This window comes from Zootoca vivipara, chromosome 1 (assembly GCF_965207765.1).
Source record: "Zootoca vivipara chromosome 1, rZooViv2.hap1.1, whole genome shotgun sequence".
Lineage (NCBI taxonomy): Eukaryota > Metazoa > Chordata > Lepidosauria > Squamata > Lacertidae > Zootoca > Zootoca vivipara.
The window spans coordinates 107242417-108395849 of NC_142582.1; the positions used below are offsets into that span (position 1 = coordinate 107242417).

General features: G+C 43.1%; 2 protein-coding genes and 2 non-coding genes across 8 annotated transcripts; 2 read left to right on the forward strand and 2 right to left on the reverse strand.

Annotated features, from left to right (window-relative positions):
• The first annotated feature begins 5683 nt into the window (after nt 1-5683).
• TRNAA-UGC (transfer RNA alanine (anticodon UGC)) lies at nt 5684-5754 on the forward strand. Its single transcript has one exon. It is a non-coding gene; the product is annotated as a tRNA-Ala (tRNA).
• A 20577-nt stretch (nt 5755-26331) lies between these two features.
• Nucleotides 26332-888461, forward strand: NRXN3 (neurexin 3). Of its 5 annotated transcripts, XM_088672565.1 has the most exons (18): nt 26332-26652; nt 35752-35913; nt 64972-65410; nt 67942-68325; nt 94806-95009; nt 101180-101206; nt 216805-216924; nt 221960-222341; nt 222653-222843; nt 225421-225594; nt 243636-243755; nt 584128-584309; nt 722536-722707; nt 745205-745291; nt 752689-752745; nt 754525-754832; nt 844249-844342; nt 887393-888461. In XM_088672565.1, exons 2-18 carry the CDS (start codon nt 35812-35814, stop codon nt 888319-888321), a joined length of 3972 nt encoding a protein of 1323 aa, XP_088528691.1. In that variant the 5' UTR covers nt 26332-26652; nt 35752-35811; the 3' UTR covers nt 888322-888461. The 5 variants fall into 5 exon arrangements, with proteins under 5 accessions (XP_088528691.1, XP_088528694.1, XP_088528698.1 ...); XM_088672568.1 differs by lacking the exon at nt 752689-752745; XM_088672558.1 differs by lacking the exon at nt 752689-752745 and having other exon boundaries at nt 26357-26652; nt 844249-844333.
• On the reverse strand, nt 332455-332527 carry TRNAA-UGC (transfer RNA alanine (anticodon UGC)). The gene has a single exon. It is a non-coding gene; the product is annotated as a tRNA-Ala (tRNA).
• Nucleotides 888462-1004711: 116250 nt separating the features above from the next.
• DIO2 (iodothyronine deiodinase 2) lies at nt 1004712-1027690 on the reverse strand. The gene is made up of 2 exons (XM_035107884.3): nt 1026749-1027690; nt 1004712-1011538 (listed from the first exon to the last, which is right to left on the reverse strand). Exons 1-2 carry the CDS (start codon nt 1026968-1026970, stop codon nt 1010945-1010947), a joined length of 816 nt encoding a protein of 271 aa, XP_034963775.2. The 5' UTR covers nt 1026971-1027690; the 3' UTR covers nt 1004712-1010944.
• Between the last annotated feature and the right edge of the window lie 125743 nt (nt 1027691-1153433).

Here is a 1153433-nt window from a genome sequence, read left to right on the forward strand (position 1 = left end):
CCCCCCCCAAAATGATCCAGTTTGGATGTTATTTACACTGATGAATACATTTGAATGAAATGTTCCCCTGATATAAGAATTTCTGTGCACACTGATTGGATAACTGCATCACGAAATTTGGAGAAGTGTGAAGTTTGAATGATAGTTGTGTTTCAGTTTGCATATTGGTTCAAGAAGTTCAAATTAAAATGCAAGCAAAATTAAACTTCACCCTTATACATTGTTGGGTGTCACTCAAATACATGAGGACTGCTTGGAATTTTAATATTCTGATATTTCTTTCCTCCAGAATCAAAAGGGCCAATTCAGATATAAATAAGACATTTGGGGTTTCCCCTCATAAGGGGAAGACTGAGTGATAATGTTATTTTCTGCCATACCTTATTGTCCAGAGAGAAAACTACCTTTAAATCTCATCTAGGGAACTAGTACTGTATTTGAAATCATGTTGTGGATGGGAGTTCTGAATGGTATCCCTTTCTATTTCTGTGGGTTACACACTTGAACGCAAGTGGCAGGCAGCTTTGTGAGCGCTCATTACCATAATTCCTAATTATGGCTGTCTAGGAGCCCAGCAAGAGGAAGAATAATTATGTTTAACAGGCAGAGTGATAAAGAGAAAAGATTAATAAAATCCCCCACCTTCCCTTTCAGATCACAGCAAGATCTTCCACGTTTCTTCTGCTACTCACAAGCCTGTGGCTGTTGGAGAAAATTTATACCCCAAAGGAGAGGGCTTGGTTCCAACAGGAACCCCCGCAGCTGTGCTAGGCAGGTTTCCCAAACTCTTCTTGAAAGGACTCTTGAATGCAAACTTCACGGCAGAGGATAAAATGATGCAAGGGAGGGGATCACTTTCTCTTCTGCCATGAAATTTGCATCTCTCTCTCTCTCTCTCTCTCTCTCTCTCTCTCTGAAACGAACCATTTGGTCTCTTTAATCTGAGGAAGAAAAAGGGCTGAGGCAGCAAGTGCCAAGGGACAAGGGAAACCTCAGCAGCATCTGGATACTTTCCAGTCCTTTAAAGTGTGCAGGGGAAATGGGATTTTACTCAAAGCTTTGATCAACAATATTGATAAAATGGGGAAAGTGAAGCATGCAGGCTGCTGGCTACTGAAGTCGGCAACCAGCAATATGGCTCACAAGCTTAGGTAATCAACGTTGGCAATGGCATCTGATCTTCACTGGGCACAACCTCCCTTTGTTCTTCGGATTCTTGAGCTAGGCCAGCTGAGCACTTTGAGGGCATCCAAAGTGCTGAAGCATACTTGCACAAAGCATTCTTTTTCAAGGGTTGGATAGCTGGCCCCTGCAAGCTACACAGGGCTCTGTTGCTTTCAGAAAGCTATTTTCTTAACACTAAGGGCCAACTTACATGTTGCTGCAGTGACCATGACTATTTCATAGAAAGATGGGATTTGGTTTCCAGAAACAAGCAAGCAAGCAAGCAAGCAAACAAACAAACACAAACCAAGTGGGAACTGCTTCTTTGTTGTCTAGTTCACACCACTCTTGAAAGATTAAAAAAATGTGCAGGTGTGGCAAATGAGGTAGCAGCATCCCTTTCTAGGTTTGCCCATCTCTGGGGGCCAGATGGCATCCACATTGGAGCCACATTGTACACCTGATTGATATGCTCCCCTTGCATTTAGGGATAGGTCTGAGAATTTTGATTTTACTCTGTTTCTCATTTTTCCAATCTTAAATCCAGTTCTCCACATTTCCTTGTGAGTTTGTGATTATTATTTCCCTGTGAGTTTGTGATTATTATTTTTTTAAAGTGCATATAAAAGCTTGATGGCCCATTAGTTGCTTATGGAGCATCTGTGGCACCACATACAATTCCATTACCCCATCACAAACAGATTTAAAAATGTCCTCAAAATAAAGCATGCCCAACTCCATGTTGCAAAAAAAAAAAAAGCAGCTCAGTGGCCTATCAGAGCTCCTGTTGCTGAAAAAGTAGCAAGGCCACTGACATTTTAAGAGGATTCAAGGTGGTGGAGTGATGGCAGCATTGGCAAACTGGGGAAGTGACATCTCTGCTGATGAGCTTGGGAAAGATACATCTTCCTTCCCTTCCCTTCTATGTCCCTTCTTATTCTGGAAAGTTTGTTGTGGGGAGGGGGAAGGTCAAACCCATTAATCTATTTTCTCTAAGAGCATCCATATTCTAGATAGGTTTTTGCACGGATACAGGAAGTTATGACAGGAATTGATAGCTATTTTGTTTCCAAGAAAAGACTGCATAGAGCATGGAAGGAGAGGGGAGAAGACAAAAGGTGGATCGTTTGTTTCCTTTCCACACAAAAAAGTCAAAGTAAATAGTTTTATCTGCTGGAGTGCTCACCTCACCTGGAGCGTTACAAATTAACACTTTGTTTATAAACTGTTTCAGAATAAATGCCAGCTGATGATGCCATCCATCTATTAGATTTCACTTTGCAGGTTGGCGGCCTTGTTTCGTTTCTCCCTCAGTAGAGATTTTGGGTTTCCTGCTAAGAACGTTTTGGGGGACAGCTCATCAGGTCCAAGGACAGCCATATCATTCTAGCACATGTCAACCCAGATCTGCCCACAGAACTCCCTGGAGTGTCTGCTGCGCTAATTGCTTTGTGACAAATGTGTCCTTTCCTTCCCTGGTCTTAACTACTCCCTCCCCTACCATCACCACCCCCCCAAAAAAACCCTGTCCCTGTTCTTTCCGGCTTTTGTGAAATTCTCTTTAGTGCTGTTTTGCTCAGCTATCTGCAGGTTTTAAAAATTACTTTCCAATTTCTCTGCTTCAGTTGGCTTTCTGGACAAAGGCATTGCAATGTACATGGATCTGCCATCGGGCAACAAAACGATTTGGAGATTTTAAGATGCCTGAGGTAGCAAACCTCTGTACCCATGTTGTGGATATTACAGGAAAATAGATTGATATTATGATCCCATAAGCCTCTGCTCTAGCACTTAATGCATCAGTTAATTAAGTTTAAAATGAGCTTTGTTGCCGAAATATCTTGCTTTTCAATCTTTGCTTTGTCATTTATGATCTCATGGAAATATTGAAAAAGAGTGGAAATATGAGTTACATTCTCTATTGCTGACTTATATTTGATATAGTGGGATATAGGCTGAACCATTGTTACTCAGTCCTATTCAGCTACCTGCTTCCTATTGCTGCAATGTAATCCAATCAGTACTGGTCAACATGGTAAGATATTTGTTCACCTGCAGTTCATCTGTTTTATTGCTGTTTCTAAAAGAGTAAAGAAGGGGCTTAACAGGAAGGAATCTTGGTTAAGCCAGTATGGCTAATATTGCCTGTTGACAAGATGAACATGCAATGGAAATATGTTTGAAGCTGCAGAGCAGTGTATATTGAGGGTTCACAGCTAGGGAGCACTCTCATGTAGATGACACACACAGGACTTCCATTACTCAAGAGTAATGAGTTGAGACATTTCTTAAATGAGAGATTGTTGCTGATTTATATGAATTTGAGGCCATAAATATTAGACAGTAATTGTACAGAGTTAAGTTCCTTCCTGGCTTCTTTCTCCATTGGGACATAAATATTTGCGGGGGTGGGGGTGGGGGTGGGGAGGCATAGCTGCCAAGTTTTCCCTTTTCCCGCGAGGAAGCCTATTCAGCATAAAGGAATTTCCCTTTAAAAAAGGGAGAACTTGGCAGCTATGGGGGGAGGCTCTTCAATGAAAGCTTAGCTCCATTTCCTTAGAATTCTCAGGAAACTCTGGAAATATGTTTGGGCTCATTACAATTACCACTATTGTGTTTTGTGTATGTTTGATGAGATCACACAAGATCTCATTATTCTGGATATATTGTTAGATCTTTAAAAGTCATGTGTTTGTTTTTTAAAAATAATGCTCTTTTAAGTAACATGATTCCTATGTGCATACAATACCTGTCAGGACACACAGGAAATACAGGTGTACGTTTTGAATGGTTACTCGTTCTTACATTCTTTTTAACAGAAGCAGTCCTGTGTTTGTTTAGTTACTGGGGTGTGAGAACTTATCTGCAAGAAGCATACCATGACATTATTCCATAGAAGAAATCCCAAGGAGACTTGCCTGCATGTAAATAGATAGGATTTGCTTCCACATATATATCAGATTGAGCTATCAGTCTGTCATTCTCCTTTATTTCTTCTGTCATTTCTGAAATCCTATTGTGACTGGATATGCTGACTTTAGAAGCTGCCTGAGAAAAGCAAAAGGCAGCGGTTTGGTGCCGATATTCAATTTGAGGTGGTTATTTGAATGCAAGAGGTTGCAATTATTGATAGGAAGTTGTTTCTGTAAATTATATTATCTGAATAAATAAATCATAGGGTGTTTTTTTTAAAAGGATGAGCATTTAAGTAGTTTCAGAAGAATTAGTTTGGCAAGGAGTAGTTAAAAATCCTGGTGAAATCTAAATGTCCCAGAGGAAGGGGAAAGAGTTAAATTGGCTGCGGAGGGTGGGGGGGGGCAAGGACATCTGGATACTTTGCAAAAATAATGCTCCAAGTTATACTGGCTATCACAGAACTGATTCCTGGTCTCATGGACTTCTGTCTCTGCCCCCAGACTCAGACACTGGTAATTTACAAAAGACAGAAATATGTTATGCAGTCTAACTACCATCTTCCTAACCACCGACCATGCTGACAGGGGCTGATGGGAGTTGTAGTCAAAAACATCTGTAGTATAGTAGGCTGGGGAAGCCTAGTGTAGAGAGTAGACTTGATCTGTGTCCCACAGTTCTTACTTACATCTTGCTGACAGCAGTCGCCCTGCAACAGCAAATACCACCATCCTTTATTTGATTAACTGGTTTGTTGAAGCCCTTTAAAGATTCCTCTGGCCAAGCATGAGCAGATCCCACACAGCTGGGGGTTGTGCATAAATGAGTTAGCCATTTCTAATCAAATGGTCCAACCAAGGGGGGGGGGGGCTGGAGGGGATGACATGAGTCTTTCCTACAGAACTGGCCACCCTCTGGGAAAGGGGGTCTTGCAGATAACATGGGAAAGACCCTCTGAGTGGTCCCACCTATGCAGCTGGATAACATAGGTGATCTCCAAGCCACATGGCATCCATTTCTGGATAAATGGCTCTCAGGCTGCTGGGAGGGTGTTTAAAGGGCACCTGGGTCTCCATGGCAACAGGGAGATGGCTGAAGAATGGCAGCTACGGTAAATGCAGCTGCCCCCATTTAATATCGACTTCAGCACTGACAGAACAGATAATGGGCAATAACACACCATTATGCTGCAGGGAAATGAAATGCTTCAGCAGACGCCTGTCATGCTGTGAGAATTTGTTACTGTTGCACCATCACAGAGTTCTGTCTCTCTCAAGAGCACACCCCTTTTTGTTTACTGTACTCCATCTTTTCTCCATTTTCTATGCATCTCTGTTTTTCGACCTGAGAGTTGCCAGGTTCCCCCCCCCTTCAAATATGCTATACCTTTCTGTCTGGCCTTGCAGGTCCCTTGCCTGAAGTAGCATTTGGGAAAGTAGTCAAAACTTGCCCTTTCCTCTGATGCTCAACAACTTACCTCTGTTTCATCCTGACCATCCCTTAGGATGTCTACCATTGTTTGCTCTGAACAAGTCACTCTGGCAGGTGCCTTTCAGGTTTTGAGCTGCAAGATTCAGCATGGGACTCGGTTTCCCTTGCATGGGAAGGGATGTAGCTCAGTGGTAGGGCATCTGCTTTGCATGCAGAAGGTCCCAGGTTCAATCCCTGGCATCTGCAGGTGAAGCTGGGAGAGACTCCTGTCTGAAACCCTGGAGAGCTGCTGCCAGTCCTGAGCTAGATGGACTACATAGTCTTACTCAGTATACAACTACTTCCTGGGTGCATATCGGTACCCCAAGATGGTAGTTCTTTTGAGCAGCTTGGCTTTCCATCCAAGGAAGAAGGATGCATGGCATGTACAAGGCAACTCCTCCCCAAGTCTAGAATCCCATCTGAAGGGTTTGGGTGTGTGCACGTTGGCTAGAAATACAAAAACGGCAATGTTTACTATGTTTGTGCATGTTTTGTTTACAATAGTCTTTATTATCCTGCTCTTCAGAGTGGTTTATACTGAAAATCAGGTGCATTTTAAAAGGTCTCTAGGTGAACAAGAGGGTTTTCACCTGGCTTCGTGAGCAGAGCAAACCAGGCAAGGAAGATAGAATCATAGAATCATAGAGTTGGAAGAGACCACAAGGGCCATCCAGTTCAACCCCCTGCCAAGCAGGAATAAGGTGGATCACTCACTACTAGCCATGAATGGCTGTGCTATGCTATGCTGGTATTCTTCTGACTAACCATTTGCTGGAAACTGCAGGAGGGGAGAGTGCTCTTGTGCTTAGGACCTACTCTCGGGTTTCCTTCAGGCACCTTATTGGCCGCTGTGAGTGTAGGATGCTAGGCTAACTGGGCCGTTGGCTTATGTTCTTGGTCACAGCACCTGGCCTTGCCATGGATATGTGAATTTCCCCACTGAGAATGGCTTTGGGGAGTGCAGGCTTAGAGGTTAATCCAACCTCCTGGCCAGCAGCGATGAGGATTGATAGAGCACTGTAACCACCATCACTTTCACAGCCTTGCTGCTTGCACTAGACAAGGCAGAAGAGCAGACAGAGAATTATATCTGTTTTCTGAGTTCCCAGGCTGGCAAAGAGGCCCAAATCAGTCCTATGACTGTCATATGCTGGTAGCAGGGTTGGTGTTGGATTCTGTGCTGCTTCCGGCCCAAAACACCATATTTGGGGCAGGGTTGGATTTCCACTGGCTACCATTGGCTGTGCCACTGGTGGTAGGATCTGTTGCCTGCTGTTTGAGCAGACACTTTGGGGTGGTCCTTGCAGTTGTGGCTTCCTCAATGACACCTGCACTCCCCCAATGACAGAGGCTGGCAGAGCCAGGCAGCACTCATCCAAACGCCCTCTGATCAAGCAGATTGAGGGGTGGGATTGAAATGAATAAATCCCACAGTCTTGCTCAGTTTCTTGCAAGCAGTTTGATCCCAGGAGCTGTTGCAACATCCCACTTCCATTGCCCTGAAACTTGCAGCAGGGAATGGTGTTGTGGGCTCCCATCTCTGTGAGAGAGGAAAGAGGCTTATTCCATAGCTGCCAAGTTTTCCCTTTTCTCGCGAGGAAGCCTATTCAGCATAAGGGAATTTCCCTTAAAAAAAGGGAGAGCTTGGCAGCTATGTTATTCATTAAAACAGGGGATAAAAGAAAGAAAAAATTCTCTCTCTCTCTCTCTCTCTCTCTCTCTCTCTCTCTCTCTCTCTCTGTGTGTGTGTGTGTGTGTGTGTGTGTGTGTGTGTGTGTGTTTTAAGAATACCATCAGGAGCAGGCTATGATTAATACACATAATTGAAGCAAATTGCAGCTAACTGCAAAAAAAAAACCCCATCTCCCAGCTGTTGACAGAAGGAAATTGCTGACAGCCTTTTCCCATGGAGTGAAAACTGGGAATGGAAAGAAAGGAGCTTCCGCCCCAAACACAAACATACACGACTGCTGTGTACACACACACATTGGGAAAATGACACCATAATGGCTGCGAAAAGAGCCACACAGCATAGACACACATGCTGCTTGGCTGGTGCTATTGCGATTTCATATTTATTTAGAAGTTGGCACTACATGGAATGTGATTTGCAGTAGTGACAGTGAAGCCCCACCCATTTCTGGTGGCAATGGCACCAAAGCGTTCCTGCCTCCCCCTGTCCCTCTGGCAATGGTGGCTTCACTCTGCCTCCCTTACCTTGAGACATCTGAATACAGCAGTGGCAAAGAAGCTGGTCTAGTAAACAAGTACTACTGCTGGTGGCTGCTATTTTAATTAGAGTGCAGGGACATCTAATAAAACTGAACATTGGAAGAGTCAGGACAGGCAAAAGAAGGTATTTCTTCACAGAGTGCATAGCTAAATTGTGGAATTTGCTCGCACAATAGGCTTTCAAAAGAGGACTAGACTAGACAAATTCAGACAGCTACTAGCCACAATAGCTATGTTATCCTTCCTCGAAAGCTTTTAAGCAGAGGTTGGATGGCCATCTGTCATGGATGCTTTAGTTGAGATTCCTGCATTGCAGGGGGTTGGACTCAATGGCCCTTGGAGGTCCCTTCCAACTCTACAGTTCTGTGATTCTATGATCCTGTCGCTGTTGGGGGCAGTGTACTTCTAAATAAATACGAGTTGCTGGGGATTATAGAACTCAGGTTCTTCCTAGGAAAATAGTTTGTCTGTGATGGAGAAATGTGGAAGGAGAGATAGTTGGGCAGTTAGTTTCAGATGTTGGTGTTGTATTGGACATCCAGTCCCATAGATTTTTGGATAGCTTTTTCTGAAGCCACTGTAACCAGGTTTTTACCTAACGGTAAGGAAAGCTGATTCTGGAAAACAGCAGCTACCAGTTTCAGGAAATGCAGAATATGTCTGTCTGAAGATTTAATTGCCAATGTCAAAAGCATATTTATAGCCAAGAGAGATAATAAGGAAGGAGCAATAATTAAAGGGCAATTCCTCCCTTTGAAGTTGTTTTTGGGTGATTTGAAACTGCTTATATATAGTGTACGTGTTGTGGGGGGGGGGTAGCTGTTTTTTGCTGGCCCTCATTTCCTATTCCCCCTCCATCCATGCTTGTGTTTCATTGTAAACACATCAATATGGAGCAGTCAGCAAACAAACACTCCTTTATCAGAGATATGTGTGGATCACAGTGGATGCTAAACAGCTCGAGAAAACAGAACTGACAGCAAAGAAAATAACTGCTAAAACCCACACGTTTAGTTTGAGGATTAATTTTGTAGCGACAGTAACTCACCGTTAAGAAAGATGCAGCACAGGGAATGGAAGGGAACTGTGGCTACTGATATCTGCAGAGAAAAAAGGGTACAGGAAATAATAAACAACCCGGAAGCTGTACGCCGGCTCCCTCCGACAGTAAAGCGAGATGAGCGCCACAACCCCAGAGTCGTCCGCGAATGGACTTAACAGTCAGGGGTCCTTTTACCTTTACCTAGCTTATAGGAAGAGTGTATAGCTTTAGTTCTTGTGGAAACTTGAAGGTTTGCAAGACCCTGGCTAAAGGGGGGGAAATGTGTGTGATGGGGTTGGGGTTGGGCAAGAGGACAAAACAAAAGGGGAGATTATAGAGTCACTGTGGGGGGAGTTTTGTCTTGCATATCTGAATCTTCCCAAAGAGAAACAAGTCTATATTTCCCATTCGGATTTGTTTTAAAATTCAGACTTGGTAGGCAGATGGATGGACTTTAGGCTGGATCTTTAGAATGGGTATTTGCCTCCATCTGTGCTGGCCATGGTTGTGGGACTAACCTGAAATATGAACTGGAGTGTGTAGTGAGGAAGTTGGTTTTTTTAAATAACACATACACAGGTCTTTTGTTGTTCTTCTCAGGCATTTTATTCCAGACTCTGTCCACATGCAAGCCATCTTCAGGTGTTATAGTCATGAAGGGGGACATGAGTAGAAAAGATCTGCAGGGCTGCTGTGGGTTTTAGCCATGCTCCATTGCCTTACATTTCATCCTGGCTTCCCTTCTGCAGCAGGGAACCTTTTCCGCTCAAGAACTCAGATCCTTCCAGAGATCTTCAATATGTCTCTCTGGGTTTTATGAATTGACTGGATTTCAGCCACTGCGTCAACAAAATATCTAGGAGGAAAATGCTATGGGGTTTATCCTTTATAAATACTTTAATGTGTTATGTAGGAAAATGTCATTTAACTGGACATCTCTGGGGCACATTTGTTGTTTGGGATAAATGTTGTGCAGATTTTGGAGAATGCTGTTACGATGTGTGTACACTGTGCAAGCAAATCTTTGAGGAATTTAAATGTTCCCAGAACAATGATTGGCCTTTATGAAATAAAGATAAGGCAAATTATATTGGCAGTTTAATGGAATGCAGCCTTTTAAAAATAGAATGCCCCTTTTTATTCTCTCTCTCTCTTTTCATTTTCACATGGTCGGTATGAGTGGCATTCTCAGTTTCTATTATAACCATGAGGTCTAGAAGCTTCTTTTTAAAGCTGTAATACTCAGAATCCCAATAAATGCCCAAACGTATAGCCCAGAAGTGGAGTTGTGGTGTGCTATGTGTACTTTTAGCGGGACCATATTCTGCCTTCACTCTGGTAAATTATTTTGACATACATGGAATAGCTCCTAAGTTCCGCCTTGAGAACAGAATAATCTCTGCCAGTCCAAAGAAAGCTGGTGACTCTATTTGTTTTTCCTCTTTGACATCTAGCAGTATCAACTGGGCAGAGTTTTAATGATGTTCTCTCCATCCTACAAAGTGTCTATTGAATCAATAGAGATAGTAGGCTTATAGTGATAAATCATATCAAGATATGAAAATAATTTTATTCGTGTTATGGATTGCCTCTCTTTGGTTGAGCCAGCAGGATTCCTGTGATCTATCACCTCAAATCATCCATGGCATATTATGGCTGTGACAAAGGAGACAAGCTCAGGAATATCCCTTTCGCAAAGCCTGCGGGATAAAATAAATAATGTCATTATGCTATATATGCAAACAGAATATTCGGACTTCGTAGCCACAAATAAGAATGTAGTCATTTTGTCATTTTGCCATGTTGACAGATGGGTAAAATGACAATGCAAGTGTGATAAAATCACTCACATGAATTGGGCTGTTGAGAATATAAGAGCATAGATCAACTACACCAACCATATTATTATAGATTCAGGACTTGATCCAGTGAGGGATTTGGTTCCACACTGATAGAAAGGCAGGATGTGCGAGAAAGATAAATTAATGAATGAATGAATGGTTTGCATATGGAAACACATAAAGAAATATGTGGGGACCACTGTAGCACATTGCAAGAGACTGTTGCAAGGATGAAAACCAAGCGAAGTACAAACTGCTAAGGTACAGGTTCTTATTCTGGCACATTTATTTCTTGCTTGTAAATAATAATGGTTGCCCTATTGCATGCCCAGGCAGAGACCCCCCAACCCAAGAGCCACCCGGAAGAAATGAATGACTCATGACAATGTGTTATGGGATTAAATTGGCCACTACTTTATTTAAACTTTCAGATGTAAAGAAGACCTTGGCATTGGGCGTGTATCTCTCCCAGTCTCCAGCCGGGGATCTGAGGCACATGAGGGTAATCAGGGCTGTCTAGGGCAGGGGTAGGCAACCTAATGTCTGAGAGCCGGATGCAGCCCAATCACCTTCTAAATCTGGCCCGCGGACAGTCCGGGAATCAGCATGTTTTTACATGAGTAGAATGTGTCCTTTTATTTAAAATGCATCTCTGGGTTATTTGTGGGGCATAGGAATTCATCCCCCCCCCAAAAAAAAATAGTCCAGACCACCACATGGTCTGGGGAGCGGTGGACCAGCCCAAGGCTAAAAAAAGTTTGCTGACCCCTGGTCTAGGGAGTGGGCTGGCTCTGGAAGATGTTTGTTTACACAGAGTGCCCGCCCCCATTCTACCGCAACACTGGGGAGTGCACTGACCTTTCAGCGTATGGCCAGTGCCTCCCCTCCAACTCAGCTCCTTTAACGGGGAACCCTGGGATCGCCGCCACGGGGAGGGGGCACCACCGCTTCACACACACCCCCATTTAGGGGAAGAGATAGGCTAAAGGATTCCACCCAAGGCCTAAAACCGCCAAAGTTGTGACATCTGCTACAGGGAAGGCGAAACCTGCCAATGCAGGGGAATTTCTTCCCGGTCCTTTAACAGCAACCATCGTAAGACCGTAGCAGTGCCTGCATACCTGTAAAAGAAGTTAACCTGTAATAAAAGAGCATTAAACAAAGGGAGGACAGGGAGGGTGAACTCTGTGCGCTCTCAGATAGGCTCCGCCCCTGTAACTACACGAAGAGCGGACCGGAGTGAAGACTGCTCACCCATGGTCCGCTCTGCTGGATCCACCTTCTCCCTGGGATGTAGATGTTTTACAATATTTGTGGAAATGCTTGTTGTTTTAGCTGGCTCCATTGGGATCGATTTCCACGGCTAGAGGCCAGCTACAGTCTATATTGCCACTAGTTGAAGAGCACATGCAAGGCTTAACAACTGCTGTAGTTACGGTAATAACAGCATACTGTTTTTCAAAAGTTGTTAAAACACACACACAGAGAGAGAGTGGGGGGGGGGGAATTGCCCCTTCCCTAGTGGAATATATTACTCCTGCATAGAGACTGCAGTCGGTGTCACCCAATATTCCTGAGATCATCCACTATTCTCTTCCTGGCCACTGAAATCCATGATGCCCCAGAGGAAGTGGGAAACTATCTATGATCTCAGGGGTGGGGGTAGGCAATTCATTTCTTACTCTGCTGGCCACTTCTTCCTGCCACAGAAATTAATTTCCTCTCTCTCTCTCACATACACACACACACACTTAAAGCCAGCTTTTCTGTGGTTTGGGATTTCTTTTCCATTCCCTCCACCCCTTTCAAGGGGTCATTTGATTTGATCCTATTACGCTGGAGGCATCTGATCAAGAGGAATAGTCTAGGCAGTGCCGCAGGAAGCTGATTTCACAGCAGCGGTGAAGACGTTGGAAATTGGATCTGATGGTATCTCGGGCTGCATCCACAGTGCTCTTTCCCCTGTCTTTGAACTGAAAGCTTGCTTGTGCTACAAAGAACAACCTCCAAGGAGGGACTGCAGGAGTTCTTGTGTATATTTGGGACTGTGCATGGAACGGATGCCATTTTCAAGCATTACAAGGCTTTGTTATGTCTCTGCGCTAATCCACACTGTGAGATTTCTTCCGTTTGGGGTGTGACTTCTTGACATGGGTCCGAGAGGTTAATCTTTTGTCCCACAACTTTCCCCGGGAAAATCCGTGGTTTACTGCTGAATCCGTGGGGGGGGGGCAATTTGCATAAAACCTGATTGACGTTTGTTCTGATTCAGTGGTAAACATTGAATTTTCCTGGGGAAAGTGGCAGTTCAAAAGATAAACCTCTTGGACCCATGCCAGAGCACAAACAAGAAATATTGGACCAAACAGAAGTGTGAATGAGCTCTTAAATCTCTGTCTCCTTTAACCTGCTCCTGTCTTAGCCCAATGTCACTTTAGCTGAAATCCAAAGCTATTGATTCAATTAGAGTATTGCCCTTAACTTCAACGAGATGTGGATTGTAGCCACATATGCATCTTCCTTCCGTATTGTGGTCTGGCAGAGGATGGAGGTGAAATGAATGCCAGCTGGCTGTCCCATATATCTGTATATTAGATCTCTTCTCTTGATCCTATCCTCTATTTGATAGCAGTCTCTAGACAGACTTAAAGTCCTCCTTTCTTGCCTTGGCTTTATTTTGCCGAACACTGTGTTAATTGTTTTTGTTGTCTGAGTCGTTCCCCTCCCCCCCACCCAACGCCATGCAGTGGTAAAGGTCAGCTCTCAGAAACAGGCCTGTCCATGGCTGATAAGGTGTTCGGGAGATTGGATTTGAGTCATTAAGCTCTCTCTCCCTGTAGACATGGATTCTGCTCTGTTGCAGAGGAAAGACACAGACAAGCAGAAGAAGTGATGACTTATCATATGAAGGGAGGGCACGCAAGAACGTACAGGCAGGCTTCATGCACCACGTGCTGCACACACAGCCCCATACATGCTTCTATATTTGAGCATAGCGGGGAAACCTGTATATTGGCATATGAGAAAAGGAAGACCCTCCACCAACTCATAGAATTATAGTGAGTTAAGCTGCAACCGTCCCCTGCAAATGTCAGGGAAATTCCTTCATAAAGGAGCAGAAAATCCACTCCCAATATTGGGGGTGGGGGGAGCGGATCTTTTGAAGGGTGTGGATTTCAGCACAGGCTCAATAAATACACTAATTCAGGAAGCAAAGCCTAAGCCAGGCATCCCCAAACTGCGGCCCTCCAGATGTTTTGGCCTACAACTCCCATGATCCCTAGCTAACAGGACCAGTGGTTGGGGAATATGGGAATTGTAGCCCAAAACATCTGGAGGGCCGGATTTTGGGGATGCCTGGCCTAAGCACTTCAGGCAGGGAAGGCCCTCCTGTACAAAAAGCCTAAGGGCCACAATCAGCGAAGTCTCCCCATGTGTTTCATAGGGAAGGGTATGGCCACAACTGTATAGAACACCATGCCCCGTGCTGTTGTAGAACAAACGTACGTCACTTTCAGAACATTGAATAAGATCTCTCCTTCAGGTCAAAGCAAACCTGCTGTTCCTTCTGATTCACTGGACTATTGAGACTTTGAAGAGGCAGCAGATAGACAGCATTGTGCCCTCCTATGGACTCCAAGCCACCACCATCCCTGACTATTGGCTAAGCTAGCTGGAGCTGGTGGGAGTTGGAGTCAAGCAACATTTGGAGGCACCATGCTGGCTACCTCTGCTTCAAATGCAAGTACCAGCACTTGGAAACATAAAAGCAGCTAGTGCAGCCAATATTAAACATTACCTATCAAAATTGGACAAGCAGGCACATTGGCACCTCTGCCTATTGATTTGCCCAAATAGCCACACCCAATTCATCCTGAACATGACTGATTTTACCTGGAAAATTATTTACATGGTCCCCACAGCAGGCCTCTGGCAGTTCTTCACAGGTCAGCAGTGAAGTCTGTAATAATTTCTTTGCCACTCACAAAAGCTCTGTTGCATGAATATTCGGTAGACATGATGGAGGCAGAGAAGAAAGACCTCTCTGCTGACCTCCCTGTCATATCATGGGCTCTATAATGGCTCTAAGCTATGTTCAGGCAGTTTCAAAGTGCATTATCTTTCTTGTATTCTAATCAGTTTCCCAGGAACTTCATTGCCCTTGACTCATTGCTCTACCAAGGTGCACTGCAGCTCTGCCATCTGTAGAGAGGACACCTAGGACCAATTGTGTCAAGGACTGATATAAATGATTGTTACAGTAATAAACTAAGCTGGTGATAGAAATGCATGAACAGACTTACTGGCTTCCCAGGAGCATTAGGAAAAACAAACAGCAATAGGATCTATCCCTGTCTGGGGTGGAGTATTTTAATCAGTCCTATGACCTGTGCTGTTTCAGGTAACAATCTGAGTAACAATCTGAGCATGGCAAAATAATCATCAAGGTAACCTACTTGCCAGCCCACTAAATAAATATATACCTGTGTGCATTATTCATATACCCATTTTGCATATAAAAGCTCTCCATGGCCTACACACTGAAGCTGGATCACAACTTAAGCAAAGATGCCCTATAAACCCAGAAGCACCTGCTCACCTGCTCCCTATACAAGTGGAGACATATGGCTCATTAAGACATAGGCACATGAAGCCCAGAGATGCAACATACTCCATGCAAAAACAGTGTCTACACCATGTAATAATGAACACTTACAAGGAGACTAGCATATTTAATGCCCCCATCAGCAAATGCATATGCATATGCACGAGCGCACATTATGTAACATATAGAGGCCACTTGCTTATTTATAGTACAGACACTCAAGTGGGCCCTTTAAAAAATACTGGAGTGTAGAATGCCCCCATTCAAGAGGGCAGCCCTTTTATTCTTAGTGAAACATGGTCATTCATGATCATAACAACAACAGCAACAGCAGCAACAACAAGATGGGTGGGGTACAAATAATAAATTATCATCATCATCTATATTACAGTATATTTCCTAAGTAATCCGGTTAGAATCCAGATACAGATGTGCCATAGCCAGCCATTTAAAAACAATGTTTTACATTTATAAAAACCAAATGATGATTTACGATGTTAGTTTTGCCATTATTCTTTCCTCTTCCCCTTTTGGGATACTGTCATGGAGGTAAAAGGTTTGGAGGGGAATGTGTTTTTTAAAGACACAGAAGAATACAGGGAATTGTTGCCTCGTAGCTATATTTCCTTGCAGAAGAGGATTGCATCAGCTTGTCTCAAGATGCTCTCAGATGCTCTTTATCCAACACCAGCAAAAGTAATCAACTGTATAACCTGCTTAGCACACAAGAGTCATGAGAACCATGACCACTCCTCCCTTCTCAACTCTACTGCCCTAGCCATATGTTATCTGCACATTCACCCAAAGCAGCCTGCTGTCAGAGAACAACATCAGGGAAGCAGGATCTGAATGTCTAGAAAGGCTGTGAAACTGTAATATTGTATGGGTGATTTTAACTCCTCTTGTAAAAGGGATGGCTCAAAAGCACTTTATGCTATGTATTTACTGCTTCACCAAGCTTGCTGTCTTGAGCAAGGACAGACAGAGGGTTCTTGCCACAACCAGTTTTCTTTATAAGAGGACTCATAACAATCTTTTACCAACCAGTCCTCCCCCCATTATAGTCATATTACCTGTGTAAGAAGTTGGACAGAAGAAAAGAAAAAAACACATACAAGCTACTTATATCACCATGGACTAGCATCATCTACACAGAGTGTTGACCTCATAAATGCTATGGGGGCTTTAGTTTATAAATTGTGCCTTTCTTATAACTAAGTACAGACATTTTTCACCACTTGAAACCCCCCCCCCATATTTGTTTCCCCATTGGGTGCTTAAATGTGGGCACATCTCACGTCACAAAGCCGTAAACAAAAGGTTTCCAAAATCCTTACAACTGGCTTAGTTTCGATGAGGGAATTTATTATTCAAAAAAAGAAAAGACAAAAAAGGGGCTGTATTTAGAAATAGGAGCACTGACTCCATTGTAAAGCTCACAAAGCAGTGTTTAATTTTAATCACACAGTTAGTTGTGTGTTACATTTTCTACCTGTGATGTCACAATAAACTCAGTGCATATGGGTTGCATTGGTTCACAAGAAGGAGGAAAAGACCAAAGGGACAGATCCTGTTTATTCTGTTGGAGAAGAAAGAGGAAGATCAAAGCAAATAAAATCAGCCAGTATGTTCAGGAGAATACAGTCTAGCTGTGGTGGTATTTACCACCTGCTCTTAAAGGTAAGGGTGTAATCCTGCCTTCCCTAACGTTGTGGCCTTCAGATGTTTTGGACTACAACTTCCATCATCCCAACTACTGGTCATGATTGGGGCTCATGGGAATTGGAGTCTGACAGCATTACCAAAGCTGATTAGTACTATGCCACAACACTCTTTTCTGAGAGAGAGAGAAATAGAATGAAAAATACTGACAGAAGGGGGATAAAAAGGGGGGCACCTTGTTAGCATCCATCCATCTTGGGAGACAATGAAAGTGTGTGCCTTCAAGGGGGGTGAAGTCAAACCATTTGAGAGTCACAGTGACCAATATGGGAGAGACATGTTTTATTGCCGGGGGGGGGGGGCAGATGAAGGCATCCAGTTGTGCTGCTATAGGTGCACCATGACATTTATTCCCTCTGTGCTCCTCCCAGCTGTCATTCATCCTCTGGTCGCTGTTGTGGATACACAGCCTGTCTCCAGGTACTGTGGTTATGTGCAAGGGATTCTCACACAGCGGGGTTAATGTTGTCAGCCTCCACATCCCATTTGCAGACACAGAGTTGGTCTGCCAATGGGCCTTGTGCCTAAAGCCAGCTCCCCAAAGAACAGATCTTTGAGGATCCTGCCATCTTTCATTCTGTGGACATGTCCAATCCAGCATAGACGTCACTGAGACAGTAGTGTGAGCCTGATGAGAATGTGGGTGTTATGTACTGAGCTGAATCCTAGAACAATAGGATTCAGAATCAGCAGTCTGATTGGTCCGCAGGAGCTACCCAATCCAACTCCAGGTGGAAGTGAATCCGCAACCTGATTGGCCCACAGTTGTAGCCCTGAAGTAGCCAATCACGCAAGGCCCATTGTGTAAATAATGTATATAAGCAGATGGTTTTGGGAAAAGAGCCATTCTTCTCTTCTTCTCCTTGATGACTATGAGCTGAATAAAGAGCATGAAATTCACTCTCGACTCCAAGTATATTTCAAGGGGCTTGGGAAAGCACGTGATCTTTGTTTGAGACTCTGTCCTGCCATGTGATGCCCAAAATCTTTGTGATGCAGTGAGTGTAAGTTCCCCATGTTTCTCTGTCATAAAGCAGCATGATCAACGTGCAAGCCTAGTAGACCTTCATCTTGGTCATTCTCCCATATCCTTTTGGAGAGGCATTGCCATAGCTGCCTTGCCAATATGCTTGTCTGGTAGTTGTTTTTCTCTCTGACATTTGATGGGAAGGCGGGCACCACTACCGAGAAGGCCCTCTGCCTAGTTCCCTGCAACTTGGCTTCTCACAACGAGGGAACCACCAGAAGGCCCTCGGTGCTGGACCTCAGTGTCCGGGCAAAATGATGGGGGTGGAGACGCTTCTTCAGGTAGGAGCCCAGGTAGAAAAAAATTGTCTACCACCTGAAGCATGTGGTCACCAACGCTGATGTGTGGACTGCTATGGGAGGAGGTAAAATAATTTATAAAGTATGGAATTAAAGGAGGGTTTACTTTTGCAGTTTGGGAGTTGAAGGTGAGTCTGGAAAGATTGAAGGCACTGCTCTAGCCAAGGCAGAAGATGGAAGTAACACTCTTCGGGCTTTAACCTTGCCATCAGAAGCTAGTACAAATAATCAAGTCTGAGCTATACTTCCCCAAAGATGCTCAAGCGTAGTATTTGAAGAATCAGCTGAGAAGTTTCCCCTGGCTGCGTAACAGTTTTGTGGTCTGGATTTGATGCACAGACAGGGATGGAATAGATCCCTAAGTCTTATTCAAGATCAATGCAATGGAAGAGTTTAGACAGGTACAATTTGCTTTTGTCACAGTGTGAGACCAGCTGAATGCCTCAGTCTGCCAAGCAACTTTTTCATGCACAGGATCCTCCATCTAGGGCAGGGATTTGTAGAAAGTGAAACACAGCCAATTCCTCTTTAGAAAAGCTTACCTTATGTTAAGCCTATTGCAGCATTAGTTCAGTTGGTTCAGATCTGCTCTGTGCATCTAAAAAACATAAATTCAATCTCCTTGTACTTCTAGTATTAATGTATTTATGTAAACACATGTTTCTTCCAGGGAGCCATGCGATTGCAGGTCTTTTCTCTCTCCTGATTAAGGATTTGGATTTAAATTACTGTAATATTAACATATATGGTGAAATAGTTAACTGTTTCTCATGTGCTAAACAGCCTGCTTTCAGGGATTTGTTTATGCACGTCTGCCTGGTGTCAACTGAATAATAAATGATCACTTGCAAATTATGAGCAAATCACCAGATTGTGTACACACCACATTCAATGTAAGTTCGGTAAACTTCATTTCACCTTCAACGGCAACAATTTTTATACTCCTATGGCTACAGGCAATCGTATCAGCTTAGGTCGCATTAAAATGAATGGGAGTTTCATAGGTCTTGATGGCTTGTGACAATTGTCTAGATCAAATTTCAGCATGTAGTGATGGCACCACATAATACTGGTCTTGAAGAATCTACACTGCTGGCCTATATGTTTCTGAACCCAATTCAAGGTGTTAACACTGGCATTTGTTGTTGTTGTTGTTGTTGTTTAGTCGTTTAGTCGTGTCCAATGACATATAAAGCCCTAACAAAACATGTTCTCCAGCCACCAACCTGTTCATGTATTAAGATCAACTGGAAACCCCTTCTTGTGGTCCCACCAAGCGGAAAAATGCATGGTTTGATCATAGCTGTCAAGTTCTCCCTTTTTTAAAGGGAAATTCCCTTATGCTGAATAGGCTTCCTCACAGGAAAACTTGACAGCTATGGGTTTGGCATGAGAAGTGATCTTCATTGGTGGCACTCCATCTCTGGAATGCCTTCCCCATTCATCAATCACCTGGCACCAATTGAGTCATTAGGTTTTTGTGCTGCTTAAAGACACATCTTTTTTTTCCTGTTCCGGCTTTTGGAAGAAGGCAATATATGGCTGGTAGCTGTTTGTGAGTTTCCCTGCTAGATTGTTATAGATTATGCTATGAATTGTTTTTAAATGGTTGTTTTGTGTTTAGAACTGTAATCAGTATGATGAAGGGCAGGTTCATAGGTTGAATATTCCCTTTGTCTTTATGATGTGGAAGAATCGGTCCTCTGTGTCTGTGTTGCCAAGAAGCAGTCAGATCTGGTGCTAGATCATCAGACACCCTCTTTATTAAACTGAAAACAAGGATTGTGATAAAAGTCATGCTGTGTGATTTATTATTATTAGTTCTAATTCATCACACTCATGCGTAAATGAACGTGCAGGCTAATTCCAAGCAATGTTTTCTTGTGAGTTAGAATTTAAAAAAGGGGTGTGTTTGTGTGGCACCACCACTTTCAGAATTCCTAAATCTCATGGTATACATGCATTCATTTGAAATCCTTCTGCCTTCCCTTCTGATATAGTAAATGATGCATAGCTCATTAGTTAATTGTGCTTGCATTCAGCAAGCATTGAGGAGATTTCTGGCTGCTACTTGAAACTCCTGCAATACTGATTCAGATGCGTGGAGAGTGGAACTCTCACATCCCAACCATAGCTGCCAAGTTTTCCCTTTTCTCGTGAGGAAGCCTATTCAGCATAAGGGAAAATCCCTTTTAAAAAGGGATAACTTGGCAGCTATGATCCCAACATCCCATCCCATACGCGAGTGACTTGTCATGTTCTGCTCTGGAGTGCAAACTTTGTTACAATACAGTTACCTGCATCTTGCCCCTTGAGCTCAAAGGTGCTTCTACAATAATTAAAGTTGCAGGGATCTTTGAAGAAAGCTTTTAATCCACGACCAGAAGTGGGATGAGGATTGAGGGCTTTTTCCCTTTTAAAAAAGCAAGGAAGTGATATATCCCTGGGGTGTGTGTCTCACAGTTATCTCTTCACTCCTCCTTTATTTGGGGGCACACTGTAGTTTGTGTTTTACTGATTCACCTGTTGGGTGTGGGGTACTGTGTAGAGTATCCTGCCTTTGATTAAATGGTCTATTCCATTCCAGTCCTGTGAACATATAAAGAAGGTGTGTGCTTTGTAGGATAAGTACCCAACATGTAGAAATCGAAACTACAATTTCTGCATCGTCTCTTGGTGCCTTTTTATTTCCGATCTTGTCTGGAAGATCTATGGATTGTGTCTTCCTTTATGTTAGGCGATAAAGAGAACAGTGCTTACAAATAAATCACTGGTGATTCAGAGCTCTGGCTCCTGTGATGCGTACTTTATACCTTGTTGGATTTGAAATTAGCTAGCTATTACTGCTCAGGTACAATATTCACAAGCCATTGTTGATAGGTCTCTGAAATAATCAACTCTGTGTTTCCGAAGGCAGGACTGAGCGTTAAAAGACAGAATGAAGTGGAAAATGGCAGTCCTCGTCAACGATGTCAGAATGCCTTTATAACAGGGGTAGGCAACCCATGGGCCGCATGCGGCCCAATCACCTTCTCAATCCGGCCCGCATACAGTCCAGGAATTAGCGTGTTTTTACATGACTAGAATGTGTCCTTTTACTGTATTTAAAATGCATCTCTGGGTTATTTGTGGGGCATAGGAATTCGTTCATCCCCCCCCCAAAAAAATAGTCTGGCCCACCACGTGGTCTGAGAAAGGTTGCTGACCCCTGCTTTATAAAAAAAACCAGTTGTTTTATCATATCTCAAGTTTATTGTTATTGTTATTTATTTTTGTAATGAAAATAAAGCATCTTTAATTATATTTTGAAATTGGGCTCAAGTCCCTGATCCCCCTAGGTTCGTGCATGACTTTAAACAGTCATGGCTTCCCCCAAAGTATCCTGGGAGCTGTAGTTTGTTAAGGGTGCAGAGAGTTGTTAGGAGACCCCTTTTCCCCTCAAAAAGCTACAATTTTCAGAGTGGTTTAACAGTCATTCCTTCTTTACAGGGAACTATGGGAATTGTAGTTTTGTGAGTAGAATAGGGGCTTCCTAACAACTCTCAGAACAAACTTGGTTTACATGTAATTATGTTTGGTTTCAATAATAATAATAATAATAATAATAATAAATTATTTATACCCCACCCATATGGCTGGGTTTCCCCAGCCACATAAAATTTGGTTTACGTTAAAATTATTAATAAAATTGTAGCTAACCTATTTCTTTTTCAACATGTAAATAAAACCAGCAGTTTTTAAGTAATTTCATATTTAAAAATATCTCACATTTACATCACCTGGGTGGGCTTGCTTAAACAAAAGTGGGCTTTAGCAGGCATCGAAAACACTACAGTAATTACACCTGCCTAACATCACCGGGCAGTGAGTCCAAAATGTTGGTGCTGTTACCTGAAGGGCGGATTCCTTGCAGGTGTGGAATGAACATTATGTGGTGCTCATAGTTGTGTACTGTATATGTAATATCTTCTATATTGTATGTGTAATATTTCATGACTCTATGGTGAGATGGCTTCCCTGGGTTAATATTGGGATTCAAGGCTTAGCTTTCATTTCGGCACTTGCGTTGAATAACTCACTTAAATTCCATATAAATGGTTGAAGCTGTGAGTCCTATTCATATAACGTACATTGAGCTCATATTCGCCTTGCCCTCATCACAGCCCTTTCAATGTATATTCAACGCTTCACAAATCTTTGGTTGTTGGGGAACGGCTTAGTCATAATGACTCTATTTGACACCTGACCTCAGGCTTTAGCTATTTGATCAGAAGTACCTGCAGGTATATAGAGTGTGTGTCTGAGTTGATTGTAACACATTTCCTTCCTTTGGATCAGAAGTGACTAGGCCAGGAAATTGCTGTAGCAGAAAGGAGGCGAGGAGAATGTTGTTAAGCTCTTGACTCTGGCTGCCTCGGAAATGTAATTGTTGTTGTTGGTTCTTCTGGGCTAGATAGCTTCATGCTAATACAGGCCTCAGTTTCCCCCTTGTTGGATGTGCTGAATTGTACACAGTATATGCATGTACAGAACACAAACTTTTCCAAGAAAAATCAGTATAGGTGAATTGGTCGTAAGAATGATTGCACCATTGGCATTCAGAGGACATTGTGTCCAGTCCCGTTATCGCGAATCACTGATTCATGAGAATGATGTGAACCATAATAATTAAATGAGAGAAAAAGAAACATAAATTGTTATTAGTCGTTCAGTAAATTTCATGTGCCCTAGTTTGGCTGCTCCTCACCACCAGCTAATTGACATGCAGATGTATGTATAGTGAGATGTACAAGGGTTTATGAGGTTAGATCCAGACTAAGTTATTTGCACTCGGCTCCTGTAGTGATAGGGACCCAGGTGGCGCTGTGGTTAAACCACTGAGCCTAGGGCTTGCTGATCAGAAGGTCAGCGGTTCGAATCCCTGTGACGGGGTGAGCTCCTGTTGCTTGGTCCCAGCTCCTGCCAACCTAGCAGTTCGAAAGCACGTCAAAATGCAAGTAGATAAATAGGAACCGCTACAGCGGGAAGGTAAACGGCGTTTCCATGTGCTGCTCTGGTTTGCCAGAAGCGGCTTTGTCATGCTGGCCACATGACCTGGAAGCTATACGCCGGCCAATAATGCTAGATGAGCGCGCAACCCCAGAGTCGGTCACGACTGGACCTAATGGTCAGGAGTCCCTTTACCTGTAGTGATAGAGTTTTTAATGTAGAGATTAGTATTAAGAGGTTGGCGATTTAGGGGCATGTGCTAAGGCAGGCATCCCCAAACTGCGGCCCTCCAGATGTTTTGGCCTACAACTCCCATGATCCCTAGCCAACATGGGAATTGTAGTCCAAAACAGCTGGAGGGCCAAAGTTTGGGGATGCCTGTGCTAAGGTAACATGACCCAGGCAGTTCCAAAGGCCTAGAAGTTGCTGTATAATTTTGTATTAGAGACTCTGAAAAATGCAGTTGTTTCAAGCCATTCCACATTCCTCTCGTTTATTTGTGGATCCAGAATCAGTGCAGTTACCATTGAAACCAATGGGACAAATATGACTCCTAGATTTCAGTGTGACCTAAGTGAAACTAACTTAGTTCAGGTCCAACCTACAGTGTTGATAGCATTGCTTAGTAGAGTGGACAGCATGCTGGGGCTGTTCTGCTCACCTGACTTCCATTGAGAGGGGAGGGGTGTAGTGCTGGAAAGGTCAGTGTGGTACAGATGTGTTGGTGAGGGAAATCTGGTGCTTCTACTGGCATGTTAGCACGCCTCACTGCCACACCTCCCCCCCCCTCCATCCCAGTATGCTGCGTGACTCAGGCGCTGCTACGCCAAGGTTTCTGTTGAATGGCCGGAAAGGAATTTTCCTGCATTGGCAGGTTTTGCGTTTCCCATAGCAAAACGTCACGACTTTGGTGGTTTCAGGCCTTGGGGCGAAACTTTTAGTTTATCTTCCTAAAGGGGGGACGTGAAGCAGTGACCCACGTCCCCTTTGTGGCGGTGATCCCAGGGTTCCCCGTTAAAAGGGTATTGAGGGGAGGCATTGGCCATACCCCGAGAGGTTGTCATTGCTCTCCCCTCTGACGGCAGTGAAACAGGGGGCGGGCTCTCTGCTTGAACATATGTTCTCCAGAGCCAGCCCAATCCACACACATTCTGGATAACCCTGATATCTCCCAGATCCCCGGCTGGGGACTGGGAAGGATAAATGCCCAGTACCTGAGCCAAGGTCTCCCTACATCTGAAACTTAATAAAGTTGTGGCCAATTTGAATCCCATAGCACGTTGTCTTGAGTCATTATTCTGCTCGGGGGTTGCCTGGGTTGGAGGGACTCTGCCTGTCCATGGAAAGTCCTTTCTCTGCCCCATTTCGCATATCTTGAATTGCCTGCCCATGCTTTCAGTCTTATTCGATAACGTAGCTGAGGCTTCTTTCCTTTATGCTGCTTTACTAATGAATGAAAACCAGGGAGAAATCCGACAAGATAATTGATTTTTAGTTATTAGTCAATTTAGGGGAAAACCCCTAGTGGCTAAAGAGCAATTTTATCAAAAGCAGTTAATTAGTTTCTGCTAGACGATTCCATAGACAATGCCGACTTCACAATAAAACTAACCTCTGATAAATCTTCCTCGTTTTCACGCTCCATTAAATGGTTAAGAGAAGAACTGGTGGTCTTGAAAGAGATGGAATTAGAAGGTTCTGCACTGGAAAATTGCTAAGACACAGCCTAGTTCCATAGGTTGACTTCTTGAGATCTGGCTTCATTGAATATGAATTCTGACAGGTTTGCTTGAGTAGGTTCCGGTGGTCATTCCTTGCTTTCCCATTTATTCTCTTGTATATATTTATTGATCCCCTGAAATATATAGCAAACATTGTAAAAAGGATTGTGCAAAGTAAAGGTAAAGGGATCCCTGACCATTAGGTCCAGTCACGGACGACTCTGGGGTTGCAGCGCTCATCTCGCTTTATTGGCTGTGGGAGCCGGTGTACAGCTTCCAGGTCATGTGGCCAGCATGACTAAGCCGCTTCTGGCGAACCAGAGCAGCGCATGGAAACACCCTATACCTTCCCGCCAGAGCGGTACCTATTTATCTACTTGCACTTTGATGCCCTTTTGAACTGCTAGGTTGGCAGGAGATGGGACTGAGCAACGGGGGCTCACCCCGTCACAGGGATTCGAACCGCCGACCTTCTGATTAGCAAGCCCTAGGCTCTGTGGTTTAACCCATAGCGCCACCCACGTCCAGAGTACATAATAACAATTGTGATTAGTATCTGGATGGGGTAGTGTGGTGAATCTACATGTTTCATTGTGAAACAGGAAAAGTAGAAATCACAAACTCTGCAATGGATAAAAAAGGGGCCACACTTGTTGATCTAGAACAGTCATTATCAACCTTGGGTTCCCAAATGTTCTTGAACTACAGCTCCCATCACCCCCGACCATTGGCTATGCTGGCTAGGAATGATGGGAATTGTAGTCCAGCAACATCTAGGGACACAAGGTTGAGAGACTGATCTAGAGGCATGACTCTCACTTTGAGTGCAAAGGCCCTTGATTCCATTCCCAGGCAAAGCCTTGTCTGAAGGAAAAATGGGCCATATCTTTGCAAAAGGCTGTGGCAGTGGTAGAGCATAGTATTTTCATACAAATGGTTCAGTCATTGGTGTCTGTAGATAGGACTGGACCTTTCTCTTCTGCAACCCCAGAAACTCATCTCCAGTTAGTGTAGAGCAGTCTTCCCAACCTGATGCATTTCAGGAGTTTTGGGCTCCTATAATCCATGATCTTTGGCCTTGTTGGTTGGGACTGATGAGAGTTCAAGGCCAATGATAACTGTCAGTGTTTCACTTGGAATAAGGCAACTTCCTATGTACCAGAGGCAACCAGTTCAGGTATTCCTTTTTATGTGCAGTGCTAGGCAGGGAGCAAACCTGCTACAATGGAACAAGAGCAATGTCACAATAATTCTGAAAAACTTTATTATCGCATGAAACAAGACTGACCAAATGCCTGCATATTTTTGTCTTCTTCTGCAGCAAGGGACGAGAATGTAGCCACCTTCCGTGGTTCCGAATACCTGTGCTATGACCTCTCTCAGAACCCCATTCAGAGCAGCAGCGATGAGATCACACTCTCCTTCAAGACGTGGCAGCGCAATGGGCTTATCCTACACACGGGCAAGTCGGCTGATTACGTCAACTTGGCTCTGAAAGACGGCGCGGTCTCATTGATCATTAACCTGGGGTCCGGAGCCTTTGAGGCCATTGTGGAGCCAGTCAGTGGCAAATTTAATGACAACCATTGGCACGACGTTAAAGTGACACGCAACCTGCGGCAGGTAATGGGGAAGGAGAGAGAATGCTGGGGAGGCTCCTCTCTGTTGAATCAAAGGTTGGGGTAGATCAGTGGTTACAGGGCAACTGTTAGATAAACAGGGGCTCAGGGTGGGAACAGCTGAGCATTTGCATCCTAGCAAGGAAAACAAGTGTTCATTAATTTACTGCAACTTAGCCTCATTGCAATATCTTCATTTCCACTTAATAATTTTCTGTCTCCCCCCCCCTCCCTTGATTTGATTTAACAATACGATTTTGTGACTTAACTTTACTTTCATCTCCCTTTTCCTTTGCTCTTTCCCCCTCCTTTTCTTTCTTTTTTATTATTTCCTTAATTACATTTCAATCTTATCAGTAATATTCTTGTTGCATTTAATTACAGTAGGAATGGAGACTGTTTTCTGCAGCTGCTTTATCCGCTCCCTTTTTTCTTCTTTTATGTCCTGTTAATTGATTTAACCATTTCCATAATGCCATTACTCGAATGCTGTAAGGACCCAGTGCACTTGGACGTTCTCTTGTGCAAAACCTATTGCAACCAATGCAGTGATATTTCAAGAGGGCTTGTGCAGGAGACCCTCCCAGTGACCTGGGTCCATAAAAGCCTTTGTTTCTGCCTCTACACCCTCTTTTTTTAGTTTATTTTTTTGTGTGTGCGAGTTACTTATTTTAACCTTACGCTCCTGACACTTAACAGGCCGTACTTCTTCCAGATCTCCCTATTTTCTTTGTTTTGGTTTTCGTTATGAATCTACACTGTTGCTTCTTTTCTCTCTGTCCACTTTTCCCCCGTGAGGACTTCAAAAGACCTACTAATCAAAGCTACCATGGAAGAGGCTCTACAATGGTTGATGTTGCCCTTTTGCAACTTCACCTGTTGCTCTTCTAAGCAGACAGATCAGGTGGTGTGCTCACTTAGACAGCTCTTTAATATCACAACTTTCTCATAAATTATAAATAAGAACTTTTAATAGGTAGGATTCATTTAAATAATCTTGCTTCTGAAAGCTGGTGAAATGTATCAGGTCACGGGGTCATCTACATCATGACAAATGGAACCTTATGTTGTATAAGTATATGTAAATCATATTGATTAGGTAAATGCTGTGTAAAATAGTTTGTAAGCTATTATTTCTTTCAAATTAATTATTTAAAGTGCTGGTGGTTTTTTTTTAATGCAAACATTCAGACTGACACTTGTTGATGCAAGCAAAACATAACCTATTTATTTTGCTTGCTCATATGAATGTTAACACCAATCATTTTATACAACTTTATGGACTGAAAAAGCTGCCTTCAGGGAACATTTATACTAATAGAAAGTAATAATCCTCATGCCTAAGGACATTAACTAATCACAGTCAGGGGCCAAGAAAATCTTTTTTCCCCCTGGGCATTGCCTTGCATAATTAGGTTCAATTTCCAGAGCCTTCCAGTATCAGCAGCCCTTAAGCAAAATCAGCAATTGCCTTCTCATTTCCCCCCCAGAAACGTTAGATCTGTAGGTCTTAGGATGCCTCCCCCCCCCCGTACATTGCTTTTTTGTGTGTGCCACTTGAGATATACCTGAACGATTCAATGCTCCAAATGTAATAAATATAATTATCTTACCTGCAGCAACATTTAATGTGGAATATACTTACAGAAGAACAATCTGTAAAGCTGATTCACTTTTCATATTGCAATTCATAATGAGCAGCAGCCCTGTTTTTAAAGAGAAAAAAAATCGTAATTTCCAATGAAAGCCTTTTCCTTTTAATGTTTTCCTCCTTGAATAAAAGTAATTGAAAGCCATACCAGATGCAAGGAGTGGTTCAGCATCTATCAGCTAGCTCAGATCCACTACAAAACTTCAGTTACAGAACAAGAACAGTTTCTGCATAGGGAACAAAATGCATAGTCCCTCTCATCCACTCCCTTATTACCAGTGATTTGAGATATGCTAAGATTTAGAATGTATGCCTTTTAGCAGTTTAAGTATCACTAGCTTCTGTAAAGATTTTACTCTCATTGTTCACTGCCAAGTGTTACACTTAATGGCAGGGAGTTCTACAAACAGTGTGTGTGTGTGTGTGTGTGTGTGTGTGTGTGTGTGTGTGTGTGTGTATGTATGTAATGTTGCTCTTTATTTACAGAAGAGCTGCAAATTAATTTTACTTCTCACCTTGCAGCATAATATAAAAGGATAAGCATTTTCCCCTGGCCGCCCAAGATCTTTTATAGTTCAGCCATATCTTCCCATCTCTCTCTCTTTTTCTCCCCTAAGTGTAGCAGCAAATGGGGCAAAGTTGCTTACCTGCCTGCTCAATACCGAGTGTCACTGCCAGTTACCTAGAGGGAGAGGGGGAGTGGCAGTGAGGCGCTTGGCACAGGTATTCTTGGGATACCAAGCTGACTGCTACTGATTCCAAATCCACGCTAGCAAAATGCCCATTTTCTGGATGGACAATGGAAGGTATGTGCACCTGGGAAGTGTCCCTTCCCTCTTCATTCCAGGGAGAGCCCTTCCACCCATTGTCAAGGATAAAGGCATGCTTGAGGGCTCCCATGTTTCCCCTGCTCCTGCCAGGGTCTCCCAGCTGGGTTTGGGAAGCTGTGCACCATTAAAAATGTCTGGGGCAGTTGAGCCAAGACGGGCACCAGGAACAGCGAGCCCTGGCAGCTGTCCAATGGTTGTGGAATAGTGATGCCAGCCCTGGATCAAAGACAGATTTTGCACCCTTTGCAATTGTCATTCCCTGGTGGCAGCACTTTTGTTACTTCCATATATGTTGATAGCTGACATTAGTTTCTATGGAGGAAACTCGGGAGTTGTACTGAGGGACACTATCTGGGTGACAACTAGCCCTGCACTCTGTTGTGGTGACCCAACTTCAGTCTAACTCCAGTTATTGAGAACCAAGGCCACTTATTTCTATCTGCATAGTTGCATCCTGAGTTCTATTTATTGGTTTTCACTTGAGTGTAGGAAACCAGCTAATAAATCCAGATAAAGGCGCTGTTCAAAAGCACACCAGTGCAAGTAGATAAATAGGTACCACTGTGTTCCAGTGTGCTCTGGCTTCCGTCACGGTCCTCTGTGCGCCCGTAGCAGTTTAGTCATGCTGGTCACATGACCCAGAAAGCTGTCTGTCAACAATTGCCAGCTCCCTTGACCTGAAAAGCGAGATGGGTGCCACACCCCATAGTCACCTTTGACTGGACTTAACTGTCCAGGGGTCCTTTACCTTTTCACCTTTCACACTAGTATATGGGGGTTTGGTGGTGATCAAAATGCCCTTAGGATGATGCACAAATGTGTCATCTCCACCCCCAGTTTTGGCCCTATCCAATCCAGTTCTATGTCATCAAGTAGCAATGTGCAACTGTACCTCATCTCTTATTGTCTCTAGCATGGCAGCACATACCTATTCTGCTGCAACAGTGTGGCAATTCACATTCATAACACTAGCAGAATGTCACTATATACTTTTAATCTCTTATTGACCATCAAACATTATGTTAGATTTGAGGCATGGCTTCCCTTTGTGACATTCATGTTTGCTTCCTCCTTAATATGTAGTGTTTGCCTGCACATTTAGCCCCCCCCCCTCTCATGTATCCTCTGCCAATTTCCTCTGACCCAAAATTAGACACATTAGTGTGTAGATTCCTGATTACCTTTGCAACCTTTTAATTAGATTTGCTTATATTAGCTTCCTTCCAATCCTCTGATATCAAGAATGATAGGAGAGATGAAGTACATACCAGAGCAAGTGATTCAGTCATTTCATATTTGAGCTCTAATAATGCTGCTGCTCTAGTGACCAATTACTTTTTACTGTGGACATTTGTCCTCAAACTACTTCCATGCAATTTTCAGGGTGTAATGATTCCTTAGATTTGTTGCCTAAAGATAACACTTCAGGTATCCCTCAGATATATACAGTATATATATGTGTGTGTGTGTGTGTGTGTATGTACACACACACACACACGCACACACACACACACACACACACACACATTTGGAAGGCAGATACGGAGAGCACTCTGGGATCTTTTTCAATCTACAGAGACTGCAAAAGAGAGTATGGTGGACAAATGAGTATGCTGCTCCTCTGTAGGCCTGTTGCTAATCCATTATTTTTTAGATAAACCCTTCTTGGTTTTGCTTAGCACAGGCTTACATTTAACTTCCTACAATGTAGTTATTCTCTGGTTTTCCAAATCTGGATCACATTTCCACTTTTTCAAGAATGCCACACTTGAAAGACTACATTTTCTATTCCAGCACTGCAAATCTTTTACTTCCACAGATCTGATGTATGTATGTATGTATGCCAAAATGTATGTGTAAGCAGAAATATAGCACGGTGTCAGGCTAAATTCTGCTCAAAGTGACACCGGGCTGCTGGGTTGCAATTGAAAGCAATGTTTTGTTTGTTTCCACTGGATCACATGCATATGTAAATTTCATTCCTCATGCAGTGGATGGGCCTAATGATCCCATTTCATTCAGACATTCTCATCAGTCCAGTAAAGGACTGTCACCTCAAAATGCAATTTTAAAATGTAACTTTATTTATCAATTTTTATCCATGTTGTTTGTTATTATTATTATTTTTGACATTTTCAGAATGGCTGCTCTCTGAAATTCTCTTGCCGCTTCATTGACCGTTTTGGTTAATGGTGTATATTATTTTTTCTGAGGCTGGGTGAGAATTGGTCTTCAATGACAGGCAATGGCCAAGGGAAAATTAATCTTCCAGGCATGCCAGAGCTTCCTATTCAAAATGCTGGGTTCAAGGAGGATGACAATTAGGATTAGAAGTGGAGATCAGTTGTAAAAAATAAATAAAGATCTCCCCTTCAACTTGTCAGACAGAGGCAATATAGGCAATGCACAGCAGAAGGGCACGGCACAACTCTTTTTGGACTGTACCACTCCAAACATCTTTTGAGAGATCAGTGTTTCACCATAAATAATAAACACTCTCTGCATTGCAAATTGGCACATCAAGGACATTGCTAGTCCAGAGCCTTTCTTCTTGATGTACTAGTTTTCAGTGTGCAGGGAGATTTCTATGTTGAACATTCAAACATGGTATCCCTGCTTCTGCAGTCTGAAATGGTCTCCACAACAAGAGTTCACATCACGTGATTCTGCTGCATGTGTAAATTGGTTTGTAGTTAACACCAAAGCACCACCCTTTACGGCTGAGCTTTTCTTGCGTAGTCATTGCAGTTTCCACGGTTAATTTACCTTGTTAAAAGCTTACTATTTTAAAATAGTAATACTCTTTGCTAAAATATTAGCAAATGGGATACATTTTTTGTGGTAGGAATGGGATTTTTGATATTTTTCACCAGCACTTTCAGAAGAAGGTTAGTAATAGGGGTTGCTGTGTCTACCCTATTTAAACATTTAAAACAGGCAGAGCAGGGCAGCACAAAAACTGGAATCTGTTCTTGTCTTGCTTCTAACATTTCATAATCTTTGGTGACCCCTTTGCCCTGCTGCAATATTGGATGGTGTGGCGAGGCAGTGGCACTCATCTGACCTCTAATTGTTTATGTCACTGCTGCTTTTCAAAAGGTGGAGGAAGGGAGCAAGATGGGTATGGTGGAAAGGCCCTGGCAGTGCCCCTGTCTGGCATTCCCACCAGTACACCTGCACTGTGCCAACTTCACAGCTGCCTCTCGCTCTACCTCCTGGTAAGCAATAGCAGTGTGCGACCAGCCAGAGGTGAGCTGAGCATCACAGCCCTACTGCACCATCTGCAACTGCCCTGCTATACCCCTTTTCTTCATTTATGGAGTGGAGGACAAGGCTAATTGTGACACACCCTGCAGTACATGTTGAAAGGCTTCCCTGAGTATTAATGACCATCATCCAAAGGGAAAGGGCACGGTGGCATTGCAATTGCAGTTGTGCCGTCTCATGTCCCAAACAGATATTGACTGAAAATATATAGACGCAACATACTAGGGCTGCTGTCTACTAAACTGATATGCAGTCATTTATTTTAAAAGCACGTGGGAGTCCACTTTGTAACTGGTGGACTTATTCCGGCATTTTCAGTGTGTTTCAGTTTCAGAATGGGAACAGAGGGCAGCTTTTCTCCTCGCCTCCTGTTGTCTCCGGCTGAAGGAGTTTGGCAGGTTTATGAAACACTGCAAAACCCTGTTAAGCAGCCTTGCACTTAGCAACTTACCTGGCAAACATAGGTGACCAGGAATTCCATGCAGGAGAGTCAACAGGCTAGCAGAGGAGATAAGGGACTCTCCATCTTTGCTCCTCTGCACCTTTTATTATTCTGCATCTCTCCATAAGCCTAGCAGTGAGCAATAGACATACTACTCCCCGCCTTCTCTCATAAAAGGACATGTTAAATTCTACCCATCTTTCCCCCTTCTTCCCAAAATATTTGATGCAAGCAGTCACCATGCCTTCCACAATTAGGCAAGCTTCTCCCCACCCTCCTGAGTACCGCAGGTGAGCTACACATCGTTTCTGTTAGTCCAACCTCTCATGTTCTGTATGTCTTTCCTGAGAGTCACCAGTTCAGCCGCTTTAAAGAAATCTGGAAATTGGGGGAACGGGAAGGACAACCCCCAGGGAATCGTCAAGCAACAGCCTGCACCTGAGAGATATATTCGGTTGGTTAGAATAACTGAGCAGCGCTGAAGGGTAGCAGTGGCTGGAATAACTAGGAGAGAGAAATGGGCTTGGGCGGTGGGAGGAGGCAAGATTGGAATCGCTCATGCTGGTATATATTTATGCGGGGTTGAGAGATATGGATGGGGAATACATTTTTGAAGGGCTTTTGGAAAGTAAGTATTGTTTATATTTTATAATTTTGATCCAGTTTGGGATTGAGTGGGGGGGGGGAGGGATGGAGTTGGAACGTTGATAAACTTTCTCGGGGTGGGATGGGCAGGAAGCAGCAAAAGGAGAATGGGAAGGGTAGGCAGCTCCCTTCCTCCTAACAATCTATATGGCATGGTTCCCCCCCCAGACTAGTCCTGCTCATATTGTCCTCTTCTCACTCTGTGTGTGTCGGGCGCCCCAAGCCTTTTTTTGAAAGACTAACACTAGACCATTCATGCAATGTGTCATTTTTACTAACCGACTAATGTACTAACACCCTAACGACTCATCTTTGCTTTTAGTTATTTTAATTAACAATCGTTCTGTTCACAATTTTTTAATTTCCTTTCTTCCCCCCTTTTCCGCAAAGCACTCAGGCATTGGACACGCTATGGTAAACAAACTACATTGTCTGGTAGATATCATTCTTATTGTCTCTTTTTTTGGGTTTGCCGTGTGTTACCTCCCTCTACCTCTCCATCCCCCACCACCCTGTTTTCCTCCCGACCCTTTATACTGACCGTCCCCCTTTTATTTTCTTTTTTCTTTGATTTTGCTGTAAATACCCTTTCTTCCTCTTTTTTTTCTTTTTTCTTTAAAAACAACAACATTTTCTTTAAGAAAAAATAACACCAAGAAGCAAACAAACAAATACAACAGTTCTGGAAATGGGGTTTGGTCATCTTTCTTCATTGGCTTCTTCACGTCATTCATTCCCACCCCCCAAAAAATATATTTTAAACTCTGTTTCCCACCCCTCAATATTTTTGCAAACTCCTCTTCTACCTATCTTTTCTCTCTTTCCTCCTGGTTTTCTTTCTTTTGCGCTCTCTCATTCTGCCTCTGCATTTCTTTTGGATTCTCTGAAGGTTTTTAGCTCAACAACCATGTCAGGGCCTATAGTTTGTTGTGGTGAGGCTGGTCTTTCCCCCCCTCATCCTTTTGTTGTGGTGACAGCTGTTGTAGGCAAAACTGGCCGGAGCATTTCCTGTTCTTTCCGCTTCTAACCCTCTTCTTCCTGCCAGCTCCTCTCCATATATTTTCTCTCTTTCTCTCCCTTCAACCTTCCACTCGCCATGGCCAAAAGGAGCTCAGCCAGTTGTTTGTTTCAGCACATTTTCCGCATGGCATGCCCACCTCCTCAGTCCCCACTCGCCATACTGGAAGCCTCAATCTCTTTCCCACCATCTCTTTTCCAAGCCACAAATAACCTATTAAAACAAAACACACCTCATTTTCGCTCCCTTCCTCCCCACCCTGCTCCCTTTCCGTCTCCCTTCACCTACCATGTGTTATGGGACTTGGGATATTTTAGACTACTTCTTCTTTCTTTTTGCCCTATACCCCATTTTCTGGAAAGGTCTGGATAGTTTAGTTTAGCGCTTTTCTTTTTCTTAACTGCATGCAAGTGTGAAAAAGCCCCCTCTTTCTCTTTCAGAATCTCTCTCTCTTCTTCTGAGCTTTGAATATCACTCGCATGGGTGTGTCAAAGTTTGGTGTGTGCGACTGTGTGTGGTGTGTGCATGTTGCCATTTTTTTTTGTTCTCTCTCCTGTTTCTCTAATTTGCTGGGGTGTGGTTGACTTTTTTTCTTTTTTATTATCACTATCTTTCTGTTAAATCATATTCTCTCTCTCTCTCTCTCCCTCGCAGTTGCGGTCCTGGGTGGTGGGTGGTTGTCTCTGTAGGTCCATAGCATGCTCCTCCATAACGTATTGAAAGTGAGACCCCTCCCTTCCCCTCCCCTCCCTTCCTGGATGCATGACTATCACCATACCGTGTGAGCAAAAAAAAGAAAGAAAGAAGCAAAATCAAATATATCAACTTCGTCTTCATTAGTGTCTTTACTAACAACCGTAACTAACAATAATCACTACAAATAACAGCTAATTAATCATTTTTTTAATTTTAAAAAATAAGCTCTCAGAAGCTCTCAGAGGAACAGTTCAATTTTCTGGCCTGGTTAAACAACGGGAGCCATTGCGGCAGATTAGAATAGCTCTTCTTAGCTTTAGCACTGTTGAACTAACAGCACAGGTGACTGAGGAACTGAAGGGACAGGGGCAAAACAGCAGACCAGAAAATGGAACTGAGCTGCACCGAGTAAACAAACCTCAGCGAAACATGTGTGAAAAGTTGCACAAGAGGTAGGGGAGATGACTTGCTCTTTCTAAGAACCGTAAGGTCATTGCTGGGAATTTTGTTTTTTTTTCCTTTCCTTTTTTTTGTCCATTGTGTCCTTCAAACAGGTGACAATCTCTGTGGATGGAATCCTCACCACCACGGGCTACACACAAGAGGACTATACCATGCTAGGCTCAGACGACTTCTTCTACGTAGGTGGGAGCCCCAGTACAGCTGATTTGCCTGGTTCGCCTATCAGCAATAACTTCATGGGCTGCCTCAAAGAGGTAAATGTTTCAAACTGTGGGCATTCTGTTGTTTGACAATTATGTTCCCCACCCAAGTTTTCTGCAATTCCTTTACTGGATATTATATGTACTAATAGAGAACTACTGTAATCCCCCAGGGGTTTCCCCTCATGTCACCAAAGCACTACCCTTTGCACAATAACAGGGGACATATATGCAGGTTTGGGGGAACCGCACATGAAACTGTTGGGGAAGAAGAACCTTATGGGGAGAACTCCAAAAGTCATTTTCTCAGTGCGTACAGAATGTTGGGGGAGGGAGGGCTGGGGATAAGGAATGGAGTATTCTTGAAAATGGTGTTGACTAATTAGCTGCAAAATGTGGGCTCCATACTGCAACTCTTAATTGCAATCTCTCATACAGTTGAACCTCTAGGCGGCAGTGACAGTGACATCTGGGCAGCAGTAGTGACAGTAATAAAACAAGCCACTGTTACCATGTATTCCACAGCCAGGCCTCTGTCACTTGAGCTAATTGCAGATTCAGCAGCTAACATTCAAATACATCAGGTGAAGGCAAAGAGGGCCTAAATCCACATACACATTTTGAGCTCAGGCTAGGGGGTGGCAAAGAGCACATCTGAATGGAATGAAAGCAAAGGACAAACTGAGACACTTGAAACAGGCTGTTGGAGTTGTTTTTAAGGTCATCCCAGTTTTTTTTAGCAACTATTGTAGACTTTATGAGAGAAAGAAGGGTTGCGGACTGAACCACAGACACATATCATGGACCAACGGGAAAATATTGCACAAGTGTGGGAAACTTCTGGACCTCCAGCTGCTGTTGGACTACAACTCCCATCAGCCCCAGTAAGCATGATGAATGGCCAGAGATGATAGAAACTGTAGTTCAAAACTTCCTGACACCTCAAATAGTAGAATGTCATAGCAGAGAGTGAAGAAGAAGAAGAAGAAGAAGAAGAAGGAAGAAGAAGAAGAAGAAGAAGAAGAAGAAGAAGAAGAAGAAGAAGAAGAAGAAGAAGAAGAAGAAGAAGAAGAAGAAGAAGAAGAAGGCGCTTGCTTAATATCAATAGGCAGGGAGTTTCAAGTGTAAGTGCGCTACACTAAAAGATTGAGTGCTTACAAATGCAGAACGGGTATTATGTGGCACAGGTAACAGTGCCCGTTCCACTGACTGAAGCAGACTAGTGGGTGTATATGGGGTAAGGCAATGTCTTAGGTATACTGGTCTCAATGGCTTTTATATACTAATAGCAACACCTAGTACGTGGCCTGGTAGCAAATTGGCAACCAGTCACACACACACATGGTATTAATCCTTATTGTTGGGGCAGTGTCCTAGTTGGACCAGCCTCTACTGCCTTTATGTGTTATTTGTAAAACAAACAAACAAACAAACAAACAAACAACCCAACCCAGACCCTAAGGTAAGGTCAAGTCGCTCAGTACTCCATTAGCCCAGTGCTGGAAAGAGAGGTGCTAGATAAGACAGTTGCAACTGCCCCATCTCCATAATGTTCAATGTTTCTAGCCCCCTCCTCAGTCTTAAGCCCAGAGGCACTGGGGGTTATGAAGATAGGAACAGCTGTGGCCCTCTGGCCTGTTATGCATGCATGCATGCATGTATGTATGTATTTAGGGATGCAAGCATCAGACTCTGGCATTTGCCCTGCTACGCTGGGTGCTAACACCAGGCATGAGCCACAATAACCCCTCCCTCGTCCCCACCCTAACTGGAGTAAAACTAGCAAGGAGTAGAGTGGTTGAGATGGTAACTGGAGAACACAGTACAAAAAGAGAATTGGGATGGCGTAATTGCACCCATTAAATCCATGCCTCCTTTTCTGATTATTAGCCATTTCAGACAGAATGGTTTTTGCATCCACTCTCTGAACAGATGATTAACGGTTTAATCTCTAATAACTTTACGTTTTATGGAACCCTGCTAGGATTCTGCATCTGGTGAGCCAAGCTATTTAAAGCTGTGTTAATTCTGTTAATTGCTCTACGTTTATTTGGATTGCTGGCACCTGCGGGCTTTGGGATAATGTTTGGGGTTTATAGTCTCCCTGCTCCTTGCTGAGGAAAATGGAGAAGGACATTTTCCTTCAACTAGAACCAATAACCTTGGCAGAAGGTCCTTACTAAAAAATGTTTGTCCTCAAGACTCCCTCTCCTACCACAGCTGAAAGCAATGATTTGTCACTCAGAGCACCGGATGTTGGCTTGGTTGGGGAGGCAGCCATCCTGTTTTGCATCCAATTGCTATTATAAAAAGGTGGTGGCCAGAGCATCAAGGAATGGTGCCAGAGCATTTGAAAGGCCGGTCAGTTTTCTCTTTGCATATCAGACTCCCAAGCCAGCTGCCAGCACTCCATTTTCCCTATGCAAAGGGCCTAGGCACTTTGAAGACACAGATGTGTTGCGGGGAAGCTTTTGGGTAATTTTTGAACCCAAACTGGGAAGAAGCAAAAGCATTAATTGCAAAGCAAATTAAGTCCATTAGATGTGCCAGTTGCCTGAAATTGGGGGCAAGGGGACTCTATAAACTAGCGAAGCTGTGCTAAAACCACTGCTGAGTACAATATCTTAAAGGGGCTGAAATGGTCCATTGAGTGTGTGTCCCTCCTTTTTTCCTGATGAGACTCAAGGCATCTCACAAATAAAAATAAGAATTGCTAAAAACAATAATTAAAAAACAATTAAACATTAATAGAATTAAAACTACATGGATATATAAGATCTGTTTAAGACAAAACAACACAACACTAGTGCTTTCATTAAAAGCAGTCAGTTTCCAAGCACTGGAACAAGAAGGTCTTTGTCTGTTGGCAGGAGGACAACAGGAGAAAGCCAATCTAGTTTCTTCAGGGAGGGAGTTCTATAGTCTGGGGGCAGCCACCAAGAAGACCCTCATTTTAAAATGGTGGTATGAACAGGAATTATTGTTGTAATAATAATAATAATAATAATAATAATAATAATAATAATAATAATAATTTATTTATACCCCGCCCATCTGGCTGGGTTTCCCCAGCCACTCTGGGCGGCTCCCAACAGAAAAATAAAACACAGTGATCTATTAAACATTAAAAACCTCCCTAAAGAGGGCTGCCTTCAGATGTCTTCTAAAAGTCTGGTAGTTGTTTTTCTCTTTGACATCTAATGGGAGGGCATTCCACAGGGTGGGCGCCACTACCGAGAAGGCCCTCTGTCTAGTTCCCTGCAACTTGGCTTCTCGCAATGAGGGAACCGCCAGAAGGCCCTCTGTGCTGGACCTCAGTGTCTGGGCAGAACGATGGAGGTGGAGACGCTCCTTCAGGTATACTGGACCGAGGCCATTTAGGGCATTATTATTATTATTATTATTATTATTATTATTATTATTATTATTTATTATCTTATGGAAACTTTTTCTTCTGAGATAATCATAGAAGCCAACTCCTAGGGGCCAAGGGGTTTTCACCCCACCCAATAAAATATTTGAACACCTCCAAAAAAAGTTGACGAGCATTGCCATTCAATCGTGTGCATGCACTGCATCATGTGATTGATTATGTGGAGTGGGGTTTATCTGTCCCCCCCAATATTTCATTCAAGTTGGCACCCATGAAGATGATCCATTAGTAATGGGCTTCCACCACTTGCTCCCATCTGTAAGATGTCAAGGATCATACAGATAGTTGGTGTATCTTTGTGAAAGACTTCATACAGTTATGGCAAATAGAGAGGTGTACTAGCTCCATCTACAGAAGGTAGATGCTTCTGGATCATGAATAAAGAACTGAGATGAAGGGAAGTTTGTAATTATACAAAGACATCAAGAAGACTGCAAGAACATTAACTTGTGATAAGGTCTGGTTCATATTGTGGGAACGATTATATAATTTAGCAGAGTTTAAACGATCCCCTGTTTGAGTTTATGCAGCGACAAGCGGGTTGCTAACTCATTTGAGTCCTATCAATAATTATACCTTCATGGTTGATAATCCCTTTCTGTCCCTCTTAAAGAAAACACACATGAATCTGAATCATATTAACATAAACGGCGCTGTGGGTTAAACCACAGAGCCTAGGGCTTGCCGATCAGAAGGTTGGTGGTTCGAATCTCCGCAACGGGGTGAGCTCCTGTTGCTCAGTCCCTGCTCCTGCCAACCTAGCAGTTTCGAAAGCACGTCAAAGTGCAAGTAGATAAATAGGTACCGCTCTGGCGGGAAGGTAAATGGCATTTCTGTGCGCTGCTCTGGTTCGCCAGAGGTGGCTTAGTCATGCTGACCACATGACCTGGAAGCTGTATGCCGGCTCCCTCAGCCAGTAAAGCGAGATGAGCACCGCAACCCCCGAGTCATCCGCAACTGGACCTAATGGTCAGATTCATTCAAGTTTACAGAGTTGTTTCTGAAGGCAGGCAGGCTTAGGTTACATAACAGATAAACTATATACTAGATAGTAGTGAGTCATGAGAAGACTGCATCTGAGCAGTTACCAGTTAACACTCCTTGCAGCAACTGACCAACCAACCAACTGACAAAACTGCCTGCCACATAGAAGCAGTTAGACCTCTCTCAGAATGTTGGACTTGACTGACAGCTTTATATCCCACACATATGACATGCTAAGGCAAACTGTGGCTTAGTGAGATCAAGTGGAAAGGACCATGCATTTGACTCCCAGCCCTTCTTGCTCCTGAAACCTTGACTGTGCTGAGCTAAGCTCAGAGACTATATACCTCTAACACAGTTGCTGGGAATCACAAGTGGAAAGAGTGCTGTTGTACAAATGTCCATCTTGCTGGCTTCCCAGAAGTATTTGGTGAGCTGGTATTAGAACAGGATGCTGGACTAGGTAGGCCATTGGCCGGGTCCACCTGGGCTTCTCTTATTGTGTTAAAAGCTCAGATTTGGCTTAGCGCATGGGTAGGCAAATAAAGGCCTGGGGGCCAGATCTGGCCCAATCGCCTTCTCAATCTGGCCCGCGGGTGGTCCAGGAATCAGCGTGTTTTTACATGAGTAGAATGTGTGCTTTTATTTAAAATGCATCTCTGGGTTATTTGTGGGACATAGGAATTTGTTCATTTCTACCCCACCCCCCAAATATAGTCCGGCCCCCCCACAAGGTCTGAGGGACAGTGGACCAGCCCCCTGCTGAAAAAGGTTGCTGACCCCTGGCTTAGTGTGTTGTCCAAACTGGGATTTGTGGCTAAGCTTTCTCCACGAAAAACCGAAGCTGTAGCCAAGAACAAACCTTGGTTTGACTTAGGGCTCCTATACACATCACTTCCTAAAGCCCCATCTTCCCACGTCTATTTTATGTGTTATTATCAGTGGAACCATGCCACAGCAAGTTGGCAACTGATCTCATGTTCCATTATAACAGGACCACCCGGCTTGCTAATTTGTTTATTGGATCTAGTGTCCTGTTGCTCATATTGAAAATTGGCAGAATTAAGGAAAGCACGTGCACTCTGCTTGCTACTGCTGGGACGAGTAGTTGTTCACATTCGACTGAACAAAAATATCAAAACAAACACTATCGTTTCCCAAGTTTTCTGAGGTCTTTAGGTGAGACCCTGGCTAGGCCCACATCCTTCTGATCAGTGTCACCACTGCCCCCTCTGCTTCTCACCTTCCTCTGTAGTCAATTCACTCATCTGCCTAGAGAGTGGCAGTGAGCAGTGGCACCCGGAGCAGCAAACATGACACGCACCTGGGGGGTGGGGCGCCGCTACGTAGTGTGCATATGCAGCATCGCTACTTACGATGTATGCATTGCTACGTACGACGTATGTGGCGCTACATAGCGATGCTGTGCATGCGCGCTACATAGCAGGGTGCCGCTGGCGGCACTCGCGCTGCCCCCAAAAGACGGAGCTAGGAGCAGGCCGCCCCCTCCGCTCCCCCCTTGCTACGCCCCTGGCAGTGAATCAAGCTTTTACTTCCCCTCCTTCTTAGCACTGCTATGCCATGCCATGTGGACAGGTGACCAGGGAGGAGTGCCAAGGAGTAAGGCAGGCCAAGGGACTCCCAGGGTCTGGCACTGGCCTCTCCTGTGCACTGGAAAAGAGAAGCAACCCTAAACTCTTTTGGATTACTTCAGATCATTTCAACACTCTTGACAAAAGTGAGAATGTGTTGACATACCTTCATCCAGCTGTACGCCGGCTCCCTCGGCCAGTAAAGTGAGATGAGCGCCGCAACCCCAGAGTCGTCCATGACTGGACCTAACGCTCAAGGGTCCCTTTACCTTTTATTCCTCTTTATTCCCTTTTAATTATTCTTCTATATATTATGCTAGAAGTGGCAGCATTCTGAAACAAGATGTCTCTTTCAATAAACACACCCTTCAACCTGTCTAGGCCTAGCCTGAGACAAGCAGACAGCATTCAACCTGAACATTTCCTCTCAGGAATCTCTAAGCAACAGGATAAATCCAACAGTGAGATTCTAGCGTTTATTTCCCTGCAGCTTTTCAGCCTCAGAAGTAACTGTGAAAGCTGATCATTACTGTCCGAAAGCACTCCCTGCTCAGCGCTCTCAGCCTGTGTGGGGTCGTCCCTTCCTGGAAATTTTCAAAAGCAGGGAGTAGTTTTTACCAACCTCAAATCAGTGGACTGGTGCTGAGTAAAAAAGAGGGCTGATTAGGGACTGGCCCACTGAGACACACTTCAGAGAATCATAGACATTAAAGGCAGCAGCACCTGCTAGGCCCCTTGTCCATCTCCTCTTGCCATGCACTTCATTGTTCCGTTCACTGTATTAACATGAAACGTTGCTGCAAAGAGCTATTTAAACCCTGCCTTTTACTTGCCAGGTTTTCTATTCCCTCAGTTATTACAACAGATTTCTAAGGACAAATAAGAGGTCTTCATCACTCCCCACCCCGCCCCACTTTTTATCTAGGCTTCCCTTTGTGTGTTGTTGCCGAAAAGTAGCACTATGAATACTGCACTTAAATGATTGTTATTGTATTTGAAGTTTTCTTAGGTTTAAAGGAGGTTTATGATGAACACTAAGAAAATTTCTGTTATGTTTGGAATGTTAAAAGTGTAGGGAATAGGTTATAGTACTGTATATTACAGACCTTCAGAAACCATCCATCAGAAGTGTATGGTGATCCACCGGGGTCCCAGTAAACATCCTGTTTTCCTTGTCTGCCTCGGACTGTAGAGACATGGGCTACAAGTCCAGAGTTCCCTAGGGAGAGGGCTGACAGTTAAACCCACTCTGAGAATTGTAGCTCTGTGAGAGGAAAAGGGGTCTCCTTGCAATTCACAGCAACCTTAACAAACTACACTTCCCAGCAGGGGAGCCAACTTGAATAAAATTTTGCCGGACAGCTCTTACCATCTGTTGCCCCATTTGAAAGAAGGACTTCCTCTTGTTTGCCTTGAATCTCCTATCCTTCAGCTTCCTTGGGTGACCTCCTATGTCACAGTCTCCTGACAGAAACAGAAGGGGAGAGTGGAGGCTATGGTTATAGCTGCTCTCTTACGTCTCCTCTCATTCCCCTCCATCACATGGCTGCTGACCATCAGCAAAACAACAGAAAAATAAAATCAGATAATTTGGTGGCTCTTCTTTGACAATTCCCAAAAGATAACCTGGAAACACTGACCTAGAGTTTATGTTGGGTAATTCTCCACAAGGAGAAGGGGACGACAGAGGACGAGATGGTTGGATAGTGTTCTCGAAGCCACCAACATGAGTCTGACCAAACTGCGGGAGGCAGTGGAAGATAGGAGTGCTCTGGTCCATGGAGTCACGAAGAGTCGGACACGACTGAACAACAACAATTCTACTGATGCCACTTCCAGAGATGTTAATGGAGAAGAAGCTGGGACCGCCAGAAGAAGCTGAAGAAACCTGCTTCTGTGCCTCCTTTTTAAGGAAACAATTAAGGTGAAAACTGGAGAAATGACTAAGATGCACAGGAGGAAGGCACAAGGCACTTTAGAAACCAGGGCTGGACATTATGGCACCTGATGTGACACACAAAATGGCACCTCCCCACCCTCCAGGGAAGAGGGGGTGAATGAAGCCCTACATCAGGAACAAGAGTGTGTGGGGGAATTAAGATATACATCGGGGACTGCATGGAAAGTGGAGGTCTGCTTTGGGAACAAGGGGGTAGTGTAGGTAGCAACAGCCGGCAGTGCATTCATTGGAGGCCAGATCTTCTGCCCTGTGGATCCTGCTGCCTGAGGCAGTCACCTCACCTTGCCTCATGGGTGGGATGGCCCTGTCACAAACACATTAAGTAGAAAACACTGCTCTTACTAAACAGGAACAAGGACCCACCATGTACACATGTGGATATTAAGGGACTTTGAAAGCTTTTGAGTTGTCTGTAGGTTATTTTAGGTGATATTCAACGCTTTCTCTGTTTTGTTTTGAACTATTGATAGCTGCCCTGAATCTTCAAGATGAGGTGGGTTAAAATTTCCACACGAATGCATTTCAAAAAGGGAATGGCACTAATCTCACCCACTCTGGGCACAAATCAACTAGTTCACAATTCCATGGAGTAGGCAGGCATGTGCCAAATGGAAAATATATATGAAAAGTTGGGATAGATAAATGCACCCATAGGCTTGTGTCAGCATGCATGCAAGCACAACCACATTCATGTGAAGAGCACTTGTATAATTTTCTATGAGTATCAGCATGCATAGTGTGCCTATTCTGCATTGCAAAGTTGTAGAATTCACAACCACAAGTGTCATTAAATAATCTGCGCCAATGTGTCACCACTGAAAGCATGTCTGTGTGCACAAATATATGTACTGGGAAATGAGGGGACATATACAAATATATGAGGCTGCCTTATACCAAGTCAGGCATAGGCCCCTTTATTTTCTGATCAGCAATCTGGCTGTCTCAGGCAGGGATCTTTCTGAGCTCAACTACATGGAATGTTTTTCGGATTGAGCTGGTGGTTGCAAATGGAACTTTTTGAGCCCATTTGCAGGGTGATAGGGAAGGAATGATGGAAAGGGGAGACATAGACACCCCCTCAATCTTTGATGGACTAAATTATTCTTTTAAACCTTCATGGGATTCTACATTGTAATGTAGCATCTTTCCACAGAATAGTGTGGGGTAATATGTTCCCAAAGAGAAAAAAAGAAGAGAAGCAGGTGAAGAGAGAAGCCTCTGCTGTTGGTCATTGTAAACATAGGGTGGTATTCAATTAAGAATAGACTCATTGAAGTCAATGGACCTAACTTGCTCGTGCTTGTTAATTTCAGTGGGTCTGCTCTGATTAAAAGCTAGTTGCATTCCAGCCCATAAGTTTAAAGAATATGCAAGCCCACCCCTGAAAATGGTTTAAAGTGACACCCAGATTTTTCAGCCTGAGAATGGAGCTGCAAGGATCTGCAAGACACTTTTGGCACAGATTTTTTTAGGCAGGGATCCTAGGATTTGGACCTGGACCCTTTTGTATGAGCATATTGTACTTTCTCACTGAGCCATGCTCCACATTGTTAAACACAAGCACAATTGCTAAACCGCACAGTCTCCTCGAGCTCATATGCTTCAACAATTGTTCATACTTCTTTTGAGCTGGTGGAATTCTTTATTAAGCCAGAGTGATTTCAGTGGTGGTTTAGATGGAATATAGCTGAGAAGCATAGGAACTGCTTTGCATATTCATTTGACCCATCAGAGTGTGCTCAAGTTGTTCCTCCTGCTGCTGAAAATCACTGAATCTCTATGCAGATACAGAGCACTCTGCTCACTGAAAACTGTGGACACTTCTCTGTTAAATGCAACTGCAAAGCACCCAGAAGCCTCCTGCCTGATGCAAAGTTCTTTTACTACTTGCCCGAGACAAAAGAGCTGCTACTTAGGCACTAAAAGGCAACAGAAAGCCAATGCTAATTCAAGCAGAAATGCTAGTTAAATTTTATTTGTGACAAATACCTACTGCTTGGTCGAGTTTTGCATCACCTTCTGAAGCAAGCTCTGTGAAACACGAGTCCCTATGCAAAGGAAATCAATGTGCAATGGTCCCAGTCTTGCAGGTGCTGGCATGAGTATTCTAGAAATCTAGGCCAGTGGGGCTTTTTTGAAGGGTCAGGTTGCCAGAGCTACTTCTGTAGAATCAGCTAATCAGCTGCCTTCTTATGTCAGTGTTAGCCGACTGGCAGAGAACACTACCAGGGAGCTGTGCCAGTTTCAAATTGTAGCTTCCTCTTCCCTTATAAGAGGGGAGCAGATGCCAATGCCAGTAAGCAGGTGCTCTTGGCCCTTAAAAAACAAAGCTATTGTATCCCACCCTATCTTAAAAGGCTATGGAATGTGCCCAGAACAAAACAGATAATTTTTTTTTTTGCCCTTGGCTGTGCAAACAATATACATTTAAAGCACCTCCCGCAAGAATCCTTGGAACTGTGAGTTACACCTCACAGTGCTACAATTACCAGCCCCTTTAACAAACTACAATTCCCAGGATTGTTATGTGTGTTGTTTATATTTGGCCTTTTTAGTGCCTGGCTCAAGCTTCCCAAGAAGTAACACATGGAAGCCTTGTCACAATCTGGATGCTCGAATTATGCTTATTTCCCTTTAACTATTCTCTTAGCCAGATAGCAGCATCTTGGGCAGCTTGCCTTCTCCCTACACTCCAAAAGGCAGCCGCAATATTCTCCATAAGGAATCTGAGCTCATGCTCTGTGCACACAGATTCCATAGCAGACCGAATGATTAATGGGATGTGTCACTTGCAGCCTAGACGTGCTCTGGCGCGGCCATTGGACTCTTCACTCGTGCTGATTAGGTATTATGCACTAAGAGGCCTGGAAAACCAAGCTGGGGAAAGCCTTGCTGTTGCTGCTGCTGCTGCTGCTACAAGCAACCTGAGGCTTCTTTATAAAATAAATAAATGAAAAAAAGTGGAAACTGATTGGCCCTGGGATCAGCTGGATCCTGAGCCAGCACCACTGCCAGCACTTGGTGGCACTGGGACCAATTGTTACCCTAGCTCCAGGCAGCAATTTGCCCACTCTGCACCTTCCCCTCTAACCAGCATGAGACACTGGGTTGTGGATGCAGTGGTGACTCCATCATTGTGCCACACTTCACCACTGCCCAGCCAGGGTTTCAACTGGCATATTAATCTTCACCAATAGGGAGGAACTGATTGATGAAGTGGAAGTGCTCAGAAACTTGGGAGGAAGTGATCATGTTCTCCTCAGTTTCAGGATACAGAGGCAAGGGAAAACTGAGTGTAGTCAGACACATGCTCTGGACTTTAAGAAGGCCATTTTGAAAAGCTGAAGGAGCTACTGGGTGTGATCCTGTGGTCAGAATTACTCAGTGAGAAGGGAGTCCAAGAAGGATGGGAGTTTCTAAAAGAAGAAACATTGAAGGCCCAAATTAAGGCAATTCCCACAAGAAAGAAAAATGGGAGGCATCTAAGGAAACTGGTGTGGCTGCATAAGGTGACAGAGAAGAGACAGAACTACTCAACACTTACTTTGCCTCTGTCTTACCCCAAAGGGAAAGCAATGCCCAACCTGGTGATAACAGAATAAATGTAAGGAGGGGGCTGTAGCCCAAGATAGGAAAAGAGGTAGTAAGGTAACACCTAGCTACTTTAAATGAATTCAGATCTCCAGGGCCTGATGAGGTGCATCCAAGGGTACTAAAAGAGCTTGTGGATATAATTTCAGAGCCTTTGTCTATTATCTCTGAGAATTCTTGGAGAACAGGTGAGGTCCCTACAGGTGAGGCTGGAGGCAGGCAAATGTTGTCTCCATCTTCAAAAAGCGGGAAAAGGAAGACCCGGGTAAATACTGATTGGTGAGCTTGACATCGATACCAGGGAAGGTCCTAGAACAGATAATTCAACAGTTGGTCTGTGAGCATTCAGAGAAGGATGCTGTGATTACTAAGACCCAGCATGAGATTCTCAAAAATACGTCATGCCAGACCATACCTGCCAAGTCCCGGACTGCAGAACCCGGGACTGGCAGCCGCGTGATGCCCATCTATGGACATCAAAAATGGCCGCCACAGACACTGGAAGTCGCATCTACGCACTTCTGGACATGCGTAGACGCAACTTTCGACACCGGCACTGGCCATCTTCAGTGCCCATAGATGGGCAAAGCAGAAGAAAAAAAATGGCCGCCGGCAGGAGACTATAAGGGAGAAAAATGGGAGATGAAGACATACGGGCGACCGCCGGGAAATGGTATAAAAACACGGGGTTTCCCGGGGAAAACGGGGTACTTGGCAGCTATGTGCCAGACCAATCTGATTTTTTAAAAAATGGAATTACAAACTTGGTGGATATGGGAAATGCTTTGGACATAGTGTGTCTTGATTTCAGTAGGGCTTTTGACAAAGTCCCCCATGATATTCTCACAAGGAAGCTGGTAAAATGTGGGTTGAGCGAGGTAACTGTTAGGTGGATTTGTAGCTCCTTGACTGACCAAACCCAGAGAGTACTCATTAATGGTTCCTCATCGTCCTAGAATAAAGTAACAAGTGGCGTGCTGCAAGGTTCTGTCCTGGGCCCATTGTTGTTTAATGTCTTTATAAATGACTTGGATGAAGGAATTTGCAGATACAGTGGTGCCTCGACTTGCGAATTTAATCCGTTCCGAAGGCGCCTTTGTAGGTCGAAAAATTTGTAAGTCAAAAAGTGCCATTGGAAACACAATTTCCCATAGGAATGCATTGGAAATGGAAAAATTCATAAGTCAAAGCAATCCCATCTAAAAATTCGTAAGTCGGAAAAACCCTATCTAAAACCGCCGTGGTTTCTGTTCGGATGTCGAGAAATTAGTAAGCGTGTGGCCATTTGCCCTACTCGTAAGTCAAAAAATTCGGTTGTCGAGTCGTTCGTAAGTCAAGGTACCACTGTAATAAATCAAATTTGCAGATAACAACAAACTGGGAGGGGTAGCTAATGCAGCAGAAGACAAAATCAGAATTCAAAATGACCTTAACAGATTGGAGTACTGGGCAAAAATCAACATTTCAATAGGGACAAATGTAAGGTTCTGCACTTAGGCAGGAAGAACCAGATGCACAAATATAGGATGGGGGACACCTGGCATACTAGCAGTACATGTGTAAAGGATCTAGGAGTCTTGGTGGACCACAAGCTTAACATAAGTCAACAGTGTGATGCAGCAGCAAAAAAGCTAATGCTATTCTAGGCTGCATCAACAGAAGTATAGTGTCCAGATCAAGGGATGTAATAGTACCACTCTGTTCTGCCTTAGGCAGACCACACTTGGAATACTGTGTCCAATTCTGGGCACCACAATTTAAGAAGGATGCTGACAAGCTGGAATGTGTGCAGAGGAAGGCAACCAAGATGATCAAGGGTCTGGAAACTAAGCCTTATGAGGAGTGCTTGAAGGCGTTGGGTATGTTTAGCCTGGAAAAGAGGAGACTGGGAGAAGATATGATAAAGGTAAAGGTAAAGGGGCCCCTGACCATCAGGTCCAGTCGTGTCCGACTCTGGGGTTGCGGCGCTCATCTCGCTCTATAGGCCGAGGGAGCCGGCGTTTGTCCGCAGACAGCTTCCAGGTCATGTGGCCAGCATGACAAAGCTGCTTCTGGTGAACCAGAGCAGCGCACGGAAACGCCATTTACCTTCCCGCCGGAGCGGTCCCTATTTATCTACTTGCACTTTGACATGCTTTCGAACTGCTAGGTGGGCAGGAGCTGGGACCAAGCAACGGGAGCTCACCCCGTTGCAGGGATTCGAACCGCCGACCTTCTGATCAGCAAGCCCTAGACTCTGTGGTTTAACCCACAGCACCACCTGGGTCCCCATCTTCATATACCTTAAGGCTGTCACATGGAGGAGGTTACAGGTAGGTAGCCGTGTTGGTCTGGATCGAAGTAAAATAAAAAAAAATAAAAAAATAAAAACATAAAAACATAAAATTCTCTACATAAGTGCCTGGAAACTTCCATTTCACTGTATCTGAAGAAGTGTGCATGCACACGAAAGCTCATACCAAAATAAAAACTTAGTTGGTCTTTAAGGTGCTACTGAAGGAATTTTTTTATTTTACTTCGATCCAGACCAACACGGCTACCTACCTGTAACCAGAACTATGGAAGGCACCACATTGAGCCGCATGAAATGGAAGTCCATCAACCTCACCAAGAAACTTGCCCAGGTACAAACTGATATCCTCTTTCTATCTAAATGCAAAAACCTGGACATTGTACCTAAGGGTCTTAGAATTAAGAACCCTCTTCAATCAACTTATCCCACAGAATATGCCAGAAAACTATGCCACACTTTATCTAAGAAACTGCTGAAACATCTTATCGGCGTTCTGTATTCCAAACAGAAGTTAATAAAGGAGGAACTCTCTGCACTGGAGAACTCCATCAGGAATCACCCGGCCTGGCAGAAGTTCCACAAGGAAAAACAAACCATTTACCACTCTCAACTGGAGTTACTGAAGAACCAGAAAAATAAAAAACTCTGCAACCTTTCCAACCTACAGGCCACCAATCAAAACAAGATCAACAACATTGTCAATCTTTCACAGCAAACACTCAGCCCAGCTGAGGAATCCGTCCTTTCACGGGGACTATCATTCTGCCCTGCCAAATCCCAACACATGATTCAGTTCTGTGGGGACCTGGAAGCATTTTTCCGCCGTTTACGCCTGAAGGAGTATTTTCATCACACACAAGAACAAGACAAAGTAGAACAAACTACATCCCCACAACACAACACCTCTCAACTTACTGGGGAACAACCATCACCCTCCAAACGCATCAATGAACAGAACATTGACCACCAACTACCACCGAAAAGAAGTTACACAAAAAGGGACTCCACATGGACCCCTCCTGATGGACGCAATACCACACTAGATCTGTACATCGAATGCTTCCGCCACAGAATCCAAACGGATGTGACCAGAAAACACCATCGCTTACAACAAAATCTAAACCATGCTGAAAGGAGAGCCATAGAAAATCTCAGGAACAACCCAGACATTATAATTAAAGAGGCAGACAAGGGTGGAGCTGTCGTCATCATGAACAAAACTGATTACATCCAAGAGGCCCACAGACAACTTTCCAATAATGCCTTTTACATGAAATTGGACTCAGACCCCACACAAGCATACAAAAAAGAACTGAACAAGATTATTAAGGAGCTACCCCTACACATCCAAGAACAGATCCTCACAAACACACCAGCGGAACCTCGGCCAGGAACTTTCTATCTTCTACCCAAAATACACAAACCAGGAAACCCAGGACGCCCCATCATCTCAGGTATTGGCACCATTACAGTGGGTGTTTCCGGCTATATGGACTCTGTTCTGAAACCATATGCTATCAGTGCTCCCAGCTACGTATGTGACACCACAGATTTTCTGAGGAAAATACAATATTTGAACAATCTTCCTAACAATACTATACTAGCCACTATGGATGTGGAATCTCTATATACCAACATCCCACACAATGATGGTTTACAAGCCATAAGGAACACCATTTCAGATAAAACCACAGCGGACTTTGCTACCAAACTCTGCCACTTTGTCCTTACCCACAACCACTTCAAATTTGGTGATGACCTGTTCCTCCAGATCAGCGGCACAGCCATGGGCACCCGCATGGCCCCACAGTATGCCAACATCTTCATGGCAGATTTAGAACAACGTTTCCTTAACTCCTACCCACTCAAACCTCTCCTGTACCTGCGATACATTGACGATATTTTTATTATCTGGACACATGGACAACAGACCCTGGAAACCTTCCACCAGACATTCAATGACTTTCACCCCACCATCAACCTAACAATGAACCAATCTATGCAAGAAATACATTTTTTGGACACTACTATAAAAATACAGGATGGACGTATAGACACCACCTTATACAGAACACCAACTGACCGACAAACATATCTACATGCTTCTAGCTACCATCCCAAACATACCAAACAATCCATCGTATACAGCCAGGCCTTACGTTACAACCGCATCTGTTCCAACTCTACAGACAGAGAATCTCACCTAAGAGATCTACAGCAAACCTTTTTAGAACTAAAATATCCACCTGATGAAGTTAAACAACAGATCAACAGAGCCAGACAGATACCTAGAGAGAACCTGCTGCAAGACAGACCCAAAAAAGAAAATAACAGAACACCACTAGTCATCACATACAGCTCCCAAGCTAAAACAGTACAACGCATCATCAGAGATCTACAGCCTCTCCTGGACAATGACCGCTCCCTTTCTCAAGCTCTGGGAGGAAGACCTTTCATTGCCTACAGACAGCCACCCAATCTTAAACAACTCCTCACCCACAATAATACAACCACCAGACTTAACATGGACACTGGTACCAGAGCCTGCAATAAACCCAGATGCCAACTTTGCTGCCACATACACCCAGACAACACCATTACTGGCCCCAACAACATCCAACATACCATCTCAGGACTATTTAATTGCTCATCCTCTAACATTGTGTATGCCATCAAATGCCAACAGTGCCCTTCAGCTCTCTATATTGGACAAACAGGCCAAACCCTACGCCAAAGGATAAATGGACATAAATCTGACATCAGGAACCAGAAGACAGAAAAACCAGTAGGAGAACACTTCAATCTCCCAGGACATTCTATACAAGATCTCAAAGTAGCTGTCTTACTACAAAAGAATTTCAGAAATAGACTGGAAAGAGAAGTTGCTGAATTGCAACTTATCACCAAGCTCAAAACCATGGAGGGACCTGGTTTGAACAGAGATATCGGGTTCTTATCTCATTATACATGATAAGCGATCTTCAGCCATCTCAACCCTTGCTTTTTCATGCAAAACCATTTGCAGTCGTTTGCGGTCATCAACAGCTATCAGTCAGTCAATCACCCATTTCCACCACCCTTCTGAGTGATCCCCCCTCCCCATCCCCACCCCTCCCCACCCCTTCTCTACATAAGTGCCTGGAAACTTCCATTTCACTGTATCTGAAGAAGTGTGCATGCACACGAAAGCTCATACCAAAATAAAAACTTAGTTGGTCTTTAAGGTGCTACTGAAGGAATTTTTTTATTTTACATGGAGGAGGGAGCATGATTGTTTTCTCCTGCTCTGGAGGGTAGGATTCAAACCAATGGCTTCAAGTTGCAAGAAAGGAGATTCTGACTGAACATTCGGAAAAACCTTCTGACAGTAAGAGCTGTTCAACAGTGGAACAGACTCCCACAAGAAGTGGTGGACTCTCCTTCCTTGGAAGTTTTTAAACAGAGGTTGGTTGGCCATCTGTCATGGATGCTTTAGCTGAGATTCCTGCATTGCAGGGGGTTGGACTAGATGACCCTTGGGGACCCATCCAACTCTAAGATTCTATGGTTACAGGGCAATCTGTTCAAAATCAAGGCATTCTCTTCTCATCTCACTTTCACATGGCTCTTCTGTTGTTCTCCTTCAGAAGAAACAAAATGGCTCGGCAGTTGTTATTCGCCAACATTTTGGCACTTTGAACACAGATGCAAAAGAAAAAGAAAAAGGATTCATTCAGTTCTCTGCAGTTAGCTGTGAATCTTGGTTAAGAACTGTCTGGGTTTAAATAAAACATCTTCTCTGGGATTAGCTTGCCCCCTCATCGCTTGCTTTAGTTAAGTGAAATCCAATGAAAGAGGAACCCAACTGAGAGTTCATTGCCCAGCACCAGGTATACTCAATACAGCTACTTCTTCACCATCAGTGTAAAACCTGGTACTAATGATCCGGGGAGGCTTTAGTTGCAAGGTGAAAGCACTCTGTTTACCTCTATCTTGGTACCTCTGTCTAACCTTTGTTTAATTTTCTATCCTATGAAGGTGAAGGAATGAGTTACAAAAAAAAAAAGTTCACTTACACACAAGGAGGAGAAATTTTCTTTTTTGCCTCTCCTCTCTGCAATCAGCAGCAAAAAAACAAAAGCCCCAGAAACTGTTGAGATAACCAACAAGGAATTAAGAAGGATTTCCTTTAGTTCAGGGTTTCCCAAACTTGGGTCTCCAGCTGTTGTTGTAATACAACTCCCATCACCCCTAGTTAGAAGGGCCAGTGGTCAGGCATGATGAGAATTGTAGTTCAAAAACAGCTGGATATCCAAGTTTGGGAAATATTGTCCTAGTCTAAGAGGCAGCAAAATCGATCTCCCTTCAGGTATGTATCCCCTGAATCTTCATTTAGTGGGAGTTCCTTGGGGCTGATGGGAGTTGTAGTACAGCTGGTTTCCCACACCAGCCCTAAGACTTTTGATTCATTTTGGGAATGAACAATGAAGTGGTCACCCATCTCTAGAAGAGACCACAGAAATGCACTGATTAATTTATTTGGCAGTTCATCTTCAGGAGCAATTGGTTCCGTCCATTCAAGGAGAATTAACACAGATCTGTACCTAAACTCAAATGCATACATACTCCCGAGTAAGCAATATTGAATGCAGTGGAACTTACATATGAGTAAACTAGAGAGAGGGTTATGCTAGGGTTTCCCAAACCTGGGTCTCTAGCTGTTTTTGGATTACAATTTCCATCATCCTTGATCATGGGTCCTGCTAGCTAGGGATGATGGCAGTTGTAGTCAAAAAACATTGGAAGACCCAAGTTTGGGAAACCCTGGATTATGCAGTTAGTTGAGCAGACCTAACCAGTTGTCCCAGAAAAACCAGTTGCCCCAGAAATGTGTCTGACCAAAGAAAATGGTGCACCTTTAAGGTCTCCTCTCTCTTTTTCTTTGGAAATGTCTTGCTACAAGATTTATGGAACCCAAGCAATATAGTAGTGTCTTACAGTACAATTCTTCCATTTATTTTCTCTGAAGAAGTAAGACTCACTATGTTCATTGGTGCTTATTCCTGGGTAATTGTGCATAGAATTGTAGCATTAGTATTATTTAATGGTTAACTTGATTGGGTTACTGCAGCTCTGATCATCCACCTAAAACAGATGGATGATACCTTGCAGCTCAGCTCTAGATGTTGCTGGACAAAACAATTTAGTTATATGTTCCAGACCATTACTGTATACAGGCATACAATTTAAAATGAGAATGCTCGGCCCTTCTTATATTATCCAAAGGGGCAAGACAAAATATTGGTAGGCCTTTATTACATATGTTCTGATACTATAACATACCAAGGGGTGTGTGCGTGCAAAAGATACACAAGGTATCTTTTGTCAAGCACAAGTTCAAAATGAATAGCAGTGTTACAGTAACTTGCAGCTGAATCAAAAAGAAAATTGCCCCACCAGTGAAGCTACTGAAACAAAAACAGCACCCATCACCATTAAAAGAATAGCATCTGAATCTTAGATGGTGATGATTTTGTCACATTTTTGTACTCAGAGCAGCAGCAGGAGGAAGAATGGATGCAGGGTGAAGAAAGAGCTGTGAGTGACGAGGGGGTCCTTTCCTTTGGACCCCCTGGGAAACTCTACAAACCTATTTAAACTGGGTGTGAAAGGGAATTGGTTTCGCTTTGGTCAGAAGAATATGAAATTCTGTTTATCAGGCTTCATGGTTAAAGGCAAGAGATTTGCTGCAAATAAATACAATAAATAACATGCACTCACCTTGCTATGCAACTGTTACCTGAAAGGCTCCTGCAATACTCAAATGCCAGAATATGAATCAAAAGAAGGAATGCAATAAAAGACCCAATTAACAGTGAAGTGTGAGCAATGCCTGTAATTTCATGGTTCAGAATGTGAATCTCAGCAACTTGCAATGCTCACCTCCATTCTGAGGTGAGCATTATGACCTCATAGTTCCTTTCTGGCTCGGGTTGTTACCTGAGCCAGAGAAGAACTCTGGGCTCCCTGGCTGCAATGGCAGAGACTGAAGGGCTTTCTTTCCCAGGTACCTGAAATGCTGAAACAAGCAAATTCCACATACCAAGGAGTTTGAGTCATGCTTTGGCAACAGAGGCCATACCTTGCTGCAGGTGGGGGAGGCAGTGAGAGAGTCTCTCCTTCCCTTCTGTTTATATGCTGGTGCCAGCGAGGAAGGGATATGCCCCTCTCTCCAGCTCTGCTGCCACAGCACTCACAGAAAGTTAGGATGGGGAGGAGCCAAGAGAGACATGGAGCTGAGATGAACGTATTGCCCAAAATGTTATTCTTGTTTCAAACAATACCAATTATAAAGGGGACAAGACAATTCAAGGAATGGCAAAAAGATTTACAAAGATTTGTCTGGCAGGGGAAGAAACCAAGAATAAAATATAAAATATTGGTAGACAAGACCGAAAGAGGCGGATTCTCCATGCCAGACTTGAAATTATACTTTGAAGCGTCATGTCTCTGTTGGATAAAAGAATGGATAACATTGGAAAATACGGACTTGTTGGACTTGGAGGGATTTGACAACAGAGCAGGTTGGCATTCATATCTATGGTATGATAAGAAAAAAACCCATAAAGGATTTACGAACCATGTTATAAGAAGATCGTTATTTGAAGTATGGGAAAGAAATAAAGCCTTGTTAGAGACCAAGACGCCATGGTGGATCTCACCAATGGAAGTGATCATAGTGAAAAAAGTGAATATGGAAGGTGAGAGACCAACATATGAAAACTTTCTAAGACAATCGGAACAAGGTTGGAAACTGAAACCGTATGAAGAGGTGAAAGTATACTTGTCGAGTTGGTTGCAATATCATCAAATTAATGATGTATTTGTGCAAGATAAAAAAATTGGTTTTGAGGAGAGAAGGTCCAAATTTCAAATAGAGTTGCTAGGGGGCAGAGTAAAATTGTTGTCCAAAATGTATAACTTGCTGGTAGAGTGGTATACTAAAGATGAGTTGACGAAAGAGGTAATGATAAAATGGGCTAAGGATTTTGGGCATAATATTGAATATGATGCGTGGGTGAAATTATGGAACCAAACAATAAAATTTACAGCATGTACTGCTTTGAAAGAGAATGTTTGGAAGATGATGTATAGATGGCACTTAACTCCAGTGAAATTAGCGAAAATGTATAGAATGAGTAACAGAATGTGCTGGAAATGTAATGAAAAAGAAGGGGACTTTTATCATATGTGGTGGAAATGTGAAAAGGTTAAAGGATATTGGGAAATGATATATAACGAACTGAAAAAGATATTTAAATATACTTTTCCCAAAAGACCAGAGGCCTTTCTGTTAGGACTGATAGGCCAAGAGATAACTAGGGAGGATAGTACCCTTTTCTTATATGCGACAACCGCGGCGAGGACATTATTAGCCCCAAAATGGAAAACCCAGGACTTACCGACAATTGGAGACTGGCAGACAAAGATGATTGAATATGCAGAATTAGCGAGACTGACTAGCAGGATTCGAAACCAGAGGGAGACAAGGTTTCTAAGGGATTGGAGTAAATTTGTGGATTATATGGAAATGAACTGTAAAGGTTTAAAGACACTTGCAGGCGTGAAATAAATCCTACGAATTGACCCTAAAGATTAGATACAAAGGAACTGCGAGATAAGAACTGATTAGAAAACCTTTTGAGGGGAGGGAGGGAAGTCAAGCTCGGCGGAGCATGTTTTTTTGGGATGTTTGTATTTTTGAATGTTTGTTTATGTGTTTGTTTGTCTTGTATAATGTTTTAAATGTGTTTATTTTGGAAAATTTAATAAATAATTATTGAAGAAAAAAAAAAGAGAGACATGGAGCTGTTGCCACCAAATCAACAGTCTAGTAATGAAGCTTAATTGTTATTTTCTGTTTCAAGAGTTGTATTACCTGGCCCTTCCTTCCAAAGGGAGCCAAGGGCAGCTATCAGAGATATAATTATAACAATACCAAATACAGCAATGACATAACAAACCATAATAAAACAGCAGCAAGGTTGATGGGATGGGGATTACATTCTCAAAGGCCTATAAGAATAAAAAAATTTCAACAGTGCAAGTGGTCCACAACTAAACAGAAATTGGGAAGCATCCCATAATCTAAAGAATGCCCTGTCTCATGTCACTATCTGACAAGCAAAAGCTACCAGCAGGACAGCAAGTAAGACAACCCCAGCTCTTCTTTAAAAAGAACACCAAAAAATTGCCTTATAGCAACTCAGTTCGCTGGTCATCTAGCTCAGTATTGTCTACACTGACTGGTAGCAGCTGTTCAGGGTTTCAGACAAGGACCATTCCCAGTTCTACTTGGAGATTCTGGGAATTGAACCTACATCCCTCCTGCATTCAAAGAAGATGCTTAGCCTTTAGTGATTGGGTGGGGCAGTCCAGGAAATATGCTCTTTCAGATTCTTAAGTAATTTAGAGAGACAGCCACCAATGAGCATCTGGAGAAAGGCATTTGGACCTGGGCGTGCTTCAGAAGATGTTATCAGGAGCATGACAGGACCTGATATGGACTAGTAAACATCCAATTATATTATATTCCATCATTTTAGGAAAATAGTTTAACTATGATTGCTTATGAGGGACCCAAGTGGCGCTGTGGTTAAACCACTGAGCCTAGGGCTTGCTGATCAGAAGGTCGGCGGTTCGAATCCCTGTGACTGGGTGAGCTCCTGTTGCTTGGTCCCAGCTCCTGCCAACCTAGCAGTTCGAAAGCACGTCAAAATGCAAGTAGATAAATAGGAACCCCTACAGCGGGAAGGTAAACGGCGTTTCCATGTGCTGCTCTGGTTTGCCAGAAGCGGCTTTGTCATGCTGGCCACATGACCTGGAAGCTATACACCGGCTCCCTCGGCCAATAATGCGAGATGAGCGCCGCAACCCCAGAATCGGTCACGACTGGTCCTAATGGTCAGGGGTCCCTTTACCGTTACCTTTATGATTGCTTATGAATCGGTCCCAAAGGGGTCACTCTCAATAATCCTCATTAAGCGTGTTTACATAATGCTTTTGGAAGGTTGAATGTGGGAAATCAAGATCCTGTTTTTGAATAGCCAAGCTAAACTTCTTGTTTCCAAAACTGGTGGTGAATTGGCAATCACATTTAGGTAACTGTCAGCATTCTCCTGTGCAGTGCTGAGCCAAATGGGATTTCAGAAAAGGAACTGAAGTAGTTATCAAGGGAACAATCAGAACTTTGTTAGACTTTCTTTTCTTATACTTCACTACACACTAACTTACATTACACACCCTTCCTAAATTTTTCTATTCTCTTTTTATTACTGGGGCAATCCAGCCACATGGGAGTATAAATATTATTATTATTAATTATTATTATTATTATTATTATTATTATTATTATTATTATTATTATTCCCTACTTAAAATGGAATATTCTACTAACACAGGTAAAATAAAATAAAAGAAAGGAAATCAGATCCTACTATATGTTGCAATAAATCTATATTTTCTCGTTTTTTAAAATGCATTTTACAGTTTAGTTTTTTATTATTCTTTTCAATTACACATGAGCGAGGGCATCATGATTTTTTCAGGGCTTTTAAAGGTCTTCTCTGGCCCTGTGCCTGAGGACAATCAGATCCCTGACACCTGTTGGAACTTTTTGTCTTTGGTTTTATGGTAGAAGTCCAATACCGCACATGGGCCATTACATTATATTTATTATTCACTTGCGGCATGGACCTTCCCTTCACTGTGCTCTGAAGATTCATATATTTTGCGCTTAAAATCCGGAAACAATCATGTGTGATGCATTATGGATTTCCCCATTAAAAGAGGTCTAGTTTTTAGATGCTTGCCTGTGTCTTGCCTGGGACAAATTTATGGGGGACTCCCAACCATATGTTGAAGTGTATTCCTCAATTACAGGAGCACCTCTTTTCTGGACGCTAAGCAGCCTTGAACAGTAGTTTTGCTTTACTTGTGGAGGGGGCAAACATACCTTTTGACTTTCCAGTCCAACTAAAGACTTCTCCCACTGCAAAATATGGCACTAACAGGCTCTGTTGGGGGGGGGGTGCTGGCTACCAGCCCTGAACCTCAAACGTTGATTGCTGTATAGTGGATTGGGGAAAGTTTTTAGTGAGTGGATCAATGCTTGAATAACTCAGAGAAGCTATGAGCTATGCCATGCAGGGCCACCCAAGATGGACAGGTCATAGTGGAGAGTTTTGACTAAACATGATCCACCTGGAGAAGGAACTGGCAAGCCATTCCAGTATCCCTGCCAAGAAAACTCCATGGACAAAGACAACAGGCATATAAAAGTTATGACGCTGGAAGATGAGCCCCTCAGGTCGGAAGGCGTCCAACATGCTACTGAGGAAGAGCGGAGGACAAGTACAAGTAGATTCAGAGCTGATGAAGCGGCTGGGCCAAAGCCGAAAGGTCGCTCAGTTGCGGATATGCCTGGAAGCGAAAGGAAAGTCCGATGCTGTAAAGAAAAATATTGCATAGGAACATGGAATGTAAGAACCATGGATAAACAGAATTTCATATTCTTCTGACCAAAGCGAAACCAATTCCCACCAGAAAGTTATCTGTAGACAGTGAAGCGTATTTCCCTTCTATTCAAGCATTACAATAGGGAGATTCTCCTCCACCCTACGCACACTCTCTCTGCACAATTGGATCATGGAAACCGATCTCCCAAACATCACTAAAAACTAATTTGTTTGAATAGGAGCATCAGGGGAGCCTTTTTATTATCAAAAAGCATTTGCTCATTCAGACATTTGGGTAAATAGGAGTGATATTTGCACAGGATTATGCCAACTTGCGCATATATATACTTTGTGTATATTGTGAATCTGGATAACTAGGACATTTAGATAAGAGAGGTATGGATAATTGATCTTCTGCTCTAATTGCCCATCAGTTTAGCTTAGCATCAGGGCACGATGCAGTGCACAAGCTGCCGTGGGCATTATCGTGGAGACAGGCACCACAGACAATGGATGGCCAGCCATTATAAAAATTGTGTCTTCAAACAGGCCAATATCAGAATAGTAAAATCCAGGTTTAGAAAGCTTGTTTTTAAATGGACATGAAACTCAAGGGATTTGCTCAGGAAAACTTGGGTGTCTTTAAAAGAGGATGGAGACCGAGGCTTTGTTGTTTAAAGCCATAGGCTACCACAATGTAGATACAACACACAAACAACACATGAAAATCCTTCCCCTGACACACACAATGTAAATCACACATTGCTCCTCCACAATAAGTTAAAAAGGCATTAAAACAAAACAGAAGTGTATCCCACACACTCGGGTTTTTTTGGAACCTAGTTCTTATTTTCATAGCTCCCAAAGCAAATAATAATAATAATAATAATAATAATAATAATAATAATAATAATTCTACCCTGCCCATCTGGCTGGGTTTCCCTAGCCACTCTGGGCAGCTTCCAACAGAAGGTTAAAAATACATTAAAACATCACTTTATTTAGGCTACTTTGATGACAATGTTCCAGGGTGAATCTGTTTGACAGGCACTGGAGGACTCATGTAAGAAACTTGTGCCTAGGGTGCACATATAAGGGGCAACTTAACAGGTTCCTCAACTTTTCCTGACTCACAGAGGATTCGATAAATTCATGGAGGATCAAACTGTTAGTGGCTACTAGCCATGATGAGTATGTTCTACCTCCACTGTCTCTAAATGTCAGTTGTTGGAAACTACATTGGGGTGGTGGTGGCTGTTGTGTCCAGAACCTGCTTTTGGGCTTCCTGGAAGCATCTAATTGGCCACTGTGAGAATAGGATGCTGGACTAGATGGGTGATTGGTGTGATGCAGCAGAGCTCTGTGTATGTTCCAACATAAACAGGCTCCCCATGCAGACTGGGGCAGTGGTGCGATTGTAGCCAATGGAAGACCGCAAATGAATGAGTAGCAGAGACAGTGGCAAAGAGATGGGCCCATTTTGGGTGGGGGGAACCACACTGAAGGGGTTGAAAGCTTCCTGCCCCTGGAATGAGAGCAGCAAGTGGAAAATAGCTACATTTTTAAAAACCTCCTTTCGACTCATTCCATCTGAGAAGACATTTCTACAATTGGCAGGGGACGTGGCTGTGCAGTGCAAGGCAATGGGGACATCTAGTGGCCAACTACATATGGGCGTTGCCCAAGGGAGCGTGTCAACCAGTATGCCCAAGGCAATATTTCCTTCTTAATTCTACCAGACTTGAAATAAAATGCACATTGGCTTCCTGCCAAGAGTGGCACACACTCACTTTCTCCCTCTCTGGATCTTTAGTTGATTGCAGAGAGGCTCTTTTGATGGATGGAGAAAAGCCATCTGATTAGAAAGGATTTTTTTTTTATTGAGTCAAGATCAAAAACTGTATAACACAGATGAGATTCTTTATGTGCTGCAGACTAGCAAAGCCTTTGTAAGGGTGCTTGATAATATATTGTCCTCTTGTCAGTATTGCTTAGCAGATGCCAGTACCCTTGACGTAAGAAGTGGAGGAAAACATTGTGGTGCTGCTTTGGGACTTGAGGGCACAGGGGTGGGTTGGTGTTTTTTTTTTTTTTTTGAGGGGGTGGACTTTTTGTTCATCAGTTTCTATTTGGTCTTTAGTGTACAAAGATGGCACAATCTAGTGCCCACCTCCTATCAGCTGGTCCTATCCATCCTTGCTTGCAAGTAATTGCATGATTTACACCCAAGTAAATGTTCATAGAGTTATAGCCCTGTTGCAAGAGGCTAATAGCCCAGATCTCATTAGTGAGTCCCCCTGTGTTCAAGAGGGTTTATTCCTATGTGCACAGGATTGCAGTGATAACCGGCAAATCAATGAAGTTGCAATCCTATCCACTCATACTAAGGAGTCACTCCTATTGAACTAAGTAGGACAAAGCACACATTGGAACAGGCCGTCATCCTGTCCAGTCTTACTTGAAAGTCAGTCTCACCGAGACTCGTTTCCATGTAAAGATGAGCTGCACAGCTGCTGTGCTCTGTATAAGTCTCTGGGAGCCCCATTAAATTCAGTGGGATTTCCTGCGCCTTACACAGATGTTTCTATCTTATTCAGAAGAATTGGGTTTCTCAAGCTTGCCTACAAATGAGCAACAATGTGCTGCATGGTGGAGTGCTCCTGTTCTAGCCTGCCAGCCCTGTCCTTTTCTAGGAAGGGATGCTGCAGAATTCTGATGGAATTGAGAGCAGAGATCGCCACAATTTGCTATCATTGGCCATCTTAGCCTGCAAAATTGCATAATTACACTATTTTCTCACTTTCTTGCGTAGGGGCGGGGAAAATGTTTACCTTCCATTAAAATGCACGGAATTTAATTACATAATCAATTACATAATTAATTGTGTTCATTTCAGCCATAGCAGATAACGAGATGAGTACTGTAGAAGGCAAAATGTAGCAGAACAGAAACAGCACCAGTTGTGGTGGAAACAGGAAATTGCTGCCTCCTTACATCCTTGCTTCTAGGACATTCAATTTCATCCCCCTGCCACCCCAATTTTTCTGCTTTCCCCCACCACAGACATGCAACATGGCCACTGAACATTCTCTGTCTTCATTCAGGGCCTGCCCATGAGGCAAGGTGAGGCAACCGCCTCAGGTGACAGAATCCACAGGGGCAGCAGATCCTGCTCTCAGTCTTTTTTTCTGATGTAGCTCTTTCCTCACCCTTTCTTCCCTGGTGGGAAAGGAGGTGCTATTTTGGGGTCTGTCTCAGGTGCCAAAATGTCTTGGACTGGCCCTGTCCTCACTGGCCTGTTTTTTAAGTGTGTTCCCCCCCGGGGGGCATTTTTGCCCTGAAATACTCCTTGTACCTCTGCAAACCTTGGGGTTTCCCTGAGCCTGCTGATATTTATTGATTACTTAATCATATTCACAAGCCCACCCTTCACTGTATTGATCCCAGAGTGGATTACAACACACTGGACCAGAAGCAAGCAGGTCAAGACCACATTGAAAAGCACTTCAAAACATAGATGGCAATTCTAAAAGTGTAGGCAGTGTGCTGGCAGTAACTGGGGGACCAAACCAGTGGTGTATTCAGAATACCCTGTTAAAGGGGTCTGGGTGGAAGACTCTGTCCAGAAGCTGAGTATGGGGCAGGTCAGCCACAGAGCTTCCGGGGGCGGCCTTAGGCTGGCCACCTCAGTAGATCGGCATCTTAGGTAAAGGTAAAGGGACCCCTGACCATTAGGTCCAGTCGTGACTGACTTTGGGGTTGCGCACTCATCTCACATTATTGGCCGAGGGAGCCAGCGTATAGCTTCCAGGTCGTGTGGCCAGCATGACAAAGCCGCTTCTGGCAAACCAGAGCAGCACATGGAAATGCCTTTTACCTTCCCGCTGTAGCAGTTCCTATTTATCTACTTGCATTTTGATATGCTTTCAAACTGCTAGGTTGGCAGGAGCTGGGACCAAGCAACGGGAGCTCACCCCATCACAGGGATTCGAACCGCCGACCTTCTGATCAGCAAGCCCTAGGCTCAGTGGTTTAACCCACAGCGCCACCTTGGGGATGCCTTAATCCTTGGTACAACACTGAAAACATTTCAACCCTCTGCCAGGGGCTGAAGTTGTATATATACCCAGTGCAAAATCCACCTACATCTGGAATCAATAAAGTTGTGGCCATTTTTGACCCAAATTGTTGTCTACTGGAGTTTATTCATTGCACATTAGCTGGAGACACTGCACGGGTGTGGGGGTGCTGTGACTGGGACTGCCATAACTACCATTTCTTTCTGACATATTGTTTCTCAGTGAGCCTGCTCTGGCTAGCATCCCATCAGCACTCACCAAATGAGTTTGCTATTAGAGAGAGTGATTGAACTGAGACCGCCAGTACAGATGAAAGGGTCAGTTTGCACATAGGGTTAAAGCTTCAATAATCATTTTTAAAAGGGATGTAAAGCTCATTGTTATGTTTGGAAGGCAGGGTGAATGGGGAGCAGGAAGGAAGAGGTACCGTAGGTCCAGCTCTGAGACTGGACAACCAAGAAGCTGGAGCACCAATGAGCGCTTGAACTTCTCTGAATTTTGCCTCTTGTTCTTGCGTGATCTCTGGATGCTACACAATGCCAATGAGTGTTATTCTTAAACATAGTCCTAACGTAGAATCCCATGCAGGCTCACCTCAATCCTGGGAGCTTCTTTGGGTGTGTATTTCCAAAGTGTAGGTTATCTCCTGGGTTGATGTATGGTGTTTTCCCTTGTCCCTGACAGGTTGTTTACAAGAATAATGACATCCGTCTGGAGCTGTCTCGCTTGGCGAGGATTGGTGACACAAAAATGAAAATCTATGGGGAGGTGAAGTTCACGTGTGAGAACGTGGCCACACTGGACCCCATCAATTTTGAGACACCTGAGGCCTACATTAGCCTGCCTAAGTGGAACACCAAGCGCATGGGCTCCATCTCCTTTGACTTCCGCACCACGGAGCCAAATGGTCTTATACTCTTCACCCATGGCAAGCCTCAGGAGAGGAAGGATTCCAGGAGCCAGAAGAACACCAAAGTGGACTTCTTTGCAGTGGAACTTTTGGATGGGAACCTCTACTTACTTCTCGACATGGGCTCTGGAACAGTCAAAGTGAAGGCCACTCAAAGGAAAGCTAATGATGGAGAATGGTATCACGTTGATATTCAGAGAGATGGCAGATCAGGTATGTAGAAAAAAATTCCCGGGAATAGTCCACCCCCAACTATAAAAAAACAGAGACTCTTTACAATGATTGAAGAACAGGATCAAAGACCACTGGTCTTTGAACTCTGAGAATTCTTGGAGACCAGAGACTGAAAAATGTTTTCTCTGTCTTCAGGAAAGGATGAAAGGCAAATCTGGGGAACTGCCGGCTGGTCAGCCTGATAACAATACATAGCAATTCCTCTTCTAGGGCAGGAACCCTGGTCATGACAATTCCTTTGATTCCTGGCACCTGGGATGCTGCTATGACCCCATCACTAGAGCCTCTTCCCATTGCCATTGCTGTTGTCCTGTGAATTTGTGTGCAAAGGCGAAGGATATGTGGCAGGGAGACCAGAGATGGTCAAACCTGATTGCTAATTGTGCTGACCTTTAGAGGAGTTTGAGTCCAATTTGGAAGGGGCACCAGGATATTCAGCATTGAAGGGGGTGCTAATTTCTGAACCATGCAATTTTGAACCTAGCCACCAAAGTTCCTCCTGATGTGAAATTCAAAGCAAACACATGTTTTCCCTAGCATGGAGCATCTGGGGAATCTCAAGGGAAGCAGGAATAAATAAAGAGAGTTTTGGAAATAAGATAAGATAATCTTTATTGTTATCAGATTTACTTATACTGCCATCAGATTTAATCTGCAACAAAATCCAGGTAGAATGTCAAGGTTCCTTCTAAGATGAAACACCCCTGGGATTTTGAGAAACACAATAACAAAGGTTATTGTTGAAAAGCTGGGGGTGGGAGGGATATAACAAATTCCTAGGGCAGGCATTCAAATCCTTTGGTACTTTGAGACATTTCAATATTTGCTGTTATATTCATTGTAGAGATTCTATCTTTTGTACTCCCTTATGTCATTCCAGCTTCCAAGTTTTTGTTTTTCAAATCCACACTGCAGTTTGGAATCATATATAGAGGCAGACTGGATGTGGGGTGAATGGTGCTGGAATTTGATGTTTCTGCTTTTTCAAAACAACATACCTTCAGTAGATAGTACAGAATTCTCTAATTTTCTTAGATATAATTTTTTTTTTTAGCCAGAAAAATATTCTCAGGGGTCTAGGAGTAATTTGTATTTTTCTTCTTCAACCCTACTATAGTTTAATGTTAGTAGGTTTGCAACAGCTGTGCTTGTTGTTGATAAATTCCAGCATTTTATGGGGATGTAAATAAGTAATCAAATAATTGATTTTTTTTGTGGGCCAGGTTGGTTTGCATTTAATTAACTTGCAAGGATAAATTCAATCAGCAGCATTCATTGCTTCTTAGTCTTGCTTACATATATGGCAGATATCTGGCCTCTGGGTAGCAACATTTAGCTTAAGAAATATAAAAGGAACAAGGCAGAATCCAACCCAAGCTGAAATTTTGTAGTGCAATTCTATACATGTCTACTCAGATGTAAGCCACATGGGGTTCAGTTAGTGATTATATGATTGTATTCATTAAGCCCCATTTATGTGAAGTATGTGTGCTCACAAGCTTTGCTATTTTCTATGGAAATCAATGGAACAATAATGCTGTATTGTGGGTGGATTAGAAACTGCAGAATCCAACCATAGTTCAGCACTTCAAAGTACAGGTGATTTTAGTGGGTCAGAGCTACTTTTGTGCTTTTGTGCTGAATTTTCCTGCTCCAAGTAGATGGGATTTTAAACAATATTACTCTGATTTTAATAGAAGAAGATCCTGTAGCTTTATGGTCTCTTTAGAGGAAGAAGCTTGTCCCATCTATGTCAATGGGGAAATCTCCAAATGGTAATGCCCATGAAAAAAGGTCAGCAGGTGGGTGGCAGCTAAGGTGGGAAGACCCCAATCCACTGCTGCTCCTGGTCGGTAGACCAGGAATTCAGTTCTCCTATCCCTAGAGTTTCCAGAAACTGAAATCTGGACCTTCAGCATGCAGATCAATATGGTCTCTAACCAAGCTGTGGATCCCTCTTTCTGCCCTCATTGTAATTTGAAAAACTACAGGATGCATTATTTTCATATACATTAAATTTGTGGGCCAGGTGTGCACCAGTGCTCTGTGATGCAGTTATTTCACATTAATCTTTGAGATCCGCACTGTGCACTGTATTGAGGTGTGTACTGTCTTGAGTTCCAGCATGAGCCTAAGAGAGAACACTTGCTCTTCCTCCCAAATCTTCCTGCACCAGACTGCCAGATTTTTGATGGAGGACTTCCAAGGCTATGTGCAAAAAAATAGCCGTTTGAGGTTCCTGCATCATTGCAGAGGATTGGGTTGGATGTCCTTCGTTTGCCTTCCAACATATAAGTTTTATTATTCTGTGCCTCTGCTGTCTGACAGGCTTAGCAGAGGGCAGCAAAGCATTTCAGGACAAGTTTCCTGTGTCAGCTGTGTTTTGTCTCAGCTGACATCTTCACTCTCCTGTGCCCAAACCCCATCCTTTCACCAGGATTCAAACTGCCACAGGAACTTGACTTGTGCCACAACTGTGACTGCTGGCTGACGTGATCTCTTTCTTTCAGGCACCATATCGGTGAACAGCAGACGGACACCCTTCACTGCTAGTGGGGAGAGTGAGATCTTGGATCTGGAAGGAGACATGTATCTGGGCGGACTGCCTGAAAACCGGGCAGGCCTCGTCCTCCCTACTGAGCTCTGGACAGCCATGTTGAACTATGGCTACGTGGGCTGCATCCGAGATCTCTTCATCGATGGGCGGAGCAAGAACATCCGTCAGCTGGCGGAACAGCAGAATGCTGCTGGGGTCAAATCATCCTGCAGTCGGCACAACACCAAGCAGTGTGACAGCTATCCCTGTAAGAACAATGCTGTTTGCAAAGATGGCTGGAACCGCTTCATCTGTGACTGCACTGGCACTGGCTATTGGGGGAGAACATGTGAGCGGGGTAAGTCCAGCAGCCAGAGAGGGGAACTTCTGTCCTGAGCTATACTGGGCCACGCTATGTGGCACACTAACTTAGCCCAAATGCACTTTCCCCTACAGTCCTTCCACATATGAAAACAGTGGTTCCGACTAACCCTTATAGCCTCCAATGCGTAGCCATTCGTTTAAAGATCCTTTCCAGTGGTATGCCCTGCACATGTAGTGGGACATTCAGGGTGTGCATGAAGTCCACCAGCTATTGCATGTATGACCTCTGGTTCTCATGATCCTTCTGATACCTTCTGAAAGAAAAGGATTGTGGGAAATTCACATTCTGCTGTAAGCCCCGAGGTACATCTAAGAGTAGCCATTGAGGTGCTTTAAGTTGTTGCAGTTCAACTCCCCTCCATCCCAGCCAACACAGGAAATGGTCTGGGATGATGGGAATTGGGGTTCTGCAATATATGGAGGGCACCATGCTATTGACAATGATAAACAGTTCCATGATGGTGTTTGCAGGATCATGCTAAACTTGGTTTGCTATGTGCACATGAAAGAAAAAGAGAGAGTGAGCATATTTTGTCCCTTTCTGTGTATTGTTCCGGTGCAAACATTTGACTGTCAGATCCAAATAATAATCAATGAGGACTGACGTTCACCTTTACCACAGGGGAATCAGTTAAGAGATAAGCAGAGTCTTCCTGGGTACAGCAAGTGTCACAGGGCCATTTCCCCATGGTCTTGTCTCACTGGTCACTTAAAGGCGTCTGACTGGGAATAGATGAGGCACAATTATTTCTGGTGCAGACAATCAAGAGACACATCCATTCTTGGCTAAATGAGAAGGAGCTGAGCAAATGTAAGGCATTTGATCTATACACTGTTCAAATTCCAGACGGTCCCATTTATCCCTATCCTTGTATTGTGCCTGATGCCGTGCACAGAATGAATTGAGTGATAAGGTGTTATTTTTTTGAGGTTTTTAAAAAACCAAACCAAAGTAGTAGCACGAATTCTCCCATTTCCTTTTGTCTAATGATTTTTTTTTGCAATATTATAGTAGAGATAAAGTGGAATCTTATCTAAAATGCTCTCACAAGGCAGGATCTCCTAGGTCTGTCTTTTGTTTCTCTCTCTTGTATAGACTGATAGCCGGGGGTGGGAATGGGGTGGGGTGGACAAACAAGGAATAGGAACACTTGAGTTACTTTTGTCTTTAGCTCAGGAGGCTGTTGTGTGATTCTGGGAGCCAAGGAATTTCCCAGTCCTTCTGATCCAAGTTATTGCAAGGATGCTTCTGAAGCCACGGGAAAGAAAGGAGAAGGAACAGTTTTGACAAGTGGTGGATTGCTTCAGTGCACCTTTTGATAGGTTACTGCCACAGCTGTTTATTTATTTAAAAAAAAGATTTGCAGATGTATGCAGAAACTAGATGGAACATATTTATGAGTTGACACATGTGAAAGCACCACTGGCTGGACATATAGATGGATTCACCCGTCTCTACTTGACGTCCTGCTATGCCTCATTTGTACATCACAGTAAACCAAACTATGGCTTGCCAGAACTGTGTGGACATGCAGGCTCCTGTAGAGATACATGTTAAAGTACATTTACATACCTACAGGTTAGGCCTGCCAAAACAAAAAAGGGTTTTAAGCAGCATCTGAGAACAGTACACTGAAGTTGCCTTCCTAATATGAGCAGGGTGTTCAGTGCTGCCACACAGGAGGACTGATTAACATTAGGCAGAACTAACGTTAAGTTATTTCCAGGAACCTATCAGCCTCCCTCACTTTCCAAGGATGGGCCAGCTGAACAGGCCCACCACTCTTGCAGGAGGGAATTGGCACCACCAGTCCAAACTTCACCAAAATAATGGTTCCAACCATGACAAGGGAGTGCTTTGAAGGCAGGCCAAAATGCTTATGCTGATAGACCATTTGTAACAGTGTGACTGTTATGTACTGAGCTGAATCATAGAACAATAGGATCCAGAATCAGCAGTCTGATTGGTCCGCAGGAGCCACCCAATCCAACTCCAGGTGGAAGTGAATCTGCAACCTGATTGGCCTGCAGGAGCAGCCAATCAGGCGGCTGGCAGAAGTGAATCTGCAACCTGATTGGCCTGCAGGAGCAGCCAATCAGGCGGCTGGCAGAAGTCAATCCACAAACTGATTGGCCCACATTAAATTGCTCCCTATGCACCCAGCATGTACTCTCTCTGTGCGTGAGATTCTATTTTGCAAATGTGATATGAATCAACCTGGACGCTGTGTCACCATCCGAGACCCTTCTTCGTGTGCAGCCTCCATGAGACGTCTGGAGGGTGGCAACATGAGAACAGGCCTTTTCTGTGATGGGTCCCCATTTGTGGAATGCTTTCCCCAGGGAGGTTCGCCTGGCACCACCATATATAAACTTTCGTCTATAAGCAGGCCTTTGGCCTTTATCTGTGGCCTTTTAGAAGAGGATGAGATGTTTTTAATGTGTTTCTTTTTCTCTCTCTCTTGGTTTTAATGTATCTTTGTGGGAGTTTTGTGCCTGTTTGGTTGCAAGTTGCTTTGGGTTGCCCTGGGCAAGAGAAAGCGACTAACAAATTCAATAAGTAATAATAATAAAATGAGTAATGGGCAGCAAGATGTTGCAGGGTATCCTCCTCACTTCATAGCACAAGTGCTTCTGTTCAGGGTTCAAGTTAAACAGCATCCATGACCTTCATTAGGATATTATAAGCTGGAAGGAGCTCCCCTCCCTGGTTTTCTGTTTTTTGTTTCCAACTGAGCATGTTCAAACCCTTTCGGGCTGTTTTGGAGGACTTTTTGGCTCCCTTACATTTTAGAGATGTTTGTTTGGTACTGCTGCAAATTTCAGTGCCCTCCCCCCCACAGAAACCCCCAAAACACATGCCATTGCCTCCTCCTTATTTAACAGCAGCCCTGTTTGGGCTCCATTTCTGTTGGTGCTCCCCACTGCCCAAGTTTGCTATTAGAGACAGTGGTGTTAGGCATGAACCTGCCCCTAAAAAGAATTTGCCTAATTGTCCATGAGAACTAGACCTAAATTGAGTAATTAGTAAAAGAAACCCTGCCTTGTGAAACATCTGTCTTGCTTGATACACATATACCCCAAGGCCCCAGTGTGTCCCTAGCTTGGAACATGGCTCATTATTTCCCCAAAAAAGACAAATGTACCATCAAAGACTGTTGGAGAATTCATGTTTTTGTACTGACGGGGCTGGATGTTTGGAATTATGTGTCAGAGAATGGATGCCTGTTTTGTCAACAGTTACGCCACTGTCTCCTCCTGCTGCCCCAAGTGCTGGTTATGACATATAAAGCTCTTTATGGCTTAGGTCCAAGCTATTTGAAAGACATTATGATTATGATTATTAGTTGTTGTAGTAGTACTAATATCTCAAAGTGGTTTCCAGCCTACGTTAAAGCATCAAATAAAACAATCCAGAATAAAATATGAAGTGTACGTTCAAAACAACATAATTAACAGGAAACAAAAATAGTATTTTAAAGATTGAAAAATAAAGCATTCCAGAGGAGGTCAGCTACAGAATGCACATTTAACACAGCAAAGGTAACCCCCCCAAAATCCTCTCATACGAACCTGCCTGGGTTTTGTCATCTTCAGAAGGGGTCCTTCTCTCTATCCCACCAACCTCACATGTATGCTTGGTGAGGATGCAGGAAAGGGTCTTCTTGATAGCTGCTCCCAGACTCTAAAACTCCCTCTCTAGAGAAGCAAGACTAGCTCTCTCCTTGTTGTCCTGCTGGCAAACAAGCTTTCGGGAGCTTACTGCTTATAATGAAAGGGCTGGTGCTGTGTTGCTTTCATTGCAGTTATTGATATGGTTCTCTCTCTCTCTCTCTCTCTCTCTCTCTCTCTCTCTCTCTCTCTCTCTCTCTCTCACACACACACACACACACACACACACACAGAGAGAGAGAGAGAGAGAGAGAGAGAGAGAGATTTAATCCTATCAATGTTTAATTTTTTTCATGCCCCCTCCCCGTTATTTTTAGTTGTTCTTACCTTGAGTCTCTGTCAGGGGAACATGTGGGGTATAAATAAATACAATTACTACTAATAAAAAATGATAATAATAGGTCCTAATGCAGAAGCAATATGGCTTTATTGGCATACAGTGTTGCGTCAGTTTCATTAAGGCAAACAAGGTTGAGTGAGATGCTCTACAGATGACAGGGAGTGCAAAGAGAGGGCTGGTAGTGGAATAAGGACAGATGGAGTCACAGTGGCATTAAAAGTTCTGCTTAGTTTTAGGGAGCAATTAGCATTGTCTTTGTCTATCGGCTTCTCATTTGCTTGAGAGCCTGACAGCAGCTGCAGCTGCAGTGATAGGTGAATGCAATAGCTGTGGCGGCTGAACTAATGAAGGTGCTGTGCAGACAGAAAGAGCTGGATTATGGAGATGCTGTGTGTTTCTGCACGGGTGTGAAGCCACCTTCTCACAGTCTGCAGGCTTTTCCGGAAACAAGACCCAAGCATAGCATAGCACCATATTCAAATCAATTTCATTATATTGGTGATGGATTTGTTGATGCCGGAAATGCCAATTTCTGAAGGAAATGCAACTTATTGTTACACGCCACCCCAATCTCCATGAGTGGTGTGAGATTCCAGGGGTTGCAGGCTCTGTGTTTCCTCTTGGGAATGAGGTACAGAGGAGACTGTGGTGTCTTCATGATAGAAGGTTTATTTACTCATATATGCAACCTGATTCTAGTTGGAAGGGAATCCCAGCATTACACCGCAAGAGTGTAATCTCCCATAGGTGCGACCTTGCAAAATAGATGTCTTTCACTGTCTCAATGTACCATTGGTTGAACAAAGCAAATTGCACTCTGTACATCCCAACCACAGCTCCCCTTTGTGAAGATATATTGATATATTGATTCTCAAATAAGCAAGGTGCAGGGATTAACTGGAGGCAGGGCGCTGTGCCACAACCTGCTTTCAGTATAGGGATATAGTTGTGGCACACAAGATATGGTAGTAAATATGAAAATGCCCCCAAGACCTGGTCTACCCATGCAGCAGAATTGAGAGGAGGCAAATACATTGCAGGCAGAAGCAGCTGTGTTCCTTTGAAGAAAAGCAACAAAAAATTGCAAGTATTTCAAGGAGAAATGTCATAGCTTAGCTCACGCCTTGATTCACTATTTTTCTACTCACAGGGAGTTGCTTTTCTAATTTAGCAGTGTTAAAAAGTCATGGACTTGCATGAACCAGCATTGCATTGACAGTAAATTCTACCACTTCATTCAGACCCAACCACAGTATGTGCAGAGCTTCATTGCCACCTCATTGTGTTGCCACAACCCTGCTTCCACACTTCTGAGATCAAAGGGCAGGTTTCCAGGTCAAATTATTTGGGTCCCAGTCACTTGATCCCAGCTTTTCCCTCTTTGGAAACTAATCACCGACAAGTTGGGATTATTAAAACAATATCAGCAGAACCCTGGCAAATTGGGAGCACAGAGCCATCACTCTGTCAGTTCCAGTTGCCTCAGAACTTATTTGTAGCACCATCTCTCTCTTTTTAGTCATTAAAATGTCATGGTTCTCTGGATGGAACATACAAGCCAGACCATTAACACTTTCATGGTTCTTCAACTTGCATTAACTTTGTTCTTGTCTCCTTTGGATTATGGCTTTTTCGCGGTTTTTCTCTACCCTCAGAACCCTTTCTCTACCCTCAGAACTGAGTAACTTATTTGCAAAGGGCACAGCTGCTGGATAATGCCTATGAGAAGAACAAAAAGCTGAAACATACTCCTGTATGCTTCTCAGTCCAGGACACCCCTGGCCTTTCCCATACAAGTGGTAGCTAAGGGTGGACCTGTGTTGTGTTGCGTTGCATTCAGGCACAGAGAGTTATTGTCACACTGTCCTGGTAAGCACTGCCCAGCTTCCAGACCTTCCCTCCACTTCCTTTAGAACAGGACAGATGGAAACCCTGCTGCAAGCCTGTGTTAAGAACTGACCCTGGGAGCTGTATGTAATTCTCTGTAATCATATCATTAAATTATCAATAATGCCTTGCTTGCAATGCTTGCAATGCTAAACCCTTTCCTAGGTGGCTGTGTGTAGTTGACTTGCAAAGCCTACTCAGTGTGCCAGCTTTAGAAAAGTATGGATGGCCATGTGAGGGCAGTTCCAGGTTTGTTCTAACTATACAGGATTTTGGCTTTACGCACAATCCCCAGAATGTAATTCCCATGCAAGTTGCAAGTTGACTGTAGTAAAGTGTCTTAAATGGGCCCCCCCCCCAGTTGCACTGATGACTTTCTCTTAGCCAGATTGGATGCATAGACCAGCAGCTGGCATAGGAACTTTTCCATGGCCTAAAACACCTTTTGAGCAGTAATCTTTCCTGTTTATGTCTTTGCCCAGTCCCGGCCCTGAGTCCATCCTCAAAGCTTGCCTACTTGACTCTTTTTTAGGCCACCTAACTAGACCATGTAATGCTCTTGCAGGCTGCCTGATAACTCATTGCATATTATTCTTGTTCAAGTACACATGACCATGTGGCAATAAATAGCAGATTATTTGATATCCAGTTAGAAGTGAGTCAGTTAACCAGGCAAGTCTTCAATTTGTTGATAAGAAAGTCTGCAAATGATTCTAGATTACTAGCATTTGAATCCTTGGAATGAGTAAATTATGAAGCCTGTATAGTTTGCCAAATTTACACGGGGTCTATCTTTGCTTGAATCTCCCTGCTTAACCTTGGCACCAACTGTTCTTCATTATCTACTTTGCTGGGTGCTGCTTACGAAGGGCAATGCATCTGCTGTTGGTTATGTGGTGGTAAACAGAGGGCTTCAGCTTCCATTTTATTATCTGCTGAGTACCTTTATTGCAGCATTTCCTAAAAGCTCTTTAATGACAGCACACATCTGCCCATTATGTATCCAATAAACTTAGGAGCTATAAAATTACAGGGTAATAAGAAGTGCTACAAAATTATTTACTATGTGAAGTGAGTTGCACAGCTCTTGTTTTGTCTCTCTTCTATGACTAAAAGGAAGGGCTGTTTTCAAGACTGTCTGCACTATCTACAAATTCAGGACTTGGTTGAGATGGTTCCCAATATGGTGCCCTTTTAGTCTCTCTCCTATGACTAAAAGGAAGGGCTGTTTTCAAGTCTGCCTGCGCTATCTACAAATTAAGGACTTTATTGAGATGGTGCCCAATATGTTTTGGACATTTCTTCAAGGTGTTCAAGTCAAGGATACTGACCATGTGGGTTAAGTCCATTCTCCCTTGGGCAGGTGGTTTTGCGGGCGGTCTCCGGTCTCCACTGTGAACTGGCCTATTGCAGGCCAGATTGTCCTCCTGCTGCCAAATTGGCCAATGGTGGCAGAAATTTTGTGGGTGTTCCCCTGGGCACGGTGCCAACTGACCAGCAGATGTGCTTGGCACCGCACTCAGGGCATGGATAAATGCCTGGTCTGAAGGGCCTTTCGGCTTCTCTCTCACAGTGCCAGTTCTCCAACCTACCCTCCCTCAGATTAGGGTCTTTTTTGTTTTTTTGCAGATGTTATGATTTAGGGGCCAGGCAGGGATACCATCTGGCAAATTGGCTCCACCATTGGGGTTCTTGCTGACCTCATAGCAATCGCCACAACTTTGTAAGGTGGATAGGCATTAGGTAAGCCTAGTCTTGGTTGGAGAGGAGGTTGTAGCCTCTGCCTGCCTCCCCCCCCCCAAGGGTAAGAGTATCCTGTTAAAAGGATCCAGGGGCAGTGGCTTCTGTCCAATGCCCAGATGGGGGCTAGGGCCATACCACTCCTCCATCAGGGACCGCTTGGGGGACACCCCGATTTGACACTGGCTTCACCCTTAGAAACACTCCCAGGAGACCGGTGGGAGTGACATGCGCTGTTGCCTCAGTGCCTATGGCCAAACCTTCACATCTGTAGCCAATAAAATTGTAGCCTTATTTGATCCCCAAACCAATATGCTGTGTGTTGTCTAGTTATTTACACCTTTGGGAATGGGGTAGTCACGGGGCCTCACAACGCAAGGCTAGATATCACTTGGAAATACAATTGCTCAAAAGATTCTTAAACTCTAAAAAGGGCAAGATATAGCAGGAGACGGAGCTCTCTTGAATGTTTTGGTGGGCACTATCTAGTAAATTGAAACCACAGAGAAAATGTATTATCAGCTAAAGTAGGATTGAATGAGATGTGGAACTGAGTAATCAGAGCCATTCAATTCAAGGTGCTCACATTAGAATGACTCAGGCCCCAATACCTGAAAGGCCACCTCCTTTCCTACAGACCCAATCCGATGTTAAGATTAGCAGAGGGGCCCCCTCTTGGTTGCTTAACTGCCCTCATAAACTCAGGCTGGAGGTAGGCTGAGATATATATATATCTGTGTCAGCCCTAAATTGTGGAGCCCCCCACAGAGGTGTACCTGGGTCCTTCATCATACACCTTACAGCAAATGCTGAAGACACACCGCTTTACCCTGACCTTTGACACCTGAGAGGTATATTTTTGGGATCCCAGCTGCTTTTACGGTACAATGTAACCCTGTACACATCTTCATAGAAGTAACTCTCTTTGACTTAAATGTGGCTAACTCTCAGATGAATGGATGACAACCTATGTCTGTAATCCTAATGTTACCCATTCCTGCTGTGGCAGAGTGTGTTTTCACCTAATTGCATAGGAGAGTTGATTACAGCATTTGGGGAAGATAATTTCATGGTATTTAGGTGAGTGGACCTTCTGACAAGGCAGTTCATTGATCCGACAATTCTCAACTGTGTTTTCTCCCTTGATAGCTAGAAAATCTTGAGAGCATTTGAAATGAAATTTGCAAGCATCTTTTCCCAATTCTTTTCTGCGGAATGGGAGTCTGAGATGGGACTACAAATTTTATTCAGTGTTTCTTATTTCTTAAGACAACTTTTCACTTTTCTTTGCTATTTAGTAGTTCACCTATATGCAATCAATCTCTTTACTTGGGCAGATGATGTAGTTTGGTGGATATATCAGGACAAATTTGTTCACAGATACATGTAGTAATCTTCCCTGTGCGAAAGAAAGCAATACCGTCCATGTATCCTTGCACTATTATTCCAGCATAATATCTGTTTCTGGATTTAGAATCATAGAACTGTAAAGTTAGAAGGAACCCCAAGGGTCATCTAATCTACGGTAACTTCATAGTGCTCATCTGATAATGTTCAGTCATAGCAAAAATGCTCCCTACCTATATATGTGTTCAGAGATGTTTCTCTGTATGGACATTGCTGCCACTAAGGTTTGCATCCCAGGGTGGAACAAGATCATTCCAAACAATATCAGGACATGAGTAGGAGGGAGTTATTGCTTGTGGGCTTCACAGAGGTCACTTCTAATTTTCTTATGATCCCAGCCCTGTGATCCCCCCTCCCCCAGTAAGGGATGCAAGTGTGAAGGCAAGTGGCCTTGGATATAAATAGCAGGACTCCCACATGAAATAGCCCCCCCCCCCGCCAAAAAAAGGTGTCTAAGCTGCCATCCTGTGTACAAGTAACTGAACATAAGCACTGCTCTATTTGGGGATATTATACTCATTGCTCACCATTGCAATTGAAGAAATATGATGCAAGATTGAAGAATTTATGAGAGATCTATAAAGATGGCTAATGATCTGCTAATCCTATCTGTGACCTGGGGTTTTCACTCTGGGGAAAAGATATGATGTGTTGAAATTCTTCAGATATGTATAAGGACCTCATGTCAAAGATGGCAAACTGTTAGCTATTTCCACCATGAATAGAACAAGAAGCAATTATTGTACATATCATGAAAGCTACATTTCAGTTCAGTGTTAAGAACATCCAGGCTATTCAGTAAGAGAACAAGCTAGAGCAGGCACCCCCAAACTGCGACCCTCCAGATGTTTTGGCCTACAACTCCCATGATCCCTAGCTAACAGGACCAGTGGTCAGGGAAGATGGGAATTGTAGTCCAAAACATCTAGAGGGCTGAAGTTTGGGGATGCCTGAGCTAGAGAGTCTGTGGAATGATCCCTGGAGGATTCCACACCAAAGCTTAACAGGCAGGTGGCAGGGATAATGTAGATGTGCATGCCCTGCTTTGGGACATAGGATTAGTGAGGTTATCCTTATGAGAGAGAAAATAGAACAGAATGAATTAAAATGTTGGGAAGAGTTAAATTCCTCGATCAGATGCCAAAGTGGCATAAAGAAAGGCACCAGATGAACTTTTCTGGCAAGACCAGCTCTCCAAAATGAGGGCACCAGGACCAAAAGTATCCCTCTATCAGTTGTATTTGTTTATTACTTATAGTTTTCCATATGTGTATTAAGGTGATATGCAAAATACAATCAAAACAGCCAAAGTCAACACAGGAAACAGCAGCAAATGCATTTTAAAACAATTCAAAGAAGAAACCCAGGGCAGAGACCAGTTCATCTAGCTGGGGCGTGGGGGGGGGGGAATGCCATCTGTTGTTTCTGGAAAGTGCGGCTAGTGGGCACCTCCCATATCTTGGCAGTAGTCACCAGGTGCACCTTGGATGACAGGGGAACTTGTAGATGGGCAGATCCTCGCTGGTATCCTAAGTAACACAAGTGCTTCTGTAGGCACCATTGCTTTCTAAAGATGTAGTGTGGAAACAATTTATACCAAAATAAGACAACTTGAGACTGAAAAGAAATATGATAGTCATCTTCAAATATCTCAAGTGCTGTCACATGGAGGAGAGAGCATGCAGAGGGCCTTCTCGGTGGTGGCACCCGCCCTGTGAAATGCCCTTCCATCAGATGTCAAGGAAATAAACAACTATCTGACTTTTAGAAGACATCTGAAAGCAGCCCTGTTTAGGGAAGTTTTTAATGTCTAATGTTATCTTTATTAATATCTGTTGGCTGGGGAAACTCAGCCAGATGGGCGGGGTATAAATAATAAATTATTTTTATTTTCCTGCTCTGGAAGGTAGGACTCAAACCCAATGGCTTCATAAATAAAAAAAAAATAAAAAAAAATGTCTAGTAGCACCTTAGAGACCAACTAAGTTTCTTCTGGGTATAAGCTTTCATGTTTCATGCACACTTATTCAGGTGAAGAAGTGTGCATGCACACGAAAGCTTTTATGTACCCAGAACAAACTTAGTTGGTCTCTAAGGTGCTACTAGACAATTTTTATTTATTTGTTTTGACTGCGTCAGACCAACATGGCTACCTACCTGGATCTAGAACCAAAGGCTTCAATTTGCAAGAAGGGAGATTCTGACTAAACATTCAGAATTTTTTTGACAGTAACAGCTGTTCAGCAGTGGAACAGACTCCCACGAGAGGTGGTGGACTTTCCTGGTGGCAGTGGCACCAAAGCGTTCCTGCCTCCCCCCGTTCCTCTGGCAATGGTGGCTTCACTCTGCCTCCCTTACCTTGAGACGTCTGAGTACAGCAGCGACAAAGAATCCCGTCTAGTAAACACGTGCTAGTGCTGGTGGCTGCTATTTTAATTAGAATTCAGGGACATACAACAAAATTGAACATTGGAAGATTCAGGGCAGGCAAAATATGGTACTTCTTCACAGAGTGCATAGATAAATAGTGGAGTTTCTCATGCATCTGTCATGGATGTTTTAGCTGAGATTCCTGCATTGCAGGGGGTTGGACTCAATGACCCTTGAGTCCCTTCCAACTCTCCAATTCTATGATTCTGTGAAGACATTGAGTTGGAACTTTGCAGTTCCTTTGTCTTTCTTGCAAGTGACATCTGTATAAGACTTATGTAAATATTTTTTAAGAAGCAGGAGTGACCTCCAGCTTTGGAGGAGGAAAAAGCATATCCTGGCAAATGACCCTGGGCACTTGACGGTTCCTTCGAATTCCCTAATGTACTGTAAATAAAGCAAGTAATTAATCCACATTTAGGGAGGATGAATGAACAATAAAAATTCATTAAAAAGCCCAACCATCCATCTTTATTATTTTAGTGATGCAACAATGGAAAAATGATCTGTGGTTCTATATCCTTGATTTCATATAGCACAAGTATGTGCGGGGGCAGGGAGGGAACTTTTATGCTGGGTGTATAATGTGATCATCAGAGCCTTTAATAGATTGTCATGCATTGTTGCACCAAAAGTAAACTTCATTGTGGGCCAGCACAGGAAGCTTTCGCCTTGCCAGAAAATCCATGGCTGTACTCAGTCGATATCTGTGCTCTTCTTAATAAGAAAGGTGGCTTGATGATGATCGGGGTAACTTTGAACATTTTGAACATATTGCTAGCAAACATTGCAATTTACCATACCCCCCATACTCTCTCTCTCTCTCTCTCTCTCTCTCTCTCTCTCTCTCTCTATATATATATATATATATAGAGAGAGAGAGAGAGAGAGAGAGAGAGAGAGAGAGAGAGAGACATAGTAGGAAGATTGTTACCCATAGACTTGTGTGTTGGCTCAGTCTCCTGTCCAGGGCTATTAGAATCACATAATCATAGATATGCAGAGTTGGAAGGAACCACGAGGGTCATCTATGCAATTTAGGAATCTTTTGGCCAACGTGGTACTCAAACCCATAACCCTGAGATTAAGAGTCTCATGCTCTACCGACTGAGCTATGTGTTTGAGCAGTTTCAAAACAACTACTCTTCCTTCTTATTTATCTTTGAAATGGTCTTGGACTGGGCAACCCTTTAAATAGAGGACACCTCTGGTTAAAGTAAAGTAGGGCACAAACACACCCTGCTTGCTTACTGGAGTGGAGTAATTTCTCAAGGAAATTAAAATGTGCACCTACATTTCTCTGACAGCACTGAAACGTATCCTTGTTTCCTTTTCTATGTGGGAGTTCTCAGGTCTGTCCATGTGAATTAAGAGAGGGGGGAGAAATGAATTCCTTCATCCACGCATGATTCCCCTTCCCCTTTGCTGTGTGCTCCCAGCTCTGCTTAGTCCTGATACAGGCAATGGTGTCTGAAGCATGCTTTGGTGCGGAAATATCACCATCATTAATCTAATTTCAGAGGGAAAGGGATAAGTATAATTATGTTTGTTCTAATTATTACTGCACTAATCCCTGCTCCAAATTAATATACAGTATAGGAAATATTTCTATCGGTAGCTTTTTATATAAGAAGAGTTGTATAGGAAAACTCTGAAAAGCACCCTCCCTTTTTTGCTGAAAAAAATGGGACTATGATCCCATATGTGCTTGCATGTATGGGAGGGAAGATTTAAACTTTCAGGCTCAAATGTTTTGTGAAAATACTTGCATAATAAATAGTCCATGCAGTTTAGCCAAGCCAGCCTTGCATAGGTTTGGGCTGTTGTTGTTGTTTAGTCATGTCCGACTCTTAGTGGCCCCATGGACCAGAGCACGCCAGGCACTCCTGTCTTCCACTGTCTCCCGCCGTTTGGTCAGATTCATGTTGGTAGCTTCGAGAACACTGTCCAACCATCTCATCGTCCCCTTCTCCTTGTGCCCTCAATCTTTCCCAACATCAGGGTCTTTTCCAGGGAGTCTTCTCTTCTCATGAGGTGGCCAAAATATTGGGGCCTCAGCTTCAGGATCTGTCCTTCCAGTGAGCACCCAGGGCTAATTTCCTTACGAATGGATAGGTTTGATCTTCTTACAGTCCATGGGACTCTCAAGAGGGATTGGGATGTAGACTGATGAGTTTTCCAAACTTGCTGGCATATTGAGTGTAGCACCTTAACAGCATTATCTTTTAAATTTTTTAATAGTTCAGCTGGAATATCATCACTTCTACTGGCCTTGTTATTAGCAGTGCTTTCTAAGGCCCATTTGACTTCACTCTCCAGGATGTCTGGCGCAAGGTCAGCAACCACACTACCTGGGGTGTACGAGACCTCCATATCTTTCTGGTATAATTCCTCTGTGTATTCTTGCCACCTCTTCTTGATGTCTTCTGCTTCTGTTAGGTCCTTTCCACTTTTGTCCTTTATTATGGTAATCTTTGTACGAAATGTTCCTTTCATATCTCCAATTTTCTTGAACAGATCTCTGGTTTTTCCCATTCTGTTTTTTTCCTCTATTTCTTTGCATTGCTCATTTAAGAAGGCCCTCTTGTCTAGGTTTGGGCTATATGGACATAAATCAATGAGCCACTTCACACATTACAATGCATTGTATGTATTATTATTATTTTTACATACTTACTGTATTTATATGCCACCCAATAGCAAAAGGTTTTCTGAGTGATTTATACATATATAAAATATATAAAATATAATAAAAATAAGAATGAAATCTAAAACAGAATAAAACCATCAGCAGAATAAATTCAGATTTCAACCTAAAATAATGGGTGTGGGGAAGGAACAGTACCAAAGATCTTAAAAGCACTAAAAAAAGAAAAGAAAAGAAAAGTTGCAAATTGACTATTGAAAAGCCCTGAGGTCGTCATCTGGTGCTGAAAATGCTGCAGTGCAGATGCTAGATTTCTGGGGAGCACCTTCCACAACTGAGGTGCACTTACAGTAAGATGTGTCAAGTATACATTTAATTTTGTAAAGACAAAATGTGATGAAAGCGCATCTAAAAATATGCACATCATACAGGTCTACTCATCGGAGTGTATACGTGGAAGTAAACCTAGCTGTGCCTCTGTGTAAATGTGTGAACTAGCCTTGAACCTCATACCTCTCTCCTCTCCTATTGAATTCCCTGAGCTCATTTGCTGGAGCCAAGCTCCATTGCCTCTCTAGGTCACAAAGTGCCAGGGGTCCAATTTCAGAGTTGGCATTGCCCCATCTTGGTTCTTGATTCTTCTCTCTCTCTTCTTCTTCTGTTGCCTTCAGGTTTCGGGGTGGGTTTTTTTTTTTTTTTTTTGCCAAGGCAAGCAGTTACTGTTGGCACTGATGAAGTGAAATGCCTTGATGAGAAAATGGCTGGGAATAAATGGATTCATTTGTCATAAGAAATTATTTCCAAAATTTGAAATTACCATATTGGGCTTGGAGATGTTATCTATGAAATGAGTTCACTCTGTCTCTGTGCTTCCACTCTGATCCACTCCTGTCCAACTGAGAAGTGGGCACTGGCCCAACATTGTGCCAATTCACTTCTTTTCATTTTGGGAGAAGTGGAATGATTTCGCATTAATGACTCACCCTTAATTGACTCCCTCTCCATATGAAGATATGCAATCACCACTTGGACATTTTGATGGATGGGCTGGAGATGTTGTCCGATATGGAACGTGGATGCAAAAGCACAGCCGCCGCCACAGTTTGGAAAGGTCACACCTGGTAGAATGCACTGAATTCTGAGAGAGAGAGAGAGAGAGAGAGAGAGAGAGAGAGAGAGAGAGAGAGAGAGAGAAAGAGGGAGGGAGGGGGAGGGAGAGGGAGAGAGAGAGTGTGTCAAGCTTGAATGCAGACAGGGAAGCCCCTTGTTTGAGGAACGATAGAGGACCACTGATCCAGTATCTTTAAGATCTGTGATTCATGAACTGATTCTTCCAAAGGGGGCACAAGCAGTTACGAGGAGGGGCTTGAACTCCTCCTGGACACCTTCCTGTGTTGTGTTTTCACTCAGGTTGTGAAAATTACTAGAAACTAGACCTTAGCATAGCGTGGAACTGCAGTGTTTGTTGTGTTGTTTTGAAGCTTGTGCATAAAGAGTGCTCTAGAGATGCAGGTTTCCCATGAACAAGCATTCTCTCCACCTCCCTTCCAGCCCCCGCCTCCCACTTTGCCTTGGGAATCCAAGTAGCATAATTCAGTAAGAAATCAGCTTCAGTTTCCTCTGTGGTTTAAACCAGCGTTTTGCAAACTGGAATCAAGGGTTGCCTTTGTTGGGGTGTGTGTGGCGGCACTGCAGTGCCTACCCATCGGGCCTGCTGCTTCTTTGACTGCACTTTCTGGGTGAGGAAGCAGGGAGAAGCACAAGGAGAAGGACCAACAGCCAACACTTGCCTTTCCCTTATACTCTTGGCAGCCATGAAGATTGGGCCTAGAGTAAGGGCACAAGCACATGAGCAGCGCCAACAAGGGAAGAGGGCAAGCTTGGGCAGCTTGCCCAGGGCCCCCCAAACACAGTGCTGGCACTAATATGATAACAAAGTGCTGTCCTCCCCCTGCTGATTTCATGCCCCATGAAAATAATTGTTCTCTATGTTGCCTTTTTCTTTTAAGTAAGGCAAGATATATTCTTGATCATCATAATCATTAATAAATTGATATATGTGTATTATATTAATGTACCAAATGTAATCATCATCATCATCGGCTATCTGTGGCTGCTAACGCTGATAGCTATTTTCAGCCACCATTGTTGGAGGCATTGTGCTTCTGAATTCAAGTTGTTAGGAATCAGAGGTGGGCTGAATTGAGCTCAGATCCTTCTTGCAGGCTTTCTGTGGACATCTGGTTGGCCGCTGTGAGAACAGGATGCTGAACTAGATGCACCACTGGCCTGATCCAGCAGGCAATAATCTTGATAGTCATAACAATTGTTTTATTAAATCTGCCAAATGCAGCGCCTGTTGTAGAGGAGTGAATGATTTCAGGCTCCATGTAATTTTGTTTGCTGGTTTCCAAGAAGGGGTGGTGGGTGGCTTTTAATGTAACCATTTTTGAAAACACCCCATGAGTGGCCCTTAAGAGCACTGCAACATCCTTTTGTTTACCATGTCTTGTAATCAATGTTCCTAATGCTGTGCTTTCAATGGAGTCCTGCCACTTTGGGGCTATAGAGACAGATCTGGTAAAATGAATGCTCTTGAGGTTAAGGCACTCAAGGGTAAAATCCTTGCTAATGCTTTTGCATTAGAGAGATAAAATCATTGATTGCCCTTATGAAACAGACCTCTCCTTTCTTTGTCTGTCAGAGCTTCTTTTGTGCAGAAACTTGATTGAATTTATTTATCAGCTCGGCGACAATGCTGGAATTGCACAACACTAAAGGGGAACAGAGCCCTAACAGTTTTACCAGCTGACCTTTGTCAAGATAATAAGCCCAAATGCTGTCTCCTGTCTGTTTAAAATATGCAATGTCAAAGTGGCATCTGGGACTTTCAGCGAAACTATGGTGAGAAGCCATCAGAATCATTCTAGCAAAATGTACACTATCAAAAAAAGGCAAGATAATATATAGTGTGCTTGATGTAATGAGCTCCCTGGGCTACTTTTACAAAAGCACCAAGGAGCTGGTGTGAAATAGTTTAGGTCTATGATTGATGAACAAGACTCTGGGTAGGTGGAAGAAAAGTTACCAGAATTTTAACTACTGATTTCTGAAACAGAATCAAATATACATAGCATTATACCGTACGTTTGAGGAGAGGGAAACCCCTCTAAACCCAATAAATTAATGGATGTCAGAATCTAGCTAATATTTATTTGCATCTATACCCCTCTGTCACAGTGGCGCTGGTGGCTACTCTAGAGTAACGACTCCTCACAGCTCTGCATGTTATCCTTTTATTTAGTGCAGTCTATTTACAGTGCTGAAACAGTGCTATGTACATGTTGTCAGTCGGGTGCAGAACCTCCGAATGGAGATTCCCGCGTTTTCCTCCAGCAAAGTAGCCTGGGGATACTGAATCTCCGCCCACGACGTTTCCTGCGCAATTCCGGGGTCGCTGGGATCGGTCTTCTTCCCGCGGCTTCCCTGCTTCCCCCTTCCGTTCCCAAGCGGAGCCTTGGCTCAGCTACCTTGCCCGAGCCCTGGCTCCTACTTCCTGATTCCTCACTAGAGACATCCCCCTCCCCGCTCCCACTTGTGCTTGGGGAAGAGCTTGTGGATAAGATGGGAGGCGGCTGTCTATAACTTCTGTCCCTCACACCCTCCTTTCTTCCAGCATTGTAGGTTTCTCATGTGGTCTGCCATCCAAGTACTGGCTGGACCCAGATGTGTTTTAGCATCCACAGAGTTACTGTGTTATATTTCCTCAGTTATATGGGCACTTGGTTTCATTGTAGGAGCCAGATAATTACGGGGGGAAAGTTATGTGAGCCAGAAGGCATGTTATATTTGTTTTCCCTCCCTCTCACCCCCAGCACATGGTGAATTACTTTTGATAATTGAGGGACTCTTGAAAGATGTTTGCAAGATGGTACAAGGGTCAGATAGCTAAGGGAAGAAGGACAAATTTTCCAACATGTGCGCACAAACCTCTTGTACAAGGGTGAATGGCAGTTAGGGGGATTCCAGTCCACACCTGAAAGCTTAGAAGAAAAGCTGCACCCCAGCATGCATTACGCACATTAGAGAATCTCCAATTCTCTTGGGTGCCCAATGTGGATTGTGATGCTCATCTGGTCCATATTGAACTTCTGATATAGATGTGCACCCCCACCCAAGGCCACAAGTTCATTACGTAAGTGACTAGACATGGATTTGATGGTGAATGCTTTGATGGTGTTTCCTGCTTGGCAGGGGGTTCGACTGGATGGCCCTTGTGGTCTCTTCCAACTCTATGATTCTATGATTCTATGGATTGGGGCCTTAGTCCGCAACATAACTGGCTAGGAGGGCTGGAGTAATTATGCCAAGTTTCTCACTTGAATGTGTGGTTGGACAGTTATACTGTTGTTCCCCTTCTTTTGAAGTGGGTATTTGGTTTTTTTGGCATGCATTCTTCAGACAGGAAAGATTTTATCCTGGTGTTGCTGCCTGGATTCCACAAGCCACTCACTGTTAGTATGAAATTAATCAGCCAATGCATCTGAGTTATTCCTGCGGTTAAGTTCTAAATGTATGGGTGGGTCATGATTTATCTTTTTTTAAAAAAAAATTCAGCTTCCTGGTGAAATAAATGAACCAGAGTTGCTTGCTAAATAAATAATGTAGCCCTACCAATTAAGAAAATGAAAGTGATAAAAGAGAAAAAGAAATTTAGAACAATGTAATGTTAATCATGCTTAGTCAGCCAATGGAAGTGCTGTAGTAACACTATGTTGTATGCAGTCAGTCCCAACTTAGGGGTGTTAGAAGGCACTGTGCCCCCTTCTGCTCTGTATACATCACATGCAGCACTGCTTCCGTTCTACTGCAGTTTGTCTTCTGCCAAAAATGATATCATTTGTCTGTCAGTCCTCTGTGGTAAACATTACACAATATATGCAACTTACATAGTCATTATGTTATTCCACTTCACTCATTTCATTCCCAAGGAAACTCTTTGTAGATGTGGGGGTGCTCTGTATAGATCACATGCAGCACTGAGGAGGGGAGCCAATAATTGTATTACAAAATTCAGAGAAATGTGAAAACTGAGGGATAACTATGTTCTGATCCATTTCTTCACCACATCAAGATTGCAATAGAAAAGGAATTCCCTCCCATCTTAACCCCTTCAGCGATGATCTATAAGTATGTGTTTGACATAGGGCTAAACCAAATGTTATTATAATACTGTAGTGATTAGCAACCAAATCTGGATATTAAAATAAATAAGTAGGTAAGAGTATGTGTGTATTATTTTCTTAAGGGCCAGGTGCTGAGTTGTTGCCAACCCTTGTACTACATATTGCTTCCAATGCGAATCTGGTGGCTCTAATCTGTTTAGCAAATGCTGTAGTTAGTGCTTACTTTCTATAAAGCTTGGAAAGGAGGCTGAAACACACTTTGGAGTTGAACATTCTTCCCTAAATACTCTTCCCCCAAATCCTTGACTTATCTAGGTTTTCTGTAGCCACATAATATTGGTAGAAATACTCTCTGCACATGCTCAGAGGCAATCTAAGATCCAGCATCTGCAAAGCGTTAGGAAGTGATGAACATGTCTCTTCATCAGTGGACTGACACCTGCAGTGGGAGACTTTCCCCGGTGGGAGGCTCTGGCTGTGGCACACCAAGAGGAAAGGATTGCTTGATTCAAAAACCAAAGTCTTTGCACTAGGGCGATCATTCAGTCAGGGCAAGCATTTCAGCTGGCCAGATGGAATAATTTCCCCTCTCCTCCCTCCCCCCATGTGCTGTTGCATAGGTTCTTCAGACCCCCCCTCCCTAAGTAAATAGGAGGTGAGAGGGGACAGTGGGGTAAGCCCATTGCACAAGCAGAAGTCTTTGCACAGGGCTTCTGATGACAGGACTCATTATATTCTGCCCCAAAGCTTCATTTTGGGGAAAGTTTCCCATATTATACATGAAAGCCATATATGTTGTTGTCGTTTAGTCGTGTCCAACTCTTCATGACCCCATGGACCAGAGCACGCCAGGCACTCCTGTCTTCCACTGCCTCCCGCAGTTTGGTCAGACTCATGTTCATAGCTTCGAGAACACTGTCCAACCATCTCGTCCTCTGCCGTCCCCTTCTCCTAGTGCCCTCAATCTTTCCCCACATCAGGGTCTTTTCCAAGGATTCTTCTCTTCTCATGAGGTGGCCAAAGTATTGGAGCCTCAGCTTCACGATCTGTCCTTCCAGTGAGCACTCATGGCTGATTTCCCATATATATGTGCTGCTGATCATCTATTACCACTGCCTGCATTGCACTGTTAGCCTCTGGCAGGGCTGGCCCTACCATAAGGCAGAGTGAGGTGCCTGATTCAGGTGGCAGAAACTGTTGCAGGGGCGAGGGTAGGGAGAGTGGTGCTCAGGTGTTGCAGGAGAAAGCATTGTGGGTGGCTTGCCCCATGGTCCCTCAGCTGACCTGCTGCCCTCATCTGCAGTGGAGGCTGCTGCTCTCCTGCCAGTGTTGAAGTAATATTCAAGGGCCAGTTGTGGGAGGGGATGCATCTTGTCCTTTGCGTTTCTGCCAGGTCTGGCCTGCAGAAAATAGACATCTCTTCCTCTCTTTCAATTCTCCTCACAGTAATGCTGTGAAACAAATTGGCCTTGTACTTAAGGAGAAAAAGAGTCATCACATCACTATTGATGAGCTGATTAGAAGCTGCAGTGGGCCCAACTTACTATCCTATTGATGACACCCTTCTGTAGAGTAATATTGCCATTTGTCTGAAGTGCTTTCAGACAGTCGCCACCCGGCAATTTTACAGCTTTACAAAAGTTATGCAAGAGAAAAGTGGCAGTACTTTGATGGGGTAAGAAAGGGATGTGCAGAACCGTCCTCCCACCTCCTGGTGTTATAAACACCATATAGTTGAACTTGTATTTTTAAGTTTGGAAGGTGCAGCTTGGAACCCCAAATTAAATGGTATACTGTACTTCCCCCCCAAGCTAGCAATGCTGTCATTATCTGCCTAATTGCTGCCTGCTCTGCTCCATAACACTTCCCAAAAGCTGATTTATTTGTCAGACTTAAAAAATAAATAAATCACTAGTTTACAAGCAGGGCTGTTTCATTTAAGGAAAATTTAATCATCTCTGTCTTTCTCATGCTTCTGAATTTCTTCTGGCAAATACAAATGTAGCATTTCACTCGTGGGTCACACGGTTTGTTGTGCTTCATTACTTTATTTGTTCAATCATGCAAAGCCACAAATAGCTCTTTATTGGTAGCTTGAGCTGTCCTAAGGCTATTAAATTCATAAGATTTTGTAGGGAACAATCCAAAGCCAAGATTGCCCAGGATAAGTGGGAAAGTTTGTGTTTGGAATAGGTAGATCTATGTCTGAGTCAGGTGAGTTTCCCATTCTGGTTCAGCTGGAGGTGCACAGGTGTAAGTGCCCTATCCTGGCTCAACTGGGGCTCAGCCAGCTCAGCAGAAGCCAGCTCAGCCAAGGCTGGAGTAGGTCCCCCAAAGGTCTTTGGCGTGTGGTGGTGGGTGTGGCATGGTAGGCCAAGCAGTAGAGAGTTACCCCTCTTCTAAACACCTTTCCACTTTGTCATAGTGGCCAACCAGATGCCCCTGGGAAGCATGCAAGCAGAACATGAGTCCAATAGCACCCTGCCCACCTGAGATTCGCAGCAACTGGTATTCAGAAGCATGCTGTCTCAGAATCGACCTGATGAGAAAGCCCTTTCTCTGCATCTTAAATGTGGCTTTATACCTTTGCCCCACAGTTATGGAAGAAGGAATGGATTCTTAAAGCACAGTTTCAGCTTATGGTGTTCTTCTCATTTGGCTTGCTGACTTTGAACAACTTTTCCAGCCTTGACCTTCTCGTCCAATATTTCTTCTCAAAACAGTTTCGCGCACTTCTGCAAATGTTAGATTGACATTTGGAGCCCGCTTCAGGAGGAGCTCTAATGCTCCCTTTTGGCTCCCTCATGTGCCTGCCAAGATTCAGCAAGGCTACAGCCTCCCGCTCCCCACGTCTCTGGGCTAGTAATAACATTTACCAGCAACCGTTTCCTCCATCTGCAATGTTTCCACGGCCTTTCCTAATGTTCTTGAACCTTCCTTTCTGGTCTGCTTCTCTTCTTCCCCCCACCTGCCCCCATGAGCAAAGCCCTGAAAGGAATAATGCCAAGTTCTAACAATTTAATAACATTCCCCTTTTGCTGTAGATATAGGGATTTTATAAAAATAGATAGTTTAATATCTAAAAGAGGAACACCATATTTTGTCCCAAGGCAGGCTTACAAGTGCTAATGCTCTTCTTAATAATTATAGCTACTGAATCTTACAGGGTTTTGACTTTAAGGTCAAGCCAATGAGGATAATGGTAGACTTGCAAAAATTCAGGGAATGCATTTGATACCTTGTTTATATACATTCTTCCTTCCCTTTGTCTTCTTTTCTGTGCTCTTTTTATGAAAACAGACAGCCACCAGACATAACTGTTGAACAGTAGCACATGAAAAGACTCAATTTATCTTTTTACTCAAAGTTCCATGAGACTCAGCCCAAAACCACTGATTTCTACAGATGAGGGAAATGCTACAGATGCTCCTTCTGCCATTCAGCCAATTCAGCTTTAGTCAGCCCTACAGATGTTGGACTACAACATGCACGCCACGTTGGTTCTATTTATCCACATTGTTTGGCTATCTCCGCTCCTCACCCTGTTTTCTTCTTTTGTGGAATGATGGGTTGAGAGCCGCTCATTAATGCCGGTAGGGACTTCTGACAGGAGCTTCACAAGGTCATTTTTGATAGTGAAGCCTACCCCATGTATTCGATGTTCATGTTCAGATAGACCTTTCCAGAAGAATGTGTAGCCTCTTGTTTCTTCTTTCAGTTGTCCCTCACCTGCTCTTTGAGTCTCTTGAAGCGCTGCAATAACGATGTTAGAACGCCACAGCTCTCTTGCAATGATGGCAGTTCTGTGTTCAGGACGCTCGCTGTTTGTGTTATCTGACAAAGTCCATATATTTCATGTTCCAAAGTTCAATTGTCTTTTACGACCGCTAGGTGGTGACCCCACTGGGCGCGGTAATCCAGTCAGGGGGAAAGGGAGGCAGACTATGTTTAGGGCACCTTTTCTAGCCCCTCCCCCTTTTCAGGGTGTGCAGAGTGGATCCTACAAAGGGTTGCTCAGTCATGGATATAGCTGCCGAGCTGCTCAACTGCCTCATTCCTTGAGTCAGAACGACTGAATCTGTATCCACCGCCCATGTGCCTGTTCATGACTAGGGGCTTCCAGATTTCATGATCCTGCCCCCGTTACCATTTGCCGATCACCATGGGACTTTTGGGGTTGGGGTTGAGTTTTTGGAAGACACCTGTGCATGAATTTGTTTTATGTGTGTAGATCAGTGCATGCTAACCAATGCACAGTCTTCACAGTAGGGCTCTGTTCCGATGGCATGAGTAGTCACAACAAACCGGTAGATCCTATCTGCTGCAGCCTTCATCCGCCTTCACAGCCGTTGTAACATACCGCTTGTTATCACCCACCTGTTCTGCCATTGAGGACTTCTTTGGATCATTCTTTGTCTAGCTCCTTCCCTTTGACCTTACCACCTTGGGTGACCCTGCTGGGAGCACGAGATTCCTGAAGGCTTCACTCTCAAGGGTCATAGGAATGGGCAAGCCCACTCACCATGACAAGGTGATGATCCAGCACATGAGATCTGCACTATACATTATAATCACTCATATCATTATCATGAATCCTCCCTCCCCGCCAAAAAAATTCTAGGAACTGCCGTTTGTTAAGAGTGCTGAAAGTTGTTAGAAAACTCTTAATTTCCCTCACAGAGCTACAATTCCCTGGGAGAGAGGGACTGGTTGTTAAATCACTCTGAGAAATGCAGCTCTGAGAGGGGAACAGGATCTCCTAACAACTCTGTGGATGCAGCCTCAATCATACATTATGAAAGCAATTCTTTTCTTGCTTTGCAAGTATATACTTGGCACTTTAATAAGGATAGTAATGATAGTTGTTGCAGACTGTGTGAAATGTTTATGAACAATATTCCCTTCCCTCCTACTTAGCTACATAAGAGTAGCCAGGTCCTGGGGGCACTCAGATGAAAAATAACTCCCATAGAAAATCTGCTTTGTTGCAGAATGTGCTTTTCCTCATTATTATTTGGGAGAAGCCATGACTATGTTTAAACTGTAAATCAAAGTGTAATGCAGCCTAAGGAGTTTAACTGTTAGCACAACCCAGGAACCGTGTGAGGTAGGTCAGCCAGTGAGCTTCATGGCTGAGAGGGGATTTGAACCCTGGTCTCCCAGGTCCTAGTCTAACACTCTACCATTACCCCACCCTACATCTAGCAACACCATCTGCACACATCTCTGAATCATGTGCACCCTCTGTATATAACCATAACCCATTCAGACTATCCCTCCTGAACCAATCAATATACATCTTAAGCAAAGAGTGGGGCCATATCTCCCCTCTCAATACCATTCACTGGTTTCAAAGGGCTGCCTAATGTTTTCAGATCTCTGAAGCAGCAAAATGGCTTTCACCGTGCCATCTATCTATCTGTAAATAGGAAAGAAAGAAAGGATTTGAGTACTCTTATTGCCGATTAATCCCCATGCTCACTGGCACCACATGCACTGATACTTGCCAGCTCTACACACATGCCCAGACAGTGGCACAGACAGTTTCCGGCAGGGCACATTCGAGCTGAAAGTGTCAAAAAGAGCCATTTCATACTTGACTTCACTTCCTAATACAATCCACAGCAAGAGCAGGGAGGTGTGTGCGACTGTCTTTCTTTACATGCAGCCAGTAAGTGTGTGTATAATATAGAGTACATTTTGTTCTACTAGCAGCTGGAAGCGGCAGTATTGGGAGTGCAGAAGTGAAAGCGATTGGAATTGCATTTAGCATGCTGCGCTTTGCTTCTCTGCAGCAGCACCTTGTGAAAAGGGAGCACGGCTTTTCTTCTGTGACCCACAGCTGGATTGAACTCCTGGCAAATGGTGTGTAGGTGAAGAGAGGCAACAGTTTGTGTGCATCTGAGGAGACTGCTGCGTCTGCAGCCTTACTTTGCACATCAGTTCAATTGGCTGCAATTCAGTTCAGTTCACATTTTAAAACAAAGCTACCTAACACACATGTTCCCATACAATACATGAATCAACACACAGCCATCCTTCCAAATTTTCACTTCTCTGAATTTTGCAATGCAGTTCTCCAACCAGGTAAAAACATGTGTATATTTTGATAAAGTGTTCATAAAAATGCATATATAAGTAAAAATAACATGTCAACATGTTCATTTCTTTAGGGAACACTGCTTTGCACAGATGTGTATGTTTGGCAAAACTGCATACAGAATTGTGTAAATTAGGAGAAATTAACATTGAAATGCTGGTGAATTTTCACGAGGATTTCTTTTTTTAAGCAAATTGCAAACGGATGTGGAAATATAGAGAATTGCACTTTAGTTTTGAATAATGAGAAACTGAGAGAAACTAAAAGTGATAGGCAATATGTTTGGCGACTAGAATTTTGATGACTGTGTGTGTCAGCAAAACACTATAGTGCTGATATACATACTTACAATTGCAGGCATGCCTCAGCCAGTACCCACACAGCTGTTTGTTTATGTTGTTTGTGTTAATGCTAAGAAAGATGGGGACAGAGCTTATTCAATATGTATGCATCATCTCAGTATTTGGGGTGATCTAGCTTCCCTGTTGTTTTCAGCGTGCAACACAATAAACTCAACACAACAATAAAAGGTAAAGGGACCCCTGACCATTAGGTCCAGTCGTGACCGACTCTGGGGTTGTGGTGCTCATCTCGTGTTATTGGCCGAGGGAGCCGGCGTACAGCTTCCAGGTCATGTGGCCAGCATGACAAAGCCGCTTCTGGTGAACTAGAGCAGCACATGGAAACGCCGTTTACCTTCCCGCTGTAGCGGTACCTATTTACCTACTTGCACTTTGACGTGCTTTCGAACTGCTAGGTTGGCAGGAGCAGGGACCGAGCAACGGGAGCTCACCCCGTCGCAGGGATTCGAACTGCTGACCTTCTGATCGGCAAGCCCTAGGCTCTGTGGTTTAACCCACAGTGCCACCTGCGTCCCTTCACAACGCAACAATACTTCCCATTAAAGATCTCACGGCCAATTACATATAGTAATGCATAGTGAAGCAATGTATCTGTGGTGTGTTCTAAGAACTGAGGGATTCTTCAAGATCTGGGGGGCACAGAGCTGATAGCAATTAATTTTTATTTTCCTTTGTTTTTTCAGAGGCATCGATTCTGAGTTATGATGGCAGCATGTACATGAAGATCATTATGCCGATGGTCATGCACACAGAGGCAGAGGATGTGTCCTTCCGCTTCATGTCTCAGCGGGCTTACGGGCTCCTGATGGCCACCACATCCCGTGATTCAGCCGATACCCTGAGGCTAGAGCTGGATGGAGGCCGTGTCAAACTCATGGTCAATCTAGGTATTGTACAGAGATTGCCCCCCTCCACCTCCAGCTTTCAGTTTTGAACTTGTTTTGTTTTCTTGTCCGTCTCCCCCTTCCCTGCTCCCCCAGCCCCCAGTTTGGTTTAATTGAATTATAAATAGTCGCTGATGTATTCTGTAACCGTATTAATGATGGAGAAATAATTTCTCCAGTGACCATTGCATGGTGTTTTTATGTTAATTCCTGGTTATGGGTAATGTGATTTTTAAGTCTGGTTTTTGTTTTTGTTTAAGTTTCCTTTCTTGTTCCTGAACTGGTTAGCTTTATGTAAGACATGCTATTCAGTCCATCTTTTGATCAATCACATCCTCATTTGATCCAGCCTCTCTATTACTATTCAAAACAGTCAAAAGTGTTTGACAAAAAATGACAAAACCATAGAGGGAAGGGTCTATATAGCTACAGTGTTTTTAAGAGGCCAGTGTTTTATATTTCAAGCATTCCTTTTATCGCCCAATGAGTTTTAGGTTCATATAGGAAGTGTGGTTGTTAATTTTCAGGACTTATGCTATCAAATATTGTACAACATTTTTTTTTTAAATAAGCTGACAACTAGGGAATGAATTTCAGATATAAATGAATATGTGCTAATTAAATGGAGAAATATATTCAGAGAGATTGCCTGCCACCCACCTACCCAAAGCAAGTTATGCATGTAAACAATTTTAGATACAGAAACTTATTTGGATTGCAGAACAGGGGGTGTTAATCCTTTCCCCTAATATTTGCATGCTTGTATTAAATTGCATTAGAATGATGTGTAGCACCTTTTTACATCCAGCCCCAATAACAATGAACAATATACTGCATTTGCTCATAAAGAAAACACCCCCAGTCCCCAAACAATACAAAGAGCACAGGAGATTCCACCTCTGTTCACTCCTCTAGGCTCAAAGGCCCCCTGTTCCTTCAGTATCATCCACTCTAAAGTACTGAAAGGAAAATTTCAGTATGTTGCTGCTTTCTTCTCTGACACTGCTGTAACCAGGCAACTTCTGTGCCCCTTTCTCAGTCCATTCGCTGATATTTCATATTCATATAAAGTGTTTTCTATAAATCAAAAAGCTTCATTTTTTGTTTCCTAGAAAACAAATGCCTTCATTTTCTGCCATTGGCAGAAGGTAGCAATTATTAAGAGATGGAGGGCCTGGCATAGGCAATATTCTTTCCTCTGTCCCTAATGGAAAGTGAAAATACTTACATCTGGTTGATTATATTTGCCTGCCTCAAAGAGAAGCCATGAGTCATAGCTGTGGACGTTGCTGTTGCATGTTCTGAGGGCCTCACTTGAGAGGCTGTGTTAAAACTCCAGATGTTACTATGTTCATAACCACTATAAGCTTTTCTGTTGATCAGGTCATAGCTTGGCAAATGTGATATTGCATGAGGTCACCATTGCTCATAATAGGAAACCCAGCCTCACAATGCAGCTGACGGAGATACCAGTGCTTAACCTTCAGTCCTCCTCAGGAGTTCCCTAACAATTTCACAAGATCATGAATGTATGTCAGTTGTTTGGGAGTAGCTTTACATGATCTTATTCATCTAAAAAATCTTCAGACATAATGGAAATTTGCAGGGGGAAGGGTTAGGAACAGGAGTTGGTAGCGGATGCACACATATTTATCTCAGCACTTCTTATTCAACATGGTTGGAGATGGTCTCAGTGTAGGAATGTATTGTGCAGACTTTTACTTAAGATTTCATGTTAAAATGCACTGCATGAAAAATCCTAAGGGAGACCCCTGTCTGAAGTTTAAGTGGACAAAGAAACTCAAATAAGCCAAAACTTCAGGTCTCTTTTCTTACCTGCTATAAATGCAGCATCACTCTAGCTTTGCTGCAGAAAAGGAGCTTCAGTCTTGCAGGGCTCTGAAGGTGACTTCCAGAGCAGTAGCTCAATTATGCAGTAGTGAAGATCTGCAAAGGTTTCAGATATCACTTGGGTTCTGAAACAAATACTCCCCCATAATAAATAGCCCAAAATACAATAGATTTGAAGACACAAGTAAAATATGAGACATTCTTTTTAAAAAAGCAGCGTTTACTATCTCAGATAGTTCAAACACCAGTACCTAGGAGGATAGTTCTTTGGGCCATTATGATGTAATTATGATGTAGAGAGTTCTAAGAAGTTTTTGAGTCAGGATGCCATTGAACTATAGTTTCTATCATCCCAGACCATTGGCCATACTGGCTGGGATGGATGGGAGTTAGAAGTCCAGCGAAATCTGAAGAGCCTCAACAGGTTCTACATCATAAATGTAGCCTTGCTCATAATTAACAGATGGTCAAAAACTACAAGTAAGTAAAAAAACCAATCTGGAAATCACATAGCTGGAATATGAATAATCTGGTGTGCCATAAGTACATATTGGCAAAGACTGTTTTGAATGGTATAAAATGTTCTTGTGCTTGCCCCCCATCCCCCTCACATTTTAATTCCATTTGGGTTCTCTTCAAAGGTTGTCCGTTTATTAAGGTCTTTTCTGTGATCTCTTTATGCTGTGTATCCAAGTCGTAAAAGCTTCTTTACACCCCATCCGTCATGGTATATCAAAAGATGGTATTCAACCCTTCAAAGGCCTGAAGCCTGCGGCCCGCACAGCAAACAGCCCTTCGAACAGAGTGTACAGAGCAGCCTTCAGGGGCTGGCATATCCTTCTCACCTGCACCACACCTTTGAGCAAAAACAAAAACAGAGAGGAAGGTTAGGTTGATTTGGAGGAGAGGAGGGAAGAGAGTCTCTTGTATCTATATGCTGCTTAACTGAGGAGTAGTTAAGACTTTCCCAAAATGGGAGCTTTGGGCAGCATTCTTTCTGACTTAACAACACACCTCACAACATATTGGACCCTGACTTTGTAAAGAGTAGATAACCAAATATGAGAGGTCTCACCTCTGTTGAGAAAGAAGAAGAGGAGGAGGGAGGGAGGAGGTGAAGAAGGGGGGGAGGGGAGAGAGAGAGAAAGAGAGAGATTTCAGCAAGCCACATGCCCCACAATATGCCCTGCAGGTTAAAGCATGTGCTGCGAGAATGAGGAATGGCTGCTTGTGAAGAAACAGCCAACTTCATATTCAGCATTCTGGTTTGGTTGACTGGCACTGCAGTACCAGTACCATGTTTTAACTTCTTCATCCCTCCTCCCACACTTTCCCTCCTGCTGGACTGCGGTCAAGCTCCTGCCATGGGGCAGGACCTATGGCCAGCTTGTCTTGACTAAGACTCCTTCAGGGAAATGTGGTCAGATATCTCCACTTCCCAATCTCACAGTGCGCTAAGCATCATCCTTTTGAGCAATACTAGTGACACCTTGGATTTGTCAGCCATTCATTTATGCTTCTTTCATGGGCCAGCTATCTTCTCTGCTGAAGCCCTGTGGTGTATGTTCCTGCATTTCCCTGAAGGAAGTCTTATGTAGCTACTTATTATAAAAATTATAATAGAATTGATAACATTTGTAATATAATTTTTTTTGCTGACATCCACCTCCAGTTCTCTTAATTTTTCTATGCCAATGATGATGCCACTGCCTCCTTCTGCACTGTCACTTTTGCTAATAGCACACCTTGATAGGTATCATCTCAGTTGTATAAACCTAACAGAGATGTTTTATAAGTCAGAGCAAACAATGGAAATTGCAATGAGGAGTGACCAGAGAATCCCAAAGAGTGGAAGGGAAAGTATCATGAGTGTCTGCTCCATTTTGCAGACAATCAGGAATGACAGCTAGGGACAGAATGTCAAACTTAAACAAAGTAAATCTGTTCATAATACCCAAAAGAGGTAGGAAAAGGCTGATCATAACTGAACAGTTGGTGAGGGAATCCTAAGCAGTTTCTGCAACTTCAGACAAGTTCCTTAAATGGAATTAATGTGTTATCAGCCTATTCTTTTTACTCCAGTTTTAAACCCATTTTTAATAACCGTAACATTGGCTTAGTTCAGACATCATGTTAAACCATAGTTTAGCGTGATGAAAACAAAGGTGGCCTCAGGGTGTTGTATCCCCCCTGCCCCCCCTTCCTGTACAGGCATGAAGAAGAGTTTGGAAGCTTCCGCTTCAATTTTAGATCAACCCTAGCTTCTCATGTTGCCCAAACCTAGCAAAATGTGGTTAATTATAGTTTATTTGAAAGAGGTCAGTCTCAAACGATGGTTTCTGAACCTGAATTGCTTAAAAAAACCATAGTTATTTAACAACGGTTAGGATTCAGGTGTTGAACTTCTAAACTGTGTGTACAAGCCTAAGTCTTTCCCAAATTCATTCTTACCGCACTAAAGTTTTATTTAGCGGGATGTCCAAACACAGCCATTTGCGCTCAGAGATTATATATATATTCTCCTTCCCATCCTCCTCCTCTCCCCCAACTCTTTGGGATATCTTCTCACGCCACCAGCACACATCTGCAAAAGGGATATAGCCACCTCTGTGTAGTGATCGTACCAAATGCTCAAGGACTGTTTGCTCCCACTTTTCTGTTGCGGTTGACGACACATGACAAACCTAATCGCACGAAACCAAACCCATATTTTCTTACGAGAAGATCTGCTGGGAAACAGACTCTCTACAGCTTCACTGCTCCTGATTGGTTTATTCCTGATCACTCAGATTCCTTGTCATCTTTTTCTCCCACCCTTTTCCAAAATAAAAAAATTAAAAAATGCATTTTATCTGATTAATATGAAGGACTGTCCTTTTCATTGGGTATTAAGTTGTTCCCCTAAGCACAGAGTAGGTAGCACTATCCATTATATTTCATGAGTTCTTGAAACATACAACATCCTCCACTGTCCAAGTTTCTGGCTATCCAACATTATATATACATACCACACATAACATGATATAGTCTGGATTGCTGGGACTGTGAAACAGTGGCTCGGGACCTTAAGAATCAAGAGCCCTCCAGTCAAATTCACTATCTGTCCTGTATCCTGTTTTTTTAAAATTATTATAGGCTACATTTTAAGGCATTTCCCGCCAAACCAGCTTCTAATTGAATTCAGAAAAAGAGTGACCTAGCTGCAGTTTAAGCTACTAATGTGTACACAGCCTTTGGGATACTGTACCAAAAGCAAAACATGTTTTCAGGATTACCTTCTTTCTTTTTATCCATTTGTACTATCTGAAACATCTGAGTGAAGCATATAGAGTTGGCAAAGATGACCAGACCTGCCTCTGCACTGCCTATTTCACCTTCTTCCTGAATGCTGTAGGTGCATCATTCAGTACTAGCATTCAGACAGAAAGGTGAGACGGGGCTGTGAAGAACTGGCTGTCTGTTTGTCTGTCTTTGTAGCAACTGCCCCCCCCCAAAAAAAATTGTAAAAAATACTCCAAACTGAACTGAAATCTGGGCTGGGCGTTCGTGCGGTTAGCTGTTTGCAAGTGGCCATTTTATGATAGGGAACAAGGAGCAGTATGTTAACCCTTTCCTCATCTTGGATAACAGTGATGACACACATTTTTTTCCTCCCAAATTATTTTGGGTTATTGCAAAGGGAACAGACCTTTCCTTAGCAGTGATGGAAAGGGTTAAGTATTGCACCAGCAGATTTTTTCCAAGCCAGTATTCTAGGTATACTGTCGGGTAGGTGTTGTATTTATGCAGTGACACATGGGTAATTAAAAAAAAAGCAGTGTAAAGATTGCCCTTCTTAAAAGAATCCTAGAAGGAGATATATATATATATAATGGAGGACAGACTGGCATTTTGAAGGAGACTATATGTTCCTAAGTGACATATCAGCTCTTTTTAATTAGCAGTCATTGATTAGAATCACTAGATAATATTCAATGCACTCTTTTCCCGACTTGCCACATAGTGGTATATAGTATATATTTTTATTTCTCTCTCTCTCTCTCTTTGTTCTGTTCTTTTTTTCTTTCCTTTTGCACATACATACACTCATATGCACAGAGGCATACACACAGTTCTGGGTTAGATACAGTACATGGTTTCTGAAGAATATACTGTAGCTATGCAGCCATTCCTGAGTTTGTACAGAATGTATATAAATATAAAATGGCCACATATCTTTGCGTGTGTCTGTCCCCGGAAGGGTGGACTGATTGTTTTTGGATGTCTGCAGCTGTTACCTTGAAGGATGCAATTTCATCTTTCATTTATTTTTCCCCATCTAGACTGTATCAGGATAAACTGTAACGCCAGTAAGTTTCCCCTCAAGTTTCATTTTTGTTCTCTCTCTCGCTATAAATATATATTTAAAAGAAATTAACATTCTTTCTATTGCTATTTTAGAAACTGTTTCTTCTTTTCAGTTCGCTTTAAGAAAATGTTTTGGGATTTTGTAGATTTTTAAGCTTGGGGAGGATTTGAGATGGCTCTATATATGAATGTAATGTGTGTGAAAGATTTCTCCAGGGGCAAATGAAATGTTATATTTCCCAGCTTCACAGACGAGCATCCAGGGAATGGGAAGAACTCAAAATGTATTTCAGTAGCTTTCCGCTTTCATGGGAAAATATCCTTAGAGGCAGTTTTAATAACAGGTACTGTATGCACTTCTCCACTACAGCAAATTTGTTTTATTGTGACAATAAATAAAGAAAGAGTTTGGGCCACAACTATGACTGCATTGTCTGATATTTCATTGGTATCCATTATACATTAATCAAACATTGTCTGATATTTCATTGGTATCCATTATGCATTAGATTAAAGAACAAATTATGTTCTTGAATGGGGAGGAGTTTATAAATACTCAAATTGATCATCCTATACCATCTTGCTTTTCATGTCAACGCTGATGCATAGAGCAACCCTCAGTTCCCCAAAGCAATAGCCCCAAACCTAGTACTTTCTCTAGATAAATTAAAACTGAAAAAACACAAAGTTTCCCAGACCTGCTATTTTGTTATGACAGATGCTTGATTTTTTTTGTTTGCAACAGAAACATGAATACTACTTAGCTATGATGCATTGAACAATGCTTCCTTCTTTCCCTTCACACAGCTTATTGATAGTGGATATGGGGATTCCTCCTATTCCTGTGCCTCTTATGTACTGTAAGGGCAGAATAAGAGTAAGAAAGATATGCAGTGATAGCACCTTCGTATCTCTTGGTATACCTAGTAGCTTCACCTTGAACCTTGACTTTTCCCCCCCAAGGAGAATGCTCGGTTGGTTGAAGTTGGCATTAAATGGTTTGCAGCCTATGATTCTAAGAAGGTCCATGTCATCTCCATTACTCCTTACATTGTGCTTGAAAGCATGTCATGTGAGGAACTGTACTATGGCTGTCATCCCATCCTATTTTACCATTCACAGAAAATGTTTCAGTTAGATCCCCAGCTGCCAGGATTCTGTTAGTGTGTAACAAGGACTGCTAAAAGTAGGAAACGAAGCTTTCTTCCCTCCCAAAGAAACCCCCACATCTCTGTCACTTAATAGGAAAAGGTCAGGGAATCTGTGGAGAGACTATCAGAATTTTTCTCCAACTGCAAAAATATTCATTGTTACCATTTTTATTTTTATTTTGTAAAAGTTTCCTCCTGAGCACCAGCATTCGATTAAATAATTTTGCTTTCATGAATGCTTAATTACATGGGCTTTAACATATTTATTATTTTAATACATTTCTCCTTCAAATATTCTTACACACACACACACACACACACACAGTTTTTAAACAAGTTTGGACTGGGATTTTATGAATAATAATAATTTTACTATCCACTCATATACTTTTTAACAACAACAACAACAACAACAACAACAACAACAATGCTACAACTCATAGGATCTTGCTATTCAGAACCCTAAACATACTTGTTCCCAACTGGGATAGCCTAGTCCAACTGCTTCTTTCCATTATTCAACAGAAGCATACCGTAATTAAATGAAGGGCGACAACGGCGTGGAAAGTACGGATAGTTTGAGAATTCTAGGCTAGCTACAGAACTCCAGGGATTATCCTTGTGCATATATTCATTTTCTTTCTTTTCCTCTACCTCTAAAATAAAAATATAGAAACGTGAATCAGAGAATCAGAGAATTGTAGAGTTGGAAGAGACCACAAGGGCCATCCAGTCCAACACCCTGCCGAGCAGGAAAGAGAAAATAGCCAAAGGTGCAGGTTTTTTAAAATTTTTCCCCTGCACTGAAGTGCACGTTTTGGAGTAGTCTTGGAGAGAATTGTTGGTTACACGTAGCTGGGAACACAGATCATTATGATTTTGATCGGGGGGGGGGGATAATATGTCTATTTCAGTTCTCACAGTTTCTCATTTTCCCAATACTCATGAAAATTCATCAGCATTTTAGTGTGATTTTTTCCTAATAAACACAGTTCATATGCAATTGTGACAAATGTACTCATTTTTGCAAGCATTTGCCCACTGATTTAATTTCACCAATATGTTAGTTTTTTTATGCACATCTTTCCCCAGCAGATGCATTTTTGTACCATAGCAAAATACAAATAAGTGTGAATTTCAAAGGATATCTGTATTTTGGTTTGCAATCCCCCCCTCCACAAGAAACGGCAGATTTGATAGATTGGGCTTCAGATAAAACCTGAATCAAATTATATCTTTGACAATTTTCTCTCTACTTTTCTACATGGTGGGGGGGGGAGGAGCGAAGTTAGGATTAGACTGTCACTAATTGGTTTCTACTGAAGGACGTTATGGGACTTTCTGGCAAAGAACTTTGGGGAAATGGCTACTTAAAATATCAAACCATGCAGTCACTTCTATTATCTAAACAAGGAGCACCTGGTCTGTGTTATTAAGAGCAAACAGAGTCATACTCAAAGGATAGCACTCATAAGGAAGTTGAATATTCTCCCACTGTGTCTGCCAAGTGTACTGGCTGTGAGAGCTCCATTGTATCTCCAAAAGGTAAGGCTATAGCTACCATTTTTCTTATTCTGTTAATGTGTTGAAGGAATGCAGAGAACACACGCACAGTGTTTCATCTTGTTGATTGGTGGTTCGTGTTCCCTGAAATTGCCATCCTCACTTTCTCCTCCACCATACGTTTCACATTCCTTCACCCTCCTCCCCTTTCACTGTGAAGTAGTAAGCATGAACTAGAAGTGGGCAGTTTTATACTGAGGAGGGGAGGAAATCTAATTTTAAATTTTTAAGACAATCAAAGAGAGTGTCAAAACATGAAAAAAAACCACACACCCAGAGTTGTAGAAAATTGGTAACAAAACACGTACTTGAATACTGTCACAGTATGAAACCTCAGGTTGTTTCTGTAATATGAGAATTTTAAAGGAATAAAGCAAACATTATTAGCTATATTTGTTGCAGGGCAATGGTTAGCAAAAGGAGACTAATGGTGCAATCCTGTGCTTGGCTAATCACTCAGCTCAGTAATAGCTGTTTGAGTTCACTGGGACTTACTCCCAAGGTAAGTGTGTATTGGGTTGCAATATATGATTGCAATCCTATACAGTGGCCGTTGCCAGCTGGGTTCTCTCCAGATTTTTTGGAATACAGCTCCAGCCCACGCTGGTGGAAGTTGTGGTCCAAAACATCGGAAGTGCACTTGGTTTGCAAAGGCAGCTGTACCCCCTTACCTGGAAGGAAGTTTAATTAAACTCAATAATATTTGCTTCAGAGTAGACATGCATTGGATTGCACTGTAAACTTCTCCAAAAGCTTTTCTATTTATTATGCTATGTTTCATAGCTGCCAAGTTTTTCCTTTTCTCGCGAGGAAGCCTATTCAGCATAAGGGAATTTCCTTTTAAAAAAGGGAGAACTTGGCAGCTATGTATGTTTGGATGTGTGTATTGATAATGATCTACAAATGGGTTTTTTGATAAAAAGGAAATGACTTATTTATATACAGTATTAAGTTTATTTAAGTACGCCGTGGGTGGTAGTTTGATTTTTACCCCTTTTCATACACTGTGGATTCAGTAAATATGTGCCTTCATGTAAGAGTGTGTAGTAAGAAGAAGGAAGGGGAATGGCAACCCAGGGCCAACTTGGCATTGTGAAATGGTTAAGGGTGTGTGCACATGCGCATTTAGTGCTCCGTTTTTGCACATCCTCACCAGTTTTTCCATGGGGAAAATAAACAAGAAGAAAGCCCATCGGGATTTGCTTACAGATAATTGCGTATAATTAGATGAGGACCTCAATATCACATTTTCAATAAAAGTATATTTAAGATCAATTGTGAGAGAATGTAGTTTCAACATTCAATGAAATGCCCCCTGTCGTGTTCATATTATGGAAGGTCAGAAAAGGCCTAATAAAAACTGTTAAGTTGTTCTTCCTGCCCCAGCCATGAGTACTTCGCTGTTGTTGGCAGTGATGTTAAACTGTCTGTAGTTCATTAAGGTGCAGTAGCTCTTCTTCTTCTTATGGGGTTTTGTTGCACCTGAGCCTTATTGTGGATAAGGGTCAAATCACTTTCTGCATTTTTAATTATTGCTAGCATTCACAGGGGTAAATTACCATGCCTTTTCTCTCATGAATACAAACGAAAGAACCATCAGGAAGCATGTAACAAAATGAGGATTTTATCATGCTAATTAACTGGTATCACAAGAGGCACTTACTATAAGCATAGGCCTCCCTTTAATTGCCTATTAAGAACCTGTTAGCATGCTGGCATCTTTCTGTATTAGCAGAGCCTCCCTCTATGAGAGGAAGTACTTTCTAAATTATTTATCATGTGAAGTAGACATGGAACACAAATCGCCAGTGGCCTTTCCGATTGGTTCATGCCAATGCATTTATGACAGATAGTGTGGCATTTTCTCTCTCCAGCCCAGAAATACGATTGATCAATCAGTTTAAAGAAATCGATATCAATATCGATATTCCTATTACAAAATGATAACCTTCTTTTTCATGTCAAAGGCTCACTTCTGAGTAGCATACAATTTATGACATTGTTGATGCTTGAGTTCGATTTTGACAGCCCTCTGGGCATCATCCCCAGACACAAAACAAGAGGGGTAGACCACAAACCCTATTCTCTGTAAACTATACAGTAAATTGCACTAAGCTCTCTTTAGAAGCCTATTTGATATATGTAAATATAGAGGATCTTGACTGCCAACATAATGCAATTAACTCTGGGATAGCCAAGGTTTGTTTAATAAAGGACCATGTCTTTGGCTGATTCTTGAAAAGCAAAACTTGAATATATAACAAACTCAGATGCACTATTATTCTATCTAAGGTAAAGGTCCAGTCATGTCCGACTCTGGGGTTGTGGCGCTCATCTCGCTTTATAGGCCGAGGGAGCCGACATTTGTCCACAGACAGCTTCCTGGTCATGTGACCAGTATGACAAAGCCACTTCTGGCGAACCAGAACAGTGCACGGAAATGCTGTTTACCTTCCCGCCGGAGCGGTCCCTATTTATCTACTTGCACTTTGATGTGCTTTCGAACTTCACCCCGAGCTCACCCCGTTGCAGGGATTTGAACCGCCGACCTTCTGATCAGCAAGCCCTAGACTGTGGTTTAACCCACAGCGCCACCTGGGTCCCCTTATTCTATTTATCACCCATTATTATTCTCACCTGAATTAATTCTATTTATCACCCCTTATTATTTATCACACCTGAATTACCTACAAGTAAGTTGTTAGTGATAGGCAAAACCCCAGTGACATCATGAAGAATTTGGCTTTGCAAACTGAGCCACCCCAAATCAAAATAGTGGGGGCAGGGGAAGTTTTATGGGAGGCATTTCAGGCTCCAGGGGGGGTTGGTAGAGAGGGCTTTCTGAAGGTGAGAGATGCTTAAATTTAGTTACAGGTAGGTAGCCGTGTTGGTCTGCCATAGTTGAAGCAAAATAAAAAAATTCCTTCCAGTAGCACCTTAGAGACCAACTAAGTTTGTCATTGGTTTGAGCTTTCGTGTGCATGCACACTTCTTCAGATACACTGAAACAGAAGTCACCAGACCCTTACATATAATGAGAGGGTGGGGAGGGGTATTATCCAGAAGGGTGGTGGGGATGGGTGATTGACTGATAGGTGTGGTAAATCTGTGGACGACGGTTAACGACTGAAATGGCTAAAAATAGCTTTATCATGTACTAGCTGTTCCCGGCCACGGGTTGCTGTGGCAATCATTCCCCCCCCCCCCCAAAAAAACACGAGTGTTCTGTTAAATCCCTCCCACCCTGCCCCGACCCATTCGTCCTCCCCAAAGGCATGGCCCTCCTTCACTCAGCGCCCCCGTTCCTCTCCCCAGCCCTGTTCCTCACCCCAGACGTCACAACCCCTCTCTTTCTGGTCCCCCTGCTGCGTGACATCATCTTCCTCCCATGTGATGGCACCCGTCACCCCAACCCCCCTCTCTCTTCCATCAGCACACCCCATGTGCATCTTGGGAAGGGCCTGGTCCGTTCCCCTGGCTGGGCAATGCTGGGCAATGCCATGTTATTGTGATGTCACAGGTACTCTGTAGCCAATGGCAGCAGCTGAGACATCCTCAGCTGTGCTGCTTTGACATCCAGCAGATGGTAATACAACTAACTTTGGAAGAAGGTTTTTCTAAAAAAAAAAAGGTCACAGGTGAGACATCTGTATAATCTAGGTATATAAAAACACTCGTTTACGGTGTGGCAATGTTGTGTCAAATTTTCAAAGCAATTGGTCAAGCACTTTTGGAGAGCATAGATTAGTCACAAGGTCATCTTTACATTTTTATTTATATAGATAATGAGATAAGAATCCAATGTCTCTATTCAGACCATGTCTCTCCATGGTTTTAAGTTTGGTAATAAGTTGCAATTCAGCAACTTCTCTTTCCAGTCTATTTCTGAAATTCTTTTGTAATAAGACAGCTACTTTGAAGAGGGTGAAAGGTTGTTTTTAAGCTGCTCCAGAGAAGTGGACACAGAGCAATGGATTCAAGCTACAAGAAAGAAGATTCCACCTAAACATTAGGAAGAACTTCCTGACAGTAAGAGCTCTTCAACAGTGGAACTTGCTGCCAAGGAGTGTGGTGGAGTCTCCTTCTTTGGAGGTCCTTAAGGGGAGGCTTGACAGCCATCGGTCAGGAATGCTTTGATGGTTTCCTGCTTGGCAGGGGGTTGGACTGGATGGCCCTTGTGGTCGCTTCCAACTCCATGATTCTATGAAGTGTTCTCCTTCTGGTTTGTCTGCCTTGTGATTCCTGATGTCAGATTTATGTCCATTTATCCTTTGGTGTAGGGTTTGGCCTGTTGTCCAATATAGAGAGCTGAAGGGCACTGTTGGCATTTGATGGCATACACCAGGCATCCCCAAACTTTGGCCCTCCAGATGTTTTGGACTACAATTCCCATCTTCCCCGACCACTGGTCCTGTTAGCTAGGGATCATGGGAGTTGTAGGCCAAAACATCTGGAGGGCTGTAGTTTGGGGATGCCTGGCATATACAATGTTAGAAGATGAAAAATAGTCCTGAGGCGGTATGTTTGATGTTGTTGGGGCCAGTAATGGTGTTGTCTGGGTGTATGTGGCAGCAAAGTTGGCATCTGGGTTTATTGCAGGTTCTGGTACCGGTGTCCATGTTAAGTCTGGTGGTTGTATTATTGTGGGTGAGGAGTTGTTTAAAATTGGGTTGCTGTCTGTAAGCAATGAACGGTCTTCCTCCCTGAGCTTGAGAAAGAGAACTGTCATTGTCTGGGAGAGGTTGTAGATCTCTGATGATGCGTTGAGCTGTTTTAACTTGAGAGCTTTATGTGATTACTAGTGGTGTTCTGTTATTTTCTTTTTTGGGTCTGTCTTGCAGCAAGTTCTCTCTGGGTATCAGTGTGGCTCTGTTGAAATTTTAATTAATTTTAATTTTAATTCTAATTGGGCTTGACATGCTTAAGAGCATTATTTCCTGGCAAATATTCATGAATGCCCATGTTTCAAGTAAATGGGGTAGGAATATTAGGTAAGAAGCACTGTGAGCAGCTATTAATTCCTCATGCCCGTTGCTTCTCCGGGTAGCTGCTGTTGCTTAGGCGACATTTTCCCATTGGTTCCGATTGACCTGTTTTAGGAATCAGAGAGGCCTGGGGCCTGGAAGTTTGTTTTTTCACCCCTCCTTCCTTCGCACCACACCATGTGTAATTGCCATTACTTCCCTCAGTAATTTCTGAAGGCCTTTTAGCAGGACTCACCAGGAAGGGTGGTGGGGATTAGATGGTTCTGCTGGCATACTTGACTCATGGAGAGGTTTTGGAATAAGCTTGCAATCCTAACTTCACTGACCTGGGAGTTGGCCCCATTGAATTCAGCATGACTTAGAGTAGGCATGCTTAGGATTGTAGGCTAAGCAGCTACTAATTCCAGGCCACCAGCACATACCTTCTTTGGAAAGAAGATACAGAATTGGTAGCTTTACTCTCAGAGTGTTTTAAGACAAGGTGGGTATGCTTTGCTACCTGCCAGTGACAGCATGGGAAATAGAATGTCTACAGAACAAGGCCGGAGCAGTGCAAAGCTTCCTCTGGTATGCTATCAGGCCCATTTGGGAAGACCAAACTGCCACCTTTCTACTGTATTCCAGGCTGCATGCAGTCTAGATCCCCTTAGCAACTTTTCAGAGTGAGCCTCTTGAGTTGTTTGTCTTCAACCACTCTAAATATAGACGCAGAGGCAGAACCAGTTGCTGATGACCAAAAAATGTCAATCAGAAGCAACTGATGTCAGTATTTATTGGAAATGGCCATCCAGTTCCTTCATTTTCCCCAGGAAAGCTTGAGAGGAGTTGGTGGGATGAGAGGATAAATTGCTGTTTCTGCGAGAGTAGTTGATTCCACTCTTAAATGTTTTCCACTGCTAATTAGTGATTCACTGGCCATCAGCTACTGTTTGCATTTCTAAGTTGTGTATAATTTAGTTAAATAATGGCAAATGGACATTTTTGGATGTTTTTCTACATTGTTGTTGTTTAGTTGTTTAGTCGTGTCCGACTCTTCGTGACCCCATGGACCAGAGCACGCCAGGCACTCCTGTCTTCCACTGCCTCCTGCAGCTTGGTCAAACTCATGTTCGTAGCTTCGAGAACACTGTCCAACCATCTCGTCCTCTGCCGTCCCCTTCTCCTAGTGCCCTCAATCTTTCCCAACATCAGGGTCTTTTCCAGGGAGTCTTCTCTTCTCATGAGGTGGCCAAAGTATTGGAGCCTCAGCTTCACGATCTGTCCTTCCAGTGAGCACTCAGGGCTGATTTCCTTCAGAAATGGATAGGTTTGATCTTCCTGCAGTCCATGGGACTCTCAAGAGTCTTCTCCAGCACCATAATTCAAAAGCATCAATTCTTCGGCGATCAGCCTTCTTTATGGTCCAGCTCTCACTTCCATACATCACTTCCATACATCACTACTGGGAAAACCATAGATTTAACTATATGGACCTTTGTTGGCAAGTGATGTCTCTGCTTTTTAAGAAGCTACATAGCAACCTTAAAAATTCACACCCATAACCAATATTTATTTCAGATAAGCTACCTGGGGGAATTTCTTCAAACCTATCTCTCTTATGTTAGACTGAGGTTAACTTTAGTTGATGCAGTCTCTGTGAGGGACAGCTAGTATATTGCAAAATGATCTTGCATCATAAAAAAAAACCTGATGCAATTCAGAACTAACAATAGGAGCAGTACAAAAATTATTTTTTTTGGAAAATATATAGGCCAGTTCAAATAAACAAACAGCAATAGCAATTTCAGCACAGTACAAAAACAATTAATTCTAAAACAGCTCTCTAAAATAATATATTCCAATTAGGAAAAGTTGGCCGCAGCATTGAAGCCACCCATACCTCTGTGCAGAGAGAAGTTCCATAAACTGCAGAGCAACAAGAGCTGCAGTAGTAGTTTGAACACTAACTAGAGTGCTTTTGTCAGCACAGTGGCATACCCTTCTAATTTGAGACTAATTGCCCCAGTGGGAATATCACTTAGTTTCCAGACATATATATGTAGCACCTTAGAGACCAACTAAGTTTTAGTTTCCAGAGTCATTCTTGGAGTATAGAGATGCCTTCGTTGAGGTAGCAGCGAGACTTCAACTTCTTCTGTTCCTAATAAAACTAGAGTCAGCAGCTTTGGGTACAAATCAGAATCCCAATTCAGAAAAACAGAAATGTTGGATTGACTTCCCATTGACTACCATGAGGAAATAAGCCTATAGAGAAAGGAGAAAGCCTATGGAGAAAGGTTTGGGCATTTTGACTCTGCTAGCCTGCCTATTGTGCTCTGTCAATTTAGCCATCATAGTTAATTCTCAGATAGTGCTGAGCACTAAGAAAATGAGTAGGTATTTCTAGAAAGTGTTTTTCATTGTGTCAGGAAATATTGACAATAAAGCTAGTACAGGAGGGTAGAGAAGCTGTGCTGTTGTCACTGCTACTGGTGAGCCCCAAGCTTGAAAAACTGCTGGAGAATTTCTCCTCCTCAATAAATTTGGTGAAATGCCCTCACCCCACTTTCTCTGGTCACTAGTAGGGTAGAAAATTTGCACCCAGCTCTAGCATAAATGCATACACTTATTAAACTCCAAAAATCCCACTCCCCATTCTGTTCCTTGGTTGGAAAATGTATATGCCAATTACAGAGACCGTCTGCATAATATGTTGGCAGAGTCTCGTTAGGTTGCTGAACTCTTTGAGTGACATTTCTTATTTCCTGCAATTCACTTATCATTTCACCAACGCCTTTCCAAGCAGCTCTTTTAATCCAATCACTAAAAACTTGATTTCAAAGGTGACTCTTGCTCATAGTTGCAAGTTATACTTTCTAACAGGGCAGGAAGTTGACAAAATGTTTGTACAGTGTTCAGAAACTCCCCAACTTCCTTAGGTGTCCGGACTTCACCAGTATTTGTTAATGCATTTTAAAATGCTTCAGACATGCTTTGACATGTGTTGAAATATTTGAGCATTCCCCAACCCCTTATTTTTGAATTGGACCTCTGCATCACAGGTGGGGAAATATTTTCCAGTCCAAGGACCACATTTCTTTCTGGACAACCACCCAGTGGTTCCATGTCAGTGGCAGATCTACACCATATAAGAAAGGGCTTGTGAATCTCTCCTTGGTTTCAAAAGAATATTAGGATTTTGACAAGATAGGAACATTCACAGTATTTTATCACATCTTCTATCTTCAAAGAGTTTATTTGTTGAAAATATCTTTCATCTTAAATTCAGAGGTGCTGAAATTCATTTCATTTTTTAACTATATATTCTTTTCATTTTTTGAAAAAAATTTCCTTTTAAAAATACAAATATACAATCAAACAGTTTGTGTAATTTTGTGATATTCGCTGAATCTCATGACTCCCCCCCCCATCCCTACATGCGTCCTTATTACAATACAGTAATTAAAACTACATATCAGTACTTTCTCCACCATTTTCATTTTTCCAGATTATCCATAATCTTTGTTACTTTACAAGTGATTCTTATAGTCCAGCTAAAGGTTTAATTTTCTTACAACTGTCTCCTATGTAAATTATAAATTTCCCCCGCTCCTTTTTAAAGTCCTTGTCTTCTTGGTTCCTGAGTCTCCCAGTTTGCCATTTTGGCATAGTCCAGCAATTTGGTTTTCCAGGATTATTGCTTCTTTCCATTTTTGGAATCAGAAATTCATAATTCATGACCTTCACCTTTCTAAAAAAAAATTGAAGCAGACAAAAGACTGCTTTATGAACAGAATGAACAGATATATGTGTAATAATAGCCTCTTTTGTAGAGGACACAATTGCTATAGATCTCAAGGAACTGATCAGACCACTACTGAAAAAGCACTTGTTCGATTCCCCTCCTTGCCCCAAACCCATTCCTCCCTGCCTTGCCCCATTATGCCCCCATTCTGTCCTCTTCTGGGTCCGAAAAGACCTGCACATCAGCGACCATGTGTCAATTGGACATGCCTAAAGTGGTTGCCTCCTGGACATTTATTATTTAGAGCATCTTGTACCCCACTCTTCAGTCACAGGCTTATAATCCGGGGGGGAGGGGGGATGATGCACAAGAGAAAAGAAACAGGGAGGGAAGGACCAGCTGAAATGAGTCCTGCTTCCTGTCTCCCCATCGAGGCAGTCTGCTGGAGTGACTGCCCCCAGGTGACAGTGGAGGGAGAGGGGACCTGGTGGGGCTGACCTGTCACAGCAGATCTGGTGGACTCTGTTTCCCAGCTCTCCTGTGGCTGGAATGGCTGACCCTAGATGACAATGGCATACTTTAAGCAGAGCTGCCTTTTAAGAGTTTTCGAAAGCTGCTGCTGCATCTAGCATTATGAGCAGGGGCCAGTTGTTCAGATCATGCAGCTTCTTGAGCCCCGTTCAAGCACCTTACTCACAAATTCACCCAGTGCATGAGCAAGGCCACGCTGCACCAAGAAGCTATTTTCTGGGGCTACTCGTGCTAATTCCCCAACATTTGCACGTGCAGCATGGATATTTGCATAGAGGCAGCCTCTGTGGGTCCAGCAGTAGATGCAAAGGAGCCTCAACTGTGCAATGTTTGAAAGGTATGTGGAATGTGGAAAATGCTGGTTCCCTGAAGCCCCCCCCCCTGCAAACATTAGCACAGCACAGCTGCCTGCTCACTCACTGCTTGAACTCTCTTGTAATATGCCTGAATAAGGTTACTGTTCTCTTGATCTGTTTAAAAGCCTGATTCAGAATGCTGGTCAGTTACTTGTAAAGCCCTAAAGAGAATGGATGCATAAACCATTTCTCAGTTTCATCCAATCTGGGAACATGGAAACTACATTGATGCATCTCTGATGCATATCGTAGCTGAGATATCTCTGCAGCTTGCCCAGTCGTATGCATTTCATTCCATTTTACTGATTAATTCATAGGCGGGGGGGGGGAGTGGAAGGGGGAAGAGTTTTAATCTGCAATGAATGTTTTACTGAACTATAGTAATTATATTAATCACACTACCTGCATCATGCTTCTGTGACTTCTATTGACCCACACAGCCTACAGACTTTTAAAAAATTCTGTACACAGCTTTTCTTGCTGATATAGATGTAGTTTTCACATTGCATTTGCATTCAAGGGGGAGCTTGGAAGGCTTTGCTACTGCCTTTGAATGTATTTTGAGAAACAGCCTTGTACTGAATGAAAGAGCTCTTTGAATCCTTATTTAAAGAGACAGGTGTTCTTGAAATTTCAGCAAAAGGAATTGCTTGCTTCCTGTTGTCTCTTTTTGTAAACATCTATTTTATACAGTACAATTTGCCCAAGATGTATATCAATACAGTATCTGATACGGTTCATTGTCAATCACATCTGTCTAAGTGTTTTACCATAAAAGCTAAATATTAGTTTGTACAGCACTATGTAGTTTTCAAAATAACAAATAAATAAATACTGTAGTCTGTTCAGTCATAAATCCAGCAGTAAAACAAAACAAATGCAAGGAATGTTCTCTTTATGAAGCATTTATTTATTTAAATGTGGGACCCAGGTGGCGCTGTGGGTTAAACCACTGAGCCTAGGGCTTGCTGATCAGAAGGTCGGCGGTTCGAATCCCTGTGACGGGGTGAGGTCCCGTTGCTCGATCCCAGCTCCTGCCAACCTAGCAGTTCGAAAGCACGTCAAAATGCAAGTAGATAAATAGGAACCGCTACAGCGGGAAGGTAAACGGCGTTTCCGTGTGCTGCTCTGGTTCGCCAGAAGCGGCTTTGTCATGCTGGCCACATGACCTGGAAGCTATACGCCGGCTCCCTCGGCCAAAAATGCGAGATGAGCGCGCAACCCCAGAGTCGGTCACGACTGGACCTAATGGTCAGGGGTCCCTTTACCTTTATTTATTTAAATAAATGAATAATTATTCGAGATGTGGGGGAACAAAGAAAGATTTTGCAGTCATCAAGCAGAGCACAGTCCTGACTCCAGGTATGCAGGAGTAAGCTCTATAGAATTCAATAGGGGCTTACTCCCAGGTAAATGGGGTTAGGGTCACAGCCTAAATTGTGCTTTGCCATACAACAATGCGGTCAGAGGGCTGTTATTTGAGGAGCAGAGATCCAAAGCTAGTTATGTGGTTCTCTGCTGTTTGCTTCATGCTTGTAGGGCAGCAATCCTAAGCACAATTACTACAGAGTAAGCCCCAAGAAGTGCAGTTGGATTTTCGCTGAAGCATTGTTAGCATTGCACTGTTAAAAGGTAACTGTGTTCCTACCGGCTACACCAGCGCTATACCAACATTCCTCGCTGTAGTACTCTGAGCTGCGGAAGCCACACACAGTCCAATTGAGAGATGGCAAATCTGTCACTTTATGCTTCTTTCAATTTCTTGTGTTTCTAGCCATAAGTTCAATTCTTCACCTTTCCACATAAATTCGGGATTTCTTTTAAATAAAAAAAAGGAAATTTCATCAGCATTCCAATGTGGGTTTTGTAATTTTACTTAATATACAAGTTTTGCAAAGCAATTTCCTGTAAAATAATGTATTTTTTGTATGTTATTTTAACTAATTTGTGCATTTCTGTGGACACTTTATGCTAGTATATGCATTTCTCTGTACACTACCTGGCTGTAGAATTGCATTGCAAAACTGAGAAAAGTAAACATTTCAAAGAATGGCCATGCTTGGTGTATTGGTTAGTTTGGTTTGCCTTTAAATGCTTTCTCCCCCATCCCTAGACCAATCCAACGTGAGAATTAAAATGCAAGTGGAGCATTTATTTCCTTTTCTCAACTCCACAGTGTGGAGCATGCTGCATCATTGCACATTCTCAAGGCCCCGGAGGTTCAGCTGTCCTGCACAGTGGAGGGTTTTTTTCTTTCTTTCTAGGTGGGTTGGGAGAGTTGAAGAAAGGTATGGAAGCTCTTGATGCCCTGAGAGCAAACTTAATTTACTAGCAATGATGCAAGTCTGCATTGGCAAATCATTACTAAGATGCAATTGGACAGTTGGCACAAATGGTTAGTAGAATAGTATAGCTCTATCTAATATACCTGACGCAGGATGTTTGTGGAGCAATGCTACAAGACTCTGCTGATGTTACCTTGATTCCTTTGTATAGTAATAGTTGGTCTGGAGCCTTCTCTCTGTTAAGCAACTGGTTAGCTGTTAGAATTAGTCATTATATATACAGTGTGTGTATATATATATATATATATATATATATATATATATATATATATATATATATATTGCTCTAGTACATTCATCTATTGTGCCCTGTTGTAAAGTCTGAGGGTCCCTCGCTGGTTTAAAGTTTAAAAAATTGTCCAGTAGCACCTTAGAGACCAACTAAATTTGTTCTGGCTATAAGCTTTTGTGTGCATTCACGCTTCTTCAGATACCCAGAACACACTTAGTTGGTCTCTAAGGTGCTACTGGACAATTTTTATTATTTTTTATTAATTTATTTGAACTGCATTAGACCAACACGGCTACCTACCTGAATCTGGATTAAAGCAGTAACAGTTCCTGTTTTGATTATTTCATTGCAACAAGCACAGATTTACACACCACATGGATTCTTTTTAGTCTTAAGTAGTAGATTCAAGTTGATAACCATTAGTCTGGGACACACCACAATGGTGCTAGGCTTGCACAGTGCCTGCCCCACTAAGTGGAATAAATCATTTCAGCCATGTATTGTGCCCTGTTTTGCTTTTTTCTTCTGGTTTTGGTTTTTTTTTAATGGGTGATGGTGGAAACCAGCTGTTCCCAATATGAAAATTCTGAGCCCACTCTGAGTGGCATCCAAATACCCTCCAAAGTTCTGGGCTTGATCCAGCGTCAGCCCTCCCTGATGCAGCTACCCTTTCCTGGAAGGAAGATGTGTCTCTGCAGGACTTCATTAGGCCTTTGACAGAGCTGTGTGGTAGCATCTCAGGCGCAAGGATCTTTAGGAAATGGTGAGCCTGGATACTCAGTTGGTTAGAGCCTGGTGTTATGTACTGAGCTGAATCCTAGAACAATAGGATTCAGAATCAGCAGTCTGATTGGTCCGCGGGAGCTACCCAAACCAACTCCAGGTGGAAGTGAATCCGCAACCAGATTGGCCTGCAGGAGCAGCCAATCAGGCGGCTGGCAGAAGTAAATCTACAACCTGATTGGCCTGTAGGAGCAGCCAATCAGGATGCAGGCAGAAGTCAATCCACAACCTGATTGGCCCACAGGTGTAGCCCTGAAGTAGCCAATCACGCAAGGCCCATTGTGTAAATAATATATATAAGCAGATGGTTTTGGGAAAAGAGCCATTCTTCTCTTCTTCTCCTTGATGACTATGAGCTGAATAAAGAGCATGAAATTCACTCTCGACTCCGAGTATATTTCACCGGTGCTGATAACGCCAAGGTTGCATTGTCCCCATATGAGACGGCTGCATAATCCTGCATTGTAGGGAGTTGGACAAGTGATCCTCAGGCTCTCTTCCAACGCTTGCAGTCTATGGTTCTATGATGTTTCCATGGTTGCTGGAATTCTAAACGGTCACCAGGACCTATGGGAATTAGATTCCCTATGGATCCTTGTACCTGGGGAGGAATTGTGCATGGTCATTGTCGTATACCATGTATCATTAGATCAGGCATAGGGAAACTCGACCCTCCAGATGTTTTGGGACTACAACTCCTATCATCCCTGACCACTGGTCCTGTTAGCTGGGGGTGATGGGAGTTGTAGTCCCAAAACATCTGGAGGCCGAGTTTGCCTATGCCTGCATTAGATAAATGGTGTCTAACTGACTTGAAGACATGCTTAAAACATCCATTACTTTACAGAAGTGTGAATACCTCTTGGCACAGTTTTGCTGGATCATTGTGTATCTGACACTGAGACTTTAAGCCAGAGGTTTGAAGCGGCAGGACTGGAGCTGTGGTTTGATTTAGTCAGTTTCTTATACACTATATATATATATGGAGAAGATGTGATGTCAGATAACTTTTTATTGCTATTCTGACAAAGTCATTACTTACAAATGAATAATAACTGATTTTTTATGGCACATTTCATATTATTTTGCTATTTGCTGCTTGTGAGAATGAGATAGTGAGATAGTTTTTCATGGTTGTGGCAGAGGTGCAATCATTCTGACAGACCCTTTCAATAGAATGTTTTGGAATGAAAATTAGATATTTGCCACCATGAAAATGATCTTTCTTATTGCATTTCCCCACCTTCCATTTAGAAGGCGTTGGTCTTTTGTTGTTTAGCTGTTTTCCTCTGCAATGCTTTGCTTTGGTTTATGAGCAAACACTATATTCCCCCCCCCGTTTTTTTTTATGAAGCAGGCTGTTCAGTTAAAGGAAGATTAATTTAAAGAGATGTATTTATTTGCCAAGTATGAACATGTGTGAGGATGGTAAAGGGAAATTGCCAGAGTATCAGTAACATTGGGTGAAATTCAGTGTTGTACTATTACAGTACAAACATTTCATCTGCTCAAGCCTGACCACTTGCCTGATGGAATGATCCCCACCTCCTGCGTGCTATTCTGGTGGTTTCCCTGATCCCCAAAATAATTTGGGGGGGTCATGGATGGGGTGCACAGATAGAAGAGAGGGGAGGAAGCCCTGTTGCACAAGAGGAAGCCCAATAGCTGCTTGTTTCAACGGTGTTTGTAAGCACCCACAGAATGGCATACATACATACATACATACATACATACATATGTATATACATAATTTTATTTGCATGCCAGCTTTCCACAGTTGAAACCATGCTCAAGGCGGCTTACAGCATGAAAAAAAATACATAACTACAACATAAGAAAAGTGATCATAAGGAATAAATACAACATTAAAAAAGCTGAACCATTTCCACATAAATCACAACAAGATCTAAAATATACAAAAACAACGGCAACAACCCCCCAACAAAATCCTTCCAACATGCCCCACCCACCCAAGAGTCTTATCAATAAATGCTTATCAGTATTTATCTGTACTTATAAATATTAACTGTTACCACTGGTACTTTTGTGTATGTTTTCAAGCAGCTAGAAAAACATTTTTCAATGATTTCACTCACCACAAGAGTTAAAATAGCAGCACAGCCAATAATAATATTAATAGGATTCTATATACAGTTGTTAGGATATAGTTTTCTTCATAAGAATAACTAAAAGAGATTGCACCTTATAGTGGAAGGGTATCCTTGCAAACTGAAAGCTTAGTTAAAAATTCTTTTAGGGGAATAGCATACATGACACACATATGATTACATATCAAAGTGTCAAATTTCCTGTAAACCTACTATAAATAATTAAGTTTGTGTTATTCCATACATTGGAATTCTAAGGATCTCTGAAGAGGGGGTTTTTTTAGACAGTTTATTTTTATGACCCATTCTTTTTTTGTCAGTTTAAGTTGCTTTAAACTGTTTTTAACATTGTGATTCAATTGCTGTAACTTGCCCTGGGACCTTAGGGTGAAGGGAGGAATAATAATAATAATAATAATAATAATAATAATAATAATAATAATATCTTTAGGGAACATAATTGAACTATAAGTAAGGATGCTAAACATCATTAAGCAGTGGAATCTTACAGGTTTTTGTTGTTCTTTAGCAAGCAATATTCATTATATCCCTTTAGGCTGAAATGTTCAAGACACACATCCTGCCAGGTTTCCTAGTGACCTCTGTGAGTTCAGCAAGACACCTGTTTTAAAAATCTTATAGCAAGTACCACATTTAGGGTTTCCTTTGATGATAAAAGCACACAATCTGCTTCATAGTTTTGAAATAGGCTCTGTGGTTCAGTGGTAATAATTGCACAGAGTTCCTTGCATTTTAAACTTTCCAGTGTCTTTTTCATTCATGTAGATGATTGCCGGTTTGCAATCTTTGGGGGGTGAAAGTCAGGGCTGTTGAGTGTGTCCACCAGATTATTTAGATAGAAATTAAATAATAAGGGGGCCAAAAGGCACCCCTGCCTGACACCCCTGAAGGTTCTGATGGAATCTGTTAGATGTCCTAGATGACTGCATCTGACTCTTAGGGCCGTATTTGAGTGTGTTGCCATTATTAGGAATAGAAGGCTTCTGTCGATAGTAGTGGCACGAAGTCTGTCCCATAGTCTTGTTCTAGGGACAGTATCGAAGGCTGCTTTGAAATCCACAAAGGCGGCATAGAGTGAGGCCTGCCCCCCGAGTTGTACTTTTCTATTAGGTGTTGTAATGTTAGGCAGTGATCAGTTGAGCATCTGCCGGATCTGAAGCCTGCCTGTTCTATAGCTAAGATGTTTTCATTTTCTATCCACTCTTGGAATTTTAGGAGTAAATGCTTCGCATACAGCTTGCTGACCACGCTAAGTAGGCTGATCGGCCTATAGTTTGATGGATCATCTCTATTACCCCTCTTGAAAAATGGCACCACTGTGGCTGTGCCCCAGTCCCTTGGGATACGGCCAATGTTGTCTATATGTATGAAAAGGGTGGCAAGGAAAGGAGCCCACCAGTCCACCTGGGATTTTAACATTTCAGGGAGGATGCCGTCGGGGCCTGGTGCTTTGGTCATTTTCAATTGATTTATATATGTTTTCACTTCAGTTTCGGTAACTTCAGGCCATTTGTCCAGCTCTTCCAATTTAAGGTCCACAGTGGGAGATTCGACGTCCTCATACATGGATTGGAAATGGGTGACCCAACGATCAGGTGGAATGAAAGGGGACAGGAGGGATGTGCCACTATGCGAGCCGGGAGAGACCAGTCTCCAAAATAAGGACTGGTTTTTTGATTTTGCTGCAGTAATTAGTTCTATCCAGCATTTCTTGCTATAGTTGGTCTTTTGATGGAATATCCAAGCTTTATATTCTTTTTTTAGGGCACAGATGGAGGAGTAGGCTTGCTGCCTGGTAGAATTGTCGGATGTTAAGGCAGCTTTATAGGCGCTTTGCAATGCTTTCTTGGCCTGCAGACAGGTATGATCGAACCTAGGTTTGTTTGCTATTCTCGGTTTAATTTGTTTCTTCTCTATGATGGTGAAGAGGTGAGGTTTTAGGCGAAGGAGTAGCTGTTCAGCTACTGGGTCCTCTGGGTTGGCCTTGCTCCTGGTGTCATCTGGAAATATGTAGGTTTTTTAGCAGCTAAAATCTCCTTCAATTTGGTGTCCAGTGCTGAGGTCCCTTTAACCCGGCACCCAGGACGCTCTAAAGCAGTGATCTCTGCAGGGTATACAGTTTAGAGAGAAATTGTTTTGTTTTTGAAGGACAGCTGCAGATGAAGAGGGGAGTGATCTCCTTCCACGTAGGGGAGCACTGTTAGTGGCTCTACTGCCTCTAGCAGTTCGCCACACACCAGTGCATAGTCAATTGTGCTGATCTTTGACCCTGACATGTATGTAAATTCTCCTGGGTTATCGCCGCTAGTACAACCGTTTAGGATGTTTAAACTTAACTGCCATGAGAATTTGTAAAAACAGGCCCCGGCGTAGTTTGAGAGTTGGTCCTTAGACCACCTTGGTTGCTGTTGGGCATCTTGTATCAATTCCTCTGTGAACCCGATTTTATACCTGTATTTTATTACTAAACTGGAGTCGTCTGGCCCCAGTCTTGCATTTAGGTCTCCTATAAGTAGGACCTTTGCCTCCGGGTGGTCTGAGAGCTGTGACCTGATGTAGGTTTCCACGCTTAGCCACTTATTTTCTGTGTCAGAATTTTTGCTGGATGGAGCGATGTAGGCATTTATAATTAGTAATTTACTTCCTCCCCATGATAGAAGTACAGCCATGGCTAAGTGCTCAAGGGGAGGAAGCTCCTTACATGTAGCCTTAAGGCATAGCGAGATCAGGATGCAAAACCCTCCTTTCATTCTTCCTGATCCTCTGCCTGGGGCTGCATTTAGTACATGTGAGTAAAAGCCCTCCAGCTCTATGTTTTCTGTTGTCCATGTCTCTTGGAGGGCAATAATATTGAAATTTTGTCGATAAAAAGGGATGTCTGTAGAATGGGAAAGACATCTAGCCCATCCGGCCACATTCCAAGAGAGTATATTTAGAGTATTGGTTGAGTCTCGAGATTTTTGGGGGGGGGGGTGGTCTCTGAGAGGATCCACCGATGGTTCTTCAGGGTAGGGGGTTCCGCTAGGCTTCGGGGAGGCTGTGTCGGGTCGGGAGTTTCACCGGCCTTGGGTGCCTTGGGCAACTGGGCGGAGTCATCTGTTTTTGATGTCTTACTGCTGTCAGCAGTAGATGGTCCTTTAATCGTTCGATTAAGGGAAGGTTTAACAGAGGAAGCCCTCCCTGATAGGGGGCTAAGATTGGCTTTAGCGTTGTTGGGGACTGATCTCTGTCAGTTTTCTTTCCACAGGCTTTTAAAGGTTGCCGTGCTTTGTGTCAGCTGGCTGCCCTTTATTTTGGTGGTATGCTTGTGTGGGGAGCTGCCCGGGAGTTCAGAGATTTCAGATGGCAAAAATAAGGTACTCACGTTGGAGATCATGGGAGCCTTGTTTTTCGGTGCCTCCTCCTGAGGATGTACTATCTGACTGGAACCTAATTCCTCCTCATCGAGATATCTCATTTTATCCCAGAAGTCTAGTGAGGTCTCCATGGGGGTGGTTTTCCTTTCAGGGGGCTTTATGCTTCTCTCCCTTATTTGTTGTGCTTTCGTCATTGAGGGCAGGTTTATCTCGGCCTTTATTTGGCGATTTTGTGGGCGACTGTCTGCTATGTTAAGCTCCAGAGTAGATGTCATTTTAGAAGTGATCTCGCTACATTTTTGATCGTCCTGCCTGGTGTCTTTATGCAGGTCTTCCCCCGCCAGTCTGGATCTTAAAGTTTCTAGTCTTTCTATTATTTCTGCTTGAATTGGGGGCAGGAATAACCAGAATTTGCTTATTAGGATGTTTTCTTCTGCAGAGAAATTGGCCCGTCCCTCGCTCTCATTGCAGATCGGTTGGAGGTATGCCTTTCCCCTTTAGATTTGGAGTCTCATGTTTACGATGCTCATGCCAGCCCTTTGGGGGTCGATTCTCCATTCTGGGCTTTTCCTGGCCCTCCTCTACCAACGGCTTGGCACGCTTGGCATCTGAAAGGAGGGTCAAAGGTATCCTATTTTCAAAGAATCTTAGAATTGCTATCCCTTTCTTTAGGGACAGGTGCTTTGATCTATAAACTAGTTTGGCCAACTCTTGATCCCGAAAGGTGATCATTGCCCTTATCACGTAACCGTCGTGGTGCAGGTACTCAACAGAGACTATATCAGATGGCTTCACTACTCCTGGCAGCACCTCATTCAAGATGTTCAGGAAGTGCATTATGCGTTCAATCTGTGAATGGAAACCCCTTGGCTTTGGGTAATTGACAAAAACAAGTTTTTGTGGGATTAGTGTCAGGTTCCAGTCTTTTTTCTGGGATGAGGTCTGCCCTTCCTGTGGTGTTTCGTCCTCAACGTTATGGGCCACGACCTCTTTAGAACCCATGGTTTGGATGGAGTTCTTTCCAGGGCTCTGGGTTGTTACTTCTGTCGCTATATTAAGTTCAGCGCTTTGCGGCGGGGGTTCCTTCTCCGACTGGGTGGTTACCATAATAGGTCCCTGTTTTATCTTTACCCTTTCCTTTGGCATGTGAGATGTGTGTTTTCAGGTTCCACCCTATTATTGTGAATGTAGTATGTTTTAACTGCTTCAAACTCTGAATTTTAAATGGCCATAACCCACTTTGGCACCTGCTGGTGAAAGATGGGCAGCTGCTCTCCAGAGTTTCAGAAAGGGAATTTATATCCTTCTTGATTGTGAAGCGAAGCGAAGCAAAGCAAAGCCACCCTCGGAGTGGTTTACAAAAGAGTAAAATAAAAAAGATAAAACAGCAAAATCAAGAAGATTTTACAACCCTACTTCAAAACATACAAAAGTTAAAATACTAAAACAGATTTAAAATTACCTCAACTTCCTAAGCATCTAGGTAGCCTTTTCTAAACAGGATTTTTTATTTTTAGCAGTGAAGGCAGGGATCTCCAAAGTGCTGCCACACTAAACAACCAACTTCTTACAAATGCAGAATGGGTCTTGTGCTGCACCTGTAGTAGTGCCAATTTCATTGCTTGAAGCAATCAAGTGGGCACATGGGGCAAGGCGATCTCATAGGTACACTGGCATTCCATAAAGTTGGTGCCACTACCCAAAAGGTGTTGTTCTGTTGTAGAGAAGGAGCCTGATCCTAGATCTTAAATTCGAAACAAGAAGTTGGAGGAGGAAAAGCAACACAATTTACAGATTGTGACATGAGTCAACCGCCAATGATGTTTACATAGATGGATGCTAAAATTAAGGGGAAGGCAATCAACTGAGTATTATGTTTTGGAGCAGGGATAGTAGGAAGGATATATGTCATAATGTAGATCAGGCATCCCCAAACTGCGGCCCTCCAGATGTTTGGGCCTACAACTCCCATGATCCCTAGCTAAGAGGACCAGTGGTCAGGGATGATGGGAATTGTAGTCCAAAACACCTGGAGGGCTGAAGTTTGGGGGTGCCTGATGTAGATCTTTTAAGTTGTTTTTTTTGTAATGATCTCTCCAGACAAGGAGAAATGGACTGGATAGTTCTGATTTGTCCCTTGAGAAGAGGAAGGCTGGATTAGCAAATTGCTTGGGTGCCTGCTGATCCCTTTTGCCTTGGAGACTGCAAGGAACTCAAGAACAATTGTTATCTGCTCTTCTGCAAATAATGCCAAACAATGGTGAAGCTGTGACAGCTACTGTGCTGACCTTAGCATGCCAAGCACTAAGGAGGGATGGCAGCTTTGGAATATAAAAGAACAAATTATATGTGGCAATTGCAGTGGGATCCTGCTTTTAGGGGGCAAGAATGGGGCTGCTTTTTAATCACATGACTCCTTCGAAGTTTTGCTCTTTAGTATTCTCCCATTGTAGCTTCACAGGACGCAGACTCTTATGTTCGTATTCCCAATATGTACTGTAGGTATGTAGGAACTGAGCACATCTATCAATAGGTTTATCAGCTGTAATGGCATTAGATGGTTGTGTATCTTTTCCGAATCTATCCATCCATCAAGTGTGTCACTCACTCACTCGGTCTCCTCAGCTGTCTAATCTTTTTTATCTTTTTATTGATCTGCATGCCCTGCAGACAGAGGAGAGCTGGGCAGCTGAAATTGCTCTATAAATAGTTGGGTAAGCTGGTTGCTATTACCTTGTGTTGCTTTCTCCAAGCAAACCTTTGTTGTTAGTTTCAGGCACAGCATTTGATGATTTCAGCAGCTAGTGCACACTTATTTCAGGCTATTTGCATCTGAGCTTGTAAAAGTGAGGAAGTGTCCCTGGATTAGTTATGCATTCTATATATTTGTATTTTCTGGGTGAAATAGAGGCTTTTATACACTTAAAAATAAAATAAAAATTCCGCTGGTAGGCCAGGTGTTCGAGAAAAGCTTGTATATGAGGGTGGTAGTCCTTAGAAATACTGTGCAAATATTAGGACTCTCAGCAGTAGTACGGACTACAAAACAGGTCATCTCATCTATTATAGGAATTTAGTAATACCCCCCAAGCAAAGAAGCAAGAGGCTCATTTGTACTGAGATGGCATATACCTGGGAATGGCCTTGTTTCCACATCATGGTAAGCCCAAACCATTGGCTTAGTGTGAATGCTAAGGAAATCACAGTCACTTTGTTCCTCCCTGGTTCTTCTTCTTCTGCACTCTGCTGAACTAAGCTTGGCTTGGTTTACGGCATCATCCCAATCCAAATTTGTGCTTTAGTTCTTTTCAGACAGACCATGAGATATGGCTTATGCTTCATGGTTTGTCCAGGAGAGCTAAACCATGAGCCTGGGATCTGACAGCATATTATACCAAACTACAGCTTAGCTTCATGCAACATAGCAGCAGAAAGACTGGGAAGGATGAAAGCAGCCACAATCTCTTCTCCAAATCCAAATCCAAACTCTTCTTCCAAGAGCCTCTGTGCTTGCATGCTTGTGCTAAGGCATGGTTTAGCTTAGCATGATTTGTGAACCAGACCAAACTCCCCCCCCCCAAAGCCTCTGGCAAATATGCTGTGCAGTCAGTGGTTAGTCTTGCTAAGTATCTGAAACCAAGGGCCAGATGACATGATGGCGGGGGATCTGGGTTTCACTTGGCTGCTTTTTCAGTGAAACAGGTTATTGCAACCACATGGACAGAGATTTGGTTCAAGGCTGTGGCACCAGAGGAATAAGGTTTTAACCCTTCCCCCCCTGCCAGTTTCACAATCTACAGCTGCTATTTCCTCCATGGGGTAAAACATAGAGGTGTGAATTAGCCATCTGTTTGTTTTCACCTGTGGGACAAATGACAGCTGTGTGTGCGTAATTTGGATCCAGAAAGCAGGGGGGAAGAAGTGTTAACCTCCTTTCCCGCACAACAGCCCAATAAAAACTGCCACCCTCCAGTTGCATTTATCCTTGCAGGGGAAGGGAGAAAGGAAGGTCATATGATCATGGGTTCCTACTGTGATCCCAAGATCTGCATTTGGGGTGTGTGTTTATTTTATCAGGGGATGTAGCAAATGCTTTAACTTAACTTGGGAGGGCAAAGGTAAGGAAGGAAAATGAAAGATATGTGTAAAATTATGCACGGTGTGCAAATAGAGAAAGATGTGTTGACTGTATGAATATTGCTGGGTACTTTGAAAGCAGAAGCATTCCTGTGTTCACCCCAAAAGGGGGCTGAGCCAATGGGAGCATTCCAAGCCAATAGTCACAGAGTATTCATCATCTCCTGTCCCTTTCCCTGCCCAAATGATGTACAAAATGTTAAAATTATATTAATTGAAATTTCAGGAAGGGATTCAAGATTATGAGGGTTTTAAAAGCTTACAGTGGGACAGGTGGAAGGCAAAGGCAAAAGCTGCTCTCTTCATCCCTAGTGGAAGATGGCGCCAGTTCAGAAGATGGCCAACAGGTGCCACTGCTTTGGTCCTTTTCATGCCCTTGAGAAAGTTTTTCTTTGTAGGGGAGCCTTGCATAAGGGGGTGCTGGTAGAGTTGGCTTGTAGGTTTGGGGTAAGTGCAACCCGGGGAAGAGGGCTGTGTTAGCCCCCATTCTGACAAAATGCTTGCAACATGCCTATTAGATATGAGACTGAAATTTCACAATGTTCAGTGATGTAGCCATGCGGTAGATAACTAGGGATAGGTGGATCTGTCAACTTCAGTTTCTCTCAGTTTCTGACTTCTACAATCCTAAATTCAGTTCTCCACATTTCCAAATCAGTTTGTGATTATTATTATTTTTAAAATCCTTATGAAAATCCCTACGTATGTCAGTGCGAATTTCTCCTAATACAGACACATTTTTATGCATTTTTAAAACCAAGCCTAATGAATATTTCCTAATACAATGCATTTTTGTATGCTATTTTTACTAATATATACATTTATATGCACACTTTACCTTAGTACCTTTACCTTTTTTTTGCTCACCTTACTTGACTGGAGAGCTGCATTGCAAAAGTCAGAAAACTGCAAATCTGTATTGAAAGGTGTTTCTTGGCTGGGGTTTTCCATTTTCAGAAAATTAGTATTAGTGTTGTACAGCTACCTGCTCTGCTCCTGCACTTTGAAAAACCAAGCTTGCTGTATTCAAAGTGCGAATTATTTTTCGGCTGTAAAAATGAACAGCTTGGCCCTATATTTTTAAATTATGCATCAGTTGCTTGGTGCTGCAAATGAAAGACTGGAAGGTTATAATTTAAATATTGCCTGTCACAGAAGAAGTGGACAGATTCTTGCTAAAAATAGTTGTTTTCTCGGGTTGTTCTTTAAAAGTTGAAAATCAGAAGTATATTCCACCATGTGCGCTGCATCTCAGCACTCATGGGAACTGAAGGAGCCTGGAAGGTTCCTCATGATCTTGGATTTTTTTATCCAATACCAAATGCCCTAGCCTTAAATCTTATCTGAGATAGGAAGTTGCCTTGGTAATTGGTCCCATGCAGTTCAGTATTGCCTACACCAGGCATGTCCAACAGGTAGATCGTGATCTACCAGTACATCATGGGACATCTGCGGTAGATCACTGGTAGATCATTGGCTCCCCCCAAAGAAGTTGAACAACTCTGGCTCCCCTAAAAAAAGCTCAACATTTTACCTCCTCCCTGAAAAAACTCAACAACAACCTGAACCCCCCAAAAGGGGGTAGATCACTGCCAATTTGTAACTCTGTGAGTAGATCGCAGTCTCTTGGGAGTTGGCCACCCCTGGCATACAGTATCAGTGACCTTCGAGGGATTTAGATTTGAGTATTTGCCAGTCCTATCTGCAAGAACCATTGCTGATGCATGGCTTGAGTCGCCTTCATATTTCCCTGACCCAGCACTCTGAAAAGCACTAGGTGACTGGATTGTAATTTACTGCAATGCTGCTGACATTGCATCATACCATGGGCATTATGGGAAATATGTCTAGGATGTGTCTAGGTAGACCCATCTAGTGCTGCTATCACAGCTAGACAAGCTGATTCTCTCCTGATAACTTTATTTTATCTGGGTCTAGGGTTTGTTTGTTGGTTTTTTTGTTTGTTTGTTGCACTCTTTTTCCCTGATGGTTGTATTTTACATTATGGATTTGATGGTGTTTTTCAAGATTTTAAACTACCGGAGGCCCATCTGGGCCAAATCGTGGGGCATAGTCAGCATTAAACTCAATGGGACTTACAAAAGTGTGACTACACATAGAATTACCCTATAAATCACTAAACAAATAAATAAAATGAAACTTTCTACGTGTGCATCTTTAAAAAGTTCAACCAGTTCAGCCTGTTGGAAAACAGCTTAGGCATTCAGGATCTCACAGGCTAGGGTTGTCCAACACACCATGGGTTCCCTTCTCTCTGAAAAAGCACTTACACAAACAGGCATACAGACAGAAGGTTCCCCCAGACTTGGGTGCCTGGGGGTGTATTCTGCATCATGTCATTGACTCAATAATACAGCACTTCAATAGCAATTAACTTATACTGGATCGTCCACACGTAATTCCACTTTCTTTGTTGTTTTGCCATGCTTCCCAGTGTTACCACATTATTGCCATCCATAGTAGGACTCTTGCAGTTTATCACAACAAAAGTGGGATAAACAACAACCACTGGGATAAACAACAACAACCCTGGAGCGTTTCTGGTATGAAAAGTGACAGAATTTCAGCAGGAGATTACAGGACATGCACTTTTTGAAAACAAAACAGTATGTCCACCCAAAAACAACTGCAGACACAAACAGTATTGAAAGCGGGATCATGTGTAACTGCTCCGATACCATCATGAGTGAAAATAATCATGAATGCACAATGCGAAGGACATATGGAGGGGCCCAGAGTGTTTAGATGCAATAAATAGAATGTGCTCTGCTCTATTAAGAGGACATCAGATAATAGAAAAGAAGGGCTTTATTACCCTATGCCTCAACTCTTATCTTTCATTTAAAATAATGCAATAATTAAAGTAATTGAAACACTGCTAATTAGATAGCATGATTAACCTAAGGCCCTTTGTTCATATCCCACAGACATACTCTGATAGCTGTCAGATGGCAACCATAAAGAAAAGATACTTGAGGAATGGTCTTCCCCATTTGCTTTTCTACTGGCCTGTTCCACTAATAAATTCATCAACCAGACCTTAGTTCTGGCTTCAATAATGATATCCACTTAATATGCCTTAAAAAACTGCCCAGGCGCTCTGTTTTCCTTCCTTCTTCCCTTGCCCTGACATGTTGGTCAGGGGACATTTTCTTATGAGGGAGCTACACACTGAAAGAGGCACTAATTGCATTCTCTCCTGCTTGCTGTGCTGCTCTCTCCAAAGAGTACTTTGGTAATTGCTCACCCACTCATTGCTTTTTTTAAGCTATGAGCTGCGTCCTTTAAGCGGCACGCTTTCTTTTATGTGCGGAATAATTAGTAACTTTGAAGGCATATCCTCTTTCCTCTCTGCAAGTTCCTTAGAGCCTGCTCCTGTACATGCATACTCAAATGTAGGTCCTACTGAGAGCTGTGGGCCTCCTTTCTATGTATGTTTCCATAGGATTTCAGCCTCAGGCTGCATTCAGAACATGCTCTTATTTCAGGTGTAACTGTGGATTTGTTGCCCCCCCCATACTTCTGATGTAGAGCAACTGCATTATCAGCCACTATTATGATTATGATTATTTTATTTATACCCTTCCCATCTGGCTGGGTTTCCCCAGTCACTTTGGGCGGCTTCTAGCTCACATATAAAAACATAATAAAACATCAGACATTAAAAACTTCCTGATACAGGTCTGCCTTCAGATGTTGTGTAGTTCTTATTTCCTTGACATCTATTGGGAGGGTGTTCCCCAGAGAGAGCGCCACTACCAAGAAGGCCCACTACCTTGTTCCCTGTAAATTCATTTCTTTGCCAAAAGACCCTCAGAGGTGGACTTCAGTGTCCGGGCTGAACAATTGGGGTGGAGATGCTAATAGAATCATAGAATTGTAGAATTTGAATGGACCCCAAGGGCCATCCAGTCCACCCCCCTGCAATGCTTCTTCAGGTATACTGGGCTGAGGCTGTTTTGGGCTTTAAAGGTCAGCACGGACACTTTGAATTGTGCTCAGAAATGCACTGGGAGCCAGTGAAGATCCTTTAGGACCAGTGTTATAATTCCTAGTGATAACAACACAAAGGAAGGATTTTAGAGGAAGGGCCATAGCTCAGTGGTAGAGCATATACAGAAAGTCCCACATGCAATCCTTGGCATTTTTGGTGGGGCTGGGAGAGAATTCTGTCTGAAGTTCTGCAGGGCTCTTGGCCTTTCAGCATTTAGGCGATATGGAGCTAGACGGAACAATGGCTTGGCTCATTATAGGACAGCTTACGATGCCCTATGATTATCTGGACAGGGATGAACTGGGATTCTTTGGGCTGCCTGAGCAAGCAAATGGGAGCATAGTTGTTCGTTAAGCACTTGGTTGCTCTCAAAGACATCCATTACAGACCACCCCATCCCTTTCTACCACCACCCCACCCCAGTGAATCTAACTAACTGAACGCCACTTGAATTTTATCTCCTTGCACTCAAAAATGGGTGAATGAATCTCAAGATTGGTGCATCATACTATACAAAAATCAGGATCTCTGTGTGTGAAGGATCTCTGCACAGGCACAGCTTCCTTCGTATGGGGCAGGACCCTGGACTAATCAGTCCCCTTTCCCCAACATGCTCTACATAAGTATACCAGCTTGCATGTAGAGCCCTTTTCATATGCCTGCAAGGGGCATGGGGCTACCTCACAAAATGCCAAACCATAAAAAAGTCACCCAGAATCTCAAAGCTGCATACTCTTTCCTGTCCCCCATACATTTTATACTTCTGTTTGAACTCAGAGAAGCTCTGCAAGCATTTCTGTTTATAAGGTATCTGTAGCAATCGGCCAATCCTAATCCAGAAGTATAGTTCTGAGCATGTTCAGTCTGCCCTTCAAGGCAGTGCTACACTGAGGCCTCACAACTGGGCTGGAAAACTCGAAGCCCTACTATCACTACTAGGGTGAAGCCCTTCACCCACAGAACTAGATGACCCTTGGGGCCCCTTCCAATTCTACAGTTCTATGATTCTAAGGTGGAATCTAGACACATATATTAAAAAAAAAACCACTGTGAAAATGTTTTTTGTTTTTTGTTAATAAAAAAAGCATTTTGAAAAATAGATTTGCCATAAGCTCACCATCGCCAGCTAGTGTCATGTTGTATTTGCAGCTGTATAGCTGAGTCCTATAAGTGTCCGCAGTAGCTTTGGAAGGGAGAGAACATCATAGCCGCACTCCTGTGACCTCCTAGCAGCTCCACAAGGTCTAGCAGGCACCAGGCTCCACTGCCTGTCCTATATTCTTTCAACACATGGAATAGCCATTTGAAACCCCCTTTTATTCCACCAAATCAAAGTGATGGAATAGTGCCAGTTCGTGGGCTAGTGTGAGCATTTTCTTTCCATTGCAATAACGTATTATTTAAGAGATGGAAGGACCTGCTTTTGTATTTTGCATGAGTGCAGGCAGAGAGGCTTTGAATTAGTGAGATACAGATTTAAAAAGGGTTCATTATGGGGTTGGTTAATCCAGCACTGAGCAGCAGAATGTATATAAGACATGCATAGGAGTAAACATACTCTCCCCCCCCCCTTGGCACTGATTAAGTCTCAGCTGGTAGCATGGGACCAGTGTAGGTTTCCATGTTTTAAGGAAGATTAAGGCAACTTGGAGTATATTCAAAAAAGAACAAGAAAAGATGTTAAATTATTTAGAAGCAACATAGGAAAATGGGACTAGATAACGTATTTTAATACCAGATGCCCCAAAGGATGAGCGACTACTAAACCTTGTTTACACCAATTTATTGAGCAAGTGGTGCTTTAAAAAAAAAAAGGTTTTGTCCGGGGATTTTTTTCTTTGGGTGGGGGTTGTTGTATGTCACCTTGAATATTTGTTTTAGAAGGATAGCTCATAAACCCGCAATTCAATAAAATGAATGGCTTAATGGTTTTGAAAGGTAGAAAGATGTTTACATAAAACAGAATGGAAAACCCTCTAATCTCTGGAGAGAAAAAGCTCTGTTTCAGTAGTCAATGAAACAAGGTGTAAGGGAATTGTGATGTTTCCTCCTTTGGAAGTTAAGAGACAACTAGGGAATGCGTCAAGAGTCCCAAAATGATATCTTACTTCTACTATCAAGGTTCTCATGGGACCAAGCTAGACATGATGTTAAATGTGTCTGCACTTAAGTGTGTGTCTTTAAAAATACAAATAGTGGCCTCTGGGAGTGGGGGACAGAGAATTATCAATCACAGGAGACTTTGTAGATGTTAGTAGAGTTTCAAAGATGTTTTACTTAACTGGATCTTTATATGGATACATTGTAATATGTGCCCACTTTCCATCCTTCAACTACAGTGGTACCTCTAGTTACAAACTTAATTCGTTCCGGAGGTCTGTTCGTAACCCCAAACTGTTCTTATTGGTAACTAGAGGCGTGCTTTTGCTAATGGGGCCTCTTGCTGCCACTGCGCCGCCCGCACACGATTTCTGTTCTCATCCTGGGGCAAAGTTCTCAACTTGAGGTAACTCTTCCAGGTTAGCAGAGTTTATAACCTGAAGCGTTTGTAACCTGAAGCGTTTGTAATTTGAGGTACCACTGTATAGGAATGAGACAAGCTAGCAGACTACTGTATGCAGGTGGCGTTGTTGTTAAAAATTATCATTCCCAGGGACTTTGCATAGAAGTTAAAAATGGTGGGTTTTTTTGTTTTTTGTCCAGAGTGCTAAATTGTGGTTTACCTTAACTACGTTTCATTTAAAACAGGAAAACTTCAAAACATAATTTCTGAAGCTAGCTTGTGTAAAGAAACAATAGTTAAGGTTAACCACAGAATATTAACCGATGTTAAAATTTGCCAGTCTGGCAATAACAAAAAGCATGGTTAACTTAAAGTGGAAATGAAAGCTTCTAAACTCCTCTTTATGGCAATGTGGGAGAAAGCACGTGGATCCAAGAATCACTGCAGCATGTTTATATTACACTAAACCAGGCATCCCCAAACTGCGGCCCTCCAGATGTTTTGGCCTACAACTCCCAGGATCCCTAGCTAACAGGACCAGTGATCAGGGAAGATGGGAATTGTAGTCCAAAACATCTGGAGGGCCGAAGTTTGGGGATGCCTGCACTAAACCATGGTTAAGCATGGCATTCGAACACAGCTGGTAGATATTAGCCGTGATAGCTAAACCCAGCATACCTTTAATTACCAAATATTGATTGCATGTGATTATCACAGGGGCTTATAATTCTTTGATTCTGTTGGATTCAGGGTGCTAGACCAGTTAAACCTTGATACAACCCAGTAAGGCAGTTTTTCCTGCTCTTACAGTAAGGCAGTTTTCCCTGCATACAGAAATTACAGCCATGGCTTTCTCTTTTGACCTACAGACCCTCCATCTAGTTTACCTGCAAAGGGACTGTCAGCAGCCACTGATACAAACCAGGTGCTGCTTTACCACTGGCCTATGCATCCAGGAGTTACTGGGCTGAATCTATAAAATTTGTCTTTCTTGTTCCTTGTACCTTTTCACTTAACAGGCAGGTTATGTTACCAAGATGTTTTATAGACATTGTTTAAAACGAAGCCTTTCCGTTAACCCATACTGCCATCTACTGCTTAGTTTTTATAATTCAAACATTAATCGAAGACGCTGGAGTGATCTATTGAGTTCTTGTCATGTATAATTCCTATAGCCAGTATAAATTCTAGATGAGAGTTGATAAGCTTTACGCTCCCACAGTCATCCCTATAGTAGCTGCCATTCCTATTTTTTTAAAAAAGAAAATAGTATGGGTTTTCCTTTCTTTTAGGACACAGGTATATGACAAAAAAAACAACATTAGAAAACATGTAAAAAGCTATTCAAGAAAAAATGCACAGAAGCCATTTTCTAGAAAATTTCTGCTGTTGCACACTTTGCACAATAAAGCTATGCAAAGTTGAGACTTGTTGCCAAGAGACTTACTGCTGTGTTCTTAAAGTCGCATGAGAAGTAGCCTACAAAGAATGAGTGATTTGCCTAGTTCTGCTCTCTGGGACTCCATAAACAGCAAGGCATACAACCGGGATATCTCAGATCCATTTAAAAAAAAAATCTTAAGGGGAGAGAGGCAGTACCACCATCTCCTCTTTGGGAACCTGCACACTTGTGCCTTTCTACTTAGGTATGGCTGTGTCAACCAGATCACAGAGTATTATGGGAGCTGCGGTTCTTATAGGGGCTTTTACTATGCCCATAGTATTTATATTTCTATAGGATGGCGGGAAAGACCAGAACATACTTCTTCTAATGCAACAGAACCTTCATTTCCTCCCCCCCTTACAGCTCCCCCATGTGCCCCAAATATGACCCAGAGGGTTGGGGGACATTTGGGAAGGCACAGAGGGCTGCAGAGGGGAGGAAAGGAGAAGCCCCCTTGTATGAGTGGAAGTCTGCCTGTACAGTGTTAGCTTTCACTCACACATATTTTTTTAAGCAGTTTACAGATTTGTTTGTTTTTTGTTTTTTTTAAAAAATCATATAAAATTCAGTAATTGAAGCACCAGTGGTAAAAAGAAGGTCAAAAGCAGAAGAGCAGACTAATAAAAGCAGGCATCTTTTAAAAGTACTGAGACAGAAGGACCCTGCAGCTTCACACTATAACAAGTGCTCTCCTTCCTATACCCCTTTATTGGTAGGAAGGAAAAGTATGTACTGGGGGCCAGCAGAGACAGCTGTGGGTGAAAGATAGTAATTTTTCTACTGCTTGGATAAAGCCTAATAAGTAGGATGATGTTGGAGCATGTAGTAGCTCACCTTGGTTTTGTGGTTGGCTTTGACAGACTCCAGGAGCTCCTTCGCAAGCCTGGCATGCGATGGAGAAGAGCGAGCATCTCCACTCTGCTGATGGTAAGCAGGAGAAGGAGCAGCATTCTCAAGAGAAAGGGCTGTTGGCTCAGGGGGTAGAAGGTACCAGGTCTAGCACCCTGAATCCAACAGAATCAAAGAATTATCAGCCCCTGGGATAATCACATGCAATCAATATTTGGTAATTAAAGGTATGCTGGGTTTAGATACCATGGCTAATATCTACCAGCTGTGTTCAAATGCCATGCTTAACCATGGTTTAGTGTGATATAAACATGCTGCAGTGATTCTTGGATCCACGTGCTTTCTCCACATTGCCATAAAGAGGAGTTTAGAAGCTTGCATTTCCACTTTAAGTTAACCATGCCTTTTGTATTGCCAGACTGGCAAATTGTTAACATCGGTTAATATTCTGTGGTTAACCTTAACTATGGTTTCTTTACATAAGCCAGCTTCAGAAATTATGTTTTGAAGTTATCTTGTTTTAAATTAAACATAGTTAAGGTAAACCACAATTTAGCAGTCAGGACAAAAAACAAACACCCCCCCCATTTTTAACTTCTATGCAAAGTCCCTGGGAATGATAATTTTTAACAACAACACCATCTGCATACAGTAGTCTGCTAGCTTGTCTCATTCCTTTGTTTAATTTCCAAGCAAAGGGTCTGCTGGTTTCTCTTTAAGGTTTCCAGACTCAAAAGAGAGGAGGGCAACCCCACATCTAGGTTGCACTCCCAGGGATGTCAATGCCAAAAGGTACACCTCCCTGTCCAACAAATGGTTCACTTTTAACCTTTTGGTAAATGGTATATGTGCTTACTTTGGCCACCTCATGAGAAGAGAAGACTCCCTGGAAAAGACCCTGATGTTGGGAAAGATGGAGGGCACAAGGAGAAGGGGACGACAGAGGACGAGATGGTTGGACAGTGTTCTCGAAGCTACGAACATGAGTTTGACCAAACTGCGGGAGGCAGTGCAAGACAGGAGTGCCTGGCGTGCTCTGGTCCATGGGGTCACGAAGAGTCGGACACGACTAAAAGACTAAACAACAACATATGTGCTTTTAAATTTCTAGTGCTCTTCAGGCTGAGCAGTTATTTACTCTAGTGCATAAATGCTTAATCTGCCCTTTAACAAGATTTTTTATTTTTTTAGAACTCAAACAAGGCTACTCCTCTCCGGCACCAATGCCTTACCATTTCAGAACATATTCTTTTAAAATTCTTTGTTAGTAAGGGCTGTATCCAATGTAGTGGTAACTTAAAGTGACTTAGTGGTATACTTTGCTCTGCAAGGAAAAACACAAGTACATTATCAAAGGTTGTTGTGCAACAGTTTACACAAGAACAATCAGCTGAGCCAGAAGGATCAGCTGTTATGCAACAGGTTTCCCTAGCAGAGCTGTTGTGCTGTATTTCTTTGTTGCACAACCTTTATACTCTGCCAGACACAGGGCATTGGATAATCTCTCTCTGTTCCTCTTTGTATTGTATGTCTACTCCCACCCCCAGCTCCAAGCACCGAAATGCATATCTCATGCTTGTTTAGGAAGGCCTTAGGTCTCTGTGTTGAATGGTTTATGGGGAAGCATCTTTTAATGTTAAAATGTATTAATTCACTTCAAAATGCAGTAACCCAGCACTGCTGAAGTTTCGGGCCCTCTTGCTCATTCTGCTGAGTGAGACCCTGAATTTAGGGATTTTGGAACATAGGGACATGCATCAAGTCAGACCACTGGCCTATCTTGCTTAGTATTGTTCGCTGTGATTGGCAGCTGCTCCCAAGGATTTCAGACATATTTCCAGCCCTACCTAGAGATGCCTGGGATTGAACCTGGAATCTCCTACACACACCCCACAGATGCTCTGCCACAGAGCTACGGCACATTCCCAAAGTCCTGTCCCAAGTCCACCCCCAAGTCCACCACTGCCACTGTTGCAGTATCATTGAAGAACTGGGGCTAGTGTGTTTCCATCTCTTAAAAGTGAACTTGCAGGGAATGTCTAAAACTGACTGCCAAGCAGGGAGAAAATAATGAAAGCAAACTGATGTAATTTAATTTGTACACCAGAAGATGTAGCATTAAAAAACAACAACAACTCATTATGCAATAGGCATTTCCCAAAACAGAGACTGCAGTAGAGAACATTGTTAGGTTTGCAACTGAAAAGGAGTATTGCCTATTGGGTTCAAGAAAAATAATCTGCTCTCACTACAGTAGAAAGATGTACATATGATGGGTTCTCCTTAGCAATGTCAGTGAAGTTTTCTGGCCATGGGTTTGGTTACAAGCTTCAGGAGCTCATAGTGTCCACCTCCATGTTGAGCCTCCAAATTCTTTCCCATCTTGCTTTAAAATTGGACCCAGAGACAACTCCAGACTGACTGCCACCACCCACCAAATGCCAACTCCCTCAAGCCCAGCTTGAGACATCCCTAGCTGTGCAATGCTGCCCAAAGTGGCACATTTCTATTGATGCTCACATTTATAGTTTTAACTGATGTCTATTGGTTGTGTTTTATCTTTGTAAACCGCTTAGAGACTATGGCCGTTAAGCGGCATATAAATTATTTAAATAAGTAAGCACCGCAAGGCAGAGCTACCTACTTGGTATCTTCACCGCTGCTGCTTACTTGGATGGAGCTTGGGCAGGGCAGGTGGGAGTCCCACAGGTGCAGCAGTGGGAGTACCTGATGGCTCCTACCTGTGCAACTGCTGAGGTATGCAGTGGTGGTGTTGGGGGTTAGGGGATTTTCCCTCAGCTCCAATTTTATTACCTGTGCTGCTGCTAAGCAGTTTGGTGTGGCAGGTTGGGATCATCCATCTCCATTGGGCCCAGACATTTTTGTAAAGAGCTTGCACATGGAGACCTCTGTGTGGAGCCCTTCTCTCACCTCTCCTCCTACCCCACATGTGCTAAATGTGCTAAATGCTCACTAATGGAGCTTAGAAATTAAATCTCCCTTTTTTAAAAGGGCGTATTTATATCTCACTTAGATATTCTGCCAAACATTTATATTGAAGTGCTATATTAAATGATGAGAGAGAAATGGTGTGCCACATCTGGTTGGGCCAAGGGCCAAGGGAGAAGCACCAGCCAAAAAAAGGAAAAAGATGGTGCCTAGCTGCTGCCAAAGCTTAGATTCCTCCTCAGAGCCATTAGAGGTGGGTATCTTGTCAATCTTAAAGGAGGACTAGTCATGGCAGTCAGTGTTGCTGCGGTCTGGAATAGCCCCCAAACCGTGACAAATCCGTGACCAGGTTGTTCTTCAGCTGTGTGCGAAAAAGCCCTGGCAGCCCCTTCTCCCTTACGGAGGACCCTTGGAAGGGGGTAATTTGCACTGGGGAAATGAATAATTAATTCTTCCCCACTGGCCTCTTTTCTCAAAGAACTTCCTTCCCTATCCCTGAGGGATTCTAGCCAGATATTTGTGCAGTAAACACGGATTTAGGAAATTGATGTGGGTGAAAGCAGCTGAAGAGGGGAAGTGCTGGGGGTAAAGCTGTTGCGGAGGGGAAGGGTTAAGTACTTCTGTCCCTACCTCCCTTTCTGTTATGGTGATTGCCTCCTCCAGAAGGCACTTTGCAAGCTAAAGGGGCCAATGTAATTTCATTACAGGCACCTGTTGTGTTGCCGCCCCTCCTAAAGGATCAAAATGCCTGATTAGATGATCCACAGCTATAATTAAATTTCATAAAACCGCTAATACTCCTTCCCTCCCATGGATGCCTTGCTACATCTCTAATGACACATCTTTACTGATACTGTTGGAGAGGAGAGGAGCTTCTAAAAACAACAATCCCACTTTCAAGAAAATGGAAAAACACGTGGGTATTGCGAGAAGGGAAATGTTGTTCATGAACCGCTCCCAAGTTTTCAGAGCGGAAAGCCCACCTTCTTTAAAATTCCGTAAATGTCAGGGCAATGTAGGAGGGTGGTAGGGTAAAATAGCCTTTCTGCTATTTTAATCTCTGAGTGCTCAAGCACTGTGGGGGCACAGTGGGAGACTGCACACCTGCAGAGCATGTTAAAAATAAGATAATTTAGAAAAATAAAAGCTCACAAAATAGCACAGCAGTGGGGAGCTGTTTGTCTCTTGTGGTATCATTGGCAATTATACATGAAATGCCCTTGACACTTGTACAGCCACGTTCAGCATGGCGCTTATGGGCCCAGTAGCTTGTGGAGAAATCTATTTTTTCCCCTTTCCCAAAAATATTGCCATTTGAGTCCTTGGAAAAGGCACATGCCCCCAACAGAAATACTTCCTTGACTGGAGAATCTGGATATGTTTCAATGAACTAGTAGCAACCCTGCATTTATTGCTCCATAAACTGATTGTCTGGAAGGAGCCCATTGTTTCTCAGTATTTCATGGCAGTGCAAATAACAGTGCTTGATTTCTAAATGGTTCATTTTATGTCCCCTGGAATTGCAGTAAATAATGCAGAAAGAAGAGGAGAGAGGAAGGGGGGGGCACTGAGCGGCTTGGTATCAAAGGTTTATAATATCGGCAATTATTCTGCATCTGTGTATGTTACCCATAGCACAAACCAGCCTTTCATCCAGCTGAGAAACAGTTGCATTTACATACACAAATTAAATGGAAGCCCCTCCTGTGCCAGAAATGGGATTTGAAACCTTGGAAATTGGATTTCTTATATGCTGGATAGACAGCCGATTTCAGTGGCATAACTTGGTAGGGATGAATTCTGGCCCTGCTCCAGAAATTCTCATGCATAGATGGAGGCAAAATGCATGTCCTGGTACAGAAAGTCTCCATGCCAAGCAGAAGGTTGGCGCTCTCAGTTTTGGCGGTGTTCGTCAATCACTGGGGAATGTGTGGGGAGAATAACTTGAATCAACACCCCATTTCCATAACAGGTGATCTGTTGTGCCAGAGCTCAATGTACCAACCATCCATTTAGCTGGGTATTCACAATCTTGATTCAGCCAAATCCCAGCCCACATCTTGCGCAAGCCTTGATCCAAAAGAGGACACACAAGGCACCGTAGAGCCCATAACTAATTAAAGTACCAATTATGCTTTTAAAAGCATACCTCCACTTTTCTTCATGAAATAAATTCAAAGCTGCCCAAGGACAATGTCTAAAACCAAAATAAATCCTTTAAAAATAAATTAAAAATGTAGTACATAAGAATACATCTAGTGTGTGTCTGTGTGTAGAGGAACCCGGGAATTTTTTTAAAAGTCTGAGTAAATAGCAATGGTCTTTTCTGGCTTAATAATAATAATAATAATAATAATAATAATAATAATAATGGAATTGGTGCTGGACAAATCTTCTTGAGGAGGTTGTTCCATAGCCAGACCTCCACTGCCTTCTTCACTTTTGACAAAGAGGGTGGGAACGGTAGATAATTTTCTTTTCCACCCATGGAGATTGGGTTCCACCACTGAAATCAGCTAAGCAATCCTATGTTGCATGTACAGATTTCTGCATCATGCTAGCCAGTGCCCAGTGCACGCTTGAGTGTGCTGAGTGCTGAGCTATCTGAATCACTTGTTGCTTTGAGAGTTTCCCTTTCTTTCTGATACACTTTGTGTTTTGTAGGTGTAAGAATTCTGTAGAACCCGTACAAGTCATTTATTCTTCAGTCTATCTCTGCCCTGCTCCATCCCTTTTAGGCTACCATGAAGCTGCTTTAAACAGTGGCTTTATGTCGGTGACAGCATGTCCACTGCTGAAATGAGCAAAAATAAAAGTGTACTGTAAAATGCATTACGCAAAGAGAAGCTGACAGGAGATCACTCTTTTTAATTATTAGAACACTTTTGTATTGAATACAAAGGTCAAAATAATGTATGTTTTGACACCTGTCCCCTTCACTTGTTTTGGCCTTTGGGTCTAACTTATTCCCCTCACTGTAAGGACTGTCAGTTTTTAAATGCCACCTTGCTTCTTTTCCACACACTTGTAATTTCCCATCTGTGAGCATTTGGAGTGGGTTTCTGGTTTGCTGCGTGTCCCCTTTCAAAGTTCCCAAGTTAAAATTAACAGAACCTTTATTGTTGCTGTTTATTTATTTATTTATAGTTTTAAAGTTTTTTATCTTTTCTGTTTTATTTTCTTAAGCTCTAAATTATTTGGCCTTGGTTTACAGGGGCAGGGGAAAGTGCATATATTTTGAAAGTGCAGCTGACCACCTGGCTGAAAAGGCAAGCTAGTTTTAGATGCCTCTTCAGGCACCTCCAGCTGACAGGTTTGGTGAAAACTTCTAAAATGCCTCCAGAGGAGTGCATGTTGGGATCCACAGAATGCTGTGTGAAATAGTAAGTCTGCAGGCCTGAGTGTACTAGTAAAGTGAAACTGGCTGATGCAATACTTTCTGTAGAAGTGCTGGGTCAGAATGACTCAGCAGTAATGTTCTGTCAGTTGATTGGCTGTCAGTGGTTTAAAAGGAAAACCTTTCCTGCAATAGTGGTGGTGTTGTAGAAGGGTGTGGTCAGTGAGAGGTTTAGAGAGCGTATGAACTGCTTGTGTATGAACTGCCTGTAGATATTTGTATATAGCTCACAATAAATATACTGCACTAAAGAAACTGGAACTCTTAACATCTCTGCTCAAGCGCCGTGAAGGAATTCACGACAGTGCACAATTCTTCCATGCTTTGTCTGCTTTAGGGCTCTCAACAAGACACATTTGTTTGTTTGTCTAGGGATATTCTGATAATGGCCATTGTTATAGGGACAGGTGAAACTTGTAGCCAACTCTTCTTGCATTTGGCTATGCTTATCAGTCCTGCTCAGATAATTAGTATCTTTTGAAACAACTATAATATACATATTGAATAATAATGCCCTTATTTTGTCTGTTCCTAGCAGTATCTACTGGGAACCAAGTTTTGCCATTCAGTATATTATGATATTTGTCTACCAATGAAGGGATACAAAATATAGAATCCAGTTGTTGCTAACTCCCACCACCCTCTAACCATTGGCCATGATGGTTGGGGCTGATAGGATTTTGAGTCTAACCATAGCTGGAGGGCTGCAGATTCTGCATTCTAGCTGTCACCAATATCTGACTCCATGATCATGTCCTACAGTATATGCTGGTACCCATTTTTTTCTGTTCAAATAGAACTGGGCGTAGAGACCAGACAAGTTGGTGGTCTGTATCTCTCTTCTTCTGAAAGAATTGACTGCTCTCACGGAAGAAAGTTGAGGTTTTATCTACTGCTCCAGAACACATATGACATATTCAGTGAATATAATCTGCTGTTGTTGTGGCATTAAAAAACATGCAAGGCTTTAGGAGGCTGAAACATACTTACTTGGTAGGAAATCCCATTGGAGATACTGACTACTGAGGAAGGAAGGAAGGAAGGAAGGAAGGAAGGAAACATTTGTGGTGTTTCGATCCAACCATTTCACACGAAGAGTTTAGTGTCCACTCTCTGCATGAATCTAGATTCAGGTACTGCATATCTGGAGGTATTCTTCAGGTATCTGAAGAAGTGTGCATGTACACAAAAGCTTATACCCAGAACAAACTTATTGGTCTCTGCATGAAGATAGCTACAATGTGGGGTAACTTAAACTTGCTTCCATGTGGCAGATGTGCTATAGTGAGCCATGGACCTAAACTATTCCATAAAGTGACTTTTTGTCTTGGTTTTTCTCTCCTCCGATACTTGCAACATGATCTCTGACTCTGCTGGAAATCTCAATTGCAAAGCTCATTTACCTTTTGCTTGACTGTGTCTGTAAAGCCCAAGGGAGTGTATTAGATAGTGGTCTGGAGTTTCCCAGGTTTCTCCGTGCTTGTTTTCTCTTTATGCATTGCCTCCCTGAAGTGCTTTGGATAATAATAATGCATCATTCATGTGTGGCATGATAAATGCTGCTGCACATTTGCATGGATTGATGGCTTGTCATATTATGTAACTTGCTAGTTTGAAGGCACATCGGGTCAGGGAGCGTCCAATCTCTTCTGGGAAAGCGGCTCTCTGGGGTGTCAGCTTTTGTTTTGTTTATTAAATGTCCAGCATGTAAAACTGAGTTTTCCATGGTATGCTAGTACTACTGAATCTCTTTGTAAGCAGCTTTTGATATTTCTAGAGAAAGGGAAGTGTGGCTGATTGTCTAAACTGTATTTGCTGACTGTCTTTAAAGGTGTTGACTTATCCAGTTAAGCTGTCCCGTTAGGGCAAGGACTTTCACCTACACAATGACAATTTCTCTCCCTGCATGCTTTCATATCCCCCATTCTGTTCTGGGATTTCCCCCTCTACCCATCAGAACAGATTTTTTTTCCTCGGGAGGGGGTGCACAGAGGTACGTGGGTAGTACTTGTGCAATAGTACTTGTGCACAATAGGACAACTCCATTGGATACAACCATTTATTTTTAAAGGTGGCAGGAGTAGATTTTTTCTGAGAAAGGAGTCTAGAATAGTATTGTTTATTGTGTAGGCTATGGGCCTCATACTGAATACATCTTATCTAGAACTATGGATGAACAAGTCTGTTTATTTTGGTTTCTGTCTGTTTGTCATTTTTTTCAATCTTAAATTCAGTTTAGCACATTCCTGCATTGGTTTGTGGATTTTTAAAAATCCTTGTGAAAAATCATTAACATTTTGAGGTGCATTTCTCTTAAAATATGCATTTTTGTATGCAGTTTTGCCTGATCTATACGTTTCTGTAAGCCCTTTGAATATAATGTACTTCCATGTGTTAATTTCCATTAATATATGCATTTATGTACACTTCCCCCTTATGTATACTATCCCTTTTTGCCAACATTTTTCGTGAGATAATTGTAGCACAAAATTCAGATTAGTACACATTTTGAAAAACAGCTGTGTTTTGTTTTACATATTGTTTGAGGAAGTGCAAATTAGATAGGTTTGCATTAAAATTCAAATGGAATCGAATTATCCCCTGCTCCAATCTAGAACATAGGGCAACACACAGCTTGGAAAGGTTGTGAGCTATGCTTTGTTGCCTTAACAATTGTCACTTTGTTTGGCTGATGTTCCAGATTCCCAAGAAAGATGTGAACATTGCACATTGTGTCTACATAGAGTATTAATCAGCACTATTTTTGGTTCATAGTATCCACTGGTACCTCTGCTGATAAAATTAATTGTCCCTGTGAAGTTCCATACAAGGTTTTGGAATCGAAATGACAAGATGAAGATTATGATGGTCATATTGATGGTCTCTTTGAGATCTGCTAACACAGCCGGACTCTTTTAAACCAGGGCTCATCAATGTGGTGCCCTCCACAGGTTGCTGTGGAGCTGGTGGAAATTCTAGTCCAACCACATCTGAAGGTTCCCACATTGGCTACCCTTGCTTCAAACCAGGTTTGGATGCAACAGATACCCAGCTTCCCACATTTTTATAGGTTGCCATGTGTCCTTTTTTTCCAGGACACACCCTCTTTTCAAGGGGTAAAATTTCTGTCCAGGTGACTTTTCAAATTTGCCAAAATGTCTCAGGCTATACTTTCTGGATGAGTCATAGACATAACTGGTGGCTGAGTATTTAAAATGAGTCATCATATCATCCTGTTTTTTGTTCTTCAAAATATGGCAACCATAGTTGGGAGAAACTGAGCTTGCCCCCCCCCAATATAGTAAATACCTTGGCTTACCTCCATGCTACCCCTTAAAATCCCGCCTTCCCATTCACCAGTGCACTATGACTAAACATGGCTGTTGAGTAATTGTAAATTTGGCAGAAGAACTATTTAAGCTCCCCACCTTCTTTCTATGTACCGTAGCTGCAGGATATGTGCTATAGATGTTTAATGCTGAATGTCCAAATATGGCTTATACAAGGCCTATAACTATTAGGGGTTTCAGTACATGTTTCATGTTTTGCCCTAACACTTAAAATGCTTCTCTTTTTTAAAGCTATACTTCCATTTCAATTTTCTCTCACATTCGTCTTCACATTGTGCTTTCACTGGGTGGTACAATTCAAGCTATCATGGGAACAATAGAAACTGCCTTATACTGAGTCAAACCATTGATCTGTCTTGTTCAGTATTGTCAACACTGACTGGCAGCAGCTAACTGGGGTTTCAGGCAGTAAGTCTCTTTCAGACCCATCAAGAGATACCGAAAATTAGACTAGGGTCCTTTTGCATGCAGAACATGTGCTTCACCACCAAAGCATGTCCTTCCCTTTCCCATGTGAAACCCACTGCCTTCTCCTTAATATGGGTCTTCAAGATGTGCAGGTAAGTCGGTTTCTTTCCGGGTAGGTTGCTGACAGTATACGCCTTGGATGGTTTCACTGCCTTCACCTCTAAGCACCTAAACACATTTTCCTTGTTCATCTGTACTTTGCTCCACCTTCCTTCCAGTCTGAACCCCATCTTCCAATATGAATGTGAAATGTTTTGACAGTGTTATTTCAGTCTATGGCAGTGGATACTGCTTGTCTGAGGTTATAAATCCTACCTTGCATTCTTCGGAGAGGCAATCTAGGCGCCGGAAGGGTAAGAAATCTATCCGTGGTCGTCTCCACTCTCACCTTGGGATTTAAAAGCTCTGTTTCTCTTAAACACAACCAGTTTTATAGCTCAACAACACACCACGTAGTGGAGAAGGGCATATGGGTAGCTATGTCAATTACAATCGTCTCATCCTTGCAGAGTACTCCTGTGATGCTGTGTGATTTAGATGCCATTATGCATTTCAAAAGGAGTGAGAAATTGTTGTTTGTCATTGCTGTTTGTTGCTCACAGCTGGTTTTATGACTGAGTTTTGCTCATAAACAGGTGGTTAGAACATTCCTTCAGCTATGCAAGGCAGTCTGTGCGGCTCTGAATTAATTTCGCTCTTGCGTTGCATAGCACCAGTGTTTTCATTTTAAAATTGAAAGCAGCAATGTTTCTGGCAGTGCCAAAGCTGCTGGTGTGAATTCAAATGTTTGGGGGGGGGGAGAGAGAAACATATCACTCAGCTAAAACACATCCACCCTGGTTAACAAAAAGAGAAAGAAAAGCATAGTCACTCTTGGATATATGTTGGGTATCCTTCTGCCAATGGTTTTTGTCAAAAACAGGTTTCCTACTAATAGGTTGAAAGGTAAGTTATTTATCTGCTGCTTTTGGATCTCTAATTCCAAAGCTGTCTCTTGCTTTTGGACCCTGCAGCAGGCAAGCAATGCAGTAGGATTCTAATCTGTTCCACCGATGCTCATTTTATATCAGGAACCTAAGCAGCATGAAATGCAGCCATCATTTTGCAGTGGAAAGATGCTCCTGAATCAGGTAAGATGGCTCTCCCACACAGGGTGGTTAGTCAGCCTGCCTGGTGCACTGGAAAGAACAGGTAATGCTGCTCTTGTGATTAATATGTGTTGGAAGCAGTTGAATGTGGCCTGTAGGTGCTTCTGAACTCTTTGGTGCATATTCTGGATATATTTTGTACAAGTTAAAGTGAGTTCCATGCTGAATGTTTTCTTTTTGGGATGGTGATCATAATTGATGATGATCATAATAGTTGTTTGCTGACTGATTTCCTTTGTGATGCCAGTTTTTCACTAAAACAACAAAAGGGTTTGGATTATTATTATTATTTTTCTACACCTGGAAGACACAAAGCACATGAAAGCTAATGTCATCATAAATTTGCTAGCCTTTAAGATGCCACAGCACTCTTTGCTGGTTATTCAGCAACAGACTAACATGGCTGCCTCACTGGGCATTTATTGTGAAAGTTCTGGATTGTTTTAAAGGGAAGTCAATAACATAAAGCAACTACAATAATGATGCAAGGATCTGCACTTGTATATATGTTAACTTGGCACTGTAAGCAGAATATTCTCTTTCTGGGATGTCTGCACATGTAAGCAGTGTAGAATTCATTTCAGGTTTTCTAAGAGAAGTTGGTTCTGTAAAAAAAGGGGGGGAGCATAATCAAGGGAGGAAAAGATTGCTACTTCCAGATCAACAGGGAAGCAAAGTAGCTACTTAAATTGAAGCTCTTCTACAGTAAAGGAGATGTTTTCACACCAGTAGGGCATCTAAAATGGACTTCTAGTGTCCTTTTATACAAAGGGTCCACTTTCACAAATGGGCACAACAGTTTTAAGTTGATGTTTCTCCTTTCTTTAAATATAGCTCATAGAAAGCACAAAGTACTGGGTAGAGGGTAAGTTTGACTTTTCCAACTTGATCAAGGGATACCAGCATGTTTTGAAAGTAGCAAATATACCATCTTTACATTGCTGATAATACTCATAAGCAAAAGGTTTACAGACATTAAAGTTAGTGTAATAAATATTACCACATAGCATCCTCAGGAAGTTACCAGCAATTCTGTTGAAGCTTTCTGCAGACAGGAGATTCCCATAGGCCCTTTGCTCCAGGAAGCACTTATATAAAAGAGCTGGTCTCTTAGTCATGGCTTGTATACTGTCAGTTTGACATAAAGCACCTCCATTGTATCCCCTGACACTGCAATTAAATTAAGTATGTTTTCCCCAAATAAGTTTTCATCGCACACTGTATACTGCAATCCTCAGATCACCTACTCTGGAGCAGAAAGAAAAGCAAGCCAATTAGAGTCAAGTTACCAATAGTTCTGAGGACTGTATTATTAATTGAAGCAAATGTTATGTAGTTCTTAGTTTACCATGTTCAGCACCATGAAATATGCCATGGAGCCCTAAATGAGAGTCACTTTAGGTTTAAAAGGGAGACTGACACAAGATGAAACAAGCAGGACACAATCACTTCTACTCACATACTTGTTGTCCATTGTGCACTTTTCTTCCACCCTCATTTAAGCACGTGACTTTCCAATTTCAGCATCCTCAAGGGAGCTTACTACAGTAACATCCACACTGACCAGGCTTGCACAACCTGTGGCCTGCTGAGCCAAACATGGCCTACCAAGGGCCACCAGCCTCCCTTTCTACTTCTTGATTAGGGCTGTAAAAACTAAGACATGATTGCTGTGCCTTACCGGTAGTAACATTGTTGACTTGGGAGATTGCATGCTTTCCAAGCCTGCCCAAGTGCAAAAGTGAGCTGTTCAAAAGCTTGTGCACCTGCTCAGTGAATGTAAACACGTTCCTCAAGAGTAACTGCTACTATGTCTAAGCAAAGATTTTCAGAGTGGCATCAGCAGCTTCCCTTCCTCTGTCATTTGCTCCCTTCGTTTATTCACCTCATTGGCTCCTACTGTGATTAACACACACACACAAAAACATGAATAGTTGTCTAACCCTGAGAACAGCATTAAGCCTGGAGTTATACACTGAACAATATCTGCTGTTGCATTTCCAACATAGGTATGGTTGCTGTTGTAGCCCAACAACATCTGGAGGGGCTACCTCTGCTTTAATGGATGTTTTGTGGTTACTAGCAAATCTTATGTTGTTAAGCAGAATGCAAACAATGGGAGTTTGTTGCCCCTTTAGCAGCATCCTAGACATCAAAGGGAAGTGGCAGACTATTTTAGCTTTCTTCCAGTTATTGTCCCTTCTAATTAATGGCCAAAAGCAACCATGAGATCTTACTGAGCTGTCTTCCTTTTTCCATTACTTGCTCCAAGTGAGCCAACATTTGCACTTGCAAAGTAGATATAAAGGTTAGCATGCTGTATTGTACACTAAGTGGCAAAGCGGGACACCCCCTTGAAAGATGTAGGGTAGGGTATATTGAAAGATGCCTTGTTTCCCCATCACCAATATTAGATAAACATTGATTTGGTTGAGACAAAATTACTTTTGCATGTGTTCATATTCATGGATTCAGAAAGCACCCCCTCCTTTTAATCATGCCTGGTTTTCAGTGCAAATGTATTGTCTCTGCACCTTGCTTGCCCCTACACCCATTGGTCCTATTTGCCAAGACAGTAGATTCATCTGGCTTGAATGTGGCTGCCTGTATGGTTTTCTCAATGACATCACAGTGCCACATCTGACACAACGATGTCACAGAAATATATAAACAAAATCACAATGGTCACTTAACCAGTTGGTTGAATGGCAGCTTGGGAAATTGAGACCATGGATGGTGTGGAGAAGAAGTAGCTGCCAGGTGGACAAAAGGTGTTTGAAACAATGGAAGTACTTGTTGACTAACTAGTGCTAGTGAAGAAAAATGGAAACTTATACATTGCATAAAGGGTTATTAACCGTGTACTTCTAGATTGGATCATGACCTCTAGGAGGAAACATTCAGGTGTGGCGAACTTCTGTGCCCGGTATAACTGAGCTTTCCATATAGACTCAGAATACATTTCCTGGCACACTTTATTATTTATAGGGAATTCCTGGCACTGAGGAGGACCTAGTCAAGCGGGGCCAATCTCATCATCTTGATTTTTGATTTTTTTTGTGCCCAGTGGCTAGCTCTGATCGAAATGCTTGCAATGCCTTGAAGGGACAAGTAGAGTGAGTAGTTTTTCCAGAAGATTTATTCAAGTTTGATTCTTGCTATCTCTCACAGAGTGCAGCGCTCTTCCTGCCCTCACAATATATTGGATTTTGGTGAGAGATACACACTCTCTGTATAAAGAAAACGTAAATCAGTGTCCATTTGCTGTATTCCCTTCCTTAGAACTTAAATCCAGTTGGAGTTGTTGATAAAAATCTTAAAATAAATGCTTTGTTTTCTGCCCCTTATGATAGCTGGAACTCGTGTTTGATTTTTACAATGGTAGTTCTCTTTAAAACCTGTGGGAAATAGATACATCCTTAGTACCGAGTAGTTAGATCCCATAATTTTCTCTGTCTCCTACCATTTTGACACAGTTTGCTGGGAAACTGATGGAGGCCAAAGAAAGTTAAAACATATGCAGTGAAAGCAAATGTCAGTTGAATTACATTGAGAATTTAGTAAGCTGCCTTATGCCGATTCAGACCACTAGTCCTTATAGCTCAGTGTTTTCTACCCTGATTGACTGGTGGCAGCTCCCCAGGATTTCAGGCAGAGATCTCTCCCCAGTCCTGCCTGGAGATAGAACTTGAGACTTTCTCTATCTCCCATTGAGCTACAGCCCTTTCTGGGGATCAGCTCTGCTTGGAAATGGTGTCTTCTGTCCTGGAATACCTAATAGTCACCTAATACAAAATGCATAGGAGCTGGGTGTGAAAATGGTTGCACTGGGGTGGGTGAAGGACTGTGGCTCATTTGCAGAGCATGTGTGATGCCAGCCAAAGCCCCAGATCGAATCCTTTGCATCTCTAGTTAAAAGGAATGCAGTTAATCCTTCACAATGCACACGTCTCTTAACTTTGCAGTGCAGTTCTCATCTCATAAATGTGTACAAAAATGCACATCTTAGGGAAAACACATAAAGATATCTTATTTAAGAGGAAATTAATAGGAAAATCTGTACTTTAAGGAAAATGTGTCCCAAAGTATATGCTTTAGGAAAAGGGGATGTATTCAAAAATGTACATTTTAGAGAAAATGTAAATAATGTAAATGTTTGTGTTTCTGCAAAAAAAATTTTTATAAAAAAGGAGACAGAATGGACTTCTGATTAAATGCATGTAAAACTGAGACAGACTGAAAACAGAGTGATGCCTTCCTTCCTTCCTTCCTTCCTAGTAGATACCGGTATGTACACTCTGTGCCTGTTCAAAGGCATTATTTTTTCCATTGCTACTTTTCACATTCCTGGGCTGAGTGCTGGTGTGGAAACAGGTTCTGCAGCTAAGGCCCAGTGAGCTCCGGCTCAGATTTAAACTCCATTGTATATTGTCTAAAATAGGAACAAACGTATTGTCTGAATGCTAATGCGTGCAATTAGCATGGAGAGAAAAGGACTTTGTGAGATATGGGTCTTTTCATGGAGCACATACTGCCATTCAAATAATGATTTTGTAGCATCTAATTTTTATGCACTGGAGAGACGTAAGAGAGAGAGAGAAGAAGATGCAACATGTAAGTCAGATCTTATGGTATCCAGTTAGGAATTTCCTCTTCCTGGAAAGTGTTAAACTTGGCAGTTATATTACCCTCAGCAAGACTGTGTGTGTGTTTCATTACAACTCTTTTCATTTTCATTTTGCAGCACTCCTGGGCCTTTTTATTAAATTTATTTTTTTTAAAAAAAGTTAAAACATAAAGGACTCGAAAGGCCACTTTTCTTCTGTGCCCTTTCCCCCCCTCGAGGATAAGGGAATAGAGGGAGAGAAATCCTTCAGAGGCTACAGCAATCAAAATTGCTCTTTGGGAAAGCTTTACAGGTTGAGTTTAAACAAGAGAGGAGGAGGAGGAGGCGGTGGGGGGAGTGGGGTGGCTGCTGGGGACACAAAACCCATTTCAAGTCTCCAGCCAGTTAAGGTATAAATATGTACATTCATCATGCCAGCTTTGATGTTGAGACAGGCAGTGGATGGGAGATGGAAGTTATTTAATAGAATAATATTCTGCCTATTATCACAGATAACACACAAACAGCCAATTTTGTTGCTCTCTCAGTAGCAGTCTACCAAAGAACTAATTCACAATCTATAATCTCTTCATATTTTCCATGGTAGGAGGGAGTAGTGTGGGGTGGTGGGGAGCAAGAAATCTTTCCTTTTGGAGACTCTTAAGAGCTCCTCAACTACAGTTACCTGTAGTTGTCATATCTAGGGTCTATGCATGCGGGTTAGAGAAACAGCCCCTGGTTGTGAATTGTGGTGCACAACATTATCTCAGTTTTCTAGTGAGCGCTACATTTTCCTACCTAGGGTGAGAGGCTTCGTTAACTTCCTCTCATCCGTCTCCCTGCCTCCAGTTTAAATTATTGATCCTTTGATCATTTAGGAGGCAGCTTAGTGAACCTCAACTGGCTTTTTGACCCGTTTGCTGTAGACAAAGATGGCCTGGGTTCTGGATCTTTCTCCTTCTCCCTTTTGAGACCTAGAGCCCTTCTGGCTCATAAGAACTCCCGTTGCTTGGTCCCAGCTCCTGCCAACCTAGCAGTTCGAAAGCATGTCAAAATGCAAGTAGATAAATAGGAACCGCTACAGTGGGAAGGTAAACGGCGTTTCCATGTGCAGCTCTGGTTTGCCAGAAGCGGCTTTGTCATGCTGGCCACATGACCTGGAAGCTATACGGCGGCTCCCTCGGCCAATAATGCGAGATGAGCGTGCAACCCCAGAGTCGGTCACGACTGGACCTAATGGTCAGGGGTCCCTTTACTTAACTATTGTAGACAGGATCACACACACCTCAAGGGGTGGGGTCTTGTTCCTGACCTCATGTGATGCTCAGAGGCAGCTGTATATACCCACTGCAGTATTTATGAGCAGATAACCACATGGTTCAATGACAATGAAAGTTTCCACACCAGCAACCACCACTGGCAGTTCAGTGTTCTTCAGGAAAGGGCCATAAATGACTGAGTAGGCCCACTCTCAGTTCTTTGGCCTGATGAGCAATAAGCCAAGAAACCAAACAATTCCAACAATTTCAACTTTACCTCAGGAGATAGGGTATCCTACACCCAGTTGCCCTTTCTCAAGTCAAGGATTTGTGGACTTCACCTGGGGAAGGAGTATCAAAAAGGACCTCCCTGGCAGACCTTAAAATCCAGGCAAAAGCAGTACAGGGAGAGGAATTCCTTCAAAAGCCTGGCCCTAAGTTACTGACAGCTTTGTACATAGGCACTCAGATCTCTAGCAGTTGGGCAGCCAATGCAAGCTCTTCAAAACTGGTATTACATGGTGGGGTAACCTATTTTTATACTGTAAATAAGCATATTAGGTTTTCTTAAAGGTTTTCATGCTGTTTAGCGTTTAATTGACTACTTTTATTGTGCAACCCACCCTGATATTGCCTGGTGATGAAGGACAGGAAGGAAATTGTTTAAAGAAATATGAAAAACAAATATTCCAACAAAATGCCATGTAAAACTGATGTGGAAAAAACACATCAGCATGAGTACAACTCACGACAGAACATAACTGGGAGTGTGGCAGTGTACACAGTCCACCTACATCCCCAACACACACACACACACACACACACACACACACACACACACACACACACACACTGTACCCATGAGCCTCTGAGCTCTCCCTGCCCTCTTGATTCCATCCAAAACTTACTTGGTGGCATCTGAAATGGCAGCATCCCTGAGACTCTTAGGGGCCCTGGACAAATATGTGCCTAATAACTTAGTAGGGATGCCAGACACCCTGGAAACTGATCCCACATGAGCATGCCCAACAGTGTTCCCATAAAAGCAGCATAGAAGCAAGGAGTTCTGGGCCATATACTTTCCAGGGCACCTGATGACAACTGTAATGAATACTCAGACACCCTTCACAAATCCACATCTTTGGGTACCCTGCCTGGGTTTGTTGTTGTTTAGTCGTTTAGTCGTGCCCGACTCTTTGTGACCCCATGGACCAGAGCACTGCAGGCACTCCTGTCTTCCACTGCCTCCCGCAGCTTGGTCAAACTCATGTTCATAGCTTCAAGAACACTATCCAACCATCTCGTCCTCTGTCATCCCCTTCTCCTAGTGCCCTCAATCATTCCCAACATCAGGGTCTTTTCCAAGGAGTCTTCCCTTCTCATGAGTTAGCCAAAGTATTGGAGCCTCAGCTTCAGGATCTGTCCTTCCAGTGAGCACTCACTTCCAGTAAGCACTGCCTGGGTTACCTGAGCATATGTATATAGAAGATTGGTTTGCATTCCGAGCATTTGTGGGAGTTGGGAGATGACACCTTATTTGTAATGTATGAAAGCACTGTGAGCCGGAGAGATTATCATTATGAGCCAGGTAAATACATTAGAAACATCACTAGAATCTGGCCCTCAGAGCTGCAAAGCACTGTTCTCTTCCACCCAGTATTGGAATCTTTACTTATCACAATCACTGAGGGACCTGCAAAATGAAATGCCAAAGTAGAACTTTTTCATTCTCTGCTGTGATGGCAACTGCAGTGGAGTTTCATGCTCTGGTGAGCTGTTTCTGCTACTCCCCAATATTGCTACATCTTAGTAGTCTTTCCACTGAATGCTCATCCCTTTGTCTTACCCCTATTCTAACCCCCCCCCCCGCTGCTGCTGCTTCTTCTTTGGCGATCACTCGTAGCCGAGTAAGATTTTATTCCATAAACACCATTTTAACAATGGGTCCGTAAGTGACTGTGGAGGCGAATTCTGGATCCACACGTCCTTCCACAGTGGGGATATTGGTTTCCAGGCGGGAGTTGATCATGGTGTGGATTTGCCAAACGTGCCTTCCTCTTAGCACATTTCTCCCTTGCGTCCTGAGATCGAGTTTCTTCAAAGCCCATGACACCTTTGGTAAAGGCTGTTCTCCAACTGGAGCGCTTGCAGGCCAGGGTTTCCCAGTTGTCGGTGTATACTACATTTTTTTTAGATTTGCCTTGAGACAGTATTTAAACCTCTTTTGTTGACCACCAGCATTACGCTTTCCATTTTTAAGTTTGGAATAGAGTAGTTGCTTTGGAAGACGATCATCAGGCATCCGCACAACATGACCAGTCCAAGGAAGTTGATGTTGAAGAATCATTGCTTCAACACTGGTGATCTTTGCTTCTTCCAGTACACTGATATTAGTTCGCCTGTCTTCCCAAGTGATGTGCAAAATTTTTTCGTAACATAGAATTTGACTGTGTGATCTGGGAGCTAAAAGTGTTTCTCCACTTCAAGTGAGAAGCACTTATGCAGCTACTGCATGGTTATCAGCCATTGGGATGCACCTAAGATCACACTTAAGGTTCATTATACGGGAGTGGAAAAAAGCACAACTTGTTAACCTTAGGAGGTCCAGCAACTTGGGCTATACTGCCATTTTTTGATCCAACATGTCAGCTTCTCTCCATACTTTTTTTGGGGGGGATCATATATATATATATATATATATATTGAATGACCCATTTTGTAAGTATTCAGCATGATCTTTAATGCTTTACACAGTGAAAGAGATTGATACCTTTGAGTTCCTTACTGTCATCCTTTGAAAGCCATGAGAGAGCATTATAGAGAACACCAGCTTCTCCTTCCAGCAGGGGTTCTTGTTATTCCTTTGTATGTGTATGTTTTTTGTGCATTCAAGCTGAAAGTCAGAGATGTGAACTTTTGAAAAGTTGTTTCATAATAACAAAAGCCCCCATCCCTACTGAGTGACTCAGTGATATTCACCTGCTGTGAATATATGTCTTTTGATTTGCTGCTTCACTCAGCAGTTGTGCTTCTTTCTTTGCAGCTCAGATTTATGTCCTAGAATGCACTCTAGTCTTTCAAGATTCCACATGTTTCTTTACCCCTTACCCTTAAGGGAAGCTCTAGTGGGCTCACTTTTTTATTTTATTTCTCGTGGTCTCTTCTTCTGTACTCTTGCTACTTTGAAGGAAGTAAGAGATGGTGAACAAATTCAGTATCTGTCTTTCTAACACTATGGAGTGGCATGGGGGTAATGTTGAAGGCAGGAGCAAATCATGAGATCCCTTCATAGTCCTAAATCCACTGCCATATCCTGCAAGAAGAATGCCCTCAAAGATGACACAGAAAGTTCAGTTGGTCCTGGCTGAAGTTCCATTAAGATATAACCCCTGTTTTAAAACAGCTCCACTGTGGATAATAGTTTCATAGATGCACAGGAAATTGAGGTGGTACTATAGAAACCTGATAAAGGGCAGGAAACTCCAAGAAGGAAGTAACTAGAGGGAAAGACTCGTGGTTTCAGTTGTCTCTAGACTAATGCACAGAGAATGGGAAACAAGCAAGACAAATTTGAGCTCTTAATACGGAATGGCAAATATGACCTAATAGGCATTACTGTAATTGGATGGGGTGAGACTCATGACTGGAATGTAGAAATTGAGGGGGTATAACCTGTTCAAAAGGAATAGACCGAACAGGAAGGGGGGAGGATTAGCATTATATGTAAAGGATGTGTACACTTACAACCTGGAGCATGGAAGGCAGATTAAGAGTATATGAGTAAAAATTGTAGGAGAGGAAAACAACAGTGACCTTAATGTAGGTGTCTGCTGTAGACCTTCAAGCCAGACTGAAGACTTGGATAATATCTTCCTAGAGCAGATTACTAAACATTCAAAAAGGGTTATGCTTAAAAATCTACAAGGCAGGCTTAGGCAGTATGTGGACCGAGAACTCCCAGAAGTGCAAGCTGGATTTCGAAGGGGCAGAGGAACCAGAGACCAAATAGAAAACATGCGCTGGATTATGGAGAAAGCTAGAGAGTTCGAGAAAAAACATCTACTTCTGCTTCATTGACTATGCAAAAGCCTTTGACTGTGTCGACCACAACAAAGTATGGCAAGTTCTTAAAGAAATGGGAGTGCCTGATCACATCATCTGTCTCCTGAGAAATCTCTATGTGGGACAAGAAGCTACAGTTAGAACTATATATGAAACAACTGATTGGTTCAAAATTGGGAAAGGAGTATGACAAGGTTGTATAATGTCTCCCTGCTTATTTAACTTTTATAACTTATATGCAGAATTCATCATGTGAAAGGCTAGACTAGATGAATCCCAAGCCGGAATTAAGGTTGCCGAAGAAATATCAACAACCTCAGATATGCAGATGACACAACCTTGATGGCAGAAAGTGAGGAGGAATTAAAGAACCTTTTTAATGAGGGTGAAAGAGGAGAGCACAAAATATGGTCTGAAGCTCAACATAAAAAAACACCAAGATCATCGCCACTGGTCCCATCACCTCCTGGCAAATAGAAGGGGAAGAAATGGAGGCAGTGAGTGATTTTACTTTCTTGGGCTCCTTGATCACTGCAGATGGTGAAAACAGTCACGAAATTAAAAAACGCCTGCTTCTTGGGAGAAAAACAATGACAAACCTAGACAGCATCTTAAAAAGCAGAGACATCAACTTGCAGAGAAAGGTTCATATAGTTAAAACAGACCTAAAGTGATGTATGGAAGTGAGAGCTGGACCATAAAGAAGGCTGATTGCCGAAGAATTGATGCTTTTGAATTATGGTGCTGGAGGAGACTCTTGAGAGTCCCATGGACTGCAAGAAGATCAAACCTATCAGTTCTTAAGGAAATCAGCCCTGAGTGCTCACTGGAAGGACAGATCCTGAAGCTGAGGCTCCAATACTTTGGCCACCTCATGAGAAGAGAAGACTCCCTGGAAAAGACCCTGATGTTGGGAAAGATTGAGGGCACTAGGAGAAGGGTACGACAGAGGATGAAATGGTTGGACAGTGTTCTCGAAGCTATGAACATGAGTTTGACCAAGCTGCGGGAGGGAGTGGAAGACAGGAGTGCCTGGCGTGCCCTGGTCCATGGGGTCACGAAGAGTCGGATACAACTAAACGTCTAAACAACAATAGTAGTCATGGAAGACTTCAACTATCCCAACATCCATTGGACCTCAAACTCTGCCAAGATTGTAAGGTCCAACAAATTCCTCAATTGCCTCGCTGACAATTTCATTTCCCAAAAGGTAGAGGAAGCAACAAGGAGATCTATCTTGGACCTGGTCCTCACCAATAGGAATTGATGAAGTGGAAGTACTGGGAACCTTAGGATGAAGCGTTCATGTCCTCTTGGGTTTCATGATACAGATGCAAGGGAAAGCGAAGTGTCATCAGATTTGCACTTGGGATTTTAAGAAGGATGATTTCAAAAAGTTTAAGGAACTACTGTACTGGGTTGAGATCCCGTAGTCAGAAATACTCAAAGAGAAGGGAGTCCAGGAGGAATGGGAGTTTCTTAAAGGTGAAATATTGAGGACACAAATTCAGACAATTCCCACAAGAAAGAAAATTGGGAGGCATCTAAAGAAACTAGTGTGGATGCGAAAGGATCTTAAAGATGATCTGAAAGTTAAGAAAGGCATGTATAAGAAATGGAAGAAAGGGGAAATCACAAAGGAAGAATCTACATGAGTAACCAACAGTTGCATGGAGAAGGTCAGGCAGGCCTAAGGTCAGAAAGAGCTCAGACTTGTGAGAGAGGTTAATTAATAATAATAATAATAATAATAATAATAATAATAATAATGGAACACCTAGCTACTTTAAATGAATTCAGATTTCCACGGCCTGATGAATTGCATACAAGGGTACTAAAGGGGCTTGTGGATGTAATCTCACAGCCTCTGTCCATAATTTTTGACAACTGTTGGAGAACAGGTGAGGTCCCTGCAGACTGGAGGCAAGCAAATGTTGTCCCCATCTTCAAAAGCGGAAAAAAGAAGACCCAGGTAACTACCAGCCGGTGAGATTGACGTTGATACCAGGAAAGGTCCTAGAACAGATAATTAGACAGTGAGCACTTAGAAAAGGATGCTACGATTACTAAGACCCATCATGGGTTTCTCAATAACAGCTCATGCCAGGTGAATCTCATTTCTTTTTTTAACAGAGTTGCAGGCTTGGGGGATCAGTGGGGAGCTGTGAATGTAAGATTGTAAGGATCAAAGAATTGTAGAGTTGAAAGGGACCACAAGTGCCTAGTCCAACCCCCTGCAATGCAGTGATATTTTGCCAAAGGTGGGGCTTGAACCACCGACCCTTAAACTAAGAGTCTTATGCTATACTGACTGAGCTTTCCTGGACACCCACATAGTCTATATTTCAGTAAAGCTTTTGACATAGTCTCCCATGGTATTCTTGTGAAGAAACTGGTAAAGTGTGGGCTGAATGAGGTACCTGTTAATTGGATTTGTAGCTGATTGACTGACAAAACCCAAAAAGTACTCACTAATGGTTCCTCGTCATCTTGTGGAAAAAGTGGCAAGTGGGGTGCTGAAGCATTCTGTCTTGAGCCCGCTGTTGTTCAACATCATTATAAATGACTTGGATGAAGGATTTGAGGGGATGCTTATCAAATTTGCAGATGGCACCAAACTGGGAGGGGTAACTAATGCCACAGAAGACAGAACTGGGATTCAAGATGCCTTTAACAGATTAGAGAACTGGGCCCAAAATGCATTTCAGTAGGTTCTGCATTTGGTCAAGAAGAACTGGCTGCACAAACATAAAATAGGACACCTGGCTTACTAGTAGGGTCTAGGGCTCTTGGTGGACCAGAAGCTTAATATGAGTCAACAGTGTGAGGCAGAAGCAAAGAAGAAGAAGAAGAAGAAGAAGAAGAAGAAGAAGAAGAAGAAGAAGAAGAAGAAGAAGAAGAAGAAGAAGAAGAAGAAGAAGAAGAAGAAGAAGAAGCTAATCTAGGCTGCATCAACAGAAGTATAGTGTCTAGATCAAGGAAAATAATAGTACCACACTATTCTGCCAAAGTCAGGCCGCACCTGGAATACTGTGTCCAGATCTGGACATCACAGTTTAAGAAGGATGCTGACAAGCTGGAATGTGTGCAGAGGAAGGCATGGTTCTGGAAACCAAGCCTTATGTGTAATGGTCGAAGGAGCTGGGTGTGTTTAGCCTGGAAAAGAAGAGACAGAGAGGAAATGTGATAGCTATCTTCAACTATCTGAAGGGCTGGTTACAGGTAGGTAGCCGTGTTGGTCTGGATCGAAGTAAAATAAAAAAATTTCCTTCAGTAGCACCTTAAAGACCAACAGTGCCCTTCAGCTCTCTATATTGGACAAACAGGCCAAACCCTACGCCAAAGGATAAATGGACATAAATCTGACATCAGGAACCAGAAGACAGAAAAACCAGTAGGAGAACACTTCAATCTCCCAGGACACTCTATACAAGATCTCAAAGTAGCTGTCTTACTACAAAAGAATTTCAGAAATAGACTGGAAAGAGAAGTTGCTGAATTGCAACTTATCACCAAGCTCAAAACCATGGAGGGACCTGGTTTGAACAGAGATATCGGGTTCTTATCTCATTATACATGATAAGCGATCTTCAGCCATCTCAACCCTTGCTTTTTCATGCAAAACCATTTGCAGTCGTTTGCGGTCATCAACAGCTATCAGTCAGTCAATCACCCATTTCCACCACCCTTCTGAGTGATCCCCCCTCCCCATCCCCACCCATCCCCACCCCTTCTCTACATAAGTGCCTGGAAACTTCCATTTCATTGTATCTGAAGAAGTGTGCATGCACACGAAAGCTCATACCAAAATAAAAACTTAGTTGGTCTTTAAGGTGCTACTGAAGGAAAAATTTTTTTTATCTGAAGGGCTGTCACATGGAAGATGGAACAAGCTTGTTTTCTGATGCTCTGGAGGGTAGGATTCGAACCACTGCCTTCAAGTTACAAGAAAGGAGATTCCACCAGGAAGACCTTTCTGATGGAAAGAACTGTTTGACAGTGGAATCGTCTTCCTTGGGAGGTTGTGGACTCTCCTTCCTTGAAAGGTTTTAAGCAGAGGTTGAATGGCATTCTGTCATGGATGCTTTAGTTGCATTGCAGGGGGTTGGAATGGATCACCCTCAGGTCCCCTACTATCTTTACACGGTGATTCTATGGTTGCCTGTTTGTTTCCAAGGCAAATTTAAGGTGTTCACATTAGTGTTTAAAGGTCTAAATGACTCAGGCCCCAAATGGTAGTTCCTCCACCTTCAGATGTTGGTGGTGGCCCAGTAGAGGGCTTTATCTTTGGTGAGCTCTAAGCTGTGGAACTCTGCTCAGAGGTGTATCTGCCAACTTCATTATACAACTTCTGGAAAATGCACCTCTGCACACTGGCTTTTGACATTGGCTTTTTGATATTTTGAGGACCCACCTTGTTTTTGCGATTTTAACTTCTTTTAAAGTGTTTTTAATATAGTGTTTTAATGTTGTGACCCCCCCCCCTGAGGACCTTAGGGTGATGGGTAGGTAATCAGTAAAGAATCCAAACGTGCAGACAGCTGACTAAATACATTTTAATACAACAGTGAGTGAAGAATAATAGTATTTCAAGAAGGAGTACTAAGCTTTTTTTGTAGTGTAACTGCAATCCTCTGCGTAATGTCCTGGATCTAAGTAGCACTGAACTCAGCCATGCTTGCTTCTGTGGGATAAACCTGCAGAACATGTTGAGCTTTAACAAAAGCTCTTTACTATTGTGAAATGTAGCCTTAAGCTTTTAATTAGCGATGCAAAGAATCCTGCAAACAAGTGCTGCCATTTATCTTGCTAGTTTGAAGTAAAGGACCTGAATGCCTCCTTTTCACTTCATTCACTTGCCAGTGGAAAAAATGGTATGTCGGTTGTTCCTAGCAATACTGCTGATGGTGTCATCAGTCTTGCTCTGGAGAAAGTCCTGGGGCCACACACCCCCCTCTCCCCCCAACTAGAGCACTAGTTGTATTATACAATACTTACTGATAGGAGCAGAAGATTCTAGATTCTATACTTCTTACAAGGTTCAACACAATCATGTTTCCACATGAATTTATATGTTCCCACAGCATATAAATTCACTGGCAGAAATTATGCTATTAAAATGCCCACTTCTTAAGACGCCGTCTCCTTCCCCCTTTTCATGCTAAGTTTGGACATGCTGATTTTCATCCCTACAAAGTCTTGAAGAAATAGAGGTCCAAGCAAGGAAATTGTGGTTTCAGAAAACCAGGTCAGTGGATGAGATTTTCAATGTCATGGGGAACATATTTAAGGTTGAATCACTCAAAAAGTTAGAAAGCAAATGTTATCAGGTGCTACCCTTCTGTATATTGTGAGAAAGGGTGCTATTTATTGACACTAGTTTCTTCAAACATGTGTCTACCTCTCTGGAACTCTCTCTCTCTCTCAAAATGCCATTCTAAATTTATGTTTTAAGAACATATGGTGGAACTTAATAAAACTGGAGAAGAACAAAGCAACTTAAATAGCTGTGTCTATAAATCTAGCTGAGTTGTGTTGCTTCTGCAAAGCATGTTTTTAATAACCTTCTGATGTTTAGTGAATCAAATCTGGCAGATAATGAGCACCATCTAGTAATGCAGTACCTTGCCTGATCTGTGCAGAATGACAGGCTGATCTACATGCGGCAAATGTGGCTGGCTGCTGTTCAGCTGCTTATTTCAAAATACATCTCTAAGTAGGCATCAAGGTGACATTTCACAGGAGGAAAATGTCGGCGCTAATTAATTGTTGATGTGAAGTTATTAGTCACTCTAGTGCAGTTGCTCTCCTTACAGATTATTTTGTTTTCTATATTTAATACGACACTTTTAAAAGGCACAATGTTCTGAAGAACTTGGCATTCCAAATATATTAACTCTGTATGTAATAACAGTGTTTGTGGCCCACTTCTAACACATATGATTGAAGTAGTCATGCATTGCTATTGTGATGGAAATGCACAAAATTGATATGGAGCAAACGAATAGAAATTTATGGGTGACATTAGAGCTAGTGAGAAGTAATGATACAATCCTAAAAAAAACACAAACCCATGACATTGACTTAGTATTAAAAAAAGAAATGGTTTTTCTAAAATAGCTCTTTCCCCCTTCCACCTGAAAATTTGTTTCACTGGTTCTTTAGAACATTCACTTGGGTTCAGTGGGATTTATGTTCAGTCCCCAATTAAAATAATCAAAATGTAGCAGAACTGGAATGATATCTGCTTGCTTTGTACTGAGTGTATTATTGGCCAACTATTATCTACTGCAGTCTTCCCCAATCTGGTGTCCTCCAGATGTTGTAGAACTGCATCTCCTCTCATCCCTGCTCATTGACCATGGTTGTGGTCAATGTTGTGATCAGAACATTGTGGTCAAAACATATCAGAGGACTAGGCTGGCAGGCGAAGGCTGCTGTACTGTGAGTCTAGCACTCTATGTTAATGGCTGTGTACTCTGAATGTCATAATTTTATCTGTACCCAAAGTAATTCCTTATCTTCTGATGGATCCCTTGCCATCCAAGTAGGATAGAAGTACTGCATTATCAATCAATTCGATCTCAAAGAAGAGTTCAATAAACAGTGTGTACTTTAAAGTCCATGGAGCTGGTCTTGGGTTTATGTTTTCTAATATGGTTGTTAGCTTTCAGCTAACCTTTCAACCAGTGGGTTTGTCTACCTGTCATTATTGCATCATTGATGTCATTATTGCATCGCTGGTTGTCTTAGAAACTTAGAGACAAGTTAGCAGGTATTGTTAATCAATGTAGCAGCAGTTTGCCCTCAGCTCCCCTTCCCTCCTGCCTTTTATCTGCTGAGCACAATTGTGCTCAAGCGTTGGAAATAGTCATCTTACTGTTTCAGCCGTTCTAAGAATAAGCAGGAGGAACCATGTTAATCTGTAGCTGCCCACATGATGATCAGCATTCATTTCCCAGCATGTAGGTAGGTGATTAATATTAATCTGTCTAGTCAAAGATTGTAGACAGCTTGGGAAGGATCCTCTTTCCATAAGTATAATACATTCTTTGTGCATTGTATCAATGACTTTGTCCTTTTTTAAGGAACGTGGGGCAGGTGTGTAGGACATACCACAGGGGCCCAACTACATTATATGCAGGAAATCTGTGATTAATCTCCTGAGCATAACAACAACAGCAGCACCAGCAGCACCAGCAACAACAACTCCCTCCCCATACAGCTATGAGGGGCAGCTGCCAGTTTGTAGAAGAGGGTGTTCAACCATTTTCTGTGTATTGATTACAGATCAGAATCACACTCCCAAAGCTGTTTAACTACCTACCCTGCCCATTGTGGGCAGAGAAATGGATCGGGAAAACAGTATGGGAGGGAAAGATTAAACACCCCATGACTACCATAACTCTGGACAAGTCTCCAGTGTCCATATTTAAGAAAAAAATATTCATGGACCTTCTTCATAATGTGATGATTGGCCTATGACCTAGCATATTTTCTGCTTTTTTTTTTTGAAGAAAGGCCTTTACATTTTCATCACCCTCTCTAGCATTCTCTTTAGTACCTAGCACTCTGATTTTGTTTGCCATCATATCCGTGGTATCACTAGGAATATTATGGCAAAAAACATTTCTTCCTTAAACTACTGATTGTTCTGGTGTGGAACCCAGCCAGGACCCTGTTTTCCAATTCTAATATTTGTGGTTTCACTCAACTGGGTTGTTGTTGTTGTTTTGCACATTAACCCACCCCCAATTGCACTCTGTTTTGTTTTGTTTACAGTTCTTCATAGGGGAATTGCTCCACTCTCTTGATCATTTTCATTTCACTTTTCTGATTTTTTTTTTTGAAATCTACATTCTTTTTGATAAGAGTATTCCAAATGAAGTTGCATGATACATTTGTATAACAGCATTATCATACTAGCAGTTTTATTTTTAATTCCTATCCTAATGATCTGTAGCATGGAAGTCACCTTTTTCTTCATCAAGCTATCCAGTGCAACTGCAAGGTCTTGTACCTGGTCAATCACTTCCATTTCAGACCCCATGAGCACATATGGGAAAGCAAGATAGTTTTGCACCAACATACTTCACTCTACACTTGTTTCCACTGAATTTTGTTCGCCATTTTGCCACCCATTCTCTCAGTTTTGAGAAGTCCCACTAAGTTCAGGTGAACATACATTTAGATAAGTGGGTGTTGGATTGCAGCCCCTGCAGTAGTAGCAATGCTCCTACAATAATCTGGGGAAGACTTGCCTGGTTGCCCTAGCTCCCCCGCTCTGAGGTATTGTGGAGCAAGAATGTTGCACCACCAGGGCTGAGTGGGGAGGAACAGTTTGTGCCATCGGGGTGGGGGGTGGGGTGGACAAATATGTGGAGAAGGAGGAGAAGGTCACAGAGGCAAAATGACTTTTGGTTGCCTGGATGGAAGATAGAGAATGGTGTGTGAATGTGTATGCAGGTAAAATCTATGTCCAAGCCTCCATCCACTTTGCCTCTGGCCCCACAAACCTCTGGCATGTGACCCGTGGAAAGTTGAGCATCAGGGAATGCAGCCATTTGGCTGGGAAAAGCTTCCCACTCCTGCTATACAATGTCATTCAGGTATGAATTTAAATAACTATCTGATCGACTAAGTTTCTTTCACAGGGTGAGAGGGCAGTCCTGTTTTTACAGAGTGTTATATTTTAGTTGTCAGAATGAGCTGACCCTCAAGTTTCTGTATTATTTATAAAATAAGAAATCCACCATAAACCTGGAAACACAAAGGGATGTGTTGCCATGGATCTGTTGCTGATGCATGATTTTTTAAATAATAATAATAATAATAATAATAATAATAATAATAATAATAATAATAACTGCTTCAAATGTTTATGCAGGCAGGTGCCGTGTAGGTGTTACCTGTAGGAGGCTGGAGTAGAATGCCCCCCTCAAACAGCATCTACTCTTCCTTCTTCTTCTTCCCCAACTGCAATATGATACTAGTTTTAGCCTTTTTTTCCCGTTGTGTAGACAGCAACACAGATGGGCTATAGCATCTTAAAACTTCCACATAGAGAACCAGCTGCACCAAACACTTCCAGACAAGCATCACAGTTGGATATCAAAAGTTCCAGAGAAATAACTTAACAGCCTGTGAGATAATAACAATCAAATAGGCTAGGCCATGAAGGGTAGATGGCAGAAAATTGAAAGCAGAACAAGGAATAACCATAGGTGCTGTAATACAAGACAAGAGAATAAATGTGTAGGAGACAAATGGACCACACTTTGTTTGAAAGTGGAAGGACTGGGAGCCTAAGATTCAGTAATGTATTCTGTGCTTTATATGGGTCACGTTTGTAAAATGCCCGGGTAACAGTTTTACAGCAGAAATCTTGACCTGCTAGATTATAGATGCTGGGGTGAGTATCAGTACTTGCTTGCTTTGTGTTCTTATCTATGTAAGAAACATACATACATTACTTTCTTAATCTCCACAACCAAGAACATTCATGTGCCAGAATCACAAAATCAATATAGTGGGACATAGCTTTTAACAGTAAAAATGGCAAAGTTCAAATGCCCCAATTATAATTATCTTCTTCAGGTAATTCAGCAATAAGACTTTCTTATTCACAATCCCAGGTATAAATAGAGTCTTGTTCAAGGATTGGGGAATGCCATATACAGTGGTACCTCAGTTTAAAAACAGTCCGGTTTAAGAAAGATTTGTTTTACAAACTCTGCAAAACCTGAAATAGTGTCCTGGTTTGAGAACTTTATCTCGGTCTAAGAATGGAATCTGAATGGTGGAAGGGCACTGGTGGCGGGAGGCCTCATTAGGGAAAGCGTGCCTCGGTTTAATAACAGTTTCGGTTTAAGAACAGACTTCCGGAACAGATGAAGTTCGTAAACCAAGGTACCACTTAATGTAATACTTTACTTAAGAGAGAAGATTCAATCCTACCAGTATCATGATTATAAAGAGGAATTCAAACATTTTCATTCATGGGGTGATGGCTGATTCAGTGGGGTCATCCACAGGACTAATCTAAGAAGGAAGAGAATCATTAACGAAGTGGAGAGGGAATGGCTTTGTTGCAGCAACAGCAGCCAAGAGAAATAGTGGCACTGAACCTCTGTTTAAAAAATGATACCTATTTGCACAACCTAAGTGTTTCTCCAGGAAAAAAAAGGCAACCCAATAGAAAGTTTTACCTGAGAATTGAATATGGGCATATTCAGTGCTGCTCTGTTTGCAGCTGAATCCTTTGACCCAGTGTGATCAATGAGTCAGCAGTTGGTTGCTGCTCCCCAGTGACTCTACCACAGCCCAGGTTGGATGGGATGCTTCAGGGACCTAATATAGTACTGGTACAGTTGGGGTGTGGGTGTGGAATGCCACTTCACCACATCAGATAGCTTCACTGGTCAACACTGACTGGCAGTGGCTCTCCAGGACCTATGGCTTGTGAGTAGCCTAGAAGAATTGGCTGCTTGCAGGGTGGTTGGTAAGCCTCAGTCCCAGCATGTCTTCAGATTGCCTTGCTTCTCTGTGCACACCCCCCCCCCAGCAAACACACACACATGCAATTCCCAACCTGTGTGGCCCATTAGCCTGTGCAGACTTTCAGGCATTGAGGGGCAGCTGCAGTGCAAGAACAAGGAGTGTCGGTTGCAATCCTTAAAATGTGCAGCTCAAGGCTGTGCATTGCCAAGTGCTTTGGGGAGATTCGAATGGGCTTAGATTTGATTGGGTGTATCCTGTGATTTTGGACTACTTATGTGGAAAGATAAGCATGTTTGAGGGACAGGAGAGTTGGACAAGCATCTGTTGTGCCTTGGGCTTTCACCACACACAATAACACGAATTAGGTTTCTTTGTCTGCATACTTTTCAGATAGTGGTAAAGTGGGTAAGAACTGGAGAATGGATGTAATATGCAATTTGAAATATATAATTTTGTTGTATGAACCAGCTGGGTTTGCTTAAAGTACTAAAACATTTTTATTGCTAACCATTTGTGTGTATGTGTGTGCTGGTGCATGTGTAATGAGAATGTTTAAGGAAAGAAATCATGGTGGAATGTTCCTTTTCAGGTGATAGAATTATACTCTACAAGTTTACAGGACAGATTTGTGTTCTACCAGTTGAGGGAGATTATAGGGCAGTGAAGTGATGTGGTATTCATAGGATGATGCCATTGATGTTCAAAGTACACAAGCCCTTTGTTTTCATGAATAAACTTTATTTCAGGCAAGCAGCTTTCCATGCCAGCTGCAATATTTAATAATGTCTCTTCTCTTCTCTCTCTCTCTCTCTCTGAGTGTGTGTGTGTGAGAGAGAGAGGGAGAGAGAGAGAGATGCAGAAGTAGAACAATATAGGTATACTCTCATGTAGATGGCTAATTTGAATATGCATGTTTCTTTCATTATTCTTGCAGAGGGTTGATGATATGGAAGAAAGACTTGATATGTGATTCCTGCTGCAATTCCCACATTGCAGGGGGGTGGACTAGATGACCCTTGGGGACACTTCTGGCCGTACTGTTCTATGATTCTAAGAAACAAAATGGCAGGATGCTGCCTTATAACTAGGGATGAGGAAAAAATTCAATTCAGATTACATTTAAAACTAAACCTACCAAATTCACACTTTTTGAAACAATATGCAATCCAAAACATAGTCATTCTTTGAAATTTGCACTCCTCTGAATTTTGCAATGGTGTTCCTCAGCCAATAAATGTGTGCAAAAATATGCTTACTAGTGTGAAGTGTGCAAAAAATGCATGTTAATGAAAATAGCATACAAAAAAATTGTATTTGGAAAAACATTATAGCCCAGGCACCACACCCTCCTGAAATATGATTTGTCAATGTGATCCCCTCCAGCTGTTGTTAAAATCCAGCTAGCATTACCACTAATCAGGGCTGATGGGAATTGTAGTCCAACAACATCTGGAAGCTACCTATTGGCTACCTTTGCTCTGGATGAAATGTCAAATCCTTCCAGTTCCCTGCTAAATCCTGTTCTGTGCTTAATTATTGTGCTTAATCTTTGCCAGCTCAGCCAGAAATCTCACTTCACAGTTGCTGCCCTCCCCATCCCTTGACCTTCATGGCCTGGCCCCAAACCATCACATCTTAATTTTTCATTGTGCTTCTTTTCTGCTTTCACTTCATGTCAACATCCAGGACGTTTTCTAGTTCACCAAGCACAGAAGCATGACAGGTATCATTTCACTCTTCCTGCCTCTAGAGGCGGATTTAGGGGAGCACGACTGGTTCAGTTGGACTGGGTGCAGACGCTCGGGGGCGTGTAGTGTAATGGTTAAAGTGTAGGTCCAGGGAGACCTGGGTTCTCAAATCCTCACTCAGTTGCAAGCTTCACTTGGTGTCCTTGGGCCAGCTGCCATCTTTCAGCAAAGCATGTTGTTGTAGAAAGGAGCAAGAACCCAGGAGAACATGCTGCCCGCCAGCTGTGGGCTGTTTTGCAGCCCACAATCAGAGAAGAAAGGAAGCATCAACTGCTAGAGTTCCTTCAGGTGAGTCAGATATCTGCAAGATCTATGCGGTAAGCCGCCCAGAGTGGCTGGGGAAATCCAGGCAAACTAACAGTGGGGCATAACTCACATTACAGTACTTCTTATGATTCTGTTAGGACATGAGGCACAGCCACAAGTCTTAAAATCTATAATTCTTGCACTGGGTGCAGACCCTCGGGGGCACCACAGCTATGAGATAGAATGGAAGGCAAGAGGCAGAGGGGTCCCAAATTTTGGCCTCACCCAGGGCACTGCTGAAATTTGAGGCCCTGAGGTCCACCACAGCTCCCTCTCTAATGAAGTTACAGACTTCGCAATCCTGAAAAGGGGGGGGGACTGAAGGGCAAACACAGGAAACAGCCACCCTAAGTTGCAAGGCAGGGACGGGCGCAGCCAGAGTAGCAGCAGGTGCTGCATCGGATCCGCCATTCCCTTTTTTTGTTGGGGGGGGCGCCTGAGAGATCCCTGCACCAGGGCGCCCAATGAGCTTAAGACGACCCTGTTGGTAGCCTTAGTGTAGACAATATTGACCTATGTGGACCAATGGACTGAAAGCAACTGCCTGCTTTCCAAACACTGATAGTGCTCTCAACCTCTTCACTGAATGAGATTTAGAACCTTCCACAGTCCTTCCCATATCTAAATGGAATCTTGATGCCTTAAGAAGCATGTTTTTGAAAAGAAAAGGGGAGTATATGCTTCAAGATTGTTTTCATTGTGAAAAATAAACAGTTTCTGCTTAGATCTGGCACTGTGATTTCCAAGGAAGTCAGGGCTCTGAAGGTAAATGTAATAATAGGATTATTGTTGACTTTCAATTCAGCTGTACTGGTAAATTAATCAACTTACTCATATTGTGTTATTATAGGATTCATTTTTTTAAAAAAAAATAGTAAGGGATAAGCCCTCATAATTGAAGCAAAGAACAGGAATATCTGCAGAATATCTAGTGCACTCTCTGCAAGCAAAATAATAATAACTAGCAGAAATTGTCCAGTGAATTCTAAGAGGCCTTATAAAGTTTTGGAATCAGTGATTAAAATCAGTTTTGAAAGGGCCAGACTGGCATCTTCATCCAATATGGGTTCCAGTTGTATCCAAATGTAGGCAGAGGCTTCCTCCTTGAGCTCAGGAACCATCATGCAAAATTTTGTTAAATGGTATCCACATGCCTAGAGAAAAAATAAAGTAAATAAGGATGATGATAAATTGCTTGGCACTGTTATAATAAAATTACATGGTGAACAGATGATACATGTTTTGATATGCTGATGATGTTCCCTGGCCTCATACCCAGAAGAAAACTTTAGGGGAGCGGTATGGTTTGCCTCAAAAGAGAATAGAGCATAAGAAGCCCAGAATTCGGAAAGCTGTCTCCGTGCAAACAGACAGGGATAATTTCCATTGGTGTCCACAGGATGTTTTCCACGGTGGTACCAAACAAACCAACTTTAAGGCTAAATAAAAAATAAAAATTCCTCGGGGCATCCTCATGGTGTTGGGACTGCCCTCCAATATTACTATTTTTGGGTGCAGCCTTAGAAAACATATCGTGCAAATAGTTCAAGAAGGATACTGACAAACTGGAACGTGTCCAGAAGAGGGCAACCAAAACGGTCAAAGGCCTGGAAACGATGCCTTATGAGGAACGGCTTAGGGAGCTGGGTATGTTTAGCCTGGAGAAGAGAAGGTTAAGGGGTGATATGATAGCCATGTTCAAATATATGAAAGGATGACATATGGAGGAGGGAGAAAGATTGTTTTCTGCTGCTCCAGAGAAGCGGACACGGAGCAATGGATTCAAACTACAAGAAAGAAGATTCCACCTAAACACTAGGAAGAACTTCCTGACAGTAAGAGCTGTTCAGCAGTGGAATTTGCTACCAAGGAGTGTGGTGGAGTCTCTTTCTTTGGAAGTCTAAGCAGAGGCTTGACAGCCATCGGTCAGGAATGCTTTGATGGTGTTTCCTGCTTGGCAGGGGGTTGGACTGGATGGCCCTTGTGGTCTCTTCCAACTCTATGATTCTATGATTCTGTGGAGGGATAGTATCCATCCATTTGCACAGGGGCTACTTTTTAAGGATGCCCTCCCCACCAACAAAACTCTGGGGGACAAAAACCAGTCACCAGTGGGAGACATTCTTGCCTCAAAGGTCTGTTGCAGGGGTGAGGAAGTATTTTCTTCCTATTTATATGGAGATCAGTCTTGGAAAGAGGGATTGCACAAATATATTGAGCTAACCCACGCCATTTGTTTGCCCAGGACTCCAGTTCTCAGCAGCCCCAAATGTTAGCTGCCCCCATAGAAGCCAACTGCTAGGGGCCAAGGTCCTTTCACTCCCCAATGAAATATTTGAAGGGGCTGTCCCCCTAAAGTTGATGGGCATTTCCATTCAAATGGTGTGTGTGTGTGTGTGTGTGTGTGTGTGTGTGTGCGCGCGCCATGTCATATGTTTGATTATGTGGGGCGGAGCTTACCTGCCCCCCCCCCAATATTTTATTCAATTTGGCACCCCTGGCTGCCCCTGTTTTGAGACATTCAGGTCCACTCTTTCCTCTTAGAGCAGGTATTAATTGTTACTTCTTTCTCTGTCTGGTTCTTATTAGCTAGGATCAAAGATGCATATGATTATTGGGATTTCTTCAAGTATGCTGTCAACATTCTTGAGCTGTAAGAACAGACAGTATTTCCATTCCTCACTAGATCACCTTTGCCACTGAAATATAGCCAGCAATCCAGTTGTTACATTGTTCTGTTTACAGTAGCACCTCGTTTTTCTAACATAATCTGTTCTGGAAGACCATTCGAGTTCTGAAATGTTCAAAAACCGAGGCACGGTTTAGGACTCAACAGCCAACAGGATATTGCACTCAGTGGAAGCTGCCTCGGAAGTTCGACTTCCAAGGCATGTTCGAAAACTGAAATGTTCGTCAACGGAGACGTTTGAAAACCAAGGTGCCACTGTTCTTAGAAATCTAATTTATACACCGAAGATGGCATATCCAAATCATAAAGTTGCTGTTCAACATAAAACAAACAAGACGTGGCAATTGTGTGCATGCTCAATTTGCAAAATAATTGTTAGCATAATATTTGCCTCCCTTCCCCAACTTCCTGCCTTGGTGGTGATCTCTGATTGTCACTCAAGGCTTACTCTTGTTCTCATGCAAGCTTGTCTGTATGCTGCAACTAGTAAATAGCAGATACTAAGAAATTGTTTGCATTAGGAGTCCCTTCGCACAGATGTTCCGCTGATTCTGCTTTCCCCCATCCTATCTTTTTGATCTCTTGCCATGTCCCTGTAACATATTAGCCACCAGCTTGTGATCACATTTATTATTTCTTAGGTTTCAAGTTACCTTTTGTAGTCCTAGAATAATAGAGTTTTAGTATTGGGAAAGTAATCTTGCTCATTCCTTTGTGCAGCACCAGGCTTAACATGAACGATTCCTAAGAAGTGTTTCATTTTCTTGTATAAGCAGTCAAGGACACAGGCTGCAATCCAGTGCATGCTATACACATTTAAGCCTCACTGTTTTGTCCGTTGGATTGTGGTTTGAGCTCCCCCCCCCCATTTTCAAAATTAACAAAGGCTTAAAAAGGGAGGGGGTATGCTTAATAAGCATTGTGTAGGGCTTTGTTGCTTCAATATGAACAACCTTGCCAATGTCTTTGGGTTGGAGTGGCAGATATTTCTCCCATGAGCCATATATTGCCTTACTGCCTATTCCCAGCTGGGCTGAATTTCTGAATTCATTCAATTCACAAAGGTGACTTCCTGACTTGATTACAACTATTGTGCATTTTCTCTTGACAAATGCTAAAATCTATGTGCGTAGGTAGCATTTGGACATTCCTGTCCCCACAAGGATGGCTTATCAGGTGGATGAGGAGGAGCAGTGTGCACTCAATTCCCTCCTAAAATGACCTGGGTTGAGAGTGAAGTAATGTGGAATCTGGCTCTTTCTTATATCCCAAACTAGACTTCTTACACTCAATAGAAACTGGCCAATGAAAAGTAGGGATCACTATCTGGTTCTTGTTTGATGTGCTTAAATTCTTCATCCAATCCTTCTTGAAATTCCTGTTTTCATGTGGATGTTCTGTCTTTAGGCCACCCATAAGGATGAGCTAGAATGTAGAGGTGAAGAAAGCAAAAGTAAATGTCACTAGAAGCAAGTAGGACATCTACCAGAAGACAGCTGACCAAAATATTATTAAATATCAGTGATCATAATTAACTTACAGGTAGGTAGCCCTGTTGGTCTGAGTCGAAGCAAAATAAAAAATTCCTTCAGTAGCACCTTAAAGACCAACTAAGTTTATATTTTGGTATGAGCTTTCGTGTGCATGCACACTTCTTCAGATACGTCATCTTGTTCTGTTACTACATTGGCACATCTTCACCTAATTAATGAGCTCATCCAAGAGGATTTTAACCCATAGTGATGGCATTTAGTATGTGATGTGCACATTTCTTGTATCTGAGAAAAGTGTGGATTACACTTTTCCACAGCAATTTTATTTTAAGTGTATTGGACACAAATTATGGAACTGGGAAAATGTTCTGCATTTGGAAAGCTGATGATGTTCAGTTTGAAAATGGGAAGGGGATTAAACACATTAGGCATATTTGTTGATTTAGCATTTAAATGACAGGCAATGTCTGGGACAGCATGTGCACAAATTATATAAGGGCAGAATGTATTCAGTTTCAATACTTAGAGCACACTTCCCAAACCATATTAATATACATTTCCCTCTTTAATTGGATCATCAGCCTTCACCTCTTCATCGCATCCTTGTAAATACCCTTAAAGTACTCTCCCTTTGTTATTGCTGTTAGTTACTGTACTACTAAGGCAGATTCATAAGTGAATTGTCCCTGTGTGGTAGATAATAACTACAGACATCTATGGCTAAACCACCATGGTTGCAGGATGTAAACAAACTTTTTAAAAATGTGGGGTGTCTGAAGGAGATTTTGTGCAGTTGGAAAAACTGCTTTAAAAACCCCTTTGCATCAACATCTAATGGCTTTATTAATCTTATCCAGATCATGTGCTGTGACTGAGTTCAATCGTAATGGGTTTAGATTCTAACAGGTATTATTCTGTCACACAAGTAGGGTGGAAATAATAAGCAGAAAGTTAAAATCAGAGGTGTCTCAGTTATTGGACACATAAGCAACTTAAACAGATTTGATAGCCCAATTCTATATTAGAATCATAGAATCGTAGAGTTGGAAGAGACCACGAGGGCCATCCAGTCCAACCCCCTGCTGAGCAGGAAACACCATCAAAGCATTCTTGACATATGCCTGTCAAGCCTCTGCTTAAAGACCTCCAAAGAAGGAGACTCCACCACACTTCTTGGCAGCAAATTCCACTATTCCATATTATTGTCATATTATTCCACTAAAATTCCATATTACCGTCTTGCTTATTACTAAAACTTTCCATATTCATTGATAACCTTCAGAGAAGCTACTAACAGTTCATGTAGTTAGGTGGAAATGTTTAAATCAGTCCTGTCTTCTGATTTATCATTCAGCTAGATTCTCATGCAACCAGAATACAATGAATAATTATTCTCCCTCTCTTTTGCTAGTTATATATATATATATATATATATATATATATATATATATATATATATATATATATATGTGTGTGTGTGTGTGTGTGTGTGTGTGTGTGTGTGTGTGTGTATATATATATATATATATATATATATATATATATATATATATATATATATAATGGAAATGTCCCTTCCTTTTCTAATTATGCTGTGCTCCCTCAGTCATTCGTTGTGATAGTCCTTTTAGAATGTTCTATTGTTGCAGCACCTCTCTTAACTCTCTCTAGTTGATTATTTTTCTTTGGACTCTCCGTTCAATTAGCAAGTAGTCATGGTACTGAATGTTCAGGCTCTGCTGACAGTTCTTTGAAAGGGTGGGACTGCTGTAGTTGTGCATGTTTGTTGCCTTTCTTCCTTGACAATTACAGCCTTTAAAACCAAACACAGCTGTGTTGATTTTGCAAATTCAAGTTCTGGGTTTGTGGTTGTTCTTGCAAACCTAATTTAACTCACCAGCCAGTCATAGGCATTAAGTGATGGTCATTAGTCACATGACAGCATGCTGTTTGGGCCACAGTATCCATATTGTAACACACAATGGTCTGATCTTACGAGATTCCATGGAATGTTCACAGGTATTCTAATGTTGTAATAATGGAAACAGCAACATGGAATGTTCATACACAGTCTGTGACATTGAATATATTGAGAGGTCAGTTTCTCTAGGGATGACAACTTCACAATGACTCTGCGAAGGGTGATACTTGGTGGGCATAGTAGGCAGGCCAGGTTAGATGAGATTCTAGAAGGTAAGGTAGTTAAGCAACAGAGAACCCAGAATCAGTTCAACCAAATCAATGGAACAGATTCAGCAGCAGACTGAGACAAAGCAATGTTTTGGGAAGAGCAGGTGGAGAACAACCTCAGTAACACTAGACAAATTCATGAAAGATCAATGGCTTTTAAGGAATTTTGCCATATTTTTGTCTGAATATTCTGTGTCTGGCATAAAATGATGTCTGGTATTTAGTCTCAGCATGTGATATTTGCCTTCACTATTGGATATTTGGTTTTATTTGAAGGAGGGGCTGGTAGCTCAGTGGTAAAGTAGATGCTCTAGAACAGCCTTATCACAGTTTGGTGGCCTCCCAATGAACTATGACTCCCATCCAACTTTAACACTTGTCATGCTGGCTGAGGCTGATAGGAGCAAAGTCTAGAACATCTTGAGGGTACCATGCTGGAGAAGGCTGCTTTAAAAGGTATCCAGTTAAATCCCAGGTAGGCTGGGAAAGACTGCTACCTGAAAACTCAGGAGAGCCACTGTCAGTCTGTGTAGAGAATTCTGTTCTAGGTGGGTCAATAGTCTGACTAGGTACAAGGAAGCTTTTCATGTTTTTGATCTTGGTAGTGTGCCCCTATCTGGTCAGAGTCAGCCTACCTTTTGTCATTTATGCTCTAGTGACATCTAGGTTAGATTACTGCAACCTGTTATACATGGGGCTGCCTCCGAGTACAGTTCAGAAACTTCAGCTCGTGCAGAATTCAGTGGCCAGGTTGCTCACCAGGAAAGACTTGAGCGCATAATGCCAATCCTGGCCCAATTGCACTGACTGCCAGTTTCTGGGGCCAATTCAATGTGCTGGTTTTGACCTCTCAATCCTTAAATGGCTCAGGACCACAATACTGTACCTCAAGGACTGCCTTCCCCCATTAGAACCAACCACTTTGTGGTCATTATCTGATGCCCTTCTTCATGTGCCTCCTCTACAAGAGGTTCAGAGGGCAGCAACACAAGAACTGGCCTTATCTGAAGTTTCCCCATTTGTGGAATGCTCTCCTCACCTGTTACATTTGTTACATACTTTTAGGCACCAGGCAAAAACATTAATCTTCTCCCAGACATTTGGCCAATTGAACAATGTATGGAGTTTTAAACTGGGGGAGTTATGGTTTTGTTTTTTACTATGTTATACATTTTTGTGTTTTTATATTGTAAACCACCCTGTGATCCTTGAATGGGTGGTGGTAGAGAAATCATCATCATCACTCAACAGCACTGAATGATATTCTTCATTTAAATTAATAATAATAATAATAATAATAATAATAATAATAATAATAATATACTTATACCCCGGGCATCTGGCTGGACCTACCCAGCCACTCTGGGCGGCTCCCAACAGAATATTAAAAAACACAATAAAACATCAACCATTATACAGTGGTACTTCTGGTCACAAATGCTTCTGGTTACAAACGCTTCGGGTTACGAACTCCGCTAACCCAGAAGTAGCTGCTCCTAGTTGCAAACTTTGTCCCAGGATGCGAACGGAAAGCGTGTGCACAGTGGGAGGCTCCATCAGCGAAAGCGCGCCTCAGGATAAGAATGGTTTCAGCTCAAGAATGGACCTCCGGAATGAATTAAGTTCATAACCAGACGTACCACTGCATCTGACAAAGAAACATGTTTTGTATGTTTGGCAGCTAATATGCAATGGTGGTCAGTGTTAGTACTTGAGAGTTAATCAGCAATTATCAGTGGTGGTTTTTTGTACTGCTTTATTCATTACTTTGCCTCTTTGGGTAACATCAAGAGGTGACACAAAACAATCAAATGCCAAGATCAAATCTGAAACGTCTACAAGTTTTGATTTTTCAAAAATCAAAATTGTTTCAGCTGACTGTATTGGTGCCCTCTTTCACATTTGGCCTTTGAGAGTGATTGACACACTCAGACACCCATATACAGTATTCATTCTTCAGCAAAATGCAGTTGGATGATGTGGAGATCAAATAACTGCTACTGAAACAACTTTCTAAAATGAACTATATTCTGTTACCATTCTTTGATGAGAGTGGCATGGAAATCCACACCTGCTATAGAAGGTCGTGTTCAGGATATCCAAAATTGCACCTCTCAACAGAATTTCAGCAGGTCCTATTGGATTTTAATGGTGCTATGCTGTGCATGAAATTTTTAAAATGTAGTTCAAAGTACTTCCCAGTTTGTGTTTGTGTTTTGCCCATAGAAATATGTGAGCAAAGGATTGGGGGTGGGGTGGGGAGAGTAATCTGCAGCTTTCATTCACTTTGGTCTTATGAGGGTGTTCTTAATCTATATGTATGTGTCCCTGCAGGAGGCCCTAACTCAGCAATGTTCCAAGTTAATAGACTGTCACAGCAGTAAATCAGTCTCTAGGTGGGTTTAAGAAGGCTCAAAGTTTTGAGGGCAGCAATAGAGCCATGTTAAATCCTTGGCTGTTCCTTGGTTGCTGCTGCTGCTGCTGCCTTGCTTGTGACTTGATTTTAATACTTTGGACGATGTTTAGCATCTCCCTCTATACTTATGCGCTTGGCACTTTTGTTGAGGTGAGAGAAAAATGTGTCTGAGAGCAGCTATGAAATTCAGCAGTTGTTTTGTTCGAAGGCCATTGACAGGCGCCTGGAATAGTGCTCACAATTGCCTTCTTTGTTGCTTGATGCTCTGAAGGATTATTCTGTTCTAAAGAGAAGCAAGAGGTCGCTCTCAAATACCAATTTTGACACAAAGACCAGCCGTTTGCTGTTCTTTCTCAGCTTTGTGCTGGGGAAAAACACTCCACACACAATTCCTTTCCCCCGCTTTACTTTCTCAGTTTAACTGTCAGATTGTAATTACTTGGACATCCAACTATTTTTTGGGTAGCAGTCCACCTGCCTCTCCTCTCTTCATGGAGCTCCCATGGAATATGTCCTTTCTCTATTTATTTATTTTGTCAAGCAACACACTGCCATTTCTTCATCTCTTTCTCTTACAGTGACTTTGTGCTCTCTCTCTCTTACCCACACACATACACACACAAATTCATGGCATAATTTGGTCAAGAGTACATACCTATAACTGTATTGCAAAGCTGAGCCTGAGACCCAACCCTGAGAAATGTTTTTAAAAACAGAAAGCAACGGGACTTTCAAACATGTCCACAATATCTTTCTTTCATTACCAGGCATCCACCATTTACTCTTCAGACACATGAGATCTTTCAGAACATTACCTTCCAAGCCCATTTGAACACTTCTGCCTTTGGAAACTAAGCACTGACAGCGGCTGTAGAGCAAAGCTGATATCTTAATAATGTCTGTTTCAGTCCTGCCCATCAGTTGTTTACCAGTGTCCCTCTGACAATGAACATATGAAGCTGCCCTTGATGGAGTCAGCCCAGTAGTCCCTCCAGCAGTTTTGACCACTCTGAATGGCAGCAACGCCCTCTGCCAGGGGTCCCTATACCACCAGAGGATATATCTGGGCCCAGATACATGCAAAACATGCACTCTACCATTGATCTATGATCCCTCCAATATATCAGGCTATTTTTCCTCACTAGGCAATGGCTTGGCTAATGTATGAGAGAATGAAAAAATAATGGGGAAATGCCCAGTGGCTCTCAAAATGCTAGAAATAAAGGCAAGATGGGAAACATATAGAATGCAGGAATGCATAAAGGCGAAACTAATGTTTCGGGGTTGGCGCCTAGAGCCAAAATTGCGTATAGTCAAAACACACTGGGTTCAGTGGTGAGTGGGATTGTCAAAGTCCTTTTTCCCAGACCCCCACTCCCCCCCTTTTTTGCCAAGGATGCAAAGCATAATGCACACAAGTTAACTGCACATAAGTCGTGGGTTGCTTTTAAAAACAAAACAAAAAACAAAAAAACCCCAACTCTTATATATAGCCTTCTCATATACCGTAAATGTTCAACGTGTTTTTGACAACTGAAGCAGTGATCCATGCCAGGAATCAATATAACCTGTTTCTTCTTTTAGCTAAAATAAGGTTTCCATAGTGAGCAAAACAAGGTGTTCAAGCCTTTCTGTGCGGAGTTGGGACCAAAGGAAAATAGCAACTCATCTGCTGTCAGCCATTCTTATCTTAGCCCAGAGGTTAGGCAATTCTAAGGAAAAGGAAAGAAGAGAACTACAGTAATTTATATAGCTCCTGAATGACAGGCAAACGGAAAGCCCAACCCCCAGGATAGTCGAGTTATTATTTGACTCCCTCCGCCCCCATCCCTAGCAGCAGGCTCAATTTTTTTTAGTGGTAACTGATGAATCTGTCTACTTATGGCCCATGTTAGTTTTTGTATGTGTCCTTTCTCTTTGGTTTCTGCACCCATCTGCAATTACTACCTTTAAAAACCCACAGGTATTTGCATTATTTTTATACATACTGTTTCATATAGAATGCTCTTTCCTATGTATCTCACTCTAAAAGGCATACTTAAATATACATAGCAAGACTTCTTTTGGGACAAGAACTCAAATGCAAAATTTGAAGAAATGTGAAAATTTAAGGATAACCCATGTTTTGATCTGCATATATCTCCAGAAAGTGCAAATTGGGTCAGTTCTTTTTAAAATGCAGACTGAACTGAATGCTTGAGCACTCCTAATTAGCTAGGCCTCATAAGGGCTATTCATACAAGGGCGCTATTTCAGGTGGCCTATTGACTTTCACCCCCTTTCCATGTCCTTCTCTATTGCAATTTGAAATAACACTTGTGGTCTGCTGTGTACAGTGAGAGGGAATGCAGTATTTTTCCACTTTGGTTCCTGAGCCACTTAAAGCACACATGAAACGGGGGGGGGGGAACCAGGGACGAATGACCACCCCCTTTGTGGCTGCTTCTGAAGGCCCCTTTTACCTTTGAGAGCTATGAGTCTCAAAAGTATTGACAATTCCCTTTAGACAGTCCCAGTTGAGTACACTTCAAAGAAAGGTGGTCTCCAATAAGGAGCTGATCTTCTGTAAACCATTTCCCATTGCAAGGACTTGAATTGACTTGCCCATTATCACAGTGAAGCGCAGTGATATAGTTGAAGACATCTTTTGCAATACTCTAGGCAATATTTCACTCTACCGTGTTTCTCATATTATAAGACATGTCTTATATTTATTTTTTCCTCAAAAAAACACACTATGGCTTATTTTCAAGGGATGTCTTATTTTTTTCCTCCTCCTCCTGCCACGGCCGGCATTGCTGCTGCGCCTATCACTATGTCTTATTTTCGGGGTATGGCTTATATTCCTTGAATGCTTAAAAATCCTGCTATGGCTTATTTTATGGGTATGTCTTAAAATATGAGAAACAGGGTATGTATTTTGTGTGTGTGTGTGTGTGTGTGTGTGTGTGTGTGTGTGTGTGTGTGTGTGTCAAACTGGAGATCTATCTCTAGTCTAATGTCTCTGATCATCTGAATATATATCCTTCAAAAATCATGTCAGTAGGGAAGATCCATGAAAATGCTATTATGACAGTTCAGGGCTGATGTGCATCCCTTGAGGGAAAAGGTAATATTTATTAACTTGCCTGAACAGAAGAAGAAACATGCTTTTTTTGTGGGAGGAGGCTCCGAAATGAATCAGGCACTGAAGTACCAGCCTTTTGTTGCATTTGCAGGATTCTCTCCCCACCCCCTTTACTGAGCTTTCCATGACTGATAATAAATGTAGCTTTTCTGCACTATAAAATGGGGATAATAGTTCGGAGAGGTTGTACAATTAAAACCAATGGGTTCTTAATACAGAAAACCTCCTTTAGCTCAAGACGAGTGTTCCCCAGTCCCCTGAAACTAGAGAGGTGGACAACATGGGAGGAGATCCCTCCCCCTTCCATTTCCTATAAACATTAAGCCTGAAATTATGGGTTCCAGCCACACTGGAATGGCTTAGTGCTGTGATGTGGAGGAACAGGGGACATGAGTAACTTACATCAGTGCAGCATCCAATTATCCTTCTATTGCAGGTGGTGATTATGACACTGATATGAATGAGCAGACCCTGCACTGAAAGTTTGCATATTCAGCACAGGCCATGTTGTTGGTTTCCCATAGGCATCTGGTTGGCCATTCTGTGAATAGGATAGATCTTAGGCTTCATCCAGCAGGGATCTTGTTATGTTATTGTGCACACATTGTACTCTGTACTCTAAACCACTGAGCTTCTTAGGTCCCTACGATGGGGTGAGCTCCTGTTGCTCTGTCCCAACTCCTGCAAACCTAGCAGTTCAAAAGCGTGCCAGTGCAAGTAGATAAATCGGTACTGTTGCAGTGGGAAGGTAAATGGTGTTTCCATGCACTCTGGTTTCCGTCACGGTGTTCTGTTGCACCAGAAGCGGTTTAGTCATGCTGGCCACATGACCCGGAAAGCTGTCTGTGGACAAACGCTGGCTCCCTCAGCCTTTGACTGGACTTAACCATCCAGGGGTCCTTTACCTTTACCTTTTACTTTTACGTATCTGAAGAAGTGTGCATGCACACGAAAGCTCATACCTATGACAAACTTAGTTGGTCTCTAAGGTGCTACTGGAAGTATTTTTTAAATTTTGTTTTGACTATGTCAGACCAACACGGCTACCTACCTGTAACGTTTACTTTTAGTAATTGTATGTATACATTGATAGGATAGTGTAGATTCAGAAAACTCATGGTTCTTCATTGGGTGCTATTGGGAAGGAGAGATATGTAGAAGATGAGGAGAAAAAACATCATCATGGAATTGTAAAGTGGCATCTAGTGTCATAAATGTGAGCCAAGTGTGCCAATTCAGGAGGGGAAGGTGTAAAAGCTGGGCAGGCATACCCAGTGATGTTTCAAGCTCACTTATGTGAAAATTCACATATGCTTGCACACTTAAGAGAGCACAAATTATTAAATTTTGAGAAACAGTGGCAGATGATGACCTGCATCAGAAGTGGTTAACCAGTTCCAGTTGAAGAACAGTCAAAATAGAGAGGTACTATTGTAATAACCTGCAGTTTTATAAGAGTATATATTTAAAGTAAATTAATAAATGAGCAAATTAAGCTAATTTGGATATGCAGAAAATATTAAAAATAAGTTTAAGGAACCACAAAAAGATGAGGAAGCAAGTCAAGTTTTGAAATGTTAAAATGATTATAAAATTATTGAAATATATGAAATAAAAAATCATAAATAAAATATTTTTAAAAGATGGGGGGGGGGTCACAGTTCGGCTAGTGAAGAGCTAATCAAGGGGAGATGTGATAGCAGTGTGCAAGTATCTGAAAGGCTGTCATGCAGAAACTGGAACAGACTTTTCTTGGTTGCTCCAGAATTCAGAAGTAATAGGTATGAATTGGAAGGAAGAAGATTTTAGCTAAACATTAGGAGGAACATCTTAATGATAAAAGCAATTTGACGGTGTAAGTGGTAGAGCAGAAGCTAGTCAGCCATCTGTCACGAATGCTGTAGATGCATCCTGATTGAGCAGGACAGATTAAATGACCTCCTAAATGTCTCCCATGTTTGTAGTCCAACCATAGGATACATTTCTATTTGGAGAGTGTGGCCATGTTATATAAGAGAGACCATGTGGTGTAATGGAGTGCTGGACCAAGAACCTGGGAAGACCGGGGTTCAAATCCCCACTCAGCCATGAAGCTCACTGGAAGACCTTGGGCCTGTCTCTCACTCTCAGCCTAAGCTAGCTCACAGGGTTGTTGTGAGAATCAAATGGGGAGTAAGAGGGACTATGTACGCCTCATTGAGCTCCTTGGAAGAAAGGGGGGGTATAAATGTCATAAATAAGTGTGAAGAGCATCTTTGCTGGTTCAAGCTGAAGATCTATCTAGCCCAGTGCTCTAACTGTGGTCAGTAAGATGTCTCTGAGCACTTAAAAGGAGAGCATGTTTGTGACAACAACTCCCTGTGTTATTACTTCCAGTGTCTGGTATTTAGTAGTATAATAACTCTGTACATGGGGCTTACTTTTGGGTAAGGGGTGGAGAACCTGTGGCACTCCAGGTATGGTTGGAGTCCCACCAGCCCCAGCCCACAGGGTAAATGGTCAGGTATGCTGGGAACTGTAGTCCAGCAGCATCTAGAGCAGGCATCCCCAGACTTCGGCCATCCAGATGTTTTGGACTACAATTCCCATCATCCCTGACCACTGGTCCTCTTAGCTAGGGATCATGGGAGTTGTAGGCCAAAACATCTGGAGGGCCGCAGTTTGGGGATGCCTGATCTAGAGGGCTGCCAGTTCCCCATCCCCAGTTTAGCTATTCTGGCCAATAGCCATCGAGATATATCCTCCCTGCATTGTCTAATCCTTTGTGGGATTGGGGCAAACCAGATTTAATCTAATGGCCATGGAAATCATGGAGGTGAATTCTGTAAGTTAGCTGTGAATTTTGTGAATAAAATTTTATTTATTTATTTATTTATTTATTTATTTGATTTATGTCCCACCTTTCCTCCCTAAGGAGGGCAGGTCAGCAAACGCTTCAGAGGATGCATGAGAGCCAATGCTTTTTCTAGGCAGAGAACTATGATACAGGCACTGCCTTTTCCCCTTGCCAGCAGAATAGAAGTGATACAATATCAGCAGTGGAAGTAGGATGTCACACTGCACTTTCTTTTTCCAAATAGGACCATGGGAAAAGGGGCACTGACTGGGGAAATAATGCTTTATAGAGGGAGAAGTATGTCAGAGGGCCCAGCATTTCTTCCTGTTACATCTTAGTGACGCTACCTATTTGCAACTCTCTTCTCAACAAAATGGCAATCCCTTTGGTTGGTCCCCATCCAAATGAAGGTCACTCAAAGAGCAAGCCAGTATTAGATGTTGCCTTCATTTAAACGAGAGCAGCTATTGAATTTGACAAGTTGAATTTGACAGACAGTAAAATATAGGCACTGTAAAAGACATTAACATGCTGCCTGACAGGCTGACAATCTAATGAGTTGTTTATTGTGTCCCTGGAGCAATTAAAGGAATAGTAAATGAGGCTGTTTCTCCAAGCAACTGGGAAATCTGCAGATAGGAAAAAACCACACACCATCTTATGGAAAACACATACACATCAGATAATTACCCATTTTTTAAAAAAGCACACAGGAAAGCATAAAGTTTGAAGCACACATTTGTAGCATAAACACCACTCTTTGTTAGGGCCATAGTTAATTGCTCCCAATATTTATTTATTCAAAATAAATAAATCAGCGATGCACACAACAAAATTCATTCCATACCTTTTGCAGTTTTAAAGACTGCTTCCTTAAAGGTTCCGTAACTTTTTTTTTTAAAGGAACAGCTTTATATTCCTGCCACCTGAGATTCAACAGCAGAGACAGCAACACAGCCCTGTTCTTGGCTAGCTAACCACCATTCCCTCGACCCCCAAATGATGCCGATTCTGTCTTTTTCCAGGGCATTTTCTTTTGTGTGAAGAGAACATAGCTGCCACCATATCTCTGTGGTGGGTGCCATATTTCTACCCCCAAATATACCCTAGAATGACCCTGCATTCAAGTCATTTGTGTGTCTGTTTTGCTTAGAGCAGACCTGTATTGTGACTTGTATGCCATGCCATGTGGCAACAATATCATTTTAAAAAGTAAATAAATAAATATGTTTGAAGAAACTACCACAGCCATTAGGGCTGGCCCATCCATGAGGCAAGGGTGAGGCGACCGCCTCAGGTAGCAGGATCCACAGGGACTGCATATCCCAGTGTCCATCTTTCTCCGCCGCTTCCCTCACTCCCTTCTTCCCTGATGTGGAGGGAGGTGTCATTTGGAATCTGCCTCAAGTGCCAAATTGTTTTGGGCCAGCAATGGTGGCAAACGTCCTACTGCATTAGGATGCTGCAACTAAGCATGTTTGCACGGATATGTTTTCCCTTGAAATCCACCAGCCCATCTACATGGATTTAGGTTTCAAATACCTGTGTGTGTGTGTGTGTGTGTGTGTGTGTGTGTGTGCATATGTGTGTCTTTTACCATGTTAAAGTCTACAGAGCTGGCATTTTATCTTATCTTTATGACAGCAAGCATTGTCGTAATGCTTGTCACAGAGTCTCTGAATGACATTTCTGTATTCACTTTAAGCAAGAGGGTATGCTTGAGGATATGTATTAATGAAACAGAATTATGCTCAATAAGGTGAAGCAGCTATTGATGAGACATATTTGTAAACTGTGGCCCCGGTTCAAAAATGTCCTTGAACAGCAGTGGGCTACATCCCTACAGAAGTGTTTTAAGGCCAGGGGGGAGATGGGAAGAGAGTGTTATCATCAAGCAGTGCTTCTGGGTAAAAAACAACAACTCCCAGTGACAATTGACCTGTATTATTCTTCAGTTAGAATCATAGCTGTACTGCAGAGGTAGAAGCCTGTTTCAGATTGAGGGTTAGATTCCCATCTGGGGCAACCTTCTGGTGATCAGTGGCGAGTGTGTCTCCAGTGTTGACGCAATGATTCTTCAAGATCAACTTTGTTGGACTGGTCATGTTGTGCGGATGCCTGATGATCGTCTTCCAAAGCAACTACTCTATTCCGAACTAAAAATGGAAAGCATAATGCTGGTGGTCAACAAAAGAGGTTTAAAGACTGTCTCAAGGCAAATCTAAAAAAAAAAAATGTAGTATAAACACTGACAACTGGGAAACCCTGGCCTGCGAGCGCTCCAGTTGGAGAACAGCCTTTATCAAAGGTGTCATGGGCTTTGAAGACACTCGATCTCAGGACGCAAGGGAGAAACATGCCAAGAGGAAGGCACGATTGGCAAATCCACACCGTGATCAACTCCCGCCTGGAAACCAATGTCCCCACTGTGGAAGGATGTGTGGATCCAGAATTGGCCTCCACAGTCACTTACGGACCCATTGTTAAAACCGTGTTTGTGGAAGACAATCTTACTCAGATATGAGTGATTGCCAAAGAAGAAGAAGATACTGCCTGGGGTGGGCATCTTTGTGTGCACTCCCACATGTGCCAGGGATGGGGTAAGGCAAGATGAGGGACTGAGGACAAACAGAGCTCACTGCGCCCATCCAGCCTCTGCTACCACTGGAGCAACACCAGCCTCAAGCGTCATGACTGTTGTGCCCTCCTCATGCTGCCCTTCCTGGATCCAAGTCCTTGCAAGGCTCACAGGAGGCTGGGATTGAAGGGAGCATGGTTACCACACCCCAACACCTCCCTCCCCAAGCGACCTTGCAAGGCTTGGATCTGGAGAAGGTGGCACAAGAAGGGTGCAACAACCACACACCCCTCACCAGGAAAGGCAAGGCTGGTATTGAAGGGTGCATGGCTGCCGGGTCCCCATGCCACCACCACTCCCAGCAGCCTTGCAATCTGGGGAGGGTGGTGCCACCTGCCTGTGCAGGGGGAGCCCAGCCAGCTGACAGCACTGAGGAGGTACAAAGCAGGTGCCCCCATGCTGGCACCCCCAGCGTGGCCCAGCCTGGTGCTCCTCTCTGTGAGCATTGGTTCCTCTGACACCGGGAGAGCAGTGCTGGTCCGTGCCACACTGTGGGGGGCTGTGGGGGGGGCTGCTTCATGCCCCCTCAAAAATCTGCTTCCAGGGCCTTGGCACCTCCCATACTAGGCCACTGCTGGTGGTTACATGTAGGGATGGATTAATCTGTCAATTTCCTTTCTCAGAGTTTCTCATTTTTGCAATCTTAAATTTAGTTCTTCAGATTCCAGCAGAGATTTTGCAAAACGTTTAAAATTCTTGTGAAAATTTGTCAGCGTGTGAAATTTCTCCTAAAAAGAACAACCCTTAAAAATAATACCTTTTTTGTATACTGTAATGTTCAAACCTTTGGGAGAAAACTTCTCTAATATAATGCGTTCTTGTTTTCAGTAAAATGTGCACATTTCACCCCAATAGATGCATTTTTTTGTACATATTGTTTGGTTGCTTTGCAAAATTTGGAGAAGTGTGAGTTTCAAAGGATTGTTGTGTTTCAGTTCATGCATTGGTTTAAGAAGTGCAAATTAGGCAATTTTTCATTAACTTGCAAACAAAATTGTATTTCTCCTTGGTCGCTAGCCACATGCATGGTGTGGGTGGAGCTGGAGGCAAAAGCAGGCAAAGCAACATGTTATACACACAGCTACGTGCCTCTTTATCCAGGTAACCAAGAGGCATTCTCAAAGACACACCCCAGCCAGGCAGAAACTCAGTGAGGGTGTACACACAGACACTGTAATGCAATAGCAGTATCTAACAGCTGCAAACTATCCTCAGCTGAGACTGACTTAGATTTCCTTTACCTACATGCCATAATGCAGCCTTCACCAAGCTGGTGTCTCCCAGATGTTTTGGACTACAGTAGCCATCAGTTGTGGTATCTGGAGCTGATGAGAGTTGTTGTCCAAAGCAACACTTGGAGGGCACTAGGTGGGCAAATGGCATCCTCATGGGAAAATACTTGCCATACGTTGCTATATTATGGAAGACTCTGGGAGGATCATTGTAGCAGTGGGAACATTTATAGTGATATGGATCGGGTGTATAAACTGCTGTGGTGCTTCACTTTCATTAAAGCTCATGAATAAGATATTCTGAACGAGGCTATGGGACCAGTTACACGTTGAGTTTTTCTGTGTTCCCGAAAAAATCACAGCCCTGCAATTCACAAACCAGAACTTTAGTGCTTCTGAGCTGTATCATAGATTTGCTATTCAGGGCTATTCAGAGTTCCTGAGTGACATCACAGTTAGGCTATTAGGCAATTTCAGCTATTCAATATTCTTGAACTACATTCGTGGAATTCAACTATTATGAGTCATTTCTTTGTGTGCATGAGAACATCCTGCACTGCCTTGGGAACCCTTATATAGAGACATGGATTATTATCTAGTTGGATTTAAAGTCTTCTTCTTCACTTTTCTTTTTGTGAGACTTTTGCTGCAGGACTCACTGTTTGATTATTGGACCAAAAATACCGATGGTGAGGTGCTGGAGATGTTTGGAGGTATTCGGTATTTGTGAATTCAGATACAAACTTACCTGATACAAACACCCAGCAGATGAATGTGTAGATTAGAACACAGCTGCCTTTTGGATTTGCACTTCTCTTAATTTTGCAATTCTCGGCTTAAAAAACAACAACAACCCTATCCCCAGATGCATTTCGAAAATGCATATATTGAGATAAGATTTGTCTAGAAATGGATGTGTGTTTTGAGATAAAATCCATTTAGCAATGTGCATTTTGTGAGAAAATTCATTCAAAAAGTTGCATGTAAATGGGGGTTTTGATATACATTTGAGGGCAGTTTTTTTAAAACAGATTAATGCAGAAGTATGTCAAAAACTGGACTTACGATTGCAAAAGTGGCATGGACTGGAAATATTCAGCCCTAGAGGGCACTCAAAATATTTCTAGAAAAATAATTCATGAAAATCTTTACTTTTTGGAAACATGTTTACTACTGTTTCCCCTATTTGCTGTTGCTTTGCTGCCTATTTGATCATTGGGTTATATAACTACATTATGTAACGACATGGATTTGGCTACATTATAGCATCAGTGAGTGCAAGTCAATGGTTCCACTTCAGAAAGGAAGATAGAAAGTAAATGAACAAGTGGTCAATTTTGGATGATTCATTCAGAATGATTTTATTTCTTTAAGTGTTCATAGTGGGTGAATATTTTTATATATGTTTCTCCTCATTTCACACATAACTGTGTGACTAAAACCCACCTACTGAGAGAGGTGGATGTGCGTGTGTGTGTGTGTGCGCGCGCGCGCGCCTGCCATATTTGAAGCAAGCAACTTGCCATAGGTTGTAAGTGTTGAATGTGATAAGCAATAACTGTATCCTGGTCTTAGGTCAAGTGACTCAAAGAGATCAGGGAAATCCCAAATGAGAAATAGTTGGTTTTTTTGTTAATCCCAAGTACCCCAAAGTCTTCAACTGTATTACAATTAGCTCCTTGGGATTGATAGGAATCCCACATTTTGTCTAGAATCAGAACACCCTGATTTTTAATTTTGTTTATAATTTATCTTGAGATTGACATTCATGTTGCATGCTCTGTGCTCCAAACTGATATCAAAAGCAATATTAACTGAGTAGTTGTTTACAAGGGGCAGTTGCCTTGAAACTGTGTGCGCACAAGTGTCTGTGTGTCTGTGTGTGTATGAGAGAGATTTGGATACAATGCTAAACTCTGGTTTCATGGTAACTGAAGGAGTCTGCATGAATCTTGTGCTCCCAAGCTCCTCTCTTGAGATTCTTCCTCTAGTGTAGCCATGAGGCAGATTTCAGAAGCATTTGCTCCCACATTTGAATTAACCAGAGTTCCCCATTACTGTACATTAAAAATGTAGGGACACGGGTGGCGCTGTGGGTTAAACCACAGAGCCTAGGGCTTGCCGATCAGAAGGTCAGCGGTTCGAATCCCCGCAACGGGGTGAGCTCCCATTTTTCAGTCCCAGCTCCTGCCAACCTAGCAGTTCGAAAGCACGTCAAAGTGCAAGTAGATAAATAGGTACCGCTATAGTGGGAAGGTAAACAGCATTTCCGTGTGCTGCTCTGGTTCGCCAGAAGCGGCTTTGTCACGTGAGCCACATGACCTGGAAGCTGTATGTCGGCTCCCTCGGCCAATAACGCGAGATGAGCGCCGCAACCCCAGAGTCGGTCACGACTGGACCTAATGGTCAGGGGTCCCTTGACCCTTTAAGGACATGAGAAGAGCCTTGCTGGATCACCCCAACACCTATCTAGTCCAACATACAGTGGCCAAGCAGTTACCTATCAGAAACCTTCAAGACGGAACTGAGCACTACAGTACTCTTCCCACTTATGTATTCCAGCAGCTGGTGTTCAGAGATATACTGCACTCACTAGGAGACATTGATAGCATTATTCCCAAAGCAGCCAAGCCATGGCCCATCAACAGAGCAAGCTGAGGAGACGCATAGAATCGCTGCCTTGCTTCTCTTTAATCCTTCCCACTCTTGATTGCTGCACCTGAAGTTTGCTCCCGTTGAGCAGCTGTGCCTCTCAACTAGATGAAGCAAGTGATCCCTGAGCCTAATCTAGCTGCATGACCATAGCTTCCTCACAGACCTAAGGAGCCCCACGATCTCCACCTGGTCTACTAGTAAGCTGGGCTGTGCTCCCTTGCCTGCCTCAGTCTTCTGGAGCGCACTTTCTGCTGTGTCTGGTTCTGATGTTGTGTCCACCTCCCCTGGCTTCTCTGAACTGCCAGCTGCCTCACAACATCCTCTAGTGTCCCGTGAGTATCTCTCAAGTTCCCAACCTCCCCTTCCTCATCTTCAGCTTGTGCCAGTGTGTACTAATTGTGACTACCTCCGTCGCCACGATCCCCTTCCCCTTCCCCTTCCTTGGTGACACTTAAGTCCAGCAACATCTAGAGGCCAGAGGTTTACCACTCTTGGTGTAAACTGAACATGGTTCCCCCAAGTTAAGACATAACAGCTAGCTATTTTTAATTTGAAACTAGAAGCCAATGTTTCTAGTCTCCGCCTCACAGCTGCACTAGTCCTACACCCAAGCCAGCCCAGAGAGTGAGTGAGTGAGGCATTAGCAACTTTCAAGTGTTTTTACAGATTGTCTTAAAATATAAGATTATTGCTGAGAAATCAGAAGATTTCTTAAAGTAGTTCTATGATAATTTTGGGGTGGGGGTGCCTTTATGCCATCAGCTTCTATCAAATAGTAATTGTAACTGTGATGATATGATTCAGTTGTGTGAAATGTCTACCCTGGATCAGCCATCATGGTGGTAGTAGTAGTAGTAATAATAATAATAATAATAAATAATTAATAATAAACAGTTATACCATGCCCATCTGGCTGGGTTTCCCCAGCCACTCTCGGCAGCTCCCAACAGAATATTAAAAACACAATAAAACATCAAACATTAAAAACTTCCCTAAAAAGGGCTGCCTTCAGATGTCTTCTAAAAGTCAGATAGTTTTTTTATATCTGGTGGGAGAGCGTTCCACAGGGTGGGTGCCACTACCGAGAAGGCCCTCTGCCTGGTTCCCTGTAACCTCACTTCTTGCACCCATCAACGTAGGAAAGTTTCTCAGGATTGTGTGAAGTACCACTGAGAAAACAAGAGTGCAATTTTACACATGCCCGCTTCGAAGTATGTTCCATTGAATTCAATGACATACTCTCAGGTAGGATTGGAGCTTATAGCATTTTAAATATGAGTTGTTGTTGTTGTTTAAATACATGTCTAGATTCTATGGCTCTGCACATAAAACAGAAAGCAAAGCAGCAATATGGCTTCTACAATCCTGGTTATGAAATAAATAGGGAAAATGAGTGCTGTTGTAAACAAGTATAGCTTGTGTGCTTCCCAGAGGTATCTGGTTGGCTGCAGTGGGAATAGGATGCTGGACCAGATGGGTCAATGGCCTGGTCTAACAGGCTCTTCTTAGGCTCTGATTTTTCAAATAGGCAGTGTGCATTAAGTAGATACACAGGGAGGCCATTTTAAACTGGAAACATAGGAAGTCACCTTGTCAGGCTACTTGTACATCTGCCCAAGTTATGCCTAATCCGGTCGTGGCTCTCAAAAGTCACAGGCGAAGGTCTTTCACGTCAAATGAGCCTCTTTCGGTGGAGGTGCCCAGGACTGTATCTGGGATCTTCTTCACTCAAAGCATTACCACTCACCACCCCACACTAAGTGGAGCAACTCCCCTCCCTCCCCCAAAAAAGCAGACCCCACCACTCCAAAGAAAAGAATAAAGAATATCAACAAGTTTATAACCTTGCAACTTGGAGGTGGGAATTCCGCCCCCCAATAGAAGAGAAAACGAAAGAGAGGTGCTTTGCATACATCCTTCTTTCTTAGTGGTGCAGCAATAAAACTGCTAGGACATTTGCAAAGCTAAGCAGGGTCTGGAATGGTTTTGTATTGCATGGGGAACCACATTCCTGCATTGCACAGGGTTGGACTAGATGACCCCCGGGGTCCCTTCACAATAACTTTTTAGAGTAGGGTGCTTTTATTCCTAGTTTACAGTGTCTGTGTATCAGATTTTGTGATAGTTTTTTTTAAAAAACAACAACAACAACAATGAACTGTTATTCTTAGCTGCCATTGCCATTGGAATAGATTTGCACAACAGTTTGCTTTGCTATCCATTAAAAAACGGGATGCATCCCTTGGAAAACTAGGTTATTTTTTTGGTCCACAGCAGAATCTGCTGTCCCATGTTGAATTAAGCCACAGATCCAATGAGCATGGGGGCTGCAGAGATGGGGCACACAGCCACTGTTTAAATGTCTCCTTACTGCCAAAACATAAATGTCTGATTCACTATGTAGAAAATGCATGCTATCACAAGTCTTTGTAGCGTACACATTAAAAAAAGAAAGCAGCATTTGAAGTGGCTTGGCTGTTTTTTGTTCCAAGTGTGTGAAGTAGGAATTGAGATGGTTAAGGGCAGGGTTCTTGATGTCAACATTTTGTTGATGCTTTAAATGCTATGTAGGTGCACAGTACAGGTCTGAAACACGGGCTGACCAAAACATGTATTAAAACGAATAAGATATGAGTTTTGTTGAGCTCTCCCGAATCATCATTGCATTGTATGCTGCTAGCCGGCAGAGGGCACCAGAGTATCAGTAGTACAGTATTTCACTGAAGTCCTATTTCCTGCTGAGAGTAAGTCAAGAGGGGATTTAATTCACTGAAATATACATTCTGTTTTATAACATTGCTTCGGTTATTCCACTGCAGGAGAGTTATCACCACAGTGGTGCACCGGAGGATATTTCTCTCACTTACTGTCTGCCGCTCCTATGAGCTCAGTGGCAAGGACATATTTCTGCTAAACCCTGTAAGGCCATAAGGGCTGGAACATAGTGATTCTAGAGCTGTGGTGAGATTGTGACAGACAAGTTAATTTGTTTTGAAAAGGCTAAAGAGAACTTTTTGAGTTTTTCAGTCTAAAGCTGCACCAATACTTTTGGGTAACTGCCAGCAGTCCAGTGACCTGGCAAGGTTCACCTGCATGGAAACTGGCCTTGGTCCCCTCATATTGAGCAAGTGGGATTAGGAGCTGCTATTTTCTTTTGTCACTAGGCTCTGGGAAATTTAGATGGTGGCTCCCATCTGGCACTTGCTTAGAGAGTGCTCTCCCAGCTGCCCCTGGGCAAATGTTATAAACAGCTTAGCTAAAAGCAGTGTGTGGTTAGGTAAAGGGGCCCCTGACCATCAGGTCGTCGTGTCCGACTCTGGGGTTGCGGCGCTCATCTCGCTCTATAGGCCGAGGGAGCCAGCGTTTGTCCGCAGGCAGCTTCCAGGTCATGTGGCCAGCATGACAAAGCTGCTTCTGGCAAACCAGAGCAGTGCACAGAAACGCCGTTTACCTTCCCGCCAGAGCGGTCCCTATTTATCTACTTCCACTTTTGATGTGCTTTCGAACTGCTAGGTGGGCAGGAGCTGGGACCGAGCAATGGGAGCTCACCCCGTCGCAAGGATTTGAACCACCAACCTTCTGATAAGCAAGCCCTAGACTCTGTGGTTTAACCCACAACGCCACCTGGGTCCCAGTGTGTGGTTAGGGACACCCAATTTCCATTGACCTTGGTGCAGTTTATTGTTTGCATTTTATTAAACGTTTCAGCTCATTCAGGGTTCCTTAGCCCTCCTTTCAAAAGCACTACAAGCATGTCTCAGAGGTTAATGACAGGAAATTATTCTCATTACATTGGCCCTTCAGAGACACCACTGCATAATGTTCAGCTTATGAAAAAATGTGCTAAGGTGATTACAGAAAGATGGATATCTTATATATATGTTGTAGAGTTGGTCAGGGAGGAGGAATTGCCAGTCTATAGAGACATCATCTCTCTCTCTCTCTTCAGGCTCTCTATCTAGATGTGTCAGAGTCCAGAGTGTCCATTCCTTGTTGTTGTTGTTTAGTCGTTTAGTCGTGTCCGACTCTTCGTGACCCCATGGACCATAGCACGCCAGGCACTCCTGTCCTGTCTGTCCATTCCTGGCATTGGGTAATTGGTACATATTGGGGATTCTGCTAGTTTACCGCCTGCCTTGCTGCCCAGCGGTCTCCCTGCTTGAGCTGACAGAGCTGTTCTCGGAGGTGGTGTTGAGGACTCCCAGACTGCTGGTGTTGGCGGACTTCAACATTCCTGTTGAAGTGGTTAGCTCTGAGGTGGCTCTGGACTTCATGAGGACCCAATTTACGTGGCAGGTCACACCTTGTTTTCTCAGCTGGGCAGAAGAAGGTGATCTGAAAGTGGGGGGTACTGACAAGTCTTTTGTAATGGTCAAATCACTTCCTGCTGAAATTTAAGATTTCAGCACCTTTCTCCCTCTGCAGAAGCAGGGGACCTATGAGGATGACTCCGCCCTTAGAGGCTGATGGATCTAATTGTTTTGCAAATAGCCCTTGGGGATTTCCCAACTGATATGACATGCTCTGGTAACCTCTAGGTTAGATTACTGCAATGGAGCTGCCCTTGAAGATGGTTTGGAAACGTTAGCCGATGCAGAATTCAGCAGCAAGGTTGTCCGCTAGAGCAGGATGGTTTGAGCCTATTGCACCAAATTTTTTGCCTGACTGTACTGACTGCCACTTGGTTTCCAGGCCCAATTCAACGGGCTGGTTTTGACCATTTCTCCCCATATGAACTGATCTGAACCCTGCAATCATCATCTACGTGCCCCCTCCATGAGAAGTCCAAACGGTGGCAACATGAAAACAGGGTTTTTCTGCCACCCAAAATTTGAGCACTCTCCCCAGGGAGGCTTGCCTGGTGCCTTCATTACATATTTTTAGATGCCAGACAAAAACATTTCTCTGTAACCAGGCCTTTGGCTGATTAAACACTATGGCTTTTTACATGTTTTGTTTTGTTTTGAGTAGGGAGGTTATTGAGGTGTGTGTGTGTGTGTTTAGTATTTCGTATTCTAATTTTGTATTTTGATGTCGTGTACCACGATGTGATCTTCAGATGAAGGGGAGTATACTACTACTACTACTACTGCTAATAATAATAATAATAATAATAATAATAATAATAATAATAATAATGGATGAAAGAAGCAACATGCAAAGAGAATATTAGGGAGTAGACACCAGGCCCACTGCTTCCTTCAACAACAATAATAAAATATTCAAGCAGGAACCATACACCCCAAAAGGCACAGACAGAGGCCACTTGGCTGAATTTTCTCAAGGTGAGGATTGAAATTCTGTGATAATTTATTATCCAGTCAATAAAGTCTGTTTCCAAAAAATTGGGCAGGACAATTATTTTTTTAAGAGGTTTGGTTATAATAAATCTAATAACCACTGTCTTAGGAAATCATACAAATTCACAGCTCAACTTACAAATCGATGCAGTGCAGCAGGAGTTGCTAATATGCTACCCTGGTTGCTATTGGACTCCAGGCTGCAGCCAGAAAGGCCAGTGGCCAGGCAGTTTTAGTTGAACAACTGGAGGGAACTGCATTGGCCACTCCTGCAGTACTAGATTGGAGTCATCTCCTGTGATTGTCTAGGTCCCAATCTCTCCCAAATGTTACCAGGACTGCTCTTGAAAGGGCTATGGAAAACTGTACATCGAAGCAAAGGTAGTTCTTAGCCAAAAAGCAATTTTACAACTTGATTCTGTGGACCACAACAGTCAATGGGTGGTATTGAACTAAGTTTTATTCAGAATAGACCCACTGAAATTTTCTGGCCTAACTTAGTCATGTTCATTAATTTCTCCTCTCAGTAGTGGTTAGTTGAATGACACCCCATGAATTTAGCATGCTATTATTTGCCCCTTTCCCCCCTCCCCCACCACTTGGGATTTTCTATTGACAAAGGCCATAAATGTTGCCTTTAGCACCTTCAGGCATTCAGAGAAGGCTTTTTACGTGCACGTTTTCCAAAATAAATGTTGATCTAAATATAATAGCACATTGGGGAGCGTTCATTACCACAGCTGGCTTGTCAGCAGATTCTGAGACCCCACGAAGGATGTATAAACACTAATATTTATATGCTCTTTATTGCTTTAAGTGCTGAGTGAATTAATTCTCACTGTGCTCCTGTGAGCAGTAGAAAGGAAAGGCACCACCTCATTTGTGGCCAAAGGTGCAGCAGCTGTTCAATTGTGCATGGCGGCAATATGTGATGGGGCATAGGAGATTTAGTTGCATAGTTTCCATTGAAGAAGGTTTAGGGAAGGAGAGTGCAATAAACTAAGCTGAAATGTATCCTGGAGAGGAGCCACTATTCAGTGGTAGAGTACCAGCTTTGCATGCAGAGAATCCAAAGTTCACTTTGCCATCTCCAGTTGAAAGATCTCAAGTAAAAGATCTCTGCCTGAATGTCTGGAGAGCCATTTTTTATTAGGCAGTACTGGCTTGATGGGCCAATGGACTGGTTATAAGGCCATGTCAAGGGTTTCCATCCCTTGATTGCAGCCATCTGTAGGAGTATGGATAGATGTTTTATACCAGGGCCAGACTATCCGTTTAGCTTTCTGTTAGCTATGCTAGCAGCAGCTCTTCAGAGTCTTTTGCATGACCTGTTTCCTGAGCTTTTATTTGGTTTCCTCTTCTTTTTCCCATTATGGAACTCAAGGTGGTGCACATATGGGGTGGGATTCTCTTGATGAGTCCCATCAGCACATGTCCTGCATGAAGGCACCTGCTTGCACAATGGGCTTTCCCTCTTCTCCTCCCCTGCCCCCCTTCCAGGAGAACCCCCAGAACAGCTCATAGTGGGAGGAGAGGGGGGATTGTTCCACCTGGCAATCTGCAATGTTTGTGTTGCTGGGACGTTCGCCATAGCACAGCATTGCATTCCACCCATGGTCTCCCATCCGGACATTGACTATACCTAGTATTGCTTGGCTTCAGCAAGTTCCTGGCCTCATATGCATTCAGCAACTAACATACAAAGCCATAGGACCCACTTAGTGAATATATTATGTGGTCAAGTCACTCTATGGTAGCAAGCAAGTTTCACAGTATACAAATCACCAAAATTATCCAGACAATACAAGTAGACAACAAAACCGTTCTCCAGTCAATATACCTGTAGGAAGGTATCTCCAGGATTAAAACTTGTTTCATGCTTTTTCAACAAATGGAGAATAGGTATGAATGGCAGCTAAAGGCCCCTTATTTCATCAATCTTCTTCTTGTTGTTTCTTCATTTCAGAGGAGTATTGTTACAATGAACCCTGAAAATGTAATAAAACGATATGATATGAAATGATTAATATTGGACCCCCTACACAATATAGTTGAAATACCTGTTGAATTCCATTGGGTGCTCTCATACACCTGACCGCAAATGTGGGATTTTCCAATGGAACTCAACAGTGTCACGCAGGTGCACTTCCACTCATATGATGAGATTTCCCCTTCCTCTTCACCCCACTGCAGCCCTCCTCCCATGCACACTTTGTGTACCATTAGGAGCATAGGAAGCAGCCTTACACAGAGTCAGACCATTGGTCCATCAAGCTCAATATTATCTACACTGACTTTCAAAGGCTTGCTAGGATTTCAGATGGGATTCTCTCCTAGCCCTACCTGGAGATGCCAGGGATGGCCCCAAAGAACTTCTGTGTGCAAGGCTGGTGCTTTACAACTGAACTGCAGCCCTTCCTTGAGCTAAAGCCAATCACCGGTGGTTGCTAGCTATTCTCTTGGGTGCAGTGGTGGCACTTTTCCCAATGGTCATAGCCTCAAAAATGACTGCTCTCTATATTCTCTGTATTGGAAATGTTTTGTTTTTATTGCTTTATCACTTGTTGTTTGGCATCCTTGGCTCTTTGGGGAGGATGGGCAGGATATAAATTTAAATAAACAAATGTTGCCCTTATCCAATTACAAGTAAACAGTTACCTTTTAGAAGAGAACATCTTACTAAAAGCTGTTCCTGTTGGTTTTTCTCTTCCAAGATTTTTCTTTCGTGAAGAGTATAATTTTACAATGCTTTATATTTAGGGTGTGTGGAAGCCTGAGAATCCAGTTCCTCTCCCAGAAGTGTGAGTGTAAAGAGCTGCTTTCTTTGGTGGCATTCACCAAACTGTTCAGTTCCAATACAAGCCCTTGAGAACCTGATCTTGATAGACTTTGAGGTGTGAAAGCAATGGTTTGATCTTAACTGTAGAAAGGATGGGGGCAGACAGCAGCTCTAAATGCTTAACCTACACCAAACCTGCTGACTCATCCACAGAAGCACATGCACAATGAGCTTTCAAACTATTGAGGCATTAAAAGTGGTCTTTATCAACTGGTGCCTAATTAAGTTTGAATGTCTTTCCTAGTTGTTTCCTACTTCATTTCTGCTTGGGTTAGGATGGGAGAGATGTTAGGCGTGATACACTTGATACAAATTGGTTCAAGCCACCACAGGTTTAGATAGGAAATGAACATCCAGATCATTTGCCATTCCACTCTCACTGCTCACATTTGCTTTGGCAGAAGAATCTGTCGATTCTGCTTATTCTAGCTGATGAGAAGGAAAATGAATTTGGTTTTCCCGGAGAAATCTACACTTTGTTTCATAGGAAGAATGGAATTGGCATCCAGTGAATGGGGCTTCTAAGCTGACGGGAGGTTTGATGAGGATTACTGCAGCCTTGTGTAGGATTGAAGCTAGCATCCTAAATGTTGATTTTCTAAAATTGTGATTTGAATGGTGCTTCCATCCCTCTTAAAGGGGCCAAAAAAGGTAAAGGTAAAGCTACCCCTGACCATTAGGTCCAGTTGCAGACGACTCTTGGGTTGCGGTGCTCAGCTTGCTTTACTGGCCGAGGGAGCCGGTATACAGCTTCCAGGTCATGTGGCCAGCATGACTAAGTTGCTTCTGGCGAACCAGAGCAGCACACGGAAACACCTTTTACCTATTTATCTACTTGCACTTTGACATACTTTCAAACTGCTAGGTGGGCAGGAGCTGGGATTGAACAACGGGAGCTCACCCCCTCGCGGGGATTCGGACTGCCGACCTTCTGATTGGCAAGCCCTAGGTTCTGTGGTTTAGACCACAGCGCCACCCGTGTCCCCTAAAGGGGCCATAGACCCCACATAAAAAGTGCAGATCCCAGCATGGACAGACATTACCCATCCAAATTCTGTACTCGTGTTCCGTAGTTCTGATTGCTTTTCCTGGTCCTCTGGATTCCCTCTCTCTAGTCCAGGCATAGGCAAACTCGGCCCTCCAGATGTTTTTGAGACTACAATTCCTATCATCCCTGACCACTGGTCCTGTTAGCTAGGGGTGATGGGAGTTGTAGTCCCAAAACATCTGGAGGGCTGAGTTTGCCTATGCCTGCTATAGTCCTGAGGATACAGTTGCTATTCCGTCATGATTCTACTTCTTCTTCACCCAGGGCATGGAATTGACTCTGGAATCCTATAGAACAGTGTAACTCAGATGTATTTGAAAGGAGTTTAGACAAGTTAATGGGGGTTATAAGGCAATCAGTGAAGAGTAACCATGATGGCTGTGGTGTACATCCAGCACTGAGAATCACAAGTGGGGAGAGTCCTGTTGTACTCGGGTCCTGCTTCTGAGGCTTTTGCAAACTAGAAGCAGCTCTTCAGAAGCCCCCCCCCCTTTGGTGGGCAGAACAACCAATGTGATTCTTGCCTTTGTACAGTAGTCTGTATCCCATCAAAGCAAAACTCAGGGGTTTACACGTACACACATCCCTCCATCTTCCATCCATGTAAGGAAGAGGCATTATTGCATGTATGGACACGTTCCAGCCAGGCAGAAGTATTGAATGAGAACATAGAGTGTGTCTTGGATGTGAACAGTAGAATAAATTGCTTCATATGTTCACTTTTTCATAGATTTTTAGAGAGACTGGACAGGTATCTGTCAAGCAACCTTTTAGAGGGTGTCCTTTTTTATGGGAAGCATTTGGATGACTCAGGAAAAAGTCAGGCTGGTCTATGGGCTGTTCACATAACCATTGAGCCCTTGCCAGGAGTGGGCGGGGGGGGGGGAGGCCCTTGGGAAATCTATGCTCTCTCTAGCCTGCTGGTCAACATGCTTCTGCTGTTTGACTTTAAGGGAATTCTCAAACAGATGAATATGGGATGTGGCAATTGTATGGCTGTTGCCAGCTGACCATAGGCCATGAGCCATTGTGCAGGGAATTTCCACTGTGGCTACCACATGCCCAGTAATTGGCTGAAGAGTGGCAGAGAAGTAAAACCCAACTCAGGAGCTCCGAGTTCCTTATTCTGGGACAGCAATTCCTTATGTCAGCCTAATTTTGTTGTTCGGCACAGGAAAATAATGAAGTTAAAGTTAGTTAAAAGTGAAGGATTTTAGCATTTCCTGTGTGCACTTTCTTATACTTTATGATGGAGCAGTTGCTTCCTGTTTGCATGAACACACTCTCTTGATGCCAGCTTCTCCTGCCACCCTGCCAACACATTTGTAATAAAATAAAATAAAAAAATCCAGGTCATTATAGCCTAAAACCACTTCTTCACTGAAATGAATCTTGCAGCGCAATGTATAAATTTGAATTTCAAATGAGTCCACAGAAGTTGCCTTGGGTTACTTTTTTTTTCTTGGCTGTCTCTAAACCTACATCGGTTTCTCGGAATGTCACTGCAGACTCCACAGATTTGTCAGCACCCTCTGCTACCCCAGGGCTGACTAATGAGGCCAGGGAATCTGCTCTAAGGGCTCTTGACAGTTAATACAAAAGCCCCATGGCAGGGCTTTCAGAGATGGAAGAGTTAAGGACAGAGGCTGATCAGGGAGGAGGGAGGCAAGCCTGGGAATGTTAGTCAGGAATGCAGTGCCAAGACATTTGGGGGTAATGGTGGTAGTATTAAGTGGGTGGCTGAGCAGCTGTCATTTCACACCATGCTCAGGTGTTTCTGTGACTCAAGTATGCTTGAATTGCAGGTACTTTGAATGGCACATCTCAGTGACTAAGAGTGCTTTCTGGCAGCAAGTAGTCAAGAGGGCCAAGGATTTATATGAAACTGTTGGGAGAGGTTGTCTGGAGCTTTGGGATTTGGTGCCGCCACTATGTGGATGACACCAAACTCTGTTTTTTCCCCTTTCCATCCAAATCTGAAGGAACTGTTTTGGTGCTAAACCAGAGGCTGGTGTCAGTAATGGACTGGATGAAAGTGAACAAATTGAAGCGTAAACCAGACAAGACAGAGGAGGTCTCCTGGTCAGTAAAAAGGTCAACCAGGGGATAGGGATTCAACATGTGCTGGATGGAGTTACACTCTCCTTGAAGATTCAGGTTCACAGTATGGGTGTGGATTCATCCCTGAGCCTAAATGCCCAGGTTTCAGCTTTGGCCAGGAATGTGTTTTCACAATGAAAACTGGTGTGCCAGCTGAGCCTATTCCTGGGAAGTCCAATCTGGACACGGTGAAACATGACTTAGCTACATCATATTTGGATTACTGCCAAACACTCTGTGTTGGGCCGCCTTTGGAAAGTTCAGAAACTTAAATGAGTCCAAGATGTTGCAGCCAGATTGCTAACTGGAGCAGGTTACAGGGAGAACAGAAACTCCCTGCTACAACAGCTTCATTGGCTACTGGTCCATTTCAAAGGCTAGTTATGACCTTCAAAACCCAATACGGCTTGGGTCCAGGCTATCTGAAAGGCTGTATATTCCTATATAAGCCTGCCTGGGCCGTGAGGTGCCTTGGCTCTTGTACCGGGAGAAACCTGGAGTATAAATAAATAACATACAGTACATACATACATACATACATACATACATACATACATACATACATACATACATAATATCCTCCTTTCTGCCTCCATTAATCAGGTACATTTAAAGTCAAATGAATGCAGTCTTAAGCTTCTTGTAGAGCAACAAGATAATGGGTTTTGAAAATGTTCTTTTTAAAAAGATTTATTTTAAAAACAGTTTGAAGAGCTAATAAAAATAACAAGAGGGTAAACATCCAGATAAGCCTAGATTGCTTCCCTAACCATGCCAATTACTTACCAATTTTCATTTCTCCGTTTAACTTTCAGGTCTATTTGCATCTTTCTCCTGGCCTTTTTCTTCTGTGGTGTGCCGTCTGTGCTCCCAAATACTACCACTTATGATGTCTTCAACTACTCTTTCTCTAACCACAAGCTTTACCCATATACATTTTTGCTTCCAGTTTTTCCCCAGTCCAAAGGCTAGTACAGTGTCCTGTTGCATTTTCCTCCATCACCCCAACTTCTTAAACTTTTCTTTTTCTCCCTTAAGACCCTTGGTTTCATTTTCCTTTAGCAACCAGATCCCTGGGCTCAACCTTGTGGTGAGAACAATCACTATAACCAAAACCAACCATTTTATCAACAAAGCAGAACACAAAATGGACAAACAGTTGCAACTTTAAATGAATCCATCCTTCCTACAACCTGGAAGGCTACAACCTGAATGAATGAATTTATTATTTTGGTCACAGACCGGTTCCAGCTCACGTATAATATCAAGGAAGTCATAAAACACGATAGGGATACATTTGAATTTGCAATTGGGCATACCAGGGACAATACAGATTTAAAAATATATAAATTAAAACTTAGGGCTACAACCTGCTAGGATTTCTGTGAAATGGTTACTTCCTGATGAAAAGCTTCAGGGATGGTGAGTAGACTGCAGCTGCCCAGCCCTGATGCAATAAGTCACTTTATGACTTCATAAAGGGCTGCCAGTTCTGTTGTAAGAACTTTCATCATGTTCATTTCACAACATTCCTGAAGCTTCAGTTTGGCTTGGTCCTTACCTTTTAAGGCCATGCAAAGGGAAAATTCACTCACTCACTCATTAATTTGTTGCTTGTTACCCAACATTCAGCAAAAAACAATACAATACATAATAGCATTGCGGGAAATAATATAATCATAGAATTGTAGAGTTGGAAGGGAGTTGGAAGATTGTCTAGTCCAGGCATCCCCAAACTTCGGCCCTCCAGATGTTTTGGACTACAATTCCCATTGTCCCCAACCATTGGTCCTGTTAGCTAGGGATTAGCTTCCCTCAACCTCCTTCTGATCCAAAAATTGCTCTAAGAAGTGGCACCAAGCAGGCAACTTAGCCATCCTGAATAAAGGACTCCCTGCAATGAGTGAGTGAGTGAGTGAGTGAGTGAGTGAATTTGCATTTGTCCCCTTTGCATGGCCTTAATGAGTAAGAACCGAGCCACACTGAAGCTTTAGGAATGTTGTGAAATGAACATGACGAACGTTCTTACAACAGAACTGGCAGCCTGTTTTTCACTTGAACACTTCTGTGCTGTTGCCTGAGAACTGCAGCGCCTAACTCAGAATGTGGGAAGCTAATGTCTTGAAGAGCTCACAGCAGAGCTAAAGTTATTAAAAAGCTGAAAGCGCCCTCCTCCTGGAAATACATTTCTAATTTCTCAGAACTCCATGCTCAGCCTGCTTCCAGTCAATATGTTCTCTTTAGAGACAACAAGGCAGTATTTTCAGAGCCACGAATCAAAAGGCCAGAGTTCTCCTCCTCAAAGAGAGGGGTAGGACCTTTCATGCTCAGTGCCCTTAGCAGATTTTCTATTATTCTATGCTGCTTTTTTCCTTCAACTATATTATTATAGGTGTGTGACTGGTTGCTATTAAAACAAAAGTTTAGGTTGTGCACATACCTAGGAGTAAGCCCTATTGGACTTGGTGCAGCTTATTTCTGAGTCAACATGAATAGAATCGCACCGTTAACATACTAAATACTTGCAGAAAACAAACTACAAACTCATAATCCCACCCTTACCTAACATTCCACACACTCAACCTTCTCTTCTGCCTTCTGGACAGGGAAGAGCCCCGTTCCATGTAGCAGAGAATGAGATCAGAGAAAGTGGGCTTTGCCAGAACTGTCCCTTACTCAAAACATTTAGCAGAATGTGTGAAGAACCACACACATAACATCTACAGGGGACTAGTTAATTCATTATACCATGATGTGCTCACATCGGAGCTGCACTTGCTCTGCTCCACACAGGGGAAGTTTGTGATGGCATGGAGACCCACAAGACCCCGCCCCCCCCCCACTCATCTACTCCACTAAGGGCCCATCCACCCTTCTGTTTGTTCCATGATTCCTAGTCAGGAGTCTGAAAGGATTTTATTTTATTTTATTTTTTGCCTTTTGTCCCACAACTTTCTCCAGGAAACCTGTGGCTGACTGCTGATTTGGAACACGTCAGCCAGGTTTTCTGCAGATTGATGTTTCTTCTGATTCAACAATAAACTCTGGGTTTTCCAAGGGAAAGCAGTGGGACAAAACAACCACCACCACCTCTCAGAGCCCTGACGATCAATCATGGGACAAATAGAATTTTGGATGGGCCGTAAATTGCATTCAGCAGATATGGTTCAGGCAATGGGGTAAAGGTAAAGTTAAAGGGACCCCTGACCATTAGGTCCAGTCATGACCGACTCTGGGGTTGCGGCACTCATCTCGCATTATTGGCTGAGGGAGCCGGCGTACAGCTTCCAGGTCATGTGGCCAGCATGACAAAGCCGCTTCTGGTGAACCAGAGCAGCACACGGAAACGCCGTTTACCTTCCCACTGTAGCGGTTCCTATTTATCTGCTTGCAGTTTGACGTGCTTTCAAACTGCTAGGTTGGCGGGAGCTGGGACCGAGCAATGGGAGCTCACCCCGTTGCAGGGATTCGAACCGTCGACCTTCAGGCCATGGGATAGAAGTGTGCTATTCTTTCTTGCCAAGTGACTTCAATAATTTAAATTTTCTTCCCAAATCACTTGATAGTGAAAGGCAGGTCCTTGGAGTCCATCAATCCATCTCTCCCACCTCTACTGCTTTTCAGATCTGGGAAATGGTGTGAAGTTTCCTGATGTAGCACCATTTCTGAAGTCCACCAGTCAGTAACCTGACAGCATAATGGCCTGATGTCACAATCGGCTGTTGGGGCTTGCAGAATTTTGTACACAGAGCTAAGCAAGCCTCCCTAAATTATCTAGTTCTTTACTTGCCCCAAGGGATGTGGGTGGTGCTGTGGTCTAAACCACTGAGCCTAGGGCTTGCTGATCTAAAGGTTGGCAGTTCGAATCCCCGCGATGGGGTGAGCTCCCGTTGCTCGGTCCCTGCTCCTGCCAACCTAGCAGTTCAAAAGCATGTCAGAGTGCAAGTAGATAAATAGGTACCACTCTGGCAGGAAGGTAAAAGGCATTTCAGTGCGCTGCTCTGGTTTCACCAGAAGCAGCTTAGTCATGCTGGCCACATGACCCAGAAAAACTGCAGACAAACGTCGGCTCCCTCGGCCAGTAAAGCGAGATGAGTGCCGCAACCCCAGAGTCAATTCGCGACTGGACTTAATTGTCAGGGGTCCTTTACCTGCCCCACATCTGACAACAGGTGGGTTTGGTTTGGCCAAGACGGCTTGGCAGACCAAATGAGAAGGCTCGCCACATCTTACAGCACCAAAGGGAAAATGCTACACACCCAAATCTATGTGATGGTTATAGGGATTGTCCTGTGAACCCTCTGATTTGCAACATGGGAAATATTTCTAAGATCCTTGAATATACACAGCTGGAGCCCCTGACTTCTATACCATATGCGATGTCTCCTTGTGTTACTATCACAAGGGTATTTGATCTCCGTGCTTAGGTAACATCTTGGCAGAAGCTATGCTCTTATTATTGGCAGCACATGGCTTTTATTTGTAAAATATTAATCAAATATATAGGAAGCTCCTCCTTGGCATAGCAGTCAGGCACCAGGATGCAGTAAAGAGAATTTTTATTTTTTAACTCCCTCTTAACCAGTGTTTTTCAACCTTTTTTGGGCAAAGGCACACTTGTTCCATGAAAAAAATCAGGAGGCACACCACCATTAGAAAATGTTAAAAAATTTAACTCTGTGCCTATATTGACTATATATAAAGTAATTCTCCCACGGCACACCAGGCAACATGAAAAACACTGCTCTTAACACATTAATAGGGAAAGCTTAATAAAGAAGGGATAGGAAGGGGAATTAACAAAGCAGTAGCCAGGAGGAGGAGGAGATGGGATAATAAATTACAGCACAATTAATGTTCCTGGAACTTTATAGCTCTCCTAAAAACATGCTCAATGACTTAGGGATGTGTGTAGTGTATAATTTTATGGGTCTATGGCTAAAGTACAATAACAGCAGATGTAAAGCTATTCCAAAGAATGTGAATGGACTGAGATTCATCTAGGCAACACTCTGATCCTTAAAACATGCGCACATGCACACACACGCGTGCACACACACACACAAAACAAACAAAGACAATGGATATATTTTCAGATGTGCCAAACGCTCATTCTAAATCTATACTGTTTTAACTTTTGGCATTTCTCCCCACTTCTTCCATGATCCGGGGCTTGTAATAATTCCACCTGCTCTTGTCAAGTTCTGTGAAGAATCTTACTTGAATGATGTTACATAAACACCATGGTGTGTGTGCTTTCTTGCGGCTTGAGCTAGGCCTTTGCTCCCATATTACATTATAGGATCCAGAGCCCGCAATAGACAGTGTCAACTGATATGTAATAAGATAGAACAGACCAAGTCCCCCCCCCCTCCACGCTTGACTCCCTAGGGAAATCACTTTTGTAAACACATCCACTAAGGCAATAGTGGCAGCCACTGCATATTATCCACTATGCAAGGCTGTAGCTGGCAGTGTAAAATATGTCATGATGTATCACTGTTTAAGAGAGATTGAGCCCTTGGGGATATTTCCTAAGATTAAAGACAGGAAATGGTGAATGAATTGTATTGTTTTCCTCCACCACCCTTGCCATTCTGTTTACCAAAGAACTGCGTTCTGGCACAATATGCTGCCAGTGCCTTTATTTGCCATTTTGTTAGGAGGGTTGTGGTCCTCTACCAAGTTTAGGAAGCATCTTAAGTTTCCCCAGTTTAGCGACATGGACTTGGATCAGGAGTCATCTGCAACCACACAATAGTTAATGCATAATGTTGCAAAGCACATGGTGTATTAAGAACAAAACTGAGTTTCAGACATCGAGGCACAAACAGGCCATAGGGCAGTAACAAGGAACAGGGTATCAACTTGTTGGAAGCAGCACAACTTCAGCAGCCACTCTGTGCAGACAGCTCGAAAATGTGAGTAGGATGCCCCATGCCAACATTCCCATATTGAGAGGGAAGGTGTAAAGCTTAGAAGCTTTTGTGTGATCAAAAAAGCTTTGTTGTTAGGATTCCTGATTGTGAATAAGCTTCTAAGCACATTCGCCAAGTTACATGCAGACGCTCCCTTAAGACCTTCCCACTTAATTAGAGAACTGGTTGGGAGTAGAGGGTGCCATAATTTGTATGCATGGGGATATTGGGGTGGGGCCAGTGTGTATTGATGTCAGGTGTAAGGTAGGTGTGTAGGTAGGTGTGTGTGTGTGTGTGTGTGTGTGTGTGTGAGAGAGAGAGAGAGAGAGAGAGAGAGAGAGAGAGAGAGAGAGAGAGAGAGAGAGCGCAGCATAAAAGTCAGCAGCAAGGTTTGAAACAATAATATAGTAGCAAAAGAGCGGTAGCAATAAATAATAACATGTCATGAGTGGCTGGTGGTTCTAGCTGTCAGGGCTAATTGATGGTCTAGGCCAGGGGTCAGCAAACTTTGTCAGCAGGGGGCCGGTCCATACCTACCAAGTCTGCTACTGAAAAATGTGGAATCAGCAGCGGCGCGGCACCAGAAGTTGTGTAGAAGCAACTTCAGGGGCCGCTCTGACCATGTGTGGGCACCGGAAATAGGGCAGAGTGGCACTGGAAGTCACTTCCATGCATGCCCAGCGGCCATCTTGGTGGTGGCTGCATGTCGGTGGCCATCTTGGTGACGGCCGCCGCCATGCGGCGGCCACCAAGATGGCCGCCAGGAATGTGTAGAAGTGGTTTCCGGTGCCACTCTGCCCTATTTCCGGTGCCCACACATGGTCAGAGCAGCACCCAAAATGGAGGCTCCCTAGCAAGTAGGAAATCCGGGGGATTTCTGGGATTTTTCTCCATTCAGGAGAACAGTGGGAAACGGATTAAAATCCGGGGGTTTCCCGCGAAAAACGGGATACTTGGCAGCTAAGCCACTGTCCCTCAGACCTTGTAGGGGGCGGGACTATATTTTTGGGGGGAAATGAACTAATTCCTATGCCCCACAAATAACCCAGAGATGCATTTTAAATAAAAAGAGACATTCAACTAATGTAAAAACACCCTGAATCCAGGACCGTCCACGGGCCGGATTGAGAAGGCGATTGGGCCGGATCCGACCCCCGGGCCTTAGTTTGCCTACCCATGGCCTAGGTGATGAAGCAGCAGTTCTGCTTGGCAGTCATCTTTTGTTGTGCTTCCTTATGCTACTCTTCTATGTTTTGCTTAGAGCTGTCCAGAAATCTATCCTTGAATTTCTCAAAAGTTTTCGTACCCTGCAAAACAGACTTCCATTTTTTCCCAGCATCAATCTTAGCGCACTCGAGAATTTCTTTAGAGATTTGTTGAGTGTGAGGTTTTGAGCTTACTTTATCATTGCGTGGCACCCATGGGTGGTATATGTGTGTTTTTCTTCCCACTAAAAAATTCTCCAGCAGATTAGTGCCTCCCTAGCTGCCTGTGCTTCTGGATATGAAAAAAGCCTCCTGGAAAGAGTTACCTTGTGATGCCTTCCCCTGGGCTTTGACTGAAGCATGGCACCTGGGAAGGCTGCAGTGTACAAACCAAGAGAGAGATGATTTGTAGAATTTAAGAAGGAACATTCACAAACATCCCTGAATTACTTCTAAAGTAAGGTAGGCATCACATACTCCATGCTGCACTCAGGATTATTTCACCAAAATGTTTTTTCCCTTTTGATGATTTCCAAAAGCAACTTCTTCTTCTTTTGTTAATTGATGGTAAAAAAAATATATTGCAGGAGATTTTATTATTATTTTTGCATAGCACTAGTTTCCTTAGCCTTTTGGCCAATCTCAGAGGCCACCCACTATAAATGCACTTGCATATGGTACTTTCATTTCTTCTGGGTACTTCAGGCATTTTTTCTTTCTCTATTGGTTACAGGTGCCCTTTCTATAAAACAAAGCCATCTGCTTTGTGTCACCTACAGTGTGCAATGGTGTGATATCCTCTGAATTGCTAATGTCCACCTGGGTTATGTCATGTCATTTGTCATGTGCCAGAAAGAGTTATTGACAGTGGCTTAAGATGGCGGGAAGGGACAGGTAGAATTCAGATCCAATGTATGCTGTGATCTTGGCAGTAATTGTCTCTACAGAAGACTGGGAGTTGCTACAAGACTCTGAAATTACATCCACCTGTCCGCAAACCTCTTGGCCTCCATTTGAGCTGTTATCAGAGCGTGACATTCCCCCCACCCCCCATCAAGCCTGATTTGATGGTTCTTAATACTTGATGATTTGTACAAGAATACACTTAGGGGGCTGCTTCTCTGGAGTGAACATCTGGGCAATCTTTAAAATAAATTTTACAAACTTGGAACATTTAATACCATAACAAGTATTATGGTGTGGACGTGACACTGTTAAAAGTCATATGCTTATAAAACGTACAATTAAATAGGCTCTTTACTGTTCACAGATGTAATTTAGGAAATCGTTTCCATTCCATTTTTCATCATTAAATCTCTAAGGGAGCTTTCACTTGAATTTCTAGAAACAAAACATATTCTGTACCCTAAGGACTGGCAGCTTAAAATGTTTGATGTGCCTTCCCTTCACTATTGAAAGAGACTATTAAATAAGTTGCAACAGTGGAAGCAGTACCTATGGGAAAAATAAGGGTAGATTCATACAACTGTTCTACCCACAATCCGGTGGGTTTTTATTTATTTTTACCTTATAGCCAGCGCTTTTTTCAGGGGAAACTCACAGGAACTCCGGCACCTCTCAGGTGGGCACCATTGATATTCTGAGAGAACGAGGGAGGTGTTCATGGTGAGTTCCAGCATCTCTTTTTCTAGAAAAATAGCATTGCTTATAGTAGACTGCTTTCCGCATCACATTAAGCCAAACTATGGCTTAGCATGGACACATGAGCATGCAGGGGGTTGCAGCTGCTTCACTCCTCCATTGTCATTTTGCTGCTGCAATATAGTATGTCATTCAAACCTAGGCCCATGGATTATCCCTCTCCAAACTAACTACAAGCCATACACCAAGAACATATCTTGATTATAAGAGCAAAGCAGCCACAATCTCCTCTCTGGGAACCTGTAAACTCATGTGTTCATGCTAAACTATTGTTTGGCTTAGTGTGATGTGCAAACCAGGCCACAGTCAGGTTTTGTGGGTGGCAATACAGATTTGGGTCCTGACCATTCAGGGCCTGAATGAGGGAATGAATGATTGATGTTGAAAAGCTGCAACCTGAATGCATTCTGAAGATTAGGGAGTCGGTGGAGCATGAGACTCTTACTGTATTCTTAGGGCCTGGGGTTAAGGGGCAAAAAGTTGGACTAGAGGACCCCTGTGGTCCTTTCCAACTCTGTACTGTAGTACCTCTACTTACGAATAACTCTACTTATGAATGTTTCTACTTACAAACGGAGCTCCGTCCGCCATCTTGGATGCAGTTTAGATAGGATTTTTTCTACTTACGAATTTTTAGATAGGGTTGCTTCGACTTGCAATTTTTTTCTCCCAATGCATTCCTATGGGATTCGACTTACAATTTTTTTCTGACTTACGAATGTGCGTTCGGAACGCATTAAATTTGTAAGTAGATGTACCACTGTAGTTCTGTGATTCTGTATCTACCACCACAACAGAAAGTGAAATCTTGGCCACTTAGGCTGTGGGAATCCACTGTCAACTCAGCTTCTGTTGCTTACCAACAGTGTCTTAGAGATATGGTATTTGTCACAGTCCAATGTTCCCTCCTTACAACCGATTCCATATTTTCTATATGTCTGTAAATACCACTGTCATCCATGGAACATAGTTATGTTCATAGGAACAAATGAAGATGTTTTATACAGAGTCAGGCCATGGGTCCATCTGGCTCAGTATTGACTACACCAGGCATCCCCAAACTTCGGCCCTCCAGATGTTTTGGACTACAATTCCCATCTTCCCCGACCACTGGTCTTGTTAGCTAGGGATCATGGGTAGGCCAAAACATCTGGAGGGCCGCACTTTGGGGATGCCTGGACTACACTGACTGACAGCTCCTCTCCAGGATTTCAGGCAGGGTTCTCTCCCAGCCGTACCTGGAAATGCTGGGGATTAAACTTGGGGCCTTCTGCATGCAACCAGAAGTTTCTGGAGTACAGCTCCCATCACCCCAGACCACTGATGATGCTTGTTGGGTCTGATGGGAGTCCAGCAACACTTCTGGGGTATATAGTATTTCAGTCTCGCTGTAATGGGATAGCATGGTAAGTACCAGCAGTTATATTAAATGGGAATGACTCCTCCAAGGAAGGACTGCAAGACAGCACACAGGTAAGGAAAATAAGAGCAAGGCTAAAGAAAGCCATTTGAGGCACCCTCTGTGCTCTTCCTTTAGCTGCAACAACTCTGGTGGTAAGGAATCTCTAGGACCTGCATATGAGCAAAACCCTGTATGTGTGTGCATGTGTATGCATTTATGTTAGTTTAGCTGGTGACAACATATTGCGAGTTATTTGTTTCTTCTTTGCATTTCAATGCTCCTCGAGGAACTGCCTTTTCAATGTTTATATTCAGTCCCATAGACTACTTCATTAACATTTATGTAGAGTAGGCAGGCAAAATAGGCAGTGATATTTGCACATGAATACATGCGTGTGCATGCGGACACTCGTGCACAGAGTTAGGAGACCCACATCAGGATGCTTTCTTTGTCCCTAAACATTTAAACCAACGAGGCCAATGAATTTTAAAACTTGTCAGTAAGATGACTGATTTAAACCTTGCCATTTTTTAAAGCACATTTCAATTGCTTGGCACACAAATTGATAGAATGGCACATCCAAATGTGTGACTGGGAGTTTTCTGTCTGGCACACAAACATGTCCCCCTAAGATCATTCCACAATACAATAAAAAATCCTACAACTATCATTATCTTTGGGGGTAATTTATACTTCCTTTGGTCTTATTTTCTTTTTCACCTGTCCCTTGGAACACTGCTCTTCTTCTTCTTGCTTCCAGGGTAGCTCTTTTTTAACCAAACCCACACACCAAGTTTTTGGATGTGCAACAAAGCCCACTTTCCCAAGAGTGGACTTTTTTGAGATAAGAAAAGTGGCAGGAAGATGCACTGGAAAGTGTAGGATAACACGTACTTTAATGCAATGTCATTGACAATCGCTGCAAACAAATCAGACCAAATACTCATTAAAATGCCAACCTTCTCTAACCTCCCTGCAAAATAAATCCGGATGAATACACAGGCCATGTGGAAGCATCCGGAGACATGCTTCGGTGGGATTTCATTCAATAGTTACCTTTGCTAGGAACAACCAACAGGTCTGCTGTCTTCCCCTCATCTGGCTGGACAGATTCCAGGACGGGAATCTTGGAGGCCACCCCAAAGGACATATAATGTTCCCAAAGATGAAAGCTCCTCTGACAACAGTAGCAGTTCCAACCTTCATTCCAGCATTTTAGTAGTTAATCTATGGCTAAAGCACAATTCTCGTTATTCTGCTTTCTGCTATATGCTAATCTTCCTGCCTCTTATTTGTACTCACCCATAAAAATTAAGTAATGAGCAACCAAAAAAAGGGGGGGGGAGGGGGAGCCTAACGACCAGCTGCCATCTCATCAAAAACATTTAAAAATAGACAGTGTCTCCAGGAGTTCAGCTTCCTTCTAGGGCAACACACACCATTTCCCACCCCCCACTTATTATTTAATGCCAACTATCTATGAGTGTGGGAAAGGCTGCAAGGTGTTTCTTACTTTTATTTCATTTTGTCAGTCCACCTGGGCTGTCTACTCCAGCCTCTTCTTCTGCTTCTTCTATTAGACTTTGTTTCCGTGGAAACAGTTGTGATGTAATGCTGAGAAAGGTGATGTTGAGCAGGAACTTACAGCAGGTGATCACAGATGAAAAACAGCTCCCCCCCCCACCCACTGCAGATGTCTTCCAGAGAGCAAAAACAACAGCCACTAAAACAAAAAAGAACAACAAAGCCTGGTGATAAAGAAGAAAGAAGTGACAGATAAATCTAAAATGATTTAAAATCAGCTCTTTGCAAATAATATTCTACAAATAGCCAGAAAGCCTTTGAAGGCAGAATAATCCCTTCTCTCTTCTCCCTCACCCCAGGGCTATTAGTTTTGAATCTCTGCTGTTGTTTTTGAATGCATTTATGCTCTAGAAAGCAATGGTAGCTGGCATATTTATTTATTTCCCCCAGTATCTTTTGAGAGCAAACCCCCTGATTCTAAAGCATGGGATTGCTGCCACGCTGAGAGAAAGAACCCGGGGCCATGTGGACATGTGCAAAGGTGCAACTAGGTGCCAATGTGCTATTTATTCATTAATCTGCTGAATGTCAGTCAGCTGTTGCTTATCAATGTTAAAGAAGTCACACAGTTTTGTTTCTGATCAGAAAAGCAGAGCTGGCTGAACACAGAAGAATGGTAGTAAAATCTCCATATCATTTCCTTTTTTGCTAGCTGCCACCAATGTAAAAATTTGGCCCCAGCTGCATTACGAATGTATTTTATATGGAATACCGAGAAGGAGCATGGCCTCCAAAGTATCACATCTATAACAGTGGCCCGGCAAAGGATGAAAGTGGGAGCCAGATTGTAGGGTGGCATGGATGCTGCCATGACTGGGGAAGCAGTAGTTGATTCCCCTTTCTGGGATCTTAGTGGGCTTCCTCCTCTCATGGGGCCCTGCAGGATCTTTAAAAGGGCCATTCAGATCCACCATCACTAGTTCTCACCAGCTTGAAAGTGATGTTTCCAACATAACCCTATGGTGGTTAGTATGGCTGCAGAGACCCCAAGAGTGGAGACCACATATAGGCACCTGGGCAGCAAATTAATGGGCTTTTGGCAACTTAGGGTGGTCTCAGGATTAGCCACCCATCAATAATGGCAAAACCCTTTGAACGTCTGCTTTGAGGGGGTTCAACTCTCAGAGGCACGCAATGGCATGTGGCTAGAAGATCTGTGCTCCAGAGTGCTAGACTGGTTGCAGTGATAGGAGCGGCCAGTAGCGAGCTTTTGACAGCTCACCCACTCTTGTGGCAGAAATGCCATTGGGTAGGCTCTAAACATAAGGGGGACCCTCAAGTAAACCACTTTTCAGCCCAAGCTGAGGTGGGCCAGGCCTGATGTTACTCATGTCAGGTTATCAACAGGATTCCAGAAGCATAATATAGACCAGGGGTCAGCAACCGTCTTCAGCCATGGGCCAGTCCACAGTCCCTCAGACCATGTTGTGGGCTGGACTATATTTTTTGGTGGGAAATGAACAAATTCCTATGCCCCACAAAGAACCCAGAGATGCATTTTAAATAAAAGGACACGTTCTACTCATGTAAAAACACACTGATTCCCAGGCAGTCCGCGGGCCGGATTGAGAAGGCGATTGGGCCGCATCCGGCCCATGGGCCTTAGGTTGCCTACCCCTGATATAGACCATGGTCCTTATATGCTGGTCAGCTCCCATGGGATTCTCCAGCAGGAGTGCTGGGATGATGTAATGGACTTCAGATTGAATATTGTAGGGGACTAGTGGATCCTGACCCAATGCCATGCCAACCCTGCTTTCCACACTATAGTCAATAAAAGGTTTGGCCTGTTTTTCACCCACAGCTGTGCACTGAGTGTTATTTATCCCCTACATGGCATGTACGGAAGCATCCCGAATGCACTTGCCAGGTTGTTGCAATTATGTAAGGAGTCTTTTATGTTGAAACTAATTACAAAATCTTGTATGTCCTTTCAGAATAGAGACAACTAAACTCTGCTTCCATTCATCCCAATTGATTCCACCGACTTCCAATATTTTGCTTTGTTTCTTTTCTTGCTTGTGTGGCTTGAATTCCCACACCTTTAGACCTGAGGGGCCTTCTTACAAAACACATTTGCTAAATACCTACTTTTTCAAATGAAAAATGAAGGAGAAAATTTGAATTTATTTGCCCTTAAAACACCCAAGCCAGATCTGCTGCCTTTTTCATTGATGGCAGGATGGATTTTCATTCATGGCAGGATACTGCTTACCCTCATCCTAACTTGCCCAATTAACCACTGAAGTAGATCCAGGACTAATGCATTTACTACATGAATGACACAATTAATTCCAAATATATTTCTATAAATGGGAGTCTTCCACTTTGAGCATTCTAATCTAGGCACCGTGCCAGGAAACCATCTATCTAGAGTGTTTGTTTGCCACTAAAGCTATGCTCAGTCTGCTATCCTTGATCACTTCTTGGACAGAGATGGCAGCTCACTCGAAGCCACCTTTAAAACACAATTTACTGCAAAGTCCTGATTCAGCTTTCCATTAGAACCAGCGCCTTCTGCTAGCTTACTTGTAGCTTAGGCTTTTTAACTTCTATTGATGCTGCTTGAGCATTATGTGCCTCATTTATATCTGTGGTCTGGGGTGTTTTATGCACCCCTTGAACCACAAGTGATTCCCTGATCTCCATTCTACAAGGACTTCCATTTGCAAGCAATAAGCATTTATTGAGAATGGAGAGCCAGGAAGAATTGCAAGCCTGGCTTTCCTTCAGGAGCATTGTCTACCCGAGGATCTATGCTTGGTATTTTACTACACAGAAAGGAAAGCACCTAAAAAGTCCCAATTAAAAAAGGAAAGGGTGGAGTTTGGACTGATTATTATGGAGATGTTAATATCTGTAGCCAGGCTGTTCAGTATAAGGGTATTGTTGAGATTGCTGGGGGCTCATTTATGCTTGACCTCGTCTGGAGATGTGTTCGCAGAACTCAACCTGGTGTGTATGATCACTGGGAAAAATAGAAGAGTTGTTTACTTTCCATGGGGAATAGGTTCCTTCTCCCCTCCCCTCAAGCAGAAACATTGTCATTTCAGTTTCCTACTGACCTATCCACTGGTTTTATGATCCTTTAGCACTGCAGTGAAGTAAAGTAAGAGGGAACACTTAGTCTTCCTCTGAAACTATGTGGGGCTGAGATGGGTAAGGAATATCTTAGAGAGAATGGAATAACAATCCCCATTCAGCTTTAAGTGGGCAAGGCATGCAAATGTAATTTGTACCACCTTTTAACAAATTAGCTTTTGCACCATCATCACACCAAGATGATTTCAGTGACTTTTCCAACCAGGCAGGCTTTTACTGTGCAACAGATGTGGCCTTAACATTTGCTTCTACTTGCCACTGTCCCCAGGTAAAGGACCTGAGACCCTTTATGCTGGGCAGAAACTCAATGACAATGAATGGCACACAGTCCGTGTGGTACGTCGGGGAAAGAGTCTCAAGCTGACAGTGGATGATGATGTTGCCGAAGGTGAGTTGGTGATTCATGGGTTTCTTGTTTTGATTCAGAAGACCTAAGTTACATAACAGTTCTGTCACTTCTCACCTTTAGCCAAGCTTTATCTTTAATACTACCCGTTTCCCCAACAATTAGGACAAAGCTTGGACCTAACACTATGCTCACAGTGTAATGTAAAGCAAAGAAACCCCAAATTATACAAGTAGCTTCCATGAAAAGAGGCGCATGGACAGGGCCATCTTAAGCATGCCCGGCGCCCTGGTGCCGTGGTGCGACGGATCCCTCAGGCGCCCCGCCCTGTTTCCCAGCGCGGTGGGCGGGCGCAGCTGCAGTGCGCCACCCAGCCTGTTGTAGGGCCAGCCCTAGGCCCGCGCGCCTCCAGAGAGCGGCCTGAAGCCGCTGAACAGCGGAGGCACGCCTAGGGCAGCCTCAGCCGTGCCTCTCAGCGGACGCCGTGGCGCCCCTGGTGGCCTGGTGCCCCGCGCCACCAGGGGCGGGCCTAGAGCCGGCCCTGCACATGGCACATCTGAATCACATACACTTTATTAGCTTGGTGACAGAGATGCTCACTTCTCCACCATGGTGAACAAGGTAATCAGCCTCGGTAAACATCTGAACCATGGGCAAAGACTCAGACTAATCCCATTTAACAACAGTGGTGGGAACAGGGGAAAACAGGAGAGGGTACCATGCTTCTGTGCTTATGTTTGCAATACTTCCTTGATAGGGATGTCAGAGGGGTTACAATGCAGCCAGTGGTGGTTGCCTATTATGGCACCTCTTAATTAATTTGCAATTCTGACATTCCAGACATGCCCTGTTATCTTTTGTATCTGTTCTCAAGTCAGGGAGGAGGCTCAGAATTCTGTAACTATTGGATTGTGCCCCATAGGATGTTTTCCTGTCATCTAGAAAAGATTTGAAACATAAAGCGGCATAAATCCAAGTTTGTAAGTGTGCATTTTATTAGCCTAGTGGCAGGCTTACAATTTGTGAAGAAGAGAGTTTAAATAGAGTGAAATGGAGCAGGAGAGAGAAATATGGAATGTAAATAGCCATTCTGTTATTACAAAGTATTGAATTTTTGCGGGAATATCTAGTAGAAACATAAATTACTGGCTTTACATAAGACGATCCTGTGCACATGTTTAGGACTGCAGTCTTCTACCTCTATATTGGAAAGTATCAGTGCTAAGTAGGGTGCAGTTCTGAGGCACAGCCGCTTGATGGCACACACTGCCTTGCACAGCCATGCTTGCTGGGGGGGGGGGCAATGTGTGCATGGAATTTAGAGTCCATAATTGTTAGCTTCACGAAGGCAAATGTGAAATCCTAAACCACTTTAAATTAATCTTACATATTGAAATATATAATTTATTATTCATGCATGTGAGGATATAAATAAACATCTACATGACATAGCCATGGAGGGCATCTGCATATTGATAAATAAACAGATATGCATGTGTAATAAAGCAGTGTCAGAATGGTTTCCTAAAATTTGTTGTGACCTGCTCTGGGTGAATGGTAAGTAAGAAATCCAAAGAAAGAAAGAAAGAAAGAAAGAAAGAAAGAAAGTTTCCCTTTGCAGAACAGTGTGGAGAATATTTTGCTAGGGGAGTGGGGAAAAAATATATATTATCAGGGTGGGGTGGGATTATCCTGTGAAATTTTGGCTCTGCTCTAGCATCTAACAATGAAAGCGTATAGTTGTGTGAGTGTGTTTGTGTGAATACTGTTGAAATAATTTAATTAGAGCTTTTGTAGAAGCAAATAATTAAAGACCAGCATAGAGACATGCTATGGCCAAACTGAGAGGAAATTTGCCATCTGAAGTTAATGAGGCTGCTTTATCCATTTGCTTTCTTCTGCCTTACCCCCTGCCACATCACTGAGCAGGACCAAATGATAACCAAAATAACATCAGACAGTAGGGTGAAGCTATTTCTGCTTGCGAAAAGCAGCAGGATGACTCTTGAGCACATTATCATTCTTATGACTTTGTCATCACATTTCTTCCGCCCCTTCCTCTCTTCATCCCCTTGCCCTTGATAATTTAATTGACAATCCTCAGACTGGGAAGCAGGGCAATTTATTTAAGTGTTTTTTGAATTGTTTGCATCTGTAAGATCTGGTTCTATACAGCAGGCATGCCCAACTTTCAAGACAATGCAATCTACTCAGACTATAATAAAATTGGCAGTGATCTACCCATGAGATTGACCAAAGTTGTTGAGCTTTTTTTGGGGGGGTCAGGGTCCCCCTATCAACTGTGATCTACCACAGGACCCCCCCCCCACCCATGATCAACCAGTAGATCACGATCAACCTGCTGGACATCCCTGCTATACAGCAATAAGTTACTTTAAGTTTGGCTGAGTTTTGTAGGGAGTAGGCAGTCCCAAGGAACTCTTGATCCCTGTCCTTCACTCCAGCGTGAAGCATGGCACACTCCAAAATGTTAGACGGGTCTATGAAGAAGTCTGTAACATGGAAGACCATTCATTCATATTCCACCCTTCCAGGGGCTGCACATCCTATTTTGCCTCCTGAGACAAAAACAGGCTGTGCCACCCTGCTGCCTCTGCCTCCCAATTCCAAGTGAGATCACACTGAAATTGTGCAAGATTTCACACGACTTTGGGCAGTGGTGGAGGTGGCAGGGCAGGCAGCCTTAGGGCTTCTGCTACCTGAGGCAATTCACCCCACCTAATTAATGGCTGTGCTGGCCCTGCACCCTTCCTCCAAGGAGAAAAATGGACTAAATTTTATACTCTCAACAAACCTGTAAGGTAGGCTGGGAAGTAAGCTCTTTTCAGGCATCCAGGTTGGACACATGAAGGGGCCAGCAGGAATGTCCTGCTCCCTTTATGATGATGCACTCCCTGGTTCAAGATGTGATTGGCCTGTGCTTGAAGGGGGCTGCCTCAATTGCACATAACATCATTCTTGGTTCCTGTCCCTGCAAAAAGCAATTCCCTCAGATTAATGCCAGTCATGCCAGACATCAGTGGGGATGAGACTTGCTTCACGCTGTCCTGCTTGCCCTGTCATTCATTCAGACTAAACACCTGAACAGCACTGTAGTGGCTGGCCCAAATTCTTCTAATGAGCTGTGTGGAGATATGATCCTGGCCCTACTTTCCCAAAATCCACCAACCACCTGCTAATCCAGGCCTTATCTTCCCTTTGCTTGCTGACTCCCCAAAGTCTTTCATTCCATATCTCTTAGTAGCTCAGTGTTTGCCCAGCAAGCAACAGTTTGGCAGCTGAAAAATGTCCTTTACAGTCCCGAGTTCAGTCTCTCAGTTGTAGTTGGGAGACATGCCTTAAAGAGAAAGAAACACCCAACCATCCATTCAAGTTCTACACTGATCAAGCTAACTCAACCAGACCATTATGAGGCCAATCTGTAAAGCAGGTACACGTAGCAGAGCAAAAACTTTCAGCCTTCAGTCCTTGATCAGATGGCACACTAAGCCAAACCTTGGTTCAACAATAATAAGAACCAGGAAGGAACTAAGTGATGCTAGACTTTCCTGTGGAACACAGGTATTAGCCTTCCCATGCAATGTCATGGGCTTATATTATTACTATATATTATTGGGAGTTAAGGTATGCTATTTTAAAAAGCATGATAACACCCCACAGCATACAGTGTAGCGCTTCAGCTCGTAATAAATAGTGGATTGTGATGGCAAAACATGTCAGCATGCAGAGGGTCGAAAGGCCAGCTGGCTAGCCCCCAGCTGGGTCGTCTCCTTCCAGCCATCCCACTGCAAAGACCCATCGGCCTCTGCTCCAACGTAAATCAGTGACCCAGGCTTCAAAGCCAGGGCACACTATATCAGCAGAGCAAACTGCGCAAACAGAATAAGCGTGAGGCTTGCGGAAGCATACTAACACTGCAGATTTATTAAGCATAAATCAGAACAAAAGAAACATGTCGTCTCTCTCTCTTTGTCTTCTTGGCGAGAGAGTCCCAAAAGCAAAAGCAATAACAACACAACAGAAGTTCCGCTTGTTCCAGCAAACAGTGCTGGAATGTAAACAGACATGTGACACACAAGAACCCCATGCCTGCAACTAAAGGTGGAATGGAATTTTCCAACAAAACATACACAGATTTCTCTGATGCAAATTTCAAGAATTGTCTGAGCTGTCATTAAGAACATGTCCTTTCTAAAGGATTAAAGAAGGAGTATTCTTGTCTATTTGTGGAGGTTACTGTAAATGCAGGAGCACATTATAGATTGGGGCATTCACCACATGACACTTTTTAATTTGTAACCTTGATATTTTTTTAATGCTTATTAAAAATAGTGGCTTTCTGGTTCTGGTAGTTACAGCAGGTGATAGAAATATGGAGTGCTGATGAGATTCCATTGCACTTTTAAGCTTGTCCAGGCTTTCATTGAGGTTATCTCTATAACAAGCCCTGGGAGACTTATTTCACACCCAGTTTGGTCTATGTGGAAAAGGCAACCCAGTACTCAGGTCTTTCATCCAAAGTTGCAAAACTTTCCCCCCACCAAGAACAAAGGGAAAGAAGATCATTGGCAGCAGTAACATGCACACTACATTATAACTTATATCATCCCCATTAAAAGTATTTATAAAGCATCTAATAGTTTCTTTAAAATTTCTTAAGTGGTGTACAGTACAAAACAAATAATATCATTAAAGCAAAAATACATCATAAAACTAAGGAAGCATTAATATAAGAGCACATGGAAGCATTAAAACCCCATTAAACATGAATTCAGGGGGTTGAAACACATAAAGCCAGGTCTGATCTTATGTGTTAGGGAAAGCCCTGGAGAAAATATATATCTCTTTACAAGATGCCTGAAGCAACTGATGGTGGCTGCTTCATGTATGGAAAAGGGGAGGACATTCCATAGTACAGAGGCAAGAGCAGAAAATAGTCATTAGTACTGGAAACCTTAACTCAGAGTAATACCTTGGAGGCAGGCCTTATGTTACCAGTCCTATTAGCCACAGAACATTTTTTTTTCAGCTTTATTTACTGTTTTCTGATCCTCAGGTACCATGGTTGGTGACCACACCCGCTTGGAATTCCACAATATTGAGACTGGGATAATGACAGAGAAGCGTTATATCTCTGTCATTCCCTCCAGCTTCATTGGCCACCTCCAGAGCCTCATGTTCAATGGCCTTCTCTACATTGACTTGTGCAAGAATGGTGACATTGATTACTGTGAATTGAAAGCCCGCTTTGGGCTGCGCAACATCATTGCGGACCCTGTCACCTTCAAGACCAAGAGCAGCTACTTGAGCTTGGCAACTTTGCAGGCCTACACCTCCATGCACCTCTTCTTCCAGTTCAAGACAACCTCTGCTGATGGCTTCATCCTTTTCAACAGTGGTGATGGAAATGATTTCATTGCAGTTGAGCTGGTCAAGGGGTAAGTAAGATATTACGTTGTCTCTGGGAGTAGGTTGGTCAATCCATGTAGGCAATTGTGCCATCACTAGTCTGACTATAAATTCATATTCTTCTTTCTCCTGGGAAGGTAAGTTGGATAAAATATGACCTGTCCTGACCAAGCTTCTTATTCTGCTCTTTGACCATGGACAACTCATTAAGACCATCTGGAATTTTGGTTAGAAAATTAGAGCAGACTGTTGCAGATGTTTTGAATCTTTTTTGTGTCTTAGCCATTAATTCATTTTCATTCTGGGCTTTCTTCTGAGCAGGCACTTGTGTCATTTGCAGGTATATACACTACGTGTTTGACCTTGGGAATGGACCTAATGTCATCAAAGGCAATAGTGACCGGCCTTTGAATGACAACCAGTGGCACAATGTAGTCATCTCCCGAGACAACAGCAACACCCACAGCCTAAAAGTGGACACCAGGGTTGTTACTCAGGTTATCAATGGTGCCAAAAACCTTGACCTTAAGGGTAAGTAACTGGATCTTACCAGATCAGGTAGAATATATTCTTTGTATTCATGATGCACCACTTGCACCAGGTTTAATCCTTGGTAATTCCAGTAAAAAATTAGGTGGTAGGTCCTGAGAGACCTCACACATTAAAAAGCCAGGTGCTATTTGGAATGGACAGTACTTTGCATATGCATTTCTTATCAATGTATTTTGATAAGGTGTTTTTTTTTGAGATGAAAACTGCATCTGAACCTTGCGCACTGCGAAACTTGGAGGGCAGCTAAATCCTTATCTGCATATTGGTCCAAGAGGTGCAGATCAGGTCAGTTTCTACTGGAATTCCCAAAGAAGAAATTCCTCAAGAAGACACACACACACACACACACACACACACACACAATTTCATACCACACAGGGCTCTACACATACAGTACTAGTAGGGATGCAATTTTCTGAAAAGAATCATTTTTTTAGTTTATCCACATGGATTTCTTCTTCTAATTTTCATCTCATTTCTTTATCTAAATGAGAAGCAATGTTTTTCATGTTCCGCTAAAGATACAAACAGGGACGCGGGTGGCGCTGTGGGTTAAACCACAGAGCCTAGGGCTTGCCGATCAGAAGGGTCGGCGGGTTCGAATCCCCACGATGGGGGTGAGCTCCCATTGCTTGGTCCCAGCTCCTGCCAACCTAGCAGTTCAAAAGCACGTCAAAATGCAAGTAGATAAATAGGTACCACTACAGCGGGAAGGTAAACGACATTTCCGTGCGCTGCTCTGGTTCGCCAGAAGCGGCTTTGTCATGCTGGCCACATGACCTGGAAGCTGTACGCCTGCTCCCTCAGCCAATAACGCGAGATGAGCGCCGCAACCCCAGAGTCGGTCACGACTGGACCTAATGGTCAGGAGTCCCTTTACCTTTACCTAAAGATACAGTTACCATATATCGTACACATTATTATACGTATAATACTACATGTGCATTATACACATATACACTCCAGGTTACCTAAAGTAACCAGCACATAAATTTCCTTTATTGTAACTTGAATTCATTGATACAAGAGGCAGTTCAGTATGGACAAAACACAAACAGGTTGGAACTACCATATTCTGTGTATAAATCCATTTAAAATGGATTCTTCCATTCCTAAATGCTAACGGGTGAAATAGAATGGTGGGCAAACCCCCTTTACTCTGGAATCTAGTTGTAAGGCAGATTTTATATGGGAGAGCAGTAGATTGTGTGATCTCCCATCTGCAGTCTGGAATGCTCTAATTCAAGAACAGTTTTTACATGTGGTGAGTTGTTTTCACAATCCAATCCTCAGTCTTTTAAAATGAATGAATATAAGAACCTTAGAACTTTTCCACTGGACTAGATTTTCATGAGTCTGTCTGTCATGAGTTTTTTTCCCTTCACCAATGTGTGTCCTGTCCTCCAGTGGGTCATTCAAACCATATAGATATGGCTAAAACTGTTACAGTTGTATTTAGTGTATATAAATTTGTGTATAAGTTGAAAGCTGTATTGATTCATATTTTGCATTTTCCTTCCTAGGCTTATACATTGAGTAAAATAGCTCCCTATTTCTATAACAGACAGTCATTTGTACTACTACTACTACTACTACTACTACTAATTGTATTGTTTACATACTACCCATCTGGCTGGGTTGCCCCAGGCCCTCTGTGTGGCTTCCAACACATATAAAACCACCACCACCAACAACAACAACAACTTATTTATACCCTGCCCATCTGGCTGGGTTTCCCCAGCCACTCTGGACGGCTCCTAACTGAATATTAAAACACAATACAGCATTAAACAGTAAAAACTTCCCTAAAAGGGCTGCCTTCAGATGTCTTTTAAAAGTAAGATAGTTGCTTATTGCCTTGACGTCTGATGGAAGGGCGTTCCACAGGGCAGGCGCCACTACCGAGAAGAAAATCAAATCAGCAGGCTGTTCTTCTGTGGGCAGCTAATCCCTCAATCTTTTCGCTCTTCGTTTAGGGAATTTAGGAAGAAACACTTTCCAGGGCCAAAGGTGCTGAAGTTGACATGCCCAGAGTGCTCATTTCAAAGTCATGAAAGGTGCTTGGGGAGCCTGCACAAGGCTGCCTCTCATGGCCTCACACACAAAGCTGTTTTGGCAGGGAAACCACAAATCTCAACAAGTGGATCCAAGAGGGCTTGTTAATGGAAGAGCTGATACATCCTTGGGAGCAATTTGGTGCAACACGGTGGTGTATTGGTCAGAAAGTCACTGTTCCACAAAGCAACAGGCACTGCCGTGTGAAAAAAACATTCAATAATGAGACATTGTTATAGCATTATAATCAGGAAAACAAACACAATATTCCCCACGTCTGAATGCATCCTAAGTGCTGGGCACACTGTGGGTTATATCCTGTGCTGCTGTTCCACTCGCAAAACAGGCTTCCCTTTCCTCTCCCCCACAGCCACCTGTTCATGTGGGGAGAGGAGTGTGAGAGGAAGTCCCCTTGAGTGAGCAGAACACATTGGATGCAACCCCATAACTCCACTGTTTGCGTTAACCTTTTCCTTTGCCCTGTTGCTTGGTTCCCTCCAGGTGATCTTTACATTGCTGGCCTGGTTCAAGGAATGTACACCAACCTCCCCAAGTTGGTAGCATCTCGCGATGGGTTTCAAGGCTGCCTGGCATCGGTGGACTTGAACGGGCGCCTGCCAGATCTTATTAATGATGCTCTTCACCGCAGCGGGCAGATTGAACGTGGATGTGAAGGTACAGCCTACCTAAAATGCCATTCCTTCTCACACAGCCCTCCCTACCTCCATGCTGCTCTTTTCATCGCCACCACATATTTCCTCCATAGATGCTTGTTGTGACATTCCTCCTCCATCGCCATCCGCATTCAGCTTCCACGATTGTAACCAGCTTGGGTGTGCAAAAGAAATGAGAGGTGACTGTCGAGCACTCCATGTTGTGATGTAGCTTTCCTCTCTTTTTTTTCGTACGCTGTGTCTCCCTCCAGAATGGAAGACGCATAAACATTTAGGAGGTGCCCAACACAAAAGCAATCCACATAGAAATTGAGATCACACAACACACATCAACATAAACTGGTGTGTTTTATTTCCCATCATGAAGTAGCAGCCGGTGGAGCTGTCCTCCTGACACGGCATTGCTGCAGCTCACCTGGGTGGTACTGTCTCAAGGCAGTGCTATATTGTGGCTCACAGTCAGTACTGTGGAGGCACACCAGCAGAACCAAACCAAATCCATGTTCCCACCAGTGTGTCTGCAGAACCCCAACCTTCCTGCTGTCCTACTCCCCTGTTGCATAGGTAAGCTGCTAGGGTATAGTCATATGCCACAGTCCAGATCTGCACCTGAACATCAAGCTTTTGATAACCTCCTTAGCAAAGACATCGTCACTCTTTGAGACCAAGTTCTCTTTTACATCACATCCCTGGGACCAATTCAAACATTGTGTCTATTACAGGGAGACACCTGGAAATGCTTCTGCACTGTGAGTTGGTCAAAGAGAGCGATGACAGGCAGTACAAGAAAAGAGGTCTTGAACATTACTTCCCTGATTATTCAGTTTTTCCTACCCATTTAAAGCTCTCTGCATGCCAGGATTTTATAATCTGGTGTAATCAAAAGTTCTTGAACCCTGCATTGGACTCCACACAGTTGCCTTTCATATTCTATACAGTGCCAAATTATACTTTTTCTATGTCTCACCATTATTTTACTGGTCTGTTCCTGTATGTTTTGGGTAATCTCCCACTGGCCTTTCTGAGAGTATGTGGATCCCATGGCCGGTTGACTGTGTTCCCCAACAGCAGCCTAAAATTTTATATGATTTTGGAATAAATGACATACTGCTTTGAGGCAGTGTCTTTTTGTGCAGTGTTTTTATATAGAATGGTATAGAAAGAGAAATCTGGGTGATAAGGTTTTTGTGAAAACACTTGTCCTTGAACAGACAAAGGCTTGTGAAGAAGGCAAGTAGGAGATAATCTTTCAGTATCAAACAAAAGAAACAGAACATTGCTGCTATTGCTGAGTCCTCAGAAAAAAGAAAATACTCTTTGGGTGACATCCGGTGGTGTCAGTCCACTTACACAATGGACTTCTGCTTGCATAGCTCTCTTCTCTCCCCGCCCCCTCACAGTCTCTAGAGTATTGGGAGACCCCTAAGGGTACATGGAGACTGCTGGTGGGAGGAGAAAGAGATGGAAATATCATCATGGCCATTTATATGATGCTGGACATTGCTTCTATGTTTAGAAGAGGCCCCCTTTTGCACTTAGGTTTTTTAAACAATCCTTTTAGTGGCTCACAACATTTCCTTTTGAGAGATGTGTCCCTGTAAGAGTCTTAGAATGATTTCTGGCTGCTCACAATGAGCTTTTAATATTCTTAAATATATATAATTTTATGGAAGACTGATTACTTAACTTTCTGGCACCGGGAGGTTTTCAGATATTCTCCTGGTTGCCCAATTTTCTTTTTAATTGATGTTAACCATATTTAAAAAGACAAGCACAACTCAAAGCATCAGAGTTCATAGGTCAGAGGTGGAATTCTTGTTTTTACATATATGAAGTCTCAGGTTCAATCCGTGACAAGTTCAATTCAAAAGTTTCAAGCAGCAACTTTGGGAAAAAGACCTTGGCCTTGGACCCGCACGGATCAGCCTACCCCAATCTGATGTTTTGGACTACATCTTCCATCAGTCTCAGCCAGCATGGCCAATGATCAGGGCCAGTGGGACGTACAGCCCAATATACCTGGAGTGCACCAGGTTGGGGAAGACCGATGTGAATATAGTGTAGTAGATGGACCATTGATCTGGCCCCCTATAAGATTGCTCTCTGTGTCTTTTAAGCTGTGCTCAGTAATATTACACCGAATCTTAAAGAATAAAGAGAACAGCTAGTGAAGGTGACAACATAGATGAGGAAAATACACCACCTAATGAATAAATTGTCAGATCCAGTACTATGGGGAAAAGGACATTTTAGAGGAATGTTGTGCATAGCCCTGCCTGTGTTTAAATCTTTAGCTAAAATTTTGAGGTATGAATTAAGGATGAACTGAATTTGTGGATGGTCCTTTGGATTTGAATTCATTGTACAATGCCTTTTTTCAGCAGTTGACACAGAAGCTTTTGGCAGCTACTTCCTTATCCCGTTAAATGTTTGATCAGTGCTTTGCAGGCAGCTCAGATGCTCCTGTTAAGGTATTTTAGCAAAGCCAAGGGCTTTGTTGCATCCAGCTGTGAGGAATCCAAGCCTTAGCTGGTGGTTATCACACAGCCCTTAGGTATTCAGCTGTGGGATGACATAATCATCACGAGTGGCATTTGAGGCAGAAAGGCTGTATCAAATCATAACATTCTTGGCATTAGCTATATAAAAACCTGAGCACTCTCAGCCGCATAAGAAAATGACTTGGTCACAACAGGCACACCATATTAGCAGAAGTGGTTATAGCAAAGAAGATTGCTTGACCAGCAGTTTATTGTAGGAACATAGGAACCTTCCTTATGCAGAATTGATCCAGCCCCATAGTGTCCAAGCCAAGTGGTATGAGATTCCAGGGATTCCAAACGCACTCACCCAAGGTCCATGTTTCCTTTTTTGAATGATGCACAGCAGAGACTGTGGTGTCTTTATGATATATGGTTTATTTACACATATATACAACCTGAACCTACAAGGGAGGGGATCAAATTATCACACTCCAGGAGGGTCCAACACCCCCTCCCCAGCTTGCTGCATTTAGCAGGTGGACACTTACCCATACCCTCAAAACCCAAAACCCTCTACTCTCCTTTTGTGTCTACTATTTCAGAGCTCAGGAAGAAGATTCTCCCACTCCCTGGCTGACTCAGAGTCTTTGCTTTGTTGATAGCCCATCTCCCTGTCCTTGTTCCCTGCTAATGGCCTACCTTCTTCCCAGGCAGCTTCCTGCCACACGGGAAAAACTGGTTGGGCCTATACTTTTACACTGCTAAATTCAGCGCTTGGCAGTCCATCGTAATACGCCAAGCATTGATTAAACTCCAACACCTGTTAGACTCAGCATCCATTTGACCCATAGATTTAGTGGAGTCAACACACCCATAAAAGCAGCATCTACACTGACTAACAATCATTTTGCAAGATTTCAGAATGAGGTCTGTTTCCCAGGTCTACCTGCAAATTTTGGAGATTGAACCTGGGACCAGGCGATGTGGATGCTTTGCCATTGAGTTGCAGCCCTTCATTTGAGGCCATAGAGGCTGCTGGAATCACTATTTTATCTGGAAACAAGAGGGGGAAAGCTGGACCTGATTTTCTTCATTGAGATGGACTCCAAACATCTCACATAAGTAAAACCAGATAAAAACATCAACTCCTAAAATAAAATACTACAGGTGAAATGGGGAAGGAAAAAAACAACAACATGGAAAACCAGCAGGAAATGACAGCAACGATATCTGTTGCTAACAGGAAAGTCTGAAGTAGCCGGATAAGAACAATAAATAATGCACAAAATAGCAACATAATTGGAAGCCACAAGTCAGATATTGCTACTTAAAAACAAACAAAAACATCTAAATGTCTGCTGGGAAAACCAGATTTTCCTGTCAATGCAAAACATACACTGTGAAGAGGCCACAGTGTATGTATCTGGGGAAGGCATGAAACAAATTTGGTGCTAACAAATTTGGCTTGTTCAAGTTAACTATTTCAGAGTTAAGATGCTCGATAAACTTCTTCTTTTTTTTTTGCCCAGCTAAAAATTCACAAAATGTGCAACATGCACAATTGTCCCCATACTGACAAATAGCAGAGAAATTAGAAATCAAATTACAGTGGAACATACTTCCTTATACCAAGTCAGACCACTGGTTCACCTGGCTCAGTTTTGCCTGCCCTGGCTGGCAGTGGCTCTCAAGGGGACATTTCCAGCCCTACCTGGAGATGGTGTGGGTTGAACATGGACCCATCTGCCTACAAAGAAGGCACTGAGCTACCAGTTTTCCACCATCCTTGAAATACTTCAGCTACACAAGAGAAAGCAAGATCTTAAAATTCAAGAAAGAACCAGCCACCCAGTTACTGCCTGGATCTTTTGAGTTCAGGACTTTGTGGCTTTTGAAAACAGCTCTATAGAGAAATGAGCACCTTGCATGGATTGTGCTGACATTTGTAGTTGGGGCCCTCGGAAGGAATGGAATCAGTCTTCTCACTGGCAAGAATAATATTATCTTTAAATGGAAGAAGAAAAGCTTAGAAGACAAGGCCTTTCTTCTCTTCAAAATAAACAAGAAAGCACCCATCCAGCCCTCTTCTGTTGATCTGACAGGTCAAGTACAATTTACTGAGTCCATGGACATTGGTTTTAACAGCTGATAATCCCCTAGCAAATGTAGCATTGAATGAAGCCACTTTTAGATGATATCCTGAACAAAAAGTGCAATGAACTAAGACTTTCTGTAATGAGTAACTCGTGTGTGTGTGTGTGTGTGTGTGTCCATGTCTACTGCTTGTTTATGACTTCATTCTTATGTCATCCATCATTTGTTGGCATTCCACCTTCACTACCATCTCCATTGTGACCACCCTCCAGTCTTTAACGCACAAACTGTACTTCGGCAAATACAGCCTGCCCAGAGATATGATTTCTTCTCAGAGCAACAAAGTCATGAGTCACAAAGGGTAGCTATGAGAAACCAAACCCCCATTTTTGTACTCAATCATCAGAACCCAACAAAGAACATTGACTTTCTCCAGAACACCACCATTATTGTGCCCAATACTAAAGTGTGGATGCTGATATTGATAACCCTGCATTGTCTAAGATATACAGTATGTCATGGTGGTGTTGCAGTATGCTCTCATCCTACCCACTCATGCAAGGTGACTTTCTGAAGCAGGAGCTTTCCATATCCATGGAAGCTCCCTACATATGTTAGATCCATGATTTTCCAGGGGTTTTAAAACACACAAAGTCTCTGTGTATACAAAAAGTCCCCCCTTCAGATAATTCTCTTTCACAGGTTGGAAGGTGACTGAAATGGCAATTGCTGGGGAGAGGGGAGAGGCAAAGCTAGTCCACATATCTCTGTTGTCTCTCCTCACATATTTACATTGCCCTAATTGTAATGCCTGTACAAGGCTATGGTATTTTAGTAGATTGGGGCAGCCAGCTTAGTGCCTTGCAGATGTGGTTGGGCTCCACCTCCTTCATCCCTGGCAATTGGCCATGTTGGCTGGGGCTGTTGGGAGTTGGAGTCCAGCAACCTTTAGAGGGAACCATGTTGACTAGATTTTGTGAAAATGCACAGAAGCCTTTTTGAGGATGGAGACACACCCACCCACTCCAGTTTTGCAATTTAGATTTAAGAGACCTCAATCTGTTCAGCAGTTGGTCTAGGGTTTGGCTCGTGAGAGAATGTATTTTTGACTCTATAGCACTGATTTGATCATTGGGCTTAATGGAAAAAGAAGAAGTTATGGAGTTGGGGGAATGCTATATTTCTCTTTCATTTTCAAAAGTCCCTTTAAAATATTCATCAATATACTTAATTGTGTTGGTCAAGAGATGGAGAGAGAGTAGTTTCAAAGGAGAAGTAATTGCCATTTCAAGGTTTTCCTATATTGTCAAAGCAACAAGTTTTTAAGCATTATGAAGATTGCTCTCTATTGGCTGTTAAAGTGTTAAATGTTACAGTGGTAGAAGGCATGGGGGAAATATTCCTTTGTAGTTACAGTACAAGCAAGGTCTTCTCAGCAGATCCCAATGAGAAGAAGGATCATATTGGAAGAGGTGGTCCTATTAGTTTCCTGGGCCCAAACTATTTAGGGATCTTAAGGTATTACCGGCATTTTGAATTGTGTCTGGTTTCAGTTAGGCTCAATTGCCGAAGGGGGGCGGCAGCAGGAATGGAGTCATGTGGTGTCAATAATGGGCAGGTGCATTAGCAGCCTTGAAACTCCTTAATTCTTAATACTTAATGCTGCCACTTTACCATCCAGAAACAGAGTAGGATTCAGAACATATGAAAGTGGACAGGGCAATGTCTACCTGCATATTCAGTGAATGCCATCATGTTCACTTCCTCCAGAACACAGTGGATTCCATAAGCAGAAGCCCATAGATGGAGTCATCTTCCACAATTGGTGATTGTGCTATTTTACAAGGGAGAAAACATTGCCATTTACATGGGACTGTCTATCTTGCTTTTAAAATACAACGGAATGAAAACCCATAATGATAAAAACCCCGTGAGGAGAGGTGATCTGAGGAAGGAGTTTTTTGTTGTTCCATTCTGGGTGTGCATATCACAGAGGGAAATACCCAGATTGGTTCACTGGCAGCCATGTTGACTTAATTTGATTCCGATTGACTCTAGGCTTTTCTTGGGGAATAGGGAGGCTCCTCGCAGGAAATGAAACACTTGTTTGCTGCTTCATTTATGAATATTGGTGAATCATGTGCCGTTAATGTTCCATCTGATGTTCCGTGCTTCAGAAATGTGTCTACTCTCCCCCCTCCCTAGTCTGTGCTATGTTGTCTGCTGTTTTGGATTGATGTTGTTCCGGTAGTGATGGACTGAGGCCTTTATGGCTGCCTCTCTCCTGATGTGTCTCTGTGTTGTCTTTGGTGGCGTCACCCCTCCCAAATCTCTTAAGTGTGCATAAGGGCTGTGCTGGTTATTCCAGTTGTTTTTTTGTTTGTTTCGTTTTAGTGATGTTACCCCGGTTTTATCTGCCATTTTACTAACCTCTGGTTTATTGTTTTCGCTTTTTTCCATTCTTTTGCTAACAAAGTTGAGTTGACCAAAGCTGACCTGCAAGGTAGAGAAGGTTTTTGTTTCCATTGCCAGTTTGGACTGAAAGATGCCTTTTAATGTAACCTTTTAGAGCCTTTTAATTATTATTATTATTATTATTATTATTATTATTATTATTATCATTATCATTTGATGCAGTCACATCTCTAAGCCAAATGGGTACAGCAAGCATTCCACAACCTGCTAGGTTGGAGAATGGGGTGGGAAGGATTTGGGGGAGAAATGTCTAGGTATGGTTTGGGGTAGCTTAAGAGGTTTGACTGTATCTCATTCTAAGAGTATCCATAACTGCATAGCTTGATTTCCTGAAATAAGGGGTTAACATAACAAAAAATGGCACTGGATGTCTGGTTACTGGGGAAAAAAAGTGAATCGGTCCTTTGGAGGACTGAGAAGTTTATAATCCAATTTATTATGACTTAGACATATACCCTATGATTTCTATGGTACCTTCTTCCAAGCGAATATGTGCATGGTTTCATTCTTACTATGTTTATTAAGCAGCCCAATTCCAGAGATGAGAGGGAATGTGCAGGTTCTATCAGTGGTTCTGCAGACTTTGGAAAGCCAAGAGAAAGGAAGGTAAACTGATGCATAACTGACTTACTCTGAGCTCCAGTGTAATTATACAGATATAAACCCTATTGCACATAAATGCAAGCGCACAGTACTTCACTTTCCAAATCCAGTTCCATTTCTTTCCCAGCATTTGGTATCTGTGGTTTTGCTTTTGCATACTAAACTTGAAGTGTGAACTGGTAATACCGTAGAGAAGTGGGTGAAATGTGACCTCTTTGTGCTGTTCCATGCATTAGATCAGCTTTCAACACTCTGGTGCCCTCCAGACATTTTGAACTACACCTCCCAGACAGACTGGAGCTGATGGGAGGTGTAGTACAAAATATTTATAGGGCAGCAGGGTGGCAAAGTCTGCATTGGATGAACTAGCCATTGGCAGGCACTGTTAAAAGTTTGTGCCCAGCTTCTTAAAGAAGAATCTAGTGATGTCAAACAGACCAGTTCCCAATGCATGTTGGATAACAAAGACACTGAAGGATGTGGATGGGGGAAAGTCCAAAGTTGAAGAGTAGAATGGACAGCAGGAGACTGGAGCTGGATTTCATTACCTAAAATCAGAGGAAAAGCAAAGTAAAGAAGGTAATTTAATGTTGGTGGCTAATGAATGAAGCCAAACGTTGTTCCTAAGATGTTTAAACACCAACACCAGAAACCTTCTGTAATTGCTGTCCTGAGATGGTAAGCACAATCAAAAACTGGGTTTCTTCTGTTAGAATGGGTTTTGGAAAAACTTAAGGATAAGGGTGGGAAGGACAAGTTTTTCATGTTCACCTAAGATTTTCATTAAGGCTCTCCTGGGGTGCATCAAACATATTTTCTCTAGATAAAGTTACTGGTAGGTAACCGTGTTGGTCTGAGTCGAAGCAAAATAAAAAAATTCCTTCAGTAGCACCTTAAAGACCAACTAAGTTTATATTTTGGTATGAGCTTTCGTGTGCATGCACACTTCTTCAGATACACTAGAAACAGAAGTGTCAGACCCTATATATATATACAGAGGGTGGTGGGGGTGGGTGGGAATGGGTGATGGGCTGATGGGAGTGGTAAACCTGTATATGACTGCTAATGGCTGCTGATGGCTGCAATTAGTCCTGGGGTGGGAAAGCAAGGGCTGAGGTGCTAAAGAAAGCTTGATCATGCATAATGAGATAAGAATCCGATGTCTCTATTTATCCCAGGTGCTCCCATGGTTTTAAGCTTGGTAATGATTTCCAATTCAGCAACTTCTCTTTCCAGTCTGTTCCTGAAATTTCTCTGTAATAAAACAGCTGCTTTGAGATCTTGTATAGAATGTCCTGGGAGATTGAAGTGTTCTCCTACTGGTTTTTCAGTCTTATGGTTCCTGATGTCAGATTTATGTCCATTTATCCTACACTTCTGTTTCTAGTGTATCTGAAGAAGTGTGCATGCACACGAAAGCTCATACCAAAATATAAACTTAGTTGGTCTTTAAGGTGCTACTGAAGGAATTTTTCTCTAGATAAAGGTATTCTGGATTGTGGAGAACAAAACACACATGAAGACTGGCAAGTGTGAAGATCCTTGTGTATGTACTGAAACCAAAAGGCAAAATTTAGATTATACTTGACCTTACCCAGTTACCATTTTATTATCCAGTTATTATCCTTATCCAATTAACCATTTTGATTAATATTAATATTATAAGACTTGATAGAGATGACACAAAAGTCTAGAGAACTAACAATTTTCCAGGAAGATTTTTTTTTTGGGGGGGGGGGTTGTACAGCAGCAACAAACAAAAAAATAGCAATATAAGGAAACCCAAGAGGAGCAAAGATGGAAGTGATTAAATCTAATATGCTAAAATAATTTTTAAACCGAAGATGAAGCAGGATAATATAAAATGCAACAAAATTATTACTATTACTAATAATTATACACTGCTTTGTTGAAGCAGTTGACAAGGAGTTAAGACAATAAAATAAAAAAATACAATCCTACTAAATGATGGAGAAAAAGAGAGAGATATTGGGATGCCAATAAAGCCCCCATGATTTTGAAAAGGACTGTCGAAGAAAAGAATCTCTTTCATTTCCCTGGTTCCGACATGATGAGTGATGCTGCTAACATGAAAGTAACAGATTCCAAGAAATACATATTTGGTTTTGGGACATGCGCCAAGAAGCCACGTTTGGCCAGATTCCCAGATTTTCCCATCTTGTGTCTGTGCAATGATTTATCTGTTTGTGATGGACATAGATAATGATCTACACACAGGCTCTATGCTATTTCCGATGTGTAAGTATGTTCTGTGTCTGAAATGGGTATTGCATGAGGTAGTTCTAAGAGTTGCAACTTGACCTAATTAGCCAGTTATGGCTGAGCTGTTATATAGGCTTCACATTCAAAAACCCTACACAATACCTGCTGTCAAGACCACTGTCCTTCAGGGCATTTACAAATTTCCATTAGGTTGTTTTAGAACCCTCACCTCTTTCCTATAAAATAAAGGAAATGTTTTTCTTCTTCTTCTGAGTCATTCTGAGTGCCAGACAGTGTCATGCAGAGGTACCTTAATTTCAGGAAACCAATCTTTGCTGTATAGGTTTGGATATCTGAGTCCACGTGGAAACTCGAAACTCCCTTGAGATCTGAGGGGCTGTTTTCTGTGCTGCTGTGACCTGGACGATGGGGAGGTCTGGTGGAAAAAGACTTGCCCACTATACCTTTCTAACACTCCTCATTTTAATCGCCTTCCTTCCTTCCTTCCTTCCTTCCTTCCTTCCTTCCTTCCTTCCTTCCTTCCTTCCTTCCTTCCTTCCTTCCTTCCGTTTCCACTTCTGATGAGTGTTGTACACATCTCCTTTTTCTCACACACTTAACTCCCCTCTTTGCTTTCCTTGCAATTATAAGATCCAGACATATTCCCTTTTATGCGGTTCACTTTGCCATGGGAGGGGCATCCCAGCTTACTCATCCTTTTACAGGCATGGTCTATGCAAAACTGTTATAGTGTGTTGTGAGGGGAAAGGGAGAAGAAAAAGGCAGGTATGTATCATTTTGTTTAATAGAGGGAGAAATCTGCAGTTGTATCTGGGGGAGTCATAACTAGATATTTTGAACCCCTTTAGTCTCATCTACCCACCTGAGGACAGCCTGATTTTGATATATGCTCATAAGCTTGAATAATGACCTGCCTCATTCTATTCTTGCTCATTTGGAAGTCAAACTCGCTGGTTTCATTGGGATTTAACTTCCAAATAAATATTTGTAGGGTTGCATTTGTGTGACCTACCCCAATTGATTTCAGGGTGTGTCAGTATGCTGAATTCTGCCTAGGACTGACTTGTTGGTTGTGTAAATTATTTGGTTATTTTGCCCTTAGTTCAGAAATTCCAAGGTCAAGCACACCACCAAGTTTGAATGTTGAAAAATACAACTGGGATCTGGAGTTATCCTTCCTTACAGGGGTGTTCCTTTTAGGTCTTCTTTCTCCTTCTTGAGTCCAACCAGCCAGGAGTCACATTTTGGCTGACAACACAGTTCTGTGTGCTGCCCAGATCTGAGTATGTTATGATGTCATTGAGGGCAAAAAACACTGATTTTGAATTATGGCACTTCTTTTGGGGGGGCCAGTCACATTTATTTACCGGTATTTCTTTACTTAACAGAATGTATATATCACTTGATTGTAATAAAATCTCTTAAGCGGTTTACAAAAAACGATAAAATTCTCAATAAAAACTATTAAAACATTTAAATATAATTATAAATTTATGTGCCATTTGGGTGTGCCAATTTTTGACTTTGCACAGGCCACCATATTACGAAAGATTACCAAAATCCACCCCTGATCACAGCATTATGTAGCAAATAAGTTCTGGGTATCTGCTAATTTTACTCAAGGCAAACAAAGCCAGTTAAGAGCAAGTGCAGTGTTTCCTGAACAGATAAATATTTCCATCCCATTTTATAGAAATGTCCCCTTCCAACAAAAAAGGGGGCTTTAAGTTATATAGTAAGTGTTGGTTAAAATCCCAAAACTTTTAGTTTGCCTTGGCCCTGTCCATCAATGTTTGCATCTTTGGGCAACGAAAGGCACGAACTTAACTATCCTTATTTGTTGGAAGACACTTGTGCTTCCTTCCTCCTTATCACCACATTGCATAACAATCAAATCCACTCATGGAAGGCTGAGTCATGCTCCCAGGGGTGGAGGAAGGGGGTGTGGTTGGTGTGGACTGCCCCGGGTGTCACCACTGAGGGGGGTGACAAAATTCCGGGCGGCACTCACCGCTGGGCTTGCAGCGTGCCTGAGCCACATGTCTCCCCTGGGTGAGATGTGGTTCCTTGGGCATGTGCAAGCTCTGCACTGCCCAAGCGGTCCGCCTGCTGCCTCCCCACCAGCTGTAGGGTGGCTGAGTGGGAGGAGGCAGGCAGACTCCAGAGGCCCTGCGCAGTGCACTCCCTCCCTTATGGGCGGCTTGCCCCCCTCACCCCACCCCTATGGGCAGCTTGCGCTGTCTGTGGGCGCACCGCCCCAGGCACCCAAGCAGCTTCCTCCACCGCTGCATGCTCCATCCCCATTATTTACATTTTCCCAATCTTTAGAAAGTGCAGGGGCACCACATTTATATAGGGTTGCATCCCTTGTTATGAGAGTGGAAAGTGAGTTTGTGCAATGGGTCTTTCCCTTACCCTTCTCTTCTCCTTTCAACACACACTACCTCCCCAAAAGCTTCTCCCTTCAGAGATCAAGGTGGGTACTGACCAAATATTTGCACTGTGTCATCCGTGCCTGCTATGGGGCAGAGGGGAAAGGCTGAAATCAGGTGGATGAACTCCACCCAGTTTTAGTCAATTTCCCCTAAGCACACATTGGAGACCTAGAAGACACAGCTCACTATGCTGGTCTGCTTCACCCTTTGGATAGGCTTTTTTTTTGGGGGGGGTGTTGCTGCTGAGGGAGAAGGTGAAGACAGCAATCCACTGAACGAGCTACCTTCCTCTTGCACAATTTTGAAAACAACCTATACCTGTATAAGAGGTAACAATGAATAGGCAAGGCTTTTCTGGGCCAGGAGAGGGAGTAATAGAAGAAATTTCATTTGCTGATTTGTGTTGATAACATACCAATTAATGCACAGAGTCACTTCCCCTATCAAACGTACATATTTCTGTAGGGATAATCGGTATAGACCAACAACTGTGCAGTAAATGCCAGTTATTCTAGGCTGACGATCTTCCATTGGTTATTATTTTCTACTTCGTTTGTGTTGGGGGGGGGACCTTTTAGAGAGCCAGTTCATTTTTCCTAAAATGTGAAAGAAAATCCCCTTAAACAGAAAGAAAGAGATTTGAAGGCAGGGGTGGGGGAGAGAGATTGGTTGGATGGATTTAAATGATAACAACCAAACACTCTTTTCATAAATCAACACCTATAAACAGACTCATCTGAAATCTATACCGGTGATTGCACAATTAAGCGTTAAGATTTTAAAGCTTTATTAAGTGGGCAGGATCTTGTTAAATGGCACCAGAAATGCCATGAATAAAAATGAAGCTTATGACACCTTGTGGAGAGCTTGAGAAAGATGTTACTCAGTGCCAATTCTCATTCCCTGTGCACATAAATTATGTATCCTATCTCCATTGCTTCTGCCCTCAGCTATTACCTGAAGGGTCATGTGCATGAAAACAGACTTCTTTGGCATCTAAAGCCCTGGTGGGCTCCTCTTGCTTTCTCTTCCATAATCCTCATTCCCTGTGACATCCCCCTTCCCATGGCCAAGATTCTAGAGTCACAGGCAGGGGAATTATGACATCAGCGAGGAACAGAAATAGAAGAAGAAGAATTCTCCACAAGACCAGTCTCTAGTCCTCATGTGAACCTTCCTTGGGGAATGCCAAAGAGGTGAAGTGAGCACAATGATCCAGAAACTCAACTTCTGTCCATCAAACAGGCTGTAACTAAATAAAGCTGAGCCAGTTTGTATTTCCTGTTGGAAGTTAAAAGGCTCCAGCATTAGAAAGGTAGCTCTTATAGCCCCTGGGATGGGGAAGGTTTTTTTTTAAACCCACTGTTTATTTCCCACTATTTAATGCTGAACCAGAGCAAACAACAATTGAGTTTTATGTGGATTGGCATTTGTTCCAATGCAGTGATAAACAGTGGGTTTTCCTGGGGAAAGCTGCAGGACCCGTGCCCAGAAGTCACAGAAGAAATCACAGGACAAAGGGAGGTGTGGATGAGCCCTCATTTAGGGTCACTTATCTCAATGGGTTTTCTCTGAGAAGAATTTATTTGAAGTGAACCAGCTGGCAATATTACTTAATTAAATTATGCATCCAGTTCCTCAAATAAAATAAAGGCCATGTGGATTTAATTTTAAGTTTGCAGAGTTGGTGTATTAAAATACTATGTTTCCCTAGCATAACAGATACACTTAAACACAGAACCTTTTTGTGGTTAAGAAAGTGATGGAGGGAATGCACTGATGGAGAGCGAACAAATGATAACCAGGAAAGTTTATAGACACCACAAAAGCAAATCAGAAGGAATACTCATTGTTCTACAACTCCCTGCTAACATAGCTGCCAAGTTTTCCCTTTTCTCACGAGGAAGCCTATTCAGCATAAGGGAATTTCCCTTAAAAAAGGGATAACTTGGCAGCTATGCCTGCTAAGGAATCAGAACAAAAGCTCAATAGAGACCTAACATAGTTTAGGTCTGCATAAGCTTTGCACAAGCAAATTAGGATGAATGATCCATAAACAGGTTGCTTGGTGAAGCCCATAGTTCATATGAGCTTATGCCATCCTTACCCCCCACCCCACCCCACCCCACATAACCCTCCCTTAAATCCCATTGAGTTGTGAATTATAACTTGCAGGGTACTAGAAGGGAAGCTGATCTAGTAGGGTGAATCTGAGGTGGAGTCTCATTTAGATTATCTTTGGACATTGGTGTGAGTGTCTGTGAATGTGGCAGTTCACTCCCTAGTAGAGGAGCTATGGAGAAAATGTTCACGTCAATAGAGTCCAGCCAGAGAATACATGCTTTGAGTACAATCAAACAAAGTATGCCCCCATAAAAGGGAAACAGGTGTGTTGTTTGTGAAAAGCAGCAAGAGGGTGAAATCCAAAAGCTGCTTCTCCTGTAAGCCTGGAGCCTCCTTTTTTGCTTCTGTCGTAGCCCATCTCCTTAGACGAAATGGTAGCACTGCCATTGGGCAGATGGTAGCACTGCCGTTGCCTGCAGGTGTTCCTGAGGCTTGTTACACAGCAGCTCGAATCCTGACAGAAGCTCTGGGTTTGTATCTCCCCCTGCCCCTGGTGTGTTAATATCCTGAACTACTCCCATCCTGCTGATGCCACTCAGGCCAGCCTGCTGCCTGTCTGAACAGAAGGATGCAAGCTAGATAGCCATACACAGAGAGGCTTAAAGTGAAACCAGTTGTGTTTCCCAGGCACTTACATGCAAAGGGCTGATGTTTTCAAGCACAGCAGGACAACATGTTCCCCATTTTTGTTGCTTTGCTATGAGGTTGCTTTGAAGTGATGCCCTCAAGGAACACTGGAACATAGGGAGCTGCCTTATATTGTGTCAGAGCCTTCACCCATCCAGTCTAGTATCCACTACCTTGACTAGCAGCTTCAGGAAGGAAATTGTTTACAGCCATACCTGGGGTTTGAACCTGGAGCCTGGCAGATGTTCTATCATCGAGCTATGGCCTTTCCTGGGCTGGGGGACAAAAGGCATCCCCTTGTGAAGCAGACTTTAGCTAAGAGGGTCCCTTGTGGGATGGGCTTTTTCATGTGGGGCACCTCTTCAAAGGAGGGGTAAACTCTGAAGTATCCCCCAGCTTGGATTTTAATACAATTTTAATCAGGTTCGCCTCTTTTTTGAGGGGAGCACCCCCAAAAACTTGTTCTTGGGCCTTAGCCCATTGATCTTCACCCCAGCACTGTTGCTGTTCGGTGGAGTCAGTTTACCCAATGAGCTGCCAGGTTTCAAATGAAAAATAGTCAAGTGGTTTTACTTGCATGTGTGAACCAGGTGAGGGGTTAGGCCTGGGAAGTCAGGCTTAGTTTTCCTCACCACTGTCAGAACTCCTGCTTCTTCGCAGCCTTGTAAGAAGCAGAATGTCAACAAGTAAAGTCCATCTCATTGCCCCGTCAGAACTAATCACTTGGTGAATGTTCTTTCCCCTTGGCTGAAGAATAGTTTGCAGGGGGGGAAAGGATGGATCAAATGCCAGGGACTGAGATCCAGTAAAGGAGGCAAGTCCATGCTTCCCACTGCAGCCCCTTGCTTATTACAGTATGTTCCAGAGGGTACCTCAACTCCACAGAGCAGATTCTCATGAGGTATGGGGGGGAGGAGGAGTTGACTAAAGCTGCCTCCTCAGAACTGGTGAAAGTTTCCTCCGCCATTCCTCCAGTGAGGAGTGTCCCCCAAGCAGAGTTCCACTCACTAGAACTCTGGATCCAGCCCATTAAACCTCTGCTTTTGTTTCAGCATTTTCTTGGTCAGTAGTATACCAGATGAATCCCTCTACTGTTCCTTTAATGGATATGAGAAGTGTAAATACAGAAGTGTAAACTGCTGGGTGTTTTTCTTCTTCTTCATTAGTTGATCCAAAATGCAGCTCTCTGTTGATGGTGGTAAGGGAGGGTTCATTTTCTCTAGTCTTCCAGATCTTCTGAGTTTGGTAAAACAGCAAAACAAACTGTGTTGTGCATGGCAGATCTCACCTCCTTCCACAACAGGGAAGGAGGGGGAAAATCCGTTTGATTGATGAATCTCAGAGGATGCTGTTCATTCATTACACCCAGATGGCTCAGTGGCTTGGACCAAGTCAAAATGTGTGTTCCTCATCCTGAAATCACAAGTTTTTGCTGTTGTATTTAAGGGAGAGGAACTGATGCACAGTATATATATATATATATATATATATATATATATATATATATATATATGAAGGTAAAAATCGTGAAAGTGTGTGTTCCACTTTTCTCCGTAACCGCTTGACCGATCGTCCTGAAATTTTGACACAACGATCCAGGCCACTCCCCGAGCGTTGTTAGAAAAAAAATCCCTCAAATTTCACACCTGGGCAGGTAGAAACCTGCTTTTCCATAAAGTAAAACAGCGCCCTCAAGTGGAATTCCTCCCACAGTACACCCCCCTTCCTGTGAAATCTACACCACACCCACAAACCAAATGATGACATAATCAACCAAGCAACTGAAACCACCAAGGTGGCCCTAGGCCCCTGCCAGGCCCCCAGGCCCCCACTAGTCCCGGGGGAGGAGAGGGGGAGTGCCCGGGTCGCAGGCCGCAGCACGGCCTTTGTTTTATGTAGGCCCCTGTCAGGCCACTAGGCCTGGGGGGGGGGGAGAGAACAAGTGCATGGATCGCAGGCCGCAGCACAGCCTTTGTTTTATGTAGGCCCCTGCCAGGCCCCCACTAGGCCTGGGGGGGATAACCCACAACAACGGACTTGGGGGCACGGCAAGGGGTTTTTACTTTAAAATTTAGCACCACTACTGCCCCCAAATCCCCCACCAAATAACCACAAGACAAGAACAAATACCATCCTTCAAAACGTCATGAGATACGCCGGTCACGGAGGGGGGGGGGAGACAAACAGAATAGATCATGGATCGGGACACGTGGGGGCAGTCACAGGGATTGCCACAACAATGTGCCACACCCACAAACCCTGCCTCCACCACGAGATCCTATAAAACAATTTTTGTCTCTCATATTTGTGGTGCTGAAAATAAATGACATTGATACAAAGGGTCAAGAGGCAGGGTCAAAGGCACCAACAAAGAGCAGGAGTTGACATTGTACCAGATCCTACCAACCATTTTCCTTTCAAAGACCAGCTGATAGGTCTTTGGATAAAGTGGACAGTTACTAGAGAAATGAGCTGTCAGTTCCCTTCTCCCATTCCAACCTGCATTGAAGAAATGATTGGAAGTCCCAAACAACATCCTATCCCATCCTTGATGAAAATCAATCATGAGGAGGCAAGTAACAGACAGCTTGGAGAATCAGGCTGCATTGTTGAAAGAACTAGGATGATTATGGTGAATCTTGGGATGGGCGGGGGGGGGGGGAGGCAAACATCAGTTATTATAAGGATTTCTTCTGAGCCTGCCTAAGAGGGAATATGCTACCTTCCACACCTTCTTTCTGCTGTGTGTCACAGTTTTCTGTTTGTTGCTGAGTGTGCAATTCCCCATGTCTTCTGTGTGTCCTGGATTTCTGTTGCATGTCCATGAAATAAGAAAAAAAAGTGTTTGGTTTCCTTTTCTTCTTTGGTGCATGATGACGATACATAATGGCCTCATATTATGACTCTTTTCCAATCGCTGCTCTTTCTTTCTTGCTTTCCTCACTATCCCATCTCAGGACCAAGCACCACTTGCCAAGAAGACTCCTGTGCCAACCAAGGCATCTGCATCCAGCAATGGGAAGGCTTCATTTGTGACTGTTCCATGACTTCCTACTCTGGGAACCAATGCAATGATCGTGAGTACCAGCTTTTTATATGGGATTTTGCAAGGACCTAGAAGGCATTTGATGTCTGGTTTGGTAGCTTATCACTGGGTGTGAATCCTAATGTCAGAGCTGCCTCATCATCTTGCTAGGCAACTAGCTTTAAAAGCTAGATTACTTGAAGAAAGAGTAGGATAATTATTTTCCCTTTGATCTGATATGAAAGTGCTTGAGTGCATTCTGTTTTCATATTTAAAGACAAATGAAATGAAAGGGGGCTATTGATGTTCTTTTTATAGCATCCAGATGGAACTGTGTGTGTTAGACAGTAATCAGAGTTTTACTAAATGAAGTACATTAACTTCTTAAAAGTTTTCCAGCCACAGTGTCCGGTACTTAGTCTTGTCTTAAGTGGCTGCAAAAGCTGAAAAAGGTATCATATTGAATTCTTGGAGGCTTTTTGGTTCTGTAAATGATGCCCACAATTTCCTGTTGGTGATTGTGTGCTAAGGTGTCACTTGTTGGTAGACTTTGGCAGGAGTAGCCAATGTGGTCGATACGCACTGTGGAACTGCTCTCCTGACACCAGCATCAGTGAAACTGTCGTAGACAGTGTTGGGGTGATGGGCAGTTTGGATGCTCTGGTGGGAGTGCCTGTTTAGCTTCACCAGTGCATCTCTGCAGCCACAACCTGGTCCCTTCCCTTCCTTGCTCTAATACCATCCAGGCAAGCTGCAGTGATGCTGGTGTTGGGAGGGTGGCTCCATGGTGCTCCTGCTACTGGACTTTGGTCCTGTTTTCATGTTCATCTCTGACATGGTAAAATCACTGTGCAATGGATCTTCTGACTGCCCTTCTGTATAATGAGAATGAGTTTAGCATGTCCTGGAGATCCACTGAAAGCTAAACTCTCCCTACAGAACTCATAATGGCATTTAGAAGATGTATTCTGCAAGCAAAAATGACACATTGAAATTACCTTGTGGTGACTTTACCACATTCATGTTTAAGATGGGAACTGGGTGTTTCATGAGCCTACGAGGGTATATTCATCCTTAAGTCATTCAAATCTTGCTTTCAATTTGTTCACTCCAACTATCATGATATGGAGCACTAATATATACATTTATCTAGTGTTCATGTGGGGAAACCCAAGGTGTGTGTGGGGAAATCATTGGGAAAGCAGGAATTTGATGCTGATCCATACATGCAGCAGACATGTGTGACACCATTTGGACTGCACATGAGAGATCATTTGTTTGAATGCATCTCTTCTGTACCCTATCAAAAGAAACAAAACAAATTGCTTCACACGTGTCAAAAATTGGCACATCAGAGAGAAAATTGGCCTAGACTTCTTTTTCCTCATAAGCTAGTTTTCTATGCACACACATGTGTTCCCTGCATCAGGGAAGGTTAAAACTTGCAATCTTCCAGCTGCTCTGTGGCATGTGAATTGATGCATGTATAGGTGGCTAGTTCTAAAATCCCAATCAAATGCAGTTCAGCCAGATGTATATCAATAGGCACAGAATTATCCCCACCTTTGTCTTTTTTTGCTGAGATTCACAGCTCAATCATAAATATGTCCTAAGCTCTGTCTGGAAACAGATGCCTTTTCTGTCTGTCCTCTTCCTTTCCCTTCCCCTTAGGGTTTTTTTTTAAAAAACCATGGCACTTATCTGCCCCACAGTGCCCTGTGAGACACACTTCTTTGTCAATTATAGGCATGCTTCTTAGGAAACCACTTTACACAGAAAATGCAACCCTAGGACCTATGAAGCTGCATTTAAATAAGTGTTGTGGAGTGATCTAAAGGGGTTAGTGACACCATGCCCTTTCTGGCTTCTAATGAATTGAGCCACATGATTCCAAAGCACTACAGAACCCATTGGCACTAATGAATTCAGACAGACTTCCAAGTGTCATTAAGTTCATTTTTGAGTCTGTAATTAAAACTTCCTTAATGTTCAGGAATCAACAGATAGGATGTCATATAGGGCAATTGGAGGGCAAATGGATGTGAGTGAAAGTGACTTGTGGGGCTTCTTCTGGTGCTTAAAATGTGCATCATAAGACACATGTTATGTATGCAGGCATCATGTAGGGAGGGCTGTAAGCATGCCTGTTTTCTAGAGAAGGCATTAAAAAACTATAAAGAAAATGTCACAGAAAAATGCTGGAAGGCACTGAAGTCCTTTATATTGGCCCTCCTGGCTTTGCTGAGGTTATCAAAGGCCTGGTCCTTAAAAAAAAGGCTCCTGTCTTTAAAGAGCAATGTGTCAAAAGTGGCCCCACTCATACAAGAAAAAGCATATTTGAATTGCCAACAGCCAGGTGTCTCTTGCATTCTTGTGCTGGTATTTTAGAAGTGGTTGTGGTAGGAAGCTGTCTCCAAAAAGGAGCGAGAAAGGTAAGTTCACAATGATCGCTCTAAACCTGCCGTGCTGAGATCTGCAAAAGGTATGTCCTCGGTTGTGTTATGCTTGCAAATGATTGTTTGGGACTAGACTTTTTGCAATGGCGGATTTTGTTCTTGCAGTTCTGCAACACACTCTGGGGTGGATAGCATCTTTCCAATAATGTTGCAACAAGTTCCTTGCTGTCCTGAGTGCTAGTGTGATCCAGATGCTAACAGAGATGTATGTATTGTTAATTCGGCCCAGAGTGGAAATGCTGTGCAAACACAGCTGGCAAGTAATGTATTGTCAGGTAACTTGGGTCACAAAGGTTCTCATGTGTCCACAATGGGCCATAAGATGGTATAATATTGTGAGAAACTTCATAATGCAGAAATGGATCCTTGTAAACTAGACAGCCAAACGTCATGAAGCTGTCCAGCATAGTTGGTGATAATTTGTTCCACTAGCTTAGACTTATTTAAACTGGATCTTGATGAGTTACACTGAAAATTTTAGGGGCTTAGTATAATACATCTTCCTTCTTCTTCTCCCCTCACTCACATGTCTGAACTGCTGCCGTGGAACAATTGCACTGGCCTCTATGGTCAGAGATGCTTTGGTTTACTGTTGCAGTTTTCCTGACCTTGGAAGTTTCTGCCAGTGTCACCAGCACCCTTTTAATTCTTCTTCCATGTGTGAGTCCAGAAGGAGAAAGACAGAAAAAATGAAGTAGCAACAGGCAGCATGTGGATTAGCCCTGGGGCATTAGCCAAAGTATCGTCTATCTGGGTAGCCTTGGCACAATTAGCTGCAACTTCCCCAACATCCCGTTTAGTTCAAAGACCAATGAAGTACTGATTTGTGGCTTTATTGATGTGACATGAGATGTGTTTTGGCTCTAGGAAAGCTTTTGTCTAATTTCACTGTTGATCCAGTATGTGTTCTACATTACTTACTGATGCAAGTTATGAATATTTAAATAAAACTACTTAGAAATGGCAGTTAGATCACAGATGGGTGTGCCGTTTTTCCTCCTGCTGGCTATGACCATGTGGAGGCCTTTTAAAAACTACTCTTGCACCAATGACCAGGAGTTCCTGGCTTGCAGCATATCAGTCACCTGCAGGGGGCTCATGTGTAAACAATAAAACACCAAACAGATGTCTGTTGCTACATCTGTCAGGTGCTCATTGATTAGTTTTCCTTCGTTTTTGTTGTCTCTGTGTATGTTCAAATTATAGGTTGCAATACATTATTGATTGGTATTGTTAAAACAGGTTTTTCGTTCAGCCAACAGGAAAAACAAATTGCACCTCTCTCTTGAATGTGTGTCCACATACGCTTCTAGGCTAGATTCCTTAATGTTAACTTTGTGGTGGGATTGCGATGCCTGCATTTTCAGTTCCCATGTTGCATTGGTAATGTTCTGCATCCCAAGGGTTATCGAAATTGGTCAGCTTTGCCTCATTTTCAAACTGAGAAAGTGAATGTTCACAATTGTACCTGTTGCTCTCTCTCTCTCTCTCTCTCTCTCTCTCTCTCTCTCTCTCTCTCTCTCTCTCTCTCTGTTATTAAGTTTTTGCAAAAAAAAAATTCCACACATCCTTTAACATTCATTCATATCTTATACAATATTTTTTTGGACTTCCATCAACCACGTCTAAAGATTTCCAATCTTCCTAACTTATTCTTGCATTCCCTAATTCACTATTACTTTTAATAAACAATAACCAATTTTTATATTCCTAACTAGCGTAATTTGTTGTTTACAATTGTTTTTCAAATAATTCTCAAATTTTTTAGTCCAGTCCTTCAAGAACCTCTGGTCCTGCCAGTTTCAAATTCTCCCTGTCATATTGTCCAATTCTGCGTAGTCCATTAACTTCGTCTGCCATTCTTCTATCGTCGATAATTCTTCGTTTTCATTTCTGTGCCAATAGTACTCTTGCTGCCACCATTGCATACAAAAACAGTTTTTTACCATTGTACCTGTTGCTGTTGGGGCCAATTCCATTGTGTCTGGGTGGGGTGGCCTCTGCAATTTCATTGCCAGTGCACTTAAGCTTGATTTGCTTTAGAAGAAGCCTCTTTTTGCCACTATTTAATTACCATCCATTTATTTCTAATGTGCTCAATTTGTTAGCTTACAGATCAAAACAATATGCATAAAAGGGTTATGGGGTGCAGGAAATTAATCCACAAGTATCATTAGCTGTTGATGAATAAACTTGTAAGCTGCTGATTTTTACCTGGTAGTAGTCTTCAGTGCTGTTTGCAAACTCACTGGAAAGACTTGGTATGTATACAGTATTTGAAAGAGATATAATTCAAATTGCGCAAATTGTAGCTCAGGAGACCAGGACACACCCTATCCTACCCTCTTCAGTCTTGCTTGCTTCACACTCTCTGTCTGTACCTCTGTTTTCACCAATCTGTGCCAATCCTGCAATTCTTGAAAAAACATTCTATCCTCACCCCTCTACTACTACTACTCTGTATTCTACCTAGGTAAAAAGCAAAAGTTAAAATGTGGTGTGGCTTTTATAGATCCCAGGAGCAATATTGGAAGTGGCCTTTTGCTTCATATTTCCACTGGCTTTCACTCCCTTTCTCACATCCCAAGTCTTCGCATCAGCCTTCATACAGAAGTGCGCTTTTTTTTTGTAGCATCGCATGCCAAACAAGAGCAATGTCTTCCATTGTGGAAACTGTCCAAGGAGCTTTTAGGTTCCTCTCTGCAAGCACCGAAACACCTCTCGGCAACTGCAAAGCATCAGGCTGGGATGCAGACCAAGAGCTTGTATGGAAGCATGTCCGCCTGACATATTGTTTTGTGTAATCCTCGGGGATCATGAATTAGCCCTGAAAATAATGAGAATCAACGTCAGAAGAGTTGGTTTTCAAATGTTTTGTGTCAGATGTCCACAGAGAGAACCTGAGGGAAGCTCTCTAGAGCAGAGACGAGGGACCATTTTCAGCCCAAGGGACACATTTCTTCATGGGCAATTTTCTGGGCGCTGCATGCCATGGAGTAGCCAGAGGCAGAGCTATGCAAAAGTCAGAGGTTTTGACATATACCCCACACTTCAGTGTAAGTGAGAGACATTATCACAGCTGAATGACAGGTTCCAGACAGGCAAAGGTGCTTGAAAAAGCATGAAAAGGGGCTTTTCAAGGACCTGGCCTTAAGGGCAAGGGGTGTTTCCTGGAAGAGCCTTGAGAGCCAAATAGAGGTCTCATTTGTCCCCCCAGACCTGAGGTTCCCTATCAGTGTTCTAAAGGATATCCTCCTCCTCCCTCTCACCTGTTCTCGTCATGGTACTAAGGCCCCATCTATGTTTCAAATGTATATTGATTGTATATTTGCCTGACTTGAAGAACTCTGGATTTGTTTGGTACCAAGAATTCTTTGTTACAGACTCTTTGCCCCTTTTGCAGAACTACAGTTTCTCAGGTTCCCCGGAGAAGAGAATGAGTTTGAAATCAGTTTAAGTCTGTGGCATGAATATCCCCCGAGAGTCAGACTAAAGAGAGATACTTCCAAAGAAACAGGAGGAATTGACTAATTTCAGGCTTTTCTTGTCTGCACTGAATCTACACTCTTCATAGCCCATGTGTAGAAAGGAAGTTCCATTGAAATTATGACGACTTGAAGGGGGATATTTGTACTTTAGAATGAATGAGGAGCATTCTGTGAACCCATCTGCCCAACACAGCTAAGCTGGAGCTGGGGGTGTGGGGGACACATTTTACAAAACGTACCCTCCTCCTTTCCAGGAATTTTTCAGCAAGGCTTGTGAAATCAAACAAAATAGTTCCCCTCACTGTGATCATGGTGCCATTATGGCATTCTTGCTGCCCTCACTCTGATATGGCTTTGTGTGATTGTCACATAGCCAGATCTGATCAGCTCTGTGTCTTGCTTCCTGCATCTCCCATAATTATTTGGGATTAACTCATAAATACCATATTTTTAAAAAATGGCTTAGAAATGGCAAGGGGGTGGCTGATGAATCAGACAGCTGATGGAGTGCTAACCACACTCCTGTGGTACAGAATGACTGTTTTGCATTTAATATTTGATGTGTTGGAATTCTAATAAATATTGTTTTGGGTTTTTTTTTTTTTAAATGACAAGTCAGGGAAAGAAGCAGCTGCAAACAGGTGGTGTTTTCGTTCTACTTCACTTTTATCTCCCAAATGTTGGTGGGTGAAAAAATTGTTGCTGCTCCACTTGGGATGGATAAGTGAAATAAAATGCCAAAGACCTCTGTCCCTTCGAAGTAGCAAATTCTTCATCATCTAGGGCAATGGAGGGAGACCTGTGGTGCTACCCATGTTTCTTAACCACACTTTCCATTTTCCCTAACCATTGCTCCTGCTGGAACAGATGGGATATGAAATGCAACATCTATTGGGTGGTAAGTTCCGCAGTCCTGCATCAATCAGTCAATCAATCAATCAATCAATCAATCAATTAATATCCCACCCCCCCCTGCTCCCAAAGGAGCCTAAAACCAAGAAGGAATGGTCCCTAGATCCACATGAGAGTATACCAGTAGTCATGAAGCTGAAATGTAAGTTAATTTCCAAACATTGTCACTGTTAGCAACTTGTGGCTGTGTGAAGTTTTAACAACAGCTCCCCACTCTATGATAGACTTTTGCTATGCATCAGTGTTTGAGTATGTGCAAATCTGATCCTTGTGCCAGAATTGTAGGGAAGAAATCTTCCCTAGTCGAATCAACTGATTTCTCTCCTGCCACTCCTGTCTGTCACCTTGGCCAACATGGAAATGGCTAAGCTGATTGGAGTCTTTTTAGCAGCTTGTTGTGTGCAACATTTTGAGCAAGAACTGCAGTCACCCCCTAGTGGTATTGGTGCCCATGTGAATCTGCAAACGCGTGGGTGATGTGTCTGCTTGTACAATGGTCTCATGCATCCACTGACATCAGTAGGATGGAAGCAAGTTCAGCAGTCATCTCTGAAGATCCCTTAGAAGCCTTATTTGATGGAGACAGTGTGGTGAGCTGAATAAATCCATACTGCAAATAGAATGTGTGTGTGTGTGTGTGTGTGTGTGTGTGTGTGTGTGTGTGTGTGAATGTTTCTTTAAAAAATGACAGAGGAAAGAAAATCATAAGAAGGTTAAAAGGATAAGCCCAGGATCATATTCTTGATTGTTATCCAACCTTCCTAATATGCTCATTATTGCCTCTCATTGGAAGATGACTGACTGCCTACTGATCTCCAGTGGAGTTTAGCTGTGCATGGAGACATATCTCAGCAATGTTACTAGCTTGTTATCCAGGAGCTGTTACAATAGGCTGAGCCTGTGGAGCATTGTGGAAAAACATGAAAATTTAAAACTCAGTTGTCTCAATAACGATTCCCGAGAGGAAGATTTAGGTGGGTTATTTAGACACTTCTGAAATAGATTTTATATCTCTGAGTGTGTTAAAGGAGCTGGAGGGATGTCTGTGATTATTCTATGTGGAGTTGCTTCAGATTACCCTCAAAAGAGCATTCTCCATCTGGAGAATCCAGCTTCCAGGGCTGAATTGCCTTTCGAGCAGGGTTAGAAAAAGGGTCCACACCCCTACTTCATAAGGATCTGAGAATGTAACCTGACTGATGATGCATGGAGACCTTTGCAGTGCACTCCTTTGTCCTGAGCTGGGTGTTGACACACCCTTGTTACATCCTCCGGTTCACAATCTGGCACAAACTCCACTGCTGACACTGGTTCAACAATTAAACTGCAATTGGGTAGTGGGGTGTGAATCCCCAGCCGAAGCCAGCCACCCATATTCCAGGCTATATTCTCCTCTTCTGCAGTTTCCCCCTACCAGCTATAGAACAACACTCACCGGATTGCCTAATATTTCACTTAGTGCAGCAAGCAAGTCTGTCACATGTCATTCTCTCTAGCCTGAGGCAGAGACCTGTATTGATTAGAAGTGGCAGGTTTCCTTTATAACTCAGTTTTGATTTTCAGAAGTACTCTGTTCCTGGCATTAAAAATTGCGACACTCCGCCCTCTCAGCTTAAGCAATATAACCATCATTAGTTGTGCTCTTGACGTGGCTTTGATTAGATGGAGCTGGTGTGATTTGTGTAAATGCCAGTGTTTCATAGACAGTAACGTTAAATAACTGCATAAGCAAGAGCAGGATTTTTCAAAGCTTACCCTAGTAGCTCTTTCTTAAAATATACTGAAGGAAGCTCAACTGCTTTAATCATTATTCTTTTTCTTCCCAGTTGCCACCAGATGGCCCAGGAATTGAGTGATAGGGAGTTTAAACCAAACAGTTCCAAAACCTTTCACTCCTGCTGGGATTTCTCTTGTGACACTTTAAAGTCGGACCAGCAATCTTTTTGACTCATGGAGACATATAGTTTTGGTAATTGCTATTCTTTGGTACTGGAGAAGGTCAGGATGGTGGATCAATTTTGATTTCTCTGCTTTTCAGTTGCCCAGTCTTAAATTCAGTTAGCCACAATTCTGCATGCGTTTGCAATTTTTTTAAAAAAAAAATAAAGAATTGCTCATGAAAAATAAAGCATTTTAAAGTATGTTTCTCCTAATAAACACATTTTTTTGCAAATAATTTCCTCTTAATATAATGCATTTTTGTATATTAGTTTTCACTACTGTATGCATTCTGATGCACACTTCTAAGGTGTACAACTTTTTTCGGACTGAAAACTGCACCACAATATTCAGAAATAAGAGTTTATTTCAAAAGATAGCTGTGTTTCCATTCACATATTGTTTCAGGAAGTATAAATAAGATAGGCTGACATTAAAATTTATGTCATAAGAACCTAATAAGAGCTTGCTGATCAAGTCAATGGCCCATCTAGTCCAGCATCCTGTTCTCCTGTTGTCATCCTGTTCAGGGCCGTCTTAAGCGCCCCTGGCGCCGTGGTGCGACAGATCCCTCCGGCGCCCCCCGCCCTGTTTCCCAGCGCGGTGAACGGGCAGGCACAGCGCAGTTGCCGTGGGCTCAGCTGCGTGGCGGGCCGGCCGGCCAGCGGGCGCAGCTCACGGCGCCCCCCTGGCGGGCCGGCACCGTGGTACCCTGCGCCACCCAGCCTGCACGTAGGGGCGGCCCTGATCCTGTTGTCCAACATGATACCTGTGGGAAACCAGCAAACATGACCTCAGCACAAGAGCATGCTCCCCTCCTGCATCTCCCAGCAACAGGTATTTAGAAGTATTGCTGCCTCTGATTATGAAGGCAGAGTATTACCATAATGGCAATGTCCCCACCCAAGTCTTCATGTAGGGATGCTAAACTGGAGGGCGCTTGTTTCTGCAAGGCTCCACATTAAGCTAAGCCAGTCAAGCATGGGGATGCTTGAATAATTTGATCCCTGTGGATCCCCTGTATGAAATATCCTGATCTGCATCTCTTTTAGTAGGACAGAGATCAAAACTATCCACTGGATTCTGCACTTCTCTTGATGCTGTGGCACACTTCTTGGCAGTTTGAACTGCTCAAAATAGATATCTAAATGTGTATTCCAATACTTATTTGTAGAGGATTAAAAGGTTCACAGATTAATGTGGAATGGAATTACAGGTAAGAAAAATGCAAAAGTGATATGAACTAGAAATAGACAGGTTCACTCATTCCTAATTGAGAGGCGTCTGATAATAATCATGTCTTTGGTGCATGTCAGCACTGAGAGTTCTTTATACAGACTTCAGACATCATTATAGCATCAATGCATCAATAAAGAACCATCCAGGAGGTAGGGAGGAGGAATAATATTTCATGCAGGCTGCAGAAAGTATTTAGGCTTCTGGTGGTGTATGCTTGCTTTTAGAATCCAGCGCCAACGGATATTTTCACAGATCTAGCAAGGCCTGCAGATGTCAGGAAATCTGATAGAAGGATGTAGATATTCCCTAGATATTCCAGCAAAGCCCTATTTTGTCCGAGCTGGAGCTACGGTAGGAACCAGGGCTGAATTTGGTGGCCACCCTGTTGTTCATCACGGGCTCAAAGAAGGGGATAATACAGAGTTGATTTTGAGTTGGGTTTTGGTTTTGAATACCTCCATAGTCACACTCCCCCTCCCAGACCGCCTTCTGGCATTATGAACTCTCCAAGGTGCTGAAGCCAGCTCCACATCTAAAATAACTTGCTTGACTCTGGTATCAATAATGCACCTGCCAAGCATAAATTGTTCTTTTCAAATGGACATGGGCCGTCATCTCAACAGAAACATGGTCAGGGGTCCAATTCATCTTCCCTTTGCTTGTGCCTCTAACTTAATTGCCTCGCTTGGCCCAATAAAAGCCTCTGTCAGCTTTGCTGATGTCTCATAACTATCTGTCATAGCGGCTACTTTTTGCCTCCAAATTGCACTAAATGACCTTCCAACTGCTACATCTCTGCCCTGCTGATCTCAGGTGAATGATGAAGATGGATGACAGGCATCACAGGCCATAAGTCATGTGATTGGTAGGGGCCTAGGAAACATCTGTGGCTTTTATAGTTCATCTGCAACAGATCTTTCTTCGAGTGAACAGAAGAATGCAAAATACTGAAGAGGGCCTAGCTCTAACACACAGACACACACACACACACACACACACACACAGAGAGAGAGAGAGAGAGAGAGAGAGAGAGAGAGAGAGAGAGAGAGAGAGAGAGAGAACATACCTAACTAATGTCTCTGGAGAATGTCCTGCCAACTAGGACCATAGTTATTGCTCAGAGATTAGTCATTGTCTGATACATCTTGAGGTCACCAAGATAATATTTAAATACTTTTAAATGCATTTCCCCTAAAATATTCCCCCCACCTCTCTCTCTCTCTCTCTGTGTGTGTGTGTGTTCAATACATGTATGTTAAATCTATTTTGACATGTGCCTTTGAGCCTGAAATTGCATCAGGAAATTTGGGAAGTGCAAAACCTGTTGGATAACAAAAATTCTGATCTGCACATAAATCTGGCAAATGGCAATCAGGTCAGTTTGTATCAGAATTCATAAAGACTGAGCCCCTCAAGTAGCCCTAAATTTATGCTCTGTGTGGTGTAGGAATGCTAATAATAATAATAATAATAATAATAATAATAATAATCCCCTGTGTGAACTGTGAGGGGTTGTGAGAACTGAGCCGCTTATCTTTTCTAATTATTAAAACAGTTTTGTTATTTGGCGACATAACAGTTTCCATCAGTCTCTCCTCATTCTGTTATTAGTGGGAAATACTAAAACCTTCCAGGTATTTACTCAATTATGGGATACTGAGTATTTTTGACAAGGAAAAATGTAATGAACTTCTTTAAGACCGGCTTGGATTGTAATGGTGCCTATTTTTTCTCTACCCCCTTAAAACCATTGGGTTTGGGGTGTGATTGCATAGCCCATTTTAAGCACACAAGACCTCCAAATGCATGCTACCATAGGCAGAATAGAGTTTCTGGCAGGCAGCATATTCAGCAGATGGTTCTCTGCCCACACATCTCTATTTTTGCATAGGCCCCCAATGTTTATATTAGCAGTAATGAGCTTGAGCAATTATAAATAGAAAGTTGTTTATTGTTTCTTCTATAAAAGAGCAAAAAATGAATAATTTCTTTTTTAAAAAACCCAAAAGGTTAAAAATTGAACTGATGTAATGGAGATATTTCTCAGCCCAATGGAAAATCTGAGCAGTCAGAAAGCTCGCACCTCACTCATTTGGCAGAATAAAGAATGCTCTTGTTTTCCTTTTTTTTTCCCTACCCCGCTAGATGGCGATGTGGCTCTGTAAGTCAACCAGATGCACGCAGACACCACACAAACAAACACACCCGTGGATTGCAAAGAGCAAACCACAAATGAAGTTAGAAGAATCCATTTCACTCTTGCTGCCTTCTCCCCTCCCCTCCTTTCCAAATTAATCTCACAAAGAGGTTTTCCAAGATCACAAGCTCTATTTGGCTCTGGGCAGTTTTCATTTCCCCTCCTTGCTTACAAAACCATGCGGTTCTGCCATCATTTAGGACAGTTTAGGAAGCTGCTATAGGCTGCATGAGAAACTGCATTTGGGGAAAACAGTGTTATTAAATAGCATCACAACTCCTCGGGAGCATTAAGAACAGATATCCTGTCTTGACATGTCCACTGAGTGTAGCTTAAATATGTGTCACCCTGAGTGCAAGAGAGAGAGAGCAGAGAAAGGGATGGTGTTTATCTTACAGTGAACTGCTTTTGCTCTGCTACAATGAGTATTGCTTTAGGTCCAGCCATGGGGATTCAAAGCTGTCCATTCATGGATGACAGAACACACAGCGAGCAGCAGTTGAAGTTTAGCTTATCAGTTTCTCACTTCCCATCTCTCTGATCCTTGGGTTATCCTTCCCAGGTACAATGGTGAATGTTGAAACCTCAAAAGGCAAGGAAGGACAAGGAATGATGGACTTTCCTGAGCGTTCTAGAATGGAACCTTGACATCCTGGGAAGCATCTACAATGCCCAATCAGTGAGCTGGTCATCCCCACCTTTATAGGACCTTTCTTCTAAATCAGGGGTGAGGAGCCTATAGCCCTACAGAAGTTGTTGGACTCCAACACTCATCAGCCAGCATGGCCAATGATCAGGAATGATGGGATTTGCAGTCCAGCAATATCTGGAGGGGTCACGGTTTCCCCAGTCATGTTCTAAATGAAGCAAGGAGGGAGAACGAGAAATTTGTAGACATTTGTAGACATTTTTTTGTTTGTGTGTGTGATTAAAATTGCAAGGTTCTCAGGTGGAAGTAGTACATCTTACAAATCTATAAGTGGTGTAAGGGATGGTTTTTGGTTATTATAAAAGTAAAACCACAGTTCAGTTGTGTACCCACTGGCAATGCAGATGCCTTATACCTTGTGTGCTTTGAAAAAATACCGGCGTTACCACCCTGACACCCAGGAAATATACTAGATGATTATATAGCATCACTGCCAGGGGCAAAATAGGGTGAATTGCTGCCCCCATGGGCAACTCATGGGGGTGGCCATCTTCCCCTCACTCCATGAAATGCCTAAATAACAATGCCTACTGCATCACATAGCTTCTTCCCAAAGACATTTGTGGGCTCCATTTTTCAAAGGAAACAGGAGTTGTGTTGCTGGCCAGATCTCACCTGAGCTTTGTCTTTGCTTTTAAAGTGACTAAAAAGGGGAATGGGGAAAGAAACCCTCAGACCACATGGCAGTATATTCTGCAAATGTTACTATCCCCACCTGAATATCCTTCCACCTGAATGTATAGTGCTTCTAATGTTCAAATGGGTGCCCCCACTCCCCAAAAAAGAGAATAGTGAAAAAATTGGGAGGTTGAGCATTCAGTTCAGCACTCAACTTGTGCCACTTAAAGGTTTGTGGATTTATTCCATTAATGGCTTCCTTCCCTATACTTTCTAGTGGCTAGCTTCACCTTCTGTTGATGGCCGGGGCTTCCCATTTTCATTTGGAGGCCGAAAACATTGTCCATAGTCAAGGAAAAGATGCCTCAAGTTTGTTTAAGAAGCAGCTTCTTTCTTTAATCCTCCTGAAATTTCACAGCCTAAGCTAAATTGACAGCATTGCTTTAAATAATGACTCTCTTTCTATAGTTGTTGCAAAGGTTACACACTTGCTTCAGGACTCATTTGGACCTGAAGTCCTGAATCTGCAGTTTTCCAGTGGGCAACCATTAATCTGAATAGGCTCTGCTGTAAATAATCACAGTAAATGTCATGTAATGTATCTTCACTGGGGCAGGAGGGGAGCTTTCCATCATGGAGTCACCATTAGCAAGTTGTTTGAAGTCTCCACTAATTGTCTGAAAAGGGAACACAAAAGTAAACTTTCCCCCCTCTTAGCTTCATATTGGCCACACTTGGACATCACAATCAGCCAGGATTCTGGGCTTATCTTCGCTCTCTTTGAAAGAGCATTACATTCAGTCATTTTGCTCCTCCTTTTGCATGAGCGGGTAAAACTAACTAGGAAGGACTAGCTCATTGTGGCTGGTAAGCCCGGTATCCTGAAATAGGCTAGAATGGTTAACTGGAGTCTTTAAACTAGGATTTGTAGTTGGGAGCCAAAACCAGGATCCCAGGTTCACTCACCATGATAGGATGCCCCTTCCTGGTTAGTTTTACCTGCTTGAGCAATCAGGAGTGAATGGGTCACATGCAGATGCAAAGTAGGCTAGGAATCCCGGCTTACTGTCATGAAGTGCAAATGTGACCATTCTTTTCTCAGCAAAGATCAAAAACACATGGGGAGGGTGGGGAAAAGGCAGGATATAAATATAATAATAGAAATAATCATCATCACGTTGGCTGCAAAGCAAAGCTTCCCTGGTCAGATTAAGCTGGTGATTTTCCATGTGTCTAAGAGCCATTTCCGTATCACGAAACATCTACCAGGATCATAAATGAGGAGAATTGCATTGGGATAGGCAGCCCTTTCCATTGGTGTTTTATTCTCCACGATGGTCATGGGCAGAGCAATCCAAACCCCTTTTGCCAGATTGGATTGGAGGAGGGTTGAATTAAGTGGAGATATCCCTAAACCCAACCCTCCTGAGTGAGCCAGACTCCTGTCAGTGCTGGCCTCCCCCTTCTGCCACTGCACATGCAGGGAGACAGAGGCCCACTGGCTAGGCCCAATAGGGTCTAGCAGAAAGCCCCAGAAAGGGTTCTGAGGAGGATGAGGGCTGAGCTGAGATGGATAGACCGTCTGAACCTTGAGCTGGTCCACAGCTGTTTCACAATGACATTAGGCCAGTGGTGGGAAACCTATGACACGCGTGTCAGACATGGCACGTGTGCCATCGGCCCATTCATGTTGTTGTTGTTGTTGTTGTTGTTTTCGTTTTTGTTTTCCATCCATTTGTTCTCCCGCTCCCCCGCACGCTCGCTACAGCTTGTCTCCGCTGTTGAAACCCGGATCCTTTTTTGTTGTTGTTGCCGGTAGCCAGAGATTGTGTTCGGCAATTGGTCTGTTTTTCAATTTGCTGCGTCAGTGGCTGTTTCTGATTGGGTGTAACAGCATTCATTTTTAACCCTTTCTGTGCTGTTTTTTGGCACTTTGGCAGAAGATGATGTCAGTGCTGCATGTTAGTTCCAGCGAAGGTATTATTCGTCATTTATTTCTGTTCTCTTCCCCCCAAAAATTTCAGCAGCTTTGGGGCACCCCCCCAAAAAAAAGCAAAGCAACTTTTGTACCCCCCCCAAAATAAACTCCAAAACTTTGGTCAGCAGCTCCCCCCAAAAAAGCTCAACAACTTGGGCTTGAAGTTAACAAAATACCAACCTTAAATTGAAGGTTTAGCCAATGAAATTCAGCAACAAAAAAGTCACTAATAGGCAGGTTAGTTAAAGAATTCTCCCTCCCCCTCACTTATCTTAGTTAACAGCACCCCCCACAAGTTAAATAATATCAAGACCAACAAAAGAAAACAACTGACAGATGAACAAATAAGTCACTAAGCAGGTAAGCTAAATAATTAGTTTTTGGTTTATTAAATACAGTTATATATTACAATTATACATTTTTGTTATTTAAACTGTAAATATCGTGAAATTACTATTTTTTTCCCTCTTGAAGTGACACACCACCCGAGTTATGCGCGGTTTTTTGGCAAATTTTGACACACCAAGCTCAAAAGGTTCCCCATCACTGCATTAGGCCCAATACAAGCCTGCTCACCCTGCTCCCCCCCCCACCTCCACCTACCTCCATGTCTGCTATAAGTAGCAATGCTGTGGATTCAGCGATGGCTCCACTACTTTGCAGGCTCCTGCTGGCAGCGTGTTTGGGTGTTAGAATGGCACCCTATGAAGAGTTACCTATAAAGTATTCTGATGTGTTGTTCAATCAGGGTCTTTTGGTTATTCCTTTGCATATAAGAGTCAGTGATTGCCTAGCATTTGAGTGGCTGTTTTAAGGAGATCTTCATACTTTTACACACTTTAAACTTCCCTGAGTGGTGAGAAGTTCCAGGAGCTATGCATACTTGTTTGGCTTCCTTTGGAAGGGGAGATAATTGGAGACTTGTGGTATTCTGCTGTATTGTGGCTCTATTCCATCCATCTTTACACTTTTGTGGAAATTTCTTCAACCGGAACTGGGCTGCAAAATTCAGAGAAGTGTGTAATCCAATGGATAGCTATGTTCCAATCTGCATTTAAGTATGAGGCTGGCTAATTAGGTCTGTTTGCTTTGAAATGTGAACACATTCATCCTCCATACCTAAGCATTTATGCAACCAACAAATCCACTACCCTATATCAGGTCCCGAGAGAGAGAGAGAGAGAGAGAGAGAGAGAGAGAGAGAGAGAGAGAGAGAGAGAGAGAGAAACCGAAACCTCTGCATACCCCGAAATACATTACTCTGAGAAGAGTAGATAAAATAAACAGAGAAGACCTTTAATGAGAGATGCAGACCTGGGGGAAAATGTGGGAGGGAGCTCAAGCTTTCAGGATGCTAAACTACTACCAGGCTGACTCAGGCTAGCTCTGGATATTGACAACACGTTGGCCAGAAAAAAACTTGGCCACAGTCCATACCCCACTAACACCAAAGGCTAGTATCTAAGATGATATTTTTTGCTAAGGATATTCACTTTCGGTTCAGAGATTCAGGGCTGTTTGTGAGCATATTTTTCATTCTCTTTGCAAAAAGAATTAGAAGAAATCTGCTGCATCATACTAGAGATCTATCTCATCCAGCCCCCTGTTTTACACATTGGTCAACCAGAAGCCCACAAGCAAGACATGAAGGAGGTAGTCCTCCCATGCTGTGGCTCATCAGCAACTGGTTTTCCAGTAAATGCTGCCTCTGAAGCTGGAGGTTCAATATAGTTATTCTGGCCAATAGCTACCAGTGGTGAGTTTTACACACCCACTAAACTATGATTTAGGGTCTCAAGAAACCCATAAATTTCAAGTGTACAAAATTTTATATTAGCTAGATTGTTAGGTTGCAATTTGTTGGATTGCAGATGTAAACATTCAATATTTCTTCTTCCATTAACCTTTCTGTTAGAATAACATGCATTTTTTTGGGGGGGGGGAATGCTATGTAGCCTCTTAAATTTGGCACAGAACTCTGGCAGAGCCTCTGACCATCAGTGTGGAAAATACTAAGCTAAAGACTAATGGCCTGATTTGGTATAAGACAACTTCCTAAAATTGTATGTAACCTGGTTCTGATAGCTACCAGGAGACGTAGCCTCCATTTGCCTTTTCTTACCCTTTTACAACTCACTGAGGAACCACTTGCAAATGTTTATTAAATTATATATATTTTTAATTGTTATATAAATGTGTGTGTGTGTGTGTTATACTTTTTATTTTTACAGAATTTGTTAATAAGAATATTTAAGAATGAAAGAAAATACTCTGCAGTGACCTAGAAAATAAATTGCCCTCCTCCCACCCCATTGTAATTTGTTGTCCAAGAAGTGGCGCTACAGGGAATGGTTAAATAATTAGATCACAATGGATCTCACTCGCCTGAGATGAGAAGGGATTTTTGTTTTGTTTTTTTTAAAACTGTAGTGGGCTGCTTCCCCTTGTGATGAAAGCACCATAAGAGGCATGGAATTGTGCTATGTTTCACAGTGTCAGCTTGAAGCAATTATTGGGCATTAGCCTACAGTCAGTCAGAGCCAGGACTGTCAGTCTCTTTCTCACTCTCTTGTCATGCAGTATAAATAAAGAAATAAATAAAAGCATTCATCTCCCCTTGGGAAATGAATAAGGGAATATTAGAAGACTGGCTATTATGGAGGTGAGCTGCTGAGAAAGTGCAGGGGGGGCAAGTCTAGTAGAATTGATGTCAGGATTTGCCAACAGAACATTTGCCTTTCCTTTGCTGGGTGATTGAGAGTGGTATCTGTATCGTATTTCCAGACCCTGCAGGGCTGAAGGCCTGTAGGATTTCCAGTGAGTAGTGCAAGACAAGATAGGATTATTTACACAGCTGTGCATATAAATTAGCATATGTAGCTTTTATGAAAATCTGTGTCTTTTTAATCCTTATATTTGGGGGTGATGCTCCCCTTTTGATGTGATTTACAAGCTGGCCATCCTAAAAGAGCAACTGTGCATCCCTATGCCCTTCACAAAAACAATAATGGTTAGGGCTGCCATACGCCTGGATTTCCCCAGACATTTCCCGGATTTCAAAGGCGGAATTGATGTCTCGGGGGAAATTCCAAAAGGTGGTGCTTTCTGGGTGTCCTGGTTTTTGCTTTCTGAAATATGGCAACCCTAGTAATCAGGGCCGGCGCGTCCATTTAGGCAAACTAGGCCGCTGCCTAGGGCGCCAAAATGGAGGGGGCGCTGCGCTGGCCAGCCTGCCCGGCGCCCGCCACCCCCCGGTGCCACTTGCCTCCGGCGTGCGCTTGCATCCGGAGAGCAGCCTGAAGCCGCTCAACAGGCACAGCTGACAGGCGCAGTGGAGGCGGTGCCAGCCTCGCGCTCCCTGCGCGAAGCTCCGGAGGCACGTGGGGGAGTGCGAGCCTGGGGCCACCTTGCCGTGCCTCTCAGCTGTTTTTTATTTTAATTTTAATTTTTTCTATTTTTAATTTTTTCTATTTTATTTATTTACTTATTTACTTATTTATTATTAATTGGGGGTGGGTGCCAGAAGGTGATCTCGCCTAGGGCGCAAAAAACCCTGCTAGTATTGGTGGCGTGTGGAAGACAGACAGCTCTGAGACCTCAAAACTGTAAAGGACAGGGCTACATGATCAAAGGGGTGTCAGTCAGGTGACCTCCTGCAGGAATCTGGGCTGGTTAAGGAGGGAGCTAGTAAGGACTATGGTTCTACCTGGGCTTCCTGAGGCAGTACAATCAATTGGGGGAGATGCTGCAATGGTTGTTCTTTGATCATCAGAAGGAGAGCAGAATCTGGGGAAGGTGTGGGGCACAGGGATAGTCCACAGTTTCAGGCTTCACCATGCCTGTCTGTTTCAAAACTGATGGAAACCCACCTAACAATGGATAGCAGTAGGTAGGGGAGTGGCAAAGCAGAAGTTGAGGTCTTGGAGAAATTATAGCTATATGGTTTGAAATGCTAAAAGTAGATTATAAAAATAATCCCCAGCCAGTAGTGAGATGAATATGGTGGAATGCCTTCCACCTCATTAACACCAAACTGCTAACCTTCCTCACTACTTCACCAGAAGTTCAACAATAGAGCATAGACTATGCATGCAAAAGTCTCCAGGTTCATCTCCAGGTTCATCTCCACTTGAGATTCAGACAAGTGTGATACACCAAAAACTGCTTATTTTATTACTACTGGACAACTGTTGGCATTTGTCCTATTTCTTCACATGCCTCAAGCTCATCTTCATTGATGACATTGCTGAAGATGCTTGGAAGGTGGCTGCCAAATGACAATCCTGTATTTTCCAAAAGCACCAATGTGACCTCCTCAAGGCTCATTGCACTCCAGCACTACTTAGTGTTCATATATGCATAATCTAGCCACAATGGGCTCCGTTGTCACCTGGAGCTTTTGCCTTACCATACTTCCTTTTGGGAAGAGGATAACCTTCCAACTGAGTGTATTTCCCCCACCCCAAAAACAAAGTCCTTTATTCTGACCAACCTGGTTGCTGCTTCAGTGCCCTGTATTTTATCAGCTGCAAACTGTTTCTTACGTTGTTTGGTTAATGTGATGGATGCTTCTCTCCCTGCCTTCTTGGTGTTTAAGCCAAGATGCAGAATTGCAAGTTAAATGGTGATTAATCTTCCCTAATGGGATTGCATACTACAAACAGGATCTCACCCTCCATGTCTTTGTTAGCCCTGACCGGAGCTTGCATTACCTCAGACTCAGTAATAGGTCATTTATAATGAACAACAGAAGATGTGGGGAGTAGAGGAGGGTTGTTTGGTCAAGTGTCAGCTGCCCCCAGCTCATTGAAACTTAATCCCATTGTCCAAGTGATCCTGAGCTCTGGGTGGTGTGTAATTGGGTGTACAGTAAGATGACAACATCCAGCCTGCTGCAGTGTTTCATCCTCTTATCCCATTAACACTCGCTTCTTACAGTCGAATAACTTAGCTCTAGGTTAGGCAGTATAATCTGGGGAAGACAAGAGTGCATACCCACTCCAGATTCAGAGCTGACAACTGCTGTAAAAAACAGAGCTGGGGCCATGAGTTCTTTATTGAGGCAGCTCATATGCAACTCAGCTGAATCCGGGCTCATGCCTTTGAAATGTCTTCTAGCAAATGTTGTACTTAGAGTAAAGATGGAGCAGCAGTTTAGCAGGCAAATGCATTGTGCCTGGTCATCTTCATCAGACCAACTCAGCCCTGAGAGATGAGCCATTTGACATAGGTCTGGATACGGCACACCTACAGTGTTCGGAAGTCCTGCCAGTTGGGGATAGAACAGAATTATGTTCAGTCCACATTTTAAAGCCAACTGACTTAATTCTCACCTCCTGAATCAGAACGTACATGGATGCACAGACTGGGGCATCATCATCTTTTAAATTGTTGCACACATCTCTAAATTCTTTTGAGCAGTTCTTGGTTCAGACAACATACCACTTTGCATTAAAAAATGTGTACGTATTTTAGGATATTCTCAAATATGTACATATCATTAGATACCCAACTGGCACTAATCCTGATGCTTGTGGGTTGAGCATGAACATTTATGAAGGGCAGCCTCTGGGTGTACTGCTGTAAATGCATAGGCTTCTGCAGGACCTTGCATGAATGCTCAGCTATCAGGGGAGGGGAGAGCAGGGTGTGTGGTGTTGTGGATGGGCCAATAATCCTATTCTGCAACTGCCTCCCGATGTCTAGCCTCCATGTAGAGGATAATTTGAGACAAGCATTATTGAGAGAAATCAATGTCATCAAATAATTTGGAAAACAACAACAACACAGAATGGGGTAGCACAGAGGAGAGGATTTGTCACTGGCTCCTAGTGATATCATGGGCTCTCTCCAGTGGAGCCAGGACCATTATGCTCACTTCATCCTATATACTCTCACAATAGTCTCAGTAGCACTGAACACAATTGTCTTGGTAGTGGCATGGTGAGTGGACAGGAAAATACCATTGCCCCAGTGATGAAATATTTGAGTACTGGGAAAGTGTGATTCTTTCCCTTTCTCCATTACCGTGAGACATGAGATCTGGCTTCCGTGCAACAAATGCATGTTTTCATGCAACAGCTAGAAATTCAATGTGCATGTGCACACACACACACAAAAGAACAACCAATAGTGTGGAACGACACACCAGTGAGAAAAAAGTAATGAAAATTATATTTTTATCCTCTTTGTGGAAAATTATTTATTATTATTATTATTGTTATTATTACACCCCACTCATCAGGCTGAGTTTCCCCAGCCACTCTGGGTGGCTCCCATCAGAATATTAAAAATAATAGGGTGAAGGAGGGCAAGAGTCATTAAGGAGTTTGTTCTCAGGAACAATTAGGTGCAGAGAGGTTGGGAAAGTGACTAAGATGTGCGAATTAACAGCCAAGGTTAGTTTGATTAGCAACAGAGAGGTGTTCTAGAAGAAGTTAATCCCAAGATCTCACAGCGCCTCATTGAATGCATAATGTAAGAGGCTAAAAATAAAAGGAAGGATCGTCAAGTGCAACTGTGTGCTTAAGAGTGGAGAACTGTGGATATTAGGATAAGTTGCTTTTGTTATACTGTTGGCTCTCTTGTCAGCTTGTTTGTTACACATCGTGATTCCCTTTGGCTTCCATTCTGAATGTATACTATGATCCCCATTCAGAAACAGCAACAGAAGTCTTCTGAATCACCATCTTTAGCTAGATGCAAATCATGAGCATCTTTGAGGAATGTCTGAAGGGGTTGGACATATTTATGCTTACGTAGAAAGTAGAGACAAGGAATTGTGAACGGAGGGGAGATAAAAATGGTAGTGTTTAACCTTTCTATATGACCACATCCCATCAGCCAGGGGTAGACAAAGTGGTGGCCTTCAGGTGGGACTGTAATTCCCATCAGCCCCTTACAGCATGGCCACTGGTCAGTGGTGATAAGTGCTGCGGTTCCACAACATATAGAGGGCACCTCGTAGAAACCAGTTGCTTCCTCTGGCCATACAGGTCAAGAAGCCGTGGGTTTCAGTTGCACAAAAGAAGCTACCTGTGAAATATTAGGGGAAACATTAAGTTTCTAGTAGTGTTTTCCCTGAGAAACATGAACGGTGTTATTCAGAGTGCCAGCTTTATGATACTAGAGAATGAGGGGTGCTGCTTCTGCCAGCTCCGTGGGCATAAGCAACTTATTTGCAGTTCATAGAAATCACTCTGCATTTCTCAGGGGGTAATTGTCTCCTGTGCAGCCCAAGCACCTCTCCAGTATCAGGCAGGCTCGGTGTCGGCAGAGGTCAAGGATGGAACAGCTCTGAGAAACTAAACCCCAGGAACTAGCAGTTCAGTGCAGAGCAGATGGTGGGATAATGTTGGTGGAGGATGTCGCCCTCCAGGAATGTCAGGGTCAAACATCTCACCAGCATAGGGCGTTAAGTGTAATGGGAAGGGGAGGGCTGGAGAGAAAGAGAGGGAGATCAAGAAAACAGGAGGTTAAATGAGGCGATGCTTGTGCAGTGGTACTGCGCCACTCCAGAGCTCTGCCAAAGAGAAAGGTTACTTGCCTGCCACTTCATTAGGAGAAAGGGAGGCACTTCAAGGAGCCTCATCTGTTGAGTAGACAGAGTGGATCCTAACGAAAGGAATGACGGATTAAGAACTGTCTGGGAGCTAATGTACTGTTTACTGCAGTATAAATGGCTGGTGTTTGGGGAATGACAGCTGAGAGGAAGCGACAAGCGGGTGGTAGCGGAGGGGAGGGGGAGCTTTCTTGATTTCCGAAGCTCCTGCTCTGAAGCAAAACTGCAGTTTGGAAGGAGAGAGACATGGTCTCCTTTGGATTCCCTTTCACCTTCTCTTCTGTTCTGCCTAAACAAACAGGCCAATTTTTTTAAAAAAATGGCAGCTTGGTCATACTGTGCAAATGGTATTGAATTGGATGCTTGCTTTTCTTTAATTACTAGTGAAAATGATCACTAGCCTTAAGCACAGATTGGATTGGGGACCGAGAGCTGTGGCTCCATCCTTTCTTGCCTTCTTGCATCCTTGCTCCAAAAAGAGGGACAGCCCTGTTTAAATTATGATCTTTATTTATTAAACTATATTCTGCTTTTCACCTCACCTGGACCACAAACCAGCTTACAAAGGACAAAAAATGCACAAAATACAGAATGTAAAGCATGAATTAAATCACTGGAGAATAAAACATCAGAACAACATTCATGGTGCAAAGGTCTCCTGAAATATAAAACCATTTTAACTAGGCATCTCGAACTTGGCAGGGACAGTGCCTACCTGATTTCTTATTAGCAGAGTAAAAAAGCTCTATTACCAGAAACGGGGAGAATCCTTCTTCATCATTAAGTACATTTGTGGAGAAAGAGAATGGTAATTTATGATGAGCAGCCATCTCAACAAATTCACCTGAAAGAAAAACTAAGTAATGGAAACACATACACACAGAATCAGGAGGGAAAGGTCAATTTCTTTTTCTTTAGGTTCTCAGATTATTTTTCACTGCCATTATAACCAGGACATTTTTTCAGCTCTAGCACCTCTCAGGTGGGCACCATTGCCATCCTAAGAGAATGAGAGAAGCGTTTGTGGTGAGTTCTGGCACCTCATTTTCTAGAAAAATAGCACTGATTATACCTATGATCGTCATTAAGGCAACAGCCTATCCAAAATATAATTTTAAATGCTGGCTGCAACTCTTAATAATTTTATTTTCCTCCTTTCCAGACGGCATTCAATATGTATATTTCCTTAGCCTAAAGCCATGTGACATGTAAGGGTTTTTCAAGCTGAAGGGAGCTGCTATTCAGCAGCAGCAGCTTCTACCTTGACAGATGTTAACATGAGAGAGACAGTCTCCTGCCCAGCATGTTGTCTGCTTCTCGTATTCCTCTGGCTGCCTTTAAATTATGAGATTTCTCTGTCTCTTTGCTAAGCCCAGGTGTGGAGTGATCTGCTAAATGCCAGACTCTTCTTCTTCTTCCCAGGTCTCCACTTTGTGCAATAATGCATTGTTAGGAAAAATGGGCACCCGCACTCCAAAAACAAAACAGGTGCTTTCTGCACTTGTGTTAACACTATTCTGTATGAAGAGGAAGGCTCTTCAAGATGCAAACAGCAGATTCTCCAGAGCCCAGTTGCCTTCCGGGAACGTGTGATCACACTTTGATAATGATCACATACATCTGTGCCACCTTTTCATCGAAAAAGACTCTGCAGACTTTACACAATAGAGGGACAACTTTATTTCTGCCTCAAGGTTAGAAAGAAGCAGCTGTTTCCCAGTCTGCAGCAAGCATGGTTCCCTATTGCTCCAGTGGAAGGAAAGTATTTGCCCACTGTGTGATGCAAGCGTGCATATATTATGGATTTAGAATGATAATGTCTTTGCTAAAGCTTTTCTTTCAGATCTTTATTATTATTTATACCCTGCCCAGCCACTCTGGGCGGCCTCCAGCGAAATATTAAAATACAATACACATTACCTTATCTCCCTAGGAAGATGGGGTTGTGGGGTGCATTACTTTCCATGTGAGATTATTTCTCTTACTAGCCTCAAGTTCACTGATTGTATGAACCAAGTAACTATTATTATAAGCAATTAAATGGTCCTGTGCATTGGGTAATGCATAGCAAAGACACAAATCCTCTTCACAGAATTGACTGTTGATTGTTTGACATGTGCTGGCAACATTGTTATATAAAATGACCACAACGAAGAGATCTGAAATTGTACATTATATTGTAATTTAATATTGAATGGATTCAAGAGTGGGTCATTAAACTTTGTTGAGAATCTTCCCTCTGGTGGCTATCTGAAATGGAGCAGTTTGGTCAATTCTTTGTGATGTGTTTCCATACATCATGACATCTTATAGGCCATAGGAAGGAAGATGGAGCTAGATGTCAGTCACATAATGGGAGTAAACAAGGAAGCAGCCATATTATTCAGGGGTGGAAAATCTGTTGTTCTCCAAATATTATTGGACTATAGTTCCCACCATCCCCAACTACTGGCCATGCTGGCTGGAACTGATGGGAGTTGGAGATATGCAAACGGGAACCTTACATGTAATTAGCTGATCACACGTAGATGTCCTTTGAAGATATTTATGTGCAACATGTAGATGCTAAGGTGAGGCTGGCAGAGTTCACCAAATTGTTGGTAGGACCAGCAGGCACGGTCTTGCTGTGCCTCCATACATTTACATTACATGTGGAGTATAATTTCGAAATATCAATTCTCCCCTTTAAAATGGTATGTGTGATGAGTGGTTTGGTACATGCCTGTTTTGTGGCATTCAGAAAATACTAAGAAGTGGGACTCCACAAGTGTGTGCCTTTGTAGTGGAACAGGCACATATGCTAATGTGACCACATAACATGCATCATATAGGCATACAATGACATCATAATCAGCCCTCAAATCCATGCCAAAGATCTAGAACTTGACTAGGAAGCCACTGTGTTAGTATCAGGAAGCAAGATAGAAAAAGGCCATATCACCAAAGGTGATGAAGAGAGTCTTGCTCCAAAAGAAAAAGAGATGGAGGTAACTTAAGGAATAGGGCCTTTTCAGTGCTGGCACTAGTGTTGTGGAATTCCCTCCCCAATGAAGTTTGGTGAATTTGCAGTGCAATACAGATGTAAGTCCAATTGAGTTTAGTGGGTCTCACTCCTTAGATAAGTGGGTATAAAATTACAGCTTTAGAAGGCTGGCAAATACCTTCCGAAAAAAATTTGAGGAATGATTCTGGCTTTCTGTATGTTGATTGTATATACTATATTGTATTGCTGTAGTGTATATTGAATTTAGCTACTAACATGTGTTTGACCAAACTGCGGGAAGCAGTGGAAGACAGGAATGCCTGGCGTCCTTTAGTCCATGGGGGCATGAAGAGTCAGACACAACTAAATGACTAAACAACAACAACAACAACAACAACAACAACAACAACAACAACAACAACATGTTATGTTTAAGGGCCAATACATATTGGGTAAGGCTCCCCCCCCCCCATTATGATGTTTTATCATTGTGAACTCACAACAATAAAAAATAAAACAATACAATGTCAAAGGCAGGGGGGGCTCATCTGGACATAGAATAGGATAACAATTTAATAAATGAAAAATTAATGATCCTGAAATCTCCAAGGAGAGAGGCAGTGCACAGTATTGATCCACCAAGACTTTTGTTCCTTGGGGTTTCATCTATAGAATTGCAGGCTGGAAATATTCTTGGTTAAGCATTTAAGCATAATAGTTCTCATGTGGGAAAGGTAGACATGAAAGCAGTAGGTAGGAAAAGGCCTTTCTCCACTCCTGGAGTCTGCAGCCTGCAGCTTGTGAGATCTCAGCCTGAAAGAGACCATTGGGTGAATGATGCTGGTCCTGGTCTAAAGTCATCTTCCATTCACTTCTTTAGTAATGTTTGGGACAAAATATGCTATGAGTTTTCTGGAATCTCACTGTAGGGGAAAGGCTACTCAACTAAAACAAGCTAAGGAAACTGTTATGTACTGAGCTGAATCCTAGAACAATAGGATTCAGAATCAGCGGGAGCTACCCAATCCAACTCCAGGTGGAAGTGAATCCGCAACCTGATTGGCCTGCTGGAGCAGCCAATCAGGCGGCTGGCAGAAGTGAATCTGCTACCTGATTGGCCTGTAGGAGCAGCCAATCAGGCTGCAGGCAGAAGTCAATCCACAATATAATTGGCCCACAGGTGTAGCCCTGAAGTAGCCAATCACGCAAGGCCCATTGTGTAAATAATGTATATAAGCAGATGGTTTTGGGAAAAGAGCCATTCGTCTTCTCTTCTTCTCCTTGATGAATATGAGCTGAATAAAGAGCATGAAATTCACTCTCGACTCCGAGTATATTTCACTGGCGACGAAGGTGGGATCCTGCTGAGCTGACCGCCACCACGCACTGCACCGCAGCACCGCCACCTGCTGCACTGCTGCATCGCACCGTGCATCCAGGCTTCAGCTCCAGGACCCAAGGAACCCAGAATGGCAACCGACAGCAGCTTCTTGCCATTCAAACCAGCATCAGGAGACTGGGAAGGGTACGCCGCTCGTTTCAACTTCCTCCTGCAAGCGAAAGAAGTCACCAACGATGCCATGAAGAGGGCGACATTCTTCAGCGTCTGTGGAGAGGAGACGTTTGAAATCGCCCGGGCTCTCCTTGCACCTAGAGATGTCGCTACCGTCTCTTACAAAACAATAATGGAACGGCTGAAGGAGCACTTTTCACCACAGCCCTCGGTGGTAGCTTGTCGAAATGCCTTCGACGCAAAGCGGCAAGCCCCAGGGGAAACCATAACTGGGTTTGTGACCTCCCTCCGCCAAGCCGCCCGGTTATGCAACTTCTCAGAGTTGGAGAACATGCTTCGTGACCGCCTCGTCGGTGGCCTGAGGGACGAGATGTTGCAACGACGCCTCTACGCCAAAAAAGACCTCACGTTCCAGATTGCTCTGGAGGAAGCCCTGGCAACCGAAGCCGCCGAGAGGTCAACGCAAGAGGCACGACCGGCCCCACCATCCCAACCGAGGGTCTACCACGAAGACCTCACCGACGAATCCGAATCTGACAGGGAGGAAGTACACCGAGTACAGCGGCGCACTCAAGCAGCACACACACCACAGCAGCCTCGACGAGAAGGAGGGAACTGTGCAAGCTGCGGGGAGAACCACGAGAGGAGGACCTGTCGTTTCCTCAACGCAGAGTGCAGGCAGTGCAGAAAATTGGGACACATCGCCCGGGTGTGTCGGGCTCGATTCACCCGTCGACAAGCATCAGATGACCGACCCAGGAGCCCCAGGTCACACGGCACCATGCACCAAGGCAACTCGACGGAGATCACGGACTACCAGGTATTCCAGTTGCCCCATCCCAGCACAGAGAAAATTTATATAGAGGTACAGATAGAGGGAGCCCCATGCCGCATGGAGCTGGACACGGGTTCAACTCTATCCATAATCTCGGCCCGAACATTAAGGGAACTGTGCCCTAATGGGGGTCCCAAACTAAGGCCGGCCCCATTCACCCTCCGGGACTTCCAGAAACGTAAGGTCCCTACAATGGGGGTGGGGACCTTCAGGGTGCAATATCGAGGGCGAAAGCAACAATTGGACTTGCTGGTAGTTAAGGGCCCCTACGTTAGCTTACTGGGACTGGCATGGTTTGGACCTCTGGGGCTAGCCGTTACCGGGGTGAACCGCACTAGCTTACAAGTGGACGTGGACGCCATATGCAAAGAGTTTCCAGGGGTTTTCGATGGGGCATTGGGACGATATACAGGACCCCCCATTGCCCTACAGCTAGACCCCGCTGTACGACCCATCAGGCACAAGGCCCGCCGGGTCCCGTTTGCCCTGAAACCCCGCATAGACGAGGAATTGGACCGGCTCGTGGAGCAAGGAGTGCTGGAGCCGGTGCCCAACGCCCCCTGGGAAACTCCAATTGTCACACCCGTCAAGCCTAACGGTTCGGTCCGCATCTGTGCAGACTACAAATGCACCATAAACAAGGCTCTCACGGCCCATGCATACCCAGTGCCAGTGGTCAGCCATGTCCTCGCCACCCTGGCTGGGTCAAAAATCTTTGGCAAACTGGACTTGGCCCAAGCGTATCAACAGTTGCCTGTGGACGAAGCCACAGCAGAGGCTCAGACGATTGTGACGCACAGAGGGGCATTCAGAGTAAAGCGGCTGCAATTTGGCGTTAGCGTGGCACCAGGCATATTCCAGAATCTAATGGACTCTCTCCTTAAAGGGATTCCTGGCGTCACCCCCTTCTTCGATGATGTACTGATCGCCGGGCCCACACCAGAGGAATTTGAGGACCGCCTCCGCTCCGTCCTGCACCGTTTCCAGACGGCGGGCCTCAAGGTGAAGCGGGAAAAGTGTTTACTGGGAGTGCCGCAGGTGGACTTTCTGGGATTTAAGGTGGACGCAGAAGGGGTCCATCCAACCGGTGACAAGGTACGGGCCATTTGTGAGGCCCCAGCGCCCAAGAGCAAGCCCGAACTTCAGTCATTCTTGGGACTATTGAACTTTTACCATGCCTTCCTTCCCCATAAGGCAGCGGTAGCGGAGCCCCTACACAGACTCCTAGATAAAAGGGCCCCTTGGGTGTGGGGCCAGCGACAAAGGGCCGCATTCCAGGCAGTCAAGGACTTGCTCGTCTCGAACTCGGTCTTGGCACACTTCGACGAGAGGCTGCCAGTGGTGCTGGCATGCGACGCCTCTCCCTATGGCATCGGCGCTGTCCTGGGACACCAACTCCCGGATGGAAGAGAGGTGCCGGTGGCATACTTCTCCCAGACGCTTGCTGCAGCCGAACGAAACTACTCACAGATTGACAAGGAGGGTCTGGCAATCGTGAAGGGCGTAAAAAAATTCCATGATTTCTTGTACGGGCGGCCCTTTACCATAGTGACTGACCACAAGCCGTTGCTTGGCCTGTTTGCCCCCGAGAAGCAGACCCCCCAAGTGTTGTCTCCACGTGTCCTCAGGTGGTCAATTTTCCTTGCCGGCTACCAGTATGCACTAATCCACCGCCCTGGGAAGGCGATGGGCCACGCAGACGCACTCAGCAGGCTACCACTACCAGAAACAGGCCCCGACCCAGCGCCTGCGCAAGAGGTTATGACCCTGGAGCTGCTTCCCGACCGACCCATTCAGGCACAAGAAGTTGCGCACCATTCCACAAAAGATAGGGTCATCTCCCGGGTCCTGGACTGGGTGTGGCGAGGATGGCCCAGCAGCAGCCCCGGGCCAGAATTCGCTGGCTACACAAACCGCAAACATGAACTGTCGGCCCACAAGGGGTGCCTGTTATGGGGAAGCAGGGTTGTTGTTCCCCAGCCCCTCCGCAAAAGGGTCCTCACAGCCCTACACGAGACACACCCAGGGGTAGTGAGGATGAAGGCCCTCGCCAGGAGTTATGTGTGGTGGCCGGGGAGTGACAGAGAGATAGAGGCCTGGGTCCAACACTGCCAGACCTGCCAAGAATCCCGCCCGGATCCCCCAAGGGCCCCAGTCCAGCCCTGGGAGTCCGCCCGACATCCATGGTCACGCTTGCACGTGGACTTCGCTGGCCCCTTCCAGGGAAAAACATTCTTCATAGTGGTGGATTCCTACACCAAATGGCTGGAGGTCGCACTGGTACCGTCCACTTCTACGGCGGCAGCCATCCGGGTACTACGTAAGCTGTTTGCAACCCACGGGCTCCCTGACACCCTCGTCTCGGACAATGGAACTGCATTCACGTCAGAGGAGTTCCAGACCTTCACAGCGCAGAACGCCATCCGCCACATCCGCTCAGCACCATTCCACCCTGCCACCAATGGCCAAGCGGAGCGCATGGTGCGGACCACCAAGGACAGCCTCCGCCGCATAACACAAGGGGACTGGGAATACCGCCTTGCCGCATTTCTTCTAGCACAGCACAGCACCCCAAGCACAACGACGGGCCGGAGCCCAGCTGAACTACTCATGGGCCGGCGCCTTGCAACTAGACTGGACCGACTTCACCCCGACAGAGCTCAGGATGAGGTAGTGGTGGGGAAAGGCAGGAACCCCCGGACATTTGTGGCCCAGGACCCAGTGTATGCAAAGAATTTTGGGGCAGGCCCAGCATGGGTACCCGCCACAGTCACCAAGGTGACCGGTCCCGTGTCGTACGAGGTACTAACGGAAGGGGGGCAATGTTGGCGCCGCCACTGCGACCAGCTACAGCGACGATTCCCAGGAGGAACCCGGGAGGAGAGCGGGACAGAGGGGTCCCAAGGGGACAGCAGGGCAGTGAGGCCTGTAGAGCGAGAAGGGTGGGCAGGGGAAGCAGAAGCAGTAGGCACAGAGGGGCGCCCTGAGGCTGGAAGGACACCGGAACCAGAGTCACAACCTAGTGGTTCAGTGGCGCCAGACCAGACAGCCCCGGCACAGCCAGCAGCCTCGGAACACGAGCCAGAACCAGAACCCCTGACCAAGGAACACCCCAGGCCACAACGCACACGGAGGCGGCCAGCAGATCTTGGGGACTACGAATGCAACTTCCCGGGCAGGACTGGAACTTAGAGGGGAGGGGTGTTATGTACTGAGCTGAATCCTAGAACAATAGGATTCAGAATCAGCGGGAGCTACCCAATCCAACTCCAGGTGGAAGTGAATCCGCAACCTGATTGGCCTGCTGGAGCAGCCAATCAGGCGGCTGGCAGAAGTGAATCTGCTACCTGATTGGCCTGTAGGAGCAGCCAATCAGGCTGCAGGCAGAAGTCAATCCACAATATAATTGGCCCACAGGTGTAGCCCTGAAGTAGCCAATCACGCAAGGCCCATTGTGTAAATAATGTATATAAGCAGATGGTTTGGGGAAAAGAGCCATTCGTCTTCTCTTCTTCTCCTTGATGAATATGAGCTGAATAAAGAGCATGAAATTCACTCTCGACTCCGAGTATATTTCAGAAACAGGCTTCTTTTGCCCTGTGTAAGCAATGAAAGGGCAGAGGCAACAGTATCTTCAGCAGCTAAAGAAGAAAGGAGCTGAAAGACCCCAAATCTGGAGTGAGGCCAAATGCAGAGTGAGTTGTTTTGGGATGAAGAGGCAGCTCATGGAAGAGGGGAACTGGGCACTTGGGAGAGCTGCTAAAGCAACATTTGAGATGGGGGACCACAAAGCGCTTTGTCATCATTTAGAGAGAAGTTAAAATACGGGGCGGATAAGGACGTATAAATTGGCAGCAGATTGTGGTTTATGGTAATGACAGTCCCAGAGGAGCATCTCTCTCTTGGTGACATTGAAGTAAATTGCATTGCTCAAGATGTATACTAAGGATGGATAATGAGATGTGTGCACAGGGTAGAAAAGATTGTGGGTTTTATGATGCTATTGAACTCCCGGAGATGAGTGTGTGTGTGTCTTTGAAAAAGCCAAGTTGCGGGGGGGGGGAGGGGAGGGAGGAGGGTGCCAATGGTAACACAAAGCTCAAAAAATGCTTTGCCTTGCTACAGCCCAAATATTTGTACTTAATACACTCCCTAATCAACGCTTTTTAAGTATGCACGCAGGCTTTCACGTGTACACCAAGGATCCCCCCAATTATCCCTCTCTGCTGCATCAGAGACTAACTCTGAAGCTGCCCTGAATTTAGATTCAGCTTATCCAACAGCACAACCCGTTGTTTTCAGTAACATGAGGAAACATTGGCAGCAGAAGGGATTTCTTAAGAGAATTAGACAAATTCATGGAAGATGAGGCTGTCAGTTGTTACTAGCGAAGGTGCCTATGTTCTGCCTCCCCTCTTGGAGGCATACTGCCTCTGAACACTAGTTGTGGGGGACCGTAAGTGAGGGGAGGGTAACTGTGCTCATGTCCTGCTTGTGAGCTTCCTATAAGCATCTGGATGGTCACTGTGGGAGTAGGATGCTGAGCTAGAAGGGCCTTTGGTCAGCTCTTCCTAAGTGAAGAAGATCATCAGGTACGTAATAAGAAAACCCAGCTCACAACCTGGCTGGCCATGTCTCCCACCTTACAAACGACAGTTCTTGTCTTCAAAGAGTTCTCTGTCTGAAGGGCTATTCATTCCAAGTACACAGTTAAAGTAAGAGCCCTGAGAAGGGAGAATGGGGGGCCTTGGAGATGTCTGTCAAGAGCATCTCCAGAGCAGGCTGAGCAAGCTCACAGATCACCAGGACACTGTCTTCCCCACAAAGGTGAGGTGCATTGTATTTCTGTTTAAACTACATAAACATTTTATAAATTTGCACCTGCACCTATGAATTAACATATGCATATTTTAAAATGACTTAACTTGTTCAGCACATTTATCTGCTCAGAATATGATTTTCTGCATTTTGAATTTGCATCCTAGTTCACATATGTGGAAGACACATAGCTTTTTGGTAGAGCATCTGTTTGCATGCAGAAGGTGCCAGGTGCAGTTCCTAGCATCTTCACCTGGGAAAGACGCCTGTCTGAAAGCCTAGGGAGCTGGTCTTGGTCAGTGCAGAGGGAGCAAAGGTCTTATGAGATATAAGGCAGCTTCCTGTGTTATCACATCCTAGCATACCATGAGTATTCTTCCCCAGTTTGCATTCAAAGCCTTGTATTTCTTAGCACTCTTTTCAAAGTGTTGACCAGCTTGCTATTTAAGGAGACTCCCAATGTTCCCTTCATCTGAATTTCAGTCCCACATTCTGGGATTCAAAATTACTTGGTCTTTTGGAAGTTTATGAGGTGGAGCAAATGCACAGAATAATAGGAAGTATGGCAGAAACCACATGCTCATCCTTTCTTATCCCTTATTGCCGTTCCCCTTTGAAATGCTCAGTGGCTTGCTCTTGCATGTGACGTTGAGCTGCTGCTCAACATGCTCGGCAGTGCTCATGACATGTTCTTTGTCATGCTGGCAGTACACTCTCTGTCCTCACTGCTTTCATCTCTATCCATCATGTATGCACAAGCATGGCATGTCTCCGGTTCTGCATCCTGTGAAGCTCAGGGGCATTGCATTTAAAAATGCATAGACCAGTGACAAATACAGGCACAAATACAGGATTGGTGACACCTGGCTTGAGAGCAGTACATGTGAAAAGGATCTAGGAGTCTTGGTAGACCACAAACTTGACATGAGTCAACAGTGTGATGCAGCAGCTAAAAAGCCAATGCAATTCTGGTCTGCATCAATAGGAGTATAGCATCTAGATCAAGGGAAGTAATAGTACCACTGTATTCTGCTCTGGTCAGACCTCATCTGGAGTACTGTGGCCAGTTCTGGGCACCACAGTTCAAGAAGGATACTGACAAGCTGGAACGTGTCCAGAGGAGGGCAACCAAAATGGTCAAAGGCCTGGAAACGATGCCTTATGAGGAACGGCTTAGGGAGTTGGGTATGTTTAGCCTGGAGAAGAGAAGGTTAAGGGGTGATATGATAGCCATGTTTAAATATATAAAAGGATGTCATATAGAGGAGGGAGAAAGGTTGTTTTCTGCTGCTCCAGAGAAGTGGACACGGAACAATGGATTCAAACTACAAGAAAGAAGATTCCACCTAAACATTAGGAAGAACTTCCTGACAGTAAGAGCTGTTCGGCAGTGGAATTTGCTGCCAAGGAGTGTGGTGGAGTCGCCTTCTTTGGAGGTCTTTAAGCGGAGGCTTGCCAGCCATATGTCAGGGATGCTTTGATGGTGTTTCCTGCTTGACAGGGGGTTGGACTGGATGGCCCTTGTGGTCTCTTCCAACTCTATGATTCTATGATCTTCCCACAATGCCTTAAGGCTAGTGTTCTCTTCCCCCAGTGACAAAATGTTTGTGCCTGGAAATCACAAAAGAGAATACGCTAGGGATTGGGGAGATTTGATTCAGTCCACATTTGAAGGTGAACCCACCTAATTTGCACTTTTTGAAACAATGTGTCAACCAGAACATAGCCATACCTCTGGAATTCACACTTCTCCCAATTTTGCAATGCAGTTCTCTAGCCAAGCAATGTGTACACTAGGGTAAAGTGTGCATAAAAATGCATAGACCAGTGATAATGATGTGCAAAAATGCCTTACATTTGGGGAAAATTGCTTTGCAAAAATGTATTTATTAAGCTTGCTTATAAAAATGTGTGTATTAGGAGGAACACAGATGTGTTTTCATAAAGACTTTAAAAGAAAAAAAGCAATCAGACGCCATAGTATGGAGAAGTGAACTTAAGAGTGGAAAAATGAGAAACTGCAAGAAACCAAAACTGATAGATTTCCCCATCACTGGAAGAAGCTTGATGTTGTTTTTATATGCCATTCCTAACAGATATGAGGTGCTGGTGTCAAACCAAAAGGCTCTGAACTCTCCTTCTTCTGTGCAAAGTGTGCAAATTGTTGTGACCTTTATATGTACTTGTGGCGGGGCTGCTTGTTGTGGCTTGTGCCGTCATGTTCATATTGCAAGACCACCCAGGGGGAATAGTGTGTGTGTGTCTGTCTGTCTGTGTCTGCCTGTCTGCCTGTCTGTCTGTCTGTCACTTCCTTTTTTTCTATCCAACCTCCTGCACCCAGATTCTGAATGTGGAGAAATTCTTCACCTCCAAGTGTGTCTCATCTTAAAGCTGACTTTCTCTAAGCATAGCCAGGCAGCCGTTGCCAAGGCCGGCTGGCGTAAATTCTCTCCGTTTGACAGCTGATGAAGGGATGGAGGATTTATAACTTATTTGAGTTCCCATACATCACCCTTTGTGTCGCTTGCTTATGATGGCCTTGCCAAAAGATAAAGAAGTGCAGGACTCTCAGTATGGGCCGTGGTGACAGGCCAGGGACAAATGTCTCTGTTGGGTAAATTGATTTGAATAGCTCTAGTGAAATATCAGGCGAGGCTGAAAATATGATTGGGTTTAATGATCCTGCTTGCATTGTATCCCACTAGAATTCCAAATGGCAGACAAGTTAATTAAAGTCACGTATAGCATTGGGAATGGAAGAAGGACATAATAGGTAGATATAGATATGTAGCCTATTGCCGGAGCATCTATCTATTAACTGTATCTGTCTGTCTATCTAAAAGTTATTCCCCCCCCCCGCTATTTCCAATATTGTGACTTTCCTAGGAGGCCAATAAATATCATCTGTAATTTATAGGGTGTTTATCCAGGTAAAACTGTTCAGAATATTTTTCCCCAACCCCTAGGGTCTAACAAGCAAAAACCTCGAGGCATAAAAATGCAGAATGAAAAGATGGAGAGCAGACAAACTGTTTATTCTCCTCTGGTGAAATTTAGTGCACATAAAACTTAATATGGTGTTAAGAATTGAACATTCATTTTCTGTGAGCAAAGGAGGTTTGCGGCCGTATAAGTTGGGAATCGGAAAGGGAAGTTAAAGTTGTTGTTGTTGTTGTTGGGGTGTGTGTGTGTTTGTGTGTGTGTGTGTGTTTATCTATCTATATATTGCATACATGAATGAAAATATGTAAATAATAAAGCAGGTATATCTTCACGTATGCCCTTTGCACCTCTCTTTGGACATGACCTCAATGCTGCACTTGTGTGCAAAGTAGTTTTTGTTCCTCATGTTTAAAAGAATTATGAAAAAAAGTGTGTTTGAGTTTATCTCATGTTGTGCATCTCTGCAGCATCTGTTGAATGTTATGAACCCAAACCTTCCTCATTCAGCAAAGTATCACTAGAGAATCAAGGGATCTTGTAGGGTGGAAGAATAAAGTGGGTCAAGAGAAGCAATGATTTCTCAGTGCTACAATGCCCCACGAGTGTCAAATGAACATCCAAAAACACTTTGGTCAACAGATGGGGCTCTGCTGTGTGCCAGAATTATCCAAAGTTAAATTGAGTGGCAGAAGGCACACAACGTTCTTGGTGGCGATGACCTCCTTGTGGAATGCTCAACCATCAGAACTATGATAGACATGTTCAGTGCTAGCATTAAAGAGGTCATTGAAGACCTTATTATTCATGTAGGCATTTGCGGAGATGTGAAAGGAAAATCACCCTATTCCTAATGTTTTAGTAGCATCTGTGTGGTGGTATTTACACTGCTTATTTTTTCATTGATGTTGTATTGATGAGATTATATTGTTTATTGTTGTAAACTATCAGAGACACATGGTGAAAACAGAAATTTAGATTTAGGAAAACATAGATGAATGGGACAGAATTGTTAAAGATATGAAAGGAAGTCAGAAGATAAATTTATATGGCAACACATGCTAGTTGTGAGTAAGGTCAAAAGGAAATTGTATGGGGGCTACAATCCTATTATTTTTTATATTTTTCTGAAAGCTGCCCACAGTGGCTGGGGAAACCCAGCCAGATGGATGGGGTATTATTATTATTATTATTATTATTATTATTATTATTATTATTATTATTCCTATTTAACTTGGAATAATCCACATTGAATCAAATGGGACTTACCTGGGTCACTTAAATAGTAAGATAATGTGTTCAAAAAAAGAAAAGAAAAAAAGACCTACACCATTCATGTTGTTGGTGACACAAAGATCAAATCAAATGATTTGTTAACACCTAGTAGTCATGCAAATATATACCGGTCTTGAAAGCCCTACAGTACGTTTCCGAGCACAATTCAAAGTGTTGGTGCTGACCTTTAAACCCCTAAACATCCTCAGTCCAGTACAGTCATACCTCGGGTTGCATCCGCAGCGGGTTGTGTCTTTTCAGGATGTGAAAGCACCGAACCTGGAATTGTTTACTTCTGGGTTCCACCACGCTTTGCACATGCGCAGAAGCGCGCTTTCGCTCGTGTGCAAAAGCGCCGCTCGGGTTGCGGACTTTTTGGGGTGCGAATGGCACCCCCAAACGGATTGGGTCCGCATCCCGAGGTAACATTGTATACCTGAAGGAGCGTCTCCACCCCCCATAGTTCTGCCCAGACACTGAGGTCCAGCGCCGAGGGCCTTCTGGTGGTTCCCTCACTGCGAGAAGCAAAGCTACAGGGAATCAGGCAGAGGGCCTTCTCGGTAGTGGCACCCGCCCTGTGGAACGCCCTCCCTTCAGATGCCAAAGAGAAAAACAACTACCAGACTTTTAGGAGACATCTGAAGGCAGCCCTGTTTAGGGAAGCTTTTAATGCTTAATAAAAATATTGCATTTTAATGTTCTGTTGGAAGCCGCCCAGAGTAGCTGGGGAAATCCAGCCAGATGGGCGGGGTATAAATAATAAAATTATTATTATTATTATTATTATTATTATTATTATTATTATTTATTAGTATTAGTATTATTATTATTAGCGATATCTTTCACCTTCCTCCTCTCCAACCTCCAGCACCATCCCACCCTCAGATTTGTTTTGGAGGGCCCCCTCTGGAACAGATTGGAGGTGGACCCAGGCTGCAGGGGAAGCAGACAAAGGAGAAGCCGTGTTGCGCAAGCGGACACCCTATTGAACCTCACCCAAGAACTTTCTGGAAATGTACTGATAGAATTATCAAAGAGAAAACAGGAGAAATTGTACTCTTAAAACCAGTGTTTTTGTTGTTCGGACTGTTTGAGCCATGAACCTGCTTATCAATGCTCAGAGATATTGATTGTAAAATATGGGAAGAATCCAAGCTTGCCAGCAATGGATAAATGGCTTCAAAGTACCTGGGGGGGCGGGAATTGCCCACTCTAAAGTGTGGGACAACAAGCAATTCACAATTGTGTCTATTTAGGACAACAGGGGGCCTTTTGTGTTATACTGCAACAGAATTAAACATACAAAGGAGAGTAGGTCAGAAAACATTTAATATATTGTACTGTATATTAATTGTTTCTGATGTGCTCTCTCCCCACACCTGCACAGATTAATTCTATGGTTCCTCACAACTTTTAAAAAGCCTCTTACATAATGACTTGAATATAGGAATTTCACATGCAAGAAGGTTTTGCCAAATGCTTATCTATTCTTCATGAATTCCCAAGGAAAATGTTTACATATGGCTGAGGGTGGGCATTTAAATTACTGATTTTTTTTTTAATAGTTCTGGTTAAGCAGCTCACTACACACTTCCTCCAGCTAGGTGCAAAGTAATGAAATAGACGGCAGCACAACAACTGTTTTGTAGCCTCACATCCTTTCCCACATTATGATTGTATTTTATTAGAAGGAGCCTATAAAGATGATTTCAGAGCCCAAGCCAGTAGCCAGTTGAAACTGTGTATGTTGGGGGAGTATCAGGGGAGACAATATACCACCTTCAAAATATTGCAGGCTACAACTGTCATCCCTCTTTATTGGACATGCATGCTGGGGCAGGTGGGAGTGTAGTCAACATCACCTGGAAGGTAACACAATGGTTATATGTGATTTACACACATAAGCACATGCTGGGCATCAGTGGAAGGGAGGCTGGAATAAATGTCAGTGATCTCTTTGTGAGGCTGTGGAATACCCCCAAATGGGAAGTCAGACAATGGCAACATTCATTGTTTGAGCTCAGTTGCTTATAAACAAATGCCCCCAATTAAGTGTGAAATGGAGACACTGGCTTTTTGAATAATTAAGACCTAGAAATAGACTTGTAGGGCTGAGATCACAGTCATGATTCCAGATAAGAGATCAAGCCATGCAGAGTGCGGGGAGGGAGGAGATAAGCATGATGAAGCCGTAGACATAAACTCAGGAAATATAATTTTTAAAGAAATTACCAGTGGGTTGACTAATAAAAGGAGAAGGGGAAAGGTTGCTGGAGAGAACAAGAGGCAAGGTGAGAATCAGTGCGGGAATGAATGTTTACAGTGCTGGGAGGACTCTAGTAAAAGGGAAGCCGGAGCAGGGCTTGAAAGGTTAATGCAAGCACTCCGGCCCTAAGCTGTAAAACCATCTGCTGGTTTATAGAGCAAAGGCAACCTGGAAACAAATAGCTTGGCCTGCCAAGCCTTAGGTGATAATCATTTGTGCAATGAAGAAGTGCTGAATGTTAAAAAGAACTTGGAAGCTGCCCCCAAACACAGCCAGAGATGGGGCTGGCATCAACCTGCAGCATGTAGGAAGCAGAATGCCTCCCAGGAAGCTGAGGTTACAGCAGTGCACCATTTTAATATATATATCTTTTCCCCAATGCAAGAGTGGCAGCGAGTTTAGTCAACGGAAGGCCACCTTTGAAGCTGCAAAGCCAACTGGACTTCTGGAGCAGCCATAGATGGAAGAATAACAGCATTGAGTGGTGAGGAGTGAGAACAGTGGTCCCCTCACCAAGCAAAGGTTTTAAAAGGACAGTAGGACCTCCGGCCCAGTGAGAGCTGGACCATAAAGAAGGCTGATCGCCGAAGAATTGATGCTTTTGAATTATGGTGCTGGAGGAGACTCTTGAGAGTCCCATGGACTGCAAGAAGATCAAACCTATCCATTCTGAAGGAAATCAGCCCTGAGTGCTCCCTGGAAGGACAGATCGTGAAGCTCATGCTCCAATACTTTGGCCACCTCATGAGAAGAGAAGAATCCTTGGAAAAGACCTTGATGTTGGGAAAGATGGAGGGCACTAGGAGAAGGGGACGACAGAGGACGAGATGGTTGGACAGTGTTCTCGAAGCTACGAACATGAGTCTGATCAAACTGCGGGAGGCAGTGCAAGACAGGAGTGCCTGGCGTGCTATGGTCCATGGGGTCACGAAGAGTCGGACACGACTAAACGACTAAACAAGGACCTCCGGCAGGGTAGGATGAGGGGGGAGAGGCAGTGAAGGTAGCATGGGGCACCCAGGACACCACCTTTCCCTGGGCCCCTTCAAACATGGCAACATAGTTGCTTCTGTGAAGCTCAAGGAGATGGCATCATCTCTGGTTCCTCCCATTTATTGCACAAACTATTCTGTGTAATGAATTTCTAAAGTTTGTTTGCAGCTTGTGCAAAGACAGATGTAAGGAGCACAGCAAAATAAATTTCTCTCGACTTGCAGCACTAATAGGTAACATGACACTTTGGTGCAATGTCACGCTTTGAGACACATTGTCAATCAATCATGCTTTATTGCTCCAACTTTCCTTAATGCGGGCCCATAAAATCAAAATCAAAACACAGCCACAGCTACACATACACAATAAAACTACAATACAGGAAACACAGCAGAAAGCCAAACTTGCTGGCATAGCAAATGTTATGTTAATGTACCACGGCCAATTATACGTGTTTAAAGGCACTGCTTGCAACAGTGTTTATTTTCTTAAGAAATTTGGGGGACACTCCATTGAGACGTTCTCTGATAGAAGGCCCATGGGAATTGATGGAGGCTACAGAAATCAAGCTAGTAGGTAACTTGTAAATAGATGTACGGCACAATTGGTTTGGGTGATATGCTTTTATAAGGAAAGATTTTGGTTGAATCCTAATTCTCTGACTCACTAACCCCAGTCTTGGGAATAAAGGAGATAAAAGTTGTGAAAACTCATGTATCATCATCTTGCAAATGTTCATCATTTGTTAAATTCTTCATTTTTCTTTTCAAATTGGCCTTCAGTAGAACACTTTTGTGATTCATTTTACAATTAGCAGTCTACATTTTTGGGCTTACTCACAATCAATTAGTTGCTGACATTTGTCTGTCTGTGTGATGAAAGTGAGCCTTGACTACAGCAAGACGCAACACTGCCCGTCTGAATTTCACTGACAGTAATGGAAACTTTGTGGCCAAGTTAGATTCAGTTGCTGCTAACTTTTTTCCCCCAACCCATGAGCTATCCCGCCCCCTCCCCCACCCAGGCGAGTCCCCACCTCCATTCAGCCCAGTCTGCAAAGCCGAGCCAAGATGCTGTGGAGAGAAAAGCTTTCCTAGGTGCAGTACCAGTGTAGCCGTCACTAGAGGGTGCTGTTTCGCAACCTCTCCTGTGCTCCCAGCATGCACTTTCGTCTGATTTGTGAGTTCTGGAACACATGGTTTTTGGGGTTTTATGTTGCACAGGTGTGATATCTGTCTTTGAGAACAGTATGGGCTTGCTCTCGTAGTCACATTTGACTTTGTGTCAGAATTAGAACGCTATCGGTCAAGCGGTTTTATTGAACATTGGAGACGAACACACATACCCATTCTACATTTATATACATATACATATACATATAAATATACATACACATACACCCACACCCACCCACACCCACCCACACCCACACCCACACACACCCACACCCACACACACACACACACACAAACATATATATATATATATATATATATATATATATATATATATATATGTTGTTGTTTAGTCGTTTAGTCGTGTCCGACTCTTCGTGACCCCATGGACCATAGCACACCAGGCACTCCTGCCTTCCACTGCCTCCTGCAGTTTGGTCAAACTCATGTTCGTAGCTTCAAGAACACTGTCCAACCATATATATATATATATATATATATATATATATATATATATATATATATATATCCATCCCCCTTCTTTTTGCATAGGTTTTTTTAAAAAATAGTAAAATCCATTCTGGGCTACATTTTATGTAACTTTCTGCTCTGCTAAACAACTACAAGAGCAGCACATTCATATATTTTCTTTGTTTGGAGTGTGACACTGAAAACTTGTTACATTTGGTAGCGTGAAACAACTTTTCTGACACTGTTAAATAATCATATTTATGGTGCTGGTATGTCAGGAGTAAATCCCACTGAGTTCAGTGGGGCTTATTTCTAGTTAAATGGTTATAGGATTGCAGTCTTTATGCACCAGATAAAGTTATAGTGCTGCTGTAAGGAGGGAAAAAGACAAGCCGGGGAACTTGCAATAAATCTTTTAAAACTGGGGGGGGGGGTCCAGGGGGCTGGGTGACATCCTGCTCATGAAGCACTGTCTCCCCTTCATCTTCTCTCCCTGAGCATCTCCAAAATCTACCACAGTAGGTCCCCCAACCTACTTAATTATCCACTCTTTCTCTTTGGGAGAAACCATTTACGTAAAAGGTTTTCACTAGCAAGGTTTGCATCCCTAAATTACAATCCTATACACACTGGTAACAAATGTTTAAATCTTACTTAAGTCTCTGGGGCTGATGCATACACACTTGCAACTTAATAGGATTTTTACATTGCTATGCATAACGATGGCGCTCTCTATGAGCTCAGTGGTAGGGCGTCTGCTTTGCATGCAGCAAGTCTCAGTCCCAGGAATCTCCAGACTCCTGCCTGAAACCCTGGGAAGCCATTATAATACTGTGATGGACCAGTTGTCTGGCTTGATATGAGCAGTTTCATGTGACCCTATATAAATCAATGTGTACATTTGGTTCATTGTGTATGGAATCAATGGTACCCAAGTGCTTTTTTTCCCTTTTCAAAGTCTTGTAGACCAAAATGTAGACAAATATATTCAGTCAATTTGGCCATTAGAGCTAAGCTCCTGCAAGGTCCGTCTTTTAATTGAAACTAATAAAAAAGAAGAAATGGTTTCTGAGTTCAGAATGGACTAAGCAGCTATTTGGAATGATTTGGAATGAGCTATGGCGTGTATTAGTAGGCCTTTGTAATAAAGCTGAATTGTAGACTGATAAGTGGATCTTGCTTCCCAGCACATTGCAGCTACTTTTATGGTACTGTCAATGTGCATTTCAGAATGTTCAAGTAATAGGTGGGTTTCTGCTTATTTGTTTTATTAAATTGTGACTCTCGTATGCCCTCCTGCCCCAAAGAGGTCTCCAGGACAGCTTACTGCCAGGTATCATCAAACAATGTGAAACAATAATCAAAGAACAAAATGCACAGCAGTGACACAAAGGACTAAAATTGCAGCAGGGAAAATTATGGCACACACACCACAAGCAGCAAGCGATGCCATAAAACCTGCATTCAAATGATATACCCCAAGAGGTGGGTGGCTAGATCAGGTGGAGTAGCGAGAGCCGCAATTTGGGTGCTGCTATTAATAAGAAGGCTTGACTCTCTATGCCTCTCTCTCCAAACCTCACAGGGTAGAGGACATGTAACAGGCCTGTTCTTGATTAGTTCCCAAGGGCCTGTTCACAGGGGAGGAGACTGTTCTTGAGATACCCATTCCATTCTCTGCTCAGAGAAACTAAGCTTACTTCCAGATGACCAGCTTATAGAGCTTTCGTCCTGAATAATGTTTGCAGGGAGGTTGTATGGCATCTATTAATTGGAAATGGGTTCTTATTTGTTTGTGAGGAGGTGAGATGGTGCTGCATCAAGCGGTACTGGACTGCTGCCTGAAAATACAGAGGCAGAGCCCCTGCTAGCTTGAAGTCAGAGATACTAAAATAGATGGCCAATGGTCAGACTCAGTAGCTCCATGTGGACATTTGATCTTATGTGCAATGTATGAAAGGGGTGGTGTGGTTAGAATCGTGCAGGAGACATGCCATTTTGCTGCCTGAGGTGAAAGACAAAATGGTTCCGTCTCTATTCCATATACAGATGTGGACTGGACTGACAACTTAATATCCCTTCGACATTGGCAGGCTAGTATAGGAAGTGAATGACAGGTTGTGTGGCATGCATAGCTGTGTCTTCCAGGAGGTTCAGGAAGAACAGGCAGGGTCTGCTGCCAGTGCCCCCTTCTGCTTCTCCCCCTGAGGTGCTTGCCTCCTTCTGTCTAATGATAGAACTGTCCCTGGTGATGGGGGGGGGGAGGGAGCAGCTAGAACCTTATTGGCACAAAGGTGGAGAACAAATGTAGTCCCCACTAAGGAAGAATGGCAAGGTAAAATGTTCGAATATGCCGAACTGGCTGGTCTGACAAACAGGATAAGAGAAAATGAAGATAAGGAATATGAGGAGGAATGGACAAGGTTTATTGAATATTTTAAGAACCGGTATAAACAAATACATAGCTTAGCAGGTCTTCAGTAGATGCAACAGAGTTGAAATAGATAGAGTATTTAATAGATAACAAATTGGATGATTAAGAACATTACGTAGAGTAGTAGAAAAGCAAAGGAACCAGGAAAAGTGTAGAAGGGAAGTCATATGGTATATGCATTCATGCTGTATTTGGTACAAATCTGTAAGTGGGGGAGGGGAAGGGGGATTAAATATGATCTCTGTTCCTGTTTTTGAAAATGCAAGTAATTTTCTTTAAAAAGAAGAACTGTCCCTGGTGACGTGGGTAAGGAAAGTGAACACCTATGCCTTCCTCACATCTTATCCTTGGTTGACAGTCTGCACAGAGCTTGTATAAGCCTCAAATACTTATGACCTTACCATCTAAAGTGAAATGTCTGCATTTATGTGGTGAGTAAATAAATGGACAGCCATTAAATACTTGTTGCATTTCCCACTGTAGCTCAGCAGGTAATAAACAGTTCCCATTACACTTTCAGATGCTTTAATGGAAACTCTTTGAAAAAAGTACTATTATGTAATATTATGAACTTATTATCTTACTACTGCAAATCTTCTTGGTTAAGTGGAAGCATTTCCAAGTCACTTGGACACACAGAAGTACCAATGCTGAGCTAGGAATAAATGATGCAGCAATGTATTTTTTGTTAACTCCTGGTTAATTACTGCAGCAAAATAACCTGTCAGGTCAAAACTCCTGCATCTCTCTCTCTCTTCCTCTCTCTTTTGGTTTGTTTTTGGCTGTTGCACAAGCCTCCATTAGGCTGCTGAAATAGTAACTGGAAATAAATATACCATTTATCATAAAAGCTAATTAGGGATTCGTTTAAGAATGGGGCTCTGCTAAATCAAGAGACCAGCAGAAAATGAAATGGGAGTTAACAAATATTGTTTAATGCATATACTATAGTTATAATCACGTTTGTCTTGCTTAGACTACATTCTTACATGAGATGAAGTCTCACTCAATGGAACCTACTTTTGAGTAGACATGTCTAGGGTTGAACAGTTCGTTTCCTTCCAGGAGACCTGACGTCTATTGCAGCTTTGCCTTCCACCTCTCCTTGTTGCAACTTTTGAAGGACTGTCTTGCTACCGTTAGCCACATCATTTCAGCAACTGCCGCACCTGGCATGTATTGCAGAGATCCATCCTTCCTTGGCAATTGACATTTTCTGCACAGGACCTGATGAGATGTCCTTCCCAATGTCCGCAATCCCGAATTAGTCATACAATACAGAAGTTGGCAAGGCAATAGATAGTCCAGTAGGTGTTTGCCAACAAACCTGTGGTTTTCCTGACTGAGATACTTCATTAGCACCTGGAGGTTTTATCTGCCTTTACATTATTTCATAAGGAAATATGGATCAGCCTTTCCTTCTTATTAATAGGAGTGCCTTCACACAGACACACCCTATTTAAGCTAACTAGGAAATCATGTAACATTTTATTTTCAGGCACAGATACCGGAGATATGCACAGTCTGCCTCAGTTTTGAATGGCACCACACATTTGAATGGCTTATTCATTTATCACATTTATATCCCAGCCAGGATCTCCAGGCAGGATACATGACTCTCACAGCAATCCCATGAGGTTGTTAGCCTAAGAGGCAGTGTCTTGGGAAGAGCTGCAGAGCACATGCTTTGCACCCAAAAGCTCCAAGGTTCAGTCCCTAACATTATTATTAGCTCGGGCTGGGGAAGGCCCTTTATGCAAAATACTGAAGAGTCACTGCCAGTTGGTGTAGACAATACTAAGCTAGGTGGAAGAATATCTAACTCTGATAAGGATGGGGGGAGAAATTAAGTATTTTGTGATTTCTGGGGTGCAGTACTCCAGTTTTAAAAATGTGTGCATTAGGGGAAAGTGGGCAAAGAAATGCAAATATTACTACGAATAATATTCTGTTGCCTACAAAAATGTGTCCATCAGGCAAAGTTGCACTAAATGTACATATTAAGAGAAATGTGCACTGAAATGCTGACACATTTTGGGGAGGACATTCCTTTGGAGAGGAAGAGGGGAGAGAGAGAGAGATGAATAGAACTAACAGCTTTTCTTTTTCATGATAGCCTCTTGTAACTTTAACAACTATCTGATAAGCAGAAACTTGGCGAATCAAGCTTTTTCTGGCATGGAGATGAGTCATTGGGAAAGTGTCTCCCACTTTATTTATGTGTACTGGGCAACTGTTCTAGGCAATGGAAACCTACCAAAAGGAAATCTGGAAATCCTTGCTGGTAGTGTTCAGCATGCCAGTCTAAATATCATACCCATTTTTAGGAAAAAATAAATATAAGACATGTCTTATAATATGAGAAACACGGTAACTTTTTATGCTGTGAACCACCCAGAGATCTACAGGTGAAGGCCAATATACTGCTGCTGCTGCTGCTGCTGCTACTTCTACTACTTCTACTAATAATAATAAATGTCCCCCTTGCCTTCCTAGATCCCAAATAATGAATCATTGGAGGCTGTTACTCAAATGGCATTCTGTACCTGCTCAAAAGCATTCCAGTCTTTTGAACTGTGGCAGTGGGAAAACATTCTAGGGCTAAGCCCTGGGACCAAATAAACTCCACCAGCAACCCCGAAATAGCCATTTAACAGGATATTGAATGGCAATGTGCCTTATTTTAGGCAAAGAGAATTGCAGCCATTCAATGTGACAGAAGAATGAGCATCCATATTTAGGCTCAGATAGCTGATATTCGCTTGACAAGCAGACCTTATTGACTCCATATGGGAGCAGTCTGCTTTCTATCAAGACATATTAGCAATATCAAGATCACGCATGTGGCATTTATGTGTACATGCTCTGTCCTATGTCTGATCGCTACTTCTGCTTTCTTGTCTCTAGGCACTGTATGATGGTAATCTGTCTAGATTTGAATCAGGAGACACTGATGAGATGGGCAGAGAAGCTGAAATTCTACTGCTAGTTTTGTTTTGCTTTTGAATTACTCTCCAGTCTACTAACCTCTCTGAAAATGCTCCACGATCTGTGGCTTCAGTATAGAAAAGTCATTAGTATAACCACAGCCCTGGGCCATTAGGTCATGTAAAAGCAGTGAAGGTGAGACAAAAAAAATAAAAATACTAAGGATGTTCAGTAAGAAATATATCCTTTTGGTCTGTGCTGCAGAGTCTCAAGTGACTCCACCACACTGGACATTCTGACGACCCTCAGGAGTATGTAACATGACCCAATGCCTCGGACAGGCAAAGCTGCAGCTTCTCAGCAGCTATTACCAGAAGCAGGTAGGGATGGAGCCGGAAAAGTGCCTCTACAGTTATTGGAAAACTATGGTTGTAACAAGTGATGATATGGCATGCTCTGTGTGACCCCTGGCAAACATCCTTCAGGGAATGGCCTGAGTTACATTGTATGGAGGCACTTTGGAATAAGGGAAGGGGCCCTAATAAAGCAAAGTGGAAGAGAAGCATGGAAAGATGCATGGAAAGACAAGTAAGTCCATGAGGGATAGTTCAGTCGGTAGAGAATGAGACTGTTAATCTCAGGGTTGTGGGTTAGAGCCACACTTGAGCGAAAGATCCTTGCCTGGCTGGGGGGGTTGGATTAGATCAGGCATCCCCAAACTTCGGCCCTCCAGATGTTTTGGACTACAATTCCCATCATCCCTGACCACTGGTCCGGTTAGCTAGGGATCATGGGAGTTGTAGGCCAAAACATCTGGAGGGCCGCAGTTTGGGGATGCCTGGATTAGATGATCCTCCTGGTTCCTTCCAACTCTGCAATTCTACGATTCTATGAACTGAAGTACCGTACCAAGAAGGTGGTAACTATGGGATTGTAGCTATAAAAATGGGCTATAGCTAAATGGGTAGCCAAGTGCCACTGCCAGTTTCTCTTTCCAGCTACTTTGGCCTCATGTTTCTTTTTCCATCACTAAAAAAAGTCACTGATCATTGCAGAAATGTGGCAGAGCAGGTTTATGAATGAACACATGTACATAGGCAGGAACTAGACTGACCCAACTATCCCTATTCCAACCTCACAACCAACCAGGCAGGGCATCGTTTTGGAGATAGATTGTTGCTAATTCTACATTATGTTATTAAGAGTGAAGTCGTGACCACCAGAGAAGCTTGGGTGCAGAGAAAATGTTATGGTATATATTTTCCTAATGTCTGATTCCAACAGCAGTTTACCTATGATTCTTCTTCAGAAAATGGATGTCAGGATTAAAAACCAAAGTCCGCTCAGAAGCAAGAAAACTAAAATGAATCTTTCCCATTCTTACTTTCAACCAGGAATTCTATGTCTGGAATTACCCATCGCTCATGCAATTCAGTTAATATCAGTAATGCTTCAGCAATCAAAGCAGAACCCTTGGTTTTTAAGTGTAAAGCATCTTCTGCAACCTGGTGCTCTCCATATGTTTTTGACCACAACTGCCATTAGTCATGCTGATTGGGGCTGATGGGAGTTGAGTCCAACAACATCTAGCAGCCCAATGAGGGAAACTGGTGCAGAGTTTTCTTTTTCTCAGTATTTGTGTATCAGACCACTTCTTCCAGCAAAGCCTTTTAGATTTCAGACCTTGGAAAAAGAAAGATTTCTCTTTCTCTTGAACCCCCAACCCACCCCCAACTACAGTGTTCCACAGCTTGTGGGATATGCTCCTTGGATAATGTGTCAGCTTCATCCTAGGGAGAGACTGATGACATGCCTATATCTTAAGTAGCATTCTTGACATGTGCTTTGCTACTTCGAGGTGATTGAAGAAATGCAGTGCTGGGCTAGAGTGATCTCCTGGTGAGCAAGGGATTTTAGAGTCAAAGATAACCTGTAAAGAAGCAATAGAATATGACAGAACATCTTGTTTGCTTTCTCTCCCTCTGTGCTACAAGGAATCTCTGGGTTATATCCACTGTATCCAATTTAAAGTCATTTAGCAGCATGCTTGTTCAACTGGTGAAATATTTTGCACCAGGAGTACATTGTTGCATGAGACAGTACCTAAGCAGGGTGCTGGTGAAACAATAGATTGCACATTGTGTTGTGCAACAAGTTTCTGCTAGCACAACCATTGTGTTAGATTCTTCTGTTGCACAATGTTCACCCATCCGCTGCTTGCATTATTATTACTATTAATTTTACTACAGTATATTATTGCCTAATAGAAACACAGTCTCTAGCTGACTAATGTACAGAATCAAAATAGAAAATTAAAAGCTTCATTATCACCAATAAATTAAAAGAAAAGCAACATCACAAATCACATCAACAACAGCAATAGCACATCAGCTGTATATGGGCCATGATGACACAGCAGAACCTTTCAAACACCTAGGAAAAGAAGAAGGTCTTGGTTCTGCAAGGTTGTTACAGTTCATGGAAGGTAGGCCTCACTGGGGATATGGTTCTACCTTCCAGACTTCTTTAGGGACATTTGGAAAACGGAGCCATATAGGGCTTTGTAGGGCTTTGTAGGTTAAAACCAACACTTTGAATTGTATGAGAGGAGGAGAATGTGTGAAATGCTTTCTGCTATACATACTCTTAAGAAATACCTGCTCATTTTTCATGACCCTTTGAAAACATTTGGTTTCTGGCGATATTCCCAAAGTAGTAAGAATCTATGAAACATCTTTTTACATGGGATTGGGAGAGAAAAGCATAGTGGCAGGGAGCAGTCTGCTTTTCCAAGCCATCATTTGGTTTCATTTGGACCGCAGGTCATTTTGCAAGGGCTCAGCAACTGTAGCCCCAGATTCTGAATTGTGAGGGTGGGGCTTTGTGTGTGTTTTGTCTCCATGCACTGTGCAGTAAGCTCGCACCAACATGGGCAAGAAGACAGATGGCTGTTTATTTCAGCTTACCAGAGCTAATCCATCACGGCACATGTAGCAATTGTAGCTTTGAACTCTACAAAGCTTTTATTTCCAGAGGTGAAATAAATAAATAACTAGGCACATGAATTCTCTCCCTCTCTCTTGTCAGCCTCACTTCTTATTGAGCATGTTCATTTATTTTGCTAAACATCCATAATTTGGAAATTGCTTTATTTAGCCGCTGGTTATTTAATGTCATGCCAGTGTTAGCTGAACTCGTGGGTAAGGGGGAAAATGAGGCTTCTGATTAATTACTAGGAAGGGTTTTTACTGCTTTGCAACAAGGAGCACCCCTCCCCTTCAACCCCACATTCAGGATAGATCCATCTCCTGTTTCCATTTGCACATCTGCATCAGGTTGTATTTTCTGCCCCAGTCACCCTACAATGGTTCAATAAAATTGGGTGGAATTATAATTAAAACTTCTCACAAGGAGAAATCCTTGGAATTGTTTTTAACTTTACACTCATTTATTTTTCACTCCATTACTCCAAAAGGTAGCCATTGTATTTCCAGGAATTTCATTATTGATATTATACTGATAAGTTGCTGCTCCTGACAAGATCAGATTATTGGCTCAACAAGTTTAAGAACCTACTTTCTAAAAGATGGGAACCAGGACAATGGCTCTGCAGGAATGACATGTTGGGTTCAATTCCTCAGGGATTTATCATGTACAAGCCTGTTGGTGATGCGTGGAAATTGTTATTGTTCCTCCTCCTCCTCATCATCATCATGTTAGTTGTGTGTTTACACAAAAGAGGTATCTAAGCCCACATACAACTTTTTTTAAGAGCATAAAGATAGGTTGTTTTAAAAAAATGAATAAAAAGCACATGCAGTTCATTGAAATCCAGCAAACAACCCCCAATAACAGTAGAAAAATGTTTGCGCAGCAGCTCTAACTGAAAGATGGCTTCCGGTGTTGGCTGAGCATAGTAAGTGTGCATTACTGGTAGGCAGAGTTCAAGGAAGGGAGTAATGAGAAAGCAAGAACATTTGCAAGATAATTTTCATGTTGTTTTTCATTTTGTTGCTTGTTGGTTTGCATACTATGTTGCTTTCCAATGGTGAAAGTGGCATAAGGAAAGTTACAGAATAACTAGAGGCAAAAACCCCTTTCAGATGGGTGGGCACTCCAAATGTTTGCAGGAGAGCAACATTCTGCCACATGCATGCAATGTCCCTACACATATAGGAACGTTCCATGTATGTGTCAGAATGTGTGCAGGGGGAGCGGAGTCTGCTGTTGTGATACTGGTGTCCTGTTCTGAAAAAAGCAAATGCCATGGGCAAGTCAGGAGGATGCAAATATGGCAGTGCAAAGACCAGAGCAGGAAAGAGACAGACAGGGTCCAAGCCATATTAGAATTCCTGGAAAGATGGGTGGTAGGCCTTTCAGGACCATGGACAGAGCCCAGGAGGTGGATGGTGTGTTAGAAACAGCTCAGTCTCTCAATTGAACCCTTTAATGCTCTCCAAATCTGACTGCGGTATATGTCTTTGACTGTGCACTGCTTACTGAGGAGAGCAGAGCATTAAACTCCACCTGGCCTGGAGCCCAGCACTCCCATCTTCTCTCCGTGTGCTTATTACTGATTCATTTATTAAATTTACACCCCAAATTTCCTCCCGAAGGAGTCCATGCCAGGCTCACTGGCTACACAACAACTCAGTAGAGGGTGTGACTTCTGGAGATGAATATGCCAGGCCCCCCCTTGGGGCAGATGGGCTTAAGGGCTGTCTGTCCCAACACCTTCCTCCCTTTGCCTTTTATGAGGAAGCCCATATTTCAGATGTGCCACACATCCATTTTCTTCTTTGCTCAGTCATAGCCTGAGATGAGAGAGCCATGGACCAGGCTTTGTGGACTGGGAGGTGAAGACAAAACCTTCAGTATTACCTTCACACAACTGTATTGAAATGCAAGCAGAGGATGATGACAGGTCTCCGTTCCTGGAGGATTTGCCTGCAGTTTAACATTGTTAGGCTGTTGTAGCTTTCCTGTCTTTCGTTCTTTCCTTCCTCAACAGTTAATTATTCATGCACTTGCAACCAGGAAAACAGTTTTGTTTTCATTTAGGTGCAATTAGAGCAATCAAAGCGTTTGTAATACTGTAATACAAATGCGCTCCTATTCTTTCTTCCTTTGTCTCTGTTGTATGTCTCTACCTTGGTCCTGTCTGCTTCTCTGTCTTTCTCATACACTGTGTGTGTGTGTGTGTGTGTGTGTGTGTGTGTGTGTGTGTGTGTTCAATGCAGAGCAGAAAAATGAAGACCTATAAACCCAAACAAGTTTCTGGGGTACAGATGACTTGGCAATCCATACAGGGGAATTTGGTGTTGCCGTAATTGCTATAGATGGCAATGATTATTTGCCAGACAAGCTAGTAATTTGAAGATTGCTTCTCTGAAAGGAAGGGAGAAGCAAGGGCAAAGGGGGACTGTGTGGATGAATCTTTAATGTGCTGCATCCATATTTTGTGAACAAATGGGAAGAGCAATCTTGGATGTAATCGTGAAGCCATGGAATCTGCAGCTGAGTTGAATTTTGTTCTTTTGAGTCTGGAGCAAGGGAGAATTTAGTTTCCCAGTAGTGGTAGTCACTTCAGTACTTCCCAAAGTACCAGTTCATAACCGCCACCTCTGTGGCCTCTGGCTTTTCAATTAGTTGAACTTTACCACATCTCTCTCACCTATGCTTTCCTGGATCTCCACACCATCTGATAAGTTTTAGCTATCTTCCATGTTGCTAGTCGTCATGCAGCACCAACATTAAGAGTTCCATCTGAATAGGTGCATGCAAAATTGTGTACACCAGTGGTAGATTTTGGCCTAAATGGGGTTTGGAGATATGTCATGGATGGGGAAACATACATCTGCCACTGTTAGTTCTGGCTGCCTTCTATTTGATGGAACTGCATCCCAGAAGTGATAGGGTGGTCTCCTGCATTGTGGATGAGGAAAGGAGTGAGGAAGGACAGTCTTCTCATTTCTGTTATTGCAGAGGATCCTTGCTGTGTCTGCTGAAGGTGCTGGCTGGTGAGAAGATACTGGTGGAGGTGATATCACCAGCAGTAGCCCAAAGAAAGTCCTGAAAATGCGGTAGTGGACATAGCTAGAGCAGCCATAGATCTATTGGCTCCTAGGATAGACCATTTCCTGGAAAGAAATTTGATCCATACAACTCTTTTGCAGAAGCTTAAAGCTGGCATAGTAAAAAAAGGGGTGTGAATGCAATGAAGGACCTGCTGCTCTATGCTTCTAGCCCATCTTCGGATCACTCTGATCATCTCCCAAAGTGGGTTGCTTCAAAGAAAACCATGAGACATAACCCAAATACAAGAAGAAACAGGGGCTGGAGGAAAAACTAGAAGAAACTTGATAATGCCAGAATGGTGAATTGCAACATCTTTAATACTATCTTAATTAATCATTGCACATTCATTGGAAAGTCCAGCAATACAGCTTCCCCCTGCAAAAAAATTCATAAATGAGCAGAGGATGTATGGCATCTCTTAATTAATCGCCCAAGAGTTGTAATTTAAGGTATTATTGGGAAATCTCAATAAAAAAATCTTAAAATGTGAAAAAAAATGCTCCAGAGAACTAGGGTGGGAGGGGGGGGGTTACAACTTTTGAACAAATTCACCTTGGGTATGTTATAATTCTCATAAGCAAGAATATCATAAGTAAATTTTGACATTTATCCCATATCCTTAAAAAAGGGAAAAGTTCAAAAGAGGAGGAGCGCTAAGCTTTTCCCAGTTGAATGCTCTTGGGAGTTGTGCTTCTGTTAAATATCTTTTTGTTCACACATCCCACTAAAATATAAAATATAATAGAACTCTCAAGGGTGCCTTCAGGATTCTATGGCGTTTACTCCAGATCTACGGTATATCTATACACCCAATTGCTGTTGGCCAATAGAAGATTACCTTTAATAGCAGATTAAAAATGGAACTTTTTATATGCAAAGGATGTACTCAACCACTGGACCTCAGCCCTTCCTTCCCTACAGCTGCTCCTTCTGTGGTCAGTGGCTGAGGTCAGGCAGATCTTTCTACGCTCCTTGAATTATATGCCTTTTGAAACATTGCCAGAGGCTTTACATGGAAAACAATTATGCAGGTAGCCTTCAATTCACAGTGAGGCAGTTGCAGTAAATGCTTAAATGAGGAAAGTATGTGGTGGTCTATTGCTTCTCAGAGCAGGCCACTCTGACACAGTCATGTGCTCATAGAAGTGAATAAACGGAAGATTTCATCCCTACACAATGGGACCCTTGCTGCTATTAGCCACTTAGTGACTTAATCAAGTCAGATTGCAGCTTCCTAATAGCTTGCTGTAATATGCCACATGTTGGCAAATGAATTATCTAGCCATCAGCAGACTTTGGAAGGCTGTAAAGAGAAGGATGTGTGCAATACATATTGGTAAGAGAAAAAAAATACTAATAAGAGATGAGTAGGAGAGGCTTTTTCGGTTGATATCATGGGTAGAAATTGTATCACAGCAGCATCCCAATGTGCATGTGCCTTTAGACATTGACAAAAGAGGGAACCCGGTTGTCAAGAGTTTGGAGAGGAGCTTAATCATGGCAGCTGATAATGATCAAGAGATGACAGGATCCTGGTCATTTTGTTCTCTTTGTTAAATGGCCTTAGAGTGAACTGACTCATTTCTTTAAGATGGTATTGGGGGGGGGGAGTAGATCATATTATAGCTTTTAGGAGAGCGACTGCGATTTGATTTTTTCTTCTTCAGTAATATAATATGTGAAATGACAGGCTCTGTCAAATCCATACAGTGGGAAGAACTGATAGTCTGCAACAGGATGGCAAAGTTTGGGATTATTTTTTAAAATAGTACATGAATGGTTCAGGAGAGATAGATGGCAGAGATTTTGCTGCCTTGATTTGCCAGAGCCTGAGGCAGGGCATGGAGGGTGAATGGGACCCGCCAGCCCAGCCCAGCCCAGCCCTCACCACAAATGCCACTGAAGTGACCCCCCACTAGAGCCAAGTGGGGCTGTGCTGCACCCCCTTCTCCTCCTGTGCAGGGGGGAGCCTGGCTGGCCGATGCAGCTCTTGGATCATCCCAGCCTTGCAAAGTGGCTCAGGGCTGGGAGGGCAGTGTGAGGAGGACACAACAGCCATGCGACTCTCAATCCCAGCCTTACAAAGTTATGCAGGGCTGACAGGGCAGCATGAGGAGCCAAATGTGCCCACCAGAAAAATGTGCCCGGGGCCATTGCCCTGGCAGTCCCACCCCCACACGACACCCCTGGTGGTAACCCAACCTCCTCCAGCTCCATGCTGCCTCATCTTCCCTCAGCTGCTTGAGGTGGTTGCCTCATTCTGCATAATGGCAGGTTCAGCCCTGAGTGGAAGCTGCAGCCATGTTTTTAATGCAGGCAACCAAATTAATGTGGGAAAGATTTACTACTTGATAAGACCACCAACCTGTGGCACACATTAGAATTCATGGCTGGGGGGGGGGATATCATAGCAACACAGGAAGCTGCCCTATATCAAATTAGACCATTGCTTACTCTAGATCTATTCTGTCTCCTCCAATTGGCAGTGGCTGTCCAGGACATTAGGCAGGAGTCTTTCCCAGCCCTTCTGCATGCAAATTATGTGCTCCTCCACTAAGTAATGGCCCTTCTTACCATGCCTTTGCATATTGACAACTGACCAAATCCGTGAAGGAAAACCTTACTATATGGTGAGTTGGTCACCTGTACAGAGCCATCATTCTCTAACAAATACAATATGGAACTTGTCTGGCGGTATAGCTTTGGCTGATATGCACGCAAAATTGGCCGTATATGATTGCCAGGAGTCATTTTTTGGATGGGAGACGGTTGTGAAATGTCAATATAGGTTGGTGAAAACAAGGTTCCCCTTGTTTAATTGCATCTCAGAAAGATAATTGAAGCTTCAGAAAATTATTTCAGTTGCCGCCAGATTAACAGTACCATCGAAATATACAAAATTGCTCTTAAGTGCCATGCCATTTCACTCCTTATGAAGTCCATTTGTTTGTGGTACTTTTAAAATGTGGCCGTTGTGGTTTACAAATCAGGGTCTTGGAGTTCTGCAGCTTCCTTTTCTTCCAGTTTTACTCAGGAACTGCCATGCTATCCAGGGACACCCTCTGGAGAGATGAGCTTTGTTATTACTAAGCTAATTGCCAAAAAAGCACTTAACAACTGAGCCAGTGTGTCTCCTTTATTTATAATACATTTGGGCGGGGGGGGGGAGGAGTATCCCATGAAACCTCCTTTATAGACCATTGCTGAACATAAGAAATCGAAGCCAACTGCAGCACTGATTTCTGCATTTATGGAAAGCCCAGAATAAGAGGAATAGCGTGTGCTAATTGTTACTGTCATCATGCTCTCCTTAAATGTTATTGCTGTGGAACAGTCTTCTCCATCCTGGTGGTGCCCATCCAGTTCTGTGGGTGCTTGAGGCTCTCGGGAGAAGCAGGGAGTGTTGAGGTCAAACTGAAAGCATACAGGACCTTGAGCAGCTGCAACTGGCCCTGCTAAGGGAGCTACCAAAGGTGTTTGTGCAGGGCAGTGGTTCTCAAAGGTTGCAGTGCACCACACAGGTGTGGCAGGAGAGGGTGGCAAGTGTGGTGGTAAGATTCAAGGACAATCAAATAAACATTTAAACATTTCAGTGAAGTATAGTATCAAAATAATTCTAGGTCAGCCATAAATCTCACTGGGTGGCCTTGGACCAATCACTTCCTCTCAGCCGAAAGGGACAAGTGTATGAACCACTTTGGAGCTCCTTTGAGAAAAGGTGGGATACATAAATATAGTAAAGAATTAATTTACTAGCTAAAATACATGGGAATACATTATGGGGTATGACTCCTCCCCTAGAGCTTTTTCAGATCAAGGGAGAGCAGCCAGTCAGGAAGGCTACCCGATGCTGGGGAAACGTTTAACAGAAGCGGGGGACTGTTCACTGCACTCAACCACCTTGCCACCACAATTTCAGTGAAATACTAAAGTGCCCCGCAAACGAGGCAGAAAAACAGAAGCCTCTTTTGTGGAGGAATAATACTATTTTAGACTGGGGGGGGGGGACGGACAGATTTCAGCACAGCACTATTCCCAGCTGAATTATCACTACACAGAAGGAATTGCTGCTTTTCAACACTCTACAAAGCCCTGTAGGTGCTTTTGTTTGTGTGTGTGTGTGTGTGGTGGTTGTGCTCATTTTGCCTGGCCAGTCCTCTGCATACAACTTTGTGATAGCCTCTGCAGAAAGCAGAAGCAGAAGAAGCAGAAGAGGTTGGGGCACATGGGCAGAGCAGAAGATGATGTCCATGCATACCCTGTCTCCCCTGTTCTCCTTTTCTTTTTCGGAGCAGCAGAAGCAGGGACAGCTGCTGTCTGTCCTCCTTCTCCACATCCCTCTTTGAAGCTCTGTATTATTTTGCTTCTGATTCTCACTCCCCCCCCCCCAATTCAGTAAACCCCTGTCGCACCAAATTATGGCCCAAGTGACAAACCTTTAATTAGTTATAGTATTGTATGAAAAATGATACAGTTAGTTGGGATACTGCTGGGCAGCCCATAAATTGCTAATACACCCGTCAGCTTCCATAATGCCCTTGACAGTAACAAAAACAAGAATTTACACAAGCCTCTGGATTCCTGTAAGAGAAGTTAATCTGAGAGTTGTATTATAACTGGGAGGGAGATGTTCCCTCCCTCCCTTTCCTTCTTCCTCCCTAATAAAAGACAGGTTGAAATAAATTTTTAAAAAGTTACTAGTATTTCCAATACTGTATATCAGCAGCAACTAGCTCTCGTGTTCAGCCACCTAAGTCCACACTGATGGCATGTTTAGGTTTTCTTCGGAGATACTTTTTCTTCCCAGCAGTTAAAGAAACTCGGACCCCTCCTGGGAAACTTTGGGAAACTTTCCTGCTTAGGAAAAACACCTGCTGGAAATGTTGTCAACATCATCACTTTCCTTTGAAATGTTGGGTTTTCAAAAAAACTTTTTTTTTAATATAGTCAATTTATATATAGTAGGATCTCTAAGTGGTTCACATATAATATGCTAAGTACAAGTCATGAGAAACCAGTGCAATCGTAACACAATATTATTCAATAAAGCTCACTAGCACTGAATGCTATTCAATATTTTCTGTATTTTCAAAACAAGATTTATATATCACTTGATTGTAAAAACAACAACACTCTCCTCTGATTACAGGTAGGTAGCCGTGTTGGTCTGAGTCGAAGCAAAATAAAAAAAATTCCTTCAGTAGCACCTTAAAGACCAACTAAGTTTATATTTTGGTATGAGCTTTCGTGTGCATGCACACTTCTTCAGATACACTAGAAACAGAAGTGTCAGACCCTATATATATACAGAGGGTGGTGGGGGTGGGTCTTTAAGGTGCTACTGAAGGAATTTTTTTATTTTACTCTCCTCTGAGTGGGTTATAAATGCACTTGACTAAATAGGACTGTATAACAGTAAATAAAACTGAGCTGTGTAAGCAAAAGTAATTAATAAATAAAATAATTAAGAGCACGTGTAAACATCTACTTTTGGAGGCATTTAAAGCTCATTCTTGTCTCCACCTCTTGACCTAGTCAGGGAAATGCATTCCAAAGGCTGGGTGCTCCCACCAAAAAGCTCTACTTCCATGCTGTTACCAAGTAACCATCCATTGGTCATGGAACAATTAGCTGAGCCTCCCAGGAAGATCAGATCAGCTAGTTTCTAATAATATTCACATGCATCTTTAGAAGTGGTCCTGTGGACTCTCCTTCCCAAGTGTGTAGTATGGGCATGTACTTATTTCCTTGAAACCTCTGGACTGTTTCTCTGCACAGCTTCCCAACAGGCTCCTCTACCTGCATTATTGGAATCAGGAATCTTGTTTATTCATGCCCTGTGCTTATGACATACTATAGTCTGGAAGATGCACCTTGCAGAGAGAGGTGTGGCATGTGTAAATTTACAAAGGATTCTCTCTCTAAGGTTAAAGACATCCTTCATGTGTGAACTGGATGGACCAATGTTCTGACTCAGTATAAGGCAGCTGTGTGTCTGTGTCCATGTGTGCATGCCCCTGTGTGCATTTTAGAGTGGACAAGTGCCCTTGAATCCTACAGGTATTTGTACATCATTGAGCAGCCTTACTTTACAGCACAGCCTATAATAGGGATCCGACACCCAGTCTCAGGATCCCATTTGGACGCAACTCAGGGCTTTCAGCAGTTACCAGACTGACTGCCAGGGTGTCATTAAACCTTTCAGTTCTGGAGCAAAGCCAGCAAGGAGTGTGTCATCTCAGAGTGTGGACACAGCATAACGTCTTCATGGAATATTCCTGCTCCCTCTTTTTTAATATTAATTTTGGGCAAGTACTCATTATTGAATCTGCTCCTATTTAATGAGTTTTCTCGACAGGGATTTAAAAATCTGTTTCCTCTTCTTGTCACTGCTTGTCGCAATGGCATAGGCATAGCATTCTTTCCTTATCTTTTTGAGCATTACCAGGTTGATATGTGTTCTCTTGTTCTCCAATATGCCAGATGTGGAAGTGCTTGGTTGGGAGTTTGCCAAGGTATCCTTCACAGCAGCAAAATAAGGTGTTGGTGGCTTGGCAGGTATTATTCCTCCCTCTGAGCTGGCACCAGCCCACAGGTGCCAATATTCCAACAGAGGCTGGGGTCTTAATATGCTCACTAAATTCCACAGCGAGTTTTACAAGGCTTGGTGCTAATCCTACAACTTTGCTTCTTTCCTGTTGGGTAATCTGACTTGCATTCCTAAATTTCCCACTGCATGTTTGATTGTTTTGGAGATCATTTTTCTGCAAGAAATCCCATACCATATGTATTTCTGTTATGCCATTTGGAATCAATAGGATATGTTTTAAGAGATCACTGCATTCTGATGCTGGGTGCAACTGCAACTTTTGTAACTGAGGTTTTTTTGGTGGGGGGGGGAGCTCTGTGTGTGTGTGTGTGTGTGTGTGTGTGGTGGGTCAGAGGGAAGATGCACCATAAGGTTTTGAACCTGTAATTTGGGCCTTCCATTTGGACATGAGTTGGCAGGGAAGCCAACAGATTTTTTGTGCCCAGAGCACTAAATCACACATGCAGCAGAGAAGACCAAAAAAAGTCTTTAAAATGGACCAGGAAGGAAGGAAGGGAGAGGAATTCCATTGAGTTCACATTTAAGCTATAAAGAGGTGTTTCAATATCATTGCTATCCCTGTCTCACATATCTCAGGAGAGGAGAGTGATCTTGGGTTCAGATCCTGATTGTGGGTTTCCCATAGACATCCAGTTGGCCACTGTGAAAACAGGATGCTAGACAAGATGAACTATTGGGTCTTAGCCTACCACACTCTAGGTCTAGTAAACCTTCATGTGTTGCCTTTAAATGTGAACTCAATTGAATTTCTGTACTTTCACTTCTGATTTCTTAATTATCTGCTTTGTACATTGCTCTGATTTATCTGTGATACATATTGTTTTCTTCTGTTTTTACCCAGATTTTATGAACATTTGTTGAATATAGCTGCAATGTTATTGTATTTATGTAAAAATTTAGATATTTTTATTATTTCCCTGCATTGGAAATTCCCTGCATTGGGGGTTGGACTAAATGATCGTTGAGGTTCCTTCCAGCTCTACAATTATTCACAGTGGATTTTTTTTGTTTGAATAAATAAATAAACAATAGTTTTGGACTTGGTGAAATATTATTTTGAATTTTGCTTTCTGTTGATTTTATTCATTGACCATAATTCTTTGGGGATTGTTTCTTAGTGCAATGTTCCTTGATCTCACTAGAGGGGAGCATGCTTTTTTGGGTAGAGAAATCCTCTGCATCAAAATTAATGCTGCTGGATAGAAGGCACTTCCTCTGGCAGTGCATTGGAACTGGAAGAATCTGTATGGATGTCACTCAGGCCAGCCTTGGCAACAGTCACAGCCCACAATGCCCGCTGCTATGTAGGGCTGCAGTTGGGCTTGTTTGGACTGATGGATGTTGTGTGCTGCAATCTGTGAACCATGTGAACGCCCCCCCCTCCCTTCCACTTTGCATCGCTGCTGGCGTAGCTTGTTCTGTTTATGAATCTGACAGACAAACACATCACAGGCGCAACGTATCTACTGATCTGTGTGGGAGATAAGACCCCTCAGCTTTGCTTCACTGCAAACCCAGCAGACAGCAACAAGGAAAAGCATTGATTTCCACCAGGTCCTTTGCTGACAGATTAGGGGTAGAAGTTCACTGGGGCGCTGCACATGGCAGAACTTGGGCTGTGTGTGCATTTCAAGTTTATAGGGAAGTTTTTAACGTCTGGTGTTTTATTATGTTTTTATATTTGTCCAAGCCACCCTTAGTGGCTGGGGCAAACCGAGTCAGATGGGCAGAGTACAAAGTTGGTGCAAAGTTTGCTCCTGATGTAAAACCATTTGGAGTGCCATGAGGTGCATGGTTCTCAGGTGCAGTTCTGAGAGGCAAAAATGGCTGGAGCATTGAATGTGGTATATTCTTTACTGAAAAATAAAAAAGTACAAAATTACAAGTTCACAGAATAAGATAAGACACAAAAAAGAAGAAACGAGAAATTGCTCCCATGTACTACATGGGTATGACTCATGACTTTTTAAAATATGCTACCTTTCAGCCCTGCATAAGTCAGAGGGTTCTGTCAGCCTCCACACATAATAATAATAATAATAATAATAATAATAATAATAATAATAATAATAATTTATTATTTATACCCCGCCCACCTGGATGGGTTTCCCCAGCCACTCTGGGCGGCTTCCAACAGAAGTGTTAAAATACAATAATTTATTAAACATTAAAAGCTTCCCTTCATAACATAAGTGCACCCAACCAGCCATAATGAAATGCGATTTGCCCAGTTGGGGATTAATGAAATGCAGTTTGCCCACCCCACCCCCCAAAATCCCAGCCGATGATAATTACATTAAGGGTAAAATGTATGCAAAATGATTACAGTGACCATTCACAAAGCATTGTCTATGATGATGCAAACATCCTAGCATTGGTAAGCTAATTGAAATGTAAGTAAAGGGACCCCTGACCATTAGGTCCAGTCGTCCCTTTACTCATCTCGCGTTATTGGCCGAGGGAGCCGGCGTAGCAGCTTCCGGGTCATGTGGCCAGCATGCCAAAGCCGCTTCTGGCAAACCAGAGCAGCACACAGAAACGCCGTTTACCCTCCCGCCTGGAGCGGTACCTATTTATCTACTTGCACATTGATGTGCTTTCGAACTGCTAGGTTGGCAGGAGCTAGGACCGAGCAATGGTAGCTCACCCCATCACGGGGATTCGAACCACTAACCTTCTGATCAGCAAGCCCTAGGCTCTGTGGTTTACCCCACAGCGCCACCCGCTAAATGTCTTGCACTCGATAATGAATGCTGCTCTGAGGTCAGATTGCTGTCCATTTATTCTTTTTGGCTAGAGAGGTTTACTGGCAACCGTGAAAAGCAGACCCTTTTTTACAGCATCACCTCCCTGTCTCAGGTAGGCTCCCTTACTTACTTTCGTATTGAAGATTTATGCCAATAGCTGCACTCCCAGATTGCATCTAAGAGAACCTCTAAGGAGAAGAAAGTTTGCTTTCACCATGCTTATCCCCTGTAGTTTAGTGAATCAGGAGTTGGCCCCTGCTGCCATCTCTACTTTAGTGCTTGTATGGAGACTTTAATCGGACCATCTGTCTGTTGGTGAAAATATTATTCCTTAACTGGGATAATAGATCAGTCTTATCTGCCTTATGTTCATCTGTTTTTTCAGGAATAATTCTTTGGTTATGATGACCATATCTATTCCCCTGCTCCTCTTTTTTATAACGGATCATTAAGGAGTCATATCAGCAGTAGGTTCTAAATTGAATAAGTAGTGGGAGCTCAGATAAGGACTTTTGCTAGTGCAATAGGGCTTCCCTCCTCCATCCCCTGGCTGCCCCACCCCCAAAATTGGCTCTGGGGTAGTCGAGAGAACCCCTAGAACATTATGGGGGGAGATAATTCCACCAGGCAAGCAGAAATGCTTTCAGCAGCAAAACATTTGAAAAAGTGCAACAGTGTATCCCCTCCCCCAAGTCCCCAACAATTGCACCCTTTCCCCTTCCCCATTTCTTCCATTTTCCTCTGTTACTGGACCATAGATCTGGGTGCTTACCACAGTTGGTTCTGTTGACATTCAATGGTTTGTTTCATTTTCTAAAAAATGTCTCTAATTATTAAGTGCTGAATCGATTAACAATTTACAGGATATGGCTAGAGCCATAATTGCAGCCTCTCCTTTGCAGACCTATCCAGCTCTCATCTCAATCAATTGCAGTTTTTACAACAATTTCAGCAACAGTCAGGATGACTCTTCCATTTTCTTTCTCTTCTCTCCCAACCCTGCCATTACCAGGAGTTGAGATTTTCATGTTGATCCGGTGGCACAGTTAGAAATGAGTTGTTTGGAGAACACACATGGAAAACCCCTCCAGAAAGCTGAGTTTTTCCTGTGGATCCTGCTTCTCCCAGTCCCAAATCTCTCTTCATTGGACCCAGCAGCGTATCTTTCAGGCCTTTAATTAAGACCCTCCTTTGACTCGCTATCAGCTGGAGCACACGTTCCCATTTTTCTTACTGCAGCACTTAAGCATAATTTGGTGTCAAACACATGCTCCCTGATTGAGGTCCAACTAGATTTACTTGCAAATGTGTCTGGGTCAATAGCATTTGTTTCAATTAGGTTTACAAAGAACCATTATGGTGCTTTGGCACGTTAGTCGAAAGGGAGATGGTGGGAGGGGAAAAGAGATGAAGACCTGCCAGGCACTTAACTAATTTATGATTAAAGAGAGAGCGAGGAAGGAATGGGTGGGTGAGAGGGGCTTACCATATCTGATATCATTGGCTTTCTGCCAAATAGGACTGGAGCTATGCGCTGCTCAGGAGTAATCGATAGCCAGGAGCAAGCCTGCAGCATGCACCGAGTGTTGCAGCTTAGATGTGTGCATGGAAGGCCAGCCACTGTCCGATCGTGGCCACATTTGTGTAGCCAGTGAGAACTGATTGAGCCAAAGAACAGCGAGAGGAGCAGCTAATAAAATCTTTAGCAGCGGTGTGAAATTCACATTAGCTTTTCTGCATTATTATTACTGCAATTATTATTATTATTATTAAAAACAAACTTGATATTTTGATGGGTTGGGTGTGTGTGGATATATATACCGGTAATGCAAAAAACACCCCCGAACCCTGGTTTAGAAGGAAAATGCAGTCATGCAGTCTGCTGTGGGACCCCTATGTGTGATAGCAGAGGTGCTTACTGCCAAGCAGTGAGGGCAGATTTGGGGTTTGCTTCCATAAGGGAGGGTCTTTTAACTTATCTCCTATTACAAGTGTTGATGCAGTGCTGTCCCATTACCAGTGCTGAAGCAAGATTCAACCACCAGTCCAGTCTGTACATGACAGAGGTGGCATCTTGTCCTTCGTTCCCAGAAGCTAAATGTCTTGCACTCGACTTGATGTTTCCCCCTATCCTTGTGGTGGAGTGTACCATATAAAGCAGGAGGAAAAGCCCAAGATCACACATGCAAGCCAAGTTATGCCTGCAATCCTAACCCGAGTTCCAATTAATTCAAAAGGACTTACTTCTGAGGAGACATGGTTAGGACTGTCCTGTTTGTCTCTTTGCCTTCTGTTGTATCTCTGAAGAGCTCCTTTAGGGGGGGTTATGTGACAAGATGCAAGGGCAGCATGTTCTCTTTCACATTCCTTCAGTCCTTGGTTTTAGTATCCCCTGTTTTTTCCCCTCTCCCCACTAGAACACAGCTGTATCTCTGTGCACAATTTCTGAGATGGATTTTCCTGACATCTGTGTTGCTAGCTCCCCTGGGTCCTATCACTTGCAGTCATTGCTCGCTCTGCTCTCACTCTTTCTTTTGCTTTGTGTCTCTGTCTTTCGGCTGAATTAGTATCCTAAATGATACTCATTCAAATTAATATTCTTGGGAAGGGAAAAGAGGGTGGGGGAGAAAACCACAAACTTAGCTTTCACTTGCGTAAGTACCTGTAACTCAGCCTGCATTTTCACACTGTGTTCACTGGGTGAGCTAAAATGGGATGCATTTCCTGAAAAATTCACCACCAGCAGCACCCCATAATCCTCAGTTTGGTGGATTGTTTTGGGTGTGTGTGTGCAAAATGAACAGTAATGGCACCCATTCAAAGCAAGGGCAGAAAGCATTGCCCTTCCCCTGCTTTATTTTCATGACACATTATATAGTAAAATCCGATTGGCTATGTGACATTGTCAGAAAGCCTATTCAGAATGAGGGCAATATTTCCTGCCCTCACTGTGAACTGATCTTGTGAAATTGTCACACAGGAAAATCTTAGCTCTAAGATAAAATGTTGTTGTTGTTGTTGTTGTTGTTGTTGTTGTTGTTGTTTAGTCGTTTAGTCATGTCCGACTCTTCATACCCCCATGGAAACTATTTCTACATGATTGGCAACCCTGCTCTGCCCTCTTCATGTGTGAAACTGAACTGCTACCAGTTTTGTCCTGTGGCACAATGCGTACAGCTGACCAACTCAGCTGTGAGGCAAATGCTTTATTTTCATGACACATTACATAGTAAAATCCGATTGGCTATGTGACATTGTCAGAATTAGTCGTTTAGTCATTTCCGACTCTTCATACCCCCATGGACCAGAACACGCCAGGCACTCCGGTCTTCCACTGCCTCCCGCAGTTTGGTCAGACTCATGTTGGTAGCTTCGAGAACACTGTCCAACCATCTCGTCCTCTGTCGTCCCCTTCTCCTTGTGCCCTCAATCTTTCCCAACATTAGGGTCTTTTCCAGGGAGTCTTCTCTTCTCATGAGGTGGCCAAAGTATTTGAGCCTCAGCTTCAGGATCTGTCCTTCCAGTGAGCACTCAGGGATGATTTCCTTCAACGTTCTTGCCTTGAGACATATGATGTTCTAGATTTGTTGAGGAGAAAAGAGCAGATCCTTCTGTTATACCTCAAGAGTTTGTACTGATGGCTCTTTGGTCCTTGCCCTGAATTAAAACAGTGTGTCAATTTCCAGATCCGATGTAGATGTCAGGCTTCAGGGAATCTGATCCTTCCCATGGTGGGCAGCAAAAAATTTGATAAACAAGAAGAGTTCTTATCAAGTCCTTTATTCAAAGTGAAAAGTGCATTCCTTGCAGTAATGGTGTTGCTCCAAGTAAAGCCCCACCCCCTCCGTCTCTCCTATTATATGTCATCCTTATGTTGGCTGATCTGTGCTTTCTGCCTCCGAGCTTTCTGTTCTCCTACTTTCCATGTCTGCCGGGTTCTGAGAGAAGAGGGGTCTGAAATGCTTTCTAAAGACACTGAGTCTGCCAGCTGTCTCTCCCCTGGTGCTTCTTCTCCTTCCTGCTCCTCTCCCAATATTTCACAGCTTCTCCCCTCTGCAGCCTCTGTAGTGCAGCAGCAGGAGGAGGGTGTTCTCCACCATTCCTCCTCAGACCAGCCCCTGACAGTAGAGGACATAACAAATATCCACAGTACAGTGGTACCTCGGGTTAAGAACTTAATTCGTTCTGGAGGTCTGTTCTTAACCTGAAACTGTTCTTAACCTGAAGCACCACTTTAGCTAATGGGGCCTCCCGCTGCCGTTGCGCTGCCGCCGCCCGATTTCTGTTCTCATCCTGAAGCAAAGTTCTTAACCCAAGGTACTATTTCTGGGTTAGCGGAGTCTGTAACCTGAAGCGTTTGTAACCTGAAGAGTCTGTAACCCAAGGTACCACTGTATGTGCTAGATTATCCAACTGCTTGAGGCATTGTAGGAACACTTTATAAATATATTGCTTTTTGAACAAGTGATGGAGTCACTTTTTCTTTTTTTCCTTTCTTTTTCTTTTCTTTTTTTTAAAAAAAAAACATTTTAAAGCTTCCAGCTGAGTGCGAGAATGGAATTGCTTGTGCATTTCCCCCCCTGGGTGCCATCCAGATGGAGAAGGTTTGTAGTAATTATGCCTTTTTAGTTAAACCCTGCTGTCAGACACCAGTGATATTTTTTTTATATACAATAACTTGAATGGAATCAAGATGTGGGGCAGTATGCTGCTTTCCCCTCTAACTAAATTATGTTACTTGATACCATTCCTATCAATGAATCCATGAAGCCTCTGAGAGTATCATTTTGGTAGTCATCTTGAGTCAAGCTTAGGACTATCCTGACTTGCCACTACTCCTGGAAGTTGCACAAAGGAAATGCAGAATTGTGGTATAAATTCCATATATGCAACCTATTTGGTTAATTTAATCTTGCTGTTATTATTTGTTGCACTTCCATACATTAGCAGAGGGACAAGCAATGGAGAAGGTGGAGCAGATATAGTATAGGAATGTGACAGGAAAGCAGCAGAAATGAGGAGTTCCTGCACCCAGGAGGCCTTCTCATTTTGTCCTAGAACACTGATGGTTTGGATAAGTGGATTTTGATTTGTCATTTAATGCGGTCATTAGAGCGCTATTGTCTGTTCTAGTAAATTGAATTGTTAGGCATTGAGAATTACATTGTATGGATGGTTGAAATACAAGTTGTTTGATAGTTTTAATTGATTATTTGTTTTTGTAAAGAACCTGGCTGGTATTGAAGATTTTTACGAATGATATTGGATGGAATTCAACATTGCACTATAACAAGTGTTCTGCCTGGGCAAGCATTTCCAAATGGAATTATTCCCACTCTCCCCCACATGCACACTGTTATGGGGGTTCTACTGATACTCTTAGAACCATTTTTGGGGTACGCAGTGTTATTTTTCTAGAAAAAGAGGTGCCAGAACTCACCATGAACACCTCCTTGTTCTCTTATAATGGCAATGGTGCCCACCTGAGAGGTGCCAGAACTGAATTCTGGTGAAATCCACCTGCAAAGAAACCCTGAGGTACATATGGGGTGCATGGAGAGAAAGTCCAGTTGCACAGGTAGAAATGCTTCCACAGGGCTTTCACTGAAGGTGATCATTAAGTGAATCCCACCTGCTGTTTTTAATGTTTCCCGAGTAGTGATCCACTTTGAGTGCAGCATAAGAAGCGAACGTCAGTTGAGTTGAGTTGACAATGACTTTCAGGCATTTGGCATGAGTCACTTCATAAAGTTATCATAGCACAAAGGTGGGGAACATCAAGCCTGGTGGCCAAAGGACTCTACTTCCTCCCCAGACCACACCCTTCACTGGCCCTGGTTCATACCCCAAATGTTTTTGCCAGGCTGGAATGTTTCCTTGAACTCTGATAAAGCTCGTCTGGATGAAGAATTGAGAGGGTTTGTGTCAAAACTTGTTTACCGTAGAAAAGTAAAATTTGCATTTGGTAGTCCACCCACTTTTGTCTCTTTCCCCTCCCACCACTGACGTGATCTATGGAAGGTTGTTCAGAAGGGCACTGGCCCCTGGGTTGATAAAGTTCCCCCACCTATGCCATAACATGTGACCTCCACATATCTAAGCAACTGGGAGGCTAAACTGCTCAGCAAGAAAAACGCCCTGGTCAGTTTTAGTCAGCCCTTTTCCCCTCCTTCTTTCCCTGCCTTCATCTTTTTTTTTTATGAACTGCGTACACACACACACACACACACACACACACACACACACACACACGTCAAATGGATCTTTACAGGCTGCACCGATGTTCCCCACTTGCATCCCTTTGTTTGTTCCACTTTAACCCCCATATGACATTCCCTGCTACCCTCAGAATGATGAACAGGGCCAAGAGTGACAGAGAAATGAACTCAGAAGCAGGTTTATGGGACTGTAGGGGACCATCTGTTAATGTAAATGTTTAAGACGAAATACATTAAGTCCTGAGAGCTGACGAGACATTTCATTTGCATCCTGCCCTTGGGATTATCCCTGGCTTTTGCCTAAGGGCACCTGAGTGTCAGTCGTGACATGGCTGCAGTTTTACCCTATTTAGTTTGCTGTTAGTGCAGCCTGCACATTGGGGGCTGGGAGATGCCAGTGAGGAGGGGAAGGGGTGGCCTGGAGTCTAAAAAGCATCCTCTAAGTTGGCCTCTAAATGTGCATTTTGATTTCAAGAGGGAAAGGAGGGGGGAGCAAATAGCATATGAATAATATGCTCACAAGGATTCTTTTTTCCTTTTCTTTTTTAATAGCATAATTCAAATTCATTTATTTTTGGCGTTGATTTCAACCTTCCTCCTGGCTTATCCTCGCTATCAGCACTTGAAACTGAAAACACAACAGCTTTAGGCTAGAGGATAAAAGAGTGCAATTAGGAAGGAGAAAGTCAAGGCAACTGATCTTGTTTCCTCTGTTCAAGATGTTGGATAGGACACACACTAATCCTACAGCAGGCGCAGAGAGAGGGAAATAAAGTTTTAAGAATACATCCAGGCACTTGATTGTCTGTTCAGCAAATCCCAGTAGGCCTGGGGATGGTTGTTTAAAAATATGCATGGAAGATCTTTCTTGTATTTATTTATATTTCTGCTTGAGACTGAAAGTTTAAAACAAAGGTGTATAAATTTATCAGCATTTAATGCAAGGACGCCGAAATCCTTGGCCTCATTTGGATTACTCCTGGCAAGTAAAAGGTAGTTCAGATAAAATATGTTGCAATGCTTCCAGAAGATGCTTAGGCTTTGACAATTCACCGTCCTCTGTTCAAGTTTCTGCATTGTGTGCAAAGTCACCCAAAAAAAGTCACATATGTATCCTTGCCACCTGAACTTTACTTTGATACAGCCAAAGAAGAGCTTGGTTGACCTTCAACAACTTCTTATTGCTATTCGGCCATAACCAGTGGTCTTTTATGGTTGTTACAAGGATTAATATCCCTGTGGAAAGTTTCCCGTGTATTCTAGGCACTTTGCTTAGATCAAATCTCAGGACAGGGTTTCATTCTGTTCAGCTACCGCATGGCAGGGCAGACTTCCTGTCTTTTAGTTACAGGTAGGTAGCCATGTTGGACTGCCATAGTCTAAATAAATAAATAAATAACATTATTATTATTATTATTATTATTATTATTATTATTATTATTATTATTATAGTATCTGAAGAAGTGTGCATGCACATGAAAGCTCATACCAATGACAAACTTAGTTGGTCACTAAGTTGCTACTGGAAGGATTTTGTTGTTGTTGTTGTTCCTGTCTTTTAGTTCCTGTCTTTTCCTCTGAATTGTGCATCTTGCTGCCTTCGAAAGAACATAAGCAGCACTAGTATTAATTCTAAATACTTGTCAGCAAGTTTTACCTGAGTAGAATTCAGGGGTTACAGCCGTGTGGGTATCGGTGTTGGTGTAGATCACTGGGCTGAGGGCGCGTCCTTCTCTTCTCCTTTTCTCCTTGTCACTAGTTTGTCCTTTCTACTGAGCCCAAGTGCCCCATTTTCCCTGCTCTTCCTCCAGCTGGGGAAGATTGATGCATAATTAAGATCACATAGAAGATGTATTAAGACTGCAAATAGTTCAGTTCCTGCTATAAATCTCTGCTATCTATAGGAGTCATAGCAACCCTGTCAGGTGCTGGAGTGGGGAAGGTGCTAAGAATGCAATGAAGTGCCACCTCTCCCTCTGTTTTTGCCTACTTTCCTCCCCATATCACGGTCTCATCGCCCCATTACTGGATCTATATTTACTATAGGGAATGTGTTGATTAGGGTGGCTGATCTATGGCCCTCCAGATGTTGTTAGACTACAAGCGTCATCAGCCTGAGACAGGATATGCTGCTGTGTTTAAACTTAAATATCAAAATTCTCAACCTTGAGCAGTCTTTGCTCAGGCTTTCTCCCTTGATGGCTGATAGTATTTGAAGTCCTCAGCACATATGATGGAACTCCAAGGAGGATCACAGGCTTCTCTACCCTTGGCAGTTCTAGCCGAGTGCAGTGTTGGCCCCTTTGTATTTCAAGTAGTCGTGAAGGCTTTAAAGTGTTTTGTCCCCTGTCTGGAGGTAGCTGCTTTTGAGCAACTAGCGACACGGTTTCTAATGTTCACACTCCGATCCTTTGGGAGTTCTTCACAGTGGACAGTGCCGCAATTACTTAGTGCCCCAACCCGAGACTGGTGCTTTGTCTCTGACCGTTTCCTTAACAGGGAGCAAGGAGAAGAGCATGCAAACAAGCATGAGCGGGAAGCCTATGCAAGGCGATATTTGAAGAGCAAGGAAAGCAAGATAAGCACCTTGTGCATCTCCGCCTCTCCAGTCTAAAAGCAGCCGCTATGATTAATTTAGCAGCCTCCACTCCTTGGAGAGGGTGTTACTCATGGAAGACTGACTGGGGGGGGGGGAGTGTGATTGGCTGGTCCCTGCTGTTGATAACACAAGGTTATGGAGGTGCTAAAATCCAAACAAGGATGTATTTCCCAGGGTGTTGTTGCTGCTCCAGTGAAGGAGCAGCATGTGCTAGACAAAGACAAAGCTTCATATAGAAGTTGTCCTTACTAATCCCCAAAGGAATTTGCTGGCAGATTTTGGTTGTGGAAGGAGAAACAAAATAAAAAGTAGGGGAGGAGAAAATGCTGCCAGTCATGGTCACTGTTGTGTGAGGAATCTGTAAGGCTCTGTGTTTTGCAAAGACCTTATCCTGATGCTCTTTAATGCACAGTGTGAGTTCATAGGCTCAACAAGTTTCTGAACACCACACATGGCCTGCCCTGTTCATGCACAGCACCTTTGGATGACTGGAACGTATTGGATTCCAGCTCCTTTTTCAGTAATTTTTCACACAGCACATAGTTGAACTGTGGAACTCACTCCCATAGGGGGCATTGATGGCCACCCACTTGGATGGCTTTAACAGAGCATTGGACAAATTTAGGGGGGGGGGGGATAAAGCTATAAGTGGCTACAACCATGGTGGCTGCAGTCTATCTCTATGATTGGAGAGAGTAATGCTTCTGAATACCAGTTGCTATGAAAATATAGGCACACTAGAAGAGAAATTAGCTCCTCAAAGAGGCAGAAAGTTAACAACAGTATGGTTCTCATGATCCACTTGGATGTGCATCACCCGGGTGGCCCAAGCAAGGGGGAGGTCCATGGGCGTACCCAGGATCAAAACTAGGGGGGGGGCAAGGGGAGGGGCCAAGGCACGGAAGGGGAGGGGCCACAAAGTGGGCGGGAACAGCGAACTCGCGCTCCGCCGGGCTGTGCCCCTCCCTAGCAGCAGGGCTGGTGGGCGGAGGCGGAGCCCAGCCCAGCGGAGCGCGAGTTCGGCGTTCCCGCCCACCGCGCCGCACTCCCTGGTTCCCCGCCGCGCTTGGCCTTGCCTGAGGGCGCGCCGGGGAGCTGGAGGGAGGGTGCGGCGCGGTGCGGCGGGAATGGCGAACTCGCGCTCCGCCGGGCTGTGCTCCGCCTCTGCCCACCAGCCCTGCTTCTAGAGTAGGGCAGCTGCCCTAACTTGCCGTATGGTGGGTACGCCCTTGGGGAGGTCAGTAATCCCAGAATTCCAGGCAAGGTGGGATGAGGCAAGGAAGAATTGGCACCTTGGAGAGGGATTAAGGAATGGGTTTCATAATCATTGCTAGTGAACCTGCAGCTGAGACAGAACATACAAGTTGAATCAGCAGTTACCTGGGGGGGGGGGAACTGGCAGAAATTTATAACCTGGGCTAGGTATTCATTGACTACCCTGTTTCTCATATTTTAAGACATACCCATAAAATAAGCCATAGCAGGATTTTTAAGCATTCAAGGAATATAAGCCATACCCCGAAAATAAGACATAGTGATAGGCGCAGCAGCAATGCTGGCCGCGGCAGGAGAAGGAGGAAAAAAATAAGACATCCCTTGAAAATAAGCCATAGTGTGTTTTTTTGAGGAAAAAATAAATATAAGACATGTCTTATAATATGAGAAACACGGTAGAAGCCACCCTACTCCCTTGCATACTGTATCTAGCCAGCCAAAGGGTCAGTGCCTTATTTTGAAACTGTCGGCTTTTTCTAGACCCTGGGGTACAAGCTGTGAGAATATCTCCTCAAGGCTCTCCTGATCCTTTGAGGACTCTCTGGTGGCAGAGGTGTCTGCTTTGAGCACAGAGAAATGTGGATTCAGGTATCCTTGGCTCCACATGGGATGGATCAAGGAGTGGGTTCATCTTCTACCCCAGGCTGATGACAAAGATTTCTGGTCTGGTGCCATGCCCGTGACCAACCCACTTTCTTGCCATTAATTTGTATATCTTTGATTCTATCTGCCTAATACTATACTTTTCAGAATAAAATAGCTCAATGCAAACTACCCAAAATTGCTGTGTTCAGTACAAAGAGCAGTATTCTACCAGCCCTAAATGGGCATTCAGAGGAAATGCTCTAGTGTTAAGTAAACATCAGATGTACACCAGGAACTGGAATACATAGTGAGAAAATAAGTACAATTGAATACTATTAATATAGTTGTTTTCTTGATCATCACAATTCTGTATTGCTGGGGCACTTTGCTTTTTCTGTGCCTTAGGTTAATCTGATACCATTTTCTTTTACATGAGAAAGCATTATGAATAACTCAGACTGTAAAAAATGGCACATAAATTCTCTATTAGTTTTGTGCCATATGATGTGTTATTTTAAATAAATTAACCCAGAGTGAAGGTGTGTTTGAATTCATTCCTTTTCCACTAAACTGGAAACACTTGCTCCAGCTTGGTTAAACAGTCTCTCTCCTTGGCCATCGTGGGAATTTCTTAGTGCTAACATTAGCCACAGGAGGGCTCCATTATTGTTCCCTCCAAGGTAAAGAAAACACAGTGAGAGCTACAAGGAGAAACTTTAGTTTAAAAATGCAAATCTCAGAAAGGGAAAGGGAGAGTGAGTTCAAAACAAAGTCTGTTTCATGCTTTGCATGTACCAAGATACAGCGGCAGGTGGAATTTCATGCAAAGCAGAATGTATTTACTGTTCGTCCCTTTTGCATCTGAAATAATGAAGCAAGACTTGAGCAGAATGTTTCTGTCATTTAATCCTGCTTGTCTGCCCAATGTATTTAGGACACCTTCCACCAGGAATTTCTCTTCTGCAAGCCCCGCTGGAACAAATGGGATCTACAGAATGTATTCCCCATCCAAGGGGAGAAAGTCGGGACATGCTTGTTGGGGCTGACCTTCTGAAGCAGGGAAACCTGCTCTGCTTATTTATTTATATTTATTCATAAAATGAATTATATACTCTCTTGCAAAACATCAGGGTGGTGTACAGCAACATGGGGGAAGGGGTGCATTTAAAAGCAATACAGAACATTTGTTGCAATGAATGGCTGCTCAAGAAAGTTTTTAACTACTACATAGGCGTCAGCATAAAAACGCCTTCAAGAGATGCCTGAAAGTCAAAAGCAAGGATGTCTGCCAAATCTCTGCTGGAAGAGTGTTCCACAGCATGGGGCCAGCAATTCTGAATTCCCAACTTCTGGTTGAGGCCAGTCAGACCTCTGTAACATGTAAAAAAACACTATGAGAAAATCTCAGTGATTGATCTGGGAAATAGGGGGTTGTGGTGGTCCTTAAAGTATCCTGGACCCAATGTATTCAGGGCTTTGTATATGAGCCCGGTAGGATATGAGCAGCCAGTGAGGCTGTTTTAGAAGAGGGGTCATGCTGTCAGCCCTCTGCTCTCATAAGCAGTCTAGGTGTTGCATTCTGCCCCAGCTGGAGCTTCCAGACCAGGCTGAGAGGAAGCCTGGAGAGAAGACTTCAGAGTCGCCCCGTGTGATTTGGAACCCTGATCACACAGGTGTCTAAAACATGTACAATAGCCTTGTCACTGCAGAAGTTCAGTGACAAAGAATGCAGGGTGTTGTGGCCCCAGACCAAGAATCCTTGGAGGCAGAGCCCCCTGGCAGCTGCAGGTTTGAGGAGGATGTGGAGCCACTCCTTGGTCTAACCCATGTTTGCCTGCCTCCTCTCCCTTGAGCTCTAAGGAGACTCACCACAGAGACAATAATCAGAGATAAAAATGCAGTGGCAGTGGTACAGGGATATAGGGAGGAGATGACTGCTCTCTCTGTCTTCCTTGGATGATAGAATAATGGTGAGTTACATTACAGATGGATTGTGAGAAAAAGAATTTCATTTATTCTCTCTCTCTCTCTTTTAAAGAGTTTAGTAAATGTGTATCCTCTCCTTCCTCCCAAAGGAGCCCAGGGCAGCACATTAAAACCATTTAAAACTATTTCAGTTAAACATTCTAAACCAGTCAAATATATTCCATCATCTGGTGATCTTGGGAAGTGCCAGGAATAGTGTCCTTCAGCCATCAGATGCCAGGGTAAACAGGAATGTTTTCCGTTTCCTCCTGAAAGTCAGTTATGACAGGCAGACAAACCTCACCAGGGAGGGCATTGCACAAATGGGAACCACCACTGAAAAGTCCCTGTCATGGGTCTACACCTGCAACCCAGTCACAAGTGGCAGCACCTCCAACAAGGCATTTTCAGACATCCCTGTCAGTTTCAGTTGAATCCTCTCATTCCAGTATTAGGTGAAATAGGAAACATCTATTGTTCTGCTTTTCTGCAAATCAAACCCCCTGCCCTCCTCTCCATAATTCTCATTTGCAGTTTGGAGAACAAACACATCAGTTGCTCTTTCCAATGGCTGAGCTACCTGGTGGCTTTCCTGTTAAGAGATACCTTCTGGGAGATAATGTGAGTGAAAAAGAGCCACATGGAACCCATTTTTGTAAATGGATTTTTAAACATATCTCAGGCTGAGTGCTGGTTGAATCCATTTGTGATGGATTTTTAAAGGACAGAGAGGTCATTTTGTGAGACAGATAGCAAACTGTGTGGCCAGGTTGGCTGCTGAGACTACTCTGCACACACTGTGGAGTCAGTGAATGGGGCAAAAACTTGTGGTGATTTGCAGGATACAGTTATTGTCTCCCTACTTTGTTTACGGGCTTTCTAGTGGCAACTGACTAACTACTGTTGAAAACAGAATAGTGGACCAGAATCATAGTCCTACTCAAGGTAAACCCATTGAAATTAATGGGCATGACTTTAATAATAATAATAATAATAATAATAATAATAAACTTTTATTTATATCCCGTCCTCCCCAGCCGAAGTCAGGCTTAGGGCGGCTAACATCAGATATATACCATTAGTATAAAATCAAACAATAATTAAACTACCTCATAAAAACAGGTCAAAATCAAATTAAAGTCTAATTAGATGGCTTTCCACAGGGTTAGGGTTGGGAACAGTAAGTGCTCATTGGCCCAACTGTTTACGCTGATCTTATATGGGCCTGTGAGAATGCTGGGAGGCCTCTTTCATATTAGTTCTTATACAAAAAGAAAAGGGGAGTCAGGCTGAGCCCTGACCAAAGGCCTGGTAGAACAACTCCGTCTTGCAGGCCCTGTGGAAAGATGTCAAATTCTGTAGGGCCCTGATCTCTTGTGACAGAGTGTCCACCAGGCCAGCCTAATCTCTCTGAGGCCCGGGATCTCCAAGGTGTTATTATTTGCAGACCGCAAGGTCCTTCGTGGGGTGGAGGCCATATAGGGCTTTAAAGGTTAAAACCAGCACCTTAAACCTGATCCTGTATTCCACCGGGAGCCAGTACAGCTGGTATAGCACTGGATGAATGTGATCCCACAGCGAACACCCCATAAGGAGTCTTGCCGCGGCATTCTGCACCCGCTGGAGTTTCTGGGTCAGTTTCAAGGGCAGTCGCACGTAGTTACTGGAGGTGACCATCACATGGATCACCATGGCAAGATCAGGGTGAGAGAGGTAAGGGACCAACTGCTTAGCACTTAGGAACCTTACTTAGGTTCATTAATTTAAATGGATCTATTCTGAGTAGGACTTAGTTGAATGCAACCCATAGAATAGCAGGGAGGAATTCAACATAGTGCTGTGACAATGATTCAACCACAGTGCAAGCTTTTCAGCTTGCTGGATAAAACAACCCCCTCTACTGCCCCTGAACACAGCTCTGAGGTTTCTCCTGCCTCTCTCAGCCAACTTTGGAGGGTACAGGGGGAGGAGAGGGGGAAAGCTCCTGATAGCAGGACACATTAATTGAATCTACCCCACAGGTTCAGAAGAGACTTCAAAGTTCATCTAGTGCAACCCTTTTCTATAATAATAATGATGATGATGATAATAATAATAATAATAATAATAATAATAATAATTTTTATTATTTATATCCCACCCATCTGGCTGGGTTCCCCCAGCCACTCTGGGCAGCTTCCAAGCATCTCTGATAGAGAGCCATACAGCCTCTGCTTCATCACATCCAACAAAAGAGAGCCCATCACCTTCTGAGGCAAATAACAGGTACCTTCAAGAAGGTCTACCTAACACCATTTCCTTGTAATTTGAACCTTTGGTAGAACAGAAAACAAATTTGTTCCGTCACCTACAGTATGTGACAGCCCTGCAAATATTGATATATACATAGCATATTGCTTCTTAATTGTATCTTTTCTAGGCTAAATTTATCCAACTCATAAAATCACAGAGTGGGAAAGTATCCCAGTGGTCATCTGTTCCAACCCAAACTCCTTCAACCTTTCCTCAGAGGACTCATTCTCCAGTTCCGTCAACTAGCTGGATCCTTGAGCTTCTCCAGAAAAACTTAAGTTCTTACATTTATTCACAAGAATGCTGATCTCCATCCTGAAGTGTTTGCAAGAATCTCTTTGTGCTCAGAGACCAGCAGAACTACCAGTCCCAGAAAGAAAACACCACAACCACCGCCCCAAGTGGGGAGATTGCCCTGTTGCGCTTGACATTTGCAGATGTTTTTATTTATTTTGCACAGTGTGCTATAGTTTGCAAAACCGGCAGGAAGAGAATGGTATAAGGAAAATGTCACACTACAAATCCTGGTGGCCTCTGAGTTTACCTGCCTCCCCTTTTAATGTTTTGGTTGGGCAAGAAAGTCTCAGGAGATGGCTCTCTTGAGAGAGGATTCATGCACACTCAGATAGGAGTGCAGGATTAGACTGCAGCTGTGTGCGAGAGAAAGAACTACCCATTATCTGATAACATTAAATGACACAGGGAGAGAGATGCTGAAGCTGCCTGGGAATAATTGGAAAATGCCAGTGGCTATATCTCCAGTTGAGATGGTTGTTTTTGTGATGTTTCCCTGAGCATTACATTAACTTCTCCTGTGCTTCGCCTAATGGTGAGAGTTGGGAGCCTAGGGTGGAAAGTTTAGGAATTAGATGAGAGAGCTTGCAGGGCTAGGATTCCTGAGCACAGCTGTTTTTGGAATGGAGTGTGTAATGCCGAGGGAAGATACTGGATATGTTAGAATGCCCCCTGGAACACAAAATACCACTGACAAAGGTTCTATTCTGCATGGATGATCAGTATTCTGTAAGAACAGAACTATTCAGAGTCAAGCAGTTCCCACCCCACATCCCATGCTTGCCACATAATGCTAGTGTGTGAGTGCGTGTGTGGTGTTTGCCAAGATGAATCAGCAGTGGGAAGGTTTCGCTGTTCCCTGTTCACCGATTCTCCCTTGTAACCCTTCCTCCAAGCTGTATTTTCCCCATCCCTCTATCAGATGTCTCAAAGATCAGAAATAAGCCTGAGTCAGAGGGGGCATCTCCAAGGTAGAATCAGTGAGCCGAGGGAGGGCTAAGCATCTTAGCCATAGCTGCCAAGTTTTCCCCTTTCTCACGAGGAAGCCTATTCAGCATAAGGGAAAATCCCTTAAAATAAGGGATAACTTGGCAGCTATGATCCTAGCACCCCATCAATTATTCCCTGCCAAATGCTTTTCCTACCTCCACTTTATCATTAACCAACAAACTTACATTTGATGAAGGTGAGGTCCAATTCTCCCCTAAATTTCCCCTGAAAGGTCAGGATCCTGATATTTGAAGCTTCCTGAGAAAAAGCCTAACCAAGTCTCTACCACTTATGGTTTCAGGCAATTAGTAAGAAAGAAGTGATTCATGGGAGCATAATTACTGGTTCCTTCAAATGAGTGTAATCTTCCAATTCATTTCTTTAAAAGCGTAAAGAGGTTTGTAGTCATGATGATTATAAAAGGGTTGTGACCTGGATAAAACTTCCAGCAAGTTATGGCTGCAAACTCTTGTGCCCCAGAATCTAAAATGCACCTTTCTGCCACTGCCCGGATGGGGAAGCTAATGTGATCAGTGAAGTTTATTAAGGGATAACTAATCTGCATTAATGAGTTTTGAGTATTTATCCTCAAAAATAGAATCTGTATGTTATGCAAAATAGAATAGATAAAAATGTGCAAATAGATTTCATTTGTATGGATTTATAGATTTAATTTTAATTTTGGTGCAAAGTGTAGCATGCACTGGTATAGAATTTCTGCTTATTTCTTTATCATTTTCTTGTGGCACACAGTATATGCAGTTCTTGTTATAACTGAAATTGGTAGCTGAAATTGTTTGAACTGTTGTGTCTTCCCAACCCCACGTTGCTAAAATGTGCAAGGAATCCAGTGTGGATTTCAATTTTGGCATTCGCCCTGAATAAAACCAGTGGGTCCTTCCATGGAGAGGGCTAAAAACACACATACAGTACAGGAATCTGGTGTGTACATTTGAATTGGGACGATGTGATAAAATAGGCTAATTAACTACAAAATGTTGGCATGTAATCATTACTAAAGGTGCTGTGGCAGGCAAGCACACTTTTAAGTTGCTATGCTGCTGCTGCTGCTGCTGTTGTTGTTGTTGTTGTGTTGTTTTTCTTACCTGCCCTTCACCAGAAGGTTTTCAGGTTGGTTATAGCATTTAAAAACGCAATAAAAACAGTGAGAAGCAGCCCCATTCATAAACCCCAATTCAATAATCTATATAACACATTACAGGAAGGATGCCACAATCAATATTTTGGTTTTCAAGCACCATGGTAAATAGATGTATCTTCATCAACCAGGAGAAGCTGTGTTGAGGTCTTGCCACATGCATTTCCGTGAAGAGGGATTTCCCCGTTCATTGGCCTGTCACAGAGAAGACCCTCTCACAAGCCACCCCCCCCTACCCTAAACCTCTGAGATTGGTGGAACCATCAGGTGGGTGTCCTCCACTAACATAATCCCTAGGCTGGTCCACAGGGAAGGGGGCCCTCTTTTCAGAGATTTGAGATCCAGGTCAATTAGGGCTTTAAACATTACTGTCAGCTCCTTAAATCGGAAACCAGTGCAGCTGCTTCACAGCAGGTATTATATGTGTTCCTGCAGCCATTGCCAACAACAGCCGAGCTGCTGGATTCTGCACCGGTTGAAGCTTCTGAACCATTTTTAAAGGTAGCCCCCTGTAGAACACATTGCAGCAAACATTTTTCGAGGAAGCATGGGACTTTATCTCCTTGCCAATGCCTTTCTGCCGTCAAGTACTTATAGAATTGTAGAACTGTGGAGTTGAAAGAGACTTCAAGGGTCATCTAGATCAACCCCCTGCAATGCAGGCACCACTACTAAAGAATCCCTGACAGATGACCACAGTACCTGCATTTAAAAACCTCCAATGAAGGAGAGCCCACCACCTCCCAAGGGAGTCTGCTCCGTTCTCAAACAGCTGTTACTGTCAGAACGTTCTTCCTCATGTTTAGTCAGAGTCTTCTTTCTTCCCTCTTTTCCCTTTCTCCTCTTCCTGGAGTTTGGTTTCTTCATTTAAAGGCACATGAGGGTCTCTGCCCCACAATAACAGAAAGGCTTGCTCTGCTAAGCTGCTGAGAACACAGTGGCTTATCAATGATGTTGGCAGGGACTCAGACACTGTCATGTGATTACAGGGTCCTTCCTATGCAGGACTGTCTGGGGTAGTCCCAAGTTTTGGGGAGGGTCTCAGTTCCGAGACCTCCTGGAGAGGCTGTCAGTTTCTGGCAGAGTTTCTCAGCTGGAGATGCAAGAAATGTCTATCAAACAGGCAGCCTGGGAGATCCTTCAGCTGCTTGTCTGCAGCTGCTAATCCAAACCCCAAACAGCCTAGGTGTTAGGGTTGGTCTTGGTGAAATATCTTTAAGAGCTGCCTTAAATGGCAGCTCCCCACTGCTAATGCATGGCATTTAGCATGAATTATTTTATTTATTTATTTATTAGCAAAAAGAACCTATCATCATCTGTCATGTCACTATGTCCCGAGAGGACAGGCTGAGCGCAACGCTGCTGTCACTGATTTGTGCTTGGTGACGGCTGGTGATGTTCAGATGCACCTCAGTCGCTTCAGATTTGCCACATCCCCTTCTCTCTCTCTCTCTCTCTCTCTCTCCTCCCCAATCAGCCTCGTAGGAGCCTCTCCATCTTCCCGGTTACACTCAAACATGTGCCTTTTCTTTCCTTTTGGCATCCCTCTACCTGTTGTGCTGGAAAGCCATGTCCTGCTGATCTGCAGCTAACCGGGATGGGGGTGACGGTTTGCATCACTTGAAGTGCACTGGAGTGTGAAAGAGCAAGGCCACAGGAGGGCAATTCTGGAACCCTGCAGGCCACACACAGACACTGACTGTCAGCACTTCCCAGTTAGTGCCACTTCTTGAGCAGCAGTTTCCACTGAGCTATCTATATCCCGGACTCTTCTTCAAGAGCCCGCACAGGGGAAAGCCACAATGGCAGAGACAAGTTCATCTGCCTTGTTCTTCTCCGGCTGTCACCCGGCTTACTGCTTTCCCCTGTCTCCATTTCTCCTGTGTTGCAATTGTCTTAATTTAGCCTGGGCAATTTGCAGACCCTTTAAATCTGCCAGTGCGAGAGCTACACTCTCCGTTTTAAAGCTAATCTCTGCCCTTTTCCTCTAGGTTTGCTGTGTTCCATTTTTATCTAAGATTGAGTTCCAATACAATTTCTCCCCCCCCCTCCAAAAAAACCCCTATGCCTTTAAGCTCCTTTTAAAGATGTACAAATGAAAACGAAGAGAAAATGGCTGCAAAATCTAAGATTTTAAAAACTGGAATGAACAGAGGTGGTGAATTAGTCTCATCACTCAAAACCAATATTTATTTATTTATTTATTTATTATTGCATTTTTATACCACATTTTCCTACAAGGAGCTCAAGGTGCCTTACGGTGTTCTTCCCCACCTCAATTAATCTCCACAACAACCCAAATGATATGTTAACTGCAGTGATGCATTTACCGGTAGCATCACATGTCCTTTTGGCCAAGCAATTATGTGTGTGCAGCTGCAATCATTGCATGCTCTTTCCCCATTTGCCCAGCCTCCATTTCTCTCTGCTTCTTCTATTGTCTCCTATGACATTTTCTAGGTTGAAAACCCCTTGGGGCAAAGACCTGCTGCACTCGTAGAAGCTCCTGTGCATTTTGGACTTCTGTGAGATCAGGAGGCTCCCTGCCACCAGGCAAGCATATCTGTGCATGCTCTCCCTTCTCCATATGCTTATTTAAGCCCTAGTATGAATGGCTGAGCGGGGCTAAAGTATGGTTCCAAACTTTTCAGGCATTAGCTTGGCGGGTGTCTGCTGCAGAGCAAGAGAGCAGGTCCAGAACACAAAGTAGGACTGAATCGGTTTGTATAGTTTGCATAGTAATGAGCTTATCAACAAATAGTATTTTAAAAAACCACACACAAAACGGGGCAACAATATTGCAAATAAATCCACATCAACAACTGTATATATAATAATGCCATAAACTAATGCAAAAGGCTAATGATGCATACAGTTACAGATCTATAAGAGTTTTCTAGGAGACAACAATATATTTAAGGGGGGGAAATGAAATAGCTTCCAACTATATGTCAATATAATAATGATAGTGGCCTGCATTTGTATAAGGGCTACCTCCTAGAACCTTTACATTTGTGGCTTTATGGATCATTAGCCTTTCGTATTGCTTTGTTGTTATTAAAGATACAATTGTTATAAACAGCTGATATGAAATCACTTCCAATATTAGTTGATTTTTCGTGTGTATTTTGGTAAGAACATAAGATGATTCTGCTAGGGCCCCTCTAGTCCATCATCCTGTTCTCACAGTGACCCAAAAGATGCCCAGGGGAAGCCTGAAAGTAGGACCTAAGCACAACAGCACACTTCCCACAGCAGAGATGGACTTTGGTATTTCAACTTTCATCAGCACCCTGTGCAAGGCCAAAATTCAACCCCCATCCCTACCTCTCACCTTCTGTTCTGCTCAATTCACTGTGTCATTCTTGCGATGTCCTGCGACGCCCCCTCGGCTCAGCATCCAGTGTGGTAGAGCCACTCATGCTGCCCTAAATCTGCCTCTTTTGACAGGCATACTGCCTCCAACAGTGAAGGCAGAGCATAGCCATTGTGCCTAACCTTCCAATATTTGATTTCATTGGATTTGCCCAACTTCCAGTGTGATGGGAGAAGGAGAAAAACTTTTCTCTGTCCATTTTTTCCAGGCTGTGCATGATTTGAGGCACTTCTACCACGTATCCTCTCACCTTTCCTCTAAAGCAGAAAACCCCAAATGTTTTAACTTTTTCCTTCTGCTTATGCTACTGCTGGAGACAACATCACCATCAGGGCAGGTATTCACAAAACTGTGTTTCTTGTCTGCATACATAACATGTTTATGTCTGCACATATCAGGGCTGTGATCTCTCATGTGCTGAGTTCAAAAGTCCTTGGGCTTTTCACCTGGGCACTGTGAATGATCTAAGATTGTCAGTGTGGGTGCTTAGATGAGAACAACCAATGATTTCTCTTTAAAAACTGAGGCAGAAATTGCTCTTTCTCAATCACAGCTCCCCAGCAAACTCTGGCTCTTGATTGTGTGAACAAGCCTTTTCCTATTTGGGAGTTAGCTATCTGAGCCACTCGAAAATGGCTTTAGGAGGTCAGCTGCATTGGGTCAATGGGTTAATCTCCCATGCTTGGTTTCGTTTTCCTCCTGTGCATTATTTACCCCTTCCTGGGGAAGCTGCAGGAAATTTAATGCAGAGAGAGAGAGAGAGAGAGAGAGAGAGAGAGAGAGAGAGAGAGAGAGATTAGCAGTCTTGTCATGAAGGCAGCAGATGGCCCAGGGCTGCAGCCCAGTCTGTGGAGAGAAGCTCCCTGGGATTCCAGTGCTGATTTTTTTTTTTTGTTGTTGCTGCTGTTGTTATATATATGTATGTTTGCAGAGAGATAATTGCACCCAATGATGGAGTTTGCTCGCCCCATCTTTTCAATCCTGTAGTGTGAGTGCTGCTCTATTTTCTACTTGGCTGGGCTTTACTGCAGACCTGTCGAGCCATAGCTCACTCTGATTGATTTTTTCCCCTTTTCTTCTTTAAGAAAAGAGATTGCCAAAAGCTGGCGTTATGGCAATGCAGCCAAAATGCATAATTAGAAGAACTCAATGGGAAAGGGGGGGAGAGGGAACACCCCCTGGGCAGACCAAGCTGTGCCCGCCCTACCCAAGCCACTGCTTTCTTTGCCTCTTGCGAGCCAAGAGTTCTCCCAAATGGTGGCTTCACATTCTCTTGGTTTGGCACTGCAGGCAGGTCCCTTGCTCTGGAATATCTCCAAACCGATTGCGGGAAAGGTAGCCATGCATCAAAAGGTGTGCATCCTTTGAGAGGCAGCCACCCTCTGCTTGGAGTCAGACCACACCCAGCAGGAATAGACAAGGAATTATTGAATATCTTGATTCTAGTTACAGTCAGCAAAGAACCACACACTGATTTCGGCTCAGTGTCATTTCATTATCTGCTGCACGCTGAACAAGATAGGGCATCCTGGCTGGCGATGCTGGCAGAGTCCACAAATTGCAGGCTCATCACATAACTCTTCACTGCTTGTCATACTCATTATTGTTACAAGTTGGGCACCCTTACTTAAAATTCTTACACTCTTTGTAATTAATAATATGATGTATTTTGAACAGATCTCCTGCTTATGCACCTGCTTGGTTTGCATTCATCCAATGAGGCTGGCACATGCTCAGAATTCAATGGCTCTAACCCCTTAGTCAATCTGGATTTGAGAAACTGTCCTTCCTCCCTTTCTATTAGTTGCATTTTAGTCTAGTCTTAGTATTTTCGTGGATTGGTGTCTGGTGGTTTCCTGATTCCAATCAAAATTCCACCCATTCCCACAATTCCCACTTCTACCAAGAGCCCATGATGTCACTGGCATTAGTCTTCACTTGCACATGGAGACAATGAGTGAGTGGGATAAGAAATATAAGAGCCCTTGTGGATTAGACCAAAGGTTCATCTAGTGGCCAACCAAATGCCCATAGGAAGCCCTAAAGCAGGACCTATCATAATTGCACTAGTGACTCCAATCAGCTGACATTCAGAGGCATGCAAGCAGCCAGATATCCTCCGTGAATTTGTCTAACCCCCTTTTAAAGCCAGCCAAATTCACTTCTTGTGGGAACAAATTCCAAAGGTTAGCTATACACTGTGTGAAAAGGACTTTATTTTCTCTGTCCTGAATCTTCCAACATTCAGCCTCATTGGACAACCCAAATTCTGGTATTATGAAAGAGGGAGGAAAAAGATTTCCTGTCCAGTTACTTCACACCTTATATACCAGTAATCTTATATACCTCAACCATGTCCTCCCTGATTCACCTTTTGCCTAAATTTTACAATCCCAAATGTGGCAACCTTTCTTCATAGGAATGTTGCTCCAGCTTTTGTTTCATTTTGATGGCTGTTTTCTGAACCTCTTCCAGCTCCACAATATCTTTTTTATGGTGTGCTGGTCAGAACGATACAGTTTCCGAGTGTGATTGCGCTGTTCTGTTGGCAGAACAGAGGATGTGCAGCACTGAAGCAAGTGACTGCTGTTCAGTGGTAGCTGCTCACAGCCTGACAGGGGGGACAGACACTGCGACTGCCAATGCCACTTGAGCTGCTGACACCTCCTGATTCTCCAGTTCCCAGCATCCAGTCATGGGCTCTGCATTCCAGGATTTGTGAGGCACAGTGAATTTCTGCTGCTCCCAAGTGGCGTTGAGAGAATATACGTGCACCAAAACATTAAGAGCAAATTAAGACTCTAAAAATTAGGTCTCTGTAGTAAAATGGAATTGGTAATCCAAATTGCATTTGAGCTGAAAGGAAGGTGTTGCACATCATTAGTATTGATCATTAAGTTCAGCTTCTATGGGTCAGAAAGGAGCTCCAATTCCCCAGTGATAACAACCACTCAGATATGCAATTTGCACAATGGGGCCTTCTTGATATGGTTACTTACAATAGTATACACAGAAGATGCCCTTGTTTTCTGGGTCATCATTATCAAGGAATCGTGGTTATTGTGTGTTAATTGATTTATAAGCTAGCCAAGGCTCTTTGCTGGGATTGATTCCGGTGATTACCAATCCTACAGGGCAGCTTTTGAAGACAATTGATCTTAAAGAGATAGATAAGCATGCTAAGAAAGGTGCCCAGGTTGACTCTGTGTATGGAGAGATAGTTTCCTCCTAGGCAGACTTTCCTGTGACTTGAAACAATTTGTGGCAGGCAACGCACAAACAGGATTCAACTGAAAAACTTTCCAGAAAGTCTGACATCCATAAAGGATGCCACATGCCCTGAGGAACATTGGATTTCCCAAGCTCCCTGGTGCCTCCAGCCGCTAATGCTGTCATGCACAGATAGTATTCAACTGAAAATCATTTCCAGACATTCATAGAGGGTGCCAGGTGTCTTGGGGAACATTAGATTCCCCAGCCTCCCCGGCACCAGTTATACTGCTGTGCTAGCATTCCAGTAGGTTTCTCCTGCCCTTGCTGCTGTTACTGTACTCAATCACACGTGCTAGAACAATTTCTGTTTACAAAATATTTAATATCTCCAGAGTTCCCTTGCATACAGGAAACTGACTTTCTAAAAGGCTGCCCAGAACTTTTACTGCCCGGGGCAGCGAAAGAAAGAAGCAGTTTTGCTGGAAGTTAGTAATAGCATTTTGCTATTATATGAAGTACCTTAAAGACTTAAGTTGATTTAGATCTTGTTGATCTAGTTAATGCTGACAAGTTGACTTTGCACTGGTTCCTTTTAACTGGATTGGATCAGGGATTAGGATAAACCATCTGCAAGCATTCTCAGTTGGCTGAGCAATTATCGCTTCAGCCAGACTGGGCAATAGATTTGAGGCAGCAATGAGGAGATTGGGGGGGGGGGATGCAGACACATACACTCTAAGGAAGAAAGATACTTGCATTCCTGTGTGACTCTTTGGTTGGGATAAGTACATCTGGCAGAGAAAGTGCATTGACACAAAAGGGGGTTGGCCCTTCTGTACCAACTTTATTAGGAAAAGAAAGAGGAGACAGAAAATTGGGGTGGGAAGAGAAAAGGGGCAGCTAAAATATTGCATCTTTCTATTTCAGGCGGCATAAATCTCTCAGCTCAGAAAGGGATGTTGTGTGCGCATGAGGGAAGGAGGGAGAGCATTAACGCTAATGCATCACAGTGGACAGGTCATTCCGCTGAACGCAGCTCAGCTCCTGAGCGTTTGGAGATTAGAAGCAGCAATAATTTCTGGCTGCCCTGCTTTATGTTAATGTGGCAGCTTGCGGTTGTATATTTCTGCTGAGAGGGCCACTTCTGCCAGGTTTAATTCTAACTGCAGCGGCAGCATCGAGGGCCCCTTGCATTGAGAGCACCCTATCGCTGGTTTAGATGGCCATCTAAATGAAGTACAGCTTGACTGCTGCCCTGGGCAGGGAAACTCCATTTGCTCTTAATGTGTGGGGTTTGAAGCAAGTTGCAGATGTGGAGTGCAAATTAGAGGGGAAGTTTACAGGAATCCTCAGATTCTGTTGATATACGCATCCTAGTGTACTGAGCTGCAAGGAGTTCCTGCTTGCTCAGGTATGGCCCCATTTGGAAGAAGGTCACTGTAGATGCTTTGTAATATTACAGGTGTTTGTGTGTATATACATAGATGGAGGCACAGCATAAAGACACCAGCAGATAGCCGAAGTCCACTGGGAAAGAAGACCCTTGGCTCCTCTAGCTCCTCTACACACTAACTGGCATTGGCTCTGCAAAATTTCAGGCAAGGAGCATCTCCCCAACCTGCCTGGAGATGCCAGGAATTGAACCTGGGACCTTCTTGCATGCAAAGCAGATGCCCTACCACTGAGCTACAACCCCTCCCCACTGCTCCCACGTCAGATTCCCAGGGAGACAGGCTGCACCTTAAGATGTGTACAAGGCCCAAACTCAACTCTCTGTCTCTTTCCCTGTCTCAATCAAATGGCAGCCTGTTGCCCCCTCCCTCTGACTAGATGCTACACACCGAATCAAAGGCAGAATGCCTCCCAGTATCAGCTTCTGAGGAACAGCAGCAGGAGCATAACTTAGCAGTTCGAAAGCACGTCAAAGTGCAAGTAGATAAATAGGTACTGCTCCGGCGGGAAGGTAAATGGTGTTTCCGTGCGCTGCTCTGGCTTCACCAGAAGTGGCTTAGTTACGCTGGCCACATGACCCAGAAGCTGTCTGCAGACAAACACTGGCTCCCTTGGCCTATAGAGCGAGATGAATGCGCAACCCCAGAGTCATCCGTGATTGGATCTAACGGTCAGGGGTACCTTTAGCTTTACCTTTAAGAGCTCATTTGCATTCGCAGAAAAATAATGTGCAAAATCACACTACAGAGGTGTAGTTTCTTTCTCTCTCTCTCTGACTCAGATTTGAAATAAACATACTTAATGGGAACTGTGGCTTGTCAATCTGGAAACTGTCCTACTCACTCGCCGAGACTCCATGCTTCCAAACATGTAAGGAGAGAAGAGAATTCATGGTGCTCCCACAATTATCCAGTGCCTCAAGCCTCTCCTTCAGGGTTCCTGAGAGTTATAAACTTCCCCAGGAAAGAATCTGTGTAGCCCTGGATAGAAATGGCTTGCCAAGTAGGCTTCATACAAATGCTAAACAGCATTGATGATTACAACAAGTCTTGTATAACCCTGTATTAGGCCCGTGGCAATGGGACGGAGAGATGTAGGTGCTTGCCGTTAAATTTTACTTGTTGCATACTCCAGTTTGTCTGAATTCTGAAAGATTTTGAAAATATCGCCTTTGACCATTTTTAACCCCATACTTCAATAAAATGATTTAAATCTCCAAATGCTCCCCCCCCACTGGTATTGGTGCAGGAGAAGGAAGCTACATGGTGGGCTTCTGGCATTACCTTTACAAGGTGAGGAGGAGCTGTGTTGCAATGGCTGTGCTGCAAAGGCAACTATGAGACGGGACCTGCAGGCAGAGTTGACACAGGAATCCCCGTCAATGCCTGAGCAAGAATCCCAGCACCCAAAGCTTTGTTTGCTGAGAGAAACATCTCAAAGACTTGGAGCATCTGAAGCAAGACACATGGGGCTTGATGGGTGTTCCTTTGCATTGTCAAACTGCATGACTTGCCACTGAGTCTTCATCCTCCCGCTTCACCTTCTCTGATCTCATCCCCCCAGTAGAAAGTGGGGGAGAAGGAAGCAGCAATGAGGCAGGACTCATCCCTTCGGCACCCGCTACAACCCTGCTCTTTCTTTCTGCTTCACGACTCTGCAAACACCGCAATAAGCAACAAGTTGAGACATGAAGGGACTGGTCTAAAGGTGCTATATCTGTGCCAGAAATAAGTGCACACTTTGCCTATCTCCTAACAAGAGGCAATTGAAAGTGATATGAATCCTGGGGCTACAAGGCTGCCTTGGGCAAAGTTTGCTGTTTGTTACTAGGTCATGCAGCTGCAGGATGAGAATGAAGAACAGAGGAATTGCCTTGCTAGGTCAAACCAGAGGCCTGTCTAGTCCCAAACTCCATATCTAGCAGTGGCCTACAATACCATTTGGGGCAAACACTGAATTATGTTGTCTTCTGATGCAGGCAGAACCTACCATTTTCTATAGTAAAAGTATACCAAATGTGTGTTAAACGCAATAAAACCTAAGCTGCCCAACCTTGCTGCTTCCTTCTTCCGTCCCCTCTAGATTTCTTCTTCCCCCACCTCACCCCCCAAATGAGGAACAGTAAAAGAGAATCTTTTGCAGTGCTTGTTTGGGTTAGAATAAGCACAGTAGTCCTGCACTGTGCAAGCATTTGATACAAAATTAATCCTTTTCTTGCTAAATTTATAATTTATAAAGAGTTTCTGAAGTGCTAAAATTGCTTAAAGGGCTTTTTCAGGGGTGGAGGAAACTTGTCAGGCAGATTTATGTCACACAGGCCATTTCAATGAACAAATCTTCCAACCATAACCTAAGGTGGATTGTGAAGGTAGTAGACGTATTGGGGGTCTACTGGGAGTGGCTTTGGCAGACTGAAAGTTGCATCGCACAGGAGGAATTTGAGCATGAAGTAGTGGATTCTCTCACATCCCACTGCTGTAGTCACTTTGTGTTCTCTTTAAGTGTGAAAACTGAGAAAAACATGGCATAAGTGATGCTGCCTCATAGTGAGTCAGACCATTGGCTCATCTAGCCCAGTTTCATTTACTGGAAGTTTCTCTCATAGCTCAGTGGTAAAACAAGTGCTTTGTGTGGAAAAGGTTCCAGTTGCAACCCTTGGCATCTCCAAGGAGGGTTGGGGGAAACTCCTGCCTGAAAGACTGGTGAGTTGATACCAAACAGTGAACTCCAGGAGAAACCTCTGGCTCTCCATATGCTGTCAGACTCCAGCTTTGATCAAAAGCAGTCAGCGATGGGCAAACCTATCAAATTTAATTTTGCTCAGTTGCTCTTTATTCCCATCATAAGTTCAGTTCTCCATATTCTAGTTGGAATTTTCTTTTTAAAAATAAGTCCTTATGAAACTGGGGGGGGGGGGGAAGCTCATCAACAATTTAGTGTGAATTTCATCTAATATGTGCATTTTGGCAAAGCAATTTGCCTAATACAATATATTTTGTAGGTTATTTTTCACTAATGGATGCATTTTTATGCACACTCTACTTGAGTATATGAATTTTTGTACATGACACTAGACCAAAAAGCTGTTTTGCAAAATTTGCATAGAATCACAGTATAGAATCATAGAATTGTAGAGTTGGAAGAGACCTTGAGGGTCATCGAGTTCAATCCCCTGCAATCCAAGAATCATGAGCACGTAGTCCCTCATCCAATTTGAAACCATATCAGAACCTGCTTATCTTTGCAAATGTGCTATAAGTTTTATTGCTGCACCAGTAGTTCATCCTTCCATTCATGTATTGTTTCAGAAAGTGTGAATTAGGCAAGTTCATCTGTAAATGGAAAGTGAAATGAATTTCTGCCCCACCCCTAGTCAGGGCTCATGGGAGTTGTAGTCCATCAGCTGGAGAGCCACAGGTTGCCCATCCTTGCTGGAGACTATGCTGAGCCACATGGACCAATGTCCTTCTGAGTGCTTAATCTATGATAGCTTCCTTTGTTCACCTCCAGTTTGTCAGGGAGAAGCCTTTTCAGTCCCAATATTCCAAGATCCTTTTAAACTAGTGATGCCATGTACTGAACCTGGACCCTTCTGCATGTAAAACATGTTCAACCACTTAGCTACTGAACCTTACATCCCATGAGGGTGAGGAGCAATGGAAGCAAGGTGTTAATGAGAAATTTGATCAAACTGCATTTACGACTGTACAGTTGTTGTTGTTGTTGCTGCTACTGCTGCTGCTATATGTCTCCATCAATGTACATGTCTCTGTACACAATTCAGATAAGAAGTTCTACCCCAAAGGCTGTGCCAATCTAAAAGTTAGCATTTCTTTGTTTTTCCAGAATTTGTGTTACAACCACTCACATTTTGCTCAGTTTACTGGGGAACCGGGTTCGTGTCTCTGCTCCTCCACATGCAGCTGCTGGGTGACCTTGGGCTAGTCACACTTCTCTGAAGTCTCTCAGCCCCACTCACCTCACAGAGTGTTTGTTGTGGGGGAGGAAGGGAAAGGAGAATGTTAGTCGCTTTGAGACTCCTTAGGGTAGTGATAAAGTGGGATATCAAATCCAAACTACTCTTCTTCTTCTTCTTCTTCTTCTTCTTCTTCTTCTTCTTCTTCTTCTTCTTCTTCTTCTTCTTCTTTTCCACAAAAATGACCACAACTGCAGCAGTGTTACCTGGCTGCTTGAGTTAAATGTTTATGCACTTTACTTTCCCCATGAAAATGTAATGTCAGTGATCAATTACATTGTAAATGCCCCAGTAATCAGAGTAATAAAGGGCATTTATGAAGATCTAACCTGAGTAATGGGGAAATTAATCAGCTTTAAAAATCTGTATTGACTGAGGAGCCACTTCGCTTCCTCTAGAAAAGGAAAGGAAGACCTATGCGTTGGAAATTATAAATACACTCATCAATTTTTTTACAAAATGACATTGCTAGGACTCTGCTTTGTGAGAAGCAAAAACTATGGGTTTGAAGAGCTGTCAGTTCAAGGCCCTTTGCAAGCATCAAGCTCATTGGACAAAAGGACAATTTTATGTGCCCCCCCCCAAAAAAAGATGTGGCAAGATATGTCTGGCTACTTGTCTTCTGCACCCTGAATAAATATTCCTCAACAGATGACACTGCCTTTTCCCCTTTATATATATATAAAAAACCCACATTTGCACAGCTGGAGGTTCTACATGTCTGAATGGGAGAGTCTCTGTGTGAAACGCTGTGGAAAGCTTCAGACATAAAATACAGGTTTGGCCTAAGTCATTATACTGCTTGAGGCAGGGCAGCAAGTGAGACACACACCCAAGTCAGTGTACATAGTACCCAAGGCTGTCAAGTCACTTTGGCACTTGGGACAGAAGGTCTCATGAGTGGCTCTCCCCCATCCAGGCAGTTAATTAAAACCCATTTGTTGTCCTTTCATGACAGCAAATATCAGATGCCTGAGGTGGTAACTTCGCTCCATCTAATGGTAGAGCTAGCCCTGATAAAACAGCAGCTGTTCTTCAGGTCAAAATGGAGATGAACTGATGCAGGTGGATGTAGAGCTCTTATATTCTGGGACAGCCTGATCTGCTGTGGGTTGAAAGTGGCAGTGCTGTTGAGGAGGGATTTGCACAGGACATGTCTAAGCAGGTCCTCATGAACATGAGCATGAATGAGGGAAGAGCCATGTATTCTGGACTTTGCCTCTCAATCTCCCATGAGACCATGGAAAAAGTCATTCACTCTTCTGTGCCACAGACTCCTCCACTTGGAGACAGGGGTTAACAGCTGGGGCATCTCCATTGAGAGTTGAGCTTAAACTTTGGTTGAGGAGCTGAACTACTGCCCTTTCTCCAGTGGCCTCTGCAGCAATTTGAAATGAGTTCTGATAAGTGAAGGCAAAATGAAAGTGGCTTTGCAAGTTTTGCAATGTATCCCTAAAACTGCTACAGAAATAAAAGAAAGGAGCGCCTTGCCTACTGGCACTGTTGTTCATCTGAAATCCACCCACATGCCAGGAGGCATCAAAATGGATTATGTGCTAAATGAGGATTGTTTATATTGATGAAGATATTCCATTTTTGAATTACCCATTAAGCTGGTTGATTTTGTTAATTATAAAAGGGCATACAATATATTAAGATGACTAAAATATCAACACTTCCAGCCTTCCTACTCAGAGCAAGCTATTCCCAGGGGAAAATAGTACAGACAGAGGGATTTAACCCCCTGCTTTTTGTTTTGCTGAAATTCTTTAATTAGTCATTTCTTGTTTGTAATAGCAAGTAGAAAAATCAAGATTGTACATAACTCCTACATCGTTGAGATTATAAGAAAGTTAGACAATACAGGAGAGGATTGAAATAGTTTACCATTTGGTGGGAGGAGGGAAGTCGCAAAGTATTGAATGTATATTGTACAGATGTATTATTGTGTTTGTGTTCAATTGAAATGAATAAAAATTTATTGGTCAAAAAAAATCAAGATTGTTGGCTGATACAATAGAATCACGATAGGTATCATATATTTTAAACATGCATTTACTGATGGTGATCCTGCATATATTTTTCATTGGCCAGGTGTCTAAATGAATCAAGGGTTCCTGGTATGGTTTCTGCCACTGCACCCACCTGTTCATTTGGACTAGAGATGGGGAACCTGTGGCACTCCAGAGGTTATTGTACTCCAACTCCCATTGGCCCACATAGCCAATATTCAGGAATGGTAGGAGGTGTAGAATCTCCTCCCCCCACATAAAAATATATATATATTGAGGGCCACAAGTTCCCCAAATGTGATTTGGCTAAATGAGGCAGTGCTGGAAAGTCGCTTTCCCTTTGGGAAGTTAAGGATTAGAATGAGCTTAAATTTGTGGTTACAGGTAGGTAGCCGTGTTGGTCTGGATCGAAGTAAAATAAAAAAATTCCTTCAGTAGCACCTTAAAGACCAACTAAGTTTTTATTTTGGTATGAGCTTTCGTGTGCATGCACACTTCTTCAGATACAGTGAAATGGAAGTTTCCAGGCACTTATGTAGAGAAGGGGTGGGGAGGGGTGGGGAGGGGAGGGGTGGGGATGGGGAGGGGGGATAGCAACAACGTGCTCATTTTTAGTAATTTCACTTTAAAGCATTACAGTGCTGATCCAAAATTACATTTGAAACCAAACTGCTGAAAAGAAGAGCATATTTACACGTTTTTCTCATTGACATTTTTTTGGAATTCTAGCAGCTGCCCACCTTTGCTGTACTCTTAGCATTGGCTGGGTTCTGTGCTGTGTGACGGTTCCAAGCTGGTACTTGTTTGAGGAATAAAACAGGCTTGGCACTAGAAGGCTTGGCACAGAACACATGGCTCAGGCTGATAGATAACACTTTTGTTAATAGTTTGTGCAGCAGTGACACTTCCTAAACCAAGGAGCCAGTGTGGTGAAGTGGTTTAGTGCCGGACCAGGGTTCAAATCCCTACTCAGCCAAGGAGCTCCTATTAGGCCTGTCACTCACTGAAATGTTATGCAAAATAAAAATAAAAAAATTCCTTCAGTAGCACCTTAAAGACCAACTAAGTTTATATTTTCGTATGAGCTTTCGTGTGCATGCACACTTCTTCAGATACACCTGTGCATGCACACGAAAGCTCATACCAAAATATAAACTTAGTTGGTCTTTAAGGTGCTACTGAAGGAATTTTTTTATTTTTATTTTGCTTCGACTCAGACCAACACGGCTACCTACCTGTAACTGAAATGTTATGGTCACCTGTAGCTGAAATGTGAAACTTGATGCAATATGCAGGGCCCCCCCCCACCATAAAAGGATTATCGAGAATGAATTGCTATGGCAATATCCATGGCCAAAATATATAACTACAGTAAATAGGAAAACTATTTTCTGTAGTGAGAAAACTGCATGACATTCTTAGACCCCAAGAAGCTGTCGTATTTGAAAATGAATTCTAATTTCTCATCCTAGATGATTTTCCTTCTCACAAAGTATTATGACCCTTTGGTGTGAATTTCTTAATGAACCAGAGAAGCCTGAGAATGGCTGTGGCTGCTTGTGTTGAGTCGATACCTTCCCCTGCCATCTGTCCTGTTGTGACTTGGAGGTTGCAAAGTACTTTTCATACATAGAATGTGGAGCATTCTAGTACAGACACTGTACTTGGAGTCCTACAGCCAATAGGAAAGCAATTGGGCTGAAGGGGAGTTTCACTGTTTTAGCTATGTGCCTTGGCATATAGGTGACGTGGTGCAAGTTGCACATTGAGATACAGCTCATTTCATCCAAGATGTTGAGGCAAGAAACCAGGATGCATGTCTTCTGGGGCCATGCCCCCACGTAGATCACATGATGTGCACGAGATCATGACCCAGAAAGACACTTTACTTCAGGGCTGTGCTCTCATGGATTGGAATGCATGGAATGCATGTTTTGGGGCGCTGTGTGAGATCACAGACCTGAAAATGTGTGTTTTACGGGATGAGAGTGTGGTGACCAAAACCATATATTTCTGGGTAACATGCTCTTGTGTGGAAAAATGGGGTGTCCTGGCCAGGACAGTTGAGGGGTATGTTGTATAGCAACCTGTGCTTTTGCACTTTTGCAAGCATTGCCTAAAAATGGCAGATAAATATGTAATTGCAAATATGCATTTCTTTTCTTTTTTTGTTGCTATCAGTCATAGGTAGGCAATGCTGACCAGACAGATAATGGGATATCATTATAACAACTGCTAAGCAGATAGAAATATGAGTAAGGAAGGCTTACCGATTGATGGCAGCTCCTAGGACCTTCCTAACACTCTGCTGTTGCCACTTTCCCCTATTGCAATGGAAACAAAATAAGAGTAAGGATATTTATCTTTTGTTATATCAAACATTTACACTTATAAAAACAGCAACTTGGGTTATGTGTGTATTCCATAATCTAACACAAGTCAAGGGGATGATTTCTACTTGACTCCGATTAAAATGTAAAGATAAAAAACTGTCAGGTTTTTTTAATTAGCACATTAAAAACAAAGAAGAACAAATCTCTGTGTCTGTGTATGTGCTTGCCTTCTGACACCCCCTCAAAGAGAGGATTGTCTTCTGGAAAGTAGGAAATACATAACCAGTTCTATTTTTCTAGAAAAAGAGATGTCAGGGTTCACCATGAACTTCTTCTCCCATTTCTTAGAATGGCGCTGGTGCCCACCTGAGAGGTGCCAGAACTAGGCTTCTGTGAGCTCCAGCTGGGGGGGGGGGACAACCCTGCACAAACACACTCCAGTTTGGCCAAGGCAAGCAGAGATCTGAGGATATCTGTTTGTTCAGGAGATAGAGGAGCAAGACAAAGTAAGGGGTGGTCAGTTCCCTAAAGCAGGCTTACTCAACCTCGACCCTCCAGATGTTTTGAGACTACAGTTCTCATCATAGCTGCCAAGTTTTCCCTTTTCTCACGAGGAAGCCTATTCAGCATAAGGGAATTTCCCTTAAAAAAAGGAAGAACTTGGCAGCTATGGTTCTCATCATCCCTGACCTAGCTAGCTAGGGATCATGGGAGTTGTAGGCCAAAAACATCTGGAGGGCCAAGGTTGAGGAAGCCTGCCCTAAAGCATAAACAATCGACATAGTGGTTTCTTTAAAGCATTGGAGGTTTTCCCTGTCTCTCTGAGATACTATTGTGTGTGTTTGGAAGGCTGTTGAATCCTCTCTTGGGTATAGAATTCTAGCAACAAGATATCACATTACACTGCAATTAGAGCTGAAAGAATTAATCAATTAATCTGTGTGATTAATATATTAAGTCATAAACTGCACATTGAGCATGTAGATTTTTAATTGGACCTGTTGTCAGCATTATTCTAAACAGTTTAAATGCCACCCCTGATTCACACAATGTGTTTAAGATTATTTAACCAACAATTAAGTATTTGTCAGTTGTTTGGGTCCTCTCTGAAATAATCAGTGTGCTGAACATTAAAATTGAATTAGTTTCCTGTTGTTGTTTTTTAGCACTTATCCTGCATGTCTTTCTTCCAGTATTGAAAGGATGTTAGCATATGACACCCTTTCTCAAGCTGGTGCATATTTTGAAGAAAAAGTGCATCATCCCTGGCCATTAATTATGCTGTCCAACTAAGTGGATGGAGAAAAGGGTTTCTCCCTCACTCATAATAATAGAACCATGGGCATCCAATAAAGCTGAATATTGGAAGATTCAGGACAGATAAAAGAAAGTATGTCTGCGAAACTTGCACTAGCAGGAGGCAGTGATGGCCATCAACTTAAATGGCTTTAAAAGAGGATTAGGAAAATTAATGGTGGACAAGGCTCTCAATGTCTACTACTTCTTATGTTCAGAAGAGCGTTCCGGATCAGGCCAATGTCTCAGTATCCTGTTCTCACAGTGGCCAATCACATGCCTATGGGAAGTCCTCAAGCATTATCTGAGCTCAACAGCACTCTAACCACTTGCAATTCCCAGAAACAGGGTATACTGCCTCTGACAGTGGAACATACCCACCATGACTAGTAACCATTGAGAGCCTTGTACTCCACTATGCAGATGGAAGTAGGAGTGGCCACCATGCAACTAAATTTTCCCAAGGTCACCAGTGGAATTTGAACCTGGAATTTACACTCTAATCAGGTGAAATGCAGAGATTCGTGTTGGCTGGATCACACAGTGTTATCACCATCCCGAGTGTAGATCCTTATGTAACCTCTATTCTCTTTCTTCTTCTTCTCTTTGGTGATCACTTGTAGCCAAGTAAGATTGTCTTCCATAAACATGGTTTTAACAATGGGTCCGTAAGTGACTGTGGAGGCCAATTCTGGATCCACACGTCCTTCCACAGTGATGACATTGGTTTCCGGGTGGGAGTTGATCACGGTGTGGATTTGCCACGCGTGCCTTCCTCTTAGCACGTTTCTCCCTTGCGTCCTGAGTTCGAGTGTCTTCAAAGCCCATGACACCTTTGGTTAAAAACAGTGCCAGCTACACACAAGAGGGAAAGTTGGGCATACCCCCAAGGTTGAAAGGAGCACCAAAAAATCACTATGGTTAAAAAAAAAATCCCCCAAACATATCAGTGAGCCACTGACCATGAAACATTGACTTACTATTGAGGGATAAAAATGGGAAAGTGTTGGTGTATGGAATGGAGTGTCCTGGAGAGGGGCATAGCTGGCAGGCTGGAACTGTGAACAAGGGTACTCCAACATTTGTGGGCTGTTCATTTTAACCTAAAAGCATTCAGGGGGAGAGCAGGGGCAGGGGAGACTTCAAATTTGATTAGAGCAATATCACTGGAGGAGGAAGAGGGTCTCCAATCCAATCCAACCCTCCCTCACAAAGCTTCTGTTATGGTGGAAAACCTACAGGTACCAAGGAAATTTAGAGCTCCCTGTGACTGCATGTAGGTAACAAAACCATTGGGCGTACCCATTCTTTGCCCTTAACTTCTGCATTATACTGTCTGCGCCAAAAGTATATTGGAGGAGAAACTTATCAAGATCACAGGTTCAGCATTCCAGACATCAGACGGAGAAGTGAAGAGGTTTTTTTAGGTAGGCAGTAGTTCTTGAATTATTTATTTCTTTAACTTGCAAGAGTTTGCTTTGGTTTGCTTGTGTTAAAGGTTTGGTGCTTTCTTCCCTTGCTCATGATCACGGCTGGTGTTATACCTTCATGAGCATGTGATTTTTTCCACAATAAAAAATAATAAGCTTTATTAAGCAGCTGCTCAGTACTGCACATATGTACACTTTCCGTGTAGATAATATACAGGTGTAGAGAGAGGGTTAAATACAATGAGCAAGTGCTCCAAGACAGTTTCCTAGTAGTGTGGCTTAGGGGAATTGTTGTGTTGGAAAACCAGGGTTTCTCATCAAGTTCTCTCCTTAATACTTCTATTCCATTTCGCCTGTAAAAAAACTGCTTCAAAACTTCACTGAAGAGCACAAAAAAACAACATTTCTGATGTATTTCCCAGTCCTCTGATATTAGGTATGGTTTCTCCCCCTCCCTCTTATCACATGGAAAGCTATACAGCATCACTGAGAAACAAAGGGGAGGGGGAGCTTCATTTTTGACTCCCCGACCAAATGTTGAAACGCCTGATTTTTGATGTAATTGAAAACTGAGTGACACAACCTTTTCATATTCAGCAGCTCCTCTTGGCTAATTCCCATGATTTGTCATTTTGGACATGAATTTCTTGCTCAGATGGGTTTAGATTTAAATAACATTGGCTGCTATATCTTTCCTGTTGCTTCAGTGTTATTTTTGCCGTGATGGAGCTAAACCAGGTTGTCCCTAAATCTCCACAAAGGCTTCCTTCCTTCCTTTTCATTTATATTGGGCAGTATTCAATGCTAGTCTTACTCAGAGCAGACCTGTTGAAATGAATAGATCCTTTGATTTCAGTTGGGCTACTCTAGGTAGAGCTTAGTTGAAAGTAACACATTATCAACCAATTATCTATTTCAAGAATATGTTCCCATGTTTATTTTCTAGTTCATCAAGATTTTATATTTTACTAGTTTTCTATTACGTTGTATTTTCCTTCTCATTGAATAAGAAGAAAATAAAGGGAGGGGGAATCACTTCTATGGAGCTGAGTACTTAACTGGTCCAGAGAGAAAAGGTAAAGGTTCTGTGACTCATGGGCCTTCACCCCTGCCAGCATATTGGAATGAAACATTACTTCTCTTTAGCAATCAAAGACATATTCATTCTGAACCCAGTTTGAACTAATGAACACTTTTAGCAACCATAATAACATACAGAAGACAGAACAGTTCAGTGCCACACCAAACTCTTATGTTGGAAGAGTGGGTTTCAAAGGAAGTGATAAATGTTTGTCAAAACATGAACTTCTAGTCCTTGTGATTACAAGAGAAATGCATGGCATGTGCTCCCGTAGTGCTGTACAACTTTTTGACACGTGCTGTACAACTTTTTGTTGCTGCATATAACCAGGTCCACTGTGACGCACATGAAAAGAAGCCTGAAGTTCAGGAAAGAGGATCTAGTCTGTTCCAGGCTAGCAAGTGGCTGGTTGCAAGGAGAGGAGAAGCTAACAATATAGAGGCACAATTTTCATAATGCTACACAAAAGGTAGAGGAGCTAGAAGAAGAGTCTAGAAATAAACATACCTTCCAGTAACCCTGCTAATTCAGCATTCATCTTAATTTGAATTCACAAACCTTATATGGTGTTTAGACTATGGCTGGTCATCACTGAGCATCCATTATGTTTGCAGGGAGGTTATACAACAATGAGCATTCATCCTGATTTGCTTACCTTTATATGTTTTCCTGTTTTTCATTCATTCATCCCACACTTTTCCCAACTGCAGAAAAAGCACTTTAATCAGAACAATTTAATTCACTTCAGTTGTGCATACCTATATTTCCCAGTACAGGTGCTTGTATCACTCCTGCACTGTAGTGACAGGCCAGAGGCACCCAAAGAGAGTAAGACTGTGGACAAAGAAATAATGGTGGAGATTTAGGTGTAAGGAACTGATGGCATAAGAGACATATGTATCAATGAGAAGTTGTTTTCAAAACTGAAAAGTAGCTGGAAGCCAGGGGTTTGGGCCAGTAGCAAGGAGCACATGAAAAGCAACAGAATTACACTTAATTTGTTTTGTCATTTTTTCAAAGCAGTCTAAAAATGTGTTAGCTGCTTGGAATCTGCTGGCAATAGCAAGGCATTGTGCTGCTAAGTCCAAGGGATTCTCTGCTGCAGGCATTTGATCAATTCTGCGTAATGGGAAACTGACACCCACTGCTTTCATAGCACACAGAGCCCGGCAGGACAAAGAGGTCAGGGCAGAGAGTTCCCCGAATGAGCCCTTTCAGGTAGGCAGAAGATGGCACAGCGGCCTGTTGACTTTGTTTGTTTCCTGCTTCAAGGCTGTTTGTGGAGACAGATGGGTTTCTATCTGATAACAGATCAACATGCTGAAACGAGAATAGGCTCTGCATGTGGGGCTATGGCTCTGTATCTAAACGCATGTGAACAGATGAACCTATTCATCCTTTTTGGTTTATCTTGAAAAAGAGATCATTTTCTTTGGAATGAGATACAAAATTGCCCTCTTTTCCTCCCTGATGAAATGCAAGCTTTTGTGTTTGCCTGCTGCACATAAAAAACGCTTTCCCCCATCTACCTCAGCTACTAGTGTATGTACCTCACAAGTACATCTTTGTGAACCATGTGATAAGATGTGTTTATGAGGCATCATTCTTTTTATTTTGCACACCTGATGTACACCTGTACATTTTAATTTCCAAAACTCAAGAAAACCACACAGATACCTTTGCAGTGATACAATCTTTGTGTGATGGGTTTATTACACTCCAGAGCTTCGAGGGGTTAAGGTCATCCCCCTTCCTTCATTTTGTCAGGCCCAGCATCAGAAGGCAGCGTCACTGAGCAGCTGCCAGGGCGCAGGGATGAGTCTCTTAACTACTTCAAATGAAAATCACAATGGGTGAAGTGAAGTGTTTAATTTGCAGGAAGAAGGGGTTGGCCCCTAAAAAGGAAGTACTGGGGCCAAATAATGAAAGGGTGTAGTTGAAGAAGGAATGAGTAAGAAAAGGCCCACTGATAAATATTTTCCCAGTGGGCCAGAAAAACAGGAGCTGGCCCTGTTTTCCTTTCCCTATATCCACCACTAAAGTACAGTTCAGATGCTCAAGGAAGGGGGCAGAGGGAACAGAGAAGTCACCCCCCCAAGCTCCACATACAGACTGACTCCATTGAGAAACTGAATGCACAATGCTGGTATGTGTGGGGGCATTGTGGTGAGCCTTGCTTATACAACACCATCCATTGCTCACCTTTAATCCCACACACATTCACTTGAACACCTGGGTTGTGCTCCTGTTAGGCCGTGAAATACATGCTGAGGGGTGTTGGCATGGTCTCGCCACAACACTGAGTTTCCCATAGGCATTTGGCCAGTGTCTTTGGCCTGATCCGAGAGGCCTCTTCATATACTATTATGCTCTCAGCTGTGAAACCCCATTCACTTGAATGTTGGAGTAACAGGACATGAGAAAGGGTTAATTTACTCCAGGACCATAAATCCACCCCGTGGATGAGCTAGTTGCAGGTGCAAGGTCAGCCAAGCCAGTTGCTATGGTAACAGCCCAGTGCCCTGACCATATCTGTGATTAATGCATGCCAGCTCAGTAGTCATTCAGCTGGTTAGTCAGTCAGTGTTACTTGTCCAGTGTTATGTGTTGAATTGCTGAACTTACTTAGAGCAACAGAGGTACTTTATAATTGAATGTATCTGTATATATCTGTATCTGCAAAAGCCTACAAGCTGTATATATCTACATCCAGAACTGTTTTACTTCGCTTTCGTGTGGTGGGTGGTACTGGGAGCAACTTCCACTGTGTGGGTATCTCTTCTGAGATTCCCAACAGAGACTACCAAATACGATCCTGAGTAATATTCATATTTGTTCAGAATAATTTGAGGGGGTTAGTTGCCCAGAAAAGGCTGAAATATACAAATTTATACATTGTATTGTTTACAAAATGTGCTTATTATGTATTGTTACCCATGTAGGGCTAAAGATCTAAACACCTCCTACGTGTTGAAATTTGTTCCTGAAAAGTAGTGCTGGCCAGAGAATTAGGACAGTTGCACACAGTTCTTATGAATGGATGTTCTCTGTAAAATTAAATGGAGCCTCTGATTGGGGCTGAGGGTTTTAAAGATTTCAATACAGAATTTGCTTCCAGACCTGGAGAGTTCCTTAAATTTATTTTATATGTAGAAATTTTCTATAGATGAAAACAGCAAAAAATAGCCTTATTTTTGTGGTTTTCAAAAAAGAAGAAATGTATCTTATTTTCTTTTTGTCAACTCCCCCTTCCTTTCCCACCACCTCTCCTGCTGAGAACTCTTCCTTAGCTGAGTTTCCAGTGACTCAGGGAATGTGGATTTCCAGCAGAAAGAATACAGAAATAGTTCAAACTAAAAGCTAATGAGGAAAATATGCCAAAGTATCTCAAGTATTTTATGGGGTTTTTGCCTTTAAGATATGCAAGTACAAAATTGTTGAATGGAACCTAGTGGGATAAATATTTCCCTTGCCCTCTCTTAAAACAGTTGCACACTTATGCATGCTATGTCTGCATTAGTGCTGTGCTGAAACATGTCCTCCAATTTCTCAAAGTTTTTTTTTTCCATCAGCAAAATAGACTTCTCTTGTCTCTTTCACAGGATGCTTCAGAATGTTTTCTATACTTTCACTGAGTGCAGGGAAAAGTTTACCTTATTGTTTGAGTGCTTTTCGGTGGGAGAGATGCTGGAGGAATCTGTTGCAAATGGACTGTCATGGCATGGACTCTTGCTATGAATGATTTGCCTTCATTTCCTAAAACAAAAGGCTTTGTAAAAAGCATTAGGAAATTATACATACAGTGGTGCCTTGCAAGACGAAAGTAATTTGTTCTGCGAGTCGCTTCGTCTAGCGATAATTTCGTCTTGCAAAGTGCGGTTTGCCACAGCAAAAACAAAACAAAAAACAAAAACCGCCAGAAAACTTCGTGTTGCGAAGCGCAGGCATAGAAAACTTCGTCTTCTGAGTCACCAAAAACATCACAAAACGCTTTCGTCTTGCGAGTTTTTCGTTGCACGAGGCATTCGTCTTGCGAGGTACTGCTGTAAATGGATATATAAATTGCTTTGCAATGCATGTTATTTATGTATCATTGAGGATACCTCCACTGCCTTGCGGGGTATCTTTGGGAGAAGAAAAGGCTAAGGAGTAAACCCTACACAAATGGGGAGTGGAGTTCCTAAGATAGTTGGGTGGCACTTTGTGTGCCACCTCCTGGCAACTCCTGCAGCCAAGGTCCAGAGGAGGGTCTTGTTGTCTGGGCAACCTAGGACCTCCATACACACTGCCCAGGCTTGCAACCCAGAAAGGTTGCTTCAGTGCTGCTAACACAGTGGTTTGACTTCACCCCCAGAGGTTTACTTCATTGTCTCTTAAGACAGACAGATGCCAACAAGGACCTTGTTGCTTCTTCTTTTTTTTGAAGTGTTGCCTCTAGCAAGTTAATCATTGCAGGGGCAGCCCATATGTCTTCTCTTTGGCGATCACTCGTAGCCGCGTAAGATTGTCTTCCATAAACACGGTTTCAACAATGGGTCCATAAGTGACTGTGGAGGCCAATTCTGGATCCACACGTCCTTCCACAGTGGGGACATTGGTTTCCAGGCAGGAGTTGATCACGGTGTGGATTTGCCAAGCGCGCCTTCCTCTTTTCTCCCTTGCGTCCTGAGATCGAGTTTCTTCAAAGCCCATGACACCTTTGGTTAAAGGCTGTTCTCCAATTGGAGCGCTCGCAGGCCAGTGTTTCCCAGTTGTCAGTGTTTATACTACACTTTTAAAGATTTGCCTTGAGACAGTCTTTAAACCTCTTTTGTTGACCACCAGCATTGCGCTTTCCATTTTTAAGTTCAGAATAGAGTAGTTGCTTTGGAAGACATCCACACAACATGACCGGTCCAACGAAGTTGATGTTGAAGAATCATTGCTTCTCTTTGACAAAGACTCTTTGACAAAGTAGGAGAACCATCTGCATTTGACTGTTCATTTGTGAGTAGTCAGCCATCCCTTAAATGTTCATTTAAAATTCCAGTTTTAAAAGTGTCTTTGGCCACTCACACTCAAATCACAATTGGATTTAAACCAGTGAAACACACCTTTCATTTTTAATGGTTTAAAGCTATCAAACACAAACCCATGTGTATGACAAACAACTGAAACATAAATTAGCTTGAGCATTAAATTTAAGCAGACCCGCAATAATGAAAAATTTCTGTATAAAATATGTATTTATGAAATAGGATTTTGCAGTAATAAAGGTTAAGTGAGTGGGATAGGCTGCAATCCTGCCTGCATAAAATTGGTGAGACAGGCCACAATCCTAACCCCAGTCACCTGGAGGAAGCCCCATTGAATTCCGTGGGACTTACTTCTGAGTAGACATGGTTAGAAGTGGAGCCATAGATGGCTTTGTGATGGGTCATTAGCCACTTCATTTTTTTTAAATAAATTTTTATTGATTTTACATAATAAAGAGGAAAAAACATACACATATACAACATATTATCCATATTCTACCCCCCTCCACGAGCCCCCTCCTGCCACGAGAGAGTCCCATGAAAAGTAGCCAGTCGAAGGTTTGTTCCCACCCCACTCTCCCTCCCCTTCATTGACTTTGTATTTAAGGTGCCACAAAACACTGTGTTGTTTTCGCTACAAAAGACTAACAGGCTCTCCCATTAACTGTGAAAGGAAATATACAGAGAAGGTAATGATTTGTAAATATCTGTTGATAGTGAGATATGTGCATCTATTGTGCACTATTGCGTTTAAAGAATCGTATATTTCTGCATCAGTGGACAACAAAATGGAAGGAAGTCTTGTGCAAAATAAATTAACTCCAGTTGAATGGAAAGTACCAGATTTATGTGTGACTGAATGTTGAAATAGATTGAGGCATATTCAGACATCCCTAGTCAGTAATATGTGTGATTTTCTTCCCATTAAACATTTCTCCAGCAATATGCAGCCTCTCTACTACCTGTTCTTCCTGAACTCAAAAGGCCCCATGCCTCATGACATTTTCCCCTGGGTTTTATTTGCTTTGGAGAAGCAAAGGCACCCACGAAGGCTGCAGAGTGCAGATTCCTAGAGAAATGATTTGTAGAATGAAAGAACAGACACCCACAAACATCCCTTGGTCACTTTAAAAGTGAGCTAAGTGCAACAAAAACCTTGTTTCTTGCCCATGAGAACTTCACATACTTTTTCTCCCCCTTTGATAAAATTTAAATGCAATTTATTTTCTCATTAATTGATAGATTTTGATAAAATAAAAAAATGCAGGAGAAATGTTTGGTACCGCACTAATTTGAGTACCTCAGCCTCACTAGAATAATAGTTGTTTATCCCATGCCAAAGCCAACCTGTGTTCCATCTAATCATACCGAGCTACAAAAAAAACTTTTAATACCCCCTGAAGGTACTTCAGATTTGAGAGAGGCTGTAGCTCAGTCGTAGAGCACATGCTTTGTATGAAAAGGGTCAATGGCATCTCCAGTTTAAAAAGGACCAAGTAGCAGGCAATAGCAAAGCCAGCACATGGCTTGGAGCACAAATAGTCTGACTTGGTTTAAGACAGCTTTGTATGTTCACTATGGCAAGTGATTAGGGATATGGTGGCATAGATAAAACTGCCTATTGTTTGTGCCACATTTTTTTCATGTCCAATTTCATGAACAAAAATATTCAGGCCCATACTGAAAGACCAACAACAGTAGAGGGGGCTTTACTGAGTTGAAGGCTACAAACTGGGTTTGGTCATAATGTCTATACTTCCACCTGCATAGGAAGTATTCCTTTCTGAAGGAACTCTTGCATGGTTTACACCAGTGCTCCCCAACCTTTTTATCGCCGTGGACCAGTCAACGTTTGGTAATTTTACTGCGGCCCGCTGAGGGGGGGGGGAACGTTGATTGTTTATATTTTATTTAGATTGTTTTGATTTAATAATTTTAATTTAATTGTATTTAATGTTCCTTGGGCAGCCCGGTACCAATTGATCCACGGACCGGTACCGGTCCATGGCCCGGGGGTTGATGACCACTGGTTTACACTACAGGCTTGGCCATACTTAGTGTGAATAGTAAACATTGTGCCACCAGATGGCGACGTGGAGTCCCGTTTTTCTCTACCTGTTTCCCCCTTTTAAATTTACAATGCTTTAAACTGAAACGCTTCTTTGATGTGTCCAGATCCAGCCTAGGTGTCAGTTTTGAAGAGATTTGTGTGCTGTGTGCCTAGGCCACTGTTGCCACACCTAGTTAAGGTTCCAGAGTTTTCTCAGTCAGTCATTTTTTTTTAGGTCTAGAGAAGGTAGAGGCTAAGCTGTGATTGCTAAGCAAAAGCATTCTGTGACACTTTCTAGGTGGAACGCCATAATTTAAGAATGGAAACCCTCATTGGAAAAGGTGTTTCTTTCCTGAAAATGCACAACTAACTGAAACAGTTCAGAACTTTGAAAATTTATTTAAGAGACGGTAGTTTCTCATCCTCTTAGAACAACCCATGCAGGAATGAAGTGGCTCTCTCACAGTGGCTGAGGTGAACTTTCAGAGGTCTGGTTTAAGCACATTCCCACAGTAAGCCATGCTATCTTTGACTAGAAAAGGTCGGCTGTGTTTTTCCGTCAGGGAGATAAATTTGTAGTAAAGGTCAGAACGATTAAGACATTTTCAATCTGCCTTAGTCTGTCACATATTCTTAGTCTTTATTACGCTAAATATTTTATGAAATGCAATACATTTAGACAACTAAAAAGAAGAAGTCAACAACAGCCAAGAAAGCAACCATTTTGTTTTGGTGTTTTAAAAAGAAGTCTCTGTAGAACATATAGTTCTGCTATTATTGGTGTCAACCAATGTTAAGAGTCTACAACAGGCATCCCCAAACTTCGGCCCTCCAGATGTTTTGGACTACAATTCCCACTGGTCCTCTTAGCTAGGGATCATGGGAGTTGTAGGCCAAAACATGGAGGGCCGCAGTTTGGGGATGCCTGGTCTACAACATAACCCTTCATATAATAATTAAACAAACAATTTGCAGTGCGTACATTCTTCAGGTTGTGCCCATTATTCAATTCTCCATAGGGCACCATGGGTGTTTCCTATTTCAGAACCTCACAACATCATAGTGTTCCTATGGTGTAGTGGTTAAGAGCGGTGGACTCGTAATCTGGTGAACCGGGTTCGCTTCCCCACTTCTCCACATGCAGTTGCTGGGTGACCTTGGGCTAGTCACACTTCTCTGAAGTCTCTCAGCCCCACTCGCCTTACAGAGTGTTTGTTGTGGGGAAGAAGGGAAAGGAGATTGTTAGCTGCTTTGAAACTCCTTAAGGGGAGTGAAAGATGGGATATCAAATCCAAACTACAGTTATACCTCGGGTTACGAACATGATCCGTTCCGGATCGCAGTTCGTAACCCGAACGCGATGGGCGCCGCCATTTTGCGCATGCGCAGATCGCGCGATCGCGCGCACGCCGCTTCTGCGCATGCGTGCGGGGCGAAAACACTTCCGGGTTTGCGCAGTTCGTAACCCGAACTGTTCGCAAACCGAGGTGGTCGTAACCCGAGGTATGACTGTACTATTCTTCTTCTTCTTCTTCTTCTTCTTCTTCTTCTTCTTCTTCTTCTTCTTCTTCTTCTTCTTCTTCTTCTTCTTCTTCTTCTTCTTCTTTGCACTGCAGCAGAATTTGCAGCAGAACTATATTTTGAACGTTTCCATGCCTTGGTTTCTCTTGTGCCACTTTCTCTAAACTCTTGCTTGGGATTCCGTTTCTTTGTTTCGGCAACAAATTCTGTAATGTTTGGAGAGCTGTGAATGTTACAGAATGAGTCATGGCCTCAAATTACCAATTTCTAAGAACGGGCTGATTTGTGTCCAAAACAAAGGCATGCCTCCCAACTCTAAATGATGGCTACAGAGTCGGAATGATATGGGTAGTAATTTAAGGAGTTTACAAATTAAAATATGTGTTGGTTGAAAATATGAGTTTAAGAAAATCCATGTGTCACAAGAAAGCCAGAGAGGCCTACTAGCAAGAAATAAATCTGACGTTTGTCGATTTGACCAGCACCTAGAGTTTTAAAAAAGTTGTTTCTGTATCATAAACTCATTTGCCTCTAATCTCCTCTGTAAGCATTGACTTCATCTTTTTTTTTTTTTTACATCTTGAGTTCCTTGGATTGTTTGATGTTCTGGTAATTACTAATCTTCATGATAGCTAAGGATCATGTTCTCTCTTGTCTTGGCAACAAATATATTACAGAAAAGCACAAGAGCCCTGCCTTTCTAGTACAGCTTTCAGTTCTCACATAGGTCAACCAGATGTGTATGGAAAGCCTGCAAGCAGGACATGAGCATAGCAAATGATACTCATAAGTATACTGCCTCTCATGTTGGAGGTAATAGTCACTGATAACTTTATCCTCCATGAATGCCCAATTGAAAGCCATCCAAGTTGACAGCTATCACTCCATATTGTGGCAGCTTGTTCCTTATTAACTAAACACTGTGTGAAGTAGAATCATAGACTCATAGAGTTGGAAGAGACCACAAGGGCCATCCAGTCGGACCCCCTGTCAAGCAGGAAACACCATCAAAGCATTCTTGACATATGGCTGTCAAGCCTCTGCTTAAAGACCTCCAAAGAAGGAGACTCCACTACACTCCTTGGTAGCAAATTCCACTGCCGAACAGCTCTTACTGTCAGGAAGTTCTTCCTAATGTTTAGGTGGAATCTTCTTTCTTGTAGTTTGAATCCATTGCTCCGTGTCCGCTTCTCTGGAGGAGCAGAAAACAACCTTTCTCCCTCCTCTATATGACATCCTTTTATATATTTGAACATGGCTATCATATCACCCCTTAACCTTCTCTTCTCCAGGCTAAACATAAGCAGCTCCCTAAGCCGTTCCTCATAAGGCATCGTTTCCTTAAGTACTTTCTCTTGTCTGCCCTGAATCTTCTAAAGTTCACGTTCCTTTCTCCACACCCTGCATAATTCTAAGCAACTTGATCACATCCCTCCTTACCTTCCTTCTAATTTAAAAAGTCCCCAAATTGGAACCTTTACTTATGGTGGAGTTGCTGTGTCCTCCTGATCATCTTGGTTCTCAATTTCTGCTGCTTTTACAGCTCTGTAATAAACTTTTTAGATGCAGAAATTAGAACTCTACATGGTATTCCAAGTGGGTTCAAACCATAGATTCATTTAAAGGCATTACAATTCTTAATGGTGATTGTGAAGAATCAAAGAGGGAGGCAGTGTAGGGATGGACTGATCAGCTTAATGGTATCTCATTGTAGTTTCCATGGCATTCAGTCACAGGTTGTTTCCATCCTGTTTTGTGCAACTTTTATGAAAGAACGCAAGACATCTACATTTGAATAGTATGCATTTTTTAAATATAAAAGATGCATTTTTATTTATTTATTTATTTTGGGGATGCTGTTTGCATAACGGAACCACATTGCAAAATCCAGATTGTGTTAGTCCACTGTGGATTCTTTCCCCACCCCTAATGCACTGAAGGGTATTTTCAGTCTAGGAAGCAGGGTGAGTTCAGGCACCAGCAGGTAGTTAAATGGGCTGAGAAAACATTCCCTGAGTCAAGAATCCAGAAACAAGAGTGCAGTCGGGAGGAGGGGGCTGGAAAGCTCCATTGCACAGCCTGACTTCCACTTTGGATGCTACCCAATACCTGCGAATGTGAGAAATACACAGTGTTTGAATATTGTTTTGAGTATGACATTTTAACACACCGATCCAAATTTGGATCATTTTACATTTCTTGCCATCACTTGGTTGTTTTGATTTTGCTAGGCTATAATATGAAATTTCATAAGGTGTTAGGTTTCAAAGACTGTCAGCTCACTACTGCATGTTATCTATCAAATGCTGCCAGATGAACTACACCATTACATACAAACCATCAAATATTGCTTGAACATGAATAAGGATCTGTGGTATTCCTGGCTTTCAGTTAGTAAAACCAATGGCAATAATATGATGCCATTGCTACTTCCCCATAGCTTTGCTGCAGCCTCTCTTTTTCTATTCTGTTCTTTGGTTTTCACATTGAGATATATTCCTTTAATAGGAAAGCTCTTGGCTGAAAATAACAGAATAATAGATCTTGTTTTATGTATATACGGTAATATATTTTCACCCAAGCAGCAGTTTGCGGTAGCGTGCAAGGTGCAGGCCTTTTAGAATAGCAGAGAAAACAATAGGATGGAGAATAAGGATACCCATAAATTCATTACAATCAAGACCCACAACAGCCACTATCTACTGCATGGCTCCCATAACAATGGAGAAAGAGATACTTGCTGCAACACAGAGAGAGTGATAAGAGCTAATGAAAAGAGAAAATGAGCTTCATAAATATGGAGCTCTAGAGTTGATTGGAGAAAGCCTCTGGGTACAATCGGCCCCTTCACTCTCTAAAAGCAAAGGCTTTAAAAGATGTGGAGGTGTCTGACTTATTAGAGCATCCCCCTTCCCGCATCTTCTTATGAACCTCGGAGATCACACATCCTGAAAACAGGCATTCATGCAGATAGTCTCAGCACATCTGTGTGGGCACATGCATGCACCTAGATTTATGGGATTGAGGTATTAATCTCAAGCATAAGTAGCACTGCACAAATCCTGAAGTAGTTTTGCTATGCAAATGAATGCTCCAGGGGAACTCATAGACTGCAGTGCTGCCAAGTTTCATGGATGGATTTTTCTCTCTAGACTGACAGCTGTGGAAACAGACAAACTCTGTTTATCCACTCCAGAGGCATGAATCAGAACAGTTTGTGGCAGCATAAACTACTTACACACCCTACCTAGGCTTAGCATCTCTCCCTACTTATTTTTGAAAAGCATGCCAATCGAATAAATTGCTCCTCTGTTGCTTGTCATTGTGGGTGAGCTGAGGGATGGGAAGGCAGACACCACCGGGAGGCAAAAATCCAGTCCTACTATTAGGCAAAGTAAAGCAACTGCTTCAGATAGCTGGCTTATGGTGCTATGAAGGGCAGGACATGCTTAGTTATATAAAGGTTATTGATTCTATTTGTATTCAGTTTTTACTACCTGGGAAGGAGAGAAAGGCTTGTGGGAGTTTCTGCCTCAAAATAACTTGACCAGCCTTGGGTACACTCTGTGTCATGACCTCGAGGGGGGGGGGGAGTACTATTTACTGCTCAGCTTCAGGCAGCAAAAATGTCTTGGGCCTTCCCAGGTTGTGGCAATATATTTGGTGTCTACATATAATGTATCTAAGCACTGCCAAAGCTGGTTGCCATTAGTAGAGAAGATATGCTGTGAAATAATTATGAAAAGGTACTGCCGAAAACAGTAGGGATGGTGGCCCGAGGGGACTCTTGTGGTCTGCTCTACCAAAGCTTGCTGGTGGTTAGAACAAAATGAATAACGGATTGAGTAATTGAGAAAGGATACCTCAGAATATAAAATGGGTAAGTCAATCAGCACAATGAGGAATTGACCACTCTGTCAGCAAAGGATTTTGGTGTGGCGGGTCCTACAGCAGCCTGTTGATTTTTCATTTTCAAACAAATCACTTAAAATTGATTTTATGTATGTATAGCTGGGGGGGGGGGGAGAGAACATGGAAATGTGTGCAGGGCTCATTTTAAAAACAGAAAGTGGAAAAAGCCCAGCCTCTTTGCTTTATTATTTTTCTGTTATAGATTATTCTGTTTCTTTCTTTCTTCTTCTTCTTCTTCTTCTTCTTCTTCTTCTTCTTCTTCTTCTTCTTCTTTCTTCTTTCTTCTTTCTTCTTCTTCTTTTTTTTAACATTAACCACCTTTATTGAGATTTTCAAAATTACTTCGCATTGTGATGCAGGAAAAACAAAGGACACAGCCTTCCATATCAAAAAAGCAGAGTAGAAAAACACATAATATAACATGCCATTTCTGAGGGCTATTAAAGGTAGAAATAAGTGGAACTGTGGTTTCGATGGAGACTGAAATGAATTCATTCTGTTTCTTCAAAACTGGAGTTGAATGTGACAGTCTAATGGATTCTGCAGTCTGCTCTTGTGCACGCTCAGAGAGCACTACCCACATCAGCAAGCCTCCCACATGTGCTGTTAAGGCAGGGGTTGGAAACCTGTGGCCCTCCAGATGTTCTTGGACTCTGGCTCCCATCAACCCAAACAGCATAGCCAATGGGCAGGAATGATGGAAGTCACAGTCCACCACCATCTGGAGGGATACAGGTTAGGGATCCCTGCTCCAGAAGTTGTTCTCCAGGTGCAGTGCAGCTACTGCGCTAGCTTCCTGGCCGGTGGGTCACTGTTGCTCACTAGGAGGAAGGCAGGGAGGAAAGATGCAGCAGGGAGGTTGGCACAGTGTGAGTTGTCCTCTGTAAAGTGGGACACATGGACTTCTGAAGTAGAATATTCTTATCCTCACTACATAAGGGAAAGGGAAAGGGACCCCTGACCATTAGGTCTAGTAGTGACCGACTCTGGGTTGCGATGCTCATCTTGCATTATTGGCCGAGGGAGCTGGCCTTTCTTCAATGGCACAGATATGGCATCCTTTCTGAGTTTGGATTTGAACCCAGAATTGCTGCATAAGGCAATTTTTTTTAAAAAAATGTAGTATAAACACCAGCAACTGGGAAACACTGGCCTGCAAGCACTCCAATTGGAGAACAGCCTTTACCAAAGATGTTGTGGGCTTTGAAGATGCTCAGACTCAAGACAAAGGGGAGAAACGTGCTAAGAGGAAGGCATACTTGGCAAACCCTCCCCTTGATCAACTCCCACCCTGAAACCTATGTCCCTACTGTGGAAGGACGTGTGGATCCAGAATTGGCCTCCACAGCCATTTACGGACTCACTGTTAAGACCATGTTCGCGGAAGACAATTTTATTCAGCTATAAGTGATTGCCAAAGAAGAAGACTAGCTTCTGGATCACTGAGCCATGCAGAATGAGTGTTGCAAGGGCCATCCGAAAGCTATTCTTTGATGTGCTGTCCTTTGAAAGGATGTGGTGCAATGGCCATCCTAAACAGGTTCTTTAAATCAGCATGGGGTGCAAAGTAATTGTAGAATCGCATACCACAAGTAGGCTAATATCGCTTGTGATTAGGTCTGATGTATTCACTTAGAGCCAGTTCACACATGTGAGCTGTCCATTATTTTCTTCACTGATCCCCACCACATTCAGAACCCCATTGAGAAATCTGAACCAGGTAGCACAGCTCATGGAAGCCATTTTTGCTGTTGGAGGCTAGATCAAATGTGGGTATTTTGTCTTGCATGCGTAACTGGCCCTTTCTTTTCATGCAATATCAAAGGTTTCCATCCTGGTACTATACAAGCAAGCAGGCCATGCTTAGTATAAGGATCCTGCTTATAAATATTTTGTCAAGAGTTAATGAATGATTTCATAGCTATTATAAGCATGTTGCAGAGCAGCATGCGTTACAGATGGCTGTAAGATACATCTGGAGAAGGTGTTAGATATTATTATAAACCATAGCTTGAAGCCGCCTCTTGGATTCTATAAACAGTTGATTAACTATTTTTTTTAAAAAAAAATCAGTTAATCATGTACTGTTTCTTTACCAGCTATTTTTAAATGAACCTTTTACCTAATGTGAGTCTATCAAGCTAATCATGCTTTTCCTGTAACATTATCAGATGCTGATTGTTTAATGAGACTAGGTTTTTGAGAGTGTGTTTGCTGATTTTGAGTGGCATTCAACTAAATAATTGCACTTGTGCGTGGATTACCCCTAGTGCAACGGGACTTTTGCCCGTTTTCCCTCTCCCTCTGCACACCTTGCTCCATCCCCAAATCTGCTGTGAAAAGTTTTTTGGGGGGACCAGAACAGATTGGGATGGTGCCGGGGGGGGGGGAGACACTGCACTGTGGAAACAGAATTCCTTGCACTGATGAAACTTTTGGCTTAACACCTTATTGAATACAAGCCATTATCTTGTATACTTTTCCAAATAATTGCCCCAATGTACTGAGCAATTGTACAATGCCAGATCTTAACTAGACTAGAACTGGTTAGCGTATAGTGAAAGTATGTCTGTGATTTCCTACCACCATCTGATCACCAACTGCCCAATTATCCACTGGGTGCGCACGCACTAATGCATTTATAATGGCATAAGCTTTCGTGGATTAGATTCCTATTCACCAGGTGCATGACATAACACATGGATGCAGGGAGGATTGTAAACAGTGAGGTCATGAAATGCAAAAAGTACAGAGAGTGGCGGCAACATTGTTGGGGGGAGCTGCTGTCAGTGTAGATCCCTGCTCTAACTTCCAAAATAGGGCTGTCCCAAGTTGAAGGGTGCATTTTCAGTCCCCCTTTTCCTTAGCTAAACAGTGCAGTTATCCATAGCACTTGAGGTCTTTGTCCTATTTTAGTAAAATGCTGCTCCTGGAATGTCACATACTTATGATGGATTGTAGCAAGCCTTTCTTTGTTTGGAGAGAGCTTAGCTAGTAATAATATCAGCCAGGATTGTCAAAAATAGGTACCCAGTGTTAGCCTCCTGAATCTATATTAAGGCATCTAAATAAGCAGCCTGAATTTCAAAAGCAATGAGCCTCCAGCCACTCTGTGCAACTGCTAACAACTTTGGAAAAAATCAGGCCATTTATTTATGTCCCTAAATATTGATTTGGGAGAATAACTTTGGAAACTATATTTGGAAATCATGGCCTACATATTTTTTTATCAGATCCTTCCTACTGAGAAGCTTCCATGAAACCTCAAAATATAATAAAAAGAGACCACTTCTGACATGCAGCAACTGCTGGGTTAGTATATGTTAACAGGTCAATCACACAACAGGAATGTAAACCAGGCAATGAAAAGATACTGCTTTGTTTTAATCTAGAACTTTGATCTTCAAGGCTTCTAGATTGTGCAAACAGGTCACATCCACACCTGCTTTGTTCCCAGGATTGGGGAAGTTGTGTGCTTTAAATGCAGTGCTTTTTTCTCTGGGGCTACACAGGGCTACACATACCCTTAAACATTTTGTGAATCTAAGTTTGGCCTCATTGGGGGACAATATTTCAATATGAGAAGGAAAATTAGAGTACCCCTAAACATTTTTTTATTTTTTTAAGGAAAAAAGCACTATTTAAATGTTTGGTGTGGCTGTGAAAGGAGTGCAGGCGGCTTCCTGCTACAGAAGTTCCCTTCCTTGCACATGGAAGGTGATGCAGCCAGTAACAGGAACATGACAGACTGGGAGTGGTGGTCTCATCTCTGTTCTTCCCCTCTCACCATGTGATGCTTGAATGCCAGAAGGTGGCTTTGCTGACACTGAGCTGGGGAAAACAATATTACTACCCTTAAGCTGTCATCTTAAGTACATGTTAAGAGTGGGCTACATATAAATGTTATATCTTTATAACATATATATCTGTCACATAAATAACATAGATGGAATTTAGAGAGAAAAGTCCTTTACTGAGGAAACTGAGCAAAACATAATGCATCATTTGAGAAGAACTAAGCAAATACCAGTAGGTTTTGTCTTTCATAGTTCAAGCCTTGTAAATGGCTGAGAGACATGCAACCAAACATACAGGGATATATATATATATATATATATATATATATATATATATATATATCCTGTTTCTCATATTTTAAGACATACCCATAAAATAAGCCATAGCAGGATTTTTAAGCATTCAATGAATATAAGCCATACCCCGAAAATAAGACATAGTGATAGGCGCAGCAGCAATGCCGGCCGCGGCAGGAGGAGGAGGAAAAAAATAAGACATCCCTTGAAAATAAGCCACAGTGTGTGTGTTTTTGAGGAAAAAATAAATATAAGACGTGTCTTATAATATGAGAAACATGGTATATATATTACTTGGAACTACACAGACTACACAGCCAATCAGAGCATGTCCTACTTCAGCAAACATCATGCCACTCTGCCTGGTTGCTAAGCAACACCTTACCCACTTCTGTTCTTGACTAGTTGTCTTTAACACTAGGAGAATTAACCCTTAAGTTGCACACAAGATGTTGCACTTCCAACAATATGCATATAGGGTGTGCTTAGTCCTTTTCGGAGGTCTCCTTATGAAGACCCACATGGGACCAATCAAGCTCAACACTGCCACAAGGTCCTCAGACTGCAAATAGGGAGAGCATAGCAGAACCTCAGGGCATAGTGACAGCATTTAGATTGAACCCCACAGGTTTGCCTACTCATAATTTTCATGTTGGTTTGTCTGGGGGGAGGGTTGTCCCAGATCCCCTACCATCAGCAGCCTGAGGCTCTGATGGGGCACCCTCTTAAATCAAGCTTGAAAGGAAACTGATTGAAAAGAAAATGCCATTAAGGGGAAAGAATTTATTCCCTTCTCTTTGACAGAAGGCAGAGTTTTGTCTATATTATGAAATAAATATTAGCCGGCTTGGTTGGTTTAAGAACTGGAAGCCAGCCTTTCTCCTATGAAGGCTTTTGATCATTTTTTGAAATAAGTTTTTTCCCTACCTGTTTCAGATATTTGCTGTTTGCAAAGATTGGGTGCAGAGGTCTCTCATGCTCCTACATGCATGGATGCACCTGCAAAGATTCGTGCAACCTTTACAGACCAGCAAATTGGACCTCCATAGCTCCTCAAGGGGCCTTCAGGGTTTTCCATCCACATACTGTACTTGAATTGCAATTCTCCTGAAGCCCGCAAATCAAGGGAGGTTGTGGGATCAAACTGTAAGCTGCCCAATTCAATTAGCAAATATTTCTGGCACCTTGAGCTGAAAATAGACTCTGGCTTGTTTCTTAGGATAATGGAAAATCATGGGTAACCTACAGAGTGGTCACAATTACTTGTGCAGGAATTTAGAGTTGCTGTGCAATTTACTGCACTGGAACTGTGTGCAGAAATGCTCAGCATGTATATTATTCAAATAGTGTATAATTATTATTTAGTTTAATTTTAAGATGAGAGTCGCCAGGAAATGATTGCTTGGTCAAGGCCACCCAATATGTACATGGCTGAGCAGGTGTTTCTACCCATGTCTCTCAGGTTATAATCCAAAGCTCCTATTTGCCCACATCAGCCTACATGTTTTACAATCAGATGAAGTTATAAAGTGATATCAGGAAGAATCAGAAGGTGAAAAGGCTTGAGCAAGCAGAGCATCAGAGGTTGGGAGAGAATAGGACATTAGTGTGACCCATGGATTTGTTCATGCAAGCATCTAAACGTTTATTATTATTATCATCGTCATCATCATCATCTTTGGAATATAAATCCATTCCAAATACTCATGTTCCCTGTGTGATTCGTAGAAGGAATTTCACTTTAACTGGGAAGCCATAATGAAAACATGAAGGCTTGCAAAGAGCCAAACAAACCAGAACAGAGATCCACAAAAAAATAAAAATACAGTTTAGGAACTACTAGCACGAAACAGTAGCAAACAGTTACAGCCATCTATATGGGAAAATTTTGGGTTTAAATCTGAAACTGAAGTCATCGTGGATTATTGGGGAGGTGTTTGATTTAATATGGGATTCAATATAATGATTGAGCAGCAATAATAGGAGCTGTGTGTGTCAGTATACAGGAAACCTTTATGCCAAGCTGATTGGACAGTAGCTTTAGCTCCTGTGACATATTGAAAGTATGTGAGCAGCTGTTGGAGGAACAAGAGTCAAGTAATTTGTAATAGCACTTAGAAAAAATGTTGTCTCATGCCATGAGTTTGACTGGCAACTCACCTGCTGACATTGGCACTGAAGTCTTCTGCCAACAGGTCCTTGGCTACATTGTCCATATATGGCTAATTCCAGAATCATGATGACCCACTGAGAATTACCAAACCTAAAGAATTACAGAAGAGAATATATAGCTGAATGTATCAATCTATTTCTGTCCCAAGTCAGTTTTGCATGTGCCCATTCCATCCTGTTTCTTGTAGATTTTTCTTTTTTCTGCACCAAAAAATAACAGAAACAGAAGCAAAGATTGCTTCCAAGGTTGGCCTGCTGGCCGTCTTTCTTTCCCCATCCCACCTCTTTACATTTCCGGCCTCTCACTTTTCTTCCTAAATGCTGGTGGATTCGGGACACATAAAATAAAGTACTTATTCATACAGCACATGTCTAACTATGGAACTCACTCTTGAAGGGTTAGACAAATTCAAGGGGGAGAGGTCTATAAATGGCTACTAGTCATAGAATCATAGTGTTGGAAGGGAGCCTGAGGTTCATCTAGTCCAATCCTCTGCAAAGCATTTAGATACTTGAAGATGGCTAACAAATCCCTTCTCACTCTTCTCTTATTCAGGTTAAACCTGCTCATCTTCCTCAATGATGTCTTGATGTCTGTGTTCTACCATAATAATAATAATAATAATAATAATAATAATAATAATAATAATAATAATAATATATGTAAACCCCCCCCAGCCAATCTGGGCAGCTCCCAGCATCTATACCAGGCACCCCCAAACTTCGGCCCTCCAGATGTTTTGGACTGCAATTCCCATGATCCCTGACTACTGGTCCTGTTAGCTAGGTATCATGGGAGTTGTAGGCCCCACAGTATGCCAACATCTTCATGGCAGATTTAGAACAACGTTTCCTTAACTCCTACCCACTCAAACCTCTCCTGTACCTGCGATACATTGACGATATTTTTATTATCTGGACACATGGACAACAGACCCTGGAAACCTTCCACCAGACATTCAATGACTTTCACCCCACCATCAACCTAACAATGAACCAATCTATGCAAGAAATACATTTTTTGGACACTACTATAAAAATACAGGATGGACATATAGACACCACCTTATACAGAAAACCAACTGACCGACAAACATATCTACATGCTTCTAGCTACCATCCCAAACATACCAAACAATCCATCGTATACAGCCAGGCCTTACGTTACAACCGCATCTGTTCCAACTCTACAGACAGAGAATCTCACCTAAGAGATCTACAGCAAACCTTTTTAGAAATAAAATATCCACCTGATGAAGTTAAACAACAGATCAACAAAGCCAGACAGATACCTAGAGAGAACCTGCTGCAAGACAGACCCAAAAAAGAAAATAACAGAACACCACTAGTCATCACATACAGCTCCCAAGTTAAAACAGTACAACGCATCATCAGAGATCTACAGCCTCTCCTGGACAATGACAGCTCCCTTTCTCAAGCTCTGGGAGGAAGACCTTTCATTGCCTACAGACAGCCACCCAATCTTAAACAACTCCTCACCCACAATAATACAACCACCAGACTTAACATGGACACTGGTACCAGAGCCTGCAATAAACCCAGATGCCAACTTTGCTGCCACATACACCCAGACAATACCATTACTGGCCCCAACAACATCCAACATACCATCTCAGGACTATTTAATTGCTCATCCTCTAACATTGTGTATGCCATCAAATGCCAACAGTGCCCTTCAGCTCTCTATATTGGACAAACAGGCCAAACCCTACGCCAAAGGATAAATGGACATAAATCTGACATCAGGAACCAGAAGACAGAAAAACCAGTAGGAGAACACTTCAATCTCCCAGGACATTCTATACAAGATCTCAAAGTAGCTGTCTTACTACAAAAGAATTTCAGAAATAGACTGGAAAGAGAAGTTGCTGAATTGCAACTTATCACCAAGCTCAAAACCATGGAGGGACCTGGTTTGAACAGAGATATCGGGTTCTTATCTCATTATACATGATAAGCGATCTTCAGCCATCTCCACCCTTGCTTTTTCATGCAAAACCATTTGCAGTCGTTTCCGGTCATCAACAGCTATCAGTCAGTCAATCACCCATTTCCACCACCCTTCTGAGTGATCCCCCCTCCCCATCCCCACCCCTCCCCACCCCTTCTCTACATAAGTGCCTGGAAACTTCCATTTCACTGTATCTGAAGAAGTGTGCATGCACACGAAAGCTCATACCAAAATAAAAACTTAGTTGGTCTTTAAGGTGCTACTGAAGGAATTTTTTTATTTTACTTCGATCCAGACCAACACGGCTACCTACCTGTAACCTGATCTATACACAGTAAAACATCAAACCTTAAAAGCTTCCCCATTGCTGGAAACTGCAGGAGGGGAGAGTGTTGATGTGCTCCAGTCCTGCTTCATGGTTTCTCACCGACATCCTTCTGGTAGGCTGTTGTGAGAACAGGATGCCGGACTAGGTGGGCCCCTGGCTTGATCCAGCAGGCTCTGCTTACAGTATATTCTTCTCTGTCTCCCTGTTTGGGAGGAATATTTGCTTTCAAGAAGCAGCATAAAACACATACACACTCACCCTTCTGAGTGCCGCTACAGGGCAGCTCTGCTATAATTCTCCTTGCCGTTTGCACAGTATCGTTGGTAATTTCTATGCAAATTTGCTCAAGGTAGCAATTTAGCAGCTTTTCTGTTGACAAATGAAGGAACATCTTAATAGCTGTGAGCTGCTTGAGGCTCTTTGGCGGGAGCTGAAGTGGCGTGCTAAAGGTCCTGTAGAAGTACCATTCTCAAAAACTGTGACTAGGGAGAGCCATAGCTGCCAAGTTTTCCCTTTTCTCGCGAGGAAGCCTATTCAGCATAAGGGAAAATCCCTTAAAAAAAGGGATAACTTGGCAGCTATGGGGAGAGCCCTCTGTGTGGCAAAGCTCATCTAACCAGTGCAATGTCTCTGGGCGGTTTATCACCTGCCTGCTTTGATTTTCAGTTGAATGCAGTTTGGGGAAGGTGACAGCTTGGGGAAACCTGGTGTGGAGCCTGCTATGCCTGTGTGGAATTGTGATGAGTCCCAACCTCTGGGGAAACGGGTCCTGAGATTTTGCTTTTGCTTTTTGTAATTAATCAAAAAGGTGATGGGGCAGAACCCCTTTCAGAGATAGGGAAAAAAGAGAAGGCAGGTGCCATGACCCGTAACTCCTATTTCAGTATTTCTCATCCTTGACTAAGTGGAAATTATTACTTGGGGTTTGCTCCTCTAAGGTCTCTGATTCACATCTCTCTATGTCAATTGGGTCTGAACGGGCGGAGAACCAGATTGGTTTTCAATTCATAGAGGGTTTTTTTTAAATCTTCCCCCAAAATTTATCCATTAATTAAATGCTTTTCTAGGCTGCCTTTTAGTCAGACTAGTCCTCAAGGTGCTCTGCTTGACTCTGGCTCTCTGAAGTCAGCTCATGCCCCAGGGCCTCGTGCACCTGTCTCCTGGGGAACTGTGAAAAGAAAGCCACAAGCTCAATTTTTCACTCAGATGGATGCTATTATCGCTTTGTGTTTCTGGGACACCATTAATTCAGGTTTCCCACCCACAAAATTATAAATTAAGTAGGTACAATTTAGCTGAACATAAAGCGCATAAACTCAAACAGGCAACATAACTGATTAAGTCATATAATTCACTCAAAGAGAAAGATATTGTTTTAAAAAATAGCACAACACTAACATTTTAAAGCAAAAGAAAAAGTTATAAAATGAATGTAATGCTACCAATTATGACAATTCAACTCTTGAATTTAAATCCATGGACATAAATGTCAAAGTTTATACATGTGTAGAAAAAGAGCTAAGCAGAGCAAATATTCCCTAAAAATAGTCAGGCTGTTTGTAGAGCAATATGAAGTGAATTATAGTCAGGGACTAAAAGGGAATAATCGCAGCTCAAAGACCAAATAATAGGCATGCATTATGCATAGGTGTGCATCATTTTCCAATTTTGCTACTGCATTTATAACTTGCTCTGGAGAACTCAACTGCCAATTCAGATGTAAGAGTCCCAGTTTAATCAACCCTTGTTGGTGAAGCTGGGAGCAAGCACTGGCTGCACACATTCCTCCCTTGCACTTTGATGCTGGTTTGAAGAAACCCTTGTTTCCCCTTACATCCAAATGGGAAACTGTGGGTTAATGCTAATTTACTGAGCAAGGCCAAGAGGGAGAACTTTTCATCTGGGCAGCCCAGGACCTCCGTACACAATGTCCAGGCTTGTGCCCCAAAGAAGTCACTTAGGTGCTGCTAACACAGCAAAAACAATGTGGAGGCAGAAGTTAAGAATTACCTGTCTCTGCAGCCACAGCAGGCACTGTGATTCTCCAGTGGCTTGACTTCACCCCCAGGGGCACACTTCATTGTCTCTCGAGTACAGATGGATGCCAACAACTAAGCAGAATATGAAGCCTCAGCCAAAGTATGGCTTCAGATCCTGGTTAGTAAACCAGCATTAAGTCAAAGTCTCAGCCTCAGCTTCAAGCAAACAATGTAGCTGCAAGCACAAATCTCCATACAGTCTCCTGTTCCTCCAAGGCGTTGTCCCAGAGTTCTGATGGAGATCCACTCACACAAAAGGGATGTGCTGTGTGGCACTCTGCCCATGTTGTTGCATTACATGCATCTATCCACCTACATGGGTCACTTATTGCATGAATCACATTTTATACTGGGTTGTTATTAAGCACTTCAAGTAATCATCAGACCCTGCAATATGGGTGTCTGTTGTGCTGGAAGCCTCAGCAATGCCTGTCATAACAGAGGGGTGGAAGGATCAAAAATTAAACACTAGAAGATTTGGGTGAAGCTTGTAAAGAGCTTTAACAGCACATCTGAAGCTTAAATCCACAGCCATCTGCAAAGCAGATTCATTGAAAGTGAACATCCCATGATATGGAAAAGAAGGGCCCCAAGGGCAGGTTTTTGAAACAGGGCACACAGTCCATTCAAAGGAAAATATGACTAAGGGGAGACAGAAATGTGGAACCAGAATTGCTTTTGCAGCCCGTCTTATCCGTAATTATTTCTGCCATAATGACTGGTGTGAACTTGATGCTAATGAAAAAAACCTCCAGCTCTCTGTTACCTGTAAGCATGCTCCACTGTGTAATGTGTTGAACTTCCTAATTAGTGTGAATGGAGGGAATATCACTTTCTGTACTCTGCTACTAAATTGGTGACTGGAGGCTAGAACAGGCAAATAACAGGTCAGTTTCAAACCTGCCATTTTTACATGGCATAGAATGATATTCTCTCAACCTAGCAAAATGGCAAACTGGAACCCAAAATGATATTTTCCCGAAGCAAATGGTATTTCTCTGCGACCATCCCCTTTGGAGTCAGTGTTACTCGCCTGGAGGAGTTGGGTGATGGGCTATATAACCTAACCTAAGTTGCACTGAGTTAAATGTGGCTTAGTGCCTCCAGGTAAGTATGCATAGGATTGCAGACTCAGAGTCAAAAGAAACCTCAAGAACAATCTAATCTTACAAGAGCCTCCATCCAAATATTTTTGCTACACTATTTCAGACAAAAATCCATACACACAATGTGATATTTGGAAATATTGCTGATTGTCAAAGCACTTGGCCAATGGAAATAGCTAGAACCATGGGATTGTAGAGTTGGAGGTGGCCCGAGGGTCATCTAGATCAACCCCTGCAATACAGGAATCTCAACATGCAGCCCGCCATCCAATCTGAAACCATACTGGACCCTACTTAGATTTGCAAATATGTTAGCCGCTTTCAAAGAACTGCTTTGTAAATGTGCTAGCTATTTTAGTATAACCATTTTAGACTCCCCCCCCCTCGTTCAAATGGATACTGCATAACTTTCCCACAGACCTATGGCACATTTAAGTAATGTATGAAGCAATGCATGACTAAGTTCAAATATAATCCACACTTTAAGTCTGTAATCAAAAGAAATAACTTTCTATGCATATGTGTTCTGCATGGTACATCTTCAGTTTCTAACATAGCGTGATCTGAACTATGTATATTGATTTTTGAAGAGAGGGTGCTACTTCACCATGCAGACTTAGCAATCATTATGGAATATATCTCTTGCCTTCATAAATTATTAAAACTGTACAGTATTTTTGACTAAAGCTTCTACCAGACTCCCTCTATATCTTTTTGGAATCACCACTCTGTTGCGGCTTTTTCAAAAGGGTGCTAAGTGTTCCAAGGAAGTTGAAATGGAAATGTATTCTTCTAGGGTACAGACAGGGTACAGACATTCCCTTCACCTTGATTCTGACATTCATTTTCTGGCCGTTTTGTTTTTCTGAAACTTTCTCCTTTTTGACAGAGATCATAAAATACTTTTGAGTTCCTAATCGGTTTTGTTTCTTTAGCTGCCTTGTATTTTGTGAGTTACGCACAGGAAATCTGAAGGTATTCTGAAAAATAAAGTTTAGGGTCTTCTAGAATTTATTGCTGAATTTTGAACCATCAACATATTCATCTATTCTTTTAATTTAGAAATTGGCCAGGGACCAAAATGCAATTACATCCTGGTTCAACACCAAAGAACTTCATATAGTAGCTGCCGGGTTTCCAAACCACCTCTGATGTTGCCCTCCAAAGACCTTCACATATACGCCTTTGCTCTGAGCTCTGTCAAAGACAGCACACAAACCTCCATTTTAGACCTCCATATACTTCCTCACATGCACCTGTCGTGGCAGTGAAGCACAAATTCAGCAGACAGAGAGAGGTGATAGCTGGCATTACAGTGTCCAAGCTTTTTGCAAAAGCCAATTACACTTAAATTACAGAAGAGCTGAGAAGGTGCCCCCTTGTTGATTATCCACTCAGAATGTGAACCCAACATGCTCACCTGCAGTCTTAAAGCCAGTAAGTTCAATTCCTGCTGAGCCAGTGAGTTTTAAATCAAGAAATTGTCTTTGTCTTTAAATGTAGCAACAGTGTGTCGCAGAGGACACATTTACTGGTTGGAAAAGGATGTCCTTGGTGCCATTTTTTTTTAAAGAAAATTCTTCTCTATTTTTTTAAAGAACATTTTGATATGGAAACATTTTCACCTAATGATGTCTCAGACTTTGTTCTTTCTAGGCTCTGCCATGCTTCCTATCAGCCTGGGTGCAGTCAGAAAAAAAGTAAAGTAATATAAGTAAACTTGGGATACTGGCTTCCAGAGGTCTAACTTGGCTATGGTAATTTGACCATTTCTCCTTCCTTATCCACTTTCTGTGTCATGTTTTGCTCTGCCTGCCACTGTTTGCTTGCCCTGCTGGGCTTCCCAGGGGAATGTGAGCTGTATTTGGTGGGGAGGAAAGAATTTATTTGCGACTACCAAAGTAATCTCTCAAACTTCCCTGCAACCTCTAAGAAATCCTGTAATTGTTCCTGATGGAGACTCTGGCCTCGTATTATATATCATATGCAAAGTAAGTGTCACTGAATATCTGATCTTCATGAATTAAGATTGGGAATTTGTTAAACTGACCATTCGTACAGTGTACTGCCCAACAATGCACTTGGCACCTAAAAAAAGAGAGGAAGTTCAGCCTTTCTAAAAATAAATCTCCCCTTCTTGCTCTTTTTTTTAAAAAAAAAGAGTTTTCCTAAAGTTATCAAAAGACAGGAGAATATAGATTTGCATTGTTTGACTTGTTCCAGGGAAACAGATGTCAAGGTTGCATAATCCTTTAAAGCTTCTTGGAGCAACTGGAGCTGATCTTTCTCAGCAAAAGCTTACAAGAAAACAATGCCTCTTTCTCACAGTTGCTTTAACCGAAAGTGACGACAAAGAATCCACTTCCTAGAGGCCTGTGCTATGGGGTGTTAACGTTGTGCTTGATGCTAGCATACCAATTGATAACCCACTTTTAATAGAATATTATAAGAATCTTTTTGGTGCCACCCATCAGGCAAGTGTTTGAGGAGAACTGGATTATGCTCACAAGCTGGAAAAATGGTTAGGCATGCCCAAACCACTTTTGAAATAGGATTCCGATTGCCAGTTTGCCCCCCCTCTCCCACAGAAACAGTAGTAGTCACTTGCAAGTGCTAATTCAAGTACATATGTGACTATTTTAAATTACTCATTGCCAGCAAATGCACTAAAAAAGAGAGTCTGGGGTATGTGGGGGGGGGTGGGTTGCTCACCAAATTTGCTCAGGCCTATTTCAAATTCACCATCTGGCAGTTCTACATGAGGTTGGGACAAAGCAAAGTGGAAGAGAACATCCCAAGTATTCCAAGGACTATGTGCAATTCCTGCCTGAGCCCCTGGAGGATCCCTGCCATTTAGAGTAGGAAACACTGGGCTAGAAGAAGTTGATGATTTCCCCCCACCGTGAATTGATTCCCATGAGGTATTATGAAGTGACTGGAACATATATAGAATATTTGCATAATACAGTGGTGCCTCGCTAGACGAATTTAATTTGTTCCATGAGTCTTTTCTCATAACGAAAAATTCGTCTAACGAATCCCATAGGAATGCATTTAATTTTTATTTATTTATTTATTTGCCCAAAGGAACGCATTAATTGAATTTCAATGCATTCCTATGGGAAACCGCAATTCGCTAGACGAATTTTCCATAAAATGAATTCGTCTAGCGAGGCAACCTCCGCTCGAAAAATCCTTTCGTTAAGCGGAAATTTCGTTAAGCGGGGCATTCGTTAAGCGAGGCACCACTGTATGTAAAAACTATTACAGTGTTATATGTGTTTTGTGGAGCAGGCTGCATGCTTTGGATCCAGCATTGATTCAATTGCTGGAATAGCTAGGCCAATTGGGTAAAGACCCACTAAGTTTGAGTCATTTAAGTAACAAAGGGAGTGGCTCTGTGCCAGAAAACAAATGGGTAGGCCTCCCTCCCTCAACTGTCTGTTAGTTAGAAAGAGAGTTGTGTTGTGTGAGCTAGAGTCTGGATGAAAAATGGGGTGATATCAGGGTTCCACAAAGCCAGTCAAGTGTGGCTATGCAATGATCTCAACAAAGGCCTCCCATCACCCTCAATCTGAATGGGGAGAGGAAAATAGGGATGCATCCACATTGCTGAGACAGCTGACCAACACATCCTGTCTTGCTGCGCCGTGGTGCCAGTTTCTTCGCTAGAATCAGTTCTCTAGCTCATGACTAACTGGGCGCAGATTGTGGGTGGAGATGTTCATTCAGAGGAGCATCTGAGTATACTGACCATCGAGAGTAATGTGGTGTGAGGGGATATTTGACCTTGTGTGTGTCTATACATTTGAAAGTGTATGCGCATCTGAGTGCACACCCCACAGAAGGTAAGGCAATACAGATTGGCAGCATCTGCATTCATGGCGCAACCATCTGGAAATTGTTTGAGTTGAATGTGCCTCCCAATGCTATCTTCCTGCTGCCCCAATTCATTCATAAAATAATAGAATTGTAGAGTTGGAAGGGATCTCAAGAGTCATCTGGCCCAACCCCCTGCATTGCATGATTTCACGTGACAGCCCTTGAGATACTTGAAATGGCTATCATATCTCCTCTCAGTCAACATGCTGGTGGTTGGGGTGAGGGCTTTTGTAATGGGAATAGGATACTGGATACCTATCCCCTTGCAAACCTTTTTACACCCTTTTGCAAAAGGTGATGTGCTTCTTGAGGACTGTGTGTGTGAAAAAGTATACAACCAGTGGTTTTCTTCTAGAAAAATAGGTGCTGGTACTTGCCATGAAGTTGTTACAGTAAGCACCACATTTTTAACGACAAAACAAGAGATGCCAGTACTGTGTACCCTTGAGTGCCCCCTGGAAAAACAAAGAGACTGCTGTCAACGGCAGAGGAACCACTCGGGCACCCAGGGGCGAGGCGAGCCGTCCATAGGGATGGGGTGCACTGCGGGCTGCACGCCCCACATTGAATGCCTCGCAGCATTTTGTCAACCCCCCCCCCCAGTGGTGACACCCAGGGTGGCCTGCACCCACCGCACCCACCTTCCTCCGCCCCTGACCACTGTATGTGAAAAACTTCCCCTCTCACCTCTGCAGTATTCCCAAGTGCTTGGGGAAGTGTTTGGATGGCCTTGCATGAAGCCCAAGTAAAGATGAGAGGATATTTGCTCATTGCATGTATTCATGATAAGTGGGAGCGATAACTTCATTTGTTCTATTTTATAATGTGACTCACGACAAAATTACCCCAGCTCTTAGGTACCTGGAGCAGAATTGGAATCATACCCACGTGGTTCCTGCAATTTAGTGCTTTTAACTTAAGAAAAATAAGAGCTCAAATTGATATTCAGATCATCCCCATGTTGCAGGCAGGAGCTGATGCATCCTGCCGGATGGTAAACACTTTTTAGAAAAATGCCATGGCTGCGCTGCTCCTATCCCATCTCCGTTTGCCTCAACACACCCTTCACCCACGCTGTTAAAAAGGGATTTGTCAGTGGCGGAGAGATATACACAGTCTCTTTGATGCCCGACATTCTTCTGCTCCCCTCCTATTCATGAAGCTTATTTTCTTCCTCTAATGTTAATGTCACTACTTCCTCACAGAATGAAGGACCAGCTTTTTGCTAATGTAAGTTGCATAACACACAACTAAAGAGTTTTTTGTCATCCAGAAGAAAGCATTCCATTTAAAAAAATTAGGGCTGGGCTGAAACTTGCTCTCAGAGTTTTCTGATACAATTCTCCACTATTATTATATATTATTTATTGAATTATATACCGCCGTATACCTGTGGATCTTAGGGCAGTTTACTAGAAAAACATACAAGTTTTTTTTAAAAAAATAAAAATAAAATAAAACGTGCATTTTTCACTGAATACAAGTGCATTTTAGGATAAAAAGCATACAAAACAACATATTTTGTGGAGGGAATTATGTTGACAAAGAATACATTTTTAATGTGCACAAAAATGCGTATTTTACAAGGGGAAATGTGCACAAAATACATATTTTGAGGGACATACACATTAAAGCATACAAAAATGCATACTTTTGGAGATAAGCTTGTACAAAATGTGTACAATTGTAATATAAGTTTCAGGGAAGCTAATGGGATAGGTGGACATGTGACTGAGTGCATGCAAAACTACAATGGAACAGAAACATGCCGTTTTGTCCATTGCTATGCTCTTCTCTTGCTAGTGTTGCTCTAGATCACGTGACCCGGAGCTTCTAATCTTATTAGAACCTTGTGGGAAGAACAAATAGCTACATCAGTTCCCACCCTGTCAAAGTATGTCAGAAGGGACCTTGTGTCCCTTTGGGAACTCCTTGTCTCGCTACCATATACTTTCTCTTATTTTCCATCGGGAAACAGTTATATTTCCAAGTATTCTTTCTGCGCCTCTCAAGTGGCTAAAAATCTGTCAGTCTTTTAGGTTTTATATATAAAATATATAATCCTATTGTGCAGCCAGCTTCAGAAGGCAGAATGGCACTGTCATTCTTCCTACTGTTTCCCCTTTGGCTGAGGTGATGTTACTGTATTTGCTTCTTCCTAAATAAGAGAAATGAAATAATTAAGGATGATACCTTAGTGGCAATGGAAAGATCCATGAACCAATAGGATCCCCATGCCCGTTCTTGTTCTCCACTCCTTTTTGTTGTGTTGCTCTGTGATGCTCTTTCGGAAAAAATATGGCAATGTGATCCTGTGTGTGTGTGTGTGTAAAAAAGAAGGGGAGAGTTTGAGATTGGTGCAGTACATTCTCAAAGCGGCCTACAATATCAATAACTTATTTTATCTCACTCTTTAGACAGCAGTCTCTTCACTACCACACTTGCCCAAATTAACTTCTTTAGGAGATGCCAATTTAAGGATGCTCAAAAAAACAAGCACCCCTGTTCAATGCAGATTTGGTATAAGCAGGGGGCTGCTCACCTCAAAGATGTAGGTGTCAGCCACTGCTGTCTCCCTTTTCCTGGAGGATCCAGTTACTTTGCCTGGGGAGAGGGAGGAAGCCAGCAGTGGTCACCACCACTTCTCCAGAGGCCACTGCAGAGTATGGGCCAGGGATGGGGTTGAGACTTGCATCATTTTTGCTAGGGAGAAGGTCCTTGGCATGTCCATCAGAGCCTCAAACTTTTCTATACCCCCTAAGATAAGTTGGTTGAGTTGGAGCAGAGCAGGACAAGGCAGTGGGCATGCCTAGAAGCCGTTGGCAAATGCCTCAACCTGGTGCTCGCATAAAGACTTGCAGTGTTATGAGTGGACTCATAAAAGTGTGCGACCCTTTTTCAAGTTGAACTCCCCTGACTTCCTTGCAAATATTTCACAGAAGCACGGGGCAAAGTTTTGCTTCTTTGCCATCTGTGGCATGGGATGAGTAAGGTCTGCTCAACCGAAGAACTTCTGTCTGAGGAGGGAGAGGCTTCTTCTTCCCTCTCCATCCCTATCTTTCTTCCCTAACCCCCTTTCTCGCCTATTATTTAATCTTCTAAACAAACATCCCCTGATGTGTGGTGTGTAAATATTGTCACTGAATTACTGCCTGTTTGTTTAGCTCATTACAGAAAGCCATGATAAGCTTTTTAATTACAAAATTAGCTTCACCAAATCAATTTCTTTCATTTAATGAACTGAGGGAAACTGCAAAAGGAAGAAGTACAGTTTCCCAGGCCCCCCCACCCCTCTGTAGCATAAATCCCAAACCACCCCCACCCCCCCTGCTGAAATATCGGGCCAATGCAGCCCAGAAATATATGTTAACATGAACAAATGGGCTTCTCTTATTCTTGCTGGATAGTTGTTGTTTTTTTGGTAGGTTTTAATCAACCCCATTATGTGTTTTAATAATAATGTGTGCTTGTGTATGCATTAATGTACACACTTGTATATTTTTTAGTTAGGACCATTGGATACAGCACCTGCTTACAGCTGTTTCTGTCAGCCTTGAGGAATGCGTAGGTGCAGCTTTCCTGTGGAATTCGTGTATTTTTGTTTGCGTATTGACATCACAGAAGATGGATGTGGTCTGCTAGTGGTCTTTCCTGAAAGGATAACAGGTGCTATGTGCAAAGCAAATGGCCAGGGTATGGTAAGGCCACAAGTACTCAAACATAGAGACATCTAGCCTCTTTTTTATGATTTTGGGGTCAGACAGATGGGAGGAGGAAGGTGACCAGTGCCAAGCAGGGATACTAAATTGAGTTAAAAGCTTCTCCACGTACCCTACATTTGAAGTGTTATGGGAAGACAGTCCACTGTGTGAAGGCATCCTCTACTCGAAGGGCTGTCCGTCCCAAATCCAATTCTAAGATCAAGAGGCATAAGAAGGCAGAACAGAGGCCTTGAAGTTTTTCACCCAACAATTAGCACCTGCATAGCAGTCTGAAGAGGAACAAGGATGGTCACAGACATCCCCACTATGGTGACATATATTAGGCGGAAACCAACTAACTCATTCAGTCACTGCCAAGGATTTGGGCTTGTGCAGTGGAACTTCCTCCTCTCTCCCTTGCCACAGGCACTCCACACACCCCAAAATCTGCTCCTGAGGATTGGGGGTGGGGAACAGAATAGGTTTAGGGGGAGTGTGGTGGGACAAGAGGAGAGTTCCATTGTGCAAATCTTTGCACTGACAGAACATATTAGTCAGATAAGGCCTGATGTATTTATATTTAAACTAACATCTTTATGTCTATAATTGCATCTAGACATATACAGTAAATTAGCACACAGAGGTCATATGCAACACAGAGGCCCTGTTTTGTCCCTTCCTTCCATGGGCATAGCCAGGATTTATGTTGGAGGAGGTAGGACTTTTGTTAGTGGGGGCATAACCGACATGATCGGTCAGTTAGTTAAGTATTTCTATTGTTTTACTTGATTGGGGGAGGGGCAGTTGTCCCACCCCCTTGACTATGCTCTTCCTTCCTTCCTTCCTTCCTTCCTTCCTTCCTTCCTTCCTTCCTTCCTTCCTTCCTTCCTTCCTTCATTTTGGCAATGCACTATAGAGTTTACCCTGCCAAATAAGCAAACTGCTGGAGAAACTCTGCCCCGGCCCTTATTCCATCTAGTGTGGATGGATCCATGCCTTTTGTAATAAGGTCTCAGTGGTGATAGTGGATACAATACAATAGAAGTGAGATGCATTAAACTTTATACTTGTAGGTGCTGAGCTTTCTTCCCCTCTCACAGCGGCATACCTAGTGGTTGGCAAAACCAGACCCCACTGGGGGCTCAGGCCTGGGGGGGGGGGGAACCTGGAAAAATCACCTGTCCGACAATGGAATGTGTGCCATATTTGTATGTGGTGATGCTAATACAGCCCCTTGCCAAGGATGCAAGGAACCCTAGGTATTTCTCTGCCCTCTCATCAAACTGAGAGCCATTAGAAATAAACAGCAACAGAAGATACACAAGGCACTCACACATCCTCTTCCTGTATGTGTGAAGGAGTAACTTCCACATCTCCCCCCCTCCCCCTCCCCCCCCCTCTCTCTCTCTCTCACACACACACACACACACACAACCTGGAGGGAAATTCACATACTCCTGATTCACAAAGAGGTGCCTCTTCTGTCAAATGACAATACCTCCTATAGCTCCAAAGCTAATAGCCTGCAGGGAGAGAAGCACTGACTGGGAAAAACAACATATTTTAAGCTCTGGGAAGGTTCCTCACTGAAGCAGAGCACTTCCCCTTTTTGCTTTTTTTTTCTACTTTCGCATCACATTCTCACCTGCTGCAATGCTGCATCCCAAAGGCCCCCTTTCCCAAACTCTAATCAGAAGCTTCTTGGGTGCTGTTGTTGGTGCACTGCTGTCATTGGGCTGTTGACAGACATCTTCTTCTGCAACCCAGCGTCCTTCTCTATGTATGGAATTAGCCAAAGGATTCTCTGACACTCAGCCTAGTGTGGCCTCTTCTTTCTCTTGCTTCTTTGTTCGTTACATTTTTTCCTCTGGGATTTGCACTGGAGTAACACAGCTCAGGCCCTGCGGTCAAATGGCGTCCTCCAGGCCTCTCTTTCTGGCCTTGGGGGCTCTCCTCGAGCCATACCCATCAGGGCGAACTTTGGTAGTATAGCGCCCTGAGCTTGGATAATATTTGGCACACACACCCTAGCCCTCATGCTGTGCCGGGCTTTGGGAGGGAGGTGTGAGGGCTCCAGCAGGGTCTAGAGCCCTCCAACCCTCTTCCCAAAGCTGGGCAAGCATTAACTAGGATTTGGAAAGGAGGAGGGAGAACTCTAAAACCCTGTCAGAGCCCTCATGCCTCCTTCCTGTAGCAGGGCAAGTGCTTAACAGATGCCCTCTCCACTCAGCGCCTTGTGCAGGCAAACTGGTTGCACTGCCCAAAAGCCACCTCTGCGCTGATCAAAGACCCTGCTCCACATTCCTCTTGTACTTTTGTGTGGCTGGAAAGTATCTTTGAACTTGGATAATGCCTCCCTCCTCCCAGGATGGAAATATGTGGTTGTCTATGTATAGAAACCTCTGAATTTGTGTGGCTGGAAGGGGTATAGTCTACTGAACAAATGGATCCACCCTTTTGCTGCCCCTGGCTACATCCACCTCTAACATGTGGCCCTCAGAAGCTTGGCCACAAGGGGATGTGGCCCCCGAAGTAAAAAAGGGTTCCACATCTCTGCCTTACAACAAGGCTACGCGTAACTTTAATCCCTTCTGCATGCTCTGATCAGAGAATTTCCTGCTTCCTAGAAGGAAAGGGCCATTTTTGCTCCTGCCACCTTTCCTCTCTCCACACTCATCTGCCTGTGCTTGCTTTTGTAACCCTGCATCATCTTTTCCTCCTATTATCCTGACTGCTGATCCATGCCTGATGGCTGTGTCAGCCCTCCGTTGCCACGAGCACTTTGATTGCTGCACTCTGCACTCTTTAACATGACAATTAAAAATGATTTACAAATGGACGTTTCAGTTCCAAATGGAGAACTAGAGAGGGAGTGTGCATTACATTTGTAGCATCAGAGATGCTAGGCTTCTGCAGCAGCTGCTGCATTGGCCATGTCCTTCCCAAATTCAGTTTGCACCTTTCTTCCGCCCCACCCCACCCCCCATTTTTTAAATATAAGATCAATCCGGTTCCAAAAAAGGCTGTTCGGTAAATTTACCTCAGTGGGTTCAGAGGTGGTTTAAGATTGTAATGGGAAGCAGGCCGAACAATTGCAGTCACAGTTAGGGGTGGGGGAGAGATTTGATTCAGTTCACATTTGCAGGTGATCCTACCTAATTTGGACTTTCTGAAGCAATATGTGATACACAGCCATCCTTTGAAAGTTGCAATGCAGTTCTCCAGTGTACAGTATAGGCTATGGATAAAACATACATTAATGAAAATCACACAAAAAGTGCATTATATTAGGGAGAAATGCTTTGCGAAAATTGGTTTATCGCACAGTAGAGATCCTCAAACTCTTTTTGCTGATGTTCCATTTCAAATAAATTAGTTATATTGAATCCCCAGGTAAATTACGTATTTGAGACTTCCCATATCAGTGGGAAATTGATCAAGTATTGTTTTCTGTGTAAACTGACATTCTCCTTCAACTTGGGCTCTGTGCTGCAATATAAACCCTGCTGGTTGCCAGTATGAGACGAACGGAGTTGGTGATTCACATTGAACTTCCAGTCTTTCCAATACAATATTCATTTACTTGCCTACTGTAAAAACACGCACAAAAACTTTATGCCAAGAAGCAGATGTGTGCAGAGCACCAGAGCATGTCTACCCAGCAGCTTCCCAAGCTCTTGGTTCAACGCTTTAACCCACAATAAGGAGAGCATAAAGTGTTCATGGAGCAGGAACGTATCCTGGGCACATGCCTTTGCTGATAAACAAAGCCAGCCATGCAGGTTGCCTGTGTGCAATGGTTCTACAGTGGCCATATGTTAGCCATATGGCAGAATGTGGGTCTGCATGGGCTCACAGTCTGAGTACATATAGATGGTGAAGATCAGATGGATTGCATGAGTGCATCCTATCCCCTAAATAGTAAACACTGTGCGGATATAGGCTTCCAGGTTGTAAACTTGGGCAGGGGGCACAGCACCATAGCTTCATGCCAAAAAGCAAGGCTGTTGCCTACTTAACAGTGTGTGTGCAAACACACAGCACCATCCACGTATTTCTGGCTGAATCTTGTGCTTTTAAGAACTGGTACGAGTCGCCTATAAATACAATAGGACATTAGAGGAGGGCTCTCATGCAATACCACAGTTCAGGTGGATTTCTCTGGTCATGGAAGCTGAATGACAAAGGAGTTCCCTTCCCTAAACTCTTAGCGTTTCAGCAAATACATCATTCATGGGAGCTCTTTAATTGAATATAATGGGAGGGGGGAATAAGATTTGTGTTGTTGTTTTTTTAAAAAAAGTTTTGCTGTTCCATTACCCGTGAGTACCAGGTCAAAGGTGGGATGCTTAGTGCCACATTTATACAGTGCCGTTTGAGATCCAACCCAGGTTGTCATAATCTGATGTGCTTCATCCCCTGCTGTGACTGAGAATGACTCCTTTAGGTCAAGGAGTGCAACTTAATTGCTAGGGTTGTCAAGGAAAGAGCAGAGCACATCCTTTAAGGGTTTACACCAGGTTGTTGGTTTCTGGCAATTAATTGCTCTGATCAGAGTTCATGTGATTATTGCCCATAGTTGTCAGGACATGTGCTTAAAGATTGCACTGATAGTTTCTCTAATATGGTGGTTGGTTCAGGGAGGCCTTACACAAATGTGAACACATGTCTGACTGTGTGTGTGTCTGTGTCTGTGTCTGTGTGTGTGTGTGTGTGTGTGTGTGTGTGTACACACACTATATACAGCTTTATAAGGAAGTATTATAATTCCCCATAGCCTAAAATCCAACAAGTCCTAAGGCTCAGTGTGTTTTAAGACCTGAATCTATGCAGTTAGAAAGAAGTACTGAAGGGGAAGACATCTCCATGATAATTTAATTCTACCTACTTCACTTCCTGAAATAATAAGGGAACCTGAACATATATGTCCTTAAATATATTGCACTTTTCTAGATTTTGTGATGCAGATCTCTGGACAAGTAATGTGTACAAAAATTGTGCACAAACCTGCTCCTTAGTGCTCAATCAGAGCAAATGTCAATTCAGGATTTTCGCGGATTTCTGTTTGTTCCAGTTCAGCTTTATAGAGCAGGTTTTCATGGTGAAAGCTCCAGAGGAGGGGAGGGGGGCAGCTGCTTGGTCACAGAGCTTTAAAGTGTGGATCATGCCTGGAAAGAGCAAGGGAAAGGTGTGGATAAGCCCTCAAACTCATGAGGAGAACTGAACAAGACTGGAAAAATGAGAAACTGAGTGATGAACGGATTTGTCCATCCCTAATCAGAAGTAAGCACCACTGAGTTCAGGGGAGCTTACTCTATGCATAGGCTTGCAGTCATATAATCCTAGTCAACTATACATAGGAACCCCTTATGAGGAGTGCATTATACTTTGGTATTTGTGGAGTATGTACATGCGTTTCAACAATGCTGTCTTCCATTTCAATTCTTCCTTGGGGTGTGTGCCTATGAGTCTGTCAAGCATCAGCTCCTGCACTTAACAGTTTACCACTAAGCCATTGTTTTGGACCCCATCTGTACAATAAGGGTGTCTCTTACCTGCTAGAGTAACCTAAGACATGGTGGCACCTGAGGTGAAACGTCCCGCTGCCGCTCCCACATTAGGGGTGTAAATTCTGTAAGAAGTCTTCAATGCTGGACAGGGTGTGTGAGAGATCCTTCCTGGTTTCCCCTCCCACCTGGCAGCAGGGATTTGCATTGGCTCCTCCCTTCAGGGGAAGCTGGTGCAAAGCTGTGCCCCTGGTGGCAAAGCTGGGTAGCAGAACATCTCCCCTCTCACCAGCTCTGCAGGAGGAGAGATGTTCTGTAGAGCTTTGCTACCAGTCCCTTCCTGCCCCTGGAGGCCAGGGAGACTAGTGGCAGAACTGGGTGGCGGAAAGAGGGATTCTGCCTGAGGAAGCCGCCTCACCCAGCTTCATGGTTGGGCCTGCTCTGCCATCCTGCCTCAGGATCAGGCCAACCTTAGGTTCCCTGTCTTTACATCTTTCAGTATTTTGTTGATGCTTTATAACTGTTCCCCATTTCCTCCCCAAATATTACTACTACCCATCATTTAAGCTTTATATCTGAAACACTCTTTGCTTCCCTTTTCAAAACCAAAAAGTATATCTGGTTCTGCCATGGCTTTATTACATTTCACAGCACTTTGCATTGTGCAGAGGAAAACAGACCGTGACAAATACAATATAGAGAGGTATGGGAGGGTTTTCTGCACAGTTTGGGGGTTGGCTTTGGATGGCTGGTTATTCTATTCAGGGCCTATTACCACACTGATGCAGTTGAAATAGAAAAAACAATGAACCCAAATGCCCAAGAGATTTTCCTTCCATGTTTGTTGATATGTCTTACAATCTTCCGGACAAGTGTTAAGTTGCCTAGATCTCACCACAAGATTCTCTGATCAGAGCAATTAAGTCAATGAATGTCTCTTTTCTTGCTTTTCCCTGCTTAGCAACACACACAAACATCTCCCAAGAACAGGCTGTTATGCTGGAGCTTTTGCAGGAGTTGCAAATAAAAACTTGTCAGACATTGAAATGCAGGTAAATGCTTCTGAAATTACATTTAATTACAGTGGTGCGCATGTGTATGTGTGTCTACATTGTACACCAGTCCCTTTCTGCCTCCCGCCTCTCCTTCCTCAGCTATGCTTGAAAACTTCAGAAGGCAAAATTACAATGTTCTACAAAGATTCAGACAGAATCTTTTTCCTATTTCTTAACCTAAGGCGGGTTTGGAGGAGAGCTGAGTTAGATGACTCTCTTGGTCGTGGGCTGCTTGAGTAATTTCAGAGCAAGGACAGAGTCATGCTAGGTGGCAAAAAAAAGGGGGTACCTATGAAGAGCCATATTCTTGCTTCCAAAAACTCTTTCTTATATATTGCAATGTCTAACTGTTCCTGAACTCCCACAAGCAGTCAGAGGAGAAACCAGGCAGTTTTGCTTTTCCCAAGGTCCTACACAGGCACCCTTAGGGCCAAATTGGTAATCTCATGAAACATAAAGATCAAAGTGTTCATTGCACATCTTGAGAATCCTGGACACCTGGTGAAAAAAAATGGGATAGGTGCTAACCAAAGAGGAAGTCATTTCGATGGATATGCCTGTGGCTGCTAAGGACTGACCATGTCCTAAAATGATCAGAAGGTCAGCGGTTCGTATCCCTGTGACGGGGTGAGCTCCTGTTGCTCGGTCCCAGCTCCTGCCAACCTGGCAGTTCGAAAGCACGTCAAAGTGCAAGTAGATAAATAGGTAGTGCTACAGCGGGAAGGTAAACGGCGTTTCCATGTGCTGCTCTGGTTCGCCAGAAGCAGCTTTGTCATGCTGGCCACATGACCTGGAAGCTCCCTCAGCCAATAACGTGAGATGAGCGCCGCAACCCCAGAGTCGGTCACAACTGGACCTAATGGTCAGGGGTCCCTTTACCCTTTACCTTTAAAAACTTGCAGTGGAGGAGTTTTCACATTCCTTTTAAACAATTTCAGACATCTTATTCCATTCTATCCCAGGGGCTTTGTTAGGGAGGAGCCCAAGCGGATTGAGCCCCAAGTCTTTTGCAACTGGGTCCTATATCCTTTGCCCCTTCTCTCTCTCCCTTTTTTCTTTGCTTACAGGGCTGCCTAGCATGACATGGAAAGCAGAGTGCTGCTGAGGTCTCAGCCACACATCACTTTGTGCCTATAATTTTTGTGTGCTTCATCACAAAGCAGATAGTTTAATGTTGCATATGCTAATTTATACATAGATAGCAGATAGCAATTTGCTCCCACAAAAGGCAGTGATGGTCACCAACTTAGATGGGTTTACAAGAGGATTAGACAAATTCATTGAGGTGCTTGTCAGTGGCTACTAACACTGGTGGCTATGTTCTAGTCAGTTGGAGTAAGCTTCTGGGTACCAGTTTCTGGAAACTGGAGGATGCTGTTGCTTACAGACTTCCCACAGGTTGGCCAGTGTGAGAAGAGGATGCTGGGCTAGATGGACCACTGGTTTGATCCAACAGGCTCTTCTTATTTCTTATAAATTAGCACATGCAACATTTATCCAAATATGTGCCAGGAGCCTGTGCCCTGGGTCTTTTCAATACTGAGGAAGGTCCACTGATCTTTCTGTGCTGTGGCTGTGGGCCAGGTCATACATTATGGACTTCAATGGAGGACATTCCCCAAACCATATCTGTATGGTAGTGTTCCATGCAGGGGGATGTACTGCTTCTTTTTACACACACTCTCAAACACAAACACCACTGAGCTAAGTGAGAGGGCACTGGGAAAGATGGTTCTCTTACCCAGAGCACATTGTGTGGGAAAGCACCACAGTTCCCAAGAGGCTTAGTGTTGTGAAAGAAGGGGAGGGACAGGTCTTCTGTTGGACTTACCACATGAAAATGTCCAATCGGGTTGAATGTACTCAAGCCAATTGCCAGCTGGAATGTAAATATAGGTAATACAACTGGGTGAGAGGCTCACAGTGACTGGAAATGTTGTCTCCTAGAGTGGAGTGAGCAGCCCCGCAGAAGCATTTTCATGCCACATTGACCTCTTTATGCGGGACACAACTGGTCCTCCAGCCAAGCGCCTCTGCAGTGCAGTCGAGATAGCCAACACTTGAGCAGGGCATCCAGCCAGTCCAGAAAAGGCAATCGGCAGTTCTGTTCTTTAATTAGTTTGTCCCACATAACCCTTCTTCTGTCACACTACCCCAGAGCCTGCACTTAAGTCTTCCTGAATATGCATGAGCCTTTAAAAGAATCCAAGGTGTGAATCACACTTAAGCAGCCCCTACCCACTCACTCCCCAACACCAGGTTTCTCGTAAGTGTGAAGTGAGAGCGTTTCTTTAAAATTAGAAAGCATGTCACTGGGAACGTTTACCAGCCCTCGGAGGAAATAAATAAGCTCTCAAGATGTGGGGATCTGCTTAGCTAATGCTGTTATTTATTTATTTCCTCTTGTTGCTTAAAGGCACTGCAGTATTCATTCCACCGATGAGCCAGAAGAGATAGCTTCTACCATCTCTCTACCCCTTCGTTCCCCAATGATCACCATTATCAGCATCAGAATAACCTAACAGGTCCTTCCTAATCTCTTCAGCCTCCTCCTCTCTCCACACCCTAATCTACAGGCTTCCCATGGGAGGGTTATTTTTGCATTTCACACACATACAAATATGTCGAATGGTGGGAATTCCCCCCTCACACACACATACTTCCTGTCCAGGAGAAAAGAAGGTTTTGGGAGATTTAACTCCCCCTTTATTTATTTTTTGCTAGTGTGCATCTGGTTTGCTAATATTCACACTGAAAAGTTGAATGTTAAACACTAAAGAGGGGCAACAAAAATATAATTAAGCTGTCCTTAATGTACAGGCCAAATTTCACAGGAAAAAATTATGCTTGCTGTTTGTGAGCTTTTGTAGCTTTGTGCCCTGTGGGATTATGGCTTTGGATGATTTCCAGGACACAGCAGTGTCACAGGAGAAATGTCAGTTAGAGCAGCCTTTGCCAACTCGATGCCCTCCAGAGGCTTCTTTGCCAGGTTAGCAAAGGCTGCATTAGAGCATCTTTCAAAGAAACAAAAGAGGCCAGCAAGCTGCCTGCACTGATATCCCTGCACTGTGCTCTCAACAGAACTTGGACATAAGTTCTTGTCAGTGCCCATATGGGCATCATCCAAGAAAATGCCAGGAAAGTGATCAAAATGATTGAACAGATGCTCCTTTCCTTAACAGCTGGTATTGACCCTTTGCCCTATTGTGGGTAGGGAACTGTTGACTCTATGGATGAATCCAGTGGCAGAGTGGTAAATTTCAAAGTGCAGGAGCTCCTCATGGTAACCCCTTTAGCCATGCCCTCAAAGGGAATCCAAAAATGCAGACACATGTATAGCAGCAGCAGCAGCAGCAGTCAATAGCATAATATCAGGTGTATTAGAAATAGCATGACTGCAGTTCTGTATATTTTGCTGGGAGTAAGCTCCAGTGGGCTCAGGGGTGCTTATTTGTGCCTGCAAACATTCAGCATGTAAAACACACTGAGCTTTAACAAAAGATGTTCAGCCTGCTGAAATGCAGCATTTCGCTTTTCAATTAGAAATGCAATCAATCTTGCGAATAATCGTTGCCATGTATACTGCTAATGTAAACTAGGAATGGAAGGGAAAAAGTATCCAGCCTCGACTTGGCTATTACCCTCAATTCACTTGCTTCCTCTATCCTAATCTGTCACAAACAAACTTGAGAGGCTCATTATCACTCAGACCTTCCAAGTGTCCCTCTTTTCCAGGGACCTCTCTGATTTAGAGAAGCTGCCCTGGTTTCTGATTTGATCCCAGAATGTCCCACTTTTCCTTAGGATGTCCCTATTTTCATTGAAGAATTTTTGGAGGGTACAGAGTTATCCAACCCCAGAGCCATCTGAAGGCAATCCTGTATAGGGAAGTTTAAAAGAAAAAAAAAGTTTAATGTTTTATTTTGTTTGGAAGCTACCCAGAGTGGCTGGGGCAACCCATTAAGATGTGTGGGGTATAAATAGTAAAATTATCATTATGGAATTTCCTATTTTAATTGGAGTAATGTTGAAGGGTGTGTATCACTTGCCAGAACAAGGAAGGTCTGACAGCTACCCTGGAACTTTGGCAGATGACATCTTCCCTCCTGCTCTGAAATAAAAGTCTACCTGTACTACACCACTGGATCAAGCACAAACCTCACTGCTTGTGCATTGAAAAAGATATTGGGCCACTTTCTGCAACAGCCAAAATAGTAAAGCAACCTAAATTTTGGGCTGATTTCAGTTTGAACACTTCTGTCCTGCTGACTTGAAACATCTTCCCTCCCACAGATTCCCATATGTTCTAAAGAAACTTGTATAGGTGGTGGGGGAATCAGCTGAGCTGTTTTTGAACAACAAAAGACACATCATGTTCTTTCTGTTCAGTAGAGCTGACACCTCTGGCGTGAAAGATGGAATGACAATGCTTCTCTTGCTTATGGGAGAATGCAGTATCAAATTGAAACAGCAAGGAGGGATTCAGGTAAATAGGAAGCAAATTATCAAATTGTAAGTTTGCCAAGACACCGGAGTTACCAAACAGAGAGATGAAAACATAAATCAATATACTTATTTATGTTATATCCCACCTAATATAATAGAATTATAGAGCTGGAAGGGATCTCGAGGGACATCAGGTTGAACCCCCTGCAATTCAGGAATCTCACCTAGAGCATATATGACAAATGACCATACAACCTCTGCTACAAAACCTCCAAGGAAGGCAAGTCCACCACCTCTTGTTTGAGTGTGTTCCACTATCAAACAGCTGTTACTGTAAGAAATGTCTTCCTGATATTTAGTCTGAATCTCCTTTCTTGTAGCTTGAATCTATTGCTTTGGGTCCTAACCCTCAGAGCAGGGGAAACAAGTTCCCCATTCCAATTTTATCCCCACAACAACCCTGCGAGGTGGGTTAAGCTAAAAATAATAATGACTACACCATGATCAAGAGATGAGCATCATGCCCAAGTAGGGATTTGAACCTGGTCCTCCCTGGCCTCAATCCAATTCTCTAACCAATACAAAGTGGGCTGTTGCCAAAAATATAAAGTATGGTTTACCATAGAAATGGGGCTGAAAGACGCAGTCTGTGCTTCAGTTCATATTTATTTAATGGTTCTAGGTCCACCAAACTTTTACCTATTCAGACTTTGCATATCTGACCTCTTGTCATACATATGTTGCACCATCATCAGTTAGATGCCACATCGTCTCAGTGGTTCCCTATAGCTGCCCTCATTTGTCCTTTATTCATTAGTATTTGACCCCCAGACCCTGGAAAGGACCTCTTCCACCATGATAATCCAGAACAGTTCTACCACTTCTCCATTCTGACACTAATAGACGGTGACAAGAACAGAGTGGCAATTTGCAAGCTGCTCTTTAAGCCATTATGCAAGGTTCATCAAACAGCTCCTTTGTAATGGCTCACTTGGAGTCCTGTTTCCAAACAGCTTGAGCTGTAACTTTGACTTAAAATCACTTTCCCCTCCATTGTGAAAGAGTTGCCAAATTAATGATAAGCTGGTTGGGTGGTCATTGAGAAGGGTATGTGGACCTCATGCAAGGGTAACTTGAGGGCATGTATCTATCTTTCGTAGGCTCCCCATTCCAACACAGTTCCGCTAATCACAGATCATTTTAAGAAAGCAGACTGTTACCAGAAAACCAGAATCTTAGTTTGTACTCTGCTACAAATAACTGAATAAAGCAAGAAGAACCAGCCCATTCTGGGGGTTTATGGTAGATCCTGGTTGGAGAAGGTGTCACTGTTCAGATGATGTTGGACTCCCGTTATCCCTGAGGTTGTGCTGGCTAGGACAGAGGGAGTTTGAGTCCATCAACATCTGGAGAGCCACAGCTTCCCCATGCCTACTCTACCGCCTTTGAACAGGTTCGGTGAGTTTCCACCTTGTCATGGAATTAAGCAACTACAACAGGAAATGTCTATCCAAACTAAGCACTAACCAAGTATGTTTGACACAATGAGATTTGTGCCCATCAGCATAGCAGTAAATGAACATCTGCACTAATTCCTGTATTCTTTCCATCAGAAAGTTGTTCAGGGAGCCTAAGTGTCAGCTCAAGAAATTCCACTTTCTTTAGCAACATTTTTATTTAGGGTTGTAAAATTCCCCAAAGGCAAAATGGCAGGATGCTTCCCCTCCTCCCCCCTTGTTGGAAGTTCCCTGCTGACTTGAAGTAGACCAGTCCTGCAATGATCTCCCTGCTGAGAAGCCTATCAGAAACCCATTGATTTCAGCAGTGTATCACACAGAGCTCATTACAGGCGAGGGTCTCTGGATTTTGGAATGCATATATCATAAAATGCCACACAAACAGGGTTGTTTTACTGCTCGATTGTGCAAAAAGAGCAAAAATGAGAGTGGTTGCATTTACTCAGCCTACTTCTTCACTCGGTGTACTTTAGATTTTCCGTGTTGTTCCTGGAACATAAAGCTCCAAAGCATATTCCTTGCCACATTGTGGATTAAAAACACACCACGAAGGAGAAAGAAATGCTTGCTTACACACACTACCAAACTGGTGTGGAACTGGGTGTCAAAACCAGTCTTTTCACTAAAGTCTTTGGTGCAACTCCCAAGTCCCAATACTCCGTAGCAACTAAATCTATGTGCATGTCACTGAAAACAATGGCATATGCTCCTTGTCTACCTCAACCTCCATCCATTTCCATCCTCTCTCTCTGTTGCAGGAGTGGGTAATATGTAGCCTTCCAGATGTTGCTGGACTCCATCCCTGTCCATTGGCCCTGCTTACTGGGTGTGATGGGAGATGGAGTTCAGCCCCAGGTTCTCCACTTCGGCTCGATTGTCTCCATTGTGTCTATTTCTAGACTATCAACTTTTCTATTCCAAACAACATTCAACATTTTATGGCTCCTAGAAAGAACTGAGGATGTATAGTCCTCTGGAGCTGGGCCACTCCCCACTTTTCCTTTTAATTTACAAAGTTACATATTTTTTGCATATCTAGTGAGTCCACTGAGTATGTAGAAATGTTTGTAGGTTTTGCTTCCAAACTGGTTTTGGAAACGATGGTGCTTAAGGCCCTCAGAATTCAGTACCAGATTCAGTGCCAAGTAAATAATAATAATAAATTTGTATGAACTTCAGTGTGCAGTTTATAAGGGGGGGGGGTTAAAGTAAAGAGAACTGTGCTTTTTGTGCTGGCTTCCAGTGTGTTAGCCCCCACCCACCAACAAAATATGAAATACTTCGGAGTCTGAAGCTTACACTGATTCTGCTTTGAGGTCAGCACTGTTTCAGTAACTCAACCTTAACAACCCAGCTCATCCCATATATGTGCAAATAAGCAATTTTTCCTCAAAGGGAAAAACAAATATTTTCAAACCTGACTTCAACTTTTCACCATTCAGGGGGGGGGGAGAGATGGGGGAAGGAGGTAGGGAGAAGAGAAGAAAAGAAAAAAGTTGTATATTTTTCAAGATATCATTCCTTAATTACAAAGTAGCAACTTTGCTAAATGGTTTAGCATATTTGGCATAATGGATATCCAATTCTGATGTACAGCCTGAAATTGGTTAAACTCTAATGGAAGTGTGTGTGTGTGTGTGTGTGTGTGTGTGTGTGTGTGTGTGTGTGTGATTTTCTCCCTTTCCCCTACTAATGGTAGTATGTGTTAGAATGTTTTTATCCAAAAATACTTCTTGTTTATATCTAGCACCTGTTGTTGTCAATCATTCTGTTGTCACCAGAACCTTGTAATATAAAATCCAGAGTACGGGAGCTCGGTTATCCCTATTCACTACGCAGAACTATTTGACAAGAAAGGGGTGGATCTATCCAATCTTTAGCAAAAGGGAATCTGTTACAACAGGGTAACGTTTTATGAGTCTAGTGGAGAAGAGGAGCATAACAGGATGTAGGAGAGCAGCTTATCCGTATGTTTAAGAAGCACCATTCCTCCCCACTGCAACTTTGGAGAAAAACAGTCTCCAACCACTTTCACCACCACACCAAACGCCTGAGGGTAGCAGAACTACCAAGACAGCCCCCTCTGCTGACCTTAATCCCAGATATTCACAACCTAAGTTGTTTCGGGCTGCAAACACTAGCAGGAACACCTTGAACTGGGCCTGGAAATGAACTGGCAACCAATGAAGCTGTTTTAGAACAAGGGTTGCATGAGTTCTAAAGGCAACCCCAGGCAGTAATCTGGCTGCTACATTTTGAACCATCTGAGTTTTCCGAGTAGTTTCCAAGGACTGCATTGTAATAATCTGACCTAAAAGTTATTAGAGCAGTGGAGTACAGTGGCCAAGTCATCACAGCCCAAAATGGGCTCTAGCTGATGAACCAACCAGAACTGACAATAGGCATTCCTAGTCAATGAGACTCAGTTGGCAATGTTGGAATCGCACTCCTTTCAGGGGAGTACAACCCCATCCAGAACTGTCTTCCCACATTCTGGGATCCAGTATAGATGCACAAGCAGATCTGCAGCAGCTAAATACAAGTGTTTTATCACATGTCTGAACCTGATGCATAGTGAAATTCTCTGCTTAATTTGGCAGGAGATGATGAGCTTTCTCAAAAGTTCTGCCATCTAGCATATGCTACGCCAGATAGGACTTGTTCCTTTTCTTGTGGCTGGGAAAGGTGTATATGAACAGCACAATATATGTGAGTATTTGTCAGGTGACTGCTTGTATTCCCCTCCTGCCCATCATTCTCTCACATTTCCTTTAACTGAGTATGAGATAACTCCACTGCAATGGAGGATGGGCACTCATGTATTGGATTTTACGAAAACCAGTTGCTTGGGTTTCCCTGATTACAAGTACTGATCCTGCCTTGGAAAAAATGTGGGTCCTTTTCAGTGTCCTCCAGAACCCTTCTGTTCCATACAGTCTCACGAGGCACTGTATCAACAGATATATAGTGTCCAGATCAAGGAAAGTAATAGTACCACTCTTTTCTGCCTGGGTCTGACTACACCTGGAATACTGTGTCCAGCTCTGGGCAGCACAATTTGAAAAGGATGTTGACAAGCTGGAACGTGTGCAGAGGAGGGCTACTAGGATGATCTAGGGTTTAGAAGCCAAGCCTTATGAGGAACGGTTGAAGCCGCTGGGTATGTTTAGCCTGGAAAAGACTGAGAGGAGATATGATATCTAAAGGATTGTCACATGGAAGATGGAGCAAGTTTGTTTTCTCCTGCTCTGGAATGTAGGACTCAAACCAATGGTTTCGAGTTACAATAAAAAGGAGATTCCGACTAAACATACAGGAAAACTTTCTGACAGTAAGAGCTGTTTGACAGTGGAACAGTCTTCCTCGGGAGGTTGTGGACTCTTCTTCCTTGGAGGTTTTTAAGCAGAGGTTGGATGCCCATCTGTCACAGATGATTTAGCTGAGATTCCTGCATTGCAGGGGGTTGGACTAGATGATCCTTGGGTCCCTTGCAGCTCTAAGATTCTATGATTCATCGAACAACCATAGCAAGATGCTATGCAAAATCCTGGTTTGGCTACAATAATGAAATCCATTACACAAGAGTAAACATTTTCATGACTGCAGACAGTGTCTTGGTCATACCCACACCCTTGTGACAATGATACTAAAATGGTGAAAGATTGACAGAGGGATAAATTTCAGTGCATTCTGAGGTCAGTGCATGGAGGCATAATGGATTCTTGACTACCCTCAGTCAAGGATGTCCTGGTATTTTGATGTATGTTAAGCAGTTATAAATACACTTTTTAATTAAAGTCATTTATGACTCATCTGTTCTTTAAAAGTAATTACAACAATACAGATACCTAACAAGTCTCCAGTGTGAGGTAGTTGTGGTGCTGTAATGTTAAGGACCAAACTGTGATGTGCAGTTACATGTATATTTGTCCCAGTATTTTTTAAAAAATAAAAAGCAGCTGCCAGAGGCTACATTTTTAGTGAAAGATTGGTGGGTAGAGAAGAGGTGTTTAACTCTATGCCCTATGGCTTATTTCATATTGTAAGGGGGGGGAGAGAGACAGGGGAATTAAAAAAAAATCTCCTCTTGGGAAGAAAAGGAGCCTGGGAGTGGGATGTGATTTTGAGCAGAAAAAAAGCTCAGGTGTAATTAAGCGAAACCTCCTCCCCAGTTGTTGGTGTTCCACTGAAGACTGAAGTTATCTCCTGACTATGTTTCATTACAAAGAACGGCATGCAACTGAGTATCACATGTCATTTGGCATTGAAATTGCTCTCTTAGGCAAGATGGCAGGTTCTCAAATCTGTTTCTGTTTCTCCCCTTCTAAGTTTATATTCAGTGAGAGCATGATGACATGAGGGGATTAGAAAGAAGGCAAAGACACACGGTTTTCCCTTTAAAAAAGGAGAAGTTGGCTACCCTTTGACTAGAGTTTGTGGGGATGATTAGGGAGGCAGGAGAGGATATATTATTTAATGATATCCTTCCTAACTTGCACTAGCAAGTTCCATATCCTAGCAGAGTTCCAAACATCCCCCTTTTTAAATTACGCAGCGATTGGCTTGTTGCTGACTCATCTGAGTCTCACTATTAAAGATTCCTTCCTGGTAAAATCCCTTCTAATCCCTCTTAAAAAGAATAAACACAAGAATCTGATTAACATTAATATAAAAGTAGTTTACTCACAGATTCATTCAGGTTCACAGACATATCCCTGAAGGCAGGCTTAGGTTACATAACAACTAGAACTATTCCATAAAGAAGTTAGTCCCAAGTGACTGCGACTAAGCAGTCACTTCTCCAAACACACAGCAACATACAAAATGGAGAACACACATTGATCAGAACATGGAGACCATGTGCTCCTCCATGCTAGTACAGAAAGTCTTTTCCTGAGTGGTACAAAACATCCCCTAACATGTCCACTGTAGGAATGTTGTACTTGACTGCAGTTTTACATCCCACAAGTTTGACAGTGTCACATTAGCTGATTTCCCCCCCCCCCTGACATCTTCTGCTGCAGACTTGGGAGCTGACACCCCTCTAGATTTGACTTGGATAGCTTAGTGTACTCTTCTTGCCCAGCCTGGCACCGTCCAGCTAGGGTTGCCAGACTCAATAGAGGACAGGACTTCTGTGCCTTTAATTGCCCTGCTCTTTTTTGAGTCTGGAAACCTTAAAGAGAAACCAGCAGACCCTTTGCTTGGAAATTAAACAAAGGGTCTGCTGGTTTCTCTTTAAGGTTTCCAGACTCAAAAGAAAGCAGGGCAATTAAAGGCACAGAAGTCCTGTCCTCTATTGAGTCTGGCAACCCTACGTCCAATTGTTTTGAGCTTTAATTCCTATCATCCCTGACCTGTCATGCTTGTTGGGACTGATGGGAGTTGGAGTCAAACATCTGGAAGGCACCAGGTTTTGGGAAGCTGCCTTGGTCAACACTAAATGACAATTGCAGGCATTGTTGGTGAAAATACTTTCTTTGGACTTTCTTTTCTTTGTCCGTTAATGGTTTGTTTTTTGTTTTCCCCATTTCATTGAATTGTTGTGGGAGGCCTATCAAATGACCCCACAGCACTGCTTTTTAGACAAAGGCATTCCAAAGTTTAGTCTCCTGTTACCTTTGTCTTCCTCCTGCCCCATTTCCCTCTGTCTCTTCCCTTTACCCCATTCTCTCTTTCTTAGGTTTCCCCAGATTGAAAATGATGTTTGCTCCTTATGGGGTATTGATTGTGCATTATCAGTTGAGCTCACACACCGACAATTACATGTAGTGCCAAGGTAGCTGTGACAATGAAGGCCGGTTACCATGGCAGTGAAAGGGGCCTTTGCCGCCACTAGTTGCCTGCTCTATAGCGATAATCGGGCTGCTCATTTCATTTTAATTGAAATTTGAAATCATATTCTCTAGGATGAAGCAAATGGACTTTTTCTCTCCCTATTTTTTATTTTATGCCCCCCTCGCCCCAAAGAGAGAGAGAGAGTATGGTACAATAAGGAGAGATTTGCAGAAAAATATTAACTTGCTGATGGACCCTTTTCAAGCTGTCGCTCAGTCAACACTGAAGAACCAGGGCTGATTCAAAGACATCTGTGGAAGTTTCCCCCCACCTCCAATATTTTTCTCATTATAGTCCTAATTGATTCCTAAAGAGATTTAATTTGCTCCACCTTGCTCAGCCCTGGATGTCAGCTGATTCAGCATGTTAGGTGTTTTTGCCTGCAGCTAAGTGGAAAGCAAGGGGCACATTCCTACTCGAAGAGCTCTGTAAACACAATCAGGTTTATTTGAATGGGCTGAATCCTGGAGAAGAAGCAGCGGTACATAGTCCAATGAGTCTCAACAGAGTTCTACTTATTTAAAACCCAGATTAATTTAACTCCTGGGACAGACACATTTGTCAAATCTGTTCTCTCAAAGTTTCTCATTCCTCCCCCCCCCAAGCTTTGGGGCATTTGTCCACATTTCTACATCAGTTTGAAAGTCGTCACAAGCTTTGCCATCACCACAGTGCCCATTTCCCGCAATATACCCTTTTCGTGTGACAGAAATATTTGCGCAAGCAACTTCCCCAAATATATTGCACACTTTATTAGGCTAGTTGGAGTAGCACAACGCAAAATTCAAAGAAATGTGAATTTCAAAGGAGAGCTACATTTCTGTCTATGTGTTGTTTTGGGAAGCATGAATTGGGTAGATTTGTGTAAAACCTTCATTTTCAGAGGCAGTATACAAGGATACAAGTTGCTAGAAATTGCAGGCAGACAGATTATTGATCCACACATGCATAGGAGCCAACTCCTAGAGGCCGAAGGGTCTTCACCCCCTAATAAAATATTTGAAGGGGCTGCGGGGCCCAAAGTTGAAGGGCATTGCTATTCAAATGGTGTGTGCACGCACTTGGTCATGTGATCAATTATGTGGAGCAGGGCTTACCTGCCCGCCCCCATATTTTATTCAAGTTGGCAGCCCTGCACATGTGTCTTGCCAACCGGCCTCCCACAGGCATCTGGTTAGCCACTCTGAGAACAGCATACTAGACTAGGTGAACCACTGGCCTGATCCAGCAGGCCATTATTATTAAAATCAACAAATAAATAATAAAATAAACCAAAACATTATTAAATTGGTATACCGCCCTACACCTGTAGATCTCAGGAAGCTATTTATGTTTTAATGTGACCCTAACCAAGTTCCTTCTCCATCCCTAAGCCATTTAAAAACTTCTCTAGCTTCTCTCAAAATTCCTCTGAAGCTTTGGTTGTGAAGAAACGTCTAACCTCACCTAAAATGTCCCTTTGGTCAATCCGTACAGCAGTCTATGAGCACCAGCAGTGTGAGAGGAGTAAACACATATGCCATAGACAAATATGAGATGTAAAACTATTGGGACAAGCAAAACGAATAGGAAGCCACAATGGTCAGAGAAGACAGGTTTGTTTATCAATGCAGAAAGGGAGGTAGAAATAAAATGGATGTGGTGGGTATTTTGCAATGAGAAAAGCTGGCTGCTGCACTTATTCTAGGAGTGATAGCCTATAACTGAAGGTTGTAGATGGTTAGGATTTGATTCATTTCATCAAGGGAGTCAGTTTCAACAATCAAGAGCAATTCCATGCTTTGATGGGAAATTGTTTCATGTCTCGCTATTGCCATCGGTAAGCTAAAGTTTAAAATTCTTAAAATTCAGCTCCAGAAAGTATCTGCAACCTCTGGAATTTCTGTTATTCCACACAAGTTATCATTACAGCAATCTGCAGGTGTGTTGTTTTTCTTTTTTTTGCTGGCCAAGGTAACGAAAAAGCTGGATGCTGCAAAACCTTGGCTCTTGTCTGTATATTGGGAGAGGACTCTGCAGTTTAGTGTTAGAGAACATGCTTTGAAAGCAGAGAATCCCAGGATTCAATCTCTAGGGAGGACTGGAAAAGAAACCTGTTTGAAGCCCTGCAGAGCTCCTTCCAGTCATGGTCAACAGCACTTAGCTACGTAGACCAATGGCCTAAGTATAAAGCAGTGTGCCCTATGTTCTTTATTTCAAACCACTTCCAGGGTGAACTCTAAGTCAGTGATAGAGCATGTACCTTAGCATGCAGAAAGTTCCAGGATCAATTCCAGTTAAACTAATTTAGTTAGCAAAGTTGGAAAAGACCTGTTGGAACAGGCAGTACTGGGCTGGAAAAGCCTATAGTTTGCCCATCAGTATAGGGAAAAGTCATTCATCTGTGTAAGACAGCTTTCTAGGCTTTTGTAACTCTGCTCCAATGGGTGTAAGGCAGGTTCATATGTTCAGAAACTTCAGAAGCATTAGGGATGGGCTTCAAACAAGGTGATATAAACTTAAGAGATTTTAACAGATTCCCCCTCTTCTCAGGGAAACCTGGGAAGTGTAGTTTTTAGTAGGATTGGGAGTGCTCAACAATATCAACAAACTACAGTTTATTGGTGTTTGCTGGGGGAGCCGATGACAGTTAAACAGGTGTTAAACAAAACAAAAGCTTTCAATGTAAGATATGCCCAATAGCAGGTTAAACATGGTTGTGCGGGTGGGGGTGGGGGGAGCCCAAGTCTGGATGATCATTCCATAACTCTAATCAGCTCCTTTGCTCTCTGCTGTCATCAAAGGCTCTTCCCCATCCTGCATTAGTTGTGTAAGGATGAGCAATAAAAAAGAGTGAAGGAAGTCCCACTGTATATTTGCCTCTTGGCTTTGCAAGGGTAGAACAAGGAACATCACACAATCAGTGTGGGAAGACACATCTTACCAGCAATTTAGAGCCTTGAAAACCCATCAGGACTGTAGTGTCATTTTGTGATCTTTAGTATTTTATCCTTCCTGCTTCATCTGGTATCATTTTATCGTACACCATACCATTCGACTACTAAAGTACATCAGTAGATCAGCTGAATCGCTGCAGGGAAAGAGAAACTCTATTTCTTTAGACACCAAAAATCAGAAAGTTCACTCCTTCCGTGATATGCCCATGACACTCCACCTAGCCTGATCCCAGAATAGATCTCAGCCAATGGCTTCATAGGTAAGGCTTTTTATGAATTCTGGTTATAATGCTGGTGATAGGCCACTGATTTCAGGAGTATCTGTGAGATCAAACACTACAGTGCTGATTACTCTCTGCATTATTTCCCAAATACTGTGCCCCCAAAGCTTTGTGTGTGTGTGTGTGTGTGCTTGTCTGCTGGCAGCCATAGGCTCAGTATACAGTACTACTACTTTAGCAACAGAACACCAACTGAAAACAAAGAAATATTGCTACTTCAGCACCATTTCTTTGTTTTTGAGTGGGTATTCTTCTTCCCACTACCAGTAACAGTGGCCTTGCTACAGATTACATGACAGCATCGCTGAGGGCAAGCAAAGCTAATTCAGAATAAGGCAATGCCTATTCAGGAAGCATCAACCAATTAACTTGGTTGACTCTCGGCAACATTATTGTATAGCCAAATCAGATTGACTGCAGGACAGCAGCATTGTGATAGGACAAACCCCCAGATGTTGGAGTGTATGGTATTCAGACAGGTCTTTTGAATGGTAAAATCTCTGTTTTACAGCCTAAGTATCACATTGGTTTATTAGGTTCAGAGAAGGATAAATAGCCTCTACACTACAGAGTTACTCTTCCAGATTCCTTACTTCCAATCCTCTGTAGACTGTCTATAGTGACACAGTGCTATAGTAGGGAGTTTCCACTAAGTCATTCCCACAATTCCCCACAGCATGAAATGTTTTATAACTGGGATCATTACGAGCTTACAGCACTCGTTCCCGTCCTGCGGAGTCCCATTAGCTTCTCTCATGTCGGCCTGAATTTTCCACTGGGTCTCCCATCCCGAGACTGGCCAGGCATTACCTTGCTTACCTGATCGAATCTGATACATTCACAGCTTGATGTGTTATGGCTGCAGGCCTATCTGTTGTGGCTTGCATTGGAAACAGCTGCTTGAGATGAGATCTAAGGCCCTAGAGGGTTTTTGAAGCCATTACCAACAGACGGACTGAGATTAAAGAAACTAATAAGGAAAGGAAGGGGGGTGAGAATAAAACATGGCGTGTTCAAGGTGCGTGTGCTGCATGATCGCAAATAAAGGATATACAAAATGTGAGGTTAATTTCGAAGCTATCCGTTGAATGGCAAATAGTTAAAGGATATAGTTTCCTCTTGCCAAAAGATTTAACAGCCTGGACTCTGTATCCGGACATGTTACGGTTCCCCTTTGGGTGGCTCCTCGAAGACCAGCAGAGTTCTTAATTAAGTGTCAAAGAATTGATTAGCCGGTGCTCTTGCAGTTCAATCCCATTGATGAAACCATTTTTGTCAGGTCTGCTGATATAATTAGACCAAACAAGATGTGAAATCTTCAGTGTTTTGAACTGGAGTAATTATATAATTTATAATAAAGAAAAAAGAGGGGAGAGTTGGGGAGGGGTGGGGGAAGATGCAGAGGCAATAAAGAACCAGGGGAGTTCAAGGGGGTGGAACCAACTGAGAATAGGTGGTGGTGGTGTGGAGTCCGTAAATAATTGTTCTTTTCCACCTTCCCACCCTGTAGGGACTTGGGTTATCTGTGGGAAGCCTCCGTGCAGGTTTCATTGACTTGCTAATGGCTCAATTATTCTGAGATGAAATCTCGTTGCCTTCACAAGGCATCCGACAAACCTGTCAGATTATTCTGAACAGAAACAGGGAGCACTTTTGACAATTGTCTCCTCGCCCTACAAAAAGCACCCCTCTTGCTGTCTTTTGAGATTCATTGAGAGCAGGACATTGTCAGTTATTTGCTTTTTGAGGGGCAGCACTGCAGAAAGTGTCATTTTTATTTGGTTCATTTAACAAAAATTATATACCACTTCATTTTAAGGAAACTTCTGATTGGCTTACAAAAATACAAAATAAAGCATTAAAATTATGTGTATATGTGTATGTGTATGTATATACGTATACGTATATTCAACTGTCCTTGACACACATTCAGACTGTTACATCTCCAGACTTGGGATCTGCAGTAAATCTCTTTGCAGCTTCTATAGTTGCAGATTGGGTGCCATTTTTTCCTTCAGCTCAATCTTCGATGACATAGGCCACATTCGCACCATGCATTTAAAGCACGATGATGCCCCTGTAAACAGACATGGCTGCCCCCAAAGAATTATGGGGGCTGTAGTTTGTTCAGGGTGCTTAGAGTTGGTTGGAGACCCCAATTCCCCGCATAGAGTTACAATTCTCAGTGTTTTAACAGTCAATCTCTTTTCACGAGAAAATCTGGCAATTGTAGCTCTGTGAAAGATAAGTCTTGTAACAACTCTTAGCACCTTTAATAAACTAAAGCTCCCAGAATTCTTTGGAGAAGCAATGAGTTTTTAAAGTGATATCATAGTGCTTTAAATGTATAGTGTGTATGTGGCCATAGTCTCACACGACCAGTCAGCTTTGACCACATCACAATAATACTGATGGCAAGCAAAGCCAATTCAGAGGTCATCTCCCATCACTGTTACAAGTACCAAAGCATCAACTGATCAGGGCTGCTAACACAAAATCCATGCACATCTTGTGTGTATCTCTACTTGTGTTTTTGGGCACAACATTAAGTAATAAAGGGATTTCCCCTCAACAATCTGCCCAAATCCAGTGCATTAATATGCACATTTTTGTCCCTTTCCCCACGTATACACATTTATGTATATTCGTTTGTTTGGAGAAATGCATCATAATTTTAGGAGGTTTGAATTGCAAAGGCTAGCTGCCTTTTGGTTTGCAGATTGCACATTGGTTCAGAAAGAGCAGAGGTATGCATTGAAATGTGAACTGAACAAATTTCTCTCCCACCCATATGTGAGAGACAACAGAGAATGAATGGTAGAGGGAGGAGGAAAAAGAGGGATCATTTCAGGTTGCCCCAAAGCCCTTTTTCTATAGTGATGACGTTCACTGGTGAAGGTTATGTTCAGCCTTCCCAGATGGATGCGGAGCAAAGCAGTCCCTTTTCAAGGCTAGGCTGCCAGGTTTTGAGAGAGAGTCACCTGTGTTAAGGAGGGGGTGAATATGTCGAAGTTTTGTCAAAGTGCTGGCGAACATTAACATTCATCTAAGACTTTTCAGTAGGAGGGCTCATCACAAAGTGCTGTATAATGAGGAACCAATCACTCCCCGTTGTAAAGATAGCTGGAGTAAAGCCTCCTTTGTTTCTGGCCTAACCATTTGCGTGTTGAGGTCATCATCAGTGATAAGTGTTGTGCTGCAGAGAAGATGTAAAGCACAGATCCGAAAACACCCCCCACCCTCATCAAATTTTAAAACTGACCAGTGTTGTTTTTTCTCTGTTTTTTTCTCTGGGCTTGCTGCCCAGGTTTTATCCATTTTTCATTGCTCTTAGTATTATTTATTATTTGTGTTGCTCTCCACCAATGGACATGGCTTGACTGAGAAAGGGGAAAGGCAGACAGACATTCTGCATAAGTGATTTCAAGACACATTCTCCAAGCTGAAAACAAATGACTTGAACTGCAGTGAAAATGTTTTGAAAGCGAAACCACTTTCACCACAGTTCAGAACATTGTCTTGTCTTCACCCTAACATGAACACACACAAATACACGAAGGAGAAGCCCTGCAACTCAAGGAACTTCACAATCTACTTTTTTTTTGGGGGGGGGGGATAGGAGATGGATGAGTATATCAGTGTTGGTTTCTCTCATTTTCTCTTTTTTCCAGTCGTAAGTTCAGCTTGCCCCACTTTCGCATCAGCTTGTGATCTTTTTATTTATTTTAAAGGCCTGGAACAGCAACAACAAGAAGAAAAAAGTTTATGGGTTTTGCGTCCATTTCTCCTAATGCATACATTCTTATATACAACATTGACCGATACCAACTTTTTGGCCAGCAATTTCCCCTTTTGCGTGCTGTTTTCACTAGTATACGCAATTTTGTGTACAGCCCCCCCCCCCCATATACACGTTTATTTATTTGTTTCGGATTAGATTTTCAGAGTACTGCAATTTTGTAGGCATTCTTTAAAGAGCAAACTCAACAAGTTTCTCCCCCATTTCCACATGGGGGACAACAGTGGGAGAAGTGGAGATGGGAACAGAATGAGTGTCCAAGGAGTAATAGTGAATCAATGTCAATCAATCTAGTTTTTCCCTCGGCTCTTTTTGCTGGTCCATGTAGGACCAGCATGGATAGTTGGCCCCGGTGAATATTTGACATTTTCTCCCCTTATGGCTTTGATTTATAGGCTAGCACTAAAATGAGGCTGCATTTTAAGCTGCACTTTAAACTGTATTCTAATTTATATTTTAATCAACTTTTTGTTTTGTTTTGTTTTGTTTTTAATGTTTTTACTGTGTTTATATTCGGTGTTAGCCACCCTGAGCCCAGTCTTGGCCGGGGAGGGTGGGGTATAAATTTATTTGTTTGTTTGTTTGTTTATTTCTTTTATTTAGTTTACATGCTTAGGCTTGGGGCATGTTACAGTCCTCAGAATGCCATAAAGTTGCATGTGTTTTCGGTGTATTTCACAGTTCTCCCCCCTCCAATTATTCACATCAGTGTGACTTCATTCGTGTCAGATTCATTTCCATTTGTGTACACACCAGGAAGCATTTACAAGGCTGGGATGCAGCAGAAGTGAGAGTTCATGGAAGAGTATCAGGTTTTTGTCTGGAAATTAAATCCCATTTTCCCAACAATGCTGGGATCCACGCTGTGCAAGCTCATTTTGGTAGGCTGTGATTGTTAGATGTTAGCTGCACCCTTGTCAGTGCTGTTATGGAAATACCTTCATTAGTAGGAAACTTTGTTAGGCTCCTTCCTCCCCGCCTCACATTATAGTTTTCTTTGGTGAATGCTAGAAGAAGATAAAACCAACCGTGTTGGAGACTGAACACAAGTTTCAGGAAAGTTACAGATGGCAGCAAGTTAGAACGACTTCCCTCATGCTGTTCTGACAGCAACACACTAGATTAGACAGATATCAGGAGCTGCCAAACACTTTCCAATCCCCACTGGTTCCCATGCTACCTGCAGTCTGAGAGATGTGACTAGCATGAGGAAGGAAGGTATGGAAGGGAACCACAAGAAGTCACATCAAGAGAGGACGCCAAGACAACTAAGGCAGAAGATGCTGAACAACAGCCACAAAGTTCACTATGCAGCTAACAGAAAACAGTCATTTCTAGAGTTGGAAGAGAAATTCATTCGGCCTGCATTTTGAAGCAAACCAACTCAATTCACTAGTTCTGCCCTTACATGTGGGTCAGAATGCAGCTGCCTGAATTTTCAGTGCATTTCTTTTAAAGCGCACAAGTGTGTTTCAAGGAAAATATGAGTACAAAAAATACGTAGTTTAAGGGGAAATGAGATGGAAAGCATACATTGTACACAGACCATGTATAAAATTTGTGTTGTAGTGAAAACTGTGTACAGTATTGAATGTGCATTTTTCAGCCTGGAAGGGGGACAGACTGATGATTGAGTGAATGCAAAACTGATTAGGGAAGAGAAACAAGCAGATCCACACATCCTCCCCACTTTATATCTTCAGCATCAGAAGTAAACACACATACTACTAAATTGGTTTAGTTTTGGATAGTGGGAGGAGCTGAAGCTCACATAACTAACCTCTTAAAGTGGCAAGAGCCCTATATTGTGATGTGCAATGGAAATCATGCAAGCATATACAAATGATATCTACAATTATTGTTACATTAAATAATTCTGTTATTTTCTACATTGTTTTTGCTGTTTCCCTTCCACTGCAATGCATTGAAATTGATTACTTAATTAATTACATTTGTTTTGGCCAAATGCATTGCAGTGGAAGGGAAACAGCATTCAATGTAACAATAATTGCAGATATCATTTATATATGCTTGCATGATTTCCATTCTTCAGTCATACATGGAAATTATGGCAATGTCTACTCCCATTTCTGTTTCTGGCAGAATTCCCTAACATTGCTGTTTATAGCTTGAAAAGGTGTGTGAGGTACTATGGCCATCATAGCTGCCAAGTTATCCCTTTTTTTAAGGGATTTTCCCTTATGCTGAATAGGCTTCCTCGCGAGAAAAGGGAAAACTTGGCAGCTATGATGGCCATACTGCGCTGAACACTCCCGATCTCGTCTGATCTCGGAATCTAAGCAGGGTCAGGCCTGGTTAGTACGGTACTTGGATGGGAAGGGATGCTTTTCATTAGGACCATTGCATCTATGGAAAAGGTTACATCTTTCCCTCCCCATGCAGTCCTGATGAGAACCAGAGCTTCCCCAGAGCAACTGTTAAGACTAAAAGAAAACAAGGATGTTTCATCACATCTACCGTACTTTAACCCAAAATCTCCCACTCTGAGATTGGGTCTAGATAAAATATGGATCTAGATAAAATGGCAATACTACTTGGATAGGTGTGCAGCTAGTTTTTCAATCAATCCAAGGTGAGTTAACTAGACCCACACCGTAGCTGCTCTGCATTATAAAATGGGCCAGTGGCTTTCTTATATTTGCAAGCCTGCTGTGTCCAGACCAGGTCAGTTTACTTATCTCTTTAGGTTGCTGCTGGAGAACACATGTAATTTTTATAGACAGTTTTATTGTGGGGTGGCTAAATCATTGTACCCATGCATAAACTCCACCACCAAGCAGTTTTCATTTCCTTCATTGTGTCATGTTTGTTGGCACCTTTATGTCATGAAAGACAATGGAGTGCACCTCCGGGGCAAAATCAAACTACGTACATGTGTCATGTACATAGAAGCTAATAAAGTACTTGTTAGCAAACCTGCACATTTTAGTTTTATAACCAAGTATAGAACCCCTGTTCTTAATCTAAACTAAAGGCACATCACATCAGTGCTTATCCTAAATTAGAAGCAGAGAGATGTTTCGCATGGATTTTTTTTAAAATTGGGGATTTTCTTGTTACTTTTTTGGTACTTTAAACTATAGTTCTATAATGCTGTATGGATGGATATTAATATAGATTGATATTAATAAAATTATGATAAAAGTAATATGAGGGACATCAGTGATACAAGAGTTTTAACAAGGCCAGCACAGAGTGCTTGGAAGTATTGATTCTCGCATGAGACATCTGTTAATAGCTTTAAGCACTTGATCTATACTTTTTACTAGTGTGAGCTGAGTGAAATTAACATCCAACACGTACTGCACAAAAGAGAGGCTTGGGATTGGCTTTGCAATGAAGCTGAAGCTGGGAAGTTCATAGCACCATTCAGCACTGGCAGGATTTTTAGGACCTATAGCCATGAGACCAAATGAGGAGCCTATGCCCACCATTTTGCATTGCATAGGTGATGACGTCCTGCTAGGTCTGTAGCTTCCATGTGAAAGCTGCTGACATGATGTAAATTGTAAAGCATCTATTCCCTTTCCAGCTTTACTGGTGTTAATGCATAATTATAAGGCATGCTCAAGCACACCACTTCTCCCTTCTCCCTCTCTTCTTTTATTGTTTTCTTTCTAGAAGCTGAGTCTATTAGGCCTACATTTCCTCCACCTTTAATAGGCATGCAGAAGAGGGAATATCAGCAGATGTGGCTTTCATGGCACAGATACAGGAGTCTAGTTCTGTTTTGTATCTGGCCAGCTTAGGGCTTTGTAAGAGTCTGTGGACAGTGCATGCTCAAGACTCAGATGCAGAGTCCTTTTCATGTCAGAAGGGAACAGGCAACTTCATCACCTCTGTAACTGATAGTGAAGACACAGTCTTTGACTTGATCGACCCTGGTATATATTCTAGAGCAGGCATCCCCAAACTTCGGCCCTCCAGATGTTTTGGACTACAATTCCCATCTTCCACAACCACTGGTCCTGTTAGCTAGGGATCATGGGAGTTGTAGGCCAAAACATCTGGAGGGCCGCAGTTTGGGGATGCCTGTTCTAGAGCCTGGTTGTTGTTATGCCTTTGCCTAAGCAAGAGAGCTTGCTGCACTTGTTCCAGTTTCCAGCTCAGGCTACGATTTTTGGGAACCCAGAGCTGTAGGATCTAGATTTGGACACAGCTGCCCATGGCTGCAGTCAGTGCCAGATTTGTTGTTGTTGTTGTTTAGTCATTTAGTCGTGTCCGACTCTTCGTGACCCCATGGACAATAGCACGCCAGGCACTCCTGTCTTCCACTGCCTCCCACAGTTTGGTCAAACTCATGTTCGTAGCTTTGAGAACACTGTCCAACTATCCCGTCCTCTGTCGTCCCCTTCTCCTAGTGCCCTCAATCTTTCCCAACATCAGGGTCTTTTCCAGGGAGTCTTCTCTTCTCATGAGGTGGCCAAAGTATTGGAGCCTCAGCTTCAGGATCTGTCCTTCCAGTGAGCACTCGAGGCTGATTTCCTTCAGAATGGATAGGTTTGATCTTATTGCAGTCCATGGGACTATTGGGACTCTTGAGTCTCCTCCAGCACCATAATTCAAAAGCATCAATCCTTTGGCGATCAGCCTAGATACTTCTTCTTAATTATATTTCAGTTCAACAATTACTTTGATAAAATACATATTTTGTTATGTGCAAATGGCTTTAGATACCTATTAGGTCCATAAATTACCATATAGCATATATTCAACACAAAAAACAGCGACACTTTGTTGTTGACAAAGGAAAGCTGGACATATAAAGGGCCCCATCACCTTCAATAGCTTAGGGCCTCATTAAACTTAAATCCAGCCCTGGCTGCTGTCCATCCTGAGGGGGGGGGGGAATTGGTCAATCCCCTTGCCCCAGGTTCCAAATGCAGCCCAGCTTCCTTACAAAAAAAACCCTCTAGTTTTATCCCCTCTCCTTAGACCACTCAGAGCTACTACCCTGAAATAACTCCTTGTGCTGGATGGAATTTGGATTTGGTCCAGTTAGAGAGACCTTGACAATGTCACTAACAACCCCTGTGCCATTTGCAGGTGCTTGCCCTGACCGCTGTAATTAATGAAGAGGAGTTGTTGACAGGCTTCATTAATAGTACATAAAGATGATCGAGGTATTCTGAGATCTGTGGGGGTGAAGGAGAAAGCATGTACCAAAGCAGAGACAGCCAGGTCAATTTCATGTGTTTGGCTTCTGGTTGACTTGGGAATAGTTCATAGAATACTGATCTGGATGGATAAATATTCTAGAGCCAAACAGGCTGTTCGCTAGAATTCCTACGCTGCAAAGCAGAAACATAAAAAGGGGAAAGCCAATCTCTTAAATGCTTTTGTTAATTAGAGCCCATTCACCAGTTTTGTTTGAGCAGCAGAGTGACACCCAGTGGCTGCAGTTAATGCCTACACATTTGAGGATCCAGTGGCAAATTAGGCAAAATTTAAGAAAAATTGTTTGCTTCTCAGGCGGCAGTGGTAGAATCATTTTCAGCAGATAAGATGACAGAGCTGGATACCGTCTGACACCCATCTACTGTGATCATGTTAATGCAAACAATGTAACCTGTAGCCTCTAATATTTTGAGTTGTAATAATTGCTCTGAACAGTGACCATACCGCAGAGACCACAAGTTGACATTGCTTCTCAACATACAAGCTGCATTGGCTAATTTTAGAACTGTGTGTGAGTGATGGTGATGGCTACCTTCCATCACAGAGTGCATTCCATCACACAGTTAGAAGAGTAATATTAGCCTTAAATTAAGAGTCTGTTTACTGGGAACAATTGTTGTCCTTTTAACCATGAAGTCTTTATTCTCCAACCATATTTCTGTAGTCTTAAAAGCTCAATGATTCTCAGAACTTCGGCCATTTCTATTATCACTCTTGCTGTTACATGATAAAAGGCCTACTGTTGGTTTGGCTGAACAATTCTTGACATCATTAAAACCTGGGGACACTGAAGCACTAGGGAGGAAATGAGCATATGCTTCTAAATTTTGTAGATTTTGGACCCACCAATGCATATGTCCGTATGTGACACAGGTTGTCCTCTGAAAGTTGGATTGCATCATCCCAACAGATACAACAACCACCAGAAAATTCTCCATAGGTACATGCTTACTTTTACCTCCAATGATACAACACTGTGGCATTATGAGTCTGCCATCAGATGGGCTCTGCTTGGATCAGGTGTCAGAAAACCACTCCAATGGCCTTGTGATACCTGGTTGTGGTGTCACACTGAAAGCCCATCTACAGAACTCAACATGCGCTGGTGACAGTCCCACAAAGCCTCAGTGTATGTTGATGGGTCAGGAACACCAGACAGAGTGTTTTCTAGCAGTAGCCTACCATGTGTTCATATGGCTGAGCCCTTGGGTTTCCCTCCTTCTGGGTACTGCACTATCCAATATCTGGATACTCATATGTAGGGTTGCAATCTCCTTTGAGAGCCACTCTCTCAGTACATCTGATGGTGCTTTACGCTGAGAGTAAACATGCATGCCAATGTAACTTTTGACCTAACCCTGAAGTGAGAATGGTTTGAGACTTTGGGTGTGATAGCACCCTGAGACTGCACAATATCAGCTTTCCCAAACCTATGTAATGCCCTCCAGATGTTCCCAGACTACAACTACCACCATCCCTGACAATTGGCCATGCTGGCTGGCACTGATGGAAGCTGGAGTCCAGCAATATCTAGAGGGCAATGTGTGAGCTTCAAGCATTTTCCACCCAGCCCAGCTCCAATACCAGACAGAGAGAATTCTTGAAAGGAGCAGAGTGAAGCAAGACAGATGAGATTTGTTCTCCACCTTCATGTGCTCCTTCTTTTGTGTAAAGAGTAGATCCCCACTCCTGCTCTATATATGTGTGAACACAGCAGATACACACATAAAATGTCCTATAAGTTCTATTTTGGCTCAAATTCCCATCCAGCACCAGATCAGTGTTGTCATGCAAAGGTATTCAAGTTTGGGGTGTTTTTCTTTTATGTTAGTCCATCTCCTAGCTTTTGGTAAGGGTGCCGTTTTGATTAATCGTATATTATCCCTGAATGATTTACAACAACCCTCCCACTATGACCCTCCACAATGGGTGGTCCTCCCAGTTTCCAAAGGCAGAAGACTTTCCTGTTCAGCTCATGATGTTGTATAAATATTTTCTAACATGGCCTTTATTCACCATGCTGGGAAAAGTAGTGTCGGAAATTGCATAAGAGCAGAAATTGCTTAGAAATAGTTCTAGCAAGGAAGGAGGAAAGAAAAACACTTTTGGAATACTTTGCTTGTAGCTTCCAAACCTTTGGGAGATCTAAGCATAAAGCATCTGCCTCTTTTTTGTTGATGGCTCTCATTTAAAGCATGTTGGCTATGTGTGTCGGTAGCTATGAAATTGAGTCTCTTCTTTTTTGCATTTACTGTCATTGCCAAGACTGGTAATTAATCACGACTGCACAGTGGCTAGCTCTCTTATTTCCCCTTCCCCTTTTTCAGAGTGAGTAATGAAGAATGATGTCTTCACTTTTTCACCTCCACATCTCCTGGGCACCGAGCACTCAAGCTGGTTCCTTTAACAAGGAACCTGCACTGGGGAGAATGCTCTGCAGATGACAAATGTGGCCTTGGAGTTTGCCAAGTGTGAGGTTGGCTTTGTGACACTTCTCTATTTGTCGCCATCAATCTTCCTCTGTCAGGCGGGCCTTTTTTTTTTGTCCCGTTGTTGTTCCTGCTGGTTTTTCCTTCTTCTTCCCCTTTTCATTATGTTCTACCTATACACGGACTGTTTAGAGGCTGTTTTGGTAGAGGGCATTAGGAAAGAGACGTCCATAGCAATGGTGAATGGGGACGGTATTGTATAGGTTTATAATGATGAAAATAGCAGGAGAAGTGGGTGTGAATTTGCATGTTTGCTGTTTCCTGTTCGCCCCTCTGTACAAATTGGAAGGAGACAATGGTATTTCACCTCTGATCATAACTAGTTTTAATTTTGCTAGGGTTAGAGGACTGGGCTGATATCAGCTGTGATACAATCTTACTAAAATGCAGAAATTGTTGCTCTCACACTGGATTCCAGCATCCCTCGTGAAGCTTGCACATCTGCCAAATAACATCTGTTAGATCAGCTTCAGGGCTTCTGAGGGCAAAGGTGCAGCACAGGCAGGTATCCTAATTGCTCGGTGTTGTGAGTAGACCTGACCTGACCTGGAAGCTTCCATAGAGGTAATAGCAGGGTAGGAAAACCTTTTACAACCTGGTGGCCACATTTTTCTGGATAATCTTCTGAGGGCCACATGCCAGTGCTGGGCACAGCCAAAGGATAAAGGCAGCAAAGCAGCAAATTATAATTTGGTTTGTACTTTAGGCTAGTTTCCATGCACACTTTCTTACACACCTGTGTTTCCTCCAACCAGCCAGGTAAAAACACTTGAGGTGCAAAGCATGCCTATTGTGCAGTGTGGCTTGGGGACAGTTCCTAGAGTCAGAGAGGCCCAGAGAGGCATTCAACCCCCATGTTTGAGATTCCCAACCACTGGGTTAAGAAGCATCGCCTGGCGCATTATGGCCAATTGGTGCAAGAAAACTTCATCGGTGTGGCTGGTCTTCCAGGAGTCCTCTCCTTTGGCTGGAGTGGAATGGTGGTTTTGGTGGTAATATATTGTCCTAATACCCCATTGGTCTCCATCATGTCAAAGCCTATCTGCCTGTTTGAATCCTGAGAGACAGTCATGGCTCCATCAGTTTCTTCTATGCATATATTTAGCATCTGTTTGACAATATGTAAAATAATCAAGCATCCAAAAGCAGGAATTTCTCTTCTTATCTACCCCCCCCCCCTCCAAGTCACAAAAAAGCATATGGCACAATACAGTAAGACTGAAGTAGGTGCCAGAACATGGAGGCTAGGTACATCTCAGGACAATCTGTTACTTTTCTGTGTGCATTGAAGGCATCCTTTGTTTTCCCACTCTCCTTGGGGATTTAGGCAATGGGGTGCAGCTCTGCAAGAACAAATTAAGCATGTACTTAAGTAGGGAGGGGGCTGAGTTAGCTGTGTAAAACTGAGCCAAGAGAGGGGTTGTTTGGACCGAGCCATATATTCAAAGGGTGGCATAAGAAGGAAGTATCAGAAACTTACAGCATAGAAACGTTAGCCAGACTGTGAAAAGGAGATCTAAAGCAAACTATGCAATCTCCTTAGGGGAGTGATAGAATTCCTGGAGATTGTAAGCTTTTGCAACTGAACTTGCTGTAACCTTCCAACAGTTTGAGTTCACCCCCAAAGGCACACTCCTCCATTGTCTCCCGAGACAGACGGATGCCAACCAACCAGTTCCATAAGTCCAGTGCTTTTTTTTCTGGGGGTACTCAAGGGCACACAGTACCAGCACCGTGTTTTTCTAGAAGAAAAGCCCTGCATAAGTACATTGCAGAGAAACAGCCAAGCATCATATGGCAAAGACTAGCAATTTTATCATAGCTTAAGCTTTACTTTTCAATTAAGCCTAAGCAGTTAATTGCTTTCAGGCAACACACAAGTCCTCTTCTCATATACAGAGACAAAGAGAGTTGAAAGGGGCTTGTGGCCATGTGTCCTTGAAGTTGCACTCCTCCTCCTGCCCCCATCATTGTCATCGTCATGTTCAGTAGTCTGCAGCAGGAAGGCTTCGCTATGCAGAGAGGCTCCCTGCGGGAATTAGAACCTATCTACTTACGTATGTGAAAGGCAGTATGTAAGTTTTCCAATTCATAATTAAATATAGCACAGGAATTACAAAACAGCTGGAACTTTGTGCCACGATAGTACTTGGGACAGTACTTGTGCCACGATAGTACTTGGCACACAGGCATAGGCAAACTCTGGCCCTCCAGATGTTTGGGACTACAATTCCCATCATTCCTGGCTAACAGGACCAGTGGTCAGGGATGATGGGAACGGTAGTCCCAAACATCTGGAGAGCCGGAGTTTGCCTATGCCTGTGTTAACAGCTGCCCAGTGGATCCGAGAACAGAATGTTAGCTGGGTTTCAGATGATATCAGAAGTAAGAAAGGATAAAATGGGTAGTACTAGTTAGCACATTTACTGTGTATGTGTGTGCATTTCTGTGCAAATCGGGGGGGGCTAGCCTATGGTCAGAGATGATGGGAGCTGTACTTAACAACATAGAGAGGGCACCACGTTGGTTGCCCCTGTTCTAACTATTCATATTAGTAGCACTGAAGTGCAGCATAGAGCACGCCACCTGGCAAGTTGTCACAGTGGCATACAGAGTAAGCTGCCTAGATTTCGCTCCCAGAGTCCCTGGTTTGAGATCTCTGCTATCTGAGCAACCACTTAGTAAGTGTGGCATTGAGGAGGCCTGGATTTAAGTTCCAAGTTGCAGACTGACTGGGTGACCTTCAGTTTCTCCCATTCTCAGTTCCTGAAAAGAACATTGTTGTGTGTATGAATGCGATAAGGATTGTGCAGTTGTTTACATGCTATCAGTGCAGTATAAGTGATAGATGTGGTCTAAGCTAACAAACAACCCTTATCATGATCACTCCTGCAATGTCATTTGGATTGTCTAAGTTGTCACTTGTAGGGGCCTCGTTTCTGCCTCTCTTTCAGCTGTAGAACAGCAGCACCACTCCCAGAGATGATTTACTCATCTGGCTTGAAATCTGCTTGCTTACAACCTTTTTTCCCCTTTCTGGCGATTTCTGCCAGATCATTATTTGCTCATTTAACTTATGCAAATCTTTGCCGTCAAATGATTATGTAGTTGTGGTACAATGCAATTTATTTGCCTTGTGTCCTTAATACATCAGATTACAAAACCCTCATCTAGTTCTTGAGAAAATAAAAGCCGAAAGTAGCAGGAAAAATAAAATAAAAAACACAAGTTGACAGATGTGATACTGGAGGGTAGTGTATCCCCTCCTCAAAATTATTATTTCCCAGATCCACCCAATGTAGCTTTCCCTTCAAAAAGAAACTAATCTCCCAATCCATTTTTCATCAGATTCCCCCTTCTAGAAATGCATTTGCCCAATTAATTTATAGCTATGCCTGCATAGCTTGTGTGTTACCTGTGGAGGGGGGGGAGGGAAGGAGAGCAGTGATTAACCCATCTGAGCAAAGGTTGTACAGCTAGACAAATTGAGCTAATTTACCAAAGCAATTTGCAAATATTCCATATTCAATATATCCGCTAAATCATCTAGAAGTCTACCTTGCCTGCCAGGAACACTCGGAGGGTATTCGTTGACCCTCATGGTGTCTTCAAAAGAGCAAAGTGAATACAGCTCCCTAATAATGTGGGTTATATTTACATTGAAGGTAATGATTACATCATTACATAATAATTACTGACCTGACTATATCCAGTCAGAAAATAAAGGCAGGGCACTTTGCTGGTTTTATTTATTATTTTGAGTACTATCAGATTTTAAAGTGTCCACATGGTGCTCTCTCAGCAACTGTCAGGATGCTGTCAGCCGCACCTGGTTGGTTGCCCAGGAAAGTATAAAGACAAGGGAAAGTTTCTTATTGTCCTTTTTTATTTCAATATTACGGAGAGAGGCTATAGAACTTAGCCTCTTGGATAATAGCATTGTCCTGTGTGAATCTCCACCCCCGTCTCTCCCACTTCCTCATTTGTCACTTCTATGAGTGCTGCTACGTGCCCTCTGTCTTTTAACTGCTTGCTCTCCTACTTTTAAGGCTCGCTGGGTTCTGGGAGAGGGGGGTCTGAAATGCTTTCTAGTGACAACGTGTCAGCCAGCTGCCGTTCCAGTCCTGCCTCCTCCATTATTTCCCAACTTTTCCCTTCATCTGCCTCTGAGCTGTGACCTCCCTCAAACCACTGTCCTTCTCTTCCTCCTCCCTGGAGGGGTCAGGAAGGTCTCCAACATTCCGCCTCTGCTCAGTCCCTGACAGCAACCAGGTAGATGTAATGGCAGATATTCTTGTGGGCCAGCTGTGATTCCAACTTTGTCAGTGAGAAAGTTTTATGATTTCTTAGCACTTTTCAGGGTACAGGTCACAATGCTACAGTGACTGATGACTCATTAAAAGAACAGTGTATCTATTGTATACTATTCCTGTTAGTTCAGCTTGAAGAAATAGCATGTCTATGGGACCCTTTAGAGGTCCAGCTACCCTTTGTGGAATTCTACCTGGCCTCAGACCATGAAGACTCCAGAGACAGAGAACAACGAAAGGTGAAAGATATCTGGAAAATACATTTTGGACTACAACTCCCACCATCCCTGACTACCTGGTAGCTAAGAATAGTATGAGTTATAGTACAATAACAACTGAAGAGTCAAGTTTGGGAAACCCTGATCTACACAATTTTTGAGCAGAGACATTGGAGGAACCATGTCACCAAATTTCTCCTGGGGTGGGTGTAGAAATTCTCCAGCAGTTTCTTGAGATAGGGCTCACCATTACCCCGGGACAGTAGCACACCTTTCCACCAATGTTCCACCAAATGGTGTTCGTTTGCTTGCTTCCTGCAAGTGGCAGAACAGCAGATGCATGTTAGCAGACTAGCCACCCTTTTGCATCCTCCATGTAATCCTCAGAATTCATTTCATTCCAGGGCACTGGGAGGGAGGAGAGGCAAGCAGAATATATGCCACCACACAAAGAAGTTGGATAACATTTGGAGAAAATTCTGCACACTGACCTTCTTTTTCTAGTGGTGAGCGTAAAGAAAACAAAAACCACAGAAAGCTTCTCAGAAAAATACATTCAGGGAAATTTGGGCTCTGTTCTATATGCTGCCAAATATGTCCCAGAATCTGCACTACATAGGCACTCTTGGAGGAGCTTCTCGTCAAGGTAGAAATGGTTTCTTCCAGAAATGAAAACTTGGAGGAGGAAGCCTCTGCCCTTAATCAGTTCAAAAGTTAGTGGGACTTTGTAATGCCGATTGTGAGGTGTGGTGTTCTGTAATCACACAGCAATCACAGGGGGTGAAATGGTGATTGGATGTAGGATGAGTGTAGCTGATAACATTCTTAGTCTCACATTTCACACTCAAATATAGATTATGGTGACTCAGTTAGCTGACACTTTTTTCTGTTTGCAAATTGTCAGCAAGCAAAATCACTTATCTTTTCAGAGGCAGAAATCATTTGCAATTGTTTGCTAAGTGACTTTTCCCCAAATAATTACTAATCTGTGAGAAGCGCTTCTCCTTTCTGGAAGTGAAACTTAGGAGTCGTGGTTTCGTAAATGGTACAGTGTGAATCACATTTCATGGGGTGCAAATAAGTTTCCTTTCTGTGAATGTTCTCTAGTTTGTGTCTAAAATTTCCTCTTCTTTGAATTTTCACCTATTCTATCATAGCAGGGGAGGCCAGATGCAAAAGAGAATAAGGTTCCTGCAGCTTTAATAGTTGTGTAGCTTGTCATGAAAGGTACCCCTGCAAAAATTACCTCTTCTTCTTACTGAAGATTCAGAAGCCCCATCCTCTTGCATCTAGCCCCTCTAGCTGGAACTGTTTTGACTGATCAAGTGCCATACAGTTTGTTGTTGTTGTTTAGTTGTTTAGTCGTGTCTGACTCTTCGTGACCCCATGGACCATAGCACGCCAGGCACTCCTGTCTTCCACTGCCTCCCACAGTTTGGTCAAACTCATGTTCGTAGCTTCGAGAACACTGTCCAACCATCTCATCCTCTGTCGTCCCCTTCTCCTAGTGCCCTCCATCTTTCCCAGCATCAGGGTCTTTTCCAGGGAGTCTTCTCTTCTCATGAGGTGGCCAAAGTATTGGAGCCTCAGCTTCACAATCTGTCCTTCCAGGGAGCACTCAGGGCTGATTTCCTTCAGAATGGAGCCATACAGTTTAGGAGGCACCAAAAACAGGTGCTTGTGTTGGTATTGGTATTGGTGGTCCTTCCTATTTAAAAACCCGATTTACCAAAACAAAACTGTAGGAACTACTCAAAGAACAAATAGCAACAGGCCAAGGCTAGAAAAAGAAAAGTTGGTAGGTAACTCAACCTGTTGCATGAATGGCCCCATCGTGTTTCCACTTGTGTGAGTGCAGATAAATGCACAGCAGTCATAAAGAATGTGGTGTGGAACTGGAGAAACTCATTATGTGAAGCTGACAAATCGCTTTGTGAATACTTTCAAATGTTACTGGCCAGACAGGCATTCATATGGTCACCAACATGTCACTTCTGGCCCTCCATTTGCTGGAGTTCATATAGCAATAATTCTCTGCTGCAGGCTGAATGATTGTGTATGGACAGCCTGCCACCAAACTGCCAGCCTTTCTAAGGGGTACATCGAAGTGGCCGGTGCTATGTGATAAGCTTGTGAGCCAGTGTGTGTGTTTATTGCTGTGGATGCAAATGCAGCACAATGAAGCCAACAGCCAAACAAAGCTAGAAGCTGAACCATAAGTGTTTTGTTAAAAAGTCCCTTCTGGCCATTCATGCCTAAGAAGGCTTGACTCCATCTGTCTACCCAGGCTGCACCCCTAACCCCATTAAGGTAGCATAACTTTTAAGGGCAGAATTTTCATCATTTTATAATCTTGGCAGACATAAATTTACTTGCAAAGGGCTGGTTCATACCATTAACATGATCTGCCTCCACATGGTTCTGTCTCACACTGTTCTTTTCATGTTTGTAAACAGGAACCCCATGAGGCAGAAGAATGATGGGAATTCTTCCTGTGCTTGCACAGTTGCCATAAGCTCTGATACAAATAGGCTTAGGATGAACATGGTTTGAAACTAGGAATGTTCCACCATGTGATCCTAGAGATGCCTAGAGATGGCTTTAAAAACTCAGGCAAATTCATGGAGGACAAGGTTACCAGTGGCTGCTGGTTCCAAGGGCTAAGTTCTACCTTCAATGACAGTATACCTCTCAATACTAGTTGTTGGAAATCACAAGTGGGAAGAGCACCGTTATACAAGCCTGGCTTGTAGACTTCCCATAGGCAACTGGTTGGCCTTCACCAATCTGTCCGTATGTTTTGGACTTCCAGTTCCTATCAGTTTCAGTCAGGGTAGTCATCTTGGATGTCCCCAGGTTGGTGTAGACTACACTAAAGGGACAGAGTGATTTCTTCACAATGGATCCTCACCTAATTAGAGCTTTCAGAGTGTTGGCATATATGAGCTTAATTATACCCACATTAAAGATAAGATAAAGGTAGTTCCATGGTAACTGCTGTGTTATATTTGGGAAGTGCAACATTTTATATTCTAAATTCACACTCTGTTGTTTTTTTTCAGTCAGATGCAGTAAATGAGTCTCTCTAAAAGGATCTTGAAAGATCCAAATAAATATTTAAAATCAATTGAATGTACTTGACGTAACCCAACTAAATCAATTTATGGACATTTTCTAGGATTATGCTAGGCTATATCCGACCAATGCTTCCACACAATGGACTTACAAATGTTTTAACAATTATTCTCTCCTCATGGAGATCTGTTGTAGTTCTGTGAGTAAGAGGAGATGATCCGCATGACCCCAAACTTCAATTTACAAGTCTATTTGAGACAAATTCTGAAAATGTATAAAATATGTAAGTTTATAGTGAAGTAAGTGGGGGTCTTGGGACAATGGGCCTAATTAGATTACAGTGGTACCTCGGTTTAAGTACCTAGTTGGTTCCGGGGAGCCATTTGCGCCCTGAAAACTACTTAAACTGAGCGCTGAGAGCGCATATGCACGAAGCGCTGATAGAGTGCTTCTGCGCATGCACGCACCGCGCAGATCACTTCTGCGCATATGCACACCGCAGAACCTGGAAGTAAACACTTCCAGGTCCGCAGAGTACTCAAACTGAGAGTACTCAAACCACAGCGGACGTAAACCGAGGTATGACTGTATTCACTTTTCTTTCAAATAAACCCCTATGACAAGAAAGGCTACCAGTTTAAACATTATATACAAAACAAGTCCTCTGCTTTATAGGTACTATTCATTTTTTGTTCTGTCATGAAGGAATCAACCAACAATACAGCAGTATCAGATGCTGAATCAAAATTCTTACATGTAGGATAAAAGCAAAGTAACTTAGAGGTCCATGTTTTTAAAATGGCTGCCATTTTACATCTGCTGACCGGATTCATTCAGGCATTGTTGCTTAAACAACAATGAAGCTCCTGCCTTGAGGTAAAAAAGAGGAAAATGTAGAAACGCTTTTTACATTTCCCCAGTTCATGTCCATATACAGTATAAATGTGCAGGATATGTGTAGCAATTGCCAGAAAAGGTGTTTCAGTTGGAAATTTTGAATTTTGTTTCTTTTCTCCCAAATATTTCATTCAAGCCACTAAACAAACTCTGTGATCTTTGCTACCATTCACATTACTTCTTATCCTTCTCCCCGCCCCCATTCCCACCCCCTGCTGTGTCAAGGTCAAGAAACAAAGAGAGTAAATCTTCAATAATGGACATTTCCCTCTGTGAGGCCCCCTAAGGTAAAGCCTTGTTCTGCAATTAGTGTCGCTTCAGCGAGCGAGCACAGAAAGTGAAGCAAAGAGAAGCCCTTCCAAATTACAGTCATTTTCTCTGCAGATTTCTTTTCCTATCCCCAGGAGCACCAGGAAGCTACTGGCTATGGCAGCATGAGAGAGAGAGAGAGAGAGAGAGAGAGAGAGAGAGAGAGAGAGAGAGAGAGAGAGAGAGAGAGAGAGAGCGCTGCAGAAAGAAGCAAATTCCATCTGTGTCTGGGTAGGTCATGTCAGGTTGCCAGTGCTAAACATCTGGACCGCCATGGAAGCTTGTTGCAGCCGTACATGATATCCCTACATTGATGAATGGGGAACACATCTGTTTTCAAGGCAAAAGGGGTCTGCGTCCCTAAACAGGTCTCAGAGCAAGAAGTCAGGGTTGTCATGAGAACCTCTCTAGTGTACCACACCCCTATGAAAAGGAAAGACAGGGGCCCTCTGCTGGATCTCTCTGGGCTCATTCTTTACTCCAAGGGTGGCACTCCAAATGTTGTTGGGCTATATCATCCTTGACCATGCTGGCTGAGGTTGATCAGAGTTGAGGGGCCAAAATATATGGAGAACCAAAAATTCCCCACTCCTGCCCTGCTCCCCTAGTAGTTCAATATGGTAGCCCTGACAAGCACTCACCCCCCAAAAAACTTTAAAGCCCCAAACATTGTAACCATTGTGTATGGGAGAGCTGTTCCAACCCCTTGATCATTTTCGTGGCTCTTTTCTGGCTCTTCCATATTCTTTTTGAGGTGCAGAAACCAGAACTGGGCATAGTATTCCAAGGGCAGTAGTGGAAGACAGCTCTCTCCCATTTTTGGCAGCGGTATCGTGTTTCTTATAACAGGTTAGTCTGCATGGAAAGTGAAAGTGAAAGCAGAACATGGTTCTACTTCTGGTTATCCACAAATGAGTCTTACAAAATACAACATTGATACACCCATCTTGCTTTTCAGGCAGGGTTTTGCTAGGGGTGCTGAGGTGAACTCTAGTGAAAGCAGAGAGTGTCTGAGGACATGGTTGATTATGATGTCAGGCACATAGCAAGGGAGGGGTGAAGGGGGCAGGCTGCCCCTAGATCCACTCTGTCCTGCCACTCACCTCCTCCACTCGAGCAGGAAGAAGCAGAGTGCGCTACAGAGTGGGTTGCTGGGTGGCAACCCAGAGCGGCAGCACCAACCCGGACGGACTGTGCATGTGCGGACATGTGCAGTCTGTCCTGGCTCACGCATTGTGACGTCACGATGCATGCGTCAGGACACATGCACGCTGCGGAGCGACACCCCGCCCCCAGGGGGTGCCGCCTCGGGCAGCCAAGTGGCACCGTTCACCACTGTATGATGTCATAAAGAACATGTTGTGTCTAATCCATTACGAAGAAGGGCTGTGGCTCAGCGGTGGAGCTCCTTTCCTCCTTCCCTTTCTCGCCTGCTTTCGTGGCTCTCCTTCTCTCTCTCTCCTGTCCCAACGAATGTTAGGAAAAGAAAAGGCTGCCAGGTCATTTGGAGAGAAACTTTAAGGTCCTTCCTATTGGCTTAGATCCCTTGGGTGGGGACGAATCTCCCTGCTTTATTAGACTCTCATTTGCTTTCCCCCTCTCCTTCTCTTATTTCACTAATTTTCTCTCTCTTCTTCCCACCCCAAGTGAAAGTATCTGTCAATGTCTGGTTGTTGTCCCCCTTTCTTTTACCATTTATTTTTGGATACAGGAAGACTTTTGGAAGGACCTAAATTCCCCTCCTTTTCTACATATATATATATTTTAAAAAATAGTTTCTCTGGTCCTTAATAATCAGTTCATTCCCTTTTTTCTTTTTTTTCTTTTTTGGCAGAACCACAAATTTTGGTCTGAGGATTTGTGTTTTCCCCTCTGGGTTTCCTTTTTTTAAAAAAAAAAAATTAAAGGCCACCTTTTGGAATAAGTCTTCTCTGTCCTGTCCATTTACTGTATTTATTTTTCCTGATTTGAACTATAAAATGGTGGTTTTCTTGAGTTAAAATGAGAGTACGCCTAAAAAAAATTTTAGGGGAAAAAAACACTGATTACGGCCATGCCCCACTTTCGTCATTGGAGATTGTATGCCTCTAAATACTAGATGCTGGGGAATATAAGTAGGGAGAGTGCTATTGCACACATGTTCTGTTTGTGGACTTCCCACAGGGATCTGGCAGGCCACTATGAGAACAGGATGCTGGACTAGGGAGGCCTTTGGCCTGATCCACCAAACTCCTCTTTTAAGTTTACCATCCGCCTCTCATGTGAGAGTCAATTGTATTCAATTCAGCTGAATCAATTCCTGTGTGAGTGCAACATACCTTCCAAGTCCTGCAGAAAAAAATGGGCTATTTCAGATACTGAAGAAGTGTGCATGCACACGAAAGCTCATACCAAAATAAAAACTTAGTTGGTCTTTAAGGTGCTACTGAAGGAATTTTTTTTATTTTACTTCGATCCAGACCAACACGGCTACCTACCTGTAACCATTTTTTCTTGCGAGATCTCAATGACCATTTGGGGTGCTGTAATGTCACACGGCACTCTCCCCCCCCAAAAAAAAAAGTGCTTCTTGAGTGTCGTGCAAGATCTTGCCACCCAAGAAACACTTTTTAAGGACCAAGAGTGAGGCATGCTTCACATGAATTGCCCAGGAGTGCATCCCGGAAGATGTGCATCCCAGTTTTGCATTGGGAAAAGTTGGGAGGCATGATGTAACTGCAATTGAATGGCATGGCCGTTACAGTGCTTATGCCAACTTCAGTCGGCAAAACAATGACCAAATCACAGGCCCACTGAAGCCCACTGGAATATTTACCGCAGAAAAGAAAACTTGAATGGTCTCTTAACTGCTTTTGCCAAGAACTCCCTGCTAGGTACAGAGGAGAGAAATGAGCAGGATATTCCTTGATTTGTTGGTCTTCCTGCTTCATATAGAAATGGGTTTCATACTTATTCTTACAAAAGCCGCAGGCAGGATACTGTACTTAAGGAGGGAATGTTACACTGTGATTAGACTTTGTCTGAAGATCTGCACAATAGATATATCATTTAGGGGAAGCATTGTTTTGCTGGATGTCACAAAGCCCTGCCCATTTCAGGATCATAGTTTCTATAGCAACTAACACAGCTGAAAGAGAGGTTGGGGGGGGGAGAGGGAGGGAGGGAGGGAGGTAAGGAAGGAAGGCGGAATCGGAGCTTGTGACTAATGTGGTCACCCGAAATGCGTGACAGTATTATCGCACCCACATAGTCACGTCTCTTCCCTGTGTGGGGTGTGCTTAGGAAAGTTACTGTGGATCACACAAAGGTACAGTTTGCTAAGCGACTGTACAGATTAGGGATTGCTAAAATCTTCTTTCTTGTTTAATTCAGGAGGGTCCCCTGCAGCCCAGAAGAATATGTTGGCTTTGCACATTAATGGAATCATTCCAGCCGCAGTAGTTTAAATGCAAGGCATGGGGTTTCCCCCCAGTTCCTGCAAGTGCAGGATTATTCCCCACAGAGCAGTCACAATAGCTTTAAATTTCAAATTTAAAGGAGGGGAGAAAGTATAGCAGCACTTTATCTGGGTAGTCCCTCTCCCCCTTATTAATAAGCCTTTTTTGATAAATATGTTATTGCTATGTTAACATCATCATTGTTAGTGTGTGGGAGGGGGGAGCTAGGAAGCTGCCCAGAGTGGCTGGGGCAACCCAGTCAGGTGGGTGGGGTACATATTATTATTATTATTATTATTATTATTATTATTATTATTAGCAGAAAGGTTTGCATTTTATTCCAGCCCTATCAATTTCTTCGTGTGTGACTGAGCCAAGAGTATACATAATGTGTCCATTTTGTAATATGGTATCCATGAGAAGTGGTGTGTTTGTGCTGGTGCATTGATTCCATGTACCCCATCCCTACAAGCCAGAAGGCTCCCATGTCAAAGCTGAACTGATTTCCCAGTAGTATAGCCCAGCAGGGGATTCAGACTGTACAGAGCCTGGCTACACTAGACCTGACCTGCAGTTTCTCAGAGGACATAGAGAAAATATCTGAGGGGTTTTTTTCCTTCCCCCCCCCCACCCAGCCAACAAAAGAGAAGGCCACTTTTCAGGATTTTTTCTAAAATTTCATCAGCATCTCTTTTTTTGTGGCAGCCACTATCTCTTCCCCCTGCCCCATAAAACGACCTGGAATGATGTTAGATCTAAAGCAGAGCAGTAGGAAAACTTTGGTCCTCCAGATGTTGACAGACTACAACTCTGACCACTGGCCCTGTTGGCTGGGACTGTTTGGAGCTGTCATTCAACAGTGTCTGGTAGGCCACACAATGAAAGCAGCCATTTTTCTGTCAACAGATGAGTTAGGATTTCCATTTTATTTTTATGCAATCCGTCTGTCCACCAGCCACATCATCAAATGCATTTTGTAGGAATTTTACTGTTTGCATCTCAATACTTTTTGTGTTTTTATTTTCTCATCTTTCAAACGCCAGTGAGTTTTTGATTCCCTACTTTTTAAACTCTGTATTCCAAACTTCATGCCATAATATAATTGGTTCAGTCTTTAAAGTACAGTACCACAAGACTTTTCATTTTGCTTTGCTACAGCGATCAACACGACTACCTTTTTCGAAACCTATCAATATATGGTGTTTGTAATAAGTCTGATAGCTACCTCTGATGATAACTGATCCAAGAAACTGTTGCCTAGAATTGTCCTTTCCCCCATGAGCACCTTAAGATGAAAGTTTTGAGGATGTTTCAAGAGGATGCACAATATTATCCTCTTCCTATTCTCAAAGCCTTTTCCTTTCAGCAGTTCTTCTGAGACAGTTCCCACCTGCATCTCATTATCTATCAAGTTGTTTGGAAGCCTTGTTGAGCTGAGTATGCCCAGCAGAAACATAAGAAATCAACAACATTTTCTTTCTTCAAAATACTGATTATGCTAATAATCTCTGTTGATATCGAAAGAATATCCTACGAGATGCTAGAATGACCATTTTTCACCAGTGGTGTAAGGAAACCCAAGAGGGACAAAAACTGAAATGAAAAACATCTCTCAGATTTATGGTCCAAGTGATCCAGTCTTCTGGAACAGTATTCCCAGCACCTGAATACTATTACTATACTTTACCATCTAAGGTTACTACTCAGCCCCGTAGTACCAACCAGGATATTGTTGTTTGGTCCGATCTGTAAGAGAGATTCAGTATACTAACTGGACTGGTTTGGGGGGGGGGTCATTTTCAGTATTTGAGGCCTGTGGATATGAACAAAATACTTGTAGCTGTTCACCCAACCACTGAACAGCTTATATTGTTTCAGCAGCTGCATTTTGTTCTGTATATGGTGCTTTCAATATTTAATCATTTTGTTTTGTATATTACCATGTCTTTTAATATGTATGGTACACTGCTTTGAGATTTGGTAAAATGGTGGCACAAAAATGCTTTAAATAAGTTTTTTTTTAAAAAACCACTTCTCTTGCAAAATGATCGAGAACTATACCATATTTTCCCATGTATAACACGCCTCCGGGTATAAGGCTACCCCTATTTTTGGGGACTCCAATTGACGAAAGTGGGGGGGAGATGGCCCAGAGTTGTTGAGCTTTTGGGGGGGAGGATTACCCAGAAATGTTGAGCTTTTGGGGTGGAGGATTGCCCAGAGTTCTTGAGCTTTTTTGGGGGGGATGCCAAAAACCACTCACACAACTAACATACGCTGACAATCGCATGCGTCGCAGATGCCACCAACTGTCTGCCTGCTTGCTGCCAGCAGACGGCAAACACACACACACACACACCGATTTTTTTCATTATTTCCAAGTAAAAAAAACCTTGTCTTATACACAGAAAAATATGGTAATTTACTCTAAGGTACTGCCCAGTTAAAAGGTCTGGTTATGGTAGGAGATCATTACCCCACTGAACTGCAGCACCAGAGCTACTTCTGTGTCCCCAGAGAGCATTGGCATCTACACCTGAAGCATCTCTTTCCTTTAATGATATTGACACATGGTGGCGTAGGCTAGAAAACTTGTGAGATTGGTGGTGTAGGGCAGGAAGGGAAGGGGAAGAGGTTGGTTGGGTCTCCTGTAAGAAGAGTTTGGATTTGATATCCTGCTTTATCTCTACCCAAAGGAATCTTAAAGCGGCTAGCATTCTCCTTTCCCTTCCTCCCCCACAACAAACACTCTGTGAGGTGAGTGGGGCTGAGAGACTTCAGAGAAGTGTGACTAGCCCAAGGTCACCCAGCAGCTGCATGTGGAGGAGCGGAGACGCGAAACCCGTTCCCCAGATTACGAGTCTACCGCTCTTAACCACGACACCACACTGACACACTGACCACACAGTTGACCTCTTGGGGATCAGTTCAAGTTTTGTGCTTTTCTTAGCCACGGATGGATATGCACAGCTTTGAGGTGAACGCTCTAAGAGGCTGAGTCATCACTGAGGTAAATGCTCTAAAGGGTTGAGTCATCAATCCCACTGAGAAAAGAAAACATCTGTCTTGAGAGTGGGATATTTGTTCTGGAACTTCTTAAAAGGAGATTTAATGGTGAGCAGAAGCTGGGTTGTGGAGTTTCCTTTGTGTCTACATGTACGACTAGAGGCTGTATCACTCCTTTTGTTACAGTGACATTTCATGGGAAGGACTGACATGTTGTTGAAATTCTACATTAATTTGAATTTAGGGCTCTCCCCCCCTCCAGCAATATTTACTCCCAGTGCAAATGCTTTAAGGCCAGTTAATTTACACCTGGGAGGATAGTAACTCACTGTGACTGAGCTTTCAGTTCACTGAATAATGTGATTCATTATTTATGTGGCATATTAGAAATAGATCATTGACTAGCATCTGTGGTTAAGCCCCAGCATAGGGGAGATTAACATGTTTTGCATCTTGGAATAATCTTCCCTCACCTCCAGACCATGCAAACTCTTTTACCTACAAAGCGATGAAGTGATTGCTTTGAAAGTTGACAATTTATACTAAGTATTATAATATAGCAGTATATAATTTACTGTTGTGCTACATATTTCAACTTCCAGAACTTTAAGGCAGTAAGAGATGGAGGCAGAAATTCAGTCCTACCGTTCCAAAGCACTCATAGCTAGAAAAAATCTTTCTCCCCTACACCTCACAGTGATTTTATTCAGATTGGTCATCCATATTGGCAGTTTGAGGTGTGTAGCAATGCGGGACAATGATGAAACTAATTGAATAACCATTAAATGCAAACCATACTTGTGGCTTCCCTGTCAGTATGATAATCTTTGATGTACCATGGGGTCCTTAAAAAGGTCCTTCTCCCTCTTGAAACCTAGCACCCCTTGGCAGTCGCAAGAAAGACCAGCATAGCTGGGCATCTTCACAGCTAGCTCACCTTTGTCACCATAATTAAATCAAAAATAAAATAGCCCAATGGATGGTTAAATGACTCCACCGATTGAACACAGAATAGTAAGACTCTCCAGTAGATTGGCTAAAAGTTCCAATTTATTTATTTATTATTTCATAGAATTTATACACCACTCGACTGTAAAGAAGCTCATTGTAAAGAATGGACAATGTTTATTGAATATTTTAAGAACCAGCATAAACAAATACATAGCTTAGCAGGTCTCGAGTAAATCCAGCAGAGTTCAAATAGAGTATTTAATAGATAACAAATTGGATGATTAAAAAGATGTGGATAACGCAGAATAGTAGAAAAGCAAAGAAACCAGGAAAAGGGTGGAAGGGAAGTCGTATGGTATATGTATACGTGCTGTATTTGGTACGAAGTTATAAGTGGGACAGAAGGAGGGGAGGGAGGGGAGGAAGGGTTAAATATGCTCTCTGTTCCTGTTTTTGAAAATGCAAATAAAATAAAATAAAATAATAAAAAATAATCTCATAGCAATATACAGAAAAGATGAGGTTATCAATAAAAACAATTAACAACAATAAGTAAATTATTCAGAAAATTAATAATCAACAATAAACTGAAATGTGCATGTGGCCCTTGGAAGGTTCCATGTGGCCCTTAGGCTAAACAGGGCTACCAATCCATGTTGTAGATGTTAGGGAAGCCAATAGGCTACTTCTTTAAAGGAGGAGATCCCATCCAGTTCTCGTGGGGTGGAGTACAATGCATATTCAGGCTACTAATCCTGTTTAGCAACTACCTGCACAGTATCGCAAAAACACCTGGGCTCCCTTGTTGATGTGGTGGGTTACAAGTTGTGCTGGGGAAAGGAAAAGGAAGCTAAGCTAAATGAACTGAGCTCATGAGCATATGCCTGTGGACTCCTTTGGGAAACCACAGTCCTTAACTCTGTGAACATTGTCCACATCTCTGTCTTCAGGGCCTGTCATTTTTCTTCCCAACACCTGCTTCTTCCACCACTTTTCAGGATGTTTTTCTGGAGCTTCAATATGTGTGAGGAGCTGCTGGCACCAGACTCACTGAGATTTTTCTTTTTTTAAAAAAAGGAAATATACTGCGCCAAAATAATGAAGTCTACCTACATTGCACACAAAGAGAAGCTGTGCGGTGGGAATCCTGCCGTGAAACCACTTCAGATGAATAGCTTGTTAAGGAATGAAGCAGTTAGCTGAATAAAAGTCTGATTATGTACCAAGAGGTAATAAGAACCATAGTAGCTAAATGAGTAATTTCTAGAGCTGAGCTGAATGTTCTTCAGGATTACTTTTTGCCTCAAAAGTACTGATTTCAGGAGGACTGAACATCCCTCTCCCCACCACCACAAAAAACAAAAGCAAAACAAAAGCCATTTAATCCTATTTTTCTGCCTATTTTGAACTAAACACATCCACAATTTTCTTTTCTTTCTTTCTTTCTTTGCTGCTACTTCTCTGTTTGTTTTCGTTCCCCTTGAGTAATGTAGTCAGTCAGGGATCATGTACCAGATGTAATGGTGTCACAAAAAGCTAATTGTAACTTTGGCTTTATGTGAGCTGTTCGTTCTGCTACTAGAGGTGAGGAGAGGTGCCCAATGTTTGGGGGGGGGCGTCTCACATGTATGACTTCATGTGTGATGCACAACACGCGTCAGGAGGATGCCAATAGCAGGAGGAGGCTACCACCGTGAGGCCTACCTCTTCCCGCTATTGGCCCACTGAGGCTTGCTGCCACTGCTGTGAGGCCTGTTGAGATGCACCAATGCTGTGAGGACTGGCACCTCAAGATTGGGTGGCTCAGCCCTGTCCCAACAGACTTTGGTGGAGCTGAAGACACCTCAGCCCGAAATAGCTGCTGTCTATGTCTACTACTGTACTAACCACTGGAAAGAAAACCTGGGGGAGGGGCTACTTCTGAAAGATGCTGTCTGCCAAAAAAACAACAACCACCCAAACCAAAACTGTTTCATTGGGTGTTGCTTTATTGGAGAGGCACACCCAAACCTGAATTTAGAAGCTTCAGAAACTTGGGTATGCAGAATAGTCAGTCTGGAAATGATGTTGAGTCTTGGTGAAGTGAGCAGCATGGCACAATTCGGAGTCCAATGTGGTCTGATTTAAAATAATAATAATCCTCGGGGACAGTTCAAAGACTTGGGATCCCTTTTCTCTTGAGGTTCACTTTGTTTTTCTAATTGTAAGCTACATTTTAGAAGAATATAAGAACAGAAGAAGAGCCTGCTGAATCATGCCAATGGCCAATCTAGTCCAGCATCCTATTTTCGCAGTGGCCAACCAAATGCCTGCGGGAAACCAGAAAGCAGGATTTGAGCACAAGAGCCCTCTCCCTTCCAGTGATTTCCAGCAACTGGTATTCAGCAGCATTACTGCCTCCAACTGTGGAGGCAGAACATAGCCATCATGGCTAGTAGCCTTCAATATCCCACTCCTCCAGAAATTTGTCCAGTCCTATTTTAAGGCCTTCTAAATTGGTGGTCAGCACTGCCTCCCATGGGATCAAGTTCACCAGGAGTTTGTTGTTAATAACCATGAATGGTCATCTCTGGTAAAATGTAATAAGAAATGAATGGTCATCTCTGGGAAAATTCCAATTTAAAAGTGGCAAGCTTCTTTCAGCCACTAATTTCTGGGTACCAGTTTCTGGGTACCAGTTTGTTTGAAATGTCAAATACCTCCATTTCTTCTTTCTTTTCTATGCTTCTTCATAGCCATGACAATTAACCATTATCAGGCTGGTTCTCAAAAGTTGATATAGATTGGTCTGTTTGGTGAAAGGCAACTCTTGTGCTTGGATCTGCATTATTGTTAGCTTCCTCTTAGGGACTGAATCAGAACAATTGATTTATTATTATTATTATTATTACACTAAATGTTTTATCTACCTTACCAATGCAAAGATGTCTGTGTTGTCAACAACTTTATTTTGAATGGCCACTAGTAATAACATTTTAATAATAACATATGTAATAACAATGATCACTGTCTGTACTTTTCTGCATTTCCTTTCCCTCCAACCTCATTGTTTATAGCAGGCATCCCCAAACTGCGGCCCTCCAGATGTTTTGGCCTACAACTCCCATGTTCCCTAGCTAACAGGACCAGTGGTTGGGGAAGATGGGAATTGTAGTCCAAAACATCTGGAGGGGTGAAGTTTGGGGATGCCTGGTTTATAGCTTCTCTCCACTGTTTACAATTCTTTAAGATGCAACAAGGCTATTTACTGCTTTTTTCTGTGAAGATTACAGCCATCCCCATGGAAAGTGAGTTTATATTTCACTCTTAGACTACATACACACCATATATTTAAAGCTCATATCCCTCCAAAAAGAATCCTAGGAACTGTTTGTCAAGGGTGTTTGTCAAGGGTGCTGGGAATTGTAGCTTTGTGAGAGGTAAACCATAGCTCCCATAATTCTTTTTTTTTTTGGGGGGGTGCTTTAAATGCACAGTGTGTCTGGAGCCTTTGCACCCCTGGTATGTTGTGTCATTTACCCTCATAGCTTTTGAATTTTTTAAAAAAAAACCCATCCAAATAAAATAGTTTCAGAAATAGATTGATTTCCCCCCCTTCCAAAAATAAAAATAAAAATGAAGGAAGGCAAGCTTATTTGAATTTTGGTTGCATTGCACGGATTTAAAAGATTTGTGTGTGCTTGGTGGGTTGCTTGTATTTATAATTGCAGTGGCAAGGGTATCTGCAGGGACTCTTGTGAAGACTTAGGACAGTTTTACTTGCACACTGAGCTCCTGTAAGCTCTGTTTCTTCTGGATGTTCTGCTTTCCTCTTCGAATGCAGCGGGGCTTCGCTCCGTTCCTTTTCAGTTGCGGAGAGAATCCCATCTTGGTGCCAAAAGTGAGGTAGCAATTTCTCCCACTGCTCAGTACACACAGCAGTCCTCTTTTGTGTCTCACCCCAATGGTAATTGCTACCCTTCTCTCTCGCTGTTTTGGTTTTCAAACACACAGGGCTTAGAAGGAGGATCAGTGGATGAAAGTCGTCCATTATTTTCACCTTGAGCCCTCCAGCAAATGCCTCCAAGATTCTGGCACCCATGATTTATCCATTTATTCTCTCACCTATTGGGGTACTTTTGGTCCACTGGTAATGACTGCAGTTTCAATTAAAGACTTTAGAAGATTCTGCTTTGGCTAGGGAGAGGCTGCCCTGTTTCTCCCTTTCTTTTACTTGTTTTTGCAATAAACATACCATAACTATCCATTCTCCTATATGGGGGTGCAATGAAATCCCAATGTTCAGGATGCTCTTCATTCTGTTTGGTATTATTTGCCCTTTGGCAGGACCAGTGCCTCATGTTGCCAGCCTTAGGGGAGTAAAGATCGAGCCAAAGGGCAGCCTGCAGATGTCCCCAACGAGTCAATGAAGAAGCAATGTTAAGGTGTTGCTTGCCTCAAACGGAGGAGTCTGCCAGCCAGACTTTGAAAGCAGCCGCTAATCAGTATGTAGACAATACTGAGCTAAATGGACCAACAGTCTGTTCACATAAGGCAGCTGCTTAAGCTCCTCTGTCACCAGGCAGTTTGACAGAACATGTGGACCCATTATCTACTGTCTACTGCACCTGACTGCCACCTGTGCAGGTTAGAAAAGTACTGCAGCTTCCTAACCTGGTGGTTGTTAAGTGGTGCAGAATGTGGGAATGGAGGAAGGTTGCTTGTTCCTATCATTCACATCTGAGCAACTTGTCTCAACAGAAAGTACAAAGCTTCTGCCAAACTTAAACGACTGGTCTTGCTTCAATTCCATCAAGCTACCTCCTTGATTTCCTGTAGTCTTTTGTTTGCCTACCTCTGCCTTTACTGTATATCTATCTAGAGTTTCTAGATCAACAACCCTGACAGGGATGGGTTTTTTTGGGGGGGGGAGGTACCTTTATCAGAAGGCAATATTTCTTTTCCTGCTTGTATCTGTTCCAGCAGTCAGGCTAAAAATTCATGTGGTGTAAAAAAACACACATCATGGTCAGTTGAATTGACCTGAACTTCTAATCACCCAATGCATTTAGAGTTCAAGTATATGCACATGGTAACTCCTCAGCAGGTCCCCTTAAGATAAAGCACCTCATAAATAACTGGGTTTAGGATTGATACATTAAAATCCCAAAGTTTAACCCTTAACTGTTGGGCTTCTTAGCTCTGCTGTTTCTGCTGTTTCATTTGTGGTGTGTGTGTGTGGTGTGTGTGTGAGAGAGAGAGGGGGGGGTGTCACAAGACTGGCCATCCATTTTATTTTTCCTGTTTATTGTCTGGAAGGAGGAAGAAGGTCAATTTCTTATCACTGCAGAGATAAACAGGTGTGCATATCTTTTTTACCTAAGAGTAGTGATGTTTTTCTTTTCTGAAACTACACTACTGATGTCAAACAATGTCTTCTTTACACAGGGCTTATGTCTGTGTTAGGAAGCTTTCATCTGTGTAGTAATCTAGTTTCTCTACAGTACTTCTCATCTCACCCCAACGCTGAGACAGATTTTTGTTATCAGTTACAAAGCCGAGATTGATACCTTTCAGTCACAAATTGCCCCCACTGTTGCAGAATCCTTGCTACTGTAAGAGGCTGTCGTTTGGTTCTCGCTACTTCCTTCATGGTAGCCTCAAGACTGGACCCTCAGCAACACACTCATGTATCTACCTTTGTAGCAATTGTCCCCATTTATTCTTGCATAATTTAGATCAGCTCAGGCCTTCCTATATCTGAGTCTTGCATTTCTTTAAAATGCTGCATCGCAGCTGGGGAAAATGTGGTCCATTCAGGTGTTGCTGGAATACAACTCCCATCACACACGGTTGGTATGGTCAACAGAATAAGAACGATGGAGACTGCAGTCGAGCAATATGTTGAAGGCCACCGATTTGCTACCACTGCACTATAGCATGGTGGTATTGAGACAGTCTGCAGAACAAATGATCTTCCTTAGATTTCAAAGCAGGGTGCTGCTGACTGAAGCATCCGTTTTGTTAAATGCATGTGTGACCTCAGCTTCATCCTGTCTTTGGCATGCACAGAAAATAGCAAGCACAGAGACATGCCCCGCAAGCAATTCATGAAACTGAATGCCTGAAAAACCTGGTTGGGGACCGATGTACAAATCTAGGATGAAACCAAATCAGCCTGCATTAAGTTCTGTGCAAAATGACTGGAGTCAGACAAACAGTTACATAACTGCCGTCTCGCAGATGCTAGCAGGAGTCATGCTAGAGATATGGAGCAATGGCAATAATTTTCCCTACAGGCACATGCGGGACTTGAATTTCTCTCTGCAATGTATAATAAGCAGTTCAGAGCCACAATGGACCCTTCCCCAGTATACACCAGCAGATGCTGTTCCTGGTAGGTGGGTTGCAGATCAGCAGCCAGGTGCCATGCATGTTTGTAGAGTAGAGGTTTTCAACCTTTTTAAGTCCACAGCTCCCTTGACCAACTCCATTCTTCCTGTGGCACCCCTGTGAGGCTCAGGAGCCCAGTTATGTCACCCCTTATCTGCAGAGCTGGCAGCCTCTCACACTTTTTCAAACATCTTCCCTTGTGGAATGTTCCCTCAAGCTCCTCTTCTCTCCCCTCTCCTTGGGAGTCCTCTGGGCAGTCGCAGCTGCCACCCCTTGTCTCTGAGCTGCCCCCCATCCCAAAGAGAGGTGCCTCCTCACACTGCCCCACGGGGCCTGGGAAGCACCCCGTGGCCAGCCCCAGAGACACCATTTACCTGGGGAGCTTGTAGCCAAGGCTGCTGCAACAAACAGCCACACAAGCAAAGACGCAAGAGGGCATCAGTGGAGGGAGGGAAGGAAAGAGGGACAGAGGCCAGTGTTGCCTGTGGCACCCCTGACCACCATTCAAGGTACCCCAGGGTGCCATGACACACAGGTTGAAAACCACCACTGTAGGGGAAGCTCTCCACAAGGCCAGATCTCTTTCATTGGTGGCTGAGTAAGTTATGCAAGATGAATAAGGGTTTCCCATACTGCCTGGCTTTCTGGGGGGGTTTGACATCTCTATTATATTGTTAACATTGAGTATATGGAAAGGATATCAGAGGAAAGGAAGAGGAAAGGCAGGTGGTGAAGTCTAAGGGAGGCCCATTTGGTGGAACAATAGCAATGACTTTCCATCCAGAACAGGTTGAATTCCCTCTCTTTTGACACCAGAGCCATATACCCACTACACCTCTGTCCTGTCATTATACATTTCAGTTTATTTACCCTCATCCCATCTACTTCTGAGTCCAGGCTCCAGTTCAGCACCTTCTCAGTCTTACTTGAATTGGATGACAAGGAGAGACAGACCTGATGATCATCAGTGTGCTGATGACATCTCACTCTCAATCCCTGGGTGACAGCCACCAACTGTATCATATAGATGTTAAAGAGCATAGGAGATAAGTTGCTTACTCAGAAGTAAGTTTTCCTCAGATGTACTCCCTAGTAAGTGTGTGTAGGATTGCAGTTCTAGTCATGAATAATTTCCATCCAAGTCAAGAAGCTCCTGGAGAACAGATTGCAGGCTCCTGGCCAGATCATCAATGCCTGGTTTGCTTCTCCTCCGATCCGACTGCTGCTGTGCTGCTATGAGCTCAGCTGTGGGTCGGCTTAGTGTGTCATTTGAACCCTGGCTCGTGGTTTGTCTCCTCCAGGTAAGACACTAAGTCAAACTGTGGCTTAGCTCACAGCAGTGTGGCAGCTGCAGGACTGGAGGAGTGAAGCAGCCACAATTTCATCTCTGGGAGCACACATGTATTGTTCTAAGCCATGGTTTGGCTTAGTGTTAGGAAGCAGATTCTGTTGGAGATTCATTCCCCGTGTCAGCAGTCATGGGATTGTTGTCTATCACATGATGGTGTATGTTTTCATTCCACAGAGTGGGAAGTGATGGAGACAGGATGTTTGTCTTACTGTGTTCCTGAAGTGGGACTATTGTCCTTAGTTCTTTCTCTTTGCTGTCTGACGCTAGAGAGACAGGGGGAGCCATGTTGCAGTGCTCCGCGTATGTATATATATAAATAAAGTAGATTAGCCAAATGCTGAGTTGCTGAGGTCTGTTACGCAAACTGCGAACACTCTGCGAATCCCTGAGTGTGCTGATGTCTGTTGGCATCAGTCGCTGTGATGTTTGGGCAGAAGAAAGCTTTTGAATGTCCCGAACGATCAACCAGGAGGGAGAGAACATGCCAGTCGGGCATGTGTCTCTGCCAGGGTCCTACACGAGTGTAGGACAGCTCCTAACAGATTCAACCCAGTTGTTGCCCTAGAAGAAGTCAGTAGAACAAGTCCCACTAGTGCAATGAGACTTTCTCCCCTGTCCTCCCTCATGCACCCCACATACCCCAAATCTGCTTGGGCGGGGTTGGGAGAACCCCCAGAACAGCATGGAGCCAGAGGAGAGGGAATATTGTCCCATTTATCAGTCATAAATATTTGCACTGATGGAACAATCACCTTAGCAGTCTATTGAATCCCACCCCAAGTCAATAAGTTATATCCACCTGTGCACCTTTCCTTCCCGGTCTACAAAAGTCGACAAGTGAGGAAGCAGAAGGTTGGGAATCACAATCCTGATGTGAAAAACAATTCCTTCATAGGCCCACAGGGCATGAATGCTGGAAAAGGCTAAATAATGCTGATAAGAACAACTAGTCACCCTGTTGACTCATTTATGATCTTATTTCCACCCACATCCTTGTTTCTTCCTGTTTCCTATGCTTTCAACTAAGCGCCTTCTGTAATCCTAATAAATTCACAGCAGTTACACACAATTTCACATCTAAAGATTGCTAAGTACTTTAAAGATTTCATCCTGGAAAATAGGGAATGGAGTTTATTTTTTTAAAAAAAAAACAACAACACACAAACTAACCCTTTTGTGCCTGCTGAGGAAATACATGGTGGTTTTTTTTTTGTTTTTTGTTTTGCATATAGTCAGATTTATTTTTAGGTGTGGGTTGAGCAGAACCTTATCAGCATTGTCATGTGATTGGATGTCCTGAAGTCTGATTCCTATAAAGCTGCAAGTTTCTGGACGTCAGTTTGCAAATTGGGAAGTCATATGGCTGAATTAAGAAAAACAGCTAAGGAAGATGTAATGGCCCAAAGGCTCACATATAACCAAGAAGTCCAGACAAACTAAGAGTGCCACACTCCTGTCTATTTCTAGATGCAGATCATCCACTAGGCTCACCAAAGCAGTTTCTGTCTAGAACCCAGTTTGATAGCAGGTCTAGGAAACTGGTTTATTCCAGAACTGCATCAAAATACTTTGTAGAGATTACTTTTTACATAGATGCAGTAGGAGGTGTATAGAGAGGTGTACTTCATAATGAAATCTACATCATGACGTGGACGTGTGTGGCATAGTGAAACTGCTTAGAAGTTGGAATGTAAACATTCAGAAAGGTAGGGTTGCCCTATCTTGAAGAGGACATCCCGAGCCACTGCCAGCCTGAGCCAGGGAAAGAGATGTGTTGGCACGGGGGCCACCGCCACCGTGCCACACACCTCTTTTCCCCGGCTCAGGCTGGCAGCAGCCATGGCATACAGAGCAGCCCAAGCCTCCTGAGCCCAAGCCTGAGCCCAAGCCCCCCAAAACCTGGACATTCCCTTTAAAATGTAAAAAATCTGCCCAGATGGGCATGTTCCCCCCCCCAAAGAGGACATGTCCAGGTTTTCCCAGATGTATGGCAACCCTAAGAAAGGAGAATGTTCTTCACTTCAATGAAAATAATAATCAGCCTTTTTGCCTGGATATATCAGAAAAAGTAGTGAGTGCTAGTAGCAGATATAGATATGGAGAAATTAGATTCAGTTCATACAGGGAGACCCAAAAGTAAGTATACTGCTTTAGAATCCACTTTCTTTGTTCTTGACTCAAGTTCGCTGTCATCATTCACAATATCAGTAAAGAAAAATAATCCTTCTATCTGACTCCACTATTCTTTCCAACTGCCAGCCTGAAATTTAACTGCCACTTTGTTGTGCGTCAGTTATGTGTACCCATATAATCACTTGTGATGAATTTCATTGATTCAACTGCATACCTACTTTTGGGCCACCTGAAGTTAACCTACCTAATTTCCACATTCTGAAACAAACCAAAACATCCTTCAACTCTATGATTCTACAGCAAGCCTTCAAAATTTGCACTTCTCCAAATTTTGCAGTGCAGTTCTCCAGGCAGGTAGTGTGCAGAAACGACGGTAAAGTGTGCGAGATAATGTGTATATTGGTGGAAATTATACAAAACTGCATTATGTTAGGGGAAATTGATTTGCAAAATGTGTGTTAGGCAAAAATGTGTATATTAGGAGGCATTTGCAGTAAACTGATGCATTTCCATGCAGACCTTTCAGTGGTGGTGGTGGACATGCAACCTGGTATGGATTGTGGAAAACTGGGAAAATCAAGAAACTGAGTGAAAGTGAAATTGACAAATTCACCCACCCCTAGTAACAGTGTGCTTTGATCTGCCTGTGCTCCTTCCCTATTTCACATACAGAAGTGGTTTGGACTGTCATGAATATAGTATTCAGCAGCACACCTGAGGCTGCAGATCAGATTAGGTAGGCCAGGACAGCCTGTATAGAGGAGCGTGGCTGGGGAAGGGAGCTCAGTAGGAACAGCTGGGTGTGTCTGTGACAGCTTCTCCCCACCATCTGCCACCTGAAACATTTGCCTCACTCTACCCAACAGTAGGACCTGTTTATAAACACACCAGGAAAAGCAACAAGGAAGCCACAGGTGCAACAGTTAAAAAATCAGTGGTGACTCTCACAAAGCAACATTTCACAGGTGGGGAGGGGTTTGCTACTTCTTTCTGCAATCAAAGAGAATCCCAAAGTGCAATATTTAATTATATATAGGTTTTCTAAAATGAAAACCCACCAGCAAGTTCACTGGCTCTCTCTCTCTCTCTCTCTCTCTCTCTCTCTCTCTCTCTCTCTCTCTCTCTCTCTCTCTCTCTCTCTCTCTCTCTTCAGCACTTATAAAGTTTGGATTATCTTGACCAGCATGATACACTTTTGGCTAGGTGATGGAATAATTGCACTTTATTGATCCCCCCCCCACTATGCTATAAGGAAGTTGTGTAGACAATACATCTTGAGCTGTGCAAAATATGATATTTGTATAGCTACAAGAATCTCTAAAAGGTAAAGGTAAAGGGGCCGCTGACCATCAGGTCCAGTCGTGTCCGTCTCTGGGGTTGCGGCGTTCATCTCGCTTATAGGCTGAGGGAGCCAGCGTTTGTCTGCAGACAGCATGGCCAGCATGACAAAGCTGTTTCTGGCGAACCAGAGCAGCGCACGGAAACGCCATTTACCTTCCCGCTGGAGCGGTACCTATTTATCTACTTGCACTTTGATGTGCTTTCGAACTGCTAGGTGGGCAGGAGCTGGGACTAAGCAACGGGAGCTCACCCCATTGCAGGGATTCGAACCACCGACCTTCTGATCAGCAAGCCCTAGACTCTGTGGTTTAACCCACAGCGCCACCTGGGTCCCTATACAAGAATCTCTACTTCTTGTAAACCAAGAGAGTATTAGCACACACGCACACACACTTAAAAAAAGGAAAATCAATGGTTCATCTAGGCTAGTGCCAAATCCTGTCAGTCTGAAATTTTAAAAGTGGAAGCATTTCTGAGAAAGGGCACAGGGAGGAATGGCAGCAAGATTAGAGGAGTAGCAGTTGTCACCAAGAAAGTAGATTTGAGATAAGTTGATATGTAGAAGAATTGCACCCATGTTCTAAACAGTGATTGTATGCAAATGCATGGGCCAGATAGAATTTTTTCATAAGATTAAGACCAAGTGGAGAGAGAGAGAGAGAGAGAGAGAGAGAGAGAGAGAGAGAGAGAGAGAGAGAGAGAGAGAGGAACAATGGGAAGGGGAGAAATTCAATTCAGTTCATAATTAAAGGTGCAACAAAATAAGCTGCTCTTTCTGAAATAACAAGCAAACTAAAATACAGCCATCCTAAATCCACGCTTCTTTGAATTTTGCAATGCAGTTCTCCAGCCAAGTGATATACAAAGAAAATGTGCATACTGGGATCAAGTGTGCGTAACCATAATATATTACTGAAAATAACATGGAAAAATGCATCGTATTAGAGGAAATCACTTTGCCAAAAAACTGTATATTGGGCAAAATAGCATACAAAATGTACTTGTTAGGAGAAATTTGCACTAAAATATTGGTGGATTTTCATGAGGAGTTGTTTTCTTTTAATGCAAACTGATGTGGAGAAGTGGCTTTAAGACTGGGAAAATGAGAAACTGAAAGATTCATCCGTTCCTCCACCATCACACCTCCTGTTTTCTGCTCTTCCATTCTGTCCATGGGACTTGTCTATAGAGAGGGAGACTGCTGCAGGTGATTAGGAACTCTGACCCTCAGCAGATGGAGAAGAGCAGCTACACAAGCTTTCTGGCAGGTGGGTTGCCATTGTTGCTTACTTGGAAGGAAGTGGGGATATTGACACAGCAAAACACACTGGCAGGAGCACTGGATTGGTTCTGCTGGTGTGGTTTCACCTTGCTGAGCTCCCCACCATTTCATCCCTCCCAGTTCCGGTAAGAGGCTGTGACCCACTTGGCAGAAAGCTACTGTAGTGGCCCTTCTCCCCATCTGCCAAGCCACTTCTAACCTGACTGCAAGTTCTCCTGCAACAAGGGGGTAATGATAACTTTGGAGAAGTGGCAACAACAATCATTGGCAACGGCTACAACATGATTTGCATGCTCAGGTTTCTAAGAATGACACCCAAAGTCCTGAGCTGTACAAGAGTAACTTCCACTGACATCTTCTGGGACAACCCCAGCCCCCCAACCCCCCTTTTCCTTTCTAGAAAGTTATGGCTCCCCACCCTGGTTGCCTGATATACAGAGGGTGTTCTTCATTCCTGTCCCACCCACCCCTCTCCATCCAAAGAGTATTAATACCCAGGGTAGAGATTATGCTTCCAACATCCTGGGGATTTGCAGTAAGTAGTATGTTAAAATATTCTCCTGTATTGCAATCCTACACCCACTTACCTGAGATTAAGCCCCATGGGAATTACTTCTGAATAGAGGTGTGCAGGATTGCATTTTTCTTGTCTCATCTCAAAGGAACACTTTTCATTAAAATATGCCTGATTCTCACAGAAAGTATGTACTTCATGTTTTTCATTTTTTGATTGATTTTTAAAATATATATCTATATATCCCTAGCTTACTGCCATTGAATATACATGAACAAAACAGAGGGAGGCCAGATGCAGAAGGGCTCCTGCACATTGAATAGTGTGTTTAATAGGCAAAATTTCAGTCTATATAGTCTATCATGACCTAAAGCACTATCTGCTATGCAACTGTTCAAGGTGCAGGACCCAATTCTGCGCTGGCTCCGTCAAGGGAATCTACATGAAGCAGTGAAGAAGAGAGAGGAAGAGGGAGAGATCCAACTAAGTCATACTCAAAGTGGACCCACATTGATTTTAGGGAATCTATTCTGAATTTGACTTACAGTGGATATTACCCATAATAAAATGAGTTTAAAGTCATCCAAGGTCAAACATTTTGTGTATCGATTAAATTTATCAGCCTCTTTAATATTATAAAATCTCCAAGTGCTGTATAAAAGCAGTGATAAATAATGAAATCAATGAAGGTTTCAGTCTGACATAATTGGTTTTAATTTAAACTTGCATGATGAAGTACTTCCACTGATGAAGAGCCAATAGGCTCAAATTGCATTGAGGTTTGTTTGTTTTTAATATGTGGGCTAAACCACTGAGCCTAGGGCTTGCTGATCAGAAGGTCAGCGGTTCGAATCCCTGTGATGGGGTGAGCTCCCGTTGCTTAGTCACAGCTCCTGCCAACCTAGCAGTTCGAAAGCACATCAAAATGCAAGTAGATAAATAGGTCTACAGGTCTACAGTGGGGAGGTAAAGGGCATTTCCGTGTGCTGCTCTGGTTCTCCAGAAGCGACTTTGTCATGCTGGCCACATGACCTGGAAGTTATACGCCGGCTCCCTCGGCCAATAATGCGAGATGAGCGCGCAACCCCAGAGTCGGTCACGACTGGACCTAATGGTCAGGGGTCCCTTTACCTTTACCTATTTGAATCATATTACTAGTTGTTCTGTGAAACACACTGATTTTAGAAGCTTCCTTCACACTTTAGCCTGTTGTCTGAGAGCTCAGCAGTGTATCACATAGAAGCCACAGGTGCAATAATACTGAATGGTCAGAGTAATTTTTCATCCGATTACTGTGAGGATCTTGTTGGGAATCAAGAGTTCCAAGAATCATCAAGTGCTTTGAGTTTGTTCCAAGTTGGGCACCTGGATTTTTAAAATCATTTTTGAAAGTTTTAGCATCAGTCAGCTGCCTTGAGAATGGACAATTAGATAAAAAGTGGCCGCAAACCTGCATGCAAGTCCTTTGAACGCACTGAGTGCTTCGTTCTGTATGAAACTGAATAAAGATAGTAACAGTAAACAACAACAACAAAGTTCCTGTGTGTTCACTCAAAACTGTTGTGTTGTTCATTTTGGGAGTGGGAAGTGGGAGCTTACAAAAGTAAGGCAGAAAAATATACAAGGCCATTACCAATAAATCAATATACATTATGACTAAGCACAATAATAGTCATGTTTCTTAGACCCCAAGGATAATTTGCTGTTGATTTGCACTTCTGTGGTCTTATTTTGCTCTGGCACAGGATAATAATAATCATAATCACAATTTTTTATTTATACCCCACCCATCTGGCTGGGTTTCCCCAGCCACTTTGGGCAGCTCCCAACAGAATATTAAAAACACAATAAAAGATCAAACATTAAAAACTTCCCTAAACAGTGCTGCTTTCAGATGTCTTCTAAAAGTCAGATAACGTAGTTGTTTATTTCCTTACCATCTGATTGGAGAGTGTTCCATTTAAAACACACACACACACACACACACACACACACACACACACACACACACACACACCCACACACAAGTCTCATTTGGTAGAGCATGAGACTCTTAATCTCAAGGATGTGAGTTCGAGCCCCACATTGGGCAAAGGATTCCTGCATTAGAGGGGGTTGGTTATCATTGAGGTCCCTTCCAACTCTACAATTCTTATGATTCTATTATTCTAAGGCAAAAACAACAACTAACCCAACTTTCGCTTTGTGACACAATTTATCCACTTGCACTGCTGTTGTTGCTTTTCTGTTGTTGCTGTTTTTTGTTTTGTTTTTTTACATTCAAACAAGATGTGAAATACTGCAGTCTAGAATTCTGCAACTTCATTCACTCTTTCTGCTACATGCCTCGAACCAGGTTTAATTTAAGCAAAGGCATTAAAGAAGAAGAGGCAGTGCTCTAATTTTAGGGGCAACGTTTGATGCAAGGATATAAAATAGATTGTATGTTTAGAATCTGGGACTGGGCACCAAAAAGAAGGGGGGGAAGCCCCAAGGGTCACATTCCCTTGTAAGCAACCGTTTGGGGGCCGCATGCCAGTCATGGATGGGGCCAGAGGCAGACAGTGACTCTTGTCTTTGTACAGTAGGCTCCATTTGAGACATGCAGAAGTCAATAGTTTCATGCAAACACATACAGTTTCATCCAGGAAAACAAGAGGCATTCTCACTGTCCATGGACACATTTTCTGCTAGCTGGAAGCACTCAAGGAGACTGCTGAGCAGGACCAATGATGGGTTTGGCTTGGGGTGAGTCCAAAGGGAGAGGCAGATAAGCCGGGGGGGGCAGATTCACACACCCCAGGCCTGTGGTTCCCCACCCCTGTATTAGAAGATGCCACTTTAAAAAAAGATAATATTGACTTTCCTTTTGATTAAATACAGAGATTTACCAAGGAGACTGCAACGGGTCTCTGATAAGGGAAGGATAAGCTCAGTGAGTCCCCATGGAAGCCGAAAAGCATTTTTATGACTATCCTGCATTTCCCTCTGCCCTTTTTTATGTATTTGTCACACTTCTTTCCCACATCAATCTCATAAAACATTCCTTGTCTCACATTTTGAAATATTGATATTATCCTACGGCAAAGATAAAAACACAGCTGAGCAATATAGGTTGGTGATAGAATTATTTGCAATACACAGAAATCTCTGCTGATGTTTAGGGTTGGCACGGTATTAAACACATTACTTTTGCTGACAGGCGTTTTCATTTCCCCTTGCTTCACAAGTGGAGGGGAATTGGAAGGAAATCTAGTTTTCAATTCAGGGCCCATTCAATAAAAAATGTAAAACCCAAAATACTGGCAGAATTGGCAGCACCTCGTTAAATCAAAAGGGACCTCGCTGGAAATTTATTTTCAAAAGTCATATAAATAAAGAGGAGAAGAAGGGAAATGATCAGCTCTTCGGATTTATGCATCTTTCAAATAAGCCCCTCAGAAAAAGAACAATGTAGGAGACATGCAAAATATCTGATCTTGACCTGTGGAAAAAGAGAGGAGATCAAGTGGCCTGACTAGTTCATATTCTCTCTGGCCAAATGGCTCATATTTCAAGGAGATTTCTCATTCTAGACCTCCACAGCTGCACAGAACATCACAGACATTGCTCATTTTGCAGCTCTGCTGCTCCATGAATTAGAAGGCATAACTGTCCTTGTGCTCTGAAATATGAACCTGGAAGTACCTTTCCTCCCACCAGTTGTGGATATTCTATCATTGCGCCCTTAAAGGAAGCTATAGTTTCCATTCCTATCCGAATGAACTTCCATGGAGCATACTTGCTTGCGACTGACCTGCCATTGTATGTGCTAGCATAGTATCAGAGCCAGGGTGCTGTAGTAGTTCCAAGTGTCAGATTAGGACCTGGGAGACCTGGGTTCAAATCCCTTGTTGCTGCTGCTGCTGCTGCTGCTGCTGTTAAACTGCCTTTCACCATAAGGTCCCAGAGTGGGTTACAGCATTAAAAACAACCTACAACCGTAAAAACAAGGTTGGTCCCAAAAACGTACACCTCAGGTGTGAAAAGCCTTCAAGCCATGTTCTGCCATGAAGCTCACTGGGTGATCTTGGGCCAGTTGCAGTCTTGCAGCTTAATCTCCCTCACATGGATAAGGATAAAATGGAGGTGGGGAGCCATGAATGCCACCTCGAGCTCCTTAGAGGAAAGGTAGGATATAAATGAAATGAATAAATGCATTTTTTAGCTACAGAAATTCAAACTTTGTTGACAGGTTGTTCTCTCAAGTGCTCAGCAATCTCGATACACATCTGAAGTCCTTCTGAATTTTGGACATGCCTTTGAAAAAGAGAGAGGAAGAGCAAGAGATCTAGCTAAATCATAGAGTTGACCCACATTGATTGTAGGGGATCTATTCTGAGTATGACTTACAGTGGATATTACCCATAATAAAATGAGTTGAAAGTCATCCAAGGTCAAACATTTTGTGTATCGATTAAATTTATCAACCTCTTTAATATTAAAAAATCTCCAAGTGTTGTATAAAAGAATAAAAAGCAACTATTTTGCACATGGGGGGGTCCCAAGTTCATTCCTGGCATCTCCAGTTAAGGCTGGACCCTTGTCTGAAACCCTTGGAAAGCCACTACTGGTACTGAGCTAAATGGAGCAATGATCTGACTTAGTATAAGGAAAAGGTAAAGGTAAAGGGACCCCTGACCATTAGGTCCAGTCGTGACCGACTCTGGGGTTGCGCGCTCATCTCGCATTATTGGCCAAGTATAAGGAAGGCATCCCCAAACTGTGGCCCTCCAGATGTTTTGGCTTACAACTCCCATGATCCCTAGCTAACAGGACCAGTGGTCAGGGATGATGGGAATTGTAGTCCAAAACATCTGGAGGGCTGAAGTCTGGGGATGCCTGGTATAAGGCAGCTTCCTATGTTTCTATGTTCCCCAACCTGGTTCCCTCCAGATGCTGTTAGATACAGATCACATCAGCCCTGGCAGTTGGTTGGTCAGGCAGGTTGGGGATTATGGGAGCTGGAGACCATCAACCTATGGAGGACACCAGGTTATGGAAGACTGTTGTAGGATCAGGCACAACCACAAATACTGAAGTGGGAGCTGTTGATATTTCTACCAACAGCATCTCCTCTTTGTTTTTATTGAAGGGGCTGCTAGAGTCAAGGAAAGCAGGGAAGCGAACCTCAAGGGGCCTCCAGGAGAATTGGGTCTGAGGAACTGCTCCTGAAAATTGGTGGCGACCATTGTCAATAACATGGGGGGAGGGGAGTTGTATTAATCTGTAGCAGACACTTACCGCTTCCCTTCACACCTTCCTCAGCAGGCTAGAAAATGTACTTAGCACACAGCTTAATGTGGAGACACGCTCCTTGTGCTAATGCTCTTCACAATTATTTCAGCTACTTTGAGACATGAGTGAATCGACACATCTGGTACATTGTGGGATATTTGGCATTAAATCATCAACATCAACCCGCCTTCTCTAAAACGATATGCATGGTCTAAATACACAAGTTGTCATAGGTATCTGCCATATAGTTATGCCTTCCAAACTTTTTGCTCCACTCTGAATTAAGATGGAGCGGAACTGAAGTAATCGGAATTACAAGTGGCCTATTTGTAGTGTCATGGGAGAACTATACCATCCCCCCGAATCTAACTGCAATTGCCCATTAAAAACACATGCACACCCAATGAACATCACAGGCCAGCCGTAGGCATATTTACTCAGAACAAAATAAAAAAACTGAAGGAATTTTTTTATTTTGCTTCGACTCAGACCAACACGGCTACCTACCTGTTACTCAGAACAGTAAGTCCCGCTGGGTAGAATGGGGCTTATTCTGAAGTAAGTATGGATAGCATTGAGAACGCAAGCTTTGACTAGGTTAGACTTTCTTTACTCAAGTATCATTTACCTATTATGACAGTTGCATTATTTGTAATGGGTGCCAATCACAATTAATTGGATGAACATCGGTCACATCCACACTATACATTTAAAGCACTGTGATACCACTTTAAACAGCCATTATGGTTTTCCCCAAAGAATTCTGGGCACTGTAGTTTGTGAAGGCTGATGAAAGTTGTAGTTTAACAATCAACTCCTCTGCCTATGGAACTCTGGGGATTTTAGCTCTGGGAGGGGAATAGAGGCCACTTAACAAGTCTCAGCACCATTAACAATCTACAGCTCTCTACCTTCCACCTCAGCTTTATTTATTTAAGATATTTCTAAACAGGGCTTCAGATACAGTGATGGGCCCTCTGTTTCTTTCTTCTCTGCTGCTCCAGACGGGGCTGTCAATTTCTCTGTCCACCCATTGAGCTCTTGATTACAGGAGTCATGTAGTGTGTAGGACCTGTCAGTTGGTGAGATATACATCACAAGAGATCTGAAACATGGGGTGGAGTGTGTGGTGGGGGGACTGCTCCTGTTTGCCCATTCATAAATAGTTCCCCTTCTGGAATTCCTCATTCACATTGAGCTGGTGAGAGTTGAAGCCTTACTGGCAGACCCATCCTCTGCCCCAAGGAGCCACTTTTTGCTAATCCCATATATCTGCATATGGCCAGAGCCCTGTGCTTTATTATTACTTCAAAGGCTGAGCCTAGGCATAGAGAGCAAGTGATATGGCTTAGCTCTGTCGCTTCTTCTGTAATCACTGTCATGTACTATCCTGAGGCTTTAAACGCCATTCAGCTCTTCAAAAAGTGTATCGCTGGATGTTGAGGGGTTCCCAAACTGTGGTCTACAGACCCCTCCAGTAGTATGCAAGCTTCATTCAGGTGGACCATGGTATGTGCGTACAACTACAATTAATAACAATACATCATTTAACACTGCACAGATTATAATTGCTACAACAGGCAGGAAAACCGTTAAGTGGCCTGCCAGGGCTTGTAGCGACTTTCAAGTGGTCCATGAGTGGGAGAAGCTTGGGGACTATTGTTGATCAGTAGCTCAGTTGGTTAGAGTGTGGTGCTGAGAATGCCAAGGTTGCAGGTTCGATCCCCATATGGGACAGCTGCATATTCCTGCATTGCAGTTGGGTTGGACTAAATAGATGATCCTCAGGGTGCCTTCTAAATCTATGAGCCTATGAAACTTCTAGGTTCCATTCTCACTGCTGTTTCATTTGAAACAATTGTTTCAATTCTTCTTATGTAAATTGCTTTGTGAAGGTTAAACATGCAATATGCTTTATAAATACAGTACCTTAAATAAACAAATCACACATGTTATCTTAAATTCCTGCCAAATAATCATTGAGTCTGAAATTAATTCTTATACGCTTTTAATAAACTCACATTGCATTGTGCTGCTAGTAACGTTTGAAATCAGCTCTAAGGGTATGGCAGCTTGATTGTGTTTATTGTATGTTTATTGTGTTGATTGTATGTTTAAGAACCCCTGTTTGTATTAGCAGATAACACTGTATAATGTAATGTAAATTTAAGTACAGTACATGCATTTAAGACGCCTTGAGTCTTAAATCCCCTGGGAAAAGGCGGGGTAGAAATACATATAGAACTAAGTAAATATATTTTTAAAAATACCAATTAATGGAGAAATGAGATACCAGGCAACAGTAGTCCATTAATAGTAAGCAAGGAATACAGTGCTGCTTAAAAAGTAATGTGCTGCTGTTCCTGTTCAGTCGGTAGAGCATGAGACTCTTAATCTCAGGGTTGTGGGTTTGAGCCCCACGTTGGGCAAAAGATCCTTGCATTGCAGGGGGTTGGGCTGGATGACTCTCGTCATCCCTTCCAACTCTACATCTCTATGATTCTATGAGCAGTGTCCACATAGCTAAAAACCAAACAACAAGGGCCACTTCCTGGCCCATATCTTAGAAGTTTTTTGTCTTGATTAGCAGCCTGGGATATAATGTCAACTTGTCACAGAGGCTGACAACCTAGAAGCGATTTAGAGGAGAACTATGAAGATGTTAAAGGGTTTACGTATGGAAAGGAAACGGATGTGTTTAGCCTAGAGAAAATATTACTAACAGGATTGGATTGGATCTTCAAGTATTTTAAAAGAATATTGGAAAGAAGAGGCACAGCGATCGTTCACATTATCTGCTGAGGAAGATAGGGTAAGAAGCTCATGTTTTAAACTACAAAGAGGGTGGTGGTTTCCCAAGAGCACCCAAGCAATAGAAGAAGCTGCCTAAGATGTAGTGATCGCCACTAGATTTGATGGCTCTTAAAGGCATTAGGCAACTTCATGGAGGATTAGTCTATCAGCTGCTATCAAATCAGAGTTTTGTGGGGCTTTCGTGTACAGAGGTTGTGCACCTGATGCTGGGGACAAACAACAGAGAAGGTCATTTTCCATATGTCCTCTTTATGGCTGCCTAGAGGCACCTGATGTTAGAAACAGAGTGATGGATCTTTGGCAGGACAGGCACCTGTCAGAGATGTTTTAGGGTGGACCAATGGTACCAAATAGTATGGGAAACAGCCCTACTAGAAAAATTAACCAATCAGCTGAAACTGACATGGGGACAAATAGAAGAAGACGACTTCACCCCGGTTTGGCCCCTTTATCACATACACAGCCCAACAAGACAATGACAAAAATCCACCAACAGCCATAGCTGCCAAGTCTCCCGTTTCCCCCGGGAAAACCCCTTTTTTCTTACCTTTTCCCGGTGGTCCCCCGTATCACTTCGTCTCCCGTTTTTCTCCATTATTTTCTCCTGCCGGCGGCCATTTTTTTTCTTTCCGATTTGCCCTTCTATGGGCACCAAAAATGGCCGCCGCCAGCTTCAAAAGTCACACCTACGCATGTCCTGAAGTGCATAGACGTGACTTCCGGTGTTGGCGGCGGCCATCTTGGTGCCCATAGATGGGCAAAGCGACACCGGAAGTTGCATCGGCACACTTCCTGACATGCGTACAAGCGACTTTTGAAGCCGGCGGTGGCCATTTTGGGTGCCCATAGAAGGGCAAAGCAACACCAGAAGTTACATCGACGCAACTTCCGGTGTAAAATGGCTGCCGGTCCCGGATTCTGCAGTCTGGAACTTGGAAGGTAAGCCAACAGCATACAAATCAATATGGCTAACCTGATCCAAAACACCCACCCACCCCACTCACAAACAAAACAAAGACCACCACAGCCAACCACAAATGAACAACCATACCCTAGGCCAACCCCAACCTCTCTCACCACCAAAGGAACACAAGGGAACAACAGAGAACCTGCACAAGCGACGCTGACAACTCCCCCCCACACACATATATTAAGTAAAATAGAAACATTGTCACCTGACCCCACCCATCTACTTCTATCCCCCTCTTTCTTCCCAATGTCTCAACAAATGAAACCGATTTGTAAAAATGTTATGAGAGACATTGCATATATTTCTGTAAATCAATAAAATCTTGAATAAAAAGAGAGAGAGATGTTTTAGGGGTAGGATAATCCTGTTTTGAGGCAGACAGCTTGGCCTAAGTCCTCCTAATGAGCGTGTGTGCTTGCCAATGAGCTGTGGAGGCTACTCCATTAGGGTGAATGGGGCACAGCCTCAGCAACTTCAGTCTGCACTCAGCCAGACCCTATTTGCCCTTGTTACTTACAACCAGACCAGGGTTGTAGTATTGCCTCCCGTCTTCTTCCTCCTCCTCCTTAGTCTCAGTGTTGCACTTGCAGGGAGGAGGATGGGAACAAAGCTACAATTACGTGGGCTCTGGGTCTTCTTGCCTTCTGTCCTTTGAGGCCCATTGAGTACCAACTACCACTTCTGTCCCATCACCACCAGTGTTTCCCTTGCAGAAGTGAGCAGAGAGGAGGAAGGGGGGGAATTAGAATTAGTTGGCTCTGACTGTCATTGGTCTGGTGCCACCTGCTGTTTGGGCTCCCTGTATTCCACCCTACACCAGTCTCGGTGGACAGCATCCACCAGATGTACTGTTAGCTCACCAATGCCCAGTAAAATGTGGCCCCTGAGTGTCCTCCCACTGCTGTATGTGGCCCTTGGGAACATAAAGGTTGCCCACTCCTGGGTTTTCTGATCTTGTATGAATAGCATCACGTGGGTACTGGTTTGATTTTATTAAGGTTGGGAGACTAAACATTTTGTGTGGACACATATATGCTTCAAACAGTTCCTGGGTGTACAGTTGTGAACAAACTGCCGTGGAGGCCTAGTAAGGATAGAAGAGTGCCACATGTTTGTAACTGCTCTTCTTCTGTTTGCAGTCTAAAAGCAGAAGCTGCCATAGCAGCAGATCTTTAAATCAGCTCCTTAGGATCTGCACAGATAGGTGGGGAGAGGGTAGGCAATAGTAGGAGAAAGCAACTTTAAGAAAAGGAGGGGAAAGCAATCATTTTTTAGAAATAGGAACATTTGGGGAAAGGATAGCAGTTAACAAGGCTCTTTGTTGACATTTAGATGCTCTTACAGAAGCTAAAACGGGATTTGGCACCTTCCCACTCTACTCTACAGGCTCTGAAGAGTGAAATAAAATAAAATGTGAGGCTTGTTTGATGTCTTTGCCATGAGTGCCCACACAGCCTCCCATTTACATGCACACGCCAAATACTTTGGCCCATTGATATTAGCTGAGTGGTCTAGCAACCTGAAAGGGGCCTTGGAAGAAGATGAAGAATCATGTTAATAGAGTCCAAGGCTCCCCCCCCCCCCACTAATGAGGACAGAGAATGATCTTGCCATCCCCTGATCACTCTTAATGGGACACATTAATCGGTGGGAAAATAGATGCATAATAGATGCAAATATGGGCCTGTAATCGAGGCCAGGCGATCTTACAGTCACTGTAAAGCTTAGCTTGTTATTTACAAATACTGGTGGCAGACAATCGGTAATTAGTTTCCCAATGAGCTGTACTTCTTCCCTTGTATCATCATATCCACCGCACTCACCAAGGCAGCATCTCACAAACGGTGTGCTGAAGGGGCACACTGGTATGAATGTAGAAAAATGTCTTGTAGTCCCACTATTCATCTGTCTGGCCCAATAATATCTACTCTGACTTCTGGCAGTTCTCTGGTATCTCAGGTAGAGGCAGTGCTGCTTCCCCCCCCCCCCTAGAAAAATACAGTAGGTGCCAGTACTCCCCATGAAGTTGTTGCAGTAAGTGCCTCACTTTTTAACAACAAAAAGAGGTGCTGGTACTGCATACCCTTGAGCACTCACAGAAAGAAAGCCTTGGGTAGAGGTCACCCCTGTCACCTGCTGCCTGATTCTCTTACCTGGAGAGACCAAGAATGGAAACCAAAGCCGCCTACATACAAAGTATGGGTTCTAACAGTGAGCTATGGTTCCTCCTGAGCACATTCACACACCCCTTTGCATTAACGCCATACGTTCAAGCTAAGTGATACCACTTTGAACAGGCACGGCTTTCCCCAAAGAATTCTAGCTGTAGTTAGCAGTGCCGAGAGTTGTTAAGAGACCCCCATTTCCCTCAGAGTGGTATAAGAATCTGTCCCTCTTCATAGGGAACTCTCAGAACTGCACCCCTGGGAAGGGAATAGGGGGTCTCCTAACAGCTCTCAGCCCCCTAAACAAACTGTGGTTCCCAGAATTCTTTGGGGAAAGGCATGGCTGTTCCAAGTGGTACCACAGTCCTTTGTGCAAGACTTTGTGCAAATGTGGTCACACAGTCCAATGGGTTTCTGAGCAAACCAGGGCCTAGATCATGCTCATTAAATGATTTTTTTGCAAGCTGTGCCCTCTGAGCCTTAACCACCCCCACCCCCAGCACTGCCCTCCTACCATACAGAGCTGCTGACAGACTCAGAACTACTAAGACAATGTATGTGAAGCACTCTGTAACATTTTAAAGTGCTATATAAATGCTAATTATTACAGTCCATTCTAGCTTTGGTGACAGATGCACAACGAACTCCTGGTGTTTCTGGAGAAGCAGCCAGCTTTGTCTGAACATGTCTCAATTAAATTAGAGAGTCCCACTAATTTTACTGAGTCAATATAACTAAATTTGCACACCCTGCTAACTAGAGCCCTTTGGGAGGGACAGATCTTCATTTCCTTGGAAGGAAAGAAGCAGACTACATCTCTGAGCAGCCATTTAAAAAGTGATGACTATGTATTTTCTTGTTTTTGTCTATAATAATCTATATGCAGCCGAGGCCCTCATTTGATGTCCACTCCTGTTTGTGTTTCTTTGCAACTGGCCATATTATAGTTTCATACACTATTAATGTATGAATTCTGCATCTAAAGAAAATATTCACAATACCTCTTCAGCGTAGGCAAGAAAAGTTGGAATGTTACACCCCAAATACCCAAATTGTGTTTTTCTAAGGCTAGCATGCCTAATTAGATCACTGCATAATACAGTTTCTATAATTTCTTTGGTTGCATTATTTAGGGAGTAAGAATTTGGAAATCATGAGCTGGATAAAAAAAACTGACCCAGAGATGAAGATGTGGAGCTAATAAATATTATTACCAATGAACTAAGGGCTATATAAAGAGAAATGCTGAGGGTGGTAGTGTTGGTGGTACTGAGGCCCATTATAAATGTAGATATTTAACCCCCTGACATCTGAAAAGCCCCTGAAAGATACTGTATTTCAGAATCTATCCAAATGTCATCAGCTTTTGTCCAGTAACCATGAGGACTAGAAGTTTGCAAAAATAAAATTCTGACTCTGTTAAGACAACCATACTGATGTGATCTTATTTGATATCGATCAACTGGTATATCATGGGCATTGAATTGGTTCACGCTTACTTACACTCATAATCAAGTTGTGATGAGATTATGTCAGTATGGGTAACTTGGGAACATATCACAGCAATTGGAAAACATGTTGGGCATGTAAATGACCCTGGCTGGGTCCCATCTTTGGCATCTCTTGCTGAAGGATATTGAGCAGCAAAACTGGGAAAGTGAAGGCCTAGATGGGTGAGGAAGAGGAGAGTGGCATCTGGATGGATGGCGGCTAACAGATTGAGATTGAATCCTGACAAGACAGAAGTACTGTTTGTGGGGGACAGGAGGCGGGCAGGTGTGGAGGACTCCCTGGTCCTGAATGGGGTAACTGTACCCCTGAAGGACCAGGTGCACAGCCTGTGAGTCATTTTGGACTCACAGCTGCCCATGGAGGCGCAGGTCAATTCTGTGTCCAGGGAAGCTGTCTATCAGCTCCATCTGGTACACAGGCTGAAACCCTACCTGCCTGCAGACTGTCTTGCCAGAGTGGTGCATGCTCTAGTAGTTATCTCTTGTTTGGACTACTGCAATGTGGGGCTACCTTTGAAGGTGACCCGGAAACTACAACTAACGGCAGCTAGACTGGTGACTGGGAGCGGCCGCCGAGACCACATAACAACGGTCCTGAAAGACCTACATTGGCTCCCAGTACGTTTCCGAGCACAATTCAAAGTGTTGGTGCTGACCTTTAAAGCCCTAAACGGCCTCGGTCCAGTATCCCTGAAGGAGCGTCTCCACCCCCATCGTTCTGCCCGGACACTGAGATCCAGTGCCGAGGGCCTTCTGGCGGTTCCCTCGCTACGAGAAGCCAAGTTATAGGGAACCAGGCAGAGGGCCTTCTCAGTAGTGGCACCCACCCTGTGGAATGCCCTCCCACCAGAGGTCAAAGAGAACAACAATTACCAGACCTTTAGAAGGCATCTCAAGGCAGCCCTGTTTAGGGAAGCTTTTAATGTTTGATGGATTTCTGTATTTTAATATTTTGTTGGAAGCCGCCCATAGTAGCTGGGGGAACCCGGCCAGATGGGTGGGGTATAAATAATAATTTATTATTATTATTATTATTATTATTATTATTATTATTATTATTATTATCTGAATAAATATATATTCAGTATTCATTAGAATCATAGAGTTGGAAGAGACCACAAGGGCCATCCAGTCCAACCCCCTGCAAAGCAGGAAACACCATCAAAGCATTCTTGACATATGGCTGTCAAGCCTCTGCTTAAAGACCTCCAAAGAAGGAGACTCCACCACACTCCTTGGTAGCAAATTCCACTGCCGAACAGCTCTTACTGTCAGGAAGTTCTTCCTAATGTTAGGTGGAATCTTCTTTCTTGTAGTTTGAATCCATTGCTCCGTGTCCACTTCTCTGGAGCAGCAGAAAACAACCTTTCTCCCTCCTCTATATGACATCCTTTTATATATTTGAACATGGCTATCATATCACCCCTTAACCTTCTCTTCTCCAGGCTAAACATACCCAGCTCCCTAAGCCGTTCCTCATAAGGCATCGTTTCCAGGCCTTTGACCATTTTGATTGCCCTCTTCTGGACACGTTCCAGCTTGTCAGTATCCTCCTTGAACTGTGGTGCCCAGAACTGGACACAGTACTCCAGGTGAGGTCTGACCAGAGCAGAATACAGTGGTACTATTACGTCCCTTGATCTAGACGCTATACTCCTATTGATGCAGCCCAGAATTGCATTGGCTTTTTTAGCTGCTGCATGACACAAAGATGGAAACCAAGGGAGTTCCGCGGGTGCAAAGGCCTTTACAGTATTTTTCCCCCAACAGAACACAAGTTAAAAGGGAATGGCATCAAATTAGATACTTTCCAAGCCAGCTGCCTCTGAGCTTGCTTTCTTCTTGCCTTTTCTTGTTTGCTTTTGTCAACGTCTCCAGTTGACAGTGGCGGAGATAAGCACCTAGAGGAGCTTTTGTGCCTGAAAGGATGTATAAGCAAAGGAGTGTGACTGTGAGCATATGTAGACCTACTTTAAACCTCATGCACTACATAACTTTCCTCGGAGCTATGAACAGTCACCGGAGCATTTGTCCACACCATTTAATATACCGCACCTGCATTAGGAACAGTGCAGTCTTGCCTGTTGTTTTACAGATTTTCAGAGGACTTGTTATTCCTACCCATCCCCTGTTTCTGCTTACCAATTTTCTCAGCTGCCGAGCATTTACTAAAAGACTTGTTCCCTGGCCTGAGGTTTAGGTGTCTGTCTGTTTTCTTGTTGATACAGCTGGTTTTCTCAATGTGTGAGATGTTCCCAGTGGAGATCCTGTCAGTCTGAGACAGATTTGTCAGAAGAGAGAAGCATTTGCTTTTTTGGGGGGGGGGGACCTTATATCCACATCATCACCATCAACCTCACCACTACCACCATCATAAATGACAACAAGCACACATGCACCTGCTTTAAACTTCGTGAATCTGGAAAAATGGATGGGCAGAAAAAGGTCTAGGCTTTGGTTATTCAGGTTTTCAAGAAGGATAATCTGCATTGGGATATTCTACTTTAGATTGCTTTAAAGGGGGATTGGATAAAGCATGGTGCATAAAATAATAATAATAATAATAATAATAATAATAATAATAATAATAATAGGTAATTTATATCCCACCCATTTGGCTGAGTTTTCCCAGCTACTATGGGTGGCTCCCAATAGACTAAGTATTAAAAACAAGATAATTCATCAAACATTAAAAACTTCCCTAAACAGGGCTGCCTTCAGATGTCTTCTAAAAGTCAGAGAGTTGTTTATTTCCTTGACATCTGATGGGAGGGCATTCCACAGGGCGGGCGCCACTACCGAGAAGGCCCTCTGCCTGGTTCCTTGTAACCTAGGCATAGGCAAACTCCGGCCCTCCAGATGTTTTGGGACTACAATTCCCATCATTCCTAGCTAACAGGACCAGTGGTCAGGGATGATGGGAACTGTAGTCCCAAACATCTGGAGGGCCGGAGTTTGCTTATGCTTGCTGTAACCTCACTTCTCGCAATGAGGGAACCGCCAGAATGAATGCCTGCTAGTTGAGGTGGCATTATCCTACATCCAGGATCAGAGGCTGAATGCCATTTGTTTTGGGCCAAGTGGGAGAGTGCTAGGGCCCTGCTCTTCTGCTAGTGAGCTTCCCAAAGGGCAGGCGGCTGAACATTGAGCAAACAGGATGCTGGACTGGAATTTGGTCTGATACAGCAGGACTCTTCTTATGATTTTCCTTGAAGGAATGCTTATTCCAAGCAGTGGAGTCCCTAAGGTAGTTTGATGGCACTTGTGTACCTCCTTCTGGCAGCTCCTGAGCCAAGCTGGTGCCAAATGTATTGCTCTGCTTTCTTTTGGACCACATCAGCAAGACCAAGGGAGGTCTTGTCGTCTGGGCAGCCTAGGACCTCCATACACATTGCCCAGTCTTGTGCCCTGGGGGGTATAAACGGCATTGACTTTCAATGAAAATGAGCTTAATTTGTCATTAATGAAATCAACAATAGGCACATCTGAATACTTAATTTACAGATCCAGTATTGATTTGTGATTGCCTGAAATTGCTGATTGGCTAGAATCCTTCAAGGAAGAAAGAGATTGAGAACGAAAATAGCACCGCACAGTTTCAAAAGGTCAGGGGAAATTTGACTTCGAACAATCATAATAAAATTTGGATTTACTGTAGGTGTTGGGAAACCTCTCCAGAATTGTTTGTGGGTTTTTTTTTTTTTTAGGCAAAAAGCAAACCTGGGAAAGATTTGGCTCAGCCCTAACTTAAACGACCAGTTTCCCCCTATTTTATTTTGCGCCATCAGATCAGATTTTTATGACCTTATATGAGAAACATTTTTAAAAGTTTTCTCCCCATTACAAATTAAAACGAAGTTCTGTTAATTGCTATATCTGAACGAGTGACCCCTTTTCTCTAATTCTGGTTTCCAGCATGCAAGAAACCATGACATAAATGTTAATTCTGTACAATGAATGGTCCGCACTGTCATGGAAGGTGCCAGGTTGACAAGCCCCAAGGGACTGAAGCTGCCAGCAATTCCTCCTTCTCTTCCTTCAAGACAAAAGCAGTTGTCATGAGTGTGAGGGCAAAATTGTACAAATGTGCAGAGCGAGGCACAGACAGAGACGATGTGTTCTATGAGACTGAGTCAACATAGTCAAGGGATGATGGGACCTTTAGTCCGAAATGTCTGGAGAAAAGCAGGCTGGAGAAGTCTGCTCTAAACCCTTTCAACTATGAGGACAACCCCCTCCCCCAACATTGTCTTGAGCCTCAAGGAACAGCTGTAAATATTATTATTCTCAAGGCAGAATTAAGGACCATTGTGATAGCAGCAGCCAACAGACCAATGGTTTTCTTTGCCCATCTCCTCTCTGTTGGAATGTTGGGACCACTGTGACACCAGCAGCCAATAAACCAATCAGGACACGGCCTTCCCCCAGTCTTATCATGACAGCTGTCTCTCCACAGTACAATTGCAGAGGCAAGAAAAGCAGCTGCGGTTGGATTTTTGCCTGACCTGCAGGCAGACAAGGCACAGGAGCCCTGCCAAGGGGGTAAGGTAAGGGCTCTAGAGAAAGCAGGTGCCAACAGCAAGAAAGGTAGGACAAAGCTAGCCAATAAAAATAAATAGAAAGTTGAAACGAGTTTGCGCGCACACACCCTCAGTTCAACACATTTTTATGGTCACCTTTCACACACACACTTCCACCGTTTGCAGGACATCTTTGTCATTATGAAATAGTGCAAGAGAGAAGCATGAAAGGAAATCCTCAGTAGAATGGACTCATTTTACAGAGTGATTCCCCCCCCTTAATATGGCAGACCTGTACACACTCTCGCTCTCCTTTACACACACACACACACACACACACACACACACACACACACACACACACCTTTGAACAGCACTGCATAAACACTGTCTGCTGGTGTACCCAAGAGGGGGAAAACACACTTGAAATCATGCCTTTTCTTGACGTGATGGTGCTGCTAAATATATGATTCGCCTATGAATTACAGAGCAGTAAATAAAGCCACTGACATCCAATAAACAAAGGCAGAGTGAAGTCCCAGTGCTTTATGGTGTCACCAGAAATGCCTTGATGTATTTATAGCCTGCCTCACACTTTTGGTTCTAATTTATTTTTTATAAACATTTTTATTTGTACATAGTCATCATCAAAATCAGAGCCCCTTTTCCTATTTTCGCTCATACACCGTTTCGTGGCCAACCAGGCCAGGCACTCTTAAGGAAAGCCAAAGCATTAAGGCCACATGAGCTTCGCCAGTACACTACAGAACTATTTAGTATAATTGCAACTAATAGTATAAGGTTAATCACAGCATGCTTTTTCTGAGTTTTTTTATTTTTTATTTCCACAAAAGGTTACCCTTCATGGCTTTTGAAAGCTCAGACCAACAAATTACTATCTATCTAAGTAACTAACTAATTTTCATGCTTGATGTGGCCTACTAGTACCAGTAGCAGAATCTCCCACCCTTTGATAATGGAAATGGGCATATGGCCTTGTGGTCGGGGAAACAAACTTTGTGATGGAACACAAGCTCATTGCATGCAGAGTACTGAATGCCCTGGTGCTGGAGAGGAAGCATGCACAGCCCTTGAAGAAATGAAAAGGTTAAAAAAGAAGTTCTGAAATGTTGGGACATTTGAAGAATGGTCGAGTTTTAAGGAGTGGATGGGTGTTATGCACTTGAGTGGTGAAAGCCAGGAACACGCATCCTCTGAAGACCTTATTTTTGAAAAGAAATACACTTTTAAAATAATTATGGATCCAGACTATGGTTGAACTAGTGAAGTATAAGTACCAGGTAGGGGCTCCTGATCCAGATCAGATTGCTTGTGGAGAGCTTTAACCTTCTTTGTCTTCCTGCAGTCCGAATCCAGTTTGAAGGGACCACACCTGAAGTTTGCACTTAAAGGAAAGCTCCCACTCATATCAGTAGAAGCATCCTTTCAGGTGTACATAGCAGACATGAGTGCCCAAATCAGGATTCTCTCTCTCTCTCTCTCTCTCCCTCTCCCCTACCATTTTGTCACTCTCTCTCACACACAAACACATAGGAATAGGAATAGGACAATGGCAGGCAGGTGAGAATTCTACCACTGAACCACCAATGCACTTGTAACAACATGATCACTTGTAATAACATGATTAAGGTTTTAAAATTTGGACTGTTAAGATATAAGGTTCTATGGACATGTATGAATAAGGGTAAAATAATGGAACCCGGGATGAGGAGTGGAGGGAAGTCAATTAAGATGTATGAGTTGAAATTTTGGTTATGATGTTTGTTTGTTTTTTGTTATTATAAAATTAATAAATTGTATCTTTAAAAAAGGGAATAGGACAATGGACTTCATCACAGCCCATAGCGATGCTACATGTACAAACCTTTTATAGCTAGGGGAAGAGCCGTAGCTTAATTGTAGAGTACATGTCTTATCTGCAAAAGTTCCAGTTTCAACCCACAACATCTAGGTAGGGCTGGAACATATTCCTATCTGACACCCAGGAGAACTGCTTCAAGTCATGCTAAACAATGCAGAGCCCCATGAACCAATAAACTGAAATGGTCTAAGTAAGGCAGCTTCCTCTGTTCCATCTAAATAGCACTCACATAATGGCGCTTATAGTGAGTTGTTGTTGTTTAGTCGTTTAGTCGTGTCCGACTCTTCGTGACCCCATGGACCATAGCACGCCAGGCACTCCTGTCTTGCACTGCCTCCCGCTGTTTGTTCAAACTCATGTTCGTAGCTTTGAGAACACTGTCCAACCATCTTGTCCTCGTATCGTCACCTTCTCCTAGTGCCCTCAATCTTTCCCAACATCAGGGTCTTTTCCAAGGATTCTTCTCTTCTCATGAGGTGGCCAAAGTAGTGAGAGGAGGTAGCAATTCCCCAGCAATTCACAACTGCAGTTTGAAAGCTTGTGGTGGGAGAGATGGAAATTGATGTTGTGAGACAGGTTTGGGGGCTTCCATAAAAAAAGTATGCACTAAGTGAGATGCTACGGTTTCTGTGACACAAGTCTCTTGAGCTTCTCTTGAGCATCCCATAGAAAGATTGTCTCTCACCGGGAGCCTACTTTTGAAATGCAAACTTATAAATGTATGTGTTAAATTGTACTTTAATTTAATTTTGAAGAGGTTTAGGGTGGAAAAGAGGAAATGACAAAAGTCTGCCTAAGGCAGGGTTACAATGCACACTTCCAAATTCACTGTAGAGTAGTCTAAATCTCTGAAATGCAAAGGAGCTTCCTTTTCATTATCTCTTGGAGGAAGGACAGTCTTACAATGATCAGAATGGAGTCAGCTGCAACTTCTTTAATCACAAATGCTCATTATCTTGCAGGATATAGCCCCACTCCTTGTCCTCCACCACCACCACCAACTTCCAGATTTACCAAATGAGTGGTGCAGGAATGATTAATTCTTTCCAGATACTCTATGGATACTAACTTTCCATCCTATACTTGTATCACACAAACACACACACACACACACAGAGAGAGAGAGAGCAAGAGCGAGAGAGAGAGCGCAAAGCAGACCAGATTTCAATTTACAAGCGGAATAGACTGGAGTCTATTGTTCAGTCTCATAGTATGTCAGTATGATACATCTTAATGTGTTTGCTTCTAGCACACATTTGGGAGTATGATCTGGATGAATGCAAATGTTACAATATATTTCACTGTGGGCAGCACAGCTGGAATGCAGGCGGGGAATTCAAAGTCAAGGGGGGAAGCCATAAGCTACAGACACATGCCCACTTATTTGGAAGCATGGCCACTGAAATAAGTGGCGATTTTCAGAGGGGTAACCATGCTTGTCTGTTGCAGCAAAAGCAACAGAGTCTTGTGACACCTTGCATATTAACAAATATATTATGGCATATATATTATGGACAGTGTTCTCGAAGCTACGAACATGAGTTTGACCAAACTGCAGGAGGCAGTGGAAGACAGGAGTGCCTGGCCTGCTCTGGTCCATGGGGTCACGAAGAGTCGGACACGACTAAATGACTAAACAACAACAACAACATTATGGCATAGAGTTCTGTGAACTACAGTCCACTTCATCAGGTGAATTTAAGGAAGATCACCTGCAAATGGGCATACCTCTGAGTAAACATGGGCAGGATTAGGCTGCTTTCAAGTTTTACAGGCTCTAATGATCCCATCAGCTAGATTTCTTTGTTATTCAAAGAATCAATTGGGCACATTGTAATGCAGTATGTTTTATTACCTCCTTTTATTTCTTACTGCAGTACTCAGTTAAGGGAGTAAAGTCACTCATGAAAAGGTGGACCCCCCATTTTATTTTTTTAAAGGAATATCATTGGTGCAGGTCTTCTTTTTTGTTTTTTAAAGCTTTGTATAAGAAATAGGGCTTCTTTTGACAATGGGACAAGAATACCTTCTGCATTATATACTGCCACTTGTCACAACAGAGCCAGCATCTGATGTTCATGAACCTGATTGGACCATTGCATGGATGAGGAAGGGTTTGCAAGAGATAGTTGTGGGTGCTAGCTTTGGGGGTATGTGACCAAAGAGATAGGTGCCTTGCGCTTTCCCCCCCTTTAGCATTAGCAGGTGAAGTTGGAAGAAAGCAACTGAGTTCAGATTCTATGATTCTGGTTTTGCTTCCCCAACAGTTCCAAGCTTTCTTTGTTCCTCAGTTTCTCCAGTCTCCTAATTAAAGTAGATACAAGATACCAGATAGCCTCTTCCTTTTCTTCATTATCTTAACAAAAAATAAAAATAAAAATCATTTCAGTAGCACCTTAGAGACCAACTGTTTGTCATAGGTATAAGCTTTCGGGTGCATGTACACTTCTTCAGAGACACTGAAACAGAAGTCACCAGACCCTTATATATAGTCAGAAGGTGGGAATGGATATTACTCAGAAGGGTGGTGGGAATGGGTGATTGGCTGATAGGAGTGGTAAACCTGTTGACGACTGTTAACGACTGCAATTGGTCTTGCAGGAAAAAGCAAGGGGTGAGATGGCATAAGAAAGCTTTATCACAGGCATCCCCAGACTTCGGCCCTCCAGATGTTTTGGACTACAATTCCCATCTTCCCCGACCACTGGTCCTGTTAGCTAGGGATCATGGGAGTTGTAGGCCAAAACATCTGGAGGGCCGCAGTTTGGGGATGCCTGCTTTATCATGTATAATGAGATAAGAATCCAATGTCATTATTCAGACCAGGTCTCTCCATGATTTTAAGCTTGGTAATGAGTTGCAATTCAGCAACTTCTCTTTCCAGTCTGTTTCTGAATTTTTTCTGTAATAAGACAGCTACTTTGAGATCTTGTATAGAATGTCCTGGGAGATTGAAGTGTTCTCCTACTGGTTTCTCTGTCTTGTGATTCCTGATGTCAGATTTATGTCCATTTATCCTTTGGCGTAGGGTTTGGCCTGTCTGTCCAATATAGAGAGCTGAAGGGCACTGTTGGCATTTGATGGCATACATAATGTTAGAAGATGAGCAATTAAATAGTCCTGAGATGGTATGTTGGATGTTGTTGGGGCCAGTAATGGTGTTGTCCGGGTGTATGTGGCAGCAAAGTTGGCATCTGGGTTTATTGCAGGCTCTGGTACCAGTGTCCATGTTAAGTCTGGTGGTGGTATTATTGTGGGTGAGGAGTTGTTTAAGATTGAGTGGCTGTCTGTAGGCAATGAAAGGTCTTCTTCCCAGAGCTTGATAAAGAGAACTGTCATTGTCTAGGAGAGGTTGTAGATCTCTGATGATGCGCTGTATTGTTTTAACTTGGGAGCTGTATGTGATTACTACGTAGTGGTGTTCTGTTATTTTCTTTTTTGGGTCTGTCTTGCAGCAAGTTCTCTCTGGGTATCAGTCTGGCTCTGTTGATCTGTTGTTTAACTTCATTGGGTGGATATCTGTAACTTCATTATCTTATACAGTCATACCTCGGTTTGCGACCGCAATCCATTCCGCGGAGCCGGTCGCTCCCCGATGTACGCGCGTACGCAAAGCGTCGATAGAGCGCTTCTGCGCACACACATGCTGAGCAGATCGCTTCTGTGCATCCGAGCGCCGCGGAACCCGGCTGTAAATACTTCCGGGTCTGTGGTGGTCGGGTCGGAAACCGAAGCGGTTGCAAACAGAGGCGGTCGCAAACCAAGGTTTGACTGTATATCTTAGATTGGAAGCTTGCAGACACAGTTTATGTGCTTTTTAATGCAATTACAGTGTGGCACATAGCTGTTAAGGTGCATTACATTACATTACATTATATATTATTATTATATTATGTATTATTTAGCATCTGTTCTCACCTATTAGCTCAGTCACATCACTGAATCATTTCTCAAACTTAAATTATTTATTCCTGTGTTATGTAGTGGTTGCAGGAGTAGCCAGCATGGTGTTTTTGGACTACAATTCCCAGCAGCCTCAGCCAGCATATCCAATGGTCAGGGATGATGGGAGTTGTAGTCCTACACAAAGAAAACCCAGGCTTAAATCACCACTTGGGCTGCAAATAGATGGTATGATGTGAGATCCATGACTGAATGTCTTGCTGGTTTGTTCGTTTTAAGGGCAAATAGGATACAACCCCTCAGAGACATATTTTGTATCAGGGCCAAGAAGCTGGATAAGGAACCATTTCCCTCCTGCTAATTTTTGTCCACCCTCCCATTGGCCACTTTGACAGGTGGGCAGACCCACCTGTCACCATGATGTCATAGGGACCATTTCCCCTTTGCAGAACAGCTATAACTTGTAGTAGAGTCTACCTTGACTGAAAGAGGGCAACATAAATGGTGAGGGATATTACAAAATGACCCCTCAGAGGGAGCTGGTATTGCCTCTGGTATTGGGGGCACCTTTGCAACCTATATGATTGGTCTGCCACATGGAGCAACTGACAACTCTGAGAAAATAGTGCAAGGGAGAGAACGAAACAAACACATTCTCTGAACACTGCAGCTCTGGTCTAAATTAAGCCATTGTCCTATAGAAAATATACAAAAGAAGTGATGTCCTGTCATCACATTTTGTTTAGTCCTCAGCCACCAAGTTCATTGTATGACCTTCTGCAAGTCGCTCTGTCTTAGCCTAACCTTAGCCTTACAGGGTTGCTGTAAGGATAAAAGTGGAAGGTTCTAGGCATGTTACTCTCAGTTTCTTTGGTCAGCAATGGGTCACCTGTGACACTCCAGATATGGGACTGCAGCTCCCATCCACCCCCAACCCAGCATGCTGAGAAGCCGGGGATTATGGGAGTTGTAATGCAACAATATCTGAAGGGCCACAGGTTTGCCATCCCTGCCTAAGAGGAAGGGTGGCATATGAACTTTTTTAAAAAAAAATCCTTTAAATATATTTATAGAAAAATCAAACTTCCCTAAAAGGTTCATTCAAGTCACTGAGGCCACAGACCAGCTAAGTAGAATTGCCATATTTTTTTCTCACAGAGTTTCTGTGCCATTATATAATTTTACATGTTAAGCGATTTATTAGCCAGTCTTTAGCCAAGGATCTCAGAGTGGCTTACAAAATAATACAATAAAACAAATAAAGCCACACACCATAAAATCAAATTGCAGCAGAGCAGAATAAAATGGCAACATTAAAAATGACACATTAACAGCTAGGGTGAAAAGCAGAAATTTGACAACTGGTGCTTTTTCCATCTCTCACACAAGGGAAACCTTCATCTGGTGGATTTCTCATTGTGACATGGATGTTAAAAGGCAAGGAAGCAGTGCCACAAACAAACAAACACAAAGTTTGCCTCTCCTAAATGGTGCAACTAAGTGTTTTTATTTGACTCTGCTAACAGAGCCACAAGAGCCCATTCCCCCAATTTACTTCCCATAACTACTGGTGCCTGGTTATTGTTTTTTTGCTCCCTTGCCCACTTGCAATACCAAGTTGCATTATGACAAGCTTTATTGAACTCCTAGTACATTCTGGTACAGGGATCATTCATTTATTTCCCTTTTTGGTCCGGCATCTTTTGCAAGAGCTTAGATTGCCTTGCCCACATTCCCAAGGTTCTCTTTGCTGTGATGTTCAGCACATCCTCTGTTGAGATCCAGTTCAAAAGCCCCACCTTAAAAAAAAAAAGTCTGTATCACAGACAGCCACACTTCTTGGCAGTGAGCCACTCCTCCTGTTGCCCATAACCTCACAGCTGGCACTAAGCAAACCAAGGAGGCCCAGGTACAAAAACTCCACTTCTTTAGTCATAAATTTGTGTCTTAAGAGCAGATGGATGCTTCTTCTTGCTATTGGATAGTTTAATATTGCTTTATTTGATACACGTTTATTTTAAAGTTATTGTGACTTTTTATATTGAATCAGATTATTATTCTTATATGTGTTGGAAGCTGCCCAGAGTGGCTGGGGCAACCTAGCCATATGGACAGGGTATAAATAAAAACTTATTATTATTGCTGGCATGGTAATCTTGAAATAAGCAGCATCCTCTACCTCCCCACCCCACCAAATTTCTGCCAGTATTTAGCCTCCCCTCCTGTCTTCCTGCTTTTAACTCTGTCTCCCTGTCTAAATAAAGATGCATCTTTTGTTTCCTCTTCTCCTTTGGGGCTAGCAACAATAAAACTGTAATTACATTTCAGAAAGCCATTTGAAAAAGGGTTTGGGATGGAACTGGAATGGAGCCAATATGTCCTTTGGGGTTCTGAGATAGTAGATCAGCTTGTTGTCCTGTGCATGCATTTTGAAGAAGGGGTTTCTCTGCCTGCAGAGGCTAGTTTTCCCACCCTAAAGTCAGAAGCTCAGTTATTAGAATACATTATTTTGGTACAGAGGGGGATTCCTACAAGGTAATGCAGTGTGTGTGTGTGTGTGTGTGTGTGTGAGAGAGAGAGAGAGAGAGAGAGAGAGAGAGAGAGAGAGAGAGATTGACTCAATACCTCTAAAACTCACTACATCCTGTCCTCTTTTAGGCTTTTATTTAGTAAAGTTTACTATATACACACAGATTTCTCTCCCTCCGCCAACCTCAAGGCATAGGTGTCAGATGCACTGGAAATTAGACAGAGGCAGGTTGTATCAGATGCTCTCTTTTATTGCATTTCAGGTATGAAAGGGGTGGGGAATCATGTGTAGCACCTAGCTCAGGAGGGGAATCTTCCAGGCACAGTTAATTTTTTATGTGTATTGATTACTGTTGATGATAATTTATTATTACAATAACCTTTCTGAAGCTGGGTGTGACTAATGGGTTTGATTACCTTCCTTGCTACTTTCCCTCTCATTTAAGCTCTACGATTCAAAGTAAGACTATAGGGAAAGGGAGATCATCTCCCCCCCCCCTCTGTGCGTGTTGGTTTATGAGTATACACAGTATAATATGAATGGAGGAGGTGGGACTGCAGGTTCCTACTTCAGCCCCTCCTTTCCCGGGAACCAGCCAGTCCCTCTGCAGGGTGTTTGGGCTGCACTGATTCGCTCTCTGGAGTGATCCAATTTGCATGCGGCTCGCTCATTTGTGAATTTGGCTCCCCAAGTCTTTGCTTCACTTCACCTGAGCTTCCTAGTTGCCTTCACTTTAAGTGAGCTCGCCCTGAGCATCCTGTTCCATCTTTTTTTAAAAAAAGAAAGAAAAGAAATTAAGGAGGGGAGCTCAGTTTCTGTCTCTCTTGTGGATTCTAGACTTTCCTTCCTCGCTCTCCCTTTTTTTTTTTACCTTTGCTTCTTCAGTTTTTTCTCCACTCCTCTTCTGTTAACACGGGAAGATCTGGCAAGCTTTTCTCTTCCAGAACACGCGGTGTTGTCAACCAGCTCTCAGCTCCCAAGCTGTCTGGATTCGAGGAGAACGCGGATCCAGTTTTCCCTCCTTCTCCTCCTCTTCCTTCTTCTTCTTTTGGAGGGGTGCATGTGTGTGCTCGTGTACCCGGGCGCGTATGCATGTGTGAAGGAGAGAAGCCCGAGCCATTCTGCAGTGCAACATTTGCCAGTGGAGAAGCAGCCAGATCAAACAAAGCCAAGAACTTGGAATTGGGATAAACAAGCAAACAACAACAACATACTTAATAACCTTTCTGGGGTCTCTGGCTATTTGCCCCCCGCTTCTGAATCCTCCTCTCTCCAGCTAAAAGTGAGAGAAAGGGGGATATGGGCAGGGGAAAATCCTTGAGGATCCTGTGAGCTTGGAGGAGGAACCTGACAGGTGAAAGAACGGGGGGGGGGCGGGGAAGATCCTTCTCTCCCTGCTATGCGTGGCTCCACGGATCTCCTCTGGAAGCTTGGTACGTCTAAGGGGAACCTGGCAGAATAAAGTGAGAGAAAGAGGGAGAACCGGCTCCGGGGAGGATCCAGCTTGAATTGCTCGCTCTTGCGTTGGTTGGCTGATTAACCCTTTCCGCACCCCCGCACCCCCAATAGCATACACACTCCCACTTCGGAAGCGACTCCCCCCCCCCCTCGCTCTCCTCCGCAGCTGGGTAGGATGGGGCCCTTGGCATCATGAACCATACTCTCTTTTCCCGGCTGGAATTCGAACTGCTTGGTCCCTCGTAGGCTTATCTATAATAGATATTTTCCCCCACCCTCTTTCGCCTTGCGCCTCGAACATGCGGTGCGTTGATCTGAGAACAGCACCGGGAGGCTGTCCCGCCTGGACCCTGTGGATGTGCTCCCTCTTTTGGGGATGGATCCTCAGCTCGGTGTGGAGTTCCTCCAGCGTGGATTTGCCTGCGTCCTCTTCCTCGTCGTCCGCCTCGCAGGCTCAGCAAGAGCACCATTTCCATGGCGGCAGCAAGCACCACTCCGTGCCTATCTCTATCTACCGCTCCCCTGTCTCCCTGCGAGGAGGACACGGTGGGTTCTGCTTCACTTTCCTTTCCCTTTCGGAGTAGCCTAAGGAGGACGGCGGCGGGCGAGGCGAAGCGGGAAGTCCATGGCTCCGACCGAGAAGCTCCGTGGCTCTCCCTTCCTTCCTTCCTTCCGTCCGTCCCCCACCCCTCCCTTTCCCATAGAACAATTCTCTTCTCAGGAAGGGGAAAAAGAAAAAAAAAGGCGAGAAGTTTCCCCGCGGAAAAAAAGCTCCTTCGAGCGAAACGCCTCAGTCCGTCTCCCTCCTTCTCTGGCCGCGCGTGACTGTGCTTAACCCCTTTGCCTCTCCCAGAAGGGACTTTCCCGCCTCTGGGCTTTTGTTGTGTTCTTGTGGTGGTTTGTTGTTGTTTCCGCCGCCGTTGGAAAGGCGCCAGGATAGAAGCAGCGGCTCTTCTGAGGGCTTGACGACCGGGAGCCGGCCTGGGCGGGAACGAGGGGGTTGAAAAGCAAAGAGGAGCTTCTCTTTTCTCCCCGGCGCTCCGCGTGTGCGCGCGGCGCAGGGAAGGGCAGGGATGTCGGGAACGGGAGGCGGGAGCAGGGGGCGGCGAGGGGGATCCTTCCGAGAGAGGCTGCCTCCTGTGCGCGCTTCGTCTGACCCTGGCGGCAGACTTCGGAGCCGGTGAAACCTGAGAGGTTCCCCCCACCCCTCGCCCATTTACTAGAAGCCTCTTCTGCTATGGCCGGAGGAGCGGCGAAGAACCTGGTAGTCACCGGCTCACTCTGGGGCGCTGCGTTTCGTTCGGGTCCCTCGTCAGCCTGGCTAGAGGTGGGAGGGTGTGTGTGAATACTTGGAGATGATGAGAGGGACAGAAGCGTATCCACACGTTCGTTTTCTAACATGAAATGTAATTCGGGGAAGGCTGCGCCCCCCCCCAAATGTTTATCTCGTTTTCCTAACTGCGAGACTCTGGCCCTACACGGAAGATTCTCCGCTCTTCTCCCATCCCACCAAAGGGGCGGGGAACACCCAGGGAGGGACTGTGCCGCGCGCACCTTTTCTAGGCAGTACGGATCTGGGAAACAGGGTTCGAGGAAGCATTATTAAACCAAGAGCGGGTGGGACAACCTCTCGGCAGATACACTTCCTTTAGCGCCAGCGCCTATACAGTTGCTGGGAATCACGAGGGGGAGAATGCCGTTCTTTCCAAAGGGTCCTGCTTTGCAGGCAGCTTCCCTTCGAAGCATCTGGCTGGACACTCCGAGAACAGGATGCTGGACTAGGTGGGCCAGTGGCTTGATCGAAGGCGTGGAAGCGCAATCCTTCGTTTCCTCTGGGCTCCCCTCGCAGTCGCCAGCAGAGTTTCAGTCTTTTCAGGAGTGGCGGCGCGGGGGGCAATTTGATTTTGATTGCTCTTCCCCTCCCCCCCCGCAAAATTTCTGTTCTGAGAATAAGAGGTGTTTAAGGCCTATTGTAGAGAAGCGCCCCCCCCCCGCGCCCCGCAATGTATAGGAGGATGGGGTTGCGTCAGTGTTAACCAAGAGCTGTGTGGGCAGTTGGTCTTTGCGCAAAGGCGCTCCTCTTCCTTATAACCGAGCCCTGCTGTACAGGACCGAACCTTGTTGCGTCCTGACCCGCACTAGCTATGGGGAGGCGCACCATACACAAACAATCCCGCTGCTCCTTTGCCAGCGGGAGACACGCAGCAGGATTGCATGCACGTGCACCGTTTCTACTCAGAAGTTAGTTCCGTTGTAGTTTGGGGAGGGGGGCTTGCTGCTAAACAAACGTGCATAAGATTGCAGAGAGAGCCCCTTAGCAAACATCTCCGATCCGAGCCTATAGTCTTATTTAGGATTTTCCTAAGCAACCCCCGCCACCCGGTCTCTGGCGTGCGGCTAAATCCAAGTTGGAAATTGCCAGCAGCGGAATGGCCCCGCCTCTCTCAATTTTATTTGATGAAGTTGTCAGGCAGCTCGCCGGGGCTTCCAAATGGAAGCACTCTGTCGCGGTGCCTGGTTTGTCTTGCTGTGTCTCGGGTACTGATTCCTTGAGAGGGAGGCGGGGAAGCGCAGAGAAAATAATAGGAACTAGATTGGTGGGGGAGTGTTGCGTATAGTGCCAGAGAGAACAAATAAAAGGGGTTCCTGAAGACAGCATCAGATAAGAAGGCAGAGAGGGGCGCGCGGGGAGTGGGGGAACCAAGAAGCAAATTGGGCTGCTGCAGTATCGAGCACTGCCAGCCTCCCCCTTGAATATAGATATTTTTGAATAAATACTGGCTGCCGATGAAAATTCCTGCATGCGTTTCTTAGTTCTGTTGCCATCTTTCGGGCAGCGAAGTGTTAACCCAGGTGGCTGCTGAAGTTCTAAAAATGCGAGCCTTCCCTTGGGCAAGAAAAGGACTTTCAGCCGAGGGAGTGTTAAATCTGGTTTATTCCCGTAATTTCCCCTCCTCTGGCTGCTGCTAGCGTTTAGCGCCCCCTACAGATGTCCGCGCCCCCTTCCTGCAATCCAACAGGGAGGTACACAAGAAAGTGGCAGGCTGGCAGCAATGGGAGGGAGCACAGAACGGGTTAAGAAGTGCCTTTGGGGGCGGGGGGGGGGGATGAGTGAGCTTTGCTCCACATATTTCTGAAAGAGGAACAATGGGTGTATTTCAGATAAGGATAGAAACCTCTCCTCCAAAGTAAGTCTGTAACTAAAAGTAAGCCGTGTTATTTCATTTGATGGGTTTAACTTTCAAATAAGTGTGATTTAGGACTGCTCCCTTATTTAAATTTCAAGTTCATTCTCTAGCAATCCTTTGTATGTGAAAAGTGCCTTTCCGTCAGCAGGGGTCCAGCAATGGGGGGAAGAGGAGGGGAGAGATACTTTTCTGCCGCTGCCTATGACTAAAAGCCAAGGAGGCACGGGGAACCTTGAGACACTTGATTCTCTACCTTGGGGTGCCCATTGTGGCATAGCATGTGGTAGCAAGTTCCTCACCATCCTGCATACATGGTGGCTTTGACATTTTAGAGCAAGGAGAGGACTTTTCCTTTGAAGGTTCCATTCCCCAGGAAGCAAATCCTTGGAGGTCACATTCTAGTGTTGAGAGATCAGGGCCAGAGCCACTTACCGGTACTCTCATCTTGATCACTGCTCCTCTCTGTTTCTCTCATTTCCTTCATGAGACAGAGAACAGAGTGGGGTGATGATAATCAAGAGTATGTGTGTGTGATTATGACAATCTTACTTCCACCTCCACCTCACTCATTGCCATCTGCATGAAATTAGCCTGGTAGCCTTGAGAGGCCCAGCTGTCCTCTAAAGGAATCACATTCATAGGATCTTTTGTCAATGAAAGGTGGGGGTGATATGGAGCCGTGTTCGGTATTCTCTGAAAGTAAAATTATGTGCTGTATAGTTGGGGTGTGGCCCTCCACCCATTGTTGGGTTGCAGCTCCCATTAGCCATAGGTCAAGGATCATGGAAGTTGTAGTCCAGAAACATCTGGAGGGCCACAGGTTCCTCATCCCTGCTCTATAGGATGCTGTGGAGTAATGAAGGGCATTTCCTTAAAAATGAGGAACGCTTTGATGGCAGGATGGTACCCAAACTTTCTAATGTGCTGTTGAATGTTTGCGCCAGGCCTCAGCTCCAGAACATGTCTTTGTGGACCAGTGCTGGGTGCTGAAATATATGAGAAGTTAGAACAAAGTGGTTAGCACCTTTCCCTTGCCACCAAGTAAGCACTGCTTAGCCCTACATACATGGGGTTAAGGGGCAGAACTTCCAGATCAGATCGTGTTCTAGGCAGGTGTCAAACCTAGCCACCTCTTCTTAGAAATTAAGCACTGCTTTAAAGTAAGTGAAATGAGACCCTATGTGTAGTAAGTGACTTCCAGCGCATCACGCTCTTTTCATTTTTCTGCAAGGGTTGGAGAGCTTGGCCATGACCCAAGCGCTCCTGTTGATCTTGAACTCTTCCTTGTAGTCCATTCTGTGTTTCTTCAGACATTAGCTGACAGCTCAGGCCTGGGAAGCTTTGTCCTCATTATGAGCATTGCTTTTTTGCCCTGAGCGTACACCCTTGCTCAGATGGCAGCAAATGAACATCATTAAGAATGCTTCAGCCTTGACCTGCCATTCTGTTCTCCCTCCCATCCAAGGCAGACTTGCTGACTTTCACTGAAAATGAGTGTGAGCCAGTGTGGGTACAAATCCCAACTCTTCCATGATGTAAAGTGGGTCAGGGTGAAGATGAATGAGAGAGGATAATGGGGGGCGGGCAGCAGGGCGAAGCAGCACATTTAAGTACTGTAGTGCAGAACTGTTTAAGAATAAACATTTCTGGCATGCTGCTCCCCTATTCAGTGCCAGTATTCAGGTTTTACTTTTCTTTTCACTGGGGGCCAGTCAGCCTTTGCATTTCTGATCTACAGCTCACCTTGTTCTATAGTCCCTAATCATTTCCTTAATTATGCACTTCACCATGCAATGCTATAGATGCCTACTCAGAATAAAATCCCAGTGGGTTCAATGGGGCATACCCTCAGGTAACTGGGTATGCAATTACAACCATGGTCTTGTTTTGCAATTTGAACTATAGTCCCTAGCCCAAGAAATTTTGACACCTGAGGTAGACCCAAAAATGGCACACACACCCCTCTGCCAGGGAAAAATGGTTGACAAAAGATCTACATCAGGAACAAGTGGGGAGGGGAAGATTGGCATTAGGATCTGCTGCCCCTGTGAATCCTTCTGCCTGAGGCTATTGCCTTACCTTGCCTCATGGGTGGGCTGGCTCTGATACTCCCATGTCTGACTTCTGTTCTACACCTCTGGTAAGCCTTAACTTTGAGTGTTGGCTACCTGTTACTTTCTCCTAGCAATGTTCTGCTTCCCCCACCCCTGGTCTTACCCGTGAAGAATCCTTCCATTGTGATCTTAATTGCATAAGTTAGCTGAAACTGTCACACTGAAAGCAGCTATCCCATTTATTTCAGTGGAAGCTCTTCATAATAACTTTTGCTGCTTTGGTTTCCTTAGTTGGCACAATGCCCAAATGATTCAGTTGAATATTACATTCTTCATCTAATAGGTCTTTGGACAGATAGATTTTCATGCATTTTCTTACATTGGTCATACTTTTAAAGAATAAATTATTTTATATTTCCAGTTGACTACATTTATCCTTATAATAGGCTACGTAATATTACAGGCAATTATAAATACCCCTTGAGAAAGCTTTGTTCCGTGGGCCTCAAGAATGTCAAATCTTTTAGCCACAGATAATATGGTGTGTGTGTTTTTAAAAAAAATGTCTGTTTATTGCAGGCATAGGCAACCTTCGGCCCTCCAGATGTTTTGGCCTACAATTCACATGATCCTTAGCTAACAGAACCAGTGGTCAGGGAAGATGGGAATTGTAGTCCAAAACATCTGGAAGGTTAAAGGTTGCCTATGCCTGGTTTATTGCCTTTATATGCCTTCTTTATTCCAAAGAAATCAAGGTGATTGATATTTCTAAATCATGGCTTGCAATATAAGAGAAGTGATAGAAAAAGGGGGAAAGACATGGGAAGGGAAAAGGAAGAATAAACACCCACTATGTTAATTTAACTACTTTATTCCTCTCACTCCTATATTGCACTGTGGGCATTCCTGTCTTCATTCTGTTCCCATTCCTGTACATCTAGACCAAAAAGAAAATTAATCATGTCTAGAATCTATAATTTTGAAAATAGTTTGATTTCCTTTTTGAATTTTTTAAAAGTCTTATTGATGAATTTCAAAGCAATAATAAATATCAACTTTTTAAAAACAATACTTTAAAACTTAACAAAAGCTAAAGCCAACAGCATCTATAATTTGGAATATTGGGGATTGGTAGGGTGAAATATACTTTTGAATTAGAAGAATGGTCTTGACCCCCCCCCTTCCATGTTCATTTCCCCTCAACTCTGTTGAAAGGTCATCAATAGAAGACAAAAGCAGAATCCAGCACCACTAAGGAACTTGGTGCATTTTCACTGCACCTTTATTGCAGTAAGGGAAGCAAGTGGTTCTATCAGTGTGCATCAGCCCCTGGACCAGCCTGAGATTGTACTTGTTTGCAATCTCAACATAGAGCTAGGCTGGCAGTCTACTGTCTTTGGGAGTGAACAAGCGAGACAGAGAGAAACATAGGGACCACAAAGACAGCTGGTGTCTTATCAAAACACATGCTTGGTTTATATCAGTGTTTCCTCCCTTGTTGTACGATAAAAGCATGCTCAAAAGTTGGACCTGTGACAGCATCGCCGAGTCACATCTCAAGAAAGTAGAAGAGCAGGTTGTCTGTGTTTACACAGGGCTTAATTTCTTCTTTGCAGAAGGAAACAAACAGTCTAATTCTGCTGCCCTTACATTTGATAGCAGCAAAACTATCAAATCAGAACAGAGTTATTAAGAGTGGATAAAGTTAATTCAAATGGACTTCCGTGGTCTTAAGAGCACCTACCTCTATACTGTCTTTAGCGGCTGAAACATCCTCAGATCTCTGCTTATACATTTGCTGTTTCTTTTACATTTCTATCCTATCCTGGAGGCTTGCTTGAGGAAATGAAAAACTTTAAAATAGTCAATAAATCATCTCAAAACAGGTAACACAGGAAACATTACCGTTTCTCCACTGGTTCTGCCATCAACATATAGGACAAATTTAAAGGTTAGCAACACTCCTTAGACTTAATATTTAGTTGTGCTACGTTTTAATTCCACTTTGTGAATGGTACTCTTGTGTGGACTTTCAACTCTTTTTTGGAAGCAAATCCCAACACCAGGATAGGTGGTGAACAGTGGTGAAGTTGGTGATGGGAGCTTCTGTTTGCAGTGGCACCTGGGGCAGGCTGTACTTTCATCCTCCTAGCTACATACTTTAATACAAATAGTATGGGATGCAGAGTGCAGGCCCAACTGTCTTTATGAGCTCCCTGTGGTATCATAACAAGTACCAGCGTGTGATATTTGGGCTTGCTGCTGGACGGCTACAAACAGATTTTCTCAGAAAATTTGATTTGCTAGATACAGATTCATTGTGTGCAGCAAATATTAATGAATTGACCTGAGAATGGGCCTTTCGGTGGGCCTTTTGTAGAATTGTCTCCCCAGGGAAGTATGCTTGGCACCATCACTGTCTTGTTTTTAGGTGTCAGACAAAAACTTTTGCATATGCCCAGTCTTTAATCAGATGGGTAGTTAGATATGTCATTTGTGAACCCATGTTAGACCTTTTCAGTTGCGGCACCCCAAGACTGGAATGTTCCTCCAAAGGAGTCTAACCTGGTGCTGAGACTGATTCTTTTTTTGTCACCACATGATACCTTTATATTTCCCCAGGCTCCTTAGTCCCCCCCCCCCACATATTGTTTTAATACATTTGTTATGTGCTCTGCCACTCTGGTTTTATTTTTATGTGACTGATTACTGGTTTGTACTTATTTTATTATTTTAAGTTTATGTTAGCTGCTCTATTGTCTGAAGAGCAGTATATAGAATTGCTACATAAATAAGCAGGTTGTGATGTGTGCTCCTTGTGTGCAAGTAAGGGATCTTGATCCATCCTTTCAAGCTTCTGAGTGTCTTCTCCTCAGGGTGCTGTCCTTCCTGCAGAAACTGGATGTTTATTTGCCGGAGAGACCAGGGACATTTCACAGAAGGATCAGATGCTACCGCTGTTTCCACTTTGGGGGTAATATGCAAAGGAAGGACCTGGGCATATCTTCCACAAAGAGCTTCATCATGCCAAGTGAGGGAAGGGAAGACAAGAGTTCCCTATTGCAACTTCAACCTGAATTTACAAAAATAGAGAGCATGACTCATTCACCTTTTCCCTTTTTTGTTCTTCTGCAAAAATACATCATTTCAGGTTTAGGGGTGGTAGGCTGGGGAGCAAGATTCACAGGAAAGTCAGAAGAATACTTGGATATGTTCAGGATAAAATTGCCCCACTCTCAATACTTTACCTTAAGAATATTCATTAAGGTTCCTTTTAAAAGTCAAAAACAGAGGTTCATCTAAGGCAGCCTTTCCAAGCCTGGTGTCCTTAAAATGTTGTTGCACTCAACTTCGGTCAGCCCCAGCCAGCATGGCTACGAGCCAAGGATGGTGGGAGTTGGAGTCCTATGACATCTGGATGTTACCAGGTTGTTGTTCATTAGATTTTCAACCCACCCTTCAGCATAAGGTCCTAGAGCAGGCTATAACAATGTAAAAATCCAGTATTAAAATAAACTTAAATAATGTATAACCCAAATAACAGGGAAAAGTTGTAAGAAATGATCACATCTTTCCTGAAACCCAATGGCCCAGATCCAACATAATGCCAGGGCTTAGTGTAAACAAGCAAACATGCAGGTTCCTGCTGCTACTGTGCTGTCCAGGGCTAAACCATGGTTTGTCTTAGCATTATATCCAAACCCAAGCTCATGGTTTATCTCACTCCTGGTTTGTCTGGCAGAGACAAACTATGAGCCTGGGTTCAGACATAAAGCTAAGCCTAACTGTGGCTTAGCTTCAAGTAGCACAACAGCCTAACTGTGGCTTAGCTTCAAGTAGCACAATAGCATCAGGACCAGGGAGAGCGAATGATTTTTGATGTAAGCATCTACATGCATACACATACACGCTTAGTGATGGTTTAGCTTAGAGTTATGCGTAAACTGGGTTAATGTGTGTGTGTGTGTGTGTGTGTGTGTCTACATTGTGCCCCCACTGTTAACGTCAACCTCTCCCACCACTTTCTTCGAAGCTCAAAATCTTGCACGCTCTCTTCTCAACAGAAACTAGCCAAAAAAGAAGTTTCTTTTGTATGTGTTTCCTTGTGTTTGGTCAAAATAGCTTTCCCATTGTACACACAGATAATCTCTCTCTCTCTCTCTCTCTCTCTCTCTCTCTCTCTCTCTCTCTCTCTCTGTGTGTGTGTGTGTGTTTTGTATGCCATGTTTGAAAATGCCTATGCAAAAACCAAAATGTGTTTGTGGTGCAGGAATCAGCATTGTGTTGGCATTGCTAGAAGTGTCAGAGTTAATCCTGAAATCACCTTGCTGGTGCTTTCCTGCAGCTTAAGCAGCAACCTATACATGTTGAAACAAGGCCAGTGAATTATACAGAGCAGCAGGTCCTGTGTAGAATGATTTCCTGAGCTGTGTTTACACTCCTGCAAGCAGGCAGGCCAACCTGGGCTGAAACAGAAGGATGACAATGCAAAAGCTGCAGCGACAATTATGTCTTGCATGAAGCAAAACAAGGCTTCTCTCACCTTCTGACAAGCAGAGGGAGGAAAGTTTTAATTCTGTTTGACCCAGAATATACAGTAAGCATTAGCTTCTGTCAGCAGTGGAGAATTCCATCCTGCACTTTATTTAGCATGAGTGTGCTGGACCCATTAGGTGTCCAGATACAGTGAGGATTTCTTGCCTCTGGAACAGTTACCAGGACTGCTTAGCTCCCTGCTGGGTCATCTGCTTACTCAAAGGCAGCCCCAACGGCTAGCCAGCCCTTCTCTGCATGTCTTCGTTGCCAGCGCTAGGCTGTTGAATAATGCATGCCTTTGGTTGGCAGATAAAATGAGATTTGCATTTGCTTTATGATGAATTAATTAATTTGGTTTCTTTGCTCCCTCACTCTTGTTGCCATTTTCAGGGAGCAAGGGGCCTGCAGAACATTTGTATGACACTACATGTGGTTAATCCCAGCCCGTAGCAACTGTTTGACGTCTTTGCAGTGTGTGTGTGTGTGTGTGTGTGTGTGTGTGATGACAGAGAAGGAAGGCAAAAGCTTTTAAAATTGTTTAGGCTCCATCAGACTGTTGAATAAACAGGTCAGGGTGAAAAGCAGCCTGTTTGTGAGTGGGCACCTCAGTGTATAGTTGCAGAATATGAAAGCCTTAAAGTGGCAGCTTATTAACATGCGCAAATCATCACTTGATGTTGCCATTCTCAAAGAATGAACATTCATGTGCAAAGAGACCCTAACAGGTGCTACACCTGTTGCTTTTCTGTTGGTGAGTGAAAGCTAGCACTTAAGAAAACGATGGACAAATGGACAATGGTTGACTGACACATCACAAGCATGTGCTCTGCAGGTTTTGTATGGGGCCAGCCCACTCAGTACTGACCTGATGTTACTCTAGAATTACTCTTGGATGCATTTTACAGCTGTGACAAACTCTTAGATTATGCATTTGTAGCAAAGCACCCACAAAGTTTTGTCATTGATTCCGTATCTGTAGCATTTTCTGTTCCTCCATTCTTGTATGAATCTCAAGCTGAAAGAAGGCCAACTAGTAATATAATTCAGAAATGGAGGCTTTCTTTGTGGAGATTGTCAGTCAGTCTGGTGTGACTACAAAAAGAGGGGGGAAAGCACCCGGTCTGACTTACTACCAGGCTGGCCTCTTTAGGTTGTGCAGATACATTTCTCAGAGACATTTTAATGACTTTGATCAGACCATAGTAATGCATTGGACTATTATACCTGAAATGGCTTCACAATTGCTTGATTTTCATGGTTCCAGTGCTACCTTAATGTGGAACGTAAATGCTTATGTACATCACTCATGTCTTTGATTCTATGATTCTGTGTTGAAAATGTGACATGTCTGCTGCTGAGAAAGACGTGGACCTGCGTTAATGATTATACAAAAGTTCTACAGGTGGCTCAGGAATATCTCCATGGCAAGTAAACTCCCCAAGTTTTAAAGATGATCCTAGACGGTGGAATGCCATATGGGAACACTGCTGCTGCCTATAAATGTAATGTAGAGAGCAGCCATGAGATATTGGGCTCTGTCATCTTCAGAGCCAAAGTCACTAAACTGATATGAAAGTCTTTGCTGAAAGGACTGTTTATCAAGGGATAAGACTCTTATTTTCCAGTCACATGTCATAGTGAGTCAGAAATCCATGGTCATGGTAAGGACATTTCTCCAGAGAATTATGTTGTTCACCATTTGCCTACTTAGTGCAATAGACTCTTTCCCCTTTACATTATATTCTCCATCAAAACGGTAGAGCTAGACTGCGATTCCATAAGCCTCAAGGAGTGGAGTAACTTTGTTGTAAAGTTTCCATCCAGAATTGAACTTCATCAGAAACAGGACGGTGGGCTAATAATTCATTTAGTCTGGCTTATTGAGCCAGTTCTTCTAATATTTTAAGAGGGGGGAAGGGAAGTTTTTCTCCCATTTTCTTCATTGGCAGGGAGCTGGGTAAAAATATTCAAATGGCTTCTTATATCACTCAGTTTGAAGATTTCTGTGTTTATATATATTTTATATTCTCAGCAGGTAATATCAGTAAGTCTATAAGATCACATTCCTGGCTTGTCTTAATTAGTCCTGAAGAACTTTTCAGTCCCTGATTCCAGTTAGATTTCACAATTCAGCCCCCATAAGGCTACACTGAAGCCTAGTGATACTGCACCCCTTCGTTACCCTGATATTGAATGTCAATTTGGTTAGTCAGTAAGAAAATAGGGTATGTTTGTTGCTGAGTATGTACCCTCAGAGGAATTGGACAAATCAAACTTGACTCCACGAGCCTCGGTTTTCTAATTGGTGAAAGAGATGTAGATGTAATTGGCCTGCCTCTGACCCGACCACTGAGTTTTTCAATGTGCTTGTCTAATTTGAGATCCTTGACAGGATGGCACATATAAGTGTGTCGCATTGCACTTGTGCAATGGTGTGTATGTGTTTAAAGCCCGCCAAGCAGGAGCCGCAGTTGAGCTGCGTTTAAGAAGTTGCTGAGACACTTTTGAACTCTGAACACAAAGCCCAGCAGTATTTTCCATCATGATTCTGAAGTCTGAATGGGGGTGTAGCAACAATTGCCACCTTTGTTGTTCTCAAAGGAGTGGAGAGAGTGTTTTCAGAGGGAGCACGAACTGCTTAGAATTCCAAACAGTTGCCAGGAGTGTTTGTGACTGTAATTCACTGCAGGCCTCTCACCCTTCAGCTCATTCGAACAATTGGTTCCTCGTGTGTGTGTGTGTGTGTGTGAGAGAGAGAGAGAGAGAGAGAGAGAGAGAGTGAGAGTATACATGCACGCGTGCACACACTAAGTTGTTTTTGTTATGTGAAAACATAGCAGTGTATACCCCTGAGTGACTTTCCCCCAAACTATGAATTTCAAGTACTTCTGACTGTCTTTTAGAATTTGAATATAATGATATCCTTTGGGTGTAAATGGTGGTTTTTACTACATAAGAAACTAATGGAAATGATCTGCTTGTTCCTACCGTTTGCAGATTATATGCTTTGGATTTTTTTGGGGGGGGGAGAGGAATATATGTTTAGGCTGCTTTCTTGTGTGCTACATTTAAATTAAAATGGTGTGAGCTGTGGCTGCAAAAGCTGCTATGCATGAGTAACAGGGCTGATCAAGGACAATGATGAGGCAAGTCAGTTTTAAGGGTTATGTCTTAACATCTGTTTTCTCTACTTCACATTACTTTGACTCTTGACTTGCCTACTGATGTGGCTGCCAAGCTCCCTGTTGATCTGCTGATACTTAGTGGGATGGGGATAGGCTGAGTGCACCAGAACATAATAATAATAATAATAATAATAATAATAATAATAATAATAATAATAATAATTTATTATTTATACCCCGCCCATCTGGCTGAGTCTCCCACCACTCTGGGCGGCTCCCAACTGAATATTAAAACAATACAGCATTAAATATTAAAAGCTTCCCTAAACAGGGCTGCCTTCAGATGTCTTTTAAAATTAGGATAGCTGCTTATTTCCTTGACATCTGATGGAAGGGCATTCCACAGGGTGGGTGCTGCTACCGAGAAGGCCCTCTGTCTGGTTCCCTGTAACCTCACTTCTCGCAATGAGGGAACCGCCAGAAGGATCTCAGTGTCCGGGCTGAACGGTGGAGGTGGAGACGCTCCTTCAGGTATACAGGACCAAGGCCGTTTAGGGCTTTAAAGGTCAACACCAACACTTTGAATTGTGCTCGGAAACGTACTGGGAGCCAGTGTGCATTGTGAAAGTATGGAGCAGGGGGATGATCCACTTGCCTGTTTCTTTCCTGAAGACTGCAAAGTAAAGAGCCAAGACAGATCTGTATTTTCCTTTTAGATCATTCAGCAGTAGTTTTTGGCTTGTCTCACAGGGCAGGCAGAGCCTGAGCAGTGTGTGGCTGAGTGGTCAGGTAGCTATCAAGGCATCATTAATATGCTGATTATACCTTTGCTCTGCTCTTCTGCCAAAGAGCTCATTGGTTCTGACAGCCCCTCATCCAGGCTGCTCATGGGGCCAGACCTGCTTAGTTCAAGCACAAAAGGAATCGCATCCTGTGCCTTCAGACCATCAGCAGGGTTCTGCTGTCAGCGTTAGGGTGGCCCTCTGAGGTATTCTGCTCTCCCTTCCTGTGAGCATAGCTTGATGCATTTTCACCCGGATGGTTTTGTAGAGGCACTGATGGCTTTGAATGCCTTTTCACTTTTCATTAGCTCGCCACTAAGTCTGATTTCTTTCCTTCCTTTCATCCTTCTGCAGCAGTTCGTTAGAGGCCAAGAAAAACCAAAGGAATTAATTTTATTTTGCATGGAGCATTTGCCCTTTCCAGGGAAGGGTGGGGGAGGGAAGCAAGGGAGAGCGTTATTAAATTTATTTATTAAATGCATGCCCTGCTCTTCCTCCCAACAGAGTCAAATTGATAAAGCAATAAAAGTGTGTTAACAACTTTTCAAGTTCCAGTACAGGTACAGACTGGGAATGATCTCTACTTAAAAGGCTTGTTGAATGATGAAGGTCCTCAGCAGGCACTGAAAAGCTCAGAGGCCACGTCATTAAAAGCTCATATCCTACATTGTGTGGAACAGACCTTCTGATAAGATTGTGTCTGCAGGAAACCCTCACCTGCAGAGTGTAGTGACATAAGGGGTTAGGTGATTTTTCAGACATCGTGGTCTCAATTTATACACTAAAAGAAGCACCTTGAACTTAACCCAGTAGCTAACTGGCAAGCAGTGCAATTCTTCCAACAGCAGAATGTGTTGTTGATATCCTGCCTCAGTGAGCAGTTGAGCAGTCACATTTTGCACCAAAGATGGATCCAGGAGCTATTTTCCAGAAACAACCCTAGAGATAGGATTGGAACCACTGTAAAACAGTGCCTCCAGTATCCATTCCATTAAATTGGCTCAGAAGGATACCATGATTATCTGGCCATGCTAACCATCTCATGGTCCACTCACTACAGGTTTGCAGGTTCTTATTGGGTGAGGCTTCGTAGACTGCGCCCAGTGCATTTGATGCCCGTTAATCACAGATCTATTCATAATGACATTTCCACATACACAAATAATCACTTGGATTTGCATTTATCCTTTGATTAACATGCATGTGTGAACTAAGTCTTCTATTCTGACCAGAGAACTACAAAAATACACAGTATTCTGGGTAAACGGCATTTTCAGATTCATGAGCACAGACATGAAAATTCACATCATTTTCCAGTGACAGAATAGGAGGGAAGGAAGCAAACTTAAGCATTATTTGTATTCATTTCAAACCATCTCAAGATGAAAAGTGGAAAATTCTTACCAGAAAAATGTGAGGCAGTTGAGGCCCTTGTGAATTTAAGAGGGTGTTTGCCTCACCCTAAGACTATACACATGCTGCCCCCCCTTTCTGCCACCATTTTATTTCCGGGCCCCCAAAGTAAGTCCCTCCCTGCTTTATCAGTCAATTTGCTGAGGGCTTTCTGTGTTAAAATGCAGAGGTGAGATGGAGAAGTGGAAGGGAGGCAAGGGCAAGAGAGAGATTATGTTGAAGTGTGGATTTATCAAGGGTACAGTTCCCATTCTTCCATTCTTTTTAATCAGTAGTAAAAGGAGAGAAGGATCATCAGAAGACCCATTAAGCATGCAAAGAGCTCTCAGCTACAGACACTGGCAATTTTCTGCTAGAGGAAAAATGTGCCATCTATCTAGAGAAACAAGGCGTGAAGATGTAGACAGCCAAGGAACTCACCAATGACAGGCATGGTGGGCTCAACGGTGTCTTTTTATTAATTATTATCATGATTATGTCATTATTATCTTAAGGCTCAGTTTGCAACCTCTTGTCGATTCCAAAATCACTCCATTATTGCCGGTCTACTACAAACCTTAATCTCTTTGCTATGAAACGTATTTATGTTGACCCAGCTCAGGTTCAGTTGTAGTTACATTAGTATTACTCTGCGTTCTTCTGCATTTGCAGTATTTATAGACTGCCTTCCCATAAGGTAGAGATGGCTTACAGAAGATAAAGAAAGTAAGAATAAACTATACTGAAGAAAAAGGATCATGACCACCAGAGAACTCTAGTTCAGGCACCCCTAAACTCGGCCCTCCAGCTGTTTTGAGACTACAGCTCCCATCATCCCTAGCTAACAGGACCAGTGGTCAGAGATGATGGGAATTGTAGTCCCAAAACAGCTGGAGGGCCGAGTTTGGGGGTGGGTGCCTGCTCTAGTTTGTCACTTGTGCATTTGCTGTACACTGCTTAGAGATTTTTGAAATATTAAGTGGTATATAAATGCTTATAAAAATAAATTAAATAAACATAGTCATTATTAACCAGAAAAGCCCAAAGCCCGGTGACATAAATAAGTCTTACAGCATTTCCTCAAAGTAGACAAGGATGCACATAGCCTGCCAGCTTGGGTTGAGGGTGGGTAGAGATGATTCTACAGCCTCAGGTCATTATTTTAAGAGCTCTGCTCCTAGCTATGAAAGACCTGCCGAGGTAAGGTCTTCCTTAGATAGAAGCACAGCTCTCATATAGTGGAGGGCTTATGAAGCAGGCTTTGGTTTTCAGAGTGCAGATGACAAGGGAATCAATGCAAGGAAGTATAATGGGCCCCAGACTCTCCCCATTTGCTGCATCCTTGGAGCTTTTTAAAATCTCAATGTCCGTGGTGGAATTTTGTTTGTTTGTGAGTTTAATAATCTGCCTGCATACCTTGTTGAATTTGTGATCTTGAACTCCTACCCATATTGATTATATGGATTAAATGTATTTCTTATGAGATTTCTAGCTATTGCAGTTTATGCCTTCTTTGCCATGCACAGCAACCTCACTTTGAGTAAGACCTGCTCTGCCTTTTCTATAGATTTTGTTCCCAATCCTGGGATAAACAATATCCCATGGATTCCAATTCTTTCACTAGGTTTTTGATAGACCCACTATAATCTGTATTCTCATTTAGTACAAGGAACTCTAATTTACCCATCTTGGCTCTGAGGTCTCTAGTAGATGCTTATAAATAAATTACCACTTTCACCTCTCTATAAAGATAGTTTTTAGTATGTGTGTCTGCTGTAGCTGCTGTGGCTGACGTCTATTAATTTTTCTTTCTGTGTGCTTCCATACTTTGAAGACAGAATATGTTCCCTAAGCTAGGTCCCCTTCAACATTTTTCAGAGCAAAGACCCACTTTTAACCCAAATATGCATTTGGGGGCCCAATTTATCAATCTTTTGCCATATGTTTGATTTTGTTGTAACCCACCTTAGATCAGCCTAAGACACACCAGATGAAGACCAGTACAGTAAAAGCAATTACTCCTCCCGAATTGAGTGTTTCTCAGCATTGGTCAGGGTCCCTCCATTGTCAATTTAAAAACGGCAATCAATATTTTTTTTAAAAAAATTACTTACATGTATATGTGTAATGTGAAAATGAAGCAATAATGGGTACTGGTCAACAGTGATTTTCAGAGTGCTGGGGCACTTTTTTGACTTCTACCGTCACAGATGTTGCTGCTGGCTGCTAACTGTGACTGCTCAGCTGAGACATTCTGTTTGACCATATGAGTTCAGATTCAGGGACGCATGGGGCAGCTGGCATGAGCAAAAAATGTCATGTCTGTACAAGGGGTGTGTGTGTGTGTGTGTGTGTGTGTGTGTGTGTGTGTGTAAAGAAATAACAGGGAAGGGGATTAGAAGAAAATAATTCATCAGAAAGAGAAGGAAGAAGTCAGAAAGGAGGAGACCCATCTTAATTTGAACTCCTCTCATCTGCTCTACAAGTCTTTCTCTCTCTGTCTCTCTGTCTCTCTGTCTCTCTGTCTGTCTCTCTCTCTGTCTCTGTCTCTGTCTCTGTCTCTGTCTCTGTCTCTCTCTCTCTGTGTGTGTGTGTGTAAACATATTATGCCTAGGTGCATGCACTATTTCCCCAATATGTATTCCTGTAGTTCAAAAGCAGTGGTGTTTGGTTCCCACAGGTCTGTTGGGAGTTAGGAGAAAGAGCAATGCAGCTAGAGGGAGTGTGAGGCCTGCAAGCATAATTGCACAGTGTATCCCACAGAGGATTGCAAGCTCAGATGAAGCAGCCAGCTAAATTTGTTAGTGAGTTCTTTATCTCCTCCTTTATCCCACTGCTAGATGAGCCATATTATTATAGTGAGAGTTGCTGAATAGTTGGCTGATACAGTAGGCTTGCAGCTAGGCTACCCTTCTCAGTTGCGTTTCTAGATCTTTTTCTAGCAACCCATTTTGCACTAAAAGGGACCACTGGAAGTTATGGGAGTTATGTGAAGACTTATGAAGCTTGTTGTGTTTAGTATTACACAGGAATAAACTGAGCATTTTTAAAAACAAACCAACCAACCAACCAGCAAGATATGTGTGGAAAAGTGGTGCTTCTGAGTTGATTTGAAAAGTCAGCTTTATTTGGAGATCCAGCATGGTAATCTTGTGTGCTGATGGGAAAGTAGAGCTGGAAAATATTCCCACCTTATACCCTGGAGAACCACTGCCAGTCAGAGGATTCCAGCTTTCTAGACTGGTGTAGGCAATACTGAGCTGAATTGGCTAATGCAGCGATGGGGAACCTTTAGCCCTCCAGATGTTTGTTGGAGTATAATTCCCATAAACCCTGACCATTTGCCATCCTGGCTGAGGCTGATGAGAGTTGGTGTCCAGCAACACCTGCGAGGCCACAGGTTCACCATCTCTGGTCTAATAGAAGGCAGCTTCCTCTGTTTCCAACCTATCACATTACACTCCTTGTTATTGGGATTTTGTACACATACTTAAATGCACTTCATGCTGAAATGAGTCCTTGAGCTTATTTGTTCTGAATCTACTGTCCTTAAATTGTCTTGGCTATTGCAACAGAAGGCTGATTGTTGCCGCATGTTTAAAGTTGATATCCATTAATACCATGATCTTATCCAGCAGTTTCATTTAATCTGTGTTGGAATTGTTACACACTGTTCACATTTCCCTACTGCCTGCATGCCAATACCTTGAGGGAAACAAGATAGATGTATTTTGATCATCCCCTGATAGTTTAACTTCTAAAATAAGCATGAGTTGTCTGTAATCTGCAGACTCATCAGACTGGCTTAGATAGGGTCTTGCTATGCTGTCTCCTCAACCCACACAATTCCATTAAAGCGTCTGTGCTGGGCATCTGGGATACTTTACTTTATTCAATTGGCAAGAGTGGCTGATCCACAGAGACTCCAGTTTTTACCTGCCATTGGCTCTATTAATCATGACACCCCTCTCCGTGATTACACTGAGTCTAAATTGAGGATCCCAAAGGACATGTCTCCTAAATGAGTAGGGGTGATTTGGCTTGTTCTCATGCATTCATGTAAATCCCTTTAAGTGATCATATTTGATTCATGCCAGATTGTAGTGGATTTTAATTCAAGCTATGAAAAGGGTATTCTGTCCTTTTCTCCTTTTTTCAATGTATTCCTTCCTAGAATCATAGAATCATAGAGTTGGAAGAGACCACAAGGGGCATCCAGTCCAACCCCCTGCCAAGCAGGAAACACCATCAAAGCATTCTTGACATATTCCTGTCAAGCCTCTGCTTAAAGACCTCCAAAGAAGGAGACTCCACCACACTCCTTGGTAGCAAATTCCACTGCCAAACAGCTCTTACTGTCAGGAAGTTCTTCCTAATGTTTAGGTGGCATCTTCTTTCTTGTAGTTTGAATCCATTGCTCCGTGTCCGCTTCTCTGGAGCAGCAGAAAACAATCTTTCTCCCTCCTCCATATGACATCCTTTCATATATTTGAACATGGCTATCATATCACCCCTTAACCTTCTCTTCTCCAGGCTAAACATACCCAGCTCCCTAAGCCGTACCCAGCTCCCTAAACATACCCAGCTCCTAGTCAGTAACAAAAGTAGATCACATGCTGATTTGGAATTTCCAAAGTATTTCACTGATACACTAAACTCCATGATAACATGAATGAAACCTCTCTCTGTGTGTGTGTTTTCTCAACCTCCATTACATTTTCCTGAAACTCTTACTTAACTACCTGTTCTTGCCCGTATCCACGGTTGGAAGCAGTTTTATGTTCTGTGGTTCCCTTTGGAATTCTGTGTTTGGAATCGAGCAGAGAACATCTTTGTGAAAGTGTTTATATTTTAAATACTTAATTTGTTTAAAATATTTTAAATACTGAATTTGCAAACTAAAGTCATGTCTTTCCTTTAAAACTAATCCTGTACCAAAAGCATCCCTAAAATAAAACAGCTACCCAGCTTTTTGCTGTCGTTGTTGCAAACCTTCTGAAAGAAGATATTCCTCTGCCTCTTTATGCAACTTGTTCCATTACTGAACTGCTTTTGAAGTAGTAGTTGTTTCTTTCCCCCCAGATTTACTTTAAATCTCCTTTTTGGTAATTAAAGTGTGCAGTTTCTCTTCCTCGGTAGCTATGGAGAACAGTTGTCTTCTCACTTGTTTTTGTCATTCTTTAAAATACTTTTTAAAAGGATAAAATTGGTGTAACAATGTAACACTGTGAAAGCAGTTGCTCTTTTGGGAAGCATTTGCATCTCATACATGATTCCAGGGGGACCAAGGAACAAGCAACACACAGAATTTGGATATGCCAGATTAAATTGGAAAATCAGTGTTGAGTTCAACACAGGTTTTACATACACAGTACAAGAGAAGAATGCAACACAGAGACTAATCCACACAATCAGTCTTGCTTGACAGTGATGCACAAACATCCCTTGCAAATACAGTGGTACCTCGGGTTACAGAATAGTACCTCGAGTTAGGAACTTTGCTTCAGAATGAGAACAGAAATCGTGCTCCGGTGGCGCGGTGGCAGCAGAAGGCCCCATTAGCTAAAGTGGTGCTTCAGGTTAAAAACAGTTTCAGGTTAAGAACGGACCTCTGGAACAAATTAAGTTCTTAACCAGAGTTACCACTGTAGGCCCAAAGTTTCTTCCAGTACCAAGGCATTATGCTGTAGTTGTGGAGCTGGGTTAGAAATGTGCAGGGGCTATTTGCATTTCTTCCAAAAGTTGGAAGAGAGTTGGAGAGAGTTCAGAAGTTAAGAACGTTTCACATATTACATAAGAGGGACATTTTGGTTTGTGGTGATGTGTATGATCAAGGAACTGCTAGCCCATCACAGCTTCCTGATGAATGCTTCTCTGTACAATTCCCTCCCCCCATGCACATTTAAGGCAGGCATTTAACATTTTCTAGGTGTACGCTTATGGACACAGGTGGCGCTGTGGGTTAAACCACAGAGCCTAGGGCTTGCCGATCAGAAGGTCGGCAGTTCGAGTCCCTGCAACGGGTTGAGCTCCTGTCCTAGCTCCTGCCAACCTAGCAGTTCGAAAGCATGTCAAAGTGCAAGTAGATAAATAGGTACCGCTACAGCGGGAAGGGAAACAGCATTTCCGTGTGCTGCTCTGGTTCGCCAGAAGCGGCTTTCTCATGCTGGCCACATGACCCGGAAGCTGTACGCCGGCTCCCTCGGCCAATAACGCGAGATGAGCACCGCAACCCCAGAGTCGGTCACGACTGGATCTAATGTTCAAGGGTCCCTTTACCTTTACATTTAGGTGTACGCTTAAAAATGCAATGTGTGAAGTGGCATTTACAGTAGGGCTAATACAGTATACCAGCCTCTGAATAAATTCTGTGCTGTCTGTTTCTGCAATAGCACTTTTACAGGGATGAATGCATCCTCTTTTATTTTTATGAACTTGGTCAGAATTTCAGCAGGTGTCAAACAGATTAAGCCATATATTCACAGTGGGTGTAAATCATCTTATTCTAAATTTCTGCTTGGTTTGAAATTAGAGTGAGGATCTGTCCCCCATCATCTTGCTTTCATTTTCTTGGCTGTGTTTGTGCCTGTAACGGCAATTAAAAAAACAAAAACAGCAAACAGAGACACTAAAATGGGTAACAGATTGTGTATGATATCATTTCTTTTCTTGGTTCATCCGTTATCTCAGCCTGCCCAGGACAGGATGCAGAAGAAGCTGTGACTTGGAAAAGAATTTATTTGGTCAATTTTAATGCTCTGCAAACTTCCAAAGAAATCCTTCATATGCAAAACAATGTTCTAGCCATACCATGTAAAAGAAAGGGGAGTGGGGAGGGACACTGCCACTCAGAGAGCTGAGCTAGCGCTACGTTTCTGGATGAGGCTACAAACAAATGGGGAATCTTTGATCATCAAACATCCATACTAATTTTGTTGACTCAAGTCATTTTGCTGGCAACTAAACTGTAACTAAATTTCACATAGCTTGGTTTTGTCTGTCTTTTCTGAACCAAGGAGACAGCACAGTGCTAGGAAGCCACTTCTGCCCACAATACGATCAAGTGGAGCTACTAAAAGATTCCCCATGACTGAGTTGTCAAGTGGCAGGAGGCATATTGCCACTAGACTCATAGAGTGGTATTACTCTGAGTAAACCCATAGAAATGCATGCCCTTAACTTGGCCGTGTTCATTAATTACAGTGGGCTTGTTCAGAGTCAAACTTAGTTGAATACCACCCATTTTATTTCAGATTCCACTTTCTGCCTTGGTTTCTGAAGAAGTGATTGTGAGTCGAGGCCCTGCTCCCTGCTTTGTGATGAAATAAGACACATGAACACAAGCATTTTAGGTTAATGGGCTAAAAAAGGCCACAACTTTATTGGTTACTGAATGGGAGTGGTATTGGCTTAGGCATTGGATCCAAACAGACAATACTTGACTCCTGCCCGCTCTGCAGGGAGTCACACAAGGGTTAACAACCTGCAGGGGGAGCTTGTTGATGCAAATCAACTGGAAGCATTCCCCTAGAGTCACCAGAGGGTCATGCCATGGCCCTAGCCACCACCTGGGCATCAGATAGGAACCATGACTGCCGTATTCCTTTAACAGAATACCCTTCAAGGGGAGGGGTAGGTGATGGCCACAACCTGCCCCCCAACACACAATGCATTTTCCAATGCCTATCCGCCAAACCTTACAAAGTTGTGATGATTTGATATGAGGTAGGTGAAAAACCAAGTGGGTAGTGCCAATCTGCCAAGTAGAAAAAAATACTACCAGGCCCCTTGGACAACCAAGGCGACCAACCAAGGTCCATAGCAAGGTGAGGTGTAGAAGCAAAACCGAGAGGGAGGGCAGGTGATCCAAGGAAGCCGGAACAACAAGGCAGCGCTCGTGTGCCCACGGCCTTTCTTTAATAGCTAAACCACCTCCCCCAGCCAGCCAGATTGGCTGGCTAGGGTGCGTCACATGGGTACAGGACTCCAGTGACACAGGGGGCCTGGCCATGCCCCTCCTGCGAGCACGGGAAGCGATTCCTGCTCACAACCCCTCCTCATTGGGAAGAGGAGAGGCTCTACCACCGCTCGAAGCTATTTATAGACATAATGCTTTCCCTACACAGGTGTACATGGATATGGGGAGTAGTGTACATAGCACACAACCACACAGGAAGATGGCATTTTTATTTGGTGTGTGTAGACACATTGGGAGCAGTGGTCAATACTCTGCACCTTAAGGCAGGCATGGCATAATGGTCCCCACACATGATGATTTGCAAGGTTTTGATCCTCTGCCTTGTAGGAAAAAGACTGTTTCCTAAGCACAGTTCTGTGAAGCTTGTACACATGGAAGCAAACTAATTTGAGTCCCCATACATACCTCTTCCTGTGCATGACAGAATCCTAAAGAATTTGTGGTCTGCATACAGAGTTAAATGGAATCAGTCCAAATACGCCATCTTTACTGGGTTATTGTTCATAGACAATCTAAGCCTGCATTAGCATGCCTTCGGAGGCTTTGGCTTCTGATTCCATGGAGGTTTTTGGATTAAATAGCACCACTGCCAACCTTTTAGCTTAATCCTTTGCTGTACAAACTTTTTTCACATTTTGAATTTAAAGAGCGAGTAGCTTTTGGCCTCATGAACTGCACCCAAGGGTACTAAAGAAGCTTGCAGATGTCTATAATCTATTAGAATTTTTGGAGAATGGGTGATGTCCCTGTGGACTGGAGGCAGGCAAATGTTGTCCACATCTTCAGAAAGGGGGAACTACCAACTTGTCAACCTGATGTTGATACCACGAAAGGTCCTATAACAGATAATTAGACTGTGAGCACTTAGAAAAGGAAGGTGGTGGACTCTCCTTCCTTGGAGGTTTTTAAACAGAGGTTCGATAGCCATCTGTCATGGATGCTTTAGTTGAGATTCCTGCATTACAGGAGGTTGGACTAGATGACCCTCATTGTCCCTTCCAACTCTACAATTCTATGGTTCTTTTGCTCTTTTCGTGTCCCACAAAGCAAAGCTCATTCTGTAGAGCAGGAGTAGCCAACTCGGTGCCCACCAGACATCGTGGGACTATAGCTCCCACCATCCCTGACCATTGGCCATGCTCACAGGGTCTGATGGGGGCTGGAGTCCAACACAATCTGGCAGCTACCACATGGGTTACCCCTGCACTAGAGTGTAGACCTGAAAGCTTCTGAAACTGCTTTTCTTCAGTATGTGTTAGGTAGTGCCTAAACCTAAGTCTAGCACTGAGCACCTGTATAGAGAGTTTGGTGTGGCCCTTTAGGACTGCAGCACACAAAACAGAATGAACCTGCCTGGATCTTCAAATAAGTCTCTGCAGCCCTGTTTGTGAGCAATCAGGTTGGGGGGCTCTAGAGACAGTACCTTGAATGGCTAATGGCTTTTACGTTGCTGCTTTTAAATTGTTGTTTTCAGCTGTTTAAATATTTTATATAATTCTGGCACCGGCTTTTGAATTGTTTAAACTGCTATTTTAATATGATGGCATTTTATTCGACTTATGTTCAGGTCCCCCCCCCCCCCGCATGTAAGCTCTCCTTGAGAGACCTTTGTCCTAAAAGGTAGGTGATAAGGATTCCTGTGTTGCTCCCAGATAAAATCCAGTAGGATCCAAAATGGTTCAGAGACTGCCCTAGATTGGACTGACTGGACTGAATGTTAAACATTTGAATTCTGTGGACATTCCTCACACACAGCATGCAGTGACAGCGGAAGAATTCAGTGCAACTGTGATTTGCTGCTAGAGCAGATGATCTGATTCAAGGCTTTGTTTGAACCATGAACCATTTGGAATTCTAAACTGAAATGTTCCTGAATTGCAACAGCTTTGTCTGTGCTGGGGAACAAAGCAGAGGGGAGACGGGAATAAAAAAATAAGCCTTCCTCGCAAGGAGTACCAAAGCCACAAACCTCTTTAGAAATCAAGCTAAATCCTGAAATTGTACCCGCACAGGAACTCAACGGACTATAAAATACAAGAACTGTACATTTGTGTATTTTAAAATGTGATAAAAGGTGGATATTTTATTGCACTTAAGGACTATTTAAGGGCTGAAGAGATATTTACATGCAATTCCAAACCAGATGTTGAATAATTCAGGGAGATTTTAGTTTAGTTTATTGTGCCTGCATTTTCTAATCCTTATTATTACTGCTCCTTTTTGCGCAACACAAGCATTTCAGTTACAGTCAGTTTCATCCAAGGGGAGGGGGAAATGTTTGCCATAACTTTACCCATGCAGCAAATTGAAGAGTGACATTTTCCATCCACAGTCATAAGATTGGTAGTGGAAGTAACCAATGACTGTCCCTCAAGTTTATATGCCTGGCTCAGTTCCTAGTTAACTTTGGACAGGTGAGTTGTGGCAAAATAACCTATGGCATCAGAGCTTTTATTGCCCTTTTTCATATCACCCCAATTGTTGTCCTAGATCAAGGTTTGCCAAACTTGGGTCTCCAGCTATTTTTGGATTACAACTCCCATCATCCTTAGCTAGCAGGACCAGTGGTCAGGGCTGATGGGAATTGCTGTGCAGTGGCTGAAGTATAATTTCTACAGCCACTTAAAAAGAAAAGTGATGTGAAAATGTGGAGAACTAACCTTAAGCTTGGAGAAAACGAGGAACTGAGAGTAACCGGAATTGACAAATTAGGCCATCCCTTGTTGCACTGTATGCAAACAGATTGTCTCCTAAGAGCATCTTATTATTTAGTCCAAGGTATTATTTATTTACTTACTTACAAACATTTCTGAACTGCTTAATATATTTTTTAATCCCTATGTTTCTGTACACCACGTACAGTATATATATAATTCCCATTGAAACAAAAACACAGCCTAAAATCAATAAAGCATTATAAAAGCATATAAAAAGCAAATAAAACAGTTTCAAGGCATCCATACAGATATCAAAGCATCAGATTCAGAGGGTTCACATCCCTGTAGGTTTCCAGCAGTAGAGGTTCAAAATCCTCTTGCTCATCACTGGCTGTGCCTGGATCCTGAGTCATGCCTCTCTGTGGTATAACAATTCCTGTGCGCATGATCCCCAGTACATGTATGCACACCCTTAACTCCCATCAGACAGCCAGAGTAACATGCAGAAGTTGGGGTGATGGGAGTAGAGACGAGCGTGTGCATCTGTGCCTGAAAGTCCCGTTGGAGCTGCAATTCCTCCTCCTTTCCTGACTTTCTAATTGCTTCCACACAGAAACTAAACTGTAGCCCCCTGAGTACCTTGAAGGATTAAATGCTGATCAAAGGCAGGTTTAGCTGTATCCCCAGGACAAGCTGCTTACATACCAGGAAGCGCAAGCTGTGGGTTAACGCAGCCATTGGAAAAGCAGAATAAATTAACAATTAGCATTTAGACAGAAACAAGAAAGGCATATTAAGAAGGGACAGGACTCCGAGTCCCCTTTTCTCTTTATCTACGCAAGAAGATGCTTATGGGGTATGAATTTAGCCGAACATCTTGATGGTTACAGCTGTGAGAACACTCTGCTCTGGAACTATCCTTGCTGATCACTCTAGTAAATACATATCTCTCTGCTGATCACCAGCATCTGCTGCCAAAATTTCCCTCACCAGATTTAGGCTTTCCAGAATTAATAGCATTAGCCGGATTAGGGGGGAGTTTATGTTGGTGGTTACAAGGGGTGAGGGAGATAAGCTTTAAGCCCTTCCACCCTCCCCTCTGTCGTTTGGCCTCTTCTGGAACTTTGCTGTACATTGCAGATGACTTGGTAAAACAGTTTCTGGCACACGGAGAAGAGGATGGTGCACGCTGATGGTGCTATATTGTTGATAGCAATGCTGAATTCTCCCCCAAATTTCTGCTTTTTGGTTGGAGATGGAGGGTGTATGGTGGTGGTTGTGCCCGCCTTCTTGGGTTGAGATTGCTCAAGGAGTCAACTATAGGTTGCTCACTGAAAGTTGTTTTAACAAGCTCCTAGCTTACAGCATACGTCTCCTGGTTCACCTAGACACTTATAGCAGTCCGTCAGGAGGCAGAGTAGGGAAGTGTGACCAGTCATAAAAAATATAGGAACGTAGGAAGAGGTAAATTTTGTTGGTGTTGGAGTTTTTTGATAGAAGCAATAGGTATAAAAGAAGAATTCCTGGATGCCTAGATAAAGGTTTGGGGCAAGTATTCTTTGGTGAGAGAAGCTCTGCTGAGATTTAAAATCATAGAATTTTAAGTGTGGAAATATAGGCTGTTAGACCTTTAAAATATCCCCTTCTAAGATATTTCCAAATTTCACCTCTTCCTTGGCATTGAAATAGACCACACATTTGTAAGTTAAAACTGATTTACTTACAAACTCTTCAAAGGTCAGATTCATGTGTTTTTTCCACACACCAGTCAGAAAACACAGAAGTAAAACTTAGGTTCCAAAGTGGTCAAAGTTTCTGAATTATTTGTATAGAAACACAGAGATGGCTTGCTTAAGCCACACAACAACCAGCTGAGACCTCTTCACAGGATTTCACATGTTAGAATGGGAAAACAAAGAGCTTGATAACATTTCCTCCCAAGGTGAGGGGCAGTGACCTAGCTAGGCCTGGCAGGACAGCTTACTCTATGGTCTTAACCTATTCATACATTAATTAGACTTACGGTAAGCATGTTATTTATATGAGGCTGGTTATCCCATAAATTTAAGCTGTGGTAACCCAGATGCTGGAATATGTGCACAATGTGTGAGGAACCTTTGGCCCTCCAGATGCTGCCAAACTACAACTCCCATCTTCCCAGACAATTGGCCTGGTGGGAGTTGTAGTTGAGCAACATCGTGGGGGCACCTGGTATACAGACATAATGTTTGGAACCAATGCAGAGACTCAGACATATAAAGAACCAGAAATCTCATGGGAGATTCTCTCCAGTGTTGATTGGAAGAAGCCAAGGGCCTTTCCTCACTCTAGCCATCAAATATGAATGTGAGCAGCCTGAGAAGGAGAAACCTTTATGCAAGGTATATCTTTATTCGTAGTAAATAATGAAAAGAATTCCTTATGCGTGAATAAAGCTGCCAGATGGATTCAGCTTGCTCACCAAGGCTTCTTAAATTCCTTTATGGCTGTAGTGATGAATAGATTAAAAGCCATTTATCTTCCTGCCACAACCTAGGAAATCTTTTCGATTGGAGGTGGGAGGGAGAGACAAACCTAACAAAAACCATGGCGTGATTTTTGCCTGTCACAATGTAAAGAACAAACACTTTGTCATCTCTGACCTGATGCTTGCTTCTGTTTGAGAGGTGAATTCAGTACAGAAATCTACAAGACTCCATTCAATCAGTAGCAAGAATGGTTTTCTGGGACACGAAGGGCTTGAAGAACAAGCAGGTCAGGAAGTGAGCCTTTTCTAATATATCTGTCTATCTGTTGCTGATGCTACATGTTTTACTGGAGACCAGCAGATTCATCTCTGCTGGTTAAAAGTTGGGACAAAGAGATGCAGCTGAATGCTCAGCGGTTTGAACAACACAATTCATGTCTTCCCAAAAGTAGGATATTATTTAGGATGAAAGCCTGGTGGGGTGACCAACACTGAATAAAAATCAGAGCATATCTGATGGAGTTGGTGTGCACTCTGCCTGAAGTAGCATCGATGCTTGCTTGTCTTGCAGTACACTGTTGGTGGTCTGTACCCTGAACCTCCTTGCTTCATTGGAAGGTAAAAGTATAGCATGGCCTTAAGAGTAGCAAAATACATAGAGTACTTGTGCTGTTTTTGGGACGTGGGTGGTGCTGTGGGTTAAACCACAGAGCCTAGGGCTTGCCGATCAGAAGGTCAGCGGTTTGAATCCCCACGACAGGGTGAGCTCCCATTGTTTGGTTCCAGCTCCTGCCAACCTAGCAGTTTGAAAGCACGTCAAAGTGCAAGTAGATAAATAGGTACCGCTACAGCGGGGAGGTAAACGGCATTTCTGTGTGTTGCTCTGGTTCTCCAGAAGCGGCTTCGTCATGCTGGCCACATGACCTGGAAGCTGTACACCAGCTTCCTCGGCCAATAACGTGAGATGAGCGCTGCAACCCCAGAGTCGGTCACGACTGGATCTAATGGTCCCTTTACCTGTGCTGTTTAGTGGGATCAAATTCACATTTATTTATATGCTTTGAATGAAGAAGTAGAGATACCACTGAGTGATGTGCTACTGATCTGGTATAGCTCTCCCCAAATCCTGATTTACTTTAAAAACAGTAGCCTGATTCTGAAGAAGAGATTTCGTTCCATTGTTGGGGAAGACGAACAAACAGCCTCTGCCATTATGAAAATCAGGCTGGGCTTGTTCAAAAACAACTAATGAGTGCATGATTCCTCTCCTTCCTTGTAGGTTTTATAGTAGAAGTTGGATGGCCATCTGTCATGGATGCTTTAGTTGAGATTCCCACATTGCGGTGGGTTGGACTACATCCCTTCCCACTCTATGATTCTATGGGTGCAGCAACATCTGGAGCTTACTTTCTTCACACTTAATCACTGACCTTAGGGGAAGTGGAAAAAAAGAATCCTCACGCCTGTTTTGCAAACAGATCTCAGTGAATGCAGATGACAAGGGTGGGAGGGACCCCCACAACCTCCTTAGCCTTACTATTGCTGCACAACAATCTGCACAACACTGCAAACATTTCCTAGGAGCCTAGGGAGCAACACCAGTGCAGTAGTGCTAAGTTGTGGCTCCAGCAATGGTACAACAGATGTTTGGAGCCTCCAGTCTCTGGATCTTGTGTGTTACAATGGCAAATCAGTGATCCGTTGTTTCTGACCTTTAGAGATTAGTTTCTATCAGCGGTGGCTCTTGAGCTATGTTAAAAGTCTCTCCAGCCTGGAGGACTCAGACAATCTGTGCTTCCATGGAATCAAAATTCTGACAGTATCATAAAAGGTGTTTTGTCCACTAAATGTCATTGTCCTGGTTGCTAAGGTCATTTACAGGGACTTATTCATGGTGGACAACCCGAGTCATGCTTCCTGCAATAGGTGTCTCTCTTCTTTTTGAAACATACAAATACTGTAAAAAGAAAATTCCTTCAGTAGCACTTTAAAGACCAACTAAGTTTTTATTTTGGTATGAACTTTCGTGTGCATGAGTATGCATGCACACGGAAGCTCATACCAAAATAAAAACTTAGTTGGTCTTTAAGGTGCTACTGAAGGATTTTTATTTTTTACTTCGACCCAGACCAACACGGCTACCTACCTGTAATACAAATACTGGAGTAAGTAGTGGTGTTTTTTTTTTTTTGTGTGTGTGTGTGTAGCATTTCTTAACCACTTTGGGAGCCAGGAATTTCCAAAATATTTGAGGATGCTGGGCTGTGTCAGGCCAGGCCAGAGCACCTTCAGGAAGGGGATTAAGATGGAACATAGTGCCTTGGCACTGAATAATAATAATAATAATAATAATAATAATAATAATAATAATAATTTGTACTCCTAGCATCTGACTGGATTGCCCCAGCCAGTCATTTGGCAGCTTCAAGTAGAGCCTTATTCAAGCTTATTCCCATTTTACATTTCTTTGTCACTGATACTGACATATCATATTTATAAATGCACATGCATATGAATCAGAGACCCCAGGCCCAAACCAGTGCATATACTGGACAAAAGTTTTTAAAAGCAAAGGTATGTTGTCCACACTTAATATATTTGGAATTGGAAATGCCAGCTTATTTGCAGAAAACGTGCCTTCTGAGAAAATGGCAGCACTTCCCTTGGTCTCCTGTGGATTTTACAAATCATCTGTAAAATGGGAAGTGTCATTAATATGATGGTAATGGAGGCTCATAAAAATATCGAGGACAAGTAGCTAAGGAAAAGTGCATTGTTCTTTTGGTATTGTGCCATCCTGATGCAGCTGGTGGTGGGACTGCGAGTTTTTCAGTATGTAGAGCATTTTTGGCATAGGAATGTGTCTATGTTCACTTCTCAGTCTGTTCACTACCCACTCAGAATGTTTGTTACTAAAGATGACAAGCAACGAAGCTGACTAATGTATATCCAGAAAATAGCTTTACAAAGTTTAGGTCCTTCTTCAAGGTATGTTACTAACATGTTGAATTGCATCCCAGGACTCAGGGTGCTTCCAGACTGTTGCTATTTTTGCACAGGATTCAATCACATACTGGCAGATTCAGGCTGTGGCACTGAAATTGATTTGGCACTCTTGGGCAACAAAACCAGTCCCCAACAACAACAACCAACTTTTATGCAATAAGGAAATTGATTGGGGAATGCATTGGCATGTGTAGGATAACAGTGCCTTGACATAACATTGTACAACTTCCACACGTCTGAATTAATGCTGAGTAAATAGCAAACGTTGTAAAACTTCCCTGCAAAACTATGCAAACAGATCAGAATGGATGCTCCTTAAAGAGGTTGTTTGGAAACAGTGGCATACTGAGGGACTGAACCCATTAGTAAGCTGAAGTGAGATCGTTTGAGGAACCCATGTTCAAGGGACAAGGTCTGCACTTAAAACATGCTGGATCTCAGCAAAGTGCCACGTACACACCACAGTATCAACATGATCATGAAAATACACTGCCCACCTGTTTCTGCACAGGATGTGTGCACAAGTAGAGAAGCAAAGTGAGGTCTCGTGCAGCGTCTGACCCCTTTCAATTTCTGTGAGCTTGGATTTGCCCCATGTCCCCTGCTACAAGAGGAGACTTGCTGTTTTGCAGCACCTCTGAAAAGCTGCGTGGGAGAGTGGCTTTCCTGCTGCCGAGGTAAGACAGCACTGGCTGTCTTGGGAGGGAAATCTGCCCTCTGGCCTCACGACAGTGCCAAAGCTTTTAACAGCTAAAGCCCCCCTGCCAGCAACAGAGCTGCACTGTGGAGATAAAAGAGCCCTCTCTCATCTTTCTCATCATCTCTGAAAAAAAGGAGCGATAACCCAGCATCCATCTCCATTGATATTTACACACTTTGCCAAAATGACAACATCATTATCGCTTGCTCAATATTTGAGCTGCCGAAATATTTTCTGCATAATTTAACACTCAATCAGGATAATATATTTCGGGTGGGCAGAAAAACATTCCAGACATACCAGTTCCCTGTTTGCAGCCCAAGCCTTGGTTTTGCAACCCTGCAAGGGTCTGGAATACCCAAATAAGGCACACCAGCTTTCCTTACAGTTATGGGACCTATTCCTTGCAGCCTCAGGCAGCAGCAAAATCTTGAGGAGCTCTGCCAATTATAATGCAATAACAATAATAAAAGAGCTGTGCTAAACCCCTGAGACTTGGAAGTAACTAGAGCAGCACATCAAAACTGGAAGGGAAATGTTAAAAATTTTCCCTGGGAGGAAGCTGGACTGCGGCATTTCTGAGGCCAAGACAGCACTAGAAAGCTGAGATTACCCTCACACAGTTTAATCTTCTTAGGCTTTGTTCAGAGGCATCACTGGACTGCTTAAGATGAGCAAAAGAGAAGGGAACAAAATTCCAATCTCTCTTATTTAAATGCAACAAATTATGTAGCCTCTTTATTGTTTATTATTATTATTATTATTATTATTATTATTATTATTATTATTATTCCCTGCTGATTGGTTGCAAATGAAAGAAGTTGAGCCCCCCTCCCCACATATGTTTAGCAGCATAGAAGATACAGTACTTACCGATAATGCAATGCTGATATGGCTGTGATGTCATAGGTGAGGGCCAATCATGTAAGGAAGATACCAATAAGGGGAGAATAACCATTAAAAGTGGCTCCACCTCTATAGCTGCTTTAGTCACAGGCCTTGTCTATGTCAATGATAGAGGAGATGGTGTCTGGATTTGGGATGAGCAAATCTATCAGTTTTAATTCTCCATTTCTCGTTTTTCTACTTTTAAGGTTTGTTCTCTATATTTTCACATTAATTAATTTTGTGACTTCTTCTTCTTCTTCTTCTTCTTCTTCTTCTTCTTCTTCTTCTTCTTCTTCTTCTTCTTCTTCTTCTTCTTCTTCTTCTTACTTCTTCTTCTTGTTAAAGTCCTCATGAAGATTGATAAGCATCCGAAACAGATGTCTGTATGCAATTTTGCCCGATACAGACATTTTGGCAAAGCACTTTGCCCCAGTATATGCATCTTTGTACACATCACTTGGATGGAGAAATATGAAGAAACATGAAGAAGTGAGAATTTCAAAGGGTGGTTGTGTTTCAGTTTGCATATTGTTTTGAAATGTACAAATTAGTTTGGTTCGCCTTTCAGTTACTTTGCACAATGGGCCGGCAACTAAACTAACCCATTTGCTACTGACCTGATCAGAAAGCTAATTTAAAAATTGGGAGCTTTCAGAAGAGAGTATACTTTGGAATTGAGAAGCGAGATAGCCTAAGGTGAAGCTGTTTTGCCTGGCCTTGGTATGGGGGTATCATTTTTCCTCTCCGTTACAGGGTTTCCGTTGACGTGGGGGTTCCAGTACATGGAGTAACAGGCTTCTTTGAAGCTGTCGTTTGAAGTGGCATCTTTGATTTGCCAAGCCCTTAGTCTTGCTTATAAATGCCATGCATGTCGTTCATAAAGTAATGCCCTAATTACACAGAACATGGCACTTAATGGTTAGTTTGCAGCATGACTGGAATTATGGCAATTTTTCAGGTCTGATGGTGTTTTATGTTTCATTGCATTTATAAGCTGATGTTTAAGATGATGGATTAGAGATGGAGCAGCACCCGCTGCTCTCTTCCTCTGTGAAAGGAGCTGCCTTATAGTAAGCCAACCTAGCTTCTTGTTTAGCAGAAGTAGCATTGATGCAAAATTCCACATACTTCAGGTTCCCCAAAGAATCCAGCAGGTCACTGATTTCATATTTAGTATGCAAATCCAGAGTTAGATGTGGAACCATAGCTTGGTGGTATCAGTTTTAAATGCTTTGTACACAGAATTTGATAGTTCCAACATTAGAGAGGCTGTAAATTGATTGATTGATTGACTGATTGTAGTCCCATCAATGTTGAGTCATGACACATCAGATCACCCCTTGCACTGAGCACCCACATTTTCCCAAGTCACTTGTATTTTGTTCAAGTTTTTCTATAATCCTAACAAATATGCAAAATTATATACAAAAATACATATATTATTCATATAATTTAAAAGAGTCAAGCCTCATGTGGTATTTTATTTCTGCAGTATATTTTTAAAAGTATTACTGCATAAGTATTTTTATACAGCTATATGCCCTTTTGTTTTATCTGTTTATTTTCTGATTACTTTATGAAACTTAGAGTGTATATGTGTTTAATATTGTATAATAATGCACATGCGAAAATTGTTTGCATTTTTAGTAGAATCAGTAAACAAAAAATAAATAAAACACCCTTGCTTCTCATTGAGATCAAGGAGTTACATGGAAATTTGATAAAAATCAGTGTGGAAAAGCTAGACACTGAGATTTTCAGAAAATTCTACATCTTTATCTGACAATAACTCCAACAGGTTCCAAACCCAGTCTTCTAATACCTGCAGCCAAGGTTTTCCCCAACCTTATTTTAATCGGGTTGCCATTGATTCAAAGTGTACAATCTGCCACAGACAGTGATCATAATGGTGCCCATTAAGATTCCACCTAATCGTAGCAAGTAATTGCAAGGATGGCAAATGTACCCTGATATCTTTCCTGAAGGCATCTCATATGATATATGGAAACAGCAAGCTCACTCTTTCTGAGTATTCATCTCCTGCATTCCTCTCCCCTTTCATGTTGATTTGGACAATATATCAATAGTCAGCACTATGGCACATAGCTAGTTTTAGCTCTTTCGAATGGAATTAGTCACCCTGATGGTGGCACAGTTAGAAATTCAGTGAAGACCTTGGGAGGGGAAGAGTGTTAAACTGCACACAATTTTCCTCTCTCTTAGCATTAGCTTCTTTAAATAACACGAGAAAGCCAAGCAAGAAGCTGCAGCTTTGAACTTCTAATGCTATCGCTGAATCTTTGAAGTAATTGGTGCATGAAATGTTCTTAAAATGCTTTTAAAAATATGATACAGAATTGCAGTGTAGAGTTGTAGAGTTCCCTCCCCCTTTTTAAAAGAGACATATGATATGCCGTTTCTGAAAGCATGTATTGTTACATGCCACCCAAACCTCTACCAAACGAGAGGCTGCACAAGATTCCTGGGGTTCCAGGACTTACCCAGGGTTGTGTTTCCACTGGGAAGATCAAGGCACAGCAGGGGTTAGTGTCTTTAAGAAGTATGGTTTATTAACACATATTTATACCTGGGCGTTTACAGTGGAGGGGTGCAGAATGTTATACGCCAAGAGTGTCTCTCTTTGCTTTTCTCATAGCTTCAGCAAAGCTGGGTCCAAAACAGCAGTCAGTCTTGGCTCCCAGTCTCCAGGTTGATGCCTCTCTAGCCAGCAGCCAAGATGGTTTTGATCATCAGCCCTCACATGAAGTTCTGGCATGCCCAGCAGTTCATTGGGGGACTGGCCTTTGTTCTCCTTCTTCTCTCCCCCCCCCCCCCGCACACCTCTTACCAAAAACAAAAAGCCTCCTGTAGAAGCCAGACTCTTCCTGCCATCTCCCACCCATCCACATCACTTTGGCAACCCGTTTTGAAAAGACCTGAGAACTTTCTTCGATGTGTAGATGCCTGGCCATTGTTTCATAATGGCTTGTATTCAGCCAGCCTGGCCAGGCTGGTTTGCATAAGCCTGCCCCAGTATTTCTTCTCTGGCACAGTTCTGTAGCATGCATTTTGCTTTCGTATCCTAAATATTAGCTAGATTCTGGCATTCATTGATTTATTGGGTTTAGTGGGGGGCATCTGTATATGGCTATAGAATGCTGAATGGTTGGTTTTTTCATTATCTCATCCTTTGGGCTGAAGGCTAGAGTCCATATGAAGTGGTATTTAAAGTGTTGGCTTGTATGCAGGATAGCTAGGATATTTCAGCACAGCTATGATGCCTTGTTGTTGGGTAGCCCTGAGCAAGTCAAGTTTGTGCCTCAAGTTGTGGTGACATGTATTTTTTTTTAGAATACAGTGGTACCTCTACTTACAAATAACTCTACTTACGAACGGAACTCCATCCGCCATCTTGGATGCGGTTTAGATAGGATTTTTTCTACTTACGAATTTTTAGATACCGGTAGGGTTGCTTCGACTTACGAATTTTTTCTCCCAATGCATTCCTATGGGATTCGACTTACAATTTTTTTTTACTTACGAATGTGCGTTCGAAACACATTAAATTCGTAAGTAGAGGTACCACTGTACAGTGTTGAGAAGTCTTGACCCCAAGCCATTGAAGGTATCTGGAATTCTACCCTTAAAATTCCAAAATATTCTATAATTGGAATAAGTTGCATCCGCATGTCAGACTGACACCAGTGCACTTGCTCTTAATATTTTACCAAAGTTTCTGTGTTTGGGGGTGCAGGATTATGGCTTTGGAGATAAGAATTAGGCTACTACAGTCATTCATTCATTCATTCATTCATTCATTCATTCATTCATTGGCCAATGAGAGGGATAATGGTGAAAAATGACTAAATCATGCAAAAAGGCAAAGGGAAAGGAAATCACCTATGAAATAACACAGAGGGGATGTTTTGTATGGGCATGGGAAGGGACTGTTGGATATGTGGAAATATGTCTCTTCCTTAACCATAAGAACCCCCCCCCCCATCCAGACCAGCAGGGCTTATTCCATCATAACTAAGCAATGCATTAAAACATTATCGGGAATGTTTCCTGTTAGGCTGCCCTCTTTGCTTTGCTTCCTTGCATACAGAAGGCCAAACACCACTGTTCCTAACATTTTCCTAAAATAGCTTGCACAAGGCAGCAAAACTAAACATTTATCGCATCCTCAGCAAATAAGCTGCATCCCACTCCTCCTCTATTAGATCCAAAGATGTGTGTTCTGACTTGATGTTAGTTTAACTATTGCGTAAGACCAGCCTTGTGGGTTTTTTTGTGCTGACTGGTTTATTTTTGACTCCCAAGCACATGACTCTTTCAGACAACCTATAAAGCTCATGGTTTCAAATTTTCTGACGGCCTTCCCTGTACACCCCACTTCAAGCTCTTCATGGATGCAGCCACTTTTGTGCTTCCTTAAAAAACCCCAAAAACCCTCCGGAAGATGCTGCCATTGTGAATGTATCTTGGATTCCCCCCCCCCTTTAGATGTGCTCAGAGTGATCTTTCTCTTCTCTCCCCCTCCCCCTGATATTTCTGTGACTTAGGTTATGCCTCCCCCTATATCTTTGTTTGATTTAAGCTGAGTTGACTTAAGTTTCTTTCTTTTAAGTTTATATCATCTTGTTCTTTTTGAAGTGTGCTGTGTACCTTACTTGAACTTGGTCAGTAGTGTCCAATTTGGGGCTGTCATGTTCAGAAAAGGAAGCAGTCAGCTTTTCTCCCAGCTGAGACTCGAGACCAAAAATTAGCTCAGCTTTGGAGCAGCCGGCAGGGAGGGACAGGCAACATTGGGTGGGGGTGGGGTTCTGCACCTCTTTCACCTGCTACTTCTCCCTTTCAGATTACCACCAAACTGCCAATGCACTGCTACTTGGCAATGACCCAAGCCAGTTGCCATTGCAGGTAGTTCCACCATGATATTTGCATGAGATACTTTGTGTGTTGTTGGTTGCAATGCTTATAAAACTGTAACAGGCTGCACACCCTTCCTGATACACCACTACATTTAGCCACAGTTCAGTAGTCAACAGTCCTTTGCTTCTATATTGGGGATGCAGTGGTTGCTACCAGTGCTCCCCCCCACAAGAGGTACTCAATGGTACACAGTACTGGCACTTTTTTTCTTGAACAGCAACAATAGCCCAACCATCCTTGACACCCTCACCACATGCTGTCTTTGAAAATGCAGTGGAACCTTGGTTTATGAACACCTCGGTTTACGAATTTTTGGTTTATGAATGCCGCGGACCCATCTGGAATGGATTAATTCACTTTCCATTACTTTCAATGGGAAAGTTCACTTCAGTTTATGAACGCTTCAGTTTATGAACAGACTTCTGGAACCAATTACACCCATGCTTCGGGTTAAGTACGCTTCAGGTTGAGTACTCCGCGGACCGTCTGGAACAGATTAAGCCACTTTCCATTACTTTCAATGGGAAAGTTCGCTTCAGTATATGAACGCTTCAGTTTATGAACAGACCAATTGTGTTCATAAACCGAGGTACCACTGTACTTTAGGAACATAGGAAGTTGGCTTATGCTGAGTCTGGCCATTGCCCCTTTAGTTCAGTATTGCCAATTCCCTGATGGACAGCATCAGTTTCAGGAGGTGCCAAGGATTGAGCCTAACCGGGAACAAGGATAAAACGTGAGAGTTTCCACATGCAAAGCAGATGCTCTACCATGGAGCTGCTACTCACTGGTAGAGAGAACTTTTTATTGGTTGGGAGGGTTGCATATCAGCTTATAGTACAGAGGAGAAAATATGATGCTAGAAAATAAAACATTCACAGAAGATGTGTGTCTTTTCCTGTCCACTTGTCTGTATAAGAACCATTCTGAGAACATTATAATCTGATTGTGGGGGTGGAGGGAGAGGACAAGGTTGCTTGCCAGCTCAGTCCCATCATAGAAGATGCCATCCGCAAATGCGGTTTCCCTGTTTTGATTTCCAGGAATGCAGTCTCCATGGTTTGCTTGCACCTGTTATGCAGCTCATTGTATCAAAATTTATACATCCCTTGTGGAAACAGAATGTGTGCATGCAGTATCTGTATAGCCTGATGCTGATGGTAAAAATATCCCTGGGATCTCACAGAGCAATAACATTTCCAGGATTTTGCCATGTGTCTATTGGCAGACACGTGCCTGAACCTCTCGAAAGTCTCTCTGCTGTGCTTCCTTTGTACACGGTGTATCGTAATCGTCCTAGCCATTTTGGGTAATGGGATCATGGGGGTTTGCTACAAGGAAGGACACCTTGGGCTGATTTGTTTCCAAAACTGTCAAGTTCAGGACCGCAGTTTCTGCACTGGGTGTATGGATGCAGGGGTGGAATAAAGGGAGAGGAGAGCTTTAGGACTGATGTAAATCCCTGTTATTGCCCAAGGACCAAGAATGAAGAGACAAAACTCAATATATTGAATAAGAAGATGCGGACTAAGAAGCAGTGGGAGAAACACTATTCTCATCTTGCCCGTACTGGGCAGCATCCACCTGGCTCAGAGCCATGGAGCAGCTGCCAATTCTAACTCTGGCTCCTCACTGGCGTCTTGACTGAGCCATCATCTGCCTGGGCAGGAGACATTTAAGTGCACAAGGCAGGGAGTGAGGGCAATTGGGTTCCTATCCTATCCCGCAAGGACCAATCTGTGCTATGCATACAGTCCTTCAACTGACACCTCAGGGAGATCACCAGTGCACATATCTGATATGGAAATGGGGTGGTGGGGAGTTGGATGAGATTGGGAGAAGGGGAGTAAGGAACAAGGGACCAGCAGGGCAAAAGGACTGACCAAACCCCTGCTGTTGTCAAAGTCAGGCACTGTGAATGTGCTGAATTCTGGGTCCTGCTTGCACAGAGAAATCTGTGCTGGCAATAATTTGCACTTCTATAGCACCCTTCTCTGAGAAATTCAAAGTAATAATTAAGGCTTGTGAGTCAAAACCCTTGGGAAGGGAGGTATGTGTTGATATCTACATGTTACAGGCCGTGTGAGTAGGTTGTGCAAAATTGAGATATTAGTTCAGTTGCAAAAGGAGGAGGGGCAGTGTATATTGGTGGGGGTTGTCTCCCAAGCCCTTCTGCATTATGGCTAAATGCATTAAGGATAAATCTACAGCTCAAGGAAGATCCAAGAATTTTTGTCTCAGTCAAAATTCAGCATTTGCTAACTTTACATAATAGAGATTCTAAGGTGTTTCACACGCACCCACCCTTGCTGACCATTTTAAGGTCATTGGCAAGTCACCGTGTTCCTTCAAAGGACTTGAACTTCACACACTAGAGAAAGCAGTCTGTTAATTCTTACTTGTTTGCTTATTCTGTGCTGAGAGGCAGGTAAGCTGAAAGCCCCGGCATTTCCTTGTATCTCACTTCAATCTCCAGTTCAGCCTTTTGAATGTGCAAATAAGAGATTCAATTCATTCTAGGAACTTCTTATCATAGGTAAAACTGATCATGAGGCCAGGCATCTAAAGATTTATTCCCTGTGGCTAGAGGAAATATATATAGTGGATTCTAATTTGTCTTCTAAAGAGGTGGGATGCTAATGGTATATCCCAATGGTTTTTTTAAAGAGATGCATTTGTGCAAAACATAAGTGACAGGAGGAAACACTATACATTTAAAGTACATGGCCTCCCCCAAAGAATCATGGGAGTTGTAGTCTGTTAAGCATGATGGGAATTACAGCTCTGTGAGGAGTAAACTACAGTTCCCAGGAGTATTTGGGGGAAGTCACATGTCTAAAATGTATAGTGCGTAGCCCAAGTCTCTTCCCTTTGTCCCAAAGAAGGTCACATATCATAGCTGCCAAGTTATCCCTTTTTTAAAGGGATTTTCCCTTATGCTGAATAGGCTTCCTCGCGAGAAAAGGGAAAACTTGGCAGCTATGTCACATATTAACCAGAAACACGTAGTGGTTGTATCTTTCTGCTACCTCAGGGGAATATTCCTCAGCTGAGAGCCAAGCTGAGAGAAAATGTATTTAGCTGTTGCTTAAACTGAAGGTGTGAAGTCATCATTAGAATGTCAAAAACTGCCAGAAGCTCCAAGCAAACAACAAAAAATGGCATTTCCATTAATCACCATGTGCTGTTGTACATCACTGTTGCAGCTTCTGTTATTGGCCACAGTCAGGCAGAACACTAGGGGCTTGACTGAGGAAAGATTTTGTCATGTCAATAATGTGTCATAATGTGAATGTCAATTATGTGTGAAAAGAGTTTGGCATTTTTGCTTCTCTCCAGCTTTTAGAGACAGCCAATTTGGAAAGAGATCATAATTAATGGAGTAAATGCCTGGAATGCTAATCTCTAGCTTCCTCAACCATGTGGGTGGCTCTGAGAACAGAGCAGAGTTTCTGAGAGTCACTTACCTCTACCTACCTGCCTGCAACTCACCTGCCTTACCTACCATGCAAATGGCTTCTGTAACTCAAGAAGAACTCTGGGTGCCTCTGGGCTGTCACTGTTTTGCAAGAGGGATTAAAGCGCACTTCAGAAATCTAGGTTCATGCAATTAAAGTAGATTAAAGCACTCTTGTCACCCTAGCACAACAAATATTTAAAAAGGAAGAATTTTTGCAGTTAGGAAAGTGACAGAGAAATGCACTGTGAAGTGCGTGATGAATTAAGGATCAATGGAAAGATGTATAATCATTGCACAAGCAAATCAGGATGAATGTCTGTTGTCATATACCACACAGCAAACCACAAGGTCAGAAAATATACTCAGTAAGGACTGGGTGTAGTCTAATCTGTGTGTATGCTTTGTGAAGCAAATCGGGTTGAATGCTCAGTAAACAGGTTGTCTGGAGTAGCTCCTTGTGAATCAGCTTGTGATGATGTAGCATAAGGCCATCTGACTGGGAAATCAAGCCAGAGAAAATCTGTAACATGTGGGGAAGAATTTTCATGCAGTTGTCTACCTTTCTTAACCTGGGACCAATTTTTAAGCATGCATTTAGGGGCGCATTTCTTTACCATATCTAAAAGAAATACCCTATATCTGGAGGGTGGTAGCGCTGCTGTTGTGGCCCACCATAGGTTAGACTTTCATCCACCAGCTGAAGGCCAGTGATATTCCAAGAGACACGTTGAGGCCTGGCCATAATTCTGATTTTCTTTATTTAACACACTATAGATTTGCAAATGATGATGGTGATGGACTATGGATTCAGAAGTTCAGGAAATTCAAAGAAGTAAAGAGTCCATTTGTACTCTTTGCAAGTGTTAGGGACCTTGGCAGAGGTGAGCATGAGTGATTCAATGAGAAATACATGTTGCAGCTGTTTGTGAAGGGCTCTCATAGTCTTTTGGGTGACAGGTTGCATTGTAACTTAGTTTGACCAATGGTTGGCCTATGAAGTGTGAAATCACAGCATAGGCTCTTGTTGCTATTCAGGAGCTGTTCTGTGCGAAAAAAAAAAAACTCTTCATGTGCAAAAAGTGGATGTTGCTGTTGCTGGTAAATGTTTTATATTTGCAGCAGTTATGCAGTGATTGGATGTTAGATGCAATCTGGAACAAATTTAAAACATTTAAGACAATCTAGTTGACTTTCTAGATTAAATGTGCACACTGGATGCTGTAAAGCCAGCAACAGAAGCAGGGATAACAAGTAAATTGAATTAGTGCTGCAGAAATTACAGAGGATTGTTTCAGTAGTCGTTTGTTAATGTACAGAACATCTGTAAAATCTCTCGTTTAGAAAACTGCTATCCCCCTAACCAAAAGCAGATCAACATTGGAGCTAACTTTTGGAAAGAATGTTGAAGAGGGAGAAGATATGGGTAAAATGTTGTAATGTCTTGGAAGGGACATCATTAAATAAACTAGCCTCCATGTTTTAAGGGGCCAAATGAGGCATGGTGTTAATTGTGTGAATGCAACATGCACATTTTTGTTATATAAATTGCAGTTATGGGGGAGCCTGAGTAGTATTGAGACTGAAGGGGTGTGGAGAGTGAGTTTAACCCTTCCCACTCTGCCACAGTCCTCACAAAAATCACTCTTCACCTTCTATTTGCATCAGGAGGGAAACTTTCATTGGTGCCAGTGCAGGCTTCTGTAAACATCTTACACAGTCTAAGACATAATATGTAAAAAAATTAAATAAATTAGGAATGCTTAAAAGTAACCATGTATGGATTTATTCATAGATTTCTTTTCATTCAGATACTAAGTTTAAAGAACCAAGAAAAGCAAATCATTATTATTTATCAATAGAACGTTATACCAGTATATATTTTTTTACTAACTGATTTTGTGAATGCAAGATGCTCTTCAACCTGTTTTCTGTTGTGTTTTCAAATCCAGTAGTATTAGGACTTGGGTTTGTTATTTTAATTGTAGAATTTGTCTTTTAAAATAGTTTCCCCTATTACTAAATTTGGGTAGCCAAGTAACAAGTACCAATAACCTCCACAAGAGCTTTTATGGTTTCTTAAAATAAAAATAAAGACGAGCCGTGCTATATTTTGGACCATACTGTGGGTGAAATAACAGTTTGCCATGTAGGAAAGAGACTCTGGCCAAGATCTTTGACTTGATGTGCAATGGAGTTGTGCCAAGTTGTGTAAACAGATCTATGAAAAGGAAATATCAGCATATTTCTGAGGGAATGGGAAATGGAAAATGTTATAGTGCTCAGGAGTCACTATTTAATACTGAAGCAACTTGATCACATTTCAGAGATGAGTTTGTTCAACCCTGTAAGGAAGTGATTATTCAGTGTGATTCGCCCTGGGTTAATTCAGCAATGATCTGGAGCAGTTTTTAGATGTCACACTCTCCCACTTTCCAATAGCACTTGAACCATCTTCTTGTTGAATCTGAAGAGCCACTAGAGAAAGTTGGAGAGGGGGGCTATCATGATCATGCCGGATGCTGGTTCATGAAATAGCAGAAGCCAGTGTCTTACTAATTACAGCAAGTATGGAAGAGAATGTCAAGAAAGACGGTTACAATTTCAGAGAACAAAGCACTTCGTTGTTTGAGAAGCAGTCCAGAAAGAAAAGCAACAACGAAGGCAGACTGAGCTCAACCTTTCATCCAAGAGGAGAGCTAATGCAGGGAATTAATAGAAGAGTGGCATTAGACCAGGAAGACAGGTTCAGATATGCTCTTGGACAGAAAGCTTCTTGTGGTAACATTGAGCCAATCACTATGAGGGAGGCAAAGTGAAGAACAACATATGCACCAGGGGTAGGGAATTCTCAGCCCACGAGGCAGGTGTGGCCCACAGCCAATTTCAACAGATCCTCTGGGACCTTACCTGAGCACCAGATGTTCCGTTGGCAGGGGGGAAAGCCTTTGGTGTTGTACAAAATGGGCAACTGCAGCTCCTTCCACTGCAAGAAGTGTGAGTGGTTGCATATGAGTCCGGCCTCACCCACTTTGGTGCCTGATCCTCTCCACCACAGGAATACAGACCCCACCAGCTTTTTCCTGGGGAAATGTGACCCTCAGCCCAACAATGTTCCCCACCCTTGATAGACACTATCTTCCCGTGCACATTGGAGAGAGGACAGGGTTCGGTCATTTAAGGTGGTAGTGTGTGTTCTTCATTTGGGAAGGGCGGGGTATAAATAAAATAATAATAATAATATTATTATTATTATTATTATTATTATTATTATTATTATTATTATTTGCTGTGTGGAATTAAGGCCAGGCATTTCATAGTGTTGACTCCCTTAGGATGAAACAATTTTCTGTTACCAGCCCACCTGGAACCTGGCACCCCACGTTGCCAACGCTTCAGGTGAACTCCAAATTATTATTCTCTTGACTCCCTTATCAGCTGGTATTTAGATGGAAAAGCTATCCAACTCAATGTGATTAATGCTGGTTTTACCTTAGATGTGGAGAGCTAATCAATTATCTCGATACGTATGGATTTATTTCAATAATTCAGTGCAGCAAATCATCAGTGAACATTATCTGAATTAGCATGGATTGGCACAAAGGAGAGAGAAATAAATTGCTTTATGGATCACCTCTGCTATGTCATGCAAGCAATTTGACTTAAAAGAATAGGGTTTTAGGACTATATGTACATACAGCATACATCACCAGGTTTTCTCATTAAGATAATTATTTGGACACATTCTTATGTGTGCAGAGGATTTTGGTGATGCTAACAACATAGAAAAACAGTCCAGAGGAAGGCTGTTGATTGTGACAGGTAGCTATTATCAGGTACAGAACTAGGTGAGCCTCTCAAGAGAGAGTATTCCACACACTGGATGCCAGTCCCCAGTCTCTGCCCACCTACCACCAGGGAGATCATGAGGAGGGAATCAGGTGATGACTGTAAAGTTCAGGCTGGCTGAAATGAGACAGGACAGCCCTTAAGATACCTGACACCGTAGGTAAAAATATGCATCCACACTTGAATTGTGACTGGCTTTAAGCGGGTGTGAGACAGGGGCAGGGAGACTCAGGTACAAGGGCCAAATTCAGCCCTCCAGGCCTCTCTCTCTAGCTATCAGGATTGTCCCCAGGCTGGAACCTTTCACTGCCCCTGCTTCACACCCTGTTTGTCTTGGAATCATCATAGAATTGTAGAGTTGAAAGGGACCATGAGTGCCATGTGTCCTTGAACTCTGGTAGTGCCATTTGCTTTCCTTAATGGTACATAGGTACATAGAGGTGTGTGTGTGTGTAGAAATCAGGCAAATGTACACTATGGCCTCTGGCCTCGACCACTTCTGGCATGTGATCAGGTTGCCATCCCTGCTGTAAGATACACCCTATCATCTAATAACATACCCTCTTACGTTTCCATACAGCTTCATCCCAGTAGCAAGCAACTCATGGTCCTTGCCAGATTTTTATGAATTAGTGAAAGTAAGGGTTCCCCTCTATCCAGGGGCAATTCTTTAAAAAAAAAATTGATCCAATTCCAAATGTTAAGTACTTTTGAATGCCATTGGGTCCAGAGGGTGAGTTAAGTATCCGCTTCAATCTCTCCCACTGATATCAAGAGCTTAAATTAGAATGGAGTGAAATGCTTCAATTTGACTGGCCAAAATTACTTCCTGCTAAATCTTGGATGAGGAACCTCTTGGCCTCTAGATGGTGTTGGACTCCACCAGTCTCAGCCAGTTTGGCCAATGGTCATGGATAATGGGATTGGAATCCAAAAATATCTGGAGAGACAGAAGTTTCCCATCCCTGTTCTAAATGTGGTAGCTTGCTCTGATCAGTCAGTTAACATCCAAATAATCAAACATTAAATGCACAGTTCTTAATTATTTCTTCCTCTAAGTTTCTCCTGAACTCACATCCCCTGTGTGCTTAATAGTGATATTTGAAATACTAATGTACTCAGCACAGCTCATCACCCTCCTCATAACCTTAAAGAAGGGTTATGCATATCTGAAAGCTTGCTTGCATTTTTAATAATTCCATCAAGCTGCTCCGATAAAAGACAATCATCTCAATTTACTTCCAATTTCCTGGGACTGCAATTGTCAGAGAGTACATATAATCTCGGCTGAAAATGCAGCACAAAGACTAGTGTTGTTTCACATCCAACTCTAAATGTTTTGGAAATCATTAAAAAATATCCCCAGTGATTTTAATTATGTATTTATCCTATTTGGTGCCATTAAATCAGGGGAGGGGGACCTTTTTCCAGACCAAGGACTGCATTCCCATCTGGGCAGGCTTCCTAGGGACACTTGGACAGGGCCAGAGGCAACAGTGAGCAAAACAATGCATGTAGTTGAATTTCACCTTTGTTTAGTAGGTTAGTTTTGACATACATCCACACATCCTCCAGACAGACAGATAAGAGGCATTATCATAATTCAAAGAAACATTCCAGCCAGGCAAATACACTAAAGGAGGGCATGGGGAAAGGGGTGTTGCCTGGGAAAAAAGGATGTGGCCCTAGGAGATTCCCAAGGGCCAGATAGAGATGCCCCGAGGGATGTATTTGGCCCCCAAGCCTGAGCGTCCCCACCCCTGTATTAAATCATGAAAACTTAGACGGATGACCAGTGTACATCAACCATTTCCTTGATATTGCTATTCTCAGCATAGAGGGCCATATACAGAAAGGGTCACTTCTGGAGAGAAGGGAAGTGTGATTGAGTCACACTTCCTATTTTCATGTTTCCAACATGACAGCACTCAAAGTGATGACCTATGAATCTCCCCCACAGTGACATGCATGTACTGCACACCAAACTGACTGTCCCATCCATCTGAAAATAAGTTTGCTTATGGGTGTTCTCCACAAGTTCAGGGCTGAGGCATAGTTTCAGAGGGGAAATGTAGGAACAGTGTTTGCAATGTATGTTTTATGGGACTGTACTCCCAGCAGGTTTTACCAGCATTGAACTCGAGTGGTGCTGTTTAAATTGATTTTTAAACTGGCCATCACTTGTTTCACCAAAAAGTTCTGATTGCAGGAGTGAATGGAGCACAGTATATTTGGAAGGGGGGAAATGTGCTTGTTTTGTATGGTGTGCTTTCGAGAACAAAGATAATGCCTAGCAAACCCACAAAACATCTGTAGAGACATTGGAGCATAATATCATTGACTTCCAGTGTTTATGTACTACTTCACTGAGTATGTGAAATAAAGAAAATGAGTTTGAAACTCTAGTCCAGGAAGGTAAATATGTCTCAGTAGGTATGAAACATGGTGGAATGACTGCCCTGATTGTAATGTAGCAACTGAATAATTTAACTTTTTAAAGCAGCCTTATATGCCAAAAATGTGGACACTGCACATAAATTCAAGATAGTGAACACCATAGCCCCATGGGTAAGAAGAGTATGTGGACTATGCTTTTCTGAAAGAAATTATGTATGTCTCAAGGAAGGGGAAAATGTAGCAATGGGGGACTTCAACTATTCTGACATCTTGTGGGAGACTAACTCTGCCAAAAATGGGATCTCTAACCAATTCCTGACATGCCTTCATGTTCAAGGTGCATGAAAGAATGACTGTGGGGAGAAGGTAGCCAACCCTTCAGAAGAGGAAAATTCAGAAGGATCTTGATACAGTTGAAAATTGGTCTGAAACTAACAAAATGTAGTTCAACTGAGACAAATGCAAACTTAGGTTTTTTTTTAAAAAAAATCAAATGCACAGCTGTATGCTTAGTGCAGTATATATAAAAATGGATTTTGAAATTGTAGTCCGTCACAAACTGAACATGAGTCAGCAGTGTAATGAATCTGCAAGAAAAGGTTAATATGATTTTATGCTGCATTAATAGAGGCATAGTTTCTAAGTCATGAGAAGTATCAGTTCGACTCTACACTACACTAGTAACACCTCATCTAGAGTACAGAGCTGCATTCTGGGCACCACGCTTTAAAACGGACACAGATAAATTGGAACTGGTTTAGAAGGTGGGAACAAATATGGTGCATGGTATGAAAAAATAATGAAAGAACAGGACTTGTATAGCATGGCACACACGTGAAATTAAATAGGAGGAATGCTACATGGTATAATATTTCAAACAGAAGCACAGGGAACATTTAGAGCAGGAATTAGGAACATGCGTCTGCAGATGTTGTTGGACTATGACTCCCATTCACTCCAGCAGCAACCATGGTTCCCCATCTCTCAGCAAGAGCCATGTAAAAATATTTGCATTCATCATTACAGTTGTTTAAATTACATATTTGTATAATAAGTGACTTTCTGCCAAGGAGGCACTGAAGGTAGTATACAGTCAATTGGGAAGTTTTTCATGTTTGGCATTTTACTAAGTTTTTATATGTACTGTAAGCCACCCAGAGTGGCTGAGGAAACCCAGCCAGATGGGTGTGGTATAAATATTACTAATCAGTTAATATTTTTTAACAATTCTAACACTAATATAAACCAATTAAAAAGTCCAGCTAATTTAAGTAGGCAAGATGTATTACAAGTATTGGTAAATGTGCTTTTGAGAGCAGTAGAGAGGTTCAGTGCTAGAAATGTCTTCAGATAAAGGGGGCTATATTTTAGAATCTTAATGAAACATGTAGATACTAAAATTCTCCCTTTGAAAGACTATTTAAGACCACCTAACATTTACATCAATTAATATTTAGCTTTGGTAAATATTGTGGGACCAGGATTGCAGCTCAGAGTTATTTTGTTCTGTGCCATAGTCCTCTTTGTCTAGGTAACTCTCCATGGTGCTGATCTCATTTTCAAGTCAGCTTCAAAAAGTTTTTAGAGGTTGCTGTTTCTTTTTAAATCAACTTACTTCAAACATTGCAATAAGACAGGGATGAAACTTGGAATCTTTGGCTCTTTGCAATAGCCATTATTTACTATTACTTCTTCAAAGAACTGGTGGATTCATAATGCATTTGGCAGCTTTAAATATTCTCTCTGATGACCAGGTACATAACTGATGGCATAGTCAGGAGCAAAGCATATGGAATCTCTGGTTCGATGCACACAATAGATTTTTATAAGTATGTTATGAATATCCATGAATTTCATTCCAAGAATTAAAACTGCATATTTGAAGTCGCAGATGGGAATCCCAAATAGAGCAGCAAGCTTCTGAACAATTATTGTCATTCTTGGGAGGTGTGGAGAGGCAATAGAGAATAGATGTAGTTAAGCTGTTTCACAGACTGGAAAGATCTCTCCCCCCCCCTCTCTCTCTCTCTCCTAAGATTGGACAATGGTTTTGCTCTGGATTCTAAATAGGGCATGGTAACAAGTTCTGTTCTTCTCCATATCCCCAAACTCCTGTAACAGTTGTTAAAATGTGTTTAAATAAGATGAAGGATATGTTCCTCCATGATAATAAAAATATTACAAAGCTACTTGCTTGGTTCCAAATTAGGAGTGAGGCAGAATTAAGCCTGTTCTTGTTTTGAATAGGCATTTGTGGGAGAATCTGAAATACCATATGGAATAACAATTTTTGGACTTCAATAAGGCAGACAAGTGCATGGAAATAATTGGAAGGTTTAGTGCATAGCTAATATTTCAGAGAGCGGAAGGTGGCATAAAAGAACCACAATGATGCCATTCACTGCCATTGTTGTGATTTGATCTATCCTTGTATCTAAAAGAGAAAGGGCATGAACTAAAAAACAGTGGTGCTCCAATACAAAAATCAATTTTAGAAACTCTCAAAGTTAAACCTGAAGATAGATGAAGAAGAATGGAGGATAGAGTGAACTCCCATAACTATACTAAAATAGAATGAGGGAGACTAGATGATCCCTAGGCCAAACGGTTTTTACAGGTATTGCAGTGCTTCAGAAACCTGCAAACCTGTTTGACCTGAGACCATAATGGTACAAAAGAAATGTGTGTACACTCTAGACAACATTGGTTATTTCCTGTCACTTTCAGCTCTCCTTATAAACTACTATCCTCAGTCTCAGACTTTGGCAGCAGCAGCAAAAGAAAATGCACTGTGAATGTTGATAATATCTTTAATTGTGACCCTTAGTTCTAACACATTTTAATGTACATAAAAAAACCTAGATTAAACATGAGGAGGTCCTTTATTCTGTGCATGGCAATAGAACTGTACATAAAATTTTACTTGCTCACTAATTAGAGATTAACTGAAAATAAATGAACTGCACCCCCTAATATCATTACAGCCTATTAATTCATTCTTAATAACTGGGCTCACCTAACTATGGGTTCAGTGTGCACGGTCTTGTTCCCCTCCCCCTCTTGGCTAACCACCTGGAATGCAATGGAAGTTATCTCAGTATATATTAAGTATTGAGCATAAGGTGTCAAAATGAAGAGCGAGTGAAACACAGTAATGTTCCCCAGTAGGGCTGTAGAGGGTGCTTTGGAACAAACCGCCAATGAGAACGGTGTTCACGAAAATCTTTTTTATTTACTAACAATGCACCACTGTTGTCAGCAGTGTTCTCTCTCTCTCTCTCTCTCTCTCTCTCTCTCTCTCTCTCTCTCTCTCTCTCTCTCTCTGTAGTGTTTTCTGCTCTGTTGCATTGACAGAGCCCTGGCCTCAGCTGCTGGAGTCAGCTTTCATTTACTATGGGCTGAGATGAGCTGTGCCCATCACAACAGCAAAAAGAGATATTCCAAAGTCTTCAGAAAAGGCTGCAGAGCTTTACACATTTTAAAGTTGTGTATTTTTCTCCTCACAGTTCAATGAACCATCCGTTGTTCATCTGTGGGGGGAGTAGTTGCTTGTGCATTGTCAAGAAAGAGGACAGAAGAGGACACAGATTTGCATTGGGGGAAAAATACATATGCTGATTTTCATGTGTAGATACACATTTGGAAATAATTGCTGGAATTTCAATACAGATAGCACCATGAGGAAGACTGTGACTAGGCTGGTGAGATTCAAAAAATTGTGCACCTGTCAGGGGAAGGCCTAGGCAAGGAGTTCCACTTGTGCAACAGGGCTATCCCCCCTCTCCTTCCACTGTGCACCCCCTGTAATTTAATTGGGGGGTCCAGAGAACCCCCAGAACAATGTGCAGGGTAGAGGATAGATGTAGGCAAGCTGTAACAGTGGGAAGTTCAGACCTTTTTTGATGTTTCCTTCTTATAAAATATTTCTAGGTACAGTCGTACCTTGTTTTGTGACCGGGATCTGTTCTGGAGCCCTGGATGCAAGACGAAAAGGATGCACGACAAAGTGCCGCTCTGCGCACGGGCGCGGAATGGTTTGCACTTCTGCGCATGCGCGAAGCGCGAGCGGCAAACCCAGAAGTATCACGGAATGTCTAAATAATTCTGCCTCTGTGAGTTGAGTTGATCTGATGGTATAGTTAGCAGCCACGCAAGCAAGAGCCCACTGGGAGGTGTCGACTGCATGGTTGTTGGCCACATCGTCACAGCAACTCAGAGGTATAAAAGCGTATAGAAATTCTCTGATTGTCTCTGGAGCAACCACAGGATAGTCAGCAACAGCACTAGTAAGAGAACATTTAAAAGGGGGCTTAGAATAGGCCAGGGGTCAGCAAACTTTTTCAGCAGGGGGCCGGTCCACTATCCCTCAGACCTTGTGGGGGGGGGGGGGCGGACTATATTTTGGAGAAAAAAATTGAACAAATTCATATGCCCCACAAATAACCCAAAGATGCATTTTAAATAAAAGGACACATTCTACTCATGTAAAAACACGCTGATTCCTGGACCATCTGCAGGCCGGATTTAGAAGGCAATTGGGCTGGATCCGGCCCCCAGGCCTTAGTCTGCCTACCCATGGAATAGGCCTTACCAGGATCTGTGCCAGCAGTGTGGAACCTCAGCCCCAGGGGAAATGTCACCCTCCTAGACACTATCCGGTCCTGAGGACTCTCCCAGGGCTACACAGCCTGCTCAGCCACACATACTTCCCACAGGCCACACTCCTCACTGCTCTTCCTTCACACAACCCTTGAGTGTCTTTGCCTGGCTGGAGTGTGTCCTTGACCTATGGTACTGTATCTTGCTTGCCTGGATGGAGCCTAGTGAGGGTTGCATGAGTGTGTGCAAAATTAGGCTACTATATTAGGTAAATGCTATATTCATTGCTCCACCTGCTTTTGCCTCTGACTCCCAGAAAGTTGCCGAAAAGGGAATGTGGCTCCTCCTCAGTCTGAAAAAGATTTTACACCCCTTCTGTACACAACGAATGTGAATTAGTGCAGATGTGACAAAGAACATGACAAATGATACAATCCTCATAGGTTTTGATGCAAGCAACCAGGGCCGTCTTAATCATATCGGGCGCCCGGGCAGCGTGTGCGGTGATCGCTCCGGCGCCCGCCCCCCCACCCCATTTCTCACCACGACGGGTGGGTGCAGCACGCAGCACCCCCCTGGCGTTCCAGCGCCCTGGCACCCTGCGCCACCCAGGCTTGCCTTAGAGCCGGCCCTGCAACCAACTATTCCAGATGTTGTTGATTTCCCCTATTGATTCCACCTCACCACCACTTTGTGTTTAGCAGATGAGTTAAGAATGGAAAGCAGAGAAAGCCATTAGATGAGCAAAGCAGTGAGTGCTACTGAGATAACTTCAACCCTGAACCAAAAAATGTGCTCAAAGAAATGCAAAGATTCTTCTGCCCAGTATTATGAAAGATACATTCCAGTCATATAACTTGGATGTGTGCCTAAATTAAAGTTCGCAAGAAAAGGGTATAATTATAAGGTCGTGTGGTTTAAAGGAGTTTAAAGAAGTGTCCTGCATGACACACTAACCGAACCTGTGGCTTACTGAGACTGCATGAATGTGTAGGTTCCCAGAGAGGAACTTGCAGCATCTTTGATTCTTCCCAGTCCTTTTTGCTGCAGTACTACGTATACTAAATAAGCCCAAGTTTGGCTTAGTGTGTCAACTGTTACTCACGGTTGAGCTCTCGCCACACTAACCACAAGCTGTAGCCAGGGGTCCCAGTTGGCATGTTAAAGCAAATCCAAATTGCAGTTGTTCATATTCCATATTTGTTGCTACTTAGTCCTGATTAATCTGGAAATTATGCCTGAGTTGTAACTGAGCAGAGTTTAAAATGGTTGTTTCATTACGGCGGTAGATGTTTTATCAGATTTTATAATTTTCGTGCTGCTGTAAGTTGCCCTGATCACTGTAATGTCCTTATATTTTCATAACTATAATAAAAAAAATTCCCTGGTACTGTTACCTGAAAGCATTTTTGTGTTTCGTACACTCCATGTTAAATTTTCAGGTGGTTAAGAAAAACATACAACAAGGAAGTGCTAGTCATGGAAAATGAAAGAAGTGGCTTTACTGCGCGGCTGTTTCCTTGCCTAAGGTGCTCTGGCCTCCTCTTTCAGTAATATGGAAAATAGCTTTGGAGTGTGATGTTTGGAGAGTTTCAATGGTTTATTTTTAGCCCCATCTTTCCATTTCTCTCTTGCAACTCAAGTGTGTTGCACAGAAGCACCAGATTGCCTGTCTGACTGGAGAGATTACTGTATTCACCCCACCCCACCCTGCTGCCAAGTAAGACTGAAAGGTTTCTCATTCCATTGGGACCTTTGTGGAAACCAGACTTTGCCTCTCAGGGAGGATTTTGCAGAGAGGGAAAATTAAATCTTAATGAGGCACACATAAATAACATAACATGCTGCTTTGTGAGTGGGGCTATCTTGGACCGGTGCATTGTGAATAGTCAACTTTCAGAAATGAAAATGAGGCAAGGCCTACTCTGGGGTGTCCCAAAAGGATCCCCAGAGCTTTGAGTGGATGGGGTGTGTGTAAAGAACTGCTAGAGGTACATCTCAGTGAAATCTGTTTGACAAAGAAGTGATTCTCTTTCCAGCTGGGATAACAGTTTTTTCCTGGTGATGGAACAGTGTCTCTGCTACCTCTTTGTGCAGAACTCTCTGCAATGGAATAGCAGATTAAGCTAGCCACAGGTGGGTATTGCACAGGCATTTCAAAGGTGCTTTGATATTTGCTATCCATTTCTGGAGGCAATGAATCCCCACTGGGTAGCGAGAGGATTTTGAAGCAGTCTGTGAAGCCAATTCTATAGTGAGATTCTCCCCAGTATTTCCCCCCCTCTGAGAACATGATCCAAGTAGCATGCAGGAAGGCTCTACTATATACCGTGTTTCCCCTTTTTTAAGACACCGTCTTATAACTTTTTTCCCTCAAAAAAACACACAGTGGCTTATTTTCAGGGGGTGTCTTTTTTTTTTTAAAAAAGTGCTGGTACAACTGGGACCCACTGGCTCAGGATGCTCGGTGCTCTCTTCTGCACATTGCTGGGCGCGTTGTTGGCGCTGCCAGTTCCGAGCGCCTGCAGGGTGGGGTGGGGGTGGCAGTGCTTTAAACCCCCAACCCTGTAGAAAGCAATGGAAGTTATGGACCGTAACAATCCTTAAGAGGCGCAGGTCTTAAAAAACCCCTGGTATCACCCTTGAAGCACAGCCTTCCAAAGTCAGGGGGGAAGAGGTCTGTTTAGACAAAGGAAAGGATCGGGGTGATTCTGTGCCCTGGGACCCACAGAACTACTTTAAAAATCCCAACCTGGGGTGGGGGGTCAAATAGTGAAGCCCCATAGCCCTGTAGCAACAGAAGGCACATTCTGAAGCACCCGAGCTGTTCGGTTCCATAAAAAATCCAGGAATTGTAAAATTAACAACAATAATGGGGGGGGGGCACTCTATCCAAAGAGTTAAGAAGGAATGGGAAAGTGTTGAGTTATATATGGAAAAATATGGAAAGGAAAGTTAGTTAAAGATAAAAAATAAATAATTATCGCAAGGGGAAAAATAACATCATAAAGGGTAATAATATTAAATATAAAATAGACAACACAACAGAAAAAGCAAGTATATGACTAAATGAGATCGCACAGGAGTGAGGGAAGTGGGGAGAGAGGGAGGGGGGTAAGGAATGGAAGGAGACAATGGTTGGAGGAGGGTATAGGGGGATGAATTAAAGGAAAATTAAGACTGAGAAGCGCATGGTTTTTGTTTTTTAAAGATGCAAAGGCTTGCAATCAGCCAAAGTATAGAGCCCAACTTCCAAGAGACTGCGATCTACTTGCGGATTTATAAACTGGAGGTGATCTACCCCCGTTTTATTGGTGTTCAGGTCAGAGTTGTTTTTAGAGAGAGGAAATATCCCATTTTTGAGGTTAAAGTAAAAGTTCCTGACCTTTTTTTTATAATGAGGAAATGCTGCTAAAACTCTGTTCTTCATTCCACGAAGGGGAGAGGGGGCGGGGCCGGGTGCTCAAAGACAAAAGAAATGGAAAAGGAGATAGCGATCAACTCCAGCCTCGCATTCATGCAGCCGTCGGGAGAGGCAGGGGCTGCAGCCGAGTGCTGCTTCACAAACAAACGGGGGAAAGTGCTTAGAACCCAGAGAATCCAGCTGAAAAACACGAAGCAGCAACAGCAATTGCACACACACCATCCCAAGCCAGCACAGTAACCAAGTCCCAAAAGCAAGAAAGGACTCAGCAAACACTGCTGCGGCCGGCGTTGCTGCTGCTGACTCGGGGAGCTCAGTGATCTCTTCCGCACAGCGCCTATCACTATGGCTTATTTTCGGGGTACGGTTTATATTTCTCAAATGCTTAGAAATGCTGCTATGGCTTATTTTATGACTACGCCTTAAAAAGGGGGAAACACGGTATGTTGCTACTTCAGCTACCAAGTAGTCCATAACAGTGCCGTGCGATGACATTTTTTCGTAGGAGAGCAGTTAGGGCCAGAGGTGCCAGCTGGCGATGGTGATGGCAGGGGGTGATGCCATGTAGGTGAGCATCACACCTCCCTCCCTAAGCTGGGCAGAAGCTTCCTGGACTTTGGGAAAGAGGCAGCAGGCTTTAATATTTGTATTTTCTCTAGCTCTGATATTGCCTCTCTGTTGCGACTTTTCCAGTGTTATTATTCCAAACCTGGGCCTTTGAAAATAGAAAATAAAGTGAGACTAATGGTGTCTGCTTTTTGCAGTCTTCTCCCACACCATGCCACTGCTCAGCCGAGCATGCTTGTAGGGACATTTCACTGAGCGACTCATCAGTGACCATAATGCACAGGAAGGTGCCCACTATTGCCCTGTGGCACTTCTAAAACAATTTTCTAAAGATCATTTAGTGTGTAAAAGCTATTTTCAATTTCAGTTCAGCAAGGAACAATTGCAAGAGGCAAAAAAAAAAATGCATTCATGGGGAAAAGAAATCCATTATTTTATTGTGTGTTGGTTATTATTTATCTGCTTATGCACAGAGCATCACTCCTGCTGGGCTGTAATCTTAGACTATTGTGGCTTCTTTCTTCCTCTTGCATTTGACAAAAGACCTTTGCAGTTGCTGCAGTTTCGGCAATTGAATGTTTTGAAGGGCATCATAAACACAGCTAATCCCCTGCCGAGAAAAGCAGCTGGCCATCCCTGTAAACAGCTTTTGTTGGACCCAAGACTCAGGCATCTGTGCAAAACAGAGGGTGCAGAGAAAGAATATTAACATGTATGAGTTGTTTGTTAGGTCATTGGACTGAAATGCTAAATACTGCAATTAAGTAATATTAAGTACTTATAACTCCAGCCCTAGTCAGCCACCACTCAATAAATGCACCACTTGTCTTTCATGTCAAGCATGACAAAACGAAAGCATTTGGGGATTATGTTAATTATAAAGGGGCTGCCATGCCCCTTTCTGCAGTCTACCCATCAGTTTGGTGGCCTTAGGAACCAACTGGCAACAAAACATACAAACAAGCAAACCTGGTGGGAAGTGAGCTTTAGGCCACACTCTTGAAGTCACTATGCAGAGTAAAACTGCTCAACAGAGCTAGAACTTGGCAGAGGAGTGAGGCATAGCAGCAGAGGTTGCACAAGTTCTCACCCAAGTCTCTCTGTTTTGGGGAAATGGCTACAACTTGCATGTCCTTAAGAATGAAAGGCCAAATGAAGAAATGATAAGGGTACCCTAGTGAGAATTTTTGTCAATATAGGTAGGACCAGTGGAAGCTGGTGACCATGGGGGCTGGTAGAGCAGAAGCTAGGGAGGCCAACAGTAGATGAAGCCAGAGTCAATGATAGGAAGAGCGAACTAGCTCTAGCCCCTCTATCTTTGTTGAGTTGTAGAAGCATCCCCACACTCTACATTCTACTCATGGTGCTGGGGAATATATAAATAGAATCATACCAGGAAATGGCAGGAGAGAGATGAAGAGTCCTCATGGCTTGTGAGGAGACCCTCACTGGAGCCTGAAGAGGATGTCAGTGAGGGCAATGGAAGCCCCAAACACACCAGAGGCATAGTGGGGCTTTGCTTAGGCTGCTTGGCCTCCCTGCCTAACAGCTGACTCATGGGGTAGTGCAGCAGCAGCAGCCACCACCACCGCTTTCCCGCACACCCTGCAGCCTCCACCTGGCCCCAGAGCTTCAATTCTAGTTGAAGAGAGAGTTGTGTGGGAGGAGAGCAGGAGGAAAGAGGCATTTAGAGGCTTCTTAGATGGTGATCCCCCATTTTGCATTATTTCACTTATGCACACAGGGGCCCGGCACCTAAACCTTGTGTAAGTGGGGGTGCCTGTACAAGGGCAATGTTGAAACCAAGTTGGGGGGGGGAGCTAACAGCCAGTGCCACACTGGTTTTAAGTAAGAAGGCTGGCAGGTGTGAACTTGCTGAAGGATGACTGAGGTTGGTTTGGCACTGCCCCATTCCCCTTAATGGATCAGCCTCCACTGAGCAGAACCCTGTCCTAAAGCCAACAAGGGAGGGAACTTAACTCAAAAGTGGAGTGAGTGTGTCTCTGAAATTTGGGGACGCCCTCATAAGAACACATGGTTGTCTTTCACTAACATGCTTGAGTTTATTGTCATCACACAAGTAGAATGTGAATTGTTGAGTTTCTTTTCTGAGTTCATACTGTCAGTTTGATTTATAATCTCATTTACTTACATATGGAATTTAAAGTTCATGTATTGCATGGTCATGCAAAGGATCATTAGTTTTGCATCTAAACCCAAGTAAATACATCTGAAGCAACTACATAGTGCTTGTCCTTTTTTTTAACCCTGCCTCTGGTTCACTCTCCTTCCTCTGTTGTTTCCATTGTTTGCATTTAGATAGTAAGCTCCTTGGATTGTGGACCTGCCCTTTTGTACTACACAGAGCATGAACAATTGGTTGTCTTTTATAGCAATATCATGTCCTTCCAATCCCCTCTTTGGAGTGGTCTCCAGTTAAACAATAATGGCCAAAGTCTGGAGGGGGGGGGGAGTTAAGTGGCTGGCTTTGAACAGAGCAGATGCAAAATGTCTTAAATACCAAACACGAAACTTCACCTGAGCTTTGAAGTCCAAGTTATCCAAGTTTCCAACCACCAGAACACTGAAAATATTGCAGCTTTTGGAATGCAACCTTAAAATAAACAAGCACATCAATTAATTGAGGTAATAGCCTGCTGATCATGCCACAGAAGACAAGGGGAAGTACTGGGCTGCTATAACCACCATTTGCCAATATCCAGCTAAGAAGACTGGTGTGCACAAAACCTTCCATGCCCCTTTCTTGTTAAACTCCTAATATCTGCCGGTAGGTCTGGAAACAGAAGTTGTTCACTGGGTGGGTAGAGCCTTCTAAGGGTAGTCAATGTGATGCCATCCAGATGTTTGTTCCCATTATCCTTTCTATTGGTCATGCTGATTGGGGCTGGTGGCATCAGTTGTCCACAACAACTGGAGGGCACCATGTTGACTACCTTTTGTGCAGACAAAACAAGTTACTATGGATGGATGGGAAGAGAATTTTCCTATCTTTGGAAAAAAAAAATAAGTACATTGAAAATGACTTCTCCCCCCAGCTTTTCTAGAATATGAGCAGCTAATGATGGATGCAAGGACTGAGAGAACCAACCAGGTTAAGCAAAGTTTCCCAGCCTTTTGGGGCATTTCAGACTTTAATCTGTAATATTTGTAGCCTGGCAGAAGCTATATTTATTAGAGAACTGGAATAAGCTTAAATATTTGAATTTGTTCCCCTTTCCTTGCTGCATACTCAGCCCTTCTTCTTAGCTGCTTGGCCACTTTTCCCTTATCAGGGGATTGTAGTAGGTTTATTATTTAGATTCCCATGCCTTCTTTTCTGCCTTAAGTCACCCAATGAAGTGCATGCATAAAACAAACAAAGGAGAATGTATTTCTCTGAGTCCCTGAAGGGAATGAACAAAATCAGCATTTAAATGGGAGATATTTAGAGGGCTTTAAAATAAAAGGGAAAGCCTTGGTTCCATAAAATGGTAATGTGCACCTAAAATAACATATTTACACATATTTAAATATCCACCTGTATTTAAGGAATAACTCTCTTCTAATAGCATTAGCCTCAATGGGAGAGGCAGGTGCAGCAAATTGTATAACATTTGTATTAGTTCCTGTAACTGAAAAAGCCAAGTGCCTGCATTCATTTACAGAATCCTTTGGCCTTATGCAGTGCTAGAGTGAGCAGCAAATCCAGGCATCCCCAAACTTCGGCCCTCCAGATGTTTTGGACTACAATTCCCATCATCCCTGACCACTGGTTTTCTTAGCTAGGGATCATGGGAGTTGTAGGCCAAAGCATCTGGAGGGCCGCAGTTTGGGGATGCCTGAGCTATTCTAAGGCATGCCATTCCTTCCCCCTTATGTTTATTTTAATGTCCTTGCTAAGATAGAGTTATGTAGGAATTAAATGTCATTTGATTCCCGCCCCACACCTGCCTTTTGGTGGAAACCACTTTTAGGAAAACAGGATAAGTTGTCGAACTTTCCATTATAAACGGGACTGACTTGTGTCACAGAAAAGTTTGTTTTTGCTGGGCAGGTTGGGTCAACAAGTGCTTTCTTTTTCTTTTTCCCTGCCAGCAAATGGTTAACAAATGGCAGCTTATGATTGGCCGGGGTTCCAGGAGAGGAAGTTGAAAAGGAGAGGATTTTGAGAGACAGTTTGTATGTTGGATTGGGAGAATAGGTTGGGATATAGGGAGAGAGAGTAGGTTCTTACGCAGGGGTTACATTCTGGCCTCTAAGTGCATAGCTGAAAATGCATAAAGTGGGGAGCACCCTCTAAAAAGCCTCCAAATGTCCTTTCCCCCCTGCTCTCCAGTTTTCTCTCCCACTGTCTCCCCAATCCAGACCAAAATATTTGGAGTTGAAGCTCTGGGGCCAGCTGGAGGATGCATGGAAAAGCAGCAGCAGCAGCTGCGCTACCATGTGCATCAGCTGTTAGGCAGGGAGGCTGAGCAGCCTAAACAAAGCCCCTCTGTGCCTCAGTTCTCTTTGGGGCTTCCTTTGCCCTCTCTGATGTCCTCTTTGGGCTCTCCTGCTCTCTCCCGCCATTTCCGGATTTGAATCCAATTATTTATTTCTTGGCGCTGCACGTATATGTGGTTGTGTGTGAGTTGATAGCGCATAAGGGCGGGGATGCTTGTACTATGGAAAACTGATGTTTCCAAGCTAAATAGCTGTCAGGGTTTTGTCTTTGTGGTGTTACAATTTTAATATCAATGGGAAAATTGATGTTTTTGTATTATTAATCTATTCTGCATATGACAGTTTTAGTCAAAATGGACCAGAGTTTAGAATTGGCTTTGGCCTACTATTTAAAATGATCGAAACATTGCAAATTACCAAGTCCCCCCTCCCCTCTGTCTCTCTCTCTCTGTTGAAGTAATGGAGCTGCCTGGTAGAACCTACTATCAGAAAACCTCTCCCACTAATCAATCCTTGTTTCCCTCTTGGTAACTCCTGAGAGACCTCCAAGTAAATAAAGCTCTTTAATTAGTGATGTCCTCTTCACTGCAGTATGGGAATCAATGGCCCCAGCTCAGTCATTGTCAACAGTTTCTTCAATGACTGTACCTTAAGGGCAAAGAGGAGGCACTCAGCAGCAGCAGCTGTTTACAGGCCACAAAGGGGCTGATTTGAAAGAATGTGCACTGCCTTCATTTCTTGCCTCATCTTGAGGACAGGGTGACATGTGTGTGAATGCATACGTGTTTTTATACTTTCAGTGGAGGTGAAAGAAGTAAACCCTGTAAAAGAGATTGCTCAAAACGGCTTCTGTAAAGCGCTAGGAGGACACCTTTCATGAGAGCTGAAAGAGCTTTAAAAAAAATTCTTTCTTTGATTGCTTTGGGGGAATTGGCACCAATTTAAATCGGGTAAATCTTTCACCATTTGAAACCACTCTTATGGCCCTTATTCTGATAAGAAATTTATCCTGGCAGAGGTTTATCAGTGTTGATAACGGTTTCTGGGGCTACAGGGAAATGTTGATACAGTACGAGCATCTCTCATCTCGACATTTACTCTCTTTTTTTAACCAAATAGAAGGGAATATTGCGTGTTGGACGTGTTTTACTGTAGCAGATCGTCTGCAAATACTATATGCCACAGTTTGAAAGCATGACTTTGATGGTGTGTCTGCACACTTTTCATTATTCATTGTATTTTGGTGCACCGAGAAGCCAAACTTCCTCCCTTCAACCTCCCTGAAATCCTGGGAACCCACTGCCAGCCAGTGTTGACAGCATTGCTTCCTCTGATTGTTTAGCAAGAACGATTGAGTGGCTAAGCATCCTTACCAACTTTGCTGCCTTATTTTGATGGCACTGTTATCTGTATGCAGCATATTCCATATTGGAAAATGCTACAGTGCCAAGCTAACAAGTAGATTTCCTATGCTTCAAAATCAACTGTGTTGTGTGTACAACTTTAATTATATGTTTTATTTGTACAGATGGGAATAGAGCCAAAGCAAGGGTTTTTATTTGTTCAGTTATTTATTGGCTGATTAAAATTACCAAGGTTGTAATTTATATGCCTTATTAAAGCTCATATTTGGGCATGTTAGAGAAAAACAAATACTCCCCTATTCTTTCCCTGTTTTCATTTCCTGCTTAATGGCTTTGCACCTGGCTTATTTTTAATTTCCTTTTACATTAGGAGTGTTGGTCTCTCTCCCCTTCACATTAATCAGTGGCTGGAAAGAAGTGTGAAATTCCTGTGCAAAAGTGCCTTAATGCAACTATTCCTGCCAGTCCTTTAAAAATGGCTAAGCTCTCTGTGGTTTGGCATGAATCTATCTTAAAAAACAACACTAAGAAGGCAAGCATACCAAACCAATGTGCTCTTAATTGGAATTTGTGAAAAAGGAGACAGACTAGAGCAGGCACCCCCAAACTCAGCCCTCCAGTTGTTTTGGAACTACAATTCCCATCATCCCTGACCACTGGGCCTGTTAGCTAGGGATGATGGGAGTTGTAGTCCCAAAACATCTGGAGGGCCGAGTTTGGGGATGCCTGGACTAAAGCCTTGGACCCAGGATGATCTGATAGGTAGAGGGTTACTCTCCCACAATGACTTGGATCTAGTTCTCTAAAGTAGCATGGAAATAAAACACAAATAATTTTTATTTAAATTGTATACTGTGTATTTCCTCCTACATAGCCCCCCCCCCCGAACCGTAACCTCTAGGTGTGAATTTGTGTTTCTATTTGTTTTCTCTTTTTTATATAGCCTTAATTTGTTGGGTGTTACATATGTAAATATAAACATTATATATGAATGAGAGAGAGACTGAGATCAGGAGTTAATGTTCAGATTGGGTTTCAGAAGGCATTTGGCCTGAGAAATTATAAAATATAATTGGTGCCAAACACCCCTAACCGTTAGGTTCAGTCGCAGACAACTCTGGGGTTGCGGAGCTCATCTTGCATTATTGGCCGAGGGAGCCGGCATACAGCTTCCGGGTCATGTGGCCAGCATGACAAAGCCGCTTCTGGCGAACCAGAGCAGCACACGGAAACGGCGTTTACCTTCCCACCGGGACGGTACCTATTTATCTACAGTGGTGCCTCGCAAGACGAAGTTAATTTGTTCTGCGAGTCAATTCATTTTGCGAAAAATTCGTCTTGTGAATTCTGGTTTCCCATAGGAATGCACTGAAATTTCTTTTTTTGCCCATATGCACACATTAATTAAATTTCAATGCATTCCTATGGGAAACAGCGATTCGCAAGACGCATTTTTCGCAAAACGAATTCGTCTTGCGAGTCACCATCAGATCGCAAGACGCATTCATCTTGCGAAAAATTCATCTTGCAGGGCATTCATCTTGTGAGGTATCACTGTACTTGCATTTGATGTGCTTTCAAACTGCTAGGTGTGCAGGAGCTGGCGAACAATGAGAGCTCACCCCGTCGCAGGGATTCGAACTGCAGACCTTCCGATCGGCAAGCCCTAGGCTTTGTGGTATAGTGCACAGTGTTTATTTAGAATGGGATTCTTAAGAGTTCCTAAGCAGTCAGGTAGTTTTGTCAGCATCACTAGGAGAAAAGTCTTGCGTTAAGCAAAGGTTTGCACCCCCCTCCCCAAAAATGAACACAACCCTTCATGGAATAACAGTTTTCATTCCTGTGCTGAGGCTCATGTAGAACACAGTTTTCATAATATTCTGGGCTCCCTGGATAGGCCTCAGAAACTGAGTGTGGTATTTGCATGGTCGTAATGGAAGTGGCCACCATTCCTTGGAGAAGGAACTGGCAACCCACTCCAGTATTTTGCCATGAAAACTCCATGGACATAAAAAAGGAGAAGCTTTGAGAAGGAAGTGAGAGTTTCCAAGGCATGCTCTGGTTCATGGGGTCACGGAGAGTCAAACACGACTAAGACAACTAAACAACAACAATGGAGGTGAACATGAATATGTTGTGATGGAGAGGAAGACCTTAAGCTTGGAGTTACTTAGCTGCCAGAAGGAATCAAGAGCCAAATAATCAGGGGCATTCCATCAGATTCAGCCACCTAAGGTGAAACAGGCCAGGGATTACCGCCTCCTGCCACCATGCTGCTTGGCCTCACCCCCCATGCTGCCGCCAACTCCCACCATCACTACTTCCGCCACCAGAATGCCCTGGCTCTCACTGAATTCGGCAAGAGCCAGGACATTCCACAAAGCATTGCTGCTTGGCTTCTCCACTCAATGGCGTCAAAGACAAGTGGCAACACAGCATGCCAGAATGCCTCCCTATCGGCAGTGAGGGTGTGTCTGTGTGTTCTGACAGCAGTAGATGGCTCTACAAATAATAGCACCAGACCTTCCATGGAGGCAATGTGGGCAGTGAGGGCAGTGAGTGGAGACAAGTGAGGACAATTTTTCCCTAAGCCCCGCTGCATACATTGCTAGGTACAAAGCTGCAGGTGCCACAAATGTATTGTGGTCTTACCTGCAGCCACCATGCATGTCATCTGGTTTGCACCTGCCGCCGCAGCTAAGTAGGAACTGTAAAGAAAGGCACTGGTGTACCAGGCAAAATTTCTGTGATAAGATCAAAGGATTGCAAATGAAATATGAGGGAAAGGAAAGCCCAGAGGTGTGAGATTTGGGCAGCTGTGTGTGAAAATGTGTAGGAAATTGATCCTTAGCAAACAGATAGGTACCGGTATTACTGGGCTAGGCCTGACTGTCTTTCCTATTGTTCTGTAAACACACTGCTCTGGAATCAGGCAGGTAGCACTTTTACGTCTTATATTTGTAGGGAATATACAAAACAGGAAGATCATGGGTCAAATCACTAACTACTTACATCTACGTAAATACCACACACTTTTATGACATCCCGACAATTTATACCAATTTTCTCCCTCTCTAAAATATAGGGTTCTGTTATGTTATTATAGAAAATAAAGCTTGAATCTTGGTCATTATGAAAGGCTGGACTCCTTGAGCTTTTTTCTCCCTCGGGACCTTGATCTTACAGGTCTTGATTTGGGGGAAAGTGAGAGAATTGAGAAAGGAAAATAGTTAGATTTAGGCAAGAGTCTTTCTTTTTGTGTTTGTGTTCTTATGCAGAAAATTGCACAACAATAGTGCTGGATGTAATTGCAGAAGAGCGTTTTGCAACTGTACAGATCAGGTTGATTTCGGTGTGCTGTTATGCGTGCCTTCAGTTCTGTCACTGACACCCCTGCAAGGAAAGTCAGGGAAGCAAATATAAGAGAGTGCTAGGAGCAATCCAGCTAATGGGAAATGCACTGAGTAAAATGTTCTTTTTTTGAAGTATGCTGACATCTCAGATTCTCTCTCCCTCCCTCTCCTCTCTCTCTTAATCCAAATTTGTTTATCCACCAACATAAACAGGTGCTTGGGGAAAGGTTTTGCCATTTGCTTAACCTCCTCCCACCAAAGCTGTGATTTCAGCACAGATTTGCAAAGTGCCTGCTGAGCTGCCTTTGTTTGTGTTATCTGTTCCTTTGCACACACCCCTTTCATTGCATTGCATTGCCCAGCCCTCCCTCTCTTTCTTTCTTTCCGCTTAATTTCTGCTTAGATATGTAGTGTGCTTCTCAGCTTCTTAGTCCTCAATTCCAACTGAAAAGAATTCTAAGTCTGTGTAGCTGCATTTACTCATCCCTTCCCAGTATTCATTTCCTCTTCCTCTTTTCCCCTACCCTGCTCACCTCACACAATCAAAATATAGATTGTAAGCTCCTTGAGGTTGGACCCTGTTATCTGCTTAGGTTATGTACTCTGTTCCCTGACAGTCCTCTGAAAATAGGGATAATGCACCATCATTTATCACATAATAGTCCAATGATGCAATTTTTTAAAACTAACTTTGTTCTGCAGTCATTTTTTTTTTACTCCAAATTGGAGAGTGTTCTGGCCGTTGATGCCTTTTGGGTGTAAATTTGCACTTTTTTACTAATCCCACTGTCCAGTTGACTTCAGTAGGGCTTAGGATAATTAATGACAATCCCCAGAACCGGGGATCCCCTCCAAACCTGTGCCAAAGGAACAGCTAATGGCACAACTAGACCCTTAAGGAAAGTAATTGGGAAGAGAAAGATTGGGAAGGAGTAAACGGCCCTTAAATTGGACTTTCTGGACTGAGAACTCACATCTAGGGCCAATTTGCCAGGGCATGCCAAAAGGAGATTTCAGCACAGGGCAGTGTCAGTGGACAAATAGCTCAGTACAGGCTTGAATAGCATCCCTGCTTTACTAACTGTCTCTGGTTTGGCTGGTCTCCTGGAGAGTGCTGAATGGTCATGGATAAGGCTTAAATCTCCTTAGCTTTATCAATGCAACATCATACTGTGCCTTAGGATTATTCTCTTGGCATGCATGCTTTGTTTCCCCTTGTAAAAATCATCCTTCACATGAAAACATTATTACGGAGGATGAGAAGGCCATTAATACTGATTAGAAGAAGCAATGGCATTTCCTTCAACATAATTAAAGTTGCAGGCTGAGCTCTACCATGTCAAAGAATGTAGAACACTTTACTAGGATTTGCCATTGGTATAGATTAGAATATGTTGAGGGAGAGCAACAGAGGAGGAGCTGGTGAAAGTTTGTGGGGTGATATCCTGGCTAACACGGACGGCTGTATCTCAGCCTTCACCAAGGCTGCTGTCTTTTGGTTGACAGCAGTATTCCAAGAAAGTTGCAGAGTCTACCGAAGAGATTGCATTGTCCTGGTATAGATGAGGACCATGGGGATAGAAGCCTTTTGTAAATGGTTGTCCCTTGTCCCTGATGCGGATGGTGGGTCAAGTCAGCTCCGTGATATGCTTGGGTCAATTCCTTCATGGGATCACCCTCCACATTTACCCAAGGAGACAGGCCTGAGTATGAAAGCTCACTCTTGGCAATTCTCCATATAAACCTGCCTGAAACTACTCCCAGTCTCCTCCCTCTGCTACAATTCATTTCCTAGAGTGGCAGCAGAGCCAATGGATAGAGTGAACATGTTGCTCCTGGAAGCTCACCCTGTGCCCTTTTAAAAACTGAAAATGAATGTTTAAAGCCCCTTTCCATGTGGTTTTATTATTATTTTTTAGGATACACTGTTGGCTGGACGTACGGAGTATTAGCTCTTGCTCTATTTCACATCTCTTAAAGTGTGCTAGCATCTTGTGCTTAAAAGTAACAGAGCCTTAACTTTATAGGCATGTAATTGATGGTGATAGCAAACAAATAAAAAAGCTATTCTGGGTTTATTTGGTGCAGTCCTTCAAGGGGCTGAATCTTCCAAGTGTTGCAGGCTACAACCCTAAACTTGCTTGCTAGGGAGGGAGTAAGTGCCAGCAGGACTTAGTTCTGAATAAACACGCATTGGATTCTGCTGCTAGTATATTTGAATAGATTTTGTGTGCATTGCATGAATGTAAACTAGGCAACCTCAGTTGTGAGAAAGAGTCAAATAGAAAATTCTGAATAGTACCCAGCAGCCACCAAGAGATTTTTCATAGGGCTGCTTACAACCCCTCAGAGCAAAACACATCATTGTGGGACGTGCGGCAAAAAAATGATAAAAATAAATGGAGTATTTGTTTAGAAAATGAAAACACAGCAGTAAAAGATGCTGAGAAGCTATTTAGTGCCGCACATTACTTCTTCATCACTTGATTATTTTAGTTTCATTTCTATTTACATACCCAGTTGATTCTTTTGCATCTGGATTGTGCACAATTCTTTCAATAATGTGCGGTTCAGTGGCTATAATTACAGGATTGTTAAAGTTCACATTTTACTATTCATCTTGTTATCTCCAGTAATGGAAGGTTAGAATAAATGCACATAATTACACGGTTGGTCCTAAATTATTTTTTATATTGCTCTCACCGGGACACACTTGAAAATCAAAATTTATTCTCAGTGATTCCCCCCCCCCCTTTCACAGTGGTAATATACTTGCAGTGAAAAAAAAATCAGCCTCCCTTTTCTGCTTCCCAGAGTTCAGGTAAATAAAGCATCTGCAGTATATGCGGCACATCTACTTTAGAAAAAACACACGCATCTGCCCAAGTTCTTTGATAAGAACACACTGCTGGCACATTCTCTGGTCGATGCTGCATTGAAAAACGTGTGGAGTGAGGGGTACATGCTGTCTCCTCTCAACTATGCCCAAGGATGTAGCCTGCATACTTTGCCTAATGGGTCTTAGCAGGACTCACTGAAAATCTGCCCTCTCTGTGTAGCTCCTGTTCATCTGCATAGCCCTGCCCTGAGTTGTGTTTTGAGGTCATACTAGAATCAGGATAGCCAATGGGATGCCCTCCAGATGGGATGCCATCTCCCATCGGCCCCAACAAGTATGACTAATTGTCAGGGATTGGTCAGGGTGGCTACTTCTGTACCAGAATGTGATGGATCTTGTGGAACTGTCCTTTATAGAATGTTTTTGGGGTTTTTTGCTTTTAAAGCTAGCTTGTTGATTCATCATGTCCAGAACTGCTTCTGTGCTGAAAGCATTGAACACAGTGGGCAGGGGGAAGGTAACCAAGATAGCTATGACCCAGTTTTGTTCCCTCTGAACATTTACTAAATGTTTGCAGATGGCTATTGCTTGCTTTGGTTGGGTGCAGTTTTCAAGGCTTTGGACAGAAGACCATTTAATGTCCCCTTGCTGGAGACATTTTTAACAAAAGAGAGGTGGGGATCTCTGAGCCTATTGATAAATAAATAAATAAATAAATGAGGTAAATTGGGAGTTTTTTTTATGGGTCCGTTGCTTGCCATGTCAAAGTGTCCTCTTCACAGTGTCTATAAAAAAGTATCCATAGTCTTTGAGTTCTCTGCCATTTGTGTGTTGTATTAGAACACTCATAAAGGACTTTCAACACAATGAAAACATAACACAATGCAGTGGAAGCATTAATTATACTTAAAGTTAAAGCAGTCACAAAATCTACAGATCAGATTTTGGAAAGTTGGGAGAATTGCCCCTATGACCCAGAATTGAGGCCGTCCAGAGTCTACACTTTAGGATCAACTGCTCCCAGAAAAAATACACTTTGCTTTGACCCAAGAATAAGTGAAATTTGGTGAAATGCATGATGCCACTTGGCCAAATAGCACAACCAGTAGTGTTGTTATTTCCTCCTTTTGTTGGAAGATTCAAGACAGAAAAAAAGAAATAACTTCTTCACACAGTGCATTAGTTAAACGATGACATTTACTCGCATAAGAAGTAGGGATGGCCACCAACTTGAATGGTTTTAAAAGAGGACTAGACAAATTCATGGAGGAGAAGGTCATCAATGGCTACTACTGGTAGTTACAGTGGCTATGTTCTACCTCCACTGTGAAAGACAATATGCCTCTGCATACCAGTTGCTGGGAATCAAGTAGTGGGCAGAGAGCTGATGCACTCATTGCCCTGTTTTGAGGCTTCTGGTTGGCTACTGTGAGAACAGGCTACTGGAATAGATGGGCCATTGGCCTGATCCAGCAGGCTCTTCTTATGTTCTTAAAAAGAAATGAACATATGATAAATAAGATAGAAGAGATAAGCGCATAATTTTCATCTGCCTCAGTGATGAAAATTGCTTCTGTGAGGCCACAGCTGTCTCGGTAGAGGGACAGGTCACACATGTTCTCCATGTAAATACTTTCCTAGAACAGATTGCATAGAAAACAGTCTAAATGTCTGAAACAGATTTTTTTTGTGGAAATTTGAACACTCCATCTGTTGCTCCATTCTGGTCTCCCTGTTTTCATTGGCTAAATCTGCAGTGAGACTAGTTGATCAATGCAGCAAGATTATTCAGGCAATGGTGGTTGCTCAAGAGGTAAACTGGTTTCAACATAATGGCGTTTTATGGGTGTAAGGCATATGGGTCATCCACACTCCCTGAAGGAAAAGCTTATTACTTATCATTAGAGGGGAGAGAGAGAGAGAGAGAGAGAGAGAGAGAGAGATACTGAATAATAGAGAGCTCATGCTGGACTACATACAGAAGGAGGAAATGAATGCACAAGAGCAGGAAAAATAAGCAACACAAACTCTCTCTGTGGGGGGAGGGGTTTATTGTATAACCACAGAGCTTGCAAGCATAATGACTAGGATGCTACTTGGGGGTGCTTGTGTGCTACACAGTAGCTACAATGGAATGATAGGGCTGTTACACACCGTTGAAGATGTAATTAGCACAACTCGACTCTTCCTGCTTTTCAGAACCGTTGGGATGTATGTTGAATGAATGGCTGCCCAGGAGAGATGAATGGTTTATAATAATTAGGAATAACCTGACCCAGAGGATGATCTTGTTTGACAGAGAAAGAAAATCCTTACAAGAAGCTGTGGCTCCCACCCATACTTCTGCAACACACTGCATCTGGCTTTGCTGTTTTCACTAGTTTCAATGAATCTGGCATCACACAAGTGGATATATTATACCCTCAGCCCAGTAAGGACAAGTTGAGTATATGAAGCTGCCTTATTCCAAGTCAAACCATTGGTCCACCCAGTCCACCATTGCCTATTCTCAGTAATATCAGTTATCCAGGGTGAGATCCTTTTAATTAGATATAAGAAGGATGGGACCTGGGGCTATCTCATACAAGAATGTAAGAACCTGCTGGAGCAGGCAAATGATCCATCTAGTCCAGCATCCTGTTCTTGCAGTGGCCAATCAGATGCCCCAAAGGGAAACCAGCACACCGGATTTCGAGCACAAGTGCATTCACTTCCCTCCTCTGGTTTCCAGCAATTGGTATTCAGAAGCATTGCTGCTTCCACCTGAGGGGGTAGAGAACAGATGCCATGTCTAGTAGCCTTTAATAGTTCTCTCTTCCATGAGAGAGAGAAATGCCATATGAAATGCCATATGAAACTGTTGTCTACCAAACCAGACCATTAGTCCACTGCAAGTTTTTGGGCAGAGAAGGCTGTATTCCCGCTTTCCTACTTTGTTATGTAGGGAATTGAAACTGGGGTGTTCTGTGTACAAGGCATGTGCTCTACATCTGGTTCAGCCGAAATTGCAGCTCCTGCTCGTTCTGGCACAGAAGTTAGCTATGCTCTTCCCTTTCAAATCAGACATATTGTTTCAGCTCCAAAGTCTCAGATGAAACAGTGCATTGAAAATGCAGCAACAAACACTCTTGTTTGTTGTACCTTGTGCTTACATTTTTTGTCTCTTCCTGACCTCTGTTTATCTTATCTGTCTAATTGCCATTCTACATAGGATGTCACTCCTGTTGTACCCATGGCTTGCACAGTGCTTTTGCTCAATCTAGTTCTCTAAGCCCTTCACTTGACCCCTCCTTTCACAAGTGCCTTGCTTTCTGATTAATGAGGCCTGGGTGGTTATGGTCTTGCAGTGCTTGAGTGGCAGAGTACAGGAGGGAAGAAAAGAAGTAAAAGAAAACTAGCAGAAAGTGTGCTCTGACTTCAAGCCTCAGTCTATCTGCCAGAAGTCAAGTCGCTGCTAAAGAGTCTTGCTACACAGCTGCCGCATGCAATGTACTTTCTGTTCCATGTTAAAAGGACACATGGACTTGAGCTTCTCTAGCAGCATACAGACCATATCAGACACATACTACCTTGTAAGATTACTCAGAGAACCTGGCAAAGGAAAATGAAAGCTTCAGAGCTGTCCAAAGGTAGAAGTGTCTGCTTTTACACTTGGTTGGATATTACGGGTGGATTCTGGATTATTTGTTGGTTCTGCTGATACTGCCCAGCTTGGTTTTGTACAGCGGTGAACCTAGCTCTTATGATATGTTAGCATCTTTGATTTTTGTTGAAGATAGAAGAGCTTATGTCATTATGAAGAGTGCCAACTTGGGCTTCCAAAAAACAATGAGCTGTTGGACACAGCCAAGAAACTGTAATTATGAAATGTGATTGCACCTATTATAGGCAAATTCTTTGTTGGCTTTCAGTTCAGGGTGCCATTTAGCCACCACCAATTATATCAGAGAGACACAAATGGCTTGATTTTGTTGGACAAGAAGGCAGAGTGTGTTGTTTATGTTAAATGTAAATAGCATATTCTGTGTTTCCAGACAGAGAATGATACAGATAACTGTAGTTTTTCTGTTACTAATACTACAACAGATCAGGGTACCAAATAGCTGTATCAGGTGTTCCAAAAAATGTAATGGCAGAAGTCCTATTTTCTAACAAGGTTTCTTCCTTTATTAAGGTGGTGGCATTGTGCTATCAGCTGCCTTGTATTCTTTCCTGCTTTTGACAGCACTGGTTTTTAGTGAATGCACACATTGGAACCATTCAGACATTAGCTGGACTTTGCCCTGATGCTAACTTGAGATATCAATAGGGTTACACTTGGCTTAATTTGATTTATGTAAATTTGCTGCTATTCTTTTTTGCTGGTCAAAGTGAACTAAATGAATCAAGCACATTATGGAACAAGAGGTTGTGATCCAAAGCAAACTACTTGTTCTACTGGCAGTTTCCCTAATCTAGACTAAGTGGTTTGAGAACTGTAGATTTAATGAATGGCTTGAAGATGACTCAACATACTTTTAGCTTCCTCTTTTATTCTTGACAAAATAGGTCCAGCACTTCATAAGTGAAGCATATATATATATATATATATATATATATATATATATCACAACATGGTATAATTTTGATTTAACTAACTTTAATTAACTGAATAATAATTGTGGTACTGTAAACATTAGGAGTAGTGAATATCTACAAGAGAACCACTCATGATCCTAATTGTTTATTTTGTGATAACAACACACAGGCCCTTCAATTTGACCCTTTGGTTAGTGGAGAAGAAAAGAAAAACTAAAAGACAGAGGTTTGGGTGTGAGCTTATTTGTGGTCCTGCCTGAAAAAATCTAAATTGCACTCTTCCCTACTCACCAAAACTCCTCCTTTCCTGTGCACTTCAACTCATGTGGTTGACCTCTTCCTTTAAAGCTCTTTCAGTATGACACCAGGTATGAACTTTCTGTGTAGGCTTATCAGAGCTGCATTCTGCTATCCTTTACGACATTGAAGATCTATTTCCTGAGGTTATCAATACCTCATCTTCCTCATATTAAGTATAACTCTGCAGACACAGTAGTCGCAGAATTACATTTCATTTCTGATACAGGCAAGTCAAGCTTTATTTCCCCCTCCCTTCCCAATGAGCAGGCCTTGTATTGTCTCATCAGACAGCATAATTACAGTATATTAACTTAATGCTGAACAAAACCTTCATATACACTTCCGATTGACTTTCCTCCTCGCAACAGAAGAAAATGAGTTTTGCAGACTGGGCGGGTGGGGTGCGGGCGGGGATGTTGGTGTTCATAAAATATGAAACTGAAGCTCTGACAGTGTTGGGTTTCCTGCTGGAACTCAAAATTTAATCATCTGCAATCTTTTAGAGGTGGCAGAGAAGTGGCAACTTCCACAATTTAAGGAGCTAACATAGGCCGAGGAGGAGCCCCAGCCCCCAGAGTTACAGTGGAAAAATAATTAACTGTTGTTCTCATTTGCATTCGGATGGTGCATTCCCATTATTGCAAGCAGTGAGTGAATCACTCCTTACAAGCCCATTTTTACAGCATGTTTCTACCTGGGAGGTCATGATTCTAATGTATTTGCCTGCATTAGCGTGACAGTTACTTCCATGGTAATAGCCCAGGTGCACATCACTGTGCCAGCCTGTGCACTGGATGTCTTTTGCTGAAATAAAAAAAGGCTACCCTCTCTTGCAGCATCTGAATGAACCTGACAACATCTGTGGGAACCAGCTATAGGATTATAACTTAATAGTTCAGTGATGTCATTTTACAAAAATGTCACAGGTGTCAGTTCTGGCACTAACCATTTTCTCTTCTTTAAACTGAGTAAATTTAGTGCTCCCGAAAGTGAAAAGCTGATGACACCGATTAGAGAAAAGTGCTGTGGGGGAAGTTGGTGCACAGATCTCCCACGCATGCTGCTCTTCCGACATCTTATTCTTGATCCTATGGCAGCAGCCCTTTCTCTCATTTACAACAGCTGTGCAAGGTGGGTCAAGCTGAAAGGCAATGGCCCTGATCTAGCTACTCTTACTAATTTCAGTTGTAAACAAGGGAAAGGATGTTAATTATAACTCACTTACTCCTCTAGTTTCATTGGGTCTTAGGCTGCAGTCCTAAACACACCAAGGAGCAAGCCCCACAGGACGCAGCAAGACTTATGGCTGAGTAAATATGAATAGAACTGGAAGTTAGAACTGGATATGGAACAACTGAGTGGTTCAAAATTGGGAAAGGAGTACGACAAGGTTGTATATTGTCTCCCTGCTTATTTAACTTATATGCAGAATTCATCATGCGAAAGGCTGGACTAGATGAATCCCAAGCCGGAATTAAGATTGCTGGAAGAAATATCAACAACCTCAGATATGCAGATGACACAACCTTGATGGCAGAAAGCGAGGAGGAATTAAAGAACCTTTTAATGAGGGTGAAAGAGGAGAGCGCAAAATATGGTCTGAAGCTCAACATCAAAAAAACCAAGATCATGGCCACTGGTCCCATCACCTCCTGGCAAATAGAAGGGGAAGAAATGGAGGCAGTGAGAGATTTTACTTTCTTGGGCTCCTTGATCACTGCAGATGGTGACAGCAGTCACGAAATTAAAAGACGCCTGCTTCTTGGGAGAAAAGCAATGACAAACCTAGACAGCATCTTAAAAAGCAGAGACATCACCTTGCTGACAAAGGTCCGTATAGTTAAAGCTATGGTTTTCCCAGTAGTGATGTATGGAAGTGAGAGCTGGACCATAAAGAAGGCTGATCGCCGAAGAATTGATGCTTTTGAATTATGGTGCTGGAGGAGACTCTTGAGAGTCCCATGGACTGCAAGAAGATCAAACCTATCCATTCTTAAGGAAATCAGCCCTGAGTGCTCCCTGGAAGGACAGATCGTGAAGCTGAGGCTCCAATACTTTGGCCACCTCATGAGAAGAGAAGACTCCCTGGAAAAGACCCTGATGTTGGGAAAGATTGAGGGCACTAGGAGAAGGGGACGACAGAGGACAAGATGGTTGGACAGTGTTCTCGAAGCTACGAACATGAGTCTGACCAAACTGCGGGAGGCAGTGCAAAACAGGAGGGCCTGGCGTGCTCTGGTCCATGGGGTCACGAAGAGTCAGGCACGACTAAACGACTAAACAACAACAAATATGAATAGAATCGTACTATTAGTCATGACTCATCTTAGCAGGATCAGGGCCATTGCCTTCCCCTAGACTACTCAGTGAACTGAACAGTGTTTCAGACTTGGGCTTCCACTGGCCAAACATCAACTTTTCTGCCTACTGCACCCAGAGGAGAGAAGCTGTGTGTCTGATTGTGAAAATAGAAGCTTGCATCACTTGTCCCATGTAAGGAAATGCTCATGCAGCTGAATAATAATATATAATAATTTATTATTTACATTCCGCCCATCTGGCTGGGTTTCCCCTGCCACTCTGAAGGCCAAATCTGTGTGTTCCCATGCATTCCAAGAGTGAATGGGAAATTGCCGGAGATCCTGCCCTCTAGTGCTGGTTTATTCATGCCAATGTATAGTTGTCATGGTTTTTGTGCTGGTAACAACAATGGCACTCTCCTTTCCACAATATGGCTTGCAGCTCCATTATTCCCACAGCCTTGCATGGCAAATAAGCAGGTCTGGAGGTACTATAGTGAAACCCATCACTAACTGAATCCCAAGCCTCAAGATGGAAAATATATATGAAAAAAATGAAGAAGTAGTATGAAAAAAATGAAGAAATATATATGAAAAAAATGAAGAACAGACCCACGCTGAGCTCAGAGGTTCTGTTGTTAAGTTATAAAGCACAGGCTTTTTGGAGATCATCACTTGGTTGGAAAGGAAAGCTTCTAGTGCCACCACAGCTCACTGGATTGCATAGTTTTGGCAGGTTTCTGGTGATAAATCTATTTTTCTCTTTGTTTTCAGAGCAAAACCAAGTGCTCACATTTCCCCACACCGATACATTTGTGCTTAAAGTGGCTCATAGTAAACAAGCAGTCTACAAGAACAGTAAAAAATCATAACACATAACAGAAACTGTAATATTACAGCAACATAACAATGTCAGTTCCACACAAGTAACAACTCCTTTTTAAAGAACCATCATCTTAAATATCCTTCGTGTCCTCTCTCATCTGCATTGTAATTTTGTGTACGTGAATTCCCCTTTCTATACCTAGATTTTCTTGAAGGGTGAAGGTGATGCTGTCCCCCCCCCCATTTTTTAAGCACCTTTGAGATCTATATGGAAATGCATAGCTGCAAGTTGGAAAAGCCACTATCCTAGACAAGACTGTAGAAGTTCACATTTTCTTTTCTATAGAGAAAAACAGCAGAATTAATTTTCTTATCTCTCTGAGCGATCAGTGAGGCTGGGGGTGGGGTGGGGGTGGATAATGCCTATACTGCCCAACACTTGTCCTTATACACTAATGAAGCCTTGCTGTTCATCAGCTGATAAGACTGGATTGTCACCCAGTGATAATCCATCTCTAGATAAATGTAATATGTTATGGATTTGTTCCTTGCTTAACACTCATTTCCATACTGGGATTTTCATTTAGTCTCTCCCTCGCTCACTTTTTCAGGTTAAGATTGCAAAAATTATACTGGAACTTCATCATGATAATCTAAAATATCTCCCACCTTCAAACTCTGAAAAGTATTGGTAACAGGGATTTGTTTTAGAAATATTGACTTTCCACCGGTGGGGATCGGGTATATAGTCAAATATATCTCCTAAGTTTGTGTGCTGTGAGCATCCTTCTGTAGTCTTGTCCAGAGAGCAAGCTGCTGAAAAAGCAGAATGAGAAGGATGTAAATTTCCTATGTTACTGCCTCAGTTATTTGGATTTTCTGGTTTCAGTGTGGCCATAGAGATGACCAAACCAGCATGGTGTGCATGCACTCTGTCTATTTCTCTCTCTCTCCCTCCCCCCCCACCTTTCTCTTCATTTTACCCTCACAACAAGCCTGTGATATAGTTTAGGCTGAGGAGTTGTGACAGGCCCAAGGTCACCCAGTGAACTTCATGGCTAAGCAAGGTTTTAAATGCTGGTCTTCAAGGTCCTATACCACACAGGCTCTCACATTGGTTTAAATTACGGTATGTTCACTGAGTCACCTTGGCCACCCACTATTTCTCTGCCTGACTTACCTCACAAGCTAGTTGTGAGAATACAGTAGAACAGGGTGCAGAGCCACATTCGCCACCTTGAACTCATTTAAGCTGCAATTTAATAAGTGCAACTTAGTAAATAAACCTGTATCCACACCTTTTGCAAGAAGGACAAATGAACTACTAAGTGCCATAATATTTTGGTTTTCCAACAAGTCTTCCAGTATGGTTGACATTGATCCTACTGCCACCTGCAGATGAAAGCAACATTTAATGGATGAATGGACCAGATACCTGAACTGAACCTGAGTTTAACCAAGTTCATATGAAAAAGCTCCCAGGAGCTATTGAAGAGAGGCTAACATGAATGTTTTAACCACTGAGCTTTGGCCGATTGCTCAATGCATGCTCCTGACAGGGAAGTGGCCATTAAGTCTTCAGCGGCAGCAGCTGCCTTGCAACATGGTAATGTTCTAACCAATCCCAGTCTCATCTCTTGAGGGCAGTCAATTAATCCTCTACACAGGTGGGCCTCTCACTCACCCTAACAACATTATCATCACACGATGAAGTCATTGTCACCAAGTTCAAAGCACGAACACACATAAATCAATCACTGGTGGAAACTCACTGTCCATCCTGGAGCTGACACGGAAAGGCCGACAGTTCAGCAGAAAGAGAGTGAAAGAAAGAGTTTGGGTGTGTTGAAGATGAGGATTTCAAATGACTGGAGCCTATTTATGGTGAGTGCTGCTGAACCACAAAATGAAACTATGCCAATCAGCACTTTTGCATTCCCGAAGGGCCAAGAAGTGGAAGTAGAGAAGGCAAATAGCACTTGTGTGGGGACATGTGGTAAATGATTGTAAAATGATCATCTGTAATCCGCCATATTCAGGAAGAGAATTATGTTTTAATAGCAAAGAAGAGGGATACATGACCAACATCTGACTACATCACTATATTTTATTCAAGTGCTGCTTTATATTTCACTGTAACCTCTTCATTTCCTGAAAGCTTTCTAATTCCTGGCTTCTGTGGGTGGTGGTAGACAGTGGTAGTTTTACTCCATATCCATCTATCCTAGGTAGCCAAGCTATAGATTCCACTGGAGCTGAATTTTGCTCCACCTGCAAAAATAGTTTGCTTAAGCTCAGCTCAGCTCTAGATCCCTCAAAGCAAATCAATGCATCTCCTCAACTGAACTTGTGGTTCTGGCAGAGCCGACTATGCCATTAGGCAAACCGAGGCAGCTGCCTTGCAGGCTTCCTACCTGCCCTGCTGCCAGTATTGGCTGAAATCGCATGAGATCTCACGAGCATGCAAGATCTTACCCCAATTGGGTGAGATCTCGCCTGAAATTGTGGCAGGGCAAGAGGAGAAATGGAACTGGTGGCAAGAGGTGTGGCGGTGGCAGGGCAGGGCAAATCAGCATTGCCCATTTCACCTCAAGTGATGAAACAGGAAGCACTGCCCCTGGATTGTTGTCTCAATCCTATCTTAGATGGAATCCCAGACCCTCTCTGTTTGAAGCGTGAGAAGAATGCTTTTATTTCAACCTATGTGTTGCACACTTCACAGAATGTGATGGTGAAGGCACTGGACTTATGTGCTTGCTTGGCATTGCTCAAGACAATTGTAGCTATCACTCCTTTTTATTTCTTAATTGGTTAATGTGTGTGAACATAAAGTGCCCCATAAGTACTAAGTATTATCACCGGCACTAAAACTCACTATAAAATTTAAAAGCAGGGAAAAGTCAAACATGTGCATTAAATAGCAGCAGCAAAGCAATCGCTAACGCATCATTGATTTATTTCAATGCGTATGGAAGCCTATAGCACAGGGGTGGCCACCTCCCAAGAGACTCTGATCTACTCTCAGAGTTAAAAACTGGGAGTGATCTACCCCCTTTTGGGGGGTTCAGGTCAAAGCTGTTGAGTTTTTTTTAAGGAAGAGAAGCCCTGTTTTGGGGGGTTTAGGTCAAACTTGTTGAGCTTCTTTTAGGAGGGGGGGAGGCCCATTTTTGTTTAGGGCTTCAGGTCATAGTTCAGCTTTTTTTAGGGAGGAGGAAAATTTTGGGTGAGCTTTTTTTAGGGGTGCCAGTGATCTAGCAGTGATCTACCACAGACATCCAGTGATCTACTGGTAGATCACAATCTACCTGTTGGACGTGCCTGCTATAGCATATGCATTGAACTAGTCATGATTGGTTGAGCTGGGCAACAATGTGGTATTTTATCTTTGAGGCAGCAGTAACCAAAATAGAGGTGGCTTATTGAATCTTCTTGTACATTGAGAAGCACAGTACCAGTTACCTGATAGTGTCTAGATGGGATGATCCAACATCAGTTATTACAGAACCTTTAAGATCATTTAACATAGAGGAGACAAAGGTTGTGTCCTAATGCTCCGATTCCTACCCACAATCTGGTGCTAGGGTTGGCACTTTGATGTGTATCAGTTCTCTTTTTGACATTCAATCTTGAATTTGGCAGAGCGGGATTTAGAAATGAAATAAAAAAATTCCTTCAGTAGCACCTTAAAGACCAACTAAGTTTTTATTTTGGTATGAGCTTTCGTGTGCATGCACACTTCTTCAGATACACTAGAAACAGAAGTGTCAGGCCCTTATATTTATATACAGAGGGTGGTGGGATGGGTGGGTGGGGATGGGTGATGGGCTGATGGGAGTGGTAAACCTGTGGATGGCTGTTAACGGCTGCTAATGGCTGCAATTAGTCCTGGGGGAAAAAAACAAGGGCCGAGGTGCTAAAGAAAGCTTGATCATGCATAATGAGATAAGAATCCGATATCTCTATTCATCCCAGGTGCTTCCATGGTTTTAAGCTTGGTAATGATTTCCAATTCAGCAACTTCCCTTTCCAGTCTGTTCCTGAAATTTCTCTGTAATAAAACAGCTGCTTTGAGATCTTGTATAGAATGTCCTGGGAGATTGAAGTGTTCTCCTACTGGTTTCTCTGTCTTGTGATTCCTGATGTCAGATTTATGTCCATTTATCCTTTGGAGTAGGGTTTGGCCTGTTTGTCCAATATAGAGAGCTGAAGGGCACTGTTGGCATTTGATGGCATACACAATGTTAGAAGATGAGCAATTAAATAGTCCTGAGATGGTATGTTGGATGTTGTTGGGGCCAGTAATGATGTTGTCCGGGTGTATGTGGCAGCAAAGTTGGCATCTGGGTTTATTGCAGGCTCTGGTACCAGTGTCCATGTTAAGTCTGGTGGTTGTATTATTGTGGGTGAGGAGTTGTTTAAGATTGGGTGGCTGTATTTAGAAATGATTTATTTTTGCATACAGTTTTCAAACCATACAATGCGTACAAAAATGCATCTACTAGATAGTGCCCCAAAATGCACATATTGGTGAAACTAACATGCAAATATACAGTATGGTGCTTGGGGGGGGAGGGAGTGTATGCTTGTTGATTTGTAGAAGTCAATTATTTGCGTATTGGTCTTTACTTTCACTTTTACACAGGTTTTACTTTTGTTGAATGTAACATGTGAATGCCCCAGTCTGTGTAAGATGTGGCATGTAGCTGGAAGAAGCAGAAGGAGCTGATATATGACCCTTTGTCTTGTGTGATAGATTCTCCCCCCCCCCCAGTCTTCACCTAAATGATTTGCGGTGGGGAGGAAACGGGTTGGAGAAACAATGACACATGCAGAAAGAAGCAGAAAAACAAATAAATGATGGAGGGTAAAAGATAAGGCAGAAAACAGTGTGAATAAAGTCTGAGAGAAAGGAGGCCGGTAGGCTGAGAGGATTAAGAATGAGGACATGTATTCATAAACTGGAATTGTGAAATGAACATTCTGAGACCGTGAACATATGAGAAGACAAGATTAGGAAGAGAAAGAAAGAAAATGGAAACAAAGGAGAGAGGGTGGGAGGAGAAGCTGCTCCAATTGTGCCTGGTTTGTTTAGGCATTAAAACCAGCTAAGTCTACATTATTTTTTAGGCTTTTTCTTTCGAGAAGGCTGAAAAGGAGAATGATCTTCCAGTTGACTTTATTTTCCTTCACACACAAACACACAGAGACAGACAGCAGAAAAGAGCTCAGGGTGGGTGGGGAGTTAAGCCAGTGGATACTACTACTACTACTACTACTACTACTACTACTAAAAGGAGACAGGACCAGATTCAAGCATCAGGGGCTGAAATCTATGTGATCCTCAAGTTCATAGCAATTTCCCCAGGAGTCTGTATCATATTCCAGCAAGCTGGAGGATGGCTGGAGGTTGCTATAGCAACAGAAGGCCTGAAAGATTGACTCAGAGTAGCAACAGGCCAGTGAAGCAGCCTAAGTAGGATTTATAGCACATTATAGTGTGAAAAGCAGGAGAAAATTACTGTAAAGGCAGGAATTATAGCACAACAGAACATATCACCTCTGAAATCCATCTTGTTAATTAAAACAGAAACTCTGTGGTGGAGTGCACAATCACTGTAAATTTTAATGGTAGATGTTATCGATACTTTCTGATGAAGGGATGAGTTTCATAGGCTATGGCATCTCTGTCTAGTTCCATAGCAAGTGCCCATCCGATACTTTCGGAAATTTCTTGCATTTCAACTGCCATTCAAAGGTCATTTTGACCATTGCTGCTGACCTAGACTTCACTATGGTTTGCCATGAAGGGAATAAGCAAAAGTGAACCATGTGGTTACCTGCTCCTCCATTTTCTGGTATGACTTTCTGGTGGAGCCAAGCAGATCTGGGCAGAGGAAGACCTGCTACATCCAAACCTCCTCTAGCACAGCAGATCATGCTCTGTTAGGCATGATGAAGACATAGCAAATTTAAACAATAATGTTTTTTTGGATAAATGAAGATTTGAATCAAGTGTTTAGCATCCAAAGTGACGTCACTAAAGTTACTTCCATTCCCATTTCACAGTCAAGATCAACTTTGTTACAAGAGACATAGTATGGTTTGGCTCCAGTTCATGTACTCTACAAATCCTATGCACACTTTTCTAGGATTAAATCCCTTGGACACAATGAAGCTTTGAAGCAAATGTGCATAGGATTATTCACACTTCTGTACACCACCCTGAAATATTTTTTGACAAAGAAATATTTTAAAGAAATAAACGTTCCAGGGTATCTGGATTTTGCTGATGGCCTAACTCTTCAAATTGACAAGCTAAATCAGTATGCAAGCAAATACTAAGGTCCTGTCATGAATTAATAAGGCAGAGCATATGAAGAATGAACAAATTGGAAGACTGTCTGGTACTATATAAATGATGGGGTTAACAATAAAATATGAAATGGCAAGTTTAACGAGAATCTAGTCATTCCCCTGTGTAAGATGCAAAATATCAGCACACTGTTTCTATCAAGCCACCAGCAAAAAAAACCACAGAGGATATCTGTACAATCTTGTACTGGTAAGAAATTGAAAACAATTACCGGTATCTAAAAGAAAATTAACACTTCCCATAAGGATGTGATGGCTGTAGAGAATGTCCAGAGCTATAGGTGCCCCTGAGGAGTAACTGTAATTTAATGAAGTAACTCTCAGAATAAGCAGTGACCCCTTGTTTAAGAGCTAGCATTCCTGTTGGATTCCCGAAAAACTGTGAACTTCTGTGGTGAATATGGATTTGTTTGAGCTGGTTTTGCCAAGGAATACAGGAGGAATCACTGAATTGTGCAGCAGATTCTTAATCCATTTCAGATCCTATATTGTACTAGGCCACCCACACAATGGCCTCAAGGCCTTGTGAATGTTTCATTTATGTCCCATGAAACCAAGTGACCCTGACTGGTATATTTGGCTTCTCCTAGAGTCCAGTCAACAGATCTCTGGATAAGTCTACGGAGTCCTAGTGTGATTCAGTGGATTCTCAAAATAATAATAATAATAATAATAATAATAATAATAATAATAATAAATACCCAGTTTGCACTGGAATTAGGTGAAAATGCAGTTTGGGACTAGATTGTTCTTGTTTTCAAAATAGTCTAAGCATCTCAGAAATTTACTGAGTATGAAGTAAATGTTGTTCCAAGGCTCAGAAAAGATGAAATAGCTGGTGTAGTGGAACCAGAATAACAGCTCAATAACAGTAGGACAATCTGCATACCTCAGACTACTTCAGACTATCTATCAATCCTGTTGTTTGTGCAATTGGCAGGCAAAGAGTGGACTTTTTATGCTTGCTAGGAGTGGCTTCTGCTTCACCTTCCCCCTTGTCAGCACAAGCTGCCATACAAGGGTATACATCCTGTCTCACCAAAATATCAGAGGAATGAAATGCATATATACTGCACTTTATAATTATAGGATTTTTTTGTTTTGTTTTAAAGTAAGTCGTATTCATAGCTGCCAAGTTATCCCCCTTTTTAAGGGATTTTCCCTTATGCTGAATAGGCTTCCTCGCGAGAAAAGGGAAAACTTGGCAGCTATGGACGTATTAGAGATACCAAAATATTCATCCTATTTTTATTTTACAATAAACAAGGAAAATACGTGAAGGAAGGAAGGAAGGAAGGAAGGAAGGAAGGAAGGAAGGAAGGAAGGAAGGAGCCACCTCTGTAACTGCAGTTTAACTTGCATTTTTGGTTCGATGCATATCATGTTTAAGTCTACCCTGATCTCTCATTACATAAGAATGCCAAAGAAGCTGGCTTTGGACATTCCATTGAGAGTAACGCGCCTGCACTCCTTTTGCTATTGATTTGAGGACTCATTTCAGTACTGTTTAGACTCCCCATTCCATTGTTATGTGGTTTCTCTTGCTAGCCACATGAGTACAAAAGCATTTCCTAGAGGTCTTTGAACTGCAGATACTCATTGTTTGCTGAAATAGCTCTGGAGGGTGGCCAGTAAAGAAGGCGCTGTGCAAACCCTGGTAATCACACTTATTTAATTGGTTGCATTTTACGCTAGGATCTGCAGTCAACTCCCTGCTTTGGTCTGATTTCCTTAACAGTATGTTTTCTGTTTTCCCCAAAAGATGTAAGAAGCCTGACCTCTCATTAACCTCAGGCTTCGGCCATGGAATAAATACTATCAGGATTTACTTCTTCATAAACCACATTGGAATGGTTTTTCCACTACAGGTACCCTCATTCACAAAAACTGAACTTTCACATGGGGAAATTCCCTCTATAATCTATATGGGATTTTACTGTCTTCCTAACATATTATAGATTGTACCTCAAAACTATGGTTCCATTGTACATACCACTCAGTTTTCTGCTAGGAAAATGTAAACCTGTTTTCTGTTGAAAGGCAATCTCTGATCAGCTTGCAAATGTTTATTTTGACATTTAGATAAACAATTTTAAAATGAAAACTGTCCGGATTAGACTTCTTCACTTTCAGGTCAGTTATTTTTTAACATCATCAACCTTATACCATACCTTATGTACCTTATACAAACACACACCCAGCCTTTGTAAATGCACACATCCACATCGCATTATATCATTTTCCTGATTTCCTGAGTATACCATGTGCAAATGTGCTCACTGGCACACACATATATAAATGACCTTCTGGATGGCTATAGACTATAATATTTTATTTTATGCCATAAAATATAAATACTACTTGATTGTAAGAAAAAAGCTAAAAGCAGCTGATTAGCTGCCAATGCAAAACTGACTCATCCGGCACCACTCTAATGATTACCGGTAGCTGTATATTCAGCATGTGTTAATGCAGCCCTTAAGGAATAGTTCACTTGTCAGTTCAAAGGCTATGCATGCATTGGAATGAACTTTATCCAAACATGGAGTTTTGCTGATTTGTTTTGCATTCCCACTGTTGAAGGACTGCCTTATTTGTCAGTGGAAAATGTGGCACAAAAACCAAGTAACCCAATTCTCAACATGCATACAATTTTCCTTTGCATTAACCACATGTTCCAAACACCTGGATTTGGGCCAGTACTTTTTCCATGAGAGCAGTGCAGAATTTTCAGAATATTGTGTGTGTTGGTTGGTTCTTTTCTTCCACTGTTGGTTCCATGGCAGTAAAAGGTGCAGGTGGCAGAAATCCTAGGTGAGGAAGGAGGCATGAGCAGAGAAAATGAAAATCAGCACCCCTCTCCTTATTAATGAATTGCAACCCTAAACGGTAACTATTTATAAATGTCAATCCCAGCACAGTCTCTGGCTTGTTGCATGGACAGAGGCAATTCACTTAACCTTTCTGAGTAGGCATAATGACATGGCTTTCTCACAGGGGTATTGTGAAGATTAGTTAATTAATGTTTGTACCAAGTGCTAAATGTGAATTTAATTTGTACCGGTACCTATTAAAGTTCCCATTGGTACTGGTCACAGGAGCAAGGTATACAATCCCCAGCACTGTAAATTTCACCTTTTATATACTATATACTGTTTTCCAAAACCTTAGAGTGTCCTTGTGTGTAGGAATAGTGGTCTGGGATAATAAAGCTTCCTAGACTTCCATGGGATCTTCACATGAAGGGCACTATACACATAGCTGCCAAGTTTTCCCTTTTCTCGCGAGGAAGCCTATTCAGCATAAGGGGAAATCCCTTAAAAAAAGGGATAACTTGGCAGCTATGACTATACAAATTTAATTAATTCAATCATAATAATGACATTGTAGTTGATGATGTTGATAAAACAATGGAAATCAAGGGGAATGGTCAGATCAACTCATCCAAATGCACACCACTCAGAGTTTATAAATATGTACACGGTTAAGTCAAACCAGGAGCTCTCACACTCCCTAAGTCACAAAAAGCAACCCAAAGTCTTCACAGATAATAACGACAAACTTAAAACTCAGTGTTCCTCTAAGCAAGCATCAATTGTCCTAGATGTGGGAACAGGCAAACCCAAAGGGACCTATCGCAGCTACAGCAGCACTACGTGAGCTGCCTTTCTGTGGGCATGTTTCATGGTGGTAACATTTAAAAGACTAGAAGCACGTGAGTGAGGCCAGTCACATGGCTTTTTAGCATGGGATTCTCGTGCCCCACGCGCACAATTCAGGGGGGGCCGCGAAGCAGGCAGCCTCACAGAGATCCCCCTCTACGGTGGGGGCTGGCAGCCCCACAGAGATCCCCCTCTACGGTGGGGGCTGGAGAGCACGGAGGGTGAAGAGCACCCTCTGTGTGTCCTGCCCCCGCCTGCATGCCAGAGTTCATCTGTTGATGGCGGGGACTGGGGAGCGCAGAGAGTGAGGAGCACCTTCCGTGTCCCGCCCCTGCCTGGCACACAAGTGCCTACCTGGCGGCACACACTGGCCCCAGGCGCTGGCAAATAGCATTCTGCCTCTGGCTCTCTCGATAGCATCTATTTTCTGCTTCGGGATCTGCACAACCGACTTCACCTCTTTGGTTACAGGCCTATAAATGCTCCATCATTCGGGGCTTGGGTTCCATCTCTCTTTTTCAGGAGACCTTTTGCAACTGTGTCTATTTCCAGAGGGTCTGTCATTCATTCATTTATTCATGGATTTATTAAAATTTTCTAATAAAATCCAGAAGATTTGGGCATGGCCTTTTCTCGGAAGGGTAGGTGGTAGAATAGCTTTCTGACCTTTATTATAATGAAAGCATAATAAGAATCAAAGCATGTTTATGGAGCTGGTAACAATATAATATTCCCATCTCTTCTCCCCTTATATCCCTTAATTACATTTTTTGCCCATTTTAAACAGTTCTCCATTCTACTCTCCCTTTCTGTTTTTCCAAATTGTTCTTCCTCCTGTATTAAAAAGAAAGGCTGTTCCTTCCAAAGCAGCGATCCAGTTCTTCCTAGCAGGTTCCCGCAGCAGCTGATGCTCAGTGGTAGCAGCAATGCTTGGAGGGGCATCACTTGGATAGGTTCGTTTGTTTCCCATTGAGGTCAGTCTGGTGAAGAAATGCCTAATTGCAACATCCTAGGGCTCTGCATTAGCTACAACTAGCAGAAGAGGAAGAATGCTTTCATTTAGCTACCCTTTGTACTCTTAATTTCCGTTAATAGAGCCTGTAATGGAGTGACTGGGAGTCACAGAGGAAGTACAAAGCACAGTATTTTATTTTGCTACCAGCTATCTTGCATTTATGAATTTGGAGGGCAAGTATTTTGCAAGAGGGGAGAGGAAGGTATTGAATACCTAAACCCGAGGACTTGCACTTCAAGAGTGCCAGGCAAATTAGAATCTTCAATATCTGAGGCTGTTCTCTGAAGAAAGACTTCATTAACTGAAATGGATCTGAAGCATCCGTTCAAAGACTGTGAGCTGAATACCAAAGAGCGCAAAAGCGAAATAATGTCTTGATGAGTGCAAGGCAATGAGTGTTTTCTTCTGAGACAATGCCCAGAGCCTCATCCAGACTATTGTACTTACTCCTCACCCTCTGCATTAGCACTGAGGTTGGGATGACTCTTCTCCAGCAAAAAAATAAAATAAAAAAAATCCTTCCAGTAGCACCTTAGAGACCAACTAAGTTTGTCATAGGTATGAGCTTTCATGTCCATGCACACTTCTTCAGATACACACTGTGTATCTGAAGAAGTGTAAGAAGTGTGCATGCACACGAAAGCTCATACCTATGACAAACTTAGTTGGTCTCTAAGGTGCTACTGGAAGGATTTATTATTATTATTATTTTACTACGTCAGACCAACACAGCTACTCTTCTCCAGCAGAAATAGTCCCTAGTACAGAAGAAATACTAGGAGAAACTGCAAGGGTTTCCTATCAGAGGCAATCAGGAAAGCAGAAAAAAAAGCTTATATTCCAGTTATTTTACCCTATCCTGACCCTCATGACATTTTTTGCACAGGTAATAACTTGGATATAGTATGGAGAGTTTCTGTTCACTTAAAAGCTGGCAAAAAGTCGCTGGCTTTTTCTCTCCCCCTTCATAATGCAGGAGTCATCAGCATAGTACAGTTGTCCCTGTGAACTCTTCCCCTGCTGCTCACAAAGCTTCTGCCCCCCAAAATGAGGTTTTTTCTTCCCTGAAAAGTCCATAGAGTTGAAAGAGGAGGTAGGAAGGAGCACCACTCCTCCAACTTCCTACTTTTCAGCTCTGTACATCTTAAAGGCTCACATATTAATTCTGTTGGCTTACATTCAGATCCCTTGGACAAGTGAAGTGTATGTCTGTACACTTTCACGCTTTCTGTCTCATAGGGAGGGGCTGGTCCAGGAGAGGGGAGAGAGAGGGGATTAGAGGGGGTGGCACCCATGATCCTCATTCAAAAATCCAAATGTGCCCACAGACTTAAAACAGTTAGCAACCTCTGCACTAATGTCACTGGAGAGAGAACCACATGGAAATAGTGAATGAATTGAATTGGCAGGAGGAACAATAATAATGAATAACATTAGCATTCTATACAGTGCTTCAGAAAGAGTTCAAAGCATTTCACATGCATGACCTCAGTAATCCATAGAACATCTTCATAAGGAGGCTAGCATAGTTATCTCCTGATGCAGATTGCAGGGGGTCGGGATAGCTCAGCAAAGGCTGAGATAGTAGCTTGCCTAAGGGCAGCTAGTGAATTCTTGGCAGAGGCGAATTGTGAACCCCAGATGTCCTGGCTCATCTCATTCACCAGTGCAGAAATCATGGGAAGAAAAGGCAGGAGGTGTGTGTGCTAATCACATTCACAAGCTCAACTCGATGATCCTATAAGCCCATCATGACCCCCACAGGCTTCTCTCCTTTCAGCGCTAGGGAAATGCCTCCCCCCCCACCCCCGTGCATTTTTGCAGTGCTGGTGATAAAATATGACATGGCATTGTTAATCTGTTTTTCATACGTGTACATGATTTTATTACCTTTTTTCCTATTTCGGTTTCAAATGTTATGCAAGGTTACTGTTTATGTATATACCACCTTCTGGCTAAAAAAGCCCCCCGTGACCGCTCACAAAAATAAGACACAAATTCGAATACAGAACGTGCATACAGGGGAATCCTCACTCAGCGGCATAGAAACTGCTCCAGCACCCGGAACAGCAACCTGCGATGTCGCGCGCATGTGTGGTGTCGCACGTAGCGTGCATGTGCAGTGCCGCTACATACGACACATGCGTCGCTACATAGCGACGCTGCGCAGCATGCTATGTAGTGACGCTGCACATGCACGCTGCATATAGGCTGCCATGCACCAGTGTGAGCAGCCCGTACAGACTGTGCACACGGCGGCCTTACGGGCTGCTTCTCGTGCACGGTGGCCGTATAGGGTGCCGCGCGAGCGACACCCCAAGTGTCACCCCCCTCCAGGGTGGCACCTGGGATGGCCCGTCCCCATCACCCCTCCTTGCTACGCCCCTGTCTTCACTTACAGGGGGCTTCCATTCCCAGCTTCTGCTGTCCCACCTCATTCCACCCCGTTCTGCCCCTGCCCCTACTCCTTCTGGTGCCAAAATAGCACGCATGTCAGCGAGAGCATGCAGGCTGCTCGCGTGCAATTGGGGAGGTGCCTGTATTATAAAAACTAAATATGAAAAAAAAAACTTAACATTTAAAATCTATATTTGAAATGAAGTACATTCAGTGCTTTTTTCTGGGGGGATGCAGGGGTACGCATACCCCTAAACATTTTGTGAATCTAAGTTTGGCCTCATTGAGGGGCAGTATTTCAATATGAGTGGGAAAATGAGAGTACCCCTAAACAATTTTTTTAAAGAAAAAAAAGCACTGAGTACATTCATATTCTTGTTCAAAAGGCAAGGGGGCCATTAGAGAGAGCCAGAGTAAATACTTAGATAGCGGGTCCTCTTTATAAGGGTCTCAAGCAGGGGGCAAGGCAGTGGAAAAGTTTGCCTTGATGGTTCCAGCAGTCTCTCTTCTGTAGCAAATCATTTTGGGACTTCTTTTTATTTTTATTTTAGTTGGAAGTAATGTGTGCATTTAATAAACCTATACCCAAATACAGGAGCTAATGAGACATGACAAAACTCCCCTGCAATGCCCATGACCATAGTGACAATTTTTGGAGCTCCTACAGTTGTGGATATTTCAGCAGAGTTTTGAAAAAAAAATCACTAATAAGTTAGTTGAGGTGTGAAGAGGAGAAGAGTGGTGTGGCATCATCTGTTCTTCATTGCTTTAGAAAGTGGCACGTTTTGTGGAAGAATTAGGATGCTCCATCCATCCAATACAATGGCATCTTTGGGGACACGCTTTGAGTCTCAGACCTGCTCTAGACGATTTTTGCTGTCTTGTTTATAGGAAGGGGAACCCCTGCCGCTTTCAAAAAAGAACAACAGCTTGCTGCATTTTAGGCCATTGGGAAGCCTCTTACTAATCCCACTACAGGACTGCTAGCCTAAGAAAGGAATGTTGAAAGGGAAAATTGATAATGGCATATCTGAACTCGGCTGCACAGAATCAAGGGGCTAGCAGGGAATGGGACTGGAAGGTTATCTAGCCCAACTCCTTGTACCGAGGCAATCCTCTCCATGTGCAGACACTCTTAATGGATTGGAACCTGTTATCCAGTGCTGCATGCAAGGGGCAGAAGACGGACCAGGAGACACAATACCAGAGTTACCCAGGGATAAGGCTTAAATGAAGTTAAATACAGCCAGATGCCACAAATATGTAGCAGCCGTGGAGGAAACACAAATGCTGATTGTGATGCAATTTAAATAGTTTTAAATTGCAAGAAGAAAAAATAGCAGAATGCAATTCAGCTGTCAGAGGCAAAAATCACAAGGATTTTAACGGTGCTAGATTGCATCTTTAGATTCAATAATAGGGGCACTTTTTAACCTTTCAACACAATGGGGGGTGGAATTCCAAGGAAGGATGTGGAAAGCCTGTCTCAGGATCTTTTTTATAGAATTAAAATTTGGACAAACATACATCAAGTTTTTCCCCCCAGTATGTAATTGGATTTCTTTGGGGAAAGGATAAAGCACATGCACAGAATGAGTTGTAGAGATGGGTAAAGGGCCAGAGCTCAGCAGCAAGGTACATGTTTTGCACGAGGAAGACCTCTGGTTCAATCCCTAACACCTTGAGTGAAAATATTACAAGCAGCAGGTGCTGGGAAATATAGCTATACCTGAGGACTTTGAAAGCACTGCCGGCCAGCAAGATGGTGACTAGCAGTGCTTTCTACGGCCTGGTATAAGGCATGAGGTGGCAAACCTGGTGGCTCCACCATATGGTTATCTCCCTGCAGGTAGAAAACAAACTAGCGCAAGTATTGGACAATAGTCTTTCCCCCCAGTGTGCTCATTATTTTTCTTGTTTGTTGGTTTGTTTTTATTTAACAGGTTACCACTCCCCCAGACCCACAGCCTAGAGTGATTCTACCAACTGATTTTTCTGTGTATACACATAAGATCAGGCCAGATGATGATGATGATGATGATGATGATGATGATAATAAGTTTTTATTATTTATACCCTGTCCATCTGGCTGCCCCCCCCCGCCACTCTGGGCAGCTTCCAACACACATTAAAATACATTAAAATATCATAGATTAAAAACTTCCCTAAACAGGGCTGCCTTTAGGTATTTTCTAAATGTCAGGTAGTTGTTTATCTCTCTGACCTCTGATGGGAGGGTGATCCACAGGACGGGTGCCACTACCAAGAAGGCCCTCTGCCTGGTTCCCTGTAGCTTTGCTTCTTGCAGTGAGAGAACCGCCAGAAGGCCCTCGGCGCTGGATCTCAGTGTTCGGGCAGAACGATGGGGGTGGAGATGCTCCTTCAGGTATACAGGACCGAGATGCATATCTGGATCAGGCCAGATGCATATCTACTCCAGGATCCTGCACTCACAGTGGCCATCCTGATGCCTAGGGAATCCCACAAGCAAGACCTGAGTGCAACAGCACCCTGTCCAATTGCAATTCCCATCAACTGATTTTCAGGGGCACACACAAAGGGTAGCCATTGATAGCCCTATTCTCTGTGATTGTGTCTTATCCCCCTCTAAAGCCATTCAAGTGGGTGCCCAGTACTACATCTTCTGATGGTGAATTCAGATGTTTTTTTCTGTGTGTTTTTATGGAGAAATGCCTACTTTTGCCGGTCCTGAATATTCCAAAATTCATGTTTGGCATGGATGTAATGCTAAGCCAAACCATGGCATAGCTCTTGGTAGGGTGGCAATAGCAGGACCAGAGGAGGCGCAAAATGGCCACGATTTCCCCCTGAGAATACCTACCCACATGCTTGTGTGTTTGGCTTGCTGTTAACATGCAAAACAGATCCATGAATTGGTTCATTTAGCCGGGTGGTCTCTACTCTGGTTGACAGCAGTAGCTTCAACTTCTCTGTTTAACCAGAAATGTCAGGGTTTCATCCTGAGACCTTCTGTATGCAAAACGTGTGTGCTGCCACTAAGCACGTATGACCCTCCCAATTTGATGAAGGTGCTAATCATCATCATCATCATTGGGATGACACAATTGGCCATGACAATTGGCAATGCCTTCTTTTCAACCCAAATTTAAAGTGGACTGGCTGCCAAGTAAACAGCCCTGAAGTGACAAATTGGAAGACTAGCAGTGCCTAATGAAACTGAGGGGCAGTGAAGAGGCAGATGCAATAGATAGTGCACTTGTGTCTAGGAGACACAAATTAATTCCTTTACTGCTGCCCACGAAACGTTCTCTTTCAACATCCATCAAGGCAATTTAGGAATGAGCTTTCATGAAAATATCTACCCCCACCAGGATTCTGATTGTGAGATTGTGGGTAGCAATTTGTTTTAATGATTGATTTTGCTAATGCTGAGTTGCCTCCTGGAAACCTAGATGGTATCGTTATGCATGGAAAGTAAATTCGTTAGGATTAGTGCAAAGATAAGAATCAGTGTTGGGGGGAAAAAGAGGTGTTCAGCAAGTTCCCAAACCGCTTCCCTGACATGCTGCAGGTACTAAATAAAAAAAAGCAGCCTGCATTCCAAGTTGACTTCATTTCTTCATTATCTGCCATATGGTGTGTTTCGATTAGGTCATTGCTTACCTCCAGCTATGATGGCAGGTGCTTCTTCTGCAAGGGGCTTCAAAAGGACTCCAACTGTAAATCAGCTTCTAAATAAGATGTGACGTACTGTGCAGAAGAATCCATAATTGTGTTGGACGGTCATATTATTAATATTAATATTATCTTCACTGCACATTTCTATAAGGGAAACACACACACATGCAGCTAACAAGAATAACAGAGCTCTACAATAGCACAGAATAGCACAAAAGCAAGCAAAATATCACAAAAATGCAAAACAACAAGAACCAAACAGTTAACTCTCCCCTACCATACACACTTTGAAAGCACTTTGAAATAACTTAAGTTGTAATGGCTAAGCTGTGGCTCCTCCTGCTTTTCATCATCATGATCCACAATCATCTTCCCAGTTGTGTAGCACAGACAAAGTACATGGAGCTCTACAGAGTCAACAGGAGCCTGCCCCAAGGCACTTACAATCTACTTGTATGACAGAGTGTGGCTTAGTTGTTATTACCTCCTGCAGTTCAAGTGGGAGTATGTCTAAGTAACAATGTTGAGCATTGAGATGTTAGTAAGCAAACATTTGCATATATGCATATGTATTTTGTTTTGTTTTTTGCTCAGTGATTTGTTTTTTTATTAAGCAGTCTTTAAATTTAGTTGATGAGCCAAGCTGAAAAGGTCTGCAGTATACAGTTGTACTCAACATGATCGTTAGATATGATAGAGTTATGCATATTAATTCAGAGCAGTAAGTCCCATGCTATTCATGGTAAGTGTGCACAGGATTGCATGCATTGTTGAAAGCCTGTTGATGCCAGATTTGGTCAAAATACAGTCTTTAAATTTAAATAATAGAATATAAATTATGCTGGTATTAAACAACAGCTTGCATTGATGTAGTACATTCAAAATACTAAAATCTCTTTACATTATCTCAGTCCTTGAACAGTCTTGTAAGGGAGGCCAATATTATTATATTGATAATGGAGACTGCAGCAGTGCTGAGCCCGAGAAAGGGGACCAGCTTGCCGAATGTGTGTTTTTGCATTTGGTACAATACAAAGCACCACAGCTTCAAGCAACAAAAAGCAAGCTGTTGGATTTCTTAAAAACGGAATTCCCATGCTTCTGTGGGAATTTATAGGCTTTTACAGATAACCCCAGGCTGCAATTCTTGCAGAAGTGGCTACTGGCACATTCTCATGCACATCAGTTTGTCCTACATTTATCTCCAGCTTGAAAGTGGGGGGAAATGGTGTGCGTGTGTTTCCATACAATACCATATGGCTAGGAAGTGCAGAGGTGAGAAAACCTGACATTTACATAATTTTACATCTATGTCTATAGATCTCTACTTTTGCTACTGTTCCTACCCCCAATACTAATTTGTACAAACACTTAGTGCAGGAGCCCAGTGGCCAATTGTATCCCCTCAACTTCTCTGTTTGGCCTTTGGGACTGTTCCTAGACCCTCCCTGTCCTGCAGGCCACTCCCTCCTTGAGTGCTCCTCCTGCGTGGCTGGAATAGGTCCTTGAATCATTTGACTTGCGTACGTGCCTGGATAGTAGGGTGAGCGCAGAAGCCTCTGATTTCTTTGTGACCGGAACATAACACACTACGTACACAAACAGAAGGGAGGAATTCAATGTCATGCTAAGAAGGTGATCATTCCGTCAGAGCAAACGTTTCGGTTTGCCAGACAGAACGATCTCCTCTGCAGAAGCGGAAGTCCTTCCACAGGGCTTCTGCTGATGGGAGTCATTAATAATATCCCACCCAAAGAGTCGCATGCATTGTTCCATCCACATTTCCATCTGGTCCTCTCCATCAATGGTGCATGGCCTCTGGAAGGTACAATGTGGCCCTCAAGTTGAAAATATTCCCTCCCCCGGCCCCACCCCTGCCTTAGTGCAAGGTTTGAACTGATCTCTTGCTCATTTGTTCATGAACCAAAAGTGACTCAGCAGAGTAGATCCCAACCATCCTGTTTCTTTTCCTTTGAGGAAAGTGCTTTGGAAAGTGTTGCTCTGGCTTCCATTTGGTGCTTTGACATTAAAGAGCAAGAGGGAAAGACCAGGAAAGCACCCAATCATCAGGACAGTTAGACTCAAGCGATATTTTCTAGGCAGCTGTCGATAGTGTGTGCATGAGATTATTATTGTTTGCAGAGGCTTTATTGATTTTGGCTTTGTTCGAGCCCAGAAATCTGTTTACAGCAGCCTATAAAAAGAGTGGATACTTCTTTTACTGAAGGTTAACATGCTGTGTTTATTTAATTGAATGGAAATGGCTTTTATGTTGTTTAAATGTCATTGTTAATAAATTTTCAAGAGACCCTCGATTCTGCTAGCTGGAGAGAAGTGGGGAGGAGGGGAGTCAGAAAACTGTAGCAAAATGCAGTAGCCTGATCTCCTTTTTCCCCATTCAGAAATGTAAAAAGAATTAAAGAGAGACCTGGTGAGAAGGTTGGTTTTTGGAACAGCAGGCTTTATATGAATTAACATCTCTCTTGGATACATATTTTTCCACTTCCTATCCTTTTTCTCACATTATATTCTAGGAAGCTCCCTTAAAGGTTTTTTTTTTTTAAGGTGGAGGGGAAATGAGCTTGTATTTCAGACAGGAATATTATGACTCCTATGGTCTTGAGGCACATGAGACAGCTTCCTTGCTGAAGCTAAGCTCCGGTGGGCCACATTTGCACCATACATTTAAAGCAGTATCATAGCATCTGAAGCAGACAAGCTTTCTCCCAAAGAATTCCAGGAGCTGTAGTTTCTTAAGGGCACTGAGAATTGCTAAGAGATTCCTGTTCTTCTCCCAGAGCTACAGTTCCCAAAGTGTTCTATCAATCAATCCCTTTTCACAGGGAGCTCCCGGAACTGTGGTTCTGTAAGGGGAGAAAGTCTCTTCTAGCAAATCCCAGCACCCTTAACAAACTTACAGCTCCCAGAATTATTTGAGGGCAGCATTGACTGTTACAAGTGATAAGTGTAAATGTGGCCATAGTCAGTCTCATTACTGGCAGCCAAAAGATGGGCTCCATTATGTTAGTGATGGGGAACAAATATAGTTCAAATTTTAATGCAAAATTACTCAGTTTACACTTCCCCCCAAAAATATTCTGTATGCAGAGGAGCATTTATGTACCTCTCCCTGAATCAAGTACAGCTGTGACTCAGATACAAGGTGCTTATTTATTTATTTACCTAGACACTGGCAAATTCTTAGTTATCTAATTAAGGGAATTATGCACTACTAGGGAGATGCAGTTAATGACATCCATGCCACTTTTAGTGTGATATAACAGGGACAAATGAGATGAGTATTCAGGATGACAGTTACAGGTTTTGCGATGTAATGTACACAACCTGTGAAGAAAGGCTCAGGGAAAAAAGGTAGCAATCAGAGCAGCTTATTACATACATTCCAAATGCCCTGAAAAAATTGGGCAGCCTGTTTCTTTGTGCTGTGGTCATTTGCACTCTTGCACTGCGCTCTCACCCAAAGAAGTACTTCTCCGGGGCTGCAATCTCGTGCAGTGCCCAAAATCATAGCTGGTCCCGGTTAGAAAAATACGGGATCAGCAGTGCCGGCACCGGAAGTCGCTTCTACGCATGTATGTGTAGAAGCGACTTCCGGTGCCGGCGCTGCCCGATTTCCAGTGCCCAGACATGGGCAGAGCGGCACCGGAAGAAATCCAGGGGAATTACAGGATATTTCGCCATTCGGGATGACAGCGGGAAACGGCTTTAAAAATGGGGGTTTCCCAGGGAAAACGGGATACTTGGCAGCTATGCCCAAAATGTACATTTTGAGGCACCCTGCAAGATCTTGACCCGCGCATAAGTATTTTTTGGGGGGTGAGAGCAAGGTGCTGGTCACGTGACTTGCCTGGGAGCACGTCCCAGAAGATGCGCATCCCAGTTTTGGGTCTGAAAAAGTCGGATGGTATGTTGCTAGGCAGGTGAAACACCTGGTAATTCCTTGAACAAGACTTAGGGCTGATTCATGCTTAAGCTTGTCCTGTGCCCAGAAAGCATGAGTCCAAGTGGTATTCCAGTTGCTTTCTCTGCACGGGTCTGAACACTTTGCTCTTTGACACACTACTTTCCTTGGGGAAACCCACTCTTTAGTCCTGAATCAAACATCAATCTGAATCAAACATCGTGGAAAACCATTGATGAGCAGTCTTTGGGTTCTGTCAGTCAACCAGCCACAAACCCACATTATATAGCACACTATGATAGCTTTCTTCAAAATTTTGCCGAAGTCTCCATTTTATTTATTTATTCATTCATTCATAGCATTTTATCTCGCTTTCAGAGGAAAAAAAGGCTCCCAGATATTCAATAAGAACAAATATTAACGATAAGCTAATGTGATGTTAGATAATTTTATGGCAGGGGAGACTGTAAGAACCCACATGCAGTATGGGAACTTAGTAAGAACAAAGGAAGAGCCCTGCTGGACCCAGACCAAAGGCCTATCTAGTTGAGTATTGTGCTCTTGCAGTGGCCGGCCAGATGCCTATAGGGAGCACATAATAAGCAGTGTGGGAAAGGATCACAGAAGCCTATGAATTTGTGGGCTGATTGCCAGTTTCCCCTTCTAATACCAGCCCCCTACATCTCATGGCATGGCAACCTCTGTAGCCCCCTTCCAAATTCCGTATGCCTATCAGTGCAAATGGAGAGTGGGAAAAGCCCCATGTGTGCTATTATCAGCCTACCAGTTTGCCCAGTGTAAGGATCAAAATGACCATGCAACTGATTGATGTGTTATAGGGTTGAATTATGGTGTATGATTCTGGAATACATCAGCTGAGCACAAGAATATACTACTGTGCTTTTGTACACCTATGAATCATTCGGCTGTGAATTGTTCAGGGGAACTGTCCAATATATTGGGTCCATGAAATTCTGGAAGAATGATGACATTTATTTATTTTTTTCAATCTAAACTTCCAGTTACTGGATAGAGTCAACTTTCTCTCCACCACACCCCAGTTCTTATCCTATCAATCCAAGGAAATATGATGACTGTTAAAAACACATTGGGATTGCACTGGAGGTCTGGTGCAAACATTCACATAAACGCAAGCTCCCTGTTCAATTTCATATGCAGAATAAACCCATTAGATTTCTTTTACCGCAAATGTCTGGATCGAAAAGTGCAACTTTTGAGTGACCCCCTCCCCAATTCAGTACCAGCTAATTAAATATTCCAGGTCATTTTGCTGCAGAGCCTTTTGTTGTGTTCCCACACATATGTTTTTCTTCATGCACCCTTTCATTTCCCAAGCCTAGTATTTCAGCTCTGATGTTGTGACAATCGTGCCATTTGCAGCAACTAATTTTTATGCACAGAATACATTTAAACCAGGGGAACTTGACACTGTGCTATCTCATGTGCCACAGTGGAGCACAACTTCAGATTTCCAATTTGAGCAGCAAAAACAATGACCTCATTATTGCAAGGCACAGAACTAAGAGGTCAAGCACCTTACTTATTTTATCATTCCCCTATTTTATTTAGTTAGATTTTTTTGTTTTTGTTTTTTGTGGGAGGAGGAAATCAGCAAGCTTTGCCTTCCCATGGAATCTGGGCAAGAAAGGAAGTAAAAATCCTGAAGAGCAATCATTCAGCAGACCATTGCGGGTCTAGGTGCATGTAAAGGACTTATTAATATTCCCTTCTGACTTCTCACAGTTTGTGTATGGGGGTCCAACTATGAATGATTAGAGATGATTAATTCTTGCCCAGTCATGATCCCGTACGTCACATGCCATTCAATGTTCCATTCTACACACATCATATAATGCACAGTATCATTGCTAGGCGTAGGTTGCAGTAGAAGTGTGCAGACAGCCTGCAACACCTTTCCCAACAGAAGTCTAGGGGTGGTCAGTGCCATTCCCCAGATGTTGTTAGACTCCAACTCCCATTAGCCTCAGCCGGCATGATCAATAGGCAGGAATGATGGGAACGGTAGCTTGTAAAGTTTAGAGGGCATCATGTTGGCTTCCCCTGGAATGGTGTGTTGGTGCTGTCTACTCTTTGGTTTCACAGATGGTAACGGGATATTTAATTACCTGAGAGGAGAATCATTCTGTGCTCAGACCCTGACAGGACAGGGGATGACAAGTCTTACCTGTGCAACCTGTTCTATGGACTAGAATGTAAATCTGCACAATGCAGGCACCGTATTCATTGCACATGTTTCATTCAATGAGCGTTGCCAAACCATGATATTTTATTTGCGCTGAATGTGCCAGAGGTGGAAGAAAGTACGGGGGAAGGTTGTAAAAACACACCCATCCCTCTGCTATGTTGCATCTAGCTGCAGTAGGTCAGTCAATGTCTCTTGGCATCCTGACAAACCATTTCCAAATACCTTTTCCCTCCCTCAACTAATTATAACTACTTCCTGGCAGTATCTAGAGGCAACCAGTACAAATACTTCAAAAATAAACACCCTGAGCATATTTCTGATGAAGGGGGGGGATAATACAGGGCTGTACAATGGCCACAACACTGAGTACAGTAAGCACTAAAATATCAAACTAAAGTAGCAGGTCCACCTACGAGGAAATGCAGGCATGCTATAGTGTTACCAAAGGCTTCCTTTTCATCTGAACTCCATAAAACAGCTGTGACTATATTTGACCCAATGTGCCAAAGGGGTTGCTTTTAAGACAACCCCCATATCAATTCTTTTCCTGAGTCCTTGATGCTTTAGCAGAGGGAAGAGGAACCTGTGGTTTGTAGTCCATCTGGATTGTAGTCCAGACATCTGGATTGTAGTCCAGATGTTTCTGGACTACAATCCCAACATCCAGGGCGAAGGATCATGATGGGTTGAGATGATGGGATTTGGATCCAAACAATATTTAGATGGCCACAGGTTCCCCACTGTGACATTAGCACAAGGCAAGCATTGTGTGCTTACAATGCCAGCTACAGATGTGAGAGAGTGCCATTCTGATCCCACCTTAGTTAAGGGCTGTCTCTCTGTGATTCTGAAGAATTCACAGATTCAGACTTCTGAAGGCAGCCCTGTTTAGGGAAGTTTTTAATGTTTGATGTTTTATTGTGTTTTTAATATTCTGTTGGGAGCCGCTCAGAGTGGCTGGGGAAACCCAGCCAGATGGGCGCAGTATAAATAATAATATGTTATTGTTGTTGTTTTTGTCGTTGTTATCATCATCATTATTATTATTGAACCACAGAAGAAGTTTCAAGTTTCATATTTCTGTAATGCCACTTTGCACTAAAGGCACTGAAGAAGTACCATGATAGAAAAGCGAACTTTGATGCTATGAGCATGTAGGAAATAAATATATACCATAGAAAGCAAACATCATTATAGAGTTTTTTAAAAAGGCCTGGAAACTTATATGCAATTCATTTTGAGGAGATGAACCAGCATATTCCATCAAGGAGACGTACCATCATATTATCCACACATTATCATTGTAGGACACTGAAATGCAGAAAGAACAGCCTCAGCTTATAATATATAGTCAGTTAATGGTGGAGAATTGAGGATGAGAATACGCAACTGCAGGTCCTTGCTCTATTCACACTTTAGCGTCTGGAAGCAGCCCAACCTGCTGAGTATATGTCTGCACACTGAAGGACTGTGGAGATAATGTTAGGGAAGGAAATGATTAGAAGCAATTTGTTAGCGGAGCACAGTTGCTTTGCAAGTTGTCAACAAGTAATGAAGCAAGGATGCCAATCGACAGGTGGACGTATCTATTCAGTAGGAAGCAGGAGGAAATCAGTTCCAAGTGCAATCGCTCTAATTGAGACTGTGAGGAGATAAATGGGGGAAGTTTGCAACAGCTGGAGTTCACTCTGAAGGGAAACTTTGACCATTCGTTATCATCTCAGGCGGTCTTTTAGTCGTCATGGCGATGCCTCGAAGACATTGGGGGGGGGGAGCCACAACCAAATTCAGCAGAAAAAAACTCCCAAGCAATAGGACTGCAGACATACAGAAAAATAAAATTAGAGTGATCCTGATGTGTGTGTGTTTTTAAAGCATTTTAAGGACCCTGTGTCACAGCTAGATGGTCACTGCATCAAAACAAGAAAGTCTGGGCCTGTATTTTTAAGCTACCAAAAAATGTCTGCACCCATCCCTTTCGTGCAGAAAGCCTCTTAAGGATCACACAGTTGTTTGTCCGGTCCTCATGATGTACATGTGTATACTTTGCCACATATATCCACACAGAGATTAAGAAGGCATTCCTGGAGACACTTTAATATATATGTCCACAAATGCATGGCAAAGTCTTGATGGTAACCCTCAAAAGTAGGCCATGGTAACAGTGCTCACAGAAGATACTACGGAACAGAATTCCCCCCCCCCCCTGTAAAAATATAATAGTAGACAACCAATAAGCTGACATATTTTAATGGAGCTCCAAGGCTCATATATGTAATATATATACAAGCTGCACAATTTGCTTTATCCTGGTGCACTTTTTTTTTATAAAAAAGCCTTCTATACAAGCCACTTTGCCCACATGGGAAGAATGCTACATTATGGGAACTGCAGTGCATTTTAAAAAGAGTACAAAGGCATCTCTTGAAAGATGTCTGTGCAGTGAGCAGCTTTATAGCTCAAACATCCCTTTAACTACTGCTGGGACATCAGTTAAGTAGAGATACAGGTATGCAGAGGAGAGAACTTTTATTATCTTGGGAAGCTCTGCTGGATGGCTTTGCTTCTTTCTTACATTTTAGCTGTGATCAGTATATCTTTGGTCAAGAAGGATTATCACAATGACTATCAAACTGGGGGCTAACTTCTACACTTGGCAGAATCAAATAGTAAAACTTTACCTGGGCTGAATCACTTAAAGGCTGCAGGTGGTGATGGTGATGGTGTGGGGTTTGTGTGTTTGAATGTTTCCTCATAAGAATGAAAACTCTACTCATTCAGAAATAGAACAGCAGGGAGGAGGCCTGGCTGACATTCTAGCCTTCTTACTTTCAAGAATATATTTAGACCTTTTTCTATCTAATTCTGTAGTAGAGACAGAGGGTGCATTTTCCAAAATCTTGTACTGACCCAAACTTGTATTCTGGTAGCAATAGAGTTATTCCAGATTTGCCCCTGGGTAAGAGAGGTCAGCTCTTGGCCTTTGAATGGGCGGCATCATGATCTACTGGCATATTATTTTCTGCATGTATACAAATTTGGCACCATCATTTCACTGCCATATCAAAAGAAAGAGGCAAATAGAATAGGAAGTGGGAAGTCTTTGTCTCCGCACAAAGTCAAATACTGCAAACGATCAGCAAAAGAGTCCAAAGAAATGATTGCACCTGAAGAGTTGATTTGGTTCTTTTTAATTGTGTATTATGTATTTCAAAGTTTTCCCCATAGAAAAGTCATTTTTTAGAAAGCAAACAAACTTTTGGACCTCTGACAAAAAGTAGTGAATCATAATACCTGCATTTAGGACAGCACTGAAAGAGAAATGTTTTCTCGGAACATATGCTTGACACTGAACATCCCTTTCAATAGTTAACAGTTTAAAAAGGGAAGGAGCATCTGTCAGAATGAGATTTGAAAGGATCTCATTCTCTGTGTGGAAGCAGGAAGGGCTCCCATAGGATCTGTAAACATATTGTATTTGTAATCGCCTTCTACTGTGAAAATCACCTATAGATTGGGAGTGACATGAGACAAAAACCGAGCAAAGCATTGCTTCCTACAGTCTAAAAGCTTGGTGTTTTGTTCGCGTTGATTGAATTGCAAATCTTTAATGATGAGCTGATGCATGCAGTTTCATTGACACCCCTAAAATTCCTGCTGCCCCAAGTGACCTCTTGAATTGCTTGTGCAATACAGCTAGGCCCATGCATGGATCCATTTCATCAACTTCTTCCTGCAGACTGACACCTGTTCCGATAAAACTGTAGCAGAGAGAGAAGACAGGATGGGACTCTTTTCTTCCTCTTCTCTCCCAAAGGGGCTATAGCTTAGTACACACATGCAGATGCTTAGCATGCAGAAGGGTTTGTGTCTGGCACCTCCATTTTAAAGGATTTCAGGTAGCATGATTGGGAAAGACCTTTCCCTTAAAGGCTCTTCCACAAAAAAGCCTTCTGCTGATTTCTTTTCCTCCATGTTCCTCTTTTATCAGAATGCAGAATAGAATGGAACTGTCCATACATTTCTGATTTCTGTTTTACATCTGTGGTGTGCTGTCTACAGCAGTTGTGTTTACTTGCCGTTAATAATAGCTGAGCAGGATTTGCGTGCCATCTTCAACCACCTCAGCCCGGGGTGTTTCTTGCAGCACTCTTCTTTCCCCAGTTGTGTGTCAAAGGATGAAGAGTTGGCTTGAGCAATGGCATCACAAGACCTTGAGCAACGTGAGCTGGTAAAGGAGGGGAACTAATTCTTCTGGGTAACAGCAACCCCGGAAGCTGGGAAGTTCACACACTTCCTCACTCTTTCCCACAGTCTTCTTGCTTTTACAAGTTTAACACACTTAACACAACCCTGTGGGTGGCAATACATGCTTTCCCACCCAACTGCACAAGAGAAGCACAACAAGGATCTATCCGAGCCTCCCTTGAGATGCCAGTGATTGAACTTGGCACCTGCTGCATGGACACCTTGTGCTCTGCCATTGAGCGACCATCATAGCAGAGCTTGGATAATCAGGCCCCAAGCACAATTTGGTTTCTGGCATATGCAGCTGAAGATGCAGCTGCCTTGTCTTAGTAGCGAAAGCTAAGATCAAAATCAATGGGGAGTAGGAAAAGGGGGTTGTTAATCAAGCTACAGGGATCCATACTGGAGAGGGAAGAAAGCATGTTGGCTACCCCTTATCCAGGGGTTAAGGGGTTCTTCAATGCAAGAGATGAAGGATGGAGAAATATATATACTTTCGTGTTGCTGAAGCATGTGAGTGGCCTGCGAGAGCAAGAGGTGAATCAATATATTGCATTTGCAGCACACCGAGAGAGAGAAACAGCATGAAAAGGCATCTGAGGGTTTAGTTTTTCCATCTTATTTGAAATTTGTTTTGGCTCTCTGTGTGGGAGCTTGCTCCCCTTGGCACCCAGCAGATCTGCATCACTTCTGCTGTGACTTTATCTTGGGTAAACGAATAGGCAGGAATGTTCCGTCTGGAGATGTCATTGAATTAGGGAGGCCTACCTTTGGGGGCCACAACTGGAAGTAGTGACCTATGTCCAAACCCATTGTCTCTGTAGGGTCCTCTGTAGGATCCTGCTACCAATTTGTTTTTAAAAGGGTAGGTTCTTTGTTGCCTCCTTGCCCCTTTGTTGCTTGTTCATGGCTTGATGTCAGTTGTAAAGATATTAGAAAATAATGCACCAACTTGCCATTGCCTTTCCCATTTATTTTTCATTATTTACACATTTTGTTATTGATATAATGGATGAAGAGTCAAGCGTGTCTTCTTTCCAGTGACAAATAGCACAGGACTCAGAAGGATTCAGTCTTCTGGAACTTGTTTGTTCTTCATAAGTACATGCATTAATTCATCTGCCTAACTGCATTTATAGGCCACATTTTGGCCAAGCTGGTCTACAAGAAACAAAATAACGATGATACGAAAGGCAAAACAATAGAAGATGAGAATTGGGCACAATGATAAACAAGTTTCCACTTCTGTGTTACTCTCACATATTTTAACTCATAATTCTTTTCCATTTCTGCATTACTCATTAGAAGACCCCTGCTGGATCATGGCAAAGGCCCATGTAGCCCAGCATCCTGTTTTGACAATGGCCAAACAGGTACCAGTGAGAAGCCCAAAAGCAGCACCTGAATGTAACAGCACTTTCTCCAGTCTTTGAATCTTAAAAACCCTCTCAAAATATGTTTTGAAATTTATGGGTTTTTTGTTTCGTTTGAGAATATGTATTTAAATGTATTTCTCTGGAAATGCTCATTTAAATTTGCATTGTGATATATTTAAACTACTCTGAGAACTGTGTTGTTATATACAGAGAAGTGCAGAATTCGGTAGATTTCAAAGTTCCAAACTGTACATTAGTCAGAGAGGTGTGGATTGGGTTATTTCATACAATAAATTCACTATGATTGAATTCCACGAGCATCCTCAATTGTTCATCACTTCAGTTGATGGTATGAACTCTCTGACCTGAACTTCTCCTCATAAATGCTATGGCTTTACCCCTACATGTAAGAAATGACTGACACAAGCTTATTTTTTTGAAGCTGAATGAATGGTGAATGGATGATAAACATATAAACTGTCATTTATGTTAGCTATGGTTTGTTTACACAAGTCAGCTTCATAACCCATAAACCATAGTTAAATATTAAGCACAGTTAGTTTGGCTTGGACAATACAGCCATGGTTAATCTAAAATGAAAGCAAAGGCTTCTGAATTATTTGTGACTATAGAGAAACAGGATAGGCGTGTGAATCTTAGGCTCAATCTGGCTGGTTCTAGTCATGCTAAAGGTTTGGCACGACATTCAAACTGGGGGAAACAGCCCAAGGAAAGAAAGTAATTATTCATTATCTACTTTACCAACTGGCTTCTGTTTATTTCATCTCACCTTAAGGAACTTGATTGGACTTATTGTACCAGAGAGTAGTCCATTGTTTCTGCACACTGTTAAAATGCAGTTATATTTTAACTCAGTGGTGGACTCATTTAAGAAGCTCTTAATAAGACTATAGTCATGTCAGAGAATAAAACGACAAGCTTAATTTTAGTGGCAGTAAAGCACCTATCATATTTTTATGTTACCCTGTCACTAGGTTGAAGTATCTTGTGATTTATTGCATAATATTGAACACATGCTACAGGCTAAAAAGGATGGATAATGGGTAGGTAGAGTGAATGGGTGGAATTAGGGATTTTTCAGCACCTCTTATGTGGGCGCCATTACCATTATAAGAGAACAAGGGAGGTGTTCATGGTGAGTTCTGGCACCTCTTTATCTAGAAAAATACACTGGGTGGAACCAACTTCAGAATAGCAATATTATTGATGTGTGGGAGCAGGTGCACAACAAACAATAATTTCAATGCATTAGTTTAGTGGCATGTACTATCTTATTTCTATTAATTATCAAGGTGTGACATTATTATCTAGATTATTTATATTTTGATCACTTATTAAGTTTTTTTTAAAATTAACAGTTTATTTATTTTTATTTAAAAAATCCACAACAATTTCTTTTATTACATGCTTCATTTCCTCCCTCATCCCTTACTACATGGACTGAGACAGGAGGGTGGAAGAGGGATTCAAAGCACATTCAGGTGAATGCACTGAGAATCCTCAGTGTAATTGGGAACCCAGATAATGCACGATTCCAGATCATGGGCTGTGCAGGAATGATGGGAGCAAGGCTCATGTGTGTTCCCCTGCCCTAATTTTAGCCCACATGCATGCAGGTGAATGCCTGAATAGAGCTAGGATTCTTGCCAAGTTTAAATGTGGGTTTCAAAGAAAGGGTTTTCAGAACCAGCAAGCTAGGGCTTTTTTTTTTTACCATTTGCAAGAGCAGGGGAGGAGATTCAAACAGGCACATAATAAGTTGCCTTATATTGAGTCAAATAATATGTCGTTCTAAATCAGCATTGCCTACAATGACTGGAAGTGGCGCTCCAGGGTTTCAAGCCAGACCCTTTCTCAGTCCTATCTACAGATGCTGAGGATTGAACCTGGGACCTTTTGCAAACAAAGTATATTTTACGCTAGTGCATAGAAGAAACTGACTGAAGTGAATAAAGTCTTTAGGCTGTGTAGTCAAACTTAAGTGCTCGGCACTTTCTTTCGGTTGCTGACTTTCCTGGGACATGGTTGTTCTCGAGCAACCACAGTCAGTATATCAAAATAAGCGCTTTATTGAGTAGGGTAAAAGGAGTAGCTGGCAAGACTGTAAATTCTTCTGTGGAACGAATGATAATTCAGCTCAGGAGCCCTTTTGTCCTGCGGGGAGGGGGATATAAATTTTCCGAAAGTATCTGCCGCTTGGAATTGCTTTGCATTCATCATGCCAGCCTTCTGCATCATTCATGAATGTCATAAGAGACTAAAGAATTGGCACTTCATAGTGAGGATGATTAAACAGCCATTACACTTGTCTCTTCCTTCAGCCTTTGAGCAAATTGCACGTAAGCCACTCCCTCAGAGCTGCCTCTTGTGGATGAGTTGCCCCTCCCTCCGTCACGAATGAAAGAAGGTTGTTAAGATTATAATATCATGGAAAATATCGAGAGATCACTTTTCATCTGCTGACTGGGCCAAAGAATTCCTCACAATAATTTTTCCTACATGTCACCATTCCACGTCTACAAAGGAAAGCACCAACTAGAATTAGTTGTCTCTGCCTCTCATTGGCTCAGACCTGCCAATGGGTGGCCCTCCTGCCTTTCGCCCTGTTAGTCCCAACCAACCACCACTGATTCTACACACCCATAGCATCAACCTATATGGATACTAAAATAATATTTTTTTTAGTGATTTTTGCATATCAGATAAAGTAAATTCTATGATATGCTAGAGGCACAGATTCAGACACTCCTCTTCAGTCCTTGTTACTTTTGAAATCTGTAGAATTCTGGCCTGGCAGATTAAGATGCGACAAAAACAGAACACAATTAATAAATTAAAAGAAGCAGGAAAAGAAATTGAGGACCCCAAAGAAATAAGAAAAGCATTTTATAAAGATCTGTATAGAAAGGGAAAGGAAGATTTAAATAAAATTGAAGGGTATATCCAAAAATACAAATTACAGAAGATATCAAAAGATATCAAAAGTGGTCGGGGAAGATGAGAATTGTAGTCCAAAACATCTGGAGGGCTGAAGTTTGGGGATGCCTGCTTAACACATTCACTGGTCCCTGTGCAGATTGGTGAGTTGACAAAAGGTGGCTCTCGGAAGATGTTTAAGGTGGCTATCCCCTCTTTATTTCACCTTGTGGAAGAGGTCACATTGAAGCTGACTTAAGTCCTCTTTTTGTTGGCATTTGTCTGTCACTTCCGTTCAATTTGTTACTTCCCGTGACTCTTCCTGATTGTTAGGTATCAAGCTTCGGTCTCTTAAGTGCAGGTTTCTGATTGAAACGCTTGCCTTGGCACTTCCATTTGGTGAGTCAGGATCCTGTTTTCAGCATGCCCTTAGAAAGTGTGTGTGTGTTCGTTTGTGTGTGGAGAGAGATGGGGAGAGTTCGAGAAAGGAGAGAACAAAGCTCCATTCTTGCATTCTCTATCTGTTCAATGCCACACAAAGTCACAGCATCCTGGAACGACAGAAACATGGGAGAAGAGAATCCTAATAAATTACGGGCTTCTGACCCCACAGCTATAGCTCCAAACACTCCTGCCAGGCCTTCGCATAACAGGTCAGTGCTGCTGAGGATCTCAACAGCTGTCAATATAGTCTGCTAGCTATGTGACACATTATGAGAGGACAGCTGAGGCACAGAGATAAGGAAAGATGGACTAAATGGCTGGATAAAGCTGAGTACTTTTTGGTTTCTTTTCTTAGCAGATTGACAAGTATCACATCATTAAACAAGCAGAAACAATGGCATTGTCTGTAGTCTGTTCCAATGTTTGAGTGCATTCAGTAGTTATTTCAGGGGGCAGGGTTAATTCAACAACCTGCTGTTTTGAGTTTATTGAGAGAGCTTAAAACCAAGGACCAAGGTTAACATTGTTTGGATTAAATTGCATGTGTCCAAAAAGTGTTTCAAAATAGAAGTGAAACTAGTAAGGTTGAACCAGGAAGCTTTAACCCAAGAAACCAGGATTCAGGAAGCCAAAGCACAGCTAGGTGGGTAGCGTGTTGCTGTGGCAAAGAGCCAGAGGGGAGATGCTGGTCTTATATACACCTCCCATCCCTTGCCACCAGGTGCTCCGAGTCTTCTGTCAAGTCTCATCTGTGCGGCCGCGCCTTGCCCTTCCAGGCCAAACTCAGGAAGGCCCCAGTCCTGCTAGGCCCTACCAGTCACAGGACCTGGCTCCTGCATGCACTCCTGACAAAAAGATTCCATATTCCATCAGGTGCAATGAACTGGAGAGCCACAAAGGGATACCCTAATTCAGGAAATATAGTATGGAGCTGGCCAGGGGGCTACATTTCAACACAGAGTTGTTCATGAAGGGACCAGGGTCAAGGAGCTTAAGATTCTTCATAATGAATATGATGGTGGTGCACAGCAGGAACATCTGTGTTAAGTGAGCGGAATGAAGACATGATAATTTAGGACAATCCTGAAAAGAGCCTATACAAAGGGAAGTTCTTGATTGCCAGGTTTTATTTTAGATACCTAAAATGGACTTGGCTCACTGGTTAGCCAGTTCACTAGGTACCTCCTAATCATCCCCACCCCAGAGGACTGAGAATGCAATTATGCTACTGATAGGTAATGCCAGTTTTGCTCCTTTGGCATTCTGCCACCTGGTCTTCTCCAAGGACATTCTCTCCATGGGCCTCCTTATCAAGCCATTGCCAAGAAAAATGAAATCATGTTTGCAGTTGGCAGCAGGACACACTTTTTAGCAGTGTTTTCACTTGCATCAGATACAGATCAGATTTGTGTGGATAATTTTCACCCATCTGGCTTTTCCTTTGGGGATTCAGTTGGTTTAACCCCAGCAACACTTCCCCGTGTTAATTGTAAAAAGGGTATTTAATGTTAGTTGCACGTAAGGAATGAAGTGTATGGATATGCATCTCATTCACATAAAATGTATGCTTTTTGCTTCATTTACCCTTCTTTTTAATCTGCAGATGGGATCTCTAGGGAATATAAAATATGTGCTCTTTTATCTTCAGTTGTAATGTGAACTTTGCATACAGTGGTACCTCGGGTTAAGAACTTAACTTATTCTGGAGGTCTGTTCTTAACCTGAAACTGTTCTTAACCTTAGCTAATGGGGCTTCCCGCTGCTGCCATGCCACTGCCACATGATTTCTGTTCTCATCCTGAAGCAAAGTTCTTAACTTGAGGTACTATTTATGGGTTACCAGAGTCTGTAACCTGAAGCGTCTGTAACCCGAGGTATCACTGTAAATGTGAAGCTCAGTGAAAAGTACACCTCCATATTTCAATTCAGAGTAGTTCAATAATTTATTAATCATGAATGACACTTTTCTCCCCTCCCCCATTGCCCAGACTGCCCTATCCAGGTGGGAAATCAAGTCAATTTGTTACAGTAGTTTTTTTCTATCTCCTTTCCTGGATGCAAAGTGAATGCAAAAATCAACTCCCCTTTAAGTTAAAGAATAAGTTTTATCATGGAAAACAAAGTCATAAGTCAGGCGAAGTCCCTTCACACCAATATTCCTTCCGTGAACTTGCAGAATGGCAGAGGCAGGAGGGGATTTGAGGATCAACTCTTCTAGCATGGACAAAGAGGCAACAGAGGCAACTTTTTGCACATTTTCACTCATTTGTGTATAATATAACTGAAACCGCTATATTATTTAACCTGGAATAATTAAAGCTCTCTCATCCTGCCACATTGATTAGTGGGAGAAGCAGATGGGGAAGAAGGCACGAAGTCACACCAAGAAGCAAGATTAATGAAACACAAGCCAGTGTTATTTGTATAAACTATAGTTAGTAATGCAGGGTGTCAGATTTTCAGAATACACAAAATGTTCCTCCGGCCAAACAGATAAGAGTGTATTGAGCATCCAGATTGAGTTCAGTTTAACACAAAAGCTCACCACCTATACTTTGTATTACCTCAATTTTCTCTGTGTGTCTTGTACTATGGGACCAATGTGCCTACCAAACATGTTGCTATACAATTATTCCTATTATCCCCAGCCAGCATGGCTAAAGGTCAGCGATGGTGGGGGCTGTCATCATAGAATCATAGAGTTGGAAGGGACCCCGAGGGCCATCCAACCCCATTGCAACACAGAAATCCAACAATCCTGGGAGATCAGCAAGTGTGGTCATCTTTGCTTAAGGTCTGGAATAGCTGTTGATTATTGCTATGCTTTTATGTGTCTTTGGGTTGGCAGTGGGGCCAGGATGCAGGCTTCTCATTAGGAAAGGTGAGAGCCTACGTCCTGGGAGGAAAGTGACTTGTATTAATTTGCGGTCATTTTTTTTTTAAGACAAACAAAGCAAGCAGCCATGCTCCAGGTTGCTGCTTCTGTTTTGCGTTTCGTCTGTCTCTTTTTCTCCTTCCTCTTCATTCTTTTAGCGAAGAGGAAGCCCAAGCTCCTGTGAATGTCGAAAAGAAATCTGTTTAATTAATGTCAAACAATGCCTGTCTTTTAAGGAAGAGATGATGAGATTGCTGTGCTCATATTGAGTCTCTGAGGGTTTGTCCATCCAAGAGCAGAATCTCGACGAGAAAAGCAGCTGGTTCATGAGAACTCTTTTAAGTGGGGAAGCACTGCTTTCCAAGGATTATACTTTTGCCCTGGAAGCTTTGCATTTTCACAGGGCTCTCCATTCCGTTTTGATTTGTTCTGAGGCAAGGTAAAGCTCCTTCTAAGAAAAAAGAATGATATAAAGAGACTATTGCTTTATGATGGATGGAACAAGACACTTCCGTGTTTCCTCCTTGAAAAGGTCCCCCATTAGAATAGAGATCAAATGAACCAGCACATTTGATGGCAATACCACATACTCCTTCAGCCCTTTTGATGTCTCTCCCCAGCTCCTACAAGTATCTCTTGCCCAATATATTATGCACATATAAGAAGAGTAAATGAGAGAAAAACTAAAGGGCTTGCCCTGGGAAGCCCAGGCACAGTTGTGCTCGCTGCCAAGTGGCTCCTGATTGGTTGGGATCATGCTGTGTAGGAGAATTTATTTATTTATTTATTTATTTATAATTCTCACACATTCAAAAACAAACATTTCAACATACACACAAAATACATACTCTCAATCCAAAATATCTCCAATACATTGCTATTACAACGACTTACAAATCAATAAATAAACTATTACCCCTCCCCCTCCTTTCATTCCCCCCCCTCCCCACCCGTCCACATTCCCCTCCCACTCCCATCTCACTGTGTAGGAGAATTAAATGGCACTAGAGAAGTGGGAGGGAGAAGGAACGCAGTGGCTTCGTTTGCACATAATGTTGGGCCGAACTATGGCTGGTCATGAATGAGTAAGGGGGCTAGTGTCTGCAGAGAAAATGGCAACTTCTTCAGTCCTCTCCCAGCCCTACCTGGACCCAGACCATGGTTTGACTTAGCATTACTTGTGAACCTGAGCTCATGGTTTTTCCACCCTAAACAAACCACAAGCAGTCCACCAAGAACAAACCTTGTTCCAGGGAAAGGGGAATCTACACATTGGGTTTCCACCATAGAGAAGCCTATGCCACCACCCAACAGGCCGATTTGAGTGGCGAGCAAGAAGAGCACCCTTTGCCTCGTTTTGCTAGCTACAAGATTCATGACAGCTAATATGGGACACAGTCTCTAGATGGCTTTGATTCAGAGCTGAGCTTCTGCATCACTAAGTGGACACATGAGAGCTTCAGAGATATACCAGTGCAAGCATACCTATATATTCTGCAGATTCACACATCTGGACCCATATCCTTTTCAACCCAATGATATGATATAGCATTATTTGTATGCTGCACATTTTCTATTCGGCCCTGCCCCCAAGTAATTCATTATATACAACACAGATAAGTGTCAAGATACTTGCACCTCTCTCCACTACCTAGGAGAGCTTGTCCTTGGGTACTTATCTTTCCTGATATTCAGGTTATACTTTCTCAGTTTTCCCTTGTTAACACCTTCCTACTGATACAAGATTGCATGAACCAGAGAGCCTGGGTATAGTGAGATAAGTGTCTGGCTTTTATTTTGCATTTCCTCGCCTTTGTGCGTCTGTCAGACCTTTCGTCTTATTTCAATGCAATTTTGCAAAAGCATTAAACACCCAGGTGAAAGTGCTCATGTCTCCCTTGTTATTGGCACTTCAGTGCAGTTCTTGCAAAGGTCTTCTTTGCGTGTTGAATTGGGTCCCGCTGTAGCAAGCTAAATGCACTTTAATTGTTTGTGATGTATTACGGATTCCAACCTGACTGCCATGCTGGTTACTAAGAATATGCTAGACAATTTCAGCAGCTTGGTAACTTGCGAATCCTGCTGAGTAAGAAGACCCAAATATGCCCTGCTAGCAAATTTGCCTTCAGTTGAACTGATAGGTTCCTGCTAGCATGGGGAAAAATTTACATGGTTACGATGATTAATAAACATAATAGGATCTGAGCAGTAGAATTCTGAGCATCCCGAAAAGCACCCCGTCAGAACTACTGTACTCAGCAGAAGGCCTGCAATGGAACGGTGGGTATCCATGAAATAGGAAAATTAAAATTATGGGGAAGAATAGGCTAGCAGATAGTAATGCTGCTTGGGCATTTCTGGGTCTCTTTACTTTCCAAAAGAACAGGCTTTTGTGGAGGTCAATTTCTCCCTTTATTAAGCAATTGCTTAATAAGTTCCCAGTCTTTGTACAGAACAGGGCTAAAAATAAATAAAAGGCTATCATCTATATTTACTAGAGATTACATGCAAGAGAACAAAGGGATGGTGATGAATGGGGAGAAGGTAGCAAACTGTGTGTGTCCTGCGTGTTATTTCAGGTGGAAATTGTTTTATCATTTGATTCATATTCTCAGGCTCTGCTGGATTAACAGAACGAATAGGAGGTTTGCTTGTCACAAAGGAGTTCATGACCGCACTCAGAGATTCATTGGTGTTAATTTAAATGGCAGAACTATTAGATGTTTTCATTGTCAGAGTTTATGGACTGCGTTCCTTATATATTTTGTCTCCGAATATATTTAATTGGAGTCTCTTAGAAGTTGGTGGTTTGTGCTTGCTTCTGCCATTACAGTCTGCTCCTCATACACCAGACACTCAAATGCAAACTCACTTTGTCCATTATGACACATGACTGGGTACAAGCAATTGTTCTGGTGCTAGCAAAAATGACTAGTGGCAGTTTCTTGCAACTCACTCTGGATTAACTGAATTCTAAAGATGCAATCATATGCATGCTTATTTAAAAAGAAATCCCACCATTTTCAATGGTAACCACCATAGGTGCCAACTCCCTGGGCCGAGCACCCACAAATTTCGGCACCAGGACCATGCATGCTGCATTGCACCCACGGCTCCAGGCACCCATGGTCACAGGGTCAAGGGCACTCCTGGTAACTACCCCCATGCAACGGAGGACCAGGTTGAAGACTAAGGGTACAGTTCTGAATGCATTTACTAGGGATTAAACCAGGCATCCCCAAACTTCGGCCCTCCAGATGTTTTGGCCTACAACTCCCATGATCCCTAGCTAACAGGACCAGTGGTCGGGGAAGATGGGAATTGTAGTCCAAAACATCTGGAGGGCCGAAGTTTGGGGATGCCTGGTCAAGATGATAACATCTTGCATTTGTGTAGCACAGACAAAGTACATGGAGCTCTACAGAGTCAACAGGAGCCTGTCCCAAGGCACTTACAATCTACTTGTATGACAGAGTGTGGCTTAGTCATCATTACCTCCTGCAATTCAAGTTAAACCAAGTTAAACACAGCGATACTTACATCCAAGCAAACATGCATGAACTGCACTGTGAATAAGCTATAGAATAGGCCACAAATTGAAAACAGGTGAAATGAGGGTTTTTTTGCATCTTATTCTCTGCACATAAGAATCACATTGTGATAACCTTTCCGATACGTTCTAATGTAGGTCTGTCCTAAAGTATTTGTACTATACAGCACATGCTTATAGCATCAGTCTGGCCTGCTATGAAAACCTTTAGGAGCTGAGCACCCTTTAAAGTCTTGAGACGTACAGCTTTATAGCACCATTGAGTCTAAGCCTGTTTATGTTTTGAGGGAAAAGGTGGCTCGGTGGCTCTGCTGCCGATAACTGGACTTGGACCTTGTTCCACATCAGGATCAAAAATCTGATCTTCCCCATCATGAACAAGCAACTGGCCTGTGCCTATAATTCACTCTTAATTTCACATATATAAAAGGAGGAGAAGCTTATTAAATGCAGGGATTAAAGTAAGCAATATTGTTCCAAGGTATTCTAGGGATAAACTCTATGTGCATTGTGGAGCAGCTAATAACTTTATTCTTTCCTCAACTCATAATTCAAAAAGTTTCCTGTACTTTGTCAAGGTGTAGTCAAATATATAGGGCTTATGAGTTACAATGTAGTGTGGATATATATTGTTTACAAGGATTCTGATTTGTGAAATGTCCCTACAGGGAAAGTCCATTAGATGCCCCACCCTACAATATCCTTTCACAGATATACAAAATAGTGCATGTCTTTGTGTCAAATTCCATCTTGCTGGGCACTTAAGTGCCGTGACAGACCAATCATTATAATCAGGTGTAATTAGCACTCATGGGGACTCTGATATGCACTGTTTGCAGCCATGTCTTGGGAAGATGTGTGAGTATTTTCCATAGTTTGTCTTTTCAGAACCTGCAGTGAGTAGAAGGACTGCAATGTTAAAAAACGATGCTTAAATTCTTCCATTTGTGAATTAAACAAAAGCCTTTGTTGACTAGATTCTATTTTTCATTTTAAAGTGGCTTTCTTCCAGTTTGCATATAGCATTAACCACATTCCTAAGTGACTCAGTCCAACTAACAAGCACACTTAGGGAAGAGCTAGACATGCTGCTTAGGACTCACAGGGCTGAAAATGGCAGCCTCATGTCTCCCTCTCCTTACAATGCTTAGACAGACATAATTTCATTTCTCTGCCCTGCCAGTGATGTGCACATAGGGAAATGCATGATGTGACAATGCCATGCCATGAGCAATTTGCCTAAATGCTCAGGGAAGAGTTGGAAGAACTTGGCACGGTCTACCGTTTTAGGCAGCTGTTGCAGGTCAAGCATCAAGCATCACAGTCTACATATATATATATATATATATATATATATATATATATATATATATTATTGGGTTTTGCACATATTTTCCAAACCTAACATCCCATCTTATACAATATAACAAACCTTTGGTTATCACAGCCTAGGACTTCTGTCAACCTTGACTTATGGTTTTCTAACTTTCTTTCTGATTTTGCATTTTATTTTAATAGTTATTGCTATAAAATCCAAATCCTAAATAAACTCCTTCTTAGTCTTTTTTTTGCAATAATTCATATAGTTCTCCTTAGAAAACTTCTTGCAACCCTACAAGTGATGTCACTTGATTACAATTGTCTTCCAAATATATCATAAATTTATTCCAATCTTTCAAGAAAGTCTGGTCTTGCTGGTTCCAAATTTTCCCAGTTAGTTTCGCCAACTTGGCATAGTCCATCAGTTTCATCTGCCACCACAGTCTACTTCTACCACAAATGTTACTAGTGATAAATGTCCTGGGGCAAAGAGTACATGCAAGGTATTGCACAAGTGGGAACAGCTCATCCGATGCTTTAGAGTCATACTGCCATCCATCTGTTTCATGCACTGATTTGCACTGTGTAATGTTGTGAGCTGGAATAATGCAAAATGTAATAATAATAATTATTACATTTCCTAATAATTGAGGACGGAAGATTGTTGAGTGCTGCTCCATTCAAGGAGGGCTGTTTGAATTACCTGCACATTGAGAAGAAGCCCTGTTAATTCATCATTAGAGACAGCACTAATTAATACAAAGAGATGGTTTGTGTTATTGTAGCGAGCAGACACGGTGTAAACATTCCAGAAGTCTTACGCCCACCGCAGTAGAATCTAGGAACAATCTTGAGACTAGGCAGAGGAAGACATTGCAACATGATGAAGCCTGTATAGCAACAGTTACGAAGAGTAATGGGAACTGTTTAACAAAGCATAAAGGTGCTAATCATAGGGAATAGATTAGGGACACAAAAAAAGGCAAAGCAGCTGAAGGAAATTGGAGTACAAAATGGCAACTGATAATTATGAAAACAAGTTATGCTGTTTGGAGAGGGTGAGGGGAGGCTAGGTAAGAATGTGAGAAGAACTACCGTTTGCTGGATCAGACCAAAAGTTGACCTAGTTCAGCATGTGATTTCCTCCTCTGGGATGCCCCAAAGCAGGTCATAAAGGGAACAAATCCTGCTGTGTTGTTGTTACTCTCCTCCTCAGCAATTGGTATTCAGTGACACAGGCTGCATTCAAATGGCAGTTTGTTCCATTTTCATGATATTTCTCTAGCAGTTAAGTTCTGAATTATATTTGAGCTTTCACACAGCATAAAAGCTACTTCTCATGTCTGTGTTATTTGATTCCAGAAAAAAACAAAGAATATGGAAACAAGCGCCAAACACGCACTATACAGTATTCCGCAATACTTCCGGAAGTGGCTTTTACATCATGTGAAAACTCAAATATACTGTGGAAATTAACAGTTTGGGAAATGCCCTGAAATGAATTGGGACTTAATTATGCTTAAACATTCAAAATATTGAGCTGTTCAAAGCTTTGAGAAAAGGAAGTCGTCCCCCACCTTTCTAAATCAGTCATTGGAAGGCAAATTATTTCTCCAGTTCATGCACTGAACAACCACACCTTATCTCCATGGGCAGCTAGCTGGTTGATTGGTTGATTCCCATGGATGTTTTGTCAACTGAAATGGTTTTTTTTTGTCTTTCTTTAGAAGCAACACAGCTTCTGATATTGCTCTGACTTGTGTTAGTGATAATGGAATCATGGGTGCATGATAAAACCTACTAGCTGTCTTTATTGCAAATGCTTCTTGTCTTTAGTTGGAGATGGGCACCTGAAGCACAGCTTAACTAAATGGGTACAGCAAAGCCTATCACCTGTGATTTATCTTTCCCTAAAAGGAAGTACCACTTATCTATTTGTGGTTCCCTTGTTAATCCCATGTACGTTCACTTAGGATAACCAGAAATAGCATGAATATTCATTTCAACAGTGCTTGGAAGGCATTTATTCTATTCTAAAAGGCCATAATAATCTGCACAGCAAATGCTCTTTAAGGCAAAGGCAGAAAAGTCTACATTCAGTGATGGGATTGGCTGCTGGTCAGGGATTTGATGGACTTGGCAAATGTATATCCTCCTCTCCAATTAAAGCCTTTCTGGTCTTCCTTCCCTCCAGGTAAAGGAAGTTATATGGCAGATTCACCAGTCAGGAGCTGCAAACCATAATATGCCAGGCTCTGTGGGAAGATTTTAATGCACATTTTAGAGATGTGAAATGAATTTCAATGCAAAAGAAGCCTAACTGGGTTGTTCATCACAATATATAAAAGGCTTTTAGAGACGATGCATTATCTGCCTTGTGCTATTATGCAGTAGAGTCTGGAAATGTTCATGCATATCTCTTTAGTGTCTGCTTTGTTATTAATTCATTTTGTTCACAACTTTAATTCAGGGTGACATAGCCCCCACCCCACCCCCTAGGCCTTGGACTTCATCACTCTCACAAATGGAATATCGTAGTTAGACACAGTGTTATCAGCTGCAATTGCAATGCTACTGCAACTGGGTAAGCTAACTCGTAGATTTCTCTTGTTCTGTTTTGAAGCTGGTGCCACATATATCTTTGGGAAAAGTGGAGGCCTCATCCTTTACACCTGGCCAGCAAATGACAGGCCCAGCACGAGGACGGACCGCCTTGCTGTCGGGTTCAGCACAACAGTGAAAGATGGCATCTTGGTTCGGATCGACAGTGCGCCTGGCCTTACTGACTTCCTGCAGCTTCACATAGTGAGTACAAGACTCTTATCCCTCCTGTACTCCTCACTTCCTCTGCTGGCTTTGCTCCTTTGTCTACAAACCAGGAAAAGACAAAAACAACCTCTAGATATGTACATGCTTTAATCTAATTGGCCCGAAGTACAGCACATAGGACTAAATACACAATATCCGAGCCATGCAGAGAATTTGTGATTGGATTGGATTGGATTGAATACTGCCATTTCCCACAGTTATCGTAATTCTTTATAAAGTGTTATAACTGTGTGCATCAGCCTAAAGTTGCTGTACTAGTTGGGCGTTTGATTTGGTTTACTTGTTTTTGGTTATTCTTTTTTAAAAAGGTATACACCACCTTTCCACAGTTCGGTGCTCACTCCATGGAAATGCTCTGCATTTTAGAGCCTTGGCAGCTGGTGCCTATAGAGTTGGTGGCTGTGTTTGCAATGGCTGATGTCCATATATCGAGTTGGAATGACAAGATTTGCAAAAACAACCTACATGGTCTGTTAGTTAGATTAAGACTTCAGTGATATTTCTTTGAAATCAGCAAGTGGCCTAAAATGGTACTGTACTGATAAAAAAATCCTGATTTGGTAACGTGTGTACAGTGTGTTGGACCTAGCGGCACAGAGACAATATATACTGTTTATTGTTTATCCAATGAGATCGATTTCTTCTTTGTCCTAATCTATCAGATGAGAGCAGTTGCAACAAATCTGGTTTTATGTGCAATTGAATCCTATAGGGTCAGCTTGGTTGGGTGATAAATCATGGCCAGGGAGCTGCATATCTGAGCAGTGAGGGTTCAGTATGCCATCTTAGTTGAAAATTTAAGGTTGATTTGTTAGCAGTACTATACATGTCTTAACTCATAAGTAAAATGCACTCAATCAATTGGCCCTTACTCCCAGATAAGTGTCACAGGATTGCAACCCTAATTCATGTAACCTCATGTAGATAAGCATGTTATCAGTGTATCCCTTTATCATGATTTTGTGCTACTATTCATGCATAATGCACCTATTACGCATATAGAATCATAGAACTATACAGTTGGAAGGGCATGGTTTATTTTGAGGCAGAAGGCAATCAAATAACCTAAGCCCCTTAATTTCAGTGGGTTTATTCTGAGGATCCCACCAGTGAGGTTTTGCAGAGCCTAGTTGCTCACAGCAGCTGCAGCAGAAAGTGGGAGCCCAAATCAGGCCCAGCAGATCCTGGACTGGCTCAGCCCTCCCTCTTCCCCACATGTGTCCTGCCTGCATGTTTGGTGGGTAGTGACAGGCTGACTCAGCCAGCAGAACTGAGCAGAGGGATACCTCCGATCAAACACCCTCCCCAGCCCGGCATAACAAGTTCATCCCACATCTCTGCCAGTTAGGTATCATCCCATATGTTTCATGTTAGTATACCAATAGTGCTTATTAATTTATTCTAGGTGTATACTCTGCTTTTCAAGGTGAAAGGACTTCAGCTTACAATATAGCTAAGCTTGTACGAGCACAATTTAAAGACAATAAAAAATCAATTAAGAAACAGTTCTCTAGCTGCCTCTCTTCCAGTTCTTTGCCTAAAAATAGATTTTCCCCAGGCTTAGATTACTGTGCTGAAGAAAGAATTTAGAGAACGTGGATGGAACACAAGAAATATCAAAGAGGCCAAAAAAGGAGGGCAGGGCCTGCCAGGCGAATCACAACAATGAAGTATAGGTTTCTGCTGTAAAAATAATAAACCTGAAAACGGGTCGGCGCATTCAGCAGGGTTGAGTAGGGCATTGTCTTAGAATTGTTGTGGCCCCTCCTCGGGAGCACCTCTGTCTCTGCCTAACCAATGGGACCAGTTTGGGTCAGGTCTGGCAGAGCCACATCATCCAATCTGCAAAGTGGGGAGCAAGTGTACAGAAATATTCTCTTGCCCACCTAACATGCCATCGCTGCATGTGGCAGCCACCATGTTCCCATCGTCCACAGGTATAAAGTGATGAGATCCAGATAGATATCAACTAAATATGATGCTGGCTTTCCAACTCACGTTGGGCATCCCTCCTTGATAACCTCCCTCTTAACATCTTGCAGACAGCTCCGGGGAATCGCCGGACATTTATTACCACATAATTTCCTTATTTGCATACTGGTTGAGGGGAATACAAAAAGGTATCTTATTAATTTCTTTTGTGGATGTAATTTATGGAAAATCCATTTGGACTCATTTTTTAATTATGAGCCCTTTAGACACTCTGGAGATTTATGTGCTCAGGCATCTGTTTTGTATGACAAGAATCTATAACCTCTGAAACCTTTTCCCTGCTGATTTACAGTGCAGATGTGAGTGAGCTGGCAGCCCAGGGAAAATGAATGGTGCGCCCTCCAGAACCACGCGGCTCATGAATTTCTAGGCATTTATGTTGTGCAGGGCTGAATCTAGAAGAGAGAGAAAGGAGAGAAGAAGAGATGGGGGCGGGGAGAGAGTCAACTGCTTGGTGCCACAGAGAAGGCTTATGGGGCATTTGGGTGGCACAGCCTTTGGGGATAGTAAGGAATAGGGGCAATACCCGCAACATGGGTAGGTAGACTGCACTTACCTCACCATAGCTGCCACCTTGTGATTTACAGCATGTAAAAATGCTCATCGAGAGTAAACAGATAGTGAGCGGGGCAGCTGTGGCTTATGATGGATATTGTGCTGCTGATGTCTACAGGGAGAGATAAATCACCTGCCTGTGCAGTGAAGCTTTATTTTGCTGTCTTTCATTTGGGTATTTATTGCAAACTATCAGTGCAGCCCTATCTTATCCCCAGTAGAGTTATAAAAGAAGTCGATTGGCTCCAATTCTACAGATGGCTTGGGAGGGCAGGTGAAGCTTGAGGGTGGGAGTAGCCACTTTTTGCTCCTGTAATGCAGCCGACGTCTTCTATGTGACTAGATGGAAAGGGGAACTGGAATCCTAGGTGGCAAAGAGATGCCTACCGTGTTTCTCCAAAAATAAGACAACGTCTTATATTTATTTTTCCTCAAAAAACCACACGGTGGCTTATTTTCAGGGGATGTCTTTTTTATATTAAGTATGGTACAGTTTAACCTTGTAGGTTAAAGCCTATCACTATGGCTTATTTTCGAGTATGGCTTATTTTCGGGGTATGGCTTATTTCAGGAGAAAAACAGTATAAGACAGAATTTCAGCAGGGGAAGTGTGTCATCATACATTTAAAGCACACAGCTTCCCCCTAAAGAATGGGAAATGTAGTTTACCTCAGGGGACGCGGGTGGCGCTGTGGTCTAAACTGCTGAGCCTAGGGCTTGCCGATCGGAAGGTCGGCAGTTCAAATCCCGGTGACGAGGTGGGCTCTTGTTGCTCGGTCCCTGCTCCTGCCAACCTAGCAGTTCGAAAGCACGTCAAAGTGCAAGTAGATAAATAGGTACCACTCCGGCGAGGAGGAAAACGGCATTTCCATGCGCTGCTCTGGTTTTGCCAGAAGTGGGTTAGTCATGCTGGCCACATGGCCCAGAAAAACTGTCTGTGGACAAACGTCGGCTCCTTTGGCTAGTAAAGCGAGATGAGCGCCGCAACCCCAGAGTCGTTTGTGACTGGACTTAATTGTCAGGGGTCCTTTACCTTTACCATTTTTTGTTTACCCCTCACAGAGCTACCATTCCAATTATCCTTAACAAACTATAGTTCCCAGGATTCTTTGGGGGGGAAGTATGTGGTTTAAATGTATGGTGCAAGAGACAGAGAGAGCAGGGAATTAGATGAAGGCAGGAAGTGGAGTTTCTGGGGTTCAGACATGGGTTACAGAGTTTGCTGCGTGGTAAGAGCACTTGCCCCCTGTTGTAAATAAAGCAATTACCAAAATGACACAAGCCTCTAATAGTCTCTCTTCCAATTTAAACCAAACTTGGTTCATGTCGCCTCTGGAATCTCCTATATTTGAGGAAGTGAGGAGAGAGCAACAGCATTAAGCTTCAAGGATTTGACCAGTAGCAAACCTTGGGCTTTAAAATTTCAGTGGCGCCCCGTGCAAGGCCAAAATTTGGCACCCCCTGCCACCTCTAACCTTCCATTCTGCTCAATTCACTCCGTTAAAGTTGCGAAAACCTGCAGGGCCCTCTAGTGTCGGCGCCCAGTGCAGCGGAACCGGTTGCACTGTCCCCAAACTGCCTCTGGTTTGACCTAGAACAGTTTACATGTCTGAAACTAACCCAAACTCTGACTGAGTGATGAGACACAGTGAAAGTTTTTAGAGTCAGCCAGTGGAATAATAATAATAAAAAAACATTCAAGAGAAATTATCAATATATTCTGCTTGAGTGGTAATGGGCTATATAAGAACAGCATGGAAGTGCCCATGTTAATATTCTATTTTTAATAATGTGACATTCAGGAAAATAGTATGTTGATGTTTATGGTTGTTTGCCTCCATGAGTTTAAGAGCTTTTTGATTTTGTGAGTCAGCTGTGTGAATAGAGTTGGCCTACTGAGGATACTTCAGCCTACATTAGGGTTGCTACCTATTTTTTCTGACCCTACTCATTCAACCTAAGGAGCAACTGGACAACCCAGAGATTTGGCAGGTTATATCTCTCCTGGCATGGAGATCAGGCTGGGAGTTGGGTGCACAAAGCCCCCAATGTTATTCTTTGTAGCTAAGGCTGTTTGCCATTATGCCACTTCAAATTGTCTTGCTTGACCCTCAAAAAAAGCCCGAATCCCATCTTTGTTGCTACTAGTACACCAGGTGTACAGCTCAGTGCAGCAGTGCAAGAAATAACTCTGTGACGCCCTGTAGCTAAAGATGATGGATTTCTGATCCCCAGCTGCATTCAACCAGCATGGAGGCTCTGTGCACTGATATGGGGATTCATTAACCACCCACTCAACAGACATCATATGCTTAAATCCTTGTGCTTCCAACTGCTGAATGCTGAAAACTTCTTAATGCTACTTTGATGGATATATAGCAAAAGAAACTCTAAGGCTGAATTGCCACCAAGGGGAAAAACTGGTGTGTTGGGCTAGTAGCTTGTGAGGCAGAGGGTTCAGGTCTGGGAGCAATGCTGGAATTTCTTCTCCCTTGGGTAAATGCGAGCAGTTATTAATGGGGCAGGGAGGAATGGGTTGCTTAATAATGCTACGTAATTCCGTGTAATTCTGTGAAATGGTATTGAATAGCACTGGCAATTCAACAAGGATCTTTTACTGGCCTGCTGGTTAGCTGCATTTATGCCCCTGGGAAACTCGTGTGTGTGTGTGTGTGTGTGTGTGTGTGTGTGTGTGTGTGTGTGAGAGAGAGAGAGAGAGAGAGAGAGAGAGAGAGAGAGAGAGATACATCTCTGTGCTTGGACAAACCATACTTGTTGATTTCTGTCTGGTGCTAGAGTTTCCACATAGCAGCTCTTTTAGGAAAGTACCAGATTGTTTAGGAGTATAATGTCAAGGATTATATTGCCTAGGAATCCTTTCTAATCCTTTCAGAAATTGGGGGGAGGGAGTTGGGGGAAATGGTGGAAAATGACAAATTCTTACTAGCAACCCAGAAGTTACAAGATCATAAAGGAGAGTGAGAGCACATTTTCTCACTGCTAAAAATAGGAGTGGGGTGGGGGTGGGGGTGGAGAGATGAGGCAACATATGATTAATTCTATCCCATGTGGTAACCACAGATATTTGTTGAATATACTAAACTGATACCATGCAGAAGCTATTGGGACCATTCTCTCTTATCACATTAGCCAGTTCTCTTACAGTACAAGGCAAGCTGTGGAGGTGTTAAGCTTACACCTTTGCTGTAAAGTAATTGTATGTAAACTGCATGCTAAAATACAGTTCTGAAAGCACTGCTGAACAATTGCATTGACTTTGTTTGGGCTGTATGAGTGTATCTGGATTGCGGCCACAAATATTCAGGATAAGTGTATGTTTTCCCCTGGCTTCCTCTCTTGCACTTGCACAAATAATTGCCCACAAAGAGAAACAGAATTAAATTTGAGTATAATCAAAGCTTCTAGCTTCTTAGGTTTTAGTCACCCACCTGCATTGCAGCACCCCCAAAAATCAAAACCCCAGCCTCATTGCTAGTGGATGGCAGCAGGGTGCAGCAATAATGCAGTGACCACTTAAACACCGAAAGCTGCCTTTTGGAGGAAATTAAATAGGGCAATTATTAGTTTAATTTACCCCTGGCTTGATGTCTGATGTGCCCACTGCACCAAAGGTTAACCACTGCTTGATGCAATGTCAGACTGCATTGAAATTGTTCCAGGCCCTGATTAACTATTAAATGTGTTTTTTAAAGGCAGACGAATAGCATCAATTACTAAAGGGAGGTAAATGAAGTTCAGTCACATTAAAATCATAATATATTTACACAATGTCTTTCTTCCCATAGGGTCCTTAAAGTGCTTTGCAAAGGACAAGTTCAAGGGATCCCTCTTCACTAAGATGCCATCACATTTGCAGCTCTTTAATAACATGCAAAGAATGACATTCTAAAATATTATCTAATTAATCCCCACAACGTCTCTACCAGAGAGATAAATATGAGTATTGTGTCTTGTCAGACAAACAGAGAAAAGTGTGGTTTATGCGCACACAGAGAGCAGTGCATTAGATAGTTGAAGGTGCGCATGTAAATGGATTTACACTGCCGTGATTTTTGATGTGCACATCACATGGATGTTTGTTTGCACTGATCTGGTTAAATCATGGCACAATGAGGGGATTACATTACTGATAACACATGGAGTGCCAGCATCTTACCCTAACCAGTGTGGTGTAGTGGTTAAGAGCGGTAGACTTGTAATCTGGGGAACCGGGTTTGCGTCTCCGCTCCTCCACACACAGCTGCTGGGTGACCTTGGGCTAGTCACACTTCTCTGAAGTCTCTCAGCCCCACTCACCTCACAGAGTGTTTGTTGTGGTGGAGGAAGGGAAAGGAGATTGTTAGCTGCTTTGAGATTCCTTACGGTAGTGATAAAGCGGGATATCAAATCCAAACTCTAACCATTTGAGTGTGTGCATACACATGATCATACCATTTCTGCTATTTTGAGCACCCCCAGCTAACATCATCACCCACTGCCTGGTCCTTGTATTGCAGGGAGGGGCCTCAAAGCCACACACACACACCAGATTTCACACACTAAACAATTGCAGAGAATGGAATTGTTTGTTCACTGGAATAGAGATTATGCAATTGAAGCTATCATATAACTCAAGCTGCCATTCCATGTTACAAGTACCCACTATGTGCCACATTCATCTCATTGGATACAATCCTTAGTTTATTTCACAGTGCAGTCTACAGCCCATGCTATCACACCTGTTTTTGCACAGGTAACCTGATCTGCAACTTCCAGTGCATATTCCCCCCCCCCCAAAGGTTTGTTTCCCACTGTCTCCTGAGTTTTAGACCACTGCAAATTTGTACTTTATTACTATCCTGCTATAGTCCTACCTAGCCTATGATTCCAAGGGTCCACAATTAGGGGGGAAATGAGACTAGACATTGTTGCAAAACTCCCTACAGAAGCGATCGGGGCATCCTGCCAGAGGAATCCTTTGAGGATAAGCAAAGCCTTTTGCCCACCATAGAGGGAGATTAGCTCAGCAGCGATTTGAGCCTTGTTTGCTTTCATACATAGCCAACAGCTTAATTAAACCTACCTATTTAAAGTGGTGAAAACCTTCTCATAAAACCCTCTTATTTAGTTGAAGTCTGACATTTTTGTGAAGCTGAAATCTTTTCTTAATTGACACAAGGTAAATGGAAATAATCCTTTCTTAATCCGAGAGGAGGTTGCTCTGCAAAGGTTTGGGCTGCTTTAATAAAATTGATTTACAATTCACATTCTCAGCTGATTAGGTGCAACTGTTTTTGTTGGAGTGTGTGTGTAGACAAATAACACAGAGAGGAACAAGACCTAACCACAACACTGCCTGGCTTCACATCAGCTCCTTTAGGATGACATTGCTGTCCTTGGAGATCTTTCAGACATATAGGGACAAAAGCAGGATTTGCTTAGCGAGGGAGAAGGAGATATTTTGGGATCACAGCCTGGGGTGGTATAATTTGCACTAAGAGGCACCTCCCCCCTTTAGTCAACATCACGATAGATAAAACATAATTGGAAAGCTTCTTGTTAATATGAAGAGCTTGTGTTAAAACAGGCTGATTTTCTGACCTCTCTGTTTAAAAGTTGAGATGGGTAAAAGAAAAACAATTCCATTCTGTGCCATTGTTTAGTGGGTGAAATTGTGTGTGTGTGGCTTTGAAGTCCCTCCCTGCAATACAAGGACCAGGCAGCTCTCCTCCTTTCTTTCCCAGTTTCATATACCTGGTGCTTATTATTTGAGTGAGTTGTGGCTTCCCATGAGGTAGTTCATAATCTAGGGTAGGATATAACAGCAGCAGATATTTCTCATCTGAAGCAGATGATAACACAAGTTGCTCACTTTAAGCCCAAATTTACCTCTGCTCCTCACAAGCCTGATAATAGCTTTTTTTTTATTGCTGTCAATTACTGAACCCAGAAAAGCAGCCTCTTGAACATAAACCTGCAGAGATAGAGGCAGCCTGGCAAAGAAATGAATCTCACATGCTTCCACCTTTCCCTCAGCCATATGATGATGGATGAGATGCTCTGTTGACATGCGCTCACCACACGTTAGGGGTGCCAGTTTCTTTTCCATGCGGGTCTTGACTAGTCTTGTGAAACTTAAGGAAGGAGCATAAATGAAGGTACGGTGATACCTCGCTAGACGAACACCTCACACAAAGAAAAACTCGCAAGACAAAAGCGTTTTGCGATTTTTTTTGAGACTCGTAAGATGAAGCTTCCTATGGCCGTGCTTCGCAAGACGAAGCAGGGCACGCGCGTGAACGGGAGAGCGTCCGTCTAGTTGGGAGTGCGAACGGTGAACGGAGTGTGAACGGCTGCTGGGGAAGGAGGGAGGGAGTGGGCAGAAGTTTCCATTGCCGTCCTGCCCGTGCCCCTCCCTTACTCACTTACTCGTCAGTGCCCGCGAACCACTGGCTGCCTGTCACTGAGTAGGATGGCATGGCTGCGCAGAGGTGTGCGAACAGGAAAGCGGCTGTCATTGAGCAGAGCGTGGGCTGCCGAAGCGCTCCATCCACCCCCGTCCCGCCCAGTCCCACTGGCTGCCTGGTTGGGCGTGAACCGCTGGGCGTGAGCGGCTGTCTGGTTGGGCGTGAACAGCTGCTGGGGAAGGAGGGAGGGAGCCTCTCCCTGGCCCTTCCCCTACTTCCCCCTCCCCAGAGCCTTAAAAACCTCCGGAGGGGCCGTGGCGGGTGAGTTGGCGCCTTTTTCTGTGCTTTTTTTTGCCCATAGGAACACATTAATTAAATTTCAATGCATTCCCATAGGAAACCACGCTTCGCAAGACGAAATTATCGCAACACGAAACAACTCGTGGAACGAATTAATTTCGTCTTGCGAGGTACCACTGTAAGTAAGAGCTGTCTGAATGTGGAACAGACTGCAATGGAACATGGTGGACTCTCCTTTATTGGAGGCTTTTAAAAAGTGGTTGGATGGCCATTAGTCAGGAATTCTTTAGTTGTTATCCCTGCAATGAATTGCAAGGTCCCTTGGGGTCCCTTCCAACTCTGCAATTCTCTGATTCTGAGCTTCTATCTGGAGGGTGCCTTTGACAAACCAGGGTTCTGGCATAGCCAACCTGCCCACTATGATTGCATCCTAGCTGCAGTAGACCCACAGCTTACATGGGGACAGCACATAAAGCCAACATCATATATAGTTGAAACACATTGGGTACAATGGCAGCTGAGATTGCCAAAGTTTCCCCCCTAGATGTCTGCCCCTTTTTATTTATCTTTTGAAAAATAATTGACCTAGCACATAAAGCTGAATTCACACAAGTTAAATGCCCGTAACTTGCACGTAATGCATGTAAGTTGTGGGTCTACTGTATTTTAAAATCAGACTGAACTCACACGGTAGGTGTACGATGGAGTACGAAGGGGAGATCGCTTCCTGGCAAATTTTGTTTATTATTTATAGTTTTAATTAATATATTTGTATGATGCTGAATGCCAAAATAGATGCCAAAGTTTGAAATAGTCTTCTAAGTGGTTTACAAAGTGTATGTCCTGGCATAAATTTGAAGGAGCTTGAGTTGAATGTGGGTGTTGCATTGCTTTCTAGTTTGCAAAGGTCATGGAACTGAATGGGTTCACCCACTGATTAAGTTGACACTGTCATAAGTTGTAGGAGAGACATAATTCAGTCCATGGTATTTACACTTGGCAGGACTGAGACAGATCTTTGCTTAAGACTATGGAGAATAGCTGCTGGACCAGAGTGTAGACCAGAGATGGGGAACATATGGCCCTCCATATGCTGCTGAACTACAATTCCCATCATTCTTTACCATTAGCCATGCGGGCTGGGGATCTGGTATGTGGGATACCTTTAAAAGCATGGAAATGACATTTGAACATACATAATGCTGATCAGTGTGGTGCTGCTGAGTAGACATGGGAAATAAAAACAATGGTTTTAATTATTATTTTTAAAAGCAGAATTATTTATTACTTTGAGTAACCTAGTCTTTTTGCCCTGGCTGATCAAAACATTCCACTCCGCCCTAGCCCAAACTTTTTTGTTCTTAGATACATCCAATTCTGATGCATCCCACCACCTTCAGAGACTATGAATAATTCGCCTCCTACATTTATATTGTTACCTTGAAGGTATTTATAGTGTGTGATCATATCACCTTTGAGCATTCTCCTCTTTCCTGTACTGTATAAATTTAGTTTTTTTCAGACTTGTTTTCTAAGTTTTATTCTGTAGCTACTGCACTCAATCATTTTTATCTGCTATTATTTCTCCCTAGTCCCTCATATAGTTTTCACTCTATAGAAATCTGAATTAAAGATAGAAACCTGATCTGGCAAGCTACAGGCACAGTTGGCTTCCATGATCAGCTGTGGAAGGCCACACATACACAATTACATGTTGTTCCCTAACCACTTTTAGGGAAGCCTCAGCAGCATATTCTGTGGAAAATCAATGGTGCAACTAGGTCATTTTAGATGCTGAACTTAATGGTCTTTCAAGGGACCCCTTTAAACAATAGTATTCAATTGCAAAACATACAATGAACACCCCCCATACACTCACACATTCCATGCCTTAGACTTCTACCTTCCAGATATTACTGTAAAACAAAAAGTAGTAAAGGGAATTTGGTATTCTCGGGCCGTCTTGGCATTGGCACCCTCCCTATGGAACAGCCTCCCATCAGATGTCAAGGAAATAAAGAACTACACAGCTTTTGGAAGACATCTGAAGGCAGCCCTGTATCAGGAAGTTTTTAATGTTTGATGTTTTAGTATGTTCTCAGATATGCTGTGAGCTGCCCAGAGTAGCTGGGGAAACCCAGCCAGGTGGGCGGGTTAGAAATAATAAAATTATTATTAATATTATTATCAGCAACCCTGATGATATATTTTAAAAAATACAAATGCCATTTAAATACCATATCCTTTTTTCTTCTTCTGTTCGTTCCCTTGCTTTATCTTCTTTCTTCTCTACCCATAACCTTGATGTCCTCTGCTCTGGGCCATTATTGGGGTCCAGGGATCACACACAAGTTGGTACAGTAGATGGTTGGTGGAAGGACCCTGAGTGAGAGGCAAGGAAGGGAAGACCTCCCAGGATAGGAGACTGGGAGACAAAAGGAAAGTTTGGTGAATGCTGGGAGGGTCTACCGCTTTTTGTGTGAGATAAAGTTTAAGAGCTGCCTTTGCGAAAACACTTAAGTCCCCCCCCCTCTGTTTTTGTTTTTATTTAGTTTAGTTGCTTTTATCTTACTGTATTGTGAAAAAGATTTAATAAAATCTTACGAAAAAATAAAAATGAAATGTGCACCTGTAACCTATACAGTGGTACCTCTACTTACGAATAACTCTACTTACGAATGTTTCTACTTACGAATGGAGCTCCGTCCGCCATCTTGGATGCAGTTTAGATAGGATTTTTTCTACTTACGAATATTTAGATAGGGTTGCTTCGACTCATGAATTTTTTCTCCCAATGCATTCCTATGGGATTTGACGCATTAAATTCGTAAGTAGAGGTACCACTGTACCAAGATTTCCTCATGGAAATCTTTGTCTGGCTGTGATAAGGCTTCCAGTGGCTACTAGTAATGATGGCTTTGCTCTGCCACCATAGTTGGAGGGAGTAAGCTTCTGAATATCAGTTGCTGGAAGCTGAAGGTAGTGAGATTGCTACCATATTACTCTCAAATTCTGGTTCCAGGCTTCCCATAAGCACCCGGTTGGCCACTGTGAGCACAGAATGCTCGACAAAATGGGTCATTGGCCAGCTACAGCTGTTTTTTTATGTGTTCATGAGTGGGGGCTGTGAGGGCATTGAATCATGGGAAATATTTGCCTGCAATCTTACCTGAGAGGAATGCAATGCAATCCTAAAACATAATAAAGCAACCCAGAAGCATAGCTGTCGAGTTCTCCCTTTTTTGAAGGGAAATTCCCTTATGCTGAATAGGCTTCCTCGTGAGAAAAGGGAAAACTTGACAGCTATGCCCAGAATCATGCTACCCTACTTCCACAATGCCTTCATCTATCCCTCTCCTTCCTTCCATTCTGTCCTCTCTGCTTTCCTGAAGTTGCACCCTTTATCTGGAAGTAAGTGCCACTGATCTCAGCAGGGTTTACTTCTGAGTAGACACCCAAAGTACCATGCAAAACATCTCTTTCATTACGAGTACCGGTAGTACTTCAGGAGGTATTTGATCGCATGGAGGTTCCAGTCACAGAGCAAGACTCTTAGGGTACTTCCTTTTATGGGTGGGATTCAGTCACCTACTGGCAAATGGAAGTTGCAGCATTGGCAAATGTAGGACAACACTTGCTTAATGCAGTGTTTCCCAACCAGTGTGCCTCCAGATGTTTTGGGACTACAACTCCCATCATCCCTAGCTAGCAAGACTAGTGGTCAGGAATGATGGGAGTTGTAGTCCCAAAACATCTGGAGGCACACTGGTTGGGAAACACTGGCTTAATGCAACATTGCATAACTCCACTCAATAGCCAACATTAGCAAACCTGCCTAGAAACTTCATACAGACAAATCAAGAGGAATGCTCAATAAACAGGAAATCTGGAAGTAGGAGTGGGGGAGCAATTTGATTTAGTCCACATTTAAAGGTGAACCTACCAAATTTTCATTTTCCAAAACAATATGTCCAACGAAACTCAGTCACCCCTTGAAATTATCACTTCTCTGAATTTTGCAATGCATTTCTCCAATGTCTGGAGGGGAAAGTATGGGTTATCTATGCTTTAACATATGCTGTGGTAAACTGTGTAGATTTGGAGGGGGGAACATCTGGCCCAAGGGCCTCCAGGTCTTAGAGGTTAGCCAACCTGCCTGTCGAAATTCCCCATACGGTAGGTGTGAGTGGGGAGAGATCTTAGAATTTGGAATCGTGGGTCTTCCAAATGTTGCTACTTTAGCCACATCCAGGAATGTGCAACCCACCTCTGAGAAATTTCTCTTGTTTTAGCAATTTTATGTAATGCATTTTTGCATGTTATTTTCACCAGTATACCTTTTTGTGCACATTTTACCATGGTATACACATTTGTACACATTGTAGAACTGCAACTCCAGCAATCCTTGATGGTGGGTCATGCTAGTTAGGGCTGCTGGAAACTGGAATCCAGCAACATTTGGAGGGCACCATGTTGGTCATTCCTGCTTTAAAGTATGCATCTTGCACTTGAATTCTGTTGACACTCCTTCTGTCATGCTTGCCTGCAGTCCCAGTCTCGGCACTGTGAGTTGTTTTAAATGCCATTCCTTTTGTTTGAGTTGAGTTCATATTTCTTCAGCCTTCCGTGAGTGTTATTAAATGATAAGGTTGGGTTGGAGGGAGGCTGCTCTGTGGCGCGTTGTTATCAGGAGCTAGGAAACAATCAGCTTTTTGACATGTAAGATTGGTAGGTTGGCTCCTATTAGGGTAACTTTGTATCTGAGAGAGAATCCTAGCACATGATTCTATCTGGGAATGTCACAGTATTCCACAGGATGGGTGACAAATGACCTCTTTCTCCCCACGTCCATCCCCCAACCCATACACTCTTTTTCTGGAGATGTCAGCCTGCCATGTCTGGGCTGGGAGATAACTGAAGATTTGTCTCTCCTAATGACAGCATTCATACAAAGCAACTCTTCTTTATGTAGGATCTGTGTGCAGTTTCTGTTTTGTTGGGCAGCAAGGGTTGCTCCTGCCAACAGTCCTCAAGTGGGTCAGTTCACACTCTTATCTGGACTGACCTGAGCTGTCAGCCTGCTTTCCCATTCTCTATGTTCCTGTTTCTTCATCAAATACACTTTTGGCAAGTTTTGCTTAACAGTATTTCATTTTAACCACTTTAATGGAAATACAGGCAACCCAGCAAAATTCAACATATTTTGATAGAGCAGTGGCAGCTCTATAGAAGAATCAAAGGATAGCTTTGAAGCATACTTATTTCTAGAATAATGTAAAATATATTTGAAGAACAATAGAATCATAGAATTGTAGATTCTGAGGGTCATCTAGTCCAGCCACCCGCAATGCAGGAATCTCAGCTAAGGCATCCAGTAAAGATCACCATCCAACCTTTGCTCAAAAACCTGCAGGAAAGGAGAGTCCACCACCTTGCATTCCACTGTCAAGCAGCTCTTACCATCATAAAGTTCTCCTTGGTGTTTAGTTGGAATCTCTTTTCTTGAAATTTGAATCCATTGGTTCAGGTCTTACCCTTGACAGGAGAAAAGAAGCTTGTTCCATCTTTCATGTTACAGCCCTTTAGATATTTAAAGATGGCTATCATATCTCCCCTCAGACTCCTCTTTTCCAGGCAAAGGCTTGGTTTCCAGACCCTTGGATCATCTTGGTTGCTCTCCTTTGCACATGTTCCAGCTTGTTTAGATCTTTCTTAAACTGTGGTACCCAGAACTGGACACATTACTCCAGGTATGGTCTGACCAAGACAGAATAGAGTGGTACAATTACCCCCTTGATCCGGACACTATACTTCTGTTGAAGTATTGGTACCACTTATTTTCCTATCTTGGGCTGCAGCTCCCTTGTAGATGTTGAGCAAGTGGAAATAATGTGTGTTGTTGATTTAGAAGAACATGGAAAAGGGGAAGAGAACCTGTAGTTGCATCTTTATCTTCTTGTCCGATATATGGATTTGTTCTGTTCTACTTCTTTTATATATTGCTTTTAAGCCTAAGGCTTAAAAACTACCACCAAAGCAGAGAACAAATTAATAAAAAGAAAGATACCGTAAGTACTTTCAAGCTAAAATTAGCTCAAGTTCATGCAGCTGTTAAGTAGTGGTTTCTTGTTTGTGTTGGTTATATTATTGCTATTTTTAGGATTTTTATAGTTCAGTTTATTGATTTTTATTATATGGTTTTATAATTAAGCTTTACTGTGGTCAGGATATTTTTAGTAAGAGAGCAGCCTATAAATAATTATTCCTCTCTCTGCTCCATTCCTCTTCACTCTGCAAAGTGTTGGGTTCTTCAAATGAATCTTTAATTTTACTGCTTTTATTATCAATGCTGCTCTGATAAGGTGACTCCTACCCTCAGGCTCACAAAATAAAAGGTATGACACAAAAGGAAACCAGATTGGAAGGGAGAAGGGAAAATGTAGATTCAGACACTAGTTCTTAGTGGCAGAGTTTTTGTAGTCACCCACTGCAAGGAAAAGGTTTGCAAAGGAAGAAGCAAAAGTTGTTGGTCCTCCAGCAGAGGCAATAGGGACGCCCTGCTGTTCCATCTCTCTGTCTCTTATGACCTGAAGGGATTGCACTGACAGAAAGTGATGGTTTGTGCCCATTGGGACCAGTATGGCAGAAAGCAGAGAGACCAAACTTTGGTGGAGCCAGAGCCAATCAGAGGCAGTGCCAAGTAATTCTAGTTTTGTCCCCATCCTCCCCCCTGCTGAGTGCTAAAAGGGCAACATTGAGACTCAGGGAACGGATGGGGAATGCTGCCCCCTGGACTGATTGTAACGGAGAACACCAACTGGTGGAGGTTGGCTGAAGGTGGACTGTGGTTGGTGAGGCTGTTCACCCTAACTGAGTGGTCTCCACTGCTGATGCATAATACCGAGGTTAAATTCTTGGGTTTTTTTTGTGACTTTGCACTTCAGCTGTAGTAATGCATGATCAAGTAAAGTTTCACTGTTAAAAGTAATGTCCCCCTGCCCTCTCATTGTTGAGGATGTACATGCCACTTGGCATAAAGGCTGTGTTGACCCCTGCAAAAGTGTGCCACACAAAGTCCTTTTTCATTTCATCACTTGCCAGCCTCGAAACTTAACATGTAAAAAGCTCCTTTAATACCTTTTGAACAGGGCTTTGAACTTTTTTTGTGTGCTGAAATAACTGATCTCCTTCAGTAAATATAGGCTTTCACTTCATCTTTTCAGAGAGCTAATGACAACAAAAGAATCTGGCAGGCAGGTTCTGAGGTCATTTGTGTCCCCTTCTCCCCTCCCTGCTGCTCTAGGTCAGAAGAAAACATTTGAACAAGTCAATACATCCAGTGTCTTAGCAGAAAAGCACCATACAGTACCTTTTAACAAATCATTCATTTTTAATGCTAATGTCTCTCTTTTTAAAAAAGGAAAAAAAGTGTAGTATAGTTAGATTAAATTTTTACACAATGCTTCATGACTACAGTAATGGATTTTAGTTTCTCTTGGTCATTTGTGGTTACTGTCAGGGTAGTGAGGATGCTTCAGTATACCTGAAGGAGCATCTCCACCCCCATTGTTCAGCCCAGACACTGGGGTCCAGCTCCAAGGGCCTTCTGGCAGTTCCCTCTCTGCGAGAAGTGAAGCTACAGGGAACCAGGCAGAGGGCCTTCTTGGTAGTGGCACCCACCCTGTGGAACTCCCTCCCATCAGAGGTCAAGGAAATAAACAACCTTTAGAAGACATCTGAAGGCAGCCCTGTTTAGGGAAGCTTTTAATATTTTATCATGTTTTTAATATTCTGTTGGGAGCCGCCCAGAATGTCTGGGGAAACCCAGCCAGATGGGCGGGGTATAAATAATAAATTATTATTATATTATTATTACTTCATCTGACTCGTGTTTTCTGTTGAAAATATATTTGGAATAGGGGTGTTCATTCTGAACATTTCCCCCCTCCCAAAGTAAATGCATATCTATGTCCTTTTGCTCCCAAGGAAATATAGCATATTTTCTGCCAGATGTAGAAGTCCTAAACAAGCAACAGGTTTGCAAACAACGTAGGTAAAGGGACCCACTGACCATTAGGTCCAGTCATGACCGACTCTGGGGTTGTGGCGCTCATCTCGCTTTACTGACCAAGGGAGCCGGCATACAGCTTCCAGGTCATGTGGCCAGCATGACAAAGCCGCTTCTGGCGAACCAGAGCAGCACACGGAAACGCCGTTTACCTTCCCGCTGGAGCGGTACCTATTTATCTACTTGCATTTGAGGTGCTTTCGAACTGCTAGGTTGGCAGGAGCTGGGACCGAGCAACGGGAGCTCACCCCGTCGCGGGGATTCGAACCACTGACCTTCTGATTGGCAAGCCCTAGGCTCTGTGGTTTAACCCACAGCACCACCCGCGTCCCTGAAAACAACATAGGTGCCTGCTACCGTGTTTCCCCTATTTTTAGACGTAGTCATAATATAAGCCATAGCAGGATTTTAAGCGTTTAGGAAATATAAGCCATACCCCGAAAATAAGCCATACTCCGCGGAGCGAGACCGCTGAGTGCCCCAGCCAGCCAGTGGGACCCAGCACGATGGCAAGAGGAGGAGAAGCAGAGAAAGAAGTCACAGCGAAGAGGGATGTCTGGCAAGCGGCGTGGGGTGCCGCCGAACAGGGCCACCGAGGGGGAGGCAAGGGTGTGCGCGGATCCTCCGGGGCCCCCGCAGGCAGAGCTCAGTGCTGGACCTAGCGCTGGACTCCTGAGGGGGGGAAGGAGAGGGGGCGCGAGAGTCACACTGCTTTTCGGCGGATGCCGCTGCGCGAAGCAGCTTTCCGCGTCTCGGGAGGCAGTTGCGGGCGAAGAGGCGAACAATGTGAGGCTCGAGGTAGGCAAGGCGGAGGGGTTAGGAGAACAAAAAGGCTGGGCAGCAGGCGGCTGCATGCACCGTGGCCTCGAGCGCAGGCTGGGGAAGAGGAGGCGAAGGAGGCGCGCTCAGTGGGGGTTGAGGCATGGTGGAGTGCCCCGAGCCTCTGGGAGCCGGCAGGAGGAGGAGGAGGCTTGCCGGGTCGTCACCCAGCAGCGTGCGTGGAGCGCCCCGAGCCTCTGGGATTGTTGTTGTTACTGCTGGCTGCCGGAGGCTCAGGGTGCTCTGCGCGCGCTGCTGGGTGACGACCCGGCAAGCCTCCTCCTCCTCCTGCCGGCTCCCAGAGGCTCGGGGCACTCCACCATGCCTCAACCCCCACTGAGCGCGCCTCCTTCGCCTCCTCTTCCCCAGCCTGCGCTTGAGGCTGTGACACCAGGGACAAGCGTGCACTCCTCTCGCTGCTGCTGCTGTCCGGGAGAGTGACGAAGCTGAGCGAGATTCCCCCCCCAGTCCCGTTCCCGTTCCCGGTCCCATGGGGAGGCCTGACATCACCGGGGCCGGAATATGCCCCCCGCTGCCTCTGGCTTCAGCCCCTGCACGCCTTCTCCCGGGGAGCCTCGGCGTGGCGCTTTGCAGGCGGCCCCGGCGGGAAGCCTGCAGCTACGGCGGCGAAGGCGCCTTGTGTGGAGACCCGACCTACCGGGCCATTTGAACGCGCCGCAGACGGGAGCGCATCAATTCCCGCAGGTTGAGCGTGCTCGCCCTGCCTGCTCTCTCCGCAGCCCAGAACCGGCTGCTGCTGCAGTGCAGAACGCTTGGAGAGCCCAGCAGCGCCGCGGAGCAGAGAGCCTGCGAGGAGGGAGAAGGAGCAGTAAGAGAAGGAGGAGGAGGACTCCTCTGTGCTGCTTGGTGGTGGCACATTAGCAGCACGGTCATGGACACCCCGGGATAGGGGCCCTTCCTGACAGGGTGGCTGCGGCCCCTCAGCGCAAGCTGAGACCCAGTGTCGACGGGGTGCCCCCTCTCCAGCCCAGCCTGCTCCATCTGAACGCGGGGAGGGAGGGAAGGCATGGGCGTATGTGTATGTGTGTGTGTGTGCGCGCACACACACACGGTTCAGCCCGCCACAAGTTGTAATACTGTATTATACAAGTACTGTAATAAAAACAGTAATAATTTTTTTTTTAAAAAAAGACATCCCCTGAAAATAAGACACTGTGTGTTTTTTTGAGGAAAAAAAGTTATAAGACGGTGTCTTAAAAAGGGGGAAACACGGTAATCACATTCAGCAAAAACTTTCCAATCCCTACATTCAGAAACAAAGGTCGTTTGTAAATTTGCAGTTAGAATACCAGTGAGATTTCCCCAAGCAGTGGCAAGATGGCAAAAATCAGCCCACTATGACTGGAGGTGCACTTGGAGTCTATAGCAATTCTTCAGGAGCAGAGAAGTATGTACAGCAAAGATACTCAGATCCTTGGTGATTTGGAGAGGAAACTGATATGCTGGGAGGCAATGACCACACAGATCTATGCTTTACGGAACAATTCACCAGGAAAATAGAAGTAATTAATTTTAAAAGCCCACAGAGATCAAAATGGTTTATTTTATATTATTTTATATTATATTAATGCTCAGGACAAATAAGTTAAGATGGGAGGATTAAACTAAACTTGGAGCATTACAAGCTGGATGAGGGAACCACTAGGAAGAGAGCTGAAAATAAAATTTCAAATATATAATGCTATTTTTGAAAGCTTTGATATTGCTACATTTACCATACAATCTAAAGTAACATTTGGAATACATTTCAATTCAGAACTCAAAATGTTATTGTAAAGGGCAACACAGATGATTAAAGAGCTGGAGTAGCTTCCTGATAAGGGAAATCTGACACTTAGTTTATAGAAAATATGACTAAAGGGGAAACAAAAAAAGGTTCTACAAAATTATAACTGGAAACAAAAAAAGGGAACTCTCTAATGATACTGGAACTTTTCATTTGCGGTATCAATAGAACAAAGTGAATCTTCATTCCCCCCCCCCTCTTTTATCTCAGCTTTTAATTTAATCATCTACTTCCATTTCTTTGAGTGGGTTGGTGGTGCATAAATTGCACTGAATTGTGAGAAAAAAAAGTTCCAATATTCTTGTACTGCATTTGATTAATTTCAAAGGCAATGGACATTCTGATGCCCCCATTGATTCACCGGTCCTTTTGAATATAAATTGTTCGAATAGATAATACTTCCTGCATGTAGTAAATTACCGGTAGTAGGAAACTTAATTCAAGTCTCCTACCTGATGTGCTAGTTCACTACATGCAGGGATCTTTTCATGGGAGTCTTGGGAGAACACTGAGAAGTAAGACTCCCCAGTCTGTACTCTGAAGTGGTACAGTTCAGAATTCTGCTGCCTGAATCTGTCACTTCATTCTGTGGCATTGGTTTTGTTTCCATTCAAAAACTCTGTGGGATCTTCGATTCAGAGTTACAACACCTTTAACAAATTACAGCTCCCCTAATTCTTTGCGGGATGACCATTTACAGTGTTACCACAGTTCTTTAACATATGGTGTGAATGTGACCCATCTGAACTATCAGGTTTAACCTTCCTGTTTTCCCTAATAAATTTGCCAGCTTGAGGTGGGGGAGCCTGGAATATTGTGTAAAGAAAATCTGAAGTGATGTCCTTGCTGGAAGGTTCACAACAGGTTAGATTTGTGAGGTATGAGACACAATCCCATTTAGGGTTCCTTAGATATGTTTGGCTTTCTGGATCAGTCTGCCTCTTAATGCACAGGTGAGATTTAAGGGGTGTGCAGAGCAGGAAAGAAGATGTGTTAATAAGAAGACATTAAGAAAAATGTTTCTTAAGAAAAATGTTGATGAATGGTGTAGGAAAGAGGGAACAATTTTATTACACTTAAAAACCTTTTAATTAAGATCTCTTGTCAAGCCTCAGGCACTGGAAGAATCACATAGTTTAGTTCATTGTTTCTTGGGAACTGTTCACTTCTTCCCTTATGTCTTAAAGGATTGGAAGTGTGTGGGGGGGGGGGGAGGAGAGAGATTACGATTTATCAAAGTTTTAAGGGGACTCAGTCATTCTGTTTTTGAAGATCAACCTTACTCTTTGATGGAAGCAAGCACAGCCTTTGAAAATATGTGTGAATTGTTCTGCCTAACAGGAGAAAGGAATGTCCTTCATGCTGGGTATTTAGTAAGCAAGACATGAAGGCTAAGTACCTGGTATTCCAAAGTACCTGGTATTCAAATAGCCATCCCTGATCCAGGGCAGTTAAGCATGCATATCCGGCACTGTGGTGCAAAGATCCCTCCGCCCCCCCCCCTGTTTCCCAGACCTTTTTTAAGGGGGGGGAACCCCAAAGTTGTTGACCTTATTTAGGAAAGGTTCCCCAGAGTTGTTGACCTTTTTTTTAAGGGAGCTGACACCATGCCTACACATTATCTCTGCTTGGGAAAAGAAAACAGGAAACATAAACTTTTTTTAGTTGCTTTACAATGGGATGTTATGCATATGATCTTGCTGCAAACGTGCCATACAACTTGCAAATACCAGTAAACCTAGCTTTGCCACTCAGCCCAAAAGCTGCTCATGTCTGATCTCTCTCTCTCTCTCCCCCCTCTCTCTCTCACACACACACACATACAAACTTTTAATATCTATCCATATAGCTGATCCATTTTATCTTAGGTAGGATTTAAAGATTAATAAACTGCCAGTGATCAAAACAAATCCAGCTCCTTCTCATTTTAACCCCTCATCCCTCCTGGGAAGAAGAAAAAGAAGAAAGGGGGGGGGCAGGTGGAGAAGGTTATATTTATGCAGATCTTCAGAAACATTTTCTCTCCAGCAAAGCCTTTATAGGTGGGGTGCCTTCTGTTACCTGTCCTTACAGAACTCGATTCCCGCCCCCCCACCAACGAAGTGTGTTCCCAATACTGTAACAAAGAATATTAATTAAGACAAATACATATCCTGGGTTTGCATCAAGAGGCACATGCCAAAGCCCTCAACCCCAGCCGGGGGTCCCTGCTGAGCCCCAGAACCCACTCGATTACTCTTGTGTGTTTGCCTGACTTCTCAAAGTAAGAGCAAGGGAAAGCAGCTGGTTGCACTTACTGCTTCAAGGCAGTGGTTCATATTGCAGCTGCTGCTCCTGCTTCACCTGCGCCGCTGAAAACCGTCAGCCAGCGCTAGGAGGCAGAGTTGGGGCTGTGTGCGCAGCACTCTCCTCTCTTGCCTGTGGCGGCGCTGGCAACAGCGGCGGCTGCGGGAGCGCCTGCTTCTCCACCTCCTCTTGCTGCTGCTTCTGTAACTGAGTCTCGGAATCCGTGTCATCGGTGCTTGGAAACTTGGGGTCAGAGAGCCCGCATGGCACAGCCAAAGGAGATGGGGAGTGGAGTGGAGGGGCGGCACGCGAGCCAGCCAGCCAGCCAAGCACCCGCCCCCCCAAACGAGCCAACTGGGGACACGCACCTGGCTTGGCCCAGAAGACCACCTCTCCTTCCCTCCACGCTCCAACTTTACACCCACCCTTCACTGCAGATGGCAGAGAGGAGGTGAATGGTCTGCACAGCCCACCTGCTGCCGTTTAATCACAGCAAACCATGCCCCCTGTCTGCCGGATTGGCTGGCGGGGAGGCATGATGCGCCGGCCGCCTGGAGCTGGCTGCCTCAGCGGCAGCGCCTCACTGGCCACCCCAACATGAACACGAGCAGCATGTGGCGCAGGCACAGCTGTTCCTGGACACTGCTGCTGGGCGCCCCTGCTGGGTGTGCGCCATGGCGCAGGGCGCCACTAAACCAAAGGGAAAAGACACCTCTGCCCTGATCATGATGTCTCCTTTTAGTTATCATGGCCCTTGATAGACCTATCCACCATTAATTTGTCCAGTCCCTTTTCAAAGCCATCTACACTGGGAGCCATCTCCACATCTAGTGGCAGTGAATTTAATAAACAAATTGTTTATTGTGTAAGGAAGCTCTTTATTTTGTGAGAAACCCACTGCCAATAACCTATGCCAATCTAATATTATGAAAAAGTGGGTTTGGGTGCTCATGATTATCAATATTTTCTGTGCTGACATGTTCTCCTTTTAATCCCCACTAGGAATTGATGGTTTCCGCTTCCTGCCCACATTTGTACTTACTCTTCACTTTTCATGTACCAAGAACTGACACATTTATGCTAATGTCAATAAAATCGATAGGATGCAAAAATGGCCCATGGTTACCAGCAGAACACAGCGATCTGTACAGAATCGTACATGCTTCAGTGCTATTCATTTCAGTGGGACCTAGGCAAAGAATTTGGTGGAGGTTTGCAGTCCAAAGTTAATAAATCAGATGTGAGAAAAACCACTCCATCAGAGTGATCTGAACACACAATTAGCAAAGCTGGTTTCCATCTAGATTTGAGTAGAACAAGAGCACATTGACCCAAATATTGTTTAATGGGAAATAATCAATACTTCACTAACACGGAGGATGAAAAGCTAATTTGGGTTCCATTCGGGAAATAAAGGCCAGGTGAAATTATTGACTCTTTGGCATCACTCTGCAATTATGGCAAACATCATTGCCATTTGCCATCCCTCAGAAGGCAATTAAAATAATTGCCATCTCTTCAGTCTCCTTCTCCGACAGCCCTTTCAAGGCTCCTGCTTCTTTTTGTGTGCTGAACAGTTGAACTGGATCTGTTTTGCTGGGAGAAAAAGCAAGGCTCAGCATAATTGGGCCATTTCCCTGTCATACTGCTTTGCTTCTGAATCTCATTACTCTCCGTGGGTTGCAGTGAGTTCAATCATATGCAGTCAAGTGGCTGAGCAGATAAAACAAAGAGTGTACCAGAGTTACGTACCTGATGTCTGTGCAGCTGGGACTAGGGAAAGGAGGGAAATGGAAGGGCAGCTTTAGGCAAAGCTCTCCAGAGTACATCTTCTGTGTTCAGGAAGCTTTTGTCAACATGGGTTAAGATTGGCGCCTCTGTGGATTTGCTTGTGCTGAAGAGACACCCACTCTGAGAATTCCATGTGGCCATACCCATTATTTCTCCAGCCTTTTATATAAAACCAAGCATGGTCTGGGGTTCTTGCTTTTTGTACTGGTGTACTGATCCCCCCCCCCTTACAGCAAGGGTATTGCTGGACCAGCATCCCTTCTGCTGTACCCTGTGACATTTTTTCCCCTCAGTTGCTGACAGCACACAGCCCTTCTTGCATTTCAAGTACATATGCGCTTTCTCCTTCTTGGGATTGTGTGGTTTTTGTTTCCCTGCACCTTCTTTTAACGGAGCACAAAGCATTCTGTATGTGCTAGTAACCTTGCTGGCATGTATGAAAATGGACATGGGGCCATAAAGAGCATGGATTAAAAATAGTGAGCACACCAATACTGACATGCCAACCATACCTACAAAAGAAAGCAACAAAGATATCCACTGCATATCTCCTACACATGGGTGTAATTTATAGGTGTTACACCAAGTTATACATTTTTAAAAATTAATATTTGATTCCATGTACGACTCTTTAGAACTATCTGATGAGGAAAGTTACATGTGCCCAAATTTAGTATTTCCGTGCAATTATTAAAGGCCCAAGGTTCTCGCCCCATCTCGCCTCAGGTTGCTCTAGCACATGTGTGGAGAACCTTTTGACCCTTCCCAGGTTGGTGGACTAAAACTCCCATCGTCCCTGGCCATGCTTGCTGGAGCTGATGGGAGTTGTAGTTCAGTAACATCTGGAAGGCCAAAGGTCAAGATCAGGCATCCCCAAACTGTGGCCCTCCAGATGTTTTGGCCTACAACTCCCATGATCCCTAGCTAACAGGACCAGTGGTCGGGGAAGATGGGAATTGTAGTCCAAAACATCTGGAGGGCCGAAGTTTGGGGATGCCTGGTCAAGATGATAACATCTTGCATAAAACATAATTGTTGGATTTGATGAACAGCAGCAGTGCAAATGAAGCATAAGCTTTTTGTCAGGTTTATCATTTTAACCATAAGGATTAGCTACTTTAATATATGGTAGTGCTATCTTTCCACAATTCTCCCTCTTTAAAGTGTATCTATAATGAGACTGTTTCCCCTGAAAAGCGCTGGTGAGACAAGCTATCCCACATTTCAGGTCCTCAGTTCTTTTTCATACTTAACTCATTTCCAGCATATTTGCCACATTCTTGTTACATGAACAGTGACATCAGAAATATTTGCCCTGATTTGACTAGATTAAAACAAGGCAGTACAAACTGGATATGGAAAGAGCTCTTATGACTGGGGACCGGGTTAAGGGAGCAGCAAAAGAAATCTAGAAAAAAGGACAAAGCAGACAAAAGTGATTTACAGAGGTCATAATGATATTTAGAAATAGCAATTGTTTTCCCTCCAGTTTTTTTTGTCTCTCTCCCCCCACCCCCATTAGTTTTCTTAGATTTTTCAATAAAAGAAATCCCAATGGCTTTTATTTCATAGCAATTGCTGCCTCTCCCTCTCCTGGGAGCTGTGTGTGTGTGTGTCTCTCTGTGTGTGTGCATGCAGGAGGAGGAGGCTAGTCTCATAGGACGTTTTACCCCCTGTTCAGTTTGTTAAATAAATGGATAATGCTGTTTAGAAACAGTCTGAAATCCCTGTTTGCAGTATACAAATCGGATTAGAAAGGGGGCTGCAGAGTCTTTCTGTTTTTCTAGCTCCTGGCATGTCCCTTGGCCAATGGTCAGTGGCTAGTTTGGGCTGCTTGTTTGCTGTTGTTGTTTGCTGTCTATTTAATTTTCATATGGCTGTATTGCCAAGCTGATTTAAAACAAAAAACAAAAAATGAAATAAGTACCTTAGTGTTCGGAACACTGTGGAAAAGAGAAGCACTATAGAAGATAGATTTATAAGCCTAATCTTCAAACAATATGTATAAACCACTCGCTTTTTACAGTTAATTTAACTTTTTTTCTCCACATTATAGTGAAGGCTCAAGGCCTCTTGTAAGAAAATCTTATATTCTTTTCATTTTCACAGTACACCTGTGGGGCAGGCAGTGTGAGGTAGGTTGATGGTAACTTCCCTGAGGCTGCCCTATGAGCTTGGTAGTTGAGTTGTCCCATGTCCCAACTCAACATTGTATTTACTACACCAGACACGTCCAACAGGTAGATTGTGATCTACCGGTAGATCACTGGACATCTGTGGTAGATCCCTGGCTCCCCCCAAAGAAGCTCAACATGTTTGACTCCCCTAAAAGAAGCTCAACACTTTTGCCCTGCACCCCTCAAAAATGGGCGTTCTTCCTTCCTAAAAAAAGCTCAACAATTTTGACCTGAACCCCCCAAAAGAGGGTAGATCACTGCCAGTCTTTAACTCTGTGAGTAGATAGCAGTTTCTTGGGAGTTGTCCACCCCTGTACTACACCATACTGGTGCCAAATGTCCAATCCATGTTGTGAAGTACTTGCAGGGGGTGGAGATTTTCTGCACATACTTTTTCACCCATTACTTTATATATTTTCCTTTATTCAAGGGTTGATCACTCAACAGGGTGTTTAGAGTTATCCCGTCATTAAACTATTCATGTATAAGCAACCATTTGCCTTAATTAATTGATCCTTACTTGCTATTTTAACAGTGTTTGTTGGTGTGAGTGCAGTCACTCCCCTCGCCCCTATACTGTCAGTCAGTAAAAAGGAAACAATATTGTTGAACGCAGGACATCCTTATTAAGAAAGGAATATGGGTGTTGCACATCCATCTTATTAAGTGGCAGGTGGCACAGGACATCTTCTGGTGCTGGTTTTGTAGCTTTGCTGGCACTGCATGTTACCATGCTACTCTGGTAACATCAGAATACCTGAACCAGCCTTGGCCAACTTGGTGCCCTCCAGATCCAGCCAGTTCAACTCAAACTATGGGAGCAAAGAGTAGAGGACCTTTAATGAAATCCAAGCCTAGTTCCTATCATTGTTAGCCAGATCATGCCCCCTAGTTGCCTTCTGAAAACAGATGCTATCCAGGTCTTTGCAAAAGATAAAGTGGGCCAGGCCCTCTCTGCCCCCCATAATTACAACACTGAGGTGTTGTTTTCAATGGCGGCAGCAACAGCTCATTAGTATGCAAGCAGCTACAACTAACTGTAGTCAGTGGCTTTGAAATCCAACCTCTGGTTTGTATGTGTGTTGAATGCTTTGAGGGAGCCTGTGTGATGCCAGACTTCAGACAGCAGACACAAGGCAGGACTGGAGTGATGCCGGGACTGGCACTTGCCCATCAAACCCAAGTCGCAAAAACAAATGCAGAAAATTCAGACACATTTTCACCAAAGAGTGCGGGGAAAATAAAAGGATCCATCATATAATTATCCAGCTCTGAGCGGAGATGAAAAGAAGAAAGGTTTAATAATTAGCGTAGCTCCCAGCCTACACTACCAGGACCTAAATGTGTTGAAAATTGCTTCTGAAAGAGGAACACAAGCAGAACAGCCGCAGAGAAAGCTTTTAAATGATGGAAGATTTATTTTCTTAATGTTTCCAATGCTTCCTACCACCTCCATCTCCTGAGTCAGCAGTTCTCTTTGTAAACAGCTGCCAGTAGTAGTAGTGAAAATGATTTTTTAAAGCGGGAAAGGTAATGCACATATTGGGTCTTTAGATGGCTGAGAAAAGAAAGAGAAAATTGAGTCCTGCTGTCATTTGACTCGGGGACCATCAAAGGGTGGTATGGGAGAAAATAGACAAGTTGTCTTTAAAAATGCTCCCTGCCCCAAGCATTGCATGCAACTCCCCGTGGTGAATATTTTTCAGAGACGTTACTAATGTGGGACACCATTGTAATGGCATCTCTGAGCAGTAGTTAACCACCCTTCACCCAAAGGTCCTAGGGGAGGTAACAAAATTAAATCACAATATTAAAAACATTGCTGTGGGGCATGAAGAATTTATATTTACAGGAGCTGGGGAGGGGGAGAGAAGAACCCTTTTACTGATTTCTTTGCCTCCCATTTTCCCACACAGCTGGAATCCCTTTAAATCCCATTGACCTCCCTGGAATTGATGTTGACCAACTTTGTGCAGAATCAAGCAGACTCATGTCTGAAGGTGGGGTTGGTACAGGGCACTTCCCTCCCCTCCGTCATTAGTCATGATAGAACTATGCTATGGAATACTGTTTTAGCGGCTCAAGCTGAAACCGACAAAAAGCAAGCAGTGCTGGAAATTCACAAGCACCATTCTCATCGCAATGCCTGTAACTGCATATTGGCTGTCACCTTTCAATTATCTCTGCTGACCCCACCTGGGTGGCAGGATAAACTATATCCCAATTGCTCTTCCTACGTGGGCTTGGAGATGAGGTCTCGGCACCTGCGAGTTCATTTTCATCCTGCAACCATTGCCTTCTGTCATCTGATGGGTTTTCTTTCTTTTTCCTTTTTTTCAGTTCTATTTCTGACTGCTTGTGGGTGAGTGAAAGCACACAAACACAACGCCCCCATTTTTATCTCCCTTAGCTGGCAATGGATTTCCCACACCAGCGTTATTGCTGTAGGCGAATCATACTTTTACTTAATAAATGGAGCTAGCTTGCCTTTACCATGCGTGTGTGACAGTCTGCATTCAAAGGTGACACTTTAGTCACAAGCTGAAGCTGCCTCTATTCCATGTAGAATTTTCCTGAGTACCTGGAATAAAGTCCTTGTATGACAGAAATGGGTGTTTCTGGAAGATTGGTACCTCTCACTCATGTGAGTTTTCCGCAGCATCTGCACAGCATAATTGACTTCAAAATGATAGCTTTTATTCCTCCCCCAGGTTTAATCCAGATTTTCTCTTTCCAGGAAAAATCTGATAAATCCATTGTTGTAAACATGGACAAAACTGAGCTTGGGGAATTGTGGAGACTGGCCTAAGGCTACTTTAGAATGGTGTTCAGCAAAGGCGCTGTTACAGCAAGTCACATATTCTTCTGGTGACTTGCCTTCACAAGTAATAAGCCACAGTATCTGGTACATTGTACTGTAGCATGACGCAGCCATGCAGTGATGCATGCTACTTGATCACTCCCACTTCACTCCTTCCCCAGCACATGTGGGATATGAAAAAAGAAAAGAAAAAGAAAAAGAAAAAAAGGAAGTTTTGGCTTCCTATTACAACCGAACTAGGGATCATTACTTAATGTTGCATAAGAAGCCATGATCTGTATGCCCGTAAAAACCATAGCTTCAGTTTGGCTAGTTATCATGACTTGTTAGGAAACACAAACTACAACCCCTGGTTTGGACATGTTGTTGTTGTTTAGTCGTTTAGTCGTGTCCGACTCTTCGTGACCCCATGGACCAGAGCACGCCAGGCACTCCTGTCTTCCACTGCCTCCCGTAGTTTGGTCAAACTCATGTTCGTAGCTTCGAGAACACTGTCCAACCATCTTGTCCTCTGTCGTCCCCTTCTCCTAGTGCCCTCAATCTTTCCCAACATCAGGGTCTTTTCCAAGGATTCTTCTCTTCTCATGAGGTGGCCAAAGTATTGGAGCCTCAGCTTCACGATCTGTCCTTCCAGGGAGCACTCAGGGCTGATTTCCTTAAGAATGGATAGGTTTGATCTTCTTGCAGTCCATGGGACTCTCAAGAGTCTCCTCCAGCACCATAATTCAAAAGCATCAATTCTTCGGCGATCAGCCTTCTTTATGGTCCAGCTCTCACTTCCATACATCACTACTGGGAAAACCATAGCTTTAACTATACGGACCTTTGTCGGCAAGGTGATGTCTCTGCTTTTTAAGATGCTGTCTAGGTTTGTCATTGCTTTTCTCCCAAGAAGCAGGCGTCTTTTAATTTCGTGACTGCTGTCACCATCTGCAGTGATCAAGGAGCCCAAGAAAGTAAAATCTCTCACTGCCTCCATTTCTTCCCCTTCTATTTGCCAGGAGGTGATGGGACCAGTGGCCATGATCTTGGTTTTTTGATGTTGAGCTTCAGACCATATTTTGCGCTCTCCTCTTTCACCCTCATTAAAAGGTTCTTTAATTCCTCCTCACTTTCTGCCATCAAGGTTGTGTCATCTGGTTTGGACATAATGGGAAGCTAAGTCTTCCTGCTTTGCTTGTCGCAGTGGAGCAACCATAGACCCCCCTCCCTGTGTACCCCAAAGCTGCTCTGGAAGGTTGGAGGAAGCCCCTGAATGAATTTGAAGGGTGCATGGGAGGAGGAGATGGATGGGAAGTTCCATTGCGGAAGTCCTTGTGGAAAGGGGGAGCATTCATTGGATGCACCCCAGTGTTATTTGTTGTTGTTGTTGTTCTTTTTGGCTTTTATATCTCTGTTTATCATGTTGTTACTTACTCCAAGCATCAGTGACCTATACTGCTTCTTCTGTGCATTTATTGCATAGGGCACCCAAGAGCAAATAAAAAGATGAGAGAAAGCCCACATGTAAACGGGGATTTGGGATCTGGACATTGAGAAAATATATCTGCAGCATTTCCTCTCTCTGTCTTTCTGGTTTACAAGCATCCAGGGGAGGGAATTGGCGAGAGCAGGTGGTGTAGAAGTTACAGTAAAGCATTAGCATTTCACTGTTTCTCCATGAGAGGTATTATGCTAACAGATGCAAGAAAGAACATTCTCTTGCTCACAGGTGATAGGATATTATCCCTTATCTTTCATAAGTCAGTGGACAACATACAACACCTGCCCCCCCCCTCAGAAATGGGAAGAAGAAGCATCCCAGCCAACAGGGCAGTAAGAAAGCAGAACCAAAGCATGGAAAACAGAAATAGGCAAACTATCCCCAACCCCAACCCAATAATCCCCTTGGTGTACCACCCATTATTCCACCATGCAGCACAAACCCTCCAGATAAAAACCTGGCAAACCAAAGGCTTATATCGCCTAATAGACTTTTATAAAAATAACAAACCATTGTCAACACAAGAAATACAGGATAAACTGGAAGACACCCAAATATCCTGGTTTGCACAACACCAATTACATGCCCTCCTGAACAAACCGCAAATAAAATCAGCAGCAACCAGGCCCCTGACAACCTTTGAAAACCTCCTCCTAACGACAAAAGGACACAGCAAAGGGATGGTATCCACAATATACAAAATACTACTCCAAAATCCCACAAATCTCCTAGACACAATAAAAAGACAATGGGAAGATGACATAGGCTACGAGATCAATCCACTCAATGGACCACAGTGTGGTCCAACCCCCCCTTTAAATCCACAACAAAAAGGAAAGAACTCACCCTGAAACTCACCTACAGGTGGTACTTAACACCATGGAAACTAGCGCTAATACGCCCAGGAACCTCGTCAAAATGCTAGAGAGGGTGCACCTCAACAGGCGCTTATTTCCACATGTGGTGGGAATGCCCCAAAATCCAATTACTCTGGACAACAACCATACATGAAATATGTAAAATAACCAAACAAACAATAGAAATAAACCCAGAATTGGCCTTACTAAACATCTTCCAAGACAACAATGCCCATTTACACTACAAAGAACTCATAACCTACTTACTCTCAGCAGCCAGAAACACCATAACCAGACACTGGAAAGATATGTCAGGAGTAAGCATGGACTAATGGTACCAAATAGTATGGGAAACAGCCTTACTAGAAAAATTAATCAACTGAAACTGACACGGGGACAAATAGAAGAAGACGACTTCACCTCGGTATGGCTCCCTTTCACCACATACACAGCCCAACAAGACAATGACAAAAATCCACCAACAGCGTACAAATCAATATGGCTAACTTGATTCAAAACACCCACGCACCCCACTCACACATGAAACAAAAACCACCACAGCCAACCACAAATGAACAATCATACCCTAGGCCAACCCCATCTCTCACCACCAAAGGAACACAAGCGAACAGCAGAGAACCTACACAAGCGACGCTGACAAAACCCCCACATGTTAAAAAAATAGAAACATCATCACCCAAAACCACCCCCATCCACCTTTCCCCCATCTACCTCTTTTCCCCCTTTCCCTCCCAATGTCTCAATAAATGAAACTGATCTGTAAAAATGTTCCGAGAGACATTGCACATATTTCTGTAAACCAAGAAAATCCTTAATAAAATAAAAAATAAAAAAGAAAGAAAGCAGAACCAAAGGAGGCAAGAATGGAAGGGCCAGAACAGGGAAATGGCAAGGTTCCAAGAGAGCAAAAAGTGGAAATCAGGAAGGTTAGAGTGGGCAGGCTGCATATTAAGAGTTTTAAGAGTTGGCAGCAGAATCTCGAGTTTCACTACAGAGATGCACAGCAATTTTGCAAATGACCCTTTTCCTGACATTGAGACATAGATGGGCAAATCTGTCTGTTTCACTTTCTTTGCTTCTCATTTTCTCAATCTTAAATTCAGTTCTCCACATTTCACCATCCCTTTGCAGTTGTTTATTTTAAAAGGTGTCATGAAAATTCACCAGCGAATTACTCTTGTTGTATTCATGTTTGTGTGCACCTTTGCCTAGTATACACATTTTTTCCTAATATAATGCATTTTAAATGTTATTTTCATTAATATATGCATTTTAATGTACGTTTTGTGGCAGAATATACATTTTTGTACACATTGCAAAATTCAAAGAAGTGTGAAATTTGCAGGTTCACTTTGGTCCAGTTCACACATTCTTTTGAAAACTGCAAATTTGGTAGGGTCACCTTTAAAAGTGTACAGAATAAAATTTATTCCCCATCCCTACATGGGCATGAGTAGCAAAAAAAAAATAAAAAATCTGTGAAGTTCACCTACTCCTACAAAGTTGCTTTCCCCTCCCACCCCCAGTGTGGGTTGTTATATACTCAGGAGCTCAGATAGGGTTTTTTTTTAAAAAAAAGTGTGAAAAGTAGTTGGCACTTGTCCCAACCTTGAGAGGGAGTTGCATTATAATCTCATGATCTTTTCCACACACACACACACATTCTAGATTTGATAGAGACACTGTGGATTTTCATTTCCAAGCCTAGATTTCAGCTTTTGTCTGGCATATGTGTGATAGAGTTCAGATTTTATTGACAAGATCTCAGATGCACCCAGTGCTTCTCTTTTAAAACACTAAATAGCTCCATGTATTTAGTAAGTATATGTCTGAAACATGCTGGCTTCCTCTTCCTGACAAGGGAGGGAGGGAGTTGTCAGTAGCAGAATTTCATTGGCACTCAAATTAATGCCAACCTGAAATTGAGGGTGGGAGCATTGAATTACCAAACTCCCAAATTTTGACAGATTCCCCATGTGAATTTCCACATCAGCTCTAACTTGCATGAAGGCACTAGGTAGAAACCAGTGAGTGCCGCCTCTTCAGCTTAAATACGCTTTGCTACCTAACCCAAGGCAGGGTGCAAGCTGTTCCCGAGGCCGGCGCGGCTGCTGTTGGTTGCCTTGTGCAGCTGCTACCCTGCCAGCCACTAATTAACTGCTTTGTTAAAGCACTTGCAGTTACCTGGAGGATGAAAGAAACAATACAAAACCCAATTCTTCTGCTGCTTGCCTCACCCTGCGCAGGACTATTTTACAAAGTGTAAAGAGGTAATTGTGCGTTATTTAGCTGCTTGGCAGTTTCAGCAAAATTAACAGCAGGCAACATGCGGTGGCTTTTCAGGCATCTGCTAGGGTGTGTGTGTGCGTGCGCTCACTGCACAGGCTTGATTAAAGGTAGATAAATGGATCGATTCTCCCACCCTCCTTTATTTTGTACAGTGAGGGGAGAAATTTCTCATAAGTGCTGGTTGCAGATAAGTGTTACAGAGAGGAGAGGAAGACAAGCCACTGCTGTTTGCGCTTAGCCTTATAGCCTAAACGTTCATATGAAGGAATGGAGACACTGATAACATTGATGTCTCAGCCAGCCAAAGCCCAACACTCCAGCTCTTTTTGGCAACCGATTCTTTTGTTCCAGGCTGCATGAAGCTTCTGCAGAGCAATTAAGTCATTAAGAGCAGCTCAGAAGTGAGGTTTATGCCTCATTTCCATCCCAGCCATACAAAGAGCCTGCCAATAAATGAGTACTCCAATAACGGGGGTTTTTTAAGAGATGTGTCAGGTAGCTGGGCGGGGCATGGATTGGGGGCTGTTGGGTGGGTTCTTTTTAAAAGACCTCCCCAAGTAAGATAAGGCAATGTGGTCATTTGGATTGTGAGGGATTGTCAGTATTCCTGTGCCTGACACCAAAAAGACACCATTGATTTAAAGGTCTAATTTGCCTAATTTGCAGTTCCCCAAACAAAACACAAACAGAAACACAGCTATTATTTAAAATGTGCAATTCTGTAACTTTTGCAATGCAGCTTTCCAGCCAAGTAATGTGTTAAAAAAAATGCACATTCTTTTGTCACATATGCATTAAAATGCATACTTTTAATTAGCGAAAATAGTGTATTATATTAGGGGGAAATGATTTGCAAAGATGTGTATATTAGACAAAATTGCGTACAAATATGTGCACATTAGGATAAATTCACTGATGAATTTTCATATGGACTTTTTTTTAAATTGCAAACTGATGTTGAACTATGTAGAGCTGACTAGGAACATAAGAAACTGAAATGGCCAGATTTATCTATCTCGAGGTATGAGGTTGAAAATTTAAATAGAAGAAAAGGCTGCTTCTGTCTGGGCCAGCTGCAGAAATGAAACTAAAACAAAACTGAAACACATGCACACATATCTAATTAAAAATGGAGATTGATATGAACGGCAAGAAATGTCACCCCTTCTAGAATCTGCTGCTAGATAAGCCTGGCCCTTGATTCTTTAAATTCCCAAAAAAGCTTGTTTTCTTTTTATAAGTTGCAAAGTGAATGAAGCAAAGCAGAGGCGGATTTATAGGAGTGTGGTAGGTTTGCTCACACTGGGTGTGGAGCCTCAGGGGTGCTGCTGGGGCGCCACAACCATTATTTAGAATGGAGTGCAAAAGGCAAGGAGTACACCAAATTTTGGCATGCTGGAATGTGAGATCCCAAGGTCTGCCACTGAGCAAAGCAAATGCAGAGCAAATGTCTCAGCCCAGTTCCTTTTGTGTACTGTTGTAGCCTGGTACTAGGACTTTTTGGCTTCCAAACGCCGCAGACCTGGAAATGACTGTTCCGGTTTGCAAATGTTCTTTGGAACCCAAACGTCCGATGGGGCTTCTGCAGCTTCCAATTGGCTGCAGGAGCTTCTTGCAGTCCATCAGAAGCTGCACTTTGGTTTCCAAACATTTTGGAAGTCGAACGGACTTCCGGAACGGATTCTGTTTGATTTCCAAGGTACGACTGTATTTGGTGTCAGAAGCCTGCAGGGAAATTAACTAAGCATGACTTTACGTTGTAGCAGATTGCACCTTAGATATAAACAGTAGCAATAATTCATTGTTGTTATATTCTGCCCTTCCTCATACAAACCCAGATTAAAACCATAATCTAAAATACGTTAAGCATAAAACAACCAAGCAATACAGTTATATTATTGGCGTCTCTCTTACTGTGCCCCCAAGGGCCTTCCCAGACTTTTCCCAGACAGGCATGCGATTTACACCAATCTCATCTGCAGCATCAGAGGTGTGAAATACTAACAGGAGTGAGGCTTTGAGGTGAGGAAAATAGTGTGAAGAACAGTTTGATCACTATACATAAGGGGCTTTGTCTCTTGCTCATGTTTTGTTGATCAAAATACTGCCATGGTCCCTGATAATCTGCCAGACACCTAGATTAATGGTTATAGGTACCAGCATTAGCCAATGAGGTGGTGTGGTAGGTTATATATGGCTGTCACTGTTACACAGCAACTGAGTGGGAAGGCGTTTCCCCAGTTTTTATTGGCTGGAGTCACAAAGCAAGGTTCGCAGTGTCGGGCAACTGCATTACACTGTGCTGGTGCATGGCTCCTGGTTGTCTAGCAGGGTATGTTTCAGGGGTTCTTGCGACTACTCTAGAGTAACGACGCTCCGCATGCTAGTCTTTAAACAGTTTTTATTAGTGCAGTCTATTTAAAGTGAGACAGGTGTGTAAAAACATGTCTGCTCAATCCGATGCAGAATCCGGCACTGCCCCCCCCCCCACGTGATCTTCTCCAACATAGGAGTCTCGGGACAGTGAATCTCCTCCCTTTCTTTCTCCTGTGTAATTCCGGAACCTGAGGAAAGGGTCTACGCTCCATGCTTTGCTTTCCCCCCTTTTTCCCCTCTCTTTCCTCCCTCCTGTGTAGCCGGGGCTCTCCCATGTTGCTGGAGCCCTGGCCCTCTCTCTCCACTTCCTGACTGGCCTCCTCAGAGCCCTCGCTTACATCACTGCTTGGGGAGGAGCTACTTGGGGAGGAGCTACTTCTGATGCAAGGGGGAGGTTCTCTGTACTTTCTTCCCCTTACAGTATGGGCCAATGATGTTTGTGGGCCACACAGAGTGTGGTTGACTAGTCACCAGCTTCAGCTCCTCCACAGTGCTGACCTAACCACTCTGTGCTTTGAGGCGTGTTGCATAACTCTACTGGTAAGAGAATGGAGACTGTCCACTCCTGGTCATCACTGCTCAGTGGAAGCTAAGAGAAAGCCTTTCCAGTTCCTTTAATTAGAATAAAGTTACGTAAAGAACTTTCCTATTCCATTACCAGCAGCCATCTTGTAGTATTTTGCAACAGCAAGAACAAAATGTATGTTTATTTTTAGAATCAGTGGAAGTAGATTTTCCCCATACTTTACCCTGAAGGTAAGAGGTTTTTGAGGCTTTTCAAAAAAAAGCTCTTTTACAAGGCTGCCTTTGGCAGAAAGCTGTAAAATTCTAGCTCCTATTCACTCACATTCAATTGTGAGCTCCCTTTAGAATTAGGCAGAAGTGTATCTATTGTCAAACACAAACTTTCAAAGAATGATTATAGGCCTATATTGGGAGTAATTCCGCCACAGCCATGGATCCTAGCTCAGATTTACACCATTGCAAGCTAAACAGGATCGCCCCTATCTTATCACTGCCTGCAGCATGAAGTGAGATTTTGATGAGTGCTGTTGGTTCCTGGTAGTTGTACCCCCAATGGCTTTAATTAGCTGAGCCCAACACCGACCCAAGGAATTATCCTACTTGAAATAAGACCAAAGAAAACAATCAATAAGAGTGTTCCGGGGAAGGGAAAGTATCTTTATAGATCTTTTTGTCCTTTTAAGTTATTTTCTATAATACTTTAAGAGCGTTATGTTGCTGTTGTAAAGAGCATAGCGTTGTGACTTTACTGTGTTAGCTCAAAGCCCTTTCCCTTACATTTATTTAGTTAGGCTATGTAGTGTGCACCTAAAGTACAGTCATACATCAGGTTACAGATGCTTCAGGTTGTGTTTTTTGGGGTTGCGCACTGCGCAAACCTGACATCGTGATGTCATCAGGTGATTGACAGGTGGGCAGTTTTACTCATCTGTCAAACTTGTCCTGCAGATGTGTATGTGCGCAAACAGAAACATCTGTCCTGGTGGCTAAATCCACTTCCCCACCTGTGGCCTGAGCAAACAAAAATGTTTTCACCTGGTGCTGAAATCACAACAAAGCCAGTAGTAGGCACCACCACAGAGAAATCTCTCCCTCTGGTCACCACCTGCCTCATATAATGTATTTATGTATAACAATGTCTTCTAAATATATACCTATGTGTGCAGATCATAGTATCAGAATGCATCAGGGGAGTGGGAGCTTATTTCCTCTAATTATCACATTCAGATATCTAGGTTACCACTTGAACTTGATTGTGTATGGAATAATGAGCACGAATTTCCCCAAATGCAATCATAGCTGCCAAGTTTTCCCTTTTCTCGCGAGGAAGCCTATTCAGCATAAGGGAAAATCCCTTTAAAAAATGGATAACTTGGCAGCTATGAATGCAATCCTCACAATCATTGTGGAAGTTTCTTTTCGGGACGTGAATACCCATATATGCTTTCCATCAAGGCAGAGAGAAGAGGTGCATTTGGTCGAAGTGAATGCAAGTACATGCTTAGAATAGCAAAAGCTCTTGAAGATTCAGGCAGTGAGATGTGTTGGCTGCAAGTAGGTCTGACTCAAGAATGGGGACTGGGATAGTGGCTGCTGCAGCCATAGGCACTGATACCTGCCTAAAGTAGTAGGAAGAAATGATATTTCTTTAGTGCCATTGCTAGGGGTAAAGAGGCATTTGGGGACACTCTCCCAGCTGAAAGGCTGACAAATACTATGTATTGACTTCCCTCCCATACCTGCTGGCAAGTTTGGTTTGGGATGAGAAGGCAGACAATAATAATGTGGGACATTATTATGTAATAGCGGTTGTTAATGTCTTTGCTGTGAATATCCATTGTAGACCTAGTAGAGATGTTGGATGCATTGGGCTGGATTGAAATAACCTGGTAAAGAAGCTGGTAAAATGCGGGCTAGACAATGCTACCATTCAGTGGATTTGTAACTGGCTGACTGACCGAACCCAAAGGGTGCTCATCAATGGCTCCTCCTCATCATGGAGAGTAGTGACTAGTGGGGTGCCACAGGGTTCTGTCTTGGGCCCAGTCTTACTCAACATCTTTATCAATGACTTGGATGATGGGCTTGAAGGCATCCTGAGCAAGTTTGCAGATGACACCAAATTAGGAGGGGTGGCTAATATGCCAGAGGACAGGATCACACTTCAAAATGACCTTAATAGATTAGACAACTGGGCTAAAGCAAACAAGATGAATTTTAACAAGGAGAAATGTAAAGTACTACACTTGGGCAAAAAAAAATGAAAGGCACAAATACAGGATGGGAGACACCTGGCTTGAGAGCAGTACATGTGAAAAGGATCTAGGAGTCCTGGTAGACCACAAACTTGACATGAGTCAACAGTGTGATGCAGCAGCTAAAAAAGCCAATGCAATTCTGGGCTGCATCAATAGGAGTATAGCATCTAGATCTAGGGAAGTAATAGTACCACTGTATTCTGCTCTGGTCAGACCTCACCTGGAGTACTGAGTCCAGTTCTGGGCACCACAGTTCAAGAAGGATACTGACAAACTGGAACATGTCCAGAGGAGGGCAACCAAAATGGTCAAAGGCCTGGAAACGATGCCTTATGAGGAATGGCTTAAGGAGCTGGGTATGTTTAGTCTGGAGAAGAGAAGGTTAAGGGGTGATATGATAGCCATGTTCAAATATATAAAAGGATGTCATATAGAGGAGGGAGAAAGGTTGTTTTCTGCTGCTCCAGAGAAGCGGACACGGAGCAATGGATTCAAACTACAAGAAAGAAGATTCCACCTAAACATTAGGAAGAACTTCCTGACAGTAAGAGCTGTTCGGCAGTGGAATTTGCTGCCAAGGAGTGTGGTGGAGTCTCCTTCTTTGGAGGTCTTTAAGCAGAGGCTTGACGGGCATATGTCAAGAATGCTTTGATGGTGTTTCCTGCTTGGCAGGGGGTTGGACTGGATGGCTCTTGTGGTCAACTCTATGATTCTATGGTGCGCTAGTGGAAGCTAGAGCATGGGCTCCTGCAAGCGCAATGGTGCTCTTCCTGCACCTGCTGCTGCACCCTCCTACACCTCTCCGATATCTGCTCTGGAGAGTAGAGCAAACCCCCAGAACTGTGAGCAGGGAAGGAGAATGAAGATTGTTCCATCGAGTCAAGAACATTTTAAAGAGGCAGCTGATCTTAGGGCTGTGAATGTCAGAAACTGGGGATTTTTTACATTCACCAATGAAAGTTCTTTACCCATGAGTTAGTGGCTGCCAACTTCCATGAGCAAATAAGGAAACAAGATCAGGCCACACTTGTTGTCAACCTACATTGGTTATCAATTAATGTTGACAATCAAAACAAGGCTGATAATTGGCAGTTTTAGATTGCCACAGGCTGCAATCCTAAACACTTTTAAAAATGAATTTAGCAACAGTGAACATAGTGGACCTTATTTTGAATAAACATGCAAGTATTGTGTTGACAGCTATTGATAATTTATTTATTCTGTATGAAAAGTGATTTGAAATAAAAAAAAATAAAATGTGATAGGTAGTTTTTATTTTTTTCATAGAAAGGGGCTTTGTACAAGGATAGCATGCAATAAATTAGATATTGCTAAGCCGCTTATTATATTCTTCTGAGAGCCATTGCTTCCTCCTTTCCTCAATTCACTTTGTACTAGAGGGTTTCCTGCATAGGCAAGGGGCATGAGCTACATGACCTTTGAGATCCCTTCCCTCTATGATTCCCTCTTTGTAAGTGTACTTGAGAAGCACACATTGTGTGGTAGCTGTAGTCACACACACACACACACACACACACACACACACACACACCCCCCACACACCCCACACACATACACAAACACACCTCTTCCTTGTTTCTGATTCCTACACTGCCTGACATAGAAAGCAGGTGATAGAATTTTACTTCTCCATTCTGCCACAATTTAATTTTAGCAAGAAAACGGAGAAGGGAAATGAGAGAGCAAAAATTGCTTGTGAAACAGGGGAGGGGTGGGCTACTGTTTCTCCTTGCTGTACAAGGTCAGCATTTTTCAAGCTGCTGAGCAAAGTAATTAATCCTTTGTTATGGTTTCCTTTTCCAGTGGGGTGGGCGTTTGCTGAGAATCGAGGTGTTACAGGAACCAGGAAACAGTTCTGTGGGTCTCCAGACAGTGTGTTCTATTTTTATTAAAGTAGACTGAGTGGTCCAATAATGTGTCAGCTCAGCCAACCATATGGCAAGGAAGCAGACATATTATTATATTGGTTGTGAGCAGCTAGATTTGCCTTAGAGTTCCCCATACCTGCCTTAGAGGATCTCTGCCAGTAAGAGCAGACAGTACTGGGTGAGACTGATTGATCAACAGTTTTACTTATCATGAGATCTCTCTTTACATTGCCATGTGATGTAAACAGGGCATGCTGACCCTTATGAGCCTTATTTTCATACTGAAGCATGACAACACCTGTTTACAGTGCAGAGGTTTGGCTACTGGACGCAAAGTGAAATGTAATACATTGAGGCTTGTGGTTTCCTTGGGGAAGGCCCAATTGGAAACATTGCATCACTCATTGAGTCATATTACCTGCTCTTTGACCACTGTTGGTTTGTTGGGGGAATGGAGTGATGGTTTTTGAACTAAAACTCACCATGTCCCTCACCCAAGGCCAATGGGAAAAAAAGAAAAAAAAGTGTATAAGCCGTTGATCAGAAATAGGATATTTATTTCTAGAGTAAATGCACAAATGCTACTCATATTGATGGGTAAATTGAGGTGATTGGGAGGCACATCGCCATCCATTTAAAATTCATCCAATACGGGGAGGCAGATATCTGTCGCTTCTGATCATGCAGGTAAGCCCTAGTGCTCTGCAGTGACTCAGAAATCCAGAGACGTGGAAGTTTGGCAAAACTGAATATGGTTGTGTAACATGATGCTTCAGACAACCGCCTACTCAGTCTGTTTAAAAGCCAGGCTTTATCCTGGCTGTTGCTCAACCTCTGGTCATTCATACCTGTCCATGCAACTGTTAAAAACAAAAGAGGAGCCTGTCGGATTAGGCCAATGGCACATCTGGTCTGGTCTTCTCACAGTGGCCAACCAGATGCTGATGGGAATCCCATAAGCAGGACCTGAGTGCAACAGCAATCTTCGCTCCTGTAGTTTCCAGCAACTGGTTTTCAGAAGCATAGTGTCTCTAAAAGTGGAGGTGGAACCTAGCCATCAGGGTTCATAGTCACTGGTAGACTTATCCCCTATTAACTGGTCTAATCTTCTTTTAAAGCCATCCAGGTTGGTGGCCTCATTGCCTCTTGTGAGAGTGAAATACATAGTTAGACACTTTGTGAAGAAGTACTTCACTGTGTGACGGAAAGGGCCCCTCAGAAGGTGGTGGACTCTCCTTCCTTGAAGATTTTTAAGCGGAGATTGGATGTCCACCTGTCATGGCTGCATTAGTTCAGATTCCTGCATTTCAGGGGTCCCTTTCAACTACAGTTCTATTATTCTCTGAGTCTTTCATCTATCCTGCATCTTACATTCATCATCATTGGATGTCCACACGTTTTAGTGTTATGAGAGATGGGGGGAAACTTTACTCACTTTTTCTACACCATGCACAATTGTATGTATACACCTCTGTCATGCTTCCTGTTACTCACCTTCCCTCTAAACTAAAGAGCCTTCAATGTTGTATTCTTTCCTAAGTTGTTCCAGCCCCTTCATAATTTTGGTTGCCCTTTTCTGAACCCTTTTCCAACTTTGCAATGTTCTTTTTGAAGTGTGGTGACAAAAACTGTTCAACGTGCTGTGCACTATATTGTTATTTCCCAGTTAATGTGGTTAGTGTGATGTTTTTGAGTCAACAATGCAGTGACATCATAGTAGTGATCCAATTGGGTTGTAGGAATGTTGTGCCCATGATGTCAGCAGATCAGAATGGGGTCTTGCTTAGGAATCATGGTTTCTTTTAAAAGAAATGTGATTTCTTTTAATCACGGTTACAGGTAGGTAGCCGTGTTGGTCTGGGTCGAAGTAAAATAAAAAAAATTCCTTCAGTAGCACCTTAAAGACCAACTAAGTTTTTATTTTGGTATGAGCTTTCGTGTGCATGCACACTTCTTCAGATATCTTCTTCAGTATCTGAAGAAGTGTGCATGCACACGAAAGTTCATACCAAAATAAAAACTTAGTTGGTCTTTAAGGTGCTACTGAAGGAATTTTTTTATTCTTTTAATCACTTAGCCATGTAGACCCTCCTTCTATAATGCCTGTTTCTGGTGTCACATACACAACCATCAACTTCACTTCCCTCAGCCCCTGAAAAAAACAAATCAAAGAATCATAGAAGGAATTAAGAAAATAAATGGCTGACCATTTTTAAGAGGTTTTTTTTTGAAAAATAAAAGATGTTCAGTCTCTCAGGCTTATTCTTCATTCTATCCACTATTTCCCTTCTTTACAATATATGAACAAAAACATGCCTCCCTCCTCATGATGGTTAGCATTCATCTCCACAAAAGCCTTCAAAAGGCCAAATGCATTCTAAAATCTCCCACTGTGTGTGCATTGGGCCAGCTGGCTTGAAACATTTTAAGTGCAGATGGACTCTGTCCATACATCATTTAATAAGAGGTGAGCGACAGCAGTATCTTTTTGTGTGTGTCTGCATACTCAAATGAATGTAGCAGGCCATATTGTCACTTGTTTCTGAGGGACTCATTACAGTCTGGTATCCTTGGCATCCCTAGATGAAGAACAGGTAGAAGCTAAAAAAGGATTCTGATTGCTGCCTGCTTTTACATAGACCTGTGGTAGCATGTTTGCTCCAATGCCAGCCTGGGTATGTGTATGTAAAGCCTTTTGCCATGGTTTAGTGATTAGTTGCTGACAGCTCCCCACCCCTTTCATCTGTCATGGCTGCAAGGAATTTGGAAGCTTTCAATTACATCTTGGTTGCCCTCCTCTGCACGCGTTCCAGCTTGTCAATATCCTTTTAAAATTGTGGTGCCCAGAACTAAATATAGTACTCCAGATGTAGCCTGACGAAGGCAGAATAGAGCAGTACTAGTACTTCCCTTGATCAGGACACCAGACCTCTGTTGTTGCAGCCTGGAATAGTGCTGGCTTTTTTTCTTTTGGCTTTTGTACCACACTGTTGACTCATGTTAAGCTTGTGGTCTACTAAGACCCCATGTCCTTTTCACATATACTACTTGCAATCCAGGTGTTCCTCATCTTACTGTATATTTGTGCATCTGGATCTTCCTGCCTAAGTGCAGAACTTTATATTTCCCCTATTAGGTTGGGCCCAGTTTTCCAGTTCTGTTAAGGTCATCTTGAATCTTGATTCTGTCTTCTGCGGCATTGACTATCCCTCCCAGTTTGGTGTCATCTGCAAATCTGATTAGCATCCCCTCAATTCCTTCATCCAAGTCATTTATAATGGCCTTGAACAACAACAGGCCCAGGACATCAAATGCCAACAGTGCCATCAAATGCCAACAGTGCCCTTCATCTCTCTATATTGGACAAACAGGCCAAACCCTACGCCAAAGGATAAATGGACATAAATCTGACATCAGGAGCCACAAGACAAAAAAACCAGTAGGAGAACACTTCAATCTCCCAGGACATTCTATACAAGATCTCAAAGCAGCTGTTTTATTACAGAAAAATTTCAGAAACAGACTGGAAAGAGAAAATGCTGAATTGGAAATCATTACCAAGCTTAAAACCACGGAGCCACCTGGGAAGAATAAAGACATAGGATTCTTATCTCATTATGCATGATCAAGCTTTCTTTAGCCTCAGCCCTTGTCCCCCCCCCCCCCCGCAGGACCTATTGCAGTAATCAGCAGTCGTTAACAGCCATCAACAGGTTTACCACTCTTACAGCCCATCACCCATTCCCATCACCCCCACCCCACCCTCTGAATATATATAAGGGTCTGGTTGCTTCTGTTTCAAGTGTATCTGACGAAGTGTGCATGCACACGAAAGCTCATACCAAAATAAAAACTTAGTTGGTCTTTAAGGTGCTACTGAAGGAATTTTTTTATTTTGCTTCGACTCAGACCAACACAGCTACCTACCTGTAACTAGGCCCAGGACAGAACACTGTGGCACCCCACTTGTCACTTTTTTCCAGGATGATGGGTTCAATCAGTAAACCAGCTACTAATCCACCTATCAGTTACCTCATCCAGCCCACATTTTATCAACTTCTCCATAAGAATATTACGAAGGACTTTTTCAAAAGCCTTACAGAAATCAAGATACACTGCATCCATAGCATTCCCCTGATCCACCATGCTTGTCTTTCAAAAATAGAGATGAGATACTTGGAATGCATATGAAAATTACTTCATGGAATTAGACACTGACATGAATAACCACTAAGTGGGAGGGGAAATGTAATGTTGCATCTGGGAATAATTTATTTAAATCCTAAATGAGTACTGTGTCTCATCTTTGGCTTCCATTGAAATGTCAAGCGCTACAGACATTTTGGCTCCATTCATGAACATTGCCCACATTCAGAGCTGGCGATGTTCAAGGTGCCACATAATACTCATTCCACAGATGTAAGAAACTGATCTTTAATGTGGCAGCACTTACACTTTGGAACTCCCTGTACATTGACATCAGGCATGCACCTCCAGTGTACTCTTTTTGACGCCTTCCAAAGCCATCCAACTCTGGGCAGAAATGAGAGATTTCCTCTTTTTCCAACCCACTTTCCCACCATTCAGCTCCATCCATCAACTTACTTCTCCTGTTGCTCCTCCTCCTGCTACATCAGAGCCTGCCAACTCAAGCCCTATCCTGACAACACTGAGGCCTCTCTCCTTGGTAGGGCTTGGCTCCATTCTGCACCTTAAAAAATGAGTGTCAGCGCCTCAGAGAAAGAGGAAACACTGAAAGTTGATCCTACTCCTTAGAGATTTAGGAAGCCTGGAGGAACAGAGAAGCAGGGGTGGGTGGGGGGAGCCCGATGAAAGTAAAACAAAGCAAAGAAGTCGTGTAAACAAATTAATTAATTGTCTGGAAGTGAAGTGCACGTTTGTAATTTTGCCCTTGTTGAAGGGAAATTGAAGTTCATTATGCTCACTGACTGATTTAAAAGCTTTCCTCCACAGCTTCACCTAGAGAGGGAGGGAGGGAGGGAGAGGCAAGCCCATTTGGAAAGTACACATTGGCAGCGGCAGCAGCTTCAATTAAAACAGGAATTCATTACTTGAATCCTCTAGGGAGAAAGTTGTTACTTGACTGCTCATTGGGGGGGGGGGCTGTGTTACAGTCATTCGCTTCTTCCTTTCTTCACTGTGTTTCAGAAGTGGTAAATAGCTGGTTTCTTGGGAAGAAAAGCTGGGCACACACCCCAGCTCAGCCCACCCCACCCCACCCCTTCCCCTCCTTGTTTGTTGTTTTCCCCACACTTGTGAAAACTAGATTGTAAGCTACTTAGAGCAGAGTTCTGCTATGTATTTAAAAAGCAAGCAAGCAACAACAATAAAGGGCCACACACCATGATGATGCTACATGAATAATTTTTAAAAGCCTAAAGATGACCTGGGAAATCCCAGCTTCTTGAGGAAACCAGGGTATGCATGGGGCAGTCTGTCAGTTTAAATTGATGGGAAATGCATATTGGTTACATGATAGTAATTAAAGTAGAACTAGTTAGCGAGAGTGGTCAAAGTATGCTGATGAGTTCAGATTTTATTGCTGTTGGACTTTGTTGAGATATGAACTTCTATCCTCAGAGCCACTGCAACTGATGGACTGATGGAACCATCTGCCCAGCATTTCCAGCCTCCATGAGGGTGACCAAACTCATAAACAATCTCTGTCAGGGCTAGGTCCACTGGCGATGCAGGACCCGGGGATCAGAGCCTGTGGGACCAATCAGAAGAAGCAAGTAAGGATGTAAAGACAGGCCAGCAGACAGAACCAAGGGGCAAACCAAGAGCAAAGAGCAAAACTAAAAGCACAAGATAGTCCACAGCTAAAACAAGTCTTAGGTGGGGAAAATACCCCTTCCTGCCTAGAAGGATCCAGTGGTCAGCCTAGGTTGGCAGAGTGAGTCCAGAAAGTTCTTTACGAGGGTGGCCAAGTGGAAAAGAGGATGGGGCTCCTGCCCCTTTTTAATAGTCGTCCTATACAACTATTAAAGATGCAGTAGTCCCATCATCTTTTTTTTCCATCTGGGCACTTGATTCTTCACTGTAAAGGCTGCTAGCTGCAGTTTGGTGATTCACACACCTATTCCACTCCAGCTGTTTTTGGACTACAACTCCCACCATCCCTAGCTAGCAGGATGGCGGTCAGGGATGATGGGAATTGTAGTCCAAAACCAGCTGGAGACCCAAGTTTGAGAAACACTGGGTTAGAGTCAGACTTTAGGACTAGCAGATGGAAGACCGGGGTTTAATTCCCCAGGCAAGTCAAGAAGCTCATTGGGTGATTTTGGACCATTCAGCATCTCTTAGCCGAACAGGATTGTTGTGAGGGAAAACCATGTACACTGCACCAGACCCCTATGCCCCTCCTTTTACTCCCATTTGTGTTTTGAAAGCATCACTTTACAGTGGCCATGAAATTACTAGCCACATTTCCCCAACTACTTCTGGATCACAAACCCACAGAGTGATTTGAGACCATATCCCCATCAGTGCGAGTTAGCCACAAAGCGCTATTTCCCCCCAACACTGCTAAACCAGTAATATGCCTGGCTTGCCAAATGTTGAAGCAGGAAGGATTCTGCAAGGTTAAAAAAAATGCAGTGTCCAAATGTGGGTACCTGATCACTGTCACAAGTACATACTGGCAGTACTTATTCCCCCTGCTCTTCTCTTACCCAGAGCAACAGAAGCAGAAAGCTCAGACACAGGTGTTGCAGAAGTGGTATATTATGCTATTTGAGTATCTGTTAATTGTTATCAGATGCTAAGCCCTGTCTCCAGGAGCAGTGGGGGAGGTGGTACACTGAGGATGCATAAAATGAAGCTAGTATTAAAATTGGGTATGCATTCATTATTCTTAATTGGCCTTGCTCCTAATATATGTTGTTTGGGATCAGCTAAAGCACAGAGGTTTCTGTTTTTAACCACTAACATCATGTCCCTGGGGCACCATCTACTCAAGTTCCCAAACCACATCAGGTTTCATTCCTCCTCCTGTTTATGCTCATTCCAATATAGGGAGAAAACAGAAAATTCCCCTCTCCTATTACACATACACACACAAACAACCGTCAGCCCTATTTGCCTTATTTTTTGGGGGGAAGCAGAGAGGGTACAACCAAGCGTGAAGAGCAAAGCCCCTGCCTGGAATCTGCAGATAGGAAAACAGTTGCCTGGTCCAGGAGGAGGAGAGTTGGCAGCTCTCCAGACCTTTCAGCAGGTGCTACATCATTGAAGCTGTGCCATGGAAACTTCGCTGAAACAGGTGTAGCCTATGCTTTCCAGACATCAAAGAACTGCAGGGCGAGAAGCTATTGGAGAGAGAGAGAGAGAGAGAAGAAAAGAAAGAAAGAAAGAATGAAAGAAAGAAAGAAAGAAAGAAAGAAAGAAAGAAAGAGTCATTATGATCATTCGTACATAAAGATATTTGAGAGCCAACGAGGTTTGTTCTGATGCAAAGAGTGTTACATAAAGACTTAAGTTTTGTATGATTCCTGAGTAGGGATACTTGTTGAATTTATCCTTCATGAAATTTGCTATTAACTGACCTCATCAGCACCTCCTTGGACTAATATATCAACCACAGTGTAGTCAACCTTCATATTTTGCACTTCTCAAAATCTTGTGAGATAGTCCTCATGTACATGTGTGCATGTATCCTATATAATAATATGCAAGTGTCTCTGCATCCAGATTCCCTGTGTCCCTTTTCCGCACTACTGAGCATGTGCCCCAGGGACACAGGGATTGGACGCAGAGACTGCACGCACACACACACACACACACACACTCTCTCCCCACCCCACCCCCCACCCCTCTGCCCTGCACTGGTTCAATAAGCAGTTGAAACAGAGGCCACCAGGTGGAAGGCAGGAGCAGGCAGCAAGGCTCCTAAGCAGGGCAGGCCCTCTCTCAACGTGCCCAAGGGCCTGAGGAGGAAGCCGGGACGACCAAAAAATCGAGGCCCCGGCTTCTCCTCACTAACAGGTCCGAAATTGAGGCCCAAACAGCATAAGCAACCGGTAGACCCCCGCTGGGCCGGAACGGCCAGTAAAGGCGCGGGGAGGCCACCGAATGCTCAGCGCCAACCGTGGGACCCTCAGAAAGCGCCGGGGTGGGCGCAAGCCCCCCCCCCCGGACGGCAAAGCTCCCTCCCGGACGCAGCAGGTGACTGAAAAACAGCCGCGGAGGCCAACAAAAGTAGCGGGAGCCACCCCCACCCCCCCAAAAAACTGGGCGTACACCCCGGAGCAGCCGCCTGGGCCGTCCAGGAGCCAGAATTCGGCCACTGGGCCCTGGCAGCAGCAGCGCTATTGACGGAAAATTAGGAACCAAACGGCAGGCGCAAAAAGTGCGCGAAAACAGGGTGGGGAGAGATCTGCACTCCAAACACAAGTTTCGGAGGGGGTAAAGGAAGAAATACCCCCTGCACCCCCAGCCGAGCCCGGGCTGTAAAGGTAAAAGGGGGGGGACTTTGGCTTGGGGTTTGGGAACGGGGGGGGGGGGGAAATTAGGGATAAATTAAGGATCAAAGTGAGGGGGGAAGGAACAATCAATTAGACAAGGAATAAAAGCCCCCCACACGCCGCTGCCACCGAAAAAGGCTGAATGTTCTAGCGCCCGTTTATTAAACGGGCTGAATGGCACTAGTTTTTATATAAAATACATTTAGCACAATGAGTAACTTGGAAGAAAATAAATTCAAAAGCATATACTTAAGTATTACTTAATTGTGGTTATTCAATGCAGATTTTAATAATAATAATAATAATAATAATAATAATAGCAGATTAATGCTGACCCATCATGGAATGGAGTTATGAACACATGCAAACATGTTGCAAACAGGAAACAGAATGATCTTTCTCTATTCTAAGAGGGTGAATGGGATAGGTGTAGGTTTTTAAACATAAAGAATGAGTACTACAAAATTGTGGGATGCAGGTGGCGCTGTGGGTTAAACCACAGAGCCTAGGGCTTGCTGATCAGAAGGTCGGCGGATCGAATCCCTGCGACGGGGTGAGCTCCCGTTGCTCGGTCCCAGCTCCTGCCAACCTAGCAGTTCAAAAGCATGTCAAAGTGCAAGTAGATAAATAGGTACCGCTACAGCGGGAAGGTAAACGGCGTTTCCGTGTGCTGCTCTGGTTCGCCAGAAGTGTCTTTGTTATGCTGGCCACATGACCTGGAAGCTGTATGCCGGCTCCCTTGGCCAATAACACGAGATGAGCGCAGCAAACCCAGAGTCGGTCACGACTAGACTTAATGGTCAAGGGTCCCTTTACCTTACTACAAAATTGTAGTAGCATTGTTAGAGGACTATGACTCAGCCTACTCATCTTTATGTCCCACTGGTAATGCGAATGTAAGGTAAGGTAAATGTGAATAGGCATTTAGGTTAAGGATATTAAAAACAAAATGAACCTGCTGGTGACAACTGCACAACCACATTCACAGGCAGAAGCATAACCATACCCAGGAACAACAGCAGTGAGAGTACTAGCTGCGAAAATAGTAAAATTCCTCAGTGATAGAATATTGCTGTTTTGAACACCTGGGTGGGGGTAGTGATATCCTTGAAACAAAAAGGTTCTTAATTGAGGGAAGATGTGTGTATGCTACATCTCGAATGAGTAACAACTGTACATTTATTGTGCCATAAACTGTTCACTGGGAAATGCCTTAAATTTTTGAGACAGCCAGCGACAAAAAAGGAGATGGAAAATGCATAAAGGACCTAGTGAGGAGCAAACAATGAAATGAAGCCATACTTTATGGACAGCTGTGCATCTTGGTGTTGGCTGGAGGCTTTGGGGGGGGGAACCATAGGAGATAGTATATGTGTTTTGTGGGACATGAGTTTTGTTGCTCAGTAATTTTGCCGAAATAGGTGTGTTTCCTGTACACACTCTAGATGCCAGGTGCAGAGTTATGGAGCTCCAGTGGCACAGTGACAGCTTCTATCTAGGCCATCAGCTTTTGCATTGTGCATACTAGGAAAGATGTAGAGCCTTATACACGCTTTCCCCAAAATGCGTGCTAATAAATACTCATGTATGGGAAAAAAGTTACATACGAAATGGCCCTCCTAATAGGAGTGGTTCACTATATTATCAAAGGACTGATATTTTGCCTGCTCCTTGTGTAGCTGAATTAACAGCATCTCTACATGGGAACCTAAAGGACACCAAGTCATGTAAATGCTGCAGACTCCTAATGATATATCACCATCTCTCTGCCCAACCTCTATATTGCAAGTGAGCCTTTTTAGACAGAAGAGTTTCTTTATAAGCTCGTACTAATATTTCAGTGAGATTTTTTGCTCATTAGCATTTTTCCATTTAAGTCATGTCATGTGGTTTGACCCATCAGATCTATTGAAGTTCTCAGTATAAACAGTTAAAGACAGCTAAGTGCAAATGATCTCCGAATGAATTTCAGTTCTGTTACTTAACTGTCTGCAGTGATAAAGCAAGGCACCAGTGTGAGCCAGTGTGGTGTAGTGGTTAGACTCGTAATCTGGTGAACTGGGTTTGATTCCCTGCTCCTCCACACGCAGCTGCTGAGTGACCTTGGGCTACTCACACTTCTTTTAAGTCTCTCAGCCTCACTCACCTCACAGAGTGTTTGTTGTGGGGGTGGAAGGGAAAGGAGATTGTTAGCTGCTTTGAGATTCCTTAGGGTAGTGATAAAGCGGGATATCAAATCCAAACTCCTCCTCCTCCTCCTCCTCCTCCTCCTCTTCTTCTTCTTCTTCTTCTTCTTCTTCTTCTTCTTCTTCTTCTTCTTCTTCTTCTTCTTCTTCTTCTTCTTCTTCTTCTTCTTCTCCACCACTTTCTCCGATTAAAAACACCCCGTTAGCCTTTTCCTCTTACATAGGCTCTACCCCTATCTTTAGTCCTCAGTTTGCAAGCTTACATAGAATGAACTTCTACAAATATAGCAGTGGGATTCTTTCCTTAGTATGCAAATGCAATAATGGTAATAACTATGGGGGCAGAGAGGTGAAGTTGGCTGAGGCTGTTCTGTTGAATCAGCTGGAGCTCAACACCAAAAGATCTGCCAGTGTTAGCCCTGGCATCTTTAATCAAAAGGATAAGGTAGCAGGAAATGGGAAAGCCACCTGCTTGAGACCCTGGTGAGCGGCTGCAAATCAGTGTAGACAGTACTGGACTAGATGAACGAACCGCCTGACTCTGCATAAGGCAGCTTCCTGTGTTCATTGTATCCAAGCATGGAACCTGAAATCTTAGATGTCCAGCAGCAGCTGCCCTCCACAGGTCCAAGCATCTGTGAAGGCCAGGAAGACTTGACACACCCTGCTGGGGCTCTGGGATGTCGCTCTTTGATGTCACATCTGGAAATCTGCAGATATGGAGAATTTGATACATTGCACCAACTAGCTCTAGGCACCCACATTTCCTTCCAGGACCTCAGGCACAGAGACAGCAGTGAGTCCAAGCTTCAACCCAGACCAGAAGGCCAGCATACAACATGTCAACATTGGGCTTCCCACTGTTGCTCCAAGGAGTGGGAAAGCAGCTACATCTACTAAACCTTCCACGTACAGCCTTGTACTGGTATAGCATCTTCTCTGATTAGCTAATTGTTGACACTGCCCTTTCACTTGGGTTTTCTTCTTCTTCCAACCAATCAAGGATCACACGGTGACCATGTTGAAGTCGCTAAGGAAAAATGAAGCTCATTTTAAAGTGAAAACAGTGCTTCATTGAGTATACAAAGCATTTCTTCTCCTCAAACAAAATCGCTGAAAAGAAAGGGGAATCAGCCTTTAGTGCTGACAAAGGCATCCAAAAAATCAGTAAGCATAGCCTTTCAGATCAGCCCCACTACTCTCACAGAATCATAGAGTTGGAAGGGAACTTGAAGGTCCTTGTTCCCAAGTGGATTAGTACATTTTTGTCAGTTAGCAAATGTTGTATACTTGTTTTTGAGACTGCAACGATTTGCTTTAAAACTTCCATCTCCATTTGGCAGAGGTTGTGGGATGCAATAAAGCACCTATATCTCCTTTTCTGTATCAGCAACTTTCAAGTGGAAGAGACTAGATATAATTTGCTACAGTTCAGTGAAACTAGCCAAGTTTCATCTATTAATCTGAAATGTATATAAAATTGCATTTGGGGTTGTTAATAATACAAGCAGAAGGTGGCTTATTCCAGTTGGGAATGGTTCCTGGATTTGAACAGGTACCTCCCAAGCAGGAAATGATTGTTTGGCACATTTCCAATTCACTTTTCTCTTCTTGCCAGCATATGAGGTTTCCCAAGACACTTCGGTTCATAGAATAAAAAAGGGACACTGTTGGAACTTGGCCACCTTTTCTATGAAACTGGGGCATGATGCTTTTGAAAGGATGCCAGCAAAATGCCCAAAAGGGGAGGAAAATGGCAGAAGCACCATCTAGTGATAAAGCCTGCCGAAAGAACTATGAAGGTGCCATTAATGTTTCCAAGGCACGCTGATATTGCTTGACGGTCTGCTGCTGAATTATCTCCAATGTTACTGCCTTCCATTTGTGTGACTGTGCAGAAATTCAAGCTATATGCTTTTAAAGCATGATGGGAGAGCAGAGTATAGCAGGGATAGGGGAGAAATTATACCCATTTTGCTTTTAAGGGTGAACATACCTGATTCACAATAATACATGAACAAAAACACAGCACTTATCTAATAGTTTAGAACCCCCCCCCCAATGTCACAGAGAACATTCAAAGCTAGCTCTCTCTCTCTCTCTCTCTCTCTCTCTCTCTCTCTCTCTCTCTCTCTGTGTGTGTGTGTGTGTGTGTGTGTGTGTGTGTAGCCTATGCATCACACTCTGAGAATTGTGGCCTTAGGTTGGAATTCTATGACCATTTAATAAATGATGCCATCTTAGAAAATTCAGATGTAGTGTAGAACTGGCCACCTGTAGACTCCAACTTCATGATGAGCTGGGGGGCTACAGACACTCCTGCAATGCCTTGAACAATCAATATGATGGGGGCTGTGTGGTAACTCGGGGTTAAATGTGTAGCAAAAAAAGATTTCAAGTGAATGGGCTCTCTATGCACAGAGCAACTATTGCACGATCAAAAGTGATGTAATTCCACCCACTCTATAATCAGTTAATGCATATGAGTCAAATTAAAGTGGTCCAGGTGGCCAAATCCCCTACCTAGTACGTATTCAAGGGCTAAAACCATCATTTTTATTTTTTAAAATGTGAATTTTTTCTGAATCAATTTCTTTATCATGTGGACATTTGAATGGGTGCTAGCTCCAGTGGCATGGAACAGAATCCTTGGCCCTGCATAGGGGGTTAATAATAATAATAATAATAATAATAATAATAATAATTTATTTGTACCCCACCCATCTGGCTGGGTTTCCCCATCCACTCTGGGCAGCTTCCAACAAAGATTAAAAATACATTAAAACACCAGTCATTAAAAAGTTCCCTCTTTGACATCTGATGGGAAGTTGCTTCTCGCAGTGAGGGAACCGCCAGAAGGCCCTCAGCACTGGACCTCAGTGTCTGCGCAGAATGATGGGGTTGGAGACGCTCCTCCAGGTATACTGGGCCAAGGCCGTTTAGGGCTTTAAAGGTCAACACCAACACTTTAAATTGTGCCCGGAAATGTACTGGGAGCCAATGTAGGTCTTTCAGGACCGGTGTCATATGGTCTCGGTGGCTGCCCCCAATCACCAGTCTAGCTGCCACATTCTGGATTAATTGTAGTTTTTGGGTCACCTTCAAAGGTAACCCCACGTAGAGCGCATTGCAGTAGTCCAAGCAGGAGATAACTAAAGCATGCACCACCCTGGCGAGACAGTCCACAGGCAGGTAGGGTCTCAGCCTGTGTACCAAATGGAGCTGGTAAACAGCTGCCCTGGATACAGAACTGGCCTGCGCCTCCATGGACAGCTGCGAGTCCAAAATGACTCCCAGGCTGCACACCTTGTCCATCAGAGGCACAATTACCCCATTCAGGACCAGGGAGTCCTCCACACCAGCCTGTCCCCTGTCCCCCAAGAACAGTACTTCTGTCTTGTCAGGATTCAACCTCAATCCACTAGCCACCATCCATCCTCCAACTGCTCCAGGCACTCACACAGGACCTTCAATGCCTTCACTGGTTCCGATTTAAAAGAGAGGTAGAGCTGGGTACCATCTGCATATTGATGGACACCCAGGTTTGCTTCCCTAGCCCTAAAGAAAGCCCACTACTTTGTCTGAAGTGAGATGGGATGGTGCAGGTCACACCAAAGGGCCCCTAGACCTAATGTTTGCTCACGTATGCAATGTTTGCATAAGATTCTGTTCTTGAAGGGTCGTGAGATGGAACTAACCTTAGAAACTGGTCTGAGGAGATTTCTCTCATTCTGTTCCATGACTATACTCTGCTAAGTATCCTGAATTCTTTTTCAGCTAGGAGAATTTCTAAAAGTAATCCCAGAATTGGAATATGCACAGTATTGCTTTGTTCAGTTCCTTCAGTTATTTTCCACCCCCACCCCCCGCTTTCTGCTTTACTGATGCACCCAGGCAGATCAATGTAATTGTATGTATGAATGTATCAGGATTTGTTCAGTGTGTGGTTTTCTGTTTGTTCATTTACTCCTGTCTATTGGTAGAACACCAGGCAAAAAGAACATTGATGTAACTGACTGTACAGTCTCATCAAAATGTCTTTTTCTTTCTTTCATTCTCTTCCTTCCTTTGAAGCATTTTTCTAATGCTTATGTGTTAATGCTTATTGTTCAAGTAGAGTGTAGAAAATGGCACAAAGGCACTGAAAAGCTGCTACATTCTATCCAAATTTGGAAATTTAAAAATTGCAGGAACTGAGAATTGCTAGTGCACCAGTTCCTATTCAGAAACAAGAGCAGGTAATCCAAAATCTAACAAGTTTGGGAGCATCCATAGGCACTGTCTTCACTGGGCTGGAACGGTTCTGCTTCTCAATGCATACCAAACCCATGTGGTTTTAAGACATAGTCTCCTTATGAAGTCCAGATTCAGGCATACTTCTGGTTGACTTTGGTCAAAGGCTGTGTGTACTGCTTTGCATTTTACAGGTAGGGAAAAGGACAAACCTAGGTTGGGAAGTGGAGCCATTGGACAATGTTTACTTTGGAATTAAAGGTCATTAAAGTTTGTGTGCAGGTGAGTAGGCAGGCAGGTAGGTAATGGAGGGAAGCACAGGGAGTTGTAAATGCTCAGAATTAAGAAAATAAATCCTAGCTGCCAATATGGCCTTTGCAGCGGCGAGTGAGAATGATAGGTAGATTTTCTTTTCCACTAGATTTACTTTCTGATATTGGAGTTTATCACTCGAGTCAGGACTATTCATCAAGCCTTTTCCATCAGTAATCCAAGGCTCAACTTTTATGATTCACTATTTTAAAACAGAAAATACCTCCAAGGCTCCTACTTCCTTGTCCATAGCTGGAGAAGGAATTGTGAAGGAAGGAGGAAGTCTTTCAACGGCTATTTCCAAACACTGGGCTTGATTCATATTTGAACTGGTAATCTTTAATACTGGGAATTGCTGGTCATGTGGGAGAGTAATTTGAACTACTGTAATTAGCAGAAGCTTGACAATATCCAAAAAAACAGTGGGGCAGACATTTCAGCCTCCCAGGACTATCTTTACTGACCTTTAAGGTGTCCACACTGAAACAAAGGAACTTTCAAAGGGAGACTGGAATTTGAAACCTCTGGATTTCAATGCCTCAAGATGCCAGTGCTATCACATATGAATTGAATCAAGACAAAGGCTTTTTAATCACGTTATATGGGTTAATTGGCTTACTGATGCCAGGCTGCCTGTGTTATCAACAACACATTAATGGTCACTGTTAAATGCCCTGTTCAATGGAACAACTCACATAGATGGTTGTTGTTGTTGTTGTTGTTGTTGTTGTTGTTTTAAGACTAGCTCAGTCCCTTCCCAACGCTCTGGCACTTTTGCTCACCCACATGTTTGTCAAATGTAACAGAGATCTTCACACTGGTGGCATCACTCCCTGGGCAGAGGCTGGCAGGATTGGGTGCAGGGACGGTTCTGCCCAGCACAAAAGGGCTTCCTATTGCAGCCTTATTCAGTTGCAAAGCTCATTGAGTGACATAGACCCAGCTGCCATCGCTCTAACCTATAAAGTGCTGCAGCAAACATAAATGGATAGGGGCAGACTTAGGCACACTACACATAGCTTCTTGCAGGAGTGGTGGTGTAACGTTGAAATAAATAATAATAGCCCAGTAGCAGTAATACAGGGACCCAGGTGGCACTGTGGGTTAAACCACAGAGTCTAGGGCTCGCTGATGAAAAGGTCGGCGGTTTGAATCCCTGCAATGGGGTGAGCTCCTGTTGCTCGGTCCCAGCTCCTGCCAACCTAGCAGTTCGAAAGCACATCAAAGTGCAAGTAGATAAATAGGGACCGCTCTGGCGGGAAGGTAAACGACGTTTCCGTGTGCTGCTCTGGTTTGCCAGAAGCAGCTTTGTCATGCTGGCCACATGACCTGGAAGCTGTCTGCGGACAAACGCCGGCTCCCTCGGCCTATATGAGTGCCGCAACCCTAGAGTCGGACACGCTGGACCTGATGGTCAGGGGCCCCTTTACCTTTACCTAGCAGTAATACAACCATGTTCTTTTTTATTTTTACTATTCTCATCAGTACCTGTCACTGTTTACCCGTATCTCCTGAGTAGTTTTTCTTTTAATTATCTGCTTTTCACTTAAACCTCCTCCCAAAACTCCCCTGGTGCTAGGGGAAAGAATGCATATAAAGAGGTATTTGATGCAGAGCACCCTGTACCAAGGCAGCATTGCATAGTTGAGAGATGGGTCTGCGGCGAAAATCTGCAATCTTGGAACATCTTGCTTGCTGCCAGTGGGCTGGCTTCAATAGGAGCAGGAGTGATTTTTGGCTCCCAGACTTCCGTATTACGAGAACCTGGGGGATGGTTGTGAAAGCAAGATGGATGATAGAAGGTGGCAAGGGAAAGTAAGATAGAGAGAGGTTATAAAGCCAAGGTAAATAACACAAACTCCTTTAGTTGCAAGGATGCCTCCGCCCCACCTTTCCAACCAAAGCAGGGCCATTAAAAATCACTTCCAATGAGCAATATTTTACGTTAATGGGACTAGTGGAAATGCAGCGTTAAGTGAGACGGTGGTGAAGATGGCTTTATGGGCCCATCTCTCCCGTTGCTGCCTCCCTTTTATTTTTGTATCGGTGTTTTTATATCCCAGCACTCCAGGATCTTATTACCATCTCGAAGAGTGATAGGAAAGCCCAGGGTGCTGCCGCTCACTGCCATTGCTGTGATGCCCTCCCTCTCGGCTTTGACTTGAATAAATGGAAGCATTTAGCCCAGGCCCTAGAGGGGGAAAGTTTGGAGTGAGAGTTGGTTGCTGCGAAGGCTGAAGGCTTTGGGATAGGTTGTGTGTGTGAGAGAGAAACAGAGATTTGGGGGGAGGGGGGAAGCAAGCTGCTGTGCTAATACATCCCTAGGGAAGCTTCCAGTGTTTCTTGATACAACTGAGTGCATCGCTCATAAAAAATGCACCAGGGCACTGATGGCATTTGATTCCAACAGCAGCAGGGGAGGAGGAGAGGCAATTGGCTGGGCCTTTTGATATCCAGTCCTTGGAAACCCAAGTTTTGGCTAATCAAAATGCCATTTCTCAGACTACCTGTGCTTGGCACGAGAACTCGCCTGAGAGCTCCGAGTGTTGACGTGTGGCAAGCGTGAGAAATGATATTCTTTCCTAGCCCTTCTGTTCTATTTATGCTACATGAGGTGCAGTTTTCATTCTCTTTCTTGGTGGAAAGTGGAGGGGTATGGAAGGGCAGAGGTGCAGCCTCAGGGCTCAGCCTTATTGTACTAAAATAAAAAAAATAAAAAAGTTTTTTCTTCAAGCCAGTGATGGCTACACTCCTCTTTGCTTCTCGACACCATTGTTCCTTCAAGAGGATGCCACTTAGCCAAGGAGATTTTGCTATGTGAGATGTCACAGGGCAAATAAGAGTGAGGGTGGTGCTTCTTTCCCTTGCACTGCTGTTGGTGAGGAGGCAGGAATGATACCAAGCAGCAGTGAGGAACATTTCCGCTGTTGGTAGGGCTCCGAGATGGTGGTAAGTGTGATCCAGGAAGGAGCTTCTAGTTTTTCCCCAAGTTTCCTTTCTGAGCCAAAACAAATTAAAAGGAAAACTTTGGGCTCAGCTTTGCTCCTGTGTGCCTTTGCTCCTGTGTCCCCTTTTGGCTACTCCATCCTCTTTTGTTTGACTGCCTTGTTCCTGAACTGGGGCTGCAAATCCCTTATGTCTCCCCACCACCACCACCAAACAAAAAACGCTTTGTGCAGAAGAGAGGACAGTCTAACTTCAAGAACCGTTACCTTTGGTTCATCCGTCTGTTCTTCTTGTTTTGTTTTCTACTGGAAGTACTCTGAGGCACCCGGACTGGTAATTGTCCCGCACTATCTCTGAATCGATTGCTTTTAGAACTGTTGAGCTCTTGTTACTGCAGTTGGCTGGGGAGAGGGAGAGGGAGAGAAAATGAAAGATGCAGGTCAGCATGGCCCGAGCCATAATATGAGCCTCATCAAATCACCTTTCTTCTGGCTGCTGAATAAAACCAACAAAGCTGTTAAATAAAGCAAGGCAAGGGAGATGATAGCATCTGGGGTGGGAGAGAATAACACCCAGTCCTTTGCAAGGAAGGAGATAGATGAAATGCATCTTTCTGTCTACTGTATCTATCATCTAGCTTTGAAAGTGACTTGGGACTAAACATGGCAAAAATTCATCTGAAAGCAGGATAAAGCTAATCCATGGCAGTGTGTCTTCAGCAGGTGGGATCATCTTAATGGATGGTCCTGGTTGTGGGCAGGCCACTGTGTGGGGATGCAAGGAAAGAGGCTGGTGATGACAACCTGGGGAGTTGCTGTATACCAAGTCAAACCATTGATCCATCTAGCTCAATATTGCCCACACTGACTGGCAGGAGTTCTACAGGGGTGTTTCTTGGCTCTGCTTGGTGACATCGAGGATCTGAACTTGGTACCTTATTAAGGCTTACAAAGCAAGTGTTCTCCACTGAGTGATGTCTCTTTCCTGGTAAAATCTACTTAGTGGTTATAACATGATGACTTGTCATGATTATCAAAAGCCTTGTTCATGGGCCTGTTTCAATCCAGGTGTCCAGTTATGTGTGCAGTGAGGAGGGGTCCGAGAGTCAGTATAGTATTTGTAGGGGCTATCTGGGTGTGCACATACAGTCAAGGAGTTTGGCTGACTTCTGTACAGTGTTGCTTTTAGAGTGAAATGGGTCAAAGCATTATTTCATCATTTTAACTTTACTGAAGCTGGACAGAATCAATGAAGCTGCAGTCTGTCTCCTGGTCAACCCCCCCCCCCCCCGCCCCATGTCTGCACTTAGTTCCAAATCTAAAATAAGCTGGATTTCATGGAAGCAATGTCAGAGAGGAAAATACACAAGCAAGCATTTTTTTAAAAAAGAAAACATTTGAAGAAATATAGAAGATTATTTTTGGAAGGGCAGGATAAAGTATAAGAACTAAGTAAATACATTTATGTAGTGCTTTTGATGTGCAAAGTGCCCTCTCGATATGAATGTCGCTCCTCACCCCATCCCTTGGGTTAGGTTTCCATTGTTCCTGCTGGGACTGGGAGTGTGGCATTTCTCAGAGCTGCGACTGACCGGGCCTCAGTTGTGTGCTATTTCAGTGATCTGCTTAAATTAAAGAGCACAAATTACACTGGTGAACTCATATAAAGCCAAGTCAAAGCCTTTCCACCCAATTGGTTTCCACATCTTAGGAACGTAGGAGACGGCTTTTATATTGTGTCAGAAGGTAAATGTGGCACTGTGGTCTAAACCACTGAGCCGCTTGGGCTTGCTGATCGGAAAGGTTGGCGGCTCGAATCCCCGCAATGGAGTGAACTCCCATTGCTCTGTCCCAGCTCCTGCCAACTTAGCAGTTTGAAAGCATGCCAGTGCAAATAGATAAATAGATGCTCCTGTGGCAGGAAGGTAAACAGTGTTTCTGTCACGGTGCTCCGTTGAGCCAGAAGTGGTTTAGTCATGCTGCCACATGACCCAGAAAACTGTCTATGGACAAACACTGGCTCCCTTGGCCTGAAAGCAAGTTGAGCACCACAATCCCATAGTCACCTTTGACTGGACTTAACCATCCAGTGGTCCTTTATCCTTTTACCTTTATTGTGTCAGACCTTTGACCCACTTAGTTCAGTATTGTCTGCGCTGACTGGCAGCTGCTTCCCAGGGTTTCAAATGGGGGGACGTTCCCAGCTCTGCCACTGAGCATTGTCCATTCAGATTCTTATGGTGGGATTTAGCAACAGCACTTTCTGATCATTCCCAATTAGGAATGAGCCCCACAATCAATGGCCACCCACTCTTCACTTTTTCAACTCAACATATCTCATGAACATATTCAGACTAGAGGAGGGGATATATATCAGCAATACGCCCTGGGTGCCCACCTCCCTGAGTGAGCTCACCTCATTGTTGCTGTCGTCACCGCCACTATTCATTCACTTGTTTCTGCCACTGGGCTTAACCCCCCAGAACCCTAGAACAACCAGAAAGAGAGTGCAAGGCAAATGAAGGTTGCTGCTCTGCCTCCATATTTTTAGGATAGAGCTAGTGGACAGCAAGGAAGAGGAACAGCAGGACCAGGAGGCTCCAAGGGTCAGATGTGGGAATTCAGCAAAGGTGAACTCGTTGGCAAGACGCCACACTGACACCAGCCCTGGATTGTGTGTGCTCACAGTCTCTAAAAATATATTTGTTCTGTAGCTGAGTAGACACCGTATCTCAGACTAGGATTTGCTGGATGAATATTTCATCAGTGTTTGGGTGTATACGATCATAGAGGACCGAGTATGATTTTCCAGAGAAAACGATTTAGCCTGCAATTCTAACTGCATACAGTTAGGATTGCATTGCTAGTCTGTTTCTACTGTTCTGCTACAGCAAAGGCAGGGAACCTGTTGCCCTCCAGATGTTGGACTCCAAGGTTCATCAGCCCCAACCAGCATTGCCAATAGTCAGGAAAGGTGGGAGTTGGAGTCCAGCAACATATGGAGAGCCACATATCCACCTCCCCTCCATGCTACAGCATCTAACAATAATAGCTCTCCCTGTGTCCAAGTCCAGAGATCTGCCTGACCCATTTAGCAAGAAGCAAACCATTCACATCAATATTATCTTGCTTAGTATCAATAGGCTTTTTCTTCCTTTGTAAGAGCAGCTCTGTGTCCACAATTGGCCTCATTAGAGAAGATCCTAGGCCATCAAGCAGGAGTTGTTCTTACTAGTCATGTAATAAGCTCATTTAATTCTTCTTCTTCTTTTGAGTGGTAGGGGGAGTTGTTGATGCATAGATCACTGTCATTTCTATTTCTCTCTTTCTGGCCAGAGGGCAAACTATGACCAGTCACAGGGTTTAGGTAATTGAATTTCATTCTGCTAGCATACTCTGTTCCCTTCCCATAAGTAGAACTTTCTTGATAGGTGGGAGAAAATGGCCTCAAATTGTGAGTGGTGTGAGGTAGCCCTCCTGCAAATAGCTCTGTGCCATATTGACTTCTCAGCATGAGGAGAGAAAATTGCAGCTCAAATGGCTTCATGTAGCAGACAGACACGGGCCTGCTGTTCAAGCACTAGGTCTTTTTCTACTTGGATTGTGCTGCTGGGGGAAGGAGCATCAGAAATGCCATGATGTTCAAAAAGCAGAGGGGGGGAGATGTGGGAACTGCTATGGAGTAATCTGCAGAGTTTGCTTTGTCTGTGAATTCCTTTAATTCAGGTGATAGCAGTTGGGCAGCGAAGTTTGCCTTTTGCAGAAACACCTACTAGCCTCAGGACCTTTTATTTATTTTTATTTTATTTTGCTTTATCCTGATATGATATGATTTGATGTGAGCTTTTCTTGGATTAGAAGGTGGGGATGAGAGGGTTTCCTCTTTTTTAATAGAAATAATAATGATAAAGTTGCCTGCCCCCCCCCCAACCAAATGGCATCCCAGTCAGAGGCACCAAGTTGCTCCCAAGATTGAGGGGGGCTGGCGCACACCAAACACATGTGACGTCGCATTGTCTAGAGGAGGCCGAGCGCTCTGGAGGAGCCAGCCACTGAAGCTGCGCTGCACATACCGTAGCTCCGCGCTCGGCCTCCCCTGCCCCCTCAACATTGAGGGGGCCTGGTCCAATTCCAACAAATATTGAGGTACCTTTGACCCCTAGAGTTGATTCCTACCTGATTCCAGATATTCTTTGGCATGCACACCTCGTTTAGTTCAACATTGGAAAACACAGTTATATTGAATTTATAGCCCATTTCACAACTTTGCCAAATGACATGCATGCATTAATTACCTTCGTCATATAGGACAAAAGCTTTGCCGTTAGGATCCATAACTGCATTCAATTGTGTTATATGAAATGGGTTCAGTTGTTGATTTGATAGCTGAATAGATGCTCCAGCCTTCCCTGACCTCATATTCTCCAGATGTTGTTGAACTACAACTGCCATCATTTCTGACCTTTGGCCATACTGGCTGGATTGATGGGGGTTGGAGTCCAACAACTTACAGAGGACAACAGATCGGGGAATGCTGAAATAGCCCATAACATGCACTCTCTGAGCCCAATGTCCCCCAGAACCCAAAACACCTGGCAGACACCTGGCAGGTCATCTGCCTATAAATCAGGCTTGAGTTGTATTTTTACAAATACACTATAACTTCCATCTGATGAGGTGGATTTGAGTCCAGAAAAGCTTAATACATATGTTTAGTCCTTTGGGTTAAACAAGACTCTTTGTTACTTTCCCCACAATTTAGACATTCAAAATTGGATTTGTCACACAAGAAAGGATGTTTAGAACAGAGGGAGATATGGAGCACCTGGCAATACAAGATTGGAGTGGGGGAGTATATTCAGTATAAATGAACATGTAATTGAAATAGAGTTAGTCTGGGACTTAGCCAATGAGTTACTGTCAAGTCTCAGAGGACTCTTCGTGTACAGAAAGCAAGAGGGGTGTCCCAGGGTATGGTCTGAAGGGAAAAGATGCAGCAAACTTGCTGGAGACAATCAGATTTGGATTTGGTCAGTGCTGAATGGGAAAGCACCTGAGAACCCTGCATATGCCACCTTGAGTTCCAATACATATCAGCCCCTGTGAATGGCAGGCAGTATAAGTCTGCTGGATTGGCCATACTTAATTTAAATATAGCGAGTCCAGCCTACTATCCCTCCTTGGTCAGCAGAACTTCATGTCAGGCTCCATCTGCTACAGAAGACTTGGATCCAGATCCAACATACCTCAGGGATACAGTGGCAGAACAAATTATTTGGTCACACTGTTGATTTTAACTAAAATACATTGTGTGGTCTCAGGAAAGGATGGGGAACCTTTGGCCCTCCAGATGTTGTTGCTTTCTAACTCATTATTCCTGACCATTGGCCATGGTGCCTGGGGCTGATGGGAGTTGAATTCCAGCAGCATCTGAAGAGTCACAGCATCTCCAGTCCCAGTCTAAAGAATTCATAGAAAGGAGTGAATAGTTTGTATATGGGAAGGACTTCTTGGTGCCTGTTCTTCTGCTCAACATCAGAGTAAGCAATCTTCTGAATTATTTCAGGGTGGCTTATAGAGAAATCTGAAAATTCCACTAGGTTCTTCACTAAAATTTGGAGCAAGAGTGATCTAGAGCTGAATTTGTATGCTGTGATAGTCATGTATAGTGGTGAAGGGAATTCAGCTGACTCATCCAGGGCTGACTTGTCTTTGTAACACAGTCAAACAAAGTATAGATGAGGTCAGGCAGATCAGCAGGTCTGTCTTAAAGATGACATGCAAAGAAAGAAGTGCTGAATAAAGAGATGATACTCTTCATGTCATTTTGTAAGGCGGCTGCGTTTTCTTTGGAAGATTTTGAGAACTAGAGATAACTCAAAAGATCCATAGTCTGTGTATACCAAGGACAGGGGGCAGGCATTATCCTTTACACTTGTTTAGCCAATAAACACTTTCCATATTATTATTTTCAAATGAGTCCTTTATCTTTTGTCCCTCAGTTCTAATTTCTATAAAAGAACACAATGCCAAACCTTTTAGTACCACCAGCCGGTATTTCCATTCTGCAATGCCTTTCAGTTCTGAGCTACCACTGCTCATGCAGCTGAGAATAAATGACACAACAGCTCCTTTATGATTAGGATCTGAATTTCCATCTAAGAACATATTTAGCAGAACCAGCCGGAGATGGATGTACCCATTGGCTATAATGTACTGTATTGTCATCTTCCAGTACTGCAGAGAATCACTGTACATCCAAGTTGATGGTTTTCACTACTTCGTGTTAGAACAAATCCCATAGTTTAACTATGCACTATGTGGGGGGGGGGGGGACGACGACGATGACGACGACATTTTTGTCTGTCCTGAATCTTCCATCTAGCCCCTTCATCTTCTTGCCAACCATAGAGATGAAAGAACTATATGGATAAGCAGCACCTATGGCAACTAGGTGACTAGTTCATCTCTGCCTGGCCCACCTCCACCCCCATTTCCTTGTTAAAATGGTCCCCCAGCAAAACTGCTTGCTAACCAGAATCTTAAAATGTGTGTGTGTGTGTCCAGTAAAGTAAGCACTCAGTCTGGTAAGCATCCAGTGACAGAAATATTATGTTCTAAGCCCAGCTGCACTCATGTTTTTTGGTGTGTGTGTGTGTGTGTGTGTACACATACAAACACCTGTCCCTCCTGCAGCAACCCTAGAGACCTTTCATTTAAGGAGCGCTACTTGCAGATGATGTGTCTTCCACCTGTATCTGTCTTTCAGTCTCATTTTCTCTCTCTTCTTAACACTGCACGCCAGTGGGATTCAGTAGTATTCCTCCCAGAGGGCAGGAACTTTTATGCAAGGCATGTAAGATGTTAAAATTCAGGAAGAATTTCTGAACTTCGATGCTTATCTCACTGAACCCCTGGAATCCATCACCCATTCCCAGTGCGTGTAGCAAAAAGTCTGGGTGAAATAAATCATTTGTATAGAAGATGTGCAATCTCCCACAGCTGGTTTTCATATTTCAATCTCATCAGAAAACTCAAAATTGCTCCCATTGTATCCAAGGGTGTCATTTAAACACGAGCACCATTTGGATTGTACGAGTGAAGTGATGTTAACAGAAGAACATTGGCTTATAATTGTGACTAGCATGACTATTTGCCTGGGTGAGATAATGGCTTTCTTGCAGAAGGCGAGCTGCTGCAGACACCAAGATTGGCACATTCATCGGGTCTGTTACATAAAGGTGTGATGGTAATTATTGTGATGATAGAAGATCTATATTTTGCAAAATGCATGGACATTGGGTTGACTAGTGAGATTATAATGTGTCAAGCCAACTGAGGGGTTTTCATACAAGCTGGGTGCCAGAGTGCAGGAAATCTTAATGACCATCAGAGATGTCTTGTTATGGATAGAAGGCAAGATGTGTAAAACTTTAGGACTGCAGTTTTAGCCTCTCCATTGTACCCAGAAGTGATCTTGCCATTCTGGCAATGCACTTACTTTAGTGGGGGAGAACTTGTCAAGAACTGAGAAAAGCTAAAGGAATTATTCAAGAGTTGGAAAATGAGCCTCAGAGCTAAGGACTGAAAGCACACTGCATTCTTTATTTTTATTTTATTCAACATTAGGCTCTTTCAGTGTGTAAACACTTTCTAGGGAGCAGGTATCGGGTGCCAAAATCTCAGTGCTTGTCTCATCTCCCGTGATTGAACAAAAATATATAATAAAACCCAAGGACTTGAAGCTGAAGCAATTCAACTTTGAAAGAAGCACTCTCTTTTTCAGCAGTAAGAATAGTTAATCATTGCAATTGAACACCAATGGTGTTCTACCCAGCTTGAAATTTCTTTGCATATTTTATATCACAGATCTAATATGTAAATAAAAGAACAGGAAAAAAGATAAATCACACCAACAAATTCTGCAAGAACCTCTAGTTTAACCACATCACACATCCAGGGTGTGCAAACCCACGCTGCAAAAAAAAAAAAATGAATTCTCCTATAACATAATGAAGGGAAAATAGGAAAAAATATTGTGCTAATTGATGTAAAGAAAGGGTGACTGGGGAGAATTAGAAAATTTTCTATGTTGCCATATTTGGGTGCTGCAATCTAATATACTCACATGTGTCTTTTCAACATCAGTGTTGGGTTGGTGTTGTTTTGTACTTAATTGTGCCATTCTCTTTTAAACATAATCGTTGGCTGGAATTGCTTGTGAATCTTTAAACAATCCATCACTGAGATTAATCGTTTGGGAAATCATTACCAAGTCCAGACACTGAACTGCAGAGGTCTTCAAACTTTCTTCCAACAGGGGACATCTTCTGCGTTGATTGGTCCACTGTTGCCCAACATCAACTGTTGACACTTCCTCAAATATGGCCAAAGCATTTGGAAACAATTAAGCTTTCTAGTGTACATGCATTGTGGGGAGGGGAGCTGAATGATCAGAGTAGTATCACCAAATGTAGTTTGATTTCGATGGTGTAATTCTTTTGAGACTATAGCAGCAGTAAGTTTATTTGCCTGTGGTGAAAGTGGAAAGATGTATGGTGATATTCAGAATGCAGAGAAAGAGTATCCAGGAGTCCTTCCAACTCCATAATCCCTGGTATTTTTTCAAGTCAATGGCCTTCTCTTCCGTGGCCTTGAAGCATTAGGCATTCTTCTTCGGAGGTTTTGCTGCATGCGTTTTAATAAGACACTTACAAATTTCTTCATGCAAATTGTTCCAGCCGCAGCAGCAGCAGCTACTGTATCTGCTAACTTTTGTCAGGATAAAGGGAAGGAGTGCATGCTGCGATATCACAAACTCACCAGGGTTGCATTAATCTCTGATAAAACCTTAGCAGAAGGATGAAAAGTGGTTTTCAATAACATAGCCATTTCACCTTAAATATTCACAAGTGTGCATTCCTAACCATGGAAAGACATTCAAATTCCAGATATCTCCGATGCCTTTCTGTATTGTTTGGCCTTATGCCTCAAGTATCCCACCCTATTTCAGAGACTCAGCAAAAAGATAGCAAAATATTGATTATCTTAAAGTAAGAAGAATAAAACACCAAACAGTTAAAACAACCCATGCAATTAACACTCTGTCCACCAATTGCTTGTTGCAGACCTAGGCACAGAGAAACCATGGGATGGGTGCAAGAAGTGCATTAAAGACCAAATGGAAGGTATTAGATTGAATTTAGGGCACAACTTCATTGATTATCAATGAATAGGTTTGAATAGGCCACTGATAGAATGTTGCCCATAGGAAAGCCAATGATCAATGCCATGCTGCTTAGAGAAAGCAGACCAAAAACCAATTACAAGGTGGAAAAGTTGGCTGAGGATTGTGGTGCAGAGTTTGCTTTGAGTCCCCTCTTTAGGTCCCCAGAGTGGACCTGGATGGATGAAGGATAGATCAGTCCTTGCCAACCTGCTGTCCTTCATATGTTTTTGAATGCAGCTACTATCAGCCTGGGACGCGGGTGGTGCTGTGGGTTAAACCACAGAGCCTAGGGCTTGCCGATCAGAAGTTGGCGGTTCGATTCCCCGCGACTGGGTGAGCTCCTGTTGCTTGGTCCCAGCTCCTGCCAACCTAGCAGTTCGAAAGCATGTCAAAGTGCAAATAGATAAATAGGTACTGCTCCGGCGGGCAGGTAAACGGCGTTTCCGTGTGCTGTTCTGGTTTGCCAGAAGCGGCTTTGTCATGCTGGCCACATGACCTGGAAGCTGTACGCTGACTCCCTCGGCCAGTAAAGCGAGATAAGCGCCGCAACCCCAGAGTCAGTCACGACTGGACCTAATGGTCAGGAGTCCCTTTGCCTTTTTACTATCAGTCCAGCCAGCAGCAAGGCACCTGAGGTGAACTACAAAATAGCACACATACCCTGCCAGTTGTGATGGGGAGGTGTAGATCAACCTCAGAATGAAAGGGGAGAGGGAGGAGGCAGCGGTAGTGGGTGGATCTGCCACATCTCCCAGGGAGGTCCAGATCCAGTGCCCAAAGCAGTTGCCTCACCCTGCTGCATGGACAAGCCATGAAGCACAGTCCTGCTGGCTGAGGATGATGGACGTTTTGGTCCCATGCACCTGGAGGGCACCAGGTTGGTGAAGACTGGGCTGGGTGAACAAATAACTTGACCTGCTATAAGGTAGCTTCTTACATTGCTAAATGCTCAGGAGCTGCTGAAAGTGCTTTTCCTAATGGTCTTATGTTAGGAACAGCCATTATTAACAACATAGTTGTGGCCTTCAGTGGGTCAAGGCATGAGAATAATCAGAGAGAAACATAGGAAGGAAGCTCCTCTGCAGGGGCATAGCAATGGGGTCGTTGGGGGCAGTCCGCCCCAGGTGCCACCCTGGGGTGTGTGTGACACTCGGTGTGCCTTTCCCTGGCCCACCCCTAGCCTCTTACCACAAATGCGCAGTCCGTACGGGCTGCTGCTGGCACACGGCACCCCGCAATGGGCCGCCGTGCGCAAGCAGCGCCCCTTGGAGCCACCACACGCCAGCAGCATCCTGTGCTGACTGCGCACGTGCCAGATCCTGTGCGTGCACAGTCAGCACGGGGTCAGGGTGACATCACTATGACCCCCATGCTGACTGCACACGCGCTGGATCTGGCGCATGTGCAGTCTGTTTGGGGTGCTGCACAGGCGCTGCCCCCAGTACCAACTGGGCTAGGAATGCCACTGCTCCTCTGGGTAAAACAATTGGTCCATCTATCTCAGTGTTATTCTACATTCACTGACAGTACCTTTCCAAGGTTTCAGACAAAGGTCCTTCCCAGCATTACCGGGAGATGCCAGGGATTGAAACTGGGACCTTCTGCAGAGAAAGCATGTGTTTGACCCTTTGAGCTATGCAGTGTGCCAGTCCTTCATCTCTTGCCCACTGAATGAGGCTCCCAGCCCTTGTGTACTTTTGACCCTTCTTCAAACGCTCACCTCTGTTCCCTTTCAATGAAGCCTGAAAGCCAGTCAATACAAGATTGCACACCTGTGCAGAATACAGACAGCCCTGGCAGATGTCAGCAGTGCTTATTCAACATTTTCTTTTTTGCAGGCTGAAGCCTGAACAACTGCAACAGGTAAATGGAGAAAAAAGTAACTATACTGTATATAGCATACGCACACACACAGAGTGGAGTTGTGAGTATTACCCTGGGGCGTGTTGATTCCAGCCAGCTTACAATATCCAGGCAACATTAGAAATGAATGGGCTTTATTCTCTAGTGCTTTCAGCTCCTCATCAATTATATTTTCAATCAGTTATCTTTGATTTAATTTTTGCTTTCATCAAGGCTTGCTCCCAAGGCAGCTGTGCTGTGGCCGTGGGAGCATTTACAGCCGCTCCCATTCCAGAGCTAACACTCAGCACAAGGACCTTTTTAAAGCTGCAAGCCCACAGTTTTACACATTGAATATCAAATGCAAGTATAGGCAACCCAGTAAGGATGAGTCTCTGCACACAATAATGTGCGTGCATTGGCTGCTATAGCCACCCAGAGTGGCTGGATACAGAGCTGATGATGATGAATGGTGATGAGAGGTGATGTAGTACAGTGGCTAGGGCTGCAATCCAGTGCATATGTATCTGGAAGTGAGCCCACTGCAGGAAGGGGGGCTTGTTTCTGAGTAAGTATGCATGGGATTATACTGCATGGATGTGAGCTACAGAATGCATGGTTCAAGTCTCCCTCATTCCTGCCAGGCACCCACTCTAGGTGAAAGCAACAATTTTCATAGCTTGTCCTGCTAAATCTGCAATATGGGGATGACAAGATACTGGCTTTGTTGTAAAGATTGTTGAGGCAATGTAAGTGAGGTGATCTGGACACTCTCAAGTATAGTGCACAGTAGATCGGAGTTAAAAATTGTTAAAAAAAACAAAGCCAAGAAAACCAAATATGGGCTTTTCAGAAGAAAGGCAAATGTTCTGTCAAGGCTATATTGCAAGCTTTGGAAAATAGAACCATAGTCAATTCTGGATTCTCCATCATTCTTGAATTTCCATTCCCTGGCAATTTGTCTAAGCCTCCGGTAAAGGTTGACTTTTACTGGCTGAATTCTTCTGGGCATTGAGTGGTTTTACTCTGGCACGTTAGCAGTCATTTAGGATAATTTTTGTGGGTTTTAAAATATTGTCTAACTCAGTCAACTGGACCAACTGGATATTAATCTCAAAGTACTACATCTCATTCTTTATTATGATGTAATCAGAGGCATCCTGTTACATTTTTTTCTGCCTGAGGCACATCAGCAAATGCAACCACCCCTCTAGGCAAGGTGCAAGGCCATTGAAATTGCATTGGTATCTGGTTCTGTACACACACACACACACACACACACACACACACATACACACACACACACACACACACACACATTTCCTGGCCTTTCATGACATCACAAATCAGCTGCTTGAGGTAGCCGCTTCACTTTGCATAATGCAAAGGCTGAACCCTTTGGCTTTTAAGTAGGCAGCAATAAGCCTACTCATTACTTAAGCAAAAGTGGAATACTGATTTGAGTCTATCTTGAGGAATTTGTCATTCTTGTGCCCATCTTCCTACTTGGGAGAGATCTTTTTGGAGCTTTTTGCTATTCCTTTGAACCACCATCAATAATTTGGTATCATCAGCAAATTTGCTCACTCTTTGCACTGCTGACTCCTGATCATTTATGAAGAAGTTGAAAAGCACTGACTCCAATGCCAATGCAGGTCCTTTACTAGGCTTGCCATATTTCAAAAAGTGAAAACCCGAATAGAAAAGTTGTTGAGCTCTTCTTTGGCAAAGCTGTTTTTCTGGGGGCCAAAGTTGTTGAGGGTTTATTTATTTATTTTTAAGTTTTAGGGCTATATTTAAACGAAATCGTCAAAAATGACATTTCTATGTGGACACTGCTTCTGACTGAAGTATTTCAGGTATGTCCAGGAAATTCCAGACGTATGGCAACCCTACCTTTACTACATCCCTCTGTTGTGACAACCATCCATCTATTCCTACTTTCTGCTTCCTCTTCTTTAACCAGTCACCAACCCATAAGAGGACCTCTCCTCCTATACCATGACTGCTGTTTACTGAGGTGTAAACTCACAGCTTGTACCCTATTAAAAAATCCCCAGCCTACATTTTTATAGTGTTTCTGTCAAATTATGGCACCTCTCTGTCCTATAACCTGAAGGACCACTCCATGTAATTGTGTTTGTTCCCTGTACCAGAATTGCCTATTCAGTTGCCATCTGCACTTAGTGTCCTCTGGCCTGTGGAATGAGAAGAGGAAGGAACTTTGTACGGATGAGCCTCTGAAACTGCCACCCCCAGTATTATGTCCTGCCTAGTGGCTTTTGCTAATGACTTTTAGAAATGGGTCGTAAAAAAAGCTTCAGTATCCTCATCTGCTGCTGTGGCCATCAGGCTATGTATATGGGTTTCTGCCAGACTAATCAAGTTGGCTTGGAGGTTTGCCACATGCATGATGTAACCATATTCTGATTTGTAACCCTTTGCTCTGCTTGTGCTGCATCATGGATGGCAGATTAGGTTTTCAATGGGTTGCAAAGTTTCTTGCAGGAGAGTGATGTGGGGCCATTGGCAGCCTGTCGTCGACGAAGGGATGCACAGAGACCTGAAGTTCAGGTTTCCAGGTGGTTCTTTATTCAAAATTAGAAAAAAATGTCTACAAGGCTGATGAAAAAATAAATCAAGGGAGGCAAGGAGGATGGAAGAGGGGTGGAGGAGGGGGAAGAGAAGGATGGTGCCAGTGCTACCACCTGCCACTGGAACAGCTGCAAAGAGGAGGAGGGTGGCAAAGTGGTGGCACAATCCCTTGTGCTTGCCCGGCATGTAATGAACCAAATCCTTCTCTGTGGGGTAGTTTCAGAGTTATTTTAGTTGTGTTTTCTTTAAAAAGCAAAACAACAACAACCAGGTATTCAAGACTGCTTACACACATCATTAAGACAACAGCCATAAAAAACATATACTGTAATAAAAAGCAGATACAAGGAGATTAAAATCAATACTAAAACCAAGAGAAATTAAAAATCTCAAGTAGCTAACAAACACAGCATATAATAATAATAATAATAATAATAATAATAATAATAATATCACCACCATGAAAACAGATTTGACCACCATCAGAAGGACAGATAAACAGGAGAGGTTATACCTAAATGATACGACAAGTGGGATCAGAAGATGATCCCTTGGGAGGGAATACTGTGTTCTTATCTAGATATAACCTGTCCAGGTACTTTACCGGTATCTACCCACCCTTCACTGTTAATCACATCAACTTCACCACAGGGAAGGCCTTTGTTCCTGTAACTTCCCACCTAATCTCAGGAGGCAAGGCCCCGGAGATGGGTTTGGCCCCTGGAGATGGGTTTGATGTCAGCCATCAGGAGCATTCAGACAGGTGCAGGCACTCCTTAAAGTGTCCTTTCCCAGATATATTTGCACCATTTGTGGAACTGCGAAGGAGGGAGTGATTTCCTCAAGGTGACACACTGTAGAACTGGGATTTGAACCAAAGTCTCCCATGTTGAAGTCCAGAACTCTATCCAGGTAACTGCACTGAATCTCAACCACCTCACATTTCCTTGCTACTCATCGCCTGAACTCCTCTGTAGATATAAATTACAAAAGTTAGCATAATCACCGGGTGATTTTCTTTTCCAGTTAAAGATACAAACCTGCTGTGCATAGACTTTCAAGAGGAAATTATGTTTGTATCTCTAAAATTGCTCAGTATGATCGTTCTCACCTCTTTCAGCCTGGCGGCTTCTTGTGAGAATGTTGGAAGGGGTAACATTACACTAGGAGGGCCATTAGACAGAAAATACTCTTGACCTTTGACACTTCATTGAACCCAGCATGAGACAACTGGGCCAGCATCTGTCATGACATGGCCCAGCCTTCATTTATCACCACAACCTGTGAAATCTTGTATCCCTTCCTCACTGTGAAAGAGCTATTGGCTGTTGCTCCTAAGATATGTCAAAATAGTATTTATTGCATTTATACCCCATCCTTACTACAAGCAGTTGAATATGGTATGCATGACTGTGACTCCCCATTTTTAGCATCATAGTAACAATGTGAGGAAGGGTGCCTTAAGACGTAGTTACTGATCCAAGGTTACCCAGTGAGCTTCATGGCTGGGTGAAGATTTGAACCTGAGTCTTCTCAATCATATTTTAAACCAGCTGTGGGTATCTTTGGCCCACCAGATGTTGCTGAACCACAACCCCCATCCTCCCTGACCATTGGCCATGTTTGCTGGGGCTGGTGGGAGTTGTGGCAACAACAAGTGGAGGGCCAAAGGTTCCCCACACCTGCTCTCAATTGTTTGCAAACTGCACACTTTGCACCTAAGTGCCCTGTTAATGGGCAGAAGTTATTACTCTTAATTTTCATTTTTTCCCCAGTAATAGATTTGGTATACCTCCTTTTCCCAGCTGTGCCTCTTCTCTCAAATTTCACAGAAAAAGTAGATCCAAGAGTATCTGTCTCTGTAATTAACACTCCAATCCCAATGGCAAAAAACCCCGCTCTTTCAACATGAGAGATCAGGTGGCCATTTGTTTCGATTGTCCCCAATTCCCCAGAGGTTCCTGGAGGGCAGTCTCTAATCTGGGATAGCTCCTCGCACTGGTTGGACAATCAGGGTCCACTTTTGATGATCCTACCTAGGGGAAGGAGCCATTCCACTCACCAGACTAGCCCTGCCTTATGAACTGGACAGTTAGGTTCCAAATGAGCTCCCCAAGAGCTCAGTTGATTCTTTCCCTTCCCCTTCTCCTCTATTTCTTTGCCTTTAACAGTAAGCAACTCAATCTTGAGACATGAATGGGGCTATTAACACTTACTCACCATTTAGTGAAAAACCAATCAAGTCCCTCTAAGGAGCACAGCAGCAAGCTATGCCATTTGTTTCCTGGACAGTTCAAATCCTAATGAAAGAATCTGCAGACTTATTGTAGACTCAGGGCAAACTATCCCATTGAATTTTAAAAGGGGGAGGGGAATCTCTGCAGACAGGTGAGGGACCAACATTGCTGTTGCTGGACTTCTGAAAATACATGCTTTCAGACACACACCATTCAGTGTCTGTTCTTCACCAGCCGGAAATTTGGATGGGCATCTTACCATTCACAATTTCCTAAGTGTTTTCAGTCAATCATACACTTGCCATTGTGAGTGGGAAGATGCAGTTCAGACAGACACAATAGCCAGTCTAAAATTGATCAGCCAACCAAGGAGTGCTGTGTGTGTGAGAGAGTGTATGTTAGACGATGGGGCAGATATTATTTCTTCCCAGCAATAAAGAGAAAGCAGAGGAAGCAAAGAAAATACCAGAAGAAGCAAGAGCTGGCTCTGCCAAAATATTGCTCACCTCATCTGTGCTGGTTTCAAGGGGAAAGTGCAAAAAGGAAAGTGTAATTGCCTCACTTTGGGACTGCTGGGAAAGCATTTCTCTTACTCCAGCATTATCTGCAAATTTGATCTGAGCGGGAGAAAATTAATTAAAATTTCAATTTCCTGAAGGCTCTCATAAAGTGGTTCAAACAAGCAAGTATATAAGCAGGGCGTCTGTGTCTCTGTTTCTTTTATCAGCTGGTGGTTGTTTGCCTCCTCCGATAGGCTATACAGACCTCCAGGTAGGAGTTTACAGTTCTCCTACAGGTCAGAATCAGGATGGGTGAGCCTGCCAGTTTTGGTTTCTCTCAGTTCTTACTACTCTAACCCCACATCCTGGTCCTTAATTGTCTCCACATTTACTCATAACTTTGCTCCCCCCCTTATGAAAATTCACCAGCATTTCAGCACAACTTTATCCTAGCACACACATATTTAGAAGCACTTTCCCCTGATATGTTATGTATGTTATTTTCACTAATAGATAATAACATATTTTTTATTCACATTTACCCCAGCATATGCCATTTTGTACACATTACATAGCTGGAGGACTGCACTGCAAGAAGTGTGGGTTTTGAAGGATGTAGTGTGTCCGCATATCATTTGGGAAAGTGTGAATTAGGAAACCGAATCAAATTTCTCATTGCTTCCCTAGTCTAGAATCCTGCCTGCGGAGTTCTGGAGAGCTCTTGGGGTTTGCAGTTTGTTTCTTAAAGCAGAGCAAATGAAGCTTTTAACTTAAAAAAATAATAATCCTCCACTGCTGTGCTTTAACAAAAACAATTCAGAGCTCTTCATTGCTCTGTAGGCAACATTTGGAACATCCTCACTTATTTAAAAGAGTGCCTAGAGAAATAGAAATACTATATCAGAAAACATTCCATAGTGGCGCACAAGCAAAACGACAGGATGTTTTGTGTGGGGACCAATCTGACTCAGGGCTGGGGTTATTGACACGTAAACTTGGGGGAGGGGAGGAAAGATCCTCTAATCACCCCCAACTTCTCTTGTTGTTTAGTCCCCATGCAGACATGATGCACACCCCTAAAATAGATGTCTCCAATCTCCATCCTGCTCCATCCGTAATTCTCTGAGCAGCTTATGCAATTATTTAAAACTTGGCATTCAAAAAGGAACAACCACAAAGGCAAGCTACCCTCATTGAAACTCCCACCCACCCCTCCAAAAATCCTTTAGTTTTGCTTAGGCAGAAACTTCCAAATTTGCCTTGAAATTTTGCTTTAGGTGAAATCCGGTACCAACTCCACTCCTGGCTTACCAGACTGCCTTTTGGTGCTTTCTGTGCAGGAGTGTCATAAGTACCCTTAAAAGCATTGCGGAAGAGCCTGGGCTTGAGACCAATAGTCCCTCTGGCTCTGACACTGGGATCCTTCGGTGTCTCTTTACAGGCTGTGGGGTAAGTTGCAGCTGCCTAGTTGTAGATAAACCTTAATTACTTCACCATTTCTCTAGCCTTATTTGGAAAAGAGGCATTAAGAATGGAAGGAATTATGTAAATAAGCACCCCCTTTGTCTCCCGATTTATTGGATGGGATCATCTCTGCGGTTATTTCTTATATAGGAATTTATTGAGAAGATAGCTTAGTTCCGGAATCTGGCTCATTGTTTTGCTCCTTCTTTCTTTTCGGCTTTAAGGAAGAGGATGTTCTCTGGGTTATTAGAGGTGGTTGTTGAGTGTCGGCAGGGAGGAAGAGGGATGGAAGTTGTATTTTTTTTTCTAATCCTCCTCGACAGCTACCCTCCCCTCCCCTCTTATAAAATGCCTGCACAGGTCTGGGAGAAACAGGCACATCTGTGAATCCCCAGTGACACCCAACAGCTGCATCAGCATGACCTGCTTGAGATGTGGGATGCCTTGCAGTCCCTGGGCTGTGCAGCTGTAGGGGATGGAATGGGATCAGGGGAGTGTGAAAGACCCAATTTTCTGCTTTCCTAACATGACATCTTTTATTCAGGGCTTGAATTATAGGAGGAGGTAAGCCAGGGCCACTGTTGATGTTAGAGGCATTTTTGTGCTTTGCGTCTAGGGAAGCAGCCGCCGGGGGGGGGGGGGGAGACCCTGGTGAAGCCAAGCATGTGTGTGCTGTCTGAATTGTTAGATGGCATGAACTGAGGAGAAGGTCTAGGGATGTTTTGCCTCTGTTCACCAACTAAATGAAGCCACCGCAGTATGTTGAAGGGCTGGATTTCAGAGTACTCAGCACAGCTAAGAAAAGCCCCACCACCAGCACTAGTCTCAAACAGATCAGCAGTATTCAAGATGGGTACTGTGCAGTAAGCTGGAATGACCTGGGGAGCCTGTCTCTTGGGAATCTCCAAATCACAGTGCCTACCATCTCCTGTTGGTGGAAGGCACTAGGACTTCAGACTGACTGTGCACTGCAGTTGAATGGAGACATTGTCCTAGAGGCAACTTGCAGAGGGATGTGCAACCAGGCTTAGCCCTGGAGAGAGGTGGTGCAGCAGCAGCAGCTACTGGGTCCATGTCATGCTGACAGAGGGATGGCTTGCAGAGGGATCTGCTGGTGGATGCATGTGAGGATGAAGGAAAGGGGGAAAGAGAACATCTCTTTTATCCCTCTGCCCTGCTCTCACCTGCTACTGTGGATTATCACAAGCACTCACTTGAACTTCAGTATTATGGAAGCAGATGATATCATTGCTGCAGCATGAGATGTATCTGTAGTCTTGAACTGAATGGGATTTTTAATATCAAATATCTAACAAAATCTATCTTGAATTACTATGGTGTTTTTGGGGGGTGGGGTGGGGAGCATTGAATCTATTTAGTCCAACAGAGTTTCACAAACCTGCGATTATCCTTTACTCTAGATCAGGCATCCCCAAACTCCGGCCCTCCAGATGTTTTGGCCTACAACTCCCATGATCCCTAGCTAACAGGACCAGTGGTCGGGGAAGATGGGAATTGTAGTCCAAAACATCTGGAGGGCCGGAGTTTGGGGATGCCTACTCCAGATAAACATTACAGACTATTGTGCCTCTAACACCTGACTGGGTTGCTTCACTTCAAGCCATGTGTCTGATGAAATTTCATATATATACATATAGGATTAATCCCAGGCTGAACATGATATGGAAGGTTCAGAGCATCGACACTGCAACCAGTCCTGTTCCCATTCATTTCAAATTACTGGCTTAATCTTGGCTACAGGTAACCAGTTCTTCAGTCCACAATAATGAGGATTTTCCATTCTTTAGTAGCTTGGTAGATCCTGCTTGGCTACATTGCAAAGCTCTCAAAACTGTTGAACCTGACCAACCTTTACAATGTGAATTCCCCCCACCTTAAAAACAGTATTTTAAAGCAAATCATTTCATAAGAATAGCCTGGTAGATCAGGCCAAAGACCCATCTGAATACCCAGCTTCCAGCAACTGGTATTTAAAAGCATTAGTCCCTCCAGCTGTGGAGGTAGAGCATTGCCATCATGGCTAGTAGCCATCAGTAGCCCTCTCCTCCATGAATTCATCTGCTCTTTTAAAATAAAAGTGTGTATGCTTAAAAGTACATTTTTATCATACTGATTTATTGATTTATTTTACAGCATGGAAATTGTGCAGGGGTGGGGAACCTGTGGCCCTACAGATGCTGCTGGGCTTTTGCTCCCACCATCCCTTACCATTCACCATGTTGGCTCAGGCTGATGGGAACTCCCCATCCTAATAATGTGTCTCCCCCTCCCCCCCATAAAACACACCATTGAATATATCTTACCTTCTTGTGTTCAGGCTATAGCAGTATTTGTACATACTGGGGAGTAAGTCTCATTGAATTCACCAGTAGACATATATAGGATTGCACTGTAAATTTCTAATATATGTGAGTTTATTCATTAACATAATACACCAGATTTTCCTAATCCAATCCTCTCTTGATCCTCTCTCTTTACTTTACTTGTCCGGTTTTGGGCCAATGTAATTCTAGCAGTAATTAATAAATTTCCCCTCTAATCCCTTTTCTGTAATTCCCTGTCTTTATAATTATAACTCTCTCTCAGATAATAACCCAATAAAATTACTGGTGGGGCTATTTGGATTGCATATCCAGTTTTCTCTTATATTTTTAACAATGATGTGCTGACAACTTTACTGTTTCACCAGATACATATAGCATAATATCTGTATCTTCCACCCGCTGTCCCCAATGTTGGTTTGTAATCTTGATCTGCTCATTTCCGAACCGATAAAGCAAGTCAGGTTGCTCTGTTGTTGCTAGTCGCTGGTGGGGGGATGGTTCAAATGCCTGAAATCAAACACCTCTCCCACCTTTGTGCTATTTTTGCATGCCATGAAGGTGAGTAGCATTATGGCAATTGCCTGGGGGTGTGGATATGAATGTGGGTGGAGCATGTGGTGAAGTTGCCACACCAGCAATTATGATGTTCCTTGAAGTCCCAGCAGCTGGAAGTTACCATTTCCCTCTCAGCAGGCACCAGTTTGCTGACGGCTTCTTGCTGATTGGCTTCATGATGGTGCCATGATGCAACATTATGGCATCATTCCCAAAGGGCATCCAGTTCTAAAGGGAATGCATCTGAGGTGATGAAAGCAGTAAATGCCTTCATTGTGACAGCAAAGCTCCCCCCTCCCCGTTTAAAAAGGAGGGAATTCAACCACCTCATCTTTAAGAGGTAAGGCCACCCAAATGTGTGGGTTTTTTTTTAAAAAAAAATCTTCCTGACCTTCGCAGGGGGAAATTGTACACACTGCTTGAGACAAAGCTATTAATTTTGTGTTTATTTCTCACCCACCTCTTGATTCTGATTGAGAAAGAGCATCCATAGATATAGATAGGAAGCCTTTGGAATGCGTTTGTCTCTTGCTCATGCACTCTGTTTCAGATACACACATTGATTCAGTATTTGTGCCGGAGTAAGATCCTGCACTGGACTGCAATCCTTTGACACAACCAACACATTGTGTTGCTGGTATGTGGCTGCAGCACGTGTCGTGGTGTGGAACCACCACACCAACCCTGCTAACACTGCTTGCTGCTTCTTCTCTGTTTGGAGATGAGGTGGGGAGCTGGCAAAGTTGGGGGCATTTGGTTGCATGGATGGGAACGTTGTATTAGCAGTGGCACTTCTGCTGGTGCAACCACAGGGCCCACATGTTGCTGCTGCCCCAACCTGTCCAGGTAAGCAGCAGAGATGCTGGGGTCAGAGGGGCAGTTCAGTGATGTGATTCTGCCCCACCACCCATGTTGAGAATTGGCCTCCACAGTCACTTATGGACCCACTGTTAAAACCGTGTTTATGGAAGACAATCTTACTCGGCTACGAGTGATCACCAGAGAAGAAGAAGTTGTACAACTGCAGCATGGGTTTATATGTTTAAACTGCAAAATTAGCCCATGGTTTTATTTTATTTTTAACCACAAGGCCTCCATATGTAAGTGGCTGTGATTTCACAGAAGTGTATTCAATTGCATCTGCAAGGTCTTGGCCTCCAGGAATAAGTTCAATGACTGGAAGGCAAATAATCTGAATGTAGCTGTGAGGCATCTATATCTTCAGGCAATCTTTACACTTGCGTTTCCAAACTATCCACATGATTTGAAGATGAAAAGGTAAAAAGCTAAGTAGCCCTTTGCTCTAACTTTAGCTCCATATATGTTCACAAAATGCTGTTTGATTAATGTGAGGAGATGCAGCCCTTTAAACAAATGTGTCTCTCCTCCTGGATCTTTTGCCTACAGCCTTCCGCCTAAGCAAGATCTTTTTGTCTTCTTCACATCCAGCATCTGTCAAATAAACTGTTGGACAAAAGCCACTGCAAGTCTTGCGCCAAAGACCTCCACGGTGGGTTGCCAGCATCTGTGTGGCTTCTGCTTCTTTCACTCCTTTAAGATTAGGGTGTATAAACCTGATAAATGTTCATGCCAAGGCTTTTAAATAAAGAGACACATAAATTTCAAAGCCTGACAAATAAATACATCTAGGAAGCGGAACAGCTGAAATGCAGTTACTCCTCCGCTTACCTTCCAAGATTCAGTTTCAAAACAAGTAAATCCTAAGGTACTTAGCTTTCCACATGATGCTCATCCATAGAGGTGTAGCACTAACTTCAGTTTGCAAAAATTCCCAAAACTTGCACAGGCAAAATGCCTGCTAGCTCGGGGAAAGATCAAAGTGGGAGCATTCTGCAGTGCAATACAACACACACTGCTCTTCTGGCAGCAGGCAGATTGGTGCAAATCACTTTTCTCATATAGAAGCTGTGGATGGTGTCACACAACAGGGCCGATCATTGATGTTGTGTTATATTGGGCTGCATAGCAAAGGTGTGTCCCATGGAGAGCTGCTGGCACCACCCTGGCTGGGTGCAGACTGATGGCATCATCAGCCTGTGATACCTGCTGGTAGCCACTCTCCAGGCACAGGGCCTATAGAGCACAGTTCAAGTGGAGCCCCAACCTGCACCTGCTTATTTCACTGCCAGTCTTACCCTCTGTGGGAACAGCAGGGCACCTCTGCCTCAATCACCATGGAGGAGCTCCAGCAGCGCTGTGTTTATGCCACCTTGAATGTTTTGCCACTGACCTGCCAGCTAGGCTAAGCTTTTATTATTGGGACATAAGACCTCTGGGAGGCTTATCACCTCATAGCACTTATCTGATTTCGTCATGTGAATTGTACTTTGTGGTGAAGGTTGCCACTAGTAATTGCCTACAATAATCATATCTCTCTAGACTATATGTGCACTGGATTATCGTCATGCTGTGACAACCCCTATGGAGGGATACCTCTTTTTAGCCAAGGAATGTCTGAGACGAGTGGAGGGGGATGGGAAGGATAGAACTGCCAAAGGAAGGCGCTACTTTATAGAACATGACAGGGAAGGTTTGTAGTGAGGCAGTTCCAGATTGTGAGGGGAGAGAAGAAAAGAAAGCAGGGAGGTTGGTGTGTGGTAGGTATGTGGTGGCTGTGCTCGTGGTTGGTTGGTGAGTAGAGTGAGCTGGAGGCCAGAGACCATGCAAAATACAATAACATGTGGACTGTATTTCCAAGTCTCAATTCTGAGATGGCCCAGAAAAGAGAATTCCTGGTGTTTCTCTATCAGAGTGTAGCAGTATTGAGAGGAGCCAGTACTGTAAGCATTTTTTTCTTGCATGCAACTTTTAAAGGTACAGGAGGCCTCTCTGCATATTGATCTGGAATCCTAGGAAATATCCTGTCATCCCTTTTTGATCTGCGATTAGCTGGGATTGCTCAGTTGGTAGAGCATGAGACTCTTAATTTCAAGGTTGTGGTTTTGAGCCCCATATCGGGCATTGCACAGGGTTGGACTAGATCACTCTTCTGGTCCTTTATAATGCTACAATTCTGTTATTCTAAATTGGTCCTGAATATTGCAAAAATGGAGTATAATGGCTCTTCTAGGTTTGAAATGTTGGACAAGTATATTAGGTGGGTCAAAAGAACCACCTACAGAAGAAAATAAACAGAAGAGGAGATTCCTATTCTTTTCCTACCCCTATACCATAGAACACCCAATTCAGAACACAATTTGCAACCTTCAATATATTTTCCCAGGGGTTCTAGTTACAGGTAGCTAGGCGTGTTGGCCTGCCATAGTCGAAACAAAATAAATAAAAAAATTCTTCCTTAGAGCAGCACCTTAGAGACAACTAAGTTTGTCATTGGTATACACTGAAGTGTATCTGAAGAAGTGTGCATGTACACGAAAGCTCATACCAATGACAAACTTAGTTGGTCTCTAAGGTGGTGCTCTAAGGAAGAAAAAATTTTTTTATTTCTTTTCAAGGGGGTTACAGGACAAAGAGGGGGGGGGGAGAAAATCTACTTCCAACTTCCTTCTGGGAATGGCTCTTGGAATCTAACCCATACTTCCTTCCAGATCAGCACAGATCCAAGTTAGTCTTTCAAGTACAGCTTAAGCCATCACAAAGCCAACCAAAATACAGCATGTAAACACACCTGAACAGTTCTCAACATCACAAAATGCACAATGTAAAAAGCTGTAAAAGCTCCACAGGAAGTAATTTAAATCACACTAAAATGCAATTCTTAAAATGACTAATGATAAGAATTTGTGCATGAAACAGATGGATGATTCCTTCAGTGGGGGAAGTGGGAAGACACCCAATTTTCCTAGTCCCAAAAGGCCCTTGATTGTTTACCAATAGAGCCACATCAAGTGCTACCTGTGTGTAGGGCCTGGACATGTTGATGAGGATTGGGACCACACATTTAGCCCACCTCCAATGTCACTTCTTCTTACTGCAGAAACCATGTGACATGCACTATTATTAGAATCATAGAGTTGAAAGGGACCCTGATGGTCATCTCTCTAGTCCAACCCCCTGCCATACAGGAAAACATCTGTGACAGATGGCCATCCAACCTCTGCTTTAAAATCTGCAAGGAAGGAGGGTCCACCACCTAATGAGGGAGTCCGTTCCACTGTTGAACACCAAAAAGTTTCTTCCTGATGCTCAGGCTGGAATGGAGAGGGTTATACAAAACAGCAGGTATCCCCAAACTTGGTCTTCCAGATGTTTTGGGAATACAACTCCCATCATCCCTAGCTAACAGGACCAGTGGTCAGGGATTATGGGAGTTGTAGTCCCAAAACATCTGGAGGGCCGAGTTTGGGGGTGCCTGCAATACAGCCTCAGCTGAAAGCACATACAGACTGTGATTGTTCTGCCTTGTGTGGGGAGGTCCAGTCAGGCTTAAAAGGCAGACTCACAGGTGGTCTTAGATACTTATTTGCTCAGAGGTGTGTGTTTGTGTGTGTATTTGTGACATGTTTTTTTATTCATTATCATCTTTAAACTGTTTAGCATGGTTGCATTGCTTACATCAGAGCATATGATAAGCAACAATTACATGAAAATAAAACAATAGTAAACACTCAGATAAATGTTTCTGAATATATTAACAAAGTTATGTCAAAGTGAATATCCAAAAATTACTAGCAAGATTACTACCAACATTGTTGCAGAAAGTGTGAATTAGGTAAGATCACCTATAAGGGTGAACTAAATCAGATTTTTTTCCCCCATCCCTAAAGCACTGAATAATTGTAATGCAGCTAATGAGATTCAGTTATGGCTTTAAAGTGCTTCTTTAAGAAGGAGGAAAATGATTAATGTGGTAAACAGCAAAGAGCACCCCTTCATCAAATATATTCTGCAACTGCACTTAGGACAATGCTTTTGGAGTCCGGGGTAGTGTTTCTTTAGAAGGCAATATCGTTTGTGCTTTGTGTATCTTGTTCAGGAAAAAAACAACATTATGATGTCTAGACTTCTGCACAATGAGCTGCAGGCAGACAAATGTTAAAGAGGTAATTTTGTAGAACATGATGTTTCAGCAAAATCAACCATTGACCTTAGAAGCAAACAGGCATAACTACGGGCTACCTATTTCATTGGACAGTGGATGGTTGGACAGTGTTCTCGAAGCTACGAACATGAGTTTGACCAAACTGCGGGAGGCAGTGCAAGACAGGAGTGCCTGGCGTGCTATGGTCCATGGGGTCACGAAGAGTCGGACACGACTAAACGACTAAACAACAACAACAACCTATTTCATTGTCTCAAGCCAGAGCAAACATTTAGCTTTCCATTGTTAAGTATTTATAGCACAATACTATGCATGCTTACTCAGAAGTAAGGGCTTACTCCAAGGTAGTTGTGTATAGGACTGGGGTCTTAGGTTTATACACTCTTATTTCGGAGTAAGCAAATTCAATAGGACTTTCTCCTGAGTAGACTCAGAAATGGGCCATATTTTGGGGTGACCAGTTCTCAGGAGAGCAACAACGCCGTAAAATGGCAGCATAAGAAAAAACAGAATAAAAAAGCTAATAAGGAAATAATGGTCACAATGAATTCTGTGTGTCAAAAGTACAGAAACTCTACTCAAATTTATATGAATATGACGATTGAAACACGGTGTGTTTCACTCTCTCCCCCTACCCCACTCATTCATGTCTGTGAACATGTTTTTGGGTACAGCCTAGAAGACATTATCCACATCTGCATAACTAATCGGCTATGGTCTGTAATGGTTCATTATGGGTTACCTTTTTGACTATGGATACGCTGGAACATTACAGCTTATTGAACAATACTTTTATGCTGATAGTGAGAATGAATACAAAAAAATAGGATCTTGGTGTCCGGGCTGGCCTTAGTCTTTCAGCTATTTATACCCAGTATGAAGATGGGACCCTTTCTCATGTCCAGTCTCCAAGCTGGATTCTAGAGTTCCTGGTCTAATGGCTACAGCATAGGCTTCCTCAGGTTGTTTTTTGTTAATAATCTCCAGGTTGTTCCTCTGAAGTTAAGGTTTTGTTCAAAATGTGTCATATATAAATTTATCCTCATAAATGCTGACTGTTCACATCTCCTTTCTATTTTTTTTTTGTACTCTGTGATCTGTCTACTTCAGAGGTAGCCAGTGTGGGGCCCTTCAAATTTGGGGACTACAACTCATATCATACATGACCATTGGCCAAGCCGGCAAAGGCTGATAGGAGTTGTAGTCCCAACTATCTGGAGGGCACCCTGTTGACTACCCCTGCTCTCTTTCCAACATAATCTTCTTCACAAAATCCTGTAGTCAACCTGTTTCTCCTACTACAATTTGTGGCCCACTCTTGCTTTCCCCTTTCTCCGTAAACTCTGAGTTATGGGTCTCTGTGGGCTATTACTGAGATGCTGTGGTGTCACATTCCTCTTTTTTTAATTCTCAGCTGAGGTTAGGTACCACATATTATCATCTTAGACCATGCACTTTCTCTCATAAATCAATCCTTCACAGAAAGAATGGGGGAAAGCAAGCACAAGTCAAATACTAAGGATCAGATAGGGTGAAATGAATGGGACATTAAAACTTAAAGTGTGAGTAATCTGGGATGTATTTGATCAAAAACTGCTTTTTAAGTAGCCTTTTCTCTTGCTACAGAGGACATTATTGAACAAAGAACAAGCCTGGTGCAATTGAATTTGAATTTATTACTCTATTATTTTAATATATTTACTTGGGGTTAACAACTCATTGAGCACCAAATTGCTCACTCTTAATGAGTCCCTGATGGAAGGAATGAGCTGCTTAGAACTGTACGGTAAAATAACAACAGTGGCATGGCAGAAGGCAGCAATAAAAATTAAGTGAGTAGTATTGAACTCTTGAAGAATGGGAAAGCAGTCCTGTGTCATGGAATAAGAGGCAGTGTGGCAGACTGGCTACAGCTGTACTTCTGATACAAGACTGGTTTGTTCCAAAAGGAAAGCGCAGTGGTGTAGTTTTCTGACTCAGAGACAGGTACAAGTGTCGAGTGTGTGTGTTTTCTGAGATTGCTTTCCTGGTTATAATTGAATATCAGGAACAACGAAGTAAATGGCAAGGGCCATGTTCCAAGAAATTCCTACTCTCCCATAAATCCTTTGTGCCCTCTGCAGATGAAATGTGAATGCAACATTTGGGGTGGGCTGGGGAAGCCTTACACACTGCTCTTTATAAAAATCATTTTATTGTTCTTGTTGCTTTCATTGCACCAATACGCCAAGGCCTTGTCAACACCTGGTCTGATTTTTGCAGGGCATGTGCAATAACAACACATAAGTAAGGGCAAGACTCAGACAATTTTAAATTACAGGTAAGAAGCAGAAGGGAGTAAAGAGAGGGAAGAGTTATAATGCATGTGATCATGTAGATCCACACTCTGCTGCATACTGAGTGTTAAATTGAAAGGGAAAAGGCTACTCATGTTGTGATTAACCTCAGAACTGCAGGGAGCCATATGCAATCCTTAAATATTACCAACTTTATGAACTCCAGGACCTCAGAGTTCTATATTCACATTATTCTACATCTAATTGACCCAGCAGAATGTCTCTTCAGCTGCTCGACTGGAACCAACCCTATTTAGAAGACTGGAGGGCATATGTTTCCTGTTATTATTTTGCAGCCCTTCACCTCACTGAAATATCATTGTTAATATTTGGCCTTGCATAACACAAACCCTTATTTTTGCCCATATAGCCGGATAAAAATCACTGCCCCTCAGAGGCAGACTCTTTGGAGAAATGTTTACTTTCAGATAGAACTCTATGATAATTCATGAGGAATACATGAGTTAAAATATTTTCACATTACAGTAGGTAAAATTGTTCTACACAGCAACACTCTGGTTTCTTGAATTCCTCCACTACCAGTTTTAGCTTCATTTGTTCTGACCTTTTACTTTTACATGCTCTCTCCCCAGCCTCTTTCTACCTGAAATAACTTGTGCTTTGAAACAGGATCATGTTATTCCATCACGACTATGCAAGCAGAGATCTAGGCAGAGAATTTAGCATCCTGGGAGAGAGGGAGGGAGAGAGAGTAGCACACTTCTAACATGGGGTTGGATCAAGACAAAGTTAGTTGAATTTAATTGAAAGACATGACTGTCCTGTCCCATTTATTTTAATGAAGCCTAAGTTTACTAATTTAGCCTGCAATCCTAACCCAGTTTACCATCATAGTAAGTCCCATTGAATTCAACAGCATGTGTTTTGCAAAATTAGGAAATACATGCAAAATTACATAATTTGCAAGATTTAAACAGACAACAGAATATAACTTTTCTTGATGCAATTGTGTGTGTGCAGATGTTGACAGAGAGTGCTTCTAAATCATTCCTGTCCCTCAAAAACCATTACATGAGTGCCAACCATGATGTTGTGCTTTCCACCCCTGGGAGGCAGCTGTGATCCTGAGTATTTCTTTCATGTCTAAAAATGGAGCTCATGACTAAGACTATATGTCAAGTAACGAATATATCCACTGAGAAACAAAAGGGAAAGTCTTATCCCCGGCGTGAATGTTAGGGCATTTTCAGATGATAAGCAGATGGGTTTTTTTCCTCCCTCCTTTAGAAGCAGTCTACAGATTTCCAGCTGAGGTTCTGACAGAACGCAGAGAGATATCCAGCATGATGTAGACATTTGTGAGGGATCTAATTGCCAATTTAGAGGACTCGATACCTTTCTATATATGGTTTAGGTGAAGCTATTCAGACCTTGCATTATCAGCTTCTAGTTTCTATCCCAGAAGGCTTTATTGCCTCCCACAAATCTGATGCTATATTTCCTTTACCTGGGAGGAACAACTGACATGAAATTATAATAATAAAAATTATTTGGTCACAAAATCCATACAAAATACTGATTTTTGCAGTGTTTTTGCAGGGGGAAAGTGTGGGTGGGGGGGAGCTTTCATTCTGAGCTTGCATTTTAGAATACTGAACCTTTTTTATTAACATCTTCATTAGTGTGTGTATGTTGAGAGGGTAGTCTGTTTTTAACCACCATACCCATTTTTGATGAAAACACCCACTGTGTGTTTAATGTATATTCAAAAACAGGAACTTTAAACACTATTTGCTGTTCTTTGGGAGGAAGAGCAGGATATTATAATTATAATTATAATTATTTGCAAGAGTTATTTAGGCACTGCCATTTTGAGAGTAGGAGGAAAATTTGGTAATATTTCTTTTCTGTCTTGTCCTCCAGAGATGCCTAAAGGGCATTGTAGGAAAGTTAAAGCCCCAAGAAGAGCTCCTAGTGAGCAACTTGCTCCAACCTGCCTGCAGGTGAACTATGACTTTTGGAGCCTCTCCTTCCAGTCCACTTCTGCTATGCTCCACCCCATTTCGGAAAACTTGAGTCCCCTAAAGGGCCAACTTTTCCAGCACCTCATAGCTCCCTACCTGGTGTACTATGTCACTGGACTGGAGAAGTTGTGTGGAAGACATTCAGTTCCCCAGGCACCCATGAATGTCTCAGCTCTGGCTCTCTGGGTCCTGGAGTCATGGAATCTGGTTTATTAGGCTTCTGCCTGCCAGCCTCCACTTCGGTGGACTCCAGATCACCATCAACATTCTCAGCACCAGGAAGCCAGTTCAATTTTTTTAGCTGGTGACACTGTAGCCTGTCGTCCTGCCACTGTTGGACTTAAATGTCCTGATATCTCCCTAATCCTTGTAAATCATTACATCCACATATATAATGGTCATTTGACTCCTCTTCTGACTGTCCTAAAGCAGGTGTTCAGAGTTCATGTAGCGTAGTCCTAAAAAATGAAGTTCTTCAAATTTGCTCATTTTATTACTATTCTGTTGAGTTGTCATAGGTGCTCCTTGAGAAGGCTCATTCATTGAGAATTTTGCAATGAGCAAAAAGACTTACTAAATGCTTTTGTGCAGGTTGCTATTGTATCTGTTAGCCTGCTACTTTGTTGCGGGACCCAGAACACGCTAATCAAGCAAGGCCTTTAAAAGGGCAATGAATGATTTATATTAGCTTACATGTAGACAAGTTATTCTTCTGGGAGACGAAATCTGCTTTGTTCCCTCTTTTATAAAGGCACTGATTGAGAAAGGGTCCGTTTATTTGATTGTGTTTAAACCTTTGCCAGCACTTTTACAGTCCTTGTGTGAAATGTATTCCTCCCTTGAAATGTTTTCTTTAAAGGTTATCACTGTTCTGATACAGCAGAAGAGAATGCTGAGCTACTCATAAAAGATACAAAGCGACACATACTACACCAACCTCTTTGTTCCTCCATATCAAAACAGATTGAATAATGTTTGCTGTTTCCTCCACAATTCATGCAAGTTAGTTTGCAAACAGAGGATAGACTTGCCGCCAAAATCTGCTCTATTTACTTTTCCCCTATTTACATATGTCATGTGGTGAATACAGATACCATTTATCAAGTAGTAACTTGCATGAAACTATTTGCAAACCAGTATTAGAGAGATGCAAATATTCACTGTATTATTATTTTTGGCAAGTTATTTTCATGTCATTGATAAAACGACCTACATTTTGGGGCATTTCACTCACCTTTATTATCCAGATTTGCAGTTTTTGCAAAGGTAGAATCTTCCACGGTTATTTCATGTATTAGTTGGGATTCTAGCATTCTTTAGCATTTCCCCTTGCTCATTTAAAGCACATGAGAACATAAAATCAGCCTGCTGGATCATGCCAATGGCCCTCTAGTCCAGCATCCCGTTCTCACAGTGGCCAACCAGATACCTGTGCATAAACACACACACGTGTTTGTGTATTATCCAATATTTTCCATGGGGGCGAGGAATCGGACAATCTACTAAGCGTTCTTGGCTTAACCATCAGTGCTAGCTATGTCCTAGGGCACATGGTACAGCAAAATGACATATCCTGCACACATGAAACTAAGCAAATTTGGTCTACAGCTTGTGGTTAGTGAGGAGGGAGCATAGTAATGAGTCCTGATTTGAACGACATGCTAAGCCTTGACTTAGCGCAGTACAGCAGTAAAAAGGACCCATGGAAGAGCAAAGTGGCTGTGAGCCTGCTCATCTGCATGGTCTTGTTAGGATGTAGGTCGGCTTTCTACAGTATGTCGTGGGAACCAGCCTACGGAGAGTGACCCGATGCATGTGTCATCAAAAACTGTTTTGTGCAGTATCACTGTTAAGTCCATGGATATTAGGGATGTGGGTGGCGCTGTGGTCTAAACCACTGAACCTCTTGGGTTTGCCAATCGGAAGGTTGGCGGTTCGAATCCATGCAATGGAGTGAGCTCCCGTTGCTCTGTCCCAGCTCCTGCCAACCTAGCAGTTCAAAAGCACACCAGTGCAAGTAGATAAATAGGTACTGCTGTGGCGTGAACGTAAACGGCGTTTCCATGTGCTCTGGTTTCTGTCATGGTGTTCCGCTGCACCAGAAGTGGTTTAGTTATGCTGGCCACATGACCCGGAAAGCTGTCTGTGGACAAACGCCAGCTTCTTCAGCCTGAAAAGCAAGATGAGCGCCACAACCCTATAGTCACCTTTGACTGGACTTAACCATCCAGGGGTCCTTTACCTTTTTACCTTACATGGATATTACAGCCTCTGCTGCATTTCATTTCCCTCTGACCTCACTTTTAACAACCCAACCCCTCCATGATAGCCATAGTTTTCTGACAGGTGGAAATAGTCAAATAAGAAAGTATGCTTTTGGATTTATGTTGTTGTTGTTGTTGTTGTTGCTGCTGCTGCTTTGCAAACTTAGCAGCTGCAAAAGGTAGAAAGGGGTGGGGACTTCGTTACCTCAGGGTTTGGAATTCAGCATGAGTAATATGGTATGAATTTTTATTTTTATTTATTTGCTTATAACACGAGCCTGATGGAAGCACTCCTTGATTGGGATAATAGCAGAGCCCACATCTCTAGGTTGAAGCTTTGGAACAGTCGCATGCTGTAGAATTAGTTAATGAGCCTTTCTTTGTTTGAGCCTTGGAAGGCCTCCAGAACTCACTCAGGAGAGAAATGAACAAATGTCTTTAGGTTACCTGTGGAGAAATACTCGTGATGGAAAACCTGAGCTAGACCCCTCCTTTTCATCATCCTTTCCCTAATCAGCTCTCAGGTGGTCTAAGATGAAGATTGGGAGGGAAGGCAGGAGAGGAGAGAAGCAAATTAAATCTATTCTTTTTGGCATATTGTAAAAATGAACCACATATGTTTCAAACAGTGGCAGTTCTGAGTGTAAACAGCATTAGATTGAATTTCCTTTGTAAGCTATCCAGAACACGCTAGTAGTAGTAGTAGTTGTTAGTAGTAGTAGTACCCCACCCATCTTACTGGGATGCCCTAGCATATATAAAAACATAGTAAAACATAAAACATTAAAAAGCTTCCCTATACAGGGCTGCCTTCAGATGTCTCCTAAAAGACATATAATTACTCATCTCCTTGACATCTGATGGGAGGGCGTTCCACAGAGTGGTTGCTACTACCGAGAAGGCCCTCTGCCTAGTTCCTTGTAAAAGTGTGCATGCACATGAAAGCTCATACCAAGATCAAACTTAGTTGGTCTCTAAGGTGCTACTGGACAATTTTATACATCTATCTATCTATCTCTATCTATCTATCTATCTATCTATCTATCTATCTATCTATCTATATCTATCATCTATCTATCATCATCTATCTATTTCACTTCTCTCAGTGAGGGAACTGCCAGAAGGCCCTCGGTGCTAGATGTCAGTGTTCAGGCTAAATGATGGGGGTAGAGACGCTCTTTCGGGTATACATGGCCAAGGCTGTTTAGGGCTTTAAAGGTCAGTACCAACACTTTGAATTTTGCTCAATGAAAGGTAATTTGAAATGTTTAGGCTGGAGCCTTAACCCCTCTTACATGGGAATAAGCCATGATGAATTAAGTAGGACTTACTTCTGAGTAGACATGGTTAGAATTGCGGTTAGCAAATTATGATACGTGGGACAAAAATAAATAAATCTTATGAGTTCTTAGAAATGTAAAAGTTCTGTAGCATGTTACACAAGGTCTAGTTCTCAATCTTTCTGTTGAAACGTGCAGTGATTTGAACAACTTGTGTGGTTTGATTAATTTTCTAAGGGACTGTTTCAAGGTATGCATTTTATTAATTGCATAATTATCCTGCCCTTCCTCAAGGGAGCTTAGGGTGCTGTATCAAGTTGGTTTAATGTTTAAATTTGGTTTTGTATGTCACTCTGAGGGACCATGTTAGGGCTGAAAGGAAGTTCATAACTAATTTTATAAATAAATTATATGGCCACTTTCTCAACTTGCTTTGAAAAAATTATCACAGCAGCCTTGCCAGGTAGGCTGAGAAATGATGGCCACCTGGTGAAGTTCACATCTGTTGCCTGTTGTTGTTGTTTAGTCGTTTAGTCGTGTCCGACTCTTCGTGACCCCATGGACCATAGCACACCAGGCACTCCTGCCTTCCACTGCCTCCCACAGTTTGGTCAAACTCATGTTCGTAGCTTCGAGAACACTGTCCAACCATCTCGTCCTCTGTCGTCCCCTTCTCCTAGTGCCCTCCATCTTTCCCAACATCAAGGTCTTTTCCAAGGATTCTTCTCTTCTCATGAGGTGGCCAAAGTATTGGAGCCTCAGCTTCACGATCTGTCCTTCCAGTGAGCACTCAGGGCTGATTTCCTTAAGAATGGATAGGAAATCTGTTGCCTACAGCACTTAATTCACCAACTTTCATCTGGTTTCTCCCAAAAGTATGTGTATGTATCTCCTCAATACATCCTTTCAGTAAAGTTAGCTGCTGGCTAATGTTGTCTCTTCTCTAGCCCTGAAATGACTGTGCTACCAGGAATCAGCTCTCTTTATCCCAGTTCTGGTATGCCTTTTCCATAGGGAGTGTTGAGCTTGTCCAGGTTGAACACAGGAAAGTAGGAAAAGACTGGCAGAGTAGAGGGCTGCTCCTTTTTTTCTTTTCATTCTGTCTGATCCACAGTCTATCTTTCCTTTTTTTTTTAACCTCATATTGTTTGCCCAGCTTTGAAGACTTATTGGGACCTGACTTTGGGTCATTTCTGCAGTGGCCATAGGCTTTCCCATGTTTGTGGCAAATTTATTACATGCCAAGCAGGATAATGGCAAAACCCAATGATAGATTATTGATTTATTTTTATCCTGCCTTTCCCCCCTGACAGGACTCAAGGATGTTTACAGATAAAGATAAGAACCACTAAAAACATAGGAAAAAACTATTATTAAAAACAATTAAACATCGATAAAATTCTATTCTATTAAAACCAAACAAATAACCACAATGAAACACAGGTATAGCATGCCATAAGAACTGAGCAGCAGAAATCAAGCGCATAATTCAATCGGTATGACTCCTGGGATCTTACAGTTAACCTCTGTGAAAAAAGGAAGAAAGACAGATGTCTCACAGCAGTGAGATATAGATTATCTCATGCATGTTTGCAAAACACTTTCAGATGTTGCGATGAAAGATGCAACATTAGTGGAAGATATTGCTGTGTGTGCCATTATTAACTATTGATTTTCTGTTGGCAGCATTATATTTAATCATTCAACCAAACAGAGGCACACATGTGTGCCATTGGGACAATCTGCCTTTAAAAAACAAGAATCCCTAAGCTTCATAACCTATCTTCTCCATTGGGTTATGGGGGCTTCACTGCTGGGTGTACAATGCCCAGACAATGATTTTGATACATATTTTTGGCACAAAAAGAGCAACAGACATTGGGGAGAAAGCTGTGGAGGTAACTTGGGAAAGTATCAGCTACATCTGGTATTAGTATTATTATTAATAATCTATTACTTGCCCTTCATACTAGGTCTCAGGGCAGGTTGCAACATTAAAACACAATCTTGAAAACCATTTAAAACAACTCTAAAACCACACTAGGCAACACAAACACTGGTTCTTTTTGGTTTGGCTATGTTCTTTCGAATGAGTTGTCATTCACACTCACAGAATTACCCTTTTGTAGTTGACATGCTTTTAATAAAGTAGGATTTATTTTATTAAACTGTAGCCCTGTTTCAGTCACCTAAGAAAGCAAGGAATCCACGACAACTTTTCCATCTTTTTAACTTTGACCTTTTAGACCTGCTCATATTTTTTGCAGGCAGAAGAAACACAGTGAAGCTGTTTGAAATAAATATTTCACTCCAAAACAAGCGCACATAGAAAGTGTGTACATAAGTTCCAGGTGTGAAAAGACTTCAGTTCATTTATTTATGAACAAAGCAGAGAAAGACCAATTAGTTTAGAGGCCTCAAGGAAGGTTTGGAGTAGGCCAGGGATGGCCTGAGAGCCAGTGGTCAGGGTGTTGGGGAAATAGTATGTCTGAGGATTTCACTTTATAATAGTAAAACCCTGAATGATCATGGCATACTGACCAACACACATTGTCTAATTATAGAGAACCTGGAGCCTAGAGGAATGGTCTGATTTTTAAAAGCAGCGTAAACCAGCCCATCCCCTGTTCATACAATAAATGTTTGTAGAATAAATGAATGGAGGGGGGGGGAGTGTATTGATGCTTGATGTTGCCAATACTGCCAACCTAGATGTCCCGCCTCTATCCTGGCAAACACAGGGAATTCCTTAGTGCTTGCTTCGAGGTTACTTATAGTGAACAAATTATTATCTTGATTTTAAAAAAGTATCCACACAAAACTAGAGTTGCTATGACTTGTGCAAAGATATGCCAAAAATAATTGTTCAAAAAAAGAAAGAAAGAAAGAAAGAAGATATTAACTGACTTCTGGCATGCCTCAAGCCGCAGCAAAAGTGAGCAAGACCTCCTTGTCTTTGACCAAAGCAACAACGAGTCCAAAAGAACTTGCTGCACCTCTCTTTCTCCCTGCTATTCCTTCATACTTTATTACAGTGATTGCATGCAAAATTAATTATCAGTCCTGTCACATATTGCATTGCTGGCAGTGGTCAAGTAATGAATTATGGGGAATGTGAGCACAATTTTCAGCAGCTTAATTGCCTCTCTTGCAACCAGTGAAATGTTACATTAAATATCCATGGCGACCAGATTGTATTCGATTTTCGTAACAAATTGGTGGGATTTCATTAGTGGTGTCTCCAGAATCTGATCATCTGGCTGCTTCCCACCTGACTGCTGCATTTGGCTCATGCTGTCCAAGTGCACAGTCCCAACAAGCTCTGGAAACTCAGCTCTGTGGAGGCCAGCTTAGAGGAGGAAAAATCCTTCTGCAAAACATCCTTTTTGGTGGGGGGGAGGGGCAGATGGCACAGGGAAGAGAGAGTGATTTACTTTATGTTTCTTCTTATCCTTCTCCCAGAGGACTTAGATCAGCACACATGCCTCATATTATACCCTCACAACAACCCCGAGAAACGTAAGAGACTGAGAGAATGAGAGTACCATAAGCTAGTGTGGTGTAGTTTTTAAATTCTCAGCCACAAAACTCGGTGGGTGACCTTGGGCCAGTCACTGTCTCTCAGCCTAACTTACCTTTCTGGTTTGTGTGAGGACAATATAGAAATGGGGCTGGGGGCATCTATGCCACCTTGGAACTCCTTGGATGAAATACAGAATATAAAGGAACAAAATAAAAATGGTGGTGAGAATTCTTATTTTGTTTCTCTCTGGTCTGAGTCAAACTACTTACATGTAGAAAGCACTTTGCTAATTCTATGAATTTGTCTGCATTTCTCATTGCATGTTCATTTTCACTGACGACAAAAAGCATATTCTGTTTTCATTGATTTTTCTGCACTCATTGATATCTCCTGCTTGGACTACTGCTCTGGTTATCTCCCGCTTGAACTACTGCAATGCGCTCTACGTGGGGCTACCTTTGAAGTTGACTCGGAAACGGCAATTAATCCAGAATGCGGCAGCTAGACTGGTGGCTGGGAGTGGCCACCGGGACCATATAACACCGATCCTGAGAGATCTACACTGGCTCCCAGTATGTTTCCGAACACAATTCAAAGTATTGGTACTGGCCTTTAAAGCCCTAAACGGCCTCGGTCCTGTATACCGGAAGGAGCGTCTCCACCCCCATCGTTCAGCCCAGACACTGAGATCCAGCGCCGAGGGCCTTCTGGTGGTTCCCTCACTGCGAGAAGTAAAGCTACAGGGAACCAGGCAGAGGGCCTTCTCGGTAGTGGCGCCCGCCCTGTGGAACGCCCTCCCATCAGAGGTCAAGGAGATAAACAACTACCTGACCAATATACTTTTCTTCTCTTTTTTTAGCTTGGGGGAAGATAAAGAGAGAGGTGAGGGTGCTTTGCAGTACTCACCAAGGATCAAAATGACTGTTGGGGTGAACGGCAGAATGGTTGTGCATTCCTTATGCCTTAATATGATGGTTAAAAAGGGGAGATGCGGGTGGTGCTGTGGTCAAAACCACTGAGCCTCTTGGGCTTGCTGATCAGAAGATCGGTGGTTCGAATCCCCATGAAAGGGTGAGCTCCCGTTGCTCTGTCCCAGCTCCTGCCAACCTAGCAGTTCAAAAGCATGCCAGTGCAAGTATATAAATAGGTACCGCTGCAACGGGAAGGTAAACAGCATTTCCATGTGCTCTGGCTTCCGTCGCAGTGTTCTGTTGCACCAGAAGCAATTTAGTCATGCTGGCCACATGACCCGGAAAGTTGTCTGTGGACAAACGCCAGGTCCCTCGGTCTGAAAGTGAGATGAGCGCCACAACACTATAGTCGCCTTTGACTGGACTTAACCACCCATGGGTCCTTTACCTTTTTACCTTTAACATGATGACGTCAGGGACACTCATTAATTAAAACAAGAGGGTACCCATGGATTACCCAGCAGATGAGGCCAAGAGTAGAAATAAGTAAGAGGAGGAAACCGTAAGTACCCAGAAGAAGCCATAAGTGGGGGAGTAAGAGAGTGACAAAGCAGCATCAAAACAGTGCAAGCTCAGCCGTAGAATGAATATTTTTTTCTGTGAATTTGCTTGGCTGCAGTGGATGCACTACCCCTTGAGGTGAAATATTGAAAATGAGAGAATATCCAGCCCAGCTCTAAGTTGGGTGTCTTTTATATCCAGGCTAACAACGATGAGCTCAGTGGTGAAAGTGGTTGGAATGTTATTTGGAACTTCATCATCTTTAGCTGGAAATTTGTACCTGTCAGAACCTGCCCAATTTCACCATTGAATCTCCCCTATTTACACAGCATAATTCACACCTGCCAACTTTTGATAACCCTCCAGAGGGAGATTTAAGCTTGCAGAGGAGCAATCTGGCAGTTTGCTTTGCTTCCATCCAGCAAGATCAGCACTTGGATAGCTCCCCTTACTTGCCACAGTATTGTTTAGGGAGCCTCTGTGAAAGTGAATCGGTGAGGTGGTTCAAACAGCTAGAAATGTAGAAAGACTGAGTGTGCCACGATTGTGCATTCAGCAAAACATGTGCACCAAATTCCCATGATCCTCCCACATCACAATAGAGAAGGAAAGATTGCACAAATTGGTATAATGAAGGGAGGGTGGAATGGAACTGCTATTGTGTCTTGTCATAAGCAAATGGCCTTTACATGTGGTGGGGATATATGCAGAAAAGAGCCTATTTGATCCAAATAATAAGAAGCATGGAAAATGCTGGTGCAGTGGAAGTTTAATGGGGCTAGAAAATCAGCCCTGGTGCTTTCTATGGGAGTCTGTGCTTTGTTAGTGGATATAAGAGGGAGGGGTGTCTGATTCCTCAGATAAGGCTCACAGAAAGCAGCTGAAGTGGGAGGCTAAACTGCAAACTTTCTCTTTTATCGCTGAATTCACTCTGTGCTAGCATTTGCTTTCTGTTCCTGTTAAACTGTTTCTGCACTTGTTGGTTGTCACTTGAGCAGGTGTCTGGGCCTGCATTGTACCTCACGTACAGTTTCTCTGCATTTTTTATTGATTGAACCGTCCTAAAACCAAAATGAACAGAAGTTTCCCATAGAAGGGAGAAAGGTGGTGGGGTGGGGTGGAGAGAGAGAGGAAATCAGTCATAAAGCGCTGCCGGTGAGAGAGAGTCAAGCTCTTATTTTACTCAAACAAACAGTGAGAGGTGTCGGACCTCCCTGAAGTCCTTCCCTTTGTGCTGCAATCTTTGCCTGTGGAAGCTGAAAGTTACTTTTCTGCCCATCCTCAGAGATAGAGTCCTTTGTTGCCAATGTATAGGAGTTTGTCACAAACCTTTCCACGCCACCCTGTATTAGACATAGAGGTGAGCAGTTCTGATCTCACACTGATGTGTCTTCTGTCGTTGACCTGTTGCCTGACAGTCCCCCTCTAGCCATTGGCTGACATGGTGTGATGTCATAGAACGTCTGTGAACATTCTGACTGCTGAGGGGGAAGGCGTGAACAGCAGGGCATTGCCAGTGCATTTTTTTATGAGAAAAGGAAACATTTGACCTGACTGGAAAGAAAGCTTCCTATGGATACAGAATGGGGCTCTGTGCTATGACAGGAAGAAGAGGGAAAGAAAAGAGCTGTTGGCTATCAGGATGGCATTCACACTTGGAAGCAGAATGGCCAGGAGGTGGGAAAACTAAAGGAGGGCAAGTTTCTGGAAAATGGACAGATCTGTGAACCATTTTCAAGAGTTAGCTAGGTCATTACTAACATAAGTTTAAATCACACACCCAGTTCAGAATAAGGCCTGTCAATATCAGAACCACATTCATAATCCATATCTGTAGGGACATTTAGATGCTGACAAGCAAACCCAGCACAACATTTTCCTTGGCTGAAGAACTTGTGGCCCTCCAGATGTTACCCGATGGTCAATGGTCAGGGATGATTATTTATTGATTGATTTATTGATTGATTTAATTTATTGGTTGCTTTTTTACCAGATTAACATAAAGCAAATTACAGTATGCAAACAAACATACATGGAAACCAGCTTGAAAGAAAACCAAGAAAAATCTAAAAGACATTTCTGTTTGTAAAAGGCCAAATTAAAACATCCCATGCACTTGAGGAGGTAATTAAAAACCAGAGGAATGCTTTTGCCTGGCACCTAAAGAATTAGAATTATGGGAGTTGTAGTCCAACAACATCTGGAAAGTCACAGGTTCCCCATCGCTGTTTTAGGGACTTGGGTTTGTTGCTTTGCTACACAGCATGGGAATCAGAAAGAAATACAATGTGCTCTCCTGTCTGGCTGTTGGTTTTGTTGGGGACAGGGTTGATTCAGTGCAGAGGGACATCACCCTTCTTTAATAAGAAACATTGTCCCTTCTTCTACTTCTTGCTGTGATGAAGCATCAGCTGTGGATGTACCTTAAAAGCTACAAATAAAGTAGCCTTCGGTGAATCATCTAATATGCGTCTTTTTACTGCCTCTCCTGATTTTAAGTATTTTGGAGAGATATAACAAACAACCTCTGCTGAAGTGTGCTACATGTGAATCCATTTTCCACTTCTTCTGTTCAATTTATGTTTTCCTTTCTGCACTGAGCTTGATGGAACAATTGCCTCTTTAACAACATTTCTCTCAGGCAAGGAGGGCAGAAATAAAATAAATTAAAATCCTTCACTCATTACCACTTTGCTATTTGTTCCCAAAGCACAGCATTCTTGGATGAAATGTGGGGTGAGCATTTGTGGGGAGGGGGGGGGGTGAGCAGGAGCAAACTGCAGGACCCAATGCTTAGCATGGTATAAATCAGGAGGCATCAAGGTGAGTTATGAAGCTCTGCACGACCCCTCGAAAAATAGGGAATAAATATTTTAAAAGTCCAATCTAATGCAATCATTGAGGAGGAACGGGAGGAGAAGGGAGGCCATGACAGTGATGGATGGCTGGTGAACATTTCCAGATTGGTGGCTTCTGGAAACTTTCTGTAGTAATATACATATAATGTGTGCTGAGGTCTACTGCCCTGGCCAAGAATGATAGAGGGGGTGGGGGATGACAGAAAAGGAGTGGAATTGTGCCAAAGTAGGGGTTCTGCAGGTTTTGTGCATGTGGACTTTGAATGGTTTGTGTATCTGATTATTATTATTTTACACTGCGGTAGACACTGAGGACTGATGGGAACTTTCGAATATGACCTGTTCACCTGCCTGCCAACTTCCTCTTTCTCATGAAAGGCTTTACAATGAGAACCGGCCACTAAAGGTCTTTCGACATTGAAGTGTATCCAGAGAACATACCTTCCACATTGGGAGGGGTAAAGTGGAGATTCCATGGACTGAAAAATGACTGTTGAGAATATGGTTGGGGAGATTCTGTGTGCCATGAAGCTATGTGGACAGTGGAAGTTAAGAGTGACTCAGGAGGAGATTTACTTTCATCTGCCTTGGTGTTGTTGGGCTGTGGGCTGACCTTGTCTTGCTACCTCCACTGTTGGCAGTATTATGCTTCTGAATACCAGTTTCTGGAAGCTGCAGGAGGGGAAAGGGCTGCTGTGCTGAGGTCCTGCTGATGGGCTTCCCATACACACCTGGTTGACTACTGTGAGAGCAGGATGCTGGAGACTAGATGGGCCACTGGCTTAGATTCAGCAGGCTTTTCTTATATTCTTATACCCTGCCGCCACATGTGGTACAGGTCCCAATTGGGTGCAGTCTACACATATGCATTGGTACATGTGCAGAGTTTCTTCTCACATGCAACACATGTGCAAGATGTGTGGGGAATTGTCTGTATCCTGTAATGGCCACTGAGTTTGTCACTGAGCACTATGCAGGGATACATCCACAAGCTTCATTCAAAACTGCAGAGGAGGAGACTCCAGCTCCATAATCTGAAAATGGTACAGAAGAAAGGAGTCTTCCCCAATACATGAGCTTTCTTCAAATGGATCTTCAACAAGCTGTGGAAATAGATCCTCTGCCTTGCCCAAATGCTGTGGAACAGGCATCCCCAGACTTTGGCCCTCCAGATGTTTTGGACTACAATTCCCATCATCCCTGACCACTGGTCCTGTTAGCTAGGGATCATGGGAGTTGTAGCCCAAAACATCTGGAGGGCCGCAGTTTGGGGATGCCTGCTGTGGAATATAAATACAGCTGTTCAACTTAGCAACAGAGATGTGAGTGCAAAATATAGGTACCCCACCTCAACTGTGGAGAGTGCATTATGTAGAATTGGCACATTTTCTTTGCATTTGGCATCTCTATATTTTATGTCCAAGGCATCCCTTCTGTTCACTTTGCAACTGACTGCACTGAAGTGATCAGCTTCCCTGTATAGAGTTTGCATAGTGCCTTGGGATCTCTAAAATTGAAAACCCTCTAACCTGTACACATAAGACCATACTGTGAACATCTTAAAGCACCTAGAGAGGCTTATTTTTTAGAGCAGGCTGGTAACCTTGTCTTGCCACTGCCAGGAGAGAGACATGGCCTTGGTGTTTGTGTCAGAGTTTACATCTTACATTGTGTTCTGTACACTCAGCAATTCATATAGATTTTCTGTTGTTGTGGATGGTGGGTTTCTGAAGGTTAAGGAGGTCACTAATGAGCTAATGCCCTGGTCCTGTCTGCAGGGCTTTCGCCAATAATAATCACCCACAGTTAGCAAGCTTGTCGCAACAGCGATAGCAAAAAAGGGTTGCCCTCTTCCTGAGCAAATGTACTCAGTAAGGCTATATTATTCCTTCCTTTGCCTTAGCCCACTGTATGCTTCTGATTATAATCTGTTTATGGATATTTTTAGTCTGTTTATAGGAATTGAACAGAACAGATTGAAATACTTGGGGGCTGATATCTTTATTATCCCCAGAGAAGGACAGAATGCAGCTCAAGGTTGAAAATGAACTTTTTAATGGTAGTAGAAGTCCTTAACCTGAAGGCAGAATGTTTTAGTTCTGTCTGTGTGAGCAACTATCTCTGAGATCAATTTTCTGTACTTGAGAAATAGATGTCCACTGAAGTCTGTCTGGGTTGTATGTGTTTATTTCAAACTTCGCATTCTGTGACCTTGGTTTAAGGGAGAAAAATATATATTTAAAATCCAAATTCAGCACTAATGGGAGGAAAGTCTGCATAGACGGCCTATTTGGCATGAATGTTCACAGGTTACATGTTCTGTTCTGAATGCAGTATTTATATTATTTTAGAACTGTGCATTTTATTTTATGTCTTACATGGAATGATGTAATGTCTGGGGAAAATGTGGATGAATTTAGGGCTGGAGGGCTATGAAGAAAGGGCAAGTGCAACACAGAGGATGAAATCTCTAACCCTAAAATGCAGGAGCCTTCCACAGATACTGCTGATATACTTTCAAACCTGTCTTCAAAACCACCCAAAACTGTAACTCCGCTTAAAACAGACGCAGCATAAAACTCTCTACATAAAAGATTGCAGGAGATAAACAGCCCCAATTAAAAGTCCCAGACAGTGCTTGATCTGCAGAGTATAAGTGAAAGCCTGGCTGATCCGGACATGACTTTTATGTGGTTAGCACAGATGCAAAAATAACTCCTGCTGCCTCGTCCTTGCAAAAATGTGAAAACCGCTGACATGCAGATTCATTTCATCCACACATTTTGGGTTCATGCTGTAAAAATGAACTCCATGGATCTGAACATAGTTAAGGCTCAACTTGCAGCATTTTTAATACTATATTCTGACAGGTGTACAGAATGGCTCTTATGGGCCCCAGGTTGTGCAGCAATGGTGTGATTGCCATGGCTACATCTGAGTTTCACCAGTGTTTTGTCCAATGTGGCCCTCAACTGAAAAAAAAAGAGATCCGTACCCCTTGTGTAAGTCCTGACAAGCAAGGGGTTAATGAAAATCACAAGCCCCTCCCCCTGACAAAAGTAGGAGTTCTACCCTAATCCAAACATGAGATCAAACAAGAGTTTCTGCGTAAGATTTGAAGCATCTTTCAGGTGCAATATTACCATTGACTCTACAGTTTGCAAAATGCATTATTATTATTATTAGTAGTAGTAGTAGTAGTAGTAGTAGTAGTAGTAGCAGCAGCAGCAGCTTTCAGGTCATTGGAAGGAGTGTGAGGCTTGTTCCATCTGTGTTTTTATGACTTCGTGATTTTCTTTTAATTGTTAGCTTTTATTGTGGTTTAACATTTATGTTGTAAACCACTCTGAGAGCTGATTTCGATTAGCAAAGGGAAGTGTATTGATTCATGAATAATGAATATTACAATTATGACAATGATAAATAATGATAATTAGAGATATGCTGAACCATCCCTTGAGAATCAACAGATGTTTCACCCAAGGAGCGAAGTTCAAAATCAACAGATGTTTTACCTAAGGAATGAAATTCAAAATTTGTTTTGAAATTGACTTTATGTGACATTTCAGAGGTGTAACAACAACATTAAGGGCCAGTCTCTTCTTGCTTGGGATGGTGTGTTTGTGTTTTTCCACACATTTGTTAGAGTAAAGCATGTTGGAAATTACTGCTTCTGCTATGAGCAACACAATACATCAGGTTTTGGAGCAATGGCTACAGAAATGCATCTCCTTTTGCTTTGCTTAACTCATTCCAGGAATGTGTATCTGAAGAAGTGTGCATGCACACGAAAGCTCATACCAATGACAAACTTAGTTGGTCTCTAAGGTGTTGCTGGAAGGAATTTTTTTTTATTTTGTTTCATTCAAGGAATTATGTGGAATATCATTTATTAATTCCATTTATATCCCTCACCATTATTAAAGCAAGCAAGAAAACGAACAAACAAACAAACAAACAAACAAACTCCTAGGGCAGCAGAATGAAAACAGATTAAAACTTACTTAACTAAAGCAAAGCAAAATGAAACATTTCAATAAAACAGCAGGATCAGCAGAAGAAGGTCAACAGCATCAGGTACCTGGTGAAACTACACAGTTATTTGTACAATAAGCAAGGAAGTGCATATACCCTGCACCATGGATTGCAAAATTTGGAGGAATAATTAGAGAAAATGTTATGTGCCATCTGGCAATATGCAAGACCCAGTTAGTAGAACCATAGATTTGAAAGGGACTCTGGGGGGTCATTTAGTTCAGCCCCCTCCACAGTGCAGGATCTGCAGTGCAAGATACTAGTGCAGCATACCTGACTCCTGGGTAGTCGGTCTCTGCTTAAATACTTGCAGGAAGGGAAGCCCACCAGTTCCCCAGGCAGCCTGTCCCACTGTTGGGCAACTCATACCATTTGGAACCTTCTCCTAATGTTCAACCAAAATCTGCTATCAGGCCATTTCCAGTCATTGAGTCTAATCCTGTGGAGCAAGCCCTTCGGATATCTAATGATGGCCATCAAATCTCCTCTTAATTTTCTGTTTTCAAGGCTTAACATAACCCTAGAACTGTTCCTGCTGGGACTTGATATTTTACATAGATATGGGAAATAGAGAGATGCACAAGTTTATCTTCACACACTACAACAGAAGAGAGGAGCGTACAGGACACTCATATCTGCTACTGCATAAAAATGCAAGTTAGTTGAAATTCATATGATACTTAAGTAGTGTGGAGCTGCTGTGGCAATACATAGCTGCTTCATGTGGAATAGGTCTGTCAGGTTGCAGTCCTATAAACACTTACCTGGGTGAAAGTCCTATTGGATTCCACTGAATGACATGTATAGGATTTCACTGTAAATGGTTTTGAGCCCTAATTAGAAGTAGGTGTGTCATCTACTGGGGACAAACACCAGGGGGGCTGCTCTCAACAAGCCCTCCTTGTAAACTTCCCAGAGGCCTGTGGCTGAACACCAACGGAAACAGAATACTGGATTAGATTAATCTAGGGGTAGCCAACATGGTGCCTTCCAAATATTGTTGGACTACGTCTCCCATCAGCACCCAGCTAGTATGTACAGTGAAAATGGGTGATAAGAGTTACAGTCCTACAACATTGGGATGACTCCCATGTTCTCTGTTGTTGTTGTTGTTGTTTAGTCATTTAGTCGTGTCCGACTCTTCGTGACCCCATGGACCATAGCACGCCAGGCACTCCTGTCTTGCACTGCCTCCCGCAGTTTGGTCAAACTCATGTTCGTAGCTTCGAGAACACTGTCCAACCATCTTGTCCTCTGATGTCCCCTTCTCCTAGTGCCCTCCATCTTTCCCAACATCAGGGTCTTTTCCAGGGAGTCTTCTCTTCTCATGAGGTGGCCAAAGTTCTCTACCCCTGAATTAATCTAATCAGGTCTGATCTAGTGAGGTTGTTCCTACACTTCTGCCATAAAATGTGCAGCAAAGGGAACATCTTATGGTGCTATCTAATGTGGTTCCCTTTGTCCGCCCATCAGTGTTATTATGTCAGAGCAATAAGGGAAGCAGCCATGCCAGTCAAGTATCAATGAAACTGCCCGGAATGTTGTTTAAAATGGTCCCTAGTTTCTGTGTTACGGTTTTCAGATGTGCAGTCCAAAAGCTAATGCTGTAACAGAAATCATGAACCGATCTTCCTACCAAAAAGAACGAAAATAAATTAGACAGTCTCATGGGAAGATTAATGGAGAAAACTGCCTACATATTTACTAGCCACACAAGCTTGCTAACTACGGTAGATCCTGAATGTTATTTCCTTTGCACACCTTCCTTCCTTCTCATATTTAATATTCCAGCAAGAAAGCTTAATGGAATGGACTTTTCATATTTTGTACTACACAACAATTGATCTTTCTTGCTTCTTCATTTATTAATTATAAATATTTATGAATTATTCAGGGTGTGTGCGTGTGTGTGTTTTAAAAAATATGCTTATTTAGAGCAGCTGCTGAGGTGTTTGAGTTATTCTAATGCCATTAATGAACAAATCATAAAATAGAAATTTTAATGTGTTGAATATCTGAACAGGAGGAACGTAACTATTAGAATCACATCAAATAGCTATTAGGCATTTAGATTTTATTTTATTTTTTACACAATTCAGTTGGTAGATTTCTGCAGTGCTCTGGGAAGGTCTCTTGACTAGGAAACAATAAAGGGAGAGAGGAAGAGTGCTCAGGATAATAACATTTCCAAGAATAGTTGTTGTAATTCCAAAGTGAGGATTTTGCTCTGTTGACCATATAGCCATGTTAAGCTACTGCAGCTATACCTGTTCCTTTTCGAACAGTGATGAGAAATCCGTCTGATGGGAGTTGGAGCCTGATAACACGTGAAGGACTATAGGTTAGCTATTCCTAAATTAGAAGAACTGTTGTTCCATCAGGAGTGCATAAGAATAAAGGGGGCCAGAATAAAGGCAAGGAGTAAGACTCTTCTGAATTAATTGAATGAATACATTTCCTCTGAATTCATGGGAGAGGAGCAGAGGACCTCCTTCCACCACCAGCCTCCAATACCAATGTCCCTGTTGGGCCCACTCATATTTGGCAGAAGTTTTCAACAAAGGAGCCTGTGCATGTACAATGTGTACACATGTAGGCACCTACCTGCAATTGGAGCTCCTGATTTCCTGGAGTACCTTCTGCTGACTATGCAAAAGTGGGAGAAAGAGGTTCTAGCTACCACCCACAATGGTTATGTTCTTCCTCCACTGTCAGAGAAAGCATGTCTCTAAATACATGTTTCTGGAAACTGCAGGATAAGAGGTTGCTGTTGCACTCAGGTCCTGCTTGCAGACTTCTTGTAGGCATCTGGTTGGCTATAGGATGTTGTACTAGATGGGCCTTTGGTCTGATCTGCCAGGGCTTTTATTTCTTAGTTTCTTAGATGTGTTGGTGTCGTGGGCAGGGCCTGCAGGCATGACTCATTTCCCTTGTCCATGTGTTGAGGTTGTCATTTATGAATAGGGTTAAAAAAAAACCCAGAAAAGTAAGGCACTACTGCGAGTCTATATTATACACTAAAGGCTAAGATTTCCCAATTTTCTAGTTTCTGATGTTTAGGCTCTCAACTCTGTGAGGAGAGTTGGTTACTTCACTGTCTTAGTGCTGGGGACACTGAAGCAGATAGACATTTCCGAGTCTCTTCTTAGACTTCTTGGCCAAAAGGAGCTTCAACTCCCATGTTCTATCGGTCCAAACTATGAAATGGCCTGGAATCTTCTTAAAGGAAAGGAGACCTGGAATGACACAGATTCATCTGAGTATGTACAGCTTATCATAATTATAGCCTACTCCCCCCCCCCCCAGGGCAAGGATGGACAGGGTCAGCCCGGCCCTATCATTAGGCAAAGCGAGGAAGCTCTGGGTCACATTGACTCTTATTTTATTTTTCCTCTAAGCCAAGACCCATTCATTCTGCCAAATTTACACCAGCAAAGCAGTGTAAGGATCAGGCTGGTACAGAGCTAAACCCCGCAAGTTGAACCTCAAGAAGTCCAATTTTTTTTTGGGGGGGGGGGATGACATCAGTGGAGCAGCATGTAACTGAACAACCAGGTCTTTCCCATCTCTGCTCTCTGTGCTTTGAATCGAAAGCACGGGGCCTTTTCTGAAGCTGACAAGGCTTCAGCTAAAATCATCTTATTATCTTTTAAAGTAATAGTATAATGGCAAGGCTGTTATGTATGTCATCGTGTCGTGTACATCATGCTATCATTACTGCTGCATGAAGTTGGGACTGCTCACAATTGTGCCTCATTTCGTTGCTAATGGATATTTCCTTTAGCACAAAGTGGGAGGTGCCTGACGTTTTGCAGCAAGGAAAGCAACACATTCTCTCTCTGTGGATATCCTGGAATTTGAACTGGAGGGCGGTGGGTGGGAATAGACCAGGAAGCACAGGGCTTGGACAGTAGCAAGCAAAAGAGGCAGAAAGAAAATGTAAAGGGGAATGGGAAGCACTGTTCACCAACATTAATGAAGGCTCGTTTTGTGAAGAATCAGAGGAATAGCTACAAGATCAAAATGTAAGAGGGATGCAGATTGTTAAAGGTTCAGACTGCTGCCAAGCTTATGGCAACCACTTTATATAGTCAGAAGAGACAAGCGGTGTCATTTTTCCCAGACAGTGCCCTTCAGGCTGTAGGGACAGGACATGTTTGAATACTTCCCTCCCTCCCTGAACATAGAAAGACAGCATGTCAGGCAGAAGGTTAGGATGAATCTTTCCCCCTGATGTGCTGGTTTTCTACATGCAGGGAGCCCCCCCCCCTTGGAGGAACACTGCAGCCCTCCAGCCTAAAGTGGTGCATTCCAGAAAAGCAACAATTCCCCCCTTGCTTCTGCTGTCTGAAAAATAAAATAACTGGGAGCTTATCCCCCCCCCCCCCCAGAGACTGATGCATTCATGGTTCTACCCTATACTAGTAAAGGAGTATGCCTCCCCCTGCTGCCACCCTGAGTTGGCTCTTTCACCTTCTGTGGGTATTTAGAAAGCACGTCTGGTAGAGCCAAGGCAGCAAGGAAATAAGCACCAGAGTGCTTCCATCCACCTCCTGAAAGCCCTTTTGATTCCTGCAGTTAGTTACAATATTTACAATTTGTCCCCATTAGCATTAAAAGAGCATCTCTTTCATTTTATTTCTCCTTTAATGATACTGCCCATAACAATTTGATTTGTGAGGCAATATCCCAAGCGTTGCTTCAGTGTCTTCTGCGCTCATGCTGCAAAGGCCTTCCCAGATCACCTCCTCCGCCCTCTGATAATAGGAAAAAATAAATAAAGAGAGAGAGAGAAGCCACTCTGCTCTCTAGCATCAACTCGGATGTTGCCCTGTTGCCTCTGTTTCCCATCCCTGCATTATGCCTAGATGAGGAGTGGCTAGAGACAAAAAGCTTTGGGCAGGTTTTTAACTTGGTTTTTAAAATGTTGGGAGTAGGGATGGGGGAGAAAATTGATTTCAATCCTTTTGAAAGGATTGCATCTCCTGAAGAAAGACAAAAACACAAGACCCAAAACAAAGACATCCTTTGGAATTCGCACTTATCTGAATCGTGCGGTGCACTTCTGCTTTCAAAAATCCATATATTAGGTAGAAGTGTACATAAAGATGAAAATATTAGTGAAGAAAGCATCCACAAAAATGAATTATTATAGTGGGATAAATTGCTTGCAAAAAATGAGTACTTTAGTCAAAACTGCATAGAAAAAATGTGTTGAAGTATTTTCGTGAGGTTTTCTTTTTAATTTAAGATTTAAAAAAAATAATAGAAAGAGAGAGAACAGAAACTGATATATCTTTCCATTCCACTCTACTGCAGAAAAGAGTGCATTATGCTGGGTGTGTGGAAGCGTCAATGAAAAGCCAGATTGTGGTTCATGTTGTTATGGTGCTGGTGGAAAGTTTGCTTTGCTGGTGCTCATAATTCCCTTCTGCCCTTTGGTTGAAAAGGCTGCCCAAAGTTTCCACTAGTGCAGAGGGATTACCAAGGGTCCCTGGTTGCCTAGGATCAGCCGAATGACTACCGGAAGCTTTGTCCTCAGTATAGTTTCACTTGTCCACAGTGCTGTCAGCATATAGCTGAATCCTATTGGTTGGTTTATAGCACCGCAGTGCCATTGTGTCATGTGCATGATCCCTGATTGGCTGGGATCTCTGTAAAAATGAAACACATTTAAAATTGCCCCTAAAGCAAAGGGAGCAAACAGTGGGGAAACACTGGCCAGGAAAAGTTGTGAAAGCGGGTTCTCCTTCATGGAGAGCATGTGTTGCGGTGGGGGCTAACAAGATACCCCTTTGCTGCTGGGCGGGATCGTCTAGATGGCCATGACTGTGATTGGTGCCTTCTGGGTTGTTGGGGAGATTTCTATGTTGTGATTTTGATGGACAGCCCAGGGGCTATGTACCCTTTGCTCGCAGCGATGGGCTTTCTCTTTCGCTGCGTGCATCAGATCACCCTCCCACCCTCCCTTTAATTAGGCTTTTGCGTTTGACCTTGCTATGCCTGTCATGGGGTTGTCTGCTTTTAGGGCAGGGGCCTGGTAGGAATTTTTCCATTTAGCTGATTGGCACTTGGTTTTCGCCTACTGCGTAGCCGTCACAACTTGTAAGGTTGCAGTTAGGCATTGGTTAAAAAATTGGTTGGTGGAGGGGTAAGGATTGGCTGTGCCTGCCCCTCCAATGCTGCTGCTGCTGCTGCTGTGCAGGAAATTCCATTAAAGGAATCCAGGGGCTCGGCATGCTTTTGTCCGTACCCCTGACAAGGGGCTAGGGCCACGCAAGAGCCCCTGGAAGCATTTGGGGAGAGGCGAAGGGTCAGACCCCCCCCCCCCAGCTCCATTCTCTCCCCAAAATGTTTTCCTTGTGCTGACTTCCGCAGGTGGGCGGATGTCAGTTCCGTCCTGGGACAGATAGACAGAACCAATGCCTAAACAACCACTCACATTTTGTATTTAAATAAAGTTGTGGTCAAAATTATGCCAAAAACCTTAAACTTAAATTCTGTGTGAAGTGTGATTTATCTGGGGGTGTCTTGGGGACCTCTACACGCAACAGCCATTAACCAAAAAGAAAAAGAAAAAAAAGGATTACAGATCCTGGGACTGAATTGCTGAAATTTTCCCAATAGCAGAGCTGCTAGGAGGTAGAGTGCCCAGTGCTCATTTGCTGTGTAGCCGCCTTTGAATGTTTGAGGAAAGGCAAACCATCCAGGCCGAAGTGAGACTAGAGACACATGCATGGCTTTGAATCCCGAGCCATCTCCTGTATCAGCCTCAGCCACAAAGAAGTAGCTGCTTCAGATGTGCGCGCGTGTGTGCGACTGGGGATTAACTGCCTGCATATACAGCAGTTTCCTTTCTGTGGCACAATTACGGTGAGCCTGGGATTGGAGCTGAGTGGCGCTTTGATTGATAGATTTAATGATGGGGCTCTGCAGTTTACAAGCAAGTGTTTTTGAGCTCGGCTATCATCCCCCAGCTCTCTTCCAAGGACCTACCAAAGAGGAAGCAGTGCACTGAGAAATACAAAAAAAGAACAAAAACAAAACAAAAACCCCACACAATTCTGGCTCTGCAGAAAGGCACGGCTTCTTTCCTTTCTTCCTCTCTATTCTCACTCACCCCCGCCCACTCCAGCTGCTGCAGTGTTTATACACAAAGATTTTTTTAAAACCCTCATGTCGTGCAGGGAGAAGATGTTCTTAGAAATGCAGCTTGGCTGGCATCTCATCAGAAGCAGTCCAGTTTCATCTGCAGCTGATGCTCCAAAGGCTGAGAATCCTGATGGTCTGTTTTTAATGTTTTGGGTTTTGTTTTTTTAAGCTCTTGCCACAGGGCATTCCCCCACTACTCTGCCAACTCCGGCTGCCTCTCACTCCCCGGCTCCCACCTCTCTCCTGTCGTGGGATCATCCTTGCGCACTGATTTGCCACCCCGCACCCCTTCCTCACCCATTTGGTTGCCCGGAGCTCTGAAGCTCTCAACCAGTTTCCTTCCACACATGGCACTTGTTATGTAACCTTTTGTGCTTCTCTGCACGTCCCCACCTCACCCCTTGGGATGCTTCTTCCTCGTTTCTAACAGCTTCAGCAATATGTGGCAAGTGTCAGGTCACTTAAAATATTTGCGGGGTGGCGGGGAGAGAACCTGGACTATCAGTGTAGCATGCAGAGGATGGACAAATCTGACAACACGTGAATCACAGAATTGTAAAGTTGCAAAGGTGCAAGGGACCCCATGGGTAATCTAGTCCAACCCCTGCAATGCAGGAATCATAGGTGGTGGTGGTGGTGGTTGTCATTGATCAATTTTCTCACCTGCCCATTACCTTTAGGTCCCAGGGCAGGTTGCAAAAATGCAATATCAAAATCAATTAAAACAAAGTACAATAAGATGAATAAGGTGGGTCTCATATGTACAGTGGTACCTCGGGTTAAGAACTTAATTCGTTCTGGAGGTCTGTTCTTAACCTGAAACTGTTCTTAACCTGAGACACCACTTTAGTTAATGGGGCCTCCTGCTGCCGCCACACCGCTGCCGCACGATTTCTGTTCTCATCCTGAAGCAAAGCTATTAACCCAATGTACTATTTCTGGGTTAGCGGAGTCTGTAACCTGAAGCGTCTGTAACCTGAAGCATCTGTAACCCGAGGTACCACTGTATATACCCTTATGAGTTGGTGAGACTCATTTGACATCCACACGAAATATAGCCTTTAGTGTCATTGGCCCAGTCCGGTCGAGATGCAGCAAGTGCCTTCTGTTTCAGCTTTCAAATGCCTGCTGAAACATTTTCTATTCTGTCATGCTTATGCAGGCAATTAAGAATATAAAGGTAAAGGTACCCCTGACCATTAGGTCCAGTTGTGGATGACTCTGGGGTTGCACGCTCATCTCACTCTATAGGCCGAGGGAGTCGGCATTTGTCCACAGACAGCTTCCAGGTCATGTGGCTAGCATGACTAAGCCGCTTCTGGTGAACCAGAGGAACGCACGGAAATGCTGTTTACCTTCCCGCTGGAGCAGTACTTATTTATCTACTTGCACTTGACATGCTTTCAAACTGCTAGGTTGGCAAGAGCAGGGACCGAACAACAGAAGGTCAGCATGTGGTGGGGATTCAAACAGCTGACCTTCTGATTGGCAAGTTTGCTGATTTCTGTTTTTAACACATACACAGTTGTTTTAATTGGTATAAACAATAGTGGTGTACAATTATATATAAATAATAAAATCATTTATTAATATTTTAAATCATTCAGTCAATCAATCAATCAATCAATCCCAGGTATCTAAGGCCAGGGTGAAAAGGTGTGTGTTCAGCATATGGCAGAAGCTAGACAGCAAAGGTTCCAGACCCAACTCTGTGGGGATTCCACCACATAGGAGCTTCCACACAAAAAATGCTGGGCTGCCACCCCCCAGAACCTTTGAGGGTGGTAGAACTATCAAGAGGGTCCCATCTGCCAGTCTTAGCACCTAAGAGTCTATAGGTAAGGCAGTCCTCCCCACCAATATTTATGATGATTTGTTTAGGGCTTTAAAAAAAGCCAAGGATACATTGAATTGCTTCTGGAAGTAAACTGGCACCCTTTTGAGGGTATGGAAAATGTTTGTGAAAACTCCTTATCTTCCACTCTTCGAACTGCTATCATTCTGGGAGGGAGGACAGTGAATGAGCAGGGGAGATCAACGCAATCCATTTTGACCACATATTTGTTATAATCTCGCAGAGCCCACAAGCCCATGAGTTGCGCTGTGGGGATGTGGCTCCCACCAACTGCACCTTTGTGGCCAAAGGGGGCGTAAGGGGGCTTAGCTGTGGGATGAAATGGACCCCGAAAGAGAACGGGGAATGATTTCAGATTTTCCACCTCAACCAAGCAACTCTGTACATAACTTCATTGCACGCAGAGTTGTCAGCCCTTTGCCTTACTTCTGGCTTGGGGTGGTGGTGGGAGGATGATGATAGACTGCTTGCCTCCAGGGGTTTTTCCCTTGGACTGTCACTCTATAGCTTCATTCTGTCAGAACACAAGCAAACACCTGAATGATGTCAGTTCTGGAAGAGAAGAAATGTGCTACAAGAGACATCAAAAGGGAATGAGAAAAGAAGGGAAGGGTTTAGAGTAGTCCAGTGAGAGACATTCTTTTTCATTTGTTCACAAGGAGAAAGACATTCACGCGAAGCATTCCTTCTGAGCACCAACTCTCACCCCTCCTGCTCAGTTTTAAAATAAGAAAAAGCTCTAAAGCTTTGTAAATTTTTTGAATGAAGGGCAGTCTATTTATTTTTAAAAAAATTATTACCTACGCTTCACCCTAAGGTTACAACCGGCGGGTTACAACCGTTTAAAACACAAGATAAGAAACAATTTAAAACACAATTGCAAAAATTGGGTGGGTCCCAACAACAGCAACAATTTTGTCTAAATTTAAATCTTTTGCTTGAACTATGTATATGTTGTTTATGGAAACAAAATATTGGGGTGTGCACATAGCAAACCTCACACATTTTCCTTGATTCCTACTTAGTAGAACTTTCTCTCCGAGGATTGGTTTCAGTATCCCACAGCTAACCCTGAGAAAGCACAATACCGTACTTCTGTCCCACAACCCTCCTACTGCTGTTATGGCTCAGAGAATTTGAAAGTAACCCGCTTAATTAATCGTGAACCTTGTAAGGGATGTATAAATTACAAGGGTTGCCGTCAAGAGACTGGAATTTACAGGGCCGTCTTAAGCGCCCCTGGCACCGTGGTGCGACGGATCCCTCCGGCGTTCCCCCCGCCCCGTTATCCAACTGTGAATTTAATTAGAGGCACATACCAGAAGGGTGTGTGTGTGTGTTTTAAGTCTTTGTGATTCTGTGACTGTTGCGCATGTGGTGCAGAATCATTGTGTGCACTTTGGAAGGCGGAGACCTATCTACCAGAATATGCTTGACAGGGCTGCCGATCCCCCGGCAGGATTTATTTATTTATTTTGCTTACCATAGTGTGGTGGTGGGTGTGAGCATGGGTGGGTGTAAGGCATTTGCCTGGTTGCCAGGATTCTTTCACAAGAAAGGCAGGGCAACTAAGGGGAAGAGGGGGGAAGGAGCAAGGTGGTGGCAAGGCTGCCAGGGTGCCACCAATTCCCCCCGTTCTCCCCTTCCTTCTAGTGAGCCACAGTGACCCCAGTGGCAGGAGGCCAGGTAAGCACCGCCAACAGCTTCTGTCAACGCTACACCCTTTTGCACGCTTCTGCTGTGCCCACGGCTGTGGGGACACAGGCATGTGCGTCTTCAGCTTCACTTTGCTATTGAACCCAACCAGAAACTCACCTCCCTCCTTGCCATTAACCAGGCACAGGAAGGGGAGGAAAGGAGGGGTGGTTCGCTATTGCTTGTAGACCATTACTCACTTTTAAGGGTCCTCAAGCTCCATCACCTGACCTGGCTTGAATTTTGCCTTTCGACCCATCCAGACTTCCTTTTGTGCTGTGTTTCTATGTATGTAAACTTCTATGTTTGAGTGCTCTCCCCCCCCCCCCCCCGGGCTCTTTCTCTATGTAAATCCGCTCTTTACCACTGAGTTGCAGCAGCAGAAATCTGTGTATAACCCAAATTATCATTTGTTCCAATTCAGCGTTAAAGAACATATTTTCACAGGGAAAGCACGGGGGAGATGTGCTCGGACATGGTGCTTTAGTATGCAGACCTATGCCTAGAAAATGTGGGGCAAATGGTAAGTATGGATGAGGTCTTTGTAGCTGTGTGTGTGTGTGTGTGTGTGTGTGTGTGTGTGTGTGATATCTTATACCACAAGGTCTGTATTCACAGGGCAGTTTATTCCATTTTCACAATATTTCTATAACTGTTAATTGCCACATGATAATCAAATATAGATAGGTTTGCCAGACTCAATAGAGGACAGGACTTCTGTGCATTTAATTGCCCTGCTCTCTTTTGAGTCTGGAAACCTTAAAGAGAAACCAGCAGGCCCTTTGTTTAATTTCCAAGCAAAGGGTCTGCTGGTTTCTCTTTAAGGTTTCCAGACTCAAAAGAGAGCAGGGCAATTAAAGGCACACAAGTCTTGTCCTCTATTGAGTCTGGCAACCCTAAATATAGAGCAAGTTTAGCACTCATTTCCATTCGCTAACAGATTTATATTTTTCTGGTAGCAAATAACACAGAAATATGCACTAAACTTGCACTATATTCTACTATAATTACAGAAGTGTAATTATCAAATGTAAAGTGGAATTTAACAGTTAGAGAAAAGTCATGAAAATGTGAATGCAGATCAGGTTCATTCCACTGACCCAATGAATGGATGTACCAGGATTTGTTTCTTTTTAAATGCAAATAGCATCAGCTGTGGGGTATGGAGGGCAATTTAACTATGTCCTTTTCTGCTACACTCCTGAACAATAAATCTTTCTTTTAAAACTAATATTTCTTTTGGGGAAATTGTCCCTTGGTAACATTGAGGGCTTTCTCAACAATACAAATATGTGACTGTTTCGTAAGAGGAGGAAACTTGGGATTGGCTTCAAATTCCACTTTTGTCAGAATCCTGCGAGAATCCAGGAATGTGTAGGAACCACTTGAGAAAGCTCATTTGAAATTCCCCATGTAGCTCACATTTTCTGCTTCAGGAGAAATTTCAAGGGGAACTTTAGTGCCTGTTATTATTATTACTGTATACCAAAAGGAAGCTTTGAACCTTGAGCCTTTCTCACTCTCTGCAGTTCATTGCCACCTACTGGTTATCCTATGCTCTGCAACTAGTTGAATAAGGTACGGTAATTGTTCTCTTGTTTTCCTGTGTGATGCTTTTCTGAATTGAGCCTGGCATTTCTGCATATGGCTTCCATGAATAGATTTGGGGTTTTGTTTCTTTGTTTGTTTTTGTGTTGATTAAAACACTGCAAGAAACAATTCCCCGTTTTGTTTTTGTTTTCAAATGACGCTCTCCGTTGCATTTTGCCCTTCTTTGCTCTCTGCTTCGTATCCATTCGTTCCTGAAAGCTTTTATTCTGTTTTTCCCCCTCCATCTGGGTGGGCGGAGTGAGTGGCTGTCGACTTCCATCCCCTTGCTAATAGCACTTGGCTTCCACGGCTGCAGCAACTACCCAGACCAGCCTGTGCCGTGCTTATGACGGGAGATGCCATTTGGCACTGGCCCCTCGTTCTTTTCTCTCTTCCTTTTTTAAGCCTTTCAGATAGGCCAGTTGTTTGACATTGGCAAGCGCACCCTGACAGCCTGGCTCTTTGCTTCCAAACATGCCTACATCTTTTGCCAGAAGGTCAAGTTCATCCCAACGGCCTTGTAGCAGCACATTGACAATTACCTGGACAACACAGAGCGTCAGTGGCAACATAAAAACAGTCCAGATTCCTGTTATCCTAACTCATGTCAGGGTGATGTAATAGGACATGGCAGTTGCTAAACCCACAAGACGCGCAAGAGAATTGAGGAGGGGGAGGGATGTGTCATTCTGTTTTTCAAGTGTCCTTCCAGCTATTGATTCTGGTAGTCACTTTAAACCTCCCCCTCAACTGGGATGTGATGGTATGATCTGGTGTGGATAATCAATGCTGACAAGGAGTAGATTGGTCCCAGGTAGCGATTTTTCTCAAACCCTTTTCATTGTTACAGGTAGGTAGCCGTGTTGGTCTGACGTAGTCGAAACAAAATAATAAAAAAAATTCCTTCCAGTAGCACCTTAGAGACCAATTAAGTTTGTCATTGGTATGAGCTTTCGTGTGCATGCACACTTCTTCAGATACACATTTCTGATCTGAAGAAGTGTGCATGCACACGAAAGCTCATACCAATGACAAACTTAGTTGGTCTCTAAGGTGCTACTGGAAGGAATTTTTTTATTTTGTTCCTTTTCATTGTGCTTATGAAAGGGTATGTGGTATTTTGATTGTAGTCCTAAAAGAATGTATTTTATGACATATATCCTGCCAGGTCTAAGGATGTCTTGGGAATAATGCTTGAGAAAGGATCTTTGGTGTTCTGAAAATTAGATGTCTAAGCTGGCCAGGATGTGGCATATTCCCAGGGGTGAGGAGTGAAAGGGGACAATTTTTGAGGGCTGTTTTTCCTTCTTTGAGTGCATAACTGGTGCTGACACAATACATAGCACAGAAATCAAAGTGGGTATCCCTGTCTAGCCTGAAGCAAAATTTGTTTATGTCCCCAAAAAAGCAGTAGCCAAATGCATTAAACTTTCAGAAGCTTTATTGAACAATTCAGTGCTTCACTCATCAGATCTGTTTTCTTTCTGATGGGCAGCAGAAGATGCTGTTTGTGGTATGGTTTGGACACAAATGCTTGAACTTTGTTCCTGGCTCAAGCTGCAGGTAATACTAGAGTTGCTGATTATAAATATGATCATAGGTTGTAAGAATGGTGCTACTGGTTCAGATCACAGTCCAACTTGTGCACCCGTCTGTTTCTGAGAGTGGCCAGTCAGATGCCCATTGGTTATCACAAGCCTTTTCATGTTGCTAGTCCTTTGCATCTTGCAATCATAGACACATTGCCTCTGTACATGAGTGAATGGTGAATCAGTCTAACCCAGAGTTGTTCTTGGACTACAGTACCCATAATCCCTGACCATTGGCCATGCTAGCTGGGAATGATGGGAGGTGGAGTCCCAACAACATCTGGGGGCACCATGTTGGCTACTCTTTTTCTAAAAACCGCCTACAGTGCTGGCAATCACCAAAATGAATGTAGTAGTGATTTCTAAAGGGGAGCTGAAGATCATCACCAGCACCACTGCTTTGCAAGACCAGTAATTCTTCATGAAAGTGGGCCGTGTTTTTGACCACTTGGTGATGATGTAACCAAACAATTTTCAGGAGGCAAGGGATTGCTATTTTAAGAAGAGGTGGTGTATGGTTCTGTTTGTTTGTTTGTTTGTCTTCTAAAAATGTCACTGCTTCTAGCGGGCTTTCCACAGAGCAGTCTGTTACTACAAAATCGTCCCTTGGGAACTATACTATGTCACATTGTTCCTAAGATCATTGTTGGCTTAGCAAAGGCACAATGCCATTTCTACTGGGCTGTTGTTGTTTTTTAGCTTGCCATGCTTCTGGGCTGCTGTTTGCAGCTCCATCACTCACCGCTTCGATCAGAGGAAAGCACTTTTATTTGAGTAAAATAAAATGTATACTGTATATGGAACTCTCTTCTGCCTCTTCATTACATGGTAAGCCTCTCCCTACAACTTTTTTGCCACCCACCCCAAAATTAGGCCTTCATACAGCACGTCTTTCTGGCCCACCCTACTCCCTCTGGTCTCTTTTGTGGCTTCCTCTGTCCTCACTGTAACCTCATTGGGCTACAGGGAGTGTCTCCTCATGAGCCACAAAGACTGTCCAGCTGTCTCTATTCATTTCCCGGTATGATTCCATTCATTTCCTGGTACTGCGCATATACACAGTTGTGCTTAGTACAGTAGGACCCCTTAGTGAGGGAATGCCTGCATTTGCATTCTCACACAAGTGAGGAAAAGAGGAAGGACCATTTTTAAAAAAAATAAAAATAAAAAATCATACCCTACTACCTAAATCCATCCAACAGCATCTACATCTAAGGAAAATGTGAAAGTCCATTGCTTGGCTTTTGCATCATGTGCAAAATTTGTTAAAGAAAGAGCATCTTCTTTAGGATTACACACATAGTTTCAGAACATAATATATTGCTCAAGATTTGAGCTGAACATTGATAGGGTTGGGGTGAATATTTTGGTTGTGATATAATTAGGGCAGGGGGAAATAGGCAGTTTTCTATTGTTCCAGACCCTCCAAGTGTCCCTATTTTCCAGGGTCATTCCTGATTTATAGAAGCCATCCCAGTTTCTGATTTGATCCTGAAATGTCCCACTTTTCTTTAGGATGCCCCTATTTTCATTGGAGAAATGTTGGAGGGTATGGAGTTATCTGAGCCATCTGAAGGCAATCCTGTATAGGGAAGTCTTTTTTAAAAATAATGTTTAATGTTTTATATATGTTGGAAGCTGCCCAGAGTGGCTGGGGCAACCCAGTAAGATGTGTAGGGTATAAATAGTAAAATTATCATTATGGAATGGGACGTCCCCATTTTCATTGGAGAAATATTGGAGGGTATGTTGTTCCCCACTCTTGCCACAAAGGTTTAGAGGATATGTCATCATACAGTTCCCTATTTGTGACTCTCTAGCAATCATGCATTTGTGATTTGGCCACAGATTCCCCCCACAGTTGCAGTGTTCAGAGAGAACCAAGCCTTTCTCCCTTCTTGGATAGAAGTTAAATGCCTCAGTGTCACATATTCTAATAACTATAGCTTTCATACGATTTCCAGAAAAGGAAATCTCACAGATTTCTATCTGATAGGATGCAATCCAAAATAAAATTAAACTTTACCTTCTTTCCATTGATTTTCCAAACCTCTAGTTAGCAAGGTCAATGGACTAGGGAGGACATGGGACATCTCCAAGTGAATGATCAGCCTTATCGGCTGTCCCAGCCAAGCAAAGGGCAGCTTAGGACGGAGCACAGCATCCCATCTGCTGCATCTCCGCCAAATTGCAAAGCCAAAGATGCTGTGACCAAGGCACCGAAAGCATATATTCAAGTGCCAAAGGTTAGAGCCACAGTGCCAGAGAGGCAAATAGCAGGCAGCAGTACTGCTTGGCACAGTGAGTGAGGAGGCACTTTGCATTACTCATGCCATCATGGCAAAAATAGCACAGGGGCAGCTGGTAGGCTGTCAGGCTGATCCTGAGGAATAAACATGAAGAGGCTTCACTTGGTATATTAATCAATAGTTATTTGGATGGAGATCAGGGCCCAGGGAAGGGAAACCAAATAGTAACTCACTTACCATTAGGCTGTGTGTGTGTGTGTGTGTGTGTGTGTGCTGCATCACTACCCTCCCCAGCTCTTCAAACCTCCATGCAGGAGCTTCCAAGTCCACATGTATTAAATTGTTCAAAACAGAAATAGAGTCCAAAGCGTTCATTTTCCTTCGAAACAAAATTGGTGCATGTCTCTAGCGTAATCACAGGACAAGACAGCCGACCGCCCTGTGACTATAATATTTTGTTATCGCATTTACGGTTGGTTTGTTGGTTTGTTGGTTTGTTTTTAATGCTGTTTTCCCCCTGTTATTTTAATGTATTCTCCCCCCCCCTCTTAGTTTTGAATGTGCCTTAATTTCTTGCATTTCTGGATTTCTCGCCCACCATTATTTGAGTGGTGTTTTTCAAGCATTATGCATATAGATCAAATAAGGCAGGCTTTCTGGAGATGTGAAGAACACAAATTTTGTTCTAGGGAAATTTGTATGCCAAGATACCGGTAAATATTTTTGAGCTTCCTTATGGTTTCAAAGCCCAACTCAAACCCAATGTTACAGGTAGGTAGCCGTGTTGGTCTGAGTCGAAGCAAAATAAAAAATTTCCTTCAGTAGCACCTTAAAGACCAACTTGGTTTTTAACTTGGTATGAGCTTTCGTGTGCATGCACACGAAAGCTCATAGCAAAATAAAAACCAAGTTGGTCTTTAAGGTGCAACTGAAGGAAATTTTTTTATTTTGCTTCAAACCCAATGTGTTCGTGATGACTTCAGTGGGCTCCCTTACATAGTTGTGGTTGCAATGAAGGCATTTGTGTCAGTTGTTGCTGCCATGGTGGCAGCGACAGGCGGAACAGAGGGAGAGGTCTCTCCCATTTTCTCTCCTTTCCCTCCTTCACTCTCTGGCAGGGACACTGGAGAAATCTTATTTTCCAGAGTCCTTGGTACCAAGAACACTGCAATAGTAGGAGAGAACTCCTTCTCTCTCTGCTGTCACTACTGCCATTGCCACTGCAGCAACCAAGGTGATGAGTGTGTGAGGAGTTACTGTATTCTTCTTTAGCTTGCATTGCAATCTGGTCCAAGAAGAATTAGGGGGTGGGCAGTTTGGAATGCAAGCCTGCTCCAAAAGCAGGCCAAATTTGAATTCCAAAAGCGGGTGATTACAAAGTTTGGTGGCATCACTAGGCAAAAGACTTCCAAGAAAAGCCAAAAGGTTTCAAGACTAATGGGATTTCTTGGAGTTGTGCACTCCTGTATCCTGAGGAAGATGTAATCAGCAACCCCACACATCACCCTAATTTGTTAGTCCATTGGTGTGACCAGTTTTCATCCAGACCCAGTGATCAGGCAATGGAGGATGAAGGCACTGTAAGTATAAGTATAAGCAAAAGGGGGGAAATGCACTTTTTTGCCATTATATTTTATGTCTCTGCAAAAGGCAGAGCATTTTGATTCACTACAGCACAAACGCCTGTGCCTTTCCATATACAACATAGGGACACTTGTCTTAAAAAATTGCCACATACTCTGGAGCCTTGGGGGGGGGATGTAATTTTGGAAGGAATGACAGGATCATTGTTGCCATTTCAGAACTGTAATCAATAGTCCCTCGTCCCTCAAATGTCATACAACTTGTTCAGGAACTTTCTACACCCTTACTTCTTTTGTCTGGTAACATTTTCTGCTTCCTAGACATAATACAGAGGATGAAATGGAGATGTGTATATATATATATATATATATAGTAACTCCAAACCATTCCATCCTTGCCAGTCACACACAACATATTCTTCCTTAGTTTTCCTTGAGTTGGGCAGGCATGTGGGAATATATGCACAATTGACTTTCCAAGTCAGATAACTTGCCCAGGACTGGTGTAGCCCCCTGTGTGGATTTACTTCACTAGATGTGGCTCATTCATCCATCAGAGATTTGATGCAAGGCAGAGATTCAGTACATTACAAAAGGGGGTGGTGGATGGATAAGCTTTAAGCAATACCTTTTGTAGTTTTGAAAACAATTTTTTAAAAAATGATTGCATGAAAAACCAAGACGATGCACATCCTCATGGAAACCTGCTACGAATAACGATGGGCTTTATTCTAATGCTGCGTGCTCCGCATGTATGGTACAGGATCAAAAGGTAATAACCAAATGTGCATTCCCCTTCCATAGTAGATTAATTGCCCACCCAGCCCAGTATCCAGTCCTTTGCAGTGCTGAAAAGAAATGTTAAAGGACTGAACTTTCATGATTAGACAGTGTTTTACTTAGCAGCTCAAGATGGAAAATTGAAGGAGTGATTTACAAGGATCTTAGGGGGACACACAAGGAGCCGCCCCCTTTTGTTCTTCCAACAACCATTTGGGGCAGGTTAGGCTCCATTGCAAACTCCAGGGACCCAGGTGGCGCTGTGGTTAAACCACTGAGCCTAGGGCTTGCTGATCAGAAGGTCGGCGGTTCGAATCCCTGTGACGGGGTGAGCTCCCGTTGCTTGGTCCCAGCTCCTGCCAACCTAGCAGTTCGAAAGCACGTCAAAATGCAAGTACTGTAGATAAATGGGAACCGCTACAGCGGGAAGGTAAACGGTGTTTCCATGTGCTGCTCTGGTTTGCCAGAAGCGGCTTTGTCATGCTGGCCACATGACCTGGAAGCTATACGCCGGCTCCCTCGGCCAATAATGCGAGATGAGCGTGCAACCCCAGAGTCGGTCACGACTGGACCTAATGGTCAGGGGTCCCTTTACCTTTACCTTTTAGGCTCCATTGCAAAAGTGATTCCTGGTATGGTTTGTGACGTTCCTTTTATGCTGAAGCATCATAGCCCTGTCTGTGTTTCCGGAGTACTCAGAGTGTTGAGCCAGAAGAACATTAGAAAAGACCTGCTGGGTCAGACCAAATGCCTATTTAGTTCAGCATCCTGATCTTGCCATGGTGAACCAGAAGTCTATAGGAAGCCTGCAAGCAGAACCTGAGGGCAAAGGCGCTCTCCCCCACCTGAAGTTCCCAACAACTGGCACTCAGGGGCATACTGCCCATAGCTGTCAAGTTTTCCCCCTTTTTAAGGGAAATTCCCTTATGCTGAATAGGCTTCCTCGTGAGAAAAGGGAAAACTTGACAGCTATGATACTGCCACTCATTCTGGAGTATTAATAGTCATCATGGCTACTGCATTTTTTAAATTAGTAGTATATTTTATATATCAGCTTTCCTCCAAGGAGCTCAAGGTGGCATGCATGGCTCTCCTCATCCCCATTGTATGCTCACAACAACCCTGTGAAGTAGGCTAGGCTGAGAGACAGTTACTGGTCCACCCAGGGAGATTTGTGACTGAGGAGGGATTTGAACCCTGTTCTCCCAGGTCCTAGTCCAACACACCCTAACCTCTAAGCTAATAGCCATTGATAACCTTATCCTCTGTGTTTTAAAACTGCCCAACTGTCATCACTACATCATGTGGCAGTGAGTTCCATAGAGTAACTATGCTCTGTGTGAGGTTCTTCTTTTTGCTTGTTCCGTTTGCCCCAACCAGAGCTGTACACAGTATTCCAAGTGCGACCTCACCATTGATTTGTATAATGGCATTATGATATTGGCAGCTTTAGTTCTAACCTCGTTTCTAAGGACCCCTAACTTGGAAGTGTGCCTTTTTCTCAGCTGCCACATGTTGACATTTTTATTGAGCTACCCACCACTACCCCAAGCTTTCTTTCCTGGACAGTCACTGCTAGTTCAGCCCCCAAGCTGAATTACAGTGCAGCAGCACTTTTCCCACCTTCGATTCCCAGCAGCGGGAATTCAGGAGCATACTACCTCCAGTGGTGGAGGTAGAACATTGCCATTGGGGCTAGCAGGCATTGACTGAATGCTATTTAAAAAACAAACAAACACCTGTCTGTCACAGCTACAGCGACTGGCTGGAAAGTTGGCGACTCTACTCCTTATGCATTTCCTTTCCTGAATCACTGAGACACTTCTTTGAAGCAGCCTCTTTCCTGTGGGCAAAGACTTATAAATGGCTCCTGTTCACCTGCTGCAGCTGCACTTCGACATCACTCCAGAGTCCAGACTTGACTTCGCTTGGATTGCTTTCCAGTGACCAGTTTCTGTTTCTCTTTTCTGGGGCTTTGTTTGGTGTAACCAAACAAGCTCTCTCCTCTCCACCATTTTGACAGCTCAAGCATAACAAATAAGCTACTTTGCTCTTCCGCCGATTACTTTGTGAGATAACCTTTACGTCTCCCCTACGGATTTGTTCAGCATTATTGCTGTATTTAAAAACAACAACAACAACAACCAAAAGCTGTGTTTTCTGATCTATTTTCTGGTTCACTTCCCAGTCTATACCAAAGATTGTTACATTTTTCTTTGCACTCCAGGTTAACATTTGCTAAAGAGAAAAGCTAATAGGCATTCCGTTTGATTAGGTCATGGCTGCCGACACTTTAAAAATCAGCTGAAGAGGGCTTTGAATCTCAGGCAGCTGCGTGTTTGAGCCAACGAGCCTGCTCCTTATTCCCAGGCAGTGCTTCATGAGGAGGGCGAGCTTGCAGGAGCATCTCCAGCCGTTAATGAGAGCTCTTAAACCAGCCCTTTGAAAAGCCCTCGAGGCCCAAGCAGGACCTCCTTCCCACTTCCTCATTACAGCAGCCTCCACACACACCTGACCCCCCTTCCCTCTTCAGTCCTTGGAAAGATAACATTTATTTGACACGGAGGCGGGAGCAACACAATGTAGGCTGTGTTATAGGCAAAGTGGGTTTTTAGTTACCCAGGTGAGAAAGGACGTGTTGGGACTTCAAAAGGTTTACTGTGGCAGTACAGCTTCAGAACCCCGGGGTGGTTGGTGCTGCCTGGGGGCAGCCAGATTTGCAAAGGGGGGCAAAGTTCCTGTAAATGACAGTTAAGCAAATCCACAATGTTACCTTCCATGCATGAGTCCAAACTGTCTGTGGTGAGCCTTCAGAACTGTGTTGTATCTGTGGTACTTGCAGAACCAATGCCACTAGACAGACTACATATAAGGGACTGAATTGTGCACTCTTGATAAAGAGGAAAGCTCGACTTCTGTTATTTTAGTCCACCGGAGCTCTTCTGCTAAGTAGGTAATAAGGAGGATTGACGGGGTTGGCTGTTGTGAGATCATCCAAACAGTTCCCCCCCCCCCACCTGGGCAGCACTAGAAAGAAGATGTGAAATGGCTTCAGGTTTCACGAGGTGCAATTACCGCTGCCACACATCCTGACACTGTTATTTCCTTTTTTAAAAAAAAGTGGGCACTGCCTTAGGCATACATCTTGCAAACATGGTAGTAGAGCAGAGGCTCAGTGCCTGTTTGCCTAACTACAGGTGTACATCGCTGGTGAAAGGCCATAGCTTAGTGGTAGCACATGGCACATGTTCCCAGATTTGATCCCTGGCATCTTTAGGATCCTGGAGAGATACTGCCTGTCACTGTAGACCAGTAGGACTTGTGGAATTTTTCAACGTGCAAATTCCAAAAATGAGGAATGGTAAAAAGTTGTAACATAACTTGGGGGAAAGGATTTTGCTTAAATTAATATAACTTAGTTTTGCTTGGAAAAGCAACGTGTGTAAAATTGCATAGAAATCATTAAAAATGACTGCCAAGTACTTGCAGTTCGAAAAAATACCAGTGCGAGTAGATAAATAGGCACTGCTGCAGTGGGAAGGTAAATGGCATGCCTGTGAGCTCTGGCACTCATCATGATGCTCCGTGTACCAGAAGCGGTTTGGTCATGCTGGCCACATGACCCGGAAAGCTGTCTGCCGACAAACGCCGGCTCCCTCAGCCTGAAAGAGGAGATGTGCACTGCACCCCATAGTCAAATTCAACTGGACTTATCCATCCAAGGGTCCTTTATGTTTACCTTTACCTAGTTATATTATATTATAGTTAGTTAGTTAAGTTAGTTTATCAGTCAGTCATTACCTGGCATTTTCAGCAGGTAAATTTAAATTCTTTAGTTTTTCAAAAACAGTTTAGGTGCTTTTTCATCAAACATACGGTAGACTTATCAAGCTAAATGCCGTCCAATCACAAATATAATAGCAGGTTTGAATTCCTCACACCCAAGAACATATTTTTAAGACCTCCCTCCCTGAATAACTTTGCAAAAAATGCCACGCCCTAGACCAACCTTCTCCAACATACCGCTATCCAGATGTTTTAGACTACAACTCCCCTAATCTCTGTCCATTGGCCATGTTGTCTGGGGCAGATTGGAGTCGTAGTCCAGTAACAACTGGAGGGCATCAGATTGTGGAAGATGGGTGTGGACCTGGATAGACTAATGGTCCTACTCAGTATAAGGCAACTTCCTATGTTACTAAGTGATAACAAGCAGCAGAAACTGTGTCCATCTGAGATGCTGGCTGTACTGGCAGAAGCATTTCAGTCCTTTTGTCCAAACCTTCTGGTTCTTCTGGCTACTTCTGCCTCCTGCCCAAGTGGAAGATGGCACACTTTGTGGAAGAGCATAACAGCCAGTAGCTTTACAACTTCACTCCAACCTGAAGACCAGGCTGCCTAATAGGAAGACTTTCCTCACCTTCAGAGGGGAAGGGACAGAAACAGTCCATGAAAATATTAAGAAACAGTTCAATAAATGGTTTAGATAGAAGCAAAGTTATTGTTTTCTGCTGCTATAACCTTAAGAGGCATCACTGACAGGCAGTCAGGTGATCATTCTCTGAAATTCTTCCTTTTGTTAACTAAATTACAGGCTATCTAGTGGGCAGGGACGGAAGATGAGCATGGCAGATAAGCAATGTTACCTAAGCGCCAAGTGATATGTAGACACTTTGCTTTCATTCGGTGACATGGTATCATTTGTCATTCATGCCATGTGATGAATATAAATGTCCACTGGGTTCAGCAAGCCAACAGTGCACCCCGGCCACCATGCTACCTTGTCATCAGAGCACAGATATATAAATCACCATGTTCAAAATGCTGCGGATTCATGAGTTTATATTGGCAAATGTCCACCGTGTGTGTGTATTGCACGCTGGTGTATGGGGATGCTGTGGCAGAATTCAGTAGGGAGTGTAGCATTCGAGACCACGAACTCACACTCAGCCCATGGGCAGGGCGAGAAGTTTATGGGCTCCTTGGTTCAGATTCCAGACATCCAGACCAGGCTGTCTGCCTCTTGTCCTTAATTGTGCCTCTTAGCCTGTGGCTACTTCCTGCATACTCCCCTGCGGACACCCACCTGCTCCCTTAGGACATCCATCTCCCAATGATATCTCAGCATTGATTGCAATGGGACTGGTGTGTGTGTGTGTGTGTGTGTGTGTGTGTGTGTGTACGTGCATGCGCACGCACGGGGGCGTGTTGCTCCCAATGAAGGTGTGTTGCTTTGATTTTCACTTACCTTGTGTCACTTATCTTCTGCCATTAATCCCATGTTTGCCCTGAGAAAATCTAAACTCATGTACAAAGGGAGAAAAGTTTTGAGCCACCCTGAGTGTTTTGTGTTTCTAGATTCACTGCATGATTCAGGGTTCCACAGCAGTCATGAGTGGTCTTAGTATCCTTTCTTATTATTCATAGCATAATAAACCATCATCATCATTTCACCAAATAGTCACTGATCACACTGGATATGCCTTCGTGAGCTGCATTCATGCTCCTGCCACAGACGCAGCTCTCCAGCATTCAACTTCTCGCGTGGAAGCCGAGTTAAGTCACATCTCACCCGCCAGCTGCTCTAATCTCTCACCTAATTCCACAACCAAACGCCCTTGCCATCATCGCTCCCCGAAGGAGCGATCCAAAGGGTTCACTTGGACTTTATGCCTCACTCTTGGGACCCCCTTCTGTGTAATGGAAATAATAATGATTGCATATCACATGAGTAGGTATTATATGGTGAAAAATCGCCAAAGCACTCCATGGGTGAGAGCACCGTTATCATTAGCAATTATAACTCATTACCCTTTCTCAGCATAGCAAGCTTGGGAAATCAAATCTAGGAGTTTTATAATAAGATGCAGGTTATTAATTAGCATTCATATGTAAAAAGCAGATTCTGCAAAACGGAAGAATTTAAACTGTGACTTAATGTGTGTGTGTGTGTGTGTGTGTGTGTGTGTGATGTGTGTAAAAAGAAAGAAGTAAAACCCTGCAAATTATTTTTTCCTGTGATATCTTTAGTAACCTGCCTGAACAGCACAACCCTAACTATGTCTACTCAGAAGTAAGTCCTACTGAATGCAAAAAGGTTTTACTCATAGGTAGCAGGGGCGTCTTGCCCATAGGGGGCAGCAGCGCGGGGAACCACGGCGCCTAGTTCTGGAGGGCACCAAGGAAGAGGCGAGGCTAGACGTGGCACCACCCGGCAACAGCTCGCTGCCCTCCGCCATGTCGTGCAGTGCCCGGAGCCTCCTCCCCACCAGCGGAGCGCCCTCCAGCTGCTGCCCACCTTCTCCACCCCCACCGGCAGCACCCTCCACGCAGTCCTTGCCTGCCTCCGGCATGCCACGCAGTGCTCAGAACCTCCTCCCCGCCGGAGCCGCCCTCTAGCCTGCCCACCGGGAGGGAAATGGGGGTGGGGCGCTGGAGGAATTTTTGCACCACAGCGCTGGATATCCTTAGGACGGCCCTGTAGCAGAGTCAGGACTGCAGTCTCAATACTTTCCCCTTGGCCCAGGGGAAAAATATACTACTCTTCTTTGATCTTAGATACCCAAATACTGAAGAATAGTCACCCGGCAAGTCCTAATCCTAGACACGAGGCCTAAACAGCTACAGGAAAACATTGTTTCTGGAGACTGTGAGCATTTGATCGCAGCTGTGAGGGGATCTGGAATAGAACCATGGTTGTGAGGAAGATTATTTATCCCTTTTCCTTGCTGAAGGTCCAGTCTGGATTCTGCCCTCCACTGCCATCTCTGAGACTAGAATTGGGAGGAAATTTTCTGCAGACACCCCCATGCATAATGCTAAATGACAATGCTAAATCTGGAGCTATTTTCTTCCAAATGTTGTGTGTGAGGGTGTGTGTGTGTGTCTGTGCTTTTTATATTTGAATACCTTTGGATGCATGAACGTACACAAGATAATCTTTCTGATGCTAGATTTGGTACGGCAAATCTAAATGTAGTCCGTCCCTGCCTTTGACCCCTGCATTTTGTTGCATTTCCCTCATCAGAAAAAAGTACCCTAGCTCTTAGGCCAGTAGCTGTGATAGGGACTGGAAGAAAGAAAAAACCAGATACAGTACAGCATTTATGTGTGACATATTCAGTAAGTGCTTGACCCCAACCTCACCAGATGCAAGCCACTCCAAATTTCAACAGAAATAATGGATGCTGAACAGCAGTACTTTTGTGTTGCCCTTGTGGACAATATAGACCTCATCTCTGACGATCAGGGATTGAGCTGGTGCCTGTAGAACAGGCATCCCCAAATTTCGGTCCTCCAGATGTTTTGGACTACAATTCCCATCTTCCCCGACCACTGGGCCTGTTAGCTAGGGATCATGGGAGTTGTAGGCCAAAACATCTGGAGGGCCACAGTTTGGGGATGCCAACTTTAGAGCATAGGGAAAAGGCAGAGGCTGAGGAGATGAACTGTGCTTTTCAATTCTGTCTGCAATGTGTCTGAGCTCCCTTCTCCTCCTTCCCCACACTTGTAGTCCTGCTGGCACAGTGTTGCCATTCCTGTCCTTCACTTGCATAGGATGGGACTGAAAAGGAGTCAGAGCCATTCATCACCCTTCTCTCTGCTCTCTCTTTGCATTTCATGCCAGTGACCTGATCCCCTCTTAAATGAGCTCTCCCAGTCAACTAGGCAGGCAGGACAATTTGACAAGCTGAGGTTAGAGCATGTGGAGAACTGTATTCAACTTACATCAGACCAACAAGGTCAAAGAAAGGAAAGGCCACTTTTGTCTCTGACTCTTTGATAAATGCCCAACCTTCAAATATTCAAGCTCTATCAATATGGCATGTGCGAGTAGCTTTTTCTGCTCAGATGTAGCACGTTGGACCAAAGTATGAAATGATTTTTTTTCCAGGTCTGCATAAAATATGTACTTGTTCCTCCTTCCCTCCTTCCCTGAGTGTCACGATCAGAATATTAGGAACAATCCTCTCTTATTTTAAAGTATTGGAGAAAGGTGTTTGGGTGGAGGTTGTTTTTGAAGTTTTCTGATGAAAACGGCATGACTTCAAGGTTGCTTATAAAGCATCAGTTCTATTTACATGCTGTTTTATAAGGGAAAAAGTTACTGTACCTCATCATTAGGCTGAGGCAGCCTACTACAACCAATTAGAAAGGCAATGAAACACAAATCAGAAATCTAATTGTTATGACAGCAGTGGTGTCAGCTCCCAAATGCTCATGCAGACAAATGTTTTGCGCTTGATGTCAGATTATTTTTCATGGAAATCCTGCTGTTGAACTTAGCATAGGGTGGGCATTGGAGTAGTCTCTGAAATGCTTAGGCCAAAGATTGGCGCAGCATTTTAGACTAGAAACAAGGAACTAATCCAGCAGTGGCCCATAGATCATTCACCAAAAAGCAAGCAGCAAAGTAAAATGCACTTTCAAACCAATTACAACCTGAAAGAATCTGTACTAAATTATGGTTTGCCTGAGTGGAATAATGGTGGTAAAATTTCTTAAATGAATGTTGGACTTCTCAGAGACTGACTGTGTGCTGCAGGAGCTGTGGATTTTGATTTTGCAATGTTTGAAAGAAAATTTAATATATATTTTATATTATTATGAACTAAGGATTGGGTTAAATTGCAAATGTGTTAGAAGCAGAACCAGCATGCTTGAGGACACTTGTGGCTGGGTTGTGTGAATTCCCCCCTCCATAATTAAAGCCAGCACACAGCTACACCTAAACACCTGAGGAGGACTTACACCAGGCATCCCCAAACTTCAGCCCTCCAGATGTTTTGGACTACAATTCCCATCATCCCTGACCACTGGTCCTGTTATCTAGGGATCATGGGAGTTGTAGGCCAAAGCATATGGAGGGCCGCAGTTTGGGGATGCCTGACTTACACTGATTCTCAAGGTGGACCTCAGAGATCATTTTTTGTACTATTTATTTATATTTACTAGCACATCATTTTTGTGTGCCCCTCTCCTCTGGTAGGGACACTGAGTGACTATATAACCACACACATGCCCATATTAAAATCATATCAAATTCCTCTCATACTTGTTCCAGAACTCCCAACATTCAAAGGGCTGGGTAAATAAATATTCTTTCAATGCATATTCCATAGGAAGGAGGTACACCACAAATAATTTCCTGGAGTGTGTGAGAGAGGGGGAGGCAGGAGCGGGGAGAGGATTGACAATTGATCTGTTTGGTGTGCTGAAATGAGTTGCTTATATGCCATGATAGTTTCGTATAGCTGTATTTTCCTCCTTAAATCATTCTCTGCAACCGCCTGGCCATTTTTCTTGATTTTTCTCGGAACCCCCCTGGTTTGTCGATATCTGCCTGGTAATGAAATGTCCAGCAGTGAAAGCAGCATCCCAGCTGTGGTCCTGATGAACCACACTGAGAAGCTATTACACATCTTTTCCCCGCTATATATTACTTTGCAGTATGCATTATATAATTATGCCACCAGTTCCATAACTAAATGAATTGCTTTAGGAAAGAGGGCTGGAAATAGTTTCAGCCCAACATGCAGCTTCCAAAAGCAAATTCCAATTGATTAATGCTGTCAAAAGCCACTTGCCCCTTCACCCTCTTTATGCTACAGTATTGCAGCTAATTGACCTCTGACAATATGATAGGCCTGTTTACCCATCTCTTCTGGCACTAGATGGTCCATCCTTATAGGATTTCTCCCAGAGCTGAGTGTAATTCTCACTCACACAGAGACTATTTGCCAAGACAGACAGCTCTGCTTAGGGTGCATTCTGCAGATCCACTGCCATCACATACCAGAGGGCAGAGGAGGGCAACCAAGATGATCAAGGGTCTGGAGACCAAGACCTATGAGGAGTGGTTGAAAGAGCTAGGTATGCTTAGCCTGGAAAAGAGGAGACTGAAAGGAGATATGGTAGCCATCTTCAGCCATCTTCAAGGGCTGTCACATGGAAGATGAAGCAAGCTTGTTTCCTCCTGTTCTGGAGGTTATGACATGAACCAATGGCTTCAAATTATAAGAAATGAGATTCCGACTAAACATCAGGAGGAATTTTCTGAGCTGTTCACCGGTGAAACAGACTCCTTTGGGAGGTGGTGGACACTCCTTCCTTGAAGGTCTTTAAGCAGAGGTTGGATGGCCATTTGTCTGGATGCTGTAGTTGAGATTCCTGCTTTGCAGGGGGTTGGACTAGATGACTCTTGGAAGTCCCTTCCAACTCTATTAGTCTATGATTTCACAGACATCCAGCAACTGGGATAACCAACTTGATTGAGATGGTTAACTGTTAAAAGCTTTATGTGGTACCTTCCACACTGTCTGCAAGTTTAGGCCTGGCTGTGTTTTAGGCAACAGCCAGTTCATCTGCTGTCATCTTTAATTGTCATGAATAAATGGGTGTTACTTACAGTCTCCCCAAAGACATTTTGAGATAGGTGATATTTTCTTCAGCTGAGCAAGTTTCCCATTCTTTAGGAGCTTCCAAGTCTTTGTCTTATTGGAATGGCTGTATTGGTTGCCGGTTAGTTTTCTGGCCCAATTCAAGGTGCTCACATTGTGTTGAAAGCCCTAAATGACTCAGGCCTCAAAAAGCTGAAAGACTGCCTCCTTCGCTACAGACCCTTTGGGTATTAAGAACTGCAGAGGTGGCCCTATTGGTTGTCGTTGAGATATTGGGTATCCAAGTGACTCAATAAGAGGATTGAATGCCTTTTTGGTTTCTGGCAGCAGGGAGTTCCACAGATCAACAGTGCACCGGTTTTGTGTGACTCTGTCTAATGTCCCCACAAACAAATCAAGATGAATGCTCAATGTAATCAGATTGTTTGGTTGTTGTTGTTGTTTAGTCATTTAGTCGTGTCCGACTCTTCGTGACCCCATGGACCAGAGCACGCAGGGCACTCCTGTCTTCCACTGCCTCCCGCAGTTTGGTCAAACTCATGTTGGTAGCTTCGAGAACACTGTCCATTGTCTGGAAACACCCTTAATTAATGAAGGAGGAGAACCTTTATTTTCATCAATAATGTTTTAAAGTTATTTATTACTGGAGGGCTGGAGCTGGTGCAGCCTTGGGTTGCCATACGTCCAGAAATGTCCTCTTTTGAAGGTCCTACATGCCCATCCGGGGGAATTTTACATTTTCAAGCAAATGTCCTGGATTTTGTGCATGGGTGGCTCTGGTTCAGGCTCTAGTTCTGGCTCGGGCGCTTTTTGCGTCTGGATTTTTACCTCTTGGAATATGGCAACCCTAGTGCAAAAAAAGGAGGGAGCAGAAAGGAAAGCACTTCCCCACCTTCTTTTTCTCCCCTGTCTTTGTCCTGGTCATCAGAGGAGGCATGATGCAGTGGGGGGATCCCCTGTCCCCCACCTCCCCAGCCCTTGCATGAATTGCTGTACAGTACCTGTAATTCATGTTAAGAGATCACACATGCCATTGATTAACATTATAAACAATGCCAGTTCAATTTGTTTATGAAGCTCTCACCACTGTATCCCAGCGAGAGCATGGCTTCTGGGTTGTTGAAAGACATGACTCCCGCCACCTTCTTTCTTGAAAATGGGAAATAGTAAGAAGACATATCTCACAAACGGAGCTTTAGCCAGCTGTTTCAAAACAGCTGTTTTTATCCTCTCGTGGTGTAACCATCAGTGTATTTGTGCATGCCTTCCCCCGCCAAAGTTTACAAACTTGCAGTGCAGTTATGCTGATGGAGAATAAATACAGCATGCAGAAGTTTCCTCAGAAGAATATGATTGGCCAATAAATGACAACTGAGATTTTCTTCATGTCTGGGATGCAGACAACCAAGCTGTTCACTCAGCTTCTGCTTTTGGAAATGTTTTAAGAGACTTGAAGCAAAGGGTTTCGCAGCTGTTCTAGGATCTGAATGGAATCCGGGTGCTGGGTCTACCATTTTACCCTATTTACAAGCAATAATATTTGCTGGGAGTTCACTCCTGGTGGTATATTTGCTCTGTTGGTTGCTTACACACACACACCCCAAGCAAAACAGGATAATAATCTTCAGTAATCATTAGGGGTCAGAAAAATATGGTTTGTTATGTTTGTAACAGGGGTGACAACTTGAATAAAATATTGCGGGGGCTCAAGCAAGTCCTGTCCTGCATAATCTATCACATGACATGGTGTATGGACACTATTTGAATTGCAATGCCCATCAACTGGGGGGGGGGGGTTCCAACTATTTTATTGGGGGGAGGGGCTGAAGACTTCTTAGCCCCTAGGTGTTAGCTCCTATGGTTGTAATAACATATACGTACAAGCTATTGGAAGCAGGCAAGAAGGGAGGGAGGGAGGGGAAAGTTGGTACAATTGCATTTGGTGTCTTAAGATATCACCAAGTGTATAGCACAGAATTCACCTGTAATGATTGCTTGTTCATCTCTCTCTCGTCATTCTCTACAGCGGTGGTTTTCAACCAGGGTGCCATGACACCCTGGGGTGCCTTGAATGGTGGTCAGGAGTGCCGCAGGCAACTTTAGCCTCTATCCCTCTTTCCTTCCCTCCCTCCTCTGATGTCCTCTCACGTGTCTCTACCTCTCCAAGGCTTGCACAGCTGTTTATTGCAGCAGCCCTGGCTATAAACTCCGCAGGCGAATGGTGCCTCTTTGGGCAGGGGGGCAGCTCAGAGACCATGGACAGCAGCAGCAGCAGCAGCTGCCCAGAGGACTCCCAAGGAGAGGAGACTGGGGGAACACTCTTCATGGGAAGATGTTGGGGAAAGGGTGAGAGGTTGCCAGCTTTGCAGGCAAGGGGTGACATAACTGGGCTCCTGAGCACCACAGGGGTGCCTCAGAAAGAATGTAGTTGGTCAAGTGAGCTGTGGACTCAAAAGGTTGAAAACCTCTGCTCTACAGAGATATAATCACGAGCTTCTGTGATCGTTGATCTACAATTTTGAAGTTACTTCCACCTACAGGTGGAAACCTATTATTGGGATAGTGGGGCACAGCCTATTCTGGCTGCTCATGTTAGATGTGGCCACCATGCATTGAGCCAGCCTTTCGCTGATATGAATCTAGCTGCCTTGTCATGTCAGTGGTCCATTCTTCAGGATCTCAGGCACAGTCTTAGCACCTGGTCCTGGAACCTTTCAACTGGAGAAGTTAGACACAGAATCTGAGACTTTCTGCATATACAGCATGTGCCCTGCGACTAAGCTAAGGGTCCTTATATGAGTCAGTGAATAATAAGCACACTTTACCTTATCCTTTCTGGCCTAGTCCAAGGCTTCTGCTGTAAGTCTCTACAACACAGTGTAACTTCAACAATGTGCCAATTGGGCATCAGCAGGGGCAGTTGGATTCACTCATAGGAAACTCATAGGAAACTAGCAACCCTATCTTTTCTGTCCTTACATGTTCAGGTTTCCTTTTCTTGGCACTCATGTAAGTCATTCTGGCTCTCCAAGTTGGCTGTTGCAACATTGCAGTTCAGTTTGCTATTATTCTCTTTGATGCTTGGAGACTTGTGGATGGCAGAAGGAACTGTGGGCTGGGACCAAACCCAGCTTGTTTGAGATTGTGAAGCAGATGTTCATTTCCATGTAAAATCTTATATTCCAGCGATATTTGTTTTCCATCTCAAGTTAAAACAACTGCAATTATGCAAATGACTTGGTTCTAAGTTAATTTGATGCAGCTCCAACTCCACCATGGCTTATCTCAAGTCTGCCCAAGTTGTGACACACTACGTCAAATGCACCTTGTATTTTCATTCACTGACTCCTCATTTTTACTTTCTGAAGCAGTCGACCAAACCAGTTTATTGAGTCTCTGGAGATTTGCTGGATTTATCTACTGCTGGTGTAGCCAAGATGGCACACTCAGATGCTGTTAGCCTTCACCTCCCATCAGTACCAGCCAGTGTGGCCAATGTTCAGGGAGAGTTGTAGTCCAACAATATCTGGAAGGCACCCAGTTGCCTATCACCGCTCTAGCATTTGATTTAATTGTTTAATTACATGTCATGTGGCGATATGGGCTAGAGCACATTTCAGACCTGTTTTTATCTTTCCGCTGCTTAATGGCAGCTTCTTTCTATGATCTCATTCAGATGTAATGGGAGAGCATGATCCCTTGATCTGAGAACATACTGTAGCAAATCTCAGGCTTATAAGCGCCCCCTCTTCTTACATCCTTTGTATGGGAGGGAGGGAAGTTTAAAGCTGCTGTTTGTGGTTTGGAACAATCAACAGTTTACCATTAGGACCAAATATAGGAAACTGTGGTTTGTTCAAAACAAAGTTAAGATATAGATTTATAACTATCTGTGGTTTGAAGAAATTAGAATTTCCTGAATTTGGGCATACCAGGAAACAGCAGTTTGTTCCAAATGGCAAATGGGAGATTTAAACTTCCTACTTTTGAAGATGAAGTGGAAGTACACACTTTTATAATTGGAAACTGTGGTCTGATATTAGTTTTATGTGTCAACACACCTGCTGTGTGTGTATGGAAATGGTTTAGGTGTGTTATTATGATTGTATTATTTGATTTTCTTTACAATACATGTTAGTAGTATTGCTGACGTATTGCTACAATTTTCCTTTCTGTACAGAAAGGAAGCAATACCAGTTACAGCAATAAAAGTAGTATTCTTGGATGTTCCGTCAGTTAAATTTTATTAGTTAGTTTGTTTATAAAAATATGTATATACTGCTGTATCATAAAAAATATATCACAGTATAAAAACCAAACAATAAAATCATGAAAAGTTAAAAACAAGTCAAAAATGAAAATAAAACAAAAACAAAAGCGAACATCAATAGACCATTCTGGATGATGCAATCTTAACTGCCTGCATAGGTCTGGCAGAACAGAATCGTTTTTCAGCAGGCATTTAAATATTTCCACAAAAGGCGCCTGCTGAATCTCAATTGACAGGGTGTTCCACAGGACTAGGGCAATGACACTAAAGGCCCAATTTCTCTGTGAGATACGTAAAGCTTCCACCTCTCTTTTTAGAAACATAAAGGGATTAACTTCTAGTTCAACACCAGGATCCTAGTTTGGATCATGGCAATTTTTCTCAACTGGAGAAGCTGTCCTTTTTCAAATGTGTTGTGTATGAACTAGCGATGCCCAGTTAATGAAGCTCTTCCCTAAATACATATAATGGGTCCATTATTTAGTAGACCAGCTTTCTATGTCACAGAGAGCAGATTTTCAAGTGGGATCTGAATTCAAAAGGTTGTTGTTGTTGTTATTATTATTATTATTATTATTATTATTATTATTATTCTCTGTTCTTTTCTTCATAGGAACAAGGCAAGATCGGTGTAGTTTTCAACATCGGAACAGTAGATATCTCGATCAAAGAAGAAAGCACCCCAGTGAATGATGGCAAATATCACGTTGTACGCTTTACCCGAAATGGTGGCAATGCTACTCTTCAGGTAGATGGTTGGCCAGTGAATGAACACTACCCTTCAGGTAAATGTCTAACTGAGAAATCTTTCTCTCATTCTCTCTTAAGGTATTAACCTTGGGCCTTAAAACAGGAGCCGCACAGTATATTGGTGTACAGCGTACAAATATTAACAGCTCCACCCGGAGGATATATAAACACACACATGTCAAATGTTGGGACCTCTGAATATAATCTGATTCTGCAGAGACAAAGTAACAAAAGTAGTGCTTTTTTCTAAAAAAAAATCCTTAGGGGTACTCCCATTTTCCTACTCATATTGAAATACTGCCCTTCAATGAGGCCAAACTTAGATTCACACAATGTTTAGGGGTATGCATACCCCTGCGTACCCCCAGAAAAAAAAGCATTGGCTCTACTCATAATCTGTATACTCTGGAATATTCCTGTAGGAAGTTGGGAAGAACATTTGCCATGTAAGTTGTAGACTGCTGCCCAAATAGTTTTGAAAAAGATATAATTGCTACTTGTGGCTTTTCTGAATCAATGAAAATGGGATGTAGCATATGACCTCTGGGAAGGAGGAGCTACAATAAATTTAATATATTGTGAGCACTCTTGATCATAAACATTGGTACTGCTTGTTGTTGCTTTTCTTCCTTCTTGGAAAAGTTTCCTGTTACAGCGTCACCACCAGAAATTGGTGCTTGGAATTTCAGTAGCACAAAATTTTAAAATGATTTTTTAATTACTATTATTTTAGTCGCCTTCTCATTAAACACTCATAGGACTGAAAAGCAACACTATCTGATTCATGAAATTATGGAGACATTTAGCTGTGGTTTCCTATTACTGTAAGTTGTCCAGGACTTCCGGATTGCTCCTTCCCCTTAAACTTCCCTCGCTTTGCTGCACTACTCTTCCACTTCTGCTGCTGAATAAATCTGTTGGATAGTAAATGCACTGCTAAACCAAGATGGTGCAGTGGGATAAGCAGGAAATACTGCTAGTTGGGCAAAGAAAGAAGATACAGAGATTGCCAGTCGAGGGCATCTTCTGTTTATTGTGGGTATACTGAGTTTCCTGTTTATCAATTTTGTTTTTCAATTAGTTTGTTGTTTGATTGAAATAGCACAGTTAATTGACTATTATTACTTTTAAAAAATAAACTTTAATGAATTGGCACCCCTAAGGAAATTATTTTAGTAATCACAACTTAATTCAGGAACAATTAATAGAACCTCTCTTTCAAGTAATAACTGCGTTTTCTCCCTCCACAATGTGTCGTCATGCTTGCAGGCCAAAGTAACAGTGAATATAAAGGGATATTTATCTATGGTTTGTGTTGTATTGGGAGCTTCCCTCTGAATTTGCAAGGGCAGACTACAATATGTTTCACAGAGATGAGATACACACTCACTGAAAATCAAAACAGGAAGCAGAAAACTTTGCCCTAATAGTTTGTGCTAAGAATCCAGTGTGTTATTCCCAGCCAATTCTAAACTCATAGAAACACCCCATTTTCCTCTCACCATTTGACTTAATCTACCGTTGACCTAAGAGTTCTCTTATTAGTCATGCTACAGTCAGCAGCAGCTTTGCCAGGTACGAATCAATTTCACACAGTTTCATCTCTAAGTCTGCTCCTACCCTTTTCTGCATTGATTTTCAAATTTGAAATAAATTTGAAATATCAGCATGAAAATTTGCATGTTGAATAAATTTTCTCATAAAATATACCTTTGTAAATGCATCTTGGCTCAAATAATCCTAAAGTACACTGTGGGTAGCAGTGATGTTCACAGATCGAGGCTGCAGAGCCTTCAGAGGAGATGATTCTCCCTTAAGTTGACTGTCAAAGGGTATCTATTTGGCCAAGATCACACACACACACACACATTCCAATCAAATTTAAATAAATCTGCATATCACCTCAGTTGAAGGAAAGCAATTATATAATAAAAAAGATACCACTGGTTATCAAAGGAAAATGTCAATGTTCCCTTTTCATTCCCTGTTAGCCTAAAAAAGTATAGATATATGTCCTTTAGTCACAGTATACCAATTTAAAATTGCCCCCCACCAATTAAGTAACTGGAGCTTTATTTGGTTACTCTATTGATATGCAGCTTGCAGCCCAAACAGAGAAGGAGAGCGGAAAGTTCAGGATGCATCCTATAATTTTTTGTACTGTAGAAGCTGTTCATAAATTAGATGGTACCAAATTATGGCACTCAGGAGAAAAATGTTTTGAAGAAGTAATTCTGTTTCTACTTCTGCTTCGGAGGGCAGGAGGCTGAGAGGATTGCCACCGTTCTCAGCTGTAGGCTGACCTTCCAGCTCTCCAAGGGAAGATAGCCATCACAAAATGACAGTGAGTCCAATTTAAACTAGATAAGTTGTTGGGCTACAAGCTCTTCATTCGTATTCTAAAGAGTCCAATTGACAATGGATACCTCAGCAATCATTTTGTGCAAACTGATTATTATTATTTTGCATTTTTTGCAAACTGAAATTTTATAATTTGTGGAAAGTATGGTAGCTATGAAGTTCATTGTCAGCTAAACCACTGCATATGATACTAGTCAACAAGGTTTCCACCATTTGATATGGAAAACCAGGGAACTTAAATAGATATTAGATTTATGTTATTGCACTTTTCCTCTTCTGAAGTGGGTTTCAAATAGATCCCTCTAATACTCCTATGGACTTCTAAAACAAACAAACAAACAAGCTCCACAACTGTGGCTCACCTATCCAATTACAGACCAAAGCATCCTGCTCACTCCTTGGAGCTAATAATTTTTCTATGCTGAAATTTGATGCTGCAAAGGACTTATTTACATTCCATTTCTTTGTATACAGGGATACACAACACAACCTCATGTAATTTAAATGGCTTGGTAAGAGTGGGAACACCTGAAATATATGGATAATTAGAAGTTCAAACAAGCAGGAGTGCTAGTTACATAGAGCTATTTTAAACATAGTAGTGTATGGTGAATGTGGATAATCAAAAAATTTGGATAATTCAAACTGGAACACTACAGTCTGCTGTTTCGGTTTCTGGGTTTTGTGAATATAGCCAGGTAATTAAAGAGCCTCTAGACATTTCAGGAAATGTTCATGAATAACCCCAAAGTAATTTATTTTCAGTAGAGTTTGGCTAACAGCTATTCTACAAAGATGCTTCAAACACAAAGTGATTACAAATGTTTCAAAAGTGAAGGGGTTAGGCGGAACATTAAAGAGAGTCACAAGCAGAATTAGAATTTACCATGTAGAGACAATCTCTACAATGACCCTTAAAACAGCTGATGAGTCTTGGTAGAACCCTGTACCTGAATCTTCAATGCTGGTTTTATCCCTATTAAGCATTTTCAGTGTGATTAATGGCTTCGTCCATACAATAGCCATTGCGAGAATGGATCTGTGTAACATGGATCTGTGTAACATGCCTCCGCTGCCTAAGATGTCACACAGCTTAAACTACAGGCATCTATTTTATCCCAATGCCACTGAGTGAGCTTTCTGGTCCTGTGAAAATGCTTAAATGAGGAACCTCTGAGTGAGTAGAAGAGAATAATGGGGCTCAGCCACTTATTTCAAGACAGAAGAAGACCCAGAGATGGGGGAGTAACAACAGTAAAGGGACAGATTTTAAAAAAAAAAAAAATGGGAGGGAGCAGCAGCAAGAAAATTGGTCTGAAAAGCAAAAATGAGACAGAGAGGGTCTGTGTTTTGAGTTCCAAGCTTTGCTGGAAAAAGTTGTTGGTACAAATAAACTCCCCCAGGTGTTCTGGCAACTGTCTTCTTCAGGGGTGTCATACGGAGCGAACTAATACCTGACCCAGGCCTATTAGCTTCTGCAAGATATGCCTGTGGAGCATAACTTGCGACTGCAGAACAGTCGTTGGCTGTGTGTGTCCATTGTCCCAGAGGAACAATCATGGATGCTTTAGCTGAGATTCCTGCATTGCACGGGGTTGGACTAGATGACCCAACTCTAAGATTCTATGATTCTAATGATTATTTTATATATGTGTTCCCAACGGACATTAGTAACAGTAATGGGGAAATGCATGGATCAAAAATAGCAATGCAATTGAAGCAGATGACTGTATGCCTGTCTCTCCCCTGTTCTCATATTGCCCTCCTGTGTGAGAATTCATGCAACACCCACGTGGTCTGAGAATAAAGTGGAATAACTTGTAGGTTTCCTAGTACTGAGTGCTTTCTCCAAGAATGCTTTGTGATTTGGAGAATGTTGTCTCATCTACGAACTACATTCCTGATGGGTGCTAATACAAGTCATTAATGCCTCTTTCTGGCATGCTTTTATTGCATACAGCAAAGACTGTCATGTTTTGGACTTCACTATAAAAAAGGACTAAAACAACAACAACCCACCCCTGAATCCTGAAGTAAGGAAAGAATCCAAGATGGTTTAGAAGTGTTAAAAATAAATCTCTTGCCTTGACATGGACATAAGATAGGTACCTATGTTTCAATTACTTTTGAGACAGGAGGCTTCCTCAACCCTTTCTTTCTCTGTTTGTTTACAAAATATATCTGCGGCTTTGCCAGAAATGGAATGTACATTAAAACAAACTTTGTATTCTGTATGTTTATTCATCCATGTGATGCCTGAGCATCCTTCAGAGCAACAGAGGTGAGGGAGGTGTTGGACAGAGCTCTAGTGGAAACCAAACCACCTGTAATAATTAGTGTTATGCTTCAGAGAAGTTGTTTGCCTTTTAAACAAACACTTGTTTTCAAAGCTTGTATTTAATTTAAAAAGTCACCCCCCAAAAAACCTTACTCTGTAGGGAGTCATCCTGCCTCATCTGGCTCCATCACAACCAATAGCCATGCTAGAAAAGAAAGTGATGCTGTTATTAATTTGTTAATTGGCCCAGTTTTCCATGCAAGGTGGTAAGAAAGGGACCATAGCACAGTTGCAGATCAGCAGGCAGAAAGCTTCAGGTTCTATCACTGGCATCTTCAGTTAACAAGATGTACCAGGTCATGGGGAAGTCCTCTGCCAAAGACTTGAGAACTGTTGCCAGTTGAAGAACAGTACTGGGCTAGATTGACAAGTCATCAGACCTGATGTAAGGTCCTAAACCTGTATATGGGCTAGGGATGTCTGACTAATTGGATCCTTGTGAACACTGGTGGAGGAAAAGGAGTGCAGGGGGAGTGCACCGCTCCCGGCAGCGTGATCCCAGTGGGGTGCCATCGCGGTTGCCCCCCCACCTATGGTGGGTGCCCCCCCCCACTGCTTGTGAATTCCCATGGGAACACAGCAATCCTTCAGAACTTAATAGCCCTTTGAATTTTGCACTTCTCTCAAAATATCGTGGTGCCGCTCTGGGCTAATAATAATAATAATAATAATAATAATACATTAAAAATACACCTGAAAAGGTATGTTTTGCAAGAAAAACAAATGTAGAATTGTTGAGGAAAATCTGTTAAAATAACGCTTAAATGTGGCTTCATATGTGGTTTTTAAAAAGCATTTACTGCCTATGATGTAATGCTTGAGTCATCTCTAATTGCTGGACCAAGACACACCTAACCCACCTCTGGAGCTGCACATTATGGGAATATTTTGCTATGGTATATAAAATGTATTTTGTGCCATTTGTCTTCATTACTGATGTGACTGATGAACTCCTGATAAGCTTCCCAGTCACTGGATTATGGCATTCATGCCATGGTGAACATAGGAACACAGAAAGCTGTCATACTGACTCAAAGCATTGCCCATTTAGTTCCTCATTGTCTATACTTCCTCCAGATTGCTGGCATGGATCACTCCCAGCCCTGACTGAAGATGCCAGGGACTGAACCTGCCCCTTTGCATGTAATATTTGTGCTCTTTCACTGAACTTCTGCCTGCAGGAAAGCAATCGTGTGTAAAACTGTGGTCTTCCAGATGTTGTTGAGTTACAACCCCCATCATCCCTGATCATTAGCCATGTTGACTGGAGCTAGAAGGTTGGAGTCCAACATCTGGAGAGCCATAGCTTCTCCATCCTTGGCATAAAGTCATTTACAGAGCAAATATTTGAAAGGATTCAGGTGAACGAACCAAACTGTATGTTGTAGAGAAAAAGAGAAACCTCCCAGGGTCATTGCCAGTCTGGGGTTGAAGTTCCGAGACAATGTCCCATCCGGTGACCAGATATAGGTATGGTTGGTTCCTAGATGGAACACTGCCCCATTTGTGGAATTTTATGAAAGACAGGTGGGATATAAATGCAAAAGTAAATAACATAAACATTTCCCTCTCCAGCTAGCAATTGTAGATCAGGTGCCGAGGAGCAAGTGGGAGCAGGCCTCAGCATTGTGAAGGGAGGGTCTGTTCTTTGCAGCTCAAAAAATGGGGTCAAATGCTTCTACAACCAGGCAGCAAAGATTCATGGAGTCTGAACTGCATTGAATTCTAATTTCCTTGAAGATGTCTCCCTTCTCGTCCAGCTCTTGTTCACCTCACGCCTTCCTCTTTTATCTCTTTTCCCAAAAGAGTCATATTTTATACAATGGTTAGTCCATTTCTTAGAGCACCTTCCCACCTGGGGGTGCCGTGGGGAAGTTGTTTCTTTTCTTCTTGACTTCCTTTTTTATTTTTTGATTCTATGTAGTGTGGGGTTTTTTTGTTTCGTTTTTTTTTTATCAGCCAGCATTCTCCATTCTTCCCTCCTCTGTGATTTCCCAGACATGAGATAAATAGCCTTGTATCTTACAAGCTAAATACAATTACTGCTATCAAAACCAGAGCCTTTCTCTCCTTGTAAATGTCTCTTGGAAGCTGATAAGCTGTTCAAGGCAAACTACGGGCTTCTGCTTAATCCTGAGATTAAACATAACCACCCAGAAGACAGCAAAAGATAATATTTGTGGGGGAGGGGTTGAAGGGGAAAGTGAGATTCTCTCCTAAGATATGAGGAGAGGACATGCAGACGATTCAAGGTTATTTGTAAAGGAATTAGCCAAAACACAGAAGTGTGAGATTATGATGGGGCTATTTCATCTGATAATGCCTAGGCTGTTGTAGATCCTAAAGATGAGATATAGCAGAGAGACCTTTGGGACCAAATAAGAGAGCTGGGGAAGAGAGATGTTTATGTATAGAATTGTGGCTAGTCATTGGAGGAAATGATGGCAGAATGTAGACTGATCCATGGACTTCACCATTCAGGTTATTGCTTCAGATGTGACACTGACGAGGTTTGTGAAAACTGGAGAAGTGTCAGTTGTCAAGAGTAAAGGATTTAAGTCCACCCTGCATCTATTATCAAAGACCTGTTTCTGGTGCAATATCACACACATACACACCCTCTCGGCTTTTGAGCATGATTTTAGGGTTATGGTGCTGATGCACGTACCTTTGCTTTTATTAGTGGCTTGGTTGTTTATTTCAATTGGCTTTGCGTTTTTATGGTTGCTTTTAGTGTAAAGCTTGTTTGCGACTTTGAAAATCTTATTACATTTATTTGCTACATTTCGAAATATTTATGAGTCATCCTTCAATCTGAAAAGGGTGATGTGCATAACCCTAATCATAAGAAACAAGGGAAGGAGGGCTATTTTCACTTGTGTGTTGTTGTTTTTAAATCCGTGGAGATTCTAATCTGCATTTGTCATGGGTGGCATGATAGAATGGTATTTATTAAGGAATATGAAATGCAAAATAGCTTGATTTTGAGCATGGCATGCCACAGATACTCCTGTTACCTTTCAATCCATCACTAGGGTTCTACGAGGGTTGCCCCATTTTAAGGAAGGTTTTGGGGGAAGATCCCTAATGGTGCTTTTTCATAACTGGTGTTTTCACTGATTAATTTTTCATCTCTTACACATTTTGTGGGACTTAAATGAGCCCTCAAATGCTTCCCAGCCATGTGGATCGGAGACTGACAGCCTCTCTTCAGACGCATTGACTGCATCTTATAATAAGCTCAAAATAAATTAAAAGACGGAGTTAATAAAACAGCATTGGGGGAAATGCCTGTTTTAGAAGATGGTGCTGTAGCATATGTTGAAAGATCTGCCAAGAGGAACGATTAAAGCATGACAAGTTGAAATCAAGAGCTGATTGTAGCTTGTCACTCCGGGGTTATAATGTGTGCATCAGATTTATGAAAGCTAAATTGAAACACAAACATGATTGGGTAGCACATGTACATACAGTCACCTCTTCCCACTGAGAAACTTCTGCAAATGTAGTTTGTATGCATGTACACAGGGCATAGGTGCATGAGAACACCACCTTTGCGAATCTTAGTAGGTTTGTGTCTTGGCAGTGCCTGAATGGATCACGCCACCTGAGAACCACATCTGTGGCACCTTGGGATCCATGATGTAAGAAATATAAATATAGAAACAACAACACCAAAGCCAGGGACTGTAGCTCATTGGTATAACTCGTGCTGTGCATGCAATGGGCACTGCCATCTCCACTCAAGAACAAAGGATCAGGGAGCAGGTACAGGAGCAGGTACAGCTTGCTACAACCAGAGAACACCTTCTGCTCACAAAGCAGGCCTTCCTTACCCCATGTCCCCATACCAGAATCTGGTTTGGGGTTCCCACCAACCCACTGGTGCATGTTCCATTCATGCAATGACTTTGTTGGATTCAACCTAATCTATTTAAAAAGCAGAATTTTAAAAATACAGTACTCATCACTACTCCAGCACATGGGCTCTAAAACTAGCTGCAGCAACTGCAAAAAGTGTACTATTCAAAATTTGGAAACAGAAAGAAACAGAACAATAAGAGTATTTCTGATGCTTTGGTTTCACTTCAGAAACAAGAGCAGCTCATCCAGAACAAAAACAAACAAACAAAACCCAGGGAGATACTTGAAGAGTATTTTGGAACCATCCTGTAATCCACTTATATGGCATATGCCAATAATTCTATCTCACTTTAAAAATAAATCCCATTTTATATGTGTTCTTGAATCTTTGGTTTTCCAGGCATAATTTGAATAAATAATTCTTTTTTTCCCTTTTGCTCCTTCTTTTTTTCCCTTTTGCTCAGGAGTTCAACAATCACATTTGTGTAGGTTGCCACAGTGGAGGAAAAGAGGGTTGGGGTGGGGGAGAGAGAATGAGAATGAATGAACAAGAGAAAGGAAGGGGGAAATCTGTTCATGTGGTGGGAAAACATGACTGATACACATAGCATGTGATGCAGTTCTGTGCATTGTCATTGTGAACTATCCCGCCCCCCTTCTTTTAAGGGGAAAGGATGACATGAATTGTTGACCCACATGGCCATTATAGGCATTGTGGGAACCGGTGATGTCATTCATCCTTTTTCCACAGATACATTTCTTCTTACTTTAGCAATGTGAGATTAATTATTACTGGTTCACCTGCAGATCATCTTATGACGTTTTCATGCTGTTGACTGCAAACCTTATGTGATGAGGGGGTGTTATGGCAGAGATGGAGAAGCAGCCTATGTGGATCATTGCGCAATGGGAAAATTGTGTGTGACAGTTCAGCTCAGAGAACCTCCGGGTACTAATATTGCTACATTTTTCTGTCAGGTTACTTCTGTTTCAGTTTTCTGGTCAAATGGAATAATAACAAATATTCTGAAGACACACACACACACACACACACACACACACACACACACAAATAAACAGCTGGCCAGAGGGCTTGGCAGCTTGAGCAATAACTTTGTGCTTTCCAGACCCACTGCCTGCAGAAAGAACAGTGCCAGCTGCAATCCCAGCCCAGCCCAGATGACATGCAGTGGCGACAGAAGGAGCTTAGACACACGTCAGCATTTCCTTTGCTCAAAGAAAGGCTGCAGAAAACACAAAGCCATTTGGATGAAACAATATGTTTTTGTTTAAAAGGAAGAGGGTCAGTTGTTGGAGAGCGCTCTGTCCTAGGTTAATGATCTCGCTGCAGGATTTGGGAAAGAACTGAGCTCTGAACTGAGCAGCCAAGAACTGAGGGCCATGGACCAACTTCTTCTTGAGCGTGCATACTTTGCCCACAATAATCTAAGCATGGAGGAGGTGAAGGGGCAGCACATCCTGTTTCTCCGCCTGACACGGAACAGGAATGCACCATGCCACAACACCAAAGCCTCCCTTACCTGTGGCGATAACCATGGAGGTTTCCGGTGAGATCTTGATGAAAACTGGCACCTTTTCTCCAGTGATGGCAGAGCGCTCATAGGGGTGTCAGCTCTTTGGCTTTCACCGCCCAAGTTGGCTGCTTCATCTTGCTTAATGTCTGAGCTGGCCCTGAGGAGGCCTCACTCTGGCCTTGCTATGTTGACCAGCAAGGTCTGAAAGGGGTTTGTAAGTAGATTTTCCTGTATGTGCTACTTATTATTATTATTTATTTATTATTATTTATTAAATTTGTATAGTGCCTATCATCCGAAGGTCAGAAGGTGCTTCACAGCATAGAAATAAAAAATGGGAACACAAAATGCACAGTAAAACCTGTAACACCCCCTCCCACAAACACATTTAAAAGGCCATTGAAGGTTAAATCAGCCAAAGGCCTGGTTATAGAGAAACATTTTCACCTTGTGCCTAAATATATGTAATGAGGGTGTCAAGTGAACATCCCTGGTGAGAGCATTCCACCAATGGGGAACCACCCCAAAAAAGGCCCATTCTCATCTTGCTGCTCTCATCTTGCTGCTCTCCTTTTGTGGCACACAAAGAAGGGCCTCCATGATCGCAGGTCAGATCATAAGGGGAGAGGCAGCCCTTACAAGCTCCTCCAAAATCAGGAATCCTATACACTATGAGTTTTTTCATGCCTAAAGAGAGCTGTTATCTCCCATATGTTTTATGCAACTTTTGGCACCTTCCAATGAATAACACCATTATTATTTTTTGCAGACAGTCCCTGTTTACTCCATTGTAGCCAAAATGGAATTATAATTCTAAGAATAAAAATACCACCTTACTCTACTCTGTACATATCCCATTTCATAGCTATGGGGCCAGTCAGAGACACCAGCCCATAGTGGACACTAACAAATGAGGACCTGATTTACCTATCCTGTTTTTTAAACAAAGTTTCAGTAATGTCTCCATGACTTTTTAAAAAAATATTCCATTACAAAGGCAGATGGGTTGTTTTAACTTCCTCTTCTCCACCTGTCCTTGGCAATAAACTGGCTTAATTTTAATAAGCAACAAAACACCTTTGATTAAATTGTAATTAAACAGCACTTATTTTTACAGTTCCTGATCTGATTGGCTGCTTTCCCTCTATGTCAATTTCAGGTTGTTGTTTTAAGTTCTAATGGTTTAGCTGGATTTTGAGTTGCTCAAAAGAAAACAGGTATATTATACGAATACTCTTTCAGTTAATCCCTTTCCTGCTTCATAAGCACTATGAAACTTGTTGATGTTGGTACCTGGCTTGTTCAGACTAGATCAGGAGGAGGGCCAGCGTAACAAGCAGAAGACCCACCAGACATGGGCCCTTCCACTAAGCCAAAGACTACTGATATGGGTTCCCCTGAGGAACTGGCACATTCACCATGAAGGTCCTATGTCTCCCAGTGCCCGTTCCTGAACACACACAATGCACCCACAATGCATCTGGCTACAGCCCAGATGAATCTTTCTGACTTACTTCCCAGAAAGGAGAAGGAACCATTGAGAGGTAGATAGGGCAACTTCCTCTTGTTGGAAGAAGTTGTCAGCTTAGAGCTGTCCAAGGTCCTGCTGTACCGACATTAGCCCATTGGCTACTTACCTTGTTGATGGCCTGATTATGGCTGCCATCCTTTTTGACACCTGGGTCTAAGCTGCAGGAACACCCTTTTGACCTGTGAGCTGCCACTCAAGCTCAGGGCACTCAAATATTCTGGAGTGTGGAATGTGAGGATTAAGTGTAAGGTAGTGTGAGGTAGTGGGTAGTGGTTTTGGACATAGAACGGGGAGACTGGGATTCAAGTAGTTACTCAGCCATGAAGCCTACTGGTGGCTTTAGTCTGGTCACTAACTAACTTGTGGTTCACAGCCAGCAAAATTTCTTAAGCATCCTTATAAAGTTACCAGTATAGATGTTATACACTACAGAATCTGGAATGGTGTACATTTTTGTGCCAGGGAACTTAAAGGAAAGATTCAGCAGAAAAGTGGAAGTTAAGAAGTAGGATGGTTTTTGTAATCATAAAGGTTTCTTGAGGCCAGGAGAAACTTAGGGACAAGTTCACTTGGGTGATCATAGGACTAACTTTAGTTGACTTTCTTTTCTCACTCCACTGCAGTCTTGCCTGCTAATTCTGTCTCTTGTTCCGGGTGCCTTTTAGTGCCCATGTTATCTTTTGTTCCAAAGCCTGTGGGTTGAGGTAGCCTTGGTGTGAAGTTCAGCTCTTGACAATAAAAGCATCACAATGAGAGGAATGAAAGACGAAGGCAAGGCTTAAAGGAAATGGCAGGATCAGAAGGAAAGAGGAGGTCAAGGTCATCGTGGACTAGAGGAAATGAGAGGACAGAAAAGAAAAGCTGAACCAGAATAGCAAGTTCTCTAACTTTTTCAAACAAGGAATGCAGTGAGAAGAAGGACAAATACTTGGGAACTGAAGCAAACTTGAATAATGAAAATAGTTTGCTCTTCTGTTCAAGTCCCTTAATGATGCTTTTTCAGTGAGGAAACTGAAGCACAAGTAGGTTACCTTAATAGGTCTGTGCAAAAGTTGGGAAAGAAACGAGATGGCCAGGCAATTTCTTACAATGCTAGCTGTACTTAGTTGATGCTTCTCGGTGTTTATGGGCTTTTCCTTTAATTTTCAAATGGACTACTCTGTGGACAGACTAAAAACAGCTTTAACATAAATTATTATTTGCAGGGAATAACAAACCTAACAACATTATCAAGGAAAACCTGAAAACACAGTACAGTGGTACCTCGGTTTGCGACCACAATCCGTTCCGCGGAGGCGGTCGCTCGCCGAAGCGATCGCTCCCCGAAGGCATGCTTCTGCGCATGCGCGAAGTGCCGATAGAGTGCTTCTGCACATGCGTGAGCTGTGCAGATCGTGTCTGTGCATTCGACGTTGCGGAACCCGGATGTAAACACTTCCAGGTCCGCGGCGGTCGCTCGCCGAAGCGGTCGTAAACAGAGGTAGGTGTTAACCAAGGTTTGACTGTACTGTACAGTGTTCCAGGATGCACTTATTATTATTATTATTATTATTATTATTATTATTATTATTATTATTATTTCAATTTATATACCTCCCTTTATCCAAAGAAATCTGACATATTTGATTCCGATCTTAAGGTCATGCTAGTTAGTATAGAATTACGATAGCTGGGAAGTTTATTATGACATCCCTGTTTCTACTAGTGAACCACTGAGGAGTGGAAGCAGCAGCATCCATCTTCAGAATTATGGACACAATGGACTTACATTATCACCATCCCTTAAAGTTTTGCCGTAATAGTGTTCAAGATCTGACTAGCCTGGGATAAGTGCTGAAGCCATAAGAGTTTGACTGGGCTGGGCAAGACAGCAGTTTTTATGGTCTGCTCTTACACAGCCCCTTCATCTGTCATTTGTAATTTCCTGACAGTGAACTGAGTGCCTTCTTTTTCAAGGGATTACCTGCTCATCCATTTGGGGAGGCGCATTCATGTGACTTTCATGAAGTCCAGCATGGTGTAGTGGTTAGAGTGGTCAGATCAGGACCTGAGAGACTAGGGTTCGGATCTCCATGGTCATGAAACTCAATGCGTGACCTTGGGCCAGTCACCCAGTCTCAGTCTAACCTACCTCACAAAGTTGCTGTGGGGATTAAGTGAGGTGGAAGACAACCATGTACACCACCTTGAACTCCATGGAGGAAAAGATGGGATATAAATGCAATAAAATATGGAAATAAGGAAGTTTTAGGCACATTTCCTACTTCTGGTATTCTGAGAAGTTACTTGAAACTCCAATGAATTTTGCCTGGCTCTTGTCTTTGGAGGCTTTCTGCTTTCACCCTTCTCCCTACCAATGGCTGGGGTGGGGTGAGGGGATGGCCAAAATTAGGTTGAGCACTATGCTGTTCCTAACTGCCTCAACATCCCGTTGTGGCCATGAGTGCACTAGCCAACCACAATATGGGGGGAAGGGTCGTAGGTTAGTGGTAGGACATATTCCCAAATTTCTATGCTGACGTGGATTAATAATAATAATAATAATAATAATAATAATAATAAATAAATAAATAAATAATAATAATTTATTATTTATACCCCGCCCATCTGGCTGGGTTTCCCCAGCCACTCTGGGTGGCTTCCAACAGAAAAATGAAATAAAATAATCTATTAAACATTAAAAGCCTCCCTAAACAGGGCTGCCTTCAGATGTCTTCTAAAAATCTGGTAGCTGTTTCTCTCTTTGACATCTGATGGGAGGGCTTTCCATAGGGCAGGTGCCACCACTGAGAAGGCCCTCTGTCTGGTTCCCTGCAACTTGGCTTCTCGCAACGAGGGAACTGCCAGAAGGCCCTCGGTACTGGACCTCAGTGTCCGGGCAGAACGATGGGGGTGGAGACGCTCCTTCAGGTATACTGGACCGAGGCCATTTAGGGCTTTAAGGGTCAGCACCAACACTTTGATTTGTGCTCGGAAATGTACTGGGAGCCAATGTAGATCTTTCAAGACCGGTGTTATGTGGTCTCGGCGGCCGCTCCCAGTCACCAGTCTAGCTGCCGCATTCTGGATTAGTTGTAGTTTCCGGGTCACCTTCAAAGGTAGCCCCACGTAGAACACATTGCAGTAGTCCAAGCAGGAGATAACCAGAGCATGCACCACTCTAGCGAGACAGTCTGCAGGCAGGTAGGGTCTCAGCCTGAGGTGCATGGCAGGGAGAGGAGGAGATCATTATTCAGCTATCAAGGCTTTTAGGCATTGATTGATCCATTGTCAAATCACCTTTTAAAAGGCAGGTGGTCATCACCTGACACAGGGCTTGCAAATCTGTTGTCCAAAGAACCTAGCAACAAGCTGGTTCTGCAAGGAACATCATTATGCCATCAGATGATTGATAGGTGGGTTGTCCTGCCCACCTGTCAGAGTTGGCCTGTGGAGGTGGTGGAAGATTAGCATCTGACCTGTCAGGCCAAAAAAAAAAAAATCCCCTGTCTCAATTTACACAAAACTAATAGCACCCCAGTTGTAGAATACTACCCCTAAAGTAGTTAGGTTTGCCTGGTACCTATTTTCTTCTCATTTTTCCTCAGCTTTTTTGATGTGATTTTAATCCTTCTGGCTGTTTTCTGTTGCTTTTATAATCTTTTAGCATTTATTTATTTATTTGTATTTACATTTTAATGTATTGGGTTTTTTCTAAGCCACTTTAGGGAATATGATTGAAGGGTGGTATTAAAAAATACTTGGAGTATCTTTTAGAAATAAATATTAGTCACAATTTCTCCTTTAAAAACATGTCTTTTACGTCACTGTGAAGCATTTCTTTTGTTTTCTTGGATGCCAAATTGCACTGCCTGCCTTGATAATTTAGAACAGGTGTGTGTGCATGTTTTGTGCAACCATTCTTATTAGCATCTTCAAGAAGAAGAGAGCACATCAGGATTGTATTCATATTCCCACCTGGAAGCAAATGCCCAGTGCAATTTACTGGAACTTTTGAGCCGTTCTACTCCACTTTTAACAGCGGTAAAAGTGTTCGGACCAAGATGCAACGTCTGTCAGTGTCTGAATTGTTCTTTTATTTCTGCGGTCTGAGAACCCATTTTGGCTTAGAAACTGGGCAGCATGAACTAAAGTCTGGATTGAGATCGTCTGAGTTTTTGTTTAAAGGGGCAGGGAGGGAAGAAAGAAAACATACCGTTTAGCTGTGGCAAGAGAAGAATCTTTGTGAAATGCTGAATGAGAAAAAAATATATGAGTGGTAAGAGTTGGAAAATGCTAACAGAGTGAGACCAATTGAAGTGGGTTAGGATGGGGCAGAGTATCCCTCCATCAGCAGAGATGAGTACTGTCTGTGGTGCTCACACCAAAGAATCCTGGGTGCTGAAAGTTGTTAGGAGACCCTTCACAGGGAGAATTTCCAGCACCCTTAACAGACTTCACTTCCCAGGATTATTTGAGGGAAGCCATGACTGTTAATGTAGGGTACAAGTGCTTTAAACCTATGGTATGGATGTGGCCTTAGAGCCTGGCCAGCATAGATTTCACAGGTGAAATGAACAGGCCTTTCTTTGTCCCCCTGCCTTCTCACACTGCTTTTATCCATGTTAGCAAAGGGGATGTGCATATCTTTGCTGGGTCTATCTTCTATTTACCTTCTTGCTGGAATTTTAGAAAATATATTTGCTTTGTGGCTCAAACAAAAGATTTTCATCCTTTAATGTTTGGTGTCAGAAGCAGCATGGAAGAACTTTCCTGGCCAATATGCACATATACTGTAATTGCTTATGCAGTCAGCGCAGTTTTAGAAGGGATGATTCCTGTGAGCTCATGACTCCTCCTGCACACAGGAAAGGTGATTGCTACTCTGCTGTCAGACCCGGTGGGATATACATCACCAAATTTATTAATAAATTTTCTGGTTTTCAGAAGAGGGACTCTATCATCTCAAAGTTTATTTTCTTTGACATTACTCCTCTTGTAAGTAGACTCTTCTTAGCAGTTATATACTTAACTATATAACTATATGAACCTGTTCAGAGTCATGCTAATTATATGTGTAATGATATCCTCTTCATTCAGATGGCTTGGGATATGCAGTTCTATTTTTCTAGTAAAATAGTTGCCGGAACTCACCATGAACACCAACCACCCTTGTTCTCTTAAAACGGCAATGATGCCCACCTGAGAGGTGCTGGAACTGAGTTCCTGTGAGTTCCCCCTGAAAAAGCGCTAGATATAGGGGTGTGATAGCATTGTATGTCTGCATTTTGTGCTTCCAATGTGACATCTGGAGAGGAAATTTCTTTGTCACTCTTCTGTTGATATTCATGGGGTATGCAAACATTTTATGACCATACATAGGACAGACACAGAACTTCCTCCTTCAGTTGCAGCAGGGGTATGTGAATCACTTGCATATCCGTTCCTCATAATTAGTGAAGACTTTCTCCGTGATAATGTTATAATCTATGGAAGCCTCCCTCCAGCCCTTCACCAGATGTAGTTTAAACTTACTGAATTATACTTATCCAATATAAGATGATATTAATACTTGCAGAAAAGCCTGTGAATTCAGTTTGGTGGTGATAGCAACATTCCTAGATTGATGACTTCTTTCTTCCAAATATGGATCAGGCAAAAGATGGTAGGATGTTTTCAACGGTTATTATTTCCCCGTAATGTGTTTTGCATTAAGATACAAATGATGAATGGATTACTGGGGGGTTGATTATAAGAGGCAAGCAGGTATGTACAAAGGGGAAAGGGTTTTAAAATCACTTTGGCCACAAGTAGCAAAAATAAATCAGTATATTATTATTAATGTTTTATGAATAATGAGTCTGGTCTCCGCAGTCTTTCCACTTACATGTGAAGATTCCATTGGTACTTTATTGTATAGACACTTTCCATTAATGTCTCTTCTCTCTGTCAAGAATCAGATTTTGACTCCAAAAATATAACTGAGGTGTGGGGAACCTTTGGTCCTCAAGACATTGCATCCCTTCATCCCTAGCCATTGGCCATGCTTGCTGGCGCTGCTGGGGGCTGTAGTTCAACAACATCTTGGAGGGCCAAAGGTTCTCCACACTTGATATACAAACAATCAAATGCTTATTAAAGAGGTGGCTATTTCATAGAGCTGTGCTTCAGGGTACAACATATAGCCCAAGGTCACGTAAAGTACTACTGCTATGATGTTAATTCTCTAAGATGACCAATCAAACTATCCAATCATTTTATGAACTATGGTTGAATGTAATTTTTCCTGTAAAAGTATTTTTGTTTCCTGATAAAGTCTGTGTTGTTTTCATTAAAGTTGCTGCATGGAAAATAATAATTTGAAATGCAAAGAATATTTTAATGAATGAGATTTTTGCAACTGGCACAGTTTCCTTCTCTACTGAATATTTTATGTGTACAGTGATAATGAGAAACTTGTCCTTTAACTCAGTCTTGTCCATGAAGTACGGAGATGAGCACATTCTCATGCACATGTTCTTAAAGCTTTCTGAATAATGGTTCATATAAATGGGGAAAAATAAAGTTAAAAAGGAACATGAAAAGATGCTAATGCTGCAGTATAAACTTACTTGAATTTTCAGGTGTCATTTGATTTTTCCTAGCATTTTTCCAGGTATGGGATTACTGAAAGTTGTTTTCTGCAAAAAAAAGCAAAATAACAATAATAAAACATAAACTTAAACATAAATTTAAAATCAAAATCTTTAAAGATGTGGTAGAGACTAGTCATGCATTTCCTGGATTTGAAGAAGGTCTAGGTTTTGACTGAAGCAGGCATTTTGAGTTTTCTTGTAGGATTTGATACCTTATGCATGTATGCTATACATTTTTCAATGTAAAGTATATTGAATTTTAATTCATGGAATTTGAGCAAAATATTTTAGTACCATTCCACTAGACCCCTTGTTCTTTACCTTGGCTTTCTAAAATGTAATTAAGAGCCAAAAGTACCAAATGTCGCTTAGCATTTGCCATGCCATTTCGCAATGCACCACCTGTAAAGTGGAGTGGATGCCACCATTGTGAATGCATTTTGAAAATCACTGGCTACAATCCCAGATGGTGATAATCCTTATTGACTGGATTTACTGCAGGAAGTTGGGAATGAACAATGGGAAATGAAGTGCTCCGCTTTCATTTTGAGTAGTGTACATGCCCAATCATGTGACTGAAGTAGGTGGCAGGGCTGGTGGCAGCAGTTAAGCTTGAATGCCAAACCTTGTGGGAACTTAACTTGAACGCAGCCCCTGAAGCCATTGCTTCGGCTTAGCTCACCTCCTTGCTGGAAGGGAATTCCCAGAATGTGACAGTAATATTACCACCATTTGAGATTTCCTCCAACAAAGTTTTACTCAGAGTAGATCCATTGAAATTAATAGACCTAAGTTAGTCATGACAATTACTTTCAATGAGTTTGCTCTGAGTAGGACTAGCATTGGACGCAAACAAGTAACTACTGTATAGCCCTTTTCACGTTTTTCTTCTTGGGTGTGGGTTTTTTTTTTATGTTGGGAAAGCTCATATGTGAAAAACTGCCTTATACAACAGATTCAAACTGCTGGTCCTTCTAGCCCAGTTAAGTCTAGTTATACCAGCAGTACCACTCCAAGGTCTCAGCCACTGGTCCTCAACCTGCTGCTTGACATCCTTCGCTGGAGATGCCAGAGGATGAAATGAGAACACCTCCATACACTGAGGGGTGGCTTCCCTCTCTTCTGCTGCAACTGAGCACCCACGAAGACCTGTGAGAGATTTACCCAAGATGAGAATTCACAATGATTTATTTGGTCAAGAGGGAGGTTCACTGTCCACTTCTTCGAAGAAGAAGAAGAAGAGTTTGGATTTGATATCCCGCTTTATCACTACCTGAAGGAGTCTCAAAGCGGCTAACATTCTCCTTTCCCTTCCTCCCCCACAACAAACACTCTGTGAGGTGAGTGGGGCTGAGAGACTTCAAAGAAGTGTGACTAGCCCAAGGTCACCCAGCAGCTGCATGTGGAGGAGCGGAGACGCGAACCCGGTTCCCCAGATTACGAGTCTACCGCTTTTAACCACTACACCACACTGGCTCTCCTTATTCACTATTTTCTATCTGTTCAAGTCATAAATACTGCCAAAGACCTAATCTCACAAACAACTGATTCTCTTTGGCACCCTAATTTCCACAATTTCTATATAGACGTCTGCATTCCCTAATGCATGCACATTTAAAAAAAATAGTATGCTATATATTTCTGCCTATCTAAGCTGGTTTATATAGGTTCAGACTCGGCAATTTGTTCTTCGTCATCATGTTCTTTTTCAGTCCCTCTGCTGCACAGGCCTCAAGTCACCAGTTATTATTATACATATACAAAGAAATAATGGAGTGTAGTTTTGGGTCTCCCATCTTCTGACCACTTATAAGGGATGCTCCTGCTGAATGGTCAGCGAAGTGATTCCAAAGTAATTGCATTCTTGATCTCTCCTTTTTTTTTATTAGAATTCAAATTGTTCTGGATTGCTGGCTGCATCCTTTCAGGTGTATCTGCATGCCTGAGGCAACCTCCTACATGACTAATGCGATTAGAAACATGATTGACAGAACATACTTCCACGATTTTACATTGCCTTTTAAGTCTTAATAGCAGAAGCTATAGGGCAGTGCCAGGTTGACACCGGGCCTGAGGCACAAGTATAGTAGCAAGTTCAGAGATGTGCCTGCAGTGCTTAATTACCTCAAAGGGACCTGCTATTGGTAGCAGTCAGTCCGGCATTTAATGGCACACACCTGCGAAAGTCTTTCATTCCCTCAGATTACAGCGAGAGACCCTGATCAGGGCAAACTTGGAATGAATGTGCTAAGTTGTCTCCCTGCAGCCAGCAGGCCTTTTCGCAGCTGGCTGTGATCCCTGCCCTTTGCTCCAACCCCACTGCAGAGCTTTCACTTCTTAAATGTCCCGGCAGGAGGATTTAACCTGAATCTTCCACCCTGTAGTCCTGCTCCATGTCTAAACTGAAAGAAAGAGATCTGACGTCCAAATGTAAACTGACTGCTAACACAGCTGAAGGCTCAAAATCAGATATGAATTACTGCCACACAAATGCTAGGCAGCTGATCGGAACTGCAATGCCATTCTGTATGGAGACATTCAGTGAGCACAAAAGCCAAACTCAAGGCCTGAGTTGAACCTGAGGGACCAGGCTGCAAACACAACTCTTTACATCCCTAGAAGGTGAGTCCCTTTGAGCCTTCATATAAGTGATGCAGAAGGTTTTCCATCACTGTGAGGATAAGTATTTGGGGGGGGGTGTACTATTTTAAAAGAAAGGAAGGGAAATGATTCAGCATATCTTCAGCTGAAGTGCTTTCAGTTCCACTTGCATGTATTTGGAGAAAAATAAAATCATAGAACTGTAGAGTTGGAAGGGACCCTGAGGCTCAAATATTCCATCTTCCTGCAGTGCCAGGATCTCAACTAAAGCATTCCCCACAGGTGCTTAAAAACCTCAATTGAGGGAGAGACCACCACCTTCCAAGGACGTCTGTTCCACTGACAAACTGCTCTTGCCATCAGAAAGTTCTTCCTGATGTTTAGTTGGAATCTCCTTTCTTGAAACTTGAAGGCCTTGGTTCAGATCCTACCTTCAAAGCAGAAGAAAACAAGCTTGCTCCATCTTCCATGTAACAGCCCTTCAGATATTTGAAAATAGCTGTCATAGAAACATAGAGTTGGGAAGGCCCAAGGGTCATCTAGTCCAACCCCATGCAATGCAGGAATCTCACCTAAGACATCCACGACAGATTGCCACTCAACCTCTGCTTTAAAACATCCAAGGAAGGAGAGTCCACCACCTCTCGTGGTAGTTTGTTCCACTGCCAAACAGCTTTTAGTGTCAGAAAGTTTTTCCAAATGTGAAGTTGGAATCTCCTTTCTTGTAACTTGAAGCCATTGCCTCGAGTCTTACCCTCAAGAGCAAGAGAAAACAAGCATGCTTCCTCTTCCATGTGACAGCCCTTAAGATAGTTGAAGATGGCTACCACATCTCTCAGTCTACTCTTATTGCAGCTAAACATACCCAGCTCCCTCAACTGCTTCCCATAAGGCTTGGTTTCCAGACTCTTGTTATCTTGGTTGCCCTCTTCTGCACATATTCCAGCTTATCAATATCCTTCTTAAATTGTGGTGCCCAGAATTGGACACAGTGTGGTTCTGAACTGTAATTCAACTTTCTTTCTTTTGTACCTCCTGAAGTGCTTTCCACTCTAAAGACCGAGGCTGCAACAGTCTTGTTTGCTCTATTTACTGGCAGCAGAACACTGAGAGGCTTCAATGGAGGCCAACAGAACCTTTTCTCCTTCAGGTTCTAAGTTGTGGAGTTTTACTTGCAGGGCAAAATCTCCCACTTGCCTTCTAATGTGGTTTGGCAGATTTATTGAAATTCTCAGCAAAGGGTTAGCACATCAGGAAACAGTAAAGAATAATAAAATATTGGGAATTGGCTAAATGGAGAGAGATAGAGGAACAATTGGTTACATTTGCCTATCAGTGCTAATCATGCAAGGAATAGAAAAGGCACAATCTTTGTCTCAATGTTTTAATCACCTGATCTTCTAAAACTCCAGGAAATGAAAGGTTAACTATTCTGTACCACACTAAAAGAATAACAGTGTAATTCTATGCATGTCTACGCAAAAGTAAGCACCACTGGGCCAGTGGGACTCACTCCCAGGTGTAGGTGTATAGGATTACAGCCTTAATTACAGCCTTAATATACTTCTTCATGTTCTGTATATTTAAATACCTTCATAAATAAAAGCAAAGAAGCAAGTCTAGGATGTTTTTTTAACTATTTCATTGACTTTTCAGATTGTTTTTAAGCTGTTTTTTAAACTTTAAAGGCAACACTGATACTGCGTTCCAATTGGTAAAACAGAAAATCCCCTTCAAATATAACCGGCCCGTAGAGGAATGGCTGCAGGAAAAAGGTAACAGTTGTTAAAACTTTCATTTTAAATCCATTTGATTCTAAACCCTCATTTTTAAAGCCTGCAAATAAATGTTTCTTAAATTAGAATCGCCTGCTGCATAAATGACTCTTTTAATTTTCATTATAATTTGTGTCAACTTCCACCTGCCATATGTTGATAAATCATGCTATAATACATTGCTACTAAAAATGAAGTTAAAGGGACGGAATTCTAAGCTTGCAATCCAAAAGCAATGAAGAAAGAAGCAGAAATTAAAACACCACTTTAAACATAAATAGAAACAACCAAAGCAACAATATGTATTATGGCAATTTAACCACTGCATGAACTTTGTTGTTTTTCCCCTTAAAAACATATATATTTAAAGTACATCTATATATTTAGCATCAAAGTTGCTTTAGAGGTTGTTTGGAAAGCACTTCATTCAAGATTTTAATAATCTGTAAAATATATTTCAGGTGTGTGACTGCCCTAATCATTATAACATAGTTAATCTGTTTTGGGTCCTCATCCCCCACTAGTCATACCCTAAGACAGCAATTCTGAATATTTGCATATAACTACAATAAAGGAAGAGAGTGAATGAGGTGGGTGTTATGTTAAATATGAATGAATCATATCATAGAAACAGAATTGTAGAGTTGGAAGGGGCCCAAAGGGTCATCTTGTCCCAACTCCTTGGTTTTCAGATTATTCATTCACACTGTTCCAATTATCCTTTTTCCTGTGCTCTATGGAAAGTTGTGGAGTTTTACTTGCAGGGCAAAATCTCCCACTTGCCTTCTGATGTGGTTTGGCAGATTTATGGAAAGATTTATAGCTCTATGTAAAGTGCCCACAAGGAAAGTTGTCCCCTATGCAGAACTCCTTCTGGAATTCTGCTGCACATGGATAATGAGCAAATTCCATCCAGATTTCCAGAATGGACATAAATGAGAAGAATAGTGATCCAGTGTCAAAGCATGGAAAGTTCATTTTTAAAAGGAGCTAGTTCTGGTTCAGCATGTCCCGTTCAAGTTGGTTCCTTATAAAACGAACTAGTTTGGTTCATTTTTAGTTCAAGTTCATCCAAATTATCTCCATCAATTTTTCCTTCAGCATTCAGAATGTTACAAGCTGCTGTATTAAAATATAAAATACAGCAGAATGTAAATGGTTTCATTTATTTTCCCCAATGATTTTATGATTTTTAAGCTTTAAGAGTCTAAAAGAGTAAAAAAAATATATGAACATTAGAAATCATCTTCACCAAAATGAACTTCAGTTCACATTCAGTTCACTTGGCATTTAGGAGAAATCCTTTCAGGAGCAGTTCAGAAATTTCTGAACGAATTCATTGAACTTGATTAAACTGAACTAGTTCATTCCAAGCCCAGTGCTCACTGAAATCAGTACTGTGTATCAAGCACTGCACATACTGTGTTGGAGACTGAACCCTGCACCCAACCTGATTTCCTTTACAGAGCTTAAATGATTCCAAAATTATGAAGTTTATGGAAATATGAACCAGACTTTAATTTCTGGTTTTTTAAAAAAGAAAGAAAAAGCATGTGGGGGTGACTGCTGTCTTCAGATCTATTTGTATCAGAATATTTTAAAAAGAAAATAAAAAATATTCACAAATTCTCCCCAAGTACTGAGTAAACATCTTGTTTACTTTTCTGTTGCTGAGCTGAACCTATTAATAGTTGTAGCTGGCCTAAAAACTATGAGGTCCTAGGAGGACTTGTGTAATTGCAGCAAGACAAGTTTGCTTAAAGTTTTTAACTTTAACTGATTTTGGTAAGGATTTTAGAGGAGAGATTGCCCATTAAACAGCTTATCAAGTAAGACATAGGGATAAAGAAGGAGGCCTCAGCTTGCTGGGAGAGGACAACCCCAAAAAGAAGATCACTTGTGGAAGAGGAAATTTGATTGGAGAAGTCTGAAATTTAGTGCTGTGTAGATGATGTGCTCCAGTCAGTGTTCAAATCTTACTTCTGCCATGAGCCCAGCAGGTGATCCATAGCAACCCCCTATCACCTCTCTTGTTATGGACATAATTAACTGTTGCTCCCCCCCCCCCCCAAGCATGGACTTACAAGCCAACAGAGGCTGACTCTGGGAAGATGCCCGCCATCCAAATTTTTCGTGATGTCTGAGAGTCATGCTACATTGTGCTTTCCAATGCACTCTGAGAATTTGCCAGGTGGCTTACCAGACCCAGCCTCTGCTGTCAGATAACCCGCAGCCGGGGTCATAGGTGGACGAAAACAATATTGGCAAGCCTGGCCAGGGCACTTAGGCTCTGCCAGCGCCCCCAGAATGTCAGGTATTGCTGCTGTAATAATAATACTGATCTCTCTTTATAGTGATATAACAATATGAAGTGCTCTAAACACCCTAAAACAGGCCCATACAATGTATCCCTCCCTCTATCCAACTCTGCTCTAGTCCCAGGTAGGTAACAAAGCCAGTGTCTTTATTAAGCTCCTGGTCACTGGGCTACCATGCATGGTTGGTGAGATGCCTTTTGCTTGGTGCATCGCCAGATGTGCCCCCCAAAACACTGCATAAATGTCAATTATTATCACTAAAAATGATTAATGTCTTGGTGATCTGACCCAAGTTCGTGAGAAATGATTTTTAAAAGTTAAAACCTTTTCAGACTAAAAAGTGGTTAACTTTGTTTTGATAATCTCAAATAAAGTCCCTTTAACACTAATGATAATGCCAGCCTTGCTTTTGTTAAGACTAGTGCATGCCTGATGCTGTGATGACGCTCATGTGCTTGAGAAACCCATCCTTGTTTTTAACATTTTTTTTCCTTCTCTGTAGTTTTCACCATTGATTTGAGTCTTTCTCCCCCATTGCTTCCCCAAGCCTGAAATGAGCATGCCCAAGTGTTTTATATGTGTTTACCACCTTGGAATTCTGAAATTGATGTTTTTGCTGTTGTGTGGATTATGATGATGATGATGAAGAAGAAGATGACAGTGCTTTGAGGGTTTTTGTTTTTGTTTTGTTTTTAAAAAAACACATCCGAGCAGCAGGTTCTAAAGAAAACAGCAGCTCCAGAGATCTCTAACATTTCTAGGAAGCATGGGGGTGAGCTGGGCAGTTATTGATACATGTTGTCAGCCGAAAAGACAATCTGTCATAAGTATTTTGTAATATTTAGTGTACCTGTATTATGCAATGGGATATATAATGTCAAAAAAAATTAAAGAAGGTATTTTTTGATATTTCAGTTGCCACTATATATGAGAAACAGCAGGTGGGGGGGGGAATCACCCATTCACCAGCCTATCATTTATTCATTCATCTACACCTGCCTGCCCATCCAGTCATTCATTCATTTCCTAATGCATCAAGAAAGTCTTATGTCAGAAGACCTCATAAAGATGATGAGTGCAAGGGTAGATAGCTGTCAAAATGGAACATCATAAATTGATGGATGCCTAGATGGATGGATCAATCTATCGAGATAGACAGCACAGCGTATAACTCTCTGCCAGATATAATAGACCTACAATGGAACCATTTCCAATTAACACAATGGATGCAATCCAGAGGGACGTAGGTGCCCTCGAGTCCCATTTCAATCAGTAGCGCTTAAGTATTGTTAAGCACTTATGCGCCTTTGATTTTGAAGATGCATAAGTGGGGGCAAGGGTAATTAAAAGAACTTTTCAAAGGAATGCCAGAGCTGTTTCTCCATGTGAAATAAAGCCATTGCAAGGGGTAGGTAGACAGGAAGAAAGATACAAAGATAACAAAAGCATAAGTGGAATTTACAATTAAAATGGATTTCTGTTGTAATATTTAATCCTCTAGCAATACTACAGTCCTATGCACATTTACTTGGGAGTAACCCCCATTGAATGCATTGGGATGCACTTCTGAGTAAACATGCCTAAGGTGGTGCTGTGTTAATCAAACCACTTTACCAATTCAATTTGTACAGATTCAGAAAATGGGGAACAAGACTAATTCTCCTGTATGGTGATATCTCTGTTTGTAAGTGCAGTTTAGCTGGGGAACAGAAGTGAAATTAAAATTTATTTGGAACTACAGGTGCTTAGGAGCAACTCAGTATATATGTTTGTGTAAGAGAGAAAAAGTGAAATCAACTCCTGCACACTCATCCCAATATTGGCTGTGATATTGGCTGTGATATATATATTGGAGGGAGGGGGAGGAATCACATGCCTCTACTGAAAGGTACATTGGAAACAAGGAAAAGAAATCAGTGCCAATGCCCCAATTTGCAAAGAGAGATTTGGGCTACTGCATGGACCACCTGTGCCCTTACATTGCTGCCAACGGTCTGTGTTCAAGGACACACTTCCCCTTTCATGCTTTCCCTTTCCTTGCAGAGCAGAAAGCATTAAGAGGCAATACTTGGAGATGCAAGCTCTGCAGGTTATGCTGCTATTCTGTGAGTTGACCCAGGTCAAGTAGCCATGGAGAGATCTGGGTAGCAGTGGAGTGCCCAGCCAGGAGCTGCTCAGTGTCCGTTATAGTAAGAGCAGCATCCCAACACCAAAAGTAAATGCCTAAGTTTGCATTATGGGAGAGGGACCATAAGCGTGTTCTTGGTATCAGCCTAAAGTGTTTTCCTCCTTGACCTGAAAGAACAGAGTGGGTAGTAAGATAATTCAAAAAATGTATGTATGCCTGTGTTTGTGTGTGGGAAGGATCAGTACTGTATATCATATGACTTAAAATAGAATAGGTTGCTTTGTTTGTTGGGTGGCTGCCCTAGAACGAAAGGGAGATGGCCATACACCCTTACTGTCAATCAGCGGCTACTGCTAGTATTCCACGTATGGCAGCTTTAGATAGAAAGCTGCTTATCCAGAATAAAGGCTTCTTGTAGGCTTATACCCCAAATCCAGCTGAGTTCTATGAACTGGACTGATGCATTCGCTAGTGCAGTTGGTGCTCTGATGAATATGTCCTGACATATTGTCAATTGCAAAACCAGATTACACAGATGTTTGTGGATTCTTAACAAGATCAAAACTTAAAGAATTAAACTTCACAGGGAAACCTAATAAAGCATTTGCGAGCAAACGCTTTCCTCTTTTGTGAGCCATGTCAATCAGCACAGTGCAAACAAGGAGGGATTCAGAAGCCATGTAATTTGAACACTGCACCACGCTGATTAGCTCCTGATCACCTCATTGGTGTATTTGAAATAGAGAAATAGAAATAAAAACAAAGGTTTACTTTGGAAGAGTGATATTTGCAAAAGTAGGTGAAAGAGGAGATAGAGGTCTGGCGTGACATTTCAGCTATGCATGCTTCCTCTCTACATTTTTCTTTCGTTTTGCCCATTGTTTTCCACTTGACCATTCAAGCAGAGATGCCTCACTCAAGAGTTTGAAGTTAGGAGTAGGTCTCCCTAGAGATTTATCCTTGGTTTTTGTAGCAAACACACATGTTCAGTGTCAGTGCTACATTATAAAATGTAGCTGTGCACTGCATTGCATGCCTCATGTTCAGCTCCTGAACTTGAAGAACCCATAACTCAAGAGGGGGACATAACATACTTCACATTTTTTTTTTTGGAATTAGTTCATCTTCCTGGAGTAGATATAGCTAACATGTTAGAACAATGTGAATGCTTATACTTCTAATGAAAGGGGAAAGGACAGCATAGAAGAGGCCCTCTCATTTACTTGAAGAAGGAGAAAACAAAACTTAAAGAGGCTTTGTCTACTAAATTCTCATTTAGTCGCTCTTTCTTACTATTTAGCACTCTAAGTGCTTCATGCCAACAAAGATGGAGTGGAAGGAGTTCTTCGGGAAAAAGTAAGATCTGCAGCCCGTCCTTGGTACATTCAGCTGTGTCTTTGCCCTAGTTTTGCAACAAAATTGGCCTGGGGTAAGGGCAAATCTGATACTGGACCCTATATTTCAGAAGAAGGCCACTCCTATCGTAGCTATATTCCATCTGCAACAAGAAGTTCAGCAAATGCCACTCAGAAGTTGCAGCTAAGAGGAACACTGAGCAAACACAGTCCCCTGCCCCATAATTGCTTGATACAGAACATTATATACCCCCTGCAATCTCCCCATCCTCCAAGGATCTCTGAGCAGTATATCTATTTTTGCCCCATTCTCCCATCTTTTCGGAGCTATCAAATGAACAGAAAGCACAGGTGGAATCTGACAACTCTGCTTCTGCCTACATCTCACATGAGGGATGCACATCTAGATAGGCCTCAAATTAGCTTTTACTTTGTTGGGGGAGGATAGAAGGTGGAATGCACTGGGGTAATAATTTGGTAGTGTCCAGAAGTGATGAAATGGGAAGAGTGAGTGGAGGAGAAGCACTGGGCTTTGCAATGTGCAAGACCACAATTTTCTCTAGTTTAGACAACAATCCCACCCAGAATCAGATGAGCTGAAGGAAGCAGTTACACAGAATATAAAGGGGTCTATAGATTTGGGCAGCTTCAGTGACTCCACAATTCCTCAGAATGTGCTTTGCCGTGGGTGCAGTTCCTCAAAAGAGAGCTTATTTTCCTCAGAAATTTGCAGATTAAGATGGGTTGGGAGACTTGTGCAAGCCAAATTAGAAAGCCAAGTTCCATGGCAAATTTTTGAAAAATTCTAGGATCAAAACATTTGCTTATGGCAGGCCCACCTCTGCTTTAAGCAGAGACTGGAAGTGGATAAGTATCTGTCTTGGTTGACGTTCCCACAGTTCATGCCACTCCATGTGGGTCCCGTGGGATGGATATGAGAATGCAAGTTTCAGGGAGAAAATGGGGTGCTATGATACTCCCAAAAGAGGGAATCTGTGAATTGAATTGTAAGGCCCATTTTAATAAGAGCCCATCATAGTTTTCCATGTGACAACTGCAGCCATCATGTCATTACTTGAAAGAAATTGCTACGAACAGAGCCATATTATTACAATCATCTCCACTATCTAATAATGGCTGATAAAGTAGATTGAGATTACCACTGAGGCAATTATTTTTATATTAAAAAAATGAGTCCTGCAAAAATTGCTATTCTTCCATACATAGTGTCCCAGCACTAAAACTACATGTAACAGATCTGCACTGTGAGGAAAGCAGGGACAGTTATGAGGGAAGAAAGGAAAATTGTTCTGCTTTCAAAGACAGAGTATCTCAATCCTTACCATTTTTTTAATTTGTTTTTTTTTTACATCTGTACACTAACCCATCTTGGTCAAGTCTCTCTCTATATATACGTATATTTAATTGCAATCACAAGGGGATGTGCACCTCACCATCTCAAGCTGCAGGAATTTCACATACATATCTACTTTGCTTGGTTAGCTAGGGTCCTCCTTGGGGAATAGGAACTCCTTTCAGATACATTTCTTCTCTTGTCCCCATTCTCTTCCCCATTATCCATCCTGTCACCATTAGATGATGCAACACCGCATCACCACTTGACTTCGAGACCTGCCACGACGACCAAAATTGGTGAGCTCCCCTCGTATTCTGATCTGCTTTAACCACTGGCTATGAGGGAATGGAAAGTGGGGTTTAGGTGCCCTACTACATGGTGGCCTTTGGCATGTTTCAGGGGGGACTTGAGGAAGAAAGTGGTTAGTGTGCAGCAGAGAAGGAGGGAGGGGAGGGGAATGGGCATGTGTGTGTAAATGTGGGGAGAAATGGATTGGATGATTGAATTAATACTGCTTTGTCTTCTGAAACATGGCCAGTGTGATTCTTTGCTCAACAGCCAATTGCATTTAGTACATCCTAAGACTGCATTCTGACCAAGGATATAAAATAAATCCGGGTGAGTTCATACTGGGTTTATCGTGTGAAAATTGTAGTTGTCATTTTTCTAACTGAATATGTGGAAATACCATGAACACGAATCGCACTTCTTCATCACCTCTGGCCATTGCCTACCTATGACGAGAGGAATGAGATGGAAGGGGAGATGTCTATCAAAAGTCCACATTGCCTGTTAAACTAATTGTGTGAACTCACCCTTGATTTGTAGGTGGGAAAATAATTATTTCTGGGATCCATACTGACTGGAAATGCTGCATACTCCCTGCCTTCCTTTAAAAAAGGGGTTAGGAAGTACACTTCTGAGATCTCAAGGAACTCAGTTGTGTTCACTATACGGTAGTTCACAATGTGCCTCATAGGTAGATAACAACAGCCGGTAGTCCTGGGCCAAATCTGGCCTCCTGAGGTGTCTCACCCCTTCTCTCCCTGAAGGAAGAGAGGTGTGTGGAAATAATGATGGCTACTTTGTATATTGTGGGACTTACTGGTAGCTCACTTGGGGATTTGGCTTGCCACTTTTTGCCCCTTCTCAAAGTGGCCTGCCAGTAAAAACTACAGTGAGGCCTAGGTCTCACTGAGGTAGTGAACCTGTGTCTGAGAACCAATGCTTCTAACTGCAGGTGTGGGCTCTCATATCAGGGAGAAGGCTATTGGAAACCTTCTCCCCAACATTTAGTTTTCTGTGTGAAGGGAATTGTTTTGTATAAAGGAATAGTAAATGGTGTGATCTTTTCCACCTGCAGTGTGAAGCTCTGACACAGTTTTACTGTGAGAACTAGGCCCAAACTCATAGGGTTATTTATGTGCACTAATTCAGCATTGACACATATTTTCTCTTCCACAGCAAATATGATCCAAAAATTGTGTTAAATCTAACCTTTATTTAAAACTAGATTCTATCTTCCACAGCTATAGCTATTATAAGTTTCAAGGAGTCATGCATATGTCCATCTCTTAGCACATATCTGTGTTCTGTTCATCTTTTGCCAAATCACAGGACAGGACTGAATCTCTGCTCTGTCCATTCAAGGATCCAGGTTTTGTTTTTGTTTTTACATTCTGGAGAGGACAAAAAACTAAGAAGGTTTTGATGTTCTGGCTTGGATTAAACTCTCCCAAGTTCCCAAAACAATATGTAAAGAGTTGGATTTTAAAATTTGAAATGAAAACAAGGTTTGGGTAAAATTTCTCCTGAATGTGCTTATGTTTACGGGAACAAGACCACAAAGATCTGGATCCATTGTTTTGTTGTTCAGGCTTATCATGATTTGTGGCTGACATTGGGACAGCTATTTATGGTACTGCATTCCTGCCATTTATTCACCACAACTGCCATCACCACCACATCAGAAAACCTGCTTCGAGCTTTGGTTCATTTCAGCCAGGACTCAAGGGTTCTAAAAAGGGGAAATATTCCTGCCAATAATGTTATTCAACCCCCCCCCCTTCACTTAGGACGACAGTTAACGATCTTCAACACCCAGGCGCAAATAGCCATTGGAGGAAAAGATAGAGGGCGTCTCTTCCAAGGCCAGCTCTCCGGTCTCTATTACAATGGTTTGAAAGTGCTGAACATGGCAGCAGAGAGCAGCCCCAACATCAAGATCAATGGAAGTGTCCGGCTGGTGGGAGAAGTGCCATCCATCTTGGGAACTGCACCCACAACCTCCATGCCACCAGAGATGTCTACAACAGTCATGGAGACCACCACTACTATGGCCACTACTACAACCCGAAGAAACCGCTCCACACCTACCATTCAGGTGAGTCATTTGAAGTCTCTATAGCTGGCTTGTGCTTTCTCAAATATATCTTAGGGCCAGATTCTCTCTCTCTTTTTAATGTTTTTTTCTGATTTTATCTAAAGATAAAATTCAGCACAGAACTTGTTCACTCTGTTTCCATTTGAATTATTGTTGTATGTGCAGACATGAGGCCAAGTTCTTCTGTGGTACTGTTTGACCCACTCATTAAGTTAGGGTTGGTTGTTCCTGTGTGGAGAACAAGATATGAACTTCATAAATCTGTGGAATTTGATAATGGAAGACCACTATGGTAGATTCTGGAAAGCCAGTACAGATTAGTGTTCCTCATGTGTGCTATTTCTTCTTTAGTAGTGAAGTTTTTAATAGAGTGGATTGGGTTGCCCAAGTTGAGTTGTTCTTCATTCCTGTTTTTGACAAACTAATATTAAAGTGGAAATTGTCAGATAGTTGTTTTCGGAATCTGGGGCTCATTCAATCAGGTGCTTTTGAAATCTCTGATAGCCCTTATTGTCATGGAGGTATATATTTTTCTCCGACTACAGATTTGTTAAGCCCTTTAGGGCTTAATAAACTCTCAATATAGCTTTTCAATAATTGCAGACAGAAAATAATTTACAGATCAAATATAATTGCCTTGATGAAGCAGCAGTAGACTGTGTTCTTCCCCAAATACACATGTGATTCTTCTGAATAATAATTATTGATTGCTTGATCTGCTTTCTTTGTCCACATTGAGTAGAACAGAGAGCTCAACAGGCATTTCAGAGACCTTCACATGTATAGAAACCTATCAACTTTTCAGTGTCTTATACTTACATCATTCTTTGTTCTTCTTTGGCGATCACTTGTAGCCGAGTAAGATTGTCTTCCATAAACACGATTTTAACAATGGGTCCGTAAGTGACTGTGGAGGCCAATTCTGGATCCACACGTCCTTCCACAGTGGGGACATTGGTTTCTAGATGGGAGCTGATCACGGTGTGGATTTGCCAAGCGTGCCTTCCTCTTAGCATGTTTCTCCCTTGCATCCTGAGATCGAGTTTCTTCAAAGCCCATGACACCTTTGGTAAAGGCTGTTCTCCAACTGGAGCACTCGCAGACCAGTGTTTCCCAGTTGTCATTGTTTATACTACTTTTTTTTTTTTTTAGATTTGCCTTGAGACAGTCTTTAAACCTCTTTTGTTGACCACCAGCATTACGCTTTCCATTTTTAAGTTCGGAACAGAGCAGTTGCTTTGGGAGACAATCAGCAGGCATCCGCACAACATGACCAGTCCAACAAAGTTGATGTTGAAGAATCATTGCTTCAACACTGGTGATCTTTGTTTCTTCCAGTACACTGATATTAGTTTGCCTGTCTTCCCAAGTGACGTGTAAAAAAAATTCGGAGACACAGTTGATGGAATCTTTCGAGGAGTTGAAGATGGCGTTTATAAGTGGTCCATGTTTCACAAGCATATAGTAAGGTTGGTAGTGCAATAGCTTTGTATACAAGCACTTTGGTTTCCCTGCGAATGTCCCGGTCCTCAAACACTCTGCACTTCAATCGGTAGAAAGCCACACTCGCAGAGCTCAGACGATGCTGGATTTCGGCATCAAAAGGTGGAAAGGAAAAATTGTGGAAAGGTAACTGCCTAGGTAGGAGAAGTGATCAACATTTTCCAATGTTACACCATTGAGTTGGATTTCTGGCACTGCAGAGGGGTTATTTTGTACTTGTTGGTGCAGCACTTTGGTTTTTTGGATGTTGCGTAATAGGCCAAGGTTTTCGTAAGTTTCTGCAAAGGTATTTAGGATGGTTTGGAAGTCATCCTCTGAGCGTGCGCACACTACGTTGTCATCCGCATACTGAAGCTCTATGACGGAAGTTACGGTAACCTTACTTTTTGCTTTCAGCCTGTTCAGTTTGAAGAGCTTTCCATCTGTTCGATATATGATTTCTACTCCGGTGGGGAGTTTCCCTTCGACAAAGTGTAGGATCATGGCAATGAAAATAATGAATAGAGTTGGGGCAATAACACAACCCTGTTTAACACCTGATCCCACTGTGAATGGATCTCTTTGAGAGCCATTGTTATCTGCGTTTGTTGCTGTAATATTATCATGGAGGAGCCGAATGATGTTTACAAATTTATCTCCCAACTTTCAGAAGGACAGTCCACAGGGCATTACGATTTACAGTGTCAAAAGCCTTAGTCAGATCAATAAACGCCATATACAATATGTCAATAAACGCCATATACTTACATCATAGAATTTATTGAATCATATGGTCCGATCATTCATAATGTGGTTTATTTTTAATTAGTTCATCTAACTGAATGCACCTTTTCCAGTCTAAGCCATCAATAGTTTTCGTTTCCCTTTTTTTGATTTGTGCTTCCCCACAATGGGCACCATTGCCCAAACATTTGATCTTGTTCCTGTGGCTATGTCAGTCCTCTCCACCAGTAAAAGCAACTTGACTCAGCACGGCAGGGCTATGTCAGATCATAATCAGGGTCTCAAATGTTGCTGAAAGTGTAGCATTAAATTAAATGCTAAATGCTGCTTTATTTCTCCTGGTTGCTTGTCAAGGCTCTACATCTTTTGTGTGCTGAAAAATCAGGTGGCTATGAATCAGTTCTAATTATTAGCTTCAATTGATGGTGTGTTATATAAAGGCCTCAGGTAAAGTCACCCACCTCTAAATTGGACTGCAAATAATTCTGATGGATTTTGTCATATTTGGAATGTTGTTCTTACACATTCTGAGAAAATGAAATGAAATGCAAGCCAGGTTTTCCCCTTAGTTAGCTCATGTAGGGCCAGCCTCAAGAGATCTCGCGAGAATCCGCTACTGCACAACGCCAGTGAGGTGAGCAAGGCTTCTATGGTGGCGGGCGGCAGAGGTGAAACAGGATGTGTCGTTCCTGAGTTAATGCTCTAATCAGAGTCTGTAAAGATTTTTTTTAGTCTATTCTGATGGAATTATATCAGTCTGTTGCGAGGCCACTGAAATATTTCATGAAACAGGCCCACCCAGATTATTTCTCAGAGGGTTTTTGACCTAATCTACATGTCAACTTGTTGAGCTGATTAAGTCATTATGTTCTTGAGAAACCATAAAGGTGATTTAATACAGTGTAAACTGGCCTCTAAAAACATGGTTAGAGCAATGATTTCCTGGATGCACTCACACAACGAATTGTCTCATCTTGGCTTATATTAAAGCAATAACTCTTGACACTTCACTCTTTCCATTGAAAGGAAGATAAAAGTCAATATGCACCTCCATTACAACTCACTGTGTCTCAAGAGCAGGTCAATTTATTGTTATCACAGTGCAAGACGGTTCTTGCTTCCTTTCAGTCACTCGACTGAGTTGTTCAACTTCATTTGTGTAAGCTGTATCCTATACAGACTCAGCACCAACCAACAAGAAACTCGAACATCACACTTCCCCTGAGGTACCGATTATTAAAATTAAGAAACAATTTGGGGGGGAGGGACCTTTTTTGTTGTGTTGTGGCGCTGAGTGGCTTGTGATTCTGGTGCCTGTGGGGGGAAGCACTGGTCACTGCTGTATTTTTTTTTTAGGACCAGCAATCTCTTCCATCCCAACAACAACAACAACAACCCCCCACAATTATCCAGAATGCCTGAACTTCCAGGGCAAGGTGGGAAGTCCAAAATGACAGTTGGAAGCTATTTTATCAATACAGTGCCGAGATGAACAATTGTTAGAATATTTTCCCTTGATGATCCCATTTTATGGGTGTTGATTGGCCAAAGAGGCAGAGATTCATTTAGCTATCCTCTCTTGCACTTGTTACCATACCAGCTGAAGGTACAAGGACCCAAACAAATGTGGTTTAAATAACTGTTAGGTCATTTTATTACACTGTATCATTCATTCAGTTATTCTCAAATAGTGAATTCTTAGAACTTTGGAACTGTGCTTGCCTGAAGTCTTTTCATCTGGTCTATGTCTAGAGTCCTAAGACGCAGTATAACAATAGCACACTGCAGGTCTATGTGTATCTACAGTGGTACCTCGGCATCTGAATGCCTCGACTTCCGAAGGTTTCAACTTACAAAGTTGGCAAACCCGGAAGTATTTTCACCGCGCGTTCTGCACTTCGCGCATGTGCAAAATGGACACTTCGACATCCGAAGGTTTTGACTTACAAAGAGCGCCGCAGAACGGATCGCCTTCATAAGTCAAGGTATCACTGTACTTCTCCTTTGCCTGATTCAAATGTTCAGAAATAGCCCACGAGCTCTGCTATTTGAATGGGGGTTCACAGTTGGGTGGGATTCAAATGTCTCATTGGTCATCCATGCAAATAAACCCAACTCATTTCTCAACAAAGAATACTAAAATCTGAAGGAGATGGATGGGTTTTGGCCTAGCTTCCTCTCTCTTACAAGCTAGTACTTTTTGCACACATTCAGGTTCTAAATCACACGGGGGCACACTTCATGGGTAGAGCTGCCTTCATGCTGCTGCTCAGCCCCAGTGCATGGAGGGCAGTGGAAGTGAGCTATCAGGAACATTATGGAGAAAGCATGGCCACCAAACACTCCTTCACTCTCCCCATCATACAATGGGAGATGCATTGGGAGATCTGAATAGGAGTAATGTTCTGGCCTCAAAACATGCCAGCCAGTTAAACTTGCACCCAATCCATATTTTTATTTAAATCAACTGTCCACATTATTGACAAAACAATTTGAACATCAAACAGCTAGCAAGCACTGAGGATAAACTGCTTAGCTGAATGAGAGGGTGGATGGAAGGTTGAATCTGGCTGAGGAAAAGAGATGTTTGGTTGTTTGTTTTATTATATGACATTAACGTCCTACATTTCTTTCATCATAGAACTTAAGGCAGTAGAAACATAGTTCCTAGGCCCAAACTTGCTTATATTTAGCAAGGCGAAGGCCTCGTGTGCCATATTCTGGCTTGGCGAGGTGGAAAGACAATACAAGGCCAGGCCCTCCAGGCTGCAATGGAGTGACAGAAAAGTAGGCCAGAGGGCAGCTTTCCTTTTTTAAAAAATAAATAAATCTGGTTTGAACATGTTTAAGATGTTCTACATTGGAACACACAATTGATGTGTGATAACAAACAATAAGATCTGATCAGTCCCTGACAGAGGGGAATTTAAATCTGCTCTGGTTGTTGATTTTAGGTGGCAGCATAACAACAGACGCTCCCACAGTCACAGTTCTCCCAGGACAACCTCCTGAATTTACAGAAGCCGTCCCAACATCTGATTCCATCCCGGCATGTCCTGGGATTTCAGCTAAGAGGGACCAAAAGAGACGGAACCAAAAAATGTGTGTCTTTGGTTCCACGCTCTTTTGGTTCCCACATATGCTTGCTGGCTGCCCAACGCCCACCACACATGCAAGAGGAGGGTTGCTGCTTCCTGAATTAGAGTGCCACTTCCAGAATTATGTCACTGCAACCCTTGTGTGTGCAAGGGTGGCTGCCCATGGGTGAGCAGCAGTGCACAGTGGCAGCATGATTTGGGGGTGTGTGTGGGGGAGGGCAAGCAGTGGCGTGACTGGGGGAGAGGGCAAGCATCAGTGTCTCTGTCTCTCGTCCCCTCCTCTCTCTTAATTAAGCTCCCCACCCCAGTACAGGCTGCTGTGGACTTCACCGGCGAGAAGAATCTGGGACGAGGGAAAGGGTGGTAATCAAGCACAAGGCTCTTCTTGCTCAGCTCCCTCATATCATTCGCTCTCTGCCTCTCGTTTCCTCTCTCTCCCTTTGTTTTTTCTCTTTCCCTGTCTTCTTCCTCATGCACAGGAAGACAACATTAGACACGTAATCTACACACACACACACCCCTCCCCCTTAAAAAAAGAAAGAGAAAAATGCCTTCAGGGTGGCACCTATATTTTCCTCTTCCCTTTTATCCTTCTAACTACCCTGTGAAGTAGGTGAACCAGAGAGTGAGTGAGTGTCCCAAGGCCTCTTAGCATAGGAACCAACTCCTAGGAGCTGTGGGGGCTTCAGCCTCCTCAATAAAAATATTTGAGGGGGCAGGGTTCCCCCAAAGTTGATGGGCATTCCCATTCAAATGGTGTGTGTGCACTGTGTCAAGTGATCAATTATGTGGGGTGGGGCTTACCTGGGCCCCCACAATATTTTATTCAAGTTGGCACCCCTGTCTCTTAGTCAAATACCATGGCTGAGTGGGGATTTGGATTCTCGTCGCCCTGCTTGCTGCAGGAGTCAGGACCACATTGCAGGGGGTTGGACTAGATGACACTTCCAGACAGCTTTTAAAAGTTGCAGAACCCTTTTTGTGCACTCACTGACTTGAATGAGACAGCCTGTGTATAAGATTTCAGATTGTGCGTATTTGAACTTGGTGGAACTTACAGTTTGAACCATGTGCATTTGCTTAGAACCATGTGCATTTGCTGGATGCGGCCCATGGAGGCCCATGGAGGCCGTTTATCTGGCCCATGAGCCACCCAGTCACCGAGCTGCCCGCTCGGCAAGTCCCTGCGCCCCACCACGCTAAACCGGTGCAGCGCGGCACGGGGACTCACCAAGCGGTGCCGAAAATGGCATCTGTGCGTGCACAGATGCCAGAAACAGCGTCTGGGCATGTGCAGACGCCAGAAATCGCTTATGCACATGTCAGGGCATGCGCAGAAGTGATTTCTGGCGTTCCGGAAATGGGCAGCACAGCACCGGAAATCGCTTCTGCGCCTGTCCAGCCCACGGACCAACGTCAGTGGGAATGATCCGGCCCACGGCCGTAAAACGTTGCCGACACCTGGCTTAGAAGTAAGTCCCAATGGGGCAGCTCAGCCAGCCCCACCCTTTCCCTCTATTCTATTAGCAGTGAGCTCATATAGGCGGGGGGGGGCATTGATGCAAAATGTCCCTATTTTCATCTGGAAAATGTTTTAGGGAATGTAACAAGTAACACGATGCACATTTGGGCAGAGATATGTGGAGTTCTGTTTAATTCCTGGAGCCTGTACTTGCTTAAGCTGATAGAAACTGGTGTAGTCCAAAGGTCACGTTGCCTACTTGTGATTTCTTGTTTGTTCCACTCCATTTAATGAAGCACGTTTGCTTCTGACTAACAGAGCTGCCTACCGACCCTTAGTAAAAGTGCCACTTTGACCCCCTGACACATAAGTTTGCTCTGTATTCAAACTCGGGTCTGTTCGGAAACGGCATGTGTTGTATTAAATTACTCTTATAGGCCTCAGGGCCCTGACACACCAGCTTCTCTCCTATTAACAGTATCCTCTTTGGGAATTCCACTTTGCCTCACTGCTGTGCATAGAACACGGAGGCATATGGCTATCGTTCACTTAAATGCTTCTACTTTTAACTCGGGAATGTCCTGGAGTGCAGGGCTGCTGCTAGATTAGGGCTGCCTCACATCCAAAATGAGACATGTGTTGTTATTTCTATCAGGCTTGTTCTCGACAGATGCCTTGTTTCTGTTGCTGAGCTTTTTGAACTTTACCTGACTAGCCTTCTTAAGTGGCCAAAGATCTGTCTGGTTGGTCAGACGTGGTGTTGATCAACAATAACTCCTCTATCACAATAACTCCTCTATTCTGAGCCCCCCTTTTTTTCTTTTTTCTTTGACACTTGGGGTAGCAACCCTTTTCTATGGTTTTTGTTTCCAGTATTTATATTTTTGACAGTTCAGCTGCTGTCAGCTGATATTTACAATCTACAGATATGGATTCTTTGTGCGGTTCAAAACCAAACCAACCAATACTCCAATTGGAATCTGAACTTAGAAGGAACAACCTTAAACTTATAGGTTTTAAAAACCATCCACCTGTAGGAATTCAGGCAATTGAATATACTGTGAACTGTTTAATGGAAATGTTGGAGCTACAACAACTGGATTGAAGGATGGAGATAAATGGTGTTAAAAGTTACCCACTGAAAACCAAGAAAGCAAGAGGAGAAACAATAATTCAATTTGCATGCACAAGCTTCTTTGAACCTCTTGTAGGGTGGACTAAACTTGGCTCTAATTTTTATGAAATATCCTATCATCCTGGAGACTATTAAAGCACCTATAAAAATTTGGATGAATATAAATAAAAATAATAAAGATGACCCCTATCAGCATGAGAAATTAACAATATGGGCCAACCCAAAATTAAAAATTGGAAATCAAATAATCATTTTGCAAAATTGGATGAAAAAGGTATTTTGACATTGAATCAATTAATTGATGAAAATTATAAATTTGTGGAATATAAGACTTTGCAAGTAAAGTATGGATTAACCAGTGAAACACAATGGCAATACATCCAATTGAAACATATGTTGGAAAGGCAGTTTGGCCCTGACGCTACAGCAGCATCGGAAACACCCATGCTGCTACAAGATTTAATCTCTGCAACAAAAACAAAAAACTCGACACTTGCACTATATAAAACCCTACTCAACAGGAAGAAATACGATTTGGAATATAATAGACAAAAATGGAGTGAAGAGTTAGGGGTACAGATAACAAATAATATATGGGGAGTCAAGTATAAAATCAACAGAAATAGCCTCTATGGATCTAATACTAAGACTTACTCAACAGAAAATAATATTCAGAGTCCACTGGACTCCAGCAAAGCTATACCAGAAGAAAATAACAAGTGCAGACAACTGCTGGAGATGTGGGAGTAAAAATGCGAACTTAGTACATATGTTGATTAACTGCCCAATGATAAGATCATTCTGGTGCTAGGTGCTATTTATAGCAAGAGTAATAAACAGAAATTGATATTTAGGGGAACTGAATTTAATTCTAAATTATATTCCAGAAACATAGGAGATTTCAAGGGGTTTAAAAAAAAATTAATGTACTGTGCCAAATTAGAAGCAAAAAAAAACTTGTTTTGATGAATTGGAAGAGCCGCAAAAAGATTCCACTGAGCACATGGATTGATAATATGGACAGATTAGCTACATATGAATGAATTATATGTCGACGCAAAATAAGAATGGATAAATATGAAGAGATCTGGAATGAATATTTAAGCAGTAAGGCGGATAGTGATGGGAAGTAGGGGAAGGAGAGAGAGGTGGGAAAATATTGTTAAAAAGGTGTAGTCATAGGTATATCAGTATATTCAAATCTGAATTGTCAAATTGTGTTATTATTATTGTTATGCTTTTTGTTGTATGTGTCTTTTGCAGTTGTTGTTTGTGTTGAAAAAATGATTAAATAGATTTTTAAAAACAACAACAACACTGAATTGAATCTGTTTAGATTTCATGTATTCAATCATGTGGTGTCAAGGGACCAAAATTAGAATTCTCCAGTAAAATTACCTATAATATAAACTGCAACATGAAAAGTGGTTGTTGATTTCAGTTCTAGTTTCCACTGATGACAATTTTTCGAGATGAAACCCACAAAATGTGCTTCACCTTTGGGTTTTATTAAATTCCTTTTCCTGAATCGTAAATGCTGAAGCTAAAGCATTTGTAAAGCCAAATGCTTGCTGAGTAGCCACTTCATAGTTGAGCTGAACAGATTTGATTAAATTTGTAAATATTTAAGCTTCGATATGCTTAGTAAGGACTATTAGATCTGCAGGAAGCCAAGAATGGACTAGTTAACCACGAATGGGTGAATGCTAAGGGTGAATGCAAGGGCTCCTTCTTTTCATTGGAAAGGATCAAGATCCATAGGCAGAATAAGGGGAGAGAATTCTTGCTAATTCCCCCTTCCCCCTCAACCCATTGCTCTACCTCTCATTCTGCTCTGGATGGTCCTCTAACCTTCCGGAGCAAATTTTATGGGGCTGGAGGGGGCATTGGTCAGAATTACTTCCCCACTTCCACGGATAGTGGGTAGAATGTTGGATTTCGACCCAGAAGAAGAAGAGTTCAGCCTCCGCTTAGCTCTGAACTTCGCTCTGTAATATTGGGCCTGGGCAAGATCACACACAGCCTAGCCTACCACATTGTATTGCTCTGTATATCATAGTTCTTGGAAGAATGGTAGAATAGAAATGTAATAATAAACAACTCTGAAAGAAAGGAGGAAAAATATCATTGATTAACGTCAGCGAGCCTCCCCATTGGTTTAGTTAGGGTTTGATCGGTGGAGTGCTTGGGGATCCATCCTTTTACCAGCATCCAGCACAGTTGCCTAGCTGCATTTTGTTTAGGCTGAGGGCCATAGGATTTTGATTCAGAACTTCCCATAAGACGCTGCTCTCGCAACACTTTCTTTTAGGCATGCCTTGTGATGGAACACAGCAGAGAAGATTTGTCAGTATAATTAGCCTCTAACTGTCAGGGAAAGAAAAATACACTTGTCTACTCTTAAAGGTACTTTCTTTTTCACGCTTAAGAAAATAATTTTTGGAGAAGGAAATTGGCCTCTAATTTACTCATTCCTTGTTATGAGTCTCCAGTGACATTTTCATCCACTGACTGCAAAGCACTAAAGGAGAAAAAATATTAAGGAGCTTGAAAGCCCCATCTCTCTGTCTTACTTCACGCAGGCCCATTCATATGACATAAAATAGTCTTTTCTTCCCCTTCTACCTTTTATTGTTGCTAAAAAAAATGTCCTATGCAAAACAATTGGCCACCCAATCAAAGACAAAAACTGGGGTTATCAGTGCAACACCATGGTTTGTGATGTTCTACTGGCACAATGGTTTGTACATACTTGTCTTATATGTATGTTTTTCTGGGGCAGCAATGAGGATGACAACACGTCTGAAAGGCAAAGATGGGTAAAAGGACTACTGTATTGGTGTGAATATAAGACGCACCCACAAATAAGCCACACCTTTCAAATTCAAGGCTTATTTGCAGGTGCGACCTGCCTACAGGAACTACCGCCCTGGATGGAGGGCAGCCAACGCCAGTGCTAGATTCTGAGTGCACTGTGCGCCCGCCTCCCAACACTACCGCCTCTGTGCACTACCTCCCCAAGCCGGCACTGGGGGAGGCTTGGGAGCAGTGGGCGGGTTTTGTGTCATTGCCCCGTGCTCCTGGGCTGCTTCCTGGGGGAGGGGTAGCCGCGCCACTTTACTGGCAGCCTCCCCCACTCTCCCCTTCCTTACGGCGGCTCAGGGGAGGCTTTGGAAATGTGGTTGGGATAGGTGCCGTTGTCCTGCACCCCCTAATGGCGCTCGTGGGCAGCAGTTTCAGCAGTGATACCATAAGATCACGAATATAAGCCGCACTTTAACTTTTCACAATTTGAATTGGGGGGGGGGAGTGTGGCTTATATTCAGGCCAATACGTTATTTATCTAGATGGAAGATAAGAACTGGCTTCAAGCCCCACAGCCCTGTCCTAGTGTCCATGAGCATGCACATTCTATCCTTGATCTTTCTGGAAGGTATTAAGGGAACCAGTAAGGACTTTAGTTGTGCATGCTCACAGGACTCCCCATGATCATGAACTCTGCCCTATCAGGGTGCAATGCAGGAAGTTGTTGCTAGAGTGTTATCCAGTTAGAACCCTCACACATTCTCCTGGATGCTTGAATAGGGTTCGGGAGTTCTAAGGGATTGTTATTATTGACAATTTCCCTCCCATTGGGAAAATTGGGAGGGAAATGAAAAGGAGAGAGTTAGATGGGCTCTTGGCCTTGCCTAACATTCTCCTCTATTGGACCCAAGTGGCTTCCTGGTCCCACTGTGGCAAGCCACAGCATGCCCCCTTTCTGGCCGTACAGATGCCAGAGCTCTGATGTCAATTTGGCTAAGGTAACAGAAGATCTGGCAATGGTGGGGAAGGGAGGATCCAACATGATATATCTCTTTCCAGTACTGAAGCTCTTTTTCCAAGAGCACTGGGAATAATTCAGTGCCATGATCTTCTGATCATTTCATCATTTCTACTTGCCAGACAGAATTATCACCCCTCTCACCCCCTGTGTCAGTAAACAATCAGTAAATTGTTCTATATGATTTCTCTGGTTAGCATTCTGTATGTTGCCTGCTTACTGTTCTGAGAAGCATTTGGAAGTTCACTCATGTTCTCAAATGTGTTTCTGGGATAATACGCAGTAATTTTACAAAGTTTATCTACTATGACAATAATGTTGGTGTGGGGACAGTATGTGGTCTGCATTCAGAGGGGATGCCATCTTGTCCTCAGGCAGCAGAATGTCTTCTGCCAGCCCTGATCCAGATATGTGAATATGAACATACGAAGTTGCCTTAGACCTCTGATCCTTTGAACATAGTATTATCAACTGTGACAGATATCAACTGTCCAAGGTTCCAAACAAAGTATTTCCCAGTCCTCCTACTAATGCCCTGTAACTGGAGATGTCAGGAATGGAGCCTGGTTTCAACTGGAAAATAATAAGCATATAGCCAAAGTGATTGCCCTTTGCTTCATCGCTGTTCATTTGGGCCCATTCCTGCAGAGGAATCTGCTAGGCAGTTTCTCAATGTAGTATAGAAGCAATTGTGAATGAGTAAGTATGTGGGTGGATGTTTTGGGCCCTGGAAAATACAGATGACATTATTTATATGGCATATTATCTCAAATGTATATATTTGAAAACATTTGATAATCTGTGTGATGAGAGAGAGGGTAAAGTATGATATGCAAGTTGGCCCAAAAGCTGTTAGTTGTGTGAGTAATCACAATTTGAAATTCAAGTTTTTTTGACAAGCGTATGGCATGTTTCTGGAGCCAGTTTGCTTTCCAAATGCAATTACAAGTTTGAACGTCCTCTAGTATTCTGCAACAGCCTGTTAAAATCTGCTACTTTGGAAGTGGGGGGGAGAGGCGGGAAATGCGTATGTGAAACTATATTCTTTGCAGAAGGCAAAGATAAAAATATGTATAAATACAGGCAAACAAATGCCCTAAAGTGCAGAGACTTTAAACACATACTCCATAGTCGTAGGCCAGTTATGATAACTCGAATAGCAGATCCCGTGAATAGGCGTTTAAAAAAAAGGTTCTGTTTTATTTATTTTTCAATTTTAAGCACAGGAGGGTTTAGTTTGTGCTGTAGGTTCATCAGGGCCCAGCCCTGGCATTTTTTGTTAATGCCAGGCTTCAGCTGTGGAACATATGAAGTATGAACAGATGAATGCCCTTGGGGAAGTGCAGTTTCCATCTTCTTCACCATGGAATAACTGCAGAGACTCATCCACACATTGGCATTTAGTGGGAAGATTTTCCAGTTCAGAGGCTAATGTTTCCAGCAGATTTGAGCTCTGACATCTCTTTTTCTAGAAACGAAGCACAGATGCCAATGCTGGCTTCAATTTTTTTTTTGTGTGTGTGTGTCAGGGGCAGGAAAAGGCTTGGGCAAGAAACCCGTAGCGGCTCCCCATTCCCTGGGTGGGCTCTCATCCTCCTGGATGTTGTCACCTCCTGGATGTTGTCACACGGATGCCCCTCTCATTCACCCCCTCCTTCTGGAATGAAGAGCAAAACCAGGGGACTCTCGGGACCAGCAGCAGTCTCCCTGATTGTCTGTGGGTCTTAGTAGTTCCCTGACATTGCCGAATGCTGACACTATTGCAGTCCAAACACTTCTTTAGCCATTCTGCAGAATGTGTGAGGGTTTAAAATGGGTAGCGGGTAAAGGATGCGCACACTGGCCCCTTTCCCGATGTCCTTGTGGTTACAAGCCTCACACATAGACTTCTGACACATGGGGGTCTGAAGGTGAATGCTAACTGTATTCAGTTGAAATGCACAGAGTTCTAAACTGAACTAACAGTGTATCTGAAGAAGTGTGCATGCACACGAAAGCTCATACCAATAACAAACTTAGCTGGTCTCTAAGGTGCTACTGGAAGGAATTTTTTTGTTTGTTTGTTTCAAATACTCAACTGAATGGAGATAGAATCCTCACTGCGTAGTTCCACATGTTGAGATTGGATGTGCCCACACGCCCATACCCAGTTTGATTCCTCATGTGCTGTACCTCCTCTGTTTAACGCCCTGTTCTTGCTGGAGAATGACAATCCATGTGAAGAACAACTCCGTTTATTTTAACACCCCTCTCCAAAATCACCAAGATTGAATTGGCATTGGGCAATAATAATTCACTTCAATTAAATGCTAGACCAATCTGTGAAAATGAAAGACACTCCTCCATCTTTGCTTCAAAGGTTCTAGGCATTTCCCTACTCAGCTTGTTTTTGTTTCTCGGAAAGGAAAAGGAGTGGGGGGGGGGGGTTATGCGTTGAACTTTTTGGTAAAACTGAGCAGGTCCCCGATCTGCCTTGAGACGCCTTGTTAATAGCACTATCTGATTTGGGAATGTGAAATCATGACTGGAACCATCTCAGTGTGCCTTGTTATTTGGAGTGCACGCAGATCTGATGTGCATACCCCTGTTAAACGGAAGCAAATTTGTACTTCCAGAATGGCTTGAGTTCTTAGAATGACAGGATTCATTGAAAGACACAATGCAAAGCAAGTGGCTGCTTAGGAATGAACAGAGAAAAATCATTGACTTTGTAGCACAGAAAGAGAGATCCGGTTTGCTTTCTCCTGGTTCTTAAACCACCTCTGCTTTGCTTTCTATTTATACCCTGCAGTGAAATGATTGGGAGCTGCAAGCGTTGCCAGAAGACTTCCAAGGCAGACATTTTCATTTTGTTTTTGACAAGACTCATTGAGAGGTGGGGGGGGGGGTGCACATCTTACCTTTCTCGGCTCACGTTTGGATGACAGCATAGGAATTAGAAACACATCCTGGCTGTTATGACAGTCCTATTTCTTGAAACCATCTAATTAACGCCTTGGGTTTTCTTTGGTGAGAAACAGTGCTGTGTATAGCTAATAGAAAGGGTGGGGCAGGGAGTTTCACACTGCATTCTTCTTTGTTGGTGGGGTGAGCTGTCACTAAAATGGAAGCTGTGCCTGTCATTGTGAGCTCTTGATTTGGTACAAGCTGCTTGATAAGGCATGATTGACATTTCCCTGTCTGCATGTGCGGTTCTTTACTGAGGAGTATGCTAAGAATATTTATGTATTTATTAATTTGCTCATGCGTCCATTGCATTTATATGCCACCTTTCTGCCATGGCACTCAAGGGAGGTTACCATTTTAAAAGGTAGATACAAATGATATAACACAGTGGTTCCCAATTGGTGGTCTGCGGGCCCCAGGGGGTCCGTGGCACAACTTAGTTGTGGGTCATTGAATGCCTCAGCTTGCTTAGATCACACTTTTTTTGTCCATTTAATCAATCAATCAATTTAAAAAATTAGATGGTGATCTGGAAAGCTGTTGTTAAGTAAAAACTTTATGGATGAATCATAGCTGCCAAGTTTTCCCTTTTCTCACGAGGAAGCCTATTCAGCATGAGGGAAAATCCCTTTAAAAAAAGGGATAACTTGGCAGCTATGGGATGAATACATAAAGCCACTAGGCACTGTCTCACTGTGATCATCACATCACTGTCACATGCAATTGCATAGGGGCATAAGTCCCTGCAGAGGCACTCCATAGAGCCCTCTCTACCATTCTTTCTTCAACTTGGTGCATAAGCATGAGGGAGAGCCTTTGTGGTGTAGTGGTTAGTGTGCTGGGCTATGACCTTGGGAGTCCAGGGTTCAAATCCCCAGTCACCCATAGAGCTCACTGGGTGACCTTGGACCACTCAGCCTAATCTACATCACAGGGTTCTTGTGAGGGGAAAAATGGATGGGGAGGACAATGTATATCATCTTCAACTTCCAGGAGAACAGGTGGGATATACGTAATAATAAAAATAAATTATGAAATAAAAAAGGGGAATGAACATTCGTGTAGGCTTCAGAGAATCCTGAAGCAGGAGCTGGGGCAATTACAGATCCAGTTTAGATCAGGCCAGACTCTGGAGGATCTGGGGACAGTTCCCAAATGAACACAGGGAGAAAGCAGAGCTTAAAATCCATTGTCTGGCCTTTCACCACTTCTGTGTGGAACCCATTACCAATCTCAAAGGAAATCAACTCATCAGCTAATCCTACCATAAGGCAGAATGAAGTGGTCCACCTCAGATGGCAGATTTTTCTGGCACTATTAAAGGTTGACAAACTGACAATTATTAGAGTATTTGTTATTATTATCACCAATCACTGTTTGAATCTTCTCACTTGGGCACTAACATATCTTGGGGCCATTGCTGCACTGTAACACTATTTTTGTGTGCTTTGAGACCCATGCATGGTTGTCTTTGAAAGAGTCAGCCAACATTTAAGGGTTTTGTTGTATGCAAGCTATAATATATACAGAGCCAGGAGAAACTGCAGGGCTGGCTAATTTTCCCATTGGATGCATACAGTGCCTCATAACCCCATGGCAGACTGATTGCAAAATAGTAAGGGGGGAATTAACTTGCCACAATCTTTATTCCCTTTTCTGAAAGGTGACCTCTGATGAGAGCAGAAGGATGTGAATGATTTTAATCTGCAGTAACAATGGAGAACCAGTCCTGACCGACTCCTGCAGTATAAATATATAAAATGACAGATTATTCTGCCGCTTCCTCCTCCCCTCCTGCCCAGACATACACATACACATGCCATAATGCACAGCTAAATTTCAATTGTGCTTTATCTCTCAGCTACTGCCCCAGTGATTAATGCTGTGCTTTCTGGGAGGCTGGAAAATGAGGGGAGAGAGGGCGAAGCGAGATATGTATTTCTGGGGCTGTTTATCATTATCATTATTCCTTTATAATAGTTTTTCCTCCTGTTGGAAGAGCTTAATTTACTGAAGGAGCAGGGGGCATGACAGGTGAGAGAAGAGATGATGGCAGGTGGATGGATGGGTTGGGCAAAGGCAAGGACAAAGATAGGAAGCTGTGCTGTTGAAAGCAGTGAGCAACTTTTGAGAAGTGTGATGTCCCGTCTCCCCATATTAAGGATTTAGAAAGACAAGACTTATTTACACCTTGCTGGTGCAACTTCCTGCATGAGCTGCCCATTCACCATTGTGAGGAAGGGCCAGAGCTGAGCATATGCTTTACAACGCAGAAGGTTTTTATGTTTGATCCCTCACATCTGCCAATCACTGGTCAGGGAGTAGGTGAGCTGAGAACATTCATCACCAACTTTGGCTGGTGCACCAACTACAACCATTACTGGACAAGGATGGCCTTGCCCATTTATACATTAGTAATCTCTTGATTAGGCTACTGTAATGCACTGTATGTGGAATTTCCCTGTAGCTGGTTCCAAGCATGCAGCTAGTGCAAAATGCAACTGTCAAGATGCTTAATGTGACACCCAGCTTTACACATATTGCTCCATATAACTTGGTACTAAGATACCTAGCAGGCTAAGTCACTCTTTAAGATGTTCCAAGGAGACCCTGCTGGTCATTCCATGACCAGTGGATTGTCACTGGGTGACTAGGCTTGCCATAAGTCCGGAAAATTCCGGACATGTTCGGAAATCAGACCGTCTCCTGCAGGTAAAAGGGAAGCAATGTGGGCTCCTGTGTGTGTGTCTGTGTGTTATTAGGAAGAGCATTGCCTTTGCTTTCCATGAATTCTGTGATCCAGGGAGGTTGGGTGGCCTCTAGCCCTAGCGGAATAGCCCCACCCCCACCCCCAACTATTGGTCTGAGGTACCTCTATGGTTGCAGGAGGCTAGGTGGGCTCCTTGTGGGCAGTGGCAGGGAGGGAGAGCAGGTTGAAGGGGAGCCACAGAGAGAGCGGGGCCAGAAGTGGCCAGAGGTTGTCTGCCAAGGGAAGCAGGAAGGCAGGGGATCCAGGGCGGACATTGGGCTCTGGGGAAATGAGGGGCACTAGTTATGGCAGCTGCGCTATTACACGGAAGGGTTAACAATGATGGTGGGGCGGGTGGGGGGCACTGGTCACCGTCTCCCCTTCCCTGCCTTAAGGTGTTTTCCTTAAGAAAGCTCAACAATTTTGGGGGTGTCCAGATTTTTTCTTTTTTAAATATGGCAGGTCTATGGGTGACAGTGTGGAAATAGACCTCCTTGGTGATGATACCCATCCTCTCGTGTCCTCTTGGTAATTCGTGAGGTGGAGATAACAGTGCATTTTAAACACTTCTTTAAAAACTTTAAGAAACCCAAGCTTTTTCTTATCTGTAAGCAAATACAACTTTGCTTCCGATAGTGAATATTAGTGTTACAAGTGCATTCATATAAAAGTTTGTGGAAATTCGAGGGTCACTCTGTATTCTGGGTTGGAGTGTCACTGTAGCTTATCAGTAGGTTTTGGGATTCAATGACGGTTCTACCTTAGCCACTCTCTCTGGGAAATAATTGTAGATAAATGCAACTAGCAGAATGATCCTGTGTATTCAGAAATAAGTCTTGCTGATTTCATCTAGGTTTATTCCAGGATTGCAGCCAAGAAGTGAACCAATTCAATTTCCCCGTGAGAAGGCAGGATCTATGTAGAGGTAGCATGATTAACAGATTTATCCTCTAGTGGCTAGATAAAAAATAAACATCAATTACAGGTAACCTAAAATGCATATGGTCAAAAGCAAGCACATTGTAACACAAGCTGCCAAGGAAGACAAACCTGCCCTAGTTTTTGAGAAACTTAGGAATGGGTGGAAGTTGCATCCGAAACCTACTTATCACTGGGCAAAACTTATCTTTACCCAATACTCCATCTCCAGCTATTGCTTCCATAACTGATGCCTGAGATTAAAAGATAGGAAGTGAAAATTCCAGTATCATAATGGATAATACCAAAGGCATAAATAAAACAATATTGAAAATGTGTCTTTGGAGATCAGTGACTTCATCATCATCATCATCATCATCATCATCATCATAGAATTTTATTGCGCTAGCCATAGGCCATGGCATCATTCAGAAAAAATGACAAACGGGAAAACAGCAATAACCATAAAAATCATCAGGCACCACACATGCAATGTAAACCACGGTCACAACTACTAAGATGGTTTGTTGCATAAAATAGAATAGCAGAACATTCTCTAGTAAAATGTGCCAAATTAAATATCTGAATCCCCTTTGCAGTGGACCGCTATTTTATCTAGTTCTTTCCTCCTGATCTTCTTAGCTGCCAACGCATAGAGTGCTACTTTATAAGTTACAAAGTAGAGCATTGACTTGCAGTCACATTACCAAACCTTGGAGTTCTCTTTGTCCTCCAAGAGGCCATGTGTCATGACCTCATTCCCAAGGGTCTAAGTCAGTCTTTCTACTCTGGAGGCTGTTGGCAGGAATTTATTTCCATAAAGCTGTTCCTGATATATACCAGGCATCAAAGGCTGCTGGAGGATTAGAACGGTAATGCATTTCTTTTATTTACTATTCACATCATCCTCTAGAAAGCTAAAAGGCTGCTCCGTGGATCTCCTTCCATCCAGGCGCTGCTCAAATCCACACATGCTTAGCTTCAGGAATGCTACAACATTAATTTCTCCCTGGCTTGCTACTGGGTCACACAATATAATTAAGAGCTGTTGTCTTTTCTGGGAGTGAAGACCAGGAAGCAAAGGCAGAACAGTATTGCCCCATTACACATGCATGTTGCAAACAAGATAGACCCAAGGATGTAGATTTCCCTTTAACATCACTAGAGTGGTTTTAAAGACAGAAGGAGGGCATCGGTCTCTAGCCTGCAAATTCCTCTGCTTTCGTCAAGCCTGGTCATTTTGAATTTACAAAGCACTTTTCTGCTATTCAAATCTATTTAATGGCTGCAGTAGCTCAAGGTCAATTCCCCTGAGAACCGAGGTTTCCTCCTCCACCAGCTGAATGCCATTCTCCCTCCCCTTTGGAAATTTGAAAGGCGCTTCTTGTGCAATGGCAGCAAAAGGTGGCTCTGATTAGGAACTATCATTTTTCATTCCCTCAAAGGAGGCATGAAGCTGCTATGGATGGAGAATATATGAAGTGGCATTTGCACTGTGGTTCTTTGGTACTGAAATCACTAGATAAGGAATGATATAAATCTTTGGGTAGGGCATTGCAAGTGAGCAGAATTTCCAAACTAAAGGACTTCTCTGACATCAAACTTGGTACTCATGTGGTCCTGTCCATGCAATATTAACTGTGCTTAGCTAACATGTGGAATAACGCCTGTTGATTGAGAGAACAGGAATGTGAGCCAGTAAAGGCCTTCGTTACACACCTTTAGGTGCCAGGCAAAAACATTTCTCTTCTCCCAGGCCTTTGGCTAATTAAACAACCTGTGGCCTTTTAAACTGTGAAAGGAAGGGTTTATTGTTTGTTACTATGGTATGTATCTTTGTATCTATGTATCTGTGATCCGCAGATGAAGGGTGGTATGGAAATTTTAGAAATCATCATCATCATCATCATTTACCCAGATGAAAATTGTTTTAAATAGGACTGGATCCAGTCCTTCAGGATGCTGCCCACAGATGACCCTCTCCCCGCCAGTGCCCAACCCCAAGAAGGTTTAGACGGAAACAGGTGTGACCTTCCAATCAGAATCAGAAGCTAGGAAACTGCCATCTTAAATTTCCCACAATGCCCAGCACCCAATGTAGTTTCACTCAGGGACATTGTGATAAATTTAAAATGGCTGCTGCCTGGCTACAACTGATGTCATGCATTTAAATCTTCCATGTTGCTCTGGACCACCCAGAATAATGCTGTGTCAGGCAATTTTGGGTGTCATGAGACATTTAAAATGGCAGCCTGGAACCACTTGGTGATTGTGTGGGGCATGGGGCCCAGCAACTATCAGTGCTTATGGGCCTCACCATGCTGTACAAGGCCCAGAAATTGCCTCAGTTTTAAACAGCTGGTTTTAAACAGCAGGTTAAAAATGCCATTTATTTATCACACTTGTGTCCTGTTCCTCCAAAGGTGCCCAGAGTGGCAAATATGGGAGCTGATTCATTTTACCTCCACAAAAACCATTGTCTTGCAGCTGAGTAAAATCTGAACCCAGCTGTCAGTGGTTCAAGTGCCCATGTTTAAAACTTAAGACACCCAAGCCCTCGTAATGCATTTGTCACAATTTTGCCTGCTCTGGGAGAGCTCAAAATCACCCAATGACCTGCCTGTATAAGCAGGGACTGGAACTCAAGTATCCCCAGTCTAAGTCCAACTCTTGTTCCACTGAGTTTGCTTCTGTGTCTTTCTGTACTATCTGCCTACTGAAGTGACAATATTTGAGTTTGTTGGTTTGTTTTTTTAAAAAAGCTCTTTCGTGCATGCAGGTGTAAGGATCACAGTCTAGGTACACACTATCTAAAGACAATAAACAAATATGATTGGGCTAGTCAGCAGAGGTACAAAGAATAAGATCCTCTCTGGGAGGGATTAGAGGTCATTCTTAAGGCAGGGAACAGAAGGGCAGCAGGGAAACTATCAGATAATCCGTATATCTAATGGCAGTTTTTACATGGTGGAGTTCTCCAACCTTGATTTTCAACCTTGTGGGAAACTGGCCAATAAAACTCCATAGATGATTTTGCATAATATGAAATTATATACTACGAAGATAGTTGCTCATGTATTTAAATGTATGTAAATACCGGCAGATGCAAATCTAAATACTGGATGTGAAAATATTAACTATCTCCCCACCTTCACAATTATATCATTTTGAAAAGTTCTGTACCATAATGCATCATTAGTCATATGTTTAGATTTAATCTTACTTCCAGAAACAACATCTTTTCAACGTGCCCTAGAATGGAGCTTTAAAAACCCCCAGGTATTTACTCTGCTCAGAATTAAGGATGTTGCAGTGTGTGGGAGTATATTGGCTGCACCTTGCCCCAAAGAGTTCATTCTAGCTTGGCACATTGAAGAATTTGCTTCATCGTCATATACAGAGGCAATCACAATATTCAGAAGACATGCTGTCCAAATAGATTTGTGGTTTGTACCCCAGAAGAGCACCTGCCTTGATGGGTAGTCACAATGTTGTGCCCTATGCAAATTGAACACATGCACAGCATGTAAGAAAGGATTAATGTTCGCACTGCTCAGTGAATGAAGAGAGTATTGGAAATTTTACCCTTCTTTTGAAATATGTATAAGTTGATGTGCACACACAGAAGCTGTATCTTTAATAGTTTATGTTTAAACAACTGAAACATCTAGCACCTCTCCTTAAAACCCTAAGTGCTATATTCTAATGCCAAATCTAATTTCTCAAGTTAGGGGGCAGTATGAAGATTTGACATGCTAGAGAGTTGGGTTATTTCTCCTAAGGAATAAGAACCTAAGAAAATCCCCTCTGGATTAGAAAAAAGGCATATCAAGCATTCTGTGCTGTATTCAATGTAGCACTAAGCAAAAAAGTTCCATTGGCACGAGGACTTCTTCTTGAGCAGTGGAACTTTACACACACACACACACACACACACACATACATACACGCCTCCTGCATGCCCCCAAAATTATGGTCTGGGGGATCCTCAAACCCTCTGCAGCAGATCTGAAGAAGTTGTGGAGCTTGTATGGAAGGGGAGGGAAATCCCATTCCACTAGTGCTAATCCTTGCACTAGAGCAGGCATCCCCAAACTTCGGCCCTCCAGATGTTTTGGACTACAATTCCCATCATCCCTGACCACTGGTCCTGTTAGCTAGGGATCATGGGAATTGTAGGCCAAAACATCTGGAGTTTGGGGATGCCTGCACTAGAGCAACTATTTCATTGAATACTGCCCCATTTCCTGCAGTGGCCAACCAAATGCTTCTGGAAGTGCCATAAACAGGGTATACATATGATCCCTTTCACCCCTGTTGCCTTAAGCCAGGGGTGTCAAACTCAAATTCATCGGGGGCCGCATCAGCAGTTTGGTCACCCTCAAAGGGCCGGTTGTATCTGTAGGACTATGTGTCCATTCTTTATTATCATAAATTATTGTCACTGCATTCAATTATTACTGTTTTTTGTAATAATGTAAGTAATAACTAGCTCTGAAAGCAGAAACATAGTCAGAATAATGGCAAGTAGATGCATCCTATGTTTCTGAGGAGAGGGAGAGGGAGGGGAGGGGAGGGAGGAAGGAAATAAGGAAGGAAGAAAAGAGGGAGTGGGAGGGAGAGAGGAAGGAAGGAAAGAGGGGAGAGAAAGAAGAGTAGGAAATAAGGAAGGGAATAAAGAAGGAAAGAAAAAGAAAGAGGGAGAGAAGACAGAAAGGGAGAAAGAAGGAAGGAAGTAGAGGGAAAGAAAGAATAAGAATGAGGGAGAGGAAGAAAGATGGGGAGGACAGAAGGAAGAAAGGAAGGAAGGAAGGAAGGAAGAAAGAAAGAAAGAAAAGAGGGAGCAGGAGGGAGAGAGGAAGGAAAGAGGTGAGAGAAAGAAGAGTAGGAAAGAAGGAATAAAGAAGGAAAGAAAAAGAAAGAGGGAGAGAAGACAGAGATAAAGAAGGAAGGAAGGAGAGGGAAAGAAAGAATAAGAACGAGAGAGTGGAAGAAAGAAAGGGAAGGGGGGGTCGCCGCCTTGATTCAGCGCCAGAAAAGAGCGCGAAGGGACCCAGGGGCAAAAAGCATTTCCCGTGCAGCGTGAGGCAGCGGGTGTCCGTTTTAGGAGAAGTGCGTAAAGCCTCAGAGTTGCACGTTCGTGAGGCTGAGCCATTGCTGAGCTCACGTTCATGAGGCTGAGCCGTGGCAGGAGGAGGAGGAGGTGAGGCAAGAGGAGGAGGAGGCGGTGGCTACCCGGGTCGGTGCCCGGCAGCGCCGTGCGGAGAGTCCCGAGCCTCTGTGACACAGCAGTGCTCTGTAGCACTTTGAATCCTCCTCCTCCACGCGGCGCTGCTGGGTGCTTTGTCTGTGCTTCAGCAGCAGCAGCAGCCGTTTCCAGGCGCCGAGCCATGGCAGGAGGAGGAGGATTCAAAGTGCTACAGAGCACTGCTGCGTCGCAGAGGCTCGGGACTCTCCGTGCGGCGTTGCCGGGCGCTGACCCGGCAAGCTGCCTCCTCCTTCTCCTGCTGTGGCTCGGGGCGCTCCACGCAGCACTGCTCCGGCCGCCTTTCTATCCCCCCCGGCCCCAGCTGTTTGTCGGTGCTTTGTCGGTGTGGCGCTTCAGCAGCAAGTTCCCGCTGCTGGGTCCCACTGGCTGGGGCGCTTGGCGGGCCATATGACAAGGTCTGGCGGGCCGGATTTGGCCCCCGGGCCTTGTGTTTGACACCCGTGCCTTAAGCAGTTGGTATTTACTAGTATACTGTCTCTGAACATTTAACCATAATGGCTAACAGCTGCCGGTATCATGCATGAATCTGTCTCGTCTTTTTTCAAAGCCTTCTGAGCTAATGGAAATGGCAAACCATTCTGGCTTACATGTTATGATGTTCTAGATAGGCCAGGGCAATGCAGTCTCCTTTAGATGTTGCTGGACTATAACTCCCATTATCTCTAACCATTGGCGATGATGGCTAGAGCACACCACATTGGGTTCCATGTTCTAGAATGAAGAATGGGTCCTTATTTAGAATAAGATATCTTACTTATATAAATGATACCTCTTAAGCTGTATGCTTGGATCATTTGGCTTGCCATTCAAATACCACCTCAGCAGGGGTAAACCATGCTGGTAGGCAACAAGGCTGTTCTAAGAATAGGACAGCGAGTAATGGGTCTTTCTTAAATATTTCCTTCCCTTTTTGTTCTGTATTCATAGGTTTCTCTCCTCCTTTCCCCCTGTGCTGTGCATTGTTGAGATCTTGCAGCCCTCTTCAGATATTTGTTTCTCCGAGTGATTAACAATGAATGGAGGAGTAAGCAGAGATGAGGATTCTCACCCCACTCCTTCTGTCACCATCTCAATCACCTTCCATAAGTTGGAAGACAGCCATCTCCAATGTGGACCCTGTTCTACTCCTGTAGACTTCCCAGATTATTTAGAACCCACATTTTCCAGTGTTCTAAAGCAAATGTAGCCATCCTGCTGTAGCACCCTCCAACATGCCCTTCCCTTCTTCCTCTGCCAAGTGTTAAAATCACATGGAGAAAGGAACACCTGGAAAAGGCTAGTCTTTTCCGCAAAACATACATTTTCTGCTAGAGATCACACCCCCAGCCTGCTTCTGCTCTCTCTTTGATAGCTCCCTTGCTTTGAAGTCTTGTTTGACTTGGCAGAAAATATCCATTAGCCAGTGAGCTTTTGTTTTATTTTATTTAAGCTTTCTCATATTTGACCCCTGCCCCCTCCCCCGTAACAAATCCTTGTGTTGAAAACTCTGCTGGGAGTTACCGGCATGTATCCTTTGCACTGCTGAAAGCAATGACACAGATTATTTTCAAAGTGTGCTCTAATTGGCTCACTGGCCAGAAATGCAAGGCTAATTGTAAAAATAATCCACCTGGAGCCCTGCCTGTTGCACTTTGGGCTGCTGCTGAAGGAGACATTGAAACACCTGTAAAAAGGTGCCCTCCCTCAAGAGAAGGGGTAGAGGGAAGCAAATTGAACAGGGGACATGGCAACCTCTGGCGCGCGTGCGCGCACACACACACACACACACACACACACACACTTCCTTTGATCCTTTTGCATGACCTCCAATGTTGCCTTCAGGAGTTTCTCTCTAGCATTGAATGTTTATGACATACCATCAATGGGAATTGTTTCCTGCAAAGAATTCACAACAGTGTTATTAGGCCACCAGATCACTGTTTTGCCCTTTTCTGTCTCAGCTTTCATCATTATTCTCTCTGTAGCCATTACCCCTGTTATCTTTCTCTTCTCTGCTGCTCTTGCTCCTGAACCAATGTCCCTTCCTACCCCTTAATTTCTGTCTCAATTCTTCTTCCTCCCATGCCTCCTTGTGTTTATTGTATTTTCTGCATGACACAAAACATTGTCTGAGATACGATAGTAGAAGAATTGCTTTCCCCCCTTCTAGCAAACGGCTTTTTCTGGCTTTGCAATTCTAGCCAGCTGGCTCTTAGTCCGTTTGCTGTTAGTATATGTCATTTCTATTTCCGTCTGATGTACCAAATGCCAAAGGGGAATTTGTTACTCATTTTGTAAGAAAGATAATGAACCTCCATGGTGAAGTGTCTCATTAGCTAATGGGAAAAAGTTCAGAAACATTTTCACAAAAGATACCAGCAGCCTCTAAAAACTGACCTCATGCATTACCCCTTGTTTGGGGTTGTATCTGCAGTGGGTTTCTAGCTGGTCATTATCATATGGAATTATGCATATGGTTGCTTGATATGAAAATCAAGAAGTGGAGATGGAGGAAAAATTCTTTCAGTCCATACTTTTAGCAAACCAACCTAATTCGCTGGACATACATGGACTGGAATGCAACTGTCAAGCAGTTTTGGTTCAAAAATATGCACACAAAAATATGAGCTGTATTGGGAAAATATATACAAAAATGCTTATTTCAGGATTTTTAAAAATAGGTCCAAAAGAACATGTTTTTGCATTATATATATTCTCCTTTCTCTTTACTGCTATGGAATTTGACTCACTTGGCTTATAATTAAAGGACAGCAAAGCGTTTGGGTATGGGAAAGGGGGAAATTTGGCAGGGAAACTGAAAGGAGAATTGTTATATATTAAATAGAAATGTGAAAGACTCAAGCAAACAAACAACAATAAAACCTACAAAGAACAGGACTGTACAAACCTATGATTCAAATGCATGTGAAACTGACATGGAACAGAAATAAGTTGATCCATCCGTATCAGGAAGTGTTAGGGTTAAATCTTGCTCCATTCACAGTTGATTCATGCAAAGTATTTTAGAGCAGGAAATGCCATCCTTTTCCTAAGTAATCATCTATAATATTTGCTGATCTTTGTCACTGCCATTCAGGGATCACATGAGATATCTAGAATAAACACACCAAGAAGGAGCCTGACACCCTTGCCAACAAACAGGCAGATAGGAAGAGCAATTCAGAAAACTGACAGCTAGATAATTTCATTTGGGATTCGGAATCAGTGCTTTATGATGGGGAAAGTAACAGTCTGCAAACTTGCAGCAGTTGCTCAAATGTGATGTCCCTCTAACTTCAACCCCTAGGCAGTTATTTCAGTGTATACAATCTGATAATAACCCCTTTCACTAAGTGGAAACAAGTACCATCACAACTTAACAGTGTGTTCATCCTTTTGTAGAAGTGGAAAGCATAGTCCTGTTGCTATTCTTTGCCATGTGCAAAAGTCCAACGGGGGGGGGGGGGTATTTACAAATGCCTGAGCCTATCAGCTGATCTACCTGAAGGAAGGGTTGCAGCCTTTACAGAAGCCTTTACAGATACAGAAGGGTTGGAACCTTTAGTTGAGTGAAGACTCACTGGCCAGAAATTACTCCAGACTTGAAATGGACCCCCTCCCCAGCTAGCTGTCTAATAGCCCAGTAACACATTTTGCCCACACTTTCTAGAAACATGTCTGCACTTTCTTGGTCCTTGTCCAAGCCCCGCCCCCTTTTTGCCGAACCACTTTCCCCAGGAAAAACCAATATTTACTGCTGAATTGGAGCAAATGGCAATTTGGGTTTTCTGCAAATTGCTGTTTGCTTCAACTCAGTGGCAAAGAACAGTTTGTCACAGGGGAAGCACCAGGGCAAAATAAAAAAAGCTGTTTGATGCAAACCTGAGAAACCCGTACCTCTGTCTAGAAATGTAGAACAAAGGTAAGTGTGGATGAGCCCTAACTCAGGCCTGGTGTCTGCACCCCACATGCATAGGTAATTGCCAGGATCCCACCTCTTTACCCACAGATCTGCTTATGAGCAGAACTTCTAGCAAGGATCTCTTCCCAAGCAGCAGACCCAACATTTGCATGTTGCTCTTGCCTTTCCATAGTTCTACAGGTAATTCAGAGAAGAAAATGAATATGTGCTTAATGGCAGACAATCAATGTTGCCAATGGTGAAGTTAAAACTACATTAGATGACAGGCTATACATGTTCTATTCTGGGCTATGTAAAAATAACTCCTTCGGTGTGAGGGCCATATCAGCTTCTCTTTTGCAATATGTTCTTCTACTGCCCTGCCATCAGCCTAACAAAAACCTGGCTCAGGTTATCTCTGATGGACATCTGGTGTGGCTAGTGTAAGAGCAAGTAATGCCGCAGTTGTTTGGGGAACAGCTGGGTGCTGCTCCTATGCATGGGTTTTGCCCAGAGGAAAATGATTCCAGTGCAGAAAGCTCAGACGATTCTTCTCTACTGCTAGAGGCACGCACACAAAAAGAGCAGAGCAGCTGTCACACAGTTCTGACAATGGCCAATTCCAGCACTTGGGCTTTACAGCAAGAAACGGTTTATGAGCATTTGATGTAAAGTTTCTGCAGGGGTTTTGCATCATCCCTTTCTGCATTGTCAGACAGAAAAGGAAATGGTGGGGGAAAGGAGGGAGGGAAAGGCAATGGAGGTCAAGTGGCAAAAAGAAACACGCTAGGAAATGGGACTTCTGGCTTTTGTGACATTTAGCAAATGCTACCTCTCTGTTCTGAAGCTTGCTCTCCTGTAAACTGGGTACAATAATATTTACACACTGTGCTGATTGCATTGCAAAGAAGCAAATTCCATTAAAGTCCATGTGACTCAACCTTACAGATATCATGGACTACCATCCCTAAAATGTGCAGTACTCCCAGCTTCCATCAAGCAGTACGGCTCTCTCCCTAATCCCACACTTTATGTGCATGGATTTGCTCATGACATATCTCTAATGGAATAGAAAAGGCTGTGCATTTCCCTTCGTCAATATTGGATATGGCATTAGAATAACATATTATTGCTTTCTTGGAATTCATCTTCTCATGGTTCAGAAGATCCATGTAGTCTCTTTGTCTTCTTCTTCTTCTTCTTCTTCTTCTTCTTCTTCTTCTTCTTCTTCTTCTTCTTCTTCTTCTTCTTCTTCTTCAACTAATTTTTGTTGAAGGGGTCAGCAAAAACTGTTGAACTTTTTAAGGAAATCACAGGTAAAAAAGGGAGAATACCCATGTTGCCTAGCAATTGCTATATAAATGTAGATTCCCCATGTTGTACACTACTAAAATGCAGGTGGCAGTTTCTTGATATAATAGCTTTAGTGGACATACTCCACTCACCCAGTCTGCTCACTGCATCGTCCTGCCAAAAATGAGTATAACAGGCTTTGTTTCCCAGTTGAACCTTGAATGATCGAAGTAAGTTTTCTTGAGCTCTGGTGTATTCCTGTATCCTTGGTTATAGTTCTAATATTGTTTTGCTCCTCAATCATGAATTCTAGTTTTATCTCATAGCCCATTCAGTGAAACCATTTTTTAAGGTAGGCAATTTATTTAAATCCATCCATATATATAGATGTGTAGACACCAGTGTACAGTGGTACCTCTTGTTGTGAATGGGATCCATGTTCGCAACATGAAAAGGCCGCATCCTGAAGCGCTACATCTGCACATGCATGTGGCGCTTCTGCACATGCGCAAAGCGTGATTTAGCACTTCTGCGCATGTGTGCAGGTTACGGACACACCAAACCTGGAAGTAACCCATTCCAGGACTTACAGGTTCGGTGTGTCCATAACCTGAAAAGACGCAACCCACAGCGGACATATCATATATCATTCATATATATATGAATGAGTGAAACTCTGTTTCTCCCCAGTCCCCCCCCCCTCTCTCTATATATAGTGACTCAAATTCTACAGATCTGCTCATAAGTCTGCTTATAAGCGGCAGAAAGCAACTCCCCTCCCCTTCATTCCCTTTGTTCTCATCCCGCCTGCCCCAATTTTTTAAAAAGAAAGTTCAATGAAACTTTAGGTTAGCTTGAATGGGAAGCATGATTTCGTTCAGTGTTTTGAGTCACAATTTGTTGGTTATTTAATATATCGTATTCTTGCTGTCAGAAGGGGTGGAGAGTTTGTGACATTTTCTGCTTCAGGTATCAAAATAACTTGACCAGGCTTGGGTCTTATTCCCATGACTGAGGAGGCTGCATCATTTCCTGCTCTACATCAGTCAGCAAAATGTCTATGACCAGGTCTGGAGCTATGGATTGAATCAATCTCTCCAGGAAAGATGAGGCGAGCCATCACTGCAGAGGCAGGCCTCGTGTACAAATTAACCCTGTACTCAAATCTATATGCTAATAGTAAGTGGGTTTCAAATTCCTGGCAAAATATCAACGCGATCTCATCTGTCAAAGAGTTTGGGAGTTCACTTATATTAACGTCACCCCAAAAAAAACTGCCTTTCACGGTTTGGATATTTCTCAGGGAACAGAAAGGCAACTCTACTTTTCCTGCCAGTGTTAGCATTAAATTATTCATATCACTGCAAAATCCATACTCCATAGGTTTCTGACAGGGCATGTTAAAGCAAAGTTCAAGGTGGCTGCATGAAGGGAAATCATTATGTCACCCTTCTTCTCTGGCCTGACCCGTCTAAGGATTTTAAGTACCATCACGCTGATATTCACACCCAATGCCTGAACATATGAGTCTTTGTCAGTAATGGGGTGATTCTGCTTTCTTGCAAATGACTTTGTGCAGATAATAGCCACCTTCACCACTGTCTTCCAAGGGTAAAGGTAGAGATTCTCCTCCCTGTAGCTTTTACCTCTGCTGCTTGCTGGTTGGCCCCTGTGAGGACAGGTTGCTGGACTAGATGGGATATTGGCCAGATCCAACAGGGCTCTTATGTTCCCCTAGCATATTGCCTGACTGGTTTCACTATATAATAACATTTATAGAAGTACCCATAAAAACATGATGGAAAACATCAATAAGCATCAGTAGAATACGGGTTGATTAAAGAGAAATTCCTGTTGTGAAGGTCTGTCTAAACAATATGGTGTTCAGAAGTTGGTCTGGAAGGAGACAGGGATGATTGCTGACAAAACTCGACTGGTAGGGAGTTCTACAGGGCAGAGCCTTCCTCTCAAAGGACTCAGTCCCTGGAGAAACCAACCAAACCTCAACATGGGGAATCACCAGAAGTGCCCCATCAGAGGATCTCAGTCATCAGGGTTGACCATAAAGGGTCAGACAGTCCTTAAGGTACTTCGGGCCCAAGTTGTTTATGGCTTTGTGGATTAACTCAAAGCAAATGGGCAACCACTGTGGCTCTCTCAGCAATGGAGCAATATGTTGCTGATAACCTGCTCCTGTAAGCAGTCAGGTAACTTCATTCTGCGGTAGCTGCAGCTTCCGGATCACAAACAAGGGGAGACCCACATAAAGTCTGTTGCAGCAATGTGCGGTTCCACCTGCTGTCTGGATTGGCATGGTTCTGCAAAAGCAACATCATATTGCGTGGCTTGGCTTCAAAGAAAGCAATGCTACTACTTCCCCTAAGCATCAGAAATAGAATGCAGGATAATTCTGTATATCTTGTGGAAGTCTGATTTTATAGTTTTAATTGATTTTTATCTTTTCTGTACTGAGTTTATTATACACTACTTAGAGATGTGATTGTAGTTAAACAGTGCATCAATGGTTTGGTTTAAAAACAAACAAACAAACAACAAACAAACAAACAAACGGAATAAACATAAAATCACTTCCTATACAGTAGATCCACAACATATGCACATTTAACTTGTCTGCATTCAGCTTTAAGCAGTTGGCAGATTAAAAAAAAAGGGGGGGGATGGAAAGGGGACAGACACCTGGGGGGGGGAAAGACTTTGGCAATCCCACACACCATTGCATCCAATGAGTTTTGACTATACACGATTTTGGCTTTGGTGCTATCCCCGGAATGTAACACTTGTGAAAATTGAGAGTAGACGGTATGCAAGAACAAATGACAGAAAACAAACAATGCTATGTGGACCCAATTCTGCTATTTGCACATGCTGAAAGTTTCGGTCACTTTATCAAAAGTGCTGATAGCTTTTTCAGCAGCCTTGTATTTGCTTACAATTAAAGCTCTTTTAAAACCGTCTCCTTTAATGAGGTGGAAGCTCATCAGTACATAAATGCTTCCCTTTGTACTGGTCTTGTTCCAAATAAACAAGCTTTAAACAACCATTGAAGTGAATAAATAAGAACGATTGGGAGAGACTGCAACACAATTTGTTAGCTTCAAAGGTCAAGCCAGCCAGTGTTTTTATTGGATCCGATTACCTGAGGGCATTACGCTGCCTCGACCTAAAAACAAACAAGTCCTTTTGGCAGCATTTCCATATATTTATGTCATTTTAAGACTAATATGATCAGCTCGTCTGCCCAACTGCAGTGCAGCTAGAGCTCAGCAGTCATTATCCATTGGCTCTTGTTGAAATCCTGGGCAATAGAGAATGGCAGAGAACTCCCCAACATGGCTCTCCAGTCCACACACTGAAATTGTCACCATCGCCCTTGACAAACTGTGCTAGCCTGCCTGGATGATTGGGCAGGGGGACAACATTTTAGTCACACTAGTCCTCTATATATCGATCTGATGATCTAATTACGCTTATGAATAATAAAAGGATGACTTAGGAATACTAAAAGGCGGAAGGCAGTTTTGTGCTGCTAGCAGGACCTGCACATTGACTGACATATAGGTCATCCAAAGGGCTGAGCCAAACCTCCCACCCCACTTCACTTTGCATAGCTGCAAGCAAGCTTTTCCCTTTTGGTGAGTTTTTCACAGGGTGGCTTGCAAACAGGGGCAAATGGCTCAGCCCACTAACTGCAGCAGCAACTGCATCCCAACCGCTTCATTGCTTTTTATTTCCATATACTGCCAGAGTGAGGGCAGGAAGAAGATTTTTCTCAATCTGATCTGGCTTCAGATGTCATCATGTGGCCTTCAAATCCTATCAAGTACATTGAGGTGTCATGAAGCCAATTCAGCATGGGGGCAATTCTTCCTGCCCTCACGTCTGGTGTTTTGTGTTTTCCTCCCTCATGGCTTGGATTTATGGACTATTTAAAATGAGGCTGCATTTTAAATTTTAATACTGTATTTTAATCTGTATTTTAATTAATTGCTTTTTATGTTTTATTGTAATTTTATTGGTGTGAGCCGCCCTGAGCCCGGTTTTGACTGGGGAGGGCAGGGTATAAATTATTATTATTATTATTATTATTATTATTATTATTATTATTATTATATGTTTAGAACAGCACTGTCACTGACGCTGCCAGAACTACAAACTGACAGCAAAAGGTGAAAAGGTTGGAGGGGGGGATTTTTGATGAAAACCTCCTCCCCGCCCTCCCTAGCTCACTTTTGAGCTAAAACAGCATTCCTGAAGGTTTGGGTCACTCTAGTCCAGGGGTCAGCAACCTAAGGCCCATGGACCAGAAGCAACCCACGGAGGTTGTTTGACCGGCCCACGAGCTGCCCTGAAACCGAGTTGCCCACTCACACACTGCGCTAAAATGGTGCAGCACGGCATGGGGACTTGCTTCCGCGGCGCCGGAAATTGTGGGGGTGCGCAATCCAGCCCATGGAGGAATCTCCGCGGGACCGATCTGGCCCAGGCAAGATAAACCTTGCCAACCCCTGCACTAGTCATTCATTCCAGCCACATGGATTGTAGGCGTCACTAACAAAGGATAGGGGATTGGGGGAGAAGGATAGGGAAGTGGTATGAATGCAATAAAGGTAAAGGTAAAGGGGCCCCTGACCATCAGGTCCAATCGTGTCCGACCCTGGGGATGCAGCGCTCATCTCGCTCTATAGACTGAGGGAGCCAGCGTTTGTCCGCAGACAGCTTTCGGGCCATGTGCCCAGCATGACAAAGCTGCTTCTGGCAAACCAGAGCAGCGCACGGAAACACTGTTTACCTTCCCTCCGGAGCGGTCCCTATTTATCTACTTGCACTTTGATGTGCTTTCGAACTGCTAGGTGGGCAGGAGCTGGGACCGAGCAACGGGAGCTCACCCCATTGCAGGGATTCGAACCGCCGACCTTCTGATCAGCAAGCCCTAGACTCTGTGGTTTAACCCACAGCGCCACCTGGGTCCCCATTGAATGCAATAGCAGGAGGGAAAAGATTTTGCAGAAGGAAGCTAAGGGTGGTGGAAGCAATCCCCCACCTCAACCCCCAGCACTTTATTTGCTAGGTTCTTCAGTCTGCTTAGATTTCAGGACACACACCCCACACACAAACGGGGAAGGGGGGCTTTTCCCTGACCTGACATGAGAGCTGTGTATTTTAACTTACATTCAAAAAAGGTGGTTTACATTCAAAAAAAGGGGGGGTCCTCTTTTATTTGATCTTTCGAATATTGCAAAATGGAGTCAGGTTAATTGCAATCAGTGGATAATGCACTATGGAATTCAGAGTATATGAGAGACCTTAGAGCAGGGAAGGGGAGACAGAGAGAAAGACCTGCTAAGGGAGGTGCCAGCAGAGACCCCATCAGGGAGTCTTTGCCACCTGCTCATAGGGAGCTTACTGGGCACCAGCATGGCCAACCGCTCAGAGAGGTCTAGGTGGCAGCCAGTCGACCTGCCCAATCCCAACAGCCACCATGCGGGTGCACCATAGACATAGGAAAAGGTTAAGAGTGATCCTCGCATGCACACTTCCTTGTTCTATTTGCAAAAACTCAGACATTTTGGCAAATTCAAAAACTCCACCCACTCAGTGGGGCAATGTTTTGAAGGGAGGATTTTCAGCTCTCTGCCCAGTTTTTGTATACAGTAGAGACCTTGGCTCAGACTTCCCCTTGTAGAAGCTGCAGTGGGAATCCTGTAAGCCTTGCTATAAACACCTTGCTATAAACACCTAAAACATACTAAGCAAAGCCAGCAACATACCCTGCCAAACCATGTAACCCCACCACCAAAGAACTCCCCTTATTTAAAAACAATTCAGAGGTGCAGGGGGGCTTGGCAGGCACCAAGGAGGTGGCAGTGGGGGTGTCGTGCCCACACACCAGGGACTGCGGTTATAAGGAATAAAAGGAACAGCTTTTCTGCCAAAGATCCACAGGAACAGGAAATATATGGAGCTGAGAGAGAAGGAAACAGGCACCCCCACTCCCAAGTCTGATCTATGGATGGTATGACCCTGGAGCTGCCATGGGAAATCTTGTATTTCCTAAAGATGTTACAAGCTACTTAACTCAAGTAGGGGAAAGAAATAGATTAGAAGACCAAAGAACTAGGCGGTATAAATTAGATTGGGCTCCGTCAGATATGGCAGAACAATTTGTGTTTCTCTTCTTCAGAGGCTGTTGTCGCAGCCCCCATTTTTCATAACTGTCATCTTGCCCTTTTCTCTTAAGCAAAGGGAAGAGCAAGGAGAGGGTTGGTGTTCTGCGAGCACGCACATCTTCGGGTGCCAGCGAGTATTAAAGTCGGCTGGGATGGAGGCCAGAATAAATGCCTCAGGCATCTCTGAAGCACATGGAGATGGAAGAAGCCACCGATGAAAATCTTTAAGTGCTGAGAGTCCTCCAGTGAAGGAAAGACGCAATCATATATGTAGTTAGGAATCCTAATTTAGGATCCTCTACAAAAAGGAAGCAGGCTGTTTAGACAACTGAGGTGCAATCCTCTTTTGCTGTACCGCTTACAAAGCAGGCTTTCCAAAATTCTGCCAGGCCAAGGGTGGGGAACCTGTGGCTCTTTAGACATTGCTGGACTAGGGTTCCGTCAACCCTGATCATTAGCCATGCTAGTTGAGGCTGATGGGAGTCCAATAGCACCTGGAGGAGCTCCAGAGGTTCCCAGCCCCTGTGCAGTTTCCACTGCTGCATTTGCCCAAGGACCCCTGTTGTTGTTTTCTTGTTTTTTTGCCAAGTGTGCATGGCTCCTTCAGCATGGGATATGTTGACCTGTTATCTTCCTGATCCCATATGGGGTATTAGGGAATTTCAACTTTCAAATTCCAAAAATGAGGGGTGCTAAAAAGTTGTAACGTGACTTGGGAATTCAAATGATATTTTGGTTTCACTTGGTAGCTAAAATGTGTGTCAAATGGCACAGAAATCATTAAAAACTATTGCCAAGTACTTGCGGTTTATTATAATTAATTAATTAATTAATTAATAGTATTATTTAGCATTGCCTGACATTTTCAGAAGGTAAAATTAAAATTCTTTGGTTTTTCAAAAGCAGTTTATGTGTTCTTCGTCCAATGCAGGCTTGCCAAGCTAACTGTCGTCTAATCACAAAGATAATAGCAGATTTGAATTCTTCACACCCAAAAACCTATTTGTAAGACTCCTTCGCTGAAGGAATTCGCAAAAGTTAAGTTCCACCCCACAAAATTATGTGCCCATATGAGATATTGTCCTGCATGAGATATGTTGTCCTGTTATCCCACCAGACCTCATCATATCCCATGCTGAAGAATGTGACTCTTAATCAGGCACACCTTTCCGCCCTCTATCCAAGCTTGAGGTGTTATCAAATTCATAAGCACATTACAGCAGGAAACATCCACTCAATGAGGATACAGAGCAGGGCTGCTGAAGGGCGCAGCCTCAAGTGAGGGCATGGCTAGGGAGAGTCTTAACCAGACTGAGCATTCCAGAGAGTCGCATTTGGCTCCTTGGCTTAAAGTGTTCTACTGATCTGGCCAACTGAAGAGTTCAGAAGAACTTGCAGAATATTTTGTGACATTTTAGCTGTCTTAATGAAAGCTGTATATAAGAAAGTCAAGTAAAAAATATATATGTGAATATGTTTTTGGAAGAAAGAATTTGCATGCTTATAGGATCTGAATTGACTTGGGACTACAGTCATACCTCGGGTTGCGAACACTGTGGGTTGCGCGTTTTTGAGTTGCACTCTGTGCTGAACCTGGAAGTACTGGAATAGGTACTTCTGGGTTTTGCTGCTCGCACATGCGCAGAAGCAGAAAATGACATCATGCACATGCACAGAGGTGCCAAAATGCATCACGCGCAGACGCAGCGCTGTGGGTTGCAAACACTGCGGGTTGCGAATGTGCCTCCCACACAGATCATGTTTGCAACCCGAGGTATGACTGTATTCAGGGAAATGCCATGGAGGGGGGCGGCACTTATAGATAGCTTCATTGAAACATCTGCTCAGTGTACCAAACCAATCCAACCAGGAAAGTAAGACATTGTGCTATATAAAAGATGAGGTTGGAAATAATAACGAAATACATCACTATGGGATAGTTCAGTGTCATTCCCCTACTTTTAAAGAATATATGCAATTTTTGGCTGATGCAATAAATAATAGGTATTTATACTCTTGCCCCACAGTTTGGCCCCGATCCCTTTACTCTGGTATTATAGCCTGTCCAATTACAAATTACCATTTGTGTGTGTGTGTGGGGGGGAGCATTGTTAAAGTATAAGAATAGCTATTTATTCATAAGCATTTCCTCATAAAAAATTTCCCAACACCACCTTGCGATGTTTTTCTTCTCTCTCCAATGCTGAGGAACTATTTTAATCCCAAAAAGAATTGTTAGCAAGTTCTCACTGGATGCAGAAACAAGACACAAAGTTAATGGCATTCATAGCAGCAAGTTTGTCTGAAAAATATATACCAAAGATAAGGAGCCGCTATCTGTGGTGCAATTAAGCTGCTGCTGCCTGTCATGAAATCACTAATGTGATCAAACTGTGAAATACACAGCAGATGAATAATTAAATCCAGATGTCTTCCCATAATGATGAGAGAGAAAGCCTTACAAACTTCGAAAAAGAAGGAAGAAAAAAGTAGGCAAACCTCCATTTTTTACCTTTCCGGACTCTAGAAAGAATCCTCCAGTGAACTAATCCAATGTACTGCTTCATAAAGAAAATCAAATCAATGTCCTATTTAATAGCCAGTAATGGAAGGACTTGCTACATCAAGCACACTGTATATAACAGGCTCAACAGTGTGGTTTTCTTAAGGAGAAATAATTTAGTTATCATTAAACTCCTTGGAAACTAGCTATAATAATGCTCTTCAGTTATCAGGGGTATCATTTTTTCCTTCAGGCAGAGCTGCAGAAATGTGAATCTAAAACCTTTATTGCGTGTGATAATGAAGTGAGTCCATTTCAGCCTCAAACTGTGGCAATTCTTTATCTCTCCGAAAAGGGTGTGGGATTGAAATCCATTTGTCTACCCAGCCAAAGTTGCTGACTTCACAGATAACTATCGCTGATGGAACATTTCCTATATATTTTTAGCAGTAGGATTTTAAAATGAAATAAAATAACCACCATTATGATTAATTTGAAGACATCTACAAAGAAAATATAATCACAGCAGTTTAAATGTTTAAGTGCCTGATGCACAAAAGAGAAGTAAGGCATTTAAACACTCATTTTCCTGCAATTTGCAGAGCACCCTATTAGCTTTTTCACTTCCCCACACATAGCTCTCTTGTCCTTTCCCCAGCCATTTCCATCTTTAGCTTCATAAGGATCCATCATCTTCCTCCTGATGATCATTCTTTTCTTCCTTTTTTATTCCTATTACAGTTGTGTAGGAATACATTTGAAGGTCCTTTATCTGAACCTCAGTTGTACACATCTATTGATTATTCAAATTAAGTGTCTGTTCCTCCGATGCTCCGGAATAATGGCAGCTTTGTACAAACAGAACTGGTTGATCTTGACTTGAATTTTGATGTATTTTGTTTATGCCTTGAAAGCACTTGGCTGTATTAGTTCATAAAGACAGTGTTGTCACCTAGTTAATGTGTGGATAGTTGCGTACTCTATGCTCAGGTTAAACATCTTGGTCTCTCCTTTGTCCCATTTTAGACAGGAAAGGTGGAACAGAAATCTCTATAAATAAACATAAGAAAAGCCCAATTGGATCAGAACAACAGTCTATCTAGTCTAGCATCCTGTTTCCCAAAATGCCCAAGTGGATGCCTCCATGACACGAGGGCAATGTTCCCATGACATGTTCCCTAGCCACTGGCAAATTGCTTCGGAATCTGTAGGTTACATATAGCCATCATTCATAGACATATCCTTCATGTCTAATCTCCTTTTGCATAGCCATCTGTAATCCTAACTCTACTTATTTGGGAGTAAGTGTCATTGAATTTAATAGGATTTACTTCTGAGCACACAGGTTTAGGGTTGTGCTATAGCGAGTGGACATCACATTTTATGACAGAGAATTCCATAAATTGATTATGTACTTTGTGAAGCAGTATTTTCTTTTGCCTGCCCTGAATCTGCTGTTATTTGCTTTCTTCTGATGACCCTAAATTTTAGTTTAATGTGAAAGGGCCCTCTTTCTCCACAAATTTGCATAATTTTATAAACTTCTGTCAGGTGTGTGTATGTGTGTGTTCCCCTTAGTTGGCTTTTTTCTAAACTAACCCCGCTCCCCAAGGTATCATAGTCTTTTCTCACAGAGAAGTTGTTCCAGTCTCCAGATCACTTCCCCACGTCTTCTGGAGCTTTACATTATCCTTTTTAAGAGGAGGTGACCAGAACTGTACATGGTGTTCCAAGTATAAGTGTACCATAAGATTTGCATAATGGCATTATGATGCTGGCAGTTTTTTTTCCCATTTTTGATCTCCTTCCTAGTAAGACTTTACATGGATTTTGGCCTTTTCACAGCTGCTGCGCATTGGGCCGAGCTATACAACATTACTCCAATATCTCCTTTTTGGTTAGTCACTGCCAGTACAGACTCCATTAGTGTTAAGAATCCTCCCCCTCAATATGTGCATTGAAGCACTCTTGCCATTTCTTTGCCTATTCACTCATTGTGAAGACATCTATTTGAAGTTCTCTCCAGCCTGAATATTGTGGTGTTCCCTGCAAACCTGGCCATCCCATTAGTTACCCCTAACTCCAGATCATTTATAAACATTTAAAAACAGCAACGCTAGTCCTCATACAGAACACTGGGGAACCCCACTTCTTTGTGGTGAGAACTCTTTGCTTTCTGTTCTTTAACCAGTTGCCAGTCTATAAAATGATCCATCCTTATGTTCGCTAAATTTCCTTAGTAGTCTTTGAGATGGAAAGAAGATAAAGTCCCTACCAGAGAAGAATAGAAAATTAAACTGTTGGAACAAAATTAAAAAAATTCCTTCAGATACCTGATGAAGTGTGCATGCACACGAAAGCTCATACCAAAATAAAATCTTAGTTGGTCTTTAAGGTGCTACTGAAGGAATTTTTTTATTTTGTTTCGACTCAGACCAACACGGCTACCTACCTGTAACTTAAACTGTTGGACTATGACTGGAAAGCTCAGGAACCAAGAAGACAAAAACTTCAATAAGGAATGGGGAAAAAATTATAATTTATCTTGGAGACCACTGTAAGCAGTTGAAAGCATTATCAGGATTGCAATAACACTTGTAATGTAACGAGTACTATGGAGACAATGGAGTTATAAAAAGTATGGATTGATGAGAAAGATGCCGTAGAAAACCCACAGAGGGGAAGGTGGGAAGTCCAGAGATTCAGGGGAATCTTTTAATTGTAGGTGGGTGTTGTGGTATAACTATAATTTTATATTTGTAAAACCAAATAAAAATCATTTAAATAAATAAAAGGGATGTCTTTGCCCAGCTGATGTGCCAATGCTGCCTGTTCCTGTGAAGATCAGACTTGGCTATGGTAACATGTAGGTTAGTTGCATCTGTGTTGGATTACTGCAATCAAGAGATTTTGGAAACTTCAATCAGTCCAGAATGCAGCAGCAAGGACATTAGTGGACACTCACCCATGAGATCACATTATATTTATTCTACAATTCCTGCACTTACTGCCAGTTGGTTTCTGGGCACAATTTAAAGTGTCACTTATTACCTTTAAAGCACTAAATGGCTTGAGGATACCTGAGGGCTCTCTCCTCCCTTACCATACTGCCCACTTCCTAAAATCCAAAGGAGGGACTCCTCTCCCTATATTGTTGGGCCATCTCAGTAGCTGCATCTGGATTATGGAATACCTTGCACATGAGATCTGCTTGGCCCCCTCCCTTACTGTTTTTCTTTGACTGGTAGAAGCATCCCTGTTGCAGTAAGCATTTTTTACCTTGCTGGGCAGGTTATTGGTTTTTTTTTATTACAGGATTGTTTTATTTTTAACTAGCTGGCCCGGCCACACGTTGCTGTGGGGTTTTGTGCTAAATGGACCTTTTCCTGTTAAATGGAACTTCAGAGTCCCCTCACCTGCCCTGTCCCAACCCTGACTCCCCTACTGTAAGTTTCAAAAATAAGACTCCCCCACCCACGCGTGTTCCTGAAAATGTCCCCACCCCCCCACTGCTTTGGCTGACTCAGGGTCCTACCTCTCCCCCCATGTCTATGTGTTTTCCCCCTCCCTTTGTTGTGCCTCATCCCTGTGAGCCCCCTCCCCTGTTGTTGTGCCTCATCCCTGTGGCCACCCCCCCCCCGTTGTGAAAAGCCCCATTCTGTTTGTTTTTGCCTGTGGCCTACTGAATGGTACAGCCTACTCAGTTTCTCCTGCTTGGCAATGCTGCGGCCTGTTGAAAAAGCTGGGCCTTGCTGCAAAAGGACTGTTTTCAGTTGGTTGCTGTGGAATTTTGTGATGTCATCTGGCGACACAGCTTTGGAGGCAGCAGTGTGCCTTTCTATTGGATGCTGCTGGAGTCTTCAGAGCTTCTGGTGGTGACGTGTAATTTGGGCACAACTTTTTGTGTTTAATCATTATTTTATGTGTGAAAGGTGTGGTTTTTTTGGGAGGGAGGAATTATGCCAGATCCCCCCCTGATGGGCATGGAACGTTGTGGTCAAATTTGTTACATTATGGTTCAGCAGTTACGGAAAAAGGCTGTGACCTCTGCACATGCAATGCCTACATTTATATATATACAGTGGTACCTCGGTTTGTGACCGCAATCTGTTCCGCGGAGGTGGTCGTTCGTCGAAGCGGTCGCTCACCAAAGGCACGCTTCTGCGTGTGCGCGAAGCGCCGATAGAACATTTCTGTGCATACACATGCTGCGCAGATCGCATCTGCACATCCGACGCCGTGGAACCCGGATGTAAATACTTCTGGGTCTGCGACGGTCGTTCGCCGAAGCGGTCGCTCAGCGAGGTAGTCATAAACCGAGGTTTAACTGTATAGATTATTGTAAGCCTCACTGAGCAATACAAAGGCATTGGGAGGGTGAGGTACACATTAATAAAATAAAATGAAATATTGTTACCCTTTCCTAAGCCATACGGAATCTCCTTCAAGAAGGCAGTATATAAATAATAGTAGTGAGCACTGACCATAATTCAGTGTGGACCTCAATTTCATGCTTAAGAAAACAGGCTGAATCGGTCAGAAGCAATGGCCATCTAATTTGGCTCAGCATCCAACTTCTAATTTGGCTCAGCATCCAATTTCTAAATATGAAGCTTTGTGCCTCCCGTATTCACTATTATGAAGAAATAAAAAATTGTATAACATCCCACCCCCAATTTTGGGTAGAATTGGATGAAATTTGCAGGCACAGTTGCTCCTCCTGAGTTTGTAAAGCCTGCCAAATTACCTACAAATTGTTCCTGGGTGTGGAAGGGGAAGAGCACTCAAATTTCTGCTTAAAATGCCTATGACTTTTTTAAATTTTTGGTGGAAGTGGATTAAATATGAAGGCATGGCAGCCCCTTCAGAGGATATCTGCAGTTGTTTAATAGGAAGGGCAGCCTTCAGTTTTGTAGTGTTTAAAAATGGATTCACAATGCACTAGTGAGCCATCCTGAACAAACAAAAAAACAGAAAAAGCAGAGGGGAACATTGTACTACAAAATGAGAGGAAGGCCCTGGTGAGACCCTTTCCAGCACTTGCTTCTCTGATTTGGTGATGAGATAACAGGAGACGAGAAGGTCACACAGTTCACATACACATACACATATGCATATTCTGTGTGTTCTTTTTAAGCAGAGCAGAAAATCTAAAGAAGATGAGCCAGGGAGAAAGCCTCATAGATATTTGTTTACTAAGAGGAGAGGAGGGAGCTTTGTTCCAGCCAATTCAACTCCAGCAGCAGCCAGCCATTCAGTTCCCAACGCCGATGGCATTAGCTGTCCCAGGCCCAAACAAACCAGTTCAGCTTCTTCTATTTTTGTTAGAATTACATGGCTGGAAGGGAAAGGAGACAGTTTCCTTTCAACTGTTTCCTAATCACAGTTTCATTTTTTTTATATAAAAAAATGAAATAAACAAACCAACTTGATGCCACACATCTGCAGCCCTAAAACCCCAGCTTGGTTTTCATGAAGCAGAAAGAAAGAAAGAAAGAAAGAAAGAAAGAAAGAAAGAAAGAAAGAAAGAAAGAAAGAAAGAAAGAAAGAAAGAAGCAAAATTATGGGCTCATGTAGGGCTTATCTAATATTAAGCTTCATATAGCAGAGGGTTGTTGTTTTTTGGGGGGGAAATCTTCATCATTCTGTAATTTCATTACAGGCTCCAAATTCCTGTATCATCTGTTGTATACCTTGCGCACCTTCTGTTGAGAAAGGTTGTTGTCAACCCCCAAAGAGAATTCAAACAAGTACCACTAGGGGGTTTGTGTTTGTGCAAGGATACATGCTTGCTTGAGCAACTTGATGTTCTACTAATTGAACATGCAGTGTTAGAACACAAGCAAATCCCCAATCTCACTGCCAGAAATGACTAGGGGGGTTTTTCTTTTGAAATCCTAGACTTCTTCCATCATATACGAACCCAGATATGCCAGCAAAATTGCCATCATTAGCCCCTAATTAAACCTAGGAAAAATATGTCTCACAATGCAATCCATCCAACATGGCTTCTGCACAGTGCAGATTGTGACTTCAGATGTATTCACTCCTTTGATAGCCTGCTTTGTCTTGAGTGCTAACTGGAAACTCGCGCAAATGTTTGGCAAATGTGTATATTGAGCATGCAGTGAGGCTATTGGGTTGCACATTGCCGGCTCCTACTTCTACCACAAGTTTCATACAACTTTGAAATGTCCTCCTGAAGGCATGTGATTCAGCAAGCTTAGTGGAACTAAGTGGGTATGGGCTTGGTCAGTGCCTGGATGATATATCACTTTGAAACCCCGTGTGCACTGCCTTGAGCTCCACCATGGAAGAATGGTAGGATATAAATAGGATTCAGCCAGTGGAGCGGAGCCACAGCAGTAGTTTCCCAGTGCTGGTGCTGCTGCTACATACCAGGAGGTAAGAGGGCATGGGGGCAGTGAAGTTGAAGCTGCACAGATGGAGACAATCCAGTGTTCACACAGATTGGAACACACAGCTGATCTCACCACCACCTTGTTTCTCCTGGTAAGCAGCAGCAACACCACCACTGGAAGGCTATTGCTGTAGCTTTGACACACATATTACCTGCTCCTGGTTATAAGTATCGTACACACATCCTTTCTTACATGTGTATTCTTGATAAACTGTGGTTCTATTCTATGAAACTGGAGAGGATTGAAGATTGGCATTTATTCAGCATACACGAAGGGACAAGTACTATTTTGTATGTGAGAGCCAGTATGTCGTAGTGGTTAGAGTGTTGGGCTTGGGAGTACAGAACTCAAATCCCTGCTCACCCATGGTGTTCACTGGGTATAGTCACCCTCTCTCAGTCTAACCTACCTCACAGAGTTGTTCTGAAGGTAAAAGGGAGAGGGACAGTTGGAGGCAATAATGCTTCTGAATTCCAGTTGCTGGAAACCATGGGGCGGGGAGAGTGTTCTTGCTCTCAGGTATATGCTTGGCCACTGTGAGAAGAGGATGCTGGACTAGTCGGGTCATTGGTCAGATGTTCTTAGGTTCTTAGCAGGGAAGAACCATGTATGCTACCTCGAGCTCTTTAGAGGAAAGGTGGAGTATAAATGTAATAACAAGAAAGTTTTTACGAACTACAGCAAAAGTCTTGGATCTTTCTCTGGGAAGATGAGCCCAGAGAAAGAACATTTTGTCCTTCAGATGTCTTATTGAGGCAGTAGTTATCTAAATTATTTACTTGAATCTAATGCTCACCATTTTTGGCCAAATTATGTTGCGAAAATTAAGGTGCACATTAGATTCAATGGCACATTTACATTTGCCAGCAAAATTTTTTGTTTTGTTTCAGGGTTCTGAAAATTGAGGTGCACATTAGATTCCATGGTGCAATAGACTCAAGTCAATATGGTATCCCTTGATATGTTTGCCTCCTCTACCATACTTATGCTACATTCCTATAGAGTATAAGGAAACAGGTTACTCTAGCTCTGGACCCAAACTTGATCCACAGCCTCAGAGGACAGCTCACACTCTTGCAAGTTGGGGGACCATTTTCTGTGATCTACGTTAGGCTCCATGACAATCTCTCAGAAATTAAAATAAAAAAATTCCTTCAGTAGCACCTTAAAGACCAACTAAGTTTTTATTTTGGTATGAGCTTTCGTGTGCATGCACACTTCTTCAGATACAGTGAAATGGAAGTTTCCAGGCACTTATGTAGAGAAGGGGTGGGGAGGGGTGGGGATGGGGAGGGGGGATCACTCAGAAGGGTGGTGGAAATGTCTCAGAAATTAGTTTAGTCTCATGGAGTAACAGGAGAGACTAGAAGCCAGCGTGGAGAGGTGTTTGCCATGCTGCAAGCATGCATGAGGCTAAGTGAATGTCACCTTGCAGCTCATTTTGATTCCAGCTTTTGATGTCCATCGGAACTGAGTTCCTATACACTGATATGCACAGATGTGTATGTTCACACACCTGTGAAATTTTAAAAGAATGTATATTACAGTATTATGAAGGCTCCAGGTATTAGAATACTTTAAAACCAAGAGCTTATAATTACTGTATCATGCTGCTATTAAAACAAGTCATTGCGTGATAAAACAATAGCTTCACAAAGCTTAATTTACTTAATCATTTATACTATTAGGTAATGCTAATAGGAATAACAGTAATTTTCTTCAGATGCAAAAGCCAGTTTGTACCTTTGCGAGAAACTGTATTTTTGCTGCTAATGGGGCGAAAGTATGATTGCTCCGTGATTACTTCTATTCATGCTTGGTGAAAGGTACTATAATTGCTTGCTGTCATGTACCTTATAACAGAAAGTGTGCATATGTGACTGGATCACATTTTCTCTGCAGTAGCTGTGTAGTATTGTGTAAGTACACTCAGTCAGACAGACAAGGGATGTGAAGTTGTGCAGATTTCTTTCCCAGTAGAGTTTGAAGCACTGGTTACAGTTCTGAATCAGAAACAATAGTCAGACTAATTGAAGGTCTTCCATGTGAGTTGCATCACTGATATCCCATTTAATGTTCTGCATGAAAATAACCAGCACGTTCCATTTATAACTTCAAGCAGGGAGGGAGAGTGTTTTATAATGGAGTGAGAGGCTGCAGAACTGGAGTTCTTTTGTGCAGTTGAAACAATTCCAGTAGGCCTTAATTATGACTTAAGTTGGTTGTCTCATTACAACAAACAATAATTGTATGGAATGTTTGGTGTCATGAAAACAGAGTCTCTGCCCAAATTATTGGATGTTGAGCAGGCCTGAACCCTTCTATGGACTCATTCACCCCCTTGTGATCGAAACTTGTTTGCTTCCATTGACTGACGCAAATCTTTGCTTTCAGTATGTGTTCACTGTTACTGTTTTAAATTTCACTGTTCACTTCATGCATGTGATGAAGTAGCCTTTGACTGTGTGCGCACCATACAATTAAAGCAGCCATGTCCAACCAGTAGATCGTGATCTACTGGTAGATCCCCATCTGGTCCTGGTAGATCATGGGACCCTTATCGATAGTAGGATTAAATGAAGTTTACCGAAAGTTAACAAATAAAAGCTGAAGAACCCTAGGCAATCCTACCCCCCCCCAAAAAAGCTCAGTAACTCTGGGCAATCCACCCGCCCCACGCACACTCCTCCAATGACAATGGGTAGATCACTGCCATTTTTTTTAATACTGGGAGTAGATCACAGTCTCTTGGGAGTTGGACGTGCCTGATTTAAAGCACGTGGCTCCCCTGCCTTAAGAATCCTGGAAACGGTAGTTCTTAAGGGTACTGGGAAATGCAGCTCTGTAAGGAGAAAACTACAGTTCCTAGGATTCTTGGGGGAAGTAATGTGCTTTAAACATGCTTTAAATGTAAGGTGTGTACACCACCTTTGCCCATGAAATCTCATGCCACAATACTGAAGTAACTCATTCTATCAGAGCAAGGATTTCTGCTTGTGCAGTGGAACATTTCCTCTTCTTCCACACCTCACACCCTCCCCAAATCTGCTCCAGGGGACAGCTCAGAGAAGATTTAGAGGACACCCAGGAGGGTTTTGCTGGTGTCAAGAGGAACCATATTTTTCCTGCACGTCACACATCACTTCACTTTGAACAGGGAGAATTTCCAGGGGAAGTGCTACCAGGTTACTTTCTTTTGAAGGAGAGAGCACTGGAGCATTGTATTGAATCACAGCACAAATAACAGCAAACAGACACTTCTGCGAGTTACCAAGCCTGCAGCTCCATGTCACATCATCAGAGAAAGATCCTGCACGCCAAAGTGCTTCACTGAGAACAAAAGAACACACAAAGAGCCTGCTGGATCAGGCCAGTGGCCGTGTAGTCCAACAGAGTGGTCAACCACAAGTTGCACCTGTGTACAACAGCACCCTCCCCTCCTGCGATTTCCAGCAACTGGTTTTTCAGAAGCATTACTGCCTCTGATAGTGGGGCCACTCTTTGCCAACTCACAGTATGCTCTCTCTGCCTCATTCAAAACTATCAGCTTACTTTTTCCCTTCTACTTCTTTCCTCCTTCCTCTTATCTGAAGGCCACTCTCTCCGAACTGATGGGTATCTCGCTCATTCTATAACACTTGATGGATGAGCCCCAGCTATCAAGATATAATCTCCCTACCCTTAAATTCCATTGATGAAACATAAGGCGACTATCTTGGACTATTAGGCAAAAAAGGAATGGTTGGCTACAGCCATAACAGTAGGACAGCGACTGACCCACACCACAACCCCATTCGTGCTTATAGCTCACCACAGCGAGTGCTCATTACATGGATATAGTTGTCAAGTTGCCTCCATGTGGCTCCTCTGTCATGAGAAGGAAACCACATTCAGGCATGCAACACCCCCTTGCCTTCTGAAATGGTAGAGTCCTCTGTCCTTTTCCTCCCCTGAATGTTTGATCAGGCTCCCATTGCAGATTCAAGGACAGGAGACAGATGGGGATCTACATCAACTTGAAAATGCTTGTGTGTGTGTGTGTTTAATATACTGCATAACTTAACAAGTGTTCTCGAGATGTCTGAGCCAAATGAATTTGCCATTTGAATTTTCGCTTATCGCAGAAGCCCCTTTTCATTTTCTTTTCTTTTCTGCACGGTGTATCTGATTCTGCACACCTTTCCATGTAATGATCCATAAAACTTGTTTATGTAGCATGAAAAAAAAAATGAGGCAATCCAAGCTTAACAGCAGAGTGAATAGAAGGCTTAATTAAATGAGGACGTAACTCACCCTTATTGAAAGGACAAATCACTGCCATGACGCCCCGGCTTTTTCCACCTGCCTGAATTGCAGATTTATATGTTGCCCAGCATGGCAGCAGTGAAGTCATACAGGTAGGCCATTGGAGCGAGGAAACGACAGCCGGCCTTAATTCAAAGGCAGGGCATGGTAGATTCAAGGTGATGTGAAGGGAGTGAAGGCAGTGGGGAGGTTTGAGAACCAGAGCAGGCTCCTCTGCGCACTCTGAAGACCCTGCTCTGGCCACTGCTCATATTTAGTTTAGTTATTTCCAGAAATGCACAGAATGTTTTTATCAGTTTACTTTATGGATTGGATCGATCAGTTAAATATTGCTCAGTTGACCCTCTGTTATTAAGGCAGCCCTGTTTAGGGAAACTTTTAATATTTGATGGATTTCTGTATTTTAATGTTTTGTTGGAAGCCACCCAGAGTGGCTGGGGAACCCGGCCAGATGGGCGGGGTATAAATAATAAATTATTATTATTATTATTATTATTAGACTGTTTCCAAATATTCCATAATCCACGAAGTCAGGAATGCCCTTGTATAACCTTCTTGCGACATCAGAGGAGTCACTGGTAGCAATGGCAGGAGTGAGGGCTCCTTGTTCCAGGATCACACATAGGATCAGCCCCCCCCCCCCCCGTTCTCCCTTTCTTGCTATTCTCTCCATTCCGGAGGTCTTCTGTTCCACCCAAAATGTGCATATATTGTGTACCTTCTTATAAGATGCTACTGTGGGATGCACTGTTTCTCAAACCAGCTTCACTCTGTTCACACCTTTTAGGCCATTTCTAATTCATCGGTTAAACCACAGAGCCTAGGGCTTGCTGATCAGAAGGTCGGCGGTTTGAATCCCTGTGACGGGGTGAGCTCCCGTTGCTCGGTCCCAGCTCCTGCCAACCTAGCAGTTCGAAAGCATGTCAAAATGCAAGTAGATAAATAGGAACTGCTACAGCGGGACGGTAAACGGCGTTTCCATGTGCTGCTCTGGTTTTCCAGAAGCGGCTTTGTCATGCTGGCCACATGACCTGGAAGCTATACGCCGGCTCCCTCGGCCAATAATGCGAGATGAGCGCACAACCCCAGAGTCGGTCACGACTGGACCTAATGGTCAGGGGTCCCTTTACCTTTAATTCATCCCTAGCCAAGGTATGAACACTTTTGCATATGGTGAAGTTACCTCTGCCCCATAAGCAACCCCTGATGTGTACAGAAACAGAAATAAATCTGACACACTGACGAAGCTGTGCTGATGTGAACAGCTGGGGGAGAATACCAGAGAAATGCAGTAAGTGGGGGGGGGCAGGACTACACTGAGCTACAACTATGCTGAACTGCTACTACAAGGTGGCAATATGAACACACTCAGTCTCTTTGAAACCCTAGTGCTTCTGTTTCTTTAAAGTAGAGGTGGGGAATCTTTTCTGGCTGGCAGGCCAGTTCCTTATCCCCACACTCCCTGATGGGCCAAATTTGACAGGTAGGCAAGACCTGTTGATCCACTAGCATCATGTCCAGGTTCTCAGGACTTCAAAGCCAGTGCATCAAGGTTTGAAAGCCCTTTTGCTTTTTGCAAAGGGCTTTAAATAATAAAATAAAACCCATGCTATTGTTTCAGCCCCCAGAGGCTCAGAGAGGAGAGAGGGGCTGTTTGCAGGGCCGGCTTCTAGGTAGACCCCTGGTGGCGCGGAAACCATGCTACACCCTGCGAGGGCAGGGGCGCCAGAGCGATCTCCGCCCCTCAGTGCCAGGGCGCCCGACCTGCTTGAGACTGCCCTGGATGTTTGAGAGCCCTTTGCACAGAAGGGGAAGTCCAGCATACAGGCAATGCTTTCAAAGGGCAAATTTCCTCTGCTTCTCTCCCCAAATTCCTTTTGGGGGAGGAATTCCTTCCAGTAGCACCTTCGAGACCAACTAAGGTGCTATTGGAAGGATTTTTTTTTATTTTGTCTCAACTATGGCAGACCAACACAACTACCTACTTGTAACTAGAAAATAAGCTGTCTTTTAAAAACATCACCTTCCTACCTGCATTGGAGTAGCTGATATTTGCCAAAGGCACCTTTTGCAAACAGCTTTCAAACATCCCCCATGTTATATGAACCTTCGGGTTCATATAGAAGGGAGATGGCAATGCCTGAAAAGCCTTTGCAAAAGAAAGGAATTCCCATGTTCAGATGATGCTTTCAAAGGGCTTTCAAGATTGGCTCATGGGCATGAGGGTCCTCACCACTGCCTAAAGTCATGACCGGTCACATGCCTGTTCCTGAATCTTGCTTTCTTCCTGTTCCATACTGCTCACTAACCTCTTCCCTCTTGAGAAGTTTGACCCTTTCCCTCTGTATTGCTCCTGACACACATCATCCACCCACTGCAACAGCTATTTGTATCACAAGGAAGTCCTGTAGGAATTTCCCTTCCAGGGAAAAATTACTTTTGTGGCTACAGTGGAACTGCAGCTGACGGTGCGGGGTGGAGGATTAAACTCACCTTCCCTGCTGCGGTCCCAATCCCACTCAGTCCATGGCATGTGTGTGTGTGTGTGTGTGCGTGCGCAATTCTATTCCTTTCACACAATGAATGTCTCTTGATTATGGGTTTCAGATTGTAGACCCATTGGGAAGGACCACCACCCACCACCTTGGCATTGAACTTCTATCTAACACTCTTTCCTACTAAATACATGTTCTTTAACAGCAGGAGTAACTAGTGACAGTAATAGTAAATCTTTGGGGTATCTGGATAGAAATGAAGGGAAATGTGGAGTCTATAATTGAGATGCATTGGGCAGGATTGCATGGCAGGTCTCCAAGGCCTGGGGGCACCTACAAGATGGTGGGGAATGGGCTGCAAGAAAGATCTGCTGTATGAGGTCAGGGGTGAAGAGTGGGGAGGATCACACTGGAGGCAGATGTGCCTGGCAGCGCTCTGTGAGCTATTCACTCCAGCCAGCACACTCAATCACTTTTTATCACCCAACTTATTAGGAGGGAAATAATAAACACTTAATAATTTCTCAATTTTTCACAAGTTGAGAATCGGGAAAGAGAAAGGCACATGCAGGTTCCTTCCACGTGCCACCCAAAATGCTCATTTGATAGCCTTCTGGTCATTTTTTTCTCAATAAAACACTGTATTTATTTCCAATGCTGACAACTGTTTGAAAAGTTGCATGCCTTCTGCACAGTGTGGTATTATGGACGATGTATTAGGAGCCATATATCTAGTGTGCCTTCTTCCCGGGCACCTAATAACTATGCCAGAGCTCCATAAAGAAAAGGCCAGTGACAGGTTTATTCATCTTTTTATTTCCTTGTTGTGCTCGACTCCCTTCTGAAAATGGCTTCTTTCCACTTTAGTCTCTTTTTGCCTTGTCTGGTTTGTAAATGTCTAATAAATTCCAGCAGCACAGGAGATTCAAGGGTGCCGCTCATCTCCTCTCCCACCCCCACAACCGGTGCCGACTGGAATGATTTGGGGAGCAGGAGTAGCTTTACATGCACAAGAGCTTTTGTTTTCAGAGATTAAGGTGTTTCTTCAAACTTTGGCTAAGTGAAAAAAAGTAGAACCAGTGGGATTTCTCATTTAAAGGTCAAATGAAGGTAAAGCTTACAAAATAATTTAAAATGCTAATATCCGGGTTAGCAATGACTTACATTCCTGGGCCAAAGGCAGCTATGGAGGAAGAGCCAAGGAACAAGGCAAGTGGATTTACCATTGTTAGGGTTGCCATATTTCAACAAAAAATGAGTTGTTTGTTTGTTTGGCCAAAGTTGATGAACATTTTTTTTTTTGCAAGATGTAAAGAAAAGGAAAAAAAGTATTATGTTTTGGAGCTATTTTTAAGGAAATTAGCCATAATCTACACTTCTGACATGGGTTGGCATAGTTCAGATTTTCCTAGACATTAAAGCGATTTTTGCCCAGACACTATTTCTGACTGCAGAATCCCAGCAGTGTTTGGGAAATTCCGGACATATGACAATCCTAACCATTGCTGCCCAGGCAAAGTTTCTGCCTGATCTAAAAGCCTCTTTGGTTCTTCCAGGTCAGAGGGAACCAATGGGTAACCTAGGAGGGCGGAGTCCAGGAAACAAACCACAATTTTGGTGGCTCACCGCCAGGGGCAACAACCTGCAGATTCCAGCGCTCTTGTCTCTTGCCCCAGAAGCAGCCAGCAGCTCTTCCCCTCCTTCTTCCCAATCTAGCTAACTGGATAAAATGGATACCTCCTGCCCAAACCTGCATTTTAGAGTCTCCTTGCTGTAAGAAGTTAATTATGTGTGTGATCCTGCCAAAGTCAAGCATTTAAGTCCTATTTATTTGAACGGGAGGGTTAAGTACATGCTTCGTTTGCCACCTCCTTCCAAATGAAATGAATTGTAGCTGAAGCATTATTAACTTGGGCTGGAGTCTGGCCATTCTGCAGCATTACTAATGAAGAGTTATGAGGTTTCCTTGTTACACAGTTCCAAACAGTTTACGGGGTTTTGTTTGTTTGTTTGTTTTCATTTTGCCCCATGTGTGCTGCCCTTCTGTCTACTGGGAAATACATCTGGGCCTCACCTTTCCTCCATCCCCTGCACGTAAAAGTAGCTAAAGGTCGATTTTCAGGTACAGTTGGGGATGGACTATTTCAAGAGACAGCTAGTTGTGTTGTGGTGCTTGTTATAGTATATTTTGCTGTTTGGGGAACTTAAGAAAGAGTAACATTAATGTGTGTGGTCTCTTTGGTTGCCCATAGCCTCTGCATGGGAGAAAAAGGAGGCCCCTCTGCACACACCAGCAGTCAGAAGTGTACAGTCCTGATGGATCTGACCAAAGCCCTCTCTAGTCCAGTATTCTGTTTCCCACAGTGACCAGGCAGATGACTCCGGGAAGTCCAAATGCAGGACATGAGGGCAATAGCATCATCTCATTAATGTTCCTCAGTTACTGGGATTCAAAGGCATGCTGCCTCTGATTTGACTAGTGGATATACCAGCCATTGGAAATTTCTAAGCAAAGCTTGGATGGCCATTCTTTAGCTGTGATTCCTACATTGTTGGCGATTAGACCAGATGATCCTTGCAATTCCTTCCACAGTTCTGTACTTTTATAATTCAGGTCTGATAGCCACATCTGCCACAATTCTGTCTAGATCTTCTTTAAAGCTATTTGTGGTCACCGCCACGTAATGCAGAAGTGAATTCTATAGCTTAACTGTTCACTGTTTGAAGGAAGACTTCCTTTTGTCTATCATGAATTTTTCTAATTAGAAGTGAGTTCTGTGTCAGAAAATGCACTTTCTAAATCCGGCATGAGGACCCTTTCTCTCTCCAGATACTGCTAAACTACAGCTCCCACAATCTCTGGCCAATGGCCATGCTTGCTGGGACTGATGGGAGTTATAAGCTCAGCAAAATCTGGAAGGCCAAAACTTCCCTACCTGTGCTCTAAATAGGTAGATGTTATCAACTCAAGAATCACAAATGGTATTTAAACCAGACAAACAAAATCATTTACATGTTAAAAGCTTTTTTACTTCATAGCAAAGCAAATTAGTTTCTCTGTGTTGTGACAGTTGCCCCCTTTTGCCACATAATCTACCCTTGTTGCAGTCTGCTATTCCAGCAACAACACAGAACATTCTCAAAAACAGTATGAATATGTATAACTGCCACCCTATCGCATCTCACAGTTCAAAAGAGTATAAAGGCACTTTCACATTCCCATATGATGTGTATTGTTCATAGGAGCAGCTATTGACTATTTTTGCAAGCCTTATAGTACCATACCCTCCAAAATGTACACCACTGGAAGCACGCGGCCATCAGTTTGCCCACACATGCATTCAAACCCCAATTGTACATGCAGAACACATCACATCTTATATGTCTGTTTCCTTCTCCCTTCCTTTCTCATTTACGAACGAATACAGAGATATCACCTACGCACATCCTCACACTGTCGCTTACAGAGGGACGTGAAAGGCTCATTACTCTCTAACAAGTGGTTTCTGAGATGGAGAGACAATGGGAGTTCATGAATTGTGATGTAGTAGCAGCCTCTTTAATACCATATAGGATTTCATGCGTAGATGCTATCTCATTTCAGGGCATTTCCCCCCTTACAGTATTTCCTTTTCAGCTCTGATGTAGATGGGAAGCACTCATGTAAATTGCAGTCAGAAGGTGATGATTGCTTTAATGGAAAACGCTCTTAACGAGCTGGTTCATTCTACTGGGATGGGATGCCACGTGCTAGTTCACCAGAACTGTTGAAAGGTCTGGTAGCAGCAGTCCACTCTTGTTATTGTTAAAGTGCCTTCCAGCTTTCCAGTGCAGGCAGGGTGAGTACAGCTCCTGCTGGTTTTGCCAGGGGGAATTTTCCCTTTTAACTCACCTGGGAAAACTGGTGTCTGCTATAGTATGAGCAGCTGCTTTTGACTGATGCAAACTACAGAAAGGGGGACTTGTTAGAAGCACAGGGAATGTGTTCAAGTTGCACTCACTCTTGAGGCTGTCAGGTCATTGCTTCTCATTTACAAAACTAAGCAACCGTACTCCGAGCTGCATTCACTAGTGTAGGCCAGATTGTGAATTATGGGCTTTCATCTGCTTCTACGGTTGCCAAAGTTTTGTCCCAAGTGGTCCTAAACTTTGTGTTTCCACACATCACATAAAGGAAGTTTTCAGATACCACATTTATCTTACTGGTATATTGTCTCACGTCGTTCCAGTGAAACCACACATTCATTCATTCTTAAAAGCATCTGTCCCAACATTATCATTAAAAACATGCAAGATGACTTACAACATTTCAACAATGCAACAAACATGTAACAGTTTCAAAAGGCCTTTCATAAAACAACCAAAAAGAAGTTAAACTGTTTTTAAAAAACCCTAAAGTCAGTGGGGTCAATATACCCAAGTAATAAAGGTCTTAGCAAGACACATAAAATCCATTAGAAAGGGCAATCATAGGGAGAATATTCCAAATCTGGATTGCCCTCACAGAGAACACCCTTTCCTTGATCGCCACTTTCTTAATTTATGAAGGTGTATGCAACAAAATGCTAGGGCTGTGATAGCTATCTTGTTAACAAACTTGCAGGTTAATATGGGAGCAGGTAGTGTTTAAGAAACCCAGGTCTCAGGCAGCGGCGTAGCTAGCCGCCTGGCTGCCCGGGGCGGCAAACCCGAAGGCACCCCGCCGGGGGCGGGGTGTCCGTCACGCGCATGCACCACAGCAACCCCCACGAGGAGTGAGGCGGTCTCGGTTGCATCGGGGCTTTTCCTCCATGGCCGCGGCCGCGCCGTGCAGCAGCGGCTGCCTTTGGAGGTGGTCAGCCGCGTCCAGCCTGCTGCCCGGGGCGGCGCCCCCCCCCATTACTACGCCACTGGTCTCGGGTCATATAGGGCTTTAAGGGCTAATGCCAATACACTGAATTGTTCCTTTAAAACAGAAAGACAGTGGAGTTGTTTTAAAGCTGGCAAGAAGTTTTTTCGAAAACTAGCAAGATTTGTTTGACTAGTCTTGTCAGCAATCTAACTGCTAAATTCGGAACCAATTGTATCTTCCAAGCGATTTTCAAAGGCATCGCCATATATAACATTGTTCTGTGTTGCTTTTATTTTATTATTATGCATTTTAAAAGATTTAAAACCATGCCTTCATCAAAACTAACACAAAGGCAGGGTAAGAGCAAGACTACCTAAGAATCAATGTGTTACCAAGGCATGGATAACAATGACTATTTCAGTCTAGGGAAGACAGCAGCTGGTGTAGCAGTCAAACAAACAGCATTTCATGCCTTTGAGTTCTTGTCATGGAGAACTGCTTTTTCCAGGTTATGCCCCAGAGATTTTTTAGTCCTATTGACAACAGACCCACTGAAGTAAAGAGACATGTCTTAGATTTACTAATTTTAATGGGCCAACTCTGAGTAGGACTTAGCTGAATGCAGCCCATTATCCCAAGCTGGCTAGTAATGCCTGCATGATATCATAGGCAGCTACCTCAGATATCAAAGTACTGATTTTGCTCCCACAGAAAAACTTGTGAAGATGGAGAACCACATCATTAGATCTAGTAACAGGTTGGATGTTGGTCTGCCATAGTAGAAACAAAATAAAAAAATTCATTCCAGTAGCACCTTAGAGACCAGTTCTCTAAGGTGCTACTGGAAGGAATTTTATTTTTTTCACATCATTAGAGATGTGGTCACTGTGATAGCAGTACTGGACAGTTTAGGTGCTTCTGAATATTGGGGAAACAGGAACATTTTTCATGATTTGCTTGACACAGTAGGCAACCTGAGTCCCCTTTGTGATACCCTCTCTATTGCCTCTCCTCCACAGCCAACCTTAACTTACACTTAATTTAATGAAACACAATTACCATCATGGGAGTAAGGAGAAACGGCAATAAAATGAAATTTTGAGGGCAGTTTTATTGCCAAGACTTGCCAACCTTGGCTATGTATTCCCACAATCACCATTCTGAGAAGTCACTGAAAGTTCAGAGTCATAACCTAGGATCTAAGGAAATAACAGAGGAGACTGAACACCATTGTGACTAGTTATATAGTCATGCAAAGGGATTGAAGTGCAATATCCAGATATAATTAAATCTGCCAAAGATAATTTCCAACTCTCAATATTGTTTCAGTATTGTGGATAAGTCTCCTAAACAGACCACAAGGTTGGGATTTTTTTCCATGTGAAAAAAATTCAGTAGTTTAATTGTTCAAGCTGTTGTACAATTAAGTGAACTGCAATGTGCAACAGTATTTCTGTTGGTTAAATGGATTCAAGCTCACATGAGAGATGTTTTAATTATTTCTGTGTGTACATTAATTCTGTTGTATTTGCTGCAAGAACCCAGCAGGGTATAAAATTTTAGAAATACTTAAAAAAAGAAAAAAAATTAAATTTACATTAACTTGTTTATGTTTTGAATGCGGAATGCTGTGAAATTAGATCAATTGTGCATGTGGTGCGCAGCAACGATTCAGATCTATATTCTTCTAACTAGAAGTCTGTGGTTTTGAAGGAGGGACAGGATGTGCAACAAAGCAGATTGTGAATCTTATGTACAACTATCAATCTTAAGAGTGCAGCCACACCATAATTATGAAAATCACATAGCCACTAGTGAAGTGTGCTAGGGACTAGGAAAATAGAAAATATCCACACAAAAATAAATTTAAAGGATCACACATCTTTAGATGTATTAAAGGAAATGTCTTGAAAGTCATGCTATTGCAGAGATGCTGTCATATTTCACCCAGAAAAGGAAGGGTTCTAGTGGCTGAGGATTATAGACACATCCTTCCTTTTCATAGCATCTTTCAACACTGAAGGCTTTACAGATTAAATTTTACTGGCCACCTGTGGTTTCCAGCGGAGAGGTTGTTCCTTCCCAAGCAAATCAATGATGGAGCAAGAAATAGAACCCCAGAGTCGTGACTTCCATCCTCTTGCTATAGCTGCCAGATAACATTTGACCTGTAGCCTTGTGCTCCAGTGAGTCTAATAACAGAAGACAAGTATCTCCCCACCCTGTCAAGTGTTATTGATTTACGCAGTCATCTCTCAGCCTGCAACGTCAAGACTTAAAAGTGCTTCTCTGCTACCATGTGGGTCTCCTGCTCCGAGGGCTGCTCCTTATTTTGCAGTTGACACCCCACTCGATCTTTATGTGTTGTTAGGACAGGGCCCATTTTACAGTGGATATTTTCTAGATCCTACACATGAGCAGCATATGATCCATATTGCCAGATTCCCACCCCCACCCCAAGCATCTGCTGCAATGTTAACATTTTTCAGAAAGGAGGATGCGAAAATGTCTCCTCTGCATTCTTCATTGCTTGCCTGTGGGTTAATGAACACTTGTCTTCATTGAACAGTCAAGAGCTGAGGGAGTGGGACAGTCTCTGGAGGTGACAGTGATGATTGCTGAACTGAACCATATGTATCTGAAGGGAACACCCCATCTTTCCACATCTGTGAAGTTACAACCAATATTAAATTTGGTGCTTGGATGGTTGTCTGTCTCGGATATGCTCTTACTATGAGCTATCAGCTTTAATAACACTGCACTTACGAGAAGGGACCATTATTCCTGCAGCAGAAATTAGCAGCCCATAATGACTGTGCCATTTCTGTAGTCCCTGCCCTATTTCACTCAAGATTCACTCCAGCAATGACACCCACCAGACATTAGTCATCTAATAACAACTGGGGAAGGGGTCAGGTGGGATTAATGAATATGCATGGTTGAAAGAAGCTTTCCAGTTTTATATGTTCCCCACTCCTACACTCTCCAGCTGTTGCTCTTGTTTTCTAAAATGGCATGTGTGATGCAGAAGGAATGTTATTTTCTGCTATACTTTGTAAAACACCTTAAATGGTTAAAGGCCATCTGGTCTACTCTTTATGGGCAGGCAAGAGCCTCCTCACGAGGCAACAACTCTGTTCTAAATTAATATTGATTTGATTTAAAATCGATATTTCTCTCAAGGCAATTCTCTCAAGGCAAGGTACAATTCAGAACATAGAAACATAAAAGGAGCCTGAGGCATCAGGCCAATGGCCTATCTTGTCCAGCATCCTGTTCTCTCAGTGACCAATCAGATACCAATGGGAAGAACGCAAGAATAACCTGAGCAAAACAGTGTTCTGATTCCCAGAAACCAGCATTCAGTGGAGGCATAACATAGTCGTTGTGCTAAGTAGCCATTGATAGCCTTATGAGAGCCAGTGTGGTGTAGTGGTTAAGAGCAGTGGACTCGTAATCTGGTGAACAAAGTTCGATTCCCCGCTCCTCCACATGCACCTGCTAGGTGACCTTGGGCTAGTCACACTTCTCTGAAGTCTCTCAGCCCCACTCACCTCACAGAGTGTTTGTTGTGGGGGAGGAAGGGAAAGGAGAATGTTAGCTGCTTTGAGACTCCTTAGGGTAGTGATAAAGCGGGATTTGAAACCTAAACTCCTCCTCCTCCTCCTCCTCCTCCTCCTCCTCCTCCTCCTCCTCCTCCATCATGAATCTGCCTAATTCTCATTTAAAACCTTCCAAATTGGCGGTGATCACCACTTGGGGGAGCAAATCCCATAGTTTAACTATCTGCTATATGAATAGAATCATAGAATTGTAGTGTTGGAAGGGATCACAAGGGGCATCTAGTCCAACCCTATGCAATGCAGGAAATAATAATAATAATAATAATAATAATAATAATAATAATAATAATAATAATTTTATTATTTATACCCCACCCATCTGGCTGGGTTTCCCCAGCTACTCTGGGCTGCTTACAGCACATTAAAAATTGTACCCAACCTGGGGCTCAAACCCATGACCCTCAGATTAAGAGTCTCATGCTCTAATAACTGAACTATCCACAGGGACATTCTTTCGTCTTTCCTGAATCTTCAAACATTCAGCTTCATTTGATGCCCCCAATTTCTAGCATTAGTAAATTAAAGTTAAATACAATAATATGGACACGACTAAACAACAATAATAATAATAATACCATTAAGTTAAATACAATAAAGTCCAACTACAACAATAAAATCACTAAAAAGCCAGTGAAAATATATTACAACAACAAAAAATTGTTAGGCGACCCTCCTGGAGCTACAGTGAATGGTTTGAACCAGCAATCCTTGTTTCCAGGGAATTCTGGGAATTGTACCTCTGTGAGGGGAACAGGTGGTCTCCTAGCAACTCTCAGCACTCTTAACAGACTACAGTGCTTAGGATTCTTTGAGAGAAACCATGGCTGCTTTAAATGTATGGTGTGCATGTGAGCTGAGTTAGCATCCAATTTTTAAAAACAGGAGGGGCTTCTATGACATCAAACATGACATCTAGTCCACCCGTTGTGATCTCAGATGTCATGAACTAACTCGGCAGTTTGGTTCTCTGTGGACCATAAGTCTGTGTCTCTGTATGTCAAACATACTGTTCAATAAACAGGACTGTAAGTTGTAAAGGTAGGGAAATGGACCAATGTTCATCCCAGAAATAATTCTGGACCTTAAAGTGTCCTGTTAAAACAATAAATAAAGAATGTTTGAAGGACTGATTCTCTCTAACACCCAAGGGGGGGGGGGGGGTGAGGTGACTCATGTTAAGAGGCTTAAAACATGACAACCATCAACAGAGGGCTTCTTCCACAGCTGCTGGCTAAATAAATGTGGTTAGTCAAACTTCTCATTTGCTGCTGGTGATTCTAGAAGAATCGTTTTTCCATCAGGGATCATGGGGTGTTGTTTTTATCTCAATCATGTTTGGATAAAGACAGACCTACTTTCTTGGCAAGAAAACTGTCAAAAGAAGCCAAGGGCTTGCAGAGGTTCATTGCCTTTCCACAGTGCCCTGTTTGAGCTTTAGCCACACAACCTCATCTGTCCATCTTTAGGGAATGACATTGGGTTAGTGCATCTCATCCCAATGAAGGCAGTTGGGCAAGGTTGCTGGCAGAAGGCCCTTTGGGTACTGGCACCAGCCCTGTGGAACGTCCTCCCATCAGATGTCAAGAAAATAAACAACTATCTGACTTTTAGAAGACATCTGAAGGCAGCCCTGTTTAGAGAAGTTTTTAATGTTTGAGGTTTTGTCGCATTATTATTATTATTATTATTATTCTATTGGGAGCCACCCAGAGTAGCTGGGGAAACCCAACCAGATGGGTGGGGTATAAATAATATGTTGTTGTTGTTGTTGTTAGAAGCTCCTTTCAAAGCTGAATGATGATTATAAAACTACGCTAAATGAAGGAGTCATCCTTGGCGTTTAAAATTTTAAACAATCACAGAAAAGTAAGTTTGGTTTTTTTTCTTTCTGGTGCATATTAAAGAAGATCTTGCATAGATGTTGTAGGCCCTGGGAAGACTTCAGTTGATGAAAAAACTCCTGCTGAGCTCTCACCTCCTGAGTCTGATACACAGAATGTGTGCTAGCTAAAAAAAAAAAAATTCCCCCCTGGTTCGATCCTCCAGCTTAACCTTCACAGGAAGACTGGCGTGAACAGCCGCAACAGCCACGCCATCTGTTCCAACAGGGTGTTCAGGTCTGGTGCGTGCTCCTCGGCACTCTGATTAACTGCAGCTGCGCACAAATTAGTTTTCTTCCAAGAGCTATTTATTGACTTCAAATTAAGTGCATCTGCATTAAACAATCAAAAAAGAATAGCATACACATAAATAAACACCCAGTTTGGATCTGGTGCCCTTCCATTCTCATCTTGGCTGCCCTAGCTGTCTGAGTAAGAGAGCCAGATAGTTGGGGTCAGTGGCTGCCCCTGTTGCTCGTTGATATCACGATTTCTTGCAGGATGTAAGGATTCAGAATGCATCTATTTCCCAGCCAGAATCTTGAACTGATGTTTCTCTGTTTTAGGGATCACCCAGAGGCTGCAATTGCTGAGATTTCACAGGAAACGGAAGTTTCCTGCATGGAGTGTTATTCTTTGGCAGGCGGTTGGGGAGAGAGTGCAATGAGATTTCTCAGTGCACCTCGTTTGGAGTGCTTGACACTTGAATGCAAAACATCACCTATGTGTACAGTGAGACTCAAAGTAGCAGGCAGAGCACAATGTTGAATCTCTGCTTGGCTTCTGGGCTGCACCTATGGAGGAAACAAGACCCTTTGGAGCTGTTAATGCTGTGAACCCCTCCATTGTAGATTCAAGTTGTAGATATGTGTAAATAAACCATATAGCCTAAGGACGCCCCAGTCTCTGCTGTGCCTCATTCCTGAAAGGAAACACGAACCCTGGGTTAAGTGCCTGGAACCCCCTGGAATCTCACACCATTGAGAGATTAGGGGTGGCGTGCAACAATAGCATATTATAGCTATGGTTACATACCCATGAAAAGAAGAAGAAATGGCAAGAAGAGTCTTGGAACTTGTTTCGGATGAAATAATTGCTTTCTGAATGACACATTGATTACTAATTCAACAATGAGTTTATTATGTGCGTCTATTTAAAAAGAGAGGAAGAATAAGAAGTTTCAGATAAATTTCTTGCAATGAGTTGCTTAAACTGATAAATGATTTTGACTCATGTAATTACTCGGTTAAAACTAAAATGTGCTGAGAAAGTCGGAAGGGAAATTTGCTTTGCCTTAACGCTTTATAATAACGCCTCTGTCTGGAATTAATAATAATTACAAAACTAATAGTACATAGAGAACACACTGCTGCTTTGTACTACTTATATTTATATACAAAAAACCCCTCTCTCACACACATACAAATAGCTTGAGGCAGTTTTTATTATTAGAAATAGACCATATATATATATATATATATATAGCCCTAAATCTATTACAAGTTGTTAAAATAAGAATGAAAAATGTGTCTAGGGTATATATATTATAACACAAAAGATGTTTTCTTCTGTTTGATCAGCAGTTGGTGTATGGGGCTCAGACCAAAATTAGATGCAGTTTGAATACAATTTAATATGCATCAATGAGCTATGAGTACAAAGCCAAAGTTTCCCCAAGTGTTTAACAATTGCAGCTTCCTATGTACTCATTTTGAAATCGGATTTGTCCGGGTATTGCCTGAGTTTCCCAAGTCAGGAGGACTGTGCATTTTGCATGGCATGGTTAGTAGTTCTTTTAGGCAGTATCAGCTCCAGGGACTCAGCTACATTGGTAAAGAAAAAAACCCACACGGGTGGCGCTGTGGGTTAAACCACAGAGCCTAGGGCTTGCCGATCAGAAAGTCAGCGGTTCGAATCCCCGCAACGGGGTGAGGTCCCGTTGCTTGGTCCCAACCTAGCAGTTCAAAAGCATGTCAAAGTGCAAGTGGATAATTAGGTACCGCTACAGCGGAAAGGTAAACCGCATTTCCATGCCCTGCTCTGGTTCACCAGAAGCGGCTTTGTCATTCAGGCCACATGACCTGGAAGCTATACACCAGCTCCCTCGGCCAATAATGTGAGATGAGCGCCGCAACCCCAGAGTCGGTCACGACTGGAACTAATGGTCAGGGGTCCCTTTTTTACCTTTACCTTTTATGTACTCATGGTTGTAGCTACTAGCTTCGTTTCCCCAAATCTACATGCCTCAGAAGTTGCATCGCTCTTCAGACAAAAACCCTTCCCTTTGTCTGTAAATAATAGTACAGCTTTAGAATCTGGCCCTGATCAATCCATCCCCATAAACATACAAACCAAAAGAAAACAAGAGGCAAGCAAGATGGGATTGAGCACATAAACCCGAAGCTTCAAAAAAAACTATACAGGCAAAGGAAAGGGTGAACCTCAACTGTGTAGATCATTGGTTTTTCAAAGCAAGTTTTGTAGAATATCTGTGAGGATCCTCAGAAACAGATCAGAGATTCTTCAATGAGAACTTGAATATTGGTGGGCTCCCATCCCTAAAAGCAGGCCCTGTAGTTAATTGTTTTAATATAATTCACTTCCATCATCTCCACCAATCCACCTTACTCAGCTGAAAAGCACCAGCAAAGGAATGGCGAACGATGGAGACATGAATATCAGGAATATTTTTGCCACATTAGCATGGTTCTCACACACAACCTGCCATGCTAATTGAAAGATCATTAATTTGCATAGGGGAATTATCTGATTGACTTCATTCCATGAACCCTCTTTATAATTATGCAAATTGTCTACCGCCGTGTGGAGGAGAAAAAAACAACCCTCTCCTTTTATTAACTTCAAAAGCAACGTCTTTGTTTTAAATAGCGGAAGGTGAGGAAACCTGCTGATGATACACAAAGTCCTAGCAATGGATCCAAGAACACTTTGGCTTCCCCCTCTCCCCTTAAATATCTACTAGTGGAGAAAAAGAAAAAGAAAAAGAAAAAAGCAAAAAATCTGGCAATATTTTGTGTAAAGCTTCCAAGCACCTTCACAGAGCTACAGTTCTCAGCATGTTTTATAAAATTGCAGCTCTCGGTATTATTTGGGGGAAGCCATTGCGTTAAATGTGTATTTGATGCGCTTTAAGTGTGTGATGTGGATGTAGACAAAGCACAGCTGATAGGTGCAGCTAGAGGGGTAGTTTCAGGAGGCACTAAGAGCCATGTAAAACAAGGTCAGGGGCCACAGGTTGCCTACTTTTCCAGTTTATACCCTTATCCCAGGAAGCAATCATGTTTCCTCATAGCTGCCAAGTTATCCCTTATTTTAAGGGATTTTCCCTTATGCTGAATAGGCTTCCTCGCGAGAAAAGGGAAAACTTGGCAGCTATGTGTTTCCTTGATGTAAAAATAGAAGTGTAGGCTGCAGAGAAAGTCAGTGAAGCCTTTCTCCCTCTTTTGAGAGGTACTGTTAGAAGAATAGATATATTAAATTAGAACAAGGCTGAGAATTGTCTTCATATCAGTGAATATTTCCCTATAAGCTTGTGTATTTGAACTGCTTTCGAGGAGGAAAAGGTTACGAGAAACCATCATAGCAGCTCATGAGCTTTGATTCCATTCTACGAGAATCGGTAGAGGCAACAGAACAGAATTTTCAGGGGTCCTCTGATCCTAAAGGGAATGCCTAGTTCTCAAAGAGACACATACTCAAGATCGCCTTTACTTGGCTTACTCTTGTGCATGTCTACACAGAGGTAAGTCCCACTGAGTTCAGTGGGATTTCTCCCAGGTAACCACATACAGGATTTCAGCCTCAGACACCTACCTGGCCTGAACATCCAGTTTCAGTGGCTGAGTCAAAAGTGTGGCAGGAGATTCTCCTTCCCTATCAAATGTAATATAACGTGTGATATGGGTTCTCCAAAACATACACTCATACAAGCAGAGGCTTGGGCCACTCAACTCTATTGTCACAAAATGAGGGTGGGCAATATCAGCACAGCCCCCTGTGCATATATGTTTCCATGTGGAGAACTTATATCACATACTACCTTGTGAGGTGCCGACAAAGGTCCGTATAGTTAAAGCTATGGTTTTCCCAGTAGTGATGTATGGAAGTGAGAGCTGGACCATAAAGAAGGCTGATCGCCAATAAAATTGATGCTTTTGAATTATGGTGCTGGAGGAGACTCTTGAGAGTCCCATGGACTGCTAGAAGATCAAACCTATCCATTCTTAAGGAAATCAGCCCTGAGTGCTCCCTGGAAGGACAGATCGTGAAGCTGAGGCTCCAATACTTTGGCCACCTCATGAGAAGAGAAGAATCCTTGGAAAAGACCCTGATGTTGGGAAAGATTGAGGGCGCTAGGAGAAAGGGACGACAGAGGACAAGATGGTTGGACAGTGTTCTCGAAGCTACGAACATGAGTTTGACCAAACTGCGGGAGGCAGTGCAAGACAGGAGTGCCTGGCGTGCTATGGTCCATGGGGTCACGAAGAGTCGGACACGACTAAACGACTAAACAACAACAACCTTGTGAGGTTGCTAGAGGAGGACCTGCCCATCTAGAACTTCAGCACAGGAGGAGAGCAGATTGTTGGCTTGGAAACTTTTGAACTGGGGTTCGGATGAGTTAACTGTTTGAAAAGGTGCAGGAGGAGTGTCCATGGACCATGTGAGTTCAGAGGGGATTTCTGTAACTGCCAATCCGCTGGTGGGCGGTTCGTCACCCCCTTTGAAGGCAAGAGGACAGTTAAAGGGGTTGTTGTTTTCCCACTGAGAGAGAGATAGTTGAGGAGCTGATGTTTTGAGCACAATCATACCTTGGTTCTCGAACACCTTGGTACTCAGACATTTTGGCTCCCAAACGCCGCAAACCCGGAAGTGAGTGCTCCGGTTTGTGAACATTTTTGGAAGCCAAACATCCGACACGGCTTCCACAGCTTCCGATTGAGTGCAGGAACAGATTAAGTTCAACAACCAAGGTATGGCTGTACTTGCTTTTTATTCGTTTTCAAATATATTTGTAATGCCACTCCAACTTTTATTTCTCCCACATGCAGACACTAGCATTTTTCATGTTCTTACTGCTGCTGTATTCGGCAGCAGTTTTAATCCCCTTTACCAGTGAGCTAGAAAGCAGGCAGTGGGGGTGGAATTCTGCTGAGAGATGGATGTTTTCCTTTAGGGTGATGCTGACTTCAAAAGGAGAACCTGTGACTTGTGAAGGGGAAATATTTTAATCATCAAGAGCAATAATTACTTCACAAATATTATCGCGGGTGATAAGGAGAAGCAAGCCTTGCCTATTTTATTTGTTGAGTTTCATTTGTGAGATTTCTGTGGGCGGACTTGCAGTGCTTTGTCCTCTTGTGTCCCATGTAAGAAGATGACAACATTGTACAGTTCTGTAATTACTTTCCAGCAACCCTTCCCCCCTTCCTTTGCTGTGTTTCCCTTTTAAAAACAATAGTACTGGTCCAGAGATGGCCTGGGGATGCCTTCTGGTCAAGCACCAACAAGACCAAATAAGGGACAGGGAAGAAAAGCAAAGGGAGTTGTTTGCTCCGTACTTGAGAACTGCCAAGCAGGCATCACTTTGTTCTCACTCTAGCGGTGACATTTTAATTTATGAGCTAAGAATGCACTGATTGCCAACTACAAAAATTGATTTGGTTGTTCATCTGATTCAACCCGTGTCAGAGTTTGAAAGTAATTATGATAGTGGAGCTGATAGGCAGGCAATTACATTTTTGTTCTCTTTCTCTTCCCCTCTCCCACTTCTCTCTCTCTCTCTCTCTCTCTCTCCCCTGAGGTTGTTCTTGCTGGAAGCTTGGGCAAGCATCAGAGCGTGTGATTTCTCTCTCTCTTAGGCACAGTTGTTCTATAAATTATTCAGCTGCGATCTTAACTATGGTAGGCTGGCACTACACAAACTTCCTTAATTTGGATGTTTATTACTCCGTTTAGAATCCTACGGTAGTAGCATTACCACGTTCTGGGAGGGGGGACACACATGTGTAATGTTTGAGGACATATACTGTTGCGTTAAAAGAAACTTTTGGGATGTATGTGCTGGTTGTTATAGTAGTTTATATGTCATATATGGCATTTCTAGACACCAGCTTTGCATGATTTTTAAAAATAATATTTTATTAAGACTTTTCATAATACTATAATAACAAACGAACTAATCTGAACAAAAAGAAGAAAGTGAAAAAGAAGAATGCAAAGTCCTTTCTCACAGGCAGATCATAACTTTTATCCCACACACACACAAAAAAGAACCCTCCCAGCCTCACCTGGGGGCTTTCCTTTCTTCTCCCAGCCTCCCACTACCCCACCCTGGGAGATCTTCGCTTCCCTGCCTCTCACACAGGGTCATTCATCAACTCTCCATCTCCTTCATCTGTGAGCTGTGCATGATAGGGTACAAGCTACTTTTCAACATATTCAAAGCTTGCAGGTGAAGGTGATGGTTGGTTGGTGAAGTAGGTGTCTACTGGTGGGAATATTCCATGAGTTTATGGACTAAGCAAGATGGCTTTCACCCATCCACCCTACATAGTCTGCCAAATTATACATTTTTAATAGGACCTCCCATGCTTCAAGTTCAGAGGGTTCTGATCATCTCATACTTCTACTGCCTTTCATAGTCATTTCTGATGGTTCCTCTAATTCTTTCTGTTGTTATCTTTCATTCTTTCACAGCCTCTGAATTGTTCCCACAAGCGAGTTAAAACCAACAATGATGTGTTTCTGTGTGGATTTTATGTCTATGATTCCCCTCTTTAAGTTCGCAGTGTCTCCTCACACGCTGGTGTTTCTTCCGAATCAATCCAAAAGTCTTTTCACTGCTGGCAGCCACCATCTTCACATAGTTCCAATAAAATCAAGTCTAAGCCTCTGCTCAGTAATTTTCCCAGACCGGTTGCATCAAACATTAGCCTTTCTAGGGGAGATTTACCAAATCAAACTGGAGATACAAATGTAATGACATATTAAAGGCTCACATCCCCCTATGATTATTTATAATTCTGCAGTCCGGTCTTGACTTCAAATATGGTGGATTTCCAAATTAAAAGTGCGACATCGACCTCATAGATTCCAGGAAACCGTCCAAAGGTTGTTGTTTTTTAAGAACTCTTCAGTGGCTAATGAGATCCTGATTCTCTCTGATGTCAACAAATTGGAGAATCTTTTATTCTCTTCCAAGCAAATCAAAGATCGAAAGCCTTAATAATATAGTATTCTTATTTCCACACAGTTTATAATTTTAGAGCCATATTATGTCAACAAATACAAAACTTTCAAGTCTCACTTGTTATAGATAATGTAAACGGTTCTTCTGGGTTGTTGTTTTTTTGCCAAGTAATATAATAAAACAAAATACAATAATAACAGGGGCTCGCCCACCCCTTTCCATTCCGTTCCAACATACCAACTTAGATGTTAATCCTTCTTCCACTAAGTCTTTTTTGGCACCTCAGTTGCTGGGTTAATTAGCAGAGTAATTCCTCCCTGCTCGCTCGAAGCATGTCCAAAAATTAAACCCAATTTTTCATCTTAAGAAATGGAACCTGATTCGCTCATGGAGACAGCATCCAGGAGAGCCAGACTCTCTCGGGGGCTTTCCATCCAGTGCCCCCAGCCCCTCCTTCCTTCTGAATTTGGCGCTGGGTTGTTGGGCATCCATGGATGAGACTGTGTCTTCCCATAACAACTGGGAAGATTTTGGGAGGCCTCTAATTACCCCCTGGGAGCCAGAGTGATGGAATTTTCAGCCATCTTCCATGGCGCCTCAAGCGGAATGATGAGGATTTTCATTAGAGTTTCTTCCCGCTAAATAGTGCCATTCACCACTCTGAGATATCCTATTGACAAAAACTCAGCCACCCTTGCAGTTACTTCCAGGTTAATGTCAGATAGATAGAATCTAATATTTTCATTGTGCTGTGATGTTAGACTATCAAAAAGGGGATAGCACACATTTCTGTAGCTAGTTGTACAATGGACAGTAGAAAGGAATATGTAAATTTTATTTGCAACTGGCTCGATGTTTTGTTTTTCACTGTCTCTTAATCTGGGTTGAATATTGCGAAATATTGCTCACTTTGATTATACAAAAGTTCTAAGTCAATACCAACAGATCTGATTCTGCTGTGTAAGAGTTGGAACCATCTGGATTTCTAGAGTCCTTAAGTAAGTCAGAGAGCAGACTCGAGGGTTGCAATGAAATTGGCAATGCAGCCAGAATTTTACAGTGCTAGCCCACACCCAGTATTTCATCGTGCCTATACCTTGTTCCGCACACATCATCTTATTTTTGATTGAACTTGGGAGACCCACATAAAATCAATATAGACTACATTATAGATGGATGCTATCTTCAAGCACACTTTTGTTAGCGCTCACGTTAATGGCCTTCCTCGGTTTTAAATACCAAAATATATCTATGCTCCAGCTCAGAATCCATATAGTCGGCAGCAGTGGTTCCCAGTTGGTGGATCATGATGGGTGATCATAGAGAATGGGTGACCAAGGACCTGGAAGGGTATCCTATGGGTTAGCTAGTCTAAGAGGTGGCCACAGGGAAGCAGAAGCCTTCCTTTCTGCTCTGTAATTTTGTGCATTCAGAGTAAGTGCCCAAAATAAGAGGTCATGAGAGCAAGAGTAGAAGATGGTAGTGAACCTCTACATTAGAGTTCTATATCTCCGGATTTTCCTGGATGTGTCCAGCATTCTAATTGTGGAAATAGAGTCCAGGGGGGATTTTTTTTTTAAACCTCTCCCCCCAAAAATCTCAGCAACCTTCATAAAAGAAGCGCAACTTTCCCCAAAAAAGCCCAAAAACTTTTTGTGTCCAGATTTTTGCTCTGATTAATAGGCAACCCTGTTAATCAGAGTAGCCCTAGACATGCATCAGGAAAATCAAGAAAATTGTCCTTTGTCCTTTTAAAATTTACAAATGGAGGGGTGTTAGGAGTCAAATCCCATTAAGCCATGCTTCTTAATTTCAGCTGCTCAGGATGCCAGCTTTCAAGGACTAAAACCAGTGAACTCCAGATGAATTTGACCCATGGGAACCTGCAACTACACTGCTCTTTTTATACATTTGATACCCAGATCCATAGGTAGCCGGTGACACTGGCTAGAGTTGACTAAATCAACTCTGTTCTGCACAAGCTAGAGTTGACTAAATCAAAATTCAAGGTGAATTTATGCTCAGGCATATAGCAGCTGAAGAAATTGTGAAGGAAGCTCAAGGGGACTTTCACACACCACCAACTGCAGTCATAGAATTTTGCCTTAAGAAAAATGTGTGTCAGTTGATTAAACGTTTGTAGGAATTTATATGGAAGATTTAAAATAATTTCAATAAGAATAGTGGAAATTTTTCAGGGAGGTAGGCTCCACATATATAGAGCCCAGAGTTCTTTCTCTGGGGTAGCTTAGTTCTCAATTGTATAATCTATATCAAAAGGTGTGTTTTTTGCAGTAAAATGTGCTTCACATGCATCAAAACATGGTGTTCATCCTGAACAATTCAGTTCTGATTCTGTTGCCCGGTTGGAAAACAGCAATGTGAGGGGAGGAGAAACCATGTAAACCTAAATATTTAACTTTACTTTACACTATCCCTTTTAGTCATGGTTTAAGGCCTAGATCAGCAATTTAAAGGAGTAGATTGAGGGTCAGTTGCTATAGTAAATGGATTTATAGGTTTACTGTCATATAATTCTGCACCACATTGTACCCTTCGCTGATATCATACTGGAATGAAAAGCAGGTTAAAATATCTTAAATAATAATATCCAGGTTCCCCTTCTATTTGTGCCTCTGAACAAATTTACAGAATGCAGGTATTGCATCCCCATCCCCACCCCCACCTCCACCTCCATCACCACCATTTTCTTCTTTGGTTCTGAACAGAGAGAGTATGTTTCTTTTCTATCAGATATTCCTCTCCAGTTGCAGGCAGCTAACGAAGCCACATCCTACACCTTGTTGAAAGTGTTGGCAACTTGCAGAGGGAGCCAAATTACTGGGGGAGGGGATAAAAATATAGCTATGCTACCCCAGCTCCTTTGATGCGCAGGAAAAGAATGCCGGATAAAAAGCAATTTATGTTATATGTCTGCAAGGTGGCAGGGAGCCAGCAAGTGGAACTTAATGAGCTGACATCTGTCGACAACTCCGCAGTGTCAGATATTAGCGTTTGTTTCACTCATTTGCACATTGTACGTAAGTAGGAAACTTAGGTAGAGCAGAGAGGCTGGGGCCCGCAATCCAATTTGTTCAGTTCTCCCTGCAGCTGCTGAGACGTGAAGTCTTCCTGGTACATTCAAACTGCGGAGTTTCTTCTCTGCCAAATGCTGTGCATCGTATGATCCAACCGAACCTGTGGGGTCTATATGGAAAATGGCTAGGAATCCACCATGACTTGTCAGCTATTTCTTTCTCATCTCCATTCTCCTTTGACATTCAAGCACCTCGATTTTACAATGACATTGGTATTGTTTTCCTTTGGCAGACGGAAGATGCTGGCTTCAGCTTTCATGGCTAACAAATTATGATCAGAATTGCTTATAGTTCTACAAAGCACTTCACTCTGTTCTGTTCACTTTGCAAAAGAAAAGCACTGTTGGAAGCTAGCAAATCCATCACACCTGGACATTACACAGTTGTTCCTTATATTGTGCTTTCCAATTTAGCTTAACATGGCAATGGTATGGCGGTGATAATCTTGTTCTGCTCACAATGTAAAATTAACTCGCTGCATACCCTGTTTTTCATTCTTAAGAAAGCTCGGCATTTATAAATTATTCTTTTCCAGTAAAACAAACTTTCGCAAAATCTGACACAACGAAGCAGGATGCAAAGATTTCACAGGTCTCTTCACTTGGGTTGCATTTTGAGCTTTTTAAATGGGTTTTAAAAAAGAGAGACTCAGATGAACTCTGCATGTTCCAGATGGTGGTTAAGGCCACTCATGTTCTTTGGTCTAACACTCTATTTGAAAGGTGCATTCCAGCTGAGTGTCTATTGGGCTGTTAAAATCAATTTTGTTTCTTTTACGGTCCCTCCCCCTTGTTTTAATGTGTTCACACAAAAAAGAACTGATTTGTCTTTACTACACCTAATAAAATCTGATGAGGAACTAAATAAATAAGCAAGGAAAATAGCCTTGTTAACCATCACAGGGGGCACATGTTCTGATTAAGTAGGGGCTGCAGAGGAGCCCCATGGAATAAATGTTCACATGGCCTGCTATGCACAGAACATTTGCTTACCTGGTGGCAAAGTTTGATTCCTGTTTGTCACAGGCTACTTAGACCACTGGGTGTCTCTTATGCTGGAAGTTATAGGAAGTAGAATTTGAAGTTGTGGTGTGCCCCCCCTTTTCTCTCTCTCTCTTCAGCAATGCACAAATAGGAAGTTTGTGGACAGCACAATCAAAAACCAAGACCCCCCAGAAGGAGTGAGGTTATTATAGGCAGGTATTCAGCATTTTGTAGGGAGCTGTATTGTTGGGGCCCTTGTGCCTTGGCAAGGAGATGTATCCAAAAAAATCCAAAACTTTGTTTTTTGTCGCTTTTCACGCTCTGCCAGTGACTTCCTCCATGGCTATTGAGGTTGAGTCTCCTCCCGTCCTCCTCTTCCTCCTCTGGTCCATCTGTCCACCTGCCTTCCTGCCTGCCTTCCTCCGCTTGCTGCTTTCCCTTCTGCCTCCTTTCCTTCCTTTTCCATCCTCCTGCAATTCATCCTCGCCTGCTCTCTACATGTTTCTTCCCTCCAAGCTCTGCTTCCACTCCACTCACACTTCTAATACCACCTCTGGCCGTGAGTGTGGTTTTGGTTTTGCTGCAGGTGCAAGCAAAAGACTTCCTGTAATGACTCGAATGTGTCATTCCAGGTTTTTGTTGTTGGAGAGAATGGCAGAAATGGTAGAAAATGTTTGGCAAAATAGGACTATTTTTCAGAGTGGCAAAAAGGAAAGATAATCCACAGAAAATTCTCACCTGGTAAATTTCATCTTAGTTCTAGCATTTTTTTGCATTTCAGAAATCCTGAGTTTCTCTGGCCTTGGTGATGGTCAATGCTTGTCCTTAGTAGATCTCTAAATAAACCAATAACAGATTCTTCTTAAGGTTCAAGTGTGGGCCAGACAACATGTGACCGTAGCTGTATAGTTCGGTGCTTCAGTGAAGGGTCATTTTTCTCCTCTACAGATAAGTGCCCCCTCTACAAATAAGGACCCCGGTGGTGGGGATGAGACTGGGACCACATTGAGGGCAAAGGGCTGGAGGTCTCCATGCCCCATGCCCCATCCTGGAGTCCTGATTGGGATCAGCTTATTCATACTGGTAATTTATGACACACATAAACCCCACACTGCACTCAAGGACACAACTATGCAATTGAGGTCACAGAGTTGTCATTCAGTTCATGAGTGGCTGGGCTACCCTTGAAGCCTTCTTTCAAAATGTGCGTTTTATATGTTGATGAGGGGCATAATCTGTAAAGGTATTTCCAGGAACTAGTTTCATATGTTAATTTGCCTCCTGCCTGCAAAGATAGTTAGGAAGGATTTATTCTGCATTTAAAGGTGTTTGGAGACCCACCCTGGATGCTAATGTGTCTGTCCTCAGAGTGAAGGTATTTAAACACCATGTCCCAGGAGTGTGTTAATGTGTACAGTGCAAGTGAATGAAGTGCAAGGAATGATAAACTGAGCTGGCAGCACTTTGTTTTGTTTAAGATTTAAGTCTAAGCAGCCTGCCTGTGCATTATGGTGAATATTCAAAGGTAGATGTTTATCTTATTGGACTCTGAGGAACTTTAATTAAAAGGGGCATTTTAAAGCACATTTATTAAAAGCTGTTGTACTTATGTTGTTTTATGAATAAAATTATTTACCACATAAGCATTAAATAAAGCAGTCTTGGCACTGGGAACTATTTTCCACATAGGATATTTCTTCCCCAATTCTACCAGGATGAAAAGTTCCACACAGCAACACCTGGTAATTCTTGTGTCATATATTTGATAGTAGTCATTAGTGTTGGGGTATATAAACCACGTTGCATATATGCTAACAATGCAAAACTCGGTTTAAAACTTTAAACTTTGAAACGCATATTCAGTGATTTTTTAAAAACCTGCCAGTTTAAGATCAGAGTTGACTACTTCATACAGGCTCAAGCTCTGCAAAGCAGCGGAACTAGAAGCCAATACTGATGCCTTAACAGATGTGCCCCATGCTCCATGCTCAGTCATGATTGTGCACTATCAAATGTGTTTGTTTACAAATGGCACTCTGTGCACTCACACTTTCCATTGGACCTTCAAGCCCTAATCCTGGTGGGGAGCTGTTCTAATAATGGAGTCGTACGCTCCCTATAACCAGCCTTGTTCAGCAATCTCCCAAACGATTGACCAGGAGGGAGAGAACATGCCAGTCAGGCATGTGTCTTTACCAAGGTCCTACTCGTGTATAGGACGACTCCTAACACTCTCTGCTCAAAGAAGGTCACCATTAACTCTACCTGCCCGCCTGCCTACCAACTTTTTGGATAGCTCAGTTGGTAAAGCATGATTCTTAATCTCATAGTCATGGGTCTGAGCCCTACACTGGGCAAAAGATTCATGCATTGCAGGGGGTTGGGCTAGATGATCCTCGTGGTCCCTTTCAACTCTTAAAATTCTATGATTTCCCCTCCTCCATTCTAGGGGGCTTTTGATGAAACTGGTTATGGGGTTTGTTTGTCCTCTAGATGGTTGTGTAATTTGAGTTTCAGAGTGGAGTTTATTTTATTATATTATTGTCTGATGTTGTATGGCTTGATGATGTTTTGAACAGTTTTAGCTTTGAGGCCTTTGGATAATGATTCCTTCCCAGGGGGACTATGATACATTGGATTGATTATATTGCTGGAAGCCCTCCTAAGCCCATAAGATAGGGAAGGGTATAAATAAAATATATATGATTAAATAATACAGGGACACAATTTTAGAAGATCTTCTGCACTAGCCCCCAAACAGGGAAATTTAATTATGCTTAGACATACTGAACTGTGACAATTTAGTTATGACTAACTTACGCCTCATTAATTTAAATGGGACAACGGCCTCACTAAATTGCACTGGAGTGGGATAACTGTGAAAATAAGCCCCCTTTGGGTGCTCAAATTCAGACTCAAAACCAAATCATGGCACTTTACAGAATAAAGCTGCAGTTCTGTGCTCATCTATTTAGGTTTAAAGGTAAAGGGACCCCTGACCATTAGGTCCAGTCGTGACCGACTCTGGGGTTGCGCGCTCATCTCGCATTATTGGCCAAGGGAGCCGGCGTATAGCTTCCAGGTCATGTGGCCAGCATGACAAAGCTGCTTCTGGCAAACCAGAGCAGCACATGGAAACGCCGTTTACCTTCCCGCTATAGCGGTTCCTATTTATCTACTTGCATTTTGATGTGCTTTCGAACTGCTAGGTTGGCAGGAGCTGGGACCAAGCAACGGGAGCTCACCCCGTCACAGGGATTCAAACCGCCGACCTTCTGATCAGCAAGCCCTAGGCTCAGTGGTTTAGCCCACAGCGCCACCTGGGTCCCTTATTTAGGTTTCGGGATGGACAAATCAGCCTGTTTCTGATCTGTGCTCCTTTCACATGATTTAAACACACACACACACACACACACACACACACACACACACACACACACAGTCAATACATATTTGAACATAACCAATCCTATATGTATTCCCCCCATTCAAATTATGCATTTTAAACACATTTTCCTATCAAAATAAAAAAATTCCTTCAGTAGCACCTTAAAGACCAACTAAGTTTATATTTTGGTATGAGCTTTCGTGTGCATGCACACTTCTTCAGATGTGCATGCACACGAAAGCTCATACCAAAATATAAACTTAGTTGGTCTTTAAGGTGCTACTGAAGGAATTTTTTTATTTTGCTTCGACTCAGACCAACACGGCTACCTACCTGTAACATTTTCCTATGTCATTTGAGCTGAGAACTGTGTCTGATTCTGGACAGTTGGAGAACGCCATTCCAATCTGCATGTTGATGGAGCTGTACAGCTCTAATCCAGAAGCCCATATGGCAAGCTTTGCATGCACAGTGCAGTGTTGGGCTCATTTTTGTTTTTTCAAATGGCAGGCAAAGTCACAGTTGAAACTGGAGGGAGTGCATTTTCTGGCCTGGTTTGAATGCTCAGTTTCTGATGTAAAATGAAAAAGCCTTTTGCTCAGGCATGCAACCATTTCTCTCCTCCCTTCTTCACATTCTTGAATATGCAAACTGCAAGCCTTCAGTTAACCATGGTTTCCCATTTCATCTGAACCAGGAAACTGTGGTTGCCAGCATTGGAGCATGCCAAGATCATAAACTATGGTTCGAAGTTGCTGTAAGATTCAACCTTACTCCAGAGCTGATAGCCATTGTTTTCAGGCTCAGATGAAACGGGAAAGCGCTTTATATCATATAATATAAAGCGGATTGTGGTAGGGCTGTTAAGAAATTTAGCTTAGGGTTTGGTTTGTGTAAGGCCACAGCTCATGCTGAGTAATGGGGGCGTGCGTATGCAAATTCCTTGGAGCTGATTGGTTGTTGGGGCCCCTCTTAAAGCTGCGTCCACCATTTTCTAGTCACATTTTTGCCTGGCGTTTGAACCGGTAACACGATGGGAGGAAAGTAGTTCTGTGCGCTGGCACAAGGCTCATTTATGCCTCAGCTTATTAAGACAACATATGATCATCTGAACAGAACCACTGCCTGTCTTCCCCAGGGCCCTTTCTAATGTCATTACTAAGACAGGGCACATTGTGTGTTTGGCACTATGATCACAGCGCAGCTGGAGGAAGGGGAGTGGTTGTAGATGGTAGAAAATTCTGTTATTTAAAAATGTATGGCCCAAGATGTATTAATGAAGACATGGGGAGGGTACACACTGGTTCAGACTGCATATATGACTGCCTATGTATTTCTAATGCACAGTGACCTAAATTTATAGATTTCGGTTCCTTTTAATTCAGCCATTAGAAAAGGAGCCAATGCGTCACAGAGCTCCCAAGCCTTAAAAGATGGCCATTAAAGCCACTGCACTGTACTTAGTTATTTATTTCTCTCTCTGAACGATCTAATCAATAAGAGAACAAAATCAAACACGGTTCCCTCCTCTTGAAGAGAGAAAAGACAAGCTAAATAAAGATGTCCAGGAGACTGGGGCAAAACATGCCAGCAAAACGACATATTGATTTCCAGCAAAGGAGGAGATTGCAAATGAAAAATATTCTTCTGACACAGTTATTAAACACAGGGCTGGCACAACAAGCAGGGAGGCTGATTTCTCCCACTGGAGGCTGAGTACTGAAAGGGCTGCTGATGCTGGTTCTTAGGCTAGATGAGCCTCTGGCTTTCAGAAATCCACCCCACCCCACCCCACCCTGTGCTGAGCGAATAAGGCTCAAGTCCTGGGACTTTGGCTTTCTCATGTTTTCAGCTTTCAATGATCCATGGATCAGCACCAACCTTGGGGTCACAGGGCCAACAACCCTGCAATCCCCTTCTAGCCAGAGAGTACTTCTCTGTTGGGTTCAGCTGCAGAATGTTGCACTAGTGATCATAAATGTGCCTGGGTCACACTTGAAGCATCTACAGTGGTGCCTCGCTTAATGAATGCCCTGCTTAACGAAATTTTCGCTTAACGAAAGGTTTTTTCTAGCGGAGGTTGCCTCGATAGACGAATTCGTTTTCGTCTAGCGAATCGCGGTTTCCCATAGGAATGCATTGCAATTCAATTAATGTGTTCCTATGGGCAAAAAAAATTAAAAAAAAAATTCAATGCATTCCTATGGGATTCGCTAGACAAATTTTTTCGTTATAAGAAAAGACCCGTGGAACGAATTAAATTCGTCTAGCGAGGCACCACTGTATTTTGCTTTCCTATCCACTTTTTCCAGGAATCTCAGTATAAGAATTCTAGCCCCCTACCTGTGTAATTCTCAGGCTGAAAGCCAAGATGGAAGCCTAGATTTTGTAGTAAAGCAGGATTGTGTGTGTGTGTGTGTGTGTGTGTGTGTGTTTTAAACTATAAATATATTGACTTTCCATTGGCATCCTGCAGAAAACACAAAGTTTAAAGCAGGACTTGCATTGGAGAACCCTGACTCAGTCGTGCTAAACTGCTGTATTTGCTCCATAAATTATGAAGCTATTCCAAGCCAGCTTTTGAAGCCACCTCTCCCTATGACTCCATGCTCAAAATCCAGTTCCCACACCTCCAACATCACACCGGCTCACATAGAGCTGGTTTATGTAGCATTACCTAGAAGTAGTTATAGCAGTAGCATGAATAACTTGGTGGCACATCTTCTTTTCTCATTTCTTTTTTTTTTAAACATACTTTTTATTAATTTTACAAAATACAAAAAAACAAAAAAACGGTACATACTTAAACCCCTTTTCCACCTCCTTCCTACCCACCCACATGGGTCCTCCCCTGCCACAGAAGTATCCCATGTTTGTGAACAGTCAGAAATGGTCCATTTTATGCTTGGATTTCTGTCCTCCTCCCCCTCCCCTGACCCCAAAGCCCCCCCCTGCCACCAGGGAGCTCCAGCAAACCAGGGCAGTACGCAGGAGGACATCCATCCAACCATCTATTGTTATACCAAAAAAAGAGAAAAATAGAAATAGGAAAAAAAGGGGAAAAAGAAAGGGCGAAGAAAAAAAAGAAAAAGAAAAAAAACAATACAAAACAGAAAAATTTTTCTTGCATTCATAGTTGAAAAACCATATTTTATGGGCTTCCCCTCCCCCCCTTCCCCGGTTTTCATCCCTTTTTTATCATCTGCAACAGTTTCTTACTTTATAAAAATACACCTTTGTATCTTATACAACTTATAAATCAATTATTAACATTTTCATCTAATATTCAAATCACTGAAAATTCAAACTCCCATTTTCTCTTCCCGTGCCTAATTTTTTTTTCTCCCTCTATAAGCCTCCATATTTTCACATTTTCCAAAATCCATTCACTTTTAAAACTATAACTATTCTCAATTTAACCTTACATCCCCGATTACCGGCTCCACCCCCCCCAATCCAGCAAATTCCAAAATCAGCAGACCAGTTATAAACCTGTTAATCCATCCTTATAATCACAACATCACTTTCCCTTCACCCCACCCCCTGTTTACAGTCTCTTGCCATCTTCTTTTCTCATTTCTGCCAGTGAAGTGCATCATTCAGTATGTGGCTATCAACTGCACTGAGGTCCCAGAAGCTGTCTAGGTCTCTGCAGATCTCACTACAGATGCTATCCATAAGTTCTAAATTCAACCATTACAGCGGTCATGGAGGCGGGGAGAGGAGTGAGCCACATAGCCTCCTTTGCGGCTTGTAGGTGAAACATGATCCAGCTCTAAATCACATCAGGAGCTGTTAAGCTATGTCTGAAGAAGAAAAGAAAGAAGCTTGAAGTCGGTTTGGATGCAGCCGTGTGTGTGTGTGTGTGTGTGTGTGTGTGTGTGTGTGTGTGTGTTTTAGAGGCAGAACGAATGTGTGTAATCAATAAACAAGCAATCTAGATTCCCAGAGATGTATGTTTTATTTATTTATTTAGCTCCTAAATAATATGTAATTTCTTCAGGCCAAGAAATAAATTGAAAGGATTTAGAGGGATTTGCTTATCAGCGGAACACCACATAGCATTACATCCCTCCTGCTTTTGGGAAGGTACATTGAAGTTTGGTTTAAGCTGCTGTGGTTCAATACTCCTCTTTCCTCTGTCAGGGTGCCTTGAACAACAGACAGATTAATCCTCCCCTTCTTTTTCTCCCTCCTTTTTTTTGCAGTCCCTTCTTATTTAGATTTCCTTGTCCTCCCTGCTATAAACAGAAGGGAGGACCTTTTGGACACCAGAAAGCCTGACATCCCTGCCCCCACTTTCCATCTTTCCATTGTCTTCTGAATGCTTAGGGCTCAGAACGAAAAATTATCCAATACTTGACACGCAATGTGATCCAGAAGCAGGTGGCTTTTCTTTTCCAGCAGTAATGAACTACTGATTCTGTTCTGCAATTGTAGCACCCAAAGGCTAATTCCAGCTTGCGGTGCACACCTCCCCCCCCCCTTTTAAAGCAACACTTGATGCAAGACTTGCTTGATGCAAAGATGGAGTGCAGAAACAAAGGCTGATTTACTTCCCCATTTTTAACTTGTGTGGCTAGTTATTTAATCTCTTGTCTGCTGTGGTAATGATTGAGTGGCTTATTTTGTTACAGTAGGTAGCCCCATTGTGAACCCTACTTAATGATATAATTTGGCAGCAAGTGTGGTTTCCATTTTTACGTCCAGCAGGGATCACATACGCAGGAAATGTAAGGGGTGGGAGTTTTTCAGAGGATGGAGTGATAGTTCCTTTGTTGTTGTTAACTCAGGTTGATGTGGTGAATGAAGGGCATGCTGGTTAATGACTGGCTCCCAGTTAATCAGGATCCCGGGCTTATAAGAGATAATTTGTTCCCATGATGAGACCTCTTGCAGTGACTGCCTTCCTTAAAGAGAAATGTGAATGACAGGAATTCTGCCCTTGGTATTTTTCTTGGCTGCTATGTTGAGGAGCTGGAGAAATGGGGAATGGTTTGCTTGTTTTTTTTCCTCCCAGAAGAAGAGCTCTGCTGGGTCAAAGCAAGGGCCTCTCTAATTCACCATGTTGCCTCCAATCCAGATGCCTTTGAACTACTTACAAGCAAGGCATGAAGGTAACAGCCCTAGTGTTCAGGGGTTTACTGCCTCCCAACATGGAGGTTCATTTTAGCTATTAGAAGAAGTACTTTGTCAGACAGTGGCATTAACTTAGTAAAGCTTGGTTGGACAAATTCCTAGAGATAAAACTATCAATAATCCTTGTGATTGTAAATTGGATCAGAGCCACAATATCTCTGAATGCCAGTGGGCTACCAGTGGGAGAGAGCTTCTGCACTTATGTCCTGCTTGTGGGCTTTGCAGAAAGATCCTTTGGGGCACTGTGGGAAACAGGACACTGGACTTGAGGATGGGGAGGAATTCCTTTACCGTAGTTTGCATTTTAATGTGAGCCTATGTAAGTCATTCTTTCTGAACCAGTGCATGGATGCAAATGCATCTCTCCTTTGAAATTTGCACTTCTTCAAATTTTGCAATTTAGTTCCCCCACCCAAAAATGTGCACAAAAAAGGTGTGACTAGCCCAAAGTCACCCAGCAGCTGCATGTGGAGGAGCGGAGACGCGAACCCGGTTCACCAGATTACGAGTCTTCCGCTCTTAACCACTACACCACACTGGCTCTCTAGGAGAGAGCTATTGATGGCTACTGGTCATGATGGCTATACCCTTTCTCCACAATTAGAGGCAGAAATGCTTCTGAATACCAGTTGTCGGAAACTGGCAGGAGGAGAGAGTGCTCTTGTGCTTGAATCCTCCTTGAGGGTTTCCCACAGGAATCTGGTTGGCCACTGTGAGAACAGGATGCTGGACTAGACAGGCCATTGGCCTATCTAGCAGGCTCTTATTAGGCTCTTATGATATCCCAGAATTACCGTTTCTGGTACCCAGTTCCATTGACAAATTGCTCTTTTGGTTAAGATGTTCAGCCAAAATCTACCCTCCTGTAACTTAAGGCTGTTAAATCTAGTCCTTTTCCCCTGGGTGTTTGCTCAGGTATTTGAAGGACATTTTCACATCCCCTCTGAGTCTACTCTTCTCTAGGCTAGACAATTCTTTCAAATTTTCATCATAGACTTGTTTGCCATACCACTGTGATATTCACTACCCTCCTTGGCGTTTGTCTTTATCCTATGCTAAGTTTGGTGACCAGAACTAAATGCACTACTTCAGATGAAGCTGCAGAATAAACTATTACACGGCATGACTTGGAAACACTTTCCATCAATGTAGCCTAAAATCACATTAGCCTGCTAACATATCAGTGGCATCACTTATTTGTTGCCATTTTTCAATGGTTTTCAATGGGACATAAAGGGGGAGCCAGCCTTTGTATAACAACTCCCACGAATCTTCCTTCCATTGAAAAGCAGCATTTCATCACATTCTGAATAGACTTGCTGTCAGATGGGTGAGGAGCATAAGCTCATTGATGTTACCTGCTTTTAAAATGATGCATGGGCTGCAGCACAGAAAGAAAAGCAGGAAGAAGCTGCAATGAAGTCAAAACTGAAATGTAGTTTGGTAGTGGAGGGGAGCAGAATTTCCACAAAGTTCCATGTTCTAAAGGGAAGTTTTGGAATTTCTTGTTCAGGTAAAACCTACGGGGGAAGGAAAAGGAAAACAACGTCGATATGACGGATGTGTAGGATTAGGAGAGAGCCAGGACACCATGTTGGAACAGGTCATTTCCTACTTGCAACCTCCAACCTCTCTGCACATTGCCACTGACTGGCCCTTATGCTTCTACAATTAACAGCACAATACAGAATTCCTAAGGTTGGGGGTGTGACGGTGTGCATTTGCTTTCTCATCCCCACATTGTCATCAAACATTGCCTAGAGTGATACATTTAAGATGTCCTGTCTCAATTGCCTACTTCAGTTTCAGAACATTAATGAACATTAAGATCTGTATCCAGATACGCATGATATTTATAGGATACGCATGATGTTTACAGAATGGAATGCTCAGGTGGCGTGGCACAACCAAGGAAATATTTGGACCCAGTTTCTAATTAACATTAAATGTAACATGTGGGTGCTTAGTAGGACTAGACTTAGCAGAACTGCAACCAAATATGTCCCAATATTCTGGAAGTGGAAAGGAAGACACCCCTTCTTGTCCCGCCTGCCTGATCTCGACGATCCTTCCTTCACCCACCTACCTACCTGAATGTAGCGCTCCCTGCTAGCCCCATCTCTGCACTCTTTCGCTTACCCCACCCACCTGTTCTCCCCACCTCCTACCTTCAGCTTCCACTTCTGCCTCCTCCACCTCAGCAGCATAGCTGCCAAGTTATCCCTTTTTTAAAGGGAAATTCCCTTATGCTGAATAGGCTTCCTCGTGAGAAAAGGGAAAACTTGGCAGCTATGCTCAGCAGACATATTTCCGGAAAACAGCTTCTGCTACTGCTGCAATGGAAGGAGGAGGAAGAGTAGTGATGCGAAGGGGCAAGGTAGGTTTTGCGCCCGTCTTTGGGTCCCAGGCTCTGGTGTGGCCGGAGCTAAAATGGGGTGGCTTCTGTCAATCTGGGATGACCCACTTAAACCAGGACACTTGGAGGTATGGATCCTATGCTATTTTCATTCCAAAGCAAGGTAAAAAGCCAAATTCAAAGGCAAGTCAGGGCAGGAATGAGGGGTTTAGAGAACTTTTTCTAAGAGAATGTAAGCCCCCCCCCTTTTTTAAAAAAAGAATGTGAGGCAGCCATCAGGAACATATTGTGGCACAGTTTCTCTGACTGAGGGAGGGCAATATTTATAGGCCTTTCTCTTTTCCATTCACACTAAAAATGAGAACTCCATCATTCACTGGATGCGTTATTTATAATTTCATAAACCTGTTCTGTGGCAGGGTTTATTTTATCTTGTGCTTAATGCCCATCAAATCATGGCACAGCGAGTGAGTGGGGTGGTCGAAAAGGGATTGTTCTCTGTGGAAGATTTCAGAGACAGCCATTTTATGTGGAACAGAGGGTCAAAGGATATGGACATGGAGCATAAATTCCAACTTTGGGCTGTCAGAAAAGGGAAGAGGGTATGTAATTGTCCTCACCACATCTCGCCATGCTATTCAGAATTTCCTTGCCATGCCCATGATGTATAGTAATGAACACAGATGCAGGACCCTCACCAAAAGCAAGATTGATGAAACCCTTCGAGTGAATAATTAGAAGGTGGTGATTACAGAAACAATAATTCATTAGAGGCAGTTCTGTGAAACTGAGGGAATTTGAAGGTAAATATGTCCATAAATCCTCAAGGTTAGATGCAGACATTTCAGCTTCCTCCTGCTCCAGTTTGATACCAAGTCAATTTCAATAAGCACAATGGCAAAGCAGAGGGAGAATAAAAATAATATTTTAAATGCGGCAAAAGCTCTTTTAGAGGACAAATGAAAAGTGTTTTGTCTAGGGGCATATTTTATTGGCATTTATTATAATACCTGCCTTTAGTTTTACAACCATTAATATAGGACTGAGTAATTCCACCACCAATATTTAAAGAAAACTTGAATATAAATAGTTACAGGTAGGTAGCCGTGTTGGTCTGAGTCGAAGCAAAATAAAAAAATTCCTTCAGTAGCACCTTAAAGACCAACTAAGTTTATATTTTGGTATGAGCTTTCGTGTGCATGCAGATACCTGAAGAAGTGTGCATGCACACGAAAGCTCATACCAAAATATAAACTTAGTTGGTCTTTAAGGTGCTACTGAAGAATTTTTTTTATTTTGAATATAAATATTTCAGAAATGAATGCATTGTCATACCATACTCAACCTGCTATGTATGTAGACATATAAGCCCTACCAGTGAAAACAAAAAAGAAAAGAAGTTATTGGTTCTTATGAATAATGGTCTTTTAGCTTGCAAACCTGGGTGAGCTACCTCATGTATTGGTCCACTTTCTCTACTCACTTGTCTCCCACACCTACATAGTTCCTTCTTCTAGGCACAGGAAGCTGCCTTATATGGAGTCAGAACATTGGTCCATTTAGCTCAGTATTGTCTACACTATGGCTCTAGTCTAGAGCTTCAGACAGAGGACATTCCCAGCCCTACCAGGGATTGCTCTAGAAACCTTAAGCAAGCAAAGCAGATGTTCTACCACTGAGCTATGGCCTTCCCCTAGTTTCTCCTATTTCTCTGTATCCATCTGATCTTAGCCTTTGCCCTTTTATCCCCTTTTCCCTATCCTCTACCATCTCTGGGTGTCTCTCACTGGCTTCCCAGAGCCTCTGAACTCAGCTACATTAGTTAAAACAACAACAACCCACCAGCATTTTAAATGTGTTATAAACAAGCAACACCAGATGGCACTGTAGAGCACAAAACTTTTCTATGGTGTTTTACATAAGGTGTTTTTTCTTTTGTTATAATGATTTAATTTATGAGTTATTTATAGTGGTTTCCCCCATGTGTAGATCCACCCTCTGTTTCCCCCTTGATGACAACCTTTCACCATATTTCTCGCTTTGCTTCTCCTGACAGCTAAGCAAATCTGGTTCCCTAACAAAGTATTCCATTCCTACCCATAGGTTCCTCATTTAGGCATTGGTCAGATTGCCCCTACCAAAACCATTAATCAACGCTCTGTTTTAAAACCTTGCCCCAACATTATCCATGTACCAAGCCATTCTACCACTTAGGTTGTTAAATTCTTTTAGCTATGCATCTGTTCTAGTCTCCCAATTTCATGTCTCCATAATTCTGAGTCTACTTGATTTTCCCAGTGATTAATCAGAAAATAATTTATCAGTATACACACACATGGACAAGATAAAATACAATATATGCTTTACCTCATATGTTGTAATTTAGATGGTGAGAACACAGAAAGATTATAGGGGATAGATGATAGATAGATAGATAGATAGATAGATAGATAGATAGATAGGCAGACATCATTCTGTATGCATAATTAAAAGCATAGAAGATGCAAATCAGTACAGCTAGCCTTAATCTTTCTTCCTGAGTGATCAGTATTTGCAGATTCTGAAAACTGTTCTGAAAAGAGCAAGCATGGTATCTCAAGCTGGCCACTTCAAAATTGGTTCTTTCCAGTGTATTGGTTCCTTCCAGTTCAGGAATTCTTATTACAGAGACCACACACCTTTGATGCCTGCAAGAGAGAAATAGGAAAGGGAAAATAATTCCATGTGCGAGCTCTGAGTTTGTGTTGCTGAGGGCAGGGTGATTTGGTAGCCTTGTGCAAGAGCCATATAGCCTGTGTCCAGAGGCTTCCACAGAATCTCCCTAATGGTCTCCGTTAGTAATTCTACTAATTGCACCAATTACATGAAGGAGTTGCTGCTGGGGAGAGATGCCATTACACTTCTTAACACACTGTGGTACATGCTGCTCATTAATTAGAGCAGCCGCAAAAAAAAAAGGTTCATCAGCTGGAAAGTGTAAGGAACATGTGCTGCAATTCACTGGGGCCACAGATGCTCTTGATGTGGCTTCAGCTTTTCTGAGCCAGACCTTCCACCCTACCTGCTGTGCTCTGACCATTCTGTTAACCTTGCAGAGGAATCCATCCTTGTGCATTTAGCTGGGCTGAGTGTTTGGCTTTATGTGGATGTATCTGGAAGGCAATTTTCTGCCTGGCCTATTTAACATTGTGGCACATCTGCCCTGTTCAGTGTACACTCCTTGGCCAGGGCAGGTGTCTACCAACTCTATCTGGTATCAAGCTAAGAACCTTCCTCCCTAGCCACTGTCTCGCCAGAGGGGTACATGCTCTGGTTATCTCCCACTTGGACTGCTGCAATGAGGGTGAAAGAGGAGAGCGCAAAATATGGTCTGAAGCTCAAGAAATGGAGGCAGTGAGAGATTTTTCTTTCTTGGGTTCCATGATCACTGCAGATGGTGACAGCAGTCACAAAATTAAAAGATGCCTGCTTCTTGGGAGAAAAGCAATGACAAACCTAGACAGCATCTTAAAAAGCAGAGACATCACCTTGCTGACAAAGGTCCGTATAGTTAAAGCTATGGTTTCCCCAGTAGTGATGTATGGAAGTGAGAGCTGGACCATAAAGAAGGCTGATCGCCAATAAAATTGATGCTTTTGAATTATGGTGCTGGAGGAGACTCTTGAGAGTCCCATGGACTTCAAGAAGATCAAACCTATCCATTCTGAAGGAAATCAGCCCTGAGTGCTCACTGGAAGGACAGATCCTGAAGCTGAGGCTCCAATACTTTGGCCCCCTCATGAGAAGAGAAGACTCCCTGGAAAAGACCCAGATGCTGGGAAAGATTGAGGGCACTAGGAGAAGGGGACGGCAGAGGATGAGATGGTTGGACAGTGTTCTCAAAGCTACCAACATGAGTTTGACCAAACTGCGGGAGGCAGTGGAAGACAGGAGTGCCTGACGTGCTCTGGTCCATGGGGTCATGAAGAGTCGGACACAACCAAACAACTTAACAACAACAGGCAGAAGGGCTTTGCTGTAGTTGCACCCATCCTGTGGAATGCCCTCCTCGCAGAAGTCAAAAAGTTAAACAACCAAATAATTTTTTCGTAGACATCTAAAGGCAGCCCTGTTTTGGGAAGCTTTTGATGTTTGATGCTGCATTTTGTTGGAAGCCACCCAGAGTGGCTGGGGCAACCAAGTCATGCGGATGGGATATAAGAAATTTATTAACAACAACAACAACAACAACAACAACAACAACAACAACAACAACAACAACAACAACAACAGAAGCTTAACTGCACATGGCCAAACTATAGAAACATGGGAATCTGCCTTATGCAAAGTCAAGACTACTGTCCATCTACCGGTAGTCCATCTAGTTCAGTAATGCCAACACAGGCTGGCAGCAGCTCTTCAGGATTTCAGTCTTATTGGGAGATGCCAGAGATTGAACCTGGGACCTTCTGCATGCAAACCAGATGCTCTGCCACTGAGCTATAATAATAATAATAATAATAATAATAATAATAATAATAATAATAATAATAATAATATATTATTTATACCCCGCCCAGCTGGGTGGTTTCCAACAGAAAAATAAAATAAAATAATCTATTAAACATTAAAAGCCTCCCTAAACAGGGCTGCCTTCAGATGTCTTCTAAAACTCTGGTAGCTGATGTCTTTCAGATGTCTTCTAAAAATCAGATGTCCTCTTTGACATCTGATGGGAGGGCGTTCCACAGGGCGGGTGCCACTACCGAGAAGGCCCTCTGCTTGGTTCTCTGCAACTTGGCTTCTCGCAATGAGGGAACCGCCCGAAGGCCCTCGGTACTGGACCTCAGTGTCCAGGCAGAACGATGGGGATGGAGACGTTCCTTCAGGCATACTGGACCGAGGCCATTTAGTTACAGCCCTTGCCCAACATGGGAGCAGGGAACCTCCACTATGGTTCCTATTCAAATCATGCCTTTCCTCAACCTGCAGTTTGCTCCAATCTGCAGCCCCAAATGTCCAGGTGTGGGGTCAGGGGCAGACTGGCTATTTTAGAAAAAAAGATCATGTACTCACAGGAAAACCACATGATTAACATGCACGTAATTTGGCCCACAGTCAACATTTTTCTCAGACCAGAAGGATTAGCTGCACAAAAGATTCATTCTGGCAGTGTCCCAATAATAGGATTATATTGTATCTATATTACTTGCAACCAAATTTTTATTCTATCGAATATGTGCATTTTACCTAAATGTACCTAGTAACAGAAAATTATGTCCTAATAGCATAGTAAATATTCCAGAACACAAATGTTGTGTATACAGGGCCAAACTTTTATTTGTCAACAAAAAAATTCCAACCATCCCTACCATTCCCCAAGCAGTGTTGTTGATGTCTCTGAAATTCTGTAATATGGGGGTACTAATTCTGACCAAACTTAAAGGGTTGTCACAATGGTTTCTGAAATACTTTGAATACTCCAGAAGCACTTCAGAAGCATTAAATATTATAAATTCAAATGGGAGATGTTGTGTGGCACCACATAATTTTTTTTTTGAAAAAAACAACAACTGGTAGGATGTGCATATGTGTGTTAAAGTAAATAATGGCAACAATTAAAAGGCATATGAAGCCAGGCATTTGCCATGACAAAATATCTGCAGCAAAGCCAAGTTGAGTTGGCAATAATTCTCCATAGCTCAATATTTGCATCTTCTCTGTTGCTTATGGTTATGCTTAGTAGGGAGGATGTGGGTGGCTCTGTCATCTAAACCACTGAGCCTCTTGGGATTGCCGATCGGAAGGTCAACGGTTTGAATCCCTGTGGCAGGGTGAGCTCCCGTTCCTCTGTCTCAGCTCCTGCCAACCTAGCAGTTCAAAAGCATGCCAGAGCAAGTAGATAAATAGGTATTACTGCAGCGGGAAGGTAAACGATTTTTCCGTGTGCCAGAGGTGGTTTAGTCATGCTGGCGACATGACCCGGAAAGCTGTCTGTGGACAAACGCCGGCTCCCTCGGCCTGAAAGCGAGATGAGCGCTGCAACCCCGTAGTCACCTTTGACTGGACTTAACCATCCAAGGGTCCATTACCTTTTAACTTAGTAGTTATGTTCAATTGTATTCCTGTTTGCAGATTCATCTACTTGGAAGTGTCATTCTTTTTGTCTGATCACTGGTTCTTCCTTTTTGTTTCCTTGTGTTTCACTTGTCAGACAACAGATGACCTCATTTCCTCAGACCATTCAGCGGAATGTTCTAATGATGACGAAGACCTCATTGAATGTGAGCAGAGTGTAGGTAAGCCAGGTCAGTCTTATATTCCGCCTGCTTTCCTTATTTCATTTGCAGTTAACAATGCCTACATATATATATGTGTGTGAATGTATACATATATATGTACGCCTATATATGTATATGTGATATATGTATATATGTGTAGAACTGTATATCCGATATAAATGCATAAAGCCAAGCATCCAATCCCATGGAGTTGGCAGGAGCAAGACACAAATATGTCATCATTTGGAGAAGCCATCTTCGAAGGAAAACAAATGTTCTGGAACCAGTACCTGCTCAGTTGGTCACCAACCATTGTGCTACATATTTGTAGTGGGGTTTTTTGAACAGGCCCTGGTGGGGAGAAGGAAAGTGGCATTTATTCTGGCATGTTAAAAAGTTTGGACTACTGACTAAAAAGAAGAAGAAAACCCAGCATGCAGCTATTGTCATATCTGTCATTGAATTCTTCTTGATGGATGTGAAAATATGCCATGAAAGTTCCATGTGCCCATGGGATTTTGAATGTGGCTAACATGGCAGTGTACCCACTCTATTTACCCAAACAATTTGAGAAGGACTAAAGCATAGTCATTCCAAAATACTAAGCTGTGCCATGTTACCTGCAGCAGCGATGCTTCAAAATGTATCCACTGAACGGTCAAAATTTACGGTGGCAATTTGAAACCGACTCGATATCTCCCTTCGACCCTAGATACATTTTGATGGTTTGATGGCTTTTCTTCTGGTGGGATAGATATGACAGTATTAATATCCAGCAGGCAACTGCAGTCTATTTTATTTTTAACTAATTCTTCCAAGTCTTTATTTTTATTTTATTTCAAAGCTTGCCATGAGTTAAGCATTTCTATAATAGAGAACAGAATTTCATTGAATTTCTGTGTACAAAATTGATTTTTATGAGAATCTGTCCTTAAAAGTGAAACACGTAGACAAGCTTATTACTTTTTTGTTTTATTTTTGTTTTGTTTTGTTTTAAAAAGGGGGTGATTTTATTATTTTGAAGAGGCTAATTTTTTTATTAAAAATTTCTAAAATCCAAACATCAGATGGTTATGTTCATAGTACCCTGAAGTGTTTCAGATTAATACAATAATAATAATAAAAGCCACCCAAGGGTGGTGCTTTCACATTTCTCTTCCACCCCTCATATTCTGCTTGCATTTTAGGGGTAGGACTTGCTCTGGCAGTAATGAGAAGCACTGTGGCTTTGCATGTACCTGGGAAGTTCCATGATAAACTTAGAGGAACATAACATTATGAATTGAATAATAAGTTGGTACACAGTTCGTTCTAAGAAAATGGAGGAGTTGCTTTCTTCCATCAATTGTCATTGAAGCTCTTTAAGCCAAAGGTTTTGGCCTGCTTAACTACTGATATCAACATAAACATTCTTGCAGCAGCCACTACTGATTGATAATATATTATCAAAATATATCCATTCAATGGCTGCATTCACACTTGACACCAAGCCAAACTATGGCTTAACATGAATGAGGGAACATGTTGACTGCTGAGGAGGAAATTGCACTTCCCCAGGCTGTCTAGCTCAGCACGGTGTGGTTTGACTTAGCCCTGGAGAGTGGTCTTTCCTCCTCAGTGGTGATTTGTAGCCAAGATTTGTTCATGGTTACAAAGGAGATACATTAACTTCTTCAATGACTTTATGCTGTGAAGTGATCTATGCATTTGTTTATTATTATTATCTTCAACAACAACAACCACACTCCTGGGTTTGGATGGCATGCTAAGCCAAGCCTAGGCCACCACCCTGTACTGAGCTAAAAAGGCCCGGAGGACAGGTTTGAACTCCTCTCTGAGAACCAGTTTTGAACTCCTCTCTGAGAACCAGCACATTCATGGAGTCCCACTAAGCCATACTTTGGGTTAACATGATGCAAATCAAGCCATTGTCATGAGGCAAGTACAAAAGAACTTCCGTTGACTATTCCTTCTCCCACCCCGTGACTCTTTCCCCCAACTTTTTCTAATCCTCCCATTGTAGTCATCTTCAACCCACAAACATGTTGCAGAGTCAACAGATGGGAAGGAGACATGGATGGCTGTTCAAAACCACACAACCCAGACTTTGTGCTCTGTTTACAAGCTTACAAGCAGTTACTACAGGGTTGTAGTGGTAGAGCCACAGATGATGGAGCCAAGGCATGATAAGCTTGTGATAACATCACAGAAACACAGAAAACCCAGCTGGGAATTAAACAGGCCACAACTTCATTTAGTTACAGGTGCCAGTAGGTTTTGGTGAAGGCATTGGGTGTGTATCCTGAATCAACCGGCCCATTTGCTGGTTGGTTACTTTGGCAGGGTTGATCAAGGTTAAGGATCACCAGATGATGCACATCAAATTGGAGTGATCTCCCCACCAGGATTACCATTTAGGGGGTGCCATGGCCCATCTGTACCCCATCTGGGGCAACAGGACAGATGCACCCCAACTGGGTCCCTTTAAGGGGATACCCTGATCTTTTGGAGTGGAGGAGGGTACCCCCCCCATCCATTTAGACTAAGGATCCAGCCCAATGCCTTATCTGCCATCAAGTTGTGACAGTCACTACAAGGTAGGCAAAAAACCCAGATGGGCCTAATTGTCTGGAGGCAAAATCCTCCCTGCCCCCAAATAGGGCAGCCGAATCCTTCCATAGCAAGGTCCTCTGCCGGGGGTACCCACTCAACCTTGGGCAGCCCTGTCACATAAAAATCAGGCCATGCCTCTGGCTTCTCTGATTGGTTCCAACTGTAGGCAAGCCCAAGCATTCAGTGCAGTGAAGGAGGAAGTGACGCTCTTCCCCCAGTCACACCAGAGCTGGGAAGGGGCCCTGATCCGCCATAACCACACCAAGCTGCAACCCTGCTCCCTGCCCCAAAAAGTTGGCGGTAAGCGATCTATTTCATTTAGAAAGGGCTAAAAGCACCAGAGTTAGTATTCTAAATAGCAGTTAGAAATCATTGATTCAAATTCCTCTGCTAATCTTTTAGGACCTCATTAAACTCTACTACCCACTGCCTTTTTGCTGATTGCCAAGAAATTTGCATTTAAAACAGAAGCCTTTCTTTCCCTTTATCAATCTGCTCCTCTTATCCATCGCCTGCAGAGTTGTTGTGAAGGCAATATCACAAGCCACTTCCATGGTGATGAATTGCAGTGGCACAGAACCTTGAGATGTGGCATCAGTGAATGAAGCAGGCGGCTACAAAATGAAAAATGCCTCTTCATCCTTAAAGATGCCTTTTGGAAACATAGGGGTCGTGCCACAGAACCACAGAACTGAAAGGAACATCAAATGAGGCCAGGCTTTACCGCCAATGTGTGTTTTGCTTTGCTCAACTACTCCCAAGTTGGTGAAGTGTCTCCTTTCACTCTTTTCGCTCTTAAATGCTATAAAATTGTTAGCATTTTGGTCTGCTGCCAGCCCCCCCCCCAATAATTTTGCTTTTAGGGAAAATGCATTCAGCTCCCTCAAGCCATCTCCCTAAGTTTCACACCAATGGGTCAGTGTGTCTTATTAACCAGAAGGTTGGTGTTTTGAGCCCACCCAGGCATGGTGGTGGGCAGGATTTCTACATTGCAGGGGGAGTTGGACTAGATGTCCCTTGGGGTGCCTTCCAACTCTATGATTCTCTGCAAAGCAAGTGCTCTGCCACTGAGCTGTGGTCCTTTCTCTTCTGCTTTGAGACCCGTGAGTTCTAAGTGTGAAACAGCTCAAGAGATATGGGGGAGATTGGTTAATTTCCCCATTGCATATTACACTGAAAACCCCAAAAGAAGAAACATAATTTAGCTGCCTTCCCATGCACACTTACCTCAGAGTAAGTTTTCTAGTGAACACTGTTGAATTTATGTGCATAGAATTGCAGGTGTTAGGATTGCTGTGGGAGTTTGGGCAGCAAAGCCTCCATCCCAGGTGGCTCAGGAGCAAACAGCTGGATAAACCAACCTTCCAGCCACTTCCTATGACCCCCTTCACTGATTGTCAGTAAATTTGCATTTAAAATAGAAGGCATCCTCTTCCTTTATCGTTCAGCTTCTCTTATCCATTATCCCTGGATGACTTAAGGGACAGCAGTTATTTCTTGAGCCGAAAACCAATGGGTTAAAAATGCAATGTAGTATAGAGAAGTCATGTGGTCCTACTCCACTTTGCTGTCTTCAAAAAATAGGCAGAAAATTCACCCAATTATGAAATTTCATTGTCTGAGGGAGGAAAAAATCCTTGTGACAGCAGCCCATGAGGTTTTAGAACGATTCGTTTTGAGCTGAGTTTCCAAATTCATTTTATCTGCATCCAAAAATCTTTATATCATCTCTTTTAATACCAAAATGTGAAATGGCCCTACCTAGCTGTTTCAGCTTAATCCCAACTGTGCTAGACATCTGCTTGATCACAGGTAGCTAGTGGCTGGCAACACTATGCAATCCAGGTGGACTTGTTACCTCTGGGTGGCTCCCAACAAAGCCCTGTGTTATATTTCTGAGATCAAAGCAGAGTTAAAATGAAATGTGAGAGCCCTTTGTGTTGGGCTGAGTGTTACGTAAATGGAGGGACTTTTTCATTTCCTCTCCCAGTATACAGACAGAAATTGACTGCATAATCCTATGCATGTTTACTCAGAAGTAAGTCTCACAGTGTTCAGTAGAGCTTATGTCTCATGTAAGTGTGCATCAGAGTGCAGCCTTAAATATGGAAGTGCTGATTGACTGTGTTTCAATTCACCCAAGTGTAAGTTTGTACAGACCGTTGGCCTGCTCCAAAAACCTATGCACTGTGATGTGCAAGCTTTCCTGCATGCACAGGCTCTCCCATTCATTTCAGTGCATGGAAGAATGCCTTCCATTGGATGTGAAGTGATTTGAGGAGCAAATAGTGCAATAGAATGGTAGCAGTGAGAGGCAGTAATGCTTCTGAATACCAGTTGCTAGAGACCACAGGAGGAGAGAATACTTGTGTGGTCAGATGCTCCTTGAGAGCTTCCTACAGGCATCTGGCTGGCCACTGTGAGAACATGATGCTGGACTAGATGGGCCATTGACCTGATCCAAGAGGCTTTTTTGATGTTCTTAAGCACCATGTGCATACAGAGCCTCTTTGGATTCATCTAGGCTTCCTTTTGTGCCACGTTTCAAAGTACAGGTCTGAACTTTAAAACACTGTGTCTGAGTGTCAGCCCGCCCCCCACTTTTTACCGCTGAATCAGAGCAAATGGCAATCAACAGAAAACCCAAATTGCTATTTGTTCCTATTCAGTGTTAAAGAGCAGGTTTTGCTGGGGAAAACGGGTAGGCAAAAAAAAAAAAAAAAAAGTGTTCGGTTGCAGAGTTTTAATAACATGGTCTAGTGCCTAGAAAGAGTGGGGCAAAAGGTAATTGTGGATGAGTTATTTGGTAATTTTCAGATTAACACGGATAAGCGAAAAAACGGAATAAAACTGCAGCCTGGTGTACTTATGGTATTCACCAAAACAAGAGGACAGAAACAAAATCTAGTAGTATAACATTACTCCTTAGCTATGGTTTTAAGCCTTCTTTTTGCCCCCAGTGTTTACGCAGCTCATGTATGCTGACTTTAGTTTTATCATCCTGACAGCAATCCCTGCCTGCATTTTGTTTGTTTGTTGCAGAACAAAAATGTCAGTATATTTTATTCTTCCGAGAAGCTTGATAAGGTGAAGCTGACACGCCACTGAATAAAGCCAGCAGGCTTTTCCAAAAAAGCGTCTACATAGAGCAAAACTCCACAGAAATAAGAAGGTCCAAAGTGTATTGCACTAAAACATGCCAGCAATAGTGTGAGTGCCAGGCAAAACATGTGTGAAATCAGAGGAATACTAGGTACATCTGCAAGCTGCACATACAGATTTGCCCTTTTAAGAATTTGCAGGCTGCATAAGCAGCGAGCCTCTTCCGTCTGTGGCCAGCTGTCTCTGCTCAAACTCCAAAGATGTACATAAGTCTGAGCTGAGGGCCAGAACTGCAAAGACAAGGGCTGCCTTGCAACAAAGACTGCTTGATGGGACCAGGGCCAGCCCAAAACCGTTTTCTTCCTGTAGCAAAGGGCAAGATAGTGCCCCCCACCTGCCATTCCATGTACAGAAGTGGATTGGACTGGCAGGTGGATCTAATTTCAGCACAGTCATACCTTGGAAGTTGAACAGAATCTGTTTCGGAAGTCCGTTCGACTTTCAAAATGTTCAGAAACTAAAGCACAGCTTCTGATTGGCTGCAGGAAGCTCCTGCAGCCAATCAGAAGCCACTGAAGCCCTGTCGGACGTTCAGGTTCCAAAGAACATTCACAAACCGGAACACTCACTTCCAAGTTTGCGGCCTTTGGGAGCCAAATGTCTGAGTACCAAGGCGTTTGGGATCCAAGGTATGACTGTGTTGGCTAGTTATGGGGTGTTGTACAGGCTACAGCTCTACATACATAAAGGTGCAAGCCTTGAGGCTCAGGAGGAACAGCCATGGGGCAGCTTGTTCTTCCCCCTGGTTTTGCCACCTGAAGAAGTCGCTTCACTCGGCCTAACGATAGGGCCGTCCCTGGATGGAACTTCCTAGTTACATGCATTTTTTTCCCTTATGCCACACACACACAAAAAAAGAAAGAGCAGGTTTTACTGATTGTTCATGCAGATGCCTTATAGGGTCCCTCTTATTTTAATTTGTATGGGTTTTTATGGTTTGATTTTAATGTACTGACCCTTCTCCTTTCTAAGCCCCAAAAGCCCCCTCAAGGATTTGATATCTATATGTACACTATGTACGATATATATATGTGTGTGTGTGTGTGTACATATATATATATGTGTGTTATAGAATAATGAAAAACCAATTTTAGCAATAGCCCTCATCATCCAGTCACATGTTTACACAGAAATTCATGCCCTCATCTAATCCTGTCATCCACTAACGTGGAGAGATGCATGATATTGTTATTAATTAGTGTACAAAGCATGTCAAGTTTTTTTTTAGAGCATTCCCCCCCTTTAATTTATGTTAAGTATTTTTAATAATAATTTCATCCACAAGTTATCCTTGGGGAGGGCTGGGGCAGGGAGAAAAAAAATATACAGGTATATCTATCAATATAGCCATGGTTAACTCTGTGCTTATATTGGTAGATATACACATTGTATATATTTGAAGAACATTTTCTGTCATTTCACCTCATCTTGTGCCGCATGAATTTTTGGTGGTTGACCGTTGCTTTTAAATTATTATTATTATTATTATTATTATTATTATTATTATTATTATTTATTTCAGTCATGGTGGTACCATGTTGCCATTTTGTCTTTAATTTGAAATTCATTGCTGAAGTTTTATGTTTTATTTCTGGAAAAAGTCCAATGAAATAAGAATTTGGTCCACTCAAGAAAGATATAGATCTGCAATCAAACAAAGGCAACAAAATCTTTTCTTGCCATCCTAAATATTACAAATTTTCCATATTGGAAATAAATTCACCCAAGAAAGTTGTGTACAAAAGAATGAAGATTCTTGCTCCACCTATCCTTATTTTATTCTGCCTTATCCCCCTTCTTTCTCCCCTGCCCCTCTGCTTCTGTGGAGTGTCTTAGTAGACATATTTTTCTTTTTTTATTTCCAAAGTAAGAAATGTAACAATAGGGAGAAAGTCCCTCTAAAAACCCTCCTCCAGACCCCAACCCATTCCTCACATACAAACTGCTGATGGCATAAAAAGAATTTTATTGCAAGTGCAGAATATCTGTTCCATTGAATTTATTTCTTTTGGGATCAGTGCAAGTGCATTTTTGTGGCATGCAGTAGTTATTAGCTGACATAACTAACCATTTATGACCTCCATTGACTAATGCATGGGCTGTAGTGACAACCATCTTGTTTCATCAGAGTGACGCATTCAGGCTAACCCAGCAATTCTATAGTGTACCTTTTGGGGAGCCTGGAGGATAGCTGTTTAAGTTCTTAAACCTTTTAATTTGTTATATAGTTGACTTTCTTATTGGATAATTTCTTCAAATACCATTGGCTACTTTAGCAGCCCCAGTGTTTATATTATTATTTTTTTATGTTGATTTGTTAAGTCTTTTTGCTTCCCTCATTCCTTCCCCAGTCTCCTTGGGTAGCAATCTTCTGTCTTGTCTGTGTCCATCTATCATGTTACTGTGTCTTGGAATCCATGGTTCTAGTGTCGTGTGATTCTGTTCTCTGTTCGTAAGATGTTCTAATTCCTCGTACTCTCTCACTTCCTCTCCCCTCCCACCTCCTCTTTCCCTGTTAATCTTTCCTAGAAGAAATTCCACAAAGGGGCAAAAAACATCTAGCAATAGCTCTCGACACTAATTGCATTAGGAAGCTCCAAACTATAGAGCAGCCTTTTCCAACCTAGCACTCTCCAGATATAGTGAGCCACAACTCCCTCCATTCCTGACCATTGGCCATGTTAGCTTGGGCTGCTGGGAGTTGTAGTCCAAAAATCTGGAGGCAGGGCATGGGTTGGAGAAGACTTATATGGAGAGATTTTATGGCAGAGACAAATTTGCAAATGTTTTTTAAAATAAATTTGGCTGGAATCAAATGCAGCTTGTCTGCTCACATACGTAGCAGCTTTTGATCTAATCAACTTATATGTTAATATAAAAGGAGGACAGGTGTTTTTTCCTGACTCCTGTTGCAGGCCTCTATGCTCCCCTCCCCAAAATCTGCTCCATGTGATTGGTAGACTTTCCAGAGCATCCTAGAAGGTGATGCAGGGGGCTGCAGAAGGAAAGAGAAATTTGAGAGAATCGCCTTCCTCTCCCCCAAATGGCAGCATTGGATTCCGCCATATGAACTGCATTAATTTCGTAATGACAAGGCAACTACTGTCTAAGGAAAAGAGTAAAATAGCCTTGTCCAATGTCAGCCATCCTTAGCAAGAGGAATATGGCTCTGTGGCTATTTTGTTTCTATTTCAAACAAAACTCAAAACCTTTCCCTCTAGAAGCGCTGCAAGCAATGGACTTGCGTTTTAAGTGCAACCCACAGGATAGCTACAACTTCTTGTTTTAACTTCATCTCAGGGGTATACAGTTTATTCTTGTAATCAGAAATTCAGGTAGACATGACAGGCGATTGTTACTTATACTGTATAAGGTGAATACCATGTGGGTAGATGAAGGGCAGCCAGTAAAATTCAGATAATCAGGATCTTTACACAGTTGGTGCTTAGTTTAGATAAGGAGACTGTGTTCTTTAGCTTGTCTTTAAGGCAGAAAACAGTGAAAGGCTCCCAAGGTTGTTGGTCTGAAGTCATAGTAACTTTTTGGGGTTGTATTCAAGTAAGTCATACTCAGAGTAGACCCCTTTAAATCAATGGACTTAAGTTATTCATAACTAGCTCAAGTCCACTGGTGTTGAAGGGTGTATGACTCATCTGGGTAAAACCCATGCATGCAATCATACACATGTCTACTCTAGAGTAAGCTTTAGAGTTCAGTGGGGCTTACCTCTAAGTAGGCATGTATGGGATTGCAGTGTTTGTGGGGGTTTTTCCTGTTGCAAAAAAGGAATAACAATCTTCTGCTACTTTAACAAGCTTTAATGCTATGTCTGCTGTTCATTTAATTTTGGTTTAAGAATTTATTTAGTTTGAAATTAGTATCTTTTGCAAATTGTATTGCTGCTCAAAGGGAAGTGCAAAACATTTTTAGAATTGCATTTGTTAGGGGTTTGAGGTATTAAAGGGTATTGTTAGATATATTATAAATAAACATGAATACATGTTGGAATACATTTGGAATGCAGTTAGTCCTTCCACTGTATAAAGTAGATCTCATGTCAAGCCATTGAGGCTTACTATTGTCCAATGCTGTCTTCCTCAACAAGGTTAATGGAGAGTTTCTTTGAGAGTAAGGTGCTAATTATAATTTCTGTGGGTTTTTCCATCATTCTTCAAGTGCCAGTCCTTATTTAGAAGGTATTAGCAGGCTTAAGGATACATCAATGTTTATGAAAGTACCCCCCCCCCAAATAGGGGGAACCCTAAAAAGAGGAGGGACCCAAAAACATCCCAATGGGGACTGAGCAGGCACAGAATGCTGAGTGTGGACGGAGAGTGGGAAATGTGTGTGTGTGTGTGTGTGTGTGTGCGTGTGTGTGAGTGTTTGTGTGTTGAACAGAGTTTTTGCGAAGGGGCATAGCTGACTGTCTAGCTGGCATCCTCAAGAGAAACCCTCCATATTACAAGGTTTTGTACTAATAAAATGTCCCACTTGTATTAGTATAATGGTTTAGAGTCATCAGTGATGGTTACAGTCATCAGTATCTTTATATTGATTAGGATTGAATGGAGCTCTTCACATCATACACAGCGCTTCTGTCTCGCAAGGTAGGGCAGGATCTCTGATTTCTAGTGATATCTCCCACTCATCAGCACTTGTTTCTGCACTCACCTCCTGTGCCACATTGGCTTGGTTTGCAAGTCACACTAACTCAAACCACAGTTTAGTCTGGATATGTGAGCTTGCAGGCTCTCAGAGAAATTGCAGCCACTTCCCTTCTCCCCTGTTGTTTTGCTCCTGCACTGCACCGAGCTAAGCCATAGTTTGGCTTAGCATGTCTTTTGACCCCAGGCTTGTGGTTTAGGTCTCTTCAGACTAACCACAAGCCATAACCCATATGTTAGGTCATTGCAGCATGGCAGCAAAATGGACTGGGAAGGAAGGAAGCAGCTGCAATCACCTCCCCCCCCCCCCAAGCCTGCATGCATGGATGTTCATGCTATGCCATGGTTTATGCTAAACCAGACCATAGAATGCTATTCTAGAGGGGCAGCTTTTCAGTGTTTTTGAAGGTCTCTAGTGGGAAGGAATAGGCCTCTTGCAATTCTTAGAATCTTTGCCTGGGCCACACACTGTTACCCCTCAATATCCCACTCCCATATAAACAGACAGGACACATTACTTTGCATCAAATCAGGAAATAACTTTCTTGACTACAGATGTAAAAGTTTTCTCATAGGCCAGTGATGGCCAAACCTGGCCCTCCAGCTGTTTTGGGACTACAATTCCCATCATCCCTGACCACTGGTCCTGTTAGCTAGGGATGATGGGAGTTGTAGTCCCAAAACAGCTGGAGGGCCAGGTTTGGCCATCACTGGCATAGACACTGGGTATAACCATTGACAACCAGCCCCCCCCCCCTGCTGGATGTATCCCTTATAGGGGTCAATCCGAAGAGGTCCTATGACCTACATCAAGTAGGAACCCCCATAAAGGGATTGCCTCCTTAAGTAAAATAAAAAAAATTCCTTCAGTAGCACCTTAAAGACCAACTAAGTTTTTATTTTGGTATGAGCTTTCGTGTGCATGCACACTTCTTCAGATACACGAAAGCTCAGCACACGAAAGCTCATACCAAAATAAAAACTTAGTTGGTCTTTAAGGTGCTACTGAAGGAATTTTTTTTATTTTACTTCGATCCAGACCAACACGGCTACCTACCTGCCTCCTTAAGGAGTGCTATGGCCCTAGCCGCCAGCTGGGTGTCTGGACAGAAGCAACTCCCACCAGATTCATTCAATGGGATACGCCCAAAGTCTGGATGGGCAGGCAGAGGCTACAATCTCCCCTCCAACAAAGACTAAGGCTTGCCCAATGCTTAAACTGCAAAAGTTGTGACAATGAGGAAGGCAAAAGCAACAGACAGTGGCAGTTAGTCTGATAGAGAAATTCCTCCCCAGAAGTTTTAAAACTCCTGGCACAAGGAGATTTATAATAGCAGCTCTTCAGTTAATTGTACTGTACATTTTTAAAAAGGGAAACTGCTGCTGATATTGTTATTATTTTATATGTATTTTTGAACATAAAAAAAACTCGCCACCCAGTATATGGCTCCCAGGGCAGTATGCAATTTAAAATAATAACAATAAAAACTCACGAGAGCAATACAGGAAAATCACATAATTAATTTGCCACGCAGAATTAACTGGCGGCACAGGCAAACAGAAGTTTGCTCCCCATGAACTCCGGTCTGTGTGCACTGCCAACCCTAACCCTTCTCTGCACCATCGTGAGCACTGACGGTGTTATAAAGTCTCATTGCCTGTTATTACTTTTTATATAAAGCTAAGGCTCGTCCACACCTGTTGAATCTGCAGGAAAATCAATTGGTCTTCGTTCCAATTCAGCGGTAAACAGTGGGTTTTCCCAGGGGAAAGTGGCAGGAAAACTTGAAGTTTGGACGAGCCTAGACAGACCATGAACAGGTTTTTAACTTTGATTCCAAGCTTCATCCAGTACATGGAAGGAACTGAGGGTGGGGTGGGAAATACTATGTAACACATGGTGTGAAAAAAGCCAGGAAGAAAATAAGAGTGGCACGTGTGTTAACCCCCCCACACACACTGATAAAGCATTGCGTAGGTATAGAAAGCAACAAACTACCATAAAGGAAACAGGAAGGCTTATTTGAATTGTTTTCAAAGGAAATAAAAGACATATCTTGCCACTCGTGTCACTAAAAGAAAATCAAGTCTAGCATCCATATATAATGGGTTCTGAAAGAGAGATATGAGAGGTTTTCTTTCCTTTTATTTTTTGCTTTAGTTTGATTTTGGGTATGATGTTTGCATGCATTTTGTATTTATTGCTAACATTGTCAGGATCAGAAGACATCATGAATATAAAAGTATGTGAAGATAGGAGAGTATCTGTATCGGAAACAGATTGAGGGGGGAGCTGGAATATTCTCTCTGGAGAAGCAAGGGTAGGCTGTGCTCATCAGGACATGGAATGGCCTGAGGTCTGCAGATTTGCTTGGCGTAGAGGTGTGTGAGAGAAATCTTTTGAAAAGAAAGATCCAGCTACTTTCAAAAGGTTCCTTTCTCTCTCTCTCTCTACTCAGGTATGGAAGAAGGCATACCTGAGTATTTGAGTATTCCTGTCCTGAGTATTTGAAAATCAGGACAGGACATGCATTTGGAAGAGAGACTGGACTATAGCGACGTCAGATCATTCCATAAGAAATGGAAATGTAGCAAAAATTGCTACAATCTGCATGTTTATCCAAAGTCAGGAATGGGAATCACACAGGTGAGTATGGGCAGTATTCAACATCTTCTTCTTCTTCTTCTTTGGCAATCACTCGTAGCCGAGTAAGATTGTCTTCCATAAACACGGTTTTAACAATGAGTCCATAAGTGACTGTGGAGGCCACTTCTGGATCCGCACGTCCTTCCACAGTGGTTTCCAGACGGGAGACTGACATTTTCCCTCCCATTTAAATGCACTGAAATTGATTACGTAATTACAGTGGTACCTCTACTTACGAATGTTTCTACTTACGAATGTTTCTACTTACGAATGGAGCTCCGTCCGCCATCTTGGATGTGGTTTAGATAGGATTTTTTCTACTTACGAATTTTTAGATAGGGTTGCTTCTACTTACGATTTTTTTCTCCCAATGCATTCCTATGGGATTCAACTTACGAATTTTTTCGACTTACGAATGTGCGTTCGGAACCCATTAAATTCGTAAGTAGAAGTACCACTGTAATTATGTTTAGTTTCAGCCATAGGGGATAGCAAGATAAACAACATAGGTTTTGGTGGAAGCGGAAATCTAGTGGAAAAGAAACAGTGCTGATTGTGACAGACACAGGGCAGGATGGAAATCACTGCCTCCTTGCATCCTACAGCCCACTCGGATCTTTTCCTGCTCCAGCTGTTGTGGTTATTCTTGAGAGACAAACCATAGCACTCAGGGGCTGGTCTTCATGGCATGGGGAGTGTCAGGGAGTGGATTCAAGAAGGCTGATGACTGCCTTCATACCACAAGCTCTGTTTTAGAGGATGGGAGCTTCTTCTCAACTCTTTTGACCATAGAAGAACCCATCATCAGTAAGCCCTTAGCACAAAAAGTTTCAGATGAAATGGGTAAGCTTTGGGTCATAGAAAGGATAGGATGATGGCCTTCTGTGTTTGTTATGAGAGGGGAAACTGACACTGTAATCATTTATTGGAAAGTGAATGTTGTTTGAGGGCTATTAGCTTGATTTATGTTGCAGAAAATCTGTAAGAGAATCATGCACTAGCATTGTTTTGTTTTGCTTTTAAAAATAACCTTTTTTTTAAAAAAAAAAAAAGGCTTCAGAGAAAGGCTCCTGGAAAATAAATCTGCACAGCTTGTCTTCTTTTTAAAAAGGGTGGGGGAAAGATACAAACCAGTGTAACATGTTTTGCTTCTCCATAAGGGTCTGACTCTCTGAGTCGCAGTTGCCACCATCAATTAATTTATTTTAATTATCATTGTTTCTTTCCCTTCTTTTTTGCTTCCATTTTTATTTTTCCCTTGACATGACATCCGGAAAATTAAACCCATCTGCAGATTAGTGGAGCTTTTTCTACCTCACAGGAACATCTGTCACAAAACTGCACAATGGATGTATTAGCAAAAGAAAGTCTTTGATTAGCTTTGTAAAAATTGAGAAGGGAAGCAGGGATGCAGTGGCATTTTCAGTTGTTTCATTCATAGCTTTTCATTATTACTTTTGAACAGTAACTGCGAGACTAAAAGTCCAACCCTGAAGCCGTGTGATCTTCCCAACAGCTGCTGTTTTCCATATCTATCAGAGTTGGAGTTTCCCCCCCTCCCTCTCTCGTCCTAGCATGAAACACCCCTAAAAATAAAATAATTCAAAATGAAGGAATAAGAAATGTAGAGGTATTTTTAGAAACAGCTGGTAAAACAAACTGCTGTAAATGTTATCCCTGGAGCACATCTATTCTAACAGGGTTGTTTAAAGATAAAAACAGCCACTGGTGCTTCTACTTTTGCAGCATCAGTAGTAATTCTCACATGCACAAAGGAAGAGTAGAGAATCCTGGTGGGAACTTTCAGTTTGCATTGCCCATCAGCCATTATTTGAACCCTTCCCTGGAGAAGCATGAGCGTGCCGAGCAAACATGAAACAGAGAGCATAAATAAATACAGTCTCGTCATTATTGCCTGCTTTCCTAATGACGCTGTTGCCACCAAGAAGCTGAACTGCACCTGCTGCCTGTTTACATGGAAAGCCTTTTGCATGAAGGGACTCCTACAAAGTTTGGGGTGCTTTTAACCATGTCAGCAAAAACCATTTGGGGTTTGTTTTCTGGCATGGCTAAAATAGGCCCACGTCATGGAGGAGCTGTTTCTCAGAAATGGCCCTTCCTTCCTTCCTTCTTTCCTTCACAGCAGTAGCCGTGGCATGAGAGTGGGAAGGAAAATACACTGAGAGGGAGAAAGGGGAGGTTTAAAATAGTGGGGGGGAGATGCTTCACACAGTGTATTACACTCCTGGTGCCATGTGGTTCCTTTGACATGAAGTTTCAGATTCAACAGAACTGAACTTTCTCTAGCTGAGCAAACTAACTGCTCTTAAGAGCCTATTCATCTTAAAGATATGGTAATGTATATCATCATTAGGAGAGTTTGTTACAGGTGGGTAGCCGTATTGGTCTGACGTAGTTGAAACAAACAAACAAACAAAATCCTTCCAGTAGCACCTTAGAGACCAACTAAGTTTGTCATAGGTATGAGCTTTCGTGTGCATGCACACTTCTTCAGATACATTGCCCATTAGGAGAGGTATATGCAAGGGGGGGCAATTTGTGGGAGGAGAAAGATGTAGGAGATCACCATGGAGGTGAGCAAGGCAGGGTTGCACAAAAGGAGGGAAGAAGAATACATGGACATGGGGGGGGGGAGGAAATGGGTGCATAGTGAGGATGAAGCCTAGAAGAGAGAAGTGGCTTCCAAAATGGAGTTGAGAAGTTGAAAACAGAGCTTTGTACTTGCATGTGATGGGAAGGGGAAGCTGGGGTTAATGGGGGAAGTGGTAGGGGGTTGGCAAGTGGAATGAGGAGGGATACAGGCATTAATATGGGTGTAAAAATTCAGAGCTGTTTGTCATCCATATACCCCAAGGGAATTACCCTATTAGGGGTTAGTCATGCACACATTAGAGCGATGACATTTGCACACAGTATGTACACCACATTCTCTCCCCGTCTTCATATATTTTGGCAAGTTTAGTTTTTTTAATAAAAAAAAAACCCATACACTGAAGTCGTTCTGCAAGGAAATAATTCTGCAGATAAGGCCGATAATATGGATTCCTGCTTTTCACTTGAACCACTTTCAATTTTCTATCATGCTCCTGGGAATGGCACACTTGAAAAGCAAGCCCATCTTTTCAGGTGTGCCAGTTCCACAGCAATACAGAGTGTGGCTGTTTTCCACTTCATGTGGTAGCTCTGAATATCCAGCCCAAGATATGAAAGCAGCAGCAGTGGATAGGAAAGTTTAATATGGATATGGAACAAGCACAGGAGGTGGAAAAAGGTTTGTCATATCAGGGGATTAAAGGGTAAGAAATGTAGCTTCTCTTTATAAAATCTGGAAATTACAGCTCTGCAGTAATGACTACAACAGTAGGAAAGGTAATCGAAATGGGGTTTCTGTACAAGGGAGAATATATTAACAGATATGTGCATATGTGGAGACCAGGAGAAATACAGGCACCCTACAGCAGTAAAAGAACATTGTGTTTAGTGTCATCTATTACCAGGAAATGCACACATCACAACAAAAATGTAATATCTGTAGGTCACCTGGAGAGCTTCAGTAGATGGCCCACTGTGCTTTCTCCACAACTAAAACCATGGGACCACAGAGAGAAGAAAAGTCATGGTACATCTGCAGCAGCACAACCAGACACCTTCATCTGCCCCAGCTGCAACAAAATATGTCTCTCTTGTATCAGTCTCCACAGCCACAGCAGGCACTGCAACCTTCCAACAGTTTGACTTAACCTCCAAAGGCACACTCCTCCATTATCTCCTGAGACAGATGGATGCCAACCAAATCAATCCACACTGTGTCACCACCACATGTTCGTCTAGCTATTAACTTACACAGATTTAAAATATGCAGAGAAGGGTGGTGTGTTAAGCATGATAGCAAAGTGGAATTTCTTCAGATGCACACTGACACCAAATACCAGTTCCTGAAATTAGCATCGCATGAAGTTTATTATATTCTCCACACCTTAGAGACCAACTAAGTTTTTTTCTTGATACAGTCATACCTCGGTTTAAGTACGCTTCGGTTTGAGTACTTTCAGTTTAAGTACTCCGCAGACCCATCTGGAATGGATTAATCCACTTTCCATTACTTTCAATGGGAAAGTTCGCTTCAGGTTAAGTACGGACTTCCAGAACCAATTACACCCATGCTTCGGGTTAAGTACGCTTCAGGTTGAGTACTCCGCAGACCCGTCTGGAACGGATTAATCCACTTTCCATTACTTTCAATGGGAAAGTTCGCTTCAGGTTAAGTACGCTTCAGTTTAAGTACTCCTCAGACAGTCTGGAACGGATTAATCCACTTTCCATTACTTTAAATGGGAAAGTTTGCTTCAGGTTAAGTACGCTTCAGTTTAAGTACTCCTCAGACAGTCTGGAATGGATTAATCCACTTTCCATTACTTTCATTTGGAAAGTTCGCTTCAGGTTAAGTACGCTTCAGGTTAAGTACAGACTTCCGGAACCAATTGTGTACTTAAACCAAGGTACCACTGTATAAGCTTTCGTGTGCATGTACACTTCTTCAGAAAATACACACACACACACACACACACACACACACACACACATATCGACTGCATCAGACCAACACGGCTACCTACCTGAATCAGGAAGTTTATTGGCTTCATTCCCACCTTGTGGGGTCCCCAGAGGCACCTGATGGTTGGCTACTGTGAGAAATAGCCAGGGTCAGAACAATACATTTTGCTACCTGAAGCAAAATACAAGATGGTGCCTCCTTTCCATTCTAGATACAGAAGCTGACTGGACGGGTGGTTGAATCTGACTTTAACATTAGTGGCAGGGTAGCATTCCCCACTGTACCAGGAGTCCCAGGAGATACTATGTGGCAACAGAGGGGGATGGCTTGGGGCTCAGGAAGAACAACTTCCCTCTCCCCCTGTATTTGTTACCTGAGGTAGTTGTCTAGTTCTGCCTAATGGTAGGTCCGGGCCCTGAAATAAGATGTTGGACTTAATGGACCCTTAATCTGATTCTTCTCATCCTATATAATAAAGTGCAAATGTCTCTGCGTCCAGTCCGTGTGTCCGTGGGATTGCGCTACTGTGCATGTGCCCCATGGACATCCGTTGGGACTTGGAGCGCAGAGACACTTCAGAGAGGGGAGCTTGGTGCCCGCTCGGCCCGGCAGGGAGACGAGCCAGGCTGAGGCGGTGAGGCGGGCACGAGGACTGCCCATTCCCCTTTGCCGGCCGCTGCTGCTGCTGCTTTGTAGGCCCTGACGGAAGAGGCGGGCCCAGCCTCCTCAGGGCGTGGCTCGGCGGCTCCTCCGCGCGAGGAGCGACGCCGGCGGGAGAGAGAAAGAGGCAGGCAGACCGCTGCGGCGCTTGAGCCGGGCTGAGGTAGGAGGTCTGGGAAGGGAATTCGTAGGGCCGCTTGCTGGCCTCGGTGGAGGAGGAAAGAAAGTGAGGCCTTCTCCTAACTCCCACCCCATCGGGTCAGTTCTATCCATTGGGACTTGGAGCGTAGACCTGCCGCTTCATTAGCTCTGCGCATGTCCCCGAGGTTGCTAGAGCAACAGGTCTCCTCTAGCACCCGTTATTTTAATGGGCTTCATGATACTAGTTGTTTAATATTTACAATGATGCCCCACCTTTCTACATATTGTTCCCTAGATGGCTAACTTCAAATCAGTTTAAATACAACACAAAACAATCCTAGAAAATAAAAGCAATCCAGTAAAACTACAGACCAGGAAAACAGAAGAGCTCAACAGGTCAAAGGCCTGTCAAAATTAAAAGGTCTTCTGATGGTCTTATACAACTTCCATTAAGGCTGCAATCTTAAACACACTAGTAAACCTAGGTATGGTGCACTAGGATTGGGTTGTAAATTTAAGTGAATTTTGATTATTGGCCACAGGGCTTACACCATCACCAATAAACACAGGCATCGCTCAGCAGCAGCGCCTAACAGATTGATCTCTATATTTTAGTCACCACATGGGTATACAGTCAGGTTCATAAATGTTTCCAGTCAGTCAATCAAAATATTCAGAATATGTGCGTGATAAAACAGCACTTCCTTATCCAAAACCAGTAATAATAGATACCAAAGCAGTAGCCTTGAATTGGATCTAAAGAACTGGATCCTTGAGTTATCTGCTGTCTTTTGGGAAATGAAAATCTTGTGAGTGTACAAATATATGTGAGATTTTTTTATATCCTACTTGGGTTTCTTAGCTGGGGCATTGTCACAGCTCAGTAAGGGTACAGCACATACCAGGATTTGATTGTGGTGAACCGGGTCATTGAGTTCTTTCTAGGGCTGAGTTAAATGCCTTCCAGATTCTATTTTTGTAACAGAATCTGCCCTTTTGACAAAGTAGAACTTTTCATCTAAAAAGTAGGCAACCTGTGTGAAAATTGAGTGTCTTTTGAAGGTAGTTTCAAGGGAACAGTTTCCAGCTTTGGCGCTGTGAAGTTCCCAGATGTGGGACATGCTCAGAGAAATTCAGAAGCTGTGATTGAAAGAGCTAAAAACCCTAAAAGACAAGCCTGGGAAAGCTCCACAGCTGTAGATTGAAAAGCTTCACTGTCCCCTGTGAGTCTTTAAAGGAGCATACATAGGGATGGACCAATATGTCAATTTCAGTGTCTCGTTTTTTCCTGTCTTAAGTTCAGTTCTCCACATTTCCCTTTGCTTTTTTTTTAATCCTCATGAGAATTTATCAGCATTTTAGAATGAAATTCTCCTAATATACAGTGGTACCTCGGTTTATGAACACAATTGGTTCCGGAAGTCTGTTCATAAACTGAAGCGTTCATAAACTGAAGCGAACTTTCCCATTGAAAGTAATGGAAAGTGGATTAATCTGTTCCAGACGGTCCGCGGAGTACTTAAACTGTAGCGTTCATAAACTGAAGTGAACTTTCCCATTGAAAGTAAGGGGAAGTGGATTAATCCATTCCAGACGGGTCCGCGGAGTACTCAACCTGAAGCGTACTTAACCCGAAGCATGGGTGTAATTGGTTCCGGAAGTCTGTTCATAAACTGAAGCATTCATAAACTGAAGCGAACTTTCTCATTGAAAGTAATGGAAAGTGAATTAATCCGTTCCAGATGGGTCCACGGCGTTCGTAAACCGAAAATTCGTAAACCGAGGTGTTCATAAACCGAGGTTCCACTGTACACACTTTCGTATTTTTACCTATTATTATTATTATTATTAATAACATTTCTCTATCACCTTTCATCCAAGGATCACAGGGCAGTTTACAATATAAAAACAAGAAATATAAACCATAGTAACAAACAAAAACAATACAGTTTAAACGGCCATATATTGTTTAATTAGTGAAAGAGGAATGTTTTTGCCTGGTGCCTAAATATAAGTAATGAAGGTGACAGACAAGCTTCCCTAGAGAGAGCACAAATGGAGTAATGCATCTTTGTATGCTATTGTCATCAATGTGTTCACTTTTATGTACACTCCTATGCCTTTATGGAGAATTTCATAACAAAATTCAGATAATTGCAAATTTCAAAAGATAGCTGTGTTTGGGGTTCTCGTATTGTTTCCAGAGGTACAGATTAGGTAGTTCCACAATAAAATGTGAACTAAACTGAATTTGTCCCCCATCTCTTAACATACTGCTTTCTCTTTCAAAAGGGAGCATTCCCCTAACCTAAACTGACCTAGCTTAGTTTTTGCAAGAGCTATGCAGTCCTTAAGCATTGAAATAGATCAGGCATCCCCAAACTTCGGCCCTCCAGATGTTTTGGACTACAATTCCCATCTTCCCTGACTACTGGTCCTGTTAGCTAGGGATCATGGGAGTTGTAGACCAAAACATCTGGAGGGCCGCAGTTCGGGGATGCCTGAAATAGATCTTGCCAGAGAATTGCTTCAATTCATCTGATCTTGAGTTTAGCTAGCCTCCCCCTTCCCACCCCACTGTGTTAGCCCTGAAAGCAGAGATGAGCGCCGCACCCCATAGTCAAATTTGACTGGACTCATCCAGGTCCTTTAATTTAACCAGTGTTTCCCAAACTTGGGTCCCCAGATGTTTTTGGACTACAGTTCTCATAATCCCTGAGCGCTGGTCCTGCTATCTAGGGACGATGGGAGCTGTAGTCCAAAAACAGCTGGAGACCCAAGTTTGGGAAACACTGATCTAAACTTTAACATAGAGAAATCAACAAATGCGGGAGTTAACTGGGGAAGGAGTATGTGATTTGTCTTTCAGTTATGTATGCTTAGTCTTGGTTGCTGGCTTTACCTTCATTAGAGGCTGTGGTAATGGGTATCCTGTGGCCCTCCAGATGTTTGCAGATTCCATCACCACTGGCCAGCATGGCCAATGGGATGCTGTGAGTTGTGCTGCAGCATCATGTGAAGGCACACAAGTTCCCTGTTCCTGCAACTAAGGGCCTAGCCAAAAGCTGCAGAGAAGATGTGGGTTTTGAGATTGAATTTGAGATGAACATAAATGTTCTGTGGGGTGAAAGAGCAGTTTTAAACACACATGAGTCCGGGGCAGGGAGAGTATTTTGCAGGAGCAAGAGACTTTCATATGGTGGAGGCTGGTGGAGTCAAGGATGTATCAGGAATTGGAGGAGAAATTCAAGCAGATTCCAGGAAAAAAGAGAGGGGAGTGATTCCTTCCTCTTCAGATTGTCAAATATTGTTGGCCCCTGCCAGAATAAGAGAATGTGGAAACTGTTTTGTCAATTACTTTGTTCGAACTCATGGTAGTACTGCTAAGAACAAGAAAATGTGAGAGGAAGCGCATTGTAAATTAGCTGTGTCTAATGCTTTCAGTTGAAACAGACAAGCTGGTGGGTTTTTATTTGTTGCAATGGAGCTGGCAGGCTAAGGCAGGAGCATCCCAGTATCCAGCTCTCCTTCCTCAGTGAATCCCCTAGCTTGTTTTGATTAAGGTGTATATCCTGCCCATTACTTACTGTATTTCATTACAATGTTCTGCTCCAGTCCACAAGCGCTGAGTGGATAAGACACGCTTGAGGGTTTTCCAAATTCAGGCAGTTACTCTCTCCACCTCACCCCCCAAACTTCTCCAAGCACAGTTGCTGTATTTCTTTCCTGCATAGTCTCATTTAACTGGAAATGGTTTTGGATGGGGATTACTGACATTTGAAAAATATGTTGCAAGTCATCCGGTCTGCTCCCTCTGCAGTAGGGCCATTCTGTTCACAGACTGCCTCTCCACCATTCAGCAGCCAATGTAGTGAAAACACACACAAACACACACTTTTTAAAATAAATTTCCCTGTGGTTCCTGTAGGGTGGAAAATAGATATATAGATCACTCTTGTGGGGAAATTAATAACATAATTGGCCAGGTCCCTAGATTCAAAGCACACAATTCTCCAGCAAGAGAGCACATAGCAGTGTTTAAACACACAGAATTGTGCAGCACAGCGAAGTGTGGGAATAATTAGTGGTTAGACCTTTTAAGTATCCTGTTCTAGCCACTTACAGCTCTTCCTCTCTCTACCCCTCTCGCAATGAACAGTGCACACCGTTAGTAAGTTTGCCGTAAATGCTTTACTTACAAACACTAAAGGTCATATTCATGCATTATTCTGTGCAGAAGTAAGTAAACACAGGCAGCAATCTTGGGATACAAAATATAATGAAATAGCTTTAAGCGAGTTAGTGTAGCCTGTAGCAAGCGAGCTCAGGCACATCTTATCTCAGTGAGTTTACATGGTGAAAAGAGAATGAACAAAGGAGGAAACTTAACTTCCTTTCTTCCAGGCGAGGGGCATGACCTAGCTGAGTCTAGGAATACAATTCTATGGTCATTCCCTTCATGCAGTTATCCCATGGCGGTACAACTTAAGAATGTTTTTCAATTAGCACACATTTGAATATTCAGGGGAAGCAAGGGGAAAGATTCTAGCCCAGCTTCTGCAAAACATTCTGCTCTTACACATGCAAGGACTTTTTGACATAGGGAAGCATTCAAACAGTTTCCCACCATTTTTAACAAATTGGAGGGAAGTGCAACTCTCTTATAGTAAAGCACTCATACACTGCCATAATGTGCACAGAGGCCATTCTGCTCTGAGTCTGAAAACCGATGTAGTTTAGAGATACAGGTTGTGCCAGCACCTGCATTATATGGATAAATTGTTTATTCTTACAGTGGTACCTCGGGTTAAGAACTTAATTCGTTCTGGAGGTTCTTAACCTGAAACTGTTCTTAACCTGAGGTACCACTTTAGCTAATGGGGCCTCCCACTGCCGCCGTGCTGCCGCTGCACGATTTCTGTTCTCATCCTGAAGCAAAGTTCTTAACCCGAGGTACTATTTCTGGGTTAGCGGAGTCTGTAACCTGAAGCGTCTGTAACCTGAGGTACCACTGTACTAGCAAAACATTTTTTTCTGAATTTCACCTTCAGGTTCCCGAGCTAAGGACCATGAACAGGAATAATGAACACATCACTATGAAAGAAAGTTGCAATTCTGAAGTAATAGAGATAAAGGAAATTAGTGTCTATGAGAAACTAATAGCCTTTCCTATTAAAATGCAGCCATATAACATCTTACTCTGTAATAGAAAGAAGTCTAAAGTGATGAGTTTTCTGCTCCTGTTAATTAACATTCTATCCCATTAGATTTGCTTCACTGTTAAGTTTCATTTTGTTGGTGGTTATTATGCTACTGTGTATTAATAATCACTCAGGAAGCTCTAAATGTAATCATTATTAGCAACCCAAAAGTCACCCTATACCTGCTTTCCACCAAATAACTGCTGAGATTGCTGGCTATAGTAAAATGGGAGGAAAAGAGATGAGTTTAATTGTGCACATACCTCTAAAATACAAAGCCACATGGACAAAATTAGCTGCTATTTCACAAGCTCATTTTGAACATTGAAGAACCAAACTATAAATGTTTTAAGCAGTGTATAGGGATTGTCCATTTATTTTAGGAACACAATTTCTCCGCCACCTCAAATTGCAATCCCTGCTGGGTAGGTAAACAAGACATCTGTTCAAATAGTTATGTATTCATTCATAATGTTTATTCTAATGCGTTCATTTATAAAATTCATCAGTCGACTTTTCACATAAGTCAAAGTGAGAGACAATTTTGCCATTCTAAAATCAGCCAGACAAAGTAGGATAAAACAGTAAGTTACGGGGGGGGGGGGGGAATGAATCACCATGTTAGTAAAGATATCATTGTCAGCCTGCCCTTTCCTCTTTATATTAGTCTGTTGTATGAGCCGGTTCTCATGCTAGCAATTTGTTTTCTAAAGGCCATATTTGATAAACTGATCAAATTATAGACAGAATCTTGTCAGCCCCTTTACTCTCCCTCAAGCGGGCCCTTGCTTAGCACTGTAATGCTGACCAGTGTTTCAACAACAGCAACAAAATCCATATTCCATTTCATAAACCCCACTTCCATCCTTCCATCCTCAAAGAGCAAATTGCAGCCAACACACTTTCTGCCCTAACATCTTGTAAATGGCAGGCAGCAAACAGAGAGCTCCTACAAAAACAGAGCACCCCTGCAGAGATTCAGAGAACCCAGTTGCATTATACATCATGCAACTCCTGTTGTGTTTTCATTGCACTTACACAATGACTTGTCTACCACGGGAATTGAGTTCAAAGTATAGATTGATAACCCATTCAGTGCAATTTAGTCTCCAGATACTTATGTCTCAAGTCTTAAGGGAGCCCTAATGCATCTATACCTTACTATAATCAAATGGAAATAATATCCCAGGCTCTTAAATCAGTGGAAGCCAACAGCCCATAAGATCCCTTGCCCAAGACTACACTTGTTGGGGTTAAAAGTCTGCAGCAATCAAAAAGAAAAAGCTTTCTGTTTCTTCATGGTATTGATTTTTTGTTTTTAAGGGATCCTCTCCCTTGCAGACTACTCTTTTATCTTGCTACCGGTAGATGTTAGGGTTTAGGGCTCATGCCAGGCTGTAGTCTGGGATTAGAAGGAATTTTGAGAGGTACTTGACCTACTGATGCATCTGTAATGATCTGGCCCTCTTCAGCCTTTACAATGACATTGTGGTTGCCACATTAGAAGCCAATAGTTTGAAGCAGATCACACAAGTTTTGGAGTAGTTTTAATTACACCAATAAAACACACTCAAAAACATCCCCCAAAGAGGTGTCCCCAATTCCATGCAAATGTTTTTCAACATACAGTGGTACCTCTACTTATGAATGACTTGACTTACGAATGTTTCTACTTACGAATGGAGCTCCGTCCGCCATCTTGGATGCTGTTTAGATAGGATTTTTTCTATTTACGAATTTTTAGATAGGGTTGCTTCGACTTATGAATTTTTTCTCCCAATGCATTCCTATGGGATTCGACTTACATTTTTTTCCGGCTTATGAATGTGCATTTGGAACGCATTAAATTCATAAGTAGAGGTACCACTGTAGATCGGCAAGCAGGCATGTAGTTGCTGCAATTTACAGGGTTGCTTCAGCTCAAAAAGAAGAGCTGATACAATAATGCAAACCATAGTTCTCACACAGGTACCCTAATCAGGGCCAGTCGAAGACATTTTGGCACCTGAGGTGAACCTCAAAATTGTGGCCCCTTTCTGCCAGGGAAAAAGGGGTGAGTGAAGATCTGCATCAGGAACAAAAGAGGAATAAAGATCTTCATCAGGATCTGCTGCCCCATGGAACCTGCCACCCGAGGCAGTCACCTCACCTTGCCTCATGGCTGGGCCGGCCCTGACCCTACTGCTTCATACAACTGGTGTCTTCCCATGATTCTGTTTGAGACATGAATTACTAGATAGTCTAGAGCAGTTTCCTTTTTTTCCTGAGTCAGGCCACTGGCCCACCTGGCTCAGTATTGTCCACTGATTGGCAGCATGTCTTCAGGTTTTCAGAAGGAGTCATTTCCCAACCACACATCCAAGGATTGAACCTGGCACCTGCATGCAAAAGAAGTTCATGGCATGCCCAGAGGCTCTGATTATGACATTATGTGTAGTCTGGACCGACAAGGTTGATGCTATTTCCTCAACCTGACACAGGTGTTATAGCATCTGATAAAAGCCATTTGTCGGTGAAAACCAATAAGAGAAATCCCAGCTACATGATACAATATACCTGGTTTCTGAGTGAACACTCCATGGGGGGATAAACTGTAAATGATGGGACATTCAAAATTATTAGGAAAAACAACCAAACTAATGTTGACTAATGTTCCCATGTGTAACTGCCGGGACCTCTTAGGGCACCTGCAAAAGGTCTCGGTGGGTATCCCCTTGAAAATCTATAGTACAACAACTGCTCAGTTTCCATTTACTTTTCATTGGATGCCAGGATTGGACACTTACCCTCTCATCCATTCTGAATAGAGGAGAGGAGCAAAGAGCTTCTATCTGTGAGCGGGTGTGGTGGTGGCTGGTGTAGGTATCTTCTCCCCATTGCTAGAGAGCATACCCGCACCATTTTGTGGCCCTGTCTTTTTTTTCCTGCTCTTTTAGCTATGGCAGCCATTTTGTGTTATGCCACACAGACCCACAGCAGGCATTTTGAGACTGGCACTCACTGCACTTCCTCGAAATTCCTTTTGTACCAACTAGACCACTCTTGCTAACATTCTGTGCCAGCGTCACACTTTTGAATTGCCAGCGTAGCAGGGATATATTCCGTATATTCAATGCACATTTACCTGGAAGTTAATGTCACTGAACACAGTGGGACATAACCTCTGAGCAGGATCGCACTATTAGTGCCTCCACTATGAGTTGGATCAAGTGGACTCAAGTCCATGAAAGCCTACGTCACAATAAATCTGGGAACTGGAGTGAGAGGACAGGCAAGTGCTCCCCTTTCAAAGAGCTCTATCCTTGAGCTTTAAAAACGTTGGATTCCATTGTTCTCCTACTCTGCTCAAAAGTAAAATATTTTAAAGCTTGAGCAATGCCTGATTTAGTATTTTTAGCTCCAGTCTGACGCTGAGACCTTATTTCTTACACCCTTGCTCTGACACTGATCCCTTTAATAACCTCAATCAAGGCTGCGCCCCCTCTGCACTTCAGCTAAATGCGTCTTGCAAAGATGCATCAGGCCTTAAATATTCAGTGCCCCCAGAGTGCTTTGAAGATGAAAAGCTGTAGCCCTGCTAAGGGTTATTTACAAAAGGCATGTATTTTACTGTGCCTGGCCCCAAGCTATGTAGCATTTGTTTTATTAATGACTTTAGAGGGGTTTTTTCCTCTTCTCCTGCCTGCAATGTAAGCAGTCAGGAAAAGAACACAGCTCCCTCAGGCAGCAGCTATTGAGTAGGGGAGAGAACAAGCAGGTGCTGAGTTTGTCTGTGTGTGTCTCTCTCTGTGTGTGTGTGTGTGTGTGTGTGTGTGTGTAGCTGCGCGCACACACACACCCCTATATTCTTTAAACTTATAGGAAGATACTCTGTGGAGAGATGTGAATTACTGTTTCCACCGTCACAGCAAAAGTTCCCACGCCAATGCTAGTGTTCCCTAAGGAAAAACAATATTGACATGGGAAGCTCCTTGTGACAGAGTTGAGCCAATCTGTGGGAGAAATGCACTTGTTCTCCACAGTAGTATGGTGTCCCAACAACACCAAAAATGTTTGGGGGTGGGAGAATGTAGCACAAAATGTTACTGCTGGAATGTTCAAGAATCAGACAACAGGGACGGTTAAATATTATTTATTGCCCATATTACCAGTATATTGAGCTTAGGGATAAGGGAGGATTTCAGTTTGTTCCACAATTTGGAGCAAAGTCTGCATGTTCACTGCTTCTTACTTATTCTTATTCTTTTAATAGAGTGGTCCAAGGGCTTTTTCCTTTCTATTAATAAAGACATTTGTAGCTACATGAAGCAGCTAGGATGTTCAGAGCTTTCTGCACTCAGTGACATGTTTTGAGCAAAGGGCCTTGGAAGCAGCAGTATGTTCTGGCATGCCACCACTTCCTGGGTAATTCACAGAGAAAATATAGCATCTTTTGTTCCATACAATGTCCCTGTAAGACACCATTTAAAAAAAGAGCCAGAATGCCCCCCCCCCCAGAATTTTACCTTAAAATCTGCATAACATTTCAACAGAATGGACTTTCCAGTCTACTCATCTCCCGATGACACGAACTGGATCATGACCATTCCATCCATCCATCCCCAACTGAGCTTACTGAATGATGCAGTGGTGTTCCATGGAATCTCTGCAGTGGATTCCTATGCATGTTTCCTTGGAAGTATATCCCATTGAGTTTAATGGGGCTAATTCCCAAGTAAGCATGTTTAGAAGTGCAGTGATGCAGCCCAGTCCTATGCATGTGACTCAGATTGGACTTAATACTAGATGAGGGCATACCTTTGAAGATAGAAGGGTTGTATACAGGCTCGTCCACATGCCTGCTTGTCCAGTGCTTTCTAGGCTTTGCCTTTGCCTCTCTGCTTTCCCTGGGAAAACCTGTGGTTTAGCACTGAATAGGAGCAAATGTCAATTTGTGGGAAACCTGATTGCTGTTTATGCTGATTCAGCGCTGAACTGCAGCTTTTCTGAGGCATCCTAGCTCCTGTTAGCTCAGGTCAGCAATTCACCTTGGTAAAGGGAACTCTGGGCACAATTCCTGCACAAACCACCAGCGGTGATTCTGTCATCCTTTGCACCAATGTGAGAAACTCAGAGAGGGACTTTGCCAACCTGGGCCTTCATGATGTTTTGGACTCCAACTCCCATCAGGTAGCATGGATGAGCTGGCAAGGGCTGGTGGGATTTGCTGTCCCAGACAGTGTTGGCAAAGGCTGCTCTCCCCCCGCTGAAATGCACCCTCTGTGCAGCATGTTGTAGATGTGATTCCTGCATTGTGGGGGGTTGGACTAGATGACTCTTAAGGTCCCTTCCAACCCTAGAATTCTGTGCTTCATAAGCAAGCCATTCAGTTGAAGGCATAAAAGCAAAGTATTTTTATGCTGATAGCAGCATTGTTTAAACTCGGCAGGTTTGGAGGGGAAAGAGAGAGACAATTGATCCGAGTGCCCTGGATTGATTCCAGGTAATATGATAATAATAAGCGGGTGGGGAACGGCAGCTTTTCCCAGGGTCTAGCAGCAGCACAAACAGAAGTGCAGATGGGCCCTAAAGTGCAGGTGGGTCCTTTCAGAACAAGGATTGCTCTAGGGTTGCCAGGCTCAATAGAGGACAGGACTTGTGTGCCTTTAATTACCCTGCTCTCTTTTGAGTCTGGAAACCTTAAAGAGAAACCAGCAGACCCTTTGTTTAATTTCCAAGCTTCTCTTTAAGGTTTCCAAGTTTCACTTTAAGGTTTCCAGACTCAAAAGAGAGCAGGGCAATTAAAGGCACAGAAGTTCTGTCCTCTATTGAGTCTGGCAACCCTAATTGCTGCTAGCACAACAGTACTTTCCCTATGCTCCACCAGCATCTCCTAAATTTGTTCTAGAGGTTCTGCCAACCCCCTAGAGCAAAACTGGGGCAAGTGTGGGATGCACATGAGGTGCACAGGGAGAAGGAGAGGGGGAAAGTCCCATTGCCCTAGCACTAGCCCTTGTGCAGATGGGACCAGTTAGGAAAATGATACTCCCAAGTCAGCCTGCAGAAGATGGTACTGTTATTCCTTTATTACATTTCCATGCTGCCTGGAGAATTTTATCTTACGGGGCAGCATATATATATATATATATATATATATATATATATATATATATTGCTAATAAATAAATCTTAAATAAAAGTGATTCCAAGTGTAGATCCAGGCTACAATCCTAAGTTTTGCTGATGGGAAATAAGTCCAAGTGAAAATAACTGAGCTTGTTTCTTCATATAACTATGGTTAGGATTGGGCTGGGAGGTTTAATAAGTATTAGGTCGGAAGAGTTCAGAAGAACGCCATCTCTTTCCCCTCTTTTAGGGCTGAAATTTGCTATTACTTTTAAAAGCGCCCCCATTTGCACACCAATCCAAGCCCTGGTGTATTTTTCCTGATGATTGAATTGCTGCCCAAACATGCCATAGTTGAAGCAAGACTGCTGAAGATTTTGTAAGAAAATTAAAGCAGATACATATATAGATTAAAGGATGCATTTTCTTCCTCCTTATACCATTTTGTAGCTCACCTGCTTACATGGGAATAGACATTTGAGTGTATTTGTGAATCTTAGTAGACTTTTACAATGGAGTCAGTTGCTTGAGAAGTGTTGTGATTTGTCTCTATGTCCTGCCTTGACATGGGAAATATCCCTAAATGATCTTAAAATCAGCTGTCTGATAATACAAAGGGCAGATAGGTTAGGTGGCCTGGGCTTTGCAGCAGGAAAAAAGTTTTTTAAAAATCTGAAGGACCCTTTTTCCAAAAAGGCTGGAAGTGTCAGGGTGAGGGGGGAGCACTTTCTGTCCTAGCTTTTAGGGGGATGTCAAAATGGGAAAGAAGGGAACAACAGTCTCCCTGTGACCAGATGTTTGCATGCATAAAAAGACAGGTGTGGCTAGAAGGAAATTCTGCAAGTCAAAGATACCGTACTTGCTGAAAAGCAGAGAGAGAAAGAGAGAGAGCAGCATAGCCTCCTATTGAAGGTGAAGGATAAACTGAAGGGAGAAAAGTGTCCTACCAAGAACGTAGTAACCTTTAGAATCATAGCATTTGAGTGTCGGAAGGGACCTTGGGGGGGTCATCCAGTCACACCCCCTTGTTCAAAGCAGGATGTGAAGGCCATCTGCTCTGCTGCTGAAAGATTTTCCTGCTAGGAGGTTTCAATTTCCTACCGTGAGTTCTAGTCCTCTGGAGCAAGCAATCTGGTGTGTGTGTATGAGAGAGAGAGAGAGAGAGAGAGAGAGAGAGAGAGAGAGAGAGAGAGAGAGAGAGAGAGAGAGAGATTTTAAACCTGTTGCACAACCTGAACATAACTATTTTGAAAATGTAACAAAAAGTCACTATGGAAAAACCCACAGCATACCTTAAGCATCCAAAGCACATTCATGCCCCTTTTATAGTCATGGCTCCCTCCAAAGAATCCTGGGAACTGCAGTTCATCCTTCACAGAGCTACAGTTCTCAGCACCATTAGGTAAAGGTAAAGGGGCCCCTGACCATCAGGTCCAGTCGTGTCCGACTCTGCGGTTGCGGCGCTCATCTCGCTCTATAGGCCGAGGGAGCCGGCATTTGTCCTCAGACAGCTTCCGGGTCATGTGGCCAGCATGACAAAGCTGCTTCTGGCGAACCAGAGCAGCACACAGAAACGCCGTTTACCTTCCCGCCGGAGCGGTCCCTATTTATCTACTTGCACTTTGATGTGCTTTCGAACTGCTAGGTGGGCAGGAGCTGGGACCAAGCAACGTGAGCTCACTCCGTTGCAGGGATTCAAACCGCCGACCTTCTGATCAGCAAGCCCTAGACTCTGTGGTTTAACCCACAGCGCCACCTGGGTCCCTCTCAGCACCATTAACAAACTGCAATCCCAAGATTCCTTCTGGGAAGCCATGTGCTTTAAATTTCGGGAGTGCATTGGACATTGTCAGAACCTCCAACCCTGAATACTTAGAGAATGATCGAAATGTTACTGTGTCACAGTTAGCGTGCAAATGTTTAGCATGTAACAATTAGTCATATGTCAATTAGTGTGTAGATTGTTAGCAGCCAATATTTGTTTTCTGGGATTTAGGATTTATATATAATAGCGCTTAAAAAAAAAGTGCCTCTTTAGTGGAACAAGCCTTCATATAGGGCTTCCTCATTTTGTTCTTTTGTTATTGTTTTCTTTTCTTTTTAACTCATGATTATTTGCCTGGTGTTGGCCTATTTGCTTTCTTGTGTCACGTACATTAGAAAGTGTAGGGCATCACACTTGGTATAGGAATGTATGTCAGCCCCCCAAGTGTATTGCCCGAAGCTTATAGGCAAGAGCAATTAAAACTAGGTGTTTGATAGAAAGCTGTAGCATTCCTACACAGTGATAAGTGCCATAGGTTCTTGAGTTTAAAAAGTTGTAAATGGCTGGAATGGCCTGGTGGCAGAGATGGTTGAGTTTTACAGCACAATCTTTTAGATGTCTACCTAGAAGCAAGCCCCATTGTGTTCCATGGGTAGGTGGGTACAGAAATGAGGCCTTAATGAAACAAAGGAGGGACACAAATCTCCAGTTTGGAAATGAAGTCAGGGCATAATTGTGCCCATTTGTGAAATTTCATGAGACCTCATTGGGCCACATTATCTACAGACCAATATCCTCTCTATTCCATATTCTACAAGCATTCTTCAAAGGGCATTGCAACAATTAATAAGCTGGGCTTGGTCCCACATGCTAAGTATTTTGATTATACTGTCCCTGAAGCCAACCCAGCCAGGTTTCTTTGTCTTCCTAGTTGAACCTCTCTTGTATGTATCCCATTCTCCAAAGGGGGGCAGTATAGAGCTCCAGTGCACATCTCCATTAGAGCTAAAAGTGGCCCTTCCTATGTTTGGCCTCCTAAATGCCAGTTTGGCCTCACACCTTGTGTTTTTTCGTGGAGGTGGGGCAGCTCTCATCTGCTCCCATTCCCTCCCCAGTCTCAACCAGCCTGGGACACTTTTTTTCCAGTAAGGCATCAAATAATTTGTGGGAGGATGAGTTCTGTTATTTCCATATTGTGAATGTTAAAGTCATGCCCTCGGCAATTGCCACTGCTATCTCAGTGGGGTCTGAAAGTACAGCTGGCTATGCTATGAAAAGTACCCAGTAAGCAGACCTCTTTGAATTCTTTATTTTATATCTTGTGCACAAGCCTACTGCCTTCCATTGGCATCTAATCCAATTGGCTTCTAAACCCAGTGGCTTATTAAAAGCTCGTAGATTAATAGCAGCTCATGGATGACTCAACTTTGCAGTCTGTATATTGCAGCATTGCCTGCCTATAGATTTGTGAATAGGATCTGTATATACTACCAGTTCCGGGTTGTTGTTGTTGTTGTTAGTTAGTTAGTTGCCTGACAAATGGTCCATTTGTTTGCTAGGTCTAATTAGCGATCCAGTGCACTTTTGAGCTATTTACTACTTGGTGCTGTCCCAGTAGAAGATACTTTTTATTCTATCTATCTTACACACATGACTCAAATTCTCCTGCATTTGAAGAAGTGAATATCAGCCATCCGTCCTACGGAGGTTGCAATCCTATGCAAGCTTGCTTGGGTGTAATCCCCAAATTACTTCTCAGTAAACAGACATAGGATTGAGCTATACATGAGCCTCTTCAGTATTGAGGTATGGAAGACCTTTAAACGGTATTAATGACCATACAACTAATTCCTATTGGAACAATACATTCAGTGTTGTTGCTTCTTGACAGGCTCAGTAACTGAGGACTGTACGGTTGAGTCATATCACCCTGATCTCCAGTTACAGCGTTTGCAAATAGATTTACAGTGCTGTTTTCAATTTCTATCCAACCTGTTTGCCCTTCTACCTCACATAGCTTGCACAGGCGCCCTCTGGAATGTGCTTTGCCCCTAGTGGACAGTTGTGGAATGACATATCAAAAGCTTCCTTGAATTGCCTCCTTTGCTAACCTGCCTTCCCTCCCCCCCCAATCCTCCCTTCCTAGCTTGCTGTTCTGTTTCTTCTACTTTCCCTAAATGCAACTTACTTTAAGCATGCATTATTATTATTAACATCCTACAGTAAAACTAAGCTATTTTTATAACCCCATTTGTCAATCTCAGCCAATTTCTTATATATATATATATATATTATATTTTCCTATGTCTATTTATGACGTACATCCAGACTGCACGTTTCCCCCTCATATTTATTTATTTATTTACTTTTCTTTCAAGAAATTAATTAATAGCTTTTTTAAAAAAATTAAACAAATGTAAAAGGGAGGGGGAGGGTTTTTAGTGGCCTTTTTTCTGCCAAATGTTTTGACTTTTAAAAAGGGAAGGACTTAAATCTTTTTTTTTTAATGGGAAAGAATTTGAAATGATAAAAGTGTCCCTAGACTGCTTTGTCTGTTCCTTTTCAGTGTGTGCATCTGGTTTGTTCATCTTTGAAAGTGTGTGAAATATCTTTTTTTTTTCCTTTCCAAGTAATTTTTTTAAAAAAGTAAAACCCAAACAGTTGTTCCCTTCTCCCTTCTTGCTAGGAATAAAGTGCTCTTTTTTTCCTTTCATTTTTTTCATTTTTTTAAAACAAAAAAGTATGCCTATTTTGATGTCTTTTCTTTTCAAATGTTGGATTTCTATCTTAGATTTGGTTTGTTCCAATCTAACAACATAAACATTATTGAGTTGATTTCTGAATTTTTCCCCTCTACCTCCCTCTTTAAATAAGGGACTACCTCAACTGCAGAATCCTACAGCTTTCCTTAAAACAAAAAACAAAAAAAAGGAAAAGGGGGGAAAAGGGGGGGAACGGCCTGATTTTAAAGCATTATTTAAAGCATAATTTCAACATCCATTAAATTTGAGATGGGGAGAAGGATCGTGAAAGCACTACAGAAAGCCCACTCCTTTTGAGCAATCATGGCTGCATGCGTTGGAACCTCTCATGTCTCAAAACTAAATTAATACTCGGATATTAAAGACTTAATAGACACTGGAAGAGATTATGATCAGGATTATGATACAACGGCGATGAAGCTGAGCAGAGCTGCAGTTGAAGTTGTTCCAACTCCTATGCATAAAATATAGTTTCCTTGGTTTTTTTTCTTTTTTAATATTATTATTATTATTATTATTATTATTATTATTATTAGTTTGTATATTTTACTGCTTTTTAAATAGGGAAAAAGTCTGAACTGTTCTTAACATTTGAGAAATCTTAATGAAACTGTAATTACTATTATTATTATTATTATTATATTTCTTAGTAATTTTTTTGTAATTTGCATGTTGAAGAAGTTGCAGCTTAGGGTTTGTGAGATTGTCAATGTTAGAGTTCTGTTCTTTCTTTTTGTTGATGGGCATGAATATGCTCATTTGTTTTTGTATATTGCCCATCCCTTCCTTACAGCGAGAAGCTCTAATGCTGCTAGATCACTCCGTTCTGCACTTACATGGACATGGCAACTGACTTACACGTTCACTCCCATCATCTTCATTTGTGTAGTACACTCATAGACTGTACAACCCCACTCCATCCACCTGAGGCATCTTATCTTCCCATTAAGTCTCCCCTCACTCACTCTCCCACCCACCCTTTCTTTAGCATCATTTAAAATTTTATGTGCAGTCATCCATTCCTTAAAACACACACACTCCAAATTTTAGGACAGAGAAAAGAAACTTTGTTTTGTTTGGTTTTTTTATTTAAAAAAATTAATATATCTATATCTCCAATCAATTAAAAGAAAGAAAGAAAAAATGAAAGAAAGAAAAGGCAAATAAATTGATTCTCAGACACCACTGAGGGTGTGATCCGCTGAACACTGCTTTTGTGCAAGTTCCCTTGATGTTTGAGGTTGCATCTGAGCTGTGCTTGGGGAATTGCACTTCTGATCTATGGAGATGAAAACAATAGAAACACAAATTCTGTGACAATAAGGTGTACAGGTCCCCCCCCCCCCAGGCTTTTATTTTATATATATATAGATATATATATATAAATCACAATCCATGAACTATTGTTAGAAAAAAAACAAAATTCGGAATTTGCAAGATCAACAAAACGCAGTAGGAAAAAAAGTTCTGATTTGTTGCAGTGCAGGATTTTTTTATTTTTATTTTTATTTTTCACGTTATGTGGTGTGGATGTATGTGTTGTTGCCTCCCTGTATCACCCTTTGTCGTAAATAATTATTATATTTAAAAACAATGAAAATAATACACATTTTGATAAAAAAAGTTTTTTTAAAAAAGGAAAAAACAACAACAGCAAAATAAAAAAAAAGCAAAAAGTTTCTCGAATGTGGCAATTCTGCTTGTCCAAGAGCATTCTTACACAACTTTCTTTTATAAATTTTTCTTTCATGCCAAAAAACATGCGGGCAATTTGTTGATGTAAGTTGACGATATGAAATCGATGTGGTATGCTTTCTTCTGATTATTTGTACAATATATGTGTATTTGGTCTTATTATTATAATTATTTTGTTAAAGATGCTTTTGGGTTTTTTTTCTCTTGTGTTTCCAGTTATTTTCAGTTTTTTCTCTTTTTTGTAGTAAAGCGAATGACTTGTTATTGTTGTTGCTTTTAGTTCAGAGTTTTAACCTTTGCTGTGATTTTTATTATTTTTTCAATATATGATTATTATCATTTGCTGCTTCTATAGATGTATCCCTTCATTTAATTTTTGCAAGATATCTGTTTTTATGTTGACTTTTAAAATCTGCATTCAATATGTATTGTTGCACTTTTGTAGGAGGGGTAACTTTCCATTTGCGGCCAGCCCCTCTTAAGTAGAGTCCTTCCTTTTCAACCTAGTAGTATGGTGGGGAGATTCTACACAAACAAACAAAGGAAATACCCAGCATGCTTTGCAAAACAGCCCCCCCCCATGACCTAAAAGTACCACCATTTCATTCCAGCAAAAGGATCTACCCAGTTTTCTAAATTTCATTGTTGAACGTTTTCCTTCAATTTTGCTCAAGAAGATACTCTCAAATGTACTTCTTTAGTGTCACATTCTGCAGTTGCACCCAACACTGCCATGGTAGAAGATCAAATCATGATTTCTTTCACCTGTATAACATGTTTAAAAATATCTTAGTCAGGACTCCTGTCCTATTGAGATTATTAAGAAAAATAACGACATCCTTTGGTCAGAACAGGTAGAATTTTTAAAGGGTCAGAATAAATAGCATGCAGTCAAATAGCATGCAGAAAAAGTAAAACTAGTTGAGGTAATTCACATGGGGTAGTAAGTTGTAAAAGAAATAATAATGGCATACAAGAAAAACTTTTTCTGCTAAAGAAGAGAAGATCCAAGACCACGTTGTTTTATGGCTAGAACTCAGGCCAGTATAACCTAGCTTTTTCACAGGGCACACCTAGTTGTTCCACTCAACTGCATTGCTGGGGTGCCTGTGGCAAAACACCTCCTTCTACCCTTCTACCCCATAAAATCAAGCAAGATAAAACATTTTCCAAAACCTCCATCCACTCACCCAAACTCGGGTGCAGAGCTTTCTTTGAACCATATGAAACTAGCAGAATCCTAGTTATATCTGGTCACGTTTTATGAACTTCAGCAAGCTGCTTTTGCTCAACTCAACCTCAAATTGAGAGTCACTTCTCCAGCCTAACCCAACACTAACCAAATAGCATAACAGCCTAATAGTTTGTTAGCATAACTACAGGATAAGGAACAGCCATTGTTTATATCACAAAGAACCTCCAAGTAGGTACTAATACATTCCTTAATAATTAGGTTTCGTTTCTGATACAGACATTGTAGTCCCACTGGTGTAGAAACTGTATGATCCTAACTGATTTACATTCTTTTAGACATATCTACCTACCTACCTACCTACCTAAATGTGTAAAATCTTGAGCATAATAGTTGGGAGTTTTAAAAAATGGGGATGCACATTACTATCATTCTTATTATCATTTTAAACTAGTTAGTCACCTGTTACAACCCCCCCCCCCAAGATCTCCTAAGCTACTTCCCACATTTTAGAGAGCATAATCATGGGTAACAAAACCCCAACCTTTTAATAAAAACATTCAAGATATAAAAATCCACAAAGGAACCCTCAGTACAGGAACAAAATGCTTCAGCAGCACAATTAAGACCAAACAACAGCATCCTATTCCATCAAAAGCCTGGGGAAAAAGGTAAGTTTTTACTTGGTGCCAGTGCCAGGCAGACATCATTGGGGAGAAGATTCCATAAGTGGAGAGGCACAAGTGAAAAGGCGTTCTTCCTTCTCCTCCTCAGAGTGGGGACCGAGAGAAGGGCATTGAATGGAGATCTAAGGGTCTGGGTAGGCTCGTATCAGGTTCATTGCAGAGGATACTGGGGTCCTGAGCCATAAAGAGCTTTATAGGTCAAAAGCAGCACTTTGAACTGGGCTTGGAAGCATACATCTGACTCTTTGTCTACTGAAAGCAATGAAGACTCTGCGGTTTGATTGTGATTCGGCTGCATGTCTCATTTGCACCTGCAGTTCCTAAAAGCAATACTATCCAAGACCATAGAGCAGGAAATCTGAGAACTCAAAGTGGGATAAGGAGAATAGCTTTCGCAAATCCCTAGGCTGCAGATGTACAAATGACCCTCGCTGGTAAATGTTCACTTTTCTTTTGGTTCCAAATTTAGGATGGAGATTGTGTAGCTTTGGCCAGTGAAGCAGGCTACACTACTAAAATGTCCTTTGCTCGCACCTTCCATACTTCTAACAGCTCTCTAGAGGAGGACTCTCTGATGCCAGATCTTTCATTTGAAGTGAATGTGATCTTGGAGGGTTTATGTAGACAGAAATGTCTTCCTGAGAGATAGTCAAGGGATGTAATATCTATCAAGCAGTAAGGTAAGGTTTCCTGTGATGGAAGAGAGAGGTCTCTTCCTTGTAGTATTGCCTGTCCGATTCAATTAAATGAGCTAGGAAGGAGGTGGGAGAATATTAAATACACACAGCTGCTAAGGCAGCTTCATATTAGCCTCAGGTTTTCAGCAGCTCAAGGACCGCAGCTTGAATACTTCCCTCTCTGCCCATAGCAAGCTGCCATAAAGAAGGAGGACTTTTAAAAAAACACAATGTCATTTCCCCTATCTACTTTTGTGAAAAGTGGGAAGAGAAAAGACTGTGAGTACGAACTTGTGTCTCTCAGAAGAAAAGAAAGAAAATGTTTGTAGTTCTTTCCCAAAGCAGAAATATTCCCTCCCCACAAGTGCACCTGAGTTTCAGTGCAAAGGAATAAACATAAAATGCAAATGAGAGCCTTTAGATGTTGGAATTCAAATACCTGAGGATGTGGATACACTGTGCTGGACTTCTTGGCAAGCATTTAAAAGCCTTTTTGCCACATCTGGAAGAGAGAAAGAAAAAGCATAGCTTGCTTCTTTGTATTCCTCATCTTGAGACTTTGAAGGGGACCCTTTTAGGATTATTATTTTTTAATATGGTGTGTTTTTGTGTTTCATTTTGTTTTTTGGTCCCACTTCTTTTCTGTGACTGGCAACCTAGGGAAACTGACTTGGTCACAAAAATGAGCAAAATGGAGTAGAGGCAGCTTGCTTTCTTCACATAGAAACACATAGAGCTTTGGCTACTTCATGTACCATGCCTTCATGCTCTGCCCACAACATCCACAAAGTTCAGAAGGTTCTTATTAAATTCCGAGCACTCCATCCATTCCAGTGTCAGAAGGGCCCTTACTGGAGATCAGCCCCAGAGGTATGAATTATGTATCTATAAATACACTCATAAAGCAAAATGCAGGGCAGACTTCAAGGCTAACGGTGGACTTTATATGTCCCCAGTGATACTGTGAATTTAAAGGAAAGCACAATGCTATCAAGCAAGTATAGACACCAGATTTTAAAATGCTAACTTTTAAGGAGTATGGAGTGCTTATCCCAAGAACAGAAAGAACAAAATCTCACAATATATATTGCATGTGGTATCTCCACCCCCACCTCGCACCAGACTACTCTTTTATTTTGTTTTAACCAAGCTGAACTCAACCCTCTCCAAATGGATTGGTCATTATATCTATTGCATTTTTATCTGGCCAAATAGAAGCTGATTTGGCATCACTAATGCAGAAGAAGAAGCCATTTTATATGCTCCTTTCTATTTCATCCCGAAGCAGTCTGTTGTCAGCACAAATCATTTCAATAAATGTGTGACCTTCTGCTGGGAATACAAGCCAGGCAGGGAAAGGGAATAGGTTAATTTTAAGTTTATAGTTAGAACAAAACCTTGAAAATCTCTGTTCTTTGGATCTAGAGAAACTTAGAAATATTAGGCAGTTGTTCTGTCAGGACAAGACGTTTGGCTTGCCAGATGGAACAACCGCCTATCCGCCCCCTGTGTGCTGTTCCAGGGGTTCACTGGACCCCTCCCCCCGAAACCAATTTGGGTGGCGGGGGCAGGGGGGGAGGTCCTTATGCAGGACTTCTTCCATTGACAGGACTCATTAGTTGAATGCTTCTCATATATTCTGTTCCTCACTTCCACTCTGTATTCATAAGGGATTTGATTTAGATTGTGTCTTACTGGCCCAGTGGTTTTTCCTACTTTCTTCAGTAAACTGTAGCAGGGGGTTAATCAGGATTGGGAATGTGGTGGTGGTGTGGAAGGGGGGGAGTCTGCAACATCTCCCCTGCACAATGGACTCAATAAAAATCCTCCACCCCCACCACCACCACCCCAAAAAAAATATGGCTGGGGAAAGGAGGAATTCCCACTTGGTTACAGAATGTTAGAAGTCTGGAAGCAGAGCTGCTTTCTCACTTTTGCCTTACGGCAGAATGACAACCATCCATATCTAGAAGCACCCAAAGGGTGGCAAGCAACTATACATGCATGGAACTTGTCTTTGGATCCTGGACCCCAACATTTACTGTCTCCTGGCCTCACCTTCCTGAAAGGCTCTGTTACCTGCCACTTCCCTTCATATGTCAAAATTATACCGAGCCTCCTCTCCCTAAGCACTTTGTGAGAGGTGATCTATAAACATTTTCTGAGATTCCCCCTTGGGAACAAAGCAAGTGGCAAACCCTCCATTTAACATGACATCTACTCATCCTTCCAGTACGTTGAAGCCCTGGCTGAGAACATTTCAATGCAAAAGAAAAATAATCCTTAAATACAAGTAACTCATACAATGAAAGTGATTCTTTTTGGAACAGAAGGTTTTCTATGTTCTTGTGACCACATCCAAGCAATTAATTGCAAAATAGCCATGAGTATTTTACCAGGGGAGAAAAGTTTCCTTTCATATCAGCCTTGGGTAGGTGGCTGATCAGCAGCGCACCAAGCCCATGTATAAGCATAAATAGCACTTTAAAGTGTGGACCTGTGTCTAGAAATGCAGCACCAAAAGGATGTATGGATGTCCTGATGACTACCAATACTGACTGAGAGCGTAATATAATGTTTGAGGCAGGTACTTCTGACTAAGGCTTTTTCGTACAGTCAGCATCCTCCTGATTTGAGTGATTGCTCCACACACGCACAAACAAACAAACAAATGGGAGAAACATCATGGCAATCAAGCCATTTGAATCACAGACCCCTATATGGAGTTTTGCCTTTTAAAAATGGTGTCACATTTGAGAGCCATGACCAGAGAGAGAAAATATAGGCAATCTTTTGTGCCTGCTGACTTCACAGGGTCAGAAAGCAGGTGAAGAATATCTACAAAGTACTATATAAACAAACATGGTCATTTTTCAGCCTCCTTGTGAGCTGTACATTTAAAGTGAGCAGTTGACCATTCACCCTTGTACTCCATTGTTCTACACTAAAACTGGCATTACTAAATGGCTTATTGCAGAAAACTTTGCTCATCTCCTTAGAACTCCCAGTCTTCTTTGATGAGTGTATCAGGAGTGTTCTCAGCTCCTGAGGGCTTGATACTCTTTAATCAAGAGCACAAGGGTGCTTTCTGCTTGTGTGAGGTTAATTTCTTCCTAGCACAATACAAACACTTCCATTGACTCCTCATTTTCCAGCATTTGACCCCTGTTGAAACCTACAGAATAACTACAGCCCAAGGTCTGTATCCAAACTTAAATGATTAAGCTGAAGGTATGTATGTTGTTAAGGCTTTGAAATTACCTTTTCGCCTTCCACCTCACAAAGGATGGTTAAAAATGCCTTCTGCCCAAATTGATGTGTTTTCTTTAAAAAGATCAACCAATATTCTGCCAGCAATGCTTAGGGCAGGGTTATTTTTCTTGAACATATGCTCTTACGTTTTTGTTAATATGCCAACTTTTTAGCAATACCCCAGGTGTTTGTGTGTTCAGTGGAGTGTGGCCAGTGGACTAGGGGGACCAGCCTAGTCCCCTAAATGTTCCTGGTAAATTAGAGTATTAAAATATTAAAAGCCCAACACCTCCTTCCCAAAGCCTGGGAAGCTTATGCCCAGTTTAGGGAAGGAAGTATGATGCTCACACTCATGCATGTGATGTCAGGACATAGCAACGTTGCATGTGTGATGTCATCCCTCCCCCACAAAAAAAAAAACACCTTTGCAAGCTGCATGCCACTGTGTGTGTGAAACAAATGCAGGTTGTGCAAGTAATAGCACATGCACAAAGTACAGATCAGCAGTAGCAGACTGTTCTTCCTAATTCAGTAGAACCCAGACCCATCAAACTTTCCCAGAAGTTATATACAACCTACCAAATGTAGCTCCCGGTCCATTAAATAAGGCTTCGGTGTGAAATGAAATGTTGTAAGAATTATCTGCTCACAGGCTCTCCAAGAAACATTTTAAATCCGTCAAACGCTCACTTTACATTGATTGAAATTCCTACTTCCAGCAGCAAATGGCAAATTATGGAATTAGAGTTGTGCATCATCCAAGCTCCTCCTGCTGTGCCCCATTTGAGGAAACTTAAGTACATATGTATAGCGTGGGGGGGGGAGGGGGAACAATGAGAAAGGAAAGTGCAACACCTGAAAAGGAAAGTACCATCTCCCCATTCAGCACACCACCATTTAACTAGACAGATTCCCAAAGAAGTCCAAGTATTTAACGCAATAAAAGAAGCATGCCATTGTTGAGTTCTGCAAGTTACTTTGAGAGTATCTTCGAAAGCCAAATCACGGATGCCCTGCTTTGGCCAAGTTTAAAAGAGGATGGATTTGGCCTCTCCTGCATCTAAGTGAGGTGGGTGAAAAGGCTGAAGGGATCCCTTGAAAGGTTGTGCCTGTTGGGAGAAATAAGAATGGAAAACCTGCTAGCTCAACACTTTTAAGGCCCCCACCCGCACAACACACATCCACACACACACCTTTTGAGTTGGGCGGGCTGAATATCACGTGTAGCACTGTATTCAAGGTGTACTAACTTTATTCTTTTTTTTTCTTTTCTGTCCAGGAGGTGAATTAGTTATCCCTCTTCTTGTAGAAGACCCTTTAGATATCCCTCCTATTGCTACTCGTGCACCTTTCATTACACTCCCTACTACCTTCCGCCCCCTCCTCACCATTATTGAGACCACCAAAGATTCCCTGTCCATGACCTCTGAGGCGGGGTTACCTTGCTTGTCGGACCAAGGCAGCGATGGTTGTGATGATGATGGCTTGGTGATATCTGGGTATGGCTCAGGGGAAACCTTTGACTCTAACCTACCCCCTACTGATGATGAAGATTTTTACACCACCTTCTCCTTGGTAACAGATAAGAGCCTTTCCACTTCCATCTTCGAAGGTGGCTACAAAGCACACGCACCCAAATGGGAAGCCAAGGACTTTAGACCTAACAAAGTCTCCGAAACTGGTAGGACTACTACTACCACAGCTTTGTCCCCTGAGCTGATCCGCTCCACAGCTTCGTCCTCGACTGGGATGGTGCCCAAATTGCCAGCCGGCAACATGAATAACCGTGACCTCAAACCCCAGCCTGACATAGTCTTGCTTCCGTTGCCCACTGCCTATGAGCTAGACAGCACAAAGCTGAAGAGCCCGCTAATAACTTCCCCCATGTTCCGTAATGTGCCCACAGCAAACCCCACGGAGCCAGGCATCAGACGGGTTCCGGGGGCCTCAGAGGTGGTCCGAGAGTCGAGCAGCACGACGGGGATGGTCGTCGGCATTGTGGCTGCCGCCGCCCTCTGCATCCTGATCCTCCTGTATGCCATGTACAAGTACAGGAACAGGGACGAGGGGTCCTATCAGGTGGACGAGACGCGGAACTACATCAGCAACTCGGCCCAGAGCAACGGCACGCTCATGAAGGAGAAGCAGCAGAGCGCAAAGAGCGGCCACAAGAAACAGAAAAACAAGGACAAAGAATATTACGTGTAAAAAAAATGAAAATAAAAATGGAAAAAAATATAAAAAATACTTATTTATATATATAAATATATAAATATTTAATGAGATAGAACTGAATCTAAAAAAAACAAAAAACTGTTACAGCTAACGAGATTGGGAGCTGCAGTTTGTGGTGGTTTTTTTTTTAATTTGAAAAAAAAAACCCAAATCTTGAGAATAAACATTTCGGCTGTTGACGTGCTAAGTTTTCAGTCACCGCTCGGGAGTCCCCAAACTCTGTACCCTACTGTATTATAAAGCACACTTAGCGTTCCGAAGAAGGCATATGCAGCACTTACCATGTTGGCGGACTTGGAAAGCCTTCAGGCCTCCTCCCCCTCAGCTGAACTTTTCTGCAAAAGGCAGAAGACTTCATGGCTTACTTGTTTCGTATCTCCAAGTGAGTCTTTAATGATGTTCATGATCTTTGACTGTACGCTAATTTTTTTGTTTTTGTTTAGTTTAAATTATTTGAAAAAAAGACAAACAAAAAAAGAAAAAGAAATGACAAATGTTATAAAAACACACACACAACAACAGCAACCACCGATCTGGCCCTGACCAGCTTATCTTTTTTTTTCTCCCCAAGTTGTGAAGGGGGGAGGGGCGGGAGAGAGAAAATAAATAAATGGTGTGGGGTTTTCATTATGTTTTTTGTCTGAGTTCTTTTCATTTTCTGTGAGGGTTTTTGGGAGAATGAGCCAGGACATAAGTCAAGAAGAAACCTTGGGGATTTTATTATTATTATTTTTATTTAAAGAAATAGTAATAAAGAGAGACTGTTGCCATATATGAACTCACGTTCTACTGACGGTGTTTGCTCTACATATCAGGTTGTGTTGTCTCTTGAATTTGTTGTCTGCAGTAAGTTGTTAACGTAAAAACAAACAAACAAAGGACAGGTGATGGGGTGGCAGTGATGGTGGCGATGACGAGAATGACAGTAATGGAGGATAACACACCCCTCCACGCCCCCCAGCCAAGATCTGGCTCCTGTATTTGTGACTGAAGTCATGAGGAGATAACATGGTTTCTTCTTTGACTAGGGGCCCCCACTGGCTGTATTTGACTACTGCTTAGTATACATTAGCATAGCCGAGCAAATAAAAGGGACGGAGAAAGCAAAACAAAACAAAATACTGAGCCATTCTGAATTGAACAGACCAAGCAAAAATAAAGGAGCCATTTTCTGGGTTCTGGCTCCTTTGCTGATGGTAATGCATGAATGCAAACAATAGTAACCAGTTGAATTGAATGTTTAGAAAGAGTATATTGAGTTCAACTTGTGACAAGATCTACAAAATGTCGCACGAGCCAAAAAAACATGTCATGAACGAGTACAAAAATAGGGGTGGGTGCTTTTTAAAAAATAAAAAAAATAAAGAAAACCATGAAGGTGTGTTTCATATGTGACCATTTAATTTTGTAGATTTGACATTTCTGATTCGCTGTCCTTCCATTCCCCCAATTCTCCCTTTCCTTTATCTTTTATATGAAAGAAGATAAATTTAAGAAGTCTCTATGACACACAGAAATAAATAAATAAAACTAAAGGAGCTTATTAATAGTATAATATATATAAATATATATATATATATATATATACACACAGATATATTTATCATGGTATGTTTGATGGGACGACTGGAACAGAAATGCTGTTAAAATCTTAAGATGAAATGAGAATGTTGTAAAGAAAAAAATGTTTTTACAAAACAACAAAAAGCTAAACTTTAAAAATATGAAGAGTGTGTGCATTTTAACTTTGTCACAGTTACCTGTGTCAAAAAGATTTTAAGAGGGAAAAAAGATTTTGTTTACATATTTTACTACAGTTTTCTTTTTGACTGGTGTAATTTCTAGATGGGTACCCTAATGTACATATGCTCTGAGATTTCATTGGGTTGTTGTTTATATTCAATGTACTTAATTTCGATTGTTGTTGTTTTTTTTATTATTTTTCCTTCCATTAATAGAGCAACTTGGTGTACAGGGAAAACAAATAACCAACTGGGGTTTTTTTTGGCCATAAATATCATGTGCAAAAAATATATATTTAAAAAAATTAAGCAAAAAAAGAGAGACAGACAGAAAGAATGAGAGAGACAAGGAGAACACAAAAATTCTAAAGAGGACTCTGGCATATTAAAATGTACAATTTTTCTGTGTACAGATGAAATCTAATCAGCTGTTTAGGTTTAGAAATCTACTCTTGCTGGTGTTTATAAGTCGCATGAACCTTTGACTTTGAAGAAGTGTTATCGAATGCCCACACGCACATGGGAACGAAATAAAAAAGAAAAAAACAAGGCAGCCTTCTCATATGGTTTGAGAAGTGGCTTACCTGGCTAACAAATCTTTTCAGTGTGTGTGAGGTTTTTTTATTTTTAATTATTTTTTTACACTACAACAGAGAAAATATATATATAAAGACAGGTTTTAAAAAAGGTATAAAAAGCACGAATTTAGGCAACCTAACTGGCCGAACATACATGGAGTTGATTATATCTTGATGTCTGTAAAAGATTGCTGCTGTTCTTGGAGTCTTGGAGTCTTGTGAAATGATTTTCAGCTTTCTTTCTTTCTTTCTTTATCTTTTTTAAAAAAAAATTAGGAAAAACCAACCTTTCTTTTCCTTTTTTTGTTGGTGTCTGTTTCTATTGGACAGTTTTTTGGGAACATGTGCATTTCTGTGTGTGGGCTTCTACCATATCCCTATTGTTTTATGGACAGAACCTTGAAATTTTTTATTTAATCTTATTGTGCCGTTATTGCTTCTTCATCTTTTTCCTCTCCTTCCTGCCGTCCCTTCTTTTTTCGCCTGTTCTTTTCTTTTCATAATTGCCTTTTCGTTCAAGGATATGCTTAGCAATAAAATGTTCTTCCCAAAGCCGTCGTCGTTGCTGTTACTTTCTGTCCAAAGGCAAGGGATATTCCTTTGTAATGGAAAATATCGTTATAGGGGAAACTCCCATTTTATTTACCAGGTTAGTTTTCCAAGGAACCCCAGGGCAGCTTGCATGTGATTATTATTTATTTATCGTTATAAGCTGCTAAACATCAATGAAACGATAAAAATTCAAGAAGTTAAAACAGATAGAACAGTTCTTTTAAAGAAAGTAATCAGATACTGCCCTTGAGTAAACTAATTCTTCTGGGGAACCTATAAGCTGGAGCATTTTTATGCTCACAGCAACTCTTGGGGCATGGCGCACCGCCCGCACTCCTCTTCCTCCGCCAGTGGCCATTCCTGATGGATTTTGGACCTATTGCTCCAACATCTAAAAGGCATATGTGAATATGATGACCTACAGACACTGTTCAGCTCCCAACTCCCATCATCCCTGTGACGGCTGTGCCGTCTGAGAATGATGAGAGTTGTACCCACCACAACATCGGCAGGCTGCTGCCATTTTGGCTACACCGTTTTGGCTGTAACCAATACAGAACACTCTCCCTCATAATCTTCTGCTTATGAAGCAGCTAGCCCATGTTTAGCATTATATAGTTAATGAGTAAATATGAGTTAAGGGAATAAGAATGCCAATTTAAAAATCAGGGGGGGGGGTGAATTAGTTTACAGATTAAAAACAAACTGAGTTTCTATTTGCCAGCAGAGAACAAGCTTTGCATGCATGCAGGCTGTCCCAGGATCGATCCCCAGGACCCCCAGTTAAAAGGTATTATCTGATAGCATCATGTAAGGACTGGGGGGGTAAAGGTAGAATCAATTCTCATTTAAAAACTGAACCTACCTTCTGAAACAATATGGTATGTGAACCAAGCACAGCCGTCCTTCAAAATTCAGACTTCTCCAAATTTTGCAATGCGGTTCTCTAGCCAAGTAATGTGTTGTTGTTTTTTTAAAAAGTACACACTAGGGTGAAGTATGCATAAAAATGCACATATTGGTGAAAATAACACACCAACATGCTTTATATTAGGAAATGCTGCTTTGCAAAAATATGTATCTTAGGTAAAATGCATTAAAAAAATGCGTAATAGGAGAAATTCACACCAATTGAATTTCTGAGTGAAATGTGGAAATGTGAAGAGATGAACTTTAGTCTTGAAAAATGAGGAACTGAGAGAATCCAAAATGGACAGATTTGCCTGGGTTCATAGAAACCTCCTGCCCATCAGAGCAGACAATATTGAGCTAATTGGACAAATATATTTGTTATATGGCAGCTTCTGGTATTCCTGTAAAATAGCAAGAAACTATGCTTGAGGGTATTGTCCTTTGTGCCAGCTTTTAAAAAAATGTTTTAAAATGATTGAATAGGCATAAAAAAAACCCACAGGCTAGGATCTCTTAGTTCCCCAAGTGGGACTGAAGCCACTGCAACATGGTTCCTTCCCACAATCCTCAGTGATAGCTGAATCCAGCGGTCAGGTGGGTAAAATATATTCAATGGCTTCATGCCATGGTGGCACTGCCCTGCCTGAAAACTGGGTGAATGTTGCTGCAAATTGGCACTCTCTCATGACAACAGCTTCCTCATGTTACCAAGCAGGGCAGAAATTACTCTCATGCAGCTAAAGTTGCCATGAGAAAGAGCCTTTAGATGTGAGGTGGGGGTGGGGTGGAATGACTGGAATGAAGTATATTGCAAGTTTTGCGAGAGGAGTGGTATTTCACTTGCCCGTCCCCAATGTGGCGGACCTACTGAAAGTGGCGTGGGCAGAACGAGAACCCTTCCAACCTTCCCCATTTTGGTTTTTTGATCGCTTGACCCCTTCCTTTTCCCTAGTGTGTTCATTTTTTTGCTTCTGTGATAACTCTGCCACTTCTAGCTTGGAAGCTTTGCCTCAAATAAGTGTGAGGTGAGGCTTGAAAAATTATTTTTCCTGTCGTGGGGTAGGTCCGTTCTTGATTTATTTGTGGCCTACAGCCAGTCTGAGGTCATTGCTTTGTCCACTCTCCAAGAAGTTGGTGCTCACCATCCCCACCCGCTGAGGCTTGAGAAATGCTGGTACTTATGCAAATTGAAGGGAAATGTGCTGTTTTCAACTTCTTCTAAGGTACGTTTTCATTTCTGAAGTTTTTTTTAAAAAAAACCACAAATTGGGCAACAAACAGATGCTTTAATAAAGGAGTCTGCACATGTAAACAGCACCCTGCTACCCTCATCCCCTCAGGGGTGCCAGGGAAAGCAGTTTTCATCAGAAGTTCTGTATATTTCCCAGCAAAAGAGGGGAGAGAGGATCTAGAGCACACTCCTGCAGCCACAGGTCTTCATGAAAGACATCCTCCATTCTAGAAAAAGGAGGGAGGCAAAGTAATGGCTCATGTCTTTTAAAAAATTGTTGGAAAAAATACATTTTAAACAAAATAAAGCACCTAGTAAATAATTCACAGCACAGTCCTTGGCACTCGCTGTGTCCACTGGGGATTGCTCCAAGGTAGATAGGCATAGATTTGCAATGTAGCTGCAATCCTACCCATGTTTATTCAGGTGTGAGTCACACAGTGTTCAAGTGAATTTACTCCCAGGCATGAGTGTCCAAGTGGGGCCAATTACCACCCCCACATGAGCCATACTACACACGTTCCCAGCTTTATTTTAAAAAGAAGTATCAATGCAATTTAAACCCAAGATCTGCTAGAGAGTTTGGATTCAGTGTCTCTTTTTTCAGGGCTAGGCCAGCATAATTCCTTCACCCTGGCTGAGCCAGTGATTTGCAGACACCATGGGGAAGGGACAGGACAGGGCAAGGAGGGATGCCCTATTCATCTCAGCCATCTGACATGGGGCCAAAACCTTGACGATTGGTCCCACACTTTGTCGGGTGACACATGCCAACATCAGTTATGACACCTTCCTATAGTTAAGATTGCTCTGTACGTTCCTAGTATTTGTGTAATTTGAGAAAGCAATATCATTATTTTGAGAGAAACTAGTCTGCTCCTCTCTTTCAGTCCTTTACTTTGCCCCCACACTCAGAAAGATTCTCGCAAATGCCCATATCCCCAGTAAGTGAGTACAGGATCGCAGTATAACTGATTAATCCCATGAGGTAGCCATATTATTTTGCAGAAGACAAAAGCGGAGTTGTTGTTTTTTAAATTTTCGTTTACCGTTTTATTTATTTATTTATTTTTAAAGTCTTGATTATACACCAATTTACATAAAACTTAAACAATACACTTCAATATGTACAATACATACACTACCTACCTACATACCCAACGTAGACACACCATAAATATTAGACTAAAAAGTCTAAAAAGTGGAGTTTTGTGACATCTTAAAAGACTTTACTGTGGCGTAACAACTTTGTGAATTAGAGGCACCTTTATCAGATGCCTCATTTTTGCAGTTAACGTATTAGAAATAGAGACAGATATTAGGGCTAAAACAGAAAGTATCAGGACGGATATTTCACCTTGTTTGTCAATAAAGGGTTTCTGAAACGGCCATCAGGTTTAGGAGGAGGGTAGAATGATGAAAATTGGGATGCAGCGAAACAGTGTGATTATATGTATGAGTGCCTGGAGGCATTTGGAAGATGGATGGCAGCTAACAGATTGAGGTTGAATCCTGAAAAGACAGAAGTACTGTTTGTGGGGGACAGGAGGCGGGCAGGTGTGGAGGACTCCCTGGTCCTGAATGGGGTAACTGTGCCCCTGAAGGACCAGGTGCGCAGCCTGGGAGTCATTTTGGACTCACAGCTGTCCATGGAGGCGCAGGTCGATTCTGTGTCCAGGGCAGCTGTCTATCAGCTCCATCTGGTACGCAGGCTGAGACCCTACCTGCCTGCAGACTGTCTCGCCAGAGTGGTGCATGCTCTAGTTATCTCTCGCTTGGACTACTGCAATGCGCTCTACGTGGGGCTACCTTTGAAGGTGACTTGGAAACTACAACTAATCCAGAATGCGGCAGCTAGACTGGTGACTGGGAGCGGCCGCCAAGACCACATAACACCAGTCTTGAAATATCTACATTGGCTCCCAGTACGTTTCCAAGCACAATTCAAAGTGTTGGTGCTGACCTTTAAAGCCCTAAGTGGCCTCGGTCCAGTATACCTGAAGGAGCGTCTCCACCCCCATCGTTCTGCCCGGACACTGAGGTCCAGTGCCGAGGGCCTTCTGGCGGTTCCCTCATTGTGAGAAGCCAAGTTACAGGGAACCAGGCAGAGGGCCTTCTCGGTAGTGGCGCCCGCCCTGTGGAACCTCCCATCATATGTCATATGTCAAAGAGAAAAATAGCTACCAGATTTTTAGAAGACATCTGAAGGCAGCCCTGTTTAGAGAGGCTTTTAATCTTTAATCAATTATTTTATTATTCTGTTGGAAGCCGCCCAGAGTGGCTGGGGAAACCCAGCCAGATGGGTGGGGTATAAATAATAATAATAATAATAATAATAATAATAATAATAATAATAATAATATATTTTATTATTATTTAACATTGATTTGATAAAGGTTTGGCTTTTAAAAAAAAGGCAGCACCTTGGCAGTGCCATTTTTTCACCCAAAGGTGAAACTGCTGTGGATTAATTTTGCACCGAACCGCACTTTCACTTACCATATGCCCCCCCCCAATAACCCCCGTTTTGCTCCCTTTTAATGGCATGAGTGAAATGGTAGTTGCATTTTGGCTCAGACTCAGAAAGCCATTATCTTTGAAAGGAAACTACAACTCACTATTTTCCAGAAAACACAACCCTAGCAAACTGTTCACACAGCTTACCATCCACACTTACCTTGTGCCCCATGCTTTCCTGGGTTTTCTGCAAAATTGTTTTCAGCAGTAAAGAGCATGTTTTTGCAGGAAAAGCACCAGGACAAAACGAAAACTAAAAAATGCTCAGACATGGACCTAGAAAGCTCAGACCTGTGCCTAGAGCACAGGTAAGTGTGAATGAGTTCACAGTTGCTCTGTCCACCACCATCCCCTATACAAACGGTCTACAAGCTACCAGAAATGTTATCTCTGCTGTTGCCACAGCACTTCGGGCCATCCATCTTTGCCATTTTATCCTTACCATGATTTCAGATTTGGGAATTGGCTTATATCTTAGCTGGCACTGCTATGGCGCTGCTGGGCAGCTCTATAGTTTGCCAGAGCAATGCTTCTCAAGCTCCTCACCACAGGAAGGAGGCTTCTGAGAAATCCCACTAGGATTTCAACAATATCCATTCCACCCTCAGCCTGAGTCTAGCTGACATCCACATGACAGGTTTGCCTTCTGGGCACTATGAGATGGATATCTAAACACTGCCTTATGGGAAATCTCATGCCTGCTGCAGCTTCTGTACCTACAAATGTCCAACTACCACCCACAACACAACACAACACACAATCCACAGTCAAGCTGTATAATATAACCACATTTGTTCCAGTGCATTTGGTCAAAGAATCACACCTGAAGAATTTGCAACAGGTATACTTAACGCTGCAATACCAACCCAATTGATGAAAGCAAGAGTATTATCAGAAGTTGTCTTCTGCATAAAAGTGACAGAACGTACGTAAACTGGCTTCTACAGATAAAACTGTTGTAACGTATTATCAATGACCTACAGCTCATCCTAGACCAGGCATCCCCAAACTTTGGCCCTCCAGATGTTTTGGACTACAATTCCCATCTTCCACGACCACTGGTCCTGTTAGCTAGGGATCATGGGAGTTGTAGGCCAAAACATCTGGAAGGCCGCAGTTTGGGGATGCCTGTCCTAGACCAACAGTTGGATCAACCATCTAACATACACACAAACTGAAGGACTAAAAGTGCAATCCTATAAATGTCTGCTCAGAAAACATTTAGTTCAGAATTCAGTTGGGATTAATCCCAGGTAAATTGGTGTAGGATTACAGCATAAAGTTGCAGTCTAAACCTCGGACTGGCTGGCAGTGGCAGGGCTTGATGGAGTGGCATAGTCACCATTAACTACAATCCCACTCATATTGGCCAGGACTGAAGGAGGAAGCATGCTTCTTCGCCATACCAACTCCCAGGCCTGTTACTGCTACATAATGCCAGCAGGGCTGGATGAGGATCCAGTCGACCCTGTTCTGGCCCAATTCTGCCACTCTGCTCTTAAAACACCCCATTTGGGGGGTGGGGATTTCAGGTAGCTGTCATTAGCAGGAATACTGCCAGTGGTAGTTTCCACCCTCCCACCCACTGTTTTGACGGGTGCATAGGGTGCTCCTAGCTGGGAGGGCTTCCCCATTGAAGGTGGAGCTTCCCTGTCAATGAAACCCAGCGGAGCTAGGCATGGCTGGGCAGAGGGTTACCTTCTCCCCATCCAGACCCACTCCAGCATGGCAGATTGTTTGGCTTGAATTGTTCCGTAAATCCTGAAGCAAATCCAGATGCCACCTCTGTCCCCACAGCTTCTCACATAGCCCTGACTTTAGCCATATTGACACCTGCTATATGCTGACCATGCTTGTCTGCTCCATAGCTGCCAAGTTATCCCTTTTTTTAAAGGGATTTTCCCTTATGCTGAATAGGCTTCCTCGCGAGAAAAGGGAAAACTTGGCAGCTATGCTGCTCTCTCAATAGAACAGTAGTTTCTGTGTATGGGAATAGATGGATACAAGTCCGGTCTCAGATTTTCCAGTAATCAGATATCATCGATGGCAGAACAATCCAGTCTTTAGGGCCTAATCTCCATATTCAGTAGAAGGTGGTAGCAAGACTCTTCATGTGGACATTACTAATTCAGATGGCAAGTAGGAAACAATTCTCTTCAATGAAAAAAATGCTCGTCAAGGTTAGAGGTCTTGGCCTGCTCTTTCCATATTCTGCTAATTTTCTGTTTCCAGAGGGTTTTAAAAAATGTAGGGGGCCATTGAAAAAATCTGAGCTCCACCTGAAATCTAAAGTGATGTACAGTCATACCATGGTTTAAGTACGCTTCAGTTTGAGTACTTTAAGTACTCCGCGGACCTATCTGAAACTGATTAATCCACTTTCCATTACTTTCAATGGGAAAGTTTGCTTCAGGTTAAGAACGCTTCAGTTTAAGTACTCTGTGGACTGTCTGGAACGGATTAATCCACTTTCCATTACTTTCAATGGGAAAGTTCGCTTCAGGTTAAGTACGCTTCAGGTTAAGTACAGACTTCCGGAACCAATTGTGTACTTAAACTGAGGTATCACTGTTGTCCATTCTGCCCACCTCAGAATTATACCAACCCATTCTGCTGCAGGTGTAGAACAAATCTAAGTCCTCATACTCTGAAATAAAGACTTCAAAATGCTATGGGATGCAATTGCTGAACTAGAGTTCGTAAGCCAGTTCTGTTTAATTCAGACATCCCCAAACTTCGGCCCTCCAGATGTTTTGGACTACAATTCCCATCTTCCCCAAGCACTGGTCCTGTTAGCTAGGGATCATGGGAGTTGTAGGCCAAAACATCTGGAGGGCCGCAGTTTGGGGATGCCTGGTTTAATTCATACAATTGGGACTCTGAATTTTCATTCTAATAGGTTTTTTTAAAAAAAAAACCCACAAAACCATACATTAGCCATTCATTATTATCACGGTGCTTGCAAGAGCTGTGAACCAGTTGAAGACCATTTTAATGAAAATCATTCATTTTATAAATAATAATAATATAATACCCATACTGCTGATGTCATATGCCAGATCAATATTACCAGTTGGAGAAGAGTCAGAGAAACAGATAGGTCTTCAGAAATGCTGACAACCCAATGAGGTCAGTGCATACTGCAATGTTAGTCAAGTGATCAATTATATTTCCATAAAGGTCAAAACAATATTTCTAAAACAGGAAGCATACCTTGCTTTTAGAATATGCGTATATGTGTCATCTTAGAAGAGGCATCTCCTCTGTGTGTAAGAGAATGCCTTTCTCGATATGCCACTTTATTGTAAGTACTTGTATTAATAATAATGTTTTATAAGTACTTGTATTGATTATGATCATCATCATTTCTTTTTTAAATCTCTGGCTAACTGGGATCACTTTTTTCTCAATTAAAAGTTTTTAATCAAGTACCAACCAACCAATGACTTGTTAAATGCCTGGTGCTTGCTGTTGTGAATCTGGCTTTATTTTGTATGTATTTGGGACCTACATGAAAATGTCAGAGACCTGCTGCTACCTGTTGTAGTGCATGGCCTTTGGAGCCGACTGTTAAAAAAAATAAAAATCCCTATTTGTGTGTGTGCATTTTATTTGAGTAGAACACTGATGAATCTGCTGAGGTAACGCAATTTTCTGTGTTATAAATAAGTCATCAGACTGGAATTGGGGCAAGCTGTGGGGTCCTGTATTAATGATGCATTGGTAGAATCCATACCTGGGAAGTCTACTGAAGTGGGAAGCCAGGGCATTGCTTTATTGTAGTTAATCAGTCTGAAGAAGCAAGCTAACTTCATTCAGTATCAATGCTACTGATGTACAACGTGGAGTGCAAAGTACAAAAGCATGTTTTGCCTCTTAAATGAGAGATATATTTGATAACTATGGCCAACTGGTTACACAGTAGCGCATTTGATCAACACAGGTGTCAAGAGTTTGTTGGCAGCATTGTTCCACACAACACAATCCTGGAAGGCATAAGAGGGAACCGACCACAAAAGAAATATTTGCTTTATGACGACACCCCCAGCAGTAATCACATAGCCTCTTCAAAAACTTGGAAAAGGCAGAAATGCAGACCGGAGAAGAAAGTGATATGGTTGTCAGGTCTCCCAGTAATTATGGTATGATGATTTACTGCTGGGGACTTAGAACTTCAGATGAAGACCAGGAAATACAGTTCAGTTGTGGCAAGTATGTGTGGTAAAGAGCATGCTCACTTATAACTTTCTCCCTCCCATCATAAGTATCTAAAATGGTCATGAAACAGGGAAAAGGAAAAGTAGCCATTGCCTCTTTTTAGTGCATTCACCACAGTCACTTTGATGAGGTAAAAATAATCAGGAGGTGCTTTAATCTCACCTTTCAATTATAATTAGTTTTCCACCCAAGCTAATTGCTTCCTGCTTAAATCTGGAGTTAATTCACCTTCTCCAGGGTGACCATGAAACATTATATTGGTGAGGATGCAGCACTGAATGTAAGAAAAATGGTTAAGTGAATTATTATTATTATTATTATTATTATTATTATTATTATTATTATTATTCACTTGTTACACAAAGGTCTCCAAGCATTATACAGCATATTCAAAAACATAAGCATACATAAATGTGACATTATAACATTAACACAGTCACACAAAAACACTTGCAAATCATACAAAGTACACAGAGAGACACAAATACACACAACTACTCTCCACCCATAAGAGCAGCAGGAAGATTTGACAGCACAGTAACAGCAAAACATCATCACAGACCATCAGAAACCTGGGGGAAAGGTAAGTTTTTAACCTGGTGTGGAACAGATGCCAGCAAAGGTGGCCAGGCAGACCTCACTGGGAGAGACAAACATTTCACAGAATTGAAAAGATCCTTTTCCTTTGCCATTACTCTAGGAGATTCCCTCCAAGAAGGGGTCTGGTGAAGAGCCCCATATGAAGATCTATGGGAGGAATTCAATGTAGCACTATAGCAATAATTCTGTCAGAACAAGATTTCAGCTTGCCAGATGGAACCACCCCACCAGTGTTCCTTACGTGTTGCTCTGGGGGTTATCCCATTGCCACTGAGCCAATTTGGGGTCACACAGAGGGAGGGGAAGGAAGCCCCATTGCACTAGTGGAAGTCCTTGACTTGTTAGCTGAATCCGGCTTTGCGGGTCTAAGTAAGTTCAAATTGGGAGAAGCATTCCAGAAGATATTGGGGTCCTGGTATGCTTGGGTAGCACCACCTGTCCCTCTAACTTTCCTCCTTTTACTTTACTCATGTGCTGTGAGCATCCTGGGATGTGCATCACCCCTTCCCCCCTCCCCTCCACTTTGCCGCTTTGTCCCAGCAAAACTCGGTCTTTGGTCTTTGGCCCATGATCTCGAGGCTTGCCCAAGTGCTTACCTGACAATGGACCCTTTCACTTTATTGCAAAGAGCAGGGTCATGCTAGCCCCGCTCCGTGACCTATCTGTAGAAAAGAAGCCTGAGAATTAGCACGCTTCCACACAATCAGGAGTTCCAATCACATGGAAGCATCCATGCAAACAGCTACATGGGCTGTTTACAGAGTTTACTTGCTCATCCTTTGTCTCCTAATTCAATAATATCTTATGCATTTTAGACAACACTTTAACATTACGTTCCAACAGATCTCTCTCCAATTGTGATATTTGTTCCCCAAAACATTGTTTCCTATCTTTCTTAAATACTTTGTTCAAATGATGATATTGTATCCATGTTGTTAACTTTCCTGATAAATCCTTAATTTTTTTTAATTTAAACTCTTCTCCCTCCTGTTTTAATAAATTTCTATAAGTTGTCCAACCTTCCATCATTTTCTTTTTCTTTACTCTTATGGCTTCCAGCGGTGAGACCCAAAGTGGTATTTTTGTCTCCAATAAATTTCTATATTTATCCCATACTCTGTACAATTTTTTCCTAATTATGGTATATGATTTTGTGTACTTTCACCTTTTCATACCACAAATAGGCGTGCCACCAAAAATATTATCATGACCTTCTAAATCTAAGATATGTGGATTCTCCAATGACATCCTTTCCTTCAACCAACAAAGACAAGATGCTTCATAGTATAATCTCATATCTAGCAGGGAGAAACCTCAACTCTCTTTTGCATCTATCAATATTTTATATTTTATTCTCAGTTTTTTCCCTTGCCAGATATATTTAGAAGTATCTTTTTGCCACACATTGAAGCACTCTACCTACCGGTAACAGTGAAAGTTTCATTCTGTCCCAAATTTGCAAAATTATTTAAATATCTTCCCAGCTTTTTAAATAATTATCTTTGTACAGATTTATATTATTTGCTGTTAATACACCTAGATACTTAAGGTTTCTTTCAATCTTTAGACCTGACACATCTTGTAATTTATTCTTACTCTCAACATTCATATTTTTTTACCATGAGTTTGATTTTGTCTTTATTAATCTTAAGATCTGCTACATCTCAAAAACAAAACAAAACAAAACAAAACAAAACCTATTATCATGCTTTTGGGATTGACTCTATTGGTTCTTCTACAGATATTACCACATCATCTGCAAATGCTTTTATTTATATTGTCTCTACCCCACTCTTATACCTTTAATTTCTTGATTACATCTTATTCTTTGCACCAGTACTTCTAAAACTAATATAAACAACAAGGGTGACAATGGGCAGCCTCGTCTCATTCCTTTAGTTATTTTGCAATTCGCAGTCAGGACATTATTTACTACCATTTCACCAGAGCCTTCACTGGCAATCATAAACCATAAATTAAAAAGTCCCCATTAGTGAAGTGAGGAGCTGGCAGACCCAACAGACAAAGCTCTCAAGAATGGCCTTTGGGGTAGGGGAGAGTGGGCATTTAAAACCCTCTATTTATTAATTTTTTAAGAGAAGGGGGAAATTGACACATGCAGAGTAAACATAGTGCGGGTTTATGCTAAGAACATTTCTGCTTCAGAGCAGTTATCTCTCATTGCCAGAATAGCCCTAAGGATTAAGATGGTTTATAGGGATCAAATGCCTTGGAGATTTATTATAGCGCTGACTGTTTACCCATTCGCATTAAAATACTGAGCCAGACTTATTTCTCTGTGTGTGCATCCCACTCTCTCTTTACACTCAGCCATTCTTTCTGCATATGCACTATCTCTCACATGCATGCATTCTCTCTCCTTCTCCTCAGAACATTTTCTCCCTCAGCCTTCCTCGTCTGGGGACTGAATTCCTAATGGTCACTCTTACAGTGCGGGTGGAGATCAGTATCCGCAGGTTCTTCCATGCCATAGGTAGAACAGGTAGAGTCAGCAATCTGAGGCATGCCTCTCTATGCCTGGATCCAAACAGAAAATGAACACGGGCGTAAATCTTTGTCCCACACCTGGAATGAAGATGTGAAAAGACAGGAATGGTTTAAAACGTTGCCTTTATTAAAACATGACAAGGAGGAGCTTGTGGCAATCACAGCTAACAGGTGTGGGCTGGTATAACCTGCACAGGCAGGTGGAAAAATCCATCTGCTGCTAGCGCCCAAAGCACCTAACACCAGCTCCATCCCCCAAGCTGGTCCAATGGGAAGCAAATTGCATATTTCCATAATGAGAAGCTGCAGGCATGTGATCTGACAGGTGCCAGTTTGATCTGTCCACACCAAATACGCCACAAAAAACCAAGGAGCCAAAATAAAACCCATGTAATAGTAACTGAACTTTAATGTTTCCACCATGGGGGTTGATTTGTACAGCTTTTATGTAATGGGTGCAGACCCTGTAGCCCTGTAGACATTCCTAGATGAACATGAACTTGCCTTCATTGCAAAACTACACACTGTGGAGAAAGGGTGCTTCCCCACTCCCAAAACAGTAGCTTTTTTATCTACGCCTCCTCCGCCATAACGCTTAATGCAACTAATCAAGTGACTTGACACCTTCTTTCTAAGGCCCCATCTGCAGAATACAGTTCAAGCAGCATCACACTGCTTTAAACAGTCATAATAATAATAATAATAATAATAATAATAATAATAATAATAATAATTGTACCCCATCCATCTGGCTGGGTTTCCCCAGCCACTCTGAGCAGCTTTCAACAAAAATTTAAAATACATTAAAATGTCACACATTAAAAACTTCCCTGAACAGAGCTGCCTTCAGATGTCTTCTAAATGTCAGGTAGTTATTTATCTCTTTGACATCTGATGGGAGGGTTTTCCACAGGGTGGGTGCCACTACCAAGAAGGCCCTCCACCTGGTTCCCTGTAGCTTTGCTTCTCGCAGTGAGGGAACCGCCAGACGGCCCTCAACGCTGGACCTCATGTTGTTGTTGTTGTTGTTGTTGTTGTTGTTGTTGTTGTTGTTGTTGTTGTTGTTGTTGTCCAACTCTTCATGACCCCATGGACCAGAGCACACCAGGCACTCCTGTCTTCTACTGCCTCCCACAGTTTGGCCAGACTCATGTTGGTGGCTTCGAGAACACTGTCCAACCATCTCGTCCTCTGTTGTCCCCTTCTCCTTCTGCCCTCTTTCCCAACATCCCATCTTTCCCAACATCAGGGTCTTTTCTCAATCTTTCCCAACATCAGGGTCTTTTCCAGGGAGTCTTCTCTTCTCATTAGGTGGCCAAAGTATTGGAGCCTCAGCTTCACGATCTGTCCTTCCAGTGAGCACTCAGGGCTGATTTCCTTAAGAATGGATAGGTTTGATCTTCTTGCAGTCCATGGGACTCTCAAGAGTCTCCTCCAGCACCATAATTCAAAAGCATCAATTATTCGGCGAATGGTCTTCTTTATGGTCCAGCTCTCACTTCCATACATCACTACTGGGAAAAGCATAGCGTTAACTATACGGACCTTTGTCAGCAAGATGATGTTTCTGCTTTTTAAGATGCTGTCTAGGGTGAAAGAGGAGAGTGCAAAATATGGTCTGAAGCTGAACATCAAAAAAACTAAGATCATGGCCACTGGTCCCATCACCTCCTGGCAAATAGAAGGGGAAGAAATGGAGGCAGTGAGAGATTTTACCTTCTTGGGTTCCATGATCACTGCAGATGGTGACAGCAGTCACAAAATTAAAAGACGCCTGCTTCTTGGGAGAAAAGTAATGACAAACCTAGACAGCATGAACCTCATGGCTTCCCTCAAAGAGTGGCATTCTGAGAATTGTCGGGAGACCCCCTACGCAGAGCTCTAATTCTCAGTCAAACCCTCTTCCCAGGGAACACTGGGAATTGTAGGGCTGTGAGGGGGACTCCTGGCAACTTTCAGCACCCTGATCTACAGTTCCCAGGATTCTTTGGGGGAGGCCATGACTCTCTAAAGTAGCATGATACCGCTTGAAATGTGTAGTGCAGATGCGACCATAGTGTTCCCTTGCCTCCACAATGGCAATGGAATAATAAAGGAAGAGACACGTTCTGTGCTTGGCTTGTTGAACTACAGCAGAGAGGGAAATAAAAGCAGGAGTAGGATTGCTGCCTTCTGCTGTAGCTGGGTCTTCTCTGTAATTTGCAGCTCCTGCCTCAGTTTAGCACCTCCCCTGGGCACATTCCTTTTGCACCTCCTACTTACTTGCTAAGATGACTGTTTCAAACAGAGCAGTCTGTGGGGTAATGCTTGATGAAGCACTAGCCTTCTCTTATATAAAGCACACACAATACTTTCCTGCTAAGCAAGTACTGTGCTTCTGAAGCTTATCCTTTGAAAACTTGTGAGATGGGAGGCAAGCCCCTGTTGTGGTGATTTTACCGGGTAAAATGATTCAGGTGTCACCACCTACCGCAAATACCAAAAGGAATTATAGCTTAAATAAAGAGACCTGCTACAAAAGGAAGAGTTTCTCCAATTATGCTTCTTCACTAAAATAGCCCAATCATCCCCATTGGATCCACATCAACGCCTCACACAGATTCAAAGAACAAACACCAGTGAGTTTACACGCTTGCTTTAAAGTAAGACCGGTCCAAGGCAGAGTATTTGTCTCCATAGTATGGCTTAGCATTGTTGCTTAGCAACAGCATTCTCAACAGCCCAATTTGATGGTGGGTCGGAGCGACTTGCATGGAGACGTCCAGAAGTGGTAATTTGCATCAGAAAATATTAACATCCATTCCAATTAGGAGCAACACTTTATCTGCTGGTTTATTTATTAAAATGCTTTGCCATGGGGGAATAGAACATTAAAAAAGGAGAGAGAAATTCTTGCTGAGGGAAGGAAACTTGTGGCAGGAGAGGGTAAGCCAGGCCTGCACAGAGTGAATGCAGAGACAGCTACTGTGCAATGCCCATTTATAAATGAGAGAAAGGGGTAAAATCAACCACAGGAAAGAGTGTGCATCTTGGAAATAAATTAGAATATATCACAATGGTCAAATGAGCTCACACTTCACATGTAAGGGATGAATACAATCTTCATTTAATATGTTGCCTTCAGAGCTGTGGTTCTAGGAAGTGGGGGCGGGGGGGGGGAGCAGCCATGCTGGTTCATGCTGAAAAATTAACCCTCCCACTTGATAGATAAAAACAAAGTGCTGGGTAGGGACTGAGACCAGCTTAGCTGTTTTGTGCTCAGTTTACAGCAAGAGGTATCCACGATCAGAGGCAATATGCTTCTGAGAAACAGTTGCTGTAAACTGCTGGAGGGGAGAATTCAAGTCCTGCTTGCGGGCTTCCCCATGGGTATCTGGCCATTGTGAGAACAGGAGGCTGGTCCATAGCCTGATCCAACAGCTTCTTCCTAAAAGGTGGGCAGTAGTTTTCAAAGATTCTTCATGGCCCTCAATGCCTGAACCTCTCAGCAAGGGGATCATTCTTTCATTGTGTGTATTTGAGGAAAACAGCTTGTGAGAACCTGGCACTGAGCCTTTATTCAAAGAACTCAGAATGATTTATTTACATGATTTTTTTTATTTTTACATGATCTGTATCCCACCCTTCGCCTAGGCCACAGGGAAGCCTACCATAAAAGCAAGAAGATTGTTACTGCTTAGAAGCCATTTTGACAAGTTAGCAGCATATTAATTAATTAATCATAATAATCACACTGTTGTCTGTGTCCCAGTTCATAATTTCTTTGGAGCAGTGGGAAGCATTCCCAACTGAGGAATTCAGATAGACTCCTACTGAAATTTCACCATATGTTTTAATGGGGACAAACTTTGAATTTCTTTCCTAAAAAAAATGTTTAGGGGTACTCTCATTTTGACTCAAGAAAATCACCATTTTATAGTTCAAATCAGGAAAAATAAATACAGTAAATGGACAAAAGTACAAAGATTCACAAAATGTTTCTGGGTAGGCGTACCCTTGTGTACCCCCAGAAAAAAAGAAACATGCTAGATCAAATGAAAAGCCCATCTCACACTGCATCCTGTTCTCTCGTTGGCCAACCAGATGCCCACGGGAAGCCTGCAAGTACTACTTAATTCCACTTTGGGTGTTAGCCTCTAGCTGGCATGAATTTCAGTCCCCTAGCAGGAGATTGAGAGTCCCATGGACTGCAAGAAGATCAAACCTATCCATTCTTAAGGAAATCAGTCCTGAGTGCTCACTGGAAGGACAGATCCTGAAGCTGAGGCTCCAATACTTTGGCCACCTCATGAGAAGAGAAGACTCCCTGGAAAAGACCCTGATGTTGGGAAGGATGGAGGGCACAAGGAGAAGGGGACGACAGAGGACGAGATGGTTGGACAGTGAAAGCTATGAACATGAGTCTGACCAAACTGCGGGAGGCAGTGGAAGACAGGAGTGCCTGGCGTGCTCTGGTCCATGGGGTCACGAAGAGTCGGACACGACTAAACGACTAAACAACAACAGCAGCAGCAGTAAATTGGTAACCTTTAAAGATACTCGACAGAGCAGGGTTTTGTTCAAAGGGAGTTTGCATGAGTGCTTATGTGGTACAATAGACACATGCTCAATATTTACTATACATGGGCATGAATTGGAGTGGCGGAGTGACATGCATTACTCACCACCAGCTGTAATGTCATAAGCATTATCCAACAGACAGTGGCACAATAAGGTTGCATACTGTTATAGTGTTTGGTAACAGTGATCTCTGGGGAGGCGGACCAGGCTTTTTCAAAGAATGGGTTGACTTGAAGCAAAACTGGCATAACCACCAGACTGGCATATTTGCCATAGGTGGTGACTGAAGAGAGACCCCATTGCCGGAGACCTCATTTCTATCATTTAAGCACCAAGCAAAGACATTTCTGTTTTCCCATAATTTGAAGAACTGCTAATGTTGGCATTCTTTGACTTAAGAGCAAGTTTACCATCTATTATTTAAAGTGGACAGTTGCTGTTTTAGTTTCTTGTTTTAATTTGCTGTATGCTGTATGCTTTATGCTTCTTGTTTTAAACGGTAGTTTTTAAAAAAGAAAAGTTTCTTCTCTGTTAGCCACTATAGGAAGTTGGTATGGGTTGAGAATTATGTAAGTGCATAAATAAATATAAAGCATGAACAAAATACAAAGGAAAATACAGATGTGTACTGCCAACTGGAAGGCAAAGACATGAGCTGTTTTGCAGAAGTAACAAGATATTGTTTGTACAAGCCCTTCAGCAGTTTATGCTGCAGTCTCTGTTCTTCCACACAGGCCCTCAGAGGCAAAGTTAAGTAAACCTATGATGAGATTATCTGTGATGGCTCTCCTCATCCAACTGTGACCTAACCATGAGAATGCTAACCCTTTCACACACTCTGCACCAAACCAAATTCCCTGAGAGGCCTGAAAAAGCAGAGAAAATTCCCACAGACCATCTCTCCAGGAAGCCCAACATGCAGGGTTTTGTTGTTTATATTTCTGGAAACATGAAACATGATAGGATTTATGTGTGTGTGTCCTTTAATTCACTTGTGGTCTTAAAACATGTAAACTCGGTCTTGGAACTCAACTGCTTTTATGAAAACATTTTATTTGTTCACTTCTAAAGTTCAAAACTGTAGTCAGGGAGTTCATACAATGGCAAATAAACATTGAGAAGACCTGCCCATTCTTGTTTTGTGTTCCTGGGAGCATCTACCTCTTTGGAACTTTGTTGTTGTTGTTGTTGTTTAGTCGTTTAGTTGTGTCCGACTCTTCATGACCCCATGGACCATAGCACGCCAGGCACTCCTGTCTTCCACTGTCTCCCGCAGTTTGGTCAGACTCATGTTCGTAGCTTCGAGAACACTGTCCAACCATCTCATCTTTTCCAGACTTAGATATTTTTGGTTTTAAGGATCTGAAGGAGACTGTTCTGCTTTACAGGAGAAAGAGAGACAGAGAATGAGAGACACTATTGTGTGCTTGATGGAAGTTTTGAATGCCACTTACTGTGAATGCTTGGAGGCTGATACAGTGTCTATTCGTGTGTATACACATTCGTGTGAACCTATGTCTCACACATGTATTCATGAAACTTTTTCTTTGGTAATCTTTACTAGAGAAATTGTGCACCACAGAGTTTATTACAGTGTAAACAATTACTCTGCAAATACAATATATCTTTGCTTATTTTGGGTGAATTAGCCCAAACCACTCAATGCCAATATCATCTTGTTGCTTAATAGAATTAGCAAGAGCCACACAATTTATGATAATAAGAGTATTTATTTACACAAAATAGCAGGCATTAAGTAAAATGGGGATGAAGCATCAGTAAACAGTGTTACAGAATGGGAAGAGGTAGTTCAATGGAAGGTGAAACATTAGGTTCACCCCAATTCACTTTGCTAAGACAAAAAAGCTAAACGTTTACAAAGATAGTGGAAAAGAGGCTAAGAGCTGGTTACTTCCTTACATGGAGTTAATGAAGTGGACATTTAGAACTAAGTAGAACTAAGGGAAGGCTGAAACAACTCAGAAAGACATGTAAAGACATGTGGATGGTTGATGTGAGTGAGATCTGTGAAATATGAAACGACGTGATACTGAGGGGGGAGCAATGAGAAGCAGTCAGTGACGTAGTAATGGGGGGTGGGGGGTGTGCCACCCTGGGCGGCAGACTGGGCGGGGGCAGCAAGCTGGATGGGGGTGACCACCTCTAACGGCCGCCACCACTACGAGTGCCCCTCGCCACCCACGTGGAGGCAAGGCTGGGGTACGCTATGGAAGAAGCTCCGGCGGCTTCCGAACCCGGCCCCTCTGCTGGCAGCGCAGCCCTCGCCTGCCTCCATGATGGCCCTGAAGAAAGCCAGGCGGCGGGCGAGCAGGACCAGCCCCTGCAGAGCCAGCGCAAACTGGCTGTGGGGAGAACCGCCTCAAGTGCGGTAAGGACGGGTGGAGGGAGGGCCAGAGGGGGAGGCCTGCTGGACACCGCCCGCCACTGCCTGCTGTGTCGCCGCGGCGTATCCCTCCTGTGCGTGCATGCGTCGTGAGTCGTGCATCATGATGCATGCATCGTGACGCATGATGCATGTGCGTGATGGACACCCTGCCCCCCGGTGGGTTGCCTTTGGGTTTGCCGCCCCGGGCGGCCAGGCGGCTAGCTACGCCGCTGGAAGCAGTTTCTTGGGTTTTCACCATGACTTAAGAGTATACTATCACAATTTATTCCAGGGGGTTGTCGGGTGCAATCCCCCAAAGGAAATGGTAGGTCTATAAACTGAAAGGATACCAAACAAGTTCAGGCTATGTTGGAGTGACCAAAGGTAGGCAAGCCTTTATGGAGAAACCTCAAACCAAAGTCCAATTCTACCTTAGGTTCCTAGGAATGCCCCAAATGTGGTTGAACTTCCTTTGTGCTTGTGCTTCCCACAAGAGTCCTGACTACTCTTGAAATGAGAATTGTTCTTTATTTTATTTAACAAAAATTTATATATCACTTTGATTGCCATAGAACCTCTAAGCAGTTTCCAAAAAGATACAATAAAACAGTACAAAAGTAGGTAATAAAATAAAGCATTAAAAGGACTGATACTGCAGTAAAAAAAAAATCTCCATCTAGATGAACATTTAAACCCATTGGGTGCCTTAAAAACCATTGACTTGTTTATATGAGACTTTGCTCTGGGCAAGAGGGAAGTGGCTTTAAGCCAGCCAGCCCTCTGCTCAGCATTGTCACACTCACACAAGCCACCCAATCAGCATTCTAAACAGCCAGTTTCTCCTGGGAAAGGGATACACTGATTGCAAATTTGCTTAATTCGCTTTTGAAGTTTGTACACCTGCTGTTGTGTTCAGATCTGCAGCATAGCTGCCAAGTTATCCCTTTTTTAAAGGGATTTTCCCTTATGCTGAATAGGCTTCCTCGCGAGAAAAGGGAAAACTTGGCAGCTATGGAATCTGCAGTGTACTGTACTTATTAAGCGATGCTTTTTTTATGGCTGAGCTCATGCTAGGATCAGTTGGCTCTTCTCAGTAGCAGAAGTACTGCAATTCCAAATCAAGCAAAGGAGTGATTACCTTCTCAATGACTGTATCTGGTCAAGCTGAAACTGATGCAATTGATCTCATCCCGGTGTAACTATGGCATGACTCAGACCCTGACTAGCCAAAGAATCAACCAATAAATTCTCCCTGGTCTCCTGCAGAGCATTGGAGTATGATCGGTTTCTGTGATATCATCTAGTTGAGGGGTCTATTACATTGTGTCATTGGCCCTACCAATGTTATTTATATCCCATGAGCTAATGCTCCATAAACTCTTCTGTTAATCGCACCACAGTCTCCCCACCCCCGTGCCTAGCAAAATGATTCAGGCATCACCTCCTGCTGGCTGTTTTATGCTGCTTCTATGATTGTGTGGCTTTTAGCTTATTACATAAATATTTTTGCATTTACATTTTAACCACTTTTATTTATATTTTTTGTAAACCGTCCTATGATTATAACTTGATGTCAGTATGAAAACACTTATACTGAATATAAACTAAAAGAAATCATCATCTTGTTAGTGAAATCCCAGGTGTCAAGGCAGCTGAGTTCTACTCCATAAGAGAGCTGTGCTAGGGCATCTTAAAGATTGCTTCTTCTTTCTACAGGCACCACTCTTTTAACATTCTAATCTAACACGTGCATCCAAAATGGAACTGTGCACAGGGACGGATGTATCCCAGCCTATAAAACTCCAAACAAACCCAAGCTCATAAATGAAGGCAATAAACCTCCAACAATAGCGGGAAGGAGTCCCAAGTGGATATTCTGAGATTTAACCTGACCTGTGATTTGAACTTTATATATGCCTTACCTGATAATGGATGGCACGCTCTAGGTTCCTTAACTGTAACATCCCATGTCGAGCGTTCTGAACTGCGTGCTCTCAGGTTACCATTTATGTGCTTCTATATTTTCCCATTTTACAATTTTCAACTTAATTGTCTAATATAGAGACAGAAGGTAGTTCAATAGGTTTCATCCTACCTAAGCATCCTGCCAAGAAATGGAATGTAGTGCACAGCACAGAAAGAAGGTGGCCGATGCAAATAGTGGTCTTCAGCTAAAATGTATCTGAGCAAATCTGTACACATTTGCCAATTTATTATTAATTTATTAAATATATATTTAGCACACTCTTCACATAAAGATCTCAAGACTGGTCACATTTCAGTTAAAACTGCCATTTGTGAAACAGTAAAAAAAAACAACCACACAACCAAAAAAAACCCTTCTTCAACATACCTCTCCCTTGTCTATGATGAAAAACTAAAGGGCTGAGTTTATTTTAGTTTCTGGCTACCTTCTTTGTATTTATAGCTACATGTAGTGGCATGGATATAGTGGAATGCGTATCAATTGCATTGACCCAAGTTGTTCATACTTGCTCTGACCTTGATGTATTAAGGAGATGCGTAAACACAGGGAAATAAGTTTGCGTAAGCACCCTCAAGTGTGATTGACTACTTTTATCTGGACATCAGTAGAGTTGATTCCCAAAATCACTAACTTTAAGGTGGTAACGAGGCTGGAAAGTGATCATTTTCCCTTAGAACTTTCCCTGACCCTGGCTGGAAATCTGGACACGTATTCCTGTGTGCCTTTAACAAACAATCAGCTGCAGATGAGGCCTATTGCCTCAAAATGGACCGACAAAATGGCTCAACGGATAAATGAATTCCTTTGGTCTGACCAACTTCAAGCGACAAGGGACTCCCTTATCCAGGCAGATGAGCCACTGCCAATATATGATAAGCTAGTAGATCTGCTAAAACCATCTATGGCTCGGGTTCCAGTAATGAATAGTAATCATTTCCCTCATAAAAAGGTGGTTCGATGAGGAATGTAGACACTTTAAGAGCCGTCTGTATAATGAATTCTTGGCATATAGGGCATCAAATGATCCCGTGCCTAGTAGTCACCTTATGAACCTCAAGAGAAAATATAAAGCTCTATTAAAGGATAAGAAGCTTGCGGCAGAAAGAAACAACTGGAACAATCTTCTAAAAGCTGCAGAGAATAGAAATCCCTCCTCCTTTTGGTATCAAATTTCCCAATATCTGGGCAGACCGTCGATAAGGATAGAACCCCAAATTTCAGCTGACACCTGGGAGAGCTTTTTCGCTGATTTATATGCAGCCCATGCTGCTGGCGGAGAAAGACCAGATTTGGCCCCCATGCCTGAGTGGGACCCAGTTACCTACTCTGAAGTGGAAACACTTATAGACCAATTTAAGGCGGGCAAGGCACTCGGAGATGACCTTATATCCATTGATGTTATCAAAGCTAATAAGGATTGGTGGTGCCCACTCCTAGCAGCACTTTATACTCATATAAATAAAACAGCGAAGTTCCCCCCAAGCTGGAACTCAGCACTGATTGTGTATGTGCACTAGAACAGCACCTGGGGTAGCAAAGCCGGAGGGCGGGGCATCATGACGTTGCACGCATGTGTCGTGATGCACGTCACATGTGTAGACGGTGTGCAATGTTGGAGCCTCCCCACCGGGCCGGCCACTCTGTTGAGTGGCGGATGGCAGCCAGCAGCATTGGGACGGCCTTTCCGTGATGGCAGCCGCGGCGGCAGGTGCGGAGGGGCCAGGGTGTGCTGCCCCCTGCAGAGTGGAGCGTGGGGTGCCCCACCCCCTACGCCCCCCATTGCTACGCCCTTGGTGCCGCCTCTAACTGTGGAGAAATAGCAAAGTGGCTAGTAGCTACTGATAGCCATAATCTCCTTGAATTTGTCCAATCCCCTTTTAAGGCCACCCAAGGTGGTGTCCATTACTACCTCATGTGAGGTGCATTGTGTGAGGATGCACTGTCATTTGTCTGTCCTGAATCTTCCCATATTCAGCTTCATTGGCTGGCCCCATGTTCTAGTATTATGACAGGGAGATAAAAATCTCTTGACCCACTTTGTGGTCATTGTAGACAATACTGAGCTAGGAATAACCAATGGATTAACTCAGAATAAGGCAAATTCCTACATTCCTATGTACTATGGGGCATAGAACTTATGTCCCTCCAGATCCCATTGGACTGTTGTTAAGTTGTTTAGTCGTGTCCGACTCTTCGTGACCCCATGGACCATAGCACGCCAGGCACTCCTGTCTTGCACTGCCTCCCGCAGTTTGGTCAAACTCATGTTCGTAGCTTCAAGAACACTGTCCAACCATCTCGTCCTCTGTCGTCCCCTTCTCCTAGTGCCCTTCTCCTAGTGCCCTTCTCCTAGTGCCCCGTTGGACTATAACTCCCATATCCCTTGCCTACTACCTAGATGGGCTCCAGCTGAAGCCAGGAATAGTCCAGGATCAGGAGGGTCACTAGTTCCTTGCTCCTCTTCTACTCCATTTAGAGTTCATGTCTAAGTCAAACATACTGTGAAGGCTGTAATTCCATTGACCTCAATGGATCTTCATTCTGTGTAAATAGGTTTGGGATTGTGCTGCAGACAATTTCATTTGGAATGTTCTGCCTTTTTTTCTCATTAGAAAACAGAAAGCAAGAGTTCCACTGACTCACCACTTGAGGTCATGCAGCAGGTTCATGGCAGAGGCAGGCAGTTTGGGTGTGTGTGATTTCCCAGCTCCTTTCTCAGAAATGCCAGGCAAATCTTCCTTCAGATGTGACTTATCTCAAGCAGCAGGCAACAGAGATTCATAAAAACCTGACATGTCCGCTTGAGATCCTTTAAATGCCTTACTGAATTAGGAGACAATGGAGAAGTTGTGTGAGATACTTATCTAACTTTCCCAGGGCATGACAAAGAGGGGGGAGGCAGAAAGAAGAAGATGGATCAGCAAAGTCAGTGAGCATGACAGCAGGGGAAAGCTTCTGGAATGGATTAAAGAATGGAGCTTAGTGAGTGATAGGACACATGGGATACCAGTAGAAGATAATGGCAGAGAGTATGGCTAAAGGCTGCAGGCTGAGAGACACACTTAATTTTACTTTGGCTAGAAATGAGCCAAGGAGAAAAGTTCATACAATTGGGGTTTCCAGCTGCCTGTTAAGTACAGAAGAAGTGGGGCTACTCTGGGAAAGCCAATATTCTCCATCCGTTTTATCGTTCATTTCTCCCACACTTTTCAATGTATTTACCTGTCACTTTCCTAACTGCAAAACAACCGTTGTTGCTTTTCAAGTGGATTTGTCACATCAGGGCAGCAAACTACTGTACTTTCACTCAATTTAGTTGCATAAACCTAAATTTCTGGAATGTGTCGGAATTCCTTCTGCAAAATGCTGTCAGTGTGCAACATGGAGTACCCATAGGTGGCAGAACAGTCAGTGAACTACCAATCATACTCCATGTAGTACTATCTATGGATATTAGGCAATGTTTTCATTTTGCTGCTTGTCTTCTGCATGTGGTTGCTGTCATCTCTTCCTGCTGCCATTCTGTCAATAAATTGTTTCCACAACATGGCTGGCTTATTTGTATCAATACATCTTGAATGGCTCTCTTGGGAGAATGAAATTAATCCCCTGTAAAAACTGTTCATTATTTTATCTATAAACTGCATAAGATGGGTCGTAAATGGAGAAGCCAAAAAAATGTAATATAACTAGACAGAGCATAAATTTTGTGGAGGGCTATATTAAATAAAAATAACACAGAGTGACAAAAGATTCACAGGAAGAGGTTGTACCTGGTTGTACCTGGTTGGTCATTGCTATCCTCAGTATGATTCTCCATGTACACAGAAGTGAGATGAATTGAAAAGATGTTGACCTGGAGAGCAGCATATAGAGTCAGAAGGAAGGAGTCCTAACCTCTTTCTCCACTTGTGTATTCCTCTCAGAGTTTCTTCTTTCTTCAGATATTGTGAGATTGAATTCAAAGGCACATGTTGTGCTTGGCCACAGAACAGTTTCCATTTGATCACAAAAAAGTGTGCCAGGTGAACTGTTAGCTGAATTGTTCAACATCAGCATAGACAGAATATCCACTCTACTGCTGCAAGAGTAGAATGGCACACCAGGCAGATGGAGAGGACCACCATTCTGTCTAGGTCAAAGAGGATTTGATAAACAAAGGTTTAGTCACGATGGCAGGAAACAAAAAGATCATTGTAGATATGTGAGCAACGTACACCTGACTTTGCCTCCAAACACAACTCTATATTATTATTACCAGCTCAACAGGGGGGAAACTTGGGGAGGGGAGTGCAACTTAATTGAAAATTGCTCCTGGGTCACCGATCCATCTAGACCAGGCATTTTCAAACTTCGGCCCTCCAGATGTTTTGGACTACAATTCCCATCTTCCCCGACCACTGGTCCTGTTAGCTAGGGATCATGGGAGTTGTAGGCCAAAACATCTGGAGGGCCACAGTTTGGGGATGCCTTATCTAGACCCAGGGTTGTTCTGGTCTCTGAGGAGATTATGAATCAAGCCACAATGCATCCAGAAATAGTGCAATTATCCTCATCCCTTGCCACTGAAGGCTGGGTAGCTTGACGTCTGCAGTGTGTGTGGGGGGGGGGAGGTGGAGAACCTTGTTCCCCAGCCAAATGGTGCTGTGCCAAAGTGAAGCACTTTATAAAGGTTTGTGAACAAAACACAACACAGTTCCGTAGCTGATAAAAGATCCATGATGAGCATATGCAGGTGCTTGTAGGGAGATCACCATTCTGGTCCCTCTGTGAGCTCCAGGTGATCCTGAATTTGTTGGTAAGCAGAAGTGGCAAACTGTAGTCCTCTTTGTAAGCTAATTCTGTTTAGTTGGCTGTCAGAGGGACTCAGGGGAGTTAGGAAGAACAGGTGAATAGGAACAAATGGTGGCTGTGGATGATCTGGTATCTTCGTTGGCTTCTTGATGTGAGCCTTACAAAGCCAATGCAGAATTGTGTGGGACATCATTTAACCTTGGTTCCATTAGCCTTCTTCATTGGGCACACATTTTTGCCCCAGTGGCACCAAATAAATCTTATAGGCAGTATAGGGTTCTCTTTAAACATTTCTTCCTATCCAAGCATACAATTAGACATCAGCTGCAGTGGCATCAGTGACTCGGGGTGCATTCAGACATGAGGATTAGAATCAATCATAGAATCATAGAGTTGGAAGAGACCACAAGGGCCATCCAGTCCAACCCCCTGCCAAGCAGGAAACACCATCAAAGCATTCCTGACAGATGGCTGTCAAGCCTCTGCTTAAAGACCTCCAAAGAAGGAGACTCCACCACACTCCTTGGTAGCAAATTCCACTGCCAAACAGCTCTTACTGTCAGGAAGTTCTTCCTAATGTTTAGGTGGAATTTTCTTTCTTGTAGTTTGAATCCGTTGCTCCGTGTCCGCTTCTCTGGAGCAGCAGAAAACAACCTTTCTCCCTCCTCTATATGATATCCTTTTATATATTTGAACATGGTTAACACAATGGATTATTGTGTTAGATTTCCTGGTTATAATTCTAGCATTTCTGTACTGGTTTCTAACACTCTTTTTACACTGCATTGCATGTTGCATTATTGAGTCATGAGTTTTTGAGTGATATACCACCATGTGACACTTAATTTCATTCACACCAGTAGGTGTGATGAGACACAACAGTGGAGATCATTGGATATATCCCCACCCTTTATTCAGATGCCTGGTTCCATTCCATGATTCCCCCCCCCCCCGGAAATTGTGAAGAAGAACTGTAACGCCCAAATACCACTCCAACTTAAATCCATTGAATTCAGTGGGTCTACTCTGAGTATGATTTGGATAACACCCAATGGACTTAAGAGCCCCTGCAGACAAGTGTTTTATTGTGGGTGTATTCAGCAACATGCTGATAGTGGTGGTGCATTTATTCTGCTTTGGTTTGTTCTGCAATGTTTCTCCAATTCTACCATGTTACTGCTGTCCAGAGGGGCTATAGCACAATAAAAGCAGGAGAAAGATAAACCACAACATTTGTGATAGAAGAGGGTATAAGTCATGGGAAGTGAAGCAGTGTGACCACCCTGAAGCTTCTGCAGGCGCAAATGGTATTGAAAGCAGGGTTGCATGTGACTGCCCCAATAGCATCAAGAGCACAAATCATCATGAACACGTAATAAAAATTATGTATAGAGGAGCCCAAAATGCATGTAAGTAGTATCCAGGATTACACACAGTGGATTCAACCAAGTTTTACCCAGAGGTAGGCCCACTGGAATTAATGATGTCCATTCCTTTCAGTGGACCTACTCTGAGTAAACCTTAATTTTCTGCAGTCTACTTCCCTTTTTGCGGTCCTTCTCACCTTTAGCATATCTCTTGGGAGTGTTGCTTGAGCAAAAAAATTTTAAAAATAAAATCCTCCTGCTTGTTTCCCCTCCCAAAATGACCCCTCCTGTTGTTGATTCAGTGAGTGGCATTGATAGATGGGACTCCTTGGCCTCCTAGCTGGAGGAGTTGCGATGATGGAATACCAGGAGGGAAAGGGATTGTGAGGGAGCTAATGCTTTAGAGGTCAGGGAAAAAAAGAACAAAGAGGGAAACAGCAGAGACTTGCTCTTCTGACAAACATGTCAGTCGCTCAACACAAGCTATTATTTTTCCAGCGTCCTCCATCCGTCACCCTGGACAGAGAGCTGAAAAATCATTTTCAGGCCAAAATATTATTATTATTATTATTATTATTATTATATTATATTTTATTTTTAATGTCCATTTAGTCTCCTTTTAAAACTCAGAGAGATAGTGAGGGGCTGGGTGGGGTGGTAAGAAACAAAAAAGAATCCTGCTGAATCAGACCCAACTATTTCAACATCCTGATCTCACAGTGGCCAACCAGATACAACTGGCATTCCAAAGCAAGCTGCCTCTGACTGGTACAGCCACAACTTGGCAAAGTCCTGGCCCTAACACCCAGGAGCCTTGGTGGGGATGGAGATGCTATTTCAGAAAAGTTATTTAGGGCTTTAAACACAAATATGAGCATCTTGACTTGAGCTTGGTGTAACTTCAATGCAAGAATGTGAATTGTACAGGCATCTGGTTGGCCACTGTGATAACAGGATGATGTCCTAGATGGGTCATTGGTCTTATCCAGCAGTTTCTTCTTATGTTCTTATGGGGAAAAACTCCTATAAGCAGTTTGTACAGCTGCTAGCCCACAAAGAGCTTTACACTATCAGCCATTTCCAAGGTCTCTCTCTCCTCTCTCTCTCTCTCTCTCTCTCTCTCTCTCTCTCTCTCTCTCTCTCTCATTCAAACTGCTTTCTTTTTTTGGCCAGGACACACATCTCTGCAGAACATTGTTCTCATACACCCCCCCTGCTAGTAGATTGGCCATTCAGGAATAACATCTCTGAACCATTAGCTCCATTGAAGGAAGTTCAATTGACCATCTTCAATCAGCTCCACAGAGTATGGTCTCCCGGAATACAGGACACCCTATCACCCTAGACTCTTTGGACTCAAATAAGATTATTATTTTCTTTAAAGACATTTTGTGCAAAGATGTGGACCACCTAAGAGGTTCTGAGCAGAAAGTTCTCAGTGGAATCATTTCAGCCTAAATGGAGTGAGGAGAAGTTTCAGCAACCCAGTGCCCTAGCTCACTATTTTTGCTGCCACTGCTGTATGTTTTATAGTTCCAGGGGTCCCAGTAGCTGCCGGGTACCTGTTTCCATAGCAGTCTGTAGAGCACCTTCCTCACTCTGGTTGGCTTCCTGGTGTTACTAGCAGAAAAGACTGGGGTGGATGATTTCCAAATCATCAACACATGTTTTCCTCCAAAGTGTCCCCGGCTCGTTCTGTCTCTTATTGTACTTTCCAGCCACTTCACCTAGAAGATATTTCAGAAGTATATTTACTAGGTAATTACTCTGGAAATGCAGGCGCAGCATTATAAAATGCGAAGCTGTCCATATTTTTACTCTTTATCTTTATGGACAACAGCGAAATATCTTGGAGCCAATCAAAGGCCCTTAAGCCTGAGCTTGGCTATGTAACCAAGCCTGCCGAAGATGCTAGCTATCCATGCGAGAAATAAGCAGGCAGAATTGTTGGAGATAATTAGTTTGTACTCCGCAGCCTCGTCACAATTCTTGGCACTGTTATACATTTAATAAGAACAACACGGGCTGTTACACTAGGAACACCGCGCCAGTGTGTGCATATTGGTGCATGCCTCAAACATTATGCTTTTCCATTTGCATGTGAAGTGCTGTGCGACTAGCAATGTTGCATTCAGGCATAGCCTGGGGGTGGGGGGGAGGAGTGAAAGAAGGACCTTGAAGGCAAAGAATGGTGGGTTTGTCAGTATGCATCTTAGGAAACTGAATGCCTTATGCCAGCGGCTCCCAAACTTTTGGGGGCCACAACCTGCTTGTTTCCATAAGCTCAGTCCCCGTGCTCCCTACCCTACCCCATAAAACACATGATTCAGAATAGCAGTTTGCACAGGCTAGGATAGCTCAGTCAGTAGAGCATGAGACTCTTAATCTCAGGGTTGTGAGTTCGAGCCCCATGTTGGGCAAAAGATTCCTGCATTGCAGGGGATTGGACTAGATGACCCTTGTGGTCCCTTCCAGCTCTACAGTGCTATGATTCTATTTATTTCTTTTTGTATATAATTTTTATTAAGTTTTCTGTTTTGCAATTTAAAATACTCATTTTACATCCTTAATATATCAATGACTTCCATTTTTCTCTTTCCAGGGTTCATTTTTACATATCATAAATCCCCGCATATTTTACAAAAACTGTACCATTCAGTATTTCATTATTACTTCCATCAAAACTTGTTTACACTGTTGAATTTATCTGAATGCTAGGATTCTATGACATGCCAAAGAACATAATGACACAGTAGCATCCAAAACAGTAACAATTAATTGCACATTTATTCAAAATCTATTTAAAACTTTCATTCAACAGAACTGACAAACCTGATCTGCTGATGCCAGCTTTTCAAAGTCCGATAGTCATTGACACATCCAGAACCCCACAGACCCCCCTCAGGGGGTGGTACTGCCTTATACTGAACCAGATTATGGGACCATCTAGCTCAGTATTGTCTATAGTATAGTAGACTCTATCCTGACTCATGAGAAGGGTCTCAGACAGAAGTGTTTCCCAGGCCTACCTGGAGATGCCAGGGACGAAAACTGGGACCTTCTGCATGCCAACCACTTGCTCTACCACTGAGCCATGGCCCCTCCTTTTAAAGCAGTGCAGAGTTTTCTTTTTTCATGTTTAAGGGTGTTTAATAGAAAGTTTTATCTTACAATAAATTTGGTTATATTTATTTAGAGAGCAGCTAAAACAAGGCAGCTTCGTGCCACCTTAAAGTCTGACTGTGGCACAAGATGAGCTATTGTGGATTACAGCCTACTTCATCGGATGCATGAAGCGTTCCTTTCAGTTGTCAGGTGCAGATATTAAGGTGTGTGGCAGGGGAAGGCTGTTTGTCAGCAGTATTGCGGAAAGGCTTTGAAATGCAGGAGTTATGTAACCTGTGCCATTTCTATGCAAAATTCAAATGATTATGAAAGATGCTCATGGAGCATTCATAGAACAGCTCAAGGCTACTTCAGTCATATTTACTCTCTTACTAGAAAGTTGCAGGGGGTTGGAAGGGTGCTGGAAGTTTGCATTCATTTGCTAGTATATACACTATAGTCGAGATTCGTAATGCCACAGAAGCTGCACACTGCAGTGTAGCAATTAGAGTGCTGAATGCTGGGAGACCAGGATTCAAATCTTCACTCAGCCGTGAAGCTCCCTAGGTGATATTGGGCCAAACATTGACTCTCAGAGTAGCATACCTCACAAGGTTGTTGTGAGCAGGGAAATGGGGAGGAAGGGAACCATGTATTCCACAATATAAATGTCTCAGAAATGGAGTCTTAGGTGGTTCATAATACTCCTCTCAACCAGTGGTGTATCATGGGGTGGGGAACAAAGGGATGGTTGCTCTGGGCGCAGAATTGCTAGGGGCGCAAAATTCCAACACCCAGTGTTGCCTCAATACGACTGTGCACTTCCAACCCTGGGCTCCGTTGAAAACGGCTTCTTCATGTGAACCAGACAACGGAACAACTCTTCTTATCTCTGTGGCTGCGATCTCCTGGGTGATGCAGACGCCATTAGACAGTTGAATGCACACGTGTACTCTGTTCGTTTCCCTCCCACTTATCCCCTCTGTGTGGCCCGGGCCCTGGCAAACCCCCGCTACACCACTGATCTCATCTATGTGGCATTGCAACCCTGCAAACTCTTCTCCAGCTAGGCCACCTTCATTCAAGACAGCCAGACAAGACAGGAAGGGGGGTGAATTCTGAGGGTTGCAGGGCAGAAATAATATCTGATGGGAATGAACCAACTTGGATTTTAATCCGAGTCAGAGAAGATTTGAGGTGAACATTGCAAACCTTCACAAGTCATACCGAAGTCCCAGAAACACAAATTTTCACCAGCTTCTCTAGAGCAGAGTCCTGTCTCCCCATTGATTAGGATCATCATTCGTAGGGAAGAGTCCTGGCTTCTTTTTCTCATATAATCCTTGAAGTCAGCAGTCACAAGGCAAAGGGTGCTGAATTCAGGTTGTGAAACCCCTGTGAAGAAAGTGCTTTGGTGCTGCTATTCCTGCTGCTGCTATTCCTCCCTGGTTGCCATTATATAAACGCTTGGAAATGAAGTTGCCAGTCTCCTTATTGACCCGTTTACCCAAGATGAGACACTAGAAGAAAAAGGCTGGCAAAGGTTAATTGGTGTTATTGTTAAAATGTGCTTCTCTCCTCTATTCATTGGTGTCTCAGGCAACGCTCAGATAGTCAGCGAAAGCAAAGGCAGGTGTGGGTGGTGGTGGTGGGTTTGCTAAAGTGTTCAGCCTTGAGGTCAGCAGCTCTTTCTCATTTACCAGCAGATAAAGCGGGTCTGTTTAAAGTGGCAAAAAGGAGGAAGAGAGAAGCATCTGATCGGGGATGAAATGAAAGAGTAGCCATGCCTCCAAAAAGCATAGGTAAAAGTAAAGGGACCCCTGACCATTAGGTCCAGTCATGACTGACTCTGGGGTTGCGCACTCATCTCGCATTATTGGCCGAGGGAGCCAGCGTATAGCTTCCAGGTCATGTGGCCAGCATGACAAAGCCGCTTCTGGCAAACCAGAGCAGCACATGGAAACGCTGTTTACCTTCCCGCTGTAGCGGTTCCTATTTATCTACTTGCATTTTGACATGCTTTCAAACTGCTAGGTTGGCAGGAGCTGGGACCAAGCAACGGGAGCTCACCCCGTCACAGGGATTTGAACCGCCAACCTTCTGATCAGCAAGCCCTAGGCTCAGTGGTTTAACCACAGCGCCACCTGGGTCCCTCCAAAAAGCATACGCATCTGCAAATATTAACATTTGCTTAGCTGTTTGCTGTGTTTTAGAATGTGGAATTTTCCTTGAATTCAAGCTGATTTTTATATACAATGCTTATTTTGATGCTATTTAGTTGTTGTTTTTCATAGAATATGCAAACCACCAGGTATTTGGGGTATTTGTCTTTTATTTAAGATGCTTTAAACTCTGTTAATAACCACTTAGATATTTGTTATATATAACCCATCAGGCTTGGATCATTTTAAAGTGCTTCATCAAGTTGGCTGCATCCTTTGTGATGAGTAACAAGTAACTAAAGAGTTAACTGTGTACTGTAGCACCTGACCACTGAGGAAGATCATGTTACAGAATGTACCAGAAGTGTTTCTGTATGTTGCAGTTGGTTTCGTTTCTGCCTGGGAGACGGTCGCAAGATGTCTGCGCTCTCACCAGGTTGTTTGTTATTTTCTCTCTAGAATAAACTTAAGTAGTTATTAGAACACTTTGGACTCTGTGTGTTCTTAAGAGGCTTTTTATCCAACGGCTATACAAGCTTTCGCTGTGTGAGAAGAAGAACTCTGCTGTGTGTGTGTTTTTACTGCCAGCCCGGTTCTACGGAAGCAGAGAAGCGGAGAGGAAGCGCGCCGGGCGATAATCAGAGGCTCCTAATTGAGTCATAAACAACTCAACGGAGCCCTATACCCGTCACAGGTTATGGGTCATTGAACCTAATCAATCACCAAAGCAATAAAAGGTGATTGCAGCTGTAAAAGCCTTGGAGAAAGCCGGTGTAAAGAGCTAGCTGGGAGAAACCTGTTGTTTTGCAGTCGGCAATCAATAGATGCACTCGCTAGCAGAAAGACCCTGTACCAGAAGGCTGGGATCCGCAGTCTACCCGGAGGAGCAACGTGAGCTATTCTGAGTGAGTACACAGACACGGAGCCCGGGGGTGGACAAGATGGCGGAGCAGCTACAGGAGTCATTTGTCGTGCCGTTCCAGAGGTTGAATGGCGACAACTATGCAGAGTGGAGAGAAAGGGCCAGAATGTGGTTGCTAGGAAAGGATTTGTGGACTTGTGTGTTAAATCCTCCAACCCCTGTCGCTGATAATTCAGCAGCTGAAGCACAGAGGTTTGCAGCAGAAACCAGGAAAGACAATAAGGCTCTATGTGCCATTGCCATGAGCTGCGATGCTACACAACTGCCCTATGTGCAAAATGCTGAAAATGCCAAGGAAGCCTGGGACAGTTTGGAAAGGGTCCATCAGAGAAAAACAGCTGGAGCTAAGCTGCATGCTATGAGGCATCTCTTTGAGTTGAGACTGAGACCAGGGCAACCCATTAAGGAGCACATTGCCAATGTGATTGATGCATTCCATAAGCTGCAGCGGCATGAGATTGTGTTCAAAGAGAAGGAAAAAGTTTATATTTTGCTGTCTAGTTTGGGAAACGTCTATGAACATTTGTGTTTAACATTTGAGTCAATGCCTGAATCTGAACTCACGATTGCTTACGTTTCTGGGCGTTTGGCGGATGAGGAACTGAGACGCCAGAAAGAATCGGCTGAGAAGGGGGGCCGTGGGCACAGAGAAGCCAGTGGGGGTGCAGTAAAAAGCACTGAGGAATCCACTGTGAGTGCGTGCGCAACAAGGCTTTGCTATCGGTGCCAGCAGCCTGGGCACGTAGCGAGATTTTGCCCAGCTCCGGAAGCAGCCAAATTCACTCAGCCAGGTGCCAGGCAACCCAGCGGACGTGATCGTGGGACCAGCCAGCAGCGCCGAGGCAGAAGACGTGGGAAAACTCCAGATAACCCTGTCAGCCGACGTCTTTCTGCTGCCTTAGCAACGATTCGAAACAAAGGACAGGACAGTTTCGCTTTTATTATCGACTCAGGCAGCAGCCATCATCTTGTACCTCCTTCAGGACAGATCCTGAACTGCAGGCCACTTGAAGATGAAAAGAGCCTGCATCTTGCTGATGGTTCTTCTGGAACAATTAAAAGCAAGGGTGTTTTTTATATGCAATGCTTAGACACTAACCTTGATGTTTATGTTGTACCAGGCATGGAGAATGGTCTTTTAAGTGTGTCTTGCTTATTGCGTGAGGGCTTTGAAATAAGTTTTGCCAATGGTGTTTGCAAAATTGCCAGAGATGGGGCTGAGCTGGTAAGTGTTACTGTTGGGTCTGATGGTCTGTTTGTCCTAGATGGGAGGGGGCAAGCAGGTGGAAGTAACACTGGTGATGCTCAGGCTAAAAGTGCCAATACCCCAAAGGGCACAGAGGGCGCTATCCATAAGGATTGTATTCATGCTTGGCACAGAAAATATTGTCACATGTCTTTTCCTTATGTGCAAAAAGCCCCTGATTTTGTAAAAGGTTGCAGGTTCAAGCCATGTCAAAAACACCTGCAATGCCGCGCATGTGCGAAAGCGAAGACGAAGAGATGCTCTTATCCTAGGTCTGAGAGGAAGAGCACAAAGCCATTTCAGTTAGTGCATTTGGATATTTCTGGGCCTATGTCAACGTTAAGTTTAGGTGGTTCAAAATATGTTTTGTGTCTTCTGGATGATTTCAGTCATTTTTCCTGGGTCATAACACTGAAAGAGAAGGGGGAGGCTGCCAGAGTGATAAAAGAGTGGGTAGCCGAAGTAGAACTACAGTTCTCCGTCACTGTCCAGTGTTTTCAGAGTGACAGGGTGGGAGAGTTTTTGAGTGCAGAACTGCAAGGTTTTTTCCGCAGCAAGGGAATTAGGCACAGAAGAACCGCTCCTTTTAGTCCACAGGAGAATGGTTTAGCTGAAAGGAAATTTAGAACGCTGTCTGAACTGGTAGAGGCAACGTTGTTTGATGCAGGACTACCCCAGAAGTTTTGGGGGGAATGCTATAAATTTGTGAATTATTGTTCAAATCGCGCTTTTAATTCAGTTGTGGACAACACACCCTACTACATGTTGTATGGCAAAGTTCCGAAGGTGCACTATTTCAGAACTTTTGGGTGTGAGGCTTGGGTTCTAATTCCAAAGCAGAAGCGCAGAAAGGGAGGATCAAGATCCAGAAAAATGATCTTCTGTGGTTACGAACCAAACTCAAAGGCTTGGAGGTTTGTACCAGCAGAGGGGGACCAAACCCGCGTTCACATTAGCAGGAGTGCTACGTTCTGTGAACAAGCGGGCTGGAGACGCATTCATGCTAACCCCGAAGTTCTTCTTGACTGGTCTTCAGGTTTTGACCAGGAAGAGGAAACTCAGGTGGCTGATGCTGGAGTTCCAGGTGCTGCAGGACCAGATCCAGGTCAGGCAGCTGGTCCAAGTGGTGTAGCTCCTAGGGAAGTGAAGCAAGTAGTCAGAAGCGCACCGACTTCACCCCAGGTCAAGCCTGGGAAGTACAGCAAACGTGGTAGGTCACCCACTTCACCCAAAGCAAGCCCAGAGGGGGCTGCAAAGCGTAGTAGGTCTCTTGACAGTGCTGCTAGTCCGAGAGAGCCACAGTCAGAGACAAGCAGTTCGGATTTAGAGGGGGAAGATGTGGGACCAAGGCGTTCAAAACGCACCACGAAAGGTAAACCACCTGAAAGGTTTTCAGCTGTCAGTGTATGGGCGACCCTAGCAGTGTGTGAGCCTGAAAGCTTTGAAGAGGTGCAACAGTTGTCAGTGGAGGAAGCTAGTAAGTGGAAAGTTGCAATGGAGAAAGAGTTGAACTCCATGCAATCTCTTGGTGTGTATAGCCTAACACAGTTGCCAGAAGGCAAGAAAGCAGTCAGTTGTAGGTGGGTCTACAGGCTGAAACCCACAGTGACTGGAGAGCCTCAGTACAAGGCTAGATTAGTGGCTAGAGGTTTTACTCAGAAGAAAGGAATCCACTACACAGATGTCTTTAGTCCGACTTCGAGAGCGGAATCTTTCAGGATGCTTTTAGCGACTGCAGCGCAGAGAGGCCTAGTGGTCAACCACTTTGATGTGGACACCGCTTATTTGAACTCTGACCTCCAGGAGGAGTTGTACATGTTGCCTCCTCCAGGGTTTGAGAGTGACGTGCCAGGTCAGGTGTGGAAGCTGCACAAGTCGATCTACGGTCTGAAGCAATCCGCTAAAAATTGGAATTCATGTCTTGATTCTGTTTTGAAGAGCCTAGGTTTCAGGAAGAGTCTAGCTGACAGTTGTCTGTATCTCAGAGGTGAAGGAGAACAGCAAGAACTGTTGCTTGTCTATGTTGATGACTTGATCTGCTTAGCAAAGAGCCAGATGCAAGTGCAGAAGTTTGCAAAAGAGCTAGGCAAGAGGTTCAAACTCAAGAATCTAGGTGCAGTGAATGTTTATCTAGGTGTGCAGATAGACAGAACTGAGGATGGAAGTTTCTTGCTCAGTCAGAAAGGCAAGATTGAACATTTGCTTGAGAAGTTCAGAATGTCTGATTGTAAAGGGGTCAGAACACCCATGGAGACAAACTTTGTGAAAGATTCACAAGTGAAGGACAAAGTAGCGTTTGAGAGTCCTGAAGTGTTTCAGTCAGCGCTAGGGAGTCTGTTGTATTTGTCACAATGGAGCAGACCAGATATTGCTTTTGCAGTCAATTTGCTCAGTAGAGAAGCATCGAAACCTAGCGTGCATGCTTGGAATGGCATTAAGAGAGTGCTTAGGTATTTGCAGGAGACCAAAGAGTATTGTTTGGAGATGTCAGCGCAAGGTGAGCCACAACTCACTTGTTTTGCAGATGCTGATTGGGCCAATCAGGAGGACAGGAAGTCAGTGACTGGTTTGGTAGTCAAGTTTGGAAATGCCCTGATTGGTTGGCGGTCGCGCAGGCAAAGCCTAATAGCAATGTCTTCCACGGAAGCCGAATTCTGTGCGTTGTCTGCGACATGCACTGAATTGGAGTACTACAGATGTTTGGTCCAGGAAATCTGGGGTGATTGTAGCCAGCCCATCACTGTTTGGGGCGACAATCAACCATCTTTGAGACTGGCGGAGTCTGGACAGTTCAAGGCCAGAACCAAACACTTAGACATCCGCTTCCCAAACGTATGTCAGAGCATACAGGTAGGCTTGGTGAAGTTGAGGTATTGTCCAAGCCAAGAGAACCTAGCAGATGGGTTCACAAAACCCTTGAGTTTCCAACGGCATGGGGGATTCTGTGAAGGGTTGGTTTTGGGGTAAGTTTGGATACCCGCTATCCCCAGTGTTCAGGTGAGAGGGGGTGTGATGAGTAACAAGTAACTAAAGAGTTAACTGTGTACTGTAGCACCTGACCACTGAGGAAGATCATGTTACAGAATGTACCAGAAGTGTTTCTGTATGTTGCAGTTGGTTTCGTTTCTGCCTGGGAGACGGTCGCAAGATGTCTGCGCTCTCACCAGGTTGTTTGTTATTTTCTCTCTAGAATAAACTTAAGTAGTTATTAGAACACTTTGGACTCTGTGTGTTCTTAAGAGGCTTTTTATCCAACGGCTATACAAGCTTTCGCTGTGTGAGAAGAAGAACTCTGCTGTGTGTGTGTTTTTACTGCCAGCCCGGTTCTACGGAAGCAGAGAAGCGGAGAGGAAGCGCGCCGGGCGATAATCAGAGGCTCCTAATTGAGTCATAAACAACTCAACGGAGCCCTATACCCGTCACATCCTTCCCATTTACCCCTCCAAAATTAGTCTCAATGCTAGTCAATAGGTGTCTCCCACCCCCTTTAACTTGGTCTGTTCTGTAGGCTAATGAAACAATGCCTGTGTTTTCCTGAACAGCAATGCGCACAGTCTACTCATTGTACTAACCAATCATCTGAAATGAATCCATAAATTGTCAAGGATCAGGGTTTATGGAAAAGAGGAAGAAGAATTAAACAAAATTATTGCTATATATATCTTCAGCTTGATACTTTCTAGGTTAGGTTAGGTTTAGTACATGTATATATTGCTTCACAAAGCAATTTATGGCCATCTTTTTAAGAAATATGATAATAATATCAACAACAACATGTTACAAATGGAAAACAACAATATGTCTGGAGCTGAAATGATTAGCAGTTTGGTGCCAGGTGGAGAGCATTCCATGGGCAGTTTTAGGGTCCAGCCTGTTTAATCAATGGTACTTGGACTCTGACTATGATCAAGCTGTTTACAGTTCTGAGAGTTCTGCATTTAGAGAGGACCCTTTTTGGCCTGTTTATACATAGATATTTCTCATTGTCTGCAGCATCATATGATGAGTTCCAAGTATAATTGTGCCATGATGGCTTTATCACCACAGATATGAGCTTCATGGGACTCCAGTTGTGAAATATATACTAATCGAATAATGTGAAACCAAAAAATTAAAGAATGAGGGGAGAACTCATGTGTTATACAATCAAGAAGCATGGATGTCTGCCGGGGGAAGCCTATGCGTGTGGACCTCTGTTGTGTAGGCTTCTCTGGGACCCAGGACTCAAAACACAGATGTGTTGAGGTCCCAAGGAAATCCACTTCAAGGAGATCTGCATGTGCTGACTTTCTCCCTGCAGATGTCCATTCCGAATGTGTGGATGGCAGGGCAAAGGAAACTATGCAACCTTGGGACATAGGTTGACAAAGCCATTGACAACCTATGACATAGCCGTTAATTCAATTACAGGTCGTTTCATTTGCTTCCCATGTGCCACAATGTTCCCAAAATAACTTTATGGCTACCAGTAGTACCTTTCCATAATACAATGAATATTAGCTGATATCATCTATTTTGTTCCCCTTTTCTTCATCTAAGGTGAGCTAAGATCCTCTACAGCTAACCAAAATCTGAGCAGGCTCAAGAAAAGGCTCACATTTGAGGGATTGTGGTCCATAATTCAAGAAGCAGTGGTTTTCATTGCATACTGTGACCCAGTGCTTATTTGGGGGGGGGTGCATTTTGTGAATCTAAGTTTGGCCTCATTGTGGGGCAATTTGAGTAGGAAAATGAGAGTACCCCTAAACATTTTTTTAAAGAAAAAAGCACTGCTGTGACTACACTGATTATTTCACATCTAACTACTTTTGGGAGAACAAAGGTCCATTGTTTTAGGACAGCGATTTTAAAATTATGTTTCAGAGAACCCAGCTGTTCCTTGAAGCTCATCAAGAGGTCCTTCAGTGAAATTAGTTCTGGCAGATCAGCTTTGCCTTCTGGAGTTACAGGAGGGCATTGACTACATGCAAGCACCATGATGGGGAGATCTAATAACATGCACCCCAGAATATTCCCAAGAATCCTCTCCATGGCCATCAAATTAATGCGGAAAGTGTTCCCAGAGTGTAACACATTGAAGTGTTTGTTTACTCCTGTCAAAACATCTGGGACATAATTAATTTCCAACTTTAAAACAAGATCAGCTATTTATTTGTTTCTTAACAATGTTGTTTAGACTTTTACCTTATCTGAAGGGTCTCACTCAAGCAAAATTGCTATCGGAACTGGGAGGGATATTGTCAATCTAGTTAGCAATAAGTAATAAAGCAATTAGCAATGAGAAATGAGTAATTAGGGATCAAGCTGCAAGACACAGGGAGCTGTGGATGCTGTGATGATTTGACTTCACAGACCATTAAAGTGCTGATTTCAAGAGGTAATTGTCCAGCATTTTGATAGTAATACAGATCAGCCAGCATGCAGGGGTGAAGAGGCCTTTGGATTAGGTGTCTTCCAATGTGGATATCATGAAAGTTTTGGGAAACCACAAGAGCAAGTTCCTGCCCATGATGGGAGCCATCAGTAAGAACAGGAAAAGACCCTATGGGGGAAAGAAACTTGGGGGGATGAGACCCCTTGTCTGAACCATTTCCCCACCCATGTTAGTCACAGGCTCAGCCAGTCGAGGGCTCACCCTACAGGGAATAGCTGCAGGTCAGTGGCAGAGCACCCACTTTCCATGCAAAAGTCCCAAGTTAAAATAAATTCTAGATACTAATTCTAAGTGCATGTCTTTTGTACCTGCTTCTAGCTGGTAGACCCCACAATCCTCAAATGTGTCCACACCAACAGGACACCATGGCTTATCAAGCCAAGATTGTTATACCAATGTCTATGGAACCAGAGCCCAACACCTTCATACTTTACAACTGCACATTTTCTAAAGAGAGGCTTGGGGAATCAGGATAGCGATGTTCATATGTTACATTCAACAAGTGTACAGTGTGTGAACACATGTAAAGTTCAAGGAGCACACAGTTTGAGTGTCTGTGTATACAATAGCTGAGCTATTCAAATCTAGTGTACACTCACGTGCACTTGCATAGAGACAGCTTGAACTTGTGTTTGGTGTAATGTGGGAACTAGCCTCCGTTAAGTCATTGAGGTATGCTGGAACTGTTGAGAAATCTGCTTGAGGAGGAAGTGCACTGGCTATCTAGAAAGAGAATATGCGATGGCAGGGCTGGGTTAAGATGTTTCCCTACCTGAGGTGAAGGACAAGCTGGTGCCCCTCTTTTCCAGGTAGACTCCAGCTGGAATGACACCTGAATTTTACTTCAGTATTAACAGCGGGACCATCTGCACCATACTTGAGGACATCAGGGTAGCTTAGAGTAGGCACCCCCAAACTGCAGCCCTCCAGATGTTTTGGCCTACAACTCCCATGATCCCTAGCTAACAGGACCAGTGGTCGGGGAAGATGGGAATTGTAGTCCAAAACATCTGGAGGGCCAAAGTTTGGGGATGCCTGGCTTAGAGGGTACAGAACGAGCTACTGGGGAATGATGAAGGGTTACTGCTCCCAAAACACCTGCGACACTTCGCCTAAAAGTAGGCCCAGCCTTGTGTAACAACAGCTGCACTTGATAGGGTGAAATTAAAAAGGCTCATCTTTCGTGGTTATCTGCCAAAAATATTCCCTTCAGGACTTGGTGTCAGACAATTATGCACATTACAGACATTTTGTGCCTCATTCTGAACATTGTCCTTGAGGGGGAATGTATTCTGCTGCAGCACACCAATGCCCATGGCATTATGGAGGAGAATTGAAATATATCACCTATGAAACGAAGACATTAACCCAGGCCTGGTATGTTTATTCCAAGCCCAAGAAAAATCCCTCTGGAATCTTTCTCACAAATGAGTTATGCTACACATACTATATAAAGCAAGAAGAAGGAGTCATAGGTACATCTTCACTAGTTACCGCAAAGAAATTTCCCCTTTCTTGCACATAAAGCTTTAATTCTGAGATCAAGTTTTCCTTGTGTAGGGTATTTGGCTGTGAATATGCTCAGGATGCAGGTGGGGCTGTGGGTTAAACCACAGAGCCTAGGGCTTGCCGATCAGAAGGTCGGCAGTTCGAATCCCCGCGACGGGGTGAGCTCCCGTTGCTCGGTCCCAGCTCCTGCCAACCTAGCAGTTCAAAAGCACATCAAAGTGCAAGTAGATAAATAGGTACTGCTACAGCAGGAAGGTAAACGGTGTTTCTGTGCGCTGCTCTGGTTCGCCAGAAGTGGCTTTGTCATGTTGGCCACATGACCTGGAAGCTGTACACCAGCTCCCTTGGCCAATAATGCGAGATGAGCGCCACAACCCCAGTCGGTCACGACTGGACCTAATGGTCAGGGGTCCCTTTACCTTTACCTTTATGCTTGAGTCAGCTTGGGAATCTTCTTGCAAGTCTGAAAGGCAGGGTATTTAAAAAAGAAACAACCACACAAGCCATGTGTAACATTAGTCTGTTCACCCCTTCTCCATTGGAAATAACTGTTTAGGAGCCTTCCCTTTCAGGTGGCCTTATAAGCCACCAGAGTTGTGGCAGGATTGACTGTTTACCACCACCTGAAGGAGAAGCAGCTAAGCATTCCTTTTCCTTCTCCTCTTCTGCTGCAAAGCCCTCTCTTCTGCATGTGTTCAGTGGCTACAAGCCCCAATGTCTATATTCTATCTCCACTGCCAGAGGCAGTATGTTTCTGAATCCCTGTTGCTGGAAAACACCAGTAGCAGGCAGTACAAACCAGGGCCGGCCCACCTATGAGGCAAGGTGAGGCAATTGCCATGGGTGGCAGGATCCACAGGAGCAGCAGATCGAGCCTCAAAGGAATGCATCTCCTGCTGCCGCCGCCACTGCTTAACGAGAGGAAAATTGGATCGTTAGCACAGCCTAACTGTGGTCAGCAGATGACTATGGTGTAGCTCTAACAATAGAAAATGCTGAGCATCAGGGTGAGCCCTGTGACCAAGATGGTGAAGGCAGGAAATTTGGGCACGGTAGGTGCTTGGAATACAAGAAATGGAAGCTCACAGCTAGAGGCATGTCAGCACAGAATAATGAAGATGGCAGTGATTGAATTGGGGCAGAAGGAAGAGAAGGTATGGGAATCCTTAATGACAGGTGCAAGCCCCGCCCCCTGACTCCCTCCTCCATAGCCTTCTAAGGGCAGTGGTAAGTAACCTTGGGACTCCCCTCTCCCCTGCAGTGGAGGGCCATAGCTCTGGCAGAAGGTGCCAGATTCAATTCCTGGTGACTCCAGGAGAGACTTTTGCCTGAGAACCTCCTGGACAGCAGATGCTGAGCCAGCATGCTAGATCCATCATTGAATCTAACTCAGTATAAGGCTGCTTCCTATGTTCTTCAGACCTCCCTGCAATTGGAACACTCAGAGCAAAGGATACAAAAAACAAATAAAAAACAAGGACTGAGAATATTATCTGGTGCAGTAAGGTGGGGGATGGGGTGAGGGTGGGGGTGGCTCCTATGCCATAATTGAAGCCTCAAGGGCCACACAATATTTTCTGGGCACAAACTCTGGTTCTGGAAATGAGCCACATGCTTAAAAAAAAAGTTTGCAGGCACCAACACTTAAGGCTGTTGCTGTTGCCAGACCCACTGGCAGATGTGATTGCTCCATTTGGGGGTGGGGGGAAATAACAGACACTTGGCTGAGCGGCTGCTACCTCACTGCAATTTTGCCTTGTGGAAATTTACCGCCCAGTCTTGCAGATGCTGATATAGCCGTGCTTCATGCTCTAGAAGAGAAAAGTTAACACTCTTTCCCAGCAATTGCCTAAGAAACGTTTTCTTCCCCTGCAGCTTTGTAGCCTGCAATAAGCAGACTGTGTCTGTAGTCAAGTCTACTGAAGATTAAAAGGCCAGAGAGGTGCAAGGATTTTTTGAGCTAAAATGCTCAAGAAGCAGTACTCTGTTCTTGATTTCAAAGGTAGCAAAGGGTTGGTGATGATGCTGAGCTCAAAGCTTTGATTTGGTTCTTATCTAATCAGGATAGAGGAGCGCATGGCTCCGTGCAGCGCATCTGCCGGTGAGGTCAGATTGGCCAGTGACTGTGAAACGTATTGCCATTTGGTTTGGTTAGTTGTTTATCGGCCTACCTTTGCAGAAAGGAGCTGGGTTTGCTAGTGTACATATTAGAACTATATTACGGACTGTGGTGCAGCTCTAGCAACATAAAACATACGGTTCACCCTGCGGTCAAAGAATATGTTGAATATTAGAACTATCTAATATGTGAACAGCATAGTAAATAAGGTAGTAGATCAGACTGTTAGTATGTAAGAGCCAGGTTCAAATCTTACTTCAACCATAAACTCATCAGATGGCCTTCGGTAAGCCAACATCCTCTCAGCCCCAAATCTGCCACATGAGAAAACAGTGCTATACTTCAGGTTTGGCACCAGTGTGTAGAATATTGAGGCAAATCCCAGTCAGGGGGTACCACCACTGCTTTGGCTCAGTTGGGCAGAGATTGAAGAGATGAGCTGCTGGTGTGTGTGAGAGAGAAACTGGCTTCATTACACCAGTGGCACTGGTGAGGAAGGGGCATCATACAGTCCTAGAGTTTCACTTGGTGCTGCCACTATAGCCCGCCAGCCTGTCCATCACCTCATAAGTGGCAAAAGCCAGGCCCTGGCAGGGGGCCTCATGAGGTCAGACGGAGCAACTTACCTAGTTTGTCGCCTCCAGAAAAACCTGGGGGAAAAGGCCTGTCAGCATTACTGGATTATAAGGATTACTGTGACACATGTGGGATCAGGTCTACATGTGCTGTCTCTACTCTTAATTCCTAACCTCCATGTCCGTTTAGACATTAAACTGAAGCTCTACACATTCTCTGGGCAATCGGGAACCTAGAGCTTCTAGTCTTGCAGAGGGATAGGCATGCAAAATAACTGCACATGCATGAGCTTTGTGGAGCTGTCCAGCTGAATGCATGGAGTCTGGGAGGGGTGACATTTCAAGTGACCCCACCTCACTGTTCCCACATTTTCACTGTAACATTTGACTAGAAATAGTATGCATGAGGCATTCTGAATGCTCAAAAGGTGCTATTAAAAATATAAATATCATTGTCAGTTAACTGTTAGCTGCGCAAACCTCTTTGGACTGCACCTCATTTCTGTTTATAGTGCACTGTGGTCCATATGGCACAGATTACCTGTAAGGACCTGTGAGTACAAACAGTGATGTAGATGGAAAACACTCTAGGGGTGCATATTTTTTGGCCATTTAATAGTACTTCACATTTGTATTGTGATTTCAGGTATTCAAGGTGCTTCTCATCCCTTATCTAGACATAATCGTTACAGCACTATAGTAGGGTTGCCATTTTTTGAAGTGCAAAAAAAGAGGGCACATTTGCCAACTTCTACTCTAAACTATGGATCGCCATGACGACTCTCATTTTACATACCCATGAAAAAGAGGACGTGTCCTGGAACAAGCAGCCATATGGCAAACATACACCATAAGATAATTCAGCATTGTTATTTCCATATTGTAGATGGGGAGACTGAGAGAGAGAGACCTGCCAGTGAGTTCATGGCAGACACATAATGGAGGCTTCCTGACTCATACCTTGGCTTCTTCACCACTGTGTTTTATCAGCAGCCTATCCTTTGACTTGGGAATGAGTCCGATTGACCTGACTGGGGCTTTTTTTCCAAGTAAACATGCATGTGATCATGTTGCAGAAGTGCCATTAATTAATGCATTTAATTATGCACATGACTAGTATGATTAATTACCGTATCATAACTATTCACCATTACTATTAAAATGACACCTTTAGGTTCCATGTGAATTCACTCAAATTGTCCACTATTGAGACTGCTGAAGCTTCCGTTTGTTGGAAGAGGTTAGACGAGGAGGAATTCATGCCATGTATTATGAAAAGCAGAGGGCACTTGCTGTCTGTTGCCATTAATTGATAGTGAAGGAAATGATCCTTTACTAAATGCCAGGAATTGACTTAATGGGATAAAGTTTGTGTTCAAACCCTACGCGTGCCTAGTGATGAAATTACAAATGCACTGTACATTTGTTTTCAATGCAACTGTCAATTGAGCAAGAGGCGCACTAGCACAGCTACATGTCTAATGGCTCGAATCTGATCCCCCACTCTTTTTTCTCCACAGCAAAGTGGCCTGGCAACTTCAAAAAGAGAGAGGAGGAAATGCTTCCTTCCTAACTTGTTAGCTGCTGTACATGTCTCTGGTTGAAAGGCAAAGTGTTTTTACTCTTCAGTTTACATGGGAACTCTAAACATTTTAACTAAACACCCCAAACAGCTGTTACCAAGGGCATTTCTGCAGTTCTTGGGAATGATCATTACTGTGGGGCGGGGAGGAAGGCTGCCTGTAAACAGACCATAAGCTGAGTGATGATAATTCTGCGGTGAGAGCTAAAAATGGTCTCCTATTGCCACTAAAGCACTGCGGTGCATCTCAGTTCCTAAAGCTTCCCGATTAACTGGACATAGGGCATGTTTGAAGATGCGTAGAGACTCTGCTTCAGTGATGCAAACTCAATTAAGTGTGCAGGACCTTGGAAACAAGATATTCTGTGCATAGGTGGGGAAGGCCTGACATTTTGCAATAAACTAAACAAAAATCCTTTAGGCAGCACTGCAAGAGACAATTCTGTTCTGTGCATCAGAAGCAATAGAATTAAAGGAGTGGAGGAATCTTATTGGTTCTGCTGTCCATTGGTTGTGCTGTCTTCGTGAGTTTAGCTGCTATTTCTGCACTTCTGCACATTGAGACACCTCATGTGATATACAGTAGAACCTGGATCTTCTCTGAAGAGGGATTTAAAAAAAAAGTGTTGACATAAAACTGAATTCTCAAGCTAGCTTTCCTTTCTTTTCCTGATTATGCTCTTGAGTGATAACCTCTGGCTACCTCTGACTATGAATCTTCTCCTGGCCTTACTGATCCCATAATCCTGCCTTTGAGATTGATCTCTTCCTGACTTTGACCACATATACGCCTCTGGTCCTTTGCTACTCCTGGACTCTGCCTTCTACCATATCAGGTATGCTCCTTGGCCTACTTGAATGGGCAGCCTCCCTCCAACACCCCCCACCCCACCCAGGGCAGGAACCTGATGGTAGGGGTGCTCAATGATTTTGTTCAGTCTTCATTTTTAAGCAAGCTAAATTAATATTTGGAATAGATCACAGTTATCCCTGAAACTTCACATTTCTCTGAATTCTGCATCACAGCTCAAAAATGTAATAAAATGCATATTTTAGTTTTAAAATGTGTGCCAAAAAATCATATTTTGTGAAAACTACATTTTAAAATAATGTGTATTTCCATACAAGTTTTTTTAATGATAATGATAATAATTGGATTGATATGGAAACAAAATAGAATGGACTTTTGAATGAGCACCTGAAGATCTCACATGGACCACAAATAGACAGATTTATCCATCCATACCTGGCGGTCTAGAGAAGCCTGTCTCACATGCTAAAATGTCAAATCCAACCCAAAAATTCTGAAGAGTCAGATCACCAATGCACATTGACTTTTGCCATCAGCACATGATGACAATTAAGTAGAATGAAGTATGGCTTACACATCATCTGACACCTGCCAAGCTGAACACAGCCTATCACACATGATTGGCAGTCTAGGAATAGGTTGGTATGTTTGGCTGCCTAGGATTACAAAGATTCATGAAAAGGAATGGTAAGAGTGGTAAGTCACTGCTAAGGACCACTGAAATGGAGGCAGAATGCCTTTCCAAAGTCAATATCCTACAAATGTGAAGTGATGGGTGCTCCAAACGTAGCAATAGGGTGCTCCAAGCATAGCAGGAGACAGAACAGTTGTGTTTCAAGTGCTTACTACACTTTTAAGTGATTGCTGATCCATGGCCATTTGATGTACCTTTGGGGACAATGAATTTGCTGGTGAAGAATTATCATTTAAACAGTTCATTATCCCGGAAGAGCTGTTCTGTCTGCTGCTATGCTTGGAGCACCCTATTGCTACATTTGGAGCACCCATCATTTCACGTTTGCAGGATATTGACTTTGGAAAGGCATTCTGCCTCCATCTCAGTGGCCCTTAACAGTGACTTACCACTCTTACCCTTCCTGTTCATGGAACATTTATTTGATGTTTATTAGTTTGTGACTCCGTGCACATATTGTATATCTTCTGTTTATGAATTTTGAAACAGTATTACGATAAAAAATATTGCCAGTACTGTATATTATTAGCCAGCGTGTTGCTCGTTGTTGCTTAAAGTGTTCTGTTTTGCAACACAGGGAATTTTCTTTGTTGTAGGATTACAAAGATGGCATGATTGTCAAGCACCTGACAGGCATAGCTGTCAACTTTCGGATTTGGAAAAAAGGGATCAGCAGCAGTCTCACCTGTCCCAGGGACAGTCTATGGTATATCTAACAATCCAGGATAGCAGCGGGAAACGGCGCTGGAATAAGGGAATTCCCAGCAAAAACAGGGAAGGCTGACAGCTGTGGCTTGGAATAAGAGAGTTTCCCACAAAAAAGGGAGGGTTGACAGCTATGCTGACAGGTGACAACACATGGATGATAGGTAGCATTTGGCTTGGCAGGTCTGTTGTGCTGGTCTGGATTTGGCTTGATGTGTCATTTTTCCTGCACAGATTGCCTGAAAGGATTCAGTGAGCAAGCTAGCATTCCCCTCAAGTTTTGCTATTTGACCACAGAATGTTGAATGCCTTCAGACAATCTTGTTCATTTTGATTCTGACCACATGGTGATATTGATCATGCATGCAGTCCGTTGTATAGAAGGAGCTTCTCTGTCTTTTGGCTGCCCCAGTTTCAATGCAAGCAGGAGATCTGGGCAGACCGAGTGATATGCACGAAGCCGAGTTGCTCCCATTGAGATAAAACAGAAAACCTTGAAATTTACTCCAGAGCCAGTGTCAAAAGAGTGAAGAGTCAAAATCCATTCCAAGGCTTGCAGTCTTTGACTAAAACATCCCCTGTAGTTAAGCGAAAGTGACAATTGGCTGGTATTGTATTCAACCATCTCTGACATCTCCAGCTTGAAGGAATGAATGAGCATTTGTAGAAGCTGCCTGATAGGAAATCTCATAACTATATATGAAATAGATCCAAAATCCTTAATTACTTGGACAACCCAATCTCTTATATGCAGTCAGTAGTAGCAAAGAAAACATAGAGGGGGCAAACTCGAGGTTAATACTCAAAGATTTGTTTGCATGTGTTGGAGATACGTTTTTCTCCCTCTCCCATAGCGTTAGAACTTGACACCACCCAATGAAGTTGACTGGCAGTAGGTTCAGAACATACCAAAGGAAGCAGAACTTCATACCATATACATGGAATTTATTGTCACAGGTATGGAGGTTGGATTATTTAAATAGTGAATTAGCAAAAAAATACATCTGCCAGCAACAAGTACTGGCCTTATTAGCTAAATAGAACCCTTAAGGCAGTATATCTCTGAATACCAGATATTAAGGAGAAGAGTTACTGCCTTCATGTCCAGCTTGTAAGTGTCCTAGGGGCATCTGATGGACTGCAAGAAACAGGATGCTGAATGAGATCAGAGTATCTGTGGCTCTGCAGATGCTGTTGGATTCTATCAGCCTCAGCCAGTATGGCCAGTGGTCATGGATGATGGGAATTGTAGCTCAGCAACTTATGGGGGGCAACCAGTTTCCCTTCACTAGAGTTTTGTTCTTAAGTGTGTGTGTGTGTGTGTGTGTGTGTGTGTTGTTGTTTTTTCTGTTCTGCTGAAGAGCATTACAGTGGTACCTCGGGTAAATAACTTAATTCATTCTGGAGGTCTGTTCTTAACCTGAAACTTTTATTTTCATATATAATTTTTTATTGATTTTCCACATAAACATATATATATTTACACATATTAAAGTTTACCTCTTGATCTTAACATTCATTTACATCTAAGTTTAACCTGAAACTGTTCTTAACCTGAGGTACCACTTTAGCTAATGGGACCTCCTGCTGCCGCTGCGCAATTTCTGTTCTCATCCAGAAGCAAAGTTCTTAACCCGAGGTACTATTTCTGGGCTAGCAGAGTCTGTAACCTGAAGCGTCTGTAACCCGAGGTACCACTGTATTATTTTCTCAACCCCACCCTTCCTTTGGACATCTCCTGGAACACAATGTCAAATCAGTTACTAACTGTAATGATAGCACTCATAATTTGTTGCCACACCCTTAGTGCTAAGGTCTTGGCGATCTGAGGACTTGCTCTGGAGTCACATGACCTGGGCAGCTCTGTGGGCGTTTAGTTTCAGATTTGACAGAGACCCTTAGAGGGTCCTCTGAATGAAACTCTTGGTATTAAACTATTCCTCATTCTTGCTGTCTGTTCTTAGACCCAGAAACTTGTCACTAAGTTTCTTAAAGGTACAGCTTTCTAAACCAGTGAGCCCACTGTGTTATCACCTCCTTGAACATCACATTTCACCCTGAGTGTTGTGAAATAACAAGTGCTACCTCAAAATATCATTGAACGCCTTTGAGAGCAGGGATGAAGCAAGGGGGTGCATATGTTTTAACTTCATTCATGGCCTAGATGACTTTCCTATATTGATTAAGCAGTACTTTCCAAGCAGGTATATTATCTTAGAAAATAATCAGTAAATTAACTCCAGGACATCAACCTTCTAGGAAGATTAATGATACATAATTTACTTCTATGAAAGAAGCAAGCATCCAATAAATTAGAAAATGCACACCACTATCAAAGCAAATTGTTAAATATCTCCAGCATTCACTTTATTGAGTGGTTGACAAATGGATTTTACATTCATTCAGTCACATCAAAACTGCCTCCTTGTTGCACATCCTGCTATGGCTCTGGGAACAAAGGTACTTGTTCCTTATTAAGCATGCCATGCACATTCCACTCAATCCCAAACTGAGAAAGATAGACAAACAGATAGATAGATACAATGGCCGCACCATACATTTAAAGCAGTGTTATGCCACTGTCATAGCTTTCTCCCAAAGAACCAGGGGAACTATTTTTTTAAGGGCGCTGAGAATTGTTAGGATACCCTCATTCCCATTACAGAGCTACAATTTCCTGAGTTTCCTGGGAAGAGGAATTGATTGTTAAACCATTTTGAGTATTATGACTTTGTGTCTGCGGCTGGTGGGAGTTTGAGTCCAACTTCTGGAGGACCACATGTCCCCATCCTGGGCATCCATTACTCAGGGCATTTTACCACAAAGGATGGGCACACATAGTCTGACATAGTATATCCTATATAATAAAGTGCAAGTGTCTCTGCGTCCAGTATTCCCTGTGTCCGTGCTACTGCGCATGTGCCCCACGGACACAGGGACTGGACGAAGAGACTGCATGCGCGTGCGCTCCCCCCCTCTGCCTCCTCCAACCGCCGCTCCCGGCCAGACACCGCCTCACTGCAGGGCATGTCGGGGAAGCGAGGGTGGAGGCCGGCGGAGGTGAATGGGGGGATTAGTGAATGGGGGGAGGGAGGGCGCCTTTGAGCAGCGCCTCCCTCTGTCCCTCCTTGGTTTGAGGCGGCAGGTCTGACTCAACAGGGGAGGGCGAAGGTGAACAAAAGTTTCTCCCCAGCCTCTGGCTTTGTCGGCGCTTCAGCAGCAGCAACAGCAACAACCAGTTCTGGGTGCTGAGCCGGGGCAGGAGGAGGAGGCGGCGACTTGCCGGGTCAGCCTGGAACTGGCTGCTGCTGCTGCTGAAGCACCGACAAAGCAGCCAGCAGCGCCGCATGGAGCGCCCCGAGCCACAGCAGGAGGAGGAGGATTCAAAGTGCTACAGAACACTGCTGCATCCCAGAGGCTCAGGAATCGCCGACCTGGCAAGCCGTCGCCGCCTCCTCCTCCTGCCGTGGCTCAGCACCCTCCCCGTGAACGTGCAACTCTGAGGAGGCTTTACGCACCTCTTCCAGTGCAGGGACAGAGCGAGGAGTCAGAGGTGCAGGGGGGGCAGGAGGGAGGAGGAGGAGAGCATGTGCCTGGCAGGATCAGGCCCTGAGTCCAGCCAGAGGCTGCAGGGCACCCCCCAACTGGGCAGGAAGGGGTTCAGCTTGGGGGCATGGCATCTGCAGGAGGGCATAGGGGCAAACCCTGGCATCTCTGGGTCAGGCTGGCACAGACCCTGCCTGAGACCCTGGAGAGCTGACCCCTTCAGTCCTATAGACAATGCTGAGCTCAAGGGGCACAATAAGGGGTCCAAGACAGCTGCTGCTTCGCGATGGAGGCTGCATGTAGTCACCCACTGATCAGCGGCATACTTGGGGCTTTTGCTGCCCCTCCCCCTGTCTCTCATCAGGGAGCCCTGTCCTCTTCCACAGTCCTCCCTCCGCTACGACTGTCCTTCCCTCTCGCCTGCTTCTGCCTCCCTGCGGTGGCTGCAAGGGCAATGAGTGGGTTCAGGGGGCGGCAGCACAGGCACAAGCTCATGCTCTCCCACCAGCAGAGAGGGAAGGCGAGGCAGGGGGGAAAGGAAGAGCAGAGCAGCAGGGAGGTGCCCCTCTCACTCTGCAGCCCCATGGCACCCTTTGCAGGCCACTACTCCTGCCCCCCTTTCCTCTGCCAGTGCCATTGATAAACCTATAAGCCACCACCATCACCGCATCTTTTCATCACCTCTACGAATGTCCCCGAGGTTGCTAGAGCAACAGGTCTGCTCTAGCACCCGTTATTTTAAGGTATATAAGGCAGCTTCTTCCCTATGGCAGTGGCTAGGAAAATGATCTAGGGGTATGCACTCTCCAAAGGCACATTTCCAAATGATGTGAAATTTTAGCACCCCTTGCCAAATGGTTATAATGACTGTTTCTGAGTCAGTGCAAAGCATGGATGCTATAAATACCCTGGAGAGATGCTTCCTGTGTTACTATGCGAGGCCACAACAATTTCAGATGAGGACATGGAATGAACTGTTGCAGGTCTAACACCACAAACAGATCTGTTGTGTCACTTCAAATGACATTCATTCATTCCATACATTCAATATAGGGAAAACAAACATGGTTGCATGCGTGTGGGCACGCTAAAGTAGAATTGATTTTTTATTACTTTTATTTATTATTATCTTTTAAAGACCTAGAAGAAGAGGCTGAGATTATCTACATAGGAGAGAGAGAGAGAGAGAATGTCCGCTGCAGCATACAGAGGACGATAAAGAATTTCTGCATCTTCCAATCTTGGCAAATAATTAAGCCTCATAATATCGGTGCCAGTATGATTAATGAAGAGGAAAGGACAATCTCTCTGCTTTTTAAGTCACAAGGGACCTTTAACCCTTTCAATCTAAAGATGATTTATCTCATTTCAAGGCAACAATTGCTCTCCTTGCCGCTGCCTTTTAGAAACAGAATCCAGTCATTACTGATACTCCCCATTCTGCACCAGAAGCTTTGAGAGTCTCTCCATTAGGGCCATTCAAAGTTGTTTTGTTTTCTTTTGTTTTCGCTTCGCCAGGCATATTAAATTTTTGTTCTGCCTCCCCCAGTATGCACATTTGTGTCTTATTATAGACCAGGCAACATAATAGCTCATTCAAGCGGAAATCCTGTGCACACTTACCTAAGAGTAGGTCCCATTGAACTCAGTAGAAGTTACTTCTGAGTAGACATGTATAGGTTTAGGCCATGGTTGGCTGTGATATTCCCTTTTAAAATTGTTATTTTACCCATTTTTAAAATTCATCAGCACACGTTATTGTGTTCCATTTTACTTACTGGTATTCTGGAATAAATACATGCCGCCAGCCCCAGATTCCTGGACATCATTCTTAATGCAGATTAACATCCCTCTGGCTACAGTTGTATATGCACATTCCTGGCAGTAAGCCCCCTTTGAACAATTGGAGGTATGCAATAGGGATGGTAGGAAGTGGATATATTCCAAATATGAGGTGGCAGCTTTATCCAGGCATGCTTGGAATGTTGAACAACAAAGTCAATTGCTTCAATTGCCTCTGTAGTTGAGCTAGCCTGCTCTCCATCCTGTAGGACGACTTGTGGAAGGATTTTATCCTGTTCCTTCATCCCACCATAATGGCCTAACTACATATGACACTAACAACATGGTTAGCGACACACACACACACACACACACACACACACACACACACACACACAAACACCCCATCATAGTATCAGACTAGATGTGATTCCAACTTATCACCTGCTGTTGTCACTACTGGGCCTTCCTGATAGTAACACTTTTCAGCCTTTTTCTCACTTAGGTGTAATATAAGCTTTAGTTGTGCGTGGGCCACAAGATTTAGTCCATGCCCCAATTCAGTTCTTCAGAAAATAGACCAATTTGGTCCAAAACACTTTGCAGGTTGTGCAGTTTAGTTGAGATCTGAATACTGATTCAGAAAAAGGTCTCCCCCTTCCACTATAACAAGAAAATAATAAGTGTTATAAATTAGGCAAAACTGGATGAAATTTTCAGTGTTCCATTCTGAGCAGCGCCGTCTTAAGCGCCCCTGCCGCCATGGTGCGCCGGATCTCTCCGGCGCCCTTCCGCCCCGTTTCCCGGCACGGTGGGCGGGTGGGCGCGGCGCTGCTGCGCGGCGGGCGGGCAGGCACAGCGCGATCTCTCCGGCGCCCTCCCGCCCCGTTTCCCAGCGCGGTGGGCAGGTGGGCGCAGCGCGCAGCTGCGCAGCGGGCCGGCGCCATGGTGCCCTGCGCTACCGGGGGTCTACGACGAGCTGGCCCTGATTCTGAGTAGATAAAGCTTGCTAAACAACAGACAAATGGGCCCAGGAGTATTAGCACTGGGTACATTTGAAATCTGATTTTTTTTAAAAAAAGAAGAAGAAGAAGAAGAGAAAGGAACAATCTATAGCACTCTCTCTCTCTTTTTGCACAATTGGATTAAATTTGCAGGCTTCTTAGCCTGTTTTGAGGGAATGAAACTTGCCAAACTTCAAAAGAATAGTTGCAGTGGTTTTCCTGCAAGAGCAGGCTTTACAGTTTGGGGGTGTTCTGTTTTGTTTTAAAAAAGGATTCACCTAATCCCCTCTATTGTTTTGTGGACAAGTTGTATGCAAATAGAGTACACAAGAGAGGTGGCCCTAGCTAAGAAGCCTGCAAATTTACAGGCAAATAGGTTGAGGGGATTTTGTGGTAAGGTCCATTAGACTTGATTTGGGGACAGGGGAAATTTGGGGACAGAGAAACATGATTTGGGGACAGGGGGTCACTCCACTCCCTATGGTTTTGAGGGAAATGATTTTATTATGAAAATGTATTAGCTTGCAACATTTCGGAAGCATGGATGAAGGGCTAGGGAAGGTGGGGACAGACAGAGCTTCAGACTTGGTGCACTTTGGTCCTTGATACAGGATTCAAATGAATCAGATGCACACCCAGAAAGTGAGACATGGCCCTGAAAGTGAAAGATTCTGCGACTAATAGACAAGGTAACAGAGTGAAGATGCCACACGGCACCAGAACCTCTGTGTTATCCTTCCACTGACAAGCCAAGACCTTCCTATTCAGACAGGCCTTTGAAAATTAAGGCGCAGACAGTGCTGATCACTGAGTTGCTGTGTTCAAAATGCGTTATGATGTGCTTTTATTACTGTTTTTAAATGACGTAAGCCACCTTGAATCCCAACTTAGAAGAAAGGAAGGATAAGTAGGTAAACGATCATAGTGAATTGGGGCCCCCTATAAACCATATGTACTCTGGGATATATTTTCACCCCCACCCCCACCTCTGACCCTTTCATCTCCATGAAATACTACATGACTTAAATAAAGGCATCCTGTCTTTGATTAGTGGAGTCTCCTTCTTTGGAGGTCTTTAAGCGGAGGCTTGACAGCCATCTGTCAGGAATGCTTTGATGGTGTTTCCTGCTTGGCAGGGGGTTGGACTGGATGGCCCTCGTAGTCTCTTCCAACTCTATGATTACAGCGGAACAACCAGATTCTATGATTACAGCGGAACAACCAGGCAATACCATTGGCACACGTCAGAGACAGATCCTTGATGTAGACCTTGAGGGTTTTTATCTAGTTTTTATCTGTTGGCAGAGTTCTTCCACTGGCTAGAAGTGAATTCCCCCCAATTAGACAAGGCTAGGTGTAGTTCATGGGGTTGCTTATCTAAAAGGTGTTAAGAGAATAAACACCACACTGCACATCTGTCAGGAGAAGGAAGCATAAAACTTCCATTATCACCACTTCCCCAAGCATAAGGAAAATGTTCTCACCATGGATAAACTTTCATTTGATGTCACTAAAAACTCCTCCCTAACTTATATGGAAAAGTTAGTTATGAGATGTAAAAGTGCATTTAAATAGTCTTTGAATTGTTAATTTTTTTTAGCTCTACCGTATATTTTTCACACTATGCACACTAAAGTAAAGGTAAAGGTAAAGGTAAAGGAAATAGTAAAGGTAAAGGGACCCCTGACCATTAGGTCCAGTCGTGACCGACTCTGGGGTTGCGCGCTCATATCGCATTATTGGCCGAGGGAGTCAGCGTACAGCTTCCAGGTCATGTGGCCAGCAGGACTAAGCCGCTTCTGGCAAACCAAAGCAGCACATGGAAACGTCGTTTACCTTCCCACTGTAGCGGTTCCTATTTATCTACTTGCATTTTGACGTGCTTTCGAACTGCTAGGTTGGCAGGAGCTGGGACCAAGCAACAGGAGCTCACCCCATCACAGGGATTCGAACCGCCGACCTTCTGATCGGCAAGCCCTAGGCTCAGTGGTTTAACCACAGTGCCACCTGGGTCCCTGAGACATCATCATACCCTTCCTCTAATCATGGAAACTTCATTTGGCTTGTCATAGGTAATATCCATTGATAGGTCTCGTCTCCCTGAATTTCTCTCTCTCTCTCTCTCTCTCTCTCTCTCTCTCTCTCTCTCTCTCTGCACAGTAATAGCCATTGCCACCTGTTATTGGTATGAATTCTGCAAGTTAATTATGCATTGTGTGAAGAGGCACTTAAGGTATTTTCAGAAGTCTTTACCATACTTTAGATATCACACCACAATGGACTGTTAACGTGCCCTTTTCCCTGACATAAAGAAAGCCAAAGAAGGACCCATCTAGTAGAATTTTCTCAGCATGCTTTTGTATATATAAATCCCTTAATGTGAATCTTCCCTTTCTTTTCTTTTTACTGGAACTCCAGGAAAAACAAATTGCCAGGTAGGAAGAGAAGAAAGAGGAGGACCAAACCATTAAGACAGTACAAATTAAAAGCTTTTGGACAGATAATGCAGGATAGGAGATAGCAGGCTTGTATTCCCTCGGCCGTTAAAATTTTGTTTGACCAAATGCCTCACTTCCGGTCTGACTCCAGTCAAGAGAATATGAACCCATAAAGCCGTTCTCTATCTATTTCAAATACAAGTAATCGCTCTCATTCCCACCCACCCTTGCAATATACTTTCCATTTGGAAAAAAATGGCCTTTTCTCTTGCTCTCCATTATATGAAGCTGTTATCCATGGAGATGTAAGTGGATGGTTTTGATTACCATTTGGTTATGCTGCTTCATTGTGGCAGGGAGGCTCCTTCTGTAATGAAGACAGTGAATAGCACTTAGATAATAGCCAGGCGTAGGGTTGATGATGTGTTAAATTATTCCTGATGTATATGAGAGAAGTAGATGATTAGTATTAGCACTATGAGAAAGATTTCTAAAGAGCACAATATAGATGTTGAAGATGGGGTCCAAAAAGACTCCCATGTCTTTGAATACTTTAGGAGATTTGTTAAAAAGAAATGGAGCCAGTGACTTGCCACCCAATTGCTCGTAATGCAAAACTTCGAGGCTAATCTGGAGGTTCCAGCTCAGGCAACAAGGCTGGCTCTGCATCTGATGAGGTCCTGGGCAAAGTCTCCTATGATAGGGCCCTTCTGGCGTAATTAAAGGTAAAGGTAAAGGGACCCCTAACCATTAGGTCCAGTCGTGTCCGACTCTGGGGTTGCGCGCTCATCTCGCATTATTGGCCGAGGGAGCCGGCGTACAGCTTCCAGGTCATGTGGCCAGCATGACAAAGCCGCGTCTGGCAAACCAGAGCAGCACATGGAAATGCCGTTTACCTTCCCGCTGTAGCGGTTCCTATTTATCTACTTGCATTTTGACGTGCTTTCGAACTGCTAGGTTGGCAGGAGCTGGGACCAAGCAATGGGAGCTCACCCCGTCACAGGGATTTGAACCGCCGACCTTCTGATCAGCAAGCCCTAGGCTCAGTGGTTTAACCCACAGTGCCACCTGGGTCCCCATTTCTGGTGTAATTAGGACACAGCAATATGTTTCAGTGGGAAACTGGGGTGTCTGTCTTCCGGGGTATGCTCCTGTGCGAGTCACATGACCAACATGAGAGCACAGGGCCCCAAAATGCATGTTTGGGGGCACTGTGCTCTCATGTGAGAGCACAGCCCCCCAAAACAGGATGTCCTGATTAAATTGAGGGGCTCTGAATAGTGGGCCTGTCTGGTTGTGCTGGACTGTTCCAAGCAGTAGTGGGCGGCTCCTTTGAGACATTAGGCCAGGAGTTGTTGTTGTTTAGTCGTTTAGTCGTGTCCGACTCTTCGTGACCCCATGGACCATAGCACGCCAGGCACTCCTGTCTTGCACTGCCTCCCGTAGTTTGGTCAAACTCATGTTCGTAGCTTCGAGAACACTGTCCAACCATCTTGTCCTCTGTCGTCCCCTTCTCCTAGTGCCCTCAATCTTTCCCAACATCAGGGTCTTTTCCAAGGATTCTTCTCTTCTCATGAGGTGGCCAAAGTATTGGAGCCTCAGCTTCACGATCTGTCCTTCCAGGGAGCACTCAGGGCTGATTTCCTTAAGAATTGATAGGTTTGATCTTCTAGCAGTCCATGGGACTCTCAAGAGTCTCCTCCAGCACCATAATTCAAAAGCACCATAATTCAAAAGCCAGGAGTATTGAGGGTAATTGAAAGGGTGGCTAGGCCCACCCACTTGAGAATGCTCAGAGTACGAGGTCTGAAAAGAAACAAATAAGAAAGCAGAAGGCAGGCATCTTCTCTGGTCTGAACCCTGCAAGATTGCTGGGGCCCTGGCAGTATCTCCCAAATGCTGTTTGGTGGGCTGTAGAGAGTATAATTTGCATGGGGAGAATGACTCTCCCCGTACACCTTCCTTCCTTCCTTCCTTCCTTCCTATCACATTTGTGCTCCTCTCAGCCTGCCAAACAGCTGTTTGGTGGGCTGAGGGTAAGGCTGGTGCTGATACCACTTGTTGATATCCCATTGCCTGCCTCTCTGCTCCCCATCCTAGTGGATTGGACCTGGGAAGAGCTGAGGTGCAAGCATGATGGGATTCCATCATCCCATCTGGCGAGAGCCATTGTGGTGTAGTGGTTAAGAGCGGTGGACTCGTAATCTTTGATTCCCTGCTCCTCCATATGCAGCTGCTGGGTAACCTTGGGCTAGTCACACTTCTTTAAAGTCTCTCAGCCTCACTCACCTCGCAGAGTGTTTGTTGTGGGGGAGGAGGGGAAAGAAGATTGTTAGCCACTTTTAGACTCCTTAAAAGGTAAAGGGACCACTGACCATTAGGTCCAGTCGTGACCGACTCTGGGGTTGTGGCGCTCATCTAGCTTTATTGGCCAAGGGCCAATACAGCTTCCAGGTCTTGTGGCCAGCATGACTAAGCCGCTTCTGGAGAACCAGAGCAGCACATGGAAATGTCGTTTACCTTCCCGCTGTAGTGGTACCTATTTATCTACTTGCACTTTGATGTGCTTTCGAACTGCTAGGTTGGCAGGAGCTGGGACCGAGCAATGGGAGCTCACCCCATTGCAGGGATTCGAACCGCTGACCTTCTGAACGGCAAGCCCTAGGCTCAGTGGTTTAACCCACAGCGCCACCCGCGTCCCTCTTGAGACTCCTTAGGGTAGTGATAAAGCGGGATATCAAATCCAAACTCCTCCTCCCCCTCCCCCCTCCCCCTCCTCCTCCTCCTCCTCTTCTTCTTCTTCTTCCTGTTCCTCATGTGCCTCTCTGCTGCCCAGCTGATGGATCTAGAAGAATGAATGAAGGTGAGAAGGTAAGGGCGTTTCAGAGTTGTTCATGGTGAGAGTTAAGTAGTTTCACAGTGTGTTCCTGTAGTGGCTACTTAGAGTACATTGAGTTCAGTGGAATTTTCACCCAGGTAGGTGTGTGCAGGTGTGCAACCTTAGCCATATAAAGGCGAAGCTATAGAGAAGCAAGAAAAGCTACCTAGCTGTGCCTTAATCTGATGATAGCGTTATGGTTAAGTTCTGTTAAAAATAGTTTCAAACTGTGCTGAGCTGTGGGCATTAATTGCTCTTGTCTCTCTGTACATCTGTAATCAGCACCTGCAGGCATACATTCCATGTTCCCCTCCAGGTCTGCCATTCACAATACTAATCAAAATGGAGAATGTTCTGCATTTAGGGGAATATTCAAAACAACAGCATGGAATTTGCCACTTGGACGTACGACAGGATGCCAAGGGTAACCTTTTTTCATCTTCTGAAGTATTGCCACTGTTCTTTCTGTAAGCACAGAGAGAAAAGTTGCATAAACATGTGGAATACCTTCCCCTTAATGAGTGCCAGCACTTACTAGATCACCCAAGTCCTTGGAGGGTACTTGAAACCACTCCTAGCATCTTCATCAACAAAGGAAGTTTTCTGCCTGCTTTCTTGGAATCAGTTAGCATTACGTCACACAAAGGGAAAACTCCAACAGCAGCGGAGATGTTGCATTTTTTCCTCAGGTGAAGTGGTTAGGGATGGAAACAAAAACAATATGTTAGACAGGCATATAATCATCCTTATCTTTTCCCTCACTCTCCTAAATAAGAACAGTTGTTTTTTCGTGTGTGTGTTTGTTTGTTTGTGTGTGTGTGTGTGCACATGTGCGTGTGTGTGTTAGTAGTGCTTATTGGTAATACCAATTATGTCATATCAATGGTGCAGTAGGGGGATGAGGGGGAGTGTTGCTGCAGGCACAGGTTTTTTTTAACACCCTATGACATTGTGAGCTGTTGTGTCCTGTTCATATGGCCCTCCAGTTGGAGAGCTCCATGAGAAAGATACAACAGGCATGCACCTGTTAGGATCATCCTACTCGCATGTAGGACCCTGGCAGAGACACATGCCTGACTGGCATGTTCTCTCCCTCCTCCTGGTCGGTCATTCAGGAGCTTCAAAAGCTTTCTTCAGCCCAAACATCACAACGACTGATACAAAGAGGCATCAGCACACTTACAATCGTGCAGAGTATTGGCAGTTTGCATAACGGAACTCAGTAACACAGCATTTTGGCTAATCTACAAAAGTAGATTTACATATAATACACTCGGAGCATTCTGACTTAGCTCCTCCCTCTTTCTCATCAGACAGCAAGGAGAAAAAGAACAAAGGACAATAATCCTACATTCCAGAACATAGTAACACAAACCATCCTGCCTGTCACTTCCTACTCTGTGAAATGAAAACATACACTGTCATGTGATAGACAACAATCCCATGACTGCAGACACGGGGAATGAATCCTAACATCACCCTGCCAACCCCATGGCATTTTTGCAAATCTTGCCAAGTGGCACTGGGCTCGCAGGCACCATGAGTGCACCCTTCAAAGCAGGGGGGCATTGGCTGTATTGGCCAGGCCAGCTCCCCACTCCAGTGGGTGGGGGTCGATCCAGCATCGCACCCTGCCCCCACAGCGGTGCATGTGTGTATGCCCCAGGCATCAGCAAGGAACACTCTGCCACTGTGCCATATCACATTTCTGTGAAAGGCTAACAGTAGAAACATGAACAGAACCTGACAATACATACAAATCTGTGAATGTCTGGTCCAGGGAGCAATCATGTGCTTACCTGCCTGTAAGCCTATGTCATTAGTTTGTGGGGGTAGATACCGGTATGCCAGTATAGCCCCGCTTCTGCAGTCTGGAGACCTCCAGGCATTGTTGGGCTACAGCTCCCATCATTCTTGACAATTGCCTGTGCTGGTTGGGGTGGATGGAAGTTGTAGGCCAGCAGGTACCAGGTTCTGGGAGTCTGGTGTAGGCTGTACTGGCTGCGTGAACCAATGGCCTGATTCATTACCAAACAGATTCATAGATTTCTGTGTTCCCACAACAGAGATCTAAATGACAAAGAGAAAACACTATCTGCTTTTGTGGGTAAGTTTCCAGAGCATGTAATACCAGAAGGCTGAGATATTCAAGAAAATAAAGCAATGATTTTTGCACCTAAGAGTGCAAAGTGAATCTGCTTGTAGTAAAAGAAGAGGAGAATATTCAGGAGGGCTTTGGTGATCACCTTTTAGCAAAGCATTTATCCAGGGGGTTGCAAAGTGGATGTAAGGCGAATTGAAAAGCAGAATAGGGTGTTGTCTGTCTTTCATCTCCTGTCAGCAATCCAACAGAAAGTACCTCTATTTTCCAGGAGAGCTTCCGGGCAGGGAACCGGCTTTTGGGCAAGTGAAAGATTTCAGGCCAGTACATCTTATTACATGGGTGGTCGAGTTATTGAACTCTATTGACAAAGGGCTGGATTTTCTAGCAAGACGGAGCTTCATTAAAATTCTGCAGAGACTGAAAATTCAATAATCTCTCTCACAAAGAACTGCATGAGTGGGGCTGATTAGGCAATTTCTCTCTCATTCCATTCCTTTTGCTAAAAGCGTTGTTACTTCTTGTTGGTACAAAAAGACAATCATTAAATGAGCATTCGCTATAGTTGATCGAGTGGAAAGTTTTAAAGGTGCACCAGTTTCTTTCTTAAGGCTTTATTGAGGCCTTAAAAAAACCTCACAACATGAGAGTCACAATGCTAGGTAATTCTAGAATCTAAACTGAATGATTGAAAATTAGATCAGAGATCGTTCTGTTCTGGGATCCTTCCTCTTTAACTCCTCTGCTGGTTGTTGTTTTTTCCACTGGCGAGATGTGGAGAACCATTGGTGGCAGGTGCGGCAAGTTATGTGCAACATTGTGGGTGCCTGATGCACAAGTGTGATGTCACATGCTGGGAGGAGCCCCAGTGTGCCCTCTGAAAGGCCTGGCAGGGCCCGCTGTGGCTGTGACTGGCTCCATTGGGTCCTGCTGCTTCTGCAACAGGCTCCGATGGAGCTCACCACTGCAGCGAGAGGGCCTGACTGAGCCCACCGCAGCTGGAAGAGGGCCCAACAGAGCTCATCTGGCTGTAGAATATTGAGGGGGCCCAGCCCCTGCATTGAAACTTTTGTAGGTGCCTGGGCACACACAGCCCCACAGAGATGGTGCTGGTGATTGGTCTTGTTTGCCAAGGGTGACACACAGTACGTCTACACTGCTCTAAAGCTATAAATGAGGAGTCTTCATGTAAAGGAAGTCACATGGTTCCAAAGGGGAGAGAGCTCACTGCAATGGGAGCCTATTGCAGATTGTACATTCGGTTGGGTTTGCAGGTGTCCTCTTTTTTGCTATTCAAAATATGGTAATCCTAGTGTTGGTGGGGTAAGGGACCCAGGTGGCGCTGTGGTTAAACCACTGAGCCTAGGGCTTTTTGATCAGAAGGTCGGCGGTTCGAATCCCTGTGACGGGGTGAGGTCCCGTTGCTCAATCCCAGCTCCTGCCAACCTAGCAGTTCGAAAGCACGTCAAAATGCAAGTAGATAAATAGGAACCGCTACAGCGGGAAGGTAAACGGCGTTTCCATGCGCTGCTCTGGTTTGCCAGAAGCGGCTTTGTCATGCTGGCCACATGACCTGGAAGCTGTACGCCGGCTCCCTCGGCCAATAATGCGAGATGAGCGCGCAACCCCAGAGTCAGTCACGACTGGACCTAATGGTCAGGGGTCCCTTTACCTTTTTAGTGTTGGTGGGACAGGGACAGGAGATGCACCAGGGGCTTCATCAGTGAAAAGAGTCCCACAGCCTCCTTCATGTGCTCAGTGAAAAGAAGTCTGTCTAATGGCTTCTGTAGATGAGACCTGCTCAAGTCATGACCTACCAGCTGGCCATGAAGGATACCTGCAGGCTTCTCAACCCCCCCCCCCCCCAGTAGGCTACCATATGTAGCTGGTTAGTGGAGCACTGTGCTCGACTTATTATACCACACAAGAAGAGCCCTACTGGATCAAGCTAAAGCCCATTATAGTCCAACACCTTATTCTCACAGTGACCAACCAAATGTATATGAGAAGCCTGCAAGCAGGACCTTTGTGCAGCAACACTCTTCCCTTGTGACTCCAGCAAGTGGTATTCAGAAGCGCACAGCCTCCAACCAAGGAAGAAGAACATAGCCACGATTGCCGTATCTTTCATGAGTTTGAAGCAGCCTAAGTTGGTGACCATCGCTGCATCTTGTGGGAGTGCATGTGGTCCAGCCATCACTTAGATGGTTAAACCATCCTATGTATTACAGCAGAAGGCAGGGGTGCCAGCCAATCTCACCTCTCTGACAACCTCTCCTTTATCCTAAAAGTGGAAATCCCTTGAGGAAATAGCTCTTAAATCAAACAAAATATTCATCCTGACATATTTTCATCTGAAGAGTTTGTTTGTTTGTTTATGCCCCACCTTTTTCTCTGGCAGGACTCAATGTGGCTTACAGATAAAAAATAAGAACCACTTAAAACAGAAAAAAAAACCATCATTAAAAAACAATTAAACATTGATACAATTAAAAATTATGTAGAGATATAAAAATTTTGAAACCCATACCAACAATTACCATAAAAACAGCACAGCACCAGTCCTTTCATTAAAAGCAGTCAGTTCCCCAAAGCCTGTTGGAACAAGGAAGTCTTCACCTGCCAGCAGAAGGAAAACAAGGTGGGAGCCAGTCTAGCTTCTTTGGGGAGGGAGTTCCAGTGTCTGGGAGCAGCCACTGAGAAGGCCCTTTCCTGCACCCCCACCAAGCATGCCTGGGAGGGTGGTGGGCCTGAGAGAAGGACTTCCCTTGAAGATCTCAAAACCCAGGCAGGCCTGTATGAGGGAATAGGAAGCTCGGCCATGAAGAGCTTTAACGATCATAGCCAGCACTATGAATTTTGCCTGGAAGCAGACCAGTAGCCAGTGAAGCTGTTCTAGCGAGGGAGTCATATGCTCCCTATAACCAGCCCCAGTCAGCAATCTGGCTGCAGCTCTTTGAGCCAGTTGAAGTTTCTGAGCACTTCTCAGAGGTAAGCCCACATAGAGCGTGTTACAGTTATCCAGACAGGATGTAATTAAGCCGTGTGTCACTGTGGCCACATCAGACATCTCAAGGAATTGGCTCAACTGGCACTTACCTGTGCAAATCTGGAAATCACATACAGGAACCTGAACATTTCTGCTCAGGGCTGAGTCCAGGGCATGTCCAAACTGTGCACTTGTGACTTTAAGGGATGGGCTACCCCATCCAACACAGGCCAAATCCCTATTCCCTGTTTTGCCTTCCAACTGACCAAGAGTACCTCCGTCTTATCTGAATTAAGTTTCAGTTTGTTCACTGAATATTCACTTTATTAGGCCATTGTTTCCATAGATGGCATCCCGGTGGAAAAAGTGGGCAGTATGCATTATTACCCACTAGAGGGCAGGCAAAGCTCACAATTTCAAAGGCCAATGACTCAGTAGAGAACAATCGGTTCCTGGGATCTCCAGCGTGTTCCAGTTGTTCTGAACTTTCCTCCTCCTCTTCCTCATTTTCTCAGCCCAGAACGTTAACGAAAAGCTGTCTAAGGGTAAAGCTTTCTTTAGCTTCATCTGAAACGACCTAGCCCCAAACCGCTTGTCAGATCATCAGAGGTGGCTCAAATTGGCACAGATGTGTAAGAAGATAGGGATATTTTTAATTTAGTTTATTTTAATTTTTAGCACAATCACCTCCAGTCAATCTGCAGCCTGTGCAATAAACATTGGGGTGGGAGGGTGGGGACAGGCTACTCTACATCTGTACCCAATAACCTTTCATTTTCTAAATTCACCCATTGCCTCAAAGCCTTGAGCCCAAAGTCATTTACCCAAGTTTGGCCTGGAACAGGGATAATAGCTGTTTCCCTTGCCCACCACGAGAGGGGGGGGGGGAGAGAGAGAGACCCAGAATGTAAAAGGTGGCAACTCAAGCATGAATTTAATGGGACTTACCCCCAGGGAAATATGCACAGGACTGTGCTTACTTATCAGTAAATGTGCTTGGATTGCATGCTTAAGGAAATTGTGTTCAACCTGAGGAAAGTAGAACAAATTGTATAGGGAGGGATATGCAGCACAAGATAGGTAAGGAGAGACACCCCCCCTAGCTCAGAGGTAGGCAATGTGATGCTCATCAGAAGTTCCTGGACTACAGTTCCCATCAGGTCTTGCCAAAGCTGTCAATAGGCAGGAATGATGGGAGGTGTAGTTAAATGACATTTGGAAGTGCACTACATTGGCTATCCCAGACTACTAGCTTCTTTAAAAAGAGAGAGATAGAGAGTTCTTATCCCAGGAACAGCAGATGCAACGGGTTGCCCAATTAGTGGCTCAAACTGGAGGGAGGCTATGAATCGTGTGCTACAGGGCTCTGTCCTAGGTACCATATGCTATTCAAAAATTGTATAAATGTCCTAGAAGCAGGGATGAATGAATTTATAAATTTTGGCTCCTCTTAGCTTCTAACATTTCCACTCTTAAGACAACTCTCACTTGTTTCTGACTGATATGGCCTGGATTCAGTGTTCGCTGACTGCCAGTGCAAGGGCTGTTGCACTAATGTAAGTGTGAAAATAATGCTTTTGCAATACGAAATCCAATGCAACTCTTGCAGTAGCGGAAGCTTGTTGGGCAAGTAGTGGTGCAACAGGTTGTGCAAAAGCTTGCGCAACAGGAAGAACTAGGGCTACAGCAATCTGTTGCACAACCCTGGCTTCCTGTGCCTACTTTAGCATTAGCACAACTAGTGCAACATTAAGGGACTTTAACTTAGCTCTGTGTTGAATTCCTCCATTTGTTTCCCCTAATACGCACATTTTCCTCTGTAAGTTTGTCCAATACAAATATTTTTGCAAAGCAATTTCCCTGGATATCATGCATCTTTATATCTTATTTTCCCTAGCAAATGCATTTATGCATCTTGATGGGAGAACAGCTCTGAAATATTAGGAAAAGTGTGAATTTCAAAGCATGGTCCTCTTTTGGTTTGTGTATTATTTTGGAAGATTTTAATAAGGTGGGTTCACCTTTAAATGCAAGCTGAATTGAATCTTCCCCCATTCCTACTTGGAAAAGGGGTAGAGAGAATGCTCTTCACATCTATCAATGACACAAACCTGGGAGGGGTAGGTATAAGTCTGCAGAAGGCAGAGTCAAGATTCAAAATGAACTTGACAGCCTGCAGCACTGGGCCAAAACCAACAGGATGAAATTCAACAGAGATAAATGCAAGGCTTTTCATTTAGGTACCGAAAACACACAACCCCGACACAAGCAGAGGATGGGCGAGCCCTGGCTTAGCAGCAGTATATGTGAAACGGATCTGGGTGGATCACATGCTGAACTTGAGCCAGCAGTGCAGTGCGATTGCTAAAGCAAGTGAATGAAGTCTTAGGTTGCATTGACAGAAACAGAGTATCCAAGACCATGGGAAGTAAGAGTTCTGCTCTACTCTGTGCTGGTCAAGCCACATCTGGACTATTATGTCCAGGTCTGTGTGCCACATTTTAAGGACAATGAGACACTGGATTGTGTCCAATGGACGGCATCCAGGATGGCGAGGGGTTGGAATAGTTGAAAGGGCTGGGGATGTTTATCCTGGAGAAGAGGAAGCATGATATCATTCTTCAATCATCTGAAGGGCTGCCATGAAGAAGGACAGAGCAGACTTGTTCCCTGTTGCACCAGAGGCCAGGACTAGAAGCAAGGGGTGGAAAGTACAGGGAAGTGGATTGTCATCAGAAGAAACTTCCTGATGGGAAAGGTTGTTTGACAGCAGAATAGACTGCCTTGGGGAGTGGTGGGTCCTCCTTTGCCAGAGGGTATTAAAGCAGAGACTGGGTGGCCATCACTCCAGGATTCTGTAGCTGCAACCTGTATTGCAGTATTGGCACTGCACATCATTTGAACTAGATCAGGGATTCCCAAACTTGGGTCTCCAGCTGTTTTGGGGCAACAACTCCCACCATCCCTAGCTAGCAGGACCAGTAGTTGAGGATGATGGGAACTGTAGTCCAAAAACAGCTGGAAACTAGATGGCAACTCCATGACCTCCCTTTTAATTCTATGATCCTAGGGAATGCAAAGGAATTGCTCCTCCTTTGTAAAATTTATCCAGCCTTGCCACCCTTTCTACTGGTCTTGCTCTTGAACCTTTAACAGCCCCTTTAAATTAGCACATGAAGCTTTGCACATCGTATGCCACCCCATAAAAAGATTCAGCTGTCTTCTGCCATGTCTGTGTAAGGAAAGAGAGAGAGAGAGATAAAGAAAGGACACAACTCTGTAGACGCATCTTTAAAATATTGCTAGATTGAGTAAGGTAGGGCGTATTCCAGCTAAACAGCAGCCCTTTTGAGTTCCACTTCTTTCAGTGTAAGAGTTAAGGGCATGCTTAATTCTCTGTCACATAAATCAATAGGCTTTAGGGCTTAGCTTTTGCTGGATGGTGCCCTAAGTAGGTAAAGAGATTGGCCCCATCAGAGGATAGAGTGCGGATTTTGTTAGCAGTCAAAGAAGAAGATCTCCTTTAGTTCATAAGGTCAAAAGGCCTGTGTGTTTGGCGGCGGGAAGAACTGGAGTCGCACTCGCTCTTCTCCTCATGTGTGCTTGATTTAGGGGGTTGACATTGGAGCAAGAAAGAGACTTTCCATTGACTTCAAAGGCCTTTGGATCAGGCTGCTGTGTAGTCATTGTATCAGTGGCCTGAATTCATTTCAGATTGGCATCCAGTCAGCACAGCTGACTGATCTGTTACAGATGCAGTGAAGTGGCCTGATGCAAGGCACTCTCCCATCCAACATCCACAATGGAGTGAAACGTCATACCAGCTCGGAAGAGCTTCAGGTCCCTTGTTGAGCATTTAACTCTTTGGAGAGAGTCTCCTCCAGGCAACCAAGGCAAGGGAGATAAGTTGTCAACAGTGTCTCAAGTTCAGGTCATCTTTGTCGTTTGTGTAGGAAACCCTACAAACACATAACAGCACCATCCTATGCATGTCTACCCAGACATGCCCATGATGGAACTACCCATGCAGGGCTGTCTTTACCCGGGGGTGCAAGGGGTGAAGGGCACTCGGGCGCCAAATTCTGGGGGGCGCCAGGCACCTGTCACTGAAGCTGCCTAAGCTCTTAACTATCTACCTGTTATGAAATAATAAATAATTTTGATCAAGCTAGAAATACAAAATACATATATACCTAGGTATTAACGAAATGTATGCCTACTGTTTCACTAAAGGACTTTGTGTGCTCATTTATCAAGGACGTGACGTGCCAGCGGCGGCGCTTGTCAGACTCAACGATGGTGCTTGTCATTCACAATGCCATGCACACGAAATTAACTCTTACATCAAAATATCATGTTAAGTATTGTACTGAGCTGCTATGGGGCAGTGGGGGCAGCGGCACCTTTGACATGACTGGTGTTTCTCCTAAGCGGGTGCCTAAACAATACTTAAAAGTTTAAGTGTGGTGGTGTTGTATACTTAAGTATACACTGTAAATGAGCAAATAAAAAAGTTTGTTTCTTTTCCCTCCCTTCTTTCGTAAACAAGAGTTAAGGTGCAAGCGTGGTGTATGACATAAGCATTGTTGTTGTTTTTGTTTAGTCGTGTCCGACTCTTCATGACCCCATGGACCATAGCACGCCAGGCACTCCTGTCTTGCACTGCCTCCCGCAGTTTGGTCAAACTCATGTTTGTAGCTTCGAGAACACTGTCCAACCATCTCGTCCTCTGTCGTCCCCTTCTCCTTGTGCCCTCCATCTTTCCCAACATCAGGGTCTTTTCCAGGGAGTCTTCTCTTCTCATGAGGTGGCCAAAGTATTGGACCCTCAGCTTCACGATGTGTGCTTCCAGTGAGCATTCAGGGCTGATTTCCTTAAGAATGAATAGGTTTGATCTTCTTGTAGTCCATGGGACTCTCAAGAGTCTCCTCCAGCACCATAATTCAAGCATAATAAAAGTTAATTCTGGGGCTAGACTAATTTTGGGGATGCTGGGCGGATCTTTGCACCCCAGCAGTGCATATGCTAAAGACAGCACTGTACCCATGTAGTTCCACCATCGGTCATACTCTCTGGAAAGTGGGTATAGGACTGCAGCCTACAAAAACTGGAGAAAGTGATTTTTTTCTGGGACAGAAGGTCTTTTAAGAAAAAAAGGGGAATATAAAATCTGAAAGCACAACTGTACAAAAACAAACCCTTCTTTTAATGAGCTTCTGGTTCCTCCTGGAAAGCCAAGAAGGTACCTCACTGCATATAAAGTTCTTCCAATAGATCATATTTTCCACCAGAGTACCTTTCTCTATATCTCTCTTTATTTATTATGAGAAAGCTATTTCCTACTTAAAAAGGAAACATGTTAGTTGTTGTTAGAAAGCTCTTTCATGAATCCCAAGCAACTGATTTTATGAAACGTGTTTGCTTGTAAGAATGCCAGGTTCTTATTTAAGAGGAACTGTGCTAGATCAGACCAAAGTCCTCTTTCGTTCAGCATCTTCTTGCCCGCAGAGGCCAAACGGATGCCTATGGGAAGACTGCAATAGCCCTCTCCCACTCTTGTTCCCCAGTGGCTGCATTCAGAAGTGTGCTGTCTCTGATTCAGGAGCTAATATATTGCCAACATGATTAGTAGCTTCATCCTCCAGGAATTTGTCTAATCTCCCTTAAAGCCATCTATGTCAGTAGCCATCACAACATACTGCAATAGTGGACTTCCTGGTTTAACTATGCATTGCATTGAGTTCTGCCCTGAACCTTCCACCATTTGCCTTCATTGGCTGACCCTGGGTTCCTCCCTAAATTTCCTCCCATTTTATACAGCTTTATCATGTTCCCTCGTTCACCATTTTCCAAGCTGAAAGGCACCAGAAATTGTGTCCTTTCCTCAGAGGTGCTGAAAGTGTAACAGCAGAGATCAGCTAGTTTCCATCTTACGGGTTAATTTTGTTATTAATAATAGAGGTGTTGCCTAGTAACCAGGCAGAGTGGCAGGAGCTTCACTGAGGTAGCATGTGATCTGATTGGCTGTGTAGTTTTGAGGTAGTTTCCTCCCCTTTGTATACACAGTGGGCACTTGGGTTGTGAACGTGATCCGTGTGGGAGGCACGTTCATAACCCGCAGCATTCGCAACCTGCGTCTGCACATGTGCGGGTCACGATTTGGCACTTCTGCGCATGTGCAAAGTGTGATTTAGCTTTTCTGCGCATGTGCGCATGCCGAAACCTGGAAGTAACCCATTCTGGTACTTCCGGGTTCGTGGCAGAGCGTAACCCGAAAAGACGCAACCTGAAGCAGCTGTAACCGGAGGTATGACAGTACTGTATGTATGGCTGAATGAATGTCTCCCTTCTATGTACACAAGGCCTGACCTAAGAAAAACAAAACCACTCTGTTCCTTTTGCCTCAACTTTTGCACTCTTTTTGTTCACTTTTACTCCGTAAAGTGAACTCCAGGGCTTTTCTCTCTGGACTCTTTCTGCATTACTTAAGGGAGCAATCCAAACTAAAGATCTGCTAGGATCCAGCAGATTTCTGGTGCAGCTGGCCAATTCCTTGTACAGCCAGGCTATACCAATGTAGCTCCCTCATCCCAGCTCAGCCACAACTGAGTCGAGACTGGCAGATCTTATCCTGGCATAAGTCTTGAAAAATTACACTTCCTGCATAATGTGAGTATTGACCATGGTGCCAGTTCATAACGCTGAATGTTTCCACACTAGCTTGTTTATATGGAGTTGCCATCTTTTGTTCACTTGCTCTACTCAGAGAATTCAGTTGTCATCAGTGCTAAATTGTGTTTCTCTCTCCCTGTGCCATTTGAGCTGCAGTCTTACTAAGCTCCAAGAGGAGAGGAGCAAGGGCTCCTGGACTTCTGCCTGCTGCACCAATACCCAGGTTCTACATTTAAAGAGGGAGAGTGGGGAGACCAAGCCTAGGACCATAGGAAGTTATCTTATACTAGTCATATTAGTGGTTCATCTAACTCAGTACTGAATACACTGCTTTGAAATATGGACCAAATGAATGGAGAAGGACCATAGCATCTACCTTGAATGTAGAATGTCCCAGTTTTAATCCATGGCATCTCCAGGTAAAATTGGAAGAGGCCCCAGTCCTGAACAATAGCTGCTGGTCAGTGCAGAAAATACTGAGCTGGATGGACCAATGGTCTGACTCAGGGTAAGGGAACTTCCTCTATTTTCCAACACCCCTGGCCATGCTGACCATCTAAGGGTTCCTGCCATCCCTGCATCTTCCCTTGGAAGCTCTCAAAATAGGTAGGAAAGGATATTCATATAAATCCAATAGCTTCTCTTCTCCCTCCCTCCCCCCTCTCTTTCTCTATGTGTGATTTTTTTAAAAAAGGAACCATTTAACAATATACTTGGTTGTATTTAAAAGCGCTGGGTTAATCCGTTCAAAGACACATGGAAGCCTTTGGCTTGGAGAACCATGAGGGCCTCACAGATTGCAACATCAGACTCAAGTTCATTCATATATCCATTCCTGCAGCTTCCCTAAGTCAAATTTAATCTCTTCTGCCCTCGGGTTTTAAGAATAGACAGTGCCAGCTTCACAATCCAGGGCAGCAACATGCCACTGGCAGGGATCCCAAAGGAACTGGTACAGCAAATCAGGTTCATAAACGCTGCAACCTAATGGCTTGTCTGGAGCGAGAGCTCACCTACCTGAAGAGCTTACATCCTGATTTCCTCCAATGACTCATCCAAATGAAATCTGGCATGATTAAGTGCCTTAATCCTCTTCTCATGAACTCAGTGGCAAAACTCCACCTGCCTTTCAACCTCTTTTGGCCATGTGTGAACTTGTTTCTTCCTCTGACCCATCACAGTTTTCCTACATTGTCATGACATGTGTGAGACATCCTTTTCCAAGTGTCCCCTTCCAATGTGACTCCTTTGAGTGATTAAAACTTTTCCAGAATATTAAGAGTCCTAGATCTTCCACCATCTCTTCTGGTTTGGCCCTTCAAAACTAAATTTGACTGAACTCCTTTCTCCTGGATCACAAAGCCTGGTGACCATGATTCTCTTGGCCATGTTTGAATTCAGTTTACTCACCTGTATCTTTGAGAAACTGGGATCAGGGGAAGAGGAAAGAGACCCAGAGATGAGTGTTAGATCAGCAAAATCCATTGCACAATGTTCCAGGTCTTGCACTCTGGCCAGCAACTTTCCCATTGCCACTCAAGTCACAGAATAGTCCTGGTTAGTGTGGAAATGAAGGTCAATTAGCACATTCCTTTAAAAGCTATGGAATCCACACATCTCTAGAGAGAAGCAAATCTATTTTGCACCCCGCCCAGTGATTAGGGGAAAAGATTAGTGCAATACATTCTCTGAAGGTAACTTCCCAACAACAAATCCAGTATCTTCTCAACACCCAATAATTGCAGTGTCTGCTTCCAAGCCAATGCAAAGCATACACCCAAATTACCGGTATGCCCCAAGCTATTCATAACTTGGAATAGATCCATCACTATTATGAAAGCCATGAAATCCTACACTGTCCTGAGGGGGTCTGTTTCATCCAGTATGTCAAAGACGCTCATGCCAATAAAATTGGACATGGTCAACATCGGCTCTGAAACGAACACATCCAGATCATCAGTCTGTTGTGCAATGGGCAAACTAGTATAAGAAAGCCTTCAGGACAAAGAACACACATTCATCACTGGAAATCTACCTTCATCAGGCAAAACCAGATATGTCTAAAAGGTGCTAATTGCACCAAGTGCAACATGGGTTTTTGAGAAAGATTGGGGTATTCTGATGTATATGTGTGTGCGCAATATACTCTGCTAAAAAATAACTGCACAAAACCAATTCAAATCCTGTATCTGAAAATACTAAATTCTGTGAACAGTGCATAAGTTATGTAAACTGAGCCAATTTGCAAGGACACTCCTGACCTCAGAAGGGGCAGATTTCCATCATCCCCTCTGCCTTGGAAGAGACTGGATTCAGTCTCTCCCAAAACTGACATCTTGGAAAGTTGCTGTGGGCAGTGAGCTTGGGTCTTTTGCAAGGAAAGTATGTTCTCTGCCACTAATATGTGACCCTTCCATCTTATTAGCCACCCCCTTCAACGCTCTATCCTAAAGGCCTGAGCATCAATTCATCCCATCATTAAGTTACCTACAGTAAATCTCACCATAGTTCTTTAGGGCAGCTGTTCTCTCGAATCTGCTCAGGTGTATTGTTTTGGTTTCAGTCTACATGCTGCTTTTTAGATCTGATTCAACTACCCTGTCCGGTAGGTTAGGTTGAGCAACAGTGAGTTTCATGACTGGGTGGAAATTTGAACTCCAGTCTCCCAAGTCCTAGTCTGACACTCTAACCAATAAACCACACTGACTCACAATACTCCACAATTATTCTAAAAGTCTCACACTTTAGACCACCCTAAATTCTCACACAAATCATTAACAGCCCAATTCTATATCTGGTATGTACTGTACTACACACATGGTTGCCAGGGAACTCTTAACGTGGATTGTTTGCAAACCCAGATCTGTCTAAGAGATGCTAATTCTGACAGAAAAACCAGTCAAAAGCTGTGTGTGAGAGAGGGGGGTGGTGGATGTACACCAGGCATCCCCAAACTGCGGCCCTCCAGTTGTTTTGGACTACAACCCCCATCATCCCTGACCACTGGTCCTGTTAGCTAGGGAACATGGGAGTTGTAGGCCAAAACAACTGGAGGGCCGCAGTTTGGAGATGCTTTAGGGCTAAACATCAACAGCATAAAACAATCTCTCACATTGGCTCTTGTAGAACAAAGAGTGACCAATCAATTTCGACAAGGCCCTTTCTGGTTGTCATGTATGGGCAGTGTTACCCCATCTTAGATTAAGTCCAACCTCAACCCAAATTTGGACCATCTGGATTACAACATCTTGAATAAGCACCCCCATTCCTTATTAGGCATATCCGGGGTTAGAATGACCTAGAAGATTGCAAAAGGATGTACCCTTATCCCAGATTCAAGCTTCTTATGAGGCGAACTCCAAATTTCCCCTCCTATCCTGTTCCCTTTGTGGAAAAATAATGATATAAATAAGCCAGAAATTAAATCACTATAACAAAAGAAGAAAAAAAACACTATGTAAAATTCGCATAGATTTTTTTGTTGCTCTCCATTGCCATCTGGTGTTGCATGTTTATAACGTATTCAAAACATTGTTTTTCTGACTAATGTAGCTGAGAATTGCACTCCATAGGGCTGGATGGAACTAGTGCCAAGAATTCAATAATTTTACCAAGCATAGCATGGGTTCCTGAGCAATATGAGGGGGTTCAGGTGTGCATGCGCTATTTGTTTTTCCAAAGAAAAGTCTGTACTGAGACAAACCAAATTCTGTACCTCACAAAGCTGGATTCGGCAAACAGCCATTGAATTAAGTACATTGAACCAATTTGCAAAATGTAGCTTATTCTGGATCAACCCAGGTGTCATGGATACCTTAAGTCAGATTCCTGCATTGTAGGGGGTTAGACTAGATGGCCCTTATGGTGCCTTCCAACTCTAAGATTCTATGAGTCCATGAAATATGCTCCGAATGTGCAGAAAAGAAGTGGCAAGAGGGTTGCTGCTGGGTGTGCTCTTTTGAGACCACCACAATTACCCCGGCGCCTTTTGGAACTGTAATTTCAACATAGGATAAAGCTCTGGGTACTATGTTACTGTGTACTAAGCACACCACACAAGGAAGAGCTATTGCATCCCCCCCCCTTGCAGTATACATCACCATATCCATTACTGATAAGACCAATCAAAGGGGAATCATACTTCTGTTTGCATGCTTGAATTAGAATACAGGCTCTAGTCAACAAGAGACTTTGACAAAAGCCAAATGATCAAATTTACTGCTTGAAGAAAGAAGCCTGAAGTTTTAGAATTGATGATAAAAGCTCTGGAACTCTTGGCTGCGATGTGAGGCAGTCGTTGAGGAGGTGAAATCCCAAAATCCCAAATGCTGTTGCTTCTCTTTCTATATAACTTTTAAGAGTTTACTGTCTCTTTCAGTTAGCAACTGTTGCCAATTAAGTCTTCCAGCTGTGCAACTCCCCTCTTAAATCTAGAATCAATTTGCCGTAGCTGCTCTCTACAAGTCTGAAAATGCACAGTGTAGGCTGACACGGTGATCATTGAAAGCTGGCTGTTGCCTGTGTGCCATATTTACTGATAGTGGTAGGAATATTTGTTATATAATTATTCCATAGCATCTTAATAATGTAAGATTCCTTTGTTTTAGAATGGAGACAGCATATGCAGAAGGTCCCTGGTTCAATCCTTGGCATCTCTTGGAAGGGCTGAGAGAAATCCTTGTCTGAAACTCTTCTGCTCCCACTTAGTACAGACAACACCAAGCGAAATGTGCCAATCGTCTTAAAATAAGGCAGCTTCCTATATCTAAATCAACCAGGGAAGTCCCTTTCCCCCCAAAAAAACGTTTTTTTCCCTTGTGAAATATGTTGATGTGTTTTTGGTAAAATTTTGCATTCTTTATTTGGATGAACTGGGTTATTACAGTCTTTCCATGTACATCCTGGGATGTTTCTTTCTGGAACAACTGGTTCCTTCTGGCTTGTACCTAAAGAACTACATTTCACGTAATGGCAACTTCTGTTTCAATCATGCAAGAGATCTGTTATCCCACTCTCCTCAGCTACAGGACAGTCTTGTATTGCGGAAAAGGGTGTTATGCTTTTTTTTGCACAACAACAATGGAAAATTTAATGCAATCTGTTTAAGAGATTCCAGGGACTGTTCTAGGCATCTATAGTCAGAACTCTATTGTTTTGGAGGAAAGCTAATGCACCTGGAAATTACACATCCTGAAAGAACAGAGCATCCTTGACAATTATAATCACTGTTTCCCGGTGATCAACAACAGAATTGTGGCGTACAAGTTACCGTAGTCGCAGAAGAAGGGGCCGTGATAGGTTTGCTTTATGATGGTGTGAAATGCCAAAGAATACAGACCTTGCAACTCAAAATGGAGTGGAGGAGAAAGAATATCAGCAATTCCAGATCAAAATAACAGGAAGGCAACCTTAAAGGCGCTGGAGAAAAACAATGTAATTTATTCATATACCCTTCAATTTATTATTATGCCTAATACGTTTTTTCATTAGAGGCAGTAGTCACTTCTTGCCTCCTGAATGAGGAGTCTGTTCTGGGTGAACAAAGAGTTGTCATGCCTGAAACAGGTATAATAACAGAAAACGGGGCTTGTTTTGTAAATAAGTCATGATATTTGTTCAGCATCTTTTAAGTTAAAGTCCACCACTTTGCAGTTGTTTTGGCCTTATAACCAAACAGATCCCACACAGTAAACATGAGGCTAATGCAGGAGGATTTTATTACCAGTTAAACGTAATTTATAATTATTTCTAAATTGTTCGTTCACCCCTGGTCAATCACTTTAGAAACGTGGAGAATCTGGCTACAAGCCATTTGTCTACATTATTTTTAACATTAGTTTCCTATCTACCACTAGGGTTGCCAGACTCAATAGTGGACAGGACTTGTGTGACTAAACAACAACAACAACAAAAAATTGCCCTGCTCTCTTTTGAGTCTGGAAACCTTAAAGAGAAACCAGCAGACCCTTTGCTTCGAAATTAAACAAAGTGTCTGCTGGTTTCTCTTTAAGGTTTCCAGACTCAAAAGAGAACAGGGCAATTAAAGGCACAGAAGTCCTGTCCACTATTGAGTCTGGGAACCCTATCTACCACTGGTGTATGAAACATCATAGAAGTTTCACATAAAAGGGAATACAAATGGGCAGAGGATTCCCTACTGAGGCCATGAAGGAGTGGAGTGACAGAGCTGCCACCACATCTAAAGCCCTGCCAGTTGGGAGTGGGTTTTTTTGTGACTTGTTGTTTACAGTTTCTGCTGTGCCATCTCTTGGGCTGGAGCAGCTGATGGGACCAAGGATTGGGCCTCTCAGGGGATCTATGGAGCTTTGAATCCTGAAGATCCAAAGTGTCTTGAACTTCTTTCTTTCTTTCTTTCTTTCTTTCTTTCTTTCTTTCTCACACTGGACAACTTGGGGTGTTGGATTAGACTGCTCCTTTAAAAGCATTTCCATTCCTTTCCAAAATCAGCCCTGAGTGCTCACTGGAAGGACAGATCGTGAAGCTGAGGCTCCAATACTTTGGCCACATCACGAGAAGAGAAGACTCCCTGGAAAAGACCCTGATGTTGGGAAAGATGGAGGGCACAAGGAGAAGGGGACGGCAGAGGACGAGATGGTTGGACAGTGTTCTCGAAACTACGAACATGAGTTTGACCAGACTGCGGGAGGCAGTGCAAGACAGGAATGCTTGGCGTGCTATGGTCCATGGGGTCACGAAGAGTCGGACACGACTAAACGACTAAACAACAACAACATTCCTTTCCAAACCCCAGATGGTGGGGTAATTAGTATGCAGTAAGCAACCTGTCTCATAAAGAGCTTAGCAAAGGTTTGCAGAAGCTCTGAAACTCTCCAGAAGGGACATGATTTGCTCCTTTCCATGGAAAAAAACCCAAAACCAGCGAATCCGGTGAAATATTACAGTCCGATAAGGACACTCGCAGATCTCCTGTTGCAGCTGTAGCAGGGCAGCCTCACACATGGCTGGAACACTTTGCTTTGTTTGAACACACCAGAGTCTATTGACCTGGGCTGTTACAGAGAATTCCAAGTACATTTATCCAGAATAATATTGAGATATGGGTGAAGTGAACGTGTCTGTGCCAAAAGCCAAGTTGTCAAGGCCACATTTTCAACAGTTACTCGTGTCTTTCTATCTGTCTGTCTCTCTGTTAAAAATGCAATCATTGCACTGCCAGACCACTTTACATTTCTCACCATGCATTGAGCCATTGTTTTCAGGGGACCCAAATGCTTTCAGTATCATGTCTTCCGATACAGCTGTCGATTTTTAAATCACCCTGGGTTTGGCCCAGCAGTGCCCTACTGCATGGAGAGCATGAATAATAAACAAAAGAGTACAGGAAGGTTTTCATAGGAGATTAAGTGTGAAAACGGGGGAAGCATCCAAGATAAGAAAAGCAGATGTGGTTGCATCAGAAACATGGGAACAAGAGGTCAAAAAGGAGCAGTGAAGCAAGTACAGGATAAAAATGGAAAAAATTCACTGTGGGACCCAAATTCCATGTAAATACTGATAGGATATTGGGAACAGAGGCTATATATGGAAAGGTAACAATTTCACTCCCAGCAGCAAGGAGGCTGTCCAGCTGAACTAGGAGTTTTGATGGAAATAGGAAATAGTGATGATGAATGACACTGAGGATATGATAGTGTTCCACAGAGTAACTATTTCCAGAAGGGTATATTGCAGCAAAACAACCAAGAGACTTGAGGCATATTGAAAAACTAATAAAACTGATTATGACATGAGGTTTTGTGGACTGGTCACCTGATGAAGTGGCCTCCATACTATGTCACACCCTTTTTGTTCTACTGAAGACACCCAAGACTATAAAATTAGGCGTGTGTGAAGGGAAAAGTTGTCATGTTGATTTGTTCCTATATGGCTGATATTGGAAAGTCGGTCTACTTCACATGTGGGAGTGCCATTATTTGATGACTGCAGCATCAAATGATGACTTGCAAGTATGAAAGGGCAATCCACAGTGTACCATATCCATCCACAGATAGAGCTTTTATAACACCTCCAGGTTGTTGGTTTTTTTAGCAGAGTCAGTTCACACATTCAAGTGCAAGTCATCAGGTGTATGAAATGAAGTGTTGCATAACTATCCCAAACCACTAACTACAAGGAAACCAGAATGTGCATAGCTAAAGTACAGGGTGAATATACGTAGGGATCTGTTCAGTGCATTTTCTTATTTTTCCAATATTCAGTTCTCCATCTTTCTACATCAGTTTGCATCTTTTTAAAAGAAGTCCTCTTGAAAACGCATCAGCATTTTAATGCGAATTTCTCTTTTATGTGTGCAATTTTGCCTAATACACATATTTTGCAAAGTAATTTCCCCAGATATAATGCATGTATGTTATTGTCACTAATATATGCATTTTTAATGCACACTTCATTGTAGCACATTTATTTTTGGACACACCACTGGGCTGGAGAACTGCATTGCAAAATTCAGAGAAGTGCAAATTTCAAAGGATGACTGTTTTAGTTTGCATCTTGTTTCGGTAAGCATTAATTAGGTTAGTTCACCTTTAAATGCAAACATAATCTCCCCCATTCATAATGAGTATATTGAGTTCTTACATTCCATGTCCAGAGTGGGGCTACCGTAAATGTCACTAGGGTCATGTAAGGGCCAATGAAATGTAGAACGAGCCAGTAATGAGCAGGATATAACGAAAGAGATCAAAGTAGTCAAGGGGATGTTAAGTACTACGAACCACTCAAGGTTGACACTTCTAATAAATTCTAGATCAAGCAAAAGTAAATGTGCATAAGTTAGGTCTAGCAAGGAGCTTTCAAGAGACCAGTAAAAAATGGACAAAGGTTAATGTCCACAAACTATTTCCTCTACAGCAGACCTGCTAAACCTAGAATGAATGTCATATGGATTGCAGTTCAAGCAATGAAAACCCATTTGCATGATTTTGAAAGGAAAGCCACGGACCAGAAAACAGATCAACCAACATTGCAAAGCTTAATATACCACATGCAATTGCATTATTTTAACAATATTTTTTCCATGCCTATTTTCTTAATAGTAACAATGGGAAAAAATAAAGACCCAAAATAGCATGCACAGATGTCATCAAAATTTGTTCTTCTCTACAAAGGGTATAGTTATAACTTGCCAAATGCATCCATTGCGGGTTTTTTAAGGGGGGAAAGCCTTTATCTAATAAAGTGTACCGTATTTTCCTTCAACAGGCATGCAAACTAGAACCACTGTCCCCTTCTTTCTGTCATTGTTAGGGGTTTTTGTGGTTGTGCCCACGTCAAGGGGGAAAACCTTAATAGAAGTTAACGTTAACCCATAGCCTTGGCCTATAACAATATGATTAGCATGATCTTTACAAGGGGAAAGCTGAGTGGTAGGAAAGGTTACGTGGCGGGAAAGTCCACACATGTGGACATGATAAAACAGGAACTGAGAAGCCATTACAAAACAAGGAAAAAACAATGTTAGATTGTACGGAAATTAGGTTGCTACTGCAAGTTTAGACCAAGTGAGAAAACATGAAACCATAATCTTCTTTCTGAGAGTAGCCCCCCCAAAAGGAAGAGATTTTATTTGCCTCTCTGGGGTAGGCTTACTTCCTGCTAAGGAACACAATAAAATGCATGTTGTACAAGCAAGCAAGCAAGCAAGCAAGCAAGCAAGCAAGCAAGCAAGCAAACAAACAAAACCTGCAAACCTATAGCCCCTGGAAGGACAATCCAAAGGCCAAAGGATAGACAAGATCTCCTCCTTCAATGTCAGGCATAGAGCTCCTGCAATGGAGAGTAAGATTTGAAGTTGGATTCTCCCCCTCCCATTGCCACCAATAAAAATAATATCTGGTTTGATATAGCCCTACAGACAGATCCATAACGCTCTCTCCAGGCATCCAGGGATACCCAGGATAGTACTGTGCTTCCAGTTAGTAGCAGCTAGTGACCCCAATTCTTGTAAATGTTGTATCATTCCTCATTTCACTTCTTTCCACAGGAATTGGTGATGTTGGATGTTTGTTCTCTGCATTTTTCACAGCTGGGCTGGATTTTTACCATTCTTTTATGTGTAGAAAGCATTCCGGGAGTTCAAGCTGACTAACAAATGTTTGCTGGGGTCAGGAGCAGGGGATTCATTCCTATGGAATAAGAACATTTTTGTTAAATTTCCTCCTTCCATTCCAAACAAAACTGGCCTTAGCCTGCCTTCTGTTTTTTTATGAGATTTTTCATATAAACCTGCATTTATCTGTTCACTGGTTGATTTAAAAAACAACATCTTAATCCTGCAGTTCCACATGAAGAAGCGAACTGTAACACAGCCAAAGTCTGAGACAGTTCTTTGTTCTCCTTCAACACGAGGTCTAAGTCCACCGTCATGGCCTGTTGCCTCAAAATAAGATGCAATGTGTTGTGAATCCTAGGCTGAGTCAAGGTTCCTCTTTTTACAGCAGGGTTGGAGATTCTGTGGCCTTCCAAATATTGTTGGACTTCAATTTCCCTTAGACACACTGGCCAATGATACGGGATAATGGTAAGATACGAAAGGAGTCTAGCACCATCTGGAGGGGGACAAATTCTCCATCCCTGCCCCGCAGTCTCGCTCAGCAGTGCATCTGAGAGGGAGGGGTCTTTTCATGTGTCCCAGAGAGGGGACAGCTGCTACCACAAACAGTGGACCATGTGTCCTACTTTACAGAGGATTGTCTTCCATTTAGAGGCCCAGTTTGAAGCAAGGAGAGTTGGAGCCTTGAAGTTGCCCATCAACAGACTGAGCAGCCATTGTCCACCTGGTCACAGTCTGCCCCACCATGTTGAGACATATCAGTGGCGGATCTTAGGGTCTCAAATTTCAGTGGCACCCTGTGCGACGCCCAAATTTGGTGCCCCCTCCGCCTCTTCCTTCCATTCTACATCATAGTTGTGGCACCCCCTGCAGCGTCCCTCCTAAAACCCTCCTAAATTGAGCTCTCCTAAATCCACCTCTGGACATATTGCATTTCTTTTAAATTTATAGTTTTATGTGTCTGCATAGTATAGTATAAATTAGCATTTGCAAATGTTACACAATGTTGCCCTATTTTTATTTTTATTTTGACGTGTTTCATCTTATTTTCGTTACCTTCCTCTCATAGATTAGAGAAGGAAACTAGCAAGAATTTTTCCACGGCATTCTGGCACACACCTTGCTACCTCCACAGTAGAGTCAACTAGGTTTCAGAATTCAGTTTATGTAATTCAGCACCCCTTCTCACTGCCTCTTGCTGCCTCTTCACACTGTCCAGATTGAGATCCTGAGTAGAGCTCTGTGCTTGTGCATGCTGTATAGAAATGAGAATTTGTTAGCTACCCATGGCAGAATTCTCCCATGTTCCTACACTTCTATGACCTAAGGTCTTCTGGGTCCTAGGATTTTCTTACTCAGAGGTTTGCCACTAGTTTTTGATCCCTTTTCTTTGCCTTTAAAAGACACCTGGTTTGGGGCGGGAGGGAATGAAGCTGGTGAAACATTTACCATTAATTTGTTTCACCACAAATCGGGACCCAGAAAAATGACAGAAACCCTCAACCCCTCGTCTTACTAGGCTAAGAATTGTCGTTTTTATGTAACGACAGGGCTTCTATACCTTTAAAAGCTCCACAAGAGGCGTAAATGCAACTACTGAATTAAATATGTTTTTTATTAACTGGACAGAGATGCCTTGATGGGAAAAAGTGCAGCTGTTCAGTTTTGATCAGCCATGCAGGTTTTAAAGACACAGGAGCCCTGCTATTACATAAACATCCACCGTGTGGTCGGGCTTCCTTACGTATTTACATGCTAGCAATAGACTTCCCAGGAAGGCATGCATTCTTTGAGTGTTAGGCAAACACACAAGGAAGGCCAATCATGTGGGCGGAATTTTGTATATATTCCTCAGAGTGATGTAAGAGCAACTGTGAAGGCAGCAAGAACTACATCGGCTCAGGGAGCCTTCGCTCAGTCTCTTGCTTTCCCTTGGCTCTGCTTAAAAACCTAAGTGCATCTTGCTTACAACCAACGATGAAACAGGGGGCTAATGTTAATTACACATTTTCTTTTCCTGCAACATTTTCTCATCCAGTTTGTAACTTGTAACCTTGTAGATCTTCTTGGACTCCAGCTCCCGTCAGACCCAGTCAACGTGGCCAGTGGTCAGGAAAGATGGGAGCTGGAATCCATCAAGGTTTGGAGGACCATAGGTTCTCTGCCAACACTTGAATGGACAGATCACAGAATCACAGAGCTGTAGAGTTGGAGGATCATCTAGTCCAGGCATCCCCAAACTTCAGCCCTCCAGATGTTTTGGACTACAATTCCCATCTTCCCCAACCACTGGTCCTGTTAGCTAGGGATCATGGTAGTTGTAGGCCAAAACATCTGGAGGGCTGCAGTTTGGGGATATCTGATCTAGTCCAACCCCCCCCCCTGCAGTGCAGGAATCTTTTACCCAACATGGGGCTCTATCCCACCACCCTGAGATTAAGAGTCTCATGCTCTACCGACTGGGCTATCCCTTAGCTTGAAGCAGAATACTTTGATAATTCCTTGAACCTGCCTGTTCCTGCCCACTTTCCCCAAAGTTTGAACTACTAACAGACAATCACATCAGCAACATTATTATTATTATTATTATTAGGGAGGATAGTTGCTTTTATTGAAGTTCAAACAAACCAAGCATTGGGGGAAATCGAATCCACAGTGTTTGGTTGCAACTATACAGCTGAGTGTATGGATTCTTAGAAGATACATTGCTAATTTCCCATCGGAAACTGCTCCACAATCTAATTTTGGATAATGTGCACCAAAAGACCTTTCCAATCAAGGTAACCTATTGGCGGCGGCTGCCCAGTCATAGAGGATTTGTTAATGAATGACAATATGTAAGAAACTTGAAATAATACATAAAATTCTACTAATAGGCAAGTCCTGAGCGTCAGCTTTAATAAGAGGGGAGAAATGATTACATGTCTAGCAAATCTGCTGGCACACAGTAGCTGGAAGCGATTCAGATCTACCTTCTGTTCTCTGTTTGAAGCCAGTAAAGGGAGCAGGAAAGCACCCAGACATCATTGGTATTAACCAAGACCTTCTGAAACTCTATGGCCCCCATTAGACATAATACATAAAATCTGAGCCCACATCATTACAAAGGAGACAGCTGGTGCAACAGTCACACAGGAACAGTGGGCAGGATGCTAAGCTTTGAGAGTTTATAATAATGAACCATGCATATAACTGCATGGAATGAGACAGTGATGTCCCCCCTGGTCCTCATTCTTCTGCAGCCAAGAAGAGGGAGCTTCCAAGGCAGCCAGCAGATAAGTGCATATATGTGTATCATTTAAGTGGATGCCAGGCTCAATGGAGACATTACTGCATTGATAGAAAAAAGGAAGGGGACTCTTGGGTAAAGCCCTGTTGCTTGAAGTGGTCCATACACAGTGGGATGCACTCGCAAAAGGACAGATGAAAGAAAACTCTGCAGGCAAAATAGGACTTTTAAGAACACCCAACTGGTTTACGGGTGAAATGGGATTGTCACGTAATACAGTCTTAGAAATTTCAAGCAGCAGAGGCTCCCGTACAGAGAGAAGCAACAGTCTAAGTAGTCTGAAAGCCCAATATCTAAAGGACTGTCTTCTAAACCAACTTCCTCCTTAACTGTCAATCTGTTATTGTCTTCCAGCTCTATGGATGGGGGAGAAATGTGGTCCAGTTCCCATTTAAAGGCAAGGGTATCTAATTTGCAGTTTTTGAAACAAGATGTGAACCAAAACACAGCCACCCTTCAAAATTTGCAGATCTCTGAATTTTGCAATGTGTATTTTACAATGTGTACAAAATTGCATATACAAAATTGAGTCTTAGAAAGATTATTAGTGCCAGATCCTATGTGTATGTCATTGCCCCAAATATGCTTTCTCCTGAAACAATATGGCTCAAGCATGTCATACCATGAATTCCCTTTTACCACTACCATCATCATTACTACTACTACTACTACTACTACTAATATTATTAAATTTTACATTTGTGGCTACGCATCCATATAATTTTTGAAGCAGCTCACTAAACAAAAACACCATGCAAAACACTATAAATAAATAAATACAATACAATACAAATATCAATATGAAACAGGGCTCAGGCAGGACAGGGTGGCAGCTAGTTTGAGGTGGCTTGGACGCACTGGCAGGAGCACCGGATTGGCTTCCCTGATGTGTCTACCTGACCCTGACTTTGCTGACACCCTGCCCTGCCCTGCCCCACTCCAACCTCCTCCAGATAAGCTCTAGCAGTGCCAGTGTCAAGACACCTGGAATACTGTGTCCAGTTCTGGGAGCCACAGTTTAAGAAGGATGCCGACAAGCTGGAATGTGTGCAGAGGAGGGTGACCAAGATGATCAAGGAAACCAAGCCTTATGAGGAATGGTTGAAGGAGTTGGATATTCTTAGCCTGGAAAAGTGGAGCCTTCTTCAAATATCTTAAGGGCTGTCACATGAAAGAGGGAGCATGCTTGTTTTCTCCTGCTCTGGAGGGTAGGACCCAAACCAATGGATTCAAATTGCAAGAAAGGAGATGCTGATGAAACATCAGGAAAAAAATCTTCTGACAGTAAGCTTCTTGCCAGTGGAATGGTCTCTCTCAGAAAGTAGTAGACTCTCTTTCCTTGGAAGGAGGTTGGGTGGCCATATGCCATGGATGGTTTAACTGAGATTCTTGCATTGCAGGGGTTCAGACTAGATGACCATTGGGATCCCTTCCTACTCTACAATTCTATAATTTGATGGCAGTGGCTTTGCAACTCTGCTGCACCGCACCATCCCCTACTACTACCACTATCACCTTCTTGAAGCTGAGCATATCTGGGGCTGGTCATGGCCTAGACAAAAGATCACTTGGGAATCCTAATAATGCCACTTATTTGCCTTTTATTCTCTCATAGCACAATGAGGAAAAAAATGCATTCTAGTACCTGTTTCGTGGCAATGATGTGATGATTAATTACTGCAGTTAATGCCTTTAAATACAAAGTAGTAATACCCAGCCATAAAAGGAAAAGCCTACAGGTTTGCAAACATGTTTGGGCCTGCTGGACCTTATTCATCAGTAATAACAAGTGGGATCTTGAGGGTTAAGAAACTGACACATCTCTTTCGCTGATGTTATTTGTTTGCATAGCGCAAAATGTTTATAATCTTGCCTTTTCAAGGATATGCAGTGTTGCAAGGAGAGCCCAGGTGCGGTGGGGGAGGGGGTTTCTGTTGCACAACCAGGAGTGACTGAACCGTGCACAGGGAGCAATTGGTTTGGCCCAGAACAATTGAATTCTCTAGGTGAAAGGCTCAAAAAGCAAACCGGCGGCAAGTCCACAAGTTAGATCTGCAGCTGGCTGCTGTTTGAAGCCAAAGAGAAATTCTCTTTTTCCGGAAAAACAGCATACTTGCTCATTCTTTACAAACAATATACAGAAATCTTTAGGAGGACAGATGGGCCCAAAGAATGGGGATGCCGAGAAGATGCAAGGGCTTCACAATGTTCTAGCTCCTGCACTGAAAGGAGACTGCTGTTAATGTGAAATATAATAAATTTTATTTTATACTGCTCTGCTCTTTCTCCCTTGCTGTCTCAAACACTGCCTCCCAAAACAGGTTGAAAGCCACCTTTTCCAAAAAGTCATTAGCACAGCCCCTAGTTCCCATGCTTTACTGTATGTAAGTAGTATGAAATTACAGCACATGATTTCCCTCTGTTGCAGTTTTAGATTATAAGTTCCTCATGGCAGAGACCTGTCCCCCTGTAGTCCATAAAGCACTGTGCATGAAAGAGATGATAGCCAGCTAGATGATTAGTTGGAGGATAGATAATAATAATAATAATAATAATAATAATAATAATAATAATAAATTATTTATACCCCGCCCATCTGGCTGCGTTTCCCCAGCCACTCTGGGCGGCTTCCAACAGAAAAATGAAATAAAATAATCAATTAAACATTAAAAGCCTCCTTAAACAGGGCTGCCTTCAGAAGTCTTCTAAAAATCTGATAGCTGTTTTTCTCTTTGACATCTGATGGGAGGGCGTTCCACAGGGCGGGTGCCACCACTGAGAAGGCCCTCTGCCTGGTTCCCTGGATAGATAGATAGATAGATAGATAGATAGATAGATAGATAGATAGATAGAATATAGAAATAGATAGATATAGATAACAAAATATTAGTAAAACAACAACATTAAGGACGAGAAATATAAATTGCAATGTAAATAACAATACTAAGGATTAAGAAATGACGTACACTGGTGGAGGGAAGTCACATTGGTGTAGTATTTATTTTTGTATCTGTTTGTATTTATATTTTTTAAAATAGGTGACTATATGTTTGGTTGTATGTGCAAATTAAATAAAGAAAAGAAAAGAAATATATAGATATAGATGATATATAGACATAGACATAGACATAGACACACACTTTTCTTAGGAAGAGATAAAGGTACACATAACATCTTTTATCTTCATAATAACCCTGTGAGGTAGGTTAGTCTAAGAGAGAGCATGACTAACTCAAGATGATTCAGTGAGCTTCATTCCTGAGTGGGGATTTGGTATCCAGATCTCCCTTGTTATTGTAGCCAAACACTTTGGTCACTACACATGATTTTGCCTTCCTTGTTTGTGCCTATCTAGAGAAAGGGTCATGTTAGACTAACAAGGAGTCTTGCAGCAGCTTGAACTGATGAGGTTTTCTATTTATATTTTCAAGGCATCTATTTTGTCTACTAATACAGTTTAACATTTCTGTAGCACATTTCAAGAAATAAGACCCTTCGTGTGTATGCAATGTGGGCTTTTGGTAAGCATGTAATTGGCTACAATGAGGAACGATCGTTGGACGTGATAAATATTTGGTCCAATCAATGGACTCTTCCTATGTTCGTTTATTATTTTAGCCCTGCCAGGAAGACTAGTGTGACCTGCCTGTTGCAGATGCAAGGCTGAAGTAGAGAAATTATTTAAAGGATGGGGAGGCTCCTGTGACCACCCAGATGTTGTTGGATGTTAACCTCATTGGCTGTTAACTCTTCCCTGAGCATTGGTCATGCTGGTTGGGGCTGATGGAGGTTGGGCATCCAACAGCTGCCCAGGCTTCCTATCCCTGAAATATTGCCTTGTCTCATGACCACCTGTTGTCCCATCAGCTTCTGCTTATCACCTGCTACATTGCTCCTATTGGGCTATTGAAGGTTGTGTATACACTCCCATTAACTCATTTACACATCATCATCATCCATTTTTATACCTCATCTTTTTTCCTCAAGGGACTCAAGGTGGCTTAAAGGTAAAACAGGAACAATATTAGCCACGACCCACATCTATCCTGAATCTATCCTGTCATTTCTTATACTGCATTGTTATACTCAATACTATTTTTTCTAGAAAAAAAGGTGCCTCGCCTCCTCGTTCTCTTATAATAGCAATGGCACCCACCTGAGAGGTGCCAGGACTGAGTTCCAGCAAGTTCCAGCTAAAAAAAGTCCTCGTTATACTGCATGTTTTTAACTGTTTTTCTTTCTGAATTTTTAAATTGTTGTAACTCACCTTTGGAACTGCAGGCGATGGGTGGGTAATAATAATAACAATTTTGATGCATTCACCCTACAAACCCAGTGGGTTTGTAGGGTGAATGCATCAAAACCCAGCTTCAGTCAGAATTGACAAAAAGAATGACCTAGCTGCATTTAAACTTGTAATGTTTAATTATTGAAATAACCATTAAAAGAAGGTAGATATGATTTATTACAACAGGAATTTCTACCTCTTCCTCTAAAAATTGCAACGTATTTATTCATTTAATTTTCATGTATTAAGTTTCTTATCCACCCTTTGCCAGGGCAGGTTACAACAGTAAAATAGACAATTATAACAATAGAAAAAACAGTTAAAGCCCTGAAAAAAGAAACATGTAAAAACAACTCCGTATAGAAAACCATTAAAACCATTTATAACATTGAAATATAGCTGCACAGAAATTGGAGGAAATGATTAGAAACCACTAGAATGCCATGAGAGAAAGAGGGCCATTTATATATTGTCTGTCTAAAATCCAGGTCCCAACGTTTTGCTGCAGTTCCATAAAAATAGAACCCAACCAAGAACAGGCTTCTTTATTCTGGTGCCAGAAACACCAGGAGAGGGTAGCGGGTTTAATTGTCTTCTGACCATCTATGCAGAAGGTGGGTTGCAAATTGTCTAGACAAAGCATTAACCCCAATAATGTTCTGAATGCACCCCTTTACTTTCTCCATTCTGAGCAAATATAAAGCCACCCAACTCCTGCAAATATAAAGTCATCAACCAAAATCTGTCCACCACCTCTTGAAATTGGGTGCTCCAGGCCTGACTGATGCAAATTCACCAGCCAATGAAGGGACCAGCTGCAGAGTGTCTCTATGGGTCCATGGCTGTTACACCCAACCTCCAGGGCATCTAGTAATATATGCATCTTCATATCACAATAACAGGCATTTTGCTAGCTAAGTCATAAGCCTCAGGGATGAGGAAGACAAGCATTTCATATGTTTATCTTAATAAGATCTCCAGAAGCTATGAGTTGCAGCCCATAAGAAAATTAGGAGACGACTGTGATGGCATTAGGGAGCAAAGCGGGGAAATACCTGAACTAGTCATCATGACTGATGTCAAGATCAAGAGACTGCCAAATCTTAATCAATGTGGGACAAAAGCAAATTGCTTGAATGTCAACTGTAACTCTTGCAGCAGGCAACAACCATTAAGGCAGATGCAAATTTCCAGCCTCTGTTAAGTGCATCTGTCATCAAGTAGCTTGCTTTTACTACAGTCAGTCTTATCTAAGCTACTACACAGGATTTCTGTCCTCCTTTGAGGTTCATGAGCAGTGGGTGCCTGGGGGTTCTGAAGGCAATGTGGTAGGGATGACCTTGGTGAAACTAAGTTGGATTGGGTCTGGTCACTGCTTGGATGACTGGACACCTGGGAGCCTTAGGGATGCCACCTTTTGTTTTATCAAAGAATGCTGTGCTATAAATGGAATGAATGAATATGTAGAATTTGCAAACTGCTGGCTGCATCTGTCCACATGGAAGTTCTGGCTCACCTGAGGTGCCATCTTTATGTTGTAGCAAACACAATCATTGAGGTGACTGGCAAGCTGAACAAAGTGGCAAAAAAAAATCCATCCCCGGTAGGTGCCATGATTCAAAGGTGGCTGGCCATGCCTGCACAGCACTATGCTGGTTGTCTCCCAGCAGCACCTGCAAAGTCAGAAAGGATGCCTAAAGGACCCGCCTGAGCTGTGGTCACTGCAGCCGCTACGGCCGAGAACCTCCCAGCCTCGGTGGCGGGAGGAGGAGGAGGTGGAGGCAGCAGCAGCAGAGTGGGCAGCCTTGGCCCAGCTCACGTCATAAGGAAGAAGGTGCAGCTCTGTTCTGCACCCCACACCAAGAAGCTGGAGAAACTGGGCCTAACCCTGCACCGCACTCCTCTCGCCACTCAAGCTCCTCCACCCTCCAAGCCCCCTGCTAAATAATATTAAAGGGGCTGAAGACACCTCAGCCCTAAGGAGTTGGCACCTATGGCTGTGGGGTGGGGGGAAGCACCAAAGCTGCTCTCTCCAGGTAGAAAAACCTCTACAGTTACTTTCTGTGTCTACCAATTTCAACTGCAAAATTTCTTTCTTTCTTTCTTTCTTTCTTTCTTTCTTTCTTTCTTTCTTTCTTTCTTTCTTTCTCACTCTCTCTCCACACAACTCCCTTCTTCTGCAAAGCACACATCTCAGCTCCTGCCCCCTGCAGGTAAATTATCCATTCAGGAGCCCATTAAGAAACAGGAGCCCATTCTTTTTATCAAGGCCCTGATGACCACTCATTCACAACGATCAAGGCAGGCACTGCTAACAGCACCATTTTCAACAGCAGGGTCGTCTGCATCGTGGAAGACCTGCTTAAATTGGAAGTGATTTCCAAAAGCAGAGGTTACATACTTTGGGAACTTGCTTTCTCTAGATGTGACAATAAGTGCCAACACCTCAATGGTAATTGTACAGGTTCCACAGGATCAGCAAGGGCTCTGTGACCTGCTGGGACAGATCCCATTATCTGATGCAACTGACTTCTGCCTTTTCCTCGCCAAGGGGAGAGGGCAATGACAGCCTGAGGTATTATCAAGTTTGCCTTAAAAAAAAGTTTAATGTGTCGTGTGTTGACCTATGAGCTTTCCCTCCTTATGTAATATGACCTCATTGTCACTGGGGGGAAAAGGCATGAGTTCCTATGGAAACAGTTGGTTTTCTACACAAATAATCCAAGGCTTACCAGAGATGCTGTTGAATCTCGTTTCCAGACCACAACTCATATGTAAGTAAGCATCTGGTTTCTGTGTTGCTGTCGTTTCCCAGCACATCTGAAGGGGCCACAAAATGTCAAAGGCTGTTACTGTAACCTAACAAAGGCATTGAAAAAAGTTTGGAACTTTTAAGCTCCTTTCTGTATTGCACATAGAGAGGTTCAATCTTTTTATCTGAGGGACATGACTCCTTAATATTAATCTCCACAGAAATGGTGGCTACTGGTTGTTCCTTGCTACAACACTTGACATAGCAATTCTGGTACCCACCAAATGTTATTGAATTCCAGCTCCCAACAGCCCAGCCTGCATGGCCAATGGTCGGGGATGATGGGAGTTGTAGTCTGGAAACATCTAGAGAGTATCGCATTGGTTATTCTTGCTAGACAACCTGGTTCACTGCAATATCTCAACATATTCTCCAATACATGGAAGGAACTGTATAGAAAACATATGCAGCTCAGAAAACAATTTTTAAAGTGTTTTTTTTAAAGACACATGAACATAGGAAGCTACTTTATACCAAGTGAGATAACTGGTACAACTAACTAAATATTGTCAACACTGACTGACAGTCTTTCTCAGGCCTATCTGTTGACACCAGGGATTGAACTTGAGACCATTTGCATGCAAAGCAGGTTCTGTACCAGTAAGCTATGACCTGTCCAGTAGCTTCACTGTGGTCATATGGCTAGGTAGGAAAAACCCTGGATGGTTAAGTCCAGTCAAAGGCGACTATGGGGTACGGCACTCATCTCGTTTCAGGCCAAGGAAGCCAGCGTTTGTCCACAGACAGCTTTCTGGGTCATGTGGCCAGCATGACTAAACTGCTTCTGGTGCAATGGACACCATGATGGAATCCAGAGTGCACAGAAACACTGTTTACCTTCCCTCCGCAGCGATACCTATTTATCTACATGCACTGGTATGCTTTCAAACTGCTAGGTTGACAGAAGCTGGGACAGAGCAATGGGAGCTCACCACTGTCGAGCGGATTCAAACTTCTGATCTTCCAGCACACCCAAGAGACTCAGTGGTTTAGACCACAGCGCCACCCACGTCCCCAATTATATGGACAATGCAACAAATAAGGGTCTATTTTTCTCCATTTCCAGAGTGGCAATCAAGACTAGTTTTGGAGAGTAGCATAATGCCCTGTGGTGGGTCTCCTTCATTTGGTGGTGCCTCCTATCAGCTCCTGTGATAGGAGCTCCAGTGGGCTGCAGCAGAAGGAGTAGGAAGTGCAGTGCTCCCACAGAATTGTAGAAGCCCTTGGAGGACTATGTCTCCCAGAGGTCCATGGGCTTTTCATCCCTGTGTACTGCCAATCAGCAGACCGGGGTAGTGAAAAGAAAGGGAAGGGAAAGGCAAACAAAGAAATGAGTTTCCTCTAATAACTTTTGTACTTGACCAGGAGGAAATGTTCAAGCAATGATTTGTTGTTTAGTCATTTAGTCGTGTCCGACTCTTCGTGACCCCAAGGACCATAGCACGCCAGGCACTCCTGTCTTGCAATGCCTCCCGCAGTTTGGTCAAGCTCATGTTCGTAGCTTCGAGAACACTGCCCAACCATCTCATCCTCTGTCGTCCCCTTCTCCTAGTGCCCTCAATCTTTCCCAACATCAGGGTCTTTTCCAAGGATTCTTCTGTTCTCATGAGGTGGCCAAAGTATTGGAGCCTCAGCTTCAGGATCTGTCCTTCCAGTGAGCACTCAGGGCTGATTTCCTTAAGAATGGATAGGTTTGATCTTCTTGTAGTCCATGGGACTCTCAAGAGTCTCCTCTAGCACCATAATTCAAAAGCATCAATTCTTCGGTGATCAGCCTTCTTTATGGTCCAGCTCTCACTTCCATACATCACTACTGGGAAAACCATAGCTTTAACTATACGGACCTTTGTAGGCAAGGTCATGTCTCTGCAATGATATGGAGGTAGAAAAGAATGTCCCTATTTTCTTCTGAGCAATGTTGGGGGGGTATGCTTTTCTCCTGAGGAGGAATCAGGTATTCCCCCATCCTACAGAAAAGGCTATCCTACAGAAAGTCACTACCCTGAAAGGAGGAAATTTCTGCAGGTGTTGCTTCCATGTGTGGGCCAAACAGTGCCATCTTATTAATTTATATAGTCAAAGTTCTTCCATGCTTCAAAGCAGCGGTGACCAATGAAGAAGGGCAGTTCACCGAGGATCCACCCTAGCGCCACCACCTAGTCATGTGCTTGGAGGATGCACACTCCAGCAGCCCCCTGGCTCCATTGCTGTCTCTCAGCCTAGGAAGGCAATAGTGGGATGACCCTTCTATCACCACACCTCAGCCTCCGGTGCTTTTGCTCAGCAAACCAAACCTCCAGTGTGGTGTAGTGGTTATGAGCGGTAGACTCGTAATCTGGGGAGCCGGGTTCGCATCTCCGCTCCTCCACATGCAGCTGCTGGGTGACCTTGGGCTAGTCACACTTCTCTGAAGTCTCTCAGCCCCACCCACCTCACAGGGTGTCTGTTGTGGGGGAGGAAGGGAAAGGAGATTGTTAGCCGCTTTGAGACTCCTTCGGGTAGTGATAAAGCGGGATATCAAATCCAAACTCTTCTTCTTCCTTGCCCCACCAGTACTAACAGCTGCTGCTTCCCAGTTTGCATGCAGAGGTGTAAATTATTATACGCTGCCTAAGCCAGCCCATAGGACTACAATGCAAGAGGAATACTGATGGGGTGGAAATTAACTTTTCATGGGTTTGAAGGGGGGGAATGCTGTATAGCTGGAGGGTTTCTTTCCCCCTTCCTTTTATTGTTATGATGCAAACCTCCACGGGACAAGTGTAAACCTCATCACTTAAAAGTAGACTGGAGAAAGAAAAGGGGGGGGGGACCAAAGGCGGCATTGTAAAGGAGCAGACTTGAACTTGCCTCTAGGGACATGGATTAGACGAATAAGCAAAGCATTTCTATCGCAAAGGTCACTGTTTTTATTATCATCAGAATACAGGAATTGCCATCGACAAGAAATAACCGACAGCCAGATTACTGTGGTTACCTGTTTGGATACATTCCAGTCCTTTAGAGGAAGTCAGAGCATTACTACAAATTGCAAGGTCACCCTTTTTTTTTAACTTTTATGCCTAGTATAATACAACCGGCCACAAGCGAGTGGGCTCTGGTCTCCGTAATCGTTATAGTGGATGCTCTGCTTCTATTCACAATGAAAGGAGGGCCTTAGGAGAGACAGAAGCAGCTGCCCAAGAGGTTAATTAAAAGCAATGGATAAAAGGAACAGGGAGGGAAGGAGGGAAGACTCACCCAAAAGCCAATGCAAGAATCACATACCATAAATAAGCCAGAGGGAAAAGAGACAGCCAATTATTTGTGGGAGAGAAAGAGCTGGTTTGGTACATTCTTTATGGCCGAACACCTCTCAGGCGCAGTTCCACCACTGAAATCAAATGAGAATAAAAATACTTCCAAATAGCAACATTCAGGAATGAGACAATACATGGTGTGACCTTGATCTGGACTTTGGCATTGAGTGAAAATGATTTGTTCTCCTCCCAGACAGTTATTCAGTTGTTTTCATATAGAGCTAATTTTTCTTTTCTTTCTTTCTTAAAAAAAACGCACCCTATTCATATCACAAAGGGATTTCACTTCTTTACAACTCCCTCATTTGCTATCACTTTGCACATAGCAATATGCAATGGGCAAAAAGGATTCTGTTCTGTGAAAATGGGAACTTGACACGACCTTGTCAGTTCGTGGTGCTTCATTTGCCCTAGCTTTCAAAAATGAGAAGATTTCACCCTCCCCCCCTGCATAATGTATCCCTCACTCTTTCTTGATGCATCTTTTTTCTTTCCCCTGAACTTCTTTGAACTCTTATCATGCCTTTTATTACTCTCCCAGGTGGTGAGAGCCACCAGGATTATAGCAAAAAAAGAACAGGTACTACACAGATATTTGCTGGCAGATGCTACTGCCCCTAATATTAAATGGTTGGAGGACCATTTTAGCTCTGAAAGTGTAAGATGTTTTCTTGTTTGTTGCCACGGTTAAAACGGCCCAGTTGGAGGATCCTGCTTCCAGACATCTGTAAATAACTTTCTGATGCTACTGCTTCTTGGCAGCTCTCAAGTTTGTCTGTCTGTTTTTATTTTCTCAGGGATTTGCATTTTGAGGAGCCAGGGGAAAGTCCTCGATCTTGCTCTTCTTCTCTCCACCCACTGTTATTTTGAGAACTGCTAATAAGTTCATGCTGCAACAAACAGCGAAACCAACAGATTTATCTCTGCAAAAATGTCGTCAAGTAGTTCATGGGATTATGTACATTGCTCACCATGTGCAGGCATCTACTCACAGTCTCACTCATGAGGCATAGTTGCATTGAATAATTTGTCTTCTAGAAGTGGGCAGAGGCCCCAAGATTCACCTTGTTATCTGTGCATTTAAAAATAATAATTACAATCTATTTCTAAATCACTCTGTGCTCTCTCCACTTTGATCTGTGTGTTTTAAGTTCCAAGCTGCTCTGTATGAAACAAAGTTCACTAGGGTTTCTAAGAATGACTATATCTTTGGCCATATTGTAGACAAAGAGGTTCAGACACTTTTCTGGAGAAATTCGCTTTCCTCCATAATTTACACTAAGTTACATTAGGGGTGTTGTCTCTTGCTCTTTCTTAAAGGTAAAGGGACCCATGACCATTAGGTCCAGTCGTGACCGACTCTGGGGTTGCGGCACTCATCTCGCATTATTGGCCGAGGGAGCCGGCGTACAGCTTCTGGGTCATGTGGCCAGCATGACTAAGCCGCTTATGGCAAACCAGAGCAGCTCACGGAAACGCCGTTTACCTTCCCGCCAGAGTGGTACCTATTTATCTACTTGCACTTTGACGTGCTTTTGAACTGCTAGGTTGGCAGGAGCTGGGACCGAGCAACGGGAGCTCACCCCGTCGCGGGGATTCGAACCGCCGACCTTCTGATCGGCAAACCCTAGGCTCTGTGGTTTAACCCACAGTACTATAATTAAGATATCACTGAATAGTTTATATTATTGCTTGTACATCTTTACAAACTTTGCAGCTCCACACCAGTCTTTCTATAAAGCTTGCATGCTGTCTGAAGAGCTCACATTTGCTTGGTTTTTATTTTTGTTTTTGTCAAAGCAAAGCAATGTAGGATTTTCTTTATTTAAAAATAAATGAAGTTTTTAACATAAAAAAAACCCTCCCACTATGGTGCTTTCATTAAAAAACAGCAACATTCTGCACTCCATCAGACAAGTCACATTCTGGACAGCTATACTGTACTTCATGATGTACTTCTACATCCATATAACTACATAACTACAGCTATAGTGTACTTCATAATGCCCAGAAAAGGACAGGAACTAGAGAGTGGTACATGGTTTGGGAGGTGGGGGCTAACCTAACCAGTGGATAGGAGCACTGACACCACACTTTAACTCAGGAGAGGGGGGAAACTCACTGAACCAACCCCAATTGCCTCAGTATTTGGCACCACAAAAAGCCAATTCATACCCCCGTGAATCTTCTTTAGCCAGGCTAGTGGACTAGGCATCATTCAATAAAGCTACTGGTTTGTTGTTGTTGTTGTTGTTTTAAAAAACCACTATTTATTGAAAAAATTCATTGCAAAGAAGAACAACATACATGGCTGAATTCCATCAATGGTAAGGTGAATTAATCACCACAAGAGAAAGGAAAACATACATAAAGCAAAATCTAAAACAATGTCACTAATCAAAAGGAAATGGAGCATATATACCTTTACACATTCAGCTACGACATAGGTGATTGGACAAATTTTAGGAGGCTCTCAATGAAAATGTGTTGCATCGCACAGCAGCAGATAAACAGTAAATGATATTAATAAGGCTACCTTGGGTAACAAGGTAAAGAAAAAGTGATATGGGTTACAGCACCACCGACTTCAGTTAGGCTAAATATACTAAAGGGCAAATTGATAAATCATGTCTGGAATGGACAGATAAGATTTACACAAATGGGGAGCATTAGTATTATGATATATATTACCTACCCTTCTCCAGCAGATCCAAGGGTGGTTTATAACAATTTAAAATTCAGAATTAATAACCGTTAAAACATAACCCAGTCACAAGAAAAGGGTAGGCCCTGAAAAAAACATATCTAAGGTGTCAAAGGCCAAGGTAAAGAGGTGTGTCTTCAGCATTTGCTGAAAGCTATATAATTTAAGAAATGCAGCTGGATTTGGGGTGGTGGGTGATGGCTCTTTTCAGCCCAAACTTCACTGTCTCTATATGAGATGTTAGATTTGGACCCAACTCCTAGGGACATACAGGATATATTCACTTTTGGCACTTGTTTTATTTTTCTTCTGAGAAATACCTTGTGCCAGAGTGCCCCTTCAGGTGTCATTGGATGACAACTCTCATTGTCTTTGATCATTGGCAATGTTGTCTGGGACTGATGGGGAGCTACAATACAACAACCTCTGGAGGGCCATGATTTCCCCATCTCTCTGTCTTATACAGTTGCTAAAATGGGAATAATCCCGATTAACTCCTCAGCACCGTGTGGCATGGGTTTGAATCAAGTTGGCAAAACTTGCAAATTAGAAAGAGGAAGGATAACTACTTTGCAAAATCCATTTTCTTCATTCCTTTGCCAAGACCATTTAGATTTTAATTATTATCATAACGCTACATTGCTGTTCTCTAATTTTCTCTCTGCAGTTTTGGTAATGCGATCTCCTCAACATCACTCTGCAATTTAATCTTTCCTGAGTGGGAAGAGGCTGTAGTCTTTTGCATTCATATTATGAGATGTTTGGATAGTGAAGTTTGAATGAAGAGAGATGAAGCAGTTTAAGACATTTTGCAGAAATGTGAGATCACCCTCTATTTCCTTTTTCCATTACAGAAACAGATTGTGTACAAGCAGCATGCCCGAGAAAATGGAAGGGAAGGTGATAGCAAACAAATAAAAGAAAAGGGGGGGGTGAACCTTCTGCATTGTACTCCATAACAGTTTTGTCCCTTAAACTGTTTGATCATTGTATTTGGTAAAAAAAAAAACAACCAGTGGGCTGGATCCACATGTAGTCATGTGTAGACTCAACGAAACCAGAAATACTTGTTAATCATATTGATTAATATGATTCTACACAGGACTAAATCTCTCTGGGCTATATCCAGTGTTCTCTGTTCATTAATTCAAGAGACCTTGTTCTAGAGAAGGACAGAGTTTAAAGGTTGTGCAACAAGAAAATCTTCACAGAAACAGTGACTTTGGGTTAAATCTTGTTTGAAATCATCTCGGAAGCTATGACAAGAGAAAGAAAAATAAGAATAGATTTGCTGGGAAAGATCGGGATTATATTGGACTATAATGATTGGAAAGAATTTGGAATTTGGACTAGAATGGCAGCAAGAGTCGTTATTCAGAATCCTCAGATTTTGAAGCATGGGAAGTAAAAAAAAAATGATTTGGTATAATATTTGGTTTAATAGATATGTATTTGTATAATTTGGAATAATTGATACGATATGATTGGTTTGTAAGTGAAAATTCAATAAAAATTGATTTAAAATAAATAAATAAATAAAGGTTGTGCAACAAAGAAATCCATTGCAACAGTTGTTGCACAACAGCCAGTCCTTGTTGTCTAACCTGTTGTGAAGAGGTTACTTGCATGTAGAATGACTGAACTAAGAGGAGAGCAGCTACTCCCCCTCCTACTGTGCATGAATCAGTATAACATCAACATGCAAACAATCCTGCTCTAACCTGTACATGCATTCAGCCTACATTAAGGTATAAAAACTGCCCATCCCTTTTGCCAAAGCAAGGCAAACAAGAGGCCTTTAGCTACTGAATCACACATTGTGGGAGTTGCCTTGTGCTGCCATTTTAATGATTTCATGTAGTGAACCCCTTTGGTTCACTGCGCAATTCCCTGAATCACCCATGGCCCGAAGTCATGCCAGTGGGTCATGCCAGCTACTGTCAAAGGTCACTGAAACTGAAACAATGAGTAAGAATGATAAGGTGCTTTTTGATCTCCTTAACAGAGGTCAAGACAAATGGTGCATTCAAAGTGCCATGCCCATAGCAAATGTTGCACTGGCAGAGGTCAAAGAAACCAGCAGAACTTCCAACTGCCTCAGAAGCTAAGTAGTAACTGCCCTCTCAATAAACTCCCACCCACAACAGAAAGATGGGGTATGGGTAGAATGGCCAGTGAACTAATTGCATTTGGATTTTAGTCTCCCTGCCCTCGGCCATCCTTGCAAATAATAATTATTGCAAATAATAATTATTTTGGGGAGTGTGGCCAAGCGTCTTCATCTCAGCATGTTTCACTTGTACGAATATGTTTGTATTCTGAGAAAAACCATAGAAGACCCTCTCTTTTTGCCTCTTCTAGGCAGTGTGAAAATGTGTTTAAAGGTGTTATTTTTTCTTCAAGCCTCTAACACTGCAGATATTACTCCCCACTCTCCAATATTTACTTCATCTCAGTTAAATGTAAACTTTGAGCACGGCATTGCCCCGGAACCACAGCCTGAAAGGAACAGTATATATGCCAACAGACAATAAATAATCAAAACATGTAGCTGTAAAAATCTGCATTATTATAGCATGCTATGTTTAAGGTTTGCTGTTTTATGGGGGGGGGGGAATGTTGCCCACAAATCCTTCAACAACATTAATCACAGAGCAAACCTTTCTCTCTTTTTTTGCAAAAGTATAAGGTGCCCTAAAGGAGGTATCGATGTTGTACTATGTTGTACGATGACTCATGAACAACTGGTTACAGGAAATATTAAGGAAAATTGAGTAGGTCTTGCATGACTTATCACTGAGTCTTCGAAACAAGTGCCCTCAGGAAATCCAGTATATATATGTCATCAGAATATTTAGCTTAAACAGCTCTTAATTGCAACAGTTTCACAGCAGCGAAATAGTATCGGCATAATCCATAAATACTTGTACTGGCACATCTGTTTAGGATGCTGTTATGACACCCCAGCAGAAGAGTATAGCATGTTCTCCACTGGCGTGATTTTTTTCATTCACAGAAGTGTTTGTGAATGGTGAAGCAAATGTTAAACCACAAAGACACCTTGATCTCCCCACAATAAATTGCAACCCACAGCTGTCCTGCTAAGATTAATACCACAATATTTCCAGATAGTATCTCTCTTATCCTCATATTAGACCCAACAAGAATTCAGTATTCTGCTGACGCATCTTTCCTGGAAAATCCATGTGGATTTTCAGTTCCAGTGTAATATTTCCCACATACAGTACATTGCTTCTTGGGAATAATTCCAGTCACAATATAGTGGTGGAAACTTTGCATCGGGACAGATATATAACTAACCAGAAGCATTTGTGGTTAATTCAACAGAATCCCATGGAAATCAGCTTCATTCTATGGATGAGCTTCCAGCTGAATATGATGGTAAGTGGGGGGGGTTAATAATAATAATAATAATAATAATAATAATAATAATAATAATAATAATAATAATAATAATAGTTTATTATTTATACCCCGCCCATCTGGCTGGGTTCCCCCAGCCACTCTGGGCGGCTTCCAACAAAACATTAAAATACGGAAATCCATCAAACATTAAAAGCTTCCCTAAACAGGTCCCTAAAGGTCTGGTAATTGTTGTTCTCTTTGACCTCTGGTGGGAGGGTATTCCACAGGGTGGGTGCCACTACCGAGAAGGCCCTCTGCCTGGTTCGGCTCTGGGCGGCTTCCAACAAACACCAAAATAGATTAAAATATCACAGATTAAAAACTTCCCTAAACAGGGCTGCCTTTAGGTGTTTTCTAAATGTCAGGTAGTTGTTCATCTTCCTGACCTCCGATGGAAGGGCGTTCCACAGGGCGGGCGCCACTACCGAAAAGGCCCTCTGCCTGGTTCCCTGTAGCTTTGCTTCTCGCAGTGAGGGAACCGCCAGAAGGCCCTCGGTGCTGGACCTCAGTGTCCGGGCTGAACGATGGGGGTGGAGACGCTCCTTCAGGTATACATGACCAAGGCCGTTTAGTGCTTTAAAGGTCAGCACCAACACTTTGAATTGTGCTCGGAAACATACTGGGAGCCAATGTAGGTGTTATGTGGTCTCGGTGGCCGTTCCCAGTCACCAGTCTAGCTGCCGCATTCTGGATTAATTGTAGTTTCCGGGTCACCTTCAAAGGTAGGCCCACGTAGAGCGCATTGCAGCAGTCCAAGCGAGAGATAACTAGAGCATGCACCACTCTGGCTTCCTCCACCCCCCCTTACTCCAATTATGACCATGTCACAAGTACTCAGATGTGCCAAAAAAAGTTCATAAAATGAATGTAACACAGTATTGTCTATAGTATATTGACTGGGTTTCTCTCCAGGGTCTCAGACAAAAAATACTCCCAGCACTACCTAGAAATGCTGGGGATTGAACCTGAGACCTTCTGCATTGAAAGTAGATGCTCTTCCACTTAGTTACACTCCTTCCCCAGGTAGCAGGGGGAGTTTTCTGAGTGGATATAAATCTCCAGGACTCTTCTGGGTCTTTGCAGAGGAAACAGCTCCCCATCAGGCTCTCATAGGCAGCTCTAACTTCCCCAAGATCCAACATGGAGCTCAAGCTCACACCAGTTCCTTGCTTTTAACCTATTTTACCCTGATCTAAGGTATGGGCAATGGACAATGGCCACAGGGCAGAGAAGCATCCCCGAAGGAGAGCTTAGCTGCTGCCACTGATATTAACCCAGCAATGGGGGGCTGAAACACCAATGGATGTGTTCGAAGTCACATGCTCAGGTCATGTGGGGCAATGGAGGGGGTCCAAAGGCATCACTTGGTGAGCTTCTGGGGACATTTCCCAGAATTGTTTGCAATGTGCTGGAGTTCCATTGCAGATGCTCAGCAATTCATTGGAATAAAAAAAGCATTCCCTGAAAGTTTGCAAACTAACAGGACAGGGCAGCCTTAGTACAGGTCCTACAGCTATAAGAATTGTTGATTTCACTGAAAATTGTGTTACGCTACCATTGTGACTTGATAGCTGCAACCAGAAGCTCCTGTTTCCTTCCAGACAGCAGATATGAAGACATAACAGTCTAACTATTCATCAGTTATATTGGGTATACTGCCATTGATATTTCTGCTCTCATACACATCATTCCTTCTCCACTGCCTCCATGCCAGCTCCCCCTCCCCGCTTGGTGTTTCCCTGGCCATTGATAAGACACTCTTCTTTAGAATACATTTAATTAAAGTTCTATTGTGTTTTAAATAGATCATGACTGACACCTGATGGTAGCAGAAACAATTAAAAAAATATTACCTGACTTCCCACGTATCTGTCAAGTGAACTGATTTATCCTCTGCCCATAAGGGAAGATCAGAAGCAATTTAATGGCAGTTTAATAGGAGGAAGCTTGATAAAATACCAGCAGATGGTATTCTGGGTAATGATCCAGCCCATAATGATTTCAGTAATGGCTTGTCTTATCTATTTACCTGGCCTGGAACAAAGCACACCAACAAAGGAGAGCTCAAATAGTTCAGTCGGATTAGGTTGTGCCAGAGATATAAACGTTTAAATCACTGAAGCAGCCCATTCGCTTCTGTTGCAGGAGAAAAATGTGGAATAGGTTAAAAGAGTTGAAACTCAGAACCTGAGAAAGGCCAGCCCTCAACTTCTGCAGCCTGGGAAGCAGCTGAGTCTTTCTTATCTTCCATTATGGGCTGCACATGTTTAACCAGGGGCGTAGCATGGGGGACCAGGGGAGCCATGCCCCCCCCATGCAAAATTATGAGGGGGTGAAACTAGGCACCCCCATGCAGGTGCCAGCTTCAATGGGGATCCCTGCCCCAGCCTGGCAAAGCATCTCTGGCCTGTTGTGAACAGACATGGAGGGAGGGAGCTGGGCAAGGGGCAACCCCAGTGCAGCCCGGCCTGGTGCTCCTCTCCATGGGCATTGGGGGAGTCACCCACCAAGGGCCATGTTGGCCAGCTGGACACCCTCCTGTGCAGGCATGCAGGCGGCGCAGCATGGCCCTGATGGGCTCGGGTGGGGTGGAGCACCCCAGTGGCATCAGCAGCTTGTCCGCTCTGAGTGCCAGCAACCCACATTACGCCACTGTGTTTAACTGTCATTGTATGGTCTCTATGAGATTGTGAGCAGGACAGGGGGGAATCAATATTATATCACCAAATTCAGGCTGCCCAATTAACACCGATTTAGCATTCTTGCACAGCAAATCCACCCATTCCCCAAGTTGGACTTTTTACCATAAGGAAAAGATAGGAAAATGCACTGGAAAGTGTGATCCAGGCCCCAAATCGACTCGGGGTGTGTGAATAATAGAATCATGGAAATAGTAGAGCTGGGTCATCCAGCCCAACCCCCTGCAGTGCAGGAATCCTGACCACTGTGGTTCCTGGGTGGGCTCGAACCACCAGCCTTCTGGTTAACAGCCAGATGCATCGACCCATTGCAACACCGGGAGCAGCCTGATTAGAGTTTAAATAGGATGTCTAATTTGGCCACAGTGACACATGCCTTAGTTTTACATCCTGTTTGGATTACTGTAATGTGCTCTATGTGGCCTTTGAAAAGGGCTCAGAAACTTCAACTGGCTCAAAGAGTTGCAGCCAGATTACTGACCAGGGCTGGTTATAGGAAGCATTGTTGTTGTTGTTTAGTCATTTAGCTGTGTCCGACTCTTCATGACCCCATGGACCAGAGCACGCCAGGCACTTCTGGCTTCCACTGCCTCCCGCAGTTTGGTCAAACTCATGTTCGTAGCTTCGAGAACACTGTCCAACCATCTTGTCCTCTGTCGTCCCCTTCTCTTTGTGCCCTCCATCTTTCCCAACATCAGGGTCTTTTCCAGGGAGTCTTCTCTTCTCATGAGGTGGCCAAAGAATTGGAGCCTCAGCTTCACGATCTGTCCTTCCTATGAGCACTCAGGGCTGATTTCCTTCAGAATGGATAGGTTTGACCTTCTTGCAGTCCATGGGACTCTCAAGAGTCTCATCCAGCACCATAATTAAAAAGCATCAATTCTTCGGCGATCAGCCTTCTTTTTGGTCCAGCTCTCACCACTGGGAAAACCAAACCATAGCTTTAACTATACGGACCTTTGTTGGCAAGGTGATGTTTCTGCTTTTTAAGATGCTGTCTAGGTTTGTCATTGCCTTTTGTCATTGCTTTTCTCCCAAGAAGCAGGCATACAACTCCCTTACTAGAACAGCTTCACTGGCTTCTGGTCTGTTTCCAGGCACAAGTCAAAGTGCTGGGTGTCACCTATAAAGCCCTATTAGGCTTAGGTCCAGACTATCTGAAAGAACACAATCTCTCATACAAACCTGCCCAGGTTTTGAGATCTTCAGGGGAAGCCCTTCTCTGAGTCCTGTCACCCTCGCAGGCATGCAGGAGAGGGCCTTCTTGATGGCTGCTCTCAGACTCTGGAACTCCTTCCCTAGAGAAGCTAGATTGGCCCCCTGCTTGTTCTCCTTCCACCAACAGGTGAATACCACCTTGTTCAAACCGGCTTTTGGAAACTGACTGCTTTTAATGAAAGGGCTGGTGTTACGCTGTTTTTATGATAATTAGTTATATGTTCTAAACAGATTTTATATGTGTACTAGCTGGCCCTGCCACACATTGCTGTGGGTTATTTGTGTGATTTCCCCTACCCTGTGTCGATCCATGACGTATCCCTGTGATTCCCCCACTCCTCCTCTCACCCCCCAGCTTATCCCTGTGATTCCCCCACTCATCCCTGTGAATCCCCCAACTCTGTCCTGATCCATGACCTATTATGCCCTCTCTTCCCCCCCCCACCTCAGCTTATCCCTGTGATTTCCCCCCTCTCCTCCCCTAACCCCTAACCCCACTTACCCGTGATTTCCTTCCTCTCCTCCGTCCACCCCCCCGGGTTATCCCTGTGACCTGCTCATTTTGCACACAATCATTTCCCCAGTGTGTGTGTTCTGTAAAATTTTGCCCTGTCCCAACCCTGACTCTCCTACCCACGTGTGTTATGTGAAATAACGTTTATTCTACCGAAAGGCACGACTCTCTAAAAGGCCCATATTCAGTTGATTTTATGCTGCGGCCTATTCGGGCCCCCCATCCCCCACTCAGACAGGCCCTTGAATCCACTCAGCCTAGTCTGCAATGCCGAGGCGAGATACTGTGGAGAGGGCAGGTTTCATCCTTGTGTCTCCCCCCAGCCTGTTCTGACCTATCCCTGCCCTCTATTCGCCCCCCCCCCACTCCACCCAGTCAGGCCCCTACCTCCACTTGGCAATGTTGGGCCTTGTTGCTGCAAAAGGCCTGTTTTCCGTTGGTTGCTCTGGAATTTTGTGATGTCATCTGGTGGCGCGGCTTTCGAGGCAGCAGCGGGCGATCTGCCATTCTATTGGATGCTGCTGGAGTCTTCAGAGCTTCTGCTGGTGACGTCTAATTTGGGCACCCCTTTTGTGTTTAATCATTATTTTAGGTATGAAAGGTTTGGTTTTTTTGGGGGGGGGATTATGCCAGATCCCTCACTGATGGGCATGGAACGTTGTGGCCAAATTTGTTACATTACAGTTCAGCAGTTACAGAGAAAGGCTGTGACCTCTGCACACACAATGCCTACATTTTTATATAGAGAGATAATTGTTGTTGTTGTTGTTGTTGTTGTTGTTGTTGTTGTTATGTCTGAGAAAGGTTCATTTCCCTTGGCCTAGCCAATTCTACCACTAGGGCTGGAGTCACTCCCACCAAGGGATCTGCTCAGGAGTAAGTCCCCCAGCCTTTCACTTGGTGTGGCTAAGACAATTACCCAAGAGCAATGCAGGTGGATCTCAAATACGCAACGAGCAGCACCGTATTCCCTGGGAGCAAGGAAGAGCTACAAAGATAAATGTAAGGACATTACAAGCTCTGGGTTGGATGGCATTTCAAAGTGGCTTTCACTATCTCATGTTGGGGTGAGTCCCCTGACCCTGGAATCCTCCTAGTTTTCTAGTCATTCTGAAGGCAGCTAAGAAATACTCTTCTGTTTGTTCCTTTCTGCTCTGCCTCACTCTCTTGATGGGTTTCCTTTGGCTCTCCATGATGGCAGCTATATAAACAGTGCATGTGCTTGCTGTCAATCATCCCTCATAGGCACATAGGAAGCTGCCCTATGCACACAGTTAGACCAGTGGTTCACTAGCTCAAATCTCTCCACAATGGCTGGCAGCTGCTCTCCAAGATTTCAGGCAGGTGTTTCTCTCCAACCAGCGTCAGACCACTGGTGTATCTCAGTTCTGCCCAAACGGATTGGCAACGGTTCTCCAGGGTTTCAGACAGGAATAGTTTCTTAGGCCTACTTGGAAATGCTGGGACTTGAACAGGGGACCTTCTGCTTTATTGCTGAGCCACAATCCGTTCTCTACCATGTCTCCTAAGCCTCCCATCGTCAGGGAGAGGCCCACATCTGCTATCTTTTCTCCATGCGTGGCCTTTCTCCTGCTGTATGGAGGATTGATTTGTGCCTTGTTTCCATGCTGTGGACATCCTTCTTGATTCCAGGAAAACGCTGGGACAATTAAATAGCCCCCGTCCCCTGAATTCCATTACGCATTCATTTGGCCACTTCATTTCGTGCCCTGAGGCTAAGAAACTTTCCATTTAAATATGTTGGCAACCGATGCAGTCATAAGCTCCATTAACAGAAGCATGGTGTGCAGATCACGGAAAGTTGTTAGCTCCATTCAGGCACTGTAAGCCCTCATCCTGCCCTGATGGTTTGTTGGATCCTCACTGCAGATATTTGCCTGTCACTCGGGTTACAAGGAAGGAAGACAGGAAGGTGGAGCAAGGAATCTCCCTCACGTTATTCTACTCACACGGGGGCATTAGAACATTTGAACAGGTGTGTAGTTCCACTTTAGGCATGGATAAAGCCAGTTCTGGGTCCGGTTCTAGATCCCACATTTTAAGAAAGACCCTGAGACCCTGAAAACAAGTCTTGTGAGGAATGGTTTAAAGGAGTCTGTACCTTCTCAGCAGAAGAATGGAATGAGTTTTTTTAAAAAATCTAGTAGCAAGAAGAACTTTGGGTTGTATTCAACGTAGTGCTGAGATCATTCCATTTTTTGCTCCCCTCTTTCCCCCTTGCACACTGTTCTTGGGGTCCTTCTGACCCACTGGAGCAGATTTGGGGAGCGCTGCAGGGGTGTGTGTGCAGAAGGAGAAGGGGAAAGTCCCACTGCACAAGCAGGAAGCATTGCGCTCATTTCCACTAGCACAACTATTCAGGTCCCATCCTCATTATATGTTTAAAGCAGGATTGTACCACTTTGAATGTATTGTGCAGGTGAGGACTTAGTTGAATATGGCTGCTGAATTGTCTTTGGGTGCTGAGATGGTAGGGGAAAGTATGCGGGCAGTTGGTTTCCATTCCTAGACCTTTGCAGCAATTAGCTTGTAGCAATGATGCTTCTGCCATGCTGACTCAGCACCCAGGCACTAAACTGGAAGGTGTGTGGAGATCATATTGTAGAAAACAGGAATCAATTCAAGGTGAGACATAAGTACTGTAGAGTTGCTGTTTTGCACTGCATCAATCATGGTGATGCAGCTGAAATACCTCTCATTGGGCTTCCAGCTATCACAGGGAAGGTCACCCACCCACCCACCATTGCTTGTGTGTGCAGAGCACACAGAATCAGTTGCCCAGAAACATTCAAAGTGTCGGTATTGACCTTTAAAGCCCTAAACCAGGCATCCCCAAACTGCGGCCCTCCAGATGTTTTGGCCTACAACTCCCATGATCCCTAGCTAATAGGACCAGTGGTCAGGGATGGTGGGAATTGTAGTCCAAAACATCTGAAGGGCCAAAGTTTGGGGATGCCTGCCCTAAACGGTCTCGGCGCAGTATACCTGAAGGAGTGACTCCACCCTCATCGTTCTGCCCGGACACTGAGGTCCAGCGCCGAGGGCCTTCTGGCGGTTCACTCACTGCGAGAAGCCAAGTTACAGGGAACCAGGCAGAGAGCCTTCTCGGTAGTGGCACCCACCCTGTGGAATGCCCTCCCATCAGATGTCAAAGAGATAAACAACTACCTGACATTTAGAAGACATCTGAAGGCAGCCCTGTTCAGGGAAATGCTTAATGTGTGACATTTTAATGTATTTTAAATCTTTGTTGGAAGCCACCCAGAGTGGCTGGGGAAACCCAGCCAGATGGGTGGGGTACAAATAAATTATTATTATTATTATTATTATTATTATTATTATTATTATTATTAGTATTATTATCATTATTATTCTTTTGTGAGGAAGTGTCATGGGCAACACAGTGGAAGGGAAGAGAAAGAAGCAAACTTTTGAGTTCCCAGAAATTTTCAGGCAATCAATTTATTTTTCTTCTTTTGCATTAATGAAACATGAATTCACAGAGGGGTGAGGGTTGTTCCCTTTTGAGCTCAAGGATAGTACCATCTGTTTTGCTAAAAAGCCCTGAAGATGTTTCTTAAAGCTCTACTGTGACAGAACAATGAATCACAGAACTTTGGCACATCATAAACCCATCAATAGAACAACAATGTCTGCTGCACTTCCTTACACATTCATACACATGGATGGGTTGTTTAGAAAGCGGTTATTACAGAGGCTGGCTAAAACACTTTGGTATTTGCAGTTGGTAGTATTCTTTAGGCAAAAACCTACCACCATGAAACATATTTCTCAAAACTGTGATTGGCTTGGATTGATTTCTTGGAAATCTTAGATCTAGTCTTGAAGACAGCATCTCCAGCAACTTCTGGCCTAGATGCTTCCAGGGGTGGGCTCCTCTTAGCCAAACTGCAATGAAATATACTTCTGCTTATGAGCAAAAACAAATCCAAACCTGATGCCCTCCAGATGTTGTTAGTCAACAAGATCCCTCATCCTTACCCATTGACTATGCTGGCTGTGGTGATGGGAACTGTTATCCAAAGCATCTGTAGGGTACCAGGTTTGGTAGGCAGCTAGCTTGTAATACTTCACTTTAATATGCCTATAGGAAAATTCATTAGAGTCCCACCCCCCTCTGCACAGTCACAGCTCACAGCTTATATGTGGCAGGGTCTAGCATCCAAGGAGTTGTTCTGGTGGCATGCCCACTCCACACTCCAATATTCAAAAATGTTGGGTATCATAGCTCTAAGAGAGGAGGAAAAAATAATGTTTCGGCAAACCTGATGCAAGTTGGTTTGGCATATGTGTGGCATAGAAAATAACAGCTTTATATGGACCATTTAGCAATGGAAAGATGCATGTATCAAATGAGGGTTGGCAGAGCTCAAGCCAAACAGAGGCAATTTCTTTACAGTACAGTGCCTATTTCTAGAGGCGGAAGCTAAAAACTGGAGAAACATAGTGTAATTTTGCTGTACTAGTATTTATATTACTCTGTGCAAAATGAGTTTATCATTAACAATGATGTACTGTTTCTGTCAGTTGTTTTTTTAAAAGGGATTATTTTGTTTAAATACAAAATTCTAAAAGGGGAGAGGGGAACAACCTTAAATTCCTACTGGTAAGATCAAAGAAAAGAATGTTTATACCTTTTCTATGCTTCATCTTGCACAAAGCCTCCTTTCTCATTGTGTGCTAGACCCTAGTTTACAAAAAAGGTCACTTGTGAATGGCTCTCCGTTGAAGGAAATATCTAGGTGCTAACAAAACACAGAGGATACCGTTGATAGGAACAATAGGGTTTTGTGATGGCCCCTTTCCCCATTTTAGTTCTGCTTCAGGGTCTAACCCATTGGTCCAGAAACTACATTATGGTCATTAAAGTTATTGCACAAATGCTTACAGTGCGTACAAGTGGGGGTGGGGTGGGAGGGGAAAATCTTCTTTAATTCAAACTAGATGTTATATTACAACCACCCCCAGTTGGTGTTTGAGGACCAAGAGTTTGACACAAACAGTTGGCATTCCCAGAATGTCTCATGCCACATTAGTCTCTTTAAAACATATGTATGCCAGTGGGTTCATTAACGCGACTGGCAATTTAGAGGAAGGCAGGCAGGCGGGCAAAATGTAGTGAGTCAATTAATGCGGTGAACCATAGACAAGATACTGACTTTAGCTAAAATTGATCACTTGTCTGTGATCAAGGTCTTTAGCCAGTAATTAGGGCTTTTGTTGAAAGGTTATACTTGGGGAAAGGTTAATGGTGTCTTAAGAATGTTGCTCTTTTTTGTTAACAGAGTAGCTATGCATGTGTGCATGTTTTCCTGTCATTGCATAAACCTGGGTATTGAAATTTGCTATTTTGCTTCCCTTAGATGGACAAGATTTCTCTCCCCCACCCCACCATTCTTTATTTGGTACTTTTGTCATTTATTTATCTGTGGAACACTTTGTCTTATTGATTTTTTTTTGGTAACCAATTACACAAAACACACAACACAGGACTCCCGTTCCCTCCCTACAAATAATTAAAAGATAATAAGTACACTTACAATTACATTTACCTTCTTTCTCCTCCCTATTGCTCACATTTATTTTAGTTCTCTGGGCATACAGTGGAAACAGAAAGCAATTCATACAAAAATTAGTTTTGTACTCATTTGGCTCATTTGAGATACTCCCATTTCCAAATACAGTATGCGATTATTACCCACTGGTCTTTCGTAAAGTGATCAGATTTCCACCTCTCATTTTGAGCCCTAATTTATGGTGATAGATAGAGATATAGATAGATACCAATCCTTTTCTGTAGGTGATTTGGTAAATTTCCGTTTCTATGCTATCACTAATTGGTCAGCTGTTAACGAATGATGAATTTATTTCTTATAGAAGTATTTTAATGACTGGTGCCATTCATGTCTGGGAAGTAGGAAATTGCCTTATATTGAACCAGGCCATTGTCTGTACTGATTGGCAGTGGAGTCCCAGTGTTGCAGACTTTCTGAGCCCTACCTGGAGATGTTGAGGATTAAACATAGGAGCTTCAGCATTCAAAACACACACTTGTCATTTTGCTGATGTTATGTGAATCATAAGAACTTAAGTAAAGCCCCGCTGAATCAGGCCAATGTACCATCTAGTTACCAGACCCTCCAAGTGTCCCCATTTTCCAGGGACAGTCCCAGATTTAGAGAAGTCATCCTAGTTTCTGATTTGATCCCAGAATGTCCCACTTTTCCTAAGGACATCCCTATTTTCATCGGAGAACTCTTGGAGGGTATGGAGTTATGTGACCCCTGAGCCAAGGAGATAAGTAACTATACAATCTTTAGAAGACATCTGAAGGCAGCCCTGCATAATGTTTATTGTTTTATTATTACAGTGGAACATCGGTTTATGAACACCTCGGTTTACGAATTTTTGGTTTACGAACGCCGCGGACCCATCTGGAACGGATTAATTCACTTTCCATTACTTTCAATGGGAAAGTTTGCTTCAGTTTATGAACACTTCAGTTTATGAACAGACTTTGGGAACCAATTACACCCTTGCTTCGGGTTAAGTACGCTTCAGGTTGAGTACTCCGCGGACCCGTCTGGAACGGATTAATCCACTTTCCATTACTTTCAATGGGAAAGTTCGCTTCAGTTTATGAACGCTTCAGTTCATGAACAGACTTCCGGAACCAATTGTGTTCATAAACCGAGGTACCACCCTATATCTGTTGGAAGCCGCCCAGAGTCAGATGGGTGGAGTATTATTATTATTTAATAGGACATCCCTATTTTCATCAGAGAAGTGTTGGGAGGTATGCTAGTCCAGCTTCCTGTTTTGTCAGTGGCCAGCCAGATAGATGCCTGTGGGAAACCCGCAAGCAGGACCCGAGTACAACAGCTCTCAAATATTCCACTCTTTGGAATCAGGTTCAAAAGTCATTTTGTTTGTACAATGTCGCAATAGGCTATATTTATCTATTTTAAGCATTTATAGCCCAGCTTTGTACCTGGTAACTGGCTTCCCAGAAAACTGGCTGACAATAAGCAAACATGAATATAAAGTTAAACGTAAGATTTCATTTAAAGGCAGTTGTGGTGACTCCCTTAAGGGCTCTGAGGCAGAGATGGGTAACTCCAGATGTTGCTGGACTCCTTCAGCCACAATCAGCATGGCCAACAGTCAGGGGTGATGGGTATTGAAGCCCAACATCTGGAGGGTCACAGGTTCCCCAATCCTGTTCAAGAGTTTAATAGCGTAAAATGTCAACTCCCTGGGCTTAAATGCTCTGGCTGCTTTGCACATTCCAGTTCCTGCTCAAAAGACCTATGGTGACCCCAGATTCATGCTATTTCACAACCAAGGCCAGATGTTTTAGTTACTAGTGGGTGATGCATCTTCTCACCCAAGCATCTGGACAGCCAGACATGATGGCGACAGCAGAAGCTAGGAATCATTGCCACTTCAATATAATGGGAAGGACACTCTTCCTCCATTTAATTCATTCCATTTTGTCTTGAAGAAGACCAGAACTCCCAAGTCCTACACCCCCCCCCCCCAATCCTGGTGTTTAACTTTGTGTTGCCTGTGCCTCATCCAATTATTTTACTTACTATTTCATTCACAGATTGAATGTATTGCTTTCATAGTTCTCCTAAATCACTGGTGATCAAGCCTCTCCAAAGGCAGTTTAAAATGGCTTTTCACCACTTCAGGGTCCTGGAGTTCTACTAGGACCTGTGTCATGTACCCACAACAGAAAAAAGGAGTCTTCTTCTTCTTTCACTTTTATTAAAATACAAGGTGGAAAACACAGTTCTATAAAGTACATGGTCCACACAGCACCAATATTGTAACATGTTTTTGCTGATTCTTCTACAGAGTGTATTTGTGACATCTAAACAAGGATACATGCATACACACAAACAAGTGATTTCCTCACTATGTTGACTCAGGACTCATATTAAATGGATATCAAATACATCCCTACTTCTGAAGGCAGAAACAGAGAGGCAAAGAGAAATGAAAGTGCAGAAGCATCCGAACACCAACTGAGTGAGACACTCTTTTGTCAGTGGTCTTCATGGAGACACCAACATCTCTACTTCACCCTCTTCTCCCATCCTTGCAAACCAAGTCTTAGGTCCAGCCAAAGTTTGGTCAATATGAGTCCTGAACTGACATGGTGTGGAGTTGAAAATAACTGGCCAGTATTCACTGCCTGATACATCTTTTATTGCTTTGGTTATATTATTGAATGCAGGTTGTCAAGATCTCAATCCATCATCCAGCAACACAAAAGGCCACACAAAGAATACCAGTTATGATCTCAACCGAATACTCAGCCTCAGTCCCTTTCATTTAAGTGAGCTCACCTTAAGCTTTCTCAATCACCCTACAGTATATATTAAAAAACAGCACTGGGTTTGATTCACTGACATGTGATTTGCATCTGTAAAAGAGAAGCACGGGACTGCTTTTCTTATGTGATGGTTGTGTGAGGCCCTTTTTCTTCACAAGTCCACACATAAACTCAAGATGTGAGGCATAAAAGGATTGGCTTCCCATGCTGCAAGTTAGATCAAACACTATGTTCTTCCTTTTGCGAATTTTAGGACTAGTTAACCACACTGGCTTGTTTACGTTGATCCAGCTCAGTGTATTCTGTGGTAGGGTTCCATCTGTTATCTTATTCCTTAATATGCCAACTCACTGCTTCTGCCTAATTCCCCATCTGGAACATGGCTGTGCAAACTACTATCAGAGACAAACATGATTTATAATACATATGCAAAAATTACATCCTACTGCTGGTACAGAGTGGCCACATAGACTTTTTGGTGGGTTCTTGTAACTTGGGAGCATCATGAATTGAAAAGTGACAAATCCATCTATATACCAGTATCCTGCTTCCAACAAAAGCCATTATTGTATTGTATTGTATCATATTGTATTGTATTGTATTGTATTTGGGCAATTAATATCAAAATATATCCTTTTAGAAACATTTTCATTATTATACCTGAAGCCTAATAGTCTAATTTTATGTTTTTAAGTCCTGCTGATCGAAGAGTAGGTGCTGATATTTTCAGTGGGTGGCCTAACATCAACAATATTTTTATCATTACCGGTAATGGTGAGATGCTGCTCACAAAATCTAAAAACCTTAAATCTATTTTTTCTTTTCTTTCAAGAACAATAGCAAAATCATATCCCTTACAAGACTGAAGTCACAAGTCTTCTCCTTGTTGTTGTTGTTTTTTTTTGGGGGGGGAATGTATTTTCCTCTGGGTTTTGGTCTGTTGTTTTCTGGTGGAGTTTTTTTTATACTGTCATGATTATTGTGTTGGGTTGATGGGCATAATTAAGTTTATGAACAGAGTCAGAAATCTGTGTTGTTGGGAAAGAAATAAAGCTGGTGGATTTTCCTTTGACAGAAGTCAGTTTCCTAATCCTCACACTGTGTGGGGAACACACATCTATGAATAACAAGCATTTCACACATAAGAAACCTCAGAATAATGGAAAACCAAACGGAAGAAAATAGCCATGCAAAATAGCAGTGACTTTAGATATGTAAATCTGTATAACAGTTTAGTCACTCACAATCCCTCTTCTGAGTTTAAGGTATGTTCCAACTGTCAAGAAAACACTTTGGTCGATCTTTCTACCCAAGGCATATAAATGAGAAGGAATTGGAATTTTTGACAATTTTTTTTGAAATGTTAAAAAAAAGCCTGATGAATGAATATAAAGAGCATAAACATGCAAACCAACTTCTGTCACCATCCAGAATAGTGACTTGTGTTTTATGTTCACCAGCATGAAAACAGAGTATTTGCCAAAAAAAACAAAATAGGATAAAAAAGATCAAAAACATGGAGGGACTTAAAAAAAAAAAGGCAACAAGGTTGTGGTTGTGTAAGGAAACAATAATGGAACCAAATGCCTCATTTTCCTTAACACTCTGAGAGAAAGGAACATTCTGTGAAATGATAGGACAGCAAATTTGAATGCGATCAAATAAATTATTTGGAATTGTACAGCCCACTAAATGAACTTCTTGAAATGTTAAGACACTGATTATATCCAGAGGTGCAGCTGCAAGCTGCACATTGACTTGTGAGGCCCATTGAACACATTTGGTCTTACTTTGGCATTACAGTATGTAGACTTTGGCGATTCAGGCCCTTCGAACCTAATGGGTTTCACTTCCAGGTAAACCCATTTAGGATTGTGCTGCACAGCACCTCTTTAACACAGTGCATAAAGTGCTTAACTGTGTCTCCATCATGGTTTTAAAAGATAAGCATTAACAGTCACTGAACACTGCTAAATTGTTCTGGAAAAAGCCATAAATTGGATTTTTGAATTTGCCTCTATAATAAAACCTGACGGCTATTTGAAACAGGATACTGGATAAAATGAATTAGGTGGCAATCCCACATGCAGTCACTGGACAGTAAGTCAATTGAAATCAGTAGGACTTACTTCTGATTAAATATAGTTGAGAACACAGTTAATCTGATAATTGCTACTATTCTTCACAAGGGTAGAATCAGGCTATGTACTAATATTTATTTCTTGATTTGTTGTTGCTGTTTTTTAAAAGAATCAGCTAAGAAATGGGGGGTCATCCATACTTCCTATTAAACCACTGTTTTCCCCTGGGGAAAACTGCTCTTTAGTGCTCAATCGGAGCAAATGGAAAATTGGGTTTTCTCTGGATTGATGTTTGCACCGATTTAGCACTAAAGACAGATTTTTCTCGGGGGGAAAAGGAATGCTTTGAGCAGAACACCACTCGGACATGTCATTTTGGGCATGAGACATGCAGAAGTGTAGACAATACCACTGCCTCGTGTACCTGCCAATAGGCTACGTTTGGGGCAGACCTCCATTCCTTCCATATTGACCATTGTCCCTGTGTCTATTCCCCCCCCCTTATTTGCAGTAGTATCTTCTTCACCCCGAGCTAAAGAAGCCCACCTTCCCTAACACGGTCCCTCTTTACTTCCCTCCTCAAGCCCTTACATCTATGCAATACCCTCGACCCCAAGAGCACGCCCCTTCCCTATGTCTTCCAACTGCCAGCTTTCCACACTTCATTCATCCTGTCAGCTTCTCCAAAACCCTCTCTCGGTATTTGTGTGGCCAAGTGCTGTGCGTCTGCATAAGGGAGGAAAGGAATGAAAGAGGACAAATGGGGGGGGGAATAGCATTCATACCACACTGTCATGTTTGCATACCTGCAGTGGAGAGAAGCACGTTCTAAAAATGCCATGTGCATGAGCTGGACTGGCCAACATCAAAACCAAAAGATAGGCTGAATCTACAAATAAGGAGGCAACATAAATGAAGGTGAGGAAGGAACACTTCTGGGTATTGGGTGAATGGTTTCCACCAATGATGTAAATTGCTTTGCTTCCCCTGTTTTGTTTTGTTTTAAGGTGGCTTGTGCTCAGCTTTCAAAACCATTACCCTCCTCTTCCATTCCTGAAAAACTCATACCAACTATTGTATTTCTAGTCTTCATCACGCTTGAAATGGTGGTGGAGGGGAAGGGGAAGGAAAGTAGTACCTATGAGGCTGACATGAATTTTCCAAGGAAGCTCCTTAGAAAATGAAGCTGGGTGAAGGCAGCTGGCCCTCTGCAGCTCTGCAATTCATCAGCCCTGAGGGTGAAACCTCTTTCATGCTGAACTAACTTCACTGAACTAATCTGATTAAAAACTAATTGCAAACTTCTAGAACAGAAGGGAGGGGAATATCGACGCAACCACATTTAACTAATGGACAAAGTTTCAATACCAATGAGGTAAAGTGGTGTGTATCCCCCTCCCTATCCCCTTTCCTTTTCACCCGCACACAAAAATACACAATCTGCATCATGGCTTCTAAATGCAATAAATTATTATTATTTTAAAGAGCACCTACTAAACACACAGCAACTTCTAATCCTAACTGTACTGTTGTTGTTGTTGTTGTTGTTGTTGCAGCTGCTCCTGTGGCTGCTGTTTCTCTTCAGAAAAGCAAGCAAGCACACTGATTACCGTAATAAATTCTAGTTACAGGTAGGTAGCCATGTTGGTCTGCCATAGTCGAAACTAAATAAAAAAATTCCTTTCAGTAGCACCTCAGAGACCAACTATACCAATAACAAACTTAGTTGGTCTCTAAGGTGCTACTGGAAGGAATTTTTCAATTTTGTTTTGATTAATAAATGGTCTCAGTTCCATGCATCCAAAGCTAGTGTTAAACCAAGGTTGCTTCTAGGATGTGGCCTTGCGAGGTTGTGAACACACATACACCCAGTCCAAGAAAGCCCAGGTGCAGGAATTCACAAATGGTCCCAATGTCCGAAATGTCGTAATGGCTCTCCCACAACGAAGTTTCTGTCCTGTGTTTTCTTTCTTGCCTTACTCCTGCCTTACTTTTCTTCCCTCACTCTCTTTCTAAAGATTACGACACACACACACACACACACACATACACACACACATAATATTTTTCCTACATGGAGATAATCTGACAGCACAGAGCACATGAGTTTCCCTGTTCAGAGATTATCTGAGTGCAGGCATAATGTTAAGCACATAGCAATCCTAAGGGCACATTTATGTGGCTCTTTATGATGAGATCAGACACACAGTATCAGCACATGCTGTCCCTGATAGTGTTATTTTGCCTGTGCTGGTCCACACAGCTGAATAGTCTGGTGCGGACTCAGCAGAGGCTGCAGAATTTTCATCGGCGGGATCCCAGAAGGCAACATTTTCTGATCTCCCAACTGGGTGTGGTCAAGTGGAACTGCATATTAAAAAAATGCTGCCATGTGACTGTTCCCTAAATTCTTCGTCTGATGAGAATACAAGGTCTATGCTGACACGATAAGAACACTTTGTCTTTGATGATCTGAGACCCAAGTGAGTTATCTTAGCAGATTTTTCTCACACAAGATAACTGTGACTCTCGGATGTGTGAAACAGATAACATGAGCCAGCTATCTTGGATGCATTCAAGCTCAGGCATGGCAGGACTATCACCTTATCTTACACAATGAACATTTTCATTATGTAAGTTGGCTTTGGCAAGGCAAAATAGCCCAGGGGTGAATTCAAACTAACAAGTCATCCCCCCACCCCGGTGCTGCCTCTAAGTGGTGGGAATCCAGTGGAACTGGGTTGTCTGAAGTGATCCGGTGCAAAGTGAACTGCTTTGCCACAACATTATCACGAAGTTAGATTTTGAGATATGGCCTATGATCTTAAAACAGGCATATGTGTTTTTCATGCTGGGTGGTGCTGTGAAATCTTTAAGTCTCCTTAAGATCTGAAGACCACAGTGCAGGGCTTATGCACGGATGTATAAGCTGAAACTCTTTGTTTCAAAAGCATGAAAACCAGCTAGCATCAAATCACCTGTTTAGATTAAAAGCTTTCTGAATTGCAGCTGTACAATACTGCAGAAAGATTTCTAGTTGTGAACACCAATACTTTCAGCAAAAAAAGAGGTCAACTGACTAGCCAGTTTGTAGCAGATGCTGGAACTCGCAGTATCTATAAAGCCATACCCTCTCTATCAAAAAGGAACAGTTCTATTTCTAAATTTGCTACATTTGAATTCAGCAGGACAAACACAAGAGGGCAAAGAGATACCCCTTCAGGTGGTGGTATAGCCTTTTCAACAAACTGTTCTAGAAGCGATGCTTTTGGCTCCTTCTGCATCAAACACCTCAACACAAAGATCACCTGCTCATGGCACATGAATCTCATCTCACCAGTCTTTCTGTCCCAAACAGAACGCTTCTCTCAGCTCCCTTTTGGGAAGATGACGGGGAATTCAGGTTTCGTTTTGCTTTTATGGTCTGTTGTGTTCATCTGGCCATATGATTTGGCCTGCTGTTCAGTAACAGGCCAAAAAAAAAAGCCTATCCAAAACAGGGTGCAATTTCTTTCCCTTTCGCATTGCTTTAAAGGGGCACTATGTGCAACGTAGTTTCCTCTAGTAAGTCTGGACACTTCATCTTTTCCTGAAGTTCTGCTCCAGCCAAAGTCGAACTTCTTGGAGGTTGTAGAAAAAGGGGCCCTTGCCCCCTAGGTAGGCAATTTTTTGTCTTTGTACAATACACACACGCTCAAAGGAGACCCCGTAGGCCACGTTTGCATTGTTGTCCATGCAGTCTGCCACTATCTGACACTGAGGCGGCAAGGAGAACCGCTTCAAAAGCTGGTGAGCAGCTGCACACCTGTCTTCTTGGTTCCTATGTTTCTTGACGTCGAATGAGGAGGAGATACCAGGAGCAGCCCAGCCGTCTGATGGGTGAGCCTCATCAATGTAGACCAACAGGAAGTCAGCCACACTGGAGAACTCTTCCACCAGCTTGCCAAAGGCTGACAGCTGGTTTGTGAAGGGGGGTCAGGTGGCTGAGCCGAAGTTGACCACCAGCGGGCGCTCCGATTTGGCAAAGTCTAATAGGTGGCACTCGGTGCCGAACTTCCCCCCAGAGCTTTTCCATCTGCTGCTGCTGCTGCTGTCACTGGTACCATTGGGTATGTGGATCACATTGGAGTTAGGTGCTTCTCCGCCCAGTTTCACCTGGTATTGAAAACAAAGAAAGAGGCAGTAAGTGACTATTGTTTGCTGCCATTTGCTTTTTCTGTTCACCGTTGCTCAACCAATAGCAGCCAACTGCTCCAATAAGATTATGTTTGTCACATAAAATGCTACTGGGAAACCCTGTTAGCTTTCACCAAATGATTGATGGTGATGAATTTTATCTCCCGCCCTCCCTAAGGAAGCAGCTAACAGCAAGCAATAATTTTCGTAGACATCTGAAGGCAGCCCTGCTTCTGGAAGCTTTTAATGTTTGATGCTGTGTTTTTGTTGGAAGCTGCCCAGAATGGCTGGGGAAACCCAGTCAGATGGGTGGGGTATAAGAAATGAAGAAGAAGAAGAAGAAGAAGAAGAAGAAGAAGAAGAAGAAGAAGAAGAAGAAGAAGAAGAAGAAGAAGAAGACATATTTTAAAAACAATTCCAGTACAGATGCAGACTGGAAAAGAGCTCTACCTAAAAGAAGGCCTTCACTAAGCATTGATAATACAACAGATACAGCCCTTGACTAATATTTGATGGGAGGCAATTCCAAAGGTTCAGCTCCACAACACTAAAGGCCCAATTCCTATATTGCGTGGAATGGTCCTCCTGATATATTGTGCCCCACTCTCCCATTATTTCCCCCCTCTTTTGCTTTTGAATTATTGTATATAAACTTGCTCTATTGCTGTAGTGATAATTTAACAGTTCTGTGCAGAAAAACTACCAGGCAATAACGCACCTACAATATTACATTATGTAGATAGATAGATAATAGATAGATGATAGACAGATGATAGATAGATAGATGATAGATAGATGATAGATAGATAGATAGATGATAGATACATAGTAATTAAAGAAACAATGGGAATCGTTTTATTTTGTTACATGAGATTTATTTCAAGACCCAGACATAGCTGTTATGACTAAAGCGGCAATCCTAAGGGAGCAAGCTCCACTGAATTTAGTAGGAGTTACTTCTGAGTAGATATAAGAATGTAAATTTGGGTTTGCTGGATGAAAGGCCCATCTAATTTCAACCTCATATTCTTACAGTGGCCAACCAGATGCCCCTGGGAAGCTTGGTTAGGATTGTGCTGTAAGGCAATATATGTTTGCATAAAATCCCCCTTTGATGGCGTGATTACTGTACACATTCCTCAAGATTCATGAAGCGAAGCCTTGCAATTTAGTCAACCAATTGTGACAAATGAAATATGGAATTTCAAAGAGAATTTATGAAGTGTGAAGATATACATACATCCCATCAAATCACGGGAATGTACATATATAGATATAAAAGAGAATGGATGGATGGATTCAATGAATGGCTAGAACAGGATATTTGCCTAACAGCCCAATCTTACGCATGTTTGTTCAGAAGCAAGTCCCACTAACATCAAGCAATTGCAGCCCATGATACATGTATATTTGCTGCCCCATACATGATCTGCTTTTTGCCGGTTGCTTCAATGCAGGGAAAAACCAAGCTTCTCCTGCAGCTGTAATGTGAACAGGGTGCTGGGGGGGGGGCAGTGTTTGCTTTATCCAAAGAGTAAAAAGGAAAGCAACAGTGTCTTCATTTTGAATCCTCCATTCTTCATGTTATTCTTAAAATGAATAGATCCTTGAAACCTGGAAAGGGGAGGGCGGGAGGGGGGGCAGAAGGACCTAGTTCTGTAGGGCGCTGTTATCATTTGGTCTTTCAAGCACCAAAACCGCTTTGCTGCCAAGGGCATTGGTTTAATTATGTCCCAACAAAGGAAGGGTGCCCTTTGTGCCTCCCTCCCAGCCGCAGTAACTTACAAACGAAAGGGATGAAAGTTGACTTTGGAAGCAAAATAATAGCTGGTTTCACGTCATCACATATCTGGAAAGTACCCAAGCAACCCTCTGGCGTGGCTAGCATCACTGCATTTCCCACAGCAACAAAGGAACTCTCTCGGCCACAGGTTACCTATCGTGTTAATGTTTTCCCCCCTACCAGGAGTCCTTGCGTCTGTTTGGAGATTTTTGGTCCTTAATGAGAAAGTCTTGCCAAGCAGACATTCACAAGGCCTCCTCTGCTCTAGCGGAGGAGTAATTAGGTCGGTGCCTTGTTCCGTGCTAGCGTTAAGCCACTCCGAAACCCCCCCCCCCAACCCTGCCCAGTAGTTAATGCTCAGACACAACCAGCAGCATGTCCTGCTAATTGGTCCTGATGAAGCTCTTACATTCCCAAAGGGCTTCTTTATTCCAGCAGGCTCAGGAATGGGATTGACATCCTCACTCATCACCCGCTTCGTGGGGCTCCGTTGTTTCTTTGTTGTTGTTATTCGTTATTGAGAGGGGGGTGTGCGGAATTAGCTCTTGGAAAGATACCCACACCACACCACAATGAAATGTCATCCAAAATAAAATAAAAACGGGTGGGGGGAATAAAAATTATTGCTCTGCCAAACCTCTTTTGAAATTATAGACAAAGGCAGGCAAGGGAGCCGTTCTGAGGAACCGACCCAGAGAATTTTACTCACACGCAATAGCACTGGCTCCAGAGTTCCTATAATCATGGACTTCTGTCAGCTACACCAGCCAGCTACTCTGTGTGCCTCAGTGGTGGATGATGCGGAAACTGGGCTATGGCTCTCTGCTTCATCTACTTCTCCTCCACAGTGAAGCTTGGAAGTTGATCTATCTCAAGTCATTTAATCTTCTGACCTCAAAAGTAGCAAGTGAAATGATTCTCTCCTCCCTCCCTCCCTCCCTTCCTCTCTCTCTCACACAGGACGGACTGTTGGCTCAAGTTGCATAAAAGGGCATGTAATACACTGTTATGCAATTCATTGCTGCAATGTGAGACAATGCTTCAAATGGCTTCTAGAAAGATTAGACATATTCATTGATGTCACAGAATTGCAGAGTTGGGAGGGACCCTGACGATCATCTAGTCCAACCCCCTGCAATGCTGGAGTAGGCAGCTGTCCCATATGGGGATCAAACCTGCAACCTTGGCATTATCAGCGCCATGCTTTAACCAACTGAGACCGCCGAGAAATCCAGGATCGGCAGCCATGTAGACGCAACTTCCGATGTCGCTTTGCCCATCTATGGGCACCAGAAAATGTCCGGAAGTGCATAGATGCAACTTCCGGTGTCGGCGCCGGCCATTTTTGGTGCCCATAGATGGGCAAAGCGACACCGGAAGTTGCGTCTACGCACTTCCGGACATGCGTAAATGTGACCTCCGGTGCTGGCGCCAGCCATTTTCTGGTGCCCATAGATGGGCAAAGCGGCACCAGAAAAATGGCCACCGACAGGAACCAAAATAAGGGAGATTAACAGGAGAGGAGCTGAAATGGGAGACCTCGGGGAAACGGTAAGGAAAAACGGGGGTTTCCCAGGAAATACGGGGTACTTGGCAGCTATGCAATAGCTGTAGGGGCTGTATAAGCTAAAATGAAGCCTCCACATTTAGCAGCACTATAGGAACACCGAAAACTGCCTTATATGAAGTCAGACCATTGCCCCATCTACCTCAACACTCTTATCATGGACTGGCAGTGTAGGGTTTAGCATTTTTCCCCAGCCCTCCCTGGAGTTGCTGGGGATTGAACCTCAGGCCTTCTGCATACAAAGCATTGTATTGAGCTATGGCCCGTCCCACAAAGTATTTTACGGGTTGTCAGACAATCGAGCACAACCTTGCCTATATGACCACAATGTCCTGCTTCTGAGCACCCACAGACCAGAAGTATCAGGCTGGCTACTTCTGCAGAAAGAAAATACTGGACAAGATGAACGTCTGTTTGTGCGTAAGGTTCAATCTGCATTTTCAGCTAACTGCCCAGTCTCAAGGGATCTGACTTTAAAGCTGCACGGAGCAGCAAGGGCATGATTAATGTTGCTCTTGCATGCAGATTGAAAAATGAGGTGGAAGAGGTAGGGGGAAAAGAGGCCCTTTCATAAGCCGCTACCCAGAAATAGAACTTACCACTGTAGTAACATTGTTCATTTATCATAGAATCATAGAATCATAGAGTTGGAAGAGACCACGAGGGCCATCCAGTCCAACCCCCTGCCAAGCAGGAAACACCATCAAAGCATTCCTGACATATGGCTGTCAAGCCTCTGCTTAAAGACCTCCAAAGAAGGAGACTCCACCACACTCCTTGGCAGCAAATTCCACTGCCGAACAGCTCTTACTGTCAGGAAGTTCTTCCTAATGTTTAGGTGGAATCTTCTTTCTTGAAGTTTTAATCCATTGTTTCGTGTCCGCTTCTCTGGAGCAACAGAAAACAATCCTTCTCCTTCCTCCATATGACATCCTTTCATATATTTGAACATGGCTATCATATCACCCCTTAACCTTCTCTTCTCCAGGCTGAACATACCCAGCTCCCTAAGCCGTTCCTCATAATCCGTTCCTCATTTAGCGCCCCATGGACAAAGCATCACAACATTTAGACACTTTTCCGTACTTATTGTCAGGGGGTAATATAATAAGGCTTTTCAGAATCTGTACACTAATGTTTTTAAAGCACAGAATTAGGGACTTCTGAGTTCTGAGCTGAGTTAAGTCCTTACAGAAGATAGACATTGTTGGATAATTAGCAGGCTGTGGTGCTGGCTGTTTAAACATAGGCATGATGTATTAGTGCTATGGAGAGAATCCCCTTGAGCTCTCAAATACTTTTGAAGACCTTCTCTTTGATTTTGTTCCATTCACAGGGATCCAAGCCCTTAGGAACCTGTCATTTTATAGTGTGATTCATCCAAACTGTCATCAGCCACTGCAAAGGGGACAATTCCAAAGCTACTATTGTTTTTTCCTCTACAGGATCCAAAGTTATGGTAAGTTGCTCAGAGGCCATGCAAAATGCATATGTGTAAAGTCATACCCATTAAAATATAGCAACTGAAAGTAGCCAGGGAAAATCTCCCCCCACTCACCCAAGTGCAGATCCTCCAAGTGTCCCTATTTTCCAGGGACGACCCTGATTTAGAGAAGCCATCCCAGTTTCTGATTTGATCCCAGAATGTCCTAGGATGTCCCTATTTTCATTGGAGAATTATTGGAAGTTATGGAATTATCCAATCCCTGAGCCATCTGAAGGCATTTCTGTATAGGGAACCTTTTTAAAAAAGAAATGCTCAATGCTTTATTATGTTTTTATATATGTTGGAAGCCACGCTGAGTGGCTGTGGCAACCCAGTAATATGTGTGGGGTATAAATAGTGATATTATCATTATGGAGTGGGATGTCCCTATTTCCATCGGAGAAATGTTGGAGGGTATACAAGTGCCACCTGCTTACTAGTTGCCAACTATAATCTTTCCTCATCTCCCCACTATCAGAGTCCTGAATCGTCTATTTTCCTAATATTCTCCTGTTTCACCTGAATGAGCAAAATATTTCTTAAAGGAGAACAATGGGCCTGGATATATCTGCTGGCTTCTTAGCAGGTTTTTTTAAAAGGAGAGAGAGAGAGAGAGAGAGAGAGAGAGAGAGAGAGAGAGAGAGAGAGAGAGAAACACCACCTGATTGTAACAAAACCTCTAAGAGGTTTGCAATAAATATTTAAAAAATATGAATAAAAACCAGTTAAAACAAGTAATTAAAACATTTTAAAAACCAATTGAACAAAGCAGAAAACTAAAAGGAGACTAAAGCATGTCAACATGTATGTCTCTGGATACTTGTCTAAACAAAAATGTTTTAAGCAGGCGCTGAAAAGAATAGTGAAGGAGCCTGCGTGATGTCAATAGGCACAGTTCCAAAAGTGTAGATGCTGCCATACAAAAAGAAACAAATTCTTACAAGTGTGGACCAAGTAATGTGTGGCACCTGTGAACGGGCCAGTTCTGCAGACTTAAGCAGGTAAGGTAAGGCAAGAAAACTGGTTCCAAGCCATTAAGGTATCACCTTGAACTTGGCTTGCTAACAAATTAGCAACCACTGCAAATCTCTCATCAAAGGGTCTCACAAGCATGTTGCAGCATTCTGCAGTAGCTGCAGTTCCTCGATCAAGTGCAAGAGAATCCCTAGCTAGAGTGCATTGCAGTAATCCAATCTTGGAAGTCACCAGTGGTCAAGCTCTCCTGGTCCAGGAATTGCCTTAGCTGTCTCACTACTAATCACAGCTGGTTAAAGATGCTTCTAGCCACTGAGGCTATCTGAGCCTCCGGTAACAGAGCTGGTTTCAGAAGCACCTCACTTTGTATACTTGTCCCTTTGAGTGAGTGCAATCCCATCCAGGACAGGCAATTGAGCAATTCCTCTGACACTAACTCACAGTGCCTCCATCTCGCCAGGATTCAAGTTCAGCTTATTTGCCCTCATCTCACCGCTACATCCAGCCACCAGTCCAGGTCCTGCACGTCCTCTCCTGATCCAGACATTATGGCGAAATGATGCTGAGTGTCATCACTACACTTACGGCACCTTGCCCCCAAACTAACGACTGAAGCTTCATGTAGATATTAAATAGCACTGGCGCTAAAATAGTATCCTGAAGCAGTCCGCAGTGGAACTGCCAGGTGCCCCAATGCACTCTCCCATTGCTGCTTTCTGGACTCACCCCCATATGTGCTGGGATCACTGTAGCACAGTGCCCCCAATTCCCATTTCACAAAGCTGGTCCAGGAGGATACCATGGTCAATGGTATTGAAATCTGCAGAGACGTCAAGTAGCAGGAGTAAGATTGCACTCCCCTTGCCCCACTCTCAGTGAAGGTTGTCTACCAAGGTGACCAAGGCCAACTAGGTCCCGTGGCGATGTCTGAACTCAGCTTGGAACTAATCCAAATAATCAGAGTCATTCAAGAATGCTTACAGTTGCTCCATCACAACTCACTTCACCACTTTTCCCCAAGAAGCAGACATTTGCAACTGGGCAATACTTATTCCACAGGAGACAGACAGGAGACAGGAGTGCCTGGCGTGCTATGGTCCATGGGGTCACGAAGAGTCGGACATGACTAAACGACTAAACAACAACACAACAATACTTATTCCAATCCATTCCATTTCGTCTTTCAAGGGAGTATCCTCTAACACGGTGGAGTATTAACTTCTGAACCCAAACAGTCAAACCCACTTTGCTGCACGTGGTAAAAAATGTGAGGCCAGTTGGTCACAGCAAGTCTTCAAGTGCTCCATAGGCCCCTCCACCACAGTGGGAGTAAGATACCTTTGGCCCACCCAAAATAACACTGCCAGCCAGCTACTAGAAGATACAATGCAAACTGCAAAGCAAACCTTCCTCACAGCCTGCATTGCCACATGGGCACGAAATCCGCTTTGGATCAGTTTTGGAGCAAGGCTTGCACCACTTGCACTCTAGTCTTTGTCCAACTTGCTCCATAGCCCAAAGCTCCCCAGAATACCAAGGAGATACTTGGGCTCCACTAACCCAGAGAGGATGCTTGGGAGCACTTGTGTCAACTGCTCATTTCATCTCGCAGCTGAAGTAGGCCTTGATGCGTAGGCTTCAATAAGAAAAGAATCAGAGCAGGCGCTCCTTAACAATCTTAAGGAACAATGCTACATTTGTCAGGAACAATATCAAAGAAGCTCAAAGTATTGTGAAAGATCTCGGATCATGTACATATACCCTCAAGAGGAAAAGAATTCATTGCCTCAAGTGCATGATGTTATCCTTTCCTTTCAACTTCTGTGGATTTGGGGGCAGTCAGAGGAATGAACACATTCCCAGGCCTAAACCTAGAGTTAGGAAGTTCATCCTTCCCTAAGTACATAGGAAACAATTTGTGGTCTTGCTTTTTAAAAATAGTTTGTAAATGTTTGCGCCTGAATAATCTGCTGAGATCAATTATCTGCCTTCTAGGCTGCTGTAGGCAGAGCACTCTTAATGTCAGCTTGGGAGAAAACTACTCACTATTTCTTAATAAACATCCAGTAAGACTATTTTAGACCTAGAACTATTGGACAATGTTTTTTAAATAGAGAGCTTCTTTCATAAGATACTCTCACTGCTATGAAACACAAAGAAAAGCACTTCCTTGAACTCCAGGCCAAAGTAAACAAAGATGATGAAAGCAGATGGGCTTAGGCTAAGAGGCCTTGTTCCACTGCCCTAAAAGCCTGCCAAAATAGTTTACTCTCCCACTGGTGTGTCAAACAGACAAAAGTCAGAAAGAAGCCTATCCGTTATTCCACACACTGATTTGTCTGCCTTTGTAAATATATTGCCTCTGCTGTGGTGCTATACAACCCTGTTGCTCATATTAATAGAAGTCACATTGGGATTTCATTCTGGGAAGGTTTGTAGCTGCTTCATTCTAGGAACACGTGTGCAACCAAGGAGTTGTTCTTATGCACAAACTGGGGTCCCGATATTAATTCTCCCAGATCAAAGGCAAAGAACAGAACAAAACCCTATGAGACAGACAGATAGATGGACAGATAGATATCAGTTGAAAGACTAAAGGAAATGCTTGGATAGATTAGGATGGAAGAAAATGTCTGGCTTGCCTCCTGGTAGACCTTAACCAAAACCTATCGATAGGGATGGCTAACCTGTTGTTATTGGACTACTGCTCCCATCATTGCTGACTATTGGCCACACTGGCAGGGACTGATGGGAGTTGGTGTTCAGCAACATCCAGAAGTCCACAAGTTCCCCATCTCTGCTTTGCACACAAAAAAATAGCCCATGACAACACTGTCCATAGCCAGGTCTTGTTGAATGCTGCTATCAAAGTCCTGTTTCAGTGTACACATTCTACTTTGAGGGCACAAACACATGGAAAAAGTGCAGCAGCTGCCACTTAACCTGGATACACCTGGACTAAATAAGCAAGTTGCAGTGACACAGAGCCCGTCTCCACCTTGTTTGCCCTTCCATTTCCCCCCAGGAAAACCAACGGTTTATTGCTGAGTTGGATTATAGATCAAGAGGTAGTTGTATATAAACCCTTGACTTTTCTGTAGCATAGCAATCCAAGCAAGCAACATGGCTGGGTTGGTTAGGGCTGTGGCCTGGGGAGACTCCTGAGGGCCAGACAGAGAGGCCTTGAGGGCTGCATTTGGGCCCCAGGCCTGAGATTCCCCTAGACAATACTGAGCTAGATGAACCAGTGGTCCAACTTGGGACGAGGCAGCATCCTAAATTCCTATGAATCTGAATTACCAGCTATAGAGGAACAACAGCAGGAGAGGCCTGATATTCTCATGTCTAGCTTGTGGGCTTAACAGAGGCGGCTGGTTGGCCACTGTGGGAAACAGGATGCTGGCCTTTGATCTTGTTTTCTTATGGTCCCACCCTAACGTCAGTCTTGGAGACTCTTATCAACATTCCGAAAACCATGGCAAGGAGGAACAAAGAGATCTGTCTGTAGGACTTCATGCAGCCCATTCCCCTGCATTGATCTTAAGATGGCAATGAAACTAAATCCCACTGTGACCTCCACCTGTCTCTAGGCTCCTTGCACAGTAAGAGATTAAAAACAGAGTAAACACCCCAGAGAGACTGGGTTTCCAGGTTTCCACTGGACTCTAATTTACCAACATCTTTAAAAGGGGGGGGGGAGCACGACAAACTTCAGGTGCTTATGTTTGAGCTACTTCTTGAGCTGTGATGTAATGTGGAGGCTGGTACTGCCCCACCAATTTCAGGCTGCCCTTAGCCATCCTGGACTTCTCACTTGCAATCAGTCCAGGGGGTGGCATTGCCTGTCAGTTTCTACCTCCGCACAGAACTCAGCAAGGAGGAGAACCTCTGCAACAGCTCAGTTGGTTAGAGCATGAAGCTGATCACAGCAAGGTTATGGGTTTGATCCCCATATGGGTGCATATTCCTGTATTGCACAAGGGGCTGAACCAGAAGATTCTGTCGCTTCCAACTCTTTGATTCTAGGAGTGTCGCTTCCAACTCTTTGATTCTAGGATTCTGAAACTTGACTTAGTTGGCTTTGTCCGTCTCTGGTTCCACTTACCGTAGGTCTCTCTGCCTACCGCCCTACCAGTCTCAATGGGCACCAGCCTCCACAGCTTAGGCCACGTGAAAATTATTTTGCTGTTGGTTATTTCTTTCTTCCTTTGGGGGGGGGGGGGTTTCCATAAAATCAGGTTCCACACAGTGCTGAAGCATGACCTGTTCTACAGGGAAAGATTTTGTTTCCCCCCTGTGACTGGTGGGTTGCCCGCGTTACTTATAAACATATGTGTTATTGTGTATAGATCAAACATGGTGGCATCGCTTGCCACAGAGTCTATATTGGCACTCATCTGGATGACCTATATAGCGTAGGAATATTGTGCATATCCTGCACGTATACAATCAGGGGTTTTCATCATCCTGTTTTCATAGCAGTCACATCACTCTCTAAATATGTGATGGAATACAGATGCCTTTTTCATCCTAGCAGGATCCAGCAACATTACAGAACCTTTTTTGTGTTGAAAGCACAAGGTATTCTCAAAAACAAGCCCTGTCTTTGAACTCTTCCTCTAAAATGTAAAGATACCCAACCTTAAACACTGGCTCCATTAACCCTCATTATGATAATTAACCTTGTTATAAAGAGCCTCTCTGTGCAAAGCAGGGTGTGCTTGCCTCCTGGGGGCTGCTATTCAAACGATAAGGAGGGAACAGTATGGCAAAAAGAAGGGGGAAAACCCATGCTGAATCTGGCAGGTGTTCAAATCAGAAAGCAAAGTTCACCAAGTATGTAGAAACCTACTAAAAGCTGGGTAAAAAATATACAAAAGAGTGGGAAAATGAGCAAACATTAGAGAATCATCAAGATCTCTCTCTAATGAAACAGAATCTGCCCATGCCAGCTTTAGCAACAAATTACCCATATATCGAATAAGCCCATTAAATAATGCTTTTCAACATCCAGCTTTACATTTAGCATTGTTGCTAATGGTTATTGCCCTAAAAGCCAGCTTCCTAACAACACAGTTGTACTGAGGTGTCGGCTTCTGCCGCCAGCAGTGGTACATTACAAAAGAAAAAAAAGACAAATGCGCAAATTACATCTCACATCTGGAAGTTGTACTAGTTAATGTGATGTTAATTGAAAGCAAGCTTAGCAAAGGGGGGGGGGCTTTTTTTCTCCCACAACACCCAATTGTCTGGCCTTCTGCAAACTCCTCACATCACATTCTGGCCTTCCGCAAACTCCTCTGTAAAATGTGTTGTTGTTGCTGCAGTCTTCATTACATTATACGGTGGGGCAGTGGGGTGTTGCTCTGACATCTTAGCCATAGCTGCCAAGTATCCCGTATCCGCCGGGAAAACCCCTTTTTTCGTACCGTTTCCCGGCGGTCTCCCGTTTAGCGGAAAATCACGGTATTTTCCCTTAAATCGGGATACTTGGCAGCTATGACTGTGGAGGAGAATGCAATTGTTACCCGGCCATTTTTCTGGTGCCGCTTGCCCTTCTATGGGCACCAGAAAATGGCGGCACCGGCGCTGGAAGTCGCTTCCGCGCATGACCGGAAGTTGCGTGACGCGACTTCCGGTGGCACTTTGCCCTTCTTATGGGCATCAGAAAACGGCGGCGGCGGAAGTCGCTTTACGTGTTTCCGGTCATGCGCGGAAGCGACTTCCGGCGCTGGCGCCGCCATTTTCTGGTACCCATAGAAGGGCGAAGCGCCACCGGAAGTTGCGTCACGCAACTTCCGGTCATGTGCGCGCTGCCGATCCCGGATATTTACGACCCGGACTTGGCAGGTATGATCTTAGCAGTGCAGTCTGTGGAACCTGGAAACACTATTCATGGAAATGAGATCCAAGCCTCTTTTCTACGTATTGCTCAAGGCTACAGGGAAGAGATAGAAGCTGGCTTAATCAACTGTTCTGAAATATGCTCTTTTTACACTCTCTCTTTCTCTGGGAGTTATAACCTTGCACACTTCCTCTCTCATTCTTTGTGGCAGAGACCTCAGCATTCCTGCTCTCCCCTAAAGAATCTTACAGAATCTTGCATGACCTTCAACATTCAAGGGACCATTCACAACCACTGCCTCTGAACTCTTTCGAGAGTTATATTCTCCATGTCTGCTTTAGATACGCTAATGCTGTGAAAGGATACAAAGCAGGAGAGATGAGTAGTGGCCTAACTATTTATTGATCTGGGAGTGTTTACATTTTCAAGATGGAATGCACAGAGCATCTGCACACTGTGCCTGCATATCAAAGTCGGTTATGTATGAAAAGTATGTTTCTGGAGGGTTTTACAGGGAGGGTTTTACAGTTCTTGGCCACTGCAGGTGGGCAGGTCCTCTTCAGAAGAGGTGCTGGCTGAGGCTGACAGGAGTCACAGTCCGAAATATCCGGAAGGCATCAGATTGGGGAAGGCTGCACTAACTTACAGGTGCTTAACAGTGTATCACAGCAAGAACACCTGGTGGACAGAGAGGACTCTGAGGAACACCTGCCCTCTCACTGCCACCATTATCTCTGAAGGATTGCTAAGTCAGGAGCCATGGCAGCTGGGCACCTGCTCATTGAGGAAGCCCTGCTCCACAGGGGGACTGAAAATTTAGGGAAGCTAATGAGGAAGACCATAGCTCTGTGCCACAGCATCTGCTTTGCATGCAGGCAGTCCACAGTTCAATCCTTTGCATCTCCAGGTAGGGTGAGAAAGGTCCCGTCTGAAACCCTGAAAAGCTGCTGCTAATATTGGCCTGACTCAGTATAAGACAGCTCCCTATGCTCTTCCTAGCCAGTCAGGAAGTAGACTCTGGGTTGGAGTCTGTTTCCTCTGTGACCACTGCTGTGAACATGGCAAGGCATTAATAACCCCAACGATAAGCTTGGATAGGACTGTGTATGTACATCGCTGTTGGCCTATCCAGTGCCCTCCCCCTGGAGCCACTGAGACCCTTTGCCCACAGTGGCAGCAAGAACACTTGGCGGACTGGGGAAAGGACACTGGAGAATGTATGCCCCTTTTCTGCCACTACCTTAAGGTAAACTCAGCCAAGAACCATACCCATACCATCTGTTGATATAATAAGCGTCACCGGATATTTAGTCCAGATGTTGTTGGACTCCACCAGCCCAAGCCAGCATGGGCAATGGTTAGAAATAAAGGGAGCTGCAGGTTTCCCACCCCTGTGTTAAAGCCAATGTGTTACTTTGGTCTGTTTTCAAATCTTTACACCTGTTTTCACATTTGCAGGGCTGCAACCTGGCAGACAAAGTGTTGCTCCAGCACACATCAGAGTAGACAGTCAGAATTTAAACTACGCCAAAGAGGTTTTTGTGGCATGCAGTTTAATAAATAATAATAATTTCAAAATTTTTAGTCTGTGGTGCTCAGACTTCAAGGTATCACTTAAATTCTAAGCAGGAGAGTATTTTGAAAGCATTGGGTCAACTATAAGCATATTCTATAGCTGCAATTAGAAGTGTTTCTGGAGGACCCTGGGATATCTGCAGAGTGTCCGGCGAACTCTTCTATTCAAGGATCATGAGGGATCTATTGCATGTGAATATTATTGTCCCTGGGTGCCTAACCCGCCACATGACTCCTGATTTAACCATGGGAGCTCTCCATGGTGCAAAGCATCACTCAGAAATATGCACACGCCATAAGAATGGCTAGATTGCAATATTACCCTGAATAACCAATTAGGAACATAGGAAGCAAGCTTATACTGAGTTAGATCATTGGCACGCATAGCTCCATATTGTCTACACTGACCACCAGCAGCTCTCCAGCCTTTTGGGCAATGAATCTTTCCCAGCCCCTATCTAGAGATGCCAGGAGCTGAACTTAGGACCTTTTTCATGCAAAGCAGATGCTCTATTACTGAGCTACGACCCTTCAATTTCCTGGTAGTTGTCACAAGACAGTGCCATTCACTGTCCTTGACATGAATGGAAATCAAGCATATTCATAGATACGGTAATGAAAACGGATGGACTTCTGAGATTTATAGTGTAAGCTCCTTTGTTATACAATACAGTGGATAGTGCAGTTTATCTTATGAAAGACAGGTATATTTGCATGTTATTTGTTTATTAATGTCCAGAATGTAAAGAGAGGGACTTCTGTTTTCATTAGTTTTCATGCTGTTTTCATTGAGAGCTTAGCTTAATGCTGCTCTTTTGCTACTCACACCAATAAAAGCACAACATTGCCCAGTACCATAACTAGTGATAATCCTACCAATGACAACCGGGGAAGCACCAGGCTGTGAAATGAAAACCTGGTGAGTAAGTAAAGCAACACGACTTTCATTTCTATTATGCTGCTCAGTCTATTGGCCCACTTGTCACATGCCCCAACAAGAGGTTGCTGAAGTCAACAGAGGGAGTTCCTGCTAAGGAAGCTCTTTGTGGATCACCCAGTAAGTTTACTACCCACGCATTACTGAAGGCCTCCTACTCACTAACTTTTCTGCAGACTGTGCCATAATATCCCTTTGCTGAATGCAGAGGGTCCTTCTCACGTGGGAGTTTGCATGGCAGCTCTGTGGCTGACATTACCCTTGCCCACCTCAGTTTTCCCATCTGCAAAATGGCAAACATAGAAACCTGTCTTGTTTTGGCATGCAGAATGATATATTTAGTTTCAATTCTGCCTGGACACTGGAAATCAACAGGAAGTGCCAAGCATAAGGCTGGTGGCCTGGCTAATTTTGATAGCTGTGAAAGTGGGATACAGTGATTATATGCTTGCTTATTCAGTCTACAGCCCTGCACATATTTACACCCACATAAATTCTATTATTACACTCAAAGGAGAGACATGTAGGAACTCACCATTTATTGCATGTATATATTTAACGTTAGGAAGAGTCTTTTTGTGCTTCGGTGAAAAATGAACCAACAACACGTTATCATTAGCAGTTAAAACTCTAGAAAGAGTTAATTTAACACTGCTCCAGAAGTGGGCATCACAGATACACTTCCCATTATACAAGTTCATACAGTGTAGTGAAACCCATATAGTTTGAATGGAGTGGATCTCCCCACCTAAAACTTACCCCTGTCCTTTGCTCCCACCCGAAAGAGTCTTCATGGAACCACACATTTGAGTATGTTAAGCCCCAAACTGGGAGGCAGGATTCGAATCAGAGTGCAAATCCTGACTCTGTTACTTTCTGTGATAAATGGCTCAGACCATGTGCCTCAAATCTTCCTTGCGCTCTTGCGGTAAACTTTATCCCAGGCTGCCTTTCTATCTGCAGTGGAAGCAAATGTCCCCACCAGAAAATTTTGCCTTCCTCTCAGTGTCCGCCAACTCACCTGTTTGTAGGCATCTAGAAGGAAGCTGTTCCAGACGCAGCGCAGCCCCTCCGACGTGAGCATCCTTCGCCACTCGCAATGTGCAGCCTTGGAGCGGCTCAGAAGAAGCACCATGTGCTTTAGGAGGACCACCGAGTCATAGAGAGCAAGGAAGAGGCAGTTGGAGAAAAAAACCGGCAGGATTTGAAGGGTGATCAACAGGTCCACACTTAAGAGACCCATCTTGCTTGCTGCTGCTCTTCAGAGGCTTCCCTTGAGTTCCCTCGTCATGCCCTGTGCCCTCATTAACAATAATAATTAAAACAAAAACAAAGTGCTGCTCCTTAAAAACTCATGGTGCCCTGTCTCTTCTGGTAGAGTTGCCTCAGTGCAGCAGAGCACGGGCTTAATGAAAGGAGGAAAGAAAGAAAAACATTAACTCAGAACGCCAGTATGAAAGTCTTTTCCACCCTGAGCTGCTTTTAATTTTTCAGAAACTCCTAAGTCAAACTTTGTGTTGTTGTTTCTCCTTAGCCAGTAGCCCCTTTTCAGTCCGCTACAGGGAGAGACAGCTGCGCTGCCAATTGCTTGCAGTTCTAAACTGAAGCAGAGCAAACTGCTAACTTTCCTCTAACTCTGAGGTATTGAAAAGCGCTGAGCAGCTCTAGCACTCTCGCTCTCTCATTCCTTTTATCACCAAAGCTCTCAGGTGAAACAATACTTTTTTTTCGTTTGGTGGAAGAGGGGTGGGTGGGAAGAAATCTTTGTACACAAACTTTCTGCTCTTCTCTCTCTCTCTGCTGCCTCCGTCTCTCTCTCTCTCTCTCTCTCTCTCTCTCTCTCTCTCTCTCTCTCTCTCTCTCTCTCTCTCTCTCTCTCTCTCTCTCTTGCCACACTCTTCTTTCTCTCTCCCTCTCACTATCTGCCTGTGGTACAAAGTGCTTTCCCTCTGGAGTTCTAGCCGGCTTCCCTCAAGCCTTTTATACATTCCCTGGCTAATTGCTGCAATAGAGAAATGAAACCCTAATCTTAGTAAAGATCTTGACGTCAATGTAAAAAGAGGGCTTTACTTTGGCCAGAACTGCAGTGAATAGAAAAGTGAAATTTTCTAAACTCTTTTTTCCCTCTCTCTCTTTTAACGAAAGAGAAGGGAGTGGGGAGGGAAGAACTTTGCTTTGTTGTGTTTTTGTTTTTTATATATATGTAAAGGAGAGGGGGAAATCTCTAGATACTTGTGGTGCTTTTTTTCTTTTACAAATGCTTTCAAACTTTGGAAAAATATTTTCGTATGACGTGGAAAGTGACACCATAACAAGGTCTTCTATTGTTTAGAAGGGTGCCCCCCCTTAGAGGGTTTGTTTCAAAAAAATATTATAACCTTTTTTATTTTCCAGGAAGGTGTAAAATCTGATGCATCTTAGAAAAGGGCATGTTTTGGTATGTTTCCCTCCCACAACCATCAAGTACAAAAGCCTGTGCAATTTTAAATATCTTTGTCTTCTTCTTGGTATTTAAGGAAACACAAGGAACACCCTTGATGAACACTGACTTCATCTGCTGATGTGGAAGAGAATTGAAAGAGGTGGGGAGGTGGTGGTGGGGAGAAGAGTAAGGCTTTAACTGACCTTTTATCTAAAAGTGAAGTTCATCAATGAAAATGTATTGTACTGAATTTGGAGATGATTTAAAGCAGAGTGCCTCATACATTCCAATTATAAAGCTACAAGGGAATGAATTTGTTCATAGGGGTGTATCTCACACGAACACATTGCTTTACTTCAGAGGGAGAACCATTTGCTCTGGAAGATTGAGATAGCCTCCTATTTTCGTATAAGGTGTAAGCACAGAAAATGTATCTGACTCTAGTGAATGGCACTGATAGTTACAACTGTGGCAGCACTCTAGGCTGATGGCAAACTGCCCCAGGAAGATGGATCACTGTTCCCCAGAACCAAGGAATCTGAGGCAAGAAGAACTGGAGTACATGCCCTATCACAGGGGTGGCCAACTCCCAAGAGACTGTGATCTACTCACAGAGTTAAAAACTGGCAGTGATCCACCCCTTTTTAAGGGGTTCAGGTCAAAGTTGTTGAACTTTTTTTAGGGAGGGCGAAAGCCACGTTTTTAGGGGTGCAGGGCAAAAATGATGAGCTTCTTTGGGGGAAGCCAGTGATCCACCACAGACGTCCAAGTAATCTACCGGTAGATCACAATCTACCTGTTGGACGTGCCTGCCCTATCAGATCAAACTGGGCCTCTCCCTGCATGCAAAATGTTTTCTGGTGTTAAGTTCTTTTTCTCTGTTTGGGATAGTTAGCAAAATTATGAATGCTTTTGGTGTGAAGTTTCTGTCTTCCATAAATATGGTTCTCAACATGTTCAAGGAAGGCAATCACAGCCAACACGGTGCCCTCTAACCAGCACAGTCAATGGCTAGGGATGCTGAGTGTACTTAATCTTCAGTACTTATGGTTTTCCTTGTGCAACAATGTTCTGCCAGTGCAACAAGTATACCAATAAGTAACTGAGCACTACATTGGGTACAAACCACAGAATCATAGAGTTGGGAATCTATTGTTTCCCCTCGCTCAATGCAAAACGTAACTACCACCTCCTTGAGGCTCTGTTGAAATGATCCTCCAACTACAGTCCAAATCTTCCCCTGGCTACCCCATCTTTACTTGAAAGAATGGGTTTCCCACTTCCCCCAAAGTCTTGACAATTGCAGCCCTTTGACTTTGTCCTACATGGGAGGTTGGGGGTTAGCAATGAGAAGCAAGCATCTTCTGTTCTGCAGTGCCCCACCCCCAATTCGTATGGTAGTATATGACATATAAAGACCAAATTGGAACAATGGCATCATTGTAATAGGTCGAATGTGTGTGTGTGTGTGGAGAGACCTATGCATTTCAGGGACCCACAGAAGTGAATGACAACCATTTGCTTACATAGGAGTGCAAAAGGGTGCACTATGGGGAAGACTGCTAGGGGAGGGAATAAACTTGCTTGCCTCCTTTCCATTATGCCCCAGTTTGCCAGCCATTTATTTATAGTGGCCCACAAAGCATAGCTCGCCATCAACGGCATAGCTTCACCCCTTCTTTAGCTTTTGCAAAGGGTTGTGGGGTTTTCCCCACCTCCACAGAGGAATGCAACTAAGAGCTGGAATGAGGGAACTGGCTGAGACATATTATTTGTATAGTATTTCCTTACAACATTCCTATCCAATGTATCAGTATAGTTCCTATTTTGAAGACAAGAGACCAGAAGACACTGACATGGCAGACTTAGTTGCCAACCATGTGTTGTGGTTTCCAAGTGTGGGCATGCCCACCGATTTATCTGCACACAGACCGTCACGTGGGATGACTGTACATAACAACGACTGGGCCTCACCCCACAAAAGTCCCCCCCTCCCCAATCCAGAGAAGGACCAGCACGGCATCTGTTGCTTTGAGATGGTGTCACTCATTGCCGTCTACCAGGTCTTTGGACACAAACACCTCTCAGAAGTGGATGAGAAGTGGCACTTTTGAACTGGAACTTTTATCATGTGCACCGTCTAGGTTAAGTTAACCAAAATGCAGTGCCCTGGCCCATACAGCTATGTAATCAATAAATGTCACTGTGTGAGGAGCCGGCGCACTAACTTTTGAGTGACCTAAAATGGTGGGGGCAGCCATGTGGATGAGAGCTGCTGAAAAGCATCTTGGGGCCCAGCAGTAAATGCAGTGAATGGTGAGGAGCCCTTCAAAACCTCTGGGGCCCTCGACTAGTGCCTGCCCAGGCTGTCTATGCAGGGCCATCACACATGATAATTTACACTTCTATAACACATAAAGGCCTTTGGGTGAAGGGGAAGAGGCCCTCAGAAAGTCCAAAACGTGTGAGATATCTGAGATGCTTGAGAGATCCAGATCTCTGAAATAGTGTCTAGTCCATTTAGAGAGACACAATGACTCTCTCCCCACCCCCACCCCGCAACCTCTGAGAGAGGCAGCAAACCAACCGAGGAAGAGACATGTTGTACAAGCTGTACCCTCAACCAGGTACACCATGTTCTCTTAAGTGTTGTTCTGCAAAGTTTTAATACAGAATTGAGAAATACAGAGGGTGCAGTTTGCTGAAGGAAAGAATGATTCCTGCCATTGTGGCATATGTTCTCCCTCATGCCTTAAGCTCGTCAAGTGAGGGGGTTCCTGCATTGTATGTCAGTGCACACACACACACACACACACACACACACACACAAACACACACACACAAACACAACTAAATATATACTGGTGGGGTTTTCTTTTTTTAAGGAAACTTTTCTCTTAGGAACAGAGTTGATCCTAACAGAAATCACATGGATCTTACACCTCCCAACCAATTTCTACGAAATATTTCTTAAGGACATTCTCTCTGTCTCCCTTGTGGTGGGTCTCAGTTGCCTGCTTGTCATATAGTGCTTACATATTACTCCTACTGGCCTCTGCCAACATTTGGGTGACTTTGCATCAGAACTCTGCTCAGAAGGGCAGCCGCAGATGGGACAACTGGCAAGCACCATCAGCACACTGGAAGCTCCAAGGCCAACAATGACATGCTCCCTCCAGTAGAGGTCAGACGTGACACTGAAAGCGGGTGTGAATAGGAGGCTAGCAGAAAGGATTATTCATGTGCCTTTGGGAAAGGGACTTGTTCACCCTGTGATAATCTCAGGAAAGAACAATCAAGAGGCTTTGGGGCCCTTCTTCTTATTACATCACTCCTATCTTCTTCTTGCTGAACAAGACCTTGCAGTTGTGCTTCGAGGCCTCTGAAAAACCAGTTCATTCAACTCGAAGATCACCTGGCTTATCTTATTGGCCCTAGGGAACCCCTGCACCCATGTCACCAGTTTCACTTGTATGCCATGTCTTGGTTGAACTTGCATGTGCCTGTGAACAGCCTGACAGATATGCACAACACTCTTAAAATCAGACACTTAGGTGAACTGAATTGTTCTGAGTCCATGGATAAACTTGACTACATGGAGAGGGTATAAGCTTGCCAATTTTGTGTGTGTGTCAGTCCAGCTCCTGTGCATTTAACAACAGTATGGCACAGCAATAAAATAAAATAAAAAATAAAATAAAATAAGCAAGTGAAGCTTCCCTACCAAATTTCTAGGTGACAGGCTGCTACCAAAGCAAAGCAGCGGGGCTATTAAAAAGCTAGCAACTGGCAACAATAGCAGAGCAGGGTGGACTTAATCATCAAGTTATTTTAGATGAATGACAGAAACGCTAATGCCGGGGGGGTGTACAGTCATGGCAATCCTAACCTGACTGGGTGGATCACCAAGCGCACATTACATCATGTTACTTGGGTTTAATTAGGATATAGTTTTTATGTATAAAACCTTAAATGATTGGACACTAGTGTTGCCATTTCCCTCCACCTCCACTGCTTTTTACCTCTATTTGGGACATGCAAAAATGCCATGCCAGTTTTCCCCCAGCAAGGAGATACAGTGATAGGGAAATTCTGCAGACATTGAATTTCTGCCTTTTTGGAGGAAATCATAGAATCATAGAGTCGGAAGAGACCACAAGGGCCATCCAGTCCAACCCCCTGCCAAGCAGGAAACACCATCAAAGCATTATTGACATATGCCTGTCAAGCCTCTGCTGAAAGACCTCCAAAGAAGGAGACTCCACCACACTCCTTGGTAGCAAATTCCACTGCCTAACAGCTCTTACTCTCAGGAACATAGCTGCCAAGTTCTCCCTTTTTTTAAAGGGAAATTCCCTTATGCTGAATAGGCTTCCTCGCGAGAAAAGGGAAAACTTGGCAGCTATGGTCAGGAAGTTCTTCCTAATGTTTAGGTGGAATCTTCTTTCTTGTAGTTTGAATCCATTGCTCCGTGTCCGCTTCTCTGGAGCAGCAGAAAACAACCTTTCGCCCTCCTCTATATGACATCCTTTTATATATTTGAACATGGCTATCATATCACCCCTTAACCGTCTCTTCTCCAGGCTAAACATACCCAGCTCCCTAAGCCGTTCCTCATGAAGTATCGTTTCCAGGCCTTTGACCATTTTGGTTGCCCTCTTCTGGACACGTTCCAGTTTGTCAGTATCCTTCTTGAACTGTGGTGCCCAGAACTGGACACAGTACTCCAGGTGAGGTCTGACCAGAGCAGAATACAGTGGTACGATTACTTCCCTTGGTCTAGATGCTATACTCCTATTGATGCAGCTAAATGTTGCAGGAGATGAAAAATCCACCTTGAGTTTGAAAAACCTTGAAGCCAACCTTCTCCTCCCTTACATCCACCCTCAAATCTTTAAACTCAGCCAAGGTCTTATTGGCCAATGTGTCAAACAAATTGTGAAAGTATCAAGGGGTGTCCTCGGAAGTTGGCTGTCCTACAGTTGAAGGACTCTGCTTCCCAGAAGACATTTTCTGGAAGCATGGTCATGTCTGGACTATCTTTTAATAGCAAGGGTTAAGTAGATATGCAACCATTTCAAATCAATTTAGTGCTTCAGTCTCTCTCGTGGGAATTTTATTTACTGGTTTTGGAGCAATGTTGTTTTAGCATTGCTACCCAACCAGAGACTTCAGGATGGCGCAGGTTAAAAATTCAAATAATCAAGTGAACACACAGGAATCTAAGATACTGCTGGACTTCAAATATACAGGTGCCTATGGTATTGCCAGAGATCATGTAATGGAATTTGTTCATCTCTGTTTCCTTGATACCTTTGGCGAGGCACAGAGAATTGCAAATAGGCCACCTAATTCCAATCATTAGCATAACGCTGATGTTTCTTGGGATCGACCCAAACAATTACTCACCTCAAGCATTTGGCATAATTTTCCCTTAAGGAAACATCAATCCCCTCCTCTGCAGTTCACATACATGTGCCGAAATAACACTCAGCTGGAGCAACTCTCAGCACATGCTGGAGGCTGTCGATGTCTTCTTAGAGCTTAGGCAAAAGCCTGCCAGTGTCCATTGAGAACACACACTTATAGTGTGTCCAGGGCGGCTGTCTATCAGCTCCATCTGGTACGCAGGCTGAGACCCTACCTGCCCGCAGACTGTCTCACCAGAGTGGTGCATGCTCTAGTTATCTCCCGCTTGGACTGCTGCAATGCGCTCTACGTGGGACTACCTTTGAAGGTGACCCGGAAACTGCAATTAATCCAGAATGCGACAGCTAGACTGGTGAATGGGAGTGGCCGCCGAGACCACATAACACCGGTCCTAAGAGACCTACATTAGCTCCCAGTATGTTTCCGAGCACAATTCAAAGTGTTGGTGCTGACCTTTAAAGCACTAAACGGCCTCGGTCCTGTATACCTGAAGGAGCGTCTCCACCCCCATCGTTCAGCCCGGACACTGAGGTCCAGTGCTGAGGGCCTTCTGGCGGTTCCCTCACTGCGAGAAGCAAAGCTACAGGGAACCAGGCAGAGGGCCTTCTCGGTAGTGGCGCCCGCCCTGTGGAACGCCCTTCCATCGGAGGTCAGGAAGATGAACAACTACCTGACACTTAGAAAACACCTAAAGGCAGCCCTGTTTAGGGAAGTTTTTAATCTGTGATATTTTAATGTATTTTGGTGTTTGTTGGAAGCCGCCCAGAGTGGCGGGGGAGACCCAGCCAGATGGGTGGGGTATAAATAATAATAATAAATAATAATAATAATAATAGCCTGTTGTCAACCATTTTTTGTGTACTGCAAATCCGCACTCCTGCTCCAGTTCCATAGGGTACCTCACCATCAATGGATGAACCATCCCACTTCTCTCTTCTTGCCACCACCTGATTTTAGGAGGCCAGAATGTTGACCTCTCTAACCCTATACAAGGCAATCTAACATAGGAAAAGTTATCTCTAACATTGGCTGCCTCGGAGTTGGTTGTAGGATAAGGGACAAAGGAATACAGGGAACATTTCAATATTCATCGTCTTTTGTGTGAAGATTGCTTTGAGGGACAGGCCTCTGAGTCAGCCAGTTGCAAGAAGGGCATAAGCTCCAGGGAAGTGAGTTTAATACTTTGGGAGAGGGGGAACTGTCAAAATGTTAACTACTGTCAAAGTTCTCCAGCTTCCTAGCTTGAAAGCAAGCTTTCCTCAGTTTGTTTATTTGAGGGGAAATGTGACCTCTCCACTTGGATATGATGGAGAAGTAGAGAAATTGACTATCTTGAAGGGAAATGCCCGGGCAAGGCAGATTTTCATTACAATTTTCACATCTGATTTGTGTGGACTCTTGGCCTGTTTGAGTTCCTATTTATCTGAAGGGAGATATTTTGGCAGGTCACCTTATCCAGTCACTGAAACATTAGTTACACAATTTAAGTTGCACTCTCCAATTCCCATGGGCCCCGACCAGTCTGGCTGATGGTCAAGGATGATGGGAATTGTAGTCCAGCAACAACTAACCTGGAGGACACTAGGTTAGCCACCCCGGTCCTAAGTAATCTGCTGCTGTTGTTCTGTAACTTTTCAAGTGCAGTGAGATTCTGCCAAGGAAGCACTGCTTCTAAGGGCCTCTTCTATGGACACAAGTAACATCATCATGTGAAAGACCTTCCCCATGTGTTTCATACACATAGTAAGTATGAATTGACTCTTTAGTTCTATAACAGGGAGATGTGATCAGCAGGAGCCTTGCAGGCAACTGAATCATGGGGACATGTTCATGCTGTCTCTGTTTAGAAGGACTGTATTTCAATAACACATGTGCTGCATGCAGAAGGTCCCAGATTCAGTCCCTGGCATCTGCAACTAAAAGGGATGAGTTAACGGGTGATGGTGAATACCAGTCCAAGATCCTGGAGAGCCAGAGGAAGCCAGTGATCAGGAACCTGTGGTCCTCCAGAGGTTTTTGGACTAGAACTTTCATCACCCCGAACTACCAATAGTCTGGGACAATGACAGCTGTAGTTCAGCAGCAGGAGGAGGCCCACGGGTTTCTCGTCCCTGAAGTAGATAATTCTGTCCTGAGGATTTGCAGATAGGCTGGCCTGGTATAAGGCAGCTTCCTAGAGTCCCAGTCCCAACCATCTCATATTCAGAGCCTTCCTGCTGTTGAGCAATGCTATTCTTTAGATGGAATTTCTGTGGATTGATTTGTTTTCTGTCCTGACACGCAGAGGCTTAGGTCTGGAGCATTTTGTTATTCTGTTTGACAGTTCAGTTGCCTCATGGCCTACATTGATTTAGGATGGGACAATGCAGCAATGTCCTTTTCCTTTTCCTTGCCTCTGACACTCGCCTGCCAGTATCTAAAACCTAGTTGTATTATGGCTTTGCACTGATAAATGCCCACGCCTACAGAACATACCTTTCTAATACTTCTGAAGATTTCTCCCTTTAATAGCAGTTTCCATGTTCCTAGCAGATCATTAGGTTTGCAAGGTCACACCCTGGCATTGGACTGGGTTGTTGTTTGTTTGTTTGTTTGTTGTTTTTGCAGAAACAGAGTGTTTTTTCAGGTATGCATGGGCCACATTTTTTCATCTAGACATGCACTTTAAAAAATAAGCTATCTGGATAAGTGAAAAGAGAATGCTACTGAGAACCTTTGGGGTCAATGTTACAGCACAAATGGGGAAAACAACTGTCAGGGGCTGTCTGCCTGATGAAAGCAAGCTGGTAGCCAAGATGGGAGCAATACTTAGAATGAGGAACCAGGCTACAGCCAGAGACTTTATAGCATCGAGTGGAACCAATAGGCTCTTTCTCTTGCACAACTCCAGCAAAGCAGGTAGCCGCAATACCACCCTTTGACCGCCTACAGTAGTGGAACTGAAGCACAGAAGAGAAAGACCAGCAGATTCTCCTCTCTTTCTGTCAGACCACCTGTGCAAAGAGTAAGGCACCTATATCCCTCTGCCAGGGGACTCAGCTATACAGCTGCAAATAAAACGTTTTGAATGTGTTGTAAAGTGCAATATACAATTGTGAGCTATAGCGAATTCAATGCATTTTTCAAAATGATTCTTTTAAAAGCATTTTCACAACGTTTTTCACGTGTATGTAGATTCCACCAGAGTCTCTCTGATTTGAAATTTGCAGCATCTTGCCAAATATGTGTTTGGCACAGGGCTAGAAAAAGCAGCCTCTAGCACTAGCGCTCATTCAGCCAAAAGAACAACCCTAGAAAAACGTAAGAAGAGAGTGCTGCTGGATCAGACCAAAGGCCCATCCAGTCCTTCATTTTCCCACAGTGACCAACCAGTTGCCTTGGGGAAACCCACAGGAAAGATAGGAGCACAGCAGCCCTCTCCTGCTGTTGTTCCACAGCAACTAATGAAAGCTTTGTACAGAAAGAACAAGGGGAAAGGGGCTTTTTCGGGTGACATCTTATTCTGGAGAATCTTAGCTGCAAAACTGTATGCTGTCATTTTTGCAAATAAACCACATTATTCTGCAAGAAAGGGTGGAGTACATGAAGAACGATTGTATATCAGTGCTATCCTAGCCTCATCAAATCATAGAGTTGGAAAGGACACTGAGGACCATATAGCCCAACAATGCAGGAATATGCAGCTGTCCCATATGGGGATCGAACCTGCAACCTTGGCATAATTCTTAATATTATTTATACATACATACATACATACATACATACATACATACATACATACCCCACCCATCTGGCTGGGTTTCCCCAGCCACTCTGGGCGGCTCCCAACAAAATATTAAAAATACAATAAAACTTCAAACATTAAAAACTTCCCTAAACAGGGCCGCCTTCAGATGTCTTCTAAAAGTCAGATAGTTGTTTATTTCCTTGACATCTGATGGGAGGGCGTTCCACAGGGTGTGTGCCACTACTGAGAAGGCCCTCTGTCTGGTTCCCTGTAATCTCACTTCTTGAAGTGAGGGAACCGCCAGAAGGCCCTCGGAGTTGGACCTCTGTGTCCGGGCAGAATGATGGGGGTGGAGACGCTCCTTCAGGTATACTGGGTTGAGGCCATTTAGGGCTTTAAAGGTCAGCACCAACACTTTGAACTGTGCTCGGAAATGTACTGGGAGTCAATGTAGATCTTTCAGGACCAGTGTCATATGATGTTATCAGCACCACGCTGGTAACTGTTGCTGTCGGTCTTCAGTGGGTTTTATAAATCTGTTGTGCTAGCTCTTTCTACGATTGCTACGTTCTCCCTTCAGAGAAGAAAAAGAAACTAACCTGCATGTGTTAGTGGCAGATGAGAGGCTGAAAAGCTCCCTGCATCACTCTCACTGATGATCTTCAGCGATACGTGCAAAAGAACCACGTTTCTCCTGGCAAGTAATCAAGTGGAAAAACCTGGAAATGAAACACACCTGGATGAGTCAGACCTGATTTTGGAACAAAAACTAACCACCTTGCCTGCCCAACCCAATATAAAAAAGCAGTTTCTCCGAAGAGAAAGAAGGAGAAACAGGAAGGTTTGTTCATAATTATTGATGGGAAACATTCCTGAGATAAAATAAAGAAGGCAACAAAATCTAAGGCATATGTTGAAAGAAGTGGTTAAAAATTCATCAGGCAACCCCAATTGGTTGGATGTTCTCTAAATGCTGAAGGGAAGGGGACTGAATATGTTATCCCTCCTGTGTCCTCTTGGCCCCTTCCAGCCTTCATTTAAGACAATCACATTCTGTAGAAGCTGAAGAGCTCCGAGTGTTAATATTTGTGACACGGAATTGTATCCAAATAAGATATACTCAAGAGTAGAGACACTGAAATTAATAGACTTAATTTAGCCATGTCCATTATATTTAATAGGTCTACTGTGAGTAGGACTAGCATTGGCTACAACCTATAACAGGTTGAGTATGGTAGCTCAGAGACGATAGGTAGCCAAGCTCACAACATCTATCACAATGGAAGGTAACACTCTTGTCAATATTACCTACTTCCCAATTCAGTTACCAAAGCCCTCAGGCATTCAGATGAGGCTTTTTTATGCGGAAAAGCACGTTGCCTGTTGAAATACACTGTATATTCCTGCGTATAAGACTACTTTTAAACCCAGGAAAATCTTCTCAAAAGTCGGGGATCGTCTTATACACCGGGTCGTATTTCTTATACGGCGAGTATATCCCAAACTCTATATTTTAACTGGAAAAGTTGGGGGTCGTCTTATATGCCCAGTCGTCTTATACACCGGAATATACGGTATATATGGTTATGTTTTCTATATAGTATAGATGGGCAATCTGTGGCTGTGGGACCACTTGCAGAATGAGAAGCCTACAATTCTTCCATTCCCTTTTCTGTAGCCCATTTGTTACCTGTTTCTTTCCTCCTTTCTCTTTCCGCCCTCCCCACCTTTCTATATAATTTCAGAAGAACTGGAATGGGAAATATGTTGCTTAAAAAACACTCCTTTTTTTAAAAACATTTTTCCTTGTTGTATGGCTTGGGGAAAAAGAAGCCCCCAACCCCCAGATGTCTTAGAACAACACATATAATCCAGCCTTGTGTATGTATGTATGTATGCATGCATACATGTTAAAATCTGAAAGGAATTACTTCACTTGCTTTCAAGAACAGTAGCGACATTAGCCTGTTGTAATAAAAAAGAAATTCTGGGTTTGATCCCTAGCATCTTCAGGATATGCCTGAAACCTTAGAGAGACACTGCCAATCCATGTCGACAGTACTGAGCTAGATGGAGGTCAGGAAGGCCGGCACATCCATTAAGGTGAACTAGGCAGTTGCCTAGGGCGCCAAAATGGAGGGGGCGCTGGTCAGCCTCGTCCGGGGCTGCCGCGCTTACAATTGTTGGAGATGTTGGAGATGTCGGAGATGAAGACAGCCAGCCCACGCATCCCGTCCCCCTTCGACACAGCCGGCATCTTGGTGACAAAGCGAAGGCTCCCGCGGGTGCTGCTGCTGCTGCCGCTGCTGCTGCTACTCGCTCTAAGGACCTTTAGCCTCTGAAGCCACCTCTCTGCCTACGCTGCCGCTGCTCCTGCACGCAAGCGCGGCATTTCGGCTCCGTCACCCCAGTCCCTGATGGCTGCCAGACGGGGCCTCAAAGTGCCACCTCGTGTGCGGGGCCGGCTCAGCGCAGCCTCAAGCAGAAAGGGCCGGTGGGAGAGGCGCCCCGTGGAAATCTGGGGGGGGGGTTCCCCCCCAAATTAGCTTGCGTAGGAGGGTGAGATGCCGCATGTTGGTGTTTGCTATCGGGTTGCTGATGCGGACACAATCTCCTGCATGTCTACTCAAAAGTCAGACCCACATTTTTTTTTAAAAAAAGCAAACACATGTTCAAGTATTTCTATTCAGAAGTAAGTCTCACTGAGTCCAATGGGACTTACTCCCAGGAAAGTGAGAGAAGGGCCAGCTTACAGTGCAATCCTATATATGCCTACTCATATATACTCATGTTTGAAATATGATTGGCCGGGGGGGCGGGGCGCCAGAAGGTGATCTCGCCTAGGGCGCAAAAAACCCTAGCACCGGCCCTGGAGGTCAGACTTGGCATATGCCAGCTTCCTGAACCCCTTACTTTACATCTAGTTACGTAGGCCCTAAATGTGAGCAAGCATGACCTTGAAGAAACATTCTTACTTCACTGTGTATCTTTTCTTTTCCTCAAACATGTTTCAATGTTTAGAGCTGAACAAGTCTCTTGCCAGATAACAAAAATGTGTGTGCGTGTGCGTACACACACACACACACACACACACACACACACACACACTGGATGAATAAATGAGCTGCCCTTCAGGCAAAGTAAAATAATTGTATAGACAATACGAGCAGCTTGTTGAGAGCTTCTGCTTGACAGTTCCTATCAATAATCAAAATGAGCAAACCCTCAAGAACATTTGTTTTCCTTTTCTGCTAGTGAGGTCCGACCAACATGTTTGCTTTACATCTCCTTACCCAGCTAATATTACACATTCCCTCAAAGAAAAGCCTCTACCCTTTAGCAGAATAATTATTATTATTTGATTCTGGTAAAGGAAGTTGCTGGTTACTTTTTATTTTTATTTTTAAATGGAATGAGGAAGGCTATTCTGCGGTGCACTCAGAAGCAGGCCAAGAGTTGAGGCTCCCAAGTCCCTTGGCTTCATCTGCGCAGAAGGAGGTGCTAGAATGCCAAGGAAGTAGAACAGATTCCACCACTTCATAAAAAAAAACCCTGTTCCCCTGCAAATAGAAAGCCAGCACACTCTTGCTCTCTCTCAGGCTTGGTTTTTTACTTGCAGAGGGTTTTCTTACTGGAGAGCTTTAAAAATGGTAGCTTCCACCTTCAAGACTAAAAAAGTGTAGTCTACCAGTTTACCTGATTCCTCTTCCATTCTGCTACAAGTTGACACCCAGTCTTGGTTTCTTTGAATAGCCTTCCCAACCTTGGTGCTCTCCATATATTTGGACTACAACTCCCATCAGCCTCAGCAATGTGCTGGCTGAGGCTGATGCGAGTTGTAGTGCCTTAGGATATAGTTTCATATTTTAACTATTCATTACTTTCAAATAAAATCACTATTACATTTGCATCCAGTAAGTTGGTCTGTCAATTGCTTCAGACCTTCCAAATGTCCCTATTTTCCAGGGACAACCCTGATTTAGAGAAGCCGTCCCAGTTTCTGATTTGATCCCGGAATGTCCCACTTTTCCCTAAGATGTCCCTATTTTCATTGAATAAATGTTGGAGGGTATGGAGTTATCTGACTCCAAATTTGTCTGAAGGCAATCCTCCATAGGGAAGTTTTTAAAAAAGTTTTTAAAAAATGTTTTAACATGTTGGAAGCTGTCCAGAGTGACTGGGGCAACCCAGGAAGATGTGTGGAGTATAAATAGTAAAATTATCATTATGGAATGGGGCGTCCCTATTTTCATTGGAGAAATGTTGGAGGGTATGTTGCTTCTGTCTGGCCACAGACACAGACTTGAGACCAGCAGCACAGAATCCTTGAGAGAGTCCTGGACTTTTAAAAAAAAAACCAAAAAACCCCACCTTTTTTGAGGCAGAGAGCATAAAATATTCCTGGGCATTACTACTTTGGACTGCACAGGTAGTGAATGTTCTCCCATCTATTAAAATCAAACTAGCAGACCTCCCTGCACATACAGTTCTGGAGGTCCGTTCTTAACCTGAAACTGTTCTTAACCTGAGGTACCACTTTAGCTAATGGGACCTCCCACTGCCGCCATGCTGCCGACACACGATTTCTGTTCTCATCCTGAAGCAAAATTCTTAACCCGAGGTACTATTTCTGGGTTAGCGGAGTCTGTAACCTGAAGCATCTGTAACCTGAAGCGTCTGTAACCCAGGGTTACACTGAAAACTTGGAAAGTCAGAAAGAAGTCAAGTGCACAACCATAGCCTTCTTCATGATACCCTAGTTTGCTATGAGTAGGGATTCCCCCCCCCTCCTCTTATTGCTGGGAATTCGACTGTGCATTTTCTCCTCTTGCAGCCTGAAGTGGTAGATGTCAAGGCACGTTTTCTCATGTGGAGAACTGTTTGCGTACATTCCTTTGGTTTTCAATTGTTGTGCCCTGGTGGAAAGGCATGCCTGGCTAATGGTCCTGCCATCATTTTCTCTTTCTGCACACTCTTTATGAGAAAACATGAGGAAAGAAGGGGGGACAATTACAGAAGAAGACGAAGACGAAGACGAAGACGAAGAAGAAGAAGAAGAAGAAGAAGAAGAAGAAGAAGAAGCCGTAATACGAACCACTATTACCCTCCCTTCAGTGTGTGTACCAGGGCAGCATAAAAAGAAATCTTCACCTTTGGTATGGATGGTAGGTGGGATGGGTGACTCCACAGACAACCACTTGCAATAGGAACTGCACCAGCTGTTGGTGCTTCTAGGAGGTTGACCATCATTCCTTCCCTCAATATATATATAAGGAGCTTAAGTCAAAATTAAACCATCATGTCACAAGTTTCCTGCATTGTAGGGGGTTGGACTAGATAATCCTTGTGGTCCCTTCCAACTCTATGCTTGCTGTGATTATGGCACCTTCATCTTAAATCTTCATTTGAGGCTCTTCCAACAAGAAATACCCCAAGGTGTACATTAGACCTCTGAATGGCTCTGCCACTTAGGCATCCGAACCAATGCTAGTTGGTCCGGACATGCGTAGAAGCAACTTCCGGTGCCGCTCTACCCAATTTTTGGTGCCCAGGCATGGGCGGAGCGGCACCGAAAGTCGCTTCTACGCATGTCCGGACATGCGTAGAAGCGACTTCCGGTGCCTGTGTCGCCTGATTGCCGGTGCCCATACATGGGTAGCGCGGCACCGGAAGTCACTTCTACGTGCGTAGAAGTGTCTTCCGGTGCCGCGCTACCCATGTATGGGCACCGGAAAACGGGCGGCGCCAGGGCCCAAAATGGAGCCTTCCTGGCAGGTAAGAAATCTGGGGGATTTGCGGGGGTTTTCCCAATTTGGGCTGCCAGCGGGAAACGGTTTAAAATACGGGGGTTTCCCGCGAAAAACAGGAGACTTGGCAGCTACGCCCATAGCATATTTCTGGAAAGAAGCAACAAGAAGAATGAATATGATCTTAAACAAATCCTATTATATTCCATTTCTCCATGCTGCTATAAAACACATAATTTTAAAATGGGACATGTCTACCCAGTAGAGAGCCTGGGTTCACAGAACACTCTCCTAGTCAAACAGAGATTTCCCCAATCAGGTGTCCTCCAGATGCCGTTGGATTCCCATGGCCATTGGCGATGCTGAATGAAGCTAGAAGGTATCATGTTGGGGGAGACTGAGCAAATGTATCATATTGCAACTGGTACCTCCCATCATGAACTATACCATGTTTTGCTTTTCTTTTTCTTTCTTTTTTTCTTCCCACTATTTTTTTCCTTTTTAACCATTCTTCTTATTTCTATACAGCATATATTACCAAATCTCCCAGGTCACCAAAAATATAAATGAGAAAGGCAGGAGGTCTTTTATTGTAAAAATCTCAAACAAAAATCTATAAACAGTTTTTAAAAGGCTTCCACTGGGGATATCACAAAACCCATAGATTTTGTATGCCTAAAGAAGTCTATGTTACAGATAAATATCCTAAACAGGCAGCAGATATTATTGTCATTTTTTTTTCACAGTGGAAAGCGTTCATTTAATCGTAGAAGCTGCCTGCCCCATTAACAAGTAACGTCAAAAACAGCCCTAAGAATGTCAAGCATCATTAACCTGTGGTAGCAAATATTCTTAAATGAAATTATTATGATGTGGGTTTCACTAATTAATATCACTCCAGTTACATAGTTTAATGATAGGCATGCATTACTGTTAAATTGTCTAGGCAGCAAGCCATTATTTCCCAGTGCCCAGACTCTGTACACCTTGCTGAAGTTCTCTAAAATCAGCTGAATGCAATCTGAGGATGGTGGGGGGAAAGCACAGCATTTGAAAGAATGAATGCTGTATTCACTTACGAAACAAACAAAAAGCATATGAGACTGGAGTATTAGTTCCTTAATCAGGTTGGGGAGAATCCATAAGTAATACAGCTAGTGGTTGCCCAATTCTGGTGTCACCTGTAATCCTGAGGTGTCTGCAAACATGACATGAAGGTTGGCAACATCAACCCTGCCATGTGGAAGTCCCTTGCAGATGACCGTAGTGCCTGGCGACAGGAAGTCAAGTTGTGTATCTGTAGCAGTGACCAGAGGAGGAATAACTGCTGGGAGGAGTTCAGAGAGAAGAAATGCCATGGTTCATCTGCAGCAGCACAACCAGGTACCTTCATTTGCCCCAGTTGCAACAAAACATGTCTCTCCCACATCAGTCTCTATAGCCACAGCAGCTGCTGCAACCAGTCAATAGTTTGACCTCACCCACAAAGGCACACCCTTCCATTGTCTCCTGAGACAGACGGATGCCAACTGAACATATACTGTACATTTGAGTTCAAAGCTCATGTTTTCCTACCAGGTCAGAGATCCCATTGTTCTCTGTTTATCTTCTCCCTAAAGTTTGCCTTAAAATGTCTAACATTTCAATAAATTTTGAGGCTCAAAGGTGTGTAAGTCAAGATGAGACTCAATGGTTTAGTACTTGGTTATGATTCGGGAGTTAACTACAGTAACTCACGCAAAATAAAACCTCAGAGTTATACTTTAAAAAAAAAACCTATAAGGGGCTCTATTTTTATACCAAGACGAGAGTTAAAATTGGTGCAGATACTCCACAAAAATGGATCTGTTTAGTAATGTCAACACAAATAGCCCCAATTCAGCAAGCAAGCATCTTTACCACATGTCTAAATTTAAGTCTGGGAATCATCTCAGTGGCGGCGGCAGAGTTTGCTTAGCAGTGAACTCACTTGCGGCGCCCAAAAAGAAATAAAATATCACCAGCATCACCATTACTCCTTTGCAGTGGTGTGTGTGTGTGTGTGTGTGTGTGTGTGTGTGTGTGTGTGTGTGTATTTTAAAAGGCAGAATGACATTTTTGCATTGTTTGGGCACCGAAGGGCTAAATGTTCAGCCTCATTAAACTTTATGGGAGAAATAGAAAAAGTAGCAATGGACTTAATAATAATAATTATGCTGCACCATTCTACTCTGAAGTGGCATACCAATATGAAATAATCTGTGCCAAAGAAAGAAGCCTTGAAGTTTTAAAAGGCCCATTGAATTTAGTGGAAATGCTGCCCCTGTTGCTTACTGAGCTGTTTGCTTAAAGGCTAACCCTGGTGCACACAAAGAGATGAGCTGTATAATTATAAAGGAAAACGTATGAGCTGGGAACCCGAAAATGCTCCTTTAGAATCAATCTTACCAAAGATAATGGGGCTCACGTGAGATGGTCTGAGGGATGTAGCCTTAATTCCTGTGCAGCGTGGGTTAGCGTTAAGGGGAATTTAGTCCTTGAAACTGACTGTTACATATATTCTGTTCTTATTGATTGTATGTATTTGTTAAGACACAAAAATAGTACTGTATATTGAAGAAAATAAGGGAAATGTTTTAATTAAATGAAGAAGCTGGACACCGATTGAAGTATTTATTATTATTATTGTATTTATAGTTATTTATTTATAATATTTATATACATTTTGGCATTTATAGGATGTTGTTAAGCCACACCTTAATGGCTGGTGCACATTAAGCAGCCTCAACTCATTTATCTGTTAATAAGTGTAAGATATACCTCTGATCTATTATACATTTTTATATTGATTAACTTGAGTGGCCTGAATTGGCAGGTGGATTATTTCCTCATGAAAAATAATGGCTGATGGCTCATGTTGCAGAAGGTGTTTGCTTCAACCATGAACTGAAATCACCCTTCCTAGAAAAGATCTGATTTCAAAAGGATTTTTTTTTCTTGAGAAAATGGACTCTTAACTGAGTGGCCAAGCACAACAGGAAGCTGACCTTCAACTGAGTCAGACCATCTGTTCCTTTAGCTCCGAAGTGTCTAAAATGGCTGACAGCAAATCTCCAGGGTTTGTTACAAGGAGTCTTTTCTGAGCTCTGCCTGGAGATGTAATGGATGGAACCTGAGATGTGTTGCATGCAAGGCATGTGCTATACCAAAGACCTACAGATCTCATCCATTTTTTTGAAATAGATGACAAAAGAAGCACTAAATGTAGCCCAAGAACACATTGACTGTGAGTCCTGGAAGACCTGCCTTGCAGGCCTTTCCCCACCTGGCCTGAGTGGGTGAGGCCCGGACTGACTCCAGCTACAAAACATGAGGCTCTTGAAGAGACTCTCAGGCTTGTTTAGGGGGTTTTCTTGTGTGTGGGGGGGGGTGTTGATGTGATTGATATTATTTTTTTGAATCTTTATTTTAGATCTGGTGGTGTATTTTTGATGTTTTGTTTATTGTTTATGACTACTTTTGTTATGTTGTACTTGTGTATTTTTTCACGTTGTAAACTGGCTTGAGCATGGTTTGAACTACAGAAAGGCGGCATACAAATAAAATGATGCATGTATGTAAAACTGAAGTCAGGTCTCACAAGGTATTTAAGGAGAAACTCATTGAGTTTTCAATTGTTTCACAATGACTAGCCCAGGCATCCCCAAACTGCGGCCCTCCAGATGTTTTGGCCTACAACTCCCATGATCCCTAGCTAACAGGACCAGTGGTCGAGTAAGATGGGAATTGTAGTACAAAACATCTGGAGGGCCAAACTTTGGGGATGCCTGGACTAGACAACCTCCAGGATTTGCCTGGGGGGAAACAGGAGGAGATGGCTTTTTCTCCCCATGTCCTGCTTATGGGCTCCCCATAATAATCTGATTGACCACTGTTGGAAACAGAATGCTGGACTATATTCTTAGAACCACAGAATCATAGAATTGTAGAGTCCTCAAGTCCACCACCCTGTAATGCAGGAATACCAACACATGGTTATGATAGTGGTATCATGCCCAAAGTGGGATGGTTATATAAGGAGTAGACTGATCTCAAATTGGAAGGGGAAAAGGAAGTGGAACAGTCAAGCCAGATGTGATTGTGCCCATCTGTTTTATGCACCCCAGCTATTTTAGTGGTCAAGAGTTGTGGTGCAGCCTGGCACTAACATAGCAAGGGGCATCCGTGTGGCTAAAGTGGAGAGTCAAACCTAGGAAGTGTCACTGATGACAAATTTTCTGTCTAGCCCAGTATTGACTCTTACTCTGTCTGACTGTGGTTTTTCTAGGTCTCAGGCAGGCGTCTTTTACGTCATCCGCTACCTGATCTATTCAGCTAGAGATGCCAGAGATGAACCTGGGACCTTCTGCATGCAGAGCAAGTAACTGGTCTCTCCCCCAGTTACAAACCTGCCCTGTAAAAGGTAAAGGTAAAGGACCCCTGGATGGTTAAGTCCAGTCAAAGGCAACTATGGGGTGCGGCGCTTATCTCGCTTTTCAGGCCAAGGGAGACAGTGTTTGTCCACAGACATCTTTCCGGGTCATGTGGCCAGCATGACTAAACCTCTTCTGGCGCAACGGAACACCTTGACAGAAACTAGAGCACACAGGAACACCGTTTACCTTCCCGCCGCAGCAGTGCCTATTCATCTCCTTGCACTGGCATGCTTTCGAACTGCTAGGTTGGCAGGAGCTGGAACAGAGCAACGGGAGCTCACCCCGTTGCAGGGATTCAAACCGTCGACCTTCTGACCGGCAAGCCCAAGAGGCTCAGTGGTTCAGACCATAGCGCCACCCACATCCCTGTATTCAATGTGTGTAATGAGGATCTGCATTTTTCTATAGAATAGCAGCCTGGGGAGGGTGCACTTTTGAATGAAGCAATAGGAAGGAAGTGGTGCTTAACCCTTTCCGTACCAGACACTGTTCCACTAAAAAATTCCCCACCACCACTCTCGGCAATGAGCAGGGAGATCTGCTTTTCATTTTTCTTTCAAACAATAAAATAAGATAACAAGACTTTGTTTCACAGCTTTGCATGTAATGGTTAGTTTGTCCCCCATTCTCTGTCCTTTGGCAGGTCACCATCTGCCAGCTTCAGTTCCCCATCTATAAAATGGGACGAACAGTAACTCATCTCATGCAATTGCTTTGGGATTGAAGACAATAAAGGCTGTGAACCACTTAGCAAAGACCGAACATGCTGTAAAAATGGTACAGAGTATACATGAGCTGTATAAATTACCAGCTGGGGATAGTTAATTCCTGAGAGACATTCGTTATAGGATATGTTACTGTGACCCGACCATTTAACAAAAACATTTTCCATTTACATTAACACTTTTAAAAATTGACAGCAGCTGCTCTAATGGCACTGGCTTCCATTCCCTGCTGGTCTATGAAACAAAGCCAAAGTATACTCTGTCTCCCCCCAGACAGGCAGCCCCCACAAATGCTTTAAAACAGACAAACAAATACCACCCAATGTGCCTCTCACCTTTACTACACTGTGTAATTCAGTAAAGGATGGCACACGTGTTGAACATGTGGACCTCAAGTTGCAGTCCTAAAAGACTTCCTAGAGAATAGGTTTCATTGAAGATTTCATTCAGTTAGCATTTAAAAGTGAACCCAAGCAAAGGATGAAACACACCCATCCCTTGAATTTTGTACTTCTCAGTGTTTCACAAGTGTGTTCTCCAGCCAAGCAGGGTATGCAAAAATATGCATTAAAAAGTGTACCTAAAAATGCTTATATCTGTGAGAATAGCACACAAAAGTGTGTGGTATTAGGGGAAAATTGGTTTGCAAAAATGTGTCTATTACATTAGGCAAAAATTTGCACTAAAATGCTGAATGTTTTTCCTGAGGACATTAAAAGAATCAGAAACTGATGTGGAAGTTCTGAAGAACTGAACTTAAGGTTGGGAAAATGAGAAACTGAAAATTGCGTATAGTCACCCAACCCCAGAGGCTTACTTTTGAACAAATCTGCATAGCGCCGTGCTGTACGTTGTTAACATTTGCTCAGTGGATACCTAGATAAGGGATTAATCTGGATTGGGGTAAAGGGAGATGCAAATAAATGGAAGAAGCTAACTATGAGCTTTTGAGAATCACCAAGCACACATTATCATTTATCAGCAATCATTATCTAATTAGGCAGATGATATATATTTCAAGTGCTTTTAACAAGGGGTAAACCTTAAGTGCATGTCTAATAAAAGTAAGTCCTGCTGGGTTCCATAGCACCTGTTGTTGTTTAGTCGTTTAGTCGTGTCCAACTCTTCGTGACCCCATGGACCATAGCACGCCAGGCACTCCTGTCTTGCGCTGCCTCCCACAGTTTGGTCAAACTCATGTTCGTAGCTTCGAAAACACTGTCCTACCATCTCGTCCTCTGTCGTCCCCTTCTCTTTGTGCCCTCAATCTTTCCCAATATCAGGGTCTTTTCCAGGGAGTCTTCTCTTCTCATGAGGTGGCCAAAGTATTGGAGCCTCAGCTTCACGATCTGTCCTTCCAGTGAGCACTCAGGGCTGATTTCCTTCAGAATGGATAGGTTTGGTCTTCTTGCAGTCCATGGGACTCTCAAGAGTCTCCTGCAGCACCATAATCCATAGCACCTACTGCTATGAAAAGAGAGGCTAGTACCACAGCCTTAAGCACTTTTAAGTCCTCCTGAGGGAAGAGTTAAAATGGGACCTGTCTTTTTTGCTTGTGTATCAATGCTGCTATTAGTAGTAGAAGAAGTAGTAGTATCAACAACAATAATTTTAAAAATGATAATTGAATCAAAATGAATCAATGAATGGATCCAAGCTTAATCATCAGTCCAACCCAAGCTCTCCCTCCATGCTGCTCTGCTGCCTGTACCCATGAAGTGACAACATAGGGCTGGCATATTTCCAGAAGTAAAATTCACGACACAAAAATTGTTGAGCTTTTTTGGGGAAATGAAACTCAAAGTTGTTGGGCAATCAACCTCAAAATCCCAGATATTTTGCTGATTTTTGGGGGCGGGACCTGACACTATTTTTGCCAGTTAAATTCCAGACATGTCCAGGAAATTCTGGATGTATGGCAACCTGAGATGACACTATCACTCTGCTGGCATGAAGCTCCAAATGGGCAGGTGGAAATTCCCAAAGTTGGGCTTTCTGTTCTGGGGTGTCTGAGGACGGAGCTGAGGATTAGACTGTGACTTCTCTGCTCCATCACACATCACCTGCCCAGACAGGGTTTGGATGGTCCTGTCAGTCATGCTTGGAGTAGACCCACTGAAATAAAAAGGGACTTAAGCTCCCTTGATTTCAATGGGTCTACTCTAAGGATGGCTAAGTTTGGCTATTAGTTTAGCTAATAACCCTGAACATATATAAAATAAGCATGAGTGCATTTTATATTATTATTATTATTATTATTATTATTATTATTATTATTATTTATAAAACAGTTAAAGTGCATCAATGAAAACAATGTTAAAAACCGAGGGGGGGAGAGAGAGAGATGATAGATAGATAGATGATCGATAGATAGATAGATAGATAGATAGGCTTAAAACAACAACATATACCTAAGCTCAATCAGAGGCTGGATCTAGACACATCAAAAAAGGGATTCAGTTAAACACACTGTAAACTTCATAAAGGGAAATCCTGTTGGCAAAAGACAAGAGTAGACTCCACAGAGCATTGTATCACAGTGTTATAACTCATATAAAATGTTTTTTCTTTACTAATGTAGCTGAGTCCCAAATCTGAAACAGATACCAACAGGGATACTGTAAATATTTTTTAAGGATTGTAGCTTTATTCTGTATTTCAAGTGTGATTTATGTATTTATTTTGCAGAAAGAAATGCTCTAAATTGGAGTAAAACTAGGCAGTCTCCAAGCAAGAAAACACACTCACTTTTTTAAATTGTGGGGGATGGTAACACTGAAGTGTATAAATATCCTATCTCCACAAGACAGAAAACAGAGTCTCTCTCTTGCTCTGTAAGATTATCCATCTCATTTGGGAGAGGAGTTCAGGATATCTAGGTTTTAAACTCCAGGTCCTGCACTTTGTGAATATGGGCAAATCATATAATCCCTTGGTGTCTCCATCTGTAAGATGGAGATAATAAATTTCTGCACAACACAGGTTTGATTTCAGCTGGGTAGCTGGAGCCCATGAATTGACTGCATGTGCTGTAGAACAGTCAGTGGTGTTAGCTGGCATGTGAATGAGGGCTGGCTAGGTCTTGGCTGCTTGCAAAGAAACACCCATCCACTTTGTTACTCTTGTATTTAACAGATGCATACATAAGCGAGTTTCTTTGGCTTGTCCAGGACAGAAGAGAAAGATGGAACCTCATGCCATCCACCATCCATGACCGAATGAGACAGCCATAAAAGCAGTGTGCTCATTGGCCAGATATTGCATACAAAAATGTGCATAGTAGGAGGAATTTGCATTAAAATGCTGGTAATTTTGTATTTTTTAAAAATATATATATATATCACAGACTGGAGTGGAAATGTAGAAAAACAAGAAAACACAATCGGTATATCCCTACTAACCAATGAGCAAATTTATTTGGGAGATGTTATGGACACAGCCTGTTGTAATACTTTCTATTGATATCTCTCTTTTTATGGTAGGCAATGGCATTATTACTAGACAACAGAAGGGGACTAGATAGCAGAATGAAATGGACCTGTGTGATTGCATCAGTCTTTGTAGTGTTTTGTCAGTGACAGGCCCAAAGGAGCAGCTCTGAAATGACGGCCTTCGCTTGGCAAAAGATAACGCTGACAAATCCAGGGAGAAAGCAAAATAAACCCATGAGAACTATTCTGAGCTTGCAATACAAACAGAACTGACCTTCCTAGCGTAATCCGCCCTGATGTCTTGTATGTCCATTTGGCAGTGTTGTAGCTTGGCTTAGACCTCTCACAATGAATAGCCATAACCAGTTCAAGGCTTGATCGATGCCTGTGAAGCTCCTGCTAGTACTGCCACCGCATTATCTTTGGCTGCTGCAAAGCTCCTAATAGCAACGAGATTCTCTTCTCTTCAAGTTGGGCTCGCCTCATTTCATAGGTTCCTGCAGAGGAGCCATTGAAGGAAAGCTGTTCTTTATTATTGTACCTGTTCAATGCAATCCCTTTCAAGCAGGACAGCCAAGGCTTGACCGGAAAGGCACAGCTATGTAGAGCAAGGATACTCTTTTCCTAGACTTCTGCCAGCATGTCCCGGATCTCCCTGGTCAGGGCAGGATGTCTGCAGTCATTTTGGGTCTTCTAACAAGAAGATCATGACATGGTTGCCAAAATCCAGAATAAAAAAGCCACCGGAGAAATTTGTCTGGCTTGAACACAGACTGCTTTGCTTCTTTTTTTTTTAAGCGCCACTTAGAACATTTTCATGATTTCCAAGCCAGCAGCTCATAGCAGGAAAAATTTGCTTTTACCTGATACGGTTATGAATGGTTTCATAATAATGTTCCACCATAGATCTGCAAATCTGTTGGTTCGTCCGCCTCTTTCTCAGCCTTTTTGCTGGTTTGGGCGGAAGAGGTGCCACCACAAAGCTGAGGGGAAATAAAAGGTGATATTTGAAGAGACAAGTCTTGGGGAAAACCCAGTAACTGCATAGGGAAATGGCATGGTGTTCCCGTTATTTGGAGCTGCATCAGTGCCCTTATGCAGTGCTTTTTTCTGGGGGGACGCAGGGGTACCCATACCCCTAAACATTTTGTGAATCTAGGTTTAGCCTCATTGAGGGGCAGTATTTTAATATGAGTAGGAAAATGATAAGAGTACCCCTAAACAGTGAGAGATTTTACTTTCTTGGGCTCCTTGATCACTGCAGATGGTGACAGCAGTCACGAAATTAAAAGATGCCTGCTTCTTGGGAGAAAAGCAATGACAAACCTAGACAGCATCTTAAAAAGCAGAGACATCACCTTGCCTACAAAGGTCCGTATAGTTAAAGCTATGGTTTTCCCAGTAGTGATGTATGGAAGTGAGAGCTGGACCATAAAGAAGGCTGATTGCCGAAGAATTGATGCTTTTGAATTATGGTGCTGGAGGAGACTCTTGAGAGTCCCATGGACTGCAAGAAGATCAAACCTAACCATTCTGAAGGAAATCAGCCCTGAGTGCTCACTGAAAGGACAGATCCTGAAGCTGAGGCTCCAATACTTTGACCACCTGATGAGAAGAGAAGACTCCCTGGAAAAGACCCTGATGTTGGGAAAGATGGAGGGCACTAGGAGAAGGGGACGACAGAGGATGAGATGGTTGGACAGTGTTCTCGAAGCTATGAACATGAGTCTGACCAAACTGCAGGAGGCAGTGCAAGACAGGAGTGCCTGGTGTGCTCTGGTCCATGGGGTCACGAAGAGTCGGACACGACTAAACAACAACCCCTAAACATTTTTAGGGGGGGGAGCATTGCCCTTATGCACACATTAATCACCAGTTTAATCTCAGACCCAGTGCTCTCTTTTTTCCTGGGGGGACACAGGGGTCCACATACGCAGTCCAATCTTGGCATCTGGCATAGATGATTTAGAAACAATCTTAACGGTAAATAAAAATCATCCTTAAAAAAAAACCAACCCACCCCTTTTTACTACAGCTGTGGCTAACACCACATTTTAAAAAACAAAAACTTTGCATTCAATAAATTCTTTTGAAACCCATTTTGAATGAAAGATGTTATAGAATCCAGCATTCTGCAGTGAGGCATAATAATATACTTCCTGAATGCCTAAAACATCTTTGATATAAATGACTGAACAATAAGGAAGTCATGAGAACCAAATATGTGTGGGCACTCAGAAATTTGAGGAATGGAATAATGCTGTGCTTTCTCTGCTTAGTCTGATGGATGACTGTGCGTCCTGAACATTTCTGCACAGAACGATGGAGAGTATGGAAAATTCATTTCAAAAAACGCATCATTTACTCCAAATATTCACTTAGCATGCAAAGAGTGTGCCCAAATGGGACATAATGTTTCTTTTATTTATGGCAGAATATAACTACATACACTTCAGTAAAAAGGGCACCAGTTATAAGCAGTCCCATTCAGAATTTCCTTACAAATGATGGATCACGAGTTCAGTCTTCTTTTCCCCCTTTCTCAGTCAAGGGAAGCACATTGTGTCAGAAATTGTTTGCACCTTCCAGTAATATTTGCCCACAGATTTTAAGTAACGATAATACTGTGTGCATTACAAATTCTGAGCATTGGTTTGGTATCTCAGGGAGTTAGAATTGCTGCATAAAATTGGTATGTTTCTATGGCTTGGGTAGCTGAAGCTGGACCATAGAGACTCATTTTACTCAGAGGTGTTCCAATGGTGAAAACAGGTTTCATAGCTGAACAGATAATATTACAGCAATGCATTATATTAAATCAGAGACAGGGTTGCCAAAGTTTTTGCACAGATGAACACATTTGGAATTTTGAAAAAGGGCTGTGGGTGCCAGTCGCAAAGCGGGCAATGTGGTATATTTACTGACCACAAAATGGATGCACTGGGCAGAAAACAGATATGTGTCCTCCATCAGCCGCCTCATCAATGGGGGGAAAGGCACCTTATGTCTTATGTCTTGCATGTGGGCATCCCAAAGACATCTGGTTGGCCAACTGAGAACTGGATGCTGGACAAGATGGGCCTTTGGTCTGATGCAGCTATTACGTTCTTATGTCCAGCAACCAAGATGGATGTATTCCCCTTATTCTCAGTGTTGGTCATTCTTCACTGCAATCAAAACTGTCTCAGCCCCATAAACAGACCTGAAGTCATAAAAGGACCTAAATGAGCCATATCATTCAGGAAAACTTGTGAGTTAGGGTATCACCCTTTGCTATCTTTGTGTACAATAGGATAATTCAATATAATTTGTTTGGGTGTTTTGTTTTGCTCTTTTCTGGCATAGAACAGCTGCCTTTTATCCTCTAGTCATGGTAGCCTTATTTCATACAAATTAAAATGGGTCTCAAACATGAAAGGCAGGATTTCTGCAGCAAAGTGTGGTTTCCTCCCCCCCCCCAAAGAAAGCACAATGAAATATGCACTTTATCACTCCGTTGAACGAGGTTTTGCAGAAGGTTGTTGGGTGTGTGTTTTCTTGCTGACACCCAATAACCCATCAAAATGTGAGGCATAAATTCATCAGCATATAAATGAAAGGATCTAAGACTTACTTGGGCGCAATAGCTGAATCCTTTTTAAAGATTTCCATTATTTCTAGTATTATTATTTATCACAAAATAAAGCTATTTTCCACTATGATTTACTGAGCACTTATTCTCAGATTTATTTGGAATAGGATGGATTTCCATTTTTATACCTTTCTCTAAGATCAGGGAAACAAGTAAATGCACTATCCTGTAAGAAAATTTGAGGACCCATTAACTGAGGCTTGTTGTCCCTTGCAGTATTTTTCTTTTTAAATTAAATTGGGGGGGGGGTTCCCGCTTGACTTGGTTTAGTTTCCTTACCAGAAGCTTCTTCTCACCTGGATCTGAAGTGGTGCCCAGGGTCTGCGGTATGTGCTGCTAGAGAAAGCTCCAGATTTAAGCTATTAGAGGGGCCACGAGTAACTGGTTGTCAGGATGTAAATTTCAGAATAAATAAAAAGCAACCAACACAGCTTCTTCTAATTCTACCTGTCCCCAACCTGGTGCCTTCAAGGTGTTGTTGGACTACAACTTCCTTCATCCTTGCCTACTGTCATGCTGATGGGAATTGTAGTCCCAAAATATGGAAGGCACTAGGTTGGCCTAGTGTCAAACACTAAAGGGGTCATTCCAGAGTACTTCTCTGTGTGATAAAAATAACAAATAGAAGCTTCTGTGATTTTCCTCATTTTCATACTTAAATTGCCTTTCAGTGATTAGAAAGGTCACTGAGATGTAAAGACTGCATTCAGATTTATTGTGTTAGCTTTATTAGTTTTAATGCTAGCACTTCTGTCCCAATTTTTAATGTTCATTTTACACTGTAGTACCACTATGTAGTGCCGGAATTAAGATTGCCAGAAGAAATATCAACAACCTCAGATATGCTGATGACACAACCTTGATGGCAGAAAGTGAGGAGGAATTAAAGAACCTTTTAATGAGGGTGAAAGAAGAGAGCGCAAAATATGGTCTGAAGCTCAACATCAAAAAAAAACTAAGATCATGGCCACTGGTCCCATCACCTCCTGGCAAATAGAAGGGGAAGAAATGGAGGCAGTGAGAGATTTTACTTTCTTGGGCTCCATGATCACTGCAGATGGTGACAGGAGTCACAAAATTAAAAGACACCTGCTTCTTGGGAGAAAAGCAATGACTGAATTATGGTGCTGGAGGTGACTCTTGAGAGTCCCATGGACTGCAAGAAGATCAAACCTATCCATTCTGAAGGAAATCAGCCCTGAGTGCTCCCTGGAAGGACAGATCGTGAAGCTGAGGCTCCAATACTTTGGCCACCTCATGAGAAGAGAAGAATCCTTGGAAAAGACCCTGATGTTTGGAAAGATGGAGGGCACAAGGATGGTTGGACAGTGTTCTCGAAGCTACCAACATGAGTCTGACCAAATTGCGGGAGGCAGTGCAAGACAGGAGTGCCTGGCGTGCTCTGGTCCATGGGGTCATGAAGAGTCGGACACAACTAAACGACTAAACAACAACCACTATGTCACACTAAATAGGAGGAAAGAACTGGGTGCTGGGATACCACATTTGTCACATGAGTCGCAGTGATCATGAAAATTGTGGGAAACTTTACAACGCAAAGCTACCATGTTTCTCCAAAAATAAGACACCGTCTTATATTTATTTTTCCTCAAAAAAACCCACGGCGGCTTATTTTCATGGGATGTCTTATTTTTAAAATTAAGTATGGTACAGTTTAACCTACAAGGTTGGCCTACAAGGTTAAACTGCCTATCCCTATGGCTTATTTTCGGGACATGGCTTATTTTCGGGACATGGCTTATTTTTGGGGCATGGCTTATTTTCGGAGAAACATGGGCAATTGCAATCTACTTCTTACCTTTTGGAGCAATAATTTTCCATGCGATGGAAGCGAATCTCAATTACTGAGTTCGTTTTAGCTCTTTTGAATATAAACTGATTTTATGTTAGTCTTGTAGTTTGTTTTACACAAGTTGTTCCATAAGCGCTTCCATGATATATGATTATAGTAAGGGTTTTAAAAGAAATATTTCTCGTGATATTGTTGTGCTATGTGCTTTCTTCTTCCAAAATTCCATACGAAAAGCCCCCTCCCCCCACACCCCAAAACATCTGACATGCAATTAGACAAGGAGATCTTTGACCTTTCTCAGACTTCCAGCTTTTGAGAAACAACTTTCTTTCTTTTGTGACATTCCTGTAAGTCAAACTGATTAAATGTCACTCAAAATCCCATTCTCAGATTGCTCAGCAGGGCAAAGCCAGTAGACCAGAGCCCAGTGAGAGGTTTTGATCTTGTGGACAGTGTGTTCCTTCAATACCTTCCCATCCTTTCGCTCCTTTTGATCCCAAAGGCTCAGGTTATTTCAAAGAGTTCATGAACCTGACATGGAAAATCTGACCTTTGTGAAAATAAAATCTTTGATCTGTCCTGAGCTATAGATGTGGGGTTTGTTCCCTTTTTCTTCCCTGAAGTCTGAAATGCTTTGCAAATGTTCAACACTGGTAGGAAAATAAGCAAAGGCAGTTCTGCTATGGGGTGGGGGGTGGGGGCTTTATAGCATTCTAGCTGGACACAACTAAACGACTAAACAACAACAAGCTAAGGGTTGGCCAATTCAGGAGCCCATTAGAATCATGGAATCGTAGAGTTGGAAGGGACCCCAAGAATGATCTAGTCTAGTCCAACCTGCTGCAATGCAGGAATCTCAACTAAAGCATCCAGGACAGAAGGCCATGCAACCTCTGTTTAAAAACCTCCAAGGAAGGAGAGTCTGACGCAGGCACCTCCTCTTGGCCAGTCTTAACACCTTCCCCTTTGCCCATACTGCATGTCTTCTCATTTTAAGATCAACTGCTACTTTAGACAGTTTAATATAATGCTAGGGTATATCGAGCCCGCATTGGGTGATCTACTCTAAAGGTAAGGTAAAAGTAAAGGTAAAGGATCCCTGGACGGTTAAGCCTGGTCAAAGGCGACTATGGGGTTGTGGCGCTCATCTCGCTTTCAGGCTGAGGGAGCCAGCATTTGTCCACAGACAGTTTTCCGGGTCATGTGGCCAGCATGACTAAACCACTACTGGTGCACAGAGGACCGTGACAAGTGCCAGAGCGCACGGAAACGCCGGTTACCTTCCCGTCGCAGCGGTACCTATTTATCTACTTGCACTGGCATGCTTTTGAACTGCTAGGTTGGCAGGAGCTGGGACAGAGCAACAGGAGCTCACCCTGTCGTGGGGATTTGAACCGCCAATCTTCTGATCAGCAAGTTCAAGAGGCTCAGTGATCTACTCTAATAATATACTGGGACCTTAAGCTTACACATCAGATTGCCTGATCCAAGCTCAATATTGGGGTTGAGGCTTGGTTTTGGTACAGAAACTGCTTTCGTCACCCTCTATGATGACTTCTGTCGGGAGAGAGATAGGGGAAAGATGTCCTTGTTAATTCTCCTCAACCTCTCAGCAGCTTTCAATGCCATTGACCATGTCATGCTTCTGGAGTGGCTGTCCAAGTTAGGGGTGGGTGGCATTGCTTTGTGATGGTTCCAGTCATACTTGGATGGTCAATTCCAGAGGGGGATGTTGGGGAGTGCTGTTTGGCCCCATGCAGCCTCCAATGTGTGGTTCTTTGGGGTTTGGTTTTATCCTCCATGCTGTTTAGCATCTACATGAAACTGCTGAGTGGGGTCATCCAGAGTTTTGGAGTACAGGCAATGACCATTTCGCATGGTGGTTCCATTCCTGGCTCCTGCACGCATTGGCTACATGTGCCACACCCTGTTTCATCCTGCCTCACCCCCATTCCACCCCACTGGAAGGAGGCCAGAACAGGGTGTGTGATTTGCATGGGCTTACAATCTTGAGAGGGTCTACTCTGAATCCCCCTGGTAGAGGCAAAGATGGACATTTTCCATCTGACCTGGACATATTACCAGCTGGAAACCAGGACCACACTGCCATCATTTCCTGCTTGCTTTAGGTAAGTGCATGAGTGACTAGGCTTGCTACCTGTTGCATTTTTGCATGTCCTACTGCTAGCCCTGGGGTTAATTCATATATTTATGAACTGAGTTTCTGCTGAATAGCTGCAGGACTGAGTGAACATGAAATCTCTTTGCCCCTTGAATGATCCAGCTCAAACGAAGATTCTGAACTAATTCACAATAAAACATGTTCATTTTCATGGACTGGGCATCACCATGCTCTCCCTTGTGCAAGCTCAATCTGTTTGCATGAATGTTCCACCTGGATTGGCAAAAGTGGCTATACAGATTGAAAATAAGTGCAGTTTTGGAACCGTGTGATTTCCTTCTGGGTCTTACTCCAGTGGTTTTCTGAGGCCAAGCATTGTCCACCGGACAAAATACTGGTTCTTCTTTCCCCTAGATGTTCAAATCAAAACTACTAGGAATATGTTGACCTTACTTATGCCTGAATGTTCCAATTCAGTTTTTTACATCTCTGCCAAAAGGACTGATTTTACAATTGCCTATTAACTTCTGCAACCAGAAGCATAAAGGTATATCGCTTCCTTTTAGCATTATAGCTCTATGGGTGCCCCATAAGCATTACAGAAATCCAAAGACCTGATGAAAATACGTCTCCAATGTCCCATTAGTAATTTTAGATAAACCAGAATTACAAAGAAGCAAAGCTTTATGGAATGGTCAGCCTCCAGAGGCTGTTTCTATGAGGATCAGGCCATGTGTTCATCTTGCTAATATGTTACGGAAGCAGAACCTTTGGTCAAAGGGAGAGGGAATACTATGTTGTTTTCTAATCCTTTGTTTGCAGCATCACAACGGTATCCACAGCAACAAAGTATGATGTGATACTGAAAGGAATGTGACTGTTGTGCCAGCTGCTGATGAACCCATAAGGAGCACACAAAAATCCTCTTTTGTTAACACAAACACCCAAGGTAATGACGTACAAATAAACAAAGAGCTGGAATGCAATGACATATACAAAAAAATGAGGATTTTAATTTTTTTATCAAAGAAATATTACACTCAGCTTGCAGAGTGGCTTGCATATAGTGGTCTCCCATTTAGCAGACCTTCTTAGCTTCTACTGCAGAAAAACCACATCATGTGCCTTCATTCTGAAGGCTGATGTTACCCAGAGGTGTCAGTATGCGCTCCAGCTGGGAATGTGAAATACACCGGGGAAGTGAATGCGCCAAACCCACAATGGCTATATTGAGTCTTCTGGGTGTGCCCATGGAAGCCGTATACAACTTGGTCTTTGTTTGGCTAAAGCTAGTTTGCAGGGATGGATGGATATGATGTTTTAGTTTATTTCTGTCATGCATGTATTTTGGCAGCGCGGGAGATGTAAAGCTTTAAGTGACGCTCTGAGTTTAAACTTACAGTAAATAAGCAGGTAATTATTGCACAGTGGTGTCTAAGAACAAGTCTCAGAATTTCTATTGTTCGTTCTTCGCTGACTTACGGTGCCATTTCAAACTGATCAACCTTACCAAGCACATTCTAGGCGCCTCTATTTTTCCAGCTGGAAAAATAATTGCAAAAAAAAATATCATTATTTTTGCTTCAGTTTCGTGAGCCGTGCTATTTATAACCTGCACAGACTCATGCTCACAACCACACTGCTCTTATTTAGGGGATCAGATGTACCATTTCGACACCACAGGCGCCTGAAAGATACAGGTCCCCTACATATTCACAAGGTTAACATAGGCCATACAGGAACACAGTAAACTCTCACACACAAGGATTCATGTTCCACCCTGAACATAGAGCCTTCACACACATATACCCAGAAGCGGGGGAGCTGCTTCCCTGTGGTGTGACTTCATACCTCTGGGAAGTATGCATGAATATTGTATTGTAGCATTATTGTAGCAATGTGTCCTATATAATGAGTCTTCTCCACCCTCCAAGCCGGATGACAACCTGACCAGTGCCATCCAGGTGGATGGACCAAGTAACTGCATACAAAGCATGTCTGCAACCTTAGTTTTATCAAATACTTCTTGACGTTCTTTATTTTTCCATTACGTATCTCCTGGGTACTCATTAAGTTCCAGATTTGGATCAGTCATACAGACTCCTCCCAATAGGTAACTTCCCTACCCACTTCATCTTCTCGGAGCACTGAATTTATTTCCAATGAATAATACTGCATCTTATTGTGCTGAGGTTATTTCTACCAGTCAGGACTTGGGTACTGACAATAACCTACAGCTAATGAATGAAACTCTTTTATTCCCCCCCCCCTCCCTTACTCAAGAGCTCTTGCTTGATTCACAGATCATTGCCGGCATTGTTCTGTCAAACCTAACTCTAGTTTATTAGTTAAATCACTTCAATTCATCGAAGCCTGAAGATGCTTCAGTTTCCATTTACATGGAGACATTGTCAGCGGCAGCAATCAGGTGATGTTTTTGCTCTGAAAATTGTTGGGGCATTTCATGGATAGCATGAGATGAGTTTCAGCTTTCTACTGATGAACTCCATTGCCCAATACGCATCAACTTATTTCTCCAAAAATATAAAAGACCTTTGAGTTAACCATTCTTCCCTTCCTTGGGGGAAAACACATTTTCATTTCTCAGTGGGTACTGAGAATAGGTATTGCAACAAGCCTGGATCTCAGTTATAGACATTACTTTAATTGCTAAAGCTAGCATTTTATAATGGCATATTTCTTGTACAGGAAAAATGTGGCTGGAACATTAAGCAGTACCCATGAACCCCAGAAAACATTGAAAACTTTATCCTCTTTTTCAAGGATTTCTCAAGCAGCCATATACTGAGTAGTGGCTTCATCTGGACCACTCCTGCTATCTCAGACTAGCAGGCATTTTCCAAGGTCTCAAGCAAAGACCCTTTTTGGAGGAGCCAAGGATTGAACCCGAGACCATCTACCTACCTCACCGCTGTCCTATGCAGTCTTCAGAAACTGCTTCTGCTTTAAAAATAAAACAAAATGTCAGCAAAAGGTTGCATGCAGTAGCATGGCATTGTTTGGTCTGCCTCTTAAAATAATCGTTTCCATATCTCTTCAAACCCATAAGTTGTTTTTATATCTGAAAAACATTTAAACCCTGCCTCTCCAATATAGCCAGTCTTTCAAGGGAAACCGGAGGAGAAGGCAAATCTATGAAATGTACAGCTGTTTCTATTGCCCTGCAAGACAGCCTGGTGCATTTTGTGATATCATCCAAGAATCTCTATGTGAGCAGAACGGACTTATGTAACTATCATTGCCATTTTAACTGAGTTATCAAAGGATGCCTGGACAGATGTTGTAAGTAAGCAGATTACATCACCAAGGAGTGTATTCTCGAAGCTTAACTGTTTACACAGTGGCCACGACTTCCAGGAACATATTTAATGAAATGCAGTGAGATGTGGCAAGTTACGTGTGTGTGACAGCAATGGAACGGGGCACAGGACTCGACATGCAACACCAGTCCTTTATTGCAAACAACTCTACCTCATTGTACTGTACAGGAAGCTCTACTGAGTAGAAAATAAAGGAAGCATTTTGTATTCACAGTGCCTTGCTCATAAGAGCACAACTTGGGAAGGCAGCTTAGTGTCCTGTTAGATGAAAGTCACTGGGATATTAGAACCCAGATAGGTGCAGCTAAAGCCAACTTCTGCCAACCCAAAATGCCCTCTTTTGAGTCATTCACATGCTATTATCACTGGGCTATGGTTTTCAAATGGCATTTCAAGGAACTCTGGGTTTCCTTCAAAGCTTTTCAATGGTTTCTTACACAGAAGATCAGTAACAGTTGACAAGCTGCCCAAAGTCTCTTACTGACAGAAACTTCCCCACCGAGATGTGGAGATGCACAGAGGCTCACGCTGGGGTTTGTCCGACAGTAAATTTCCAATTCACGCCAGACAGTGGTGAAAACTTGAGATGTGTGCAAATAAACTTATCATCTGTGAAAACCACACAACAGATTTAAGAGGCATGCAGCGGGGAGAGGGGGGAGGATTTTTTGTTGTGCAAGCAGACATCCTTGCACTAACTCAATAGGTTGATTGGCACTGCATTGGATAAAACCACTGGCCTTCCATCAGCAGCATCACTATTGCGTACTGGGATGGCGAGGGGGCTGGGTGGCAGTGGCAAGAGTGGGCCACTCCTGCTGGGGAGCCCCTGCCAGGCAGAGCAGTCAGTGCCAGGCTACATGCCCAGTGGTCCATGCAATGGCATGTTGCCAAGAACCCCCCTGCCCTAGCCGAATAATTAATCACTGCATGGGGCAGAGGGGTGAGTGAGCTCAGAACCAACTGCTGGCTGCTCGTGACTCTCAAGTGATACCAGAAAGTGAAAGAATGCAAGCAGTTGTGTGGAAGAAGAGAGGGAACTAAGAGAAATGGTTAGGAAGGTATCAACCCAGATAGCAGGTCCTCAAGCTAGTGCTCTTTTAGGAGCCAATGTTTTTGTTAATGCAATTAAACAGAATTTCTATCATAATGGAGGTTCAAAATACATGTTCTGGGAGAGATCCATGATTGGATTTCCCATTGTTTTCTTTTTGCAAAGTGCCGTGCAGCAGCTGAGGTGGATTAGGGCTAACCATTTGATCAGAGTAGTTGAGAAGAAGAAGAAGAAGAAGAAGAAGAAGAAGAAGAAGAAGAAGAAGAAGAAGAAGAAGAAGAAGAAGAAGAAGAAGAAGAAGAGGAGGAGGAGGAGGAGGAGGAGGAGGAGGAGGAGGAGGAGGAGGAGGAGGAGGAGGAGTTTGGATTTGATATCCCGCTTTATCACTACCCTAAGGAGTTTCAAAGCTGTTAACAATCTCCTTTCCCTTCCTCCCCCACAACAAAAACTATGTGAGGTGAGTGAAGCTGAGAGACTTCAGAGAAGTGTGACTAGCCCAAGGTCACCTAGCAGCTGCATGTGGAGGAGCGGGGAAGCGAACCCAGTTCACCAGATTACGAGTCCATTGCTCTTAACCACTACACCACACTGGGAAAGAAAACCTTACCATTTCATTTCCTTGATCAACCCCCCCCCCCATGCTTTGGTTTGCCCAGGGGGACCCAGGCACCTACATTATTTCATTCATTCTCCAGTTTGTCAAAAAGCACCTTGAGTGTTGGAGGATTTTGACAGGGGAAATGACCATGGAGGAAAGGGTTAAACACCCCCCCCCACCAGAATGACAGTTCTGATCCAATTGGCAGCCCACTGTGACTGCATTTCATTAAAGAAAATAAAACATAGTGAGATCAAACCACCCAAGTGAAGTGTCATTTGGCCCACAAAAAGCAGCCTACAGCTCAGATTTCAAACCCGCTTCCATTCTAACCAAGAATTCCCATACATTTCTCAACAGAAATATTATTTCTTTACACTTCCTACCACCACTGGCCAACTTCCCCTCTCTAGTTCACAGGAGCAGTGGTTATGTGGGGAATATGTTTCCGTCAGCAACCAATTGTTTCTCTAGGAAATGAGTCAGAAAGGAAGGTTAAAGAAGCAAAGTGTATTTGTGGTTTGGTGACCATTTATTTACCACATCACAAAGGTCGAATACATATACAACGAGAGCAGCTCAAGATGCACTAAACCACCATCTGACCTCATGGTGCTCCAGGAACATCTGCAAGAAGCAGCAACATTATCTGCTAAATGGTGTGGTCCTTTCTTGCCAATGGTATCAAAGCAACATAGGATCAGACCAAGGGAAGTAACTCTCACTCAGAAAGGTTATTATGGAGTTGGGAAAGGTTCAGAAAAGGGCAAACAAAATGATCAGGGGTTGCAATGTTTTGGGACTTTTTAGTTTAGAGAAAAGGTGAATAAGTGGTGGAAGAAGTTTATATAATTATGCATGGCATGGAGACAGCGGATAGAGAAAGGTTTTTTCCCCCTGTGATATAACACTAGAATTCATGGCCATCCAATGAAGTTGAATGTTGGAAGATTCAGAACTTATAAAAGAAAGCAGTTCTCCCTTTGCCTTCACTGACACAGCCTCTCAGCCAGGAAATGTGAAGCCTTTCACCCCTGACTGAGCAAACCCCCCATCGTACCGGCACGTGCACATACCAAAGGGATGGGGGTTTATTTGTGCACCTCAGCCGGGGAGCGTAAAAACCTCCCACTCCCCAGCTGAGGGAGCCTGAATCCTTCTCCCGCCTGCACGCTGGCAGGAGAAAGATTAGGGCTCCCTCAGCTGGGGATCTGGAGAAGTTTAACGGAGCCTATGGTGGGGCGGGGACTCTGTAAAATTGCTTGACTGAGGTGAGGGCAGCCATGTGCTCCTCAGCCAAGCAGTTTAAAGAAACGGAGGGAGGAACGAGCTATATACAACTTGTATATAGCTCCCAGTTCATTTCCAAGCACAATTCAAAGTGTTGGTGCTGACCTTTAAAGCCCTAAATGGCCTCGGTCCAGTATACCTGAAGGAGCGTCTCCACCCCCATCATTCTGCCCAGACACTGAGGTCCAGCACCGAGGGCCTTCTGGCGGTTTCCTCGTTGCGAGAAGCCAAGTTGCAGGGAACGAGGCAGAGGGGCTTCTCGGTAGTGGCACCCGCCCTGTGGAAGGCCCTCCCATCTGATGTCAAAGAGAACAACAACTACCAGACTTTTAGAAGACATCTGAAGGCAGCCCTGTTTAGGGAGGCTTTTAATGTTTAATAGATTTCTGTGTTTTATTTTTCTGTTGGAAGCCGCCCAGAGTGGCTGGGGAAACCCAGCCAGATGGACGGGGTATAAATAATAAATTGTTGTTGTTGTTGTTGTTGTTTCTCCCTCTGCGCTGGGATGAGGGGCAGACCATGATGGCAGTTTCACTCAGTGGTATATCGCTGGTGAGACCACCATGTCTTCTGAGTCCCTCTGCCTCCAGCAGCTGGCTGAAGCTTGTTTCTCCCTCGGCGTGCTGGGACTCACGAGCAATGGTGGTTTTGCTAGCGATATACCGCTGAGTGAAATCACCATCGTGATCTGCCCATCACATATTGATATATCGCCCAAGCCTAAGAACTAAGGTAGTTTCCAAAGTTCCCAACTGCAGCTCTCTAGATTTATTGGAGATTACTTTGGGATCCTGAAGTAATACATTATTCTAAACACCCCACCAATGTGTGCTTTGTTCCTTTGGATCGATTTCCCACATTTTGAGTACAGTTTTGGATGATGTTAATTATTCAGTAGTGGGGAAAAGAAAATATTCCCACCTTGATTTCTGCTCCCCTTTCCCCCAAACTCCTCCATCTCAACTCCATCTACCTTTCTCCTCCCATTGAATACTGTACCCTTGGCCCTTGGCCCTGCCCCCTTGGGAGCTGAGTAAAATGTACTGCTGATCACTGCATTGCTAAACCGGAATGCTGTTGGGCACAAAGAAGGGATTTCCAATACAAAGAAAGGGACTGATGATGCAGTGTGTGGAAGGAAAGCCACCAAAAGAGATACGTCATGTCAAATAACACAGGCCTTGCAGCAGCCAATGGAAGGTCTCGGTAGCAGATTATGTGGTCCCCCCCCCCCCAGCTTTGCTGATGTCGTTCAGGTTCTTTTCTTTTTTTTAAAAAAAAAAAAGTTGGCCATTGAAATTTCAGCAGCCTAATCTAATCTTTGTTCTAGAAATTCCATGAGCCCTCAAGTCAATAGACATGATTTCCTTCTTTTTAACCAGAAGTAATAAAGGAATAGGAAGGGAGGCAGGAGGTAAAGCATGGCAGATTAAACTTTCATGACATTCTGATCTTTGACTGGCAAGCACGCCTGTTGCCCAGCAGGCAAACACTTAGTTCTTAGAAAAATTCTATGAATTCCTAGATCCAACCTGCCTCAGCAAGTGACTTTGCTTACTCACCGTTCAAGCAACAGTTCCTGGCAGATTTATTAACCTGTCTCTTACCGGGAACCTCATCATTTTTTTAAAAAAATATTATTATTATTATTTTATTTTAGCTTGCCTCAAATCAATGCCCTGGGAAGAGTTTATTTTACTCACCATCTTTCCTGAGATGATCTCCTCCCGTCTCTTGAGTTTCTTATGTGCATTTTTGTCATGTCTAGAGTTCCAGAACAACGTGCAGAGTGCCTTGCAATAAATAGAGGCAGGCAGAGAATGGAATTCCTTGCTCAGGGGGTTGAGAGCTCAAGGGCACAAGCAGATACAATGCAGAACAAGAAGCGAGTGGAAAGCACAGGATGACATGCCATGCCATTAGAGATGGAATGCTATTGAAAGTAGATAGCTTTTCAGAAAGGGAGGCATACAGGAAGGAAAGCCCTGCCTCCGTTCGGACAAAAACTGGGCATATCAGAGACAAACCAGGTGTGCCATTAAATATGTGCTTATGTTTAACATGCATGTTTTTAAAACTGCAGATAGTATCCATTGGAGGTTGAGAGGTGGATAATTATTTGACCATTTTCCTCCCCTGCTGCAGTCCTGATTAAAACCACACTTTTGAAGCTGCTACCTGCATTAGCAGAAAGTTCTTCCTTGGCACCAACTCCCCCATCCTGATCATTATTGCCCCCTCCCTCCAGCGGTTGCTTTTTGCATTTTTTATGGTACATCAAACAGTAATGTCACAGGTACTTAGGCTCTCAGTTGCTCAATGTTTAGTGAGTGGGGAGAGGAAGCATGAAAAAAGATGGACAAACATGGTGGAGGAGCACCAAGATCACAGGAAGAGCTTTCGGGGTACGCTGAGAAAGGACACAGAAAGAGCTGTGAACTCTCTGGCTGAACAAAAGGTGATTCTTCTTGAGAACGGGAAGGTTATGATAAACCTTTTCCCCACAGGCTCCCATAGTTGTAAAGCTGCTCTCATGAGACCAGGCCCTTCAGGATGAAAGCATACTTCCATTACAGAGGAATGTTGGACTTTGAGGTCAGTGCCTTTGGGTGATCTGTCAGTGATACCATGTGCTAGGCTGTCCTGTTCCTACATTCCAGGCAAGTATTCCAGTGGGGCTTCTGGACTGGAACTCAGTCCTGGCAGGGTTGTTCACACTGTACTAATGGAGAGTGAGGGTCAGGATAGCATGCGTTTACACCCTCTGTTCCTCCTTCATGCATATAAGTTCTGAAACAGGATTGTAGATTGTATCTGCTATCAAGGGGCATTGCTTTTCACAGAGTCTCCTATCAGATGACCCCACCCCCCCACCCCAAGATATGCTGAGCACCTTAGTGAATGGTCAGGGCCAAAAGGTGTGATCCTACGTCTACTCACCTCATGTGGTCATTGTACACACAAACTGTCTACACACACCTCCTGCAAATCCCAAGAATGTACATAATGTCACCTGAAAGGGGACCCAGCAGTAGGTGTTCCCAAAAGACAAATGAAAGGGAAAATGGCTAATAGAATGTTATTGAGAGCTGCATTCCTCATACCTTCGACAATCTGCCACTCTTTCCCTCCATTCTATTCTTGCTAATAACAGCTAGGTTCCTTGAACAAAATTGAACCTTTTCACAATTTTAATGTCAAGGACTTGACAGATTTGGAACATTTCCTGCGCCGCCCCAACTCAGGTTTGTTTTTAAAGTTTACCTCACTCAAATTATACCCAGCTGAAAACTGAAGACACAATTTAGTTCACTTTTGACAAATGGTTAATTAGGTTGTCTGTCATGTCACATGACAGGGTTGCCATGTGTCCTCTTTTTCCTGGACACATCCCCTTTTTCAGGGGTAAAATTTGGGACAAACTGCATTTATTTCCTTTGAATGGTCGTCATAGTGTCCTCTTTTTTGCTTTTCAAAATATGTGCCACAGACAGTTGTGATATACCTAGAACTGAACTGCAGATATCAGAGATTTGGGGGGTACCTTCTTGTTGTTTTGCCATTGCTGCTTTTGTGCACAATCCTTTCTACTTTTACTTTAAAGAGAGGTATCAGATTTTGCGTGTTTAGACCTTTAACCCCCCCCCTTAAATAAATTCAGACAAGACTCAAATTTTGGCTTGGTTTTTGGCAGAATTTAGGCCACAACTTTATTGATTACATCAGGTAAATGGTTGCCTAGACTCTGGTTCGACTAGCTCCCTGCACCGTTGCAGGTAGCGCTGACCCAGGGCACCAGCATAGGTCAGCCTAGGGTGAACACCTGGAATGGCAGAAAGTTGAGGATATGCTATGTCCACCACCCAGATGTCCCCCTGGACTCAGGCACAGGCACAACCCCTCTCAGGGTTGACCAAACCATTGAGTCCCTGGATTCCTTTAACTGAATACCCTTCACATAGGGATGGCGAGAGCGTTCCCCCATCCCTATCACCTGAACCAGAGCCTATCCGCCACGAGAGCACCCACACTCTCCGGCAACCACTCACACCTGTAACCACACCCTTAACCCCGCTGGCACAGAGATCAGCCATAAATCATTCCCAGTTACAGACAGATGAACCCCATCAAGCCTGTAAAGGGACGCATTGTGATAGGTATCCCGCCCAAGGCCAGAACCTTCTTGGCCACTGTGCTCTGGACGCGCCTCCTGGCCCTCTCGGTGGCAGCTGCTTTCAACTCCTCCAAGTCCTCTTGCATGTGGGCTTAAGCCGGGAGCTTCTGGCAGGTCATTCTCACCCAGCTGCACTACCATCACCGCAGGTGTGACTTCCGCAGACACCTTCACCCGCACCATTGGAAGAAGATCCTCCCAACGCATTCCTCGCCTGGATATCTGTGTATCCATGTGTATTTAATAAATGGTGAAAGATTATGTTTATTTAAGGTGGCTTGCTTCAATTTATGAAATTGATAATGGGATGGTGAAATTTGAATCCAAATATGATTTAGACAGCTGCTTCCATTACAAGGAATGCAAGATGTATACTTGCTCTTTTCTTGCAGCCTTCAAATTAGTTTTATAAGGTGCTTGACAACCTTTACCCAAGTGCAACAATACATTCATAACACAACTAAATTAGGCCTTGTTTTAGAAGTCAAAATTATGCAATATGGGGGAAATTGTGGATGTGTAGTCACTGTACACTAAGACAACAGTGTGGTACAGTAAGCCAACAGTAAAGATGGGAACTGCAAGCATAGTTTTGATTTTCAACAACAATTTACAATTCATAATTTACAATCTGCTTCCTTTAAGACATTAAAATTAAATTATACTAGACACCAAACAATGGCAATATCAGAAGCTAGTTGTGTGAAGGTTCCATGGGCAGAAACAATTGCAGTGATGGAATCCTAAAACCCTGGGGCTGAAACACATCCCCAAGATCTGAGAGCACAGCTACGTTGCTGGCATCCATCTGTCTCCGGAAACAATGGAAGGGTGTGCCTTCAGAGGTCAAGTCGAACTGTTGGAGAGATACAGCACCTGCTGTGTCTGTAGAGACAGATACAGGAAATACATGTTTTATTGCAGGTGGGGTTGATGAAGGTGTCTAGTTTTGCTGCTACAGGAGCACCACAACATTCCTTCACTCTGTGCTCCTCCCAGCAGTCATTCCTCCTCTAGTCATTGCTGTGGATACATGACCTGACTGGCTAAAGATCTAAGTAAAATGGCCATGCCAGAGGGACGGTGAGGATGGAACACATTTCCTCATTGCCCCTCTGGCATGGCTTATGCGCTGAATGGCTTATGCTCTGAACTTAGAGTAAAACAATAGAGCAACAGTACAGAGGTGTCCCTTCTGCATAAAACACCTAGGGAGGTAAGGAACTGAGTGCAAACTTGGACGATTTGGTTGATACACAAATTAACAGGTATGCTTGGAAGAACAACATATATAGTGGATGCAAAGAAGTGTTGAGAGCCAGTGTGGTGTAGTGGTTAAGAGCTGTAGACTCGTAATCTGAGGAACCAGGTTCGCGTCAACGCTCCTCCATATGCAGCTGCTGGGTGACCTTGGGCTAGTCACACTTCTCTGAAGTCTCTCAGCCCCACTCACCTCACAGAGTGTTTGTTGTGGGGGAGGAAGGGAAAGGAGAATGTTAGCCGCTTGGAGATGCTTAGGGTAGTGATAAAGCGGGATATCAAATCCAAACTCCTCCTCCTCCTCCTCCTCCTCCTCCTCCTCTTCTTCTTCTTCTTCTTCTTCTTCTTCTTCTTCTTCCTCTTCCTCTTCCTCTTCCTCTTCCTCTTCCTCTTCTTCTTCCTCTTCCAGCGGACAGGTTTGAAGCAGCCAGGGTGGGTAGACTTTCCCAGATACCTTGCTAAAGCCACTTGTGACAGGGGTAGGGGAGCTTTGCCCCTCAACACTGCTTTTGGGGGGCTGGTTTCCCATGCAATCCAATGCGAAAGAAGAAGAAGAAGAAGAAGAAGAAGAAGAAGAAGAAGAAGAAGAAGAAGAAGAAGAAGAAGAAGAAGAAGACAGACTTTAAATGACTGCTCTAGTAAATTGACACTTTGCCACCCACATGGGGTATCTGTATCCACTAGGACAGGACATGGTGGTATATACAAAAAGAACATAATACACGCCCTGGAAATGTGGAAAGTAATTTCAATTCCACTTGTAGCTTCCACCACAGCAGCAATGATGTGCTAGGAGCTCCAATCTGGAAGTACTATATGCCCATCTCCACCCTCAGTTTTCTGCATTTGTAGACCAGTCTATGATACGTTTTTCTTCATTTCTGGTTAATGTGTGAACTAATAAGATCAATTCTGTGAATGTTATTCCTGATCTCTTGGGATGAGACATTAACCAGACTTCATCTGATTCAAAATTTGTAACTCAGAACTTGAGATAATAGAACATTTCAAGAACCACAGATGCAACAAAAAAACACCACTTAGCTCCAACTGAATCAGTTGATGAGCCATCCTACACTCAGAGAGAACTGTCTGGAATGTATTTTCCCATATAACACAGAATTTATCAAATAAGTATTGAGGGTTTTTTGTTCTGCCTGTCATTGGAAATTTGTATTATTTTTCCAATCTGTACAACAGGTTCTTCAAGTATGTTGCAAAATTCTCCTGGGTGCATTGCACAATTTGTTGTTCATCTGGAATGTACTGTATGCTGTCTGCTATGGTTTTGAGTTTTTATTTATTTTTTACTGGGGTTGTCAGCAGAGTGATCACAATTAACATGGGGACGGGTAGAATTAGCCTGTCACTCAATTAAAGAAATCCTAGTTGATTCATCAAATGAGTTTTAATGGATTAGTTTAATAAATCTGCATATGACTAAAACAATTATTTTGAAGAAGAAAAAAGAATGCTGGGTTTTTGGGTGGAGTGTGTATACGTCATAGCAGGCACCAAAGGGGAGGGGAGGAAGTCCCTCATGTGAGAGGGAAAGGCCAAAAAAAGAGCCTCTTCTAAGATGGTGTTTGCCATCTGTGGTTATTGTAATCAGCATTTTGTTCTGAATAGCACTTTCTTAAAAAGTTCTCAGCTTTAAGCTAATACACAATACACACTTCTATCTGTCCTTTGGGGTATCTGTATAATATGTGCACATTCATAAGTACTCACGGCCACATTAGTGACTCCTGCCCTGTGGAACGCCCTCCCATCAGATGTCAAGGAAATAAGCAACTATCTGACTTTCAGAAGACGTCTGAAGGCAGCCCTGTTTAGGGAAGTTTTTAATATTTGAAGTTTTTAATGTTTAATGCTGTATCATATTCTTAATATTCATTGGGAGTCGCCCAGAGTGGCTGGGGAAACCCAGCCAGGTGGATGGGGTATAAATAATACGTTGTTGCTGTTGCTGTTGTTATATTACAAATTGTTATTGATTAATCAAGTATCCCTATTCAGTTGATTTTAAAAGTTATGAATAAATTAAGCTAACCAATAAATTAATTAAGCAACCTATCTTAATTTTTTCATCATTATTATAAACATTAATTACCCACCCTTCATTAGCAGGTCTCAGAGGAGTTACAAAAACATAAAATTCCAAAATAAAAACAGTTAAAACAGACTACAGTCACAGGAATAGGGTGTAAAAGGCCAGGATAAAGAGATTTACCTCCAGCATTTTCTGAAAGCTGTACAGTAAAGAAACCAGGCCACTTACCACAGAATAAAAATTAGAGCCATTGGTCCTGTGAAAGATATACTGTAATCTGAGGGCTTTGAATCTGATGTAGGTGTTTTACAGCTCGGTTCTAAGGAAGACTTTTTAAAAATGGACTGAAATGGAAATGCTTTACTAAGGTAAAAGAGTTGCAAGTTGTGCATTGAGCTTCTCCCGTCACGTAGTGCTAGGAAGAGACTGAGTTCATCCTCCTAACTGGCCTAGTTTTTACTTGTGGATTGTGCTGTGTCACTGCAGACTCCAGTTGGGGACTCATAGGAGTAGTCTAGTATCAGTCCAATACTGCAGAGGAACATCAAAATCTACTACCTGAAATTTCAGTTGAACTGCTCAGTCGTAAACCTGGAATTCTCTCCAAGAGTGCCCCTTGACTGTCAGAAATTTACAAGAGGGATTCAAGCACATACCAGAACTTTAAGTTTGAAGGAGGAAAATAACATGTAGAAAGGAAATGTCCATAAACACCTGTGATTAAGAGAAAAAGAAGAGTTTGGATTTGATACCCTGCTTTATCACTACCCTAAGGAGTCTCAAAGCGGCTAACAATCTCCTTTTCCCTTCCTCCACCACAACAAACACTCTGTGAGGTGAGTGAGGCTGAGAGACTTCAGAGAAGTGTGACTAGCCCAAGGTCACCCAGCAGCTGCCTTCCCCAGCTCTTTTAATATTTGATAGCCTTAGCATACTCAGGAATCAAAACTTTTGTGTCTCTTTTGTAGGAAATGTATACTTTTTTACATTCTGAAATTTCCAATAATCCAATTAAAGTGGGTTGAAACACTCCGTCGCCCTAGTGCAACAAACCACAAAACAGACCTTTTGTTGTTAGGAAAGTAACAGAGAAAAGCATTGAAAAGTGTGCAATGCTTGAATGATCAACAAGACGAGTTGTAAACACTCCACAAACAAATCAGGATGAATGTCCATTGTTGTATAACTACCCCATAAACAAAGTAGAATGGGGAGGTCACTTCAGTGCTGCTAATGCAGCAGTTTGACTTTACTCCGAGAGGCACACTTCATTATCTTAATGCCAACAAAAGGTAAATTTTAAAGTGCAGATTTTTTATCATGATGGCCCCCATACCCATACCCCCCTTTAGAGTCAAAAAATGGAAGCAGCTGTGTTGGTCCATATACACAAACATCTTCTGACTCAGATTATTTGATAGTCATGGAATAGATAGTTACAGAATAAATTCAACTGTAAACCACATTGAGCTTTTACAGAAAGACTCCAGCCAGCTGAAATGGAACCTTTAGCTTATAATTAGAAATGCAAACAAGCTTGCAAAAAGAAAGAAAGAAAAGTGTTTCCATATAAACTGCTAGCATGAAGTAGGAACCCTCATCAAAGAAAAGGAAAAATGTTTCCAACCTCATTCTCCAATTTCCTCTGTGCTAAACTGTCACAAATGGGAAAACCTTATCACCACATTCACTTGCTAGAGCAAGGAGGGTCTCTCTAGTTAGCCTGGCACTACAGCAGGTAGTGTATTGGATCCTGTTTAGAAGAGAATTCCTGAAACTGCTCCCCCATGTTTCCCTCTCAATACATTGCTGCTCCCCAAATTCTTCTCTGGCTCAGACTTTAATTGGGAAGAGGGAAAGGAAGAAGGCCAACAAGTAGTCCCTCAAAAATGCTGTTTCCCTAAGGGCTACTGCCTCAGAAGCAGCATTCCTCAGAGAATACTTATGGCTTGAATTGCTCCATATCATAAATTCAGAGAGGAAAGGGGTGGAGAGATCTCTGTACTTTCCCTTTCCCAATCACTTGGTCATTGCCAGAGTGCCACTGCAGCTGAATAGGGGAGGAAAGAGAGAGATCCATTCATCTGCTTCCTATGTCATGGCTTGCCAGAGTACCACCACTGCTCCATCCTGGTAAGTAGAAAATACAGGTGGTTGAGGTCTTATAGGGTAAGGACACCTTTTTCCACATTTGGATTGGTTTGAAATTAAATTGGATTACTTCCTGTTTGTGACAATAGTTTATTTTCAAACCAATCAGATGCACACCATAGAAAATTTGTCAATTACTAACTTTAATGGGAGAGGTAAGCAGGCACTCAAATATTCCCACTGAAATACTTTGGACATAAATTGCCTAACACTGACTGGGTCGTGCCAGTTGATCCCAGAAGCCACCATGGTGTTTGAGATGAAGCATAGCTTAATACCTGAGCACCTGAACCGAAGCCACTATAATCCATGCATTTGTAACCTCAAGGCTGGATTACTGCAATGCAGTCTATGTGGGGCTGCCCTTGGTCCTGGTCTAGAAGCACCAGCTAGTGCAGAATGCAGTGGCTAGACTGCTGATGAGGGAAGATAGACAACAGCATATAACTCCTCTAGTAAACCATCTGCACTGGCTGCCCATATGCTACTGGGCCAAATTTGAGGTCCTACACAAAGCCCTGAACACTTTAGCCCAGGATACCTTAAGGGACACCTGAGAGCATGGCCATCATGTCTAAATACCAGTTGCTGAGAATCACAAGGCAAGAGAATGCTGTTGCACTCACATCGTGTTTACGGGCTTTGCACAGGTGTCTAATGGGCCAGTGTGAGAACAGGATGCAGGATTAGATGGACCTGTGGGCCGATCCAGCAGGGTCTTCTCACATTCTTCCATCCGGATTCAAGGCCATTTAGCATCCCTTTGCCCTGATTCGGTGCCCTGTCACAGTCAGCTCGCTAAATTCCATCACCTGAATTTTCATTGCTTACATAATCTCAAATTATATTATTCCGCTGGTTCAGTAACAGAGTTGAGGAAAGTGCACTGTAAGCAGCCAGTCACACTTTCTTAAAATTGAATGACAGTTCTGTAAAGAACATACCACATATCCATAAATAAAGGTGTCTTACAAGAGGCAGTTCACAAAGACCATTCCCACAAGGCCCTTAAAATGAGCTTTTGATATCATACTCTATTAAAAAACCATTAGTGATCATATGCAACTTGCCCCTTCTCCCTCCCTCTCAAGCCACCCAAAAATGAGGGAAATGGCAGCATGTAGCATCAAGAATCATTGGCACACCATTTGTGCGCAAGGCGCTTTATCACCATTCTCTCATAAAGCCTCTTACAACTCAGGAAAATAGTAGGGATGCTGGATAAGTTATGGAAAGTTAAGGAACATGGCACCAGTCATGGCTGGTGCCCACTGGGATTGGTCAGGTGGAAGGCAAGGAGGGCAATGGAGACAGAGCCAAGGGCAGGAAGAGCCAACTAATTCTATTTCTGTCCACAACCCTCCTCCTCTAAGAAGGAACCAGGTGACAGCCGGGGCCATCCCCTGGCTGGTTGTAAATAAGAAAGTAAGCAGGTAGGGATCGGCTGAGGTCAGAACAAGGTTGGTGGAGCAGTGCCACATGCGCCCAACTGGAGCAACATGCAGCATCCATCTCCCAATTTCCCTCAACACAATAACAAACATTCCTGAAGCACATGGTAGCAGTGAAAGTGGAACCAGAAACTGGCTGCCAACCCAGCACCAAGAAGCATTCTTGGAAGGCAGTCCTGGAAAGCTGTGCAAAACTCTTTGGGTCTACACCCTATGCATTTTTGTTAGGTGAGGTCACAATTTAAGGTTGGACAGCAGGTGGATAGTATTCTTCTGAAGCCTGAAACTGATAAAGCTTGGACATAAGCCTGCACAGATTTTTTCAGCTGAAAATGAAACCATAAATCCCCAAACCTTCTTTCTTTCTTTCTTTCTTTCTTTCTTTCTTTCTTTCTTTCTTTCTTTCTTTCTTTCTTTCTTTCATTTGCTTGTTCTTTCTTTCTTTAAAAAAATAAATACCCATTTTGTAACTGGATCATCTTGGTGGCTCCAAAATGTTGGGTGAACTTTTCAGCTTTCCAACTATTTTTTAATTTCCATGCTGCCTCTCCACTTCTGGATTCCATATAGGTCTGTAAGAAGAAGTGACAAAATACCAGGAGGAATTATGCTCTTGTGGTATTTTGACAGGAAGTCCTGGAAAACTCACTCGTTCTCACAGGTTTTCCAGGCTCAAAAGCTATTGAACTCAAACCAAACAACCTTAAAAGGGTCATATGGCAATAGATGCTGAAACATGTGATTTCAAGTAATACCCCCCCCCCCCAATCCCCACCCACAAAAGCTTCAAATAACGGTTACAAATGAGTTGGCAAAAAATTGGAGAAATAATTCTCAAGAGTTCCCTGGGAAGAGGGCCTGGATGCTAAACCACTTTGGGAATTGTAGCTCTGCAAGGGAAAGGGGGGGCGGCTCCTAACAACTTGCAGCATCTGTAATAAACTACAGTTCCCAGGCCAGGAATCTTTGAGAGAAACCATGGCTGTTAAAGTGGTATCATCAAGCTTTAACAGTATAGTGTGGATGTGGCCTAAGATTCAGCTGCCAGCCCAGTCAACTTCTGTCTGTGAACTGGGGAGGAAGCATTATATTGTCCTTTGTCTCGGGCAGCAAAATATATTGAGCCAGGCCAATTGTGATGCACTTCCCAGCTAATATGGGCAATAAGGTTGCAGGTCAAGAGCACCCCAGACCAAGATTTCAGGACCCAAACCTGATACATAGTGGCTGTCCCTGGTGATACCACAGACTAGGCCCTGGTGATTCTTCCTCTCTGTTCCTTCCCACTGGGAGAAGGGAGGAAGAGGAGCTTTTGGTAAAAGTGCAGGTGGGCACAAAAGTGAGGAAACCATTGTGTAAATTGAACCTGAGATGACATTAATAATTGGCTCCCAGTACATTTCCGAGCATAATTCAAAGTGTTGGTGCTGACCTTTAAAGCCCTAAATGGCCTCGGTCCAGTATACCTGAAGGAGCGTCTCCACCCCCATCATTCTGCCTGGACACTGAGGTCCAGTGCCGAGGGCCTTCTGGCGGTTCCCTCGTTGCGAGAAGCCAAGTTGCAGGGAACCAGGCAGAGGGCCTTCTCGGTAGTGGCACCTGCCCTGTGGAATGCCCTCCCATCTGATGTCAAAGATAAAAACAGCTACCAGATTTCTAGAAGACATCTGAAGGCAGCCCTGTTTAGGGAGGCTTTTAATCTTTAATCGATTATTTTATTCTTCTGTTGGAAGCCGCCCAGAGTGGCTGGGGAAACCCAGCCAGATGGGGGGGGTATAAATAACAAATTATTATTATTATTATTATTATTATTATTATTATTATTATTATTATTATCACAATAGATTGTCTATTAAAGCACAAGCAGCACTGAGCCTCAGTTCTATTCAGTCTGATTTAGTCTAGTAGCAGAAGGCAAGACAAGGAACTTATAAAGAATTCTGGCTCATGAGTTTAACCATGACCTCCCCCTGTGTCCAAGATCCATTAAAGGAGTTCTCTTCTTTAATCCAATTATGGGTGTTTCAGAAAATCTTCTCCCTGCTACCCATCAACCCTCATTAAAACCAGCACCGCTGCACACATAACTTATATCAGTGCTGAGAACAACTTATGACCGCTTTTGGAATACAAGTGTCGTATTTGTCACTTTCCATTCCTCAGAACATTGGCCTTCCATCAAAGAAATTTTCCCCAAATATGTGTGTTGTGTGTATTTTAAATCCAGCCCTTCATTTAACATTATATGGTTAATTAGAGGAGGGTTTCATGATCGACTCCAGATGCATATATGGCTGAGCTGAATGTGGTTATTATAAGAAGTTTTATTTTTTAAAAAAAACTCCTTGAAGTTTTAAAGTGGTTTGATCAAAGAAGCAATCTGTCCCCAAGACTAGGTGCCCCAGGAGAGAACTTTGTAAATCGTGGTATGGGGACCACCAATGATCTTCTTTCCCCTTTCACAACAGCTCAATTATTATTCGGCGGGGGGTTGGATTTCTAGTTCTAATTAGCTAGAGAGTCCTAATTAACTGAGCATGACTTATATTGGATCCATCTCTCTTACCTCAGTAAATACTGTAGCAGGAGTTATCACACCAGCTTGTGAAGAACTCTTTCTTACTGCCATTCCATCAGGCTGCAGGAAAGAGAGAGATGGAACTATGAAGTCTCTTCGTCAGCTTTTGGTTACTCCTCTCCAGTGCTTTTCTCGGGGGGGGGGGGGCAGGGGTATGCATACCCCTAAACATTTTGTGAATCTAAGTTTGGCCTCATTGAGGGGCAGTATTTCAATATGAGTAGGAAAATGAGAGTACTCCTCTCCAAATCCTTCCATTCCTTCAAATCACTAAAAGAACCATTAGCTAAGAACTGGTATCTGAGCTTGCCCCCGCCACCTTTTCTCCCTTTATCGTTGATATTCATGAGCCACTCTGGAAGCGTTTTCCAACTGAAGAACAGAATGAACATGCTTTAAATCAGGGGTGGAGAATGTGTTGGAGGCCCATGCTTGTGATAGGAAGAGCCAGAGGCAAAAATGAGCAGAGCATCTAGAATCATAGAGTTGGAAGAGACCACAAGGGCCATCCAGTCCAACCCCCTGCCAAGCAGGAAACACCATCAAAGCATTCTTGACATATGGCTGTCAAGCCTCTGCTTAAAGACCTCCAAAGAAGGAGACTCCACCACACTGCATCTGATGCAACTCTTACCCGTTGACAGTAAATAACATCTCACCCACAAAAAAGCCATCAGTTCCTATAGGCAAACTCTCACACACTCATCTCTCAATCCTCCATCCAATCAAGCAAGGGGCATTGTCATTGTTCAAAGATACAATCCAGTCAGGCCAGGAATGAAACACAAAACTTGAGAAGGGCTGGTGATGGGACGTGGTTTGAAGAGAGTTCTGAGGGCCAGAAGCATGGAGGGCCACATTTGGCCCCTGGGCCTGAAATTGCCCACCCCTGCTTTAAATAAATAAATGGCAATCTAGAGTCTTGTGTTACATCAAAAGCACATCCCGAAAAATTGAATACCCTATTAATGAGCAGAAATGAGAGAGAAAGCCAACCAGAGCAATCCAAAAGCCCTCTGGAAGAAGGCCACCTATGTCTGGTGTCTCGAGTCTAGTAAAGAAGCAAACATCACCAAGGAAGGAGTTTTGTGCCTTTGGTGCCATTCCAAAGAAGGCGCTGCACAGGCCTGACAGCTACTAAACTGTGGGGACATATAAAGCAGAAGCCTCCGAGGAAGATCTCGGGTAGTTTCATATGGAAGTATTTAGAAGAAATAGTTGGAAATCAACGAGCACTATCAGGTCTGGCTTTGTTCATTTTTAGCTGGTGGGACCAATTGCTTCGGGCTTCACATGGAGGGGAGGCACTGACAAAGATTACACTCTTAACTGAGAAAAACGGTAGGTGTGAAATGAAGAGACAGCCCCGCAGCATAGCTGCCAAGTTCCGGCCTGAGAAATAAGGGACTGGACCGGAAGTAGCGCTGCCGCCATTTTGGAACTGGGCGGAGCATGCTCAGAAGCTACTTTTGATGCTGCTCTGCCCTGTTCCAAAATGGCCACCACACCAGAAGTCACGCTGCAGCCATTTTGGAACTGGGCAAAGCAGCATCAAAAGTCGCTTCTGAGCATGCTCCGCCCAGTTCCAAAATGGCCGCCGCGCCAGAATAAACCGGGGGGGAAACAAAAAATCAATTTTTTCGGCTGGGGACAGCTGGAAAAACGGGGGTTTCCCAGGGAATACGGGAGACTTGGCAGCTATGCCCCTCAGGCCTTCCACTCTCCTAGAAAGGACTTGGGCCCCACAAGCATCATAACACAAGCAGATTTGTTTCCCTGAAGGGAAGATGGACTCTCTCTTCTTGCATGCAGTATTTATCCTGATTCTTTAGGAATCAGATACAAGAGCCAAAGCTATTTAAGGAGGTTTATCACAGAAAAAAATGAGTTTTGTTTTTTGCCCAGAAGCTCTATCTCTGCAGCTAATTATAGGAATTGGTGGAAATTTGATCCTTAGTTGAAGAAAATTTCCTTCAGGTGCTGGGTAAGAGAACTAGTAGTTATCCTAGTTAAGCTAGTAGTTATCATATACTGGAACCAACCAGTATATGAGAAAAGAATTCAATCTGCACCTAATAACAATGCAATGCAATGCAATAATCTTTATTGTCATTGTCCCAGTAGAACAACAAAATTGAGAATCTACATCAAACTTACGCAACCATCAGCCTACTATCCAAAAAATGCATATCAACTGCTACCCATCCCACCCTAATTAACCCCCTAAAAACTGTAATACCCCTCCTGATTTGCCCCCTAACAGGTAGCTTGTCCTGGTCTTTATGACCCTATACCTCCTTCCAGAAGGCAGAAGCTGAAAGAGATCATTTCCGGGGTGCACACTATCCTGCACAATATCTGCAGGTTTCTTATAGCACCTGGAGGCATAGATTTGATCCAAAGTGGGAAGAGTGCACCCAATTATCCTCTCCGCAGTCTTTATGACCCTGGACAGTGCTGTTCTTTCCCCAACCGTGCAACTCCCAAATCACACACACAGACCATAGGTTAATACACTTTCTACAGTACAGTGGTAAAATGCCCTCAGCAGGTCCTTTGAGAGATTGTTTTTCCAGAGGATTCTCAGAAAGTATAACCTCTGCTGTGCTCTGTAATACTGTAGTAATAAATTACTTATACCCTGCTAATCCAACTAGGTCCATAATGGAAACCATTCTGGACAACTTCCAACATAATAAAAACACAGCAAAATATCAAATGTTTTAAACTTCCCAATACTGGGCTGCCTTCAGATATCTTTGGAAAGTTGTGTAGGTGTATAAATTGACTGGTATAAATTGACTTCGCAATGCCTTTGGCATTGCCAAAGTGCTGTTTACTTACAAACCTGACTAGTGCGTAACCATGATGTGGGTTGTTGCCCGTGTCACCAGTCCACTCAAGGGATACAGTGGGCCAGTTAAACTGGCAATGGTCCCTAATATCCTATATAATAAAGTGCAAGTGTCTCTGCGTCCAGTCCCTGTGTCCCTGTGTCCGCGCTACTGTGCATGTGCCCCACGGACACAGGGATTGGACGCAGAGACTGGACGCACACACACACACACACACTCTCGGACTCTCCCCACCCCCCACCGTTTCCCTGCGGCCGCCAATCGCCGCTCCCGGCCGGACTGAGCGTTGGCGTCGGGGGGGGGGAGCGTGCATGTGTGTGCGTCCAGCACCCCGGGATGTCTCCTTCCTGCCGCCGACAGGAAGGAGAGGTCCCGGGAGCACCGGATCGAGGAGCCGGTCTGCAGAGTCAGCGCCCAGCAACGCCGTGCTGGATAGAGGAGGCGATGCTCCGTGCGGCGATGGTGGGCGCTGACCCTGCAGCGCTCTGTGCAGCGCTGCTGGGTGCCGACCCAGCAGGCCGCTTCCTTGATCCAGCGGCCTGCCGGGTCAGCGCTGATCAGCGCTGCGCGGAGCACCGGATCGAGGAGCCGGTCTGCAGAGTCAGCGCCCAGCAATGCCACACGGAGCATCGCCTCCTCAATCCAGCACGGCGTTGCTGGGCGCTGACTCTGCAGACTGGCTCCTCGATCTGGTGCTCCGCGCAGTGCTCACATATGTTCTAGCGCCCGTTTATTTAACGGGCTGAACGACACTAGTCTTATAATAACTTCTTCTAACATTCTTACCTTTTTCTTCTTTTTCTGAAATATGCCTCTATGTTTTCAGCTGAAATGATTAACAACCCCCAGTGAATTTGATAGATGCCTATCATTGGTTAAGAGGATGCCATCAATTTTTTTTGGGGGGGGGGGATTTTGACATACCACTCAACATTGTATCACAAAATTCCCTAGAGTTTTGCATAAGTCAATAAGGTTATGGTTTATATTCTAAGGTACTCTATCAGTATTCCCAACACACAGTAATTTTTTCTGTCTGGAAATGTTCAAGTAAGCATGCAGATTCTGATTTAGAGACAATGCTGAGAATTTCTCTCTCTCTCTCTCTCTCTCTCTCTCTCTCTCTCTCTCTCTCTCTCTCACACACACACACACACACACACACACACACACAAACACACACACAATTTTCCTTTTCACATCCCCCTATTTGCTCCCTTTCACTTCCCTCCCTGTTATCACACATCAAAGCTCTGCTATATACATTCTGTTATGATACCTAATAGGTTAGGAGGGAAAATCAAGAGCAATATTGAGCAAAGAAGCGAAAAGGTCAGCTGAAGTGTGGCTTATAACAGCACATTTTAGAAACCGCCCCCCCCCCAATCCCCAGGTGCTAAGCAGAGGCGAAGATGTGCCCCAGTGCATTTTAATGCATAGAAGCTCCCTTTATATAACCTAATCAAATTTGATAGAGTTGCTGAAATGATTTTGGACCAGATGCAATAACAAACACTGCATTGGAGGGGGGGGGGGAAGCCGCAGTGTAACAAATAGCAGCTATTGGCAATCATCAACACAGGCGCTTAGCAAATTGCATAAGATCAGCACCCTGCTCCTAAATGCATTTTGTTGAAAGAAAGTCTGGCTGAGTTCAATAAGTTTCAGATAAAAGTTTCAAATATGTCTGCTTACGATCACAGCCAGTGGCATATTTTACCGCCGGTTGTATCCCGTTTCCCAAATATCAACAAATGAATGCAAGGGGTGAAAAACAGCAACAACTGGCTGCACAGGGGGATCTAGAACATTTTGGGGCAGCCCTATTCCAGAGTTTCATGTTCAGTTTAGCATCAATTAATAAAGATAATACCTCTTATGCCATTGATGACTCTGGAAGGTAGAACATTTAGCCAGAATATTACTGTCTCATTTTCAAAGCTCAGTAATAAAGAAGAGCTTTCTTTCTAGGGAGTCAGTATTATTACTGGAGTTCAGGCGTTCTACACTACCTCAAGACAAGGTCCAAAACTGCCTTCAGTGTAGAACAATTGCTATTCTGGCTGAGAGCATTGGACTTGCTCTCCCTCTCTCTAAACATTCTGAATTCCAATCATCACATGTGGGGGAAATTATGTTTTTATCCTTAATTCTGCTTTTGTAGGTCTGCAAAGAATATTTTCTTATAAATCTGTACCCAAGCCAAATTCCTGCTGATTCCAGATTTTTTATATATATTCCATTTGCATGTTAGTTCAGATCCCAGCAATATTAAGCATTGTTCTCTAATAAAAAGCACAGAGATTTAGCCTAAACCTAACCCTGGATCCGGTGGTGCCGTGGGTTAAACCACAGAGCCTAGGGCAAGCATCCCCAAACTTCGGCCCTCCAGATGTTCTGGACTACAATTCCCATCATCGCTGACCACTAGTCCTGTTAGCTAGGGATCATGGGAGTTGTAAGCCAAAACATCTGGAGGGTCGCAGTTTGGGGATGCCTGGCCTAGGGCTTGCTGATCAGAAGTTCGGCGGTTCAAATCCCTGTGTCAGGCTGAGCTCCCGCTGCTCGGTCCCAGCTCCTGCCAACCTAGCAGTTCAAAAGCACGTCAAAGTGCAAGTACATAAATAGGTACTGCTCCAAGCGGGAAGGTAAACGGCGTTTCCATGTGCTGCTCTGGTTCGCCAGAAGCGACTTTTTCATGCTGGCCACATGACCTGGAAGCTGTACGCCGGCTCCCTGGGCCAATAAAGCGAGATGAGCGCCACAACCCCAGTCGGTCACGACTGGACCTAATGGTCAGGAATCCCTTTACCCTTTTTTTAAACCCTGGATCCACCAAGGTGAGCAAGTTCAGATATGGCAGATATTTGGCTTGGCTGGCTGGTTTCTAGCTTATCCAGCTGTGCCAGCCTAAATTCCCCATCCTGGCTCAGGCAGTGCTCAAATGACTAAGCTGAGGTTGGAAGATCTTAAAGCAGTGTAAGCCTTGGAAAAGGAACATTTTGCAGGAGTTGGAGGGGTAGGACCAGGGCGGGCAGGAATTTAGGCTGGATCATGAATCCATTTAACTCAGTCATATGACCTGGCAACCCAGTGTAAATTAAGCATAATTTACATTGGTTCCCCACACTTAAGATTGTTCCCCTCGCTACTCATCATTCCCAATGGAAGGGCATAAAGGACAGGCTTACATTTTCATTATTTTCACTTTGAAAATTAGGTTTTAGTCTTGCACGGGGGGGGGCTGTGTTTATACCTAACGCACAGTAGTAGCTAGAAGTCAATGTGTTGTTGTTTTTATAAAAAAATCACAGACCCACAAAAGTTGTTTGGAAATCCATTGCTGTACTAGAGATGTATGAAGGTATGAACATACAAGTATAGAAACTTCTGATAATTGATCATTATTTTGTAACTTAGAGCTAGTGCCCAATTTGCAGTTTTCTGCCTCCCTTTCATCTCAATCACTTTTGTGCCATGTCTTTTAGACTGTAAATCTGAGGGCAGACTAGGAGTCTTTTAAGCAACAACCAGCATAAAGAAATGATTTGTTGTACACCAATTAACAAAGTCACGATCTCAGTTGTAGCCAAAGTGGATTTTTTCTTCCCATAGGCCATGCATCTGCTAATATCAGACAAAAATGGTTTCCAAGAAGTCTAAACTTCCTTGCCTCAAGATATAACAGCTACTATTTTTCCACAACAAGCATTCTTTCCTCTGAAAGAGATGGGGCTACTCAAACTGGTTGGTCCTATCCGGTATGCAGTTATGCATGAAGCAGGGATTAGGGAAGGGTTCACCCTTCAGGCACAGAGGATTCAGATGATTGGCAAAAAAAAAAAATTAAGGATGGAAAGCTAAATCCCACTTTTCCCAAACACCATTGTGTACAATTGACCAGGGTCATTATCAGAGAAATACGGTACCTTTCTTATGAATGCTGTTAAGTAAGGGACTGCAAATGACGTCCAGTGAGCTTTAAGGATGATCTTTTCTAAAACCTTTGTTAATATTATAGCTAGATCTCCTTTTTAGTAACTTGAACGTAACAATATGGTCTACCTTAGTAGGATGGAATCACTTAGTGGAGAACTAGAAGGAGGGAACTTAAAGCTTTTTTCTCTTGAAGAGCTGAATAATATTTCTGGCTTCTTATCACCTTGTATAAGGTAAACTAAATGCATGTGCATGTATAGTTAAGGAGCAAAGGGAAGGGCAATCAGTTCCTGTGTATCTGGTGTTATTTGTTATATTATGATTGTAGGGCTAGTTCCTTTGAACGGCAAAGTTTGCCATTTGTTTTGGGACTAAAGCTGTTTGAGAAGCAGCAGCTTTGAAGTATTTGCCATCTTGGTGGATTAAATAAAGCAAAGTTTGAACAATTTGACTACAAAGGTTTCAAGCAGGAGTCCTCTTTTTCCACCGAAAGAGGTTGTTGCATTGCTCATGTGTTAAGTTACTTTCACGTTTAGAACTTTGTGGGCAATTTCTATATTGTTTTGTATAGTTATGGGGTCACGAAGAGTCGGACACAACTAAATGGCTAAACAACAACAAGGCTTAAGCAGTATGTGGACCAAGAATTCCCAGAAGTGTAAGCTGGATTTCAAAGGGGCAGAGGAACCAGAGACCAAATTGCAAACATGCGCTGGATTATGGAGAAAGCTAGAGAGTTCCAGAAAAACATCTACTTCTGCTTCATTGACTATGAAAAGCATTTGACTGTGTTGACCACAGCAAACTATGGCAAGTTCTTAAAGAAATGGGAGTGCCTGATCATCTCATCTGTCTCCTGAGAAATCTCTATGTGGGACAAGAAGCTACAGTTAGAACGGGATATGGAATAACTGATTGGTTCAAAATTGGGAAAGGAGTACGACAAGGCTGTATATTGTCTCCCTGCTTATTTAACTTATATGCAGAATTCATCATGAGAAAGGCTGGACTGGATGAATCCAAAGTCGGAATTAAGATTGCCGGAAGAAATATCAACAACCTCAGATTAAAAAAAACTAAGATCATGGCCACTGGTCCCATCACCTCCTGGCAAATAGAAGGGGAAGAAATGAAAGATTTTACTTTCTTGGGTTCCATGATCACTGCAGATGATGACAGCAGTCACGAAATGAAAAGACGCCTGCTTCTTGGGAGAAAAGCAATGACAAACCCAGACAGCATCTTAAAAAGCAGAGACATCACCTTGCCAACAAAGGTCCGTATAGTTAAAGCTATGGTTTGGTTTTCACAGTAGTGAGAGCGGGACCATAAAGAAGGCTGATCGCCAAAGAATTGATGCTTTTGAATTATGGTGCTGGAGGAGACTCTTATAATAATAATAATAATAATAATAATAATAATAATAATAATAATAATAATAATAATTTATTATTTATACCCCGCCCATCTGGCCGGGTTCCCCCAGCCACTCTGGGCGGCTTCCAAAAAAACAGAAATTCTAAAATACAGAAATCCATCAAACATTAAAAGCTTCCCTAAACAGGGCTGCCTTGAGAGTCCCATGGACTGCAAGAAGATCAAACCTATCCATTGTTAAGGAAATCAGTCCTGTGTGCTCACTGGAAGGACAGATCCTGAAGCTGAGGGTCCAATACTTTGGCCACCTCATGAGAAGACAAGACTCCCTGGAAAAGACCCTGATGTTGGGAAAGATGGAGGGCACAAGGAAAAGGGGACGACAGAGGGCGAGATGGTTGGATAGTGTTCTCGAAGCCACCAACATGAGTCTGACCAAACTGCGGGAGGCAGTGGAAGACAGCAGTGCCTGGCGTGCTCTGGTCCATGGGGTCACGAAGAGTCGGACACAACTGAACGACTAAACAACAACAACAACATGCTAAATAAAATTTGTTCATTTTAACCCTTTGCAAGTTTTACCCCACCTAAGCCCTTTAGGATCCGGATAGGCAGAGGTCATGCCAGAGGAGTTCCACAGGCAGAAGTGTCATTACGTCAACACAGCTCCATCTCCACCAGTAAAATGGCACAAAGATCTCTCAACAGGTGAATCTTCTCTACAGAATTGTACCAAAATGTGCTAAACAAAAAACAAATCTCTCTCTCTTGTTTCTTTTATAGGAAAGCCTGGGAAGCAAAGGCAGATGAACTCTATGAAGCCTTGCATGATTTGGGGGATCACACCTTTATGCAGATTTGGTTTAAATTTATTGAAATAATGAAGCAAGATTTATTTATTTTATGTCGTATCATCCTGGTGTCTTCCTGTTTAACTGTGGACATTTTCTATATGCTGTTAAGACTAGATGAGCTCAGCCAAAACTGGATGCTTTGTGATTTCTGTGAAAATCTGCAGCATGATTAAAATCTGTGAGTGTGAAATCTGCAGCATGATTAAAATCTCCCACTGCTAGAGAAAAAACACACACACAGAGATTCTTAGAAAAGCTTCCTCAAGCAGTTTTTGTAAATACAATATTGTCCCTGCCAATAGTTGGTGTACAGATGTTTAATATAAAAAAATACATCTAAGATTACCAGGACCACCACTGTTACATTAAGCAGTTTTCCTTTTGCAATCTCTTGAATAGCAAGACTTAGCTTTTTTGGGCTTTCTGAGAGAAGAGAAGTGCAACGACAGCATTCTCAGGCACACAGAGACTTAGCAATCTTCCTTCGTTCCAGTTTCTTGGCCACACATACTTATACTACAGCAAGTCACATGAACATTCTGAAGAAACTCAGGCTGTTGCGAGAAATAGAAAAGAAAGCACTGAGCAACTTATCGCATCAGTTCTAAAGGTATATTTATGTGGCTACTTTTTCCCCTATGAGAAGAGATGGAGGAGAAATTGGATTCAGTTTGCATTTAAAGGCGAACCTACCTAATATACCCTGTCTAAAACAATATGCAGACTGAACCACAACTATCCTCTGAAATTTCCACCTCTCCTAATTTTGCAATGCAGTTCTCAAACCAAGTAACGTGCACAAAGAAGGGTAGATGTGCATTAAAGTGCACATATTAGTGAAAACAGCATAGAAAAATTTGATGCTATGCAAAGATGTGGCATGTAAAATGTCTACCTTAGGAGCAATTTACACTAAAATGCTGATGAATTGCCATGGGGAACTTTAAAAAACAACAGTCGTACCTTGGTTTTCGAACAGAATGCATTCCAGGAGTCCGTTCAACTCACAGAACTGTTAGAAAACCAAGGTGCGGCTTCCGATTGGCTGCAGAACACTCACTTTTGGGTTTTGATCGTTCAGGAGCCAAGGCATTTGAGATCCAAGGTACAACTGTATATCAATCGCAAACTGATGTGGAAATATGAAGAACTGGATTTAAAACTGGGGAAATGAGAAGTGGGAAGAACCCAAACTGGCCAGATTCACCCACCCCTACAGTCCAAAATTTTTATTTTTATTTTTGAACTCACATTGTGGTGAACATGAACATATGAAGTTGTCTTATACTGAGGGAGCATTCTGACAATGGAAATACTGTGTTAATTATAATGGTAGTGTCCCATTTCTTAATGTTCCTTCCACACTGCGGTGCCTGTTGTGTTATTGAACTGTGAGTTTTTGAGCAATATAGCAACACGTCACACTAAATTTCATTCACACCAGTGGGCACGGTTGAACATTGAACAACATTGCTACTCGCCCATCCTTTCTGCACGTGTGATTCTCTTCCGCCATGCTTCACCCATGAAAATGGCAGAAAAGAACTGCATGTCAGTATGCGGTCCTCAAATGTCATCACTTTACTCCTGCAATTTTGGGGGTTAATGATATTTCAGACAGATTTTTCTTTCTTTCTGGAAGCAACCAACATGGCATAGGAGCCAACTCCAGGGGGCCATGGGTGCTTGGGCACCCACAGTATTATAATTGTGGGGGCTGGGCACTCACAAAGTCAATGAGAAAAACTGAAAGGGAAGCAGTTCAGATCTGCCCTCTGCAGCCAGCCAGCGAGGCACCCTTTTCTGGCGGGTGGGAGCTTGGACATGGAAGCAGACCCTGAGTCTCTCTGACTCTGAGCCCGAGCCCCTCCCTGCAGAAAAGGGTGCATCGCTGGCTGTGGAGAGGAGGAGGAGGAGCCACCGCAACGCGGACATGCGACATTACACACACATGCCTGCACATAATGCATACGACATCACACGCACTATGTGCAGGCACATTCCACAATCCTAAGGGAGAGTTGGCACCCCTGTAACATGGAAATACAAAATTGGCATTTTTTTTTTGAAAAAACAAACAAAACAAAACTGGGGATTCTGGGGATTCTGCTTGGGACTACGTCCCCTGCTGCCCACCAGCGGCCTTTCTCCATCAGTTTATGATAAAAGAAAGTCCATTTGAAAACCTTCCCTACATCATGTAGCCATTGTTGGGACCATTCTGGGGTACACTCGCTATTCATGTGGGGCAATGGATAGGCCCAGCAGAGCTGCCGGGTGCCCTGTGTCAACTAAGTTTGCATACATCCTAAAGCATGCCCCAAATCCTCTCCAGGGGGCAGGGATTAAATGGCAGAGAGTGTTCCCATGCAGAAAACATTCCCCAAAAGCATGAAGTGTGAAGATGACTGACATGCTCAGAATAAAAAAAAAGGCTTTCTTAACTGTCATGAATGCAGCCTTTCTTTCCTTCTCTCTCCCCCCACTCTGATTCTCATGATCCCTGCTCCTAGAAGAGCCCGTTTCACCCTTGCTATTGCAGTTTTCTCAAGGGCTCTACTAAATCAGAATGCAGGTTGAAGGGTTGCTTGTTTTAAAGTTGCCTCACACCCTGGTCTTTGCCATGCAGGAATCCCTCCCCCCTCCCCGAAACAAGCAGTCTTACACATGCATTCTGAGGTGACACACAGTTCTATGAGATGACTATAGTGCTTGAATCTTACCTAGAATGTGAGTCCTTTAGGGACCGAGGCCCATCATGAACATGGTACATGCTTGCTGGATAGCACTAGTCATAAATAGGAGAAAGTAACATCCCAGCCACTAGCACCAAGGCAGGATTTTCTGCTCCTAATAAATAAACTGCTATTAATTCAATCAATGTGGTCAATCTATTGCACATTTTATTTGGAAAATAATAATAATAAACCCCCTAATATAGTACATTTTTGTATCGTATTTTTGCTACTAGCCTTCTACTCCAGGACTAACCAAATGATCAGAAGCAGATAAGAGCTTCTAGCATTCTAGCAATATGTAAGGAGTGTGGGTGGAGATTTGGGACATAGGTCCTTGGTGTGGAAATAACAATGTTGGAAATGTATATGTATAAACATACATGTACAAATTTGCACATCTATGCCCTAGTTTCATATACATGGCTATTTCCCATGAGAGTGGCACTCATCCATCCGATCACAGATGGTTCCCCATCCCTGATTTATACAGGACTTGCCCTGCATCAGGTCAACTGGTGTTGGCATAGTTTCTGAATGAGAGAGAGGAGAGAGGAGAAGGAAGGTATCAACAGGCTTCACCGTTGTATTTGGCTTGCTCATTTTTGTTTACTATAGTTATATTCTAGTTATATGCATTCCCAATGCAAAGCTAATGTTTTCACAGCCAGCTTTCTTCCTGATTGCATCTAAATAGCAGTCCTCAGATACCTTCCTAACAGGCACATGTTTAAAACCATGTTTTCTTCTCAAACATTCGAATCCATTGACTTTGGAGCCTGTTTATAACCTCTCATACCTTAACAAAGTCTGCACCAGCTGCAAAATCCTCTCTTCAGAGGTAACTTAGATTATAGGGGGCGGGGAGGAATATATGAAGTGGAGAAGGACAACTAAGTCATAGAGGAAAGACATTGGGGGAAGGAATGTGAGATAAGAGGGATGAGCAGAGAAATTGAAGGACAAAATATATAGGCAAAGTTGAGGAAAGGAAAGGGAACGTTCCTAGGATGAGTTTTTAAAAAGGCCAGAATCAATGTTACATACAAATGCATGAAACAAACACCACCATTCACAGAGCAGTTTCAGGAGAGGGAAAGGTGTTGTTGTTGTTATTATTGTTGTTGTTATAATTTATTGCTCTTTTCCCAGAAAAAATAAGTGAAAGTTACATACAATATATAAATGAATGAATACACTGAAATTGACATAGAAATGGGGGGAAATGAAGGAACAATTTCTTTAACAAACAAACAAACCTGAATTAAAACATCCCACCCACTCATGGAAGCAATTTTAAGTTAAAGGCCTAAGGAACCTGTGTTTGGAGGGTGGGTGAGGGAAGGAAGGAGGGAAGGCTGGAGGTGGGGATTATTATTCCATGTTATTTTGAAAAATCAATTTAAAAAATCAATTAAAAAAATCAAAGCCCTGGCAAAAAAGGAATGTTTTAGTTGGCACCTACAGATTTATAATGATGGTGCCTGGCGAGCCTCCCTGGGGAGAGCATCCCTCAAGCTTGTGGGCTGACTATACATGACTATTCATCATGCTGGTTGAGGCCGACAAAAGCAACATAGAATTCTGGCAGGTACCTCATTGGTTAACGACTCTCCCAGGGAACAGCTTTGTGGAATGGGATAGAAACCTGCTTTTTGTCACATTTTCATCTGCTCTTGCTCTAAAGGGGTTAAGAGTTCCATGCAGGACAGGATTTTGCAATCCTAATAGTGGTGTGTCCCTTCCAACCTGAATTCTCAGTCATGGAAGAAAAAGAGGAAGGAACACATACTAATTGGTGCATTGATAGCTGAATACTTTAGGTAGCCAACTTTCTTCATGGCCCTGCTCCTCACTCTGTATGAACCAGTCAGTGTTTCCATTTAGTTCACATTTAAGGAGAATGTACCCAATTCGCACTTTCCAGAAAACATGACACAAACCAAAACACCTTGTGAAATTTGTACTTCTCTGAATTTTGCAATGCAAAATAAAAAAAATCCTTCAGTAGCACCTTAAAGACCAACTAAGTTTATATTTTGGTATGAGCTTTCATGTGCATGCACACTTCTTCAGATACACTAGAAACAGAAGTGTCAGACCCTATATACCTATAAACATCTACAGGTTTACCACTCCCATCAGCCCATCACCTATTCCCACCCACCCCCACCACCCTCTGTATATATATATAGGGTCTGACACTTCTGTTTCTAGTGTATCTGAAGAAGTGTGCATGCACACAAAAGCTCATACCAAAATATAAACTTAGTTGGTCTTTAAGGTGCTACTGAAGGAATTTTTTTTATTTTGCTTCGACTCAGACCAACACGGCTACCTACCTGTAACTTTTGCAATGCAGTTTGCCAGCCATGTGTAGGGTAGAGTGCACATAAAATGCATATATTAGTACAAATCATACAATACTGCATTATATTAGGGGGAACTGTTTTGCAAAAATGTGTGTGCTGTGCAAAAATTGCATGCAAAAATGTGTATATTGTGAGAAGTTTTCATTAAAATGCTGGTGAATTGTTATGAAGACTTTAGGGAGAAAATTCACATGCTGATCTGGAGATGTGGAGACCTGAACTTAAGAGTGGAAAAGGGAACCGAGAGAAACTGAAATTGACAGATTCACCCATCCCTAGTCGGTGGTCATTTTTATCATCATATCAAGTAATGCCTCGCCTGCTCATTTCTGCAGATCAAACTGCTGATGAAGTCACAAGAACTAAGGCTTCTACAGGTACCAAAACCACTGCATAAAGAGGTCATATTCAGGATTTAAAACCTAAGGATCCCACTACCTAAAAAACAACAAAAACTTATGAGAGCACAAGTACATGACATCTACTTTTTTTACCATGTGAACACTGCATTTGAACAAAGTACTTGCCTGTGTATTATACACCCACTGACCTTGAACTGCAGGGCTTAACTTATTTTTGAACAAATACTTTTAGCAACAAAAAGAACATGGTATCCGCACAGAAATTCAGAATTTGCTTCACCAGCGTGTTAAAAGAGAGTTTATCTAAGTACACCAGTCAACAAAATGTACATTGGGTGCAAACACTGTGATCTCGGAAGTTTCCGGTCACAGGGAAACAGAATGCAATTTGTTAAATTACTTGGGTGCGGGAGAGTGAGGCTGAAGCAACAATTATACAAGGAATCTGCTACTCACTGAAGAATTGAAGACGTCAATAGATGAATGTTTCCCATGAAAGATGATAGGCACCAAAATGAAGGCTACTCATTTAAAAATCTTGTTAGGCATTCCTTCTTAGAACACTGGCTATTTATGGGGCAGAATTTGTTCCATTAGTCACAATACCCTAAACCCCAGACTAATGAATGAATCCCCATATGTTTAGAGCCCTGGTTTACTTTCAGAAGCATGTCAGTAACCTTGCTGGAAAAGATTAAGTTAGCTATTAGCCCATCCTTTCCCACACTAAAAGGGAGCTTGCATTTAAAAAGCAATGCCCTCCCCTTCTGGGTTGATGTGAACATCTGGATAAATTTTATTTTGGAGACTTCACTAAGGCTCTCGGACATGAATGTGGGATGCTCAAGAATTTCATTCACTCCACATCATCTTGATTTGTGCTTTCCAAATTAATATGTTCTGTAGATCTAAGTACTGTTATCCAGTGTTAGCACTTCCCCAAATTGTGCAATGCATTTAGCCACCAAAATGCACGTAAATATGCAGATTTTAGACTAATGTGTGTTGGCTCAATATAGTTGGCTTAAAAGACTGTACAAAAACCACAGCTTTTCATGTGGTTTGTGATAGGGAAATGCAGGGTGATGTGAAATTGACATGGATCGGAAATGGGTTAATCGTTCCATCCCTGCTGGGATATCTTCTGATGGTGTGTGGCCTCTCAGATACTCTCCTGTCTGGGTCTGCAGAATTACGTACTGCAGAATTACAAAGATAGGAATTCATCTTCAGCTTGGATTTGGGCCTGAACTGAAGAAGAAATCAGGAAACTTTGCCATCTTTTCTCTCATGTGAGACAGGCTTTTATGAGCTCCCCAAGTTCTTAACCAAGCTTAGCTTGAGAGAACTTCATCGCGAAGTGAGTAACTTGATACTGGGCTCAGGAATTGGCCATTGCCTTCTTTGGCCCTGCCTGTGAGTTTCCTGAGGCATCTGGCTTCCAGTGGTGGAAAACAGAACACTGGAATAGATCCTCCTTAGTCTGATTCAGCAGTGCAGTTCTCAAGTTCTTATGATAAGTTATTATTTGAAAATGGTGTGACCTCTTACCAGAAAAGGTAAGGCCCAGGAGACTCAGAGGGAAATTTTCTCACAGCCTAGAGATAATATCAGTAAAATTGATGAAATTGGATGTGAAATGGTATAATCTCGTTCAAGTCACATTATCTAAATTGGCCATAATTCATATGCTTTATATAAATTGTATATACTTGTATGTACTTTGGGCTTAACTGATTTGTAAATTACAGCAGTCAACATCTTCATTGGTCAGTAAGCAGATTCAAGAGTGTATGAGGCCAAAAATGAGAAAGTGAAATTAAACTGTGAAATGCAATATAAGCCAAGTGTTTACTTTTAACATTGTTATTGCTACATTTTCACTTCATCCTTCCTTAAAGAAGCTGAAAGTGCACACTTCCCCAGTTTTATCCTTCAAATATCCTTGTGAGGAAGGCTAAGTTGAAAGTTGGCAATTAGTCTAAGTCAGCTACAGTAATTGGAAATTTGAATCTGGGATTGCCTGGTCTAAATCCAACACCCTCCACAATGTTACCCTTATCCCCTAGTCATTTTGCTTTTGTGGGGGAGGGGGCAAATGGGTATCCCTGCTCACATACACAAAGAAAATCTGAGTTACTGTACTAGTGGCCAAACATTTGGCATGTGTTCCATTAAATGAGGTCCCAAGAGCCATTATAGAGGCTATATGTATCTCTCCGCATCGCGCTGCAATTTTGCCACTGATCTAGTAAGCAGAGGAGCAAATGATGGCAGTGCACTAGAGATACAATTGTAGGCCTGATTCTCTGCCATAGACAAGCCCATGGGCCCTTTTGCTTCCATCTAGGACTGCCACAAACATCCATTGTCTGTCAGTTCTGACAGGTGAGCCATCAACTGGCCATCCATGGATTAGTTCTATGGCCTTCTAATGAAAGGTCCTTTCTGCCAATTGAGAACTTCCTCCTGATACAAACAGAAGCTTCAGAGGAAGGAGCCTTTGTAGGAATACATGCTCCCTTCTTGTCCCCTGTGGTCCTTAAACTGATCAGGCTCCCCTGTGAATGCTATTCACTTTTTTTGGCGGGGGGGAGCTCATTGATTGTGTTAAAGCCTGGCTCTTAGGCAGAGCTTTGTGTGCAGGAGAGAGAGAGAGAGAATGATATACATCTGGATATCCTTCCCGTTCCATGCGTGTGGAAGCTGGTTGCTGTTACTTTATAGTACAGTACTAGAATGGCACTCAGCACTTGTTCTGCACTTATTCAAAGGAGCTTTCTTTTTTACTGTTCACTCCATTTGCACGAGAATTGAGCCCTGGCATTGAAATAAAGGTCTAGAGGTGTGCCTGGGCTCAGATTCAGTTCTGTGTAGCTCAGTAAATGCTGCATATTATGAGAAATCCCATCTAGTAAACACGAGTGAAAAATGCATGGAATGCAAATCATAATGGTAAAATTACAGTTTGGAGGCTATGCTCCACATTTTACCAGGCAGGAGATGGAACAGAAATTGCAAGTAAATAGACTAGGTAGGAAGTGCCAAATGGAAAATGAGATGTTTGCTCCTTCTACGCTCTTATATTTCCCCCCCCCACACACACACACACTTCTTTTTTCTTTCCATCTTTAAAAAGAACTCATTGCTTTAGATCAACAGTAAGAAGAAATTTGTAGCAGTTGCATAAATTCTGAGAACAACATAGATGATGTTTCAGAATGGGAGAGAAGGAATGAATATGAGAGAAGAGACAGCAGTTGCTCAGTAAGCAGTAAAGTTACTTTGGCACACAGAAGGCACCGACTCCAGCCCTGTGCCAAGGTCAGAATAAATTATAGCAGATGCAGAACATTTCACTTATCACCTAAGAAACTACAGTACTCATAAGCAGGATGCAGTTAAGCAACAGTGGCTTGATTTAGGCCCCCTACTGAGTTCAGTCTTGCAAGGGTCACCTGAGATAGGGTTTCTTGATACAGGCTGCCCAAACTTCAGATATGACCTGTGGTTACTCTTATGATTTTTTTCTGTTAGTTAAAAACTTATTTTATTTCACCCAGGGTTTTTTTTCCACAGAATGTTCTTCATACAGGTGTCCCAATCATGGAGCTGATTTTCCCTTCCGATATGGTCTCCACCAACTCTTACAGATTTTTTGTTTGGTGTCAGTTAAAAACTTATTTTTTTCACTGATTTTTGTTTGTTTGTTTTTCTTTTTATCTTGCATTTTGTATTTCTCTTGTTTTGTAATGTTCTCTCATAGATTTTAAATGTGAAATTTTAAAACCGGCTTTGTGATGTTCGCAATTGTCATTGTGAACTGCTATTGTGGGCATATATATATATGAGCAAGAGAGAAAATTATTTTGCTGGTAGGTTTAAGCAAGCCAGCCTAGACAAGGGCTATTTAACTAGGGAAGGGGTGGTTGGTAACCATAATTTCAATAGCTTGTGGGTGCTCAACACAATACTGCTCAAAGAATTATGTTCTACCAAAGGATTAAGCATGAAGAGTGGAGAACAGCCTCAAGTTTATTGACTGAACCAGCAAACTCTAGCCAAAGTTTAAGGCCAAGCCCAGCATCACTGGGCAGACAAAAACAAAAAGAGCACAATAATAAACTTTATTCAAAGTACAAGTTAAGTTACACTAATTGCCTTTTGTTAAACTGGGTTTGTTTCTTCCATCACTGCAGTTAGACAGGCACATCTTGCGCATGTTGATTTTGTTCCTGTAGTGTAAGACAAAGTCCTCATTTCAGGAAAATTAGGGTTGTGTATAAGCAGCTGCAAAAATGGCTGGAGGTTTTTGCTTCCACCTCCCCAAGCACTTAGTCTGCAATCTTAGACACACTTAGCTGGGAGTAAGTCCCATTTAACTCAGTGGGACTTACTTCTGAGCAGACTTGTATAAGATGGTACTGTTAAACAGTTGCTGTTTTTAATGTGAAGGAAAAGCCTCGGCGTATTTAGTTTTTTATTTACATTTTTATCCTGCTGTTCATCCATTATACTCAGGCATAGCTGCCAAGTACCCCGTTTTCCCCGGGAAACCCCCGTTTTTACTTACCTTTTCCCGGTGGTCTCCCGTATCACTTCGTCTCCCATTTTCCTCTGTTATTTGCTCCGCCAGCTTCGAAAGTCGCTTGTACGCATGTCAGGAAGTGCATAGACACGACTTCCGGTGTCGGCAGCGGCCATTTTTGGTGCCCATAGATGGGTGGAGTGACACCGGAAGTTGCGTCGACGCACTTCCTGACATGTGTACAAGCGACTTTCGAAGCCGGCGGCGGCCATTTTTGGTGCCCATAGAAAGGCAAAGTGACACCGGAAGTTACGTCGACGCAACTTCCGGTGTCACACGGCTGCCGGTCCCGGATTCTGCAGTCCGGGACTTGGAAGGTGTCGCGGTCACTCTGACCTGCACATCACCCCCGGACGTTTGACGGTCTATTGGTGATGTGCCAACGACAAACTAAACACTTTCATTCACTCACACACCTCAGACCAGGATATTGTAAAATAAAACAAGATGGTTTATTGAATGTTCTTATGCGTATTGGTTACTGTACAAAGCTTAAACGGTTTCAAATCACAGATGGTTCCTATACCGGCCTATTACCTCTAAATATGAATTACCGGCCTATTACCTCTAAATATAACTAATAATATTTATCACTAATCTCATAACACTGTATCCTGTCTGACTCTCACTTTCTAACAGCCACCACAATAATAACCAGCTCTTATCTTCACACCAACTCCTCTCATCTAACTCTCATCTCTCATCTAACTCTCCTGCCTGCCTGCCTGCTTCTCCCTATATACACCCTGCTTCTGGCTGGAGAGCTCCCATTGGTTGTTTCCCTCCCTGGCAACTTAACCCCTTCTAGGCCCTCTAGAGGTGAAACGCCACAGAAGGTAAGTACTCAGGTTGATGTACATCATTCCTCTCTCTCTCTCTCTCTCTCTCTCTCTCTCTCTCTCTCTCTCTCTCTCTCTCTCTCCTCCTAACAACTCAGTGAGAGATAGGTCAGGCTGAGCAAGATAATCTGTCCTGAGACCATCCAGTGAATGTCAGAAGTCAGGATTTGAGCCTGGGTCTTCCCAGTTCTAGTCCAATACTCAAACATGGTACACAGGTAAAGAGGGTGGTCACTTGAACACTGTTATGCCTGGTTATGGCAGGCTGGGTTGAGAAAAGATTGGACATTTCCACCCCTCTCTGCCATCTGCCACACTTCATAAGTCTTGTTAGCTTGTTATGAACAAAGTCCCTTAAATATAAGAAAGGTGTAAGCACAGAAAATGTATCTGACTCTAGTGAATGGCACTGATAGTTACAGCTGTGCCAGCGATCTAGGCTGATGGCAAACTGCCCCAGGAAGACAGATCACTGTTCCCCAGAACTAAGCCAGGCTGGTGGGGGGGAAGTCAAAACTTACTGCAGAACCAGCATCAAACAAATCATTTTTCTTCCTTAACAGAAGATTTTCTTTGAACTAGAAGAAAAATGAAGTTTTTAAAAAAGTTCAGCCACACCTTAGGCTCAAGCATGTACATTATTTTTACAAACAAGTGTCCCAGTCATCACTCATTTTCTGTCGGTCTCTAGCAGCTTTTGATACTGACCCTGGACTGACACTGCATTAATGTCGTCCAATACTCTTTCTGAAATGCAAGGGGGAAGGGAGAGCTCTCCTTTTATTTCAGCCTTTGCCGTTACATCATTTCCCAAACATTTTACAAAAATAATTTTAAAACAAGACGCTGAAGGTGTGATCCCTTTTACTGGCCTAACCACACATTTGAAAAGAGCAAGTTTTGGACAATCACCCTCTTCATCAGACCACGGAAAACTGAGCAAGGTCAAGCCACAGATATCATGGCTGGATGTCCATTCAGACATCCTGGGAAAACATTTAGCGTGTGATTAAATGTTGCCGCTTTTGGCAGCTTCTTTTCTCTGGATGGAGACATCAACTAGTCCTTCATGTGGACAGGAAGAAGTCCATGGCTCCAGCCTGCCCTGACCTTGTCCTCACTGAACTAGTTTTTTCCACCCTTCATTCCCCACCCCCAATACCCAATGAGCACATTTCATTCAAGGACCTTGTCCTGTTCTGACCTTGACTCGAAGCCCATGGGACAGCACCATGGAAAGCTCCAAGTGAACAACTTGCTCCAACAATGTCTGGGACTTGGCTGAAGGCTTCTATGTCTCCAGGTCCAGCTCAAAGCTTTTGGATTCCTTTGACTCCAGGCTCACAGGGGAGATGTGGCTTCCAGGCCTAATTCCTAAAGGGTGCAGGCTCAGAGAGTATGGACTCCAGAGATCCTGATTCATGGGTCTCAAGGGCCCCCAATCTGATTGACTCAAGCCAAGTCATGGTGCCGGGGCCCAAGCTGGTTCCCGGTGATGCCACTGCTCCAGTGGAGCTGGTGGGTCCATCCATGTCTGGGTTTGAGCCCAGACTGCTGCTCATGATGTGGTCCTGGCAAGCCTTCATGTCTCTACAAAATATTAGACTGCACAAAATCCTTGTGCTGAGCTTCATTATTTCATTTGCCAAAAGAGGGGAAAGTGAAGGACAGAGACCATTCAAAGATGTTTGCTAAGTCTGTGGAAGAGATACTGGTACTAAGGCTTCTATCTCTACTCAAACCACTAATATTCCTGCTACCCAGACATGCACTCAGCTTGTTTTGCTCAGTTCTATTTCCCCCCTGCAGGTCATAGTTCTAAGCTCCAAAGATAACATTTTAAAAAATACTTATTCTCCAAATTAATAGATGGTGTCTAAAAAAATCAAGAAAGATTTGGCAACAAAATCACATGAACAGGGTGTTACTCTGCAGAAGCTAGAAACTGAAACTGTTCTTAACCTGAGGTACCACTTTAGCTAATGGGGCCTCCTGCTGCTGCTGTGCTGCCGCCGCGCGATTTCTGTTCTCATCCTGAAACAAAGTTCTTTACCCAAGGTACTATTTCTGGGTTAGCGGAGTCTGTAACCTGAAGTGTCTGTAACCCAAGGTTCCACTGTACTTGGCTTCTAGCTTCTGCAGAGTAACACCCTGTTCATGTGATTTTGTTGCCAAATCTTTCTTGATTTTTTTAGGCACTCACCATCTATTAATTAAGCTGTTATCAGAGGGCACAGAAAGAAAGCACAGTGCCCATGTACATGCATTTATGTGTATATGCACAAGAAAATGCCCCGCCCTCCCCCTACCCCAACAGGCTCAGATATTTAACTTCCAGAGACTTGAGAAGGGTCATTGAAATTCGGAGAGCTCTGCTTCATGTGTATAAAATGACAGTGTTTGTTTGTTTGTTTGTTTGTTTGTTTTTAAGCCATCTCAAAATATTTCCAGATGGTGAAATAGGGGCAGGATATTACATGGGGTGGGCTCCAGAAAATAGATGCATCCCCCATGCTCCAGGCTGCCCTAAGATATTTTGCTACCTGGTGTGAAGAACAAGTTGGTACTCTCCTCCACTTCACATTCAGAAGCTGACAAGGTGAATTAACTTGAATCTTACTTCAACAATGGCAATGGGACAGAGTTCTCCATCAGACCCGAGAGTAGCAGGCTGCTTGACACACGCACAGCTCTGTCCTCTAACAGAAAGGAGCAGCTGCAGGCTGCTGCTGCTGAGGCCCCAACCATGCTGCTTTGCATCTTCTGCATGAGGCAGGTGCCTTACTCTATCTAATGGCAGGACTGGCCCTGCTTATGCTGATAATATGAAGAGCAAGATACCTCTGCTACGCTGGCTCAACTTTGGAGGAGGACTGTGGTCCAGTAGTAGAGCACATCCTTTGCATGTGAAAGGTCCAAGTTTCAATCCTTGCCATCTCCAGGTAGGATAAGTAAAAGACAGCTTCCCAGGCTCCTGCATTCAAGCTGCACCATTCTAACTGCATCCAGGTATCCAGTACCTGCACAACCCTAATGCCTTCATTTCAGAACCGTCTTTGAATTTAACAAGTCTTTTGAATTTCCAGCTGGACCTCCGATAGCATGTAAGCCACTGAGCTGTTGCAGCTAGAGCATGTGACGATCGCTCACTGCAAATCCCAAATGCTCTGTGGATTTGCGGGCTTGCTCCATTAAATATACAACAATGGCTTTACTGTAACTTGGTTAACTAGAACTTGGCAAGAGGCTGGCGGAGGGAGGCCGCTCGCTCTTCTCCCTTTCCAAGGTGATGCTGGCGTGATCATTTGTTTGTAGAGCTGGAGCACCCGCTAGCCACAATCCCAAACCACGCTTTAAATAAATTCAATCAGTTGTGTGTTTTTTTCTAATAGAGCTAAAACCGCTGCTCAAACACCACTGGTTTTCTTTGCACATTACTTTTAATTGTGAAAGCTTCTCCCCTGTGTGCGCGATAAAGGAGCTTTCACAAAGAGAACCAACATCTTTCTTCTAAAAGAAAACACACAAAAAAGCCCTTGGCTTTGCTTGGGTTTTTAAAAATTAATTTTCTGTGGAACTTTGTCTCATTAGCCTTCACAGGGCAAAGGGCATGTATCGAATTACTGAAGAAGATTATCATATTAGGATTACATAAAGCCATGGAAGCTTAGCACATTCCCGCCCCTTTATTATTATTATTATTATTATTATTATTATTATTAACTGCTTGAGTCTCATCCTGTTTTTCTTGTGGCCCCAAAACAAATCATGGAGCAACTATTGCCCTTAAGGGGCATCCAGCCAGCATAACCAGCTTTCAAGCTATCCCTTTTTGAACACTCAAACGGTACAGGGTATACTGCACTAATACAGTCATACCTTGGTTTAAGTACACCTCGGTTTGAGTACTTTCAGCTTAAGTATGGGAAAGTTCGCTTCACGTTAAGGACGATTCAGGTTAAGTATGGACTTCCAGAACCAATTACACTCGTTGCGAGAAGCCAAGTTGCAGGGAACCAGGCAGAGGGCCTTCTCGGTGGTGGCGCCCGCCCTGTGGAACGCCCTCCCATCAAATGTCAAAGAGAAAAACAGCAACCAGATTTTTAGAAGACATCTGAAGGCAGCCCTGTTTAGGGAGGCTTTTAATGTTTAATAGATTATTTTATTTCATTTTTCTGTTGGAAGCCGCCCAGAGTGGCTGGGGAAACCCAGCCAGATGGGCAGGGTATAAATAATAAATTATTATTATTACATTATTATTATTATTACACTCATACTTCGGGTTAAGTACGCTTCAGGTTGAGTACTCCGCGGCTTCCAACAAATACCAAAATACATTAAAAACTTCCCTAAACAGGGCTGCCTTTAAGTGTTTTCTAAATGTCAGGTACAGTGGAACCTCGGTTTATGAACACCTCGGTTTATGAATTTTTGGTTTACGAACGCCACGGACCCATCTGGAACGGATTAATTCACTTTCCATTACTTTCAATGGGAAAGTTCGCTTCAGGTTAAGTATGCTTCAGGTTAAGTACAGACTTCTGGAACCAATTGTGTACTTAAACCGAGGTACCAATGTAGTCCAGAAGGAGAAAAATGGTTGCTTACCTGAACTGGAACCAAAAGAATGACCTCCATCTCCATTTATATACCCTAAAGCTGCACATCAATGCTGTAGCAGGTAGTAAAAGCTGACTTGGTTTACCTCTAGGATGCAGTCTGGAAATATAAGATGGCGCATTATGTATCTTATAGGGAATCTGGACCAAGGACGCTGCTCAACGTAGTTAGATGTTGATGCACCATGGTCTGCTGGGGAAAGCCTATAGATATGGATTCTTACTATTTTTTTCAAGCAGATTTTTTTTTTTTACATTATTAACACAACCCACCTGCACAAGCTCCTTAAAATGAATGTGAAGCTCCCATTAATTCCAGTAAGGTTTGTGGCAAAGACAAAAAGACACCCCCGGTAAATTTGTGTCCTTTGCTTCCTGGATGGGATGTCGTAGAGGAGGGGGAAGTGTCTTATTCCCTTGTGAAAACAATCAAGGAAGTGTAGGATTGACTCTGCAGTGAATTTTGGGGTTCCTTATAGCTCTTTTTACCACTAAAATTTGCCAAAAGATTTCTTGAATCAGGCCGAATTATCATTTGTTAATGCCTGTAGTTCAAGCTGTTAGGCATGGGAGCAGGTCCTAAGAAAAATGTTGGCAATCTAATTAACACACAGGGTTAATGGCTTCCTACCAGGTGAATCCCAAAATGGCAAAAATAATTTGCCACAAGCAAATTAATGGCTGAAACTGCTTTGCTATGCTTCAATAATAACCCTCACAGCTTTCCCATGGAACAAATTCTATTATTTAATTGCATTTTGAGTTGGGGGTCACTGCAGGATATCGAAAAATATTTTTGGGGACTGCATGTCATGAAGAAAATTTGAATCATGTGGTTAAGTTAAGATAAATAGTGCTGCTCTCAGCTATTTTGTTAGCGTAGGGCACAGTAAACTAGATTTTCCCCCTTATAAAAACAAGGTGTGAAATTTATTAGGATTCACCAGAAGTTAATTTTAAAAGCTTTAGAAGCCTGGTGGGATGGGGGCAGAGCAGATAAACCTTCCTGTCCCTTAAAATTTCCAGATATTCTCTGACAGGAAAAAGAGATTTTGGTGAAAAGTTGCTCCTACAGGTTGCCCAAATAAACAAAACAAAAATACTCAGAGGTTCCAAAACTATCACAGCTGCCAACAAGTGAATCTTTGTATTGAATTGCTAACAAGCAAGTTCAGGATAGAGCGTCTACTTCCAGAAATTTCTCTGTACCGTTGAGTGGCATTTTCAAATGACTTGACTTAAACCGACCTGATATACAAACAAACAAACTGCTTTAAGGAACATACAATATATGCATCTGACTTTCCTATAGTGTAAACATCATTCTAGGTGCAATGTTCTTTGCTTGCTATGATACCCCTGTGATACAACTGACTTAATTTGGTTTAAACAATCCCTCTCCCCAATGAATCCTGACAACCAGAGTTCTGTGAAAGGGGCCAGGGCTTTTTTCAGATGGAACTCACTGGAACTCAGCTCCAGCACCTATCAGGTGGGCGCCATTGCCATTATAAGAGAGCAAGAGAGACATTCATGGTGAATTCTGGCCAGTTCTTTTCTTCTGGGGGGACGCATACCCCTAAACATTTTGTGAATCTAAGTTTGGCCTCATTGAGGGGCAGTATTTCAATATGGGAAAATTGGGAAAGGGCACTCCTGTCTTCCACTGCCTCCCACAGTTGGGTCAAAGTCATGTTCGTAGCTTCGAGAACACTGTCCAACCATCTCGTCCTCTGTCGTCCCCTTCTCCTTGTGCCCTCAATCTTTCCCAGCATCAGGGTCTTTTCCAGGGAGTCTTCTCTTCTCATGAGGTGGCCAAAGTATTGGAGCCTCAGCTTCACGATCTGTCCTTCCAGTGAGCACTCAGGGCTGATTTCCTTCAGAATGGATAGGTTTGATCTTCTTGCAGTCCATGGGACTCTCAAGAGTCTCCTCCAGCACCATAATTCAAAAGCATCAATTCTTCGGCGATCAGCCTTCTTGATGGTCCTGCTCTCACTTCCATACATCACTACTGGGAAAACCATGGCTTTAACTATACGGACCTTTGTCGGCAAGGTGATGTCTCTGCTTTTTAAGATGCTGTCTAGGTTTGTCATTGCTTTTCTCCCAAGAAGCAGGCGTCTTTTAATTTCGTGACTGCTGTCACCATCTGCAGTGATCAAGGAGCCCAAGAAAGTGAAATCTCTCACTGCCTCCATTTCTTCCCCTTCTATTTGCCAGGAGGTGATGGGACCAGTGGCCATGATCTTGGTTTTTTTGATGTTGAGCTTCAGACCATATTTTGCGCTCTCCTCTTTCACCCTCATTAAAAGGTTCTTTAATTCCTCCTCACTTTCTGCCATCAAGGTTGTGTCATCTGCATATCTGAGGTTGTTGATATTTCTTCCGGCAATCTTAATTCCGGCTTGGGATTCATCTAGTCCAGCCTTTCGCATGATGAATTCTGCATATAAGTTAAATAAGCAGGGAGACAATATACAACCTTGTCGTACTCCTTTCCCAATTTTGAACCAATCAGTAAAACATTAAATAAAAATAAAACATTAAACTTAAAAAAACACAAAAAACACTTCCCCATACAGTCAAACCTTGGTTATTGAACATAATCCGTTCCGGAAGCCTGTTGGCAACAGAGGCGCAGCTTCCGATTGGTTGCAAGAGCTTCCTGCACTCAAGCAAAAGCCACATGAAAAATGTTGGAAAACCGGAGCATTAACTTCCAGGGTTTCAGTGTTCATGAGCCAAAACATTCCAAAATGGAGCCATTCAGGAACCAAGGTTTGACTGTACAGAATTGCCTTCAGATGGCTCGGGGTTGGATAACTCCATACCCTCCAACATTTCACCAATGAAAATAGGAACGTCCTAAGGAAAAGCAGAACATTCTGGGATCAAATAAGAAACTGGGACAGCTTCTCTAAATCAGGGACATCCCTGGAAAAAAGGGACACTTGCGACTGCCAAGCCCTTAGCCGTACTATCTAAGACTTAGATTCAAAGTGTTGTGACATTCCAATGTTATTTTAAAAGAGTATCCTTTAGTAAATCACAGAAACAGCAATGCAGTTTACAGTTTGTTTTAAATTGCCCGGTCAACAAACTTCCATGAGAAAAATCAGCACATTTCTACAACTATGTTCCTATGATAGCATGCAGTGCGCTTTGCACAAAGGACTTTTTGCATAGGGAGAAGCGCCACATTGAGAAAGAATGACGCCAACATGTCAGCCTACTGTTAGTGGCTATCTATATTGCCTATCTTCCTCTCTGTGCCTTTCCCACCTCTGCAACACTCCCGGGCAACCACTTTGGGAAACCATCAACAATGACACCATAATAACCCCTTCTGAGAGCTGAGATAGGAAATGTGCCCTTTCACTTGCATTGTATAAATATGTACAAAGGTGACAACATAAACCATTTCTCTCACCAACAAAGCAGTTTTACCAAAGGTGCCCTTTCACCTTCCAGCATATAATATATATATATAAATGTGAAAGCATACAGCATATCATTCTCCAATATCTTGTTTCTGACAAGTGAGACAAGTCCACTCTTCTCTGCTGCCTTCTGTTGAGAAAGGTTCCTGCCCAACGTTAGGTGCCTATAGACTTGCAAGGACTCTGTAGTGATTTGATGATGTCTGTGGAATATAATGCACAGGAATTGTCCTTCACCTATCAATTTGTCAGCATAGCATAAGTTTTAAAAGAAAAAAAAAACACATTGCTAAGGTTGAAGCTTTACCTCAGTGTTTGTGGCATTTGGAAGTATGTCTGCTGAGGGAGCTAGAAGCCCCAGGCCCTTCAACTTTATTACTCAGCAGGGCCATAGTGCCTCTTCTGAGGCAGAAATAACTACCTATATTTATCTGACCCACCTTGAATGGCCCATTTGGAAATCTCCTATTTCCCTATGAGCCAATCCTCCCTTCCTATAGTTTTGATTATATTTCCATATAATTAATACAGGCGTTGAACAGTATAGGACTTAGAACAATTTATCAAATTTACTGTTTTACCAAACTCTCCACTGAGAATAGGGACGTGGGTGGCGCTGTGGGTTAAACCACAGAGCCTAGGGCTTGCCGATCAGAAGGTCGGCGGTTCGAATCTCCGCGATGAGGTGAGCTCCCGTTACTCCGTCCCAGCTCCTGCCAACCTAGCAGTTCAAAAGCACATCAAAGTGCAAGTAGATAAATTGGTACCGCTTCGGCGGGAAGGTAAACGGCATTTCTGTGTGCAGCTTTGATACGCCAGAAACGACTTTGTAATGCTGGCCACATGACCTGGAGAGCTGTACGCCGGCTCCCTCGGTCAATAACACAAGATGAGCGCCGCAACCCCAGAGTCGGTCACGACTGGACTTAATGGTCAGGAGTCCCTTTACCATTTACCACTGAGAAGTTTCAGCATTTTTCCTAACCCTGGGTTAGCATTTTTTTAAAATCCATTTTTTAAATAAAAAAAATCTGTTGCTGACTCATTGGCAGGACACCCCCCCCCCGCACCCCCCCCACTTATCTCGTGACTCTTTAGTTTTCTTAAGCACCTCTATTACATCTTTAATCTTTTGACTTGTCAGTTCACATCCAGCTTAGGAGATTTTAACAGCACAGCCTTAGAGAGACTGTAAATTCTTTGGACAGGGACCACATCCCGTATGTTTTGCAGTTACTCGGTGCCTAGTATAACGGCTAGAATGCAGAATGTTCATAATGATAACAAAATGAAGAAGGCATGTGGATTTCTTTCCAGACAACAAAATGGCCAAGAGAGGTATGGAAGTTCACTGTGACCCTATTTAGAGATAGCCTCTCCTGAGCATGGGAGAAGAGGGAGTTTACCAAGGCCAGCAAACTGTCATCACCACCCAAGATGCCTGTTGTGGCTGTTTCAGATGGAAGCTGGCCCGTCCTCCCCACTGTGGTGGTTTAAGAATGAGCTCCATCAGCCAGTTCACGACCACTAAAAAGACTCTTTGAGGGAGTCTAAATTGTGTTGTTCTTTTTTAATTTGTGCTTTCTTCTTATTCCCACCCCCCTTCTCCACATTTGTTATTTTGCGCTTCATTTGAAGACAGGACAGAGTATGGGGGAGAAAAGAGAAGATGAACTGAGCAAAATGAAAAGCAGAGGGCTATATTCCAAAGCCCAGAGAACGTGGCATGACAATTGCATGCAGTGCAATCCTACTGAGAATCCAAGGCACCGGAACACCAAACCCAGGTTCGTGGTGCCAGGTCAAAAGCTGGGTGGTTGGGCAGGGAGTGCTCTCTTCCAGATTCCTTTTTCTTTCACAGCTGGTTTTCTCTCCCAGTGATATTTGCATGGGATGATTCCTTGCAAAAGCAGAATGTGTGTTATGTGACACTTGTGAAAGTGCCTGTTTCTGAACCGAACCTTCAGGCAAGGTGCCAATGACTGAAAAGTTCCTGTGATGGGACACCACCTGTCTCATCTCAGTAGGCAGCAGAAAACAAAGATGGAAGATGGAAAGATTCAAACTACAAGAAAGAAGATTCCACCTAAACATTAGGAAGAACTTCCTGACAGTAAGAGCTGTTCGGCAGTAGAATTTGCTACCAAGGAGTGTGGTGGACTCTCCTTCTTTGGAGGTCTTTAAGCAGAGGCTTGACAGGCATATGTCAAGAATGCTTTGATGGTATTTCCTGCTCGGCAGGGGGTTGGACTGGATGGCCCTTGTGGTCTCTTCCAACTCTACGATTCTATGATTCTATGTCCTTAGCCAGGCAGGTTTGTGCAGAAGGTGCCCTGGTCCCGAAGCTACGAACCTGCCTTGTATTTAGATACTCACCTCATTTCACGCACTCAATTAATTTCTATTTTCTTTTTTACACAATTGCCCCCTGTGTAAAAAAATTAATAGTCACTTTGCTCACGAGGGAGCATTCAAAAATGTGATAACCTACCTGCAGCCTGAAGTGGCACAGTGTACCACCTCAGGATTCTACCACTTCATTCTGCCGCATGCATAGGGCAGGACTAAGTGACTGAAGAAAAGTCACAAGACCCACTTTAAGAAAGATGTTAAGACACATTCCACAGCCTGTAGAAGCTGTTAGAGCAAGTTTGTCAAATTAGGAGCCGGTGGATAAATATTCAGCAATATTCTCAGGAGATACCAATATATGAAGCCTTTATTTCAAAACCTGCTCTCAGTACACACGCCGTTCATTGCCAGCTCTGCAGCTTCCCAAGCCAAACGGTATTTCAATTGGCTCTCTGTATAGTTGGAGATGTCAAGGAATTCACTGCCAGAAAGGGAAGGCTATTGTGAAAATCTGTTCCCATGCTGGACCAGTAGCACAAAATGATCATCTTGTTACCTTTCACTTTGTGGCATTTGGATCAGAACATTTCCGGGAGTGGCGGAGAGAGGCAATGCATGCCATGTTAACCTTACGATGCATTTTCTTTGTTCCTGCAGCCCCATCCGTGTGACCCCAGTTAGTGGATTCAGCTTGCACATTGTATTCACGCCATGTTACTTCCAAAAGTACAATAGTGGTTTTGAAATTCCTTCTACTATATTCTAAGCCAGACAATTCAGAGCAGCTCAGAATTAGATTCCATTCTTCTATTCAGCAGAGGGCTAGAGGACAATAAAAGGGAAGGAGCGGAAGGAAAGCCAACATTCACCAGGGCAATCTCTCATTCTGCATATAGGCACGGCATGATGGCTTCTCTGCAGGTCAGGCATTGCATCTCTGTAAAAACACAAATGTTTACATCAATTCAGAAGCCTATCAAAGGAGAGAAAGGGAAAGAGCATTGAGTCAGCTAGCCTTCGAGGTGTACCCGCTTGCTGTTTACCTCCCTTTCCAAAGACCAACACCCTTATTATTAATAGTAATTGATTCATCACTTTCAACGTCAAAAGAGTCTTGAAAGCAACTTGCAAAAGTACGTAAGTTGATAATAACTTACCAAGGGAAGTTAGTAGCAATGGGAGGGCAGGTTGATCACTGGGACAAAAAGAATACCCAAAAGGAATAGATTCCCACAGCAACCATATATATTGATATATACTTTAACATAGACCATGTCTGATGCTGCACTCAGAGTAACATAACAAGAATCAATCTGCCCCATAGCTGCCCAATATGACATAGGTCAGGCATTCCCAAACTGCGGCCCTCCAGATGTTTTGGCCTACAACTCCCATGACCCCTAGCTAACAGGACCAGTGGCTGGGGAAGATGGGAATTGTAGTCCAAAACAGCTGGAGGGCCGAAGTTTGGGGATGCCTGACATAGGTCATATTGATCATTGTTTTGATACTGCGCATTTGCAAACCATCAGAAAATTATCTCCCTTTGAAACAAGAAATTGTTATTCCACTGGTTCATACCACCCCAATCTCTGAGTGGTGCAAGATTCTAGGAGTTCCAGAAACTAGGGTTCAGTTTCCTTGGAATGGGAGACTGTGGAGACTGCAGTGTATTTATGATATAAGGTTTATTTACACATATATACAACCTAAGCCTATTATGGAGGGGCTCACAGCATTAACACCCCAGAAGATCTTGCTTCTCCTATAATCATAAGTTTGGCTGCAAGCAGAAACCAAGCATGGCTCTCATTCTCTAGCTTCTGGTTGTTGTCCTTCTCACTACCAGCCAGCAGAAGGGGGGGGCACCCATTTGCTCTCTGGCACAGAGCAGCTTCCTTTCTTTTACTAACAACTCATACTTAGGGGTCATCATCTCACCCAGAAACTTGCCTGGCTCCTTCAACAATGAAATCCCCCAAACTCACAACACTACCTCCTCTAAGAACAAGACACCTGTCCCCAGATGTACATCAGTAGAACCATCACAGCAACACTATGTTTCTATCACACAAAAATAATAACAATAAGCAAACTAAGCAGGCTGCTTAGTCTGACAAAAAGTGTATTAAGTAAGCCTTTCTCAAACCCAGAGAAATTTGGCATGCCCAAAACTTTACCTCTCCATAATTCTTCTCTTTTTTCTGAACAACATTTATTTCCATGAATGCTGGTTTCCCATTTACTAGAAGATAATAATGAGTGTTTTTGAATGCCATGCAGTTTGAGAGCATATAATTCCATTTCACAACCCAGGAATTATCATGACCATGTGCTAACCTGAGATGTGCATATGCATGAGTAATTACAGTTTTTATATAGAATGGTATCCTTTCCTGAAAAAGAATGAGAAAGAAAGGAGAAGAATGTTAGGGGAAAGTGCAGTTCTCTGTGGAAGTGGGCACATCTTAGCTGAATGAGCTAAGAATTAAACCCCAAGAATGCAACTTGTAAACACTTTTTCGACAACTACTCAGGATGTAAGAAAGTGTGGCCCACCATGCATTCATCAAAGACTGCGAGAATGTGCACAGCAGACTCTATGAACACATTCAAATGATCCTGATCAACACCACCCTCAGCATTAATTCCCCCTAGTTATCTTCTGAAAAAGGTCTCTATACAAAGAGCAGCAGGTGTAAAGGAGAACATGGATTATTTAATTTTAATGGACAGATGGAAGAAGGAATTTAGGTAGTTGCAGTTCTTATCTCTGCATGGCTAGCTGTGCTTGCCCAAACCCCGTCTTTAACTGGTGGTACCCACATTACGGAACTTCATTCCTTTAGATTCTGCATCATTTTCCTCTTTTGGTGAAAGCTTTTAAGTGCTTTTACTGCTGCTGTTAATCGTGTATTTTTGTTGTTTTTAAGCTATGTTTACTGCTTTAAAAATGGATTGTTATTTTATTTGCATGAAAATAAAACCAAAGCATATCAACCAAGATTATTCCCATAAAGATAATTTGAGTTAAATCTTGCAGTTTCCATACTACCTAATCAATTTTGCAACAGTGTCAAAATATCCATTGGTGCTAATTATCTGGGCCTTTATCAGTTCCAGAATTAGGATAAATAAAAGTCCATTTCCCCCCTGAAATGTCTTTATTACAATGTTTATTCCTTCTCATGAATGTTGTTTTGCTATTTTGATGGTTTGTATCTGGATTATTATTATTTGTTTAATATTTAAGTGGCCTTAAAGAAAACTAATAAATGTGTATGCATAATATAATAAGTACATTTATATAATACTTGTTTTCCAATAATATAAATTGTGGGGGAGGAGAAAAGAAAATGACATAAGAGTATAGTGAACTAAAATGCCAGAAGATAATCATAAGAGAGGCCAAACCAAAGACCTGCCTACACAAAAATAGTCTCCATGCGATAATAGAAGATTATCAAGGAGGAAATGAATCCTTCAAGCTAGGGAATTCCACATTCTTGGGGCCACCACAGAGAAGGCCCTTTTCTTCATACCCAACAACAGTGCCCACAATGGTGAGGGGATAAAAAGAAGACTCTCCCTTGCTGACTGTAGTCGACAGGCAGACTCATGTGGAAAAGATGGTATCCATAGCTGCCAAGTTTTCCCCTTTCTCGTGAGGAAGCCTATTCAGCATCAGGGAAAATCCCTGTAAAAATGAGATAACTTGGCAGCTATGATGGTATCATGGGACAAAGCTATTTGAGCATTTATAGGTGCACAATTAAAGTAGATTTGGCACACCTGCACCAGAAACCTACTTCAAAGAAACAAAAGCCACTTGGTTGTTTTTCCCCAGTAATGAAAGGGACAGGGAAACACATTGAAAAGTGAGGGATAACAACTGCCTGACCTTTCTGCAAACTAATCACAATGAGAGCCCAATGGACAGCTGATGTCATATAACCTCCCCACAGACTTAGTGCAAACAAATCAGGATGAATGGTGTTCTGGAAGCAACCTAAAAGGAAGGTGGTTTGTGGAGGAAGGGGAGTTTGCATTTAAGAGTCTGGGAGTTGCATATTGAATCAGTTGAAGTTTCTGAACGCTCTTCGAAGGCAACTCCACATAAAAGTGTTTCACAGCAATCCAGTCGTGATATAACTAAGGCATGTGTGACCATGGCCAGAAATAAACTTGAATGGTAGAGAAGCCTGCCACCTTTTGCATGTGATTACCCAAAGGTAGCTATCATCCGGTATTTACAACGGAGAGATAAAAACTCAAAGTAAGTAGAAAGGCGGCCTTGGGGAAAGTGCCAGAAAGTCCACTAAATCTTAAGGTTTATCTACAATTGAGCACTAGCAGATAATAAAAATGAAGCCATCCCATGCTTCCAGCCTCAGCTGTGAATACAAATATATTTGAGTGAATACAGAAAGCAGTCCACCTTCAAGCAGCTTCGGAGACCAGCGGCAGAGCAAGCCGATCGGGTGCCTGGGGTGGCACACATGCCCTGCGCCGGGGCCAGCCACCCGTGGGGGCTGGGCCAGCTGCCCACGGGGCAGGGCCAGCTGCCCACGGGGCAGGGCAAGCCAGGGCAGGATGCTCCACAGGGCCTCTGAGGAGTCTGCCTGCCTCCTGCCACTCAGCCGTCCTACAGCTGAGAGGGAGGCAGCGGGCGGACCATTTTGGCCAGCGTGGACCATGGCACTCCCAGAAGAGACGTGTGGCTTGGGCATGCTGCAGGTCCCGTGGTGAGCTCCGCCTGGCATTTTGTCACCCCCCTCAGTGGTGACACACGGGGCAAACCACCCCCACCACACACACCCTTCCTCCGCCCCTGTTGGGGATGAGGATTATTTGTCCACTGACGGCGGCCCTACCGCTGGTCACATTCTTTAAATTTGGGGTCAGGAAGTCATTGATGAAACAGCAGCTGCAGCAACTAGAAGAATGGAAGACTGCAACTATTGGGGGGTGGGACACACAATAATTTGATTCAGTTCATGTTCAAAGGTAAGTCTATCAAATCTGCACTTTCTGAAACAATACGAGAACTGAAACACAGCCAACCTTCAAAATTTGAACTTATCCAAATTTGGTGGTGCATTTCTCTGGCCAAGTAATGTGAACAAAAATGTATATACCAGGGTAAACACGTGCATTAAAATGAATATAATAGTGCAAATAACATGCAAAGTGCATTATGTTGAAGAAAAATCGCTTGCAAAAAATGTGCACATTAGTTAAAACTGCAGACAAAAATGTGTTTTTTAAGAGAAATTCGCACCAAAATGCTGATGAGTTTAAAGAAGAAGAAAAAAACAGAGGCACAAATTGCTGTGGAAATGTGGAGAACTTAATACATAATTGGGAAATTAAGAGAATTGAGATTGACAGATTATTCCATTCTTACTTACAACTAATCCAGAATGCGGCAGCTAGACTGGTGACTGGGAGCACCTGCTGAGACCACATAACACCGGTCTTGAAAGATCTACATTGGCTCCCAGTACTTTTCCGAGCACAGTTCAAAGTGTTGGTGCTGACCTTTAAAGCCCTAAATGGCCTCGGTCCAGTATACCTGAAGGAGCGTCTCCACCCCCATCGCTCTGCCCGGACACTGAGGTCCAGTACCAAGGGCCTTCTGACGGTTCCCTCGTTGTGAGAAGCCAAGTTGCAGGGAACAGAGGCAGAGGGCCTTCTCGGTGGTGGCGCCTGTCCTGTGGAACGCCCTCCCATCAGATGTCAAAGAGAAAAACAGCTACCAGATTTTTAGAAGACATCTGAAGGCAGCCCTGTTTAGGGAGGCTTTTAATGTTTAATTGTTTTATTTCATTTTTCTGTTGTAAGCCGTCCAGAGTGGCTGGGTAAACCCAGCCAGATGGGCGGGGTATAAATAATAAAGTATTAATATTATTATTATTACTACTACTACTACTACTACTTGCCGCAGTCATCCCTTAAAAACTATCCATACCCCTGACTTTTACATGCCAATTGGCTCTGGGTTCACAGAGCCTAAGCATGTGCAAGTTGTTTGTGTGTAAATTTTGGTGTGTGATTAGAGACCCTGCCTTTTGCAGGGTTTCTGAACACAGCTACAGAACAGATGGACCCAGAAGATTTCTTGCACCAGCAGGGCATTGGATTTAATGACCTTTGAGATTCTTTCAAACCCCATTATTCTATGCAGCACTGTGGTATTTTATAGCATGAAATCACCCCATGGGCATCAAAATACAGTTAGGTGTTTGAGAAAATCTAAGCAATGCTCAGGAAGAACACAAATCTAAGTGCTTACAAATAAATCAGAGCAATATGTGAGAACCCTGACTTATGGACAGTCAACAGGATGACCTTTGTAAAAGATGCAGTTGTGATTTGGTTAGGCTGCAAAAAATAATCTGGTGCAAAGGTAGAATGGGTACAAAGGCAGGTAGAACGCCTATCACTTTACCTGCATTCATAGCTGCCAAGTTCCGGATTGAAAAATCCGGGACCAGCAGCGGCGTGACACTGGAAGTCGCTTCTACAAGACTTCCGGACATGCGTAGAAGCAACTTCTGGTGCCGCTCTGCCCATTTCCAAAATGGCCGCGGCGCCAGAAGTTGCTTCTACACACTTCCGGACATGCGTAGAAGTGACTTCTGGTGCTGTGGCTATTTTGGAAATGGGCGGAGCGGCACCAGAAGTCGCTTCTACGCAATCCGGACATGCGTAGAAGCGACTTCCAATGCCGGCGCTGCCCGATTTCCGGTGCCCATACATGGGCAGAGCGGCACCAGAAACATGTCCGCCGGCAGGAGCTGCTTTCCGGGGGATTTACGGGATATAAATCCATTCGGGAGACCAGCGGGAAACGGTAAGAAAATACGGGGGTTTCCTGGGAAAAACGGGGTAGTTAGCAGCTATGCCTGTATTTTCTTCATACTGATCTGAAAAGGTTTAGCTCATCTCAAATTGTGGGGCTGGTGTGCTGAGAGAAGGATGGGATATTTCCGTGAATGCTTTGTATATTTGAAATTATGTCTGTCTGTAGCAATAGGATAATTAGTTTTCTCACTGCCAACATGCTTAAAACGGGAAGGAATGGGGAGCCCTGCAATAATGTATTTTGTTCAGATGCTGCTTATGTAATGATGGGAGAGAGGTTATTATTCGATAATGTCAAGACAACATTGACTCAACTGCAGTGCTGGAGGGGGTGATTGTCTCTCCAAAGCCACACCCTTGACGATATAGGAAGCATGTAGTAAGAAGAGGGCAGGGCAGAGGCCGATTCCAGCAAGACTTTCCCACTGTTCTATTTCATAACCTTTCTTACAGCACAGTCTACAAAGGCACATCGTCAAAAGTGACTGGGCCCAGGAGTGGCTTGCAATAAATTTAGTGTTAGTGAAAGCTGTCAGTTCCACAGCACCCCTCGGGGAATTGAATTCTTCATTTGATTCAGAGAACAGGTACAGGGCAGGAAATTGCTGTGCAAATTTTCCCTACACGTTTGACTGCCAAAACATTTCAACCCTGCCCTGAAAAGAACATTTTGACAATTTTAAAATAAGTAGAATCCCATGCCCATTAGGGAAAGGATAGAAATGTACAAGGGATATAAAGCTTGAAGATGAAAGGTGTGGCTCAACCACGAAGCCATAAAAGGTTTGGAAGGAACAACCCTCATCGTCAAGTTGTTTGGTGCAATTTATTTGCTTTTCATTCTTCCAAAAGAAGCTGCCACAGGCTACTGGAAACACTTAATGGAATAGTTTGCATGTAACAGGTACAGCAAATCCTATCTGTGTTTCTATGTAAATGAAAAATCATTTTGATGTCTTGACTTGTTCACCTGTAATAAGGTGAACAAAATCGGTTAGCCTGAGAATTATTTTTGGAGATGCAAACTCCCATCAGCACTTCCTTCCTTTTCTGATGTTTAATTACAGAAACATTTGGAAAGGAAGGGACAGTTGTAAATGAAATCTGAAAGGTCAGAAATTATGATTCACCTCTAACACTTAAAGCTTAGCTTTTGGGAGTTGTACAAGGAGTCGGTTTCAAATGTACATTATTTTTTGACATCTGATTTAGTGACAGCTGCAAAAACAATAATTTGGTTAGTTGGGGGAAACATCTGAGCATCTTGTGCAGTTTAACAATTTGACCCTTGCTGAAGAACAGAAACAAGGTCTGGATAAGCAACTGTCAAGAATTGAGGCAATGAGTCAAAGGAAATCATTGGAAGGTGAGAGCAGGAAGTAGCAGTAATCGGGAGCAGGCAAAGGAATTTAGGTGGGCAAAGGAAAGCAAGAGAATGCAAGAGAACAGGCACAGACTTCTTAGAACAAGTTAGCAGGGCTTGAGAGTGCTATGAGCCCTGTTTAGGGAAGCTTTCAATGTTTAATAGATTATGTATTTTAATATTCTGTTGGAAGCCACCCAGAGTGGCTGGGGAAACCCAGCCAGATGGGCGGGGAATAAATAATAAATTATTATTATTATTATTATTATTATTATTATTATTATTATTATTATTATTATTGCCAGGTAAGCCAATATGGGTTACTGGTACGGATCCTCATGCTCCCTCAGGGGAGAACTGAACCTGCCAGGGAGGACCACAGTAAACCAGCTCCCACAGCACCAAAGTCTGTAGGACCAGAGCCAAGAACCTCATGGTCACCTTTCACTGAGCTTGTGCAACCAGAACCTCTCCAGCTCAAGAGCACACCAGGTTGGAGACCATCTTCAAGCCAGAGGGGTGACCCTTTAAGAAAGTCTAAGTTCTGCACAAGGGGTGGAGCCTAAAAGAGGTGGATTCGAGGCAGAAGCTCAAAGGGGATCCATCATTTGTTTTAGCAGGTTGCTCTCTAGAAGCTATCCTTGTTGCTTTGCAAAACCAGGAAAGTACGGAAGAGTAAACAAAGTAATAAATTGCTCATTTTAAAAAAATTAAAGTTGCAGGGTGGCCTCAAGTATATATACCCAGCAGGGGTCAGCAAGAGCATAAAAAGAAGCCTGCTGGATCAGACAAATCAGACCAATTTAGCCCAGCTTTTTGTTTCTAACAGGGACTAGTTGGCTGCTTCTGCAAAATTAAAAGCAGGCAACTTACCTTAAGAGTGTCTCCATGCAAAGAAGCAGGATTCCAGTATCAGAGACATTCTGGGAAAAGTAAGGAGGCAGTGTAAGACATGGAATTTGTAGGTGTCCTGCTAGGAAAAGGCTACCAGTTCAAGTCTTGACATGTGCATTGCATGACATTAACGGGATTGACGTCTCGGGGGAATGAAATGTGGTGCTTTGGCAATCCAAAGCAGTTTTTTTTTTGCTGATTTTGAAAGAAGGAAAGAAAAGCTCAACAACTTCGGGATTTTCCTTTAAGAAGCTCAACTATTTGGGGGGTTTCTTGGTTTTTACTTTTTGAAATATGGTAACCCTGAAATACATATTAATGGCAACAGAGTCAATGTTGTGTAAAGGATAAAGCGCTATACCTCTAGAATAGCAAGTTGTAAAGATTCTAACAGCCAGATACCATGGTTCAGCATTCCATTCCATGCTCTATCAGCATAAGCAGCTACTACAGCATCTGCCTTTTGTGCTGTTGCGAATGGTGGATGCTTCTGAGTTCTGAAGCAGCATCTTGTAGGCCATGGGAGCTGTGATGAACTCAGATGTCAGAACCAGTGTAGTGCAGCATAATGCAGTTTTAGTGAAGGCAATGCAATTTCCCACAGAATCTGTGGAGGGGAAAGCACACACACACACACACAGGCATCCATCAGTGGAACCAAGGAACATGTAGCTGTGATGTTTGTGACATTCTTCTGTCTGCTCCTGCTTCTCCTCTTTGCCTTCTGTTCTGTTTCACACACTTTCTCATGCGGTTGCTTTCAAATTATGTAGCTTTGAAGCTCTTCGGGGACTCTTCAGCTCCCCCTCCCCTTTCTTCTTCCCTCCCCTGCCTGGTTCCTAGCAGATGTTAATACAATATCTATATAAAATGCTGTTTCTCCATTCTTGACGGCCGAATGTCATTGTAACACAGCGAGCACAGCCAGAGGTATAATTTCAGAGCTCTTGGCTCTCGTTTTGTTGCTTTATCACACAATGCAGAATATAGCTGGGCTGTTAAATTGGCTTCTCTCTTTTCATGCTGTCTGAAAACACTTTACAAAATGAATTAGTAATGGCCAACAACCTCTAAACAGTAGCTCACACAGTCTTGGATACCAAAAGGTGTTTCATCGAGACAAGGCGGGGTGGAATTAGCCAGGGGATATGAGTAGCTATCGTTTTTCCTTCTTTGGAAGAGTGCCCTGGTGGTCCTTTGGCTCTATACTCTGCCAGAGATGTTTGCCTATCAGCCTGTCAAAGTTCTTTTGTTTGCCTAGTATCTGAATGCCTGACGAACCTGTATAAATTGCCACTTGAGAGCAGAATAATATTTCCCTCCTGTAGCAACCTGAGTCCCAGGACGGCAATCATTTGTCAAGCACTAATGAATCCAGACTCTCAGCCCCGTTGTCAGGCAGCACTGTGTCATAAACCTCTGCTTTATAGATGAAATAACTGAGGAACAGTAAAGAGGATGAACATTTAAAGGTCACCCAGACTTAGAAGCAACAATTAATAAGTGCCCTGTCTCCTAAACCTGGTTCTCCATCTGAGACCCAAATCTTAAATAGGCTGACCCGTGGGAAGAACCAGCTACTTTCAGCAGGACCAAATATTTAAGAAACTGTGCTCTGGAATTATGGCCTTTTAATTTTTTTAATTGAATTTATATACTGCGCTATACCCACAGGTCTTAGGGCGGTTCACTCTGGCAAGAGAACTCTCTTTTCCCTGGCAGCCTGCTGGGTGAGGAGATGTGATAGGGGGGAATTTTATTCAGCTCATATTTAAAGCCGAACTTATCTAATTTGAACTTCCTGAAGCAATACACAAACCAAACTACAGCCACCCTTCAAAACTGGCACTTTCCTGAATTTTGCAATTCAGTTCTCCAGCCAAATAACATGTACAAAAAAGCATGTACACTGGAGTAAACTGTCCAAGAAGTGTGTATATTAGTGAGTATAAGATACAAAAATGCATTATTTTAAGGGGAATTGCTTTGCAAATAATGTGTATATTAGGGGGGATCCATATTAAAATATGATGAATTTTCATTAGGACTTTTAAAATGCAAACTGATGAGGAAATGTAGGGAACTGAGCTTAAGAGTGGGAAAATGACAGATCACCTTCCGGGGAATGTGGCTCTAGATAGAAAAAAAGTTGTCCACCCCGATCTATGTCTATGGAAACATGCAACGTGCAACATGCTAGGGGTATCTTTTATCAGTTTGGGCTGATTCTCCAGCTTCAACTCAACCTAGAGAGAGCAGGCATTGCCCCAGGGATATAAAGCCCAGTTGCATCAAGTCTAGACTGCTATAATGTACTCTTGGCTTTAAAGATGACACAGAATCTTCAGCTGGCACAGAATGCAGCGGCTCAGATGCATGTGGGGGCCAATTGGTCGGAACATGTAACTCTTGTACTGCCCCAGCTATGGTGGCTGCATGTTCATTTCCGCACCCAGTTGTAAATGCTGGTGGTGACCTTGAAAGTCTTAAATGGTTTGGGACCACTTGTACAAACCTTCCCAGGTACCAAGTAGTATGGGAAACAGCCTTACTAGAAAAACTAACCAACAAACTGAAACTGGCATGGGGACAAATAGAAGAGGGGTGCCTTCATCCCGGTATACAGGGCCATCTTAAGCATGCTTGGCGCCCTGGCGCCGTGGTGCGACGGATCCCTCCGGCGCCCCACCCCGTTTCCCAGCGCCCTGTTGCGACGCCCCTGCGCGCGGCAGAAGCGGTCCCAGGCCCGTGCGCCTCCGGAGAGCGGCGTGAAGCTGCTGAACAGCCGAAAGGCGCACCTCTCAGCAGGCGCAGTGGGCACAGCGGTGCCCCTGGTGGCCTGGCGCCCCGCGCCACCGGACCCGGGCCTAGAGACGGCCCTGCCGGTATGGTTCCCCTTCATCACACACGCAGCCCAACAAGATAATGACAAAAATTTACCACCAGCCTAGAAATCAGTATGGCTAACCTGACCCAAAAATACCTACCACCCCACTCACACATGAAAACAAAGACCATCATAGCCAATCACAAATGAACAACTATACCCTTGGCCAACCCAAATCTCTCTCACCATCAAAAGAACACAAGCGAATAAAGGAGTACCAACACAAACAAAGCTGACATCAAGCCCTATATACATTAAGCAAAACAAAAACATCGTCACCTACTCTCACCCCCAGGGGGGCTTGTGAAGAAGGCGCAGCAGAGACTGTATTTTTTTTGAGAATTTTAAGGAAAAACCATCTTTCACAAAAGCTGCTGCTTGCCTTCTATCACTGTGCCATACAGAGCGTGCTCACATATGGTTTATGTGTGTGGTACAGAAGCTGTACTTCTCAGGATAGAGCAGGGCTGTGCAGAATTATTAAAACAGCAGAGAGCATTATTGGCTGCTCACTCTCCACCTTAGAACAAATCTACACCTCCAGGTGCCATAGAAAAGCACTAAACATATCAAGAGATCCAACGCACCCTGGTCACCATTTCTTTGAGCTCCTGCCAACGGGACGGAGATATAGAACAATGCAGGCAAGAACGAGCCGTCTCAGGAACAGTTTCTTCTCTAGAGAGATTTTGGCCTTAAATGGAAAGCCTGGACTTTGAAGTCATCTTATTTTACTTGTTATTTTGCATTATATTTACTGTTTTTAATTAGGTTTTGTAATTTTGGATTATGCGGAATGCTTTATGTGAGTGGATGTAGCAACCGAGTAATTTTGTTGTTCCCGCAAGGGGACAATGGCAATAAAGATATCTTATCTTATCTTCTTAGTGTCTTAACAAATGAAACTGATTTGCAAAAATGATACATGTTAAAATATGAGTGACACTGCACACACCTTTGTAATTCAAGAAATCTTTAATAAAAAATATTTATATATAAAAAAAAAAGACTGCCCTTGGAGGCCCCACTTGTAGACCAACCATCTAGATGCAATAGGCTGGTGAGCCTATTGCATGGTGAGAAAGGGCCTTTGCGTGGTGGCCCCTTGTTTATGGAACTCACTCCCTAAAGAGGTGTGTGAGATCCTTATGCCAGTGTTTAAATGGGCATTGAAGACCTCCTTAGACCTTCTTAGTTCAAGTTGCTTTCGACTAAAATGCATAGCATGTGCAGGATAGTGTCCAGCTGTTGCTGCTCAAATGCTCCCCCCCCTTTTTTTGAAGCTGCTTTTAACTAACCTATACAGTGCTTCATTTTGTTTTCAGTTGCCTCCACGTCAGTGTCTTAATGTTCTAATGTTTTAACAGGGACTGGATTAATGTTATATTAAGATGAATCACATAGGATCATTGATGCATTGGAATTTAGTAGGATGCAAGTCCCTATGGGAGGCTTAGCCCTGGAATCTTGAAATAAATAAAGTTGTCTCTCTCTGTGTGTTTCTCTTACCCTTCCTGTTATCAAGCAAGGGGAAGAAGACCCCTAACTTTAGGAACTTCAGCAGTTCACAGGGTGCTGAAGTGCTAAGGAAACTGTGCTAAACTGAATAATTCTGTGTGAATGTGTGTTCTAGCTTTTGGTTTTGTTTTTTTGGGTCCACACCATCTCGAGCTCCCAAATCCCAGCTTAATCTTTGGCACACGGTCTAGCACCGAGTTTGCCATGGAATGCAGGCTCTGTAACCTTTGCCCAGGGCCCTGGCCAACTCACAGCCACTATGTAGGGCAAAGGGAGCCATATTTAGTGCCTGCCCCACAGGGCATGTCCCCCTAGAACTCGCCACACCGTTAATCTTATTTTAACTTTTGGACAACATTCAGCTGTGAGGGCAAAGGCTTTTTTAAGCATCTGGAATCAGCAAGCAGGTGATGTAACTTCTTTCTTCACAAACATCCACAGTAATGATTAAATATTAGCGCGCTCTCCCTCTGCCCCCCCTCCCCGTTGGAAGCTCCTGCTAAAAAAAAAAGTTGGCAAATTCTCATTTCAGCTCACATTGGCTGCGCTTGATATTTTACGAGACAACCACTTCCAGGCTTAATTTGAACCTAGAATCACCGGATCAAATGCCAGCACTTGGCCTTTGAACTTTTGAAATAAAAAGCAATAAAGAAGAGAATGTTCTGTGCTGAGCATGTCCACCCTTCCTCCCCCCCCCTTTACATTATTCTTACGTAACCGGCTGTGGTGGCTGGTGCGTATTTGGACCACACTTACTAAAATTACCGCTTCTATGCAACAATTAAAAAAAGAGGCTTCCTAACCTTGTTTGCATTTTGTCATCTTAAAAGTATGAAAAGTCAAAGATGGGACCTGACAAGGCTATTCATTTGCTGACTGGGTTGGTTGTGGAGGCAGGAGGAACTTGACAGGCATTTTCTCATCATGATGGACAATTGGTTTGGCCAATCCAGAAGGTGACAAGAGGGCAGTGGCGGAGCTTCATGCTCTGGCGGCGGGTGTGGGGCTGGCGTTCCAGGGGTGTGGTGCGCCTCCCGGAGGGGCGTGACACGCGTTCCGGGGTGGGGTGAGTGCCCACGACGGCACCCCTTGGAGCACGCCGCTCAGGGCGGCCCACCCCCACCACCCGTATCTTCCTACGCCCCTGCAAGAGGGTTGTTCAATGGTTATTGCTCTACACGTATTCTGCACATACGGAGGGGGGAGGGGGACCATCCCTGCTCGCCCAGCCCCTAATGCAGGGGTCAGCAACCTTTTTCAGCCATGGGCCGGTCCACCGTCCCTCAAACCATGTGGTGGGCCGGACTATATTTTTTGGGGGGAAATGAACGAATTCCTATGCCCCACAAATAACCCAGAAATGCATTTTAAATAAAAACACACATTCTACTCATGTAAAAACACCAGGCAGACCCCACAAATTACTCAGAGATGCATTTTAAATACTGTAAAAGGACACATTCTACTCATGTAAAAACACGCTGATTCCCGGACCATCCGCGAGCCAAATTGAAAAGGTGATTGGGCCGCATCCGGCCCATGAGCCTTAGGTTGCCTACCCCTGCCCTAATGACTGCACATCCTCTGGTGTTACTTAGGTACCAAGTCTGGCTGGGACTCTGACCAGGATTTGTAGAGGTGACAATGCAGAGTGTAAGCTCACGCAAGCACAACGGATGGAGCAGGCCTTCTCACCAAGTGACTTAACAGAAGACAAGCATTCCCTAATTGTCTGTGAGGATCAGGGTTCCGGATCCAGGCAAGTGCCCAACTCTGCACCTGATCTAATTGCTAAGTGCAAACACGACACAGGCCTCTATAATATATATGGCCATTAGTTAGCCCTTGCGAGAATATGTGGTGTCTTCAATGAGCACTGCCTGTGGTGGCAACACTGGCCCTTGTTGTTGTTTGAGAAGTATTGCATTTATTGGGCAAGTGCGCACCTAACTTAAGCAGCAATTCTTACATAGCCTCCAACCTATCTCCAATGAAAATTGTTGTTGTTTAGTCGTTTAGTCGTGTCCGACTCTTCGTGACCCCATGGACCAGAGCACGCCAGGCACTCCTGTCTTGCACTGCCTCCCGCAGTTTGGTCAAACTCATGTTCGTAGCTTCGAGAACACTGTCCAACCATCTCGTCCTCTGTCGTCCCCTTCTCCTTGTGCCCTCAATCTTTCCCAACATCAGGGTCTTTTCCAAGGATTCTTCTCTTCTCATGAGGTGGCCAAAGTATTGGAGCCTCAGCTTCAGGATCTGTCCTTCCAGTGAGCACTCAGGGCCCAATGAAAATAGGGGTGCCCTATTCCATGTGCTGCTCCATGTGCTATTCCATGTGTTTGCCAGAAGCGGCTTTGTCATGCTGGCCACATGACCTGGAAGCTATACGCCGGCTCCCTCGGCCAATAATGCGAGATGAGCGCGCAACCCCAGAGTCGGTCACGACTGGACCTAATGGTCAGGGGTCCCTTTACCTTTATTCCATAATAATATTATTCCATTATAATATTCCATAATAATATTCCATAGCCTGGCGTGCTATGGTCCATGGGGTCACGAAGAGTCGGACACAACTAAACAACTAAACAACAACATCATTCCATAATAACAATTTTATTATTTACACCCCACCCATATGACTGTGTTGTCCCAGCCACTCTGGGAGGCTTCCAACATATATATATAAACATTAAACATTTAAAAAGTTGCCTTCAGATGTCTTCTAAAGGTTGTATAGTTACTTATCTTTTAAAATTTTAAAAGATGATGCTGTTAAGGTGCTACACCCAATATGTCAGCAAGTTTGGAAAACTCAGCAATGGCCAGAGGATTGGAGAAGATCAGTCTACATCCCAATTCCAAAGAAGGGCAGTGCCAAAGAATGCTCCAACTACCGCACTATTGCGCTCATTTCACATGCTAGCAAGGTTATGCTTAAAATTCTACAAGGCAGGCTTAGGCAGTATGTGGACCGAGAACTCCCAGAAGTGCAAGCTGGATTTCGAAAGGGCAGAGGAACCAGAGACCAAATAGCAAACATGCGCTGGATTATGGAGAAAGCTAGAGAGTTCCAGAAAAACATCTACTTCTGCTTCATTGACTATGCAAAAGCCTTTGACTGTGTCGACCACAGCAAACTATGGCAAGTTCTTAAAGAAATGGGAGTGCCTGATCACCTCATCTGTCTCCTGAGAAATCTCTATGTGGGACAAGAAGCTACAGTTAGAACTGGATATGGAACAACTGAGTGCTTCAAAATTGGGAAAGGAGTACGACAAGGTTGTATATTGTCTCCCTGCTTATTTAACTTATATGCAGAATTCATCATGCGAAACGCTGGACTAGATGAATCCCAAGCCGGAATTAAGATTGCCGGAAGAAATATCAACAACCTCAGATATGCAGATGACACAACCTTGATGGCAGAAAGCGAGGAGGAATTAAAGAACCTTTTAATGAGGGTGAAAGAGGAGAGCGCAAAATATGGTCTGAAGCTCAACATCCAAAAAACCAAGATCATGGCCACTGGTCCCATCACCTCCTGGCAAATAGAAGGGGAAGAAATGGAGGCAGTGAGAGATTTTACTTTCTTGGGCTCCTTGATTACTGCAGATGGTGACAGCAGTCACGAAATTAAAAGACGCCTGCTTCTTGGGAGAAAAGCAATGACAAACCTAGACAGCATCTTAAAAAGCAGAGACATCACCTTACCGACAAAGGTCCGTATAGTTAAAGCTATGGTTTTCCCAGTAGTGATGTATGGAAGTGAGAGCTGGACCATAAAGAAGGCTGATCGCCGAAGAATTGATGCTTTTGAATTATGGTGCTGGAGGAGACTCTTGAGAGTCCCATGGACTGCTAGAAGATCAAACCTATCCATTCTTAAGGAAATCAGCCCTGAGTGCTCCCTGGAAGGACAGATCGTGAAGCTGAGGCTCCAATACTTTGGCCACCTCATGAGAAGAGAAGAATCCTTGGAAAAGACCCTGATGTTGGGAAAGATGGAGGGCACTAGGAGAAGGGGACGTCAGAGGACAAGATGGTTGGACAGTGTTCTCGAAGCTACGAACATGAGTTTGACCAAACTGCGGGAGGCAGTGCAAGACAGGAGTGCCTGGCGTGCTATGGTCCATGGGGTCACGAAGAGTCGGACACGACTAAACGACTAAACAACAACAAGTTACTTATCTCCTTGGCTCAGGGTTCACATAACTCCATACCCTCCAAGATTTCTCCAATGAAAATAGGGATGTCCTAAGGAAAAGCAGGACTTTCCGGGATCAAATCAGAAATGGAGACGGCTTCTGAAAATCCAAGGCTGTCCCTGGAAAATAGGGACACTTGGAGGGTCTGTCTTTAGCATAGTTCCTTGTCTCACTGGATACAAAGGGACTATCAGTTTTTCCCTTATTCGAGTAGAAGTGAGTAATTTTTGTTTGCACCTTCCTTAGAGATTGCGCTTTCTTTAAAGTAGCTTTATTAGCTTTATTAGCTTTTTTTGATCTTTCATCAAGAAAGGTAGTTCCTGAAGTTTTACATCCGCTCCGGGTCGTCACCATATTTGTTTAAGGTCACTTGGGGTTAAGAGACCTCAGTTCGGTTAAAATTCAATTCAGTTCTGTTCAGTAAATGAGGAATTGCAACAGGGAGTATGTAGGGAGTATACGCTGGGAGAGACAGCCACAAGATGGATGTGGTATATCTGGAGATAGCTAGAAACTCCCTCACTCCCTCATTCCCTCATTCCTCCGAGTAAAAGACGTAATTAAAAGAATAGAAGATAAATGATAAAGAAAAAGCCTAGAAGAGGACTTGAAAAGGCTTTAAAAAGGCTTTAAAAACGGTAAAACAAACCGGTAAGTACAGAGCTTAAACGGAGAGGTGATGCACCGCCATCTTCTTCCCTCAAGTCCTAACCCTTGGATCAACATGCTAATGTGGCAGTATGGATTGTACCACTGAAGACGGCAGGTATTTTACTTCCATGATGTAATAGACCTTGCAGAAAGCAGGCAATGCTAGAACCTTTGTCACCTTGCATGCTAGTGTTTTACTTTCAGGTTGTTCGGGGTGTTCGTTTGTTTTTAAAGTGATGGAATGTGTTTTTTAAAATAAATAAATAAATAAATAAATAAAGGGAGGTATCCCAGCAGCAGCCTGAAGTGGTCCAATCCACTCTGACATCACAGGTTTCTTACCACCTTATTCTACTGCCTCTGTAGACCAGGCTTGAATATCAAGTGATGGACCAGGGTGCCAATGTAACTGGGACGAAGGGTGATCGGATGTAATAGAGACAAGGGCTCCTTTACCAATTGGACAGCAGAGGGGAAATTTTTGGCAGGTGCAGCTTGACACGTAACCGTGCTGCAGGAGCGAGAAGGGTAACAACTGCCAAGCTTCCTATTTCACAAAGGTTTGTGAGGCTGTTGCTTTTAAAATATCCATGCATGTACACACAAACACACACATTTATTGATTGTTGCCGGTTAGGTATATTTTGATTGCTTCCAGGGCTGCACTAGGATTCTCGAAAACCAGAGTGTGTTAGGCTACCCTGTGAAAAGAGAATGCAGAACAAATGGAAAGAACTTCGCTTGACACACCACACTGGTGGCAGGCAGTCATCTTTTGCACCAGCTGTTCATTATATAAGCAAAGTGCCGGGGAGGTGAACGGGTTTCCACACAAGGAGAAGCTTCTTTTTTTATTATCTTATCTCTGTTGCTCCTCTAAACCTTTGCACTGGTTTCTAGGTACTATAGATTTTAATATTAACTGGATGGGATTCAGAGCAGAGTGCTCAGCTCTGGGATATTTGAAGAACTGGAGGGTTTGGAGTTTTATCAGAGGAAAGCCCTGGGTTTGTAAGATTTCATTCACCTGTCACTTCCATAAAGCGTGACTCGGAATCACTGCAGGGGGAGCACGGGAAGGGGGTGGAGGAGGAAAAGAATGGGAGGCATGTCACAACTTCATGTCCTTTGAAGTGTAACAAAAAGCCAGGAGGCTCTGTTCACATATCATTAGTTCACAGAATGAATGATAGTGCTGTGTTGCTATTTTCTGAGGCTTGCTTGGAGTTGAAGAGATTTCTTTCATTCCAAATGTTCTCATGTTTTTTAAAGCAACAGGTATCGCCTTACTTCATTCTAGGTAGAAACAGGTATGATATTTGTCATGGCAGGTTTTTTCACCAGATCAGCTCTCCATCTTTCCTATTTCCTTGTGCTTATATTTTAGCACTTTTCAAGTAGTGTATATATGCCTTTCTGCTAATATATATTCCTCATATATATTCCTCCTTTTTTTACTTCCCCTCACTAAAATAACTCATGAACATTTTGAAAACAGATCTGCTAGCACATCAGGTTAATTCAATCTGAGCTGTCGAGTTTCAGTTTTCTGGGGGGGGGAGGAGAGTAATAAACAGTGCTTTTTTCTTTAAAAAAATGTTTAGGGATACTCTCATTTTCCTACTCATATTGAAATACTGCCCCTCAATGAGGCCAAACTTAGATTCACAAAATGTTTGGGGGTATGTGTACCCCTGCATCCCCCCAGAAAAAAGCACTGGTAATAAATATATATAAATAATACAAGATCCAGTTCATGCCAGGAAGCATTACGGGTGTGCAAATTAATGTCACAATGTAATACGTTTGTACAACAAACACAATATGTAAGTGCAGATTCTACCTTCTCTCCAGAGTTTTTCACTTCAAGCAATACGCAAAGGAGGTAATCAAATGTGCAGGTAAGGAAAGCTTGTAAGAATTGTTCGGTACAGCGACACTTCCTGCATTTCCACCTGTCTATCACATTTGAAGTGTGTAAGAATATACCTGATTCTTGGGGGGTAACTGATTCATCACACCTAACGCTTGTGAGTGGCACAGATCATCATGATCATCACGGCTCGTTCCAAAAGCAAGCCACAGCTTTGCATGCTCAGGTCAAGGGACCGCTCATCCGCACATTCACTGTTGCATAAAATGCCCTTGTCATTTGGCATGTTTTCTTCACTCTACCTTTGCCCTACTTCTTGTACGTAAGGTAGCCAGATCACACCACCCGGAGTACTTGCTGTCAGCTCTAACAGTCTTACTACCTTGCTTCACTCTCTGAAAGGGCCTCGGCCAGAGGAAGACCCCAGGCTCTGCATGCAAAGGATCCTAGTTTCAACCCCCAATATCCCTAGTTAGGGCTATTGAAAAGACATACCGAAGGAAGTCAATGCCAGACATTGTAGCCAATCCTTGATATAAGGCAGCTTCCAATGTTCCGCTGTGCCCATCACTCCCATGCTCCTACCACTTCCTAGAATAAGTGGAGCTCTCATTTGATGCCACAACAGACGCCTTTGTGGTTGCAGTGTTGTTAAAAAAGGCATGGGGGTGCCTCCCGGCTGTCTGTTTTGTATGAGGGATTCAAGCATGAGGTTTGCACAATTAAAGTGGACTAAAGCACTCTGATGCCCAACTGCAGCAAATCCACTTATTTTATTTTTTTAAGGATTTTTTTGAGGTTGAGAAAGTGACGTAAAAAGGAATGTAAGGTATGGGGTGCATGAATGGTTAACAGGAAGATGTATAAACACTCTGCAAGCAAATCTGCACAAATGCAGGGCAAATGCTCGTTGCAGTTTAACTGCCTCAAAAACAAATCAGAACAAATACTCAATGAAGACCCGACATAATCCAATCTGCGCATTAGCATTGTTCAAGCAAATATGGATGAATGCTCAATAAATAGACACCCAAGCAGCTTCTGACCTGACAGTACTACCTGCCACCAAAAGTGCTACAAGGTGGAATGGGAGTGAACTACAGATCCACCAAGAGTCAGTTAATCCATTACAATCATCCCTAAAGAAAGGACACCCACTTAGCATGCATATTAAAGGACCAGTCATGTATCCCTATTCCAACAGCTGTCAGTTTAGCACTACTTAAATCTCCAGGAGTAGAGCTGGTTGCATAAGCATCTCCCTTTCGTTTCCAGTGGTCTGCTAAGGTGGGTCAATGCCACCTTGTGGTCAGCAGCATTGAAAGCATCTGAAAAAGCTAAAATATTCAAATTCCAGAAGGGTAAATGTGTGAGCCTGTTCCTTGCAGCCAAAACAACCAAGACTGCCGAGGCACCTTAAGGATGAGGACAAACAGCAAATCTGTTTACTGTATGGACTTCTGCAGACTGCAGGTGATGTACAAAAGCCACCCTGCACATAGAAATTTAGACGTTGGGGAGAAACGTTGGTGGCTAATGTTCTTGTTTTCTATGGGTAAGCATCTCACGGGAACCCTCACTGGAGGGGCATGGGAGGCTGAGACAGTAGTTTTAACCCCTCACCAGCTGGTCATGAGAAGGACTAAATCTGAAATTCCACGTTTTACAGGTCTGAACACACTGGGTTTGACTTTTGAGCAATCATGTTTAGGATCAGGTTTAATCACCTCCTTTCCTGCACCATGAGGAGGAAATGTCAGTGACAGCCAGACCCTTGACACAATAATCTCATGTTGCAAAATTTGTGTCAAGATTTATTTATTTTTTAAAAGGATCACAAAGGCTTTTTTGTTTTCTTCCGTCTCTTACCTTCCCACCCTACCTTCTTTTTTTCTTTTTCTTTTTGCTACAGTCGATTTTCCACATCTACACTTTTTGGAATGAAACTACTGTATTTGTAACCTCTGCAACATTCTTGGTCCGAAACCTAATAAAGTATTTCAAGCCCTGTTTAAAGCAAATCACCTCATCAATCAAGTTCCTAACTAACTGACAACGACTCAACAGTTGGTGATATCGTAGTTTCATTCCAAAACTGCCTCTCTCCAGCACAAATATTTTATTGCAGCGTGCTTTTAATTAACTTTTGTGCCTTCAACTGCTGCAATTTTTTTATTTTTTCCCCATTTTATAGCCCCTTTCTGTTTTGTGAGCCGTCTTGAGTGTACTAACTGCAGAAAATAGGATAGACATTTATGTAATAAATATTTACTTGCCATTCCTTCAAGGAACTTGCATCTGCACCCTGTTTTATCCTCACAACAGCCCTCTTAGGTATGTCAGGCAGGGTGAGAGATCGAGACAGGCCCAAAGCCACAAGTGGGGATTTCAACCTGGGTCTCCCTAGACCTAATTCTGTAATTTAATCATAATATTACACTGGTGCCACATTCACACCATACTTTTAGAGTGCCATGAAACCTCTTTAAGCAGGCATGGCTTCCCCCAAAGAATTCTGGGAGTTAAGGGTGGCGAGAGTTGTTGTTTAGTCGTTTAGTCGTGTCCGACTCTTCGTGACCCCATGGACCATAGCACGCCAGGCACTCCTGTCTTCCACTGCCTCCCGCAGTTTGGTCAAACTCATGTTGGTAGCTTCGAGAACACTGTCCAACCATCTCGTCCTCTGTCATCCCCTTCTCCTTGTGCCCTCCATCTTTCCCAACATCAAGGTCTTTTCCAAGGATTCTTCTCTTCTCATGAGGTGGCCAAAGTATTGGAGCCTCAGCTTCACGATCTGTCCTTCCAGGGCTGATTTCCTGAAGAATGGATAGGTTTGATCTTCTTGCAGTCCATGGGACTCTCAAGAGTCTCCTCCAGCACCATAATTCCCTATTCCAGCACCATAATTCCCTATTCTTGCTATTCCCTATTCCTGCTATTCCCTATTCCTCCAGCACCATGACCCTATTCCTGCTATGGAGCTACAAAGCTGAGTTCCCTTTGAAGAAGACTTGATTGTTAAAAATTGGCTAAAATGACACTGCCGACATAGGTTATCATATGTAAGGATTTTCCTGGACATTTTGCCAATTTCCGCCCACAGTATGTCCGACTGCACTGTGTCCGGGAAATTCCAGACATATGGCAACCCTCGAATAGGGGTTTCCTAACAACACTCAACTCCCTTAGCAAACTACAGCTCCCAGGATCCTTTGGGGGAAGCCACGGATGTTTAAAGTGCTTTAAATATGTGGTGTGAATGTGGCCTGGCTCACATAAATGTTTCCAAGTTCTGGAGCATCTATTTGTTCAACAGAATAGTATGAGCCTTGCGCAAATAGCCTCTCAAAATTCTCCGCCCTGTTTGTGGGCTTAGAATTTGTAAGGGTCATGCCACTGAATATCTCCAATGGGGGTGGGGTAAGAGACAGAAATTCAGGTTCCATTCAAAGCTCCATGATAGAGCATCTCCTTTGCATGCAGAAGGTGAGAGGTTCAATCCCTGGCATCTCCGAAGGAAGAGAACGCTGCTTGAAACCCTGGAGAGCCACTGCCAGTCAGTGCAGGCAATGCTGAGCTAGATGGACCAATGGTCTGATTCCTATGTTCCTATGTGCTGGTATTATTACCATGGTTCTATCCTTGGCAGCAGGGATTTCTTCTAGGTTAGGCATGGGGGATCTGTGGCCCTCCAGTTGTTGTTGGACTACAACACCCATAATCCCTAAATATGGGCCATGTTGGCTGGGGCTAATGGGAACCGGAGTCCAACAACATCCGAAGGGTCACAAGTCCCCCATTCCTGTTCTTCGTCAAGGAAAAAGAGGGGAGGGGAGGCTAGAGGCTGGGTTATGTTTATAAGTGAGTGCACACTTAATTCACTATGCCTTAATGCAGGAATGAATGTACAGCTGGATCTAACTTTTGTGATCAATCTATGTCTTGGGAGGGTCAGTGGGTAAATTTATAATCTGTTGCTCTTGGACCATGATGAATTTCCTTTACCATTCAAATAAAATACATTTCAGTGCACATTTGATTTCATAATGGTTAGTTAGCAACAGGCGAAAGGCTTTTGGATGTGCATTGCAATCCCATCATCCCAGAGCTTGGGTTCTCGTCCAAACCAGCCAAACTAACAGGGATGCCAGGAGACTTGTCATCCTGCCTAATTCTAGAGAGGTCAGGAAAATCTTCACTCCCGGAATATTGGCCTTTTCCAGCTTCCACTGCTGGCTGGACTCAGACAGTATGGAAGCATATGAAAGTGAAACTTTATTATTGTAAAACTGTTATTTATTGCTAGCTAAATGTATTTCAATCCACAAGTAAAGTGAGTCACATTAGGAGTAAAAGGATGGCTCGGCTTCTATTTATTTTCCCATTCTGTGCTTAGCTCTGAGCGCAGGGAATAAAGAGGCCAGCCCGTTCAGACCGTGGGCTTATAACACATTCCAATGTAGACTTACTATTTGGCCGCTTGCAACTCAGCCGCACTGAGATATATATTGCCACCACCTTGACCTTTCTTTGAATCCAGCTTTGGCAACAACAAAAATGTGGTTTTGAACGCATGCATGCATGCAAAGAAGCACAGGCCACTGCAACCCCTGGTAAAGGTGGCAACACTGTGCCAGTAGATGTGAATCCAAGCTGTAAAATGCCTTCCATGGGCTTGCCTGGGTAATCTGCCGGTGCCTAGCCTCCTATGGAATTCAGACATTTGAGAGAATTGTATCTGTTGGTTCTTGGCACTGTTTTCCTGGGGCAGCTGTGAGTTGATTTCATAGGCCGTCAGGGGAAAGTTAGGCACCACTGCAACATGAAGTCAGTGCTACAGCAGAAGAACTAAGTAGCAATCGCAAATTATTCTCATTCAAACGGTTGTGCAGATCAAGTTGCTCCTGCTTGATGCATTGGAGAGGGAACGGTGGGGCCTGACATTGCTGTGCTACATCACAAGGCCCTTCTCTTACTTCCTGCTGGCATGGAGCTGGAAGGTTCAGCAGATCTCTATTCCTTTTCAGGTCAACCTCTCTGCGAGAGTCATCATGGCATAATGGACGGAGAGTTGGTCTTGTACTGGGGAGACCTAGGTTCACGCCCCTGTTTTAATCATAAATTAGTGGATAACCTTGATCTAGTCACAATCTTGTGAGGATAAAATCACCCTTAAGGTACCAGGGCAGGCACAAGGCTTGGTGGCCACTTTGGGCCCCTCTCCCAGATGGGCTCCTCCATGGTGGTGGTGCCCTTTCCTTATCTTGGTGGTGTCAGGCAGCAGCAGCTAAAGCAGGCATAGGCAAACTCGGCCCTCCAGATGTTTTGGGTCCACAATTCCCATCATCCCTAGCTAACAGGGCCAGTGGTCAGGGCTGATGGGAACTGTAGTCCCAAAACATCTGGAGCGCCAAGTTTGCCTATGCCTGAGCTAAAGCAACGTGGTTTAGCCAGCAAACACTGCTGCCAACTCTGGAGCAATGCCGCGCTGGTGCCTCATCTTCATTGCGTGTGTCATCTGTCGAAGATGTACCTCTTTACCTTGGGCTTTGAGACCTGAGTTAATTGTTTTTAGGACTCATAATAGTCTTATGATTGCCAATTCATGTAACTGATTTTAATATTGTATTTTTAATTGCTGCAACTCTCCTTGGAATCTTAGGGTGAAGGATAGGCAAGAGATCTAATGAATTATACTGTACACAAGAAGAACCTATCCCATCCAGCATGATGTTCCAGACCCTCCAAGTGTCCCTATTTTCCAGGGACGTCCCTGATTTAGAGAAGCTGTCCTGGTTTCTGATTTGATCCCGGAATGATCCCCTCTTTTCCTTAGAATGTTCCTATTTTCATCAGAGAAATTTTGGAGGGTATGGAGTTATCCAACCCCTGAACCATCTGAAGGCAATCCTCTATAGGGAAGGTTTTTTTAAAATGCTTAATGTTTTGTTATGTTTTTATATACGTTGGAAGCAGCCAAGGTGCCTGTGGGAAGCTTGCAAGTAGTGCCAGAGCTCAACAATACTCTTGCTTCCTGTAGTTTCCAGCAACTGGTATTCATAAACATATTACCTCTGACAAATTATAATTTTGGAAAACTTAAAATGGTGGGTGCCATCTACAACAGTCTGCACTCCAGTATGGGGAGGAGTTGGTTCCAAGTAATTTCATCTGGCATTTTGGATCAGCAGCAGGGTAGGCAGTGGGCCATCTTGAGAGCTCTAGCTTTCAGCAAATGCCAGATGCAATCAACCCTAATGCTGGGCCTATAACCAGTCTAGGCAACAAACCAGGGGAAATGGAGGAAGGGCATGAGAGGAAATGGTTAATGCCATTCCCCCTCATGTTGAAGGCTGACCCATAGTACTGCTAATGAGCAAAACAAAAGCTGTTTGTTATTATTTATTTATTTATTTATTTATTTATTTATTTATTTATACCCTGCCTTTTTTGCTGAGCAGGGACTAATATGGGTCTGTTTAGAAAGAAGGAATACCATGTCTTCCAGCAATGAGATGATTCAGATAAGCTTGTCAATCAGTTCTTCAATCAGAGGATCAGAGAATTGTGGAGTTGGAAGGGAACCAAGGGTCAGCTAGTCCAACCCCCTGCGATGCAGGAATCGCAACTAAAGCACCCATGACAGATGGCCACCCAACCTCTGCTTAACAACCTCCAAGGAAGGAGAGTCCACAATCTCCCAAGGGAGTTCGTTCCGCTGTTGAACAGCTCATACTATCAGAAAGTTATTCCTGATATTTAGTCGGCATCTCTATTCTTGTATCAGAGTCAAGATCATTGGAGAACCCTAACGTTTACTGTGGTCCTCAAATGCGTTCCTCAACAACGTGACCCCATCTGACTCCTAAGCCTGAATGCAATAACTAAAACAATTACGGTAGCCCAAATGAACTGTCAGCTGCGAATACTTAAATCTGAAACACTGTCAGCAATACGTTGTAAGAAATCCCCAAAGCACAGCTGTTACCCAGACTAGGTCACCCATCTCTAGAAAAGTCTCTAGGCCACCATATCTGTTCAGACATAAACTGTGTGGAAAGGGAAATGTGTTTTCGATAGTACTGTGGAGCACAGTACAAACAGAAAAAGGACTATATTACAGCAGTATGGAAAAAGTGGCTTGAATGAACTGACAGCACACCTGGAAAAGACCAGCTTCAAAGTTCCCAGGGATGGCAAAGGACACTGCCTGGAGATGTGCAAGGCTTCCCTAGCAGATCTGATTTATTTGCTCTAGGTCAATCCCATACTGGCATCCTCTGATATTGTGGGCGAGGACTGGCTGGACCATATTACAGGTGGCTTGTCAGTAAGAGCCCAGGGTCAGGTTGTGTGACCTCAAGGTCTGCATTGCTCTGTGGGGCATCTTCTTGGGGAAGCATGCCAGTCATGGGCAGGATCAGAAGCAAATGTGATGGAGCAACAGATGTGATTATTCTTACCTTTGGACAGTAGGCTACATTCTAGCAAAACACGCACATGCCTCTCCATCCTCCATCCAAGATGAACTGTCATAGTTCACAGTCACTTCCAAGGCAGGCAAAAGCAGTCAGGGAGGCCACAGAGTAGGGTCTGGGGAGAGTCTCAAGCGATGCATTCGGGTCTGAAGTTCCCCATATCTGTAGGAGTGTGAGGCTCTGCACTGTGATGCAACCAGTATTCATCTTGGTTGGAAAAGCAGAGGAGGGCTCTTTTGTGAAGCTGGGAGTGTTCGTGTTTTGGAATGTTGTTGCAGTGCTGACACTGGCCCTGTGATGCTGCATGGGAGGTGATAATATGTTGACACTGTCTAAGCGGTACTTAGTTGTTGACTCTAGGCCTCCGTGGATCACAACCTCTGTTTTGGTTGAGTTGGTTGCCTAGCACCTATGCTCTAGCATTCCTCTTCTGGCACCCACCCTGATGGCTTGCTTTGCTGTGACCATGGCACCTCTCTGCCCAGTTCAGGTTTGATCCAGTGCAGAATCTGGACTAGAATCTGACTGCATGGGATTAAGTCTTGTGACATATCCATGACCACTTTCATTAAATACACCGAACTCCATTGCTTGAAGCAATCATGCTGCCCCACGTAGGCCAATGATTATTGAAACAAAAAATAGATTGCAGTTCTGGCTGAAACTCCTGCCTCATTCTGCTACTGGCTGGATATTGTGTCAATCATAACTCTGCCTCAGCCCCTCAGTACTCACCAATAACCCGTACATTTTGGCTTCACTTATTAGCCAGTCATTATTGATTGTTGTCACTGATTCCTCCTCTGCTTCCTTACGACTTTTGCCTACGCAGAAGACTCTGGGAGGAAAGGGTCTTTTCATCTGCTTGAAACTTTCTGAAAAAGGAGAGGGGGGGGGGAGGCCACAAGTCCCCCTCACTGCTGCTGCTTCGTCAAAGCCCAGTGCAAAGTGGAAGAATTATTTGCTCCATAATTTTCTGGATATTCCAGAGGACTTTGGGGAGGTGAATATTTTTTTATCTTTCACACTCAGCAGAGTGAGGAATCTCTTCCCACACCCTCTGGTATTCTCTTAATTTCGCAGAGAACTTGGAAGAGGGCATCTGGATGCCGGCTGTCCCTGGTAAGTACGGTCGCCATGAGGGGAAAGTGTAGATGCCACTGGCTCACGAGGGCTGTGGAGAGCGGCTACTCACTTCACTTGCTTTCAAGAGATAATATCCGAAGGTCATTTAGTGCACCGGTGCCAAAGACAAGAATGGAATTCCATTTTGCTCTTTTAATTGCTTTTTGTATTGCCTGCTTTAAATTGTTCAGTTATTCTGTTCCAAGGACAGCTGCCTTGGTTTTGATCAATGCCTGAGGCTGAAGATATGGCTGAGTGAAAAGGAACATCAAGTCTGTCTCTCATAATAAATTGTTCGACTTGTGCAGTATCAGAAGCAAAAATGAACAAGGTCTGTTTGACAAGGTGACAGTGCCGCCATTGAATTTCTCTTTCCTGTATTTTCACTGGAAACATAGCAGGTTGTATGCTTTAAGTAAAGGTAAAGGTAAAGGTACCCCTGACCCTTAGGTCCAGTCATGGATGACTCTGGGGTTGCGGCGCTCATCTCGCTCTATAGGCTGAGGGAGCCGGCGTTTGTCCACAGACAGCTTCCGGGTCATGTGGCCAGCATGACTAAGCCGCTTCTGGAGAACCAGAGCAGCGCACGGAAATGCCGTTTACCTTCCCGTCGGAGCAGTACCTATTTATTGACTTGCACTTTTGATGTGCTTTCGAACTGCTAGGTTGGCATAAGCTGGGACCGAACAATGGGAGCTCACCCCGTTGCGAGGATTCGGACAGCTGACCTTCTGATCGGTAAGCCCTAGGCTTTGAGTAGATTTCCCCAACTCTTTATTTGGACAGGGGTCCTTTAGAATGTGTATTCATCTAATCAGTTGGAAGAGGTAGTGAAGCATTGCTAACTAAGAGCATCTTGTTGCTTCAACTATATTTCATGGCTTATATTTGTTTAGTCTTGAAATTCATTGGTAGGGGGTCTTTCTGAGGCCTTGTTCTAAGAAACAGCAGATGAGGTAGTAAACCAAAGCCTGAATGTGTCCACTGTAGGCTGGAGGTGAGGGCTCACAGGGCCGTCTCCAAGACATTTTGCTAACTGTGGCCAAAGGACAAGATGGTGGCCCCTTCCATTCCACGCACAGAAACTAACTTGACCCTTACTTCAACAAGCAACAGGGCAGTTTTTCACCACACCTGAGGCAGCAGGCTAGCTTAAGGGGTGCAGACCAGGCTGTGTAGCACACACAGTTCTGTCCTCCAATAGAGCAGATAGCTAGAGGGCTCAGGATGAATAATCAGGGTGTGTGTTAAGTATTAAGATCAGCTATGGAAGCCTTGCTTGAGTGCCCATCAGAGGGGGTGGTTAGATTGGCAGTCACAAAAGCAGGCATTTTTATGTGGGGGGGGGGTCCCACACTTATACCCTGGGAGATACAGCTTAGACTACTGCAGTGTACTGCATATGGGGCCGCCCTTAATTATGCACTAGTCCAGCTGCATTTAGAGTACTGAGTCCAGTTCATACCTGCCAAGTTCCTCTCTGAAAAATAAGGGACCGGACCAAAATTAGCATACCGGAAGTAGCGCTGCGGCCATTTTGGAACTGGGCGGAGCATGCTCAGAAGTGACTTTTGATGCTGCTGTGCCCAGTTCCAAAATGGCTGCCGCACCAGAAGTCACGCTGCAGCCATTTTGGAACTGGGCAGAGCAGCATCAAAAGTCACTTCTGAGCATGCTCCGCCCAGTTCCAAAATGGCCGCCGCGCCAGAATAAACCAGGAAAAAACAAAAAAATCCTTTTTTTCGGCTGGGGACAGCTGGAAAAATGGGGGTTTCCCGGGGAAAACGGGAGACTTGGCAGCTATGGTCCAGTTCTGCGCACCACACCTTAAGAAGGATATTGACAAATTGGAATGAGTTCAGAGAACAGCAACAAAGACGGGAGGGAAATGGGTATGTTAAAAGAGGGGCACAGGGCATTATAGCACTTGCCCTGATGTGAAAACCTTCCTTTGGGGTGGTGCTCAAACACTTAAAAGCATGGATTTCATGTAAAACAGGTATAGATTCATCAGAAACAGACAATTCATCAGAAACAGAAGAAAATGCTAAATGCCAAGCTACATTTATTAAGGAGTGCAGAGCTACTTTTGTATGTGGTTTTTTCTATATAAAACCTTGCAACACAACAAAATTCAACTCCTAGACCCATTCCTATCATAAACCTGTAACATTTCCACCCACATCCCCAAGAGCCTTGTAGGCTAGTATTTAGATAACACTGAGTTATCTGCTTACTAGACAGTATAAGATCTCCCAGGAAGGAAGTGTATCTGTCTGTCCACTTCTGAGGATTTATCCTGAGAAAGCATATTTAAATCAGAAAAACATTATAAAAACTAGTTGATATATAAATATTGTTTGATATTTTGAAATAAACAAGATATGGCATGAGAGCACAGAACATTGAGAAAAACCACAATAGTGTCATCCTAATAAGCAAAAGAACATTTCAAAGCCATCTTAAGAGTTTGCATTTCTTCAAAGTCTTACACAAAATGACGTATCTGAGCTGTCCTAGAAGATACCAAATTGCTGCAGTAAAGGGTTTGTCCTGACCCAAGAGCCAGAAAGACTCTGGCAAGAGAACCTCATTAACTATATGAATTCCCGCTATTAAAACCAATCTTAATGAGCTAGTATGGGACAGTTAACAAAGAAAAGAACTAAGTTCTGCGCTTTTTAACATAACTTCCAGCTACAATTGGGGGGGGGGGAATGTTTATTTCCGAACATCTCCCAAACAACAGAGTTCCTTTCAGTTCCAAAACAAATTACTTAATAATAATAATAATAATAATTTATTTATTTATTTGTTTATTGGTTTTCCCCAGCCATTCTGGGCGGCTTCCAACAAAATATTAAAATACAATGGTCTGTTAAATATTTAAAGCTTCCCTAAAGCTTTTAGGGAAAGCTTTTAGCTTGACTTTTAGTTTCATGGTTGACTTCCCTTCTTTTGACCCTCAGCTGCCTTTGGGCCAACTTAACCATAAACTGCTTTGAAATCTATTAACTCTCAAAAAATATTAACTCTCATTTTCATTTATTTATATCATAAGCAGAAAATACTGATGCTATCTTTACTAGCTAATCCGTGAGGTTTCCTCTGAATTCCCCAAATTTAGGAATGTGCTTCATGGGGTATGTGGACAAAAATACTGACCTTGCGTTTGACTCTAAAATGATGACTTGATGGAAAGATCACTGAGCTTAAATTTAAGGCAAAAAGGGCAGTGTCAGAAATCATGAGGTTGAATCAAGTTTAAAGAATAGAATAAATCTAACCCATCATATCATGCTTTGTTTAATGTTCTACTAGGAGACATAGGCAATAGGGATAAAGTAATTATTAGGAAGACTGTTTACACAGCGAGGCTCTTACAAGATTCAGGAACACAAAAGATGCACAACAGGAATGCTAAAGCAAGAGTGCAAATGCTTCTTTCTTTAATGTTTTTGACAAAACCACATCCCTCCTTCATCCTGGTCCCGAGACCCAACTGAAGCCGCTTTCCTTTAACGGGCAACCCATCTGGCCTTCCCCACATTCCACCCTCCAACAACAGGACCATGAAAATGGGAAATGCAGGCCCCATTTTGGTAATAGGCCCAGGCCAGATGGGAATCTTTACCAAAAAGTCCCCCTTTGCATCTACTGTACCAGGGGGGCTCAAATTAGCCCCCCTCAAAATCGCAGGCCCATACAAATTGGCCACTTGCCCTCCAACAGACTTACTCTCTCCTTCTCTCTCCCTGCCCAAAACATTCCATCACCCCAGAAATCCCACCCCACCCCCCATCCAACTATATGTCAAATCTGTTGTTGTTGTTGTTTAGTCGTTTAGTCGTGTCCGACTCTTCGTGACCCCATGGATCATAGCATGCCAGGCACTCCTGTCTTGCACTGCCTCCCGCAGTTTGGTCAAACTCATGTTCGTAGCTTCGAGAACACTGTCCAACCATCTTGTCCTCTGTCGTCCCCTTCTCCTAGTGCCCTCAATCTTTCCCAACATCAGGGTCTTTTCCAAGGATTCTTCTCTTCTCATGAGGTGGCCAAAGTATTGGAGCCTCAGCTTCACGATCTGTCCTTCCAGGGAGCACTCAGGGCTGATTTCCTTAAGAATGGATAGGTTTGATCTTCTTGCAGTCCATGGGACTCTCAAGAGTCTCCTCCAGCACCATAATTCAAAAGCATCAATTCTTCGGCGATCAGCCTTCTTTATGGTCCAGCTCTCACTTCCATACATCACTACTGGGAAAACCATAGCTTTAACTATACGGACCTTTGTCGGCAAAGTGATGTCTCTGCTTTTTAAGATGCTGTCTAGGTTTGTCATTGCTTTTCTCCCAAGAAGCAGGCGTCTTTTAATTTCGTGACTGCTGTCACCATCTGCAGTGATCAAGGAGCCCAAGAAAGTAAAATCTCTCACTGCCTCCATTTCTTCCCCTTCTATTTGCCAGGAGGTGATGGGACCAGTGGCCATGATCTTGGTTTTTTTGATGTTGAGCTTCAGACCATATTTTGCGCTCTCCTCTTTCACCCTCATTAAAAGGTTCTTTAATTCCTCCTCGCTTTCTGCCATCAAGGTTGTGTCATCTGCATATCTGAGGTTGTTGATATTTCTTCCGGCAATCTTAATTCCGGCTTGGGATTCATCTAGTCCAGCCTTTCGCATGATGAATTCTGCATATAAGTTAAATAAGCAGGGAGACAATATACAACCTTGTCGTACTCCTTTCCCAATTTTGAACCAATCAGTTGTTCCATATCCAGTTCTAACTGTAGCTTCTTGTCCCACATAGAGATTTCTCAGGAGACAGATGAGGTGATCAGGCACACCCATTTCTTTAAGAACTTGCCATAGTTTGCTGTGGTCGACACAGTCAAAGGCTTTTGCATAGTCAATGAAGCAGAAGTAGACGTTTTTCTGGAACTCTCTAGCTTTCTCCATAATCCAGCGCATGTTTGCTATTTGGTCTCTGGTTCCTCTGCCCTTTCGAAATCCAGCTTGCACTTCTGGGAGTTCTCGGTCCACATACTGCCTAAGCCTGCCTTGTAGAATTTTAAGCATAACCTTGCTAGCGTGTGAAATGAGCGCAATTGTGCGGTAGTTGGAGCATTCTTTGGCACTGCCCTTCTTTGGAATCGGGATGTAGACTGATCTTCTCCAATCCTCTGGCCATTGCTGAGTTTTCCAAACTTGCTGGCATATTGGGTGTAGCACCTTAACAGCATCATCTTTTAAAATTTTAAAAGACAACAGGCATATGTCAAATCTAAGGATGGGCAAATCTATCAATTTTGACTTTTCTCAGTTTCTAATTTCCCCCCATTCTTAAGATCAGTGGTAGAGCCGACCCAGCAAGATCTCATCCAATCCTCAGGAGAGAAACACTGTTGCTTGGATGATTATCTATCCTGTGTGATCTAGTAGAGTTGAGTTGGATTCAGGCTTGCAATACATCAGAAAAATTCCTGACATGTCCTGGTTTTGGGGTGTAAAAATGGCATCCGGAGGGAATTTTGCTGAATCGGGGAAAAGGGAAAACCCAGGTGTATGGGAAGGCGATGGAAAAAGCAGCTCCAAAAGCTGTTTCTCCAAGAAATTGGGTTTCTCAATAATTTGGATTTGTTCCCAATAAAAGCTGAACAATTTTGGCGGGTGTCAAGAACTTCAACCAGCCTTCTCATCACTTCCCCCTGCTTTGCTAGGTATCTCATTCAAATACAAGGATATTCCCAACCATCAATTCCCATCAGCTGGACATTCTAGCCCAGAAACATGTCTATCCAAGGAATGGTCAGCCAGGAGCTGTAGTAGTATGAAAACAACCAAATAAAACACCAATCTGACCCAATTTTTTGAGTCAATTTCCAAGCCAACTGGGGGGAGCTTTCTCTGCTGCTAGTTATGTGGTCATGAGAGCTCTAAAACACTCAGGCTAAGGTTGCAAGGCATTGTGACTGAAAGGAAGAGGGAGATGAAAAAGGGAGGAAGGGGTTTATGGTTGGAATCACAAGAACATTTGTCCTCTGGCTCAGGCTCACATCTACAAGTTGCTTCAAAGGCTACTTTCAAGCACTTGGTGTTATTTTCTTAAACTAAATAGATCTCGCAGCTGTTTTGCCAGCACATATGGCTATGGAGATTTTGATTAAAAAATGCATTAACAGAATAGCCTCTGGGGATGTTATTAACTGGCTGCTTCCTAAGGAAGTTAGCAACCCTTCTTTTGGGCTGGTAAGGGTGGTCATTATTATTTTTTTCAAAGTCCTAATTAGAATGTCGGCCTGTGTCAAAGGATTAATTTTTAGAACCCGCACGTAATTTGATTATCTTGGCCTAATAGGTAAATTGTGTTGGAAAGACAAATAAGCTGGCCATTTAAAAGGGCCAGGAGAGGCAGGCTCTGTTCCAGAGCTACAAGCCACGGTGCAATAAGTAATAGCCTTTCATAACTAATAATTTCCCCAGTAGTAACCATCCAAGTATCACAGCCTGTTTTATAACATGGAAGGCTTGACTCCACTTGATTTACCACCACCACTAAGTGGGTGCTCTGTTCAGGACATTTTGTTAGTTAAAAATGACAGAATGGCTTTTTCAGAGGTTGGGGGGAATCATAGCTTTTGCTTCCTTTAAAACAGAGTTGTATAAATATATAGAGGTGCTATTTTTTTGAATTTTAAATCTAGAGTCTCCTGATCATTGGAAGGACTGTCCTCTACCGCACCCAACCCTATTGTGTTTCATGCATCTTGGCTATTAATTTCAGACACATAGGCCCTGCTAATTTAATTGATTTATTTACAAGGTTATTTACAACTCCCTTGCAGAGCCCCCTAATACAGGCTTGCTAACATTTTCTCCTAGTCTAGGGCTTAAGTCCTATGCACACACTTACTTGGGAATAAGCTCAATTTAAGTCAATGGGATTTGCATCTTAGTTAGCATTTACAGAAATGGGTTGTGTAGAATGAGAGGGAGCAGGGAGATATTCTGCGCTGTGCTGAAGACTCCGCACACAACCAATTCACATTGTTCAGCAGGGATGAATAATAAAGAGTTAGATGTAGTTATATCGCAGTACATTGGGAGAAATGATCCTAAGCACACTTGAAAGTAAGTTTTGTGGAAATCAAGGAGACTTATTTCTTGTGAGTGTAGTAAGAATTGGAATAGTGAGAGACTCAGCTGATAACCTCATTGTGGGAGATGGAGAAACTGTCTATTTTAGACAAGACCGAGAAGCATGCAAACATGAAGTGGCTAATGATCATTAGGAAAGGGATTGAAAATAAAATTGTCAAATTTGACATTATACAAACATATGAAGTGAGAGCACTTATGATACTGTGCACAGTCCTGGTTGCTTCACTCAAAAATGATATCGTAGAGATAAAAAAAGATTCAGGAAAGGGCAACTGGTGACCGAAAAGTTGGAACAACCTCCCTATGGGGAACGATTACAGCATTTGGGGTATTTTAATTTAGAAAAAAGCAGGTAAGCAGGGGATGTGACAGAAGGGCATAAAACTACTGTATTTACTCGAATCTAATGTGCCATCAAATCTAATGCGCACCTCAATTTTCAGAACTTTGAAACCAAAAAAGTATTTGCTGGTGAATGCAAATGTGCCATTGAATCTAATGCGCACCTTAATTTTTGCAACGTAATTTGGCCAAAAAAAAGGTGAGCATTAGATTTGAGTAAACACAGTATCCACAATATGGAGAAAGTAGACAGAAAGAAGTTATTACTGGGGTAATTCAATGAAGCTGACTCTTGGAAGATTCAGAATAGACAAACAGAAATAATTCTTCACAGAGTGAAGAATTCTTGACCACAGGATGTAGTGATGGCCACCAACTTGGATGGCTTTAAAATGGGATTAGGCCATATCCTGGAGGATGGCTGTTGACGGCTACTTGCCATGATGGCTGTGCACTATCTTCAGTATCAGAGATGATATGCCAGTTGGTGGGGAACACGAGTGGGAGAGTGCTCTTGCAGTCAGGTCGTGCTTGTGAGCTTCCCATAAGCATTTGGCTGGCCACTGTGAGAACCAAGTGGAACTTGGGACTGATTCAGCAATGCTCTTCTTCTGTTCTCCCAATTTCAGATCCAACAGTCCTTAAAGAAGTTCAGTTGAGGTTGGTCAGCTGGTGATATACCAGCAATATCCAGTAAAAAAATAATATTTTGTTTGCCCCATAAAAGTCAAAATAATGATGAAGAATTTATGGTCCCCATATGTTGTGGAACCAAGTGAGGAGGTTCCACATGTTGCCCCTCTGTGCCTATATATGGGCAATATATTCTGACTGGAAAGAGTTTGCAGATGTTCCTCGGTTCTTCATTTAATAGCAACCATTCCACAACTGATTGACACAAGATCACTTCTGCTTGCCACATGTATTCTACTGCTAATTTTAATTGCATCTTTTGGGGGGGTTCTCACCTTATTTCTTTTGTGTGGTTTCTGCTACCTTTTGGAGCAACAGGCACCTGCTTTCTGAGCCCAGATGGCAGCTGGCAGAATTCTTCCTGCCTCCATGTCCTAGTATGTTAGATGGGAAAAAACCCACAGTCCTCAGGGATGCTAAAACAACAGTTCTTAGAAATGTTCAGTGCACAAACATATGTTCCCCATATGTAGTAGTATTAAATATTCCTTCTAACCCTTTGGTTCCATGAGACTAAGGGGAGTCTTTTAAATCTCATATGAGGAAGCTGCAAGGTGGGTTTCAGAATAGAATGGCTTAGATTAGTGCAATGGCCGTCATGTTGGGTTGGAGAGAGGCGTTGTATAATGCAAAGATCCCCTGGGATAGAGTTTGTCTCTACTTGCTCTGAGCCCCCTGCAAGATCTCTAACAGTGAGGGCCAGGGCACTCAGACACCAGCTACAAAGTACCAGCATTGTCATTTGCACATGTCCACCCACCTTTGACTTGTGTTCTTTGGCTGCATTCACACGGCAATTTGTTTCCCATTTTCCCAATGTTTCCCTAACTGCTAATTTTTGAAATATATTTGAGCTTTCATAGGATGTAAAATCAGCTTCTGGAAATAACAGCAGAATATAGTGCAGGCTTAGCACTCATTTTCATGTTATTTGCTGCCAGAAAAAAAAAACTGTTTGCAAATAACAAGCAGGTGGTCGCAAGAGAGTAAAGAAAATAATCCACTGAAGGTGAGAGGAAAAGAGAGGGCGGGGAAGGGGGGACTGTAGGCAGAGGACAGGAGACTTATTTTGGAGTACATATTTCACAACCAGCATAAGAAAATTTGACTTTAGGAGGATTCTTTACCAAAAAAAATTGCTGCAAGAATGCTCTTACTGAAGTATTAGAAACCAAAACAGTTATCTACGCTGGAAGACTGACTGCATAAATGCTGGCATATGATGTTAATGAATAAACTGACAGATTTTAAATGGTTATGGGAAAGAATTTATTCAGGAGAAATGCTTCTGCAGCAGTGGATATCTTTGGTTTTTTTATTTGGAAGAGAGAAGAATATTAAACCAGAAGTGCTGACAATAGTTTAAGGATGGAAACATCCTCTTGAGGTTCCAACAGCTTTGTTATTTTTCTTTGTTGTTGCTCTAGTTTTTGCAAGCTATTTGCTGCTCTCTTTTTTTGTATAATGGGTTCATTATTGTAGGATAAAATGTGTACAAAGTATAGGTTGACTTCATAGGCTTTGGAAAGTTGCAATGGCGAAGAAATTGACATTTAACATAAGTCTGGCTAAAGGCAGGGCAGGAGCTGTGGATGTTCATATTTGCATGGAGTGCCCATTTTACAAACTACCTTAACTGAACTGAATCGTGGAGAGGACCCTACAACATTCCTCCACTGCATGCTGCTCATCATCGTGCAGGGATGTTTAAGGAAGCAAAATGAATTCATACTGAAAAATACTGTTATCAAACATCTCAAAAAGATGCTACCTTGAGGAGGAGAAGAGCCTTAATCTTGTGCTCCCAAGGAAGGTTGACATCCACTGAAATGTGCTGGGCAATTCAATTCCAATTGGAACAATTTATAAAAATCAGAAAGCCAGAATAATAGTAAACAGGAAAACAACAGAAGAGGTTGCAATAACAAAAGGTACCAGACGAGGCTGCCCCCTATCTCCTATATTATTCATAATAGTATTGGAAATCCTGTTAAAGAACATAAGGGAAGATGCAGATATTGAAGGAATTAAGGTAGGAGCCAGAAGATATAAGGTAAGAGCCTTTGTCGACGACGTAATAATAACCACTGAAAATCCATTTAAAAGTATTCCAAAGGCATTAGAAAAAATCAGGGAATTTGGGAAATTGGCAGGTTTTAAAATAAATTATAAAAAAGTAGCATCTTAACAAAAAATCTAGAAGAAAAGGAGAAAGGAGAATTACAAGAGATTACTGGGATTGAAATTAAGAAAAGGATAAAATATCTGGGAGTTCAAATGACCGCTAAAAGTATTGATCTATATCAGGAAAATTATGGAAAAAAATTGGAAAGAAGTCAAACAAAAAATTGGAAATATGGAAAAAAATAAAAATTTCATTATTAGGGAGAATCTCAATATTAAAAATGAGCATTTTACCAAAAATGATGTTCCTATTTCAAAATTTACCAATCCTTGGGGGATCGAAATGTTTCGATAATTGGAAAAAGGATTTAAGCCAATTCATCTGGGATGGAAAAAACCCAAGAATAAAATATAAATTATTGACAGATAAAAAAGAAAGAGGGGGATTGAGCATGCCTGACCTAGAATTGTATCATGATGCGGCTGCCCTGGTTTGGTTAAAAGACTGGATAGTATTAAAGAATGCAGAAGTTTTGGATCTGGAAGGAGCCGGGTTGGGGTTCGGCTGGCACCTATATTTGATGAAAGAAAAATGGAAAGTCATAATAATTTTTGGAATAATATTATTAAGAAATCTTTGTATAGAACATGGAAAAAACATCAAGGTGTACTGGAGCCCAAAATGCCGTGGTGGATATCACCTAAAGAAGCGATAGCAGTGAAAAGAGTAAATATGGATAGAAATTGGCCCACTTATAAAGATTTGTTAGAAGAAGTAAATGGGAATTTGAAATTAAAAGAATATGAAGAAATTAAAGGATATTGTAATGTCTGGTTGGAATATTTCCAAATAAATCAGAGATTTAAAAAGGATATTCAAGTTGGCTTTGAGAAAGAAATGTCTAAATTCAGTAAATTATTAATAGAAGGGAAGAGCAAATATATAAAAAAATTATATGATTTATTATTGGAGTGGGCATTGAAAGATGAGCAAACCAAAGTAGTCATTATAAAATGGGCTCAAGATCTAGGAAAAGCAATTATGGTTGAAAGTTGGGAAAAATTATGGAATCGGGACCTAAAGTATATTTCAAATTAGGATTTAAAAGAAAATGTATATAAGATGCAATTTAGATGGTATCTAACACCGGCAAGACTGGCCAAAATGTACAAAGGAAGTAACAACATTTGCTGGAGGTGTAAAGAAGAAGTTGGTACCTTTATACATTTATGGTGGCACTGTAAAAAGATCAAAGTATTTTGGGATGAAATGTATAAAGAATTAAAAAAGATATTTAGATATTCATTTAGAAAAGAACCAGAAATTTTCCTTTTGGGTATGCTAACTGAGGAAATTAAGGCAAAAGATAGATGTATATTGATGCATGCTACAGTAGCTGGCAGGCTTTTAATTGCAAAAAATCGGAAAAGTGAAAAAGTACCAAATATAGAAGATTGGCTAATTAAATTAACAAATTATCAAAGTTTAGCAATTAAAGTAGGAAGAATAAAAGGATTAACTGAGGAAAAAGCTGGAAAGGATTGGGAACCATTCAAATCATATTTAAAGAAACAGATAGAAAAAGCGAATCTTATAGCAGAGGTATGAAGGGCACAAAAAAAGATAAAAGAAAAAGATTGATAGAATAAGTATGCAACCGGATAAGGTAGTATAAATAAGTATATAGGAGAGGCTGGAAGTCACAAGTGGTGAAGGGGGGTGCGGGGAACAAGGGGGTTAATTCTTAATGTTGTTTTAATGTTGTCATATTTTAAGTTATTTTTGATATATTGTTATTTAATATTTTTTTAATATTATTTAATTATTTATTATTGTTTATGTTATATTTTGTGTTCAGTTTTTGCCATAAGTTTTGAGATTTTGTTATTTTGAAAATTTTCAGTTAAGTTATGTTGTTTATGTATGTGATTTTTTGCTTTCCCCCCTTTTTTCCTTTGTGTATGCTTTTAATGAAGAAATCAATAAAGTTATTTTAAATGTTTTAAAGTTATTTTAAAAGTTATTTTAAAGAAAAAAGAAATGTGCTGGGCATAGGGATGGGCCACACTGTCAACAGTAGTTTATGTTCTCATTTTTCCAGTCTTAAGTTCAGTTCTCCACATTCTACACCAGTCTGTGATGTTTCTAAGTCCACACGAAAGTTCAAAATCAAATGTCTTCTAATGGGTGCATTGTTGCTTGCAATTTTACCTAATACAGTATACACATTTTTGCAAAGCAATTTCCCCAATATAATGCATTTTTGTATGTTATTTTCATATAATGCGTACTTTTTGTAGACATTACTTGGCTGCAGAACTGCATCGCAAAATTCAGAGAAACAAGTTAAAATTACACAAAGAAAAAAGTTTAAAAAAGCACAAAATCATAAAAAATTCCATTGTAGCTGAGTCTTATCTACTCTGCTGAAGTTTTATGCTGAGCTTTCTATGCTGTTCTACTCCACTGTTTGCACGATATAGATAGATAGATAGATAGATAGATAGTTGATAGATAAGATGATAGATAGAGATAGATGGATGATAGAGATTCATTTTACTGTCATATTACTCCACCCACCTGAAAGCTTCGCTGAAAGACAACCTGAAAATACTTTAAATGTGTGTGTGTGTGTGTGTGTGTGTGTGTGTGTGTGTGTGTGTAATCAGCTTTACTCAGGTGCTGCTGGAAGCATGAGACAGAATTTCATCTGTGATGGCTACGTTCTCTGCTAGCCCGCAGCTGCAAAGTCTTAGTGCACTTTGAACTGAGACCAACTAACTCAAATGCTACAGCCAGGTGGATTTGTGGCTGGTTGATGGATGGAACCCAAAGTGAGCTATCAATGGCTCCTTCTCAACCCGAAGAGCAGTGTCAACTGGGATACTGTAGGGTTCTATCCTCTGCCCAGTGCTGTTTAACATTACTTGGCTGAAGGAGTCGTGGGGGTGCTTATGAAATTTACAGATGGCACCAACCCAGGTAGGCTAGCTACCGTTAATAGCTTAGAAGACAGAATTGAGGTTCAATGTGGTCTTGAACTGGGCCAAAACTAACAAAACAATTTTCAACAGATACAAATGCAAACTTATGCATTTGAGCAGGAAAATCTGATGCATAAATACAGGACGGGTGACACTTGGCTTGACAGCAGTATGTATATATAACAATGAGTTTGGCATTTTTAGCAGACCACAAGCTAAACAGAGGGCAGCAGTGTCATGTGGGCTAATGCTACTCTGGATTGCATCATCAATACTTGGAGTACTGTTTCCAGCTCACTTTGAGAAGGATATCAGCAAACTGTAGCCTGCCCATAGAATTGTGACAAAGTGGGCCTGGAGACCAAGTCCTATAAGGAATGATTGAATGTGCTGAATATGTTTAGCCAGGAAAAGAGATTATTAAGAGGTAATATGATAGCCATCTTCAAATATCTGAATGGCTGCCATGCAGATGACTGAACAAAATGGTTTTCTGTTGCTTCAAAATGTAGTACATTTTGTACTACACCTGGGGTGGGGAGCCATTGGCCTACAGGGCAATCATGGTCCACCAGGGGTGTGTGTGTCCAATTTGGCCCACCAGGCTGTTTCCGCCAAATCACGCTCACCTGCCCATCAGTTGACATCACTGGTGAAGTCAGTGCCGGGTGGCAGCGTTTAACCCTACATTGGGTGTGCAATCCTGTTTCTAGCAGGAGACAGGATCGTGCAACCTAGGCACCAGACTTTAATCTCCACTCAACAGTTGATGAGCAGAGATTAAAGATTGGCATGAGTTTGGGGATTTAGAAGCCTTTGCCAATCTCCTCCCTTGTCTCCTAAATCCTCAATCTCATGCCGATCTTGCTCCTGTGTTAAAGAGGGGAGAGACTTCAAAGAGATGTGAGTCTCTCCTCCCATTTAAGACTGGAGCAAGGTGAGGCCTTAAGAGGCCTTTGTGAGTTCTCCCTGGTCAAGTGACATGGGAGGGAGAAAGAAAGGAGCACAGGCAATGGATCGCCTCCTAAAGTGCTTGGCAACAATGCCCTTTGAAGCAGCGTCTTCCACCTTTAAAGGTTGGGGAGGCGGATGCTTCAGGGAGCCCCTTGCAGCTTTAAGGCAGACTGTCAAATACCTTTGCACCGTGTTCCTCGTTTAAAACCTCAGACATTGGGCTTAAACGGGAAGTCTTGCAGTCCCAACCACCTGTCATTCAAGTGATGCCATGTCGAAATGATGACATACAGTTGACAGCTGGGTGGTCCCACCCACCTGTCAATTTTGGCCCATTAATCCCATGCTGATAAGGATTTGACCCCTGAAGCCAAAAAGATTCCCTACATCTGACCTACAGCAATACAGTGGAACCTTGGTTTTTGAACATAATCCATTCCGGAAGTCCGTTTGACTTCTGAAACGTTCGAAAATCAAAGGGCTGTCGGCAAAGTCAATGGAGAGATAAAAGAAAAACACGCAGCGGAAGCCATTCGACTTCTGAGGCACGTTCGGAAATGGAAGCGTTCACTTCAGGCTTTTCGGCGTTCGGCTTCCAAAACGTTCGGCACCCGAGACATTCAAAAACCGAGGTTTGACTGTATGTTCAAATTAAAAGTGATCCTAAACATTAGGAAGAACTCCCTGATCTTATGAGTTGTTCAACAGGAGAGCCAGCTGTCTGGGATGGTGGCGGACTCTCCTTCTTCATTAACAGGAGTTCCAGCAGAGGCTGAATGGTCATGTACCAGATACCCTGGA

Coding starts and splice junctions, on each gene's coding strand:
- NRXN3 (XM_088672565.1), top strand. CDS start 35,812: ATGCTAGGCTCAGACGACTTCTTCTACGTAGGTGGGAGCCCCAGTACA. Junction 722,708..745,204: donor GAATGAACACTACCCTTCAG/GTAAATGTCTAA, acceptor TAAACTTTAAAG/GCAACACTGATACTGCGTTC. Junction 745,292..752,688: donor GGAATGGCTGCAGGAAAAAG/GTAACAGTTGTT, acceptor TGTCACCATTAG/ATGATGCAACACCGCATCAC.